The sequence below is a fragment of the Vanellus vanellus genome (genome assembly GCF_965231255.1).
Source record: "Vanellus vanellus genome assembly, chromosome: Z".
Taxonomy (NCBI): domain Eukaryota; kingdom Metazoa; phylum Chordata; class Aves; order Charadriiformes; family Charadriidae; genus Vanellus; species Vanellus vanellus.
In genome coordinates, this window is record NC_138908.1 from 66,541,762 (window position 1) to 67,695,194 (window position 1,153,433).

General features: G+C 39.3%; 8 protein-coding genes across 22 annotated transcripts; 6 read left to right on the forward strand and 2 right to left on the reverse strand.

Annotated features, from left to right (window-relative positions):
* Positions 1-483: 483 nt before the first annotated feature.
* On the forward strand, positions 484-3,260 carry SMIM15 (small integral membrane protein 15). Of its 3 annotated transcripts, XM_082497519.1 has the most exons (4): positions 522-537; positions 759-841; positions 1,307-1,356; positions 1,498-3,260. In XM_082497519.1, the coding sequence occupies exon 4, from the start codon at positions 1,525-1,527 to the stop codon at positions 1,747-1,749; it is 225 nt and encodes a 74-aa protein (XP_082353645.1). In that variant the 5' UTR covers positions 522-537; positions 759-841; positions 1,307-1,356; positions 1,498-1,524; the 3' UTR covers positions 1,750-3,260. The 3 variants fall into 3 exon arrangements, with proteins under 3 accessions (XP_082353647.1, XP_082353645.1, XP_082353646.1); XM_082497521.1 differs by lacking the exon at positions 1,307-1,356 and having other exon boundaries at positions 484-537; XM_082497520.1 differs by lacking the exons at positions 522-537; positions 759-841 and adding an exon at positions 859-889.
* A 794-nt stretch (positions 3,261-4,054) lies between these two features.
* Positions 4,055-76,744, reverse strand: NDUFAF2 (NADH:ubiquinone oxidoreductase complex assembly factor 2). Its single transcript, XM_082497899.1, has 4 exons — positions 76,537-76,744; positions 27,979-28,068; positions 17,874-17,914; positions 4,055-4,408 (listed from the first exon to the last, which is right to left on the reverse strand). Exons 1-4 carry the CDS (start codon positions 76,661-76,663, stop codon positions 4,151-4,153), a joined length of 516 nt encoding a protein of 171 aa, XP_082354025.1. The 5' UTR covers positions 76,664-76,744; the 3' UTR covers positions 4,055-4,150.
* Positions 76,745-76,850: 106 nt separating this feature from the next.
* ERCC8 (ERCC excision repair 8, CSA ubiquitin ligase complex subunit) lies at positions 76,851-107,334 on the forward strand. 5 transcript variants are annotated; one of them, XM_082497251.1, is made up of 12 exons: positions 76,851-76,950; positions 79,097-79,192; positions 79,343-79,444; positions 84,535-84,658; positions 86,185-86,266; positions 86,882-86,950; positions 89,126-89,192; positions 92,027-92,130; positions 94,896-95,020; positions 99,686-99,883; positions 103,878-103,964; positions 105,616-107,334. In XM_082497251.1, exons 1-12 carry the CDS (start codon positions 76,874-76,876, stop codon positions 105,682-105,684), a joined length of 1,200 nt encoding a protein of 399 aa, XP_082353377.1. In that variant the 5' UTR covers positions 76,851-76,873; the 3' UTR covers positions 105,685-107,334. The 5 variants fall into 5 exon arrangements, with proteins under 5 accessions (XP_082353377.1, XP_082353378.1, XP_082353379.1 ...); XM_082497252.1 differs by lacking the exon at positions 76,851-76,950 and adding an exon at positions 78,013-78,306; XM_082497253.1 differs by lacking the exon at positions 76,851-76,950 and adding an exon at positions 78,013-78,302.
* Positions 107,335-154,513: 47,179 nt separating this feature from the next.
* Positions 154,514-167,339, forward strand: ELOVL7 (ELOVL fatty acid elongase 7; the record flags this gene model as incomplete). The annotated part of the gene is made up of 7 exons (XM_082496948.1): positions 154,514-154,577; positions 156,896-157,086; positions 159,456-159,536; positions 159,963-160,019; positions 161,772-161,877; positions 164,747-164,883; positions 166,172-167,339. 7 exons carry the CDS (start codon positions 154,514-154,516, stop codon positions 166,373-166,375), a joined length of 840 nt encoding a protein of 279 aa, XP_082353074.1. The 3' UTR covers positions 166,376-167,339.
* A 3,058-nt stretch (positions 167,340-170,397) lies between these two features.
* Positions 170,398-191,895, forward strand: DEPDC1B (DEP domain containing 1B; the record flags this gene model as incomplete). Of its 2 annotated transcripts, XM_082497435.1 has the most annotated exons (11): positions 170,398-170,445; positions 171,099-171,364; positions 176,435-176,570; positions 178,833-178,960; positions 182,189-182,319; positions 183,391-183,438; positions 183,906-184,046; positions 188,772-188,938; positions 190,399-190,575; positions 191,228-191,413; positions 191,734-191,895. In XM_082497435.1, the coding sequence occupies 11 exons, from the start codon at positions 170,398-170,400 to the stop codon at positions 191,893-191,895; spliced, it is 1,590 nt and encodes a 529-aa protein (XP_082353561.1). The 2 variants fall into 2 exon arrangements, with proteins under 2 accessions (XP_082353561.1, XP_082353562.1); XM_082497436.1 differs by lacking the exon at positions 191,228-191,413.
* Positions 191,896-311,742: 119,847 nt separating this feature from the next.
* PDE4D (phosphodiesterase 4D) lies at positions 311,743-863,867 on the forward strand (the record flags this gene model as incomplete). Of its 8 annotated transcripts, XM_082497090.1 has the most annotated exons (16): positions 311,743-311,784; positions 407,695-407,930; positions 737,871-738,062; positions 753,739-753,775; positions 758,779-758,852; positions 760,087-760,136; positions 814,964-815,076; positions 850,522-850,615; positions 854,154-854,326; positions 855,317-855,415; positions 855,505-855,669; positions 857,389-857,488; positions 861,284-861,438; positions 861,953-862,075; positions 862,573-862,755; positions 863,341-863,867. In XM_082497090.1, the coding sequence occupies 16 exons, from the start codon at positions 311,743-311,745 to the stop codon at positions 863,749-863,751; spliced, it is 2,247 nt and encodes a 748-aa protein (XP_082353216.1). In that variant the 3' UTR covers positions 863,752-863,867. The 8 variants fall into 8 exon arrangements, with proteins under 8 accessions (XP_082353216.1, XP_082353214.1, XP_082353215.1 ...); XM_082497088.1 differs by lacking the exons at positions 311,743-311,784; positions 407,695-407,930 and adding an exon at positions 439,748-440,136; XM_082497089.1 differs by lacking the exons at positions 311,743-311,784; positions 407,695-407,930 and adding an exon at positions 487,256-487,524.
* A 45,968-nt stretch (positions 863,868-909,835) lies between these two features.
* RAB3C (RAB3C, member RAS oncogene family) lies at positions 909,836-1,049,872 on the reverse strand (the record flags this gene model as incomplete). Its single annotated transcript, XM_082497506.1, has 5 exons — positions 909,836-910,023; positions 922,340-922,464; positions 975,547-975,665; positions 1,039,943-1,040,170; positions 1,049,849-1,049,872. 5 exons carry the CDS (start codon positions 1,049,870-1,049,872, stop codon positions 909,836-909,838), a joined length of 684 nt encoding a protein of 227 aa, XP_082353632.1.
* Positions 1,049,873-1,101,731: 51,859 nt separating this feature from the next.
* Positions 1,101,732-1,107,855, forward strand: PLK2 (polo like kinase 2). Its single transcript, XM_082497605.1, has 14 exons — positions 1,101,732-1,102,020; positions 1,102,480-1,102,587; positions 1,102,757-1,102,873; positions 1,103,067-1,103,196; positions 1,103,476-1,103,563; positions 1,103,966-1,104,061; positions 1,104,290-1,104,488; positions 1,104,580-1,104,724; positions 1,105,146-1,105,243; positions 1,105,884-1,106,007; positions 1,106,254-1,106,494; positions 1,106,592-1,106,721; positions 1,106,810-1,106,920; positions 1,107,042-1,107,855. The coding sequence occupies exons 1-14, from the start codon at positions 1,101,784-1,101,786 to the stop codon at positions 1,107,231-1,107,233; spliced, it is 2,016 nt and encodes a 671-aa protein (XP_082353731.1). The 5' UTR covers positions 1,101,732-1,101,783; the 3' UTR covers positions 1,107,234-1,107,855.
* Positions 1,107,856-1,153,433: the final 45,578 nt, after the last annotated feature.

Genomic DNA, 1,153,433 nt, shown 5'->3' on the forward strand with positions numbered 1-1,153,433 from the left:
CCCGCCGGGAACCGCAGGGCGCGCTGCAGCTGGGCGCTGCAGGGCCAGCGGGGCGGCCAGGCCTTCCCACTACCCGCAGGAGACACACGCCGTGTCTCGCCACGCTACCGGCCAAAGTCACTCGTGGGCCACCTCCGCGCGGCACCGTACCGGGCGGGCACCCGCAGACGCCGCAGACGGCCTGCCGGGCTGCGGCCGGCTACGAGCTGCTCCCCGACGCCGACGTCACGCTCCGCGGGGTGATTCTACAACGTGGGGGATCCCCTCGGACATCCCGGGAACCCCCATTCATACCCGGAGCCCCTCCCAGCCCAGCCACACCTCCCCCCACACCGCCGTGAGCGGCGGGGCGCGGCCGCCCTGACCCCGCCCACTCCCGTGCGTGTGTGTGGCGCTGCCCCGCCCCCTCAGTGACGTCAGGAGAGGGGGCGCTCTAGCCAGCCGCGGCGGGAGGACTCTATTTCCCCGGGCGGCATGGGCGGAGCGGGCGCCTCCTTCCTGTTTCCGCTCGACAGGCCGGCGCTCTCCAGGGCAGCGGTACCGTGGGGCAGCGGCGGGGGGGAGAGCGGGGGAAGGGAGAGGAGGGGAGGCGGCACGGCACGACCACCGCCCCGCCCGGCCCCGGCGATGCCTTCCTGCCGCCGCCATCCTCCGCGCCCCCCGGGTGGCGGCTACCTGTAGCCGGGCGGAGGGGAGCGCTGCCGGGGACGGGCCGCGCCGGGCGCCTTTCCCTCACGGCCTGTGTGTTCTCTCCGCAGAGACCTCGGTGCCGCCCTTCCGTCGCTCGGCAGGCAGGCTCGGGGGGTGCCCGAGGCAGCGCTGGGCTCCCCCCCCGCCGCAGGTGAGGGCGGCGCGGCGGTCTCCACAGCGCGGCCGTTGGTGGGGCGAGGTGCGGCGCGCGGCCGGCCGTTACGGGGCGGGGGCGGGCAGCGGCGGTGTCGTGAGGGAGTCGCCGGGGAGCTGTGCCCGTGTGGCGGCTGCCGGGCTCCGGCTGCGGCAGAGGGGCTGCGGGCCGAGGGGCTCGGTCCCTCCCGCCCTGCCTGGGCACTGCCGGGCGGCCTCGGCCTGCGCGGCTGTGGGCGGTTCTCACGTTGTGTTTTGACTCGCCGGCTGCTGCTGGCTCACTGTGCCAAGCGTTGCCCCCTCGCCTCCCTGGTAAAACCCATAGAGAGGTAAGCCGGCTGGGCCCGCCCCATTCCCGTCTCTTCCAAAGCAGCACAGACCGCGCTTTATTTCCACGTGGCAATTTTTTTCTGGTCGTATCTCAAGTTCTGTTGGATTAAATGCCTAATTATTTCGTTAACAGCGTACTTTACAAGCTAAGTGTTGACCCTGCCCTATTGCCGTTACTTTCAGGTACTATGCACTACTTTTAACTTCTAGCAAAAATGAGCTTGCTCTTCAATAATGAGAGATGATGACTTACATTAAAATAGTAATTGCTGTGTATGTCTGCTTTTACTTTTTTGAATACTCAGAAATTATTTTCTTTTGTAGGGTTTTCCCAATATAAAAACTGAAAAAATGTTCGATATTAAGGCTTGGGCTGAATACATCGTGGAGTGGGCTGCAAAGGACCCATACGGCTTTCTCACAACTGTGATCCTGGCCCTTACACCATTGTTTGTAATTAGTGCAGCGCTTTCATGGAAGCTTGCAAAAATGATTGAGGCCAGGGAGCGAGAGCAAAAGAAGAAACAGAAACGCCAAGAGAATATTGCAAAAGCCAAACGATCAAAGAAGGATTAAACGGGGAAAAAAAAAAGGTCTTCCTTGTGTGGAGAATCCAGTTTTCAAATGAAATACTTGTAGGTTTTGTGTTGTAACTGTCCTTTGATACTTGATCCTGTTATTTCTTGAAGTATGAAACTTAATCCCTTCAGAGTAATTTTTCTGCTGAGATGATTTGTGTTAAAGTTTGCCCGAGTGACACTTATTACAGTCACTTAATTTACTACTAGTGTTCTAGTGCAAGTTGCTTTTCTAAATTTGCATGTTAAATTAAAAGATTAATCTGTTGGGTGGCTCTGGATGTAAATTTTTTTTTTTCCTTAGTTGAGCTATGATTTAACAAGTGTCTTAAAATTGTCAAATTATGTGAATGGTAAACTGGACTAGGGGAAGGCAAATTTTGGTGTACCTTCAGCAGAGCTGTAGAGATAAGCTAGTGTCAGAGTTAGATGGCACACCTTACTGATTTCCTCTGAGGCCCACGGTCCATTCAGCTGTGTGCCTATAGGGGCTGCTGTAGTGTCTTTGGTGGGGCTTGTCTGCAAAAAGAACCTAACAGCTTTTCCTGCTTCCTGACCTACCAGCCATCAACAGTTTTTAAATTCAGCCCAAACTTAAGGAAACTGATTGTTTGTTCTTACGACCTTTATTTGTCTTAAGCTACTCATGTTCTACAAAATATGCTACTACGTTGGTTGGCTCAATCACCTGAACACTCCACCTGTAACGAATTTGTTTCTGCCTTCAGAAACTTCTTATGCCTCAAAGAATAGCCATAAATGGGGTGAGACCGAAGGCCCAGGTGGCCTCCTGTGCTGTGTCCTGGTGACCTACAGCAGCTACAGCAGGTGGCTGTGGGAGAGTACAGAAGGATGTGCATGCTGGTGACAGTTCTTCCTACTTGATAAACTTCTGGCTACCTTTGATTTAAGACATTCTGATCTTTGTTCTGATTTTGGGGATCTTTCTTCTCATGGCCCTTGAAACTCTGCTACCTTCCAGGTTGCAAAATGCTGGCATACTGGAAAAAGTCAGGTGGGGTCTGTGTTGTAAATACGCCAAAATTATTTAACCTTAACTCCAATTCATGTTTTTCTAACAGAAGTGATTAATTTTTCAAAGCCTGATTTTTATTAATAGTCTAGTTCTGAAGAGCTAGAAGGTTTTTAGACTTAGCATATTTCTAAACAGCAGCACAGAGTTGTACTTTCTAGCAATGAGTCCTTCAATATGTTTAAAAATAAATCCTTAAAATAATAACACTGTTCAGATGAGGAGACCTGTAAGATTTGGCTGACAGAAAGGGGAATTAGAAGTGGGGAGTCTTAAGTGAAATGACTTGAAGTAAGTGTGAAGTGTTGTTGATCATCCAATTTTGTTGGTCAAAGCAAGCATTATTAGAATATGACATTTCAGCATTTTATAAATACATGGGGATTAAGTCTCTGCTGTTCTGTCTCAAAGTGTTGTCAAATGCGTGTGTGTTCCACCTTTGATACCTTCATAGCTTCAAACACATGGAGAACTGATAAAGGATACACTGCATAAATAAATTTGATACTTTTTTCAAAAAATTGTGTGGCCTTTATTTTGACTTGAAGTTCTCAAGCATCATCTCAAAGCAAGTAGTCTGCACATTTTACGTATCTAAACTGTGGCCAAATAGAGCTAATAATTTAGGGAAGTCCCCTTATACACCAAAAATAAAAGCTAATCATTTTAATATTAATGACAGTCCCTTGTCCTAAACCCTGTGTTATTTTCCAGCAGCTTTAGCTAGTGCTTCCAACCTCTATTATTGTAGTTATATGTAGTTTAACTCAGTCTGATTTTATCCTGTGCTTACTGCTGGCTGCAAATCAAACATTATTCAAATACGTTGTTTTCTTACATTACAAGAATGTCTCTAAGATTAATACAGTGTGTAGTCAGTGTAGTGTCATAGTGATTCCTGTTAATGAGATCAACTTTTCCATCCACTTGACAGAGGAAAGCTCACTGGCACGGACAAGGGACTTAACAAGCACTCTGAAGAACTATCTTAAACTGACACCTAGGTTTGGGAAAAACTCTGTACTAATTAAATTTATTACATCAAAAACAATTTTAAAAACAAATGAGTCTTCAAGGAAACAACAATTTAGAATTATTTAAGAAAATTAAGTTAGCTAGAAAACCTACCTATGATTTTGTAACTGATGAATAGCAACTGTCAAAACCAAACTTACTTAGTAACATATTCAGTTTTTCACTAAACCCAAACATTTTACAGTAGTTTGTCATGATTAAGCCTATTTGAACAGTTCTGCAAAAATAATGAAACTGCTGTAATATTACTTTATTGCACACATATATAACAGCTGTTCATGTTGTTCATTAAAATATTCATTCATTATCAGTATCTGTACATTACAAAAGTTTATTTCTTGTGACTACTGCCACTGCCTGGTGGCATCCAGGAACCTGGCTGAAAGGTACTTGCAGTGCTTGTTGGATCTTGTGAAGGCTCTTTCTTTCCATAGTAAGGGGCTGACGCGTGGCCTTTGACCTGAGTATGAACTGGTTCAGCAACAAGTCCCTCCTTGTATTCTTTGGCCTGAAGCAGTTTGTCCTTTTCGGCTACATCTTTGATTTTCTGTTTCATTTCTTCTCTGTAATTTTCATTCTTAAGAATCTCCTAAGGACACAGTAGAAAGATAATTAGATAAATCAGACATAAATCCAATACACAATGTGGAATAAAACATTTTAAGCAGTCACTATTTTTCCTAATTTTATAATACAAATTTTCAGGTATATAAGAAATAAAATGTGGCAAAATTAATTGTTTTTTCTACAACTGCAACTTCAGCCCTAGTTTAAAGCGTTCTTCATGTTTTCATAATGTTGTTGAAGAAAAACTGCATTGTGGTGTCAGTTTTCATTGGATCAAAAAGGAAAAGAAATAAGTCAACAAATGTGAAAATGCATTAAAAATAAAGCTACCTTTTACATTGTTTTCTATGTAGTCCTCGCTACTATAGCTATTTATCACTTGCATTTCTTCCTGTAACTCACTATGCCTATGACTTTAGGTACCTGTGCCCCGGGGTGCAGTTTTGGGAGAAGATGTGCAACCTCGACTCTGCTAGTACAGATACCAAAGCCATACAGGATTAACAAATAAATAAAATAATAATTAAAAAAAAAAAAAAAGACAGAACTGAAAGTACTGAGCTGGTACTAGTAACTCTGGAGAAAAAACGTGCCCCATGACTCGGATGACAGCTTGGCAAGGCCGAGGACCAGCATGGTCCCAGCAGCAAGGGAAGCCAACACATCCTCAGCTGATGACTGCCAGGCCAGCAAAGGTGAACTGGGTATTGTGATGAGGAAGCTAAGCACTACACTGCTTCAGCCAGCTGTATGTTAATTCTAGCTATCAACCAGATATGTTAGCTAAAATAAATGTATTGCATTCATAAAGGGTGTAAAATCATACCTACTGCCTCTGCACAGGTAGAAAACTCAAAAAAAAGTGATCTAGTTTTAGAGGTCTACCTCTACCCCTGCTAAACTGCAACAGCTATCTGATGCAAGATCCTACTGCAAAGCCAAAAAACCCACCCAGGATGTGTATTCAGAGAAGGTTCGCCCTGAAAAATAGTGAAGTCTGTTTTTTATCTGTTAGCTAGCATATGTTTCCTGTTACAAGGATGATTTGCAAATTCTGCTAACACGACTTCTCTGTGCTTTTGTTAGGGCAGATAGTGAGGAGTATTAGGAACAAAAGCAGAAAGGTGATTCAAATTTTTATAACACGTTGAACCCAAATACAACTTAACTATAATCAACACCGTGGAACAAGGAAGTTGCTAATATCCACATTTAGACTGGGATACAGGAGGAAACAGGCTGAAGAGCTTTCTCTGGATTACAGGTATATGGAAAGGCTGAGGAGAAACTAGACCAGTACACTTCTGAGTAGAAGACCATGACGTTATTTTACGAATGGTATTAAAATACATGTGATATTGTCAAGAGTTGACATAGCAAGTATATGACAACTTAAGAACATATAAAAAGGCAGTATTTAAAAAAACCCAAACCCTTATCTTAAGAGATATCATGAAAACTCACACCTTTTTCTGAGACTTTAATTGCCTCTATACTAACATTCACAGATGCACAGAGCAGACGCAAAACACTTCATATACCTATATAGCATGAAAATATACAAGCATCACATAAACAGCTTTGCTAACTGAAGGGGGGCAGGGAGAGGGAGAAAGTTCTCCCATGCTCAAATAAAAATATTGCCAGGCATAACAAGGTCAAATTTTCAACAGTCAGTACAGCAAAACCTCATTCTAACACCTCTCAATTCCATCCTTGTTTACCACATGCCTGTATAAATCTACCGTGACCTTAATGATTTCAAGGGGATTACTCCTATGGTGCTTGTATTACCCCACTAGGAGACAAGGTCATATACCTTTGTGATATCTGAAGACTGCATCATAGTCTCCGCTAAAACAGCATGAAATGGTCTATTAAAGGATGAATGTAATTCACTTAACTGCGAACAGCTACTTACTAACTTCAAATCTTTTCCAGTGATTACTTTAACAAAGTTATCTTAGTCAAAGTCGTCTACATCTTAGCAGCTGTAACTAAATTCCAAATGCTCCAAGTTCATTTTAAGCGTTGATGTATAACTGTCATCTGGTTTTCAGACTCAGGTAAGGCTTTTCTTTTAATCAGCTTTCACTGGCCAAAGTATAGTTGTGATCTAGTAAAATAACCGTGTTGATCTTGAAAAAAAGCATAAGGAATGACCCTCATTAGCAAACACAGGAAAAAAAAATAGTGAAGTCCCTTGTTCAGAATCTCCTATACAATCCACACCAGGAAAAATATTTTCAAGTTCAAAGTGTCTGCACGCATCCATTTTATTCATTAAATTCATGCCACTAACATGTACACGGAAATCAGGGTTCCTATGCTCAAACTAAAGAAAATGTGAATCAGGAATCTTGTGTCAATTGGCATGTTAGAAAAATTGGGTCAAACAGATGAGTTTTCTTAGCATAAACATCTTGTCCTTTGATACTGGCAAGTTTGTTCTGTGCAATTGTCTCACAGGCTCTGAGTCCTTCCTGTTTCTAATATCACCAGCAAATACTTAATTCTCAGTTCTCACTAGAATATATATGTTTTCTTTTTTAAAAAAACATTGTGATTGTATTTCTAAATACTATTGGTTCAATTACCATAGCCACTGCAGTTTGAAGCAGTTATGAGACTGAAGTTTCCCTGCCGTTACAAGCATTTAAAGATCCAAGTAGTTCCAAATTTGAATAGGATAATCAACTTGGTTCAAAACGCAAATTTTCATGAAACTATTGCATGAGTATTTGTAGAAGGAATTATTGTTAAAATACACTAGAAGTGTGCAGGATCTTCAGAACTAATCTTCCAAATTTGGCTTCAGTTTACTTGCATGGCTCTGCACTGCAATCAAACGCAGTGAGTGTTAGACAGGTTCCTCCCCAGACATCCTCCTGGTTCTACATGGCTTCCTAGCACCTGCCGAACAGCGGCAGAGAAGCCGACATCTGCTGGGCTCGTCTACCTATCACAAGTGGTCTGTAGAACTGCATGGCACCACAGGCTCTTTCAACTCACCTGCACACAGATACATTTTCATTTTGAGGCTCTGCTGCTACCCACTCCTTTACTGTTTGATATAACACAATCAGTGACTGGGAGCTAAAAGGATTTTTCTTTTTTTTTTTTTTTTTTTTTTTTTAAATTACATTGGCAGGTTCAGAAAATTTATCTTAGCTTCCCCTCCAAGATGAATTGAAATATTTTATAAAATGGCTAGCTTCACTGTCAACTGTCCCCCAACACATCCCTTTTAAGTTTTCTGCTGAAATATATGAACACACATATGTAATGTGCTCTGACCTTTAGGGGAAATACAAAATCATTCTATCCAGCACAGACAACATGGAATCTACCAGGTTAACTGCAGTTTTCAAAGGGTTAGCTTGTTCTTCCAACACTCTCTTTATAGAAATAAATGATATAAGCCATTTGAACCTTCAGTTCTCAGGAGGCACATGGCATCTAAAGAGTATCAGAAATACTGTTTATAGTTTTTATTAAAAGACAAATCTAAGGATTTGGATGATGCTGCAAAACTGAAAAATGCCTGAAGACATCCAGCCATGTTTTATACTAGTTGAAATCTCTACACGTAGATGTTCACCTTGAAATGCATCAGCTCCTAGCATTTGGAACAATGTGGCGAGAACTAGGTCCAACTACATGTTCTACAGTTTACTTTTAAGTGGAAAGTAAAAGAAGAAATTTTACTTACTGCAGGTAACTGCTTGTCCAGCTTTGCTGATTATTGTGAACTCTGTCAGGTTTTTAATCCTTCTAATGGTTTGAGCTGTATGCCTTCCCTCTTTAGAAAGGCAGGGTTTAAGAAAGCGATCTCTAAGGTTTTCTTGAAGAACCTAACATTATTATTAAGGAAATGCCAATGTGGCCCTGTGTGGAGTTTGAGGTAGCTGCTTTTCATCCAGAAACTGATGATTTCTGCATATTCTGGCACCTTAGGAGTGGTAATAGCTGCATGAACAAAGAACAAAAGGCAGCCTGCTTATGCTGCACACATACAGCCCAAGACATGTTGCTGTCTTCCAAATGCATTGCTGCAAAAGGGATCAGGCTGCATTTCATGCCACTGGCATGAAATTTTCACTTTTGTTGCAAACTATTTTCCTTTAAAGCTCTCACTTAACTCTGGCAGCTGAGATGTATCACCAAGCATCCTCTGCTGCTTGGAAACTGTATTCACCTCTACTTGACAGAAGGAGAAAAATCTAGAAGTTTGTCTCTAGTCAAAGGACTTTCAGTGCCTTCCAGGCTGTACTGCAAGACTTGCTGTGTAGGCTGAAGATTAAGAGTGAAAGAACACTCCATTCCAAAAAGGACTCATATTGTTGCTGCTTTTCTTTTGTGAATAAACTAGTAGCCTTACAGAATAAATAAAATTAGTTCCTCCCAGTAGGAAAATGTCATAAATACAAAAGAGGTTTCTCTAGACTTGCTTATTCCTTCCGCTGGGCTCTTGCTCAGCAGTGACTCGCTGAGTGTCTTTGCTGAACACTTCTTGCCAGCCTTCTCCACAGGCAGATGCCTGCACCTCTTCCTCCCCTTCCTCTTTCTTCCTTACTGTTTCCCTCTCAGCCATCGGCTGTATCACCACTTCCCTCTCATAGAGCATTTTCAACCTCCTGAAGGCAAAGGGCAACCCAAACTTGTGAACAAGTAGCTCCAGGGACGCACATGGCTAGACATACAGTACCAGTGTAACAATGTCCAAGAGGGATTGTTTAAAGGTTATTTTAACAGCGTGGTACTTGTTTTTGTTTTGTTCTTACCAGATGATTTTCTAAAGACACTATACCCAAACCTATAAATACAAGGTATTGTATTATATATATACACACATATATACAAGGTATATATAATTCTTAATTTTGAGGAAGATGTCACATTTCATTTCAGATAGGTTTGTGTTTTGGTTAAATTAAAAATAAATAGCTTCTTTATGTTGTCTTAGAAACTATTTCAGCTTCCTAAGTTGTCTTAATTACATATGTTGAAATACTGATGATTTCTCTTGATTTGAATAGGGTTAGCTAGCTACTATTTGATGCCAGAACTGAGAAACATCTGGACAGAATAATGTTGTTTTAACTGTACAGACACTATATATTAATAGAATACTTGCATTTTGATGTGTCTAGTTTGAATATTTTATGTTTAATCATGCATGAACTTGAACTTTGAACTCTGCCTGTTAAAAATTCATATATACAAGTTAGCAAAAAATAAAAAAGTGGCAAATGCAAAGCCAAAAAAAGTCTGCTTTGGAACAGTATTAAAAAGTTGACTCTTACAAGACAATTTAACACGTCAGAATTTCTAATTCACTGACAAATGAAGTCCAGTCAAGTGCTAGAAGTTAAGCCAATTCACCCGTTTTTATAATATTGCCAAACTGGTTAACTAAACTTCATTATCCAGTTTTACAAGTTAAATGGGCAAGATGAAATAATCAGATATTACATCATATTTCAAGAGTAGGAGGCACAGAGAGGATCTCATCACTGGGAAGCACTGAATGTTCCGATGCAGGGCAGGTTTTGTTAACTCAGCAACTGAGCATGAGCTCAGCACTGCTAGGTTCAGAATAATAAATAATATGGTAAATGAAGGGCTGTGTCAGTGCACAGCAAAACCAGAGGAGCATGCTGAATTAGAGAGGTGTATCTGGCTTTGCTAAAATACTTACTTAAATCAAACATCGAGTGAACTGACTGCTAATTTTGTAAAGAACATACATGCTAAACATCTCTGGTCAGTCAAAAATCAACAGTCAAATCAATGTAAGATTTGCTTTATTCACGTTTAGGTTTTGAGCAAATCTCTGATCAGTTGTAAATTTAAAATATGGACTGTGTTCTGTGCATACAATGGGATTTTTTAGAAGGATGCACCCTGCATAATTCAAAAGTAAACTCATCCGAATGATCTTTGTTGGATACATCACAATTTATGGCATCCCTCATCGTCTAGGCTTTGTAGAACAGCTTTTTTGACCTTTGAACATAAATGTGATAAATTATCCAAACAAATTACTAAACTAACATAGCTGCTGTGTTAAACAGTTACTTTTGCTTGGAACCTGCACCAACCCTTTAAACACAGGCAGATACAGAAACAGACCTCTAGCAGTCCATGGGTTTTTGAAACGGGAAGCTCCGACTCCCATTCTATCGTAAGGGGAAGGTAACTCCTTAGAATCGTCTGCTATGGTTTGTGCATTTTGGGTTCCTAATTTTGTAAATGAGAGGTGCACTAATTCTTTGGAATCAATCAGTAAGAGCAGAAAAATTGCAATTAAGGTTTAAAGTGCTCCACAATTAACGTGTGTTAAATAAATGTATTGATTACAAATAATATGTACAAACACATGCTTTGATGAGAGCCCAATATTTAGTTTTAAATGCAGTGCTAATACCACATTTACTACCAAGCTAAATCAGTTAAATACTAATCCTAACTGACAGCAATTTTTGTTTAAATCAGACCTACAGAGAAGCAATGCTATTACTAAATTTCTATATTGCCGCTTCTGAGCTACCAAACCTCTGGCATGAGCTAACATAGTCTCTAGGGCACCACAGTGTAGCACACATGTATTTGGCAAAAGCATGTAATAAGAGAAGGAAGGAAGGAAGAGAAAAGGCACAGACACAGGAATATAAAGCACGTCGGCAACACGTGGAGTCAGCAGGGCTTTGTGCCTGAATTATTTTTCTAATACTGCAATGATTTTCATACAGAACTACAAATACTTTTAAGATCACAGATGAAACTGTGTAGAAGCAGCAAAAATCACAAACTAGCCTGGCACCGCTGCACTCTGCCCTGAATAAAGGGCGATGCATAGCCTTGATGCCCAGAGAGCAAACAAGGAACTGTAAACTGTGACTCAGTCCCAGTTTGGTCTTTGCTTTCCCCTTACTCTACATATGATGTAATCTGTACCAGCCCTTTTCCTGGTACACTTTACTTCTCCCTCCACCCCCGTTCAGCTGTGCTGACAGTGAATTAGGAGACAGAGCCAATGCTCCTTGCGCTTCCTCCCACACGAGGAGTAGCAGCAGAGCGGCAGCAGCTCTCTCCCCTACAGCCTTGGGATCTGCAGCATAGGCAAACTGGAAGTCGTGGGACAAACTGGTGCCTTGATACTCAAACCTAAGGAGAAAGATAAAGTGAATAGGAAGGAAAAACTCTAAAAGACGGCAGCTTCTTCAAGCCCACCACCTTTTTTTTTTCCCCTGTCTTCTCTTATCACTTCCTCCTATTTAGACCTTTGTAGCTCAGCTCTTTATATTATCAAATTTTACTGTCCTTTCATGCTAAGTAATAACCCTCTTTGGAATCATGCACAATTTACCATGCAAAATGCTATTTAGCGCAAGCCAAGTCATTTGAGTATGTCTCAAATTTTCAATCCAGGTTGTGATCCTGGACAACAATGATGGAAAATATTTTGCTCAGAGAGCTGTTTATCCCTGCACTTTTTAAATAGTATTTCCCAGAACTGTAAATCACATCTGACAGCTTTTTGTGGCTGCAGGAGTAAAATACTCATTTGCTAAGCCCTATTCTCTATGCAAGAATGTACAATCTCCATGTCAGAGTTCTCATTTTAAAACTTCTCAACTGAAGCATCTGAAAGAAGATAGAAGCAAAATTGTAACATTCAATTCCAACAGTGTCAAACGAATGTTTCTAAACTGCATCCCAGTCTGGTTAAAGGGACATAAATTCTGTGTAAACTAATCTCCATGACTGAAGCTAGTTTTGATAATACCATCTCTCAAATAAATTATACTTATGATCAAATAAATGGGAAAAGTGGGTATGCATTGTGGCAACCAAACAGAATGTAATTTTAACGTAATTATTCAGGGGGGGTAGAGGGGGAGAAACAATCATTGAAACCTTATGCTTATTACAACTCACTGAAGTACATTTTTCCTCCCTTGACAAGGAGGTTGTCAAAACAGATAATCATGGAAATGCTAGAAATAGTTTGAAAGAAGACAGGAGCTGTCATAAAAAGTTCCTTTTTTTAACATTTCACCTTCTATCCAACTGTGCAATTCAGAAGCCACTGAGTTTTATTACTGTGTAACAAGTACATAATGCATGAGAAAAACAGTAATTTACTGTGGTTTTCTATTTCAAACCATTTTCAGGCTCTTGACACTAATTAAAGGAACATGCAATTCTACCTTACTTCCCATGAAATATTAACATACATACACATGCATGCAAAGCAACGGTGAGGTTTCAATTTAAACTGAGAATACTTGAAGCTATGCAGCCCTGTGTGCACTACAGAGGTAGCAGCATCGAGCTTGACAGTGAAGCGACTTCTAGTACAAAGATCTGTGTTCAGAGAGTAGCATTACTACAGGCACACATCTGGCAATCGCAGGGTATCACGTTGGCTGGTTCAGAGATCTCCATACCAGTTTCTCTAGGCATTGCCATGAGAACCTTCTCTGGTTTTTCCTCATGCATTTTCTGGCACTGCAAGATAGTCTGTAACTTTATTTCTATGTCCGTTCTACACACAAGGCAATAAACAATGCCAAATTACTCGGATACTCCTGAACCTCAGGACACTGTCAGAAGCAGCACATAGCTACAAGGTCTGTTATGGGAAAAAATAAGGGTTAGATTTCTAAATACATTCAGGTTCCTCGTGTTCCAGACAGTAGGATTCTTTAAAAGCCCCTACAAATCTGATACTGTCTGAAATCAGAAATACTGAAGAAATTAAATAGAAGTTAGGCACAGAAAGGCTTAAAAACTCATTATATGCCTGATATTTTTCAGTTTTGCTAAATCCTTAAAAATATGCCTCTTAGTTCCTTCCAGGTTTAGAAACTGAAGACTCAATGGTGTCTTAAGATATAAGATAGAGAAACCAATTTTGGTATGACTCCCACTACCTGGTAGGGGAAAACCCAGCTGTGTGTTACATATGCACTGATTGTGTAAAAATGAGACAGAGAGACAGATAATCTATTGAAATAGGCACCATAACCAAAGCTTACAAGACCCTCATGCATCCAGCCACTATCTCAATTAGGAGCTGCACCAACAGAAGATAACAGTTGCTTTAATTAGCATTTTTAATATATTTACATAAAGCTATCTCAAATTTAAATAAAGCATTTTTTTTTTAAGGGAACGTGACCCAGAATGAAAACAGGAGATGCAGAATGCAGCAAAGCTAGTGAATGCCATGTAAGTTGCTATGAACAAAGGGCTGAGAATTCTCTAGAAGTTCTTATCAGCAGACCTTTCCTCGAAATTCATGAAGGTGCATAAAAAGAGTGAGATATACCCACAGTGGTCCTATAGGCGTTACATTGCTTAGCATCTTTTAAATCTGGGGAATTTACATTTACCTTACAAACCAGTTGATGAGCCATACTGGAAGTGGACTACGGCTCAAAGAATGGGAGGGAATAGTCTCTTAAATAAATAATTTGCATGGATGGAACATCACTCCTATAAAACAACTGGTATATCCCAAGACAACTTTTGTTAATAAATTCCAACAACATTAATGCTTAGCAGGTAAACTAATTTGCATATAAAGTGATAAATTATTAAATCTGCTTCCACAAAATAGCATTTGATTAAAAATATTTTAATATTCGTAGCTATTAAAACATTTTCATTAATTTGAAACTATAAGCTCTCTAGACAAGAACACATTTCCTATTTGCCCAAAAACATGCTCCATACATCTAGTTTCCTATATACATAATAAAGAAATGTGATAGTCTACTTAATTATTCATCACTTGTTCAATTTGTTAAAATATAATTTACAGCTGCACAGGAATAAAGGTAACAACAAATTTTCCTCAGCCAATCATATATGACCATACCCAATATATATAAAGGGACAGATGACATAATGCCATAGTAATACAAAAATACACACACGCAAGCTCAGATTCTCACCTGTTATAAAGCAGTATGTGTGTATGTGTATGTACACATGCATGCTTACACTGGGTGCAGATGTGATCCAAAATTCTCTACCAAGATGGACTCCCCGATTACCATAGGAACAGAATATGTCTAAGTGCAAGATAAGAAGCAACTTGATCTGCATTCATTTGCAAAGTTATCACCCTCATCATAAGCGAGTTGAGAATGAGACTTGGCATATTTCAAGCTGTAATTAAATCAAAAGACAACCAACTGCTTCCAGTATCCCAGAAGCTGGCTTTGAAAACCCAAGGCTTTCAACTGCTAACATACCTTACATTACTGGTCAGATTAGAAATAACCAAGGGGATGAGCAGCATTCTTGGGTTATGACTAGTACACAGAAGTCTAAGTGACTTCCTCCAAAAATGGGGAAAAGTGGTGGGGGCACAGGGAAGAAAGAAACCGTTAAGTATGTGAAATACTTAACGCTGAACAAGTTGTCTTGTGAAGTCACTGGAGTATTCTTCCATAAAAAAAATAACAGAATGTAAAGAAAGAGAGATGTAAAGCAATTTCTTCTGTGAGTATATGAAAGCTTTACAATGGAAACAAAAAAAAAAAAGATCAGTTAGGTGTTTGTGGAAGAAAGAATGGCTTGAACCCAAAACATTATCGGGCCCTAAGAACATGGTCAACAGACTTAGCTGGTGTCATGACCCAGCTACCTTGACCAGTGTAAGGAAGGACAATTCACATTCATTCTCACTTAAGTGACTGACACCTCATGATGATTATGAATGACATTTTGTTGGCCTACAGTATTCACCAAACCATTGGTTCCCAAAATGTGGTCATCAGTGCTATCCGTAAGATCAGGAAGATCCAGCTGATTTGTGAAGCCATATCTCTGCAATATTTTCAATTAAAGTTTGATCACAGAGTTCATAATAAGACCTGACAGCCTGTGCAGTTTGGCAACCTTTGTCATCCATAGTTGAGAGCTGAATAAAAGACAAATTTGACAAATATATATAAAAAAAACCACATAAAAAACTAACAAGGGATGGTAGGCAAAAAGAGCAGAGAAAGGGAACAGAAATTTTAGTAAAGTTTAGCATATGTCATTTGATATTAGAAAGAAAAAAGACGATGGGCAAAGGACAGGAAAAAAAGGAAAACCATACAAAAAAAAGTGGTATTACAGACCACAAAGGTAGGAACATAGGCACAACAGCTCTTGAAACTTATGCTTTAGGAACTGTAGTGCTGTTTTGTGGTGTTACAATATGATGTTGACAGTACAATGTCATTAAAGCAGAAATGCAAAATTTGTGGACTTTGCATCCTTTTTCAGAAATAGTCTAATCTCATGAGAAATATGTGAAAGAACAAGGAGATTTGTTACCCAGGTTTTCAACATGAAATATGGTCACAAACATTCTCTCATTTCATTGCTGTCAAACAGCAGTTTACTGTATCAGCATTACTGTCAAAAAGGGAATATAATACAAAATAGCGGCCAGTAAAGTTTATGTAGCTAAAACGCTATAGGCAAATCAGTCCTTCAAATAGGGACCAAACAGTACTCTATATGTACTTCACTAGTATAATTATATTTATAATTATACTGTGGTATAAGAGTTTGTGCTATAACAGTTTCAAATCAGGAGAGTAGATCATACATACCACTCTATACAGAAAAAAAAATTAAGCTTTATTACCACGTATTTAAAATGTGACTGCAGCATTACTTTCAAAACACCAGCAAGAATCTTTAACATACATATATTTGAACTACCTTTTCTTATATAGGAAAAAAACAATATAGAGATTACTTGAAAGAAAAAATAGCTACTTTTCAGATTTCTGGTATATAACTACTGGTCTGACAAGGTCAACGCACAGCCCTGCAGGTAAAGTACCTAGCTGCTAAATTATTTTTCAGACCTACTACCTGGTCAAACTGAAGGTATAAGCAGTCCTGTAACTCTGAATGCACCATTACTCACAATAATATTTCATTCTCCATAAATTGCTTTTTCTGGAAGGTAAAATATTTAGAACACTATTGATTCAGAGTTCTCTCACCTGTGGAGACTCCTTGCTCCCTATTTTGAAACAGAATCAACATCTCCCATGGCAGGAGGAGCTTTACTACACCAATTCCAAACAAAGTCGCCTGTGTTCTCTGGAGAAGGTTTATCTTAGCCCAATTATCACGGCAGTCTGGCTCATGGGAACAATAGGACAAAAGTTATGCAATACTCCCCATCTTCAAGTATCACATGAGGTAGTAATTTCACCAATAAAAGTTGTAGGTATACAGTTAGAATGAGCCAGAGCTACTTAAAAGGACATCAGTCCAAGCTTAGACAGAACAACTGCTGTAGTATCGCTTATGGACTAGTAACTAGGACAAGGAGGAGGAGAAAAAAAATGAAAAAATTAAAAAAAAAAAAAAATCACACGTAATACTTCCCCAAATGTTAATGCAAAGAAAAGTGTGTTAATTTGCTTTAAGTTGTAAAAAGCTTTGAGGATAAATTTAACTTCAACTTCTTCCATTCATGGCTGTATTATAGCCCTTATGTCTACAACCTCAGTGACAAGTGTGAAACAGAGGCAGAGAGAACGAGATGAAGAGCTCTAAGTTGTGTGGGAGCTCATTTCAATGAATTATGGGTTGTAAACATCAGCTGAAAAGCTTGCCCAGGTCATCCTAACACAGAGGCAGGCAGGACAACTTTTCACAAACCAGTATATTCCAGAAGATCTCCGTGACCAAACCTTTGGCCACAGCATGCCAACATAGCTTCAATGGATTTGACAGTTACTCCTGCTACTACTCACTCATCCCTAGCTGGTGCTTCTCAACTTGTCATACAAATCCAGGGCAAGGAGCACACATGTGTGCATCTGTATATACAGATCTGTATATACAGATCAACAGTCAAACTCATTCCACTCTTTACGAACTCAACAGCATGAAAGACTGAGGGACATTTCCCTGCTTCATTTCATTAGAAATGACTTACAGAAAATGACTTACGGAAAAAGTAATGGGTGCAACTCCCCCATGTCGTTAACACTGTAAAATGTTAGTGCAATTTGTTTTCCTGTACTGATGAATCCACTGACAACTGAATTTGAAACCTGCATTTTAATGTCAACTACCATGAAAAAAAACTTGCATTAATACATAGACGACCTATTTTAAAAGTTCATAGCAGTAATTTCAGAATTCATTTCAATAAGGAAACTCATGTACGGCCATGATCATCTTAAAGAATCTACGTAGATCATCTTAAAGAATTCATATAGATAAAAGTAACAACTAAAGAACATTGGAGTTTATATTTCCATTTGTTTCCCTTTTTCCTAAGTGTTAGATACCTAGTCTGTGTACAATTTCATGAATTAGGCAAGCAACATATTAAATTTTCCCCCCAAAACTGACAAATTACTAGACAGATGAGTCCACTATAAATTAATTATTGTAGTTTAATTACAACAATTGTAAATTTAAAGACACTTCATCTCTCTCACCTCAATGGTGGGTGGATCCTTTCTTTTTTTTCTTATCCATGCTGCAAAAGAAATAAAAATCAAATGGATTATTTCAAAGATCACAGACAGTATTAAACTCAAAAATATGATTAATTTGTAACAGAACGCAAATGTTTATATAAAAAATTACAATAGAATTTGCCACAACTTGTATTATTTCGCAAAATACAAAGACTCAAGATGTTATTTCCCATGTCAACACTCTTAAGTCTTCACAGAAGGAAGGGGGAAGAGAAAAAAAAAAAATGGCACCTCTGCGAGGACAGTTTGGGAAGAGTTTGCATACCACCCTGGCTGCCAAAAAAAGGGCTTAAAAAGCAGGGCTCACAGCCCAGGCCTGCTGTTGAGCTAGCTATACAGAGCTGAGCTTCACCCTGAGCAAATGACAAGATGACTGCTGAAAAGTATGAAAAGCCATAGACCATTCTGGAGAAAAAGGATTCCTGCATACGCCTCAGGCATTGTTAAAGCCGAAAACCTATTTATGTTAGTGCCACCTTCCTTTACAGCAAGATACAGCCCAAACCTGACTGAGGGGCTGCAGAGCCCTGACTGCACTGTGACCTATGGCTGCGTGGGGCTACCCACTGCATCGAGGGGGAGGCGCAGCAACCACGGGAAGGATCCCTCCATCTCTTAGTCATTTCATGCTGCAAAAGACACCAGAGAAATGAAAGCAGTGGCGACAACAAGTGTCCTGTGGCTCAGGTTTTCCATGATGAACCAAGATCAACAGACTTATGCCCACTCCCACTGCACACCCCGATGCTTAACGTGGGACCAACTGAAGGCAGCACAAGTGCCAAAGGGACCCCACTGCAGACAGAGAAACGGCACTGCGTCGGGTATTGCTTCACAAATTCGATAAATTATAAGAGATAGCTCCAAGTATTACAGGCATTATATAGACAAACAAATTGCCTGACTGTGGACAAGGCGATAAACATCACTCTTTAATAAAAAGTATCACTACTGTAGCATTTTTTCAGGCCTGTTCAATGCACACAATTGGTAGGTACTGGGTTGTATATTTTGTAGATGCTTGTTTTTTCTGCTCATAATTTTCAAATGAATGCGTAGCAGAATGCAAGTGGCTACTAACGAACAGAAGGACAAACACAAGGAAATCAAGTTCCAAGTGCCGAGACATGGCAAAATGTTCTTTTGTATGTTTTTTTGGATAATCAAGACTCCTGCTATTGTGCTTGAAAATTAGAGTAAAAATCACATTTTCATTGTCACCCAAACTCCTGGTCTGACCTCGTCTATAAAGTTTCAGAAATGCTTTAAGAAGGAACTATTCCAAATTTTAATTTTCTAATATCATCTGTGTTGTATTTTGAGGGGAACTAGGGAATGAGTCAAACAGCAAGTCCAAAACACTAAAAGATGCAGAGTCAGACTGTCACCTCACTACTACACATGCAATTACACATAGGGTGAAACACTAACACCACTCTGCTTCAGCAATGTTATGAAACTGGTTTTAGGATGAATAGCTTCCAATTAATACAAGAATGGAATTAAGGGAGACAAAATGGCATTACATAGCTTGGAATTTAGCCATGATGGCAAGGCCAACAGCCTTGACTCAAGGTTAATGGTAAAACACCTGTAACGATACGAAGCAAGGTATTGCTTTTGGTTCTTGTTTATCGGATGACAGTTTCAAAAGATGGGACTTCTAAATACCATTCTGAAACATCCTTTCTTAAAAGCAGTCCCTGCCAGCTCTCCTCAGAGGTCTTTTGGTCCTAACAAAGGTTAGATCTAAATTTGCCATTGTGGAAAAGTGACTGAGGACTGAACAGTCAACATCACCCTTTCTGCAAGTTTCATGTTAGTGGAAAGAAAAACAGCCAATTAAGATAATCCAAAATACAACTAAATGACTTTCTACTACATCTATAGAACTAGAAAACAGTTTGCGTGTACCTGTAGCACTTTCAAACACGTAAGTTTTATGCGAATTTCCAAATGCAATATCTGGTAAGACCAGAGACAAAACTGGCACGACTGAGACTGGCACGACTGAGACTGGCAGCCTTGCAGTCACTCTTGGTAAAAGGACCAGTGATGCTATTAGAGAAAATCATAGCACATAAGCCTTTCCTCCTGACAGAAGTCATCTTTGTCGATACCTAGCAACAGTTTCAACATCATCCAGAAAAGCAAGAAAAGGGTACAGACATCAGGTATAGTGAAGTATGTATACTGGACATTAACCAATAAAAGATAAGCCTGAAGAAAAAAAGGAAAACTAGCAGTTTAAAATATTTTGGAAAAAATTAAGTTTCAAACCATCAAAATTTAAAGGGATTACTTTCAACAAAGTATCATCTTTCTGCCTTGCCAGGTCTTGCTTCTGTCACATGGAAGTATACTACCACCGGTTTCAACTCCACAGCTTTCAGCACCTAAAAATTGCTTCATGTTTTTTTGAAATTGCCAGTATTTCCTTAAAACACCAGCTGCATTTTAACTTCAACCAATTACAATTAGTGACTCTCAGAGAAAAAGTCTGAAAATTTCAAATCCTACAAAATTAAGTGCAGTTAGAAACTTCTGGCTACCATTACAATAGATTTTCTTTCAATAGCAGATGGGATTTTTAGGCAGTTATTTGATTAATGATTTTCAGATGAATGGAATACTTCTATCAAAAGATTTTATCATTTAATTATCTGCCTCAGTTTAACAAGCCACAGATAGAACAGTGAAGGGCAACACAATGACACATCTCCTGTGAACAGGAGCGGTGAAGCAAGGAGCGTTACACAACACATTTTCATTCATTAGTAGATCTCAATTAGTACCAACACTCAAAAGCAACAAAACAATCCTTAATTTGGGAAGATGTCTCATATGAAACATTCCATTATCAGACTGTATCTACTTACATACATAAATAATGCACACAGTTATAATACTGTGCTATTTTTCTTTCCAGCTATAACAAGCATTTGAATGCATGGTTTTATAGGAGCTATCAACCTTCCTTCTTTCTAATAAATGTCAGGACTACAAATCTTTTTCAGTTTAACGCTAAATAAAACTTGCTAACACAAAGATAGGATATCATTTTCCAAATTACTACAGGTAAACTCATTTTAACATCCCTAACAAGCTGCATTAGGAAATCATTATTTAATGAAAGATCACGTCACTGCTATGTAGCTGAGGGATAAACATAGTAACAAAATTTACCAAAATCTCTTTATAGCCAGAAGATGAAGTTAGTTAGCTTTAATATATAATATTACCTTTATGTAAATCCATTTCTGAAATATTCTACATAAAGTACAGCTCAAGATACATTACAAGATTAAAAGCTAATAAAAGATCATCAGACCTAAGTTTATTTCAGTATATTATACTTTAGCATCTAACAGTTTTATCAGTATTTCAAAACCAACACATTATCCTAATAACTCACCTGACCACTGCTCAGTCTTTGGGAAGAAGAATGGGAGGACTCCAATATATTTAATCCCCACCAGTTTTCAGGTGGTTCTTTTTTCAGACAGAAAATTTAAAAAGCCTTTCAAGTTTTTTTAAGCTATCAACAATATTTTGAGCATCCAACACAAGGTTCAAAAAACCAGCAACACCTCATAACTCAGGCATAAGAGAAATTCATGGTAACAATTAAAAGAAGAATGACTGCATACAAAAGTATGATTAGTGATTTACTACTGAGTTAGTACTGATTTTAAAGCAAACAATATCTTGAAATTAAGACGCTTTGCATTCTTGTTGAAAAATACATTCAGTGTATACAATTTAGTAATGGAAAAGCTCTCCCACCTTTCTTTGCGGTCTTCATTACACTTTTAATCGATGCAGGTTTAAATCACTGAACAGATTTATCCCACAGTTAAATATTTGTTGATGACAACAAGGCAGGTAGGTGCTTTATTACATGTTATTTGAACACCATATGCACACATGCACATACTTAATTAAAAAGTGTCAGTTATAGCTGGAAAAGATTTCCACGTGAACACACCCCTTTCCTTACGCCAATAAAACAAAATGCCCTCACCATTGTCAGCCGAGATATGTTAAACCTGGTGAAGTAGAGAAGGTAACATGTATGTACTGAGTGCAACCAAGACATGCTTCCCTGCCCCACAAAGCTTTGGCAAAATGAATCACTGCCTCCATTTCAAATTAATTATGCTGCTGCTTCTAATGTTATCTGGATGGCACTTCCTGCATTCTGTACTCACTGTAATGCTACTTTTGTCTAAAAGGAATTTTGCAAGACAGCTGGACATTTCTTACCTTGAGACCCTTGCATTCTTTCATCAGCGCTCATTTGCGTTCTTATTAGTATGCATGAGATTTTCATTGAACTTTAAGACTCCTACTGGCACATAACACACTGTAATGAGCGTAAAAGTGAGCGTGCAATTAAGACTCCCATTAATCACTAAATGTTACCAGGAAAAAAAAATAAAAATACTCAGCGTAGACAAGCAATAAAATGCTGCATGAAGCATGCAATCTCATCAATGTCTACAGGTATGCAAAATTACTGATGTCCTCTCAGGAGGACTATTGACATGCCCCGAGGAGGTATATTACACATTCTACAGTAGGAGAACATTCAGAACTAGCATTACAGAAAGGTTAACTGTTGTGTGCATCCCTATTGCACGGGGAAAAGAAAAGTATGCACTCCTACTTTGTAATAAAATATAAGAAGCTTCACCTAAACAAAACCAGGTGATATTTGGATTATGCGTATGGATTACATTCTAAATTCAAAACCACAGTACAAAAGGAAACACACTTTTGGATTTGTAAAATGAAAATCAGCTTAATTTTCTGTGTACAAATAGCTAACACTAAGACTGAAGATACAAATATTACGCATGTTTCAGTTTTACAAAAGCCTTAATGGACATTCAGAACTTTTCTAAAATTCACAGGCCTGAGAACTTAGGAAATTTAATCCTGTTGGAGCACTTAAAATTAACATCTTCAGGTGAAAAACTACAGGCGAACCCTTCAGGAGTAAGCCCGCAGCCCTGCATTCAGTAAACTCTCAGGACTAATACACAAACATCCTCTCCAGAGTCTGAGAAACAGCTTGCACAGACTGAGTCTGTTATCTGGATGATTAGTTTATCTACTTGCTTTATAGCTTTCTACTTGGTCTCGGTTACCTTATTACATGTTTATAACTTGATAAACACAGCATCAAAATCAGCCCCTTAGTTTACCAGCTGTCCAGGCTGAATGTCTTAGATACACAATGAGATTTAATTCAGCCCTCTTTGAATTTCACCACAGCCTGTTCCCACTCCTTAAACAACCCCTTGTCCCTGGTTTTGTGCAAGTTCTTCTCAGACAACTCATGCCCTTAAGCATTTCCAAGGACAGTACTTTTATTCATTTTGGTCATAGAATCACAGAATCATAGAATGGTTCTGGTTGGAAGGGACCTTAAAGATCACATAGTTCCTACCTGCCTGCCATGGGCAGGGACACCTCCCATTAGGCCAGGTTGCTCAAAGCCCCATCCAGTTGTGTCTTGAACACTTCCAAGGGTGGGGGGGGTCACAAGAGGTTTCTTTTCTAATCAGCACAGGGTAATGTATAGAAACAAGGGAGGGAAAGGGTGCTGTGAGGACTGCTTTTAAATCAGGTGGCCATTAAAGATAATCCACAAGCAAAGAGTTGTCCGAGTATGCAGGGATGCACTTGGAATTAAACCTGGCAAGGAATGTCAAGGACAGTATGAAGGGCTTCTTCAAGTACACTAGTTGTAAAAGGAAGACTATGGAAAATGTGGGCTCGCTGTTGGATGAGGTAGGTGCCCTGGTGACAGAGGATGCAGAGAAGGCAGAGTTACTGAATCCCAGAATCTGGAGGTAAGAGAGAAACCCTGGAGAAAGCAAGACTCTCCCTTGGTTGAGGAGGATCCGGTTAGAGATCATTTAGGCAAACTTGACACCTACAAATCCATGGGCCCTGATGGAATGCAGCCATGAGTGCTGAGGGAGTTGGCAGATGTTATTTTGAAGCCGCTCTCCATCATCTTTGAAAGGACATGGAGAACAGAAGAGGTGCCTTTGGACTGGAGGAAAACCAATGTCACACCAGTCTGAAAAAACAGCAAGAAGGAGGACCTGGGAAACTACAGGCCAGTCAGCCTGGAAAGAGTCCAGCAGAAGGCTACAAAGATGATCAAGGGAATGGAGCATTTCTCTTATGAGGAAAAGCTGAGAGACCTGGGTCTGTTTAGCCTGGAGAAGACAGAGGAGACCTTATCAATGCTTATAAATATCTAAAGGGCAGGTGCCAAGAGGATGGGGCCTGACTCTTTTCAGTCATGCCCAGTGAAAGAACAAGGGGCAACAGGCACAAACTGGAATACAGGAAATACCATCTCAACATGAGGAAAAACTTCTTTACTTTGGGGGTGACACATCACTGGAACAAGCTGCCCAGAGAGGTTGTGGAGTCTCCTTCTCTAGAGATATTCAAAACCCACCTGGATGCATTCCTGTCCAACTTGCTCTAGGTGAACCTGCTTTGTCAGGGGGGTTGGACTAGATGATCTTCAAAGGTCTCTTCGAATCCCATTCTGTAAAAAAAATTAGTCCTCGCAGAACAAAGACAGCACAGCTGAAAGCAGCTCTCTGCAGATCCCAAGAAAAAGTAGAAGAAATAAGACAACAGAAACTTTAGCACAGTCCTCAAAGTAAAAAGACCGAGAAAGCTAGGAAAGGAGACAGCTAATGCTGAACCGCCAGAACTGAAGCAGAGAGGCTGCAGATGTCAAAGTGCATTTGGAGAGAAGGCCACTGGAGATGAAAGTAGAGAGGATTTAGAATGCTAAAAATCCACACAATTGTAACGAGCCTTTCAGCAAAGTGTGCCTAAAAACCTTGTATTTAACTGTTCCCACTCTGATAACTGGCTTCTATAGTATTATTTGAACTGTACTGTTTCCATTCTTTCCCATTTCTTACTCATTAAGAATTTTTCATTTTACAGGAGGCAGAAAAGAAGTAGTGATGAACTGAACTTCAGAGCATCCCATATCCCTAATTCACACCCCAGTATATAGCAGAGGCACATTAGTTCTTTGAACAGTCTCTATACCCACAGAAGAAGTACCAGTTTTGGCTTTTTAAAGTTATACTTCCACGAAACTGTGAGTAATGCTTAAATTGGCATTGGACAAAAAAATACAGGTTAGACTTTTGTGGAATTCCCACACTTTACCTGTCAGAAGCATGCACTACACACCCATTCTGCTTAAGGAATACACAGGGGAAAAGATGCATGTATCTTTTCTTTCTGTTTCTAGAGAAATTCAGTACTTAAAAGGAAAAGACTGTTACCTATCTGCAAACTGTAAATTCTCCTTTTCTCTGTGAATTCTTTCCATTTAGTGTTGACAAAATCACAATGAAAAAAAACCACAGTTACAAAGATGAGGAAGTTAAGCATTAAAAGTGTAGATGCAGCTCATAAAATGGGACTGGACAACTGTCTTTTCTTCTTTAAAACAAACCTTAATAAGATGCTTTGACTTGCAAAAGCACTTCTCAGGTCTGCATCTTTTTAGACAGGTCCATACCACAGGGTACCTAACCCTTAACTCCAAGGTTTGCTAAAAAAGCAAAAAAGCTTGCTAAAAGCAACGTTCCAAACAGCTGTACCCTGCCATGTACTATCAAGTCACATGGATTTGCACTAAGGTTTCTGAAGCAAAATATAGTGCAGGCTTATTAGTGCTACACTAATTCCAGCAGTCCTAATAAGGAACAGGTTCATATAGCAATTTGCTTGAACCAGTCTAAGACCCTTTGTGAAAGGGTGATTAGCCCAAACTCATCCGTGACAGTCTGACTGTCCATTTTGTTTTCTGTTAATTCCAGCCAAGTGCAGGTAGAGACTATTGGACTGCAATTTTCAACACTCAAAAGGTAGCAGCAGGTCTTGGATGAGATTTCATTCACAGCAGAGCAGAGTTACATGAGGCTTCAGGTATGCTTCACAGTTTTTGTGGTGCAGAATGGTTACATGACAGTCGACTGCATGACACAGACCTAAGATGACCAGCAGTGGTTGGAGAACTTTTAGATGAGGAAGCAGACCTTCAGCAAGTTGGATTAGGTAGATGCCCTTACATCTGGTGCTTGAATGGGTAAGCCTACCAGGCTGCTGCTGTCCTTCAGAAGATGGCTATCCTGGACTGATAAAGAACCAAAAGCATCTAGATTAAGACTTGCCAGCCAACTGTGGGTACTGTGGCAGTAGAAGACAGAAGCTGTTGATACTGTGGTTTTGCCACAGTTGGTAAATGCTGCTAATAGGGCTGAAACATCTTTGAGAAGCATTTAACTGTTAATACTAGCCTTAGTTGATCACAAAAAAAAAAGTCATAGGAACCAGTGTAATGACAATGATAAAATGGAATACTGTGTCCAGTTTTGGGCTCCCCAGTTCAAGAGGGACAGGGAACTACTGGAGCGAGTCCAGCGAAGAGCAACTAAGATGATTAAGGGATTGGAGCATCTGCCTTATGAGGAAAGGCTGAGAGAGCTGGGACTCTTTAGCCTGGAGAAGAGAAGGCTGAGGGGAGACCTTATTATGGCGTACAAGTATCTAAAGGGTGGGCTGAAGGAGGATGGAGCCAGGCTCTTTTCAATGGTTCCCAGTGACAGGACGAGGGACAACGGGCACAAGTTAGAACACAGGAAGTTCCGTTCAAATACACGGAAACAGTTCTTTACGGTGAGGGTGACAGAGCACTGGCACAGGCTGCCCAGGGAGGTTGTGGAGTCCCCTTCCCTGGAGATTTTCAAGCCCCGCCTGGATGCAGTCCTGAGTAATGTGCTCTGGGCAATCCTGCTTTAGCAGGGGAGTTGGACTAGGTGATCTCTAGAGGTCCCTTCCAACTCTGAAAATTCTGTGATTCTGTGAAAATGCAAGATGAGGATATTGGATATTTCTCTACTGACTCCACAAAGGGATATAACGAGACCAGTTTTTTCTTACCTCAGTATCATCTCCCTCAGGGGCTAACAGTAAGTACAAAGGAAAGAGAGTGAGGTAAAGCAAATGTATTGTGATATTTCCTCAAAACACTCTGTGGCCTCCATTAATTTGGAGCGCACTGACAAATTATACCACAGTAATATCTGTGTATGAAAAGGACTTTTCTTCCACAAATTCTTTTAATCACTTTTTGAACTCATGCAAACTTCCAGCAAGCAGAATATTCAATGACAGGGAATTCCACAGTTTAACTACACACTGCTTAAAATTTAAGTTTGTTTGATTTAAACCCACCAACTTCTGGGAGATGCCTAGATGTTATTCTCCCCAAAAAGCATGCTAAATGACAGGTAGACTCTTATCTACTATTTCAGGGGTTCCTTGCTTATGCTAGAGTCCTGGATTTAAAGCCACACTTGGCTCGAGCTCCTACAGCCTCAAGGAGCAACATACACTCCCTCTCTGCTTTCTCTCTTTCTCCAAGGGCTGCTCAGCTAATCCCAAGAAACTTATCTAACCTTCCTGAATTTCTTTGTATGTCCCAAATTTTCAGACAAAATTTTCATCAGTAACAGTGGGAAAAAATGGTTAATTATTACCAGGTTCTCCAACTCCCTATGTGTGAGGAAGAATATAGGAAACCAAATACCACCATAAAAAAAAAAAAAGCCTCATCACTGTGCCACCAATAATTCAACTGACCTACAAATAACACTATAGTGAAGGCATAATTAGGAAGTTTAACACTTTTAGTTTTGGTTATTCTATCGGATCCCCCTCAGGTACAAAAGTTTTCACATTTAATAGGAGAAAGTCATGATCGTACAGGCTTTATTTACATTTTTATTAAGTACTAAATTCCTAAACAGAATTTATCCTATTTGTAAAGGGGTTACTTTAACAATTCATAATAACTATGCAGTTAAACAAAAGCCTGCATTACTCAAAATGAAAGATAATAGACAACCCATTCACATACTGAGGCTTTCCAATAAAAATACTGAATCTACATTCAATGTCAAAATTATCTTGAAATGAAACCAAAATATTCAGGATTTACCTTCCCATTCTGCTGGAAAGTCACCCATTTCATACTGATATGCTTGACGATTTATTGCTTCTACAAACCTTCTTTCTGGTATAATCTGCCCTATAGGAAAGAAAAAAGAAAAAAGGCAATTAAATATATTTCTATATAATACTCAAATTGCTGATTATGCTATTGTTTTGAAAGAACTGTATTTGTTCACACAAGCGCAATGATGTCCACAGGATAAAAAAGAAGGATTAAAATACACAGAAAATTATTACCGTATGGATGCCAATTTGAAATGCTATGTGTTTCAGTAACTTTAACAAAAGCTTGCATGTTCTACAGTTGAATTGGATTATTAATGACAAATATTTCAACCCAAGTTATTCGCCTTAGTGTATCCCTCCCTCCCTTTGAGAATGCTTCTCTGAAGAACTGTTGACCAGTTTTCTATCAACTGTTTTTTCCTTCACCTGGATATCTTCCACACCATTGCTGGTGAGGCATCAGAAACTTGATGCTGTTCTTGAGTCAAAACCCAGCACTGAAAGTTCACTCGTTAGCTTTGCAAAGTGGTCAGACCACATCATCTCCAATCACTGGCAACTGCTCTGTGCATGTGAGCCATTTCACATATGCTTGCAAACTAAATATTTTCTATGTTTAAAACAAAAACCAGTAGGTAGCTCTCTGACAGGGAACATTCAGTATATTGAAAGGGCAGCCAGTGTGGAGAATCTGGATCTACATCCCACCCACACGTTCTACTACTGCCAAAGAGGAAGAATTAAGATTCAAACAGTGATGTAGCACACAGCAGACTGACTGTCAGACATAATGCTACTGTTCAGAGAAACAGTATTTTAATTTGCTTTTTATATTAGCAGATACTGGAAAGATGTGCAAGTTTCCCATCTCTCACAGGGAAAAAAAATAACAACATTCCCCAGGCTTTTTCTCCTAGCTTTTTCCTTTCCTAGGAGGCCAACAGGGAAAAAATTGACATTTTGAGGAAACACAAATATCTGCATAAAATCTTTTCTTTCATAATGATGTGATTAATGCAGTTCATTCCTTCAGTATGCTTTCAACAAGTATTTCAAATTAAGTTATTTTAAAACTGATAGTAGTCAGGAGTTACAATTCACCCATCTCTGGTTAATAATAGCTAAACTGCATACTATTGTTCATTATTAAGTATTTAATGCAGTAAAATAAGAATTTGTATAGCAACTGTAATTTCTTTTCTAAGTACCTTCTCTAGCCTTATAATATTTATTTTTACTTTTAAGGCAATGCAACATTTTTACTGTTTCAGATATGCCATCTGGCAAAGATAATAGTGTAGTATACTTTCATTTCCAATATTAGATATTTTAAATCAGTGTTGAAAGATATATATCTCATACTTATTTGTTTTATAAGTACACAATTCCTATATGCTGAAAATATTATACTTCATACACTTGCTTTAAAATGATTTCCTTTGAACACCACCATGGATAATTCCATTTTACAAACTCCTTATCTACAAAGCAAAACAAAAATACAGAAATACTTTCTTCCCAAATAGAAGATTTCCAGAAAAGCTGAAGACCTCTCTAATTAGGTTTGATCCTATATAAGTCTCAGAATTAACACTATTCTCCATTGTTTGAAAGTCACTAGATTTTACTGTTAACACAACACCTTTAAAAAAAAAAGACTTTCCGTACTTTGAGTCCTACACAGGTAGAACAGTCTGAGTAAACTGGCATAAGCAAAAGTAACAAACAAGTGTATTTTTCTACCTGCTACCATGACTTGTGATTGATGTTATACCTTTATGCATTTCCAAATAAACTTTTTTAACTAGTCTACTTTTAAAAAAATACACCACTTTTTATTCTGCTGCAAGTTTTCATGGGATACATGTAAAAAATTCATTCTCCAGATCCCACAGTCAAATCACACTGTAGCCCCAAACTCAGAAAATTATTTCCCAAAGGCGTTATTTTGAAGAATCATCACACCGTAGTGCTGGTGGCTTTTAAGCCTCTATGCATTTGTGATGAACACACAGCATTAATTAACTTCAACTGGCTGATTTGCCTTGTCCTCTAGGTTTCTTTTGGCAGATCACTGCTGACAAATAATTTACATAGACTTTTCTATCGAAGATCACACTGAGGCCTCTTTAGATGTAAATAAAACCTTTTACAGTTTAGAGAAGTGTTTTTTCATACTAAAGATTGACTGTTTTGCTTTATATTGCTTAATTCATTCCTAGGTTTTCAAATAAATACTGTGATCTCTGCTACAGCAACTCAAGAAACTTCATTTGTAAGTGTATACATATGCAGCAATTACAAATAGCAATGTAAGAACCACTATTTACAGTTTTAACTTTAAAATTAACCAATTAACCTCATTATCACATGACCACTAGATCTTGGAAACACAGAAGAAACATTAATACTTCATGTTAGGATTACATAAAACACAACATATCCAAAGAATATCAGCCAATAACTCTTAAAAAAAAAAAAGCAGATTACTTCAGAAAGAATTTAACAGATGTACAGAATGCTCTCATAGATTACTTGGATATAACATCGTTTACACAAACGTCTTGATTTAACCCTCGCCAGCAACTAGGGCCACACAGCCATTCACTCACTCCATCCATGGCAGGATGGGGCAGAGAGTCAGAAGAGTAAAAGTGAGAAAACCTGTGGGTTGAGATAAAGACAGCTTAATAAGTAAAGTAAAAGCTGGGTGCACAAGCGAAGCAAAACAAGGAATTCATTCACGGCTTCCCACTGGCAGGCAGTTGTTCAGCCATCTCCAGTCAAGCAGGGTTCCATCACACATAACGGTTACTTGGGAAGACAAAACGCTCTAACTCCAAACATTCCCCCTTCCTCCTTCTTCCCCAGATTTATACGCTGAACATGATGTCACATGGTATGGAATATCCCTTTGGTCAGTTGGTGTCAGCTGTCATGGCTGTGTCTCCTCACGACTTTTTGTGCACTCCCAGCCAACTCGCTGGTGGGGTGGGGTGAGGAGCAGAAAAGGCCTTGACTGCTTTGCAACAGCCAAAAACATTAGTGCGCTATCAACAGTATTCCCATCTCAAACCCAAAACGCAGCACTACACCAGCTGCTAATAAGAAAGTCAACTCCATCCAAAGTGAAACCATGACAACAAAACACCGAAGTAGCCAAGATTTGCAACTTTGCAGGAGTTACAAGCAAGCAAAACAGACAAGAAGTCTAAGTAATGGACAGATCTTTCAGCAAGTGTTACAGTATTTACACATTGTAGATTTATATACTTTCTTACTGTACATATTTTCTCTAAGCCTTTCTGTCCTAGTCTATCTGAAAGCCCATGTGTGGTGACTGAAGTGAATTTGTATAAAAGCCTGAAAACAAAAGAGTTTAACAGAAGTTAGGCAGTCTGCCCGCATGAGAAAGGGGTAACCAAAACCAGCAAGGAAAACAGTTAAGTGAAACGTGAAGGAGTAGCAAATGACTTAATGGATTATTTTCTAAATTTATACAACCCTATCCATAGACTATGAGGCCTAGAGCTAAGTTATATTTCCATAACAAAAACATGGTTAACTGTAGACATGCACAGATGTTATGAAATTACTATTATAGTTTTCTGTTTCTTCTAAGAAAGAGTTCCTCTTCTACAGACAAAACATCCAGTTGTTTCCACTGCAGTCACTAAATCTATCGGTCACTAAATCTGATATTTGCACTAAGAAAAACCCCACTGAAGAACCTTCCAGATCAAAATAAAGTTAAATGATGAATAATCTGAAACTCATATTGTTCTGTAACCAAATTATTATTCTTCCTTTATCAATTTCTTAAAACAATGTATACGTACTATTTTAAGGATCTTCAGCAGCCTTACATGGATTTTCACTGTTTACAAAATTGTTATTTGAAACAAATTTCTCTGTTAACCACCAAACAAGTTTGTCTAATGTGTACACCTGGAACAAACTATGGCACCCATGATCAGTGAGAAGAGAAATGGCACCATCAACAGGGAACTGGATGGTTTTGGTACCTGAACTAAGCAAGAGCCCGTGCCAGCTATAAAAGATCAGTATATTTTGCAGTCAGCCGATGGAAGCAGGATGATCCCTCTCACACATGTGCATGCATGAAGCTACCATGTTAAAGCAACAATTCACAATTCCCATTCAAGCTGGGAATCTCAGATGTTCCTGAGAACTCGGGACCTGGACTCTTTTGGCTTGCTGATTTGCACTGTCTGTGTGGTAAGAGCCCATGGAAGAAAGACTTTATTAATTACTTAGAGAAAAAAATGCACAGACTGAATAGGCAGCCTTTGTTAATTTAAGACAAATGGACTAAATTTCAGTTGCACAGCACTACTGTAAACTTTATGATGAAACAAACATTTTTAAAGCATACCTATTTACTGAAGAACTACGTTGTTTGAAGAGATTATATTGTACTTAATTTACTAACAGTACCCTATTTCATCACCAGTAACACAACGTAAACTTTACCTACTGGAAACAAAGGTTTCCAAAAACTTTTTCAGCAGTATCTTACAAAGTTCACACAATGGATCCCCCATTTCTTTCCTCTTGTCTGGTGACAACTCAGCAAAATCTGTAGTTCTTGCAAAATATGAAGCAGTAATTAAGTTAGCAAAGCAACTGAACTACTAGCAGTTCTTCACACAAAGCAGACAAAAGCCTACTTCTTCCAGAGGCAACAAAAAGCAGATTATCTCTCTATAGGCTGCAGGAGTGGCCCATCACCTTCAGAGCAAGATATGAAGTTCTCATCTCTACTGGAGGAGAAGGTAAAAAAAGTCTGCTGTGAAGAAAGGAAAACACAACCCTTTTAAAGGTGAACATTAATTGGTGCAAGCCTAGATCCCTCCTTTGCATAGATTTTTTTAGCTAAGGAACCTTGTTCATTGGTGACCATTTTCATGCTACCTCATGGTCAGAATTCCAGTACTTCTGCTTCACCTTAGGAAAGACATCAGCATTTTAAGATAATACTTTTCTCCCAAAGAGTTCCAATTTTATTTTTTCAAACATAGACTTCTATGAAGTTAATTAATTTTTGCTGAGTGACAAATCAAGAACTTTTAATAGTTCGTTATATTTATTCATACAACAAATTAATATATTAATCTAAAATAAAATACAAGAAGTTTAATATTTGCACCTAACATCTATCACATATGCATGTAGTTACATTTTCTTCAATAATTCATACACCTGAAGTAATGTAAAACTCTTTATGCTTTATAAAATCATATTAGAAACTCATTTCAACTTTTAAGAGCAGCAAGTAAAGGCCACTGGCTGCTTTGTTCAATGGTTCTGATTTCCATTAACCTCCAAAGAACCAGGATCAGTGATTTCCAGTTTTACAGTGATGCAGGATCAAGCAATATTAAACTTAGTAAGTGCTGAATGAGCAAGTCCCAAAAAGCTGCAAGATCAGTTTCTTCAGATTTCTATTGCAGGTTTGAAGTCTGGTTGATTACTTCCATTTTTGGGAACACATACTGTCAAAGGAAAAGACTCACATACAATACAAGCTTCACAGTCCCTTTTCATTTCCCAAAAGAAATGCCAGCTGACAATGCCAGTGTCATAGCCATACTGTTTAAGTAATACTCATTATTTTGTATTAATTGCTGTTCCTCCTATACCACACTGTGTACCAAAATAATTGTACCGATTTTCTACAACATTTATAACTAATGTCCAATAAACTGGAAAGTTTGCCATGTTTAATTAACTTGCTTAACAGATTTTAGCAATACAATTCATTAAATATTATTTGTATCCCTCTAATAATGGATTTGACATGGTAAAAAAAAAAAATTAAGGGTAGGCTCACATTGCAACAGAGGCTGAAGATAGCCAAGACAGTTTTAAGCAAGTTTACTTATATTCCAGAAAGTCTAGTCACAGCAAATTCAGAGCCTTGATAATTTTTTTCACCTTATCTCTGAGTTTGACAGTCTTCCTGAATTCAGCCCCAAGGGGTAACACCAGCCCAAATAAAGTACATTTACTGCAGTCTCTAATCAATGTACCTTAAAAAAAAACCCTATAGTCTAAGTGGCTTGAACACCGGTAAGATCAGACTTATGGGTCTGGGTCTCTCTCAGGAGAGGAAGCTTTTTTGTTTTAATTCTCATGAAGTCACCAGAGAAAGTGTCAAATTTTCACGTGGAATTTAGATGAGGAGAGAGTTCTGTCTTTGCCAGAAACATGTCCCAGCATCTTATCTTTGGTCAGAAATGGGTATGAACTGAATAGCAGCATATCTGATGCTGTCCCAAAAGACTTTGTTTGTCTGAAATTTCCATTGACAAGGATTATTCCCATCTTGATAGGATCTACCGTCAGTTTCCCAGGGAAAGGGACATGTACATAAATCATCTTCAAAAACTTCTCTAAGATGGACTGTTGGTCCTCTGGAGAAGTTCTTGCTCTATGTCATTAACATGACCAACACATGCTTATGGTATGGTTAGATGATTTTGTCCCAAATTTTAATCCAGGATGTCACCTTAACAAATCTGACTCTTGATGCCATCTAGATTCTGCCCTTCTTACAAGCATATGCTAAACAACAAAGCTTTTGCTAACAAGACTTACTATCCAACTATTTACTAACTAGGAATTGATCTCGCACAATGTCTACCTACATGGCAACCAAACAAAACCCAAATAAACCTATGTCCAGAAGGAAGACCATACATTATTCCTTGAAACAAGAGCCACGTACTTTATTTTCTGAGTATTTCTAGTGTAGGAAAATTATTAACGTGCATACATAGAGGAAAAACTGCTCAATATCATTCTTGCTGTAGTCATGTATGACTGCGAGGAAATTAAACACCTTATCCTGATAGATGAAGAAATTTTGCCTATTTTCCATAAAGTAAATAAGAAAGACTTAGAACAGCGGCTTCCAAACAGGCAACATCTCATTCCTGCCCTATTTAACCCAATCCAACACAAGTAATATTGCAGGGTAACCAGGCCTATCTGGGTTCATTCTGATTTCATATACCAATTTGTATCTTTTGACTGCTAACCAGAATGATTTTGACACTGTTAGCTTCTTTGTTTCTTTGGACGGATATATTCCGTAATTCATTTAACGCAGAACAAGTTTATCCCTCAATCCTTTGAAAAGACAATCCATTTTATAATAGCTGTCAGACCTCTAGAGTGTACAGAACTGCAACTTGATTCTGTTTCACAGTTTGACACACTTATGCATGTTAAAATTTTCCAGTTTGACACAAATGGCATATTTTTTCCCCCTTTAAATCTAAAGGCCTATGCTTGGATGGGTCATTAGTCCACACTAATCACACTTTTGCTTAATCACTTCATTGCATGTATCCAGCCACTGATATACTGAATGTATATACATACATATATACACACATGTATTTTCTATTACCCATTGCCTAATTAAGCTTTCAGAAGAAAAAAAAAATTACAGCAACATAACGTGTAATATAGATAATAGCAATGCTCAAATGAAAGTTACTCAGTCAAAGTAGCGATAGTAAAGACACAGCATAGACCAGAGACTTTGGAAAAAAACCTACACAATCATCCAGGAAGGACCGGGGTGGGATGGGAGTGGGGGAGAAAAGAGAAGAAGAAAACTAGAACTCAGTTTAAAAATGCATTTACTAAAGTTAAAATGTGAATAACAAGTTAAAAATGAAACCACCACAGGCTTTGGGTTTTACTGTTTTTTAAATGCCCACATATCCCTCCTCTCTCCTAGTTGCATGTCTATGCTATGTTTTTGAAGACTGCTACATCCCCAGTCTAGTACTCTGCTCTGCACGTATCTGTCAAGGATGACAAACAATTAATATGAAAGTGTGTCTGGAAGCTGTCTCTTTGAACAGAAAGCAATACACATATACCTGGGTTGTAAGGCTTATTGATACACCAAGCTGAAATTTCTGAAGCTGGTAATGGAACAAATATCTTAATAAGGATGCAACCATTAACAGAAGAAAACAGCAGAAGAGATAAACCAATTATACAATGTGTAATGCTAGTAACTATTTCATTATCCATTTTCCCAAGGTGATCTACAACAGCAGACCTCACTGAAATCAGAAGGAGGTGTTTTCTCAATACACTGCTTCCACTGTTCAGTTTACTAAGACCAACCATATAGTACCATATCATTGTTAGTAATGTTACCTTTACAGAAAGAACTTAGCACATTTTAGAACCAAGTCCTTCAAGGTGATCTGCAGAATGCTTCTCAATTAGAACTTTAAGCGAAAGTTCACAGGAATACTCTCCCAGAAATAATTTTAAATTAATGATTGGAGAATCAAGAAATTCAAAAGACTAACATACGGGTGTCACACTTTCTCTTTTAAACTTGCCTCTCTAAATTACAAATTATATTTCTGCCTGATTGCTCCAACTGCCAAAGTTAAATAATTTCTATCTGGATTACGGCTGACTGTATTTAAATGTTTCTTAACTGTTTGCTTAAGTATGAACAAGTATTTTTTCTAAATTAAAACAACTTTTGCTATGGAAGGCTCAAGTTTTCAAAAAACTTTACAAAAGATGTTTTATTTAAATAATATATTCCTGTTTTACAAACATCGTCAAAAAGCCTAGAGAATATTCTAGCAAATCATTAATGGAAGACACCACTTTTTACTTTGGTCTTGGCAGAGACGAATCTGCAAAGAACAATCTGATATTTTTATGATAAATTAAGCCAACACACACACAGAGAAGTGAATAGAGTTTTCTATTGAGTTTAGTAGTATCAAGCCCCAGTCAGAAACATGAAGTATAAAATATTTGCACAAAAGAAAAAAGGGCATTGTTCAGATCACTCAGAGAAACTTTTGCAAGCTTGCAAAATGTTCAGTGCAAACCATGCACTGCATGTCCCAGCGTCACTCTACCCATCTCTGAATGGAATCACCTCAGAGATTAAAAAATATACATATATATGCACACACACACGTATATCTAGAGGTATCAGGAACATAACACAACCATTTAGAGGCTAGTAGAAAATAACTTTTTGGTATACAGTCAGATGTGAAAAAAATCTTAGTAATCTGATTAAAACATTTGCATATTGAAGGAGAAAAGTGTCGCTTACCACCAGTGTGGCAGTCCAACACCACATTAGATTTCATGCAGTAGTTCTGATACACTCTTTCCATTGTTGTTGAGTATTACTTTGAAATCCTTCTGCACGGCAACTGTGAACACAACCCAATATGACCCCGAAACACAGTCTTTGGACGAAGAGGACTCCAAGTTTTTGGTAGGCCAGAAGATGTTTTGCCAGTATAAATCTATAAAAGCCATCTTGCGGGGTCTGCGTTAACATCTACACGCCAATCCAGATATGTGGCACCAGCTCCTATTGATTCATCTAAACTAACATCTGAGGTGTTAGTTCACTGGATCTGGTGTGGCAGAAATAATTTGATTAAAATACTGCTATTACTGACATTGACTGCTGGGTTGAGTTTGTTCATTGTTTACATGGTCTATGTCTATTTGTCTAGAATTCTGACAAATGCCATTATATTAGAAATAATCTCTCCTGTTCTTGACGATGTAGATATCATAACTGTTCCTGAGGATATGGGTACCATTACAGATACCTTAGAAATCTAGGTCATGGACATGGAGAAAAACATACTGTTTGTTAGCTCTGATGGCCTGTGCTTTTGAAAGGGGAAAAAACAAGGGGAAAAAAAAAAGAAAAAAAAATCACACTATTCTCAAAGAAGGGTAGCTAGTTAGCAGAAGAAAGATACCACCTCTCGCTGATAAACAGTATTTTGTCAGAGTGTTCAGGGGTAAAGGGATTATAAAACAAATGAGGATATTTGTTTCAAGACACGACAAATTCCTTCCAAGCAGCAAGATTAAATCTAGCCTTAAGTATAACATAAGGCAAGGAAACCACCGAATTCTCTGGATCCGATTGTTCTACAGTATCTTCTCTACAGCCAAATAAGTGAACAAATAATAAACCCCCCTCACTACTCCCCATAAAAATCCCCAAACCCTTAGCTCTAGTCAAAGACAGCAAGTAAAACAAGGCCCAAGTTCACTGCATTGTAAACGTTATAATTGGGTAAGGAGACAAATGCGTACAAATATATCTACAATATGCAAACAGAACGTAACACTCCATGCCACAATACAAGTAGGAAGCCAATCCTGTGCAAAAATCTAAAATACATATTTTAGACCCATCAGGAAGAGAACAGGAAGGCAGAACCTGAAGTCTGAATAACTGTATTAAATACTTGGTACAGTTATTCCACATTCTTTCACAGTAAGAACAGCAATCGGTGTGCGTACACTGATTCACTAGAGCTCATACATATCGAGAAATATTTTACTTTCACAAAGACAAAAAAAGTGATTGTTACAACGACTCCATTTTGAGTATATCATTCTTGAAGAAATGGTGAAGAGCTACACACAGCACCATATCCATCCTAGTAAAAGTCTCTGGACAAGTACAACTTGTCCAGAAACGTCTCAAAGTTGTTTTTATTCACAACCGATTATCAAGCAGCTAATGACTAAGAGGATGCTTTCAGAGTTTCTGTACATGCAAATGCTCCCTGACAAACTGGTAGTTGTTACTGGAACTCCCGAGTCTAGTGCTGAAAAAGCTATGAACCAGTCTGAAAACACTCATACACACAACACCTGCTAATGAGGCCAAAGAGGAGAGGAGAGGAAAAAAAAGACACAACCATAAATCAGTGATAGATTAGGGTGGTGGTTTTTTTTTTTGTATTTTAAAAATTAACTAGTGTTTTATTTGATCTTTTTATAAAGTACCAAAATACTGGTATGACAGAATACATTATGCATTTCCTCAAAAACTTGAGGTATCCTGAAAACACATCTCAGTTCTCAGCAAGAAATGATCACTTCCTAACTTGCTATCTGCTGAAACAGTGTGCAGGCAGAGCAAGATAAATGGCAGAGGCTTCAACTGCAAATCCTTAGTATAGGCGACTACAGTGCAAAACTACACCTTACAAAGCTTTTAATCTGCATACTCCTTTAATTCTTAAATACACATTATCTTTTTAGCAGTATTATTTATAGTAAAAGCAATAGGAGGTAACATTGAACTTACTGAAAGTACCCTTACGAGTTGACATTCATTTCAGACCTTACCCATTATATGATAAACATGTGAAAATTGTCCTCTCCTTGAACTGCACAGATTCATGTTTTCTATATGTAAGGACAAAATGAATTTAAACATACTTATTCTCATTTCTGGGGGTCAATTTCTCACTCTCCTCTGTATGCAATTTGCCATTTTTTATTTTTATTTTTTTTTATCTTTTGTCATTGTAGGGCATTCAAGCTAGTCAGAAGGGATACTACAACTGTATTTCTTTAACATTAAATTCCTCATTCTAATAAAATTAGAATGCTGCAGGTAATTATGAGCTGCTGAGCAGTCAACGTATATTCACTTACATCTGCGTCATAAATATACGACAAAGGCATCCTGTGTTCTGTATTTTCTTTTTAGGAGTGACAAATTTAATAATCTGAAAATGCTGAACCTGTAACTTCCTGAGGTATGACAGCCCATGGCTTTGATATATGTTCACACAAACCTTATGTTTTGAAAGCCTGCTGTATCTGAGAATCCAGAAAAAATACTTTTTATTGCAGTCTGTCCGAGAAGCAAGTTCCTTCAGTGGACAGAGATTTAAAGACTCTGCTAAATGCCCATTGCAATTCTAGTCCCCAAGCTTTCTTCATCAGGCAGCAAAGGCAGGGAGCTGGCAGAAGTGCTCACCAGGCCACTTTCCATTATATCCAGCAGTCCTGGCTAACGGAGAGGTCCCAGTTGACAGGAGGTTAACAAAGGTGACACCCACCTACAAGAAGGGCCGGAAGGAGGATCTGGGGAACTACAGGCCTGTCAGTGTGACCCCGGTGCCAGGGAAGGTTATGGAGCAGCTCATCCTGAGTGTCACTGCACAGCACATGCAGGACAACCAGGTGATCAGGCCCAGCCAGCATAGGTTCACAAAAGGCAGGTCCTGTTTGACAATCCTGATCTTCTATGACAAAGTGACCTTCTTAGTGAATGAGGGGAAGGTTGTGGACATTGTTTACCTGGACTTTAGTAAAGCTTTTGACACCATTTCCCACTGCAGTTTCCTGGCGAAACTGGCTGCTCATGGCTTGGATGGGTAGAAACTGTCTGGATGGCTGGGCCCAAAGAGTTGTGGTGAAAGGAGTCAAATCAGATGGTGGTTGGTCACAAGTGGTGTTCCCCAGGACTCAGTACTGGGGCCGGTTCTGTTTAATGTCTTTATCAATGACCTGGACGAGGGGATCGAGTTCACCCCCAGGAAGTTTGCAGACAACACCAAGTTGGGTGGGACTGTCGACCTGCTTGAGGGTAGGAAGGCTCTACAGAATGGTCTGGACAGGCTGGATCGATGGGCCGAGGCCAATGGTATGAGGTTCAACAAGGCCAAGTGCCAGGTCCTGCCCTTGGGTCACAACAACCCTATGCAGCCCTACAGGCTTGGGGAAGAGTGCCTGGCAGAAAAGGACCTGGGGGTGTTGGTTGACAGCTGATTGAATATGAGCCAGCAGTGTCCCAGGTGGTCAAGAAGGCCAACAGCACCCTGGCCTGTATGAGGAAGAGTGTGACCAGCAGGGCTAGGGGAAGTGATTGTCCCACTGTACTCAGCACTGGTAAGGCCCTGCCTTGAATACTGTGTTCAGTTTTGGGCCCCTCACTACAAGACAGACATTAAGATTCTCGAGCGTGTCTAGAGAAGGGCAATGAAGCTGGTGAGGGGTCTGGAGAACTAGTCTTATGAGGAGAAGCTGAGGGATCTGGGGTTGTTTAGCCTGGAGAAAAGGCAGCTGAGGGGAGACCTTATCACTCTCTACAATTACCCGAAAGGAGGTCGTAGAGATGTTGGGAGTCAACCTCTTCTCGCTAGTAACAAGCGATAGGACAAGAGGATATGTCTTTGAGTTATGCCAGGGTAGGTTTAGCTTGGACATTAGGAAAAAGTTCTTCACTGAAAGGGTTATCAAACATTGGGACAGGCTGCCCAGCGAAGTGGCTGAGTCACCATCCCTGGAGGTATTTAAAAGATGGGTAGACGTGGTGTTCAGGGACATGGTTTAGTGGTGGTTTTGGCAGCGTTAGGTTGATGGTTGGACTTGATGATCTTAAAGGTCCCTTTACAAAGAATCACTGTTTTGTAAATGAATCTACAGTAAGCTTACTAGAAATATGCAACTTTACATCCTTTGTGCAACAAAAGTGTAAATGATACTAGTACAAATGTCACTTCCTTGGAGAGCTGATGGGATGCTTGGTGCTCTAGCATGCGGAAGCTTTCTCCCAACTGTTCTTTTGGCTTGTTTTGGTCTATCAGATTCAAGAAACAGTTTTCTACCAATTTCTGTCAAAATGTGAATAAATCCAGGAATGAAGTACTGAATATTTTCTGTAAATATATGAAAAACAGCTTAAAATGGGGATTTAGCATGTATAAAGGTAATTTAGCAAGCAGATAGAAAGTGTACAATAACTTGTATTCTATAAACAAAAACATAATGCAGGAAGATAAACAAAAAGGCAGTCATGCAGGGAAGAGAAATGAACAAATGACAGCAAGGGTATGAATTGTAAATGAAATGAGAAGAAAGTTACAGCTGGGGAGAACATCAATTAAGCAGTATGACCCACCACAGCAGTGTTACAGCCTGGTTTGGATGATTAATTATATTTCAATTATAAATCATTTGCAAATGCTCATTTACCATCTCAATTTTTTCAGTATAAATGGAATTATTACAGCTAGCTGCACACACACTCTCAAGGAGCTAATGGTATTTCTGTTTAGTACATTCTAATAAATTTTACAAAAGGGTTTGAGATTTGCAAGGAAAATTCAGTTTTATACAAGGTCTGAACACAATTACAGCTAATACTGTGCATAGCACTTTAAGGATTAAAAAATCCTGGTAGTGCTGTTTTATTGTGTTTGCTCTTCACTGCAAAGTATAGGGGAGAATGCTCAGGTATTTCAGCCCGTCAACACAAGAGTCGACACTTCTGAAGAAAAGGAAGTTCAGCTAAAGTAACTTGTCATTTTAGATATATTAACCATTATATGTATACACATATCCTACAGACATTTCTTTTAAACAGTATTAAAAATTCTTTGTCCTACAATTTATATGGTACTCATTTTATCATATAAATTACAAAATTATCCTTTGAAGCTGCACTTGCACTATTAGTATACTCCAAGACAGAGCATATTAAGAACATAAGAGAAAGTGTGTGTATATATATACATAAACACTGCCTGGTCCTTTCACTAACAGAAGTCTCACAAATACACTCAAAGTGGGATGCAGATATATCAATATGACACAACAAATAAATCCTACTGTAGTTAAGTTGCTTGTTCTTACCCATAAAACAAGTGCAGAAAAACTCTTATAAAGTTCACGCCTGTGCAAGATGTGAACAGAGGTCCTAGTGTTTCAGACACTGAAGGTGGAGCTGGTCCCCCTTTAAATGTGACAACGTGGCTCTGAAGTTGGTGGTGTGGATGGAAATCTGAGTAGAACAAGACTGAGCTCCTGACCACCTGTGCAAATGTCACAGTCAACTCGGGAGATATGCTGTATGTGTATATTCTGTTCAGAAAAGCCTCTCAGTTCATCCAGTAGGTGAAATGCTACTCTTTGTGGGTTAAAATATGGCTGTGGGAAGAAAACAAGAAATACTGTTGTGAAAGCTCAAGGAAAAAAGTGGGGTAGGTGGGGGGAGAGTATCAGAGAACAGGGTCTGAACATGATGGGCTTTGCACAGAACACCACCTGTAAGACCCTGGCAGTCCATTTGCATTTCATGGACATTTTTAGCTGGGGTAATGACGACCAAAACGCCATTTTCAAAGGAAGGCTGACAAGGGCAACAGGTTACCATTAGAGAGACAGCCCACTAGGCAAGATCTCAGGAAAGAGGAAGAAGTCTTCCTTGGGAGAAGAGGAAGCCATTTTAATAAAACAGGACAAGTGACTACAGCATGACACTGGACATGCAAATAGTTTGCAGGGATGTCCGCTATGTGTAACCTACTAGAGTCAAGAGAAACACTGTACAGCTGCAAGGAAATAAAACACCTAACAAAGACTGAAATAAATGTAGATAATGGTAGAGTCTGCTAGGGCTGCCAAAGGGGAAAACACTTTCCATTTCATCATGTAGCTGCGTTTAACAGGAAGTTTTGTACTTTTATAAATAACCTCATGGCAAAGATATGTTTTGTGAGATGAGGCAGTCCCTATCAGCACAACCAGGTAAAGCGGCAACAGGGACCCCTTTCCCTCAGCTGTCAAAAAAAAGCAACCTAAAGGGCCATGTTGGCATAGACACCAACATGACAAATTATGTTACTCCACAGCATCTGAGTGTGCACACAGGGGCACTGAGAACGCAACCACAGGCCTGGCAGATGAAGAGCGGGATCTCGCAACCATCTTCTGCATCCAGATATTTTATTCATGTTTTATATAAAACAATACTGAAGTTTCGGTTTGAAAATACAGGCCTTTCACTTGGATTGAGCTTTAACTAATTCTAAAGAATCACATTTGAGACAAACCAAAAATTGGTATGGGAACAAAACAAAGAACTCGAGCATTGCCTAAGATGGGAAAAAAGTATGGTACATTGAACTGATAGGTCAAAATGCTATCACATAAATATCCTGTGCTTCAAAATACCAGTATTACGTAGCACATCCATACTGCAGCAAGAAGTTCCAATAACAGTATGTTATAATCACTTATTTACAACTTGAAAGTTAATTTTTTTTACTCAAATAAGCTAACTAAACTTGAATACCTTACCCCGTAAGCAAGTCATTCCTTACTTTCACTGTAAGAAGGAAACGCTGTTACCAAAAAGGGCTTAAAGACAACTCCATATCTATAACACTGATAGGGTTATGCATCTTGAATTCAATACTGTCACCAGCACTCTAAAAACACAGGATATGCCCCATCCTTTGTGATTTATATTAATTATTATAATAGCATTTCACCCTCAGAATGCTTAAGAAGCAGCTGAGTAGACTGTTAATAGGCAAAAATACTTCCCATAATTTTCCTCTTCTATCCCAATTTGTTTAAAATGTATGACAGCTGAAAGGGAGATTCTTAAAATGAGATATCTAAAAAAGGGTGCATACCAGTTTAGAAACAGCTTTCTAAACATATTTCTGACTCACTAGTTTGATACTTGACATATGAGTGGCATAAGATTTTTTTGTTCATCACTGTGTTTTCCTTTACTTTCAAGTTTATATTCATAATAAATTTCTACTGTGCTTTTTCACTTATCTTTATTATTAATATATGTAACATTATTTAATAGAATGTTTAATATTTATTAAAAAGGCATTGAACTAAAAATAGGATATAAATTGCAAGCATAATTAGTAATATGCTTTTTAAAAGAATTAAAATAATGCTATAATAATGCTTACAGGAGCTTAAGTATCACTGTTCGGTTAGTATGTACTTCTATAGCTTTTCATATCTGAAGTTTGCAAAATGTCTTCTATTTCTATATGTAATCAAAGATAAAGTTTAGTTGGTTAGAGTTCTAAGAGAAACAAGTATTTCAAAGTTAACTGGTACTTTTTTTTTTTAAATGAAATTAAACAATACTTACCAGAAATTACAATTTAGTGGATTAATATTAATAATGTGGAATCATTTACTTCTGAACAGCTGAAAATTTCTGCCTAATTTAACTCTTACTTTACATTGTTAGATTATTTTTAAAGCTCTGCTTCAAAAATGTCTTTAAGCTGGCCTGGATACACACAGTAGTTAAGGTATTTTCCAGTTACGCTGATTCTGGGAAAAATGCCCCAACATTTTTTTGGTTTTGGTGAGCTCAGAGTGGTGTAGGTGGTGAAGAAGTAAAAAAAAAAAACTTCACACAGCTAAGGAACTGCAGTATATCTGATCTACTTTCAAAACTACTTTGAGCAGGAAAAGGTTTAAGTGGAACAGCAAGGACCATGAACTACCTGAAAGTCAAAGCTTTTTAGATCAGCGTCAACCCAATAACTTATTTTTCTAATCAAGTCTCAAAGTTTGAGTTCACTTTGCAAGTTAGAAAAAACAAGTGCACATGCAAAAAGCAATATACAGTGCCCACTAAGTTTTTCCTGCTCACTACTTCCACAGTTCCAGCTTAACTAAGCGAATTTTAGACTAAACAGCAAATACTGAGGTCTACGTGCTTTCACAGTATGTGAGTACCTAATCATCAAGTATTTAAGTACTGAATTGTGTGCCCATCAATTTCAGAGTATTTTGCTGTCACTAGAAGCTAAAGCAGCAAGTGCAACTATTGTAGCCAACAAGCACATAGAAAGTTTCCACGTGAAAGCATTTGTGCTGATGCCAGCGAAAGAAAAGACGACAGACTGCCCTTGGATGGCAACCTTTAGACTTGCATAGCTTGTAATAACCGTAATACAAGCGTTTGATACACAGAGTTTACAACCACTGAAAGAACAAGGTGTGATACTTAAACTTTACAATCAAATAATTTCATTTCCTTGTATGTCAAAGGCTTGTAGGTTCCTAAACTGTATTTTATTTTTTTAGAGGTAAAATTCAAGATAGTTACTTTACTACACTTTACCAATTTAATCTCTAAAATGTAAGCTCTCGGAAATGATGACATTCATAGACATTCTCATTATGGATAACTTCCTTATCAGTTTCTGCAACACTTAGGTGTCTACTAACCTCAAAATTTATTTTTCTTGACCTTCCATAGCTTGCAAGACATGATGGAACTGTAGCATAGGACAGCACAAAGACAGACTACTAACTATGAGGAAAAGACTTGTGAATACAACTCGGTGGGTACAGGTGGCTTGCTATGCATTGGGAGTTGCATAAAGAAATCTCTAACGCCAAGATGAAAGAAAACACCTAAACATCAAACCTTCACATAGTCTTAAGATGCACGGGCATTTTGAAACAAAGGTGTTAAGGGACTTCAGAATCTCTCAAGGACAATAACAACAGTACTGCTTCTACCAAAAAAAGAAGATACTTCAGAAATATTTAACCTTCCCCTCCCACCCCAGCCTCATTCCTTCCATGAAAACAGAAAGAAAGAGTAAAATACAAAACCTTCTAGAAAAAAAAGGTAAATCTGTTCAATTTTATTATAGCATTTGTCTCAATGGCATTCCTTACTAATTGTTTTGACAACATGGACTTGTTTTTGTGAACGCACGTTTGCTTTTTAAATTATCAACATAACAAGAGTTGTTACTCAGAAAAAATAAATTCAGATCTTACACATCCTCTCCTATCTGTGTGTGTGAATGAATGAGGGAGCATGCCAGAGATGAGATTTTCACCCATAATAACGACGACCTACTTTCGCACATTTTGATATCATTCATTTTCTATCCTGGGAATTTATTATAAAATCAAATTACCTGTATGATAAACCTTCTGTAATTACCAGTAAGAACCTTATTTTTCAGTTTAAGGACACTTTTGATTTGCAGTTGCATTTTACATACTGTACAGATGACTAAACATATATTTAAATACCAAATTCAGACATTTTTAGTTCAAATCAATTAAACTGAGAAATCATTCCCTTCTGGCTGCCTATATTTCTCTTTAATCCTGGTCAGTGTAGGACCTTATTACAAGTAATTTGCTACTATAAGGCTGAGGAAAAAATGCTAGCCTCACGATTTTTGTCATTTTTCCCCCACTTCCCCTGCAGGCTGCTACTGTTGATGGCCTTTATGGAAATATAAATTCAATCAGCAGCTGCAAATTTCATGAGACGTCCATCTTCATGCTGAATTTCTAACTGAGTGTCAAAACAATCTGTGGATTTCTCCCTGATGAAACACACTTTGAATTGTAAATTTCTGCAATTTTCTCATGTTAGAATTTGAGCTGCACTAAAATAGAGCTAGCCCAGATATAGTGCCTACCAGCTTGAGACAAGTAATTTTTCCCCTCATTATCTTGCTTTATCGTTGAAAGGGTTAAATAATAACCCATGAAAAATGACCTGTTTTTTTCTTTTACATAAAAAGTTAAATTAAATTTCTACTCTTTCTAACAATAGAAAAAAACAAACAAACAAACAAACACAAAACAGAAAGGCCTTCAGTATATTCCAAATGCTCTCAAATCAGTTATTTGAACCTGCTATTCATTTTACAGTATTTTGCAGTGATAAAACCCCAGAAATTAGCAGCAACATTACTTGAAGACTTTCCTGTAGTGTCAAAATGTTGCAATATTCAAGGAGAGCAAGTTCAGTTCACAGAAACAGTGTTTCTTCTAAATCTTGCCTTACATTAAAGGTTAGTGGAAAAAATAAAAATATATATTGAAAAATATATAAATGACTAAAGAAAATATATAAACATCTAAAGGTATGAATGACTAAATGACTGTAATAGAGTGTCTAAATGATATGAAAAAATATGACAAATCAAAACAGTGCAGTTTTGAACAGCTTGCTGTTCTCTGAATATAATAAAGCAAAATACAATTTCTCATTCAATTACTGTTTCTTAAAGTAGCTTAGAAAGCACACACAGCCTATCAGGTGTATTATAGCAGTTTAAGTATTTTCCTTTAGAAGAATATTTGTTTCTTTCTTCTATAGACACTAACAACATGAAATATGTAAAACAATACTACTTTTCCAATTTGCAAGCAAACTAAGTAGTCCTTTATTACATATTCTTCTCATCTCCATATATAAAAATATCATTCATAAAGAGAAATTCACTGATAAATATGATTTATCTATTCATGTAGTTAAGAACTATCTGTCTTTCTATTTATTTTCTCCTCTCCAGGGATAAATATTGTGGTGGGGTAGGTGAGGGGCTTACTGAACTGTTACTAACACTGAAAAGAATTATTCTAGTTTGGATGTTTCAGTACCACTGCCATATTCCAAAACACAAGACTCAGTTTACAGAAAATTCAATGGGGCATCTTCTTTTTGTGTACACCAAACTTTCAGTTAATTATTAGAATAAGGAAAGACACCTAGAAATGAGAGCTACAGAATAATTCCTTTGCAGAAGACTTTCAATATACTGAGGTCTTACTACTCATAATACTTCACAACACCACTTCTTTGGTCAAGCACTGCCCCCCACTCTCCCCCACCCCCCCGTGGTTACCTGCACTACATTCTGGTTTAGAATGACCTGACAGTTGACCGTATTTCCAAATCCTCAGTTCTTACTGTTCTATACAATTTCCCTGACTGGTTTCTTAGCCTTAAATACGACTTACTGAATAAAAAACAAACAAAAAAAAATGCAAGAGACATGTCTATGCAAAAAATCAGGTTTGTCTCACAAAAATGCCCAAGGAAAGAATGCTGGCATGAAGCTGGGAGGAAATTGCACTAGTTAGGTGAAACCTTATGTTTTGGCAAATAAGCAGGTCAGAGGGGCAATTCACTCAGAGAAAACTACTGGGCTCCCTTTTAAATTAAGTTTTAAACTGACCCTTATAAACTTATTATTAAAATGCAAGTTCCCTCCTCAGCATCACAAAAAAACCCACTCAGCTTTGCTTAAAACGTTACTTCAACAGATCTCTGGTTTTGCTTTACTGAGGCACAACATCCCAGATAAGATAATGTCGGGACTTTATTTCAGTTCCACATGGTCATACATTTATTATCTTTTAACAGCAAAACAAAACCACACACCGATATCTGCTCTAATGACAGTAATTTTATACAGTGAAGCAGATGTTCTGTAACACACATAGTTTCCAGTCAGAAGTTTTAGCACCAAGTATAGCTACAGATTCCGCTAGGGTAGATAGCTAGAATGGTAATTACTGAATGTATTACAATAGCTTTCACTGTAACAGCTTCTTGAATATTGCATTATTTGGTTACATTTATCTGCCAGAAAGGAATGGAAGCATACCAACAAAATCTGGTTCTGTTTCTCAAAATAGTAAGAGTACTACAGGCAGAGCTTGCTGTAATATATACAAAGAACAGGAACCAAGAATCCACCATAATCTTATTAATCCACCATTACTGGGCACTTGTTTGTGTTCAGTTTTATCATTTAGCTTTATCTCACACTATTTCAAAACCTCACCTCTACTTCTCAAAAACAATTACTTCCATTTTATCCGTAACTTCCTAGGCTATGATGCTTTAATAAAGTGCTGAGTGTCAAAGCACTTCCAAAAGGAGTTGATTAAACCTCCATCTAACACTTTTAAGTGCAGAATTTTCCAGTTTCTTTGTGGACTTCGACATGCCAACTTCCAGGCATCCTACCAAAACTGAAAACACCGAAGTACTTTAAAACTTAGGGAAGAAAATGAAAATTGAAAACACTTTTAATAAGCAACACAGAGCTGCACAAAAGAAAACTCACTGTGGTACAAATCCAACAAATGCGATCCTACAAAGTCTATGATGCGCTACATACTTCTTCAGTGCCATCTTCTGGCACCATAGTTACAGCTACCAAACAAACATGATTTCTTTTTTCCTTCCAATATAACCTTGAAAGTCATTAATATATCAATTACATATGCATGTTTAACAAGAATAGCACTTGAAAAGAGCCCTCATCTTGAGCAAAACATTTTTAGAATTTTATGCTATCTAAAAGTTTGAATTAGAAGGGGAATTCAGTCATCTGCTGATATAAAAAAAAAAAATGCATAAAGTAGTAATGTCACAATTCAGATAAACCTAGGATGACATTAAACTTCTATGTCAGCAAGGTGTCAGAAGTATTTCAAATAAACAAAAATTGTAAATTTTATGGCATTAAGGTACACCACCTGCAGATTGGTTTAGTCTCCTTCCAGATGCCCGCAAACTCATATCTTTACCTTTGAAATACTCATCTTCTGACTCAGAACTGAAGATATGTTTCTGGGCTTAAAAGTCAACCTGTTTGTTTTTTCTGAAAATATACTGGTTGTTTTAATAAAAATATTGCCTTCTCTAACAGTATTAAACAGTTTATTTAGCTTTACTTTTAATTTAATAACACACACCCCACCACCACCCCCATGCACAGAACTTCATGAAGATTTCCTTTTTCTCACCTCCTTCCTAAGGCAACTGGAAATGTTTGTAAATGGCAAGATTTTACTCAGAAAGACTAGTAGCACTACCACCTTATGAAGCTGATTATTGTTTTAAAATACAGCATAATCATTGACAATATCAGCAGCAGGCAGCAGTGAAGTGAATAACAAAAATAAAGGGGCTTGATTTTGCTCTTTGTTTTTGTAACTGTCAATTATTTTCTCATCAAAGGTATTTTGTAACATGACAATCTCTAACTAAAGATAATCATTCCACTCAAAAAACTCTAAAAATATCTTCTAGAAAATTGACATGAAGTTTAATAAAGCCTTACAATGCAAATAATAGTTTTCAAAACAAAAAATAGGTAGCGGTTAAAACTATATTATTTTCAGGACTGTCAGTTAATTTACCATATGGCATAAAAGACATGCCCTCTCTGGGAACAGTAACTTTCATACTTCCTACACTGTCTCCACAGTTTATGGCATGTTAACAAGGAAACACAGGAGTGATACCCAGAGAACAGCTTAACACTACAACACCAGCACGTTGTCCAGGGCGACACCCTTGTACTGAACGCTCTCAGGAAAAGGTTGTGGAAAAGCACTTGGACACTAGCAAGAATGGAGAAGACAAACAACATTACTGCTTGGAAACTATCCGTGATTTTGAAGACAGTTTGGTTCCTACGTGCTTGCATTTTCATCTCTCTTCTGCTTCTCTTTCTTTCAATGGCCCTTCCTTTTCTGTTGCCACCGAGGGAGGAGGAAACAGAATCAGCATGCTTCTATCCAGCTTCTGCTGGATCCATAGAGGAAAAAATGTCATATTAACCAGGTAAAGCCCTAGTGAAATTAACAAGTGATTGGAAATGCTTATTTTATCCCTCAGGCAAAAAATGAAACATCTCTAGAATTCTATAAGCATTACTTGGATAATGGTATCTATAATAACACTGCATCACCTCCAACTTACACAAGGAATTATCTTTAAAAAGAAAACATGGTCAATCTCCAGTCTCTCAAAAATAGTTCTCAGTATAATACAAATTTCTGTGCATGTTTCTGGAAAAGCGTATATTCCAGAACTGTTGTACCCTTTGCAAAACTGCAAGAATATTCATGTTGCTCAGTGATCGCCAACATCATTATTTGTGATAGACTCGAAAGCTTCACCTGGAGTGAGGCCATGCTAGTTAATGAATAATCAGGCACATATTACCATTTTTTCTGTGTTTCTTCAGATTAAGTGTAATTTTCAAATATTTTCCATCAATGAGACAATAAACAATAAGATTTACAATCATAAACACCCAAACTAGGCTGTGTGTACAACATGAGAGTTCTCCACATCTTTGATACAACAGGAAGACAAGCACTAAACTTAATTGTTAGGTATCTGGCATCAAATCCTAGCCTTCTGTGCTCATTTATATTTACAACTGCATTCCTAGTCCCTCCTAAAAGTAGCACAAGTTTCAACTTGTTTCACTTCTTCAAAGATTAGCCCAAACACCTTTATGTTAGTGTCTTAATGGGGAAAAAAAAAAACACAACACAACAACAAAACAACAAAACAAAACAAGCAACCAACCACCATCAACAAAAAACTGTTTCACAGTTGCTTCATATGACAGAGCATGTCCTCTACACAAACTTTCCTCCCTGGAGTGCATGAGTCTCAGAATTTGACAGTCATAAACACAGAGCTGTCAAAGGTTTTCTAAATTTAATTGCTCTTGTCATCTGCATCACAAACGGCAGACCCAGAGTACCGCCCTGAATGAAAACTTATGGAAAGGAGAGCACTGAACAGGAAAACAGGAGTGTGGACTTCCTTGTATGATTTCTTCCATCCAAGGCCTTCCACATGGTGGGAACAGCGAAAGAGGGAGATCCCCCTTCTTTTTGGAAGCTGGCAGAGGAAAGGGTAAGTATACTAACTTTTCACATCAGATGTCCCAAGTATGATACAGTCATAACTATGAGACTAATCCAACGTCATAACCCATACATCCATTGAACAAGGTGTCTCCTAATAATTTTTTCTCCATTCTATTTTCCTTAGCACCTATTAAACATATTTTAGGTGTACCATCTAAATGCTTATCAATATTGATCCAGAGAAAACTATCAATTACTTTCCTTTTAGTCCATTATTTTGTTGCTTGTCAGATGCAGACACAGTGTTAGCCAGGTCTTTAATGTTTCTCATACTTAAAAAGAAATAATCCCAATATTCTAACACGCAGTTGCTATTGTGTATTTTAAATATATTTTGCATTCTCTCTCCCATTTTATAACAAGTTGGAGGTTCTTTTACTCTACACAGAATTAAATACTGCTGTCCCGGTTTGATGTAAAACAGAACCCATTTTCTGTTTTACCGTTTTACTTCACAGCTAAGCCTCTTCTTAGGGTCAGAAGTGGAAAAGCATAGAGGCGTCGCACCTGCAGGGAGTAGCGGACAGGACAGGTGACCCAAAACTGACCAACGGGGTATTCCATACCATCTGCCTCATGCTCAGTATAAAAGGTGAGGGATCAAAGGGTCAGCTCTCTTTCTTCAATGGCTGATGTCCGAGGAGGACTGTCTGTTCATCTGCCTGTGATCGCGATCTGTGCATTCCTGAATCCAAATCTGGAATCTGGCTCTTGTCCATCGCTGAGTCCAGTCTGGGACTTTCCCTGTGCCTGTCAATGACACAATCATCCTGGGAGCTTGATACTGGTTTTGTATATATTTTATTATTTTCTTTTTTTTAAATTATTTTAGTAGTATTTTCATTAAAGTAGTTTAGTTTTTTCTAAATTCATAATTCTCCCTCTCTCTGTCCCTCCTCTCCTTGGAGATAGAGGTGAGGGAGAGCATGTGTCATTTGTTTTCACCGGCCTGTACAGCCCAAACCACAACAACTGTGTTTCAGTCCTTGTTAACATTCAGCAATTTATTACTCATCCAAACTTATGCAAATCTTTAGATGCACCCAACATCATCTTTTCTTTTGAGCCAGCTCCAGGTCTCTCTTTATATTTTGGCAAACTCCCTTACACTTTACAACTTTTCCTAATTAGCAATGTCATAGTTTTTTACTCAGCTCGTTCTTCATCCTAGTACCCTCTCTTCCTCCCAGTTTAGTTCATCTAGTTGGACTACAGCTACATATCTCCTCACAGGCTCAAATAGAGTCAACGCATTCTTGAACCTCATCCCACGGAATTTCAGATAAAATGGCTGAAATGGCTCAGTACATTAAAGAAACACTTCACAATCTCTGTATCCCTGCTCCCTCACTTACAAAATGCATCAGAACCACATTATGCCAGTGTTAGTCCAAGCAGTTGCCTCCTTATTCACGCAGGCTATCAACTCTTGCCTAGAAATTACCTCCTGTAACAGTTTCATTTCACCTAGCAGTTATGAGGTCTTCTATTACATAAGATTTCAAGATAACATTGTCATTTTAGAGTGCTAACACTTTAAAAATATCCAATAGTGATAATATCAAGATTTAACCTACTGTGTGAACTTGAACTACAGGAACCTAGAAGTTCCAGTCCGGCAGCAACTCTTCAGAAACGGCAAGATTCAGTACAAATATAAAATATTTAATGTTTTAATATTTATTTTTTATTATTTAATAGTAATACAAAAGCAATATCCAGTAAATTACAAACTTCAATCTCAGAATGCAAAATTCTCTAAATTCACAGAAATGTCGACTTCATCATCTGTGACCTCCTTCAGCACAAGAGAACACAAGCCACGGAACACACCTTGGGAAGACACCCTGAGAAAAAGAAGTGCATGCAGCTATTCAGCAGTATGTCAGCTACAGATGAACAGGGTGTTCATAAAGGAGTAAAACGTTATTGCTACTTGTGAATTGTTACTAAAATTAAGCACAGTTTTTGCTATACTCTTCACAGCTTGAGGGTCTGAGGGGGAAGTAAGTGGAAAATCTAGTGAATACTGCATATATATCATAACTTGCCTGGCCACTGCAGCACCACGGAAATGACAGAAAAAAAATCTCATCATCTGAGATAAGTTGGTTTTAAGTACAGAACTACTTCTTGTTAATCAAAACTGTACCAAAAGATGCCTGGGGAAGTGGGACAATACAAAAAAAAAAAAAACAAAAAAAACCCAAACCAAACAACAGATTATGCTGTCAATTTTAGATATGATAACGTGCTTCAGAGATAAACATTCTTCTACACAACAACTGAACAGATGGAATTTCTCATTTTTCATTAACTGGACCAGTACTTAAAATCTAATTCAAATTATGCTGAAAGCTACTCCCTTCTAAGAAGCAGGTGCACCATCACAAAAACAATTAATTGAGTGCTGCAGAGATTAAACTGACATTATTATATCACATTATACATTTAATGCAATACTTCAAAGTAAATGTTGAAGAAAGAATGGTCATTAATGTGCAGTGTGTTAATGAGAGAGAACACATTCACTTTCCATATTTGGTGGAGAAAAAAATTAAAAACTCTGCAGGGTAAGATTCTCCTAAACCTCAAATGCATATATGTTTCTGTTCCCCAACCCCCGAATTATTTATTGCTTCAAGCAGCAGTTATAAGTGGACTGAACCCTAAATACCAATCATCGTCCAACCTTTAAGCTCCCACTGAAAAGTGCTTGCCTTTTTTTTTTTTTTTTTTTTTTTTTAAAACTTTTCAGTCTCTTCATATCCATTTCTTTCTAACTATATTCACTATGAGGAAAATCTCTGATTTGATCCAATTCTTTGTCCCCTCTTACCTTATTTCCAAGGTATACTTGTTTGGCCTTTCAAGACACTTCCTCTATATAGACTGTCAACAATACTGCTTTCAAAAAAACTCCACTATACCCTTTCTTGCTATAGTTAACATCTTCTCTCTTACACTACTTCATTGACTTCCATTTTTTTCTGTTGTGTCAGCATTTCGAAGAGCAAGATGAGCTAGAAAGCTTCAGTGCACTAGAAGATTTGCAGCAATTGTTCTAACAGCTGCTCTCGGAAATATCTAACTAATAATTATCTTGCAATACTTACAAGGCTACTGCCTCCTGGCACTGGCTGTCCTTGATCCCCTCTTCTCTTTCTGTATTTCACCTCTGGAGACATTGCAATCTTTGCAATACAAACACCCTTCAGACAAACATTTGTAGTGCAGGATGCCATAGCATAATGCAAATCTCTTTTACTGATTGTTTCCAATACAAATTACTGCTAAGCACTCTCCATAGTTGCTTCGAGTTTACTATCAGGGTTTACCCATCTCAGACACAAAACCAAATTCTTCTAAGAATTTCAAGACTTGCCTCCTTCTGCCTTAAGATCGATCTCTCTCTCTGACACCTCTGAATAGATGCCTGATCTTTACATTGAAATCGGCATGTCTGAAACAGAACTTATTCTCCTTCCTTTCTGCACTATCATGATGAAAAATGCCATCACTCTTCTCCTTTCTTTCTGGTATTGTTTTAGAATTGGAACTCTGTTGTCTCTATACTTGGAATTTCTCTCCAATGAGAGAGAGAAGAGATTTTCAATAAAACTTTCCCCATTTTTCACACTCCTAAATCTGTCATTCAAGCTCAATTACTATGACATCATCTTCTCTTGACTCAGCATATGCATCCTACCCTACTCATGAATTTATAATACTGCTGCAAAGGCTGCTTTCCTAGTCAGAAACCATGAGCACTTCAATTCTGTCTTTAAACCCTCCACAGCACCTCTATTTGTCACTTTGGCTACAAACTACTTTTTTCAAACTCCTCTGCAAACTGTCTTTTCTCTTTCTATAGCCTGAGACAAGCGAACTCCTATCCCACACAGGTTTGTATCAATCAACCTGAATTTATTTTCTGCCTCCTTCGATAGGCAGGAAAACCCCATGAATATCCACAAACTAATTTCAGAATTTTGTTTTACCTGCTATTTTGCAGGTAAATAATTTCGGTTAGCCAGACTGTAGATGGGTTACATTTCTGCTAATAAGGATGACCATTACTATCCATATTTATCTCAAGTACCTTTTTTTTTTATGCATCAACTTTAAAGACTTTGGATAAAGACTATCCTTCTGTCTCAATGACCCAGCAGCTACTCAGAGATGCAAGGCAATGGTTTGTGGCTCATAAGTACAATATACTTACAAACAAAAAGAGTAATACCTGTAAATAAATTTAAACTACATGGATGGGAGAAATAGTTCTGCAATAGCCAGGAAGATAACATGAAACTACAGAGATGGCTCTTTCTCTTTGCCCAGTAGCACAGCGAATTTTAAAGTAGTTCTACAGCAGGGTGTTTTCCTACTATTAGGTCAATAATTTGAAAATACCGCGTATAAACAAACACATTTCACTGTGCAACAACCCTACATCATTTTCTTGTACTGTAATTTTGTATTCTTCCCGTTTCAGAAAGAGGCGCTTCTTTTTAAGATTTGTTTGGTAGAATATGGGAGAAAGAAAACAGGCCTCTACAGATAATGAAACTGCAGAAAGGAAGAAATCAAATATTTGATACTTCCTATTTTTTTTAAACACTTGAAGAGAGAAAGATACAGTACAGGGGGGCACCAGAAACAGTGACCAGGAATCATCAATCCTATTGCGTTACCCTCAGCAATGTCAGTGTAAGAGTAAAGACGCCTATAATCCACTTAGCAGCCTATGTAAATTCACCCCTGATCAATATGCAGAACATAGGACCTGGTAGCTGTAATTTTAGCCTTAAATAATTCTTAGCAATATTTTATCTTGACTTTTTAATACATCTATTCCACCTAGCCAGCCAGGAAGCCAGTCACTGAAGCCGTACCTGGTCTCAGGACATGTTTGCCAACAGAAGAAAAACAAGCAAAAACATTTTTAAAGAAAAGTAGGTAAAATTTATTTCATTCCCTCATCCATCTATAAAGCAGGCCTACATTTGCACTTTACATATCTGAAAAAAACAAAGCATCACATTGAATTTGCCTTTGGCTTCCACTATGCAACTATTACAGTTTATCAGTTTCTTCTCTTTCAGCTCACACAATTTATTTCCACTTAATTCCCCATTTACATTTAGGTAGTAGTACTCCTGTTTCACATTATATCCTGTTTCACATATATTATTATATATTCCTACTATACGAAGATGTCCTTCATGAACTCTGCACCGAAGGTAATACACCTACAGGGACAGAAGAACACTTGAGGAAGAGAACACAATCCCTTCAGCTCAAAACACGCCAGATACATTTCAATAACCAGCTCCTATGGCTTGATTACCAGACATAATGTAGCTTTACCAGCATTTCTATTACATCCCCTTTTAAAGAGCAGCAACCAAGCTGTTGTCATGGTTTGGGCTGGGCTAGCCAATAAACAAACAACAGATGCTCTCTTTTAATCTCTCTCTCCCTTCCCAGAAGGGAAGGGAGACAAAGTAAGGGAGAGACTTAGGGGTTGAAAAGAAAACTAAAACTACTCTAACGAAATATTAATTATAATAAGAAAAGATAATAACAAAAAAATATAAAACATAAAAAAGAATAATAATAAAAAATAAAAAGAGAAAACAAAAAAAAAGAAAATAATGAAACATGCACAATATTTACAAACCCAGTATCGAGCTCCAGTCCCAGTACCAACCCATGATGAACTCCACTCGTCACTGGTCTCCACTTGGACACTGAGCTGCTGACCACAACTCTTTGAACGCAGCCATCCACTCAATCCCTTATCCACCGAGTCAAATCCACATCTCTCCAATTTAGAGACAAGGATGTCATGCAGGACAGTGTCAAATGCTTTACACAAGCCCAGGAGATAGATCAGTTGTTCTTCCCTTATCCATCAATGCTGTAACCCTGCCATAGAAGGTCACAAAATTTCTCAGGCACAATTTGCCCTTGGTAAAGCCATGTCAGCTGTCACTGATCACTTCCTTATCCTCCATGTGTCTTAGCAGAGTTTCCAGGAGGATCTGCTCCAGGATATTAGAATCATAGAATTATCTAGGTTGGAAAGGACTTTTAAGATCAAGTCCAACCATCAACCTAACACTGCCAAAACCACCACTAAATCATGTCCCTAAGCACCACGTCTACCCATCTTTTAAATAACTCCAGGGATGGCAATTCCACCACTTCCCTGGGCAGCCTGTTCCATGTTTAACAACCCCTTCTGCAAAGAACTTTTTCCTAACATCCAGGCTAAACCTACCCTGGCATACCTTGAGGCCATTTCCTCTTGTCCTATTGCTTGTTACTAGCAAGAAGAGATCAACTCCCAACATCTCGACAACCTCCTTTCAGGCAGTTGTGGAGGGTAACAAGGTCTTGCCTCAGCCGCCTTTTCTCCAGGCTAAACAACACCAGATCCCTCAGCTGTGTCCCGGCCTCAAACCAGGACAAGCTGCTCCTCACAGGACTTGTTCTCCAGATCCCTCAACAGCTTTGTTGCCCTCCTCTGGACATGCTCCAGCACCTCAATGTCTTTCTTGTAGTGAGGGGCCCCAAACTGAACAGTGTTTGAGGCAGGGCCTCACCAGTGCCGAGTACAGGGGAACAATCATTTCCCTAGTCCTGTTGGCCACACTTATTCCTGACACAGGCCAGGATGCGCTGCGTGGGGTTATTGTGACCCAAGTAGAGGACCTGGCACTTGGCCTTGAACTTCATACCACTGGCCTCAGCCCATTGAACCAGCCTGTCCAGGTGCCTCTGTAGGGCCATTCTACCCTCAAGCAGGTCAACACTCCTGCCTAACTTTGTATCTTGCCAGGTACACAGGTGAGACTGACTGGCCTGTAGTTCCCCAGGTTCTTCCTATTTTCCTTTTTAAAAATGGAGGTTATGTTTCCCCTTTTCCAGCCAGTGGAAACTTCACCAGACTGCCATGGCTTCTCAAATATGATGGGTAGTGGGTGAGCAACTTCAACCACCAGTCCACTCAGGAACTGCAGATGAATCTCATCAGGTCCCACAGACTTGCCCACCTTTAGATTCCTCAGATGGTCTCCAACCTGATCTCCTCCTACAGTAGGCGGTTCCTCATTCTCACAGCCCCTGCCTTTGCATTCTGAGACCTGAAGAGTGCGACTAGATCCCCTACTGGTGAAGACCAAAGCAAAAAGATGTCGAGTACCTCAGCCTTCTCCATATCCCAGGTAATCAGGTCTCCCGTTTCCTTCCAGAGAGGGCCCACATTTTCCCCAATCTTCCTTTTATCACCAACATATGTACAGAAGCTTTTCTTGTTGTCCTTGATGTCCCTGGCCAGACTAACCCTATCGGGCTTTAGCCTTCCTAACCCGATCCCTCGCTGCTCAGACAATTTCTCTGTATTCCTCCCCTGCTACCTGTCCTTGCTTCCACCCTCTGTAGGCTTCCTTCTTCTGAGTTTCTCCCAGAAGCTCTTTGTTCATCCATGCAGGCCTCCTGGCGGTTTTGCCTGACTTCCTCTTTGTTGGGATGCATCGCTCCTGACCTTAGAGGAGGTCATCCTTGAATATTAGCCAGCTTTCTTGGGCCCCTCTTTCCTCCAGGGCTTTATCCCGTGGTACTCTGACAAGCAGATCCCCTCATGAGGCCAAACGCTGCTCTTCTGAAGTCCAGGGTAGAGAGCTTACCACGTGCCCTCCTCACTGCCCTAAGGATCTTGAACTCCACCACCTCACGGTCACTGCAGCCAAGGCTGCCCTTAGAGCTTCACATTCCACACCAGCCTGTCCTTGTTAGTGAGAATAAGGGCCAGCATGCCACATCTCCTCATTGGCTCCTCCATCACTTGGAGAAGGATGTTGTCATCAACGCATTCCAGGAACCTCCTGGATTACTTATGCCCTGCTCTGTTGTCCCTCCAACAGATATCAACATGGCTGAAATCCCCTATGAGGACGAGGGCTTGTGGATGCGAAGCTGCACCTGTCTGTCTACAGAGAGCCTCATCTGCTTGATCTTCCTGGTCAGCTGGCCTGAAGCAGACCCCCACTGTAACATCACCTGTCCCTGCCCTCCCTTTAGTCCTGACCCATAAGCTCTCAGTTGGCTACCCATCCATCTCCAGGCAGAGTTCCATGCACTCCAGCTGGTCACTGACATAGCTGATGACACCCCTTCCTTGTGTCCTCCTCCTGTCCTTCCTAAAGAGCCTGTATCCTTCCATTGCAACAATCCAGTGATACCAATGAGATCATAGCCCTGCGGGCGTGTGCACATGTCTAACTCCTCTTGTTTATTCCCCATGCTACCGGTGTTTGCATACACGCATTTAAGTTGGGTCCCTGATGAAGTTGGCTCACTGGCTGGAGTGGCTTGAATTCCTTTGTGCTGCACTCCAGGTGCTCTCCTGTTGACCTGCGACCCTTCTCCAGGCTCTGGGCATCTATTGCTGCACTGGCATCCAACTGGTAGGAGTAGGATGGATCAAGGCTCTCCTCCCCTGGCAACTTTAGTTTAAAGCCCTCTTCACAAACTTGGCAAGCCTCTGACTGAAAAAGCTCTTCCCCTTCTCTGACAAGTGGATGAATCAGCCCACAATATATCTTGTTTCTCTAAGCAAGTCCCATGGTCTAAGTAGCTAAATCCCTGGCTGTGGCACCATCCTGTAGCCATTTGTTGATTTGCCAGATCTGATTTGCCCTATCAACACTCTTCCCTTTAACCAAAAGGAATCATCTTTTAGATGTGGACACAATAGTATCTTAGACATCTCCATCTTCTTTTGGGTAGTACAACACGGGTGTTTGCCCATTCTCTGTCCTGCCCCCAGAATTACACTGGTTGTGATAACGAGACTCCCTCCCATGGCAAATGAACAATATTTATAGCTATGCAACCATGTGATAAAACTCAGTGCAGAGTCTTTTTTGGGTCATGAGACAGTAATCTATATTGAAAGCCCTGATGCCTTATGTACTTTAATAATTCAAAGATGCATTACTATAAGGTATTTTGATGACCCTTCATACAAAAAGTTACTGTACATAAGCTTACTACAAGCTTAGATACATAGAGCATCACAATTCATAAAAACCAGATAGCCAGCCTGTGCACAGCTGTCACTCAGGAGGGAGGTCAGGTGTGTTACTGCTTGAAGCTCACTTTCTTTTGTACGTATGACTGTAGCTGGCTCCAAGGTGTTTAGGTGACCCATATTTGTTCCTTACTTTAACTGTCTGCTCATCAGCTGCCTCGATGTTATTAAAGTAAACCAAATATACAACAACTAGCTTGCAACTATGGGACTAGCATGTTTCTTGCTGGTTTTCTGGTACAATGAGACTATTTTGGTAGGCTGCTGTGGTTTGGCATCCAAGGCCTCTAATTCTGATTTGGAATAGCCACCTTTCTTTTATTGAGGGGAAGACGCAAACTCGGAGGACATGAAGAGATTAGGTCAGAGTTATGGACTGTACCAAACCGCCTTGTTGCACATTGGAACAGCCAAAACCAGACAATTATTTACTCCTCTTTGAGAGTCTGTCTATATTCCTATTTCAGCGGACAGAGTCAATCACACTCAGGAATACTGTGGCTGTTGTAAAAGTCTAAAAATTAATATGACCTCCAAGGAGACAGGGCCTTTGTACCTCCTTTCCCCTCTCAGAGGAAAGTCCTGGCCTTGCACAGACAGAGCTCCTCAGAAGCATTACCTTACCATTGTACAGGATCTGCACAGACCATACAGACCTTGGTTCCAGCTGAATGTAAATCAAATATTAGTAGAGATTCCACTGACAAACTTTATAGAAAGTTTGTTAAAATCCTCAATTTGGCATTATTCTCTTCTGGTGGCAGCATTAAATGGCTTCTTCCAGGATTGGAAGACTGTTTAATATACCTCCGAAAAACCCGTGATCATAACAACAAATGAAACTAATTTTCTTATTTCAGCAAATACTACCACTGGGCTCTCTCATATATAAGAGCCATGTTTTGTTCTAACACAAAACAAAAATCCAAACCTCATAGGTAATCCTATAAAAACACTGAACGATTAAGCTACACAAGGAGGGATGTGTTACCCTGGTAAGTCTCTTCGGTTCCCCCACCCAGAGTCACCAACCTGCCACCCCACTTTTAGCTCAAAGGTTTCATTTTCCTCCTTTGTCCCAGCTCCATAGCTCATGGGACCACTTGCTCAACTTTTTCTACTGTGTTGAGTTAAACTGGCGCAGCAACAGGTCTCATGAGTGCTACCGACAGCTTGAGGGAGAGAAGGTGAAGAAGGAACAAGATCTCTCCCTTTCAGCAACAACAAAGTTAAGTGAATCAACTGAGTTAACCCCACTTCACCTTCAGGTTCACAAGGAATCCTGGGTCCAGTTTTCTGGACTTTACCCCATGCTATTACATATCTGGGTCAGACCCGGGAGCTGCCCATTTTCCAGCTCTGGCTCAGAAACTGCTCACAAGGCATGTCTTTTTGATCTGAGATGACAGACATTTCACAAAACCAGCTGATTTCGTAAGCTACCTGTCACTTTCCCACTTAATTATTTCAAGAAAAACCTAGGAAATTTTGGTGCACCACATTGAAGCAATGCCATGATTTGCTTATGTATTCTGTATTCTTGGTTCTCAAATCAGGAATGGACTAAGCTAATTTTTTTTTTTTTTTTTAAATGAGGAAATATCCATACAAAATTATCAAGTACGTTTTAATAACTTGGGTAACTCTTAGTTTCATCTGAAGAAATTCTTAAAGATACAAAAGTATTAGAGTAAAAAAAATGTCCCAGACACATAAGATAATCACAACTTATTTTTAAAGCTACTCTTTTGATTTTTTTATAATCACTATACTAGGTTTAATTCAGAATTTTGCTTTGTATGATAAGATGTGGCAAAGTTCTAAATGCTATTAAAAATATGAGCTGGGAAAAACAATACCAGTACTTTCCAAGTCTCCACTGGTTATTCACAGATAGGTAAAAATAAACAGTGCAGCCTTGATTCTTCAGAATTACACCATAGTAACCTGGATTAGCAGTTCAACTAGCATTTCAAGCTTGAAGACCCACTGAAAGTAGCAGACCTGCCTTGTTCTCATCCCTGGGTGCTTTTTGCTTTCTTACACAGCTTGTGCCATGAAGCAGACCAGGTAACTACTCTTGCTGAAAAAAGGAGGCACACTAGGTTAGGCAGATGACAGACCAAGCATCAGGCTGCACAAACACTTGTAGTGAGAAAGAGGGAGAGGTCAATGTTAGAAGGTAGCCATGAGCAGCCAAATGAAGGAAGAGGACCACTCTGCCTTTTTTTTTTTTTTTTTTTTGACAGAAATACTAGCTTCTACTAACTGTCAGATCAGAGATTTACCTTACCATGTAAATAAACCTGGATGATAACTTTACTATAGCCAAGTAGTTTCACAGAAAATGGAACTATGAACAGGGTTTTCTTGGCAATTTTAGAGTCCAGTGTTTCTAGCATATTGCTTAGATCAAGTATTCACAGTTTGTGTTTTTAAATTAGTTTAAACACCAACACAAGCCACATGCATTAAATTAAATAGACATTTACATACAGAGTGCTCTCATTAGGTATTTTGCAAGAATTGCAGAAAGAAGTAAAATTCTGGAAGACAACAGACGTTCTGTCATTGACTTCAACAGAATCAGTTTATTCTCATTTCTTAGGGAAAAACATTCAAAATCTGTTTCTTAAGACTCTGATGTAGTAAAAGAGAAAGCATAAACAGACGGGTCTGGCTATAATAAGGAATAATTTATTAACTAACATTTCTTGACTGACTAAAAATAGAAAAAGATACATTACATCCACTTATGAAAGTCATATCACCATAACTGAAACATTCATAGTTCCACAATTATAGGTTGTTGACATCAGGACAAACTTTTTTAAAGCTTTTAGAAAATCAGTTCATCTAAAGTTCAAAATAACCTTTACTTCTTTCAATACTGTAATGACTATACCAACCATCACTTAGTATTTCTAGCTAGTATACTAAAAAGTCACCACTTCTGAAGTACAAGTAGACAAGATCTCATGGCTAAACAAGCAACTCTAAATATTGAAACAGTCTTTGTAGAGTCTCCTGGTAGTAACCAGCTCTGAGGCTTCTCTCTTGTTCCACCTGAACCTTTCACAACTCTTGTACAGCATGAATCTCTTCTTCACTGGACTTACATTTTTTTTCATTTCTTTCAACACAGAATTAATGCTTGTTGATAGGGGAACAACACTGCTAGATACAAACAAATTAATCTAACTCTGAACTTGCTGTGCCCTGGACCCATGCTGGTCTGAAAATATAGCTGCAAGGACCACCTTGAGTAAGGGCACAGGACCAAGACAATATCTGAAGAAAGACAATCCAGAACCATGGCACAACACCCCCAACAAGAACTACCAAAAACGTGTCTTATCTTAAACAACTAACCTTGAAGTTCTTTTAGATAGCAAGGTCTTTTTAAATTGCCCATGTTTTTTCCACACACATTGCTACTTTAAGCTGTGCCTTCCAAATTTCTTTACATTTCTTTAAAAAAAAAAAAAAAAACAAACAAAAAACACACAAACCTAAATCTTTTGTGATCCATTTGGTCATGGGAGCAAAACAAGTGTTCCTTTAGTACCTTATTACTGGATTCATCTGCTTGAAATAACTGCCTGCAATCCTACTGGAAGAGACAGATTTTGCCACTCTGCATGACTGCAAACTTTATTTCCCCCTTGCTCGTAACCTAATCACCCAGCAGGCTACAAAAGGAAGTCTTCTCTGAATGCCAATTTATTCTACTGGTGAAGCCGAATTAAGATGGTGTTCGGTTCCTCTCTTACACTCCATACCTTCAGAGAAACAATACTAACAGTTCAGCCCACTGAAGTTTAACAGTGCAGTAGTAAATGTAATTATCAACCTACCTGATTAACCTTTATACTAATCAAACATGAACTATGCTCCTGAATGAATTCCTCCCCTGCTTCAGGCAGAACCCCACCTTGGCTGCCATCCACCGTTGGGATGGTGCATACTGATCCAGAAAGCAAAACATGATAAATAATACAACAGACCAAATGGGGGTGGGAGATGCATTTAATTTTCTACACAACAAAATATGAAGGAGCAATTGAGCTCAATTAATTTATCTTAATTTCTTCACTTCATGGTACATCTTCCCGTTACAACTGTTAAATTTGAGCATTCTTGACCATGTGAATGAGTCACTGCTATGCACTAAGCAAAAAGCAGAAAAAATATGAATACTGTTTATGGACAAGGGTGAAAAAGGAGCGGCCAGGACTGCAAAGCTGGGAAACACTGGTAAAGTTCTACTATTCTAAGCTGCCTCATTAGATCTTCTTAAATTAAGACTCCTCAGTAAAAGACAAACAATTATTCCATAGCAATGGAAGAAAAGCCTCAATTTATGTCCTGGACCTTTTTGCCACCTTCTTACTGAGAAGCAAATAAACAACTGGTGGCAATATATAGCTACTATTGAGAATATGGGAAGTCTTAGTTGCTTAAAAAACTATGGTGTTTGGAAATTCTGCACTATAGGAAGTTCTGCTGCAAGACTGAAATAAAACTCAAGCCAACATAGACAGGCTACTAGATGGCAGAAGCACCAATTTGCCAAACAGGCATTTTCTTCCAATATGCTTCCAAAGAACACCCCTGTACAAATACTGATGACACGTAAGCAATGGACACTTAAACAATTGTGCTCCCCCATTCTCTCTATTAACTAGTATAATCAATGACATTTTTGGCTGAGGTGATGTCATTCACTGAGATCCATTTTCACTTTCTCTCTGGGTATCTGCTAGATTGAAGCCTGCTGTATGCAGAATCTTCAGGGTGCTCCTCAGGCTTTGCTCTGGACATCCTGTTGCATAGCGCTATACATCTTTCCATTCTACTTTTCTGGTTGCAGATTTATGGACCAACTTTTCATCATCCCCAAGTTCAATATCCCTCTTACAGGTACAAAACATCAATCAGTCCATGTGCTTCATGAGTTCCAAAGCTTGTGACATTTTCACACTGACCACTGCCTGCAGAAATCTGCCAGAATCCATCCTTTCTTGACCTCTCCTCATCAGAAGCAAATTTCACACTGACTGCAGTTCCCATTGATTGTGCCTCCAGATCATCTAGATGGAGAATGCTAGTCAAATTAGTCCTTGCTTCAAGAACGATCAAATGATAACACAGTGCATTTCATACGCACATGGCCATAAACAAGGAACATGTAGAAATTAAGATCTTACCTCCCTATTTCATCATTTTCATTTCCTCAACCCATCACACTCATTTTTAGGTGTTCTTCCTTTCGGTGCAACTCCTATACCCAGAGGCAGAGCATGAAACAGATTCTTCCTTCTCCTCAAAGCAAAGCAGTTCTTATCTCTGCAAATCTGACCTTAAAACGATCAAGCCTCTTACAACAGAAACTTTATTTGGTATTTTAAAGATCTATACAGAACACAAAAAAACCTTATTGTACAAAGCAGAAAAACCTAATTCCTTACTACCTTCTCTATTCTTCAGGAGAAACTGAAAAGGTTACAGTGGCCCACAGGGTAGCATGCCAACCTTCCTCAGCTCCTTTTATTTAACCTCTCTTTTACTATGGTTTCTCAACTGCACTCTTTTGTTCAGCTCTTTATCCTCCTAGTCTACCTTTTTTAAAAATAATAATGTAGTCCCACCACTTTTATTTAAATGGTCTTATTTTCTTTCTAGTCATTTTACAGTAATAAACAGTTTCTAAAAAAAATATATCAAATAAGGTACCAGCAAAAGTGGACATCAAAAATTTTCATATGACAATCACAATTAACAAAGCATTTGGACAGTATTTACAATCTTGTTAACCCAAATTCATATAAATGACCTGAAATTAATTATACAGACATATTAAAAAAACGTTTCCTGTACCAGCTGTACACACTTCAAGATTCTTCTATGTTAAATCTGTTCTTTAGTTTGCCAATACAATTTCAAACCCTAAAGCTTTGTATAAAGTATGTGATTCGTTCTTCTTATACATATTAATGATTGACCGTTTTCCTCCTCTGGAACCAGAAAAATAAGTTGAATTCCCCTTGTATTTCAGGATAATAAAACTAAAAGCAATAGAATCTAGCCATAAAGTAGATATGATGATATGCCAATGTCCTGATTGATAATGATCATGTCTGCAACACACTCAGCTCTAGTGATCATGTTCCAAGGATGAAATATGACTGACAGTTTCACAGGAAAGCACCAAAACTCTGTTTTTCGGACAACTTGTCCTCCTTCTGCCACTGCGAACACACAACAGGCTCACCTGTACTAACTTACAATGGATTGATGTAGTGGTAAGTCAAAACACTTTTTGATATACAGGTAGGAAAACAAAGTGCAAGCAACTTCATGAAGACAGCACAGGTATCCTATAGTTATTTTAACTCTTAGAAAAGGTATGTCTAATGAAACGTGTTTGTAACAATGACAAAAAAGGCTGTGATTTTGAACACTGCAAGTGGCCACTGTTTAAATCAGCATAATTAATAAAGTTAGCTTTTCCCACCTATTAAAAAAACATATCTGTCCAGTACTACACTGTTTCTTTCTCTCGACACAGTAGAAGAAAGCTGTTAACACAAGAAAATGTAATTATTTTTTTTTTTACTATCTGATTTTTAGGCCAAACATACCTCAAAAAAAGCCAACCCCAAACCTAAACCATCATCTCCCCACATACCTCTACTGAAAGAATCAAAACAGGTTCTCAAACAAAACACATAATAATTAAAAGTAACAAGTGTACAGTATATGAAACTTAATACTAGCAGGCAAAATTCAACAAGATCAGCATCTCAGTTTAATATCAATATACCCACTGAAGATCAAACCTGGCCATAGCACCAGATAACATGCAAATTACTGCTTGTCCGTATGACCACTTATTGCTACTCCTGGTTTTCAAGTCAGCGAGATTAACATACCTTGCCTGTTGCCAATTCACTTCTGGCAGCTGAAGTAAAACATATCACTGCACCCAAACACTGTTTTTCAAATATTAATGCTTTTATAATCTGCAGTGAGCTCTTCACAGCGTAATTGCTTTGCTGCATGATGTATCACCCAGACTGAAAAACTATTTTGTCATTCCAGAATCACTGTCCTAGAAGCTGGCAGTCTGCAATACAAGTTTTATTTCTGTACAAACACACATACATACAGTTATTTTAGAGCTAGGTTTTTCTGTTACGTAGTCTCACCCGAAAGTAATATTCATCAAGCTGTCAGTAATGCACTGTTTCTGAGACAACGTTGCCACCATCTGGACAAACCTGTAATTGCCAACTACTACTGGGTGCGGGAGAATGTAGCTGGATAAAAACTCCCTCTGCGGAAAAAAAAAAAAAAAAACACAACACTTTCCCAATACACTTATTTTCAAATCCAAAATAATTTGGTCTTTTAACATTTGGTTTTGTATTCATTAATCAAAATTCAAATTCTGTGTTTCCTTAGTATCTTTACATTAGCCATGTAAAACTGAAATGAGTTTATCAGCTTTCCACCAATGCTTGAAAAAACTAGCTTGCAAAACTTTTTTTAATGTTCAGCAATATTCTGTACAATTATCCACAGCACTTGATAATCAGTTTACAAACGCTTCATACAATCAGAACCAGTTTCTGCCTCTTCCTCAGACTTCACTTCTGTTAGTGAGAAAGGTAAAACTTGGAGCCAAAAGAAAACCATAGCTCTAACCTCAGAAGATATGCTGTTGTTCCTTCCACTCTACCCTATTCACTATAAAGCATTACAGGAATGTTTCAGTCTAGTCTGAATTTTATTTTATTTTTTATTTTATAGCAAATTTTGAAGAAAAGTAGAAATTCTACTCTACACTTCTGATGCACACGAAGGCAACAGGCCACTCTCAAAAACAGAAAACAAGCAGCAATAAAATCACAGATGATTCCTTTAATCTCAACAGAATTGTATTTTTTTCTGACTTTCATAAAAAATTTACATATTTCTATTGAGGTCTGGATTCAATAAGATTTAGGACATCCTACATGCTTCACACAATTGATCACTTGGTGTCTTTTCCTTATACAGATTCTTATTTGCACATTTCTGGTTTGTTGAGAAAGGAGTTCACAAAATACAAGCCTTTTATGCGAACATGAGTGGTTATTTCACATGAACAAAATGTTTCCCACAGAAGTCAGTGCTTACACTCAATTATTAGCAACAAAATTTATAACTGAAACTTGGTAATGCCACTTCTGTTTCAGATGGTATTTATAAGAGTACTGAGAAACATGTTTAGCTTGCCAGTTTCCTTCTTAAAGCTCATATCATCACAGGTTCAGGCCACACATGCACCCTAATGCAGAGTTTACGCCACATATAAAACCCTGTGGAATACAGAACGCTTCAGGCTTGTTCCAGATGTTCCTGGTAAACTACAGCTCCAAATCAAGTTAAACCTGACTGCTGTTTCCCCAAAGGGAACCTTAAAACTTGAGCCATGCTTTTAGCACTGATACATAATCTTTTAAAGAAACTACCCTCTTGTTGCCAATCTACTGTTCTTATAAAAACGTGCATTTACTAGTATTTCAAAAAGCACTCATTTTAAGTCTTAGTCACTATAATAGATGAGGGTACAAATGAAGATATTGAAAAGTTTAAGTATAAGCTGCTCATTAATGAACCTTTAGAAAAGATGAAAAGCATATGCCAGATCTTAAATATTTAGTGCCTTTTATCTTCCTGCATTTTTTAATAAGTTGGCTATTAAGAATCTTTATAAATTATTTTCAATGGAAAATGGAATCAGCTATTACCTGTAAGATATATTTTGCTATAATAAATGTATAAACTGTATGAGGAATTTGTTTGTGGTTAAAAAAAAAAAATGAACATTTAAAGTATCACTCCATGTTCTGCAGCAAGAACAATTCATCACGTAGCAAAGCTATGGCAATGCCCTGACAGGGTGTTAAACAATAAGAAAAATAAATGCATTACATTGATAAATCTAGTCTGTTTAGTGAAATACTTGTCTAAGATACTGAAATGAGTCATCAATCACCACTACCCAACTGTCTATTCCCATCCTCTATCACATCCAGTTTCAGGACTGGCAACTGAAGAGTCATCTCAGAGTTAATGAATTGTGCTGGATGTTCCTCTCATGACAAGCAGGGTACAGTTGTACTATTTAATCACTGTCATCACTTTAAGGTAATCTTGTAAAAAAATACCACTTGCAGAATGTCATTAAGTACAGACTCATCTTTTCTTCCAAATGAGCCCACCTTACCGTAGTGTTGAAGATTTGACTTGATTTTGAAGATGACTGTTTCCTCCCACTGGAAAATAAAAGTCCCTGATAAACGCTAAACAATATACCTTCAGTCCCACCATGTCTGAAGCTCCATGTTTTCAGAAAATTAACTACTCCAATTTTATATTCTTTTGTATTCCTGTGGGCAGAACAGTTCCTTTTTCAGGGTCTTTCCCCTCTGTATTGACACTCAAATTTTTCTTAAATCCTTTTCTATTTCTAGCAATTACTTTCTTTACTGAATCTACTAACTTCTTATTCCTACAGTCTAGGGACTTTCAATGTTCACTTTCTCTCTTTCAAGAGTATTAACGCAACCAGACTCAAACAGTTCAGATTTACATTTTCCTTCCTTTCTTCTCCAAACTGTCAATCCTTTCTGTATTCACCCAGGAGAACTACGATACCCTCACAAGCTCTTATCTTTTTGCCATTATTCATTAGACCTTTTTAAAACAAGGCAAACCACCTGTTAAAATCGGCACCTTTGCACGTCACTGACAGCTGATGCCACTGCTTAAATCTCCACAATGATTCCCAACATCACAATGAAATACATTCAAGTTGCTAGCTCTTCTTCTAATAAATCAGTTATTCAGAGACAGTCAAAATAAGGAATGCAAGATAACTTTCCTGTGACTACAAACAGGTAAAGGTGGTCTCAAGGTAGAGTTGCTACATCTTGAGTTTGACCTGGACATCCCAGAGTTTAGGTTATTTGTGAGACTATGTCTACAGTAGCAACCTGATTCAAAGCAAGTGTGGTTTTGTAGTAAATCCTGTACTGCCTTCATTTACCACACACTGATTTGGATGTCAAAGTAGTTTGTGTGCATAACTTGCCTTTTTTTTTTTTAAGAAGAAATCCTCACTTACAAAACATTTCAAAAATTAACAGGGTATTAGATGCCAAGGCAATATGAAAGCCACATCTGCAGCATTTACCTAACACTTTTTTTCCTTTTTGAGACCTACAAACTACATGTATTGTAGACATTCAGTCCTAGGAAGTAGACCACATTTAATCTGAAGTAAACTCTCTGAATCACACACAATGGAGATGTGAGGAAACTCAACATCTGCCACTTGGATCCACCAATCTGCTCCTACTACTCCTTACTGATATAGACAAGGCCCCACAGTCAAAGAGCATCCTGGACCCTGGATTGAGTGTAAGAGAGAGCAATTTACAGCTGAAAGAAACTAAACATGAATTCTTTGCATTATAGGCTCCATGTATTTCTATTCTAAAGCACAAAAGCAGGCCAAGAGAAAATTGTCAGCCAGCTTTTACTTGAAGCACAATAAGACTACCTATGCCATCCATTCTCACCTCTAGCTGAAGGTGGGATCTCCCTGCTGGCCTGAAACAAAGCCCAGCCTGGTCCTGATAGACTTACCATGTCTAAGACATGAAAAAGAAAGCAGCACCTGTCTGTTCTGCGCTCTCTTTCTGCAAGAGCTTATTTGCTCGAGTACAGTACAAAGGGATAAGCCACATCAGGCCCGGCACTGTGCTAGAGGTACTCAGTCCTCCTCAAATCTAGAGGACAGCAAAGCATGCTGCAGACACACTGCAGTGACCTTACAGTGGAACCTGTAAACAACAGCTGAGTGTCTCTACAAGGGCTCCTCTACAACTCATTTTCCTTCCAGTGCTGTTGTCTATATGAATAGGACACAGGGTAAGATATGCTGCAGAATTCCCTAATGTACAACAAATAATGCTCTCCAACACTCAAAAAAGAGAGCATTGCTTCCTCAGCACTTTTAAATTCCTTATTTCTTTAAAAACGGAGCTTCAGAAATTTTCTGCATGTGTACATTTTAGTTTCTACATACTAAAATAAATTTCCTTCCCCGTCCTGTATCTTTAAACTTCTTCACAAGTTTTAAAAGCCCACAAGTCCTGGTGTGACCCTCTTGTATACAAGTATGACCAGCACAGGATGCTCTTCAAAAATGTTGTAAGGTGAGAGCAAGTTAGTTACCACCACTCAAGGCAGTGGGTGTAACCACCTGTGAACACTTCCCTCGCAACAGAATGAGCTGACTTCTCCTCAGCCACAAGGTAATACAAATGTGAAGGAGGACTGGCATACTTTGCTGCTCTGGAGTAGACCAAACCTAGTTATCTTTGCTCTGCTGACAACACAAGGATTGCCATTGACAAAAATAAAAGCATAAATTACAATGGAAATGAGTCACCAGCGGCTGAGGAAATTTAACGAATATAGAACCTCCTATATCCAAGTAACAAGGGACTGCCACAAGAGGCTGGCTAGGTTCAGAGAAGAGTATATCTTAAAATAATAATCGTAAACACTCATGAGGATTTCTGATTTGCAAGGAAAGTGGAAAGTGGTCTGTAAGTTGCAAATGGAGGAAGAAAATGGGTATCCAAATTAAAAGAACACAGAAATTAAATTTATAACAGTATTAATACAATAGATGCTGTTCTACAGAAAATTAGTTAGTTGTGTAGATCCATGTTCTCAGACACCTTTAACCACTAAATTATATGCTTTTTGTTTAGAAAAAAGCGTGGCTTCATCCCAGCTGATCCCCCCGTTGAATCGTATGACAGTTATCTGCCATAAGATGGTCACAGCTACTCCCAGTTTCCTCCTGCAGAGTTTGACCAGTGAATGTAATAAAAATACATGTTCTTCATCCAAATCACTAATAAAAACTTTGAGTAGCCCTGAACTTTGACAGCCAGCTGGTGGATCCCTCTGGATACTCCCCTCCAGCTGACAGGCTAACACTTCTGACTATTCCAACAACAGTTTCCAACCTGCTATGCAAATTCATAACCCAGAGTCTTAAATTTTGCACACAAAAAGGTCTAAAAAACAAAGTATTGTCCACTCAGCAAACAATTTGCATAAGAACCTATCTTGTCAAACCAACTTCACATCAGTTTTCACTCACTACTTAGACGTTATTACTTGTTCCTCTATTTTTCCAGCACCCATGCCAGTTAACCTGATTCATGGAGGGGTTTTGTCCCTTGAGGTCATGAAGAAATCATTATTTAGCCAGCTTAATTTATTGCTATGCTTCTTAGCCTTTATTCACATTAGGGTAATTTGTACTTGGGCCTTTAACAGTTGTAGACATGAATTGTCCTCCATACCTTTTCACTTATTCTTCTTAGACATTCACAGGATCTCTCCAATCTGTTTTCTGAATTTATTGAGGCCCGTTTTCCTGAAGTAAGCTGTTTTCATTCTACTTTTTTCCCTCCCTCCTTAGTGACTGTTAAATCCCGCATTCCATGGTCAAACATGTCTGACTGTAACAGTTGAGTTCCATCAATTAATATAACAGAGAACAAATCAACAGAATAAAAAGAAAAGTTTGAACACATTCATGGAAAAAGTGTCACCATCCATTTCTTCTTTGTGTGGGGAAGTCTTACTTACTCTCAGAGTTCTTTCATTCTGCTGATCCTGAAGGGTTAGGTTTTAAGCCACAGCTAGTGCACAGTGTCAAACACACATCAGTAAATTAAATAGAAAACAGGACTTTCAAAAGTAGTATTTCCACACAGAATTGCAGTGGTAGTATTTTTCATATGCACTCTCCTGTTCTCTAGTTACATAAAAAAGGACAATAAGGGAGAATGAACTGACTGTGAATTCACACATTTATCAAAGATGTGGTATTACTTCTGCGTATCTCAAATTTCACTTTGTAAAGCTAAATTACAATAACTCTCCCCTTACTTTCATTACAAAGATGGAAGAGAAGCACGGGAAGAGTGAATAAAACATTAGCCCTTTGCCAGACATTTTTTTCTTATTATTTTTTTTTAATACACGACTTTTCCCAGATAATATGCATCAGAGGAAATTAAAGGTTAATAGCAAACTAATAGAAGGCAGAGGAAAACTGAGGTGAATATGGTTAGGAAATACTAGAGAATCTGTAGAAGTTCTAGCTCTTCACTTCTTTCAAGACATCTTGTATAACCTTTTGCTATCTAACAGCTCATCCTATTCATTCCCACTTCTGTGCCAGTTCTAGCTTGCAATTTATTGTCAAGTCATTTTAATCCATTTTTCTATTAAAATTTTCCACAGAAAAGTCAAATAAAGGACAACGAAAAGATAACAGCAGTGAGAAAATAGGTGGAAGAGATGATCTCTCCCTTTTGGTGGCAGTAAAACATTGCCTAAGTGCAAGCTGGTGGTGCAGAATTTTTAACCTATCAAGACAAAGAAAGTAAGACAAATGGAAGAATGAGAAAGTCCAGTAACAGTGGAGTAGTGATAACTCAGTAGACCTGCATTGTGTCATCTGTACCCCTAAAATAGGCTTAATGTGCCTTAAGGTTTACAGAAGTGCTGTTCTCACTGACTTCAGCCAGAATTGCAACTGCAGAGCATTTAAAAGCCAGCCCTCCCTGCTCAAAGCAAATCAGTGCAACTTCACCTCTGAAGTGTTACACCCTATTCCTACAGTTCATCTAAAGAAAAAACAGGAAACATAAAGGCTACCACGATATACTCTTAGAGACAGCTATTTTGATTCATTACTAACTTTAAAAGCCTCTTCTACTGTACTCCTGCTAAGTTAAATAGCTATATCCCACCTTCCATGCCCTCTTACTGGCACTACAACTATCATATAATTAAGTTCTAAATACAGAGCTCAGCCTTAAAGTTTCAGCAGAGTGCTTTCACTGTGAAAGGCATGCCAGCATAAATTCAAATATTGAGAAAAAAAAACTGCCAGTATTTCTGATAAAACAAGTCATTTTTACTGGTAAATAAGGACTGACATGACAGCAATCACACAGAAGAAATTTGACTATAGCTTTTACTGGTTCCTGTATGCTAAAAGACTTTACTGAGGGGTGTACTTTTTGTACACCCCTCAAAGTCACCAAGAACCCCAACAGTGAGAAGATCAAAAGCTGAAAGGAAGATGCAGAAAGTCTGGAAGTGCTACACTGTCATGTTAACCCAGAGAAAAAGCACACTGCTGACAAAAGGGTGCTCACATCTTCCAAAATACTTGTTTGAGCAGACCTGATTTAAGTCACTGCCAGTTGATCATGAAGTTGCACAGCAAAACAGGTCAGGGGAATTGCTCTGAAGGCAAAATAACTGCAGAAGACATTACATGTTTCTGAAAGGAAGGTGTGTGCCCCTTCCCTCCCTTGCTAAGAGGGAGTCACTAACTTAACTGACTACAGAGCCCCAGATTTTCAGACTTTCTGTTTCTTCTGGTACTCTGAAGAATATCGAGTAGAAAGTCTCCATAGCCTGGGGGTGCTCCTAGTTGATTCGGTCATACACGTGTAGTACAGCAAGCAGGTAAACAAGCCTGTGCAGGGAGAGGAAACGGGACTGTAAAATGTTATAGCATGTGCACCTAGACACCTTCAGGGAAGCTGCCTTCAAAAAATTATACGTAGCTGTGCAGCACAGGCATAGCATCTACAGAGAATGATGTGAGGACATGCTGTAAGAGTGCCCAGGCCCCTGGAATACAGGCTGAAACCTAGAAAACTATTTTCCTCAGGAGTGCAGCGAACGTGTACGCAGGAATTCATTTAAGAACACATGCAGAAGTGCTCTGAATTATCAGGAAGAGTCAACTTGTTTATTGCTGCCTACCTACCTACCTACCAGAGGGTGACAGCTACACTCATCTAAATATTTTGATGACTGGCTTTAGAGTTTTTTTCTTGCATTACAGCATCAGCCTAACGAGAAACTGAACGCGTTTTTCGAAGGCAGCCGCGCAGAACGGGCGCACACAGCGCCGCCGACCACGCAGGACCGCGCTCCGCTGGGGCTGGGCGCTCCCCGCCGGCGGCTCAGGGCACGGAGGTTCCCCGCAGCAGCGGCCGCGCCTGCAGGGCGGCGGCAACCCGCCTGGGGGCTCGTACGCGTACGGCTCCCCGCGCCCGTTCGACTTCAGCCGCCAGGCCGGACCAGACCAGACCGCACCACCCTCCCCGCCCCCGTGCCTACCTGCGCGCGTCTCGTGCTTGGGCACCCGGTAGTACTTGTTGCCGAACTGGTCGGTGCCCACCAGCTCCTTAGCGGGTCCGAAGAGCCGCAGGCGCAGGGCGCGCAGCGCCTGCCAGGGCCAGCTCATCCCGCCGGCTCCCGCCGCCAAGGTCGCCGCCAACCGAGGGACACCGCCACGCTCACCGGCGGCCCTATGCCTGCCTGACCCCGCCCACCGGCGGCGGGCATGCCAGCAACGCCGCTCACCATTCGTGGAGACCGGGCTGACCCTCAGCCAATCCCGACCGCTCCTGGCCCAAGATGGCGGAGCGATGTCGAGTGGCTTCACGGGACCGCCATGTTGGGGTTCATTTCGGCTCGTCAGGCCGGGCTCGACGATCCAGTGCGGCTGCGCCGGGCCGAGTCCACCCGGAGGTAGCGGGGACCGGTGGGGAGCCGGGATCGGACCGGGGCGGGGCTGCGCTGCGCGGGGAGGCCCCGGAGCGGCCGCTTCAGGCCGGCGAGGTGGCGGCAGCAGCCCCTGGCTCCGTCCTGTCGAGAGCACTCGCCCGACCCGAGCGGTGCCGGCCTGAGATGAGGTCCGCGGCCGCCCTCGCTGCCGCTCCGGCCGAAAGAGCGGAGCGCTTCCCGGCCGCTGCCCCACTGCGTGACCTGGGCGCGGGGAGCCGTAGCGGAGGAGCCGGCGGGACGGGCCTGGGCGCCATGGCAGCGGCTCCCGCGTGTCTGCCGTGGTTTATCTCGGAGCTTCCCGTGTTTTGTTCGCTTTTTTTTGTCGTTGTTTACATGTATGGATTAGCAGCCCTGGGGTGGGCTGAGTGGGCCCAGCGCAATAACCTGTATCTCGGTGTCACTGCCCTCGCTATTCTAGCGGTTTCATCAGGCGTTCCAGTTTGCGTGTGGCTATGCTCTGCTTCGTGAGGAAACAAAATTTATGTGGTGCTTGCCTGCCCGCATCAGTTTGGCCTCCATCTTTCCAGACTTGGTCTCTTGTCAGGTTGCAGAAGAATCAGATGCAGGGGTTTTGTTAGGTTCCCAACAGCTGTTGTGGAAAGTGATGACTGTGTAGAGAGGCTTATTAAGATTCCTGCTAAAGCTTATAATGTGATAATATTTGTTCATTATCATATGTTCGGTTTTGCAGCTGTTTTTCTAGATAAAGCCAACCTCAGTTCAGTTGCTCATGCAGCTCCATGAGCAGGAACGATTTGCGTTGGTGATTTACAGCTTTTGGGGCTGTACCATTGTAAAAAGAATCTGTTTAAAATTGAAATTAATTTTGATGATTTGGGCAGCTCCTTTCTGTGTGCATTTTGACAACACAGTCATGTCCTTTCTGTGCCCTCAGCACTCATGCAGCATTTGGTGTTAAGAATGGAAGCACAGTGGGTAGAATTTACGTTACTTGGACAACTGTCTACCTGACATTTCCCTTCCTCGATATTTTAATTTTGACTTTAAAAAGAAATAATATGTAGTCTTCAGTAGATTGTATTTATAACTACATTTTAAAGTCATATGTTTGAAAACATTTCCTTAGGGGGATTTATTGCTTCACTAAAATTCAAGCTTGAGCTCAGAAGTTTTAAACTAGGTACCTTGTATATGTCTTATTCTCTGTGAATTCTTGCATAATTACATTTCACATCTTTTAAAAGAGCTTAAAGGACTTGCTGCTTTTGAAGCGCGTATGCCTACAGACATGCTGTTGGGGGTCTGCCTGTAACAGCCTAAGCTTCGCACACCAAGGTTTTTGCCACTGAAGCTGAGTAGGTACACTCTGCCTTACAGCTTTTCGGTTATCTACTTAGTTATGTTTTTGTTGATAGTGGCTTTTATAAAACAGTGCTACAGGAAGCTCTGATTATCTTGTAAGGCTAATTTTATATCGAGTAGTATGGTTTAAAGAAGCAGAATCTGTTTGGGTTTTTTACTGTGTAATATTAGCATATTAAAGATACAGGCTACTACTTAGTAGTACAAGATACTCATTGCAGCTCAGAAGAGTTTGCCATGGAAAGTTCATCATGTGGATAGCCGAGGTTTTGTTTAATGTTACAGAAAACATAACACATATATGTTATTTCCTTAAAGGAAATACTGTAATTTATTAAACGAAATTAATCTGTCCACTAGGTGTCCATAGTTCCAAGTAGGATGGAGCTCGGAAGGATGGTACATAATGAAGCTTCAAAGTAACTGCTCTTAATGTTTCTTTTACTCAGTGTTTTCAAATTAAATACAGGTTTTTGTTTCACATTTTGACCCCAAATGTAGTTTTGCTATTTCTTTGACTGCATTTTACATATTTATTTCTCTCTTACCTTCCAAACAACATAAAGAATAAAATATTTTTTCTGCCAATTTCACAATTTTCCAGCCCTGTATCATGTCTGCAAGTCTAGTTTTGCAAAAAACAACAGGGATAGGTTACATGCATTGAGGAAGTGCAAAACTAGGATTTGAGGTGTTCAGAACTACATAGTAATGTTCTACAATTCTGTTGTCCCCGTTCTTCATATCTCTGTTTTTCTTTTTTTGTTGTTGTTATTGTTGTTTTAAGGGTTCTAAGTTTGGAATTAAATAAAGATAGAGATGTGGAAAGAATACATGGGAGTGGTATCAACACCCTGGATATTGAGCCTGTTGAGGGAAGATAGTAAGTACATACTTTAGTTCGTAAAAACATATATGAATACTTCCCTGTGTTTTGATAGTATGGATTTATTTTCTCGCCGAACACTCCTTTATATTGAGCATATTGAGATTGTGTGTGTTGTAACTTTTGTGCTTTATTAACACTTTTCAGCATGTTATCTGGTGGATCAGATGGTGTTATTGTACTCTATGACCTCGAAAACTTGAGCAGAAAACCAAGTTACACATGTAAAGCACTATGTTCTGTGGGAAGGTAGGTACTCAAAAATGCTATTAAAAGTTCATAGTGATATATCTTGTGTGACTAGCATTAAACTCACAAATTAATGTGTATTCTTATTTCTAGGATAAAAAGACTGTAGAAAATAGTGCCAGAAATCTTTGAAGGCTAGCATGATGTTTCCTGACAGGCAAAAAAAGAGAAAAAAAAAAAAAAAAAGAAGAAACTTTGTGAGGATTTATGTGATTTACTAAGTAGCAGGAGTTAATTGTTTTTTCTTGATTTGTGTACTCTTAACAGTTACAATATATGTACAGTGACTTTCTGATATTGTTTGGGCAGGTCTTTGGCAGTTCAAAAGTTAAAATGGAGGATATTAATTGTACTGATATGGAAACTAAAGTAGATGGACTTGTGTTGCTCATTAAAAACTCAGAGTTAGTACTCCAATCTCATGTTTTAACACTAGAAAAAAGACAAAAAAAAACCCCAACCCAACCCTCTTCCAGGTCATAGTTCCTCACCTATGAGTTTTCTTATTGTTGCATGTTGAAATTTTCTGACTCTATAACTGTGATAAAGTAATTTTGGGACAGTTTTAGAAATATTACTTTTGTCCCCCAAATATTTATTCAAAGATACACATATTATATATATGTGTTTAAGCAAAAGGAAAATTATCTTTGCATAACCCTGTTCATCTGATCCAAAGAAAATCTGACACAGATTTGGAGTTGTTGGTTTTATTTCCTCTCTCTCTGCGCCCAGCTTTACTAGTAGGTATTTTAAGTTCACCAGGTGTTCAGTAGGTATAGAATTAATTAATACAGAACTTCTTAAGAACATGTTTGAATGAAGACAGATGTGTTACTGACAAAAATCGGACATATTTTTCTGAAGAACGGTGTACTACCGTTTTATGTGTAATCTATATAAAGACTCAAAGCCTTTATTGATTTGTCAGGCTTTCCCTGGAGGCAATATAAATTTGTCCATTATGGGTATTGTGTCTTCTAGTAAAAGCTGTTTTTTCCTTGTGCTTAGATAGTAAGGTTATCTGGTAGGTTAGGACTTTATCTGAGTCTCATAATAAGGTATATCCTACTGTGTTAAAGATTAGTAGCTACATTTTCCCCTTATTTTTTCCCAGTCTTCAAATTATTTGTGGTCTAAGAGCTTCATGAGTAAGACCGACAAGAACAGAACAGATTTGTAAAAATAAAACACCTAAATGGTATCTTGGACCATAAAAAAGAAAAAGGGTAATAGAACGTGCATCCAAACAAATAGGTAGGAACAGAATCTACTGCAAGTAAGCTGTGTTTGGTAAGTGCTGACAGCTGGGAATTCTTGAACCAAATTAATTAAAATTGTAATTAAGAACAACTAATGACTATACATCCCCAAATCTCAAAACCAAAATGAATACTGAAGCAGATACAGCAAACTGAAGAAATAAATGCTGAGAAGACACAGCATAAAAACTGGTGAATCTGTGCTAAAATCTGTCATTAACTGCGGTTAGGTCAGCAGGAATATTCCATACTTGAAAATTCTGTTTATAAGCATATTTTTTTGTTTAACCCCAGCTAGTAACTAAACACCATGCAGCCACTTGCTCACCCCCCCTCCCCCATCGCCCCTCCCAGTGGGACAGGGAGAAGAATCGGGGGAAAAAGAAAAGGTAAAATTTCTGGGTTGAGATAAAGACAGTTTAATAGTACAGCAAAGGAAGAGAAAATAATAGTAGTAAAAGAATATACAAAATGAGTGATGTACAGTGCAGTTGCTCACCACCCACTGATGCCCAGCCCTTCCCTGAGCAGCAATCCCTGATCCCTGTCCCCTTGCCGACCTCCTGAGCATGATGTCTATGACATGAAATATTTCTTTGAACAACTTGAGTTAGTTGTCCTGTCTATGCTCCCTCTCAGCTTCTGTGGGAAGCTGAGCAACTCCTTGACTGCTTAGCAACAACTGAAAACATTAGTGTGTTATCAACATTATTCTTATCCTAAATCCAAAGCAGAACTATACCAGCTGCTAGTAAGAAAATTAACTCTACCCAAAACCAGGACAGCATAGTAGATTGGTAGTCTGTTTCTTGAGTAGGTGTTAATTTGCATAGATGTAACTTTTATTTCTTATCAGTTGAATAAAGGCATAAATTGTATCACACAAAATCAGATTCTATAAGTACAATGTTGTAAATAATAAGCTTATTAATTATTGCTTAAAGTAACCATAGTAGGTTTTTTGGCTGTTATTTGTTCCCAGTATTCATGTAGCTTCCTAGTATGTTTTAAATACTTATTGTAGCTAATTAGCTACAGACACAACTTCAGATATTGGAATATTATTCATGCAGAGTTCCTGACATCATAAAAGAATTTATAATTACCAGTAAGAAACAGTTCCCATCTGACTATCTGGCTTCTGTCTGTGAAGCATATGATAACGATGTGTTGCAAGAAGTTTGCCTGGGTTCCAAATTTGCAGGGCACAATGCAACTCTGGTGTCAAAGTTGTTTAAAGAATAAGCTCTTGGTAGGGGCCCTTTGAAGCTGTTTCTGAATAGACTCTGAAGTGGACCTACTGAGGGTCTAGTAGTTTAGAATGTCAGAGGAGATAATTCCTGATGGTAGACTATGACTTACGCAGTGTTTTCTCTTCTAGAATGTGGGACCACTATCACAAAACCCAAGAACATTCCTTGTTGCACTGGGAGTCAGCACACAGAGCTTTACATGGTTTCATATGATCCGTGCTGTCCTGTGGCAAAAACTGGCACTTGAGAGTAACTGAACAATACCAGCTTCTAGTAACATATATCTGACGCTCATGTGTAAGGTAGCCTCCTCTACTCAAAACCTGTCTAGGAAGTGGCCCATCTGGCAGTGACCTTACTATCCATAGAATTAATTCTGTATTTTTCTTTGGTAGAAAAGGTTAGGATATTCTGACTAATGTGGGAAAATACTGCATATAAGATGAACTGAGCATAACAAAGAGCCCTGAAACATGATGGCTGGATGGCATGTGACCACTAAGCCTAGCCAAATCAAAGGTGATTTCTTCAGAGCTACTCAAGAGTTTTTTAGTTCATTCCTCAGCCCTCTGGATTATGGGAGAATTGATTGCTCTGCTGCAGTGCTGAACAGTCAAGTGTTGTGCAGTTACATTTATTGTACCAAGATAATTAGTTTCATGAGTTTAGATTTTTCTGCACAGTGCATACAAATGCCTCCACAGGAGTAAGTTCACACTGAGTCAGGGTTGATTTCCTGGCACTGCAGGTATTGAAGATTTTTAGCTTGACCCCTGCTGTAGAATAAGTACACAAAATCTGTTGATTTTTAGCACCATGGCAAAGTAACAGGCCATTCTAGGGTATGCCTCAGAGGTAAGCAATGCAGGTGTTATTAAACTAAGCTCAACAGTTGCTCGATGGCTCTTACTTACTATTGTCAGTGCTGGCTTCAGGCTAGCTCTGTTTAAAGACGTCTTCTGAGCTTTCTGTCAACCCAACCATACAGGAAGGTTGATTAGGTGTAGTGCCAGATCTATACAGAAGATCTGCATCTGTGTTTACACAATGATACCCCTGCAATAGTTCTCACTTTGGAGGCCAGGACACTTGAGAGAACAATACAAAGGTAAGAGCTGAAGTGAAGAAATCCTGTGGGCCCTTCAGTAGCTGCACATGGAGCCTGTTGGACTATGTTTACATGTGTACTGCATCTGGCTGGGATGGAGTTAATTTTCTTCATAGTAGCTTGCACGTTGCTATGTTTTGGATTTGTGACCAGTCTTGATAACACACTGAAGTTACAGCTATTGCTGAACAGTGCTTGCATAGTGTCAAGGCATTCTCCATTCCTCTCTCTGCCCCCTCAGCAAGTAGATTGGGGGTGGACAAAAGGCTGTGAGGAAGCACATCTGGGACACCAAACCCAAATTGACCAAAGGGATATTGATATTCTGTACAATACATTTATGTGCAGCAATAAAATGAGGGGGGGGAGGGAAGGAGTTTTCAAGGGGTTGCTATTGCTTGGGTTCTGGCTGGGCATCAGTCAGCCTACGATGAGGGATTGCTTTTGCATCACTTGGGTTTTGGTTGTTGGTGGTTTTTTTTGTTTGTGGTGGTTTTGTTCTGTTGCCTTTTACTTACTGAAGTGTATTTACCTCAACCCACACATTTTCTCACATTCGCCATTTGGGTTCTTTCCCTCATCCCATTGCAGAAGGGGAGTAAGCGAGTGGTGGTGCTTAGCTGCATAGGATTAACCCACAACAGCATGGTACTTCTGAGTCTGGGAGCGTGGGTTTGGGCCCTGAAGCTGGATCCATGTGGATCCAGCTCAGGTATGAGTGGCCTAGCAGGTATGTGAAACCTGTGTTGTTCAGAGCCTAGTCGGTTGAATCATATCCTCGAGCTGTCAAGATTGACTCTGGTGTCCCTTTTTCCCACCCCTGTTAATGTAATATTATATTACATTCTGTTGCTGTGCATAATTGAGTTGAAAGTTTCATATTGTTCTTCCTCTTTCATTTCTGAGTTCAAAAATAATAAATTCTCAGTAACTCAGTCCACTGCTATCTGGTGACTTCAGCAGACGTGAATTTCCATATAACCATGTAGCTGTAATTATTAGGTAATAATCATGAATTTTTTTAACTGTATATGTGATTGTATTTTTTCAGTGGGTCCATTTCTAAGACAGTGAGATTCCACAAGCTTAAATGGTTTGTAGTATTAGGCCCTCCCTTTAAACATTAGGTCTTTAAACATTAGAATTTAAAAATATCAAAAGATATGTTATGGGTCTTTTATGCCTCAGACTGACTTAACTTGAGATATGCTACAGATACCATATCTTGAAAAGTAAATGATCTGTAATTTCTTGAAATGAGGGCTCTTCAAAGGTAATTAACATTGGTTGATTGAGCACCAAAACAGCTAGTTCTTGAAAACTTCACTACAAATTTAAAAAAAAAAAAAAAAAAAAAAAAAAAAACAAAACAACCAACCTATGTTTTCAACTTGTCATCAAATATCGGGACAATTATAAGATGATTATCAAGGCTCTAACCAGTTGGAATCTTCTCCTTGATTTTAGGAGCCATCCTGATGTACATAGATTCAGTGTGGAGACAGTCCAGTGGTATCCTCACGACACCGGCATGTTTACATCCAGCTCATTTGATAAAACCTTGAAAATATGGGATACAAATACTTTACAAGTAAGAGAGAATTTCTACAGCTTGCAGACTTCTTTGTATACATGGTATTCATTCTGCTTCTGCAGTTCTCCAAAAGATCAACAGGACCAAGCATCCAGAAGGATGGAAACCAGCTGATTGTTTAGAACTGTGGGTGCAGCAGCAGGGTGGCATGGTTCTGGCATTCATGCATACCTTGGTGTGTACCTGTCTCTTTCTGAAGACCTGAATGTCTAAACTGTACAAGAGCTTGGGACAAATCCTTTCTGCTTTTGGTGTGAACAGGAAAACAGCTAGTTGAATTTATGCTGTGTAAACTTGTCCACCAAGGACTGGTCTGAAGTTCATTCTTGGGGATTGTTTAGTGGTAGTGTACAGCAGGCTAATTATTTTTAGTAACCAAGGCCTAAAAAAATGGAGGACTGTTGGCATTTGAGGTCATTAGGTCTAAAATTCTGCTGTTGTAAGCACTATAGACATCGTTTCTAAAAGTTGGTGGAGAATGAGAGAAACCATTAAGAAAATGCTAGCCAATGTAACTGGTGTTATTAAAGTAAACAGATTCTGTAGGATTTTAGTTTGCTTTGACTCACTAATCCTCGTATCTAATTGTTGAACTATGAATTCATGACTGCAGCTTATCCTGTTTCTGATATGAATGTATTAATGGATTTACACTGATGCTATTTGAATGTTGTTTCATGCATAGTGAAAGAATTTTAAAAAAATAAGAGGCATTTCATCCTAGGGACACAACAAATAATACATTTTGACCTCTTTTTGTGACACATGAAGTTGTGTTTGCAGTTACTAAATCTTCTTGTAAATCATAGAATCATAGAATGCTATGCAAAGCTCAATTCATTTTCCACGTAGTTCTCTGAGCATTACTTAAAAGATGCAGTGTGAATATGAAGGTGGCTGTTCTGTCACCAAATAGTGTATTTGAAAACACAGACAACTTAGTTTTTGTTTGGTTGGTTGTTTTTTTTTATTGTATACAATATTTTAGAGTGAGACAACAAAAGGAATTGTACCTAAAAGAAATTGTACTGATTATTAAAGCCAATATTATATTGCATTAATTTTTAACACTTACAAGGGAGCTAATAATTTTGTATGGTTTGGGTTTTTTTTGAGGAATTTAAGATAGTATGTGACATTTGTGACTGACAAGGGTCTTCTAAATCTGGTCTAAGTGCCTCTTTCCTGTTGACTTATATCTCCATAGTATAACCGTCTTATTTGCTGTTTTTTTTTTTCTTGCTAGCTTTTTAAATTTTTGGTATTTTTTTCGTAGTTTCCATTAATGCTTCTGATTAGGCAATTTTCTTGGTCTTTCTTTTGGGTCATCTCTGAGCTCTGGCATAGTTGTTCTAGTGTTGGAAACAGACTTACTTTGCGATATTTGTGTGATCTGATTTCTAACCTGGAGACTTACTGTAATAGTCTCATTTGTAGCTGTTACTTGAAAAATACTTAATGATGAGGACTTACATTCTGATAACATCCTTGCGCTGTGATTAATTTAATATTTTTATTATCAGCCTGCAGATGTATTTCACTTTGAGGGAACAGTCTATAGCCATCACATGTCTCCAGTTGCTACAAAGCACTGTTTAATTGCAGGTATGTATGTGTTTTTAAGAAATGCCCCATGTATTTTGGGCTTATAGTAACAAGCAAGTAATATTCAGTAGGGTTTTTTTCCCCTCCCCTGTCTTAGTTTTACATAATTTGAGTTTTCACAAGACATAAGGTCATGGGTAAAATAAAATATTATCAGTTAGTCGGATGATGGTGATAAGAATATCATGTTTGTTCTTCTGAAATAATGCATCAATCGATTCTCCTTCTAAATAAAATTTCCTAGCTATAATTAGATTATCTTTCATTACAAAAGTTAGCATTTGAATGTTATTAGATCCAACATAGTAAATTGTGTAACTAGGGGCGTGTGTGTATTGCATACATGTACACAATTTAACTAAGTTTAGCAAAAAAAATATTTAAAGAGGAGCTATTTTTAAGTTTCATAAGTCCTGTCCTGTTTACCCCCCAGTTCCTAAAGTTTGTTTGTTATATGATAAATTTACTTAGACTAAAAATGTAAATCTGTTAATAGAATGCATTGCTCTGACTAAATGAACTGTTTTCTTCTATTTCTTTGTCACTGCTAAGATTTTTGTTGTTCTCTCAAATGCTGGGGATTTTTTTAGCTGTCTTTTGTTTCTCTTGTTACAGTTGGTACCAAAAACCCCAAAGTACAGCTCTGTGACTTGAAGTCTGGATCCTGTTCTCACATTCTGCAGGGTACTTTATAGTCTGAAACATAAATGTTAAACAATAACTACTTTGAGTAAAACAAGTCCTGTAAAGAAACACTGTATACAATGTATTCTTTGTTAGTAACATGACTTATTTATTGCCCTTTGTGAAAGTTACACAGTGGCAAAAGGTTCTTCTGGGTATTAGTCTAGTTCTGATGAATTGCAGAATACAAATATTAATTAATGAACAGTTATTACAGATGTTTGGGCATTTTCATGAGCTAATCAATAGTGGTTACTATTTATTACATGGTTAAGTGTAGACAGTGGGTTTGTGTTCATGGAAATTCAACATGGGGTGCTGGGTATTTTTTAAAAAAAAAAACAACACAAAACAACCCAAAACCAAAAACAAGCAAAAAACCCCACCACCCAAACAACAAAAAGACCAACCAAAAAACCCCACCAAAACAATAAAGCCTTCACTGTTTTGGACAACATATCCTGTGGAGGTGCTTCCATGGATTTGTGTAGAAGTTCTGTATAACAAGGAACATACTACTTGCTATAGAAGGGTAGTATCTAATAATATGGATTTACTTAATTCAGTAGACATAGGGGCTTATTGTTCCATAATCCATTACGTTTTGCACGTAATGAGAATTTGCTCTTAATGTCTCTTTTCTAATGTTTACATTTTGGAGTATGACTATATGTACACATGCTCAAGTGAAGACAATTACAAGGTAAATCATGCTTCAGACCAGCAGGGTAAGAGCCAGATGTGATCTAGAAACTGTAGAGAAGTGTTACCTCAGACAGAAATGTGTAAATGCAGGTCTATTTCTTCACTGGCCAGCTCAAGCCTAGAAGCAGCCTAGGTGCTTTCCTCTGATGCAGAGCTTAAGACATTAAGTCCTTCTGAACTGAATCAGCCCCAGTGCGCATCTCAATGGTCTGTTTCTAGAACTGAGGGCACCAGAGAGTGCAGACACAAAAATAGATAGATAATCAGTTTAGTTTCAGCAAGGCATCTTAATTTTGACACAAGAGTTAGTGCTTTCCAGGCACAAGCTGGTTGTGTTTTTCTACGCAGCTTGGTATGGTTAGCTCAAGTGCAATATCAGAGGAACAAGTGGAAGCAATTTATGTCCTCCACTAAACATAAGCCAATAATTCTTTACAGAACTTGAAGCACTCAATAGTGTCTTGAAAATAGGTGTGAGTATTTTTCACATAGGCTAACTCTAGCATCTGAAATGGAGCTAAATGCTTGGCTGTAGTTTACTTAATGGATCCAAATAAATGTGTTTGCCCTGAGCCTTCTGTGTGTGTCCTGTAGTACCTGTATTATGGAGATTTTTTCCATTATCCTGTGCATCACAGCCCTTTGATTACCTCAGATAATGGAAAACCAACTACCACAAGACAGGCGAGAAACAAGGTGGTTCACATAGCTCTAAACTGCATTAGCAAAAATATATTTGTATAACTTAGATTATTTTTCAGCGATGTGTTTCTATTATTACGTGAAGCATGATTGCAATCTTTCCATTTAGGACACTTTATGCTTCCTATTGTCCGTATTTGTTTAACATTTTAAAAACTTTACAAGTTTTAAAGTGTGTGTGTATGTATATATTACTTGTCACTAAGCTGCACTGGGTATAACATTGCTAAGAAGACATTTATCTTAATATCTTAGTACTTCAGACCTAATTTGGGGAAAAAATATCCCACATTCAGGACAAAAGTATTCGAGTATAAGGTGAATATAGTTTTAATCTTGAGTACAGAAGGTATATATACTTTTTATTGAACGTTTTGAAAGGATTTGAAGAAAAAAAAATGGAAAGTTCCTTCTGCGTGTGAGAACACCAGTGCCAACACAAAATTTAATAACAGTATTTAAGGTAAACTCAGTAAAACTGTGACTGCTATAACGTGTTTTGCATAGGTAGAACCATCTTTGTTCTCAAAGGTTACATATATGTGATACTCCGTTTATCTCTTTCAGTTCACTGCAATCCTGCTCAAGCAAGAGGAAGGAAGAGAAATAATGTCTAGCCCAAAATAATATATTTTCACAAAAATCAAATCCGTATTACAATTTAGATTATTGTTCTAGATTGGTGGATCCTACAGAAATAAGTATTTTGTTTTACTTTTAGTTATTTACATAAAATGGGGTGTATAAGCTTTTTCATATAATTTTTAGGTCACAGGCAAGAAGTACTAGCAGTGTCTTGGTCTCCACGTCATGAATATGTTTTGGCAACAGCAAGGTAGGATGTTGCTGGACTGTTATATGCACTAAAAATGTCTGATGGTAAAATTTTAAATATTCTTTATGCATGCTTTTTACAATTAAAATTCACTTTTAAAGTTAATCTTCATGATTTACTGTAACCTATTCATAGTTTTGTAGATCTTGTCTAGAAAAACTAAGCCTGAAGAGCTCTCCAGGTGATGTTTATTTTATGGGAAGATTGTACAGAATTTTGAAATAGTAATTGTATTTAAAGGTATGGGAAAATGATAGAGCAGTACAGAGATACTTAGTTCTTACTGTTTATTAGTGTGTGCATTGCTAATCTGTTTTATAACAAAGTAAAACATGTTTAGCTCAAAGTACCATCCCACTTGGTCATTCTCCATTATGTCAAAGAGCATAAATCGGGTAGCTTAGCTGATGGGTAATTACTTTCCAAGCTGCAGTAATGCAGTGAGTATGGGTTGCATGTTGGTACTCCTGGGCCTGTTTTTTTGGGTGGTTTTATTTATTTATTTTTTTCATTCCAGCCATTTTCAGCCTAAAGGATCCTCTTGGCTTTCCTATAACTTTTACATATGTTAGCTTTTATGTTAATGTGACATTTCTCATTTCCATGGTTGGAATGCTTTTTCTTTTGAATTGCAGAGAGGAACAGCTCTTGTGTAAGCTGAGAGTGAATTTTGAATAAGTTGATATCAGAATTGCATACCCTTGGCTTCTGATGCAAGCTTCTGAGATGCTCAGCATAGTTGGGAAATTTTCTAACAGTGTGATTTGTCTGTTTGTTTTAGCAAATGAAAAATTGTTCCCTTGGTTTTCCACCACAGAAATATTAGCAAATTTTGCTTATTAAATATTGACTTACTGACATCTTCTGAAACATTTTGCTTCAAAGTCATAACTATAAACTGCATCTACCTATGTTGTCATGTTGCCGTATTATAATTGCATGTTAAACATGTTTCTTATGGTTCCATTACTTAATTCAATACTATACTTGGACTACTAGTTCCTAATAATATAACTCAGTTTTGTCATCTGCTAAGACAAATATGGGCAAGAACTGGCAACACTGAGATAACAAAGAGGTAGTGAAGAGAGACTGACTGGTACTGCTAAAAAGAGAATCTGAACTAATCTTGTGTATCAGGAGATGTGACTATTTTCCAAGAATATTGTATGGTTGCTTGTGATCACTTCAGGGGGGGGGAATATATTTTGGGGGTTTATGTAGCTTGCACGTGAAACGTTATTTTAAATTTCTCTATGTGATGCTCAGCTCTTCCATAGTTTTTGGCAGGAGATTGGAATGGTCAGAGAAGAGACATGGTTTCTGGGTCTTTTTCACACACTTCCATTTCACGTGCTAGAGAAGATTATAACCTCTTTCTTGCTCATTAGAACTGGCTAGAAAAGATTAGCCAATGGAAACTGCATCATCAAAATGGACAACTGTAGGCTTTTATAATAAGGAAACTCTTTCTATGCCTTTGTTAAGAATATATCAATGAAATACTTGCAGTTTTTTGCTCACTTACAGTCAGCTCATACCTCAGCAATATCTCTATTCATAGTCTTAGAATTTGTTTGTAGCAAAGTAGTGTGTTGTCACCGTGTTCAATTGGAATACCACTTGGAAGTTAAGAGAATCAATCTGTAGTGGAGGGGAGCACAAAAGAACAAATTAGTCATTAGCTTTGTCAGATGCAGAACAGATAAGGAATAAGAATTGGGTTTGCTCTGGTCAGTTGGTATATGTATACTATATTCCTGATATTAATGCACTGATCTAACTTCAGAATACATAGAAAAACGTACTTCAATTAGAAGACTGCTTTTCTAAGAAGCAATTTGATTTGGTATATTTTCCAGCCATAGATCAAAGAGATGCAGTTGGTTTTGTTCAGCTGGCATGAAAACTCATTTATGTTCTGAAATGCTTCTTTTCTCCAATAGAACAGTTAAGTTGCTGGTAACTGCACAAAAAGTTTCAGTAAATAAATCTACACTGGTGACAGTGCACAGGAAGTGGTCTTTTCTGTGAATTTACCTCCTATCTATGCCTGGGAATCTTGTGGTGCACACAAAAGTACACTACTGGAATGCTCACGTCGAGGTGCCTTACAAAGTGCACTGCCTGCAATATTGCTGTCTAAGCATTTACCTAGTACCGACAGTAATCGTAGCTTTTGTTGCTGGCAAAGACACAATGTGAGCGAAGCATGAGCGTGCAGCCTGGGAACGAGAATGACTCACAGCAGCCTGGTGTTTCACTCCTTGTGCCACCCTGGTCGTGTCGACAAAGCCAGTGACTTCCTACGAAGCAAGCTCTCAGTGTTTCTCTGCCATAACACTGTATGACAACAGAGCACGTAGACCTATCCAGCCTATGTGTATGTACCCAACTTTTGTGCAAGTCATACTGTAGATTTGTGATAGCAAGAGCCTGAGTTCCCAGACAACCATTACAGACAGTGCTGGAGTCTGTAGCAACAGTTTAATCAAGAGCAGAATTAGCAAGTTTATTCCTAGCCTGTTTATGTATGCAAAGGTGTTATGTTGTAGACATAGGCAAGTGTATTGTGTTGTAGACAGAGATTCACTACTAACTTAGGTGCCCATGGTGTACTAGCTGTATTTGTTTATACATGTACATCAATGTCTGAATTCTGTCTTAAAAATCTTTTCATGAAATTTTATTGGCTTGAATGTGACTCCATGATAAGTAGATCAGAATAGTTGCTGGACCAGGGTGAGTACCAGGTGGGTTGGTTAAAGACAGTCAATTGTGTGCAACCAGGGTGCACATAATTTCCCTAATATATGCAAATCTGTTTTTCTTAGTGCTGACAGTAGAGTAAAATTATGGGATGTGAGGAGAGCATCTGGATGTCTGAGTACGCTTGATCAGCACAATGGGGAAAAGTCCAAAGCGTCTTCTGAGGCAGGTAATAGAGGATCTAACTGGTGGTAATCCATGTGTAACTAGAAGCATTCTTATATTTCATATGTGTGTTGAATACTAAGACCATCAAGGAGAGTAGAGATAATCCACTTGTTATCTACTGCCTAGCATGGGCCATTGAATGTTATTCAGTTATTTCTGTTGTTACAATGTTTGTGGATGGGGATCTTGTGCAGAGAAATCTCCGTGGCAACAGTATTGTATCCATTCTAAACGTTTTTCTCCTTTAAATGGGAAATTTTGCCATCCATTTAATGGGCGGAAGAATTCACTACTGCTGTAGATTAGGTTTCAGACAAACACCAATCACTTCATACTTCATAAGCTGTTCCAGTAGTTAATTACTCTCCTTTAAAAACAGAGGCAATACAAACAAAACCCACAAAAGCACATTCCTTTTCCTCTTTAAATTAGTCTTGCTTCCAATGCAAGCCTCTAGAAATGTTTTCCCATATGTGGTGCCATAAAATCAATTATATTCCTTTTATACTGCATAAAGTATACAACAGAGTATAAATTTATGATTATAATTAATTTTACAGGAAGCTAAATTACACTCTTATTTCAGTACAGTCAAATGCATTAATAGTATCATTTATTATTAGCTACAACATTAACATTTTCATGTGTCTTCAGGTCACATTTCCATACCAAAAAAAAAAAAAAAAATAAAAGGAAGCTTTTTTGTCAATTCTGGACAAAAGATATTTAATTTTGGCAGGCCAAAAAATTGCTTGAATAGTCAAAGCTCTGAGGTAGAAATATATAGTATTTGGAATTTAATCACAAAGTAGAAACTGTGTATCATGGCTCTGAAAAAAAGGGATTTTCATAGCATAAATAATAATGATTAAAGCTACCAGTCAGTGTGACTTGTTATATGCAACTTAAATTGCATGTAGAAAAATACTTTACATTCTGTAAAGTCAGACTAATTTTCAAAAATGTACAGTTAGAGGCTATAAAGTAGCAGTAAGCATCTGTTTTAATAATGATGCTCTGTACTATGTAAATTGTAGTCTGACAATACAGGTGTTTCATTTTGGCAACTTTAAATTTCATTGAAATTCAAGAAATTACTGAGATGAAAATGCTCTGAAGAAATCTAAAACTTAAGAAAAGAGAAAAATTTGAACAAATTTTGTATTATGAAAAATTAAATACTATGCAACTCCCAAGATAATTAGTGCCATTTTACACATTCATTCAAATGACTTGTTGTCTTGTCCAAACACAACAACTTTCTTTTCAACTTTATTTCTCTGACAGGTTCAAAATGATTTTTTGATAATCTAATGGCAAGCAGGTAGACTAGGATATTAAATATATTGAAACATAGCTGAACTAAACCAAATACAGCTAACAATTTTTTTTTAATAAAATATTTGAAAAACATAACACTTTTTACCTAAGACATATGTCCAAATTATGTACTGTGTACTGCAGTATAATGCAGTTTTCAGTGAGTTAATTTATGGGCACCATAATTAGGTTTGCTGTGGTAGCACTGAATTGCATTTTAGCTAGTTTAACATACTTAAGAGTGTGCAGTATTGCAGCGTGAATTCAATGGAATTCATTTATAGTACTCTAACAATACAGAATAAAATAGAATATTCAGTTGGAAGGGACCTACAACGATCATCTAGTCCCAACTGCCTGGCCAATTCAGGGCTGACCAAAGGTTAAAGCATGTTAGTACAGGCATTGTCCAAATGCCTCTTAAACACTGACAGGCTTAGGGCTTCAACCACCTCTCTGGGAAGCTTATGCCAGGGTTTAACCACCCTCTCAGTAAAGAAATGCTTCCTAATGTCCAGTCTAAATCGCCCCTGGCGCAGCTTTGAACCATTCCCATGTGTCCTATCACTGGATAACCAGAAGAAGAGCTCAGCACCTCCTTCTCCACTTCCCCTCCTCGGGAAGCTGTAGAGAGCAAGGAGGTCTCCCCTCAGCCGCCTCCTCTCCAAACTAGACAAGCCCAAAGTCTTTGGCCACTCCTCACAGGCCATGCCTTCCAGCCCTTCCACCAGCTTTGTTGCCCTCCTCTGGACACATTCAAAGACCTTCACATCCTTCTCAAATTTTGGGGCCCAGAACTGCACCCAGTACTCCAGGTGAGGCTGCACCAACACTGAAGACAGCAGGATAATCCCCTCTTGACTGGTGGGTGATGCTGTGTTTGATGCACCCTAGGATGTGGTTTGCCCTCTTGGCTGCCAGGGCACGCTGCTGGCTCATACTGAGCCTGCTGTTCACCAGCGCCCCCAGATCCCCCTCTGCAGAGCTGCTCTCCAGCCACTCCTCTCCCAGTTTATCTTTGTGCCTGGCATTACCCCATCCCACATGCAGGATTCAGCATTTGGACTTGTTAAATTTCATCCCATTTATCACTGCCCCATGCTCCAGTCTGCCTTGGTCCCTCTGCAATGTCTCTTGTGCCACAAGAGAGCCAACAGCACCTTCCAGTATGATATTGCCATCAAACTTGCTAATGGTGCATTCAACTCCTGCGTCCAGATTGTTGATAAATGTATAGAACCACACTGGCCCTAGAATTGAACTCTGAGGAACACCACTGGTGATTGGTTGCCAGACTGATGCTTTTATAAACCAACAGTTAAATTATTAATTTACTGACACGTTACCATTTAAACAGGACTTTCAGTATTGTACATTGAAATAAAAATGTGTATACAAAATAGTAATTCATCTCTCAAAATCTGAACAAGCCCTTTTTCCTGACAGCAAATACTGCTCACAATGGGAGAGTTAATGGTTTATGCTATACAAATGATGGACTTCATCTATTGACCATTGGTACAGATGATCGGATGCGACTCTGGAACAGCTCCACTGGCGAAAACACGTTAGTAAGTTTTCAAGGATCTGCAGTTATGTTCTTACTTGCACTTAATTTTAGAAAATTTGTAATTTGTGCAATTGTCATTACAACTTTAGTTATTTATTAATTTTTATAATCTCATCATTAGAAGATGTGAGCATTTTTTTCCAGATTTCTTTTCTTATTACTACTTATAAAAAAAACAGAGTATGAAGAAGCCAGGGTCTACTTAAAAATTGAATATGGTAACTTTAAGTTCATTAATTTCTAAGCATAGCTGAAAACACTTCTAGACAGTAATGAAAATTTTAATATGCAGTGACTGTTGATAGAAATATATATTTTTTTTTTAACTATTAGTTGTCAGCATGCTATCCACAGGGCAGTGGCCGTAGCTGAGAGTTTCACTGATTGACTGCCTTGCTTTCTTACAACTTTGTGTTTTTCTGGAATCTCTCTTGTGGAGTTGTATAGCAGTGTTAAAAATATCTATCCCTCTGCATTTGCATTGCAACTGAACAGCGGTGCAGGGTCAGGGGAATTAAATCCCTGAAGGTTCCTGTCTTAATTTTCTGTTCAGAAAAAGAAAATTGTTTCCTATGTTTATTTTGAAAGAAGAACATACTAAGTAAGTCAGTAATCCCAGTTCATGGGATTTTAGCCAATTGTGATATTATGGTCTGTCATTGCTGTCAGGAAAGGAAGAAATTTTACTCTACCTTAGAAATATTTTACTTCTGCTCCTTAGTTTCAGATCACAGCAAAAAGAATTCCTTATAGACATTTAAATGAAAGGACTTTTCTATCTCCATGCTACCCATGTTTGCCAGCTTGTTCTCAGCACTTCATATACAGACATCTTTCTGTCTTCAAATCACCATCGCCAAAGTAGATAATACAGTTTGTTCATTCTCCTATCACCAGCTGGATCGTTTTTTTGTTTTTCTGTGCCTGTTAGTTCATTGACTTGTTTCATAGGCTGTTTTAAGATTTTCATATTCGGTGTGGAATAGCTTGATGCTGCCTTGCTTTTTCAAGTCCAGAATTATATTGTCCGGAGTACTGTATTTTCACACACTGCCCAGAGGTATTGCTTAAAATAATTTTAACGCACCAGCAGACAAATGCATGTACAGGCAATACAAGTTCACACCATAGTCCCTTTATTTCCCCTACTAGCCAGTCCTTTTGATCTCTAATTTTTTTTCTATACCTTTCAAAAGGTATAGAAGTTAAGCCATGCGTATGAATTTTTTTGAGCAATGGGCCAAATTTGAGGCCTACTGGATTGTTTCAGTTAGAGAAGTATATGTTGGAGCCATACACATCTTGTGTAAATCCTTTATCACAAAAAGGAATAGAAAGCCCCAATTCACTGAATATAGGAAGAATCAAACAGAAGGAAGCAGGTTTTCTGTTTGTCTGTGCGTTCAAAGGACAAAGCCAGTTTTTAAGATCTTTCTTCAGTTCTTGTTTTGGCAGCATCCTTTCCTTTCCATTGCTTCTCTATCAAGCAGGAACATTTACACTGGGTATATCCATATAATTTACTTTTCCCAGCCTCCACTCCTCCCTTTCATTGTGCATGCCTTTGTTATGAGCACTGTTGTGGCTTGGGAATTGTTGCCGTTACAGCTCACATGCTGTGTAAAAGAGTTTAATTGCTCTTTACCAGCAGAGTAATATGCCTCTTAAAACAGCTAGCATTAACAAGACTTAACACAGTCAATATTTACAAACACTGTCTTTAGAAAATGAGCACTGTTATCCACAAAGGACATGACATAAGCTCCACATCTGATGAAAATATCCTCTCAATATGAAAAAATATCAACCTGCTTGTATGCTAATCAAACTCTCTTTGTATACATTTTTATGATAATTGAGAGAGATTTTCTCAGGACTACTTTTTATTATACTTTTCTTACATAAGTGGTCTTTGCTATGAAAGAGCATATTTTAAAAACAGAGCAACAAGTAGTGTTCTTCCTTGCCTGGCTTATGCTGACTGATGCTTATATTTGCTTGAAAGTGTGGACTCAAGCAATTGATGTAGTATAGATGAAGAACCTGACAAAGCAAGAATATTGGAATATATACCTGATAAAGTTTACAATTCTGTTAGCTTCTAGTAAAAAGATTTCACACTTGGGATTTATTTTTTTTTTTAACTATAGGCCATGAGCTTTCAGTAGGGAGCATTAAAATTAACCGAGAGCTTTGCTAACATTGTATGTATAAGTGAGTCTCTGTTTTTCAGCAGAAATTAAGAGCATAGGTTGTAGGACAATACTATTTTAAAACAAAATAATTTCCATATGATGCTATGTAGTATTAATGAATTTACATTTTAAATACTGTATTTTTATTAGAAAAAAAACTTTTAAATCATAAAATAATATGTGAATTTCAGGTGTTCGTAGTAGAACTCTCCCTCTTCATGAAAAATTGTTTTATTTGTCAAAATACTAATGCTTTGTTTTAATTAAGTTTATTTAGAGGTAAGCTATAGTGTTCTCATTAATATATTTCTGCATTTTCTCATGAATACACTTTTGATGTCTGATAGGACCTAATTAGACTGATACCATCCAACTGGAATATTTCCTAGCATATTTGAAAACTTTCCACTTTCAACCTTTGGTGAGATTTTTATCTGTATAGGACTTGTCAAGAGCTTGAAACAGACACTAATGAGCTATAATTCTTATACTACTTATATTTGCAAGGCTTCGTGCACACCTCTCAAGACAGGTCTTAGAAATGTAGCATTTACTCCTGTCCCAGTTGCCCTTATAGGGGACAGTATTGAATTTCTCAGTGGTGATTTAGCTTTGGTTAGAAGGTAGACTTTTTATCACTCTTAACTAGTCCATAATAATTTAGCAAGTTATTCTTTATTTGCTTCTCCTTCACAAGTCTCTTTCTTTTAATCCTTTTACTTGGCCCTTTATTTATGCCATCCTTCTGATTGCCCTTCAGTTGTTTCCATACTGCTTATTTATCTTCAGCTGTTTCTTGGTTACTCATGAGTGAGAGATACAGAATCTTTCCCTACATTACAGATGTTTTTCCTATGCTCCTTCTTCCCCAAGCAAGGGATACTTGCTGAGAAATCCTTAGAGCTAGTTCTTGCATTGCCTAGACTGATGCTTCTGTTCTTTGCCATCCAAATGGCATACGCACTTCAGAAATGTGTTTTTTTGCAACATCAGTTAACTCTGATAAATAAAGGGCACTTACAGGGTAGAAGGTAGTGTAGATAAATTTCTATTCAGTCTATGGACTAAAGTCTTGCAGTATTGGGACCAGTACTGTTTAATATCATCAATGACATAGACAGTGGGATCGAGTGCACCCCCAACAAGTGTGCTGATGACAGCCAGCTGAGTGGTGCAGTTGACATACCTTGGGGGATGGGATGCCATCCAGGAGGACCTGGACAAACTTGAGAAGTGGGCCTGTGTGAACTTCGTGAGGTTCAACAAGACCAAGTGCAAGGTCCTGCACCTGGGTCAGGGCAATCCCAAGCACAAGTACAGGCTGGGTGGAGAATGGATTGAGAGCAGCCCTGAACAGAAGCACCTGGGGACACTGGTAGATTAAAAGCTGGACATGAGCCCACAATGTATGCTTGCAGCCCGGACGGCCGACCATATCCTGGGCTGCATCAAAAGAAGGGTGGCCAGCAGGTCAAGGGAGGTGATTCTGCCCCTCTGCTCTCATGAGACCCCCCCTGGAGTACTGCATCCAGCTCTGAAGCCCTCAGCACAGGAAAGACATGGACTTGTTGGAGCAGGTCCAGAGGAGGGCCCAAAGATGATCAGGGGTATGTAGCACCTCTCATGAGGACAGGCTGAGAGAGTTGTGGTTGTTCAGACTGAAGAAGAGAAGGCTCTGGGGAGACATGATTGCAGCCTTTCAGTACTTAAAGGGGCCTTATAAGAAAGATGGGGACAAACTTTTAAGTAGGGCCTGTTGCAATAAGAAAAGGGGTAATGATTTTAAACTAAAAGAGGGTAGATTCAGACTAGATATAAGGAAGACGTTTTTTATAATCAGGGTGGTGAAACACTGGAACAGGTTGTCCAGAGATGCCCCATCCCTGGAAACATTCAAGGTGAGGTTGGTTGGGGATCTGAGCAACCTGATGTAGTTAAAGATGTCCCTGCTCATTGCAGGGGGCTTGGACTAGATGACCTTTAAAGGTCCTTTCCAACTCATACTATTCTATGATTCTATGATTTATAATTGTATACTGTTGTGCATAAGGAGTTCTTTTAATAGTTTCAATGTCTGAGAGAAAATTATTATGTTGGATTATCTAGGAAAATGTTTAAGGCAGTAATTCCTGAACGAGTTCTAATTTCAGTGATAGTTTAGGTGCTCAGTGCAGATCTGTCACACAACAGCCTGTGCAAATTCTATTTCGAAGTTTGGAACTGCTATTTTTTAGGCATATCTTTCTTTCCCTTTCTTAAAGCTGATAGTAAGTATAAAGAACTTTAATGAAAAGAAAAATGAATCTCTTGATAGACATCTGTAATTGGAAATCTCAGGAGTTGTATTAACATTGGGAAGCTTAAAATTAATTGTATTGGGTATTGAAGAAGAAATGAAACTGATCTTTTCATGTAAAGTTATTTCCTGTAATTTTAGTTAATAACTAACTGCATAATCCTTCCATTTACAGGTGAATTATGGGAAAGTATGTAATGAAAGTAGAAAAGGACTCAAATTCACCATCTCTTGTGGCTGTAATCCAGAGTTTGCCTTTGTGCCGTATGGTAGTACCATTGCTGTTTATACAATTTTCACAGGAGAACTCATAACTATGCTTAGAGGGCATTATAGTACTGTCAACTGCTGTGTACTTCAACCTAATTTTCAGGTAAGTAAAGTACAAACAATATTCCAGGCAGCCTGGAATATTTAAGCAGATTGCCAAACCATTTGCACAAAAAGTGTTAACTTCTCAGGGATGTGCTTTAATATAAGATCTCGACATAAGATCTTGGCCTGTGTGTCAAGCAAGAAAAGTTTTGTCAAGTTCTTGGGACAACACTTTCTATATTGGGTTCCTTCTACTATTCATTTCAGCTCACATAGGTAACTTCTCAATATAACTATAGTAATTTTTTAGCTTATATTGACTTTAATAAATCATATGCATTAAGGCTTTTGCCTGTTTTCTGTAAGACTGAGGAGGAGGCATTAGTCTTTCTCTGAGATACCTGAGACTAATCACAGTAAAAAAGAACATGAAATGCATTTAGGTGAAGTGCATTGGTATTGCTAACAGCACTGAGAAACCTCTCAAGTACTTTTCTGCAGTGATCTTGCTCAAATGCCTGTAGTTATACCAATTACTGGATCTATGAACAATTTGGATCAAGTGTTGTGAACATGATGAGCTTAAATCAATCTGAGAACATTTCACCTAAGAAATACCATAGCATTACAGGGCCTCGTGGTACTGACAGCCTTTTTTTCTTTTCCTCTGCCTTTTTTTTTTCTTTTCCTCTCCCCCTATAGTATATTTTTCTCTTGTAATAAAAGAATTAAGGATAACAAAGCTTAATTTGTTATGAGGTACTTTACAACAGATTGTTCTTACAGCTTGTGGTGTGGCAAGAGCAGAGTGGAGGTTAGTATGGATTTTAACGCCATCACATAGTTGCCCTCAGGTGTTGAGGTTTTTACTTCGTGTTCCAGCTCCTCCTTTCTCATTTTTTGTTTCTGAAATATCAGGCAACAATATTTGAGGCAGAAAGGGCACATGGATATCTTTTCATGACATCTCATACGATACATCACAGAAATGAATCTGGTAGCTCTTGCTCTGAGTCCAGTAACTTTGACTGAAGCAATGTTTCCCTGTCACTGAGATGAACTTCACTGAAAGTTTTGGACACATTACAGATGGGGCAATAGAGCCCAAGCTAATAAGCCTTGCTAGACCTGGAAAGCCATTCTGGCATGAACAGGCAGTAAGGTACTAGATCAATTGAAAGGTGGTGTATTCACATTATAGCTAAGGCACATCTTTTCTGGACTGTTCTTGACTAGCTTAATAAGCTCTTTGTGTTTTTAAGAATACATGTTAAAACATAATTAACTTCAGCAAGTCAGAAGTTTTCTTAGACAACTCTTTAAATCTTTCTGAAATAAGTTATGCATCTGGTGAAATGTATAGCAGATGGCTTTCTGACTTACTAGCACATTTGAAATTAGTACACTATTTCATATGAAAAAGCTCTACATCTTTTCTGCATAGTTTCTACCATTTCCTTCTAGTAGTGAGTCTCTGTTGTTGTTAAGTTTTTTTCATATCAATAGTCTTTAAACTTTTTCTGCTGTCTTTAGCCCTGATGAGTGATTTTTGTCCTACCTACCCTCAAATTTGGTCCTTAGATTTTCATACTGTTTTTTTCTATGTCCAAAACTTCTGATTGATATTGGTTGCTGCCAGTCCATCACGTTTCCTTTCTATTCATTAACTGTGCTTTAATCACTGTCTTTGTTTCACCTCATAACTGGAGTATGCTCTAAAAGGAACTTTTGCACCAATCATGTATTTGAGGTGAGAAGTGTTTTCTGTTTGCACAGAACCATATAATCAAGTATGATCACTGATACCCAAGCAACTAACTGTATACAATCAATGATATAAGTCTTTATCTGTTCTTTTGAGGTCCAAATTAACTAGCAGGTTTGTGTGGAATATCTTTTGTGTTTGAGATATTGTGTAGAGCTGTCTCAACAGAGTGGTGTGACATTTAGTTAATATGTATATATATGCCTTTTAAGATCCTGGGAATAGAGCCATAAAAGCCACTATATTATTGTTGGCCTAAATTGTTCTTACGTAAACATCTCTGTAAAGTTAATAAGATGTTAGTCTGCTTGAGTAATAAGAACTGCAGGATTTGGCCCTTTAATAAGAGCCATTAATTTAATAGGAGGTCGGTAATTTCAAGGGTGGTGTGGAAGAGGAAGTCTTCATTGTGCAATCTCTTAGATGATGTTTACTGTTGGATCTAATAAACTAGATACCTTTGTGCCATATTAGCTGCTTAAAATAATTAAAGTAAACAAACAAGACCTACGTTTCCCTTTCAGAAAAAGAAATGGAGTAAAGCACCATGCATGAATAACATGTCATAAAATATTAGGTATGCATCAGGAAACAATTTTGCTTTAAATTATAGCTATGTCTGTTGTTCAAGAAATGCCAGTGACATCTGTAAAGGTATTTGGCAAATCCAGTGGTAGACTAATAAGTAAAGATAACTGAAAGTTAAATTAGGTTTTATTTACAATCTTTCCTCAGAGACTTAAAGTATAATATTTCCATATATTGTACCATAAACATGCATAGAGCATGTTTGTAGTACAATATATGTGTATGTCCTATACTGTACCATAAACATGCATGGAGCTCACTGGCTCTTCTTTTGACTGACTTAAGGCATGAGTCACCGTTTCAGGTTGTAATAATTAATTGTAAGTATTACTCAATGCAGTGGATATTAACTGAAGATCTTGCAATGACAGGATGAGAAAGTGAGACAAGTGGTAATAAAGATTAAATGGAAGTATGCTGATGTCCCCATGACATTGCTTACAAGGAGAGATTTTGGCATGGGAAGAGGTTTTAAAGTTCTGCTGATATTCTGTATCCTGTCAAAGACAGGTGGCCTGAGTAGAGTACTGCTGACAGGATAAAGTGGTATTTGACCTATACCTTGGTGTAACTTTGACCTGTCTTCTTTTAAGCAAGATAAGTAGGATGTGTTTTATGCATTAACAACTTCATGCATGGGACCAGTTTTACAAAAGTGAGTCATGTCAGATTACCCACGCAAATGAGTATTTATAGGAATTAGGCATTAAGTTCCTGCATCAACTGTCAGTGTAGTTCATGCAGTTCTAGAGTTAAACATACATAATATAGGAGACTTTCTGCAAAGACAGAACTTAGGTTGAATGAATGTATTAATAATGTGCACAAAGTTGCTAGTTTAAGTGTAAAAGCGAACATACTTAAAGCACGTCTTTCATGCTGTCCGCCTGAATACAGGAAAAATACTGCAAAATTTACTGCAAAGCTGATGCAGTATTTGTCATTAGCAAAATTTCCTCAGTTTAAAGTGACAGAGAAATCTGTATTTCCTTTCATAAAGAACTAAGAAAACTAAGCTATATTTGACTGTTAGCTGTTCGGTGTAGAGACTGTTTGCTTCCATGTGTTTGCAGGGTGCCTTGCACAATGGGATCTCAGTCATTAGTCATTACCATAATAAATAGTTATTTGTATTAAAAATAATGAATTGATCTTTCTGATCTCTGCCTTCCCAACAGGATACAGGCTTCAAATTGTTCTTTATTTATTCTTTTCCTTCCCTAGGCATACCAAAACTATGTTTACTTAATACTTCTTTGTTCCATATGTATGCATTCTTGTAACATGTATTACTAGATGCTTTTGAGTTGATTCATTTTTTTCAATTATAATAAAAAATATTTTCCTTTTTTTTTTTTCCTTACTGTTCCATTGAACATAAATCACCTCTTAAGCTGCCTAAGTGTTAAAATAGGTTTCTTTTCATGAGACAGGGAAGCAGAAAAGTGCATTTAAGCAATAAGGTTCATTTAAATGTGGCTAGTGCTGTTTTGGTGAGTAATCTGGGAAAAATGTAAAAACTTACTCATTTTGGTTTGGCATATTATTTAAAATACTGTTTATCAAGATTATAGTACAAATTATAAATTGTATATTTGTCTTTATTTTTAAATAAATTTTTCATACACTTTTTTTCCTAACATTGTATCTGTGTCAGTTCTCAGTAAATTTGTGGTAATTTTTGCTTGCTTTCTTAAAGGAACTTTATAGTGGTAGCAAAGATTGCAATATCCTTGCATGGGTACCAGCTCTTCGAGAGCCAGTTCCTGATGACATTTCTGAAAAGGTAATGAATTTTTGAGTTTGAACTATACTTTTTATGGGTGTTATACTTGGGGAGGTGGTGTGGAAATTAAATATGAAGTATGCATTTCACCATCAAAATTTGTAGCAATTCCTAATTAAGAGGAAAATTACCTGTTGTTTCTGTGCAATCTTTTGATTGTTGTGGTGTTTCAAGAAGACATTTTCTTTCATAGTCTAGTAAAATTTTTTGGAGACTTCTAGGTTCTCGCTTAATTAAAAGTAGTACTTTTGTAGTTTATGCTATTTTGGGATTGGAAAGGTGCCAAAGATTGTATTTTAAATGTTTAAGAATATACTGTGTATTAAACAGTAAGATTAGGGATGCCACACTTCATACCCAAATATTTTTGATGCAGAAATATAATAAAGAAGATACTAAACGAGCTTGTTTTAGTGTCTGAAGGAAGACGTTCAGGCTGTTACAGGGAAGATCGTATAGAACACTGTTTTCCAAAAGAGTACTTTCTCTCTCATGCTGGGCAATAAAAATTTTAGTGAACAGTTTGAGGAGGAAAAATCCTAGATTTTAAGGAACATAAACCATTCACAAAATCAGAGTCTGGCAAACTACTAATGTTGAAAAATCAGGATATATTAATGTTTTGCTTCACAGCATACAAAAATTCCCCTTTTTAAAATTTCTGAAATGTTCCATTTTGGATGGGGAAATGATGAGATGAATCAACTTTTTGTAACATTTACTTAGCTTTGTAAGACAACTTATTTCAAAACTATCCTGCACTTAAGCAAAGAAGAAAAAAGTAGTTTCAAAGGTTAGATACTCTAAACCTAAAATGTGTTTGGTTGACCCAAAATGAACATTTTTTCTGTAACTGGGAATTTTGATGTGTGTGAATTGTTTTTTCTTGTTCTGAAAAACAAAAACAAACCCACAGCAACAAGATTATTTACCCAGCTCTGATTGGAACTGCCTCTTTAAATTTGATGTGGTGGAGTTATGTAAAATGTGCAGTTGTTTTGAAATCTGTTAAGCTATAGCTGCAGTTTGCAAATGTTGTAGATGAGCAGTGCCTCTGAAAAAAGCAGTTCTGCTCTCCACAAGCCGCTAGCTCCTGCTCCCTCTCGTGTGCTAGAACAGCCATTTGAGTGCCTGTATGACCAGAATCTGAACCCAGGATAAAAGTAAACAAGAAAAAGATCTTACCCTGAGTCACTGTAATTCAGTGCACTGTGTAGCTGCACAAACCCTTTAACTTGACCCTAGAGGGGCTGAGGTGAGAAATAGTTGTTGGATTTGGATAGAGGCCAGGACTACTTCCTGAGACAGTAGTGCTCAGTTATGCTGGGCCAAGGAAATTATGACTTAAAACTAATCACACAGAAAACCCCACAGTAATATCTATCTGTTATATTTTATACCAGACATTTGTAAAACTTACAGTCAGTGCTCCAGATATGTTTTTGTTGAAATTGGAATTAAATAGAGTACTATTTCTTTTCATAATTTATCCTGTCTCCAATCAATCTCCAATTAAAAAAATGCAATACTCATGAAAGACACAATAGTTTGTCTACACATAATAATTTAAGAAATGCCTTTAGCATTACCCTTATATGATTTTAATGTTTTTAATTATGCAAACCACTGAGAGAATTTTTATTTTCTTTAGTCTCTGCCTCAACAGCATTTAAATCCAGCATATGAAGATGCATGGAGCAGCAGTGATGATGAAGGCTGAATTTCAATTATGTGCTGATATAAAATTGACATTCAGGCACTGAGTTCATGGACTTTATCTACAGAATTGGATATTTTGGATTTATTACAACTGGATTTTTGGTACAGTTCTGTTAGAGCAGGGTCTTTCAGAAATAATTTTCCACTGTTCTCTGTGTTCTTTCTTCACTGTTACAGTTAAATCTAAAGGATTACGTTTTCATACTTGCTGACATTTATACCTACCCTTACACACTGGTATACTTTATTCACTGTTGAACAGCTGATAAAGGAAAAATAAAAACCCTTGGGATGAGTTAATATTGCATTGTTTCTGGTGTCACTAATACATAAGGAGATAATGCCTTCATTTCCAAGAGACATGGTACAGAGAACTTTGCCTGAAGTAGGACTAGCTCTGGGATACTTCCAGCTTGTTTTTACCAATGTCTAGATGGAGCAGACTGTGTCCATTTTCAAGTGCTTATGTGCTGTGGGAGCCAACAGGATTTGTGCCTGTTCTTTTGCTTTTCAGTTTTACATAAATTTCTCCATAAATGCAGTATTCAGTTCAGAAAGAGGTATAGCTGCCATCATCCATTCAAGTATTTATATGGTGACTCCATCAACTAGTATCTGAATCTGTCCTAGAAAGTTAAGAGTAGAAACTAGTTTAATAAGAGTTTTTGTTGCTCCTTTTAGCAGGTTTTTAAGATCAGTCTTCTATGTATGAATCTCTCACACTTCCCTAGCCAGCGTGAAGAATTCCTGGAGAGAAACAGGCTTGATGTACAGTACAAGGGAGAGAATGGATCACATTTCAAGTTAGAAATATCAACTGTAGTCCTTCAGAATTGTTTTCATCTGAATCTGTGGTCCTAATGCCTGCTCTGTTTTGAAAGGGAGGAGCTTTGTGGGGTTATTTTCTCATCTCAGTCACTAGTTTGTGCTTCAGACATAGTGTAGTCACCAAGCTGAGAGCTGAGTTAGAGGTTCCCATCAGATGTAGATGCAGCGCTATAGAGGAAAAATACATTCCAAAGCAGAACAGATATTAGGACCACAAATTCAGACAAAAAGAAAAAATATTGTACAAATAAATTAAGGATAATAATTTAATCTTTTATAGTGTGTATTATTCCTATGATAAGTACACGTTTTAGAATTAATTCACTGTGTTTCTGTATTTTAATATCTATCCAAGAGATAGGCTGTCAGTTTCTATATCAGGGTCTAGCATTGTAAAATGATACAAAGTGAGGAGTGGGCATATCAAGGGAATGTTGTAATTAAACAAGTGTCATATGTAGTGCATATTTGCTGGGAGAGACCCACTATTAAGTGGATAGCTGCAGGGTGGAAGACTTACAGAAGTTTTGGCTGAAGTAAAGGACCAGCCTGATACTGTCACTTTACAGGAACAGAGAAGAGACTTTTCTATTTTTTTTTTTCAAATGATAGTTTTCATTAGCAATGGTGTCTTTTCCCACTAAAATTGGGAAAACTGGGGAACAAATTTGAAGAAAGATTACACATTTTGATTTTTGTCTTGAAGAGGATGACTTTTTTTGTGTGTGTTTTAATTGTGCATATCATTTGTATATACCAACTGCAGAACATGTATTTGGTATTTCAATTTCTAAAATTATGCCCAGTAAATCACAGAGCTAGCTATCAAAGAATAAATTCATTTTTTCAGTCAGTTTTCAGTTATCTGTAATGTGACTGTAAGTGGTGTTGATTTTAAAACAAAAACAAAAAATCTACCCAAAAAATGCCAGCTTTATGGTGAACTGGGAATGGTATATAAAATGGGAGAGGTAGAAAAATTATATTTATTAAAAACGGTGAGAAATCATAAAAACTGAACTCATAAATAATAATGTTGCATTAATTCTCATGTTTTTTGGAATGGCCTTACTCAAATGAGTTCCTTTTCCTGTCCTTTGAGTACACAATTATTGAGATTGGAAGGGAGCACTGGAGATAATCTAGTCAAACCTCCCTGCTCAAAACATAGTCACCTAAAGCAGGCTGCTCAGGCTTGTGTCCATTCAGGCTTTGGATATTTAAATGGAGTTTTCTGTATTTCAGTTTGCACCCATTGCATCTTGCCCTGTTGTTGGATACCACTGAGAAGAGTCTGACTTCCTTTTCTTTATTGTCCCTTTCTCTGTCTCCGTTGGATATTTCTGCACATTGGTGAGATCCCCCTGAGCCTTTTCTTCTCCGGACACAACAGTCCCGGCTCTTTCAGCTTCTCCTTATAGGAGGGATCACCTCCCTCAACCTGCTGACAGCAGTCTTCCTAATACAACCCAGGATGCTGTTGGTCTTTGCTACAAGGGCACATTGCTGGCTTATGGTCGCTTTAGTGTCCACCAGAAGTACTGGTTCCTTTTCCATAAAGCTACTTTCCAAGAGGTTGGTCCCTGGCCTCTTCTGGATCATGGGCTTTTTCCTCCTTGGGTGTCAGGAGGCCTCCCTGGCATTTGCCTTTATTGAATATCATGAGATCCCCGTTTGCCTATTTCTCCAGTCTGTTGAGGTCCCTCTGAATGGTGGCAGCACAACCATCTGGTGGATCAAGCACTTCTCCTAGTCTTGTATCATCTGCAAACTTGTTGAATGCACATTCTTTTCTGTCATCAAGGTCATTAATGAAGATGTTAAACAGGACTGGATCCAGTATTGATCCCTGGCGTACACCACTAGTGACTGGCCTCCAACGGGACTTTGTGCCACAGCCCTCTGGGCCTGGCACTTCAGCCATTTTTCAATCTCAGTGTCTGCTTATTGAGTCTTCACTTTATCAGCTTATCTACAAGGGTGTTTTCAGACACTGTCAGGAGCCTTGCTAAAGTAAAGGTAGACACCATCTGTGGTTCTTCATTCATCCACCAAGCTAGACACCATGTTGTCGATACCTATCAGGTTGGTCAGGCATGAACTTCCCTTCATGAATCTATGCTGACTACTACCTTCTTGTCCTTTATGTGTCTGGAAGTGGTTTCCAGGATTATTTGCTCCATCACCTTCCCAGGGATGGAAGTAAGGTTGACCTGTATTTTCTGGATCTTCCTTCTTGAAGACATGCATAACCTTGGCTTTCTTCCAATCCTAAAAAACCTCTCCTGCTCACTGTGACCTTTCCAAGATAACTAAGAGTAGTCTTGCAATGACAGCCAGTTGTGGGTGCATCCAGTCAAGCACCATGGGCTTGTGTTTATCCATTTTGTGTAAGTGTTCCCTAACAGATCCTCCTCCACCAAGGCTACGTCTTCCTTGCTCCAGGCTTTCTAGTGGTCTCAGGGACCTGGGGTTGCTGAAGTCCAGTCTTAGCACTAAAAATTGTGGTGAAGAAGCATTGACTACCTCAGCCTTTTCCAAGTCTGTTGTCTTCAGTTCCCCTGCTCCATGTAGCAGTGGGCCCGCATTTTCCCTAGTCTTCCTTTTGCTGCTAATATACCTGTAGGTTTTTGTTTTGCTTTTCATATTCCTCACCAGATTTCACTCCAAATAGGTTTTGGCTTTTCTAGCCCTATCTGTGCAAGCTGACAGTTCCTTTATATTCTTTCCTGCTTCCACCTCTTGTATGCTTCCCATCTTGAGTTTTGTCAGAAGTTCATTTTTCATGCATACAGACATCCTTCTACCTTTGCTTTATTTTCTGCATGATGGACCATCCTTGAAAGTGAGCCAGGCTTCCTGGATGCTTCTTTTCATCAGAGCTGTATCCCGTGGAATCCTTCCAGACTGAACCCTGAACAGGAATCTATCTGGAAATACGGATACTTCCCTCTGTACTCTTATGGGGCTCATTTTCATGCTGTTGCTGAACAACTTTGCATATCATGGAATCACGGAATTTTCAGAGTTGGAAGGGACCTCTAGAGATCATCTAGTCCAACTCCCCTGCTAAAGCAGGATTGCCCAGAGCACATTACTCAGGACTGCATCCAGGCGGGGCTTGAAAATCTCCAGAGAAGGGGACTCCACAACCTCCCTGGGCAGCTTGTGCCAGTGCTCTGTCACCAGAACCGTAAAGAAGTTTTTCCGTGTATTTGAACAGAACTTCCTGTGTTCTGACTTGTGCCCATTACCCCTTGTCCTGTCACTGGGAACCATTGAAAAGAGCCTGGCTCCATCCTCCTTCAACCCACCCTTTAGATACTTGTACGCCATAATAAGGTCTCCCCTCAGCCTTCTCTTCTCCAGGCTAAAGAGTCCCAGCTCTCTCAGCCTTTCCTCATAAGGCAGATGCTCCAAGCCCTTAATCATCTTAGTTGCTCTTCGCTGGACTCGCTCCAGCAGTTCCCTGTCCCTCTTGAACTGGGGAGCCCAAAACTGGACACAGTATTCCAGTTGTGGCCTCACCAGTGCAGAGTAGAGGGGAAGAATGACCTCCCTCCACCTACTGGCCACACTCTTCCCTATGCAGCCCAGGATTCCATTGGCCTTTTTGGCAACAAGGGCACATTGCTGGGCCATGGATAATTTACTGTCTACTAGGACCCCCAGATCCTTCTCCTCAGAGCTACTTCCCAGCAGATCCGCCCCTAACTTATACTGGTGCTTTGCATTCTTCTTCCCCAGGTGCAGGACCTTGCACTTGCTTTTGTTGAACCTCATTAGGTTCTTCTCTGCCCAGCTCTCCAGCCTGTCCAGGTCACACTGGATGGCAGCACGACCCTCTGGTGTGTCAGCCACCCCACCCAGTTTGGTATCATCAGCAAACTTGCTGAGGATACACTCTGTCCCCTCATCCAGGTCATTAATGAATATATTAAACAAAATTGGACTAAGTATTGACCCCCGGGGGACACCACTGGTTACAGGCCTCCAACTAGACTCTGTGCCGCTAATCACAACCCTCTGAGTTCTGTCCCACAGCCAACTCTCAATCCACTAGTTTTGCGTAAATTGCACCATGAATGCAATGGGATTCAGCTCAGGAAGAGGGCTAGGGATTATATGCCCAAGTCCGTATCCACCCAGACGTCTTTTGGGTTGGTGTCTAAAGCTGTCCCAAACAATTGAAAATAGAAATTAGTTGTCCTGGGGGCTTATTGCTCCTAATAACAGCTAGTGTCTTCTACACTGGGATCTTTCCAAATTCTCTTCGGGCATCAGTTGAAAATATCATTATTCTCCCTCTTGACTGTTTCTGGTGGGGGAAATTGAAAACATCTGTGTCTTATCTGGGCAAGAATCCAGGTACATTCTACAATCTAGCACCTGCAAACCTTCCATATAATGGCAGTAGCTGATAGGTGGTGTTTAGTTTGCAAGGTTTGAAACCTCTTGGTGCTAGCCAGCATCTCAAACACTGATTTCTGTGAAAATTCTACTTTGAATAATGGCATATATGTTACAATTTCCTTCTAGTTCTCTGTAGACCTGGTAAATTTATTATTTAAGTTTTTTCTAGGAAAAAAAATATTATTTTTATTTATTCCTGCTGCCTTCTTATGGTGACTGTAATTAATTACTAGATAAAAAGTAGATATCTTCAAAATGAAAAATTTTAAAGGATAGTGAAGATATGCTGACCCTCGAGGCAGAATGGGGCAACTTACTGGAACACTGAGGCTGCAGCTATGTCTGGGAGGTCGGCACCATCTGCCCAGTGGGGGCCAATGCCTCCACCCAGAGGGAGCTGCTGCAGAGAGAGGCTGCAATGCAGAACTCAGACTGCATAAACCAACTCGACCTTTCTCCTGGGCAGGGATAGGCAGCAGACCTGCCTGTAAAAGTGTGCCCAGGTGGAGGACCTCCTGCAGCAGGTGGCTGAGCTGCAGGAGGCAGTGAGGAGGGTGTGTAGCATCAGGGAGGCCAAGAAGGAGTTAGGTACATGGTTCCAAGTGCAGTCTGCAGTGGACCCATGGCCAAACAACTAAAAGCTGCCCCACTGGCACACACAGATGGGAGCGGGGCCAGTAATGCAGAAAAGGCAGGTTGCAACAGCAAGGACCAGCAAGAGCAAGATACTTCTCCCAAAGCCTGAGGTACCCTTGCAGAAACACTTCACCACTCTGCAGACTGAAGTGCAGCAATAGATGCCCAGAGCCTGGAGAAGGGTCGCAGGTCAACAGGAGAGCACCTGGAGTGCAGCACAAAGGAATTCAAGCCACTCCAGCCAGTGAGCCCACTTGATCAGGGACCCGACTTAAATGCGTGTATGCAAACACCGGTAGCATGGAGAATAAACAAGAGGCGTTAGACATGTGCACACGCCCGCAGGGCTATGATCTCATTGGCATCACAGAGATGTGGTGGGGTGATTCCTATGACTGGATTGTTGCAATGGAAGGATACAGGCTCTTTAGGAAGGACAGGAGGAGGACACAAGGAAGGGGTGTCATCAGCTGTGTCAAGTGACCAGCTGGAGTGCATGGAACTCTGCCTGGAGATGGATGGGTAGCCAACTGAGAGCTTATGGGTCAGGACTAAAGGGAAGGCAGGGACAGGTGATGTTACAGTGGGGGTCTGCTTCAGGCCAGCTGACCAGGAAGATCAAGCAGATGAGGCTCTCTGTAGACAGACAGCAGCAGCTTCACATCCACAAGCCCTCGTCCTCATAGGGGATTTCAGCCACGTTGATAGCTGTTGGAGGGACAACAGAGCAGGGCATAAGTAATTCAGGAGGTTCCTGGAATGCGTTGATGACAACATCCTTCTCCAAGTGATGGAGGAGCCAATGAGGAGATGTGGCATGCTGGCCCTTATTCTCACTAACAAGGACAGGCTGGTGTGGAATGTGAAGCTCTAAGGGCAGCCTTGGCTGCAGTGACCGTGAGGTGGTGGAGTTCAAGATCCTTAGGGCAGTGAGGAGGGCACATGGTAAGCTCTCTACCCTGGACTTCAGAAGAGCAGCGTTTGGCCTCATGAGGGATCTGCTTGTCAGAGTACCACGGGATAAAGCCCTGGAGGAAAGAGGGGCCCAAGAAAGCTGGCTAATATTCAAGGATCACCTCCTCCAAGGTCAGGAGCGATGCATCCCAACAAAGAGGAAGTCAGGCAAAACCGCCAGGAGGCCTGCATGGATGAACAAGGAGCTTCTGGGAGAAACTCAAACAGAAGAAGGAAGCCTACAGAGGGTGGAAGCAAGGACAGGTAGCAGGGGAGGAATACAGAGAAATTGTCTGAGCAGCGAGGGATCAGATTAGGAAAGCTAAAGCCCAGGTAGAGTTAAATCTGGCCAGCAATATCAAGGGCAAAAAGAAAAGCTTCTGTAGGCACATCAGTGATAAAAAGAACACTAAGTAAAATGTGGGCCCTCTCTGGAAGGAAACGGGAGACCTGATTACCCAGGATATGGAGAAGGCTGAGGTAGTCAATGACTTTTTGCCTTGGTCTTCACCAGCAAGGGCTCTAGCCACACTGCTCAGGCCGCAGAATGCAAAAGCAGGGGCTATGAGGATGAGGAACCACCTACTGTAGGAGATCAGGTTGGAGACCATCTGAGGAATCTAAAGGTGGGCAAGTCTGTGGGACCTGATGAGATTCATCTGCAGGTCCTGAGTGGACTGGTGGTTGAAGTTGCTCACCCACTACCCATCATATTTGAGAAGCCATGGCAGTCTGGTGAAGTTTCCACTGACTGGAAAAGGGGAAACATAACCTCTATTTTTAAAAAGGAAAATAGGAAGAACCTGGGGAACTACAGGCCAGTCAGTCTCACCTGTGTGCCCGGCAACATCATGGAGCAGATCCTCCTGGAAACCATGCTAAGGCACTTGAAAAATAAGGAGGTGATCGGTGACAGCCTACATGCAAGTCATGCCTGGCAAATGTGATGGCCTTCTACGAGGGGGTTAGAGCATTGGTGGATAAGGGGAGGGCAACTGACATCATCTACCTGGACTTGTGCATAGCATTTGATACTGTCTCACATGATATCCTTGTCTCTAAATTGGAGAGATGTGGATTTGACAGATGGACCACTCAGTGGATAAGGAATTGGTTGGATGGCCACACTCAAGAGAGTTGCGGTCAACAGCTCAATGTCCAAGTGGAGACCAGTAATGAGTGGCGTTCCTCAGGGGTCGGTATTGCAACTGGTGCAGTTTAACATCTTTGTTGGCAACATGGACAGTGGGATTGAGTGCACCCTGAGCAAGTTTGCTGATGACACCAAGCTGTGTGGAGCAGTCAACACACTGGAGGGAAGGGATGCCTTCTAGAGGAGCCTTGACAGTCTTGAGAGGTGGGTCCATGCTAACTTCATGAAGTTCAACAAGACCAAGTACAAGGTCCTGCACCTGGGTCAGGGCAATCCCAAGCACAGATACAAGCAGGGTGGAGAATGGATTGAGAGCAGCCCTGCAGAGAATAACTTGGGTGTGCTGGTTGATGACAAGCTCAACATGAGCCAGCAGTGCATGCTTGCAGCCCAGAAAACCAACTGTATCCTGGGCTGCATCAAAAGAAGCGTGGCCAGCAGGTTGAGGGAGGGGATTTTCCCCCTCCACTCTCTTGAGATCCCACCTGGAGTACTGCATCCAGCTCTGGAGCCCTCAACATAAGAAAGACATGGACCTGTTGGAGTGAGTCCAGAGGAGGGCCCCAAAGATGATCAGTGGGCTGGAGTACCACTTCTATGAAGACAAGCTAAGAGAGTTGTGGTTGTTCAGACTGGAGAAGAGAAGGCTCCAGGGACATCTTATTGCGGCCTTCCAGTACCTAAAGGGGGCCTACAAGAAAGAAGGGGAGGGACTATTTATCAGGTAGTGTAACGATAGGATGAGTGGTAATGGTTTTAACTGAAAGAGGGTAGATTTAGATTAGATATTAGGAAGAAATTCTTTACTGTGAGGGTCGTGAGACACTGGAACAGGTTGCCCAGAGAAGTTGTGGAGGCCCCATCCCTGGAAGTGTTCAAAGCCAGGCTGGATGGGGCTTTGAGTAACCTGATCTGGTGGAAGGTGTCCCTGTCCATGGCAGGGGGGTTGGAACTAGATGATCTTTAAAGTCCCTTCCAACCTAAACCATTCTATGATTCTGTGATTATTTTTCATTGGAAAGAACGAAGTACTAAAACAACAGTGTCAGTTGGAACTGTGCATCTCTTGCTTGTGTGTAAACTAAATGTGATTATTAAGTCTGAGTCTTCCCCTTCATTTATGCCTATGCTGCTTCTATGCTTATTTGCATGTATTTTTGTAGTACCAGAGCTCTTTCAGAACCAGAAATGCAGCAAGTGGGGTAGCACAGACTTAATTGCACTTCCCATCCTTATGTCAGTCAGAAAAAAAAACACATTTGAAAATCCAGTCAGGTGTCAAAAGGGATGCTGTGTTCATGTTTTTCAGGTTATTCACTTGAGAGACCAGTAGCTGATAACTGGATTCTAAGTTCCTGTTAAAAACAGTAAGAAAGTTAAGAGTTTAAAGAGAGAGCTTAAGCTGGAATTGACTGCACTCTTACCACAGTAGCAGTGCTGTGGTTTAGTAGTTGTACTCTGTATCAGAACACGTAGGGAAGTGCTTTCATCTTTTCAGGTCATTCCAGGAATTGACTATTGCTGAGAAGAATTGCTTTTCCTGCCAAGGCAGAGATTTTTATTTGAGCTTGATTCAGCAGGTACCAAAAGAGGGAAAAGGATTTATTTGTTCTTACAAGAGATCAAAGAATTTCCTTTCCCTTCTAGCCTAAGGAAACAATGGAGCGGGAGTCAGTCAGATCCAGCCCAGCTGAAGAAACCCAGAGAACCTAAGACATGCCTTTTTCAGCTTGAGTGAAATGTGAGTTCTGTAAAGACAGTAAGATAGAACTCTGATTATTTTATGTCTAGGTTATGGTGCTCAGAAAGCATCTGGTATTGAGACATCCAGGCAAAAAAATGGTTCTTTTTTTCCTCCTGTACACAGACCTGGAAGAAAGCATTAGCACATGACAATTTTAAATATGGTTAACTCCCAAGTATTGAGAAGAACAAGCTAACACCATGTGTTTACCTCCCTTTGCCCTTTTCTCTGTCACCGGTGTACTCACATGCAGGCTGACGAGACTAAAAATGTATGGATTTGCTTGCCACCTTTTTTGCGTTGTTTGGATTTGTAGTCAGGCCAGGATTCTTAGGCCAGGCACAAGACGTGGTTTTTTAATCAAGACTGAGTTCCTCATATGCTCAGTCAGCTTAGGGCCCAGAATTTAAGACCTCTGTTATTGTAAAGCTGAAAAATTCTTAGGTTTAGGAACATCAATAGAATTGACTGTTACATTTTTTTTCTCTTACGTTTACCCTTGTGTTATACTTCTTATTCTATCTTGAATGAAGATATAAAGAGATATATGTCTACACACACACGTATATATATGTGCACACAAGATATAAATGTATTTAAAATACCACTGCTTTGGCAGCGTTGGAGGATAGCTCTCAGTTTTCTTCTTACCTCATTTTTTAATCCAAGCAAAAGTTTACTGCATACAGGTGAGAACTGTAAGCTCTTCAGTGCGCATTGGACTAGGATCTGCCACAATGAACAGGTAAGCCTACTCTTAGCTTAGTACAAGTAAAGTTTGCGATACATATTCAAGTTGTGGGCATACCAGTTAAACCACGGGAACTGTCCAGATACACATATTTGGCATGTAAAACATAGGAACTAACACAGTTAAAGGAGTCCATAAAGAAAGAAAGCTTGAGTATTGGCAGCATGCTTACCCTCTAAGATGTGTGCTGAGGTTTTGACACCTGAGAGATGTTCTTAAAGGCAGTCTGTTGGTTTCAGTGGACACTGGTTAATGCTTATAACACCCAACTAAACAAAAGTATGTGAAACATATCAATAAAGTCCTTTTGTGTGGTTAAAGCTGAGTTAGGAAATGGATGTGTCTTCTCCCATCCTCCCCTTGTTTTTATTTTCTTCTAGTCTATTTTATAAAAAGAGTGGGAATGGAGGATAAAAAGGGATGACTTAGTGGCCAGGAATTCAGGCAGGTGCATAACTAAGCTTCATCCTTTCTAATCATATCTGTGTGCTGTGTAGTCAGCCTTACCTACCAGCCCACACATTCTGCCCAGATGACAGCTAACCGATGTCATCCACCACAATGGCAACCCTTAACCACCCCCAGTCCTGCCAAATTCCACCAAGCCCAAGAGACTGGAAAAAAGTATTTGGCACTATGAAGGCAGCTTTCTATTTACATATGAAAGACTTTTTAAAATACATAAGCATACAGCTTGGTTCTTAATTTTCATTTTATCACCATTTGCTTTCAAATTAAGGCAGAAAGAAACCAAAATATTTTTAGTTATGCATTTTAGCTTTGTGCTAAGGAGACTTTCAGTCAGTCACTGAGGTCTGTACGCTTGAAAGATTACAAATCCACCCTCTTCTTGCAGCTGTGGGACAGAGATGCATCTGCAATCCTAAACAGGTTTTATAGTAAATTTCCTCATGCCAAATTGGAGATTAAAATCAGCAGTTTAAATCAGTCCAACCAGTTATTTTTACAGCCATGTGTTTGTAATCTAGAGTAACAAGTTTAAGCAAGAATGGAGTCATTTATTCAGCAACAAAAATAATATGCCTTTGTTTAATACAAAATAGATTAACATGGAGGGAAGAGAAAGGGAGGCTTATTAAAACATTTTTTTTTTGTTCTTAGCAGCCACATTTGAAAGATACTGAGCATTTTCCTTTTCAGTTGACTGCAAAGCATTTATTTAACAGGGTACTTGCTTTATATTAGTTACAGGTCTTAGCCTCCAACAGAATTATTAAAACATTCTAAGAAAATTTGGAACCATATTATTAGAAAAGTTAGCACAAAAAACACATTCATAATAAATGAAGGAATATATTATGCTCTTACTGGAGATCATTGGCAAGAATAAACTTATATTTGGTAGCCAGCCAGTTCCATTTGTATTTAAAATTTAAAGTTGACTCTGAATCCTCTCTGGTAGTAGTTCAGGAAGGCCTCTGAAGGAACTGTAGTTATTGATGCCTGCTTGCAATGTTTTACTTTCATCCACACAAATATATCTTGGGCTGTATGGTGGATCTTGAATCTGTCAGTGCCATTTTAAGAAAGGAGGGTAGCCTGGGAAAAAGAAAGAAAAAAGAGAATACTTTCCTCTAACTTAGGGTACGTCTGCTCTGCAGGCAGCAGCATAATACAGAGATGTTAACTCTAGCTTACGTGAGCAACTCCACCACAGGCTCGTGTACCTTAATGCAGCTGGGATGCTGCAGCAATTCACCTATATGGAGCTTAATACTGCCACGGCGAGACTACTTTGTTACCGTGTTACTATGCTTCTTTAATATTTTCTGTAGATATGCTGTGCTGGCAGGTCACAATGAATGCAGCAGTTTGGGGACCTCGTGTTTGCTGTGATAAAAGATATACCAAACACTATATGTATGGTAAGAATATCAAGTTCTTATGTTTTGTGGCAGTCAGTAGGGAGTGTCTTGTGTTGCTCAACAGTTAATTACTGCTGCTATCACCTCCTACACAGTTCTGTAACACCTCAGGAAATCAGCTGATCATGGTTCTCATGCTAGCAAACATGAAAAAAATGTTTTGGGACTTTATAAAATAGTAGATTTGAAATAACCTCTTTTCTTTTGCCCATCACTAGGTCTTCCAGGTGGAATATATGGCCCAGAGAATATATTTTTGAACCTGAATCATGCATTATGACCTATGTGAGTTGAAGCTAAGCATCTTAAGTATCCAAATGGTCTGATGCGACAGGAGCCTTATATTGAGCCGTTCTTCTGCGCATGTCTGGGAAACCATCACATTTGGCACTTACTTGGAGTGTATTGCACATTCTTAGGGTAGTGCATAAATTGTTTCCCAAGGAAAAAAAAATGCTTCTCTAGAGCTGCATGGAACTTTGCCATCTGAATGCTATTCATCATTGTTTAGAAAGTTTCCAGAACATTTGATTGTTTTGCAGACAGCTAATATACCTGAGGGCTTAAATGAATGTTTGAAACAGCTGCTTCATCCTGTTCTGCCACTATGGATAACTTTTAAAGTTTAGGTTGACTAATGAAGTATATCAAAGTAATTTAAATAACACTTGGTGACAGGCCACTATATTAAATATAGATACCTGTGAGACATGCAGAAATCTGGGGTAGAAGTATTACGTTGCTGCTTAGCAGAATTCCTTTGTGTTGGATTATAGCTTTCAGTACTTCAGGAGGCTTGCTCTCTGTGCCCTAAACGTGTATAAGGTCTCACTGCTACATCTCGTATCGGTAGGAAGGCTTATTATATATTACTGTGGCCTTGAAAACTGTGCCAGCGAAGTTTTTTCCCCTGCCAGGGAGAGGAAAAGAGATGCAAGTCAAAGGGTGGAAAGTGGTCCAGTAGTTTGCAAGACCACTCAAGCATTAAGCTGGACAGGCACAAGAAAAATGAAGAGAGTGTCATGCCCAGCTGCTGACACAGCTGCTTGCTCGCTCCCCCTACCCCCAACCCAATAGGGTGGGAGGAAGAGAACTGGAAGGTTAAAAGTGAGAAAACTCATGGGTTGAGATAAGAGCAGTTTAATAATTGAAATAAAATTATTATTATTATTATTATTAATAATGTCATTAAAAGGAAAATAACAAAGAAAGATAAATAAAACCAAAGAAAGACAAATGATGCAAATGAAAACAGTTGCTCACCACCAACTGATCCGTGCCCAGTCAGTCCCTGAGCAGCGGCTCCCCCACCAACCCTAGTTTTATTGCTGAGTATGACATCATATGGTATGGAATATCCCTTTGGTCAGTTGGGGTCAGCTGTCCCAGCTGTGTCTCCTCACAACTTCTTGTGCCCCCCCCAGCCTACTCACTGGTTGGGTGGTGTGAGATGCAGAAAAGGCCTTGAATCTGTGTAAGCACTGCTCAGCAATAATGAAAATGTCCCTGTATTATCAACACAAATCCAAAGCATAGCCCCATACTAGATGCTATGAAGAAAATTAACTCTTCCCCAACTGCAACCAGCACACAGAGACAGGAAACAAAGGAGCAATTCTAGTTCATATAAGGAAAAGTAGAGCCCTGCTTGTTCCCCAAGATGCACAGGGTATGCCTGTTCGGCAATCCTCCATGCTGCAGTGGCACATTACCAAGGTGAGCGCTCACTTCTGTGTCACCCTGATCTCCTGAACCCTGAGGGAAAGGTCCTGCCCCATGCCAGTGTGTGGGAGCTGTGAAAGCAATGGCTCCATCTTCCCTCTATCTTCATTGCTTTGCCTAAGGTCAATTAAATACAGATCTTTCATGGTCCCCAACTCCTGCCTCCTCCCCCTCTCTCCAGCAGGCTGTTCATCATTATTGCTGTTAATTTGCATCTCATTTTTCTGCTGCACACAGCCGTGCCCACACACAGCTCCCCAAGCCAGGACTTAATCCTGGCCTGTCTGTACACTGAAGTCCTCAACCTTTTACTCATCCAGTATTATTCATCAAGCTCTTCTGCTTAAAATTGGTAGTTCTGTTTGCTTTTGAAATATCACCCAACCTCTCTGGGCAGTCCTTAGGCCTGTCCTCCCCTTTCTTCTCCGTTTCCATTTGGCTGGCATGGCTACGTGCTTAGGTGCATATAGTGGCTTGCCAGGTCAGAGAATGTTTTGAGCAGAAGAACATGAGAGCTTTGATCTGAAATCCATTTGGCTATGTTAGAGCAGAACTGTACGCACAGAATAAGGAAAAGACGAGGGAGGTTTCATTAGCTTTTTCGTAACCCTGTGTTTACATATACGTGCAGCTTCTAGAATAACATTAGCTGCTTGTTAGCTCACTTGGACCCAGTGCAGTATTTTTCTATGAAGAAGCAGTTCATTAGTTCCCACACTTGCAGCATTTGTTCATTAAAGGCAGTAGAAAGGACTTGTATTGAAAACGTGGTATTTAAATATTATTTTCATTTTATAATTGACCTACGTTCAGCATTATTTTCCCCAATCACCTGCAGCTTCTTAAAATCTTGCAGTCATTAACAAAAGTGATCATATAAACGTTCAAGTCTGGTTTGGCAAAAAAGAGACTTAGTAAAATAAAAGTATAGCTGAAGCATTGCAGAAATCCTTGAAAATCATCAGTACTACTAAATGCCATATTAAAGTATTTCTCAGTTTTATAAGTTTGTGCAGTATAAAACAGCTGCCAGCTTTGTTGTTTATCCTCATTTGTAAATGCTCCTTCTCCATGATCCTTCTTTACCCAAATTCACATTTCTGCCTTTCTTCCCATTATTTCTTAAGTGCCATTTCACTAGTCCAAACTGCATTACTTAATTTCTTTTAAAATGTTCTCACTATCTTGTCTCCTGTCTCTATATCTAAGACCAGCAGCTTCCATGATACTCAGCTGCAAGCTCTGCTCCACCCAGCATTGAGATTTTAGCACTTTTCCTGTATAGCTATTCACAAAATCTGGCCTAACCTTTTTTTTTTTTTTTTTGTGCTCAAAGTCCACTAACTTTCATTTCCTCACCTTCCATCTTAATGGCTGCCTCTTCACTTACTCTCACATTCCGAATCTGCCACCTATTTAATGAAACAAATTTTAAGATAGCTCCTGTGCTAAGATCTAGCTATTTTCTTTTTACCTTTGCTTTTTCGGTTTCTTTTTACCTTTGCTTTTATTTTCCCAACATATCACCTCCTCTTTAAATCACTTTTCTATCTCTTCAATACATTTCATCAGTCTTACCTAGCTTACCTGCACAAGCTTCGTTCATTTACTCTGCCAGCAACTATCTCCACCCTTTTTACTACCGTACTCCAACCTGGTCTACCCAGGTTGTAACTTTTCACTCTTATCAAATTTCAAGACTCACTTCTGTCACTATGTCTTTAGAAAATGAGTCAGGCATTTATTTATGGTTACCTCTTAAATATTCATGAGAAGGTTCTGCGTTGTGCTTTCAGCTGCATCCCATGCTGCCCCATTGTCATGGGTGTCCCAGGCCATCATTAACCCAGAAAATGGACAACTGACCATAGCTGACAAACATTAGACCTTGCTTCTTGTGCATGATCACATCATCCACTCTTCTTCTTTTCTACTGTCCTAAAGCTTTAACCCCTTCATTGTATCAGGACTCACACCACTTGATACTACAGCATAGGTACGTTAAACATATGAATGGTTTAATATAGGAGGTTGTCACGAATGAGTTGGTGACTGCCAACTATGCCAATTTGTTGCGAATGAGAGATTATGGTTCCTACACAACTTTGTGGTAGCAACAATTTGAGATATATTAAATTATTTTAAATTTAATTTAATTATATTTATTTATAAATGTATTTATAATTTTTTCATATTTTTTATATTTATAAATTTACTGTTGCAGTAAATCACAAGGATTAGTTTGTATGATGTTTAACAATATTTAACCATCAGCCAATTATCAGAGTAATTTAACAAAATGAAGGTAAACCTTCATCTAATATTAGCAGAAAGCCAAAAGTGTTTTATTATATCCAGGGGTGTATGCTAAATTATTACCGGCTAATTAACCAATAAATAAAGGGGATATCTAAGGCACCTCATATTAAAGTGCCTTGCCAGAGATGCTCAACTTTGTTAAAAGCTGTTGTCAAAACTGCTTTGAGGAAAATAACAGTTCTCCCAAATCTTATAAAATCTGAGCTCATGCTGCAAAAAGCAGAGAAGATTTCCTTGATGGGACTCTGCAGAAATCTGCAAGTAAGTAGATATTCTGTATTATTACAAATCCACCCAATGTTACCTAGCTCAGACCTGTTGCCTATTCAAGAAGACAAAGGCGTTACCAGAGATGACAAAGTCAGGGGCAGTGAGCAGAAAGAGCCCTCTCTGTGTCTCCACCACCTCTGCCTGCCTGGGCTGCATCACAGCAGCCACCCGTCTGCCGCGTTTGAGCCTCTTAGGGCTGTTAATTTAAAGAGAGGCCAAACAGGCACACGGATGACCTTGGCGATTGGGTGAGAGAGTTCAAAACGGTTAATATTGACTTTGCCTCACGTCTCCTCAGGTGGCAAGAAGGAAAGTTCTGGTGCAGAAGTGGGTTTCTTCTTTACTTTCCATGCATAAAAATCTCACTGTGTCTTGGCAGAGTCTTAAAAAATTATCCAGCATAATGGAAGGAGTTTGTACAGAAACTCCCCCGCTTTGTCTACTTGGGTTATTTCTCTCCTGTTTTTCTGCCTCATCTACCTCCCTATTATATTACTTAGGCCATTCTTATCCTCCCCACCTTTGTGGGGATTGTAAAAATAAGGTGCTTTCTTAGGGACTCTAATCTAAAACACAGCATTTTTCTAAGTCTCTTTTTAGTGATACTGAAATATTTGTTTCTACCTCACCATAAAATCATGGTAGAAGCAATCTCACTGTTTAGACTGAATTAGCAAAACTCTTTTTAAGGAAAGAGTATAATGCAGACTGGACTGTGACATTTCTGTGTTTTCAGGAATGTCAGTGAAATTTCAAATGACTTTTCAATTTCTGCCTTAAAAATAAAACTAATTAGTTTTATTATAAATTCACTTGTGATTTGAAAGCATCTAGATCTTCTAGCAGAATCAAAACCCAAACATCCTAGGACAAGAACTAACCCAAGTGACAACCAAAAAGAGAGTGGGAGAAAGGGAATGGTGTTGGGTTTTCTCAATTATTTATTTTTAATTGGCTTTTTTGTTGTTGTTGTTGTTACATTAACTGGTAATACGTAGGATTATTTGCTTCAGTATTTTCTGTGATTTGCAGAATCTTAGTTCGGAAGGGTTTGGGGGCATGTCCTGATAAAGAGTACTAATTCCAGTAAGGCTTCATATATGAAAATACTGCCACCAGAAGAAACAAAGATGCTTGAGGGTATCTTCTTTTTCCTTGTCTTCAGCAGCTGACAAAGATACAAACTGCCTTAAAAATCATAAGAGAGAATAGTATGCAATAGTAAGCAATTTTGTCCTTTCTTTGTGTCACAATGACATATCTGCTGAGAGAGATTGCAGCTGCATTCATATGTATGAACTTGTGTAGCCTTTGAGATTTTTTATGTATGTAGAACTCACTACAAAAAATAAAGACCAAGATGAAGCCAAGAGCAGCCTAGAAGACAAAAGCCTGAAATGTCTCTGCAAACCTTCACATAAGTTTAACATTTCCATTCTGTCCTCTTACTGCATCTCTCAGTAGAAAAGGTGAGCACAATAAATATATTAATGGTTTGCCTCAACCACGGTAAGTCTCTGGATAAAGAAATGGTTGTCAGGAAGGAAAAAAGTGAGGAGAAAGCTTCAGAGTATTCCTTAGAAATATGAGACGTCATGTTAGAATCACAGAAAAAGACCAGTAGTCTCAGTTAATAGTTTTCTACTATCCAGTGGTTAAGCTTTGAAGAGAAACTATGGACTTCTAAGAATACAGAATCCTTCCAATGTTTTGTCTGAAAATCATAATTTTATGTGTTTGTGGGTGTCACATGCACAGAGAACACAGTACCTCAGGTGCAAAACTGATTCATGAATGTAGGTCTTGAAAACTTCACTGAAGATTTAGCCCCAAAAATTTTTCCAGCTCAAGAACGTCAGACTATGTATTATTTCATAGTAACTCGCTGTTGACTAAGGCAGTAGTAACAATTCATTGAATAGTAACAACCAAGGAAGTGTAAGTTGTTTTTTAAACGCTGGCATTTTTAAATAAGATTCAACACGCTGTAAAGAGTTGCATTAATCTCAGCCAATCTCTGAGCTGGTCTTATAACTCATTACTTTGCTTGTGGCTACCCTAGAGTGAGTGTAAAGGCATGTCAAAATGTGTGGAGATATGAAAACAAGTACACTTAAAAGGACTTTTTCTCAGCTCCCACCTACACCTAAGAGTCAAATAATGCTCTGCCATCCGATACGAAGCCACGTTCCCACTTCCACCTTTTGCTCTTGACCTATTTAAATTCTCAGCCCCAACAGTAAAGAACTGGCAGGAGGAGGGAAAGAATGACAGCACCTACTATGAAGCGCACTGTAAGACAATGCTGTTTCACGCAGTTACCTAACATGTCCTCAGATGCAGATGTTGAAGGTGACAGGAGTCTGCCTGGGAGACAGTCCTCAGTGGGAATATAGGCCTGGGTTATATCCTGTAGCAACAACACACCCTGTTACATTTGAAGTCCCTCACTGAGAGGTCTAATTTCTCAGCTAGTATAGGAAGATAGTGATATTTTTTGGAGGAAACCATTTGATTCATTGAGTTCAGACTAAAAGTTTCACTAGTTTGTTTGCTGGGTTTTTTCCCACCTTTCTTCACCTTAGAATCCTTCACAGAACACTTTAGGTTTCACGGCAGATTCTCCAAAACAGAATGTGTTCTTTCAGTCACATTACTATTCATATCTTTAAGCCTTGCCTTGAGCCTCACTGTTTGATAGCTCTGCTGCCTTCCTTTAGACACATAAAGATGACATCTTTGTCTGAAAAAACTCATTGTTCTGAACTGTTGCAAGGAATTTCAAGCGCTTTGTAAAAAAATCAGACTATTTAGCCCATCTCTGTAAGCATGTCAGGTCCGTATCAGCAGCAGGCTGCTTGTTAGTGGTGTCTGCTTAAAAGACACTCTCATGGCTGCCTGGAAGATCAAGCATAGTACGGCAACAAAAACGCATCTGTGTTGGCCTGCAAAGGGGTGCACAATGTTTTTTTCCATGAGGCACTAATAAAGCCAGGCCAGTAGAATCCCTCAAAGAAGGCGATGCCCAGCCCAGTAACAGCCCAAGCAACTGTTTGATAACCTCATGGGGTTGGATCCTCTCCTCTCTCTTCCACTCCTGCAATGGTGCTAATTAAGCGCAGCTTTGACAGGCTCGGCAGTCTGAAGAGTGTTTACTCAGCCCTCACGAAAGCTTTAGCTACTTGCTCCGAGTTTGCTCTTGCTGTGGTTATGCTACTACAGACACGAGCTGGGAAGAATAAAAGGAGTCCAGGTTTGTTTATATGTGAGCTGTTGTGACAGTAAGGTAAGTCTGTGTCCTTCTTTCAAAGGAGAACTTTAATCACAATGGGAAGGCATGTGTTGTCTTGCTGGTGTGTGTCGTGGCGTCTCGGGTGCTTCCTGTGAAAATGTCAGATTTGATTGTAAAAGCTAAAGAAAAGAGGGATATAACAAGTAATGCTTTGAATAAACGTTCCTGTTTAACACTGTCTGCCTTCTTCCTTGTGGAGGAAAAGATAGCAATGTGTATGCATGTCTGTGCTAGCTGGTCAGGAGTGTGTAGAAAGGATCGGAATTTTTTGTTTGTAAAGGGCTAAGGATAGACTCATGTAACTGAATGAGAACTGTTGAGCACAGCTTAGCTATCTTTTCTGATAATTACTACAGGGTTTATAAAAGTTGTCTGAACCAATGGATTTGTTCCAAATTCTCACCCATGTAACTAAGACAGGGATCCACCATCCAGAGGATGCTGTCAATAAGCAGAAAACTAAGGCTTGTTTAGCTGCTTTACTCCCTGAGCATTCTTCCTCTTCGGGGTGCAGCACATAGCCAGCATTTAGGATCTCGATGGTTTTGGTTTTCTTTAGAAAGAAACTCTTGAAACAACTGATTATATTCTCTGGTAGAAGCCTGTTTCCTTAAAAACAAGGTTCCCCCAAAATAATAGGGGAAAAAGATCAAGCTGACAGCCTACTTCCTCAGAAATCCAAGTCTGATTTCCATGAGGATAGTGTCTCTATGACAAATTATTTCTTAGCTTAATCCAAAAGTTTTTTTTGCACAATCCAAAAGTTCTGTTTGTACACATTTCCCTTATTTTCTCTCTCTCCTGCACAGTTTCAGCTCATTATTTGTAGGGACTGGAAGATTGTAACCTGTCCTAGGAAAAAATATCTTTTAGATGCTGCAGGTTAGTCTTTGTAAAATCTTACCATGCAGCTAGTTGATTTAACTGTTTTGGTGAGCGTCTACCTCACTTCAGAGAGAAGCATAAACCGCCTTTCTCCTGAGAGTGCCAGACGGTGCTCTGTCACTCTTCAGATTAAAACAGATCTGTGAGTGTCCAGTGTTCTCTTCATGACTGCCACCGCTACTTTGCGGCACACCTGCAGGATCTGAACATGCACTGTGAGACTGTGAGTGAGATGGGCTTTTGTGACTTTAATAGTTTACGGATGTAACTGCAGACCTGCACAGAGCATCCTTTCATAAAGGACAGCCATTGGGTGTCCACATTGCTATATAGAGAAGCATGATATAACGGAAGATGTCCTTAATGACTTTTGCAAATATTTCTAGAAAAACAAATACATAAGTGAAGAATTTTGTTGTTATTTGTTTGGGTGGGGTTGTTTGGTGGTTTTTTTTTTGTTTGGTTTGGGATTTTTTTTGGGGGGGGGCAGTTGTCATTTGTTCTTTTTCCTTAATTTCAAAAGCCTAATTTAAAATACCTGATCTGTGGTAGTACTATAGGTATAAAAGGTAGGTATACTATAGGTATATACCACAGAAGTGTAATTAGCTATGAAATGTAATATAGATTTCTGCTTGGTTAATTGGTAATTAGCTTATGGGATTTCTTTTTCAGGAATTGTTACCTCACAGGTCTCATATTGCCAGTGAAGAGGCTCAGTTTCAAAACCACACTGTTCATGTGTGCAACCTATTAATGTGTGTAACCTAGCTATGACAACACAGTACAAGCTACAAAGACTCCTCTACCATGCTGCAAGATTCGAAATTTGTTGAAGTTCCCAGCCTATTCTTCTTAACATCTGTGCTGGTTTTGGCTGGGGTAGTTTCAATTTTCTTCACAGTAGCTAGTATGGGGCTATGTTTTGGATTTGTGTTGGAAAGAGTGTTGATAATACAGGGGTGTTTTCGTTATTGCTGAGCAATGCTTACGCAGAGTCAAGGCCTTTTCTGCTCCTCACCCCACCCCACCAGCGAGTAGGCTGCGGGGGCACAAGAAGTTGGGAGGAGACACAGCCGGGACAGCTGACCCCAACTGACCAAAGGGGTATTCCATACCATGTGACATCATTCTCAGCAATATAAAGCTGTGGGAAGAAGAAGGAATGGGGGGGACATTCAGCGTTATGGCATTTTTTCTTCCCAAGTAACCATTATGCGTGATGGAGCCCTGCTTGACTGGAGATGGCTGAACACCTTCCTGCCCATGGTAAGTAGTGAATGAATTCCTTGCTTTGCTTTGCTTGTGTGCACAGCTTTTGCTTTACTTATTAAACTGTCTTTACCTCAACCCATGAGCTTTCTCACTTTCACTCTTCTGATTCTCTTCCCCATCCCGGTGTGGGTGGAGTGAGTGAGTGACTGTGTGGTGCTTAGTTGCCGGCTGGGGTTAAACCACAACAGCATCTTACCTAAAAATTAACCTAAATTAGCAAGTTCTTATACTTAATCAGTTGGTTTCTTCTGAATTTGTTGGAGGCCTTATTAGGAAAGTGGCAGTACTTATTTTAACCCATTTGAAACATATCTTGCCTACAGTTCCTTTTCTGAGTGTCTCGAAAAGCATGTCTGTGGCTATTTTTGCATGGTCTGCCTTTTCTTGAGCGTGAGTGGGTATCCTCAGTTTCGAAGTAACTTATTACTCCGTGGCCTGTGTACCAAACATGGGTGGCATTACTGTCACAGGAAGAACAGGGACAAAGATAGCTTGATTTGTTTGAAATCAGATGGGAAACCCCAAAAGGGAAAGCTCTAACATAATCATAGAAATGATGTTGGATACCTCTTTCCCTTTTGCTTATCCATTTATTTCCTCTCATTCTCCTGCTCTTCTTCCCAATCCTGTCTGCAGAAAGTTTGTCATGGTTTGGGCTGAACTGGCCACTGAGGCAAATGACAAATGCTCTCGGTCATTCATGAGAAGCTTCTTTGTTGTTAGCAAGGCTCTGCAATTTAGTAGCGTTCATGGGAATTCTTGTGGACATTGGCATGAGAAATATGAGAAGAGACAGGAGAAAAAACTAAATGCTTGGTGTTTGAAGAGAGGGAGGTGGGCTTTCAATGGCTTCCTCAAAAGTTTTGTAGTTGTCCATTTTTCACTCTGATACTCATTACCTGGTAAGTTATCTCCTGAGCCATGACTGTTTGAGCATGAAACAAATGAAACAACTCGAGGGCTCTAGTTTGAAGGTCTCTGCTCACTCCTTAACCTAAGTGTACCATCTTTGTAATGCACAGCACAATGTCTGGAAACTGGCAGAATTCATGAGAAGCTGGGTACTACATGGACACTGAACATTGCAAAGAGAGCACTCTTTGACAGACATCCCTGTTCCTCCTGTTCAGGGAACATGACAGCCCACAACATCCCAGACTGAGTTTTTTTCACTAATGAGGGAATAGGAAAATGATGCAAGAGATACAGCTGTTTGCTCATCTCCGTGTCATCACATGCTGCTTGGATAAAGAAGCTGTCCATTTTGTGTTCAGACAAAATGCAAATCAGCAGCTACTTGAGCCCACACCTGAGAAAGACCTTACTGTTATCCTTGCAGATGTTGTGCAGGACATGGCATGCTGTGGTGACATGCACAGCTAAGTCTTCACTCACACCAAAGAGTTTCCCTAGGCTATACTGGTTTATCTTCAGCTTGCCTAACTCACTCACTTGCTTCTAACAACACAAAACAAACTTTAGATCAGGTGAAAATCCTGGTTGATTACTGTGATTTAGAGGTGGTGTAGTTTGTACTAACAGCGTATTGTTATTGATCTTCCTAGAGCTCTGCGCCCTTCTGGTGTATTGCACCATGACATTCCTGCACCTGTCAGTTTGGCCAGCTAAAGTCTGTCGAGCACAGCGCAGGTATTCCGCAGAGTTAGCATTCACTTCTTTGTTGACATTTTTCTTTCTTTTTTTTTTTTTTTTAATGATAAATTTTAGAATTATTTTGCAGTCACGGAGCACTGCTTTCTAAAAGGAACCTATTTTTGCAGCCAGGTTATGCACCCAGCTCATGGATAAGGCTGTGATTATGGCATAATATTGTGGCCCAGGTACAACAAATAGACCCCACAACCCTCCAGCATACTGGCAAGATTACTATTTCCTTGTAACTTCATCTATATGAACTCCTACAGAATAAAACATTTGCTGCCATCCCTGTCAATAATATGTACAGCTAAAATTTGACTTATGAAAGATTTAGCTATAAATTTTGTATAACAAAATGGTTGGTAGATAGCATCTGTATTAGAGTTCTCAGCTGTGAAAAGCTGTAAGATGCTGTGGGCTCCAGAACAGCCACTGTCTGCAGTATCATGGAACGTGCTTGGATATCCACACTGTCCAACAAGAAGTTAAATCTTCACATTTACACGTTTTTAAATTGGAGATTATATTCACAATATTAGTGAGGTTGGCTCTTTTTTCATATATCGTTTACAGAGATGGGACAGATTAAAATGAAAACTCTGTTGATGCACGTTTATGAATTTTGGGAATAGGCTGGCCAAGTGTGTCGGCTATAGTTTTCTCATTATGTTCAGTTAGGCTTCTTTGACTGACTGCAATGCACTTTCTCCAGGTGATTTCCTTCTCCTTCCTGCTATAGATTGAGTTGCAATCAGCCTGCATCTAATCAATACACTCTGAAGAGGTGTGTCACTACCAGTTTTCATTTGAGAAGCACAGTGTGTATATAATAAACTGTATTATATAATGTGTGTGTATATGCATTATATTTACATATACAGTCTGTTATATATGTGTATGTGTATATAATGTATATGTACTATATATACTATATAAACTTTAAAATAGATACATATATAATAGAATGTATATATCTCACATATGTATATCATATATATGAGACACCATGACACTACCTCTGTTAAACATCCCCTTTAAAGACATTTTTCATACACTCATGATTATTGCTTCCACTTTTGCAATAGCCTTTTTTCGCCCTACTTTTGGAGCACCTTCCATCACTCCTGCCTAGCACCAGTCTCAGCTGCCTAACAGTAAGGCAATTTTTCATGGTAAGCACCTGATGATTTTAATATGGTCACTTGAGATAGGTGGGTTTCTATGGGAAGTTCCCTGGTTGAATAGCTTTGTGGCATTTGCAAGTTTGTCAAATTCACTGTTATTCAAATGGCAAAACCGGAGCTCAACACGTAAGTAAACATAGCACTGTTGAAACAGAGATGACTTGACAATGCTGCAGTAGCTTGCAGTGGGTTCATGGTATCAAGAAACCATGCAAAACCAGCAACAGCTGCTCACTCCTGCTCAGTTACCTGCAGCCTATGCCCCAGAGAGAGCTGGGGGGAAACCCTTTCGTGCAACTCAGCTCATCCATAGACAGATGAGCAGGACTGTGTCATCTTCTCGCCTTGTGCCTCCACAAAAGTGATGATACATGTTTGAGGAGGAGTTTCTCTGCTGTTTGGAAACTGGTCCTGGAAGGCCACCACCAGCGTTACTCGAGGACCCATGCATGGCTCTCCAGAACAGACCCAGGCAGAGAAAGGTTCAGAAATGCCTGGCTACACAAAGGACACTGTTCCAGCTCAGAGGATTAGGTAGAAAAAGCAATCTTTTTCCTGCAATAAGCAGTAAGCAAAGTCTGAAAGTAACTCCAACTGGAAAATGAAAAGGGCCATGGAGGCCCCTTTTGTCTCCAGTCCAGCTGCCAAACACAGCAACACACTGTTATGTTACAGCTGTGGGACACAGGCCACTTGCAACAGAGCGTGCCTGGGACAGGTTTGGCAGTTGTGACTCAGAACACCAGTGCAGGTGCACAGGCAAACAAAACGTTCTCTAGGAAAGCAAACCTTGTGAACAGGATTTGGGTAACGTTTGCATCTCTTCAAGATTGGTATGCAGATATCTGTTGGTGTTCTTTGGATGACTACCTTGCTTGGTTACAACTGTTACTCTTTCAGCAAAAGCTCCTAACTGTTGGTACACTAGGGGCCAGTTCCTGCGATTCTCCTGCTGATCTTCAGGCTTCAGATACAGTCCTAGAGAGTACTCATCCCCAAAAGACTCTCAAAACACAATGTCACCAACAGAATGACAGTCTAAACATCCTTTAGTCAGTAGAAAAGTAGCATCTGAGCTATCTGGATTCTCGTAAGGCAACAAAACAAAGAAAAACATTGGTTAGTAGTATTCATGGCAAGCACAGTTCTTCATTTATTCGTTCATGGCAGTGTTAGGTTGATGGTTGGTCTCGGTGATCTTAAAGGTCCCTTCCAACCTAAACAATTCTATGATTCTGTGTAGACCAGGAGTTAAGTTTTCAGCATCTTGCAAAATTTGGGGAACCTGTCATTCATTTCCCTCTTGCCCTGTTCTTGGATGGTGAATGTGGGGAACTTAAACGTTTACTTGAATTTACGGTAAGTCACATGTGCAGCTTTAACCTGCTAAGCACTGAGAAAACCCAGTTGCAACTAGCTCCCTTGTTTACAATTTAAATGCCTCTGACTTCCTGTGTGTCTCTGCTTGCTTTATGTGTGCAGGGCACAGCTGTCTCCTTCATGCTGCCTTTCCCCTGCTGCATGTTAATCATTTACCTGCCATGAGCAGGTCAACCATTATTTCTGTTCTCTCCCAACCCTCACAGGCTTGCTTTGTGTTTCCAATTACCTTTGCTCCTAAAGTGCATGGAAGGCGAGGCCACTTACTCTCTTTATGGGCCTCTGAAGAGAGAAGTAGCAGCTGTTGTTGCTAACACTTTTGGCATCAAATGTGTTAGAGCTGTTAGCTAGCATCTGGTAATTGTTGTTATTTTTCCCCATTAATTACAACAGCCTTGCGTTTTGAATTCTACAGGTGACCTACTTACTTTTTGTTGTTATGCACCCCAGTGTCCCATTTTGTCTCAGCCAAGGCAGCTCTATCAGGCATGGCAAAATAGATATTACAACACATAGGGAATATTAGTTGCTTGTTGAGCCACATAGCCGCATCCCTCTAGACAAGTCAAGACTTATTAGTCTTAAGGTTCCCAAGGGCTCTGTCTGGGCAGAGATGTGCTGGTTCCTAAGGTCTGTTTGTAGATTTTCTTGGTTGGTGACTGTCTCAGAAAAAATGGGTTTGAACCAAGAAATCAAAGAAAAGGTTCCAACTTCTGAAAATTATGGAGCAGGGGAATAGGGTGTTTTAATTTTGTTTTGTGATTTTTCCCTCCTAGGTGAGAAATACAGTATTGCTCAATGGATTGTCATATTTCTACATATCTTTTTGGCCAAACCCAGTGATCTTATTAACACGCGCTTTCAAAAGCCCCAGGATTTCTTCACCTGTCATAATCCTAATAATTCCAACAGGAGCATGAAGTAAATCCGAAAGCTCAAGGTCCTCCTTATAATCTCCAGCCTAATCAATCACTCAGTTATGTGGAGTTCCTGCAGGATCTCTCTTTCAGGCTATGTTTCTCCATCCCCATCCTACCACCTCTTTTTCAGCCTCTCATAATATTTCCACACTCATAACAAGCTTTCTATGACTCTTGTGTTCTCAAACTTCTGGTCTGAGCTTCTACCTGTCCTCCAACTCAGACGCCCCTTTGGCACTTACACATCGACTGTGTATTCGTTCCACAGTATCAGCTCGCAGTCCCTTCATATTGTGCTTTTCTGCACATAATAAAAGGAGTTTGCCCCTTTTCTTCAATCTGCCTTCATACCCTCTCCCCACTCCTTGTTTTTGCCTCTTGTTTTGACTCATGCTATCACCTCCATGCTAACCATCTCAGAAAGCTGTAATTTATAGCTTTCCATGGAGTAAAGTGACAGACAAACTATAAACGGAGCACCTATTTACGCGCCAGGAATTACCCATCACCTTTCTTTACACCCCATACTTCTCTAGATGGGAATCATTGGGGAGCGTTATCCTCATCCTAAACAGCTTCTAAAAGAGGAATACTGCAGTCTTGCTGGGGGGAGAGCGTGCCCTAAAGCATCGAGCTAAACCTGACCAGTGGCGCTTTGTTTTTTAAAACAAGGTATTACCGCGCCTTCCTCGCCTTGCCGCCCGTGCCCCTTAGTTGCCGCCGACCCCCGCAGCAGCCCCAAGCAGCCGCGCTGCGGTCCGCGCTTCTCCGCGCTGGCAGAAGGCGACAGCGACACCGAGGGGCGTGCGGAGAGGCCCCTGAACGCAGCAGCAGCAGCGGACGCCGCGACAGGTACGAGACCGGTTCTCTTTCCCCTGTCCTTAGCCCCGGCACCCCGGGGGCGGGCCGCCCGTAGGGGAAGGGACGGCCTCCCGGAACTCCCCTCCGCCTCTCTCGGGGGGCAGAGGCGGCGACGGGGCCGGTGACTCGCAGGCGGTGACTCAGGGCCTCCGCCGCGGCGGCGGGTGTGAGCGCGGCGGGAGGCGGCGCCGCGGCGGCGGCGGGCGGGGCGTGGCCGGGCGGGGCGTGGCCGGGCGGGGCGTGCTGCCCCCGCCTGTGCCCCGTCCCTCCCTCCTTCCCTTCTTCCCTCCGGCCGCGCAGTTGCTGCCCAGCGGCTGTGGGGACAGGTCGGGCTGCTGACGCGTGAGTGGTCCCGGTGGGAAACTTCGGAGTGTGGGGCCAGGGAGGGTGTTGGGGGGTTTGGGGGTGGGTGACGGCGACGGGAGCCCGACGCTTCCCGGGGCTCCGCGTGGCGCGGCGCGGCGTGGCGAGGGGTCCAGTCCGATCCGGGGTGTTGTTGGGAGTGGGCGCCCTCGGCGTCTATTCGCCGGGTCCCTCCCGCACTTGTGCGCGCAGGGCTGGGCGGGACGGGCCCCCGGGGTGCTTCTTGCCGACCTCCCCCCAAAAGCTGCCTGGTTGGGGTCGCACCCCCGGTGCCCCTCCCGCGATCCCCCGGCCGTGCCCCGCTGTGCCTCTTCCCTCCCTACTGCGTCCCCTGGCTGCAGCCCGCACCCCCGGTCCCTCTCCCCACCTGCGCCCCCCCCCCCGTGCCTTTACCCCTAAATCTCCAGGCTGTACCCCACGGTACCTGTTCCCCCAAGCCCCCTGGCTGTTCCTGCACTGCCTGGTCTCTAAGCTTTCTGGCTGTGCCCCACACCCCACGGTACCTGTTCCCCCAAACCTTCTGGCAATGCCGCGCACCGCCTGTCCCTCCCAGCCTTCTGGCCGTGCCTCACTTGCACTGAGCTCGTCTTTCTGTCTCTGACACCAAGTCACGCCAAGGATGAGGCATGGGGATGGCCCCCACCTTGCACAGGAGGCTGCATCAGGGATTTTTATTCTTGAAAAATGCCTTTCCCCCCGCCCCCCCCGCAAAGAAGAGTGGTCTCAGGCGTCAAGCAATGGAGGCTTCTTTCTCTGCAGGGGCAAAGGTTGGAGGCAGCCAGGGGAGAGGTGTGGCTCTTGTGCTTAAGATGATGATATTAAAATGTAGGGCTGGAGGGATGTTGTCTAGTCAGGGGTTGTCTGGCAAGTTGAAAGGACGGCTGTCTGGCTTGCTGCCTTCCTCCTCGGAGACAGGTCTCCTCTGCTGCTGTGCACGGTGGGTCTGTCTGTAAGGTCTGGCAGCAGCAGCGAGGCCATGAGCTGAGAGAGCAGGTGAGCACCAGCTCGCGTGGCTGACGAGGTTACATTGGGCCAGTCTCTTGGACTTGGTCCTTGCAACTGCGTATGTCGTGTATGTTGTCTGAGCGCTATAAGTATGTTGATACTTAATTTGTAAATATGTTTTAAGTACGTTGATACTTTGGTTAGGTTTTTGGTCTCACTGTGACTAAGACAGAATCGTGTGATACTTGAAAAGGCGTGGAGCGGCTGCAGACCATCTCTTGCCAATTTCTTTGCTTGCTTGTGTAGAAATCAAGGTAAGTTAACTAAAGCCTTTCAGACAACCAGAGACCTTACAGCTGTGTATGGATAACCTCTTCTTTACTCCATTGTAACTCAGTGCTTTCCAGACCCATGTGTAGGTCTGTACTGAACACTGCCATGTGGAAAAAGTTTGAACAAGTTTTTCTGGTTGTTGGGAGCAGCCTGGGAATGGCATGCTGCCTCACTTACCCTGCTGCTCAACATCTGGGTTGCTTCCTGGGAAGATTTCAGGCTGCTTTAGAGCTGCCTGGGGTAGAGGTATCATAGTTGTTTATCAACACGGCATTAGGCAGTGTGGACATACCCTGAAAATGCTTCACTGAAGAATGGGTGCACTTCTACTTACACATTTGCTTGAAGAAAACGTACAAACACCTGGGATAAGAAAACCTAGCCAAAGGTAGGCTTGAAGTCTTCCTAGGCAGCACCTCTGTTGCAAGTGTGGGGAATAATGTGACTTTATGGTATTTCATTATAATGTGTTGATCAACTATTAAATAGTATTTACTTACTGGTAGAGTGAGGCAGGTGATGGTACAGGAAGCAATATTCATGGAACGTGTTGGAAAAGATGCCACGGCACTAGTCAAGTAATACATGCCAAATAGGATGATAAATCCTGTTTGGATAGTTAAGAAGCTCATTGAATACCGTGAAATACCTACCAACTAATTACATACCAGTAAAAGGTATATTTCTGTATCCTGATGTGACGTGCTGACCTTTGCTGTTCCATGCCCTTCCTGGCTTTGTTTCACTTGGCTGCAATAAACTGGTAAACTTTCCCCCCCACCCACCTTGTACTTCTGCTCTTCCTCTTGAATCTATTTCTGCCCCCTGCTTATGGTTTAATGCTTATCTTATCTCTTTCTCTGGCTTGCCCCTATAGATAGGGTTGGTTGCTCAACACAGACTTCTGGAGGTGTGGGCAGATGTGGAACAAGGCGGGGTGGGGGGGAGCAGTGCATGGGACGGGCACGGGCATGTGTGCAGCGAGTGAAGAGGAAGGACGTCACCTCTGTGACATGTTCAGGTGCAGGAGGTGGAAGGGAGCCGTGATCCCTTCCTGGATCTTTGTTAGCTGCTTGTGAAATCATGCTTTTGCATTCTGGACCTAACTTTGCAAACTTCAGGTGGCATCTCTCCCTCTCTGATGCCTCATTGCTGTCAGAGGCTGCTGCCCCACCATTCTCTTGGTGAAGGCTGGTGCGAGCCCCCTGGTCTGCCTCAGCTGAAATGAGATAGTTTAGCTCCGGGCTGTGGGTTAAGCAGCTAATTTGACTCTCTTTGTCTGCAGTGGATTAAGGACCACTTGTAAAATATGGGTGGCAGAGCTATGGCACATAGGCAGGGATGAATAAATGGGATGGTGTTATCTTCAGTGGCATAGCATGACTTTATAAAAACAATTTTATAGCCCAACACTCATTTTGACTTCAGGCTAGCAGATAAATGTCTGAAGCTTTAAGCTACTTCCCAAGTGCTGGGCAGTTGAAAGGGAAGAAATACTCCATCCCTCTCGCTGGTCCTCTGTCCCATGTTTAAAACATGTCACCCAAGCTTCGTGGTTGGTTTAGAATTAATTTTAGGAGACTTCTGCTCACTTAAAATTACTTTAAATGTTATTTAAAATTTGGGTAGTTACTCTGCATTGTTGTGCAGTGCAGGGGAGCAGGTCCCATGTGCTCGCCCAGTGGCCTCCCTCCTGTACCCAGGTTCAGTGCTGCACGTACAGAGGGCAAATGCAGCCTAAATGGTGAAAAGTAAGCCTTTTACTCCTTGAAAATATCAGATAATTAGAACAAAAACATAGCATTAACAAAAAAATCCTTTTGTAAGCCTGAGTGTACTTTTTTTGACGTAGTTCCTTTAAAAGGCAAGAAAACAAAAGCCAGAGGGTGATGCAAGTTTTATTTCCTGTAGCCTGTTGACATGTGTTCATTTTACAAGAAGTTTTGCCCAGTTGCAAGTGATGTAGCAGTTAAAATTTTTTTCTATCCTTCGGATACTTAGTTGAAATCTAAAAAGTAAAAAATTATTTCAGCTGAAATTAAATGTGTAAGTTTGTGCTGATGGGAGACACCAGAGCAACTCGGATGTCTCTTTTCTTTACCTGTCTTTGGTTTCAGTGTTTATTGCTGACAATTGAACTGACAATGTTGAATGATTTTTCTAATGTTTCATCTCTTTTTACTAAATTTATGTAGTAAAATGCTTTCCATGTGTCTGTTGACGTATGTCTTGATTTTTTTTTTTTTTTAGTTTTTTTTCTGCGTGTATTTTGCTATTTAAGTTCTGTCTGCCAGTGATGCTTGCACAAAACATTTTACCGCTGAAGATGTTGACTAGAAAAGTAGTGCATAAACTGAGTAATGTGAGAAAATACATAGTTTATAGCTGCACAGGTGTAAAAGCGTCATGGTTATTACCTTGGTTCTGGATGCGAATCTGAGGAACTCAATTTCAGTTGCATTTGTAACTTTGAAATCCTGAGCTAGCACGCAAAACTAATCCTTGAAAACTTCTTGTAAAGCCTATCCAGCCCAAAGCAAGCTCTTGGTTCCACTGTCAGAGTGGCACAGATGCCACATGGAGGACAAATATAGGTGTCAATGAACTCTATGAATCATCTTATTTGCCAGGAGCAGTGGTATTCACATTGCCCCCCTTAACAGTGTCAGGGCTGTATTACTCGTCAGGGTAAAAACGGTGAACACCGACTCTTATTCCACTGTGCTCATAATACAACTCAGGCTGACGTTGTAGTTTCACCAGCATTTCTTTTATCCTGAGTGCTTTTGCCCTTGTGTCGCCTTTCTGTTGTGCTGGTCTAACCCGTGGTGAAGGCCGGTGCTGAAGTGCACTGAGGAACTGGTCTGGGTTAAAAACACCCTTTCCTTTTCTGCTGGGCTGTCTCCCCCGCCCTGGATCTGTTTCTCAATCTGTTTAATTATGCAGCCAGAAAAACAGTTTTTCCAGCGTAAGTCAAGGGTGACGTGGGAGCAGGTATGAGTAATGGGGGGAGAGGTTGATTAAAATTACATCGGTACCCTTAAAAGCCCTCTTACAATTGTAAACTTTGCCTGTAAAGAGTCGGACTTGCTATGCTCAAGAGAAGCTGCTTGTAGCAGCTTTACGAATTCCTACGTGCTGCCTGTGTGTGTTTAATTGTATCGTGAATTCTTTGTAGTTTGGATTATCTTTTATATTGATATGGTGCCTTGCACATTGGGCCCCGTGCCTGGAGCCTCTATTCAAATTCTGTCTTTTTTTTTTTTTATAATTTAAACTAGTACCTTGCCCAATGTATGTGAATATGAGCGTAACTTTGTACAGTGCACTGCAAAAACCTGTACTAAGGAACAGCATGTACAGTGCAAAAAGCTGTTACATTTCTGCAGGCATCTTCTGGATTGGGATTCAAGAGAATGCTCCTGTCCCAGTGACGTTATTCTGGGTTTATGGGTATGTCTGAGATAAAAACATAGCTTACTAAGAATAAATCTATTCCTTTTATTCTTTGTTTTCTAACAAAAGAAGGGGACTGGAGTCTGAAACACAAAGATCAGTTTGTTGATTTGGAAATAATCTGCATTGTATCATCAGTCCTGAAATGGCTTAAAACAAAGTCACATACAGCTGCTCTCTATGCTTTCAGATTATGGGTATAGTTCACGTTGGTACCGTGCCCTTTCTTTCAGGAAAGTTATTTGAGGTGACAAGTAGATTTTCTTTTTAACTGTTTTTTGACTGTTCTGTTAAAAAGTAACATGCCTGGAAACTGTTACCAGTAGTTGAAGCTGATGTTTTTTGATGTGTACCTGAGCAGAGTGCAAGGTGACTGGGAAGGAGAAACTTCTTTGGTTTAGAACTTTTGTTGCTGTTGGTGGAGAAAAGATCTCTTTTTTTTTTTTTTTTTTTTTTTTTCCTGGGGTATGGGGGAAAGTGTTTCTCTTTAAGTTTTGAAATACAGTATTTTTCAAGTGTATCTGATTTTTTTTTTTTTTTAAATGACTTTACAGCCAATGTTTTTTCTCTTATGGTAAAATGTTGGCATTTTTGTTGTTTTTAATGAAAAGGTATTGCCCGAAGCATCAACAGTATAAGGGTTATTGGTCAGATGTGCTCATTTATTCTGTTAAGTAAATACAGTGGTATTTATCATGTGGCATTACAAATAGATGGGGATGGACAGCATGGAAATGTCTATAGTCTGTTCAGAGAAGTAGTAGCTGGTAATGTTGCCTTCTCCTGTACAGGTGAAAATTACTTAGATTCAGGTATATTGCAAGTGAATAGTTTAGTGTATTCCACAGTACTTGCATTTATAATATCTACTACAGTCCCCTTTTTGTTTGTTTAGTTGGAAATATCTGGATTAAATACATTCTTTAATCACTTTTATAGTCAGAGCTCTGTGGCTTGTCTCTTCAGTACTGAAAAGAAAGATTTGCTTTTGAGACTTTAACTCTAGCGGTTCAACAAGCTTAATGAAATTACTGCAATGCACTTTCGAAGTGCCTTCTCTGCCCTCTCTTGTGACTGAGAGGTGTAGAAGACACTGCACAAAAGCCAAGAGGCTAATGGAGGAAGCTCAGTGTTCACTGTCAACTTTGAAATTAAACCTTTCACAAAACTACTTGTGAGCTGTATTCCTCAGAAACTTCGTTACAGGTACTAATCCTTTGGTCACGTGCATTTCAGTGTTGTTTCTATAGCACCTTTTGTTCTGTACCAAGTTAGGTTGTTATAGAGGAGAGTGCTTGAGTTTGTCTTTACATGAAGAAGTGATAAAACTGTAAGGCAAGGCTGTAAATAGCTTTTATGCATAGCTTTGGTGTTCAGGAGTCTGTTCTTTTCAACTTCTATCCATGAACATTTTGGAGAAGGGAAAATGCTGGGAGGAGGGAGCATGAAGCAGAGGAGCTGTTAGAGCTCTCTCTGCCTCCCTTCAACAAGTCCTTTAATGAGTGTTTGAAATGTTATGGGGTGAAAAGTCCCCCAGCTGAATTTCAGATTATCCTGAAACTGCTTCTCAGAAACTGAAGTGGTACACTTGGTCAGTTAGGGGAGTTTATCTGAACGCTGCGGAAATAAAATTCCTGAACATGGACTGGACCGTACAGAGTTCTGGTTTGATCTGGAGTTTTTCCCAAACTGTTGAAATAAGGCCACTACTGTATTTCAAAACTGAACAGCTTAGATACTTTCAAATGTAGTTCAAATGGGGTATGGAATGGAAAAATGCCTCTGGAGTTGTGGAAATTGTGCAATTTGGAGTTCTTGCTTTTATCCTGTAGAGTCTTTACGCATATTCTTGTGAAGTGTGATTGCACAGCATCAGTTGCTTTCATCCAAAGTGACGGACGGGGCGTTGGATAAAACTTAATTGAATCTAGATAGACCTCTGTGATAAGCAAGGGAGCTGCTTTTACAGATGGTGAAATGATATGACCTTGACTCATCTGTTGAGCCAACAGCAGTGGGAAGAAGTCCACTTTGTAGGAAAGCATCGCTCTGTTGGATATAGTCAGCTGGATGAACCTGCACCTATATAATGTGTATGGAAGGCAGTGAGTGTCGGTGAAAGCAAATTCCTTGGTTTGAGCACACACAATAAAATAATCTTGAGGCGAGGTAGTAGAGAAAGTGTGAAGACAAACCACTGTGCTTAGAAACATGCGCAGGTGGTGAGGGCTGCAGCGTTGCTTTAGGTTTGGACAGTGGTGTGTGGCCCTGGAAGTTTTGCATAGTAACTGGAATACCGAACTGGCACATGATGCTTTGGTTTTGTTCACAGCTTTTCTATGCTATCTGGTGGAAAAGGTGCTCCTTTTTCACTGGCGACTGAGTGCTCTATACAAAGAGTGAACCCAACACACTGACCTGCAAACCTGAAACCCGTACGTGAAAAATGCTGAGACTTTTTTTGATAACTTAAATGCACAGTTATATAAGCCTAATCTTCCTTTGTACTGGAGGCAGTCCAGTTTTCTTCTCTTTTTACTGCTGTTGCATGCTGAGTAGACTATTAGACACTTGTCTGTTCCTTGTATACTGATGTTTTACAGGAACATTAGTATTTGGCTGAGTACTCTGCTGCTTGCCAAGCTTCTGCGCTGGAAGTATTATTGTCTCCTGTGTTATTCTGATGTGTTTCTGTGATTCCTGTACTCATCCACTGCCTAATGCACTTTGTTGATGGGATATTTTTTTTTCCTCTTTCCAATCCTGAAAGATTGCCAAATACAAATAGCTCAAAAAAAAAAAAAAGTAAGTGCAGTGCCACATGGTGTCAGACTGAGTTGATCTATTAAAGTGTACCAATGTCTTGTGGTCCTGGGTGGTCTCCGAATGCTTGGAAAGATGGTAAAAACTACATTCTACTGTAGTAGTGGAAAATACTGAGAGACAATGGAAAATTCTTACAACACACCTGTGATTAAACCTGCGCATTAACGTGGTGTTTCATTCTCTTCTGTGAAGTTATCATTCGGTGTTTTAAGCTGATTTTGAAAAGCTCTACTGTTACAAACTCTCAGACTGCATAATGCTGCTTTATACACTGTTCTTGAGCTTCCTGAAAGTGCAAAATAATGAAAACTTTAAAAAATTTCTCTTAGCAAAGGATCTAAGGTCTACCTGACTAGATTTGGAACAGAAGTAAACCTTCACTTTAAGGGTGGTGAGGCACTGGCACAGGCTGCCCAGAGAAGCTGTGGGGGCCCCATCCCTGAAAGTGTTCAAGGCCAGGTTGGATGGGGCTTTGAGCAACCTGGTCTGGTGGGAGGTGTCCCTGCCCATGGCAGGGGGGTTGGAACTTGATGATCTTTAAGGTCCCTTCTGACCTAAACCATTTTATGATTCACAGCTGTGCAATGTCATTAATATATTTTTCCCATAATATCAGCCTCTACTTTGCATTTTATGCTATGCAAACTCATGCATGTTGATTGCTTGGAAATTGAACAATGAACTGATATATTTTTACAGTTGGATTTTTATAACAAGGTCGGTTTTAAAAAAATGTTGTAAGACCCTTTTTGCTAATCAAGCCAGTTAATGTTTTTAGGTGATGGAGATTTTTGTTTTCACGTAAGCTTTTGAGGTTAGGTTGTCATCTGAATACTGTCAGATGTCAAAGCATTGCTTTGCCCTTGGAGCAACCTTTTCCTTTTGTCTCCATAGGCCTTTGACTGCTCTGAGTCACCTTGACTGGGTATTTCCTCTCTCTAAATGCTTGTGGGCAGCTATGAATGTTCCTATTCCATACTGTTTGTTGAGTCCTGACCCCCAGGGCTTTCACGTGAACCCTTTGGAAGTCCAACACTTCTATAGTCCTTAGAAGAGCACCTGCCCAGCAAGTGGAAAAGAGGGTTTCTGGAACTGCAGTCAGTACTGAGCTACTCTTATTCTTGTGGTCACACCGTGTGACCAGCCACTGTCAAACTGGACCACCCTCCTGTTCCCTGCAAAAGAGGCCTAAGTCCAGATTCTCCTGAAACACAGATACTATGTTTAGAGAGGAGACACTGCTTTATTCTGGCCAGGGTGCATGGTGGAATATTTCCAGAAACCATGTACACCCCATGCTGTCTTTCTTGTCATATTTATACATGAAAGTTACAAGGTAGCACACTCCCTGTTACAATGATTGGTTAACAATTTACATATGATTATAATATTGGTTATGTCATTCTTCTCAGTTACTGTGCCTGCACTGTGTAAGGGTCTACACACGGGCAAGGGTCGTCTTGGCCTACAGGTGTAATTTTTAGTATTATAATGAAGGTAGTTCAGTTTAGGACATCCAGAATTTTCACTTTTCTGCCAAGTTGGCTAGGCCTTTTAAAACATGGTAGATTAGTAGCATCGTCAATGTTCATATTCTCGTCTGCTTCAGGATGTTTTACTTTAAAGCAAGACAACACCACCTGCTTTCCTTGATCAGGTGTTCTTTTTCATATGATTCAAGGATAGAATCCTCATTACCCATGAGAACATCTCAGAAAGTTCCTCCATTAATTAGCCCAGACACTTCTGAAGAACCATTCCCACGGCTGACCATCTGGCCAAGTACATAACAAAATGGTCATACGCAAGACCCTGTATCAGAAGCTCAGCTAATGCCAATAGTTTACAGGCCTAACTAACTTTAATGCTAACAACCTTAAAGCTAACAACTTTAATGTTAATAAAAATGGCTAAAATTCTAACTACAAGACAACGCTCCAAGGGGCACAGTCTCCTCAAAAGAGAAAGGTGCTGTGAAAGTTATCAACCATGAAATAGTGTAAACTTCATCCAAAGTGGCCTGAGTAGTACCCAAAAGCTTACTCAAATTTCAAACTGAATCAAAAGGGCTTTTATAATATACTAATTTTAACCCGCAACGGCAGGAAGGTTGGAACTAGATGGTCTTTAATGTGCTTTCCATACCAAACCATTCTATGATTTTCCATATATTCATCCCTGGACTCAAAGTATAAGCACAATCCAACCTTGACAAGTGGCTTTTGACTACAGGATGAGTCTGCAGGGTCACTTCGTCCAGCTGTCCCTAATGTTCAGACGTCTCTTTGCTCTCTGTTCTCCATCCCACTGTGATTCCTCCCTTGAGTACAGAGTACAGCAAGCACTCATTGGGAAACATCTGGCTTTTCCACCTTACCTCTGTTTCTGAAACCGTATCTCACTTTTGCAGTGACTCTGGTCAAGTTAAAATAGTTATTTCTTTTTTTAAGTGGAGATCTTCTTTGGGATGCAGGATTAAAAACAGGAGTGTCAGGAGAAATTAGAAGTCTATTCATGTTCTTACTGCTCTGTTTAGTTGTTCTGGCTGAGAGGCCTGAGTCTCCAAACAACAGTATAATGTATCTTCATGGGTTGCCTGACACTAATATTCGTGAGTATGTTTTGTAGTGCTTAACTAGACCTTTCAACATGCTTAAGAATGTTGATTTAACCAACAGCAAAAAAAAAAACCCAAACCTAAGGCCTTTATATCTCACTGCATATCCCTCAGTGATTTGGAACCTCCAGTTGCAGCTGTACAAATTACAAGCTCCGGACTGGAAAGATTTAGGATGTGGCAGCATAGTAGCTTCCCGAAGTTCCCCAAAAAGCACATTCACAACAGCAGATGATGTGCCAAGACTGAACTTGGGAGCAGCAGCTTTTTTTACGATGCTGGCAGCACGCTTCCTCGGGTAGGGGGAGTGTTCTGAGACTTCAGTTTAAAAAAAGACACTCAGCACAGGTTTCCTTTAAAATGGCTTTTGCCACCCTAAAGCTCTGCCATGCGTTCTCGCTGTGCATCAGCTGCCCGTGTCACATTTCCCTAAGTTCACGGTTGTGCTTTGTGGGTCATTGCAGAAGAAGGTGCCGCCGCAGCTGGTTCCAGGTTTCTTTTGAAAGAGCCTCCTAGGGAGGGTGCAGTTGCTGATGTTTACAGTGCTCAACAGCATGTCCGCTATGCTGCATGGTGGCTTAAACAAAAAAAAAAAAAAAAAGAGGGGGAGGGAAGGGAGGGTGTCAGTCCTAGGTCAGCTGCCTTTAAAATTTATGCCTGCCTAATGCAACGCAAGCAAAATCGGAGCAGAAGGAAGGCATTATTTTGCTGCCTCGGCTATCAGCCGAGGACCCAGAGGGTGGGTAGGTTGAGCAAGTTCAAGGCGGTGGGAAACAATGGTAAAGGAAACCAGCCCTCGTCAGCGTGAGCGAGTGGTGTGGGAGCAGTTCGGCTTTTCTAAATTGCTGCATTAAAGAGTGAACAAAATGCTATGTTGCAATTCCACACCGGTGTTATCAGTGCCACTACTTACTAATATTCGAAACCCAGCAAGATTACAGGTGGTGCAATAAAAAGTCCTATAAAAGGACATTGACTTTGCACCATGGCAGCTACAGTGACAGTAGCTGAGTTGAGTGCATGCTATAGGCAAGATGTGACTGTAGAAAAATACATCTTCCTTCAGTAATGATGAATATTTTTCACTTTACTTGCTCACTACTTCTTTCCTAAGGTGAATATTGTGTTCTTAAGGTAATTAGATATATTTTTTTGTCTCCCTTTCCTATGAAACTTCCTGCTGTATTTTGTGTTACAAAAGACAGCACTGTCTCCCTGTCTTTGTCTGCCACAGGTAGAAATTTATGGTCTAGTTTTCCTGTATTTATTTTGCTCCAGTGCTGAATAGCTACAGGTACATTGCCATTGATTGCTTGGTTACAAGATGTCTTTGGAAATAAGAAGGCTTGTCTGCTTTTTTTTTTTTCCCCATTGGTATTAGGAAGATGTTACCTCTGTAACAAGTCTTGTTCTCATTTGTTTTAAGGAGTCTTCTGTGAAAGCTGAAGGCTAGCTCTGCATTTGTCTTTTTGTTTAGCTTCCATGGAGTGCCTCCCACTCTGACTATTTAATGACAATTTACGTCATTGTTCTATTAAATGATGGATAAAATAAAACTAAGTTCTTTACTGTCCTGGGTAGCAAATTGCTTCTATTGTAATTAATTGGATGTATGAGACTCTCTGATGCAGTTAACTCATATACATTAACTCTTACCTGTTAATGAGGATAGATGATATGGTGGAGCTAGCTCAGTGACTCAGCTTGCTGCTGAAGGAAGGGGACGGTCTCACTCATGTCTCTTTTCATATTTTCACATAAGTAGCTTAAATCAGACAGGTAGATACAAGCAATAGTGCTCATAACTGGAGTCAATTTTAAGCCACCTTACCCGGAGGTTCAGGAATGATATGGACTTTGGGTAATGGTACCACAGTGGAGAAGGAGGGAGAGCTTTAGACTGATCACAAATCTTGGCAATGTTAACTGAGTCTGTTTCACTTGTGCCCTGCCCTTTGTCAGGTATACTGGGAAGTTATTGATAACTGGTATGAGGATGCTCTTATCTTCATTCCATATGCTTCACTTTAAAAGGGGTGTCTGGTAGAAAGTTGAAGAGTCTTACAAAATCATTCAAATAACCACAGTGCGTACTCAAAACAAGCAATTTTCATCACCACACTGAGAAGAAATTAAATGTCATCAGTCCTATGTTGTGAATGCGTCCACAAAAGCCATTAATTTTTAGTCTTATAAAATGCAGACTTTTGATGTTATCAGACATCTTTGATCCCTTTCATTCAAAGTACTTAGCACTTGTACTCCCTCTACCTTTCTGGACCTTACCTATAAATTGTGTCTTAAAAATAATATACTTCCTATGCAGGTTTAAAAAAACCCAGACTGCGCTATCTTTGCAGTGCAGGTAAATACAACTCCTTACCCCTCTAGTTCAGTACATTTTATATTCTGGTTTGCTTGGTTACTAACAATGTATATGCACTTTAGAAACACCACAGCTGCAAATAATTCTTACATATATTTATCAGAACTGTCCCTACTATAGAGGGGGGGGAAAAAACCCAACAGAATGGGTAAAAGCTGAGCACGTTACAAAGAAGTTGACTTGTGGAGGAATGAGCAGGGAGCACTGGGTTTATGAGTTAGCATGACTGTAGGGCAGCTGAAAATACTAGACTGTGTTACTGTTGTCTAGCCCCTGGTTCTTGTTTTGTGAAAGCCTGTTTAAAGTGACTGAAAACTTAGTTGATCTGGTCTTGAAAGAAAAATTAAGATGCAGTAGAAAGTTTTCTAGTTACATGATAAGGAAGGAGGAAAAAGGAGAATCTGTTAAGTGCTTCGGGTAAGGAGATTAACCTGAGTCGGATATGGCCTAATTACTAAATCAATACTTTGCCAAATGTCTTTGATAAAGGTAATGATATATCATTATCTAATGGAAATGAGGGTGCATTAATAAAAATAATTGTATCATAGGGGAACCTTATTTGGACTTCTTGGTGAAAGTTGTCGAGTGATACGTGCCACAGGGCTCACCGTGTAGGCTGGGCTAGGTGCCTGTGCGAGCCGGCGTCCCTGAGCCGGAATGAAACGGAAGGGAGCCAAGTACAAGTCATGCACTGGGGACCAACGAGAAGAGCTGCTGTCCTAAGCTGAGCGCAGGAGCCCCTCACCGCAGCAGAGGAGTAGGCAGGTGAGACTAGTTGGCTGCAGGTGGGCTGACATGCAAACGCTCAAGAGTTTTTGGTAAAGTCAAGGGAGCACTAGTAACAAGTTACATTTCTAGGAGCTTTTCCCCCTGCTTACGTTTTTGCCTTTCTCTGAAACATTGGGAATACGGGGAGAGAAAACTGGGGAAGATACACTGGTGTCCATGGTGTTCAGTGACCAAGTGAAACTGTGAATCTTTTCAGAGGCCTGCCCACAGTCTTCCTCATACTTGAGTTAAACTGATAACTGGGTTCAGACTTGTAAAGAAACTTCCTTCCAGGCTATGATTGCAGGGAGTGTTCGTACTCCATCTGTCTATCTATGTGATGTGGGATATTAGTCCCTAGGATCACTTTCACGTGCGACCCCAGGTGATGCATTTAAGATATTTAAGATATTGGTGATGCCAGATCTTTTGCTGCCTTACTGTAGCACTATGTAATTTTTGTAGCTTCAGTTGTTGTGTTGTAGAGCATCCCTTGTGGCTTGTAGTGAACAGAATGATGATTTGCTGAGGTGCAGTGTGTGAACTTCTTGACTACAGATCTAGTGCATGGTTGTCTATAATTATGCAGGACTGGACAGGATGATCCTGTGTTCTCCCTACGTGATTTCAGTGTCAGCTTAGAGGGATCTGTGACAGGGCTGCTACTCCCACCTTCCTCTCTGCTTACAGCATCCCAATTCATGTGTCTCAATGTTTCCTTTGCCCGTTCAGCCTTTCAGGTCCCTCTTGATTGAAAAATAACTTTTTTTTATCAAAAGATTAAGCTTTCAATTGGGTCAGTGAGCTGCTGTGGTTTATCCTGCAGCTGCTCTGAGGACCAGACCTGTCAGCAGTGATGCTGTGGGACTGCTCACTGGGGCTGCTCTGTTCAGCAGCTGCTGGTGGCTGGGTCAGTGTACATGGACCAGGAGAATGTCCATATGATTCTGGCTGGGAGTTGGGCACAAAATGGGGCTGCACCTATGGCCCGTGAAGAACCCGAAACTTCCTATAGGAAGGGGCTTTATTGTGCCTGTTGCCAATGTTCAGCCTTGCTGTGAAGTCTGCAGTATCAGTTTTTTTAACAATTTATAGGCCTGTGTGGAAGAAAATACAAATTGGTCTTTATTTACACAGCATCAGAGTGGGAAATCCATTAGTCTGGCAGAAAACCAATCTGAAGTGTGAAAGAAAACTTGTTTTCACTAGTTCTGCTGTTCACAAACTACTTTATTCATGTAGGTGAATGACAGATTTGATGCTAGTTTAAAAAGCAAAGCATTAAATAAAGAGGTACCATGTAAATAATTCGGTAATGGTAACTACACCAGCTAAGTATTAGATCTCTTATTGAATACTACCAATGGGGAATTTTACAAGAAGAGTTTCTAATATAGTTTTTAAACCTTTCATCTGTTTTTATGATGTCCACTTTTTTGAAAAGGAATTTATTTTTGAAACTTTCTATTCTCTCCCCAATGTGTACTTTAAAATGTACACACAGAGATTGTTGATGCGCTCTAAGGAGTTAAGATTCATGTTTTGAAATGGACTGGCCTCAAAGACAAAGTCTGAAATCTAATCAAGGTAACAACTAACTAATACATCTCTCAAAACCTGGGAATTTCTCTAAGTACCTCTGTGGCGCAGAGTTGCCTTGTCTGCCTTCTGTCACTCACTTGGACAGAACTGTCACCTAACAGGAACAGTGTTTACAAGCAGTATTATAAATAAAAAAAAAAAAGGGGGGGGGGGGCACCTAATGCTAAGCAGGATGTAGCCAACTTGTCTGTGGGATGAACCTTTCAAAAAATGGGTTGGGTGGCTGAGAGAAGGCATAAAGGATGGGGAAGGTGATGGAAACTCCTCTCGGGGAAATCCGTAACAACAGGTGACACCCAGCTAAAGTTTAAAACTTTGTTGCAGAATATAGGTGAGTAATCCATCTAATGTAATAGGCAGTTTGTATTTGTTTGCCAGGTGGCATATGGGAGTAATGTAGTTAAAATAACTGCAATTATGTAAGCACACAGCCTTGGGAAATGGGAGGGGCAGAGCTGGTATTTCCCAGGTAAAGCTAAAGATACCATCTGTGAAACGTCTTGATTTAATTGCCTTCAGAACTTCAGAGCAGAATTAACAACAGTACACCAAGTGATTCTGAAACATGAAACTTTCATAATTGTCTGAATATGTAAGCCAGTATTACTGTCATTTCTTAAGATATCATTTTGAAATCAGGTCTGCGTGGGTCAATTCTTTCTGCAGGATCTCCCCATTTTCCTGCAGGCTCTGCGGGGTGGAGGGTCCACCTGTCGTTACCTGCTTGCCAGGCCAGGGGGTGATGCTCCAGAAGCTTTGCTTTTGGGGTCTGCCTTGGATGGAAATTTGTACTATATTGTCATATTCTCCAGTGTTCTGCCAAGAGGTCCCTGTAAAAGTAGCTTGTCTGTCTTTCTAATAATTACCTTTTATGTGCTTTAAGTTCCCACTGACTTTTAGAACTTGTTTTCTGGAGTGACAGAGCTTACATTAGACTGTTTCATTTTGCTTGTTTTTCTGTCAAGTTGTCTTATTTGCTTGTTTTGTTCAGTAGCCATCAACATAAAACACTTGTAAAATTACTATTTAAAAGCAAATGTTGATATTCATTTTAATATTTAAAAACTATGAGTATCAAGAATGGCAAATTTCTTTCATATGGGTCAAGCAAAGGAATGTGAGAAACTTCTTGCTCTCATTTAAAAATAAGGAATGTTTGAGGCATACCAGTAATTCCCATTACAAGAATCACTAATAGTTTCATGTGCTAACTGAACTTAAGCACTTCCCACAGCTTATTACCAACTCCTTGTCATCGTGAGGCATTCTCATCTGGTTTGCTGTGGCATTTGTGGCATTTGTGGCTGGGGAAAATGATCTTATCATCTACCGTTGCCTCTCCAGTAAAGGTAGTGTTCCAATTTGAGATGGGTTCTGCCAAGCCATATGCCTTAACTCAGCTGCAGTTAGTGGGCTCTGTCTGCTGAGCTGCAGGGCACCAGAGGACAGCAAATGACTTTGCTCTTTTTAACACAGCCCTTTCCCTCATTTGCCTCACTTACGCCCCCTATTTTTATAATAGCGCAGACACATTTGTTCAAAGGTATCTTCAGAAATTATATTAGTCTCAGGCTTGAACCTAGGCGCACAATATTACTTCCACTGACATTTTTAAATCAAAAGAAAAGAAAGGAAAAATAGCGCTTATTTCTTTCTAAGAGCTGTGTACCTCGTGTACATTTTGAGGTGATTTCAGCGCTTGTTTTCCAAATGCGTGTGTTTCAGAGGACGGCCTCTGAGTTCTTTAGAACTTTTCCAGCTGAGCAGACTGAACTTACATGACTGCATTTTTAACATTTATGTAAATTGCTTCCAATACGTCATTTAAAATAACATAGTTTTGAAAATTAGTCTGCTAACGTCACTTCCCTAATTCTGAGAGTTTATTACAGTCTAGAAACTCTATTTTAAAGAGAAAATTCCCTACTGTTAGTGTGTTTTAGTCACATTTCTTAATTTTGTTACAAGCAGAAAATGGAACATTGGATATAAAAGTGCCAATGTGCTGATTCTGTAAATACAGTAGCAGGTACGTAGACTAAATGTATATTTTCCTGTCTGAACTGTGGCTTTACAAATGCTTAATGTGCAGATGAGTTTACAGCATCAAGAACTAATGCAGTGTTATTTAACAAATGGCCTTCTCTGCCCCCAAGTCTTTGTCCCTTCAGGCCAAATATTTGCAGTCTCATATTTACAGGATAAGTTCTGTGGGCTTCAAAACTGCCAAACGTTATGGAAGATTGTATTATGGTCAAAGCATTATCAGGTTACTTCTTAACATGGTTGTACTGTAAAAAAAGCTGTCTTTAAAAAATGGTTTGTTGTTTTTTTTTTTTTTGCTGAAGCACAAGCTAGTTGTTTATCTTGTGTCTAGGTACATGGGTGGTTTTTTTTTTGCTCTTCTGTTTAAAAAAAAAAAAAAACACAAAAAAAACCAAACAAAAAAACCCCACAACAACAAAGCAAGCCTTGATCTCATTTTCCAGTATGTATGAATTTGTGTGTGAAGCAAGTGTAACAGGGTAAGTCAAAAATACCTTCCATGCTGCCATCAACACTACTTGTATGTAGTTAACAAACAAAAAATCCTGAAAAACTAACATTAATGCAAACAATGGTTTATAGAAATGGACTTCCAAAGGAAAACTAGGTAGCTAGTTAAGAAAATAACTGCTCTTAGAATATTTAGTTTTAACTTATTTTAGTTTGCTTACCTTCACATTTGGAATAATTGATCAGTCAGTGTGTCTATGTGGTGAGGCTGTGGCTGCTGTCTGGCTGCTACATCCTTCTCTCAAGGATAGTAACTAAATGGCAAAACTTTGAGTAAGTTTAGCAGCTGCTGTGGCGTTGTACCTTGCTTGCTGGGTTATGAACAGAAAAGAAACCTTGCAGGCTAAGAGCATCTGCTGTCTCAGCTCTTGTGAAATGTTCTAAAGGCAGAGGAGCTGTGAACGCTGGGGTGAGGAGAGGTGGGACAAATGCCTCTCCATCGGTATGGCAGGGGCTGGGAAGCACGAGGATTCGCTCTTTTCATCTGCCACCTTTCTACCACCAGCAGAAGCAATCTGGTTCCAGATAAAAAACTTGCTCTTGGTCCCAATGTCTACCAGGCATAAAGGTTGCTATTTAAACGCTGGCAGCACGTTTGTTGGACTCCTAATGCAAAATTAATGCAGTGTTGACTAGTAAAGTGGATGAATGTAAAGAATTCTCTATTTGTGAGGATGGAGTTGTCAGGATGAGAGCTTTGCACCATAAGAGGGAAGAAAAGCCAATCAATACCCCCAAACCTGTAATTAACAGCAGTTCATTTTGAGCCAGCATCCAGACCAGAATTTTCTGAATTTTTGAGAGCATCTTTTGAAGCAGTAGGGTACTTGTTTAACATAAGTTTTGGTTAGCATGTTGAGCTAGCCAGTCTGAGTTCCAGTAACACCTTCATCAGGATGAAAGCAGGAAGACTGACTGTCAGAGACAAGTTTGCCATGACTTGTCTCTTGATGGACAGTTCTCATGAGACTGGAACAGGCAGAATACTAGATTTTAAGGATAACTTTTTATAATCAATCTAACCATTTTAATAAAATAATTATTTATATAATACAGCTTTTTAACACTTCCTCCAGCACCAGTTATAGCTGAGTTGCCTGGCTGACACAGTCAATCTGAGGTATCTGGTGTTAAAGACAGGGTTGGGTCTAAAATGCTTGATATCATCCATAGTTTGTCTTATGGAGCAAGACGGTAGGGATATTTATAATTTGTTGCTGACCTTAAAGGCCTTTTCTCTTGTGTGATTGCTAGTGCCAAGAGGAAGAAGGCCACTCAAGTTTCCATTAGAAAAGGAAGAGGATGTCCTCTGCTTCTTCGGATTTTGCCAGAACCTTTATAAACATAGAGCTTTGCAGCAAACGTAATATGAACATGGGGCCTGTGAAAATAGTCAGCATAAAGGCAGTGACATTGCATTGGGAAATGCTGATGCTGGGGGATGGTATTTCTGGAAAATGTGAACTTTAAAGAGACTTGCAGAGGGAGTATTTTCTGAACAACACATCGATGGTGGTTTCTGATGTACAGGCACACAGGACAGAAATGTAAGCAAGAAAACAAGTGGGTAGCTGCATGAGAATTGGGAAGAGCTAGATCAAATGAACTCTGATGGAGACAGACTTGTCTGTGTTGCACTTTGTGATGAAGGGTGTGCGTAATATACTTTGAAGTGCCTAAAAACTCCAGTGAAATGGCATTGAACAGGAGGTACTTGTAGAAGTGGAGATAAGGGTGAAATCATTTTGCAGGAGTGTTATGGTGAGGGCAAATGAGAAGATGATAGTGGGGAGATCTGAGGAGAAAGATGCATTACCATCATGAGGGCAGAACCGGCTCTCCAAACCCACAGCTTGCTTAGCCTGGAGGAGATGCAGAAGGGCAGCCAGAGGAAAGGAGCTGATTATCAAGGTGTGCTGCAGCCTGGACTAACAAAGGTGAATACAGTGTGAAGATTGTACAGGGGTGTGAAGAGAGATTACACGGCAGAATGAGACAATGAGCAAGAATAGGAGAGGTACCCTTCAAATGTGTTGGGATTTCTTAAAAAGTATTTTCTAGGGGGAATGAAGCCAGCGAAAGGCTGATGAGTACTTGATTTTGAAGCAAAAATCAGTATTCATTTAAGCATACTTCTTTGAAAAGTTTTACATATGTGGGTGGTGCTGCATGCAAACTGGATGTGCTGGATAATTTTTGTGAGTTAATGGTATTACTGGTGGTACTATGACACTTCATGATTCTGGTGTGGAAACAGTTGATTCATCAGAGTGTTATTTGCATACTAATTATAACATAGCTAATTATTGTGTTTAAAGGGAGTATGCAGACATATCGGCACCTCTCCTCTTTCCCACCTACCTCAGAAATACCTCTTAGTTAGAAAATTAGAGTTTTTGGTAGTAAATGTTGCAAAGCTGAACTTCTTCACATATCAGTGACTTGGATGTTAAGTGGAGATGGCAATAAAAATGAATTTAAGCAGCTGCTCTTTATGTATATTTTCTCCTTAACTGTAACGGCTAACCACAATATGGTTTCTTGAGATAACGCTTTATGGCATAAAGCACCTTGTTTGGTATGTAGAGATTACAAAACCATATTGTTGCGCGTAACAGCTCAGCTATAAATTAGCACCAGGCATAGTGAGACGTGGTCAGCTAATGATCCCTGATCTGTATTTCACATGTGGCATACTGTTAGCCCTCTCTCTATTTTTTCATTCTGTTTCATGAAAATATTTTCTAAAACACTTTATTGACCTTTATTTTATTAATTACAAAAATCCATATTTCTGTTTTGTTTTCCTGCAGGCAGCATTATAAAATTTTAATCAAGTGAAAATGGCCCTTAGCAATCTGACATCAAAGGCCGTACTACTGTATGATGAATGGATTAAAGATGCTGGTGAGTCATTTAAATCTAAAACTTATTAGCTTTCAATAATTTTGAATAGCAATGCGTAGCTATTCTAGGTATACTGTTTATCAACTTAAAAACATTTACAGGAAGACAAAGGTACTTTAAGGCTTGCAAGGTTACATATAGACATTTTTAACTGTAAAGAACAGACTAGTTTCTACTTTTTAAAAAAGGAAAAAAAGCAAAACGGGGCTAGTTTATGGTTATAACTTCAGACTAAAGAAAGTGCAGACAGTAATTCTTCTGTAAGAGTTTCTGGTGTGTGGGAATAAATAGTTTATGTTTTTCTTATGCTACTGAATGTAAGGCTTTAATTCTTTTTCATTACTGAACAACGGTATTTTATCAGTTAATTGTGCTAGGTGCATGGTGTTGCTGTATTTTGCTTTTGCAAAGTGAAATAAAATCCTTGATAAGTTATAGTGTCTTGAAATTACTCCTTGGAGTAATTAACTCTGTCACAGTTCTGTTTTTAAAGGAATGGTAGTCTCTATTTGCAGCTGGTATGAGGATATTAAACATGTTTTGCTTTAATGTTGTTCTGTGGTTCTGCGTGCTTACCAAAAAACGTCAGAGATGTCAAGTTTAGGGTTAAAACCAATCTGTTGCGGTGGCACCCTTGTGCGTTCCTCACTATGTTAGGCACATAGTGACACGGATTAGCAGATTCCTGGGGAAAACTTGACAAGCAGTTAAAATTTGATTAATAAAATTACTAATTTATTTTTCCAGTATACCTGAGAACCATTTTTCTTGTTCTGTAGAACCACAGCATGCAAGTGAAAAGGGAGTTTTATCAGTATAATTCATGGGGTGAAGTGGATTGGGATGGAGCTGGGTGATGCAGCATTTCTGCTGCAGTGTCCATGACCTCAGAATTTGAGTTCCTTGTCTCCCTGCCTACCACTGCCTGTATTTGGCATCTTGTAGTGTACTGTCAGTGGCTGGACATGGTTTCTTCTGGGAAGACCAATGGAAAAGTTTTGGTAGTATCAGTGCACGGGGTTGGACACAGACAAAGCAGTCAGTTGTGAAGAGCTGGTGATTCTCTTGCAGTGCCACACACGCAGGTGCCTAGTGCTGTGGTTCACAATCCTTGTTGGTCTGTGGGCACCAGCACAGGGCACGCTACAGGCTGTGAGCAGCATTATATTGTGCTTTCCTCCTCAATCTGTTTTAAAACTTCCTGTGGCTATAAACGATATCAGAGGGTCTCATGGTTGATATGTAACTTGAATGCTATGGGTGGAAAAATCACTGACTTAGGACATTTGAACATGAACTAAATAGACACTCAACAAAAATTGCAGTGGTGTAACTTCACCACCCAAATACAGCAGCGAACCATGAAAGCAGCAGTTTACTGAGTTGGTAGTTAAGTTGGGGATCATTCTGAAACGAATCTTCCAAAAAAAGTCAGTTTATAAAAATTAGAAAAATATACGTTAAGAAAAAATACATAAAGTTCATGTCAATTCGCCTGCTTACGGAGGAATGTTGAAGGCTTTGGTGAGCTGGGACTCAAGTGATGAACCACAGAAGGGTGCAGTGGAGCTCCAAGGGAGCGCCTGCCAGCCTCAGCTGCGCGGAGGAGAGGGAGCGGTATGTGTGTAGGAGAATGACTTTCTGCAATACTTCTCTCTGGGATAACTGGAGGGGAAATTGCAACACTTCTGCTGTTTGGAGGCTTGCAATATGAAAGCGTGTTTTATGGTGCTGTGAAAGTGGTGACTTGCCTGGACTGAATAGGCACAAGCCTCGTGTGCTAAGCTATGAATGCCAACTGATGGGACAGAAGGTCTTCCAACGTTAAAATCCCCATATTTACCACATCTAATGCATGCTGCTTATAAAGTTCAAGGATCTTGAAAAGTGGGGCTACTCCCTATCTGTGACTTGACCTTGTGAAACAAAGTTCATGCTTCTCCAGAAGAAAGAAGTCTCAGATGTAAACACAGCCTCGGTGATCTGCTTGTGCGTTGCCAACCTGTGCTGCCCTCTGAGCCCCGTTCATGTGTGAAAATGGACTTTTCATGGAGGAGAGCTCTCGACTGAAAATCGGGTCGCTTAGGTGTCTCCTCTTCATTACGTGTGAAGAAACGATGCAAAAAGGAGTGCTGAATCCTGCAGGTGTTAAATCTTGTTATCCAGTTGGTATGGATTTGAAGTGAACGGACTCTGAAACATGATCAGTGACAGCAAAACCTAAACTGTTAAGAATTAAATACCTTTCTGTAGCTGTTTTATGATCTAGTAAGCACTGGAAAGGTCTGATATAATTTTCTTTTTTACCCTTCCTCTAGATCCAAGACTGGAGGGCTGGCCGCTCATGTCTTCACCTTTTCCAACAACCTTTATCATTGGAACCTACATTTATTTTGTCACTTCCTTGGGGCCCAAACTCATGGAAAATAAAAAACCTTTTGAACTCAGGCAGATAATGGCATTTTACAACTTTAGTGTGGTAGCCCTTTCTTTATATATGACTTATGAAGTAAGTACTACTTTTATTTGTAACACGCTTGTATATTTTCTATCTAACTATCCTCTTACTAACTTTTAATAATTTTATTAATATAATTCCCACTCTGCAATTCTCGGAAAACTATTACTGTTTTAATTATATTCTTCCAAACAGTATGCTAAACTGATTGAGCTGATACTTGAAAAAAGAGAATAATTCATACAAAGAAAGAGAGATGGTAAAATATTCTATGTGTAATTATATATAATTTACAAAATTAAAAATCCTCATAATTTACTTAATTTCCCCAGGCTGCGGCAGGTAAAGCAGACTATATCTTTTTCTTAGTCTTGCAATTGTTTCTATCTTACTACATGTTAGTCAACACTGATGTTTCACACACTGTAAAGTACGTTTACTACAGAATAATCTTCAGTCAGATCTGCCTTTTGAATGACAGAAGTTAACAATATCTAATCTGGGGATCTTCACCCTTAAAGAAAAAACAAAAATCACAAAACCCACCAACCAACAAAACAAAAAACAAACAATAAAACCTAAGATGAAAATCTTTAGCATTGATTTTTTTCTTTTTTTTTTTTTTTTTTCACTCCCAGAAATAGTAAATGTTCTTTTTCTCAATAGGAATGTTGAGATTTTGCTATATTTCATAGCCTAAGCAAATGTTAGACTTTTAAAACTGGAAAGCCTGGATGAGTTGTATAGGGTTATGGGTTGAACGACCTAAAAATCCATAATGATGAATGGGATAGAATTAGTAGAAGTTTTAATTTAGAATGAGCTTTTAAACCTTAAAATAGCTAATGTCTGTTTTTTTTTTTTTTTTAAGTGTAGCTATTTAATGATAGTATTGTGTGACTGATAGCCTTATAAATTTGCTTGGTGTAACATCACTATGCTAGTACTGACCCTTTTTGTGTTAAATCTGGCTTTGTGGCTATTTCAGGTGCGGCAAACTGTTAATGAAAAATTGTCAGATTATCATGCCAAATTGGCAGGGTACCTTTCTTTCAGCTCAATTTGCATAAATTTCATCATGAGTTACAGTGAACTGCCTGACAATTCTGTTAACAGCGCTCTACAGGTAGTGCGGCAGCAGCTGCTCTATGTCATGACTGTTGTGTGGAAAGCTGGAAGTGGTGGGCAAGGTGCATTCATTTATTATTTACTCTTTGATTTGAAAAATAACCAAACTTCCTTTTGTGATTTAGTGATAAGTTTGGTTTTGGTTATAACCCTCAGAAACAACAACAACAAAAAAACAACTAAACTTCTGTTTGTGTCTGACAGTAGCACATTATTCAATTAGTCTGCTGTCAAGAACTCCATGTTACAATTTAATGAAAGAATGCGTGGATAGAGTGTAACAGATTGAATCTCTGCTATTGTCTGGCTCCCCGGTAAAAGCTGATTCTTTCCCTCTTTGGACCCAAGCCAATGGGTGGGTGCTTAAGGATTGTGCTGTCTTGGTGGTGTTTCAAATCTTGTTTTATTGAAGCAAATAATTATTTTATGGAAGTTAAACATCTATTGCCGTCAGGGACTAAACCCCTCAGTCTGTTAAAAGAGCTTAATCTCTTACCGTGCATGAGTGGATGATGATGATGATGATGATGATCAATGGATGAGAAGCACTTTATAAACAGATATAAAATGCGGTAGTCCTAGTGGCTGGCAGGGAAATGAGCCAAGTGTAATATTAACAATGTTGTTCTTGTCCGACCTTCAATATATTCCAAGAGAAAAGATTAAATGATATTTGTTAGATACAGTCCTTTAGTCATGCATGTGCACTTGACTGTCCTTCCTATCGGTGAAAGACTAATTGAATTGTGCAGTTTAACTTAGTAAAATTTTAGTAACTATGATACTAAAAATATAGTGCATATTGATTAATTTCTTGTCTTTAATGCTATTAAGCCATATTTTTCTGTTGCGCTGGTTTCCTTTCAGTATAAAGATGCTGTGCTGGTTTCTTTTCAGTATTAAGATGTTTGACCGTGATAGCAATTTACAAAAAAAACTTAATGTTTGATTTGGTTTTGTGGTCTGATTAACACAGTAAGTTGCTTTTCTAACATTGGTTTTGAGATGCAGCTGTTTCTCTTCTTTGGTTGCTAATGCTGAGATAATAGGTGTAGGAAGAAAGCTCTTGTCCGTAGGTGTGGTCCTGGAATTAGAAATTCATTAATCTGCAACAGCAGAGGATTTTACAGTAGCTGGCCCACACAGAGGTAGATGATTGAAAAGGGTGCTGATTCAACAAGTTTTTAATATTGTTTTCCCCTCCTTCTTTTCTTGCGAAAGTAATCCGAAATTAATGAATTTTTCAAAAGACATAAAGTAAATCTTTGCCCTTTCCCTTTTCTTTGCTCCAGTTTCTTATGTCAGGTTGGGCCACGGAGTACTCATTCCGGTGCGATATCGTTGACTACTCGAGGTCACCTACAGCTCTACGTGTAAGTTGCTAAAAGTAAAGCTGAATTGTTCTGCTACAGTGACTTTATTTTTGGAAATGCTTTTTGAACAACCAAATGCACTGCTGTAGAGTGGAATGCAGTAAATGGAAATGCCCTCTTGCATAATGTAGAGCATGTGAGTAGTCTGGAGGGGTTGATTGTTTGGGGGGGGGGGGGAAAGAGGCAATGTATTTCTTGCCTTGTTCTTCTTGGTTTAAAATTCCTTCAGGATTAAATGTTTTGTGTTTTTAAAGAAAAACAAACAAACAAACAATCAAAGTGTACATTTCAATATTTGTCAACCTGGTGACATCACTTACTTGTCCCAATACTTTCTTTTTATATAGTTACTTATTTTTACCTACAGCTGCTTAGTCTTATTTATGACTATTATGATTTGACAATTCCTGTTTTTCACTCTTGCAGATGGTACGAACTTGTTGGCTTTACTACTTTTCCAAGTTCATTGAATTATTAGACACTGTAAGTATCTGTAGCCTAATAAAAGAAGTAGTGATGTTTCCTTTTCACAGCAGAAGAAATGGTGCTGTTGGGGGCTAGGTGCATACTTTACTCTCTATTTAGCCCTCCAACCTTCGATTATTGGAATACCATGAAGGTGTTTACCCTTATTATCCCTTCTCATCTTATTGTCCCTTTACACTGTCATTCCTTCATTATCAGGAAATATGTTAATGAGAGAACACACCTTTAAGAACTTAGGAAGCCCAGGCAACTTGTCTTTAACAGCTGACTACATGAAGCTGTTGTGCTACAGCTATGCTTGTGTCCACACTGCAGATAAAAAACAGTGTTGATCACGTTGAATTTTTTTCCACGTCACTTTCAGATTTTATCTTCCACACTCAGAACGTTTGCATCAGCAGCTCTGGATACAGCATAAATTGCCATACCTACCTGCTCTAAATTCATTTGCATGCCTTCGTGGTCACTATAGATGTGTTTGATACCAGGCTGGTATTTTGTTTCAAAGAACGTCTGAGCTGCAATGCATTGGAGCAGAATGCAGCCCTTGCTCACCACCAGCAGCCATCTGCCTTCCCTTCCTCCCAAGACTGACACCTAGTAGGGGTGGTTTAGCTGTTCTCCAGCTAGCTTCTGAGCGTTGGAATCGGATGTGATTTTGTTTGCTTGATTGTATGGGGCGCAATAGTGGTTATTCAGGAGCTGACTCATGAGCATTTAGGATGCTCTACACCCAGCCAGCAAAGTTAGACATCTAACTTTCATCTGCAAATGCTCGTGATTCAGCACTGGAACATCTTACTGACGGAGCCAAATGGAATGGCAATGGAAGGGCCAGGAATGCTAAAACTGGAAAAGCTTGACAAATTTAGCCCTCTATTTACCTTTACTACCCACTGATTAGACTGCTCCTTTTTAATTAGTCCTAGGCCTGAAAAATTCTTTTTGGGGAAAAAAAAAAAATTGTATTGTTTCAATCCACCCAATCAGGTTCCTGTTTCTCAGCAGCTTTTTGGTTTTATTGCAAAAGTAATTTATTAGCTGTATTTAAGTCAGTTTTCAAATGTTTTCCTTGGCACAGCAGACTTCTTTTCTTCTGTGTTCCTTTGCTTGCCATCTGATACTACCCTTCACATGACCTGACCTCTCCTCACACACTTGTCTTGCTGTGTGTTCCCTTAACACTTCCCTCAATGTCTGTCCTTTAAAGTGTGGCCCATCAATATCAACTACAAATACCTACCTATATTCTGTCCAATTTTGCCTTTCTGCACTGGTAGCTAGGTCACTATTCACTTGGTTCAGCCCAAACCATGACAAAGTGCTATTTCTCTTAATATTTTCTACTGTCTCTATCTGTTGCTAGTCCTTCAGCTACTTTTCTCAAATGGCCTTGCCTTGGTTGTTCAGGCAACTTAAAACCTGATGCTTCTAGATGCTTCTCAATCCAAGCAAGTCCATCTTACACTGTCCGTTGCGCACACAGGTGATGGCTCAACCTTGGACATTCGCTTTCAAAGCTTGCCCTGGCTTTTGAGACTCCACAGGTGGATTTTACATCCTGTTTTTTTGTTTTTTTTTTTTGAAAACTAGTCTGCATATCCAGAGCCTCAGCTTCCCTTCTCCCACGACTGCAGCTGTGAAGAATTTTTAAATCTATAGTAGTGAGCAACCAGCATACAGTTTTATGTAAGTATGTTGGGCTTGATTATCTCCTGTAACATTGTGTTCATTAAAAATCTGTTTCAGATATTTTTTGTGCTGCGTAAGAAAAACAACCAAGTTACATTCCTGCATGTCTTTCATCATTCCATCATGCCATGGACCTGGTGGTTTGGAGTCAAATTTGCTGCAGGTAGTGGAGAGAGAGTTTAAGTTGTACATGTCTTCTGGTAGTAAAAGTTAACTATGCTAGACAAAAATATTTAACTAACAGAATGAAAAATCTTGCAAACATCAATGTTTTTAAATTTAGGTGTCTGCAGTATTTCATGGAACATCTGAGATCACCATAATTATTTAAATGGGTGGGGAGTTCTGATTTTTCCTATTTAACAGCATTTTGTGCAGTGTTGGTTTCTTCGGGGGTGGGGGGGTGCAGAGGAGGGAGGTATATATAAGCAAAGAGCATTATTACATGAAAAAGAGATGCGACTGCAAAATCAGAAGTGCTAGGGAATGCATATAAAGCAGATAATTCTGTTGAAATGACTTCAAAGCCATTTGTCCCTCTGAAATGTAAGAACAGAGTTGGAAGGGAGGACTGTGCTCTCATTTTTATTGCCTGTTTAAGAAATTATTCAGGCTTTCCTGTAGTTATTTTTACTGGCTTTAGGTAGCATAATTGAGCTTTATTTACATCTAATACTTTAGCTTTCACAAAACTACAGAAATATTTTCTGGACCTTACTTATCACGAAACTTGAATTGTACTGAATTGAAAGTCTTTGTCCACTTCTAGCTTACCTTCACTTTCTCCTTTCCTGCTCTGGGTGTCTAGGCATACATCATCCTATGCTATATTATTAGTGTGCACCATTAATAAGTATAGCTTGCCATGAAAATAGCCTGATAAGCACAGAGTGGAGAAATGCACAGTCATTTAGTAGTCCATCTCTAGGAGGGTATAAGGGTTCTTTTAGGAGTTTCTACCAAGAAAAAAAGTTTGTTTTGTGCATGTTTCTTCACTCATGTTCTCTAGCATGTTTTTTTTTTTCTCCCAGAAAATTGGTAACAAATTGATGAAGACAACCATTGCTTATTAAGTCTGATCTCTTAGTGTCTGTTTTATTTTCGTATTCATGAGACCTGGATGCAGTTCAGAGACTTGTGGATGAGATCTTTTGAACATGTTCAGTGTGCAGATTTTCCTACTGTTTAAAAGGATATCCTTCTGCTGTGTTTGTTGAGTTTCTGTTATCAGGAAGCTGGTGTCTTGATCACATCTTTCTCAAATGTTGCTGAGTAACTGGTATTTTAAGCTTATGATGAAATTGTGAGTAGTTTTCTCAGCATACAGTTCAGTGTGTTTATATGTTAGCAAAAAAACCCTACAACAAACCACTAACCAAAACCAACCCAGCAACTAACAGTCCCTCCTCTTCAACCTTGAAAAGTTTCCATTTATAGTTGATTAACTTTCTGCCTTTTATCTGGACATCGGATCAGTGTACCAGCTACAGGCCTCTGATTTTGCATCGGATTCAAATTTCCCATGTGATAATTTGACAAATACTTTCAGCAAAATGCAAGAACTGTTTTGTCCTCTGCTAATAATAGTCCCTCATACTCATGCAGAGCTGTGTTTACTCCTGCAACTCTATTGCTTATCTTTATACTAATCTTTCCAAATGTTGTTCTGTTTGATAACCTAAATTTTTTTTTCCAAGAATTTCAGTCCTGCTGATGATTATCTTGTATTCAGTTTCATCACTGTTCGTCCTTCTGAATAGTGCCATTGATCAAGTTTTCGACCTGTTTGGAAAAAATCAACAGCTCTGAATGGAGATGCTGATTTTTCTGTGATCTGATATTAACATGAAATTGCAAAATGGTGCTTATGTATGGTGTTGCTTTTTGGAGCGTGTTTTTGTACTGTTGATAAGGTTTTCTATTTTTTTTCCCCTCTGTTTTAATTATTTGTTTTTTTTCTTTTGAATATTCACTGTGCAAGCCAAAAAAAGTATGTACATTTGAACTGTGAGAACACTCAAATTATTTTTAAAAACACAAATAGCTAAGTTTCAGGGAAAGTTTGCAATCACAGCTGGAGTAATTATGATCTATCAAGCTGGAACATTAGTGTGAGCCACTAAAATCATAAAGTAAGTTTTATTTTTAACTTGAATGATTCTTAATAGGAAACTGGCTTTTTTCCCCTCACTAAATGTCTGCTTTTATGTCATCTTGTTTTCTTCCTGATGCTTAGTATTTTTTATGTTCATATTTCTGTTAAAAATACTTTTCTGTCTGCCAGTTCTTGGATCACTTTTACCTATATTTTCTTCTGTTCTTTAAAATAAAATTACTTTGAGCAGGGTCAACTAACTCCATAGCTGATGCAATGGAAAAGGAAGTATTTCCTTACTTGCTTTGTGAGATGTCTGTAACTTACCAGTTTCAGTCATGAGTGTGCCCTACATGGGCCTACTTGGCCTTAAATTTCCTTTTCACTGTAAGTATGGTTTTGAGATGGACCATGGATTTGTGAGACCCTCACTTAGGTCAAAAACTTACTGTCTGAAACTGTGATTCTGTCCCTGGGAATGCAGAAATCTGTGTTGGGGAGAGAAGTATTACTTATCCTCCAGATCTTTGCAAAGTTCATCATGATATCTAGAAAAGAGGTGTAAACCAGGAGGAATATTGTTTCTACTAAATTCTCCGCATCTTCATCATGTATATGTTTTAATAAATAACAATAATAAAAAAGAACCCAAAGAACAAAAAATTCCACTAAAACCTTTTGCAGATGATTAGATCAGCTGTGTTTTATTGCTGTTTTGGAAATGCTTAGGTAAGCCTTTTCTGAGAAAGGAAACTGATGCAATCCCTCAGAACTAGTGTCAAGCCAATTTATGTTAAATACCTTGAGGGTTAATCAAAGTCTGCAGGTTTTGTGGTATGTGTTTTTTCTATCCCAACTCAAAATAAACTACTAGAACCTGAGGCGGGGGGCTAAAATACCTGATGCAATAATGCTACTATGTTTTGTTTTTCTACAGGTGGTTTAGGAACATTTCATGCTTTGCTGAACTGTATTGTCCATGTTGTCATGTATACTTATTATGGAATCTGTTCTTTGGGACCAGCCTATCATAAATATTTGTGGTGGAAAAAGTACATGACAACTATACAGCTTGTGAGTAATTTTCTGCTTGACGTAAACAGCTCTCAGAAAGCTGATTGTGGCTAAGAGGCTTGATGCAATACATTTGTACTTTTAGTTATGTTCATGTGTGTAGGCCACAGTTGGTACAAGGTTTACTCATCTTTTAATTGAGTAAAACGAAAGTTGTGAGCTCCCTTCAATTATATACTTAAATCTGCTGACTTCAGCATTCACTATAGTCCCAGATTTAGACACGTGAGCTTTTCAGTTATGCTGTACTTGGTAGATACATTTACAAAACTAATTGCCTGTGTAAAAATGATAAGAATGTATTTTACACTGATAACACCTAATTAATGTACAGAATACACATGTGCCTAGTAGTGAGGAAAGGGGAAAAGAAGTATTTTTTTTAGCATTTCATGTCTGTTCTTTCATAGAAAATGTTTGTGGTTAGAGAATTTACCTCTCTAACTCAAAGCATTAAAAAGCATTCTTGCAGTAATTACATTGTGTTTTATCAGCATTAGATTGCTATCAAAATGTTACTGCACTGGGTGCTTTTTCATGCCCAGTGTTTTTAATAGCTGGATTTTCAAAATTCAGGTTCTGGCTAAACAATTAGTTTGGCCTGAGCAAGGATGCTGATGGAGAAGGGAAATGAGCAGGGAGAAGCAGTAATGGCTGTCTGCTTGCGCAGCACAATGTTAATAGAATAGTTCATGTAGCCATGTGTAACTCTACACAATTTAGCTTGAATATTTATAACTTACTTAAAGTCTTTTTGTCTTGGCGGCACTGCCAGTGAATTATTAACTTGCAGTTCAACGTGGAAATTCATTACTTTCTTTTTTTAAATCCTCCATTACATTTTTTTGGGGGACCTGCTGACCTTTATGTCACATGCTAGTGTGTGAGGAAGGTGAGAAATTACGTTCACCAATCCTAGAATGGTTACCTTTTTGTTTTTCTGGCTAATTTTTCTAAAGGAGTCTCCTGTTTGTCATGGGTCAAACACTGTTCTCTCTTCTCTGAATTGGCCAGGGCAGACTCCCATTCTCCCAGTATGAGTTTCTCAGTGCTGCTTGTAATTCATTTTGTCCCAGGACTTCTCTTTCTTTACTCTGTGATAATGTTTTTCAGTGGGGTAACACTTTGTGGAGCAAGGGTCTAAAGGTGCACCTCTATCATTTTAAAAAGCCTCTTCCCAAACACACTTTCTGTTTTTCTGTATGCAAGTTATGCTGAAACTTTTTAAACTTCTGTAGTAAGTCTGTCATTTATTTTTAAAGTACTTTTCTTCACCTTTTTCCTCCAGGTCCAGTTTATTATGATTACATGCCATATAGGACAAATCTACATCATGGATGATTGTCCGTACCAGTATCCAATTTTCATGTTTATTATTTGGCTATATGGCTCTATGTTTTTAGTCTTGTTTCTCCACTTCTGGTACCACGCTTACACGAAGGGACAAAGACTACCAAAGATGGCAAAAAATGGGATCAGCAAAGATCAGTGAAACAAATTCTTGTCTCTAAAAACAAAGAAGTGTATATGTCAAAGTGGAAACTTGCACTACTTGACAATCAAGATATTTAGGTGCACACACTACACAGTGTATATTTTTTATGTTTTCTTCCAAAACAGAATTTGTATTTTTACTGTAAGTTATTTGGGATTCGGAATTTGGGGAGTGGGGGTAGCAGTGTGGATCTCTGATTTAAAGAAAAAAAAAAAAAAAAAAGAAAAAAAGGTGTGTTTTCAACAGCTTGTTCTTGTTTATCCTATAAGAAATGAATAGATAGATGATATCTATCTAGAAGATGCACAAAAATAAAAATATTCATTGGGAAAATTAAAATGCGTATGACAAGTACTGAGTACTTTGAATGCTGAAAGGGGATAAAATTACTCCACCTTAAATGTTGTAAGTTGTGGAGACTGTCAGCTGCATTTTAAAAGAATGAATCTTCAATAAGTACTGTTTATAGAATCTAAAGTTATTATTAATATAGTTAATACATAAACATTGTTAGATGTGTTTACAAACTATATTACTTTAATGAAAGGAATGTATGTTAATCTGTCAAGGTATGGCGTTTCATTTTAAGATCATAGATTTTTGGATATACTCTCTTTTACTAAGATAACCATTTCATGTTCTACTCACTTGAACATTATTCTAAATGTTGGAAACCTACTAGTTTGAGGATTATCTGAACTGTCTTGTAGTGTAATGATAAAAATGTCTTACTGATTTGTTCACCGAAGTAGCCTAATATACTTATTACTCATTGTTATCTATGGATATATTTTGATATTGGTAGCCTAGGCTGTTCAGGGGGGAAAAAATCTTGTAATTCAGTAGCCAAAATCTTAGTCCTCAACTAAGTTTTTAAAAAAATTATTTTGATTGAAGCCTAAATGTCACCTAGCATGACTGTACTGTGCTCTATTTTCTTACATTTCCATTATCTATTGAAATACATGCCTAGAAAGATTTTCTGTTGTTTGGGTTTTTTTTCATTGTTATTATTATTATTGTTTGGTTTTAACATCTCAAGGTTAAAGTCTCTCCATTAATACCACCAGCTACCTTGTCCAGAACTAGGGAAAAAGATGTGCCATTCTCTGAGCTGCTGAGAGTGGGTTAGGCAGTGGGTGACTGGGTGTGATTCCAGTCCGTGTAGAAGTAACCAGTATGTTGTTTTCCATGGTTAGGCAGACTGTTAGGGTCACACATGTATAGAAATCAAAGGACCTAGCTATTTGTATGCACATTGCGTTTGTACTGTATCAATTTATTAAGGATTTGGTGCATGTAACAGACCTGTAAACGAGGAGTTAAAGGTGTTTAAATTAATGTTACCTTTAAAAATACTGGGGTTTATTCTGCTCACTACTAACAGAAAAGAAGATTGCAATATTTGCTTTGTGCTTGATCTCTGTGTGGGATTTTTCAAATACCCAAAACTTTGTGGCAGGTTTTCCTTTCTTCCCTGTTGTACAATTCCAAGAAAGTAAGTTTTGTTACCTGAATAATTTTATGGGAGTTCTGGCATTTATATTGCATTGTTAATGTTAAAATAGTTTAGACTTTATCTTGGACATGATTTGCAAATGATTTCTTATGAGATTACACACAAGTCTTTTTTTTTTTTTTATAAAACAAGTTAAAAATAATTTTATATTTTCTTTCCACTATTTAATCCCTGTAGCTATCAATTGTCATGGCAGATCGAAATTAGATCTGAGAAAGGATTTGGATGGCTTGAGACGTATATTGTGATCCCTGAATTTTAGATGTCTGATCCTGGAATCCTCACTGCTGTGTTTTGGCTCCCTGGCAGTGCATGAAGAGAGGTGCTTTGGCACAGAATCCAAGACAGCCAGGGTGCCGATCAGGGGCCATACGCGTTTTCAGTGGGAAATGCGATCACCGACTCTGTCTCAAATCCTGTCGGCCTCCAGCCTGTGTGCATGCCCTTGGCTTCCAAAGTAAGGGGTCATCTCCTCAGGACAGGGACCTGTTGCTGTTTTTTCAAACAGCTGGAAAGGATTTGCCTCTTTTTTTTTTTTTTTTTCTTAAATCTTGAATGGTGCTTATTTTTATTATAATAATTTATTAACTAAGTACTGATGAAGAAAGTGGGAGGATTTGGTTCATTTAGGCCTCCTTGAGCCTGAGGGTTTAAATGTGTTTGGGAAACACAGGCCTTCAGGGAAAGGCTGTAATAGCTAGTCTGTAGCGTAAACTGGATGATGCTACCCTCTGCTTCTTCTGGAAGGAAGTAGGCATTACTCTCTAGTCTTGCAGATGACTCCTGTGCTGGTAGGGGAAGTCCTAGTTCTGGTCGGTGATTTTGCAATTATCCCCACCACCACCCCATCCTGCAGCCAGGTGTGAGGGGCCAGATAGTTGTTTGTTGGTTTGCAACCTAGATCTGCAACAGATTCTTCAAACTCACTTGGAGTTAAGTAGGCACTGAGAGTATGCACTGTGAAAATTAAGCAGTTTTGCAGATGGACAGGTGCTGAACAGAAAGGAGCCAGGAAAAACTTTCCAAGACCAGCAGTTGTACAGTAGCCAACTGCCTCCAGAGTCAGTTGTTTGAGATTAAGAATTAATAAGCAGGAGCAGAAACTGGAGATGCTAATCATTCAGTGGGCTGTCAGCAAGTGCCACTTCAGATTCCTACCGCATAATTTCCTGCATGCTGGTTTAGTTTTCTGTAAGTCATGAAGCAATTGGAGAAAAAGAATGCATTGTTTCAGCGAGTTGTATGGATGTATCCTAGGAGGCTGCATGTACTGTAACTATGCTAATGACATCAGTACGCAACGTTATTAATGCCTGTCCTGCTACACACAACGCTACAGCCTGTGAGAATCACAGTGTCTTCATCTGGAGAGTCACATGTTTTCCTGCCTAAAAATTGCACATCTTGCATGCTGAAGTGTACTATACATTTGAGTTAGCCTAGAAAGAGGAACGCAAGAGACAAAATCATTAATGTTACAGTGAATGTTTACTGATAACGAGAGGAAGTGGGTTGGAATTTTCTATTTGGTGGAGGAGAAACACTAGTATGACTCCTCTGCTAAGAAACTGAATCCTGAAAATTGGCGTGTGTGTGTTAGTAGGTTTGTGTGGGGTTTTGTTTGTTTGGTTTTTTTTGGAAATTAATGAAAAAGTTGTTTGCTTTTTATCATATTCTCTTTATCAAGGTGGCAATTTGCCAGAGGGTATTTCATTGATACGGTTTGACTGTTCTCCAAAACAAAGCCAGAGCCCCTGTGCTGAACCACTTACTGATTGAGGAAGTACAAGCAACAACAAGAAGTAGCAGCTCGTGTCCGTTTTAAAAATAGAGTAATGTTTCTTTTGGGAAGCCAAAACGTCTCACTACAGTGCACGATGAGGCGCTGCTGAGGGCCTGGATTGCCTCTGAGCTGCCCCTTCCCTCTCCCTCCAGCATTGACCACCTCAGGGGCCTACGGGCGCTGCACAAGGGCTCTTTTTAAACTGTTTTCCCTGTAGACTGCCCCAAAGCATACGTTCCCGCTCTTCCTGCCCGGGAGGAGCCCAGTTGCTCCGCCGGTACTGCCTCCTGCGCCCAGGCCCACACGGAGGCGTCGTTTTCTGCCCCATTTCCCCACCCACCCCTCCCCGGTCCTTCGTCTCGCAAGCAGCCCTCCGGCCCAGCAGAGGAAGCTTGTCAGCTGAGCTGCCCGTTGGGCAGAGGGGAATAGCCCGGGGGTCTGGCGGGGGGCAGAGGGACACCCCTTCCCCGCCGCCGCGCAGGGGCCCTACCAGCGAGCGGCGCGTGGAGGGGGGCAGAGATGCCCGGCCCTCTGCGCGAGCTGCGTTGGAGGGCGGGGCGGGCCAGCGGGTCCCTCCCGCCAATGAAGAGCGTCACGTGCCGCCGCCGCCACCCAATAGGCGAAGGCCGTACCTCTCTAGCCCGGATTCAAACGGTCGGCGGGCGCAGGGCGTGCGGCTGCCGGTTTCCGTGGAGACGGCGAGCTCCGGCCGCGTCCATGGAGCCGAGGCTCGTCGGCCCCGGGCCCTACCGCGCCACCCGGCTGGTGAGTGCCCCGTCCCCGCCTTTGTCTCTTGTGTAGCCTTACCTCGTCTGCGTGGGTCCTCCGTGCCCGACGGTGGCTCTCTATAGAGTCTCCTGGGTACCTGCTGGCTGCCTTGAGGGAGTCTGGCCGCCTGCGCCTGCCCCGCCGACCGGGCCTCTGCGGCCTGAGGGCAGAATGCCGCCAGCCCGGGCGGGCCCTGGGCCTATCCTGGGCAGCTGATGCCCGGTGGGGACACGGTGGGACGGTCCCCAACCGCCGTCCGGGTGTTGGTGCTTCTCCTCCCGAGCTGAGTCTGTGTGGGGCGGCTGGACCCATGCGCGCCGCGGGAGCGTGGCGGCGGCACAGCCCGGCAGAGCGGAGCTTTACTCCAGTCTTTTGTCAAGTTAAAAGCTAAGGGACGGTTAAAGCCGTATCTGTAGAGCCGTAGGTAGCATGGGGCTCTAGATCTTTCCTCCCCTTAATCTGCTGTTTGTTCTCAGATCTCAACTGTTTAAATCATAGTTTTAGGTTTTAGTGTGCTTGTAAACGCAAATGACCAAAAAAGGACGTATTTCTGCATTGAGATTTGGCTGCATTCTGATCTCACTTTGTACAACTAAAATGCTTCTAGGAGAAGAGCTGCCATAACGGTTTGCTTTGTTCTTCTTCCCTAGTGGAACGAGATAATAGAACTTTTTCGTGCTGGAATGCCTTTACGGAAGCATCGGTGCCGCTTCAAAAGCTATGAGCGTTGCTTCAAAGCCTCGGAGGCAGTGGACTGTTTACATGAACTGCTTGGATCTAACCAAAACTTTGGCCCAGAAGTGACTCGCACTCAAACGGTTAAGCTGCTTAAGAAATTCCTAAAAAATCATGTTATTGAAGATATTAAAGGAAGATGGGGCAAAGAGGATTTTCAAGATGATGGCCGTCTGTATAGGTAAACTTATATACGGTGGCTGAAAAATTTGGGGTTTTGGAAACAGGGTGTAATAATTCTTGTGTGTTGGTCTAGAAAGTTTTTCTAGAATGCCTCTGAAAAGGTGTCTTCCTTCCCCTTTCCTTTTGAAGACTTTATTTTCTTTAGTGATAAGCAACTGTCATGATTTAATGTTTGGCTTGGGTTTTTTTTTGTTGTTTTTTTTTTTTCCTAATATTTTTGAAGATCACTTTAACTCAATTACGTTCTATGAATATGATCGGGCTTTTGTAGCTTTTGCAAGGTAGTGAGTTCTGTTTGCTGTTGGTAGATATCAGGTTTGTCAGTGTTGGAAGAGTGCATATGAAAAAAACATTGACAGAAGTAAGGGTGCCACTGAGCATCCAACTCCAGTTATCCTCTCTCTCTCCCAGCTGACTATTTTGGATGCAGTTTCCACTGCTGAGAGAAGAGAAAGGCCTTCTGAATTTAAAAGTAATTCGTGATATATATCCCTTTTCTATATTTCTTGTCTTGTAGTTTGAAATTCTTAAAAGAGACAAAGTTTTATTTGCTCATCCTCCGGGATGCTTACTTACTTATCCCTGTTTAACCTCTGAACCAGTGGCTTGTTAACAGAAGAAAAGAATTTTCTTTGCAATGAACACTTAGCATTACTGGAGTAGGTTCTTTGACCTCTTGTGGCCTCAGTTAAGGTTTGAGTGTCCAGAAGTTGTGGGTTCTGGATTTGTTCCATCTTGCAGTGTCCTGTTCAGTGAAAAAGTAGTGTAAAAATGACCATTACCTTAAGTATGGATCTGTAACTTATATTGTGGTGAGTCTTCTTTTGAAGAAATGGGAGCTGTCTTCATGCACCTGCGTAGCAAAAATAGGTCAGCAATAATGCTATGTTTCTACTTATTATGTATATTATTACATACTTAAATAAATTCTATGTATTTTTTTGGTAATGATTTCTTAATAATGTTTTTGGAAAAATGTATGTAATACTGAATTTCAACTTGATGTGGAAGAACTAAATTTTTCATTTTCATCTATGATCTTAACTAATTTGTTTGTAGAATGTTCCTAAGATTTTTTTTGCTGTCTAGTCTGTACACCTATGCTGTAAGTGCAGTTGTCCATTACTGTCCTAATTTTATTTATTAACCTGGAATACTTTAAAATAAGAGGTGTGTATGAAGTAATTCTTTTACTTTATCATAAGCAAACTTGGGTCAAGATACTTTCTTATAAAAGAACTGTTGTTTATGTTAAACTTGTTCCAGTGAAGTTCAGTTGATTTACTGTCAGACTGAATCAGATTTGTATTTAATTCCAGTAACAAATTAGCACTGTTTCAACTTGTTCTTTATGATACTGCATGACATCTTTCACTAAAATTGGTAGCTGGTTTTTAGCCTGCCTTCTGAAGGAAGCAACACTGAATGCTATAGCTTTCCAGCCAAATAAGTTAAATATTCACATAAATTTCAATCAACTATAATGGAAGAAATTTTAAATAATTTGGGGGGAATAAAAAATTAATGTTCTGTCCAAACTTAGTTCTATAGAAGGAAATTCCATGTTACATTTACTCAAGGAAAATGCTAATTGTTAGAATTTGGGAATCAAATTTGAAGGATCCAGTGTATCAAAGGACTTGTTTCTGAAGATATTTTCAGAAGCTCACTCAAGAAAGTCTCTTGCTGAGTATATAAAAGCAATATGTGGCTCTGCAGTTTGCAAGCTGAAAATGACCGAAGGCTGGGAAAATGTGCCGATGAAGTACGGTGTATGCTTGTCCTGATTTTAAAGACTTCTCTGGACATCTGCTTATGGCTGCTGTAGAAGGGCAAGATATTGGGACAGTTTACCTAGTCATTGAGTAGTTCAGGTTGGAAAACAGGCATCGATGACCTGCAGAGAATCTTCGGTCTTGACTTCAGCCTGGAGAAAGTTGAGTGTAAAGGGGTGGTGTGTAGTGGGCTTTTTATTTGCTTAAACAGAGTTAGAAAAACAGTTATGTGCTGGTACAGCACATGGTGCTAGGTGTGTCACTGGTTCGGTATGTTCCTAGCCCAGTCCTGCTCTGTCTAATCTACTTAGCACAGCACTACCTGCACAGTTTTTTCACTGGTGTCATAGGTGTTAAGTACTTTGTCTCCTTTCTTGGCATTGACTCTTTGTCAAATGATTAAATATGGGGTTTGGTAACTGCTGGTATTATGATACATAGCTCTTCGGTTTGGGTTTGTTGTGTTTGTGTGGTTGTGGGTTTTTTGTTTGTTTGTTTGTTTTGCACTGGCATCATGACACATTCAAATTATTTTGCTCTTTTATCCTATGTATTTTCAGCCATGACTTTCTTGAACTGCAGGCTGTAAAAGTTGGTTGGGTGAAATATTTCTGTGCTTTTCATTTACTATGTGCTCTGTCTAATGATCTGCTACTGGACAAGAAAGCTCTTTTGTTATAGCTATCTTAATGATGTTCTTTCTCCACCTCCAATTCAAAAGATAACTAAGTTATTAATTGAACAGGGTTTTTTACTAAAACTGTTTGCCTTTCATGCATCTTGAATCGGACCCAGCTTTTTCTCACTAGGCTTGGTGAGAAAACTCTGTATGCTATTCATGGTTTTGGTGTTTCACTTAAAGTATTAAAACATGATCTTTTCTTATCTATGGAGCTAAACATCGGTTTTCCACCCTGCCTTTATTCGTGTGTTTAATGTCCTGGCAGCTCCCTCTGGTGGACTTTCCTAACGTTATGTTGAAAGTATGTTTCTCACCGTGTTGATACCGGTAGCAGTACAAGTCGCTTTTAATTCCACTGACAGTGCTTACTCAGGAAATCTCGATATGCTTCATACCTTCTCTGTAAATTCCTGTATTAATTTACTGTAACTGCACACTGTGGTGCACAGTTGTGTCATTCATTAACTTTGCATGTAAGTGTAGTTGTCTGTTCTTGTTCACCCTTATGTGAAGGAGATGTTGCCAAATGTTGATTTGCCTGAGAATATTGGGCAAGTACTAAATGTGAAGGTGAGAACTAGTATGGCTTCTAAAAACAGCAAAGGCTATCTGTCTTTGTGTCCTGACTTACTGGCTCAGTGGAGTCTACAATAATAAATGAGAAGTTACAGTTTTGGAAGTTGTCAGGCTTTATAAGTTTTGGAATCTAAGCAATTGTATTAAAAGCAAAAGGGTTAGTACTCTTGTATTGCTTGTAAACTTCTGGGAGTTCAGCAGTGTTACTAGTTATACCATTGATACCGATGTTAGTTGACCCTGTGCTCTATCCATTCCCCTAGGCACAAACAAGTATCTCTATTTCTTCCTTGTATAACAAACTCCTAAAAGTAGTGCTGCTGGCTATAAACCATGCTAATCTCGACATGTCCACCTCGGAATGCTCCTCAGTTGCTAGCTTTGGGTAACGTTATTCTGTTCATCATAGAATCTGAGGCTTTTCACTGTTCTTCCAAAAACTTTGGTCTATCTAGATCTTGCTGTAATGCTACCTGAAAAGGGGGAATGCACCTCCTTTTTCTGCTTGTGAGAACTCATTCATTTATTGGTTGGTTGAGAATCAGGGAAGCAAATGACATGAAGCTAGAAACTGTGAAGAACTGGAGGAGAGAACAGGGAACCGTTGAGAATACTGTGAGGCAAAGGAAAAAAGGCTGCAGAGGTTTTAACATTAAGAAATAATGAATAGCTGAAAAAACAGTTGAGACCACTCAACAGCTGAACATCTGCAGTGTAATCTGGGTTACTTTTAAAAGGCAGAGTAAGTGTTGCAGGTTTAGTGCAAGGTGCTTATCACTTGCCTCAGGGTTTGTCCGAAGGAAGTGGTATCTTCCTGTGTTGCGGATATCCTGTTGAAGAGCATTGTGGAATATGCCATACAGGCTCAGTGTGTGTGGTGAAAACGGTAATGTGTTTAACCCATTCAGTGTAGTACTACTAGACTAAAAAATCTGCAATACAGAACTAATTTAAAAACTAATCAAAACCCTGCCCTGAGAGTATGGGGTGAAGTTGTAGAGAAAACTTCAGGATTTCTTGAGCATGAGAACCTTTCTGGTAGGATAAAAATGCATGATAACCACTGGTGTACAAGCTCTTGTTGCATGATCACAGACATAACTGTCTTTTACATTCTGGTTAAAAGAGTGAGTGAGGCTGAAAGAATTTCTTGAAGCATCAGGAATCTGAGCATCTAAAACCTAGGAGTTCAAGTAAACGAGATCTGATCTGGGCCAGTCTGATGATATGTTGCTATTGAACTTATTTGCCTCTCTGATGTGCTGCCATTCATTTTTTTTGTAAATGCCCTGACGTAGGTTTGGCAGTAATTTAATTCTTGTCAAGCTGGAGATGTGACTGGGTTGAATGTATTCTGGCATAGTTTGTTTTCCTTGTTTTCTGCACAGTCTAGCTTAGGGTTTATTTCTGCTAATTTATTCAAGGAACTTCTTGAAATGCCTTAAAAAGTGAGTTTCCTGCACAATTATCTGGAAAAAAATACCAGAAAAGAACTGCAGAATATGATCTTCGCATAGAAAGCATGTAAGCACACAAGAACATGGTAATGTGGACAAAACTTTGTGTGGACACTTGCATGCACACTAATTAGATCCAAGTGTTAGTCAGGTGACTTAGTTATGGAGCTTTGCTTTAGGACATGCGTGCTAGCAGTGCACTTGACATGGGGAAAATCTACCCACAGCTTTTTGAGTAGAATCAACATCTTCTAGTGAAGACCTGAGTCAGTTGTCTATGCGTAGGCAGCTGATGCTCTTTGAGATGCACTGGGATATCAGACATTCACCTGAGGCTCAGCTATGTCAAGGGAGGTACAAAGGACCTGAACTGTTCTGGAGCAGCAGATGAAGGCCAAACGAGACTCCTCAGGATGTTTTACATGTTGCTCAATACCAGTCTTCAGGGCAACTAAGTCACATTGTGAATGTCCAAGGCATTTATTGTGTTTTCACATGTAAGGCCTACTGCAGCTTTGCATTGGTAAGTGTGGAATAGGATGGAGTTCAGAGACATTAAAAATATTCTCTAATTGTAGATTTCCTCCTTCCTCACCGCTGAAGCCATATCCAAAGAAATCCTTATGTGGAAAGGAAGTAATTAAATTTCCAGACTGGAATGAAACAAAGGCTGGCACTTCCCAAGAACATATCCCAGTGAAATCTGTCACAACGGTAAGAAACCCAACTTTCATTTCACCAGACATAACCATATTTGGAAAGCAAAACTGAACTAATGATCTCTTTGTTGTGGCACAAAATAATTGTTTATAAGATTAAATGCAAAATACTTTTATTTTAAACTTATGTGAAGTAAAGTTGTTCTTAGTGATTTGCAGGGGATGTTGGCTTTGAGTGTTCTTTCTGCTACAGATTATGATGTCCTGAGAATCATAAGTTCAGCATGGCTGTATTTGCCAGTATGGTTTGCATTCCAGTTCGATCAAATTCCATTTATTACACTACAAGACAAAATAGTTACTTATTTAATTAAAATTTAATTTATTATATAAACTCTTATTCAGACACTTCATGTAGCAGAATATATACAGTATTACTCCCTTCCTAGCTGCTATGAGGTTGTTAGTGATTCAGTTTCCTTTTCCATAAGCAATAAGTTGCGGCTAAGGAGAAGTGGTCCTGGTTTCATTGTTGCCCTTTGTGAGCTTGGAGAATCACCCTGCCTCATACTTACTTGGATTGATCCAGCCTTTATAAAGATGAAAAAAATGTTGCTTTTACTAGTAAACCAAAATTGTATCAACTCTTGCTACCTGGACACCTTAAAAGCCTGGGCTTCTGGAGTTATGTATATTCTAAACCCTTCCTCCAGTGTATCTTGTCTATAAATGCTCTCATATTTTGTGAACTCTTGGGACTCCTTCGATAATTGGCCTTTTTATTAATGCTCATCAGTGCAGGAAACTAGCCTTGGCTTTCTTGGTGATCAATAATCTGTTTGAAAAAGTAGCTCCTACCATTTTGCTGGACATCTAGCAGTGATGAATGAATGGTTATTCCAGATTTGTAATCCAATTAATTATGTGCAGATCAAGTGTACATTTCATGTATGCCAGGCTTCTGAAGAGGAAAAAACACGGTCCTTAGAATTTCAATAGTGGGTAGAAGATCAAGAGGGAAGAAAGAAAAGGTAGTGCCAAAGACAAGTAAAGATAATAGAGTATTTTAGTTACCGAGCAAGTATCTGCTGCGGTTTTAACACATTACATCCTCCAACTGTCTGGTCTAAACTTCTGTCCAAGCCTGATAAGAGTTAGCAAAAGACTGCCTATATACATCTGACTCAGATGCGACAGCGGGCAGTCTGGCATAGCTCAAAATCTTTCATTGGCAGTTTTGGTTAATACAGTGGACCATAAGTTGAACTAACTGAGGCAAAGGAATAAGCTTCTTTCTGCTGGCTCTTTTATAGAAAGCTGTAGCTTTGACTGGAATGGTGAAGTAGACCGGTAGCTGAAAGTTGTGGCACCTTAAATTGCTCCAGCATCAATCAGAGGACGTATTGGCTGCGTGTGGATTGAGGGGCATGGGTCTGTGTAGTGAAATACTGATGTGGGAGACCAGATAAGAATTTCAGAGGGTGCTGTTTGTTTCAAACCAGCTCTAGTCTAGTGTCATGGAATGACAGACAATTAGTGTTTGGAGTAATTAAGTGCATTCCTGGAGCGCATTTTGTGGTTTGGTTGTGATCACAAGGAATACTATTAATGTGCTTTAGAACTCCTCTGTGATGTAAATCAAAGAATTGGGAATACTTATGAGTTTTGCCTTGAAAAGTACGCTGCTGACACAAACAAAGTATTGTATGTTCACCCATCAGCACATTGATGATAATCTTCAAGCATCAACCTTGGATTTGAACGTTGAGTAGAGGATAGCAGTCTCTTGCATTCTCTGCTGTACTTTATTCTGTTACAATGGTGGACTAGATCTGATGGGTTTCTTCAGCAGTAGCTATTTGCTTTTACTTTCTTCCTGTATAGAACCTGCTAGGGTACTTAATGTTTAGTTATGATCAGTATATGCTGAACAAGGATGAGTATCAATCTTTGATAACTCTTCTAATAATTCCTCAATGATCTTTCCATAAGCGGATATTTAATTTTAGTGGTAGTTGAAAACAAGTGAGTTAAACTGGTTTTAATCATGGAGAGGATCTGAACACAGACCATTGACTCCTGAACTTTAATGGCTATTCTGGCACATATAATTTTTCAACTCTGGACAAATTACATAACTGAGAAAATATGTTGTACATCTGTGAAACCCTAAACAGTCACTTGCATCCTGGAGACTTCATTGGAATATTGGAATTTAGGAATGTTTAAAATACTTGTATTAGGGAGCATGCTGTACTATAAATGTATTATACTGTTCAATGTCAGCAGTCAGTGAGGAATGTTTTTCTTATTTCAGAACTCTGAGATGTGGTACAAACGACATAGTATAGCTATAGGGGAAGTACCGGCATGCAAACTTGTGTTCCGCAGAGAGCTAACACAAACAAACATAGAAGAGATATGGAAATCCATGACTCTGTCACGGTAAGTATACTTGTGAGTCATTTGCTGTTAGAGTAAAGCTGTGTAGTAGGTAATAGTCTTGTCTGTCTTCTTTGGTAGTACTTGTAAATTCACCCACTCACCTTTCATTGCTGCCATCAAAGCCATAGTGGCTAGACCAGCTGTACCACTTCGGCTAACAAATTCAGCAAATAAACTTTATTGTTCTTAATACCTTTTGACTCTTTCCTGTTGTGTTATACAAGTCCTTTTGTTGTGTGGGTTTTGTCTTGTTTAATCACTTTTTCCCTCAGTCTTTCTCTTTTTTTCTTGTTGTTATGAAATAGAAGCACTTCTGAAACCTTTCAATGACAAGTACAATACTTCATATGAGATACGAAATGGAGTAGCTAATTGAGTGCAGAAGGCTTTGAGATTCAGACGTTCTTTACTATTTCCAAAAGTAATATCCTGTGCAAAGTTACAGGCATTGTTTTAGACTATTTGTGCAGGAGTTAGCAGGGCTTATTGAAAGAGCTTTAAACTAGATTTGAAGGGGGAAAGGGATAAAATCAGGCTTGCTAGAGGTAAACACTGCATGCCAGTGTTTGAGGGATGGTGTGCTAGCGAGGTCCTTCAGTCTGTGCTACAATGTGCCAAGTACACTGGAGTGCATTTGAAATGCTTTTATACTAATGTGCACAGCATGAGGAATGAGCAAGAGGAGCTAGAAGCTTAACGTTTGCACAAGCGAAAGCTAGTGGGAGGAGTCCTGTGACTGGGGTGCAGTGGTGGACGGTTATAGGTGGGGCAGGTGAGGTGGGGAGGGTGGCACTGTATGTAAGGGAGAGGTTGGATTGTATGGCCTTACAGTTGGTGACGGCATGGTTGAGAACCTCCAGATAAGGATGAAGGGGAAAGCAAGTAAAGTAGATGATGTTGTGGGAGTCTACTATTGACCACCCAGCCAGGATTACAAAGCTGATGAATTATTCTACAAGGAATTTAGGGTTTTCTCTGGATCAACTGTCCTTGTCCTTATGGGTGATTTTAACTTCCCAGACATCAACTGGGAATATAATACAGTAAGCACAAACAGGTCCAGGAAGTTCCTGATGCATGTTGAAGATTACTTCTTGGTGCATATATTAAGGAGCCGACTAGGAAAGGTGGCCTCCTAGAATATTTGTTTGTAAACAGAGGGGGACTCGTGGGCAAAGTGTTGATTGGTGCTGTCTTGGTTACAGTGAACACGAAGTAGTTGAGTTTCAAATTGTTGGCTATAGAAGAAAAAATGCCAGCAAAATGTCAACCCTGGATATGGGGAGAGCAAACTTCAGGCTGCTGAAGGAGTTAGTTAGTAAGGTCCCTTGGGAATCTGCTTTTGAAGGTATTGGGGTCCATGGCTGCTTGTTGCTTTTTAAAAGCCGTCTCTTAAGGAGTGCAGGAGCAGGAAATTCCAAAGTATCGGAAGTCAAGCAAGTGGGGCGGAAGCCCCAGCTTGGCTGAGTAGGGATCTACATCTTAGGCAGGGATCTACATCTTAGGCAGGGATCTACATCTTAGGCAGGGATCTACATCTTAGGCAGGGATCTACATCTTAGGCAGGGATCTACATCTTAGGCAGGGATCTACATCTTAGGCAGGGATCTACATCTTAGGCAGGGATCTACATCTTAGGCAGAAAAGGAAGGCGTACAGACATTGAAAGCAAGGGCAGGTGACACGAGTGGACTACAGAGATGCTGTTCACCACTGTAGGGAGAAAATTTATGTGTCCAGAGCTCAAGGTGGCCAGCACTGTGAAGGACAACAAAAAGGGCTTTTAAAAATATGTTAATAACAAAAGGACAATCAGAGATAACATTGGTCTATTGCTTGACGAAGTCAGTCACCTCACAGAGACATAGACAAAGTGAAGGCATTTAATGCCTTCTTCGCTTCCGTCTTCAACACCAATGATGGGCTCTGGGACCCCTGGAGCCCTATGTTAGAAGACTATGACTGTGGGGATGATAAACTCCCAGCTGACCCCGAGCTTATTTGAGACTTGCTGCTCCAGCTGGATGCCCATAAATCTATGGGGCATGATGGGGTTCATCCCAGGGTACTGAAAAAGTTGGCTGTTGTCATCGTGGGACTTCTCTCCATTATTTTTCAATGGTCTTGGGAGTCTGGAGAGGTCCCAGTCGAGTGGAAGATGGCAAATGTCCCAATTTTCAAGAAGGGTAAGAAGGAAGACTGTGGTAAGTACAGGTCTGTCAGTCTTACTTCAGTGCCTGGTAAAATTATGGAAAAGGTTATTCTGGGAGTTCTTGATAAACACTTGAGAGACAACACAGTCATTGGTCATAGCCAGGAAGGGTTCATGAGGGTAAAGTCCTGCTTAACTAACTTAATTTCCTTTTATGACAAGGTGACCCATCTAGTTGACCAAGGGAAGCCAGTAGATGTGATGGCTTTGGATTTTAGCAATGCTTTTGCTACTGTCTCTCACAGTATTCTTCTAGATAAACTAACATACAGCTAGACAAGTCCATAATATGTTGGGTGAACAATTCGTTGATGAATCAGGCCCAAAGGGTTATAGTACATGGGGTTAGATCAGGCTGTTGGCCAGTCACTGGTGGGGTTCCCCAGGGCTCAATTTTAAGGGCAGTGCTCTTCAATGTTTTTATAAATGAACCAGACACCGGAATCAACTGTACATCAAGTAAGTTTGCCGATGATATTAAATTAGGAGGAGCTGTGGAATCCCTCAAGTGTAGAGAGGCCTTACAGAGAGATTTGGATAGACTAGGGATCTGGGCAATCACCAAGCTTATGAAAATTAAGAAGAACGAGTGCTGCATTCTGCACCTGGGATAGGGTAACTCTGGTTATACATACAAAGTCGGGGACGAGAGGCTGGAGAGTAGCCCCCTGGAAAGAGATCCGGGGGTTTGGGTTGATGGCAAATTGAATATGAGTCAACAGTGTGCCCGGGCAGCCAAAAGGGCCAACCATGCCCTGGGGTGCATTAAGCACAGCGTAGCCAGCTGGTCAGGGGAGGTTATTGTTCCAGTCTACACTGCACTGGTGCGGCCCGCTCCAGTACTGTGTGCAGTTTTGGGAGCCTCAATACAAGAAGGACATCAAACAATTAGAGTGTGTCCAGAGGAGGGTGACAAAGATAGCAAAAAGATCTCAAGGGCAAAATTTAGGAGGAAACTATATGTTTGCCTTTTTCAGATTAGATGATGCATGAACTATGTGTTTATGTATTTTTAGATTACAAAAGGCCTTGGGGTTGGATTCCCTGGATGAAGTGTTAGACACAAAACTTGTGAATTCAAAGCATATAGTCCAAAATGCATACAACGTCAATAAGCAAGGCATTGTCACTTTAGAAGACAAATCAAGTGAGTATTTTAGAAATTTACATTAACTTTTTTTTAATACTGTAGTTTACTAGTACAAAAAAAGTATTTGATCTAATCTATACTAAGATGTAAAAACTCTAATATAAATGTGGTCACACAGGTATAAAGATGTTACAAGGTATGCCATTATTGTCCTCTGACATCCATCAGAGGACATCATGACAGTAAGAATCGGTGTTTATTCCATATTTATGCTCTTAAACATATTCATGCTTTAGCAGTGTTGAAAGATGAAGGCAAAAGAACAGCAACTTTTTATTTATAAAGACAGGGATATTACTCACTTCAAGCTGGCTTTGTCAGCCCAGCCCTTAACTGCCTGAACTGGAGTGTTTATGTGAGGGAAATGTGTATTAAAAATTGGGAAAGAACCAAATGTACACTGAGGGATGCTTAAAATTTCCCAGTTTTGAGTTTTCAATCAATGCATTTTGAAACTAGCGCTGAGTTTAAAACTGCTTTGCAAAGCAGGGAGAAAGGAAAGGATTTTTGCTGCTGTGATATATCACAACATTATTGCCACCGTGTTTTCTTCAAGGTTTGTAGAGAACTAAAATATGAGATTGGAACCTCGTCTGGTTTGTGAATGAAACCTCCTCCAGAGCATATACATATTCATTTTAAAGACAATTGGAGCACCTGAAGATATTAACTGCCCCCTTGCAGAAATGACAGAACAGAACATATGAGTGCTTTTCAACATCTTCAGTGCAAAGTAAACACTTCAGTGTAATGCACTATTGAAGTTGTAGCTTGAACTAGTTTGGCTGATTGTTTGCAGGGCAGGTTAAGGATTTGTGATACAATCCATTTTGCTGGATTGAGTTGTAAGGGCAGTGGGCATAACTGATTGATATTGAATACTAGAGGTACTAAAGCATAGATGTAATTTAAGCTAGGTCCTACATTAAGGTATAGCCTGCCTTTACAATTAGTCAATCTATTATACAAGAGGATAATAAATAGGAGGAACTTCTTAAAGAATTCTCAGTGTTGTTTTTTCTCATGTACTTTCTCCTTTTAATTTCTGTCTGTTTCTTTCCTATGCAGAGGAACTACCTCACTGGATATTATCAGCAATGAAATGTCTAGCAAATTGTAAGTAAATTCAGGAGAGCAAAAAACCCAAACTAACCCGCCCCTGTAAAAATGAATTGAACTGACTGTGCCTTTACCGCTATATCAAATCCTGTTTATATTCACAGTCAATATTTTTTCCAATCATTGCCTTAAACAAAGCTAGAAAAGATCATCCATCATCTATTCTCCTGCCAGTGCACCTTATTTCAATGAAATATATAAAGATTTAACTATTCAATTCATATTTTTCCTCTACTATGTGTTTTCACTAGACCTGTTGGAAACAGATCGGTTCAATAGATCAATGCAGTTTCACTTATATTTTGAAGAATGAGTCTAAGTTTTGTGTGTTTTTTTTTTTTTTTTCTACTTTAATATTGCATTTTTATTGGCTGTAATAGAAAATAGTGATCTGGCTGGTGGCTGCAAAGTAATTTTCTCTTTTTTTTTTTCTCTTTGTGTTTGTTTTTTTTTCCTCTTTGTAGGGCCCAGCTGCTCAGATTTGAAGCAGCCTACATACTCAGGATTTGAAAGAGATGTCTTCAAAACTATAGTGGACTACTTTAGCCAGATGAAAGAGCCTCTTCTTACGTTTCATTTCTTTGATGTTTTTGTTAGTGTGTTAGGTAAGTAGTTTGGGATGTGATGAAAAAATTATTCTTTAGAATTTACTTCCTGTAATTAATTATTCATACCTGAATAGTATCACAGCTCATTTCTTTAGGACCCGCCCTGTCCATTCTACATGGAGAACAGTTTAATATTTAAATTTATTTCATATCACAAGGTGCTTTTGTTCTTGTGTCTTTTCGATCACGTTAGTTCAAAAGTCTTCTGTTGCTTGTCTTCATAATTTTTGAAGGCCTCTGTTTGTTGCTTAGCACTGCCACACCTAACATGTATTTTAGCAGATTTTTCTTTTTTTACAAATGCCTAAGTGTCTTAAAAACTCACATAAGATTTTTAGAAATTGCTTGACTGCAGTGTAGATTAAAAAGGGTTAGGACTGTAAGGACTGTTTTTAACCCTGACAATATTACATCTGAAGGAAATTTAAATCCTTCATTGCTTAAGCTTAGAATAGACCTTAACTAATCGAGTGGTTTAAAGTCACAATAGTTTAATTATTAACTATAACTTTTTAAGGGTTCACACTATATCAAATTCACTTATCCTGTAGCTATAAATGGCTCATTGAAAGACAGTAAATGTAATAATATTTGATTATATTTTATGGTGATGTTTCAGAATAGAACAAATGAGTTGAAAAGTAAACATGCTTTGTAACATGTCACTTTTCTGAGCTTCTTTAAGTGGGAACAAAATTGCTTTTAATAAAGTATTGAGATGGAAAAGGAATTCAGAATGACACTTTTATTTCTGGAATTTAGTGTTTTTATACTTTGTTCATTGACAATCTTGCTTCAAACCGAGTATTGTTCCCTTTCAGACTTCTTTTTCTTAGACAACAAATATTCTTGATAATATCTTTAAAAATTCTTTCTCACCTTTTATACTGTCTTCCTGCTTGCTTTTCCATTGTATTTCACATCTTTCAGGCTTCATGAGTTTTATTTCACAGTATTTCACAGATTTAAAAATGGGAAGAATTCATGCCAATGTTTATGTGGAAATGAAAGGAAATCACGCACTGTTCTAAAAAGTCATAAAATAATTCTTTGATTGCTTTCACAAAAAAAATAGGTGCTATTATGGAATCCTTGCTTACTAATGAAAATAGATTTACACAAAAAAATCTTGGGTATACAGGCTTTCAAGAACTACTTAGATTGTTTTCCACCTTCATACTTATACTGCCAGTAATTTAAAGTAAATTGTATGTGTTGAAAATGTCATGTTTCTCTAGAAGTCTTGCCTGGACAGCCTCCTCCAGACACCTAACACAGGTATTTAAATAGCTAAAAAGCTGCACTTGGCCTCAGTGGGATGATTTGGGATACCTGAGTTAGGCACTCTCAGTGATGGGGGTATGGAGTTGGGTCAGATGATCCGCAGGTGTCTTTTCCACTCTTTTTACAATTCAAGACTATGCTTCCTATCTATTCAGTGGAGGGAGTTCAAGAAGACAGTTCAGCATACCTGTGGTGAAGCCTAACTTTCCTTTTTGTACTCAAAACTATTTAGAACCACTGGTAAGAAAATGAACAAGTAAACCCGATCTGAAGTTTGGGTAGCAAGGTCTTCTCTGACCACTCAGACTCTCTTCTGAGATTCAATCTGTGATCCTTGCAAGTGAGGGGAGAGTGGGAGGAGGAAGGGGTTTTTTGGGGGTTAAGCTGAGAGATAAAGCGGAAAGTTTTGGGTTCTGCTTGATATGTTATCAAATCTTAACAATGAAGAGCACTGGAACAGGCTGCCCAGGGAGGTTGTGGAGTCTCCTTCTCTGGAGACATTCAAAACTCGCCTGGACGCCTTCCTGTGCAACCTCATCTAGGTGTTCCTGCTCCAACAGGGGGATTGGACTAGATGATCTTTTGAGGTCCCTTCCAATCCCTAGCATACTGTGATACTGTGAAGCTAAGGTACAGTCTACTATGAAGCTGTAGGTAAATGTAGAGGATAATGCACACTATAGAATATTATTTTGTAGTGTCAATGCTAGTACTGAATACTGCCTGTGAAGCAGTAATTGCTTAGCAAGTTGTGCATGTACAAAATATGAAAGCAGATCCTTGTCTTCAGTTCCATTTCTGTGATTTTTCTTTTAATGGAGTATAGCTTGCTATATTGGCAATAATTCTCAATCTTAAGACATTTATAAACCAAGATTTCAGTCCTTGAGTCTTTGACTTTTCATATGGCTACCCTCAAGGAATTACAACTTTTCCACAGTGATTACAGGACTTCTTTCTTCCTTCACTGGATAAGCTTTCTGTTTAGTGGAAATAGCAAAGAAAGTGTTATCAGATGATATTTTTAGTCATTTGAGGCAGCCATGATGTGATTTGTACATGTCTAAAAGCTCCATCTTAACACTTGAGAAATATTTGCAGAAATCACAGGTGGCTTGTGTGACCATATCAAGATGCCTCACTTGCTTCTGTTTTTGAATAAAGACTGTCTAGAGCACTTATTTTCCAAGAGGCTGGCTGAAATTAGTTTTCAGAATCGCCAAGAAAATAGGACTAAGGTGTCAGTGATCATCAGGTATTTTACTAACTTGGTAAAATTAAATTTGCCTTTTGAACAGGTTATGATTCTTTATGTACAAATCTCATTAAGGTTAATTAATATTTCTCAGGGCCTCTTCTAAACATATGCACTAGTGTACTTGCCAAATCTTCCTTTGAAATTAGAAAAGTCTTTGCTTTGAAAATAAAATTAACTACACTGCTTTACCACTCTTGGAATACTGTTTTCGCTATCCTGCTTACTATTGCACACTTCTGTTTGTTTGTTTTTGGTTTTTTAATAACAAACAGCTTCCACTTTTTACACAGTGTTGAACTGACCGGCATGGTGGATGAGAGGAGAGCAGTGGATGCTGTTTATGTCAACTGTAATAAAACTTTCAACACTGTTTCTCATCACATCTTTATAGGCAAACTGAGGAAGTACAGGCTAGATAAGTGGGTAGTGAGGTAAACTAGAAACTGGCTGAATTGCTTGGCTCAGAGTGTTGTGATGAGTGCCACAAAGTCTAGCTGGGTGACAATCAGTAGGGAGTACTCCAGGGCTGTTAATGGGACCAGTAGTGGTTAATACTTCATTAATGACCTGGATGGCGGGACACTCTGTCCTAAACAAGGGCAGAATGCCCTAAACAAGCGTGTAGATAATCCAAAACAGAGAAGAGCTGTGAATGCAGCAGAAGGTTGTACTGCCATGCAGAGGGACCTCAACATGATGGAGAAATGGGCAAACAGGAATCTCATAATGTTCAACAAAGGGAATTGCCAAGTCCTTTCCTGGGGAGGAATAACCCTATGCACCAGTGCATGCTGGGAGTAACTGACTTGAAAGCAGCTGTAAGGAGAAGGACTTGGCAGTCCTGGTGGGTACTAATGTGATGGAAAGCAAGCGGTGTGTCCTTGTGGCAAAGACATGCAGCACTCTTAACTGCATTCAGAGCATTGCCAGCAGGTTGAGGGAGATCTTTCCTCAGCACTAGTGAGTGAATCCAGTGGAGTGCCACAAAAATTAAGGGCTTGGAGCATCTGTCATACGGGGAGAAGCTGAGAGCAAGGAGAGCTCTGGAGAGTTGGAGAGGAGAGGCTCAGGAAAGATCTTATTAATGTGTACAAAAGACTGATGTGGGAGGACTAAAGAAGAGGGAGCCAGACTTCTATCAGTGATATCCAATAAAAGGACAAGAGGCAATAAGCACAAACAGAAATACAGTAAACTTCATTTATACATAGGAAAATAGCTTTTTTAATTGGAAGGTAGTCAAACACTGGAAGAGGTTGTTCAGAGAGGCTGTGAAATCTCCATCTTTGGAGATACTCAAAACCTGACTGGACATAGTCCTGGGCATCTTGCTGTAGATGACCCTGCTTTGAACAGGGCAAGAGGTCTAGGTAATCTCCAGAGATCCCTTCCAACATATATAATCCTATGAAAGAAAAAAAAAAGTGTATCTTTTTGTTGTCTTTCTTGTTCCTTTTTTAAGAGAAATTACTGACAGACTGCAGTCATGCAGATATTTTGTTCCTGACTTCTGTTTTGTTCTGTGACTAGTGCTATTTAGGCAAATAGCTTCCTTCATTGAGCCTTAGAAACCCAAAAGAGACTAACATTTTTGTAGTGAGGCCTCTTTATAGGTATCTAAACTACTATCAGATTCTACTGTGCCTATCCAGTCTTCAAATATCTCTGCCATGTTCACATTCTATGTTTTCTCATGAGTTTTTAAGCAGAATTAGTCATAGTTTTAACTTCTATAAGTGTGAGGGATGTATCACTATTGTCATAGCTGTCATTGATGGATAAGCACGTTTGTTTAGATTCTCTGATTGTTGCCCCAGACTTTTTTTTTTATGTGGTTGCTACATCTATGCATACATCTCAGTTGTGTTTATAGCTGAGGGTTATAAAAGAGCAAATAATGAACTGAAATGTAGTTTTTCATGTCTACTAATATCTAGAGGTTTTGATTATGGTTATTAATATCTATCAATGCATCTTGTAAATATTTAAATAAGGTGCCCAGTTCTAGTAGTCCAGCTCTAGGGATATCTTCCTAGAATCTTTGGGGAGTGGAGTTCCCATGCAGTCTTGAAAGAGTAGGAAAGGAATTTGGGGAGACAGATTTAGAAATGTTATGTTAAATGTTATAGAAATATATAATTGAGAAATGTTGCACAGTCTCATGCTCTTTTATAAACCAGGACTGCTGCAAAAACACAGCAAGGCCGTAGAAGCTCTTCAGATATCTTGTCTCCTGCTGCCACCAGAAAATCGGAAAAGACTACAGCTGTTGGTGAGGATGATGGCAAGAATTAGCTTTAACAAGGATTTGCCACCTCTTTCTGATTCAGTGAGGACCAGAACCTTGGTACGTATAGTGTAAAGCAAAAGTTCTAGACAAGGCTTTTGGAGTAGCACAGATAAAAGATTCTTACTGGAGAGTGTAGACAAAGTACAGTTTGCTTGTTTGAAGAACAGTTTATCTATTCTAACTATGTGGACAGCTAGTCTGAATTTGAATAAACTGGGATTTCTTCTTAGAGTTGTCAGCAAATGAAGAATTTGGATGTTTCCTTATCTTTCAAAGTTAAATCACCACTGATATCACTATTGAGTAGAAAAAAACAAAATACAGTAGATGAGGTCTCTGGTGTTCTTTATCAGTGCAGACAGCATGAGAGAAACACACTGTCTGTTTCAGTCATAGTTAGAAATATGTAGCGGAATGTTTTGATTTACCTGTTTTCAGTTATTTAAAAAAAATTCCTACCAGTTTATTTCAGTACTATTTTTTTTGTTAATCATTTAACTACAGAAATCTCTGAAAGTAATTTTAATTAGATTTTGATAAAGCCCTAGTTTTTCTAATGCTTTTTCGTTAGGGACTACTTGTAGAGTTATCACTGATGTTTGCAACAGCATGTCATTACAAAGTTATTAGGCATAACTTAGCAATTCTGACTGGCTAAGAACATATATTTCTTTTGCTTAATTTTCAAGTCTTTTTCAAGAAGTGCAACAGAAAACTTAGTTGTAGAGCCACTCCATAAAAATCCTATAGTAGCATGCATAAATCTAAATTTGTTCCATAGCAATTAAGTTTTTAATTAACTATGAATAGTATTTGATTAAAATAATTAAAATTTTGATTGCTGAGTTTATAATTTAATTAACTGTAAATGATCTTTGATTAAAATAATTATAATCTAAATGTTATTTTTAGAAGTGAATCCTTTACAGTCCAAGTATTTTGTACTAAGTTTTAATTCAGCAGTGTAATCTGTGGTACACGACAGAAAACCTTGATTGCCTTCTGTTCTTTTAATGTTATAAGTGACTGGTGCTCAGACAGAAAATTCTTCTAACAATGCTTAAGCATAAGACTACATGAAGTAAGGTGAACCAGAAATTTGGTTTGATGATTTCATAATAACGATATTAAGTACCGGAGCGAAAACGTCACTTCTATTAAAATTCCAGTGTAATTTTTAAAACCTCTGAAATATTTGTGCCCTATTTAACTGGAAAAGCCATGTGAAGTGGCTATTTGATAAAGTCTTGAGAATAAAATGGAATTCAGCTATTTTAAGTCTAAAGTCAAGGTTAGATTATGTATATGAGGCAAGAGCCATCTTCAGCCCACTCAGATAATGTCACTGTACACAATACTTTTTTTTTTAAATTATTATTGTATTGATGAGTTGGAAGTACAGTGAGTATTGTTGAAAACCTTTTCCCTAAATGATCAGTTTTTAAATACAGTCTGATTCCCCACCCCTCAGCCCCAAACAGAAAAATATACAATAATGATGTGGTTTTTTTTCTCAGATGGTTCAGGCTTTTTCCCGTTGTATTCTCTGCTCAAAGGATGAAATGGACTTGGATGAACTGCTTGCTGCTAAACTAGTATCTTTTCTTATGGACAACTATCAAGAGATCTTAAGTGTTCCTTCTGCCTTAAAATCTTCTATAGAGGAACATGTTATACATCTCCAGAGAGTCCAGGTAGGTATCTAGTGAAAATAGCCTCTAACATCTCTGTGCTAGAAGCTAGAAGGCCAAGTTTATCCTTTCTGCTCCAAAGTTTGACAGTTCTTAAAGACTCATTCTATCTCTGCTAGCTGATGAAGAACTAATTAATTTTGACTGATGATATTCAACCATAACTATGTATTTAAATGAAACTAAGCAGATCTTGATTGGTTTACAGACAAGAACTCTGAAATATGTTTTCATATTGTCAGCCCTATATTCTTTATGAAATGGGAAAATTATGTTTGTGGTAGTGAGGAAAACTGGATGGTTAAAAAGTGTTTCTATTAATGTTCTGATTTTCTTTTAGAGATATCCTTACTTGCTCTGCTTTTTTGTAACCTTTGCTGTTTCCTGATACCATATTTTATGTTGTTCAAGGATGTTTTTTAGTTCTTCGTTCTTTAATTTCTGCTGAAAAAGTAACTTTTAACTTATTCCAAGAGTTAAACAGGCTTCCTTTGTGTCTTTTTTTTTTTTACTTACTAGAACTCACTCAATTAGTGCAGGAGATAGGAGGTACAATTTAGGGTCTTTATTCCATATCTGCTCTATTTAATGACTTCAGGTGGTTTATTTGATTTAGCAAATAAAAATAGCTGCTCTTTTTTAACTCTTTTTTCAGATAAAATATGCTGGAGCTGATACTGATGCAACTTTTCCTCCTCCATCATTTTGTCACCAAATCAGTACAGATGAATTTGAAAACCAAAGGGCAACAGGCTCTCAAGAGCCACTGGCAGCTTTATTGGAAGAAATTGCAATGAATAAAGAAATATCTGTGAAAGATAAGAAGAAAAAGCTCAAGCAAGTAAATAAAAATTCCTCCACAGTCTTTAATTTTAACTTAAGAAGCTTTGAGAAGTCTTAGAGACGTAGTTCTCTAGAGAAATACTGATATTTAAAATAGTAGGTACTCTTGGGGGTTTCAAATTTTTAATCATTTAGAATAGGGGTACTGTGATGAATCAAGCCATATTAGAAAATATCACCTAATTTTCTATATAGAGGTATAGAAAGTCCATTAGAGAAATAATAGTTTTCCTGCTCCAGAGATGGAGGTTGCACTTTAACAGTTTTTATATTGCAAGTTTTAGTTAAGTCTTCATTTAAATTGTTGTGTTTTTCTAGTTTCAGAAATCTTACCCTGAAGTATATAGAGTACGATTTCCTACCCCTGAAACTGAAGCGGTGCTGTTTCCAGAAAAAACTAAACAGAAACCACCAGTACTGATGTGGGCCTTTAAAAAGCCTTTCCAACCATTTCACAGAACCAGAAGCTTTCGGATGTAAATGGTTTGATATATATCAGTGAACTGAGTCACAGCATATTATCAATGGATCTTATGCAAAAGGAGCCTGCACAGCAGGCAGTTACTCAAAAAAACTGGAGATAGTAGAAAAGGTCAAAATAAGAGTAAAGCATTAAGGTGGTAGAAATGTGAGCCATTATCAGTATTTTTTTGTAAATCATTTTTTTAATGTCTGTTATTTAAAAAACAAAAAAAAAGAAACTCAAGGGGATTAATCTACATGGGGGATAAAGTACACTTGCTGTAGTTTGATTTGACCATCATTTCAAGGTCTAAACGTATTTTTGCGTAATGTATTTTTGGTAACTAGTGAACAGCTTTTTCTTTCCTCTGAAAACGAGTGTCTTGTATAAACTAGGCTGTGTTTGTTCACATATAGCTTGAGGAATTAATTTGCTGTACATACTTGAATAAGTATGAAACACTGGATTTTGTTTTGCTGTTGTACACATTACTTTTCTTGATATGTAAGATTTATTTTGGAAAACTGTAAAAGCTCATTCTTAATTTTCTGATTCATATGATGCATTACAGCTTGAGTCAACTCCTACTGAAATTCTATTAACTTCTGTAGTGCTGACCCATTCTTTTAAGCAACTCAGTCTTTTAAGTCTTTTCCCATATGCTCTTACTAAATACTGCAGTATAAAATTGGATGCTTGACAATAGAACATATTTTATCAGAAAAATCTGAAGCCTTGCATTTCCTCTGGAAATGGAATTCAAATATTGAGGTGACACTGAAGCACACATGTCTCTAATGGTTTCATTTGTTTTGCATTATGAAATCTATTGTACCTATAACTTGACTGTGCATATAACATATTTGATTCTGACAGCACTTTTGAGCTATTAAAGCATTACCATTTTCCGATATTTACTCAGAGTGGTGATTTCACGTTATCCATTAGTGATGTAAAGAGCAGCATTTCATTCCTTATTGAATGTCAGAGTAGTCTATGCAGGAGAGAAGAGAGCTGATATCTCAATAAATTTCTATCTGACATTTTAATAAGCAACATGGTGACTATCCTGTAATGCAACATTGACAGTATTTTCACTTTGCTAACCTCCTAACCAGTCAATAAGCTTTAAGATGTACATAACAAGGTTGTTGGTTTAATAGACTGGAATATTTCTTGGGCAATGTGATTTTAAACCGTACATGTTTCCATGATCTGTTTTCACACATCAGTTATACTTGGACTTCATATCAATTGTCTTTTTCTTAAGCAAACTGATAAAAAAGAGCATACTTTTCAAATAATAATAAAAAAATATTAGAAGTAGTCTGAGGCCACTTGTTACCTTTTGTACTAGGTCTTCAAGGGTGACATGACCTTTTAGCTGTTCTGTGTATGCTTACACGCAGTTAAACTTTGACAATGACTTGACTACTCATAAATAGCAGTTTGGTTACAGTACTAATCCATGAAGTATAATAATGAGTAAGGCTAATTGGAAAGCAAATCTTGCATGAAAGTAGAAACCCACTCTAAGTGATCTCTGACATCAGTTCCTACATTGCAGAGGAGAAGTGGAAGCCAATCTATTTGCCATTGGAAATAATCTCACTCACAGTAGAAGGCCAATAAGCCTTCTACTGTCATGTTGAATTTTTTCCCCATTGTTACTTTTTAAAAATTTGTAGCCTTCCTGATCCCATTTTAAACAGTAATTACTGAGTTTACTCATTAGCTGCCATGAGGAGAATTTTAAGATTTATCATATGTTTCTATGGATCAATTGTACTTTTGTTTCAAAGAATTATTTCCTTGACTGTGGCAAAAACAAACCACGCAAGTCCATTGGCTCACAATTCCCAAGCCTGCAAAAAAATACCACCACAAAATGTCCTATAAAACCTTGAAGGGACGGTAGGGAAGGAACTTCATCTGAGATCATTATCTCACAGATGGAATTTTAACTGTTGCCCTATCTTGGAAGACACTTAAGAAAGCTTATCTTAGTAATAGAAGATAGGTGACTATGGCTGCAGCTTACAGCTCTTGCTTGTCTCATAACTGAACCAGCTGCAAATATGCAAGATGACTATGGCATGAACACAAAAGTAAGTTTGTCTGTTCATTTCAGGGTGGAGGTTAGAAAAAGAAAACTTGAAAGCTAGTTCAGAGAAGACTGGGAGCTTGGTGAAGTGTCTTAGAAAAAACACAGTTTGTGTATCCCTAAGCTATAGTCAATAGAAATTTCAGTTTTGATATTCACTTCCTCAGGAATTTAACCTTTAGTTCTGTGTTAAAGCCCTGCAGTGTCTTGATGTTGCCACGACAGAACAACATCGGCTCTACTGGGTTTATTTTCCTTGAACTGTGAGGACCATAAAGCAAACATTCTTTTGCTTAACCTAATGGCTATTTTTCTGAAGAGGCTCACAAATGGAGTACTAGCTGACATTCTTTTAAAGCGCATCAGCTGGGAAGACTCAATAATGGAGAAGGTGTTGTTTCAGCTGCTTTTTCAATTTACTTAGACCAAGGTTTGTCATCAAAGGGGAGCATCTGAAATATCCACCTGTAAGCTCATATGTAAGTAGGAGCTATTTCTTGCTAAATTTGGACAGTGCTGTTTAACTCCTTAGTAGTGAAACTTCTAGTCTAATACTATTACCTGTCATTGTACTGTTAGTTATTTTGGACAAAGTCTTGGAGTAGAAAATTCCATTATGTGGGGGGGGTTTGCTTTGTTTTGCAGGGGCTGCTTGTTTGGTTGTTTTTTTCTTGTTTTTTTGTTTGTTTTTTCTGATCGTTTGGGTTTGGGTTTTGTGTGTGTGTGTGTGTGTGTGTGTGTTTGGTTTTTTTGCTTTGCTAAGTCCTTTGCCCCCAGCAGAAGAATCTTTTCCCTCACCCCGCATCCCACTTTGAGCATAACCTGTCTCCTGACCTATCGGTTCCAAGTGACGCGTCTGTGGCAGCTTTGCTCCAGTATTTCTTGGAAGAGGGAAAACCACTATTTATCTTCCTTTCTTGGAAAGGAAGCTGGGTCTTCTCTTAACACTGCTTTTTCTTGCTGATTGTTTCATTGCTTTCTTTCCTTAACCAAACACAGTTTGCACCAGCTCCTAAATTAACAATCAGTCATCTGGAAGACCTTTTGGTTCACATGCCTGTGTTTCTGCTCTAGTCTTCTGATGATTTTGAGTAATAGCTTCCATTGTTAGTTGCTAATACGTAAAAATTATTTAGTTGCTCATAGTTTGTATGAAATCTGTTTAACTCACCTAATTTACCAGGATTGTGATATCAGCTGTTTACACTTAGGACTGCAGAGAATGATTGGTGACTGATGTTATTTTGTGAAACTGTTTTCAGATGTTACTTCACTTCATATCAGCAAAATCTGGGTGATCTCATCTTCTTGTTCTACTAAGTGGAAACAAGAACTAAAGTGAAGAAGGTAGTATGTTAACACACCACACTTTTTAAGTTACTGCTGCGGTATGCCAGAACTTTTTCCCCTCTTTTCTAAAAAGATGTTTTACTTCGTAAGAGCGTCTCTTTCTTTCACAGAGACTGTGCTAACTCAAATGTCTTGCCTTATCTCTTGATCACAATTTAAGTCTCCTACTGCCTCAGAGTTTATGATTCTAGTTATTGTAGCTCTAGGTAAGCTCATACTTCTCAGATTTTATATCCACAAACTCATAGATACCATCTGTAGGTATATAAGTGCACTTGAATTAATGTGATTAATTTGAAACAGCTGGTGTAGTTTATACCAGCTGTAATGCATTAACATTACTATTTTCATCAGTTCATGAGGCTTGAAGCAGAAGTGTGAGGTGACAAGTTTTTTAGGAAAACAATTCCTGTAAAATGGGATTAGAATTTAGACGAATTTTTACCTCTGTTTTCAAGTATCTGCTGTGTGGAATTTCTTTATCAATGTCTCTTCCTGTGTTAGATGTCAGATTTGTTGTGGTTTTGTTTGTTTGGGTTTTTTTCCCCAGAAACCCAGATTATAGAATAGTTATGCATCCAGGGCACTCTTTCTATATGAATCATGTTTCTGAAGTGAGTGTTGCATTCTACTGTCTGTAAAAGGAATTGACAAATTTGCTAATTATAAACATATAAAATTAGGTGAATTAAGTCTCTCTTCATGAGTTTCTATTTGGGTACCTAACTCCCATTTAATTTTACCAAGATAAATAACATAGAGGAGATGCTGAAATCTGTGTTTATAAAGAAAGAAGCTGATAGGTGTTTGTGAAGTCCTTTCTAAAAGTAATTGAAAGAGGCAGAGTATTTAAACAGTATTGGTTAGAGACAGTAATTTTCGATTTCATTGCTTTTTTGGAACTTTGGGTATCTAAAGCTGCCTGAAAAAATCTCTTGCTTGTGCTGGCAAAAGCAGAAAAATACCAGAACAGTGCCAAACACACTGTTATTCAAGAGGATAATTGAGAATAATCCAAATAGCCAATAGCAAATTAGTCTGATGGAAAACCTGGGCAAAACAATGGAAAAACTGATACAGAATTTTAGTGGGAAAACGTAAAGAACAGTAATAGAGCTGAAGCTTAGTCGATGCATTGTTTTAATTCTTATCAAGTATACTACCTTGCATGGCAAAATTGTTTTTCTTAGTGATGGAGATTGAGTTTATTTTATAACATGTGTCAAGTTTTGGCTGCTGAGAATTTTTCAATGAATGTGTGATATTTATATAGCAGATTTAGGTAAACTGACAATAGACTTCGCTCTTACTTGTTTTTTATGGATTCCTTGGAAGTATTTATGTAGCCATGGATATGTATGAATATTGTGGGTACAATAGGCTTTTTATGGCATTTCATTTAGTAGCACCCGATAAAATTATTCCTCGATAATATCTGTAAGTGTTTTAAGTGATTAAGAACTGCCTAAATGTACACATAAGGGAATCACAATGGAGATACTCTTTAGGAGTTTTTGTGGGAAATCGATACCAGATTTTCCTATCGGCCAGTGTTTTCCTTGAGGATATGAAAATAAATATAAAAATCACTGTGAGCATCATTAGCTAATCTCATTAGTGTTTTCAGACTGTTTGGTAATAATAGAGGCATTAATATGGAACAGTGCAGCTTGCAATTGTATGTCTGAGAACAAGATATGTAGGTCGTGTAACAAAGAAAAAAAGAAGGAAAGACTGTGTTCTGGAAAACTACAGCTCTGTAAAAGGTTTCTCCCACTGTGAACAAGGCTATCCGACATTATGCTGAGGCAAAAGGCTAATGTGGTTCTTGAAGGTCTAAATTGGAGGTTGTTACATAAAATCAGCTGACTCATCTTGTGTGACCTCTACACTCGGTGCTGACTGGCTGACTGACTGACTGACACTGAAACATTGCAGGTTTTGCAGCTTTTTTAAAACTGTAGATGATGCAAGGTGAGTATTTGGAATTATTTCCTTAAACTGCGAGTTTGCATTACTTCAGTCTTTCCCATTTGTGAGAAACAAGAACAGGAGGTCACTTGATTATCTTGTGGAGTACATTCACATAAACAAGTACTTGTATCGGTAAGCAGCAAAGACAAGTCGAGAAGGGAGTAACAGTGAGTAGAAGGTGGAGCTGGATATGTTTGGGTTTTTTATGTTGAGGGTACTGAATGATGGCAATGTGATGAATTTTGACTTTTCCTGGTGTCTTCAGAGTAAGATCACTCTGGTGGGTGTTTACTGAAACCCAAGTCGTTGAGCTCAGGGAAAGAGTGAGCAGAGGGGAAGCATGATGACTCGTGATGTGTGGGACACTGGACAAAATCTCAGGGCTCCTTGGTCCTTGTGTGCTATGCATTTTTACACGAGTCACATATCTGTTCAAATTCATTAGCTTCACTCTGCTGTCATTGGTCTCTTGATTTTTGAGGCAACTAAAGAGAACAACATTTGTTACTTTTGTTCTTCAGCCAAACCCCAGCACACATAGGCAAAGAGAGGTCAACTTTTGAGTTGCCAGGGCACAGCTGCTTCTGGGGATAATGAAAATCAGCTCTGCTCTGCCCAGCAGTCTGGTCAGAGAGAGTGAGGTATGCCTCTGGTGTGCTGCAGTTGCTTTGCCTGGGATTGAGAATAGGATACATAGAAATGTAATCTGGTGGCTGGTATGAATTATAGTAATACAGTCATTGCTGCTTTATGATCTAAGTAGGTATTTTAAAACGTATGTCTTAGTCTTTTTTTTAACCTGTGATTAATCATATTCATATCTAGGAAAGACAATTCTTGAACATCCAAAGCAGCCTAAAGTATCTCTTGTCTTAGTACTAATTTAATGCTGTTTATAGCTACTTCTTCATGTGCATTTTTTACACTTGCTCTGTAACTGGGGTTTGAAATCACTGCAAGGCTCTCTGAAACTTTAGCGGTGACTGAGGGAGAAGCTTCTGGCAATGAATCCTGAGCTTGCCTGCTGAAGAGAGGATGGACTGACCTTGGCACTTCTAGACAGACTCTAAAGGTGAATAAAAGGCACAATGTAATATATTTACATCTTTGCAAATCTTTCTTTTATTTCTTTCTTTAGCCTGAGTGCTTATTCATGTGAGGATTTGGCCTTGTGCATGACTAAGATTTACTATGTGGTTTCAAAGCTCATATGCAGTGCTAGCTTTTAAATTTAATCTCATAAAATCAGTAGTTCTGAGTGCTATAGCTATTTTTGTATTCAAATACTTGTACGAGAATGAGTAGTGGGATTGTTAGTTTCTGGTTTGCTATAATGACTTGCAGTATATTCACTTTCTTTTTGCAAGAGACTGCATGAACAATAATATGTTCTTTTGATGTTGAAATCTACGCAAAATATTTTGTGATCCTATGAAAAATTCCTGCCTTTTCTTCTTGATAATTATTTCATGTTTTGTGTAACAGTCTAGGTGCTTGTTAATTTATGACCCAGCAGAGGTCAGCCTTGTGACATTTTTCAAAACTTAGGCTCAAAGAAAAGGAGTAGAGAAAAAGTTCTTATTGTAAAAGCCTTTGGGTTTTTCTTTTATAATATGTATTCTTGCAAATTAGAGTTGGTGTGTTACTACTGTGTTGTAGCTAGATGTGTGGCTTACATATCTCAGTGTCACTGCTCTTTATGTAATAGGAATGTTTATTATTTTGTAAAATTGTTACAAATTGTCTCAAATGTTAGCTTCGTTGGTATACTCCAATACCTACTTACTGATTTGATTATTGTATTTCCAGACTTGATTGTGTAGTTCAGTAAAACAAGAGGCAACACGTGGAACTATCATTTGAATGCTACATGCTTCAGGTTCACAATGACATCTTGAAGTAGTGTCTCTATAACATTAATGACTGGGGCAGGGCAAGAGAAAGTGAGTAGGGAAGTGGAGTCTATGAGAATAAAAAGCATTCTTACCTTTCCATAAAAGAACTATTTTTTTTTCCTTTTTTAATACTTAAAAAACTGAAAGATGGGGAGTGGAGGGAAATCAATCTTCATCCCCTACACCAGTTCAGAAGCACGAGTGATTTGTTCACAATGTAAAAATATTATTCTTATTCCACAATGCTGGTATGATCAGTAGCAGTTAAGGGTAGCACTCTGATTTTATGTAAAGTTGATTCAGATTATAATCCTCATCTAGAATAGTGGCAATCCTAGTCTTAAATTGGCTGACTACCTGGTTTGTAAGTTCAGTTACAGTTGGCAAACTCAGCAGCAGCCGATGCAATTGCTCTGCTCTGCTTGAACACAATCTCTGTATAACTTGAGCTAGCTCCAAACTACTTTTATCCAGTTAAACAGTAGAACTGAATATGCAATAACAGCATTGTGAAGGCTGCAGCTGAGCCTTCTGTAATAGAACGTGCTTAAATGACTTGAGCATGACATTGGGAACTGGGAATACATGTTGCCTTTTTCATTCAGCCAGTTTCTTTTCTGAACTTTGCAAAGATGTTTTATTCCTTTATGGTTACTGCATTTGTTGTACACTCTGAAGTTGTTTTTCAGACATTAAAAACACACTGTGATGAGAACAATATTCTGAGGTTTTTGAGTAGCTAATAAAAACTTATTCTGTGTCTCGCAGCAGGCTGCAAGTCAAAATCAGCCTCAGGAATAGATACTGTGCTTTTTGATGCTTCGTTTTCTTTTAAAACCCTCTTCTCTTCTTCTCTCTCTCTTTTTTTTTTTTTTTTTTTTTTTTTTAATTTGCCTTCAAGGAGGCAAGATCAGCTTGGAGCAACAGCAGCAACTATGTTTTCCTTTATCTTTTGCAAAAGATGGTTACAAACCACCCAAAACCTTCCAGACAGAGCATCATCTTATAAGATGTTCTGCAATTAGAGAAAGAAAATAAGATCTTTGTTAAATGGAAGCCTTTCGTGAAATGGAAGCCTTTATTAGTGTGCTGTGACCAGAATGCTGTAAGATGTTCTTATTAAATGTGTTATTGAGGATGCTTAATGTTTATTATTTGTTGGAGAATAGGAAAGCCAACGTATTAAGACGAAGAACCCTATTTAATGTTAATCAGCAACAGTGTATGTTGCTCTTGTTCCTGTCCACTCATTCTATTGAAATGAAAATAGTGTTGAATGCTTTGGGCATCCTGTGGATTTAATAGTATGTGCTTATGTAATTATGCCTTAACCTAATGGATATACAAAAGAAAAGATATTGTGAATTAATGTTGCATGAGTAACTATCATTTTATGGTGCTTCCTAGCTTTTGAGTACTTGACTCTGCTGTCTTAACAGTCTCTCATTCAAAAGCATGTTTTGTCCCTAGCACAATGGCTTTTGCCCAGCACTTTAATTCTTATATAGAAACCCCAGATTTTTGAGCAACTCTTCAATTTAATAAGCCTTCCTTTAACAAAGAGAAACAAAAGTAGGTGCAGAGACAGATGCTCTGAATTGAATCAGCTTGGGTCCAGGTGTGCTGAAGCTAATAAACCCAACCAAACTCTGACTATCTAAGTGGAAAATTGCTAGCACATTTGCACTGTGCTGCCCACCACACCTCCTTTTGAGAAGAGAGCGCAGAAATGCCTGTTCTGGTTTTGACAGAGAAGCCTGGTTCTCAAGCTGTCACACCAGTATGTAAGCTTCCGCTAGTAACCTCTTCAGACATCTGCATCCATAAAGCGTTTGTAAACTTACTTCATCCATAAACTTACCTCAGACAAGTAATTCAGGTGAATGGAAATACGCAGCACTGCTTAGGTGGTTCTGGGATACTGGCTACAAAGCTTGTCCTAAATTTTCAAAAGATCAAAATGCTTTTTCCCAGTATGTATTACTCCTGCATTTCTACACATCTGGATGAAATAGAAAGAACAGCAGCCCATTCCTGTCCTTTCAAACTGAGGATGGGAGATTACAAGGCAGATAAACAACGTGGGTATTAGAAAACAATAAATTCTGGTAAAATTTACCATCTTTTTTCCCAGTCTGTGGTGAGGACAGGCTTATGTAACTTGAGAAAATGCAAGAGTTGTTGTGCAAATCTGCGCAGAAAAGTTGCACCATGTGCACCGGAGCAAGGAACACTGCATATTCAGATGATTTGTAACTGGTGCACACTTTGAATTTTATAAAGGCTTTAATTTTTTTTAACAAACTAGGAATATGGAGTGGACTATACAAATCAGATTTGATTTCCTGAAGCTACAGGCTTCCTGTGAAGTCTTTGTTTAGGCTTATCTGCGAAATACATGTCTGAGTTTCTTTAACTCAAGATAATCTCATTACAGGAGAGGCTACTGGGAGGGTTTTTTCTTGCTTAGGGTCAAATAGGCTCAAATTTTCCTTTGTTGACTTCCTCTCATAATTTTTTTTCAATAATAATGGGTGTTGTTTCTCTGTAGCCAGGTTCACCTACTACTCTCTGATGATGTGCAGATTATCTGAGTGTGGAATAGTAATGTTTGTGCTTACCATGATAGTGCTCATTTTCTTATGGTTAGGAAAGAAAAAGAAGGGAGTCTTCGTGTGTGTGTGCTGGGAATCTTGTTTTACTGCCCGATTTCCCTAACTATTCTGCATATTTGGTTGGTATTGTGTCTGAATATACTCAAACTATCTGCAAAACATTAACCAAAAATAACCTATGATTTATTCTAGACAACCTTTGGCTCATTTCACAGGTATCTAAAACCATAAATATTTTTTTTTTGGTAGCTTTTGGTTCCTATTGTGTCAGGAAATAGAATCAAAGAAAAAAGAAAGTTATATACTATTTCAATACCAAAGGTTTAAGTAAAGACAAGAATAGACCTTCTTTATAACAGCTGAAGAAATTTTCTTTACCCATCTACAAAGTTTAATTTAATCAAACTCGAATTTATTCCAATTTTGTCTGAAAAACACTGCAACACTGAAATACTATTGTTACCTGGCTTTCATTAAGAAAACAACTTTGTTTAGACACTCGAATCCTGGTTGGAATAAAATATTCTTACATGTAAGATCAGTTTTGTAATAATGGCATAAAATATACTTCCTGTCACACCCCTTTAAATTCAGTTGGAATTCAAGCTTGCACTATCAGGACAAATTCACTGCCAAATATTGCAATCTTTGTACTTTTCACCTGATTTTGTCAATCTTTCAGATTCCTGTTAATGAAGAAAACTATTGCCTGACACCATGAAAATGAAATATAAATTCAGAGGTGGAGTGATTGAGAAAGCTTTTGGCAGACCTATTATTCTTATTTAAGGTGTGAATCATATGTAACTTCACCCATGTAAAAGCTAAATCCCACCCGAATCCCTTTTTATTGCCATTTTCAGGGGACTACTAGTCTCCTGCTTTTTGAAATTGCAGTTTGAAATGAATTGTTTTCAGGAGGTGTCTGTATTGCTCTGTTGGTGTAGCAAAAGTGTAGGCAAACTTTGTCATCCAAGAAAAATCTGCGTTTTTTTTTCGCGTTTATGAAGCCAAATGTAGGTAAAACTGCAGCACTTTATGATACCCTAAATTTAATTTGATGTGGTAACATGGGTGGTAAAGGTGAAGAAACGTAGCTTTCAATGCAGCTTGCAAGCCTGCCAGGAGCCATGGAGGAGATGTACTCTGGCCTACTCAGAAGCCCTTGCTCTCATGGTCTTTGATAGGACTGTTACTTGTGCTAGTTTAACTCAAAGCTATGGCTGTCTTCTCATCGCAGGTATATGAAATACGTATTTGGGAGAAATATTTGAGAGGCTGTCTGGCCAGAAATTCTTGAAGAACACATTAATCCAAATGTAGGCTTACAAAGTATTGTCTTTATATGATCTGATGAGCTTGCTTATGTATTTAAATTGCAAAACCATTAGTAAAACTTAACTGTAAACATATACTTAAAGAAAGGAAGTGATAATCCTGCATGACTTATGAGATAAATGAAGCAATATCCATCTATCTTTTAAAGATGGCACTCTTAAAGGAGTGTTGTGATGAGTGATAGCCTTAGAAATGTACCTAGGAAAAATGAAAGGTTTGAAAAGAAATTTTGTACTCTGAAATTTTCTCTGATTCTTAGTATTTATCTATGAAAGAAGTGCTGTGACATACATGCATGAAGAGATTTTATTTAAGATAAGGGAAAAGCAACTTGACACAGGTATCACAATATGAGGGGTACCCAGCTGTGAAATCACTGAAGGGAAGTAAAAAAAAAAAAAAAGGATAAATATTTATATGAAAACTCTAACTCTTTAAATAGGAGGCATTAATCAGTCAAGGAGGCAGGAGGGACATTGGCCTTAAAAGTTTTTGAATGATAAATCTAACATGCAGGAGAAAAAGTCCTTTCCCCCCCCCCGGCTCCCCCAGCTAATTATTCCTGACAAACTGAAGGTCAAAGCAGAGACAGGGACAAATTACCCCAAGAGGACAGTGACATGGTAAGAACTTTAATTTTCTTGATCTGCATGGACAAAAAAACAGTAAGAAAATGAAAACTGTACAAATAGTGGTTCACAGCATACAGTTAAAATTTAGCCCTGAAGCTCTGTGGCTCATGGGGTGTTTTATTGACACCCAAGAGTAGCAAAGAGTAGTGTGATGCTGTTTGAGGGCACTCTACGTAGTGTTCACGTAAGAGAGACAGGTGTCTGATGTCACTGATTGCTAAACACAGAAAGCATGTGGACCTCTTTTTTTTTGCATTCTCTCTGGTGTGTTACTTGAGGAATTTCTGTCATACTTTATTTTTATTTTTATTTAGAAAGTAAAGAAGAATATTTTCTGCTGCCATCCAGCCTGGACAAAGGACTAATGCTTGTGGGGGTGAGGTATCTGGATAATGATGCTGCAGCATTTCATGAGTGTAGCAGGGAAAAGTGGCCACCAGTATCGGTACAGGTAGGTTGTCTTAATAACTGGATAAAAGTATGCTTAAGCAACGCTACTGATACCATTCTAAAGGCTTAGCACACAGTAGAAGCTGTCTTGAGACAAGCATTGAACAAACGAGGCTGAATGCTATCCACATGCTTCAGATTGAGGAGAAAGACACAAACTGTGAATCATGCCAATTTATGAAAAGTGTTTTGTTTGTTTTTTTTTTAAATGCTTATCCTCCAAGGTGTTTGTTTTTGATGGCAAAAGTTTTTCAATATATGTAACTATCTTTTCTCAGGGAAGAACAACCACTATTAATATAAACCTGCCAAAAAATGCCTACGACACTGAAAGCATTAAGTAAGATGATGTTACAGTCTTCAGCTTCCCATATCTTTAGTCCTTGCCCTAACGTGGTTATCACTTTGTTGGAAATTGCCTAAACGTAGTCTATGCGGAGATTCACCTTTCCTCACTATTTTTTCTGATGCTGATGTGTCAAACACTTATGCATTCTCTGTTACCAGAGTAAAGACCAGGTTCTGTAAATGACCTCCAAACTTGGCTGTCATGCACCCCATTCTCCAAGTATGGTTATGATTGCACTTGATTGCCTCCAAGAGTGGGAAGACCTTCTTAATGTTGTCTTGAAACACTGCACAAGACCATTATGCAAGTTTGGCAGAATAGGTTAAATTGGTGACAGTAATACAAAAAGAGGATGGTGCAAAAAACAGGTGCGTGGAGAAAGGTGAGCCATGAGATTAGATATTGTTCAGACAAAATTAATGGATTAATGTTACTGGAAGGAGGTGGAAACTTTTCTGGCTGTCAAGATTCCTGTTATAGTCATGTGAGAATTGTCTGGCACTCTTTATATGGTTTCATTCAGCTTTGTATGTGAACATATGAACAACAGAAATTAAAGTAATGCACAAGAGGGTAATCAAAAAGATTCTGTAAGGAGACTAGCTGAGTCTGATATTCTTTTTACTTAATGAAAAGTGAACTAACAGAAAAGTTGGAAAGTAGCAATGGCTACCTGTGGGTACCTAGGGGTTTACCAGGGAGGCGGAAAGCCCATCATCTTCTACTTCTTTCCATAGATCACTTTGAGGGCTTGCAGTTGGCTGAGTTGTTTGATATGTTTCTATCTTTGCTAAAATAAATTATAAAGCTGTGGGAGATAAAAGGTGTCCAACAGCTCTTGGTGAAAAAATGCTGAAAGCTAACGTGCTCAGGAGGCAGGAAAGGATCTTTTAGACAACTTTTTAAAGGATTGTTAATTTGCAGTAAACAATAATAGAACCATGTAGTGTTCTGTATTCAGAAAACCCCTTCTGAGTTTACTTGAAGAGAGAAACAAAGCCAACCCCCACTAAACAACTTCAGGAACAAAACTGAAACTGTGAAAGGTTCTGTATTACCTTTTAGGATGAGAGGCTTATCTCCACTGTTGCAACCTTGCTATGGTCTCACACATGCATTTCCCTTTCTAAACAATGCAAGGGAAATTGAAATAATAAGATGTCATCAGGAATGCTTTTAGTCTCGTTAGTATTTCCCTCTGTCTATAATGCAGACAACATTTTCTGTAAGCATGCTTGCTTCACAATACAGTGCTGTAGTTTAAATTGCGGTTAACTGCTGTGGTTTTCAAGAAAGAGACTGATGGATAAGTCTCTGCATCAGAAATGCCTCCATGAGCAGAGATACTCTTCTATTTTGGACCCCATTTTAGGACTCTTCAGAGTAGTAGGACTGATATTTCCTTAGATTGCCTTAAAAGCTTAAAAGGTGCTAATTGTAATATTGGTTTTGTGAAGTAATTTTTTCCATTATATTCTCAGGAGGTACAAACCGGTAGGTTAAATTAGGAACCTTGTCACCATTTATTTTCATAGTTGTCTATTGGTGTCTGTGGGGAGTGTGTGGGACTGTGTTGCTGTTATTCCATAGCTGCCTCAAAAAAAAAAAAAAAAAAGGAGAATAGATATAGTATCACGTAGATAATCCAAGGCATGTTCCTGGAATCTTGACCAGGGCATTATAGTCTTTGTTCAAAAAGCTCTAAAGGTTTTGAGACCTGTAATTGTAACTGGTGATTACAAATGCTTGTAAACAAACAAAAATCAATTCAGCTTCTAATTGGCATTCTTTTACAGGGAATGTGCGAGGACAATGTTTTATTACAGGTAGGAGTTCAAACTGTATCACATAACAGCATTTTTTGTTTTATTTTTTTTATGAAAAAATATGACTAGAATGATCTGTATGTGAAAAATAAACTGCACAGGATTTGTCCATATGCTTTAGTCATTCTTTGGAGTATGCTGTATTATTACTAAAGCTGGTGCGATCTCTTAGTATTGTGGATTTTTATGTTGGTTTTTTTTTTTTTACACACCCTATTGTACCTTCTATTTCCCCCTCAGACCTTGATGACGCTCCTCGCAGTGAGACTGTGCTTTGGGAAGATCCTAGAAAGCTTCTGATATTTAGTGCAGTTCTAGTCTGTTTGATGCTGCTGAAACTCCTTATGTTTGGAATTCTGTTTTGCTGTATCTTCTTCCTTTAGGTCAGCTTTGAAGATACTGTGCCCCTTCTAGAGGGCCACTGCAGCTTTGGGGCCTGGCACTTTGATATAGGGCTGGGAAAACAACGATTTTGCTGAGCTGCAGGCTGTCCTGACACTGCTGGAAGTTCTTCAGAGACATTGCCCTAGATGGTAAAGAAGCATAATGTTTTTTTTTTTTTTTTTATCTTACACACACACTGCTAGTAATGCTGGAAATGCCTCACATTAATCATCCTTTGGGTTTTCACTGAGACATTGGTTTTCCTTTACTTGGACCAGTTACCTATGAATCTCACTGAACTGGCACCATGCAGCATGCTGAAATTGCCATTGCAGGGCTGCCAACCCTCCAGTATGTGCCAAGCTTGCACCACGCCTCTCGAAAAGCACAAGACCACATTTCCAGGTTCTGTTTCTAACTGCATTTCTTTCAGTTAATACCTAAGCTTTTCCCCAGAGCCTTACACCAGTGAGATCCATATTTCTTCCAGCCTAATATCCAGGCATCAAGACTTGTATCAGCTACAGCTATTCAGCATCAACCTTAGTGCGCCACACCTCTTTCCTTGCGACAAGTCTACTGTTCCCCTGCCACCCCATGGATTCTTTGCCTCCCTCACCTTAAAAGTCAAACCTGTCTTTGTTTCTCTGACTGCAATCTCTTGAATTATTTCACCCTTCCTGTTTTCTCGTGAATGTTTTAGTCTTAGTGACTGTACTACTTTAAAACTGTTTCCTACTTGCTGCCTTGTTTAACTCCTTTCTTGGCAAGCAGACTACGGAATCCCAACAAACTGTCATAGATAAGGGCTGTCATGTTCACGCAGTTACAGGTTCTTAGACTTCAACCTGGGTAACTTGTCCAAAAGGTTTAAGTGTGTGTTCTTTGTGCTGAAGCTTCAAATAAAGCTTGTCTCCTGTCCTACATAAAAATTGAGAATTTTCATCTATTGTGCCTAAAGGTCACAGCTTCCTACAGGACATGTCCTTTTAATTTACTGCTATAGTTTGTAATGATGTCCCTAACAAAAGAGCTGCATAACTTTCAGAGTATTTTAAGATATGACTTCATCATTATGAAGAGAGAAATTTTAGTAACAGGAGGCTCATTGTCTACGAGATGAAACATAGCAGACTAAAGCAACTAGAAACTGAATTCAGGCAGATCTAGATTACAAATTAGGAGCCACTCATTTATTACACTAGTAGAAAAAGCTAACTATTAAAAATGCTTACAAAGGGGTTATAGTGGATTTTAAGTCAGAATCTTAAAATCAGTGTGGAGTAGTATTTGAAAAGTCTATAAAGTTTTAGTTTTCCTTCCTGAAACGCATCTTACTTGTTGCTGTTCAGGAGACAGTCAGCCATTCCCCTTAATTAAAACAAGAACTGTTTTATTTAGGTTAGGTATTGCCTTCTATACTGGACTAGCTAGGTTGCCTACTCTAATGAAACACAAGTCTTTCCCCTCTCCTATTGCATAGCCCATTAGTAAGATTCAATACTAACTGTCTCTCACACCGGATCTTTATAGGCTCTGCAGCAATCAATATATTGACAAATATACTCAATAGAAGCATTTAAATGTTTGTCTATAAGGCCTGTAGATAATTTTCATAGAATATTTTTTTATTTAGAAATAAAAATAAGTATAAATAAGTATCTCTTCATTTAGACCACCTACAACATTAATCACTCAGATGTTATTGATCTCCCAAACTACCTCCATGCATGCGCACACTGGCTTAGCAGGGCAAGACAAGTTTGTGCTGTTAAGTCCTTTTGAAGGAAAAGACAGTAGGTTCAATAAAGTGGTACCTTCTCCAGTTCATTGTTAGCCTGGGACAGTGAAGGACTTCTTTGTGCTGATGTTTACTGGCATTAAGGTGGGATGCAGGAAACCCGGTAACTGGAAAGCTATGGTTCAGCTATTGACAAAGGCTACTTTGTAAGTTGTTTTTTTTTTTTCTTTAATAGCTCCTGAACTCCATCGTATGTATTATGAAAACAGGAATTATGCAAGAATGTGTCTAGTGCCAAATCCATACTTACTTAAAAGTGCTTGATACTCAAACAAATACATTTTAAAGGTCAGTTGGCTAGAATACAGACTGTCTAACGTTTTTGTTGTCAAGCGACGTGAACAATATTTTCTTAAAAGAGGAAAAGAATTAGTGCTGTTCCATTGTGACACCTAAAAAGGTTACAGTATTCATCTCATGTAAATACCCAGAAGCATATTAAACACTGCTGATCTTGCATGCTTTTTTTTTTTTTTTAAGAGAGCAGGTAGAACCAGTGAAACGAACTAGTACTCTGTACCAGAAATGAATGATACTTCCAAAGGGACTTCCAATCCTATTCATTATGTTGTAAAGGCAATCTCCTCCTTCCCTGGATATAGCTTGGAAGGCCATTTTCTTGAATATGAAACAGGGGAAGTCATACAAACTTTTACTTTAGATGTATGATGACTTTATTGATATTTACACGCCTTTAAGTACTTACTTTGAATATGTGATAGCAAATCACAAAGCAACTTTTTGTCAGTTTGTTGCCTTTTAATTTTAGTACACGTCCACTACTTCTGCGTCTTTTTTGAGACAAATATATTTCCTTTTTCCAAAGAGAGTTTATGTCACAATTTCTCTTACTCAGTTTTTATATGTAGGGTTCTCAGCAGCTCTAAACACTTCGGTAGTCCTTTGCCCTTTCCCATTTATGCTGTATCCTCTTGGATACCAAGAGACCAGAATTGAAGAGATGAGAAAATAAATTGGTACTATAACATTTTCAGTTCTTACTCTGTTTTTTTCTTAAGGCAACTTAATATTCTTTCTGACACTTGGCAGCTTACCCATTTTGTGCCAATTATTTCATTAAGTTGTCACACTGTTAGGTTTTTAGGCTACACAGATGTGACCACAACCGTTTTTTGGTTCATGACTGGCTGAGCCTTAGAATGCAGTTGGCACGCTAACGTACTGCTCTCCATTGGGATGAGGCGATTTGCTTACTTTCCTTGGAGGGAGAATATGCTGGGAGGTCCTTGTGGCTGCTATGCAAGCGCTTACCCGTGGCTTGTAACATCCTGTATGGGCAACGTGGTCCCCAGTGAACCATCAACCACTTTGAACTCTAGTACGAAAGTCATTAGATGATTTGGATACTTTTCACAAACTATCACAAAACTTAATCTGGCTTGCAGAGTTTCAGCCTCATTTTTCAGAGTTCGCTCTTTAAACATAACTTTCTCAGAAAGATAGATCAGGGAATTAAATTTCTATTTTTTGAAAACTGTATTTTCAAAAATTGTCATAGTATTTGGGGTTTTTAAATATATGGCTTTGTTACTGTCGGCACAGGGGTGGACACTGGTTCTCTAAGACTACCCATTTGTCACTTCTTGACTAGTCAAACAAATCTATGTGACGTGACTGTTAAAAAATTTAGATAATAGAGTTTTTCTCTGTGGTTTCTATTGATTTCTGTTTCTAGAGACTGATTTCTTTTTCTATATTTTTTTTTTCTGTAGGTTTCTCTTTTTCTATGTGTTTTTTATAACCTGACCCTTCTTTTGTACTCTTCCACGCCATCCTTCCCCACTGCCCCCTCATCCCCAGAAACTAGGGAAACATCTAGAAACTATTTCTTAGTGATGTAACTAAAATGACTGAAAAGCTACAGACTACTACTGTATGCAACTTTATGTGTCTGGTTAACCTAAATAATTGTCTGGCTATTTACAAGTACTGTTCTCTTTCAGTACTAATGTTTGCAGCTTAATGGAAAGAAAACAGAAGAAAAAATAGCAAATGACAGAACACTAAGGCATTTCTCATGAGTGATTGGAAACAGTTTGATTCTTTTTAGAACAAAAAATACGAATGCCTGAAGACAGGAAGGATGTATTGTCTAGGTTTTTGAACTTGTGTTCCAAATTTCAGTAGCTTTCATTGTGGCAGATAATAGATGAAAAAGTATTATCAGCTCTACATTTAATTTAAATGTTCAGTTTGAATGGGTAGGTTAGTAAGGATTCTTTTTATCTAGTCCCACAGCTACTGTGGGTATTGTAGCTGAAGTGCTTGAGGCGCTGCCTAAGGGTAGTTGAGTGGCATTCTGCATACTGTATCCATTTATTTTTAAGGAGATGACAGTAATATCCTTCTGGTTTCTCTTGCTGCTATACAAAACAGGCCACTGAAAGAGGTAGAGCCTTTCACTGATTACTTAAATTGAGGTTTTGATAGTATAGGATAATTAATATTCATAGAATAGTATGAATATTTCTCCTCATATTAAGACTAGAAATTACAGTATCTTATATTATTTCTGTGTATGTAGCACAATGTTTCCTCTGTTAGGAGGAAGGATAAGGAATCAGTCTTTTGGTAACAAGAACGTATGGCTGCTGCTCAGCTTATGTGCATAATCTTCATGACATGTTACTCTGTGTTGCTGTATATAGTTCTCTAGTGTGGTGGGTTGACCTTGGCTGGATGACAGGTGCCCACCAAAGCCGCTCTATGACTCCCTGCCTCAGCTGGACGGGGAAGAGAAAATATAACTAAAGCCTTGTGGGTTGAGATAAGGACATGGACATCACTCAGTAATTACCATCATGGGCAAAACAGACTTGACTTGGAGAAATTAATTTAATTTATTGCCAATCAAATCAGAGCAGGGCAATGAGAAATAAAAGCAAACCTTAAAACACCTTCCCCGCCACCCCTCCCTTCTTCCTAGGCTCAACTTCACTTCTGAATTTCTCTACCTCCTCCCCCCACCCCCAGGTGGCACAGGGGGACAGAGAATGGGGATTGTGGTCAGACAGTACTCCATGAACTTCTCCAACATAAGTCCATCCCACGGGCTACAGTTTTTCATGAACTCCACCATAGGTCCTTCCCACCAGGTGCAGTCCTTCAGAAACAAACTGCTCCAAGCCCTGCCAGCAAACCTGCTCTGGTATGGGCTCCTCTCTCCACGGGTCCACAGGTCCTGCCAGCACTCTGCTCCAGCATGGGCTTCCCACAGCAATACAGCCTTATTTGGGCATTGACCTGCTTTGGTGTGGGGTCCTCCACAGGCTGCAGGTGGATATCTGCTCCACCATTAACCTCCACGGGCTGCAGGGGGACAGCCTGCCTCACCATGATCTTCAGCACAGGCTGCAGGGGAATCTCAGTTCCAGCACCTGGAGCACTTCCTGCCCCTCCTTCTTCACTGACCTTGGTGTCTGCAGAGTTGTTTCTCTCACAAATTCTCACTCCTCTCTCCTCCGGCTGCTCTTGCACAGCAGTTTTTCCCCCTTAAACATGCAATCACGGAGGCGCTACCACCATCGCTGATGGGCTCATCCTTGGCCAGCAGCAGGTCTTTCTTGGGGCTGGCTGGCATTGGCTCTATCGGAAGCAGGGGAAGCTTCTGGCAACTTCTCATAGAAGCCACCCCTGTAGCCTCCCCCCTCCTCCCCCTCTCCTTAAAATCTTGCCATGCACATCCATTACAGCCAGAAATTTCAGGTCACGTAAAAGACTGCTTTAAGGCTTTGGCTGGTTTGCAGTTTTACACAGGGTCTAATTTTTAGTCTATTGCTCCTCTCATTCACTGACTAAGTATTTGTATGTGAATGATAGCTGCAGGACTCTGTTGAACTGCTTTTAACTTTTGGGCCTTTGATTTGACTCTGATATTTTCAGCCTGGAGGTCAGGTCATTTTACTTTGCCAATACAAAAATTATTGGCTCCATTGTTCTCAATTCTTTAGGTATGTAGTGGGTTTAGAAGAATGCCTCAGTATGGAATCATTTAAAAAAAAAAGAAGTCCAAAGTTCTGTTGCTATTGTGATTACTTATGAAAATAAAGGTTTCTTCTTCCTCTCCAGCTGTAACAATACTGCAAAGAAACATGACATCATTAAATTAGAATGTATACTTTGTCTTCTAGAATGTTTGATCTTTGCTTCAGAAATGTGGCATAGTATAATGAGCAACAATTTCACTGGAATTTGTCTCAAGCACTTTTATCACATGAAGCTAAAAGATGCGCATAAGGAAATGGTAACAATTTCAAACATGTCATAATTTTTTAAGGAAGAAAAACTATTTACATGTATTTATCTAGAAGAGAACTTTTAACGGAGAGATGCCATCTTAAACAGGTCAGCAGGATATTTGGTCTTCAAGACCAAAAAATTAAGTGGTAGTTGATTCTTAAAAAACAGCTTAGCTTTTTTTTAATGAATGTGTGTGAATTTATGGTCTAAATTGAGTTGAATGCCTTGTGTTAATTACGTGAAATTGAAAAGCTTTTCATCATGTGTCTCAACTTGTTTACTTTTTAACTTCGAATAGCAGAGTATGAACTAGTAATTCTTTCACTCATCCCACCCTGTAAAGGTCAAACCGGTGTCTGCTTTTTTGGTGTCTGCTGCCAAATAGCTTATTATGTATTTGGATGTGAAATGGGGTTAAAGGTTTAGTACCAAACTTAGACAATGGTCTCCCTTACTACTAAAGCTTCAGATTTCATTTAGGGCCTAATTACGCAGATCCCCTGAAGAATAATTTCTCCCGCTCAACCTATGCTCAAATGCAAAGGTCAAGTTCTCATTGAATGTGACAATAAAACAACACCAGTCATTATTCTGTCTCTCAGATGGGATGAACGGGTTTCAGTTCCAACAATGATGTAAGTAAAACTCAGAGAATATAACACTTTTCCAGGACTTAAGCAAGTGCACTATCTCTAAAAGTGAACAACACTGAATCCAGGAGCTTAATAACCTTTGATAAATTCAATAAACTTAAAAAAACCCACCTGTTCACATTGATGGCTGAAAAACGATAGCACAGAGAAGACAACTGTTATGCCTGCAGCCTTGCCTCCTAAAGCAACTTACGCTAACAGGAAAATATAATAAAAGTACTGAAAATTAATGGCTCCTAAAACATCAGATTCAGCAACAATGTTAACAATAGTGATGTAGCTTTTAAATGACTTAATCTAAGCTTAAAAAGGGAAATAAATGGAAGTACTGAAAGTGACCTTCAGCTGGAAAGAAAAGTCCCTGTGTCCGTGATTCATATTTCTGGTCAAAAATTCTCAAACATACTGTGCAGGAAGAGGCTTTTCTGTTATTTTATTGCTATTTGAGAGGTGGAAGTTACCCCTCTCTGAGATAAGGGGGAAGACAATGAGAATGGACAATGCTAAGAATGTCTTTCAGCTCTGGACAGAATGAGTCCAAGTATGAGAGGTGACAGTTGTTTGACAGGTAGGACACTTGCTGTCAGTATAGGCCACATAGCAATTTACTATAAAACAGTATTATTATGCCAATGTAGAAGTTGGTGGTGTAGCGATATAGAGAATGGGGGGGGGCTTCCTCATGAGAAATGAATAAACAGACCAGCAATCTTCAGCCTGAAGAACAGGTGATGGAGGGATAACATTGCTGTCTACAATATAATGAGAGTGAGAGAAGAATAAGGAACAATTATTTGTTGCATTTTGAAATAGAAAAAACTTGGAATCATCAAATGAAGTTATGGGGAGGTATCATGATTGGTACTAAAGGATGTGGTTTTTATAGGTTGTGTAGTTAAGCCATGGACTTCTTTCTAGCAAGTTCCCATAAATGCTTATGCAGGTTCAAAATGTGGCTGGATAAATTAATGGAAGAAAAGAATTAATTGGGAGTTGTTATAAGCCATGAAGCCAACTTTGGCTCAGTGCATTGCTGATCCACAGCTTGCTGAAGTTTGCAAGTGCATTCTGGAGAGGCATTTTCTCAATGTTCACTCTCTCACTGGCATTGTCTGCTTGCCGCTGTGAGATGGGATACCAGACCCTGTGAACCTTAGGTTTGACATGTGTGGCCATTTTTGCCACATGTTCATCCACTGCTAGTGAATTGCAATGCAATTGCAAAGCCCTTACTTTCTCTAGTGTAGAATAGAATAGACCATTTCAGTTGGAAGGGACCTACAACAGTCATCTAGTCCAACTGCCTGACCAATTCAGAGCTGACCAAAAGTTAAAGCATGTTACTAAGGGCATTGTCTAAATACTTCTTAAACGCTGACAGGTTTGGGGCGTTGACTGCCTCTCTAGGAAGCCTGTTCCAGGGTTTGACCACCCTCTCCGTAAAGAAATGCTTCCTGATGTCCACCCCTGCTGCAGCTTTCAACCATTCCCATGTGTCCTGTCACTGGATAACCAGGAGAAGAGCTCAGCATCTCCTGCTTCATGTCCATTCCTCAGGAAGCTGCAGAGAGCACCAGGGTCACCCCTCAGCCTCCTTCCCTCCAAACTAGACAAACCCAAAGTCCTTAGCTGCTCCTCATAGGCCATGCCTTCCAGCCCTTCCACCAGCTTTGTTGCCCTCTTCTGGGCACATTCGAGTACCTGAACACCTTTCTTAAATTGTGGGGCCCAGAACTGTACAGAATATTCAAGCTGGTGATATTTATAAATTTATTGGAACTTATTTATGAAGAAAGGAAGATATGGCCTCTCTTTGGAATAAGGGTAAGAGGACACAGGATATTCAAGTGTCCCCTCCAAACTTTTCATACGTTGTATAGAGTGGAAAACCTGTGACCACAAAAGGCTGTGGATGATCTGTGTCTAGACAGGGGATAGACTGTGACTTTAGACAAGGATGAATTGGGCAGAAGTGTGACTTAAACCATGACTCACCTTCCAGGCTATTGCTTGCTATGAGCAGACCAACAGAGAAGAGAAGATGAAAGCGGGACCCAGCGTGCTTTTCCCTGTCACAGGCTTATACAATTTGACTGTGGTCTAGAGATTGCACTGACAGTTCTTAAAAAACTGTTTCATGTTCTTAAGACAATTTCAGTTGGCATTTTGTAACCAAAAATGTGACCTGCTCTGCTTATAACTCGATTGCTTAATATTTCCCACCAGAAAGAAAACTCTTCCTCTTAAATCTTTTCACAACAGTTTGAGAAAAAGAATACCAGGACTGAAAGAACTGTTTTGTTTAGGGATTTTTTTCCTCTACCCAGTCAAATCCTATCCAGGTCTAGCTGAGCTATCCAAAGTATTAAATTGCCAGATTTTTTTCTGAGAAGAAAGAAAAAGGCAATGTGCTAAAATAACTGCACGTATGAACTCAGCTGGGCTCACACTGCTGCTGCCAGAGTGACAGCTGCTGCTTCACTAAGAACATCTGAGACTGCCAGAGGGGGAAAGAGGGAAGATCGGGGCAAGAGTCCAGCCCTGCACACATCCATTGCTACCACTGAACTTGTGGGCCTCCTAAAACAGGTAAAGTGTAGGCTGTTGGTTTTTTTTTTTTCCTCTTGTCCTTTGACATTGTGGCTTTAATTTCTTCCTGACAGCCTTGTGCTTCTCCCTTCCCTCTCCCAGTGCTTCGGTGGGGGTCTTACAGAGTGCTTCAGTTTCCTCTGGTGTTAATATCACTCTGCATGGATCTCCTGACATGGCAGCTCTGGGAATAGCACTAGGCAGGAAACGTGCTGGTTTTATCTTCCCCACTCTATTTTGTACCTGGTTGTATTTGCAGGAGACCAGGATGCAACAAATAGTTTGAATATTTCTACTTTTCCCAGCTGGGGGCAATGAAAGAAAAGCCTGATGCTCCCAGGTTTGGGTAGGGAGAGACATAGTGAGAGGGTTCGTTCTTCAGTACTCATTCTCACTCCTTGAGAGCCAGAGCTTGGCCCCAGTGGTCCATCCACGCCAGCAGGCTACCAGGTTCCTGGGCTCATCAGTAGCATCTTTAAATGGTAACTGTATGCTCCGGTGCTTAGTCTGCTGTGTGGGCTGACAACTATCAGCTCCTCCCAAACATCACTGAAGGTTTAGAGTGGCAGACATAATGCATACTGGTTTTCCCAGTATAAACCTAGGAAGCTACATACATATCACCTTCCCCTCTTCTCCTTCCTCTCCCCAAGAAAAGCCTCCCCTGCAAACCCTGTGCAAAATACTACGCTGTTTCTGAAATCTCCTATTCAGAAGTTGGAGATGCCAGGTTTTGTAGTTTTATAGCTACTTTCTAACACAGTTGCTATCTATTCTCAAAGGACTCCAAACTTTCTTACTGCTGGGACTGAATGTATCAATTTTGCATGCAGCTGTAGAGCTATAATTTTTAAACTTTCTAGTACTTGGGTTCTCAATGCAAACAAGTTCTAATACTGTCAGACTTCTGGAAACAAGAAAGTGGAAGCTTTGTAGGGCTTCCCCAGATGGGTACGAACTAGGTTTATCAACAGGGCTGCAAACACATTGGGTCTACTGGGTGCTGAACTTCAGCTGGCTGCTTTCTTAGCTAATATCTGGCACATATCTGAAGATGAGGTTTATCATTCTTCTAAAGTCATGCTGTCCTAGGCTCTTGGAGACAGTTTCATCATTCCTGACCAGATGTTAGTAGTTACCATGGAGAAAAGGAGCCCTTTTTTTTATGAAAATTTGTTCTCTGGATCATGGAGTTTCTTTTCATCTGAATTTCTTACCTCTGTGGGAGACAGAATATATGCAAGTGAAAGCATTTTTTAAATATGTCTGTCTCCTGTGATCCTCTCCCTTGGATCAAGCTTCCTGTGTATCTGTGAGAGTCTATAAATTCGTCTGTATTTCTTTAGTTACTGAGACTCCTAATGATGTCTCCATATCTTCTGCTGTTTCTAGAATAATTCTATTGCCCTTCTCCCTTCATGGACCAGCAAGTGTGGGTGGACTGATTTCCCTTGGCTTCAGCCTCTCCGTAATCTAAATACAGCTCTGCTTTCCAGAGGACCAGTGAGATTTAACAATCTTCCATTATTGCTGGTCTGGGATATAGGTAATACAACTTTGATATCATAAAGTTGATTCTACGTATGCAGGATGCTCAGCCATACAGAAGTAGTTTATATAACCTCACTGCCTCCTAGGTAGTTTATAAGCTGTAACTTGCTGCAGTAAATAGTGATGGAGATGGGTATCTTGTGGCTTGAATCCTGGAGTAAGACTTGGAAAGACTGTAAGACTTCCACAGTCAGTGATCATGGGAAAAAGTGCTTAATATTGTGTCTCCCTTGGCATGTGTTAAACTGAGAGGAATTCTACACTACCAAATTTTTTTAATAAGTGCTGTGTAGTATGTGGGTTTTTCCTTTCTTTGTATGTGAAATGAGTTCTAGATCTCAGCTAAACCCTCCAGGCTTGATTAAAAGGCAAAAGGTACTGCTAATACAGCCTATCTTTATTGTATCTTTTGTTTTTCTTTTATTTTCCTTTTTTTTTTGTTTTGTTTTGTTTTGGTGGTGGTGGCCAAGTCTTCCACTAAGCATCCCATATAGCTCACTTTCAAATTTGGGATACTGGGCTGAATTAATTTTCAGTCTGACTTAGTGCAACCGTTCTATTAAATCAATAATAGGTTGTTATTCTAGCTACTGAAATAAGATTATTTACTAAATATCAAGTTGGTTTAGAAGTTCTTTGGGGTCTTGTAGCATCTCCATTCTGAGCACAATACAAGCACATGCTTATAATACAGCATGACTTTGTGTGTCCTTACATAGCAAGGTGTGCAAGTAATAAGCCAGACTGTACAACGCTGTTCTCCCTCCATGCAGAACTGATTAGCTATGAAAATTGCTTATGTTGCTTTTGTATTGAAGTTGTCACTTAACTGTGCGCCTAGTAGCGAGTTTAGCACTGACTGAGTTTGTTCACGTGCATCTGAATCAATAGTACAGATGAATCCTTGGGTTCCCAAATGAATATACGTATAGAGGATTTATTTTTTTTTTCCCCCCAAATCTGCTATGCATATACTCTGTTTCTTCAGCTTGGTTTTTGTAGCCACAAAATGTAACCTTAACTAGAGGTTGTTCTTGTTTACTGTAAGCAGGAGTTTCACATTCTTTTACATTATATAGTTACATGCTGGATGAAGTCCTCCTGCTTCTGACGTAGGATGTGTATTCATGGATCATATGTTCCATTCCTTGCATATTTTCCATGTTTCTTTGTGCAGTGTTCAAAAGATTTCCTTCACAAAACTATCATACAGAGTACAATTATCTTTTACGATCTGTTATTTGTTGGCATTGCTGCTGTATAAAATAAAGTCAGCATCTGGAGACATGAACAACTTGTTTATTAAACTATTGAGTGTTTATTTATACTTCAAGTCATTCAACACACAGTGCTTGTTTCCTAATACCATCAGAGAAACCTTATTCTTCATGTAAGGTTCGCTAGCGGATTATACCTGCTGATTAATCAGATGAGTAAACAGAATTTCTCTTGTAGCCTGCCTGCAGATCCATTGTTCATATCTGCTATTTTCAATGCTGTCGTAGTGCGTAGAATTTCCCTGTTGTTTTTAGAGCTGGGTGTAATAGCAATATGCCTTTCTTTCCATATATTTTTAATGTGTGCATTGCAAGCAGTGATTTTGTAGATACTGCTTGTATAGTTAGTACATACAGAGAAATTGGTAACAATCACCTCTGTATGAGCTTCATGGCTTGCTAGTAATCCTAGGAAAGCTAAGCACAAATATGTTCTGCATGATCAAGTAAATCTGCAGATGTTTCAGCTCATATATATCTGATAATCTGCAAGACACTTGGAACTGCAGGAATAGAGGAGTGTGAAACCTAAGGGATGAGCAGCGTAATTCACAACGGGGTTGAAAACATGTTGAGAAAACGGGAATGCATTGGCACGTAACTTAATCTTGCATCCTTCTTTTGGAATCCAAATAGCCACTGACAGGAGTAGCCCTTTTTTCACAGGTCCCAACTTAGCTAAGGAGAGGTGAGGCGGGAATTGCCCCCCATTAGCATTTTCCCATAGAACCAGCTGCAACTACCAAGCTGCCTCACTCATACCCAGGCTGTGCCTGCCTCTTCCAGTCAGTTAAACGTTCAGAGTCTCCTATACCCAGACACTTTCATGTATGAAAATGGGACTCCGCTTCAGTCTGACAGAAAGACTAACCCCTGGGTAGGTAAGTGTTGGAAGTTCCTGCTTGATGTGTTTTCCTTTGAAGCTGTACGCTGCAGTGTTTAAAAAGTTTACAGCTAACCAAAGTATTTCAAATATTGAGAAAGAGAAATCATTTGTGGGTGAACCATTTAAAAAAAAAATTGTAACTGGCAGATGAACGCATTACTTTTAAGGTTGCTGATTTTATTAGTAGATGTGAAGTTGATACCAGTGTGGCAGACCCAGCAACACAATAAATCAGGGAGTTCTGAAATAGAGCCTAGTACAGAAAGAATGAATTACATGCAGAAAACTCCTATTATGGAAACGAATAATTTAACAAGACATAGAAAAATGAAATGCTAAGGATATGATATCTTAAGTACTGCAGGATTAACTGTATTGCTTTACCTCAGACATTCCAGTTATTCAATGGAGGCTTCTCTTAACTGCAGATTTTGTTTCAGTAAATTATTTGGTTTTAAATTTAACTACAGTATGTGATACTGTCCAGAGCTATACAGCAAATAAGGGAATGGTACCAATTTATTACGGTACTGCAGTGGATTTTGTTTTCCAAACACTGAATGTGGGTGTCGGGCTGTGTGTATCTCCTGCACTGGTGGAAATGGTACCAGCTAATGCTCTTTGTGATCTTTAGAACAAAAAACAGAGACAGCCACTCTTTGAGGGTGCAGCTGAGAATTGTGGTAGGTTTCTTTGTTGAAAGAACTAGAGCTAACACCTTCATATTTTAATTGGGAAAGTCGCAAAAGGAAGCAAAATTGTAAGAGGGATGTTTTTTTGCAGGCAGGTAGGGGGAAGCATTCTCCCTCCTACCTGCAGAGCCTGTTGTAGTCTCAGTGGATGATGGGGTGAAGGGAGGACTATGAAGCCTATTCTGGGGGGAAAGGGAGCACCATCAGTCTGAAAAAAAACCACCTTAACATGTGTGTATATATATTCATTCAGCCCTTTCATTAGCAAATGCTCTTCTTTGGCGGATGCTATTCCTCAGTCATCGTGGAAAAAAACTAGCTGGTAATTGCTTTATTTTCCTTATGTTATGGCAGCAGGAAGCTGAAATTGAAATTTACAGGGTTTCCCTTTTCAATTTAGAGATGTGGCTTGCAAAGGTAATGCACTCAAGTTCCAAGTCTGTGAAGCCATTGTGTTTCTTTCCAGTATTTGGCAAATAGAATATGGGCTGGTGACAAGGTTGCCAATGGATATAGATAATTGAAAATTTTGTATGCATCCCATAGGTATGACAAGAATATTTTCACATTTCTAGGTTAAATTGTATAATATTATCCCTTTTAAAATACATTTTTATATTTTACTTTTATGTATCCTAGCACTTCTATTTACCCCTTTGCTTAGCAAATGCTCTTTGGAGGTGGCTGCTCTTCAGTCATTGTGGAATTGCACAATCTTTGAATAAAGTTATTCCTTTTATCTGTTGCTCAGAAATCTATGGGACATTAAGAATTTATTCTAATAAATGGAAACAAGGTAACTGAATATCACTTAGAGTATCTGTTACAAACTTGATTTTCAGCACTTTTTTTTTTTTCTTTTTGCATAGTAATTTTTCATCAAGAGCCATTTAAAAGGATGCAATGCTGAAATAGCTTGTGATTGCTACATGTAGTGATAGACTGGAGACCTGGGGAGGAGACCGCTTAGGTATGCAAAAAGACCTGATTCATGAGATTAAAGGCTTCCGTTTCTCCAACTCAAGTACTGATGCCCAGCAGGACAAGGTGGTCCAGATGGTCATCTGAAGCTACTAACTGTCTTCTGGGAAAGTATCTAAAGCTACAAAATATCTGTAGAAGCGGTTGAATATGGGTGTTGTGACACCAAATACTGGAGAGGGTTTTATAAAATACATTTTGAGAAGAAGATTTCAGAAATTATTAAGGCATGGATTACAAGAGGAAGGAGAAAAGGGAAGAAATGTGAAGAATAACCAAGTGTAAAAAGGATTTAAAGATAAAGCAACCAAACCTAAGCAATTTCCATCCTTGTAAAATTCATGCTAACTCACCTCAAAGTGTCTGTTTTCATTAAATATTACTAGGATTTCTGTATAAACAGGCTAAGAGCTCTTTTCAAAAACTGTAGCTTTTTTATGTATTAAAGTTTGTTTCTTACTTTTTTGAGTAAATAGAAATTTATCAACATGGAGAATTCAGTGGGCACATGTAGAGGAAGATAGTCCTGTAAGGTCAAAATTTCTTACTGTGACAGATTCCTATGTATTTTTAATGAGATGAAACTATACATTTTATTTAATAAATTTTTATAAAATAAATCAGGATTGAGAATAAAATGTTTTCTGTTAACGTGAAGCACTTCAGAAAAGTTATTTAGCAGGAAACATCAAAGTAGTGTTAGTTTCAGATTGATCCAACATTTTGAAACCATGGAATTTCCCAGGAAGGACGACTTTTGCTGCATATGCTCTAGTATGTAAATCCTGGTCTGTTCCAGGTTGTTTAAAGTGTTTCTTTTTTTGTTATTAATTGAAGGCACACTTTCTTGCTCCTCTTCTTATCTGTCTGTAAGTGCTTGTCTTTTAAATCTTAAACACTAGGACGGTGCAGATGGCTTTCCAGGAAGGGCTGCTCATTAATGCACTGAACAGCCACCTGTGTTCCGAAAAAAATAATCTTACACTAATCAGATTTTATGAAAGGGTGGTTCACATTAAACAGTAATGTTATATTTAAATTAAGAGCAGTACAGCAATAAAACACTTGCATAGAAAATATAAATCCAGTTTGCATAGCTCTCTGTCAATAATGTGAAAAAAATCACTGCTAAGGAGGATGGCACTCTTCTGAAATGTTTTAGCTGACGCTATGACTGTTTGACTGTAGTACTAGCCACCTGACTACAATAGAAGATTTGCCTGTTGACTAAAATTTATTCTGTTGTTTCACCAGTGAAGCTGTGATTTTTCTTTTCTTTTTTTTTTTCTCTCCTTGTTACATGCTTCCCTCTCTCTCCACAGAAAGCAATCCTAGATAAGCAGATTAATATGTAGGATAGCTCCTCTTCATTGTTCTGTGCAGCACTTCCAGCTTTTCATAGCCAGTTGGACTTGTTAGGAGGAGCTAAGCGATTGGTTGTTTCCTGGGCTCCGTTTCATAAATTATAGGACAGCATGCACGAGCATGATTCCTACAGTTGCAGTAATCCAGAGGCCTGTCAGTTCCTGACTTTATACATGTTTATTCCTACTTGTTTTATACTATTGCACTGGAATTTCCTGTCTTAGATAGTTTGCTATTGCATCTTCAGGACTCTGTGAGTAATTTTGACTTTTTCAACTCTGTTAATTACATACCGTAAGCAAGAATGCTTGTGTTTAGGAAGTAGTTCACTAGCAGCTAACATTTGGGATTCTGTGCTGTGTGAGATCAGGTACAGTTAAATTTGTAGCTCTTCTCTTGCTAGGGTTAAAATAGCTTCTTGATGCTGCGTGTGGTCAGTGCATTTGGGGTTCATTCATTTGTAAAATGGGCTGTGTTTGATCCCTGTGTTTTTTGTTCTTCTATAATAAAATGTAGTGATGCTGCATTACGCCTAATTTGTGCCTAATCAAGACAAGTGGCGTGTCTTACATTTTCATACCATTTGTATATTGTGTACTAGCAATTGTGGTGGAATTATTGAAGAAACGCACACAGTTCTTAGCTTGCAGTATCATAAAGAACCCCCACTTTTCCCTGCATCTTCTCTAAATAGGAACAGCCATACCGGTAAAAAGCAGGACAGTGTTAACATCTAGTATTTTAAACAACTACAAAGCTTAACACCCTCTCCCCCCGCCTCCTTCTATTTTATGGTGCTATGATGCTTTCCTTAATTTGTAGAGCTTGTTTTTGTAGCAAGTGAAATGCCAGCATGTTAGAGTTCACACGTTTAAAAACAAATTCTACTCACAGTGAATTAGAAACCAGTGGGAAATGCTGTTCAGGATCTGCAGTTTAATCAGATGGAGTTATCACAGTGACTCCCTTGTTGGTTTCCTGAGATTGTCGGGTGTTACCTCGGTGCAACTGAGGTTTAAAACAATAGAGCAGCAGATTGAAATCAGAAATTAGAAAGCTACAAAGCTAGCACTCTAAGCCTCTCTAGTAAATGCTACAAGGTCATATTCATTGCTATAAATGCATTAGTTCATGCAAAGAACTTTCCACATTGCTTGTTTTTCCACTGGAAACATCATTTCATTGTGTGGTGTAATAAAGCTAGCATTTGTGGGTAAATACCTTGGGTTATACCAAGAAGTACATACTTTCTGGTAGCAGGATATAAGCCTATGCTGTTTCTTATTAGTTTTACTTCTTGAATGCATAGCTTTTCAGATGGATTTGAGTGAGTGAATAATTTTAAAATAGTAAATGTTCTTCAGACAGCTGGCTTGCTCTTTCTGATGAATATTATAGTTTCTGGGGTTATAAAATGCCCTTGGGAAACTTCAGTAAAAGTCTTTTCTTTTGCTAGCAAATAAATTGTTTTTTAACCTGTAATAGAAAATAGGAACATAATTTTAACAATATGTTTATCCTTTATTGTCAAATTCTTGGTTTATACAGTGATCGGCTACATTGTCAACTTCTAAAATTAAAAAAAATAGCTATTGAATTTACGGTTGACTGCAGTAAAACACTTTCTCTTGTATTAGTGGCCTTATCCTTATTGAATGTGTTTTTGTGAGGAGTATGCAAGTCTATTGCTTCAAGTGGTGAGTTACACATACTGTGTCCTGTGGTGAAAGAAATATCCTCCTTGCACATCTTACATTGTAATGCATAGAATCATGCAAGATTAAAAAGGCCATCACAAACTGAAAGTCAATACTATGGTGACACTGCCTGAAGTATTTTTGTTAGATGTGGGTCAGAAAGTAAACCATTTAATTCCTTTAAATGGATCTCTGAAGTTAAACAAAAAAAGTGTTTTGCTCACACAGGTAATATTTGAGATAACTTTTGCCGGCTTTACCTTAGCTGTCAGGTATAGTAAACAGGTACGCTGTTATATATGTAATGTAAAACCTAAACCACAGAGAAATTAATTTGACTGAGACGGTATGCATTAAGTGAGGCAGTGAATTATAGTACAAACTATTGGTTTCTATGATATTTCTGAAATAAGAAATCCAAACCAGTTCTCTTGGATATGAAAAGCCAGTTTCAGCAGTTTCTCTGACGTATGCAACGCACAAGGAAATAACTTGGTGAGACGTTAAACTTGGAGAACGTGGTATTGTTGTCTGAACAGCCATGTGACTTGTCATGTCTTATTTGAATGAAAGTTATCTCTGCTGTGATATTTTTTTTAATCCAGCACTGAGCATTGCTACTTTATTTTTCCTGTGGGCAACAAAAAAAAGAGAAACTATGTAGAAAACTTGCACGTTTGAGTTTATTATGGCACTGTGGTTGCTGTGATCTTAAGGGGAGTAATGTAGAAAATTGGTCCTGTGCTATAGCTGTGTACATGCACTGTTTCAATACGTGCAATGTTTCAGGAACTGAAACTATATTGATACAGAATTCTATAGGTGATATTTGGAATCTAACATACCACAAGCAGTGCCTACAGGCTGGATCAAAGTCCTATTGTGCTGGATGCTGTTCAAACAAGTAGTAAAAGGCAGTCCCTGCCCTTACAAGATTATAAACTAAACAGGATGGTAGGCACAGGATGGAAACACGCATAATTTAAACATAACCTCGGGCAAGTCAGAGCAGGTCAGCAGCCAAAGAAGGAATGAAATCCTGGAATATATCTGCAATATGATATTGCATTAGAAATATATGTAGTAAAGAGCTGGGGCAGTGAAGGTCCACATTAGAACACCTGGCTGATCCCAGATGCAGTACGTGTATTGTGCCAAGGCTAATTAGGGCAGAATTATCTTGCACTGAATATTTTACAGCTTCTTGTATAGCTGCTCCCCTAATTCATAGTTCAGTGCCTCCTTGACTATACTGATGCTGCTTGAAAGAAACTGTTTGTCTCCTATTATGTTAAATAACTATTCCAATGTTTTACATCCGCTCTAGGAAGTCTAGATAGCTGTTTTTTCAGAAGTCTTTGAAAGGATTTTCCCAACTGTTTAGTAGAGAGTCTTAGATTTGCATCCGTGTTTAAAACATGCCAGAGGCTTTTCTCTATAACTGCAAGGGAGCTTAACTTTGCAGGAAAGGTAGCCCAAGTTACACCTTCTATAGAGCACCTACTTTGAGTCCTACTGGCTGAGTTGTACGTATTGGTGTTTGGTCAAAGCAGATAAAATTCGTGTGTGTTTGTCTGCTTAAATGTAAGATTGATATGAACAAATTTTTTACATAATTTGGAAAAGCTTATAAAAAGGACTAAACTTGCCTTTAAACTTGAAGGTCTGATGCCTTCCTAGCGAATTTGCAGTGTGACTTCAGGTATCCACATCAGCAACATAATGTATATGAGAACTCCCAATGCGTTTTGGGAAATACTTTTGTAAACATTTTGCTTACAAATATTGAAACTGTCTGCTCAGTACAGCCCCAGAGTACCGGCTGTAGGTGTGTCCTGCTTTGTACCCAGGTTGTAGTCTCCTGATGAGCAGTTAATTGTAAGCCATTTGCAGTCAGTAGAAGCATTTCTTCCATTTGTGCCTCTGTGTGCCAGATGTCAGTTGTATGAACAAAACCCCATCCCAAAACACAAACAAAACTAAATGGGGGGGACACCCACAAAAAAAAAAGCAGCCCACCTTAGCCACTGGACACATCTTAAGCCTGTACAATTGGTGGGTTCTTCACGCAGACAACAGACAGGAGTGGTTCTACAAAACCCCAGAAGGGCACAAGCATTGCTGAGTAGGGCAGATAGCCCCTGCCCTTGCTTCTGCCAATAATTCATGGCAGCCTTGGGAATTAAGTACAGGTCAAATTTAGTAGAGGATCTGACAGGGCCTTCTGTTGCTGTTGCTATGTAACATTATTTCAATGATAACCTAAAATGACTTTGAGTGTGGCACAGCTTATCTTGGAAATAAATATTTCTATATTCCTTGGTTTTATAGATCTAAAACACTTTGGTTTCACAGAAGAATGTATCATTGTGACTGTGTTGTTATGGTTTTCTGTTATAATCTGTCATACAAAACATATAGAACTTCTATAAACAGAAATTTAAAGTTCACAAGAAAAGGAAAAAAGAATTTCACCAAGCCTAAAGTATACTGAACTTTCTCTTCTCTCATTTAGAGTGGTCAATTTTAATTTCTGAATTAACTATGCACTATAAAAAGATGATTCCAGAGCTTGAAAAATAAATAACTGGGCCAAGATCAACAAAAGAACTTTTTTTCTTTTCTTTTCTTTTTAAAAGGGAGAAGTTTTTCTTTCTTCCTGGCTATTCATTAAGAGTTAAAACAGTCTTGGGGAAAAAGCAAAAAAAAAGCGTAATCACATCAGTACAATAATGTATTATAACCTCTTAAAACAGCATACGTGTATATCTGTGATATCTGTGCATTCTGGTAGATCACTCAGCAGATTGGAAGGTGTGGAGTGTGCAGGGCAGAGAGGAAACAAAGAAAACTAAAAAAAAAAACCAAGCGAGTTCCAATCATATCTGGAGATAGGAAGAAACCAAAGGATGTAAGTGGGAATGTTGAAGCTAAAATCAGCTACTCAGATAAATATCTTCAGAGTACTTTGAAAATTTTGGTTTACACTTTTAAACAAAGTGTGTGACACAATTTGGCCTGGAGGGGAAAAGAAAAAAACCTCTAGGTCGTATTATTAATGAAGCAGCTTTTGGCTTGCTTGTGTAATTCTGTCTTTGCAGGCACTTTCTCTAAACAGTTGTGCAGTGAATGTACTGATACTAAAACATACTTCAAAGATGCATGTGTGGACATTCACAGCAGGTGAGCATTTACATTTGTATGGCAGAGGCCATAAGAAAAATGTACTGGTTGTTTGCATGTATTTGCATTCTCAGGATCAAGGACAGGATTGCTTTGGTTTTGTTGTGTCAGGATTCGAGTTCTGTACTCTGTTCCTGTATTCCAGGTTGCTTTCCTTGAATGAAAATATCGTTAACCAAAGTAGAATACAGATGTATTTAAATTTTCAGGCAGTAACACAAATATTCTCCGCAAGTACCATAGCTCCTGGCTTGTGTACAGAGAACACGCTGTTCCTTCAGGGGCTCGCTGGAACTTGCTGTTCTCTGTATGAGAAATGATGGTGTCCTTTGCATTAAACAACTTGCCGGCAAGTTTTACCTGTCACAGTGATTTTGAGAGTTAGTACGGCTCAGCCTTGCTATAGCCTGGAACCTGAATTACAGCCCGTGGATAGTCTGCTAGCTTTCTTGATACATCATATCTTAAGTATGTTCTCATCTCTCCAGCTCCGCCAAACCAATGCAGACCAAAACTTTTTTGAATTTTCATGGTTGGAGGCTCTCAAGTAAGGACTGCCAGCATATAATTTGTAGCTTGTGAAACTGAGAAATTAAATTATTCCACTTCAGTAATGGATTTGACAAGATCATAAAGGGAGAGAAAGAGCTTTTTGTGTATTATCTGTATGGAATTAGTTGTGTATATATACATATATTTTTAAGGTGTGGATGACAAATATTTCGTGTGTGTGTGTTTGGAAGTGGTCTGAGGGCAAGTTAGGAGCTGAAGTGGAAGAAGGGGGAAGGTGGCTTTATGGCCTGTGACAGAAAAGGATTTAGATGGACTAAAGGGACTCTGTTTACTGTGTAAACAGAGCTGGCAAAGCTTGAAAGCTGTTTTATACTCAGTTTCACTGGAAAACCAGAATTTTGAGAAAGTAAGGGATGTGCATGTAATGAAATGTGATTAATTGGACCTGTGTTTGTCCATGGTTGTAGTTATCCCAGGCAGCTCTCCTATATCTTAAGCTTTCTGGTTACTGTTCAAAAAAAATTCTAGTTGACTGCAGTACACAAATGTCTGACACAACAGGGAAGAGGAATACAGCTGATCTTGTTATGCTGAATTTCAATATGTGACTCAAACAGTTTTCAGTGGTAGCTGTATTTCCCTTAGGGTCCAACCTTTTTGCAAAAGCAAATAAAAATAAAAATATTTTGCTCATTCTATCCTAGAATTTTGAAAATATGGGCCCTTACTTAACATTAAGATCCTTAATGTAGCAATTTTTACAACATTAACAAAAATGGTGTTTTGCATGTGATAACACCCCCAAAACAGAGTTAGTGTGTGGATGTACATGTATAAATATTTACATGCACAATTAAAAGTTGAATTTTGGTGATGCTAATTTTGCTTGCTCTTTTTAAATCCTAAATATAAGATTTCATTCAATCTGTATCAAAATATTTTGATTTTTTTTTTAATCAACATTTAATAGTTAAGAAGTTGAAATGTAGTCTGTCTGTTCTTTATCCTATTATCTAAGGATCTCATCCTCTCTAAGCTCTTTGAGACCTGGGCATTGATGTGAAGGGTTGTAGTTTTGTTAATTTACAGCCGAGGTGTCTGCATTGATTTCTGTCCTTCTGCTTCTTCTTTCCTGCCTCGTGAGTAAAGTGATATAGAAGAGAAGATACATTTATATGAGAATGTGTTTTCTACTTTCTTTTCTCTCAATAATACATATACCAACATAAAATTACTGTGGTGAGCAGACATTTATGTGTACAAGCCATCATTTACACAGAGAAAAGCTATAAAATGCAAATTTTACTTGGAACCACAGTTTATTAAATCAAGGACCGGATTTTTAATATTTACACTTTTCAGAATCTGAATACTGGGTGCAGCTTCTGGACTCAGCTCAGACGGAGGTTTGAACATCTGTGGCTCATCCATTTAAACAGATGGTAAGATCTGTGATGTCCCAGGCATTTGCAATGCAACGTGGTGTCTGGCACAAATGTGTTTGTACATCCACCTATCTTTCACCATTAAAAAGCCTTTTGGTAAATGAGATTTCTAGCAGTGTGCTGCCCTTGGACTTCAGGGATATAAAATCTGTTACTTGCCTCTGTTATACCCATATGGATGCTTCCTATCAAGACATTTAATTATGAAGAGAAGGAAAGCTGTTACTCACTAACCTTTTTTATGATAGATTCCCATATAGTGCATATAGCACAGCATGTGTATATACAGTAAACAAAACAATTAGCTGAGATCTGAAAAGACCAGTTATCAAAATGCTGTGCATTTAATTAAAATTAAAAGGTATAGGAACACCTACCTAATGCCTCACTAATCGACATTGTAGGTTTTTTTATTTAAACATAAATCTCTCTGTTTGAAAAACATCTGTTGCTCTGAATAATCTGTTCAAGTTTATTTTGGATGAAGCCAGCTACTCCTGATGACAAAACAAAGTTTGAGAACATAAAACCCAGTCATTACAGCCATTTCCTGAAGCCTTCTCACAGAAATAACACTAAGGCTCTTTATGCAAACATTCAGATTGAACTGCCTTGTCATGTGCCTAGCTGTGGGAATACTGATGTATAGGATAACTCATGGGAAGATGTAGTCATAATGCTGGCATTCCCCAAAAAGTGCAATATGGACTGATTGAATGGCAGTCTTCTAGTAATTTTTCCGTGCAGGAGAAATAACGAAAGATAGCATTTGAAATCCACAAAAAAAGCAGCACTAGAAAAGAGCTATGTGAGTGTAATGGGGCTACATGTCCAGGTTTGGAGTGCAATAGGAAAATACAGCGATAGTAGAAGGGGGGAGAAAGTAAGTTTTCTGTAAGGCGTTTAGCAACATTTGTTGGAGTACTTGGTGGGGTGGGAAAAGAATATGGAAAAAGGTATGAAATAGCCCTTTCAGAAGCCATTAGTTGAAAAGCCAGGAAAGGTCTATTTTTGCAATGCGTTGGACTGAGATTTGAAGGCAATGCTTTGTGGCTTGAAAACTTGATTTTTCTGCACGTCTTACACTAGCTTCTTTTCTGAAATGCTACACTTATATGCTGTTTTAATGAAAGCAGAATTGCTTACTTTTGGATATTATTTCCTCTAGCTTCAGCTACTGACTCTTAATTCTGTCTCTTAGTAAGTCTTACTGTAGCTTAAGAGCAAAATATCACCTTCAAAGTCTGTTCTTAAAGTGTCGTAAAATCATTATACATATTTTCCAGTCCTGTCTAAGATTCTGAGGTTTTAATATAATCCCTGGTTTTAGATACTCTTGATCCGTCTAAACTATATGGAGCATTACTTTAAAAATTCCTCTCTTCATTGAGGATGCTTTTCATCCTCAGAAGGTTTTCATGGCTCATTGCAGTTTCCACTTTCAGAGATATTAAGCAATTTACCATGTGTGTTGTATTAGTGTTAAGATAGCCCGTTCTGGAAAAAATACACGTATTTTCTTCTGTGCTTATTCTCCCTGGAATCTGATCTTCCCTGATCACAATTTGCTGCAACTTGACCACTAAAAGTTTTAACTGTATTTTCCTGATGGTAAGCAAAGTCTGTGGTGTTGTTGGGATTTATGTTTGGTGTTGTTTTTTTTTTTCATTTTTTTTGTTTGTTTGGTTGGTTTTGGGTTTTTTTTTGTTTTTGTTTTTTAACTGGCAGCTGTTTGCAAGACTGCGGTATTGGAATCCTTGATAAAGGAGGGAGTTAGTTCACTATGAACTTGAGGCTATGCACCCCACCATGTTATGCAGCTCTGGGTCCTATGGCCCCAAACCAGTTCAGGCTTCATTTATTTATTTATTGATTGATTGATTGATTTATCCCCCTCTCCCCCCCTCCCCTGTGGAAAGTATCTAAAATGACATTGAAACTATGCTTTCTTGCAGAAGATTTCCTGGAGGTGAACTTGTCATAGTATGAAATGTCCAGTACGCTCTGGAGTCTGGCAGAGTGGGAGTAATTAAGGGTAAAAAGCCAGCTTGGGACAGTGAAAGGTGGGGGGAAACGAGCGTAGAGAAACCTTGTCTGTTCTTCCTACTGGGGACGGGCCCCGCAACATGCTATCCTTCAAGACTGTGCTGTTCCTGCTAGCACGCATTGTCCCCCCGGGATAGCCAGCACAGCCAGTACCATGCCAAGAAACATGTTTGCAGTTCCCGTGGGGGATCAGTGGTCCAGGGTTCAAGCTTGCACCCCAGCCACGTTTTGTTTGGCTTTCCGGAGTACACATCTATCCACCGTGTTTACTCGCTCTGCTACCGCGTTGTCTTTTGTCTGGGTAACTTCTCAGCCTGCTTCCTACACCGCCTGACTGGCTTCCTGGTCGGCTCTTTGCTCGCTCGGGAAGGCAGGTCCTCCCCAGCCAACGGCCCTCTAGTTGCCTCATGAAGGGCAGCACCCTGAAGAAAACCCTACAGGTAAGAAAGATTCCTCTCCCCAGAGCAGGGACTGCATGCGCTTTACCTCCTGCAGGATGTAGGCTGCCTGGGGCACCCGAGTGTCCTCTCTACAGGGATTTGTACGCCTGGGCTGCGATGGCTTTGGGAACAGTCTGCAACAGCTTTGGGAACAGTCTGTGACTACCCTGAGTTGACCCCAGGGGTGTGGGTCTAGTCCTACTCCCTTTCCTGCTTCAGTTGCATTGCTCACAAGTGCTCTGGGAGTTTTATGCAAAAAGACTTAAGAAAACTTTGAGTTAAAAACACTGAATTGAGGCTTTGCTGTGGGAAACTGCATCTGGGCTCTCCGAGGTGTTTGCATTTACAATATATCAAGACAGCACAAAGAAACAGCACAAAACATTTTAAAGTATACAAGAAGTTAAGCTAACAGCTTTCAGTGCAATTACCTGCTTGAAATTTGGCACTAACGTAGTCCCTTGCTGTCTTTGGTTAGTAATGCATTTCAGAGACCTATAGTGAAAAGTTTGAAAAATGCAACTTTTCCCCACTTTTGTAGCTTGTGCTACTGTCATATTAAAGCCTGCAGTTTTTGCTGTTCATCATAGGGATAATCCATGGGCAGTTTAGTGTGCAGGGATTTTTTTAACCACTTTGTGTTTGTTTATTTTTTTATTGATTTGCCACACCCCCCCGCCACCCCCCCGAATATATCACCTCACACATACACCCCAATATATCACCACATACCCCCTCCAGATATATCACCCCCCCCGATATATCACCAGGTGAAATACATCAGACTCTGAAGCTACTATTGAACAATTGAAATTTAGAGGTGCCTCTGTGTCTAAAGTCTTGCTGACACACACTCTAAATATTTTACAGTGTTCTATACTCTGTCATGATCAGATATTCACTAATGACTGAATTAAAGGATAGCTGAATTGAGAGGCAAATTATGTAATTACGATAGGATTACAATATATAGTAATTTATTGGTTTTATTATTATTCCTCTTTTTTCCCTAGTTGCTACTTAAACCCATTTTCTCATCATTCAGTTTTGGAAGTGATCAGCTGTCAAACAGTAATTTTGGAATTCAATTACACTTATTAATAAAATTCAGTGAAATAGCTTATATAAGTCCATATAAATCATTACATTGCAAATAGCCTTTTTTAAAAGCAGCATAGTGCTAAAAGCATTTATAATATTAATCCATTCACAAAATTCTAAATATAATGATTCTAAAAGCCCTAGATTTAAACAAAGCCAGGTCCATGGCAAGACTTTGCATGGCACTAGATTTGAAGAAAGCAGAAATACAAACCAGAATTGAATTGTGACATGTGTTGTGCAGCTGGTCCCCATCGATTTTGGTTTGGATCTTTGAAATCAAAATGAAGGTCACAGAAAACATGTAACTGTAGCAAAATTTTAGGACTAGTGGTGCCAGTTACTCCTGTGCAGATGATTCAGTAAGAGAAAGGGAATGCATGTGAGCAGCGGTTTCAGCTGTGTTTGCTGCCTCAGGGCAGTCCCCTTTGGAGTCACTGGAATTTTGGGATCATTTTCAGGTTTTCTGGGGGATTATTTTTCAGCCCAGAGAAAAGACGGCTCTGGGTAGACCTTATTACAGCCTTTCAATATACAAAGGTGACTTAAAAGAAAGATGGAGAGAGACTTTTTACCAGGGCCTCTAGTGAGAGGACAAGGGCCAATGGTTTTAAACTGAAAGAGGGTAGATTTAGATTGGATATAAGGAAGAAATTCTTTACTGTGAGGGTGGTGAGACACTGGAACTGGTTGCCCAGAGAAGCTGTGGATGCCCCATCCCTGGAAGTGTTCAAGGTCAGCTTGGACGGGGCTTGGAGCAACTTGGTCTAGTGAAAGATGTTCCTGTCCATGGCAGGGGGGTTAGGGACTAGATGACCTTTGAAGGTCCGTTCCAGCACAAACCATACCGAGATTCTATGATTACAGTCTGGTGGTTATAGCTCTCTCTGTGTCTCCACATATCTCTTTTCTTCCTGTACACTCACCCAGTCCCCACCTTTGGCAGCCTCTCCTATATTTCTCTGTGCCATTCTCTGGTAGCTTGTTCCTACTTACTGTCCTCCGTCTTTTTCCCAACCTGTTAACCTCTCTGTCTCAGACTTTCCCTTTTGTATCCAGATACTTTCACTCCCCGATGTATTGCCATGGCTGCTTATGCCTTAGCACTAGCCTCACGTAAAATCAAAATCAGTCTTCTAATATTGAGGAGAGTCATGGCAGTTAAGGAAACCTGTACTTGCTCAGTATTTGGGATGTCAGTCCACTAGGACTCTCCAGCTGTAGACATGTCAACTGTTTATCCTTTTCTGTCTCCATGTACTCCAGCATAACATAGATGTGAAGCCTGCAAGAGTTGAGACAGGACAGAATATGATCAGTCGATCCAAGTCATCTGAAAACTCAGCTGCAGAACTTGGTCCCTGTTCTGCATGTGTCAGATGATTATTTTTTTCTTCTTCCTCTCAGATGTTTTATTATTTAGGAATATTTACAAGGAAAGCTGAAAGCACATCCTTGATATGCTTAATTTATCCACATTTTCTTTTCAATGACTTCTTCAGATTCACTGAAGTCTGTGGCTAACCTGTGTCCCAAAAATTCAGTTTGAAGTAAACATCTGTCAAGGGAGATTTCACTCCAAACAAATAAAGTTTCCAAACAAATAAAGTTTGGCAAAATTTATCAGCAACTGAAAATAGGTTCCTATGAGAAGAAGAGTAAAGGAATTTTATCTAAGAGGTGTAGCTGGAGAGTGGTTAGCAGTCCTCATCCCATGAGCCTTGTGCAGTTGTATCTGTAAGGATGACAAGAGCCAGGCTCTTTTCAGTGGTTCCCAGTGACGGGACAAGGGGTAATGGGCACAAGTTAGAACACAGGAAGTTCCGTTCAAATACACGGAAAAACTTCTTACCGTTCGGGTGCCAGAGCACTGGCACAGGCTGCCCAGGGAGGCTGTGGAGTCCCCTTCCCTGGAGATTTTCAAGACCCACCTGGATGCAGTCCTGAGTAATGTGCTCTGGGCAATCCTGCTTTAGCAGGGGAGTTGGACCAGATGATCTCTAGAGGTCCCTTCCAACTCTGAAAACTCCGTGATTCCTTGAAGACAGGTGTTGGTCTTTTCAGAGAGGATCAGGGAAGAGGAGTTCCTGGTGCTGCTCAAAGACACAATGGGGCTAGGCTAGATGGCAACCAGCTTCACAGCGATGAACCATGGCAGCCGTGGCAGTATTTGCTGCCTTGCTTCCTCCTGTAGCTGAGAGTTGGTTTCACAGTCGCCCCTAAACCAGAAGAGGCGTGTGTTTGTTGTCGTCTGACAAAGCATATCTGTATACCAGCATTAGCCCGGCTTGAGATGCAGCTGACCATCTGGACCCTGAATTTCTAAAGGATTCTTTCCAAATCGGGCTTAGCATTCCCCTCTGCTTCATATTCATCTGGTTTTAATTCCATTTCTTGGGAAATATGTTGCTAATATGTACAGGACAAATTCTGTACAGCAGGAAATTTTTCACCTTTGATAGAAAGACATTCTAGAGAGCAAATTATTTTTATGTTTAGTATAAATGTTGTTTTTAAGATTTCCCAGACAAGCTCAAATAGAAACATGGTTCTCCCAACTCTGATGTGCATTGAAAAGCATTTTTAAAAGATTTGCACAAGCTTTTCAGAGCAAATGGAAGTTTTGAATTCAGGTTTATGGCTTTAATTTCTCACAGCAAATATTTTAAGGCACTTTTGCAAATGTTATGTAAATGATTATGTTATATAAATTATGCAAATGTTATGCTAAGTACCATTAGTTTGATACTTGAATTAGTTTTGTTAAACATCCACTAAGAAAAATCTACAATAATACTTTCTATTTCCTGCTTCAATACTGAGAGGTTGGTGAAAGGAAACTGTATAGATTGGTTAAATGAAGACAGATTTACAAAGATAGTTCCCTAGATCCAGCCTCTCCTTTCCAAAGAAAAGTCAGGAATGAATCTTCCTGTTGAAATGTATGTCAAAGCTGCTGAAAGTTATATTTTCAAGTGCATAGAGTTCTTTCAGCTGCTTGAGAGAATATCTGTTTTGTTGAACAACTGACCAATGCTTATGGCACTATAAAGTTGTATGTGCAACTTAAAATCAGATCTTTTTTTCATCATATGCTGTACCTAACAATCTTCCATTGTCTTTTAATTACAATAGAGAAAATCACAGAGTAGTTGAGGCTGGATTGAATGTCTGGAGATCATTTAGCCCAAACTCTAGTTCAAAGCAGGGTCACCTAGAGCAGGTTGCCCAGGGCCATGTCCAGCTAGGTAGCTCCTGTAATGTTTCTGAATATTTTATTTATTTTCATTTGTAATTTTCTATTATTAAAAGTTTTTCCCATTAAAGTCAAGCAATATATGAAAGTGCCTATCATAGTCAGTTCCTTTGGAAAAATACTTTTCCCTCTTTCACATTAGGAACACAATAAACTCTCAGGCTATGGAAACAGGAAAGTTTGAAAATTCTTTCAAAAGTAAAATTGAAAAAACAGAGTGCCTCAGGGCTCACACAGTTATCACAAACACACTGTCCTGAGAACAGCATTATGTCTACAAAATAAACAAGGTGATTCACAAGAAATAACAGAAGGGTCTTGACTTGGGCCAGCAAAAACTGGGGCAAACAGGAAAGAAAAAGAACATGTATCCCAGTTTATCCCCAAACAGTTCGTAGATTAAAGGTTATTTTCATTAAGGCACGTACCTGTAGAAGGAGCGAACTCGCTATTTGTTGACAAAAGGATAAAAGCTCTGCAGATCCTCGTATGTATTTCTATAGTAAAAATACACATTGCCATATTGAGAAGAATGCAGTGGTAAATACTTGGATATTTACCTATGGTGGAGTTTGAGTACTGCCTACCCTAGTTTGTTCTTTACTTGCGTTCTTCGTCCTTTATTGAATGTTTGTGTATTGCACAGATGTTGGCATTTCTAACTTTCACGTTAATCTCAATACACCCTTTGTCTAGATATTTGACTATGCAAAAGAGTGGGGGTCTAAAGGTAGGAATACATGGAATAAATCTCTCATACAGTACCCGATAATGTAAATATATTAAAATATTCTTTATGTGATTACGTTAAAAGTTACTGGTATTTAGAATCTGCTGTAGAGTAATATAGAAAATCAAATGAAGGACTTTACTAAGCACTATGGTCTTTCCAGGTGTCTTTGTCATGAAAAGAATTCAATTGTCAGGAGCAAATTGATGTCCTGCAGGAATGTCTCCTATCATCAGGTAGTCTGCTCCAAAGCCTATGAGTTAATCCAGAAATACTTGGCACAGACTGTGCCCCAGCTGTGTTTTGCCAGAGCATTTTGCAAGAATTTTTCTTTTATGTGAGACCACTTCTCCCACTGCCAAAGTGTCTCAGAGGGCTTGCTGTAGTGCTGTCGTGATAATAGATAGGATTGCTTTCATGCTTAGATGGGTGATGTTCTCCTCAGTAGAAGAGCTTTCACAGCCTCTCTGGGCCATCTGTGCCTGTGTACAGCCACCCTCACAGTGACAAAGCATTTCCTGACATTCAGGAGGAATCACCTGTGTTTCAGTCTGTGCCCATTGCCTCTTGTCCTGTCACTAGAAGGAGCCTGGCTCTGTCTTCTTTGCACCCTCCATTCATGTATATGTACACCTTGACAAGATCCTCCTGAGTCTTCTCCTCTCCAGGCTAAATAGCCCAGGTCTCTCAGCATGCGCCCTTCTTATGGTGGCTGCTCCAGTCCATGAGCCCCCTTTACAGCAAGGGCATGTTGCTGGTTCATGTTCAAGTGGGTGGCTGTCCTGCAGGATCCCCAGGGCTGTTTCTGCAGATCTGAGAGGACTCAGCTGCAGAAACGCTGCGCAGTGGCCTTGCAGGCTGCAGGGGCTCACTGCCTGCAGGGCTGGGGGAGTCCTTGCAGGGTGTGGGGCAAGAGTGTTTGGGGCTGCCCCAATGTTGCGAGGGGATGCTGTTCAGGGGCTTGTGGACACGTGTGAGGCTCCTCATGGCCTGTCTCAGAGAAGGTGGGGGAATGGGATGGGTCTCACTGGATGGGGGAGGAAGCTGAGGGCTTGCTAATACCACCTCTCTACCTGCCAGCCTGTGTCAGTATGGTGCCGTCATGAGAATAAGTAGGATTGATTCTCTTCATCTTGATAAAATCACTGTAGGGATCAGTGCTCCTGTTCAGCTGAAGCCCAAGGAATACAGACATGCTAGCTTGTTTGGAAATGTATCACTTCTTGGGGACAGCTTGATCAAATGCCCCCTTTTCTTTTTTTTAAATAGTCTTTCTGACCATTGTTGACACCTGCTTTGTCAGGTTAGGAATAGTTTTATTTTGAAAGAACAATCCAAGAATGGAGTATGTTGGAAGGGTTATCTGGAGATCTTCTTGTCCCCCTCCCCTGCTCAAGCAGGGTGAGGCAGAGCAGGTTGCTCAGGAGGAGCCATCGGGGAGAGGGCTCTCATGGCACCCAGACTAGCAGGTCTCCAGGAACCACAGCCCAGCTGTTTGGGTTTGGGCAGGCCTGCGGTGGTGCTTGGAGGCATCTGGAGGTTTACTGGAGCCTACTCTTGGAGTGCTTGATGGACAGAGGCTGCAGCACCACCATGCTGATGTGGAGGATGGGTGGTGTGGCTGGGTGCTTCCTGGCAGCCTGCCAGGTGGAGGCATTGGAGGGCCGTGGAGCTGTGTCACTCTATGCCACTCGGTCCCTCCCCACAGGCCCTTTTCTCCCAGTGGTGGAGCTGGTGTTGATGGGAGCCCGGTGCTGGTAGTAACGCCGCTGCGGGGATCTGCTGGGTACTCGCTCCCTGGCCACAGTCCTCTGCCGACAGGTGGACAAGCCAACCACGCACTCTTGGTAGTCATCATCTGCCCTCACCATGTGCAGGACATGGTGGAAAGGCTGCCTGCAGAGCGGGCATGCAGCTCTTGAGGAGGTCCACTGCTGAATGCAGCTGAAGCAGAAGTGGCGGCAGGAGACGTCGACGTCAGCTGTGTTGTTCACCTCGGCCAGGCAGATGGAATACGGGATGTGTGCCGCTGCCTCCCACCATCCTGCCCACTGCCCCTGGCTGGTGCTGGCCGTGGCAGCAGAGCTGCTCTGCTCCCGTGCCTCCTCAGTGCCCAACGCCATGTCCTGCCAAGAGAGAGGTGCAAAGTGACTGAGCTTTTCTGGCGCCAGGAGCACAAAAGAAAAGAAAGCCCGAGAGGGCAGTGTGAGAGGGGAGGTAAGGGCCTCCGCAGGGGTCTCTGTGCAGGCTGGACAGTGGCCAAACAGCCCTGAGGGCTATCTCCACACCTGTCTGCCATTCTGCTGCCCCCAGAGAGCCAGCAAAACTCGAGCTAGCACAGGGTACCTTCAGGAGGCTGTCAAGGAAGGCAGAAGAACTGGCTGGGGGGTGTCAGTGGTGCCAAGGCACCAGCACGCTCCTCTTGCCTACAGCTCTGGGACAGCCACCATGTGGGACCTGCAGCACCAGCCAGCCAAGGCTGTGCCCAAATGCAGCACTCCCAGTGTACATCCACAGTCCTGCCACAGCTGGCACACAGTGTGTGTGTGACTGCTGGAACTCTGGACCAAATGCGGTTGGACAGAACCTGTGGCTGCTCAACAGCAGTGAGGTTGGTGCCATCACAGATGCTCCCCAAAGATGTCCCAAAAGTTCTCTGGGGCTGCCCACAAGCCACCATCCAAGTGAGGATGGCAGACAGCCCAAAGGGGAAAGCCCCTGCTTCCGAGGATGTTGGCCATCTTCTCATGGCTTTGTGGGGATAGTTTAACCTCAGGCCAGGTCCCGTGGTAAGAGGTTGTTGCCTGCCAGCGCAAGGGCCTGGCAACAGGGCAGTGTAGCAATTCAGATGGGGAACCCTGGTGTCCTCTTCAGTGCCAACAGAGCACCCTGACTGAGCTCCTCTGAGGCTTATTATGGAAGGAGTCCATTGGGAAAGCCCCAGAGACCATGGAATGGTTGAGGTTGGCAGGGACCTCTGGAGGTCATCTTGTGCAATCCCCCTGCTCTGGCACGGCCTCCTGGAGTAGGTTGCCCAGGACCACGTCCAGAGGTTTTCTGAGTATGTCTAAGAAACAAGACTCTACAACCTCCCTGGGAAACCTGTTCTAGCTCTCAGTCACCCATGTGTTTCCTGATGTTCAGGCGGAACCATTTGTATTTCAGTTCGTGCCCGTTGCCTCTGGTCCTGTCGCTGGGGACCACCTGGAGGAGCCTCTCCTCCAGGCTGAACAGCGCCACCTCTCAGCTTTTCCTCCTATATGGGATGCTGCAGTCTGTTCACCATCTTACTGGCCCTCTGCTGGACTCTCTCCAGTATTCCCTTACTTTTTTGTCAAGGTGTTTGACAAAGGTTTTTAAACCCTTGTTTTAAAGACAGCAGAGGGTTTTTCAAATCTCAAATAATTGGAACAATAAGGGAAATCAAAATCTGACCTCATCACCTGATAACAAGGGTTTTAATAGGAATGAAGTGGAATAATGAAGTAAATTTTCTGAATGGTGTGACTAGGATAACACTATTAAACAAGCACTGATGTTTCAGGCTGTGATTATAATTGGAACCATTCGGCCTTCCTCTTCTGTCCTCATCCCTTCCAGTCCAAACCATTAAATATTCAGGAAAGTATGTTTCTTTAGCCTGTGCCAGACGTGGACCTCAAGCTATTTTTATTTAATTCTTTAAAGGGTCACAATCCACAGGATGCAATAAAGACCTATGTAGTGTTGTGCTCCATTGCAACTCTTACTGCTTGCTGTTAGTCCTCATGAAGTGTGAAACTATCTCCACTGGTATTTATTTAGCAGCAAAAGCACCTGTAGAAATGAAACCAAGGTCTAGCAGAACTGAGAATTATAGGAGCATTTTCCTTTGGGTGGCAGATTCCATCAGGGGAGAAATTAATTTTAAGTTTATATACAGGGTGTCCTTGTGAATTTATTCTCAGTATTTTGTAAATACGTATAAACGTACCTTAAAGATTTTTGGCTACATGTAACAATGTTGATCCTGGTTGTGGTTTATTGTTTTTTTGTTTTTTTTTTTTTTTTGCCATTTTATTCTTGTCTGCTTCAATAAATAAAGGCAGAGTTTTGCACTTTTCTCCAGGGTACAGCTGAGACCCCCTCTCACTAACAGAGGTTGATGTTTTGGGTAAAGATATGCCAGAGAGAGAACAGTGTAATTGCCTTTTTCTATTAGTGATATATTTCTGAAAAATACAGAAACTGTTGTCTTGGGGGAAACTTGTTTGAGAATGATGTTCTGGTTTCTGAGGTTACTTGGTGCTAACCATTGCAACAAAAATGAGACAATTTGTAAGAAAACTTCATAGCATTTAAATGAGTTAAACTCAGGTCTCACTGGGGATCGTGGGTACCCCTCTTGAGAGTTTGTCCTCAAAATTGTCAAACGCAGGGTTTGCTGCCTGGCAAGCAGAAGGCTCAAGGCCTTGCGGGTCCTGATAAATGCATTGAATGGGGTTGAGTGAGGTCATCTGCTGAAGCAAAGGGTTTTGCCAAGAACTGTGGTATTCTGGGAATTCTACACATTTCTTCATCTATGCATGATTTCTTCACTTGGTATGAAGAAGCTTCCAAAGTCACTTGAGTGCTCTCAGGGCTAATTGTTTTTTTCCACTACCGCCTTCTACTTAAAATGCACTGAGGAAAAAAAGCACTCAAAGAATTTGCCTGATAAAATCATCCCTAATTTCTCCTTCTTTACAAGGACTGCCTAGGTATTCAGACTTATGTTTTGATGTTACTGTATACCTAACTCATTCTTTGATACAACACATCTGAAATTCATCCTTGGTGAATTTCCTAATTTCATGCTGGAACCTGGCCTTGAAGGTAGTATTCATACCACAGGCTGAAGAGTGGGGTGAAAGCTAGACAATGCATATGATGTTACCAGTGGGTGAAGAGCTAATGCTACAAGATGGAAAACGAAATAAATGTATTCTGTGATGCGGTCAGCCCCTTAAAACGAACAGCCTTTTTTGATGGCCATGTGCTAGGCAGTGTTTGGAAGTCCTGTTTTGCAGGGATAAAAACTAATTGACTGTGCATGATGGAAATGTGATTATAAAGAGGTGATTCTTCTGTCGACTGAGAACTGAATGTGGTTTTCGGGCTTCTGTAAAACACAGCTAAAATGGCAATAGGTCCGGAAATGAGAGCAATAGTGTATTTCTGAGACGAGAATGGGATTACTGTGAGTACACACAGCACCACTGTATGTTGTACATATGTTGTAAACATGTTATGGTTACGTGCATGGGGACTTCTGACACCGTCTCTAGAGATTGTGTACAAGTAATTGTGGTAAGTAGTCAAAGATGAGAACTTCAAGGTGGCGCTGCAGAGACATCTGCAAGGATGTGTCAGTCATGGCCTAAATAAATCTTGCGAGTAACAGTGTACATCTGGTAGCAGAGAATATCCAATACAATACATTCAAACTGGATGAGAGTATTTGTGAAGACTAAAGACGTAGCATAAATAAATCTAGGGAGACTTAGCCTGTAAGCAGAAGTTAGTAATACAGTAAAAACTTTGAGAAAACAGTCAGTAAGCAAGAAACTGAGTATGACTTTCCAGAATGCAGAAAGGACCCTGCAAATGCAATTCAGACTGTATGCAGCACGCCTAGAGGTATGGTATGATGAAGCTGAGAGGAAATGACTCCTTTAAATATACCTCTGATGTAAAAAAAGCTCTTATTCATTTGCTTACTTGTGGAGTTGTTTTTTTCCTTTTTTTGACCAATTCAGTGTAAGAAAATTAGAGGAAGCAGAGAGTGAAAATAAAAATAGTCTCAAACTAATTGCAAGCTAGAAATCAAAGATGACTCATAAGCTAATGGAGGCAATTCAGTTGCCAGTTTCAACACTTTTAAAGAAGGGATAACATTTGCACTAAAATATAGCTGTGGATTTTGTTGACTAAAAATGAGGATGAGGAGCTTTGAGCAGTGGGAACTTATGAGTTACTGTGTACAGTCTTTGGTCTCTGACTTTGCATTCTTAGTGTAGCTACACTTTGTCCATGAAATTTTATTATGAGTGGGGATGCCTGCCAAGGTGGTGCCATGTAGGGTTAAACAAGAGAGCCTGGTAAATAAAGCTGCCCAGGGAGAAGGGTTTGTGTTCACTGATATTTCATGTTGATTTATTTTCTCAGCTGGAGAAGTTTTCTGAAATTGTCTTTAGCTAAGTACTGAAGGATGACTTCAAGTGCCTAACCATGGACACCCACACAAGAAAATTTTAGACTATCTTTTGGACACCTTAAGGTACCTGAAGATAAAAAGTGTGTAGGGAATTTATGCTCCTGTTTCCTTTGAAAAACCTATTAGTTGCCTATTTACACAGTTAGGTGCCTAGCTAAATTTTAAATCTTTTTTTTATTACAACAGACATAAAGGCTATATATGTTAGGAAAATACATGCAAGAATCTAGATAGGAAAGGTGCACTCAAATTGAAGATATTTATCTTCCTGACAGTTCAAGGTTTATTGTTATGCATCTTTCACAGGAAAATCCCTGAAATTTATTAATAATGCATCTTCAAGTGTGTCTGGCTTAGCTGGCATTGCTCACTGTTTTTTTAGTAGAACAGGCATGAATAAGAACCATTTAAGTAAACCTGGCAATCTACAGAGAAGATTTGAAAAATATTTATTTAATTTCATCTGATATGCAGCACATTCATTAGCTATATATTAAGATGGAGTGCAAATATCAATAGCAAAATAATTTCTAATATGTGGCTGGCAAAATTATACTTACTTTTATGCCTTGGCTCACCGTGCCTTAAAATTGTTATTTTCAGGGAATATACTCAGACTGTTTATAACAAAGTATGACCAATCTCACAAATTGATAGAACGTATCTTCCAGCCAACAAAACATAATCTTATATTGTCAGTAAAGAAACCACTATTAAGAAGATAAATAACACGAAAAAAATAAATTAAAGAAAAAATACATCTTTCTGAACAGAAGAAATCTATATTTATGACATAAGCAACAAAACTGACTGTTCACTTATATGGTTTTCTTCATTTACAGTTGCCTTGTGACTTGCAAGCAACTAATCTTCTTTAAGTGTCCTGTCCGTATATGTATTTTATTAATCCTAAGTTAACAAGCCAACTTGAGATACATCACGGTTAAATTATTTGCCTGAGTTAACAAAATAACTCTAATTTATATTGTAATTTATATAATAAAGACTGATTGTAAATTTAGGCTTCTTCAGTATTGGAGCCCCTTTCTATCTTTGTATTGGTATCTGAGGCCAGTACTTGGGAAAATAAGCAAGAACACCAAATGGCATCAGAGTTCAAACTGGTTTCTCTCCCTTCCTCCATACCAAAAGTGCAGGTCTTCCCTTTGCTCCCAGGTGGAGTTGGGCATGCAACTGGTAGTGCAGCCAAAAGCTTCCCTTCTGCTCCCTTCTGCTCCAGGGGAGAGATACGGTAATATGACAACACCCGAAGGTTAAGGTGGAGTAAAGGAGATGGGTTATATTGAAACACACTGGTAGAGATAAATCAGTGATACAAACTTGATGCTCATAGGGGCACAACAGTTTTAAATGATAAAGAAATAAGAGGGAATGCAATCTTGTGTGCAACGCAGAAATGCAGAAAGGTAGAAACCTGCATTCCTAAACTTAGATAGTAGCAAGTTTTCTCTCATATCATCACTGCTTGTCTCAGTAGTGCCCTTTATTCACTGTAAAATGGGTCAGGAAAAGATTCCAGATGCTTTATCTATCTGATGTTATAAATATGTTTATCTGCTTTTACTGCCTCTCCTAAGAGTAGTTTTGATCCTTATGACTTAAAATACGTCATGGTTAAAGATTTTGTACTTTTCTGTCTGGAAAGTCCAGTGCAGGCTGTACATGGCATTTGCAGACATCTGATAAAAATCAAGGGAGATGCAGGATAGAAGACTGCTTTATTTAGAAGCTGTACATAAAAGGAAATCCCCTAAGAAAGTTGCTCAGTTGGAACAAGATTTGCAAAGGGAAACATGTTAGCTCATTTATAAAAAGCACAAACCCTGCAATATACATGTGTACACACAGACATAGAAGCATAATTTTTAATTATGATCTCTCACATTGCCCATTTAAGAACTTGTGTAAACTGATTTTTTGCTTTAAACAGCGTCTTTTCAGAAGCTAACATTTAGTAGTCACACTTACAAATATCATTGTGAACACTTTTGGCATCGATATAGCCCCATCCAATGTTGGTGGGTAAAAACAGGTTTCTGTTTGGATTTGAACTGGTGTATGTGAAGTGGCACGGCCTGTGCATATGGGTGGGAACACAATAATGAAAGTTCCTGCTTCAATGTGGTCGTGGTTTGGGGGGGTTTCTGGCTTTCAGGTCCAGTGTTCTCTCAGCCTGGAATGGCCATGGTGCAGAGTCCTGCAGTGGAAGTTGCAGGCACCAAATTTGGCTTTCCAAAGGGGCTGAAGAAATTTTTTTTTTTTTTTTGTCCTCAATGCAGAATCGCAGTTTGGTTTTGTTACAGTCAGTTTCCGAGGCTTTTGTTCCCCTGTGGTAAAACAGTTCCTGGGTAAATTTTGACTGGATCTGTATCATTTGACCCTCTGCGAGAGCTGATTAGTTCCTGCCGCATTAGGCCAAGTTCAGGCAGAACTGCAGCCGCTTTCTCAGAACACCATTATCCATCTCTCTAGAAGGTTATGAGATTCATGAAGATGGTCATGACATTCTTCCATCCACCCCCACAGCGTCTACTGGGTAGTAGGGACCTGCAAAGTTTGACAAATGATATAAATATCTATCTTAAAGCAAAACAGCTGTTCAGCTTCCTCCTTCCCCCTCACTGTGCAGCTCTGGGAGTGCAGCATTCCCATTGCTATATTCCCACACTTCATTTTTCAGTATCGTCCTGACCTGCAGTCCTCTCTTCTAAGGGTTGGTTTTTACTGTTTATTTCTTTTCTGGGGAAGAACATCAGCTGATGGCCTTCTCCAGAACAAGCAAGAAGGGCAGTTGCCTCCCTTTTCCATGATGACAGCAGGCATGTGAGGGACATGGAAAGCAAGCGGTAGTTCTCTGAAGCATAATCATGCGGTTAATGTATTCCAGGCCAGCAGGAGACAATCTGACCCTACATCGAGAGCCTCTGAGACACTGTAGCGCATTAGCATGCCCCTGTTGACAAGCGTCAGGTGGATTTTACCAGCTTGGGCATTGTCCTGTGAGCACGTGCAGCTACCTGTTGCCAAAGCTGCTGGTATAGCCCCTGCCATGGGAAGCACAGGACAAGTTAACACAGAGCGATTTGTACCTCCTCGTGGTATACAGATGCCCACTATTCCTCCAGAGTCTTACTTGGGAAAAAAAGTAATTATCTAGACGTGCTTGTTTTCAAAAGGCATTCAGAAACAAGGGCTGTGTAACCAACACAGGGATGTTTACAGGAGTCCATAAGGACTATGTAGTAGGGTACTGTGATCTACTTGGCCTTAAATACTGAACACCTCCCAGTCTGTCTAGTGATTTGAACACATATTCCTCGTTTCCCATTTCCCCTGCCCCGTGTTGCCATTCTGTCTATCCTTTCAAGGACAAATTATAGGAAGCAAGCAGCATATAGTTTATCCTCATGTGTTTATAAAGCAAGTGCTCTTTGTTTCAGTAGGTACATAGAACACATAGCAATAGGCAGTGGTCTATATAGGCATAGAAGTCCAGGATGGCTTCATTTTATGCGGCTGTAATCAGCACATACTGTTTGGGTTATTGCTTTGTAACACTGTGTGCAGAAGTTCAGTTTGACAACAGGATTTGGGCAACACAGTGAATCATTTCTTTGCCATTTCTGGTCTCAGTTTCCTGTGTACACTTGAGTGTTCCTGGGGATTTGGCTCCATGTTTTTTTGCAACTTCCCTCTACTGAGGTTTTTCCCTGCTGCTGCTTTGGCTCCTTCTTGAGTGCTAGCTTCCTTTCAGCTTTGCTGGGAGTCAATGTTCCTGCTTACTAAGAATCATGTGTCTCTATATCTTCCCGAGTTTCTTAGTATTTTAGCCCTTAAAAGCCACTTTGGCTAGCTGTATTCTTTATTTTCCCTTTGGGAATCTTCCATTCCTCTGACCCTGCCTCTTTTCTTCTTAACAACAAAATAGGGCAGAACAGGTTTCACCAAGATTAGACTTATATTTTACTTTAGGCCAAGGCTGTTTGTGTTCTAAGAGTCTTTAACAATTGCCTTAATAGGAGTAGATATGCATCCTGGTCTCCTAAATTCCAGGAATGTTTCTGGGTAAACGCAGTCCTGAAAACAACTAGGTAGAAACTACTGAGAATTGTTACATGGAGTCATCACTTTTTCATAGATTCGTTTCACATACTGCCATGCTTTTTGCATCTGTTTTCATTCAAGGAGTTAAATTCAAGTAAACCAGCATTCTCCAGAAACTTTAAATATCGCAAAAGTGAGCCACTGCAAAGAAACCTAAGAGAAAGTAAAACAATCAATCGTCTTGTATATGCGTAAGTAAACTGTGTGGCGTTTTGCTTCAGGAATTCATATGAGCCAGAGTTGTTTTAGGTGTTCTTGGTAAGGATTACGTTGCGGTCTTCAGTCTGACCTGTGGCCACGCCTAGGTGGCTTTGGGAACAAATGAGAGTGAGTAGCAGCGTTCAGGACCCTTCCTTCCAATTTCTGCCATTGCTTGCTAAAGCAGCATTAGATGTCTGTTTCTCTTCCATTCTCTAGAGAGCAAGGGGAGATCCTTAATGCTTGGTGTACTGGTATGGGCATAGTATTTGCAGCTTCCCTCAGCAGTGTATTTTGGCACAATAAGGACTTGAGCTGAGTGGTATCTTGGTTTATATCTGCAAATCCACAGTTAGAAAAAAAATCATATCTGTCCCAAAATCTAATGAAAACAATACATTTCAGTGTTCTCAGTGAAACAAACTTTGGAAACTCATTTCAGTTGGCATGAGATGTTTTGTTTCCATTTTGACGGTAATTCTGTGTTCTCTAAAGCTAAAACATGAAGAGTTCTGTTGAAATGGCAGATAGAAATGTTCCTTTTTTAAAAAGGTCAGGGCAATTCTTCAGCTAAATCAAAATGTTTTTTATCTCTGTAAGTGCCTTTGTGAAGCAAACTTTCTTTGAAACGAATAAATTTCCACATAGCCATTTTTCCACGATGAAATACCTCATTGGAAAATCTTTAACTGTCTTTAGCTAGTAACTGGAGAAATGCCCCAGTAGTAGCTCATACTTCTCGGGCCTCTGGATGAAACTTGTTTTCAGCTCTCCCTGCATTCTCCTCAGGTTTGCACTCCTGGTTCTTTCCGTGATGAGAATAAAAACATTGCATCCATTGAGAAACAAGGTTGGCAGGGGTCTTACAGCATTTTGATGAACTGCAGAGGAAAAGCCAAGAATGACTGTTAAGCCTGGTGCCAAAGCAGGAAAAAGACTTAACCCCACGCACAAGAGAAAAGCGTGGCGTTAATTTGTAAATGGGTTGCCCATAGGAAAGGTTTGTAGTGAAATTCACCACGTGAGCTGAGGATTTGAGAAGCATTCTGCAGAAGCAAGGAAACTGAGGCGTGACAGCATCCAGTTGGGAAAAGTACTGTGATTCTTGAAATTGAAGTCTCTTGGTAGAAGTACACAGCAGGAAATGTGGGGAAAAAAGAACAGTAACAATGGAACTGAGAGTAGATATATGAAGATTCTGGGAAAAATAAAAAGACCTTTAGACAGGATGTTTTCTAATAGTCATGATATTAAGAGGTCAAGACATTCTAGAGGAAACACGGTGATCTTACCATAATATTGCTAGGCTGGAATGCCAAGCCTGCAGGTCTCTCACTCCCTTATTTCCGAGTGATTGATTCTAATGCTTTTGATCAGCTGAAGTATCTCTAGTAGATGATTCAATTTGCCATAGTATAATGGTAGAAGTAATAACTGTATCTATAAATATTTCTCATATTTAATTGAATTTTGAAATTATGGACGTGGCTCTTTAGAACTTTAAATTGGTAGTTTTAAAATGTAGCTGCAGATGTAACCCTAAATGTCTGGTTTGAAATTGCTTCATTATAGAACTGAAAGGAACACAGAGAGAAATGGCAGATGAAATTAATGCATATGAACAGTCACCCCCACACATACTGATTCCCTATTTTAATTTCACTTTGCCTATGTGCTGATGAGGTAGTTACTTTGTTTTGATGATCTTTGAAAGCTCATTAAGAACACTCATTAAGCTTCACAATACGCAGTGAAGTATAGCTGCTGCTGTTACATGCGGGGTACAGTTCAATAACCTTTTCAGATGACAACAATTTGGTGGCAATCAGGAATAGTACCCTAGAGACTGAGTTACCAAAACATGATACAGATAAAAACAAACATAGGGATGTTCGGCGTCAGGCTGATGTATTGTCGAGGCTGGCAAGACTATCATATTTTAAGATGCTGAGAGTTAAACTTTGTCACAAAGGGACTGGAAACTAAATGAAAAGTACTGACACTTCAGTTGTACTTGTGCAGATTGGTTAGTTTAATATTCTTCCCCCTCCTGCTGATTCTTTCCCGTTACTTGAGTCCTTTTATACATTTATTCTTTTATCAAGGTCTAAATTTTTTTTTAACTACATTGTTTTCTGTCCCTTCCTCTTTCTCCTGGGAGGAAATCTTTCAGGCCCTTTCCTAATCTCTGCCCAAACTTCCTGAATTTCTAGTAACTTGTGTGACATCACTGCTGCCAGCCTCCTCAGGTCCTTCCTGAGAGACTTGGGGTATCTTGCATGGGGCTGAAAATGTGTGCCTTGGGATAAAATGTTGCATTTCAATGTTTGACAGCTCATAAAGCACTTTAAAAACAGTGGGAGTAGGAGTTCACAAGCCAGCTTCAGCTCTGCTGAAGGATGAAGCTTGTACAAAATTCTGTTAGAGTGAATTTCCCTGTTCCTGTGTGGAGGAAAAGCATGCTCATCCCTGCATGAGGAATGTAAACCTTTCCGTAAAATATTAGCTGAGAATTATCGTGTGTAACTTTTCTTGCTCACAGCAGACCCTTTCCTGTTTGCTTGATCTTGTCTCCCAGTCCATTGCTATCACTTGCTCATGAGACATCTGTCTCTTCTCCGGGATGCTCACTCTGCTGTGGGAAATGTCCTCCTTTTGGTAGCTTCTGTTCTTTTTCAGCTCTTTCTGCAACTAATATGGTTCCTGTCTCTGTCATCCTTTCCCCTCCTTCCCCCCCCAGGATGTGAACCACAGCTGTTTGCTTTCTCTGTTGCACATTTGACTCACTGACTCAAGTATCAATAAGAAAACCTGCCACAGATGAATGGGAGCAGAGCTGAGAAATGTCTCAAAATGACGGCTTCTTAAACACTGCTTGCTTCACCGTACCTATCTCATCTGGAGAATGTGGTGAGCCTTGGTACAGTTTTGAAGGGCCCATGGAGGTTTGGGCAGTCCAGTTACCGATGAGGAAGTCAGGAGGCAAAAGCATGGGGAAGTGGTGTCAGTGGTAGCCTGGAGGGACTCAGAGGGAGATCGCTCAGTTACTGCCCTTGGGCTGGGCAAGGAAGGAGGAAGTCCTCTCCTCCCTTTTCAACTCTGCGTCATCAGAACATTGAGTGAAACGGAGCCTTAAACAGGGACCTGGATGAGTCCTACTCAGCGTCAGCTGGGCACACGGTTTGCTGAGAGCCTTCCAGCTGAATGATGAGAAATCTCCCTTTCTGCTGGTAATGAATAGAAGCCTAAAACATCAGGTTTTATCTCTGATTTATTTAGCCTTGTATATCAGCTATTCTGTTAACTGGGGCGGGTATATCTCATGTAATTGTTGCTGGGGCTAGGTTTAGCGTTGAGCCAGCAGCACTCGGCGCCTGAGGGCGAGTGAGTCACCCAAGGAAGAGGGGAGCTGTGGCAGAGCTGGGCTTGAGCTGGGTAGGAAGAGACCATTACAGGAGATCTGCGTCTGAAGGGAGGAAATGGTTTCCTTAGCCTTAACCAGAAGACCAGCCAGGCTAGTGGCATGATGCTAGAAGCGTTATTTTGAATATTATCAGACATTATCCAAGGGTACAGTGAATAAAAGGTTCCTGTACTGTTGTGAATCAATGAATTTGAAAAAATAACTATTTGGATTTCTTTGCAAGAATAATATTGATATTTATTTGCTGCTAACTAATTCCTTTTTCAATTTTGACTAATAGGTATTTGACTTCTTAAAAATTGTAATCAGGCCCAGTTTCAGTGAAACTAACTTTTCTTCGTTGTCAAAAGAAATTTAAAATTTTGGGTAGTCTGCTTGGCTTTTGAGGAGAATGAAAGATCATTGAAGTAACTTAACTTAAATTAGAGGTGCAACTGGGAAAATGAAGGCTTTCCACCTTACAGAGTTCCAGTATTCAACATGTTTATTATTTGGGAATACTCTATTTCAGCTTCAGAACAATCCAAGTCTTTAATGTTGCATCAATTCCATATTAAAGCAGATTTTCCTGGCTGTTTGAGTTACCGTTCAGGTTTCCAGTTATTAGATTGCATCTTTGCATGACCTCTACCTTGAGATGGGCATTCCTTGATACAGCATGTCAGTGTCAGAGAGGATTACATTGCACCATGGAAGACAACATCCAGTAGAGAAGCCTGATTCATCCCAGATAAGCTAATCTAGCAAAATGAAGTATAGCTTCAGTAAGCAATGCAAATGCCTGAATCTCACTGAAATGACTGTAGTGGTAATAGTGAAAGGCCCATCTTTCCCTGTATCACATCTCAGTTTTGGTGGGAGAGTGACTGAGAAGGATGTAGAAATAGAGCAAGCATAGACAGTGCCTCCCCGTAACGTTCCCCTAACTTCCTTTGCACTCCAGGATGTCCCCATGCTGAAATCAGTGTGGGATTTTCCAAACTGGGCGTGATTTTCATATGGGTAGGAGGCAAACGTATCAATTATTTATGTGAAGAAACACTTGGAATAAGCTTTGTTTTATCCACCTCCTTCACTGCAACCACATGTTCTGCAGGCAGTGAATGAGAAATTCAGTTTAATATTGGACTGTTTTAAAGCAAAAAGTTTTGCCTCTTTCCAGTTGTTCAAAATATTCTGTCTTAATTCAAATCAACCAGAACTAAATACCCATTTTCAGCTTTTTTTTGTTTGATTGTTTTTTGTTTTTCTCTTTGTTAATTTTGTGCTGGGTGGGAACAGAAAGTCTGGTTTTGCAGAAACTGCATATTCTGAAAGTCAGTCTCCCCTAAAGAAAATCTTTAGCTATCTCCCATCCTGCTCTTGGAAACACATCCAAAAAAGAGATGGTAGTGATTTTTCAATAACCAATTCTGAGCTTCAAATAATAAATCAATAATCCTTTAGCAAGATTGAAGTCATTTTGTTCTTTGCTAGGCTGGTTTGTCACAAATTGTTAGGAGGATTTATTTCCCTTTGGGACCATGACACTGCTGCCATGACAACATTTATTCACAAAGCCAGATTCATCCCATGATATGTAAAATTGTGGAAACTGTCGAGGATATTGCTGAGTATTATATCTTTTTTTCCTTTGTTAGTAATTTAACTTGGTGGGTGAATAATAATAACAACACAGTTTGGAAGCTTTCAGATGTCTATTTTGAGACTTTCTGTCCTATATGGAGGCTTTCTTGCAGAAAGGTCCAAATGTGTTTTGCACATGATAAGCTCTTGGTAGCACACAATAGCATTAGCAGAGGTCTAGGTAATTCAACAAGATTGGTTTATGTGTGAGACCTTCATTCCTATGTTTTATCAATCAAGGTCACCTACTTTTACATTTTGGGCAGAAAGTGAATGTTAGCACAGCTCATTCACTACCATATGCTTGTTCTCAGACCATATGTCAACTAGAGTGTATTTCCTAGGCATTACAAGGGACTTTCAGTAGTAGCGAAGTTTGTTTTGAGCTGAGGAAGCATGAAAAGAGTTTCTATCCAAGTTTCATTTTTGTAGGAGAAATATTGCAGGTTCCAGTGCAAGCCTGATATCAGCTTGACAAGTAATGGTGGTTTTCTCAGCCCTTGCCATCAGATGTGTAATTTGTCAATGCAGAATTTGCATGATGCCCTTGCATTTCATCTGTTCTCATTTCCCATTTAATATTTTTTTTTCAAAAAGGACAAGTAAGAGTTGGCATTGTTGACACTTTTTCTTAAGTCATTTAAAAAGTAAAACAAAGGAAAAAAAAACCCTTCCCATTTCCAAAGTCTTTTATAAGGATTAATTGAATCTTCCAGTAACTTATGCTGGGTGGACAAGTTGCAGCGACTAGATCTTGATTTTGTACTCTCAGTACACAACAGTACTCTCAGTTCACAACTAGAGCTAGATTTTGTACTCTCAGTTTCCACATATTGTTTGCCACAGTGATATGGAGAATATCTTACTTTCTCCTTACTGTACTCTGTATCAGGCTGCTTGGGGTCTGAGCAGGTAGGTTTGGGAGCGGTTATTTAGCTGATGGTAACACCCGTTCCTGAACATCAGCTCTTCCTTACTGATGAGGGAATAGACTGAACTGAATGATATTTTTTAAGCAAGGTGGTTTGCCCGTGTGCTATCAGTTAGATCACATCCAAATCAAACTAGTGTTTGTGCTCTCCTGCTGCTCTGCTTAGAATCACTCAATGGTACTTCAAGAGTCTGCTGTTCAGACTGCATGCTGCATGCCTGGGTTTTTAAACTCCCTCTGGTTTTTGGACCAGCCCTATAGCTACTGAATCTACAGTGGCCACTGACCTCTTGTCTTATGTGAGTAGAGTCTGTCACATCCCTTCCTGAAGTGGGACCTTCTGACTCAGTGCCAGTGAGTGCTGTGCTATTCCTGAAAGATACCACTATGAGGATAGGTGGTCCCACTGCGGTTGTTCTGGCATGTAGTTTCCAAGAGCAGAAGATTGTTAAATCAAATTGAGACTTTGCACTGAAGAACATTGATTCATTTTAGGCATTTTATATTCATTTTAGACTGGGTAAAGCAGTAACATACATGTCTGCTGTTCCTCATAGCTAGTTAGTTCCTACTCCTCTGTGCCTTTGGACTTTGAATTGAGACCCTTTCAAATTTTCAGGTTTCCTTTGGTGTGCTGAGCATCTCTAAATCAAGTAATTGTTCTTTGACCTCATCAGTCTCTGAAATGTCCTCTTTTTATCCTCCATTTTTCTGGGTCGTTTCTCTATTTTCTAAACATGTAGACTTCAGCTTTTTTTAGGAAAATTTTACTCCTCTCCTCCCTCTGCCCCTTCCTGTCCTTATAGACAAGGCAGAGCAAACCTGGTTTCATAGGTTCCAAGTTTTCTGGTTTTCTGTGTGCTGGCCATCCCGGTGGTAGCCATTAGGACTGACTCTCTGTTGTTTCTGTCTTGTAGGAATGTGCAGTCTCTGGTAGTAAGTAGCAAAATTGTGTGTATCATGCTATTGGCATTCAGTATTGCAACAACTTCCTTAACCAGATTTAATAAGTTCTGAGATAAATTGCACAAACATGCATTTAACTCCATTTACTGCCACTGTTGGGGCCAGGCCATCCAGCCAGCTTTTTAACCAGCCCAGAGTAAGCCTGTCTAAGCCACATTCTCCAGGAGGGAGTGCGAAATCTTGTCAAAGGCTTTAGTAAAGTCCACATCAACAACATGCACAGCCTTTCCCTCATCCACTAAACAGGTCACCTTGTCATAAAAGGAGATTGGGTTTGTGAGGCAGGACATGCCTTTCATGAGCGCGTGCTGGATGGGCCTGATCAGGCCAACAGGTGGTTGTCCTATACACGCTGCGTGATGGCACTCAAGATGATCTGGTCTGTAACCTTCCCTGGCACTAAGGCCAGACAGACAGGCCTGTAGTTCCCCGAATCTCCTTCTGGCCCTTCTTGTGGATGGGCGTCACATTTGCCCCCAGTCAAGGGAGACCTCCTCTGTCAGGCCAGACTGCTGATAAATGGTGGAAAGAGGCTTGGTGAGCACTGCCACCAGCTCTCACAGTGGCCTGGGGAGGATCCCATTTTTTCTTAAATGCTTGCTATGTCCTAACTTCTGCTTCCATGTGTGGGGCATGATGACAGTAAATTAGTACGGCATTTTCAATAGTGCAGGGCTAGAATTGCTCTCAGTGAGAATTCCTGAAAAGAAATCTGTGGCTATGTAGTATGGATGCCATTGAAAAACAGTCTCAAATCTGAGTTGCAATTTTTTAATTTTTTATTTTTTAAACTTTTAAAAACTTGTTTGTGGCTTTTGTCCCTCACCCATTTTCTTGGATAACTGTGCTTCTTTCTGTCTGACAGATTGTCTTAAAACTGGTTTTGATCTAACCTGTCTGTACCCTGAACAGCAATCCGTCTTGCCCCTTGTTTACGAAGCTAGTACAACACTGGCAGCAGCAAAGGATAGTGTTGAGACTTGCCTGCTGAAGAGGACAAAGTTGGACTTGCTGTTGGCAGTATAATTAAGTGATATTAAATAAAATAACCCCCTCAAAAATACTGTGTGACAGTGTGCCCTTGTTCCCTTGCTGTATCTTTCTGGTAATTTTCCCCTTTTATTTTCCATGGAAGGGGAAAAAAAGGCTTATATTTCATTTTAATAAAATTATATTTTTGCATTAGAAACTTTGTGAAAGTTCCCATTTCTCAACCAGTTCTAGGTATAGCTCAATTCTTTGCTTGTTCAACTACTGTAACAACTCAGGATGGGACATTTCTTTCTCGAATCCTTTACCTCGCTTCTCGTGGTATGTTCAAGCATAAGCCTGCAATTTCCACTGTGTGTACAAGCAGTTTTCTGACATTTTTGACCAGGTCAGCGAGCTGACACTCTCAGGAACTTGAGTTTAGGAGTACGGGGGCAGTGGATATACAAAGCTGATAACCTATTGCTTCACTGTAACACATATGCTAATATAACTCAGTCTTCTCTTGTTTGCATATTTTCTAGGGAACTGTATTCAAATTCATTAATTTACATTGAGCAGTGAGTATTAAGCATTGCCACTACTTAATTCTTGAAATACTGCCTTGCATAAGCCTCATTGCTGTACTACTTAACTTTCAGCTGTTTTTTTTTTTTTTTTTGCCTGCAGTATCGCCTGTGTCTGTCATCTTCACATTAGTGTTTTTATTAAACTTTATTAAAGAAGGAACTATTGTAAGAACCATCACTGATGGAAAAGAAAGTGGATAAAACCCAGTCATTAATAAAGGAATAAATGAATTTTAAAAAAAAATCTAAGAGACAAAAGTTAAATTAAAACCTGTATCTGGCTCCTTTTTTCCTTCCTCCTCCTGGGACATAGCATTGCAATGATTTTGAGTCAGGGGGGAGAGGATATTTCTAAAAGACGGGAAAAATATGGAGTACAAAAATTTCACCCACACATAGTTGCAGATACATTTTTGCTGGATTATGCATCAGTCCTATGTGCTGCACGCAGCTGCTTAAACTGAAGATAAGATGCAACTTCTACTGAGTAAAGGTTAACATCTTTGCGCACTGAAGTACCATTTGGGGTGTATATCAAACCCCCATGCTGATTGCTTGGATATTAAATACCAACAGTTCAGTAAGACCATATAAACTTTTGCAGAAATTACTTTTCAACTCAGTGCAAATGTGGGAAGGGTAAAATTTTGTGATATTTCTTTCCAAGGTAATGTTCTCTTGTGGTACAACTCTTTGCGATGTGAGGCCAGAAGGACACTTTAGAGTGCAATCTCATTAGAGAGCTGAAACTCAAATAATTTAATTTATAAATTGAAAACTTTATTTTTCAAAGCTGTTAAGTTGGAAGGGTCAATGATCGCCATATTAATTTGGTCTAAAAGTCAAAAAGAAAGCCCAGAATAGTGAAAATAGCACAGAAGTAAAGCTGTCCTCAGTTCCACTGGTTGACATGCAATGGCTCTGATATGTGTGCTTCAGAAAATGTACAGGATCCTGTTTGCTTTTGAATGTAGCTTGATAAAGACTGTACTTGGTACTTATTCTCTGGTTTTTGTTTTTGTCCAATATACCAATATGTGTGCTCTATAGGTTAAATCATGGGAGGTGTCTGAAATACAACATGAAATATGCCAATACTTATATTAATGGATGTTTTACTGTTTCACGAACCATCTTTAGTTGCTGTCTTTCATTGAGAATTTTTATCATCTAAGAGTTGATAAAAGGATAATTCATAGGCATTCATGTGCGTGTTATCACTAATATAAAGAAGTTAGTTGCTTTGATAATGCTGTTTTGATTTCAAAATGTAAACTGTTTTTACCATGTAGAATAGCATCTTCTCCCTGTATCACAGTTTTTATAGTACATTAAGTTGTGAAACAGGTTTTTGTATTCTCTCAGTTGCTTTTTTTTTTCCTCTCATTTTTTATGATTTTTGGGAAAGCCCCAATTTACCCAGTTGTTATACTAACTTATTTCAAGGATTCATCCTTTCTTACGCTGTGTTTTTGTTTGTGATTTTTCTCCCTGAATTCAGCACATTTGTAAAAAATAGTTATTTTTTAAAATGCATGCTTTCTGTGTAGTTGTTCTGTAAGTCAGCCAGTTTGAGTGAGAATTAATGTAAATGTTGAATCAGAGCTGAGAAACTCCAATTCCAAGTACTTCTTCCCCCTGCCTATTTCTGGGATTTTTATTTTTTTTTTTTTTTATCTACACAGTAAAGGTATTCTGATACTTGTCTAAAATTGGGCACTTAAATGCAAAAACTGCTGAACACTTTAGTTGGCAAGATAGAGTTATTAATATCTAGATATTTTATTAATAATATTTGAATTGGATGGATGATTTTAAATTATACTACTTTCATTACACACTTCATAGCAATGGATTTCATTATCAGTTCACACTGAAAAGCGGGTGCACAAGGGATGTATTAACCATATCATGTGTGTAGGGAAGGCACGTGCATTTTCTTTAAGAGAAAACAAAAGTTTATAAACTGCCAGAGGAAATGAACTTATTTAATCCCCCAAAGTCTCAGCTCAGATTTCATTAAATATTTGAGTTCCTAAGATGCTGCTGTATATTGGATTTTGAATGAATAACATAGAAGATAGTCTGGGGAAAGTCCTTCTCCCAGACATGTTATTTTCAGCTCTCAACTTGACACAATCAGATACATTTTCAGAGCCATCAGACTAATGAGTTTAATGAGTAAGTAAACTTTTCTAACAGAACAGCTTTTTCCTCTTGGTGTTGGGTTCAATGCCACAACCTCTGTGTTACACCAAAGTTACTAAACAGCACCTGTCAGCACAGCACTCTGATACGTGCATTACCCTGAAATCTTTGTGAAATTACACAGAATGCTCAGGGTTGGAAGGGACCTCTGGAGATCATCTAGTCTAACCCCCAAAGGAAATTCGTATATAACAACTAATTATTACTCTCAAGATTACGAGATCAGCATGGAAGGTTTTTTTTCTGATGCTGAATTTATGCCATTTGTATAATTTCACAATTCAACAGGTGAATATAGAAACCTCAAAGACATTCTGTTTGGTGGTAACTTTTTGACTACTCTCTTTTGTCTGTACCCTGTTCTTGTTTTCATGAAACAGCTTGTTACTGCTACTTATTGCTCAGAAAGAAATACTGTTTTGCTTTGGAATATTAGAATGGTGAGATGGCAAAACAGCAGAAACAAATGAAGTCCAGGCACCTCTGTTCAAGAAGAAGAGGAAAAATTAGCTAAAAAGTTGTTAATCAACATGCAATTAGCATGTTCAGGCGGTCACAAAAACTTATGTTGAATACAAGGCATGTAAGACAAGGACTGTCTTGGCTGGGGTGGCCATATTCTTGTTTCATGACTTCAGACTTGTAAGTATGGTGCAATACCAGGTGGCTCCTGGACTACTTGCCAGGTGATTGCTTTTCTTCTACTTGTCTGCCTTGGCTCAATGCACCTGTGGTTCACATTTCTCCTGGCATAGTCCTGAGGATCAAGGGTCAGGGGAACATGAGTATCTAGGGTGTGAAAAAATTCTGTGAGATAGGTGTTTCTTCGCCACTAAAGACTACATTAAGTACTTTTGTTCTAGTGTGAATGGTTGTGAGGGATCAAGAGTTTAAATAAAAGAGCTGTGAGATATACACATATGGTACAAACACAGAGGGCATAGTACAGGTAAACCAAAACTATTCCTGGATGTATCAGTCGTGTGTATTCCTTCTGCTTGAGTATGCATTGTTTGGCCTTCTCTTTCATCGTTCTGCTGCTCAATGAAGAATTGTTACTTGTGCTATTATAGTTGATAGCTTAATTTCATGGTTTACAAAGGAGTAAGCAAAAAAGCTAACATGGTTCCATTTAAGGTACTTTGTTCATTGTTGGATTAATGTAATGAAGGGAGGGCCAATCCAATTAGGGATAGTGAAGTTATATTTTGAAACAATCCCTGTTTACCGTCTCAGTTTTTGTAGAATTGTTTCATGACAGAAGTGGAAAAACATCAGGTTTAAACTTGAAACTTTTTATGAGGTTTCACCTAGTTAATGATACCGTCAGCTTCTGAGGAAGGAAAAATCTTATATGTTCTTCAGTTTTAGTGGTGCAAGTGCATGGGTCACGGCTTCTTATACATGTTCAGTTTTGAGCTTACTGCAAAAAATTGGATTAGTCCAACTGATTCTGAACGGTGCTTTTGTGGAATGTATTAAGAACTCTGGGGACAAAAATAAACAATATTACTTTTTTCTACTGTTTCCTTTTTATATTACTTTTTACCGATTCGTGCTTTCCCTCTTCTCTCCTGTGTCAGTGCTACTACCTGCTAACCATAAAAGTCTTGGTCACCCTAAAGCTAAGCTGCGTGCTGTATTCTATATTTGACCGTGGCCTGAAGCAAATGTTTACAGAAGACTGTAAGAGGGCATGTATAGAACAATGCTTTCTCTGACGTAATCTCCCAGCTTCTGGCATGGTGATATGCATTGCAAATTAAACTAGTGGTTTGAATTCCAAATATCTGCTTTGTTTTGGGTTAATTCCAGAAATGCCCAAACAAGGAAAATAACAAATGAGTAGATTTTTCCGATTCTAAATATGAAAACAGTCTCCACTCTTGATACTTTACTCTTGATAAGTAAAGCATTGTTGCTTTGCAGGCACTATGAGTAAGTCCTATAAATGTCATGAATATCCTTTCACTCAATAGTGTGTTTCAGGAAGGTCTTGTCCTCGGGACAGCACAGGCTTTTCCAATAAAAATAAGCAACAAATATAAATCTTTTTTTTTGTAGTAAAATATGAGTTATGTTAGTGCTTCATGGGTTGCAGAATAACTTCCCAGGTGCTTCACATGATTAGAGTTTGGAATGGAATCTGCTGGATGAAAATGAAGTTATTTGTTATACCTATTAAAATATGGAATTTCTTATTTAGTATCTGAGCTCATGCTACTTTTTCAGCACTTGTATTTAGAATACTATTAAACATGTGCAGTTTTGAGCTTAATTATACCTATTTCTTCAACAAGACTTGCAAGAAAACAACTAAAATGGACTCTGGATTAATCTGTGTTCCAAACAGGTAAGATAACAGCAATTGCTGAGACACGCTGTCATAGCCAGTGGCATCTACTGGAACGCAGTTTAATCATTTTACACGTGTCCTAAACTAGTTCTTATAATGTCATCTTTGTGAGCATATTTACTTGAAAATCAGCAAAATTCCTGCTGACGGCAGGAGCCCTTGTAATGAGTACCCACAGGTTTGTTTTATTCCTTACAAATTTGTTAGTAGTTGGCTTAAAAATTGATCTTAAAATCCACGTATGTCTTATAACTGTGCATGTTCTAATTATTCACATACCTTTCAATATCTTTGTAACTGCTTGGTTTGTCTGGATAAGTAGCGTCGATCATCTAGGCTTCATGATAAGTATACCTGCTCTTTGTGTAAACCTGGTATTTGGATTGGGGATTTTGGTGATTGACTTTAGCAAAGAATTCAGGTGGATAACCTCATAAGGAAGTGATATAACTTCAGTGCATAATTTACAAGTCTGCTTTTTTTATGCTGCTTTTAAGTAAATCGGTCAGTCAGTCAGTCCATCTCTCCCCTTCCCCCCCCCCCCCCCCCTTGTCTTTGGCAAGAAACAGATTTTAAAGGGGTTTGTAATTTTGATTGGAGTTCAGTCCTTTGTCTTCACTGCTCTTGAATGAAAACCAGCTGGTCTTTGTGCCTTCTAACGAAGTTGTTTCAGCTATTACACCACAGGATGAGGAACTGGGTTAAGGTATTCTACACATTTCACAGAGGCCACCAAACAGCTTTTATTTGGTCGTGTAAAGGACGTGAAAAACTACGCAGAATTAGACCCTAAAGCCAAGTGATAACAAAAATCATTTATCTAGTTCTGTACTAAAAACAAACAACTCCCCACTCCTCTGCAAAACAGAATGACAATGTAATTGCACAAGAAAGAAAGAGGTAGGAGTGCAAACTAGTATATTTATGCATACTAACATTTAATATGGATTTGCTTTTAGCTGTCTCGTTATCACTTTATGCATCCAAGCTGGTTTAGTATATATGACATTTACATGCTTTTACTAAATTGCTATTTAAAGGAAATATTTGCTATTGTACTTTTGAGGAAGGGCTGAGCTAAATGAAAATCATGGCTTGTTTTCTAACACTCCTCGATTAATTTCTGCTGCATGTGAATATGGTAACTTTCCTCAGGCAGCTGGTAGCTAATGTCATGGTATGCATGAGGGAGTGCAGCCCTGAATTTTAATGAATGCCTCAGCTTCAGAGGTTTAAGTCTACTGATCTTCCTCTTCTTTATCCAACCTGACATTTATCGCACAAAAAAGTAAGCTGTAGGGCATAGTTTTCCTGGGGGAGAGGATGTGGAATAAGAAACTTGCATGGGGCTGTGGTTTGTGATGATGGTTTGCTGCTGCAGACACAGGCTCTGTCCCAGTTTGCTGCTGGCTGGCGTGAGGATTTCTCTGTGCCAGCAGGTGTGACTCAGTAATTGCTGAAACCAACAGGAAACCTCCCAAATGAGTGGCAAGCCTATTTGTGTGAGAACCATTCAACTAGAAGAAGATAAATTTTAAGCATCTATTTATAAGCTAAAGCAAGTCCTCCAGAAGTAATATTTCTGTACTTTAAAAGCAATACTCAGTGAGTGGCATCAAATCCCTTTTTTCCTCCACAGGAGAACTTCATTGGTGGCAATAACTGCTGTTGTTTCCCCACTCTATTTTATCATTGTATCTTTGCCTTGCTGTTGAGAGGCTGCTTAAGTGGAGCTGATTTCTTATTGCTCACAGTAAGTCCACGTTTGTGCGATTCTGTGGACGAGCCGGGCTTGGGCATGGTTTTGTGCTGTTAATACTTGCCCAAGGAAGTGCTGTCAACACCATACTTTTATTTTTCCATAGCTGTTGATAATGGAGGATTAAGAAGTCCTCCGAATGGTTTCTACTGCCTGAGGAATCATCTTTTTTTTTTTTTTTTTCCTGTAGAGAATGCAAAAGTGCTCTCAGCATTAGGGGAGAACACACGACTCTTTGGGTATCTCCTCATGTACTTTCAATGCTGAATGTACTTGAATGAGTGTTCTAACAAAATGCTGAAAAGGAAATCCTGGTAGTCTATACTTCTACTGAAGACAGTGAAGAATACTACTTGAAAAACATAATCAAAGTTCATGCAGTAGGGCCTTCAGCCTCGTGTCAGCCTGCTGCAACCTGTTGCATGCTTCTTTAAGGAGCAGCCTGAAACAGACGCAAGCAATTAGGCATTACAGAGTGTTGAAACAGCAGCTGTTTTGCTTCTACAAAATGGAGCATAAGGACCCCAAGGTAAAAACAAGTGTAGGTAAGGAAACAAAACGTTGGTAGGAGATAGCATTGCTTTTTATATTTGATGAAATGAGAACTATTTAACTGTTTGCAGTTTGCAGCCACTCTGGCAAAGTGGGAAGAAAGCGCAGGCATTTCCCATTTCATTAGGAGGTCTCTGAGGTAGCAAAGTTAGCCTTGTTAACAACATAACAGAAGCAGGTGAATGTCCCTTTTCCCTAAAAGATTTTACAGCTTATATGAAAATTTCTTCTGTATCTCTATTTTAGTGTTTACATGTGTTATCACTAAGTTAATGTAATCTGTGACTTTTCTGCTGTAATATAAAATAACTCAGTTAAACTTAGCTGATTCAGGATATCCGGGACTTGTCTGGCACAGAGCTTCAATACTTTTAATGTCATTGAGATGACTTTCAACACTTATTTAAAACCTTTACTCCTATCTCTTCCTGCATCCCTTTTTTCCTGTCTTTTCATTAATTTTTTCATGCTTCAAAAATGGGCTTGCTAGCCTGTTGATTGCTGGCCTTGTTTGCTTGCTCAGTGTTTGATGCCTGAAGCACTGTAGTGTTTCTGTATCCATTAGATCAAGAGTATTAAATATTACCTATGAATACTGATTGGAAATATGCAATGTCGAGTGCCCTCTTGACTTTTACAAAATCTGCACTACTGTTCCTGAATATTCACTGTGATAAATATACCAGTCACTTGCTGTTTTCTTCAGCTTTTTCACTTTGATTAGCATGCATGTTTTCCTGCCTTTAAGGGCGGTGTTCTGTGTTGATATCATTACCAGGGCTGTTTATTTCCAAAGTATGTGGAAAAGCATATTGGTAGGGAATTTACAAAATTAAAAAGTGAGATGAGACTTTTTGATAACTTAACTGCGGTGCACCCTCATTTTGGCTACGGTTATTTTGAAATGCTAATAAATAAAGAAATAGAACTTGCAATGGGTGTATTCCTTTTAAACAACATTACATGGCAGGTCAATAGGAAGAGTGAAATAACTTTTTGTTAACTATATTATATGTCTGAAAATGACTTGCCCCTTCAAAATGTGTTAGTATGTCATTACATTTTCTTTATTCAGTCTCTGTGGTGAACTTTCTGCATTTGTATTGGAAGATGTCTCCAAAATCTTGACACTCTTTAAAATAAGTGACTACTTTGTGAAAAAGACTGAAGGACCCCAAAGGATTTTTGGCTCATTTTTGGAACTTCCAAAAGTCATGGCTGGACATTGTTGTGCTTTCTGGAAATTGCAGTATTTACTCTCACCAGAAAAAAGGTGGTTAGTTTTAAAGGTAACGGTGTGGGGGAAGCAGGGGAACTCAGGGAGGGGAAAAATGCATGTTAGTTTCCAGACGGCCAACCTTCAAAGTGACAGTGTGCAGCAGAATAAACATTAATTTTGGGGGAGTAGAAGTGTATTCTAGCATATAGACTTTAGAAAGTTATGGGTAACATTTTAGCTTTCTTGTGCAATGGTTTCAGTAAGTCAATATGAAGTGTTCCACTTTTTGGAAAAGCCAGTGAAGAGAGTGGCACCAATTCAGACTCATTTCTCCTCAACGCGAGGAAGTTATCTTTCAGCCAATCTTTGCTGAGAAAATAGAGAAAGCACTAAGCTATCTGAAATCAGAAAAGGCTGCAACTTTGAAAAGAAATGCTATTGACCCAGAAAATGCAGCTACAGTTGTATAGCTAACTATTAAAAAGTGTTCCTTCTTGTTACCTATTGTCCTACACCATTTCCAAGTTACTTTCACGCTGACTGGCTGGTTGCAGTGTGAGCTCTTGCTGCCAGTGTCTGGCTACAGATGAAGCACCTGTGTCAGAAAACTGCTTGCAAAAGAACAATAAGTTTTGGAATTCACAGTAAAATCAGATTTGTTTGCTATGTCTACCTCCTCAACAAGATGTCAAGGACAATATTTTTATGGATTCTCCCAGTGACAGTAATTGAAACAAAATAGTATTTTGAGACAAACAGTATTAAATAATGCAAAATAAGTTGAGAATGAGAAGGAACCACACAAGTGCATTTTGCCACGGTGCTTTAATTCTGGCTTTAATTCATGTCACATATTTATGAGCAACTTGTCCTTATAATTTTAAAGCCATTCAGGCATGGAGATGAGTAAGGGATTTCTAAAAGATTGAAGATGACAAACTATCACAAAACAGCTACAAGCAACTGTTGAAAAACTGCATACTTGTAATCTTTGATCATTTTTAATAGTGACAACTTAGCATCTTATGCAGAAAATAATTAGCATGAATCTTTTGCAGTCAGGTGCTCAGCATCTGAATTTCTCCTCTTTGGTGAAACAAATGTTACCTTTTCTTAAGCGGTTCCTTCAAGGAGAGTCTTAATTAGAATATACTACATTCATGTTCCTTTACCCTACTGAACCAGACAGCGTTATTTGTAATTTCTCTTTCTTCACGATCAGGAAGAAGACATGTTTCTATCTTCTCTGGCAGGTTTGGGAGTAAATATGTCTCTGAAAGATTGCAATATTCTAAGCTTTTTATATATTGAATTGTTGTAATGGTTTAAAAAGGAGCTTTGGATGGACACCAAACCATTAAAATAAGGAGAAATGAGCTATTTCACGAGCAAGCATCTATTTTCAAACAAGAAGTGCTGGAAATTGAAGGAAAATATTTAAAAATATTTAAAAATGCCACAGATTTATTAACTATCCACCTGATAAATAGCCTTCCTGCTACTTCTGAATATTAAGAGTTGCTCAGATAAAGCTGGAAGTTTTTAACTTAAAACTTTAAAATTACTTGGTTTTTTGATGAAAGAGAGAGAAGGAGGAAGGACAGGACTAGAGAATCCCATCTCCTGGATCATTTCTGACCTTGAAAAGACCCGTAACTGGTCTAATGCAGCAACTTGGGCTGAGCAGCCGCAGAGCCCTGGTGGCGAAGAGTTGGTAGGAGCTGTGTGCTTTCTTGCTTTCGTTCCAGACTTGCTCCTTTGAGAACTCCTGGACTCTCTTTTTCTCCATTTTGTTAATAAATGCCCACTGTGGTGAAGATCTTGTGCATATGGGTATGGGAGAGCTCAACTTTTGGGGAAAAAATTCTAAGTATACCTAGTGTTGTGCACATCTAGGAAGTGTATGCAATTGAAATAGACTCACTTTCTCACTTGGTCTTTCTGATAATTAGCTCACAGTTTTGCTGAATGTCTGATTAGTTAATTGTTGCATAGGGATAATTCTCTGTTTCTGCCTGACTGGCTTGTTTAGTATTCTCTAGATAGAAAGAGACTTAGTTAAGTCAAGAATAGAAATACACCAGATCCTATATTTTCTATATAAAACACAATGTTTGACCAGTGGTTAGGATGACTCCCTTCTAATGTCATTGTTTGGGCCTGGATTTTTATTCAGTTAATAGCATTTTTATGTTGTTGTTTTTTTTTTTTTTTAAGCCTCAAATTTCTTTTTCTCTTGTTATATGCAGGTTAAGTAACATGCATTGTTCGTAGTAGTATACATCTCTGTAAGCATATTTGCTTATAGACCATACATCTCTTTATACGAGTCTACTTGAAAGCCTAATAAATACCTTTTTGCATGTGAACTGATCTGTTATTAGGGGGAAAAGAAGTGTACTACAAGGAATGGGAGTAAATAAGCAAAACAGAGGGAAGAGACTTTGTGTCTGCTTGTGATGAGGGCTGTTTTGTAGGAATTTGTTTATAAAGAGCAGTGATCCATTCCTCCTTAGTCCAAAAATAAGTATGCATTTAGGATTATTCTCTTACATGGGATTTAATACCAATTCTCAATACATTTCTTGAAGAAAAACTGTAATAATTTGCAGAAATGCTCAGCTGTCTCTTACAGCAGCTATCCCTGGCACCTAACATAAGGTGAGGAGGGGGGTATGCTCTGAGTGAAACAACATGCAGAGGCAGAACAGACCACAGCTTTGTTATTGTTGACTTTCTCTGGTGTAGTATGCTGGAAACCACTAAGTAAAGGTCCCTGTGCAACTCCATGTACTGTCAAAGCGAAGCTTCTAGTGAGCTTCCTTGTCTTTAGCTGAGAGGTCTGTAGAAGGCTACAAATGCCCTCCCTTGGATCCTGCTAAGCCAGCTGAAGACGGCTCTGCTGTGTTGTTCATCATCTTGTCTCCGGTACTGACCGAAAAGTCCACTGCCAAAAGAAGGGTTGGTAAGGCTGCTTCTTGTATTGCTTCAGGCAAAGTCAGCTGAACAAGATTAAACACCTGATGAAAGCGGTTTGACTTATCTTAATTGGCCTGGATTGTGCTAGTGCATTGTAACACACCTCTTCCAGTGGCAAAGCCATTGGGAGGTTTTGTTAGATGGATGGTAAAAAAAAACAGTTGAAGGACAAGTAACACCTTCAGTTAGCACTGATGTTTGCTAAGCCGGGTGTTGATTCACTAGGAAACACTTAATATTTCTTTAGGTTTATAACATTTTTGACCAGTGCTGTGTTCACATCTGGAGGGTTATTGTGCAATTTATGCTTACAAGTGCCATTTTTGGGGTCTGTTTCAAGGTCTCTTTTAAATTGCACAAAAATGATAAAAAAAAAACAGTTGAGACAAGGAATAATAGCAACCAGCCCTTAACTTCTACCACATTGCCTTGCACAACTTTCATTGTGTATTCTTGCTTATCAATTCTCCATCCCATTCTGTTTGTTTCTTTTTTTTTTTTTTTTTTTTCTGTGACTTTATTGGTCACGTGCTGACTCTCCAACTATGTAACTGGGACATTCATGCTTTCAAACTGTCTTTGAAATCAGCCACGTTCAGGTCTCTGAAACATAAGCATGCCAATTTCATGCAACTCTTACCGTGTTAGGTTCTTGGCACATCAGTCTCGTTTAGAAGACCAAACCACAGCTCCTGATGGCTGTTGCAGTTCAGCATAGTGTCTTTCAAACTTGGTAAAGCAGCTTGTATAGAGTTGTCCACGACTGTTTCATATTCCCCTTAGAAATGTGATGGAGACTTGGGGAATGAAGGAAGGGGCAGGGGAAGGCTGTTTAAAAAGGCTATTAGTACATAAAATGTTCTTCTCAATGTAGTGTGTTTCACTGGACTGTTTGGATTATGTAGTTTGTTTGTAAATTCTCTACCTTATTAACAAACGTTTTCTGGGACAGTCTGACAATACTAGCAACTGCAACAATTTTTATGAGGTTTTCCATATACATTTGCACGCAACAAGCACTCAACACTGCTTAAATTACCAGTTAAACCACATTTCCTGCCTTCTGAAGTGACAAGGAAAAATACTGCTTGAGGAGACCCATTTCTGACGATCACTGCCAGCAATGAGTCAGTCTCTTAACACCAGATGGAGCTGCCTTTATGCAACCCCATGTGTCCACAGGTGAATGAAGGCGTAACCAGAACTCCTGTCCCGCAGGCCTCAAGGCAGGTGCCAACTTGTCTGATGCACTTGGTAGCCCTTTGGAAATGCTCTTTTGTGTGTAGCAGCCATTCATTTGGTACAGAAGTGGTAGTATTTTAAAAAAATGTTTTTCCTCTGAAATGTTCTAAGCAGTACCATTACAACTTGGAGAAAGAAGAAAAAAAAAAAAAAAACCAAAACCAAACAAGCCAGTTCAGAGCTTATTTTATGGGGGTGAGGCAGGGGGAACCACTTTTCTCCTCCACCTTCCTCTCCTTTAAGAAAAAGGAATTTAGAAAGCTCTGGCTGTCACTCTCTGTGTTTAGTGCAGAGTGGGGGTGGAAGTAAAAACAGCTCTTCTACAGGGTAAAGAGGAGTGGCCCTGTGATCTGAAATTGGTGGCTGAAGTGACAAAGCATTATTATAATGCTGCATATATTATCTGCTGTCACTCAACAGTGTGGAGGGTTGACCCTGGCTGGCCACCAGGTGCCCACCAAAGCCACTCTGTCACTCCCCTCCTCAGTTGGACAGGGGAGAGAGAATGTAAGGAAAGGCTCATGGGTGGAGGTAAGGACAGGGAGATCACTCATCAATTACCATCATGGGCAAAACAGACTCGACTTGGGGAAATTAATTTATTACCAATCAAATCAGAGAAAGATAAAGAGAAATAAAACCAAATCATAAAACACCCCTTCCCCCCCCTTCCCCCCCCCCCCCCCCCCACTTTGGTCCCGATATTCTATACCTCTCCTCCCCCTGAGTGCCACAGGGGGATGGGCAATGGGGGTTGTGATAGGTTCACCACATGTTGTCTCTGGGGGTCCTTCCTCCTCAGAGGACTCCTTAGACCCTTCCCCTACTTCATCAGGGGGTCCCACCCACAAAAAACAGTTCTCCATGGACTTCTTCAATGTGAGTCCTTCCCATGGGCTGCAGTTTTTTATGAACTTTTCCAGTGTGAGTCCTTTCCACAGGGTGCAGTCCTTCAGGAACAGACTACTCCAGCATGAGTCCCTCTTGGGGTCACAAGCCCTGCCAGCAAACCTGCTCTGGCGTGGGCTCCTCTATCCGTGGGTCCACAGGTCCTGCCAGGAGCCTGATCCAGCGTGGGCTTCCCAAAACATTACAGCCTTATTTGGGCATTGACTGCTTTGGTGTGGGGTCCTCCATGGGCTGCAGTTGGATATCTGCTCCACCATTAACCTCCATGGGCTGCAGGGGGACAGCCTGCCTCACCATGGTCTTCAGCACTGGCTGCAGGGGAATCTCAGTTCCAGCACCTGGAGCACCTCCTCCCTCTCCTTCACTGACCTTGCTTTCTGCAGGGTTGTTTCTCTCACATATTCTCACTCCTCTCTCCAGCTGCTGTTTATCAGTAGATTTTCCCCCTTCTTAAACATGTTATCCTGGAGGCGCTACCACCATCGCTAGTGGGCTCAGCCTCGGACAGCGGTGGGTCCCTCTTGAATCTGGCTGGCATTGGGTCTGTCAGACATAGGGGAAGCTTCTGGCAACTTCTCACAGAAACCGCTCTTGCAGCCCTCCCACTACTAAAACCTTGCCATGCAAGCCCAGTACAATGAGACAAAATTCCTGTTATAAACTCGGTATTTTGTGTTCAGATACAAAAGCTAGCTTTTCTTCTGTATGTCTCCAAGAAGCTGGGAAGAAGAGATTACACTTCTAGTTAAGGTGGCAACCTTTGCTTTTCCTGGCTCAAGCCAAAATAGTCTCTCTGCAGCGTCTCATTTAGTGTTGTAACCAAGGTTGACATTACTCCGAATCTATTTTTAGGGAAACTGCTTAAATTTGAGATTGTAAATACTATTATTTTTATGAAAATTAACAGGGTAGTTGGAATTTGGCAGAAATAATAATGTAAAAAGCCGCTATCTAAAGTGATTTTAATGTCCCAGGCCAAAGTTTGGATTTACTTGTGTGCTGTCTCAGTGCATCAGATCATGATGCAGTTTAACTCTGTCAGACTGTCAGAAATCATTGAGAGTGTTCCCAGTTGAAGGTGACTGAAGAAGCAGCAGCAAGTAGGCAGTGTTTAATTCTGAGGAAACAGGCAGCTTGCAACAAGACCTGCTTCTTCCTCTATGTGGTTTCCTGGGCACAGAGCGGAGAGCTGGCTAGCACCCGGGTCCCTCTGTCTTAGCAGGTCTCTAAGCCTTCTACATCATGGAAATTTGTTACACATAATGATTCCTGTCTAGTCCCTGAAAAACTCATTAACTGAGGAACAGAAGCAATGGCAATGATTAAAATTTTTAACTTTAACAGGTGGGTGTAACCTATTTAAATGCTGTGGAAGTTTTATATATGTGGATCTTACCACTATAATCTATATTTCTGCTAGTATCAAAGCTAGTATCAAAGTATCTCCCATTTCTTTAACCTAAAACTGTTGTCTGATATGAATTCACAGATAATATTGATCCTACTGAAGGTCTTGCTGTTCATTGAAACTTGCTATTCACGGAAAGATTTCTCTTAGCCAAGGTCACCAATCTTAATGTCAGAGCCTTGTAGATTAGAAATCTGGCTATAAATGGATTTGCTATTCTTTCTAGTTCTCTTTTGGTTGGATTTGTTCTTTTTGGGTGCCACTGAGTTACTCAGATTTGAAAACATTCAAATTCGGAATGACCCTTAGGCACCAGTTGGTAGTGGTTTCTGCTTTGCACTGACGTTTCCTTTAGAGTTGAACCAATTCTTCCAAATACTCATAGATCTCTGAAAATATGGTATGGGTTTCTAATTTCCATTTATAGCTGCAAAATCATGACATGCATTGGTCTTGGGTTTTGTTATGGTGTAGGTGTCTCTTTGCTACTCCTCAACTGGTAGATTCAAGAAAAAGCTAGACTACAGACATGTTTTAAGGGCTGACTCTCATGTCCTCTGTAGTTGTCTATGTAGACTGTGTATTTATCAGTGTGTAGTAGGTAGAATTGTATTAGCTAAATGAATAGAAGGAGACATTATAATAAATGCTTTCAGGTTGTGTCTGTGTACCTTGCCTTATCAAATAACTTTTATATACTTGTTCCATACTAGAGCTATTGAACTTGGCATGCCTTTTTGGGGGGCTTTTTTTGACTTGTTGTGTATTTGATTCAAAATTGACAGAAGCTTAGCTATAAAAATATTAATGAAAAATCCATTTTCTGATTGAGTTTTAGATTTTTCACTGGAGTCTCCAATGTACAATATTATTTTTGCTCACTTATTACTGTGACTACAGGAGCAGTCAGCAGCAAAATGTTCTTACTTGAGCCTTTCAACCTTTTAACTTGGCAGAATGGGATATAAAACCTGTGCTGTGGCGGTGAGTCAGATCAATAATATGCACATTTGACAGAAAAGATGGCTCATACCATGTGAACTGCAAATAAGTTTGTAAATCTGTGGATGTTTTTCAGCATATTCACTTAAACTCCATTTAGAGTCATAGAATGGTTAGGTTGGAAAGAACCTTAAAGATCGTCTAGTTCCAAGCCCCCTGCCATGGGCAGGGACACCTTCCACTAGACCAGGTTGCTCAAAGCCCTGTCCAACCTGGCCTTGAACACTTCCAGGGATGGGGCATCCACAACTTCTCTGGGAAACCGTTCCAGTGTCACACCATCCTCACAGTCAAGAATTTCTTCCTAATGTCTAAATCTACCCTCTTTCAGTTTAAAACTGTTACGCTTTGTCCTGCCCCTACACTTCCTGATAAAGACTCCCTCTCCATCATTCCTGTAGGCTCCCTTTAGGTACCGGAAAGCTGCTATAAGGTCTCCTCAGAGCCTTCTCTTCTCCAGGCTGAACAACCCCAACTCTTTCAGCCTGTCTTCATCGGAGAGGTGCTCAGATCATCTTTGTGGCCCTCCTCTGAACGTGCTCCAACAGGTCCGTGTTCTTCTTAGGTTGGGGGCTCTGGAGCTGGATGCAGTACTCCAGGCGGGGTCTCATGAGAGTGGAGTAGAGGGGCAGAATCACCTGCCTCCACCTGCTGGCCACACTTCTTTTGATGCAGCCCAGGGTACAGTTGGTTTTCTGGGCTGCAAGCGCACATTGCCAGCTCGTATTCAGTTTTTCATCTGCAGCAGCAGCCGAAGTGTGTCATTTGTTGTCTTCTCCATCTGCACTTTTAAAATCTACTGAGTCTGTAGTGACAGAACAAAAGATTGCAGATTTCAGTGTTTACATGTACTGAGAAGCTTTAACACACTTCAGAAATGATCTCCACAGGGTGTGTGTCCCTTTACATATAACCCTTCATTTTCACTAGGTAGAAATTGGAATGTAATCTAAACTGGAACTGCTCTGTATTTCTCGCTTGTCTATTTCAAGTTATCTTTTTCTTTTGACCACCCACGAGGCCTCTCTGTGGTTTCTCTCCGGCAGCTCCCTGCTGCTCCAAGGCACTCCAGGCTGTTATGTAGCAGACAGATCCTGGCAGAGCGTGGGTGTAGAGCAGCAAGTGTGCTAATCAGCTGTGTGGCCCTCGTTATTTCAGAAGTGCCCTCTGCCCCTGAACACACACCATGAAGTGTCCTAATCCAAAAAGAATATAGAATACTTGGTGCAAGGGCAAGGAAGAAGGGAACATCTGGAAACACCATAATGAGCAATGTACTTTACTAAAATAGACTTCTACCAAAAAAACCCGTCTAAGTAGAGTCTCTTGAGATATGCAGACTCTTCTTCCAGGGCTTTCCCTCGCACCAGACAGCTAAAATGTTCAGAAAGCAAATGTGGCTTATATTAACATATTGTGTTTTTTTTAAGTGTGAAAGAAGACTTGTTACCAGATAATCAGCCAATTCTCATACCAGAGATATAATGAAGTTGGTGTGATCTGCATCATATTGAGGATGTGTGATTAAAATTCTATTCTTATAAAGGTTTGTATCAGAGAATAGAAGCATGTATGTGTGTGCTTAAAGTCCAGGACTAAGCATCAGAAATGCACTGGTTGTGTTTCATAACCCAAGTGTTTATGTTCCTTTTTACTCCCGTTCCAGAATTGTCTTTTCAATTCACCACAACTGTATACCTTATTTTCTACATATTTTTCTGTTGCATGAGAAATAAAAACAGTGATTACAGAAATTTCAGAGGAATTTCTAAGCAGGGCAGGAATGGGTCAGAAAAAGATATTGCCATATACTATTGTATAAAGACATATACATAAAAACATATCCTTTAATACAACCTGATTCAATAGCTACAGAAAATCATTGCCATCTTAAAACTACTTGCAGGCCATGTTGATATGAGTTGATAGTTTTAGATTTCTGCTTTGCAGGTCTCTGTACTTAAAGCAGCAGTCTGGCCACTGTTATCTTTGTTAACTATTTAATGAAAGATGAAGGAGTGAATATGGAAGTGTCATCTGTGGTCCCATGTGTACAAAAATATAGGTTTTCTTTTCACTGGTTTTGGATATAAGGCACAACTACAGTGAATCTGAACCTTTAATGGCATCTTTCACGTGGACTTTGAATAGGACCCTGGACAGGATGAACCAACTTAGGTATAGTTGGCATTCAGAGAACAAGCAAGCTAAACTTGTAATGGGATTCTTGGGACAAGAGCTTCTGGATGGGCCTCAAACAACCACAAAGGCAGATAAATGAACAACACCACAGGATACTCTGGTAAAGCACTGGATAGAATTTTTGCCAGAGGTCTCGTGTTCACCTGCCTGAATAAAGGAGACCTGCTTTCCTTCAGATGAAATAAATACTAATGGAGCTGCTAGCAGCTCCATCCACCCTCTGCTTGAAGATACGGAGCCATTCCCTCACCAAAAAGTCTCTTTACGCCTCTCAGGTTTATCTGCAGTCAATTTTAGAAGCACGTATCATCAGTGGGGACAGTGTGGGGAATGTTGCAGAAAACTGCTAACTGAACTGTGGCTGTTCCCCAAACATCGCACCACAGATAAATCGGAGCAGCCAAGAACATACATCACAAAAATTTTCCTCTTTTCCAAAAGATACAGCGTTAGGACTACATAATTCAGGTTGCCAGGAGCAAAGCTTCAGCGGTAGAAACTGCAACTGATTGGTGCAGCAGAGTTGCAAAGACCGCCTGGAGAATGGCAGATTGTGCTTGCCTAGGTACTTCATTGCAAATTTTTTTATCCTCGTCATGAAAGATAAAGCCATTTCACTGCATGCAGCACCCTCCAGGATAGTAATTTTTAGTTGTTAAAACCAGGAAACTCCTCCTATACTTCTTGCAAGTTTCCTTGTAATAGAGATTGAAGACGACAGCTCCTACTTAACTGTATCTCTGGCAACGCTGGAGCACCCGTGTTTGCCTGCTGTGTAAGTGGTTCTCCAGGTTTAGCCTTAAATAGATTTTCAGACTGTGAATGCAAGATGCCCGTTAGCCTATCCACGCATGATACTAAAGGCTGGGGTACTTTGTCCACTGTGACCTATATGTAATTTATCTTTTCTGTTGCTGTTTCAGTCCTAAGTGTTTCAAAGCATAAAAACATAAAGTTCCTACTGAGAAAGTAATGGTGAAATAAAAGGTCAAACCTTTTAGTACAGTGGCAGGTAAACAGCGAGTTTTGGCTGCCACCTTTAAATTTGTGGTAGATCTTATTTACTCTGTTAGGTAGTCTGTTTCATCTCCGCTTTCACTCTCTTTTCTGAGACAGTTTCTGACTAGAAGGTATTTAAGGTATTTTAGTTATAACTGCTCCCTCTTGTGCTTACACAGCTCTGCTCTCTTCCACTGCATGGTCAGACAGGTTAGTCTGGATTTTGCACTGAAATGGAAGAGAAGCGCTCACATGAAGAGAGATTGGTCTCGGTGATTAAATGTCAGATGATGTGAATCACCATCCAAAGAACAGCACATACAGGGAGTTCAGCCTCCCCAAGGACCTCTGACTCACTGCTGATGCCCTGCTTATCAGAGGGCTGGATTGAGAGCCAAGGCTGTTTGAACAGTCTGTGAGTTATGGCTAACGCTTGGCCTGTAACAAGGAGGCTCTAACTAAGCGTGCAAACCCAGCCTGTTCCTGTGCGGCTCTGCTCAGCTGGCAGCCTGCTTGGCAGGCTTTTGCTGAGTGAACTGCAGTGAGCTGTTTGAGAAATGAAGGGATGCTGCGAAGGGTTAAACGCTGACTGAGTATGAACTAGAAAGTGTCTTCAGGTGTGGGCAGCAGAGTGGGAAGTGAGTAAACAGAAGCACTGCAATATGCAACGCTCGGGAATTATGGGATGGTACCACACCATTATCTCAGCACAACTCAATTGCATCTTCACTCAGCTAACATACTTAGCTGCCTCTTCACTGAAAAGTGGATCATTTGGAGCTTGTATAAGGAAAGATGTGGACTTTAGCTTGTACCTACACTTGCAGAGGCTCAAAGAGCATATTCAATATATGCATGTTTATAATGCAAGTTTTAAGGACTGTTGCTAAAACAAGTGTAGGAGCAGAGGACCAGCCTGAAGCGCCAAAACAGCCCCTAGCAGTATCAGGAGCAAGGAAACTATTGCCACTAACTTCTGAGGACAGAGCACAGCAAGGATGTCTTAGCCATCGGTAGGGATGGAGTCACTGGAAGTGACACTGGCTGGCCCTTTTGGTTGGGGTTGTGTCCCCCCATCCCTCCATCCTTTAGAGACATGTTGAAGGACATCTCATTAGTTTGTAGGTGTTAAGAACAGTCAATTCAGCTTGCAGGTTGGGCTTTTCATAGTTATGTTGTTAAACAGGGAAAGACAGGGTAAATACCAATATACTGTCCTTGCTTCTTCAGGAAGGCTGGGAGGCAGGGCTTCACTTGCTGTAACTGTGTGTTTCCACTACTTTCTTGAGAGACTCTGCAATTGCATGTGATTGGGAGGTAAATAGAAGTAAAACCCTTTTGTGTTAAGGTTGAACATAGTTCATTTCTTTGGTGAATCTGTTGGGCAGTACTTAATGTGTAGGGAACTTCCATGTGCTGGAGGTTGAACTGAGCAATTATCTGCCCAGGATTTAACTAGCTCACAGCATTATGCTGGAGTCACTGGGATGGTATAGAATTTGTTGGCTCGTGCTCCTACGGCACAGTTAAAGTTTTCTACTCAAGAGACACGTTTTTCTAGGAGCCAAAAGAAGGAGGCCATGGTGTTTCCAGGCAGCATATTCCACTACACTGCCTTCTGTGCTGTTAAATTTGCCCTAATATCCTATCATTATCTTTCTTACTGAAATAAATTGATTCAATTCAGCGCTCCAAAACTGGTCATAGTCTTGCAAAGAAGACATTAAACTATTTAAAATCCATTTATTTAAACATTATTAGTGTTAAATATTGAGGGAAGAGTCTTAAAGTTATTTGTGAATCATTCCCTGTTGTGATTGGTGATTTTCTTTGCAAGTTTGAATTATGCAAAACTATAAAAGCCGTTTTTGCTTATGCCTATCAAATTTTGATGGATAATATTTTTATCCATAAATCAGTGCTTGGGTGTCTGGCCTTTCGTAACTGGAATTTAGGGTCCAGATAATCCAAAAGAGAATATATGGGTACAAAAGGCGCTCTTGTTATTCCTGCTGCTTAGAGGTGCTGAGTAGAGATAAGTGTCCCAGATATGGTTTTGCTATTTAGACAATCATGGTAATGTCAGTGAAAGTGGTTGTTGTGGAAAACAATTTCCTTCTTTCCATTATCTTTCTAATACCATATTTGTGAATCAATTCACTAATTCAACTGAAAATTAATTTAAATTGAAGTATTCTGAATTAATTTAGGAGCCACAGTTATGCACACAAAGCATATTTTACTTGCAGTTATCCAGTTATCTTCAAGAACTGTCAAGAACTGTGCTAAATCTCCAAATCTGATTTTTTTTTTTTTTTTTTTTTTTTTTTTTAAATTGACCTACATGGATTTGCAATTTGAGAGTGTCAGAGATTTGGGATGTGAATTACAACCAAAAACTGTTGAGAGCTTTGACATATTTAGTAATTAATTTGATAGGATTATGAACAAAAACTTTTGAGGTTTTTGATCTTCAATTTTGTAAGACAAACTTGAAAAAAGAATGTGTGGTAGCAACAGTGGAAAAATTTGTCTGTTTTTCACTGATAGGTAGGTCCCTACATAATTTTTGCATTTGATTCTTTTCTCACTTTTTTTTATTGGTTAATCGTGCATTTTCCATGAAAGTATGTTCATGTCCTTTAACATGTTATATTACAACTGTATTATAGCTCCTTCCTTCCCATTTCCATGGTATTTTAAGCATAAGTGGGTAAGTACTTTTGCCGTTGAGGCAGGTACACAGCACAAAATTTGTGTACAAATTTAATAATGAGAATAGGTTACTGGCACTTTCAGCATTGCTTGCTTGCACACATGGAAGAATTACTTTTGATGTGTGATTTTTCACTTTTGTTTCCACTCTTAATGATACCCTGTCTAAAAGGTATATATATCTACTGCTGTTCATACTAATACTTTGTAGATGAAAGCTGCAGCAGGGACATCATTGCTCTGGTAGCTTTGCATTTCATTATATTTTAGATAGCAAAGTGACTCATTAACAGCAAATGTTGCTTTTACTAGACTGTGTAAACCAGAATATTTTAAACTATCTTTCACTTTTACTCTATCGGCAGATAAAATGTCAGATCATGAAATTAGTGCTATCATGTCTGTAGCATATCATATTAACATTTAAAAGAGAATTACTTATTTAGCTTACGTAAATAAGAAAACAAAGTAAAAGTAAAATCAAAACATGTTTTCTAGGTTCCTGAACACTTCATATTACATTTATTAAATGTGTTCTCCTTCTCTGTGTTTATTGCATGCAACCAATTGGATCTTTCTTCAAGTACACCTGACGGGCAAGAGAAATAACTTCTCAAATATAACTCGTTCTATTTCCCCAAGTGTGGTCTACAAAACTGTTACACAAGCGCTACTTTGAAAACACTGATTGTTTTTTTTTTTAGCAACGTAGTTCAAGTAAACCCTCCTGTATGTTCTGATTTTCTGTATGTTCTGTTTTTTAGTAAGGTACAAATCTAGGCTTAAAAGAGAATGGTCCCCTTAGCTGTCTTCTTGGTCCATTTGTCAAATGGAGGAAGTGGTGCAGCATTTTTGAGCCCTGAAATCATTGCTAGACCTGTTCTTGCATTTGATGTATAGAAAAGTTCAAGCAATAAATAGCTCAATAAACTATTTATGGTATCCTAGGAATACTGAGTTACACTAAAAGAGTCTGAATCTCAGCTGGACATCTGGTTCAAAATTCTGAAAATATCCTATGCCCATTTTTTGGAAGTAAATGGTATCCCAGGAGACAAGGTTCTTTATCAATAGAGTCCCACAGACACCTACAGACTGAGCCAGGCAATTCCTGAAACTTCAAAAAGTGCTTATTCCTGCAAAACCTATTGAAATCAATGGAAGACAGATGCCTTGAAGTTTTCAAAGCTCTCACTAGGTAATTTTTGCAACTAGGAAGTCCTTGAATATCTTTGATGTTAAAGTTTCAGTCTTTTTACCTTGATGTGTGTGAACAAGAACCAAGGACTGATGAAGTCTTTATGTAATAATGGATGGATAAATTGGAAATTCAAGGTAACTATTTTTTTTAAAGGGGAATTTAAGAGGTAGTATTAGATAGTATTAAGAGTGTGGTATTGGTGGTCATTTAACAAAGCCATCAAAGAAATAACTGTGCCTTTGTTTTTTGCAGATGTTTATTACATAGCTGTTTAAAACCACTTTATAAAATGTCAGTGTTTTTTTAAGGTCACTGCAATCACTTACAAGTGTGGCGTCATGATTCATAGCATCTTGAGTAATGGTGTGTGAAAAAAGACTTTGTTTATATAAATGGAGGTAGGTGATAAGACATAGTTCGTATTTCTGGACCAATGAGTACCTGGAATGTGCTTGGCTTTTTAAATCGTCAGAAGAAGTAACCTCTCATCTTTTTTTTTACTAGAAAACCAACTGCGTGCTAACCAGAAGGGAGTAGTGTCTGATCCTTATTTTATGGGGTAGAGAACATGGGGGGTATTTTTGCAGAAGTTCTGTTTTAAACAGATCAAACAAATGCATATGAAAATAAAGCAAAATTTTAATATATTCTGTTTTAATGGAAACCCACCAAAAGCTCTGGCTAGCAATACTCAGTGTTGTAAGGGACTGGTGTTACTGGGGGGAGGTCAGTTGCCCTGGGTTTAAATATAATGCAAGCTTCTTGTGTGTAAGCATAACCGATTGGGTTGTCAAAACCACCAAACCTAATTTTAAATATGTCTGATGCTGAAGCCCAGGTCAGACATCCAATCTTCCTATACAGCGGGAGAAAGATGAGATGCTAACCTCACAGGTAGTTACTTGATGCTGGCAGTAGGAATAAAGCCAGTTGAGGGCTCATCTGCCCCATGCCACCTTAGCCAGCTTTTTTCCTGTGCAGAAATTTGTTGTCCTGTCAGCTGCGGCAAGAGACCAGGCTGCAAAACAAAGTACTGCAATGATAGGGAGGAAACACCTTTAATTATTTCAGTGATCTGGTTTGAAATGTTGTCATGAAGGTTCTGTTGTGTTAGTATAGCTGTGTGGAGACAAACCCCAGTGACACACAGCTGGAGAGGAAGGGATGGGAGAACTTTAATACTCCTTTGCTGTGAAAGCCGAAGTGTCCAGTACCTCCACCCTCAGACAGTCTCTGTTGCTCACTAGAAGAGCCAGGGGCTATACTGGTACCTTACATCGCTCAGTTATATCCTTCAGTTAGATACATGAAATAAAATGGTGTAAATACTTTCTGTGCTGCCATTTTTAATTAGAAGAATAAGCTATATACAATAACATAGGAAATGGGGAATTTGTGATGCAAAATTTATTGCCAATTAATTCCTAGCCTTTGTGAGAAATAGTATAGAACACCTTAAAATGGAAATAATTCATTAGATAGAAGTAATGGTGATACGTATTTTTTTTTTTTCTTAGAATCATAGAATCATTATGGTTGGAAGAGACCTTTAAGATCAAGTCCAACCGTTAACCTAGCACTGCCAAGTTACCACTAAACCATGTCCCTCAGCACCACATCTACGTGCTTTTTAAATACCTCCATGGTACTTAAACCACTTCCCTGGGCAGCCTGTTCCAATGCTTGACGACCCTGTCAGTGAAGAACTTTTTCCTAATATCCAATTTAAACCTTCCCTAGTGCTATTTCCTCTTGTCTATTACATTCTCCAGTGTATACAGTGTACAATTTTTCCTTTCATGCCTATTTTGGTATAATTGTTATTTGGTAAAATGAAAGGTTTTGAAAAAGCTTTATATTTGGAAAATCTAAAATGAAGTGTTATACATACTTCCAAAAGAATATAAGTTGGGAAAGATATTATTAATAAAAGGGAGGTATACTGTCAAGGGAAGACTTGACTTTTCATCAGCTGCCCCAATGCTTATCTCAGCCTAACTCTGCTCGTGTTTTTCAGTTCATCCAGGGAATAAGCCGTATCTTAGACATGATTATGCTAAACCTATTCTGCTCACAGATTCCTATCCTTGCAGAGAAGAATGAATAAGAATTAAATGGAAGGCTTCTGGAATCATAGCAGTGATTTTCATGAAAAACTAATATACTACCTGTCTTCATATTTAAATTAGCCCCATTTTTTCTAAGAGGTAAACAAAACAGTTATGGTATTGTTAAATAGCAGTATTCTTATAAACTGAACAAAGTATTAAATTGCTGAGATTCTGTAAAAAAGAAAGAAAACTGGAGATAAATCTTCAATAACAGAGAAGCCCTGTTCTTTTCAAGTGTCATCGCAATATATGATGATAGAAATGTATCTTCTTTTGCTAGTACAGATTTAGATTTCTGTCTTCCTCCATAATTGTTTATGAAGAGATTCCTGTTTAGTCACTTGAGGCATGTAACAGGAGATAAAAGGAATTGTAAGGATATTCCTATTTTTGTTTGATCCCACCATTTTCCACTTAAACAGTGAATTGGCTCTGATAACTTAACAGGTGCATTTGCATTTGGCTTTGTTCACTCCTGGTTTACTATGCTATTTCTTAATGCATTCCAATGAAAATAATTGCAAATTCAATTACAACTTAAATATTTTCATTTCTGGCTGAACCTGGCTTTGCCTTTTGTTCATGTGTAGCAATTGTTGCTGCATTGTCTAGACTGAATTTACATTTTAATTGAGTTTTAAACCTTCTTAACAGATGATGATGTACAAAGAAATTATGCAACCATTTCGGTAATGGAGAGAAAAACACTTTTTATAATTTGTTTTAATATGGGAGAGTCAGCCATAAGGAAAAATATGTTGCCAATAGAACAGAAGTTAAACTTTGATAGTATTTTGACATGAAACAGACTATACGAGAAGAATCATAGGAGCCAGATGGTAAATCAATTCCTGTAACTGCCAGCATTAGAAATCCAAGCACTAGTACCAGCAGTATAGCTACAGGACATACTTATTTCAAAGTCAGTTGAACTGCAAATGGAAAAATAGTCTGAATATTTAATTTTACTTTTAAAATTAAAATTTCACTTACACTGTTCTTTCTGAAATTTTAGTGTCATAGCTGCCATAGATATGAAATAGCAACCTTCAAGCTACCTAAAAGAGAATTTTTTCCTCTCTTTCCTTCATGGGACTCTGATAGGTGACTGAAAACAGAAGTTTTAATGTCCAGTTCATAGTTCTACAGAGGGTTCTTTTATGGGAAGAGTATGGGAAGAACATCAAGAGGTCTTTGATTATTTGGTTTCTGCTGATAGCCAGTTTGTATTTGTTCCCTTTTGGTAACTAATTCTTTTGTACTTAAGTAAAAAGGAATTAATACGAAGCAAGATTATTTAGAAGAGAAAATGTATTTTGTTTTCCTAGAATTCATGACTCAGAATGTGAATACTGAATGCTTTTGTAGGTGAAGAACTTCTCATTCTGACAGTGTTCTTGTTTCTATTATCTGTCACTTTATCTAGTCAAATATGAACCAGACTAATATGATCTTGCACTGTTAAAGTTAGAGAAGTGCTTGATGCACTTTAGAAAGTTTAAAAATTCCAAATGAATGAAAAGCCTGAAGGAAAAAGTAATACTTAAAATAGAACTCTCTAATATTATAGGACCTACTTTCTCTCATGCTTTAAAGCTACTAGTCCCATAATTTCACTGAATTATTTTAATGGCACCCTCTTTTAAGCATTGTGTTTGAACTTTTTAAGGTGGTGATCTAATCCTTTTGAATCATTATGCTGTGTATGATGTGTATTTGATAAATTTGAAGACCAAATTATTTCAGCATAGACAATCACGCCAGAAATAAATTAAGGACCTCTTGAAATCAGTTATAGTTTCGCCTGTCTATTTAATAAATAAAACTTAACCCATGATTTACTAGTGATATCTTATGGCTTGGAGAGAGGAGGTAGGACAGAAAAAATGTATTTAGTTAATTATTTATTTAATTCTTTGGAAGTGTAATCCCCTGCAATGTATCTCCTATACACTTAAGTATTTAATCTTGTAACTTTTGCACTGCAATTTCTGGAACTGTCTAGTTTAGTCCTTCCAAGCAAATGAGAAGCCTTAAGTCTTAATGTCATCTTGAAAAATAAGCTCACCTGATGGTAATAGTCCTATGAATGCCATTTAAGCAGAGAAATATATATAAATAATAATTGTAAAATATGCTGTATTTTTATACTTTAGTGAAGGAGCGGTAGTTCTGAAACGGAAAACTAAAACAGCTTGCATCAATACAGCTTCAGTGTTTTAATTGAGGCGGTTTACAAACTTACCAACATAGCAAATGTATTCTTGTGATACATGTTTGTAAATTGAAGTACAGAGAAAAATCAGACTTTCTGTTGCACTCCCTCTAAGATAGAGAAATGCCAGGGATGTACTTCAGTTTCCTAAAATCCAGCTTTGACTACAGCAACAAAGCAAGCTTCTTTCTAATTTTACAGTTAGAGTAGTTGCTAAGCCATCCTCAACTCATGGGCATAGTCTGATTCAGTTCTGTTGTTTTAATGAGATGCTGCTTGTAATAGAACACTTAAGAAAAACCAGCAGCAATGCGATCAGCATTTTGTAATTTCCTCACTCATTAATCTTCTAAAGCAGTTTAACTGCATTAGAAAGGTAAAATTAAGACAAATATTTCCTTTCATTGTGTTCCTTCCTAGTTCAGCTAACTCTCTTGTATGGATGTTTGCATGATTTAAATCAGATCTTGCTCAATATCTAGATAATGTGCTGAAAAAATATATATGCTTTAGTGAAGGAAGCGAAGCTGGGATCATAAGCAAAAGTGCTGATATCCTAGTGAGCTGCTTGGTTGTACAGTTCCTGACAAAGAGATGTTCTGTTTGAGGTGACTTGCTAATCTGTTCTTAAAACTGCATTTTTTCTCCCAGTTGCTGCTTTCTGTTGTCTTAAAATTTAACCTGATGCAAGCCATATCCTTCTGCCTGGGCCAAGATAAACTCCTCAGCTGTTGGGTGGTAGAGCTGGTTCCTCAAATCCTACTGTTCTGCTCATAATAACATGTGAAGTTAAGTTATTGTCATTGGCAGTATGTGTTGCTTTCCAGAGGAACATTTTAGTTTGTTCCTGTTGGTCTCCTGGTACAAACATAAGAGTTTTTAGAGATGTAAGTCTTGCTAAGAGCTCTTATAGAGTGGATCCCAGAGCAGCCATTAATAACCAACAAATCTTACTGCCTTTTTAAGCACATTTACTGGGCTAATGGGTCTGCAGAATATAAGGGTTATTGTGAAAGTTGGTCTGGAGTTGATAGCTTGTTTGCATTTATTGATTAAAAGTTGCAGCTCTCTAATGGCTAGAAGCTTGTGGCCATAACTAAATAGCACCAGTACAAAAAGCTAAAGACATGCACGTTATATATTTGCAATGTGCATTGTATATAAACCACATGAAGGCTAGAAGGGATCATTAGGGTCATAACAGAAACTCATGACACAAATTCTAGTTGTCCACAGTAAGTCTTGCACTGGACCCAGAACATACATTAAATCATCCAGCTTGGAATAAAAATGTCAACTAATGTGAAATCAAATGTGTCCCTTAATAAATATTCCAGTGGTTATTTAACCTTCTAGTAGTCATTACTTGTAGTTTGAATTTATCTAATGTCAGTTGGATTCTTCAACAGGTTAGATTCCTTAACACATCTCTAAGCATAGATTCAGTAGCAACACCCTTATGTTAAGCAATTGTGGTGAGAAGATGGCAGTGGGGTTAAAATATAAGTAAGGAACAAAGGAATCAATTGGTAGTCAGCTCAGGCATACTGCATCACAGCAGTGCTTTGTGCTTAAGTGGTCTGCTTAAATTTAAACATTTTTTCTGCCTTAAAAATGGTGCTGACTTGCTGAGTATCTATTTAGATTCAGGGAGTCACTTCTTTCCAGTTCTCCCTAATCTGAGAAGATTGCTTGGAGTACCGCTTAGGTCTCCCAACAGATATATAGCAGAGGAATGCAAATTTGGTTTGGAATATTGAGTGTACAGTTAAATTACATAGTCTGTGCATAGCTGACCTGAATGAACGTCCTTTGGATCTTTCCTGATGCTGAAGTTGAGGCTTAAGACAGTGAGTGCCTCCAGCTCTTGAAAATGAGTAGGCAGGTCTGTGCAAACTCCCATACAAGACAGAACTGAAACTCCTCTGTTACAATCTGTAGTATTCCTGCTGGTCCAGTCTGGGGCTCCCTTGAACAGAACGTACAAATTGTGCTAAACTGTGTGGTGGTTTTCTGATATGCACAAATGTTAATTAGTGATTGGGTTGAGTTAAATGATCTCATTTGCCTTTCCAAACATCTGGTGACTTTTGCATTACCTCCTCTGAAGATTCTTAACTATTAACGATTGGAATACAGTTGCTAACTTACATTTAAGCATGCATTTGCCAGCTCGTGTAGCACACCACAAATAAAGAAGGCATTTACTATTGTTCTGTGGCTCTCACCCCAAAATGCAAGGTCCAGCAATTGTACAAATGTTTTCTTTAGTCAAAAAGTAAGAAATTTTTTACAATGAGGGTGGTGAAACACTGGCACAGGTTGTCCAGAGAGGTGGTAGATACCTCGTCCCTGGGAACATTCAAGGTCAGGTGGGAGGGGGCTGTGAACAAGGTGATCTGATTGAAGATGTCCCTGATCATTGCAGGGGTGTGTGTGAGTACCAGATGACCGTTAAAGGTCCCTTCCAACCCAAACCATTCTATGATGCTATGAAAGTGGTTTCTAAATACACATTAAAAAAATGAAGGAAAGTTTTAAAAACTTCAATAAATAACACTTATACACGTTCAGAAAGTGGACACTGAGCTTTGGGAAAAAAGGCAGCAGGAAGCCTCAACTACCGTTTCCTTTCTTGTTTCACAGGTACGGTTGGTTTGCTTTGTTTTGCTTTTACCACCTTGCCTAGTTACTAGAGCTACCAGTACTTCTGTGGTAACTGTTCCAGACCTATACAAACGTACTTCAGTAGCAAAACAGGGAGGTGTTCAGATATTCCCAATTCATAAATAAAAGTGAAATAGTTCATATATAATTTTTTCTTTTGAAATTGAGCTGCCTGCAACGCATAAAAATCGTGGATGAAGACATTTCAAAGGAAAAGGCTTGTTACTTCACCTTGGGGCACAATATTTTTTGCTTTTAGAAGGCTGGCCTATAATTCCAAATGTCACCCTCTTAGTTAAATTATTAACTGGAAGATTGTCTGTCCTCCACCTTCCTCTTTTGCCTGTTGCTTTTTCAGGTATTCTTTTAAATGCTTTCAGGTACTTATTTCTGTTGGAGAAAGTTTCACTCAAATAGCAAAGGCATTAGGAGTAGAGCTATTCATTCTGAAAAAAAAAAAAAAGTGTATTTTTATATCTTTTTAGGCTATTTGACTAATCCTCCCTTTTGGGATGCCAGGCCATTTATAGCTCTTGGTTTAAAGTGAGACATTTCTGTAAATGAAGGGAAGACAGAATGGACAAATGATATAGCAGAAACCTGTCAGTTTTTCTTGGTTGTAGATGCTGTCTCATTTCCCACACTCCCCAGCTTTTCTTTATTTTCCAGTGTTTCCCTGAAAAGGCATAGGTTCACTGTGTTCATATCTGGGCCATTTGATCATTCCATGTACTTAAAATCCAACATGATACATGGATTCCTATTGTACTTTTGCATAGTCATCACTCTGAGCTGAAACTACCATTTATTTGCAAAACAAACAAGCCAGTTGGCTTTGTTATCAAGGAATTACATTGCAGATTAACCATACTATCAATGCTAATACATATATTATGATAATGGATAAAGACCTGGGAGAAGACTAGAGACTGAAAATGGATTAAATTAGGCATTAGATGGTGCAATGGATTTCCTCAAATTATATTTTTAAATACTAACAAAACCGTAGCTGTGTATGCTTCCCATCTATAGGGGTAGTGTCCAATGTAGGATGAAGGCCAGGTTATGCTAATCACATTTTGTCTGTGCTTATCCATGGGTATACTGAAGTTACTAATTGAGGCCATTAGTTTTTTTTTTTTATGCAGAATTTCTCAAATAATATTTCTTTCCCAGATTTTAATCAAAATAATACAAGTGGAGTACATCTAGTCTCAAGAATCCACAATAAAGCACAGGTGGAGTTTTATTAATAATCAGTCTGCTGATTTTACGGGAACCTCTATGATTTCAGGCAGAATTTCCAATTTATTTGGATGCTGTGAGAGTTTATTTTAGCTGTGTAGTGAATATTCTCAATTTAGTTATCTATTTAATTTATTCTAAGAAAGGAAGAATAATAGGTGCAACATTCCGTAACTATGAGGTGTAGCTTGTATAAAAGACAACTCTGCTATCTTAACTAGTTTTGTAACCTTTCTAGGTGGTATCTAAGCAATTTGGCTATGTCTGGTTGGCCGCATACAAAAGTATTTAGTGTTGTGTGGCAAATGGTAATCCTATCATTTTAGGAACAGTCTCAAATGGGAAATGTTGCAGGCCTTTATACTGTCATCCTTTCAGGAGCAAGGCTTAAATGGAAGGCAGAGAAAGAATACCTACACAGCTGCCATTACATGCTTATTTCCAAAAATACTTTTTAAAATCTGTCAATGCCTTAAGAATTCACATTCTGTTGGAGTTTAAGCTGTTCTTTACTTGACACTTTGTCAATACACTGATACTGTTTGGGAGTCATCTTATTTTTCTTAGCTGAAAACTCAATTGCCTTTTAAATGATTTTATAGTTGGCACTAAATAGTCCATGAAGCACAGGAATGAAAATGAGTGCAAACATTTCATGCTTTAATGGTTGCAACGGCAGACCGTGCAGCGAACTGGAGCTTCAAAAATAACCTGTGACTAATCACTTTGTGACCGCGTCATTGTACTCCGAGATCCCCAGTGAGACTGTTCACGAGATACCCTGATATATATCTTGCTGGTTTACAAAGCGACAATTTGTGATTTGTTTCTATATGCACAGTTGTGTGTGCTATTTTTTATTGCTGCAAGTGGCCCTGAAAAGGCTGCGGGGAGCAGTGCAGTGAAGCCTCATTGTGGGACTGCACAGACGGATGGGAACAAAGAGGGGGAAAGAAGAGTAGCTCCTGTGACCCTTCCCTTTCTCTTTATCTTCTGCCAAATATATTGCATTTTGGGGGAGGAAAGGAGGTGAACAGAAACCTGTCAGTCTTGCCATGATAGATATACTGTGCTTCATAGTTATTTTTTAAATATTCCTTTTGATTTTTAGTAAACATGTTTTAAGCTGCTCTGGGATTACACGTCAAGTCAGAGTTCTTGTTTCACACAAATAGAATTCAACCCTTTTTTCTTTAATCAATCAGCTGCTGGCTTTTTTTTCCTGTGTATTGTGACAGCATATCAAAGAAAAGTTAGAAAAATGTGATAGATTTCAGTTGATCAGGACACCTTCCAAAAATGATGTAACCCTTATACTGCCCTTTAAAAAATACAATGATTTATGCCTGATATAAAAACTTGCTGCTTAAAACCTTCTAAGAAATGACACTTATTATGCTAGTGATGAGTCAGTCAATTTGTGCTTTTTCTTGGGGGGTCATGTTGTATGGTTTGAATCCTTCAGTTTGAGCCTGTCAAAGCTAAATTTAATCACAGGGTTCCTGAAATACATTCTTTCATACAGGCCTCCTGTAGATCATTTGCAAACCTGGCTTGTGTGTGTTTTGGCTGGAATCGCTACTAATGAAAGGAGAAGAAGCAGCACTAGCAGCAAGGAGAATGACTGGTCCCATATTTGTGTCACAGACCCTAAGGGTTCATTTTGCTCTTTCTGTGCTGGTAACTCTGCTGCCTAAGGCTGCCTATTCTAGATTAAGGATGTGAGGAAGTCTTTGTTGCTTTCTCCTTTTCCTGACTTGACCCATTTCTCACAATATCTCTCCAACCTGTGCCATTTTCTTCCCCCTCTTGAGCTTCTGTATCTTTCCAGATGCATGTGCAGATAAGAGATCTCACCATCAAACACTGTCTAACTTTTTTGCTGGTAGGAGACTAAATAGAAGACTAAGGTTTTTGTGCTTAGTCCAAGGTCCATGATACCTATTTCTGAACATCATTCATTTTTAAGAAGTTACAGACTTCTGTAGGAAATCTAAGTGCCTTTCGAGTAGTGCCTTTAGTACTGTCCTAATACAAAGTTAAAGAAGAATTCAGAGCTTTTACTGCATCAATAAAAGTATAATTTTTAGATAACAGAAGTGTGAAACTGAGGTCTTGTTCACTTTTGATCATTCAAAATGCCATAGGGCTTTGAAACAAAACAAGGATATTAAAATCTGTGTTTGGACCAATATCTGACTTAAGTATTTGTAACAAATACTGCATTATTTAAAGTTGATCTTTAAATAATTTTAGTGAAATACCTGAAGGATTTTTGGCTTAAAAGGCATGAAAAATTTAATCTTTCATGGACTGGTTCTCAGAAGCAAGGAGATGTAAACACTCTGGTAGGTGTTTTGCATTTACCTCTACTCTTAGAATGAAAAATACTTGCTTTTAAGGCCTTGGCTGATGTAACTTGTGGCTGCTTTGTGTAGAAGTACTTGGGGAATTCTCTAGATACAGGACATATTACATTCATGTACTGTGAGATATCTTTTCTTTGAAAAGTCCAATATAACACAATTTTGCTTATAAAGTCATTTCTCAGCTCCGTAAGTTTTTTGTACTAAAACAACTCAAGTCTGATCCTTTATTTATTTATTTGCAGCAGTCTTGGTATAACTGACTATCTTCTACAGCTCTAAATAGCAGGGCTAATGATTTAAACTTGAAGGTGATGACCCCCTCAAAAAATGGGGAAAAAACATGACGGAATATCAACTCTGAACTTGGCCCTATGGAATAAAATTCAAATAGGTAATGAGCATTTTAGTTATCCTATTGATTGTTGGAATATAAATGTATTTTCACAATGGAGAGTGTAAATTTTTTGATGCCATTACTTAGGTGGATGCCAATGGCATAATAAAATTACTGCACTTTTAAACAATTGTGAGCTCTGATAGAATATCCGCAGCTATGTGAACTTACTTTTTCCAAAATAACCCCTAGCACTGGATTTGTAAAAAGGCCAATGCTAGAAGAACCTTCCTACTCCATTTATCTTTCAGTTTGTGAGTGGTGCAACGTGGTACTGGCGTGCTGTGTTGAGTTATGGAGACTGAAGTTCAAGAATGATGAAAAATTAGAAAATGCTCAGGCAATATGACTTGTCATGAAAGGACTCAAGGAGTTCAATCAAACTGATTAGAGAGGACTGAAAGTTGGATAGGATTAAATGGCTGAACATTGAACCAAAACAAATCTAGATGATTGAGGTACACTTTATATTTTTTGTAAATTTGAGTGTAGCTAATCACAGAACTACTTAAGATTGCCATGGAGTCTTCATTGTGGCAACATTTTTAATCAACTTTGGATGTTTCAAGAATATATCTTCTCATTCAAATGACAATTAAATCTGGGCAATCATTTAGGCTGGATTATGCAGGCAATCAAGTCTGATCACAGTGATTATTTCAAATGTTGTAATTGATGTAAGCATTTTTAATTAGAAATAGGGAAAGGGGGAAATATTGGACTGCTGTTAGAAGATTTTGTGAGTATAAAAAATTTGTATAGTCTTGGATAGACTTTCCAATTTCAGTTGTATTTGACTTTTAGAGAAGCATCTACAGAGTGTGGGGAGAAGGTTTTTTGTTTGATTTGGGGTTTTGGTTTTTGTTTCTTTTTCCCCTAAGGATTTTCAGACTTGTAAATCTGGAGTGGGTTTACTTTTACTCCCAAATCATTGTGTGTTCATGTATCTTTTTAATCTTTTCAGAGGTGCTATCATGCACCATATGTAAAGGTTAGGATAGGGACTTGCAAAAAGGAAATACATTCTTCTCTATAAAATGTCTGTCTTGGGGGGGAAGCTCATTCGAGCACATTCTGTGGGAGGGGAGAAAAAAAAGCATGAAAATAATCTTTTTTAAAGGTGCCTGAAAACACAAAGGGAATGAATGGGTCTTAGTCATCTCCAGCAGGATTTTTGTCCTCAGCAGTACCTGGTTAGTGTCCTGCATATAGCAGCTACCTTTCCACTGAGTGAGGGGAGAGAGAACTACCTCTTTGTCCTATGGGCACTTAATCAGATTCTGCCTTACAGATCTGCCTGCAGAACGGACTAAATAAAAGATGGGCTGTGGAACCAGAGAAATTACTTTGACTGCCAAAGAAGTAAAGGGGACTTTGCTTTTTAGGAAAGGCAGGGAAAAAAAGCAGCAGAGCACAGGGCTAGAAAGAGATATGGATATACCAAGGTAGCATTTGTAATGTGGTCCAAGAGTAAGCGCAGAGTGCTAAATAAGGGGTGGAAAAAGGTTTCCAGGCTCTTTTTATAGTGGGGAGCTAGACCTCTAAGGAAAGATATTCAGTTTTACTTCTTTCTGATGAGGTAAAAGAAGGGGATCTTTCACATGTTCCCCCCTCAAGAATAGTTGGGACTGCACCAAAGGAAAAAAAAAACCCAATGGTATTATAAACGTTTTCTTTTTCTTCAATGATATAATCCATGAATTTTTAGCTACCGCCTCTGTGCAAATGCAGTAATCTTAGTTTGCAAATAGAATACTGGATACTTATAAAAGGATTTACAACATTTTTGTCATTAAATGTATCATCAAAGCACCTATTAACACTCTTACCATTTCTGAGAAGTTGCATTTTAGATAAGAACTCCAGTATGTATTCAAGAAGTCCTAATAGTTTTTGTGAGAGAAAGAGGAAAGAAATTGAATTTTCCACTTTTCCCTGATGTGTTAAATCATAAGCTATTTTTCTAATTTTTCAACCACCTTGTGTTCTACCTGCAGTAGCACTTGCTGTACTTTGTATCTGATCATATTTCTAACTCCCACACTACAGAATCCCTGAAGATTTACTAAGAGAGGACATTGGCAAATAAATAAAAATGGTTTTGTCTAGTTTTCTGTGTTAATCGTGCGCTCTACGTAGTAGAGCTATGTCTGTGACTTGCTTGTATACGTTTGGCTTGTTTAATCTCAGCAGAGAATTCACATAGTTAACTGACTCCAACCTGTGGATCCAAGAGAAGGTGCAAAGATCTTTTCTCTGCTTCTAATTTCTCAAAAATCATTAATTCGTCTATACCATTCTTTATAGCACAGGTTGAACATAGATGCAAGGATAGATGTTTCTATTGTCATTCAATTGTGCAGATTGTGCAAGAACAGCCCCTTTGAAGAAACTTGATTTTGAATGACAAAATTTAGCAGCTCTAGGAGCTTATGCTGTTACACAGCTGTACACCAGATGTGGAAAAGATGCTTTGATAGGTCCCAGACAGAAGTTTACTATGAAGCAAAGAGAAACTGAAGAAGTTGGGGGATACCATTTATTTTTGTAATCTTCTTAAAAAAAATTGTTAGCTCTTAAAGGAAAATTTCTGAAATCCTTTTCACTAAGGCCATTGTCCACTTGTTATATTCCTGTCTGTCTTTGCCTATTACTTTTTTCTTTTAGTCAGCCTGGCTGTTAATACAGGAAGAATGAGAAACGAGCAAAAGGAGACAAAAGTCTTAATGCAAAATTGATGTTACAACTTAGTTGATGTAACAGAGACTTGTAGAATAACTTGTCTGACTGGAATATTACTATAAAAGGAGGGACAGAAAAAAGGGAAAATGTATGTTGCTCTATAAATCAAAGATTCGTATGCTTGGTCTAGAATTCAGAATGCAGAAGGAATGGGATCTGCTGAAAGTCTTTAGACAATATTTAAAGGAGAAAAAATTTGAGGCACTATTGGATTGATGCTGCACAGTATGCCACCAAACTTGGAAGGGCAGGTAGACAGTGCTTTCTGTGAGCAACTACAGACTAAATCAAAGCATTGTATACCGCAGTAAGAAGGATTTCCCAGAAATCTTTTGGGGAAGGAATACAACACGATATTAACTGTCTATCAGATTCCTGATGATTTTGTTACAGCTTCTTGGTACAGAAAGCTGAAATACAGCTCAGATGGATACTGTCTAAGTAGTGGGATTTCCTTGAGAACATGAAAATGGAGGACAACTTCTTGAAACTGATGAAAGGAAGATAAAGTCAGAGAACAACAAAACCAAACCAATGAAATTCAAGCAGTCAGACTCCAGACTTCAGTGCAGTGAGCAAGCTGGTAGATTAAATTTCTCAAAAGGCAAGTTTAGGAAAAATTAAGCTGTGACAGTTTAACAAAAAATGGGAACAGCAGCAAAGACACAAACTAACAGTAAGTTTAGGGAATGGCAACGTGAAAATAAATGGAGCTATGTATTTTTTCCCCAAAATGTCAAACATCACATAGGGGTGTTGCAGTGCAACCTGATGTTGCATAGGAAAGAAAGGCAGAGCATTAGGTAGGGATGGACACTTTGTGTATACATTTGGGAAAAACGATCCTCTGTGCTTTAAATGTACTTGATAACATTGAAGCCACTTTACTGTGAGCTTTTCTGTGTGATTTGGTTGTTTATGTACCAGGATATACATATTCATATACTTTAAATTTAAAGGTCAGAAATATTTAGAATGTTTTAAGGAATGATTTTCTTGGATTTAAGTATGCATGTAATTTGAAATCTGTCTGTAAATTACAGCAGTTAGAGAACAACATTTCCTTTTGATTGTAATCGCTCCTTTGTATATCTTTTGTGTTTTGTTTTTTTTTTCTTTTATTGTACAGAATAGGGTTGAATTAAAGTTTACTACTTAAGTCATTTCTTGAAATGATGAGGACTTGTGAAGGAAGTGGACAAAAAAGTCCAAAATTTCCAACTTTAAAAGTTGCCAAGACAGTATTAGATTTCTGGTTTCCAATAATATCTTCCTATAATATAACATATACCTTGTTTATAATTTCTGGTTAGAGAACAGGTATGTATGTTTTGAGGAGAAGGAGAGAAAGAAACAAAGAAAACCCTTTTCCTAGCCAGTTTGTAGGGGTTCATGTCTTATTTAACATTTCTTGTACTACAGAAGTGCCATTTTGGTGATTTTTATTCCTTTTGCTTTTAACTTATTAACACAAGGACTTTATGGCCTAGGAAGAAATAAACATATTATGAATATTTTTGTCTGGATAGATAAAGTGAATATGCCACATATACTGTGTGTTATGTGACAGAAGTAGCATACTGAAAAGATTTTAAGCTATCCTTGGTTCCCAGGCTTTTAAATCTAAATATACATAATTATCCATTCAGAAGTTCTGATCAATGCAGATTCCCTTATGTAGTTGGGAAAAGATTTTCTTCTGGATTATATGGTATCAGATGCTTTCTCACCTTCATGTATTTTGCTTGAGCTGTGAATTTAATCCCTTCTGGATATAAGTATTGCTGATTTTTATGGCCTCTTTTTAAGTGCTTCATGAAGTCATAGTCACACAAATTATCTTAGTCACATTCTAATTAAATAGCATGAGATCTGTGTTTGCATTTCAGAATTCTGTCTCCCACTCATCATAAATATAGCAAAATGTGTGTATTTTTGCACAGGCAAATGTATGTGTGTATGTCTATATATGAAAACATGTAAAAATATGACATGCCTCACACATCTGTTTCCAGACTGAGCTCTCAAAAAAGAAAGCAGTAGGATTCAAAACTAGGTTTTGGTTAAAACTGTAGATTCTAGTGGTTAACTTGGCCACCCAGTTGAAAAAAAACACCTAAACAACACACAAAAAACAACTGAAACAACTGTAGATCTTTGTTATACTGTCTGGGCTAATAATTTAATGCTAGATGGCAGAAAAAATAGGCAGGCAGAACTGGTTTTGTAAGATGATGATGTTTTATTGCCTGACATGAAGACTGTTCAGAAAAGCAGAATTTTTAGTGCACTGCTTGTGTAATCATTACTGTAACAGTGGTTTGTAACACAGTCCTTGAGACAGAGCTTTATGTTTAAGGAGAAATTAATAGAAAGAAAAATTCTTATACTTGTGAATGGTTGAAGAACGAAAAAAAAAAAGGTTATTCTTTGAATATAAAAGTGTAATCTAGAAATTAATATGAAAACATAGACTTACGGATTTAAAGTTCAGTTTTGTAATTGTACCAGGATGATTTCATCCAGTACTGAGCAACAGACATCTAATGAATAATGTTAAAGACGTGCAATTAAGCTTGTTTACTTTCTGAAGATCCACTTATTGGCACTGTATGTATCTAGGTTACTAGAACTAGAAAATAAGTGTAGGTCTGTGCCTGATGTAGATTTGCTGTTGTAATTTCCTATTATTTCATTATCCAGCCATCAAATGACATAGTTTTGGAAACTTTTACCCACAAATATGCCTGTATTTCTTATGTACAGTTCTGTGGTACTTGAGATTCATCATAATACTAACAAACCTACTAAGATAAACTTGTGCCATTGCTCTGACCTGGGAAAAACTCACACTTCTGAAATGTCAAGGACCCATTAAGTGGCAAGCTCTTTGTTTGCCAGCCACGCAGTGCAGCAGGTTTAACCAGCTGGTAAAGTCCTGGCTCAGTGGGCCAGGCCATGCTGTCTGTGTGTGATCATCCTGGTTATTGCTGTAGTCACAGCTCAGATGGGAAGATAATCAGTCCAAAAGTAGTACCTTACGGAAGTATCAGCACCATCATATATATATATGTGTATATGCGCTTCATAGTAATTGTACTAAGTTTGTAATTTGTACTAAGTTTGTGACTGCATTCTGCTATTTGCATTTATGTCATGTTCCCTCCCTGGTTTCATTTTTCCTAACAATTTTTGGAACTTTGCACAGAAACAATTTAGCACTATCTCTACTGTCAAGTCTGGGGAAAAAGTTTAAGTCCTCAATATGTAAATGTCAGGTTCATTACTCTTGAAACAGGGTCTGTATATAAATGCCTAGGCTTAAAATCCAGATCATCAAGTCTTCTGTTCCCTGCTTGTATCAATGGAGGTACCTAAATTTCACAAATGTCATTGTCTGTAAAACTGCTGCTGCTACATTGTACCATAAAAAGACACCAATGAAGAGTTTGGCGGTTACATGCCTAGATTTTCATCTGGAGCATTTCACTGGTATCTTGCCTGGGGGGATTAATCTAATAATCATTATACGATTATGGGGTGGTGAACAAGTTCTTGTCCAGCAAGCCAGTGTATGTACACATGCTGAATGTCAGTTTCTTTCTAAAAATTACAATGCATATCCTTACCTTGCAGAGTAATTAAAGGAATTTCTTTTTCTCATTGAAGGCTCAACAGGATAAGGCTATGTTACTCCAGACCCAGAATTTATCTAGAGCATATAGTATCCTGCTATTTTAAATCTTAGATTAACTAACTGCTATTCTTTGGTGTCCCCTGATAATATTGTTCCTGAATTTGTTTTAATCTTAAAACTTCAGCGGAAAGTAATAGGGGACTTTAAGGGCAGAGCACCAATTTTCTCCTCCTTTAGACACTTGATTATAGCAATCTGCACATGTCCAGAAGAGAGATCCACCCCAGAATCCATGAAATACGCATCATATGTTACACAGAACGCTCCCTTGTGAACTGGCAGTTGCATATTCGGCCCTCTTCCAAAGTGGGCAGGGGATGAAGCTCAGCCCAGAGCATCTCCCAGATTTAAATAATGAAGATAACTGGAAAAGACCATGGGCACTTCCATTTGAGAGGAAGTTTGTTAATCCGAAGTTCAGGAAAGTTCAAGAAAGGTTTTTCTGGCTGGGAGATTAATCGCCTTACAAATTAACACTAGCTTGACTTTTTTTTTTTTTTTCTTGGTTAACTTGGTTGTCTACTTTAATGGCAGACCGTACTTATAATTTTCTTAACGTGTACTCTATAGGAAATCTGGGCGTGTAACTTGTAGTTATGAAGGATTTTTCAATGCTGAAATGAAGGACCTTGAAGCACTCTTGCAAATTAATGCAGCATGCATTTTCTTGATACTCCTTCCTTTTTCAGTCACACGTAGGGAACTTGCAGGCCTCTTTTTGCTTTAATTTCTATGGTGGTTTTGATTTCTCATGGCTTCTCTGATTATTTTGGTATATATTATACACGGAATTGTTTTTACTTTCTTCTCAGAATCAAAACTCCAAAAGAAGCAGTCAGGATTTTTAACTGAGAAACAGCAAAACTGAGTCCTCTGTATGTTTCTCAGTTGCTCTCTTTCTTCTGCCAGAAAAAGAAAAGGGAGAAAAATCCAATCAAATAAAAGGTGTTTCAGCCCTCCCTGGGATTGCGGAGATAAAGCTTTAGACTTATCTTTTCTGTATCCAAAATCAAATGCTTGTCCTGGAGTTTATCTTCAGCTAAGAGAAATCTTATCTGCAGTACTGAAGATGATAAAAGTTAAGACGTCATGAAGCCAGTGCTAGCTGTATCTGTGAAAGCTGCTGTCCAGCTGAACATAAAAAGGTCAGAAAGTCCAAAATACTAGATTAAACTTTGGACATAGACACAAATTTCTTCTTGCATTTCTCTTTTGTGTTTTTGTTTTGTTTTGTTTTTTGTTACCCTTTTCTTTTGCACTTAATCTAAATACTTTTAATCCAAATACTGGTTTCGCTGTAGCAAATGGATTGCTTTTGTATTCAGAAAACAGTATTTTAGCTACACTGTGAAGATTCTTCTGTTTCTCTTTTAGATCATATTAACTCCTCTTCCATAAAGAAGTTGTCTACCATTGACAGGCTGTAAACACAATAAAAAGTAAATTAAATTTGTTATGTAATAAAAATCTAGTATTTGTACTAAAAATTATGTATATTTTGAAATATTGAACAGCAGTTTAAACAGGTTAATTTTTAGGTCCAGTCTCTTTCAATTAAATTCAGACAAAGGAAGAATGACATAAACAGTCATAGACACCTTCGCAGTCTAATATTATAGAATAATAACCTTTCAAATGCAGGTTTATGAAACCTGAGGACAGCTCATTTTCAGTCACCGCAAGTAATTTCAGAGTAACATACCTCTAATTTTTGGTATAATTTAAATAAATGATGGCAGATCATCAAAAGATACACAGGTATCTTATTTTATGAGAGCCAAGATCCTTGTCACTAATATTTTTGTGTTGAGAGTTCGCAAACTAGGGATTAGCATTTTGACCTTGACAGTCATTGGCATGAGACAGGAATATAAAGCAGGAGGTTTCCCTGGAGCAAACATGCTCAAGGGTCTGTCTAGTGTACAAGGTCTCCTAACTGTGTATTTCACTATTAGACAAAATAGTATTAAAATCACAGCCAACAAGGTTGATGTCTCAATTTACTTTTAGGTTTACCAGCTTTGATTTTACTGTATCGCTTCCATGGCAAGACTCTATTCAAATACGAAGGCGAAAATTATCATACTTAAAAGTTTTATTTCTTGCTTTTTACTAATCTTTTCATCTGTTCCCAGCTCTCACCTGTATGAAGAATTCATACTTGCAAACATCTGTCTTAAATGGCACAACTGTTAGCCTAGCATAGCTAGTTTAAAGGGTTTGTCACTTGGAGCACACAGCTCTTTCTAAACAGTCATTTCTATGCAGTGTGTTATATGTTTCGACACAGAGCCAAATTTTGAGTTTGAGTGCCTCGCTACCACTTCAGTTTGGACCTGTTCCTCTGGAAATGCCATGAAATGATAATAGCATGAATTTGAGTAGCTTGGGGTGCAGGGATTAATTTTTAATAAACTTGAACTATATAAAATACGAAATATATGCAGTAGCAAATGTGAACAGAAGGAAGGAAATTATGATGGGTTTTAGAAAAGCATAGAATGTGGAAAAAAATATAGTACCGTGAGGCACAGGTGAACATTCGTGCTGCCTGTAAAAGAAACAAAAACCAGCATACAGAAGGGGACACTGAGTTGCTCTGTGAAGTCATAATGTGAATGCATGGCATGGGCGGAAGACAGAAATTAAACAATTGCTGATGCCTTGTAGTAGTTAAAACATTTTAAAAGGGGATAACATATGCTGACTTTTCTACAGAGAATATGCTATTTTTAAATTAAGGTATAAAATAGGAATTTTGTGCTAGAACTGCATCCGTAAATTCTAACAGATGTAGTTATAATAGAAAGAAAAGGTGTCTGTGTTATTCTGAAATGGTGTTATTGCTATCCTTTATTCAAATGAGTATATGATGAGATGGGGAAAGCGTGAACACTTCCAGAAAAGGATTTCAAAAGTTGTATAAGTAATACTCCATCTTTGCTGTGGTATTCTCTAAGTGCATCCCGTATTGCATGCAGAATGGCAAGAAGCAGAGGGCCAAAGTTTCATAGAGTCATAGAATGATAGAATGATTTAGGTTAGAAGGGACCTTAAAGATCATTGAGTTCCAATCCCTCTGCCATGGGCAGGGACACTTCCCACTAGACCAGGTTGCTCAAAGCCCCATCCAACCTGACCTTAAACACCTCCAGGGATGGGGCAACCACAGCTTCTCTGGGCAACCTGTTCCAGTGCCTTACCACCCTCAAAGTGAAAAATTTCCTCCTAATATCTAATATAAATATACCCCCTTCCAGTTTGAAGCCATTCCCCCTTGTCTATCACTACATGCCCTTGTAAAAAGTCCTCCTGTAGGCCCCCTTTAGGTACTGAAAGGCCACTATAAGGTCTTGCTGGAGCCTTGTCTTCTGCAGGCTGAACAGCCTGGAGCCAACTCTCTCAGCCTGTCCTCATGTGGATGAGAAAGCAGTATAAGAATTTGAGGGATGTATTCTTCTAGAAAAGAAGAATTCTTTTTAGAGGGGCAGACTTTATTTGAACCTCAAAGGAAGCAGGTAACATATGAAGATGTTGTACTAAGGTTTTAAACCCTTTGAGGTTGAATTATATCTGAGGTTTTAAATTCAACAGTCAGGGAAGGCAAATAGTTCTGAAAGAACGCCTTTCAAAATGATGCATTCCCCTAGGTAATTTTTGTATCTGTGAAGAAAAGGAGAGTTAGAAAGCTTGAAAGAACAGAAGAAACAGTGGCATTATTATTAGACACAGTAAAGAAGAAAAAGGACATGCTTCTAGAAAAATAAATTATTTAAATTATTTTTTTCATACAACTAGTAGAAAATGAAGAAAAACAATTGGGAAAATATGAATATATAGTTTGCAGTTTTTTAGAAAGTGAAAGAAAGATGACATGGTGAATTAGTTAGATAAAGACAGTCTTTGAAAAGAAAAGACATCCTTCAAAACATTGAAGTTTTGCCCAAATGATGAAAATAGAAAACATTGTAAAATCTGACAAGGTACATACAAAAATTCAATGAGGAAGACCAAAAAAGGGCAATAGGAACAAAGGTATGAAGCTTTAAAAATCTGCTAAGAAATCTCTTCCAGATCATAAAGTCAGCTAGAGAGATCGGAGGGACATAACTAGGATTAAAGGAACATTTGGCAAAGGCTTAGTACAGGAGATCTTGCAAAGCCTTTTATGACAGGTTTTTTCTTGGTAAGAGACCTTAAATGATCTGCCACAGATTTAGGTAACTGAAGAGCTTATTCAATAAACAGGTAAAGTGGACAAGGACAATTGACAGAACAGTTCTAAAGGAGCCCTGGAATTAAATAGATTAATTACTAACTCTGAAATATGAGCATGCCAGGAAGAAGAGGTTTGTGCTGTTCTATATACTAAACATGATTTGGAAAACAAGTTTGGTGATACTAAGCTATTCATGGTGTTAAAGACAACTACGTAAAATGGCAAAATGGCAGAACATGGTAAAACAGCAGATGAAATCTAAAATGGAATGCACAGTGATGGACATGGTGGGAGGGTGGCAAGCTTAAACTTGCATGATGGACTCTGACTGAATATTGTTGTGTGGAAATGAGGTCTTTGGGCAAAAGTAAACAGTTGTATCAGTATGTTAGTTTGATGCTCAGAGGTCAAGGAGGAACCTAAAATGTTAAGAAGTGTTTTGAAAACAGCAGAAACCAAAGCAGGGACTGTAATTATGCTGGTGTGTATGTGCCAGGACCACCTGCATGTTGAGCAGTGTGGGAGGTTCTGGTCAGACATCTTGAAGTGTACCCATCTTTGTTAAATAAATGTAGTATCTATTCAGTGCTAGGAGGATATGCGCATGTTTGAGAACTTCCAGTGTATTACAGCTATTTTAAGTCAGTTCCTCCATTAAAAAGAAAGCATCCTTAGAACAGTTGTTATTCAACGGGCAGAAACCTGCAGCTGGCAGTGCCTGGCCTGGGTGCTATTCACCATGTTGTGTGCAGTGTCAGGACAGGTGCAGTATTCTCTTGCATGTGTAACATTCAAAGACTTTGCGAAAGAAGGAAGCCTGTCCAAGTACAGTGGGATGGAGCAGGTTCAGAAGAGTGACAGGGATGATTCAGGATGAGAAATCTTTAGGCTGACCAGGGCAGTTTAGGCTATGAAAGAGATGTCTTGAGGGAGAATGATGACTGTCCCTCAGGGGTGTTCCCGGTATGTTGTGGGTGCAGTCCCCACCGGGTGTTCCCTTTCCGGTGCAGGTTTCCCATGGGCCATGGTCCCCTCAGAGGGGCACCCTTTGGGGTGAATTGTCTCCTTTTTCTGGCCACATCTCCCACATCACCTCCTGCCCCCCTTGGGCCAGCTGAGGCCTGGGGCCTGCAGGGCAGCCACAGACCCAGCCAGAGCTGGCTGCCACTGCCTCAGGGCAGCACATGGCTGCCTCCCACATAAGGCACTGCTGCTGCCCCTCCAGCTCCTTAAACCCTGCTGTTCTACACTCAATAGCCTACATTAAAAAAAAGTAAAAGAGGTAGGTGAATGGTGACAGGGAGATGCAATGGCCTCTGCTGTTCTGTTCACAGAGTAGTTCCCAGCCTGGTTCGGCCCTGGCCCGCTGGTGCTCTCCCAGGCAGCGGTGGTAGTTTGGGAGCCAGGGAAGGCTGGCAGTTGTCCCCCCAGTACATGGTACATGTGCTGCCATACTGGTTTTGGGGCTGAATTTAGTGTTTTGGATGCAGGCTGACAGGCTCTGGTGACAGAAGATGTCTAATTTTTCAGGCCAGACATAGGCTGATGTAACCCAGTATCAAACATGTATTTCACTTTGGTATGAAAAAGACTTCCCTGACAATGAAAGATGATGTTCTTCTAGCTAAAACTTTATTTAAGTAGAAGTTAGCATTATATTATCAAAAGTGTTGATGTCTAATGCTACTCTTACTTCCTCTCTGCCAGAAGAGGCAGAGGACCAGAAAAAAAATAGTTTGTGATTTACTCTCTCCAATATTTTCTGTCTTCCTTTGATCTGTTTTTAGCATGAGAAAAGGATTGAATGAAAAAAAAAAAAAGGAAAAATGTTACTCAATTGTAAAATAAGATGAGATTTTTCTCAGACTGTTAAAGGGGAGCATGTACTTCTTTTCTTGTGGTCATGCTTGGTAGTTAGACTTGTACATATAATTGGGATGCACATACTTTGGAGAAGACCTATCTTGTTTAGTTCAGTCTTGATATGATCCCTAGGACTGAGTCAGCCCAGGTCTCTGGTTGTGACTTCTCAGTGCTGACACATAAAAGTGACGAATAGAATACTAGCAATTGGTCTGTAAGTTTATAAATGCAGTTATCAAATATACAGTCATAAGGTAAATATATTTGGTGGAAATATTCAAATTTGCCTCTTCATGCCCCCTCCCTGGCCTCAATGCCTAACTGAATTCCCCAGCTTTCACATCTCTGTCTTTCTGTTCTAAAGCATTTTTCTGCCATAAATGCTGGGCACTTACTTCTGGGTGGATGGAAGTTATTAAAAAAAAAAAAAAAGAAAATAAAAAGAAAAAAGGCACTAAATGGACTTTAGTGTCCCCCTAGAGGTCATGATGTATTCTGCTAAAATCACATTCCCTGTCTCCAGAAAACCAGGCTTTGTAACTTTTTCCAAAGAAAGAAACAGATAATGTAACAATAGAAATATCTTTACATTCCTCTATGTTTTATAACTTGCTACAGTAATTTTACTCCATATTTTTTTATTAAAAACCCAGCATCCTTCTGGCTAATCTTCATTGTCCAATACACAGCTGTGATTAATGACATTTCTAGTAGTGATTTCTCAGAATTGTCTGACATTAATTGCATTGTAGCAATACAGTAATATGCCTCCTCAAAGAATTTCTGAAAATAGAAGGCTACTTCTTCTTGCATAGACTGCAAAAATTTCCTGAAAAATTGTTCTCATAACCTACATTTCAATTCCTGGAGAAAGTAGATAGGAAAGTAATTCTCCAGTATTGCTTAATTTTGTTCAATAAGATCTTGTGAATTTGCATTTCAAAAAAAAAAAAAAGGGTACAGTACTTAAGAATCAAGGGCCGACAGTAAAAATATTCATGTTAGCTGATTGCTGGATTTGTGATTAATACTTGCAGAGGCATTATTGTTAAAGTGAATAATAATAAACACTCTTTCCCTTAAAAAAATTAAAGAAAAATGTCTGAAAATACAGTTTTCTGCAAGTGTGGCAAGAATTCATGTCTGTACTGAAATTAAATTTTGACATTACCGGGATCAATGTCAAAATTCCCTTTTTCTCCATTGGAGAGTTTGTTTACATATTATTAATGCTAACAAAAGAGGTTATTGTAGGAACAGGAAATTTTTTGACTGATATAACATTGAAATTTTTTTGGTACAACATTCCTGTTATTGCTTGCTCTTCATTTAGCCAAATGTGAAGAATGTGGAATGTTCACACTCATGCTAATTATACTTTTTTAAAAGCAGTGTAAAATGTATATAAACAGAAATGTTACATACATTATTTGATGTTATGACATTCCATATAATTTCCACTATTCTAAAATATAATAAAATACCTGAGATTTTGGCAGTCATTTAGTTTTCAGCGTCAGTTTCTGGATATTTGTTTTCTATAGAATGATGGAACTAATTTGCTTTAAACATTACATTGCACTTAGTATTTAAATTGCTTTCTCTCTGTTTTTAAGGAATCCATGGTTTTGAAAAATGCCTACAATATGAGGCAGGCTATATAGAAAATATGTCATATTGAATGAAAGGAGGTAAAAGCTAGTCTAGCTAGGCAAGTTTGACTGATTTCTGGGTTATGATTTACCAGATGGTTAAGGAAATAAATGGCCAGCAGTATGATAATAGGAATACCTTTGGCCTTGAATATTCAAGTATTTATTTGCACAGGTCTCTCTTGATTATAGATTTCTCATATCTCAGTAATAGCCTGTATGTACAAGCTGTTTTTTCCTACTTAATCATAATAACTAGAGAAACACAGTGTCTTGCTTAGCATAGGTGGAATGAATGAAAATTGAGCATATGTTCTGGAAGAAGATGGATCTCATTGTATTCTTATTTTGGGACCTCTTTCCTCCTCATGCTTTTGCCTTTCTTTCACATCTGTTCCAGTTGTCTAGGTCTTTCACAGCCTGTTGCTTTTGAAAATTTCATCAACATGGCTTAACAGGTTCATTGGAGTGTCTTTGCTCTTTCGTTTCAGCTTTTTTCTTTTGTATGCTCTCGTGCTGCAGAAGAACAACGTCCCTAAACAGCAACTCCAACTGAAATTAAACAAGCCAATATTAAAGTGTTCCAGAATCGGTCCTGGACACTGAATGAGTCATACACTGCAGAGGGAAGCTCAGGCCTTTTGGATTTTTATCCTAGTTGTTGTAAAGGGACTGTGCTTTGCTTGTCTCAGAGATTAAAATCTGTAAACAACATACTTTTTCAGAGCAGTGCCAGGCCTCTTACAGCAGATCAGAGAGACAGGCAGATCATTCAAGAGATCTCTAATCCTATATGATGAGGTGCTTTTTTACCTATCTTTTTATTGAAAGAATTTTGGTTACCTTATCAGCCCAGAACTGCTCAGAAATAGAGGCTAAACAATATGAGTTCTTCATCTCAATTATGCATATGGATGTTGGGTGGCAACAGGAAGTAAGCCATATCTTAAATCCTTGTTACATCTTTTATAGAAAGATTTTTGGCAGTGATTGGCAACCTAAATCACTGTTTAAAATCTTTCTGGATCATGAATGTTTCAAAATGATAAAGTGTAACATTTGTATTGTTGTCAACCAGAAAGGAGAAAAAACTTAAGCCTAGAGCTATGTTTTATTAAACACAGCTTTATTAAACACAGCATCTCTGATGCAGACACAGGTGCCTTTAGAGTCAGATTTAGTAAAACAGTAAGTAGTATCATAATCTTGCTAGCTGCTCGCAGTCTGCTCCCCAAAATCACTTCATTCTAAATACATATATTGAAATCCCTTTGCTCAGGTTTTAGATACGTACTTAATGTAAAAAAATTAAACATGTATGTGAGAGTAAGCAAGCACAATCTATAAGCATGAAGAGTGTTAACTCCTCATGGGAGACAATGTCTTCACCTTAGTTTCTGTTTGTTGAGTGCCTGGAGAGGGTGGATGGGCAGCTGTTGTGTCCAAGCATTAAACACTCCAGGTTGCTTATGGTGAAATCATAAATATTAAAGCAATTTAAGAGCTTCCTGGCTAGTTCAATGCATGCCTGTGCAAATTTTAGTGAATGTTTTTGAAAAATAAATAAAATTAAAGGAATGTAAGGCTATCTGGCAAGCAGAAAGAGTACAAGTCCATCAATTGTGCAGCAAGGATTATTTTACAGTGTTCTATAGCTCTTTTTAAAGAAAAGATATTTCTTCTGTGAAGATGCATACAAACACATAACAGTAATATCCTAGATGTTACAAGAGCTTCACTTACTTACTTTTACAGTCTTCTGATTCACCCTGGAAGCAGCCTGCCCAAATTTTTTGTTGTTTATCATTTCTCCTCTTTGACTATTTCTCTGGTATATTTTTCTAAACTTAGAATTTCCTGAATTAATGACAGTGTTTTGCTTTATGTGAATATGCTGTTTTACTCAACGGACCTCCACTCCATGCAAATATCTTGAAAGAGCAGCAAAAACATACAGCTAGAAACAGAACACAAATAGGAAGTTGTTTTTATTTATTTTGTCATCTCTTAATCTTCTCTTCAGAAAAATAAAAATGTTTTGTAATTGAGCTACCAACTCAGTAGAAGCATTTGCATTTCAACTGTCCTCTATTTTTTAAAAACTAAGCAGTATCAGTACCCTGCTTTAGCAGGGGAGTTGGACTAGATAGTCTCTAGACGTCCCTTTCAACTCTGAAAATTCCGTGATTCCGTGAAAAATCTTCAATTTGAAGTTACTAGCTTTTTTTTTCCATCTTTATTGTGTTTGACAGCTTCTATACAAATAGAAATTATTAAGGTTTAATGACTATGGTGATGCAATAAAAGTGTATATATATTGTTCTACTTGACGTCCAGTATGAACATCTTCTGTTTGCACTATTTCTTTGGCTAATATTTTGGTCATATCTGTCATGGAATAAGGAATAGGAATAAGGTTCATAGTGTTTTGAATGAAAACTTGGGAAGCTTTAAAGGTCTGAAAGTAGGGCATCTGTCTGTATGACTCATGTGCCAGTTGTAATAAACTGCACCAGTCTGGCTGCTGGAAGCACCTCTTGGCTAGTTCAGTAAGGTCTTTTCTTGTAAAGTCATGTGGTGATTCTAGGTGTTACATCCACAGAAGAATAGTGATCAGGGAATGTTCTTCAGTGTCTTTGATGAAACATACATTGGGCAAGAAGTAACCTCTTCAAACTTCACCCTACCACTTAATAGCTTTTGGTTTTCTGTTGTATTCTGTAAGAGCTCTGCTAGCCTGCTTTCTGGCTGTGGTATGGATTTGTCCATTACGAATGTTTGTGCAAACATGACCGAAAATCTTTAAGACAGAAAGTCTCTTAATATGAGAAAGAAATAATGGACCTCTGTTTAATATGCTGCTACTGTTTTCCTCAGTTAAAGCCATAAACTTGTAGCTTGGTTTCATATATAGTCCCAGATATTTTATGTCACTTCTGTGAATTTTGTCTAAATGTATTAACTACTTTCATAGAATCATAGAATAGTTTAGGTTGGAAAGGACCTTGAAGATCATCAAGTTCCAACCCCTCTGCCATAGTCAGGGACACCTCCCACTAGACCAGGTTGCTCAAGGCCATGTCCAGCCTGGCCTTGAACACCTCCAGGGATAGGGCCTCAACAACTTCTCTGGGCAACCTCTTCCAGTGCCTTACCACCCTCAAAGTGAAAAACTTCTGCCTAATGTTTAATCTGAACCTGCCCTCTTCTAGTTTAAAGCCATTCCCCCTTGTCTTATCGCTACATGCCCTAATAAAAAGTCCTTCCTCAGCTCTCCTGTAGGCTCCCTTTAGGTACTGGAAGGCCACAATAAGATCTCCCCGGAGCCTTCTCTCTCCAGGCTGAACAGCCGCAACTCTTTCAGCCTCTCCTCATAGGAGATGTGCTCCAGCCCTCGGATCATCCTCGTGGCCCTCCTCTGGACACGCTCCAGCAGGTCCATGTCCTTCTTATGTTGGGGACTCCAGAGCTGGATGCAGTACTCCAGGTGGGGTCTCACAAGAATGGAGTAGAGGGGGAGAATCACCTCCTTTGATCTGCTGGCCACACTTCTTCTGATGCAGCCTGGGATACGGTTGGCCCTCTGGGCTGCAATTGCACACTGCTGGCTCATGTTGAGCTTCTCATCAATCAGCTCACCCAGGTCCTTCTCCTCAGGGCTGTTCTCCAGCCATTCCCTGCCGAGCCTGTATTTGTGCTTGGGATTGCCCCGACCCAGATGTAGGACCTTGCACTTGGCCTTGTTGAACTGCATGAGGTGGGCCCAAGCCCACACCTCCAGCCTGTCCAGGTCCCTCTGGATGGCATCCCTCCCCTCCAGCATGTCTACCTCGCCAAAAAGCTTTGTATCATCAGCAAACTTGCTGAGGGTGCACACGACCTCACTGTCCATGTTGCTGGCAAAGATGTTGAACAGTACAGGTCCCAGTACTGACCCCTGAGGAACGCCACTCGTCCCAGCTCTCCACTTGGACATCGAGCCGTTGACCGCAACTCTTTGAGTGCGACCATCCAGCCAGTTCTTCATCCACTGAGTGGTCTGTTTGTCGAATCCATGCCTCTTCAATTTAGATACCAGGATATCGTGTGGGACAGTGTCAAACGCTTTGCACAAATCCAAGTAGATGACATCAGTTGGTCTTCCCTTGTCCACTGCCGCTGTAACCCCTTTGTAGAAGGCCTCCAGATTTGTCAGACATGACTTCCCCTTGGTGAAGCCATGCTGGCTGTCACCAATCACCTCCTTGTTTTCTATGTGACTTAGCAGAGTTTCCAGGAGGATCTGCTCCATGATCTTGCCAGGCACAGAGGTGAGACTGACTGGCCTGTAGTTCCCTGGGTCTTCGTTGTTTCCCTTTTTGAAAATAGGTGTTATGTTTCCCCTTTTCCTGTCAGCAGGAACCTTGCCAGACCGCCACTACTTCTCAAATATGATGGCTAGTGGCTTAGCAACCTCATCTGCTAGCTCCCTCAGAACCTGCGGATGTATCTCATCAAGTCCCATGGACTTGTGCACCTTCAGATTCCTCAGGTGGTCTCCTACGATATTCCCCTACAGTGGGCGGTTCTCCATTTTCCCAATCCTAGTCTTTGCATTCTGCATCATGGGCAGTGCAGCTGTGGTCCTTGCCATTGAAGACTGAGGCAAAAAAGTCATTGAGTACCTCATTACCATTAGCTAAGAATATTTTTCTCTTGTGTGTATTTTGAACATCCTGGAATGGATTAAGCAATGATTTATTTACTTTTGTGTTCATTTCATCCTGTAGCTATTCTAAATAGAAACAGTAATGTGAAGATCCTCTTCCATGGATACTGATTTCCATGTAGGGGTTACAAGTAGAAGACTTGTCACTGAAAATTCATTTTTCTTTCTACAAAACTTAGATAGATATGGCTTTTATGTATGCCTTTATATATTCATACGTTAGATATAGTATATGAATAGTATATGAATAATTTATAAGAAGATAGTTTTCTAGGAATGCAAATTCTCTTAAGGAAAGCCTATAATGATATCCCACAAATTGATTAAGATCTTGTGGTTTTTTTTCAGTGCAGTCTCCACTACTGACCTCCCATGCGCTCCCAAATCTACTGATGTGATTCTTAGGTTTCTCACATAAAGACTATCACCTATGCACAGAAAAAATACACATACTGCTTTTGCTTCTTTCAGTGGATCCCAGGGAATGCTGGAATAAAATCTTTCTCTTCCCAGGTGCTCTCTTAGATGTTGTCAGTCCCAGGTCCAGTTCCCACAGCATGGACGTGATGGATTTCTGTCCGGGACCTTCACAACTGGTGTACCCTCAGTTGGCAAACCTCCACTGGTAGCCAGGATAGGTGTTGCTGGCAATGGAGAAAATTAAGCCATGGCTCCTGGGAGCCAGGATTCCTCCCCCTCCTCACTCTCTGCCTCCATTGAGCATGGGCTGATGGTAGTGCCCCTGAGACTCAGAGAGGCAGGCACCACGTACACTTCTGGCAGCCAGGCCACACTGTCATTCCAGGTGGAAGGGTGACACCATTCCAAACCATCAGTCTCTGAGTTAATAAACTCCAGTCCACTCAAACCAATTTCCTCTTCCACCAGTCTCTTGTGGTCTCTGATGTTTCTGATGACTGCTTCATCTCGCAAGTCCAGTGGACTGGTTTGTGTGGCCCCCATTATGAATGTAATCCATAACAGCTGACCCATAATGTCAGTTACAATGTGAGGATATACATATGCCGGACAGCACTACCCTCAAGAACAGCCAGACTAGGCCCAACTATATACCTGTGGGCACAGGCTCTGGCCAGTGATACAAAATCAATGTCAGAATTTGTTTCATCTTTGTAAGTAACTATTGAGTGGTCGATGAAGCCAACTGGTAGGGAGGAAGCAACTATAACTCTGTCACACTGGAGCAGAGGTTAATGTGGTTAACCTGAAGGGCTTCCAGCAGGACCACAAGGAGGTGTAGCCTCTGCAGCTCTCACTGCAAGTTAGATCCTCTATTTCATTATTGCAAAACTACCAACAAGAATATTTGTATATATCATAATTAAATATGGAAAAAATAGTTTTTTCCTCAACAGTTGGCTTTGTTTCTCTGTTACTGGATGTTGCTTCTAAATATTTAAATACATAAATAATCAACACATTTATTATTTATCTGAAGGAAGTGGCAGAGTTTTAGAAAACAAATCAAAAGTTCAAGTAGTGTGCAGGAGACTTCCTTATGCACTGAGATGAGTAGATTTCTTAGGAAGGAAAACTAGACTTTCAGATCTGTCACAGGTCATGATGTTCCCCTGTGGGGGGAGGAAACTACACTTGTATGTATGTATATCTGTGTGAATAGTATCTAATAGGCTCTTAGTATCGTACTGACATTTCAGTGTTCATTTTCTGTTTTGGCAGAGCTGGGCTTCAGAGATTCTCAAAAACCTAGTAATTTTAAAACAGTACGTTACCCAAACACAACTATGCTAGTGTGGATGATGCCTAACCTGGGAAAATATTTCTTGTACTCATACAAGTTGTATCAGTGGTGTGCCTGACTATGAGGGAAATAAGCTATACCTGTAATTTTGCTGGTATGATTGATTCTATATTAGGAGATTTTCCTAGAACAGCTCTGTTGGTCAGAAATTGTACTGTGCCTCATCTTTGACTGACAGGGATATGGAAAAAAATGGGTGCAGAGAGGTACCTTGCCCAAATGAGAATATAAATCTTTCATCTGTCTGATCCTGGAGCGTATGAATTTCCCTTTAACTCTACTCTTCCATGATTACTGCTATGCACTTACCTAGAGGCTGATGAATGCAGCTTTTCAAAGCTGCCACGCTGTGCCATCATCAGTTGCTAGGGCTTTTGCTTAGTTATTATTATAATACGAAGACCAATTTGTCAAACTCTGACAACTATATGAAAGTACCCAACCAATGGTTTAAGCATCCTTAGGCACCTGGATTTGAAAATTACGCTAGCTGACCTTCTTCCCCTAAATTTAGCATATGTCTGCTAGTCTGAATAGTATATAAGTTAACAGATCCCCTCAGACTGAAAAACTGGCTAAAAATGCCCAATAAGGCTTATTTCATTATTACAAACAATACCGCTGATATCTAGTTAAATAGCTGTGGCAAAAAGCCGTGCCTCAGAAGTCTATAACCTCCTGTAGTTGTTTGGGTTGGCATGCATTTTTTATTGACTGGAAAACATGCACTGTTCATGGATATGCTTGTTGTATGGTTCAGGGTAACTGTATGTGTTGTATGATTTAGTGATACATGAAACATCTGCTTTACTGGATCTTAGAATGTCTGCAACTTTTATACACTGAAGCAGTGGCTTATGCCTGGATGTTGTACAACTTGCAAAGACCTTGATGCTAACAAGACAAATTAATTTCCTTTCAGTATAACAGCTGGATGGTCAAGGGATAAAACCTCTCCTTTGAAACTTGCAGAACACTTCTGATTTAATCATAGAGACACCATGAACAAGAATACCTGTACTCTACATGGGAGGAGCAAAAGTGTGAGTAGGTTTTCTTTTCCTTGCTTTGATTTCTATTATCAGTATTCTTCCATACTACTTTAGTGCTGTGTTACCTTTTCAAATACCACTTTCTGAGTAGGACAGCAACTGTGATAAAATCTTTGTTTTACCCTATTGTATCAGTAGCCTAAATATATATGTATGTGTGACTTGCACACACAGAGATAAGATTATCAAATAACAGTATGTTTTGAGAGATTTTTTTAACCGAGAAATTAATTTTTCAGAGTGTATTTTACACAGTTATTAGAAATGAGTTTTTTCCTTGAACATTCATTGAAATGTAAGCTTACATATTATCTATGATGTAGTCAGTCATAAATGCATGCCCCTGCACTGATGTTGGTATTAGGGACTGCACTCGATTCGATAATAAATTGTTGAAATGTTGACTCTGTAATGTTCCAGGAGCCCAATTAGGCAAGATGCTAATAATGTATACATAGATTTAGATGAGTCTCAATTTTGTTTGTTTTCTGGTCTTTGTGGTCTTTTTGTTTTCTATGTATACACCTCTCCCAGTATCCAAAAGTACTACTGAAATAGTAGTTTGGATGCTGCTGTAGCCTCTCCTGTCTTCCAGATGCTCATGGAATAACATTAATGTGTGGTATTATATACCAATGACTCTGCCTTACAGGCACAGGCAAGAACTGAATGTTCCTTTCTAATGTGCTACTGCTATGTTTAAGCTGTTGAATATGCCCCATCTCCAAATAGACAAGGAAACTTTATTTAAGTGCTTTGATAAGTGGTAATTGGAGAGAAAAGTTCTAGTGTGCATCTACATGAACACTGCATCTACAAGGATAGAGGATATAATTGTATTTCCTTGTTTTCTGAGGAGCTCCCAGCATTTATGTAGAGTTCACCTGAGAAATATTCCAAACAAGTCTGGATCCAGAATTTTTATTTTCTCACAAGTATCTTTCACCTTGCGCTGTAACTACATTGGGACTGCTGTCTCTGCTTTGTTGCCGCTAATGCCTTGGTGTGTCTGCTTCCTTCTCCCCTTTGCTGCCTCAGTTTACTAGTCCAGTGAGGTTGGTTGTTCGACCAAGAGGAAGAGCTCAGTTGATTTTATCTAGAATTGCTCAAGTTCCTGCCTGTTCTGCCAGGTGTGGGAAGGAAGTGCAGATATCTCAGACCAGCCCTTGTGTGAACTTCCTGAATCTGGCAGGTTGTATCTGCTTGAGCTCCTGGCTATTAGGAGCAGTTGCTTTTCTGGACTTATTCTTAAGAATTTCTTAAAAAAAAAATTTTCCCTATGTATACTTTTTTTTTTTCTTTCCTGTAAGTTTACTGTACATGCTGTCAGCATATGTATGTATAGCCACAGGGGGAAAGCGACAGAGGTATGCTAAATTCATCATGGTACCAAGGTTTGATATGTGCATCAAATAAACAGCCTGATATGTCTTAATAAACTGAAAACAGGTATCTAGAGCACTTAACAAAGCTTCTCTGTCACTGTTGTCTAACCTGCTGAGGAATTATGTGAAGTATGAGGCTGCCCATAAAATTTTTAAAATACCATAAAGCATAAGATTTTAATGTTAGCTGATCTAATAAGATTTGTTCAAATTTGGGGGAAAGACCAGTTTAAGTTAACGGAATGATTTTTATCAATTATATTAATCTTTATTAATTCAAATAATCTTCATATTTTAGTACAAATGCCCTAGTATATATTTTGTGAAATTAAGTTCTAAAAGATCAATAAACATAATGAACATTTCAGGCCCTGAAAGAGAATTTTTTAACCTACATATTCAACTTCATTATTTTTAGTATTAAATCCTAGGACAACTTGCTGTGTGAACTTAACCATAACCACCTGTGGCTATTTTCCTTTAAACTGGGTATATAAAATGTTTCCTACTGTTTGTATGTTGTTTTTAAATTGCAAAATATGTAATCCCTAAGAAATTATTTTAGGCCATGTGGTAGCATGCTGTTTAAACAATTCTTTGACTACTGCTCATAGGGGGATAGTAACACTATTTGAACAAAAGTGTCTTTGGAAAAGTGTCTCATTACAATTGTTGACTACAGCCAAAGAATTCCTATCAGATGATGGTGACATCAAATCTTGTACCTTCCTACATGTATGTCAATTTGAATTTGCATTGTCAAAGTTATCCATGGTCTGCCAGAACAGTGATTTCATCAAAAGAACACATAATGAATAAGTAAAAATGTCATCGATGAACTGAATAATCTTAAAAAGAAAAATGGAATACAGCTTTTATTTTTATTTCATGGGATGTTGTCTCATAGCTTTCAAAGACGGGTTTATGTTTCTAGGAAGCATGGTAATCAAAGTCTTGGTTCAGTAGTTTCAGATGTCACTGAACATAATTTATCTAATATGGAAGATGAACCTGCAGATTTGTGTGAACATTTTGGGTTTTTTCACCAAATGTAGAACTAACTGTGCATCATGAGCCAGCTGAAGCTTTGTTTAACACTGTAGAATAATACAAACTGCAGATAGAAAAGACGTTATTAACATTCCCATTTTTTTGTGACAATACGTCTAATACCGTTTTTAAAAAGAGCATTTGCAAGTGATCTTGTCATTAACAATATGTTGTTAATATTTATTTTTAAACATCCTCTAATATATTTTTATTCCATTGCTTGTACTTCATGTCTTCGGACAGCACAGTCTTCCACCCTCTTCCTGGCTGGTTTGTACAACATTGCTATTCATTCTTCTTTTGGTAGCCTATGGAGTTGCATTTAACTTGTTTTGTAATAAGGGTTTGTATTGTAGTCATCTCTTTCTTTCACTCTTACTCACAGCATTCAGTGAGGATGTCTGTGTTTATGTCCTTTCACTCTGTGCATACTATTTATCTAGTCCCTCTTAGTCAGTTTCCTTAGGTAGCTTTTTGTTTCTTTAAATGGTTTCCCAATAAATAAATTCCTCCTTTCCTGAAATGTCTATTTTTCTGGTGTCTTGAACTGCTTGGAATATTCTAGGTGTTTTATTGCTTTAACTTCCATGACTTACCATCTGGTACTTCTGAAAATACAGCTAAATGTTGGTCTTTCCCTCACTCCATCTGCCTAATTTGGTTCTCTCCCCCACCCCTCACAAAGTTGCTTCTAGTATAGAATAGGGGTTTTAGTTAGTACTGATCAGCTATGGGAAGAATCTTTTTGGAATACTTTTGTAATAAAACACTGAACTTCATAATTTGTGTTTTAGGAGGACTTCATATTATTTTCATAACTGGATGAACCAGCCAATGTATTTCTACAGGCAGCTTTACAAATTTCAACATAGTTTGTTCATTATCAAAATGCATGATGAAATACATTATGAATTGGTATTTTTAAAATCAAACCATCGCTTAATACACCATCAATAGTAAATAACTTTCCAGTAGAGTATTATAATAACTAGATTTCTATGGGAGTATACTGGAGGCATATTTGGTCAGCTAAAGGAAGTAAGAGTCTACTTTCAGGTGATGAGAGTGCTAGTATATGTGGAGGAAAGAATGAAGTCTGAATGTTACACTATGTGGGTGTTCATCTTGGAACATTGTGTCAGAAGTGAGTCAACTCTTGTGAAATCAGAAAGTAGCTATATTGCAAAAAAATGAACCAAGAGGATATGTTTAGCAACTGGGCCTGCTTAAACTGTGGAATTTCAACAGCTTCAACCACAACAAAAAAAAGGAGCAGGGGGCAGAAAACAAAATTAGAGCATTTATGCTGTTGTAAAGAACAAAGGCTGCTGAGTCCTTCAACAGTATTTGGTCAGCCTTTTAACTTAAAAATATCTGTAAAAGCCTAGAAGTGTGAGGCTGTTTTGAATTCATTAAGGTATTATATATAAAAGCTGTATTTTCAAGAACTGTAACTTCTGGATAAACTACAGATCACAAGCAGGAGACAAAATGGCTGCCTCATTCTATGATTAAAACTTTAAAAGTAAAGTTGTGACTACTGATGGGATCAAAAGATGCTAGACCTCAAAAGGGAATGCTTAGAGAGATTGCAGCAAAGCTTCTGAGAGCTTAGCTGCATGCAGAAGTTGCAGGGGGTGGGAGGGAGGAGGTGGGGCAGAACTCATACGAATGCGAAGCAGGCACGGAGCACCCATAGAGATGAAGCGCAAAGGAAGGCGGAGAGCTATTTGCAAACAGCTGACTCACTGAGATGTTTTCATCCAAAGTACTTAAGGCTAGATTGTCATAACCTTTGCTTATGATGTGGGGGAGTGATGAGGAAGTTAAAGACTTCCTTTATTCCTATGCTCATTTCTGCTTAGATTATGACTCACGGAGATGACAAGAGCCGGGGGCTTTTTGTCCGCAGCTCCTCCTGTAAGCAAATGGTCAGGGAGGGGGAATGCCATCCCGTCTATCCCAGCTAAATCTAGTACACTCCTCTGCTCACCAAATAGAATAGCTTTTCAGCAGTAGGGTAAGATACTCTACACCAAAGAGTAGAGTGATGTAGTTCTCCACAGAGAGTGTGAAGGAATCGAAAATGAGTTCAGTACCAGGTCCTTTTCTGTCACAGTGCAGTTCTGTCAAACAGCAATCTTTGCTTTAGGTCAATAGTTCTAAGTAACCAATTTGTCAACAGAAATGGGAGAAGCTTGCAGTGTTCAGAAGCATTTTTCACAATAAATTTGCATTACTTCCAAATAAATTGATTTTTCTCTCATTGCCAATGGTTAGGTCCATTTGTTAGCTGATAGAAGGATACTTAGAGGGACATAGCTTGGACTAACTATTCTTTATTAATGGGAAGCAATTACATTAGGTATTCTTTGCCTTCTTCCACCCCCACTATCTATAATACAGCCTTTGAAAGGAAAAAAGTGATAGAAAAGGCAAAGGTGGGACATTGCTAGAGGGCAAATTGAAGCCCATTCAGTGGTGCTGCTTTTCCCTTCATGTCAGTTATTGTGGTTGCCTGGCAGAATAGACATTTTAAGCAGCAAGTTACCTTAAGCAAAGCAGCAGCTGATGCACAAGAAATGCCTGAAGAGAAAGTAATGCTTGGAGCAACTTTAACTCTTTCTGCATGTTTTCTAATGTTTCTTCTAGAGGGGTTAGTAATTTATGTCTGTGTTGACAGTCCAGGCTGACAAAGAATGGCTGGATTTGACCCCTAATAAATTAATCCTTTTAATAGTCAATTACTAATGATTAAATTGTTTTGGATTAATTTACTGTATTCACGTATGCACATTTGACAATCCCCTTTTAATTGTGGGATTATCTTTTGGAGTGAGAGAAAAGGTTCGATAGCAGGAAGATACTAGTGTATTCCTGACAAAGCAATTGCAAATGTGTTTCTTTCCTCCCACTCATTCTGGATGTCTTCCTCTCTGTCTTCCACCCTCTCCAGTCTTTTGTAGATGTTCTGCCTAATGTTTCCAGCTGTCCTATTCTGATCAGATCTCAAAATCTGTTCTCCATGCTTTTCTTCCTTCTGCCTCTGATATTTCTGACATTAATGCATATGCTTTTGTCATCATTCTCTCTTTTTTTTGTGACTCATCTCCTGGTTCAGCTCCTGTCTACCTTCTTAGCTAAGCCTTTTTGAAGTAAGTCTTTTCTCCTTGTCTCAGACTTGGGCAGTACTTAGAAGTTTGTGACTTACAACTGCACCAGTTTGGAACATGAGAATACCCCCACCTATATGCTAACAGACGTAACAGGTCTAACCTGTAACTCAAATGTCATACACAATTATGCAGATGACAGCCCACTAGATGGACTAGCAAACACTTGAAATGTAGCTGAGTCTTTACTTTTTGGAGTTCTTGCGCATTAGTGTCACTGGCATCTTCTGTCTGAGTTCTTCCTATCTCCAAGGATAATTGTCTACGTGTGAAGCTGTATCTTCCTGGCAATACAGATTACTTTTACACTTCTGAATCTTTCCACCCAGTTGTGGAATTCAAGCCATTTTGGAAAGGCACAGTTCAGGCACTTTTTCATGGGGAGGTCTGGGAAGTCTCAGCCATTTGTATCAGAATTACACCTACTTCTGTGTTTTACTGCTTACTAATTGCCCCAAACAAGTTCTTGTTCTCTGAAACCAGCTCCAGCCTCTTGGTTTTTTGCTGGACGAGGGAAACTGCTCTCACCTTTGTAATAAGGTGAAAAACATATTAAATGAACCTATAAAGATCAGGACCTTACACACTGCACTTAACACTGAAGAAGGCTAGTGGTCAGTGTAGTAAACGGAAAGCATGAAGTTGGTGGATAATCTAATTAAAGCATATTAGTATTAGAGAATCAAACAACATGGTCTCCCCCGCTTTTCTTTCCCACCTATTTATTAATGTATATTTCTAATCCACGATGGAGGTTCTCCACACTATTCTCTGTTCTTTAAATATGAAGGTGGGCTTTCAGGCTCTTGATTTTGTGATCGCTGCATCTTTTGAGTCACTCTTTCAGACCAAATTTTGAAATGGTGCCTAGGAGAAGGCTGTCTGATGCTGATAGATTGAGGGGCACTTAAGGGGAATGAGCATGTAACTGATGCACACTATATATGGAGGGATATGCAATATTGTGTAATTACTTTCCTAAAGTACATTCCTTTCCTAGTTATCTTCCACTTATTTTAAATTGCAGGTTGGTCAATATCCCTGTGTCTGTCAGAGTACCTGCAATGGCTAGAACAACTGGTTCTCTGGCACAATGAGGTTCTTGGCCTACTTGCAATACAAATATTCAGTAGTTTTAATTGAAACATACAAATGCCAAGCATTTGGAAGTACAATAGATGTAACAGCTAAGAGTACTGAGGAGTGGTAAGAAGCAGTTACGTGGAATGTTTGTAGGGGAACAAATAGTATAGTCAGTAGCAGAAAAATTTGCTAGATATTTTTTTTGTGGAAAATGGAGGTGGTTTCATGCAAGTTGTTATGGAAAAACATAGGTAATTCCCTGGCAAGGATTACTTGACAAGAGCAGTAAATTTCAGAATTAAGACTGCCCCTGAACTCTTAGATTGCTCTCCTGTTATTCAAGTTTTACAATTTATATTGTGTTCCTTTAGCTGTGGCTTCAGGAACAGCTGTGATTGTATGTGCAATATACATATGCTACACACTTTTTTTCCTTGTGACGCATGCAATATATATCATCTTCTACCTGTGTATACATACATGTCTGCGCACATAAATAAACAGCCTAGAAATGCAGAAAGTATGTGCTACAAATGTATATCAGGAAGCCCTTAATTAAAAAACCCCCAATGATCAGCTTTCCTTAAATGAATATGTATTCAGAAAAATTTCAAATATAGGCCTTAAAGCAGCTAATAGCAAACTTGCTTTTCTACAGAATATTAGGTTTCTCTAACCTACTGCTCTGCAGAGTAACTTGAGTTTGGTTACCTTATATAGCAACTCAGATGGAACATTGCAAACTCTCCTCCTGCCAGCCTACGAACTGGGAAGCTGCATGATCTGTAGCCCCTGAGCAAATGCTTCTGGTGACTTGAGGTTGGGAAACCTAGTGATACCCATGAAAGTGCTGGTTAAATCTTTAGGTTCTTGCCCATTTTCTTCAGCACTGCAGGATCTGGGAAAGTATGGTTTGTCCATTTCTTTTCTTCCTCTTGCTCTCTCCTTTTTAACTTTGGAACAAAAATCCAGCTTCAGAAAAGGAAGAAAATGTCCAAGTTCTTGGGAAGTCCTGCTTTTCATCAAATTCCTTTAATGATTATATTAAACAAACTGGTTTCTTGAATCTTTTTATCTTATCTGTATTGAATTAATACTATTTTACTCAGTCACAATTCTGTAGACTTAAATCAATCTAGCTGTGGATTTTAAAGCACTTGACAATATTCATTCTCTTATTTTTGTTCTCAGTAAAAAAAGGTCTTCTTCAGGTTTTAAGGAATGTGTCTTTTGATAGATCTTCAATACAGCTTGAGAACACAGTTAACAGAAAGAGACAAGCACCACTATCTTTAGCCAAGCCTGTGCAGAAAAAGACCCTATAAAATGCTGGTCTCTTAGTTCAGAGCTGGGGCTGGGTTCATGTAAATGTTTTGATTTTCAAAGTGGATCTAGGAGACAAACCTGTTTCCGAGATTTTGGATGAAACCGTTGGGTTGGTTGCAGCTGGTGAGGTGGAGATAGATCTTGCATATGATTCCCAAAAGACCAAATGAGACCCTATGAAGTGTTTGTTCCATGTCCCTGTACAGAGAGAGCTCAAAGGGAACAAAATTGTACAGTTTGTCTTTTTATGCTGTATTTTTTCACATTTTATTTTCTCACATGTAAATATGTAGAATAACTAGATTTTTCCAGTTCTTCCCTTTTCTATCTTCATAGAACGAATTAAAATTGTCCCAGCCCACCACACTTTCAGTAACTTGTAACAAAAATAACTTATTATTTTGATGCCTCCAAAAGACAGTTTGTGAGTTACTAGCCTCTGCCTTGTCAGTCCTGAGGTGGAAGAATAAAGGAGGTTCAAAGGTTCAAACTTGCTCTAGGGTTAGCACTTCTATCTCAAATCCTGCATTCTAGACAACTATTGGTTTTTCAGATCTATCTGCTTTACTTATTGTTCTGTACTCTGCTTCTGTATCATTTCCGTGCCCCCCCCCCCCCCCCCCTTTTAAAAAAAAAAATAATTTCAGGATACTCTACCAACTTCACCAACAATTGACCAACAGGGTTAATTACTAATGACTTCCCCTTTTCTTTTTCAGAATAGAAAGTAATGGAAGTCTTTAAATTTGACGGAATTTCACTATGATATGTAGCCATCCTGAATACCAGGCTTTCTTTGGTATGACTTTCGAGCTTTGCAGTTGCTCCAGCTGTTGGGTTGCACCTATACTTTGCAGGCTTGCTTATTGTTATTTCATGGTCATACCTGTGAATTTGATGGTTTAGAACATTATTTGGGTCTCTCATGGGATGTTAGACCAGTCATCTTCCTTTCCTATATAAGATACAGAAAGGTAATGAAAGTGATTATGCAATGTCCAAAATAATGAATCTGTCACAATGTGTAAACTGAGCCAATTTGTGTTAGCTGTCTTACCAGATCATATAACATCATCCTAGTTGGGACATTTTGCTGAAAAATGTAATAATAGTAATTAAAAAAATTAAAAAAAAATAATGAGGGCTCACCTGAAAAAGCCCTAATATCAGCAATATCAAAGTGACACTTAGCTAATTTGCATGCTTTTAAATAAATACAAACTACAACTGATTGCAACATGATTTTAAAAAATGAACTAACACTCAATATTTTTGGCTAAGGGGTTGAGAAAACCACCAATTTTGGTATGAGATGGGAGATGTTTTTTTCAACATATATGCTGTGTTTCTTCTGATAAATTTTGAATTAACAAGTCTTGAGAAAACTGACCTCAAAACATAAGTGAACAGTTAAAAATACATAGAGGCAATACTGCCCAATTTCTTTGTTAGGTAAATAAATTATTGAGTTTGTATTTGAGGTTTCTTTTATGAAGTTTGAAACTTAGACAAAGGCTATCACAGTCTTTTCTATGTTCTTTTCACTGCATGTGCTTCATATATAATGTTACTTAATAGCCAACTTCCATCTCTTTCTGGGGCAGAACATTGCATATCATTTATTTCCCAGCAGAGATCTATATCTATATTACATGATACATGCTGAGACCTAGATATTGCTTAGTAACAATAGTCTCTGAATGGCAGCGTAAGAGCAAATGAACTAGGGTGGGAGAGGAAGGCTTTATACATGGACAGTGAGGAAAATTTTTTATCAAATTGTTGTGTATCCACAAGCACCTACTTCTGGCCTCTTGCTTGGCTGCTTTGCTTCAGGAAATAAAATGCTAGAAGTTTTCTTGGTACCTTTAAAATCTTCCTGCTAGAAACATTTTTCAGCTGTTAATCTCTTCATAAGAAACCAGCTCAACAGCACAAGCTAGACAGTAAAGGCTCAAGTTTCAAGGGTTTTGCTATGCAGTTTTCAAAATAAAGCAATCATCTCAATCCAAATACTCTGATTTAATGATCCTCTCTTGATAGTGAAATTAGGATCTCTGTGTTCATCTCTACAAATGGCAGCTCCTCTGTCCCTGGAAGGGGTTGTTTTAGGAAAGAAAGAAGAGAAACTACATTGGAAAGTGAGTTGAGATAAAGAACTGAATAATAATGTTTTGTAGAGAATGTGTGGTTTTCTAAAAAGATCTGAGTGAGGGGTTTGGAGCTGGCCATCACAAAACCAGCATGATGTTATGGCTCTACTTGGACCTTTCTCCAGGTCTCTTTTGCAGGCTGTTCTATGATCTCACTCTGCATACTATCTAGCAATTCATTCCATTTGCATACAGAATCAATTTAAAACACCAGACACCACCAACTGGAGTTTGGAGACAGCTACAGTTTTCTTCTAGCATCTATGCTGTACCACTTTTCTTCCATGCTCTGAACATTTGCCTATTTTTTTTCAAACTACATTCTCCTCAGGGCAAGACGTGATACTTTTAATACTTTAAATTCTATGCTACAAGGCTGAAAATTACTTTTATATTAAATGAGTACCCACACTTTGATGAGGGTCAGCAGGCTTTTCATGAAGGAGAGGTACTGCTCTTTGCCATAAACTATTGAGTTTTAAGCGTTGTAAAACTACTATCTGATTTAAACTTTTATTAATCCTGGGTTTTTTTCCTCTCTTACATCATCAAATGGTACTGCATCTTACCCACCTTTAACCAGAACTAAATTGGTATAAAGGAGAGACAGCAATGATACCTGTTACTTATCCATTTAATTACTCTTATAGTTCTTTTCCATCCTGTGCCTTTTGGGATCACCTGAGACTGAAAAATCTCAGGTCATAAAATTATATAAAAATAACTGTCTTGAATTTCTTTTTCATGTTTTCTCTTGATAAAATCAAAAGTTACTATGTTACTACCTAGACTGCAAGATTTTTAAAAATAACTACTATCCAGATTGCTAGGTAATAGAAACGTATAGAAAATCATTGGAACACTTTCACAACTTTTGAACATGGTTATAACAGCTGTTGTAAATACTTCTATTGAAAGTGCTTCTTCAGTTTTTCCAAACTGTCCTCTGGTGTCATTGGTTGTGCAGCACCTTGTGTAGTGATGCAATCTCAGCTGACCATTTACGATTTATATTTCCTTAATCAGGCACTGGATCAGAAGCCTGATCAGAACTGTTGCTATTTTACAAGCATATGCTATTTTCATGATTGCTTCTTACTTTTCATCTGCACTTTCGTACAAAGATTTAGGTAAAGTAGTTAAAATCACAGACAACAGATGTGATCTAGTAAACTATAAGTCAGCACTTTCAGATTCCTCTGTGGATGAACAGAAATTGAAACAACTATGTTTCTGTAATTTATTTCCATTACTTTGTGTACCAAGTTTAGTTAATCACTGTAGACTTGCACCTTTTGAATAGCTAATAACATGAGAATTCTCAACAGTTACCTTTGCAAAAGGTATTTTGGAGATGTGAAAATCCTGCCTTTTTCTATTTTCCTACTGACAATGTTCTCTAATGTTTCTTTCATTCCTGTTTTGTTACGTTAAATAATCCACAATGCTATGCTCTTGGATGAGTTGCCAGCAGCAGAAGCAGAGACTGGAACCTCTAAAGCTTATATATTATCACGGCAAGCACATCAATCTCAAGTGTGCTGTACAGTGAATGAAGTGTGACTTGCATAATTCGCTGGGAAAGCAAACTGCCATGTTTTGATTGTTCCAATTACAAGACTCAATATGCTAACTGTGGCTGAGTATGTCTTAAATCTTCACCTGTTTTCTTCAACTACAGGATTTTATATTTCTATAAAGGTATGTGCATATGGAAAAGGGAAAGAGAAACTCAGTATTTTTTTCCCCTAGGAAATCTAATAGAATTAAATATATGTTAATTACTTAGTTTGTGCTGACCATAATGCTATTTGCTGAGTTGTTGCCTAATGGACTTTATCAGTCGGTCAAGAATAAATGGGATGCAAATTAGCGAATAAATTTATTTGATATTTCTTTCCTAATCATGCCTTCCCCTCACTCCTACCCAGTGTTCAGAAGTACTATGTCTCTGTTAATTTTTCCTTTAGTTAACCATATGTTCTCATTCCGTTTCTCACTGCATAACAATTCCTTCTGCTGTTTCAGTTTCTGTTTGTGGCTCCATTTTAACTTTAACCTCTCCTCTGGTTGTATTTCTCCATGAGCAACTCCTCTAAATGGTAAATGCAAAGTAATTAAAAAAAAGAAAAGTCCACTGTTTTATTCTAAGGTTGAATTAATGAACAGAGATGTAACAGAGAAGCCACAGTAAAAGCAGTGAGTCTGGGAAAGAGAACATTATTTTGGCTACACGAGCAATGAAAACTAGCTGTGATGCATAAACTGAAAGAATAAATATGATACAATTCATCCATCACAGTATCACTAAGCAAAAACCAAAAAAATTAATAGTGCAGTAAAGTAAATATCATACGGTCAAGAATACCAAAATACGACTTTCACAGAGCTGAATGATATTCTTTCCCCTGGAACAAAACCCCTTCCTCAGGAAAAGTATCTGTTAGCTTTACAATATGGCTTGAAGGTCTGGCAAAAGAAAGCCCCCAGGCCTTGGTAGACCGCAAGTTATGATATTTTTAAAATTGCTTTATTTCTTTTGTCAAGGGTCATTTACAGAAGAGAAAGGGAGCAATTTGGGACAGAAGGTACACTTCATATGGCCTGGAAAAACCCTATGCGGCTTTGCATATGTGTCTTTGCTGGGAATAGTGAAATTTTATAAACCCAGAATCAAAATAAATAAATCAAAATAAAATCAAAATAAACCCAGGGCAAAAATATAATTTTCCTATTTGTTGCTGCCTGGTTCTGTTAAACAGAAGACGTACAATTGAATGCCCAACTGACTTTTATAGGGTAGATATAAAATTGATGCCAAAAGGATGATGTCCCTTATGTATGAGTCAATAAGAATGGGAGAATCTTGGTGCAAGTTAAATTTAAAAGCTGTTGTGTGATGTCTTTTGGGCTTTTTGAGAGTAGATACATAAGCAAAACTGTCTCTTCAGCCAGGGACTGCAGACTTGTTAATAACATGCTGTCAATATTTTGAAGACAGTTGATGGACCAAAAAAGAAAACAGTTGCATTACAAGAAGAATGAGCATCATAATATTTGAATCTTGTTCAGTCTCAAAAGCCTGAAGGAGACGTGAAAGCTACAGATGTTGCTGGGGTTGTTTCAGCATGCTCAATATCCTCTCTTTACTTCCAAGAACAGGAGTGGGGGAGGGGAAAGGAAAGAATGCTGGTGTAGCAACTCTTGAAGCATCCTAGAGTGAACAACAATTTGCTGACACACTCTTAATTCCAATACATTGGTGTGTACCCAAGGCTGTGTGTTAAGGATACTGGCAACTACTTCAATCATTAGCACTCCTTTCTGCATTTTTCTGTACACGACTCAGCACCTCCCTCCCCCCCACCCCAATCCTTCTGGGGCTTTGAAATAAACAGTCATGTTACAAAAGCGTTTCTGATCAAGGGAAGGAAGTTTGCCTTAACTGGGGTGGAGGGAGAAAGTTTGGGTGTTACAACTCAGGTGAAAATTTTGGGTGTTAAAGCTGAGAGGAATAGCTAATAAAAACTTGCTTACACAAATCTCAGAAAAACAATGTTTTTGTGTTCCGTATACAGCAGTCTGTCACAGATGTCCAGTGTTACTAAATAAAAAGTCTACTTCTGATGTAAGAATTCCTTTCTGGGTGCTATAGAAACTAAAGCACATTCATGACATCACCAAGGCAACACAGAAATAACATTGTAAGCATCCTTTCATTAGGGGTGTGAGAAACTCTGAAATTATGGACTGGACAGTAGCAGTGGCAGATGTGTTTGAAGATGTGTGCTTAGTTGCTGGTCAGAGGTTGCAAGGCTACCACACGGATGATTGTATAGGAAAGACTTTAATTTATTGGCTGGGTTAGTGAACAGGAGCATGGAAGGACAAAGACTCAAACAAAAAAACTGTGTTTCTAACCATTTCTCTCATTCATGAAGTACTAAAAAGTGCAAGTCCTAGAACAGATCTAGGAAGCCATCTTCAGCAAAGCCAGTAAAGCTAAGTTACGTGGCTTAATATTGCATTTGGTAAGTAGAAACATTGGGGAAAATGTATTTAAAGTTGGGACTTCTTATTGGAACAAAAATATAAAACAAATTACCAAAAAAAAAAAAAAAAGATTATATGAAAACAACAATCTAAACAATAAAAAGTTCCTTTATAAGCTCAGGACATCTGGAGTTGGGGCTGTTCATTGACATTCCTTTGCCGGAGTAAAAACGTGGAATCTATCCTCTTGCTGTGTAATGTTTTCAGGGAACCTTGCCTGAACGTTTTCAACTATGGATAAATGGATACATGAGATTTTCTAAGAGGTTAATTTCTGGAAGCTTGCATACTACTGCTAAAGAAGTATTAAATTTTGGGAAAGGACAAGATTTTAAGTTATGGAACTGAGTTTGTGTAGTGCCAGTTTCACAGTAAGTGGAAATTTTGTCAATATAGGGAATGCTTGTATGGACAGAGATAAGCAATTTATCTTGGGCTGTGCAATAAGGAACTACAGATTTGTGTCTAGATCTTGAACATTTTTATGTCTCAAACTTACCCAAATGGCTAACAATCCACATCCTCCCGCTCTTACCTTTACAGTATATTGTGTTGTTTTTTTAAAATGCTTTTTAAAATAACAAATCTCTATAAAAAGCAAATGTGTAATGTTATTGCATTAAATGGGTTTAATGAATGTAAAATGGATTATATTTGTAAGCACATCTATTTATTGGCTATGAGAAATGTCACGTTAGCAGTTAGTTGCCTGATTCTCAGGTGAACACAGCATGATAGATGTTCCTGCCCACGTGTTGAGTTGTAGCCAGTTGTTACATCTTTACAGCACTCTATGTAGTGCCAGAAATCTGCTCCTCTGTGCTCATTCAGTGCTCCTAGAGACTCAGAGCTCAAGCACTAAATTTGCGTTTTAAGAGCTGCAGAAAATTTTATAAGCAGGCACATGGATTGTGGATTCTATTGAAGTTCAACAGCAGGCCCCTCTGTACATATGCCTACAGTCACAGTCTTTTCTTCATTCTGTTGCAATTTCATTACATCAGCCATAGAAACTTATATTTATTAAATATAATACTTCTGTGTTCAAAGATCTGTGTATGACCAATGAGATTTGTGGTATAATGAAGTATGGAAAGCAGTGAGGTGAATGTCTAGGATTTGAAATGATCTACAATTTAGATGAAGATGCTCATCTTTTGGCATCATAAAACCATTTTTATACAGATTATTTTAAGAGACAGCGAATTAAATAAATCAATTTGATTTTTTTTGGAAAGGAAATGTATTATGGAAGTTTTGTTGAAGATGCTTAGAATAAATTATTTTGGCTGCTTTGAAACAAAGTGATACTGAATTTAAAGATGTACAAAAGAGACAGTTATTATCCCAGAATTCAGGTCTTATTTTATTTTCTTTTTCTAAACAGAAGAAGACTCTAGGATCATAGTGCAACAGTATGATGCCAATTCTGTCATCGTTGGAGGAAGGTTTCCATTTTTAAGTTTTTGAATATTTGCAGAAAGGAATCTGTTGTGGAAGTTATTTGGAAATTTGTTTTTGGAGCAGGCCCTCCTTGTGTCCTGCACATTTTCAGGTCTTAGAATAAATTGCTGATATGCCATTGCCAAATTCAGCACATGCTGTAGCTCTCCCTGCTTGACCAGCATTTATTAAAGGTGGCAGGTAATGCAGTCTGAAAATAATCAAGGCTTTATGTTGACACAGGAGAGCACTTCAACTGTCATGCAAATGAAAGCTGTTGACATTTAGCTGTGTTTTTCTTTGTTTCATTATTTAATTAATGTGAACTTTGGAAGTGGAGGAAGAAGTTCCCATTTTCACTGTGACATATGGTGAAAAACACATTTCAGCTTTCTTCCTTTTTCTCTTCATTAAGACTCAGATGTATAAAATAACTGGAAAATAATCAGGAAATGGTAAGCTACTTTTAGATAAGAAGACATTACATTGAAAAGTGCTATGTATCTGTGTTTGCAGAAGTCTTAAAATGATAGAAAGGAATATTCATCAGTTGAGTGGTACAATTACAGTTGTCTATGAGAAACTGCAACAATGGTTAGATTTTTATAAACCCTACGCGAGGCTGAATAGATGAGACTACCAGTCTCTCCCTTTCACTGATGGGATGAAAAGCATAGGATGTTCTTGCTTGTGTCAGAAATGGACAGTTTGTAACTCTTGAACCTCATGTGGTTTTCAAAAACTTACTAAAGAGACAAGTTTAATTTGTAGTTTGAGTCTGACAATTTATTCACTGATGCTAAATCACTCATCAAACGGCATGGATTTAAGCCTGCTGTGTGCACTGCATGCACCGCAGCTGATTATATACTTTTGCTTTAATACTTTCATTATACAAATACTATTACGAGACAGCTTAATTTAGTATAAATATGCTTTAGTTAACTCTTAAGTCTTACTCTTCTGCCTCATAAATATGAATCGGTATAGATCTAAAGAAGGCTTCCCTAAGAAATCTATTCTTGTGGCTCACACTTTGGATTTAAAAGTCCACTGACATACATTTCAATCAAAAGACCACTTTGTAAAAGTGGCCATACTCCAATTAAAACTGCATATTAGTCTTTAATTCAGTACAAGGCTTAGAATGGCCAGTGGTATTCATTTACAGCTGTCAGCTGAGGCCTTTTTGTCCAACTGACATGTGAAAAAGATTTGGTTTAAAACCTCACTACTTGAAATTTGTGGGGTAATATGATCTGTTCTCTTGGACTGCCTTCTCAAAAGTATTATCAAGAGGTTATAAGGAATTAGGAACACCAGAGAGTGACAAAAATGGAAAATACCTATGTGTTTTTACTATAAAAAATACTATGTATATTTACTATTCATATAGTTGTTGGTAAATATATACTGCAACTTGAAAGCAAATTATATTTCAAACACAATCTATTCATATCAGAGTAGAAATTGGCTGTTGTAGAGATGTACACTTGTCAAAATATACAGATAACGTAAAAATTCCTATGAAGCAATATCTAAATTGAGTTCATGTGGAATGCATATATTTACTAAATAGAAGTGAACTGAATTCCTAAGGAGCTGTAATCACAAATTCTTGAGTTTGAGAAAAGCCTAGGAATTTTCAAGTTAACCTTGAATTCAAACATACTGAAACAGGGAAGGAACATAGTAGTAGCATGCAAAGAGTGCTATGGTATACTGGCACCCAGATGAAAAAAACAGTGAAAAGACATACATACACATTTTTTAAGTAAGTTGAATCTAAACTTTGTGTATAGGTAATAAAATGTCTGTATCAGAGAGATGTGCTTTTATTAATGCTGTTATTGCAAGAGAAGTTTAAGGTTTTAGCTGCATGAGAAAATTTTAAATTATGAAGAAGACTGTTGAGTAGAAAAAAACCCATAAAGCTAAATTTTAAAGAGTGAATGAAGACATTCTTCTAGAACAAAATTTCTACAGAATGAATTAAGAAATGCTAAAGTGTATAAAAAGGCAAAATCATACCCCTGCTTCCATATCATATTCTGCTGCTTTATCATGTCTGCCAAATGGATGTGTCCGATATGTATTATTTGTTCTTAAAAAGTTTAAATAAATAAAAGATAGTTTTGCTTGTTTGTCCCGTATGAATTATGCTGTTTTTAAAAAGGTTATTACTGGCTTCCTGTCATTTAGGGTGGGCACAGTATTGTGTCTGACAGTTCATTAAACATGTTTTAAAGGAAAAAAAAAAGAAAATATGCAGTTAAAAAGAAAATAATATTAAAATGCATCACTGCTTTGCAATAGAGTGCTCTAAGCTGCTCTCTTTCTTCCCAAATTAATTTACTAGATAAGAAAATGCAACAGATTTAATCATTAAACATTTGATTTGACGTCCCATATGTGTTGATTAGTTAGTGTGGAGAAGGTAGTGATCATTTTAAGAACTGCAAGTTGGACAAAGAATTATCTAAAGGACAGGCAGCAGGTTCTATTGGAGTGATATCTATAGGGTTGGTGGGAGGTTACAGACAGATTTCCTTTGTGGTTTGGTTGATCTGATTTATTTTAAGTCGTGAGGCATCATCGATAAATGAAGACTATGATTAAATCCTGAGAAGATGTTAGTGGCCTAGTGGACGAGCTAAAATAGGAAGAAATTTAATAACTTGAAATAAAAAGTCACGCACATAGGGTACTTCATAGCCAATATTTCTGTTATAAACTGTAGGCTTATCAACTTCAAAGTACAGAAGACAAGACAGACCTCAGTCTTTTAGTAGGCCACTTACAGTTAACAATATGAGGTTGCTGTGAAAAAGAAAAATGGGATTCTAGAATGCGTAAGGCAAACTTTTTCCACTAGTGGAATGGATACTGTTGTCTTGTATAATGGAATACCATCCAGCTGGAATATAGTATACATTTCTCATTACTCAAGTTTGAGAAAGGTTTATCTATACTGGGAGAAGTATGATGTCGACCAGTAACATGATGTAATGCTGCTGAATCCTCTTAAAGAGGAGATAAAAAGTGATAGCAATGGAGAAATGAAGTCTGGGAGACAGGAAGGATTAAGATCTTGGTTAAACTGAAGGAATTATCAGTACAAAACCAAAAAGAATGGAGTGGCCAGGAATAAATTTAGGCTGACTATAACATGACTGTCAGGGAAGTGAGATTTCAGAGTAGACTTCCAACCAGGCGAGTTGGAACAATTGATTTTGATTACTTTGTGAGAGGAATTATATGGCTGTTGTGGTAGTAGAAGGCTCAATTTGATCATAGAGCAAGATTAACAGAATCCTTTACAGTAAGATAAAATTGAGGAGCCTTTTCTATTTTGTGGTTCTGTTACTGGATTCACAGTGAGGCCTTCCAGACATACAGGATATGTAGTTCATAGGCTTTTTCATATGGTTTCTTTTGACAACCTGACAAACTAGCTGCTATTTCTGTTGAAGTAATTTATCTAAATGATGGAATTTTTTTTATGGCTCCCATGAACAGACAAAGTAATGCAGGCTGAAATTTTAGGTATCAAAGCAGAGTTGCTTGGAATACAGTCATTTCTGGAATGTGAAGGGGTCATTGGCAGTCATAGTAGAGGTACTCTATTCAGATTCCCAGGTTAGGAGCTTGTGTTTCCTGCTGACTGAGGAATCTCCAGGGCAATTCACATTATCTAAGATGGGAGTGAGTGTATCTTTTTCTCTAATGAATAGGTAAGAAACCTAGGTTCCTGATTTAAGCCACATTCCTACATCCAGACAATGAATATCTGCAACTTGCTCCTCACTTCTGTGTTAAAAATTTCTGTTTGTCTTTCCTGTCTACTTCCTGACATAGATTCTTCCACTTTGGGCTTTATTTTCAAGTAGTTGTGAAGCTACTGGGAGGGCAAAGAGAGGAAAATAAAGGATGTTAAGGTAGTATTGTAATCTTTTTTTACTCACTTGAACACTTTCCAGCAAAGTCTGCACATTCAGATTTTAAATCATAGAATCATAGAATGGTTAGGTTGGAAGCAACCTTAAAGATCATCTAGTTCCAACCTCCCTGCCATGGGCAGGGACACCTCCCACTAGACCAGGTTGCTCAAAGCCCCATCCAACCTGGCCTTGAACACTTCCAGGGATGGGGCATCCACAGCTTCTCTGGGCAACCTGTTCCAGTGTCTTACCACCCTCAGAGTAAAGAATTTTTTCCTATTATGTATTCTAAATCTCTCCTCTTTCAGTTTGAAGACATTATCCTCATCCTATCACTACATGCCCTTGTAAAAAGTCCTTCTCCAGCCTTCTTGTAGGCTCCCTTCAGATACTGGAAAGCTGCTATAAGGTCTCCCTGGATTCTTCTCCAGTCTGAGCAATCCCAACTCTCTCAGCCTGTCTTCAGAGGAGAGCTGCTCTAGCCCTCGGATCATCCTCGTGGCCCTCCTCTGGACTTGCTCCAACAGGTCCATGTCCTTCTTATGTTGAGGACTCCAGAGCTGGATGAAATATTCCAGGTGTGGTCTCATGAGAGTGGAGTGGAGGGGCAGAATCACCTTCCTGGACCTGCTGGGCATGCTTCTTTTGATGCAGCCCAGGATACGGTTGGTTTTCTGGGCTGCAAGCACACATTGCTGGCTCATGTTGAGCTTCTCATCCACCAACAGTCCCTAGTTGTTTTCCTCAGGGCTGCTCTCAATCCATTCTCCACCCAGCCTGTGCTTGTGCTTGGGATTGCCCTGACCCACATGCAGGACCTCACACTTAGCTTTGTTGAACTTCAGGAGGTTCACATGGGTCCACCTCTCAAACCTCTCAAGGTCCCTCTGGATGGCATCCCTTCCCTCCAACGTGTTGACTGCTCCACACAGCATGGTGTTGTCAGCAAACTTGTTGAGGGTGCACTCCGTCCCAACATCCATGTTGCTAACAAAGATGTTAAATACTACCAGTCCCAGCACCAACCCCTGTGGAAACACCACTTGTCACTGCTCGCCACTTGGACATGGAGCTGTTGACCACAACTCCTTGAGTGCAACCATCCAGCCAGTTCCTTATCCACTGAGTAGTATGTCAGTCAAATCCACATCTCTCCAATTCAGAGACTAGGATGTTGTGCGGAACAGTGTCAAATGCTTTGCCCAAGTCCAGGTAGATGCTGTGGAGAAAACTTTATTGGCCAAATATGTTTGCTTTTATATCATTCCTTGCAGCTCTTTTAATATTGTCAAGCCTTTGGGCGAAGAGTACCTTGAAACTAGAAAAACAAAGTGAGTTTGTGTTTCCATTCTGAAACAAAAACCTTAATCTGATAAATTTAAACTAAGAATACATCTTATAAGGGAAGTAAACACATATGTGTGCATGCTTTGTATTTTAGAGTATTTAGTTCTGCTTGTAATGAAATTTGGTGATTCACCTTTGGAAATCTAGACTTGGCTCTGAATATATCATTTACTTAGTCTGCTGGGATTTGTGTTTTGTTTTATATAGCAACTTCTTTCAGTAGTGTTTGGCCTGAAATGGTGGAATGACTAATGCAATGGAAGATTTTGTGGAGCTCTTAGACGGCATTGTCTGTAGTATTCAAAGGTAGTTTGCACAACATCTTTGGTAAAATTAGAACATATGACTCTTCCCTATCTCAAAAGAGACATTTTTGACATACCTTTCAATCAAGTGAAAACAGGGCAATGTAATAAAATCGTTCTCTTCAGGGAAAGAGATTTATTTTCTAGGGTGGTTGTTTTTTTTTTTTTTTGCCTCTGGCAGATTTCTCATGTTTCTATCTACTCAGTTATTCAACTTTTTTCACCACTCAGGATAAAAATAAAAGCAAAAGCCCCAGCCCCTCAAAAACCCCACCCAAACAAAAAACAAAACAAAACAAAACAAACCAACAACAACCCACGTTGTAAAGATACTTTATAGCTTTTGGCTCTGGCCTGAGTCATTTTGTTCCTTTCCTCTTCATCTTTGAATCTGCCTTTTCTACACAACTTCAGTATATTCCCAACTTTGAAATAAATATGGGGTCAGCAATTTTTAGAATTGCTTTCAGTTGATAATAATAAAACATATTATGGAAAAGATAATCCCATCCTCATACGAAATTAATTCAGGTAGCTTTTTATGCTCCTAAAATTCGAAATGTCAATGGCCAGCTCAGTAAATACAACCACTGTGGGAATTACATATCATTCATTGACTCTACAAAATATAATGGTTTCTCCCCAGCTACAAATGTTCCTCCAGATTTGTCTTTCCTAGTTTCTGTACTATTCTCTTGCTTCATTTTTCACATTTTATTAGGTCTTCAGGATTTACTATCTAAAATTAAATAACAATAGAAATAACAATAATAAATGCAGATGTGTCAATTATGAAACAATTATGGTAACTGAATATATTGGCTCTTGATTTTTAATATTTAAATATTTTAACTTGCAGCTTTTAACTTCAAATTTTATTTCTTTTTAGTAAGTCATACAAGCAGCAAAGTTTCACTTGGATGGAGAATTGTGGTCTTCAATTTTGGGGGTTTGTTCTGTTTTTGTTTGTTTGGGGGATTTATCTTTGCTTCCTCCTTCTTCCCAAATGAAATGGCTTAAATTACATGACTTTAGTCTCTGGAGTTAGCTGATGCAAAGTAAGAGACAGGACATTTGGGACAATTTTTAATGATCAGCAAAATATACTCAGGAGAAGTTTAGTACCAAATGAGTGATGTGCTGCTGCAGATAGTCATGAAATGCACTGGTAGAAATGCTTGGGGGAGATTTTAGGAGCACTTTGCCTGAATGTAGTAAGTAACATTAATCCCTAGTGTTCAAGAGTACTAAATTCATCTTTCATAACAGCATGAGGGCTAGCACTCAGGAAAGAGGTTTCTTGCTCTTCAGAACCATTATTTGTAATGCTTCCTGAGCCTTGGTGGTATTTTTGACAAATCCTCACTTGCCTGCAGAGCTGATGCCTTGGGTCTCTAGCCAGCGTCAGTGTGTTTATCAGAGGCAGATTGTAGAATCATGTTTAAAACTGAAAGAACTAAAAAAGAACTTTGTTTTATTCATATTCTATAAACAAGGTCTGGGTAGAGAGATGGGCCATCATTACACAGAATTAATAAGGAGAAAAACTGATCTGAAAAATTGGAATCTATGGTTCCCATCAATGGCAGGTACGTGTTACCAGAAACTGTTAGTTAAAAGAGCATTAATGTAAGAATAGCTGTGTCAGGTGAGAACAAGGATTCATTTAGTCAAATGTCAAGTCTCCTAAGCATTCGTTAGGAAGCTTCAGTGGATTACATTTCTGTGAATTGATATGCCAAGTCTCTCCTTGAAACTACATTAATTTCATAATCTGCAAGACCCTCACCAAGAGTTCCACAATTGAGTCAGCTGTGTGGATAATCTTGTTCCTTTGTCTGTTTTGAACCTTACTCCTGCCATCTTCATTTGATGACTCCTCCCTTCAATTTTTATCTTTACTTTGGAGATTAAAGATGAGCCAGTACAGTGGGTTTCAGTGGAAAGTGTGGAGATTTTGTCTGCATATGGAGAAAACATTTTTCACTGAAGACCAACTTTGCATTGACAAGTTGCACAGAGAGACCGTTCCATCTCCATCTTTGGAGGATGACACAACAAGACCTAACTGGCCAAAGCTCTGAGCATGTTAGTCTGAATTCAGCATAGACCCCTCTTTGACAGGAGGCTGGAACAGACACAACCAGAGGTTCCTCCCAAACTCGAATGATTCTTGGATCAGTCTAATCTGTCTCTTCATGCTGCTTCTGAATATGGTTATTATTGTTATTTTATTTAGTAACTCTTTGCAAGTAAGCTTTTCCATGCATTTAATGAGCCTTGTTACAGACCTCTGAACTTCTCTGAAGTCTAGAAATTTCTTTTTGAAATGGGGATAGACCAGAACTAGATGCAGTGTTCCAAGACATGCCTGAACACTTATACAGTGGGATCATGATGTGCTCTGTTTCATTTCCTGTTCCTTTCTTAACAATGCCAAACATCTGCTTTTTTTTAACCATTACAGAATAGTGAGGTTATGTTTCCATGCGGTATTGACTCCACAGTCTCCTGACTGGTAATGATAAGTCCAGAACTCTTGATTTACATGTGAAGTTAGATTTTTTTTTTTTTTCATGTGCATTACTTTACATTTTTCTATAATAAATTTCAGCTGCTGTATTGTTGTCTGGTCACTCAGTCCTGTGCTTGTGTCCTGCTCTTCTTCACAGTTAGCTGTTACTTTTACTAGTAATGACCTAGTATTGTCATCAAACTTTGTCATCTTATTGCTCAGTCTTCTTTTTATAGGTTGTTTAGGACTTCATTGAATAGCAAGGACCTCAGTACACATTCTCATGGAACTCCGATGATGATCTTCTTCTAAGGCAGAGCCTGACAATTTACTGCTATCTTCTGTTTCTTTTAACTAATTACTTATTTGCGCAAAGATCTTTTCTTATTTCAGTATCTTCCTAGTTTTCTCAAAAGTCTTGGCAGAAAACCTTCTCCAAGTCCAAGCAGGTTATTAGCTAAATCCGAACAATTTAATTAGATTTGTGTGGCATGGTTTCCCTTTAGAAAAGCTTAAGTAGATGTTTTCAAGAATAAATTTTTCAAGATGTCAATGTTTTATTTAATTTCACTTTATATTGTATCTGTAGGGTTATTTAACATGATTTTACACTTTTGACTGATATATGTTACATTTTCCATTGATTTATATCTACTTGCATTTCTTGAAATCAGACAAACAAGCAAGGACTAGAAGGAGATTAATATTTCAAAATGAAGTCCCTAGTCTATAGAGAGTTCAACGATGCAGAAGGGCTGTTTGTGCTCAGAGCAGATAGACGTGTGAAACTCTGTGGGACTGTGCTGTAAGAAGTTAAATAAGTTTTCTCAGCATCAGTAATACATGAAGAATGGAACCTGTACACATGTTAGTACAATAATAGTGGAGGATAATAGTTGAAAGAACATCCCTTTCATTTAATTTCTGTTTATTTGTAAAATCTTGTAAATTTGTAAAACTTTAATTAATATTTAAAACTTTTTCAGACACTTTTCCATGGCAGATTCAGAAGATATCCCTGTGTATCCTGGAGAAAATATAATTCAACACATGTCTTCATGGTCCTTGTATTCATCCTCATTCTGATCTCAGCCGTAACCCATTCCTTAGTATAACTCCTGGCTGCTGATTTATAGATGTTTTATTTTTATTATTCTTATAGTTGGCCATGACTGGATTAGGAACTTTTCACCAAGAATGATTTTCTGAGGCATAGAAATTGAATTCAGTCATGGAAAAGTAGCAGTTTATGAAAGTAATAAGAACAGTATGCATTGTATTGGCAGAAGTCTATTTAACTGTCATTTAAAAATAAATTTCTGATTATTACTTTCTTATTTTAAGTGTGGCTCTAGACTTTGATTATACAGAGCTTAATGTAAAACTAGATTCCAGTCACTTGGCAGGCTCCTGCTGGTAGGAATAAACACCTTTGTTTACCATTAAGTGCTAATTCCTAAGGTAATGCTATTATACAGAATATGAGAATGGAATGCATCTGTAGACAATTGTTGTGATAAATTAAGTTTAGAATTGTTCACACAATATGCATTGTCCACAGTGTGCTGAAGACATAGAACTTTTTCTTTTGAATAAAGAACACTTCTCCAGTTTTAAGAATACTAAGCAACAAAATCAAGTTATAGAATATTTAAAAAATATGTGCTCACTGAAAATGGGTTCCTTCCTCATGAACCACAACTGCCTGTCTTGAGCATTATGAAGTAAAAAAGCAAATTAACCCCCTTGCTGAAATGTTTGCAGTAGGCTGAAACATGCGCCTGGAATCTGGCATACTGTAAATCCCCATAGCGTGGGATATTATAGTGAAAATCCCCCAATTTTTGTAATTATTTCAGTAAATCAGTGAAGCTATGAACATGCAGAATTCATTCATAAGCTGAAATCACGGCTGGGAAATCCTTTTGTCAATGTGATATGTCACATGCAGAGAAACTATGGTGCCTTCCTAATATTGGCAGGAAATCCTCGAGAGGATTCAAAATAAGTCTTATAACTATGTCATTTATACCGCAGTGCATGAGTATAAACCAAACTTTTTGTTAAAATGATTCCTGAAGTGTTCATGAACACTGACTCTGTATGCTGGCATCTCCCTCATGTAGGTAAATAACTGCAGCAAGGTTTTAAAAGGACTTGCCCATCTAATCTCTCATATATACTGTTCTTCCTGGCAAATAGACACAGAGACTGAGAAATTGCTAACTGCTAGGAATTTGTTTCTCATATCTTTGGCCTTCTGCCAAAAGGTTTCTCATATCTTTGGCCTTCTGCAGCAATGTTTTAAAATTACTTGCCAGTCTAATCTCTCATATATACTGTTCTTCCTTGCAAATCGATACAGGAACTGAGAAATTTCTAACTGCTAGGAATTTGTTTCTCATATCTTTGGCCTTCTGCCTTCAAACAATCAGGTGAGTTCAATTCATTTCTGTTTTAAGGAAACAATTAATTTAGGATTAGTACTTGGTTAAAATTCTGACTAGGTTGAAATGAGATGGAACTTTTGCCATTGGCTTCAATGGGAGGACATTAAATTATATGTATCATTCTGTACTGTTGCATAGTAAATGTTAGAGTTCTGGATCTGAGATTCATTAACCAGTGTAGAGATTTGGGAAATAATTAATTAGCTTACTGGGCTTATTCTGCAGTTATTCATCGCAAACTGGTAAAAGATTTATGAGGTCCTACAATTCAGTTTTGGAGATACAATTTACCTCTGGTGTGGTAAATATCACCAGAATTTAGCTAAAAATGTGTTAATGTCAGCATGAAGCATTTTCCTGACAAAAGGAGGAGGAATCTTCCCCATCCCTCTGAAGTGCCCCTATGTAGCATGTACCATGCCCTGGGGGTGGAGAATGAAAAGAGTGAGTACTGGACAAGACCCAGGAAAGGCCAACTGAAAATTTGGTCCAGCTATCCATGCTCATTAGAACCACTGCCACCAGAAAAGTACATAGGATGTTAGTAATTGGCAACTCCTTCCTGAGAGGCGCCGAAGTGCCCCTTTCTCAGCCAGACAATATCTCTAGAGAAGTTTGCTGCCTGCCAGAAGCTCACTTTCGTGATGTCACGGAAAGGCTGCTAAGCCTGGTAAAACCTGCAGACTATCACCTGTTCCTACTATTCCAAGTAGGAAAGAATGATGCTGCAATGAGGCGGCTCCAAAATATCAAAAGAGACTTTATGTCCATTGGAACAACATTAAAGGGATTGGGAGCACAGGTGGTGTTCTTCTCTATCCTCCCAGTTGGAGAAGAGAGTTTGAGTAAAAGGAGACAAATTGAGCAGATGAATGACTGGCTGTGTAGCTGGTGTCATGTTTAAGGACTCAGCTTTTACAATCTTGGGTATACCTTTGAGAAGCCGGGCCTGCTGACAGCTGACAAGGGTCAACTGACCAAGTGATGCAAGTTTCCTTGGAAATAAGCTGGCTGTACTTATAACAAAAGCTTTAAACTAGATTTAGTGGGGGAAGGGGATGATGTTCTAAGAACTCAAGAAGAGCCAGGGGCTGGTGAGGCATTAAAGAAGCAACGTGCAAACCCCTATGAATTGCCTCAAGGGAATTAGGGCGAGCTTCTCTAAAAAAGGGGATGTGGTTGTCCTGGTTCCAGCAGGGATGGGGTTAATTTCCCCAAGGAGCCGGCAGGGGAGGCAGGTATTCCATACCAGGTGACCCATGTCCAGGCTATAAGGGGCGCTAGCTGGGGAGAGAACAGTCACCACTCAGGGGCGGGCTGCGGCGGTCCGGGTCCAGTCTGTGGGCGGCAGTATTGTAATCGCATCTTTATATCCCTTTATCGGTGATATTGTTTTTCTCTTCCCTTTTGCTGTTCTGTTAAACTGCCCTATCTCAACCCACGAGTTTTGACTTTCTGTTCCGATTTTTCCCATGGTAGTGGGAGTTGAGCGAGCGGCCGCACAGTTCTCTGTTGCTGGCTGAGGCCAAACCATGACAGTGGTCAATAGCCCAGCTGAAGTGTCTCTATGCCAATGCATGCAGCATGGGAAAAAAGCAGGAGGAGCTGGTAGCTGCTGCCCAGATGTAGAACTACAACCTGATCGCTATTGCAGAAACTTGGGGTGAATTGCATGATTGGAGTGCTGTGACTGACGGGTATAAATTATTCAGAAGGGACAGGCAAGGAAGGAAGTAGCGGAGTTGCCTTCTGTGTCAAAAATAGGATTGATTGCACAGACCTATCTTTGAAGAACAGCAATGCATGGGTCAAGAGCTTATGGGTGAAAATTAGCGAGCAAGCCAACAAAGGAAACTTTGTAGTTAGCGTCTACTACAGGCCACCCAAACAAGAAGAGTTTGATGAAGAGTTCTTTCTTAAGCTGCAGGAAGCATCACACTCACAGGCCCTGATCCTGATAAGGGACTTCAACCAGCCAGACATCTGCTGGAAAAGCAGCACTGTAAACTGCAAGCAGTTCAGGAAACTACTGCAGTGCATTGAGGACCACTTCCTAGCACAAGTGATGGAGAGCTTGACCACAGTGTTGTCCCTCAGGGGTCCATAGTGGGACCAGGATTCTTTAACATCCTTATCGGGGACATGGACTAGTGGGATTGAGTGCACCCTCAGCAAGTTTGTGGATAACACCAAGCTGAGTGGTGCAGTTGATAATCTAGAGGGAAGGGATGCCATCCAGAGGGACCTGGACAGGCTTGAGAGGTGGGCCTCTGCAAACCTCATGAAGTTCAACAATGCCAAGTGCAAGGTGCTACACCTGAGTAAGGGGAATCCCAAGCATAGATACAAGCTGGGGAATGAGTGGATTGAGAGCAGCCCTGAGAAGGACTTGGGGGTGCTGATGGGAAAAAAACTGAATATGAACCAGCAGCGTGCACTAGCAGCCCAGAAAGCCAACCATATCCTGGGCTGTATCAGAAGTATGGCAAGCAGGTTGAGGGATTGTGTAGCCTGGGGAAGAGGAGGCTGAGGGGAGACCTTATCACTCTCTACAACTACCTGAAAGGAGGTTGTAGCAAGGTGGGGGCTGTCATCTTCTCCCTAGTCACAAGTGATAGGACAAGAGGAAATGGGTTCAAGGTATGTCAGATGAGGTTTAGACTGGATATTAGGAAAAATGTTTTCACTGAAAGGGCTATTAAACATTGGAATAGGCTGCCCAAGGAGGTGGTGGATTCACCATCCCTGGAAGTGTTTAAAAAAAGGGTATATGTGGTACTTGGGGACATTGTTTAGAAGTGGTTTTGTCAGGGTAGGTTAATGGTTGGACTTGATGATTTTAAAGGTCCCTTCCAACCTCAGCAATTCTATGATTCTATGATTCTACTCTGCTCTCGTGAGAGCCCACCTAGAATACTGTGTTCAACTCTGGGGCCCCCAGCAGACGTGGACCTGCTCGACCGGGTCCAGATGAGGGCCATGAAGATGATAAGAGGGGGCTGGAGCACCTCCCCTATGAGGATAGGCTCAGAGAAAGATGGCTGGGACTCTTTATCAGGAAATGTAGTGATGGGATGAGGAGTAATGGTTTTAAACTGAAAGAGGGGAGATTTAGATTAGATATTAGGAAGAAATTTTTTATGTTGGGTGGTGAGATGCTGGAACAGGTTGCCCCGAGAAGTTGTGGATGCCCCATCCCTGGAAGTGTTCAAGGCCAGGTTGGATGGGGCTTTGAGCAACCTGGTCTAGTGGAAGGTAGGTGTCCCTGCCCATGGCAGGGGGGTTGGAACTAGATGATCTTTAAGGTCCCTTCCAACCCAAACCATTCTATGATTCTAAAGATCTTTCTCTCTACAGAGACATAAAAATCCAAGTGTTGACACCATTCAATTTTATTTATTTTACTTCCTATTTTTAGCTTCTTTATCTCAAATGTGAGGTGCACTCTGGTTTTGTTTTATTTTGTTTTGGGTTTTGTTGTTGGTTTTTTTTTTCCCTCAAGCTGTCATTAAATAATGCTATGCCAAGATATGTTACAGCAGATTACAATGCTCTTCCTCCTCCTTTTGCTGGAAAGAACAGAAAGGGCAGTATGGCTGTTGCTGCTCTGACTGCAAGTTTCCTGCTTGTTAGAAGCATCTGATATTTATTGGGTCACTGCACCGTGTTGCATTGCAATACTATTGTTCTGACTGCAGCAGCTATTTCAGGTCTGTATTCAATTTTAGGGAAAAGGCTGAAAATAGGAAGAATGTGGGATAAATCAAAGCGTAGCAGTGTTATACATAGTTTACCATCTGATTCTTCAGGCGTGGTATTCAAACACCACAAAGTACAACTTTAAGTCCTGTTTTCCTGTTTGTTGCCCATTCTAATGTTCTCCGCAATATCAATCACTAGTTTTTGACCTTAAACATAAGAATAGAATGGCATAACATATATGCTACTGTGAGCCATTCTTGATATATAAGAACATGTTTGATAGTGAATGTTAAGTAGTTTATTCTGCTTCTTTATCAAATCCTTTTCTAATTTCAGTGAAACAGATACTGTACTCCCCAGTTTTATGCTAATGTGATTTCCTACAACTTTAGAGTTCTCCTTGTTCTGAGGTCAGAATCTGGCCCTCATCCTTCATAGCTACTAATTTCATTTGGGTCAATAATCAAGGGTTTGCATAATGACACTTATTTAGTGATATTACACACACATAGATGAAGTTGGTGAATTAGCCAGCTTGTGTAATTCCAACCACTAGTGACTTTCCTCAATGGTGTTAGTAGTACTTGATAGGACTGTTAGATGAGAGTTCTTTAAAAACAAACAAAAATACCCAGGTTCAACATGCAAAAAGGTTTATAATAAAATTCATCACTATTTACTTGTTTTCTTCTTAATCTGAAATATGTGCTGGTTATGTAGCAGAACGACTGTAAACAGACTAACACTGTCTTACAGAGTTTAGAAAGTAATATTAACATAACACAATAACTGAGAGTAAGAAATAAGAAAAGGAAAGGATGCACACATAAACACGTACAAGAACTGTAGTTTTTATGATTAGGTTCCAAAGTTTGAGGGTCCCTTTCCCACAAGTAACATTTTTACCATGGCATTGTTGGGGTGATACATCAGGAAATGTAACGCTAAACAAAAGAGCTAAGAAACCTTTACAAATAGATACCACAATGAAAGTTCTGCAGTTTATGAACTGCAGTACAAAATTCACTCTTGATGAATGTGTGACATTTTATTTCTAAAACTGTTAGTTTTAATTGGACCTGAATATAATTTTAGAAAGTGAGCTGGTATAGAGCTTTTGAGAATTTTTTTCAACCAAATATCTTTAATTGTCTATTTGCAGGCTGGCTTTTGCTTCAGACTTCTTATCTGATATCTAGCCATTAGCTAACTCTCATTTCCATATTTCTCTCACATCTATGACTATTCATCTAGATAGGGCAGTAGGACCTTGCTTCTTTAAGCAAAGAAATACATAGTGCTAAATTCATACCACCGATGTCAGTCCATTGCATTTCAAAGTTACTGCCTAATATAATATAATATAATATAATATAATATAATATAATATAATACTATAGTTAGTCTCACCTCTGTCCCTGGGAAAGTAATGGAGCGACTCATTCTGGATGTCATCTCCAAACACGTTGAGGAACAGGAAGTTATTGGAAGTGGTCAACATGGATTTACCAAGGGTAAATCATGCTTGACCAATCTGATAACTTTCTATGATGTTATAAATGGTTGGCTGGATGAGGGGAGAGTCGTGGATGCCATCTACCTTGACTTTAGCAAGGCTTTTGACACTGTCTCCCATGACATCCTCATTAGAAAGCTGAGGAAGTATGGGCTAGATGAGGTGACAGTGAGGTGGATTGAGAGTTGGCTGTGGGACAGAACTCAGAGGGTTGTGATCAGCGGCACAGAGTCTAGTTGGAGGCCTGTAACCAGTGGTGTCCCCCAGGGGTCAATACTTGGTCCAATTTTGTTTAATATATTCATTAATGACCTGGATGAGGGGACAGAGTGTATCCTCAGCAAGTTTGCTGATGATACCAAACTGGGTGGGGTGGCTGACACCCCAGAGGGCCGTGCTGCCATCCAGCATGACCTGGACAGGCTGGAGAGCTGGGCAGAGAAGAACCTAATGAGGTTCAACAAAAGCAAGTGCAAGATCCTGCACCCAGGGAGGAAGAATGCTAGGCACCAGTACAGGTTAGAGGCGGACATGCTGGGAAGTAGTCAGTGGAGAAGGATCTCGGGGTTGTGGTAGACAGTAAATTATCCATGGCCCAGCAATGTGCCCTTGTTGCCAAAAAGGCCAATGGAATCCTGGGCTGCATAGGGAAGAGTGTGGCCAGTAGGTCGAGGGAGGTCATTCTCCCCCTCTACTCTGCACTGGTGAGACCACAACTGGAATACTGTGTCCAGTTTTGGGCTCCCCAGTTCAAGAGGGACAGGGAACTGCTGGAGAGAGTCCAGCAAAGGACAACTAAGATGATTAAGGGCTTGGAGCATCTGCCTTATGAGGAAAGGCTGAGAGAGCTGGGACTCTTTAGCCTGGAGAAGAGAAGGCTGAGGGGAGACCTTATTATGGCATACAAGTATCTAAAGGGTGGGTTGAAGGAGGATGGAGCCAGGCTCTTTTCAATGGTTCCAAGTAACAGGACGAGGGGTAATGGGCACAAGTTAGAACACAGGAAGTTCTGTTCAAATACACGGAAAAACTTCTTTACGGTGAGGGTGACAGAGCACTGGCACAAGCTGCCCAGGGAGGTTGTGGAGTCCCCTTCTCTGGAGATTTTCAAGCCCCGCCTGGATGCAGTCCTGAGTAATGTGCTCTGGGCAATCCTGCTTTAGCAGGGGAGTTGGACTAGATGATCTCTAGAGGTCCCTTCCAACTCTGAAAATTCTGTGATTCTGTGATAATATAATATAAAATATAATATAATACCTTGACTTCAGGTTTAAGGCAATCTAATAGGTCAGGGTCACTAAATTTTGGGTTCCTGTATCTATTACTGAGATCAGAGCACTTCAGTGTTTGGAGCTCCTGGTACATCTTTTGCTAATCTTCTCTTACACTTAATCTAGAAAAGCTATTTTAACATTGTGGCAATGTGTCTTGTTATGATATTACAATAAATGTATAGTAAGAATACATTTTTGTTTGAATTTCTGAAATATGTTGGATCCAGCTTTAAGCCTACCCAGTTAAAGAGGGTTGAGGACAAACTGTAGAGTGCAGCAGAGGAAGGGCCAGCAGTGTGGTCAGGGGCTGGAGCAAATGACATCCAAAGGGGAAGCAGTAGCAGATGGGCTGGTTTGTCCTGGAGAAGAGATGGCTCAGGAATGGGGGAAACTAATTTCAGTCTTCTGTGATCTAGAGGGTGGTTGTAGAGAAGAGAGAGACAGATTCCTCTCAGAAGCGCACAATGAAAGGTCAAGAGGCAGCAAGGGATAGCTTGTTGGGCAAAGGGGAGAAATTCTTCCCGTGAGGGTGGTCCAGCACTGGAAAGGGCTGTGTATGGAGGCTCAGGGAACCTCCAAAACATGTGTGTGCCACAATTCCACCTGAACAACCAAACCCAACTTTGAAGCCCACCTTGCTAGGGGAAGGATGTCATAATAGAGAGCTTGCAGAGGTACCTTCCACTTTCCCAGGTATCTATGTTTTCATTTGCTCATTATTCTGTACTGGTGTGACCTGCTAAAGGATATATGGCTACAATGTAAGAGCATCACTTGAAGATGTTATTGCCAAGTGCTGAGTTCTTGACATTAGTACCAAACTGTCGTGGTTTGGCCTCAGCCAGCAACAAAGAACCATGCGGCCGCTCGCTCGACTCCCACAGCCGTGGGAAAAATCGGCAGAAAAAGGCAAAAAGTCGTGGGTTGAAATATTATAATTTAACAGAACAGACAAAGGAAAGAAGAAGGAAAAAAAACAGTAACACTGATAAAGGAATATAAGAACGCGATTACAGTACCGCCGCGCAGCGCACCAACCAGACCCACACCACCGCAGCCCGCCCCCCAGTGGCGACTGCCTTCCTCTCCCCGGCTAACTCCTCTTATAGCTGGGCATGGGTCACATGGTAAGGAATACTTGCCTCCCCTGCCAGCTCCTTGGGGAAATTAACCCCATCCTTGCCGGAACCAGGACATTATCCACCCCTTATTCCATACCATCTATGTCATGTCCAGATCTTTCAGTTCCTATAGTCTATGAGCCATCTCTCAAAAATGTCCATTAAGCTCACTTAGTCCATGACGGTAGGCTCCATTGGTGAGAACAGTCTCTCAGGGCACATAAGATGGTGTGTAGTGCTGAACTGGTGGGTGCTGTATTTGAAGCTCGTGACTGGGGAACCCAATGCAGTCCATGCCCACGGTCCACAGGTTGAAGATGTTGATCTCAAGGAGATCGCTGGGCGCCAGCTGCTGAGGCTGGTGTACCTGATGCAGTCCATGCCCACAGTCCGCAGATTGAAGATGTTGATCTCAAGGAAATTGCTGGGTGCCAGATACCGAGATCAGTTCTTATTACATCATCACGCACTTTACTCAGTCTCATCAAAGTCCATCCGTCATTGATTTGGGTGTTTCTTCTGTAGTACCATTGATAGCAATGATAATGATAACATACACCAGCAAGGTTATTTAACATTTAACATCATAAAATTATTAATTGCCTATTCTCACCCAAAATCAAATCCCCATGAGGTACACATCGGACCTCCCAATCCTCTCGCATCACCCACCAAGTGCACCCGGGTCCTTGTGCAAAAGCAATCCCACGGATGGGTTTGCCTTTGCCTGAGGCAGAGCTGACCCAGACTGTCTTCCCTAACATATTCTTCATATGCACTACAGGGACTTTATCCCCTTCTACTGTACATGGACGTTTTGATTGGGCAGGGCCAGCTCGATTGGCAGATCTCCTGGTGTTAACTAACCAGGTGGCTTTTGCTAAATGGGTATCCCAATGTTTGAAGGTCCCACCCCCCACGGCTCTCAAGGTAGTCTTTAGCAGTCCATTATATCGTTCTTACCTGAGGCTGGTGCGTGATAAGGAATGTGATATACCCACTCAATGCCATGCTCTTTGGCCCAGGTGTCTATGAGGCTGTTTCAGAAGTAAGTCCTGTTGTTCAACTCAATTCTTTCTGGGGTGCCATGTCGCCATAAGATTTGCTTTTCAAGGCCCAGGATAGTGTTACAGGCAGTGGCATGGGGCATAGGGTATGTGTCCCACCATCCAGTGGTTGCTTCCACCATTGTGAGCACATGGCACTTGCCTTGGCGAGTTTGTGGGAGTGTGATATAATCAATCTGCCAGGCCTCCCCATATTTATATTTTAGCCATCATCCTCTGTACCAAAGAGGCTTTAACCACTTGGCTTGCTTAATGGCAGCACGTTTCACATTCGTGGATAACCTGTGCAATAGTGTCCATGGTCAAGTCCACCCCTTGGTCACGAGCCCATCTATATGTCGCATCTCTTCCTTGATGGCCTGAGGCATTGTGGGCCCACCGAGCTATGAATAGTTCACCCTTACGTTGCCAGTCCAGATCCACCTCAGCCACTTCAATTTTAGCAGCCTGATCTACCTGCTGGTTGTTTTGATGTTCCTCAGTGGCCCGATTCTTGGGGACGTGGGCATCTACATGACGTACTTTCACAACCAGATTCTCTGTCCGGGGAGCAATATCTTGCCACAGTTCAGCAGCCCAGATGGGCTTACCTCTGCGCTGCCAGTTGCTTTGCTTCCACTGCTGTAACCACCCCCACAGAGCATTTGCCACCATCCATGAATCAGTATAGAGGTAAAGTACGGGCCCTTTCTCTCGCTCAGCAATGTCCAAAGCCAGCTGGATGGCTTTTACCTGTGCAAACTGACTCAACTCACCTTGTCCTTCAGTGGCTTCTGCAACTTGTCGTGTGGGACTCCACACAGCAGCCTTCCATTTTCGATGCTTTCCCACAATATGGCAGGACCCATCAGTGAACAGGGCATGTTTCTTCTCATTTTCTGGCAGTTCATTATATGGTGGGGCCTCTTCTGCACGCGTCACCTCTTCCTCTAGTGATATTCCGAAATCTTTGCCTTCTGGCAAGTCCATGATCACTTCCAGTATTCCTGGACGACTGGGGTTTCCCATTTGAGTTTGCTGTGTGATCAGTGCAATCCACTTACTCCACGTAGCATCAGTTGCATGATGTGTGGCAGGGACCCTTTCTTTGAACATCCAGCCCAGCACTGGCAGTCGAGGTGCTAAGAGGAGCTGTGCTTCAGTGCCAGCCACCTCTGAAGCAGCTCGAACCCCCTCGTATGCTGCCAATATCTCCTTTTCCGTTGCGGTATAGCGGGCTTTGGATCCTCTGTATCCCTGACTCCAGAACCCCAGGGGTTGACCTCGAGTCTCCCCTGGTGCTTTTTGTCAGAGGCTCCAGGTAGGGCCATTCTCCCCAGCTGCACTGTAGAGCACATTTTTAAAGTCTTGTCCTGCCCTGACTGGCCCCAGGGCTACTGCATGAACTATTTCCTGCTTAATTTGTTCGAAAGCTTGTCGTTGCTCAGGACCCCACTTAAAATTATTCTTTTTCCGCATCACTTGATATAGAGGGCTCACAATCAAACTGTAATTTGGAATATGCATCCTCCAAAACCCCACAACACCTAAAAAAGCTTGTGTTTCCTTTTTACTAGTTGGTGGGGACATAGCTGCTATTTTGTTGATCACATCCATTGGGATCTGACGGCATCCATCTTGCCATTTTATTCCTAAAAATTGGATCTCCTGTGCAGGTCCCTTAACCTTACTTTGTTTTATGGCAAAGCCAGCTTTCAGAAGGATTTGAACTATTTTATTCCCTTTCTCAAAAACTTCTTCTGCTGTGTTGCCCCATACAATGATGTCATCAATGTACTGCAAATGTTCTGGAGCTTCACCCTGTTCCAGTGTGGTCTGGATCAGTCCATGACAAATGGTGGGGCTGTGTTTCCACCCCTGGGGCAGTCGATTCCAGGTGTACTGGATGCCCTTCCAAGTGAAAGCAAACTGTGGCCTGCACTCTGCCGCCAAAGGGATTGAGAAGAATGCATTGGCGATATCAATCGTTGCATACCACTTGGCTGCCTTCGACTCCAGTTCGTATTGAAGCTCTAGCATGTCTGACACAGCAGCGCTCAGCAGTGGTGTGACTTCATTCAGGCCACGATAATCCACTGTTAGCCTCCACTCTCCATTAGATTTTCTCACTGGCCATATGGGACTATTAAAGGGTGAGCGAGTCTTGCTAATCACTCCTTGAGTCTCTAGTTGATGAATCAACTTATGGATGGGAATCACAGAGTCTCGGTTAGCGCGATATTGCTGTTGATGCACCGTTGTGGTAGCAATTGGCACCTGTTGTTCTTTGACCCTCAACAACCCTACCACAGAGGGGTCCTCTGAGAGGCCAGGCAAGGTAGATAACTGTTCAATTTCTTCCATCTCCAAGGCAGCTATGCCAAAAGTCCCTCTAATCCTGATCATAGTATACGTTACTCACTTGTTGCAAAAGTGACTTGGAAGTCCCTTCAAGAGGATCGGAGGTAAGATCAGGCCTTCCATTCTGTCTGGGGAACTGTCTGCTGGAAACAGGAGCTGCACTTTTCCTGGGGTATCCCCTTTTGTGATTGTTCTTCCTTGCAACTCACATACCCGTGTCTGTAGGGTTGAGGTAGGTTGTCCATCCCACCTCGTCATGTCCTCTCCGTGGTCACGCAGGTAAAACCTCAGGGTGCCTCGTGGTGTGTACCCGCTATGCTCTCCCTCTTGAGTAGGGAAACGCCTGCTCCTAATAGCTGAGATGCTGGCCTGTACAGGTGGGGAGTAGGACATACTCTATTCAAGTTGCTGCACCTTCTGGGACAGTTTCTCCACAGCTGAAACAAGGGGGGAAGACAGGCTTTCTTCATATTGACGGAGTCATCCAGCCACCTCATCCACCGTTGGTCCCTCTTCACCTCTCCATTCCATCACTGCCAAGGAGTTGGCATATGATGATGGTGCGCTCCATACAAACTTCCGCCATATGGGCCTTGTGCACTGGACTTCATCAGGACCTGTGGGTAACTGCGTGTTATCTGGGTCGAAGTAAATCATCTCTCATACAGCTAATTCCCTCAGGTACTGGATACCTTTTTCCATGGTGGTCCACTTGCTTGGATGACATACAACATCTTCACTGAAAGGATACCTTTCCCTTACACCTGCCAGGAGTCGCCTCCAGAGGCTGAGGGCTTGTGTCTTTTTCCCAATTGCCTTGTCAATGCCCGCCTCCCTAGACAAGGATCCCATCTGCTTAGCTTCCCTGCCCTCTAATTCCAAGCTACTGGCCCCATTATCCCAGCATCAGAGCAGCCAGGTGACAATGTGCTCACCAGGAAGTCGACTGAAATCATTTTGCATATCTCGCAGCTCACTCAGGGATAGGGATCGGGTGATTATCTCTGGTTCTGTCTCTTCCTCCTGTTCCTTTGATGGCCCTGGTTCATCATCATCCCTTACTATGCAAACTGATTTCTTGGTGTATTTCTTCTTCCGTATAGGAGCAACTGATACTGGCACAGGTTGGTTGTCCGGTTCAGCTGCAGTGCCTGCCACGGGGGTTGGAGTAGCCTCAGTGCCTGCTGGTCTGGTTTTCCCCTCTTTCCCCCAAGGGTCCTGCATAGTACTGAGCAGTGTTTGGTAGATACTGGCCAGGGCCCAACACAGTGCCATAAGTTGTGCCTCTCTGGAATAGCCGCAGCATTTTCCTTTCAAATATTCTATTACTTTATCAGGGTCCTGTAGTTGTTCAAGGGTGAAGCCCCAAACCATTGGAGGTGAGAAGTTCTCTAGATACCTGCCCATGTTCTCCCACATCCCATGCCACCCCTGACTATCTGGCCTTGGGACAGATCTCTGAGTGGTAGTCTTAAACAGTTGTTTTACCCTAAACAAGACTTGAAAAACATTCAGGAGACATAGCAATAGGAACATGCTGGTTTGAGCATCCCAAGGATATTCAAAATTCTCAAGAGGTGTTATACCTGGCCCAAAGGAGAAAAGGGAGGCAAGAGAGCTGGGGCAAATATCTCCCCCTGTTTCTCCCAGAGATGGGGTGTGATTATTGATAACTTCCGAGAGACAGTAACCAAGGTATGGACAGGACAGCAATACTGCATAGAGACCCCAACAAAGCCACTTGAATAGTGATGTTACCATATCATAAGCTGATATTGCACAGGACAGCAAAATTATAGTCCTGATCCCTCTCCCTGAGATAACAAACAGCATCACAGGGAATACATACAGCATATAAGAATTTACATAACACAACCATGCAAATAAATGGAGCAACATTGTAACCAGCAACTATTTAACTAATAGGAGAAATGCATATAAGAAATCCATTTTAACAAGCTCTGGTCAGATTTGTTGTTTTTGCAACCCTTCGTGCCCCACGTTGGGCTCCACAAAGGACTGTTGTGGTTTGGCCTCAGCCAGCAACAAAGAACCATGCGGCCGCTCGCTCAACTACCACAGCCGTGGGAAAAATCGGCAGAAAAGGGCAAAACTCGTGGGTTGAAATATTATAATTTAACAGAACAGACAAAGGGAAGAAAAAAGAAAAAAAAAACCAAACAGTAACACCGATAAAGGAATATAAGAACGCGATTACAGTACCACCGCGCAGCTCACCGACCACACCCACGCCACCACAGCCTGCCCCCGAGTGGCGACTGCCTTCCCCTCCCCGGCTAGCGCCTCTTATAGCTTGGGCATGGGTCACGTGGTAAGGAATACTTGCCTCCCCTGCCGGCTCCTTGGGGAAATTAACCCCATCCTTGCCGGAACCAGGACACAAACGCTATTATATTTTTACATATTTTTATTTGTTAATTATTTGCATGCATGATTGTTTATAGGACGGCAGGCACAACTTTTAAAATCTTTCACGGTGTTGATACTTCTTTGGATGTTATAACATCAGAAGTGTTAAGTTACTATTTAGTTGTTTAGTAAAATAATGCTTCCGGGACTGTGGGTGGGAGGCTAGGTGGTGTGTGTCTGTCTTACCCCTTAGTCCTCTTCAGCTCATCTGAGCTCACCATGCAGAATTTCATTTTGGAAGCTGTACTTGAGTACCTTTCTTGTTTCCTAAGGCATGTGATCATTCGTTCTCCCCATAAGCAGTAGCTAGGTATTGCTAGGTCTCACTTGGGAGAGCAATCAACAGGTGAAGTACCGTTGGACACCAAGAAGAGAGAACAAGCAGTGCAGTGTGAGTATATCACGGTATCTTCCCATGGTATCTCATTTGCTGGTTCAGATCACACTGCCTCAGCACTGAGCACGGGGACATTGCATCTAGGTCTTAGGACCTGGGATAGTACCCAGAAAAAAGGGCTGGATAGGGTTCAGATAGGAATGTTTATAATGAAAGCACGATATGGTTTTAAGAGAGTTACCACTGTGTTCTCTAAAACAACGCAAAAGAAAACCAACCCCATGTTAGAAGAGAGTGACTCTTCCAACATCTATTTCAAAAACCCTTCAATCTGTTAGCAGTATATTAGAGGGTAAGACAGAATTGGATCCATTGCCCCTGGCATGGCAGAGAGTAAGAAGGGAAAGGCAGACAACCAGTTTGCCGGCCCAGAATTATCCCAGGATGGGGTGTCCTGATGCAGTCAAATTCTACCTGGAGGTCCCACCTATGGCATAGCCCTGTTCCTTAACAGTTGCGTCACTGATATATACGGCCGGATCTACCTTGAAAAATAACAGTTGTTGTCCTAGGAGCTTTTAATAGAAATTACAGAAATGTGAAAAAAATTACAGCATATAATGGCTTGTGAGGTCTGTGGAAAGTAAGATTTGTTCTTGTCTTATTCATGTATACTGAACTCTCAAGGACAAGATGAGGAATCATTGTCAGTATATGCCATTAAAAAGAATACAATAAATTTGCAATCATAAAATTAAATTGTGGAAGAAACTTTCTTTAAATAAAGTTGCATTTCAACAGTTGTTACTTCCCACACTATTTCTAAACAGCATTTTGAAGAGATTTCAGGATTATTTTAAGTTATTCAATGGTAGCCCAAAGTGGCAAGGCTTGTGCTGGAATGCTGTTTTCATGCTCGGTGAAGCCTGAAGGACTTAAGCTTTTCTGTCTAGTGCTAGAAGGAAGTTCAATATAGCCCTTAATACCTGGAACAGATTGAGGATATGAGGGAATAAACTTTTTCTTTCTTTATTAACACCACTAAAAAGGGTAAACTCTAATATTTTCACCAATCAGTGCAGCAACTTCTTTCTTTTAGTAACACATTCTATGTGCCTGGAAATTGTTAAGATAGGTTTAATAACACCTGATATTCTTGGAGAACTATCAGATAAAGAGACTTTCAGCTCCAATTCACTAATATCCAGTAAAGGCAGAGTTGCAGTGTGAAAGTCAATGGCTTCTGACAAACGTAAACTTCTAATCTGAGCTGAACTGATTGTAGTGGATTAGTGTCCAGTGCACAATTTCTGTGTAACAGAACTTGAAATTATTCTGGAAAGACAACATTGCTTCCACTGTACAAAGAAAGAAATTGGAGGATAATCAATTGCTTGGAGATTTGGTTGCCATCTTGGAACCAGAATCCAGGTGGAATGTATTAGGCTATCTACATCAATTTGCCTTCGTTGCACATAATGACCCTGAATCTGTATAAATACTAGCAGGTTTTATACAAGAGCCTCCAGCAATGGAGATATGCTACTTCTTTCGCTAGACCACGAGTGATAACAGGAAACTTAACTTGGGTGTTTTGATTTTTGCTTTGTGTTTTCTTTATGTTTCCTTAAAAATCGAAAGTTTCTGTATTTGGGAGAAGTATAATGAAAAAAATAAAACTAGGAAGTGCAGAGTTACCAAATGCTGAATCAAATCATATTGTTCTTGAATAGCAGCACAGGCGTCCTTAAAAAGGCAAAACATAAATGAAGGACAATGTATACTCTGCAATAGTGGAATTTTGCTTCTAGTGGTGAATAGATTTTTAAAAGTAATTTTTGTGGTTATTGCATTTGTGTTTGTCATAGATGCATGTATGTACGTAGCCTATTTAATATTATTTAGATCCCCAAGGTAGAGGAATGCACACAGTATACAACCCAGTAGACATCAGAAAATCCATACTGAATATTGCAAGTAAGTCTGTCTTTCCCTGGATTAGTTATCATAGAGGTGTATAAATGAAAAATTACTGCATTTGTTATTACTGAAGGAATAGAAGTAGGATACTGCTGTTAATATTATGTAGGCAAAGATGGAATAACCCGTACACTACTTAAGAGGAATCTTGCTGCTATCCAGGGTCTGATGAGTCACTAGTGGTTGCTGTCTGCTTTTAAGAACTACTACCATATTGGAACAAAAGTATTTGTTTTCTTGGTGTGGTGCTAATAGCCATGGATGGGGGATTATGTTTCTGTACATGACTGGTAAATCTGTCTTTCTTGCATATGTACAATATCATTGAAACAGTAGATTAACATAGCTGACTTTATTGTCATAATTTCTTCTGGCTTAGCCTGAAATGAGACTGTGAGGTCTCTGTATGATCACATAGTCCCTGTATGATCACTTTTGAAGGGAGTCATTTGTGGGCAGACTTATGGTGACTGATGTCCTGCTAAGGCCTGGTGTCCTGATACAGTCCAACATGGACATTTTTGTAGAGGAGAATCAAATGAAATCAAAGTTGGCACCACAGTCTGAACACCACAGTTTACAATCAAAGTTGGCACCACAGTCTGAACACCACAGTTTACCTAAGAGAGGTCTGTTCTTAAGAGCAGGGGAAGCAAGATATGTGCATTGTGCCTGCAATGTTGACTTTGGCCTGGTTCATAAGCCATCCTGCAATGATACTATTTAGTGGGATATATAGAATGGAAGATGAGTAGATAATTTAAGAAAAACTTTTTTGAAAGACTAAGCTGAAAGAAATGGAAGATCAGAAGAAAGAAGGGATTGAGAGCTGTGGAGGACTTGGATCAGCAGGAGATATTGGTGGGAGTTGCACCTCTAAGCTTTTCAGCCAACAGAAGGAAAGCTGTGAACAGAAATGTGTAGCTGAGAAACCCAGACAATGAAGAATGGTAACTAAAAACTCAGTGGAACATTTCTAATGCAACAGAACATCATGCAAGCCAAATGGAAATTTCTCTAGTCCAGCAGATAAAAATAAACTTCCTAAAGTGTTCAGAAATTTTGCTTGTTTATGGGTCCTTTTGCCTGCCTATGCAGCATCCATAGAGACTGAATACATCACTGCTTACTTCACTGATACTGAGAATTGAATAAGTTAGCGCTTCAGTGGACTGATAATCCATGAGAATTCAAGAGGAAAAAGCACGAAAAAAAGTGTGAAAATTCCTAAGTAGTTTTGAATTATTTTCACTTTCCATTTTCCAGATTTAATTCTATTACAAACCCAGACATTTTAAAGGCATATGAAATATATGTTTTAAACCATTTGTGTTATGCATTTCAGTTAGGCAACAATCGGAGGATGAATTAATGCTTTGCAAACCTATTTTAAATATTTTGCTGGGTAATTTTTTGTTACTGGGCAGGCCCATACAAGAGTCCATTTTTATTACTGACCTTTAACAAGGTTCTTTAATTATTAATCTTTCTTACCCTCATTACTTTAAGTGCTAGAAAACTTTTCTGCAAAAGCGGACTTTGATTAGTTTGATATTCTTGCCAGTGTACACACTATGTCACTATTCTGAAAGGATGATTGGTTAACACATTTTTCTTCAGCTATCTACTTTGAGGAAATCCTACAAAATAAAAGTACTCCTGCTTATAGTACCACTAAGGGAAATACTGATTTCATACAATATATATTAATTAAACTGCATTATAAACAATTGTAAAAAGTCTTTTTTTTTTTTTTTAAAGCATTTGATGAAAGTCACAAACTGTATATGGAGTACAGCTTGAGGCAGAAAATTTGGTGATGGTAAATAAAAACTTGACATAGGAAAGAAGTCATCAAAGTATACTACAATTTTTAACAATTTTTAATTTTCTATATTAAAAAAATTTACACTTTTTATCTTAATGGTATTAAGCATTTCTATGAAAGAGTTCTGTACGCACAAATAGAAGGTGTTATAAAATATAATTGTGTTATTGTCACAGATCTGAGTTTGCAAGGTTCAGTCAATGTCTTTGATGCTGTCCCTTGGCTAGAATAATATTCTAATCATAATACCGGGTTATGTATGATCACATCACAGAAACCTAATATTTGCTGACAAAAAGAAGGAAATTTGATGTAATCTAATTGGTAGTTAGTTGCCTTATGAACACTGCCTGCAGCATTGCTAACAAATATCTGTATACAAGTTATTTTTTAAAAATCTGTTTGTGAAGAAGGACGAGATGAAATGAATTGCAAATAATTACAGTAAGAAGTGATGACAGGGCCAGTAACTGAAGCATCTATTCACAAATAAAATTAAATTGACTCTAGACATTAATATGGACAAAACTTCTATATCCTGTTGTCATGCTTGTGATTTTCCAAAAATAAGGAACCTAAGACAATATCAGAAATATAGTAAATGGGTAGAGGAAAAATGGCAATTAAGATAGTTATATGTCATGGAACAGAGACCTATTAAAGTAGTAATATTTTAATTTGAAGCACATGGACATGATCCTACCTCTTATCTGTATGCTGAAACCGTCATGGATGATTACCAAACAGATTTCAGTGCAGTCCTTCAGAATAACTGCTGGTTCAAAGAGATACAGGGATAGACACAGACCACTGCTAGCTCCTACAGTGTGCTATTGTTTTTCAACAGTATAGCCAAGAAGTGGATAGAAGTGGCTGACAACTGTGATAATGATTTCACAAGAAACCTAGCTAAAAGCTCTATTATTATTCAATTTAGTGACCCCAACTCTTCAAGTATTCAGTGAGATGAAAGAAATCATAGAATCATAGAGTCATAGAATAATTTAGGTTGGAAGGGACCTAAAATATCATCTAGTTCCAACCTCCCTGCCCTGAGCAGGGACACCTCCCACTAGACCAGGTTGCTTAAAACCCCATCCAACCTGGCCCCGAACACTTCCAGGGATGGGGCATCCACAGCTTCTCTGGGCAACCTATTCCAGTGTCTTACCACCCTCAGAGTAAAGAATTTTTTTCTATTAAGTATTCTAAATCTCTTTCAGTTTGAAGGCATTATCCTCATCCTATCACTACATGCCCTTGTAAAAAGTCCTTCTCCAGCCTTCTTGTAGGCTCCCTTCAGATACTGGAAAGCTGCTATAAGGTCTCCCTGGAGTCTTCTCTTCTCCAGTCTGGGCAATCCCAACTCTCTCAGCCTGTCTTCAGAGGAGAGCTGCTCCAGCCCTCGGATCATCCTCATGGCCCTCATCTGGACTTGTTCCAACAGGTCCATGTCCTTCTTATGTTGAGGGCTCCAGAGCTAGATGCAATATTCCAGGTGTGGTCTCATGAGAGTGGAGTGGAGGGGCAGAATCACCTTCCTGGACCTGCTGGGCATGCTTCTTTTGATGCAGTCTGGGATACGGTTGGCCTTCTGTTAAATACTAATTCATTGTTTAGTCATAAAAGTTCTTTTCTAGAATAATAACATGTAATTCTCTTCTAGTGCTAATGTCTTATTAAAAAAAAACTTCACTGAAACATTTTATTGTAAAGCAGCTCCAAAACACGAGTTCTTTAGAATAGCATTTAAATAACTATGGAGTTGATCCACATGGTTCAGATCCAGAAGCAGACATAAACTTTTCTGATAATTAAGGTAGTTGACTTCAGGTTTCTCTATCTACAGTGAGAAAAACCAAGTACAGCTTTAAAACTTGGAAATTAGATTCCTCAGGATATGGAACATTTGTAAAGTCTAAGCTTCAGACTAGGCTTATCTTCCAAAGCATAACTTGGAGGACAATCTCTTACAATGCTTTGATAAATGATAAAGAATTATTTGAAATAAAATAAGGATGACATGTAAGCTTGCGTATACCAACTGAAAATATCCTTTCATTTTACAGCTTCATCTGGGATTAGAAAATCAAATATAAACATCTATGCAAAAGCTCGTTTAAGATTTTCAGAATAAGCTGAAATCAGAAATAATATGCATTTCTGTCCTGACTGGTTTTCCCAGCAATGGAGATCCCTCAAGCCTCCACACACAGTCCTTTCCAGTGCTGGACCCTCATGGGAAGAATTTCTCCCCTTTGCCCAACAAGTTATCCCTTGGCGCAATTTATGATCGCTGCCTCTTGATCTTTCACTGTGCACATCTGAGAAGAATCTGTCTCTGTCTTCTCTAAAATCACCCTCTAGGTCATGAAAGACTGAAATTAGTTTCCCCCATGCCTGAGCCTTCTCTCCTCCAGGCCATTCCAGCCCATCTACCTCATTTTAAACGCTATGATTTATTGGCAAAACTGTAGGTAACCCCACTGTGAAAGTAAACTGGAGATACTGGGAGGCTGCAGGGGAAAAATAAAAGGTCCTAATGTAGTGTTTAATGGTACTTTTAGTTTATGTTTCTATTTTCAACAAGCAAAATATATATGCATTTTTGATTTTTCATTTTGAATGCTCCTTCTGGCATATTTTCATATTTTTCATAAGATAACGTGCATTTATAATGCTCTAAGTGGAAGAAATACGTTATCTATTTGCTCATGCTTACAAAAACATTGGCTTCGTTATATTGTGTGTTTATTTTAGGGCTGGTCAGGAATATGGAGTTCTTTGTACTATTGTAGCAAATATATAAAATAATAAACCAGGAGACAAAAAAGTCTTAAGCTTAAGTCTAAATAACCTGAGGAAAAATGAGCACTTATTGAAATGATACTGATCATTTTTGCAAGCATGACAAATATTTGTCCAATATTATGTTAATTACCATCGTAACGTGCAAAGTTTGTCAAAGAAGGTAATCCAAATAGGCAATCTAGGATATTTTTCCGATTTTCTGGGTTTCCTAGGAAAAAAAAGGGGAGTAAAGCAGAGCTAGATACGAGTTATTCAATTTCTTTCTTTCAATTAATAACCTCTGGAATGATGACTGTTATGGCCAATGTGTAAACCCATTTCTAGCTTTTGAAATACACTCCTAGTTTTGTTTGTCCTATAATAGATTTCTATTTTAACATTATAACATCATTTTTACTTCAAGATGTATCCTCTAGTTTTTCTTCAGTTTGAAAAAGAGAATAGTGAAATCACTAACTTGCTAATACAATTAAGATTCTATGTATATACTTCGTTGAGAGTGTACCAAAAAGAGAGTTATAAAATTCTTACTTACTTGTTTTATAATAGGGAACCAAAGCTTTTAATTTTTTAATGCTGAACTAGGAACGTAACTTTTTATTGACTAAATAAATGTCAAGGGTTTTTTGTGAATTTTAGGAATTTTATTGCAGAAATGGAGAAGGAAAATGTAAGATTCATAAAACCCCAGACTTTCATTTTTAGAGTCTTTAAAGTAGTTACCAGTGGTCTACAAATTTACATAAGATTATTGTTTTTTATAGTTTTACTTGTCCTGGCTAATGTGTACTGTACAATGTAATGCTGATGTTGAGATGCTTCCAGTGTGCAGCTGCTTATATGATTAGAAAAAAAACCTCAGTTGCCTAAAGTTGATTAAAAAAGAAGTTTACATCCTGACTTCCAATTAACATCATTGCCAGAAAATTAAAAGCCATCTGGTCTGCAAGGCCTGACTGGAATTCTTATATTTGAATTGCTTTATCAAGCTGCACAAATTAATTTTTCATTTCTTTCAGTCCCTTCCTGGAGAAAATTAAAGTAATAAGAAAAAGAAGTCTTGCCTCTGTTTCAGAAGCCTTGTTTCAGTAGACGTTGAAACAACTTACTCTATACTTCAAAAGTTTCCTCTGTATTCTTTAAGAACATAGTTACTTTCATGCCTATGCAAAAAAGAAAGGAGACAGACCTCCATGTCTGTTAGGAGAACTTGGAACATTTATTTAAGGTAAAATAATAGTAGCAACTTAAAAGATATTAAAGATTTAACATTTCCCATAAGGAATTGCAACATGCTTTGTCGTCACCATACCCACAGTTATGGGGGTTATGAGTACAAATGCTGACTATGAATTGCTCCTCAACTGAACACCAGTCCAATGTTTCTTCACAAAAGTGAGTCAGTATGTAGTACAGTGAGTAAGTTAAAAAATGCAACTTAGTTTAAGGTAATTTGTAAGATGCAGAAGCGTAGAATTTGATTTAACTCGTTACTGCTTTTTTCCCTTCTTTTCCCCCAAATTATTTGTGTTAGGCTAGTTGTCAACATACTCCTGACCCATTCAGCAGCAGACGCACATTTTCCCTAGTCTTCCTTTTGCTGCAGAGGAACCTGTCAAAGCTTTTCCTGTTGCCCTACACATCGCTCACCAGATTCAACTGCAGATGGGCTCTGCTTTCTTAACCCAATCCCTGCATGCTCAGACAGCATCTCTATATTTTACCCAGGTCACTTGTCCCTGCCTTCACCTCTTGTATGCTTCCTTTTAATATTTCAGCTTTATCAGGAGTTCGTTCTTCATCCATGCAGGCCTCCTGCAAAATCTACTTGATTTCCCTTTTGTTGGCACACACTGTTCTTGAGCTTGAAGAGGTGATCCTTGGAAATCCACTAGCTCTCCTGGACACCTCACCACGGCTGTATCTTGTTCCTATCCCATAACAGGCCAAAGCCTGCTCTCTGGTAGTCCAGGGCCATGATCCTGCTAGTTGTTTTTTTTCCGCCCTCTCATGACCCTGAACTCCACCCATCTCATAACCTTTGCAGCCAAAGCTGTCACCAACATTCAATTCCTCTACAGGTCTTCCTTGTTCATTAAGTATCAGGCCCAGCTGAGAGCCTCTCCTAGCCGGTGCCTTGATCACCTGTGTCAGGAAGTTGTCACCAAAGCACTGCAGAAACTTCCTAGGTTGCATGGGCCTTGCTGCAGTGTCCTTCCAGCAGAGATGAGGGTGGTTGAAGTACCCCATGAGGACTAGGACTTGTGAATGTGAGGCTTCTTCCAGTGTATCTACTTGTCTACTGCCTTTTCCTGATCGGGACGTCTGTAGCAGTCCCCTACCACAACATCACCCATGTTGGTCTGCCCACCAACTCCAACCCATAAACTCTCAGCTGGCTCATCACCTCTCTCTATGCAGAGCTCTATGTTATTATAGTTGCTTTTCAGTCACCTTTGAGAGGGAAAAGAAGTTAAAAAGAATTTCCATATCACTGTTATAAAGACCTAGTTAATGAAAGATTTTTCATTAAATTTAAATTATTAGTTCTAAGGAATATCAGTTTATAAGGAACCATGGTTGAAACCCCTAAATTTTGCATTGAAGCAACTTATGTACCAATACAAATTCCTTTCTTCCGTCATGTCAGTATTGTGAGTAGTAACCTCAGCAAACAGGATGTAATGGGAAGTAATACTTCTAAGTGCTGGCAGCTATTTCTTCTTTGGATACCTTCCCAAGTGTTTTTTAAACTTGTAAAAGATATGTAGCCAGCTCTGTCTTCCATTTGTCATCACGCTGCCTGCCTTATCCTGAGCTTCGAGATTTTTAGAGCAACTACCATAAACTCTGTTTGTTCTGCAGTTGAAGGATGGCTGAACAAATGCAAACCTTGTTTTATAGCAAGTATTTATAGCTTTACTCTAGGAAGAAGTTCATTTAAGTGCCCTTTTTTTCCCCTTTCTGCTTCACGTAGCTGTAAACTTTGCTATTTGAGAAGAGGAGTTTCTTGGGGAATCCCATTGATTCTAACCAATGACACTAAAGCTTTTGTGGTGTTAACATTTTTTGAAAGAGTGTTCATCTGGGGATAGTTTTTAATTGATAGATTTTCAGTCATTAATAGGGGAAATGACAATGTGGTTCATGAAATACACCAGTGGGATGAATCTGTGTGTTGTGCATCGTGTATGTCTTCAAAAACTATTATTAAATATTTTTTGGTTCAGGAAGTCATGTTCTTAGATAGGAAGAGACCATTTTTTTTCTCTTTTTGCCAAAACATGACAAGATCTTTCCGCAGCAATTATTTGGTAATGTATAGTAAAAATATATTGAATATCTTTAAAAACAGCACAAAACCATTGCCAAGGTATAATTTTGACATGTAGTTCATATTGCAAAAAAAGAATTTTGCTGTGGGTGATAGTTTTAGTACATCAACTATATATTAAATGCATGACATCATTTATTAAAATATTTTTATCACTTAATGATTAAAGTGGTTTTGCCTCCCTAGATTTTTTGGTTTGCATCATAGAACTTCCTTGTTTGGGGAGGTGGTTGTATCTGTTATGTTCAGATTTTTTTGTGAGATGAATGTGCAAAAAATAGGTGTTATTGCAAGTATCAATTGTATTGATAATTACCTTAGATAAATGGTTAGCAGAATGCTGACTCCTTTCTCTATCTGTAATTGTATGGTAAATACTATACTCAATACATCTGCCCCAATGATACATTATTTGGTGTGACAGAATTAGGTTTATTTGCCATAGCATTAAAAAAAGCAAGTAATGATCAAATTCACTTCATAAACATGAAATAGTCTATTTCCACCCAATTTCTTTCTAGAAAGTGGGTAATAAAATAATTCAGTGCTTAATTTTGAGAGGTAAGGTTCAAAATGTAACCTTTTTGAGAATCTCAGGGATAAATGGCCTGGGATCTTTAATGGCCTTTGTTCTATGTCTAGCTGTAGAAAGTTAGTTTATTGCTTTTGCTGGCATTTTGTACACAATGGTGCTGCTATGCTGAAATACAGATAGATGTACAGAGTAATTAATTCAAATCAATTTATACTACAATAATGTATCTCCTGTAATTCTAAATGAAATAGCCTTCAGATCTTTCATAAATTTACTAATGAATTTTTAGTCACGACTAAATACTTGACAGGACCTTGTTAATTTTGAAGCACTATTCATTTGTCTCAATCTAGTGTTCCATGAAGGCAAAAGACTTGGTTGGTTTTGAGTTTTTACTCAGTTTTGCTGCTGCTGTTGTCAGAAATTGATCCATTAGGCAAGATTCATTTCACTTTGGAGGTGTTTCTTACTGAAAATATTTTATTTTCAATATCTGAAAACATTATTTCAGTTATTATCATATATTATACGTTATATATTTACAACATAGGCAGGAAGAAGAATATGAATATTGAAATTACTCATAAATATGTGCTTCTACTCCACTAAATCTGTCTACAAATTTCAGGAGTCTGCCACAAATATGCTCTTTTAACAGTATAGTTGCAATTTTTATCCCTCTGTTCCTCATTTCTAACATGGGGATAATCAGAGATCCATACAATACAGTGGATTTTTGAACATAGTTATATTCAAATATGAAATTGTGACATAACAGTAACAGGAAATTATGTAAGTAGTTTACTTGGGTTGTACAAGTAGGAAAAGGGAAATAGAATGCAGAAATTAAAGATGACTTCAAATGGGACATACATTGGTTGGAACATGAATGAAAAGCTAATATATATTGTTACGAATCAAATTGTCTCATTTACTATAATAAGTATATGAAGCATATGAAGTGTTCACATACTGTTCATGTACATTGACCTATGATCTTTCAGGAATACAATTTTGTGAAAATGGAACATTTTATAAAATAATAAGTTTATGAATTGTCAGCTGAATAGGCTAGTTATGACTTACCACCAGAGACATGGAGTACAGCTCATCATATAAAGGAAGATTTTCTGCTAGGAATTTCCTGTGCAGAAGCTGATTCAATAACAGTAATCATTAAGACCTAAATTCTGCATTCAATTATCTCTATGCCCAGATGCTATTTCCACTAGAATTGTTGCATACCTGCATATATATGTACAAACGCAACATGAACGTGATTGCATTACTTAATTTGGATGTTGCTAAAGAAAATTTACTCGCTATGTATCCAGGAGAGTGCATTTAAAATCCTGGGGATAAAGCCAAGATAACATCTCCTATGAGGAAAGGCTGAGGGACTTGGGTCTTTTTAGTCTAGAGAAAAGAAGATTGAGGGGGAATCTTATGAATGCTTATAAATACTTAAAGGGAGGGTGCCAGGGGGATGGGAACAGTCTTTTTTCAGTGGTGCTCAGTGACAGGACAAGAGGTAACGGGCACAAACTTGAACATAGGAGTTCCATCTTAACATGAGGAGGAACGTCTTTACTTTGAGGGTGGCAGAGCACTGGAACAGGCTGCCCAGAGAGGGGATGGAGTCTCCCACTCTGGACGCCATCCTGTGCAACTTGCTGTAGGTGACCCTGCTCTGGCAGGGGGGTTGGACTAGATTATCTCCAGAGGTCCCTTCCAACCCTGACCATTCTGTGATTCTGTGATTACAGAAGACCTTCGGCAGGAAAAGTGTATGTAAAGGGAGCAGCCTGAACTGCATTTACCTCCTTTTTTCCAAGTCTGCGGACTGGTGGTCCAGTTTTCCCTCTGCATCTTTGGAAGTAGGAGTAGTAACTTACAAAACATGTTACCTTACTGTATGATGTTGCATCAGTGCATATTAATTGAGGGCCAAGTAATGCCCTCCCAGTTTTCTGTAGTAAGTAAAATTAAAGCAAAGTCATATAACCAAATGATACTAAATGGACTGGAGTCTAAATTGTATCAGTTGCTAACACTCACTCATTTGAGGAGAGTACTGGAAATTCAATTGCTCCCATAGTCATGGGAAAGTAGCCAAATATATATTGTGGACCTTCCTGCTGGAATAGTACATGTTCTCTGAAGAAGCAGATAGTATGGCTTCTTTGGAGCTGTTTTAATAAGGGAAGGGGGGAAAAAAAAAAAGGGAGCTCCCAAGTCTACAGAATCAATGAATCAATGTGAATACTGGGGAATGTGAACTCTTTCTGCTTTTCCCATCAAATAGGAATTGTGAATGGCTATTCTCTTATGTACCACTTCGGAGAGAGGTCTTCCTCCACAAATGTGCTTGGGAAAAGGGAGTATAATTTTGTTGATTTTATCAAATGGGTTGTGCAGCTTCAACTGGTACTTACACTATTTGAAATAAGAAAATAAACTAAGATTTTACCTTGCTTACTTCACTTCAGGGGAATAACTCTAGAGATTAATTTGACCCTCTGATTTCATTACTTTATCCTTCTCTGAAATTTGTGCTCCATCTGAATTAATGCTTTATTGGGCATACATAAAATTTCAGTGCTACCTTGGACGTGATTTATCCATTATAGTAATTTTGTTTCCAATATCCGCTTGGCTCTGTTCCACTGAGAGTCCAACTGCCTTGAGCTGCCCTCAGTCCTTTCAGGATTTGGTGCCACGTAGCAGAACTCCATTTTATAGCTGCTTTGGACACTTTTCTTCATACTACTGTATTTAGTATTCTGGGATACCCTTCATTATACCCACAATCGTAAAAGCTAGTCTAGAACAAAGGCTAAGATTTTGCAAATGTTGCTCTTGAAGTTTTGAGATATACAAGTATATTTTCTGCTTGTTCAACTATGCACTTTTCCTATTGTAAGGGCACTGACTTTTATTTATTTTTCTTTTATAAAGTCAATTGCTTATTCTGAAACTATTGTCTTTGTAACTTTCATAATTGAAGAGAAGGAGATTTTTATGTCCTCTCCTCTGATGCTCAGGAAGCATAGCAAGATAAGGGTTGTAAAATACACTTTCATAACACAAAGTCGTAACAGGAGGAGCAATTAAAATAAATCTTCAGAACAGTGAGCATGCAGGACCTAGGTGCATTGCTCAGATGCATTACTTTGTGGGTGGTATTATTTTGTGGGAGGGGCAGAGTACATGATTTTTGTGCATAGAGGAAAAACCATCTGTCCCCAATAGCAGAGTCTAAGGGCATCATGATAAGTATTGCATTCCCATTGTTTTCTCTCCCTCATGCTCTGGGTTGCAGGAATAAAGGACAATGGGTTTTGCTGCAAGTATTTTCCATTCTTGAAGTTGTGCAGTTGCAAAGACACGAGGGCTCAGGAAAACACATACTTAGGAAATGAACTGGCAGAAGTGCCTACTATATTGGCAGAGCAGCAAAAAAATGAAGATATTTACTGTGAAGAAACAAAACAGTTCTTTTCAGTTCATGCTGTATAGAAGCCAAGGACCTGCACCTTGCTTTGTCTTCTACTAGCATTTGGGAAAGAAAATCCGTACTAAGTGGAAATGCAAATAGGTAATCTCTCTACTTCAGTCTCTGTTCAGTGCTTTGTGGCAACTCTCTGCTCTTTCTTTTTTATGCATGACTCAGAGGATGATAGAAATTTGAGCAGCAGCTTTGTTTAAACTTGTGAACGTGGGCGGGGAAGGGTGCCCTCTGCACTGATTTGCGGGTATTCAAGCCTGACTTCCCCTGGCCTTCAGGCAGATCAATGGGCCTTCTGCTTTTGAACTGGAAGGTGAAAGTCTTGTTAGAATGAAGAAAGCAGAACAATTCTTGACCAAAGCACTGCATTCATGCCTTATAGGTAAATTGCTTTTTAATACATTACTTGACATTCTAGTTTTACAAGTTATCTTTTTCTAGGAGGAGACACTGAACGTGTACTTCACTATTCGTTACTAAAGCATTAATAAGGTCTCTATTTACCGTTTTATAAAAACAGTTTTGAGGTATTTTTTTTACTGCTGCATTTGCTAGATTATGAAATTGTTTAAATAGATATAAATCCTGCTGTGTGATATATTATTTTAATTTATGCCATTGCTTGTGTTAGAAAAATAGTCTTGGCCTTTACCGTTCTAATTCTGTATGAAGTGGATATTTGTAATGTTTTAGTCAGCAGAGTCATATTTTTAATTGAAGATCTGATCACATTTTTAATTCTTTAATGAATGAATAAATTAATTAAAAATGTAAGTGTAGTTCTTTATTTATTTGTTTAACACAGCAATTGTGTTGGACCTACTAAACAAAAATTCAATCAATCTGTCACTGCACCTGCTTGAACAGATTTTATTAAGAATCTGAAGTTCAGTACCATTTTATGAATGACCTTGAAAATATTATTTTGAAGAAACACGCATTACAAAAGTTGCACCAAAAGTTCCACACTTGAGTTCTGTTTTCAGCTTTAATGGATGCCTTGGAAGAAGGAAAATAAACATTTGGGGTAGGAAAGTATAAATAGGAGGTTTAGTTTTTCCATGTAACTTGCAAGTACATACTTGCTGCAAATGTTAAGACTTTGGGATAAAAAGCCAAAATGATAAAAGTGATAATTAGTAAAAAGTCAGGAAGCAGAAAAAGGGAGATGAAAGAGGGAAAACTTTAATAGATGCATACAAAAAGCTTTAAGGATTGGTTGACAAGAATTAATGAGTATTGGTAGTTATTCAACGTATTTTGACTTCTCCTGTCTTAAGACATGCATAGTCTTTGTGCTGGGGTATATATTGAAATATGCTGAAATCATATCCTTAGCCTATTGCATCCGTGTCTGAAATCTTGTTTTCAAGAATTCTTCACACTCTCATCTTAACAATGACCTGTAGCTGTACAAACCTAAGGCTGGCCAATAGGCATACCTATAGTGACTATGTTCTGTTATAACTTGAGTAGATGTGAAGTATAGAGGAAGAGGTTAAAAAAGCCCAACACTTAAATGCTAGATGGAAAAGAGAATGACCAGCCGCTTCTCTTGCCATGTCAGCAAAACATGACTGGGATTAGGTGTGGATTGAACTGCTCCCTCAAGGTACATAAGGCCAAGTGGAAGGCTGTATTTTTAATCAGCTACTAATGATTCATTTGTGGTTGCTAAATTAAGTAATTACCCAGTAGGATGTATCAGACGTTTAATAATCTTGTCATGAAACTCAGTAACCTTGTGGTAATACAGAGCAGAGAATTCATACAAGGTGCAGCTCCTGTAGAGAAGAGGGGCCCAAGTGACTCTCATTGATTCATGTACTATGGTGTTCCATGGGGGAGAGTTTATAGAGAAAACTTTCAACCTTGGTAACGGTGGTTAATGCTAGATAGCTCAAGCAGGTCCATATTTTGAAACTTATATCTATGTAATATTTTGTCTGATTATTGTATGCTTTCTGATGCTTCTGTCTTAGAAAGGTGTAGAAAAAATCTCTTAAAGGCAAGAAGTCAACTCAAGTCAATGATAGGGCAGACATGGGAGCTGAATAAGCAGCATTTGAAAAAAAAATTCTGAACACTAAAATGCCATTTTCATAAAGAACCAGACATAGACACCATTTATTTGTCTAAGAAGCTTATTTTTTATAGTGTGTCTCAGATTTTGAATTCTGAGCAATATTATACTGGTCAAGATCTGGTCCTGTATTGCCATTCAGAAACTCTTTCTATGGCATAACATATATGTTATCACTGACAAGAAAAGCATGGCTGTGAGGTAGGCTTTCAGGCACTTCAAAACTCACTCTTGCAGAACCTTTTCTAGATGCCTGTTATGCCAACTTGCCATAAATGATGGTATCAAATTGTGTACTGACACTATCCTAGCAGCATTTACAGTACAAGGACAATTCCAGAAAACATACTTGAATGCAGGCTTTTTGTCAGTATGTGCAAGGAAGGATGTGTGATGGTCTCATATATACCAGAAATCATTAATAAACTGGTTTGTGGTCAGTCTGATCTGCATAGACTCATGTACAGCAGATGTCAATGTTGTAGGAATTAAAAGTGGAACACCTAGTTAAATTGTATTTGGATGGGGAGGGGGCTTTTACTTGTGAGAAAAAATTAACTTGGGCTTAGAACTGGAACTAAGACAGTTGTATGTAAACTTCCTGTGAGAGAAGGCAAGCCTGGCATTGGGTAAGAGTATTTTTTGGTTTTGATGTTTTGTTTGGTTTTTTGTTTGTTTTGTTTTGTTTGGTTTGATTTAATTTGGTTTTCTTACCTGTGGCTTTCTAATGTCTGGAGTGACAGGCCATATGTTCTTCTTCTATGGAAAAAGTGGTAGCCAGGCCAAAAAACTGCTTTTGCGTCTGACTAGGCATGTGGCTGTTTTCTGTGTTCCTCAGGGAGTAACAGGGCAACACGGTCCCTCTGTTCTACCAGATGATGTCAGTCTCAAGAAATCACTTTTCATATTCATTCCAAGCAGCTGTGGCCTTCACCAAACCTGTAGAACCCCTTCCTTTTACCCTCCTTTGTGGCACTTTTTGTGATCAGTGCAATGATTGAAAAATATTGCTGGAAATAGCTACCCTAGCCTAGAAACTACTTTTAAAAATAAAAGAGAAAATAAATGAAAGAAAGCAAAAAAAGAAAAAAGAAAATACTATACTTTGATTTTGGATTAGACTCCCATGCATCTTGGGAGGATAGAAGTGCACATGTAAGGAAGACGCCAGTTATAAACTTAGAGCCCAGCTCTAAGGCAGGTGATAAAAGAAAATGGCATTATTTAAATTAAGGCTTTGCTATTTATAAAAGCATATGATGCATAGATTCTGTAGCTTTATTGGAAAACAACACAGAAAAACAGAGACAGGATGGAAAGTTTGAGTTTTATTTGGAGTACCCATTGTTATACATTGGCATATGCAGCAGTTAAAGACCAAATGACGGTTCCCTCTCCCCTGCAAGCACACACTTAAAATAAGTATTTTATTTAATGATGAAACAGTATCCTTCAAAATGATGATGTAATTTCTCATTGTGAAGTAGCAGGTAAATTATTTCTGGTTTTATATGCTATACTAAAGGAGTCGCGGCATTTAAAAATCGAGGGTCTAGTTTTGCCACGAGTACCAATAAAATAATAGTAACTAAAAATTAGTGTCATTACAGTTTTGCATTTGTACAAACAGGTTTTTGTTTTGCACAAAAGCTGAGCGTAGCTCTTTCACACGTCCATTCTAGATTCTTTGGGTTTTTTTCATCAATTTTTTCATTGTTTCTATCTCTTCTGTGAACTTGTAATAACTCCCAGAAAGTACAGATAGAGAGCACTTGAGGAGGTTGTAGAGACGGGGGGGCTGACCTCTTCTCCCTGGTGACAAATGATAGGACGAGAGGAAATGGGTTTAAGTTATGTCAGGGGAGGTTTAGATTGAATATTAGGAATATTAGGAAACACTTTTTCACTTAAAGGGTTATTAAACATTGGAATAGGCTGCCCAGGGAGGTGGTGGGTTCACCATCCCTGGAGGTGTTTAAAAAAAGGGTAGATGTGGTACTTAGGGACATTGTTTAGAAGTGGTTTTTGTCAGGGTAGGTTAATGGTTGGACTTGATGATCTTAAAGGTCCCTTCCAACCTCAACAATTCTATGATTCTATGATTCTATTCTTTCATCAGCAGTTGCTGCTTGTTTAACAAGCCTTTTTGAGGAACTAAATGTAAAGAAAAGCTATGCCAAGTAGAAATCGCTGATTTTTCCCCCTAGTTTTGTTCATCCAAATTGAAAAGAGCTTAGTGTCACATGCTGAAGGTACAGAACCCTACTCCCAGGTTTGCACTAGTGTCCTCTCAACCTTAGGCTTTTCATATCAACCTTTTTTCATTGAAGTAGGTAATCAGTTAAAAACTACATGTCTTGTTGATTAGCAAATGACTTTGCTATTCACCACTTCAGAAAAACCTCCAAAGGATTCCAAGGCAAAAATTGGAATAAACTTTCAAATTTTCCTCTGGAGACATACGACCCGTTTGGACTACATCCTTGTGGTACATGGAATGCTTTCAATAGAAAAGGAAGAATCCTGGATCTTCTCCCTGAATTAGAATATAATATAATGGAATATTTCAGTGGAAGGGGACCTACAACAATCATCTAGTCAAACTGCATGACCAATTCAGGGCTGACCAAAAGTTAAAGTATGTTATTAAGGGCATTGTCCGAATACCTCTTAAACACTGACAGGCTTGGGGCATTGACCACCTCTCTAGGAAGCCTCTTCCAGGGTTTGACCACCCTCTTGGTAAAGAAATGCTTCCTAATTATAGAATAATAGAATGATCAAATCATTTGGGTTGGAAGGGACCTTGAAGATCATCGAGTCCAACCATCAACCTAACACTGCCAAAACCACCACTAAACTATGTCCTTAAGCACCACATCTACCTGTCTTTTAAATACCTCCAGGGATGGTGACTCCACCACTTCCCTGGGCAGCCTGTTCCAATGCTTGACAACCCTTTCCGTGAAGAAATTTGTCTAATTTAAACCTCCCGTGGTGTAACTTGAGGCTATTTCCTCTTGTCCTGTTATCTCAAAAGCCAGATGCCCAGGGGACACTGTGAACTAGCTCCCTGAATAGCTCTCTTGAAATTCAGGGAAGCAACTCCACTTACCTTTTTTCATTACACCAAAAATTTTAAACTCAACTCTTTCATGATCGCTGTGACCAAGACAGCCACGTACCATCACACCTTACACGAGCCTTTCTCTGTTCACAAATAACAGGTCCAGGAGGGGATCTTTCCAAGTTTGCTTACTGAGTACTTCTGACAAGAATTTATCCTCAACAAACCTGAAGGAATTTCCCAGACTTGCTTTGCACAGCAGTATGATTTTCCTGATTGATGTCTGGGCAGTTGGAAACTCCCATAAAGACAAGGGCTCAGCTGCAGAAAAGCTGCGCAGTGGCCTTGCAGGCTGCAGGGGCTCACTGCCTGCAGGGCTGGGGGAGTCCTTGCAGGGTGTGGGGCAAGAGTGTTTGGGGCTGCCCCAATGTTGCGAGGGGATGCTGTTCAGGGGCTTGTGGACACGTTTGAGGCTCCTTGTGGGCTGTGTCAGAGAAGGCCCCATGGTGGGGGAATGGGATGGGTCTCACTGGATGGGGGAGGAAGCAGAGGGCTCGATACTACCACCTCTCTGCCTGCCAGCCTGTCTCAGAGAGCTCAGTGTGGTACCTTCATGAGAATAAGTAGGATTGATTCTCTCCATCTTAGAATCATAGAATAGTTTAGGTTGGAAGACACCTTGAAAATCATCGAATTCCTACCCCCCTGCCATAGGCAGGGGCACCTCCCACTAGGCCAGGTTGCCCAAGGCCATGTCCAGCCTGGCCTTGAACACCTCCAGGAATGAGGCCTCAACAACTTCTCTGGGCAACTTGTTTCAGTGCCTTACCACCCTCAAAGTGAAAAACTTCTGCCTAATGTTTCATCTGAACCTGCCCTCTTCCAGTTTAAAGCCATTCCCCTTCGTCCTATCTCTATATGCCCTTGTAAAAAGTCCTTCCCCTGCTCTCCTGTAGGCCCCCTTTGGGTACTGGAAAGCAACAATAAGATCTCCCTGGAGCCTTCTCTTCTGCAGACTGAGCAACACCAACTCTCTCAGCCTGTCCTCATAGGAGAGGTGCTCCAGCCCTTGGATCATCTTTGTAGCCCTCCTCTGGATCCAGTCCAACAGGTCCATGTCCTTCTTATGTTGAGGGCTCCAGAGCTGGATGCAGTACTCCAGGTGTGGTCTCACGAGAGTGGAGTAGAGGGCAAGAATCACTTCCCTGAGTTGATCTTGATAAAATCGTTGTAGGGATCAGTGCTCCAGTTCAGCTGAAGCCCAAAGAATGCAGAAGTGCTGGCTTGTTTGGAAACATATTACCTCTTGGGGACACGTTGATCAAATGCCCCCTTTTTTTTTTGAAACAATCTTTCTGAACATTGTTGACACCTGCTTTGTCAGGTTAGAAATAGTTTTATTTTGAAAGAATAATCCCAGAATGGAGTATGTTGGAAGGGTTATCTGGAGGTCTTCTTTTCCCCTTCCCCTGCTCAAGCAGGGTGAGGCAGAGCAGGTTGCTCAGGAGGAGCCATCGGGGAGAGGGCTCTCATGGCACCCAGACTAGCAGGTCTCCAGGAACCACAGCCCAGCTGTTTGGGTTTGGGCAGGCCTGCGGTGGTGCTTGGAGGCATCTGGATGTTTACTGGAGCCTCCTCTTGGAGTGCTTGATGAACAGAGGCTGCAGCACCACCATGCTGATGTGGAGGATGGGTGGTGTGGCTGGGTGCTCCCTGGCAGCCTGCCAGGTGGAGGCATTGGAGGGCCGTGGAGCTGCGTCACTCTATGCCACTTGGTCCCTCCCCACAGGCCCTTTTCTCCCAGTGGTGGGGCTGGTGTTGGTGGGAGCCCGGTGCTGGTAGTAACGCCGCTGTGAGGATCTGCTGGGTACTCGCTCCCTGGCCACAGTCCTCTGCCGACAGGTGGACAAGCCAACCGCGCACTCTTGGTAGTCATCATCTGCCCTCACCGTGTGCAGGACATGGTGGAAAGGCTGCCTGCAGAGCGGGCATGCAGCTCTTGAGGAGGTCCACTGCTGAATGCAGCTGAAGCAGAAGTGGCGGCAGGAGACGTCGACGTCAGCTGTGTTGTTCACCTCGGCCAGGCAGATGGAATATGGGATGTGTGCCGCTGCCTCCCACCATCCTGCCCACTGCCCCTGGCTGGTGCTGGCCGTGGCAGCAGAGCTGCTCTGCTCCCGTGCCTCCTCAGTGCCCAACGCCATGTCCTGCCAAGAGAGAGGTGCAAAGTGACTGAGCTTTTCTGGCGCCAGGAGCACAAAAGAAAAGAAAGCCCGAGAGGGCAGTGTGAGAGGGGAGGTAAGGGCCTCCGCAGGGGCCTCTGTGCAGGCTGGACAGTGGCCAAACAGCCCTGAGGGCTATCTCCACACCTGTCTGCCATTCTGCTGCCCCCAGAGAGCCAGCAAAACTCGAGCTAGCACAGGGTACCTTCAGGAGGCTGTCAAGGAAGGCAGAAGAACTGGCTGGGGGGTGTCAGTGGTGCCAAGGCACCAGCACGCTCCTCTTGCCTACAGCTCTGGGACAGCCACCATGTGGGACCTGCAGCACCAGCCAGCCAAGGCTGTGCCCAAATGCAGCACTCCCAGTGTAGGTCCACAGTCCTGCCACAGCTGGCACACAGTGCGTGTACGCCCGCTGGAGCTCTGTACCAAATACGGCAGGACAAAGCCCGTGGTTGCTCAAGAGTAGTGAGGCTGGCGCGATCACAGATGCTCCCCAAAGATGTCCCAAAAGTTCTCTGGCACTGCCCACCAGCCACCCAGTGAGTACTATTCTATTCCTCTTGAATCCTAGGATTCAAGAGACATATAACAGCATGGAATTTTTCAGTTGGAAGGGACCTACAATGACCATCTAGTCCAACTTCCTAACCACTTCAGGGCTGACCAAAGGTTAAAGCATGTTATTAAAGGCATTGTCCAAATGCCTCTTAAACACTGCTAGGCTGGGCACATCAGCCGTCTCTCTAGGAAGCCTGTTCCAGTGTTTGACAACCCTGTCAGTAAATAAATACTTCCTAATGTCAGGTCTAAACCTCCCCTGGCACAGGTTTGAACCATTCCCACACATCTTATCACTGGATCCCAAGGAGAAGAACTTAGCACCTCCCTTTCCATGTCCCCTTCTCAGGAAGCTGTAGAGAGCAATGTGGTCACTCCTCAGCTGCCTTTTCTCCAAACTAGACAAACCCAGAGCCCTCAGCCACTTCTAACAGGATATATCTTCCAGCCCTTTCATCAGCTTCAGTTCACTAGAATTGAAGAGATTCTTGCAACGACAATTCCTCTTTAACAGTACAAATGTTGATACATGACCTTAGTTGTTTTCTCTGGCCCTAAGAACTTTTTAATACATTTTTCCTTGGATCACAGTCACTGAATATCAGCATGTGGGTACAAGGTGTTATGATACAGGCTGGGATAACCCAATGCTGGTTTGAATGTCTTGGTGGGTGATTGGGTGACTGAGAGTATGTGAGAACCTCATTATCCCATGCATGAACAGAGGAGAAAGAGGTTGCTGTGTAAAATGTATCTCTCTATTGTGACCTACGCCTAAGCTGCAACACATAAATCCTGTACTTCTTATGATACATGGAATGCGGTATAGGCAGTATGCAGGCAAAAATTGAGGGGAATTCTGTTACCCTGTCCATGCTGTAAAGATCTTTGCACGTAGGAACTGAAAACTAAGAAGGGAAAACATGCATAGGACAGAAATGAAACTCTACAGTGTATGTATCCACATTAATTTGACCCAAACTGTCATTGTTGTCTTATGGAGCTAAAGAATATATTCTCTATGCATCATGAAGTTTTTACACCAAGCAAAGCCCTTTTATTTGCAGAGGTTGTTATCTTCTATCACTGTAATGTATCACTGTAAAGCCTGTTCTTTTTTTTCAGGCACAAATTTCATTTCAGGAAAAATTCATTTAGAAATAGTGTAGCACTGAGAATGTATTGGAACTTCATTATCCTGTGCATGAGTGGAGGAAAAAGAGGTTACACATACACTTGAGAAGCAAACGTTTTTAGTCAAATGTTGTGTACCCATCTCAAATCTTAAACTACAAGGTCTTGGGAGTGAAAGTGAAAACATAGACTCTAACTTACTTCTGGCAGTGTTAGCTTTGCTAATAATGCACTTCTCTATCAGGGGCCTTAAAACAGAGAATGATTTAACATGCCAAATAAACTCTAAAGCTCAGATACAAAGTAAATGTTCAGCCCACAGGGGCTTTTGTGTTTGAACCAGTGTTTTACTATTATTTTAGCAGGGCTATTATTTTCTGTGTGAGTTTATATAATTTCTTTGCGAGCATGGGAACTTACAAGAAACCTGTGATAAATCAGTAGGCTGACACAGTTATTCTGTAAAATGCCATTTAGTTCCAGTTCATTAATGTTGGAATACTTATTAAATTATGTTAAGGGATTTCATATGCAAAGGAGTTATAAACTCCTGTGGACCCATCTTCACAAAACTAGACTCCTTAGATAGAAGTACCTGATATTTTCCTAAGGCACTTGAATTCATCTGAAGCGATGCTTACTATTATAGCATATTTTCCTCTAGTATTTTTTTTATTTTGACTAAAGTGCTTAGAGAGCTTAGAGGGTTCTAAATAATAATACAATCATCTAAGAAAAGAGATTGGGGCATTGCTGAGAATAACTCAATTAACATCTTTCCCTCGTCTTATTCTGGCCAACACCAGGAAATGAATGCCCAGATCGGAGTGAGGTAAAAATTTTTTAGTGAAATAGACCGGCAAAGGTAGCAAGAGTGCAGTAAAATCATGCAAAGGACACCATAACTCTGTCAAAATTTCTGCTGGAAATTTGGCAGGCCAGCAGACTCTCCAGGACTGTTTCCTGCTTGTGTTCCATGGCAGTCTAATCCAGTGAGCCAGTCTACAATTTCAATACTGTTTATGATTCCGGTGAAGATAGAATACTTAAAAAATTCTGTTCTATGGAAATTCTTAGCTTTTAAAAAAACAGTCTAAATTTAAAAGTAATATAAGGCCACAGAATTTAACATGGCCTGGTAATTCTTATTACTGCACAGACCTACTTAAAAATATTGACATTAATATTATGTAAATCAGTGATTAAAAATTGAGAGATTTGCTGGGATTTTGACCATGAGCTATCATGTAAAGTACTGCTTACCTCATCTAAAAGATGCTAAAGAACTGGGGCTGCATTACAAAAGGACAATGAACACAGCCTGGGTCAGGAAAAAAAAATCAGGAGTTTGGTATTAAATACATGAACAAAATGTGTAATTAATTGTCGTGGTATACTATTGATACCAAGAACTTTATGAACTTTTATCAATGGATTACTTGTTTGTATAGATCTAGAATTATAACAGTTCGTGCTGAAAAAACAGGATGGAAGAAAAATCGAGAAGGTTATAAAACTTCATGTTTCCGGGTTTAAGACATTTTTTTATTAGAATTAGGTAAGACTTGACAGGAATCAGATCTCCTCCAATCTGATTATTGCATGGGTTTTCCCCTACCTGCTTCTGATAAATTTTTTTGCTGTCCACTGCTCAAGACCACAATAGTTAACTGTAAATCTAGTCTCGTATGGAAATTACATGAAGTCATAATGTAGTGTAGATTTTTTTAAAGAAGATTAGATATGCTTTCTTTTGATTTTTTTTTTCCATATTTCCCCTGTGTGTGTATGTAGATGTATGAATTACAGACAATTCAGGCTCACCAGTGAAGGGGAATTTATAAATACATGAGCAGCTGCAGTCAAACTCTTAAGGCTATGCAATTGGAAAATTATATGATGGTGTCCCAGTGTTTTTCAATTAATCTATAATTTAAATAATACTCTCACCTGTGAGTCTCAGATAAGCCTAGAATATATACCTTGCTATTACTTGAACACATACTTCCTCTTTGTTTAATTCTGTTCTAACTGAAATGACTGTTACTGTACTGTTGCTGCCATGAAGACCTAAGTTATGACAGAGCTACAGAATTTATGCTTCAAACTATGTTTAAAGAAAGTAGATATTCTTTCCCTAGTACACTGAAAACTTTACAGTTTTTTCTGTCAGACACAGGCATTACAAAAAAGCTAGCAACAACAGTTACAGGAATAACTCTGATCTGGTTCTAAATATTCCTATAGTAAGTTATTGCTGCTGGGGTTATAGAGTACATCATAAGTGATGAAAGTACATACAGATAGACAAATGCTAAGAAATGGCAGGGTTTGAAAGAGATTAAAGGCATGTAAAATTAAAGAATTGAGATTGTGCAGTGATGTACCAAATATATACTTTCAAGAATAAATAGAAAAAAGTTGTGCATAAAGGAAAAACGTAGATGTAGGTTCTTAGAACGGGACAATCAGCTTTTGTTTGAATCTTATATTTATAGGAAATAATTTTTAACTTAAATACCATTACTGTTTTTTCTTCTCAAGAAAATCTAAAAATGAAACGTCATCATATTTTAACCTTTTCTTCAAGAAAATGCACCCAATAAGTTGAGTGCTGATGTATTTAAAAAGGTGAATGTTTATTATAATATGAAATTATCAATACAGCATTTAGAGATGCTTTTGGGAGTTTTATATAGGTAGATTGATGGATTAGAGTTAAACTGCGGTCTAGATAAGTTTTAAAGTGAAGTGGCTGTCTAATGCATCCCAGCAAGGAGCAGAAAATATATATAAATACATAAGACCCTGAGAGTAAGAATATCTTCTAGATTTGTAGGAGATCTACAAATTTTCTAGATTTTTTTAAGGAGAGAGAAGATTTGAGACCTCAGAAGGGTTTTGCAAGGTTAACTTTTTTCTTAGTATTATAATTTATCTGTTCAAATTATAATTTATATATTTACCTACAATAAATATTTACATTCATTATGCTAGCTTTCAGATAATTCTGTAAACAGCATGTACAGCAATGCTGCCTAGTTAATAACGACAGGTCTAATTATTTTTGTGGAATTGCCTAGACTGGATAAGTCTGAGTTGAAGAAAACCCAGAGAACATTTAGTATTGAATACCAAATGAATTGAATATCAAATACTTGACTAGTATTTCAAGCTGGTTTTAAAGTTCTATTTATTAGCCAGTAATTATATAATGTAGTTTATTTTGTATCAGTTATATACCTTTTAAATACTAGGAGTCTAAACTCCTAGTTTAGACTGAACAAAGATTTAATTATGCTGTGCGCATTTCAGAGCAAGAAGGTGACTTTTCAGCAACATATGTGTGCATTTGCAGATATATGTTTGTGTATATATATGTATATAATGGTTTGTAATCACAATACAATATTTTTAAAGCTTCAGGGAAAGATTTTGTACATTATTATAAACCGATCACAAGAGCAAAAATCTTACGAGGAGCAGCTGAGGGAGTGGAGTAAAGGAGTGCGAGGGGAGACCTTATGGCTCTCTACAACTACCTGAAAGGAGGTTGTAGTGAGGGGGGAATCGGTCTCTTCTGCCAAGTAACAGGCAATAGGACAAGATGAAATGGCCTCAAGTTGTGACAGGGGAGGTTTAGATTGTATAGTAGGAAAAATTTCTTCACAGAAGGGGTTGTCAAGCACTAGAACCAGCTGCCCAGGGAAGTGGCTGAGTCACCATCCCTGGAGGATCTTAAAGATTTTTTCCATTCTAAATGATTCTATGATCAGATGTAAATTTATTCTCATAAATCCTTTGTTGACTCCCTAAATTATGAGAACATGCTTTGAAAACTCCTACTATAATTATTTTTTCCGCATAGCTTATGTTTTCCTTGAGAACAGTAACACAGTATTATGCAGTACAGTGGTCTTTAGGTGTTCAATATGTAGAGATATTTGGTAGAAACTGATTAAATAAATGCTGGTTAATGTAACATTCATCATACTACACAGTAGCTTCACCTTGAAACATATTCTAGTTTTCTACACTTTTATAACAACTGATGAATATTGATAGTCTTATTTAGTTAAGCATTTGGCATACAGTGTATTACCTTTGTATTAGCATTGTGTCTTTAAAGTACAGGGGTATCTAAGTAAAAGATGAACATCTGTTTAGTTGTTGATATAAGTTTATGGAACACTGCAAGGCATTGCTACTGCTTCGAGATGTACTAAGGCAGAGCCTTCCAAAACCATTTCAGTTTACATTCTGCTAGGCTAGGACCAGATGAATTTCTTCTATGTTACTGCAGCCAGTGTTCAAGTTAGCATGATCTTGAACATCTTGATTTAATAAGGACCCAATCAGTATCCACATCTAGAACAGACAAATCTATTTGATTGTGCATCTGTAAAAAAATTAGACTTGAAAGGGAATTTCATTCAGGAAATGACATAAAGGAGGTATATATTTTTTTTTATACAATATGTGATTTTATAATTTCCAGTTTTGCAGAATAACCTATTGGTTTCCATAATTTGGGATATTAAGCATATCTTATAGTGAGGAAAATATTAGTAGGATGGTATATTTTATCACAAATGGATTTAATGTCTTGTATTAATGATTAAATGCATCATAGACCAAAGGTAAAATTGTACTTGATTTATTCATATTAATTTGGATTTAATTCCTAGGGTTTTTTAATGACAAGAAGCACCACAACATGATAGCAGTCTTATGTACTAAGAAAGCAAGAATTTACCCTCTTTCTGGTCTCAGCTCCCTTTAGACTGATGGGTGACAGGATTTTCAACATTCATTGCTGTCCAAGGTGGGGAAAATGGGTTAAGCATTGATTTATTTCTGTTAAAGAACATCCTTCTTCCTTAGATTCTCTCATTTCTGACCTCAGAGAAACTACGTTCAAGGGGAAAAAGTCCTCATCTGCCAGATGGAAAAGATCCGTAACACCTTCAGTTGTTCTCAGAAAAGGCATCCAGACATTTTATCAGTGGTAGGTAGAGGCTTCTGACTTACAAACACAATTCTTGGACTAAAATATGTCCACATGCAGTCTTAAAATACTTATAAAGGGCTGAGGTCTGAGATACATAAGGCTTTTCTTCTCTTTATACAACGCTGTGGCTAGAGTCCTATGAAGAAGGGAAGCCTTAAGGCTTGCTGCCATGGATCCTACTGTATATACCCTTTTACTGCCATGCCAAGGAGCTTACTGCCAGTAGTTTTTCATTGTTTCTAATAGCACAAGTATTGGGAAAGGCTGGATGGAGTGCCTGTGGCCATAAGGTAACTGGGAGTTACAGAAACACTTTCAATTTCCATCTTATAATCTTGAACTCTTTTACTGATTTAAGGAACCAAGTAATAAATTTGTACCAAAATGGGGCACTACAGATAGCCCAGGAGAAAATAATGCAGCTATTGCTGTGATAGAAAGAATGTTAAAATTTCCTTGCCTGACAAGCTGAACATCAGAGCATAGCTATCAATTAAAAAGAAAATCCATAATATTGCTATAATTTAGATGAAAGCAGTATGAGAATACGAAGTTGTAGAACAAATGAAGACCTGAAAAATATACTGAATAATTGGACAAAATTAAAAAGAAGACCCCTTAAACAATTAAATTATAATTTAAAAATATTTTGCATCTGGAGAGAAGGTGAAGGAAGATTCAAACTATAATGAGGCAACAATATTGTGCAGGAAAGAAAAGAAAGATTGTGACATTTGATTCTCTTACTAGAAACACAAACAAAGAGCAAGCATGAAAAATGTGGGTAAAATCATAAATAAAGTCATAAATGGTATAATCCTGAAAAAGTGAAATGGTGAAGATAGAAACTTTTCACAAAAGATAAAAGTGAAAAGGAAATATTGTCAGGAATGTCAGAAATTTTGAACACTGTCAGTAAGCTGTAATTTTGCTAATTTTAAGGATTCACTGATATGTGACAAAATAATTTTGGGTGTATAAGACTTACTCCCACAAGAATATTTACTATGGGAACTGGGGAGAAAAATCTAGCATGTCTCTAAAACTACATAGTTGGGGAAGGAATGTCATTGATTTTTACAGGAGATCCGACCCAGGGCCCGAAAATAAAATGTGTGTATATACTACATATATATATATATATATATTATTTAAATCAGGCTCAGGAAATGCAAGTTTATGTTTGTTTGTTTTTAATATAAAGAGCAGTGTTCAACAAGTAGACAAAATGAGAGTGAAAGATGCATGCATACTGTAGCAGTTTTAGAACAGAACAGACTGTTCTCTGAGAAAGTCAAAAGATGAATGTGTATACAGAAGAAACAGCAGGATTGCCTAGTGATAAGGGTATCTTGTGAGTACTCCTGCATCCTAAATGCATTCAAAATATGAATGCAGGTGAATGATATAGCTTTTATAAATAAACAATAATAACTCTTGACATTAGGGATTTTCAGCAATAACTTGAGTGTCACAGGCTAGCTAAAAACTCTAATTGATAGCTTAATCATGAAAATGGAAAAAATCAATTAGAAATAATGTAAAATATGAATTAAAATTAAATTGGAGGACAAGTGTAAACTTCTAATAAAGAACCTCAAAATTCAAAAAGTGAATAGATGAGAAAATGACTGATAGCTGAAGGTGAGTCATCTGTTATGTTGCTTTGCAGTTCAGAATATCAGCACAGTGAATAATGTGAAGAAAGAGATTTGCAGTAGAGAGAAATTGTACAGATTTCCAGCAGGGGTAGGCTGATTCATTTCAGGTTGAGGGGACCTCAGAAGTAAAATACATATTAGAAACAACAAGAAGTGTAACATATGCATGGATGCCTATGAAGAAGGTGGGTTATTAGAATTTTTATGCAACCCCAAAGAACTGAAGGACATTATTCAGTAAATAACTATAAATGATCTTTAAAAAGCACAGTACTTTTGCCAGTGGGTGCTAAGAGATATAAAAGCCTTTTTGCAGTCTAGTGTAAAATATTAAAGTATTATAACCTAAAATGATGATAAATTTTATTACTTTGATATGTCACAGCAGCAGTATTATTTGGAGTCATATTGAGCTGAGTCACTTAGTGTAATATATAAAAGCTGAACCTGTTTTCTACTAGAGGATTCATGGGGCTATGCTCTGATTCTCTTATTTCTCAGTTACATCCTTATGTATCAGCAGCATAAGTTTCCTCACAGTGTTCCTCTCTGTTATACATGGAGAAATTCCATTTCTTCTCTTCTGTGCCATGCCTTTGCCAGGCCTGAGTAACCAGGCAAGGTTCAAAGACACTGAAGAGACACTGGAAGGGAGGGATTCGCCACCACCAGTCAGACTGCTGTGATAAAATATTGGCATGGCTGTGATGGACAAAACTAAAGCACTGATGTATCATATTTGATAATGTATTTATAGAAACAATTTTAATTGTCTTTTATTGCAGTAGCCAAATTAAGTTCTAGTTGGGCTTTGGCCCTTCTAATTTTCTCACTGCATAACCTCACGACATCCTTGTAGTCCTCCTGAGTTGTCTGTCCCTTCTTCCAAAGGTCTTTTTTTTTCGTGAGTTCCAGCCCAAAGCTCTCTGGTCAGCCAGGTCACTTTTCTTGCCCACAGGCTCATCTTCCAGCACACAGTGGTGGCCTGCTCCTGCACATTTAAGATTTCCTTCTTGAACAACATCCTGCCTTCCTGGGTTCCTTTGCCCTTCAGGACTGTGTTTAAAGGGAATCTGTCAACCAGGCCCCTAAGAAGGCCAAAGTCTGCCCTCCGGAAATCTAATGCAACAGTTCTGCTAACAACATTCCTTAATGCTCCAAGAATCAAATACTCCTATCATTTTATGATCACTCTGCCCAAGACAGCCTCAAACCACCACATCAGCCACCAGTCCTTCTGTTTTTGCAAACAACAGGTCTGGTGGGGTGCCTTCCCTAGTTGGCTCCCTCACCAACTGTGTCAGCAAGTTATCTTCCACACAACTCAGGAACCTTCTAGACTTTTTCCTCTCCATTGTATTTCCAGCAGATGTCTGGTAAGTTGAAGTGCCCCATGAGATCAAGGTTTAGTAATTGTGAGACTTCTCCCAGCTGCTTATAGAATATTTCATCTGTATTTTGATCCTGGTTGGGTGGTCTATAACAGAGTCCCACCATGATATCTCTCTTGTTGGTGTTTGCCTGATTCCTACCCATAAATTGACTCTTTCATCACTGTCATCAAGCTGTAGACCCTCCCTAACTTACACGGCTACCATAGCCTCTTCTTCATTGCCTATCCCTTCTGAAGAGTTTATAGCCATCCATTGCAGCACTGCAATTGTGCGAGTCATCCAACCATGTCTCCGTGAAGGCAACTATATCATAGTTTTCCTGCTGCACAATAGTTTAATTCTAATATGAACAAATATTTGTGTTTTTAAATGCTAAACTCAGTATGTCCAAACTACAAAGCAGTATGCTGTTTTGACCACTGTGTGACGAATTAAGAAAATGATCTAGGTTGCTTGTCTGTCTTTGAAAATTAATTCTAATGAGCAGTACAGCTCATTCTTCCTTAAGGAATTCTACTTTAAAAAATAAAAGTAATTTTTTTTTTTCCTGGTAGAAATTACTACTGCAGGGAGTAGTTGCTGAATCATTGTCTCCAGTGAGTCTTACTGTAGTTGCTGTTGCTGTATACAACATTTTGTAGACAATGAGAGACTACCCCTCCCTTCCTAGGTCGTTTGTATACAAGTTCAAAACTGGTTAGGTTACCCTGCAGCAGAGCATGTCCTGCATTATAATGCTTTGTTTTCATTATTTTAGACACTGACTGTATCAGTGTGAGTGTTCAAGGTCCTGTAACATGCATGTGGTGAGATTTTTAATTTACTTCTATCATTAGGAAAGAAAAAAAAATTGTGAACACTGAAACTTTTCATATAAATGTAGGAAAGATATGGTGAGTCATTCACTGAGGATTATCCTGGATACAGAATTGGATTTCTCATTAAAAGAATTCAATTCCTTGCTCTTCTCTCCTCTCTGCATGCATTGTGCTGTTCTGTTTTATATTTAATTTGAACAAGTACTATCCAGTAACTTGTCTGCTGAGATGAAGAGTGAGTCTCTTCCCACCCACCTTGCAAGTAATTACTTGTAGTTAATGATCTGTTTCAGGAGGAGAAATTGAGAAAGACCTACCTTAGCATAGCCGATGCTTTAGTGAAGTCCATCTGAGAGGACAGTAGGTGAGTGAAGGCCTGGTGTTTCATGACTGGACTGCTGTAATGGATGGATACTGGCTCTTTAAAAAGAGCAGGCCAGAAAGGTGAAGAGGGGAATTGCCTTTCAGGATAGCTGCTGGAGGGCAAGGAGCTCTGCATAGAGAGAGGTGATGAGCCAGCTGAGAGTTTATGGGTTGGAGTTGGTGGGCAGACCAACATGGGTGATGTTGTGGTAGGGGACTGCTACAGACGTCCCGATCAGGAAAAGGCAGTAGACAAGTAGATACACTGGAAGAAGCCTCACATTCACAAGTCCTAGTCCTCATGGGGTACTTCAACCACCCTCATCTCTGCTGGAAGGACACTGCAGCAAGGCCCATGCAACCTAGGAAGTTTCTGCAGTGCTTTGGTGACAACTTCCTGACACAGGTGATCAAGGCACCAGCTAGGAGAGGCTCTCAGCTGGGCCTGATACTTAATGAACAAGGAAGACCTGTAGAGGAATTGAATGTTGGTGACAGCTTTGGCTGCAAAGGTTATGAGATGGGTGGAGTTCAGGGTCATGAGAGGGCGGAAAAAAACAACTAGCAGGATCATGGCCCTGGACTACCAGAGAGCAGGCTTTGGCCTGTTATGGGATAGGAACAAGATACAGCCGTGGTGAGGTGTCCAGGAGAGCTAGTGGATTTCCAAGGATCACCTCTTCAAGCTCAAGAACAGTGTGTGCCAACAAAAGGGAAATCAAGTAGATTTTGCAGGAGGCCTGCATGGATGAAGAACGAACTCCTGATAAAGCTGAAATATTAAAAGGAAGCATACAAGAGGTGAAGGCAGGGACAAGTGACCTGGGTAAAATATAGAGATGCTGTCTGAGCATGCAGGGATTGGGTTAAGAAAGCAGAGCCCATCTGCAGTTGAATCTGGTGAGCGATGTGTAGGGCAACAGGAAAAGCTTTGACAGGTTCCTCTGCAGCGAAAGGAAGACTAGGGAAAATGTGCGTCTGCTGCTGAATGGGTCAGGAGACCTCATGGCAAAGGACAGGGATATCTCCAAACTACTCTGTGTTACTTTTCCTTGCTGTTTACTGGGAAGGCTGTCCTTAAGGAACCCCAGAACCCTCAGACCAGAGCATAAATCTGGAAGAAAGAGGACTTAACCTCACTGGAGGAGGATCAGGCAAAGAGCACACTGGGCAGCATTAAGTGTGGTGTCAGTGTGTCAAGGAGCGTGATCCTTTCCTTCTACTTGGCCCTACTGAAACACATCTGGTGTGCGGTGTCATGTTCTGTGCTCCCCACTACAAGAAAAACACAGCTATGCTTCAATGAGTGCAGTGAAGAATCATGAGGATGATTAAGGAAATGGAGCATGTGACATATAGGAGGAAGCTGAGACCTGGGAGTGTTTAGCCTGGAGAAGAGAAGGCTTAGGAGTGATGTTATCAAAATGTATAAATGCCTCTTGGGGGATACTTAGAAGAACAAGGTTCTTCTAAGTAGTGTCTGGTGACATGACAAGAAGCAATGGGCACATATTAAAACACATGAAATTTTGTCTGAACACAACAAACCACTTTTTCTTTTTTTTTTTACTGAGAGGGTGGTCAGACTCTGGACCAAGCTGCCCAGAGAGGCTCTGCAGTCTTTTTTGGTTGATACATCCGAAACCTGACTGCACACTCTCCTGAGCAACCTACTGTCTGAGCTTGCTTGGTGATTTTCTGATGTGACCCTAAGAGAGCTTGGTTCATTTGCTTTCCAGGAGGTTGTGCTCTGTCCTGGACTACTTGACTATCAGGAGAAAGGTGGAAGAAAATATTTATCTCAACGTCTGCTTTTTATGAAAATGTTGAAATAACTTTGTTTCCATATAACATGGAACAGGAACATTTCTGAAGTTGAACAGTTTGGCAGGGTAGAAAAATGATTTTCTACTCAACTCGGATAACATTTTTCTTGGAAGAAAGTGTACTTGTGCAATGTTATGTAAAATGTCAATATGATGTCCTTGTTATGGAACTGTTTTTTACTGAGTTTTTAGCTTGAGTTATAATTGAATTAACTCAAGCAATAATAATCATATGGTGAAGCATGAACACAGGGATGTAGCAGCCCTATCTGTCTCATCTGTAGGATTACAATCTTGAATGTTATTATCACTTGAATTTCTGTCCATACCCCAGCAGTTCAGCTGAACTGAGTTTAAATCATTATTCAGCTCAGTTTGGACATTTTTATGTGTAGATGGGAGTGCCAGAATTAAACTGTGTTTAAAGTGTACCTTGATTGCAATGAAGACAAGCATTTGTGGAGACAAGATGGTTATAGAAATAAATTATACACTTGGGGTTATGCATAGACGCATGTATTTGTGTGGATGTTTGGATTTCTACTCCACAGTGGGATTGGCTTTAGACTTTCATTCCTTCTTTCATTTTTCATTTTTCTGTCTTCTCTGTTTTGAGTATTTAGATATGACAGTACCTTTTTAGTTAGCAAATATGTCTTTAGCACAACTTTCCATATACTTCTACTGACACAGTATGTTCTGTAAACCTTTTTGATCAGCGCTTAGGATTTAGTTAATAAACCCTGGGGTTTCCTGTTTTATTATTTTTATTTTTATTAAATCATGGCTTACTAACACTTGCAGGAGGACCATCTTGAAATTCTGATTTTGCTGTGTTATGTGCACTGTTTGCTTTACTCACCTTTGTCAAGCTATGGTTTTACAATTATATGCAATAAAATGTTTTTCCTTTTTACCACTTCATAGAATATAAATATCTGGCTTGAGCTGAATGGTCCTACTAGCTAGTGTTTCAGGAAATTCCCAACCTGTTGCTCCCTGTCAGGTTGCTGTTAATCCTGTAGTAAATCAATGACAAATGATTTCCCAGTCTGTCTTTCTACAAGAGCATTACTCAGTGTTCCCCAAATACAGTCGTAGACATTCCATTTCCCTATTGACCCGAGAATAACAAATAGAAGAACTTTCTGGGTTTGCAGTTTCTTTCCTTTAAAAAATTAGTCTGCATTTGTAGATGCAAACAAATATTCCTTGTCAGGGACTGTTCTCTAATATCTTTAACTAGACACTTTATAGACACCTGTTTGCAACGTATTGTGCTAAAAATAAAAGCTACTTCTTCATTTGCTGAAAAAAAAGATTTAACCTGCTTCAAGGTAATAATTCCAATGAATTGATCTTAAGATATTTCAAAAATTTCTATGCTTTACCTAGCAGTATTGACAAGTACTGACAAATGCGCATGGGAAATACAAAATTATTATACATTCATAGTAAGGGTTTTTTAGTGATCTATTTCAGCTAAGAATAGAGATCTTGGACATAATTGTGGATGTTTCTGTCCAAAATCTACTCAATAATCAACAGTGGTCAAAAAGCCAAATAGAATATTAGGGATTATCTAGAAAGGCATAGAGAACAATGTAATTGCCAGCCATCTGTTTAAAAGCAAAAGGGAGGGTTTTTTTTGACAGAAAATATAATTAAATTGTAGAACTAAAAACTACAAAATGTAAAAGGAAATTATATACATAGGTGCATAAATTAATGGAATTAACCTTGAATTTCTACAGTCTAAATGAACCCCCTACCTAAGGAAATCTCAGAGCTGTTGATTGAAAGAAGACAGCTATCAAAGTGGGAGGTAGATTGGTTTTACTCTTGACCTTTTTCTAACACAGTTTCCCTAAACATCTTCTTCAAACCATCATCACAGCAGATACTGGTCTAGATGTAGTGAATGCATACAGCCATCTTTCCCTGGGTCAAACAAGTTAAAGAAGCTGTTGCCATACCAAATTTATTTGGGTTAGTGTAGAACTTAAAATGGATAAGTAATAGTACTTTCAAATATTAATTTATTCTGAATAGAGACTTTCAGGTGTGGATTGCTTACTATTGTTGAGTAAACAGAACACCCTAATAAAATTGAAGCCATCGCTAGTAAACAAGTAATATCTCAAAGCCTTGTTCATGCAGTAGTTCAGTATTAGTTAACTAAAAGGCTTCTGTACCTTGGGATGCAATTTCAAAGGACATTCTGAAGAATTCAGAAGCTTCTTTAATGTACTTCTTGTTAGTATGAAGTGCAGAAACATCTTTCTCTTGTAATTTTTCTTGATAAAGTGAACTGCATAATAACATATTCTTAAAGGTGTAGCCATACCTCCAAAATTGCGTTTAGTCAAGTTTAATATTGTCCTGCTCATGAAGTTGCTATGAAACAACTTGAAATGCAGGAGGTATGTCCTAGCAAGCAAGTAGAATGAAGTGTTTTTCCCTCTTTAGCCTCAAGGCAGGTCTGGTCCCTGATCATAAAGGATTATAATAAAATAATACCTTGGAAAACAGCACTTGAAAAATTCAGTTTTGATATACAGAAGCTTCTTGCCCAAGTTTCTTTGCTTATAGTTTAACATCTTGTTAAAGTACAACATGGAATAATGTCTAGTTGCATTATTATAGAAGATCCTTTTATTTTGTTTTGTGATATTTTATTTAGTTCAACTACCTCTGATAGGTTTTTCTGTAAGAAAATTCAAAATTTCAATGAAGTTAAACTTTGTTGCTTCTTGGCTTTTTTTTCAGTCTGCTAAAATTTGTAAAATTCTAAAGTTTTATAAAAGTAGATTTTAATTTGCAAGCTCCTAGAGCAAAGTAATAGCAAAAGTAGATTTAGCTGAGCTTAGATCAGAATCTAGTGTTTCTTCCTATTGGTGCAACTGGACGTCTCTATTCAAAGTGGTAATTCATTCCCTTATACAATTTTTCATTATTACTCTTTTCTATAACTTCTTCTTTTAAATGATTTGATATCTTTTTTTCATTTCACTCCTATCCCTCTAAAATTTATTTTCCCTACAAGTTAGGAGGATTATTATATTATTCAGCTCCGTTCACAGGGAGAGGTTAAAAATCAGGTTAATCCAGAAACTAGCCTATGAACAACCTGTAGTCTCACAACACTCAAAAAGAGCATTTTGGGAGTGTGATACTGCTTTCTACAGACTTTTGAGAAGCAGTGGGTTATATGTCATCTGTGTAGAAAGAGAAGTAACAGAATTATTTTCTTCAACTCAAAAAAGTTTTGCTCAGGTGAGTCACGAAACATATTCCACTAAAACTCACTTTCAGAAAAGAAAATATAGCTTTTCTATATGAAATGTTCCTTTTGTCCAGGAAGCTAAGTTTCTAAGCTTGTGTTGCATGTAATAGATAACCGTGGAACTAGCTTCATTTATCCTTTCTTGCTGGAGTGAAGTCTTTTTAATACATTTTCTCAGACTTCCACAGAACATGCTGTTTTCATGTCCTGGTGATAGAATTCTTTGCAAAGATTATTAGTTGTGGCAACAGAAAAGTTGGGTCAACAGAAAAAGGATCTTTGAGGAAATCTTGAGAAGAAATTCTTTCAGATGTGTGAAAGTTGTGAAAAACTCAGTCATGTAATTTTCACGTGGGAGCAAGGGTGAAACAAATGAACAAAGGTAGTGTCTGTAGTCAAAAAAAAGGCAAAACTTACTTCATTGACATCAACGATAACATGTTTTACTTCACATTTGTGAAAACCTAAGAGTACACAATTAATCATTTGCTCTGTTTGATGAACAGTAATTTATTGAATCATGGTAATGATGTTACAGGTGCCTACCTTCCCTTCTCTCCTAACTGCCACTTTACCTGCCTTTTTTATGTTTCTGTCTCAACAAAAAAAAACCAACTCAAAAGTAATAATCATTATAAAGTCCCTAATGGAGAGAGTGTGTTGGTAATTTTTTCCTCTGTGTCCCCTTTGTGTCAATCTTCATTATCTACATAAAGGTAAAAGTGTAGAGACTTTTCACCAGCTTAATGTAAAATACTTCTTCAGCAGAATCTGTGATGAGCTCCAGAATGCACAGATAAGGAATGAATGGGTTGAACATGCTCACTCATTTCCATTGCTAATTATGTTTCTGCAGAAAACTGTTCAGTATTCTATAAGTTTAATGCTTATTTGTCTAAAACTTCAGTATTTCTGTCTATTATGTACAGGAGCATTGGAGATAAAATATGAAGTATGTGTGACATGCATGGAGAAATTTGTAGGGTCTAGTGTTAACTTTTAGTAATGATTGTTTCAGTATTTTGTATTTAGTAGTCTTGAACTTGAAATATCCTCTTCTGTGTTTTTGTTTAGGTATTAGGTCTGTAAAACATATAGTTGGTCAAGGAATCTACCAGTTCTTCAATTTTATCAGCAATATTAATTTATTTATCTCTTTTTTGTTCAAAACCAAAGATACGTAGAGTTAAAGGAAAAGGAACCATACAAGCTATTTGAAACAAATGAACTCGGCATACTTTTTCTATATGATAGCAATATAATAGTTGGATGATTGGAAGACTATAATCCAGAAATATAGATATTAAAAATTATTTATGTGTCTAAACCTTTTTTCTAAGAGAGGTTTTGCAAAAAGGGCAAAACCCTTTATCTTCTTATTGTGGCCAGTAGGTTGAAGGAGGTCATTCTCCCCCTCTACTCTGCACTGGTGAGGCCACAACTGGAATACTGTGTCCAGTTTTGAGCTTCCCAGTTCAAGAGGGACAGGGAACTGCTGGAGAGAGTCCAGTGAAGGGCAACTAAGATGATTAAGGGATTGGAGCTTCTCTCTTATGAGGAAAGGCTGAGAGAGCTGGGACTCTTTTGCCTGGAGAAGAGAAGGCTGAGGGGAGACCTTATTATGGCGTACAAGTATCTAAATGGTGGGTTGAAGGAGGATGGAGCCAGGCTCTTTTCAATGGTTCCCAGTAACAGGACGAGGGGCAATGGGCACAAGTTAGAACACAGGAAGTTCCGTTCAAATAAACGGAAAAACTTCTTTACGGTTCAGGTGACAGAGCACTGGCACAGGCTGCCCAGGGAGGTTGTGGAGTCCCCTTCTCTGGAGATTTTCAAGCCCCGCCTGGATGCAGTCCTGAGTAGTGTGCTCTGGGCAATCCTGCTTTAGCAGGGGAGTTGGACTAGATGATCTCTAGAGGTCCCTTCCAACTCTGAAAACCCCGTGATTCTGTGATTCTTCAAGGTGGAAAGGAAGTCTCAGTCTTATAGGGTACCAGACTTGTTAAACTAACTCCTTGGAAGTGTGCTAAAGGTGTCTTTAAATGCTGGGAGAACAGTGTGCAGCATACTGTAAATACCTTTTTACAGTTACATATCTGTGAAGTTAAAGACGCTGGAGTGGAAGACTGTCTTGGGTCCTGGAGCCTGAAGTTTTCTAGGGAGTTATCAGATTTTCTCTGGTATTAATCTTGCTTCGTGACTAATATCTGATACGTGCTCAGTGTTCAACTGATATGGATTTGATTTTGCAAAGTTTGCAATATCTTAGTCTGAAAAATGTCAAAACATATACTGGAAATATAGAGAGGCTACATGTGTATTTTAGTGTGCTTGCCCAAGTGATCGTATGAGCTTCTAAATAACTATGTTTTTTGGAGGTGAAAGAATTCTGAGAAAGAGTTAAAGAATTCTGGGAAAACCTCTATACTCAGAGTTGTATCTGGACTAGCATTAAAAAAGATTAATTTCCTTTTTGGGAAACAGATGACATAGAAGTACCTCTGTCCACTACTTTGCTATGGCCATGTCATACAATCAAGCTCCACTATCAGGGTTCCACAACATTTTTTTAATGTGCTTGGAATGTCATGGCCTTATATCAGGACATTTATTGTAAAAATCTCACTAATTAATAGCCTTATTTCCATATTTATATTGGATGACTTCAGTAAAAGGACTTCATTGCAGAACTTCTGGTAGTCAAATTATTTGTTGAAATGCCCAAACGGGGACTCAGGAGCTGAAATAAAAATGTTGCCACCGATTTTTTGTCAGCTTCCTCTTCTAAGTTCCTGTCCTGTCAGAAAGGTGCATTTACAGCAGTAAGTAAAGTATCTATTTCAAAGCTTTCATTTATTCTGAAAGATTTGAAACCTGTGCTGCCACATAACTGTTTTCTGTATGAAAAGGAACAGAAGAAGTATTTGTCCATTTTAGGAACTCTACTATTTGCATGTGTCCTTCTCAGCTTCCTTTCCATGCAGAGGGTAGTCCATTTGGGTAAACTTAGCAGGAGAACTCCAGATGAACAGTAAACAAACTGATTTATTTATGTTTTTTTTATAATAACAGATACCAAACAATTAGGGCTAGTATGGGTAAGCCTTTGTTTCTTCACTTTGTAACTGCCAATAAAAGGCTAAATCTTGTACTACCATTTTTGAAACATTTGGACAAGTGTGTCAGCAGCTGCCTGACACAAGTTCTTAGTTACTGAATTCCATATGATTTGAGAACATTACTGAATGAGGTCCTCCTACGCAACTGACAATGCATCATGAAGCTGGAAGTCAGTGTAGTTCTGCCTTACTGAAGCCCACAAAGCCCAACTTTGTATGCCTATAGTTTTTCATCGTATGTGCAGCAGAGAATGCAGTACTCTTGGCATAATCTCCTAGTTGAACTGATCTGAAATGCAAAACTGCTTATAGCATCACCATGAATTTCAATAACTTGCTTTGGTTATTTTTTTTTCTTGCTTTAGGCATGATTTTTTTTTTTTTTGCATTGCTGAGCATCTGCCTAACTACAGATATCCTTTAAAAAATGTATACTGTCAGACAAATAGTCTCTAGAGATAAAAAAGAAGAACTTGTAGGAAAATTTCTGATTAAAGAAGTGCAGGACTAGGAAATCTGAATCAATGTCTGGGCTGAGAATGTTGGAAATGCACAGAGAGTCCTGAGGCTGGAGCCTTGGATTTGGATAGAATTACCCTACCTCTGGGGTAGACCTACCCTACCTTTTCCTAAGTAACAAGTCATAGGACAAGAAGAAATGGCCTCAAGTTGTGACAGAGGACGTTTAGATTGTATATTAGGAAAATTTTCTTCACCAAAAGGGTTATCAAGCACTGGAACAGGCTGCCCAGGAAAGTGGTTGCATCATCATCCCTGGAGGTATTTAAAAATGTGGCATTTAGGGACATGGTTTAGTGGTGGACTTGGCAGTATTAGTTTTACAGTTGGACTCCATTGTCTTAAAGGTCTTTTCAATTCTAAATGATTCTACGACTCTGTGATTCTAAGAATAAAACTCCAGATCAGGGAGTGCTTACTGAACTAGAGCTCAGTTCTCTGCTAAATTAAGAAACCTAAAACCTCATGGAAATGGGACTGGGAACCTGAAAGTCTTGTAGCAAGTTCTCAGGGTATCATCTGCCTCAGAGACAGTCATATTCACATAGCATTATTCTTGTCATCAGTTTCATGTGCCTTGACCAGTGCCATGTCAGTGTCATTTGCAGCCCAGAGGTTTTAGAGGTGTTTTCCCACTAAAAATATTTGTATCATAGACAAAAGAGGGAAAGAATTGCCTGACTCTATAGAAGTTCATTTTATTTAACTATGAGATTAAAAGTATGAATCATCATTGTTTTCTCTTTTTTCCATAGTGCAAATAATGAGCAGCAATGAATCTAGTCACAGTAAAACGCAGCATTGGAATGGTCTGCGAATAATATAGGCTCATTTACTTTTAAATAAAAATTAAAGAATCCAAGAGCAAGAGCATTTTACTGGCTTGATAGTTTCCTTGGGTTATATTTTCAAAGTATTAAAATGGTTATTGGTGAGGAAAAAGTGGAGAATATATAGGAATGGAAAGTAGAGAATTGCCTGAAAGCAGGATAGTGTGTTTAGTCTGGATCTAAAATGGCTATGCTAATAAACAGTGCTAGCGGATCTCAAGCACACTCATAGCTAGACAGGAATAATTATATCAGTTCTTCAGGTGCAGAAGCTAAGACATGGTGATGGTGAAAGAATTGCCAGTGTAACAATGAACATCCATAGTAAAGATGAGAAGAAACTCCAGGTATTAATACTCTGAAGCCAGCACCTATTCTTTGTGTCCTGTAAATGTATTACTGGCATTTAAAACAGTGGCTACCAGCCCACTGTCTGTTTAGATGAACTGTTTGAACACTTTAAGTTATCATAAATACTACTATGTCAGCTTCTAGTAAAGCATAAAATAATAATTACTTATTCTAAGTTAAAGTATAAAACAAATATTTGTGCAGTTTACTCAAAATATTTTGGTGCAAATGAGAGAATAATTTTGTACAGTAATAGGTAGAATTATTAGAAATCATTATTTCCTGACTCAAGCCAACCACAGACCTGAGTAAAAAAGTTGTTCTGTAGGTGGGCTAGAAACAACCTCATCATTCATTAGGAGAAATTGATTGCCTCGTGTGTCAAACCTCCAAAATGAATTTTCATTGCAGCCTCTGGTCCTTTGGCACTCAGTATTCCTCTGGGCTGCAAGTAAACAAAATGAGGTGATTATTTTTACCTATTTTTCAGCCTCCTTCTAGTTTAATTCTACTATTGTGTGGGCATGATGTATATTGTGACATGGTAATGCAAGAACACACACAGAGGTTAAGAAGCTGTACCTTTTTTCCCCGATTAATATTCTTTTAAAGTGCACTACCCTGGTATGTCAAAGTTGTTTACAGAATGACTGCAGTCTTGGTTTTTTTTAAGCACTTGGAAGTCTCCTTATTTGTTTTTGGAAGAGAATGGATAAACTTTAGGATGTCAGTAGTCATTTGATCCACGTCACAAGATTGAGTAGCAGATGGAAAGGATGGGAGGGTGTGTCAGGGTGGGTTGATTATGGATGATTCAAGAACTGGCACTACACAACTACTTTGTTAGAGTGCATACTGTGATACTTCTAAAAAATGTTTTTCAAAGAAAAGCTAAGGAAGGTGAGAAATAGATAATCTTGTTAAATCTGTCAAGAGGCCTGCAGAGAAATGGTAACAAAAAACAATCCATATTTCTGTGTCAGGACTCCCTTTGCTTTTTTATTTCTCTCAGGCTGTTTTTATTTTCTATCAAGCTTGTGATATGTGGCTGACTTTTGTTCCTTGTATTACAATAATTTACTGTTGCACAAAAATCTATGCCTACTAATGAGCAATTACTGATAAGAACTAAGAAACACACCTGCTAATTAGAAGGCTGGCAAATGATCTCATGAGCATTAAGTTAGCCAGCAAATGATTCTAAAAATTAGCAGAGAAACTTAAGGAAGGAATGACTTTAAATGACCCAGCCTGGAGTCTGCTCTATACAAAAAGTGCTGAAGTAGGTTAACTGGTATCTAAAAGGAAGTCATATTCTAGAATTTTATTAATTCATTACAGGGCAGGGATTAGCAGAAAGTCTTTCAGACCTCTAATGTAAAAAGCAAACTCTAAAATGTTCTATTTGACTGATTTCATTAACAGAAACCTTAGGAACTTCTTTCTCTTGTGTACATTCTCAGAGATCAGAACTGTCAGGAGCACATTTATTTTTTGGAGTTGCTGTGTTTTATTAGCAATTATGATATTGGATCACTTTATGTAGCAAGTCAGATACCTGCTGTTCCAAAGCTTGGTTGTCATGCTTGGTGGTTTTGTGGTAATGACAGCACTGGCTGTTGTTACGCCTCCCCAACAATTTCATAATAGAATACCGGTATCAATTGCTTATGATTGAGGAAAGCCTTAATTGCAGCCTTGGGGAACATTATCTATATTGGTTCTCTTTCTTAAGATAGTTATTGTCACAACTCTAATTCAAGGTACTTCAACTGTTAACAAGAACGAGGCTTTTTCACTGGTTAAGATATGATGGTAAACTTTCTTTCAAATAACAACACTCTCACATTTTAGACCGCAGATGCAAGTGTTGCCATCCTTGTGAAAATTTACACAGTGACAGTCAGAGTATAAACCTCTGCAAAAAAGAAAAGGTACTGCTGAATCCTGTTTTGTCCTGGAAAGCAAGGCCTCAGCATGGGTCATGGTTACTTGGAAGACACGTGCCATAACCCTAAATGCTCTCAATCTTCCTCCTCCTTTCCCTGAGTTTTTATTGCTGAGCACAACATCATATGGCAATGAATACCGCTTTTGTCAGCAGGGGTCAGCTGTTCTGGTTGTGTCCCCTTCACAACTTCTTGTGGATCCCCAGCCTACTACCTGGGAGTGCAGCATGAGAAACAGAGAAGGCTTGGACACTGTGTAAGCACTGTTCAGCAACAGTTAAAACATTGGTGTGTTATCAACACTTTTTGGTCACAAATCCAAAACATAGCACTATACGGGCTGCTATGAAGGAAATTAACTCCATCCCAGCCAGACCTAGTACAGATGCCAAAGCAAATTACAGAAATCAGTTGTGCAGTTATTTGCTTTCTTCCCCTGCCTTCCCGGGGCTCTTGGAGGCCTTCTGCTGATGTTAAGAAAGTAAAAAGAAAATAATTACCCAGTTCAAGAAATAGGAGCAAAAGACAGGGCAAAAGATGAAAAATTAATAGGGAAGAGAATTTGGATAGATTTTTAGGAAGCAGAGGAAAACCTGAGTTTAGGTTTGAAAAGTAACGTGTTTCTGTGGAAAACACATGGTACTGAAGTATCCAGGAGCATGTACCTTCTTTATTACTGCAGACTTGATCAGCAACAGTACTCTAGCAAGATACTTATGAGCCTCTTTGGCTACTTCTGTGTGGGGAGTGGGGGAAACAGGACATGACGTGTACTTTCTCACCAAGAAATAACTATGTTCTGTGTATTCCCTGCAACCTTTAGAATGGGCATTTCTGCTATGTAAACTGTGATAGTCCCTTGCAAAACACAGTATTGACCATTTATGGCAACATGTTGCAGGGTCTGGGGGAGAAGGGACAGTCTTGGAGTAAGGAAGAAAGAGTAACCTGTGTTCATAAAATATTTAGCCTGAAGCAGAATCCAGGACTCTGCCAGAAAACAAAACCAATAATTCCATGTTTTCCTACATACTGAATATATGGAGAATTCACTGGAAAAGTGCTTATTTTTCATTGACTACAGGTCTAAATAACTTAACTCACTGTTTCTATTTATATATTTGTTTGCATGTCATTGCTTTTTGTAGTCGATCTAAAGTTTCAGCTTAGTATATGAAGTATACTTTCAGCTTAGTATATATTCAGCTTAGCTTATGAAGTATATGTCAATGTCATCCCCCATGATGGAAATCTGCCATCAATTTTCTGAAAGAAAAGTAAATGCTACACGACAAATTTGACATTAAAATAACTAAGGTAGAAAGTCAAGCACTCAAAATCAGGCAGTACCAGAATTACTCTTTTTCTGTGTCTGTATGTTTATACCATGATATATATATTAGGATAAATTTTAATGGCATGATCACATATTCTCTTAGACATGACTTTGTAGGCTAAAGCGGCTTGTAGGATCAGTAAGGCCTGTATAGCAACAGCTATAGTCTTCTTCCCATTTCTTGCAGAACTTGAAAGATGTTTAGCAAATACTTTCAAAGATTTGGAGTGAAACAATGGTCTGAAAGTTAAATATAATAGACTCTTACCTTAGAGAAAACTTGCTCCTATAAAACTTGACGACAGATCATGGAACTACTATATAACACTAAATAAATTGCTTAAAGAAAACTTTTTCTTCAGTTACTGTTTTCCTTATTTTCTGAATGTCCTCTGTGAGCCAGTAGTGTTACTTGCAAACATATTGAGCTAAACTCTTGCAAATTAAAGTTGGAGGAAAATACATTTCATGGAATCATGGAATCACAGAGTTTCAGAGTTGGAAGGGACCTCTAGAGGTCATCTAGTCCAACTCCCCTGCTAAAGCAGGATTGCCCAGAGCACACTACTTAGGACTGCATCCAGGCGGGGCTTGAAAATCTCCAGAGAAGGGGACTCCACAACCTCCCTGGGCAGCCTGTGCCAGTGCTCTGTCACCTGAACCGTAAAGAAGTTTTTCCGTGTATTTGAACGGAACTTCCTATGTTCTAACTTGTGCCCATTGCCCCTCGTCCTGTTACTGGGAACCATTGAAAAGAGCCTGGCTCCATCCTCCTTCAACCCACCCTTTAGATACTTGTACACCATAATAAGGTCTCCCTTCAGCCTTCTCTTCTCCAGGCTAAAGAGTCCCAGCTCTCTCAGCCTTTCCTCATAAGAGAGAAGCTCCAATCCCTTAATCATCTTAGTTGCCCTTCGCTGGACTCGCTCCAGCAGTTCCCTGTCCCTCTTGAACTGGGGAGCCCAAAAGTGGACACAGTATTCCAGTTGTGGCCTCACCAGTGCAGAGTAGAGGGGGAGAATGACCTCCTTCGACCTACTGGCCACACTCTTCCCTATGCAGCCCAGGATTCCATTGGCCTTTTTGGCAACAAGGGCACATTTGATGATGTTAAGAGAAACTAATGTGAAGTATTCTGAAACTCCTATTTCCCAAATTGGTCAAGTGAAATTAGAGACTGTTTTTCAGTTTATCTCATTTTGTTTCTGACTCTTGACTATAAAAATGGGATAAAGGCTTCCTTGCAGCTTCAGCATATTTTGTGGAGTTAAATTAACACCTGTGAAGCTCATAGTTATTGAGATGATCAGCACCTATGCAAAACTTATGATGAATGTGGGTATCAACTAAGCACCACACAGCCACTCTTGACTCTTGCTCACTCTCCCCTCCCTCCCCCTCTACCCCACCCTTGGGATGGAGGGAAAAATCTGAAGAGTAAAGGTGAGAAAGAAACTCATGGACTGAGACAAAAACCAGTTTAATAATTAAAAAGAAATTTAAAAAAATGTAAGGAAAATAAAATAAAAAAAAAAAAAACACAACACAAAACAAAGAGAAAGGAAAATAAACCCCAAGAAAAAACATGCAATGCAAATAAAAACAATTGCTCACCACCAACTACCGATGTCCAGCCAGTCCTCGAGCAGTGGCCCCCTCACCAACCTCCCCGCCCCCATTTTATTGTTGAGTATGTCACATGGTATGAAATGCCCCTTTGTTCAGTTAGGGTCAGCTGTACCAGCTTTGTCCCTTCCCAACTTTTTGTGCACCCCCAGCCTACGTGCTGATGGGGCAGTGTGAAGAGCAGAAAAGGCCTTGATGCTGTGTAAGCACTGCTCAGCAGTAAGTAAAACATCAGTGTGTTATCAACACAAATCCAAAACATAGGCCCATACAAGCTACTATAAAGTAATTTATATCAGCCAAAACCAGTACATTCTTCACCCCTTATTCCATACTATTTATGTCATGCTTAGATCCCACGCTATTGCAACATGTCCACATTAACTACCCTTTCCCCAGAGAATGTCTGTAAAATATCTATAAATACCCATAAAATGTTCATTAAGTTCATTTGGTCTATGATTTTGGACTCCAACTGTTATGGTATTCACTCAGGACAGGAGAGGTGGTGTGCTGCATGGAGTTGCTGGGCACCAAAACCAGCTCAAGTTGGACCACTGTTGCACTTCAATTCTTCTTGTGAGGTTCATCCTTCATTGATTTGGGTGATTTCTGCTGTAGTACTTCATATAACACATAACTCAAATAACGGGTTATAACAATTTAAAAATATATCCATTACAGTCTCTGCCTCTGGCCCCTTTGGACTACGCGATAAGGTTTAACATTGCAATTAATTTCTACTCTTGCCTCTATCCTGGCTTGGCAGCAAGACATTCCTGCTATAATTTGATATATGGCAGCCACAGTAGTGGTGACATACAGACAGCATCATGTAACACTACCATCATACAACCTAAATCATGGATTATTTTCACCCAGGATTAAGTCACCTTGAAGTACAGATTGGACTTCCCTGTCCTTCCATGTTACCCACCAAGTGCATCCAGGTTGTTGAGCAAAAACAGTCACACAAATAGGTTTACCTTTTCCTGAGGGAGGAATAACTGAGACTGGTTTTCCCAACCATGTCCTTATATGTACTACAGGGACCAAATCTCCTTCCGCACTGTGAAGGAGCTTAGATCGGGCAGGACCAGGTTGATTGGCAGATCCTCTAGTGTTAACTAGCCAAGCGGCTTCTGCTAAATTTATGTCCCAAAGCTTGAATGTATCAGCACTCGTTGCTCTCAGTGTAGTTTTTAACAGTTCATTGTATTGTTCAATTTTCCAGAGGCTGGTGCACAACAGGGGATGTGATACACTCAGTCAATGCCATGCTTCTTGGCCCAGGTGTTTATGAATTTGTTTTGGAAATCATAAAATCACAGAATCATTTCAGTTGGAAAAGACCTTTAAGGTCATGGACTCCAACTGTCAACATAACACTGCCAAAACCACCACTAAACCATGTCCCTAAGCAACAGATCTACCCATCTTTTAAATACCTCCAGGGATGGCGATTCCACCATTTCCCTGGGCAGCTGGTTCTTGAGCTTGACAAGCCTTCTGGTGAAGAAATTTTTCCTAATATCCAATCTAAACCTCCCCTGGAGTAACTTGAGGCCATTTCCTCTTGTCTTATCGCTTGTTACTTGGGAGAAGAGACTGACACCCACTGCTCTACAACCTCCTTCCAGGCAGTTGTAGAGAGAGGTAAGGTCTCTCCTGAGCCTCCTTTTCTCCAGGCTAAACAACCCCAGTTCCCTCAGCCACTCCTCATAAGACCTCTCTAGACCCCTCACCAGCTTTGTTGCTCTTCTCTGGGTGCGTTCCAGCACCTCAACTTCTTTATTGTAGTGAGGGGCCCAAAACTGAACACAGTATTGAAGGTGCGATCTAATCACTGCCGAGTACAGGGAAGGACGATCACTCCCCTAGTACTGCTGACACTATTCCTGACACAGGCCAGGATGCTGTTAGCCTTCTTGGCCACCTGGGTAGACTGCCAGCTTGTAATCTGCCAGTTGTCAACCAATACTTCCAGGTCCTTTTCTGCTGGGCAGCTTTCCAGCCACTCTTCCCCAAGCTTGTAGTGTTGCATGGAATTGTTGTGACCCAAGTGCAGGACTCAGCACTTGGCCTTATTGAACCTCATACTATTGGCCTCGGCTCATCAATCCAGACTGTCCAGGTCCCTCTGTAGGGCCTTCCTGCCCTCAAACCGATCAACACTCCCACCCAATTTGGTGTCGTTGCAAAATTACTAAGGGTCCACTCGGTCCTCTCATCCAGATCATTGATAAAGATATTAAACAGAACTGGCCCCAGTACTGATTCCTGAGGAACATTACTTGTGACCGGCCACCGTCTGGATTTAACTCCGTTCACCACAACCCTTTGGGCCCAGACATGCAGCCAGTTTTTTACCCAGTAGAAAGTACACCTGTCCAACACATAAGCAGCTGGTTTCTCCAGGAGAATGCTGTGGGAAACGGTGTCAAAGGCTTTAGTAAATCCATAGCCACTAAGCGGGTCATCGTGTCATAGAAGGAGATCAGGTTAGTCAAGCAGAACCTGCCTTTCATGAACCCATGCTGGCTGGGCCTGATCACCTGGTTGTCCTGTACATGCTGCATGATGGCAGTCAAGATGATCTGCTCCATAACCTTTCCCAGTACTGAGGTCAGACTGACAGGCCTGTGGTTCCCTGGATCCTCCTTCCGGCTCTTCTTGTAGGTGGGTGTCACATTTGCTAACGCCCAGTCAAGGGAGACCTTGCTGGTTACCCAGGACTGCTGGAAATGATGGAAAGTGGCCTGGTGAGCACTTCTGCCAGCTGCCCTCACTTCTCCCAGCTGCTTATAGATTATTTTGTCTGCCTCTTGATCTTGCTTGGGTGGTCTATAACAGAGTCCCACCATGATATCTACCTTGTTGGCCTTTGCCTGATTTCCACCCATAAAACTTGACTCTTTCATCACTGTTATCAAGCTTTAGACCCTCCCTAACATGCAGGGCTACCCTATAGCTTCTTCTTCCTTGCCTATACCTGAAGAGTTTATAGCTATCCATTGCAGCACTGCAATTGTGCAAGTCAGCCAAACATGTGTCTTTGATTGCAATTACATTATAGTTTTCTCGCTGCAGAATGACTTCCAACTCCTCCTGAGTCCTGTTATCTGATTCAGTTCTTTCAGGGGTGCTGCATTGCCATAAAACTTACTTTTCAAGGCTCAAGAGAGTATTTTCCAACAGTTGTACTTTTGATCTGTTGATCAGAAAGTGCAGAGCTTACTGGATATCTTAAGAGCTATCTTTTACTCAGTGAAAGAAGCAATTAAATGTGCTTTATAGAGCATCTACCAACTAAATAACAGAAGAGACTAATTCAGGTAGTGACATTGTGGGAAAACCTATGAAAGTACTAACATGGTGAAAGTAAGAAAATTTGCTGGGGACTGATGATCTTATGGTTGGACTTGATGATCTTAAAGGTCCCTTCCAACCTCAGCAATTCTATGATTCTATGATTCTATGACTAAAATGTAGGTTGCAAAATAATAGTCAAAAAAAGAACCAGAGACAAGCAGAGGCAGCCAGGATAGCACCTTCAGTGTAAGTCTGTGAGAAAGCCAAGGAAGAGGTCTTTATTATATAGAGAAGTAGGTGAAAAGAATTTTTTTTTAAATTAAAGGGAACAAAAAAAAACTAAATTGAGAGGAAATGGATTATGTCAGTATTTGGGGTTTTTTGGGGTAAATTGCAAGGTCACATTATGCTCCTAATAACATTATAAAAAATTTGGGCTTTGGGGACACTAAGGTCGAAGGGCAATGAGGCTTTACTTGTAACTTAGTATAAAACCTATCACCTCACAGAGTAAAAAAGCAGAGTCTTTCCTGGTTAGTATGCAGAATTTGATGTAAATTATTCTCTAATTAGCACACTTCAGTTCTTGTAGGTATACATAAAGGTTGCTTTCCTGGTGTTGAAAGAGATTTCTATTCAATATACATTAAAAAGCAGTTCAATTTAAACATTTTAAAGGATATAATCCTAAACTGAGATCAACATTACAGCAGTCAGAAATACAATATGAAAAAAATAAAGTGTGCAGTGCAGGTTCATGCAAGCAAACATGAGTTATCATAGGTTGCTTCCGTGAACTGGTATGCAAACATCATCATGTATGCCATTTGAATGTACTAAGACATTTTACCTACAGTTAAGAAAAGTTGAAACGTGATGGCGAAGTAATTCCTTGGCAGCATCTCAAGTGGTGGCAGAAATTTTTTAACTAATAGATATTGCCATGTTTTATTGGAAAATTGTAGTGGTTTTGTCTACGCTTTTTCATCAATGACTTGCCAAGGTCATCAGGTAGTGATTGTGAGGTGTACGTTAGAAATTGACTTTTGAACTGGGTTCTGTGAGTGACTGGCAGTCAAGGACCATATAAAAACTTTAACTAGTTGTTTTAATTTATCTTTTACCATAAAATTTTTATTTCCTGAAGTTAATCATTGGTTAGTGTCACGTTTTGCCTTCATCTCTTTCCTTTTCAAAAGCAGGCTTCCTACGGGTTATTGACATGGAGAATCTTTAGATTTTGCTCAGTGTTAGGAGTCTGTATTTTTCTTGGTTAGTCATAAGATCACATACAGTTAAAATGGCTTTACAAGAAAATCTTAACTGGCCTGTCCAGCATCTGTACACTCACCATCGTGGTTTTATCTTTCTTTCTGACTTTAGTTCAGAAACCACAACTTTTCAGTAGATCATAAATATATAAAATATGCAAATTCTCTGATTCCTAGGAATTTTGTAATTATTGTATTATTTCCATATTGATGTTAAAGAAAGAAGAAAAACTATAAATACCAAATAAAACAAGCATCTTTGTTCCTACTTAACCATCCTTATGTTGACAGTTCAAAGTATATATTACCCTAATAATTTTATCAGACATTCCAAATTCTTTCTTTTTATCACACAGGTTGTATTATGACATATTATGATACACTACCTTAATATATATTTTACATATGTTTACAGCTGGTCGTATCTCACATTCATGTGTTACTGCTGTGAATGTTGGAGCTCGAAGGTCTTTCCTGTGCTGATGCTGTGTGGCTTGATTTCTATACTTCAGGAAATTCTTTAGAGGCAGCAGGAAGATGGCCAGTGCCAACTCTTTTGCTTTTCATATATTTCTTGCATTTCTGAAACTCATTTTGTTGTTTCATTGTTTGCTGTTTACTTTTACCCATCTGATAATTAGGAGGTCATAAAAGCATAATCTCTACCCTCATGTAACTTAATGCTGCACAATTTGTTTTCTGTTTTTGTTTCTATCAGACTGGTTAGTAGTTTTCTTGTCTTTCACATAGTGATTTTAAGTATATCTACATTCAGATACATGTCCTGTTCCATCTTCTCCACACAGCTACACAAGCTACACAGAGCTTCTTGGCCTCTATTTGACTTTCTAATAGTTCTCACTGTATGACAGAGTCTGGGTCCAAAGAAAAATGCCCTTTGTCCTCAGGATGCTGTTCCTTGTATATACTAATGTTTATGTAGTCTTTTTTGGGTCCGTCTTTGAAGCCCTTTGCATCATCAAATCTTTCTTACTTTGTGTCAATCTTTCCCCTAATATCTTTTGAAGAGCTCAGAGCTTCAAAAGTAATCTTATTTAATTACTTATATTCTGGATTTCTCAATCATTCTGTCTGAGATTGCAGTTTTTTTGATCCCTCTCCCCCTTGCCCCATTTATTGTCGCAAATCTCTTAACAGAGCACACTCTCAAAAAACACTGATTTGAATTCCAGTCAGGAAGACTGGACTGGATGAAAAGACTGCTAGGTGGAGAGAAAAATACTTCCACTGTAGTGCAGAGGATGGTGGGTCGACATCTGGCTGGCAGCTGTTAACCAGCACACCACCATGAGGGGTTGATACTAGAGCCCATGTTGAAGTGCAGAGTCCGGCACTCAGACAGGGTAACCTGAAGCACCGGCACAGGCCGGCAAGTGACTGACTGGGTCACAGCCCTGCTGGAAAGGACCTGGGGGCTTCGATGGATGGCAGGGTGGATGGCAGCCTAACAGTGCACTCTTCCACAGAGACAGAACAAACTACATGCCAAAACGACTGTAGCCAGTGGATCAAGGGGAATGGTGGGAGCCCTGGAGGGGGCTACTAGGGTGTTCGGAATGTAGAGCACAGGATCGGTGATGAGCGCTTGAGGGGGCTGAGCTTACTTAGCCTGCTGTGGAGGAGGTGAAAGGCGATCTAATGGCAGCCTGCAGCTACTCGAGGGGTAGTTGCAAAAGACAACACATTCAAGCTCTTCTCAGCGGTGGCACGCTGTTTAAGGAGGGGCAAGGGCCCCCTATGGAGAGGTTCAGATTGAATATCAGGAAAATCTTCTTCATTAGGAATGTGGTGCAGCAGCAGAGCAGGTTGTCCACGGAGGCTGGGGAATTTCTGTTGTTGAAGGTTTTTGAGATTCAGAAAACGTGGTGGTTGACGTGATCTGGTGTGGATGATAGTTCCATATTGAGCATGACATTGGACTGGACAACCTCACGAGGGTCCTTCAAAACAGCATTTCTATGATCCTGTGATAAACACAATGCTCTTTACTACTACGTTCACAAATAAGGCAAACTAGCAATGCGTTTTTTTTGCATCTGTTTTGCCAAGATGAGTAAAATCGCTATGATCAATATTTCCTGGTTTAGATGCCTGAGTATTTGTACCTGAATCAGTGGCCTGTTTTCCCCCAAATTGATTTAATTTTCCATTTTCATCAAAATATACATTAGGTGTCTATTGTTTGATTTCTCCAAAGCTTGGCTTTAATATTTGGGTTGGAATTCTTCCCTTTTGCTTATGGCTTTTGTTCAGCCACAGTCTTCTACCTCTCTAATTTTTGCATGTGAGTTGAATAAGTTGCCCAATGAGTTCACCTTCTCAGTTCACCTATCTCTGTTTGTCTGTGGCTGCAATTCAAGGATTTTCATGATTTTCAGAGCTGCCCAAAAAAATCAATTAATGAAGTGAATCAAATAACCTCATGTGATGGTTTATTTTTATCTCTGATATCAAGCATTTTTCATTTCTTGCAGAGCTATAATTAATTTCATTATTATTTTTGAATTTATTCAGCTGTCTTGAATATCCACTATGCACACGCTGAAAATAGAAGCCTGAAGTTAAACTTCTCCCTAGATGACTGTAACACATTAATTCTTATAGTATTTTCACAGTGATTGATTTTGGTGTTGATTTGCTTCAGAGTACATGCATTATTACATACCATTTTATACAATCTTTGTTTTCTTAAACTGCATTACAGCTAGATTAAGAAAAATAGCTAAATTATGAATTTAGATTTTATGATTAAAAATTTAATTAGAAATAGTTTGCTCACAGCAACTGCTCGAGCTCTGAGTTTAAATGGAGCTTATTAATATTACTCATCATGAAAGGTGTTTCATTAATGGCTATCCCTATGTGCAAAGATTAAATACATTGCCGTGCAAGTTTTTCTTGCAAGTGTGCATCAGTCCTCATGAGACAGGTCGAACTGAAGGCCGTGTCTGTGCTGTAACTGGAGGTGTGATTGTAAATTGTGGGCATAGTCTAACTTGCTTTATTTTGTATATTATGTATACCATAATATACATGTGAACTCTAGTATGGCAGAGGCGAAGACTTGGTGTACCTCTCTAAAGTGTTGTATCGGGACTATGAAGCTATTGATACCTGACCTTCATGGAATAGTTATATAGCTATATATGCTGTATTCCTAATTCTTAGTTTAGGTGTAGAAAATCTTCAGACTTGCTCAGTGCTTGAATTTCTTCACAGGAAAGTAATCAAGGCAATAGGTGCAGACAGCAGTATCTGTGCTGGGGAATTTGTCAAGTAATGGCAAAAGACTGTATAAGACATGGAGAAAAAAAGCCAATTTCTTCTCATTACAACAGGCTTCTCAGAATATCAGTGCTCTCAGAAAAGTAAATCTTTGAGAATTTTCTCTCAGATTGGTGAGATGTTTGTTAAAAGTTCTGAAAACTTTCTGAAGAAATTTTCTCCACTTTAAATCAGTATCAGTTGGAGATTTCTTTCTTGGATTGCCTGCCATTCTTCCATGACCCAAAGAATATTACCAGCAGTTTAAATGATTAAATTAAAAATAATGTTTGCTAATGCTTAGACTTAAGATTTCATTCGGGCCTGACCTTCAGATGTTCTGATTAGTCACTGTTTCTAAGCACTACAGTGGTAGTTTTAAGTACTCATCACTTACTGTTAGCATGAAATTACTGTAAGCAAGGGAGAAAGATGGGAGTTGGGACAGCTGAGAGAGTTTAAGGTGAATTTTATCCTGTTTTCGGTTGAGAGGTGCATAGTTGCAAATATGTGACTACTACTTTTATTTTATTATTGGTATTTGGACTCTCACTTCTTGCAAAAGGTAGATAACTTGTAGGTAAGCAAGCATATTGTAAGAAAGAAATTTGTCTAATGCAGAGCACTTTTGTCCCCAATACAGCAGTGTGTTAATCTCATAAAATAAATTTCTGTTTGCTTTTGAAACCCTGAATTATCTACGCCCTAGAAACTTTTTGCTGTATCTTTTCATTCTTTTTTGCTTTCTGAATAATGATAGTAAAGTATAAATATTTACAAGAAACTAGCTTATGGAAAGGAATTAAAATAGTTATCAAATTAACATTGTAGGTATTTTCTTACATGATGAGTATTTTTTTTCCTTGATCATAGGTTTCAGAAGAAACTCTACATCCCTGCACTGAGGATGAACAATCTTTCCAGGGAATGGAGCCCTACCTTGTACGGAGATTGTCGTCCCGTAACATCCAGCTTCCACCCCTGGCTTTCAGGCAGTTAGAACAGGCAGACTGGGATAAAAAGAATGATATGGAGACTATCCCAAGGCCCACGACTCTTCCACTGAGGATTCCTCCTCTGATTGCCATTACATCTGCTGAGTCCAGCAGGTAAGATCTAGCAATTTCTTCTCCATTCAACATTTTTAGCATCTGGTGCAAGACAGCAGATGCCACTGCTAGGATAGAAGTTAATTTCTTTTCTAAGTCCCCTGAATAAGTGAAAATGAAGAACAAAATATTAATAAGTAAATTTGTGTCTGACACTTGTTAATACTGCTTGTAAACCTTTTGGTCATGTCCAAATATAAACACTAAACATTTTCTCTGAACATTACTAATACTTTATATTCAGAAAGAAGACTTCTGGAGGCTTGAACAAACATTTTTTTCATATTGTAAGAAATTTTTTTACATGATACAGTTTCAAAACAAGTAATCATCAGAGGATTGTGCCTGCTCCTGTATATCTACATTATTTGTAATGTAAATAGTTGAACATACTCGGTTGTAATGATTTGTATTATAGTTTCTTTGTATTAAGTCTGTGACTTTTATATCGTGCATGTTTTCTAGATTAACCTTTCCTGTTCTTAAATGTTTCTGATACCATCCTATTTGCTGTTTTTCTTTTCCAAAATGCGAATTGTTGAGTATGAAGTTGTTGCTTACAATGGTGAAGGCAGTGCAGCCATTCGGTAACCTGAGAATATCTAATCAGCAGGAAAGATGAACACACTGAGAGCTGAAATGCAGGACTTAAGAACTTTTAGACATATCTTCAGAGAGAATACTTTATTCTGAATAATGTAGCTGTGAAAAGAATGTAGAACTTGTTGTACATAAGAAAAAGCATGAGTATTCATTAGGGTGCTATAGCAAAAAAAGTTCTAATACTAACTTTAATTTTAATATCACCTCCCAAATCTTATTTCCATGTGGATATCTTTATTTTTGGAATAGGTGAGACCAGTTCTTGAAACATACTCATAGAAACACTGACTACATCCATGAAAGCGTTTAAACATTTAGATTATTTAAAAATGTATATTATATTTGGAGAGATAAATATAATGTTGTTTAGTAAAGTTTTTAAGACAGATGGATGTCTTGATTTTTTTTTTTTTCTATCCATGGAGACCAGGGGTAAGATTGGTCTGAGATACGGAAGGAAAATAAGTATAGGTGGAATGATTACAGTTCACATTCCTGGCCTTTCTAAGTTTCAGAGTATTTGGCTTTGAAACTTCAATAGTATTTGTGATGTCCTGTGTAAACTGTATAATGCACAGGAGATACTGTGTTTCATTAGCTTTTTTCACTAACTGAAAAAAAAAGTATATCCTCCTGATGTGGTAGAAGGTCAGAAAGCTCCATGAAAAACGTTACTTCTGTCCAGTGAAAAAGTCTAAGTGATTATATATTTATGGAGACTGCATTACTTTTTAGGCTGGATTGAAATATGCAAGCGCAAGACAGTTTGAAGGGTATTCAAACAAATACCAAACCTAAACCATCCTGGTTATTATGGATAGCTATCTGCTGTACTCAGAGCATGATCGGTTCTGTGAGAGGCTTCTCTGTGACTAAGAATCTCTCATGGACTTTAAGAGATAACTTTTTATCCTGCCTATGTCATTCATTCCTGTGTTTGGTGGAATGTATTTTGAAACTGGACAAAACAAGATTTATCTACAAGTAAGTTTACTTCTGAGAGTGACAGGGAAACAACAGATCTACGTATTGTTGAATGGAGCTACTGGGCTGTTTAAACAAACAAACAAACGAAAACTGAACACAACAGGAGAAGCCGTTATAATTTTGATGTTTCTTTGTAATATAAAATCTATAGCTTTTATGATTCTTTCTTAGCTAAAGAGCAATTATGATGCTACAGGAAGAATATTGTTCAGGAAATTAAATTCTCTAGATGTTTAGTGCCATTTTTCAGTTGTTAGCTCTCTCAAGCAGCTATGCATTTCCCGTTTATGTGCTTATAATGCCAGCCAAACAGCTGGAGAAAACTGTCCTTTTATCCAGCTTCTCGTCTGTCACAAACTTAGGAGACCTATTATGTCTGTGGAAATGCAGTTTACTTCCATTGCCTTCGAATGTATGGAAATGTGCAATTGAGAAAAGGAAACCAAAGTGTGGGTGGGAGACGAGGATTCTCTGTCTTCGGTGGGTAGGTGAAGGTAGAAGAGCTTTTCAGTCATAGAAACTCATTCACCACTGAAAACATCTTAAATCACAAATGTGTGTTTCTGGAGGGGTATGATAAAAGATCCCAAAGATAGCATTATAAAGCATTTTATGCTGTGATTTAAATACTTGGAATGTGCAAAACTAGAAACAGTGGCAGTGGATGTAGTTTTTAAAATGAAGTATGCATTCTATTTCTAAACACGCACATATGCACATGCATACACATACTCCCTTTTTCACTCCCCTTTTCTCTCTTTTTTTATCATTATGAAGTTTCGGGATTGTTTCTGATTTTCTGTTAGCTTCGCAGAGGAATAAGCTACACTAATTCAAACTAAGCTTGTCTTTTTTAAAAAGCCCAGCAGAGTAGATGAAAAACTAGAAAGTAAATTTTCAGTAATGTTTTTCTAAATCTTTCACACTTTGTAAACTCTCCCTCTTCTGATTCTAAGGAGACATCACAGTGTCTTGTCATCCTTTTCACCCTTTCAGTTTCTTTCCATGCATTCAGAAAGCCTGATTCTGATTTTTTTCACCCATGTTAAACTGAAACAATAATAAAGATCATCGTTAAGATGAAGGATTTATGTCTTATATTGAAGTTTCACATGCAAAATTGCTAACATGAGCTATAAAAACAAGTGCTTGCAAATTGATAGACCAAGTCTGCAGCTGGTAGCAACAGTTACATTTATGAAATTTAATGATTGCCAGACCTTCTATAGGGAGGATTAGAAACAGGCAGGCAATTACTTTTGATATTTCAGTTCATCCTTTTTTTTTTTTTTTTAAATAAGCAATATATTTAGTCTTTATATATAGAAGATTAAATGTGATATTTTACTGTAAGCCAGGATAGCTAGGATGTTTGGAGTGTGCATGTGACTATATGCTTTAAATTTTGCCAGTTTTCCTCAAATAACTATAACTAAGTTTACCAACAGTTTTGATATAGGTAACAGCCATGATGCCATTTAAGATGGGATGCACATATAGGAAGGGATCAACAGCAGAGTATTTTTGCTTTTGCCAAAGCAGCTGATATTAAAAGGGTGGGGGATTGTTATATATGGGAACTTACCTGTTTGAGGAGCTATAAGGTATTTGATCTTACCTCTTTTATAATAACTATTTCAAAGAATGTTTACTTTCCTCTATATTTTATTTGCCCCTTACCCACATTCTCACCCTGATTCAATACTCAAACAAATATTTATATTATAAGAGTAAGTGTGGTATTGTAAATCTGATTTCTTCCTTCAAACATTTGGATGTGATTTAGGACGGTTGGTCAAATCTACATGTACTAATGGTATTGATTTGTCCAAAGCTTCATGAAATATGATCAAAGTCTCTTCAGTCATATTTGTTATGGAAACTACCACTTTGCATTGTTTAATTCAGAAGAGATAAAACAGGAGAAGATAGGATAGGATATAGCTATTCTTGAGCTGGCTGGATCAGTATTTGTTGGACACTGTGCCGTGCAATTGTACGTATACATACCCCACTCTCAGTGGTACAGATCCAAGATGTCAGAGGCTGATGTAGTCTTTTATTTTCCCTTTAAAAGGGGAACCTCAGTTGTTGCTGTGATTCTCCTGTCCTCTTAATACATGTGACTGACATAATATGATGGGAAATGTCACGTCCATTGGATGTAAATTCTAGAAATGTAAGAGTATATCATGTACGTGAAGACTTAAAAGGGTTATTTGAAAAATTATTTTGGAGTCGGGATGTGGTTAGAAAGGCTTTCAGTACAAAAATGTATAAAATAATGTTTTGTGTTTCATTTAGTTATCTGTAATTCAGTATACATAGTGTGTCTTCTTGCTATTTAGCCTATTCTTTGCTCAAACACCATTTGGGAGAGATTATTATAATTGTACAACATAAGATCTATTTTAAATTGCTTTCATATTGCTTATGCACAACCAAAAGTGTGTATATTAGTGTGTTTATGAAACTCAGGGGAGCTGCAAGAATGACTTACGTAATAGTTAATTTCAGAAGCATCTTTTTTGCAATGTTCCTTCTGTCCTAATTTATCAATTTTTCCTTAAGTTAAGTTCCATAGATTAGGTAGGCACTGTACTGCTTAAAAATTTCTGTGTTTTATTATCCACCAAAGGAGCAATCAAAACTCTCTATATTGGAGATCAGATAAAAACGATTTAAAATTGTCCTCAGTTTTTCTTTCTGCCTTTTAAAGATGCACCTGAGCTTTCTAATATCTGTTTTTGAAAGGAAATATTAGAAAATTGTTAGCATCATCAGTGTAAGTGTGATATTATAGCATTACAGATTGAGAGTCCTAATTTCAAACCAAATATATCTGTCTACCACTTGCTTTCTCATTGTGTTCCCCTTGTCAGAGCAATACCTCAAAGACTGGATCTTGTCTTAGGCAGGCAGGGCAAGAAAAGTTTTTGCAAATGTTACGACTGAAATGTGTGAATCCTGAGCCATAATTTGCAGCTATTCACTTACTGTACCCACAAAGTATTTTTAAAACAACACCTAGAATTCTCAATTTTGGTTATTGTTTTAACGAACTGAGTGTTAGAGAGAGATGATGAAAGGAAGGAGATTGGACCTTAGCAGGGTAACATGTAATAAAAATAAAAGCTGGGGAAAAGCTGCTCTTCAGGTTTATTTATTTGCGACTGAGTACAGTAGTGTATGTAGTGAAAATAAGTGAGACCTATGGTTTACATAGTGCTGAAAGAGGAAAAAAAAAGGCAATTTGCTATTTCATTTCTTTTTTAACTCAGAATTATGATCTTGGGCCTGCCAAGCTGTAATTCTTCTGAAGAAGCTTCTCATGGGTCTAGGCTGTTTTGAACACCAGCTGTGTTCCCTGACTCACCTGCCAGTTAAGAATAATGAAGAACAGCACAATAATTCTTAGCAAGTTTATTGCATATTTCTTTATTTTAAAAACATTATAAACAATAGCAAACCCTCATGTTACGTCTGGGACATCAGTTAGTGAGCAAATAGTGTTATTTTCATTTTATGCATAGGAAAACTTGCATGCAAAGGGGTAGTGCAACTGGCCAAGATTACAGAACAAACCAGTAGTAAAACTATGAAGATAATTCAAGAGGTTTTGGCTCCTGGTTTTGTGTCTAACCTACATCCCATTGGAAAGCTGAGGGTGGAGCATGGAGGAAAAAAAAAGGTGCCTCAAGTTTGTCTCAACCTTTAAAAATAAACTTAGTACATCAAGGAGAATTTTACTGACCAGATCTGAGAAGGTTTTTAATTCTTATTAGTAGGAGTTAAACGTGTAACTGTTGTTATGCATCTGGACTCACACTGGACCTATGTTTCTATCGTACTGAGTCAGTCTCATAGAACTCTATGTGACTGCAGTATCTATTACAAAGAAAAGCATATTTGATTAGTGTGGAAGCCAAAACTGAGTCAGCATTTAAGCTCAGATCTATCAAGAGGGAAAAATCAGTGGCAATTTTTAAGGTTAAGTGGATGTTAGAAGCCTTAATGTTTTGTGGCATCCAGGCCTTGACTTTTAAGAGAGTATTCTGTTCTGGTGACCAGTGTCAACAATTTCTATGTTGCTATATGTATTCTGGAATCGTTTGGATGAACAACTTAAAAATAGTGCTATTGGTCAAGACTTGCGTTGACTAGGTGCTGAAAAGAGGTCAGAAAGCTGTGAAGGTGGTAGGTCCCATACCAGAATACTTGTATAATTGTATTTCTTAATACCTGTGGAGGACTTCAAATCTCATTCTTATCTCCAGCCTCTCATCTCCCAAAGAAAAATATTATTTTAAATTATGATTAGCATTAAATGGATGATTGAGATCTGATGCACAGGTAGACTATGGAGGACAGTAGGCACTGTGTCCAGTCCAGCATTAGCCATTCTGACATCCTTTTTAAAAATCAGAATTGTGATCAAATGCTTCTGTTTTATTCAGCAGTGGTAAAATTTCTAATTTTTCAATAATAAAACCAAGCTTTTTGCCCTTTGAAATCATTATTTATATAGCATAGACTGGAAACATACATTACTGTAAACTGTGGATGAATAGTGTATGTGTGCATGTATTTTCTAGTTTAAGAAAAAAATGTACAACTACTACTTAAAATAGGCAATTTGAAGTAGTTACTCTTAATCAATAGATACATCTGAAAAAAATCTAAAACATGGTATCATAGAATACCAGGTTGGAAGGGGCCTCAAGGATCATCTGGTCCAGCCTGTCTTGGCAACAGCCCTGTCTAGACAAGATGGCCCAGCACCCTGTCCAATCTTAAAAATGTCCGATGTTGAGGAATCCACCACTTTCCTAGGGAGATTATTCCAATGGCTGATTGTTCTCATTGTGAAAAACTTTCCTCTTGTGTCCAGTCAGAATTTCCCCAGGAGTAACTTGTACCCATTATCCCTTGTCTTTTCCATGTGACTCCTTGCAAAGAGGGAGCCTCCATCTTCTTTGCAGCCACCCTTTAAATACTGGAACCTGGTGATAAGGTCTCTCCTAAGCCTTCTTTTCTCAAGGCTGAACAAAGCCAATTCTCTCAGCCTTTCCTCATATGGCAGGCTTCACAGTCCTTTGATCATCTTTGTGGCCCTTCTCTGGATCCTCTCCAACCTGTCCACAGGTTTTTTTTTATAGTGGGGACCAAAACTTAACACAGTAGTCCAAGTGTGGCCTGACAAGTGCTGAGTAGAGTGGCACAATGACTTCTTTATCTCTGCTGGTGATGCCCTTGTCTATGCAACTCAGCACCCTGTTGGCTTTCTTTGCCACAGGAGCACACTGTTCACTCATATTGAACTTGTCTACCAGGACCCTCAGGTCACTTTCCACAGAGCTGCTCCCCAGCCAGGTAGATCCCAGCCTGTGCTGCTGCACTCCTGGATTGTGTTTTACCAAGTGCAAGACTTTACACCTGTCCGTGTTGAACTTCATCAGGGTATGCTCGATGCCAACATCCAGATCACTTATGAAGATATTAAACAGCATTGGGCCCAATATCAATACCTGGGGGATCCCACTTGTGACAGGTTGACAGTTTGAAAAGGAACTATTTACCACCACCCCCTGGGTGAGGCCTGTCAGCCAGTTCCCCATCCACTGCACAGACCACTTGCCTAGACCGTGATACCATCAGTTTCTCTAGGAGGAGGCTGTGGGGAACCGTATAGAAAGTCTTGGAGAAATCCAGGTGGACAATGTCCACTGCTCACCCCACAGCAACTAAGCAAGTTACTTTACCTTAGAAAGTGATGAGATTTGTGAAGCTTGATTTGTCCTTCGTGAATCTGTGCTGGCTTTTCCCAGTCATGTGATTCACCTGACTTGTGATAGCCCCCAGGAGGATTTGTTCCATAACTTTCCGAGGGAATGAATTAAGACTGATGGGCCTGTAACTTTCTAGATCCTCTTTTAAGCGCGTTATGTAAATGGGAGTTACATTAGCCTCCTTCCAGTCTTCTGGGATATCCCTGATCTCCATGACTTCTCAAAGATTATGGAGAGTGGTGTTGCAACAACTTCAGCCAACTCTCTTAACACCCTCGGGTGGATAGTGTCAGGGGTCATTGATTTGTAGGGGTCAAGCTCCTGTAATAGTCTGCAAACCAGCTCTTCCTTCACTGATGGTGTCTGTGTTTGCATCAACCTAGATTGCTGTTCCTAAGGCCTGGGGCCCAACAGTGCTGGTAAAGACAGAGGTGAATAAAGTGTTGAGAACTTCTGTCTTTTCAGTGTTGTTGGTGACTACTTAATCTCTCCTGTTCCACAGCAAGCCAATATTTTCCTTCTGTTTCTGCTTGTTGTTTGTGTACCTGAAGAATCCTTTGTTGCAGTTTTTGACATCTCTGTCCGATTTCAATTAGAGCTGAGCTTTTGCTTTTCTAACTGCATCTCTGCATGCGGTGGCAATGCCCTTGTAGTTCTCATCAGGTATTCATCCACTTTTCCATCTCTGGTACACTTCTCTTTTGGTTTTGGCCAGACTCAGAAGCTCACAGTTAAGCCAAGGGGGTCTCTTGCTCTGCCCACTTCCCTTACCTTTAAAGGGGATAAACTAGTTTTGTGCTTCCAGGGGAGCGTTCTTGAAAAACTCACAGCACTTGCTAGCTCCTTTATCCTCCATGGAAGCTTCCCACAGAATCCCTCCCAACTGAACTCTGAGCAAGATGAAGTTTGCTCTTCTAAAATCTAAAATCTTTGTCTCAATGCTAACCTTCAGAGTGCACAACAGGATCCCAAACTCCAAAACATTGTGATCACTGCATCCAAGGCTATCACTAACTGAGATATTAGAAAGCAGGTTTTCTTGTTTTGTGAGTAGCAAGTCCAGTAGTGCCTCATTCCTGGTTGGCACATCTAACAGTTGTATGAGCAAGCCGTCCTGTACATGTTCTGGGAACTTGATGGATGACATGTGAGCTGCTGTATTGTTCTTCCAACAAACGTCTAGGTAGTTGAAGTCACCCGTAAGAACCAGGTTCTGTTGACGCGAAGCTTACTCAGGTGACCCAAATATTGCTTCGTTGGCCTTATTGTCTTGGTTTGGAGGTTTGTACTGTAAGATGCCCCTTAGAGATGACCCCTCTGACCTTGACTCAGTGGCATTCAATAGGGCTTCCACAATCACTTCTATACATTCAAGGTTCTCCTTAACTTAGAGCATGACAACTCCTCTTCTTCCCTGCCTGTCTTTGCAAAACAGCTTATAGCCATCCATCGCAATCCTCCAGCTGTGTGGGTTGTCCCACCATGTTTCACTAATTCCTATCATAACTTTCTGACTGGGTGCTGAGCTCCAGTTTGTCCTGTTTGTTCCCCAAGCTGTGTGCATTGGTATACATATACTTGAGGTGGTTGGTCTTCTGGTTCACATCTTGGGAGGCAGCTAAGGAACATTTGTCGCTGCTCTGGTTGGCCTGGCTTTTTCCCCAGCTGGCTGCAGTGGTGTGAGCAGTGCCACTTTGAACCCTGCCCCCTGAGTCCTTCAGTTTAAAGCCCACATCACCAAGTTGGCCAGCCTGCTGCCAAAGATTCCTATGCCTCTTCTAGACAGGCATATCCCATCCCTCCTTAGCAGGCACTAGTCATCAAAGAATGTTCGGTTGCCTTAAAAGCCAAAACCCTCACAACGGTAACAGCCATGAAGCCAAAAGTTGAGTTGCATTGTATATCTATTTCTGGCTGCACCTTCTCATCTAACTAGTAACATGGAAGAAAAGATAACTTGGGCACCAATACTTTTTGCTTGCAGCCCCAGGACTTTATAGACTTCCTTGACTCTGCCTGGGTTCCAGTTTGCAGTGTCATTTGTGCCCACATGAAAGAGTAACAGTGGATAGTAGTCTGTGCTCTTGACAAGTAGTGGCACCCTCTCGGCAACATCTTGGACCTTGGCTCCTGGAAGGCAGCATACCACTTGTGACTCCCTGTCAGGCCAGCAGATGGGCCCCTTAACAGAGTCACCCACTATGAGCACTCATTGTTTCTTTTTACGATATCCACTGTGTGCTGCTGGTACAGTTGCCCCTTGCAGATCTTACTCATGGTTGTCTGTAGCTGTGATAGCTTCATACCTGGTTTTGGTTGTAATGCTGGAGGGTGGAGACTGAGGCAGAGTCCTGCTTTGGTGGGTCACCGGGGTACAAGGTGTCTCAGTCTCTGTGGTGTCCACCACAGGAGCATGGTTCTGAAACCACTCACCTATCCCTGTCTTGGCCCCTCTAATACCGCATTAAGCCTTTTAACTGTTTGTTGTAACACAGCTACCTGATGCAACCGATCATCAGCCTGTGCATGTGTTTTGCAGGTACTATCCTTTTCTGCAGGAGAAAGGTCTGAGTACTTACTGCAATCTACAGTCCACACTGAAGTCTCCTTCTTTACCAATTCCACCTGGGTGGAAGTGTCAGACATCTCAGGGGCTTTCTCTATAGAAACTCTGTTTTTAACTCTGAGGCGAGTCCCCATCGTTATGGCAGAGACCTCTTGAGCTGGTAGGGTGACTACATCCTCCCTGCATGTCCTTCCATGCCAATTGCCATGTGAACTGCTGTGCCCAGCCCTGGCCGATGTGCCACACTCTGTTGGCAGTGCTCCTGGTCACTTGCGCTGCCCAGGCTGCTTTTTGTAGGTGTGGGGGTGGTCATGGTTGCTCTGGCAATGTCCAGGCCTCGTCAGCATCTCCTGCCAGACCTGCCAGCTCCTGCTGGGTCTCTCCGCTGCCCTGGCATCTCCTGCCTCAGGAACCGCCCCTGTGCACCGAGATCTCCCACTCTGCTATGTGTTGTGCCAGCTCCAGAGCAGCTCCCCTCAGCAACTGACTGGTATAGCCCTCTTTGACTGCAGCGTTATATAATTAGGAGATAAAGTTTGAGATGAACTTTTTAAAAGTCAGGTAACAGCATATAATAGTCTGAGCTGAGGTTATTTTTTGCCTTTGCTGAACCTTCTATGATTCCTGTCATGCCATTCCTCCAGCTTGCCAAGGCCGTGTGAATGGCAGCTTTCCAGCGTATCAGTTGCTCCCACCGTTTTGGTGTCATCTGCAAACTCGATGACGGTGCGTTACATCTAGCTGTCCAGATAGGTGTTGAAGGTATTAATCAGTCTTAGCTCCTGTATTAACTCTTGGGTAACTCTGTTCTTAGATTTGGAACCACCTGCGCACTACCTTTTGAGCCTGATGGTCCAACCAGTTTATTGTCTGCTTTGTAGTCCACTTATCTACTCCATATCTTTCCTGCATAGCTACAAGGTTTCAGTGAAAGTCTGTCTAAAACCTTGCTGCTGCTGCTCTTGTCTTTCACAGAGCCATGAATTTCTTCACGAAAGGGAATCAGGTTCATCACACATGATTTGCCCTTGCTAAACTTACGCTGAGTGTTCCAAATCTCTTCTTGTCCTTCATATGCATAGAAACTACTTCCAAGAGAACTTGCCCAATAACCCTCCCAGGATCTAAGATGAGGCTGGACCAGGTCCTCTTCCTCTCCCTTTTAAAGGTGTTCTTACCATCAGACCCTTTCAGGCCACTGGGGACCTCTGCAAATCACCACAATTTTTCAAACATGGTACATAGAACATAGTCTCACAATGACATTTACTAGCTTTGTCAGCACCATTGGATGCGTCTGACATGATCCCAGGAACTTGAATGTAGATTAATTTACTTAAGCAGAACCTAACTTGATCTTTCCCTTCAGTGGGTAGTACCTTCTACTCCCCCAAACTTTCCTTCTGGACAAGGCCTGAAAGCAGACCTTGCCAGTAAAATAAGGCATAGAAGGGTTTGAGTACTTCATCCTTTTCCATGTGATTCATCACCTGATTGCCTGCTCCATTCAGCAGCAGGCCCACATTTTTCTTTTTCTTCTTTTTGCCTTTGATGTACCTTTTCCTTGCCTTTCATCTCCATTTCCAGGTTCATCTCCAGCTGAACTTTGACTTTACTGATGCCATTCCTGAAAAGCCAGGTGATACTTCCGTGTTCTTCCTTGGAAATGTGCTGCTTCTCCTACCTCCTGTATTTCTGCTTTTTGCATTTCATTCCTATCAGAAGTTCCCTGTTCAGCCAATTTGGTGTCCTACTGTTCTTTCTAAGCCCTTAATCACAATTTATCCAGAGTACCACAGGAAAGTGAGTCACTGGGTGATTATGTAGGATTTTTATGATAAAATATTATTTTAATTTTCAATTATTATTACATTCCTGTATGTATTCCAAAAAAAGGAGGGATTTCTTAATGTGACTACACTCTGTTCTCTGGTTTTGTATTCACATAATTTGGTGCTGTTGTGTTAAACAGAGTAGGAGAGACTGTTTTCTTGTTTCATAGCTGATTTGATTGTATATAAAGAGACCGGTCATTTGCTAAGGGATCTCTTTAAATGATTTCTCCTGATGATTCTTCCTAGTCTGTTGCTCGTTTTTCTGCTTAGATGTTTATTGGTGCCAAGGTCTACCATTGCAATGGCTCACCTTGCAAGGGAAAGCTCAAAAAGTAAAAAATTGCTTCTAATTTTAATTGGTTAAAGTTGCAGTGAGGTAGGTGAAGGCTAGGAATTCATTAAGACCAGATTTACTTTCTATACCATAAGTTGAGGAGATATTAGGTTAACAGTTTTTAAAAGGTTTATACTTCTCAGATATTGTCTTTTTTTGAGCAGTTAAACAGTAAAATAGTTATTTTGTTAAAATATTTCTTTGGGCAATCAGCCAAACTGAAGCCCACACACTATTGAAATATGTGTGAAATTGAAAATAGTGATTCACCATTGAAAATGCAGTGTGAAAAGAAATGCATAACAAAATAATCTCTTAATATATACTTTTTCACTATGTCATATTAATGTCAATTTAGAGATGACAAAAGAAATCAGAAAGCTTATCCAATTAGAGGAATACATAGTGTCTTCCTTACGAGGATTTTTTTCATGTTGGAAACTGTCACTTTAGATTAGCTTCACTATTGAAGATGTCTTGGGCTCTTTCTGATTTGCATTTCAATCATCCCTACAGCAGCATCTTATAAATACAAACAAGAAACCTACTGGACTGTCACAGGCACATAAAGCTGAGGGAAAGATAGGGATCATTTCAAGAGGGTGATCCTGCCAGCAGCTGTGGGTGAATCCAGCCTTTAGGACAATTCCATCCAAGCTGTCTTGGCCTGGAAGGACATGGTGAATGATTGGAGAGAATATAGTAGCTCAAAGGCACCTCGTGTGGCTGTGTGCAGAATGGTGCCTGGCATCTGAGCAGTCAATGCATACCTAGGAGAGAGAATTGAAGTAGAAGCATATTAATTTTGAGCACTTACATGATCCGATCTTTCCGCAGGTCTGTCCACACAGACTGTTGTACCATCTCTATTAAGCATGATTACAGGCTATGTTTTTTTCCAATGTATTCCCTTCTCTAAATCAGCAGAAGTGAGAAGGTGGTGCACAGGTAAAGGATCTGGACTACGGAGCGAATCAAGCTGTTGCCAGCATTCCTTACCTCTCTTGCTTCAGTACAATCCCGTGTGGAGACAAGAAACTAATCACATAACCTAAGAATCAGTACACACAATTCATAATTAAATTGGATGCAACTTTGTAGCCTTATTCCATTTATAACTTAAAACATACATGGCTAAGGAAATCTGAGAAGAAAGTTGCTGGATTTTAGGAGATTAGTTCGGAAGGTCTGCTTGGTAAATTTATCAGCTATGCCTGTCCTGTCCTTTCTTTTGTCAAGTACCTGCTTAGGGCCAGTATGGGTTACAGGATGTTGGCTAGAAAGACTTGTGGTCTGGCTAAATATGGCCTTTCTCACATAAAATGTATTGTAATAGTTTCTCTTTTCTAGACCATTGTCTAGAAATAATTCATGTTCATAATATGCATTCCTTCAACTTGATCCTGCAGAATTTTCATCTGTGTCCAGATCATTAGTAACCATAACTTTACTAATAAAGTTATATTTGTACAAAAGCATGGGCATAGTAAGACCTTCATTTGTTTTATGTTTGGGCGAGTGCAGTTTAGTATTACAAATCTACTTTATGTCTTTTGAACATATTTTCTGTAAACATTTCACGTAACTAGCAAATGATGCAGTTAATACAGATTCCAAGTCTCACTTTGGAATTCGAACATTTAACACCTTTTAGGGTTGCTGTTTAAATAGTGTACAATATCACATCCATATGCATAGACTTTATCACCACTATCTAATAGCGATCTAGATAGTGGTGATAAGGCATTTCACTTGCAGGATTACACGGTGTTGGAATATAATGAACATTTTATAATGCAACACGTTTATCAAAATGCTATTTCACTAAATAACATAATTTTTTTGTTGAAACTTTATTTAGAGCAAAAAATTATTTTGTATTCTTACAGATGCAACTTATTTTTTCTCTTCACTCTGGAACAATTGTTTTGATTTGAAAAATATAGTCTCTTATTAACTAGAAAGCTTAAATGCAGAAGGTAAGATTTGAATGTTTTGAGGTGATGCTTTGATTCCATTAAAAAATTTAAGAGGAAAATTCATAGAGTGGACAGTGATTAATATTCCACATTGGAACACAGGAAAAAGGATGAAGTTGATTTCTTCACAGCTGTAATCAAAATTATACTTTGAAATGATCAATCATAGAAAACGATTTCTACATGCACATTTTACATTAGGTGTACTGTCTGAGAAGAGCCTGTTAAGTACATTCACTCATTTACTGACTTTCTTTTTCTGTTTCTAGTCTAAGCCTCCAAACTTTCTTCTGATTCTTTTAAAGATCCTAGTTACAGTTTCCCCTTTCACTTCAGATGAAGGCTCGACATCAGTTGTCTGAAAAGTAAACAGCTCAGATCCTTTTGGGACTTAAATATACCATAATTTTTTCTTTCCTTAAAATGGTCTTCTTTAAAAGAGATAATGTCAATAAAATGGAGATGGAAAGAAAGAACTTCAAAATTATCTCACTAAATATATGGGCAGATCATTTTTAGTTCTTGTTACAGCAAAGAAAATAGAAAAGCCAAGGCATGAAAGACTGTCACTCTGGTTTTCCCTCTTTTCCAGCAGTGAACCAATTTTATGAGATGTTTTTCATAGGTCTGATGCTTGAACTTCTGAGTACAGACTGAAAACGTGGGTTTTATCAGAGGATCTACTCCATGTGATAGAGTAAGATCTGGTTGACTGCTATTACTTTCAACACAATAAGTTTCTGTGCAATCTCAAGTAATGGCAATGTAATGGTCTCATTCTGTTCTCTCTTGCCACATCCCTTCTCAACTATAATTTTCTTTAATTCAAAAGTAACTGCAGTCTTTTTTGTGGTATAGGTGACAGGGTGATTAAATGCAACAGTTTGACGATGAGAAATGTGTGAACAGGTGGCTGCAGAATCTTACAGATGCTACAATAAAAGGTTTCATTATGACAGTCTGTAGCCTTATCAGGTCTAACATGTTAGACATGCCTGCATGCCCCTAAGAGAAAATGAATATATGGTGATAATTTTTGATAGGTATGTGTGATCTGAAATTCATTGAACATGGCAGAAATTGAGACTTCTCAATGGAGACAAATCAGTAATGTGGATTTTCAGCTGCTTTTTCTGTAGTCTCTTACTTGATTTTTATGACAACATTGTCTGAAGATTTGAAGGAATTCTGTCTTTCTCTGACTGTAACCTTGCTGCAGCATTTCCTTCCTTAGTTTCCTTCTGTTACTCTGTTTTGGCTCATATCTACTTTCTCCTTCAGATGTTTACATCTTTCTGATGCTTACAGGTTTTTATTATAATCTCTATCACTGTCTAAAACATCTATTAATCATACATATTCTGCCTTTCTTGGTCTGCCACAATATAAGATGGTTCTCTTTGCTGTTCTGTATCATTCCTTATCTTTGGCAGAAGACCTGAGTTCAATGTTTTTTGAAATTATCACCGTTGGACATGTGCATGATTGATGGAGAGCATTGAGTTGACCGTGTAGAGTAACCTATAGAATGCATCAAGTAACTTATACAATATCCAGCACCATGGTTTCCAAGCCATTTTATGACAATGAAATTATAGGAACTTTTATGCAATTCTGGAAAAGGAATTTTCAGCTTTTTCATGGTTGACATAAATAGAGGTGTAAATAGGACTTTTTGTTTTATATATACGGAAAGAACTACAGCACAAAATTCAATAATCAGTAGTAAAACTTGATGTCATCCTAGTAACTTTCCTCAGTCAAAGGTCAAATCTGATGTTATAATTGCAAAAGTAAAATGTATGAATGCTCCTTAGCCCTAAATGTTTCTTTTGAGATGTTTCATTTATTATGTATGAGTGAATCAGTAGCAATTGCCCCTCTTCATCAAATGTGAATATATAATTGTGCTTTTGGATTCACAGATTAATTGGTATGAATTTGGCCAATAACTATGCTTTTGTCATCTTTACGTTTGATGCTAAATTTTCTTGATATAGAATATACTTGCAAAGCCTGATTGTTCTGCACGTAGGGATGGTGGCAAAATCCTGTTTAATTAAATGGTGACAGGATGCGGCCTACACAGAGGTACTAAAAGCTGTGTGGGAGATTAATGTAAAGTCATCAGTAGTCTGGGATTTCCTCTGGAGACTGTTCTGTAAATTTAGTCTTAATTGAAAACGGAGGAAAAAAAAGGATCTTAAGATTTTCTCTGTTAAGTAAAAATGACATGCTAGCTTAAAGTAACCAATAATTATTTAAAAACTTGTAGAATTACAATATTTTTATTGTAGTAGAGGAGGAAATCACCAAAAATGAAGGAGGCATAGAAAGCCTTTACAATCCCAGCATTAAGATAACAACATAAAATAAGCAGTGTTGATTTCTCTGGTAGTTTAAAAATCTTTAAACTCTTCATTAACGTGCTTGTATTTCAGATGATTGTCATTGATTTCCTGGATAAAGCAGAGGCTAAACGTACTCTGCCAAAGTTTTTTAGAGAAGAGTGACACAAAATAAAGAAGTAGTTGCTAACCTGAAAAGCAGCTGCATCATTGCAGATGAATATAGTCAAGAGTTAGATTTCTTTCACCACTGGTTAGTACTGGATTTGTATCAGAAGCTTTTCTGTCATTCTGATGACCTCACCTCTCAGGATTTTTCTTCTTGCCAAATGTCTTACTGAGTAATGGAATCATGGCTCTTGCACATTTAGGTATCTCTGTTACAGCCATGAATAGAACCCAAGCAACCTGAATCCCAGTTCAAATGTATGTGGCATTTCAGTTACAGACTGAGTTGAAGATCCGTTATTCCTTTGATGCTCTTGGAAATACGTGCTTGCCCTTACACAATACTTGCTGACAGATGTGAAAACTGCAATTTCTGAGAAAGGTTAGGAATTGCTAGGCGTTGTTAGATGTAAGAGTTTTCCCTAGGTTTGAGGACAGTCCCTTCAATATTGGGTTATTTTGCCTATCTTTGAGACACATTGAATTTGGTAAAAACCCCAAGCAACTGTTAAAAATAGTAGTGAGAGCTGTCTACTGAAGACCAAGTAAAGGTGAGCAACAGACCTTCTTGGTCTGTGATAAAAAAATCCAGAAAAGTAAACACTAAACTTTTCAAGATATTTTAAGAGGATTGAGTGGGAGTAGCCCAAGATAACCAGGATAGTAAAGTCAGAGAACATGTATTTCAAAGATAATTGAAATACAATTGTAGATGTTCCAGTTTTCTAAAAATACTTGAGGTTTCTGCTTGTTTGCTTGAATATGTTCCACAGGCAGCTAGGTAGCTAAGAATGATTGAAGTCAGGGAGATCCAAGCCTAAAACTTCTAAATTTGAGTTTAGGCCTTTGGAAAGCTGCAGTCTAATTGACAATACAACATTTCTTTCAGTCTCAGAGTGCAGCATAGTCAGTAAAAAAAGTAATTGCAAAGCGTCTCTAGAATGCTTTCTAATGAGCCCTGATGATAGTGCAGGGTAACAGTAGTTATATTCATGGTAGTCCTGTAATATGGCAGTAGCAATTGCTACTGTCTTTTGCACCAATTCATGAGATACTATTAGCATTACAATGAGAGGAATTGTTTTCAGTGCTCTCTTTTGGCTTTGAATCCTATTTAGAAATCCAATAATAAAAATATTTTTTGCTGATCATCCGTGTGACTCCAGAACAGAGGACTGGCAGTTTTATCACAGGGAATTCAGTGTTATCTGGTCTATTTAATTATAAATTGAAATAACTTTAAAAAATACAGATAGCTTGGAAAAATCCCCTACACTCCATAAAAAATGTGGAAGATATTTGGAGAAATCTTCTCACCCTGCAAAACATAGAAAGTTACATTTGTAAGCCAAGATTAATTGTGGTAAGGGTTTTGCCAAGAAGCACAGTGAAGACAAGCAAAGAAATCTCGTGGAAAAGCTATGCTACTATTTTTCTACCTTGTGTCAAGGCTCATAAAACGTGCATGGAATATTACTTGGGTAACACAGAGTATCAAGGAACTGTGGTGAGAATAAGTAAATAACGCTGTTGAAATAATTTAAAGTGCCATCGTTCATCTCTTGTATAGTACTTTCTAAAGGAAAGATCAAGAGCAGTATGATGCTTAATAGCTGCATAGTTACTTAAACATAAACATATTATGGGATGTGCTTAACTAACAATTAAGAGGGCATGTCACAACCTATTGAAGAATGCAAAAACCTGTGGAAAAAGTAGCATGGATGAAAGAAAACAAAGGAGGGATATTGTTGCTACCAGTAGAGTGGTGTAAGAGTATTAACTAAGAATTTGAACTTCACTTAGAGGATATAGTTGCATTTTTTTCTCTCAATGATTTCAACTGAAACTGCCCAACACTTTCTATTTATAACTACATTTACTGTCAGCAATTATTTCAGTAATTAAAGCAGTAAGTGGATTACAATTTCTTACCCAGTTCTTTATCTCAGTCAGATAAATCATAATTATTGAGCTACTGGTGGTGGTTTTTCTTTCCGCATTAAAACAATATTAGCTATCCACCATGAATAGGTTCCAAACCAGATGGTCTCATTGCCTGAGTGATCAGTGGCACTCGAAGTCCCGATTCCCTGAACTATGAGCTGTTTGCTCATTTGCAGAACCTGAGAAGAGAACTTAGTGCTCCATATTTTATGATACCTAGCAGATTGTAAGAAAATAAACCTGTACTTAATTTATTCTGTAGGTAAATATTGCAATATTTGTTGCTTCCTACAAGGATGTAGATTACACAAGTTCTTGGGAAAGTATTCATGACACACTTTTACCTGTACAGAAAGCTGCTGTGTTGTTCATGAACACCCTCATGATACTAAATACATTAACATCTCTTTCTTTGTTGGGTTCACTTTTGGAAAAATGTTAAGACCCACAACCCCCAAACCACCAGTAATAAAATTGTAAAGATAAAACCTTACAAGTGTTCCTCATTAATCCTGAGGTGTTAATCACATTCTAACAATAGCAGGTAGGCACTGATAGTTTCCAGTATCTCTGACTACATGTTAATCCCTTTTCGAGTACAAATTTAATACATCCCAAACATACTGGACCATATTAGTACAAGCAGAATGTAGTCACACTGCTCCAAAAGAGTTAATAATTTCTAAGTCTACTATTCTTGCCTCTGTAATTCTCCATTGATGAATTAGAGGGGGATCAGAGCAACAGTGCTTCAGTGAACACTGACCCAAGAAAGACACAGCTGGGAATGCTTTAAGAGTTTCTCCTCTTTATGTTTATGTAATCTTTCTCTATTTCTCTCCACTTGAAAATACTGGTGAGAGGAAAGAGAGGGTTGAAGACAGCTATGTGGGTGCTAGCTGAAGTGATAATATAGGATCAAAGCATTCCACCATTTGTGTAAGATAAGTAACTTGAAAAACATGGCATTTTACTGTGCAAACAGTTATCTATGAGATCTTTCACATTTGTCTCTGGAGGGCAGTAGTCCTCTTATGCAAGTGATTCATTTGACAAATGTGAAAGAATTTTCAGCCAATGAATTTCATATTTTCAGAGCATAACTAAAACTGATATATTATGCAGGCTACAGGCAAATATTGCAATTCAAATAACGTTCACTTGTAGCTCAAATATGAGCTGAACAATCCAAGTTTTGATGAAAACAGCGGAAAAACCTCCTAGTGGTTCTAGCTGGAGGACTATCAAACCAAAATGAGCTAAGCTTACTAAATAAAGCCATTAATATCACCACAATATTTTCAGCAAGTATGAGATGCACAAGCAACAAATGACAATTTTGATAAATAACACTTTAAAACTTTTTTTATATCTCAAGTTAATATCCTTCAATAAAGGCCTTTACTTTGGAGAATTACAGATGGGAAATTAAATTGGCAATATTCACACTCACTTACCCGAATTAATGAATGCTGCTTTCCCCTCTATCCTTCATTTAAATAATCCACTGACATGCAAAATTACATTTTACTATTCAAACTGTTAATATTTTTGATTCAACAAAAGCGAGTAATTAAGAAACTTTTTATTGGAAATATCATTTGTTAAGATAATTTACATATATATATGATTTATTTGTTTAAAAATCATTTATTGAAAAAATGACTGATACTGATTCCTAACTTTCTAATTAAAAAATATGTAGTTTCTGCTATGTTAGAGATTTCAGCACTTTAATTAGTTTCAATGCATTATATTTTTAAATTTTGGTCTGTGTCTGACAAAGTTAAGATTAGGTACATGTTAATTAAAATGTCCAGTAATTGAAATATATTATAGAGGATAATTTGCTTTTGAATGCTGTTTCCAAGAAGGAAATAAAGTCTATTATTCATTCTAATGACGGTGGAAAGATCTACTGCTCTATTTAAAAAAAAAAATATATATATAAAATTCCATAGGTATTTTTAGGAGGCTTTGAGAGTAATTAACTGAAATCTATTGGCATGAGCCTTTTCATTCATTTGCCTTCTTACTACCTGAGAACAGTCAACTGAAATACCCGTATTGCTTTTCCTGCAAAGTGACTATTTTAAAGCTTGTTTTAAAAGCATTTTTACTTTTACTTTCTATCTTGCTTTATAAAGTTGGAGAAAACTGTTAAAGCTTATGTGAGGGCTTGCAGGAATTAAGGGACTCCAGAGAGAAAACTATCTACTTAAAAGTTATTTCAAGGTTAGCCTGTCAAAAATATGGGTTCAGTTGAATTAGTGGAATACCTAGTAGCCTTTTTTGTCTCTTTAAAGGAATTTAAATAGCAGAAATATTTCAGATGTGAGGGGGGTTCAGTAATACAGACCCTCATTAGAAATTATGAAACTAATTAAGACAATGACTAGCAAGCTTCAGATATGGTTTGAGTGATATGAAGGAACCAAAGGATTATACTGCCTAGTTCTGAATAAACATCTTATCCAGCTTTATCCAAAAGCACAATCTTTGCCCATTAGAATTTGAACTTGAACTTTTTAGCACCTTTATCAAGAGATTGGTTCATGCAAAACTCACCTGCCGTGGAGTTTGATTAAGCACTCCAGGTCTTTTTTTTTTCTGTTTGGGAAATTTTTCCTAGTGTTTGTTAGTCCAGTATGTTTTTACGCTTTGCCACTGAGAACTGAGTTAAAGTAGGTTTGAATGAAGTTTGCTTTTAATTTGTAGGCTTTCTTGTTTGTAAAAGTCAGAGTAAAATTAAGAGGGTTTAACGCTGTGCAATTCTTATAGGAACGAAATGCTCCTAAACCCCTGCAAACTAACGTAATTATGTTTCATACAAGTGTACCCTTAATAAAAAATTTTGGATGTAACCCATATTCCTCTGCTTGAAGTGAGCAGATCAATAATCCAACTGACAGAGTGGAAAATATACCGGAGAAGTACCTTTATCCTTCAGCCCTTGTTCAAAATGGGCTGGATTCTCAATTTGTGATTTTTCCAGATCAACAGATGATGTGTAGTTGTATTATTCGGGAACTGATTTGGAAACAAAGTTTGAATCAAGGTAGCACTGTCCCCTATTGCTACAAAAGGAAGAAACTCCGCAGAGCCTCTCTTGGGGCTTCTGCTTCATTTAATCTGCTGCTGTGGTACAGTGGAGAAGACGAGGTAGTAGGAATAGAGCTAACTGTGCTAAATCCCTCCTCTCTTGCTCCTGTGCTATCCAACTGGGAAAGTAATAGCTGTTGCTGTTGTTTCCTCCTCCAGCTGCAGATCAAGACAGTCAAGGGAATGTTTTTAAGATCTGCCCCCTTTTACGATCAGTAATTATATAGCACTAGCGAGAATCTAGCTTGTGATTTTTAGTGTGCTTCTGAAATAGACTGAGCCTTTGCTCGTTGCTCCAAGTGGGAGGTTACATGAAATTGTGATCTTAGCGGGTGCAAAATGCCTTTCATCTCAGTCAGCTCAGCTTTTCATCAGGAGAGCTCTGCATCAGCCTGGGGGTGTCAAAGCTCAGGCTTTAGCTCTCTCTGTCCATGTACCTGCAGTATCAAACACATGGTTCTTACATACTTGGCAGATTTTCAATTACCTGGGTAAGAGGAGAGGGTTGGCTTCGTGTGTCAGGATATTTCTCTTCTGTGTGGCTGGGTTGTGACGTATGTATTCCACAGGACTGGACGCGGTGCTTTCATATACAGAACAAGAATACAATCTATACAGAAAGACTATGCTCTTGTAACTGAAATGTTGATAAGTTCAAAGAAACATCCTTCTAGCATACATACTCTCTGTAAGAAACAGAAACTGCGTTCAGAAGGAACTGTTAGCTTTGGGTTTGTATTCAGATTTCGAAAGCCATGTAGTAGACTGTTTTGCAGTAAATCCTTAAATGGATATGATTTCTATTTTACTTTATACTATAAATTAATTTGGTATTTATACCACCCCTACTCTAAGAAAAATAGATCTTTGAATCAATTGTGACTGAACACAAGGAAAGTTAAAGAACAGTCAAAAATATAATCTGTAGGGTAATAAATTAAGCATTTTAATTTTGCTTGCGTATAGAAGTCACGAGTAGATAGCTAATAAGATTACAGTGTTGGGGGGGTTTCAAAACTGGAAAGTGTTATTCCTCACTAAAAAACTGTATCAAAAATAAGTCTCTGTGGAGCTACCTGCAGGAATGTCTTTCTGCAAACTAGAAAATCAACCTTTCTAATAGTCCATAAGCATCAAATCTGCATAACTATAGAGTTCTAGATTAATCTTCTTTTTATCATGTTAATAGTAATTTTAGTAGAATTAAATTATGAAGTCATTCCATAATTTAGAAAAAGCATTCAATACAAAACACTACAGATTGTTAATTTCTCTCTGCAATAGGATTTCAGAATATATATTGAAACAGATACAGTGCTTTTGCTGTAACTGTCCTGTTTGCGATGGTAAAGTTCATGATTAATGTGAATACATTCTATAAGTACATTATGTGAGACTTACGTGGGTATGTTCTTGTAATATTTTCTTTTTCTACAACTTGTAGTTCTACATCTAACAACACATTCTACATTTAATCAGGCCTTTACTTTTTAAAGCACTCAATTTTTTCCTCTTCAATAATTCATGTTTTCAATTGATTTAGAGAATGATGATCTGCTGAATTCCTTTTCCATTGCTAGCAGCAGGAATGTGTTTCTGCTTCATGAGTCAGACATGATAAAAAAATTTATATGAACTGCTAGTGGCTGTCCACCGAAATTCTACCTTACTGGACTTGAAAGAACTCAGTGAAACTCTATCGTTATATGTACAATATAGTGCAGTTTCCTAAGTGACATTGTGCTGAATTATAACAGGATTAACTGTCAGTGCTGTATTCAGTGGTAAGTATGACTGAACAAAATTTATCATCATCTAACCTGCATGATTTAGCATTGGTTCATTTCTTGTACAGACAATGCAAGTGATTTTCTCTCGCTTTACCACAGTTTACAAGGTATGTAAACCATTACAGAAGTATCTTCTCCCACATGAAGTGGGTGGACATTATTAGTTTCCTAATTAAGTTGCTGTATACTTTCTCTTCTAATCCCGTTATACTTTTTATCTCCTTTATATATTGACCCTTAATGTTATGTTGTTGTCTCAATTTTGAAGGATTTCTATTGCACTTAGACAACACACTTCCCTTATATACAGGCCAAAAAAAAAAAAAAAATACAGTGGTTTGTAAGGACTGCATATCATTATTAGTCCAGGAAATGAAGGGACAAAATAAGATGCTGCCAATTATTTTCTGTACGTCAGAATTACTTATCTTCAATGCAGTATCAACATAGGTATCTGTTAAGAACTGCAGTTCCATTCTGAAGGAGTAAGAGATAAACCATAGTTTATGTAGTACACTGTTAATGCTACCACCATTAGCTGAACAGAGCCTTGAAAATATTGTAAAAAATTTTTTAAACAAAGATACAAAAGCAAACAAAATTGGGTTTTTTGAACGCTGTTCTTCCTATTTTTCTAAGTATTTCTTGAAAGCAAGAACATGTTTTTAAAGAGATGTGAAAGGTTAATAATCCTAGCTAACCTAAAATGGCATTTTCTTATGAGGTAAAAAGTTACATTTTATTTTATGGATCTCTCTGCAATTTGGTGTGGTGTACGCAGAGAGCTCTGAGATGCTAATACAAGGCTAATAGGTGGGTACGGCTGGAGCAGTAGTTCTCATATTCAAGCCTCAGCTCACTGGGGACGTTCCAGTCTCCTGTGAGGAGGCTCAGGCAAGTTCCAGGAAAATGAAAAGAAATGTATTTTTCTAAATCATTTTCAGTTACAACTCTCAAACGTAGAATGTTCCGTTGCTATTGAGTCTTCAGCAGACTTAGTACTTTTGAGGATTCTGTGGTGAAATAAGCTAGGCAAGTAAGAAAAAAAAATTTGCCTTGACTTCATATAGGCAATATTGACAAAAAGGTATCATATACTTTGGGGCTTTGTTTGTTTGTTTGTTTGTTTGTTCGTTTCTTTTTTTTTTTTTTTAATATAAAACTGCTAGGTTCCATTTAGAGCATATATTTCAGGGAAGTGTAAATATTCTGTGCTTTAGGAAAAAAATGTTCTGGCAGTGTCTTAGCACACTGGTCATACACATGTTGTTTTTTTTAAATTTAAATATAAAGATTAGTAGGTGACTGGAATGAAACTCAGATATTTGACTGTAAGTGACCATCTGCCTTAATACTGTGCCATGTCTTGTGTCCTGTGGTTCAGTCTCCAATTGTGTAAAATAGCAACATCCTATTTGTATTTTTTCAATGAAGTGGATGAAAAACATTATGTAAATGCAAAACCCTATTATTGTTAATAACATAATACTGTTGCTAATTATAAAATAGCTATACAAATGGAATACACCAATGCTATAATTAACATATAGCTATTACAATAGACTCTTCCTTATTATAAAGAATTTTTAAAATGGCTAAGCGTGTGTATTAGGTTAGGCAAGGTTTTGGTAGGAGGGGGGCTACACGGGTGGCTCCTGTGAGAAGCTCCTAGAAGCTTCCCCTAAGTCTGATAGAGCCAATGCCAGCCGGCCTCAAGATGGACCCAACACTGGCCAAGGCTGAGCCCATCAGTGACCATGGTAGCGCCTCTGGGATAACATATTTAGGAAGGGGAAAAAATGCCGCACAAGAGAGACTGCAGCTGGGAGAGAGGAGTGAGAATATGTGAGAGCAACAACCCTGCAGAAATGAAGGAAGGGGAGGAGGTGCTCCAGGCACAGGGAAAGAGATTCCCCTGCAGTCTGTGGTGAAGACCATGGTGAGGCAGGCAGTCCTCCTGCAGCCCATGGAAGTCCAAGGTGGAACAGATATCCACCTACACCCCAGGGAGGACCTCACACCAGAGCAGTCAATGCCCAAAGGTGGCTGTAACACTGTGGAAGCCTGCGCTGTATCAGGCTCCTGGCAGGACCTGTGGCCCCATGGACAGAGAAGCCCACGCTGGAGGAGGTTTGATGGCGGGACTTGTGACACCACAGGGGACCCACGCTGGATCAGTTCCTGAAGAACTGTAGCCCATGGGAAGAACTGACTTTGGAGAAGTTCATGGAGGACTGTCTCCTGTGGGAGGGACCCCATGCTGGAACAGGGAAAAGGTATGAAGAGTCCTCCCCGTGTGGAGGAAAGAGTGGCAGAAACAACGTGTGATGAACTGACTACAACCCCCATTCCCCGTTGCCCTGCTCGGGGGGAGGAGGTAGAGAATATCAGAAGTGAAGTTGAGCCCGGGAAGAAGGGAGGGGTGAGGGGAAGGTGTTTCTTGATTTAGTTTTTATTTCTCATTACCCTACTCCGATTTGATTATTAATAAGTTAAATTAATTTTCCAGAAGTAGAGCCTGTTTTGCCCATGATGGTAATTAGTGAGTGATCTCTCCCTTTCCTTATCTCAACCCAGGAGCTTTTCATTCCAGCTGAGGAGCAGAGTGATTGAGCGGCTTTTGTGGCACCGAGCATCTAGCCAAGGTCAACCCACCTGTATTTAATAAGGGTGTGGTCACAGAAACTGATCTGGCTTTGTGAGATCCGTGTCTTACCACCTCCTTTCCACTGGAGGTTACCATCTCTATGGCCTGTTAAACTATTGGCTTGACTGGTCCCTAACTTGGTGAGATTTTTTTAGGGTATGTCATTTCACAAAACTGATTGAAAGAGTGGTCGAAAGAACTAATAAACCAGCAAAACCAAGGAAGAAATGATCTGAAGTTTGTAAATAGAGAAGGATGGTCTGTGCCAGCTAACGTGGATGTACTGCATCCAGAATAATTAATCTGATTACTCTGTAGGAACCCTGTTTTTGTAGGTGGAAGCTCAGAGAAGTTCTTGAAGCTTCCAAGTGGAGAAGCAGATACTTCTAAAGAGATAAAATCTCTTTTTTTTTTTGAGCTAAGATTAGGTAGGCACATTTTAACCAGATCTAACCTTCTTTCTCTGTACTGTGCTCCCTTCAGCCTCTGAGAGCAAATATGAATCTCCCAAATGTAGTTATGCAGAAATTGGATTCTTTAACAACTGACTAGAAAGCAAAACATGTAGTTGTAAGCATCTTTTTGGTATAGGCTTTTATTTGAGAGCTTTTGCAAAAGGTTGGTTTATTTCAGCCACTGTTCTTACACCCTTTTTCTCTGTAACTCTGAAAATGTCAATTTTATACTGATCTTCAAAAATGGAAATGTTAGTAAGAGAGGATTAACGTATTCTTTTTTTTTTTAATTTATTTGTATTAATGTTTGCTGTGTGCTAGCTTAATAAAAAAAAAAAAACACAACACAAAACAAAACACAAAAAAAAACCCCAAACGCTAAAGATTTTGCCCTAAAGAGCTTACAGTGAAGGAAAAAATCATATTCATATATTCTTAGTTTCATTCTTGCATCCTGACATTCCAGTAAAATTTTAAAAAACAATTTAGGCCCACATTCTCCAGGGAAAGCAGATGTCAAACTGTGAGCCAATTTCCAGCATAGGGCTCAAACTCCAAAACCAGACATGTGTCTGTCTGTATTTTATCTTAAATCCACTAGAAATGATTCTCCATACTCCCAAAACCACTACAGTAATCAATATGCATTGCTCAAAATATTTATTTATTTTTTTAACCTTCAAAAAAAGGACCCCCTCCCCAACCTTCTTGACTTCCGTATGGAGTCATGAGTTGTCCCACTGCAATACAAATTTAAAATAATTTCTGTTTTTATCCTAGATTTTGATAGGCTCATTAAGAGTTCATGTAAAAGACAGGGTTTGGAGCCATACGATGCATGTGCACAGTTTTATTCTTGTTTGTACAGTGTTGTACGGATTCAAAGATCTGTTATATCAGTCAATAAAAATTCCTATCCTAAAGAGGATACAAACAAAATATATCTTAAAATGTCAAGCCTTCCATCATAAGTTGTTAGCAAACTGGGAACTGTTGGCTTCTTTCTGTCTGGACAATTCTGAAAGTTACAGAATTGCTAGGTTAAACAAATTCTACAAAATTAATAAAAGTTAATAATACTGTAAAAGTTAAGATGGTCTGCTTTTACACCTCTGTTATCTGACAATGGCTATTGATAGACTAGTGCATTTATTTCACTTCCATTGACGGACTAGTGCATTTATTTCACTTCCAGAAACTTGGTGATTATTTTCTGTATTAGGAATTATAATCACTACAAAACTGAAGCTGATCACAAATGCTACATGACAATGTAAAACTAAGGCTTTAGCCTGTGACTTTTGTTTCAGTGGTGAAGCAAAATTTTCTGGGAGTTTGAACACGATCATGCAATGCTGCTCTGTAAACCAGAATATTGACTTGGGCTAAATCAGTTCACCAACATGTGAAAAAACCCCATTAGTGACCTGGCCTACAGCAAGCTTCTGCATGCTGCTGTTCTGCCACGTGTGAGTAGGTAAGGAATTGCTGCACGGTAAGAATTACACGTGTCAGAGGGAGGATCTCATGCCACTGATGCTAGGCATCTCTCTCCAACAACCTTGCCTTTCTATCTTATTTCAATTATGTGACAATTGTCATTATTTCACTCACATGCCTCTCTGTAGCATTACTACAGAAAAAAATATAAAATGTGTTTCAAAGTACACAAAAAGTTACTCATTTTTAAAACAATCCGCTATATTGGTTACTGTCATCTTAAGATTTAACAGATTAGAAATGGACTTTCTAATAGTCTGTTCATTTCAAATTGCCCATCTATTAAGCCTAGTTATAATTACAGTTTAAATTTCATTTTACAAATATTATCTGTGGTTATGGATTAAGATTACCGTTTGAAACAGTAATATAGTTATGAAATTGCAAAATTATTTTCTTTGTCATATCAAAATATCCTTTAAGATTGACAGCATACCTGTTTCATAAACTGAGTGCAGGTGAAAAGGTAGAAGAAATATGGGGTAGATTGAAATGAAAAATGTCAGGGAACTGATTATGATCTAGAAAGTGACTAGCAGAGCTATATTTAATCCATCTTTATTCATAGTGACTGAAAGTTGGCCCATGGGGCCTATGTGAAGGACTGGAAAACTCCATTAATGCTGAATTCAGAGGTACCCATTTATATTGGTTCCCTTCTTCCCAATCTCAGAAGAAAAGCCAAAAATCCAGCAGGGACGGACTCTTACCAAAAATGGTTGTCAGCCATGATGAACAGACTGTTAGGTGGCATCAAAGTGTAGAGGATGGTGGGTCGGCATCTGGCTGGCAGCTGTTAACGAGCACACCACCATGAGGGGTTGATACTAGAGCCCATGTTGAAGTGCAGAGTCCGGCACTCAGACAGGGTAACCTGAAGCACTGGCACAGGCCGGCAAGTGACTGACTGGGTCACAGCCCTGCTGGAAAGGACCTGGGGGCTTCAATGGATGGCAGGGTGGATGGCAGCCTAACAGTGCACTCTTCCACAGAGACAGAACAAACTACATGCCAAAACGACTGTAGCCAGTGGATCAAGGGGAATGGTGGGAGCCCTGGAGGGGGCTACTAGGGTGTTCGGAACGTAGAGCACAGGATCGGTGATGAGCGCTTGAGGGGGCTGAGCTTACTTAGCCTGCTGTGGAGGAGGTGAAAGGCGATCTAATGGCAGCCTGCAGCTACTCGAGGGGTAGTTGCAAAAGACAACACATTCAAGCTCTTCTCAGCGGTGGCACGCTGTTTAAGGAGGGGCAAGGGCCCCCTATGGAGAGGTTCAGATGGAATATCAGGAAAATCTTCTTCATTAGGAATGTGGTGCAGCAGCAGAGCAGGTTGTCCACGGAGGCTGGGGAATTTTTGTTGTTGAAGGTTTTTGAGATTCAGAAAACGTGGTGGTTGACGTGATCTGGTGTGGATGATAGTCCCATTTTGAGCATGACGTTGGACTGGACAACCTCACGAGGGTCCTTCCAAAAAGCATTTCTATGATCCTGTGAAATTATGGTGAGATTGTTCACAGAAGCTGTGTCTAAGAGAGCAGAGGGGACTAGCAATTGCGAAATACAGTCCCATTGCAATACGGGAATGGAGGTAAAGAGAAGGGAAAAACTTGTCTCTCTTGTCTGAGTTTTTAATGGATTTGCATCTGTTATGCCTATGTCCCACATTGCAATTATTGCCATCGTTTATTTCATTTTGGATATCATCCTTCAGTCTTTCTGCTCCCATCTTCTTCCAATTTCTGTGTCTTATACATGCTGTCAAAACTGTCACAGCCTGCTACAGCTGGGCAAGTGGTAGCGTCTAAGATGTCTGGTTTTAAAATAGTCTTGTATGTTTACATAAATAGCAGGAGAATCAGAACTTGATAACCATATGAGTTCAAGCTCAATTTTGCTTCAATGGAAGTACTACTTTGGCTCTTTCCTAGTATTTACAATATTTATCACAACTTGTCTGAAATTTGTTAGTGCACTCAAAAGTTATTAGGGCAGGAAAGAAATGAAGGCATGACAGATGATTATCAGGGCTATCTAGGAAAGTACTGTTGGCTTGGAAAAACATGGGCTGGGAGTTTTGCCCAACAGAAACTTGGATGTACATGGTTGGAGGGTAAATCTTGATTTTAGGAGTGCTGTGTGTCTGGGAAGGAAGGCTGACTTTTAAGATGGAGAGTGAAAAAAATGCATCAACACATAAAAGATTGACATAGGTGTACACTTACATTAATACAAACTTAAGAAGTTTAGAAAGAAATTTATGAGGTTTAAAGTGATTGCAGATCTGTGACGGAAAGGGAAAAAGATTGGCAAGAGCAATTTTGTGATTGAGGAAGCTGAAGTTGTGCATGAAGCTAATCAGAAAAGTCTAATGAGTAGGTGAACATTGATTGGAAGAAAATGCATGTTTTTATAAATATACTGTAGGAGAGGAGGGAGATTTTTGCAATGCATTCTTGCTTAGTACTGATATGCTGGCAAACAGAATAAGAAGGACCAGACAAATACATACTAATAGTTTTCAAATAAACACCTGCATGTGTTTTTTTCACATTTTGTCAGTTTAGTGATTATAATTTTGTCATGAATAAGAAGTGTTAAATTTTAGAATACTACCACACAGGAAAAATATGATCCTACTTTAAAAAAGAAAATGCAAGGGGGGGGGGGGGGGGGGTGTTGGGGGGGGGAACGACAGACAAAAAAAGCGCAACTTCCTTCAATTCTGGATTATTGATTGTTCATAAGTAAAAAATAATTTGAAATGTAAAACTAATTTTAAAAATGCTTTTTAGGATGAAGCTTATGTCCTGTAAATTTTAACTTCGAATCATTTTTTTTTTACTGCAGCATGGTTTATAATGTAACTAGTGGTAAAAGCTTCTCTGTAGCAGTAGGCTCAGCATCGCTATAATTACACCTTCCTCTCACTGATTTACAGCCAGTCTCACTCGCAGGGGGGAGAGGGCTTACTCATCGGTGAAGATGGCAGACCAGGGGGAAGTTTCAAGTTGGGGAACAGACAATTTCTGAACCTGATGTGGCAACGATTGAACGTATGACACAGGGAATAAGGCGTGGCGGGAGGATGAGTTTAGGGAGTTAGAACCCATTTTTAACCCACTATTCTCACAGTTCTCGGTGAACTAGAGCGTGAGCAACTTTGCCACCTGCCGTCGCTTTGCCAGTGCGAGTCCCTCGGGAAGGGAGGGAGTCGTGCCGGGCCATCACCGTGCCGCCGGTCCCTGGGCGTCGGGAAGGGAGAGGCGCGCCGGGGGAACCCGGGGAGGAGTCGGGCTGGAGCGGCGGCAGGGAGACCCCCTCCGCGCTCGCTCCTGGTCCCGGTGCTCCCCCCGGGCCGGGCTCCCCGTCGTGCCCTCCCCCTGCCTCCCGCACACCCCGGCGCACGCTCCGCGCTGATCTCAGCCCGCTGCCGGCTCCGCTCTCCCCCGCGCTGGCTCCAGCCCGGGTTTAAATATTTCCGAGCGGGAAGCCAGCCCCTCTCCTCTTCCTCCTCCTTCGCCTCCTCCTCCCGCTCTCCCCGCCTCCCCTCCCGAGTGGCCAGGAGGACTCGGCGGCGCGGCGGCCCCAGCCGCTCCCTCAGCCGGGCGAGGGGCGGTGCGGCAGGAGCTGTCCAACTTTTCAGCACAGTTTCCCCGCCGCTGCCCGGAGGAAGGCGGCCGCCGCCGCCGCCGCCGCCGCCGCCGCCACCACCCCGGTCCGCTGCGGTCCGCTCCGGTCCCGCTCGCCCGCCCGCCCGCCGGCAGCATGGAAGCAGAGCGCGGCGGCGGCAGCGGCTTGTCCGCCCTGCCCGGCAGCAGCGACGGCGCCGGCGGCAACGACGGCGGCGGCGCCGGCGGCAGCGGGAGTCTCAAAGCCCCCAAGCATCTGTGGCGGCACGAGCAGCACTACCCGCCGCAGCTGCGGCAGCACCAGTTCCTCCAGCACCAGCAGCCCCCCGGACCGCCGCCGCCGCCCGCATCGCGGGGCCGCTGCCTGGCCGGGGCTCGCGTCAGGCACCGCGGCTACTCCGACACGGAGCGATACCTCTACTGCCGAGCCATGGACCGCGCCTCCTACGCCGTGGAGACCGGCCACCGGCCCGGCTTGAAGAAATCGCGGATGTCCTGGCCCTCCTCTTTCCAGGGACTCAGACGGTAGGAGAGGGCTTGGCCCACCGCTCCGGCCGTGTGTGTGTTGGAGGTGTGTGTGTGAGGGGGAGAACGCGGCGGCGGGGTGCCGCTCTCCTGCCCGCCATGGTCGCTGCCAGCAGCGGGGAGGGGAGCCGGCGGGGTCGGCGGAGCTGTGGGTACAGCGGGACCCTCCGTCCGACCGACCGACCCCCTCTCCCCGCGGCGGGAAGGAGAAGAAAGGCACACGCCGTGCGGCTACGGAGGCTCCGAAAGGGAGGTGGGGCCGTGCTGGGCTGCCGTGCTGAGGGGCTGCGGGGAGCGGGGCAGCTCGCTGCTCCGGAGCCCCCGGGCAGGGCTCGCCTGGAGCGAGCGTGACCGGGGCACGGGCGGCGGCACGTCGTGTCCCCCCCCTCCCCCCCCTCCCCGCCTGTCTGTGGGTGGAAGAGCAACCGCGAAACACGTGGGTGGGAGCGGGACGGCGTCTGTGCCAGCACGGAGACGTGAGCGGGGCGGCCAGTGCGGGGCGGCCGGCAGCACAGGGCCCTGCGCTCCGCCCGGGCCCCGCATCCCGCCGCTGCCCGGCCCCGCCGCCGCCGGACCGCCTCCCGCTTCCCTCTTCCCGCCGCCGCCCCGCTCCGCTCCGCTCCGGTGCATCCCGGGGCTGCCCCTCCTCGCCGGAGCCGCTGCCCGCCCTCCCCGGGAACCCGCAGCGCCGGTGCCGAGCGGGAAGGGCGCAGTTCGTGCGCTGCTGGCACGAAGTTAAAATAATGAGCGCTGTGGGAGGTGGGGGACTGCCTGGCAAACCCGGGGTTAGGGTCCTGCTGGTTTGAATGGGCTTGGATGGGAAAATAGGCTAATGGTTTCTTAGCCAGAGGGAGGAGTCCGTCATCTACTAGTCTATTGTTCCCTGTTAAATGAGCTGTAGGTTTATTTTGCAGTGTGTAGCTCACCAGTGCCTATTTTGCCCTTGATGGCTATCACAGGCATCCGTCTTAAAATCAAATTCCCTGTCAAAATCGGTAGGATATTGTATTTGATCGATCAATTTATTATTCAGTCTTCATTTTTGGTAGCTGGAACCACTTCCTTTTAGTGGAAAGCCACACGCTTGCATTTGAATATTAAGCGGACATTGTGAATAAAGGATTTTATGGAGAGAATGGTGGGCAGAGGGACAATACTTAATACTCAGTTACTCTGTAGATTTTTGATTTCCTGAATAATCAGATTTTTATAGCATGATATGCTCGATGAATAAATAGTAGAATCCTTTCTGAACGAAGATTGCTTTGTGTGTTTCTGTGGTACACACTGTATTCTTTATTATAGAGCCTTGGCCATAAATCTGAGCAAGACATACTTCAATATTCTCTGGCAGTGATTGGTGTTATTTCCATTTCGTGTATAATTGAGAAATAAAAAGAGGTTCAGCAGTTCTAAATTAGAACTACACTTTAACGTCAATAATCTTTAAAATTTGTCTTTTAATATCTTTGCTTTTCACACAGCCATTCTGTTGCTACACCTTTGTATCACTTGTGTGAACTCATGCTTGTCCAAAGTTAATGATGTTAAATTTTTCACTATATAAGACTTGAAAGAACATAACATATGCTTCAAAAATGAACAAATGTTCAATCTAATGCTCTTTTCAATACATTCATGTTTCTTTCATAGAAAAAACACTAGGTGTTTAGGGTTTTCAATCTTAAAGACTGCATTTCTGTTTTCTGAATGCAAAGAAGTTTAATCTTTGTAAATTGTAATGGTTGGTTTGAGTATATTCAGCACTATTCTGTAAGTGATTGGTTATTGAGGGGATGACAAGTCAAACTGGGAAGGGAAAATACATTTATTATTTTTTGTTAGCGTTTTGAGGCCATTTAAAAATTTTAAATTATAATTCTTATGATGCCTATTCAAATAGGAATTTAAAATACTCTATGAACAGTATTTTTGGTTTTTTAAACTTCCACTCTTTTTATAAGTGCAATAATGTTGTTTTGACAAGACACGCTGCTTTAAAATTAAGGGGGCGGTCAGTGGATTTTATTTCCATTTTATGGGATTGGTAAAAATGCTTCAGATGTGTCTCCTTTTTAGAAGTACTAAAGCAAAGTGGGCTAAATAATCTCGATAAAATTGACCATTCCATGACTTTTTTTAGCAAAAATAAATTCTCACAGTTAAATATTTTTAATGAAACAAACGGCTATAATATGGAAACACAAAGTGAACTGTAACAAATTGCTTTACAAATATGTTCAAGAAATATCAGAAAAGGCTGGTCTTTCCAGGACTTCCGTTTCAAGCTCTGGGTTAACTGCTCTTTTTCATGGAAAGAAAAGCAAAATATCTTCTTAGTATTCTTATAAAAGCAGTAACTTGCAATAAACCCCAATACTTTTGAAAAATACACCAGTCCTCAGTCCTTTTTGAAGTATTTCAGTTCCCTTTTCATATTAAGACTTTTTAATAGTTCTCCCTTATTTAACCTTTTTTTTTTTTTTTGGAGGAACATAAGTTGATGGATTCCCATGGATTTGTTATGGTCTAGGGTGATAACCCCAAATTATTCTGAATATGAGAGTGTGGGGAAAATTGTGTATTGAACTGTACAGAAAACACATCATATATTAGGGATAGTATTAAACATTAGTGGCTCAAATGTGCACAAATTATATCTACAGAATTGTTTTTCCAGAATTTGTTTTGTTTTGCTCTGAAGATATCTTAGTTCTTAAAACCTCAATGAAAACCTTAAAAGGAACAGTTAAGAAGCAAATATACAACTTTGAAGCTTCTTCTATTTTAAGTTTTGTAGAAAACTTTAAAATATGTAACAGTTATATTTTTTCAAAAGAAATGAGGAGGAATTACATATGTTAAAATTAGAGTTAGAACAGACCAGTATATCTTTATTATCCAGACTGAAGAGAGTTAACATGTAAAAGGTGAAAACAACCAGCAAAAATTCTAAGCTGCATTAGTTGAAAAATGCAATGTGCTTGTAGTTTGCAAAATGAAGTACTGTTTATAACCGTTTTAATGCTTACTCTGACTCTGTATGATCATCAGTAGCTTTGTACACAACTTATTAAGTTTCCTTCAAGGAATACAGTAGCATTCCATTACACAGAACAATGTATCGGGATCATTGACTGATGTTTTCTTCTTAAAAGTCAAGATTATTCCTATATTTTCATATGAGAAGGTAAGTGCTTTGAATTCATATACACAAGAGCTATACAAAAGCCAGAGCAGTCAAGAAGATAGCTGGGACTATCTGTGATCTTTTTTTTTGGCCATTTGTTTACTGTGTGGTCTTGAGCAAGTCAATTAATCTCTCTCTGGCACTGTTTTCTCATGTGTAAAATAAAAACAGGAATAGAGTCATTACACATTTATGTTAAAGTGATTTTTAGATCATAGAATAAAAGGTACCATGTAATAATAAATTCTACTAGCAGAATTGGGAAATAAATACTTCAACTCAAATAATTTTCCAGTCAATAATGCAAAAACATTCAGTGTAATAAATGGAGCTGATGTTCTGGTTATCTTCAAAAATTTCAGGTACGTCTATTTGCTTCTCACATAACTGTCATTATTGCATGGTCTATTTTCAGAGTTTAGTTATTTTAAAAAAAACTTAGCATTTTTGAAGGCCATTAGTCATATGTCAATTAAATCATCTTGGCAAATCATCTTTCTATGTTCTATTTTTCACCACTGAAATTTCAGACTGGAAAAAATAGAGAAGAAATACCAGCGGTCCTAATTCCACTAGTCATGGACTTTCCCAAGATGTTGTATCCTTAAGATACATCCTAATCGCTTAGACCTTGCACTTCTTTTTATCAGGTTTCCCAGGCCATCATTGTTTTTACAATAGATGTCATGTAAATTTTATCTCAAGTGATTTACAGGTCTAGGCTTCTTCATGAATTCAAGTTTTCATCTGTATTTATACACAAGCAACTGCACAAAGGTGAGGAAACATTAGCCTTTTGCAATCCAGTAACCCTGGTGCTTGTTCCCTAATGCTGTCTATTTGAAAACTGTACTTTGATAAGTGGCCATTAAAATTCGTTGCAGTCAAAAAAATGCGCTTCCTCTTCATTTCCATTCCTTGTACAGGACTAGGTCTAACCAGGTAGCATCCACCACTGCATTGCTTACATGTGGAGATTGCTCTAAAGTATCATTGTTTTCTTGAAGGGTCGATTTTACCCTTGCACCACTCAATGAAGGGTTAAGAGACCAAAATAACATCCAAGGTGGAACGCAGTGTGGTATTTCAGTGGCTCAGAGACTTTATTCTCTATTAGGATAAGAAAGGAGTTTTATGTGTTAGTTTCTCGACTTTGTGAAGTCTAGGATACTGTATAACACTGTAATCATTTAGCTAGATAATCCCTTGGTTTCTGTCGCTACAAGTAGAGCACATGGAAAAACAATGGTGCCTTTGCAAATCTTGGCAAAAATCTGTTGTGTACTCCAATCAAAGGCACCCTTCTTTCTGTCCTAAAACCTTTTCTGTTCTCCTCCTTGGTTTGAAAATCTGCTCTTGATCTATTATGTCCTAACTACTTCCACACAACCTAAGGAAAAGGAAGATGAGTGTTTTCCAACTTACACACCATTAGAAAATGCTCTCAGAATTTAGTAGCAGTCTCTAATTAAGAATTTTGTTGTTTACTTGTCTGGCAGTGTTTTATTGCTTTGTTTACTACTAAGTGGTACTGGCACGCAAGATGTTACAATAATTGGCATATGCTAGCCCTCCCTCAAAGATACAAATAATTTCTACAACTTAGTAAACATTGTCAGAGTAATGCTCTGTATGAATTCTACATAAAGATGAATTAGATAAGAAACTCATATTGTCAAATATTTTAAATAAGTGACTATAAGGGCCTTATTTTAATGTTTGTTTCAAAAGGCTTACTTTTTTTTTTGATGATTAGAGTTGTATCATCTGAACAATACAAATAGCATTAATTTGGATGCCGTTGGAATTTGTAAAAATACTAGCTTTTAAAATTCACATATTCGAATATGTTTATTTTAAAATAAATGGTGCCAGTTTCCTAATTTAGTAAGTATAGAACCCTGGAAATTTAGCAGGACAGGCCCATCATAATCAAGTTGAGATTAATCAGAACTTAAACTCTTTTCATTAAAGATATAGCCATGTAAAGTTCTACCTTATAATTATTAACATAACTGTTCAATATATTTCTCAATGGGAACTATGTAATATAGTTTTAATATAGGAATATTATTTAAGTATTAGTAGAGACGTCTGTGAAAGAAGTGGTTATGTAAAGGAACCCGCAGGCTCGTCGTGTCAGCTCTGTGGCACTCAGCTGATGCTCTAAACATCTCTCCTTGGGACACCAGGTGCACTGCTGAGGGGTAATTTAGATGGGAATTTTGCATAAAGCACTAAAAGAAGTTAGTGAATTTCTAATAAAACTTATCTTAAATAGAGTTACATCATTTTATCTACATGGCGCTCCTCTGGTAGAGAAGACTTTGGAGCTAGCAGATGATTGGAAAACCTGTGAGATTATGTTGATGTGTTAAAACTGTAAATGTGAGAGGAAGCTGGGAATGGATAGGTCCAAAAGCACGGCAGAATCATTTGACTGCTAAATAGATTGCCTTGGTGGAAAAATTCCAAGAGTGATTTTTTTTGCTAGTGGAAGGCAAGAGTTTCATGAAGAAAGGGTGTTAGACAAACTCCACTCCATGTCACTTGACAGAATGATTTGAAAGAAGGTTGGTATGTGCTGACATGAGGAATGTCAACTTTCCTTTGCCAGTTTAACCAGTATGAGGTATATTGCAGCTCTAGAGAAGAAGAGCATTGCTAGAAGAGTTTATTCTTGTGCACAAGAATGCGGCTTATTTCTGAGAACAAGGGTTCTTTTTTGGTAATAGAGTGGATCACTACCATGTCTGGATCAAATCCAAAGCTCTTCTGGTAATCTACAGAAACTACATTTAGTGATGCTTGTTCAGGTTGCATATTTAAAGGTGATAATAACATTTGCTAATAAGAATGAAAATGCATAGGTGAGGTATTAAATTCTGTTGACGTTTATTTTGAATGCAATAATCCAGTAATTTACATCTCTTCCTGATGTATTAAGGCCTTAAGTTAGATATAGCAAAGGTTACAGGAGGGGAGCAGTATCTGTCAGCTATTGATAGCTAGGAGGTGCCCCACTATTGTTCATTCCCCAAATTCTTTTCAGTTGTACCTGTCCCCTCTTCTGTGTCTTCCCAACGACTTAGTGTGTCCTTCTGTGAATATTTTGAACTAACCATTTAGCTTAATAATGTAGCTGCTATTACACATAAGTGCCTGCCTAGTTCCAGTTGTTTTAAACAGGTCTATATTACAGTATAACATTATAGTATTTGCACCGTAGCTTCTAAGTATCTTCTAGTACATTAAAGAAAAATAACTGCAGACCGATGATAAATAAGACAAGTTCACATGCTCAGTTAACTTAATATATGCACATAAATGTAAAAGGGACAAAGAGAAAATAAAGACATATAGCATTACAGAATCGTGGAATCATAGAATGATTTAGGTTGGAAGCGGCCCCTGGAGGTCTCCTGGTCCAACCACTGCTCAAAACAGGTCTATTCAGAACAAGTTGCTCAGGGCTGTGTCCAGTTCAGTCTTGAACGCACCCAAGGATGGATATTCCACAGCCTGTCTGGACAAACTATTCCAGTATTCATGACCACCTCATGGTAAAACATTTTTCCAATATCTAATCAGGATTTCCTGTGTTCTGACTTGGGTCCTTTGTTTCGCATCATATCACTGTGCACCTCCAAGCGTCTGACTCCATCTCCTTTGTATCCTCTCTCGGATCAGGGAGGTAGCATACTTCTCTGGGTGCAGTCTCACAAGTGCTGAATAGCAATTCCACAGGTCTAGTGGAAAGTCTAGTGCTGGAAGTGTTGCTTTCCACTGCTATTTATCAGATACATGCTTCTAGGAATGACTAGATGCTTAGGTAGATTAGTTTGCATAGATAATCCGTTCACTCTGTTTCTCCTTGTGAAGGAACTGTAGCTTCTTTTCTCTCAGATTTCAGGGAGAGAGTTCAGCTGCAAGAATAGTCGGGGAAAAAAGAGGGGGAAAACGAAGAACTGTGCTTTTGTATCAAATAGTTTGTTGGGAAATTTAGTATCTCTCAGAGGTGCTGTGAACATTCCCATTTATGCCCCACCTACCTTGGCCCAAGCTGATCTAAGGCCATCCAGCTCCTGTCCGGAAAAATAAGCATGATGGGACTGGTTGGCTCCAGGGGCAGCCAGCCCTCCCTCCAATTCCAGGAACTGAAACAATTCAGAACAAAGCTCATACATAAGTCCAATACTTGAACCTATGCCTCTGACTGTTGAGCTAAATTTTCTGTTACTTCTACTATTCTAAAGTTTTGGATAGAGAGCATTACACGATGCAACGCCATGAAGATTGGAGATTGCAAAATGGGCCTTGAAACCCAATTCTTTTCTTTCCTTTTGCCTCTGTCATTATAACCTCTTCCAAAAGATGTTCCCAAATTTGGCCTCCCTGGAAAATAGGTCCATTTCTTCTGGACCGTACAGTGTAGAAAAACTGCTGGGAAGCTCATCTCAAACAGCAGCAGAAGGTTACAGAAGAAAGAAAAGCAAAAATCTACCATCTTTGAGGTCTTAAAAATCACTAGAAACATCAATATATGCGGAATAATGTTTTGTTATTCCTGCTGAACTGAAGTCTTAGAGCTTCATTCCTACGGGGAAGTAAACGTTTAAAATTAGCATTTGGTCATACGTGAGGGGGGCTAATCAAAATCACCACATTAAAACCACCACATTAAAAATCTATGTGTAAACAGCTATTTGCATGTGTATTTAAACACACAAATGCAAAGACAAGCAAAACACATTCAGTTGTAGAGAAGTAAGTCCCACTGTTGAATTTAGAGTTTGGGGGGGTCAATTAATATTATAGGTTTATATTAAATATAAAGAGCAGAGTTTCAGGAGAATATAAAGTGCTGCAATGCTGTGCTTAAGGCATCTGCACGTTCATGAGGCAAAATGCATTTGCCACCCCCTAGGATATGTTATAAGAGAGGGACGAAAATTCCCTGTCAGATTTTGAAACTGAGAAATCACTGGATGGACATCACTCAATAATGACCATAGGTTATCACACCTATGTTTTGGGATGTGGTCATGTTTACAGCAGCTGACCATAAAAAGTGATGATGGTGAGAGCAGCTGCTACTAAAATCACCTTTCAAGTTTTGGACACACTCATCATTGTTTTAAATTACTAGATCTAAAATCATAATTTTAGGTTAAACACATCAACTTCTTCTATTTATGTACTTATTTTTCTCTCCATTTAGAAGAAAATGAAATAGCAGCATATATTTCAAGGTAACAGTTGCATTCTCAAGACAGAGTGAACGGACTTTTTATACAAATGAATAGAGGTGCTACTAGTAGGAAAGTCTGGTAGTAAGTGGAAGGAATTTAAATATTCTGTTGAACGGTTCTACCCATTTTTATAATATCAAATAAAAAATATCACACATTTAAGACCAAGATGCTTTTCTTGTAGATGCACTTATATGTGCTTTCCCTCTGTCTCTCAGACACTTGAGATATTAAATGAAAAAGTAGTAATGACCCAACTAATGACAGGATAATGATATAAAGAACTGGTATATGTATACACGTGTGTCCAGAACTGATGTTCATTTCATTTCCAGCTGTCCACTTATAAACCTTAGATTATCAGCAACTCACATTTCTCTATGGACCCATGTTCTAGTAATTTTTAGGCACAATCTGTGCTTTTCTGTGAGAATAAAAACAGTTTACACAGATAGGTGTTTTGATATATCTACACTGTTCATAAGCTTCCACATATGTGAGAAGAATGCCTCTGTGATATTTAACATTACAGAAACTTCATGAAAGATCCATCTTATTTTCATCAGTTAACAAGAAGTAAATACTGAATACTATAAAAAAAATTACTGAGCTGGTCACCTGAATTTCTATTTTCCATTAGTGTGGCTTACAAAAATACAAAAGAAACTGATACTTTTAACAGATAATAACACTCTGAGGACACTTAGAAACCAAGATATTGGATGAGAGAGAGAGAAATTGATTTGAGCAAAAAAAACCCACCACTAAATCTTCACTGGAATTGTCTGGCAAGTCTCACCATCTTTTGACCACTTTTCTGACTAGCTTCCATCAATCTGTCTCTACAGTGATTTGTTGACTTTCCATAGGATCTAAACAAATTTACACTCATGCTTACTGACTATAAATCAGTAACAGGAAAGGTGGTCACCAGGAAAGTGTAGATTTTAATAGGGTGGCCAACAGAGTAGTTTAAGTGTATGGCAGGAGATTGTTCTGAGCAAAGTAGTTTTTCTCCCACCTCATACTGCCAGAAACTCTATGTGTCGTTGTGAAAACACAAATAAGCTAGTTTCCCATATTGACCTTTCGAAGACTAGCAGAGTTCCTTGGATTAAGCAGGATTTACTATTTACAGTGTATTTTTCTTCTGGAAAGGTTCTGCGATATTTCAAAAACTACAAGCTACTTTCTGTGGAAAAGCATAGCAGACCTTTTACACATAAATTTTAAAACTGCATGGCAAAAGTATCTTGTTTGTTATTTATTGTCTTAAAATCATAAAGCTGGAAGAGATCTCACAGCAGAATCAGCTACACCTGTGTCAGATCTTTTCTTCTTTTCTTTCATTTTATTTCTTTTCATTCTATATATTTAGAATTCGAATCTAGTTGCTCCTTTCTTCTACACTTTCCAGGTTTGATCCATACATTTCGTCCAAAACAGATCAAAGCCTTCAGCTAAGGAAACACTGAGTGGATAGTGCAGAAGCATAGCTTAAGTGTTCTGCAAGTTATGCTGCTGTTTATTTATCCTAGCTGGATGACTGATGACTTTTCCAACAGCATGGCAATGTTATATCATAACAAGCTTCTAATGCACAGTAACCCCAAACGCTTTTCAACAGAACTGCTATCTAATTGTTGTCATGCAGTTGTCCAATTTCCCCCAGTTGCATGTTCCTGCAAATCCTATAATAATAGAGATTAAGGACTTCCTTGAGCCCATGAAACACGAAAAATTACTATAATCAAAACATCTTTATTTTCATAATGTAACTTGTAGTATAGGGTCAGTAGGAAGCCCTATTCCATTGCTAAAACTTTTGATGCAACATTTAGTGTTCTATGAACACCTTAAAGAAAAGCTTGTGACTTGGTAGTCCCATTGAAATAACAAGGAAACATTGACTGTGTAGTAATAGGAGTGATTGTGTAGTAATAGAAGTGTTAGTGTAATATGAACTGTAGTGTAGTATAAAAATAAAATATAGGGTGGGTTTTTTTTAGCGACAGATGCATACTCAAAGAAAACGAGGTAAGGAAGTAACTTAAAGTGCCTCTTTTCTAGGGGTGAAGTATGCAGCAAATAATTAAATTATTCATTGTGAAATTCTTGTGTCTGTTAAATAATGCAGCAGTATAGCATAATCTACATGAATGGAAACAACTGACTAATCCTTACCTGGATCACATTCAGAAGCAAAACTGTATCAGCAAAGTTTCTATTGTAAACTTTTTCTATATGCTTGTCCAGAATGTACGTTAAACCTTTTCTGACCTATTTAACTTTTAATGACTATAAATGTGGTTGAAAAATTAATGACTGGATCCAGGAAGCGTAGAAGAAGAAAATGATCAGATCCCGCAAATATTTTTTATACTGTTTTAGATAACCTTGATGCCCAAAATGTGAATTCTAATATTTGATTCTATCTCTGTTTAAAGAACCCCTCTTTTGTCAAAGCATATCTATACTTAGTAAGGGAAAGGAATCTTAAAGTGTAATTTGAAACACAGGTCAGAGAACACGGAGTTAGCAGTAATAAAACTGAAAGAACAAAGAAATTAAACTGGGACAGAAACCTAGAGAAATGAGCAGACTGAAACCCACATGTGCATTTTCTGCCCCTCCAACCATATAATATTTTTAACTGGTGCATAAGTAGGAAATTAGCTGAGAAATTACACATAAGTCGTTGTCAATTAATTTCAATTCACATAATTTAATCACTTTCATTCTTGCTTTAGCTACATCACCTTTACTTTAAGATTACGCACTATTACCATGCACCAAATAGTGAAAGAAGGATGCTTCTGCCTCTGCCTCCCCTTCCAGGAGCTATGTGCCTAATTGAAGTCTGAATTTCATTGCACTTTGCCTTCCTAGACTTTGCAAAAGGAAGGTGATAAGGCCAAAAGGTCCAAGCGCATTGCTGTCTTTACAAGCTTATTTATTAGGAGAAAAACTCTTCTGCTAGTGCTAAAAAGATCTTTAGCTTAATACGAGCCTTAACATTGCTCAAACTCAACTCTATGACTTGTTTGCCCTTCTTACCAAAAGAAGGAGAAACAAAAGAGAGGTATGCATTATACAGTTCAAACGGTCCTGACGTTTTTCAGCTGTATAGTTTTATTCAGATAAGAAGCTGAACGCTTTTTCAAGATGCTGCTTTGTGACAGCAGTGGTTACAGTCATTAGCAATGTGATATAATGGACTGAACACGTTTGATACGTAGGATATCAAATTCTAATACCAATTTAGCCCCATTCTTGCTGTATCTCAAATGTACTGAAGTCTGATTTTTTATTTGTCTTCCATATTTTTGAAGCGCCAATCTTACTGTAACGTGCAACTTAAAAAAAAATAGATATTATTATTATTTTAGATGGAAAAAACATCCAAAATTTTAAATTAAAATCATTAGTGAAAATCAAAACTTCCTTGTGTTCCCAAGAGTTGGAAGTATTCCAAACTTTGCAAGTGCTTATTTTAAAAACCTTGGATCAAATTCTCATTTGCCGAAATAAGCTTAAAGCGCACAGCGTCTTCAAGAGTAGACCACCCTTCTGCATTTGCTTTTTCAGCAGAAAAAAAAACCAAAGATGCCAAGGCATCCTTTGCCTTATGTTGATATCCTAAGTGCAAAGGGTTCAGTAGGATGGAGCCAAGTTCCTCAGTGTCTGATCCCTACTTTTTACAGTCTCTTCACCATAAAGGAGGACATGTCCAGCTGTATCAACTCTTACCCCATATGTGAAAACCCCATAAGAATATCAAATACGTATGTGAATCTGTATTCCTCAGCATGGAAAAAGACATTTAAAGACAGAATAAGGTAGTGTTACTGCTCTGTTGTCGAAGTTCTTACCACAATATGCATGCAAAATTACACATTGGAGCAGACTGTAAAACAAACAAAACACAGCTGATGGATCTTGAGTAGTTCAGAAGTGTTCAATTCTGCTTTCCTATTTGTTATTCTAGGTAATAATGATGATTAACCTATTGTGTGTTAGATGTATGCCAGTTTTCTTGCTTCTAAGGAATGACTTTGTTCTGGGACCTACATAGCTATTTTAGTTTATGATATGGATCATATTAACATTAAGGATGTTAGCGAAGAGAAAATAATATGTTACTTTCACAATACTTAGTTTCCCAGCTGGATTTTTGAGCTTTAATTTCACTTGTGATTATATCATCCTTAACATACTTTATGTCTCTTTTTGTAGTTTATATACTATTAAATTTGATTCTTCAACATAAAGCTTCCTAAATTTTAGTTTCTTATTTATCTTAAAGAAGTTAATTGCATATTTATAATGCTGTTCTAAACTTAAAAAGATAATCTGAAAACTGTAGGTAAAATAACTGCTTTCTGCTTAGTTGCCGAATCCACGTTAATAAAATCCAATACAGTGATAAAGTTATTTTGATGGATTTGGAAGGAACTGGATCAAATCCAGAGAATTTATAGTGTTGTATTTTTATCCTACATAAATCAAGAGTTAATTATATTTATGTATTCTAATTATATAACTTATTTACTATATAGAACAACTAGTATAATAAATACATGGCTGATGAGAACCACTTAATGTTCGTTTTGATTAATGAAAGTGCTACATAGAAGGAAATTAAAAATATGTAACAACATTATGTGTATCTTTTACGTTATTAGATGTTAAGTTTTGAAACAAGCACAAAATTTTATCCTTTTTCCTGGGGAAAATTACTGATTTCTTATATGCTTGGCACCTTGTGGATGTTAAATAAATTTAATTTTACACAAATAGGACATAGCTGGTTGTTCAAAGTCGTATAAAGCACTCTTTTATTGAGGCACAATGTTAAGTCATAAAAGCCAGAGAATGTGTATTACTTTCTAACTGACTCAGACAGAAAGTGGTTATTTATATCCATTCTGTATATCTGTTATTGTTATCATGTTATCACTACCTTGATTTTGGTAGTGTTGAAGCCTCAAACAGAGCGATGACTCATTCCAAAGATCAAACCATCCAGTAATAATTCAAAAGTTCCTAAAATGTAGGTGAATGATAGGAGATTGCAGATGCAGAAATGCAAAGGAAAGAGACAGTAGTTGTGGGCACCTTAACCTAGATCAGCATTCCAAAGTGTCGTAAAAAGATTTCCTTCCATATTTGAAGCTTCTTCTTCACTTACAACTGTGGAGAGAAGCACCTCAGCTGGAGTACCTTGGAATATTGGATGAGCACAAGAAACCAGTGTTTTAGCATTTACATAGGGCAGTATAGTTGTAAAATACCCACAAGTGTTGATACTGAAAAAGCAGCACCTTCTGATTATCTTCATTCTCAGAAGGGAAGCATATTTCCCAGTCATTCCATAAGCACTGTACCTGCACTGTGCAGCTTTTAAATTATATGAACTTCCATTTCTGCTTCCACAGATTTTGTAAATGCTTCTGAGTTTTATTTATTTCTGTATGATCTGTCAGCACTTCTCTCTCTTGGGACAAGCAGAAGGGCATCTAAGTGGGAGGAAGGTGGTGGAGTCAGATAAAATTGCTTTTTTTCCCATTACTTAGAAGGAACTTAATGGACCTTTGGGAAAATATTAAAATTTAACACCAGTGAAATTTGTGTGTGCTACAAGTGGTGCAGATGCTAATTTTAAGTGATTTTTGTTTTAAAAGACTTTAATGTTTTTTTCTGTTTCTGTTTTTTTTTTTTTTTTTCATCAGGAGATGTCAGCCCTTACTTTTGATATTGAAAGATTTTTTTTTGTGAGATGCTAACACTGGATATTACCTGTCATCTGAATAGGCTTAACGTATGGCAGGATGTATAGTTTGCAATTAAATCTACAGTACTTGATCCCATGCTGAACTCTTTAACTGGTCAGGCTTAATACCTTTAAGTCATGTTCATGTAGAATATTATCAATATTCTTGCAAATATCATGGGAAAGCAGCCACTCCAATGGAATTTAAAAGAGAGTAATGGGTTAGTCTTGCAAATTACTTTCTGGTGAATTTATCCCTAGCAATAAGAAAAGAACATTTTCAGCTTGTTTGAAAATTTTACAAGTGTTAATTGAGGGTTGGCATTGTGAGCTGATTTGGAAGTGGGAGTTGTCATACAGGAAATCAGATATAAATATGGTGGGGATAACTAATGAACAACCTTGAAGGTGAAGGGAACAGCTTGTATTTGATGCTATAGAAAGGGGAAAAAGACAGCAGGGGAATGCACCAAGGGAGACAGAGATGTTGAAGAAATTGATTAGGTAATTTTCTTTGCAGCAGCATTCTAGATGAATAAAGGAGATATGAAATAGTAAGACTGTGGATGATAGTGCTATCTTTGCAGATGGATAGGAAAAGTTGCATCTAAAATCTGGAAAATGGTTTTTGCTTTTCATTGTGCACTTACTACCTTGCATAGAACATCCCTGAACAAGTATCAGTTATAAAATGTACTCATACTCTTAGGCAGCTACATTCACTGTTGTTTCATTCCTCAACATGTATAGAGGAGTTGTGCATCATCTGATTTTATTTTGGGAATTCTATAACTCTAGTACTTGATGTCTTTAATTTCCTATATATTTTTCTAAATATTTGTAATTTCTAAGGTAACATTCAGTAGGAATATTATAAAATGATTTTAGATAAATATGAAATTGCACTTAGCCTGTTATCCATTTGTAAGTGAAATATGAAAAAAAGCCCTGAGGGATGTCTCCCAGCATGTCTGGATTGTGCCTGTTAGTAACAGAAAAAGGTAGCTCCAGACTTTTTCATAGCATATGCGGTATTCCAGTGAAACTCTATGTTCATTTTGCCAGGAAGGTCTGTTCTTTCAGAAACGTGTGGGTGATTGTGCTCAACTATCTCACTCAACTGTTTGAGACTCCCACATTAATACATTTTAATACATTATGGCAAATCCTCTTAGTATGTCATCAAAACAATCACTTCTAGGCCATGGCTTCTTCTTTGCTAACATTAATGTCCTGATAATCACGGGAAGTTAATGAACTCAATTTATCCAAGGGAGACCTTGAGAGGTATTTGTGGAACTGCAATAAAAGATTTTGTTTCTGTGCTTCCTTTTAATTTTTTTGCTTTTCACTACTGCTTGCTCTCGGTGATATTTTCCCATTCTTTCTTAACATAGTTATAAAAATGACTGAAAACCATGGATCAAAGTACTCAAAATAAGATAATTAGGTAACAGTTCATATGGATGTAACTTGAATGAAAATTGCAACACACCTGGTTTCAAATATTTTCTGACCACTTTCCACTGATGAGTTTAGTGCTCTACACATATTTTTTGATCAATTTTATGTTTTACAAAAAAAGGTATTTTTGCATGCTTTTTTCAAAGTTACTCAATCCCACTAATTTTCTAGGCTAATTTCTGCTATAATTTTTTAATAAGATATTAAGAAATATGATATATATGTTAAGAGGGACTAGATTCTGCCTGAAACTGTAGGTACCTATAGTTCGAAATCCACTTCAGGCAGTCAGAGGCTAATATATATATATTTAAAGCAAAGGAGGAGAAGCATAACTGACAAGTACCTGTACTTTACATGTAGGCTAATAAAGTTCCATACCACTTGCTAGAAGTATGTTGTAACAAGAATATGGCAATATGATAAAATTATACGGTAGTAAGTTGATTATAGAGATCTCAGCTAGTCATGGGTGTGTAAACAGAAGTGTCTTATTTGTGTGTCTGTGCATGTGTGTTTACTTACTATGAGGGCTCTGATTTTCCAGGAAGCCTATGGAACCTAAGCATCAGCCAGCTTTAGAAACCACTGGCCAAACAGTTCACATGGAAATTTATATTATTGTAGCACAGAGAGTTTAGTTAAAGAAGAACAAAAATCAAGATAAATGGTTAAGAATGAAACTCTCAGTTTCTCCTGAGGGTTGTGCCCTACCAAAGTATATGTTGCTTGCAAAATTTCTGTTGCCATGTAAATATAGGACTATATAGTATTTTCAGAGGTACCGACTCCATCTGCTACTGAATTCATAGCCGCTGCAGTTGCTTGCTCTATTTAGTGAAGAATATAAACCCTAAAGCAGGTTATGTGGAAGTAATGGCTATAACCAGGCTGAATTTCAGCTATTTTGTGATAATTGCATCCTTGTACTCTGTGCCATAACACAAAATTTTATTGAGGATGAATCATAGAATCATATCACAGCTCGGTTTGGGTTGAAAGGGACCTGAAAGATCATCTAGTTCCAACCCCCCCTGCCATGGGCAGGGACACCTCCCCCCAGACCAGGTTGCTCAGCTGCTTCATGTTTCGCTCAGTACACTTGGATAGCCGAGCAGAACAGAGGACATGCTGTAAGCACTCTAGCTCACATCCCACAGCTTTTTTATGTGCCTGCGTACCCATATGCCACTCTCCTATAGAGGCCAGCATTAAGGAGGCATTCATAAAAGAGCTTACAGTGAACAACAGCCATTTCTGTCCGCGCAGGTGTCAGTCAAAAAAAAAAAAAAAAACAACAGTAAACTCCCTATCCTAATTGACAAACGTTGTCCCAAAGCCGAATTTATAGGTCTTACCTATAGATGTTGTCATGTAATTGCATGACTTCTTGGTGTTTCGGTATAAATGAAGAAATGAATTGCAGAACTGGGAGTTTTTTCTTTAGGAAACCTTCGTACCCGTGTTCTATAAATGTAGGAATGTTTGTTAGTGCCAGCTAGGAGTTGAGTATAGCCCTGTGAGTTCAAGGGGATATCCGACTGCATCCTTTCTGTCAAAGCAGGGCATTTACATCATTACTCAAACAAACATTGTGGCTAGACAGAAACTGCACTAATCTAACAGCAGAATTAAAATAAGCTTTACATGTCAACTGGCTGAAGCAGTGTATTTTTTTTAATCCCATATATGTGGTTAATGAAGGTTTTTAAGCTACCCTCTGTGCAGAAGGCCATCCGCGCCTGATGGCTCCAGGCTTAGACCTACAGGTTTCAGTTTAGAGTTTTGGCGTCGTTGTTGACGTTGTGGCATTGGTAACATGTTTCATATATTACGCTGAGAAGAAAAGTCATCCCTGCATTCAATATTTTGAAGTATTTCTAGGTATAAGCAGTGGGGGTTTTGATCCAGTCTAATGTTGTCACCCTTTCTCTTTTAATTTCGCAAAATAGATCAGCATAAAATGAATAATATTTATGCATAGAGGAAAAAGAGGTGAAAACTTGAACTTAATTCTGAATTATTTGCCAGCTCTGGATTTCAGGGAGGTACTTAAATCAAGCTGAACATAATATACATATTAGGTCTCATTAGTTATTTAACTGATTTTGATAGAAATATATGAAAACTCAGATTTTAGAAAGACATTAAACCATATTTCAACTATTTGCTATAGAGCCAGGACAGTGAGGAAATAGGATGGATTTACACAGAGGGATGCGCTCCAAAAAGTCTGCACGTGTATGTTAAGTTGTAATGTGAAGTAAAAGGTTGGAGTGTCTTCTAGCGCATAATAGACCCTTTCAGCTTTCTAAAAAATGGCAATAGATCAATCTTTTATAAGGATCATGACTGAAAATAAGAAAACTTCCATGAGGAAATGCAAAAGCATTAGGGAAATGAAAGTGAATTTTCACAATATTGATATAGTAAAAAATTTACTTCCTCAGATTTGGCTGGGGAAAGAACTGCGAATAACTCATTTACAGTGTTGTAGCCTGAAGTGGGATTACAAACCCAGACTTTTCTAGCACACGGTGTAGAGGGTATAGCATGCAAAGTACTTCAATTATTCATAAAGGCATCACAAAACTCCCATATTGAACGTATAAAAATTTACTTGCACAAGGATGGCCAGCTAAAATGGAAGATCACACAAAATAAAATTTTAGTCTTGTGTAGAAATCTAAAGTTTCTTGTAGAACTAAGACAGAATAATTTCTCACTGAGGAGATTATAATTTTTAACTGTAATTGAGGAATAATTGCAACTGAGGAATAAGATACTCCACATTTTCGATGAGGTTAGGGTTGAAAACAAGGAGCTACTTTGGGGTAGTTAATGCAATATAAACCCTATATTTTAGTTTAATTCCCAGCAATTAGTTAATACAGTTGTATGCAATGGCTAAATAACAGATATTTAGACTTTGGATACCTAGTGGTAATTCTGTATGGCACTATGCATACAGACTTTGTTCAGCACATAAATAGTACTTCACTTTCAGAAGCACTGCATTCATTGAAATGAAAGAAAAATTAAGTCAGAAATTTGGGCTGTTTGGCAGTTATATATCTTTTGAGATAATTTTCAGTATAGCGAATCATGAAATATATAATATTTGGGAAGATAGACTTGGCAGGAAATTTTTTAATGTATCTTATCCATCTGTTATTATTATTTGATGTTTCTGTGAATATATAATTTTGATATATGTATACATATTATCTGAACATTCATGTGCATGTGTGATTCTAGTGATTTACTGAAAACAGATAAAAAGACCAGCAACAGAGAGGCTGTAAAAATAAGTTAAATGTATGTAAAAAGAGTTATTTTGTGTTAATACTAAGTCTTATTGCAGAGCTTTCAGTGTCTGCATCTGTATGAAGCAGGGACATTCTACTGTCTTTACGTATAGAAATTAATGAAAAGTGTAGACACAGTAATACTTAACGGATTTAATATTAAATATTTTGAAAATAAGCAATGTACATTAATTATGACTGTGACACCTTGATTAAAATGGAGATCAAGTCCGCACATGAGAAAAACAGTGGTAAGATAACTGAAATAAAGTAAATCAGTAGACACGATATAGAGCACTAGGTTTAACAGACATAGAACTTCTACACTTCACTAGGTGGGAAGTCCAGTGATAACAAGTTTTTCCTGTAGAGCTCAATTTTAAAACCATATATATAATTTATTCTTGCAGTTACCTTATAAATAACCAGTTTGATAAATATAGTTGTATAATGAATTTCTTGTAAATTGGGGAAATACTGGCATTTTCTCTATTCCTTGCTTTGATCATTTGGCAAAGTGATGAGCAAGAAAGAGGGAAGCCTACAGTGTGATTTCCTGCAAGCAATGAGAAAACTGGAACATACATCAGTTTTGTGTTTTCAGTTTTGCCTTAGAGACTACAAAAGAGATCTACTCAGAGAATGGTTATCAAATACAGGCCCTGTTAAGGTACCTATTATTCAATTTATATATGGCTCTATGCATATATGAAATGTAACTTTAAGTCCCTGTCCTATTTGAATATGGTGTTGATAATTTATTTTTCACTGTTTTTCCAACAGTGTCACTAGAAGCACAAAACTCCTTTAAAAATGAAAGTGAATGGCCAGTTTTGTGATCTATGACAGTGTTTTGTTTTCTGAGTTGTACCTTGTTTTTTGATAGTAAGCTCTGAACTTGATCAGTCTTCACTTCCTTGCTGCTTAATGTGGAATTGACCAAAGATTTGACTGTAACTGGGTAATCTGAAGTCCCCTCAATTACAGTATAAAGTTTCTGAGATGATGAACAATTTTAAGAGAGAGTGATGTTGCCCCTTTCCAAAATCTGAAACATATTATGATATCCAAATGTGTATTCCATTTGGTGTTTTTTATCAAGGGACACTTTTTCTATAAAATTATGCAGAACTAGTTATGTGTTTGGACTGAAATCCACTACTTACCCTGTTCTAGTGGTATTTTTGCCAAATGGTACAGTAATGCATACTGTCAGGTATTCTAAATAGTACGGGGAGAGGGTACGCCATCTGAAGACTAGACAAGAAACACCTTACTTAGAACACCTTTCATTGCCTTGCTTTTTGTAAAATCAAATTACCTACCACATTATTCAAATGAAACAAATTCTGCAAATCTCCTGTGAAAAGCTTTCTAAGTTTCCAACTGCAGAGGCAGACAGCTATGGCAGAGGTTACTTTTGTAACTAGGTGGTTAGCTTAAGTACTGCTCTACCACCTCAGGTAATTTGAAAAGCTAATGAAAGCTCTGTATCTTACATCTTGACCTAGACATCCCATAGCAGGGTATAAAATAAAACTGTGAAATACTAAACTGTGAAATGAGATACAGCTTTTTTTTGCCCGGGCCTTTTTACAGTTTTCATCAAAGTCTGGAACATCACGCAGTAAGATATCTGTAAAATTTAATATTAAGTGTCTATGGAAGAGTGATGGTACAATATATTTGTAACTACAGAAGTCTACAGACTACTGGATTCTAATATTTTTTACTATAAAGTTATATGTGCGGCTCTGTAGAGGGCAACCTATTGTATGACTTATATTTCCTTACATAATCAAGACCATATGTTTCCCTAGAGACTGGAGGGGTATTCTAAATGCAGAATTCTATCTGGTGGGAATCAGAACACAGAATTTTAATTGGTACTTCAGGTTAATTTAGAATAATGCTTTTATTGTAGTACAATTTAGAAATCTTAGTACTTAGAGGTTGAGATACTTTAGAATTGATAGCTAAGGTGATGTTACACTGTATAAATGAAATATAATTTCAGTTGCAGGTACTTATTTGTCTGCATTTGAAGATTGCTATCTTACAGACTTTTGTCTGATTTAATCCCTTTGAGAAAATTCTCATGTGTGAGTTATTGCTTTATTAACTCTTTTCTGTGGGAAATTCAGCGTATCTTGACTGGGACTTGAATTATTCACTAGTTTTTACCTTTCTTTATGTATATATTGAATATTATTTTCAAATAAGGTTATAAATGTGGCTACCAAAGTGAGTCATTTTATTCTTCAAATTCCTTGTGCTGTTTGACTTAGAACTGTATGATACTCTGATTTAGTAAATTTAGACTATGCAAAAATCAGTATAGCACTGAGTAAGGCATAACTGGTAATGTAAAAAAGTAATTTTGTTAAGAGCATCCTCAATGCATGTGTTTCTAGAAGGACATCGTATCACTTGATTATTGACTTGCTGTACACAGGTTTTGGAGATAATTAAAATAAAGCTTGGGCAGATAGTTTGTAAATGAGATTAAGAAAACAGTGAAGTCATAAATAAAGACGAAATACCAGCAGGGTCCTACAGACTCATGTAAACCACAGTAAAATTAAAACCAGGTTTTAAAATGGTAAAATCCAAGGTCACACATCTAGAAACTGAGACTATAGGTAACATAGAGGGGCATGAAAATCTTTGAGCAAGATAAAAAGACAGAATTGTAGTGAATAATGTTTGTTGCGAGTCTACAGATTGTTCTACACTGGATATAGAACATTTTAATGTTTTCTTCACTTACAGCTGTAGTATTTTAACACTGTAATAATGGTAATCCAGTTAACCCTATGCTGTAATTGCTCATCATTGCAGAAACATTATCAAGAGACATTACCAAGGAGAAACTTTCATGAAAATGTATGCTTGGATTCTTTTTGGTGGAATTGAGTTAAAGATATTGAACTGGATAAACCAGTGCAATCTGATAATTTTTGCTCCATTTATGCTGAAACTTTTGTGGTTTTGGGACAATACAGTTGTCCATAAAAAAGCTGGGGGTCATTATTATTTTTCTGTGTAGGATCAATTTTATTAAAGTTTTGTATTCCTGGTGTTCAACCTGCCATTTGTTTGGCAGGAACCTGACAGAACAAGTTGAAATGATAATTTATCATTGCTATACGTAAGTAGAACTTTCTCAGAAGTATTGTAACAAAAAGACCATCACATTCCCTCAGTCTGTGTTTATTGCCATTTAAAATACTTTTATCTTATGTGATCATGTTGAGCATTACAACATTTCATTTTCAATTAACAGCAATTATTCTTCCTGCTTACTTAAAAATGAGTTTGGAATGCTTTACATGGAAACGATTTCTTGCAAATACTGCCAAATTTTAAATACCTTTTTTCTTATTAAAAAGTATTGAGCTTCAGCTGCCAAGTTAAGTCATGGGAAGGGGGACAGAAGAATATTCTATTATTTTAGTTTCGTTTATTCCACTTTCTGTTGTTTATTGACTTTATGAGATTTTAGTGATCGTTTTGCCACAGCAGCGGTTTACAACCTGTGAACCCAGTTATATATGGGCAATAGGAATGCCTCCTCTCAGTATTAACATGTTAGTAGTTTCAAGATTGCCAATGCATCTTTATATGAGCAAAGAATCTCATCCTTGAAGTAAAGCTCACTTTATAACAGAAATTATTTTTTTTTTTTGGTAGTTCTGTATGTCTGTATATGAAGAAAATATGGACATAATATGCTGATGTACAAACTTTTCTTGCCAGTCATTAATTTAGAAAATCATGGTATTTGGATTAGTGCCTCCACATGATCAGAATAAGACAGTCTTCTTGCCTATGTTTTCTTTGGGTGACAAAAAGCATGTAGTTCAGAAACAGAATCTGAATGTAAGTGTATGTAGTACAGAAAATTTGTGATTGACTCAGTTACTGGAGCTATTTTATGTCATCGCTCTCTCTGCTCCAGGGGAGTCAGTGTGTCTACTTTAAGCATTTTATATTGGGTGAGGGCTGTACTTTTAAAAAACTTTTGATATAACCCTTATCTTATTTTGGTTTACACTGAGTTAGTGTCTTGGAGCACATTAGGTTAAATCCTCTCGTATGCTAAACCTAAACCAGAAGATGTTACAGCACACTCTCTGGCACTCCAACCACAAATGAGTGTTTTGTCTATGGGACCAGAACAGAGGTGGACTGAACTAAAGCTCCCGAAACAAATAGCGTAAATGTTGGTTCTCCGGAACCTGCTAATTCACTGTTCAGGTGTGCTCCTGTTGGGCCTCACTACTTGCTAACGTAGGCACAGCCTGAGGTAACATCCTCCATTTTTCTCTTTCTCTTTAAATGTATGCATAAAGACTGTTTATGATAATTATGGTTTTGGCTTGGGCTTTTTAAACAGATATGAATTTGATTATTTACTCTAAGGCACTTCTTTGAAGAGATCACTTTTTCAAAAGTTTTCAGTGTTTAGAGATTCTCTGAAATGTCTAAATATTCTCTAAAATATCCTAAACTCTAAAATACGATTTTTGCATTCATATATACTCTTATTTTAAAGTTGCCAGAAGGCAGCTGGTGAAGATTATGGCCACAGTAGTGAGAGGCAGATGGCAGATTTTTCAAGAGAAATCTTATCTGCTTTATGCACCCAACTGAATTATCTGTTTTCACATCTATTCAGTGTTGAAGGACTCCCTTGAGAGCAACAGGAACACTGGGCATAGAATTATTTTGAGTATGCGGGCTGAATACCAGTTATGCTGAATACCTGTTATCCTGAATACTGTGAAAATATTTCTTATAGTTATTATTTGAAATAAAAAGCTATACTTGTGTAACCATATGTGTAAACACCAGTTTTGTCTAGGAAACTTACTTAATGTCATGTACAAAGTATAGAAAACGAATGAAAGAATAGCGGGAATTTTTAAAACTCCAGAGTTAAAAAAAATAAAAAGACAGGTGTTTCATCATGAAAAAAAAAGTGAAATATCCCTATTCCCTATCTAAAATGGGTCAAATACTGTTTAATGACACAAACATATTTTGCAGTCAAATAAACAGAAGCAGGTCCAAGCTCAGTATCAAACTGTAGCAAACTGCAACAAGACAGGACCTGTATCTTCTCCTTGGAATAAACTGTTTTTACTATATTATGCCTTTAGTTTCTGTGTTTAAAGATATTTTAAGTTACAAGGTACATGCAGTAGTTTTCTCATTCGTACAGGCCATTCAAAGAAGAAACATCAGCCTATGAAGTGCTTTGTGTGATTCCCTCTGAGGCCAGCAAAGTGTTAGGTTTAGCAATTTTCCTGAAAAAGCAATAGTAGAGAACTGAGAACATACATTTAAATTGGATCAGGAAGTATAACAGCAACGACAGCAGAATACTATTACTTTAGAAAGTTGATAATTGGCCCACAATGTAACTCTTTAGAAGGAATATTTAACCCATAAACCATTGCATTTATTATAACTTCTGATCCATCCCTGAATTTATAACTAGAGAAAGCAACCAGCAAAGCCAAAAGAGGATGTAGTCCATTGCTCTTCTAGAATATTGGCAGCATAAGTAATTTTATGTTCCTCTATGCAGCAATCTGCTAAGATTTAAGTATTTCTTCAAGAAGCACCTGAGATTTCAAGATTTAGATTCTTAGTCAACATTTTGCAGTACAACTGCCTATACTATACATTCTTTATGCTGTGGGAATATTTCTGTTAGGGTAAGTATCTCAGTTCAAACTAATCTTTCAAACCAATTTAAACCTGACTTCAAAAATCAGATTTGTGATTTCACAGCTGAACTGTCTGCAGCATCTAGTACAGATATTCATGTTGGTTTAGAGTATATGCAAATTTAGGTAGTAGTGTGTTGTTATTAAAACTTTTTTCCTAAGGAATAAATACTAATGTAATTTTAACGTGGACCAACAGCACAAGTACAATATTCATAGTCATGACTGCATACTTTATTATCACAACGGACTACCCTTTTCTAGCCTTGAAAAATAAGTTTATTGAACAGTAGAACTAAGAGAGTCTGCTTAGCTACCGATTGGTGCCTTGTGGTTGATTGACTTTGGTGTCTGAAGCAGTATGGTCTCAAAACAAATATTTTAAATGAAGTTGGAACATTTATAAATATTCTATTCTATGTGTATTCTTTGGATGTAAAGCTGCTTAGTGGAGCTGCAAACATCATTGTTTCCCTTTCACAGGTGTCTTGCAGAATTTATAATCAATAAATAGTGTTGCTTTGACTTTCTTTTTCTTTACAGTTTCTTCCTTTTAGTTGGTCAATTTCTTCCAAAATAATTATGAAAATAACACAGGGTTATAAAACTTTACTTCCTTAGGAAATTAACATAATCAGACTCAACATAATCAGGAATTTTTGGTAGAGTAATATTTAATCTTTTAACCTAAGACCCTTTTTTTCTAGCCAAAGGTCTATTTCTGATAACTTTGATTGGAAATTCTTTAAAGGATTTATTTAAACTTATATTACTGAAACCATTCTTCATCTAAAAATGCAAAGTTTAGCTTATAAAAAATATTTCAAGAATGAAATCTAAAAATACAAGTTTTCATAATCGTCAAAAGAAGGTGTAGGGCTATTTAAAAATACCTAGTTGTAGAATTTTAAGACTATATTCGTATTAGGAACCTTTTTTTCTTTTAAACTATTTAGCTACAGCCATAGACCCTCTTGAACTTTTCTTATTGTTTCAGAGCAGCTTTAATAAATCTACCTTCCAGGTGCCTCCTTTACTCCAGATGCTATAGAATAAACTAATTTATGTAATGCGCCTGTAAACTAATTGGGATTCCGTGGAGGTTTTGGTGAAAATAATTTCAGCTGACTCAGCTTTCTCACCTGATTTACCATACAAGTGATAGGGCTGATTCAAAGGAAAAGGTGAAAATGCACAGTTTGAAGAGCAAGAAGACCCAATTTCAGAGTATGATCAGCTTAATTTGTGGTGGAGTAGAATTCTGAGCATCTGAGTTTTGTGTAGTTTATTCTGGTTTTCCGGTACTTGGTTGTAGGGAAGAATTTTGTCTGGAGCTAATTATGGTGCAGAAGAATTCAGGTTCCCGCAGTATGTAGACTTTGAACTGCTCTGTTCTGAGTATTTATAACAGATAATATTCTGCTTAATGGTTGACATCTATAGCTTATAAAAAAGTTCGTTTCTCTGACTGTTTTTTTTTTTATTATTATTTTTATTTTTTAGTGGTAATAATTTGCAGGCACCTGTAGGCTTATTTTCTTTTATTTATTTGTATAGATCTAGCCTAAATACATGGTGAATGAAACAGGTCAGCTAACAAAAAGTTACAAACTGCTTATTATGGCAGAGAAACAAGAAGACTGTTACCTCAGTATGTGTAACTAAAGAGAGGGGGGACGGGGGAAGAAAAATGAGAAATTAAAATGTTTTGTTTGTGGAATGGTGATTACATATTCAGTGGGAAAAACTGGAAAGAAAGATTTCTATGAATCCTTGGTGAGATCAGATGGTCAGCTGATTTGATCATTACAATGCCACTGAGCTCATTTAAAGAATATGTGGTTGTGGTTTTATTTACTTTTAATGTTCATGAACCGACTCATTAAGACCATGACCCAAAGCTGAATGAATCAATTAAAAGACTTCCTATGATTTTGCTAAGGTTGTGGTCTGTAATAAAATCATCATAACTTCAAGGCAGTATTTCCTATTTTTTAAATTGCATTTGATTACTAAAGAAACAAATAAATATTGTAATTCCTTGTTCTCTTCAGAAAAAATAGTTGTGAGAAGGAATTTGAGTCTGTTGCAAAATACATTCCAAAATATATCCCAAAGCTGCAGTTGAGTCCTTTTGTTGTTGTTTTAAAGTTAGCTTTAGGAAGTAGAAATACAAATCATCCATCAAAACAACTTTTTAAAAATATTTCCCTCCATGTTAGCATATTCCGTTGTGTTCTGAATTGTGCATTGCTCTTTTTAGTATCATCCGACATAAATATCTGCCCTGATGAAGCTCCTGTCACTTCAGAGCACAGGTTCCCACACGAAGCTTTCTCAGGCCGCACTGATAACCTGCACACAATTTCTATTTCTATGCTCTTCACTGGATGGGAGACTCACGCTTATCTCTTATGCTGGGTGGACCATGGTAGCTGCGTGCTGTAGCAGCCTTTCCTCCTTTTTATTGTTCTGACTGTCTTTATGCACCTGTTTTTATACAACGTAAACAATTTAAGTAAAATTAGGATCGATTTCCAGGCTAAATCAGAACTCTATTTTTTCAAGTAAGGAATTAAAATAACTCTGTTTATTTTCAATGCACAGAAACTTCCTTCCATACTGCACCTGCAATTGTTTGTTTTTTTTTTCTTTTTCTATTTTACTAGTATAAGGAGAGACACTATATTCTATATTCACCTTCGTCAATGCATAAAATGGATCTTTCTTAAGGACGTGGGCCCCCTCTACTGTTAAACAGGAGTAAATGCTGTTGCATGTTATTTTTCTTAAACTGAAGCAAATACGGAGACGATGACATAGGAGGGTTGAGGAAAATGCAGTATCAAGATCTCTGATTTTTTTTTCTTTCTTCATTAATACAGAATGGGATTATATGTGAAGATAAAGAATTCTGTTTTAATTTTATATATGTGTTCACAATCTGTAGAGTTTAAGGAAAAATAAAAGACAGATTACAGGACTCTGATTTAACTAAAGAAAATTTGTTGTCATGTTCAGCTCTGCTTGTCCGCTCTTTAGGTTACATGTTTTGGCTGCAGAACTTTAGACCACTCTTGTTTTTCATCTGTACTTCCATCTGTGGGACATCACTCAGGCTTCAGGATTTTATTTATTGGTGTGGGAATATGTATTTGAATAATAGACTCTCTTTATAATAAAAATGAAACACTTAAAAAGAAATTTTGTTGTAGCACCGAGAGCCATGTTTTTACATTGATGTTTGAAAAAAAAAGTATAATTTTATTTCCTGGTGCTGGTAAAGAAAAGAGATGTATCAGGTATGGGTTACTTACCTAATGACCGATGAAGAATCTACAGAAATTACACTGATGAAGGCAGAGGGGGGAGTTCTCTGGATTAGTGTCATAGATGTTTTAATTATAACAGTTTGATATTTTTTTTTAAATTAGTGAGAACTTTAAAGGTTCTTTCATTGGTGCTAATAAAAGGATTTCTTGAGACATATTCTAACACTATCTGCACAAATTTTCAGATCCAGTAAAGAGAGCCTTACCAGAGGTATTTAGAAGTCCTTTGAATGATCCAGATTTTATTCTTAAAAATAAAAAGGTATTTGTGAAAGGCAGTCTTTGTGGTACGCAAAGAGAAGGATTTCTCTTACTGTTCTGTTGTTTCTTTTAAGTATGAAAACCTGGGAACTTTTTGATAAAGGCTAGGAAAGAATTTTTACTGTATTGTGTTCCACATTAATAGAAGCAGGAAATGGGATTTTCTTAATTTTAGCCTGAGCCAAAACTAGCTGAATATCCTGTCCTTTTACCACAGGATAATGGGATTTGAGTTACCATACACTTACTACATTTGAAGATAGGAAGTACACAGGAATCTGAGGCAATGTAGGAAGTGCATTCAAAAGACTTTTAAATTATATTTCTGTATTTTTAATGCAGTCCTTTATAAATGTTTTCAAAGGTCAGACTTCTCTCCTGCTGTGCAGTGCTCTCTAGGATGGCAATTATGGGAGGGGAAAACGGATTTTTAAAAAGCTTTAGCTTCAAGTGGTGTTTTGAAAACAATATGGCATCGTCATTAGAAGCCTCTAAAAGCTTCTGTGTTTCCTCAAGAATGATTGCATTATTGTTATTTTTTATCCCAACAAGCATGTTTTATGCAAGCAGAGAGTAGTGCTTTCTCCCTTGAAGTAACATTATTTCATATATATTCAGGTCCAGATTCACTTCTAAGTCTATTCTTAGTCCATTCAGAATTAAAGATTACTAAAACCCAGCACCTTTGTAAGAAATTGGATTTGCAATAACTGGGGCCATCACTATAAATTTTCATCAATTCATTATTGTGGTTTTCCAAAAATCTGTATATACTTCATTTTACTTTCCGTTTCTTCCCTGGTAATTCAGTGTATCTAGTCTTTCAGGCTTGCAAAATTATGGTCAAATTTTTTGTCAAAACTGCACTATCAAAATTTCCTACTTTCTCTAAAGTATGTTTCTAAATTCCTTGCTGTCACTTTCTGATCCCACAAGCAAAATTTATGCTTATTCTGATGTCTTCAGTTATCTATTGTAATCTGTTTTCTTTTGGTCTGCTCATTTTTCCCTCTGCTGTAATATGCAGAACACTGTTGTTAAACAAGTCCATTCCTATTGTTCAACCAAGGTTTTTCCTTTTGTTCCTAAACACACTGTTGTATGTAATTGCTTGCTCTCGTTTTCCACATTACATGAAGTTAAAACTTAAATTGCTCATCTTCAAATCTATGCACAGTTTCCATTTCAGAAATTCTTTTCTGCTAGCTTCCCCATCTTGCTTGTTATCAGTTTTTTAACTGTTAATTGGTTGAGCACTGTTTTCTCTCCCTGACTGCACCTCCCCAACAGTTCATTGGGAAGGGGCCAACAGTTCATCAAGCACAGTATTTTGTTTCTCACTGTGTTTTTCTCCATATAGAAGTCTTTAAGAAAAAGCAAAGAACAGCGTAGGCATATATGGTAAGCCTACTGAAGACTTTTTCATCTCCCAGCCATCTTCAGCTGTGGGCCTTTCCAAGCAGGATGTGTGTCCTATGGAGTTAATAACATGAAATGGATTTTTCTTCCATGAACTTGCCTAGTGCGCCCTTCAGCTCTTAAAACTTTTATCTATAGTAGTTCTTCACAAGGAGTTCCATGGTTCAGCTATTTATTACATGAAAAACTACGTTGTTCATCTGTGAACTTCATCTCCAGTAGCTCCATCTTATGACCAGTTCTCAAATCAGAAAATGGAACAAAGTAATTAATCTATCTCCTTTCCCCATACATAATCTTGTAGATGGGTTTGCCTCCCTCTCCTGCATTTGTTTGCTTATATTTTGGTTTTCTTATCAATTTGCAGTGTAGTATCATAGGCTTAACCTAATTATGAAAACCTGAATTAATTTTAAAAAGCATTCCCTATTCCATGATAGTGAGTGATAGGACAGCACACGGACTCAGAGTTGCATAGGTTGGAAGGGACTGTCTGAGATCCCTTGTTCAGGTTCCTGCTAGAGCAGGTTGCTCAGGGGATGTCCAATTGGGTTTCAAACGTCTCCAAGGATGGCATTTCTACAGCCTCTCTGGGCAACCTGTTCCAATGTTTGACCACTCTCATGGGAATTTATTTTTTTTTTTGTACATCCAGTCAGAATTTAACATGTTCCAATTTGTATCTGCTGCCACTTGTCCTATATGCATGCAACTCTGCTAAGAGTCTTACTCCATCTTCTCTACACCTTCCTATTAGGTGTTTGCAGACAGCAGTAAGATTTCTGCTTAGCATTCTCTTACTAAGGATGAACAAATACACTTTACTTAGCCTTATCTTTGTGGCCCTTCTCTGGACTCACTTCAGTATGTCAGTGTCTTTCTTGCACCAAGAAGCCCCAAACTGAACATGGTATTCTCCATGTGGTCTTAAAACAGGGAAGAGCACTTCCCTCCATCTGCTAAGAACGTTTTTGTTAATGCAGCCCAGTATGTCACTGGCCTTCATTGCTGCAGGAGCACACTGCAGAAACGCATTAGCTTGCTGTCCATGAGGAACCCCTGATCTTTTTCTGGGAAGCTGTTTTCTGGCTAGACAGAAAAATGCCTGTACCATTGCATGGGGTTATTCCATCCCAGCTACACTTGTGCATTTATCTTTGTTGAAGTCCCTGACATTCTTGTACACCCATTTTTCCAGGCAGTTTATGTCCTGAATTAGTAGGCTCGCCTTCCAGTGCATCAACCACCCCCCGTCTGGTGTTGTCACAACTGTGCTTCTCTATTGCAGATGTGGAAAACTCAGATTTAGTAGCAGCCTGGAGGTCCAAGGGAAAAATAGAAAGTCAGATTTGCGAGTGCTCAAGACTGAGCGTGTCTGAACAAAGAAAGGAACTATTTATTATTGGGGAAAAAAACTGCTACTGATGTTACTAATAAAAAATGATCAAACTATTTGAATGGTGACGAAGTACAAGAGAGTACCTGCTTGCTAAGGTCAGTGCAAAGCAAGGTGAGAACAAGGCAAAAATGAAGTTGCTAAGGAGAGTTTGGGAGCTTTCAGGTACCATAGTTTTTCTCTGACTCTGGGATCCTATACACCATACACACCTGATTCGGTGGCCTCTGCAGCTACCGTGTTTGCCGTATAGTGTTTACAGTGCACTCAGAGGAGCTCAGCTAGAAGCACATTTCTCAGTTTCAGCCTAGTGCCTGCCACTTTGCCTCTCCCGGAGCTGATATGTCATTCCTCCCATCCTCCAGTCACTTTGTCACCTTGTGTACAAGAATTCATAGCCTTGGTGCTTTCAGTTTCATCAGTTGGAAAAAATGAAGTTCTATGAACTGATTAGCCTCCTGTGAGGAAAAGAACTGACCACATTCCATGCTCCCCCATACAGCCAGTGTTACAGGGCACAACTTGTTTAACTCCGTTTGAAATGTACAAATTTTTCCCTTTCATATGGAAAGTTACTGACCAAACATTTTTTTACTGGCCAGTGATTACAAGCAGATATGGTTCAACTGGGATGAAGCATCACTGGTCGCGTTAGGGGTGTACTTAAATTAACTACATTAAGGCCCTGCACAATTTGGGACTACCTTGCAACTCTGTGTGTAATTTCTATGATTTAATTTTATTCAGTAAACAAAGGGTATTCTTGCCTGCCACTCTTCTTTAAGATATATCAAGCTAAACCTGCCACTTATAATTTCTGCTTTGCTTCCTCCACTCCAAACCTTGGATCACATTTCTAATCAAGCCCAGCCTCTCTCTTGTTCCAGGCTGTAGGACTTGCAGCTGTGCCTCCCTTCATCTGGACTGCAGGTTATAATTTCTAGCTATGCTCAGAAGGCAGAAATTAACAGGGGAAATGGCAGCTGCAGCGTGGAAAATTGGAGTAGGGAAGGGGCTGAAATTAACCCAAAAATTATGAACAGAAGGTTGAAGAGAAGGGGAATGGGCTTTGTAATCATGTGTGTGAGTTGATGAGGGATGAAAGAGGCTGGGACTGACCAGGAAGAACAACCATCTGGAGGCCTCAGTAACCAACATCCAAACACTACTTTAACTGTTCACTTCCCAGATAATTAAATGTGAAACTCTTCAAGCTGAACAAAACCTCAAAGCTATAAGTTTTTCTTTAACTGTGGTGAAATTTTAAACTAAACCTTATCATGCTGTGTTAGCCTTTGTCGTTCTGGATTTGGAAACTGCAAAATCATTTTGTTTACATCTTCAGGCAAAGCATGAAAAAAATAGTGCAGTTTCCTTTATGTCCTCTTGTTTTTTGCACCAGTCCTTTAACTCTCACTTCTCTGTTACATCAAAAAACAGCTGCTTGTTTTCCCCTCCAAAATCCATCATTACTTCTGTCCACCTCACCCATGAATTTCACCAAGAAATTGGCACCAGGCTTTCATCACTACAGAGATGAGCTTATAATGCCTTCCTCTTAGATTTCTAACAAGTATTTATATTTTCTTCTGTCTCTACCCCTCACATTTGGCAGAAGCTATCTTTAGAACATCTATAGATAAATTTAATTGTTCTTGGAATCCTCCTTAAAACTTTGAACTTATGTTCAAAATCTTGAGAAGTTGCTACTGCATACAAATCAATACCTCATGTGAAAAAATCTGTTTCCTTGTACTCTTCCTTTCCCTTTGTTTTACTCCTCTTTTCACTATGATTTCTGTTAAATTTTAAGCTGTTTATTGAAGCTTTTTATTCTGTAATTGTACAGAATCTACCCCAGTGGGACTGTAGTTCTTGGCTGTGGCTCAGAGCTACTGCAATAGGGTAGATGTTAAATAATAAAAAAAATAAAAAAAATCATTCATTGGTAACGAATTGTAAAAAAAGAGCTTTTTTTTTACTCGTATGTGCTTGGGTCTACTGTAACTCTGTACTTCTCCTTCGAGTCCACTAGAGGGAGAATTACTACTTGTATTTCGCCAAATGTTTACAGGCATCCCATTTGGTAAATTTTAAGCATTTTATTACTGCAAGCTTTGTAGTTAGCATTGGCTTGACTTACAGCAGTTGGTAATTGATATTCATATATCTCTTTAGCATTTATAGATCATTGTCTGTTGCTGGATATTAAGAGAACCATAGACTTGGATTTTCAAGCGCTCCTTGTTACTGTCATTTTTTGTTTATTTTTTATGTTGTCCCAAGTTCTAAGCAATGCATCATTAAAAAGCCACCAGAATGTCCCAAAACCAAAATTCCTTGCCAAAGAGATCTTGCAGTTTAAAGCAACATATAGCAGCAGATCAAGATAGAGATTTAAAAGTGATTAAGTGGCTACAGTAAGTATTGTTTTCAGTAGTCTAGTTTGTCAGTTTTCTAAAGTCGCTGCAGCAAAGAATTTCAAGGTAGATAATGAGATAAAGTGTGCAGATGTTTATAGATGGCTTTTCCTCAGTGAAAGACTATCCTGAAGACAGCTTGAAGGCATTCAGTAATGACAGCGGACTGAGGGAAATGGGTATCTTAAGTGGAGGCTGGCATTTCAGCAAGGTGAAAGAAAAGAGGGAGGGCGGAATAGTCAGAGAAGACTTCTAGAAGTAGAAGTCTGTGTCAGCAAAAAAGGCAGAGAGTCATATAAAATTTAGTAAAGTGTCATATCAGAATGATTGGCTGGGGAAATTATTCTTGTCAGCAGTGTTCTAAATTACTGACAAGACTGTATTTGTCAAGGCCAGGAGAAAGGATGGAAGATAATGATTTTCTGGGTGAGAGTTCTGGCTGTGTGGATGGATAGGATCGCTACATCATCATATGACTCTGAAAACTGGATGCTAGGCACAAACTCACACTGTTTTCCATCCTGGACGTATGGTTCCCCAGGGTTCTCAATTTACAGTGTTGAAGTTGTAAAGCTCTCCATCAGCATAACGACACTTGCAATCTATAGACAATAACACAAACATCCCACCAGAGCTTTGGTTTCTTCTGAGATAAAAAGTTTCCGGAGAACTGGCTGTTCATTTAGCAAAACTGGCAGAACTAACTTAGCAGTATTGTTCTTTGTCTTGCACCATCACTGCTATTTCTTAGACCTCCAGATTTTCCTTCTAGTTCCTCTGTGTACCATTCTTCATGTTCCCTTTGCTATGTACTCTTTTATACTTTTTTTTTTTTCCCTTTGAGTGTTTATCTGAAAGCCCATTTACACTATGGACCATTTTTGTTGCACTGTTATATATTTTTTCATCATAGCATCTTTTTCTTAGGTGTTAATCTTCCTGTAAGAGCAGTTTATGTGATAGTGGAAGGATCTCAGACACATTTGCAGGACACAGAGGCTGTTTTCCTGTTTCTGCTCTTTCCATGTAGGCTTCAAGGCTGACCTTTAAGTTGTCAGGAGAGCTTGTTTTAAATATGAGATATGCATTCTTGCAGCTGAGCAGAGGTAAAAGAAAACCAAACATTTTAAGCATTACATTACAATGTACAATGTGTACATTAAGAATGTACACATACAGTGTACTTTCAGGTTCATTCCTTGAATTGCTTCATCTTCCTGTGGTGTCATGCAGCTTCTCAGAGCACCACACAACACCTCCACGTCCTTTTCTAGAGATGGAAGATTTAGAGGTGTTTCTGGACCATTGTTTTATGAGTCTGTCATAGTTTCTGTAAAATGGGGTTAATGACGAACATTGACAATTGAGTCAGTTTAAGAGTTGCAATATTCACTTGTGCAGAGCTTCTTAGGGACTGGAAAGGGACAACACTCCAGCCCCTTCCTTTTCTTAACCTATATCTTCTCTATAATCCCTTCTGATCCCTCCCTGATCCCTCTGTAGCCATCAAGATGTGATCAAAAGGGAGCTTCCAAGAGAAAACTCCTCAGGGAACTGGAAACATTTATTTGCAATATCTTACCCACCATGGTACATATCCAAAGCTCTCTAGTAGGCCACTTTTGGGACCACTCAGTTAGATACTATTTTGCAAAAGAATGCTGCCATTTTGGTATAACCAACATCCCAGCACTGAACCATACCACCACTCTCCAGCTCTGGGGATGGGGCAGAGAAAATATTTCACTTTATCTTTCCTTCCTTCAAGCAATTTAGAACTACCCTTCTAAAAAAGCCTTCCACTGTGGCTGGCAGATCTCACAGGCTTGAATCCAATATGATTATGCATTCCTTGTCTCATCAGTATCTCCCAGGTTCAAAATGAACCGAAATGCATTGCTTTCTACAAAAATTTTAATCAAGTTGTGGAAGTCCTTGTATCAGGAATTACGTATGCTAAAAGTTTAAAGGGTTCAAGAAATGACTGGGCAAACACATGGAAGAAAAAAACATTGTTTTTTTTTCTTTTAAGTAAAAAGACAACATGTGGCTTGAGATATCCCAAACACCAAATATTATTGGAAACTGGCTAGTATGGGAAGTGTCATTGCATGCTTCTTGTCTCTTCTACTCGGCAATTATTATTTACTCTTAGCAGCTGTCAGAGAAAGTATACTCAGGTAGACAGACCTTTAGTCTGACCCAGTGTGGTTCTTATTTTCTTGGCACTTAGCACTCTCCTTAGGTTCATCACACTCATTTTGGGACATCTTCTGTCACTGGTTAAGGTGACACTATTTATCAGGTCTACCCTCTTGGGTCCTGCCAATCTCATTTGGCAAAAAAACGACTTCTTGTATGACCATATTAAAAAAAAATTAAATTAAAAGATATGCGTAGGAGGTGCGAGTTTCTTCTTCACTAATCCAAACTGCTGTCACTAAAGTAACAGACAGGTCAGAGCCTCAGTGTTCACAAAGGAATTTAAGAGCCTTGATGCTTTTGCTGAACAGTTATGTTATTTCTGTTACTCTTCATTTCTATGTCAGTATTTTTAATCAGGTATAACAAAAATCTGCTAACTCCATTAATCCTCTTTTGATTCCACCAAACATCTACAGGAGTCTTGATTGCCAGAGAGGCAGCTAATTTCTATGACAATAATTCATTACGTGACCAATATCCTAAATGCAGCTCTGTGGTTATGCACTTGTTTCGAGAGGCAGTCTTGATCTTTTACTTCCCTAAAGAGGTACCCAGTCCCAATCGCCTTTGATACCAAAAGACTTTTAATCTTATATGTGGACAAGATTATGCATTCTACAAATGATTCTAGAGGCACATTAAAATCTTTAAAGGTAGTCCAACCTTCCTAAAAAGAAAGCAGGCTGTCCTCAGGCACCTACTTCCAGAGTGTAGTATTCCACTGCTTTGATTCTGTACTGGGGCAGGCAGCAAGAATCCCCAAATGCCACTACTACAGTGCCTGTAGGCACCCTTCTAATCTGAATATGTCAAACTTGGTGCCCTCAATATCAAGAAAGAGGTTTTGGAAAGAGTTTTTGGCTAATAGAAATTTTCTTTTGGCAGTCCTACAGCAATGCTCGATTATTCCTGGAATAATTTTTATAGTGGAAAGATTCACTGCATAACTATGTTAAGATAAATTAAGCATGGGTGGGGTTTTTTTTTTCTTTACTCTTCTGCATCTCTGCATTCTGTGAACAGCACAATTTCAATTTTGTGCCCTCGAAAGTCACAGAAGTCATGAACTCATAGTATTTTCATGTGTTGCTTTTCACCTGTTCTGTTAAGAGAGACCACTTGAATATTCCCTTTTGACTGCACATATAATAATACATTTCATAGAATCATAGAATCATCAAATGGTTTGGGTTGGAAGGTACCTTAAAGATCATCTAGTTCCAACCCCCCTGCCATGGGCAGGGACACCTCCCACCAGTTGGACACAGCTAGTGGTATACTGAGTTAGACACAGTCAGGGGTATGACTGCGTCAGGGGGCAGCGAGAGTGGGGCTGCTCACATGTGCTGGGAGCACAGGATTCCCCCAGCACAGACAGGGCACAGTCCTGCAGCATCCGAGCTGGGCTGGTGACGGGGACAGGAGCCAGCAGCGCCAGACGAAGCCAGGAACAGGTCCAGGGAGTCCAGACAGGAGGATCAGGAGACGGGGCTGGAGACAAAGTGGCCTACAATAAGTGGAGCCAACTGGGACAGCAGAAAGCAGGGTTGGCCATGGCCACAACACATCTCTGCGCACTTGTGTGGAGCTCCGGCACAAAGTGGGCCCGGGGTCCATTAGTGGGCTTGGGGGTCTGCGATCTGTAACTTGCCACTTCTGAGATGTTTTCTTTCCAAGCAACAGAGATAAAACTTGGAAAGGTAAATCTTCCTGCTACAGAAAATTAAATTATCTCTCATTATGCTGCGCTACCTTAGTCAATGAAAATAATATAACCTCAGAAAGAATTTCTGTCTTTTTTAGATTGGGGTTTGTTTTTTTTTTGCCTTTGGCTTTAGAGTCAAAGTAGAAATTGACTCAATATTTATTCTTAATGTTAATCTTAGGACATTATCTAATTATCTCAAATCTAATAATGAAAACAAACATTGTGAAAACGAGCAACAAACAGGAGAATTATAAAACTAAAAAAATACTAATCTGGTTCATGATCTGGCCTTTGGTTTATCTCTTTCAGTTAATGGATTTCATGTTTTACGATCAAATGCATAAAAATCCCTCTGAGTCCTTAGTTCCTTTTCCACTTGCTGGTAAATGTTATTTTAGATGAGCTCTTATATGTGTTCTTTGTTAACATTAAAACCAGAATATCCTATCTAAGCACGGAAAGGATAGTTTAAAATTCAGCTTAGAATTTCAGATTCTGCAACTGCAACTCAAATGTTTCACATAATTCTTTGTCGGGTTAATTTGGTTTGGCTTCAGTCAGTAATCCAGCGGTGTTAATGTAATACAAATGCTTAACATATTCTATAAAGATCTGATGATTTTTCTTGCCCTCAGCAAGGGCAAGAAATGGAGAATAGGGACATGTTCATTATAGTTATATCCAGCAAGAATGTTTGAAACATTAACTTCTCTGAAAATAAAAGTGTCCCTTAAACGAGTGATGAAGTGGTGGCACAGATATGTATAATTCTGTATTAAGTAAGAAGAGCTTCTGGTTTAGGATTTTTCCTGTAGAGGGTGACAGAGGACTGATGATTTGTTCTTTCATTGTCCTACTCCTAGCGATTGTTCCTGTCCCCATTTGAAGTCAGTGGACATAGGCTCAGACAAAAAACCTCTCGGTAGTATTGGTTTTGGGCAGTCTAAGAGGTGATCTTAAAGGTGTGCTAATGATGTTTGCTTTATATCATAAATGTATCATTTTCTTTACCTGATAGACTATATAAGACCCTTTTATTTACATGCTGTTGCAGTACTTTGGAATATCTGAGAGCAGCCATGCTTCACTTTCATAATTAATCATATTTTTATTCCTCTGTAATTATATATAGCATATGATTTACTCCGATTTACTTTTTCTACTGTACACTGCACTCTAGTTTCTGATTCCTAGTTTCTTCCTTGCAAATGTTAAAGGAAAACCTCTCCAAAGCTTTGGGCAAATATTAGAATGAATAAAATTCCTTGTACAAAATCAGATCTCTTATTATACAAAATGTTTAGAAGCCGTATGCAACCAAAAGGAATTTTGAAGGATTTTTTTCTGTACATTCAGAAGAGGATAACTGTATTTAAGACAGCAGGGTAGAATTCTGTAGGTTAGAATTAAATTTCCATTTATATCCATGAAAGGTTGCCTGAAACTATTTAAGTTCTTCTCCTTAAGATGGAGAGAGACACACTATAGAATTGGCAAATACACAAATACCTACTGCTGATTCCAGAAAGATTTGTGAAAATGAACTTGAAAAAGGTGTGATACGTTCATAGTATGGCAATCCCAAGCTTTTTATGCAGGGAAGGAACGTTTTTCCCCCAAACTTGTTTAGAGAGCTCTGCCTCTGAACTCTCTGAGTGGGAATACACTCTGTCAATTCTTAAAAACATCGTAGAAGCAAATTCTTTTTGTTTTTTAAATTCCAGTTCTTACAAATATGTGAAGTGACCACTTTAACACCTATTGAAAAGATAAGGAAATGTCTGTAAGTGAATTGTATGAATGGGTATGTATAAAAGGGTAATGAATGGGTAATGTATAAAAGGTATATTTTCATTATATCTTATACTCAAAATTTTAGTAACTCGAAAGTCCTAAAATAAAATTTACAATAACAAGCTTGAATTGAGCCATCCCTAAGTTCAACAGCTTAAGCAGAAATCTCCAAACTCTGAAGAATCCTGTGGTATTAAAGCTCTGTCAGTAGCTATGATTTCTTTTGTAATGCACTTTTTTTTTTTCCATTGAGTAGTAACTCATCTCCAGACAATGAGTGGGTTATGTAACCTTACTGTAGACTTTTAGACTCATTTTTTTTTAATTTTCTGACCTCTCTCGGTTTTATAAATATTTCTTTGAATTCCTCCCAGCTCTTAATGCATGGTCAAAATAACAGATTACTTGAATTATAACAGATGGTCTAGATTCCTTGTTAAGTAAACTTTCTGTGCATGTGTCTGACCTCTCAGAAATGTACTTGTTTAATTGTACATTATACTCTGGCTTAACCACCATGCTTGGAGGGCCTGGGTTAAGTCTAGTTTGCTAAAAGCTGTTGCTTCTGCTAGCTTCAGAAATAAACTCTGAAGTTTGGGAATCCAGAATGTCGACATACATTTTGCCAAGTACTTGTGATACTTTATAATCCTTAGAGGTTTACAAAGCCATCATGCATTCACTGACATCAGCAGGCAAAATTATGCTCTTCCAAAAACAGTATCTGTCACAGGTTTAGCTCTAAAAAATCTAAGATTGTAACCACAACTTGCCTAGCTGTGATACTTTTTAATCAAGCCTATATCTATATTAAATACAGGCCAGGGAGGTAGGGCTGGGCTTGTTTCCTTCTGTGCCCTGCCCTCTCCACTGCCCTCTTCTTTCCCCTCTCCTCAGGACCCCTCTCAAAGCAATTTATGCTCATAATTGTTTTCTGCTCCTGTGGGCCATGTCCTTCACTTGCCGTTAACTAATAGTTCCCAGACATCTTTATGTGTTGCAGTGGTAGGGATGCTGGCTGTTCTTTGATGTAATTGTGTAGAAGTACATTCATTTCCCTTAATCTTACCCCAGGAAATGTTTTCTTACACAATTGTTTAGAAATTACAGTTATTGCTACTCTGTTTATTCTTATTTGTCATATGAGGTTGTTCACTTCTATGTTAACGCATATGTGTGGGGAATGATACATCTGCCTATCTCTTCCTGGCAAGCCACACCGCATATAATCCTTTTAAAAAAATGCTGCTTTTATTTTTATGAAGTATCTGTTAGATATTCTAACATGTGTCATACTGGCTGAGGCCTTTTTTCCAAGGGTTGGTATAGTAAAAGCATTGTATTTTCAAATGTTGACAGCTTTCCTTGTGTAGTCAAACAAGATTGTGTTGGCAGTCCTTTCTAATGGAAGCTCTTGATTACAGAAGCAGTTTTTCTTAATCCTTTTCTTTAAGTTAAGGAACATCTAATCTTGTTAGAAGGAAATCTCCGGGCTATCCTATGCAGTGTTGACATAATGATTTCATTTATAACCAAATGCTAAGTTGACTGTTCTTGAGATGACCGCTTCCCCCACTTCATTTGTTTTGTTTTCCTGTGTGCATGTATGGCAATGTGTGGTTTTAAGCTGGAGGTCTTTGCCAGACCATCTACTGGGCTCTTTACAGGACAGCAGTGGATGGCCCCCAACAGCACTCAGTTTATAGCTTTTATTCCACAAACAAACTGTATTCTGAAAATATCCTTAATTCATTTTCTGTAGCAGCACAAATTGTAGAAGGAACTGTACAACCTTGCAAAGATTTCAGACAATCTCTATTTTCAACTCATTCTTCAGAAACACGTTGTACTGTTCTAAGTTTGGAGCTCTTTTAGAAGTTCTGTCATGGGTCTGTATTCCATTTAGCAAATTATTTTGAAAGTATAAGACTGAGTGTTCACTGGCATTTGCATAAAATGCTGCTGAAGTCCTTGTGCAAGGATTGCAAAATATTTTTCTTAGAATGGACCCTGGCCCCGCTGTTAGAAGTAGCTCTTGTATCTGCTTGTTTTCTTTCGTTAATATATATGCAGTGTTCTCTTATCTCTGCTGTTTCTGCCATGCACAAACATCCAGCAGCTCATTCGGGGGAATCAGCAACTAAACACTGCTTTATTTTCATAGAATCATGACAATACTTCCAGACACTCCAAAAATATAATAAAAGAAATGACTGACTAAATGCAACACATTTTATTGAATTGCAAGGTGAATCTGAGCTGACATTATGAAAAGTTTTTATTAGGAACTTCTCTTGAATAAAAGTGCTCTAAAATTTTAAGTGACAGCAAGGGTTTTGTTGATAGTGGCAAACATACCATGCCCAACTTCGAGCGTACCAGAAGCTGTTCTTACTTTGTTTTGTTCTCCTTCTGAAAGTATACTTCTCAATATATGTCTATCTGACTATTATTTGGAAAGTTGACCTGATTCAGTCATTCAATGCCGTTTTAGGTCCCATTGTTCCATGAGGATATTATTGAAAATTTACTTCTATCAAATACACAGAGTAAACCCAGCAGCCTGCAATTTCCTTGGAATATTGAGAATGGTGTGTGTTTTCCATACCTTTCACTGTTACAGAGTTTCATCTGTCAGAGGATGCCTGCCATCGCTATGCTAAGTGCAACCAATCCTCTTTTCAGCCACCCATCGCAGCTCCGTGCTACCTGCGGTCTCCCCGGCAGGCCGTGCATGTAACTGCTAGGAAAACGGTCAGATATGCACTATCCTGCACTTGGCAAATCCATAACTATCGTATCAGCTCTTTGAGAATGTGGCAATTGGCAGGTATTAAAATGACCCCGTGACCTTTACCGGTACTTAACATTTTATTAAGACTTCCTATCACCTATTAATTTCTTCTTTTATCCTTATTCTCTTCCTTGACTGCTATGCTCCTCAATTTATGCATTAACCTCTCTTTCCAAATAAGAATCATAGTAACATCCAGGATTCTTATTTTCTACCTTATCTAGAATTAGAATTCTCCTCAGTCACACCAAACCCTCAGTATTCTGTTATTTGCTTCAGGAAGTTAAGCCACGGTATAGCCCCCATTCTTCACAACCATCTGACTTTATCTTCTTTTCTCTCCACTTCTTCTGCACCATTCTCAGGTGCTGTAGTACCTCAGCATGCTCTGACCTTACAGCTGGTCCTGCTTTGAGGTCATTTCCAACCTGAATTCTTCTATGATCCTGTGATACTGATCTGCTTGCTTTCAAAGAAGCAACACGTCGGAGGGTTGTTCTTTCGCTTGTATTCCTATGTGTCTGGAATTCTCTACTTGCTCACAAGTAAGATACTCCAATAACTTTTCCTCTTCACATTTTATCTGAAAGAGTTCTTTTGCTCCTTGTGAGTGACTTCATTCATGCTCTAAGAAGAAAAAATCTGTTAAAGGTAATTTAAAATAGCCACAATCGCGTAATATATTTTATATGTTGATTAGTAGTTATAATATTAAAGTAACTTTATCATACTGTGTGTTCAAAGTAGTTGTAATACAGAAATTACTTATTAATCCTTGTTTAGTCTCTTTTATGTGAGATCAAATACATGCTTAATCTTGCACAGTATTACCTGCAGAACCTATTAACTTACTCTCTTCCATATGCTGTAGCTCTTTCTAGTCTTCATGATTAACAGAAATGTGAGCACTTTAAGCCTGTAATATTTAATTAAATTTATCATAAGGAACATATCTCATAAGAAAGTTTATGAAAAGTACAAGAATTGAATGCTTCATTTTCATTTTTTAGTATCTTAAAGTGGTCACTGGAAGAGAATAGAAGCTACGGCCACTTCTAGATTTTTTTAATGCTCAATTTCTGTTATAAGGAGATTCTATTTCTCTGCTTTTGTCCTGAGCCTTATGATGATTTATTTAAATGTACAGCAGGCAGAATTAAATCTGATCTTGATATAAATTTTACCTATGCAGCCGTGACTAAGCAAAACCTGCAAAATTAGATTTCACTGTGAGTGCCTTAAATTAGAACATTAAATCAGATGGTGAGTCAAATGCCCTTAGGACGTAAAACATGAACATGCTTAAAGCACTATCAGTATTACCTTTTGCAAATGTGACATGTGTCAGGTCTCAAATATTCTCATTTTTAAAGAAGCAATAAGTATATTCTTTTGGTGGAATTTCACAGGCCACTTTCAATGATCTTATTTCAGCAGCATGACTGGGGAAGAGCCCAGAAAATTAACTCATTGGGAAAAACATTTAAAAATCCTTTTTTTTGTAATCTTGATTAAAAACCCTACAGCAATTTTTGGAATTGTACCCTATGCTTTCTTAATATGTGTGAAAAACACATGCTGCAGTTTTTACCTGAAGGAGTTTTTCAAAGTAGTAGCTGACAATTTTTTCCAGTTTTAATAACTGTGGTGATCTTTGTAGGAAAACTAGATATGTCTTTATTAAAACACAGTCAAGTAGGATTGTTCCTTAATTAATCAGAATTTTTATAGAAAAAAGAGATAATTCTACTTTGCTGTCTTTTTAAAATGTGTAGTTAGAAACATTAAACTGGAAATGATAGTTTTTCCTTATGGCATAGTTTTGTTTTAAGGCTAGTCTACCTCATGGTACTGCCCTTTTTCTGCCTTGTCTTCTCCCTAGTCCTGACTGCAAGACAAGCATTTTGTCTAACTCACATAGTGGTTATTCAATAATGCTGGAAGTTAGACCTCTGCTTTTTATTACAGTGAAGGCTGTTTGTGTTTCTAGTCTATAATAAAATCAGTCCAAAGGCTTTCATTTAACTTCATGAGCATGCTTGAGAGTTTTCATAGTACATATACATGCTAGATGTAAACATAGATTAGCTCAAATGATTCTTAAATCATTTATATTTTGAGACTGTTTATAGTAATTAAAATTACTGTTCTGAGCATGTGAAGATCTCATTTAGTACTCCTAGACATCTTTTTTTTCTTTCTTTTTTTTTTTTTTTTTTTTTTGAGGAGGAGGAGGAGGAAGCGGCAGGCATATGTCAAAATAAGGTATTTAGAGGAATGGAGCATCTACATTCACAAATCTAAGCCATTAACCAAGTAAGGAAAAGCATTTTAGTTAGCTATTCATGCAAACAGTGCTACTTTATAATGACTGAGCTCGCTTTTCCTGTTAAAAAGCATTATCCTGCTGTTCTATACACATTACATATTACCTCTTTGAATACGTGGCAAACCCACTTGATACCTGTAACGCAGGATGTCAAGGTAATGGTCCTTGTTGACTTAGTCCTGATATTTTTAAGAACAAGGGTAATAAAACTGCTCATCTGTGCACCAATACTTTCCTCTTCTATAATTATCTTTGTAACATAGTGCAACTTAAAGCAAGATCCTGGGCCGCCTGTAATAAATCTTAACGGTCTTATTGACGTCATTGATTCATTGATCTCCAACGGATCAGTCTAGTTTCATAAAGCCACTGCAGCTATCTGAAGACCATGCTTTGGAATAGACTTCAGGTGGCAGTATTTCATAGCATAAAAGAACATAGCTCTCATTACACAGACTATTGTTTGGAAAAAAAATATTGGACTTGTATGGAATTGCTAGTGTTTTTTAGCAAATAAGAAAGAATAATAGGCTAATAGAGAAATTATATGCTTGTTCTTCATAGATATAAAATAAACGTTTTCCTATATGATGGTGTTTTTTTTTTGGTCTGCTTGTTGAGGACCAGTGCTGTGTATACTACTCTTCCAATCGAAAAGGAGTGGAAGCAGTTACTGTGTTAGTTATGATTGAATCCAATTCTTTTTCTGTCTGTGGATTAACACTTCATTTCCAGTTTAAATTTTGTTCTCAATGAAACATAGTTTAAAATTTTGGTTTTGTAGTTACAATAATATTGGGGCTTTGTTCTGTATTTGGTGAGCGTTAGTTTTTACATAGTGATTAAATCTATAAAGTTCTAGAAAAATACACAAAAATGTCATGCACAGTGATTTCAGCATTCTGTGGTACGTGCTGTTCAATATTGAGTTAAATTTCTAAATACCTTGTTATCAAATTTCACATATGACGCAGTACAGTTAAACTTGTCTACATAATGGGGCTGACACCTGATAGCAATGTCATTCTTAATGTAAGTTGACCTTTCAGTTGCTGTTCTGCTGTACTTCTGTCAGCATCATGATGTTCTCTCTATAATCCTCATCAGGAATTGTGGCTTCGGTGCTAAGTACAGAGGTGATTCCTCTCCATTGTGACAGAAGGCTGCTTTTGCAGGATTTCTGTTTTTTCCGTAAGACAGAGAACAGTATTTGCCTTTCACCCCTGGTCATGTAATTGTGGTCAAACACCCTTCACCCCATTGAAAGCCTCGGCACTGTGTGTGCTTCAAAAGGAAATTCTTATTCACAAAGGAAAGCTGGACTGTAAGACAAAGTAAAAGAGAGAGAATCTATTGCACCAATGAAGATTATATGTAACCAATGTTCTGACGTTAAAACGAAATCTCTCACAAAATGGTGGTGTTTTGTTCCTGTAGGATGAACAGGAAGTATGGTTATAACTGAAAAGGTGGTTGTTGTTGCTGTAAAAATAACTGTATCAATCTTAAGCAAATATTAACCTACCACCAGTTATTACAGGTCTTTGTCTGCTATCAGTGAGTTATGAACAAAACTGAAGATGTTTATAAAAATTTTGTCTTTCACAATAGAGGAAGCAAGTTATTTTAATTAAAAATGAAAAAAAAGAAATCTCAGGATGGATTGAAAAAGGCTTTGTTAGATCATAAAACTGCACCAATATCTTGTTTGCATAATGCCATGAAAAAAAGATATTCTAAAAATGGAATTTAATAGCAGTATGTATTGACCAAATAAATGCAAGTACTTTTGCCTTTTCGTATTTTGGAAGTTTTCTTTTAGTATCTTTCGATAGTTTATTTCCCCACTAGCTGCAAATAGAAAGAAGGCACTTCCTTAGTTCAAGTAGTGGTCATGATGATATACTGAATTAAGACCATCTCATTAAACACATACTGGTAGCTTTTGTAGTCTGATTTCAGTTTGTGTGCAGATCTTAAATGTTTGTTTTGTTTCACTGGAAAACATAAGGTAGCAAGTATTAGTATTGCCCAATTGCGCTTGAAAACTTGTGGTGATAAACTTGAGTTGGAGGGGGCAGAGGGGGAGAAGGCAGAACCTAAAGCCTTTTACATTATCTAATTGCAGCAGTTACTAGTTTGCTTAAGAGGTAAAAGTTTGTAATCCTGCTTTGTACATGAGGACTACAAAGATAAATACTGTAGATCCTGGAAAAAACAGAAGAGGTTATTCAGCGGACCCCTTCCTTTCAGCCTTCTTGAAGGCTCAGGAATAAGCAAACGGAAAGAATAACCAAACAAAATGAGCATGCATCTGATATTTAAGCCCTCCTCCAGCACTTTTTATGTACATAACCAGAAGTCACTCAAGCAGCTGCAGCACATTAGTTCCAATAGTTTAACCGGCAGCTTTGCAGCTCCGACAAAGGCTGTGCTAAAGCAGTTTCTTCCTCCCGTGCTACGATAGCTAATAAGTGATCTTTGGCAGCAGGGCTGCGAGGGGAGTGGTAATGTTTAATAGGTTTCTGTGGAGGAGTTAGCTTGCTTTTTTCTTTGTAGATCATTATCTATAGAGAGAAGCTGAGGGCAGGCGACACCATGTTGAAAACAGAATAAGCTGAACTGGAGTTGGAGCTCTGCACAGTTCTTGGGAACTGATTTAGAAAGGAAATATTTCAAGCAGTTAAACCAGTATTCGATTGTATTAGACCTTAATAACAAACTTACTTGGGAAACATGGCTCAGCAGGCAAGTCCGGACACTCTGGCTGTTCCTGAAGTGGATAATGCACATTGTCAAAATCCATGGTTAAATGAAGATCTTGTGAAGACCCTGAGGGAAAACCTGTTGCAACAGGAAAAATCCAGGACATCTAGGAAATCTTCATCTGCTTCTCCTCGGCTGTCTCCAGTTATTTCTCCTCGAAACTCTCCCAGGCTTTTGCGCAGGATGCTGTTAAATAGCAACATACCAAAACAGCGGCGTTTCACTGTGGCACATACCTGGTAAGAGCGGGTTGTCATGAAATGTCAGGTTGGTTTGGTTTTGTAGAGATTTATCCCCTCAGTGTCAGTGCTTATATTTGTTGGTTTGATCTCTGCGTGAATCCCTCTGGTTGAAAAAGACAGTTCTAACTTATGACTCAAGTTAATTTCGGACCTGAAGCTGAAAATAGTAATTTATATACGGTAAGAAAACACATATTTGCTTGCACAAACCCTACTTTATTTCCTCTGATTTCTCAGGTAATTGTTCCTTTCTTCCCCTCCCCCAGAAATAAAAACTGGACTCTTAAGAAGGGAGAGTACTTATCTCATTCTGTGCTGTTCAGGCCAGAGTGAGTAGGCATTTTTTTTCTTTAATGTGTCTTTTAAATATATTTTGTTTTATTTTTTTATTGGCAATTTATGGCCCCTCCTCCCCTAAGCAGAACAGCATAAGTTTGTTTATATTTTAACAGCGCTCAAATTAAAAAAGACATGACAGAGAAGAATGATGGGAATAGATATTGTATATGAAACAGTGATTTTTATTAAAGCAGTTGCTAGAATAAACAGAGGAGGGATGGAAAGGGAATCCCTTGTTAAATGATTCACGAGTACTACTATTTTTGTAACTCCATCATTACTTAGATGTGTTTGTGATCAAATCTATAAAAGACATTACATTTTTTTGCATCCATCTTCTGTAAAACAGCAGCGTAACTTCATTACTTAATTTTTTCTTTTTTAAAATGCTACATATGAGATTGTTGTAACTCAGTAATACATTCCTGCTTGCTTTGATGGTCCTGAGATCTCGATGTGTTCTGTTTTTTCTTGTGAGATTTTTTGCCCCCTTTATATTACAAGTAAAAATGTAATATAAAGAAAGGAGGCCAATGAAATATGTGCAAAGAAACTAAGTCATGTATTCTAAGCAGCAAATGGATATGCTGCTCAAGTTTATCTTAATTTGCGTGAAATTACATTTACATCATAGCTATGAGACTGGTATGTGCATTGCACATTGTATACATGTGTGCCTAAATCTTTACTATGCATTTGTATAGTTAAAATACTCCTTTGATAAGATAATATTTTTACCCTTGTAAAGGATGAGGAAAACCAAGTGTGCCTTCATACTTAAAGAACATTTAAGTGTACCAGTGTACCTGGTCAGAAATTGCACGTGTAACAGAGAAAACTGAATGAAATTAGGATATTTCATGTTCCTTTAACAGTTATGCATAAATCCCAACAACATTAAGGATTTCTAACTGCTGGTCTGCATTAAATAATTTATAAAACTGTCAATACGTAAGAACATGCAGGATAAAAAAGAAATAATACAGGAAGAACTGTTTTACTTTGTAAAATGAAAATAAATAAGAATTTGTGAAAGTTTACAGAGGGAACTTATCATGTGTTATGACAGTTATTGTAGACAGTTTAAGATGACAGAGAAAGGAAGGTATTAAAAGGGACGGATATGAAGTGAACAAACAGGTTTGGGCAACATGGAAAGGCAAAGGCTGGCACAGTATTAAAAAGTGGAATTTTGTTTAAAAGCACTTCCCCTAGTGAACTTCAGAAAGTTTTGAGTATGGGTAGAGTGCCTTTTTCAGCATGACATGGAGTGTACAAAATGCTTGGGTTTTTCCCAAATATGTGAAACACTAGACCTGCAAAATACTGTCGTTGAACAATTCATAGTTATTTCTAAATGATTTGTAGGACTGACTCATTTTAGCAGCACTTTTTTTTTTTTTTCAGCAAGCAGAGAAGTAGAGAGTCAATCAGAGCGTTATCATAAATTACCTGAGAACCTGCAAAGAAAAATAGTATCCCAGAAGTGAAGATGGAGGAGAAAAACACACTAATCTTAAGTAATAGTATATGTGATCAGACTCACAGGTGTATGAAGGGAAGCAGAAGCACTACTATGTGTTTAGAAAATTTATTTTGTTGCCAAATCCCATCAATTCTGTAGTTACTGATACATCTTCACTTTGTTATGTTTAGACAACTGAGGTGCTGTGTGATAGACATGTGGTTTCTAGATGCTTTGGCTACACAGACAGTACATGGGTTTTAATTCCATATCCATATAATCCATTTTAGGCAGCTCATAGAAAAAATGCTTTTGAAAATGGAGTAGCTGTATGTTTACTCCAAAGTGTAGTACTAGGGAGGATCCATTCTGGTTTTAGTGCATATCATTTGTTCCACCGTAGTTATGACCTTCTCTGTAAGCACTCTAATTTTCTTCTACCTTAAGAATAGTCGTTGAATTTGTGTATACATCTTTCTTATTTAGTCCATCAACACAGGCATTAAAAATTTTAATAACATGATCTTATTCAAGCCACCAGTAAGTTGGAAAGTCATTCTGACTTTGCAAAATACCACTAATTTTATAACTTTAGTATTTCCTTATGTTTTTCTTATGATTAGAAGTTTATGTATATAGGTAGCGTAAGAACGAAATGTTAACACTAAAGATATTGTTGTGTGTTGCAGTGATGCCCAATACAGCCACTATAGATCCAGTGCACCAGAACAACTCATTCAGGTGGTACCTCACTCCCTGATTTCCAAGCTCCAAAACGGCATTCACATACAGTCAAGAAGTGGGTGGCAGATGGCTGAATTGTTCTGGCAACTCGATTCTTCCCCCTTTCTTTCATAAGGCCCATATTTCCCCCGCTGTAATAGCCTCGGATGTACAAATGTTGACGCTAAAATGCATTTTCTTTATCACGTGACTATTATCCTTTCACATGAATAATCGAGTTATCATTTTTAGTCATATGGCAGGAATATTCAGTCTTATGAAGACTGCATAAATGGCCTGGTTACGAACTGTCAAAATGCCTTCATTTTTTGTTACATGATGAGGTATACAATCATAGGATGCAACGCACACGTCCATCTACACAGTGGGGGGCGACAGTATGTTATGTAAAAGGCATGTAACTACTTGTGATAAAAAAAGGTGATGTACGATGTAAGCCTTTAAGACCTCTTTAAGAAGCTCTATGGTGGTTCTTTCCAGAAAAGTTGGGCCATTGTGTCTTCAGAAAACCATGTCTTATATAAAAATTGCCCTGAAAATTGTACACAAACTGGTCCATATACTAGGGAGTACTTAAGAAACTGGTGGAACCATTCATTTAAATTTGTTCTCTCTCTATCAGTTGTTCTCAGGAAGGCATGACTTAATAGTCTATTTTTTTAATTTGTTTTTAGTAGGAAGTTTCCATCCACTATGTTCAAAAATGCATTATAGAATTTGATTTTGCTCACAAGAATGTAATGGAAAATTTGCCAATATTTCTTTCAACTCAGAGTTCATCTCTAGCCATTAACCTCAGACATTTTATGAGTCCTTTCCTTTCTTTTCATCTTTATCCTTCCCCAGCTGTAACTCTGAATTCATTCTAACACTTGAAAGATAAACTGATTTTAGTATTTTAGAGAGGAAAAAATGCAGCACTGAATGAGTTGAAATAGAAGGTTTTAAGTGGTAGAGACGCGTGGGGTCTTCATTTTTGTTGGAGAAATTTCTGAATAACATAGCTTCAGAGAGTGTTACAGCTAGTCTTGCCTGTAACTGTGAAATTTTAAAACTGAAATCAAAACTGTGAAATTAAATAAGTTATCTTGAACTTTTAGCCTGGATCCCTCTCAGTCTATAGACAGTATCAGTCCGCAGTCAATAGGAAACATCTGTAGCGACTGAAAAGAATGGCCAGAAATTCAAATATACTTTAACCACAACCAATTCAAGTTCCTCAGAAATCTGCATTATATTGTATTACCGTAAAAGTAATCATAATGCTTTAAGATCAATATAGTGATGCGGCAGCACGTATCACAGCTGCACACAGACAAGATAAGTCCTCTGGTTCTGTTCAGTTTCTGAATTGTCCCGGTTGGCTCTGTGTATGCCTTTTCTGAGCTGCCTATTCCCCGGTGCAGTTTGTCAGGAGGGGTCAGGAAAGTGGGATCACACGTGCTGGGGTTGGTGAGAAGAGAGCGCCTTCGGTGAGGGGGAAGGGGGCTGTTGGTTGCCCAGCTGTGTGAACAGCCAGCGCCTGTGAGACTCGTCCAGAGGTCTGTGGAAGGATGTTTAGATACTTCAAATCATACAGCTTTAGTTAACTCATGCGGGAAGTCAGCTTTCCTTTATTTTCCATGAAAAATTCCTTTCTGTAGGAAAGGGAGAGGAAGCAAGAAGCATAAATATTTGGAGCAGGATAGCAAGGTCAGTGCAACATAGCAACTAAATTGTATCTACTTAATTGCAAGTATGAAGTCATGGCATGAATGTGCTTGATGTTTTGGCCTTTATTATTTGCTGCCTTAGTACTTCTCAGTGAACACAAAAAGCTTAGTTGTTTTTTCTCTGTTATATATAATTTTGGACAGAATATTTGCTGCCTTTGTGATTTATTTGTGTGTGTTCAGATACAACATGTAGTGATATATGACATATTAAAAATGACATAAAGTGGGTTTGTTTTTCATGGGTCCATTGTCAGTCTTCCCCTTTGATATCTGTTCCCTCTCCAGTTCTTCTGGGGCTCATTCAGTACTTTCCAATGTTCAGGAGTTTTATGTTTTTGCTCTTTAGACTTGTTTTTTTGGTTTTTTTTTATAAACATGCACCCGCAAACCTAACCATTGATTACTGATGGTAAGAATGCAAGCATGTGCTTAGTTATATAGAGTACTTTCTTCTGAATTCAGCCAGTGTTTGTCCCCACCCATAGTAAATAGTTTTACATTGACTTTGGCATTCAGATATGAAAACGATAGATGCCTTAGAAATAGTTTAGGTAGATACGGGTAAGGTGTGCCATTTTAAGTTTCAGGAATGTAACTGACATAAGGGTACTGATAAACTCAGGTCTTTGTTTATTTTTATTGCACAATATCTTTTCATGCACTTTCAGCGCTAATTGCAAAAAACAACAAAAACCTCAAGTGTTAGTTATAGGTTGACTGCAGAAGAGCAATATATTTAACTTGATGTGGTTCCACACTGCCTGATTCAGTGTGTATATCTGAAACTACTAAACTATACTGAAGCTATACCAAACTGAAACTATAGACTTTTTCTCACTGCAATTTTCTTCCAATTTTCAAGATATGTTGTCTTCAAAGATTTTTAATGCCTGACTATGTTTTCCTGTCCCTCACCACCCAGTGCTTTTTAGGGAACTAAAGTAATGACAATTTGGTGTATGAAAAGCATCTCAAAAGGAAGTTCCATCAAAGCAGAGTAGGGTGATAACTATGCGAAGAACACTAGAGAAGGATAGGATTCGTACTCTCTATACTGTATGTGCGTATATTCTGTACTAACAGCTGAAATGTTCAAGAGAATTGCGCAGAGTAGTTCAAACTTCTGTGGAAAAAAATTTGAGTGTTATGGAAGAATATTTCAAAAGGAAGCCAGATTGCAGTATATTTTCCCAATTTAATTAGTTGCATATACTCATGAGATTAAAGGCAGTGTTTAATCAGGTTACAGATGCAATAAAATTTAATTAACAATAACATCCTTTTGGAACTATTAAAGTCAAATGTAAAGTTTTATCTTGAGTAAGATGAAGATAAGATACACATTTGCATATGTGACCTTATTTGTTTCCGTTCAATTAAGAAAACATCTGAGTTTTTTCCTTGCTTTTTCTCACCTAAGTTTTATTCACACTTTGTAAACCAGCTGACCAATTATTATATAGGGTTTTAGTCAAGGTAATAAGTGGCATATTACAGTGGCATATTGCAGAGGACTCTCTTCCACTTCCAGACTTTTTAGAATGGGTTACCTTGTTCCTTTTCTGGAATAGTATGCGATCCTCTCTACATATAATGTAAAGATATTTATAATGGATGCATAAATCCTTCCCAGGAAAGAATTTCATTTACAATATTGTCATGGTGAGATACTACAAATATGTAAGATAACCCAATCCACATACACACACTTTTCTTGAAATTCTATTACGTAAAGAAGGGCATGCTTATGTGGATGCCTGTATATAAATAGGCAACAGACTTGCAAAGACAGCATGGGTATTTGGTGGGATCTGTGCACACCTATGCATGGGTTAGTGGAGCAGAGGCAAGGAATGAGCTAGGGGAACGTGATGCTGGCGAGTATCTACAGAGTGGCTTGCAATAAGCTGAGGATGTTGCACAAAGCTCAAACCTGTGGAGAGTCAGATGAGGACAAAATTCACCTCCCTGTAAAAAAAAAAAAAAAAGGAAGAGGCAAAGATGCATTTTCCTAAAGTCCTGTTAGAGCAGAGCTCCTGGTATCAGAAAGGAAACCCCAGATCACTTCAGAAAATGAATAATCAAAGACTAAATTCTAAGTCTTTATTGTATAGTGACAAATAACTGAGAGAACAATGTGAAGGAGAAAACCCAATAAATTTAGCTGGCTAGATTTGCTAGTACAAGAGTTTGTCTTTTATAGCAGTACCTGTTGCATCTCTCCTTTTCTTCCAAACTAAAATGTATCTCAACTATTTTCATTGATTCTTTCTGTCTTGTAGATGACCTCCTTGCCTTGTAGATCTGATATTTCTTCATAAGTTTTAATAGCTGAAGTGCTCTGCCTCAGCCATGCTATTGTCTGATCTTTTGTCTTTAATGGCGTGTTCTGTGCTGGGCAGAATTTAGGAGAATGTCTAAGTAATTTAGCAGAAGTGAAACTGAGTTCCTATAGTTCTGCTCTCATTTAGTAGTTACCTCAAAAGCAAAGAACTGATTTACAAGAGTGCTCTTGTATCCACAATTTTTCATTTTATCTTATTATAATTGTATTGCAGGTAGTTATTTGTCACTGCAAAGGTTTTAATTATTTTACCCTTCTAGCATGATAAAGTCTCTGATTTTTCTTAAGATTTTTTAAAAGAAATTGAAAAATGTTCCAGAAATTTTTGTAGAATGTTTTTATTAGCTTAATGTGTAAGATCTTGGGAAGCCTGTTAGGCTGTCTTCCATGTTGCTTCTGGTTGGATCACTCTGATTGCATTTTGCAAACTTGCTATCTTCATTTTCATTTTGCATGTATATATATTACTATTTTATTTGTGGTTTGCCAAAACAGGTTATTTGTTCTAGCCCCAGTCTGTACTATCCTGTTTGTTTCTTCTACAGTTTGACACCGTTTTAATTTTTTATGCAAGCTGAAATTAGTATTCCGTGGTAACCTTTTCCTCCATTTTGAATCTAAAGACTCCACTGTACATTGGCCTTAAATTAAAGATTTATTGTTTTATAAAGAAACACTTGTGGTCATGTCATAATGCTTTAATTGTAGCCTGTTTTCCTCTTAGATTGTACTTTTCTTAGTGATCAGATCTCTTCTGTGTTCTTCAGTGTACCAAATCTGTCAGTAGTCATTAAATATTCTTATTATAACAGATAGAACGAATGAGTTAGAATCACATTGTGGCAAGTGCTCCACAGGTATGCTCCTGACAGTGAGGTTCATTATTGTAAACTAGTAGTCACAGACTTTTAAGGGTGATAGATTGTTCAAGTAAGCTTGGAATACTTTAAGGTGTAATAATGTCTGACAACGAGTCATGTACAATTAAATGCATTAGCTTTATGGGCCAGACTAACTTTAGCTTGGAATATACAGGAACTTTCATGGATTTTCTTTAATGCATGAATTTGTCTTTGGGACTATCTCTTGACAATGTCACCTTGATAATTTAAAAAAATAATTGTGGATTAATTAATAGAACATGTAAACAGTGGGTTTTGTGTATATGTGTGTGGTTTTGTGGTGTATGTTTTATTAGGCTTCTGTGATAAAACTGGATCCACTGAGCCTGGCAAATAATCTCCAGAACAAGTAGTAGTAGTGCCATGAGAATGAATCTCCACAAGGTGTTTTAAGAATATCTGTCTGTATGTTTATTCCCCCCTAACAATAGAATAAGACAGCAAATAAATCTTATCCAGAGTAGGTTTTATAAGTTGTGTGATTTTTCCAGCTTTATCTGAACAATATATATTTCCATATTGAGTAACTGAAGGAAAAATTAAGCATTTCTGATGTGCACTTTATTATTCTAACAATTTTCCAGTTATATTCAAATAAATGATTTATTTGACCATTACCATAAATATAGTTTTGTGTTATAGAAGACATGCAATTTTCTTTTGGGGATGGGAAGGTTCACTGAATGATGAATCAGAAAAGCTAGCTATTGTATTTCCAGTCTTGCTGTGCAGCTGTAAGAACCTTTAAAATCTGTACTTTCATAAACACAGTCATAAGCAATAAAACCTAAGTTATTTTAATATATCACCTACATCTTTGGCCTATGCATTAGTATGCACATTCACATGGCAGAGATTGAATTCTCCAAAGGTGTTAATTACAATTGTAGCACATTACGTAATAAAAAAGAAAAATAATGACTTGTGTAAATGCATGCTCTTATGGGAAATAGATTAGACCACAAAATTAAATATGGAAATCCAGCAAGATCACAAAAAATATTCATTAAAATGCCTAAGAACTGACTGCAAAATGAGCTTCATTCCCCACATAAAAAATAATTTACTGCAGAAGAAATATCTGAAACTTACAAATGACATTGTTTCTCCAAGCATGTACTGCTTATTTCCAAGGAACGCAATGTATGTGAGAGCCATTAGATACTCCAGCTACAAAATGATTACAGAACAATTGCATACTTAAGTATTTCTTACTTATTGTGATGGTCGCAGTCTGGAGACTTCCGTGTGGTTCTCTTCTGGGTGGACTATATTTGTCTGCGGTGACTGTGTGAGGTATATGTGTCAGAGAAGGAGTTGTTGCTCCTGTAGTCACACAACAGTTTGTGATATCTGGTGGCACTGGTATAGAAGCAGCTGTGACAATACCAAGCTTTTGGCCTTTCATCAACAATAGCTTGCCAAGAGAAACAATATTAAAACACATGATGATTGGGGGGAATGGGCTATGAGACGAATTAAATCCCACCATGTGATTGTTGTTAGCAATTTAAAAAGTAGCACTAAGGCTGAAGCATTCTGACTTCAAGACTGGACTGCATCTTTCAGTGTGTTTAAAACAAAACAAAACAAAACAAAAAACAACAACAACAACAAAAAAACACCAAAACCCAAACACCCCAAAAAAACCTGTCTCAACAGAATAAAAAATTTTTTTAGCCTGAACTTCAGGATTGAGGTTTTGAGGATTTTTCAAATAAAATATTGAAAAATACTGCCTTATTGTGCCTGAAATATTTAATTTGAAATACTTCAGAATTTCCAATCCCCCTTCCCCCAAGTAATTACCAAGACCAAGGAATGCCTTGTTTCGTGTGGAGCCTGCGCGGGAGGGAGTTCTGCTGAGCTATGAGATTCAAATCACAGCATCATGTACTCTGTTTAGGTAGGTGGTAATGAGTGGTATATTATATTCTGCATGTATCATAATTATATTATCATGTATTATATATGATATATATATATCATCACCCAACAGCAGGTCTGCCATTACTGCTGTTCTAAATATATATTTATCTTCCTTTAGGCCACCTGTCTTCTTTTAGCAAATTCACAATATACTCAGTGGACATATCTGCAAGTTATTTTCTATTTTCTCCTTTTACTTTATCAAAATTTCTTTCTGATTTTCTTTCTGGGTTTTTGCTCCAATCTGGAAGCCTTCTCTTTTTAAAGATCTCAGTGTGATCTTGATAGATGTTAATGAAATGCTTCTTGAAACACTGTGGTACACACTGCTGTCTCCTCATAATGGTGGTCTGATACCCATTATGCCACTGTGGCTTATCAACCATTCTTCTAGAACCTCCATATCTTATATTGCATTACACAGATATTCTTCTGTGAGAAAAAAAACGTAAAAATTTTGCTGGTAATAATCTTTTATGTTCCCCAGATTTTGTTGGGTCAATGGTCTAACCTTTTCTATGACCTAGAATCTCTTAATCTGGCTTGTAAACTGACAGCCACTAAAAGAATAGGCTTCCCAAGAACAGAATCATAGAAGGGTTTGGGTTGGAAGGGACCTCAAAGATCACCTAGTTCCAACCCCCCTGCCATGGGCAGGGGCACATTCCACTAGACCAGGTTGCTCAGAGCCCCATCCAACCTGTGCTTGAACACGTCCAGGGATGGGGCATCCACAGCTTCTCTGGGCAATTTGTTCCAGTGCCTCACCACCCTCAGTGAAAAATTTCTTCCTAATATCTGTTCTAAGTTTACCCTCTTCCAGTTTGAAGCCACTGCCACTTGTGTAATCACTGCACACCCTTGTAAATAAATCCCTCTCCAGCTTTCTTGTAGGTCCTCTTAAGATACTGGAAAGCTGCTATAAGGTCTCCCCAGAGCCTTCTCTTCTCCAGGCTGAACAACCCCAACTCTTTCAGCCTGTCCTCATAGGAGAGGTGCTCCAGTCCCCTGATCATCTTTGTGGCCCTCCTCTGGACCCACTCCAACAGGTCCACATCCTTCTTATGTTGAGGGCTCCAGAGCTGGATGCAGTACTCCAGGTGGGGTCTCAGTAGAGTGGAGTAGAGGGGCAAAATCATCTCCCTACAATACAATTTGTCAGTGTTCCCATCAAGCATATATATACCACAAAAAATTGAAAACCTGCCTTTAAAGTTATAAATCTTTTCTTCAGAATCTTTGTGAAGATTGGTTGTGGATGAGTTGTTTCTACTCCTTTTTTCTCCTTAGTACAAATGATCTGCCACCTCATTGTCCTGCTCTTCATGTAACCATTGTGGTTTATTTTTCTTTTTAATTTTAAGGCTTCTGGATGGAAGATTTAATCTCAGCTTCCTTCAGAGAGTATATTACAAAGTAGAACTTGATCTCAGTGCTGTTGAATTTAAAGGACACATGTTATGAACCTTTGGGAATGTATCACTAGAAGTAATTTTTTTTTATCAGTTCTTCTTCAAATTCTCACACAAAAATAGTTTAATCTTCATGTCCAATGAAGTTTTTAGAAATGGGATTCATTACTAAGCATTTTTAATTTGTAAATTTAACTAGACTCCATATAAACAACATTGAAAAGCATTTTAACAACCCCTTCAGTCCCTGGAGCATCTACTGCAAATGCCATTGGTATGCTGATCTGGATTATCTCCTTTTCTGATGTGAAGATCATTTCACATGTGGCGGAGAATAAAAATAAAATCTCAGCTGAGTCCAAGGAGGAAAGCCTCTATCTTTCATTCTCCATATATCCTCAAAGCTATCTAGTTTTCCAGACTACACGCTGCGTTTAATTACAAAGTCGCTCTAGACATATTTTACACAATAAAAGATGTTTTGTGTGCTGAGGCTTTGCTACAAGCTGCTACTTGCATGTCCAAAGTGTAAATATAATCACCAATCAAAAATAAATAAAAGAAATTTATTCATGTTTAAAGGCCTTATAAAAATGTCATCAATTATTTGAATGCACACAGTGAAAGAAACATCATTGTTAAAATACATAGAGAAAGTAAGGGCAGGTAAAAACATGACATGACCTTGGTCTGTAAAAGCTGTTAGGTAATATTTTTTGCATATAAGTTTGTTCTATGAGCTGGAACTGTTCAATACCATCCACACCCTTTTGGTAATAGAAGGTTATGCTTTAGTTGTCATAGAGGGAGTTATACAGAAGACAAAAAAAGAATGACTTTGAAATGGAAATCCCCTGATATTATAACAGCAATCCTCTACCAACAAATAGGCTGGCATATGGTAGCTTGTGTAAAAACTTATGCTTAGAAAACTTGAAAGTTCATGAAGCCTGTATCAGAAAAGCCTAGGGCTCTTCCAGACTTTAGTGTATATTAAGTGAACGAAATAAAATACTTCAATAAAGGGATGACGTGGTCACCATTGGATAATTTACTTTTTCTTTGATACAGTATTTATTTGTAAAACAAAGTAGTTATATATAATATAATTTAATTTATTTTAAGGATGCTTAGGCCTTGGACTAGACTTAGCTCGTTATATAGATTCGGCAAAGTTAACTAATATTGAATAAATTTTGCATACTTAATTCTGTCCTTTTAATAATTTTATAGTGGAAGCACCCAATTTTACTATGAAGGTTAGAGTACTTTTGCAAAGAAGTAGTCTGCTTAAATATATTACATTTTGCAGACAGCAAGGTCTTCATGACCTTACTTATAAAGGCTTCATGAACAACAGTAGTCTTAGATAAGTAATTTGAGATGAACGGCTGGAAGTAGCAGGCTAGCTGGTTTTGGAGCATTTGAATGCAGATGAAGTTACATGGGTGAGAGTAAGTGGCAAAACTCGACCAGCTGGTAGTAATGCCTTTTCAGCCACTTAAAGATGTGAGGCTTAGAGGGGCTGGAGAAAAGCAGATATTTTAATGCTGGGGCTAATACAAAAGTCAACTGATTGAAAGCCATTAAAACTGTCTGATTCACTTTTTGTCGTCTTGAAGACTGATGATGCCTCAGTACATTGACCAATGGGTTATAATGAAGGCCACGTACAGTATTACAAATGACAGTCTAATTTCAGACTACTTTAACAGGAACATCGTTCTCATTTGCCTGTTATCACCCAGTCCAAAGTGTGAGAAATAATGACTGTTTCTCTATCAAGGCCCTCTTCTGTGTGCTATTTGCCAACAGTGGCAAATTAATTTCTCGGTAGTTTTCTAGCCAACTTTTTAATTGCTTTCATACTCATCCTGACATAGTTACATGGTTAGATAGTTACATGAGGGATTTTGGTACTAATTTGAAGTTATTTTACCTTTTCAGGTAAGCTTTGTTGCCCCTAAAATAATGGTACTTGAATGTTATTACACTTTCATGCAATGAATAATAAAAAAAGACAGTATTATGTTTAGAATAAAATGTTACATGGTTCAAAAATACTTTTAATAGTGTGAATAATAAAATTACTGCCACAAATATAATTTTTTATGGATAATTAATTTCCTTATTTCTAACTGCTAAAAGAAAAATCCAGCATTTCTGTAAAAAGACTAATACAACATTGCTTAAGCTGGTAGTTTGTGACACACTCCTCTGAGTAAAAAACTTTGGGTGAGGATCGGGAAGCATTTCTATAAAACCTGTTTCTTCTTTCATTTATTTGAATAAGGTATTAAATTGTGACATCTAATAATTAACTATCAACTGCTGAAATGGTTTTGAGAAGGAAACAAATTCAAGTAACTTGAGAAACGTAGTAGTAGATGAACTTTGGGTATGTCTAAATTTTTCAAGGTGAATTGTAAAGTGCAGTTTTAACATTTGAGAAAGATTTTCTTGATTAAATCCCTCTGTTGAGAAGCACTTAAATTAGAAAAAATGATGGTGTCCCTTTTAAATAAGTCTATGATATCACATTGATGTCACTGAAGTCACAATGGAAAACAAAAACATAAACTGCAGTTGTGCATCTATTTTGCTCTGTTAAAAAAAAAAAAAAAAAACAACCAACATAATTGCTGTGTGATTGTTGGGTGCAAAAATCATGTAGCTCTAGAGAATGAGATTCTTCAGCTCAAACAAGCTATAGGATGAGAGGAAACACTCTCAAGTTGTGCCAGGGGAGTTTTAGATTGGATATTAGGAAAAATTTCTTCACCAAAAGGGTTGTCAAGCACTGGAACAGGCTGCCCAGGGGAGTGGTTGAGTCGCCATCCCTGGAGATATTTAGAAGATGCGTAGATGTGGTGCTTAGGGACGTGGTTTAGTGGTGGACTTGGCAGTGTTAGGTTAATGGCTAGACTCAATGATCTTAAAGGTCTTTTCCAAACTAAATGATTCCATGACTCAAAGAGAAGGTATGTGCATTAACAAAATATAAAAATCCAACTACCACTTAAAACAATAGCAGGCAAATAAGTGTTATGTTTACTGAGTCTTGTAAGCAAATTCAAGCAGAGGGACACACGGTCCTGTGGATATAGTGTGACACTGGGTCGAAATATCCTTGGATTTTAAACCTAGCTCTGCCATCAGTTCGCATTCTTTGGATTCAGGAAACTTGTTTGTACTCTACTGTCCTAATTTCTAAATATTTGAAATAAAACATTATAATATTTCTCAGGAATCTTTTATTCATGTTTTCCCAATGCTTTCCAAGTATGAAGTGCTATCATTGCTTACAGATCAAGAGAATGTTCACTTTTCATATTCTAAATATTAAATACCCATTTATAGTTTCTTGTGGTGTCAGCATCCCAGGTATTGTAGGAATCTAAGAAAACATAGTCCTTGTTTTGAACTTTTTAACTGTAGCAGAAACCAAAGCAATACAACCTTTAGGAGCCTTTTCCCTGTAATTGTAGGACTACCTGCTGATCTGCAGCAGAAATCTGGAACGTTAATGTAGTTGAGTATGATAAGTGCATCTGAACTCATTTAACTCGCTTGCCATCAGACTTGCCAGTTCCAGGGTATGCCAGACTAACGTTGACTGCGCTGTTCAAAGCTCGGCTGTTTCTGATTCGCAGAAAGAGCAGGCAATGCAATAGCGTGCCTGGTTTCAGACAGGTTCAGACGTCCTCTGGAGTGCAGAAAAGGCCAAAACACAGTGTTACAGAGTAGTGTTTCTTTCTTAAATACAAAGCATATGTTCCCTGCTTTGCTCATTACAGTTTCCAGTGTCTGCAAAAACTGAGGGGCAACAGATCGTTGCCTGTCTTTCTATCTGGAAAATTTTCTGTTCTATTCAACCAAAGAAGTACAGGTCTTATGGAAGAGATGGTTGGGGTCACTGTTATTATCACGATACCCTCTATCGATCATAACGTGTGCTATACACAGAGGGCAAATTATCGCTGCCATTTCTTAACATTTGAGAAACTGTCTTACAATCTTAATATCCTTTTCAGTAAGCAATTTCTGAGTGTAGGTTGGGGGGTGTTGGGTGTTTTTGTTGTTCTTGTTTTAATAAAAAAAAATAATCTTATGTCATTTTATGATGTCTCCTTCATTACTCTTCTGCAGGCTTAGCTGTACTGTATTGACCTTCCATACCTGTATTAAGAGGGATTGACAGGAAGATGAAAAAACTTTCTAATGTTGGGATGCTGGAGCGGCGTAATGCCTGACTAAGTACATTAACCCATCTAGAAAATATTGGTAGCTGTCTAATAGGCAACATTGCAGAAATTACACATTTGTTTGCATTTGTAGGATTGTGTTTTCCAGGTGTTTATCTTGTTATTTTACATATTCCATTTTAAATATAACTTCTCTTACTTAAAAGTAATCTAAGCACTCTGGGATCAAAAAAAGGTGGATATTTTCCACTAAAGAAATCTTGTGTGATCTTGGCATATTTCTATATTGATTACCTATCAGTGACTCAGCTGAAAGGGCTACAGTGATTAGCTGGAGTCTAAAACCAGTTTTGGGAAGTTTTGCACTTGTAAGGGACAGTATTCTATTTTCTTTGCTAAACTGAATATCTGAACACAAAAATCATCTTCAGAAAACAGACATACAAATTACATATCAAATAATTTTAAATTTGGAAATTTAAAGTCTAAATATAGATAATCAAATAAATATAAATATAAATATATTTTTTAATAAAATAATATAATAAATATACATATAAATAAAAATATATAAACACATATATTGGGAGGTGTCCCTGCCCATGGCAGGGGGGGTGGAACTAGATGATGGTTTTGGTGTCTTTCAACCTAAACCATTCTATGATTCTATGATTCTCTTGAGTTTTTAATTAATTTGAATTTTACAGTCTGCTTCTTGTTTATATATTTTGCCATACTCACAACTGTGGCAATTAGTCCATGCTTGTCATTGATGGCATTGCTTTCAATGAAATGTCTGTCATACGCAGGGTGAGTCATTCTGTAGATAAGGGGTTAAGACAAATGTGGCAAAGTAAACAATTTCTTTGCAGTCTGATACCTCTTGGTAAGGAAAGGTAACATAAGGTATTTTGTAAGGGTTATAACTTTCCTGAGACCTCCATGTGTGCTACTTCTGCACCTATAGATCTGTAAGACCTCTGAATTTTGTGCAGAGTACCCACTGACATTGTACAAAGAAATGATTCTGTTTCTACAGCTCGGAAAACAACAGCAAGTGGGGAAGAAAGTAAAAGAAAAGGTTATTATTCTAATTGTTTTTATACTGACATTAGAAGCACAAAATATTTTTCTTCCAGTGCAAAGTAGCATCTTTATGGTGGCAAAGAAATATTTCTTAGTGAAAAAATCAAGCTGGGGCAATGCAAACATTACAGTGTTATGAAATGCAGAGATACTTCAGAAGGTGAAATGTTTTAAAATTGCTTCGCTGTAAGGAAAAAGAAAAAAAGTAAAAATCTATTTTAAAAGCAAAATAATTTAAGCATAACAAACTCAAATTAGCTATTCGAACTTGAATGTGGTTCAGATTCTCTTTCTCTTGCATTCTGGGGAAAAAAAATAAATACAAAATTAAGGTGGTGCTGGCTATATCCTTAATGTCAAAAATATGAAGGGAGATGTGGCTAAAATGTTATGAAAACTTTGCTAAAAGAAATGATAATGGACTAAATTTACAAGAGCATTGTTTTGAAAATAAGCTTTTTCCATATCCTAAGTCCACAGACATGTAAATATTGTTTTCTTAAATGTAGATTACATTTCTTTACATCTGTAAGACAAAATGCCAAAGGCATGAAAAATTATTGCTGCCAGTGCAGGAGTGCATGCCTGCAACGGTGAAATGAACCCATGTTGGTTAAAACAATAAAAAAGTCAAATCAGGAATGAAAGACAAGGGCAAAACTTAATGAATAAATAAATAAATAAATAAAAGGAGAGAGAGAGACAGCACAAGTAAACCGTTCACATCCTGAAGTGCAATTAAAGGAAATTGGCTTGTTGCTGTTGTTGAAGTGAATCTTAACCTGAGACTATTTTTGTGTATATTAAAATTACATAAGTATATTGCTGTACAACTTTGAATTTATTTTTTCCTTATCATAATTTTCCATCCATTTAGAAACTCAACAAGCAGTTATAAAAATAACTTCGCTCAGAAACAAAATCTATGTATGTTTGTTTCTGACCAACTTATATGACCAATGTAAAAGTCTTATTTTATTTTGGGGGGAGAACAAATGTATAGAATTAACAGCAACATGGCAAAATAAACTATTTCCTTGGAAACTGATTCTTCTGAGCCATTGAACAGAGCATAAATACTGGAGCAGTGAGACTTTATTGTTCTTTGAACTGCACTGCTTTTAGTAGTTGGAGACCAAGGATGCCAGAGAAAGACCAGGTCTGAACACGTAGGATAAGGGTGTGGGTGGTATTTTGTCAGAAATCTGTTGGCTGTTGAGTTTGCTCAAGTTAGAGATCACTTTACGGCAAAGAGTTGCTGCCCGGAGGGTGTGATACCACATCCATGGCTCTGAACAGGCCTCCTCCCACAGGCTGAGCCCAGAATTACATGTGCTTGGGGAATAAATTGTTTTGATGCAATCACTGTTATCTAACTGTATATTTAATTAGGGAGAGGAAATAGGAGCTTTGCCTGTTCTCTTTTAACAGCATTTTATACATAGAGTCATAGAATAGTTTGAGTTGGAAGGCGCCCTCAAAGATCATCTAGTCCAACCCCTCTGCAATAAGCAGGGACATCTTCAACTAGATCACATCACTCAGAGTCCCATCCAGCCTGACCTTGAATGGTTCCAGGGGTGGGGCATCTACCACCTCTCTGGGCAACCTGTGACAGTGTTTCATCACCCTCAGCATAAAAAATTTCTTCCTTATATCTAGCCTGAATCTAACCTCCTTCCGTTTAAAGCCATTACCCATTGTCCTATTGCAACAGGCCCCGCTAAAAAGTCTGTCACAATCTTTCCTATAGGGCCCCTTTAAGTACTGAAAGGCCTCCCCAAGCTCTCCCCAGGGCTTTCTCTTCTCCAGGCTGAACAACCCCAACTGTCTCAGCCTATCCTCATAGGAGAGGTGCTCCAGCCCTCTGATCATCTTCGTGGCCCTCCTCTGGACCCACTCCAACAGGTCCATGTCCTTCTTATGTTGGGGGCTCCAGAGCTGGATGCAGTACTCCAGGTGGGGTCTCAGTAGAGTGGAGTAGAGGGGCAGAATCACCTCCCTCGACCTGCTGGCCACAATTGGCTTTCTGGGCTGCGAGCAAACATTGATACGTTCATGTATTTATGTAGTACTGTGCAAAAGTGACATAAATATATGTCACTAAATAAATACGTTTCACGTACGTAGTGTCTGCAAACTGGTTACAGTTGGGTAGAAGTAAATATTCTACTATTTTTAATAGCCACTGAGTTAAATTTGCAGGAGATCTAGAACAATAAAGATTTGTTAAGGATTTTTATAATTCAGGTTGCCAGTGATGGAGATTGTATGATGCCTACAAAAGTGAACAGGAACACTCCAGAAAGTAAATAAAAATTAATAGGATTAATTTTAACAGATCACTAATAAAATATTTGATTTTGTTTAAATTCCAATTTTAGAATGTAAATGGTTTTAACGATTCTTTTAATTATTTATTTATTTTGGAGGTAAGTTTCACCAATTAAAGTAAGACTACTTTAATTCAGGATGAGTATCGCTATCACTGTTCAATATAAGACTCTTTAAATTAAATCTTCTGTGAAGAAGTCAGTGCTTGAGCTACTAGACACTGTCTGTCAGAATCCTAACTCCTCTCCATTCTCCAATCTGTCCAGATCAAATGAGGAGCAAGTTCCAGAGCTGGCAACATTACGTGGTTATAATTTGACTTTTATATCAGTTTAGTAATAGACATTTACGAAGGGGCTTTCTCCCAGGAGTGGCTGCGCTGATTATACAGCCAGACAATATTTTAGAATGAAGATGTCTTCCACACATGATGACTAGAAAGGAAGGAGAAAAAGAGAAAAAAAAAACAAAAAAACACAAAAACACCAAACCCCAAAAAAGAAGAAAAAGAAAAAATGAGGTGGATTGGAATACATGAAATGGAAGAAACAAAAATGCTTAAAACTGAAACCCATGATAATTATGAGTTGTAACACCTTTTGGAACAATGACCAGCACGCTGTGCAGTCATTGCACTTTTCTGTGTTGCCTGGAAACTGGAGCGAAATGGCCTCATTCATTTGCAGCTTGCCCCAGCTCTCCCCTCCTGTAGTGTTTGGTACGTCAGAACAGAATATGCACTAAGCAGAGCACAACTCTAGGAGGCAAACATTGGTAAACTCATTAACTTTGTATTTATTTTTAAAGTGTGATTAGTGCTACTGCATTTCAGTACAACATAATACTGCAGCAAAAATAAGAGAGGAATTTAGGAATTTTCAGTAATAGAGGGCTGTTTCAGTTCTATTAATCAGCATCACGTTTTCAATGAAAAATAGAGCTAACTAACATTCAAAATGGCAATTTTTAATATCCTATATGAATAATTGGCAAACTTCATGCCTGACAAACTTTGATGTATTATGCTGTTTGCTAAAGCAGGAAGTATTGTGTGTCTTGGACTGTTAAATATTTGCAATATTTATAGATTAAAATATTTATTAAAAAATAATGGACTTAATTGTCTTAATGAAAGACAAGTGAATTCTGTACAGTTTAATGGAAAGTAGCTATTTTTCATGTCAGGTATCCTAAGAAAAAATTAAAAAATTAATACATTGGTAATACAAAGGATAAAACCTAAGTCTGTGTTATTGATCAGGTTATTTGTCAAAGACTAGCTCTTTCTGTTTAAACAGCTGTAGAATAGAGGCTAATGTTGTTTGATAATGCATGGTTTCTAAGTAAAGTTTTATTTTTTTTAACTAAAGCTTCCTTGGAATATTTTCATGTCTGGACAAAAAGAATATTTTTCCACAAGTGTTATTCTTCAGTCCAGCAAAGTCCATGGAAAAGAATACACTGATCGTGGAAGGCATTCTAGACCCCTGCATGCCTCTCTAAATAGCCAAAATTTAACTGTGTCATGCTTTGTACTTGATTGAGATCAATTCCCAGTGTTAAGGCCAGTATTAACATTTCTGTAGTGCTGTAAATTCTATCATACGTTACTTCTTGGAATAAAGTGTATTGCCTAACACTTAAAAGTGGGTAACATACCAGTTTCGTCAGAGCATGTTTCAGGTTTTGCAGTTTCACAGAGGTAGATAATGGGCTTTTTCTAGCCCACTTTATAATCTATTTTGGAAAGAACTCCTTGTTTGTATGTGTAATGTCCGGTACATAAGCTGATAAATGATTGAGAGATAAGAGGAGTACTCGAAGTCAAAGCAATGGCAGAAAAACAAACCAATATTTTTTCTATCACAGTTCACTAAAAAATAACTTAGGCTATGTCTTGCACTAGAGCTTTTGTTTATTAGTGTTGAGTTCAAGGCTTGCTTCAAGCAGATCCTAGTGTCTACTCTAAATAAATTTTAAAAATGAAAAACTACGATAAAAGTAGTTCGTTTCCAGGTCCAGATGTTATTCACTCAAGATTTCTAAAATAACTCAAATACAAAATTGTAAAACTATTACTTACATCTGTCGGTGAGATCAGGTTTATTACCAAAAAATCATAAGGTGGCAAACATGGTGCCAGTTTTAAAAAAAAACTGTTTGTGCAGAGAGGAGAAGGAGGAGAACTCCAGGAACTTTTAGAATGAAAGTAAATGTTTTAGTGCATATAATAAAATAGAAAAGCGTGAAGTGGACTTTTATAAAAGAAAAGCGTGATTCAGAACTGATTAGAGGTTGGGGGATGGGGTTAGTTGTGTTTTTGGGGGTTTGTGGTTTTGTTTCTTTGGGTGTTTTTTTGTTTGGTTGGTTTTGTGTGTGTCCTTCCTCAGCTCTCCTGTAGGCCCCCTTTAGGCACTGGAAGGCCGCAATAAGAGCTCCCTGGAGCCTTCTCTTCTTCAGGCTGAACAGCCCCAACTCCCTCAGCCTCTCCTCATAGGAGAGGTGCTCCAGCCCTTGGATGATCCTCGTGGCCCTCCTCTGGACACACTCCAGCAGGTCCATGTCCTTTTTATGTTGGGGACTCCAGAGCTGGATGCAGTACTCCAGGTGGGGTCTCAGTAGAGTGGAGTAGAGGGGCAGAATCACCTCCTTTGACCTGCTTGCCACACTTTTTTGATGCAGCCCAGGATACGGTTGGCCTTCTGGGCTGCAATCGTACACTGCTGGCTCATGTTGAGCTTCTCGTCAATCACCACACCCAGGTCCTCAGGGCTGTTCTCCAGCCATTCCCCACCGAGCCTGTATTTGTGCTTGGGGTTGCCATGACCCAGATGTAGGACCTTACACTTGACCTTGTTGAACTGCATGAGGTTGGCTTGGGCCCACCTCTCCAGCCTGTCCAGGTCCCTCTGGATGGCATCCCTCCCCTCCAGTGTGTCTACCTCGCCAAACAGCTTGGTATCATTGGCAAACTTGCTGAGGGTGCACTTGACCCCACTGTCCATGTCGCCAACAAAGATGTTGAACAGTACAGGTCCCAGTACTGACCCCTGAGGAATGCCACTCGTCACTGCTTTCCACTTGGACATGGAGCCGTTGACCACAACTCTTTGAGTGCGACTGTCCAGCCAGTTCTTTATCCACTGAGTTGTCCATTTTTCAGATCCATGTCTCTTCAATTTAGAGACCAGGATATCGTATGGGACAGTGTCGAATACTTTGCACAAGTCCAGGTAGATAACATTGGTTGCTCTTCCCTTGTCCACTGCCACTGTAACCCCTTCATAGAAGGCCACCAAATTTATCAGGCATGATTTGCCCTTGGTGAATCCGTGCTGGCTGTCACCACTCACCTCCTTGTTTTCTGTGTCCCTTAGCAGAGTTTCCAGGAGGAAACTTTAAGAGCTCCTAAAGAGACAAAGCTGTCATGCAATACTAAATTGATGGGAAGGAACATGTTGAAGAAAGTTGATTGTCAATAAAAAAAAATGAATACATGAGGGAAAAAATAACTTTAGCTATGCATAGCTATCAGTGAATCTTAAATTAAATAATACCCCTGAGGACAGGGTTCTAGCAATCATTGTGAGTAGTCTTGGTGCTAAGGAGGAGTCAAAAAGATACTCAGATTGTTAAGGACTATTAGAAAAGAAATAGTGAGAACAGCAAGGAGTGATTGGATAGACTAGGATGCTTCAATTTGGAAAAGAGCTTGGGTTTATGAGAATATATATGAAATTGTGAACAACAGGAAATATGAATAAGGAAAAGTCACTTGCTATTTCTCATGTAAGAACAAGGTCCCTCAGTGAAATGATCAGGCAGCAGGTTTCAAAGTATTTTTTCATATAGTGCACAGTAAAGTTGTTTATGTGGGTGCCAAAGTATACATGAGTTCAAAATATGATTAGGCAAAATCCAAGGATAAAAGTCTACTGAGAGCTATTCAGCACAATGATGAAGTGAATTCAACCACAAATTCAGCTTGCCATATTTTGACAGGAAATATTGAGAGAAATACCATTCTATTCTTGAAGTACTGTTTTCATTTTTTTCTATGAGCATCTGTTAGTGGCCTCTGTCAGAGAGTGAAAAATCCAGCTAGGTGAACTTATAGTTCAACCCAGAGAGGTTGTATCCATATGTGTGTGTGATGGGGCAGTTGTTCTATACCTGTATCCAACCAGTGCAACCTGGAGCATCCCCAACCAGAAAATAAATATTTTGAGAGCTGTTAATATGAACTCAGGGTTGTCATCTTTGGCTGAAATTATTCACCAATGCTGCAATGTGGAAATTGACTGTATCAAAGGCAAGAAATCCTTCCCTTTTAATGTTTTTCAATAAATAGTATCAGTCCCTGTGAAGACTTCACTTGCTCACCTGAATTGGCTAAGGCATTTGCATATATTCTGAATATTATCTGCTTGCTAGATGGTATTGCATAGCCTCAAATTCTGTTGAATTAGCATCATTGCCTGTCCCAAGAGAACACTGGCTAATTCTTCTTCTTTTGAAGAATTTTGCACTTGCTTTCAATGGGAACGATGTCATGTCTCATGATCTTTCTTACTTATAACAACATTGACTAAACTGACGTGAGGAAAAGGAAAAGAAGGGGTGCACATCGGAACTTAGATGAAATCTAACAAACCTTAGCCAAGAAAATCAAACAGCTTGGTAAGGTTTGGTTTAAATGTATTGTTCTTTGGTAACTTGATTGATTTTATTTGATTTACCACTTTTACTTGGATTGACTTATGTTTTGAATGTGCTTCTGTAAGTTTCTTTGTGTTTAAGACCAAGAACTTAATAGAAGTTTGTGGGGGTGGGGAGTGGGAGAGAACTATACAACACTGCTAAGGAAACTTGTAGAGGCTTGGGAATACCTTATTCTTGTTTTATTGCTAACACTAGCCTTTTTTTGATATTGCAGAAAATAAATGGAAATACAATGCTGTCCCTCTTGCCTAGGCTGATGTTTTTAGTCACTAAATAATTACAGAGCAGAATTTTTTCAAGAATATTTGTAATTCCATCACTTCAGTTTTTAGGATATGGGAGTATTATATTGCCTTTGTTCAATGTCTGTTATTTGTTAGTAAATAGGGTCAGATTAAGAATGTTCAAGAAAGAATTACATAGGGTGTGGACCACTGCTATTTTTTTTTCTTCTTAAAAATGGTTTTCTTGTAGAATAATGTAAAATCTGCTGTTGTTTTCCATGGTGCTTTAGCTCAGCATGTGTGGCAAAGAAGAGTGTTTTGGTTTTTTTTCTAAAGACCAGCAAGCAGGGAGGCTGTAGCATGCTGTCAGGTAAAAATACCATTCCCAGGAATTTCAGAGAGAGTTTAAGCTGACTGGAGACCAGTGAAGATTTGCTTTGATCACTGTTTATTTATTTTTAATATTTCTTTTATTGAAAAGGTATTTGTCATGTTTTCTCTCTTTAAAGGACATTTTAGGATAGTGTTATGACACAAGGTTCAGTCTACTGCAGTAGGCATAAAAATGAAATTAAATTATTAGTTTACAACTCTAATATTCTGCATAGTTTTTTGAGGATGGAAAATGAAAATTAATGCACTGACTTTCTATCTGCTTTCATGTGGAAAGATTTCAGGTGGTTTTGTGTGTACCTATATATATATATACTCTTTATTAATTGATGTAATTTTTTATCAATTATGTTGCACCTTGTCTGTTAAGATTTTATGCATATTTAGCATTTTATCTAGCAAATTAAGACTCTTCACTTGACTGTCTATAGCTGGATTAGCGTATAGGCTATATATGTAAAGTAGAAGGAATTAAACCAGAGGCTGAAATTTATACAGCTGAGTTACGGATTTATAGAACTGTAGCTCTGTACATATATAAAAAGCATATGTTTGTTCACTGCAAGTCAGTTTTAATGAATGGCAAGATAAAATGGCCGTAGCTGCTGCATACCCTCTTTAATCCATATTGATTGTGTCAAATAAAATAATCTGGATTGAGAGATCCTGAAAAAAAGGCTACACATGAAAAATTTATTAGCAGACCAGGGTGTCTGAATTAACGATTGATTAAATATTAACAACTGATGAGCTGTTATGACTTCAGCTCATATTATAGTGAAGTAAATTACTGTATGAATTTACAGCACGCCCCCTGCTTTCTGTGTGTTTGTCACTGATGCCCTGTGTTCCAGTATTGTAATGTCCCTTTTAAGCATATTTGCACAATATAAAGCTATTCAGCAGTATTTAGCCACAAAACCGGCATCTGTGATACCAGTGTGTTGTGCTGTGCTTTGTGCAGCTCTTTGGAAGCTGGTCTGTGTTCAGTGTCACTTGGTCCTACTCTGACACTGCTTCCCTGGACCCTCTAAGAAAAGCTGCTTGCACGGACACTCTACTCCAGTTATAGGCAGAAGAAGGTGACAGGTCTTAGCCTCACTCTCTCCTTCTTACTCTGCTGAGAAATGCATTTGAAAAGAGCAGATTTGCAGCCTTTTTTTTTTTTTTTTTGTAAATTTGTTGAGTTCTAAGTAAGAAAGAAGTAAGAATGGGAAATTCTAGTGAGGGCTAAAGGAAGACAAGAGGGTTGCAATCATTCTTGTTGCACTTTGCATAGCTGGCCTGAAGCCTTCCTGAGTAATGTTACATCTCTCTTTGAGAGTGTGTTGGCAGAGGAGCGGGTCAGTAAAGCAGAAGGAAAGAAAGAGCTGCCTGTGGAAAAAGAAAAAGAGTGTTTTGGGGGGGGTTGGTTTTGTTGTTTTTTGTTTGTTTGTTTGTTTTTTTCTTTTTGTAAATCAAAAGTATCATAGAAGTATGATCCTTGGTAAAAGTGTGATTTTGTTGGACAAGCCCAGCTATTGTGCTGTATTTAAAAAATCATCACCCACTCTGAGTGCAGTGCTTTGGTCGATGTGAGAACTTAACTCTCAGAAAAAAAGCTATATTGCATTGTTTCACACCTATTGCATAGTAAAAATGAGCATGTGAGCAAAAAACACAGAGCAATAAACTTGCAAAAAATCCAGTTACCCCAGGGAGACTTGTCTGCATTTCGGGAGGTTTTTAGTAACCACACCGCCTCTGCTTTGCTGGCCTGAGTCCCAGCAAAACTAGAACTTTAATTATACATCCTGGCATGCCAGATACTTTGAGTTATAGCATCCTAGAACTTAGCCTAGGGTTCCATGATTGTGGATGGAAGCTTAGAGCAAAGCTCAATTTGTCATTTGGGCTGCCAGTGCAATGAAAATGAGACCACAGCGTGAAGGTTCATCAACTTATCTTGAAAGGAGTTGCAACTGTCTGTAGCACCAGAAACGGGCATTTCAAGAGGATCAGACACTGTTACGCATATAAATACATTCTCTGAAAATGGCTTTGGGGATCTAAAAGACAAGATTAGTGGCTTTAGAGATGTTTTAAAAGAGTTAATCATAAAGGATGTCATGTTGTGGAATATTTGTCTTTTGGTGGTGGTAGTAGTACAATGCATTAGGAATAGTAAAGGAGTGTATTGTTACAAACAGCATAAGACAATGACTCAGTAAAATTGATAAAAGAAAGAAAAAGTCATCAGTTGCTTTTTCCCAATTACCTGAAAGAAGTAGGTAGGTAAGCATGAGAAGCTCCCCAGCTTTTGGGTTGAGCCCAGTTAGATGAGCTTGCGTGTGAGGTCCTACCTCCCCAAAGCTGATCTACCTTTGAAGCAGTCTCATGTGCCTTTCTATCACCACTGGTGCAAAAAGGAAAGAAAGTACTATATAGAGGTAATTTGCGTTTTGCTAAGCAACAGTATTCCAGCACTGTGTTATAAAAAGCGAGTCATGAAACACGGTAGATTATAATTACAATGTTTAAAGGAAGGTTAACTGCACTTGGATTTCCTTGCATAGGGTAATTAGTGCCTATTATTAGCAGAACAAAGACTTGAAACAAATCCATTATTGGATATATATTTTAGTTCATTATTGTGATTAAACTAATCATTCTACTATAATATTGGATGAAAGAGAATATGCCTTGCTAATTTATGATATTCATTTAAGCCCATACTGTCTTGAGTGCACTTAAAAGTAGTCTCATACAGAAATGCTAAAACTGAAATAAGTCGACTTCCTGTTGGTCTAGAAGATAATTTAGGCCAGAATCTGAGGTAGAACATCTATATGTAGCAAACATATCATAAGGTGTGGAACCATACTGTGGGCTTTCATCTTCCTACTATCCCTTCTTCTTCTGATGTTATAGGAGGCACATTTTGAGAAACATCTTATATATGTAAGTGTATATATAAGGTGTGTACATAAAGTGCTTTTAAAAAAACTTTCAAAGCTGTAAGTGTGGATTCCTTTGGATTCCTTTGGATTCCTTTTGATGAAAATCCCCTTGGTGGGTTTGTAATTCATAGTTGAAAAAGAAAGAGAGTGAGAAAATAACACTTTCTGTATGTAACTGACAGATTGTATTTGCTTGCTCCTGAGGATGGAAATAACAATATCATTACAAAGAAATAAAAGACTTGTGAAACTGGTGGATCATGTTATTTACCCTTGTCAAATTTGAGACTGTTTTTCATCTGTTATACAAATGCCAGAAGGGTCACAGTACTATTCTAGAAATACCAAAAGGGCCACAGAGCAATTATGTTCCAGAAAAAAATGAATTTGTTTAAGAAGGAGATGTGTAAAATAAACAGTTAATGTGTACAGTAGACTGCAGAACTTAAATGGGGGGAGGGGGGGAACAACAGTGTTTTTTAAAAAACCCCAATCATTTAAGGAACAAATATATGGTTTTCAATCTTTTCATGTGCTTCCTTTTAAAATAAGCAAAATACATGCCAAAAATGAGAACCTCTTTGATGAGCATAAGAAGTCTTATGCAAAAGGCATTTAAAAGGATGTAATAATTTATCTACTCTATTCCCACAAGGAAGATGAATTATTCCCTATTAAATGTAAATTAGACTTATTTGTTCAGTCTGTTTTTATACAGAATCACAGAATCGGGGAGGCTGGAAGAGACCTCTGGAGGTCATTTGGTCCAATCCCCGTGCTCAAGCAGGGATACCTAGAGCAGGTTGCGCAGAACCATGTCCAGAGGGCTTCTGAGTGTGTCCAAGCATGGAGACTCCACAACATTTCTGGGCAACCTGTGCCTGTGCATGGTCATCCTCACAGTAAAAAAAAGTGTTTCCTGATGTTCAGAGGGAACCTCTTGTGTTTCAGTTTGTGTCTGTTGCCTCTGGTCCTGTTACTGGTCACCTCTGGGAGGAACCTGGCTACATCCTCTTTATAACCTCCCACCAGATATTTATACAAATTGATAAGATACCCCAGAGCCTTCTCTTGTCTTCTCTAGGCTAAGCAGTCCCAGCTCTACCAGCCTTTTCTCATAAGAGATGCTCCAGATTCTTGATCATGTCAGTGGTATTTTGATGGACTCTCTCCAGTAGCTCAATATTCCTCTTGTTCTGGACAAGGTGTGGCCAGGTGTGGCCTCATCAGTGCTAAGCAGAGCTCCACCTCTCTTTCCTGTTGGCAACTCTCCTAATGCAGCCCAGAGACTACGAACCTTCTTTGTTACAAGGGCACAGTGCTGGCTCACATTCAACTTTGTGTCCAACAGGACCCTCGGGGCCTTGTGGAAAGCTGCTTTCCAGCTGGGTAACACCCAGCATGTGATGGTGCTTGGGGTTGCTCCTCCTCAGGTGCAGGACTTTGCTCTTCTCCTTGTTGAATTCCATGAGGTTTCTGTTGGTCCATTTCTCCAGCCTGTTGAGATTCCTTTGGATGGCAGCATGATCCTCTGGGCATATTAGCCACTCCTCCCAGTTTTGTGCCATCAGCAAACTTGTTGAGGGCACACTCTGTCCCATGATGCAGATCATTTATGAGGATGTTGAACAGGATTGCATCCCGTGTTGATCCCTTGGGTGCACTGCTAGTTACTGTTCTCCAACTAGATTTGACACCACTAATCACCACCCTCTGGACCCAGCTGCCCAGCCATCTTTCAGTCGACCTCACTGTCTATTCATGCCTCCTCTCTGTGAGGATCTTACCGGAGACAGTGTCAAAAGCCTTCCTGAAGTGGAGGCAGACAATATCCACTGCTCTCCACTCATCTGCCAAGACAGTCATTTCATTGGTAGAAAGTTACAAGATTGGTTTATGTGTTTTGAAAAGTTGAGTTTCTGTGGCTGCTTCTGAGAAACTGTTTTTGACCATCTGATAGATAACAGATATAATGAATATATTTGTAGTTGTGGAATAGCACTGAGATTAAGGAAATCTATATTCTGTATTGTGTTATCATTAGATTTCTTGGAAAAAAATCCTCTCCTGCTCAGGTGACTTTGCGAAGTGCAAAGTAATTGTTGGGGGGATGATAATTATTTTTCATTTCATGGTGAATGTCATACACAGACAACAAGTAAAACGTTTTAGTTCAGTTCGTTTTAGTTCAGTTCAGTTGTCGTCGTTGTTGCCCCCTCCACCCCCCGCCTTCTAAGACACAACATTTGGTTTGGTCATGAAAAGATCACCACCACCAGCGGCAGAGGACGTCCTGTGGACTTACAGAAATACCTGTCTGTTCTCCCTTCCAATTAATGTATCTTCTGGGATAGTATAAGTCATAGTTAATTTCTGTTGCTTTTAAGAATACAAAATGATAGATACGGTTGCCTGTAGTTCCAGTAGATGAAAGACATAGCAACAGAAAGGTTTGTGTTAGAATGCTAACAACTTGGAATGCATGTAATTGGACTGAACATACAAGTTTTATGCTTACACAGAAAAAAGACCCCCATGTTTTTTTTTTATCAACTATATTCAGCAACTATTCCTTCCCAATTTGCTTCAGGGAGTTGCGTATGCCAAGAACTAATGGGACAGTGAGAGACAACAGCCTGCACATGAGATGTTAACGCTTAAAAGAGGATACGTAATAGATGTGACAGCAGGTTCACGTCTGTGCACTGGTAATAGTTTCTCAGCTCCTATTTATTTTACTGCAAATTCAGTAAGTAGGCAGTCAGCCTCAGGCTAATTGGAAGTTCTTATTTTAGAAATAAGGAGGAAAATAAATAAAGAATATCTATAAAGCCCTTGATAAAGTAATCTGAGAGGAAATAACTCCTTGAATGTATAATTTTCCAGCTGAGTATTTGCATTATTTTTATAGCATATTTTCCAGTTTTAATAATTCATAAGAAAGCAAACAGTTTAATGAAGTAGAATTAGTCCTTTATATAGACTAAAATCATAATTCTTTTTTTGCTGCATAATATCTGATATATTGCACAGTTAGGTTGTCATTTTGTTGGCATACTTTCACATTCATGTCTCCTGATCTTGTAAGCGACAGTATGCTTTGTAAAGATCTGTTTTTCTTATGTTTAAACACTAATTATAATGTTTCCAAAGCTAAAATGAAACAAAAACAAAACAACAACAAAACCCAGACTTGCACAAGTCGATACAGAAAATGTGTGCTTGTGCTTTCTGGTTAATTTCTTTATGATTTCTGTCATCTTAATACAAATAAACTAATCAGAAACTGCAGTTTGCAAAGGATTTTGAAGTCCTTTTAATGCCATGAAATGAACATGAATCATTTGGCTAAACTAGTTTTATTTCTGGCAATCCTTGTAGAGTTCTAATGTTCCAGATTCCTTTTTGGATTATTGTTAATGTTGCTTCCTAACAGGAAAAATGCAAATGTCCTTGAGTTTTTGAGAAATTAGAAAAGCTAAGATCCATCTTTAAGGGAAAAAAAATAGAGCCGCCAAAAAGAAAACCACGCTCGGTTGGGTAACAACCAAGAACACAACACTTGGGCTGATACGAAAGGAGGATAATATTCTGATGTTTCCCACCCTATCAGCCACAGGGAAAGTTTATTTGCAGATTTAAATTATTAACCATTTTAAATGCTTAATTAACTCAATACTATAGAACATACAGTGGAAAAAGTACTCTTTGCCTCAAAAAAATTGTATTTAAAAATCTTTGAAAACATTAATACTGTCTTATAAACAGACAGCACACTTATGTGTGCTTGCTGCTCTCTTCTCCAGAGTGATGCAAAAGTGGAACGACAGGAGACCTGGAACTTGGAAGTAAATTTCCTTGGCACAGTTGCATAGGTAGAATGGCCATTCCTTATTGAGACACACTTTTAAGCCATTTCCCTTGCAATAAATTAAACTCACAAGTCGTGGAACTACATAGTATTAAAAATTGCTCTTGTTTTATACTTAATTTAGCAATCATAAGGTTTCAGTCCTACTAAGCATATGAGTACTCTTAGGTAGATATGTGATACCATATTCATGTAGACTTTTGTGCAGGGTCGACTGGATTAGGATATTTCAGGACCAACAAGCACCTGATTGGCGTTTCCAATTTCAGGTTTTGAGAACTGGGATGGAGAAGGAAGTATTTTCTTTGGTTTTTTTTCTTTTCTTTTCTTTTTCTTTTTTTCTTTTTTTCTCTTCTTTTTTATCTTTTCTTTTTTTCTCTTTTCTCTTTTCTCTTTTTTCTCTTTTCTCTTTTTTCTCTTTACTTTTTTCCTTTTTCTTTTTTTTCTTTTTTCCTTTTTCTTTTTTCTTTTTTCTTTTTTTCCTTTTTCCTTTTTTATTTTTTCTTTTTCTTTTTCTTTTTTCTTTTTTCTTTTTTCTTTTTTCTTTTTTCTTTTTTCTTTTTTCTTTTTTCTTTTTTCTTTTTTCTTTTTTCTTTTTTCTTTTCTTTTTTCTTTATTTTTCTTTCCTTTGGTATTAAAAAAAATCATAAAATTACTTTTGTTATCTTTGGATATACTCAGTAATCAGTACTGAACACTTCATGCAACTTGACTGTGAGCTAGGTTTTAGACTTCAGGCAGGACAGTAAAAAGTATGGAGGTAATATGATTGATCTTCATGAGCACATAGATTGTCTCCAGGTCTCTGCAGATGAACTTTCCGTGATATAGGTGGAAGTTTCCACAGCTGTACGCAGCAGGCACAACTATCAGTATACTAAGACTTACATATGGGGCAGATATGTTGGAAAATGTTGAAATTGATAAGATCAATCCTTCCAGGAAGCCTTGAATGCTATGGGACTTTTTCTATTACGGCATTATTACATTACAGTCATGTTCTATATAACCTCCATTTCATTATTCTTTAACTTCATGTAAATAATTTTCAAAAAATAATTCCAGATCAAAAATTCACATAAATGGAATAGACATATAGTAGGAATTTCAATTTGATATCTCTTTCATAAGGAATGACATAAATTGTGCATGTATTTAGAAAAATAAAGGCATTTGTGACAATTTATAGTATGATTTTTTTATTATTATTCTTTTCGAATGTTTGATATCTGGACTAAGGACATTTTGAAGGCAACTGCAACTCTTGCAGCTTACATTTGTTGTCTTTAAAGTGTTTTTCAATGGCTAAGAGTTTCTCAATGGCTGAAATGGAAAATTCTGTATTACAAGACATATTCCAAACCTTCCTAAACTCAAATGTCTGTCAGTCTTGAGGAAATATCTCCAATACCTTTCCAATTCAAGTGTATGCTATCACAATGATTACAATAATAAGAAACTGTATGGACCAGGAATGCCTATCTTTTTGGATGGTCTATAATTATACATACAATTGTATATAATTATACATACAATTGGTCTATAATTTACATACAAATGGTCTATAATTATACATACAAATGTATGTATTCATACAATTGATGGTCACACATATATGTCGCTGTTCTGAGTTTGTGATAACACTTTGCTTTACCAAAAGTCACCTTCGTCTGATGGTTTTCTGGCTGTTTTTTTTCTGGCTGTATGTCACGACTGTGATGAGGAGAGTCAGTAAGGCAAAGAGGTTTTTCTAAAAATATACACATGTCTTTCCAGCTTTGTCATGCACATCATGCACAGACGGGGATGTTTGCTCGAACCACAAAATTCCTAGGTTGGCAAAAGTGGATCATTTGTGTTACAGAGCCTAGATAAGGAAAAGGAAAAAGCAAAGTCAATTACTATTGTAACCAGGTTACTGGGCACAGCAATACAACATCCCGTGCAGCAGCTTCACTGCTAATTCATAAAAATTAATATAGCCAGTTTGTTGTAGGTCCTGACACTGCACTGTTTTTCTGTGCAAAAGTAGCTCACAACCAATAAAACGTGATGTGAAACAAATTACATTCGCCAGTGTCACAGCAGACCTTTTTTATCAAATCTTATTCTTATCTCTAGTTTGAACAGAAACTGAAACCGTTCCGTAGCTAACAAATGCTCAGGCGACTTTATTGCTCTGGAGTACTGGAAATAACTGATTTTATTATAGCCTGCAGACACATAGGTATGGAAACATTTGCATGCAGCAACACAAAATAATTTAGAACAGCTGTACCAGAATATGGACCAACCCTATGCAGTAATGCCAGTACTTGGGCATAAAGATTGATTTTGGGTTTTGGTTGGGCTTTGTTTTTTATTGTATGCACGGCCATACAGTTTTTTAGAGCCTATTTTACACAACTGTAGAATACAGTCACATTCTGGTGACCTTTGTCTAAGCACAGGCAAGAAATTCACAGCTTAGAAGTTCCTACCAGTTAAGACATTTTGCCCGTTTTTTTCCCTCCCCTCTGAAAGAACTGAAAACAAGAGAATGCCTCGTAATTGAATGGTATGAAATGACTGTAAAAGGCAAGATTAATCATGTTTATCCACTCTCCATTATATGTCACATGACTGGGTATTTGAGGCTAAAGTGTTACGAAGTTGGCCAAGTCAGTTATGTGCCGTGTTGTTTTTTTTACACGATCAATGGTAGGCAACAAACATGATTGAAGAGTCAGACCTATGAATAAACAATGCTATTTACTGCTAAGTATTTATAATATTGGGGCAGGTTTTGGAGCTGTGATAATAGAAATAGTTGGGATTGCAGAGTAGCATTATCTGAAACTAAAACATAAAGCCACATAAAATAGATAAACTTTTAATATTTTTAATAACCTCCTTAGGAATATGCTAATTTTGTTTCTTCTTACAGCTGTTGTTATTGTATTATTTAATTTTGTAGCTAAAACCTTGTAGTTTTTTAACATATTTTGGCATTGTGACTGGTTCTTAAAATTTGAATGTAGGGTAGATACCAAAAATTTACAAGTCTTTTTAGACCTTAAAACTGGAGATTTTCTGAAATTAAGAAGGAAAAATGCAAAATAAACCTGATATGATAATCCTTTTAAAGTATCTGTGATTATACATGGCCAGTGGTGTGTAAGTTCTAAATCTAGGGATATGTTTTGACTGGAACCTTTTGTAGAAGTGAGTAGAATCTTTTCGGATGCTAAAATGTACATGTATGTCTGTATAGATATTTAAGTTTTTCTTCTGTTTGTTTGCTTTGTAGGTAAGTACCATTTATGAAGAAGTACATAGTTTGGTGAGTGTTTGCATTGTGCCCTTCTGTGAATTCGTATGTCCAGTGAGTACACACAAAATCTTTTAATGTCTTGACATTTTTAACTCATCAGGAATTGCTGTTATGTGTAATGAAATCTTTCTGCTGTTCTCTTGATTTTGGATGAGATCTGTAGAAATACACTGAAAAGTATATTCTCTTGTCCTCTTCTCTGACATGTGCTGCTTTAGATCAGTGCAAACCTAGGCAATATTCATGGCACTTCTGTGGAACATTTAGGTGTTTAGAACTTGAGTAAGAAAATGTGTAGGTCGTTTACTTGCAGTGTTTTCAACTAGTGATGCTATTGGCACATTCCTTTCACCTTACTGCAAATCTAAAGTCAGATGAATTATCTTGGATGCTGCCATATTAAAAAATAAATTGCAGACCTGCATCAAGATTTATAGCAACAAATCAATAAATACACAATGATGTTCTGTGGTCTTTCCTCCAAAGATCTTGAAGCTTGTATTGCAAAGAAGATTTTTAAGTAACATACCCATGACAGAATGTGAGCTATTTACCCAGTGGTCATATGGTGTTCAGTGGAAAAATACGGCATTCAGGATTAGTTGGAATTTGCGGAAATCAATATTCTGACCTCTAGGGGTGTGTTCTAGCAAACTGTGTCAAGGGATTTTTAAAAAGAAAATAGAGCATCTCCATGTAACATTCAAGGCTACCAATATCTAATTTACAAGGTTAAATTATACATTTGAATTAACAGGTACTATAAAGCACTTCAATATTCTTGAATGGTTGGGAATTGTCACATATATTTAATTTTATCATTTATATGAGTATTTGTGATGTAAAGCATAGATCCAATTATATCTTTAAATATGTTGTGACTTAAATTGTATCATTTAGATACACAGAAATCTTGTATAACAATTACATTTCTGTGGTCTTTACTAACTGCAATAGCTGCAGACCTGAGTGAAAGCTGAAATGCTAGGCATATGACAAAGCAGGAGCCTTTATGTTTCAGTAATTCTAATGAAACATTCTCTGGACTATAGGTACATGAGCTGTTTAAACATTCATACAGAACAATAGTGTATTGTCCAATGTTACATTTCCATTTTATAATAGGAAATAGAGAGAAAATTAAGAAAATTTTTCTAGTTGAAATACTGAAAATAACAATTTTCATCTCTATTTACAAATGATAGATATCTGACTATGCACATCCTGCCTTACGAAGCAGCAACATATTCAGAGACACACAGGCGTGCATTAGCCATACAGATATGTTTGCAGATTTAAATCACTGAGGTAGGCACTATTACTCTTCTGTGGGACACTTTTTTGAGTGTGCGTATGTGTGTTTTGTTACCCTCACCACATTCACTCTGGGAGAGATTCATGGACTTTTACTGCAGAGCAGGTTCCGTGTTAGAAATTCCATCACAGACATCCCTCAGGAACTTGTTTCTGTGCCTGTGTCTTCAAAGCATGACTTGCTCTCCCTGGAAAGTGGGAGGAGGAGACTGATGATATCAAGATACCTTTGGGTGTTCCAGGCTCAGTGTAGAGGAAGATTGGAAAATTCACTTCATCCAGCATAGGTACTAGGGACTTTTCTACTAAGAAGTTGTCAGTCATAGAATGATACTATATGACAAAACAGACATTAACCAGTGATTTCTACAGTGCAACCGTGGACATCCTCAGTGTTTGTCAGGACTTTGCTCAGAGAGACCATTATCTTTAAAGACCTCTTGGGCTGTATCTTAACTGGCAAATAAGGTATCATAATGGGGGGAGGGGGTTACTGCAGCGTGAAGCAGTCTGTACTGAGAAACCAGTGTCTACATTGCCTGTGTTCAGGGGTTGTACTTCACATAAGCTCTAGTTAGGTCCTAATGACCACACTGCACTGTGTACATATTCCTGGTACATACCTTCTGGTTTTACTTCATTTGCATTTTGTTTGTGTGCCAGGACTTCTCTGCTATGCAAACCGAACTGGTAAAGGTGGACTAGCTTCAAAATGCACTCCCGAGACAAACTAAAACACAAATATAGGTGCATCCTTGAACTTTGGACATATAACCAGCTTTTGTGGTTGCTGATTTTGCTACCCTGTTTTGCAGAAAAAGAATATGTCTATATTCTTTATAGACCAGTATCATAACACAGGTCTTATCTTGAATAACTCTGAAATGCATGAAAAATTGTGATTATTTCAGATGTGTAAAATTTGGTCAGCTATTTATAAAAATGGGTTGTGTTTCTTTTTAAGATAGCTGCTGTCACCCTGAACAACCATATGGAACAGTTAATTAAATAAGCCATTTCATCTTTTGCAGTTCCAATCACAAATTTCCTCATAACTTTAATTTTGTTTCTTATGTGGAAAACCAGATGGGTGTTGTAGTATAATTGCTTGTAAATCCTCCTACTTTAATTTTTTTATTTTTCCTATTGGGCAACCTGGAGTTGTTTTTACTACTATATTATTTTATCATCATAATAAACTTCAACTAAGTTGGCGGTTCCAATTTTCCATTATCAGTAGAAACAATACATTTTGTATCTAAATTATCCAATCTATTTTACTAATAATTTTATTAATAATTAAATGTTGGTTGTTTAGGCAGGGAAAAGCAGAACAGCTGGAGAAGTCTTTAAATTACAAGCTTTATTTTGACAAGCACCATCTATAATAAGAATTTACTAATGTAGTTGTTTTGGTTGCTTTTTCTGAAGTTCTCTGGTGCAGCTCTTGGGAGTCAGCATGGGATTAAAATGAAAGGCAATGTGTTTACCAATTTATTCAGTCCCTGCAGAGTTGCTCAGTTTAAAACTTGATGCAAACTTGAAAGGCAAAATATCTTTGCCCGCTTCTATTAATGGAATAAATACACTTATAAATAAGTTTCTTATTTCAAAATGCCTGTTTTTAGGGATTTTCAACATTGTTTGCATATGTAACAGGACAGTGGTGACCTAAGGTCAGCACAAAATTTGAGTATATTTTTATTTGTGTTACTATTCAGAACAGCACTTGCAAATATGTCTAAATTTCATAATTATCCAATGGAATTCATATATATAGTTGAGCCATTGGGATAAAAGGCTATGTTGGAGGAATATGTTCCAGCATTTTTGTGAAATAAAATGGGCCAGTATATCACGTGCAATCTTTCTTTAACATGGAAATAGAGGATTAAATTACTGTATCATTACTGAAAGTCTTCTAGATGAATTTTAAATTTTATCAGGAAGAAATGAAAGAACCATGAGATGCTATACAGGACATGTTAGATAATGTAGCTACTGTGAAAATAAGAATTGTGGTTTTCTATAACAAGTTTCCAATCAAGGACAGCTGGAAATGAGTCCAGAATGCTACAATAGAGCCAATTAAATTACAGTAATCTGATGTGGTTCAGTGCTTTGTTTTGTATCACATAATTAATAGAACATAAAATGAACTGCTAAATAGTACAAATGTTGCTTTACACAATGTTATGTTGGCAAGTTGGTAAAGTAAAAGCTGGAAAAGATACATAATTTAGAAAGACATTTTTAGACCGAGATCAGTATTAAGAAGAACTGTCATGCAGAAACATGAGTACAGATTTTATATCCCAGAAATTCATTCACTGTCTGGAACACTAGGAGGGAAATAATGCCCTCTGGGTAGAAAAATCCCAAGGGTTTGGGAAAGATTACAGAGATTAGTATTGCCTGAACTCACATATTTTAATCTATAACTACAGTGTTACCACCAAGCTTTTAACTTATTCTTTGTGTTGTGAGCAGAATAATAGAAAACTCTGCACTTTCTTGATGTAGCATTGGGGGGGGCGGGGGGGGACGGGACACGACAGTATGTAAATAGTACACTAATTTTTGCTAGTTTTTACCAAAAAAGTCTGTCAAGTGTATATTATAATTTACTGCCTTCTGAACGTGTCAGTGTATAAGATCTTAAGGTAAAGAGGGACATCTAATTTATGACATTAAAATGCTGTGCATTTTGTATGCAGCTGGGTACATATCCAAGCAAGCCAGACGATTTAATTATTGTTTGGTTTATCATTTCTGCAGATTTTTAACACAAGAAGCAGTTAATCTTGAAGCTGCAGTGAGTTTATGGCTGCCACAAGTGTAGAGGTGGATGTGTGTTCAGTCCTGCACAGGGAAAACATGAGCTGTGATTTTCTGTCTTGTCACTAGATGTCATTATTCTTCTCAAGAATATAGCTGGTAGACATTTGAGAAGCTGTCTAATATTGCAGTGAGTATTTGAAATTTAACCAGGTAACATTAGCTGCAAAGAACAGAGAGGTCTCCTCTATACTTTAAAGAAAATGAGATGTCTTGGATGATTTGTTTTATCGGTTGTGATTTACCACCTATTTGTGTTAAGTCCTGCACGGGAATGAAGGCTGCCCATTCACCTTGCTCTAGGCACTTCACACTGAATAATGGAAGCTCTCTGGAGAAAGTGGAGTTTCTACCGTCACATAAAGCAGCCAAGGATGAGTGGAGCAGGGCTGGGAGACAAAATGCCAGGGACCCCAAGACATCAGGAGAGTGAGACACAAATTCTGAGTAAAGCAAGAAGTGGGACGTGTGGCCAGACAAGAGCAATGGGGGAAAGAAAGGCTTTCCTAGGGGCATATCTGGGGATGTATCATTGACAGAAGCTCAGGAAATTTGTGTTGGGCTGAGTATGAACTCTAAGGGAAGAACCCACCCCCACCCCATTGGGTGGGTCAGCAATATTGATGAAAAGTCATCTTTATTGATTAAAAGTCATTCTAGAGTATCTGATGTGCCTATCTCAAAGAAAAACTGTGGGCAGACCACTCCCAAAATCATGCTTGAGTTGGTCTCATACCAGGCTACGCTATCGGACTCTATCCTCTTAAGGATGTGCAAAGGCCACCTACTTCAAATATTCCCAAGGCACTCGTTGCTAGAGCTAAGCTTTCTGTTTTCTAATTTACTATCTTAGGTTTTTTGTCTTAGAGAGTGTAGATTAAAGTTCTAAATAGTTTGCAGGTTAATGCTGCGTGTTGTCTTCTTGCTTGCTGTATGGTAAATTCATTAGGAAAGAAGTTGTTTTTGAAGGACAGATATTGTTTGCCCAACATTACTATAAGAAAGGGACTAGTTCTGTTTTCAAAGCCATAGCTCATGTAATCAATTTAGTAGATATTTATATTCTGTTGTTTCCTGAACAAGGACAATTCATTCATACAATAGAAAAGTAAATTCTTAGAATGTTTAAAACTCTATTTTCCCCTTTCTTATGTGAGATCCAGTATATTCATTCCTATTCCTTCACTAGTTAAACCTCATGAAGCTTTTCTGAAAATCAGACAGGTAATGCATATGTTCATAAGTTAAATGCACATTGACATCTTGATATTAATTGGGCTAGTTGATACCTTAAGTTCTCATACTTAAAATAACTAACACAGAGATTTTACATGCTATAACGTTAGTTTTATCTTCTCAACTCTATGGGAAAAAGCTGGGCATTTCAAAATTATTTTATTGCAGGCAGATGCAAATGGGATCTCAGAAAGCTATTTGATTATGATCATTAAATAATAATGTCATAAGTGGTTCCAGTGCAAAATTTGTTACTCTCAAGTTTCTATCAGGCATCCTTTCTGAATGGACATCAGGAAAAAATGTGTGCAGCAGTTTGTTGCCCTGATTACACTAAATTAGTTGTATAGCAGCATTTCTGACATTTTGCCGCTGTGTTTTCAAATTTTTTGGAGCAATCCATCTGTGCAGAATGTACTGCATGTTTAAAAATATTTTAATATTTTCTGTGCATTATTGTGTTTCATATATCTGGAATGTAAAAGTAACCTTGCACTTCTAAAATATTTCTTGAATGTACATATTCTGTCTCTAAATGTGTGCACAGTTATGTTATATAATATAGAAATACATACTTATTTTAGAAGTTTCTGTACGTGTTATTGGTTGCAATGTAGGCTATGAACTTTAAGGTTTTTATAACTTGAAGATAAAAGGAATATCAAAAACACTGAAAGTTTTCAGTGTGAAACTGAAGTGAATTTTTGTAGTGAAACTGATTCATATTGTTGCACGTTAAAGATTCAGATTCATAACTTATCCTCAAGCTCTGGCTAAATTGACTAGTGTGATTCTTTTAGATAACAGGTTGAACAGAAAAAAGGGGCGGGTGGGGAACGTGAGTTCTCACTGCTGGACTACATGGCTCAGATCACAGCTTTGACCTCACCAACAGCCTCCAGTTAATTCTGGTCTGGGGGTTTCTCAGTAGTGCCCAAGAGAACTGTTTCCATCTCTATAATCAATTATTCAGTGGACCAGAGAGACTGATAAGAGACTCACAGTTTCTTACGTCTGTTATTTGCCCTTTTTACTGAGCCCAAGAGTGCTTGAAACACTCCTTGGAATTAGTGCAGCTTTTTATAGTTGTGGGATACAGGCCACCATCACTATTAGGCTCCGGTGGTTGCTATCAGCATCTTTCAAACCTATCAGTAATAACAAAGTAGGTTTGGAATATAGCCATGGCTTTTATTTTCTTTTCTTAAATTGCTGCTTTGGTTTTTAAGACTGTTTGGTTGGGTTTTTTTTTTTTTATTGTCCTTGATGAAATCTTCACTTATTGATGTCTTGAACTGAATTTCATTCCAGCATGCATCATACCTCCTCACAGTGCTTGCTATAAATAGGAAATCTGGAGCTCTGCGGACTGACAAATGAAGTCGAAACTACCACTTTGTTGTCATATTAATGAGGAACATATCAGCATAGTTCTTATTGTGTTCAGACTGGCCTTGGAGGTTTGTCATGTATCTGACACAGCTTAGCTAATTATAAGCTATACTGCATTAAGCCGTGAAAGCCTGTGGCACTGAAAGAACAAAAAGGGATTTAGATTCTTGGGGATTACAAACATGAAAATGCATTATCGGTAGGGACCTTTTTAACTCAGCGTTGTTCTTTCTTGTTAGAATTAGCAGTTAGAAACAATGTTTCTTTCAAAACAATTGGATTTGAATAGTTGCAGTTGAAACAGCCATGTTTTTTCTTAATAACCATATTTATGAAACTTAAAATTAGGCGGTGTGTCTATATTTTTGCAAGACAGGCATTTGTAAGACAGCTACCTTTCACAGAAGAAAAATACGAACACAGCTAGCACTGGTCTCTTCCCAAGCTTGCCTGTACCTTAAAAGACAATTCCAAAACCTCATATATTTCTGTTAGCAAATCCTTCCCACACAAGTGCTATGACCCTGAGTGCCCAGTTTGCATAATAACAAACGTGCCAGTGTTTGGAGAAAATGAAAGGAAAGTTCTGTGTTTTGGAAATGGATGGGGTGCAGAGAGATGATCTTGACTTTTGCACTTCTCTATGTATATCATTGTCAGTAATCCAATCCTGGATTCAATCAGTCAGCTCACTCAAGCAAGTTACCAAGCAGTGATGTACTCTTCACTGGTGAGATGTGCTTATATCAAAGATCTCTTAGATTTATTAGTTTGGGGACCATGCTGAAGCAGGTGACACTGCGAGCTAGCCCTACAGAAATAAGGTAGAAGTTCAACAGCGTTGCAATGGTAATGGTGGTTCAGGTGTTGGGTGGATGTCTTCAGATAAATGTGATGGTACCAAGGGACGGTGGGGAGGGGAAGAGGATAGATGCTAGTTGCCTTTTAATCTTCAGGTGTTGGGAAGTAAGGAACAGAAGGAGGTTAGAGAGGCAACTTGAAATAATGTGAAAAAGCAAGAAAACAATTTACATTATTATTACATTATTTATGTTGCTTCCAGGTGCTACCAACAGATGGTGTGCATCTATTGCTACTCAAACAAAATAAGAATCAAATTCTCATATCAGATGGGGACCATGGAGTGAGACATCAAAGAAAGATCTAAAGTTTCCTAACTTCTGAAACAGCTCAAGCAGATGTTTGCATTTTGATCTTGGACAGAAACGAAATAATAGCAGGAAACAGTGAGTTTAAGATGTTAATAGAGTAGCAATTCACTGAAGTAGGACTGAGATGGGAATTATGTCAATCCTATGCTTTCAAAGCACCTTATTATTTTCTTCTGAATGCCTTCTTGTCCTAGTGATGCTGAACATTGAATAACTTGTCATACTGCCTCTTTGAGAGACCCAGCACTCAGATGATGTTGGTATGTGACTATGGAAATATGCCATCACATTTACCAGTAGATTTTGTGGCAAATTAACCTGCTTTTATGATTCCATTTTAGTGTTATGTGATATAAAACATTTTGGAAACAAAGCCTGAAGCTAAGCTGAAGGCTTTTCCTGAAGGACAAAGTAAATCAGTCATTCTCTCAGGATACCTCCTTTTTATTATTTAACATCTTAGGAGCTTACTTGAAAGGCTAAGAATGAGGGAAGTTTAATCAAAACAAAATGAGACAAGAAAGTGTATGGCCATTCAGTAAATTGTAACCTGTATTGTAGATTCCTACACTGGGGGGCTACATACTCACTTATTTTAGAAATGAGTGTTTAAAAGAGTGTTGCTATTGGAGCTTGCTACTCTAGGTTATGATTATCAGGAAGCGACCACAATTTTATCAGGGAACAAATAATGATAGTGCATTCATGCATAGTATACAACAGAAAAGGTCATGTAGAAGTCTTACGGACTAGTCTTTTTGCAGTAAAATATTAGTTTCTTTGTTTCTCTAGATGGAACTTCACAAATGTAAACCCTTCTTCTATGAAAGTGCTACAGTAATAGCCTCATTATTTCATAAGCACTGCTGTTATTTTCTTTCTGTATAACACTGTATATATGATGTCAAAGTAATGTGCATGACTAGTGATGATGTCCAATATCCTCAGCAATGAGGAGAGAATAAGAAGCCTGTCTGGAAAAGGGGATAAAGGAAATGAGAAACACATGCACCTCTGTAGGAATCTAAATAGAGGCAAAAGAAAATCATTTCTGCTTTCACTGGGCTAAAGCAGCGTCCTGGATATCCAGATCTGGCTGGAAAATGAGAATTGTCTTTTGGAGGAAGAACATATTTTAATGTTTCCTTTGTATTTTGGAACAAACACAAACCCCGTAAATTTATTAACATAAAGTAATGTGACATTGAACAGCTAGTCCTCCTGCCTTCCTATATGCAAGTGGTTAAAAGGGTATTTAATTGTGCTCTAGGAAGTTCAGGTACAAGTTCTCGCTCTGCATGTGCCAGCATTGAGGCTTTAATATGAGTTTCTCAAAACATAGCTGACTCCTCTAACAGTGGACAACTAAGCATTGGGTTCCCTGGAATGGCCACCTAAGTCTGCAGACTTACTTAGCACTTCCTTAGTCTGTCTAGCTCTTCACCATCTGCAGGGCAGCAGGTCCAATTCTTATCTTATAGAGGATGAGGACAAAACAAAATGAATTTTTTTTTTAATCCTCTTTAATGCTTGACATGCTTTTTCCTTGTCCCTTCCCTCTGCTGTCACCACCCTAGGCTGGATTAAGATTTCAAGGATATAGAATTTACAAAATCAGAACACCTTAGCCATTCAAGGTCCTTTCCAACCTAAACCATTCTACGATTCTATAATTAAAATGAGGAAAAATCTGCAATTGGTGTCCTGCTGTTTCTTCTCACTCCCCAGCTGAAAGTGATGTAAATGTTCTAATTAAAAGCAGAATGTATATAAAACCTATTGTACAATAGGTTTCTTTTTTTCGTCATTTCTATTTGTTTTGCTTCTGAATTAACCATAGTGTTATACAAAGAGTTACAACCAAAATATATGTTTAGAAATTTCTAATACCTCTAACATTTGCAGCAAAACCCTGAGATTTCTTAAAATTCAGCAGGATAAAGAAATTCCTTTCTGATAAACTCTGCTCAATTTTAGCTTAATAAATTAATTAATACTGCTTAAAATACCATTTTCATTCTGCTGATTGTATTTCTCAGAAAGGTTTGGCAACCTACCAAAACAACTAAACACACAAACTTTCTAAAATACAGGGTTTGCCCTATCAACAAGGGAACAGCAGCAGACCTTAGTGGGTACACGTAGATGGAAGGTGATGGAGCAGTTGTCACAACAGGTACAGCCCTGTCAACCCACAACCTGAACAAGTTTTAGCAGGCAGTTTTCACTAGAAGTATTATGATTCAATGCTTCCTGAGCAGTGCTCACACCTAGCCCCCAGCTCCAGACCATGGTCACAGTAGAGATTACAGCCGTTTTTAGCAGAAAGGCTTCACCTCCGTGAAGGATCCAGGATCCACATACATCATATGGGCATGCTCCCACTGGCACCTCACATGTCTGGTGTGAGATGTGAGCAAGGAGCCACTGGAGGCAGCTGCCCTCCCTTGTCAGCTTCCCCCGGGGCCCAGACGCAAGGGCGCCACAGTGCTCCTACTTAAAGCTAAAGAAATTGCTTATCAGTTTCACACGCTCTGTAAAAGCTAGGATAACCCAGCTCCTGTTGAGTTGCTACCCTGCTTATCTTGGGAAAGAGAAGTGCAGTCTGCCACACCGCTCTGTAAGGTTTGTGGACTGTTAATTATCTGTTTTCAACTTATGTTGCAAGTGGTTTACCTCCAGTGACGGAAATTTGTACAGTACAGCGTCTCCCTCTGTTCTGGGTGGGGGTGGGGATGCGGAGAAGGAGAGAAAGTGCAGGGCTCTTTCTGAATCTCAGTAAGAAAAGGCCTGACAACAAAAGGCTTAATATGATAACTGTTTTAATAAAACAGAAAAAGAAGAGGAATATAGATAGCAAGTAAATTTTGCACCCCTTCAGATGCTGGGCACCCTCTGCTCATGTGGCATCTGATGGAGCTCGACTGGATTTTCCCACAGCACATCGCGTAGAGCAGAACAGATCCTGCCCATGGAGAAAACCTTTTGGTCCTCTGAGCTATTATATAATTTTCTTACAAGAAAACAACTCTATTCCCAAAGGATGTTCTCATGAGACCTTCTTGCTGTGCTGTTAGATAAAGGCAACACTATGCAGGCGGTGTAATCATGGTGCCCAGTGGGAGCTGCCCACAGGCTCCCCTGTTGCCATCGAGCTGGCTGAAGTTATTCTGCAGCCACAGGATTTATGCAGCACGGCACCAGCCGGTGCCTGCTCCGGTCAACTCTGCTGCAGGATCACTGCCTACTACACGTGCAGCAGTCTCTCAGTCAGCATCAATACATTCCACCCCTTGATCCACATACAGTCTGCATTTACCAAAGGTACAAAGTTACAGGTGATATGAATGACATGGGTTTCTCGAGCCCTAAGTATGAGGCCCAATAGCGCAGGCATGGCCTGTGAACAACCCCTGACTCCTTGAATACAGTGTCTTCTGCAAGGATCCCAATACACCATCCTGATGAAAGTGCCCTGTAATTACATCTGGGTGTATCGCATAAATTTAAAAACATTTCTACCATTTCACTTTTCCATGAAAGACTGTGACACTAGACATAACATAAAAGTATTAATTAGCAAAGTGGGAACACTGGGAAGTTAAAAATGTCAGCTTTATGCCTGGGCAGGTGGCTTTCATTCTTGCTCCCTGTATACATGCCTTGTGATGAAGTATTCAGTTATTTCATCTTACTTAGTTTTTCTTTGGAACCTGTTTTGCTGGCATGCAGGATAGCAGAGTTAAGGTTCATTGAAGAATGGCACGAACTGTAAAAAATTCATAGCCAAAAGCAGCAGAAGGATAAAGACAGAAAAACATTAGAGATACTAATGGGACAGGGACCATTTAATCTACAGACAGTGAACCGATATTAAATTTATACAATGTACTCAGGGCAAGTTTCTCTTGAGTTTATTTTCACAAGTTATCATTGTAAGCTAATACTTTAAAAGACTATGTTCAAAATCCTTTTGGTTTATATTCCTTTTTCTTAATATTTTAATTTTTTCTCCATTTTGAATATCCTCCCTATTATTGTCTTAACAATACAATTTTAGCTCCCACTTATTCTCTTTAATTTTAGTCTATTTCACTCTCTAATTACCAAAAATGTTTAAGAATGTGTGGATGCTCATGGCTTGGATGGGCATACACTTCTCTGGGTGAAAAACTGGCTGGATGGCCGGACCCTAAGAGTGGCAGTGAGTGCAGCTGGCAGCTGGTCAAAAGTGGTGTTCCCCAGGGCTCAGTATTGGGGCCGGTTCTCTTAATATCTTTATCAATGATCTGGGCAAGGGGATTGAGTGCACTCTCAGGAATTTTGCAGATGACACCAAGTTGGGCAGGAGTGTTGATCTACTTGAGGGTAGGAAGGCTCTACAGAGGGATCTGGACAGGCTGGACCGATGGGCCGAGGCCAATGGTATGAGGTTCAACAAGGCCAAGTGCTGGGTCCTGCACTTCGGTCACAAAAACCCCATGTAGGGCTACGGGTTTGGGGAAGAGTGGCTGGAAAGCTGCCTGGTGGAAAAGGACGTGGGGGTGTTGGTCAATAGCCAGCTCAATATGAGCCAGCAGTGGGCCCAGGTGGCCAAGAAGGCCAGTAGCAGCCTGCCTTGTATCAGAAATAGTGTGGCCAGCAGGACTAGGGAGGTGATTGTCCCACTGCACTGGTGAGGCCACACATCCAATACTATGTTCAGTTTTGGGCCCCTCACTACAAGAAAGATATCAAGGTGCTAAGTGTGTCCAGAGAAGGGCAATGAAGCTGGTGAAGGGCCTAGAGCACGAGTCTTATAAGGAGTGGCTGAGGGAACTGGGGTTGTTTAACCTGGAGAAAAGAAGGCTGAGGGGCAGACCTTATTGCTCTCTATAACTACCTGAAAGGAGGCTGTACAGAGGTGGGGGTCAGTCTCTTCTCCCAAGTAGAAAGCGACAGGACAAGAGGAAATGGCCTCAGGTTACGCCAGGGGAGATTTAGATTGGATAGTAGGAAAAATATCTTCACCAAAAGGGTTGTCAAGCATTGGAGCAGGCCGCTCAAGGAAGTAGTTGAGTTGCCATCTCTGGAGATATTTAAAAGATGTGTAGATGTGGAGCTGAGGGATTTGGTTTAGTGGTAACTTGGCAGTGCTAGGTTGACAGTTGGACTTGAAGATCTTAAAGGTCTCTTCCAACTAAACTAATTCTATTTCTTTATGTTGAAGAACAGCAAGAAATGTACTCAGTTCTTTGCAAACAGGAAAGAAAACGTACCTGTTTCTTTGTAAATCAAATACTAAATTTATTTATTGATGGTATCAATGATGTCGTTACAGAAATTAAAGTATTTTGGGACTGTTACTTCTATTATGATAGCAAATAAAAGATGAACAATTGCCCAGAGATTTAAGAAACGTAGAATCCCTGAACCAAAGGGATTAAAGTGCAATATTTTAAATCATATCATTAAATATTAGTATTTCCTCTGTTCATCAAAAAATTACTTTGCAAATATGAAATTTTAAGTCTGGTGTATCAGCTGATGGATAATATGAAGCAGTGTCATCAAAATGAATAAAACACAGTGAAATCTGGAACTGTAACTGGAAATACATTTTCAGCCCCCAGCAACTGAAACATCTTTTAAATATATTTAGCACTACATGGCCTTCTAAATCTAAGTTAGTACTGTTGGAAGCTGCATACCTTAAGTAATAAAATGGGACTTTCTAAAATAGTCCAAGAAATCAACTATTTCATGCAATGAAATATTAGCTCATGAAACAAATCCCTGTTTCCCCTGCCTTTGTTAGATTGTAAAAGATGTCAGAGAGACAGAGTTATTCTCAGAATTTTTACAGCAAATTTCCTATTTGTAGTGTCAGATTAAATAATGGTGTCATGGGGCCATTTGCTTCAGAAAACAGTATCAGTAATGTAGCCAGATATTTCAAGTACATTTGTCTCATCCCCAAGTTTAGGTCCAACCCGGGCTTATTTAGGAAACAATGTACAAAGAAATAATTTTTTAAAGTGTTTCGCTTTATAATTCTGATGAAACACTAATAGTCTTGTTTAGGCTTTAGCAATGTGATATTGACATCCTGGTAGACTGACATAATGCCAAAAAAAACCCCTGAAGCTGCAAGATGCACTTTATTGCAGATTATAATATTCTTTCCATGTCACAGGGAATAAATATAATAAAAATTCCTACATCCTTTACAACGGGTAGATTCATTACTGTTCCATCCCCTGCTGAACTGGAAAAAGTTGAAGAAACAACTTTATTAAAAACATTCTCTTTCCACTTTTGTTCTTATTTGCCTCCTCAGTTTATTTTTCCTTTTGAAGCTGTGGCAATTCCAGCTAAGCAATAACAAAAGATGAAAAGCTTAGAGGCCAAAACATAAATATTTAAAACAATTACATTTATTCAGGAAGATTCTGGTCACAGTTTCTTGGAATCAGGTCTGAAGTTATATATCCATTTCTAAATTATATCATTGATATTTGATTTTTTTTTTTTTAAGTTAACAGAATGCATAGCCTGACATGCTAAATCTGAGGAACAAATAAGCAGTTTAGCTCATCAGTACATGTATCGTATGTATGATTGTTGTCGGTATGTTTAAGGATGCATTTAAAGACTTCTTGTAAATTGTTGTGTAACATCTTAACTAAGCATGATTGCTTGGCAGATTTTTAATGATATAGGACTTTTCTGAATCTCTACTTGAAAAGCTTGAGCCAACGCTGCTGAAAATTATAATGTAATGACCGTGCAGTAAGCTTCAATTCAGTGAGAACTGGTCACTTTAACTTTGGTAGAAGTGTAAAATTGATAATTACAAAAGGGCCAATACTTAAAATTTGTACCTTGAATATGAAGAGGAAAGTTTTCCTGAAAGAAGAACTGGGTAAAATGTTTATCCAGAGAATATGAATTTGTAAAGTACGTTATTGAGTCTTGCCATGAGCATTACATTTTTTCCAACAGGAGTTTTTTATGTCATTCCTAAAAATGTTGGTAAATTGAAAATAAAATCTCTTGAACTATTATTTTGAAAAATTACTGTTAAAATCAGTTGTATCATAACTGCTTAAAGGAAAAATTCCCACACACATTCAACTGAGAAAGACGTTGTTGTCCATAAACTATCATGTAATATGTGTTATCTTATTGAATTAATCCCATTTGGTAAAGAAATTTTTTATCAAAGTAGTAAAAGTTACCGGTGCTGATAAGCATTTATTACTACCACGGAAATGTATTATGGTAAGGAAGAAGTTAATAAATGACCAGAAATTATATTGTACCTAAGAACGTAAACGTAGTCATCACAGTTCCGGAGTAGAGAGACATGCAGTATACATAATTGCACATAATATATAATTATAAATGATTATATAATTATAAATTTTTATATGAGAGATATATTATTGAGATGGCAACTCATTGTTTAGCTTCTTTGAACCTCCTAGTCTATATAAGTAGTATACTTAACTAAATAAATACTTACAGTTTTAGTTTATTTGAGCAGAATATGCTGGTATTCTGCTTTTTAGATCCACTGTGAAATCACTGCTAAATATTGGGAATTATGCTTGTTAGTTTCTTCCCAGAACAATAATATGGCCAGTTGTGGCTGAACACTGAGAACATTCCTTAAGTTACATATATAATGCTTATATAATTATGCTGCAGTTTATAACTTCAGGAATAAAACATCATCTCGATTCTGGATAAGCATAAAGAGAGTTCATGTTAAAAGTAAGTCACATCCCTCCAAATTATAAATTTATAAAAAGGAAACCCTTTCAGACAACTTAAATTGAATGGTTTACAGTTTAACACGTAGTGTTCTATCCATTTCTAGTGGAAGATAACACCAGGTTTTTTTTACTTTGCTTCTAGGATCTGACGTGATGTGATCTAATCTCATGTAGTCTAATCTAGACTGCTAGATTAGATTTCAAACAGTTTTTAGCTTATTTTATACCTTTTGTATTTGTGTATATTAGTTATTTCTGTGAATTGGACTTCTGTTTGTGAAGAGTGCAATAGATGAATGGGTTTCTCCCATTGTATTTCATGAGTATAATTTCACTAGTAGAGAATGAGTAATTACTAAAATAATGCAAGATGTTTTGTTTTTTGTTGGTTTGGGTTTTTTTTCCCCCAAATACACCCTTGTGTATATTTACTGTTAAAGCTTTTCAGACAGTTCAATTGTTACCCTAATTCCAGACTAAGCACTTAAAACCAGTATGCTGTAAAGTTAAACTGGCTGTAAGAAACAGTAGCTTATTCTTCACAGCCCAAGGCAAAAAAAAAAGAAAAAAGAAAATTGTTTTTTATTCAGATTGCTTTGGTCAATAGTGACATAGAAAAGCTTATTAGTTTTCCTGCTTCCTGCTACTACTTTTCTTCTCCTAATCATTTTAAGAAAAGTTAAAAAAACTCCAAACAATAAAATCCCTCAACCCCCGCAACGCTGAATCTCAGTTCTGAAGTCTGGAAGGATACAGAGAAGTCTCTTGCTGTAGTTTCAATTATTTGCATGCCCAGTGAAATCCATGTGACCATTATTTCTCTTTAAATATCTATGGCATAGTAATTCTTTTCTGTAAACAAGAACTCTAATAGCAACAAACACTCTAAAGTGCCAATTTCTGCATTGCAATTGAATTTTAGTTTCCAGTGAAATGCTGCTTTCCAGAACCCTTGAATGAAAGATGTCATAATCAAATTTAAAGAAGGTGAAGTGTAAAATTTTTTTACTTAATGAAACAGTATAAAAAGCTAAGAAAGTTTACTGAACTATGCAATTACTTAAAATATACATAGGTATAGTATAACTTCATTAGCAAAAATAAGCGTGAACTTTAAAGCAGATGAACATTTCTTTAGTTAAGAACCTGAAAAATGCAAACGCAAACCAAGATGTAAATCAATTATTTAAATTACTATTTCCACTTGTTAATTTAAATCATAATTAATGTTGGCGATTTAAATAATTCATTTAAATCTGTTCATCAAAATTAGAGGAGCTAGTCTTCTGTGTCTGTGTTTGAAGAACCTTTACGCTAAGTTATCAAGACCTGCTGCCTAAATTTCTGAGTGTGTTTTGGATCCAGACCTTAGTCCATTTCAGAGTTTTCTGCTCAGACTGTCCTCACGGCATGAATTTTATGAAGACTGACAAAGTCACCCATCTGTCCTGCAAAATGCATCAGTTCCGGGGTGTGATGCTTAACCCATAAATTAAATGGTGCAGAGTGGCCCAAGTTGCTCAGGACTCTAGACCAGATGGCATGTCTTGTCTTTGCACAGCACTTGGCTCTGAATTCCCTCTGGGCCCGATATCATGCTGCTGTGACAAAAAGGTAATTATTTATTTTTATGTTTGTTCAGTTGAAAGTGAAATAATAAATAATAACGTAAGCTGTAATGCAGCCCACAGCACTGTTGTTTTTACACTGCATGTCTTGAGATGTCACATGAGGGCATTTAGTGATGTTTGGGCATCAAAATCTAAGGGGTAGCGCTGGAGGATTGTGTAGGTCAAAGGAAACTAAACTTGATGGCTCTGCAGAGACCTTATAGTGGCCTTCGAGTACTTAAAGGAGGCCTACAGGAAAGATGGGGAGGGACTTTTTATCAGAGACTGTTGTGATAGGACAAGGGGTAATGGTTTTAAACTCAAAGAAGGTAGATTTAGATTAGATATTAGGAAGACATTATTTACTCTGAGGGTGGCGAGACACTGGAACAAGCTGCCCAGAGAAGCTGTGGATGCCCCGTCCCTGGAAGTGTTCAAGGCCAGGCTGGCTGGGGCTTTGAGCAACCTGGTCTGGTGGAAGGTGACCCTGCCCATGGCAGGGGGGTTGGAGCTAGATGGGGTCCTTTCCAACTCTAACCATTTTGTAATGCAGTCTGGTCTGTATCAACTGCTGGGAGTCATCTCTAGGGTAAACTACTTCAGGACCCTATCCTGGTTTTATCCTGGAGAGAGCTAGTTGGAGTGGTCTGAAGAGCCAAGGAAAGATCATGGCTCCAGAGCCTGGCAGCTTCTGGGCTGCCTTTTGTTTTGCAGTGTAGACGCAGCCCGTACTGAGGCTGGCAGTGTCGCAGTAGTAATGCTGTCAGTAGTCAAGGAAGTTCAGTCTTCCTTCCAAATGTGTTTTGATCAAAAGGGACTCTGAGTGTGGGGGCTGCACAGCCTGCGGAGCTAGATGACCACATGTTTTGAATCTTTTAATCCGAAGTTATTTGGTTCTTTCTTGGAATTTTGAGGCATTTTCAGAAACTGATTCAGAACCTGTTACAGTTGCTAAAAAGGAACACGGCTCTTTACATAACCTAGGACAACTGAAAACCTTTCAGCCTCTTCCCGATATATAATAGTTAAATGTTCCATATTAAAAATACTTGCATGTATACTTTGGTCATCCCAATTTAAAAAACACATTTAAAGATTGTTTTAATCAATATTTCTCTAGTGTTTCAGTCTGGACTATGCTGGAATAAGCAGACTTTGCACTTCAAATATATGTTTAATTTATCTTGTTCTTATTTGATAGCATAGTCAATGTTGGAAAAAAATACTTCATCAGATATGATGAGTTGTTAGTTTCAGTACATTGTGCTCAACCTGATGTGCTCATTTTTAGAGTCTATTTTAAGCTTAAGGCAGCTATTATTTAATTTTCTTAAAGCATTTAATTATTTTTTAATAAAAAAGGTATAGTTCTGTAATTTACTTTAATAATTTTCAGATACACTCACTTCTTGAAAGCAAGAAACAAGTAACCATTTGTGTTCCCAAACTATTCTTTTTTGGTTTTTAATTTGCAATATATTGTTATAATAGTTATAAATGCCACATAACTGGCATTCTTTTTTTTCTGAAATAAAATTGAAGAAATACTTTCAAAAATATTGGATGCTTGGTCTCAGTGGAGTCATGAATGCTTTGACATATGTCTGATGACAAATGAAAACTTAAATTAAATTTAGATTTCATCCATGACTAAGTATGGAAAGGTATATAATAAAAGCAATCTGCTTTGTCTTATCAGACTAAAAAATCCTGTATGCATGTTGGTGTTGATAGGTGCTTAAAACAGAATTGCTGCAACTGATTAAGCCCTACCTCAGACTTAACATTTTTTTGTAGCAAAATTCCACTTAGTTAAGTATGGAAAAGTATTGCAAATACTTTGATGTTATCTCCTTATTTAGGGCTAAATGTCAATTATTTGGACAATAATTACTGCAAATAGTTAATTATATGATGACTCTCTCACATACGTGTCTTTTATACTTGCTTTTCCCACCTTTGTTAACTGACGATGTAACAAGCTTTCTTGGCAGTGGCTTCAGTTAGATGATCTTTATAAACATGCTATGTGTTATTTCCACTTTGGTTTAAAACAATACTCAATTTTTATTCACATACGTAGCAGGTTGGACTCATCTATCTTAGTGGGCTAACACAATGTCAGATTGCTTTTCAACTTGATGGAAGGAAAAGTAGGAATTTGTTTGAAGGATAAAGCCTGTAATAATTGATAAAGGGAATGTATTTAGTTACCTCAGATAGTACTACTAATAAAAATTATTACATTCAATAGCAAATTGAAAAAATATTCTAAATTGACATGAGAAACATTAAGTTGGCAACCTCATGTTCCAGTCTTAAAGTTTTCTGAAGCTTGAAAAAAGTGAATTCTAATGTAACATTTTATTGTATGTCTTCAGGTGAGAACTACCCTGAATTAGAAAGATTATTTCATTGCTAAATTGTAATTAGTGTTACTTTATATATACATACACTTCTTGCTATATTTTTTTTAAATCTACTTTTTTAATTACTTGAATATCCGTATGCATGAATGCACAGTTAGTACATCATAAAAAGCAGAATATGCTAAAAGTAATTATGAGTGAAGATGGATTATGAAAAACTGTGTAACTGGAAATTCTTTCTGAATACTGTAAGACAGAAAATGAGTGATGAAGAAACAGTATCAAAAATGAGTCCCTGCAACTGGTCTTGTTTGCTTGAAATGTGAGAACTAAATCAGTATTTAGTACAGCCAAATCATAGAATGGTTTAGGTTGGAAGGGACCTTGAAGATCATCAAGTTCCAACCCCCCTGCCGTAGTCAGGGACATCTTCCACTAGACCAGGTTGCCCAAGGCCACATCCAGCCTGGCCTTGAACACCTCCAGGGATGGGGCCTCAACAACCTCTCTGGGCAACCTGTTCCAGTGCCTTACCACCCTCAAAGTGAAAAACTTCTTCCACGTGTTTAACCTAAACCTGCCATCTTCCAGTTTAAATCCATTCCCCCTCGTCCTATTGCTACATGGCCTAGTAAAAAGTCCTTCCCCAGCTCTCCTGTAGGCCCCCTTTAGGTACTGGAAGGCCGCAATAAGATCTCCCCGGAGCCTTCTCTTCTCCAGGCTGAACAGCCCCAACTCTCTCAGCCTCTCCTCACAGGAGAGGTGCTCCAGCCCTTCAGATCATCCTCGTGGCTCTCCTCTGCACATGCTCCAGCAGGTCCATGTCCTTTTTATGTTGGGGACTCCAGAGCTGGATGCAGTACTCCAGGTGAGGTCTCGCGAGAGTGGAGTAGAGGGGCAGAATCACCTCCTTTGAACTACTGGCCACACGCTTTTGATGCAGCCCAGGATACAGTTGGCCTTCTGGGCTGCGATCGCACACTTCTGGCTTATGTTGAGCTTCTTGTCAATCAGCACCCCCAAGTCCTTCTCCTCAGGGCTGCTCTCCAGCCATTCCCCACTGAGCCTGTATTTGTGCTTGGGATTGCCACGACCCAGGTGCAGGACCTTGCACTCGGCCTTGTTGAACTGCATGAGGTTGGCTTGGGCCCACCTCTTCAGCCTGTCCAGGTCCCTCTGGATGGCATCCCTCCTCTCCAGCGTGTCTACCTCTCCACACAGCTTGGTATCATTGGTAAACTTGCTGAGGGTGCACTTGACCCCACTGTCCATTTCACTGACAAAGATGTTGAACAGTACAGGTCCCAGTACTGATCCCTGAGGAACACCACTCATCACTGCTCTCCCCTTGGACATCGAGCTGTTGACCGCAACTCTTTGAGTGCGACCATTCAGCCAGTTCTTTATCCACCGAGTGGTCCGTTTGTCGAATCCATGTCTCTTCAATTTAGAGACTGGGATATAGTGTGGGACAGTGTCAAACGCTTTGCACAAGTCCAAGTAGATGACAACAGTTGGTCTTCCCTTGTCCACTGCCGCTGATGTAAATGTAAGACCAAAACCGGCATGTGTGTCATCTGACGTGAGAATCCATTCTGGAAAGTAGAATGGAAGGAATTGGTGGATCAGAGCAGAAAGACAAACATATCTTTTCCAGAGCACTGATGCAATGAGGAGAGCTAGTGTTAGTTATTAGCAACACAAAAAGAGAATAATAAGTGGGGATGTATTTTTCTTCAAGACGCTGGTGTGACCACAACCAAAAATTGTCTAGTTCTTGGTACCATTACTTGAAAAAAGTGCAATACCACAGATGTTTCAAAGAATGACTTGGAAGTCTGGAGAATATTGTCATGGCATCTGTAGGACTACTATAGGCCTGTCCGGCCACTGGCTTAACAAATGAATAAATAGGAACAAATTTATATTTGAAACTAGTAAGGTATTTCTACTTGAATGTTTTCATTGGTAAACCTTTGTAACAGAGATGGATCTTGTTCTTCAGAAGTTGGGGGGGGGGGGTTGTTGCTGGGGCTTGAATTTATTACCCAAACAGATCAGCATATACTACAAATGGCCTGCACCAAAGCTTTGAGCAGACAGTATTGGGCAAACTCATACCCTTCTCCATGAAAGGTGTGATTGGATAATTATTAAAATAATTATTGGATATTACCTGACTACAAGAGACTAGACGGTGCTAAAATACTTAATCTGTATATGCTTTCTAACCTGACAGGGAAAACTGTGACAATATTCCATCACTGTTTAAAGTTAGCAAGATATATAAAGCTGGTATTTTAAAACAAATCACTTAAATGTGATGTGTGTCCACCATCTGAAGTCTTTAGACTAGGTCTCTTAAAAAAACAAACAAAACCAACCCCCTGAAAGCAAACCAAAAAAACCAAACAACCCAAATGTTTAAGCCACATTTTATTGGGTTAGGGGAAGGAATTTCTGAGCTGGACTTGTTGACATTTGCTTTTTTTAAAAATGACTGCCTATAGTGCTTTCTCCAAGTTTTAAACTCTATGAACTGTACTATTTTACAGAAAATTCTGGGGACAATATGGGGAAAAACTGAGAAGAATAGCAATAATAAAAAATTGCTTTGCTTTTCCAACCCCTCCATTATTTTTTTTAAGAATTCTTTTTTTTTTTTTTTTTTTTCCAAATCTAGGGTCCCTTTCCCATGAAAAGTTGAACCAGATGATCTTTCGAGGTCCCTTTCAACCTCAGCTGTTCTATGTTTCTATGATTCTAAAAGGCATTGCAATGGTTTTGTAGTTCACCAGTACCTGAGAGGCAATTATTAATTCAGATGTATGGGCTTGCAGAAATGCCGGCAGTCTGACCTTCAGCTCAGTACAAATGTTGATCAGTGAAGCATTGCTTGTCTCTGTGCATTAAAAAACAAACAAACCAACCACACACACACACACACACAAAACTACCCCAAAAATACCCCAAACAAAAAAACCCAAAAAACAGAACAATAAACAAGAAGTGGCTTATCTTCCCAAGAATTTATTTATTTTTCTTTCCAAAGAAAGACAGCCAATTTATATTTTACAGTTTTCCAAATACGTCACAAGCTGCAGCATACACTTACAGTGAATCCTTGCATGCTTTTTCAATTGTCCCAGAACCTTTTCCATATCATGGATAAGGAGTTCTACTATTGGTAGTCCAGGTGTTTATAATTTCTTATAAACATTGGCTGTTTCAGATCATTGCTTTTCTGGAATAATGCTGTCATTATTTAACAGCTTTCTTTTCAATGTTTGTGGGCAGAGTATCAGACACTCCAGGCACAGTATTGAACATGATTGTGCTGTAGTATCTTCAGCTATTTCTGCATATGTGTGTGCATATAAATTGCCTAGAGACCCTGATAGTTACACAACTTTTAACAAATGTGTACGCTTTGGATATATATTTTGAAATAAGTAGAAAATGCATGATATGTGTCCTCCAGGTTTTGCCTTGAGATTTCTATAGGATTGTTATTCATTTGTAAAATAGTTATCATATGAACACACCTAAAACTCAAAAAAAAAAAAAGAGTCAGTTTTCTGGAATGGCGCTGCTTGAGAGTTTATCAGTAAAAATATAGAGATTTAGTGCTGGGGGAGGGGGTATTTTTCTTATATGAGAAGCACATATTTTTGTCCCCAAAAATTATATTTTTTTGCATTCATACCTCAATTAAATTGAATGTTACGAAAAAATACCTTTTAATGAACAATGAAAAAATTACAGAATCCTATGGAAAAAGTATCTTTCCTAGTAAAATGAATGTAAATCTAGAGTCTTCATCACCTGACTGAACTGTATGTTCACCTAAACTGCACATGAACAAGTAAGCCTTGCATTAATAACGTCTCAAATTTTATGAGTTTTTTTACCTTTTAGACTTTTTATAAATCTTATCTCTTCATATATTTTATAATGAATATTTTCATGATGATGATTGTTTTCTAGATGCGCTTGGATACCATCTGGTTTCAATACTGCCACTAGTTTCATAACAAAAACATCAATGCTTAATGCACACTGTACCCTTTGGCAGCTTGAAAATTTTAGGTTACTGTGCCCAAATGCAGTGTTTGACTAAGCACTATTTGTGATAACAGTAATTTTCTTTGCCTTTGGGTCACATAAAATGTCAGTATTAGAATGAACCTCAGGCCTCACACTCTGATCTGAAGGCATGAGACCCTTGTCATATTATGCCTGTATTTTGATGAGACTGTTAATGGGAATTATGATTAACTCCACCGGTCATGTGACTCTGTGATTATTGTCTACATCCAGACATTTTAGGGGTGTTGTTCTTTATCACTTGTCAAAGTTTTCCACTGTTGTACTCTTCAGTTACAACCTTGGCAACCTTTAAAACTTGACATCTTAACAATTAAATTGATCCAATACAAGAAGGTGCCTAGAAACACCTTGTTTAAGAAATGTGTATATTTTAGTGCTTAAAAACCAAATCCTGAATGTAGTTGCAGAAAAAGGTTTGAAACTAAATGTATGGGTTTGCAGTGCAACCTCCATTATCCCTTATACAGTAAAGACAGCTGCTTTTTCATTGTTATAAAAAGGAGGGCCTGTTTAAGTACTTCATCTGGGCCAGTGTAATAGTAAATAACATTTAAAACATCACACTAAATTTAGAGCGGATGAAGAAGTTTTTTTCCATAAAACTATCCTCTCCAAACTTATTTAAAGAAATTTTATCAAATGAGTCTTCAACCTGAAACTGATTTGAGGTGTGTAGTATCAACTGCATGAGTAATAGAAACCCCTACCTGTCATAGGAACTCCCTTGTGTATTCACGTGAGACCCCAGTTCCATGACTACTTTTTGAAAATACAGACTTGCCATTCTGTTCAGTCTTCAGCTCTGTTAAGAAATACTTAAGTAATTTTAAAATTTTTTCTATAAATATTTCCATGTATGTTTATGTGAAAATCTTGATGATTTCGTATTAAGGCTTTAGTTATTTGTGAGACCCTCTTTAAGCATTTGTTCAGTTTTTCATATTACATATATCCTCATTAGAAAATTCATGAAGGGTCATGAAATGATCTTCCAGGGAGATATGTCATCGTTTTAAAATAGTACATTCTAATGGTTAATTGCAATTGGCCCTCAAACTCATATCTAAGTGTCACAAAGGTATTTATTATTGAACAGTACTACATACACCATTGCTTTAATGCTTAAACTATGTTAACTATATTGGGCATTCATGGTGAGCTTTACGTCTTTACAGCACTTCTTAAAGAATAATTATCTTTGCAAAATCTTGTAAGGTAGATCTAACTAAGGTTGAAAATATTTTCTCCAGGAGTGATTTCTTTGTGCCGCACAAAGAAATTGAAAACCTTCTGGTCATCCTTTTGATAGAGTTTAAGCATAATTTTTTGTAAAAGCCTTTATTAATGGTTCATTATGGAGTATAATATTTCTTTATGTGTAGAAGACATCTGTGTACTGTTGAAACATTAACATAGAGAAATAGATAAAGACTGAATGAAAAACAGTGTAACTAAGAGATTCAGAAGATATTCATAAGCCTATGAAACATTTCAGAATAGAATGCATAAGAATAGTTCAACCAGTGAAAGCATTATGACACAATGCTTCAATGCACTTCAATTTCTGCCTGTTAACTTTTAATAAATTTATGTAAAATTTTCTGAAACATGCTTTGAAGATGAGCTGCAGTAGTGGCTGCAAGTTAAAATTTTAAACATCCTGAATTAATTATAGAATACCTACATGCCAAGATTTTGTGTTACTTGTTTTAACATCAAAAATTCCATTTGGGTCTACTGATGTTGAAGTAAAAATACTTTTGCATGTAATAACTTTATTTATGTCGATTACAGTACACCTCCTCTCAGTTTAGAACTTTTCTTCTTCAGCTAATGAAAGTAAATTTACTTCTTGCCAGCTGTGAAAAACTGTGAATTTTATGCTATACGTTTATGCTATAAATTGATTAAGTTATTGTAAACAGTTACTGCTACAATAGTTATTGCAAAATATGTTTGAAAATTTCCTGTGAACTTTATTGCTTCTATATCTACAGACGTTTTCAGCATTTTTCAAATTTTGTTCTGTGTGAGAAATAAAATAAAACTAGGTTTGGTTTTCAGTTCTCTAAAGGATGAGCAAAAAGAGGTACTTACTGCTCAAATAATAGAACTGGGAGTTTCATATCCGTTTCTGCATACTATTTCTAAGCACTAGACAGAGACAAGGAGCAGGTGATCTTGGCTTTAGACAGCATTCCCTTCCATATAGATGTCATGGTTTCTGCCCAAATGGGCCATTACCCATACTTGTAATGTACAACAGCCACCTCCTTCTTTAAGTAGCAGCTAAAATTTTATGTTGGGTATTGTCAGGGTTTAGGCTGGACTGGCCACCGAATGAACAACATTGGTTCTGTTTTATCTCAAACCAGGACGGGTATGACTTCTGCACTAATTTAATCTAGCATTGTCCCAGTTGAAAAAAAAAAAAATAATCTGGGTTTCAGTGTTAAAAGCATAGCGTGTATTAGTCAAAACTATGAGTAGATATACAGAATACAGAAAACAACAGTGTTGGTTTTGTTCATACTATGGTTGAGTTTTCCTTCTTTAACCTGTTAATGATCTCTCATGAGCTAAAGGAAATGGCAATGTTAGAGCTAGCTGTGATGGAAAATGCAAAGTACAGAAAAAAACCTGTATGTGATATGAAAGAAAACGTCAGAAACTGCCTGATTTTTCAAGTGTTCAGCTTTCCAAATTCCTATTCATTCAGTGGAGCTGCTGTATCCCCAGCCCTGTAGAGGACAAATTCAGATGTTCAAATCTTAATTTAGACAATTCTGTTATTCTCCTACTTTTGAAAAACATTGTTTTGCCCTTGAATTTTTCCCTTGGAAAATCAGAGCTTGTATTATTTTTCTAAAAATCTGATTAGTTTTTTTAAAAGATCATACAATTTATAATCATACAGTTTTTTTAAAAAGATCAAACAATAACAAAAAATCTACAAGTGTCTACTAGTTAAAGTTTTACCTTTTAGAGTTTAAACATTGATTTAAATGAGTCTTTAGAACTGTTTTTCCCTATCTTTCTGCAACCCAACATCACTTGAGAAAACTCAAAATTTTCTGAGCCTTCTTGTAAGTTGTAAACTTCTGTTCCTCCTAACAAAGATCAGTAAAATAATACAGAAGGGTTTTGGTTGACCTGCGTAAAATGAAAGATGAATCATTTCATTAGCAAGAAATTCATGCATCTTTTCCTCAACAGAATATTTTCTAGAGAGTGGGAGTCTTCTGGATGAAGTGGCAGTAAAGTATAACAATAAATAGTAGAAAATGGTCCGACAACAGTTTTCTTTTTAGTCCAGTATTGGAACAAGTTTAAAGTTAATACCCACAAAAAAATACCCTAATATGAGTCATTGTCAGAAGATACAAGGTAGTCAGATGCTGGCACCAGGCTCTATTTGTAATGATATACAGCCTTTTGATATCAGGTTTATTTAGTTGGCAAACTAAAACAGTATTTTGTGAAGAAGTCATCCAGTAGCTTTTCAATTTTAGCATAGTATTGTAATAGGAAGCTATAAGTCATATTTATTATACTTCTGCCTTATATTTAAGGTGCTAAAGATCATTTCCACAATGCGTTATCCACCTAATCCACACAAGAAATACTTTGGACACAGAGCACTGTTTCATTATTTTAAAATGCAAATCATGAGGGCAGTAAGAAATTATGTATCTAGCTGTACAATCATTCTGTAGGGAGCAGTGAGATGGTTCTCTCCCCAGTTATCTACATTAACTGAAGGAGAATATTTGAGAATGTAAACGTATCCAGGCTGCTGTCCTCCTTTAAGGACAATGTCATTTAATCAAAAAATCAGTGTGTGGCCTATGATTACTAATAAACATCTGTTATGTTTCTTCAAACACAAAAACTTTCAAGCCATAGAATGAAAAAAACAGAATCTTCTCAGAAGACTCCAGGAAATACACGTTTTTCTAAGGAAAAAATATTTGGGATTTATAAGACAAATATTTTCCTTTCATTTAATTACCAAAAATTACCTGCACAATTTTGAAAATAGGGAACGTCAGCAAAACAGACTTTGGAAGCATACTCTCTCCTTCGTTTTAGCTAATTTATCCCATATGCAACTCTGTTGGAGAATTTCATATGAAGGCAGACACAAGAAAGAGCTTTTAAAACTAGAGGAACTAAGGCTACTTATCAGACTATCAGGAATTAACAGTATTCTAGTAACTTTATTTAAAAGAAGAAATCTGTAAAATGAACATTTAGGGGGAAAATAACTTCCAAATTTATCCCTTTTCTTGAACAATCTTAATAAGCTCTCTTAGATTTTGTCTACGTTGCACTTCATAGTTATTGCTGAGGCATTGCAAATAGTCTATTTTAATATATGTAGTTCTGGTTAAATAGCAAGAGCAGCGCAGTCACTGTGGCCCAGGGACAGCATGCCAAGTAAGTGTCTTCTGCTTCAAATGGTGCTGCCTTCGTTTTCAGTAGCGATAAAAAGGTTTTGTGTTTCTCATGGGTTATGCTGGCAAAACAAAGTAAGACCAAATTACGTCATGACATCTTCCCAGATTTCCTAAGTGTTAGTAGTTAGTGATCAGGGTTTGACTCTGGAGGCCTTATCTTCTAAGTGGACCTGTAGTTGCCTGCCTTTGTACCAGTTACATGGTCCTGTTGTCAATAATCAAGTAACAGGAAAAGATCTAATTTGTTTGGTTTTAATGTCACAGGTTGACTTAGGTTTGCAGGAATATTTTAATAAAGCTGTAAAGTAAATAAGTTCTCACTTTCCCTGACTAGATATTTAGCATGTAAGTATACATTAAAGTGCAACACCTTGCTATCAGTCTCCAGGAATAATGGGGAACTAGGAATAGATTCAACTGATCCTGCAAAGACATCAAATGTATGTCTAACTTAAAGTGTATGAGTCCCGTTCTGTTTCACCGTCTCACCTTGTTTAACTAATTTGCCAAATGGAGGGAATCATCTGAAGAATATTTCAGTAGCCTGACAGGAGACCAGTCTGTAGTAGAGCTGTCTAAAGCAGCTAAATTGTTGCCTGTCTCAGAGATAACCAATGTAGGAGTGTTTTCTTCAAAAATATTGGGTGCATATAAGAAAAAAGGCATAATTTTATGTTTTGTGTGCTTCATAAAAGTTGATTCTTCAGTTTCTAAGCGTTATACTTTTCACAGTCTGAGATAAGTTGTGGGAGAAGACTTCAATTTCTTGCATTATATATATTTGAGGAAATAATCAGTGAGGCTTCCCCGGACTTCTCAGTTTGTTCACAATCACATTGGTAGTGGTTAACATCACGGACGGCATTGAGTTACTCAGCATTTTCAGTGACGTGAATGCAGTAGGATTTGAACTCCAGTATTTAGAAAAAGCTGCTATAAACTCATGAGAATTTGTACTTCAGTGTGCAAACCAGAGAGGTTTGCTACATAGATTGTCACATATTTGCTCTTTGTTGTACTCCTCTAAGTAATAAATTAAAAGGAAACCAAGAACGGCTTTGTATACAGGGAATATTGGCCCATATTCCTTTAACAAATCTCATTAAGTACTTTGTAATCAGCTTATTATTCTCTGCTGCTGTTAAGAACATTTTAGTCCATTTCTCTATGTAATGAATAATAATTTCTCACTGTTTTCTACGTGCTTTAGTACTCTAAACTATTTGAGATAAAGATCTTGTCTCTTTTATGTTTCGTAGTTACCCCAAGCGTCTGTGGTTCTATGTTGCTATAAAATACTACGTACTTATCACTGAATACTTGTTTATACACATTCCAGCTACGTCTGCACAAACAACAAAATTTTCATCCAACATTATATATTAGAGCAACATCTGTATACTATTCATGGGACCGTAGGAGTCTCTTAATGCTATAAAAGGTCTGTGTTTTTTCCTACCGGCTGCAGCTTTGGGAGACAGAACAGGAACCTGAATTAGCTTTCAGTTGGGCACTGTGCAATTTAAATTATGTGGTTTCCTTAAATTCTGAGAAAAAGAGAAGTTCAGGGGTTAATTCTTAGCTACTTTTTACTTAAGAAGCAGGCACTGGCTGCAGTGTCTTTTTAATGACTGGGTTTAGTTCCTGTACTCTAATCCAAGTTACAAATACATGTATTGTTGTTAGAATACAATGTGTTGCTTACTTAATGCTAGAAATTGCCAGACAGGGATATACAATTACACATTCACATTTTGTGCATATCTGAAAAAAAAATAAGAAAAAAAAGTATTTGTGTACAAAAGGTGATTGCCATGGTAATTCCTATTCTACCAAATAATAAAATATTATTCATAAGAACATAGGATCATAGACTCATAGAATGGTTTAGGTCAGAAGGGACCTTAAAGATCATCCAGTTCCACCCCCCCTCCCATGGGCAGGGACACCTCCCACTAGACCAGGTCACTCAAAGCCCCATCCAGCCTGGCCTTGAACACTTCCAGGGATGGGGCATCGTATGTAAAGGTAGGAGGACAGCATTGTGCAGTTTATGCATGTGCATCATAGTGCTCTGCAGACTCCTGGGGCTTGATGGACTGGTCCTAAAGGCATCTGTGAAAGGTAATTAGAAAATAACTTCAGTGTCAGTTTGCAGAAATTAGCTCTATAGGATCTACAGATCCTCTGGTAGAAGGAGGGGAATTACAGTTCTATGAATTGAAAAAAATAGTTCTGGAAATGAAAAGAAATGTGTTGCATAGATGCAAAAGAATTCCTTTGGGTGAATGCTACATGGTAGAAGGGACTTTTCTGCAAGAGTGCTTGGATTTGGTTAGAAACATCCCAACTTTATTAAAAAAAATACTACCATGAATTATGGTATTATGAGAAACTTAAACTTCCAATTTTTGCATTGCAAAAAAAAATCTATTAACTATGGTAAGGATTGGATAGTCTGACAAGATAAATCTGGTTGGTTTCTTTATCAAATACTCAATGAACCAACAGAAAACAAAAGGTGCATAAATTGTAAAAGCAATGAAAAGAAAGAGAAGAAGCAGGACAGACTTGTGCTGTAGGGTTGGTTTTGAAATTACAGAAAATGGAGGAGTACCTTCCTTTGTTTTAGTGTTAACTAGGAAAGTGATTTTAAGCATCAGGACAGGCATGATAGATAATAGGAACAAAGGCATGTAAATCTAAATTGTTGCAATTGATATGGAAGCAAACCTCAGGCATTAATGCTCTTAGGCTGTGGGGACTGGGTGATCTTTGTTCAAGATCTTTGAAAGAACTGGTACAGGAAATCTCAGTCTTGTAGAAGGGATTGCTAATGAGATTATAAAATCAGGAATAATATAATAGTAAATGTGTTACTTGTATTTAAAGAGACTGGAAGTGATCTAGACAAGTACTACTGCTTTTTTCTTTAAATAAAAAATAATAAAAAAATGTTTTGAAGACCAGAATTACTAGACATCAAGACAAATAGAAAATGAGATAAAATCATATGTGATTACTAAATTAAGTTTCTTTCGCCAATCTAAATATTATTTTCCAGACAAAGTAGTAGGTGGACTCATGTAGATGACCTTTGTTATAATGTCACTTGCGAAATGACTATTTAACATGGAAAACAAGGTTATCAGTAAAAGAATCCTAAGTTGGGTAAGCAGCTAGTAAGAGAAAAGAACAAAGGACTGTCAGAAGGTAGGTATTATTTCCCAAGTAAAATGCTACTAGAGTTCTAGATTTTCACTTGTTATTTTTATTCATGGTTTTCTTAAGAACAGTACGCTGTAGGAGTGCACTAGGAACACTTTCCTATGCCTCAGTGCTAGGAAACTATCATTGCAGAGAACATTCAGATAACAGGATCTTGGAGTAGTTCATTAGGAGGGAATGCAATGCTTAGAAGTTTTAAGTCCTGAAACTTTGAAACTATGAAAGAAAACAGAAAGTCTGTTGATGCCAATGAGGATAGGCTGACCACAAGGGAAAGACAGGTTCAGTGACTCAACACTACTTATATTACTTTCGTAATTGCTAACCCTTTTTATGACATAATCTCAATATTGAAATGATTTGATTTTGCAGGCCCTGAAGGTTTTGACATAATACATTTATTGATGACTAAGTTACAAACAGACGGATTTTTTTTACTCATAAATAAAATTAAAACCAACAAAATCAAGGCAAACCAGTGCAAATAAAAAAGGTTTTCATTCTTTAGTGTACATTACCTCTCAAATACCTAACTTAATATCCTGATTTCAGAAAGAAATTATATTAATGTGGTTCAGGTTTTTTTCTCAGAAAAGCTGTATCAAAGGTTCAAATTTGACAGAAAGCTGGAGGATCTAGATTGTTTAATATGAAAATATGGTATTGCAAAATTCTTTAAGGAGAATCTTTAAGCGTCTGGAGAAGTTTCAAGAATCCTCACACAGAAAATAGTCTAAATTTCCTCTTATTCTATTTTCTTAAAGCAAAAAAAATTGCAGTATGTCTATTCCCATCTCAAAAGTAACAAGAAATATTTTCCATGAGAAAACAATTCCAGACAAAACAGAAATCTGGTTATTAATGATTCTGATAGGGTGATCTACAACTCAAAGCTTTATGAAGGTTTTAGGAGATGCTTAAGCAGATAATTTAAATGTTCTAAACCATATTATAAATCATAGACTGAAATTTAGTTGACTGAAGTGTGTATTTGAGGACACCAGAAAAGTGTACTTGAAAGGAAAAAAAGATAGGTTAGGAGAAATGACATTTCAGGAAAAAATGTCTCAGAGCATCGTCCCTCATGTGTCCCATTCTGCCCCTTTCCCATCCAATAAAGGTATGTCTAAGATTCCATAAGAATTGTCAATGAAGAGTCCTTTTGCTCCATTTCCTTTTGTAAATAATTTCTGCATTGTTCAATTCAGGTAGTTTTCATTCATTAGAAAATATAGTTGTGTTCAGAATACATATGTTTGGCAATACAGAAAGAAGCCATCTTCACTAGGCTAATATGCAAATTAGTAGCAAGTGAAATGCAAACATTATCAGATGTAGGTGGGGAAAAAGGTGGGGACTTTTTGATGCATGGTAAAACCCCACACATGTGGCTGGGGAGATGGTAAAGCTGATGTGAACAGAGTATAGCTGAGTTTCCAGTGTGCATAGTAAAGGCATACTTTGTGATTAAAAAAAAAAAAAGTTTTTCTTAGTGAATCCTTATGCCCTTTCATGTTGATATTCTTCAGTTTCTGAAAGGTCTATGCTTTCTCATGTAAGATTCTCAGCTACTTTTGAATATTGATGTGTCAACATCATCTTGTAAAGGAAAGAGAAGTCTTTCCAAAAGTCAATACTTTTTCCCAATTAACCTAAGTATGAGCTGCTAGCAAGCACTGTTCTGTTAACTCCAACTTGCAGGCTCACATGCTATCTTCACAACATTCTTAGTCTACCCAGGTTTGGGAAAAAAGAACTGAAAATAGGAACCATTTTTATCAGATAAGTTTGTCCGCGAAATAAATAATCCCTGGTTTAGCCTCACTTATTAAATTGAAGACAAACTACTTACATAAATAGAATTATTTTAAATCATATGCTTTGTTTCACTTTAAGCTTCTTCTTCCAGAATGAATATACAGTTATAAAGTATAACTACAGTTACTAATATTTACTGGACTAAATTGAATTTCTGTTTTTTTTTTTTCCAAGTATGAAAGAGTAAAATTTCATTCTACCTAGAATCAATAAGAATCAATACTCTGAACTCTATTCTATTTGAAATAGAGTATGACTAAAAATAATACACAATGTTCTCCATATTATAGAATAGGTCATGACTATTCACTGGAAGTGTATTTGATCTGTCTTCAGTTTGTTAGCACTGTATAAATAAAAAACTGTCATCGTTTTCTCCATGTCTCAGTTTTACAGTTGTGAAAACAGACCATTGGTTTTCTTATACAACTTCTGCCAAACTGTTTCTGGGAATTTGAGTTGCACCTAATATTTCACAGATGTAAAATTTTAGAATTTGTGGTTACCAGAAATCACTTCCTGTTTTACAGCAGGTATACATCCAAACTGCTAATGCAGTGTCAGTCACATATTCTGTAGCAATGACTTGAATAACATGACTCCTTACAGAATGCTCAAGCTCTGCCTCTGACCATAAATAAGGTAGCTAGGACATAGGAGGCAAAATGACATGATAAATATGAGCTTAAACTAATCTCCATTTTAGTATCTTAAATCTCTATTCTGTCAGCAAACCAGACTGGTTGCTTTTCTCCTTCCTCTTTTTCTTAAGAAAAAGGAGATTTGTGGGTCTGTAGGTGGGCAGGGAAAGGGGTCAAATGGGAAAAGAGAAAACAATGATCTCCAGTTTCTATTTACTTTTCTTTTGCATACATGTAAAATTTCTGTTTATGCATACATTTCTTACGGTATGCAATAGGGAAGAGATGAGTCTGTGCGCATAACCAGTGCTGCCTAATCTAGGGAGATATGTTGCTATGCAGGAAAGATATTTTTCTTCAGGCACCACCAATCAGTAGTATCAAGGAGAGCAGGTCTCTTCAAATGAGACAAACAGGTAGTCTAATCTCCCTAAGATTTTCCACACCACTCCACCCACTCCAGTTTAAATCTCTGACTTTAAGGATCTTTTTATGTCAATTGTAAGAAATAAATGGCCCGGTAGAAGTACAGCAAGAACTGACGTTTACCAAGTGAGATGAGGAACAATAATTATTTTTTGATACAGCTGAGCAGATCTTACATTTTAGAATGAGATTACCTGAAACCATCTCTGGCTCTAATTGAAAGGGGAAAAGAAAGAGACAGGACAAGCTAAGAAGTTAATAGAAGACACATAAAATATTAATTTTTCAAAGTTCTTGACCTGAGGATTCTTTGGACTTCAAAAATGAGTGGGGCGTGGACAGAGAATGTTTGGAGTTGAGCACATCATATTCTGAACAAAAATACACTTGATAAATAAGGTCTTTTTCTTCTTAAGGGATAGCCACAAGCTCTTAGCAATATTATCTAATTCATGATTGTCATTCAGAAGTGACCTATATGTTTTTTGAAGTTTTCTCTTTTAGTATTCATTTCAATAATCACGGCTGTAAGCTCTGAAACCCTGAGGGCAAGTTATGTGGAGGGGGTTATATCCACACTGCATAGCACTCATTTAGACCTTCTCTGGGTACAGAGAAGCAATTTTCCCTGCCATTTTTTCAGTTCAAAGTGTCTGAAATCATGTGAAGCTCTGTTGGAGCCCACTGGAATGGTGTTTCTATAGCATGACACCAAAATGCATCTTGCTTGCCTTATGATTTGTCATGAAGATGTCTGAGGGTGGAAGGCCTGTAGGGATGCAACGAGACTGTATAGGGAGAATAGAGACAAATAAACCTACTGTTATCTGGACTGCTTGTAGCAAAGTGCTTCTAAAGCCTTCTCTGAAGGAATAGTTTACTTACCCCAGAATGGGGTCCGATAGTGAGCAAATTTCCATGCAGGGTGACGGTAGAGGAAGCAGACAGGACAAAAAGCTAAGTTATTTGGCTTGACATACACTCATATAACACCTGTCTGTGAGTAAAGCAGTCTAAAATGTGGTAAGGAGCTTATCGGGCTTATCTGCTCACTCTGTTGAGGATTCTGATGGGACTAATTCATGTCTTTACTTTCTATGCTATTATTATTGAAGATAACTTCTGTGAACCTAAACAGTTGTATGACTAAAGACCTACCACTTGGATGATTTTCTTTAGCTGTATGCAGTAGGATGCATTTCTTACTGCTTCATTAATCAAGTTGATTTTTTTTAAATTTATGTGGTTTTATAGAGAATTTATAAACAATAAAGGGATTCTAACACTCAAAATACAGAAATGAACCCCGAGTATGGGGAATTGTCACATCCATACATTGTATTTTCATAATATTGTAGATGAATCAATATTAACATTTAAATGACTATTAATTTTTATTCAGTTCTTTCCATTTTGTGTAATTTCTTTACTAGTTTTAAAAAAATGCATGCAAAAATGCCATATTTTGCATTGGTTATTTCATTTAAAAGAGTTTTAACTTCAACCTTCTTCCTGCAGGCCGAAATTACTTGCCTGCACAATATTTATGTTAGCAACGTGTTTCTTGCATTAGCCTGTATCACATACCTCAGGCTTGATCTCAATGAACCCTCCCTGTCACTGGTAGCATATTTCAGGCTCCACAACCATTCATTGCTTGGAGGGCATTTTGAGACTTTTTATAGAATTACCAAGTTTGATAAAGTTTTTTGTGTTGATACTTGCCCAGAATCTACTGGTTGAAGTCACTAGCTCACCTTGCATATTGTCTTGAAAAAGCTACTATTGGTCATTATTACTGTTTAGCAGTAACACTAATGAAATTCTATGTACTGTTATTAAGAGCTGGCTTTTCAGCATTTCTTTAAGCATTAGCTTTACCTTCCTAGATACTTGTTTTGCCCTGTACATTATTGTGTTGTCACCAAAATACTTGATTCAATGATGGTTTTCCCACCTTTTTGTAAAAATCAAAAGATTTAGGAAGTTAAACAGATCCCTTCAGAAAATTTGTACTCATCTTTAGCATACAAATGGTAGTTCTGTATGCCCCTGGTGCAGTTTGTTTCTCATGACCTGTATGGTTTCTATGTTCTGATTTGGTGACATACACACCCCAACCATGACATTGTATTATATATTTTAATTGGTTTTGTTATATTAAAAATCTGGCACTGGTAGAACAGTAGTCCTTACTTCTCTTAGTACTATCACCATTTAGCAAGGCCTATTGTGACAGAATGAGGGATAATGGCTTCCAACTAAAAGAGGATAGATTCAGACTAGGTATAAGGAAGAAATTCTTTACGCTGAGGGTGGTGAAACACTGGCATAGGTTTCCCAGAGAGCTGGTAGATGCCCCATCCCTGGAAACATTCAAGGTTGGGTTGGACAGGGCTCTGAGCAATGTGATCTAGTTGAATACTCATTGCAAAGAGAATACTCTGTAGGACTTCAGTTTGACAGACACAGACCTTAGTCAATTCTTAAGTGAATATTCTGATATCGCTTGTAATTGAAAAGCTGAGTGCTGTGGGAGAAAGACTATTTGGAAATTAAGAAATGGAGAGGCAAATCATCCTCTCTTTGGTTCTCCTACCTCCAAAGAACAGAATGGAAAGGTGTTCGCAATTTTGCACTGATAATAGGATGAATAAAACCAAAGTTTATAAGACATACTTTTCACTCCTCCCTGTTTAGTTGTTTCATTGGGCAGTAAGAAATGCAAGATTCCCAAGACCAATAAAAGAGAGAAAGAGGATAGATACTCACTCTATAGTCCAATGTGACTATTTATGTGGAAGTGAGAAGTGCTTCCAATGATCTGGTTCCTGCTACAAACATACTTCATCCATTACCTGATTAATTTTAGCGGAAAATTCTCAAGGAGACCTTGTAGAAAGGACTGGAATGTGGGACTCCTCCATCTCAGGGAAGAACCATTATCACTTGCAGACTCTTGTTTGTGTCTCCGTCCTTCTCCCTCCTTCTTTACATCTAGCCTAGATTCTGCACGAACTGGGAAGATGCACTAGACCTTCCCATAGCCTAAATTCTAATGGTCAGAGCACTGTCCTGGTAGCAGAACTAAGGAATCAAAAAAAAAAAAAAAATCTGCATTGAATTGCCTTTTTTTTTTTTTTCTTGAACTGAAATTGTGCTTAAATTCCTTTTTCAAAGAACTTGGTTGAACCTGAGCTGGAACTGACTTACCAAAATGCTTATCCGGTCAAAAAAAATGATGCCACTAAAGTTAGTATCACTAAATTTTTTTAGCTGTTGCATGTTTGTTGTTTTTTCAAGGTGAACTGATTAGCAAACTATTATGGGCTTGAAGTGGAAGAATTTCAGAAGTTGGCCTATACTGGAAATTTAACAAAAATTCTTTACTGGTTAAAGTCTCTGGCTTTAATTTATCCCTGCTCTGGAAAGCCCATATATTGTGTATTCCGCTTTGTTGGCGAGTTCTTTAACTGGTTTGTAATGCTATATAGTAACTTTACATACGCCCACTCTCCTTCTGCAACTCTGCTTCTGAATGAAATTAGTTGAGTCAATGGGTGCTATGCTTTGTGCTGAACTTAACGCTACAGAAAACCAGATAGAATTGGTATATAGATACAGAATAGGCTCATTCGCGGATTTCAGATGTGTTAGGTGCAAGATCAATGTTGAGAGGCTCTTTCTTAAGACAGTACAAGACATTAAGTAAACCTATTGTTGAAAATGTCAGTACCCATGGATGATCGGGCAAGTATGCAGTTAGGTAAGTGCAATATGAAATAATAATGATGGTGCAGATTTGCGTAGCATTTGGTGTTGTTAATATTTCATAATAAGTGGATCCAGCCTAGAGAAAGCAATAGACAACTGGGTTAGTTAGATGTAATGTTTTTTTCATATTCAGATTAATCACAAAACCTTGCAGTTTTCACAGTTTTGTTTTTATTCTTTTCAAATGTCTCTGGTATAAATTCCCAAAATAATTGGCAAGGGGTGGGAGGGGGGAAGCAGTGCTGTTTACATAAAGCATGAACATATCATAACAGTTATAATAGCTTACCTGGTCTTTTTAAAAGTTATACTGAATATTTATCTTTATTGAACATGATTATATACTTTGGCTTGTAACTTCTTAGGGATAAAAGGTTAATTTTCACTCCCACTATTTGTAACTCAGTGTCTGCTTTCTGTCATGGTTGTATTTAAATGAAAAAAGAAAAGTCAACCTTCTGCATAGAGTAGTAGGACACAAATGATGCCAGAGCCCCTTTAAATTTTGGAATCTGTTGTATTTTGGTGCTCCAAGTGTTCAAGTACAGCAATATACAAATATGTGCAGCAGTATAGGTTCCCTTTTTATTAGTGAATTAAAATAAATGCTATTTCACTGTCAACACATTGTGACATTCACGTAGTTCAATATTTTATTCTTCCTCCAGAATGACATCAACTGTAGTAGGGCTAATTAGGGGTATTGTAGAATAAAGCTGTGACAGCAACAGAACTGAGCTTAAGGAAATAGGATATATAAAAATGTGCAGTGCGGTATCTTATCATGTTACTCCCAACTCCACACACACCCTAATCAAATACACAGCCTTATCACATGTTTTAATGCCATCAAAGTTGCAGCTGGCCTCCATAGTGCAGGATTTCCTGTCCAAAAGGGCAAGGGGTCATTGGAAGTTTAAAAAGTCTTAGTGCAGTGTAAACCATTGTAAAAGAATGGCAAGTAAACTGTACGTGGCCTGGGCACTCTGAAGTATAAAAGCTTGTCTAGAAATTTTTAAATCTCTGTAGAGATCAACACAGCGAACTCTTGTTTCCTACCTGTATCTTTTCCTACAGATTTTGCACTGGTGTGCAAAATTTCCTTTGCTTTCAGCCACCCGGGAGCAGTGATAGGTTGCCGTAAGGAAGGCAGCCCGGCTGCGTTCTTCCCCCATATGGCCCGTCCTTCCCCTCCACCGGCCGGTGGGAGAGGGCGGGCAGGATGTGCTGTGTCAGGAGAACCCACCTAGAGGGCCCCCTTGACGGCAGCGCAGCCTCCGCCGGGCTGAGCCCTCACCGCAGCCGAGCCCAGCCTGCTGCTGCTGCTGCTGCTGCTGCTGCTGCTCCTCCTGCGCCTCCTGCTCCTGCTCCTCCTGCTCCTCCTGCTCCTCCTGCTCCTGCTGCTGCTGCTGCTGCAGACTAAGTGCCACCGAGTCCGCAAGTGTCCGGAGCTGCTGCCGGGCCGGGATACGAGCGACCTCGAGGGGTAGGTTGGAAATTCTTGGCAGGGGGAAAAAAAAAAAAAAGGAAGCAAGAGCCTGTTGCCGGCGTTGCTGGAAAATATACGCCGTCTCTTTAGCTGGGGCTGAAGAATCTTCCCGAGGATATTTACCAGAGCGCCAGGAGTGATAACTACTGTCTGGGAGCTCAACTGGGGGAAAAGGACAGCAGAGAAAGAATGCTTAGGTAACACCGGACTTAAAGCTTGGCTTTCATTTTGCAACCTACAAATTGATGCACGTGGTTTTATATACGGTATAACATCAAAATAGAACTAGGTTGTGCAGTGTCGATAGCTTAGTCATTTTACTTAAAGGGAGCAGGCAGCCTTATTATGGGGATAGACAGCAAAAATGAATTTGGTCATGATATGATCGTATCTCATGATGGTATCTAACTGCAGTCCTGTCCTATGGAGCAGAAAAAGCGTATTTCCTTCTTTCATAGTTGAAGAAATAAACCCACAGCATCAAATTCAGAAAGAAGTTTGGGTTTGTTGTACATGGCTGTTAAACATCATCCTGTTCCCTGGGCTTGTAAGAAAGGAAAGCTGCATTAAAGTGATCACTGATGAATATGTGTCTAAGAAAGAAGAAAAAGCAATATTCATTTCTGAACATGGCAAAGCAATCTGAAGTTGCCCATCTCCCCCTAACCACTGATTTCGCACGGATGACAAGAAACTATGTTTTGACTAACCTTTTCCAACTGTCCGAAATGCTGCATATGAAGATGCTTTAATTCACAGTCAAAGCACTTGGATTTTTATCAAGGCAAACTGTTGGCATTGTCATAACAGTTTCTGTACACTGATTAGTGTAATGTTTTTTAAGTAGCAAGTGATGCATAAATGGATGGACGTGTACCTAGAAAACCTTGTGAGAAGTCTTTCTTCAGATCATGGGAATTTTTATTTTTGTGGATTACAGTAATTCTTGCAATAATCCCTGCTGTTAACTGCTCATGCAGTTGTTCTGGAATTCATCTATGAATACCATAACAGATAAATCTGTTTGACAAGGAAAACACTAATGCTGGAAGATCTGTGAACATGATGCATGTGAATAATTTCCCCTTTAGGAGGCATTCATGGATATGGTGAGTAATCAATACACATTACAGATTGTTAAACTCAAAATGCTTGTTTGCAAAATACTGTGGCAACTAGCAGATGCTATGTTTTCCCCTACATTAATGCCAAATGACGACTAACTGGGCTATGAGAAAAATCAAAATCTTACAAAGATAGTAGTGATGAAGTCATATGAGTCTGGCCTTCACCTTTATAAAAAAGGCAGGTCATAAAAATTGTATTGTTATGGTCGTGTTTTCTTACATGCTAAAAGCCTTTGAGCAGGGAGACGTATTTTCTTCCTGTATCAAAGGAACACTTCTTCCCATTTCTTAGCCTGACTTGAAGGAAATGATGAAGATGTGTTTTCCCCCTATGATATTGTGTTGTTTGCCCTGGAACTTATTTATTTATATACATTCAAGTGACCTGAAAACAGGAAAAAAAAATACTCATTCATATGATAATTCCCTAATCTTTAATAAATGCATTTGTATGGTAGGTTCTCAAGTGTCGCTGTTTGGAAAACAATCCTACAGTATTAAAATCCCTTTATCATCATTAAAACATCTGTTTCCTCTTTGAACCACAGGCATCTGTAGTTCTTGCTCACTGAAAAATCTTTCTCCGCAACTTTCTTTGCAATGTAGTGCAGTTAACGTGCTTAAAATGCTGCCAGTGGTTGTTGCGTCATGTCTTGCTACTGGTGCTGGAATTAATGTCTTGATTAGTGCCTAGTGAATGTTATTAGCTAAGGCAAAAATACTTCCCCAGAAAACTTTTGCTCTTTGGGTAAATATTGAGTCTCTCAAAATATGAGAAGCAAACGTATTATGGAAGCTCATTTTAAAAATAAATAAATAAAATTGCATTCAAGTGGAGGGATTGGCATCAGGGTGTGTGTGTGTTTGATGGATTTGCCCGTCACGTTCGTTAGCCCCTGCGCGTAACTGATGTGCCGGGACCACTAGGAAAGGCTTTTCCCGGGGAGGTGTGTTAGCAAAGTTCCTAAAGCCACGGGGGGTTTGGGGGGTCTTTTGTTTGTTGGTTGTTTTTTTTTTTATTATTATTTTTATTTTTTTAATTTATTATTTTTAGGGCATTCCGAAGTTGCCCGTGGGAAGGCCGGTGCGCAGCGCAGCCCACCCCCCCGCCGCCTGGCAGCACCCGCGCTGGCGTCAGCCGGCTGTCAGCTGTCGGGGGCGCCGCCTGCTCCGCGCGGAGCCAATGGCGGCAGCCGACGGCACTACGTCACTGCGGGGCGGGGCCGGAGGGGGTGGGGGTTGCCGAGGCGCTGCCAGCCCCGGTGCGGCCAGCGCCTGAATTATAATAAACGATTAGTAGGGCAGGGTCTCGTTTGAACGCATCTTTTGGGGTATTTTAATTAGGTTTTATTGCACCTTTCCTTAAGACCATTTTAGCCTGCGGAAAATCCTTTCGGAGCCAACTTCGGATCACCGAAAACGTGAATACTGTGATCTGGAATGGATTTCATCTTTCTGTTTTGGCAGTTTAGCAAAGTCTGCTGGAGAGGGTACTGCAGTCCACACCTAACGGGGAGACCGTTTCCATTGTCTCCTAAGAATTTGGCCTACTTCTGTTTTTAATAACTTGGAGAAATTATCTGAAGCACGTTTTTCATAGAATCATAGAATTCTGTGATTCTGTGCTTTTACCCGCAGGGCTCATCTTTCTGACTAAGTGGCTTTCAAACATGAACCCTGACGTCTGCTGAAAGGGGTTTGGAACAAACCAACTGCTTTTTATGTGCCTTCTCTGCAAGGCAGTTACCCGGTTTCCCTGTGTACTCCTTGCCAGCCCCTTGCTGCGGCCACAGAACGCGAACCCGCTGGCCAGGAGAGACTGGCACAAGTGTTTGCTGGGAAGATACAGGAGCATAATGATACGCTCGTCGTTTACTATTTTAACTGAACGCAAACTATACCATGCCTGCATTTGTGCTTACGGAATCATAGCCCTTAATTTAGAATGGAAATGTTATTTAGCGCACTGTTGATCGCCTCAACTCTCAGAGAATTGGCAAATTTGCTTATTCATGCTACAGTAGGTCTGTAAGGAGCATTTATGGGTGCCAGGGTTTTAAGTTGCCAGTCAGACCTTCTCTTTTAGGTCTGAAACTTCACAAATCCATGCATTGCCTATAAGGTATGCCAACCATTTCTATTGTGAATAGGAATTGGCATAAAGAAAAGTCTTCTTATATGTATATAAGCTCCCCTTGTGCTACTTTCAGGTGTCCATTAAAGGATGATAATGAAGATAAAGGAAAGGACATCTTTCATAGGACCCAATGAGTTTTGTGTTTGTTTAACACAAATATTAGTTGACGATCTTTAGTAATGTTTCCCCAATGCTGATGCAACACCTTCAAGGTGTTTTGTGGCCAGCATCATATACATGGTAATATTTGTGACCTTTATATGTATACAGAACCAAGTATTTCAGAAGTAGGACTAATAATTTTCTGTGACTTAGAGTTGTTGCTTTTTTAAGGTATTTTCTGTACCTTAGAGACATACACTATGCCTTCATGTGCTAGTTCCTGCTTGTCTCACATGGAATATGGTGAGGAGGAGTTGGGGGGAGAGGGAGGAGGGGAAAATGAAGCCGCCTGAAATATAATATATTATTTCAAATGTCCAGGATTTTGATGGTGTGTAACCAGTTAAGGTGGTGGATGTGTTTTTCGTGTTTTGTCCTCTACGTGGGTTTAGGGAAAGAATAGCCAAAAAGGGATGGCCCTGAGAACTGACTGCTGGCAAAAAGCAGCTATAAAATATGTATATTCCCAGGCAGTATGGATGGGAACACAATTATATCAGACAGATAAGGGTAGCTATAATCTGAATGGACTCTAAAGGGCATATAAAACTGAGATTGTAGTAGACATAAAAGAGGTATTTTGTCTGAGGCTGTGTCAAACGGTTTGGATTGTAGAGAAGCAAATACATGTGATTAAAGAGGTGCAGTGGTTGGAGCAAGTGACGTCCCAGGTGAGGATAAAGTCAGTGCTAGCAATAGCGAGAAACATTGATGATGACAGTAGAAGGAAGAGTAGGATTTTATAACTACTTATCACATTGCACACTATACAACATAAATTATGTATTAACAATATGCAGCTTACTGCCATTCACACTGAAAACAATTTTGGAAACATTTACTGCTGAATTATATAACCTAGATTTCCTTTCCATTACATTTTATCTGCCTTTTTGATGCCAAACCAAATAAAGATAAACATGGTATTCAATTTTGGCTTGCCTAATTGAGTAAACAAATATTGCACATGGCTTTTAGCTTTACCATAGGAATAACAGAAGTGAAAAACCTGTGTTCAAGAATATATGTCTTTGAATTGGTGAAGATCTGAAATTAATCTACAGGTGAATACCCTAACTTTTCAGAATCAAAAACGTAACCTATGACTGTCCATCTTTTTCTGCCAACGTTTTTTGCCTATTAAGATTGAATGAAATTTAATTTGGTTACCAAGGCAGTGAGTAAAGAAAAACAATGCTTCCTTCATTCCTTTTTAACCTCACTTTATTTACTTGATTTGACCAGTAGTGTTTTATATGCTTCATCTAACACAAAATGATGTGGATGCATAGTTATATGTGCCAACCTTGGCTTCAGATTAATTTGATTACTAACTAGGTTTTTGAAAAGCACCTTAGTATATCCCTGAATGAATGCAATTGTTAATAAGCTTCTGTCTTCTGTTTTTGCCAATATTCTAAAATAATGATCCTAAATTGTTTATTTGTAGAACCCCACATGGTTTTCAGCCAGCCAAAGATGGTTTGGCTTTCTATTGTTATGCAGGTTCTTCCATTTTGTGAGAGTAGAACAATATGTAACTGTGAAGAAACCTGATGGAAAATGAAGATCTCGGTGCTAATGCACTTAAACTTTTTGTTATCGTCTTAGGAGATGATGAGTCACCTCAGCTCACTAAGGTATCACGGGGAACTGAGTCTGACCAGTGCTACGCTATTCTCATGGCATAACTCTTCTCTCCTAACCCAAACCAGGATGAAATGTTTCATGCTGATATGTACTTATCTGCTCGTTCTAGAAAATTTTGTGTATTTTATAGTGCTGGAAGAAAAAAAGCTTCTTTCTGAACTGCTTTTCAGCACAGTATTTAACTAGTTTTTAGATATTTCATACTTAAGTCATTGACATAAAAACTGTAGAGGAATATTCAGTTCTGCCTTTGGAAGTCTGGATTTGAACCTGAATTTGGTAAAAAAAAAAGATTTCTTAAACTAAGAAGAAATCTTTTTAAGACCAAAGAATTTTGTTCTGTCCTCTGGGTGCAGTAGATTTTCACAGTACTGCTAAGTATGAAAGGTCACCTCAGTTCCTGTTTTCTTATGCTCAGTGACAGGTGTTACTTTCCTTCAGGTATTGTTGAATTTTATTGCTTAAGTTAGGATGAGTGTAGTAAGATGTAGTAAGATCCTGGTGATACAATTTTAAGGTATCTATTGCCTTTTCCTATGTATTTCTAACATCTGCCCGATGCCACCTAACCAGCATTCAGCATGCTGAATATCAGGGAAGAGATGAAAATATTTCTACTATATATTTCTGTATATGTAAATTACCACTGAAGTGCTCTCTAGTCTTCCACACGATAGTTATGGCACTTTTGCATGCAAAATTTCTGTGCAGGCAAGATACTTTGACCATGTGAGCTAATGTAAACTGTAGTTACTTGCTTTGGGTGTCCGAGACAGATGGGTATCCTGTTGGGACTTTAATCTATTGATCCAGAATAATGAGATCATTTAACCTGCATTTTCACATCACTAATACACTAATCTTTATATTACTGCGACTGATTCAAACTAAACTTCTGTATCTTTGAAATGTGGACTCTTGCCAAGGCCTGCCTTTTGCTCTTCTGTCCTCAGCGTATGATTTGTAAATGAAGATATTGATTCATACCTCTGTCCTTTGGATGGACTACCTGTTTTGTTAATCTGGACTGAAAACACTTTGAAATACTTTGTCTCATTGGAACTACAGTACATCTTTTAACCTGTCATTTTCGGGCTAAGTTAGAGTCAAGTTATTTCTCACAAACTTGCAGAAAGACTTGCTGTCTCTGGATATAAACCCAATTTATATCTTCCTGGAAATTTAAGTCACAATAGTAGAAATTAAGTTGAAGCTTGTTTTGCTCGTAAAACACCCGTTGAGTGTTCATGCAATTCCTCTACAGTCTCTTCACTCTTAGCTGCTTACAGAGAGCCGCCTTCTTTCTGGGAAGAGTTAATCCATACCTGCACTTTGACTCAGCAAAAATTACCCTACACTTCCACCTCTTAAACAATAGTTTAATAATGAAGAAAAAATAAATTATTATTACATTAAACATATTCATAAATTATTACTTATTAGTTATGCTGTTTAATTTATGAAGTATTTTGGAAGTAGATTTGTGGATACTTACATTGTTTCTAAACCTTCAGGCCTGAGTTAAGTGGGTAAGGTCCTTCGTTCACAGCCGGCTTCACTTCAGGATGGGAATTTGGCTCCTACTGGGAAAAGAAATGATAGTGTTAAATATCCTAGTAAATTAGTAGGTTTACTTGAAATCCAGATATTTGGCATTTAGAGACAACCAAAGAATTTTCCAGGTCTGCACATGAAGATTTACTATTTTGTTTGATATTTTCAACATAATATTTGTGGGCAGGGAAAGAGTAGAGGGAAGGGAGAGAGGAACCACTAAAAATGTTGAAAGCTGACAGTTAAAAAAATTAAGAAGGTTTGTAAACAAATACAATTTACACTTATTATAGTTTCATCTCATTAAAGTAGAAATAGTTAGGTTTCACTTGTATATTATACTAAATAATAATTTTTATGCTAATATTAATTCTGTATTGTCTGCTGAAAAATTAACTGACTATATGGTGCTTGATATTTTTTTATGACTGGATTAACTCTTTGATAATAGCAGAATGATTTAAGATAATTTTTATTTAACCATTAAAAAATACAAGACTATTTCCAGTACAAGCTACTGGTTAGTAGCTGTTAATAAACAGAATAATTTTCCTTGTGTGACTCACTCAAATTAGCAAAATGAAGCGCACAAAATGAAAAGTTTCAAAGGAGTGCACAGAACCAAGCACAACATCTGTAAAAGGAATGAACAGTTTTGCTTCGGAAACTCGTAACTATTTTTACGTGTCTGAACCATTTATATTATAAGCATATAAAAATATTAACAGAAGGAAGAGGTGTTTATTTCTCTACTTTTAAAACTGGCTAAGTTGATATTCCTAGATTACCATGAGAATTTATTACTAATTTTAAAGATCAGTATGGAAAAACTGTATGAAAATGAGTATTTTGCCTTATTTCTGCAGTAACCTTCTTTCTGTTGAGAACTGATTAAAACAATTGCCTGAATATTAAAGATATTCCACCACTGGAAAGCTACAGTGAAACTATGTATATTGAGTCTCAAATTCAGTTATCTGAAGGGAACTGTTTCTTTTTGTTTTAGTTAGGTTAGTTAATCTCTTAAAAGGAGGATCTCTAGTCTTCTTATATCACAACCTTTAATTTCTCAGAATGACTTTATTCAGTAATTTTACAAAAAAAATGCGGAAGGTTTAAATTTATTTTCTAAAGTAGCATGGCTTCATATTTTCAATTGTCATAAGCAATTGCTTTAGATTTTATTATTTCATATTGTCTTATTTTAATTGGGTTACTTTGATATGACAGATGACAGCTTGTCCCCTTCAGGAGAATAGATAATTCTTACTGAGATGAGAATAGATGCCTTTAACTCTTTACAGCTGCACTGAAATGCAGCTCCTGATTTCAGGATTTTTGTATAGCGCTTATCAAATTCGTCATTTCAGCCACTAACAAATGGTCTTTGATATTTGATCTGAAATAAAGACATTTTTAACACTGTCAGTAGCTAAGTATTAAATCAGTTACCCGTGTTTATTATATGGATGTAACTCTAACAGAAAGTTTGTGTGTCCTTCACAAGTTATTCGGCTTGATTTAACAGTTATTTGGTGAAATTCTAACATCAGTTCTATGCCTAGTTGACTAATCGTAGATCTTTAGAACATTTTAAGAAAAAAGAGACTCCATTTTGTGTCATAACATTTTATATTGCATTTTTTTAATGAGTCTTATTCCATGTTATGGTTGGATTTATTTTTCTTTACAAATTTATTGGAACAAATTTGAAAGAACGAGTTCTCAACCCATCAGTTTTTTAAGAGTGATTTGTTTTCTGGTGATGTCGATATGTCCTTTGTTATTCACAAGCAATTTAAAGTTTTCAGAGTTTAACGTTTTTTGAAATGGAAAAAAATACAGCTCATTTGTAATGTACCTTGCAGATTCGGAACTGGACAAGACCTTCAAGGTGAAATTGCCTTTGTGGTCACAGTAAAAGCAGCAAGCACAGAGGCTCATATACCCCAGTAATTGTGTGTGGATACTAGGGAAGAAATGTTTCAAAAGTTGGTTTCGTTTGAATTTGTATCCAACTCTGTTCTTGGTAGGCCTTGGAATGTCTTCACTGAAGTGAATAGATTTTAGTTATCAAACAATTAATTACAGTGTTATTTTCATTTAGTTTACAACTAAATATTCGAGACATATTAAAAATAGCAGGTTAACTGTGTTTTTGACTGCTATTTTAAGGGAGAAGTTTGGTTCAATGAATCTGAATTTTAGTTGTTAATTATATCGACCAAATATTGACCAATTAAAAATCATCTAAATGCATACAAGTCTAAGATTTTTATGCATCTTAGACCATTTGTGAAATTTTGTTTTTGTGGTCTGTGGATTTAAGAACGTCATCTTCCAGTATTGCTTTTTTGGATAATTCATCTTTAATGAGTAGGTGTAATAATTGAAAAAGGAGTGAGGCTTGTCATCCATACCTACTCTCAGAACTTCAGACAGAGGAACAAGTATCCTGTCACATTTAGTATCTAGATACATTCAGAAACCTATGGAAATCAATGCTGAACTAAACTAAAATGTACACATTAAGGACAGAAAAAAAAAAGAAATTTTAATAGGCTGGATTTATTATCTTGTGAAATAACAATGTACATCACATGCTATCTTCTGACAGCAGCATTAGTTACTAAAAAGATGCCGGTGTGAGAACCTATTATATAGTAATATATAATATATTTAGCTTTGCATTTGATTCCTTCCATTCTTCAGGTCTTTTTTATATTTAGGCATCTAAATAATAATTTAGACTTCCAACTTCAGATACTTTATTTAATTCTTAAACTCAGATTGAGGTATTTTATCCAATGTTTTTCAACTCATGGAAGATCCAGAAGTTCCCAACCACCTTCCTGAAAAATCACTCCAACCTTTCCTGCCCTTTATAAAGTATCATTTCATGCAACAGTTCTCATGTCATAACTGCTTGACAAACATGGCCTATAACCACTATTAAGCTCTCATGTTTTGCCTTTCCTCAATATTTTAATTTCTAAATAGTGGGTCTGAATCTTTACAGACATTGCAGATTAGGCAAACTATTTAATTTTCTTGCATTATATTTGGCTCCTGTATATGTCCTACTATATGACACTTTTTTTCATCCTGGCATCCCATCGTGTCGTCTTTGTAGTGTCTTACCTTCTACCATTCTCCAAATAAAACAAAGCAGCTGTCATAATAGGCAACAAAAATGATGCTAGTTTCCAAACAGGTCATAAACCAAATAGGCATGGTGAAATAAAAATAATTCTTTTCCCCACTTGTACTTAGAGTATTGAAGTATGGAGAAATTTATACCTAGGAGAAAAGTGGGAGATAAATTCCTTGAATTCTTGGTTAGTGTTATACAGAAATGCATATTTTCATGTACAGGCCAAGATGTACTCAGGTCTACATCCATATATTTTTTTATGTACTTTCAGCCCTTCCACATTTCTTGCTGGTTGTCTCTAATGTTGTGAGACAGAAGTTTTCCTGACTGTACTTTAACACAGAGAACTTGAAATGAGGATTTCATGAAGGTTACCAATCAACAAATACCTTTTATTTTCCTGTTACTGTTTGGGATTTTGATTTTAAGTGTCCTTGGAATGCTTTTCAGGGTAAAAGTAAGCAATAACTGTGCAGTTCCCCCTGAGAATTTCCAAGCCCTTTGAATACTTGCCATAGAAAGTGGTGTCTGCATCCTAGAGTATGACCAGACTGACCTGACCCATGAAAGTATAATAATGCTAGGAACTGCCCAGAGAAGGAGAGTTGTTAAAGACTGCTGGGGTTTTTCCCCTTTCTAATCCAACAGTATTTGTAATGAACAACCCATAAATACTGAAATTATGCTTTCTAAAATTATGCAGATTTTAATGATGGGATTAGTTTGGGCTACTAGAACATCTTTATTTGTTAGGAAGTTATAGCTGGATAAAAATACAGTTAAGGTGCTGTGTTGGTCATCTATATCATAAACATTTCAAGTTTTAAATGCTTTAATGCTTAAATTATTGCAGCATATGTTGGTAAGCTATAACTTTACAGTATCTTTCACAGGAGTGGAATCTCTATGTGCTGTATAATCCTCACAGCCTAATCATATTTCTTTCTGTAGGATTGCATTTTGCAAGTAGATGTGGCTTGTGGTGAAGTAACTGCCACTGGGAATACCACAGTCACAAAAAGCTATGCATGCTGAGCTGCAGCTGAGCTAATATATGGCTATTTATGGCAACCAAAGAGGAATCAGAGATTAAGTCATAATAAGGTAGGGATTGTACCAGCTAGAGGCTCACTTGCTTGTTCCATGAAGTAGAAGAAGGATTTTAGAAATGATGATTTAGAGCATTGCTTATCCCCTGCAAAGTGAATATGAAGAAAAGTTTTAAGACCTTTTTGCATAATGTACAGTTTTGAATCATCAGTTCACGCAGTCCTCCAATAAAATTGGATACTCAGGCCATTGTTTCAGTATTATACAATATTAAAAAAAAATGAGATGCACAATGAATCTACTTCCTGAAACAGAATACATGCAATGGGTCCGGATTTATGTTTAGAACCTATATTTAGAAAAGATCTGATCAGATAGGTAGTGACATTTGTACTAAAAAAAAATCATTAAGGAAAACAAACATATGGGGTAATAATGGCAAGATTTTCAGTTTTTCTCTTTGTATCCTTTGCTGAAATGTTTCATTTCTGCCATCCACTCCCCCCCCAAACAAAAAAAAAAGGAAAAAAAAAGGACTACTCATCTCCTTTAGTTACTTGGGAAATATAAAATAAGTAATCATACTTGTAACTGTGAGTTTAAGTTCATTGCTTTCCTGAAATGCCAGTTGCTTTCCATATATTCACAAGTATTTTACTGGGTATTAATCAAAGGAACAGATGCAGAATGCTGGGCAGGAGGAAGTGCTTTGGGACTGTCATTGGAATATGTGACTATATATGAGATTTCTTTTTCCCCCTTCTTTCTTGACGAAATGAGGCCTACATGATCATACTTATCTGTTCCCCTTTTATAGCTTTGGAACCTGTTGTCTGGTTTCAACCAAATTTTACAGGATAGACTTTTAAAAACTGAAGTTCCTTTAAAAAAACAAAGGCAGTTAGAAAGTGCCTTCAGTTTGTGCTCTCGCTGAGAGGGAAGGACTCTGTGTCCTGGCAATGCAGCAGCTGGTCATGGCTGCCCAGGCAAGGCCCTTGCAGAGCTTGCCATCAGCCCAACGCTTCTTGCTTCTGGTACCCTCAAACTGAGTGTGTGCTGGTGGGTCCCTGGCGAGGGAGGTGGCTATGAATTGTGTTCTTCATGCAACAACTTACTGTTGCCATTCAGGTGTACTGCAAAAATGAAGCCAGTGAAGTCTGTTACGTACATGTGGCTGTAGAAACTGTAGAGTCAAAGTGTCATCCATGCAGACATGTTCAGGACAGAAATGGAGACAGAATGAAGTTTGCAGTAATGATGAACCATATCTCTGTTAGCCAGAGATTTTCATCTGTTAACATCACATTCTGGATATTTTCAAAAGCCCCTCATTTAGATCTTAAGTGCTTAAGCTGCCTCTGAAATCTTGAAGAAGAATTTGTTTACAAAGTGATAGGTTAGACCAGTTGTGTTATTCTTTCCCATTATCAATAGCGTAGGTGACAGCAAGGATTTGGAAAGCACCAGAAAACCTTTAAAACCTCATCAGAACAATAATGATATCAAGATCTTGAAAATGTACTCAGTATTTTGACTGTCAGTTGCAGACAACACAGAATGAGATAATGAGAAGTGTATCTAAATTTCCGAGAAACCTACTTTTCTTTCCTAGCTGTTCACCAATGCTTGAAGTGCCCTAAAAGAGCTGAGTATTCAAGATGCATCAGTTTTAGCTTTTAGGACCATAAGTTGAGGATATCAGTGCAGTTGGAATGAGATTTGTCATAGTAACAGTGACCAGTACAGGCTTTAAGAGTAACCATATTTCTGATATCAAAAGAGACTTCGGTGTCCTATGCTCTTATCCATGTAAGTTTTTCAGTACCGTTATTTGTTAGGGGACACCATAAAGAAAGAGAAATGTACTTACATGTCTAGAAAAATAAGGAACATATTTCATTTAGCATTCTGAGTCTCTTGTGGGATCCTACATGAAAAGCACATAGAATTATAGAACAGTAGAATGGTTTGGAATAGAAGGGACCCTCAAAGGTTGTCTAGTTCAACTGCCCTGCAATAAGCAGGGACATCTTCAACAAGATCACGTTGGCCAAAGCCCCCTCCAACCTGACTTTGAGTGCTTCCAGGGATGGGGCATCTACCACCTCTCTGGGCAACCTGGTCCAGTGTTTCACCACCCTCAGCATAAAAAATTTCTTCGTTATATGTAGTCTAAATCTACCGTCTTTTAGTTTAAAACCATTGCCCCTTGGCCTGTCAGTACAGGCCTTTCTAAAAAAGTCTGTTCCCATCTTTCCTAAAGCCCCCTTTAAGTACTGAAAGGCCACAATAAGGTCTCCACAGAACCTTTTCTTCACTAGGCTGAACAACCCCAACTCTCTCAGCCTCTCCTCATAGGAGAGGTATTACATCCCGCAGATTGTTTTCGTATCCCTCCTCTGGACCTGCTCCAACAGATCTGTGTCCTTGTGTTGGGGGCTCCAGAGCTGGATGCAGTATTCCAGGTGGGGACTCAGTGCCATAGAGGGGCAGAATCACCTCCCTTGACCTGCTGGCCATGCTTCTTTTGATGCTGCCCAGGATGTGGTTGGCTTTCTGGGTGCACATTGCCTGCTCCTGTTGAGCTTCTCCTCATCAAAAAACCCCAAGCCCTTCTCCTCAGAGCTGCTCTCAATCCATTCTCTGCCCAGCCTGTATTGATCCTGGGAGGTTGCTCTGACACGGGTGCAGGACCTTGCACCTGGCCTTGTTGATCCTCATGAGGTTCACACAGGCCCACTTCTTGAGCTTCTCCAGCTCCCTCTGAATGGCATCCCATCCCTCAGGCGTATCAACCCCACCACTCAGCTTGGTGTCATCAGCAAACCCGCTGACGATGCACTCAATCCCGCTGTCTATGTCTGATGAAAATATTAAACAGTGCTGCTCCCAGTACAGACCCGTGAGGGACACCAGTTGTCACTGATCTTCATCTGGACATTGAGCCATTGATCGCTACTCTCTGGATGAGATCATCCAGCCAATTCCTTATCCATCAAAGAGCCCACCCATCAAACCTTATCTCTCCAATTTAGAGAGAAGGGTGTTGTGGGGGACCCTGTCAAAAGTCTTACAGAAGTCCAGATAGATGACATCTGTAGCTCTTCCCTTGTCCACTGATGTAGTCACTCCACCATAGAAGGCCAGTAGGTTGGTCAGGCAGGTCTTGCCCTTGGTGAAGCCATGGTGGCTGCCTCGAATCACCTCCCTGTCCTCCATGTGCATTAGCATAGCTTCTAGGAGGATCTGTTCCATGATATTCCCAGGCACAGAGGTGAGGCTGACAGGTCGGTAATTCCCAGGATCCCCCTTTCTACCCTTCTTAAAAATGGGTGCAAGGTTTCCCATTTTCCAGTCACCAGGGAATTTACCTGACTGCCTTGACTTTTAGGAAGCTAGAATCAAGGATTTTTGTGTAAGACTTTTATAAATCGATGCAGTTTCATTTGCAGGAGAAAACTATGATTTCGTTGAATTTTTACATTAGAAGTCAGGACATGGAAATAGCTGAAACAAATAGTGTAGGGAATACAATGTGTTTGGCAATATGTTTTTTTATTGCTCAGAGGTTTTCAACTACCGAACATCAGAATTCCTTATGTGCTGTGAAATTAAATGGCAAATGTCAGAGAAATTTTATATTCTAGGTATGTACCTGCATTGATGGGAGGTGGTTGGCTGCAGAGTCTAAGAGGATTCTTAAAACACCTGAATTTTAGAAAAGTTACTTTTGATAAAGTTGTGCTTCAGATGGTAAGAGTAACATCATGCTTGTGGATCCTTTATCGTTGCAGAGTTTTAAGGGCAAGTTAAACCGACATCTGCTAGGCAGATTTATCTACAGTTCTATTGGATTTTCTAATACTTCTATTTTAGAGCTGTGTTGACAAAATAGAACAAATCAATGGGGTTTAATTTGCCACTTGGACCGCCAGGCTGGAAATTAAAGTACTCCTAAACTCTATCAGACAAGGGAGGCTCTGGAACAGCCTTCCAATAGCATATTGGAGAAAAGCATGAAATTGACTGTTGCATGTTAAAAATATCTTTGAAAACGTTGTATGATGTGGAGCCTGTGACAGCAGGGCAACTAGACTGTTTCACCCAGAATATCCCATCTACTTTTAAGTTTCTTTCTGAATATATTTCTGAAAGATAACTCCAAATAATATTCTGTGGGTTCTGCAATATTTGCCTGTAATGACTAAGAGGCACTTCCTCTCATTTCTGAGGACTAAACTTTGGCAGTAACAGGGATCTGGTAGAACTGCTTTAGCGTTGCAACTGGTGTATTTCAAATAGTTCCTGTATTGTATCTGTAATATAAATAATACCTAAAATGTGTAAATGTAATGTTTAAGTATATTTTAAATTCACTTTGATACCCGTTTGTGTTCACTTTCTATTTTCACTATTAAGGTTATGCTTTTAGAATAATGTATTTATTATTTACCTATCTGAAAATAAATTGCTAGTGATCAGCTACTTTTCTTAAAGTTACTAAAACAAGGAGAGAGAGATTGATGCAACCATCAACAAAATAGATCATTCATCTAGTCGTAGATTCAGGAAGATGGTTGAAAAGTCATTTAAAGCTTTGAAAATGGGATTGATACCAGTGGAAAACTTCTACCAAGTTCTTTGAAAACGTGGTTTCAGTCAGTTCAGTAGCAACTGAACTTCTGGAGCAGTCTGCCAAGCTCAAAGGAGAGTTTATGGTTTTTGAGGGCACCCTTGTCTACCAAAAATATCTCCGAGGATGCAGACTTATATTTGTCTCCCATTCTGTAGTCCTGTAGAATGCCCTAAATGATAGGCCACGTAGTAATCTTATGTGTCTTTATTTCTGTCCTTTTCTCTGAGCTGTTATATTTTATAGAGAATGTTCCCATAGTAGTTGTTCTATATCAAGGTGAATAGGGCAATCTGCGAACAGCAGAAGCAATTAAATATAGATCCTATTGTCTCATGGCTGAGCTGTTTAATAAATTATGATGCCCCTAGCAGCAGCAGCTTCTTATCTCAATAGGTTTTTCAACTCAGTGAGAAAAACAGATTAAAAATAATTTATGAATAATCCAAATTGATTTTTATTTTTTTAATTAGCTGTATCAAAAATCTAGTTATTTCAGTAGCATTATTTGCAAAATTCTTTTTTCCCTTTTACTTGTTATAGCATAATCTTTTAATACACAGGATATCTCTCTTTTGGATCAAAAAATTAGTGCACAATCAAGCACAATTGTTTTCTGTAATTGAATATAACTTTGGTGATAGCTTTCAATTTCACCATGCTATTTAATTCAAGTATTTTCAACCTGATGTGTTGTGAAATACCCCTATAAAATAGTCTCAATAATAAATATATTAAATATATATAAAATGTATAAAATATAAAGTATACAATATGCTTAATATCTATGCGTCACGTCTAATAGTTCTTTCTGCTGGAGATACTGTGTCTTGTACTGTATGTCCAGGCAAAATTAATCTTTTTCTGAAATTTCTGATTTCTCATGTTTCCTAATAAACTAAGTAACAGAAAGAAATATAGTAGTCTTTTTTGCTAACATGCTGAGCAGATGCTACGAACTTGGATATCTTTCACTGACAGCCTAATTTTCTCTTACATTATTCACAGCTTATTTGGGTGAAATTTTATATCACTTTAGTTCCTTTGTGCATATTCTGTCAGGAGCAGTAGTATAACATCTGAAATACCATGACAGGCATACTAGTTTTTTTTCTATCTTCTCATTCAATTATATAAATAGTTTCTATTTTGATTTAGCTTGTGTATTTGGCAATACCTTACAATGTTTATGCTTTTTCTCACTACAGACAAAAGATAGATTGATGTTGTAAAAGATGTTTGTTCGACAGCTTCCAGATAACTCTCCAAGCACGTAATTTGTGTCATATCTATGAATGCTTTCATCGTTTTTATTTCTTCAGTAATGTTTGGTACATTTGTTGATCATTTGCATTTTATTTCACTTTTCACAGTTATTTTCAATACTTGTATGGTAATACTGTAATTTATTTATATTTCCTATTAAATTCTTATATCTTTTCTTCATAAGACAAAATTGGTACCCCTGCTACATTTTTTCTACATCATTCTTGCTGCATATCTTGCTGTGAGCATTATAGAACACCGATACTAATAGATACAAGATTGAAAACATGATGACTGTTGCTGGAACCTAATAAAGAGATAAAAAAATCTTTAATTTTTTAAGGGTAGTGGATTTTTGAGAAAATGTTTTCCAGAAATGATATGCTAACAAAACTATTACATTTTTTTCTTTTTTCTTTTTATTTTTTTTTCTTTCCCCCTACCTCAATTGAGATGTAATTTCTTTAGCAGAAGTTTTGGAATACTTATTTCATGATTTTTCTCTCACATACCCTACTTCTATGTTAGACTGTGACTATAAATATCAGAAAGTTACTATTGAATTACATCCTCACTGGGGAGAAGAAGGCGGCTTTTAGTACCCAGTAGGGCTTTTTAGCTCTGTTTGTGATTTATAGGTCAGTTCTGAGTTCTCTTAGTACTATTTCAGTGCCTCATAATCCAGCTCTGCTGTAGCTAATTTCATTGAGACGTCAGTAGCTATTATTGTCACTAACGTTACTGGTATCACTCTTAAGGGCCCATGTGACTGCTCTTCTCCTCTTTCTCTGGTCTTAATGATACCTTTAACTTTGCAACACATCAGACACCTGTTTCGATGTTATTAGACTTCATTTCTACTGTCTTAATTTAGCCCCTTGACCTTGACATTCACATCTTATTAAAAAGAGAATCGTGCAGATTTTCTGAACTAACTTTTTGATAAACAAGGGCCTGTGCTCTCATCACAGCCAGACAGAAACAAACAAAAAAAATCCAACCAAAGTAAGTTAACATCACTGATCACATTGACTACAGAATAATTTTATGGATCTGCAAAAAAGATAAAAGGGTACATTGCTACAAGAAATATAAGGTTAATTAGGATCTTCCATTGCAAATGGTCTTTTGCTGTCTAGTATACATGAATCTGTTTTGGCTGAATCTTAAATAGAATTCTAATTTGAAGGGGTTGAAAGATGGTGGATACAGTGGAAACCCAAAAACTCGGGGGAGTTTTAGGGGAAAGCTTGATTAGGTTATGAAAGGAATTAGATGGAATAATGATGCTCCAGAAGTTCTCTGAAGTCCTGTTAGGTTCTAACAACAAGTAGCAAATTGGAAAATTGGTAAAATTGGTAATTGGAAAATTGTTCCACTGTTAAAAAATCACTTTTTAGAAGCACCACAAAAGTTGCTGTCTCTGGTAGACTTCTGTTGGGAGAAATTATGTCAAAAGGTATATGAAAAATTACTATAATTGTAGGAACAAAACACTGCATACTTGATTTTTTTCTTCTATCAAAAGTATTGTTTGACAATTTAAATAGCTCTTTCATTTGTAATAGCAACAATTAAAACCTATGTTAGAGTTCTCACATGGCCTACTTAAGTGTCTTTGAAAATTGTACAGTAATTAGTTCAGCGATTTTTTAAAGTCATGATTCTGCAGAATCAAGACTTCACACTGATGTTTTTTGAATGAGTTTTGTTTTGTAATTATAAAATGTTTAAACATTATCTAGTGTTAGCGTTTCACTTTGTATTCCCCTTTCTTTTTCTCTAACAATTGCTTGCAGGGTTCAGGTCTTTGACATTTAATTCTTTCCCTTTAAGGTGATATAAATATGTGTTGCCACTGAAAGGGCCAGTCATTCCTTATCCTCAGCCTTGATACACATGGTGATGCCTTTCCAAACACTGGCACTGCTGAAGACAGAGCGACATACTGAGACAGACTGTGGAACATTAGGAAGAATGGCTTTGTTTTTCCTGTGTTTGCCTATAGTCTTTATTTTACAGTCATTAATATCCATTGCAGAAAACTTGTTTTGTAATTATTAGCCTCTTCTTCCCCAGATGTGTGGGGTGGGGTTCTCTCACTTTTTTCTTTTACTGCATTTTCTTTCTTATCTGAAACCTGATCTAATGAAATCAACATGTTGGAATGAAAAATCTTGGTTAAAAAGTGGGAATTTAAAATAATTCAGATCCCTCACCTTCCCCTACCCCTCAGAATGTTACCCTACCCTTGCTTAATCAAAAATTCAGGTTTGTTGGTTTTTTTTTTAAATAAACTACAATAAGTCATCACTTGCTGGCACAAGAAATTGATTTTTGGAACTAGTAAAATAATCAATTTCTAATTTTAGAAAATATGGACAGAAGCCAAAGACAGCTGAGCTTGCTAAGTATCTGTCAAAATCAAGCCATTTATTAATATGTATGTACCCCACTCCAGGTTGCAAATTTGAAAATTGTGTCCGGATAGCTTTTTTAATTTAATATTCCAGGATTATTATATTTTAGCTATCCCCCCAAACTAGTCAGCTGATTATTTGCAGGCTTTTCAATGTCAAAACAAGTTCCTGAGGATAAACATTGCCTTTTAGGAATAAGAAACAAAAGATACTGTGTTAAACAGCTTATTTTGCTGTGTTAAACAGTACACTGAGTACCATTAGCATTTCTGCCTGGAAGCGACCACCCTCTTATATAGGAGGAATAGCATATTGACACTGAGCTGCTGTGTTCTTTGGGATTCTCTGAAGTCTTTAGCTGCTATGCTGTGGCAAGGAAAAACCCGAAAACACCCCATGGCCCAGCATTCAACTCGGTCAGCTGTGTGTGGTGGAAGACCTGAGGGTCACGCTCATCACAGCCACGATGTGCTTATTACTGGTAATAATGTCCTCTGTAAAAGGATGGCTATTGTTGTAGATCAAACCCTTGTCTGTTTAATAACATTCTGAATAATTTTGAAAGTATTTTTTACAAGATATTAAATATGCTAAAATGACATATTGTTAATAATACCCATTAAAATCGTAGGGCTGATCTCAGTAATAAAGTCTTTGATACCATTCTGAAACTACTGCATTAATTTTCCCCCTGTGAATCAGCATTTCAGCAGGGTTCTTAAGGTACATTGTTTTCTTGTATTCTTTTCAGACCCAGTTATTAATCTTATAGATTAAATCTTAATAATTCTATTATAAGAGGTGATTTTTGTTGAGCCTGCCCTGTGCATGAGTCATGAAAATTAATTATTTTTTAAAAAATACATGTTAGACACTGGCCTCTGGTTTCATACACTAATTATTCTTGACAAAGCTATATATCCAGTGTCACTCAGTGGCTTAAATGCTTTGAGAAGATCTATTTTACGAATTTGGGAGTTATGCCAATCTAAATATTTGAATTTTCACTAAGTCACATCTAAGAAGATTACTTAAAAAGTTGTCATTTTGCATTTGATCCAGACTTCTTTTTAAATGCAGATTTTTTAAGATAGGAGACAGTAGAAAAGAGACCTCAGAATCCTCCAGGGTTATCTTTCCATTTAGGACACAGTTCAGGTAATAAAAAAAGTTACTTATGGATCCGAATATGTTTGGGGGAGTAATCAAATGTAAGTCTATAAGTTATCAAGCTTGATACCAATAAGTATAATTGGTTAACTGTGCATATAGCTAGTATTTTTTTGACAGATCAAAACCTTTTGCTTGATTTTGATACAGCATGTATTGCTCTATTAGAAATAAGAAACAATTAAAAGAAAAATTGCATGCAGATAGACCTGGATTGGAATACCTCACTCTTCTACATAACTCATAGGAAGCTGGAATTGTTCTGGGAGCATTGGTAGGAAGATCTGGACGGTTTTGTTTTGTTGTGGTGTTTTTTATTTTTTTCCTGAGAAAATGGTATAGATCCATTTCTCAAGAAATAGATATCAGGAAGGGTCCTGCATCCAGCTCAACCAGAAAAGGTAATGTATGGTATTGCTAAAACTGTGAAAGAAGGAATAATGTAATTTCTGTTTTTATTGTGATGTGCTGTGTATTTATTATTCTTGCATACCATTCGTTAACAAAATAATTCTTTATAAAATTTTTCATAAATTGTATTTCTCAGCTTTGGAAGGATATGGGTTTCTTGCAATTTTTAGAAAAGAAGAAAAACTTATTGAGAAAAAAAGTGCTGTGCCTTGTCTGTCATTGTAAGGGCTTCATATCTATCACTTTGTATAGGTGTGTAATTGGAACAGAGTCTTTCTCAACCAAATTTTGATAACTACCATTAAGAGATAAGACTCATATTTCTTCAAGCTCATTCTTTGCACTGTGAAGTACCTTCTGCATTGGGAAGCTGGAACACCTCTCCTGTGAGGAGAGGCTGAGAGAGTTGGGGTTGTTCAGCCTGGAGAAGAGAAGGCTCCGGGGAGACCTTATTGTGGCCTTTCAGTACTTAAAGGGAGCTTAGAAAAACGATGGGGACAGACTTTTTATAAAGGCCTGTTGTCATAGAACAAGGGGTACTGGTCTTAAACTAAAAGAGGGTAGATTTAGACTTGATGTAAGGAAGAAATTTTTTATGCTGAGGGTGGTGAAACACTGGACCAGGTTGCCCAGAGAGGTGCCCCATCCCTGGAAACTTTCAAGGTCAGGTTGGACGGGGCTCTGAGCAATGTGATCTAGTTGAAGATGCCTCTGCTTATTGCAGGGGGGTTGGACTAGATGACCTTTAAAGGTCCCTTCCAACCCAAACTATTCTGTGATTATATGAGCATGGTTTTCTTCAACAGATACAAGCTAAGGTTATTAACAATAAATATACATAAATGTAAAATTTAAGGGGTAATGAGATGGGCTATAAGTCTCAAAGGCAGTAATATATATCACAGTGTGCTAAAGGGCACAGTTCTATCTACCATAGTTTTCTATCACTGCATGTTTATTGTACCACTAATTTGGAACATAAGATCTGCACAAAGTGTGATTGTTGGAAAGATTAAAAAAATAAGGTGACACAATACCTGAAAAAGAACTTTTCACTTTTCCATGCTCCTGTTTGCTTGTCAGTCATCAGAACACTATAGCTGGGTCTGGTTTTAAATTTATTTTACATTTAGCTGAATCTTTATTTCATTAGTGGAAAAAAATACTAAAAAAGAGATCTACCAACATTTTCAAACAATGTAGCATTAAAATAGAAACAACATCTTTACAATTGTATTTTTTAAAAAAACAACCCTTTTGTTGTTGTAACAGGTAAAACTATAACAGAATCACAGAATCACACAATGGTCAGGGTTGGAAAGGACCTCTGAAGATCATCTAGTCCAACCCCCCTGCCTGAGCAGGGTCATCTACAGCAGGTTGCACAGGATGACATCCAGGCAGGTTTTGAATGTCTTCAGAGTCAGAGACCACACCACCTCTCTGGGCGGCCTGTTCCAGTGCTCTGCCACCCTCAAAGGAAAGAAGTTCCTCCTCACGTTAAGATGGAACTTCCGATATTCAAGTTTGTGCCTGTTAGTGCTAGTCCTGTCACTGGGCACCACTGAAACAAGACTGTTCCCATCCCCCTGGCACCCTCCCTTTAAGTATCTGTAAGTATTTATAAGATTCCCCCCTCAGTGTTCTTTTCTCTAGACTAAAAAGACCCAAATCCCTCAGCCTTTCCTCATAAGAGAGATGTTCTAATCCCCTAATCATCTTTGTAGCCCTTTGCTGTACCATCTCCAGCAGTTCCCTGTCCTTCTCGAAGAGGGGATCCCAGAACTGGACCCAATACTCCAGATGTGGCCTCATCAGTGCAGAGTAGAGGGGAAGGATGACGTCCCTCGACCTGCTGGCCACGCTCTTCTTGATGCACCCCAGGATGCTATTCGCCTTCTTGGCCACCAGGGCACATTGCCACCAGGGCACGCCATGAGCCAGGTCATCCTGTTGTCCACCAGAACTCCCAGGTCCCTTTCCACAGAGCTGCTCTCCAGGAGGTCAGCCCCCAACCTGTACTGATGCGTGGCGTTATTCCTCCCCAGATGCAGTACCCTACACTTGCCCTTGCTGAATTTCATAAGGTTTCTCTCTGCCCAACTCTCCAGCCTGTCCAGGTCATGCTGTATGGCGGCACAGCCTTCTGGTGTGTCAGCCACTCCTCCCTCCCAGTTTTGTGTCATCAGCAAACTTGCTGATGGTACACTCTATCCCTTCATCCAGGTCATTGGTGAATATATTGAACAGGAATGGACCCAGTACTGACCCCTGAGGGACACCACTCGTTACTGACCTCCAACTAGACTCTGCACCACTAACCACAACCCTCTGAGCCACTGCTGAATCCACCGCACTGTCCATTCTTCTAACCCACACTTCCTAAGCTTGCCTGTGAGGATGATGTGGGAGATGGTGTTGAAAGCCTTGCTGAAGTCAAGGTAGACAACATCCACTGCCCTCCCCTCATCCACCCATCCAGTCATTCCATCATAGAAGGCTATCAGATTAGTCAGACACGACTTCCCCTTGGTGAATCCATGTTGACTACTTCTGGTAACCTTTTCCTCCAGATGCTTTGAGATGATGCCCAGAACAAGCTGTTCCATCATCTTTCCAGGGATGGAGGTGAGGCCTACTGGCCTGTAGTTTCCTGGGTCTTCCTTCTTGCCCTTTTTGAAGACTGGAGTGACCTTGGCTTTCCTTCAATCCTCAGGCAGCTCGCCTGTTCTCCAGGATCTTTCAAAGATGATGGAGAGTGGCTCAGCAATGACTTCCCCCAGCTTCCTCAGCACTTGCAGGTGCATCCCATCAGACCCCATGGACTTGTGGATATCCAGTTTACCTAATTGATCTCTAACTTGCTGCTCATCAACCAAGGGGAAGTCTTGCTTCCTCCAGACTTTCTCTGTTACCTGCAAAGTCTGGGACTCCTGAGGACTGGCCCAAGCAGTGAAGACAGAAGCAAAGAAGGCATTCAGTAACTCCTCCTTCTCTGCGTCATCTGTCACCACAGCACCTGTCTTGTTCAACAGTGGGCCCACATTTTCTCTATTTTTCCTTTTGTCTCCTATATACTTAAATAAACCCTTCCTATTGGCCTTGACATCCCTTGCCAGGTTCAATTCCAAGGCTGCCTTGGCTTTTTTGTTTCCTCCCTGCATACCCTGACAGCATTCTTGTACTCCTCCCAAGCAGTCAGCCCCTTCTTCCACCTATTGTAAACTCCCTTCTTCCACCTGAGCTTGTTCAGAAGGTCCCTGCTCAGCCATGCAGGTCTCCTTCTTCCCGTGCCTGATTTCTTGCTCTTCGGGATGCACTGATCCTGAGCTTGGAGGAAGTGATGCTTAAATAGTAGCCAGTTGTCTTGAGCCCCCTTACCCTCTAACAAAGCTTCTTCTCTAATGTAGGAGGAAATAGTGAAATATCTGTTAAGTCAACCTAGTAATTTAATTTTGCTGCTTTTTTATAGCAGAGAATACTACCACCTATATGCTATACGACATTAGCAGATGTGAAGCACTGAACCTTATAGGATGGCTTGCAGGAAAGAGTATGTGTCAGAGATTAATGAATAAATAGAGAAATTTCAAATACTAGAAGACACAGTGTTGTTCAGTTCTGCCTCCTTCTTGGCATCTTGCTTGATATGTTTGACACCTGTTTTTCTTGGTTGTGATTCTGTTGCACAAGTCACATTAGATCTAGATTTAGGAAGGACCACAAAAGATTGTAGGCCACCAAAGTGTCTTCTGTGACAGTTCATGTGGGAAGATGAGAGATAAATCTGAGGTTTGAATATTCCCCAGATCTCCCCTGAGGACACAGTGATTTTTTGTTACTGTCTGTCAGCGGTGGAGCTAGGAAGATGCCAGACAGCTTCTAACCTAAATGCAAAAAAGTATATTTCAGTTCTTATTTAAACTACAGGAATTTCACTCTTTTTTTTTTTTTCTGTCAGTCTTGAAAATAGCAGAATGCATACCTTCCTCTATTTATAGGAATTAGAAGTTGCTTTCCAGAGGAAAACCAAAATAATTGTGTAACATGCAACATCCATTTCCCAGAAGCTGGGAAATTCTTTTCTCTTGTCTTAAGAAATCTGAAATTTGGATCTACAGTTCTAAGGTTCTTACTGTCATTTTGTTTAATAATGACCTAGTTGTATCATGGACACTATTCTAGAGAGAAATTGGGAACTTTTCTATTTCAAATACATTTTTATATTTACATGAACGGCTTATTATTCAAAATACTTCTTCCATTTAAAAACTGAAGTTTTATTTCTTTTTATTTCCTTATTTATTCCTTTTTTCCTTATTTATTCCTTTTATTTCTGTATTTTCTGGGATATTTGATTTTAATAGTAAACGAATCATTTAATATTGCGTTTCCTGTGAGAATATCAAAGTGCATTTTGGTAAGGTAATTAGTAACAGTCATTTCTGTTTACCAAATTTACAGAGAGATAAATGGAAGCACTAAAAGCACTTTCTCCTGTAATGTTTGTTTTTAAGAAACATCTTACCTGTTCTTTACTATTACAGTTGAGCATAAAGATTATAACCAAGATTAAGATTTTTATTTTCATGGTAGGCATTGTTAAAATTTATAGTAAGAATGCCCACCTCAAAGAGTTTAATCTAAATGCAGGAGCAGGGGTGGGGTGGAAATTCAGAGACAGAGAAGTGCACACTGAAGGCAAAATGTTGGTGGGGCCTTAACTTCTTTCTAATTCTTTCTCAGTTGCCATCTTTTCCAGATAAAACTGTTTTAGTCCAAACATACTGTATATGCTCAAGCTATATTGTGTAAGCGTAAGAGTACTGTAGGAGTGGAGGTAATGGTTGAAACCAAGGGTATCTCTAGACTGCTGTTCCAGGTGTCCACAGGAGAAAGCATGATATGATAGTTCCCACAAGTACTCTCCCAGCCTCCAATTATTTTCAGCTCCGATATTTCCTAAGTTTTTGTCCAATCTCCTTGGAAAGCTATGTAAACTTTAATCTACAGCATCACTTGGCAGGGGATCCCCCAAGTGAAAACAGCCTGTTGTATGGACAACAGTCTCCCTTTTCTCTTGGAATGCAGATCTTATGGGGTTACATTATGTTAAATCATATTTTTGTCTCAACTGGTTACTCACTGAAATTTAGATTTGTGGAACTTAGTGAGTGAGTACTGTTGTTTGTTATTATCAGTTTCTCACTGAAGAAGAGCTTGCTTGTGATCTTGGTTTTTAACAAAGTGATTATGTCATATGTAAAACAAAGTAATCTTTGAGGCTGATAGTGGTTGTCTGTCAGCCTGTAACCTTGATTTACCCTCTTTGGGACAAGATCATTGAGAAAGTCTAAAAAAAACAACTTCTAGCAATTTCTGCATGTCATACAATTCTTTGTCTTTTATTTATCTGTGTTCAGATGTGGTAGATGATATTACCTGATAACAAAGACAAATATAAGTGGGGTTTGTGTTTTTTTTTTTTCTATTACCATGTTAAATATTTTTGCATTAGAAATTTATTTTCCCAGTTAATTTTTTTCTGTCTTGTCATTTATATTATAAGGAGAACATTTATAGTTGGGCTTATTTCCCTTCAGACCCAGGTATGGGAGTGAATAGAGATATGAAGACAAAAGCCCTTGTGCACCTACTTGTAAAGGCAATTCCAGGACAAGCAATTGTCCATCCTTACTTTGTGTACCTCCATATAGTGAGATGTAACATTATTAATCTGATTCAGTGTTAAAATATTTACATCTCTCTTCAGAAGTGTTTAAATACTTCCCTGGCTGTACCAGACCAACTTCTTGCCTTTTAAATCTCAGGTGTTCGAAAAGTATAACGATGGGGTATGTGGAAATAACCAGTTACATTCTTATGAAGTTGTTATGCACATGCAAATTGAGTAGTTGAAAAGAGGCTTTCTAATAGAATCCCCGTTTCCTCCCATTAAAGATTACAGAATGTCCTAAGGCATAATTTTGCATGCAGCTGTTTGAATAAATTTAGCACCATATAGAATTCACTTTAGTAGCAAAAAGGAAAACTGCTGTTTATTAGCTTATGTGAAAACAAATGTAATCGTGTTAAAAACAAGAAGGTTCGAAGGATCCAAAAGTTAGGAAATGTTACAATTCTGGTGACTTGCACTGTATGGTGACTTTAAAGTTGGTGTTCCTATGTGTGCAAGTTACTTGTTCCAAATGCATGAAGGCATACTACAGTTTCCACAGAACACCTTATTCCTTCAGTGCCTCGGCAGTTGCACAGTATTTCTTGTTCAGTAGACAGCCCTGCAATTCTGTCTCAAAATAAATAATTTAAACTGCACCAGATTCAAAATGGCCTACTTCTTCATGAGATTTCCCTAGCTCTTCCCATTGTAGAATATGTGTGCTTTACAAAGACCAAAGGATGTGCTGTTGCAGCACTGCCAAAATATTGTCAGATCCATTCTACAGATGGGGATTTAAGGTATGAAGTGTCCTCTAATGTGAAGTAAGTAATTTGAAATGTCCAGAGACTAATTATCTAGCATTTCTAGTACTTTAATAGTATAAAACGTAATCCAAATACTGTTCAGATCAGATTCTTTTGCAGTTGGGAATACTCTGCATTCCTACTAATCTATCTTCAAAATTCAGAGCTAGGTACCCCCAAAACTGAGGGAGGTACCTATGGAGATCATCTGTGAAGGATGTGAATGAGTTTAGGTACCCCATTATCACATGGGAGCTGAGAATCTCAATCTATGAAACCACTATGTTAACAATGAACTACCTTAGGATATGTACACGGCAGAAGAAATTTCTGACTAAACGGATAATTTTTGGCAAAGATATAAATAGCTGAAAAATAACATCTTAAAAGAAATATCAAGGAGTTTTAACTATCAACAGTGCTGATAGTTTTGTCAAAAACTAACCTTTGAAACATAAATGTTTGTCCTTTGAAACATAAATATAGATTAGTAATAGGTTCTGTCCCTCCCATATGACTAATTTGCACAAGAAAGTACCGTTTTATGGACTTATTTTTTTTTAAATGGAAATAAATAATCACCATCAAGTTACTCCGTAAAAACACCTTTGTCTCTTAAGAAAACTGTTTTGCTTTTCCAAGGATTTATTTTCCTGGACAATTACCTGATAAATAGTAACTTGTTTCAGTAATGCTTAATGACGCAGAACCCATCTGGCATTATATCAGGATGTGCAGCTGGCTATTAATTACTGAAAACTCCTCTACAGCTCAGATGAAAGCATCCGCCAAAGATCTGATTCAGCAGATTCTTTTTTCTTCTTTCTTCTATAGTACCAACCAAAAAAAAAGAGTAAATAATTCACACTTAGTAAGTTAGTCATGGATACTAAAATTGCCAACAACATGAATGCTGATTGCACTAATGGTTGCTATTCTTCTCCTGTATTGATTTTTGGTCTTGAAACCATATAGTAGTTTCTCTTTTGAGTTTCCCTTCAAACTTTATGGGAGGAAGTAGCTTTTTTTTTTTCCCCTTAAGAATTTATGTATGGTGTAACAACGCATGCAGTTTTGCACATAATCTTGGATTTTGTGTTTTCATACATGCCCAATAGAGGTGAGGCTGCTGCAGCTCCGTGTTGTCACATCCACTCTGCGTGCAGCATGAAGCTGCCTTCCCTGTAGGCACACACACACGTACGGTACTGACGAACACACGGGCATGGTCACGGCCACACAGATCAGCACAGACAGAAACACTCAGCATTCAGGCAAACACAAACAGCACCGCTGTCCACATCCTCTTCCCCCCTCTGGCTGATCAGGATGTAGCTCTGTTAGTGGTACATATATAGGTTGTCAGTCCCTCCAGGAGCCGGACTCAGACACCCCAGTAGCTACATATCCAGTAGCTGGTTCCTGGTTTCCTCATTTGTGTGAGTGTGCGCATGCACACATACACTTTGGAGCCCTTCATGGCCAGGCTTAGAGACCTAACCCACCCCATAGCTGGCCCTGTTGCCTCCCACTGAGACACATGCAAATGGGACTCTTGGTCAACCTCCAGCCCCCATAGCCTGCACCCCTGATCCCTCTGGTAGCTGCGTCCTCCAGATGCCTCACTCCCAGCAGATGGCTGCCAGGCCACTCAGCCTACTCACTGGCTAGGCCAGCTTGACGCTCACTGGTGACCATACATGGGCTTGCTCCAGTTGCTGACACCACGGATGCAGTAACAAGCGATCTGACCCCAGTTGCTGGCACACATGCACACAGAACAGAATGCCCCTCGCCCAGGAAGAGAGTTAGAAGTGCAGTTTAGTAAGAGGACAGGACAGACAGTGGGGACCTTGTGCAGACAAGGCAACCGACCAGCTTCTTTTAACCCCTTATCCCTCTATTTTCTCTTGCTTATTCCTCTCCAAACCACCTTGATTTGTCCCTTTCCCCACTTTTGCTTCCTCCTGTGGATATCCCCTGGTAAGTCACATGCAGACCCAAAGTGCTCTTCCCCAGCATCCCATAATGTGTCCCATGCCCCCTGGCAGTACCCCCTCAGTCTGTGAGGTCCTGTGGGTAGCGTCTCCCATTGACTCACCATAGCAGAGGGTCTCCAGGGAGGGCTCCCCAGTCTAGGACTCCCTTGCTCTGGCTGGACTATTGGGGTCCCCCTTCTGCCATCGTGCCTCCATGCTCCTCTGCGTGTGTGTGTGTGTGTGTGTGTGTGTGTGTGTGTGTGTGTGAGTCTGTGTGACTAGAAGAGCTTTTTAATTACATTACATGCGTAGTTTTGCTGTTACTCTGAAAATGTTGGCACTTTAAGCAGTGCTGTTGGGGGATTTCTTAGCTGTTTTATATACACTACATCAGGAGTATGTAACCTCACTGTGATAAATCTACTTTAAAAGCATATATTGAGAAAAAAAAAACATGAAAGGGTGACATTATTAAAAAAAAAAAAAAAAAGAAAAGAAAAGCATATTCAGCAAAAATAAAAATCTTTCTGGAAAAACCCAGCAACGGGCACCCGAAGAAAAGCCTTATAACTGTAATAGGAGATTATGAGTAAGGAAATGACACTACAAGCTATGAAATGGGAAAAGAACTGGAAAATAATTCTTTGGATTGACATTTCACTGAATGGTCTTAGTAAGGGTTTTATTGAAATGTTTTAGTTGTTTTACTAGCTGTTGTTGCTGTCTTATTGTTCACCTCATAAAAAAGGGGTAAATGTCTTTCCAGCTTTGACAGGACCCCTGAACTGGCATTGACAGCGAGCTTGTCAGAGCAGATAGGCTCTGCAGTCCCACTTTGGACTTATACATTTGTAATATATTTTTGCACACTTCTACAGGTCAGACATCCAAGGAATGCTAGCGGCTAAATGTAGTCTGACTTTACCAGTCATGTAGTTGTTGAAATGAGTTGTCCTGAATAAATAACTGAGCCTGGGAATTTGAAAAATGAGGGCACTGTGGCTGGAATTGAAGGCTTGGCAGAAGTATTTGTGAAGGGGGTTAGCATCACAGGCGAGTAATTGGTTCACATAGCAGTATTTTTTTCTGACCTCGAAAAGGGAGGAAGTCTCAGTCTGTAAGTTCTCCTTCAGGAGACTTTGCAATTCAACATGCCCTGATATTCTCATTTTTAGAGAAAAATGTACACTGTGAAAAGTCTCTTGCTGATTCTAACTAAATACTTGTTTTAATTATTTTATTTAAGCACAGTAAAATTTTTATCAATCTGTTTATCAGAGCAATATTTTTTTTTTTTTTTTCAAAAATTACACGAGCTTAGGTGTCCTATTTCCTAGAGAAAGCTGGGGAAGCTGTGTTAAGCCATTGATGGGTCTTTCTAGTCTGAAATACACTGAGAGGGCAAAATGGCTGTATGCTTAGTTTTTATGGACTCTGTAGCTACTTTGTTTTCTGCGTTCCCTTTTCAGCTTTTTTTTTTTTTCCTTTTTGCAAGTGGTGAAAACTTGAACTGTAGAGGAGGTGAGGAGAGAGGGACTTCTCTAATTACTTCTGTAGTTTATAGCAATGCCGCCATTTTGTGTAAAAAGACTACAAGCACAGGGATAACCTCACACATTTTAATCAACACTCTTTCAAACTTGAGGGATCAAAAATTAAAAAAAAAAATTTCCAAAGTTTGTCTGTAAAACTGTTAAATAATAAAAAAAAAATCTTTGTATTTGCTGTTTGTTTGATGCTTGAGGCTTCTTAGCAATTCAGATGAGATTTGTCATTCCCAGACAAAGACTGAAATATGTTCCAGCTGGTGAGTTGAGCTCAGTACCCTAGAAAAAAATGAACTTGCTTTCCTGGCTGCTGCCACAAAGGACTTGGGAGTAGCAAAGTTGCTGTTTAAAAGGGTCACCCTCCACAGCAGTAGTCATTGCTCAGCCTACGCAGAGCCATCCTCCAACATACCGCTGTCATATGAGTGGATGCAGCCTCACTAGCTCTGTGTGTGGCTGTGTGAGAAAGGAGAGTTGCTGTTCCAGCAGCCTCTGCCTCCTGGGCAGCTAGTCCTCTTCCTTCCCAGCCTTGGGGACTCCCTCCCCACCCTGGATCCCCACTGTTACCTGTGGTGGCCTGCTACAACAGGCAACTGCAGACACGAAACTGACTTGGCATTGCATTGCCTTTTCAAGTTTTGCCTCGAAAAGCTGCAAACAGGCCGTAAAAATAAAAGTTGAGATACTTGCACGATTATTTTCTTAGCTGAAGTTTTACAAAGAAATTCGAGGTCTCATCAGACTGTGTAGGGATATAACGAACAATGAAATTCCTACAGAACTTCGCAGAAGTACTGCAGCCCTGTAGAAAAAGAAAAAAACTGGAAAAGGGGAAACATAATGCCTATTTTCAAAAAAAACAAATAAGGAAGACGCAGGGAACTACAGGCCAGTCAGTCTCATCTCTGTGCCTGGCAAGATCATGGAGCAGATCCTCCTGGAAACTCTGCTGAGGCACATAGAAAACAAGGAGGTGATTGGTGACAGCCAGCATGGCTTCACCAAGGGCAAGTCATGCCTGATAAATTTGGTGGCCTTCTACAAAGGGGTTACAGTGGCAGTGGACAAGGAAAGAGCAACCAATGTCTTCTACCTAGGCTTGTGCAAACCATTTGACACTGTCCCACACGATATCCTGGTCTCTAAATTAGAGAGACATGGATTCGACAAATGGACGACTCAGTGGGTAAAGAACTGGCTGGACAGTCGCACTCAAAGAGTTGTGGTCAATGGCTCGATGTCCAAGTGGAGAGCCGTGACGAGTGGGGAGTCAGTACTGGGGTCAGTACTGGGACCTGCACTGTTCAACATCTTTGTCGGTGGCATGGACAGTGGGGTCAAGTGCACCCTCAGCAAGTTTGCCAATGATACCAAGCTGTTTGGAGATGTAGACATGCTGGAGGGGAGGGATGCCATCGAGAGGGACCTGGACAGGCTGGAGAGGTGGGCCCAAGCCAACCTCATGCAGTTCAACAAGGCCAAGTGTAAGGTCCTGCACCTGGGTCGTGGCAATCCCAAGCACAAATACAGGCTCGGCAGGGAATGGCTGGAGAGCAGCCCTGAGGAGAAGGACTTGGGGGTGCTGATTGATGAGAAGTTCAACATGAGCCAGCAGTGTGCGATCGCAGCCCAGAAGGCCAACCGTATCCTGGGCTGCATCAAAAAAGTGTGGCCAGTAGTTCAAAGGAGGTGATTCTGCCCCTCTACTCCACTCTCATGAGATGCCACCTGGACTATTGCATCCAGCTCTGGAGTCCCCAACATAAGAAGGACATGGACCTGCTGGAGCGTGTCCAGAGGAGGGCCACGAGGATGATCCGAGGGCTGGAGCACGTCTCCTATGAGGAGAGGCTGAGAGAGTTGGGACTGTTCAGCCAGAGAAGAGAAGGCTGCAGGGAGCTCTTATTGCAGCCTTCCAGTGCCTAAAGGGGGCCTACAGGAGAGCTGGGGAAGGACTTTTTACTAGGGCATGTAGCGATAGGACGACGGGGAATGGCTTTAAACTGGAAGAGGACAGGTTCAGATTGAACATTAGGCAGAAGTTTTTCACTCTGAGGGTGGTAAGGCACTGGAACAGGTTGCCCAGAGAGGTTGTTGAGGCCCCATCCCTGGAGGTGTTCAAGGCCAGGCTGGATGTGGCCTTGGGCAACCTGGTCTAGTGAGAGGTGTCCCTGCGTATGGCAGGGGGTTTGGAACTGGATGATCTTCAAGGTCCCTTCCAACCTAAACCATTCTATGATTCTAAAACTGTGCTGATTAATGTTGCACTTCATGTGGTGTGAAGCTTCAAGACAACAATAAATACACACATTTGCACATCTTTATCTGTTCATTAGAAAACTGGAACTATAGTTGACAAGATAGGTTCTGTTGAAATCTTTGTAATTGTCTATCCACCATTCTTAAATGAAGATTATTTTTAAAAATGGAAGGGTGAATTTTAAAAGTAAATTACATACCGAAACTCAGCACAAGGAAAGGGTTAGGTATCCAACAGTTAAATCAAACAGCTGCAGAGTATCTTCAGGTGGGAGATAATAGCTTGGTGAATAGAAATAAAAAGACTTAATGGGAACACACAAATCTCTATTAAGGTAATTACCTTATCTGTACCTGCAGAACTTCAATATATCCATATAAATTTTCTGGAGAAAATGGTATTTTTTTGCATAAAATATTCAGAAACAGCATTAAAGGTCATAAATCTTGTAAATTATATGGAGTGCATTATATTAATTTTGAAAGGCTGTCTCTAAGACAAGGAAGAGATGGAAATAAAAATGCCCACTTTGTGAAGTAACTTTGGCAACAGGAAAATTATGGTCATGAAATAAATCCTAAACCTCAGGTATCTGAAGAATAACAAGAAGTCACTTGAGATTATAACAGCAATTTATGATAAAGTTGACCTTAGAAAAAGGTGTTTAAAACAAGTCAAGTAAGAGCCTGTTTTCATTTATTAAATAAGAAAATCCCTGAAAGCAATCACGTCTGTTTTTAAAATAATCTAAGTAGATGACTTGTTTTGCATGGAAGTCACCTTTACACTGGAACGGGGAATAATTGACATGGAGGTAGTTACCTAATCACCCAAGAATGTGAAGTTTTGAAATGACAGCTGCAACCTGCTATGTAGGAAAAAGCATCTATAGTGCTGTGTTGCCTGAAAAGGCCCCGTTTAGTTTCTCATAGAGCTTGTGTAGAAAAGTTGTTCCTTACTTGGGAACAGCTGACATTTCAAGGAAGCCCCGGAAAAAAGATTAAGTGACATTAATCAAAGAGAGGTTTCTTTACAAAGTTCATGAATTGTAAACCTCTGAAGTTCAGTTCTGCTGTTGTCTGCCTTCTGCTTTGACTCAGATGCTTGAAGATCCCTATGCTTTCAACTATAAATATGGTGGAATAGTACAAGATTAGTGAAATTTTACAGCAAAATACCTTAGCGATTTCAAATAATGACTTTTATAATAATAAATAATATCTTAAATTGTCCTTCAAAGATCTAAGGTAAAACCTGATCCTGCTGAGGCCAAATGCAGCTTTCTTATTGACATGCTAACAGTGAGGATTTTAAGAAGGGTTTGAGAGAAAATCTTTAGGGATATGAAGATTTCTTAAAAATATTCTGTACTTTTAACCGCTTAGTAACATGCTGAAATTGGTTGGACCTGTGATTTTCTACACAACCCAAGTATGCATAATGTGGACATCACAATGGTTCCAGAGAGAAGGTGCTGTATTTTGTGATAGTATGTTTAGCAGGACTAGATATTCCTGCTCTTTTATCTGGCTGCAGAGCAAACATCCCTTTCTTGTGCCTTTTCTGCCTTTTATAATTGCAAGAATTCCATCATAATCCTGCATCCTAAGTACCAACGGGAGTGACTGTGAGGCTTAGTGCTCTGCACAAAAACTGGCCGAGCTTTACATAGCAGGCAGGAACACTCCCTGCAGTAAATAATGCCAAGGAAAACCACATGCAGGATGTATGCTTGGTTTATCTAGATCTTTTGGAGTCCTAGAATGAGTAAGTTGGTGCCAGGGAGGTTTCCTCATATTGTTCTATTATGTCTCACAGCCTTCTCTATTTTTAAATGAATTTGAATTTCTTCTTAAACTAGCTGGAAAAGCGTTTGGAATGGAACTATTCTCTTTCTGTGTTTTTCATTTTACTAGTATAATTATGAGTTTAAAACACCTTGTTATTGTTTTCTTCATCTGCCATCATTTGAAAAATAAAGAATTTTATATAAATATAGTATATTCGCCTAATTTATCCGTATGTAGTCCAGGAGTCTACAGCAATCATAAGGAATTTTATGTCATTTAATATAGGTTTGAAAAAAAATGAAAAAATATTTACTTCTAACGTAGGGATTTAGGAAGTCATATAAGCATGTTCCAAATTAAACACAGTGATTCACCTCTTTCTTGTGATACTTTCTAGCCCTAATACTTTTTAGACTATGCCATTGTCTTATAGCTTCACCAGAATGTGTTTAATCTCTTCTTGAACCTGAGTTGCAAAGGTCAGATGAATCTTTTAAATCATTCTTCAGTTCTCTATTTTTACACAAAAAGAGGAAATGAAAATATGTTTTTCTTATATGTTTGCTTTCTGTGTATGATTGAATCTGCCACATTTTTATTTTCCTTCTCACTCTGTACTACTTTTTATTTTCCAGCTTTAATATATAGTCAGTCATGAATTTTGAAGTGGTATGCACGTAACATCAATAATATTGAGAGAATTGACAGACTATCATCTTTGGTAAATTTAGACCAAATCTAAAAATATTGCCTGATCGGTTGTTAACCAGTGCCAAAACACAAGAGACAATTTGTGTATCACAAAAATATGCGATAAAGGAGAAAATGAGAGTGGTAAAAGGACAAGTCTTTTCATAAACAGACTGTTAATACATCTAAAACTGTTTTGAGCTTAAGATCTGTGACCTTTTTCTCGGCAGAATTTATTCTGGCCAGAGTGCTGTTCAGAGCTGTTTAAGTGCCTAATGCCTATCGATTTTGATATAGGAAGTTATGTACCTAAACTGGAGGGGAGAATCAAAATCTTCAGTGCCTTGCTTGGCAGTCAGTATTTTAATTTTCCATGAGAACAGTCTGAAGAGAGTCCAAAAAAAGGTATTAGTTTGCAGAAGCAGTCAAATGGAAATGAAAAATTAATTTACCTATCTGCTTCTCTTTTTTTTTTCCTCTATCTTATGACTGCTGAATGTGAACCAAGCCTATTTATGCTCAATAAGTTAGCTGATCTGCTCTATTGATAACTGTTGCACAGGTTATTAGATAAATCTGTATGCCACTCTCTGTGCCACAATATACAGAAAATCTAAACTATTACTGACTTCTGATATGCTATGCCTACTCCCTACTGTGCTGACCAATACTATGTCATTATCTTAATGTGTTTTCCTGGGTGTATTAATTCATCAGGGTCTGCCTATGTCTGTCTCTTTTCTTTGATGTCTAAAGTCCTTGAGACGGGGATTGAGTTTTTTGTTTCTGTTCTGTTCAGCAGCTAGCAGAGTAGACTTACGGTCCCTAATGTGTACAGCAGTACAGGAAAACAATGGTGCTGATAACAGTGGGAGGCCTCTGGGGATGGTGTTTTAAGTGTTGACAGTTGTCATTCTTAAATCTGAAAAAAGCATGTATTTCCCCTTCCATAACTGCTGATTATCTACATAATTTGCTCCATTTATCCAATTTACAGATGTTCCTTTAAGATTTTAATATATCCATGTATTAGTCATAAATTAACTTTTATATTCCTTGCCTGCAAAATAATTTTGAAAGTTGAATGGAATGGGTGTTATTATTTCTACCAGAATGATAGGGATGGAGGTATCTGAAGAGGTCATTTTATAGTGGTTTGATGCAGGATCACATATACCCAGACAACTTTATGAAGATTTTTATGTAACCTAACTGACCTGTCATGTGTAATATCCAGTGAACAGGATAATCTATTCCAATTTTTGGCCATTGTTATCTTTCAATGGTATCTAGGCCAAATTCCCCTGGCTGCAAATTAAGCAAGCTTCTTGTCTAAGCTCAGAGGGCACGGAGGAGAATCAATCAGTGTATTTTTTACAGTATTGGAGGAGCCACCAAAAGCCATTGTCATTTTTTCCCACTCTTCCCTTGTTGAGATTAAACATGACCTTTCTTTATGGATGTTGGTAATGTCTTTGCTTATTGGGACACTTTGCGTTAATGCCCAAACAAGGTTATGGTAGGTGGACCCCCACAGAACACAGGTTTTGTATAGATTTTCCTGTGTAAAGTGTGGTGACAGAAGTACATTGCAGTACACAGAGGTTTTGAGTGTCGGTGATGATCCGTTGGCTCAAGGTGTTTGGGCGTTCTGCACCTTTCTTACAATATTATGCCCCAAATTGGTATGTTGTTTAATCTGGAGGCCTTCCCAGTTCATATTAAAGAAAAAAATTGCTGCCCATTTCTTGCAGATAATAATTTCTGCTAATATCTTGAAAAGTGAAATATTCCTATTCTGCAACAGCATTGAGACTGCTGTTGGGTGAAACTGAGGTGTGATCCAATGTATCATTACATTAATTTCTTCTTTGCATTAGTAATTGTGATTATTTTCCAACAGTATTTTACTCGGTGCTTGTTTCTTAAATGCTGTTGTTCTCAGTGTCCAGATTATCAAGATCACTTGCACGCTAATCCATCTGTCTTAAACATTTTCATCCCTTTTCTGCGTATAAAATCAACTTTTTACCACTTCATGCTTTACTTAAAGTCAGTAATAGAAACACCTGGAATGAGACAGTCTGAAGGGCTTAATGAAATACGTGCTTTTACAACTTGATTGAAGTTGTTCACTGTTTTTGCTTTTGTCCACAATATCTGCTTCTGCCAAATACTAATTGAATCTTGCCCGGGTATGCCTATGTCATTTCTGTGTATGTCCCATAAAGCAGTATCTAAAGTTTTGCTAAACTCAAGATAGATGAAACCTATAGCTTCCAGCTTCAACCTACATCTGACCAGTTACTTTGTCAAAGCAAGTTATAGCGGTCTGGCAAGATTTTAAGCTATTGTGGCTGGTTATTACCAGCTTATCCCTAGATTCTTACGAACTGAGTAGAGATTTGCTTGTAGTATCAAAGTTAAGCTGTCTCCTTCTCCTTTTTCTGTTGGCATTGTGGGCCCTCTCCAGTGACCTGTGCTCTTACCATTATTCTGCATTTCATGAAAAAAATCACTTATGATTTAAATATTATTTCAGCTTGTTTCACAAACACGCTGGGATAAACTTCATTTGGTCCTGCTGATTCTTTACCAAATATTTCCGCTATCATTATTTGGCCACTATTTTTTTAATGGCTTGATACCTAGTAGTATGACAATGTTCCTATTATATTTATATTAAAGGGGAAAATAGAATATCCTATCATTATTTTGATTAATCTCAAATGGGGCTTTAAAGTTTTTAAACAGGCTTTGAAGTAGTTATTACAACTGGAAAAGTTATTAACAAACTTTTACAATAACTCTGAATTATATTTTTTTCATGTGGACTAAACAAAATTTTTTTGTCTGCTTGTCTTTTGGATAATAATACCTTAAAAACATTCAGTAATTTCCAGCTGTAAAACTTTCAGTGCCAGTAATGGAGAGATTTCATCAGATATTTTATATGCATACCTGGGGTGTGCAAGTGTTATGAGCAAATTGTAGCCTGCATAACATAACTGATAGAATTTTCCCCAAACTAGGCTATTCTATTCTTGAAACTGTTCCCTAGGGAAATGAGGAGGTAGGTTCGCTAAATGCTAGTTTTATATGCTTGTGTGAATATGCTCTTTGGCTTGGAGATAACCATGTGAGCAGTGCATTGTGTATTTTCCTCAGTGTTAACTTGGTAAACTCCTTTTGTGTGAAAAAGCAGCCAGAAAAGCATCACTTAATTTGGCTAGAAAATGTGTTTGGAGTTTTAAAACTATTAATACTTTTTAATTATTCAGATAGGAATTCATACTTTTCACTGTTACTGAAGCAGAATTTTAAAATATTGCTAATAATCACTTAAACTTCTTGTGATACTAATACCTGTAAGTCAGATCTATTTATGAGTGATTCAGTGATTCAGATCTTCAACATAGACACTAAATACTCTCCAAGTATAGAGAAAAAATAACAAAATTCTGTTTATGCTTTGCGATCTAGATTTACTCTGAACTGTGATCAACCTAATCCATTTCTCAACACTAGTTTGTAAAGATTCAGCTACCAGGTTGAATAGATTTTATGTTTTACTCTGAACAGTTCTTCTCTGATGTAGCATCAGGTCTGCATCAAAGATAAATAACCTGGTATATTTAAAATAACAGAGGTAAATAATAAAACAATGTGGACCAGGTTTCGCCGTAATCTCAAAGTCATGCTGCTCTGAAAGAAGATAGCAGTGGCGTATCTCAGGCATTTTTTGATTATGCCGTGTAGTGCCAGTTTCCCACTGGAAACCTGTCACCCCTGCAGCATCCTGCAGCATGTGGGCCCTTACCCTCCCCAGCCATCCTCTCTGCCTGGGGTAGCAGGCTCAAGCATACGGTAGCATCTGGCAGTCTCAAGTCTGCAGTAGTGGTGATCTGGAAAGGGCAACTAGCTTCAGAATATGTGCAGTTACCTGTCTACCACATTTAGTCACTTTTATTGGAAGTCCTCCCTTTGATTCTGAGGTAAGTAGATGAAAATGTATCTCAGATTTCCTCACTGGAACTGGAAAAGGCTTCTTCAAACAGATAAATATATGCATGGGCAGACAACAAAAAAATTACTGTCACTCTTGAACACAGCAGATCATAGAAGATTGAGACAAACTGTCAAAAGAAAATCTAGGGAAATCTGAAGCCGGCTCATATTGATAAGGTCCATAGCATCATATTCTAAAGTGATGTTTAAACTTATCTTAGATCACAAAGTAAACCATGTGCCTAAGCATGTTCTTACTGCTCCATGTGGCACCATTTGCCAAAGCGTAAGATATATGTTGAAGCCACTGTATTCATTAGATGTTTAGAGCAAAGGTAAGCCAAGGACTCAGGGTGTGACAAAATGAAACAATAGGTTTGTGTCAGCCTAATTATAGTCACTCTGCAATATCTGTTATGACAGAACTGAAAGAACCCAAAGATAATACACTTATTTAATTTCCCATCCTCAACTTAGACTTCTAGCAATTTACTAGTTCAATTATTTCCTTTTGATGGATTACCTCATGAATTAAAATGTTTTTCATCTTAGTTCCCGCTCACTTCTATTTACGATCCCAAAGACACTGGTACAATTCAACTAAATGGCCCACAGCTGAGGAAAAATGGCCCACAACTTGAAAGCAAAGATAATTAGGTCAAGAAGTTATCTCAGATGCACTCTTAAGCCTATTTAGTGGACATAACTTTCTTGAGCAACTGAGGATGTACGTTGCGTTACTTGATTATTTTCCTTTTTACCTTTGCCTTTGATGTTCTGAAAGGATGTAAATGCGATTTTTAAACTGATAGTTTCTCTCCCTTGCATGTGCATACACTCCCACACACATATGTGTCATAGGCTTTTTTTTATGTTGTTTTTTTATCCTGCTTTTCCAGATTTTTTTCACCTGTATATAAGGGAGGAAATAAAATTCACTGAGTCATCTAATATCTTTAACTCCATGGCTCTGCAAGCACTAACACCTTTCTTTACCAGCTTTTAATATGGAATATCCTCATCTTCAATACAGAAATAAAGCATTTGAGTTTTAATGATTCTTTGGGATTGTTCATTCCTGTTTGCATTCTAATGGGAAACACTTGAAATAAGAAATTATTTTAGTAGCTTGAATTATATTTTATTTTTCAAATAGCTGAAAAAAAGAACCCCTTAAAATAATTGAGCTAATCACATTTCCATTCCCTTGTCCACTGGACAGTTACTGTCTGCATTTTCCTCCTTTAAATTGTAGAGTGTTTAATACAGCAGCTGTCTCCTGTATTTGTACACAGTATTAAGTACAGTAACTCACTGGAGCCTGTAGGAGTTACTGGAATACAAATCTTAATTTAGAAAATTAGTTCTGTTGATTCATCATGTTGGCCTTTTCAGTCTTTTTACTATATGTGATAGATCCATTAGTGGTTTGGTTTTGGTTTGGTTTTTTTTTTTTTTACTATTCAAAGCCAAATTTCCTAATAATTAATCTATTCTCTTGATGGGGGGATAGGGTGATGGGAAGGAAGATACGAGGATACTAAGGAAATCCAATCTCTAATCACACTTCTGTGCCAGAGTTAAGCAGGGAACTGTGTCCTTTACTCCCACTCACGAAGTGTTCTGCAGGTCAGCTAAAGCACACGCAGTATCTACTTTTTGTTCATTTTATTAACAGCTTTTTAATATGCTTTCTCCAGGAGGAAATGCATGTGCTTTGCAAATTAGGCCCATAGTTCATGTCACGTCTCTTTTTGGCTCCGTAGACTCTATTTTAAAAGTGGTAGTTTATCTCTCAGTGGCAGAACTGCTCTCTGCAGTTCAATACAGCTATAATTTCCTGAAGTGTATAAAGTGTGTATATGTATGACCTAGTGTGATACCTGCCATCCTGTCTGAGTCACTGGAGGTTTAGGGAGGAGAAACCTCCAGCAATGAAAATAAAGCTTTACAGCCTCAACTGCAAAGTCATAATTTTATAGCTGGGAATTGTGCAGAAATCCTGTGCAATCTCTGAAGTTGGAAAACCCATCATCATTAGTGTTATGGGGTCCACTCACTGCCTCTAGTTACTAGTTAAATGCAATTTTCTGAGTTATTAAAGAACTACAGAGGATACAATCTGCCTTTTAATTACCTTGTCCCAGAGAAACAACAAAAAGGGACACTGCATACATTCAAATGCAAGAAAATTACAAAAGAAATTCAGGAAAGAGTGTTGCGTAGTTTTAATTAGTCTCTGTGATTCACTACTGCGGGAGATTATTACAGAGTCAAATGTAGTGGTGGATTTCAAATGATGCCAGGTATTTTTAGAAACCAGCGATAATATTTTACTGCTGAGCATACCAGGAGAGGCATAGCCAGATAAGCTTCCAAATGCCAGCTGATTTGCTGCAGAGTCCGTGCAAGGGCTTCCCTCACCCACATACACAAAGCAGTTCACAGAGTGGTCTTTTCAGAAATATCAAGCACTTTCCAGCCTGTACTGAAGGCAAACGATTAGTGGCCATGCCCCTGTTTTAACAGCTATTGCGGCTAGGAAATGCCACTTTCAGGATGAGAAAGATCAGTAAATAGATTCTGCGTGTCATTGCCCTCTTACACACATGTTCACAATGTTTCCTATTCATAATTGTTGTTGCTGTTCATAGAATTATCTTAACATGTTCATGAATTTTGTACATTTTACTTATTTCCTTGAAACGTGTAAATGATTTTTCCCCTAGTTAAAGTAGGAAACAACTGTTAATTGAATTTCGTGGTGTCAGACTTTATTTTGCTTTGGCTCATGAATCAAAAAGTCCTCAAGCATTTTGTTTCTGTTCTTTTTAGAATTTCTTTGTCTTCGTGTCCCTGTTTTGGATATTCTTCTCTCTGTAGTAGAATCATGTGCAATATGCATTATGTTTTAAAAAAAGAAACGAATACTGATGCAGATGAATGGTGACCAGTGAGTAGTTGCTAATTTCAAAAGGTGCATTGATAACATTCTGGGCATATTACCTTTTTGTATTCAGTTATCTTGGCTTTGTGTATTTATGGCTACACAGAATTTAATAGTTCAAGTTTTTCTTAGGACACCATGATACATACAGTTTCTTAACAGCCCTATATTGCTTTTAGCTCTGCAAGCAGGGATGATGGTATAGCAGTGAGCTAGAGCTGTGACCATCTGCTTCTGAAGACAAACTTTCCCCCATCACTTATGATTTGCATAAAATACTTGCTTTCACCAGACAGATTCTAAGAACTTGATCACATTTCACATTTATCTACTTAATTGTTCAAACGACGAGACATTCAGATTGCCTTTTTTTTTTCTTTTACTGTCCGACCCCAAAGCTAAGGCTAATGAGTAAGACAGTAATCATGACGAAAAACAGTTTAAAAAAAAAGCTACCAGAGTCCTGAAAGAAATGTTCAAATTGTGAATTAAAAAGTGCAAAACCAATGTGAAGGCATCTACAAAATCTAGTGTGGCTTACTGCGAGATAAATCACTTGTTAAGCATATCGAGAAGGTGAAGATACTTGTTCTTCAAATACTTTTTTTTTGTTACAAGAAAGGAGAATTTGCTGGTACATTCAGAGCTTGTTTATCTGAAACGCTTCTTTTAGAAGGTCTGTCAAACTGCTTTTCATGTTTGTCATTGACTTTCCTTTCACCTCCTCCCCACCTCAGGCCATAGTTGTAAGTAGGAACTCTCTGACAGTTTTTATGCCATGCTCTAGTTAAGGTTCTAATCCATAAAATAATGTTCTGTATTTAGCTTCATTTTTTGAGAAATCAGTGATTTCTTCTCTGTCTGGCTCTCAAATACATTTAGAAAAAGTTTTCTGACTGTTGTTTCATGTTGTTTCTCATGAAATCCGGTTCCTCCCTGCATTCCTTTCTCCTAGTACACGTTATAATTTATTTCTGACTTTGGTACTATGTCAGATCATACAGCTTGTCTTAGAGCTCCCCCTGCTGTAGGATGCCCCTATGATTTGTTCTGCTTGGATATAATTTACAACAAATAATACAGCCTTGTCATAAAGCTTTTTATTTGAAATTTTACACCTATTATGCAGATGTGCAAGCTGAGTCAAATCAAGGAATGCGGTCCAAGCCACGTAGCAAATAACTGGTAGGAATAATTGTCTAAAGTATGTAAGTGGAACTCATAGTCACTTATAGTCAATTTAAAGTGAAAATGAAAATTGAAAGAAGTTTTACTAGGTTGAATTCATTCAGATTTCAGTTTCTTTATTTTTTTAAATTCTTGATGTTATGTGCTTATAATTTAACACAAAATGTGGTTAAAAGTTAAGATACCAACACAGTTTCTCCTTGGCTGACTGCAGGCTTGAGTCATTTCATAATAACATAGATCCCTATTTAGCCTTGTCATGATACCTAGCCTGGTCTGTACTTTAAACCAGTGGAAGGAAAGCTTTTCTTTGAGAAATAATTTTTGAGTCATCCAACTACCCTTTATACCTAACCTAATGATCTGGTAACAGACATGATCTGTGAGAAGGAAAAGCTATTTTAGTTCTGAAAATTTGTGTATAAGACAATTTAAATTATTTTCTGCTTCAAAATCATGCTGATTTATATACTAAATATTTGCCTTCTCTTTTTATGATAATATTTTTTCTGTAAATATTGGTATTTGAGTTGATGCTATGCACACCTACATAATGCATTTGTAACAGGCAATCAAGAAGTAAAGAAATGTAATTTCCTGCTCCCCTTTCAGCGGTCTTGTGCTAATAACGTTGCTTGAACGTATTCCAGAAAGAATGTTGATGGCAAAATCAATTCTTTGTTAGTTTGGTGGATATTTTGTAGTAGTGTTATAATAATAGGTATTGCTAAATGCCCTGATGATTTCCCTTCAGGGTTTGCCAGAATTGCTAGGCTGGCTGTTTTGTAACAACATCGTTACCATCTTTTCAACCCACCAGACCGAGAAATCTGAAACTGTAACAATGAAATAAGCTAAGCTGAAAAGTTTTATCTCTTGGGCCTTGAGGGTGTTGGTTTGTGATAAGCTCAACATGAACCTGCAAAGCGGTCACAGCCCAGAAAGCCAACCACATCCTGGGCTGCACCAAAAGAAGTGTGGCCAGCAAGTCAAGGCAGGGGTTTTTCCCTCCCTGCTCTACTCCTGTGAGACTCCACCTGGAGTACTGTGTCCACCTTTGGGGTCCCCAACATAGGAAGAACATGGACCTGTTGGAGTGAGCGCAAAGGAGGGCCATGAAGATGATCAGAGGGCTGGAGCACCTCTCCTATGAAGACAGGCTGAGAGAGTTGGCCTTGTTCAGCCTGGAGAAGAGAGGGCTTCAGGGATACTTTGTAGAAGCTTTCCAGTATCTGAAGGGCGCCTACAGGAAAGATGACTCTTTGTCAGGGAGTGTAGTGATAGGACAAGGGGTAACAGTTTTAAACTGAAAGAGGGTAGATTTAGATTAGATATTAGGAAGAAATTCTTTACTGTGAGGGTGGTGTGACTCTGGAACAGGTAGCCGAGGGAAGCTGTGGAGGCCCCATCCCTGAAAGTGTTCAAGGCCAGGCTGGATGGGGCTTTGAGCAACCTGGTCTGGTGGGAGGTGTCCCTGCCCATGGAATTGGGGTTGGATCTAGATGATCTTTAAGGTCCCTTCCCACCCAAACCCTTCTATGATTCTATGGTTGTATGATGTCTGCACATGGGAAAAAAAAAAAAAAAAAAAACAAACAACTGTTTGATTTGTTTAGTTTATAACTTTGGTAATGCACAGAGAGTTCAAAGGCTGAGACTGTGATCTTGACTGTGTTTCAGAAAGATGTTTTGCTGCCCTAAGTCCTGCAGAGTTTATTAAGTTTAACTGATGTAGCAGAGCAAAGGCTTTTCACAGAATCACAAAATGATTGGGGTTGGAAGGGACCTCTGGAGATCATCTAGTCCAACCCCTCTGCCTGAGCAGGGTCATCTACAGCAGGTTGCACAGTATGGCTTCCAGGCAGGTTCTGAATGTCTCCAGAGTCAGAGACCACACCACCTCTCTGGGCGGCCTGTTCCAGTGCTCTGCCACCCTCAAAGGAAAGAAGTTCCTCCTCATGTTAAGATGGAACTTCCTATATTCAAGTTTGTGCCTGTTAGTGCTAGTCCTGTCACTGGGCACCACTGAAACAAGACTGTTCCCATCTCCCTGGCACCCTCCCTTTAAGTATCTGTAAGTATTTATAAGATTCCCCCCTCAGTGTTCTTTTCTCTAGACTAAAAAGACCCAAATCCCTCAGCCTTTCCTCATAAGAGAGATGTTCTAATCCCCTAATCATCTTTGTAGCCCTTTGCTGTACCATCTCCAGCAGTTCCCTGTCCATCTTGAAGAGGGGTGCCCAGAACTGGACACAGTACTCCAGATGCAGCCTCACCAGATTATGCATGGATCTGCGCTGACAAAAGAGGAAAGAGGATTAAACTTTGAAATAAAACATGCTCAACATTAATTTGTCAAATAATAGTTTGTCCTTTATCAAGTTTTGTCTGAGAATTCACTATTTTCCTATATTTTTAGGGCTATGTAACAGCAGGAACAGGGAAACAGCAGTGCTTTGAAATGAAGGAATGTCTTGAGAGAAGGGGAAGGTGCAGGCTACCTTTGATCCTGAAGCATATTAACACGGGGGCAGCCTATGCAAAAATATTTTACCTTTCAGATGCCCTGAGAACCCGGATCAATACTTACTACAGAACTTATGTTCAGAGCTTTCTGGTGCATCATCAATTTTGAGTATGGGCAACTCTTTGCAACATTTTTTTTTTACTTTCAGTACATTAGGAACAGAAAACTCAGTCAAGGGAAACAAAAATATCTTGATCAAACATGATAAATATTATTTGAAACAACTGTACGTGAATTGTGACAAAAACAGAAGATGTGAGTAGCAAACTGTATAAATTAGAAACTAATCAGTCTAGAAAACTGATAAAGTGAAAGGATACAATGAAGAGTCTAAAACCAAGAGAATTAAGAGTGTTTTTCAAGATTGTTAGACAAATCATCTTAGTAACCCACTTTATACAGTATGACATGAAAGCTGTCAGCCTACTAATCTTAAGAAAGGAAAAGGATTTAATTAGTATTTTTGTTCTTTAGTTGGAGAAGCACACAGAACTGAAATCCGTTTGTGAAAAAGTAGGAAGTTAAAAATTTGCAAAAGGTACTCATAAAATGAGGGAGTTTGAAATATTTTACTTCTCCAACAAAGAATTGGAAGGTCATCCAATGACAGTAGAGACATACTGACAAACAACAGTTTAATAAGGGAAGATGACTTTACCTAGGAGATAAATATTTTAAAAAAATTCAGTGACTGGAAACTGAAGTTAGGATATTAACAGTTGAAACAATATTTACATTTTAAATAGAATAGGTAATTACTAAGTGACTTTACCAAGGTTTGCTGTGGATTTTTCAACTGTATATTTTAGAGATATGCTCTGTTTCAAACAGCAATTAATTTAGGGCAGTTTAACGATCTGCATTATATAAGAAGTTGGTCTAGGTGATCACAGTATTCCCTTCCACCTTCACTATTTCTAATGCAATTTCTGTTACTTAAAGTACACATAGTATGTCTTGCCATATGGCGTGATACATATGGCTGCTGCTAAGGCGACTGTGAGATCTCATGTAATAGTTGTCTAAAATTTAAAAAGCTTTTATTCAGGCGGTACTCTGATTGTGCCTTCATTATGAGGAATTAAAACTATTGTCAAGGCAATAGACTGTGTAGGAAAGCACAACTCAGCATATCATACATTAAACATATATTAAATCATTTAAATGTTTTTTTTGTGTGTTGATAGTCCTCAATGCATGAATAAACTTCAAAGATCCTACTTTTGAAAACAACAACAAAGCTGTACTAGTAGTACACTTCTGTTGATATATCTAAGAAAAAAAGTCTTGAAAGATTTGGTGACCTGAACCCGTTCATAAAGTTGCTACTACCCCAGTAAGATATACGTGCTCCAGTAACTACATGTTCTCAGTTTTTGTGCTAAGGAAATGGCTACTTTGTGCACCACTTCCCAAAACCCAAAAAGGAATAAAACGTTAGAATCCCTCTGAATCATCCCAGGGGCCCTTTGAGTCATACTAAGTGTTAGGACCCTATCTGCAGATGCCTCCGTGCTGAAGCAATCCGTCAGCTGAAGTGTTGTAAAATATGTTTTAAAATGTCTCAGTGTTAATGGACACCAATGATATGAATGTAGACTACAGAAGAACACCAGGGCTTCCTTAATGCAGCAAAAGTTAGAGCAATGAAAATTTTTGAGGTACTGCATAAGAAATGAAGAATTGCTTTAAATTATAAGAACAAATTCCATAAAAGACTGAATCATCTATTGAGGTGTTTACAGTGGGAGTTTTGTTCACCTAGAAGCAGATAATTTGGCTCAGTATCACAGTCTGCATTATACTACTACTACTACTACATTTAGTCGTATTCTTCTCAGCTTCTCAGCAACACCTCCTGTTAAGACTAGAATATGTGAAAAAAAAAAAAAAAAAAGTATCTTGGTTACTTGGATATGATTGTATTATTTCCTGCTGTGACATTTTATGGCTTACGGTGAAAGGCTGCTAACATCATTAAGTTTAATGAGAAAAGATATATCTTCCTTTAATTAGAGGGAAAAAGTAGCAAGCAAATAAAATTACTGCTTGGGCATTGAGCATTTGTTCATGAGCAGGTTATTGGCATCATCTGTGACTATGAAAAATATTGCCAGAAAAGAGCAAAATGCCTTTTACAAAAGATAAGTTAATTATTTTGGAGCTTTATGAAAATACTACTTCTAGTAATAACTGTTAAAACTTTATAGGAAGGTAGAAATATTTATTAGGAATACTCTGGTATTGTACTTACTCTCTTGTAATTCAGCTGACTTAATTTTACTCACATATATTGATCTCCCATATTATTTTAAAGAAGCTAAAATATGAGCACAATAATGATTCATTGATGTAGTGTTCTTTAAAACATTAATATATGCTTATTTTTTATATGGAAATATTGTTTAATGAAATATTTTCTTTGGCCTTTTGTTAAGTATTTTAAGAATTAATTTAAGCTGGATAATGGCTTGCTAATTTCTGGCTAAAACTTGATTTTGTTCCAAAGTAAGAGAGATCAAAATGCCTTTTTAATTGTATAAATAGAGAGAGCTTTAAATGGTGGAAGGACATACAAAACTTTAGATAAGTGTATTTAAGTTACCTAGGGTATTTTAAAATAAAATACGATAAACCCAATATATAATCAGCATACAGAATATTCAGCTTATATAGTCAAATTTCAAAACATATGCAGGAAGTGTCCAAAGTGATTCATTGTCAGGTTTATTAGCCTGCCAAAATAAATACCCACACTAACGTGAAAAGGGACTCATTTTGTAAAGTACTGAATGGAGTTACTACCACTTTCATTGGAGAAGATCACTGAGTATGCCAGGAGATCCAGGAGAGAAAATGGTGTGCTGTTTGGTTTTGGTTTTAAAAAAAAACCTAAAAGCCTTTGCATTGCAGCAGAGTGTTGGGAAAGCTTCACCTTTCCTCAGAGTAAAAGACTGTTCTCTTCTGTCTCTTCCTTCTCTCTGACCAGTGGTGGGGAGCAGCAGACTGCTGTCAGGGGCTGCATGTTCAGCCATTAAGGCAAACTGCTCGTGAGGTTTCACGTGTAGGGAGCGCCGGGGGACACAGCGGGGACTGAGCAGGGATCAAGGCTGAGGGTGCCTGGGCAGAGCAGGCATGGCCGCTTGGTGCACCCCGGTGCCCTGGCAGCACCTCTGTCTCCTGTTTCTTAATGGCATTGAAAAGTTTGAGAACAGAACATTTACTGCATGGCTGTAATTCCTGCTCAGTCTGCTGAAGCCAGAAATGGATGCAGTTGTTGTTGCAATTCGCGATAGTTAAGCCGTGATTTCTCTAGGGGCTGAGTAATGCTGTCCATTTATGAGTCTGTTTCTGTGTTTGGTTTTTATTCGGTGGCTGTGTGTAAATGACTAAATGGAACCTGGGCTCCTCTTTTCTTCTGTTTTGTTTTTTTTTTAATGATATTTGGGAACTGGTTTTGTTTTCCAAGAAAAGGCTGTGAAATAGTGGTATGCGGGTGTTCTGCTCTGGCTCTGGGAAATGGGGCATCATCTCCAGATCAGGGTGCTTCACCTCTCGTTTAGGTGCTCAGACAGCTAAGTGGCCTGTTGGGAAACAAGGGCCTTAGAGGAAACCCGGCATGATAAGAATGCAGTTTTCTGTGATACATCTTTACTTTTTACATTGGATTTATTTTTTGTTGCAAGTAATTGGCTACTAAACCTTGGCTGTATTGTTAAGGGAAGTCTTTGTACCTGTGGTTACATCTAATGAGTTGTTCCACCGGGCTGCAGGCAATTATGTTAAAGACCTTTTTTCTTCAGAGCAAACAAGATGACTGTGCATATAGCTGAGCAGGATCAACTGTCTGAGTAGAATAGCTCTTAGTATAAGTGTAAAGCTTATAAATACCATGTTATTTATTATTATTATTTTGATTTGCCATATTCATGGCAAAATAAAGTTCTAATGAAAAGTCACAATTTACGATTTGCAGTCTTGGTAATAAGTCTTCCAAATTTGCGATATTACTGGAACATTATGCTACTTTATGCAAGTATTTGAAGGCATTATTTTTTCATATATGTCAGCAATCATGGAAACCTTTTCCTATTTGCCCTCGATGCAAAGGATGCCGAGACACTGGAATAAGGAGAGAGGGAGAGGAGAGGATGCAAGAGAAGAATGTTGTTTCCTCGGCAACAGGCACTGTGCTGCTCAGGGCACAGGTGGCGTCCGTCTTAAAGACTGTTAAACAAAAAGTATGCAGGAAAATACGAAACAAAGCTGAACATTTATGTGGCAAGAGAAGACTTCCCTCAACCAGCCCCTAATAACTCCAAACACTTCCAAAAAAATCTCAACCTTTTTCGTTGGGAATTTGAATAAAAATGGATAGAAAATAAGCATTTATGTTTATTACTTCAAAAAAAAAAGGTCAGAGAAAAGATATTAGAAATAAGTGGATTCTAATAATCACTGGTGTCGATATAGCAAAGTAATGGTGGTCAGCTTTAAGTTGGGAATAATTTTGGAGAGAGGGAACTCTCACAGAGGTCAGGAGCTGCCTCTGCAGGTTACAGCTTTTGATGAAACCTGGCATCACTGGCACTGGGAATGCTTAAAGCAATTTGGACGTTGGCTTCTGTGGGCATTCTTCCGGCAAGGATGGTGTCTACGCTTTTAATTTTCTGCAATGTAAAGGCAACCTGAGATTCAGTATAAATTGAAGAATGTGTAGTATACTCATGTGATTTTGAGTCTATAGTCTGTTCTGAATTTTCTCAGTTATTAATTCACAAAGCTCTGTTAAGACTCTGTCCTGGCTTTGCTATTCCTCCATTAAATCTATATTCACGAGAATTAAATTTGTGCTCAACTTGGTGTAAATTAAGATGAACAATATCCTTTTCTCTGAGACAAGACTTTTAGACAAAATCTTCTTCAGTTAGTTTTCATGATACGATACTTTTCCAATGAAACTTGAATTGTGCACGTGTGTTCTCACTTATGTCTGGAATAGTGCAGTTATGTCAGAAAAATACCTGGCAAAGGTGGTAGATGTAGGTAGTGTGTGTGCACTGCAAAAATAGCCAACGAAAAGAAAATAAACAATGCTCTTGTAGACTTTATATCTACATAAGTGTACCATACTGTTTGTAGCAAGTCTGTCTCACTTCTATGCAAATTCTTGTATTTTTTGGTTGCGTCTTTCTGGTGTTTCATTTGCATACTCCTTAGATCTGGATTATCCCCCTTTTAGAGAAGCACAAACATGCTAGGTGTTACTGGAATTATGTGCATGAATTAAGTGAAGTAAACTTATAATGTTATTTATTTCAAAGTAGAAAAACAATACATTAAGAATTTCACTTATCTGTTAAAAATCTAGTGATAAGTCCATTTCCCATTTCTGCTGTTTAACACTTTATCAGGCAAAGTAAGTATAAACCAGCAACAAACCAGAACTATAGCAATTTACACTTGGCTGACATTTATTTGAAGGATGTGTTAATGTCTACACAAAGTTAGTGGCAGTGGAAAAAGAGAACCTAGGAATCCCCCCCATTCTTCTGGAATCATGCTGGCCTTTTATGTTTAAAATTTACTGAAGCGAGAAATAACTTACAGTTACTCCCAATGGCATCATTTTTTTTTTCCACTCACAGAAATTATTGCCAGCATTTAGGTGAGATTGATGCAAACCATTAACAGCATTTAATGGCAGCTTTCACAGAAAAAAGTGGTATCTCTCCAAGGGTAGAAAGGAATGAGTGAGATTAGTTTAATATTTCTTAAAGGTTGGGAAATTGTTTCATAAAAATAATATTATATGCGATAATACTAGAAATAAGGTCACATTGGCTACACATTCTTTTATTTTGCATACTAATCTATCTAAGAGGGGATCAGGAAGTAATTCTTCCCTCCATTTAAATGAAAAACATACTGCCTAACTCAGTGCTCGAAGGAAATACTTTTTTACCTTTCTTTGAAGTATTGTGTCACTAGTGCTCTTTCTTACATCATCATAAAGCAATTTGGAAATGCAGTTTGGAAATCCATATAGCTTTATACGAGTGAATTGTAAATATGCCTCAAATGCTGTGTTCTAAAACAAAATGAAGCTTTTGTTTATGTAAATCATCATTTATATATGTAAACTTAGAATCATAGAATCATAGAATGGTTTGGGTTGGAAGGGACCTTAAAGATCATCTAGTTCCAAGCCCCCTGCCATGGGCAGGGACACCTCCCACTAGACCAGGTTGCCCAAGGCCACGGCCAGCCTGGCCTTGAACACCTCCAGGCATGGGGCATCCACAGCTTCTCGAGGCATCCACAGCTTCTCAAGGCAACCTCTTCCAGTGCCTCACCACCCTCAGAGTGAAAATTTTCTTCCTGATACCTAATCTAAATCTACCTTCTTCCAGTATGAAGCCATTACCCCTCGTTCTGTCACTACATGCCCTTGCAAAAAGTCCCTCTCCAGATTTCGTGTAAGCGCCCTTCAGATACTGGAAAGTATCAGAAACTTATATATTTATAAAATTTTCTCCATATACTTATATCTTAAGTTATGTTTTTAGATATCTACTTATTACTTCAAACTTACATTATTGTATATTTAGATGTTCTATTTTTAGATATATACTTTAAACTTGTATAACTTTATACTTATAAGTATAAACTTACATAATTTGTAATGTAAAGAGTAGAAATTACTTAATAAATAAAAATTGGGGTTTTTGGTTTTCATAAAACTGTTTTATGCTGGGACTTTTCAGCAGAGTCTACATCCCTTATGCTTCGCAAAGAAAATCAACTTTGACTGTCCCCTTAAGCTTTGACAGTTTGCATTATATCTATTCTGTTAAGATTACAGAGCCGAGTCCTCTAGGTTGTTAAACACACGAAACTCTACTGGTGTATTTTAGTCTCTTGTTTGCTTATAATGATAAAATAAATACTGTGTTTGTCACACTGAAAAAACAGCTACCAAAATTAGGAGACTTCTTCTTTGATTTCGACTACCTCAGGCAAATAGAAAAAAGGGTGGTTAGAAAAAAAGGGGTCCAGTCTGTAAGTGTTTCAAGGGTCTAGGTTTGTTGTTCATTTGTTTGTAAAAGCTTCACCTTTTGCAATTTTTAACAAAAATATATGTTAGGCCTTTTCAAGGACAGCCATTTAAAGCAATGAGAGACAGTGCTTTCAAACAGTTATTCGGAGCGGCAAGGTTTCCTAACCACTGGGGTGCTGGGAGATGACACTGCCCTGGGGAGATCTTGACTCCTTTTCTGTGTGAAGTTTGACTGGAAATTTAGTTATGGACCTCTGGAATCTTTCCTGATAAAACTTTCAATATTCAGAATGAATACATTTCTATGAAAAAGCATTTCTGTTGTTTTTTGTCCTTTTTCAGTAATGCAGAAAATTTTCCAAACATTTCTGACCCTTTATATTTGTAAATCTGAGGTGCAAATAAGGATTTTTCCAGAAAAAGAAATTACAGCAGCAGGGTTGGTGACAGCAGAGAAATCATGTCATAGGACCCTTTTTTTCCACCACAGACTCACTGTTGCCTTCACTGCTAGCCTGAGCTTTCAGTCTATGTAACTCCTCTTGGCATGGGGAAGATTGCTAAATGAGGCAGTCACACAGAAACTGTGGGAGAGAAACATGAAATATCATTAAATAAATGTTCATTTTGTAGAAAACTCTATTATCTTACTGAGTATTTTCAAACACAGCCTGTTTGATTTTGCTGTTTGGAAGTCCTTTTTTTGTTAATGCATCCACTCAGCATGTAGAAAGTGTTTCAAAAAACAGAGGAATAGAGAAAATCACTTTCGGTTCAGTGGAGGGAACTTGGAAAGAAAAGACGGTACTCTGCTCTGTTGCAGTTGGGGGCAGTCAGAAACACTGATCACGGAAACACTAGTAAATATAGTCAGTAAATGACATAGAGAAAGATGTAGTGATATATTGATATAAGTGTATGCAATGTATATAAATGTATATGAATGATACAGTAATATACGACTACTGGACAGTATATATATCAGTGGACTACATCAGTGGACAAGGGAAGAGGTACAGATGTCATCTAGGCTTTTGACACCATCCCCCACAATGTCCTTCTCTCTAAATTGGAGATATATGGTTTTGATGGGTGGGTGTTTAGTGGATAAGGAATTCATTGGATGGTTGCATCCAGAGAGTAGTGGTAAACAGTTCAAAGTCCAGATGGAGATCAGCGATGAGTGGTGTTCCTCAGGGGTCCATACTGTGACCAGTACTGTTCAATATCTTCATCAGACATAGACAGTGGGATCAAGTGCACCCTCAGGAAGTTTATGGATGACACCAGGCAGAGTGGTGGGGTTGACACGCCTGAGGGATGGGATGCCATTCAGAGGGAGCTGGAGAAGCTCAAGAAGTGGGCCTGTGTGAACCTCATGAGGTTCAACAAAGCCAAGTGCAAGGTCCTGTACCTGGGTCAGGGTAACCTCCCAGGATCAATGCAGGCTGGGCAGAGAATGGATTGAGAGCAGCCCTGAGGAGAAGGGCTTGGGGTTTTTTGATGAGGAGAAGCTCAACCGGAGCAGGCAATGTGCACTTGCAGACTGGGATGTGCAACCGCATCCTGGGCAGCATCAAAAGAAGCATGGCCAGCAGGTCGAGGGAGGTGATTCTGCCCCTCTACTCAGCTCTGGTGAGACCCCACCTGGAGTACTGCATCCAGCTCTGGAGCCCTCAGTACAGGAAAGACATGGACCTATTAGAGCGGGTCCAGAGGAGAGCCACAAAAATAATCAGTGGGATGGAACACCTCTGCTGTGAGGAGAAGCTCAGGTTGTTCAGCCTGGCAAAGAGAAGGCTCTGTGAAGACCTTATTGTGGCCTTTCAGTATTTAAAGGGAGCTTATAAGAAAGATGGGGACAGAGTTTTTAGCAGAGCCTGTACTGACAGGACAAGGGGTAATGGTTTTAAACTGAAGGAGAATAGATTCAGATGAGGTATAAAGAAGACCTTTTTTAGGCTGAGGGTGGTGAAACACTGGACCAGGTTGTCCAGAGAGGTGGTAGATGCCCCATCCCTGGAAACTTTCAAGGTCAGGTTGGACAGGGCTTTGAGCAACGTGATCTAGTTGAAGATGTCCCTGCTCACTGCAGGGGCGATTGGACTAGATGACCTTTTAAGGTCCCTTCCAATCCAAACTATTCTACAATTCTATAATTCTGATATAGGCATGTATCCAGATATATGTGTTCCAGTCTAAACATGTAGGTCCAGTTCCAGGAGCATGGCTTTTCCAAGCACATGTTAACATTTTCAAGGTAAAACTTCATAGGGTTTTGGTTCTTTCCACTTGCTCGGGTGGAGGCAGGCAAAAGCTAATGGAACCTGTTAGGTGTACAAAAGATGAAGGCAGCAGCAGCACTGTGTTTCATGGGGTTTTCAAGGTTTTAAGCATTTATGGAGAAATACATTCATTTGCTATTTGTGATAAGCAATCCATAGAAATTTAATGTGAACTCCAAAAAAGTGAAAAGATACTGCAAATCTGACTGCCTTTTTCCTCCAAGAAGTTGCCATATTTCTTTCTTAAAAGCATCACAATATTTGCCTTGCTTTGAACAAGGAGGTTGGACTAGGTGATCTTCAGAGCTCCCTTGCAACCCAACTACTCTGAGTTCTGTGTACAGGTACTAAAAGAAGCAGCACAGTACCTAAAGTATTAAATAAAACTGCTGTCAAAGACAGATGATTCCTACTTCCAGAGTTTATTCTTGAGAAAATAGGAACAGAGAAAATGGGTCATGATCTGTTACATTTTTTATACACATTATAGATTGTAATTCATATATATTTTCTTTGAGAATGAATTTGCAGAAGGGTTAAACCATTTATAAAAATGTAGTGAAGAATGTTTCAGATTGTAAATGCAATTGTCTTCTGGATTCTTTAATATGAAGAGACATGAGAAATTGCAGATGGATTCATTTTGGTAACCTAGTTATTGACACTTGATTGACAAAATCTCAATGTGCTTTCAGTACTGCATTTTATTTTGATGGGCAGTATTTCCATTTTGTATAATGAAGTGTCAGCTATTAGGAATATACTTTCCCAGGCTCCTATGGACAAATTAAAGGACAAGGAAGTGAAGTGATTTGCCCCAGGTTATGCATTCTTACTTAATTCAAGAACTGAACCCAGATTTCCTGCCTTGGAGTCATAGACTTTCATAGGAAAGTCACACTTTAAAGGAAAAAATAGGTATCTAATTACTTTCAAAACAAAGTTTCAAGTGAAGTATTGAGGAATCAGAAAATCATAGAATCACTTAGGTTGGAAAAGACCTTTGAAATCCAGCCATTAACCTAACACTGACAAGTCCACCACTAAACCATGGCCCTAAGCACTACATCTACACATCTTTATGATACCTCCAGGGATGGTGACTCAGCCACTTCCCTGGGCAGCCTGTTCCAATGCTTTACAACCCTTTCAGTGAAGACGTTTTTCCTAATATCCAATCTAAATCTATCCTGGTGTAACTTGAGGCTGTTTCCTCTTGTCCTATCATTTGTTACGTGGGAGATCTACCCCCACCTCACTACAACCTCCTTTCAGGTAGTTGTAGAGAGCAATAAGGTCTCCCCTCAGCCTCCTTTTCTTCAGGCTAAACAACCCCCGTTCCCTCAGCAGCTCTTCCTAAGACTTGTCCTCCAGACCCCTCACCAGCTTTGTTGCCCTTCTTTGGACACACTCCAGCACCTCAGTGTCTTTCTTGTAGTGAGGGGCCCAAAACTGACCACAATATTTGAGGTGGGGCCTCAGCAGTGCCAAGTACAGGGCAACATAGCATTTTCATTGTCATAGCAACTTTTGAAATCCTTAAAATATAACATACCACATGTTGTTTTGCTTTGAAGTGCAGTCCTATTCAACTGCAAAGTGTATCAGAAGTGTCATATTGGTCACAACTTGTTGCTAGAATAGTAAGATAGTTGTGCACAAAGTATTACATAATCTTAAAAGAAGAGCTATCAGATCAGGCTATCAGCTACTTGTATTCGTATTCCAGAGCTATGTTTTTCATTGAAATGTTTAAAGACTATTGGAATTACAACTCCCAAACTCTCTGTTTAAACGTTAGGGAGATTGTGAGGAGAGGAATTGCAGTGGTGAAGAGGACAGTGCAGCAGTAGGTAGAAGGCAATCCAATACTACAGCTTCTCTGAGATCCTTTAAGTATCTTTAAAACATATTTTCTACTCTAGCCATCTTGATTCTAGATTATGGATTCAGAAGCCTTCATAAATTTCAAGTGGGAGCACATTAGGTATGCTCATAATGAAGGCTCAGAGACATAGTTACAGACGTGCTCTGTTCAGGAGTTGAAAACTCATCGCTGCTTTATCTTAACCGGTAGACTTGGGAAGCAGGCTTTCTTGAGAGGGCTTGATTTCCCTGCCATCAGAGTTGCTGCAGCAGGCAGGATAAGCAGATGCAGCCAGGGCTGAAACTTTGAGTCACTCCACACGGTAACGCAAGGTCCCCGCAGGACCTGCTATAGATGCGGTACTGACAAAGCAACCTGCTGCTGCACGGGAGGACAGAAGCCTTCTGCTCTCCAGGATGTTGTTACCAAGGGTGCTGTTCTGACAAGAGGGCTAGCGACTGCCCTCCTGCTCTTGCTTCCATTGATGGGAAATCTCTTCTGAGCCTTCACCCTTCTTGGAGATGCAGCTGCAGGATTTGCATGGGTTTCTTTTTCAGGATGGGGTGGAGATCATTTTGCAAATAGCTATAGGCATCTCTCTCTCCCCGTGCCTTTATTACCATCCCCTCACAGTGTTTGCATTCCCTGGATCTTGGCCAGAAGAGGAAGCCTGAGAGCACTCCTTGACCACTTCAGTCCAAAAGCTGGTAACTTAGTGCCACTCACTTCCAACAGCTGTTGAAGGGAGCCTTTGTGCTGAAGCAGCTCGACAGCACTCGCATATTCCATTTCACCAGCTTTTCCCTGGAAACAGCAACCCCTCCGGGGAGGACAGAGATACCCTGCAGGGTGAGCTGGGAGGGTAGAGGAAATGGGCTGCTGAACAAAAGCAGAAGTCACAGCCATTTGCTAAGCATGTGCAAGAAGAAGCACGTTTAAGTAGAATTCCCAAACGGACAAGTGCAAAGGCAGTAAATTTATGCAAAAGTAAAGAAAGAAAAGTATATGGAAGAGAGAATTTGAGGGGGAAGAGGAAAGGGGGAAGAAACCAGTTTTGGGTGGTAGAAATACTGTGGTAGACAACAGTTAATATTTTTTTTTTTTTATCATGAAAACACAGAAGACATTAGACCATAAATGTCTGTCATGCTGTCAGTTCCTCTAGCTGACAGTGCTACACTGTCTCAAACTGGGTGCAGAAGCATGCAGAGATGACTTTCTCTGCCTGATGTGTACCATCAGAATTTGAGGGTCATTATTTTCAGAGTGGGCATCTTTGATATCTTTCCCTAAGAATAACGAACAAAAGCAAGTGTAGAAGGAGAGCTAATGTTCTGTATGTGGTGGCAGCGCAATATAGCAATCAGTTTTCAAATATTCATTATGCAAGTATTTTTATTCTGCAGTCTAGTGAGAAGCAAATTATGCTTCTTCATCTGGTATTGAGCATTGCTACAAAAAGGCTGAGAATATTTGAGTGTGTTTCAGGGAGCGGAAACTAAAATTGCTCCCAATTTCTTCTTGTCCTTGTAATTCTTCCCCCAGCTGTGGCTTTAATTAGTTCTGCAACAGCACCACTGAGAGTCTATCCGTCGATGGCAAGATTTGAACATTGTATATGTACACTGCTCTTGCATGTAAAGAAAGTAGGTTTATAAAGATAGAACTTGTTTTTAAAGTTGTGTATAATTTTGGACTTCATGAAGATGTCCACTGTATATCTAAACTATCAGAGACACTAATTTAAACTATGAGAGAAGCTTATCCTTTCCATTCTCCTCTGTGGGCTAGAAAGCATCCCGATGCAGCCCTCCCTAATGCTTCCAGGGTATCTGTCCCTTTCATATGGCATTAGGAAGCACAAGTGGATGACAAAATAGATAATGGTAGACAGACATTACCAAATAACATATTTAATATCTTATAATACTAATTCAATATAGCAAGAAATGTTATTGTTGTTAATATACTTAATATTATACCTTGGTTTTGTTCCTATGTGCCATTTCCACCACATTTCTTTCACCAGACACTCTTAGGAAAGAACATAGTCTACCCCAGAATCCACAATAGAAGAAGGTTTACAGACATTTCAAAAATGTCATAGGAATTAGAAAAGTAAATATGGATTAGATTAGGAAAGATCAAGAGCAAGTATCAATTACTGTCTGCTCCTTAGGAAGTGTTTATTCCCTTCCCTTTCCTGAGTTGCAAAACTGTTTTGTAACCTGGTACATAATGAAACAGGAAATGTTAACAATACTTACGTGTTTTGAGCATCCATTTGTAGATTGAATTCTTAGTTTGGAGACAGTTGTTCACAAAGCATCTGGGCTGCACAAAAAATGATGGCAATAAGGAAGCTGTTAGTTTAAAGCAAAAACAAAACTCAGTCCTGTTGTGGGGAGGGAACAGACTGATGCCTACAACTGATGAATGCATAGTGGCACATCAGGGAAAGGGAAATGTATAAAGAATGCTCTAGTCTTCTCACTTCTTTTCTCTCTCTATACAACTATATTATTATTAATTGTAACTACAGAGTTAGAATCACTGACTCATAAAATCCTTTACCTTGGAAGGGTTCTCTGGAAGCTATCTCATCCAATCCTCTGCTGAAAGCAGGGCTAACATCAAAGGTTAATCAAGTTTCCCAGAGCCTTCACCAGTGAAGCTTTGAGCATCTCCAAGAGGGGAGATTCCACAAAGGTTTTGGTCAGCTGGTTTGTGTTATTAACCGTCATCATTGTGAAGGTTATTTTCTTCTTTTGTCCATTCGAAATATTACTTTGTGCAAACTGCAACTGTTGTTTCTTGTCCTTTGTCCATGAATCACTGCGAACAGTCTGGCTCGACCTCCCTATACGTAGTTGAATACAATAATTATCTCTCTCTCTCCTTGTCCATGCTACCCAGACCCAGTTCCCTCAACATTCCTCACCATATGTCTCAGTGAGACAGTCCTCCATTTGACTCTCACCAGTTTCCTAGTGTCAGTTAAAAAGTCCCATGCCCACTCTATTAATGCTCTGAAGTGCCTGAGATATAAGCCAGTCTGGCAGATGAGCTAATAAGCCCCACCAAAAAAGATAATACATTAGCCCAGGCTCAGTACTATCCAAAGAATTCCTCTGCACAGCTTTCCAGGTTCTTCCTGGTCCTAGGGCTGCGAGCAGAAGCTGTGACACTGCACGGCACCCAGGAGTGTATGAATTTTTGCTGCTGCGGTGGGAGAAGTGGAGGTCTATGAGCTGTAGTTCAATAAGGAAACCTACAGTTCTTTGTCAGAAGGTGGTATCCTTTGAAGGTCTGGCTATTTGAAAATCACAAATGTTCTAGCTTTATACATAATAGCTATAGCCTCTTTAGCTAAAGAGGGAAGTAGGACATAATTAAAGCTGAACCAATTACCCTAAACCCCTTTCTTGTTGTATGCCATATGGAATCGTCTTCCTTTTCTAAAAACTGTTTTGCAGCTCTTTTATCACTGAAGCAAGTGTGAGGGGAGAAGGAGATAGATGATGCTATTTTGGGATAGCGTACAGGGATGTGTGTCTTGTTTTGATCCTCTGGGTCTGAAGAAGCATCTAAAGCTATTTACGCTGCTTGGCAGAGTTAGCTATACACCAGTAAAACATGCATTTCTATGCTGTCTTAATGTGTTAAAACAGAAAAAACTTTAAAATGAAGATTTTTTGCTAACTGCTGAATTTTCTTAATATAAAACATTCCTCATGGCATTTGTCACAGGTGTTTTCTGATAATCTTATTTCTGCTGTCCCCTAAGGGCCACAGAATAGCTATCATGAAAGCAAAAGAGGTGTCTTAGAAACCTGTTTTGAAAAAGATTGAAAATGTAACTCAGCCTACAGATGTAAAATATGAAAGTGTCAGTCGTCAGCTTCTCCTGATTGTAAATATTATTAGCCTTCATGTACTGAGGTCTTTAATTAATAATATTCATTTCTTCAGCCAGTTCAGACAATTAAGATCTTCTTCAGCCTCTTTCTGAATGCTGTACTTAACTCCAGAAAATATTTCCACTCTTTTTTCCCCTGAGTTATGTTCAATATAGAAGTCAGTTTTGTAACAGCTCTAAATTAAGTCTAAGAAAAGACACTTCATCATGCTTTTCTGCTAAAGCTGTATTATTAATTTCCATTTCTAAATCATTAGGCGAAACTATTAAGAATAGAAATAAACATGGCATTTTTAATACAAGATAGTTATGTCATTTGCTGGAATGTGTCATATGCACTCAGTTGCTATCATGCAGATTTATAGAACCTCTAACAAACAAATATGGTGATTTAACAGTAATAATTAATCTATAGTGAGGCTATGATTAAAAAAAACACAGCTGCCCATCATGTATGGGGCTTGTTTCCCTCAGGAGCAGGAGGGGGATTTGCTAAGGGGGTCTTTGGAGGATGACTCATGGCAGGGGTCTTGCAGAAGAGCAGGTTATTTTCAGGAAAATGGAGAGCAGCGCCAAGGCGAAGGCTAAGGACAAAAGGAGACAGCCTCAAGTTATGCCAGGGGAGGTTTAGGATGGATATAAGGAAAAATCCCTTCATGGAAAGCGTTGTCAAGCATTGGAACAGGCTACCCAGGGAAGTGGTGGAGTCACCATCCCTGGAGGTATTTAAAAAACAGGCAGACGTGGTGCTGAGGAATGTGGTTTAGTGGTAGTTTGATGGTTGGACTCAATGATCTTCAAGGTTTCTTCCAACCAAAACGATTCTATGCTTCTATAACGAATTGTTTTCTTGTCCTCTCACCTTTTAATAGATCTCATGTTTGGGGGTTTTATTTATTTATTTAGAGTAGTAAGTGCCACAGTTTGTGACAGTCACCTGATGGCCAGGATTCTAAAAAGTTTGTTACCTGTTTAGAATAATTTTTCCCTTGCGTAGAACTTGATTTAGGAAGCAAAGTTCAGATCCTATTCAGGGTAGTCCGATCAGTTCAAAGGCAGGCGAGTAACTTCTCCACTCTGGTGTGACAGTTTTGCACCTGTCATTGATTAACATCTGGATTGGTGTGTGCTTGGAGTCTCATTAATTGTGAGTAGTTGAGAATACCAAGAGGAAGCAGATACTGAAGCCTGAAAATTCCAGATGTTAGACTAGTCAGCAACACCAGGGGTTGATTTTGGTTTTTGCTGAGGAAGAGGTCATCAAAAGCAGGGCAGAAAAATGATGACTAGAAGAGCATGTGTTTTACAGGAGCAGTGACTTCTAACGTCTGTCAGGGCCGTTTGCAGAGCCGTGTATTCCTCATGAGGCTCTTCGCTGTCGCTTCTGGACTGAGCATTCAGCCATTCATTAATCATATTTTCGTGGTATTTCTGCTGAAAGTAAAATAGATTGGAAATTCAGTAGCGCTGAAAAATAGGGATTTATTCTTTGGGTTTATGTTTTTAGTGTTTTTAGGCTGTGGAGGTTTTTTTTTTTTTTTTTTGGCCAGGAACCTCCCTATGTATGTAACAAATGTGATAGAATATATGTTTTTAGACTACTGAAGATTATATTTTTTAAAACACTAATTCTTTACTGTTTATTGTTAGCATGATTTGGATAAATTGCTAGAGAGAAACACTGTCCTGAGCACTGGTAAAATTCCTGGTGATCTAGCCACATTTTAAATGCAGGGCATTCTTTTTTCCTTTCATATAGTTCTTCCTATAATTCAAGTGATTTTTATACTCTTTTTCTGTTGTCCCAATTTATGTCATAGAATTTTCTAGTGGAACTAAATAGCAAAACAACTTCAGAGATCATAAAATGCTGGCAGTAATTCATTTTTACTGTATCAAAGATTTGATCTATTTATATGTATAATGGCTGCAAAACTTCATTTTCTATGAAGATCTGAGAGTTCACGTTTTACTTACATGTTTTGGTATTAGTAAATATAGTGGGAAAAGCTAATTTTAAACACAACTACGCCAAAAAAAATATCAGCAGCTCATTTTGTAGTTGATAATTGAAATAAAAATTTATATGAGATTGTCTATGGAAAAGAGAAGTATGTTGTACAGAAGCTGTCAAATATAAGTGCTGTATCAAATATTAAGTATTCTAAGAGATGTGTTCATGAACAATGCCTATAAGAAAGGAGATTCATAACAAAATTTGGAAATAATTTTGTATATCAAAGAAATAAAGTGTCCTTACATATATATATATATATATGTGCTTTCACATTCATGGTGCAGTGACTTAAAAAAAATTAGCATTGGTACCTACAAACAATCATCATTGGTACCTAGAAACAATCAAATTTCCTAGTGCTTCTGTAAATATTTGTATGTGCTAATGATGTAAGTAAAAAATGTAAGCTTCCATGTTCTAATAATTCCTTTCTTAATGTTCTGTTTTCTAGGTAAGTACTCTTTGTATTCTTCTTCACTAAACTGACAGAAAACCTAACGTTCCTCTCTGCCTTCTTGAAGCGCGACAAAAAAGGTAAAGAGCAAGGCAACAAAAATGAAGGGCCATTTGGTAAGAATTCATTTTGGTTTATGTGCTCATCTCCTTTATTTTTGGAGGAATGTAACTGTTACAGAGGATTAGTTTGTGTAGAATTAGTGAGAGGGGAGAAGTTGAATACAGCAACTGTTCATGAAACGCTCGTTGCACTTGCAGGCTGCCCAGGTGAACAGCAGGCAGCGCTCTCTCCTCTCCCTGGTCCAGGATCGTGTTATTAACGTAAAGGCTTTTTATTTGCTAAAAGGTTGAAATAGAGCATAGCCAGAGAGTTTTGATGGCAGAAATCTCCATATTTGACAGTTATTTGGATCATATTAAAGATGGAAGAAATTTCCCTTTTGGGAAATGGGTTACATAAAGTATCTGAAGTGGTGGTGATGCTCTCACTATTAACTACAATTTGGTCTTGCTTCCTTGAAGGGGAGCAAGGCAAGAACAAACAAAAGTGAAAAGTGAAAAAGATGGAAAAGTGCAGCAAACTGTGGTTCTCTGGGGTTTGTTTCACAACCATTTGGTGAAGCAATCTCAGATAAAACAGATGGCCTTCTGAGCTTCTAAAAAATCTGGCTGTCCTATGCTGAACTGAAGCCCTTTGCAACATTACTGATAGCTTCCATTGTAGTTACAGTCACAGAAATGCAGGATACACCCTGAGCCAGCTAGGACTGGTTGTTTTTAGTAAGAAGGCCAAGGAGAAGAAAAAGAGGAAGAGAGGAGGAAACTGACAAAAAAAAAAGATAATTACAGGGAAAATGAGACAAGTGAAGTTTTTTGCTGCAGAAACATGAATCTCACACTCCGGTGCTTTCCAGGACCTAACTTGGTCTTCACCTACAGTGAGCAGTTCCCTTAAATAGTTACAGGTTTCTGCTAATAGGAGATCGCCATATCTTTTTGTCTATAATAGATAGTAAAATTATTCAATCCATCTATTAAAATAATTCTTCTAATTAAAATAAATAAGTTGAAGGAACAACAATAACGACAAATCAAAAACCACACGTGCTGTTTCTTTTCATATTTGATGCGTTCTTTTTGTGGCATTTGATGTAGTGTTCTTTGTTGATGAATCTATGTAGCTACTTTACGTTGAGATCCTTAAAACTTCTGTGTTTGTTCTGCAAATATTAGGGAGACTAATACTGTCTAACATTATAATAAAGAAATAATTTTAAGGATTTTCATAATAGATATTGTAGTTCAGGTGTATAGGAGGTAACATGCTTCACGCAAACAGAATGAGCGGTTTGATATGAAGTATGCTACTAAAATAATCTGTAGAGGGCAATACGGTGGTTTTGGCATAGCAAAATTTGTCTGGCTGTAATAGGGAAGTAAGAAACCTCATTAACATCTCATTATAACTAGTTTAAAAATTCATACAAAATACCTACTGTTGCTATATTTTGCTGCTCATAATACTAAAATAATGTATCTTGTTCTGAGTTGTCATGGATGAAAACTGTCTTTCTCAGTGATTTTAAAAAAAGAGATCTTTTTGCACTGTAATTCTAGAAAGAAAAAATAATTTCATAACGAATACAGTCTTGTAAAGCTTTTGGTAAATGAAGAAATATATTGTTCCACAATATTTTCCTTCAAAATAATGCATTTCATATAAGGGGAGGGGATTAATGGGTGTTAATATATACATATATATATATAAAACCCGGTGACTATGTGTTCATTACCTAAAACTTTAAACCTCTTTCTTCTCATTTATAACACCCTTTGGGGGAGAGAAGCGAGTCCCACGATGTGGTGAAAATCGACTGTGAGATGTGATTCTGGCAAACTTTGCGCTTTTTGTACAAGTACACTTCGTAGAGCTGAATGCTTTCTGACAGAAAATAATGTTGAATCTGACTTTTGCGAGTCCTTTGACAAGGACCCTGTTGAGAACTGGCTACTGTGATCCCTGTGTTACCATCCTCAGAGCACAAATAGAACCATTCAGAAAGGGGTCCCTAAAAGGAAAGGAATTGGGGCTTGGAAGGTAGAATGTGTTTCTTTTGTACCATGCAAAATAAAGAAAAAAGGCACATTTCAAGTAAGGTCCTCTATTTATTTGTGCAGGGACCGTTCAACTGTGCAAACTGTATTATTTAGGTAATATCTTGTGTTTGCGCACATTATCTTATAGTATCTCATGCGTGTACATGAGAAATTGCACAAACATAATTGCACGCTCCTAAACACAGATGAAGCTGAACTAAAATGCAGCCTTGTTTTGGAGTGGGGTTTTTTTTAACCTAATCTTTTTTGGTTTTAAATATTGACATTTTACCTGGAATAGTTTTAGACACTTCTACTAATGTTTATCTAACATGTTTTGTCAAACCAATTTAATATGCAGCTGTTCTTGATGTTAGAGGAAGACTGGATGCAAAACATGTATTTAGTAGCAGAGTCTTACTGACTTAAAAGCCTGAGTATTTGAATTCTTTTTTTATGAAAGTTTTGTTCTTTAGCATACACTGGGCTTTTTTTCCATGTCATTTCCATACTTGCTGCATTATGGTGCGGGCACAGAATTAAGCACTGAAAATGTGTTCTTCGAAAGAGCACATAACATATCTCCTAACAGGCTGCTACGAGAATTAAAGCTGTGTACTCACAGAGACAGGAGTGTAGTAGATCGTAGTATGGGAACAAATGTGCTAATAAAAGAGAGGCAGTCATTAGTAGTGTGTGCTACAGCTGATGACAGCAGAAATGGAAATGTACCTGTTTTGTCTTGTTGCAGCTGAGATAAGCTCAAAATCTTTGTTCATATCTCAGTTTGTGGCAAACACTGTCACATGCTTAAGATAACATCGGATGATTATAAGGTAAACATGCTGCATACTTTCCATATTTGGGATGCATGTACAATGCTACTGCCACGTAGTTTGTTCAGAGAGACTGATGAAAAACTCCAATACAAATAAGCCTGGACTACAGGGCTAGCTGACTTTGGTACAGTGACTCTCTTGCAGACAGAAAATGCAGGGGATCTAGAGGGAAATTATGAGAGCTGGGGTTTTCTACTCAATTTTTAGTTTGTGACTGATCTGAAGGTAGTAATCCTTTCACAGATTTTTCTAACTCACTCCACTGAGCAAGTAGTAAGAAGACAGGGTTTTCTTTCCCTGCAACACAAATGAGATTGTGGCAGTTCCTATCTTCTTCACTTCCTGTGACAAATGTGCGTGGTTGTTGGATGCCATTTACAAAAGTGTATCTAATATCGCCCTGTTGAGTGCAGAAGAGTGGTCTGTTTCCTGCCTCTTCCCCAAGTTGGATGGCTTTGCCCTCTTCCAGTTTGGAACTGGAACTAACATGCGCAATCCAGCATGCCAGTCTGCACCCTGTCACCAAAGGTCGACAGGAAACTTTCAGTATTGTTGGATAACCATGGACTTCCTTGCTTTTGCTCTCTGTCCTGTCTCCGACCTGCCTCTCACCCCTTCCTGCGCTGTTCTCTCAGCTTGACTCTATTCCCCATCTTCTCCCCTGTATCCTTTTGGCATATATTCTGTCTGTCCTCCCCAACCTTATGAACTACAAGACTAGCAAAGGGTAGGAATACAATTCTTACTACAGCTTTATTTAAAAAAAAAAAAAAAAATGGAAGGAAATACAAAGCTAGTTTGCAAAATCTGTTTATTACTGTTGAGTAGCTGGACACTGTATTGGATTTAGCGTTCAATATGTTTGGATGGATTTTTGTTTTTGTTATTAGGCCACAAAGTGTTAAGAGTGACAACAGTGATATCTATTGGATCTTTTTTTCATTCTTGCCATAGAGATTTATTCTAGAATAGTTCATATGTTTTCAAGTTTAAATACAATGTTCAAGACAGTACTTTCTTTTTCAGTGAGGCTTCCAGAAAACAAAAAGCTGTCCTGTGTCTCCAAATATGTTAGTTTTTTAAAAAGTGAAATATCATCTTTTGAGATCTTGCTTATGTAGTTGTACACTACTATACCATATCATGATGGAGGGCTGGAGCACCTCCCCGATAAGGACAAGCTGAGAGAGTTGGGGTTGTTCAGCCTGGAGAAGAGAAGGCTCCTCAGAGTCTTATTGCAGCCTTTCAGTATTTAAAGGGAGCCTACAGGAGAGCTAGGGAAGAACTTTTTTGCAAGGGCATGTAGTGATAGGGCGAGCACTAATAATGGCTTTAAACTGGAAGAGGGTAGATTTAGATTAGATATTAGGAAGAAATTTTTCTCTACGTGGGTGGTGAGACACTGACATAGGTTGCCCAGAGACGCGGAAGCTCCATCCCTGGAAGTCTTCAAGGCCAGGTTGGATGGGGCTTTGAGCAACCTGGTCCAGTGGGTGGTGTCCCTGCCTATGGCAGGGAGGTTGGAACTAGATGATCTTCAAGGTCCTTTCCAACCTACACCATTCTATGATTCTAGGATACTGTCCTGCAAAATTTAACTCTTGCTACTTCTCCACCTTAGCCTTTTGCTTCAAGAGTTTGGCACTGAAATGGAACTGACTTGCCAGACGTAAGCCATGGTGGCTCTGATGCTTTTTAGTTGCTAGGTTCTCAACAAACAGATGGCCCATATTCTGAAACTGTATTTGGATGAGGCCACATCTTCTGTGCTGTTTTTGTAGGTAAATCTACATACTTGGTCTGGAAAGGAACTATGATGTACGGTGAATTCATCCAGGATAGAAATTAAATCTGTGCCTGTCTGGCTCCAAGGTCTGATTTCATGTTATTATGGTTGGGACTTATTGTTATTATGGGAAGGACTTTTTACTCGGGCATGTAGTGATAGGACGAGGGGGAATGGCTTTAAACTAGAAGACGGCAGGTTCAGATTGAACATTAGGCAGAAGTTTTTCACTCTGAGGGTGGTGAGGCACTGGAACAGTTTGCCCAGAGAGATTGTGAGGCCCCATCCCTGGAGGTGTTCAAGGCCAGGCTGGACGTGGCCTTGGGCAACCTGGTCTAGTGGGAGGTGTCCCTGCCTATGGCAGGGGGCTTGGAACTCGAAGATCTTCAAGGTCCTTTCCAACCTAAACCATTCTATGATTCTATGATTCTATGGTTGGATACTTCATCCAAATGCAAAGTCATTGAATCTATTACTCCCTTCCCTGGAGATCACTGGAGATTTTCAAGCCCCGCCTGGATGCAGTCCTGAGTAATGTGCTGTAGGCAATCCTGCTTTAGCAGGGGAGTTGGACTAGATGATCTCTAGAGGTCCCTTCCAACTCTGAAAATTCCGTGATTCTGTGATTACGTACTTGTACCAAAGAATGTTTCTCTTTGTACCAAAGGATGTGTTCCTGCCTCAGACTTGCAATCACCTCCCTATGATTCATGAACAGTCTCATTTTGGCCTTTTTCAAACTGTTCTCTTACATTACTCCTTTCTGCAGATTTTTTTTTTTTTTCTAATGTCTACTTCCTCAACTGGAAACAGTTGAGCTCAACAAAGGCTTTGAGCACAATAACGGCCAAATCTCCCTAAAGGACTCTTCACAGCAACATCCTCTTAAATCAGTTACTAAAGTGGTTTCAAGATTCCACTGAAATGAAGGTATTCATTCACTGGTAACATCTTTAAAATTTTACTTTGAGCCTTGCTTTATTATATCAAAAGAACTATGGAGAGTCTTCTCTGTGGTTTCTGAAAAAGGGACGAATTTTTCAAAGGTGACAAAGTCTGTCTGAATAGATAAAAAGACTGTAAGTTCCACACAATCTTTTTGAGTTCTGTCCTGCTGTGATAAAAGAGTATATCTTTGAGTATCTGTCCTGTCAAACACGAAGGTTTGCTGCATCCACATTCAAGCAAGACTCTGCCAACTTGGAGATAGAGGAGTTCTCGAAATCTTCAAACAAGAAACATGTTCAGCTGTGTCGAGCACATAAAGTTAACAGGATCATGTGACAAGCCTAAGAGTGTCATTACAGTCTTTTCTGATTGATTATGCTGGAACTTCTCATTGCCACCATCCCGAGGGGATAAAATCTATCAGTTGTCCGCACTGGGATCTACACTGACACTTACAAAAAACAAAAGGGGTGGTGACCTTTATAATTCACCTAAATTCAGCTCTGGAAATAACTTGCCTACCTCTGTCTCAGGACTTGCAGTGCAATTTTCCTGAAATTTCCCTCTGGCTTTTTAGCTGCTTCAGTTATACCTAAGATGGTTTTAACCTCAAGCCATAGAAAACGTTCAAATGTTGGCAAGGGTCACTTCTTGCATTTTTAATTTTAATATCCTGATTAGTGTCAACACTTCAGAGCAGAATTCATTTTCTTCACTAGTTTAGGGCTCTGATAACACAGGAGTAGGTAACCTTTGTTGGTAGTCTTTAACAAAGCCATATGTTTAACAAGTTTGAATGGACTTCAAATTGAAGGTGATGAAAACCAGCCTTTGCTACAAAGCTTCAAAAGCTTTGTGATGATGTTTACTTACACATTACTGTAAATGATCATGTGTGAATGATTGCTTACAATACAAAAGTGAGATAATGGCTTGATTTTTATTTTTCTCCTCACTTTTATACTTATCTTCAACACATGCTCATCAAATATGAGAGGGGTGTTAAGTAATTTTTGCAAATACTTAGTGAGAGTATTGTTTTCCCTAAATCTTGCTTTGCAGCTTAGCCTGGGAAGTAGTGACTCATTTCTTACAATGAAGCCATTTTGTAGAGAATGATTTCCTGTGAGATGGTGGCGTGTTGCGTTTTATCTTGATAGAAATCAAAACTTATCCATAATAGACATAGAACAGAAACAGGTATATCCATTACATAGGAAGAGAGGACGACTAACTGCTAATTATTTCCAACAGTTTGAAACAGGAAAGGAAACCCTACCCAACACTTCCTGCAAGAGAAATAAACCCATTCTTTTCTTTCAAAAGAAAATCATAATAGCCTACCTGTCACAATGCCACATGCAGTAATGCAGAAGCTGTGCCCCTCTGTGTGAAAGCAGATTCTCTACTGGTTTCAGTTGCAATTCAGCACACAATTTTCTCTGCAATGACTGAAGTTCATTTCCAGCAGAGATCAGGAATTGGGATGATGATAGCAAGGAAAAGAATCCAATACTCTGTTTTACTTCGATGCAATATGGCTGGTGCAGCACAAAGAAAAGTGTTACAGCTGTCACAGTGGAAAGTGAAGTACTTGTAAGATCTCCGTGGAAAGAAGGGATTCTGTTTCTATAATTTCTATATTCTAGATTCTGTTTCTATAATTTCAGACTATAATTTCTGCACTATTTTCCTAACTGTGAATTTTTTCAATTTGCTTTATCTGCTGCAACATACTTAAAACTCCATACCAAAAAAAAAAATTATAGAATCATAGAACCATCTTGGTTGGAAGGGGCCTTTAAGGTCATCAAGTCCAACCATCAACCTAACACTGCCAAAACCACCACTAAACTGTGTCCCTAAGCACCACGTCTACATGTCTTTTAAATATATGCAGGGACGGTGATCCCACTGCTTCCCTGAGCAGCCTGTTCCAATGCTTAACAACCATTTCAGTGAAGAAAATTTTCCTACTCTCCAATCTAAACCTACCCTGGAGTAACTTGAGGCCATTTCCTCTTGTCCTATCGCTTGTTACTTGGGAGAAGAGACCGACCCCCACGTCTCTACAACCTCCTTTCAGGTAGTTGCAGAGAGTGATAAGGTCTCCCCTCAGCCTCCTTTTCTCCAGGCTAAACAACCCCAGTTCCCTCAGCTGCTCCTCATAAAACTTGTGCACCAGACCCTTCACCAGTTTTGTTGCCATTCTTTGGATATGCTCCAGCACTGCAATGTCTTTCTTGTACTGAGGGGCCCAAAACCGAGCACACTATTTGAGGTGCGGCCGCACCAGTGCTGAGTACAGGGGGACAATCACTTCCCTAGTCCTTCTGGCCACACTATTCCTGATACAGGCCAGGATACTATTGGCCTTCTTGGCCACCTGGGCACATTTCTGGCTCATGTTCAGTCAGCTGTCAACCAACACCCCCAGGTCCTTTTCTTCTGGGCAGCTTTCCAGCCACCAAGCCTGTAGGGCTGCATGGGGTTGTTGTGACCCAAGTGCAGGACCCGGCACTTGGCCTTGTTGAACCTCATACCATTGGCCTTGGCCCATCGATCCAGCCTGTCCAGACCCCTCTGTAGAGCCTTCCTACCCTCAAGCAGATCCATGCCCCCGCCCAGTTTGGTGTCATCTGCAAACTTACTGGCGGTGCACTCGATCCCCTCGTCCAGGTCGTTGATGAACACATTAAAGAGAACCAGCCCCAGTACTGAGCCCTGTGGAACACCACTTGTGACCGACCACCAGCTGGATTTAGCTCCATTTACCACAACTCCTTGGGCCCAGCCATCCAGCCAGTTTTTTACCCAGGGAGGAGTACACCCATCCAAGCCATGAGCAGCCACCTTCACCAGGAGAACGCTGTGAGAAACTCTGTCAAAGGCTTTACTAAAGTCCAGGTAAACAACATCCACAAATGCATTAAGAAAAATCTGTGTTGCAAACTTTGACATTCCAACTTTGGAAAGAATTAAATTATCCTTACTTTATAAATTTAATTTTGACCCTGCACACACAGACTGATAGTCTTCAGTTGTATAATTGTCAGATTTTACAAAGGACCTTAGCTGCATGTATGCAATGAGACAGACAGGACTGACTGTTTTTTATTCTATCTTTACTATTCTTTGTGGAGAGTCCCTATCTTTAAAAAAAAAAAAAACACCTTATTTCCAAAGTCTGTATAGCATTGTGAGTCCTAACCAGGAAAACAAATTGTTACTTCCTTTGTTCACTTTTCTGAAATGTTCAGCAGTGTAATATCTGAGCTCTTGACAAAGGTTCTGTGTCTTTATCTCTACAGTAACCTGAACAGATAAAATGGTAGCAGTGCTTCTGTTGTCAGACATTGAAAGGTTAACTACAGAAATATACACTAATTAATCTGGCGCTAAATTTAAATACTGAAGTCCTGACTTTTCAATTATTTTTTTTTTATAGCACCTTTTTGCTCAAATATCTCATCATCAACACTTGCAAATGAAAATGTTCAACATTTCTATAAATGGGGCAATAAGAATGGGACAGACCTGGCTAAAGGCAGACACCTGTGTTGCGTTTGGGGATGTCGTACTAGGCAATCTTAATGGAAAGACATAGGTATCCTTAGGGAATAACTCGTCTCATTCCGTAAGTTCAAATGCTTAGCCTAGCAGAACACTGCTTGAATTTTGTTCTTGCTCTTCCAGTTAACAAGTTGAATCCGTTCACCAAGGGCTCAGATGAGCACCCTAGCCAACACAACAACAGCAGTGTATCACCAAGAGCAAGAGGGAGGCCGGCATGCAGCTCAGCTGTATGTCCGCGTACCCACACCTTCATCCACATTCAGCTCTGGGGGGTTGCTGTAACTTCGAGACTACTGGAAGACACTCAGGAGCTTAAGAGTGATTCTAATTGAAAGATAAGGAAAAGATATTCAAGGTTTGATTCCTAAAGAAACCCTTAAGTATTTAGGGTGGTGGATAGTATTAAACAGCATTGTAAACAGGACTGTGAAAATTCCTAAGAGCAGGAAGAACTCAGCTTGGCAGGAGCAGCATCAAGCTATATACCATGACTATGCTACGTCCGCCTTTTTTAGAGCAAAAGTTCCTCCTTTTTCCTAGCCATTGTAGAACTTAAGACTCCTTTGCCTTCAGGAAAGGGTATCACTACTTTTTTTTTTTTTTTCCTCAATTGGACTAAGCTGAAGATGTCCTTCTCTTTCTTTCATGGGTGATTTGTGTGGCACATGAGAGCCACGTGGACAATATTTTGGGGTTTTTTTTGCTTTGTTTTGTTTTTAACGGAAGTTTTCAAGACAGCCTGGTCATATCACGTTGGGAAGAGATAATGAATACTACTAGACCAATACTGTACTTTTTCAAATGGCATAGAGTATGGAGATCGACTTATACAGAGGAGAGATGTCTACTCTTTGCAGTGTTTCTAAGTGAGTCAGAAAATCTTGATAACAGCAGTGTTAAAGAGGACAGCATAGTCCTTTTACTTTGATTTATTAATGGAGTTATTAATTAAACAACCAATAAAAGTTGAAAATTAACCAGAAATTATAACCTTCGTAAACTGACAATTTCTAATGGAAAATGTCTTTCTTGAAAATTAGATGTCAGTGGAAACCTGTAATGGGATACATAGTCTTTCACCTGTACATTGTAAATTTTAATTTAGCCCTGATGAATACTGTGCAAATACATGATACATGTTTGGTTTTGGCAAAATAAGAAATAAATCCATGGAAGGTGATATCACATTAAAAGAACACAGGTATATACCTAAGAAATGGATTCAGAAATTAGTTGATTATTAACCTGTACAGAATATACAGATTGAATCCTAAACGGCCAAATTGGTAGTCAGTATGCTACAGAAGTAATGCATATTAACAGCACCTAACATTTCTAAAATGTCTTTATTTTGCCTATTCAATAAACAACGTTGGCATTGCTACCTTGCTATTCTAAATATAGTAGTAGCAGCTGATGTTCAAGGAAGATGTTCATTTGGAGAGATGAATAAACAGAATTGTTCTGCTGTGTAACTACAGCAGTATGTCATTAATGTTTTTTAATGAGTAACATTATATACAGTGACACTGACTGTCTATGGTTGGAGACAGGATTTAATAAGAACTCTTGATTTTTTAATTGCTTCCTTTTATCAGCTACTTTATGCCCTTAAATAATTTTTCTGTCAGAACAACATTATTATTTTTTTTCAAGGTGATTATTGAAATAATCTTTCTGGCTTTATCATTAGTATATATGCCAAATAAATTGTAGGCTGCTTAGCGAGTGTTGCAAATGGGGTGCTGCGCTGAATGAACCCAGTGTGGCTATTCTAATGGCTTTATGATAAGTAAGGGAGAGAACAGAAGGTCTTCATGAAAAGTTCTCTGGGGTATTTAATGAAATAAAGGGAAGAAAAATTTGTAGGAATCAAAAAAAGAGTCTTCAAGGGCAGCACTATGAAGCCCCATGTTTCAAAAGCAAAAGTGTGTATTGGCAGAGTTAAAAGAGTGTATGTTAAAAACAGATTAATCTTTGTAAGGCAAATTTAAGGCTAGAGTATGGCAAAACATTACAAAGTTAAGCCAAGCATACGCCATTAGTGAATATTTGTCTCACACCTTTGAACCTGGGGTCATTTCCAGCATGTGTGCTTGATACGTATTATAGAAAACCATTTTTGTAACATATGTAACAGATGGACTCATAATATAGATTGTGAAATATATAGAAATTGTGCAGTGGTATAAGTAAGAGCTTGTTCTTGTTCACAACTTTTTTATATGACCTTATGTTAGGGATTTTTGTTTGGGCATTTGTTTTGGCTGACACTTCTTGAGACACATGGCATACTTTCTCAGACCATTGTCTGTCAGAGTACATTCAGCACTTAATAAAAATATATGAGCAAATTTTTAGACAATCCCTGCAGAAATCTTCTCTAGAAGTGAATCAGCAGTACATTTTTTAAGAATGTAACCCTCTAAAAGATAGTAAGGACAATCAAATATTCATCACCCAAGAGAGAAGAATTGAAATAATACATGTTCTCTGATTTTTTTTTTGCTCACCTGCTGAGAGGCAAATAGTTGCCAGTATTCAGCAGTCAGGGAATGTTCAACAGCAAGATTTAGAAGAGTGAGTTAAACAAATAAATAAATATAAAGGGGAAATCCTAAAAACAATTAAAAGGGGGGGAAGCTTTGTGCAATCTATGAATATAAAAAAAAAGAAGGTTCTTAACTATTTCCGTATTCTGGACTGACCATATCTTCATCAGAAAAAATTGTCACAGGTTGCCAAACAATTTTCATGTCATCTGTCAATTTTCTGTCATTCAGAATATTTCTGGGAAGAAATTCCTGTCATGAGAAAAAGGTCTATTTAGTAGATGAACTGCCAGAATATAGACCAAGAAAAATCTTTTCATATGCTTGGGCTGTGAATGTGAGGAACAACTGATATTTTCTTAAAATGTTCTGTAGTCAAGGGAAGCCCATGACATTGTCTGAGGCCATCTAGTATAAATAGCAGTGCAATCTACTAGTAGTAATAAGAGTTAAAACCTGACATAAAATGTCTCAAAACACCAAGAGAATATTTTCACAATTATTCTTTGATATCTGGTTATTTCCTGGTGACAAACACAAATCAAACTAACTTTTCAAAGTTTTGCAGACATTGTCAAAATTTGATACAGACAATATTCATACATATATTCCATGTCCCGCAATGAATGGAGTTCCTTAAAATACACAATGGTGGTCTTCTCTTTTTCACTGGGATTTGAGTATATGAATAAAGGATAATAAAGATGTAGCTGACTGTAAAGTTCAACATTTAAAAAAAAGAAACATGTTGAAAAACTATTTATAAAACCAGCAGTTGGGAAGTAACATTCTAATCTTAAATTATGTTATAGACATAAACTACAATTAAAGTTTCATTTTTGCCAAGTGTTTTGAAATACCTTTAATTAAGCTGTGTGGCAACTCAAAATTTCAAAATCCCCCCCCCCCCCCAAAGGGAAATCTCAGATGGATTAATTTTACACTGACTTAAATATTTCATTTTGAGAAATGTAAGATACGTATTTCACTTAAATTTTGACTTTTGAGTGCTTTTTATATTGTAAATACTTTAAAGTGAAAAATTTTGATTGCTCTTAAAATATCAAAATTAAGCATTTTTAATTTTTCTGCTAAAATTCCATAAAATTCAATCCAGTATCTAAATACTTTTGGTATATCCTGGTGCTATACTGTTCTATTGAAGTTTTTCTGGTTGATAATAATTTGGATACGGTCTAATTACCTGCACACATATAATTTCTGAAACATTATGTCAAAGTAAGTTCACATTTTCTGGCTGCATACTTAAAAAAGGTATTAAAGCTGAACACGTTTAGTGTATAGTTTTCAAAGATTCATACTTCCCTGAGGAAAAAAGAGCTCTCCGTTAACAGCCAAGTTCCACTGGACATAATTGATGTCAGCGAGACTTCAAAATTAGAATAGCTCCATACTTAAAATATGCCAAAAAAAGGTAAAAATAGTCGTGCCCAGTGGGCGTTCCAGACGTGTTGGAAATGCTTTGCAGTTGGCACAAAAACCCAGCTGACGTGTGACCACGATGGAAAGACACCATTTGCCATAAATTTCCCGGTATATCAGCATCGCCTCTGAAGAGGGGAACGTTGCTGCGAGGGAGACGGGAGCCTCCCAGCTCCTCCAGCCGATGGCTGCTGGGGGCTGCCCAGTGGATGCACTGGTTGGGGCACAGGCAGCAGCAGTGCAGCAGAGAACTTACCAAGACAGCATGGCGGCTGAAGTGCTGCCCTGCACGCTTTAACTCCTTCCCTGGAGAAGAATCTTCAGTGCATTGATTAAGTAAATTTTTGTATCTAGAACAAATATTTCCAGTTGTGTGTTGTATGTACCCATTATGAAATGGAAAGAAGCTATTCCACCGCATTAACGAGGAAGAAGCTGTTCTATATACAGAAATACTGCTTTACAGCTGTCTTTAGTTGCACTTTAAAAAACCAGAGCAAAACAAAACCAAACCACAAACAATAAAAAATCCTCTTTGTTTGAATTTAATCTGATTATTGTTAAATGATTGTTAAATTTCCCTGCCTTTCTTACCTTTTTTTTCTTTCTTAACTAAAGTAAAAAATCTAAAAGGTTGTGGGTTGTTTGCTTTTTAGGTTTTTCTTTTCATAATGGCTGTGTTTACAAGTTAGAGAATTGCTACTTGCGGCTTAGATTAGACTAATTTATTCATTTTAGCTTTCTGTGGTACAAAGCTGAACTAATTTCTAAAGGATTTTTAACTGCTGATATCTTATTCCTTAAATAGAACCAGATGTGGCCTTATACTATTATTGTCACATTAAAAAGACTAATTCAGATTTTCAGATGTCCTCACTTCAGTCATTTTCACCTTTCGAGAGCATGCACCCGTCTTTCCTTAGGGTGGCTCTTAATGCAGTATAAATTTTAGCTAACTTGAACTCAATCTTACAAGAGCTGTGCATGCAAAATTATACTTCAGTTATACAGACACAAACATTTCAGGACACAAATAGAATTTAGAACCTAGGAAAGGCTTATCTGTTACACTGATTAGATGCAAGGAACGGGTAAAGCACAGATGACTGTCCACCTTTTGCCTGGCTTTTTTGTCACTTAACAAAGTCCTACAAGGACTTTGACCCCTCTAAAGGTACAGGACAAATTGCTTCTGTTTCCAGCAAGGCACTGGGGGTGGCAGCGCACCGAGTGGCCGTATTGCAGCTGCAGCCCTGGAGCACCAGTCCAGTGCAACTCAGTCACTGGTTACTTCTGACCTGAGGATTAGTTACGTTTATTCCAAGATCAGACTTTTCAAAGGCAGAACCACGGTGGGTTTTTTTCTGTCTCTTCAAATGTATAAAGCACATCGAGCAAAAGGTGAACAAACATCTGTGCCCAGAGCTGAGCATCTGAACTTTTTGTGGCACATCGTGCAGGAACCTCTCCTTCCAGTTCATTTTAGCAGTGCCCAGGGGAGGCAGCCCGATTCCCGTTCTGTTGGGTGTCCCTGCTACTTGTGGGCTTTTGCTGAGGCATCGCGGGCAAGTTCTTGCCACTCGCTTCTTTTTCCTTCTCCAGTGCTCAGTGGCTTGGGAAAGGTAAATGTCGCCACCCTGGATGGAGCCAGGCAGAGGGTATTCCCCTTTCGGGAACACTCCCCCGTCCATTGTTTTTGCAAGGAGCCTTATCTTTCTTTTTGTCCTGTTTCCTGTTGGGGTTCCACCTTTGCAGCCTCCTTTGATTTAATTCCAACAATTCAAGAGGATTAATATTAGCCAGATAGATTTAGGTGCATATAATATTTATATATTATATACACAAAATCCCCGCAGTTGACCAGTTTTCTGCGATAGAGCTTTTTCTGTCCTGAGTGTAAATCTCCTTTGTATCCCTCAAATTCTCATGCTACAGCGTAAAATCCACTTCATGATTGGATTGTCTGTGAAAGCAGCACTGAAGTACTACTTTTGTGCTTTTTTGTAGTTGGGACCTCTAGGAGTATTGCACAGAGGCTGAGATGGTGGAGGTCAAGTGGAGGCACTTTCATAAATAAAGGCAATCCCATGGATAATTAGTTGAATGTATAAAAAACCCACAGTGTCTTTTCTAATACGGGAAAACAACGTAATATGTTGCTGTTGACCGAAGGCAGGATAAGTTCTTATATGAGGTTATGCACGCGTTTTGTTACGTTGTGTTAGAGGAGAATGTGCTGCTCTGCAATAAGAAACATAACACAGATCATAAAACTTCATAAAATATATCATAAAATATATGATCATCTTTTTGTGTTTACAGAGATTAAATCCTGAAACCACTTGTATAACAAATCTAATAATTCTCAGTTCATACCATGAATCTGAGAAGTTATTCAACCTTTTCAAATCTACCGGAGGGTAGATCCTCCTCCTCCCACAGCGATCTTTAGATACACGCCAAAGTACCTCTCCTGGCCCATTCAGTCTGTGGCTTTTTCAGACATTGGTCTTAGCTGATTAAGCTGTGCTTACAGCCTGTCTCCACCAAAAAAAAACGATTAAAGATTAGTGCCCAGGGGTGGGGGAAACTGTTCCTGAGAGGCTTTCCGCTTTATCTGCTTAATCAGTAATTGGTTGGAGTATGACTGGGTGGAAATAAGCAGCCAGCTTCCTGCATCCACCAGGGTGGCAGCCGCGGCTGAGACGAGCAGCGTTTGCTTTCCAGGCACCGGAGCTGCTTTGGAGCAGCGTACTTCAATGAAGTTGACTATGTAGCCTTTTGTTCCCAGTTCTCCCAGGAATGCATCTTTTTGGCTGTTAGTCTTATGCCGCTTCTGTTGGGATAAAATGAGCTTACCGTCTAGCTGTGAGCACCTGACTCTGGAGAAGGTGGCCAGATTCCGGAGTGCTTACATTCACGGATCGCCTTATGCTATTAACAAGCCAATTGATATTAAACAGCAAAGGAGACGGTATGAGACTTTATTATTCTTCAGCAAAGCGTTTGCCTTGGTCTGCAGCTTGCTGCCTGTAACCCTTCTGTGCTTGTGTGGAGAGAAAGGGGGAGAAGGGGCGTGCTAGAAAAAAACATCTCGCTGTGTTTGTATTCAGTATTGAATTGTGGAAGAGAAGAGTAGTGAAAAAAGGAAAAAATACGATACCGGGTAACAGCAATAAATATAGCAGCACAACGTTATATTTGTTTTACACAAAGATATGAACGATATATTCCGCGTATTTACCATTTGGACAAGACAGGGCTGTGTATATGTGCAGTTACAAACAAACACTTTTTCAGGGGAGAAATTTTACTTAGTTTTTAAATACAAGTAAACTAAGGCTATTGTCTCTAAATTTCAAGCAAGAATATACTAGGAGTTAGATTAGTCACAAATTACTTCTTAATCCTTTTTGTCATATTATGCATTATATGGAATATTTTCTGTCTTTTTAACTGAAATATATTTGTTTCATAGTTTAGCAAACTAGTTGAAAACGCCTTTTCCGTATTGTTCAGTGTGGCAGAATTTCTTTCTCTTCAGGTTTATCACACTGTGCCATGAAAGGAAACTTCCTTTATGAATGGAATTGAAAGAATTAATGAAACTCCTTGCACAAAAAAACCCAACCTCCCTTGATTTCGTCCTAGTGGAAAAAACAGATGTGAAGTTCCCTGTGGGATCAGAGAACTGCTGGTATCTGGTTAGTGTTTTAGCAGAGGCTCTTTTGAGTAAAATGTAAACTAGTGGATTCTAAAAAAAGTTACCTTAGGAAAAACAATCTTTTATTCCAGTTGCCTTCCCAAAAGTAGTTTCAGGTTAAATCAACATTTATAACCTGAAGTCCTTCATGTGCCTATATGATACAGAATATTTTGTACTGAAATGACAAAGTTATATGTAGATTTTAAATACAAAAATCCAAACTTTAACATGGACAATGAAAAATCTTATCTGAAAACTTAAATGAAAACCTTTCTCCAGTTTCCAAAAAAATCATGTCTTTTCACAATATTTTTGATAATGTAATTTAAAAATAATACTCTGTAAAAAAAGCTAATCAGACTAATAAGAAAATTTTTAGTACTATTTCAAGAAAACTTCCTATTTTAACATGTTAGGGAATTGCTTTATTGATTTAATGCAAGATGCTTAGAGACCTCCATGATTTCTCTGTAAAATCTGCTTTCCTCTTGAATATACTGTTCATTGTTCATAGTTTGAAAAATCAGTGTAATACTTAAATTTCTCAAGATGATATTTCCCTGTCCTAAGATAATATCAGGCTATATTAAATCCAGAATTTTCGGGTTTTGGTGTTAGAAGGGCATATTTCTCTGTTCTGTAAATGATTTGCCACCATGTAGACTGCAGTCTTTGGTGAGTACACGTCAATATAACTTCATCAGAACTGGTGGGGGGCATATTGGGGAGGAAAAAAAAAAAAAGTGAAATTCAAATGCTGTTGTACAAATTCATAACTTGATTTTACCACCAGTGATTCATTTGTGTGTGTGAGCCAGAGAAATTTCCTTCTTTATACTGTCTTAACAATGGGGAGTGTATTCCCATCTCTGCTACCTTTGAAGAATAGTGGGGCTGATGCTGGCATCTGCTGAATATGATGTGAGACCTCTGTCCATCTTCATCTCCAAGGCCTTTCTAAGGCATCACATTAATCTGAGGCCACTGTACTAGCTGTTTTTCAGAAAGAAGACTCTCTCTTGTTTGATAAGTATTCTACTTAAGATTTTAAACTCTTTTATGGTTGGTGTAACACTTAAATCTCAGGGTTTTCATAAAAGGGGTTGATGCATTGTGTGGCTGTGCATTCTTCCCCTTTTTTTTTTATGCAAGCTCAAACCCAAATCAGTTGAAAAACAATAATTAAAAGTATTATTAGGAACTGAAGCTCTTCCACATGCCAAGCAGTTTCATTGCTCTTTACCGTTCGTTTCACTTTAGAAAATTCAGGAAGGCAACGGTGCAAGATTGTACACCATGCAGCTGGAACTCCTTGCTGTCTTTTTCAGGGAGAAGAAGAGATGCTACACACAAGTTAATTTCAAATATACAGAAAATGTTCATGTGTCATATTTTTAAGTGCACTAGTCTAGGGCACAACTTGCAAAAAATAGTAGGTAAAGAATTTCTAAGCAGAATATAATTATTATTTTTGTGGTACCAAATATTATTTAGGAGCTCTTGAGCAAGTAGAACTCATAATTGAAATATTTTGAAGGACTAAGGTTAATGGGAGTATCCATATATCGGAAATGAAAGAAATTATTGGAACTTGAGTCAGAACCTGAATTAGACTATGCAATATTTAAGATGGCTGGGTCATTAAGAAGAATCCTACCTCCTAATACACCAGTTCAGTCTCCCTGAATGTAGATTTGCAACTGGACATTTTGTGGCTAATAGAAGAAAACACAGATTTTGCTGTCTTTGAGGAGTGTGGATGGAAGGAATTTTAAGGGAATTATTTGCCATTGGGCAGCATTCATTTATTTTTGCTGTTGGAAGGTATGTGAGATACTAGAGTTTCTCTCAAAGATCTCACTGTTTGTGTTACTTAATGTGCAAGAAGTTTCTCAGCTGGCTTTGTTTTTGTCATCAATGCAGAAAGGTATCAAGGCTTGGGGAAGTAATTGCATCTTTCATAACCAAATAATCACAGCAGGTGCCAGGTTGCAGAGTCAGGACTAGGAATCGTTTTGGTAACTGTAGGTCTCTTTTTAGAAGAAAAAAAAAACACAACCAAAAAATCATATTTGCACATGTAAACAGTCTACATACACACACACGCACACACACACACATTTTGAAATATTGTCATGGCTGTTACCAAAACTGAGACAAGCATTTTTATATTTTTATAGTGCTAGTTGGATATTTCCCAGTGTTTTTTGAAAGTGGAAACTTTTTACAGAACTACATGACGCTAAATTGTTTGGAGATTTTCGAACTGATAATTCTGGTTTGTCTTTAGGAAGAAATGAGTCAAATTTCTGTTTCAAAGGAGATTTTTGGGTTTAGATTTTTATGTCATGAGGCTCCCAAAGGCTAATGAAAAACACTAAAAAAAAAGGAACATTTCAGCTTTTTAATACCAAATGCATTTCAATCAACCTGAAACGCCTTTTTAAATTTTGGATCACTTGAAATTTCCCTTCTGCATTAGGATTCTGTTCTGCAATAAGGTGACATTTCGGAATTGCAATACTACCGGTCAAAGCAAGACGAGTGTTTCTCACGTAGGCCTGCATTTGAGTACAAGTGAGGTTTTTTGTCAAATTGCCAAGGTAGTCATCATTTTTTAATGGTATCCATGGAAATGTTTCAATTGCAATGACACAGTGGTGGGAGGTAGGACTTGGACAAATGTTCATGTGTTAGTTGTATCTTCATGTCCATAAAACCAGAACGTAACAGTCTGATCCCCAATATACGGTGAACCATGCTGCAAAGCACATAGTGTTCCAAGAGGGAATTGATTTGATTGGAAACTAATTGGTGGGGGGAAAAGTCATTTGTTTTAATTGAGATATGAAGGATGCCTTGCTTTTTCTTCTATTGAAAAAAGGATACAGAGGAAAATTATATCCTATATGCAGGGGGAAACTTTTTTTTAAAAAAATATAGTATGTTATATATCACTGCTCGCGAAGTGCTTAGTTGAACTGGCAGAGCTGGAAGTGACAACATGACGAGCGCTTGGTTAGCCTGATATTGATATAAAACTTGCTTATTAAAACCCATGTTTTAATGGTTTTTCAGCTGTGGCATAAGATGACCCGTAACAGGGAGCTGCCTAACTATTGAGTGTGTTTCTGTTCCGTTCTCTGGGTGATGTGAGCAACTTCATTTCACAAGCAGGTCCTGCATTGTAACATCTTAGCACTCATCCTCTGTTCCGTCTGAAATGCTCTCTAAAACCGGCTTTTTGTTTCATTTCAGTGTCATTTCAAAGTATGTTGTTTCATCATATGAAAACTGTATCATATACCTTCAGTTTGCCTTGTTCTAAATCTCCATTGGGCAGATTATTTTGGAAATGATAACTTTCTAGACTTGTAGGGTGCTTGGAATAAATGCTGCTTTAGTAAGTGATGGTGTTTTCAAATCGGCTTGTATCACGCTATAGTGGCATACTGAGAAAGACGCTCAGCTGACTTGCGAAACTGTTGCTTATGGCAAAATTCCCGTTCGTTTTCCTACCTCATCCTCCATCGTCATGGATGGTGTTTAGCTGGTTTCAGAGCTTGCTTCTTATCTCCTGACCTTTCAGTATACTACCTTGCAATTTCTGTCCCTTTTGTCCTCTCCCTAATATGTGATCTTTCTGTGGGCGAAGTGCCTGAAATAATTTGCTTATTGCCCATGCTCTTCTTCACAGTTTCTATGAAACACATTCTTTCCCACTGTGAATGTCAGGTGATCTTAAGTGTCCTGACCTGCTCCCCCCCTCTCCCCTTACATCCCTGCAATATAAACTACTGTGTGGAGGCTATTAAAGTCCTTTCTGTTTATGTGGTTTATTTGCCTTTTGTTTGTGACCAGTATGGCATAGACTTTGAATAATAATTTATTAAGGACATGTATTTTATAACCAATTTCCAATAGTAGAATATTTTTTTTTCTTAACATTAAGCCATCCATTTGATTCCTTCTGGCTTTTCTTCTCAGATGCATGAATAAAATGTTATTACCTATCTGCTATTTAACGTGTATCATTAAAAATGTTCTTACATTAATTTCTTTGCAAATAGAAAACCATGGATGATTGACTGCTGCTGCATAGAGCTCACTGAGACTCTAATTACTGATTTTTGTTTGTTTCTTCTTTTTTAAAAACATTGGTGCAGCTGAATTGAGGCTTAAGGTAACTGTGACTAAAAGAACATGTGCAGCAGAGTCTGTTTTACTAGCTGGCATGCTTTTTAGTGCATGACTTTCAACTCTAATTCCCTGAGACAAATTGTAAAGTGAGAACCTTAGGGTTTATTTAAAGTTTTTAAACCTGTTGGCCTGGAAAAAAAATATGAAAATATTGCTTAAGTATATTTTTTTTTTTCACTTAGACTGTAGGAATTTCAGTTCAGTTTTAATTATTGTATGTAATTTTTTGTTTCTCTCTTTCACTGGATTCACGTTGTAATTGGGAGAAGTTCTTCCAAAGAAGGCTTAGCTGGAGGACACTGGCAAAGTATTTATATCTTTCACGACCTAGAAAAATGTAATAGATCTCTTTCTTAGTGTTCATGTGTCTCTATATACTTCTAATAAACATATTTTAATATTATATGCAACGTTAGAGAAATGTATTTTTGCATGGATTTTTTTATTTTTTTTAAGATTAAAAGGAACTGCAGTAAATATTTGCGTACAATAGAGTAAAGGTGATTTTCTTAAGAAATTCAAAGTTACTTCAGTTTTGTTTTGGAGAGAAGCTTCAGTAAGATTCTGAAACATAACGTAGAGATGAGGATTTCAAAGCAGAACAATAAAAGGAGTTGTCACAGGTGTCAAGAATGCTAGGCAAGTATAGACACTAAAATGTTGAGTAAAATGATGAAAATACCATCAGAGTTTTTCTTAGTGTCTTTTCATTTAGTTTGTTGTTAAACAAGAGTAATTTTTTTTGGCTGTTTGGTTACTTCAGTTTTGATGATTTTCCCCACAAGTCAGGGTTACTGGAGAAATAGTATTCTTAAAAATCTGTATTATGTCATATTATTCTATGTGTTGATTGATTTTGTTGAAAAAGAAAAAAAGCAGATGTTTCTGAAAAAAAAAAAAATTAAAAAGCAGTCTGAGCAGCATAAGCAGAATTAGCCGAACAAAGAAATGATGGTGCTGTATGTTTTCAGAAATTACAATGACTTGCACAGTAACAAAGGAGTTTAGAAATAAAAAGTTTGTTGTATGTTTTAACAAAAACTATGGGCTAGTTACTATTGAAGCGTACATGGCTTGTTGCAGTTAGAATGTAGTTCACTAATCAGTTATTAAATATTGACTATATATAGTCAATAGCAATGGTCGAGAAAAAAAAAGTAAAAACAACTAAATAATTTTTATTTTTATTATTTTAGCATGCAAGTAGAGACTGATTTCAAACTTTCTCTCCACTGAGACCAATGTGCTGAAACAGAGTACTGATACCATCTTAATGACCTGGCTTAGGCAACACTAAATTTCAGGGAGACACAGCAATGAACGATGGTAGATTTATGCACTCGGGGATGCGCCAGCAAAAGTAGTGAAACTCAGAGTCTGTCATTTCTACCAGTGAGGATCTAAAATGTTGTTTCTCCTGAGGCAATTCTGTCATAAATGAAAGGCAGCTCCTATCACTAATGTACAGTTTTATACTGTTGAGAGCCATACTTCTTAATGTCTTTAAATGACAATATCTAAGAAATTATCTAAATAATTAATACGCATGTTCTATCTTTTCATGCAGTGAGATAGATCAAGAGAAATAGCGAGGGCAAACAAGGCTTCATCCTTAAAAAGCCGTGGAAAAGCTGGCTGAAGAAATTACACAGCAGTCGTCCTGATGTCTGAGGCACAGGGCTGAGTGACCACAATTCAGCTGATCTTTGGTAGCAACCCGCTAGCCTTTTGCAGTGTGAAGAAAAAAATACCTTAGCTTCAGTCTCTACTAGTGAGATTTAAGAGTCTGGACAGATGTGCAGTCAGAAAATAAAACCAGGTAACTCAAGCTCTCAGTGCTCTCAGCCAGCTCCTCTGTTCCTAATATTGAAATAGAGATTTGATCTATTTGAGATTCAATTCCTGAACCAACCGTGGCTGGGTTTGGCCCTGCGTATTAATTTACTTTCCAGTTTACTGGGGCAGAAATACCTTCTGCTGTTTCTAACATTTAGCTGATTTAATATATTATTATTTTATTATTTATGTCAGAAATCAAAGCTGAAATATTTTGCCTAGGGCTGGTGGTAGCCTAAAAGCATGCACAACAACGGTCCTTGTGGCTTTGCAGAAGAATGGAAACTCTTTAAGCTTAGACGCATATTTGAGCCTAAGTTTTCATGCCTGGAAGGATAACTGATGATTTATCACGCAATCAATTTATATGCAACTAGCAGACAATTAAGTCAAAAAGAACCCTAACAGCCAGTGTGGCTTAAGACAAATTATGTCCAGCTAACGCGATACTTCTCTTTAGCAGGATAACTAGACTAGTATTAGGAGAGGATTTTGTGTAACTGTAGTTTATGGCACTGTCCCATGAGAGTCTTGCAAGCAAACTAGTTAAATGTGGTTTAGATTAAATTAGTACAAACTAAGAAAGCAGCTGGTTTAAATGTATTATCAGAAAATAGCAAATATTTAGTGTCAAGTAGGGTGAATTAAGTGAGCTTGTGTGAAACAGCCATTTTTACAAGGGTAGAAAGGAGGACCCTGGGAACTACCGACCTGTCAGCCTGGGAAGGTTGTGGAACAGAGCCTCCTAGAAGCTATGCTAAGGCACATAGAACAAAGGGAGGTGATTGGAGACAGCCAGCACGGCTTCACCAAGGGCAAGTCCTGCGTGGCCAACCTACTGGCCTTCTATGGTGGAGTGACTACATCAGTGGACAAGGGAAGAGCTACAGATGTCATCTATCTGGACTTCTGTAAGACCTTTGACAGGGTCCCCCACAACTTCCTTCTCTCTGAAGTGAGGAGGTATAGTTTTCATGAGTCAGCTGTTCAGTGGATGAGGAATTGCCTAGATGGTAGCATCCAGAGGGCAAGTGGTCAATGGCTCAGTGTCTACATGGAGATCGGCAGCAAGTGGTGTCTCTCAGGGGTCCATACTGGGACCAGTACTGTTTAATATCTTCATCAGTGTTGTAGACAGTGGGATCGAGTGCACCCTCAGCAAGTTGCGAAAGACACCAAGCTGAGTGGTGGTGTTGACACGCCTGAGGGATGGGATGCCATTCAGAGGGAACTGGAGAAGCTCAAGAGGTGGGCCTGTGTGAACCTCATGAAGTTCAACAAGGTGAAGTGCAAGGTCCCACACATGGGTCAGGGCACCCTCAGTATCAATACAGGCTGGGGGATGAAGGGACTGAGAACAGCCCTGTCGAGAAGGTCTTGGGGGCACTGGTGGATGAAAAGCTGGGCATGAGCCAACATGCGCTTGCAGCCCAGAAAGACAGCTATATCCTGGGCTGCATCAAAAGAAGGGTGGCCAGCAGGTCAAGGAAGGTGATTCTGCCCCTCTACTCTGATCTCGTCAGAACCCACCTGGAGTACTGCATCCAGCTCTGCGGCCCTCAGCACAGGAAAGACATGGACCCATTGGAGTGAGTCCAGAGGAGGGCCACAAACATGATCAGAGGGCTGGAGCACCTCTCCTATGAGGAGAGGCTGAGAGAGTTGTGGTTGTTCAGCCTAGCGAAGAGAAGGCTCTGTGGAGACCTTATTGTGGCCTTTCAGTACTTAAAGGGGGCGTATAAGAAAGTTGGGGCAAACTTTTCAGCAGGGCTTGTACTGATAGGACAAGAGGTGATGGCTTTAAAGTAAAAGAGGGAAGATTTAGACTGGATATAAGGAAGAAATTTTTTACGCTGGGTGTGGTGACACACTTGGAACAGGTTGCGCGGAGAGGTGGTAGATGCCCCATCCCTGGAAACATTCAAGGTCAGCTTGCACCAGGCTCTGAGCAACATGATCTAGTTGAAGATGTCTCTGCTCATTGCAGGGGGGTTGGACTAGGTGACCTTTAAAGGTCTCTTCCAACCCAAACTATTCTATGATTCAATGATTTAAACGATGAAATAGGAAGTGCTTGCAAAATGCATGGATGACAATCTGAGGAGGGCTCCAAAGGCATAGCGGGATAACTGAGATCAAATGTAGATGAAATTCAGTGCAGACAAGCACAAAATGTTTAGAAAGGAGGAACAGACTGTGTAAATATGAAGAAGTCAGCAGCTGTGCAGGCTGCTATTAGGCGAGAACTTGTAGGTTGTGGTGAATGACAAACACTGTGGTGGTGATGTTCCTTCTCAAGCGTACCAGCAGAAACAGGGCGTGGAAGGATCTCAGTGTGCTGAATGTCTAATAAAACAGCAGATTTAAATAAACAGATAAATATGAAGTAAGGCATATGGGAAAAGCAATTTGAACTTTAGGGCTCTGAACTACCAAGTTCCATTCAGGCACAAAATCTTGGTATCTAGTTCTCCGAAAAAATTGTCTCAGCACTCTGTAGCAGCCAAAGAAGTAAACTGTGTTAGGAATTATGAGGAAAGGAATAAGGAATAGAAAGAGAAACTTTATGTTATTATCTATAGCCATGTTATGGCTATGTTTTGGATGTTATCTGCTCTGATTTCCCTTGATTTCAAAAGCAGAGTAGCTGAAAATGCTACAGAAAAAGATAGCAAAGATGATCAGAAGTATGAAATTCTGAGGAACGGAACAAAGATTGAGACATTTCAGCCTAGAAAAAAGGACAACTGGAAAGTATAAGAAATATTGTGAAGAATATGGCTGAGTAATGACTGCTCAGCATCTCCTTCAGAGCAATGACAAAGCACTGGTCAGAAGGAGTGGGGAGCAGTTCTTTAACAGACCAAGGGAGGCACCTCTTCATGAAACGTGTAATTAAGCTATGGAAATCCTCATCAAAGGATATTGTGAACATTCACAGTTTGATGGGTCAAAAAAGCAATTGGACATATTAATGGAATAAATCCCCAAACTTTAACTCAGGAAGTCTTCAGTCATTGAAAGATTTATTCAAACTATATGGAGAATATATATATTTATTTGCAATAAAGGGTTATTAGTACAAATGATTTGCAAACCACAATGGTTAGAATTCATTTAATACTCTGACAAATTCTGTTCAGTCAGTTCTATTTCTTTGGTACGAAAAAGTATTTTAGAATATTAAAATTTGGTTAATAAAGTATAACACAGTAGAAGTTTAACCTTTTTCTTTATAATCTACAAAAAAATGGCAAAACAATAATGCAGGAGGCAGCAATGGATGCATACCTATTTGCTAATATACTTGTAGCTCGGTCTCTTAGCAGCAGTGTGGTAAATAGCCAGCTTGCACTCAGAGGATGCCATCAACAGCCCACACCCCCTCGCCACTCTTTTTTTTTTCCAAATGTCTGAGGCAGACCATGTCTGGTAATGACCTCCCTACCCCTTGGTCTATATCTGATGTGTTCGAGGGAGAAAGGATGAACAACATATCACAGCGATCACCGGACTGAGCTGCTGACTGAGCTCTGCTTATTGTGATAATCCGAACGGGCTATAGGAATGCACAAAGGGAAGTCAAAATATGGGATCAATGGGCGACAACTTGGCATATTGGGTGACAGCAATTATCACTCAATGTGAAGCTGCGTGTTGTGTTTACTATCTGATGGGATAGCTGTTGTGCCAACCGTGTGGATTATTTTTAAACAGAAAGCAAAATACGAAGAAAAAAAATGCATTCTGTTGTTTTCTGCACTTGGGAAAGCTACTGACTATATTTTTCTACAGTTGGCACTTGTTTTTCTACTTTTGTTGGTGTTACAAATCTGCCCACTTCATCCACGTGACTGGGCATTATCGTTTAGTAGAAAATTCCTGATGCTTTCATTAACATATGGCTCTTCTCAGTACATAAGTAAAACATTTTTTAAATGAATTAATGTTAACATACAGTTCAAGTAGATGGGTTAATGTGATAAAAAATTTCCAGAGCTTCCTGGACTTAAGGACATTTTAGACAATTAGAATGAAGTAATCTGAATCTCCTTTCTGACATACATCACTGAATTTCACTTCAGTCTTTTCTAAAAGATAAGTAATTTTTTTTTTTTTCAGCTACTAACTTTCCTGTTGGCCTTTAAGAGACTAGTGCAGTGGGATTAAGGTACAAAATTTTCAAAGTAATTCCAAAGGAAGTTCATTTATACATCTTTCTACAAATTAAATGAGATTGCACTGATTCAGAAGTTTGCTCAGCATATAATACATGTAAATTTTCAGACTAGAGATTTGGCCAAAACTGATGCAAGCTTTCAAAAACTGGTTAAAAGCTGAGTAGTAGGTTTGATTTTGTCCCTTTATCTACCCTTATATTATACAAAAACCCAACTAAGATTTTCTACATGGTACAATACTCAGTTGTATAACTGCAGCTTCCTTCACATGGAAAAGGTCTTGGTATGAGATGTTCCTACTTTTTCTTCTTTCTGCTTTTAGTAATTCTAGTCTGTTTTGTAACTCGTCTGGCAAATACCCATCATAACATTGTTCTCAAATCATGCATTTAGAATTTTAATGAAATCACTGGTAATAAGTAAAAATGTTAGGAAGCTCTCCACTGAGATCTTTAATTTACGAGAGTCCTGATAAATTATAAGGTGTATGGATTGTGTAAACATGTAGCGCAATTGTATATTTTCCTTAATCTCTCATTACTTTTCAATAAAAGCAAAATCAAATAACTATTAGAAAACCTGATTGGATGTCAACTAACAAATGTCTTCCAAAAAGTAAATAACAAGAACCAGCCACAAAGCAACAGATGTTGGCGAACAGATAAGCACAGCAACTGCATCATTATTACTTTTTTTATTTAGTAATGGAAATGTACATTTAAATAGCTTTATGACTGAGACAAATCAACAAAAGCCAGGAAATTTGAAGCAGATGCTCACGTTTTGGGGCATGTTCATGACTTGATAAGGGTGAATATCGCCCATTAACATTGCAGGAGTTGCATGCGTGCAAAACGGAAGATTGGATGATCTATCCAGTCGTTTTTCACATATCCTCCTCTGAGTTTGCAAGTGCCTGATTCCAGAGCCATATATGCTTGTTTTTTTAAGTAGAAATATTAAGACAATGTGAATACTCCTTCAATTATTTACTTGCACTTCTATTCTTTAGGAAAACGATTAGTTTTTCTGAGATGCCTATGTGTGACGGTTTCATGTTGCAAACTAATGGCTACTAAGGACTAGCAGTACTGGGCCACAAATCTAACTTCATTAGTTCCTATTTTACTTCTATATTTTCAGGGAACGGTATTGATATGCCTCTCATACCATACTGCTACTTTCAGTCGTACTTGCTCATGCTGTCATGGCTTACTCTGTTCATAGAGAACTACATAAGGCTACTTTCTCCAATCTGTTTTTTTTTTAGATTGTTTTTCATTCTTCTGAACTTTGTGTCTCTGTTTCTTGCTTGCATTCTTCTTTGCACTCTGCCTTAGATTGCTTTGACCATCTAAAGTAGCCCTAAAATGGAAATGAATTTTCTTTGAAGCTTCTTACAGCCAAGATTTTGCTAAGTTGCCTTTCAAAGAAAGACAACAGTATTGTGGTGTTGTTTTTTTTTTTTTTGAAGCAAGTTGTGATTTTCAAGTGGATTGTCAGTACTATCCTTTTCAGTTTCTAAGTCATATGATTACTTGTAATTACAGTCCCTTCTAATCAGGGTGTTCCCTTTTACTGGTATATTTTTTCTCTCTCTTTTGTGGGTGAACTACTGCTCTTGGATTTTTGGTGGTAAAATAATTTGAAGAAAAAGTGTTCTGTGTATTTGCTGGTTCACTAAACAACTCAAATTTTGTGCAGGACTTAGAACTCACATAATAAATATTGTCCTCTGTATTATAGCAACTGCTCAGATGCATCTTTTCATTTGCATCTGTTCAAGTGCATAGTGAATAAGCCCTATAACGATCTCTAAATGGAATACAGGATGATGATTTAATCTTCTCTTCGAACTTTGTTTTTTAATGAAAAACTTAACTTTTCCTTGTCACTTAAACATCACTCAGATATATTGTTCTGATACTTGTTGTTAACAGGGGTTCTTAAAATGTTGCTGATATTAGAATGGATCATTAAGATATCTTCATGGGCTGGTAAAGCAATTTTATCAGTGTATTTTATGCCTATGTAACATTGAAGAAATACACAATTCTGCACTATGTTCAGGTAAATAAAGAAAGTTTAGAAACCCAAAGATTTCCTGCTGAATTTCAAGGTGTACAAAAAGGTACTTCATAAAAGGCTGTATTTTCCTGCAAAAAGGAAGAGTGAAGATGTAAATTTCAACCTTAATAAATTTAGATAACTTTTTGCTATTGGTATTGATTGATTTGCCCACTGGAATTATTTGGATTAATATAAAAGCCTGTCCGTGATTTGAATATGCTTGTTTCACAGCTAACAACCTGGAGCCCTGGTTCACTTTGAAGGCTCCTAGGTACTATGGTGACTCAGATAATAAGCAATGATAACAACAAATACGGTTGTTGAACTTTGAGATATGTTATTGTCTTACTGATGAGAAAGTAAATGTGTAGGGGTAGACGTGCCTATTACTGATGACTGCTGAAACGTGCAGTATGACAGCTCCGAAATAAAACGTGTTGAAGAAACGTTACTTATGAAGGGGAAGCTAGATGCGAATTGCTGTAAAGTGCATTTTGAAGGTTTTATGGCAATAGTACTCACCTTCACAAAATAAAATTATCAGAATTGTGGATTCTATATCACAAAATAGCATCTCCCAGAGGAAATGTTATCAAACACAAGGAAATACTGGGACTGTCATTAAACATGCCATCCTCAAGCTGACAGCTGTCATGGGACCTATTCTGATGATTTATCACAGCAACCAGAATATGCTGCCTCAGTGAGAAAGAGCAAACTTTATGATAATTAGTCTGGGATAGGTCCATCGTAAGTCTCTTGTGCCATATTAGTTTCTCTCATCATGCTGTGGCATTTTGGAGCTAGAACAGCCAGAGGGTTGCTAGGCCCATTCCCCTCTCCTCCCCCCTGCAAAAAAAACCCCAAACAAACAAAAAAAACCAACTCCCCATCCCCGGTCCCTCATTTGCAAGGCATAACTGAGAGCCAGATGTACTGAGAATTTGAAAATGGGTGGTAAACCGGCCAACAAGATTTTAATTGTAAAATGGGAAATGTAATCCTCCAACCATTGCATAACAAGTTGCGTAAAAGAAAGGTGCTTATAGGAGAAGAAGTAACAGTATGTGCTGGGTTTTATAGCTACATACTATTAATTGAGCAGCTGGGTTGAGTTTCAACTCCATAGTCATTTAAAAACCAAGCATCTTTGTTAATAGTCATCAAAATTTCTTTTGTGAGTATTGAAAAGCGAAAGGCATCTCCAGAGTTTTGTCCAAAATTGACCTTTAAGGCAGGTAGAAATAATCACATTTTCAAGGTGCCTGTCTTTGTCCGTTATTATACGTTGACTTGTAAAAATGTATTGAACGAAACCCCTAACTTTTAAATGACTGAAAGTAAATGAAGTAAATTCTGTTCCTAATGAAACAATAGAGTTCTTTCATCCTCCATCCTTTGCAATAGGAACAAGTAAAACTACCTAGAACAGTTGCTCGAGTTACCAGAAACAATGTAGACCATTGGAAGAGAAGTCAAAATTATTTTTCATATTATGTTAAAAAACATCCCAAATTATTAAGTGAAGAAAAAATGACATAAAAGCAGTTATAGCAGATTAGGCCAGGAGTCCATCAAAAATGGTATCTTGTCTCAAGTGGTGGCTAGTAGGGGATGTCTATGTCCAAGTATAGAACAGGGAATGTGCAGTATTTTTTGGAATACCAGGCTCTTGATTATGTTGCCAGTAGCAACGCCAGAGAGTGTATTGAAAAAGCCTATATGTTTTTTTATGAAATGGAGGTTTGCTGCCTTTCCTCTGTGTGTGTGTGGGGCGCCTGGTGCAAAGGGTCTATTTTGAGATTGAAACTGTGCTGTGAGGGTCTTCCAGTCTCTGAGATCCTCTTTACTAAAAGGGGAAAGATTGAAGTTTCCAGAATTACCTTTGAAGATACAAGATTAATTTCTAAGAATGAAGAAACTTTAATTATTACTGGCACAAAATGGCACATCCACAGTAAAAGTTGCTGCTTTAAATGCACATGTGATGTATGGGTCTATGCCAATGCATGTGTCAGTTTTTTAAGAATGAAACAGCTTTTCATTTGAGTTTAACATCGCAGGAAAATTGATTCACTAGTTGGTTATTAGCGTGAAGTTCACTTGACCTTTTTCATTCAGTCTTTTAAATTCAAAATAATCTAAAAATAACATAAAATACAGTACTTTTAAAATTAATTAACTGATTCATAACTTTTGAATATTCAACATTTTGATTTGATAAATACCCTTTGGGAATTAAAAACTGAGGTAAGATTGAGACTATATGCATTCCAGAAGAAGAAAAGCACATCCAGGATGTTTTTTTCTTTGGGGAGGGAAAGGGAAGTGACTAACATGACAAGTGTCAGAACTTCAGACCAGAGGGATGTGTGGATTGGGCTAATCTTGTGAAGTTCAGTAAGGAGAAATGCAGAGCGCTGGGTCAGAATAAACCAGGCAGGGAATGAGTGGCTGAGTAGCAATTCTACTGAAAAACACCTGGAGATTTTGATGAACGCCTGGTTGAATATGACCTAATAGTTCACTGTCATCATGAACAAAGCGACCTGCATACTGAGCTACATTAGGAGGACTGTGGCCAGTAGATCAATGGAAGTAGTTATTTTTCTCAGAGTTTGTGAGTTCCTGAAATATTTCCTGTACTTTTGGTGTACCACTTAAAGAGGGATTTGGAGAAGCCATCAGATATCCAGTGGAGTGCTATGAGGGTGGACTGAGGAGGGGTTGAAGGAGTTGGGTTTTTATACTCAAGTAAACAGAAGCTAAGGAGACATCTAATAGTCTGCGGCTAGTAACAGTATAATAACAGCTACGGAAGGATAGTTGCAAACAGTGACATAGCAAACTCATCTTCATAGTGGACAATGATCTAAAAATGGCAGTGGTCACAAATTGTGGCTTTGAGGCAGGTAGGTGTCTCTTTTTGACGTAATTTTTCTACTGGGAAGGTAGTGCAGTGTTTTAATATGTTGCCTGCAGACACTGTCAGATCTTCAGCCTTGGAGGTCTATCAGACTCAACTAGACAAAGCCATGGCTGAACTGTTCTGTGTTGGTGAAAGCCCATTTTCCAGCAGGAGGCTGGGTGAGGTGACTTCCAGAGACCCTTTCCAGCCAATCTGTGATTCTGTGGTTTGTTGCTGCAATGCACTAGTACTTTACAGCAGAAGTTATTTTTCGTCACAGTGAGAATCAATTGATGATGGACTAATATTGGGTTTTTTTGTAAATGGGTACTGAATATAGCAAAACTAAGGTCAAAGTTTCACACTTAATTTTACATAGTTGGTTGGATGCCTCAAGGACCTGTGATAAAATTCTTCACATGTTCAGAAAAACTTCGCTTTAACTTCATCTGTGCGTATAAACTCAGCACTTTAGCAAAGCAAGTTTAGATAGCCTGAATATGAGGAAAATATAATTGCTGTCTATGACTTTCTTTAGTATTGCATTCAATTTCCTAAATAAAAAGATCATCCGTTCTTTTTCTGTGATTTCCCATGTCATTTACTACATACCTTCTGATTAGGGCCAAAAGGATAGCTACGAGACATACCTCTCTTCTTGTCTCGTCTGTCCATACCTGCTCTCTCCTCGGCAGCTCCATCTTAGTGGATGAGGAAGACTCCAGTGGATAATGAGTGTGTGTGGTCCTTTCATTAAAGACTGTAGCACAATGCACATGTGCAAGGAGGACAAAGGTAATTTGCGTAGTCAACTTGTAGCCTGCTGTTTCCTGAACCATATCTACTTAAAATATTGGTAATTGTATACCGATTGTACGTATCCATTCCAATGCTTTGTGTGTTCATTTTACACAAGAAGGGATACAGTCCTCTTTGGATCTTAGCTGCTTGAAGTAAAGCCAGGTGAATATTTTTTTAAGAATTGTAAGCTCGCTAAAAATATTTAGTAAATGTTAACTGGCATGCTAATTAGAGAAATAATCAGGACTGGATTCGTCAAATGGCTAATGGAAAGCCAGAGGTATTGATATTTCCCCCAGTAATTGATAAGAGGCTTTCAAAGATAAGGAAGAATTTGTCTAATCCCATTCTCTTTCAGATTTTTGAACCCAGGCTTGTTGTGATCTGTGAGGTATTGTAGACATGGAATAAAGGATTCTCAATCTCACCCAATAAAGCTGTTCTGCTCTGGAAATTATTTCCCTTCCTGATTTTTAAACTGAAAAGCTGTAATATTAGTGACTTGCACATTCCTCACCTGAAATCCCAGTCTTATTCTAGATTTTATTTGCCTGCATAGAAGCCGGAAGGAGAGTATTAGTTACCTTTCATAGTGAAATGAGACAACTGGGCCTCTTCAGGACCCACAGAAGTTGCTTTTAGAAGAATTGTAATTTGCTGAGACATTTACGTTCAGAAGAGAAAAGGAAAAGGTACAGCAGGATCTGGCAATGTAGTTCCTTGAGAAAATTGCAAATAATTTTTTTCATGTTCAGAGTTCTTTTCACTAGGAAGAGAAATGTGTTAGTCAGTGGCAACTCCTACTGAACTGATTCACTTTTGTTTTTTCCCTCTGAATTTGTTTCATGTGTTTTCTTTGTAAGTGGTGGTACAAGGCCAGACTTCATGTGTCCTATGAGTTTTTTGATGTTCTTCTGCACAGACACCTTCTGTACAGTTTCATTGTGAGTCAGAGGGACTCTATAGCTGTCCTTTTGTGAGTCTCTGGGGAAGGCTGGAACATAAGGATGACATCTCTGCAAATTTGGATAATGACTTTCCAACACAGTCACCAGAGCAGTACAGACTTCCTATTTTGTTCAGTGTCTTGTGCTAGGCGGTTTTGTGAAGAATGTACTAACTAAATAAAACTAAGTGGTCGATACAATTATTTGGTCTGCCTGAATGCTTTATGTGAGTATTATATAGTTGTTCTTATTAAGAGAAAAGTGGTCTTTTACAAAGCAAACTACATAGTGCCAAGGCTCTAAAATGAAGGCATGCAAAACACGGTGAATTAAAAGGGCAGAAGTAAGACTTCAAACATCAAGTGCTTGTAATGTGCTGTTCCCCCCACAGAAGCCAATTGCCTGATATTGCTAACACTTCTGAGATGCTGTATTAATCTTGGCTCTTAAGTATTTGTCTAAGTATAATCTTGGAAAACAAAGTCATTCTTTTTTCTTATCCTGGTTTGATGATTTTCAATTAAATGTTTTGCATTGTGGGTCTTCATGAACATTTAATTAAATTGTTCAATGTAAACTATTCATCAGTGGAGGCAATTACATTAAAAAATAATGGTATTTTTGGTTCTAAATAAGAAGCTTTTGCAGAACACAGACTGCAATATCATTGTTGAAATACAAGGCTTAATATTAGTCATAGCTAGCAGACTATAGCAGGTGAAGCACATAAAAAATAGTGCAGGTGTGCTTTGAATTGGAAATGCCAGGGCACTGTTACTACTCTTCTAATGGCTGCTCTTGAAAACACTTTCAGTAAATTACAAATAACTTTTATATAAGATGATCTATTTCTGCATACAATAGTAGAAGCATTATCTACTTCAAAACTCGTTGTAGCCCTCAAATCAAGAGGAACATCCCTGTACAGAAGATGTTGCTTTTTGCAGGATGCTGTAAGAGAAACTAGTAAGATGTTGCAGCATTACTACTCAATTGGCAGTGTTTAGTTTCCTCTTTCGCTTTGAGGATAGTTGAAAAGTGTTATTCTTCTTAAGCAATGGCTATACTGATATTGCTGTGCAATGAGTTTCAGACCAGACTTGAAGTGAGATTTTTTGGGGTTTCAGATATTTATCTGCATACATTCCTGTTTGGTTGTTTTGTTGTTTGGTTTGTGTTTTTTTTTTAAATCCGGAGGAAGTTCAGCTCTTACGGCTAGGGAGGAAAACTCAGCAGAGCTTGTGGAATTAACTTCACTCAACAGTGTCTTTAGTTGCTAAGTGAGTGGGCCATGATAAACTGCAGTGAGCTGGGCAGCCTTCACTTATTCTTCCAGGGACATTATCTATCTGATGTCAGATGGTCAGTGTAATCCGTAACACCTCCAAATTACTAATAGTAGTGAAACTTTATTAGATTTGAGATTTGTCCCAGAATAAGGTAGTGAATGCACAGTGTAGACAGACATGGCAAATCTATCTAAATTTCGAAAAGGCAGCTCTACAGACAGGTATTGTATGAAAATGACACTACACTTATGCCTATTGCAGCAGATGCATTTCAACTGATTCTTAAAGCAAATCCATCAGAAAAGTTTATGGTTGAAAATATCTAGGCTTCTAATGAGGAGAAAAGTTAATAAAAGACAAGTCCAGCTATATGAACTCTGCAAAGCCTTTTATTATAAAGTAGATGAAGTTATTAAATGATACAAGATGGTCTATACTGAGTCAAAATCTGATCAGAAAGGGTGAAATGTCTTGAAACTTTCTTAACAGCATAATAGACATGAAATCAATGCATTCTACAGCTGCACTTCCTGATTTCAGCCATGATTGACTGATGACTCAGCTTCATCTGTTACAATCAACTGTCAATTTACAGAAATATCATTGGAGTAATTTCCAAAATATCTTTATTCATTCAACTAAATATTGTCTGTTCTCCAGAACTGTGAAGCTGATAAAAATGATTTAGTGTACTGGCAACTAATGTTGCAAATCAGCATAGTACTCAACATTTTATTCAAATGTAACCTTGCAAGGCAATACATAATCACAGCTTAACTGGTACGTAATTTAAGATTATCAAGGAACAAAAGTGCTGACTTACACCTTGCAGATAGGGCAAAAAGAAATCCTGTTATGAAACCAAGTTCAAGACCACTGCTGGGAACTTTTGGATCTCTATTTTCCTCTTACTTGTGTTTTTAAAAGTACTAATAGTTTTGTCCCAAAATTATATTTTTAGTGCAAGTAAAGTTTCTGTAGGAAGCTCAGGATTTCGTTTACTAGTTAATGCAGCTGTAAAAGCCTAGCACAATTTCCCAAGGCAATACAGCCAAAGTAACATAAAATATTCCAGGTAAATCTGGGAGAAGAGCTCAGATTTTTGTATGGGTTTTCAAGACTGTGTTTCTTATGAGGGAAAAGTAATTTTTGGCTGAAAATGTTGGAAATACAGTACACATCGTCTCTCTCTAACCAAAATACATACATGGTAATGAAGCAGTTTGTACCATGAATTGGCAAGAAAAAAAGGAGAGAAAAAAAAATTAGATTAGAAATCATCCCTCTCCCTTCCCCAGAAATTTTTTCCTGGATTGAAACTGGGGCTTTCTTCAGTCATATTTCCTATGTCTCTGTGCTTCTTATAACGTCTCTTACTTCTTCCTTGTTCCCTAACTCCTACCTGTTTTTACAGTTCTTCTGATAGATTTCTTCCTTTCCTTATTTTCTGAAATTTCTAGGATATTCTGTGTGAAACTGTTTTCTTATCCTTTCCCATGGCTTTAATTAAAACTTCTGTGCTCTTAAAAGTTCGCCTAGATGCACCAGGCTCTGGGGCTGGTATGCTGCTTTTCTCTAAGGCCTTCATTTCTCATGAAAGAGTATTTCTGTATCACTTCTGAACTAAGGGGCTTATTTATCTGCTTCAACAAATATGCTATATTAAATATAATTTCACCTGTGAAACTAAGGAACAAATATGTTTACTATAAAGTTACATTTTGCTGTGCCAGTAAGCAAAAGATAGCATAATGCAAGACAATATGATCTGTTTTTTAATCTGAAATATAATGCAATAATAATGGGCTTGTCACTCCAAGAAAGTGGCAGGACAATTAGCCCAGCTGAAGTGCATCTATACTAATGCACGCAGCATGGGGAATAAACAGGAGGAGCTGGAGGCCATTGTACAGCAAGGAAACTATGATATAGTCGCCATCACAGAAACGTGGTGGGAAGACACACACAAGTGGAGTGCTGTAATTGATGGCTACCAACTCTTCAAAAAGGATAGGCAAGGAAGGAGAGGTGGTGGGGTGGCCCTCTCTGTTAGGGGCAGTTTTGAATGTCTGGAACTTAACAGTGTGGATGACAGTGTTGAGTGTGTATGGATAAGAATTAAGGGGAAGGCCAATAAGGCAGACATCGTGATGGGAGTTTGTTATAGACCTCCCAATCAGGATGTAGAAGACGATGAAGTATTCTATAAGCAGCTGGCAGAGGTCTCACGATCATCTGCCCTTGTTTTTGTGGGAGACTTCAACTTCCCAGATGTCTGCTGGAAATACTACGCAGCAGAGAGGGAACAGTCATGGAGGTTCCTGGAGTGTGTGGAAGACAACTTCCTAACACAGCTGGTGAAGGAACCAACTAGGGGAAGTGCCCTACTGGACCTACTGTTTGTTAACAGAGAAGGTCTTGTGGGGGATGTAAAGGTTGGTGGTCGCCTTGGGCAGAGTGATCATGATATGATAGAATTTTCAATTCTTGATCAAGTAAGGCGGGGAGCCAGCAAAACTGCCACCTTGGACTTCTGAAGGGCAGACTTTGGCCTGTTTAGGAGCATGGTTGAGAGTGTCCCTTGGGAGGCAGTTTTGAAGAGCAGAGGTGCCCAGGAAGGCTGGGCATACTTCAAGCAGGTGCTCTTAAAAGCGCAGGAGAAGGCCATCCCCATGCCTCGAAAAACGAGCAGATGGGGAAGATGACCAGCCTGGCTAAATAGAGAACTTTGGCTGGACCTCAGGAAAAAAAGGAAAGTTTACATTCTCTGGAAAAGGGGGTTGGCAACTTACAAGGACTATCAAGATATAACAAAGCTATGTAGGGGGAAAATGAGAAGGGCCAAAGCTCAATCAGAACTCAGCTTGGCCACTGCAGTTAAAGAAAATAAGAGATTCTTTCAGTATATCAATAGAAAAAGGAAGACTAGGGAAAATGTAGGCCCACTGGTGAATGAGACAGGTGCCCTAGTGGTGGAAGACACAGAGAAGGCAGAGTTACTGAATGCCTACTTTTCTTCGGTCTTCACTCCTAAAGCTGTCCCTCATGAATCCCATACTCTGAAGGCAAAGGGGAAGGTCTGGAGAGAGGAAGATTTTCCCTCAGTTGAGGAGGACCGTGTCAGAGACCACTTGGCCAAGCTGGACATTCACAAGTCCATGGGCCCTGATGGCATGCACCCACGAGTGCTGAGAGAGTTGGCGGATGTTATTGCTAGACCACTCTCCATCGTCTTTGAAAGGTCATGGAGAACAGGAGAGGTGCCTGAGGACTGGAGGAAGTCTGACATCACTCCGATCTTCAAAAAAGGCAAGAAGAAGGACCCAGGGAACTACAGACCAGTTAGACTCACCTCTCTCCCTGGGAAGGTAATGGAGCGACTCATTCTGGATGTCCTCTCCAAACACGTTGAGGAACAGGAAGTTATTGGAAGTGGTCAACATGGATTTACCAAGGGTAAATCATGCTTGACCAATCTGATAGCTTTCTATGATGTTATAACTGGTTGGCTGGATGAGGGGAGAGTCGTAGATGTCATCTACCTTGACTTTAGCAAGGCTTTTGACACTGTCTCCCATGACATCCTCATTAGGAAGCTGAGGAAGTATAGGCTAGATGAGGTGACAGCGAGGTGGATTGAGAGTTGGCTGCGGGACAGAACTCAGAGGGTTGTGATCAGCGGCACAGAGTCTAGTTGGAGGCCTTTAACCAGTGGTGTCCCCCAGGGGTCAATACTCGGTCCAATCTTGTTTAATATATTCATTAATGACCTGGATGCGGGACAGAGTGTATCCTCAGCAAGTTTGCTGAGGATACCAAACTGGGTGGGGTGGCTGACACCCCAGAGGACCGTGCTGCCATCCAGCGTGACCTGGACAGGCTGGAGAGCTGGGCAGAGAAGAACCTAATGAGGTTCAACAAAAGCAAGTGCAAGGTCCTGCACCTGGGGAGGAAGAATGCAAAGCACCAGTACAGGTTAGGGGCGGACCTGCTGGGAAGTAGCTCTGAGGAGAAGGCTCTGGGGGTTGTGGTAGACAGTAAATTATCCATGGCCCAGCAATGTGCCCTTGTTGCCAAAAAGGCCGATGGAATCCTGGGCTGCATAGGGAAGAGTGTGGCCAGTAGGTCAAGGGAGGTCATTCTCCCCCTCTGCTCTGCACTGGTGAGGCCACAACTGGAATACTGTGTCCAGTTTTGGGCTCCCCAGTTCAAGAGGGACAGGGAACTGCTGGAGCGAGTCCAGTGAAGGGCAACTAAGATGACTGTGGGATTGGAGCATCTCCCTTATGAGGAAAGGTTGAGAGAGCTGGGACTCTTTAGCCTGGAGAAGAGAAGGCTGAGGGGAGACCTCATTATGGCGTACAAGTATCTAAAGGGTGGCTTGAAGGAGGATGGAGCCAGGCTCTTTTCAGTGGTTCCCAGTGACAGGACGAGGGGTAATGGGCACAAGTTAGAACACAGGAAGTTCCGTTCAAATACACGGAAAAACTTCTTTACGGTTCAGGTGCCAGAGCACTGGCACAGGTTGCCCAGGGAGGCTGTGGAGTCCCCTTCTCTGGAGATTTTCAAGCCCCACCTGGATGCAGTGCTGAGTAATGTGCTCTAGGCAATCCTGCTTTAGCAGGGGAGTTGGACTAGATGATCTCTAGAGGTCCCTTCCAACTCTGAAAATTCCGTGATTCCGTGCAAGTCCTTAGGGTAATAGCTTATTTACAAAGGTTACCCAGTCCATTAACTATATTCGTCTGCTCAGGGAACGTGTGCTACTCATCTGTTTCCCCATGTGTTCTCATTCATGTTTTCTCGCATTTTCTTTCTGAAAAGAAGAAAAAAATTCTGGTCAGATACTTCTACTCCGACTTTTTGGGGTAGAAATGTTGTTCATACGAATCTGTTTTTCACATGTTCACATGAAAGCAAATCTCCATCATGAATGCACAGTTGTATCTGACCTCTACAGGCAGTCTCTGCCTTGCAACCTCATGACATGGCGAATGCCGGTAGTTCTTGTTCCTATTTTCATTATTAAAAGAACAATGCTGAAAATGTATTGGATGTACAAAAAGGATCATGATGGAGCATGATGGCATTTTCCTTCATTTTTGTGAGGGCATGAGAGGAAGAGAAGTTTTCACTGACTTGATTTCAGGACCTCTTTCTAAAACTGATTTTTTGTTTAGAAGTAGTCTTCAATTTCCACTCATTTTTTAATAACAGACTGGGTGAAAGGGTATTGCTTTCCACAAATTGCTAATGCTACGCTCTATTTTTTTTTTTTTTTTAAAGAATTTAGTGGTAAGCAGGTTTGGGTTTTTTTTTATTTTTCTGTTTTTCATGACAAGTGAAATTCTCAGTCATTTATTTGAAGTACATATAAAGACTCAGTCCTAGGTGGTGGAAAAGTGGGCCACCTCAGTGGGGCTGGGAGGTGGCAGTGTGCTCCTTGCCACTGAGACGGGAGTGCTGTATGCGGGGGACACAGAGCAACCAGCGACAAAGCGCTGCCCTTGTGCAAGACACCGCCAAACTGTGTGCTGTGAGTTAATTTGGAAAGGTGTGTTTTTGCTTTTAATGCACCCAGGATTTGATTTTTTCTTAATGGGCACAAGCCGCTGCTGATGGACTGATTCCCAAGCTGCTGAATTAATTTCTAAATTATGACTCATGCTGAGGACGTATGTCAGCAGTTGGTATGGGAATTGTGTATTGAAGATGCTCCAAATATCCTTATTCATGATTTGGAGTATTGAAGAGGTGCATTCAGATGGTCGCTGTTTAAATAAAAAAAAAAAAAGTTTTATTTCAACCCCAGCTACTAAGTTTGTTCATTTGGGAAGACAGGCTCAAGTCGTCTTTGCTGCTGGAATTGCCTCTACTTTGAATTGGTATAGTTGTTACTGCTCTTACCTTACAATCACATATTTTTGAGATTGAATGGTATTATGTTAAGCACTTTGAGTTGTATACAGGTCACGTTTTTAAAGCTATCTAGGCATTTTGCTCCCTTAAAAAACATTGTCTAAGCTCTGTTTTCTGAGGGATTTAAGCCCTTAAGAATCCAGGGATGGGATTTGCTCCAGGCTAGGACAACTGTCTATATAAAGAGGTGATCTTTGGATGTATGAGAGGTGTCAACAGGCAGCTGGCCAATACCGCCAGAGTAGCTTAAAGACCAACTGAACTTGCTATACAGACTCCTGGTGACAGCTAGCGGAACAAACCATTTCAAAGGAAGAAAAATGGAATGTATTATTGTCATCTAATCTGCATTGTTGGTCTGGGTGCTTTTATCACACAATAAATGTAGTTTCAGTTAGTTTAACCTTTTAGCCTCCTGTCGTGCCTGCCTGCAGAATTAAAGGAAGGTCAAGCATACCATAGTGTTCAATCACTACATATTTCTAAGGCATTTTGGGTATGAAAAGGGTTGTAAATGTTCTTGTTCTGAAAGATGAGAACTTAATTCCTTCAAAATCCCGGTACTTCTGTGGTCTTTTTACACAGATGCATAGTTCTTTTAAAAGTTTTTGTATCTTGAAAATTATAGAATTAGCTCTTAATAGTCAAAATGTTTCTAGTGAAAGTGGGGGCTTGGACACATTTAGATGCTTTTCTCGAGTATATTATGGTTCAGGTCAGATTTTTTAAAGCATGACTGATTTGCTGTGAAAGGAACAAAAAAGCAAGTTTAAAATATGAAAATTTGTATTCAATATTCCATAAAAACAGAGAAAATCAATCAGATCTGTCTGTTAGATTACATTCTAAGCCTTTCTGTGTAGCACTATCATTGCAAAATTTCCACAGACAGAAACCAAAACTCTACAAAATATATTCAACATGTACTTAAATAAGTAAATTGAGGTAAACAAGACTCCCTCAAAGTCATCCATGAATTTAAGGTGGTTTAGATACTTTGGTGGAATGTCCACTTCTACACTTCCATCTGTACAACCTTCTAATTACATATACATGCACTCAGATGTTAGTCCAGTTTCATACAGTTTGCATGTCAATGCAGGTAGTATTGCAATGAAAGTACTTTATTATGTTTTTTTATAAGTCTAGCAAACTTATTTGTATTACACCATTCTAACCATATTGCTGTATAACTACAGTTTGTAAATATTTTGAAACAAACACTAATTTAAATGAGAAAAAAATCCAACAACAAAGAAAAAAATCCCAAAGCAAAGCCCAGTTATCTTTAGCCCTGAAGCCCCTGAGTCACAATTTGTTGATGTTTAGGAGTATATTAGGGGAAAGAATTTTCACATACTAGGTCTACTCTTAAAGTCTTTTTGAAGTCGTCTGCTTTCTGACATTGATGAAGATGAGACACTGCATTGAATGAAGTTTTTTTCTGGTCTAGCACAGATGATCTTATATGTACATTTTGTTTGAAATTTTGTCTATATTTGATAATATTTCAAAGCTAGTGTTTTTTTTAGAACTGCTTACATGATTCCCTAGCAATCAGATAACGTGGGTGTCCCATCTCCATGCCAAACGAATCGAACCCCTGTGTTTTGATTTCTTAGACACTAATAAATCTCATGGCTTTATATTTTCTGATTAGGGTTGTCTTCTGTCTAATTTGGTCTAATCTGGTTAAGATATTAAACTATTAATTGAGTAAGTGAGTCAGTGGAAGAGTAACTCTTCAGACTGGCAGTTAGTGCAAGTACTAGATTAAGAGCCTATGGTTCATTGTGCCTGCTTCAGCGATTATTTAATTCCAAGAGGAGTAAAAAGGAGGAATATGGATAAAATCAGCTAAAGAACCCTGGATCAGAATGCCAGAATCCTTCTGTGGCAGTAAAGATATTCTCGTAATCTGGTTTTTGTAAATCACCTGAATGATAGGCAATTTACTGTATATTTCATGTGCTTTTTCTTTTACAACACACAGAGAAGTTGCTCCATTTAGAATGGAGCAGCTCTGCAGCTCTGCATTTTGCTCACTGTCATTACGCTATGATCATTGAACCGCTATATCTTTGCACTTACTACATTATTTTGTCTTACTGAAAGATCAACTAACTTAAACGGTTCCCTTTGTGCCTCTTTTGCTCACAGTCTGAACTATTTGTCTTGATCAGAGGAATGACCTAGTTAAGGATGGATGTATTATTCTAGATGAAATTGATCAGCGAGAGAAACAGTTTTTATTATTTTGAACACTAGAGGGCATGAAAGTGTGTTTCCAGAAGGAGAGAAATGCTTTGCAAGTAAGTTAAAGCACTTCTGAAATCCCGTGGCTTTCGTGATCTCAAAACCTAGGGGAAGCTGGACGGGTTTACAGCATCACAGAATCACTGAGGCTGGGAGGCACCTCTGGAAATCCTCCGGTTCTACCCCCCTGCTCAAGCAGGGTCACCTGGAGCAGGTGGTTCAAGACCACGTCGCTTGATAACTTTACGGCTTCATTTTTGGTTTTGATGCACTCTAAACATGAAGTGGCCGAAAGTATTACGCTATAGTATTGTGTCATTTTTTATTTCAGTCAAGAAATCTTCAGTAAATTCATTATAGTGAATTCTCTTCAGTCATCTGCAACAACGAAGGGTCTAATACTACTTTTGGATCTGTTCAGCTTTTAGGGTAACTTGCAATGCCAAGCATTGCCTTTTTATTTCATCCTCTTCCATAAGTGAATTCTCATTATTCATGTTAAGAACTTTATGATAGTACTTTCTGTATAAAATCTAAATAAAATTGCTCTCATCATATTATATTGCAATTCTTGTGTTAGTATTGTGCAATTGAAATAAGTCACTAAAGCTAAAGGAATTAATTATAAATACAATTATTTTACTTTTCAAAGATTTGAGGAGAGAATTATTGTGTATAAATGTACTAAAAAATTAATAAAAACTTAATATAACACTTTTTCCTTCCTGCAGTATAATCCCTTGTTTAAAGATGCAGTTTATATTATTACAGATTTTGATTACATTAGAGTCAATGTGTTAAGCAAGATTCCAGTCCGAGTTCAGGTACTGATTTCTTTTTTGGTTTAGGTTAAATCAGCTAAGTTCTTCTACTTCAGCTTCCATTTTTTGTTAAATGAGGAAATGCTTTTTACATTCAGACGGATAATTTGCTTTTTAATATGCTGGTGAAAAAAAACCCACTAAACAAAATAGATATATAAAGTGATATTTAATCAGTAGTTCCACAAATTAGTTTCTCTTTGAATATAAAATGAGTAGTATGTCGTTTGAGCCAACGTATTCAGGAAAACCTTACTGCTTCCTGGGAAGCTTGCATTTTAAATCAATGTTTACGTATTTCAGACAAGAGAGTTGATCTCCAATTTCTTCTTCCAGGCAACTCTTCTGGGTTATTCCAGTGTTTTTGTCTGCCATGTTGACTACCATTCCACTCTACTCATTTTCCCAGGGTACATGCTTTTTAACTGTCACACGGACAAGCAAGGCTAAGTTGCAGAGACATTAAGACTCAGATTTCCCAGGTCTTGCTGGCAATGTTAATTTTATCTTCTTGTGCTCAGGCACTAAAGTAGGATCTTTATTTCCACCTTTACAAAAGATCACTTAATACTGTACATGCTGCAAATGGGATTTCTTACGTGTGTTAACAGTAAATTCTGTAAATCAAAATGTAGACTGTAAACTTAGCTTGTTTCTTTTACATTTCAGTACTGCCCGAAGCTGTCCCATCTTTGCCCTTGTCCTAAGGCAGGACTTCTCAAATTAGCTCTGATCTAAGTGGCTCTGGTGCCACTTCTGTTGCAGTCACCTAGAAGTAGAATGCGTTCCTGCCAAATAGTTCTTGAAATCCTGCTAAAAACATAGGATTGGAAGTGTTCAGGCCAAGGAATGACTGTAATTCATGACTCTGTGACAGGTCTTTGAGGAATCGGGGGATTGTTTAATATCCCTAGGAACAACTGAAAGCTTTCCTAGGCAATTTGCTGAATATACATTTTGCTTATTTGTGAAATCCCTTTCAATGAGCCAGCTCCAAACATGAATCAAAGGTGCCTGGTAATCGTTTACACAAGCTCTTCAATTTCATTTGTTCTAAAATTAGGTTCCTCGGTGATTCTTGAGACGCCATTTGTCCTTCAAGTATATCAGCATCCTTTGAAAGAACAGATAAATAGAAAAGCTTTGATTTAAGCAATGATTTAAAGAATAATTACCACAGCATATATTGGGATAGTATCTCCTGGTTTTGTAATTTTTTGTTTTGTTTTGTTTTGTTGGGGGGAGGGGGGTGTGTGTAAATACAGATCATACAATTTATTGAAAATTGATCGGGAATAAGAGCATTTCTGTACCACGTGTTATGTCATCTGGCTATCTTTTTAAAAACAATACTTTCAGTTGTGGCTTTTACAGAATTTTTTACTTTATAACTCTTTAAGCTGCAGATCAGTGTGCAGTGCTTGTGCTTGTGTAGTGGCCATAGACGAACATATAATTCTGTACCAAGGATAACATCTGCCCTGCACAGGCTGCAGGATTTGCCAATGAACTCAGAAAAAGAGCTTAGTCAGATAAAGCTCTTCATGCAAACTCCACAGAAAACTTGACTAGACACATTTCAATAGCTTTAACATTCCTGCCTGGTCTAGTACCTTCATGATTAAACTGACTGACTTCTGAGCTCAGGTCTCCCCTGGCTCTAACTCTGATATTCCCTTCTTGATGCTATCTGTCACTTATAGTAGGTAGTGTCTGTATGCGTGTTTAATGAAAGAGCTATCTGTTTTGGCTGCTACATTTTTGGCATCTCTCTTCTTGGTCTCCCATATTAGTACTTTAATCTCTAGGAAAGAATGTCACACTTTTTTTATCTTACTTACATTTAGCTCTCCATGTGATTTGCTTCCAGCACAAACACGTTTGTTTTACTTTCTGGGCGAGAGCTTGCTGCTTTATTGCACGGCTTTCACAGCATTGATCAGAACACCAAACTTTCTCTCACTTTACATTAGTCACCACTATTTAACAATGATTTCCACACAACAGATGTATGAGAGGCCACAAATGGTTCGTGACTGGTGAGACAACACCCTTCATACGTGCATCTCAAATCAGGTTATATCATAATCTGTAAAACTAGCACTAGCAAAAAATTACTATAAGGTTACTGAAAAAGCAAAACTGATATTTTGTGGTGTTTTCAGAATTTCTTTTTACATTTCCTATTTACAGAACAAATATGTGAGTGAGTGCATGCTTGTGCATGCACGCTAATATGTCTTCCTTCTAGATAATTTTTAACCTTGTGTGATTTCCACAAATTTAATGGATTTATAAGAATCTGGGAGATAATTAAGCTATTGGAAGTTCACAACTATAGTAGAATAGATATGTGAAACGCCCTAGGGCTGCCCTTTTGACAGAAGGGCTGCAGGCTATGCGGACTCTTTATTAATCACCAAAAAATTCTTACAGGAAAGCATTCTTGTGAACGCTCCAACCTCAGGAATACTATAAGTACTACAAACCACTTCAGAAACTGTTGTTCAAGGGAAAAGTTCTTACAGAAATATTCTCATTTAGCCGCCTATAAAGCAGCCAGATTTTTTTGCAGAAACAACAGCTGCAGAATTAAGCATTGAAGCCAACAAGGGATGATAAGTAATAACAATCAGAAAGAATTTGCAGAGGAAAGAGATAATAGTCCTGGGTAGAATCTTATTTAATCTTAACAAAATATAGTCAGAACATGCTTTTCTCTTGATGCTTAGTCCCAGTGAAATAATTTGTGATTTTTTTTTTCATTGAACACATTAATAGGGCCAAGATGCTATCATAAATAATATATTCAGACTTTCTGACCTGTTAAAAGAGATCAGAGTGGTGGAAAACATGAAAGACTGAAGAAAATGTACTTGCCTTTTTGACGGGTTGAAAGTTCAGACTTTCAGTTTATTACTCAAAGTCAGAATTAAGTGGGGTGCTTTCTGCTGGGGTGATTCTTTTTTCAGGTGGAAAAGGAATACTTCAAAGTCAGGGCACTACTTTCAGGAGAAAATACCTGTGTCATAGAAGTATAACATTCTGAACAGGAATGATATAAAAAAATGAAAGTTAGAAGAGATTTTACAAAAATAAAGTTGAAATTATCTAACATGATAGCATAACTCAATGAAGTGTGGGAAATAATTTTATTTAATTCTAGGTCTTATGTATTCCTGGCCTTCCAGCATAAACTTTTATTGAGGTAGCTTTATATGAGACTCTAGACACTATCATTCTACTGGGGAAAACTAAAATGCAAGTTTATCCTATATTCAAATGATTTACTCCTAATTCTTGTTTTGTCAGTTGTCTTTCATTCCTGTCTTCATAAAGGCAAGACAGGCGGCAAAATAGCTGTGAAAGTATCTTGTCTGTATTAAAACATTATTAAATATTATTAAACTGTTTAGAATTCAGATTGTGCAAGCCATTTTTTTGAGATAATGAGTAAGTATTTGATTTTAGCTACATAATATTCAGTGGCATTTTGTTTGGAGTTGTCCGACTAAATCATCAGGCAGTGTTTGAAAACAGAGGGGATAACTCTGGGAGAAGCATCTGTAAAATACTGTATACTAATATAAACCATTCTGTCCGCTGTCGTGACCCCAGTTTGAACTCTTTCAGAGCTTCCAATTGTTGATAAATAAGCATTTTTTAAACAAGTGAGTTTATATATTGCTATTGTCGCAATAGTAACTGTAACATCCTTTTTCGCGAAGTCCAACACTGCATACAATGGACCAGCAGGCAGGGCAGAGGCTTTGGGAAGGCTGCCCAGGGACGGAGCACGACTGCGCTATGCAGGAGCCATGAAGGGACCATGCAGGAAAGCTCTGCTGCTTTCCACAACTTACAGAGTAATAACCTCAATTGTTTTTTTCTGTTTCCCACATCTACCAGTACTTCACCTATCAAAATGGGAAGGGGTGGTCCTGTCCATTTCCCTGTGTTGCTCAAGAGGCAGTTGGCTGAGTTGCAGCCCCTGTGTGCCCTGGGCGCGAAGCGCTGCTGGTATAAGGTCCCTCACGCCGCCCGCGCAGGGCGGCGCATCTCAAATGCGGCTGATGAAGCTGATCTAGGAGTTTGTCACAGGTTGCACCTGACCGACAAGATCAAGGCATGAGGCAGAGGCTGCTATGTGAGTCCTAGTGTCTGGGTCCAGGCCGTACTTCTGCCACGTGCTCTGTTGAACAGCACTGATGCTGTAGTGGGTTCCCATCATATGACCCCGAAGCGTGGAGCTGGGTTAGAGTAAAGTGGAGATCTCTGCAAAACACCATTGCCACCGCTGGTGAGCTTCCTGGCCGCTGTCCCCTTAAAGCTGTAATTGTTTGAGCTTTGGATACATTGAGAGGAATTTAGGGATAAAACTTGGCCCGTTGTGTTCTAAAATGCGTCCGGGACACAGCTGGGAGAGTGAACCGAATCTGTAAAGATACTTATGCTTATCACCAGACTTGCTTACTGCCAAGAACTTTTACACTTACATGACTTCAACTGACCAAAAAAAGTCTAACTTCACATGGGTTTGTGTTTTCATCATCAATTTAAGTTTCACATTTTTAATTGTGAAAAATATTGTTTTGCTATTAATATATATGAACCTTTTCTAAAACAAAATAGCAGTAATTTATGTATCTGGGAGAACAGTAAAAAAAATGTTTCTTCAGTAATTCACTCTTTGTAAAACCTGTAAACCTGAAGCCATCAATAATGACATACTCCAGTGGTGCCACTGACCAGCTAGGGGTGCGAAGCTGATACTGCAATATCTGTCAAAAATGTACAGCGAAAGATGCAATCACAAAACTGCACAGAAAGTCAAAGATATTGCACCATAAATATTTATTACGGTATGTATTTCTATAAGAGGTCTGGATTATCACCGAGTGCAATGATTGATTTTACTTCTTTTATATAAAATTAGATACTTGTTTACTCACGCTATTGAGCTATTTTTTTTCTACAAAACACTGCCTAGAAATAACAACTTAATGTCAAATCATTTTGTGTTCTTTGCTTCTAGAAATGTTGTTTTCTTTTTGTCTGTAAGAAAAGAAAAAAGGCAAGAAGAGCTGAGTGACTTCTCTGTAAAAGTCAAGGTGTATTACAGAGTTACTTGTTCTTTCATTTCCTTGAATTTCCATAAACACTGTGAGTTGTTTTGGTACAGTGATCTACTGCATGCCACTATATAGTGACAATAAGTGTTTTTGATATTAAGGTATAAATTTAGTCTTTAGTAATCTTGTAAGAAGCTTATTTCTATGACCTTATTGTAGTTGGCTGCCTTAGCAGGTTTAGTGCAATAGTGAAAGAAGGGCACTAAGGAGGAAGAAAGCTTATAATAAGCATGTTTGATTCAGTTTTCTTTATTAAAAAAAAAAAAGAAAAAACCAAATGTTGCTGCTGTGTTAATGTATTGTACAAAATCCTTTTTAGAAACAGAATGTGAAAACAAAACATACCTGGCAATATTAAGTTATTTAGGATGTAATTATAAAAATGCAGCCTACCCTGGTTTTATTTGCCAGAAGAGAAATACTGATTTTGGCAACACTCACATACAGTATTGTCATTCAGGTATGTTTAAAGTGATCTATTAATCACTCAAATTTTAGTGAGATCATGATTGTGAAAGAGACTATAGCTTATGATACCCAGAAAGCACCTTACTAACCATTGTTGGAACGATCACAATTCTGTTCCTGTGGAAATTAGACACTTTATTATTATAATTCAATAACATTCTTTAAACTGCTGAAAAGTAATGTGACCTTTGACCTGGGAACAGTGATTTCACCTATGAATCCCATCCATTCAAAACTTATTTCATGGTGTGAAGAGATTTATTGTCAGTTTGCCCTGTAATGCAATTGTCAGTGTAACACAAGAAAAATGGTTCCTCCAAAGAGCAACATATACCCAGTTATAGTACATGTATAATTTTTCTGAAGAGTGTAGTTTCTCATGTTACCCTTTACCATGAAAATAGTATATTTCATCAGATAATTGATTGCTAGACATAATTTATCCCCGGGAACTTATTTTTCTAACTCTCTGACCTTTTCCCGTAGAGCCCTGGGTAATCCTGAACTTTCAATTTTAACCTTGCTCTGGGTGAATACTCAATTTCTGATCCATCGCCTTTCTCATGAATAAAAATACCTGGGTTATATTTCTTTCAAAGATCACCCAAATTAGAGAATCCTCTGCTTACCAATGCTGGGAGATCATAGCCACATTCAGAGTGGGTGGAGGAAGTACTGGTGGCCCGGCTGGCATGACCTGAGTTCGTGTCAGAATTGAAATGTAGGTTGTTGTTTGCCTTCAATGCTGCCAGTGCTAGGCTGAAACAATTGCATTAAAGAGTTGGGGCTTGAATTAAAAATAAAATAAAATTAAAACAAAAACAAACAAACACACACACACACCCCCCAAAAAAAAAACCAACAAAAAAAAAAAACAAACCAGAAAAACAAGCAACAAAAAGACACCGAACCGGTATGACCCCCGCTAGCAGGGAACTGAGTTCACTTCTCAAAGTCACCGGTGGTAATTCAGTACAGGGACTGATGTCTTTGAGAAAAGCTGCCAAGAGGCCTGAAAATTATCTACCAGTCTGAGACGTACTTTCTTAGAGTGGCTGATCTCTCGTAGATGATTAAGCCCTTTCAGAAAAGCTACTTAATGTTATAAATTGATTCTCTTTAGACACTGTGAGGAAGGAAGACACACTTGAAGAGAGTTAAGAATTAAACAAAGAGGCAATTTAGGGGTTTGTGGGCATGTTTTGAGTGGCATTATTACTCCCTGGTTACTAGCTTCTTACTGTGCCATGGGGGGACTCACTGGGGGGACATAGCGGATTTTGGGTTGGGGCTCTTTTTGGGCATTTGGTTTTTTTTTTTTGGCATACTGCTTAGCTCTCTGATGCCAGCCAAAACAGATTGTTAATATAGATATAATCTATATTAAATATACTTTCAACAGCCTGTTAAGGGTTTGAAGACCTCTGTCCGGGCAGCAGTGAATAATCAGAGTATTGGCTATTTCTGGTCTGCCTCAGTTCTACAGTTCTGTGCTCTTTAGTGGTTGCTATAACTATCCAAGGGTTTACCATAAGAGTGCTCACTTGAGTAATGCGATAAGAGCCCTGAATATAGGAAACGTTCATGCAAAGGGCAAGTCCCATGCAGCAGGAAATCCCAGTTATCCCTTCTAGCCTGTGCTCTGAACCAGCCACGTCTCTGCCAAAGCATACCGTAGGAAAAGGACGTTCCCTTACACAGTTACAAGTGCTTCATAATTAGTGAGGGGCACCTCCAGCACAACTGCCCTGCTTACCCTCAGGGATATATTTTTTAGAAGATTTTAGAATTAACTTTGCCAATGGCCTTTCTGTGGGATCCTTTTGGAACCTATATCCCTCGTCCATCTCCAAGAAATAAGATGAGATTTCGCTTTTTGAAGTCCTACAGGTATATCTTCTAATGGCTTACGGTGTAATTGACAGTGATAATAGCTGCAACTGTGACTCTTTTTTATACTTGTATAGGATTATAGATTATAAAAATTTGGAAATGTCTTATATTAATTGTGACTCGAGCTCGTAAAGGCTTTGCTGGACATGTACATCAAGAAAATAGTTAGTGTTTCTATGTGATTGGAAAATATAATGGATAAGTGACCATGGAGGTTTATGACACTGTACTTTTCAAGCAAATAATAATTTTGAATCTTTTTTGTACTCCCAAGTCAGGGAAAAAGCAGATTAACATACATGTCAGTGTTCTTATAAAAATATTAGTTCTAAATGTCACCAGTACTTATTATAAGTAAACATGTTTAGTTATAAATATGACACACTGATACAGCATACCAAATCTTAATTAATATTTACAGTCAAGGGGCTTTTGCATAACCAGAAAGCCATATTTTTTAAATATCTTTGTGTTCAACATCTTAAAAGTAAGTATAACCAATGAGGAAAACACACAGATTTTTTTTTCCTTAGCTGTTATTTAAAACTAACAATAGCAAAGTATGCTTTCCGTTGTTTATCATACTGCTTTTTGCAATTGAACCAATACTTGTTTCCTTTTATCTATAATAGAGGCAATAAAAATTTTCAAGTATAAAATTCTTAAGAAAGGATTCTCCTGGTTGTACATAATGCATTGAAGAACTTACTTCATATCATGTTAATGATAACTTTTTAGTACTCATTGATGCAACAGTCACATTTATTTGCGTGTGTGTACAATATCAAATGCCCAAGAAGCTAAATGCTTCATGCAGGATTATTGATAGCAAACATTTTCTCTGTGACTACTGTAAAAAAAAAATGGCTAGGTTAAATCGAGAATAAAAAGATGGTATCTATAATAGTTTCTAAAAGTTCAAAACTAGATCATCTAATTCAATTGATATTCTCTTAAGGCAATCTTCTTATGGATTTTTTTGCTTAAAGCTACTTATGTTTCTTTTACAAACATATCAATGTTTCAGAAGCAAAAATAAAAATATATTCATGTTAATATAGGATATGATTATTTTGATGATTAACTTATATAAATATAGCACATTGTTTAATTCTTCAGTCTAACAAAGTGAAAATAGTCTTAAAAGTTGTTAATAAAAATAAAAAGCAGGGAACTCTTATCTAAAGTCCAGAGATGTGAATGAATTTTGTCTCACCATAGAGAAAGTGTTATAGGTTTGTTTTGCAGGAGCTTTAAAGAATTAGCATGAGGTTGAAGATAATGTAATTAAAACTGAGCCGTAGTTGTATTATTGCATGTGAGCCATTTTTGTTGTTACTATTTAATTTAACTATAAGTTTTGATTGAGAAGAGGATTAAAAATCCTGAATATACATATTGCCATGTCACTGCCATGGCTCCATTCACACTGTAGGTTATATTTAGAAATCTACTACAAAATTTTACAGTACCCAGGCCCTATGTAATTTAATAACCTTGTTTTTGTCAACTGACAGTTCTGCTCACGTCACTCAACTATCTGATATCAAGGGGCTTTGGTTTCTAAAACTGAATACCTGATAGTACCGTCCAGGCTTTCCATGGTGAACATATTGTTTAGCAAACCATGATGTTCTACTTCATAATCTTTATTTAAATCATGAAGTTGGCCATGATTTTAAAATTTCTTTTGCTATATTTTGAGAAAAAAAAAAAAAAAAAAGTAGTGTTTCTTCTGTGGGATACTCAGAATCTATTGATTAAATGAAACGTTATATTTTAATTTACATATTTCATTTTTGGGAGATTCTGTCATACATTGATGGTCCCTCGTAGCCAATTAGCGATTTGAGTTTCTTTGCTGATCAACAAGTGCTGGGGTTTGCATCATTCAGAAGGTGGTGGAAGAGCTAGGCTAATGCAAGTTTTCCCAGAGCAAGAAAAAAAATATGCCTTGAGCCAATGCAGTTCTTTTAGGAAGAGCTGGAATGCAACGCAGTCGCTTAGAGCTCCCCCTCCTTTGCCCTTACCATCAAATTAACCGTAGCTTAAAGCCTCAGCAAGTTGTACTGACCCAAAACAGGAAAGCAGACCAAAAAAAAAGGTAGAGATTCACTTATGATTCACTGTACACCACAAGGGCACGTATTCACAGCATTAGATGTAGAGCCAAGGCCAGGAGTGGGTCCTTCATCGATAAGGAAGCTCAGGAGACCACCAAACCGTTTCACAATTTCAGTATATTTTTGCAGGCTGGAGGAGGGTTGTTTTGTTTTGTAGGGGGGTGCCCATCCTGCTCTCTCGCAGATGAACATTCTTCTAGTCCAATGCAAACAAAATATTTGTAAATCTTTATTATGTTTCCAGAACTCACAGAAAAGCTCACCTCTTTTCTTTTTTTCTTTCTTTCTTTTTTTTTTTCTCTTTCTTTTTAAAGCCTTGAGTCTCTCTAAACTGAAGCACACCTCATTTCCTGAAATGCAGACAGGAATCATGTTTCCTGCTGCATTTAGCTTTGCTCAGGAAAATACCACTAGTTGTGACTGTAAAAACTGAGTCCTAATAGTATCACAGTTATGCTTTAGAGCCTCTCAAGACCTCTGAAGAACAGACGGAGACAGAAGCCTTCTTCATGACCTCTAAATCCTATCATGCATGGATGAAGAAGAACTAAAGCACCTATCAAAATTTCCTGCGCATAACTGAGATGTATGAATAAGAACATGTTATATGACACTCAATCCTGCTAGATGGTGAACACTTACATCTCCCACTGACTTAATGACAGGTCTTAAGGACCAATTAGAAGATCCTCCAGACGCAGCAGTATCTGCCCTGATGGTCTGGCTGGTCTTTAAGTCATTTTTCACAATGAAGGATTTGTGAATAACTCAGAGTGAAAATCTGCTGAGTAAAACCTGTTTGTGGAGACAGTTTTGTAGAGATTGTAAGCTCCAAGGTAAAATGGGTGTTATGGAGAAATGATCCTGGCAATAGGATGCATTAAATTGAATAATCAAAGAATTAATAAGTTTGTTAAATGATTGCAGTGTCAGAACTACATCTTCATTTGGTTAGCTATGAAGAGACACTTCCTGAGACAGTAATCATGAAACTTACCTCTTCGTATGGAAAAGAAAGAAAGGTTCTTTGTTGTTTTATGTGAGCTTCTTTTGTTCCTTCCTCTGCTTTCTTTCTGTTTTTCTTCTTTGGCTGCCATCTGGCATATTTCCCTGGACTAGAGGAATGGTCATGTGGCTGAAGCTACTGCCAACACCACTTCTGCAGCCAGCGGCTCGTGGCATTCATACGTAAGGAGGCAGATTCCCTCCTGCCAGATAATCATACTCCAAGCCACTAAACTCTCGGGAGCTGGGCTGGAATGTAGATTCTCTCTCTCAAACTGCAATTTTCAGGAATCCGTTCTCTAAGGGGATTTCTTAATGATGTCAAAGCTTTCTTAGTGAGCAGAGTGTAATATTCTTACCTTTTTGTTATTATAAGCCTTATAATGAAATGGGAACAGAAACCGGATTAAAGCGTATTATTTTATTTATTAGGGATTAGAGTCCCACCACACTGGAATTACTTTGGTTCTTTTTGACTAGTCATTCCACATTGTCTAGGAAATAAAACATATGAATTCATAAGTGTGGACTTTTCTAGTGAACACGATGAGTCACACAGCTGATTTCATATTCAGCTCAGAAGTTCTGTAATTCAGACTATGCCATGTCACTGTTAAAATTATGTTTTGAGTCTCATTCAGACTTATGTTAGACAAATCTGCATGCTGAAATATCATCATTCCCAATTCACACATTTGGTTATGTTAATTTGAAATCTTTGGAAAAGTGGCAAAATAGCAAGGCATATTGCTAGTCAGGTATTGCTAGCAGTAGGAAAGCAGGTGCAAGTGAATCATGCTTGTCTCTTGGTGTTACTGCAGACTTACATCCTTGACAAAACTGTCCAGAGAGTCCCTGATCATGACTAAATATAAAGAGTCTCTACACCATTTCTTAAAACCTCAGAAACTCCACTCCCAGTCCATAGGTCCCCAACAGCAGGAAACGAACAAAAACAAACCCAAAAACTAGAAGACAAATAGCACATTCAAAAGTTCCAGCCTTTGCTTAAATTTCTCAGGCATAGTTGATCCTCGCACAGATAGGTTGAGTGAGCCTGTCACAGTGGGAGAGGTTGAGTCTGTCAGTGTTTCTTCTTGCTGCTTTGGACGAGCGTTACCTGAGTGCTTTCTCTGTGAGGTTCTTGCTACTGCCTTGGAAGTGATTTAGGTAGTGTAAAATAAACAGAAAATTGAAGTACTTCTTTAGGTATTTTATCAACAACTTTCAACTTTTTTCCAATTTATGCCGAAGTAAGTTCTAACAGCCTAAGCCAGAAGCTGTACAAATAACCATCAGGAAATGTTCTTTTATACACAGTATAAAGTAAATTATAATGACTAGTGTTGCTACAGTTTACAATAAATAAATGTCTGGGCTTTGCTGTTTGTGGCTGAAACAATCCCCACACAAAGCTGGCCTTCCAGATTAGGCTGGGAGCAGACATTAGCATCCCTTGGGATGCAGAAAAAGATTACACTAACTATAAACACCAGGAAATACTCAGTTTGATTTACAAATTTTAGTTGTCCATGGATATTATGTTAATGTCAGGACTATCTGACTTGCAATTCCCTGATGTATAACAAATTCTAGGAGCACTATAAATAGACCTATCATTCAATCTGATACTGAATACATCAGGAACAAGCTGACGCTAGTTCAGCATGTACCATGTCAAAATGTTGTAATTAATTTCTAGATACTGCATTAAACAAGAAGAAGAGCGGTACAGGGGTAACCTACCAATGTTTTTTTATACCACTGTAGAATATGCTTTGTGTCCATTGTGGATCTGAATAGATTTTTATTTTTTTTTTATTGCAAAGAAAAATGAAAAACTGGAATTTCTTATTGGAACTAGTAAATACAATTTATTTCTGAGCCCCAGAAACCACTAATATCTACAAGTCATTTCATGTTTCAGTCGTCTATGAAAGCCATATGTGAGGGTTAATTGAAAACTTCTGCTGTATACTAAAATGTAATTTATAGCCCTAATGCGCCTTTCTTCGTGAGGCAAGAAAGAAAAGAGGAAATGAAGAGGATAAAAAAAAAAAAAAAGGAGAGAGACTCCTGCCCACCTAAGAGGGTCTGACACGTACACGATTCTGGTGTCTTTAGCTATAGGGGCATTGTTATATTTCATCACAGGCGTGGTTCATGCCAGCTAATCCAGCTCCTGGTCTGTGGCAACAGCCAGCAGCAAACATTTGAGAGAGAGAACAGGAAGAAACTTGGTGGTTACAGTATAATCTTCCTTGAGGGAGAATCTCCTCAACATTTTCAGTAGTTTCTATGCATGAGTACTCCAGAACTCTCCTTGGTGTGTGTATTGCTTACTCTAACAAGTCTGGGTATTTTATTTATTTACATCAAATGTTGATAATTTTTTAGTTAAAAAGTCGCTGAATCTTTGGTTTCAGCAGTATCTTTTGACAGTCACTTCCATAGATGAACTCTGCAATGTGCAGGAGTTTCTTCGTTGTCTTTTGCCTTGGAATGTTCTAAGTAGGATTGTTACTTCATGTTGCTAAAGGGTTATTTTTTGTTTTATATATTTGTATACCACTCTTGCTCATCAGCTTTCTAACTGATCTATATTTTCAGTGACTCTTTTCACATGAAAAAATTTTGTATCCATATCATTCATGTTGCAGGTCTCTTAACCCCTCCTCTTATTGCAATGCTCCTTCTAATGCAGAGTGACTAGAAGTAAACCCAGAGCTTCTGATGAGGATACACGGTCTGGATGAATTATAATATTCCTATTGTCATAGAAATAAAATTTTTATAACATTTCCATTATAACATTTCCATTATTACCCTCTATCTCATTTCTGATGTAGTTGAACATATTTGCTGGTTAACTAATTTTGAATCATGAGCAATAAACTCCCATTCTGTTAAATATCTGGTAATGTCTGTACTGGCCAGACTAAATATTCCGAGTTTTTAACCCTGTTGGAATAGTCTCTCTTCCACTACTATGTACTTTTTTCTCTTGTTCCATGTCAGCCCGTTCCCCTTCCTCTGAGAGAAGTTTACAAGGACACAGTATTGAGTGAAGGCAACAGGGATCATTGCAGGAGGTAGAATTTCAGTCTCAATGGAAATTTTGCAGTTCTAGAAGAAAAAAAAAATCCCTCATGATGAATAGCCAGCGTTACACAATTTTCCATGGGAAGAACATTTCTTTTTTTTAAGGTAATTAAACATAAAATGCGATTTAGATCTATTCTTCAGGATTTTTGGCTTGTTAGGAGGCTTGAAAGTCCTTCAGGCAAGCTTCCAGAATCCGGGCAACCTCAGAAATCAGGTGTCTCGGCAGTAGGAGGAGACAGATGCTTCCCATCAACATACTCATACAGCTGGTCGTTATATACATGTATATTATATATATGGTATGAGCACACACAAGTATGCGTGTGTGTGTATATATCCTACATTAAAGTGAGCAAACGAGCAGAAGTTTGCCAGGAAGAAGCTGAATACACAGTACTTACTTTACTGTTTGTCCACATGGACTCGGCTTTCCTTTATTTATTTTACCCTTGCAACATTTCCAGTGAATACTCAGCTCTTCAGTGGCTTAGCTTTCGCAGGCTTTGGTACAAATTTCTGTTGAAGTTGTAAAAGCAAAATGACACAGCAGAACAAACAACAGCAAAGCCTAAGAATATCTATTGTCTTTCCCAAGCAGGATCAGATAAACTCCTGTTAACACTAACTGAAGTATTTAGCTAGCGAAGAAGACTAAAATGGACGAAAGTAAAACTACTTAAATGGGATGTAATTGCCTCCAGGTGGGGAATGGGGGGCCTCATATTTTCTTGGTTATAACAGATGTAGGTGAAGCAAAAAGTCAGACATGAAAAAAAAAGAAAAAGACAAAATAACTCCAGCTCAGGCTACATCTGTATTACTCTGATATGCTCTATGAGTTACCCTGTGAATCCAACTTCATCTGCAGTTGGGGAAGCGAGCCGTGTTGGGTATTTCAGTGTCCTCATGAGGCACTGCGTCTGGAGGCACCTTTTCCTGCCCCAAGCTCTTTCCAGACGTGACAGTGCACCTGCAGCCCTTGTTACGAGCTGCTACACAAGTACAAGCACCAAACAAAAGCACTTGGGCAGGATGACGCTCTTCGGTGACTTTCTTTCCACTTGCTTTGTCAGGAATTATATTTGGCCCACGCCACATGTGCTGTGAGAAACCTCCCACCCGCAGAGAAAACACAGGCAGTTCATGCTCCAAGGGAAAGTTTGCCAGTTTCTTAAAACGTGAATTCTCTGCTTCTGTATATGACCATTTTGGGTGCGCAGAGCACAAGGAGGATGGCTGGATGGCTGAAGCTTTCATCCCTTCCAAAGGGGAACGTGTGCCTAGGAAACAGTACATCAGGGTTCGTTGGTTGTTTTGTTTTGTGGGTTTGGGTTTTTTTCAGATGAGAAACACTCTAGTCTCATCTGTTCAATTTAAAGTTCTCTCTTCTGCCTGATAAAGTGAAAAGAGGCAATACATGGAATTCATGATTCCCAATTAAAATATTGCAGATGGAGCAGGATCTGCTGCTCCGACAGCTCTCGTGTACGGCAGAAGCGTCATGTAGCAATATGCAAATGAAGCAGTTTTTTACCTTAATTCATATGACACTAATAGGTGCGGCTATTTTCTTATGTTTGCTTGGTTTTCCTAAGTGTGTGAAACATGTTTCAGCTTCTAGGTTACCATCCAATTACATAATTTTTCCTTGCTTTTTGCTCCTCTTACTTGTAAAATAAAAAGAAAATGGAAAAGAATACAGTCATGCAAACTTTAAATGGGGAAAGCAGAGAAGTCAGCTGTTTTGAGCAACAGAGTTCATCTGTTTTATATCATGCTTTGGAAGCCAAGCCAAATGTTTCAACATCGGTTGTGTTCTGCTGAACCAGGGACTGAACAGTCAGAAAATTGATAATTTGAAGACCGGGGTACATCTGTAAGAGAGTAGAGGTAAATCCACCGAGTTAGGCTTTTGCTGGTGTTGGAGGAGAAAATTAAGTAAGTTTCTTCTAAACATTGTCTGAGGAAAACACTCCCGTGAATTTGCTGTGAGATATCTTGAAGGAATGGGCTCCTGAATAGAGGAGTCATTGGCACCTGAGTATCAGGAAGAAGTTTACATTATACTAGCATGTGTGTTTAATCTTGTCAGCCTTCTGAAACAAAGTACCAATTTTTGCAGGTATTTTTCATGTAGTTTCTTAACATTAATCCCAGCATCCAGATGGTTCCCTTAGTAAGGGAATTATGCAGTCTTAATGAGTATATAAGTTGCAAACTGTGTTTGTTCCATGTTTCTTCTTGGCCACAGTCTCTGTTTAAGCTCTCTCCCACATGACACGGCACAGTGTATCTTGGAACGTGGCATATTTTGAAGCTTATCCGCATTTGGCATAAAAATACATGTAGTTCTGTTTTCTGATAAACTCTGCTCGGGATCATAGAAAACATAAAGAATTCTAGCCAGAGTGGTTTTACAGTGCAAATACAAGCACATTTTAATGCCAAAATAATACTTATTGTTTATAGATAAGAATATTAATGATATATCACAGATGGTATACTAATTTATACTTGGGGCCAATAGCAAAATACAGTGTGATCTCATTAAAAATCTGTTTCAAGATACAGACACTATTTCATCCTCACATGCAGAGAACAGACACCTCTGTGATCCACCAAGGGCTTAAGTTTTGCGGTCACAGTTCTTCCTGCTTGGCTCTCCCTGCTAGGACATCATAAAAAGCTATAAAATTTTAATTACGCTGTGCATACGTTTCAGTCTGGACTCCTAAATAGACCAAATATTAGCCTGCAAATCCATATAAAATTTAAATAGAAATATGTAGTAATCCAGATAGTGTCTGTTAAAACACATAATCATACCATGAGATGATTGTCTTATCCACGCTGAATGTCAAAAACTCTATGTTTCTGTTAAATTTTTATGTGAAAGATCTTTTTGAGGTAGCTTGGTGCTATCAGAAAGTGCTAGCTGGGCTGGTTTTAGTGAGCGCCCCAATCTCTCCTTGTTTGTGTCTACACAGTGAATAAAAGAGCCCGGGAATTCTTCCAGCTGGTTAGCTGGGACTAGCTGGACACGGCCGGCGTCCATAACACCAACCTCTCCTGCTCCCCAGAGCAGAACGTGAGGGGAGAAAATACTCATCCGGAGAGGTCCTTGGTCCAGGGCTTGGGTCATCCATGGTAGCCTCCGAACCACGAAGGGTTTTGCTCCCTTTCTGCTCCATTAAAATAAGCTGATCACAGTTTTCCACTGGACTATATTATATTCTGCTTGATTGTATTACACTATGGTCAACTCCAACTGTTTTTAATTATGCCTTGGAGGATCACAAGACTTTGCTTAAAGAGTTGTTTGGGTTGTTTTGTCCTCAAGTGGCTAAATCTAAAAAAGTTTCCCAAAACCAGAAAAGCCAGGAGCTTTCTTAAGGTGCAGCTTGATTTTCATCTAATAGCCGGATTCTAGGAGCTTTAAGGAAAATAGCTTCGTCAGTGAGACTGGAAACAACATTTCAGAGATTGGCGGGCAGGGTAATGGGATTTTGACGGTCACACCCTGGAAACTCTATTTATCTGAAATTCTACTTTTCACAGCACAGAGGGTGGAAGTGTGACCCAGACTGCCCGGGCTGCTATTAACGTGCAAAGCTCACCAGCCTTTTCTTCCCTGATATTCTTTCAAGATGGAGATTTCCCAGCTGTATAACGGGACTGTTTTAAGATGTAAAGAAAGCAGCAGACAATCCTGGAAAAGCTGTGCTCTCTCCACTGAGAGAGAGATTTGCTAAATTTGCACTCTCTTCACCCTTTCAAAGGAACAGTTGATCTTTGACCAAGAAGATATTTCATAATTTGGACCATTCATTTTGAATTAATTTGTCATTTTGATTATATTTTATAACAGCTAATGTAAGTTTAAATGAAGGAGGATAAAAAGCAGTCAGAGAACGTCAGTGAAAATTATTTATTACAGTGCAGAACTGTCTGATGGAGCTGCAGTTTGCCAGCTTCTTAACTTTGATAAAGAGAAATAAATGGATGTTATTAGCAATTTGTTGTAAATGCTATTTCATATGACACTTCTAAATGGTTTAGATTACATTTCTTTTTTGGTACAATATATTTTTTTGATCCTGGAACATTTAATTCACCGTTAAATGTCATACAGTCTGTTACTATAAAAGGATAAAACTGCTTCCAAGTACACAGTGCCTCAGTAAGACATGAGCTTGTTCATGCCAGCTCCTCGGGTTTGCAGACAAAGTCACTTCCCTCAAAATAGCTGCTTTAGGAGTTATGGTAATAATGTAAAGCAATGTAAAGCAGTTTTGTGGTACCAATGTAAAGCATTCTTAGGCATCCGCATTTGAAGTCCTACAGCTCTTCTTCTAACTTCGGTGCAGCATCATCATTTTTGCATTTGTACTGGATGGGTTAGGAAAGTGAAGTATGAGTATACTGTTAGAAAGACATTTTGGCTCTACATACTTAAGGAAAAGGTTTTTTTTTTCTGCAATATATTTTACATCTGTAGCTTAGAAACATTTTTATATTCAATATTTTTATGTATAACCTAAATAATTGATTTTTCATTGTAGTTGTTATCTATTCCTATTCCTTAATTGAAGTCATTGCAGAATTTCTGCCATGTTTTTGGAATTTATTTCTAGCTAACAAATTGCCTGCTTTGGTTACCTTCTTTCTGTTTGTTGTGTCACTAAGTATACGTAATAGCACTACGATTTGGTTTATTGTTAGTAGAGTAACAGTTTGTTCATAAAACGTTTATGGAAAAATCTTGTCTTTTCATACTCAACAGGAAGAGAAATAAAGTGTTGTCTTTATTTTGTGCATTTCTAATAATCTAGTAATTTGCTTAGACTTTGTCAACATCTCTTTAAGTTAAAATTCAAAACAGTATGATACTATTTTTCATCTACAAATGTTGGGGGTTGCACAGTAGCATCTTAATACCTGTGGACTTGAGAGCTGCAAATGAAGATACGTGTAACCACAGCCAATTCAGAGCAGTCACAGAATTAACTTTTACAGCTTTAATACCAGCTTTGATTTAGCTACATGACAGAAAAACATGGGGTAAAGAGTGGAAAGGAAAAGAAAGAACAGTTAGAGGGAGAAAAGCATGCAGATGAAAGAGGTGGCGTATTAACAGTGACGTATGACCACTGTCTGAGCAATCATTAGCAAAAAGCTGTGTCATGCTGCTGCAGCTCAGTTCTTTTATTTCTATCTTTTGCAGGGCTGAAATTGTTTCCCAGCTTCCTAGAGCCTTTTGATCTGTAATATCTGTCTTTAGCAAAACAGGATTTGCAGGTCCTTAGGAACAGCAGTTCCTGGAGGAGGCAGTCTGCCCCACTGAGTTACCTTCATGGATATACCTTACTGAGTTCAAGAAATCAAGATATACACTCTCCGTCTCTGAATATAAATTAAGCTGTTAGAATTACTTATGTAATAAATAACCAATAATTTGTGTAAGACCAGGAATAGGTAAGGGCCATCCCAAGTTGCCAGTAACAAGCAGCATCTTGATTAGAGTCATTTAACAGCTTCATTACAGTTTCCAAGGCAAAATTTTATGGAAAATCCCTAGCTGTTTTGTAGACAAATATGGCAGGTCACTGGTGTTGCCATGCAGAAAGTTCCTCTTCTGGGCTTCAGACCGTATTCTTAAAATTTTTACATTGTTGTTTATCAGCTCTGTATCTCTCACAGCCACTGGAAATGCAGAAGCATTTATTTCATTTATTTTTTCAAAGCAACACTACCACAGTGAATTTAGTATCAAGACAAAAGATTTTGTTTGCAGTTCTTGTTGGCAGATTTTCAGAATGTATGATCCATGTTAATGTGGTCATCAATTAATTTTAATCAAAAATATAGCAAAAACTTAAAGGCTTCTTAAGGAAGACCTTTTTAATGAAAGAAATAGCATATAAGAAATGCTATTGGAAACTTAATTTATAAACTTAGCTGCCTTACTCTCCAGGTCACCAAAGTGGCCTGCAAATGCTGACATTTCCTAGAATATCAATTTATAGGACCAAAACAGCATTCCTGCTCGATGTGTGCCCTTAGGTCTGTACACTTTAAAGCAGCAGCCACTTTAAACCAGTGCTACTTGAGCTCCTCCCCCTTTGAACCACTGCAAAGTGATCTGGTCAACACTGTAAAATTTAGGTTCTGTACAATATGACCTTGAAATCATAGAATCATAGAATCATAGAATCAGTGAGGTTGGAAGGGACCTTTAAGATCATCAAGTCCAACCATTAACCTACCCTGATAAAAACACCACCACTCCTAAACCATGTCCCTAAGCACCTCATCTACCCTTTTCTTAAACACCTCCAGGGATGGTGAATCCACCACCTCTCTGGGCAGCTTATTCCAATGTTTAATAACCCTTTCAGTGAAAAAATGCTTCCTAACATCTAATCTAAACCTGCCCTGACATAACTTGAACCCATTTCCTCTTGTCCTATCGCTTGTCGCCAGGGAGAAGAGGTCAGCTCCCATCTCTCTAAAACCTCCTTTCAGGTAGTTGTAGAGGGTGATAAGGTCTCCCCTCAGCCTCCTCTTCTCCAGGCTAAACAACCCCAGATCCCTCAGTCGTTCCTCATAAGGTTTGTCCTCCAGACCCTTCACCAGCTTTGTAGCCCTTCTCTGGACACGCTCCAACACCTCAATGTCCTTCTTGTAGTGAGGGGCCCAAAACTGAACACAGTACTCGAGGTGAGGCCTCACCAGTGCCGAGTACAGGGGGATGATTACTTCCCTAGTCCGGCTCACCACACTATTCCTGATGCAGGCCAGGATGGTGTTGGCCTTCTTGGCTGCCTGGGCACACTGCTGGCTCATGCTCAGCCGGCTGTCCACCAACACCCCCAGGTCCTTTTCTGCCAGGCAGCTTTCGAGCCACTCCGCCCCCAGTCTGTAGCGCTGCATGGGGTTGTTGTGACCCAAGTGCAGGACCCGACACTTGGCCTTGTTGAACCTCAAATGTTCCTGAAAATGAAAAAAAAAAAAAAAAACCTGAAATGTTGCATTTAATCTTCAATCCTTCTGAGATGGCAGGCAAAGGTAGTTTTTGCTGGTGAGGAAGTAAAGAGTTTTTGTTGTTACTGCTTTCCATTTTTAGTTCAAATACAAAACTTGTAATTAATTTTTCCTCTCAAAAAAAAGAAAATTCTGGTGGCCTAGTTAAGCTAGACAGTGCAGTGCAACTGTAGGACACTGTTCTATGTTGAATATTCCTGATCCTACTGTACAGAAGCCAAATATACTGTAAAAACAACAATACATTTTACTTGTAATTTGGTATGCACTGAAGTTCATGAGCAGTCTTCTGCAGCACACTGCTGTTACTGTCCAGTGTGTTAGACAGACCAAAGTACAGGGAACAAATTTCAGGAATTGCCTCTTTGATATCTATTTGACTTGATTTAACCTTGAGACTTGCATGTTTTGTGAGAAAGTAGTAAAAGAATATGAAATAGTGCTCAGAAAAAAAACGTTGCTGAGGTAGTTCGGCTTCTTGCTAATTACAAGGAAAAATGCTTTCCCAGATACATGTGTTAACTGAACTGAACTGAACCTATCTTGCTGAAATAACTGTCAGGGAAGTGACATACCATAATAAATAATTCAGATTGATTGAAACCAAGGAAAGTACCTGGTCTGCTAGACGTTCTGAAAGTCTCATTTAGCGTGAAATTCAATTGGATAACATGGGAGTATGGATATCTTCATATTTCTAACTTTTATATGTTGGGAGAGAAAAGTGACAGCGGAGCAAAGATATGCCCCTGAGATGTGAAATGGGTAGTTGTTCATCCAAATACAAACCTGGTTAATTAAGCTGCAAATGCTTGGGCTCATTCTTCATTATTTATTTTATTTTTCATTGGTAATAGTTATCATATTTTTAAATAAAAACATAGGGCAATATTTCTTAGGTAACGTTTCTATCTCACTGTTCCTGAAAACTGACTCTTTTCAAAGTATCATAATATATTATTGTTGGTGCTTTTTTCTCTACCTGTGTAAATAACGACTCAGTTTACTGTTTTTTTTTCTGTGCTTTATTTTTTTGTATAACATAGAGATGGTGTTTGCTGAAGTTATTATGTAAAATGAGGCAGGAAAGTGCTATTAGCGATCATCAACTTCAATTTATAAATCAATTGCAACAGAGTAAAAATCAGTGTGTCTATCTAAAATCTGTCATTTAAACTAAATTTATTGAGCAGTTAAATATCACTTTGTGTACTTAATAGGCATGTCTGCTGTAGCAGATCTTAGTTCTTCAGGAATAATGGCCCATCAGCTGAGCCTGAAAGAGATCCCAGGCTGGTTTCAGATGTGGATAAGAAAATAAACAATAGAGACAGAAGGGAGATCTGAAGTCTAAAATGAAGAAAAGCAGGTAAAGAACTATTGGAGCATGTTCTGTAAGGTCTTATTTTAAACACACACACACCCACCCACCTTTTTTTTGGTAGTAGTAGTATTTGTTTATAATTGTTATATTTTCTACTTTAGGGAAAACAGGTTTTGAGCATTATACCTACCAAGGGAAGAGCAACATATTTTGTTGCTCTAGTGTAGCTGGTCCATCTTATCAAAAGGGCTTCTGTTAAAAAAGCTGAAGTGGGATAACTTTGAATGTGGTGTTCTCATGCATATTCAGATTTAAACCACGGATTCATGTCTACACCACAGATTAGGATTACTGAAGTTTTATCAGTGCCATACATCTGTGGATAAATCCCTGCAGGAGAGAAAGACTTACATTATTAATTTTGTTTTAAATACTACGTATTACAAGAGATAAGAGATCAAATAAGTTTCATATTCAAACTAAAACCAGACAAAACTCAGGATATGTAAAGGATGAAAGGATGACTGTATTGTAGGAGAGGCTTTAAGGTTGTTTAGAGAAGTGATTTAGCTACTCTGATGTTCAATGGCTTTTTTTCATTAAGATTTTGGTTCCTGATAAGAGTTGAAGAGAACTTTGTGTCAGGGAAATAACATGTTTTTCTAAAGCTCCCATGCATTTTTTCTTATTCATTTCTCTAATGCTCTGTTAACCCCTTCTCCATCTTCATATACTGAGCTATATGAACTATACTCCTCCTATAGGAGGCCTATTTTAAATGGCATTCTCAGAAAACAAAACAAAACAAAAAAAAAACAGAAGGATTTGACCAAGCTATACAGGCAAAATTCTTAGGCCCACAAGCTGAGTTTTAATGTTTTCTTATATTAAGAAGGCCAATGCATCTCCAAAGCCACCACAATCAATATCTTTCACAACAGAAATACCATCTACATCTGCTCCTCATCAGTGTAATATACTTTATCCCATGTGCTATATGTTGCCATAGAAACCGTGTGAGTGAAAACACACAAGTTCTGCAATCTGGAATCATATTTCTGAAGCAATGGAGGAAGGTCAGAAACAACAGCAGCCATATCGTATCCCGTCCCTCAGTGTGACACATAAAGGACACCTAGCAGTATCTTCAAAAGGCAAGCCTAGAAATTAAAAGCTGTCATTTTACTGCACACGAAATTTAATAGAATCCACAAGAGACATTGGTTTTTCCCCATACTCCCGCTAGCCACCTTCTTTTATATAGACACTGTTTCTCTCTTTTTGCTCTCTATGGATATGCTATTTGTTTCCTTTCCAGCATCACTTTCCTCTTCACGGATACTGTTGTTCGGTTTTGTTGTTGGTTTAATTAATGGTCTAATTAATGAACAGAATTATATTAAACTAAGAAGACATTTGATTCTAATTCATATTAGTCTTTTGTTTACTGCTTTGTAGATCTAGATGAAAGGATTGTTTATGCAAATTTTGTTCCCTTTTTCTAGTACTGTCAACTCACTCAAAATTAACACATTTAAACTCGGCGGGATTTGGTACTACAGATTTCATTTTCACTATCTAAATTTTTGAAAACTTGCGTTCAGATCCTAGGAGAATAGTCTCTTTCCCTGTTTTATTTCAGAAAACAAAACAATCCCTCTGACATATTTGTTCTTTTAGAATTTAAGAGCAGACATTTTTTCGGTACAAACAGCTGCCGGCCCACATTTTGGAAATACATCGGTCATCCCTAACAAGGTTGTGAATGAGTAGACCTGAAGGTACTCTGCGCATTCCTGAGAGCTCGGCTTCCTCCCTGAGACCTCTGAGCCTCCAGTGGTGCGCAGCCGGGCACACGTCTGGGTCAGGCGAGGCAGCCACTGACGTTACTGCTTCGTTCACTGGGACTGTGCGAGCAGGGGGTCATGTATTAAAAGAAATATGCATATCCTCAGACAAGAGGACATGAGTCCTATATGAACTGCAAAGCTGAGGACTGCAATCGTAATTTTAGTAGCTGTGGCTTTTAAATGCATTTCTAATTTGCTTGAGTTCAATAAAGTTTTTCTGTTTTTAGGTTGTTCTCTTTCTCTAGATAGTTGAAAGTTTATTAAAGATTAGAAATATTCTTGAGTCTTTATTTTCCTTCGGTGCCTTTCTGAGAAAGAATATTGGCAGAATTAGTGATTGTTATTATCTCCTCCTGTGTAAGCCTTTTCAGAAGAGATATTTCTGCCCAGAGCTTTCTCTAAAATTTTTTGAACCATCAGGCCACAGGTCATAAAGCAAGTAATCAGTAGTGGGCTTGAGTGGGGAAACTGTTATGCTAGAAGGAAAAACCGTGCAGATGCAAACCATGTGTTATGGGAACATCCGATACACTGTTTAGAGGACTTTCTTTGAACAAGAAAGATTGGGGTATCTATTCAATGGGATAAACATTGAAGAAGTCACCGTTTTTCAACTGCAGTCAGCACAATATGAGAGAACTCTTTAGGCAAAATGTCCTGGTAGTTCATCCTTATCTTTGCAAGAATGGCATCCTAACTGAGAAATGCTTTATATGTCAAGACCATATTTTCAGTTGTAAAAGGCAAAAGTGAATCACTTATTTGTGTTCTTGTCCAAAATAACAGAACACGGTGGAGAGAAACAAAAAAGAAAAAAAAAAATCTCAGCCAGTTTTTCTCTTCTTAAATGTCACCTTATCTGTGTGTTGATCAGCTGGACAAGACTTTGCAGGACTGAGTTTATTTACATATATAGAAGTTGCTTAAACAGCAAAAAAAAATTTCAGCATTCTATAACTTCATATTCCAGAGACAGAAATGTGCCTCTTGCTGTGTTTTGTAAAACTGCCAGTGTATTTTGAATGCTAGCTCAAGTTAGATAGTAGTTATGAAATATGTGCCTGTGAGCATGGAACATTTTAAGAGATATTATTACGGTCAACTTTTAATGTCAGTACTAGTCTTTAAAAATGTTTGCAATATCAAATATAACAGTTTTCTGAATTGTTAAAATTGTGCATAAATAGAAAATAAAAAAATTACTATTGAAATATTTCTAGATCTAAATGTTTCTGAAATTTTCTGTAAATTAATCAATTAGTTTCATGTAAACTTCCACATATTCTTAGAGAAGTTGGTTTTTTTTGTAGTAGTAGTACTACTTTTATAAGTAATTTAACATGGGAACTAAAAGAAAGTAAGAATTCAGAATGGTCTTTGCAACCCACTATGTTTTATTTTTTAACCTTCCCTTGGATGTGTAACAGAAACCAAACAAACCGCCTTTCAAAGTTACATGTAAAATGCTGACAGTAGAATTAAAATGCTGACTTTAGTTTTTCTAGGTTTCATGCAAACACATTGAAATACAGCCCAGATGGTCTCTAAAGCAACCAATAGTGAGCACATTCTGTTATACATGCTGCTTAAATTAAGTAGTTTCAAATAATAACTGCTGCAGTTTACATTTCTTTTTACTGTAAGTGTCTACAAAATCATAAAATATTCTTTTCCAGTACAGCATACCATAAATCTATATTGGCAAAAGGACATCCTTTATACAAAGCAACTGCCAAACACTATTTGATACATGTACTCTAATTTTACACTGTATCTGTGACCAGCTTCAACACAGACTTAAAATAATCTAAAATTAATTTAGTCCTTGCATAACTGTTTCTTAATTTCTTGAATATTCTCAAGTTTCAGGCATGTGTGAAACACATTCAAGGTGTGGCATAGACATACTCTTCCGAGGAGCTCATGATATCTGTGACAAATATGACACAACAGTAAAAAGGCAGCTTGAACTTGCATTTGGAGAAAAGGTAGTCACCATAAAACGTAGACACTGTGAGTCTGGATCTACTGAAGTAGCAATATTTCCATGACCACAGCAAGCCCAGGATTTCACTCGAGCTTATGCAAAATAGAAGTCCAAGTTGTTGTTCTCTAGCCATTGTGAGACATGGCCATTCTCTGGCCATTCTAAGAGCATGATTTGAGGAGCAGTTTAAACAAAAAGATTGAGGAGATATGAAATTTGATGAGGTCTTTTTCTCTGCACACAGAGTCTGCATGAAAAGCACAAAATGCTTGAGAAAGAAACAAAAAATTGGTAACTGAAGCAGTCTTTATTAGCAGACTAAAGTCAACTGACAAACTCATAGATACAGTGGAGATGAAAATGTCTGAGAGGAAGCAGAATGGAGTTTACGTAGAAAATATAAATTTCATACAAGAAGGGGCCATACACAGGGACATACAAATGGAATTATACTGTTGAAGTAGCGAGCCAGAAATACGTGGCAGACTTTTTGCCTAGGAAGTGGTGATACCAGCCAACTCCAGTGGGGAGTAAAGGTCTGATCATGTTTTGGGACTCTGGACAGAATAATTCTTAGAAATCCTATCAAAGTAGAAGCAATGATACTCAGCTATAGCAAGACTGGTTTGGACAAAATGAAGGATCAAGGCTGAAAACATTTTAGGATAGCATGAATAATTGAGAGTGCTATCCATGTGACAGAAAAACCTATGAGATCATGCTCATTTAAAGCTCAGTTTTAACATTTTGCTTGTAGGGCAATATCAGAAAATAGTATGAGAACCATGGCTGGGTAAAATGAGGTAAGAATGCTACATAATGTCCCCTCAACACAAACCTGGTGTTTAAAACTATTTAAGAATAGATTTAAGATAGTGGATAACAAAGAAGATGTCAAAAAAAGAGGGATACAGAATTATCTGTGGAGAAGTTGCAGGGTAAAACTGAGAGAAGAAAACAAGATTTCAGTTGGGCAGCAGAGTTGAAATTTGAGAGGAGAGGTTGCTGAGTGTGAAAGAATTTTTAGAGTCAGGGAATAGTTTCTAGCTTCAAAACCTGTCAGAGCTCAAGGAGAATGAAAACAAGATTTGGCTAGGAGGAGGTCATTTGAAGCATTTGTTGATGTAAGAGCAAATTAAATAATGAAAATCCGTGAGGTTTAGACCAACCCAATTATAGATATTTAGAAGACAAAACTCATAATTAACATAACCTCTTTTAACTTTCTTACTTTACAACTGAGACATAATTTATTTTATAGTGGGTAGCAATCATGACAATGTAGCTCTTCTTATGAAGAATGTGTAAATATAATCTTTCTAAAAAGCTACATTGACAAAGGTTATGTTACTTGAAAAGGCATATTCCTCTATAGGAAATTTTATTTAGAGGACAAGTTACTTTCAATTAGTTGTTTGATTTATAAAAGAGTGGAGAGAAAAGTTTCATATTTCCTCAAAGAAGTGACAATTTAATATTTAGGTTTTATTGTGTTTGAGAAAGTAAAACTTTAAAAAGTTATCAAGTTGAGAGGTACCTGGTCATCTGTATTCTTTTAGAAGTACTCTTTTATCAGATAAGCAATGAGTTAAGTCCAGGCCCCTTAATTGATTTGAACTGCTCTTCATCATCATTGAAAATTATCTGTAGTAGTACATCAGTAATGGACTTGCAGATGTGTCAGTCACAGAAGGGGAATGAATAGGTAGAACTTCCCATTGTAATTGTACATTGATGATTTATGGGGGTTTTTTTAGGAAATGTGTTGTTGTAAGGTTGACAAACACCCTTTATTTAAAAAAAACCCTACGTCAAGAAAGAGAAGGACTCGGTGCCTTTCCTCTTTTTTAATTAAAGATTCTTTCTTCTGCATTTAACACAGTGGCAAACATCTAGAAGGAAGCTAGCTGGATTGGATTCAGTAGTTAAAAATAGAGATAGCTTTGCTTATCAACTACTGAAGGAGAGCATCAAGAAAAGAGAAAAGATTGATTTGCTATACTAGAAGGCTGTCATTAGAGTATGTGAAAGGAAAATACTAGCTAAGTTCAAGTAAAACTTTGCTAGTTTCGGAATTGCTGTCCTACATATAAATATGCCTTCATGGAAACCTATATAATATGCTGAGCTACGACATATTTTCAGGAATTTGATGACACTCAAAGTATCTCTTTTACTTATAGGAGGGCAAAGAGGAAAGATGCACATTGTCCATGTCCAGTGTGGCAGGGAAATGCTTGCATCCAATTTGTGCAATTTGTACATTCACAACAACATGAAGTTTCTGGCTATGATCACCTCTGGTGGTATTTAGCTGTCAGTGTAGCTGTCAGTTTCTTTGAGATTTATTCTGCAATATGCTTTTCTTATGCCTGGCGTGTTGTTTAATATGGGAAAATTCAAATAGATAAAATTGCAATAGAGAGTTCACATAGAACTAATAAATTAGCCCTAAATTGGGGAGAAATTTAGAACCAGTGAACATGAGACCACACTGTATCTCCCCTTCCAGATGTCTGGGTATTCAAGAGAAGTCAGTCTTATGTAAGTTTTAAGTGGTAGGCATAGGTGGTCTACTATATATATTCCTTTTGATTGCTTTAGTTTTCCCCCCCTCTGGGGAGGAAGGGGTGAGAGGTCAGAGGCGTAGTTTTCTTGAACCATGATAGTTATGGACTACAGAGGTGGTGTCTTGACATTGTTCATCTCTCACACTATCCAAATATGCTGTGAGGCCAAATATGAAAAAAATTTGAAATTTGCATTTCTATAAAAGCAAAAATTTTAATCCTATCTACATTCAGTTCAACTGCTACAAGTAAGAGACTGAAGAGGAAAAATAAATCGTATTATAGAAGCTTATAGTTTTTAGGCTGGTACTGTAGGATTTATCAACTACATCTTGAATCGCCCAAAATCTAGGTTTCTAATGTAAAATAGGTAGGCAGCCATAGTCCACAGAAAGATAGACAGACAGCTGTGAGGAGCAGTTCTCTCTATCTTAAAATAGATGTCTGAATCATGGAAATAGACTACCCCAGTGACTACCTATCAGAGTTGTCCATATCAGGAGCCTAGCTGACTAGTTTAAATCAGCAACCAAAACTTCCGACAGCTCAAGGCTAGTGACAAAACTCATTTCTCGTTGTGCCTTGTTTAGCTCTCAATGAATAATTCATGGAAAGTAATGTACTCTCAATTTAACCTTCATTTGTGCCCATAGAATGCTTTCCAGTAAGCTGCCACATTTTTAAACACATAGCTTTTTTCTTTTAATTACAGCTTTGAGTTTTGACAATTTTATGTTAAAAATCAAGCAAATTTTGTACTTCTGAGTGTTCATATAAAATGCTTTCTCTTTTCTTTCTTCTTCCTGTACCAACTAGATTAAGTCTTTGGAGTTTTTCGTACCTCGAAAACAAATAGGAGATAAACAAGATTAGAGAATTTTATACAAATTCCAGTGGAGTTTTTTGAAACACAAATGACCTAGAGGTGTAGATCCTCTTCAAGAAAGGTTTGGTAGCATAGTGAATAATTTAGACATAATTTTACTTCCTCACATTTTTCTGAAGGACTTAGAAGTATGGATGATGTCATTCTACCAAACAAGAATCTTATCAGTGTCTGACATTAAGATCATGGTCCAATACCCATGGATGCCAAGTTTCCAGTGAAGAACATGGGGAAATCCACTCTCCTGTTTTGTCGAGAACTGTGCTGTTTCACTGATGTAAATACTCCACCTCGGATTTGTTTTCAGGAAGACTTCCTGATAGTAAAAGTTGATTGTTTCGCTGCTTCTAAAAAGACAAAAGCATTACTGAAACATACTAATTTTAGAATATGTGTGGTTGGAGCTTTGCTGTTAATGGTAGATTTTTGTTCTACACAAGATAAAGTTGAAAAAAAAGTGCTTTACTATGTAAGATTAGATAACATAGGTAAAATTTAAGTGAGTGTGTAAATTTTCAGGTTGTATGTATAAGTTTTTGTCTTCTTGAAATAGTGGTATATTTTATATTCTTGAAATATATACATAGTCTTCTTGAAATAGTGGTATTCCTAACTGTCTTCCAGATGTCCCTCCTTAATCTGCTTTTGCGTGAGTGATATTCAGCAGAACTGTCCCATTCTTCTCAACAGGATGATGATGAAAGAGGATATATCCTACAAAATATCACTGTTCCGAAAGTAGTAAGCCTGAAACTTAAGAGTAACTACACCCAGGACAATCCCTAATTATGAAATCTTTGTAAAAGGAATACAGTTCTCTCTTGCTTTTCCTAGCAGCCTCTGCTTCATTAAGAAAAGAGAAAAAGATATTAGTCTTTACCTTTCTTTTAGCCAAAAAGACTGACGTATTGCACTTGGAAGACATAGCTACTGCGTAACTCTTTACTGACTTAAGTATGAGCCATCAATGTTTACTTTTTAAGCAACTATTTAGCTAAGAAATTGCAGTCCAAGTTTGTATGGAGCAAATAGCTGAAAAACAGAAGACCTGATGGAAACATCAGTAGAATTTCCCTTTAACAGTGTAATTAGTGCTGTAATTATTGCAGTATGTCCATTTAGAGCTGACAAAAAGACTTTGTTTTTATAAAACAAACCATAATTTTATAGTTTTATATATATACACACACAGATGGTTGAATATCTGGGAGGACTTTTTATGTCTTATTTAAAAAAAAGAACAAAACAGCCTGACACACTACACAGCCTTAGCTCAGCTCAAGTCCAAAGTCTTCCAGTGGGCTAGTATTTAATTTTAGGCGGTTCGCTATTATACAGTATTAGTCCAACATTAGCAGGTACCTTTTATTCCGACCTTAATTCTAGACATAACCACAGGCCACAGCCATGGCTCATAACATGAGCTCACGCAGTTTTCCTAGACTGTAAAGTTTGTCAGAAAAAAAATATTCTCCTACTCCTTATATTATCTCTTTTATTTTTTATTTTTGAATCTCTAGCACTGAAGCTCTACATGGGTGCTAGATCTATTCTGATAAATCTGCTATGTGAGGGAGTGAGGCACTGTAAGGCTTCTTTCCAAGACATGCCTCATTTGCTGCTCACAGTGCAGCTGCGGCAGCAGCACCTGGCAGGTTCAGAGGGTACCAAGGCTGAATATCCTCATACACGTCATCACGGCAGAATAGGGAATCCTCACATAAGGTCCTCTTTGCTGTGCTACCTATGAGGACTTTTGCATGCTTGAGTCTGACTAATGCCTTTGTAGAGCACGTAGTAACTTTATTTACACTGTAAATCACTGAGCAAATATACTGTATTTATTCATGAGTCAGGTAACTTGATCCAGGCAGCTAAAAGTAAATGAATCATAGAATCATAGAATGGTTTAGGTTGGAAAGGACCTTGAAGATCATCGAGTTCCAAGCCCCCTGCCCTGCCACTAGACCAGGTTGCCCACGTCCAGCCTGGCCTTGGACACCTCCAGGGATGGGGCCTCAACAGCCTCTCTGGGCAACCTGTTCCAGTGCCTTACCACCCTCAAAGTGAAAAACTTCTGCCTAATGTTCAATCTGAACCTGCCCTCTTCCAGTTTAAAGCCATTCCCCCTCATCCTATCGCTACATGCCCTAGTAAAAAGTCCTTCCCCAGCTCTCCTGTAGGCCCCCTTTAGGTACTGGAAGGCCACAAGAAGATCTCCCCGGAGCCTTCTCTTCTCCGGCTGAAAAGCCCCAACTCTCTCAGCCTCTCCTCATAGGAGAGCTGCTCCAGCCCTCGGATCATCCACATGGCTGTCCTCTGGACACGCTCCAGCAGGTCCATGTCCTTCTTATGTTGGGGACTCCAGAGCTGGATGCAGTACTCCACGTGGTGTCTCACGAGAGTGGAGTAGAGGGGCAGAATCACCTCCTTTGACCTGCTATAGAATATAGAAAGGAAACACTAATGACATATTGTATTTCTTCTGTGCCCTTTGGTTTGCCTTTTTTTCATTCTTTCATTCTATTATTTTACTTGTGCAGTTATGTATACCTATTTCCTCTTTGATAAAGTCACTGCTGTCAAAAGGGTTATATGCTGTTACCTAGAAATGAACAGCAGAGTTTAGTTCCCTGGTATTCTGTCAACAACCTATGAAAGAATATTTTGTAAATCATTTGGTAAGCAGTGGCAAAATCTTCTGGTGGGTCAAAAATGTCTTTCTCTAATTCTCTGGCTTAATGCTTGTTATTGAAATACGTCTCTTCTGAACCTACTAGTTCTCAAACCCACCCATGTGGGTAACATAAGAACATCTTGTTAATCTTTTCTGTCCTTCAGTCTTGTTCTGCAGTACAGGCCATAAGAGGATAAACTAGTACTGTGGAATGAACTAGGGTGAACTGTGCAACTTACAGTTTAGCAAAACTAACTGGTATGGGGCTTCGCTTGTGAGAAAATGTTTCCTATTGCAGACTATGAGCTCCTAGAGATTAGAAGGGTTGGGTTCAAATCTCAGTGCATGTTCTTTGTATACTGAAAACTATATTTCATATAAACATGTAAACTGACAAGCATATATGAAGGAAAGGAAGGAAAGACACAAAGTGCGCGCAAGACCAGATGCAATAGTAGCTAAGCAGTGCTGGGGGTAGTGAGTGAATGAGCCCAGCTCCAGGTTTTTAGAGACATTTTAATAATCCTGTCTGAAATAAATTTATGACAAAACTCAGATTGCACATCAAGAAGCAGCTTTTGTATACCTTTCCTTTGCTAGTGTGCATTCCTAACAACATACTTAGGAGGCCAGTCATTCTTCACGTGTTAAGGCTTGATGTTATGCTTCCAGGATTCTGTTTCTCTTGATACATTGCCAATGTCCCTATGTGTCCTAAAGCAATGCATATTTGCTAGAAATTCCTGACTTTTTCACCCCAGTAAACAAGAAAAGTGGTATCAGCTGTTGCAGGTTTAACTTACTACAGTGTTAAACTTGAGTCTTACCAGACTACAGCAGCTTTTCACTTTGTCTTAAAAATGAAGTTTGTGAATCTATTTCTTCAGCTTTTATGCAGCAACAGCAATAATCACCTGGCACCTATTCCATGTTTTCAGCCCTTTGATGTCCAAGTGCTTTTCAAGGAGCATGAGCAGCATGTCCTGTTTTACAATCAAGGAAACCGAAACTCAGAATGTTTTAAGAAATTTTTTTTTTACTCTCAAGACAAAGATGTTCCCAAGCATGGAACAGAACAGTCAGTCCTGTGCCTCATTCCTTGAGCCATGCTTTTCCCAGTTCATTTTAATTTTCAATTTTGTGCAATGTAACTCTGGTTTAATTCAATTAGTTACTAATTTGAAGATGAGTAACTAAGATGCAAGCATCCTCAAAGTGGGTTGAATCCTGTGCACATTTTATTATTGGTGTTTTAATTGCTTCTCTGTCTTTTCTTCCTTACACAGACAAAACCCCAGTCAACAGATACACGCAGATAAAAAAATATTGTTGGTTTTCTTGCTGCTTTTGTTACTAGTGTATTTAGCAGTGCTGAATGGCTCCATTTGTAGTATTTTAATTAATTTAAAATATTTTATTCCTTATTTTCATTATGCAATCAACACTTGCCTAAACTGTGGTGGCATACCAACAAGACCTGAGTTCGGAAGCCTGTATTCCTGCCATGCTAAAAAAGGATTCCAAAAGGAAATGAAATACGATATTTTTTAAATTACAAAATTCACATGCAAATCAGATGCTATAGATGGACATATACTATACATAGTATATAAATACAAGCCTGTTGCATTTCTCTCAAAAAATGCTTGTATTTATGTAGTATGTATATTATATGTCCATCTATAAAGCCATGCACATCTTTTATATAAACATGCAATGTACAATAATGAACATGCTTATATTTATATTCTTTATAGTACTTTAAATATATATCTGTACATAATTTTCTTCTTGGCTTGTGGGATTTAATAAAATAAAATGCAGTAGTTATTATAAATTATTGTTCTGGGAAAAAAAATGCTTCCAATTAGCATAGATACATTTCCATCTTCTGATGCATCAGTCAGTAACATTTACTCACTGTAAATCTTACTGTGATTTCTTACGTCTTTGAGAAATTTCATTTACTTCTTTTACTGATGGTTTCTTACTGGTTATTTTAGCAATGAATTAATTGATATCACAATTTTCCATTGCTGTCAGAGTGCAATGGACATTTCTCTCTTTATTCTCTTAATTTCTCCTAGTTTCTCTCTCTCGTAATTCCTCAAATTATGCAAAATTGAGTGTTTATATTATTTCACCCCGTACCAAGACCTGGGACTTAAAATAAATTTTGTATCATCTTCTATAAGCACAAGGGACTGGTATGCTATTATCTTTATTTAAATGTTATATAAAACCACCATTGATATTAGTGGTAGCACAACAGGTTTTATGTGTGAATTAGAAGCACTTACTGCCAAAGTTGGTCTAATAGTTTCCCTAGAAACTTCCCAAGCACAAGTACAGGCTGGGCAGAGAATGGATTGAGAGCGGCCCTGAGGAGAAGGGCTTGGGGATGTTAGTTGAGGAGAAGCTCAACTGGAGCTGGCAATATGCGCTTGCAGCCCAGAAAGCCAACCACATCCTGGGCTTCATCAAAAGAAGCGTGGCCAGCAGGCCAAGGGATGTGATTCTGCCCCTCTATTCTGCTCTGGTGAGACTCCACCTGGAGTACTGCATCCAGCTCTGGGGCCCTCAACAAAAGGACATGGACCTGCTCTAGCGAGTCCAGAGGAGGGCCACAAAGATGATCGGAGGGCTACAAAGATGCTCAGAGGGCTGGAGCACCTCCCCTATGAAGACAGGCTGACAGAGCTGGAGTTGTTCAGCCTGGAGAAGGCTCTGGGGATACCTGATAGGAGCCTTCCAGTACCTAAAGGGGGCCTACAGGAGAACTGGGCAGTGTAGTGATAGGATGAGGAGTAATGGGTTCAAACTGAAAGAGGGTAGATTTAGATTAGATATTAGGAAGAAATTCTTTACTGTGAGGGTGGTGAGGCACCGGCACAGGTTGCCCAGGGAAGTTGTGGAGGCCCCATCCCTGAAGTGTTCAAGTCCAGGCTGGATGGGGCTTTGAGCAACCTGGTCTAGCGGAAGGTGTCCCTGCCCATGGCAGGGGGATGGAACTAGATGATCTTTAAGGTACCTTCCAACCCAACCTTTCTATGATTTTATGATTCTCTAGAAAAGGTTTGTCTTTCTCATACTGTCTTTCAAATTCCTGGATTCCATGCAAAAATCTTTTATCACTAATGAATCTGAGAAATCACAGGCAATTTGGTTTCGCTTTGCATGCAGCTTGTAAGATACTGTTCCAGATGCAAAGTTAAGGTTTCTTTTGATTGATTGTTGTTGTTCTTTTTTTTGGTCTCATTTTCTCAAACCCTCCTTTTTTAGCTTCACCAAAGTCAATTTTTGAATTTCACATGAAACTAATGTTCCCTAGAGGCCTGTGAGCTCTCCCTCCTACTGACACATTCCTTTTTGCAGGAAGCCTATGCTTCTTTGGTTGATACCTGGGGACAGGCTCTGATTTGACTGCTTAGAATATGGTTGCAATACAGTAGTCTTCTTGTTGCTAATTAATTTTTATTTCATTATAGTGCCTGGTCTGAAGTTGGCAGGCTCTTGGAGAGCAGGTGTTTATTTCTAAGGAGCTGATAGAGACCAAAAAAAGAAAGCAAGTTAAGCAATATGTGTTGGTATTTACCTTCATTGGTGATCTGCATTTCCATCAGATTTTTTTTCTGAAACTGCACTGACAAACACTACCTTAATTATATAAATACTGTGACTACAGTCTATTTATATTGTATAGTAATATGAGTATATAAATATCTACAGTATATTTCTAGTTATAGTTCTTTTAACTACAAGTAAGAGGCAGCATCTTGACTGATACGGTTTTGAGAACAAACCATCCTGAGATACCTATGGTGTGGCACGGCAAAAGTGGTTCTTAAATATTCCATTTCCATATGGTGTTGTGAATCTACTTAGTCAGAAGCTTTATTTTCTTTCATTTTGTGTACCTTCATTGATATGTGAATAGCGTTGATATTTATCAATAACAAATAATCAGGCAAACTTAAAAAAAAAGCTTTAAAATGGCCAGCTATTCTGTAATAGCCCAGCACCTCTATTTAATATGATTTTCAGTTTTCTTCATGACCTATTCCATCTGTTTAAGGGATGAAAAAGTTTCACAACATGGTGCTTGATTTATGTCCACTTCTATAGACATGTGACCTGCACATTGACAGACCCAACTGTTACTAAAGGTCCCATGACTGTATGACCCTTTGAGCTAAATTTACAACAGATGCTTTTTCCACTCTTTGAGGTTAACTTTTATGATTCCACAGGACTCTTACAAAAGGTCCCACATTAACGACTAGGTGATATCTGAAAGATAGGTGCCAGAAAACGTGAATAATAGAATGCTTGGCAAGAAACATTATTAACATTCCTTTTGCTGTTTTGGAGCACGTTCTATGCAGATGACTGGCATAAGGCTCCAGGGCGGTTAGGCTCTTTCCTGTAGATACACAAAGTAGTCGGTAATGCATTTTATTGTACTGTTATAAAATAAAGTGCAAAGGTTCTAGAGAGGTTTGCACACTTCACACACATTCCTATTTGATGACTTTTTTGATATTTTAACGCATAGCCTGTTTATCATGTTTTCCTTCTACTTGCCAAGTCTATATAATTTTGATAAATATAATTTGTAGTGCTTGCTTTCATGATTAACCTAACTGCACTACCATCAGAAGTAATATACTGAAACACTTGTAAAGACTGTACAAAGGAATGGCTATTGAGCATGTAACCGCTTGTTGAGCAATAACTTTCCTCTTTCAGTTTAAAAGCAATTCTAACACAGTTCAGAGCAAATTCAAAATGTACAAGTGGTATATCCACTATCCAGTTATCTGCATTTTTTGCCTCTTCTAATGCTGAAATTGCCAAATATGCTTACACTTATATTTCCTATAAAGAATTAACTCTCAAAGCTTTTATGATAAGTTTTTGGCTAGAAAATATAAATACAAGTTTGTTTGTAGTGCATAAGCTATCAGAGTACTTATTGTAATGGGAAAAGATCTCCTTCTGCAGAATAGTAAAGAGGACATCATGTTAGAGTTCTTTAGCTGAGATATTTTGTCCTTCAGTGATTTATAACAATAGGTCTCTGTATGTGTGTTTGACTTTAACAGTCAACAAGGAATTTTATTTTTACTTAACTTCCCTACAGTGTTTTGAATGTTTCAGAAAGGGAATACTTTCCGTTTTGTGAAGTTAGACAATAGTACTTATTCACAGTATCTAGGCAAGGGTTAGGGGAAAAAAAAAGGGAGGAATTACATTTCTAGGTAAGGCTTTTAGTTAACTTGGAACGAAAAATCTTTGTTCCTTTTTTACTCCACTGAGACTAATTTATCTAGCACGTCTCTTAAGTGGAAATTCCCTGCAAACTCACTAATGATACCGTAACTTACATTCATCTTTTCCTTTCATTTATTATCCATCAGTATTGTTCCTTTTTTTTTTTTTTTTTTTTTTAAAAAAAGTGATTGACCTTTAAACCTGTTGTTATCAAACTGCAAGAAAGAGATAGAGACTCTTTTCAGCTGCCTTCGTTCCCATGTGACCTGCAGGGAGAATAGATTCAAAATAGACTAGTTCCTCCCAGGGCAATACAAGACAGAAGAGAAAAGCACTGTCATTTCCGAACAGCACAGTGCTAGAGTAAATTCAGCGTGAAAAAGGAAGGAGTTGCAGCGTGTTAGAATTCTTCCTCCACAGCCTGGATTATTACAGGAGACGGATTTCAAGGGTTTTAAAAATCAGAGGATTTTAAAAAAATCTTTGAAATGGAGTGCTTTGAGAATGAGCTTTGTAAGGACAACTGATATTTGACTGCTAGAAACACTGAAGGAATTTTTCAAAATGAGCATTGTTATGAAGCCAAGATCCCGATCTACCAGCTCCTTAAGGACTGCCGACGCAATGTGGTAATGTGTTTGGTTTGTTTCTTTCAAGCTCCCCTTCCTATTATGACACACAGACGTGTCCCAGGAAAGTCACAGGGTTTAATTTTGACTTGATAGATTTTTGCATGCTTATTGAAGATGTTCAGCTGCTGAGTTTCACAATTAATAGTAAGAAACAAAATAATATAGCTTTTTGTTGTACCATACTGTGTGTAGGATTTTTTTTAATGAGAACCAATTACATACATTGTTTTAACCAATTACATACCCTTACCCCGTTCAGTAGTCAGGTTCGGTCCTTACACTTAGAGTTACCTTCTAAAAATCTTCAGTAGGTTTATTTCAGGAACAAAGTTATAATATAAAGCTTGCAGTTCTGGAGGCTGGAGGGTAAAATGAAGCTATAGTTTGCTTGAGCTATTTTGGGACACTTACATATAGTTTTGCTGCATAAATAGTCTGACTGGTAGAGATAAGTGTCCTGGGAGGAGACAGACTTTATAGTGGCATGTGTGAGACTGCTGTGTTTGCTGTATGTGTTTCCCCTCCTCTCGGAGGCTCAGAGAAGTAGAAGCAGACTGTAATAGTGATCTGTGTGTATGATTTTCTTGCAGATTTTTTCTGTTAGCAGTCAGCAAAATTCTGTCTTTTGATTAATTATTTGTTCTTGAGAGAACTTCATGCTTTATATAGCTTAATAGACACCGACAGGACAGGTTTCTATTAGGTGTGTGAGATAAATTCCCCCTTCTCTTTTAATGGCTCCCACATTTTTTTCTTCTCTCTGTGTTTTCAATAAAACCACCATTTTAATAAATACTTTATAGACTAATTGTTCAAAACTACCAGTTAAATAACTGGTATAAAATGATGTATTTTAAAGTATAGCCTTTGTTTAGAAATAAATGGCTAATGTGTTGCTGTGGGATAGACAAGTAACTAAATACATTTCTTTGTGAGTAAATAGATCAAGTTAATTGACCATTAGCCTATTAAAAACTTTTTGTTTCAAATAGTCTTAGTTCTGAGTTAAAGCCATGTCGGTACTACCGTTAAAACAGTTAGTAATTTTTTTCCAGTTATCCTTTACTGAAACCATTTCATATTGAAAGAAAATGAAATACTACACTACTCAAGCTGAAAAGTAGTCCAGTTGTTCTCCAAAACTGCTAAGAGTTTTGCTGAAATAACTGCAGTTAGTTGTGGCTCTATATGTTTATTAAAATGTAATAAAGTAATACAATATTGCTAAAGTGTTACACTGTGCAGGGTGTATGCACAGTAGTGAGCTAAAACATACATACCTTAAATATTACGTACAACTGTGCAAATAAATCAGTATCTTTCTGACTAATTCTTCTGCCTTTCAATTATTTGTTTTTTGACTGCTTCCACTGGTTCTTGCAGGAAAGAGAGAAATTGTTCCAAGGAAAAAAAATCCTTGTAGCTGAGACATGCAGGCTGATTTGACCACCCAGTATTCCGTCTAAAATACCTGCTTGCCTCCTTTTGTTGCCAGTGCCTTTAGTTATAACCTTGGTCTGTTAGTGAGAATACCTGTTCTGCTAATTGGGAATTAGAGCCCCCTGCTACCCTGCCGTTTGGAAACGTGGCCTGAGCTCAGAGGTGGCTCTGGGGGAGATCCTTGGAGGCAGGCTAGACAAGTTGCATGCTGTTCTCTGGCAGCGTGGAGCAAAGCCAGGCAAGCCCTGCCCCAGCCAGAGACCAGAGGGAAACTGGAGTGCTGAGGGAGGAGAGAAGGGGAGGGAGCTGCCGGCCGCCCTGCTCTGCACCGAGCTCAGCTCCCGGCCACCTCCAGGGAGGTGGCAGCTCAGGCCAGCTCCCCCTACCCACTCCGCCCAACCAAGCCAACTTCGTGGTGGGCTGGAGCAGGGCTGGTGTCCAAATCACCTGCATGACCTCAGTTGGTGTTCTTAATCACCAAACTCGGGAGCCCGTGGGTTTGTCAGGGCTGCTCCCTGCACTTCTGTGGGGCAGAGTAGCAACACTCCAGTCTGGCCACAGTGTTCAACAGCACCAAAACGCTTAGGGACAAGTAACGTGATGAAGTCAGGAGCACTGATGGATGTTCAGGCAGGGAGGCAGGAAGAGCTACAGCATGTAATTCTCCTTTATCTGATAGCATCCCAATCCTGCTGTGTGTTGGAGGAGCAAGGGTGACTGTGGGGAAGGAGAAGGTGGGAGAACATGACAAGAAAAGCCACAGGGGGGTTTTGGGGGTCCCGGGAGCACAGGGACTGAGTGACAGGGTTGAACTGAAGTATGGATATCCCTCTTGCAAGGGTTTCAGAGAAATGGTCCCAGTATGTCCTTGCATTGCAGTTTCCCATGGGGACCAAGTTCCCATGAAGAACAGAAACCAGGTTCCCAACATGCGGACACCAGTGAGAGGGTGGTACAGACTTAGAGACAAGGCAGACAAACCTCTGCTCCTGCTTCCCTGAAATCACACTCACCCGCTGTCCAAAAGTTGCAATAACTCCAGGGTATGTGCTAAAAGCGTGATACTCTTTCCAGCACAAATGTGACGAAGCACCCACTGGTAGTGTGCAGAGGTGTACCAGCTGGCTTTGAGGAGGTGCAGGTGAGCCCAGGCTGCGCTGATGCTTCGCCTTGCAAAGTCTGCACTGTCAGGGCTGGCTGCTGCTTGGCACGGCAGTAGGGTCTTTAGGCAAACCTCTTTCTGATGCACCTTGGAAAATTGCTCGTGACGTTATAGTGACTGAAGTAAAAGCAGATGGTTGGTATTTAAGCAAAATAAGAAGGTGACTTATTTAAGGATTATTACCTGTGAAGTTAATGCTGCTCAATTCTGTCACTCGTTCCTACTCATTCCTAACTTCAGGATGTGATTGTGAAGTGGTTGTGAATCAGAACATTTCTGAGAAATAGCCTAGAAGGGATAAATGATGGTGCAGACTTCTCAGTGAAGATGATTGACTTGTCTTGTTATTCCTAAGAAGAAATAACAAGGTAGTAAGGAAACTCACTGTAAGGTAAAACCTTGGCTGGGGCAGGAAGTACATGCATTTAAATGAGAATGTGACTCCACTGTCTTGACTGTTTGCCACTGAAAAGTAGAGCAGCAGTGTTCACAAAAACTGTCATGTTTCAGGTGGGTTTTTTTTCTTCTGTAATAATGGGAAGGTTTGAACTTGTAAAAAAATACTATTTCATAGGAACTGAATTAAAATTTTGGAAGTCGAAGAGAGGAAATGATGGCAAGTCAAGCAAGCAGCCAGGGTTGTTGGACAAGAGCTTACTGTCTGAAAAGGTGCAGCTGATCAGATTTTAGAACTTCTTTATCTTTCCATGATACGGATAATTAGCCCAAAGAGCTAATACGCCTCAGGAGTATTGTCAGCTTTTTGCCACAATCCTATCTGCGTGGTGTGTCTAGAGTTGGTAGTTATCTGTTTATTTTGTGGGTTGGCCTTCCTCTGTCTTCATTTATTTTTTTTGTAACGTATGCCAATTTGTGCTTTCCTGTTTTTTGGAACTTAGAGTTGGCTGAGCTGCAAAGGGCACATCCCAGCCTCCCTGATGCCCCCAAAAGCAGAGACCTTTGATGATTCAGTCTCTCGTCTTCTGTAGAACAATTCATCTGTTCTTATTTAACTCCAGAAGTGGGTGATATTGCTTGTCTACAATATCGTGAAGTTCAGTAGATTGGAAATTGCTGAAGGATGTTGTCAAGTATGACTTTCTCAGTCTGTAACATATTTATAGATAAGCGGAACAGATCTATTGGATGAGTTTTTCATGACTGTACCCTTAATATGTAGAACACAATAGGGATGCTAAGTAAAAGTTTTATTGAACAGACAGAACAAGAGGGAATGGCTTCAAGCTCCAACAGGGTAGATTTAGACTGAAAGAATTTTTCACGGAAAGAGTGGTCGGGCATTGGAAAAGACTGCCCAGGGAGGTGGTTGAGTCACCATCCCTGTATGTGTTTAAGAAATGTGGTGTTGGGAGATATGGTGTAGGGGAGAACTTTGTAGAGTAGGGTAGATGGTTGGACTCGATGATCCCAAGGGTCTCTTCCAACCTAGACAATTCTATGATTCTATGATTCTATGAACGGAGAAAGAAAATTCTTGTGGCCTGACATCAGTGAGTAGTGTTGTTTCTGGGGCAGAAGAGCTAGGACAGAAGAATGGGATGAGATCCAGCTATGCTGACCTGAGGTAGCTGCACAGGCTTCCTGCTTAAGGTGCCACAAAGGAGAACTGCTGTGAGCATGACCAGTTTTTTTTGGTACCCACGTCTGGTGGGAGGAAGCTGTGGCTACATCACATTGCCTAGAGACTTGCCACCACAAAACAGTTCAATTGCTTGGTTGATCACTTGGTGCTAGCCTATTTCCAGTATAAACATGATGAATATATATAATAAATGCTATTGAATGAGTCGTATACCTCTAGGTTATTGGCATCAGACCTATTTTTGAAGTAACTGCTGACTTTCAGACTGGGAATCCCAGTGCTGGGGAGATCGAGAGCAAAGGGTATTCCTTGAAGGAGTCTGCCTGTCTCTGCCTGTCTACAGGGCAGAGAACAGTATGTAAATATAACGGTGAATAATATTAACAGCATGCATACCACTTGGCTGTTGAATAGTTAAGGGGTTTTGCTCTTGTACTGGATGAATTTTTTTTCCTCTCCAGTATTATGATTATTTGTGGGAGGCAAGTGCCTGTTGTCATTGTTGGCGATATTACCTGTCCCCTGTTGCTACAGCTTATGAAACTACTCTTGAAAAGAGGTTTGGGGCCTCACATAATTTTTAGTAGTTGAAGATGTTGAATACAGTCCTTTGGGAAAGTTCAATGCAAGCTGCACAGTGTCCAAACTCATGGGAATGCTGAAGTACTGAATATCGTGCACAGAATTAGGGGATTTCTGAATGCTGAACAAAGCCTGCCAGCTAGAGATAACCTTTCCTGCATGAAGTCTGTCTTTGATGGAATTCATAGGTGACTTCATTAGCAAAATAGGCTTTCATAAGCAGTATGGGCCTCAAATCATGACAACCATAGAAATTTGAGGTGGCATATATGCTTTTATTTATTCTGCCAGTGTCAGTGCTAATGAGGAAGCCTGCGTAGTCAGCATTGCAGTATTTTCCAGAGTCTGATATGTTAAACAGTGTTATTTTTACAAAATGAAACAGCAACAAATGCTATTTTCTATAGTGAGTTAAGGGTGGAGTTTGAGGTGATCAAATATTCTGTTTTCTAGCAATATAGTACAGGTCCTACTGGGCCTGACCAATGGTCTAGCTAATGTAGTATTCTGTCTTCACCTGCAGCAACAGGAGAACATGAAAGCCTGTCCAATTTCTGCAGACTGTTCCCATCATATTGCCCAGCATATACTAGTGCTGTATTAGGGATGCTATAGGGTTCATCCTTGCCTGTTCCCTTTATAATCCTTCTAAGGACCTGCTGCCCATGGATTTGTCTAATCTCTTTTTTGAATATGCTGATGCTGTCTTCCTCCACAGCCTTCTGGCAACCTTTCTGACTACGTAGGAAAACACTTTCTTTACTGTGCTTTAAAGTGGTGTCCTACTGGTTCAACGAGTGTCCTTTAGTTCTGTCACTGTGGCATTTGGTGAATGATTCTACATTCACTTTATCCACCAACTTCATGAGTTTGTTATGCTCAGTCATAACTTCCTCAGCCTTTTCCTGTAGAAACTAAGAAGTTGTAGCCTTCTTAGATTTTCCTAAAAAGACTGCTGTGTCATCCTTTGATCATTTTAGCTGCCGTTCTTTGTATTTCCTCAAATACCACCGTGTCCTTGAAATACAGAGACCAGCCTGCACACATTACTCAAGACATGAACACACTAAGGTTTTTATACAGTGGTAAAATTATGCCTGCTTTTTTTCTCATTACCTTTGTTGTCCAGTATGCTGTTAGCTTTTTTGACTGCCATTTTAAGTTAAGTCAGTGATTTTAGAAAATTTTCACTGTTTTTTCTTGCCAATATAATCTTTTAGCATGGTCTCATCTCTGCGTTTTTTATAGCAGAAGTATTAGACTTGCCAATGTAAAATCCAATACTTTAACATGAATGTGATAAGAACTTCTGTCTTGAAATAATAAATGTTTTTTAAACAAACAAAAATATTGCACACCATGCCAGACAGAACCAATGGCAAAGTTTGACTCCAGCAAAGAAAGGGCACTTCCCCAGACACATTCTCTTTCAAGCTATATCCAGAAGAACACACATAATATTCTTTCCTGCATGCAAGCACACGATGTAGTTCTCTGCCACTCACTTTAGTGTACAAACAGTCTGCTCTCGATCTTCATGAAGATATAATCTTGTCTTTACAGCAGAGTTTGTTCTCACACCTTCTTTCTGTGCACATCTGTAGATTATCAGGTCATGGACAAAGCTCTGTCCGGTAACTGGGCCGTGAGGGCAGTGGAGACAAGGCACTTCAGTGTCTATCCCTAGCATAACGTAAGGGAGAGGTCAGCAAGCTTCATGGGGAGCTCACTTTACAGCTCAGACTGAATGACCAAAAGCCCATTTACAGCTGGTTCAGCTGAGGATAGGAGGTAGCCCAAGCCTGGATCAATGTTGAGATGCCTTGGTAGAAGTCCTTTCCCTTTTATTCCCTTCCTTTACACCATGGCTGAACTAGTTGGTTGCAATTTTTTCCAAGGTAAGGGACACTTTTCTTCCGACACAATTTCCTGAGAAGCACAAGTACAGTGTAAGGCAGAGCAGACGGGATTCAGCTCACCTAAAGACAGATGTCTGCCATACCTGAACTAGTAATCAAGAAATACTTGTTTTCAAGGTATGAATTACATCACGCATTTTAGACATCTGCCTTAGGAGGAGATGTGCTCTTGATTTTATCAACAAAAGTTCCACTGAATATAAGTAATACATATAAATGGAATCTAACTTGTATATGGGTACCTGCAACACACACATTTAACATGATTAATTCTTTCTAAGGCATCTAACAGCTTATGCTGAATGCATTCTTTAATATTTAGTAGTTGTAGCATTGTTTTATAATATAAGGGAAGTATTCACGTAAAACAAGGGAAGTCCAGAACAGAATATAATGTTTTGGGACACAGCAGCAAGAATAAACCACTGACTTAGGCTGAATGTAATGTTGAAAAAACCTTGTGCTCAAAGCGTGGTCAGTTCACATACATGAAGTCACTAAGCAGTGACGTCATCATTCTAATGGCAGCACAAATGACTCAACCTCATTCTTGTGATTCCCATCAGATTTCATCTGTGGTGGGTTTTAATTAAGACTAATATGCACATTTTTTAAGTCATATTATAAAACACATAAGTGAGTTTCTGCACTCCTTTATTTGTTGACCTTGGTGTTACTGTGAACGTGTGTGTATGAAGGACTTAAATAGGTGCATGACATGGCTATAGTATATGATCTTCTAAATATTTTTTCTTTCATCAAAAATTATGAAACTTTTTCAAACCTGTTATGTATAAAAAGACAGTGCACAGCTTTATGAGCTAAATGGTAGAAGGTGATTTTGCTCATCTGACCTGTGTTTTCAGCACTCAAGAAGCACAGAGGGGAACTTAATGATTTAAATTTGTTTCTTCTCCATTTCATTTGCTAGTTTTATATCAGCACCTGATGGTGATATTTAACACTAATACGCTCAAAACCTCAAGCACTAAGTCAAAAATACTTTTCTCTATAGATATTTAAGAGAGACTTTTCCCCTTCTGTGAAAGCGTTAAGCATTAGAAAAAGGAAGATGGCTGCAGAAGTATAAATAACTGTCTTTGTCAGAGATCTAAACATAGATTCAGCACAGATCAGTTGAAAAATTTCATTTCAGTAGTTTCATGATGCTTTGCTTCAATTTAATAACTTAAAATTATTATTCAAATCAAATATTTGAATAAAAACTTATGTCAGACTAGAAGGGGTTTATTTTGATGAAAAAAAGTTTTGATAATTCTGAAGTTCATCCTTAAATTTCTTTTAATAATAATAATAGGTTTTGTGTGTGTGAAAAGTTTTAGTTTTAGTGAAATTATATTGTTTAGTTATCAGCATTTTGAAGAAATTCCCATGTGTAATTATGTAAGACCCTACAAACAAATAGCTCTATAACATGTACCCATAAATGTTTCAAAGAAAGAAGGACATTGGTGCTACATACGAGGAGCGCAAGACAACACGTGGCAAAGACTTCCACATTGGGGCCCGCTGTGCAGCCTTGGTAGCTGGTGGGATGCTGCTGCACCAAGGCCAGTTAGACCTCCACCACGGTGACATGGCTACGCTGCTTTCTGAACCCCAGTGACTAACTACACATGGTGTCGCACTACATCTCATAGCTGCTTACCGCATCCACCCACACAAACATCAGGGCAGATTCCAGCAAGCTCTTCTAGGAAATTCGTTCCAAGAGGTGTATATATAGAGGAAAAACAGCCAGTCGCTACAGAAGCTTCTTGGTTGGTGCTGCCCTGAGGCGTCCCCTACACAGGATCAGTTGCATAAGATCATCTTCCTTCTTAGAGCTTTATATTCATCTTTATTGTCTCCGAAATTTCCATATTTAGTGATTTGAAGCTTGTGAGCAGTGCTGTCATTTGACATGTGATGTTTCCTTGACTTAGCCAACATCTGTTTTCCTCTTGTTATACCCCTATACATTTCCCTTATTATCTGGGATCCAACTCTGCAGCTACTTTACTTTTATTTCCCCCCTTTTTTCTTTTGTGCCTTTTTTGTTTTCCTTATTTGCATTTAAATCTTCCTTTCCAACTGACTTTGAAATAGCTTTCCTCATTTGAATGTCATGAAAATTTGCCTTTTCGTGACTGCAACAAAACAGATATTTTCATTACGTTAAGTTCATTTCGTGAAAAAAAAAAAAAACAAAACCACAACACTTGGTTTCAGTTTTTGCCTTCAAAACTTCCAGATATAAAATAGGAATTTCTACACCTAAAACTGAGAAGTTGCATAATTGTGTTATTGAAGCTTTCATCCTTCCTTGTTCAACATCTCCTACACTGTTTACACAGTTATTGCCATATCACATATCCAGTTATTTTGTAAACAGCTTAATCCCTTTAGGTTATTTGCACTTTAGACTTGCGATGCCTGTAAACAGCCAAATGTGCTTTTGTGGATGTGTATATATCTACATACAACATATCGTATGTATTCTGTACTATAACCTGCACTTTCCTCTTTTGTATCTCTGTATTTTCCAAGTGTGTCCAGGGTGCCAAAAATTTGATTTAGCGCTCAAAAGTTATGTTTCTTCATATTTAATGTGAGAAGCCACAGTGTGATAAAGCCTGTACTCCTTATGGTGTGTATGACCAAATGAGGGTGCATCATACTTCCATAAGTGACCACCTTTGTCTTAACAGTTTGTAGTCTTACTGCTACTATCATCTCATGCCATCCTAAGGTGTGTCTGAATTAAATTGTATGTGTAAATAATATTTTCTTTTTCCCATGCTAACTTCTGTGCCAGTCAAGTTTTTTTCATTCATAAAATTGTATCTGTTTCTATTATTTTCCACTTGGCATAGTTCCAGCAATATTTATATATACCCAAGTCTTATAGTCATGTGAAATTCTCAGCTCTCACATGTAAAAATAAAAGATTTAATGATGACAGAAAAGGCTGTAAATTTGAATTAGAAGTTTCAAAAATTAAAAGGTGAGAAAAAGCTCTGTAGTTTCATTTTAAAATCTCACCATTTTAAAGTCAACTCTATCAATCACCCATGCTTGTATAGTCGACAGAGGAAACGGCGTGGGTCTGGCAGGCCATTCAGAAAATCAGGAGTGACATCCTAACGCAGGCAGGTGCTCCCAGCTTTCCTCTGAGCTCTCTCTCCAGGGACTGCCAGGGGGCCTGGCCTCCACATTCAGACATCTGTGCAAATCTGTGCTGTAAATCTTCCCTGCGTGATCTATAAACAAACGTTTTTTCAAGTTTTGCCAAGCGATGTTGGCAACTTTTTAGAAAACAAGAACCATCTTTCTGGTTTGTGTATTTATTTTTTATTCTTGATTCATGTGTATATTTACTTTTCATGCTTTGCATGAAGATGGTGCGATAACGCCTTTATCTGCTGGGGTTGCAACGTACATAGGAAAAAGGAAATACAGAGGAAGGATGTCTGATAGACTGAAATACCATTTCACAAATGCTAGACGGATCTCGTCCAATTCCTGTATACAGTTTGTCATCATTTTTAGTCTGTTAAGTCTGAAACGGCATAAAAAAAATGCTGGCAGGTATTTTGGCATTTTGTTGGCATATTTGCTGGAATTTTATGGACAGAAATATGGTGAAGAAAAGGTGAACATGTAAAAGTTAGCGGGCCTGCGCTTGCAGAAAGAGTGTAAGACCGCTATTTAAGCTAGCTCTGACAAACTCAATAATGGTAAAATGGAACATGTTCGCTTATGACAAATGAAAATTTACAACAAACAAAAGCGTCAAGTCACAAAAGAACAACAGTAACGTCAGGACATCTGCTGGTAGATGTTCTGGTTATACTCATCGGCAGACGTTTTTCACTAGTGGAGGCCATATTAGTCCCTTGTTGCTGTCCTTGCATACTTTTTTGGCTACCAAAAAGAAACACACACAGAGTTAGCCTAAGAAGGTCAGTAACAGAAAAGGTAAAGAAACCCAACCATACGTTCTTTCGGACTGGAAATGGAACTAAGGCCCTGAAGGGATCCCTTGCTGATGCTGGAGAACCAAGTCCCCTTTTCCACCCGCTTCCATTGTAACACAAGTTTTCTTCTAAACATATTCACTGATGTGAAAGCAGTTAAAAATGTACAAAGGACTGCTCCATTTGAGCATGCTTCTGTAAAGTACAGCTTGAAAGCAGTTTGTAGCTAGGCAGCTAGGCTGAAAGGGACATTTACGGAGATGTTGCTAATGCTTCCAGATGAGTTTCAGGTTTTCTTCATGTCTCCTTCAATTTCACATTACTTTAGTCTTAAAACAGTACTGAATTATGAAGTTGAAATATCCTATAATTCTATAATAATTTGATTTCCTACTGTTCTTATTATCTCTGGCAATCATTCAGCCACCTGGATGTCAAACAATACGTGCAATACAGGCTGCTGTTTCAAATAGACGCTGCTCAGTCCATTCCTGGCATCTTGTTTATTTGCGAATAAATCTTCTGTTCATTTAAATGGAAGAAAGTCTATAGCATAAATTAACCAAATGCTTATTTACAGCTGCAGACAATTGGGTTTGGATAGCTTTTCCTGCCTGGCTCATATTCTGGCTCTTGTTCCTTTCTTCTCTAAATTTCTTTGGATTTATTTACCCTTTAATACCCACTGTTTCACAATTTATTTTTTTCAGAGATTCTGAAAAAGTCAAACCAGACCTGACTGTGTTCTTTCTACAAAATAGTGCTGAAAAGAGGAATTGGGTGTGTGTCAGGAACTATGGTGATTTGCTTCTCTTCGGAATGGAAAACAATGATGTTTCCCTGACTTCGTTTCTGTCTTTATTCTACAGTGTAAACCTCTGTATGAATCAGATAATGAGATAGTGGACGTGTGCCTTTTCTGCAACAATGAAAAAAACATTCTGCTTAAGTCACTCTGGCTGCTCCTTGGTTTACATCTTGCATAGTGAACATTTTGGCTGTTTTGTCCACGAAGTACTGAGTACTGTAGATCCACTTTTAGATCACCTTTCATAATTTTCAGTTCTTTTCTTGTGCTTTAGCAAACAGACTTTTAAAAGTTGAAATTTAATATTTCCCTCCTCGGCAGCTCATGATACACCAAAACTTGCGCTGTAAGTATCCCAAAAAACAAAGTTTCAGTATTACTGCTCATTGTTCACTGCCCATTTTGATAGCTGCTCTACTAGCTCCAGATGACAGTCAGTGTCCAAAGAGCTGACCAGATTGCTACCTTCTTCCCCTCTTTATTATGATTTGATACTTTTGTCTGCCTTAAGTTGCTATCAGTTCAAAATGTACCGATAAGCTTCACAAGAGAAAGAAATGGGTGATTTAGAACCGGAGGACCGTAGAGCTGTATACCCGGTTATAACTGCTGTTACCTGTTATCAGAGGAAATCACTGTGATACTAATCTTTCATTTGTACCCGCATATAGAGGAAATCTGCCAAGAATCAAGGAGTAACAGACACAGAGGGAAAAAATTTACAACATTCAAATGGAAATACACACAGCATAAGGGATCTCTTAAAAGCTAGAATATTTTTGGAAGGCATAGTAAGAGAACACATGGATCAAAGCCAATGGGACCCCTGGTTCAAAGCTTGCTGGTGATTAGTGGTAGGCACCACAATTGCGTAATTAGATACTTTTAAAAATGTCAACCTATTCTCTGTCGGTTCTCAAGCAAACTGTTCAGATGCCCTTTTTTAATGAGCCTGAAAATTATTCTGGCTGGCTCAGTGATATTGAAGCTGTGCCGTTTCCAGCCTAGTCTGCAGAAGTTTATTTTTTGATTTATCCTCTTGGAAACACTGGCCAAGCCAATGTCTGGTTTGATCTTTGTTTTAGTGTCCCTCTTGTCCTGTGATAGTGACCTCAGTGCCGTCTGCTCTGAATGTCATACTATTAAGGAAAGACCCATGCTTGCCTAGGTTTCGGTATGAGTGAAATGACCATTAAGGTTCAGTGCCACGTAGGGTCCAGGACGTCTGAGAAAACATACGAAGTGACTCAGTCGATACAGGCACAGACACTGTTTCTATGCTTGGTAGCACTATGATTAGCGACTTAACTCCTGACATATGCTTTCCATTTTTCAAGGCCGAGAGATTTGAGCTGGAAAAATGTTAGGAAGCATTCTTTGAACCCCTCGTGGTGGCGGCAGCCTTCATATGGTCTTAGCACTGGTGGCAACTCAAATGCCACAATCGCCTATTAAAAGGATTTTGTCTCATGACTACATTTCTCATGGTACCAGCCAGTTTATAACTGATGTTCTTGCTGTTGTGCATATGCACAGATAGGCCTTCCAAATGAATCTGACTTTCAGCTCTAGAGGTCTACGTTTCCATGAAGTCCTTACTTATTTATCAGCAAAGCCATCATTTGTCTTTGTTTCACAGACAGTGATTACATTTGCATTTTTGGCAAGCAGGGTGTTCACAGCTGTGAAGCAATGTATTTTTCTTCTTGGAATTTCCATTCTTGGAAAAGGCTGGAAATGAATAACTAGGAAATGACATTTTGTAAAGCCATCACAGCTTTTAATCTTGTCCAAACAGCTTTTCCACCTCAGAAATGCATTCCCCCCTGTATCAGTAAGATGACCCTGTGACTTTCTTACTGCTATTGTGCATTTACAACTTTCTTACAATTATTTATTGTAAAATAATAGTAAAACATTAAAATATAACTTTGTATTTATGCTATCAGTATCATTACATGGTTTTAGATGGGTGGGAAGCATGCATTTTTCAGTTTCTAGCAGCTCTTCAGAACATTTTGCTTAATCACCTAAAATCAATTGATTTCCTAACCAGTAGTTATTTTCTTAGTGGTTGCTGGTACTAGAAATAGAAGTCCAGTTTAATTCCTTGTAATTGAAAGCAAAACACTGTAACTCTTTTGTCATTAAGGCAGACCAGCTGCTCTCTCCAATTTTTCTGTTTCAGATACTAATCATGGTAATATTTGGGCTTTTGCCTCATAATAAGATTTTATTTTAATTTAAATATTCATTGGCTATTAGAAATCCAGAATGAAGAAATGAAGAAAAAGTTACTTTCCAGTAACTTTCCAGTTACTTTCAAAACTCCTTGAAGAGACTATTGAAATATAATAGTAATAAAATGATAATATTAATTAAAAATCCACTGCTGCTTTTTAACTGGAGAAGAAAATCTAAGGGCTAGCAGCTCTTGGAATGTACTTTTGCTCATGAGCACATCCCTTTTCATCAGTCTTTCATGAAAAGTATTGGTAAATAGAATTTTGTTTGCTAGAGATAGTTATGTGCTAAAAACAATGAGTTTGCAGGATAAGGATCCTTTGTTGTATTGCTTCCCCCTTCTCCATACACATGTCGAGTCCATTCCACCTTTGCCTGCTGCTCTTCCTCTCTAAGTGTGTGAATATTCTCTAACAAGTTATGGATTTTATCATAATAATCCTGGTGAACAAATGATTTTGAGAGCCGCCTTCTGAACCTCTTTGACATCGCTGTACTAGCTCTGTGCGGCCCAGGACCAGCATCTGGTTTCAGAGTTACCTCTTAGTTCTTTTAATGTTAAGTGAGCCTCAGCCGTTGTATTCATTGAAGCAAAAGAAAAGGCCCCATTTCCCAATACTTAGTTTTGCACAGTCAGCTCTTGTGCAATATTCTTTATTGCAGCAGTTTGGAAAAGAAATTAAATCCAGCTTTCCGTAAAGGATGAACATAGAGAAAATCACAAACATTTCTGTGTAACACAATAGTTCACGAAGATTAAAAATATACAGATATTCCCGTTATTGGTTATTTTGGTTTCTCGGGTCTCAGGGAATTGGATGAAGTTTAATATTTGAAGTACAAGCAGAGATTTCCCCTCCTTTCTTCTCTACTTTAAATACTCCTTGAGGATTTTGTTTTATTTTAATGGAATGCTTCAAGTCTCAAGCATCCTTGTAGAAATCTCTGAAATTGTACAAACCCGTGAATATTGTGTAAATGTATGCTTACTGTTTCTAAGTTGAACTGGTATGTTGACACTTAAGTTTATTAGCGAAAACTGTATTGGTATTTCACTCACGCTATCGTTTTTAATAGCATGTCTTTCTCATGGATGGGCAGGTTCTCATCTGCTTGCAAAGAGTCATGGCTGGAGGGGGTGAAAAACCAATAGTACAGGAAAATATGTACTGTCAAGGCTCCCTTAAGACACAACTACCAGATTCCCAAGAGGAGATGTTCGCCCACATGCCGTCCTGGCAGGGCTGTATAGTAGGGTATGCCAAGCACGTATTTGGCCACTGTCAAGTTTTTTTTTTTCATTTAGACCTCAGTAGTGTTTCGTCTGCTGCAATAATTACTCTCATTTAACTTTTTTTTTTTTAATTCTATAGTCCTTTTTCTTGTTCTAAAAAAAAAAAAGATAATCTCATTCTTCCTGAAAGGAGAGTTCATAATGATTGTCTGTGTATTACAGAAGTACAGTATAGAGTGGACAGAAAATAAAAGCCACATTTTAAAAAAAAAAAATCTAACTAACTTCTCACCTGAAGTGAAAAATATTTTATTTTTTCTTTTCTAAACTTTTTTCATAAAATTTCTTCCAATAACTTTTTGGTGATTTTTTTTTCTCTTTTTGTTTTTTTTTTTTTTTTTTCCTTGGGGTTTTGTTTGCCATTATTCCCTCAATTTCTTTCCAAATGTTACAGAAATACCAGTTCTAATGTATTCTTCCACTCCATTTTTAATGATGAAAAGGTCTTGAAAAGTAAATATAACAAAACAAGTAAATAAGCAAGTATTTCTTTGCTTCTATTCTTCCTATCCCTTCACAGATTTCCTATGAGGAAAACCAGTAAAATTTCTAAATTTCTCTTTTTCCCACCCAAATTCACTTTTGATAGGTTCTCAAAAAGCAATGTTTCCGATATTTCTACCAGTCTTACTATTACTCCCAGTAATACTAATTTTAGCACATACAAAATAGTTTGTTGTTTTTTTTTTTTTCATGACCAGAGCTCTTAGCACTTTACACAGTGCCCATTTTGCAGGTAGGGAAGTGGAAGCACAGAAGGGGATAAAATGATTCACTGAGGATGACTCATCCAGTGAAAGAAAACGGTTTGTGTCCTCTTATCCTACTTCATTCCTGCAAAAGAAGAGAATGAAACAAAAGATTTCCTGATAGCTTATAGAGTAAACCAGTAGTGTCCCTCCCTTGGCTGCCTGAGGGGCCCCACGTCTTCTTAGCGTTTCTCCTTGAGAGCCAAAGACTTTGACCATGAGTTCTGCTCCAGAATCATAGGCTAAACATGGCGATGGATGGTGCAGCTACAATGGTGCCAGGTGGGGAGGGCACAGAACCACCCGGCCACGTGTGTGTTCAGCTTAGCAGAGCTTCGCTTGAGTTTTGCTGAAAAGAACTCCTTGAAAAGTACTTTTTGTTTGGCAAAATTGTTGGTTCTCCTGGGAACACTTCACAGGATGAAATAACCAGATGTCAGGGGAAAATAGATGGAGACAAATCTTGTTCCAAAAGCAGCAATGTTACAGTGACATTTTTTCAGCTGTAGGGACTGGTGCTAGATGCTGGCATTTCTCCTTCTTGGTCTCTTGGATTGCACGTTTTGCAATGTTTCCAGAGTGATATAATCACCTCCTCAGCGCCAGCAATTGTGGCGTGTCCTGGCCTAATTTTAGTAATGACATCGGTATCAAGAAAATAGACTTTTGGAAACAAGTTGCAAAACAGCTTTTCTTTTTTTTTTTTTTTTTTTTCCACAAAGTAAAATAAATCATACACAAATTTTCCTGAAACTGGGAAATTACTTAATTGGAAAGATGCCCTTATGCGCTTGATTTTGTTCTTTTCTATTTGTAAAAAGATGGCATTTTAATAGTTTCATCCAAATAAACTCCGTAGTTCAATTGCTGTGACTTGGCCAAAATTTGCAATGCTTTTGGTGGTTTACACATGCAGTCCTTTGGTGTTAGAGGGAGGGCTTGCAGAAAGCATGCGGAAAGGCAGCACGTTTTGCCTGATGGAGAAAGGCAGCAGAGGAGCAGTTCCAGCAGGGAGGATGGTTGATGGACGAGCACAGCAGTAAGCAATCAGTCTGCTCCTCTCCCAAATTCTTAATGCAAACTGGAGCACAAAGTTCATTCTCTGGAATTGGCTTGTGCTTACAGATAACTTTGTAATTGATGAGAGAAGCTTGAGCTGTCCTTGAATGTACTGATAGTTCTATAGATGCATATTTCTGTATGGGGCAGGCCGAGTTGTACATTTTAGTAGAACACTTTGGTATTGCTTTGTGAGGAGAATGCTTGATTTTTGTTTTGCAATACACAGTGATTTTTAACAGCTTTGGCTTGTCAGATCACTCACATTTATAAAAAAGTGTATATTTTTTCAGTTCTTGTTTCAACCCACAACATCAAAGCTGCTTCCAAGTTTGTTTAATACTGGAAAAAATGCCTTGTTACAAGTAAAGACTGTAAACTGATATTTCTGTTACCACGTTTCTCCACAGAGAAAGACTTATTTTGGTGAGGCACGCTTAGCTTAGCTGTGTGTGCAGCATTTGAAGACTGCAGCAGCTAGTGTTTGTGTTTTTTCTTATTTCTAGTTAATTTGTGAATAGTTCTTGAGAACTCATAGACTTCTGGTCATTTACATATTTCACCAAATGGGAGTTGCATAATATGTGTAGTAATTTTACACCTCATAATATATTCTTTATTTTGTTAATAGCTAAAGCACTGTATTTATAACTATAGCTTTTGCTTTTTAGCTTTTGCTTTCAGAGTCCAACAGTCATGTGTGCAGTCGGGATCTTAAGGTTTCTTATAGAAACTTTGTAGACAATACAGGAGCACTAGAGTTTTTCTGAGAACGTGCTTAGGATAGTAGTTAATCATAACGAGACTATGAACGAGATGTTACATTGATCTTGAAGTCTGCAGAAGATGAGGTTAATCAAATGTGCATTATAACCAAAATGGAGTGTGCACTTGTTCATCTGTATACATTGGAAAGCAAATCGAAGTCTGAAATTTCTGGTGGCCTACCAGTAATGGCTGTTGATAGTGCTACAGTAGGCTGAAAAAGAAAATTGGAGAAAAACAACAGCAGATGCAACGGTGTAGAGAGATTGGGCCATGTCTCTGACGTGCACAAACGTATACCCAATAACCTCATATCCACGTTATGGTGATTGAAAAGTCAAGCACAAAAGAAGGAAATGCCAACATTACAATTGACTTAGCAACCTTGTTTTAGTCCTGTGTGTAAATAATTTGATAAAGGCTTTACCTATAAGATTCCATGGTGCTTTTACTTCACTTGTGCACGGAATGAATGCAACTCAATTAATGAGATATTCAGTATGCTATTATTTTATTGCTGCTCACTATACGGCCATGTGCTTTATTGACAACCTGCTGTTCAGACCTATTGGAAAAGTAGTTATAGTGCTTTCATTGGCTTTTCTGTGGTATTCATCACTATGATACCGTACTGCTTCTCAGAGATGATTAAATTAATTTTCATATCACCCATGTGATATGAGGAAGTACTATCATCCTTACTTATCATAAGGAGAATTAAAACACAGACATTAAAGTGAAAGTATTCCCTAAATTGAGTATCCACAATGAGACGTCTAAGACTTCCTTTTTTTGATCTGCTTGTCATAGATTGACTCATATATTCAGAGCACAGTTTTCATGAAAGGGTGAGAGAACGCTGACGGGCTGGGCACTGAGATGGTATCAGTTCTGCTTGCTTGCTCTTACCCTCTTCCATCGACGTTTGCTTTTGGCCACAACTAGAGGCAGAATAATGGATCTGATGGACCTTTGATCCATCCAGTAGCTGCCCAGATGTTCTGAATTAATCTGTATTTGTAAGTGCTGATGCCCACATGGCTCAAGCAACAGCTGTTCAGGGTGGATACCTCAAGAATGAGAAACGCGTAATTAGTGACATATGATAAAGTTGGTGTAAGCGTCTAGTTCAATATCAGGTGCTCTGCAGCTTGGGCAAATATTATTCCAGTTCCTGATGACAGAAGCACTTTTACATTTACGTAGTTCTTTGCCTGATTCAGTACCCACCTTCTGCAGTGAATGAGACAAATATCCCCCTGACAGGGGCTTGTTCCTCAGAGACCTCTGAGACCCTGAGCAAGGATGCAGCTTTTTAAAACATAACATAGTATCACTTAATATTTTTTTCAGTAATGCAGATACATGAGGTGACTGACTTGAGGTTGCCCTAAGCTTATAACTTTTTGAAATATATGAAGATGTTCACAGAATCAGCAAAAAAAAAAAAAGGCATTTTGCAGGCACTTGGCTAAATTCCACTTTTCTACTGCAAAATATGAGTCCCTAGAGTATCCAAAAAACAGCTTCCAGATTTTCTTTAAATGTGGAAAAATATACATTTGTCTGCCACTTTCTCATCAACACTTGACCAATTTCCCCTCAAAAAAAAAAATTGGAAGGAAAATTTCAGCACCACTGGGTGGAATTTAGTAATGGTAAAAAGGAAACACAGTCTTACAAAGCAGAGCGTCAGGCAGCCCTCTTAGGTAATGTTATTAGGCATTATAATAATATAATATAGCATTAAAATAATGTACTAAAAATCAAGGAAAATAAGCCCCAAACGATCCATTATTGTAGATTATAATTTGTTTTGGACTAGTGATGAGAATTATCTTTCTTGACATACCAGGTACTCAGTGAATGTGCTCAGGATCTACAATCAGTATAAAGTAAAATACAGTATGAGCGCATATACTTAAGATATTCCAGTCTCGGCGCCCTTCCAAGGCAAGCTCCTGACCTTCTTCTTTCCCTTTAAAGGTTGTTGGTTGTATGTGGCAAAGCTGTAGCAAGGATTTCCAGAACCCAGGTCATGAGTTAGACCTTGATACATCAGGCAGAAGTCTACGGAAGTGGAAGCATCAGAAAATTTAGCAAATTTGGGAAACTAAATACAATACAAAATAACACAACACAAAAAATGCAAATACAAAAGAAAAAATCCAAACACCCAGAATGTGAAGAACTGAAATAGAAAGAGCTGAAGTGGAAAGGATTACAATGAAACAATTAAAAAAAAAAAAAAAAAACAAAACAGTAGAAAAATTTTAGAGCTCTGAAGCTCCTACTACCTTCAGCTTTTAAGCTTTAAACAATACACGCCATAATTTAAGTGATAATTGCTGCTAACACACCCCAACACAAATTGGAAGTATAATTCATGTGATTTATTGCCAGCAATTTTTTATTACAATTAGAGGAATTTTACAACAGTGTGAGAAAAAAATGTTGCTTGTCAAATATGATTATGTCTTTTTTCATGGAGCTTTCATTGGCATAGGGAATCTAGAGCAACACTGGAAGACACTTTGCTTGCCTAAAGAGACAACTGCAGTTTCTTGTCCAGCTGCCTCCTGTCCACTCTCTTCTGAAGCTGGCCTTGATTTCTTGTAGATATCTATGTGTGCACTTCGTACTGGTGAAACAAACCATCTGAACTTCTGTGTGCAGGGTTTTTATAGTTTGGGCTATACACCTTCTTCTCTTTGGACTTTTCTGTCCACAGCCCTTATCCATTTTCTGGAAGACACGCTGTTTGAAGACAAGTCGTCTTAAGCCGTGTTATGCAAAAGACTTAATGAGTTGGGTGATGCTGGGGTGATGCTGAGGGATATGACCTCCTCCTGTCATGATGATCACCTCCTGGCTCTTTGGGCCACCTTCTGTGCCACTTTCTCTAGGACAGGAGGGTAGCCAGATGTAACCACAACTGCTTTTTCCTGTCAGCTTCTGGCTGGGGCACTCTTTGCCAAAGATCTCTGCCACTAAGCACACGGTACGTGTAACCATACCTTCTGTGACCGTGCCAAGTGTTTATCATCATTGTGGCTACATGGTGATTCTTCAGAAGGCTGCGTTTGCCAGGAAGCTTCCCAATGCATACTACTGTTAGCCCTGGGGAACACATACCTATTTTCTGGATTCTCTGTGCTTTCATCAGTACTGTAGGTTATTGATTTGAATATTACAGGCTTGAGGAATTACCTCTTTTTCTACGTACTTGCTTTATCACAGCACTAGTTCAGAAAGAATATGTAAGCAATTTGACCACTTCTGATAACGGCATCGAACTGAATTTGGATGTGGCTGAGCTCTTTCCGTGTACTGGATTTTCCTTCTCTGGAAGCAGTCTGCTTCTCAACCATGATCTTACATTCATTTTTATATTTTAGTTTTTCCTGAAAGAAAGGTGTTCCACTAATATCTCGGACCTGCATTTTAATTAGGATTAGTCAGTATGCCTGGTGGAGGGTTTGCATATTTTATAAATTGCTAGATAAACATTTTAAAATTCTTTAAGATTTTATTTCAGGACATTTAAAATCAGAGGGCTGGAACACCTCTGCTATGAAGACATCCTGACAGAGTTGAGGTTGTCCAGCCTGGAGAAGAAAAGGCTCCAGGGAGACCTTATAGCAGCTTTCCAGTACCTAAAGGGGGCCTACAGGAAAGGTGGAGAGAGACTTTTTACCAGGGAGCGTAGCGATAATATTAGGGGTAATGGTTTTAAACTGAAAGAAGGCAGATTTAGATTAGGTATTAGGAAGAAATTCTTTACTGTGAGGGTGGTGAGGCACTAGAACAGGTTTCCCAGGGAAGCTGCGGATGCCCCATCCCTGGAAGTGTTCAAGGCCGGGTTGGATGAGGCTTTGAGCAATCTGGTCTAGTGGGAGGTGTCCCTGTCCATGGCAGGGGGGTTGATGATCTAGATGATCTTTAAGGTCCCTTCCAACCTAACCCATTCTATGATTCTATGATATTATTCTATGAAAATAAGACAAAATGAATAGCAATGTGAATTGCAGCAGATACAGGCTCTATAGTCACACTCAGTGCAAGCTGGTTTTATATCCCAGTGTCCAAATACTGCTCAGAAAGTAGAGCTGCAGAAAAAGAAGTGTGAATAGATGGATCAAAACTCACCCTGGAAAGAAAAACAGTGTTGTTCTAGAATTTCTTGAAGAAATTAGGTAAAGTGATTTTTTTAAAAAGAGTTTGAAGGTACTTTAGTATTTAGAGCTCAGAGAAAAGGTACCTTGTGGAAAATAAGTGCAGACAACACTACGGAATGATTTAAGTGAATGGTGACAGATAGACTGTAATTAAATAATGACAGTAATAAAGCGGAGTCCTGCTGAGACTGGGCTCCCAGTAGTGCGGTGGCGCTGACAGACGCCTGCAGCGGTGGGAGCTGGTGGGAGGCTGGTGCCGGCTGGCTGTCCGGCTGCTCGGGAGCGCCCCTGGATTTGCTGCCTCCTCTTTCTCCGCTTTGGATTAAGCGGTTCTATTTTTCAGCCGTCCTTACCGCAGGTTACCCCAAATAGTCCAGTTCTGCAATATTTTCTGCAGATTTCCTCATTCAGACCTCGACCTGCCACAGATTTTAGCAGAAACCTTGGGGAAAAAAGTTAATGCCTCGGTACTATCTAAAAATGGGAACACTAATCGCGGTAGGGCTATTAGATCAGAAGACCCATACAAAGTGACTTAAACCTAGTAGAAATTTGAACAGATTACCACATTTCTTGGAAATTATTTTGCATTTTGTTCCTATTGTGTTTTTTGTTTGCATTTTTGTTATACTGCAATAAGACAGCTTTGAAGAACCATCAAAACATCAAATCCATGTAACAGGATCTGGAATCTGGCATTCTTAACTGAACATCGCATTAGTAGGAAGATGTTCACTTGCAAGAGCCAAGTACAGAGAATAAAAATTGCCGGGTGAGGGACGATCCTCTCTCCAAGGCAAGAATAAAAGGAATCACGAAAATAATCTCAGTATGGCTGAGCGCAACAAGAGAGTTGTTTTAATAGGGGCAACAAAGTATTGCGTGCCAAATGCATAGACCGCTGAGGTATAATTAAGAATCATGAGGTGACACTATGAAAAGTACACCTTGAATTGAGTCTAAGGAGACTGTTCAAATCAGAATGCCCAAAGACAAGGAATAGTCGTCACAGGAAACTCCTTGCTTGGAAACTTCATACCAAAACACAAAATGGTTTGTTTAAAGAGATAAGCAACATTTCCTAAGGCTCTTGCTGGAAAATCATGAGACGGAAACTCAAACAGATAGTTGGAGTTCCTTTGCTAACATGTTTGAGTAGACTAATTATTACAAACCTTTTTGCTCAATGTATTTTTTGTCCTGCATATGTGCTATTTGCCTGTTACCTGGGCTTTTAACATTAGTATTAAGCCTTATTACACTTTAAATGTTTCCAAAAACAGTTATGCCAAGAGAAAAAGCCAAGTTCTGCTGCTAAAAGCAAATTTCATTAAATGTCACATTTTCTTCTTTTGCTTGCAGTTTTGACACTGGAAAATCTATCCACACCACTTCTAAAAATGGAGTTAATCATAGGGCTTGCTTGCTGAATCGCTTAACTGGAAACCCAAAGCCACAAGCAGATAGTTGGCTGGAATTCTCCAGTGGTACAAGAAAATTCAGATTTAGATCATATGTTCCTTTTAATATCATTTGCTTACAATTTGCTGAACGTATTTTTAAGCAATGGAAGGCAAAAGTTCTTGTTAACTTCACTACAGAGAAAAAAATATCGGGTCACATATAAATGGCTTTTATTTCTCCAGATGTAGAGAGTTGGTATGATATTCCTTCTAAAATGTCAGTATAGATATTTCTCTTTTTTTTCTGCTCATTTTCCTGAGGTTTAGTCTTTACTAGGCATGGGGGAAGAGAAAGAAAGGGAAGTAGAAGGTGAAAAACAGATGGGGTCTCTCCTGCATCACTGGGTTAACACGGTCAGAAAGGAAGCATTTTTAAAGGTCCCAAGCAGAGAATAATATAAGAAATAAATTTTAGGCCTGTTATTCAGCTACATAAATCCACTGATTTGTATTTACAGGTCTTTTTCTGACGTTGCAGGTTACCCTATTTAACATCTAAAGTTCAATGGAAGCCTATGGCAGGGGCTGATTACTGAAAACTTGTTTCTTTCTGATAAAGAAAATTCTAAAGTTTCATCTTTATTAAAGTCTGGAGATAACTATGTCTGGCAAAAAAATGGACACCCAAGTCAGCTGTTGGCTCAATGTAATGCTTCATTTATTAATAAGCATTAAAAAGGCCCAAGAAAAGCCATAAAGACACAATCAATGCGTTTGTCCAGTCTAGCTAATGAATGTAAAGTGTGTCTAAAATCAGTATTTCACAAAGAAATTATGATAATTATTTGGTGTATTAGCAAATCTTTGGTGATTCAGTGAATTCAGTCAATTCAGTGAATATATTTGGTCTATAAAGTAAAACGGCAATTAGCTACCCTAAAAAGCATCCATGAAAATTCAGTTCTTACTCACAAATAATGTCGGAGATGTTGAGATGCATATGTAGGTAATAGCACGGGCAGATGGCTGGAGAGGTTGCTTGACACTGGGACAATGGAATCCTTTGATGGGGGACAAAATTTGCTCCTCAAGAACTTGCTTGTAGTTCTGTAATGTTTAAAGATGTCCTTAAAATGTAAGTTGTCCCCAGAGGATCAATTAATTTGGATCCTACCTGTCTCCTTCCCCATAGTTTCCAAGATAGGATTTGCTAATGTGGAGAGAGACTTAAGGGAATATCAGGAGTGCAATTTTTATTTTTAAAATGTCTAGTAAATTCTTCATTTGGGGATGGAATTTATTCCCTTCCTTCTTCTACTATTGCTGAATTCTCAAAAAAAAAAAAAAAAAGCCAAAATAAAACAAAAATAACCAACACAAAGCTGCAGGATTAAATTGCTAAATTCTCAGTAGTAAGGAAGACCAACATTAAGATTTTCTATGCAGCCTTAATTACAAGCTCTTCTGCATATTCATTATGATGCCATTACTCCTTATGTAACTAAAAGCTATATTTTGTACACAGATCTTTCCCTTTTTTCTTTTAGCAACCTTGCAGAGAGTAGGAAAGTGTTATTTAGGGACTGAAAAGGAAGTCCACAGAGGGTTTCTTTCACTGCGTGAAGAAGCCGTACAGTCATTAACAATGAAGCAGTGCTGCTGAGACCCAGGATCCAGAACTTCTCCTGTCCTTGCCACAGGTTGCTGCTGTTGCCTGAAGCAAATCATTTAATAATCTTCCTAAAGGTTGCCTGTGATGTTATGACTTCTTGTCCTATTAGGAGCACAGGGAAGATCAGCCATGAATGTTTACAAGTTGCTCAAGAGAGTTCACCACTTTTATCCCCATCTTGGTACAGAGCCTGGATGATACGTGGTGGGCAAGACATGCAAACATGACGAATAGCCAAAAAAGGAAAAAAGGCTGAACTTTTGTCTCATGTCATGTTTGTCATCACTGAACACTGAATAAGGCAGGCTCTAAGCATAAACAGTATCCACTAATGTCATAAAATATTTTGTCAAAATGCAGACACAAAAGTTGCTGAATTAGCACTGGCTTTTCATAGCTTTGGCGTCTCTGGAGTTGCAGCAAAGCTCTTTGAACATAGAAAATTCTGTGATGTGTGCTGTGCCAAATGCTCCTGTCACTAAAAGCAGCTTCAGTTGGCAGGCGTTGTGCAAAGTGCCCGAAGCTGGCCGCAGAACAATGGTGGAAAATTCTGTCTTTAAATGGCCATTTTCTGCCTGTGAAACGATAGCAAAACAGTTCCTATGCCTTCAGTAACAACTTCCATGCTCCTTCTTCCTCTCCAAAGACCACCCTCCACCAAAAGTGCAAGGAGGCTGACAAACACCCTTGGGAGAGGGAAACTTCTGGTGCGTCACTGAAGGTGCACTTTTTAATTCACAGCATATTCTTGCTGTGGCTTAAAACTTAACAGGGTTGGAAAGACAAATATGAAGCAACCACAGCTGACTTTCTGAAATTTCTCCCCAGGAAAATTAGAGAGCGTATCCTATTTTGTATCTTAAACTTTTAATTTTTTTCAGTGTATGCAGCAAGAAAGAACAAACTACTTGTGTGAAAGTCTTCAATTCCCCATTCTGATTCTCTGTTCACCCGATGCAGTGTGATCAGCAATGCCATTTCTTGCAAATAAGAGTTGTGGTTCAGCCAAAGAAACAATTTATTTCATTTTCAGTGTAATAACACATTTTTTCATTTAGATTTCTACGGGCTTTTGTATCTGAAAGTGTTAGCAAATGTCTCAGTAAGAGCAAAACAAGGCACTTAGCTGCTGCAGCATTTTAAAAACTTCTTAATGTAAACATATGTTCCTGGCAAACCAGTGCTGTATTCACATTCCCCTTTGACTGTAGAACTGAACTTTTTTTTTTTCTTGATGCATATTTACATAAAAGACATTTTCGTTGAGCAGCATGAGCCAAATCCTAGCTGTGATATTTTGATCCCGTTTATAACTGTTGACACCCATCTAGTGGACGCGACACAGTATGACAGGATAAAATTCCTTTCGCAACAGCCGTGTGGAAGTCTTGCACATACTTAAATTATCTGGTGGTGCAAACCACAGGGCCTCTCCCAGCTGACGAAACTGCAATCTTATCTAATAGACTGTTAAATTTTAAGTGTCTTTTATTTTTTTTCTTAATCTGACAGTGAAATCATCCATAGAAACCTGCCTAAATTTCTGACTGGGAGGAATCAAACTGGTAATAAAATATTTATATCATGTCCACAAAAGGTGGGTGAAGAAAATAAAACAAATCTGCAAACAAAACCATATGTTCCTTTAATCCAATAACATACTTTCTAATCAATTGAATAATTAAGTCCACGGTTAAAGAAATCAATGTAATAGTCACCCCTTATTCAAAATTTTACTGCTGTGAGAAGACTTACATTTACCTTCCTTTATTTCTATCCCGCTTTTAACTTATGTTGTAGAGCTTTCAGACAAATTTTTATATATTTGAAATTATATTGCCATTGCAGAATTTAGTCTTATTGAGCACAGGAGTAAACAATCCTCTTCTCTTTTACCTAAAACTGCAGGAAAGATCTGCCCTCCTGCCCTCAACAGAAAAACAAAACATACATACTGTGTATTCTTTAGGAATCTGTGTGTTCTTGAAGTAGTTTAAAGACAAAAAAAAATATTTTATTTAGGTAATGAGATAAAAGTGTTAGGAAATTTGGATACGATGAGCTCACCTTTAATTAGCATTGTGAGTATTTTGTGCTCCTGGAATACTCAGTGTTATGGTTTGAGAGACCCATAACAATTTGTTGTCATTTAGACAATCATTCTATCACCCGATGACCCCTCCCTACCTGGGAAAGGGAAATTGGGAAAAACAAGGAAACCCAGGAGCTGAAGTATAAACAGATTTAATAGAATAAGATTAGATAATTAACATTAACAGCACTAAAGAACTGATATTGATCCTGACACCAATACAGAATATGCAAAGATTATACTCAGCCAATTATATCAGTAGGAAGCTGCGCACTCCCAGCAGTGGGCAGCAAATGTCGGACACTGTGAGCGCTACGGCTTCAGGAGGAAGGAAAGGCCTCAGGGCTCTGGCACTGGGACACAAAGTTCTCAGGATGGCAGCCATCAAGGGAGAGAGAGAACTTTGCAGCAAACTTTCTAATCTATAATGAGTGTGATGTTGACGGTATGAAATAGTCCTGTTGGCCAGCTTGGGTCAAGTGCCCGGGTCTCGCTCCTCCTCACCCCTGCACCTGGCTAGATCGAAAACACTGAGACCTTGAGACCCACACACCATAGCGGGCTGTAAAGTAAATACTTTCACAAATTCAGACACTGGAGTCTTCTAAAAGTGCAGTTTTCCCAAGTATTAGAAGAGAAATTAGTCCTGTGTCTCTCAAACCAGGACACTCAGGAATTCAAACTCAAAAGATATTAATTCCTAGTGAATAATAGTAGTCATGCTAGTCATAGAATGGTTTGTGTTGAAAGGGACTTTAAAGATCATCAAGTTCGATCCCCCCTGCCATGGACAGGGACACCTCCCACTAGACCAGGTTGCTCAAAGCCCCATCCAGCCTGGCCTTGAACACTTCCAGGGATGGGGCATCCACAACTGCTCTGGGCAACCTGTGCCAGTGCCTCACCACCCTCAGAGTGAAAAATTTCTTCCTAATACCTATTCTAAATCTACCCTCTTCCAGTTTGAAACCATTATCCCTTGTCCTATCACTAGATGCCCTTGTAAAAAGTCCTTCTTCAGATTTCTTGTAGGTCCCCTGCAGATACTGGAAAGCTGCTATGACGCCTCCCCGAAGTCTTCTCTTCTCCAGGCTGAACGACCCCAACTCTCTCAGCCTGTCTTCATAGCAGAGGTGTTTCAGCCCTCTGATCATCTTTGTGGTCCTCCTGTGGACTTGCTCCAGCAGGTCCATGTCCTTCTATGTTGAGGGCTCCAGAGCTGGATGCAGTCCTGCAGGTGGGGTCTCAGTAGAGTGGAGTAGAGGGGCAGAATCACCTCCCTTGACCTGCTGGCCACGCTTCTTTTGATGCAGCCCAGAATACAGTTGTCTTTCTGGGCTGCAAGCATTTATTGCTGGCTCCTGTTGAGCTTCTCATCAACCAACACCCCCAATATCTTCTCCTCAGGGCTGCTCTCAATCCATTCTCCACCCAGCTTGTATTTGTGCTTGGGATTGCCCTGGTCCACATGCAGGACCTTTTATTTGGCCTTGTTGAACTTCATGAGGTTCACAGGTTCACACAGGCCCACCTCCCAAGCCTGTCAGGGTCCCTCTGGATGGCATCCCTTCCCTCCAGCATGTCGACCACTCCACACAGCTTGGTGTTGTTGGCAAACTTGCTGAAGGTGCACTCAATCCATGTCATCCATGTCATCATGGCATGGCTATATGATTATTGACTTGTGGCACTCTAAGCTGCAAAGGATCTTTGACTGTAGTATTCATGCTTTCCTGCCCTTGCCAATATGTTTTTCAATATTTTTTTTGTGAACAGATCTCACAATGATCACAAAGGTGCAATAAATAGGGAAAATGAAATGCAAAGTGGAGCTTTGCATTGTCCAAGATCACCCAGCAGGCTGGTGGCAGAACTCTCACTTGATGTCTCCTGGATTAAGCTTTGTTAGCTTGAGATTGATAATGTCATGTAGTAGTAGCATATTGGAGGACACAGAAAAAGTACTCAGGCATAATCAAAAGAAATAAAATTTGGGAAGTGTATACGTTAGGATTTAATAACAGTGAATTGTTTTGAAAACTACAGTGAAAGGAGGATTAAATTGCTAAGCTTTCTTGAAGTTCATTTAATAGCATTTTTGGAATAGTTTTTGTTTCAAAAAAACCCTCATTTTGTTTTTCTACATCAAACTGTAAAAGGTGAATACAAAATAAATAATATATTATCAGGGCGACAGAAAACTTGCAGTTCCATGGATATGTGCAAAGTAAGAATGAAATAAAACATGAAACCAAGGTCCATTCTGTGCTGGGCAATGTGCATCTCTGTCAAAATAGGAAATATATGTGTCTTTGATTAGTTCATTTAACAAAGAACCGAAGGCCATGGGAATGCTGTCATTTCAGTAAAACATTAAAGTGGCAGCCTCACTGCAACCTCAGGTCAATGGTGGATAACAGCAAGAAACAAGCTAGTGCAGAGACTAGCATATACCTGCTGTGTCATCTGCGTCAGGCTGAAGTCTAATCAACAGCTGACAGGTACTGAATGTTTTCTCTTCTGCCATCATTAGATGTAATTGAAAACCGGTGGGTGTCCCTCACATAAAAGCTTTTTTTTCAAAATGAGTACTTTAAATTCATTACAAATACATAATATGATGCTAACGCTTATCCATGTTTAAAAAGTCATGTGAAAGATTCTCTGATCATCCCTCATTCCTAAATGCTTTAGCAGTATTATTTAAGTTCCTGTTAGTATGGCAAATGAGCCCAAGTAGTTACAAGCCAAGGTACCTTTCCTACTATGCTGTAAAACTAAAACTGGTTGTTGGTTTTATAGAGACAAATCCAACTGGGGAAACAAAAGTCATCTTCCACTTCTAGCTGGATAAAATGTGCTCCATCCCATCAGACGGAGACGTACTCTTGCTAATCCACACATTTGTAACCTCTGAGATTGCACACTACAACGCGTTAAGTCTAAAAATGGAGCCACATGCTCCAAAAAGACTCCATAAGGTACCAAACACAGATGTCGGGCTGCTAAGCAACACGGGTTGCCATGAGCACGTCCTCCCAGTACTGCCCACCCTGTCCTAGTTTCTAATTGATTGCAGAGTCCCATTCAAGGTCTTTGCACTGATTTTCAAAGCCCTTTGTGGAAACATCACAGACTACGTGAAAGAGCATCTTCTCTCTCCTTCTCTTTCTTTCTTGCCACTCACCCTTCAGCCTCTCATGACAGTAGTGTTCCCTAGGAATGATAAGCCTGTTCACCACTCTTAATACCAAATGCAATAACTAGCAGTGCTGGATCTAAACTGTGGAGTCCAACGGCACAGATCGCCACAGAAGTCGTGCTGCTTGGCAGTAAGCAAAGAGCTCAGTCTGTTTCTTCGGTCTGTTGTAAAATAGCGACTCTAATGCAAGCACACACATATGCCGTAATGCTTACCCAGCACTTCCATTACTGGGGTAAGACAAAATATGTTCTTGAAATTTTTTGGGTAGTAATAAAATACTAAGGTTGGGTATGTGTTAACAAAAGAGCTCTCAACTGCCTCGACAGTGGGAGACAGAATAATGAGGGTCCAGCTCAGGAGAGATGGCACCTAAGGAAGAAAACAATGAAACGTCATTTTTCCGCAGGGATAGAGCTCATGGATACCCTACATGCAGAGAAGCGTAAGGCTTCCTGTATTCCTAATAGTGGGGTCTTTTCTTTACCAAATTTATTTTCCTTCAGAGTTGTTATTTTTGGTCATCAGCAATTTTAAACTGTATTTTTTGTGTGCCTTGTTTTTTTGGTTTAGTGGTGGACTCAACCTGCTCTTTATTTCCCCATTATTATCAAGAAGCAATTACCTAGTGATAAATTTGTCAGAAGAGTGTTTATTACTTTCAAAATTCTTATGTCAATGGCATAAATCTTTTTCTCCTTTCTTTTTGCAGTTTCGATGTAGACAATGGTACCTCATCGGGACGAAGTCCCTTGGATCCCATGACGAGCCCTGGATCAGGGCTGATTCTTCAGGCAAATTTTGTCCACAGTCAACGTAGGGAGTCTTTCCTTTACCGGTCAGACAGTGACTATGACCTTTCTCCAAAGTCTATGTCCAGGAACTCCTCCATTGCCAGTGATATGTAAGTACATTATAAAATAGTTTTAGCCTATGTTTTGTCCTCTGTCTCAAGATTTTTCCAGCCACAGGAAATTTGTTTTAAAAATCAAAGACGGTAATCACTTATGCTACTGAAGTCATTGATAATTGTTTGTTTATTTTTTTAAAAGAACCTTGTACTTGTTTCTGCAGTTTTCTGAAAGAAAGAATATCATGAGGGTGTACTTGATGTGTTTATGCACTTTACTAGCTTTGACAGAATAATGGAGACAGTCAATACTGGTGTATCACAACACTAAGGAGAACTCTGATTTCCTGGCTATTAAGTTATTTTCCAGAGAAGTAATACAAACTCAATTTCTGCTTCTTAATATTCTTAAGAAAAAGATTACGTTTGTTTGCACCAGGTATTTTTAGGTTTTTAGAGAAAAGATTTATTAGCTGGCAGAAATTAATAAAATCAAGAGGGGCAAAAATTATTTCAAATACCGTTTTAACTAAATGGCAAAATTTTAACAAAGGGCTTTTGGGAAGTTATTCTGTCCTCTCACTGTTTTTCTGTGATGTGTATATTTTCTGCTAGTGGACCATACTTTTCAAGTATGTGTAGACCCCAAGTTTCATGGGTAGTGGAAGTCAGGTGCAAATCTCTGTTTATTTGTAAAACACTAAAATCATGTTAAATGTCTCAGCTTCTATTCACTTGTAAAAATTAAGAATAACTAATGTTTTTTGTTTGTTTGCCTTATCTGCTCCAAATTTCACTGCCAGACAGGTGTTTATGGATCAATTATAAATCGCTAAAATAAAGGACCAGGCTTATAAGAGCCCCCTAGTGAATGAGGAAGTCTAAAGCATTAAAAATCCAGCATTAATATAAACACTGTTTTTTAATGAGGCAAAACCCAATCGAGGTTCTCTTTAAAAAATAACAGAGTCAGTACACACAACAAAGGAAAAAGGTTTTCATAATAACGAGTGAAATGTCACCTGATATTGAACTTGCAGTCATTATAATTGAACACTCCTATTTTCAGCTTACTTATCATTTTAGAAATGTCAATTAGTCCATCTAATTATAGCTCTCTTCATGTGTAAGTGTCAAGATGAGAAAAATTCATGCCTTGACAGAGGTTTTTTGTAAGGTCCATACCTCAGTTAAGCCCTGTAGATTGAAGTACTTAGCAAGCTTTGTGCCCAGTGTGACCAATTTTGGTTGAGACAAAATGGGTGAGAAAAAGACCAATCCATCTTGCCTTGTCGTAAGGAAAAACACATTTCACTTGCAAATAGTGACCCCCTTCCAGCAAATCTTCCTCTGACAGATAACCTTTCTTTTAGATGGACAAGAGTCAAGCTTTTAGTGTGACACCTGTGCCAGGATACCGTTTGGAAAGACTTTTACATTCAGGGGGGCAACCCAGGTCACTGTGTTGCTTGGATGAGTCATTTCAATTAAGAATTCAATTAGTGCTCCATCCTTGAACTCATAATCCACTTCTGCATTTCCTAGAATTCTGGGTAATATTTCAGCACATGGCAGTAAATTGGATAAATTACTTAATTACTGAAACACTGAACACATTTTTTTCCTTTGGACATTTGTATCTATTCTTCCTTTCAAAATTTTCTTAAAACACATCTGTGTATAAAATTTATTGGACCTCACATCTGGACAGATTTTCACAGTCTCCTGTCACAGAGGAGCTGTTTTACTAAGGTAAATATTCCTACCACTATTTAGGATGGAAGATCATCAAGAAATATAAAAGGGAACTTGTTCTAACTGTGGACTATTAATCATATATCAGTAAGCCTAATGATAACAATCTTGATTGTATCACAGAAATGAAGGAAAATAAAACTAAGGAGTTAAAGAGGGGAAAGTTTAAAAAGATAAAATAGCAAGGAAAAAAAGCAAAGAAAAAATATCACAAAGCTCTTTATACATGGGTTCAAGGGGAAACTAGATGTGCTCATGGAAAAGTGGTGCTAAACAAGGTGGAGGCAGGAAGACTTGTTAGGGGAAGTATAACACAAATTTTAGATGACTCCCAAATTATCCTGTTTCCCTTCTGCATCTATCTACATGCTTAACTTTAAGTATTGCATGTTTCTTAAGCATCAACAAAATATATTACAAAACATACACATCATTCAGGTACTGCAGATGAATTGATTTTACATAACAATGTAACCTAGAATCCCCTGATTCTTCAATACTTGAGTTACCAACTTCAGTATTTCACCTGGAAAAAAAGCAAAATAGAAAGCAAACGGCATGCACCTTTTATTCGGAAGGAGTATAACAAAGATTTTTGGCACTTCCATTACTCTCAAATACTGTGCTTATGGTAATACATTCCACTTCAGTAGCAGCTGATGAAACAAAAGCAAAACTTCAAGATTTTGTTAAATATGGAGTGTTGTGATCAAAGACAGCCAGTGGATGGCAGTGCTAAAGTACCGAATGCATCATTTTCTCATCATTTATTATTTGCGCTGCGGCAGCAGCTCTGAGCTCCAGCCAAGGAAGGGAACACCGTCATGCTCAGTTCTTTGCAAACCCAAGATGAAAAGATGGGCTCTGCCACAGGCAACTTAAAGTCGAAGCAGAAGACAATAACCCAGAGACTAGTACAGTCAGATATTATCCCCAGGAGAAGGCACAACACAAGTCTCTATGCCCAAAGTAGTAAAACTCACAGAGCAACCAAAGTGAGTTTCAGTCAGTGAGTTCAATTGGAAAGTGACAGAAACAAGGGCAGAGAAGGGGGAGGTGGAAAGTTTTTTAAAATCAGAGAGGCTAAAGTATATTTTAAAGCAAGGAGCCAGGTTAGCTAAGGAAAAGAATAAAAGATAGGATGAGTGCAAGGCTGCTTAGATGAGAGAAGGTTAGTGGGACAAATGTGGGTGCGGTTAAGGCACTGAAAGAGGCAGAAAAAGCAGCTATATGGTAAGAAAGAAAAAAACAAATAAAAAGGAGTGGGAGTCAGTAACATATCTTCTCAATTATCTCTTGGAAGAAAAAGCATGGTCTTAGAGAGGAAAAGAGCCGAACATAGAGATGATATGAGGAGATGAGAAAAAGCCATTCAAGGCTGTCAACTGGAGAGGCAGGTGGTTTGGAGAGGAAGATGCAAGGTCCAAGGCAGCAGAGCACAGATGCGTTGTGAAGCCTGGCTAAGGGATTTCCAGCAGAGAGATGAGGATGTGCAAGAGAAGGAGAAATGAATGAGCAAGCCAGTGAGGATCAGTGACCCAGTGTGAGGAATTACAGGGCAGGATCTGTGATGACAGAGAGGAAAACAATTTTCAATAGAAGTAGAATGGAAAATTGAAAATAAATAAAATAAAATAAAAAAAGTCCCCAACAGCGCAGTTGCAACACTGGGAAAAAAGGAAACAGAAGCCAGCCAAAAGATGAGAGTGTCATCAATGTTGTACTGGAATAATTTTCAGGTTTGCATTTGAAGGCATCAGTGAATTAGGGAGCTTTGAACGTGGGTGGCTTGCAGAGGTGGCCTGATTACTTAATACGTGTTTGAACTGCTGCTGCTGCTCTGAGCTAGCAAATGCAGACAGAGGTGGCAGTGGTAACACTTCTTATGTCTTTCTTGCTAAGGGATTACTGCTCTGATTAATGAAGCATGAGGTAGAATTTGTGGACAATCTCCATTTTAGCAAAAAATAGGTCTCTAGCTAGGTTAAAAAATGGGTTCTGCAGTGAAATCGTTAGCACTTTCACGAACACTAGAAAGAAGCCAATAAGCAGTCCACTGTCTGGGGCAGAGCCCATGTTTTACCTGCCACTCTATGGGGAGAAAAGCATGTGTAGTCCCGTGTGATCCTGAAGAACCAGACCAGTATAGCAGGCCAGACCAGAGGACCAAGACACTCTTGGTGCAGAAGTCTGTCTGAGCTCCACCACGTCTTCTGAATATATCTAGTGGAAAAGGTACGTGACAATAAGCATTCCTTAAGCCTACCCGCTTAGGCAACATCCTGATGTTTCCAGGACTTGGCCAGCTGAACCTCATTCAGTAAAAAAGTAGCTGGTGTGGGGAGCTTTATGGGCTTCTTTAAAGAGACTCAGCACTGTTTCCTTGATCAGGTGAAATATCAATATAAGCTCTAATTAGTATAATTACACAAAATTTGCCAATTTCTAGTAAACCTTGCTTCCATCTTTTAAGCACTAGAACGCAGGCAGGGAACACTGACCATAGGGAGCTAACTGCAGGGTCATTGGCCTGGTGATCTGCTGAATGGCCACAAGGCCACCAGTACGCTTGTTCCTCAGACTGGCCAGCCGATTGCTATTCTGCCAACGCCTTCTGTAGAAAGTAGCATCCCTCTGCTGCTGCCCCTGGCAAAACAAATGCCAAGAGGATGCAATTTACTCCAGGATTTTTTCCCTATAGCTACAGTATTATCCTGTCTCCTCCTAGACGACATGCTGCTTTGTAGACTGTATTTGAATGTATCTGTAAAACTTGGCTCCACGTTTACAAAAAAAATAAAATCCTCTATTTTATTACTGAAAGCCAAATGTGGTCTACTTTGGAACAAAAAGAGCCTCTGTAGTCTGATAAGCATGGGTACTGGCATAAAGAGATTTGGGTTGTTTTGTCAGGATAAATTATCCCATTCTTCAATAGCTGGAGAAATAGTTGTGGGATTTTTAATTTCTAAGCGTATTCTTTTCCCAAATAAAGCCAAAATAATCTGTAATTTTGCAAAGAATAGTGTAACAGAATTATTCTGGCCGCAAAAATTACCTTAAATAAAGGGAAATTCCAAGGTAGGGAATTCCCTTATTTGTCAGTGACTGGCAGGTCTGGTCCTGACCTGAAGCTGCAAACGGGCTGAAATATCCCTTTAACTGGCGGTGAAACAACTGCCAGAGAAGAGAATGTCTGAGTTAAACTCGCACGTGTTTCCCAGTTCTCAACAGTCTGTTCAGCTTTCAAAAAAATTGCATTCTATTCAATCTGCATCAGATACATAAAGGGAATGTACTTTAAAATAATGGCAGCTAAAGGTGGCACACCTGGACAGTTAATAATGTTCACCTGAGCCTTTAATATGCCAATAATATAATGAAATGGGTATATGTTTTCGCATCCAGAACAGGAAGCCAAATTTCTAGTGATACAGATTATTCTTCTGTTTCTGAGCCATTAATGCCTGGATTTGTTAATAAAATGCTATGTGTATGCATCTGAAGTTACCTTTCCCCTGAAAGGGGGGACTCCAGGACTCCAGGAGAGCAGAAAAGACATGCAGTTACTGACCAGAGTAATTGCACCTCAGTTTAACAAGTCAGCAATAATTGCCTTTCTTTCCAGATAAACTGCTGTTGAAATTCCTTATGATTTATCAGGTTCTTTTCTCAGAATCTGTGATATTACTGTCTCACAGATATTACTGGCTGAAAAGAGCCAGTTAAACTTCAAAGTCCAGCCTGCTTTAAAAAAAAAAAAAAAATTAAGGTGCATTTTCTATGTGTGTTTCAGCTTAGAAACAATTATAAATGAAAAAATGTATTAAATTGCAGGAGACATTTATTTGTCCATGGAAAGAAATATATTTACATGGCTTTAGAAAAAATGGGCCAATATTTTGCTTCATTGGGTTTTGCTTTTTTGTTCTCAAGATCTTTTAAATTGAATAAATCTTCGGGTTGCAGCTTAAAGTAAACTAAATAATTAGTCACTTACAATCTTCTTTTGAGTTATAAAGAAAAACCACATTTGAGTTATAAAGAAAGGACCACTGTGTCCTTTCCAGTTGCTAGGGACATTTTACAAATAGAATCCAAATCAAGGAACTCAGTAATACCCAGTTTGCTTAAATTTAAATAATAAGTTTACACTAACTTCATTTGTTGATCAGGAAACAGTTACGTGATAAAAAGAGAATATTTTCACATTGAGAAGGCTTCTTTTGATCTGCTTTTTAATTCAGAAGATTCTAAGGTTTTCTAATATGCCTTTATAGGGTTGCTGAATCAGGATATTTTTGGCAAAATGCAAATTTATTTTATCTTACGTTCAGGCAATACAGCATCATTACTGGGTTTGTGTCCGAATGCTAAAACCTAATCATTTTCCAAGTATAACTCAGTTATTAAACACATCACTTCCCCTTCAAACACTTTTAACGTCAGGCGTTTTTTTTCCCCTCTTCTGGAAGTAATAGGTGTTTGAAACAAAATGGTAAGTTACTGCTCCTGTGTTAAACAAAGCAGACTGAAATCCTAGAAGTCTTCAGTCAGAGGTGGTATGCTGTTAAAACAATGGTTCCAAACCCAATTCTTAGCTGGGATTTCATCCACATCACAACACTACTCATCCCTGGGCTTGCTACGCAGATCTGCGGTGGAGGGGAGGGAGGAGGGATGTGTTTCGTGTGTGCACAAGCGTGCACGCAGTACTGAAGGATGGGAGCAGCGTGAAGAAAGGGAACTTTGTAAAGAAGGATTCGAATGTTTTGGGGCATGCCTCTTAGAATGGTTTTCCAGCTCAGTGATCACCTGCACACACAGGTTGAATGTGTTTCACAAGGCAGAAGAACATTAGTTCTCGTTTCACCCCTCAGGGCACAAACAACGCTCGGTGTGCTTGCAGTGGCGCTAATGCTGTGTTAGCAGCAGAGTTCGTTCCCTGAAAACGGACAAACTGAAATTCTGATGGTTCTGCCTTGTTTTTCTTGACATCTTCTTTTTTCTTCTTGTATACATACATTTAGGGCCCTTTGAATTCGGTTAGGGGACCCTTTTTTCTAAACCTTGAAGTTGAGACAGTCATCCACCCTGTGGCTGGCTGAGAGCAAGCTCGCTCGGGCTGTTAATTTACCTTGAGTAGGTGCTGTTCTCAGCGGCTCTGCTCTCATTTCTTTTAGAGAGGAAATCTTTCAGACTACATCATTAGGAGATCCACATGGAAAGTCACGTATTCTTATTCTTCATAAGTAACACAATCATATCAGTTCTCAACATTTTAGCATATGCAGCAGGGACAAGTGAGCAACCAAATGTCTGCTGCTTAAAAGCAATTCAAGGTAATACATTTTGTTTTCATTTGCAACAAGCTAAGAGTTTATGTGTGTCAGCTAATGCAATTAAAACTGATTAATAGTAACTCATTAAGCTGCACTAACGTGATTGCTTCCAGTCATGTGTGCACACCCACTCATTAATTTTCTCTAACCTGAGCAGAAAACAAACCTATCCTTTAGTAATTGGTGCTTGTTTCTTTTACAGCCTTGCTCAGAGCTAAATGTTGAATGTTTCTGTTGTATGAGCAGTCCAACAAAAGCACTGCTGAATTGGCCTGGACTTTGAACCAGAAAAGAGCTAAGCTCAGTAAGAAAAGTCCTACATCCTCTGGCTTAATCCAGCCCTTCCCTCAACACACAAACCAAACCCCCACACTGCAGTAGCTTCCTTTCCATTTGCCATCGCCTCAGTGACTCCCAGGAGGACCACTTTCTGATTCTAGGAGGAAAAAACACTTATGCCAGTGAAACACTGTGGTAATACTCTTTCTTTTAGGACTGAATCATAGAATGGCTTAGGTTGGAAGCGGCCTTAAAGATCATCCAGTTCCAACCCCCCTGCCATGGGCAGGGACACCTCCCACTAGACCAGGTTGCTCAAAGCCCCATCCAACCCGGCCTTGAACACTTTCAGGGATGGGGCATCCGCAGCTTCCCTGGGCAACTTGTGCCAGTGCCTCACCACCCTCAGAGTGAAAAAATTCCTCCTAATAGGTATTCTAAATCTCCCCTCTTCCAGTTTGAAGCCATTACCCCTCATCCTATCACTATATGCCCTTGTAAAAAGTCCCTCTCCAGATTTCTTGTAGGTCCCCTGCAGATACTGGAAGGCTGCTATAATGTCTCCCCAGAGCCTTCTCTTCTCCAGGCTGAACAACCACAACTCAGCCTGTCTTCATAGCAGAGGTGCTCAGGTGCTCCAGCCCTCCGATCATCTTTGTGGTCCTCCTGTGGACTTGCTTCAACAGGTCCATGTCCTTCTTATGCTGGGGGCTCCTGAACTGGGCACAGTACTCCAGGTGGGGCCTCATGAGAGTGGAGTAGAGGGGCAGAATCCCTTCCCTCAGCCTGCTGGCCACACTTCTTTTGATGCAGCGCAGGATACGGTTGGCTTTCTGGGTTGCAAGCGCACATTGTCAGCTCATGTTGAAATTACTGCAGGCCAGTTGCTCAGAGCTGTCTTCTAAACGGTCTGCTACATTACGTTAGGATTAAAGCGCTGAAGCTTGGTGGCTGGCTGGAGCAATATGATACAGGTGATTTCTTGAGTTGTCCTGTGTTTTTGTATCTTGCACATCATGCTGACATCCTTCTGTGATGGCCATCATCAGTACCTTCATGATTTCCTCAGGCAGATTACCCAAGTCAGATGCACGAGTGCAGTCTCTGGAAAATGTGTAAGTTTCCTGAGCAAGGAAGTCTGACACAAGAGGCTTTGATCTTCCTTGAACTCTTCCAAAGGTGCTATGATACTCTCGTGGGAGACAGAAGAAGGCTGATAGTGTTCCTATAGCATATTAAATGGAATGCAGAAAAACAGTAGTACTTCCCATTCTTTGAGTTAGTCAGCTGATTCTGATTCCAGCCCATCCAGCAATCCTGAATGTAGCTTCTGGGTTCAGCGGGTCTTGGTTGAGGTCACCATCACTGAGACATAGTTAGCTGCCCTTGCCACCCAAGAAAGTCCCTTGTTTCTAGTCTGCTCAAAAGTGCAGACACTGTGACATGGTGCTGGTAATGCAGATGGGTACACAGGTAACCAGATAATACTTCCTGATACTGGCTGGATTAAATCTCAGAATTCTGATTTAAAAACACCTTAGTATTCACTATTCCTTTCGAGTCCGTTAGTCTTTAATGGATATGATCATTCTGTCTTTCCAAGTCCTGAGAGAGCTCCTCACCTTGGGTGCTAATGCAATTCAAATGAAAGTGAGATTGTAGTGGGTGACCTCACACTGATGACTTCTACAGAGCAGACTCCAAGTATTCAAAGGGTTCTTTCAAACCTAATAGAGTATATCTTCAGGATGTGAGATGCTAAAAAGGTGGCATGAAATAATAAAGTACTTTCTTGTACAAAATATCCATTATACCTGGAAAGCTCCAGGTTAAGTTAGTACGTGGTATATCTTGGTGTGTATTAGCCATGTGTAATAATCCACATTTGTTTTGAGCTTTCTTTTGGATCTCTGATCATAAGACAGCCAAGTAGTGTTTTCTTCAACATGTCATAGTAGAGTAACTTGATTTGTGTTCCATATGAAGTTAATCAGGGTGTTTGGAAACACTTGTATCTGCAGTATTTGCTGGTGATATTTATGCTGGAGAAATGGTTTTTCCCCTTGGTATGTCTTCCTAAGTCTAACTTGGTGAGTTAGATAGTCCAAGGAGAACTACTTTGACCAACGCTTCTTTTGGCTGGGATAATGCACTTCTCAGGAACTGTGGCTTTTCTGAGCCAGTCCTCTTCCATCTGGTTAAGCTCAATTGAAATTAAGTAGATTGAACTCTCCAGAAGTCCCAATATTACAGCAGTACTTTTGACTAATTAGGGCAAGCTCTGTTGCTGTATTAGAAAGAAGTATCATGAGGACAGAACTGCACGGTGTTATAGAAAAATGTGGTGTTCAGAAACACTCAAACAATAGCTGACAAGAGCCTGCTTCATTCGGGGTCTAATTTCTGACTACTGTGTGATAGAACAAGTGGTTTCAAGTACCTCTTCATAAAAATCCTTTAAGGTACATGTTCCCAGAAATAAAGGAAAGCTCTGGGAAAAACAACCCCCTCCTCCGTAGCTCATGACTCCATCAACAATTTCAATTGCTTGCTCTCTCAAACCTAAATTGCAACCTGCTCACAGTGTCACAGTCTTTAGCCCCTGACTTAGATGCCTGTTCATTTCCCAAATGGTGCTCAGCCTTTCAGTGAGATGCAAATCACTGACAGCCCACTGACTGTCTGGGAAAACTGTTTCTGTCCCACTCCATAATGTAGGCATAACATTGAGAGGTGCCTCTTGTCCCCAGTCAGCCTTAGCTTTTGGAACCAGGCCCGGGTTATCTCATATTAGGACGAGAAAATTGTTTTCAAAGTTTTTAGAAATTGAGATGACGTGACTTAAGCACTATTCCTGCAGAGTAAACTAACTTGGAGCACTGCAATTTCTGACTCCGCAAAATCAGTATTACAAAACAACCCATTTGGATTCTCCAAACGCAGATGATGATAAAGTGCAAGGTGTTGCACTGGAGCAGGCAGCCACCCATTCTGCTCACTGCCCTTAGAGCACAGTTTCTGCCAGCGAGTATCATTACATGATGTTCCCATTACTGTGTCAGAGTGCAATCTAGAGTCAGATTTCATCCCAGCTAAACTCTGAATCTGAGCAACGCGGATATTTTCAGCATACCTAATTCATATGTTTCTTGTGTGTTTATTTGGCTTCACCCATAAAATGTTATTGGGGCAGAAAAAAAAAAGTAATCCTAGGAATTAGGATAAACAATCACCTTACTCTCTGTTCTCCACTTGTGGTTTTGCACATGGTTTATTTGTGTTCCAGCATATGTGCAAGGAAAACAAGAATGTCTCATCTAAGCTGTATTTATAGCATGTTATTGAACAGTAAGTCTGAATCAGCCTTGTATACAAAAATGAGTGGATGTCATGTTTAATCCAAATTTAGATGTTTACACCGAAAAAGGAGGCTGCAATAGATTTTCTGGTTCAAATAGAAGACTACTTTCATGTTGATCTTCTTTCCGATCTTGTACATTGTGTGTAGACAGTATGGATTTTCCCTTGCTTTTATGTTTGCTATGTTTCTATAAAAAAATGCTCCAAAACAACTGTGTAAAAATTAAGTCCATTCTTGTGACAATGTGACAAAAGCCTTAGTTATAGCTGTGGAGCACAGTGCAGGAATTCCAGACAGCCACTGTCCTCTAGGGCTTTTCCAAAGTCTGTTGGCAGCCTTATTCTTTTAAATAGGCTATGTCCCAAGTTTGCAGCCAGAGAATCCAACACAGACTATGCCAGTTGGATTTAAAGCCTGACTGGCATCCTCAACCGGTACTTATCCTGGGGAGATAAGTGAGTTTTTCATTCAAATGTGGCAAACCGGTATGATCGTGCTTTAAATTGAAACAAAGCATCGACATTCTTTCCACCAGTCATAATTTATGCTATAAGAATTGTATCAAGATTAACCAAGAATTTTATTTTGACCACATCTTGTCTATGAAAAGGTATGTGTCAATTTGGTGTAAATGTGTTTCGTACATTTTCCCCCCTCTATTTAAACAGAGCTCTTATTTATCCTCTTTATGTCTCCCATCGGCAACACATCAGTCCTCAAGATCATTCACTTGGTAGTCTTCACGCGTGTCTAGAAAGTCTTAATATGAGTTCACTATGGCCTTTACACAGATAAACCTTATTCAGGAGCTTCTCTGTGAAGTTCCACACTGGCAAATGCAGACTCACATTTCTGGTGGTCTTTAAGGTTGGGACTCACTTTTCCTTAATGGATATCTTGACTTTTTTCTGTCCACATTAAAAAAAAACACCCTCTCTTTTTTAACTGTATCCTAGCAGGTCTGCAGAATGTCTCTCTAGCTACTCCTCTTATTAGATGATTATATTAAATTATCCCAACTTAATTAAGAAATAAAGGTTATGCAGTCCCTCTTGTCTATTCTTGTGTTAATCTTCCTGCCTGCTTCTCTGTCTGTCCATGCATGCATCTCTAAGTTCCTTTTTAGTGCGGACAAAGTTAATTACTGTCCTGTAATTGGGATAGAAGAGACAAATTAATGCCAATCTTGAGGAAAGGAAGCAAAATTTTTATACTTTTTATTTGGCAACAGTCAGCTGAACATGTTCATCTAACTTCTGATTTAACATAGCACTTTTATCTCTTCTCCAGGGTGGGGACCGTCACAGGTTATATGGGGTGAGTTCAAGTATGTCCCGTAGGAAAGGTTAGGAAGGAAAACCCAGAAAATTTGCAGAAGGCCAGGCTTCATTGCTTTAACATGGTAAATAACTTGCAATGTGTTACATAATCTGTGATCTGCTAATGGAAATCTGGCCTGTGTTTTATGTAGTAGCAATTCATCTGATGTGGACTGTTGTGTGCTTTAGTAGTCTTTTTTGGTGGTGGTGGACTTGGTAATTTTAAATTTGGGGGCTCTGTGAAAATTATTCTGCTTTGAAATCTGTCTTTCCTTTGAAAAATGAACGTGTGAATAAGTATGCCGGGCGTTCTAGTTAACGGAGTCCAACACTGATGTGCACAATTTCTTCTAACCTTAAAGGTTAACAGCTCTGTCTATATTTAGAAGCTTGTGATATATTACACAGGGTTTACACAACAGCTCTGTCTATATTTAGAAGCTTGTGATATATTACACAGGGTTTACACGCCCTGTTGCTGCTTCTGTATATAGATGTGTGGTACTATCCTGTCCAGAATCCAGACAGAATCATCTCTCAACTTCCGTATCATCTGAAAACAGCAGGACACTCATACATTGTAGTGTTTACTACACCGCAGTACACTGTGGATCAATAGCACTTGGACTGAATCATACCTTCTTGCTCTTCTGTACAAAAAACCCCACAGCTGCTTTAGATATGTCTGCTCCCTTTTTGAGCACTCTCACTTTTTCCAAATTTCCTGACCCAGCGTGGATTAAAGATTACTCACCACACTATGCAATTGCTTTTTTGTCCAAGTGGGTCAGGTGCATGCTGAACTGCTTTGCGAAAGCTGTGGATATCTGTACTTTCAGTGTCGTGCTTTCACCAAAATAATGATAATTTCTGTAATTGTTGCTCTTGGCACAAGGGGCATTTGAAAAGTGAAAATTAAATCCCAGGTTGATTTCAATGCATTAAATTAATATTTAATAATGCCTCCTCTGAAAAATAAGCTACAGTATTTTATCAGTGTTTTCCAATGAAATGCAGTCCAGCAAGAGCTCAAGTAGAATGAAGCTTGAAAATTAGAGCAGCAGGGTCATGCTATTTTAGAGAAAAGAAAACACACCTCTAGGGCAGAAAGCCCAGAAACATGTATTTGTTGCCTTTTAGAAGTGCCTCAGCATTCAAGGAGTGGCAAACAGGGGCACTGAATGGAAAGAGCAAGAAAGTACCACCTCCAGTAAGGAAGCCCACAAGAGATGGTGAAAAGAAGGACCAGCCTATTTTCAGAGTTTTCCCACTATGTACTGACAGTTCATAACTATGTCGTAGCAGTTGCCTGGGAATTTGAAGCACTCCTAAACATTTTGTGCATTTGTATCATAAGCTGAGCATTCACAGTGTTTGCCACTGACAGATGCTTGTGATGCTAGAAAGAACTAGCTCTGCTCTACCTGGCTTATTTACAGGTAGGAACAATTTAATGTTTTTGTTCTTTGTCCAGTCCTGCTGCTACTTGTAAAACTTTTCATCCCCAGGATTCCATGCCTTTATCATTTCCAAATGTGGGAATTAGACTAGATCAGTAAAAAATGGGTTTACGTGTTTATTTTAGGTACAGTTTCTGTGCAGAATTTGATCGCTTAAAAGAATCCCACACTCATTTCTAAGAATTTGCTCAACCCTTTGTTTGCTTTTGCCTAAACAACCTCAGTAACAGATAAAGTGGGCAGGTGTGAGGAAGACTGGCAAATAATTTACTTGAGGCTTCAGGCTCTTCCATCTTTGCAGAAGTCATTCAGATGACTAACACAGGATTCCTTGCTCTACACAGCTGTGCCTCTTTAAAGTGTCAAAACAGAAAAGAAAATGGGTAGCTATACGCAAATAGTAAAAATGTTCTTTATAAAAGGGAAGAAATGAACAGATTGTAGAGGAACAGGTAAGCCAGCTGTCACACAGCAGATAATACAATTTCACAGAATTTGAAGACAAAGAGCATATTTTTTCTGGAAGTGAGGTACCGTACATATTCACACTATGGCTGTTTAAGTGGAGAACAGGAGAGAAAAGAAAAAGATGTATTTGGCTTGTCTTCTGTTGAAGCTTTTGTTTAGTTGTGTAACTCAGTAAGCAATCCTGATCAGAAATTATAATCTAGGGCATTTCCTGAAGTTTTCATGACCCAATGAAAACATGAAGAAGCATGAAACTCAGCTGGTCATTAACTCCCCTGTTAATTCCCTGGACTCGTTCATGATGCCTATAATAACTCTTTGGATTTGGCTTTATTGGGTGATTAAAGCTTCTGAGTTACTCCCATGGTACCATGTTTCTTCTGATTTGGTTTGAGGATCAGGCTCCCATGCTTTCCAGTCAGGCTGGGGCTCTGGTTTCACCTGAAGCAACCATTCCTGCAAAGACGTTGTTAAAAGTGCAGGCTTCTTGCACAGGGTCTGTAAAAATCCATTTCTCTATTTCAACTAACAGAAATAAAAGAGGTGGTAATAAAAACAGCTACATAGATATTAAGCGTTATGATAATTTTTAATATTGGGGAGTTTAGTTTTGTTCTTATAGGCTCTCTGGTTGTGCTTACTGCTTTTTTATTAGGTTCTTGTAATACCTGCAAAAACATTACTGTCTTGAGGACAGTGTATGAGAATGATGTTGTAGCAACTCAAACACAAATCAAATTTCTCCATTTATAAGAAAGCCTTTTTCTGATTAGGTTTTGATGGACTTGAAATCTGTTATATACTCGGTTTTTATGCTTAAACTCAAATAACATTAAAATAGCACCAAAGCAGTGGTAATTTCTGCTGAAATCTGCAACTTGTAATTCATCACGATGAATTCACTGCAGGGAAATACAGGAGAATTAAAAATGGAGTCCTATTGTATTTTTGTCTTTGGAAAATTTCTTTTCATCTTGATTGCTTCCATATACTGGATACGATCACTGAAAACTCCAAGTTTTCCCTGTCTCCGTGGTCCCCTGGAGAGGTCTGACTCCATATCGTCAGTGCTACTGATGCTACTCTTAAGCTCAACAGCCCTTCATCCTACTTGCATTTACAAGACTATGTGTTTTGGAAACCGTTTCAAGTGGCAGCTTTCGATGCTGAAGCGAAGGAACCCCTCTTTCCATTCCTCCCTTCTCCCCTACAGTGCGTCATCCCGGCACCTTGCCCATACGTCACCCCGTGGCGTGGGTGAGGTTGCCACAGCAACAGCACACACATGGTCACACCCCCTATAGCTACAGAGGTGTGAGTCAGTTTGAAAGTTTTACCAGGTTTTTATTCGTCTGCGATGCACTGCCCAGCCATCTGCAATTACTCGCCCGTCCAGCGCTCACAAGCCTGCTGGTAACCCTTAATGGGGTCGCTTTCGGTATTTTCACTTTCTTCCTTTGGGGTGAAATCTCTGCAGATCAGTCCTGGGCAGTCGGTTACCCGCCCAACCTGCAGCACAGAAACGGGACGGTTCATCAGCCATCCCATAGACATGCCAGGCAGTTGGGCAATAACTAAGTTGATATTTACTTTTCAAAGGATGTGTAAAGCAGCAGTAGTGAGTAACTGCTGAAGAATAAAACTGGAGTGACCTACAGTGCATTGTAAAACCTGATTTTCTTTCTGTTAAAGCAGCGAGATAAGTTTTCAGTAATACCTAACTTACAACTCTGCTCATTTTTTCAGACATGGAGATGACTTGATTGTGACACCATTTGCTCAGGTAGGCACAATTTTGCCATATTTCTCACATGATCTTGCAATTTAAACGCCAAATGGCCAAACCAATTGTTTTCTGTTGTTTATATTATGTAAGGTATATTGCTTGAAACTGGAAAAAACTGTCTAAACGTACAGTCATAAACCACCCACTCTGTTATCTGTCTCTCTCTTTTTTAATGCTTTTTGATTATCTGAAAAGTTGGAGTGCAACAACACAATAAACACCTTTGACTGATCTCTTCAAATACTGTAGCAGACGGTCATGATGAAGACAAACCTGTGCTCTCTGTTATTCTCCTGCTTTTTATAATTACAATTTCTCCTTTTGAACATCCTTTATACATTCAATACAAGGTAACTTCTAGATGCAAGATAAGTTTTACCCAGAATACTTACATTCCTTTACAAAAACATCTCTATTTGTTTGATTTTTCATTTCAGATTCCGTTTTATAAAGTATCAGCTCAAAAATCTGTATAATTTAGATTGAAACTCCACATTTTTTAGCAATAGAGCTGTCCTGTCATGTATGAAAAGTTAACATTGATATTCCCTGAACTCATGATGATAGGTTTTACCCTGTAATAGATAGGAACGAAAGTTAATTCAGCATAACTACAGAGGGGGAAAATATATCTGGAACTCATATGTGATTGAAGGGGAATGGAGAAAGTAAGGTTGAGTCACACAGCAGTCTCAAATAAGAAGAAACTGTCCAGCTTCAGTCTGAACATGCAGGTTGCTTTGGTCTAACAATCAGCTGTTGAAACAATTAATATTAATTTAATAGGTTATTATGTATTTAATTATAATGTAAACAGATACAGTGTTTATAAGACACCGGCTGATCAAATCCTTAATATGAAGAATAGCTTCATCTTTTATTAGTAGAGAAAAGATTAAGCCAGAGCCTTTTCTGAGAATTCTTTAAGATCTCCTAAATGGTAAATATACTTCAACAATAATGGAAGAGAAGAAATTACAGGAAAAATGAGAGAAAAAAAAAAGTAAAACCACTTATGGTTTTAGTTCCTCAAGAAACCCTTAACTCTTGAGCACAGAAAAATAACAAATTGTATGGTGGTCAAGCAATCCAATAATATTTACTATAGATGAGTCCATGTTCATTGTCATCTGAATTTTTATTATAAATTATGCCACATAGATAAGACAGGCTATAATATGCCTAGAAAAACAGCAAATATTACACCCTATTTGTGCATATTTTCTTCCCTGGGACAAAACGCCTTACTTGTTTTAAGGGCAGTTTCGTATTCTTGTTGGCATTGATGAACATGCTTCAGCAATTAGAGCAGGAGCAGCTGAATGTTATTGCTACTTGCACCAAGGTGCCATAATTGATTATTTGAGAGCTTTTAGTATTTCAGTGCAAAATCCTGTTAGCAGTGGTTTAAATCAACCTGTTTTCCTTTGCATTGAACAGGAGAAAGAGCACTCACAGAGTTACCACCTATCGCATTCCCTGACACAGGGGAAATTGAGATGCAGTTGAGAGACCATGTCTAATAGAGGGGAAGTGGCATCTGATTAGACCCTTAGGAAAAACATAGCCCTTATCTGAAAGTGATTTGAATATGCAAATCTTACGCTTATAGACTGCATTGGCAGCGAAGCACGGAGCCTGCCCCTCTGAGTTGTGTTAGCAGTATTAGGACCTCACTCAGGACTTCAGAAATTGGATCCCAGGTGCCAGTACAATGTCTACACATTGTACAAACCACCCGTTTAATACCTTCCTAGAGCAGTATTTCATCATGTACATGCTTTTTTTGTGTGTGTTGCAAACAACCAAAGCACCGTATAAATCCATTTGGGGCTTCCTAGTGGTGGTAGATCATGGCATGTGGAACACGTGTTCCAGTTATTTCAAACCATCCGTATTTTCTTCACTTGATCAGAAGGCTTCTTTCATCTGATCATGAGCCACCTGGTGGTAATAGTTCCAATTTTAGCATTTCAGTTTCTACTCAGCTCATCACCATGGTAGTGCAGCTGCATTTGTTAACTGGAGGCAGAGTGACATGCTGTGTCCCCCACGTAGAATCTGGCCCTAGGACAAGATAATTTACTATTTTTACCAGAATGGAATTTTTAAAGCTAAAATTACAAAATCTATCACAAGGATATTATTAGTTGCACTTCCCTTTATTGTAATATACAGCAACTGCTGTAATTTAATTATTGGTAGAGTTTTGCTTTTCAAAATAAAATCATTAGCGTGATCTGAAATTTGAGGACCAACTCTGTAGTTTTTTTATCATCAAAAAAAAGTTTGATTTTTTTAATTCACTTGCAACTGTTTATATATAACTTGATATTGAAAATAATATTATTTACTTAAGGATTAAATGTAAAGAGGTTTGCAGGTGACTGGCTGCTTTTTGCTCACAAATCTAACACTAGAAACGTTAAGCACAAGTGGAACCTCTGTGGACAGAGAAACTGTCACTTAAAGCCGATTATAATAAAAAATTGAAACATTATTTTATGTACTTGTAATAGACTTATAAATATTAATGCCTTTATACAATAAATTGAGTTGTTTAGCTCCACTGTAACCGATGGCCAAAGTTTTTGTTGTCACTTTTATATTCATTGCTATGTATGTGGGGACACCTTGCATTTGCAGAAACTGTCAAAATATGTGCATGTATGCTAAAGCAGCTGGGATGCTGGGCAGGTGCTGGACGTTTCATTCCTGGAGCTACGAAACAGTTATCCTACCTGCCAGAAGACTAAACAGAAGGACTTACAAACCAAACGGTCAAGTCTCTGTTTTCTGAAAAAGGAGAGATTCATAATATCTGAGACGGTGGAAAAATTTCGTCAATGTGCATGGTGGTGGGCACAGTAGAAAGACTCCCTCACAGCTCTTGAGAGACCTGAGCATGGGTCCAGCAAAGCTCATTAGCCTCCACTTGTAACTGGCCCTGAGCAACCGTGCAGCACTACGCACTTCTTTCCCCAGCACCCCAGGTGCTAAATGTCCTGTTATTTCAGATCCATGTTTTCATGATGTATTTTCAGATCCGTATAAGTTCATGTTTTCATGTGGCATCATGCCCAGCCTACTAACCTTTCTGAAACTCAGCCCCGTGCAGCAGGTACAGAGTCATTCATTGCAGTCCAGCAGAGACAGAGCTAATAAGCATGGCTGTACCTGTGATCACCCAGTAAGGAGTCACTTAGCTACCCTTGTACATGCTCCCAAATCTCAGTGCACCTGAATATGCAGCCAATTTGCGTCCAACAGGGCTTATTGAGTAGGAACTTGCAGACAGGAAAACCAACTACATTTTTTCATGGCTTCAGACAGCTCTGGGAGCCACATAGATACGTTTCTCTGATAATATAAGACATACAAGCTGTCTCAGCATCCTGGCACACATAAACTGAACCCAGGCAGATTGACAAAGAGGACTGAAAATGGACCGCAGTCACTAGAATGTGTGTCTTACCTTAATAGGCCCATTTTTTTCCATTTATGTTTTCCTTCTCCTTCCACCTTCAATTTGTCCTTTCCTTTTACAATGGTTTCATACTTCAGCAGTTTTTATTTGCATTTTGTGTATTCATTTTTGTATTTGTGGACTCCAAGATCTTCTTTCCCCTTCTGCTTAGTTCATGGCTGACTTCCATCTGTGTATATCCAACATCTATACACAACATTTGTTAGTGTTACTGCACCCCGATCGTGCAAATTTTATGGCATATATAATTATTTTTATTCGGTGCTGAATATAAAATATGTAAGTTTGCCTCCTGGTCTTTGGAAAGGAAAACATAATGAAATAATACTGTCTAATTAGGCAACAAATGCATTTTTATTTTTATTATCTTAACTCATTTGGGAATTACCTACAATAGCTTGAACACTGCCAGTCATTATTCTCTCCTGCATATTTTCTGTCTGTTACAAGCTTTCACTAAATCCTTCTTTTATCTTCAGCCTCCTACCCCCTTCCTACCTCATGTATAAACTTAAGGGGCCATGAGAAGAGGGTTGTATCCCCCTCAACTCAGACCTCTGGAACCCAAATTCCCATTCCCGCCTTTGTTATTCCTAGAACGGGTTCACCAGGGAACCAGCCCAGTCTGGGCTGAGAAACAACAACGGGCAACTCTGGCAAAGACACACCAGTGATTAGTGTTGCTGCCTCCTCCCATTCCCAGTCTGGTTCCAAACAACTCATGGTGCCTCTCTGACATCAGCTGAACTGCCTCTCCCTAGTCAAGAGAGGTGCATCTTACTATCCCTACATGGTGCAAAATTTGTTGCATTTACCCAACTGCCTTCAGAAAAGAGTGCCCACGTCACTTACAACGAGGAGACACTCCTGTACTGCCTCCGCTAGCTGCTGTCTTGCATGAAATTCAGTTCCGAAAGGAAGTACTTCATTTCTGTCGTCTTTCACCGCGTGCAAAGCTCGTAAGAGCCTGCAGACATTTCCCACCTGCTCAGGTTATGCCTTGCTCTTACTCTAGCCTTCCGCACTGTCCCCAAACCTACTGCACCCCTTAAAGGAGCCACTTTTATTTTTCCTGGCAGTCTAGACAATCTCATTCCCTTTGTCCTTTGAGGTTTGTGGGGGCTGAACTGAAAATGGAAAATTCTGTAATCATTTCTTATGCATGAAGTATTAGGCTTGAATGGGCTATTATCTTTCAAACACGAATGCTTTTATGGTCATTTTAGAGAACTAAGTAGTATTCTGTGAAAAACTTTCCTCCTTTTCAAGTAAGTCTGTCTTTAAACAAATAATGAGTTGTTTATGAGGAAAAAAAAAAAAAGAAATAAACTATTGCCCTTGTATTACAGACATGTTGTTAAGTAATGGTCAAAGACTTCAGACAAACTAACCCAGGAAACCTTTCACAGTTGATTCGCAATGTCCATTCCTTTTTGTTTCAGCATAGTGGAGTGGAGATAAATCAGTCTCACCTGTGCAGAAATTTAGACTGAAACCATTTTGTCTGTTCCAGGTGCTGGCCAGCCTGCGTACTGTACGGAATAACTTTGCTGCATTAACCAATTTACAAGACCGGGCACCCAGCAAGTGAGTGTAAATTTTTGGCCACTGAACTTTTTTCAGTGATACTTTTAAAATGTAAACTAAGAATAACAATCAGATGTTACCAATTTCAGTCTGTGTCACCAAACCTGCGTGAAGCGTGGTGAGTAATGAGTTTATTAATCCCTTGAAGTCGCTATATTTAATAGCTGAGACAACAAACCCCTTGCCTATTAATTGCTCTTGCATTGCTGTCCTTGCATAAACTTGGAGTGTTTTTGTGCAATTTATATGATTTTCAATAAATTAGTCATATGTCAAAGATCATTCAAAGATGATCATTCAGGCAGAGCCTGAGTCTTGCAAATGAACCAAAGTGAGCAGACAGCTACACTCATTGTGAGCTACTTGCATGATCTGAACCTAGAACTCTGCCTAACTCATCCAAGATAACGATATCCCACTTATCCACATGAGTTCATGGTTATAAAAGGGACATTATAAATACGATCTTTCTCCAGTCGTGTTACAGCGTCACAGTTAACATTAACGTTAGCTACACTGGCCAATTTTGTAGTGGAGTCATTTCCCTCACCCAACGTATGCGTCTCTAGAACTTAGAAGTAGCGTTCCAAAGGCAGCTGCCTACCATTGCTTATGCAGTGCCACAAAAAGATGTTTCCAGCCCCCTTGGTTGGAATATGTGGACCCTATGTGACCCCTGCTTGCCAACATTCACACATCCATATGCTGCTGTGTCAGACCAGCAACTTCTAGTTTTCTTCAAAAGGAAAAGCAGTCCACTGAGCTGTTTGCTCTAAAGATTATTGTGAAAGGTATAGAGAATGTAATGTGTGAAATGTATATGCAACATAATAGACTGAAAAATCATTAAAAAGAAAAAAAAAGTATTTCAGGTCAGAGAACGTGGCCAGCGCAAGCCATGTTAGAATAATAATAACTATGTATACAAACCAAACTTCAAGCTAGGTGTAACCTCTAGGTATGATTAGGCAGGTTTTTAATGAACTTGTAAATTCCTAAAATATTCCTCTCTTGGAGTTCCCAGTCTGTAGAGAGGTTTCAGGGTCAGTTGTGAATTCCCCTCTACAATAGAAAGAAATATCTGTTCTAAATGAACTTTTTCTTCGGCAATGCCAGAGTGTTCCAGCCCCAGATAACTTCCCAGGGAAATGTATTTTCTATTATATTGTTCAAGGATTCAAGTCATCTGTGAGTTTATCAGGCTCATACCTTTTTTTCCTTTTCTTTTAAACAGACGATCACCAATGTGTAACCAACCATCTATTAACAAAGCAACTATAACAGGTAAGAGTAATTAATATGACTAAAAATTATCTGTGAAAACATCATGGGTTTCTAAATTTACTATTTATTTATAAAAAGTCTCACTGAAAACTGCATTTTATAATAACCTTATATTGTTTCATATCCTTAAATCTGTTTCATTAAGGAGGATTTGAGTCACGTGATGACTCAAATTGATGACTTTAAGTGTTGTATCATGTTAGCTTTCTTATTTTAATTTAAGTTCTTTCCCAAATTGTGGCTTTTTCTTATATACCCGTGTGTGCCCATGTCATGATTATCCTCATTAGTAACTTCTTGCAATAAAGTGCTTTAGAAAGAACAGGTATGAGGAATGCATCTATCTTTTTGGGACATGGAGTTCTGTAGTTGTACTGAGACAAAGCCAACTCATTACAAGCCCTTAGGCAGTAAGGAGAAATTTTCAAAACTGACTTTTCTGATTTACAATGGTAAATTCTATTTCTATAACATTTGAAGGTATGTAAGAGAAAAATAATTCCTTTGTAAACGACACTATTATTTCTAAAGAAACATTAACTTGAAAAAAGGACTGGCGTTGTAAATGACTTTTGAACACTTTTGAAAATTTTATGCTGTGACACTTTTGGGTATTATTATTATGGCAACTTGGTCTTGGACATCTTTATGGGAACACACCTTATTTGACCTCATGTTGTTTACATCATGTTAATCCATGTGTTCTTACATTGTGTAATTTTCCAGGTAGTTACATTCTCTATAGCGTGTTGGCAGAATGAAAGAGTATTTGCTTTGCCTCTTGATCAAAGTATACAGACATTTACTAAACAGACAATTTAGCATTTAAACTGAAAACTTAACATTTCCAGGATTTTCAGAATAGCTCTTGTCTTTTTAAGTGTATAATAGGCTTGTAACTCAAGAAAGAAACAGTACTTCAGCTATTTTGAGGAGAAGTGCGGCTTTGTCGTGTTCAATAGTTTCTGGAATGTATTAACATTGTTGTTTTTTTTCATTTAGCCTCACACAATATCTATATTTACCTCCAAAAGACCCAGTCTTGTCAGTTCTGTATAATTTTATTGTTCTAGGAACTCATCAAGTATTCTGAGCATTTGTGTCTAGGGCTCTTGAGGGAACAAAGGGTTAAATCTTTAAATCTATTCTATAAACAGAAAAGCACCCTTAGTTAAGAACGTTCTGCAATCTTACTTAAATCCGTGGTAATTAAATAAATAGGGAGAGGAGACAGATAAATGCTTACTGATGATATAATGCAATTATAATCATAACTCTTTGTTAATGTATTCCTTTAAGAGGTAATTTTGAGGGTCGGTTTTAAATTACACTCCATGAGACATTCCAGTTATTCATAGATGTTACACTTATTTTTATTGTGGGATTTGTCTCATACAATGCAGTCATCCAGAAGTCTGTTATCTTAACTGGAGATAGAGATACTGGAAAATAGGGCTTTTTCTTTGATTCCAGGGGACTAACTTTAGAAAGCCGTTAACAAGTAAAATCCTTGACAGTAAAACAAAATGTGATATCCAGAAGAGAAGATATCCATACATGCGAACACCCAGCGAGCCTACCTTATGTGCTCTCCCACAGTTTTTTGCCTGAGGTCAGCTTCTTCTCTCCCGCAGGAGAAGATGCTCGGACAGCAGGACCTAAGACATACTTTGCCAGAAGTTACTGCTGTTCTTTTTAAATTCCCCCTGACCTGAAGGTTTCCATTCAGTTAATCCCCAGAGTGTACTCCGCATGTCAGAGGCAATAAATCATCCGAAGTTTTAATGATTAGAAGGAAGGTGGCGTAGTCAGTGCTGCAGCTAATCTAGAAAATGCTTCTGTGCCAAGAAATTTAAGGGAAGCAAAAGAAGGCAAAGAATAGTAAGGATAATTTAATCTAATTTGGTTTAATCTGATTTGTCAGAGATGCTGCTGGAATTGCTGTGCCCAAATTATGCATTGAACTGGGGCCTGTCTGCAGTGGATATAAGTGGCTAAAAGACTTTAATGAGACGGGAAAAATATTAAGCCACTATAAAGCATGAAAATGGCTACAATTCATTTGGACTGTTGAATGGGATTGAGGATGGATACTATTTTGCCTGAATGGGTTTGCTCGTTCTTAGTCATACACTGTTTTTTATATTGCCATAGCAACAAATGTCATGGCATAAGCACAGAAGTATGCATAGGTGCTTTCTTGCAACATATAAAATCCTAGTAAAACATGCTGCACTACAGCACTATGCCAAGGAGGAATATATATTACAAACACTTTTCCTGCTCTTCACAGAATAATTGAAAACCCTTTCAGATGCTATTTAACTTTTTAATTCTTCTGGGGAATGTTTGGAATGTAGCTTGTGTATATCCTTCCTGCTGAGAAATCCTCCTGGTCCTACTGTTCTCAGAGTTCATGTCATAGAGTATCCAGAGCAATGCACCAGGCAGGTAGAACCGCATCACATCATACACATGGCTCAGCTCGCAATCTCAGCAAGGACTGATCACCAGTGTAACAAACTAGGTGCCTGGAGAAGGCAGTGTCACTGAACTATGTCAATGCTAAACCAGAAACAGACACTTAAGATGGACAGTTTATGCTGCTAAGCTTCCTGGAGGAGAGTCGTTGACAAGACTCTAACTGAGGGGAGGGAAGAAAGCAAAAGTGTAGTGAAAGGAGACCACTGCAGAAGATACAGGGAAAATGATAAGAGAAAGATGAAAAGGGATTTGGTAGAGCAAAGTGACTAAAATAGCAAGAGCAATATTCTCCCATTTACTATTTTAAGAATTCACCCTGAGGCATAAATGTGGGGAAAAAAATGCATTAGCAAAAAGTAAGAAACTGGAATTGAAAAGTGAAGCAGCACAGGAATCCAATGTTCAAATTTTTAGAAGCAATATCAACCATGGTGACCTTAAAATTTGTAGTGATTTTTCAGTGTAAATATGTAGAAGTTGATGATAAAAATATGGTCTCTTCTATTCAATATATCCACATCAATCCCTTTTGGAAACTGTGTCAAAAGAAACTAATAATCACGAGTGGCATACCTGATCTTCAATATCAGCCAAGAATGCTATACCATGCTGAGTGTTCTTTTTGCAGACAAATTAGGGGGTAGGAGGTGGGAGCTTTTCATGTCACAACAGACTTCTGAGATGGCCCTTTTCTTACCTGCTTTAGACGCGTAGGATGTAGATATCTATTTTGTCGATGCTCTTTAGAGTCCCTTTACAGTCAGTGTGACTAGAGCAGGCACGCAAACTGACTTAGGTTAGGGGTCTTCTTTAAAGGGAGACTAATTGCTCCCTAAAAGTGTCATCTCTCTCCAGCAACGGAGACCAGCCTGGGATAACTCCCTATTTGCTGTAGCATTTCCATGTGCGGTGTTCCCTGCTTCAACCAGAAGAGGGGTTCCTCTCACTGTGAGTCACATTTTACAGGCAGTGATATGAATGGTGTTTCATTTCAAGTTGATATTAATTCTCCTAACACAACCAGTGAATTATAAATAACATTTCATTTAAAAAAAAAAATGAAACTAGCTGTTACTCAAGGATTGAGTTTGCATGTTCTAATTTTTAACTGATGAAAAAGTGAGCAGGCATTAGATAGCTTTTGTTTAATACAGTTCTAAAATTTGCATTTCTAAATCAAATAATTTGAATTAGGAAGGAACCATCTAAGGTCTGTCTTGATGTGTGTCAAATTTAAAATAGATAGGAGATCCCACAATTTCTCTGTCCACTAATGACAATTGGCAAACTCAGTCTGCCAGCTCCTTTTACGTGCAAAGATTCTGCATGCAGAAGGAGGTAAGTCTGCCCAAAACAATGAGTTTCTGAGGCCTAGAAATATTATCACAACTACTGATTAACTGGTAAGTCTTAGTTAACCTGAAATCACAGACACAGGTTCTGATTCATATATACACATACATTAGATAGACATAATACCTAATTTATAGTAATAGCTTTGAAGTGGACTTAACTGTAGGTTACATAACTTGGCCCTTTATATTATAAATGCAGTGCTAAAGGACCTTTAAGTGAAGACTTGTATATGTGACAAAAAAGTGAGTTAAATCATAATTGCAAAATTGCACTTTTTAGAAGTTATTCACACTTTATAATTTTACATCAAAAACTAACCCAAACCTGTTTCATCAGATAGAGGAAATATATCGAATTATTCAATAACAAGCTATCAAATACCTCTATATTTCACTTACTAAAACATAGGAAGCATGTGTCTTAGTGTCAGGAAGACCCCTTCAGATTTTGTCATGTATACAAAAAAGATTATGAGGTTACACATTATTTTGTACTTTAATTTGCTACTCCATGATTTCATTGCTTCTTATTGGACTTGAGTTACACCCTTTACATATATAGATTTGCATCTTAAATCCAGCAGAAATCAATATCCTGACAATTAAATGGAATTTCTTGCACGATTTTCATGGGCTTTGTCCAACACATTTCATGATTTGTATTGATTAGCTTCAGGCTTCCCAATTTAGTTTATGATTGTGAAATGGGATCTACCAATCTTTTGCTAGAGATTTCATTTTATTACATTGACAGTGTAATCAATCATTATTTAATAAATAAATAAATAAATAAATAAATAAATATTATGCTCCTGTCTTTTTAGTGTGATACACTTAAACAAATATCACTATGGTAAGCTAAACATCTGTATTCATACAGACTAAACTTCTAAATACAAGCAGCTGGACAAAACAAGAAAAAACAAAGGTTACGGATGAAAATCAGTAGGTCACATCTTATGGCATTGGGAACAATAGATTATTTTGAGTGTGTATACCTATATATAAATGTGTCTCACTCATACCAGTTCTGTAATGAAAAGATTTTATTGAATAACAGGATAGAATTAAAATAGAATAAATCCTTGTTCAATAAGAAGTAACATTCTTGATATGCTTTAAACTGTTCAAAAGTCCAGAAGGCAAAGTGTTACATACCCTGCTGACTCTTCCAGGGCCTGACTGGACTGTACAGTGTAGCACTGCATGGAGATGCCCTCAATAATCCAAATGGTGTTTATTCTTTCCTGTGTCTGGGATTCTGCCAGAGCACAGCAGGGAATAAAGTGGACAAAAAAAAAGCAAAAACGCATACCTCACAGAGGTTAATTCATGCAATACTGGGGTAATTGCCACTGGCTTGGGAGTGGCATTGAGGGGATCCTAATGCCTATGAAAACAGAGGCTTTAAAATACAGAATATTTCAGATTTTTAACAAAATAAACCTCATAATACAGTATCAGTGTCACATTTTAAAATGCTAAAGACCTTAGATTTTGTACCCAGATTTAGGCAGATATACAAAATACGCCCTATTCGAGACATAATTACTCCTCTAGATTTAGTCAGCAGGATTACGTTTATAATGAGAACTTCCTATTCTTACTTAATTTGCCCACTGAATATATTTTAATCTTATTACAGAGAAGTTTTCCTATGGTAAACTGCACTGCCAGACTTTTGGCAGAGGTGAGGTAAAATGTTCTGAAATCCTCACTCAAGTATATTGAGTAAAGGGTGCTTTCCTGAAGCACTGGTGAAACCTGAGACCCTGGTTTTAAAGGGGATGTTTTTGATAAAATAGCCTTTGTTCTTTGTACAGTATGCTGAAGATATGTAAATGTTCTGTTCTTTGTACTTTTTCTTAGACCTATACACCTATGGATATTTTGAACGAATTTAATTCATCTCAGACAGTTATTTTAATTTCAGGGTAAATACTGCAGATACTTATATTTTCAAGTGTGAATGTGATTTGCAGCATTTTCATATCTTTCAGTCTATGGTAAATGCCGTCTATTATTTCAGAAATTAGCAGATGTGTATCTGTAGACTCACGGCAGGTTATCAGTGTACATCACCAGTGGTGGAATTCAATCATTACAAGCGCTCTATAAGCACAAAAGTCACTGGCACACACATGCCAGTGCTCCTCAGTTTACTTCCTAGGGGAATATGATGCATTTCGGACCAGAATTCTTATCAAGAGTCAGTTAAATGTGTCCTTTTAGCTTCTGCAAATGCTTTTGAAATTCCCCCTTTATTTGAACTATGTGAAGACAGCCATATTCATTACAACTGTTTTCTGGTAGACCAAAAAAATAGCACATTATGGGTTTTGGTGTGGATTTTATGCTATGTGACGAGCAGTAGAAGAAGAGAGAGGAACTGACAAACTGAAAGAAAACTATGTGGAAGGTTATATATCTATATTAAGCTGTTCATATTAATGGAGTCCTGAAAATACCCATAGTATCCACAGTACATACATGTAAGTGCTACTTGTCACTGTCAATCAGATAGATAAATATTTATCATTTTGTTATTTCTATCCACCTCAACTCCTGCCTTTATAAACAAAAAGCCTTTTACCAACTCACATCCCATGCCTAATATTCTCTTTTATATTAAATCGAAGTACTTGACACAAAAAACATTGTAGAATTCAGAGCTGGCTTATTTATCCTGGTTTCTTGCATGGCTATTCATTTAATTATCTATGCAATCCTATTGCCCTTTCATGTATTCAACATCCTTTCAGAACTTAGCCATCCTCTATGAAGAAGTAATGCCTTTTCTAAATAAAATAAAATAAAATAAAATAAAATAAAATAAAATAAAATAAAATAAAATAAAATATTGTTGGTGTTACCTAGAACTCTGTATGGTATAGATCAATATGTAAGGACAATTCTTCTCTTCAGTTGTTGCTTTCTTTTGCTGCTGGTACTTCTGACAGCCTTTAAGCATCCGCAGTGGCATCAAGTTTTGAAACTCAGGCAATTTGAAACTATGGACAAAAATCCTAAGGAGAAGGAAACACATATTTGTTGTCAGAAAAAAATATATTTTATCATAACTTAAAACAATTAACACTGGTCTGATTAATCCACTATTTGGATTAATCAATCTAGATTTAGTATTAATGCATAAAATAAGAATGCAATCAGAAGATCAGTAGTCCTTTATATGGAATGGAGTTTCAAAAGGCTTTGTGAATTTTTCATGAAGTTGTTGTTATATAATACTGAATTTTATTTGTGGTCTGCATCCCTGTTCGGTTTTAGAGTTATGTAAGGTACTGATCTCAGGGCTTTACATCCTGAAAGGACAGCAGAAACAGATGGTTGAGATGGAAGGAGGATTAAAAACTAAATGACTGGTCTACATGGTGTACAGTGCCTTCGTGAATACGTTTATTCTGATGGGTGGCGATACTGCAATTGCTGGTAAAATCTAAGATACATCTGAACCTAGAAAGTATTCCATTCTATTGTCTTTTTAGATCAGAAACCAATTCACATTTATGTGATAAGCTCTACTATGAATGTATGTGTCAAGCTGCAGTTTGAGAAAATAAATTATACTGTTGGATATTTGGGATGATGCATTATGGACTGGCATTTTTTCCTTGTGCACTTCAGATAGCAGATAAAAAGAAAGAGATTTATATTGTGCAATCCAGACCGAATATAGATTTAGCTTCCAGTGAAATCCCTCTAGCTGGTTCATGTAGAATCATAGAATCATAGAATCAGTGAGGTTGGAAGGGACCTTTAAGATCATCAAGTCCAACCATTAACCTACCCTGATAAAAACACCACCACTCCTAAACCATGTCCCTAAGCACCTCATCTACCCTTTTCTTAAACACCTCCAGGGATGGCGAATCCACCACCTCTCTGGGCAGCTTATTCCAATGTTTAATAACCCTTTCAGTGAAAAAATGCTTCCTAATATCCAATCTAAACCTGCCCTGGCATAACTTGAACCCATTTCCTCTTGTCCTATCACTTGTCACCAGGGAGAAGAGGTCAGCTCCCATCTCTCTAAAACCTCCTTTCAGGTAGTTGTAGAGGGTGATAAGGTCTCCCCTCAGCCTCCTCTTCTCCAGGCTAAACAACCCCAGATCCCTCAGTCGTTCCTCATAAGGTTTGTCCTCCAGACCCTTCACCAGCTTTGTAGCCCTTCTCTGGACACGCTCCAACACCTCAATGTCCTTCTTGTAGTGAGGGGCCCAAAACTGAACACAGTACTCGAGGTGAGGCCTCACCAGTGCCGAGTACAGGGGGATGATTACTTCCCTAGTCCGGCTCACCACACTATTCCTGATGCAGGCCAGGATGGTGTTGGCCTTCTTGGCTGCCTGGGCACACTGCTGGCTCATGCTCAGCCGGCTGTCCACCAACACCCCCAGGTCCTTTTCTGCCAGGCAGCTTTCGAGCCACTCCGCCCCCAGCCTGTAGCGCTGCATGGGGTTGTTGTGACCCAAGTGCAGGACCCGACACTTGGCCTTGTTGAACCTCATACCATTGGCCTCAGCCCATCTGTCCAGCCTGTCCAGATCCCTCTGCAGAGCCAATCTACCCTCAAGCAGATCAACACGCCCCCCTAGTTTAGTGTCGTCTGCGAACTTACTGAGGGTGCATTCGATCCCCTCATCCAGATCATTGATAAAGATATTAAAGAGAACGGGCCCCAGCACCGATCCCTGTAGTTCAGTAACAATTAGCAATGAAGATCTCCTAGATGCTTTCAGCTATTCTATTTGCAAAATGAGCTCACAATTTTCTAACAAAAAATTTGAGTAAAGGATTGACAATCATCAGCTTCAGTGGAGTTGAACCAAACCCCCATCACTACTGTACAAAGTACTTTAAAGAGGCCTGTATATTGTTTTTTTACACTATCAATAATATTTTGCATAAATAAAACAGATTTGGAAAACAGCAGTATTTACATGAGCTGCTCATTTCAGTTAATCATTAAAGGCCTTATCTAGGTCATGATAGCTAAAAGGAGAGTTATCACATTTACAGCCTTATAATCCACAATAAAAACAAAATCATATTGCTTTGTGAGATACAGGGCACAAGTTACATTCAGACTGCAATTCATTCATACGTCTCCTGCCCATAGTAAATACCATATGCAGTGAACAGGCAGGAATCAGAGAGGCAGGAATCAGAGAGGCAGGAGTCTGCTCCCCACCCAAGCTTGCACAGTCACTTTGTCACCTGTGGGGGTGAACTAGCAGCTTCTTTCCTTTTACATACAGAGTTTGTGGGCATTTGGTATTCTTTTCTAACTGAATGAGAGATGCCAAATGAAAACTTTATGTAGTGCTCCTTTAAGTTCAGTGGGTTTGTTAAGCAGTGATTAATTTTCTTGAGGCAGAACAGCAGGAAGAGGTCTGATGTGGTTTTAGGCAACATAAGCTGTTTATGTATCATCTCACATTCAAGGAAGTGAATAAAACCTGGGTATAAAATAGAATAATCTCACATTTGATTACTGCACAGTACCGTAGAAAAATCTGAAAAAATGCAGGCTTTCTATACAGTGAAAGTATGAGAAATCTATCAGTTTTCAGTATCACCTAAGATGTTTTAACAATGACTTGCCCTGACTACACTAATTGCAAAATGGTGGTTTACATTATGTTACTTACAAATGCTAATTAACATGTGTTATGAAAAGATGCATTTTCTCCAATATTATACACAGCTTTTGTTTTGCACTTCAACACTGATACCTGATAGTGAAATGTGTAAGCTTTCATAAAACAGTAAGTTACTTAAGCAGAGAAGTACAATCTTATTTTAAAATATTCCTGGCAAGAATGTCCATGTAATCCATGTAATCAACAATTAGAAAATAACTGTAGTTGTTTTGCAGTATGTAGACACTTGGCCCTTGGCCCTTATGTATGATTTTTAATTTTTTAAAAGTGTGTTTCAGTGGAAACGTGTGGTTAGGTTATCAAGGTGCATAAAGACGAGAAGGCAGCATAGGTCTGACCTCTGCTTTTCAGCTTCATCCAGCACTTCAAGTTAATTTTCCTTAGGACTGCAGTGATTTCAAAATAGACTCACACATTTTGGAATTAGAATAGTGATCAATTTAAAAAGAAAACATGAAGCATTACCAATCTCCACATGGATAATTTGATATGCAACCCAATATAGATCTTCGCTTCTTACGTTGTAAATCATCTCATGTTTTGCTGCATCAGTATAAGTCCCTTAATCGCTATTTTACCCAAACTATCCATTTTACTGGAAAGACAGTCAGAATGACAAGCTTTGTGTGCTTCTTCTTCTCCTTGCAGCCTGGCTGTGTCACTTACGGTCACTGGTAGTTGAGAACTGTACGTGACCCCAGGCTGCGTTTACCGTATTAATAACAACAGCAGAACAACTGAAGAGAGTGAAAGGTGGTTTGGTTTGTGGGACTGAGATGAGAAGAATCAGAAAGAGACGTAGGACTCTTGTCTATGTCATTTTTCTCATTCCTGTTACAAATGCAGCTCGTTGGGTGATGAATATAGAAAATAAAACTGTGCAGATGTGGCTTCTGGTATGACAGTTGGATGCAGTCTGAGTGCACCTTCGTTTCACACTTCATCCAGCTTCTGACATATCTGATCAGTGATACATTATCTTCTGTCCAATTAAAAAGATAGATTCTTTTCCATTAACAGGTTACCAAGAAACTGGTCCACTAAAGCCTATTCACTTTACCAAGTATCCATTTAAAAATTAAGGGGTACATTGAGATCACCCATTAAAGTTCTGCTTTTATTATAAGCAGGCTCTTAAGTATGGAGCCTGAACAAAGCAGTGCATCAGAGCAGCCAGCAGCAAGGGTCAGGTGGAGACAAGCAAGAATAATAGCTCTTCTCATATGGACTTGGAAGTTCTACAGATCTCTCCACATAGTCTTTTGTCCATGCTCGGATAAAATGAACAAATTACCCTAGGACTCGTGCTCACTTTTTAGGACCTGCCCCTGGCACAACATCTTCTCCAGGAGTGACCTCATCACCAGACAACACGGACAGCCTCCCTTTTGCTCATTCTCTCTCTGACCTCATGCATTTTGCATTGCATTCTGCAGAGTGACTCATCTTCAGCTGGAAGGAGTAATTCCAGGTCCGGCACAGTTGGAAAATCAACTTGTGCCTACTGTACTTTCTCAGGAACTGGCATCAAAAAATTCAAGACTCAGAAATGCCTAAAACTCAGGCTTCTACTCTTAGGCCAGGAGTTCTAACACCTTTATGCAAAAAGACCTTTTTTTCCTATGTTAGGTGACACCTCAGAAGACCTTTGGTGCTGGCAATCAGGAAGTATGGAAATAACTGGTCAGCACGGAAGGTGGTGGGCACACCTTAGTCATGTCTTCAGACATGCCCCTGTGCTTCCTGCTTCCAGTTAGCTGGCTCAGTATGCCAAATGCCTCTGAACCACAGGCTTTCTGCACAGTCGGGGGGGCAGGCAGACAGGCAGGCATCTCAGGCAATCCAAGTGCTCTGTGGAAGCCCTAACCCCCAAAGTGCCTAGGCAAGACCTTGAGAGTCATCCAACAGACATTATTTTGGTGTCAGTAACCATAATAGAGGCACTAGAAGTGGGCTGCCTAACACAGTCCCAAATTTTGCAAGGTATTTCCTAGCTGAAACCTGCCCGGGAAGAGTTGCAACAAGGAATTTATCGGACTTGCTTCTGGGACTTTGGAGAAAATGATAGGAAGCACTGAAAGAGTCAGCAGTTCTTACTGGAGAGCTTTCACTTGAAATATTAAAAGCACCAGGGTATGACTTCTTTAAAATTTCCTAATCAAATCGAAGCCATAGAGCTCAGGCAGGTTTGCACAGCCCTAGGACTCTTGTTTTCTGTTAACAGAACTGAAAAAATTGGGGGTTTTTATCGTAGCCCTTAATCAGCTCACAGTTAAGAAGATTCAGCTCCATCTTGTGCAGGAGCAGACTTCTTTGTACCAGGAATGCCTTGATTTTATCCCCATTATGATGATATTCTGAATTAATGAAGCAGCTGTGGCAACATGCATAAAGTTTTAGTTGATACTAAATATTAAAAATTATTCCCAAATATTTACATTAAAATACTAGGAACAAAATGCCCATCTAATTCATTATTCTTTCCCGATGCAGTATTTTAAATTAATATCTGCAACTGATATTTACCTTTGAAAGTATAAATTATATATGGAATGGAACTAATTCTAAGCCAGATAAAAAATGAAGATGACAGACAATAAATTAAGGTAGTCTCTCTTAAATCCTAGGATAATATGATAAAAATAAAAGGTTTCTTTCCTTAATAATAATGAACAAGGTCGCATTGCATCTGAGTGAGTGAATTTTGCCACTGGATAACTTGTTACTATGCTAAAGAAACAGGAAATAACTGATGAATGTATTACAGAAGTGACTACTGGATTAGCAAGCATTTAAGAATTCCCCTTGTATTAAGTAAGCCATATGCTAGCCGTTTCCTTAGTGGGCATACTGTAGGAACCATTGACTAATTGGTCTTTAATTGAAAGAGTGCAAAGATAACTAGAAGAAAAAGCCCAGGAAGAAGTCAGTGAGAAAGAAATGAAGGAGAAAGTCAGAAAACAGTTGACATGGTCTGGCTGCCTGAGCTAACTAAATGTTATCAAGGGGATGGAGAAAGGTCTGACAGGCAATGGGACGCAGCTAGGGAGAAAGAAACCGACATTTGTTTGGGGAAGAGTCTTTAACACTATTATTATTATTATTATTATTATTATTATTATTATTATTATTATTATTATTATTATTATTATTATTATTATTATTATTATTATTATTGTGTCTTCTTGTTATCAATATTATTGGTTTTGAATCCCACTTCTTAAAGGGAAAAAGCAAAATCAGAATTTTGGGAAGGTTTGTTTCTTTTTAATTGGAGTTTGGCAAATGGAGGTAGCAGCAATGGCAAATAAACATACTCCCCCCCCAACTGCTTTTTGTATTCTGTCCTTTCTGTTTCATAAACAAAAGGGAATCTGTATGATCTATTTCAGTGTTTCAGCTGCAGAAATACTTTACTTCTCCAATGTGTTTTTTGGGGAATCTCAAAACTTTTTTGGCATATCAGATTAAAAGGGTGTTTGAACCTTGTCATTCCCCATTCAGTCTTCAACTCTGAAAATCTATCAAAGGAGGCAGGTAAAGAAGGATTAGTCCTAAAGCAATCTATCTCTTTGCAGTTCAAGACACTGTTTTCAGAGAAAGAGCACGCATCTGACACATACACTACGCATATGCCTTTTACACAGGAAAGCAATAGTCAGGTGGTGAAACTACTTAGTTCTCACATGCTTCTGCTACTTCTAAATGTGTGTAAGCATGTTACTTATCAGCCATAGATTTTCAGTAGGTGATACTGTGAAACCAAAATGTGATTTCTTTGCTCCTGCTGATTCTCACGATGAAGTCTGCAAGCCTTTGTTTTGCTGAGTAAAACCTGAAGCAGCAGCACCAATGAGTCTATTATAATATTCTTCTCTGTTCTGGTGCAGTTCTACCCTCCTTGCAAAGGAGAGAAATAAAGGAGAAACACTCCCTTCGGTTCCATGTCTTACCATCTTCCCTGTTTGGCTTATTTGTTCTTTAGGAGGTACAGGTGGCAGTATGGTATGGCACGGTGATAAGCCATAGGGGGAGAAGACACTAGGAAGACAAAGAATCTGTGTAGCCTCAGTACACATTCCAAAGAAGAAAGGCACAATTCTGTTCCATAGATGCTATTGTCTAAACATACCCATTGGAACACAGAGTTGGTGCTCAAAGGAGCAAATGTTGCTTCAACAAATAATGTGTGTTTGTGGTAAGACCTGGTGTGTTGAAATACTTGCCAGTTCTACCTAGAAATCTCTCTTCTCCAAAGATGGCGTTAGTCTTGTCTATAAAATACAGGCTATAAAAATAGCACAGATTTTCCAAGAATCTCTTTGAAGATTGGTTGTTAAAATAAATAGGTATTTCTACTTCATAGTATACAGAGATTTACTGATAAACATTGATTTTTGAAAACTGTAGGTTTTGGTGGTTCTGTGAGATGCCAGTGCAATAGGTGTTGCTTCCAAGTGCAGTTCAGACCTGCAGAGCTGGATTATAAAACATCTACTAGACCCACATTTCCTTTTGCAAAATAATAAAGGTTGACACCAGTATTCTAAACAATAAATTTTCATAGAATAAAATAAAAATATAATAAAAGTTTTCACATTAGCTATAGTTCTTTGACAAAAAGTAACAACTCCAACCGGCCAAAAAATTAAAATACACCATAAAATAACCATCTTTCTCCCAAGAAGATGTTAGATGCTGCCTTACAGAGGCAATATTTCAAGATATTGACTGCTACTGCAATGTTCTGGAATAAATTTCTCAAGTTTAAAAAGAGGGATGAAAAGCGATCATGCAAAGGGAGATGAATCCCATTTTAAAGCAAACTTTTGTGATTATTTCTGAAAATGTGTTCCTAAACCTAGATTGATATAATTTCCTTTGGAGTCATTAATGGTATGAAACAACTATGAGTTAAATCCTTATTTAAAAGTAGTCATGCCTACCATCTAAACTCTGTAATGCATACTAAATACTGTAATCAACTGAAAGAAGCATATGCAATATCTCTAATTAAGCTTTATACGACTCAGGAGCCTTTTTTTTTTCCTGAAAATCTATAGGCTTTCTGTCTACACTTCCTGTAGAATCGTTAGCAACAAGCGGGAACATTTTTCTTTCATAGTTGGGACCCCAATCAAAGAAGGCCACTTGACTTTCTCAGGTTCTGCACGGTTTCTCCAGGTCTGCTTCACACACTGGTACACAGACTCACTCTGCTTCATTTTAAAACGCTCAGTTGAAAGATACCCCCAAATTTCAACTCAATTGGTTTAAAAAAGAACCATTCTTCTGTTTAATTGCCTGTGATTTTACTACTTCAAGCCTTGTTTCAGAAAACTTGAGGCATGCATTTAGTTCCCATAGATTTAAATGGGACATAGGCTGTGGTTCAACATGTATTTTAGAGCAAAAGGATTGGTTTATGTAATTCCTGAACCCCATCACTCATTTCTTTCCTCTCACTACTCCCTGCAATATGCTATCAAGTTATTTGTGCAGACACAGGATGAAATAAACAAGGAGCTCAACAGACTAAAAAGTAACCTGTATTATTTTTCTTTTTTTTTTTTTTCAGTCCGTAAGTTTTCCAGTTGATTCAGTACACAGCCATTCAAATACTTGTCTGAAAACAAATGAATGGGCTGTTGCAAGGATGGATTTAAGCAGCAAATGGTGGGATGGCCTGGGAACTTGAAATTAGCTTAAGCAGTACTACCACAAAAGAGTAGTGCTGGGTTTATATAGGTTTCTGAAGATATGGATGTGTTAAGTGTTGCCTTTGATCATTAGCTGCCATTGAAACGCTTAGCAGGCATAAAGCACTTTGCATTCTGGAGCCGGAAAGTTTCCACAAAAATAAACCTGTTATTTGACTGGCAGAAAAACGGCCCAGATCACAGACAAACATTTCCATATGATGCTGAAGTAATTTAATCCCATTAAAAAAATTACACAGATTAAGAGATTTGACAATAGCCACATTTGTAAAATAAACTAAGGAACTGTGTAGAAGTATATACACCCATGAGCTTGCCTTTCATCATGCTGTCATCATTCAATCCCCACAAAGTGGCAATCTGAATTGCTGAAAATTAAACTATAAATTGATATATGACAGCATGGTTCATGCAGCAAAACTAGGTTTACTGGAATCTCAGTTAAACAGATAAATTGAGCTTGCATTTTAGAGTCCTTCAAAAATATATAGAAAGAAATCAAAATTACACAAAGATGTGCTTTTACCTCATCTACCTAATTAACGTGTAAAATGCAAAAGCACGCATTCAGCTTTCATGCCTCCAAAATGTTTTCTTTCTTTCTTTTAACCTCTTTGTCCCAAGTGGATTTCTTTCTGAAACAGGACTGATTGATTTTAAAGATTTAGCTGCCCTTTTCTCATATATGTGAAAAAGTCTTGCACATCAAAGTGCAGGAGATCACTATCCAGATGTGACATTCAGACATGAAACTCAGATGCACAGCACAGCAAGTTCATGTCTCTGAGAAAAGAAGAAAACAGAACAACTGCGCATCAATTCTAACGCAGATTGTAGCTGAGATCTGTAATTCTTAGACAGAAAAGGTCCAAAGCAAGATTTAACTGTACAGACTCCACTGTACAGTGAGTATAAGCAAAGTGTGTTAAAAACTGAAATGCACAATTGTCACCCAAAATGCTTAACTTGGAGAGCAGTTTGCTGAGGTAAATAGTTTCATCTTCCCTTTCTTGAGAAAATGGCTGTATGTCGTATCTATGGCTTGTTAAAAATGAACCTACTGAAGATTAACAGTACTTATTAGCTGGATTTCAAAATTTGGTAAATACAATCAGTTGTTAATATATTCAAAACCAGTAACTAGACGTTATCTTGCAGTTTATTTTTCACTTTAGACATAGTGTTTTAAAACTGTTTTGGAAAGTTTTCAGTCTCCTCATTGGGAAAAAGGTGCAAGATGCAGAGTGATGTTTGCGACAAGACAAAACAGAGTCAAGGGACTTGAAAGACTTTTTCATGCTTTGCAGCTTTTAGGCTAAGTTGTTTGGGTCCACGTGCATAAGTCTGACCACAGAGGAAAGCTTTGACAATTTAGTCAAAACAGCAGCAAGCTGAGCGTGGAGCTGAGTTTGCAGCTGAGAGTTCTGCAGCCTGAGCAGGACTCCATGGTCCTGAAACAGTGCTGCCACAGTTTTTGATTGCACGACAGAGATTGTTTACGCCCAGCAGCCCTAAAGCCTTTGGCTGCAACATAGGCTGCCTTCAGAAGCTGGCTGTAGGGACACAGCATTGCTCAGAAACTCACACCTGGAATTGGTTCTAAGCTTTCTTGTATGATCACACCCGAGCTTGTGGCTTCCTCTCTCACGCTGCCTACCTCACTGCGAGGACAAATCCATTAACGTCTGCGAGATGTTCTGACAATCTGGTGATCACCCATTTAAAAATCCAATTGCAGAGAAAGACAGAGGCAGTAACTCTATAATGTGTGATCACACTACTCTGGAACAGCATGAGGTAGGCAAGAAGTCAGAAAATGTCTTGAAACAGTCCACTGGGTATATTACAAGATTTAACATCATTTTTTACAGTTGTTCAGCAAATTGCAGAGGGTGGAAAAGACTTCTGTTAAAGCAGAGAATCTTACTAAAAATTGAATGTTTGCTGTTCCTTAACTTCAGATTATTTTTTCGTTAAATTTATTCCCTTAAAACAAAGAAAATCCCTATTTTACTCTCTTCTCCTTATGCCTATTTGTCTTTTATTCAATTTTTTTATTCTACTCCTCTTATGACTTGACATAATCTATGGTGTTTTCCTTATTTGTCTTCATGTTTCTCTTTAAATGCAATCCTGCAATGTGTGATCATATCTTTACAATCTATTATCTTTAGTATCTTTATTTTCCTTCACTTCCTTTTTACAAAACAACAGCAGCAGTTGCAGAAAAAAAAAATATAAAAATCTCCAATGCAAAAGGTCATTAATGACCTGGATGAGGGGACAGAGTGTATCCTCAGCAAGTTTGCTGATGATACCAAACTGGGTGGGGTGGCTGACACCCCAGAGGACCGTGCTGCCATCCAGCGTGACCTGGACAGACTGGAGAGCTGGGCAGAGAAGAACCTAATGAGGTTCAACAAAACCAAGTGCAAGGTCCTGCACCTGGGCAGGAAAAATGCTAGGCACCAGTACAGGTTAGGGGAGGACCTGCTGGGAAGTAGCTCAGAGGAGAAGGATCTGGGGGTCCTAGTAGACAGTAAATTATCCATGGCCCAGCAATGTGCCCTTGTTGCCAAAAAGGCCAATGGAATCCTGGGCTGCATAGGGAAGAGTGTGGCCAGTAGGTCGAGGGAGGTCATTCTCCCCCTCTACTCTGCACTGGTGAGGCCACAACTGGAATACTGTGTCCACTTTTGGGCTCCCCAGTTCAAGAGGGACAGGGAACTGCTGGAGCGAGTCCAGCGAAGGGCAACTAAGATGATTAAGGGCTTGGAGCATCTCCCTTATGAGGAAAGGCTGAGAGAGATGGGACTCTTTAGCCTGGAGAAGAGAAGGCTGAGGGGAGATCTTATTATGGCATACAAGTATCTAAAGGGTGGGTTGAAGGAGGATGGAGCCAGGCTCTTTTCAATGGTTCCCAGTGACAGGACGAGGGGTAATGGGCACAAGTTAGAACATAGGAAGTTCCGTTCAAATACATGGAAAAACTTCTTTACGGTTCAGGTGCCAGAGCACTGGCACAGGCTGCCCAGGGAGGCTGTGGAGTCCCCTTCCCTGGAGATTTTCAAGACCCGCCTGGATGCAGTCCTGAGTAATGTGCTCTGGGCAATCCTGCTTTAGCAGGGGAGTTGGACCAGATGATCTCTAGAGGTCCCTTCCAACTCTGAAAATTCCGTGATTCCGTGAAAGGCTTAAAGAGATTAGAAAAAGTCTAGACCTACCTGGAAAAACTTGACATAATAGATTGCGTATAGAGCATTTATAAAAGCAGGGCTGGACCCAGGCATCTTTACACCTTTACTTGTAATACTGGATTCAGTTATTTTTCAATGTTTTTTTATCTATTAAATAACAATACTCAGATCAACATTTATCACTCCAGGCTGCTGTTTACCAAGGAAAATTTCTATCTGCCAGGTAATAAATTCACTTAGAATATTCTCTTTTTTTTTTGCCTTGTGTGCAGTTTATGCCAATACTAGAGTTTCACCATTCTCAAATACAAAAATATTAATATTAAATGCTTATAAGATTTATTCTAGGAAAAATAATGAATTTGTTAACACTAGCTCAGATATCCCCTGTGACAAAGCCTAGTATTACAGTATTTCAGCAGATTACCATTTTATTATCTGAGTTAGTGATTATCTCATCATCTGGCAGTGTTTAGACAAGGTTATTTGGAAGCTAGCGTTAATATTTCAGTACAGGGAGAAAGCTTCGCCAGTATGTTCTAAGGCAGCCTTGCAAGTGAGGAGGACTGGAAGACATATAGATATGCCTGAGCTCACTATATTTAATTAGTGGGTACCAACAGGAATGAAGGAGGAAAGTATGCCTTTCATCCACCTGAGTAAGAGCCCAAATTAGTAACGTCCCAGGCTAAAGTCCACAGTCTCACAGGTTCATGGCTATCAGATTAAAGCTGGTTTAGCTGTAGCTGCTCGTGCTATGATCACAACCCTAGCTGCAGTGGCAACATAGCTTTCAACAAAACATACTGCATGTGTAAAGTCCAAACTACCCACTTCCCTGTTACACAAGATTGCCTCTAGCAGGTCTCCAACTTGGCTATGTATTGTGTTGCTAAAGGGTGGACTGTTACCACATGGCAGTCAGATTCGTTAAAAAAGGCTTTAATCTATGTAATAGGCATAGAAAACTAGAGCATGAACTGTTTCGTAGCAAAAATAGCTCCCCACGTCTAATCATCAGTCGTTTAAAATGAAGTTGTTTAGTAGAGGAAAAGGATTCAGGAGATAGTGTTCTTAATTCCTTCTGTCCATACAGTGTGTTCTGTAAGCTGAGGCTGGAAACAGGAATTGTTCTTTAAATTGTTCTGTATTTTCTGTAAAGGCTTTCCCCATGAAAAGAATGTTATTCATGATACTTACATTGCCACTATGTATATCTGGCCGTATTTTAGGACTGCAATTTCCACTTCTTGCAATTAGATGAGCTTCTGTAATGCAAAAAGATGACTTCAGTGTTACTAATACTTTGCAAATACGTAGCTGAGAATAAATGTCAGGCTCTCCTGTGAAGTGGAAATGTTAGCACAACAGAATGTGGTCCATCACTGCTGTAAATGGGAATGGAATTTCTAGGCTACTCCTCAGGCAAAAAGCATGGATCAGCAGTTGTAATTGTGCATGTGTCTGCTAGCTGGATGTATCAAAAGTACCTAGCTAAAAAATTACACTTCAGGAAATACTTCAGCTACTAGTCCGGGAAAAAAAAATACTCAGGATTCTAACTTCAAAATTCCTTCACTTTTAGTTTTTAATATATTGATACTCCATCCTGGTACAATATACCTAGTAACTTTCTATATGTAGGTAACAGCCAGGTCAAGAATGTTCTAATATCTTCATATTAGACTCACAAAAGCATTAGAAATCTATTTTTTTTAAATACCTTAACAAGAAGGGTCGATTTAATAATCTTTTCAGATGGCCTCAGAATACACTTATAAATGTCATGATCATTGGGATTTTATTTACTCTTGCAAGTGCAGAGACAAAACACTTTGTATGGTGTAGAAATTCCTTTCCAGCAGGCTTTGCTGTTATGTTGATAATCTTAACTGGAATCTACATCCTAGACAAACAGAATCTTTCTTCTATTTATAAGAGTAACACAATCAAAATTGGTTTTTATAAGCTTAAATTCAGAGATCTCACAATAACTTTTAAATTTCATAGAATCATAGAGTCATAGAAAGGTTAGAGTTGGAAGGGACCTTAAAGATCATCCAGTTCCAACACCCCTGCCATTATGGTTGCTCAAAGGTTGCTCAAAGCCCCATCCAACCTGGATGCACACCTCCAGGGATGGGGCATCCACAGCTTCCCTGGGCAACTTGTGCCAGTGCCTCACCACCCTCAGAGTGAAAAATTTCTTCCTAATACCTATTCTAAATCTACCCTCTTCCAGTTTGAAGCCATTACCCCTCATCCTATCACTACACTCCCTGGTAAAGAGTCTCCCCCCATCTTTCTTATAAGCTCCCTTTAGGTACTGAAAGGCCACAATAAGGTCTCCCTGGAGCCTTCTCTTCTCCAGGTTGAACAACCCCAACTCCTTTAGCCTGTCTTCATAGGAGAGGTGCTCCAGCCCTCTGATCATCTTTGTGGCCCTCCTCTGGACTTGCTCCAGCAGGTCCATGTCCTTCTTATGCTGGGGACTCCAGAGCTGGATGCAGTACTCCAGGTGAGGTCTTAACAAGAGTGGAGTAGAGGGGCAGAATCACCTCCCTCAACCTGCTGGCCACACTTCTTTTGATGCAGCCCAGAATACAGTTGTCTTTCTGGGCTGCAAGTGCATTGACAGCTCATGTTGAGCTTCTCATCAACCAACACCCCCAAGTCCTTCCCTGCAGGGGTGCTCTCAATCCATTCTCTGCCCAACCTGTATTTGTGCTTCGGATTGCCCTGACCCCGTTGCACCACCTTGCACTTTGCCTTGTTGAACTTCCTGAGGTTCGCACGGGTCCACCTCTTAAACCTCTCAAGGTCCCTCTGGATGGCATCCCTTCCCTCCAGTGTGTTGATGGCTCCACACAGCTTGGTGTTGTTTGCAAATTTGCTGAGGGTGCACTCAATCCCACTGTCCATATTGCAAACAAAGATATTAAACAGCACCAGTCCCAGTACCACCCCCTGGTACTCATCACTGGTCGCCACTTGGACATGGAGACAGTGACCACAACTCTTTGAGTGCAGCCATCCAGCCAGTTCCTTATCCACAAGGTGGTCCATCTGTCAAATCCATGTATCTCCAATTTAGAGACAAGGATGTCATGTGGAACAGTGTCAAATGCTTTGCACAAGTCTAAGTAATGATGTCAGTTGTTCTCCCCTTACCCACCAATGCTGTAACCCCATCATAGAAGGCCACCAAATATGTCATGCATGAATTGCCCTTGGTGAAGCAATGCTGGCTGTCACCAATCTCCTCCTTATTCTCCACATGCTTTAGCGGTTTCCAGGAGGATCTGCTCCATGATCTTGCCAGCACAGAGGTGAGACTGACCGGCCTGTAGTTCCCCACATCTTCCTTTTTTTCCTTTTTAAAAATAGGAGTTATGTTTCCCTTTTCCAGTCAATGGGAACTTCACCAGACTGCCACAACCTCTCAAATACTATGGCTAGTGGCTTAGCAACTTTATCTGCCAGTTCCCTCAGGACCCGCAGATTAATCTCCTCAGGTCCCCATCCTTCAGGTTCCTCAGATGGTCTTGAACCTGATCTTCTCCTACAGTGTGCGGTTCCTCATTCTCCCAGTCCCTGCCTTTGCCTTCTGTGACTTTGGCAGTGTGGCTAGAGCACTTCCCCTTGAAGACCGAGGCAAAAAAAGTCATTGAGTACCTCAGCCTTCTCCATATTGCGGGTTACCAGGTCTCCTGTTTCCTTCTGGAGAGGGCCCACATTTTCCTTAGTCTGCCTTTTATCACCAACAAGGTCCCTTCCAACCTAAACCATTCTATGATTCTAAAGATGGCTTTCAGTTCTTAATGACTGCTGAGATTCCAAATAAAGGCATAGAGAGAAGGGCTTGGATGCGTGGATTTGTTTGCTTTTTTCCCCACTTTATGCCACATTTCTAATATTCCTGTGCTTCACCTGTTTCTTGGGAGACTCAATATTTTATTTCAGACAATAATTGTAATAGTTAGAAGCTTTCCATATAGAGATAAACTGACATAAAAGATACCATTGTTTTGTTTAGTATTTTTCAGTTGCTGACCTAACAGAGTTTAATCGCTGTTTGCTTCCATCAGGGTAATTTCAAAATTCTTGTGGGGGAGCTAAGATGGCTTCTTTTGGAGTAGACTCATGTCAGCCATGTAAATAACTAAAAAGTGCTTTTCAATATGAGATCCTTTCTTTTGAATAGACATGGCACTTAGGGACACAGTTTAGTGGTGGACTTGGTAGTGGTAGGTCAACGGCTGGACTTGATGACCTTAAGGGTCTCTTCCAACCTACATGATTCTGTGATTCTGTGACATACCTATACACATTTTTCTTGCTGCCCTTGACACCCCGGCCAGATTTAACTCTATCTGGGCTTTAGCTTTCCTAACCTGATCCCTGGCTGCTCAGACAATTTCTCTGTATTCCTCCCAGGTTACCTGTCCTTGCTTCCAGCCTCTATAGGCTTTCTTTTTGAGTTTGAGTTTCTCCAGGAGCTCCCTGTTCATCCATGGCATGCAACATCGATTTGATTTCATTCAAAATCTATACACAAAGAGCAAAATATTATTTTCCTGGTGCCAGAGACTTTGAGTTCATCATAGGGTGTAGTGGTGGACTTTTGGCAAAAAACTCCTTATTCAAAGCTGTCATTTCTACTGGATCCTAAAACTATTGCATTCAATATAAACAGAATTCAGGCAAAATTGTTTTCTAAGATTCTGTCACTGGCCAGTATGCATGAAGCCTAACAATTTTTTTAAAGTGTATTTTAATGAGGAGAAAGCAGGGCTCCATATCACTCACATCTCACTTGCTGTTCTTGGTTTGGTGGCCCAGTCTGGGATTGAAACAACCTCACCGAGCAGGATTTAAGTGTTTTCCGGTCAGACCTAGATTTGACTTAATTTCTCAGCTTTGCGTTCATTGGATTTTCACCTCACTACATACGTTGCATGAATGATAGGAGTCCTGTCACAACATGGCATTTGGTGGTGTAGCAGTTGTTTTCACTGACAAATCTTGATAGCTGGTATGTATTTGCACCTTTCTTGTTGCATCTGGAAGAGTGACAACAACAATAGGCCAATTTTAAAAAATAAGGAATTCAGTCCTTGCTTTAGGGAACTCTCTGTGAATGGATTAGCTGGGCTGCAGCAAACCATTCTTGACATAGTTTTTTCTGTCATTTTTCAGCAAAGGCCAACTGTGGCTTAAGCCTGTTGATGTGGCAGGACATGTTTGTAACACATCTGACCTTCTGAAGAAGAATCTCCTAATTTGAGTAGATAGATATTGGACAGACTCTGTTTTTCTATTTTCTCCCTTATATTTTCTTCCAGTCTTACAAAAGACAGCTGCCACCATGACCAGGGATAGCAGATTGTTATCAGATTAAGAAAATGCTGCTAGATTTCCACTTATTTCTCTTATAGATCAACCTGTTTGAGTCCTATTGGCTTCCATGGAAATTACTCCTTCCTGTAATAGAAAAAAAGGACATCTGAAACGAGTGATGTGTTTCCTGAGCAGGAAAGGAATAAATATCGTCTCCATATCATTTTTCAATGCTGTGCATAGACATTCATTTGAAGAAAAGCTTTTCAAAACAAAAGTAACAATATTTGTGAAGTATAGATATTACATTAAAACAGTGCACAACCCTCATGAGCAGCAGCTGCATAAACTTCAATTTTTTGAATTCAATTTTTTTTGAATTCAATTTTTTTTATTTTGTACGTATGGTATGTGTATCTATAGCATATGTTCAGTGTGTGTATATACATATAACACATAATGGCATGGACATATACAGTAGGGGTGGAGACAGGGGAGGAAGGCTTGTGAGAACATTTTGGCCAAGTTGCAGTAACAGCTGATGAGAATAACGAGCAATCGGCTGGGTCAGTTGTGAGGAGCAAATGAGAATGACGTGCTACACCTTGTGAGCTTTCAAATACACAGATGCCACGTGTAAATCCAGTTAGACTTGGCACCACCAAACCAGCCTGACAAAACTAATTGCTGTCCCCCTCTGCCACAGTTTTCCCACCAGCTGGGGCTCAGAAGGGATTTAATCGCATAAGATCTCAGAAGGTCTTTGCCCTTTTTGCCTTCCACAACCTAGCATCTTGCAGTTTGATGCCGTACCCTGTCAGTGGCCTCGACCTCCCCGCTGCCACACTCGCTTCAAAGGCCTCTTCTTTCCACGAGGTTTCTGCAGCGTCGCGCTGAGCCAATGTCAGGCCCATGCGGCTCCAACGCTCCGGAGGGAATGCTGGTTCTGAAACCCCACCGCCGGCGGTGGGAAATGAAACCGTGCGGTGCCGGGTCTGCGCGTCCCGTGCCCTGCTGCCAGGCGGTGTGATGCCCGAGAAAACGAGGGCCTGACACAGGACAGGCAAGAAGAAGACCCGAGCCCTCGAGGTTAATGTTTTAAATTAGGTCCTTCAGCAGAAAGCTGCATTAAAAAAAAAAAAAACAAACAAAACCAAAACTTGCGTGTCTTTAGGAAAGACATTTTGACCCGGCTGCCGGCGGAGCTTCCCGTGGCGGCGGGGGCGGCCACGACCTTCCAGAAGGTTCCCTGCCCCTCCGCCGCCTCACCCCCTCGCTCCACCGGCACAGGCTCCGCCGTGAGGCGGGTACGAGAGCCACCGGCGCAGGGGCCCTTCCGCGGGGCCAGGGTCACCTCAGCTCGCCTCGGCCCGGCCTGCCAGCGCCGGGGGAGGGGAGGGAAGGCTGCCTGTCAGGGAAACGCGGCTTCACCTGCGGGACTACCACCGCTGCTCCCCGGCCTGGCGCTGGGGAGGGGGGGGGGGGGGGGGAATGAAGCCGAATGGGGCGAAGCGGGGACGTGGCGCCCGCCGCTGCCGGCAGGAGCGTCACGACAAACCCCCTCCGAGCGCCGGCGAGCCGGGCGGCCGCCCCGTGGTGCTGCCGGCTCCACTCCGCAGCTTGGCGGCGGCCGGCGGGGCGCCCGCGGCCTCCCGAGGGCCGCCGCTGCTTTCGTAGGCGGCGCGATAAGAATGCCATTGACGTCAGCGAGGCGGCAGCGGGGGGGGGGGAGACGAGGGAGGGGGGAAGCGGGAGCCACCGCGCCGGGCCCGCAGCGCTCCCGCCCGCCGGGGGGGGCGGGCGCGGTGCCCCCAGCTCCTCCCTCCCGAAAGGGCAGAGGTGTGGGGGGGAGGGGAACGCGGCGGGTAACGCCGTTTGAGGTCATTTCCCCCTCCCCCTCCCCGTTTAGCGGGGGGAAGCCGAGTGCTGCATAGGCGCGCGGCGGGCAAAAAATAAGTCTTTTTATTCGTGGGGCTGAATCAAAGGCGCTTGAAGTAGTTAAACGCGCGTAGTTAAACCAGGCTGGAGAGAATAAAAAAGGGTGCGATGAGGCGATCCGCAGAACAAACGGCTAAAATCGCCGCCATATCCCCCCCACACCCCCCCCCCGGCGCCCGCCCCAGAGGGGTGACAACAGGGTCGGGCCGGGCCCCGCCAGCCCCGGGGGCAGCGGGGCCGGGCCGGTGCTGGGCTGCCGAGCCAACGCCGCCGCTGGCCAGAGCCCGCCCGGGCTGTGGAGGGGGTGCTGCCGCCAGCCCGTCCCGCCGCCGCCGGTTCTCCGGCCCCGAGAGACGGGGAGCGGGTCGCCCGAGCGGTACGAAGGAAACAAAGCCCGTTAACTGACGCCGCCCTAAAAATGATGCCCGCTGATCGCCAAGCGAGGGATCGGCGGGCTTCCGCACGCAGTAGGAATGACTTTGCGCTTACTGGATCTGAATCCGCCCTGAGTCACCAATATCCCCCAAAAGTCGTCAAAGTCATTAATTATTTCTGTGTAAAGTAAGTGTCAAAAATTGGGTGTAATTTTTCGGTTATCTGAGTTTACTTCATCAAATTTACATCTTATTTATGACTTCATCCCTTTTTCCATGTGGGATAACGGTAATGCCTGTCTGCCTCAATATATGCTTAACAATAGTCTTCACGTGAGATAGCATCAGTAGGATGACAAATTTCTCTGTTCTAGGCTGGGGTTGTGTTACAGCACTGCACATAAAGGCATATAGGGCATTCTACATTTCTAAAGATTTTGCGAGCTGGTGTAGTGAGTGACCATTCTGTCGTTCAGGTCCACCTGAGAGTCATTAGTCAGGGTGTTATGCAGCATTAGTATCAGGAAAGACGTAAATTTCTCATATCTAGAACACTAGCATATGTGATAAAACTCCTTTCCTCCTAAGCCTCAAGGTCTGCAATCTGCTTAGAGGATCCTTTACCTCCACGTGCCTTTCCCTCTGTTGACTTTGGATGTGTCACTGTAACCTCTGAAAATCCTCGTGTTAGCAATGTGAAACAGCTCCCGGTTTCAGAATGAGAAGTGGGCGCGTTCTGAGATAGTCTAGAAAACCTAGGCAAAAGAAACAACCTGTGCCTATTTAACTGTGGCAATTTGTAACTGGATTATTACTGAATGTTCCCTGAGATGACTTAAGTTTCTGTAGCCTCATGGATGTGGAAATGAATTCACTTATATGAAACACTTTAAAACTGATTTCTCAGAGAGAAGTGGTTGCTCTCAGATCAGAATTCCCCTGCTTGCTAAGGACGCATGACCCATTGTAAAACCCTCTGAGCTTGTTTAACTCCTGTTTCATTTTCCTATTTACCTGTATAGCTTTCTTCAGCTTAACTCTATACATCATATATCTGATACTGTGTGCATATCATACCTATTTGCTCAGCAATACATAAAATCTCTTGGAAACAAGACAGATATGTATAAAAAGAAGAGGCAATGTACAGTGATATTTTCTGTATTTCTCCAAAGGGATTTGCCTAAAAGGCTTTCAAGACAAATTTCCAGCACATAGGTACTCTGCTCCATGAAAGAATTCAGCTAAGGACATGACAAGCAGTACTACTAGTATTCCCTTATTTGGTTCGCGACCTGATTTAGTTTACCATCTCAAGTTCTTAGACTGTATCAGAACTATTGCAACGTACATTATTTGTTACAATACCTTTATTGTAATTGAGTTCTCCTTGAAGTTAAGTCTAGAGTGACTCTGCCTTGGTCTGTAATATTTACCATGGGTTGTTTGTGCATTATTGAATTAGATGGCTTTAATTGATTATTGGCTTTTATCTTTAATAGTTGTGATATATTTGCTCAAAACATCACAATGCAGACATCTATTTTTATGAATATCATAAAGGTATAAGAGCTACCAGGAATGGGAGTGGTTGTGTTTGCATCACTCCATGTAGTAAAGTGTACCCTCATGATAAAGTTGCAGATTAACTATACATTATTAATACACAAGGCAGTATGTATGGTGCAGCCTAATCAATTTAACCAGGAAATATATACTGTAATAAAGGTGTGAGTCACAGAAGTAGAGGCCTGACTCTGTTTTCCAGGACTAGTCAGCCGACATCAATCAGAGGTTACAGAAGATTGAAAGTCCTTTCACACGGTCTTTGGCGTTCTGCTGGCTCCAGCCTGAGCTGCTGCATGGAGCGGTTGCTGTTCTGTGAAGCACATGCAGCAGAGTTACCTTTCGGGAAGTTGGCAGAGCAGCTTTCTTGCAACTAGAGTCTCTTGCCAAGTGTCCTGGATTTTTTGTTCATGATGCAACATCTCTAGGATCAATGCTGTTTTCTAAAACAACAGCTTGATGCTGTTTTGTAGCATTTCAGAATCAGACTATTAGAAAAACAAACTTAGTCCTTCTTAAAGTGTTAACATTTCTAGTGAAATATCTGTGTATTGTTTAAAAAATATGGTGAAGATTGTTGATATAGTCAACTTTGGCAAACAATGACCATGTATATAATTTCTGTACATTGTTTCCTCCACCAATTCCATCCAGTGAAGAATCTAGAATACGGTTAACATTTAATGAAGTGTCCTAGAAGATTTATTTTTAAATCTGGTTGTTGAATATTTATCCTTTGTTACCCAGTTAGAAGTACGAAGGCAGTAACAGAGGCAGTGAGGTCAGGTGGACCTTGTGTGTGAACATGGCAAAATACTCAAGATGCTAGGCTGTCATTTTTTTGTCATCTGATTAAAGTTTGCAGGCGAAGGATTCACTGATATTGCCTGAAGTCAGAAGCATGGTAAATATTTCAGTGTCGGAAGAATTAAGATGTTGCAGTTTATTACACCCTTTTAAAAATGGGATTTTTCAGTATTTCTGAAGATGATTGAGTCTACACTCTGATTTTCTTGAGCATTGCCAACACTGATTTAACACCAAGAAACACAAGCCTCGTTTACTGGGTTAGAGATGATCCATATATCCAAACATTCCCAAACTTAAGGAAAATGTCAACATTCCATTGTCATTTCATTGTCAGTACTACTGTAGCACCAAGGATCCTCAGGCCGAGGCTAGGGCTTGTACTGGTAACCTGTGAGAGGTGGTCTGTATCTCAAAGAGGTTTTTATTCATAATGTAGAGGCAGAAGTCTAGAGATGGGTAGATTCAGAAGAAAGGAATGAGGTGATGGATTATGAGGGGAAAAAAAATATTGACAGTATTATTTGACATGAGAAAAAACGGACCCAAGAGAGCAGCAGTCTCATTCTTAGCAAGGTTTTGGATGCATCACAGCAACAGAGAATGTGGGGGAGAATTTAAATGAAAACAATGAGGCAGCTTTGCTAACATTTAGATGAGATCCTGCATGTATGAAAGCAGGATAGGATAAATGCAAATGTATCAGTTTAAAAGTATAGTGACCTGATCAGAGAGGGAAGATAATGTCTCGGGGCTGAATGAGGAATGAGATCGGGAGGAGACAGCTTGTAAACTACTTAAGCAACCAATGATAGGACAAGGAGTAATGGATTCAAGCTGGAACACAAGAGGTTCCACTTAAATTTGAGAAGAAACTTCTTCTCAGTGAGGGTGACAGAGCACTGGAACAGGCTGCCCAGGGAGGTTGTGGAGTCTCCTTCTCTGGAGACATTCAAAACTCGCCTGGACGCCTTCCTGTGCAACCTCATCTAGGTGTTCCTGCTCCGACAGGGGGATTGGACTAGATGATCTTTTGAGGTCCCTTCCAATCCCTAGCATACTGTGACACTGTGTAAACCCTAATGTAAATAGCTTATGTTTGGCACAGTAGAAAAGAAGCAGCCAGAAGAGGGGTGTTGTGAATAATGTGAACATACAGAGATTGAATGAATTGCACAGTTCATATGTATACCCATATTGTCCTTCAGGTTTACATCTATTGTGTTATCCGGACACATATCGTAAAGATAGAAGAAACCTCCCTGGTGCACTTCCAGTTACAGCTTTTCTGCCTTTCCACTCTGTTTTTCTTGTCTTTGGAGAGTTTAGCCAGCTTTCCAGTCATCTGCCCCTTTTTTTCCCTGTCTTGATGGAAGTCATCATTGAGGTCATGTCAGCTGGTACCTCCGTTTGCCAGCTTCTGCTGCCCTGCAGCACCTGCTGGGTGTCTTCTTTCTCAAGCTCCGACATTGTGTCTAAACAGTGTCTAGTAAGCATGTTTCTTTGTACCTTACTGATGCTCTTGTTACTGTTACTGCAATGGCATTGATTTTTACAGCTCTCCTACTGGTAGAAAGAAGGCAAAGTAGGCAAGTTATATGCTTGTAGATGTTCTCTGAATAGGTTAACACGTTTGTTACAGGAGCTATTTATTTTCCAGATTTGTCTGTGCAAGCCTGAACCATTAGGTTCTGCAAATCAGTGCTGATAACAGTAAAAGCAAAAGCAATAGTTTTTAAAGCCTGAAGCAAGTTACACTTAATCAATATAAACAGTAATATCTAGGATCTTTTCAGCAGTATCTTGAGGAAAATTAGAAAGCCCTTGCCCAATGGTTAGCCAGTTGTACAATTTAAGGTTCTCTGATGACTTCATTTGAAGATTAATAAGAAATAGGACTTTGCTTTCATTCAATATTGCACACCTTGAATTCAAGAAAATTGAAAGAATAAAAATTGCATGTTTAATTTTTACTTGCGATTTCTGATAGTAGTATAATACTAAAGTATCTAGTACATTGTTCAGTTTTTTTTTTCATAATTTCCAATAAAAGAAATAATAGCAAAACAGGGTATGAAATAAAAGCATGGTATACAGATTTTGTAAGTATTTTCAGTAAGACAGTTGAATAGCTCAGAAAATGTTCAACAATGAAAGTATTAGGCATCCACTAAGGTTGTTACAGAGAGTTTTTTAAAGGTCACCTTTCTGTTAAACTTGGTAATAGAATAATAAAACCCTTTTTTTCTAGATTCTTTGTCTGCACATTAAAAATGCAACTAGGACAAAACTTAAAACCAATAGTATCTCTTTGTTCCATTAAAGTTATATGCATGGGACTACGTTAACTGTAACAAAAATGTCCCTTTCTGTCAGCAAGTTCCAATAGAGAAAGCAGGAAGAAAAAAAAAAAGAAAGGTTTTAAAAATTTAATAAGCATCCTGCCCTGGGTACTGCTTTTATTTGTTTGCGGTTTTTTTATTTAATTGTAAGGGGAAAACACAGTCCTTTGTGGTGAACTTTGGACAAATGTGCTTCACTCCACTGCCTGTATCTTGTTTTCATTAGGCCTGACATCAGACTGCTCGATGACATCACTGCAAACCACTAATTTAAATTTTATTGCTAGTGCTTTACATTTGTTTACGTTTGAACATGGCATTCTCTTTGAACTCTATTTACATTATATATATATCCTCTCCCATACTCTTTCAGCTTTCTTACCAGAGGATGTTGGCTGACATTATTCTTTACCTCATTAGTGTCATAATAGTTGTTGTGGGATTTTTAATTTTAATTGTATTGCAGCATGCACCAGTTTGTTAGGAATCTTTTGCAGACCGAAGGAGGCACCATGTGGAATCACAAAAGTATATTTGTGCTATAGTTTCTCTCTAATTCTAGTCTGCTTAACAAAGAAAAAAGCTGATATAGCCTCCTTGAAAGCCTTAATTTGCACATGGTGTGGTTAGAGAGCAGGAACTTGAAGCATAGTTTGTAGTTCTTCGGTGAGAATTTGTATTTCAGCCTTTCATAAAAAGAAAGGTTAAATAACAGAGGTTAAAATCCTTTTAAAAGGAAATTTCTAATCGAGGCAAAGGAGAAAAAATAATGTTAAACTCAGATGTACACTACTGTGATGTCTCATGGATGTTCATGGAGATTTTTAATTAGGTGTTTGTGTAAAGCTTATATACTGAGTAAGACATGACAGGGCAGACTCGGAATTTATGTTTGCAGGTGCACAGTGATAAACCACTTTCTCATATCAGATCTTTAAATGGCAGTGTGGGGCAAGGGCTTGATTCTTTGCCAGTGTCTCACCGCTGGCTGGCTTGGCACACTTTGTTGCTGTGAATGGTGTGGATTTGGGTGAGTAGTTCTGAATGTTTATGCGTGTTAGAGAGCTTTTTGCGTCATTATACTGCTGTATTTATAGTGATGAAAATACTAATCTGGGCAGATTGTACAGTGCTTCTCAATGGGGATTTGTAAAGTAGAGTAGTGCAGTGAAATCTTTTGTAGTTTATGTATATAGAATATAAGCCAATGGTCTGTGTAAAAAGCAGTGAAAAAATATAGTAAGAGAATCCTAAACTTGCTGTTGAATTTTGGGGACAATTAGAGCTGTGATTTCAGTTTAATGTTAAAAAGAAACTACTGTTAAAGATACTAGCTGAATTATTTGATTGTCTAAAATAGTAAATAGAAGTAAACTGACTTATTTCAAATCAGGAATAAACTAAAAATGCTCTTGTTTGCATTAAAGTAGGAGAGAAACTGTGAGTGAATTCAAGCATCTGGGAAGATTAACCTTAGTCTTGTTTCTGGGCATTACCAAGTGTGAGGATCAAAGGACATAGCCCATTTCCGCAGTTGTCTGTAGGAGTTATGATGTCAAATACAGTGGTTCTGTGCTGCCCCATGACAGCCTTTTTCTTTTGGGTATCAGTGGTCCGTAAATTTCCAAAAACATTTAAAATACAGATTAGCAATCCCATGGAATATGCTTTAGCTATGCCCTAATGTATGTTAGGACTGAATCATTTGGGAGTTTCTAACAGGATAATAAAACTTTTAATCTCCAATTATTTGATTCAGGACCAGTTTCAGTTGGTAGGAGCTGCACTGGTGGTGGATTGGCTGAATACAGTCCCCGGTTCCAAGAAACACCTTGGTTTTACACTCGTGCTTTGCTGTTGAGTTCAATCATGCTCTTATCCCATCAAACAGCCAATGCCTGCTTAAGTGATATATTACAAAAAGTATAGCTTTGTATTTAAACATAAAAACAGATGTTAGGAAACATTAGGAATTTTTCTGAAATGAGTTTAATCTGTTTCTCATTAAATGATAATTAGAACTTTAAAAAAGTGTTACAAAACTAAGAAAACCGACTGTTTCTTGCACTTTGAATTTCTCCATGGAACAACAGAGAACAAGCTTCCTTCAAGAACGCTTTTCTTTCAGCATCCACCTTCTGTGCCACTTTTGGCTGCATAGCCCAAGCATCTGAGGGCTTACATTCTGTTGGTTATATTGATTAAAAGCTTATAATCTTGATGTCCTTGCTTTTCTAGTAATAAGTTTTATTTTCTGGCACAGTCCCCTTTAAAATTATCTATGTGACAGCAACATCTTTCTTTTCTTTGCCCAAACTTTGCTTTTTTTCAGGCCTGACGCAGGACTGCTGGCTGATGACTCTATTGTAAGCCACTAATTGTATTTATATCACCAAGTTGTGGCCTTTGTTAGCACACAGGCAACCCAACAAGTATATCATATTCTTCTGAATGCTATAGAGATTGCATTTCTGCTCACGTTCTCTTCCTTCAGGCATTCTTTCTTCCACTTAACTGTTTTGCTGAAAGTAAAGTTTTTCTTATGATAAGCAAGCAGATCTTAATTCTTTGATTTGGTGCCCTAGCTGCCTCAACTGGAAAGCTCCTATATTCTTATTTATTGCAGCAGATATAATTGGAACACTTGCTCCCTTCCCAAGCATAACATTTTGGTCTTTTGGGTACATTGAAGACTGTCATTCAAGTATCACAGCCCTTGGTGGTGCAGTGTTATGGAACACTTGAATTAGATATGTCTTTTATTTTCTCTGAGAGCTTGTCGTCACTATCACATTAACTTGAGCTGCAAGTCAAATCGTGCACCCAAATTATTTTCATGTAACTAGAGCTGCAAGTTGAAATGTGCCCCCAAATGATTCTTGTTTTATGAAGGCAAAGAGAAGATTTTGAAAATAACAGTGTACCTGTGGACCATTTTTGATCAGTTCTGGGGCAGTGTGATTCATAGGTGGAATCCCGGACTGCGTTTCAGGGACTTGTCTTCTGGTCACAGTCGTGGGACAAACGAGGTATGCAGTATAGACTCAGGCAACTCATTTTGCCTCTCTGTGCTTCTCTGTCTGTTGGAATATGGATATTTTAGGTATTAATGCAATGTTCTGCAGTCAGTAGCAGTAGGGACTTCAAGTTCAGTTGGAGTCTTCTGAATTTTTGTAGTATGTGTAATTAATCCAGCTGACACCAACTAGTGACCAAGCTTCTATAGAAATGTACAAGAAAAGTCCATTAAAAGTTAGATATTTGATTTTTTTCATTTATAGTCATTCGTATTTCCCATCTCCTCACTTTCTTGCTCTATAGTATAACAAAAAGTCATTATTAGACTGATAAACATCGTAAGTTTATCTAAAGTGAATTTTTAGCTGTTGCTCTTTCTTGCAAAGAGCTGTACTGGTTAACACCTCTGAGCAGATGAATGCTACTCAATTCAAAATTTTACTTGCTCCAGAAGGTTGAGTATTTTTTCCACTTGATCTTCATCTGTAACGATTTATAGAATTTATGACTGGGTTCTTTTGATGTGGCACTACTCCACATGTGAACGATGGGGAGCTGGAAGGCGTAATGAGGATGCTTGCCAAGAATAGTTGGCTTCTGCCTTGTGGAGCAGCTGAAATATTGTATCGCAGTATGTAATTTGGGTGTGCATATTGCCTGTAGTTCAAAGCATTTTATTAGTCCTCAGTGGCAAGCTGAGCTTCCTGTTGGATGGCTCCTTATATGTTTATTAAACAAGCTACATACAGCACTCAAGAAAGAGATCATAATTTCCAGCTATAGTCTTGGGTTTCTTTGGAATAGATGGAAGTTAATCTGAGTAATTTTTCTTTCTATTTGCTTTTCTAATGATTGTCATATTCTGCCAATCATCCTTGTGACTTTCTGTTAAATCTAAAAGCCTTTTTGCTGGCACACAGAGGTTGATGGCAAGAGTAGCTGTGGTGCACTGTGTGGATTGCTAAAAGCGTTGTTAGATCCTGGTATACATGCTATTTATTAAGCTTTAGCAATGTTCTCAAAAGCAGCCTTGTGCCAGTTCAGGTTTGTGATCTGTTACGTGTAGAGACATTAGAGTTCTTTGGTCACTTGAATCTGTCTTGTCTTCAAACCTTTTTTATGTTCTTCTCCCACTCTTGTTCCATACGTATTCTTTTAGACTGTGCTGTGATACTTTTCTCCTTCAACGTGGGGGGATAAGAGAGAGTTTATTTCTCCTACAGCTCAAGGAAGAGCTCAAAGACTTTTTAAACTGCTTAGTTTTTTACCTATCCACAGTCAAAGCTGCCAATTGTCCAAGCTATATCCACTTTAAGGTGACAATATCAAGCTTTATGGTCATCTACCTTAAAGAATTAACATTAAAAGAATCAGTTTGAGTATGGCTAATTTTGTGACACAAGGATTGAACAGTTTCCATTTATTAGAAAACTATTCCTAGAGCAATCAAGAGCCTGGTATCTAACTAATGTTCCCCCAATGTTATACTTTCCATTGAAAGTGCAGAGTTATACTTTGATATGAAACTTTTTTTTTTTTTTTGCAAGCTTGCAAACAAAGTGATTGTCACTAGTATGTTATTGGTCAAAATATGTATTCTTAAATTCTAATGACATTGTGTTTTGCTAGTGAATGGTTGTTCTACTGAGACTGCACCTAGAACCGTAGAATCATAAAACAGTTTGGGTTGGAAGGGACCTTTGAAGGACTCCCTGATGCTCCTTAACCTTTCTACTTCCCCTCCTAGCTCTGCTGCCAGCCTGAGCAGATTTCCACATACCTTGGCCACAGTGTCAGCATTGAGAGATCTATACTTTGTCCCAAACCCTTCTTTCCTACCCTGGGGCCATCTTCTCACCTGTGCCAGTGCTATTGTTTATAAAGGCACAGAATAAACTGGTGATAACTCAGCCAGGCTAAAAATAACTGGGTTTTGCAGAGTTATTTTTAACAAGTCTGGTCTTCTGGTCTGTATCATCATGTGTCCCCAAAGGAAGGGTAGTATGCAGATGGCTAATAACAACTGCAGTCATTAGAACAAAGACAGAAAAACCTAAGACAGCATCATCACCAGAAACCAGTAGTGTGGAATTATCCCTTGAATCCTGCACTTTTCATTTCCCTGATGTTCACGTATTATTTTGTTTATTGGTGATGATATACTAACTAAGTTGATCCAGCATAACGTAGCTAATGTTTTGCTTTCCCACTCAAAACAAAACTTCAGTCAACAACGATTGATTTTTAAAACTCATTCTGCCACGTTGTGAATTAGACCAAGCTCTGAACAAGGCAAATGATTGTGGTTTCACTGCATTCTTCACACTTCAGTTTTATTTTGTCATGAAATACCTGGACCTCAAAAGAAGTTAAGGGTTGTGCCCAGAGTTTTACAGGACAGAAATTCTGTAGGCCAAATACCCCTGGCAGGAGGGAAAAAAATGCACGACTCTGGTGACTGAAAGATGCACGTGGTCTTGCTTCACTGAACCTGACCAGAGGAGGAAATCAGATTAGTCTGATTTCATACATGGGACGTATCTCCCTACCATGAGCTCCCCAGCACACAGCACACCACCAGTCTCTCCCATGCTGTGACTCCACGTGCCAGATGTCCTGAGGCAGCCTGACCTGCAGTTCACTGCCCACCTGCACCTGGCGAGCAGGGCCACCAGCCCTGAACCAAGGAGAGGGATTCTGCCAAGCTGGTAGCAGAAATACGATCTATCCTTCCCAATTGCACATCCCGACATGCCAAAAACAAGATGCAAGGATGTGGGTTGTGTGTGCCCCAGCATGCTGGGTGTACTCTTCTCACAGAGAGGGGAAATCACTGCATGATCCAGTGCATAGCTTTTCACAAGGCAGGGAGGTCAAATCTTTACAATACCTAATGTCTTAGGGCACAAGTTCTAACTTTTTTTTTAATTCGAAATTGCATCCCCATTTAAGCTGGGACAAGCTGGTGCAGCCAGCACTCATCCATGGAGTGATCTGCTTTGGGTAACTGATTCCTTTGTTCTGATTTGTTTGCTTGGTTTTATTTTTTAAAAAATAATTATAATAAAGGTTTTTTTTAGTAAATTATTTCCTAAGGAAATACTCATACAATTTTAAAATGATACTCTGATTTCTCTTAAAAAACAGCAACATTCTATTCTCTTTGTGAAACCTGCTCTGTGTTGACAATGAACCACTTCAAGGTTTGTGTTATTATGACATAACTTTGCAGGTTATGTGAAACACTCATTTTTGCCTTGCGCGTTTCATTACCTTTACCTAATCTCACAGGAACACGTGGCTTATCATGTTTGCTTGACTAATTTTACATATTTGTTTAACTTCTTACTTGTGAGTTTGAATTCAGTTCTCTTTGTATGTTTAACTACACTTGTGTAAACAAATGCAAGCTATGGGTCACATCCTCAACTGCAGTAAATCAGTGTGCCACTATTAAAATCACTGATACCTACCTATTAGCCAAGATGTAGCCCTTTATTTTTCTATACTTTTCTTTGCAGAGACTTACTGTGATTTAGAGGAAAAGGTGTAAAACTATACCCATGATTATAAAGCACTCTTCTTGCCATAAAAAAACAATATGTTCTTCTTTACACTAGACCAAATGGAATTTAAAGCAGAACACTGTTCTGTGTTTAAGGTTAAAACAGGTTATGAAATCTATTAAGATAAAGATGTGATTTAGAGTGCTACATTAGCTATGTCACAGAGGTTAGGAGAGTTTACCTAATAATCAAAGCCTGATTTAGTATTTCTTATGGCAGAAGGTTCAGCTACTTTACTTGTACTAGCTTGCTACGAGTTTGTTTCTACTAAGTAAACATTCCTTTTGAAGTAATGAATTTTGAATGTCAGAAGTCTGAAACTCCCCACAAATGTATGATGTGCAATTTTCCAGATGGTACAAGAAGCAGCTCTGCACACTAATGTGCACTGTACACTATATTTCTCAGGGGAAATTTCCAAATGTAGCCTTTAAAATAGCAATTTTTCAATATCTTTTAGGAAAAAAAGAGTTATATCAAACTAGAGCTAACATTAGCTGCATTTTAGATGGCAATTGTTGAAAACCCTTAGTAAAAAAAAGGTCATTTGAGGTGTAAACAAATTGTCATATAGAGCAGCTTATTTTTCAAATCCTAAAAAAAGAAAACACAACTGGCACTGTCATTCTGCCACCTACATCACCCCTGCTATCACTCCCATCAACTCCATGAAGTGGCTTTTCAGTGAAATTCTGGTCTATTGCAGTCAGTGGGACTTTTTTGCAAGAATTCTCTGGAGCAGGGGCTTTAACTGCTGTTCTTATCCTGTTGAAAAGTTTTATGATCTAATGACTATTTTTCAGCTTGTAACTTTTTTCCATTTTTCTTCTTATTCCCTTTTGGAAAATTAATTGTCTCGTTCTGGAGTCTGGCCAAGTTGCGCATCTCATCTTGTTTTATAGCTAACCTTATTCTTTTTCAATTGGCTGATGTACACTTCATTGAATTTCATTATACACAACAATTACATTGAAAACAATCAAACAAAATATTAATCATAAACTATATTTGGTATTTTTTAACCCCTCCCCTAGGAGGCTTGCCTCTTGTACGTATGGGAAGCTTGGTGTGTATGCTGCCATCAAAACCAACAGATACTTCTTTTAAGGAGCTTTAGTATGAATTCTTTATTGCACAGGTACCCAATAGAGTCTAAGCAGGTGGAAATGAAGGGATCCACGTGTTTTCCTTGGAGCTTCCATTTCCTCTTACTTTTGGAGATATACTGACTGATGGTCTGTCTTTCCTTCATGTATTGCATGAGCTTCCTTAGCTCAGGATACCATGAGTTTGGGTTGCCTTCACTGGAAGTTATTTGCATTTGCCTCTTGCTAGAAGAATGTTGGTCACACATCCTTCTTCTTAATCCATTTGTTCATTGTCTTTCAGTCTCCTATTAAAACGTTTCTGTTAGTTCACAAAATAGCTGATTTTAAACTATTGCTTTCCTCTTCCACATTATTGTCTCTCTCCCCTCAAAAAACAATTGGCAGTAGTGCATTTTTTTTCAAGTTTAAAGGTGAACTGAAGCCCCTAAAATATAAAAGACACATAATACAGATTAAAAAATGGTACTGATCTTAATTTCCTATACCTTCATTTTAACTGAAAATATTCTAAAATGTCTGTTCTTCCCTGACAAAATTTGAAAGACTTGTGTTGCCTTTGCATGGACCGATTTCATCAGTAGCGAGTGGAGGAGCTCTGCTCTGTTGAATTGCGGATGCTCTAATTGTTGCAGGAGAAATACAGTGTTGGCTGCCAGAACTCAAGACGTTTCATTTTGATTTTAAAATGCAATCACTGGAAATGTTGAAGTCCACATGTGAATTTTTTTACTGGGACTATAATTGTTGCTCATTTTTTTCCTTCTTTAAAAAAAAAAAGGTTTTTGATTACTTGTAGGGTTCAATTTTGTGCTTTATTTTTTACATCACATTGTGGGTTTTTTTCCATCTCTGCTTTGATTTTTACATATTTGACGTTCTTTGTCCTTTATATTATCTTCAGCAAAGTATTTCTGATCCATTCTCAGAAACATGATATATACAAACTTTGCGTTATTTTCTTTTATGCTTTTGAGACTGAAGCAAGGGCTGCCAAGGATGAGAGTGACAACCCACCAACAGCCTCTCAGTAACCGCTGGGACAGGCACAGAGGGGACAGCAATTCCTCTCTGCCTTTTACAACTCTTTTAAAAATTAAAAGTACTTTTTTTCAATTTATTCCACTTTTTTGTCAGATGTGAAGATTCTTTAGAAGCTGCATTCACTAATACCTTAAATTAGGTTTTGAGTTAGGTATTTGGGTTTGTTTTTAAAAATAAAGGCTATATTTCATACAATGGCTATACCATCTGTTCTTTACTAATGGTTCTTGGCTTCTCAGCACCAGCACCACAAAAATGGCTTAGGCAATCAGTTTTATACAGAAAGTACAGCCAGCTCCTACATTTTTTTTATATCAGTTACTTGAAAGAACTGATTTGTATCATAACTGCACATCTCCAACACTAAATGCGTTAGTACGTGGAGAAAATACCTTATCTGCTTAGGAATTTCTTTCCTCATCAAAATAAAAAAGCTGTTGCTGTGTCCCATATTTTCTCATGTTTGCCTTTACTATATTTTATCAACTTGTAAATAAAAAGATCAGTTTCCATCCTAACTACCCTCCTTCTCTTGTGAGGGAAGTCTCTGTGAGAGCTCAGAGTAAAGCTGGGCATCTTCTGTGTGTGTATCACCACCATGGTTAATATTACGGCAAGAGCAGGCACATCCATGTACTGAAACTGGATTTTACAAGGGGAAGAAAGAAAAAGAAAGGTTATTCAGGACTCTCATTGATTTCATTTGGCAAAAATGAAAAAAAAAAATCCATAATTCTTATGATGACATTAAAAAAACCACCAATGACTGCATAAAACGATTAGATAAAAACCTTTTAATCAGATAATTTTTTTTTAGAAAACATACTTCTGCGAGCAGCAGGCTTAGCAAAGCTTGATTTCCTATGGATTTATTTCTGACTGTTAGATTCCTTTGTTTCAAACAGATACAACTTCCAGTGGAAGTTTTCCCTGCCAATGCATAGCCCTCTCTGCTTTGCAGCTTCTGTGTGCTCTACAGGTACAGTGAGCACACTCTACATCTCCACTCAGTAGACATTAATGAAGATTTTCCCTTTAGCTGGTGACTTATTTTCAAGAAACTTGCCGTAATCTAGTACGTTTGAAATCTCTGCACCTCTGCTAGGTTTGGTTGAGGTTGACCACAAGAGTTAAATGTAGGCAGACATCCAAAACCAAAATTATTTTGTGAATTGCTTCCACTCATTTGTATTAACACAGTATGTGTCTTTGTGTGTAGCCAAAGGTCTGGTGTATAGATGAGTACTCAGTTTATATTCCCGATTCCTGATTTTTATACCTTTTTTCTGGATTATAGAGATGTTTTGTGAAACAAAAAAATATTTTTAATTTTAAAGGCAATTCTGGTGAAAAGATAAAAGGTGTTCACTCTTTTCATGTAGTCTTAGATATAACCAAGAATTGTTCTATCAATATAGATAAATTATGCAAAAGAGAAAATGTTTTTAGTAGTTCCTGAAAAAGCAGCTGTACAATGAAGTATATATCTCAGAGATTTTACGGGGCTGCAGGAACAACTTTGCAGTAAAGCTACCAAACATTCATTGTGTCAGCTTGTGAGAAGTTACTACTTTTCTGTTCAACAGTTGAACAAATAGAGTACCAAGTGTAGTTGTTCTCAAGCTGAAGTCCAGACACTTGAAAACTTGAGGACTGAGGAGCCCACAGGTCTTACTTTGTCTTCTTTTTGAGCTTCTAGGGAAATATCGCTATTTAAAGTGGTAGGCAGATGTCCTCTTTCAGGTTCTCGTCACAGAGGTTACTACAGGCAGCTAAAAGTTACTGTCCAAGTTTGTTTTGAAGTGAAGTAATTTCTGTGTGTGCTTCCTAATGTGCTCCAGACAAAATCAGCTAATTTAGCTCAGATCAGCTATTTAAACAGCCTGAGCTGTTTTAGTTCTTCTTATTTCAAACATATTAGCTCTCTTAAACATTTTCTACCAGCAATGTGGAGACAATAGTAATTTATAGCAAGGAGCTATTACCGAGCAGATTTGGGCTGAAGCAGAAAAGGACATTTCTCCGTGGTCCATGTTTGAGCACCAGGTCATTGGATACAGGTTTTGGAAGAACAAATGTGCTCAGACGCATAAAAATGTTTATCACACGTGACAAAGTTCTATGAAAGTATGACTAGCATGGAAAAAACTAATTTTATATATACATATATATTTTATATATATATAAAAAATACAAAAATGCTAGCGAATTAAAACTAATGAACAAATATTGCAAACTACAAGAATACCAATGAAGGTGTAATAAATGTAGGTTGGTGAAAACCTGTTTAGCAGTGACTGACATTGCTTACTCGTGACAGCTGTGTGCTATGCTGCCTCTTTTTGGAGGCTTTTTCCTATTGTTGTATAAACGTCTCTTGTTCCTAAGCAAGAACTAAAGAAACTGAGCTGTTGTAAAACTTCCTGTGACCCGAGCACCATAGCATAATGAACTTTCCCTAATATTGAAAGTTGCTAAATGGATTCTGGGGAAGAAAAAAAAAAAAACCACACAACAAAAATGTCAGTGCTGATTTGCCCGAGCACAGCGTCACTTGCTTTATCAAACTGCACACGTAAATCTAGTTAATTTAAAATTAGCTAAAATGCTATGAAGAAACAACCAGTGCTTTGGAAACTGGTTCTAACTGATGACTGAGCAAGTGTTGCCAAGCAGAATAAAAACATTTTACCAGAAGTTTTTAACTTGACATGTCTCAAAGGAAACATAGAGTCATGCTGGGTCACACAAACACAGGGTATTCAGGAACATACAGCGGGAGAAGGTACTCCTAAGTCGGGAATTGGTGTCCTTTCCTCTAAATCAACACTAAGCTACAGTAGTTAGTAGGCAGTCACATGGCTGGCAGTTTAAAATGTTATGATATACTTGTCAAGATATGAAGTTGGTGTTTGTACAACATGTTGACATCGCTGGCTTGCCTGGAAAAATGTTAATAGCTAAACTGCTCTTATAGTTTCAGGTAGGTCCTGTAATCTATACAGCTTTTTGTTATCAGTTGTACAGTGCACTGTACCAATCCGTAACTGCCATGCCACTACCCTTGTGTGTCAGCGTTGAACAACATGAGTGCAATGTGAATCGATGTAATTTAAACATGGTTTGTTAATCCACTCTTACACCATGAAAGGAAGGTGCTGCATTAAAGTTCTTATTAGGTTCAACACTGTTACTATTTATTTTAAGAGAAATGCAATTTGCCCCTCTTTCAAAATGTAATAATGACCCCTTTCAAGTTGATTTAAAAGTTGAGAGAGCTGCACAGCACTGCTGTCAAGGACCCTCTGGGCACTGCAACAGTCCAGACTGTCGTGGCCTGGGCAATGAGCAGCTGTCCTGAATGATTCTTTTTTGACTTTCGACAAGAAATAGTCTTTATTAAGGTCAAGCTTGCTGTAGTAAATGTTGATAAAAGTTGTTATGTAAATGTACAGAATTTGAAAATGTCCTGTAAATTGCTAATGGGAAAATTATTTGTGATTATTGGCAAAATGCTTATCTGTTTAGAGAGGTGGTTAGTAGAAGGTGGAACAGAATTAAAAAACGTAGACTGCATCTGAATTAGGAAAAAGCTGTTTTTTTCCTGACAATGCTTAACAGAGGAAATTTCCTTTGATTAAACGCTCCCTGCTGGCAGAAAGTCCACAGATTACTTTTACCAGGTCTCCCAGGGTTGGACAACTTATTACTCTCTTACTGCAATGTCAGTATATTCCTGCTGCCTTCCTAGTCATACCTTGAGTAGCAGAACTTCAACGGTTTTGCTCTTAGCTCTGAGGATTTTTGTTTGGTTTTGAATCCTAGAAGAGACAGTGCAGTTCTTGTGTAGGATATTGGGACAGAGCTACAGGGTCGAGGTACAAGTTTGTGCACAAAGAGGAAAGAAGTTGTCCATAAATACAGTTATTTGTGTTTCTTTTGGTATGTTCCAAGATTTTCTTTGACACCCATGTAGATGAGAAAGTCTTATAGAAATGATGTTTTGAAATTGGGACTGCTCTAGCTCACCTAGTAAAGATAACCTTAAAAGATGACTAACAAACCTCATCTTTAAAAAAAAAGATAGGGAGGAGAGCCTGTTGACATGTTGAAATCAGCTCTTTGCATTGATGAGTGTCCTAAGATTAAGGACAACATGCTTTTAATGATGAACTGTGTTACAAAGTACAGATCTTTATTCCATGGTGCTCTTTGTTGCTGTTAGGAAATCAGACATTTTGAGAAACAGGTTTTTGATTCTTTACTGTGCCAAGTTTCCTTTTGCAGCGCTGATGAGGAATCATTAGTGAGCTGGTTAAGGCTTCTTTGTTCTCAGGGCAAATTTGCACAAGGCCCAGGTAGCACTATGAAACCTATAGCAATTGACTCTGCTCAGATCCCAGACTGACTGCCAAATGTAGGTCATGATTTTCAGAGGTTCAGAAATCTTAGTTTTATTTTTCACTAGGAAATAATCATTTATGAAACACAAAGACTTTTGTGGAAGTGTACCAGTATCACTGGAGTGTACTCTGGGAAAGATTTCTGACCTCTCTTAGAGACTCTTATGAGAATAGCAATACAGGGGCATCCCCAGGGTGGAGTATCTCCCCATCCTCATGATAATGAGCGAGGGGAAAGATCTCAAACAGTGCAGTTGTGGTGTGCATCTCAGCATCTTCTCTTGGAGCTGATCCACTTTGTATAAATTAGTGAAGAGTTGAACCGCAGAAATACTGATCATTTGCAGGGCTAGGAGGGGAGAAGCTTCATTTTTATTATTTATCCATACAAAAGAACTTGAGCAGAAAAAAACCAACAGATTCACCTCAAAAATAGTTAACAACCCTGCATTCAGGACACTCACACAGGATGTGGGAAACTAGTACAAAATTTTGTACCCTCTTTGTTCAAGGACAGCTGCATAATAATCAGACTATTTTAGGGTAATATTTTCTTTTATTTCATTTCAGGAAAAAAAATAATAGAACTTCTAACCAGTTTGGTGTTACCCTTCTGTAGAGTAGGATACGTATCTGTTGTTTTTTTTTTTTTTAATCTCAAAAATTTTCTGGGAATTGAAAAAAGTTTCCCATCAGTTATAATTTGGACCTACATCCATGGGAGGAGACAGGAATGTGTTGGGCAATATTTCTTCAAAAAAAAAGCTCCAGATTGAGGTGGATTAATCATTGCTGTATTGTACCTCACCTATATCTTTTTATTCTTACCCTACTTTCAATTTCTTTTATTTCATCTACCTAAAAATTAGGGGCAGGTCATCAGTTAATATGAAAGAGGGTGACACCACATAAATCAATGCCAAACGTTTGGTGGAGGGTTTCTAAAAGAAAATATCAGGGAAAAAGATCCTGCTGTGGGTTTCAGGGAAATGAACTGTTAATGAATATTGTGCAAGAGCTGAAATTTGCTGTAAGGGAAAGACTGACACAGTGTTTGTCGAGTTTTCAACTTGACGCATGGAGGAGCAGGTTGAGCTGTCTTGTGGTTTTGCTGGATGACGTTTGTCCGTTGCCTACCTGTCATCCAAAACAAACCCTCTCCCAGCCTGGCCTTTTCACAGCCGCAGAAACAGTGACTGATACTTACAATGTCAGCTCGAGAGTAGCCTCCAGGATAGTCTCCTGAGGCAATACAACACAGAAGTGTAGCAGAAATAGTGATTGACTCATTGTCCAGTGTAAAGATATTGAGTGACTAACACAGTTCATTCAGTTTAAACTGTAGTTTTCTTATCTATGACATAAATCTAATAATGGAGAGGCATATCTGACTTCCAAAGGAGTGTTTGTGTTCCTCCGCAAAAGCTAAAAATCATACCAGTGGCAACAGTATTCTCTTTAAAAGCAGTGTAAGCAGGAAGTGAGATTGTGCTTAAAAAACTAAGGGAGGAAACCTACGATTTTGATGTATTTGCACCATCTATTATATAACGAGATCTAATCCTGAATGAAGCTTTTGAGCACCACGATAATAATATTTTGAATGTATTAATAAGCAATGACACTAAACCAAAAGAGATTATAAAAATATTTATAACAGTAATGGTTCTGTTAGAATTATCTTATTAAAATCAAACCAAGTTTATCCACCTTCTTAGTCTTATAATTTGTAGGCAAAAAGATAATTCACTTCTTCATCAATGTCAGAGATAAGTGTGGAATTTACAGGAGGTGCAGTAGATGTTCTGCAGATTTTATAGAGTGAGGGTCTGATTCAGCACGTACTCACTGGGAATAACCCATCAAGAGCATCCATTCAGACAGGAACTTCACATTTTTCCGTTATCTTTAGTAGGGCGCAAGATATGATAGGGCCCAAGATATAGTAGGGCCCAGTGATATGGAGTGTGCTGCTAGCCAAAAAGCTGATTCAGACATCACTTGACCTGAGAGGGAAGCATTAAAAACTAAATAAATATTGAAGCTAAAAGCAATGCTTATTGGTTGCTGTGTTCTTGGTTTATGGAGGAGTGCAAAAGTGTAGCCCATTTGTGCCATGTAAATACACCCCAGCTAACTGTGAAGGGAAGAACAGTTTCATAAAAGGGAAGGAAGAAAATTCATTCCTGCTACTGCCCTTTCTGCTGCTTGCAGGAATGAAGATGAGTGAAGTTGCGTGTTCTTGTATTTCTCCTTTTGCGTTGTTGGAAAGACAGCAGGCTTTCTGCGACCAAACTGGGCAAGGCTGAGAGGTTTCCTCTCTCCTGCAATCTCCAGGGCCCCACATAATGCCCTGGTAAAGCCTGTCTCCAGCTGCTTTCTCTTGCCATCGGCTCATTTAGTTTATCTTATCAATATCATGCAAATCTGGTTCAAATTAGAATTACCACCATAAACATTCAGGACATTTTTAGAGTCCTTTCCTTAGGAAATAAGTACGTATTACTAACAGCCACCTAGTAACTTTTGAAATTATTGACCACTGTTAGCTAAATCTGATAGTTGAGATAGTGATTTATGAAATTTATTAAATATAAGCTGTGTAAAATTAGGCAACTTTATAGAGGAGCCTATTAATGCTGTCTTTTAAGAAAAAAAATCCCTGCAGTTTGAGCACATTTATTGTTAGACACCAGAGGATCTAGATGGAGAAGAGCCAATGTGAATGCCTCAACTCTTGGAAAGCTTTCATTCAGCTTTCCCATTTTATCAGACACCAGGAATTCTATTGAGGTTTCTTTGGCAAAGACCAACTGAAGCTTCTTCCAAACTTTGGCATTTACAGTTTTTTTAATATAGTGTGAGCTCAGGCTGCACCACTGAGTGTCGTGAAGTTCAGAAGTCAAATCAACCAGGAGACAGAAATGCTTAGGGAAACAGACTTTGTTAGTTCTGGCACTTAGAGATATCTTTTATTTTATTCTGCAGTGATTTCTGAGTATGCATTGGTAAAGTTTTTGAGGAACTCAAAACCAAACAGGGATCCTGAAATTCTTTCCTATATGGGACTCCCAATTTTCTCATTTCAGCTTGATCTAAACAAGTTCCAGTTCGTAATAACAATTTTCTGACAGAACAGAGTTTCTGGGTCTTGGAGCTATTGACATCTCAGGTGAAAGCAGCAATAAACTGCTTTAACGTGAAGTTGGTGATTTTTAATGGTCTTGTATTGTTTGTTGATGAAAACTGGAGGTATTCTTTTGTGTTCTGATCATATGTTCTAAAAAAGTTGGAAAACAAAATTGTTAGTAGGTCTTTTTAACATTAAAGTTTTACTCATATAAATTTACTGATTTGTATTTCTTGTTTTCATTGTAATGCCCAGGATAATATATATGAGTTGGGCTCTTCAGCAAAATCCTGATGAGGACAATGCAATATCATTTGGTCCCTTCTACTAGGGTCAGAGACTACTACAGAACAGCAAACATGACAGGGTGGCTATTTGAACCACATACTTTTTGCCAAAATGGCTTTTATTTTTTCAACTGCTAATTTCATCACAGAATTGCGGAATGGTTGAGGTTGGAAGGGGCTTCTGGAGGTCATTTGGTCTAATTCACCTGCTCAAGCAGAGCCACCTAGCACCAGTTGCCCAGGACCGTGTCCAGACGGCTTTTGGAGCTCTCCAATGATGGAGACTCCATAACCTCTCAGGAGAACCTTTGCCTCTGCTCAGTCACCCTCACAGTAAAAAAAAAACGTTTCCTTATGTTTGGAGGGAACCTTCTGTGTTTCCCTTTGTGCCAGTTGCTTCTAATTTTGTTCTACTTTGAAAATCTCTCACTTCTCTCATTACATTGAATGAAGAGCAGTATCCTCCGCAGAAACAAACTTTTTTACAGCTACAGGAAGACCTGATCTTGAGGATACATCCTCGCACCTAGAAAAAATATTTTCTGTATGATACAAGATATAGGATAAGAAAGCAGCTTGAGCAATGAATCAACTATTGAACTCCTTGCCCACAAGCCTCAGAGTACAGAATCTACACAATTACAACTGTTGGGAAAAAAAGAGATTTAAAAAAGAAACTGAGCTTTTCTCAAAATGCAGTTTGTTCAGGAAAAGAAAGCAATAAACATGCGTGCAAAGGATATTTTGCTACTTGAAAATCAAGAGCTTTCCTCTTTTTCTTTATTTTGAGAAAGGCAAGAGAGTGACAGTAGTCCTTTTGGCAGATTCTTACATGCAGTGGAGTAAGGAATGTACTAGTCCTTTGCCAAAGTGGTCAGAGGGGAAGGGATCACTGGGTTAGGGAAGTGTGGTAACAAGAGAACGTTCATTTGGCCTTGTTGGATATTTGATAAGAGCAAAGAGTGGATTTAAACATTCACACTGCAAACATTTTTATGTGCTCTGTCATTCAAGCAGTAAATTATTTAAATATGCTGTATCTGCTGAATGGGTGTTTTCCTGCTTGGCTTCAATGAAAGATACTTTTCTGACAGTCTGCTCTACTACTTCGGCATTGCAAGAGACAGTTTCTTAGGATGAATTTGCAAATATTTAACACAGAAATACTTCTAGACTTCAGAACAAATTATATCAGTACAAGAAACTTTGTTCCAAAGTTTTTTCCAAGAAGTAGACCAAACGTTTAACAGAAAAAAAACAGCAAGTGAGCACAAGTAGCAGCCCCACATAGTGAAACTGAACTACATAGCGAGAGCCTAATGATACAGTTCTTCTATAATAGTCAAAAGTGCCTTATTTATCTGAACTAACTATAATAGGCCTGTTCCAAGAGCCCAGTAACTTCTTCATAGATAACTGCAGCCTTCCTCTTAACTGGTTTTCTAAGAATATGAACACATATTGTTCTTACCTTTGCTTGTGAAATAGTCTTAGGGTATAGAGAGATTGTTTTATGGCATATGTGGATTTCTCATGAAAGAAATACAAAATGTTGGGGGGGAAAGAATGCCTTTTTCCCTAGATCCTCATATAATGTGTGTTTTGTCCATGTATTTCTTTATACGGTCCTCTTTTATAATATAAGTGTAGTCAAGTATTTTGGCAAGTTGTACATAACAGGACTTTATCATTTTGCTCCTGTTATTTCCTGGTGGTTACTATATTCTCTGTTCAAGGAGATAAGGCAGTTTCGGTAGCCTAAGGCTAGTGTTACTGGCATTGTATAAAGAAGTATGCTGGGAGAGTCCTGGTCACTGGAACACAGTCTGTCTATGTACAAGGCTACTAACCCGTAAAAAGGATTTTTCTTCACTAGAGTGGAAACCTGGAGAGATTCCTGGCATGAAGGAGAGTCAGCGTTCAGAGTGGGAGCATCAAAGCAGTTTCTGAGAAATCTGCTGCAGCTGCATTGGCTTCCTAGATGCTCGTTCCAAAATCTGATCAGGAGTATTTTGTTTTACTAGTGATTGTGGAGGAATGTCCACAAATTTCTAGATATTAAACAAAAATATCTTTCATAATCATATTTTAACAACAGTAAGACATATGAACACTCCACAAAGATATCCTTTTAAGTCACAATATTTACGTTTTTCTCAGTGAAACCTAAAAACCAATTTTTTTTTTTCAGTTGTAAAATGGGTGACTAAGAAAACAGTTGCTATTACTATGCAGTGTTATGTTTAATAGAAGGTGCCAACATCGGCTAAAATGTCAGTCACTTCAATATATAGGCCATCAGTTAAGGCTGTAAGTACAAACATCCTCATTTACAGAAAAAATTCTTAGTTTGAACCACAGAGGATTTTTTTGAAATGCTGTAGTAGTAAGAGAAACTGAAACTCTTGGCCCAGCAATTCTGTTGCTCCAAACTTCAATCTTACAGTAGGTAGACGAGCAAAAAGACAGTCAGAAAATTCAGGGAAGATGTCCAGGGTCTGAGTCTCACAGTAGATCTTCAGCTTGTCTTCATTTAGAGTAGCCTGGAAGTTTCCAGAGCTGCTTCCAGCTGCCTGCACCCCCAAAAGACAATACACATGCCGAGCCTATCTGGGTCATGCCACCACTCAGCAGTGACCTTGTCTTGCCTCCAAGACACTCCCATTTTAAGGCAACACAGTGGTCAAAGCCCTTGGCTCTGTGCTTGCTGAGGTGATTCTTTTGCGGCCTCTTTGCATCACTCAATCTCAACCAATCAGAAAACAACGGAGAATCCGTACTTAACTTTTTCCTTCTGCTGTGCTGAAACTTCTTAAAGTAATGAAAAGGTTAGTACAAACAAATTGAGTGCTAGTAGAAAAGCATAGTATTGCTTTTTGTTCTCTGGGAATAATAGGACACTTTAAATGAAAATCATGGTGAATCATTAAGTAAAGCGGACGCTACTCCTAATGATTGCCATATAGTAATTTCCCCTTTGAAAATTTTGAACAGAAGTTGAGGCTTCTCAACTGTGGCTGTGAATGCAAGTCTCTGGTGTTGTGTTAGGACCTGTCCTAAGAATCAAGTCTTTTATAAACACAGACAGTAGAACACCCTTTTAAAAAAAATAGATGTGCCCTGCCAAATGATTAGGGCTGAGCTTTTTCTTTCTGCTAGCCTTTCATGTTTTGTTTTTTTTTTTTTTTTTCCTATGTATCGTACTGAAAGCTACATACGGTGGAATTGTTTGTAGTAGTCTGTGAACTGTAAAGAGAACATTTGCTATCACTTCCTTTTTTTAAAAGCATATATGAAATCACATGCAAATTGTTAAAGCAACTGGTGTTAAGCTGTATTTCTTTCCCTCTTATCAAGGCCTAAAGAGATATAAAAAGAACCTCTGAAATTTCAAAAACCCTCTCATTTACAGAAGTTAATCTGTTTTAGGACTTCATCATTGGGGGCGGGGGGGAATTTATCATATGCCTATACCAAGAAAACCTGATTAGTAGATCAGTCCTGGCCGGGAATAATTACAGGGTGCTACCTTAGATGTAACACAGAGGTCAGAAACAGTGTTTTGAGGCTGTCAAAGATGTGTGGCTGATAATTATTTTTTTATTCTTAGCTTAGGGATGACAGGGTGTTATACTTGAAAAGCTGTTAATCTTGACAACATTTTCCACCACATTGTGTAACAACAAAAGTGTGGGCCAAATTTAGAGCTTCAGTACTGTTAAGAAAAAAGCTTTCCTAGGGCTGTTCTTCCCTTCAGGACTGCAGGAACAAAGCCACCATGCTTGTTTGATGGATACTTTGTCACTAGTTAGAAACCCTTTTGTTTCCACTTAAGCTATCAGGGCTGGCCTTGAAGGCTCCTCGGCCTGAGAACTGGCAGGAGGTGCTGAGTCCAGCAAGTCTTTAGCCTGGCATTGGCCATCACAAGTTTGCTTAGTCTGAGGGTTCAGTCAGGTCCCCACGGCAGCCACAGACTCTTGCAGTATGGGAGTCAGGCACAGCTGATCGTGAGCAACACCCTAAGGGTGGCGGGATTTCCTCGTGAGGAAGTGATGGATTCTGGTGCCTAATGTGCTTAGAGATACTGGGAAGGTGGATAGTAGAAAAAGATTCCTGAATGTAAGGTGCTGTTGGTAATACATAGTATGGCTACATGGATAACAAGAAACTTAAGTTTTAAAATAAATAACAAACTGAGTGGTTTACTACTTTTACCTAAATATAGTATCCCTCAAGTTTATTTTTTTGCTTTCACACTTCTCGGGAAAACCTTACCCTCTAACTCTCTTAAGTGTTACAACAGATGATATTTACTTGTGAAGAAAAACCCACGTTTCCCGATACCTGATTTTCAAGAACTGTTGAAGGGCAGGCTGCAGGCTAGCAACAAAATAACATCATACAGATTCGTTTTACCTCATTTCATTATGCTTTTTATCCTCAATGAAAGCATTGTATAAGGTCATCAGATAACTATGCATACATTAACTGCAACTCCACTTCATCAAAAGGATGTAATGCAATACACTTATAAACTTATAAAGTTATTTCTATTTCCAGTACCGATCTTGATGAAATCTACACTGTGAGATCAGTAAACCAGTCGTGTTCAAGAACTAGTGAGCTGTGATGTCTGCTGTGTTGCAGAACGTCACAGATTCTCTTTTGATAAATAGGCTGGAAAATCCTGACTTTATTTGCCAGTGGAATTCTTTTGGATCAGATAGCATTTATAATAAGTATGACACGTCTGGAAGACTATTTACAATTCAGTGGGGATTTTTGCTGTTAAGTACCTGTTAGTGTTGTTTGCTGAAGTGGTAGGTTAATCATGACACAGGCAGGCACTGCAAATTTTGCTTTAAATCGTTCTGCCAATTAAGCTCAATCCAAACAACATCTTGCATTGCCTTTTTCCAGAGGTGAATGGACATTATTCAGAATTGTGGAGTGTTTTTGCAATAGCCACAAGTATGCAAAGTTTAACGGCTGTGAAGGAAGCAGAAGTTTTTGGGCATGTGCTCTGAAATGTAAAAAGATATGAAGCTAGTATCCTCGATGTTGAACAGTAATGCACTGAGCTATTTGGCAGTAGTCCATGCTGGACTGTTTTATTTAAAAAAGAGTTTTAGTTAATTTGTTTGCCTGATTTTTTTTCTCATCTGACATTTTGAAAATAAGATTAATTTGATGTGAAACAAGTTAAGGGAGGTGTTTTAAATGGGAATAGCAAGCTGTCACGTCACAGTCAGGAGAGATGGGGGGGAAGTGATTCAGATTTGCAAATCCCCAGCAGTGTGGACTAAGGTGAGACAACTCTCAAAGTCCATACTAAAACAATTATTAGATTCCCACAGTGATTAATATATGCCTTAACTAGGTCCGTGATAATTGGTTAGGTATATAACAAATTATGGCAAATGGTAAAACAAATTATGGGAAGTGGTAAAGTACACCTTGTGTTACTTAGCAACAGATATACAACAAATTACGGCAAGGGGTATTTAACAACATATATACAATGAATTATGGCGAGTGGTAAGGTATGCCTTGTGTTACTTACTTAAAAACTTTAAAAGAAAAGGGAAAAGAAAGAGAAACAGAGGGATAGAGAAGTAGAAACAGAGTGAGAGAGAGAGAAAGAGATCACTGGTCCTGGTTCCAATGTTGGTACAGCCAACAGAGGCCTCTGGTTGGTAGAAGCACTCCTCTGCGCAAAGTCTCCCCCGGGAAAAGAATCTCCCTTAAGGGCACTTATTTTCCCCTTTTGTGTTCACAGTATCAGTATGGCCTGACCCACTGTGTACCACCTGCCCCACTGTTATGGTGCTCAGGTTTCTCACCCACCCCACCCCCCTCCCCTGCAGGTGACGTGTAGCATGATTTGGGTGGAGAGACGAGTCCTATAGTCATATATGTACAGCATGATCTCGATAATCGTCATTAGCATATGCAGGAGTGTCAACTTTAGTATGTATTTCATCAATAATGAGGCAAAGGTCATCATTGGGCATGGCAGCCTTCCAAGGAAACAAAGGACTACACAGACTCTTGTTATCTTATCCTTGCCGACAAGAGGCAGCGCTGTCCTGATTCCCTCCTCCAGATGCCAGCAAGTTTCTTTCCCACCCGTGTAAGCAGGTGTCAGCCTTACCAGTCCTTTGAGCATAAGGGCTGCATTATCCACCCCGTGGCTACAGCTACATTTCAAGGTACCTGCAACTCTGAGACGTTCCTCAATGAGGCTGGGAGGGCCTTCTCCTCCCTTCCATCTCTCACCATTTGTTTCAGGGAATTTACAAGTCGTCGCTTACACAGGCCCACCGAGCAGAGATTTCTCTGCCTTGCGGTTATGTTTGCGTGTAGCTGATCCAGAAGCGTGCCAGGAGTTTCAAAACTTCGTGTTTCAGATACACGGCTTGCAAGACAGCGTGCCTGGGCTGAAACTCCCTCAGCTCCGGGTTCAGTCTGGGGAAGGATTCTGCCCTTCCGATCTACATCACCAAAAAAGTAGCCAGGCTTTGTAGGTGATTATTTTCCTGAAAGTATTGGCATACCAACAGATCTCCTGCTGTTACAGAGTCATTGAAAAGGGGAATGTCTTCCCCTTTTCTAACCGAAAGTTCTGCACCTTCTGAGACGGTTAGCGCCAACAAGACATACAAAAATTTTGGCTAAACCGTGACTTGCCATACTGTTACCGGGCCCGTTGCCCATACTGTGTGGCTGGGTCCAACACTCACTCGCACGCACTCACCGGTTCATTCTCATGCTACCCCCGTGGGTAGGTAAGAAAACAGGGGGACGACGGCTCAGCGCGGGCTGCCCGCAGCGGGGTGGGCTCCCCGCCCCGCGGCGGCTCCCGGCGGAGGACGGGGGGGAGGGGAGTTGTGTGTGTGTAGATGTGTGTGGATGTGGGGGGGGGGTGTGAAACCGCCGGGGGGGGGGGGCGGCGGGTCCCGCCAGCAGCGCTGCCGCCGGCCGAGTTGCCAAAACAGGAAGCGCGGTGGCCGCAGCCGGCGGCCGCGCTGATTCACCCCCCGCCCGCGCCGCGCCGCGCCGCCGGCGGCAGGCCCGGCCTCCCCCCCTCCCCTCCCCTCCCCTCCCCTCCGCCGCCGCTGCCGGGCCGCTACGCGCCCGCCGAGCTCGGCGCTGCCCGCTGAGGGGCGGTGCCGCGGCCCCGGGGCGGGGCGGGCCGGGCCGGGCCGGGCCAGGCGAGGCAGGCGGTGAGCCCGGCCGGCGGAAAGTTTATTGCCGGCGCCGCCGCTCGCCCAGCTGGTGCCTCCGAAGAGCCGCGCCGCTCCCCCCTTCCCCCCCCCCCCCCCCCCCGTTAGCCCGGGCTGGCAATATGAGGGAGCAGCACTCATGTGTGAGCACCGGGCAGCGGAGGATGGAGCCGCTGGAGCTCGCCGCTAGCCCTGTGAAACGCTTGCGAACTGAGTACGCCTTTCCCTGTCTCTTCGCAGAGGAGGCCTACCAAAAACTGGCCAGCGAGACCCTGGAGGAGCTGGACTGGTGCCTGGACCAGCTGGAGACCCTGCAGACCAGGCACTCCGTCAGCGAAATGGCCTCGAACAAGGTAGGAGCCCGCCGCGTCCTCCCCCCCACCCTCCCGGCCTGGTCCCGCCGCGGCGGGGCCGCCTCCCCCCCGCGGGGCTCTCCGGAGGCTTCCCCGGGGCACCTAGCCCCGTCTCGCCCGGGAGAAGCGGTCCCGGGCTGGGAAGCGGCTCTCCTTGGGTGCGGGAGGGCCGTCTGTTGTGGTTTGCGCGCAGTTTTCTTGGCTCGCAGGAGAAGGTGTGCGAGGGGTGCGGGTCTGGGAGCGCTCCGCCGCTGCCCTGCGCGCCTCGGTTCGGGAGCAGAAAGGAGCGGTGTGGGCTGCTGGCCACGATCCCGTCGGTTGCTCTTTATTTTCACAGCACCCCGTTCTGAGCGAGGGAGCTTTCTCAGAAAACGGTGTAGAAAGTAGCGTGAAAAGGTGATAGAGGTAGTTCTTGGTCCCCGGGGAGCTGCAGAGTGAATCTTGTGTGTGAGTAGTGATGCCGACGGCTCTCCTAACACGGTTGGTTGTGGAGGAACACGCTCGGAACCGAGGTCACAATGGTCACGATAGGTCCAGGGCTGCGTTTCGGAGGCAGAGTGTGTCCTTCCTTCCCTCCCCCGAAGGTGAGGATGCCTGTCCGCCGGGGACTGCCTGCGGGTGTCTCGGCTCTCTGTGTGTCGTCTCTGCAGCTTGAACCAGAGTTTCCACATGCTCCATTCATAAGTACGCGTTCTGCCGTGATTTGGGTTTGCAAACAGTATGTAGCTACGTTTCTGGAGTTAATTTTTAAAGCCGACTTAATAAGCCTGCTGTCTTGCTTCAGAATTTGTTCTCATATTTGTCATCAACAGGTACTGTGAGTATTTGGGGAGCTACACGTACAGTGAAAGAGAAGAAGAAAAGTTTTAACTAAATAGGCTGGTTTGTCTCTCATGTCTGCAAAAGCAGCTGATGATCTGTATTTTAGCACCTTTTAACCATTTTAGTTGCAATTAGTTTTTTTTTTTTTTAAGTCAGAAAATAAGTTTCTGACTCAGCTTATGCTTTTTTAAAATTCTGTTGTCTTGCTTTGACTCCCTTACCAACTATCTGCTGTTTGTTATTAACTGTTTTTAAGTCCACGTTCAACTCAGCCTGCGTGTAAGGTGTGGGATATTTGCACTCTTGTATGGTTTAGTCCCATAATATAATATCCCTTGTGCTTTTCTTGTTTTCAGAGACTCTTAGCAGCAATTAAATCTCTGTTTTAAGAGTTATCTGCCTGGCATTGCCCTGTTCTCAGAACTGTGTTTTCAGTGTGTATTGCCAGTAGAAAGACCCCATTAATCAGGGCATATTGCGTACATATGGGCAAGTTACAAAGTCAAGAGTTTCAGAGTCTGTTTTAGTACTATTTAAATCTAGTGACATTGTTTTCAAAGGGAGTAAGATCAGACCAATGCATAGGGCCTGATTGTTTCTTGCAAACAAGTTTGAACACCTGTCAGTTCTCTGACTTGTGATATAGCTGCTCTTTCACGAGATCCTGGACTTTCTTCAAGTATTTATTCATTATATCCCTAAAACAGGTAGGACATGCAGTATAGTTTATGAACAATGAAGACAAGCAGTTCTTAGAATAAGATAAAAAATTATGAATCAGTGCATCCGAAGTTTTGCCAAGTATATTCAGAGTTTTACATAAAGCAGATCTGTTTTTAAAATAAAATGTGGCAACTGCTTCGCATCTTTAAGTAAACATAAAGGTGCTACATCTGATACTATGTTTTGGGTTTATTTGTTTGAACTAGTTAAAGAAATGTTTGCCATTGGTTCCAGGATAAACATTCTTCACAGGTGGTTATTCAAATGAAAAGGAAAATGTGATTTAGAAGTTTTTAATCTTGCTGTTTCCAATGTATGATCATGCAGACAAGGGATTGATGTGAGATACACAGTAAGGCTAGTTGTCATCGTTAATCTGAAGGTCAGTAGGAATGATGCCAAGCTGTACATCAAAACTGTAATTTTTATATTGCAGTAATGTGTTGCCTCAGTCTGCTTGATCTATCCAATATGGATATACATGTCTAAAGCACTTTATTGCTACTTCTTACTGTTTCATGTTGCAGTATTTAGAAAGAGCCTGGTATTACTGTATTGGGAAAGAATAGCTGCTGTTTGGCTTTGCAGGTCATACCGGATTCTTAAGATAAACTTTTCACCCCTTTTTGGGGGGTATTTGCCCCCCTTCTATAGAAATCTGTGAATCTGTGACATGTTTCAGTGTTGGTGGTGTTTTGTTGTTTGGTTTTTTTTTTAAAGAAATAAAAGTTAAAAAGAAAAGTAAATCAGTACCATTAACCATAATGTGAACAATCTTGAATATAAACCAGCAAGCCCATATAATATGAGAAAATTTTCTGCAGGAGGATTTTAATTTTAGGTGTGTTACAGGTTGTTTTAAAGAATAATTTTATACCTGATTATTCAAACATATCCGTCACTTATACAACACCTTCTATTATAAAATAACTACAACATCTCTGTAGGACAGATAGGAAAATTGTACTATCTTAGTTTATAGATAAACTGAAGTAGAGAAAATTTGCTCAAGGCTGAGAACATAGACTTCAGTACAGCAATGAATATTCAAGAGTACCTAGTTCTCTATGCCAAGAGTGAGTCCTGTAAAATTAGAGGAGAAAATCAGAAAAAGTAGTATTGTTGGTACAGAACATAGTTTCTCGCCATGTTTCCCTCTTTCCCTTTCTCTGGTTTTCTGTAAGAACTAGCCTGCAAGACTGACTGGTGTTTTTTCCCATACTCTCAGTTACTTCCCGTGTTTAATTTTTTTTTTTTTTTTTGTATAAACAGCACTTTTGTCAGTGTTAGTTTTCCTTATTTATGTGAACGTGTGCGAGGCATAAGAATTGAGCTCTGCACTGGGTAAAATCTGTCCATCAGGCAAAGGCTGCCATAGTAGAGGAAAAAAATCCAGGGAGGAAAGAATGTTATGTGTCCTGAACGCCTCAAGTAGGCCAGGGAGAGTCTTATCTCCAATCCCTCTCTGTGCAGTGACTTGGCAGCCTGAACTGTCGATTGCGTCTGTGTGGAATCCCCTTACCATCAGTAATGCCTGCGTAGGACTCGCGTTAGCATATCCCAATCCAAGGGTATTTATTTTGTTTAGATGACCCCAGTGCTCAGTTAGCAGTAGCCTATGACGTGCCAGCTCACACCTTTGGATGACTGAGAGTGGGATGACGAAGATACACGAAAATATCCGTCTTTTCCCTGCTTAAAATTGCTTGACGCAGTAGGCACGGGGTGCTCTCCACAATCTCCAAATGAGCCCTGGAATGCTATGGCAGTAAGTGTAACCTCAAAAACTGTGAAAATGTGGGCTCTGTAGGAAGCCAGCCATGATGTGTGGCTGCCAAAGTTACACCAGGATGACTATAATATCCAGATAATGTCCCATTTCCCAGCCATCCCTGTGATAAGCAGATTTCCAAGTGCCTGGAGGCATTGCGCATGAAGTAACTGATAGATCTGTGATGCACCCATAGGCGTAGTTCATAAATAAATCTGATTTTGAAAGGACTTAGTATTTAAAAGTATTGTCAGTTGTCATTATGTTGTTACAAAACTTACAGTACTTGGTGTTTTCTTAAATTACCAGCTTCTGGAATTAGGTACTAACAAGAGAATACCAGCTTCTTTTTAAAAGCACAGGAAGTTCCTTGTCGTCACACTCCCGTAGAAACCCTGTAAGGTCATGAAAGGCTCTGAAACTAGAAAACAAATAAGAAGCACCTTCAATTTGGAACATCGACTAAAATGTCTTTCATTTTTGGAGACCTATTTCTGATTTTCTGTACCATGTACTGTTAATATTAACTATCGTCAGCGGACTGTGGGTCTATTGTGTTTTTCTGCGTGATACTTACTTGAACAGAAATAAATTCATTTTAGGAAACAGTTTACCAATTTGAGTCACTAAAGATAGGATCCCAAGGCATAATTAGATGCCTCTATTTAACTGTTCTGGTTTCCAGAGATGCTAAGGCATATCAGCTTCTATTAAACTGAATTGGGAGTAATATCTGTGTTGAAAAACAGTTTTTAGGTGGGTACTAGCTCGCTGATTGTGACGTCTAACTTTAGACACTGGTACATTTTAATGTAACGGTACAAGCAAATGATATTTTTAAAATTTCCAGGTTGCAGAGTGATTTTTTTTCTATTATTTTAATAACTTGATCTTTTAAAATTAATAAACCCTCTCTTATTTGTCTGCCAAACAAGATTAAAGCAAAAATTAATAGATTTTATGTTCTCTGGGAGAAGAATTGTCTTCTTCAGGTATGCAGTTTGGCAGTACCTAGCTTAAGTTCCCGATTCTGGATCTGAGAGTTATTCTGTGACAGACAATAAATACATGAAGAATGCCAATAATAAAGATGTAGCAAGCACTTTCTGATAGGTAGCATTAATTGTAGATTAATCAAACTTGGAGGAATACTTATAATGAAACTGAAATGCAGAAGTGTATTTTCATTTCAGTAATGATGATTTTGCAAACATCTCTAGTCTGTTGCTGTTGTGTGTCTGTCTGAATTTAGACATGGAAGACATTTCAATTCGTGTTGCTTCTCTTCCAGTTTAAAGTTTACTGCAGATGACAGTGCTTTTGCAGGAATTGCTGATAACTGGTAATGAACAAGAGTTTGGAAAAGGTCATTCTCTGGGTATTTCTTTCCCACTATAAACTTATGCGAATGCCTTTTCTCCAGGAAGCTTTTTTAGGTATCAAGGCTAAGAAGATTTAGATTTCACTTAGTTTGACCGTGTTAACTATGAAACTACTCTAAGTTTAAAGTATCTTACCATTGTCCAGCTTATATACCTGTATGTGCAAATGCTCACAGATTGAAACAGAAGTCTATTTACAGACAGTTGCTAGTGCTAGTTACTATTAAATAAACATTTCTGAGATTTTTGATTGCTTTGAAGATGCCCAAAGCATCAATATTATCAAGCAACTAACTTCCAAAGACTACGCTAATGTCGCACTCGGTGCAAACGTTAATGGGATTTTGGTTTATGTTTATGATTCTGTACTTGTCACCCATTACATACACTCAAATAATAATCTTAATGATACTTTATTTTAAAAAATTACCGATCTGTAAACTTTTAATGTAAACTAAAATCACACTTGAAGGAAACAAAGACAACTTGAAATCTGTGCAGTTACTGTTTTTTTTTTTAAGCATACACTCCTGAAGTCCCCTGCCAGTTTGAGCTGTTTTATAATCACATTTTCCTGCTGTTAAAAAGTATTTTTCCTTTCCTCCTTTACAGCACTAAAAGGCTCACACAGGCAACGGGGAGCTGACTAACATAATATCTGGGGAAAGAGTGAGGCTGAACAAATTACTTAGTTCAAGTAACAGACCATGTGCAAATGCCCTAACATGCTTCCAAGAGAAGTGCTGTTCCACCTCTGCTGGGTTTTCCCAGGGGCAGGGGAGAGCCCCACTGCCCTCATGCCTGCATGACCCTTGCTGGGGCGAGGGGAGCCAAGCCTGAAATCGCCCCCTGTCTCTTGGCAGCTCTTCACAGGCCACTGGATGGAGAAACAGCATCGTGTTCCCGCAGGCTGTGACAGCAGCTCTCGGGGTTTCCCCATGCCCAGAATTTATGGAGCTCTGACTCCTGATTTTGTCCATTAATCTCTTTTATCTTGGTCTTTTTCTGTGGAAAAGCTTAAGTGCTCGGGTGGTCAGTAATTTTGTAGGAACCTAGATGTGCCAAGTCGAGAACTAGTAAGCATGGCTCATGCCACTGGCTCAGTATTTTATTAACAGACTAGTCTTCAGTGTTGTCTTTTTTTGAATTCTTGCGGATAACTTTGGGGGCACGTTTTTTGCATGCTTAGGAGATTGTCTTCAGAAATCATGTTTCATGTGTAGGAGCATAATTTTTTTTTTTTTTCAATGCTTTTTCCGAATGTGGAAGCTCAGCCAGAGTAAAATTGTATCCTCTCCTGTCATAGCCACCGATTAGAGTGACCTGTTTCCAATTAAGGGAAAGGATAATGTTGTCATATCCATTTAAGAGGATTTAAACATCAGTCATTCTCTTGAGTTTCAGCTATTGCACATGAGAAACAATGTGCTGGAACAATAACAATAGAAAAGAAATTTGTTGTTGTCATGACTAAATTGTTGCAAAGCCGGCAGCATCTCTGTTTTCCTTCTGAGATTTAAAGAGCTTGGGTATCTAGATGGAAAAACTTGATGGGGTTTGTTGTGTGACTGTCCTCTTATATAATGTCTGGCAATGCCATTGCACTTGGCTGGCTGACATGACAATTTAATTGGTTCTTACGTTCCCAGATCTTTCTAGGAAAATCTGAGGATTTGGTTAGCTCTTTAGAGTGCTGCTTCTGATGAAGATTACAATTAAGGGGCAGCTGTTAGCAAGAAAAAGCTTGTTGAGGGCAGCATCGGGGAATTTTTTATTCATTAGGGATTTCAGTTTGTACAGTGGCAGAGTAAAGGGATGCTGATAAAGTGGTGAGCCTGAATTTGAATTAATGCACATTTGTGCAGGTTTCCCCATTTTCTTGTGCTTCATAACAAGAGAAAAGGAAGAGAGTACTGTGGAGGTAAGGAAGGACAACCTTTCATTGCACTGACGCCAGCCCAAAAGGATTTTAAGACCTGTGGGCTGGCATGCAGTCCCCTATGCACAACCTCACTTGCTCCTGTGTGCTGCAGTGAGGTGGTGGGTGAAACTTGCTCTCAGGCAGATGGCTTGCACCAACCTCTCCTTGTCATTTCTGAACACTTACGTCTTCTCAGAAACAAGTGGATGGAGCAGTGGTACCAGTTTGGCAGTGGCTGAATCTCTTCTGGGCATTTGTTGAGCTGGTGTCAAATGAGAAAAATGATGAAACGCCCTGTTCTTCTGTGAGGGTAGTAAGTGGGGGCTTCGGTGTTGTCATAGAGCTGTAGGTCTCTTGCTGAGAAAGATGCAAACGTGGTAGGTGAGGCTCAAGGTGTCTGAGTTGTGGGCAGCCCCTTCTCCTTGTATGGGTACACAATGGCAAATGTTCACCTCCCTGGGCCATGACAAGCAGGCCTTTGCGATTTGGAAACATCTTAATTGGGTGGTGGGCTGAGCCCCTTCTGCTGTTTTTGGGGGCTCTTCTCAAACAGAAGTATACCACAGAAGGCTATCCTGTTCTGTGCCAGCGGAAAGGAGCCTAGATTTGACTCATAACGGTCAATACAAAAAAAATTGGCATTTCAAGGCTCTGAAACAAGTTAGGAACCCTTAATCTCACAGATTCAGTCTGTACTTGAAATTTTAGAAAGAACTAATCGATTTCTGCGTCTGTCATTCACGGCTTCTTAAAAAGTCCTGGATGTGCGAGCTACGCAAGAGGAATGATGCCTCTCTGAGCGTGGCAATGATTTAACACTTTTCAGCTTTTTAGCTACTTCTAGGATTGCATGGCTTTCCAGTCACTAATAACTAGATAATTTTTTCCATAAATATAAGCAAATGGTCCATACCAGCACACAAACAGCCCTTTTTGTAGCATCTTTAATTATAGGAAATGCCACAGTATGAAAGATTCTTTCCTCTTGGTGTAATGGCACAGAGTAATATAGACAAAATTTTATTGAGTAAATAACTAGGACTTTATTTGGGAAAATACTTTCAACCACCATAACAGAGAATTTAAAAAATATGATGTTTTCCCAGCAACTTATTTAAAGTTAAAATGCAAACATCAATATGCCTTTTTGTGGCATTAAAAAAAAATTTTACTTGGAAAAAAATCAGAGTTTTTACTTGGAAAAGGCTTCATGGACATGAGTACTTTGTGACTTCTTGCTTAATAATAAAAGTGGAATTCATGGCTACTGAAAGGCATGATAAGTATCTAAACACTTGTGGCTTGTGACAGTATTTAGAACCAAGAACTCCTGCATTGTATTCATGGTAGAGTGTTGCTGTAATCAAGGTTAGACTGTATGATATGAAGTGTTTTGGAAAGCAGTGGCCATTTTTTTTTTCTTTTTAATAATTTTTTTTTGCTTTCAATAAGAGGCAGCTTCTCCTATTATATAAAGTTTTGGTACAGTGAACGCGGTGTTTGCTGAAATGTCAATTCAGCCTCTGCCTCATAACGAAAGTACACGAAGAAACGCTTCTGTTTCAGTTACGTTAGTAGAGGTTTTGGTATCATCTGCCAAAACCTTCTGTGTTTAGGAGAGTTAGCATTGAATTAAGTGTATTATGGATGGATATGTCCTGTTCTGATTTATTGATTTTTAAATACAGCCTGTCTCAATAGAAATTGATCCCAGCTGTAGTTGACTTGCAGCCAGTCCCCTGTGTAGGTGCAAAACTGAGTGTAGGCAAGCTAAGGCATGATGGAAAGTGATGTGACTCGTCCTGCCTTGCGGCCGCCTGAGCAAGAAGGGTGGTGGCCGACACCTGCCTGCTGAGGTGGGGTTCACCTCTGAGCGGTTCACCTGCAGCTTCCCTGCGGCTGCCCTGCTGGGTGCCTGGTGAAGGAGCCGTGCTGCGACAGGGACGGCTGCTTCATGTGAATCCACAGCCCGGGGAGACACGGCTGTGCGCGGGCAAGTTCTGCCTGTCCTTGGTTCTGCTTTGGAAATGGAGCTGCACAGCCAGTAGTACAATCTGCCGTAAATCACAGGCAGTGGAGCAACACTGAATCAAGCTGATGTGCAGGGGCTGTTTAAGAGATTATCTACAAATAAAATTTAAACAGCTTGCTACCTCTATTAATTAACTCGTAACCAACTAATGTATGATCAGCTAATGAAATTGAGCTGACTCAATAGTTCTATAAGATCTCCCAGCAAGATGATGTTTAACTACATCCTCTGCTCGTAATTGCTCAGGGAAAGGCTGCTGGTTTATGCGTTTGTGCTATTGGTTATATTTGGGAAGGGAAAGCAAGAGGACAAAGGAACATGAAACTGAGAGCAGAGCTTCCCGTTAAAGTTGATTGATTTTGATCTTCTGTTACATATAAGAGGTACCAGAGTTGCAATTAATACACATATCTAGTTTTGCATAGTAGTAGTTCATCTTTCCTGGTCAAGGATAGTTTCTAATTTGTACAAAAAGTATGGAAGTAGTTATGGATCTATTAAAACCACCCCAGAATATAAACCACGTAACAATATCTGAGTTAGCTTTATACCTGTGAAACAACACAGATCTTTAAGGTCCTTTTTTCATCTACTTGTACTGAAAGTTATGTTTAAAAAAAAAAAATTGCCTGTGCTGTGCTGCAGTGATACACCATGAAATTACAGATCAGAAGTATTTCTATTTCGCAGGTTGGGGGACTGAGGTAGAGCAGTTAAGATGCACCTGTGGCAGTGCAAGTCTGGGAAGATACTTCAGAGCATCTTCCTGCTGCTTTCATATGTTGAACCGTGCTGTCCAGTTAGCATCTGTGTGGCACAGCTTGGTGGCAGGACTCCCTGTGCTCCCCATGGCATACATTCACGTGTAAGTTAGGCTTTCAGCTAGGAAGGTCACTCATTAGAAGGTTTCATGAACGTCAGAGTGCAATCCACTCTCACCAAAATACATGTTGGCAAAATGTTAATGAGGCAGCAATTACTTTAATGTGAATAGTCCAGGCTGGTTTTCAAGCTCCTCCTTCATTCTCCATCACTAGTTTAGGTGTGTTAATGGTAGTTTTTTGCTTGCCTGTACTCATAAGCACCGTATACTAACCAGCGGCATTTTCTTTTTGCCTGGAGTCTGTCCTTTTGAAGAAATTTACAAGCAGGTTTTTGGAAGTCACATGAAGCAATCAAAACAAAGAGTTCATTTTATTCTGGAATAAACAGCTGGACCTTACAGGAAGTGTATATGGTTAACTGCAATCTTGTAATCATTCTGCTACATCAGTCATACTCCCCACATAAATAAGGCCAGGAGTATTGTTTGATGGGTATAATGACATGTGGTTTCTAATTGAATTAGTTTACATGATTGAAAGGACCTGTTCAAGCAGGTGTTAGCGTGTTTAAAGCACGCTATCTGTTCTTCTTGTGGCCAAGGTTGACTGTATAGCCTTAATGCAATAATTTTACCTAGAATTACAGACAACCTCACACTGCCAGCTGAGATACTAACGTTTTCATAAATTTGATTGTTGCCATTCAGAATAAACAGTTGTAACAGAGATGTCTTTTCTAATGGCCAAGAGCAGCATGACTAACAATACTGATATAAATCAAATTTTAAGAGGAGGGATCACCAAGTGGATAGGTAGAATTTTGTCATGAAATATCCTTCTCTTGTGGTATAGTGATACCGGTGAATAGATTCAGGAAGGCAGCACTGCAGCAGTCGGTACTGCGAAAGTTATTTCAGCTGCAGGGACTAGAAGTGAAGGTGCCAAATATTTTTTTCTTACTCTTTCTCAAGGTATTGGTGTATATTACATTCTGTAAAATGTAAACTGAAAAGTACCTCGCCCTGAAGGTTTCTTATGTGTAGAAACAATGATTTTCATAATGTATCAGCCACCCATTGGAGCTTGAAAGGGTGGTCTGAATGAAGAGTAATTTTGCAAGGTGAGGATATGATTCATGTGTTCATGTGTACTTGCTGACAGAAGGAAGCAGTTGTTAGTTTTCAGAGCTGATCTGAAGAAAGAAAGGATAAATACCCAAGGTGACATTTTGGCCGTGCTCTTTAGCAGTGTTTCTACAAACTTCATCCTTGGGACACTGGAAAAGTAGTGCAACTCCATCAGGAAAGAATGGTAAGCAGAAGGCACAACAGGGGTTAGTGTAAGAACAAATGAAATAGCAAGATAGTGCTGTTTCATTGCTAGAACAAGAAAGAGTTTTAAGAGCAGAAACAACTGAAAAGTAGGCTGCCAAGTAGTTGTTGTGGACTGGAACATCTTTGAACATGTTTTAATGAAAAACGGGCAAGAAGGACTAGAAAGCAGACTTTTTAGGCATGCAATCTTTCGGCCAGTTAACGTATTTTCTGTGCTTGAAATTTGCCAGACTTTATGGGCGCTGTGATAAGTAATGACAAATACAAGGAACATTCGAATTTTTATTTTTTTAAAGATTTGATAACCCTTTTTTTGATAAAAAACTTTTGCTTTGCTGTGTGCTTCTGCAAATGATTTTGAAGGGTAATGACTGGGGTCTAAGCTTTGCTGCTGCTGGGTTTGCAGGTGGTTGGCGTTCTTGAGTACGTCAGCAGTATCTTGAATCTTTGGCTATTGTTGGTGAGCTTTATTGCCACAAATGTGGCATTGGTGTCTTTGTTTCCCGCTGTATGATGGATAAGCCCTGTTACATTAGAAGTGATGCGTGGGTAGTGTGAGAGTTAACATACCTTTGGTTTTGGCCATGTTTTCCCTGTGCACAAAGGGAACTCCCCTACAAGTACACATGAAACAAAAAAAAATGTTTTCAGTTTAGTTGCTGAAATGAGTGAAACAAGCTATGAAATACTAGAAGTACATTTGGAGGTTAATGATGAGTGGGTTTGTAAAGATGTTTTTTACTGTCCTTTTGTTATGTGAATTAAAATGCTCGCCTCTGATGCTCAATAGCAGCATCGCAGAACCGGGGGGACAGACAGGTACTCGAGACCTTGCAAAATGCAGCATTTATTTTGCGTTCTAAGCGTGTGGTTCCCTGGATTTCTCCCTTCTTAGCCTTAGCTCACCCACGTTCAGCTTTTGCTGCTGCAGAAAACCAAAGTGACAAGGACTTCTTCAGCCAGACCTGGGTGCGTTATTTTGCGCCCCGTGTAACGCGTCTCAGAGCAGCCCTTGTGTGCGGTGTTGCGGGGAGCATGCTCGGATTCCTCGGCACCTCCGTCCTCTGCTGCATGCTGATCGCCTCGGCGGCGGCTGCCGTCTCCCGCCGCCGCTGCTGCGAATGCACGCTGTGCTGATGCAGGCACCATAATAGGAAGCACCTAGGCCTGTCATAAACAAACAGGTCTGGCGGGGGGGGGTGGGGGGGGGAGTGCAAGCCTGACGTATGGTGTGGCCATAGCAACAAGCAGAGATGAGGGTGCCATTTTGGAGTAAACGCAGGCTGGTGTGGCTCAACAAGAAGCCAGAAAGTATCTTTGCTGGATTTACAAAGCTGTTCTGTATGTGCACGTCAGAGGTTTTCTGAAACACACTCCTTGCGAGAAGACAGCTTACAAAAACCAAAACCTGACATTAAGTATGTGAGGGTGTCTTTAAATGAAATTATTTTTCACTTGCAGTGGAGACTTTAGCTGGAAAATTTATAAGCACGTTGACTCCTGAGAAATACTAATGTGATGAATTATTTGGCAAACCATAAAATATCTCTTTGGATGCATAGACCTTAAAGCCCAAAGCTCAGATTTCTCAGTAAAATGACTGTGTTCTTCTTGTACTATGAAGCATGGCCAAAGTTTTGTATGTCTGAATACTGGACCCAGGTAAGATTTCATTTCATAATTTGGTAATTAGTTGTTTTTTTCCTCTTTTCTTAGCATCAGTAAAAACAACTCTAGCTGGGAAGGAATTTTCTGCAGCTCTTCTTGGTTGTTGCTGAAAAGGTTTCACAGGCTTTATTATAGGAGAGCTCTTAAAGCTCATCACTGTAAAGATGATGCAGCTTGTTGATGCATAGACAGAGCTTGGCATTTCTAGCGCAGCTTTCACTACGTCCCTGCTTACAGAACTTGATTTTTAAAATGAATTGACTAAATTTTAAATACAAGAAGATAAAGTGCTCTTGAAAACTTCTGCAGCAACAAATCTTGGCGTTTGGGGGCTAAACTTTAAGTAATGATTTTTCTTTGGTGGTCAGGAATATACATCTGTAATCTGATCTTTGTTTCACAGAGCTGTGAAAGATTGGTTATAGACATAACAATACAAAAGAAAACTGCTGTTGGGATAAAGTAGAACTGCAGGAAGAAAAAGAATGTGGTAACTATGTTGTGGTGAATTTTTTGTCTTTCCAGGTAGATAGTATTCCTGTGCTTGTGTGTCTTTTAGGTTTTGTAGATGTGGTAGAAATGAAAGCATGCTGATGTACATAGGGGTTTTAGGTTTGTTCTTGCGATTATTATCAGAGCTTGAAAAATGTCCTGGTTGTAGAAAACTAAAGCTGCCTGCCTGACCTAAGTGGAGGATGAGAGGACAGGTGTTGGTCTTACATGTTGTTACACCCCATCCTTTGAATAGTGTGCTTTAGTATGAAACTGTGCCTTAATTGCTCATGAGGGAGGAGTCATGTGGGGTTTGGTTTTGGGGTTGGTTTTTGTTTGGTGGTTTTTTTTTCAGTTGCTTATACGGTTTCTTGGCTGCTGTGAAACAGCATGCTCTACAGAAGTCTTATCTATTCCCCAATCTCTCTTTTCACCCCACGTCCTGCCTGGCAGTGGTCTCTTGCCTTTGCTGATGCACGTAGCTCTGTTGAGCGGTGGGAGTCGTGCCCACCCGCGCTGCGTCTTGCCGGGCGGCTTGCTCACCAGCACGAAGGTGGCAGCGCTGGAAGCAATAGGATCCATTCTGACTTGTACTTTCTGACTACCAGGGGACTTCAAGGAGTCTGTTTGCAGAGTCAGACGAGTAGCTCAGCTTTTCTTCGTAGTCCTTTTGCTCTTGAAAAAATTTCTAATCGTGACCTGGGACGTTATGTATTTATACCGTTATTTAATAGGAGTTGATTGATACAGCAGGACACTGAACAACAGGAAAGGCAAATGTTTGTTCTAGTCACAAAAAGTATGTGTTGTGATTATGGTGGACTGGGCCATACTGGGAATTCGCGTCACCTAATGCGTGCTGAGAAAACAATCTAAAAAACAGCAGCATGTTTGGTTTTTAAAAGCTAGGAATATGCTTTTTACACATGTAACAGTAGATTAAGCATTAATTAATAGAATGGGCATATTAATCTCATGAAGTGAGTAAGAAAATAAATAAGTAAATTCAGTATTCACTGAAGTTACCAAATGTTACATCCTGTCTCATTTTTAATGGAATTTGCCTTAGACCAGACATAAACTCCCTAGTTAACTCTACAGTCCTATACAGATGAACTACACTAGTTACACCCTTGCAGTTTTGTTCTCTGGTTTGGAGATTTAGCAGAAGTATGGCATTGCAGGGGCTGGAAGGTGGTACTAGAGCGTGGCTCCCATTCCCTGGGGCATTTGAACAGGTTGTTCAGATTCAACTAGGACTTGATCTAGTACCTGCTGGAGCTACAGAGAGTGTTGACATTTACTTCATCAGGCTATGGATGAAACCCACAGCCCGTTTTATTTAGCATCATTATCTCATTGATGAAAGAGTTGGTAGAATCAGCTGTTAAGCAGGAGCTTTGGAAGACTGGAAGAAGTTTAATTTGTTGCAGACTGTAAGCCTTTTTAATGTTTCTGTCCTTCTCATGGCAAAAATGGGCTTTTGCGTGTGGGTGAGGTCCCACGTAAGTGGATAGACTGATGTCTTTCTGCATCTGCTAAGGTTTCTCCAGTGTTTCATGTGCTGCTCAGAGCTTTTCCAGCTGCTCTAGACTTTGCATGTAAATGGACAAAAAGCAGGCAAATTTTCCCTATTTTTTTTTTAAAAACAAATAAAAATGCAAGCCGAAGCTGAAGATGATGTCATATCTATTTAGAGCTTATTGGTTTTGTTTGATTTTAAGATGTTTTTCAAACTAGGGATGATTTTTATACAGACTTAAAAGTATCTATTTAAGATGATTGAAATATGAAAAATGCCTTGTTTCTTGACAAAATACCTGGTAATAATGAAAGGTTAATAGATGATCTTTTACTTGAATAATGTCTATGTATTGTATCCATATTGCAAGTTCATCAGAGAATATACCCCAATCTAATGATGTACTTTTCTTCTGTTAATGGAACCTAATCAATTTCCAGTCTGTGATGTTATTTTCATGATCTTTACCTTTGGGTTAAAATTTTGCATGAATGACAGGATTTGTTGCAGTTTAGCGTTTAGAAAAGAAAAGAAGTGATGGTAGGTTATTGATTAAATAGAGGTCTTATATTTGAAATTAAATAATCTTTAATGCTTTGCTGTGCTATATAAATTCATAAGTGACTGAAATTATAAAAGCAAAAGCATATTAATTAATTAATGTACATTTAACCATTGTTAAATACAAAATATTCACTGGTTATAAACCATGAATAAAACCAGTGTTTACAAAAGGTAATTACTGTATGGTGCTACATTACGTACTGGAAATGGCTAAATACAAGCCCCATTTGAGCATTTTCAAAGGAAATACTGATTTCCTTGTAAATATCAATTTGTTGCTGCTTTGTCAAACTGAGATTTCTCAGGAGCAACCCACAGTAACATTACTGAGAAGTCAGTGTGGCAAGTAAACCTTGATACCTATTTGTATATTCCATACTATTTGTTCTTCTAGAAAAGTTAGCATAAAAATGTTTTCTATGTTTGAACAATGCAAAAATGTAAAAAAAGGTGGAGGATTACTGAAAGGTTGCCTCTCACCTGAATTCCAGTTCTAACAAGTTAATGAGAAATGTGTACATTTATACTCCTATGTATTGTATGACTTCAGATAGTCTTGGTGTTTGGTGCTAGTTTCATTTTGTAACAAGAAGCGAAATTCACCCAGGTGAGAGGGCTCCTACAAAATCCTTTCATCAGTTGTGATGAGACGGTATCGGAGACTAACAGGTGTAGGAGTTGTGCTTCAGCAGCTCCCTGTAGTTACCTTAAATAAAACTTAGTGCAAAACCAGCTATATTTGGGAGGGCTCATGGGCTCTGAGCTGGCGAGGAGAACCAGCTCCAGCCCTGGAGGCTATGTGAGCCATGTAGCATGAGAGTGGATCTGGGTTCATGCCCCCATCTTGCCACAGTCCATGGTGTGGGGTGGGAAGGAACAAAAGGCTCAAAGGATAGAGTGACGCTGCAGGTCTACACTCACGGTAGAACCAGGCATCCAGTTGCATCTCCTGACCCTCAGTCCTTGTTCCTCATGCTTTCAGCTTCCAAGAGTGTGCTCCCCCGAGCAAGTCCAATGTATGTTCCTTCCTGTCTATATTACACCCGATGAGTTACACGGGAACTCCAGTAGCCAGAGGTGAAGGATGATAAGAGCCCATTTCTTCAACTGCCTCTCAGCTGATGGTTGCTGCCCAGCTGAGACAGTCTGAGCACTCGCCCGCTCTGTGCGAGCGCAAGGTGAAACAGGGTTGCCAAACCCGAAGGAACCCATCCAGGTTGGCAGGGGACAGCGAGGAGTCTTCTCCATCAGGCATGAGTGCGTCACTCGTCCTTACTAGCACTTGACCAACGCCTCCCCAGCCTGCCCTGGTCTGAACCTGCCAAACCCCGGCCAGGAATGCAGACATCCCCGGCTGGCGAGCCCAGCGCCAGGCAACAGAGCGCAGTGACAGCTCTGCGTGATCGAAACGCCGCAGCCCCCCACGGCGCAGTGCCACCACGGTGGGAGAAGTCAGCACCCAGAAAGAGAGTCGGATCTCGTGTGTAGGATAAGAGGCAAATTACCTGTATCAGTAGGCATGGAGTTAGGAAACATGAATATACCATGAGCTTCCTCATGCAAATACTGAGACTTCTTGTAAGAGGGGTTAAATCACACAGGTAATAAGTATGCAACTCAGGAAACTGCAGAGCTGCCTCTGGCCTGGTTTTGTTATCTTGTCTCCATCTCTCATGTGTACCGGTAAACCCAACCTCACAGCACACCTGACTGTGGGACTGGAAACCACTTGGGTTTCATGCCTGTTTGCTTAATTTGACCTAGAGGCATTTGGGTGAAGTGCTGACTTGGACAAAAAAAAGGCAGCATTATACTTTTGTGTGTTTCCCTGGAAGCATTAGACAAGGGTGTAATGAGTGAGACTGGTTGTTTCTCCTGTTCTGGATGGATGGATCTTCAATTTTTTGTGGAATCTATATAGATTTGGTGCACGTTTAAAACATCTAAATATGTAATTAAATGTAAATAAAGGATGCGTTGGGATGAATATTAGCTAGTGAATACCCTTTGCTGAGTTTTTTTACTTGAAAGAGCAATGACACTACCACATGCAGTTTAGTTAAAAGTACAACAGCCATGGTTTAATAAGAACCAGAGACTGAACCAACAAAATTGCACGACACAATCTGGAGTCTGCTTTCAAAATATTGGTATCTACTCTGGATGATTTACAGACACTTGCTAAGTCGTGTTTATATCAGAGCCGTACTGACCTCATTGCAGTGTCAGTAGTTACTTCGCAGTCCACAATTCTCTCTGCTTTTTTTTGGTCTGTGGTAGCATTGCTTTATTATTTAGGATAGTTTTTACCTTAATTTTTCTTTTTTTTTTTTTTTTTTGGTGAACTGAGCAATAGTATCTAGAAGGATAGGAAATAGTTTGGTTCATATTTGGTTTTCATATATATTAGAATTAGAGAAAAATTAATATTTAATTTTTGCTTTTTCACAAGAACGGTATGTATGTTAAGCATGACTGTAGCTTTAAAAAAGATGGTTAAAAGACTCATTTCTTTTAGTATGAAATGGCAACCATTCAACAAGATTTCTGATGAACTGTTAAAGCATGTGCTTGGCCAGGTCTACAGTAGAAACACCTCATTAAAATAAGAATGTCACGTTACAGGAGGAGTAAGATTAATCCAGCAATACCAGTGAAGCTGTGTTTTGTCCTTACATAGCAAGCCAGTTTTCTGCGTGAAGTAGGCAATACCTGTAAAGCTCAGTTTTTGCTGGTGTAGGTTTATCAGTCTTAGAGTGAGTGTGCCATCACAGGTCTGTGAGTGAAGTATTGCTCCTCTTTACACACTTGTTAGACATAGCTGTCTACAAAAACGCATCATATGGGTACAAACCTCTTTTGTGGTTATGCTACGGTAGATATTTATGGGGTAGGTATTTACTTACAGGGTGCATACACTTATGTATATATAAATAAGTTATTCCAATAGTTCTGCATTTTATATTCCTTTTATTACAGACCTATTTCTTAGTCCAAATTGGCATTCATGTTGAGGAAAAAGCCCTCATAAAGGACAAAAGGAGGGGAAAACTGCAAATTTTTTTCTTTCTAGATATCTTTAAATGAGGTCTGAGTAACATCCTAGAGTTGCATGAGATCTGGGAGGTGATCAGAGAGTAAGTGCAGTATTCCTCCTTGTAACTGGTGGCAAACTGGAATTTTTTACTGTTATTTTTTACCTACTGTGTCTGTCAGACACAGCTGCCGGTGTTAACTAGGCAAATGTTAACTAGATAAGAGCTAGGAAAAGGAGAAAAAAATTGTCAGATATATTTAAAGCCAAATCTTTTCCATTCAGTTAGAAAGGAAGTGTTAGAATTTCCTACAAATACTTTTTTGAGAAAAAAATCCTCTTTCTCTTTTCATGGTACTTATATGACAAAGTAGTTGTTTGCAGAGAAGCATCTTGATATTAGAAGAAATCACCTATATTGTTTCTCCAGTGTGAATATCTTTACGGATTTAGCACAAGTTGTCTTGGAAAAGGCTTAAACTTCACCGTGTTCTTATCCCATAATACCACTATCCTTATGAGGTATTAACGCTGATGTAGCTTACAAATCTTACTTATGCAAATAAGCTGCAGAAAGGGCATCTGCAGTTGCTGTAGCTGGGATAACACGTACAAGTTGTCGGAATTCCTGTGCCGCAGGGCATGGGTGGTTAGCTGGAGCTAAGAGCCCGTACATCTCCATGGCACAATATTTTATGTTATTAACAGCAGCATTCCTTCAGCATTTGTATTGCATAATTTTAGGTGCATTGTTGAAGTGTTATGTCTTTGCAGTACCTCTGACATGTTTACTCTTCTTTTCTTAAATGCCTTTGGACTGAAAGTCTCCACACAGCTGCGCTGAAGCAGGCATAGCCGTGTGAAGGAGATACATATACTAAATCACATTGGTCTTTCGAGATTATTTTTTCTTTTTTGCTTTTTGTAAAGCATGTTAAAGTGTCCATAAAGCATAGGAGCTTGCTGCTGAGGAGCAGAGGAGCAGCCCTGAGACTCCACTTACAACAAAACTTGCCAGTTTTATTTATTAGTTGCCCTGACGAAGCATCCTTGGCTGGGACTGTGCTTTGGGTATCGGGGAGTGGGTATCAATATGTTGTTTGGAAAATGTGCAGATTCAAAGCATGAAAAAAAAGTGGCAGCTCAATGAAACGCAAAATACGGTATAAGCTAAATTGTGTGGCTGTATCTGAGGCTGAGATTTCCACCTAGCTTTCTCATTGCTCTTTGCCTGGAGAAGTCGGAGAGGCAGGATGCGTTTTTGTTTGCAGGTCAGGGGGAGGAGTGAAGGTGATTGTAGTGCTCTGGCTGTTTGGTCATTGTTGCTTCCAAGACAGGAGTCGATATGTAGAATGGAAAGAATTGAGGAGAAAGACCAAAAGAAACAGTAGCAGATCCCCCCCCAACAGCAGTCTTTTAAGAAAAGAATGGACCAAAAAGATGAGACTGAGTTGCTATGCCATCTGAGGAGGCAGTTTTAAGGAGGAAGTCTTATCTTTTTCTTTTGTCCCACATCTAATTAATTTTTCATTTGGGTTTTTTCTTATTTTATTTTGGAAATTGTTATGGCTATCTCACTGTCCAGTACAAGTCACCATCATATATATACAGTTTACATAATACAAGCATTAAGGGAAGGGGAATAAATGTTTTTTTCCCCTTCCATATGTGACAGGTCTCGGTTCTGCTATTCCAAGAGAGGACTCTTCCTAAAAGATGGTTGGAAGGCCAGAGAGTGGGTCTTCTGATGGAGTATAGAACTATTTGGTTCTGTGATTTGGTGACAATAAAGCCTGAGCAGCTCATGTAAGAGGTGTGTTGGGGCGAGTCCTGGAAGTGAAGTGATAAATAAATAATTTCTATTTTATTTTCCACTTCTCCATCCAAATTATAGTTTCTAAAAATATGAGAATTATTGTCAAGCAAGCAAATTGCGCCAGGGTATTGTAAGGGAACGAGCCATTGTAAGAGTCCAGGTTAGGGCCCTCTTGTGGTGGTGTTTTGTAGCTTTTTCCAGAGCTGTTTTGAAACATTCATTTTAGATTGTTCCCTGCAAAGTTGGTTGGAGGAGTGAAAGAAGTGTGCCATTAAAATACCTTTTATAAACATGATGGATTTTTACATATCGAGTAGATACGAAAAATACAAAATATGAAATCTCACAGTTTGCTCCAGCTTCCCTGGGCTCATGTCCAGTGCAAGCTACACGCACGTTTGATCTGTGTGCCAGCATCTTTACAGAGAGAAACTTTGAGCAAAACAGTTTAGTGTCTGTTGAGAAATATGCTGAAATGATGAATTAACTGAGCAGAGTAGGTATTTCCACTAACATTGCAATAATTTAAGCATGATTTTAAAAAACAGTGCCTTAACCCAGGGTATTTGTTTGAAGCATTTCCAGGCCAGAGGTGTAAATAACTCTGGTCTGTTTCACAACTTCTCCCATTGTGATGCAGATATATTGTATGTTTTTATCAATATGCTGTGGATACATATTGACACATGATGGAAACATATGTATTGTGTTTTAATGATGTGATATATGTATCTATACATGTCTAAGTAAAGGTAAAGTATTTTTTTTAATGTTGTGTTCAGGGCAAAACTTGGAAAGCCCTCTGTTCACAACAGGTTCACAATTGTAATTTTATGGAATAAACCACGGGATTGTGGTTACGCATTTGATTCTATCAGTTGCCAAGAGGGATAGAGATAACCAGCTGAGCTATTCATCACTGCTTTCTGCTAGGGGGACTGCCTCCTCAAATCTGCTGTCATAACTTCAGCCGTCGCCACACCCGGATCCACTTTCCTCTGATCTAAATTAGCTTTTAACAGTAGCTTTTTTTATCATTTCCATCATTTTGACAGCATTGAATTAAGGGGAAAATAAATATATAGCAGAATATTGTAAACAGCAAAATACTTGTTGAGGTTAAACTCTATATACTGCAGGGATTTTTTTATTTTTTTTTTTAGAAACCATTATATGCATACTGTACTCTTATTATGTGGAAGAGTTCCTGCAAGAAAATGGTAGGTGAATGTTGCATCTTAAAGATTGCCAGTGGCCCCCAAAACACGGGTTGAAATATGGGTATAATTTTTGTTGCTTTGCAATTGCTCGGGAGTGTCTATCGAAAATACTGCAGCTGTAGAGAATACCTGTAAAGACCCTACTGTGGTATGGTTGAAAATTAGTGGACCACATTGTGAGATTTCTGGTCTGAAAAAAGTTTAATGTGTTCCTGTATATTCATAGCTAATGCTTATATTATCGCTAGAGGGCAGTAAATACAAACACTGAATTACGTATTTTACCAGAAAGTCCTTTTTAAAAAAGAAAAAAATGCATAAAAATTATAAAGGAGCCTAACTCTTTATTAAACAGCTCAGCTCCTGACTTTTAACTACGTATTTCCCCTAAAATAGTTCAGAAGAACATTGTCATCTCAGTCTGTTCCGCAACATAAAATTCTCATATTTGAAGCATGAGACTTATATATTCCCAAATAAAAAAATCTGTAAAATGATATAGCTCAGGCTATTTCATCATGTTTAATGAATGTAATTCTGACAACCAGGAGGCTGCCAAGAAAGCCTTTTTAAAGCAGCGTAGTTATGCTACACTTAGGATCCTTAAAGCTGAGGCTCCTTCAGAAGAGTTAGGGATTTGTTCCAATTACAGCCATCGGTTCTCAGCTACCAATGGAGTTCATCTCTTCTTGATACCAGCGTTAAGACCCAACTTTGTCTCCACCCCTGCTGCTCGCTTGGTGGGTGGCAGTTGATAGCTGCAGCTGGAACGACTCCTTGTGTTTGTAAAATTCCTATTTTTTTTTTTTTTTTTAATTCTACATTTTCTCTCCTTCCAGTTAGGGAGTCTTAGGGGGAACCCAGAGAAGTTTGGCAAGCCTCATTGATTCAGTAGTTTCCTTGTGCTTAGCTGTCCTGCTTCTTCCTCCAGACCAGTTATGGTTTTTGGCTTGGTTGAGGTCATCCACAGGCCCTTGCTTGCTGGATGAAACGACCATTCTTTTCTGCTGTGGTCTTCCAGCACTGAGCAGACTTCCATTCTTGTGGGGAGGCCTTCTGCTGGGCTACACACCAGCATAAATGTCAGATGGAGTTGGCTAATGCTGTGAAAACAGCCTTGTGTTTGTCACCAGTAGGAGTTGGATTTGACATGGGTGATTATTGCAGTCCTCTGGTGTGTGGAGGTCAGCCTGAAAATGTTTTTTGATATTTTCAGACAGGCTTCTCATTTGGATTGTGAGGGTATCTTCAGGCTATCTGTTGCTGTTTGTAATGCATATGACCTTGAAAACTAAAATCAGTGATGCATTTAGCTGTTTTCCTCTTTGTTTTACTTTTTGCTGCTACTAGACAATATGTGCTACATCCAGCACACTTGTATTCAGGATTGATGATCAGACATCTCCCTGAAGGTTCTTAGTGCCACTTCATAGTCAATCCAGGGGTTACAGTTGAGAGTTAAAAAGCACTGTTCTGCCCTCAAAGCTAAGCATGTTTCTGCTGAAGCTCCTGAATTACCCCTCACGGACCTGTGGAAGGAAAGACCAAGATTATAAGTCTCCTGTGGGACAGTTCAAAAGCACTGCAACTGAATCGACAAAGTGGCCCTTCAGTCTTTTTCCTGTCCTTTTCCACAAGCCTGAAACATTGCCATCTTTCTTTCCTGTTGACCGAACATCCAGAAGTCTTTGCTTACTAACAAGAGCCAGAAGGAAACATAGATACTTTATTTCAGAGGATCAAGGTTTCTCCCAGACTGCTGAGGATGCAGTCCTCTTCCTTGTCAGTATGTGTTTCTGTATTAGGAGCCCTATTCTGGATCTCGGGGAAAAATGAGCTTTCCTTGAGGGTCTTCTATTCCGTAGGTCCAGTGTGTATGCTCTGCGGTGGTGTATAGGGAATAGTGTCCTTCTGGCAAGTTGTCATCAATATGTCAGATAAATAAAAGGATGAAAACCTCACTAGTATTGGTGAAATGTGTGCCTTTGCACACACTTGAAATGACTTAAAATAAAAAAAAAAAGATCAACCTAATAAAGAAATTCTTCACATTCTTGTTGAAGGACAGTAAAATTTAGGTTAACGTGATTTTTTTTTTTTTTTTTCCTGGCTATGGCAATAGTAGAGCTTTGTAGAGAATGAAGAAAGTTTAAGAAGTATGAGTGCTGACAGCTCCAGAAGTTTGCACAGAGGTAGAGATTACTGCTTCAGTTATAAGAAGAACATATGAGGTAACTCACTGCAATCTTGACTTCATCAAAATGCACAGCTTTTAAATTCTTACAAGCAGAGCATGTTCGTAGAATGTGTATAAACAGCCTTTGTGATACGACTTATTTAGAAGGCAGAATTTCTAGAATGAGCATCTGCAATAGATAGGTTGACTTGTAAACTCATGGGGCCAAATGGATTACTGGATCTCCTGTGTCTCTCAGATGCTTAATTTGCACATAACTTGGAATTATTGAGCTCACAGACTTGTGACTTGCATTTGGCTAAAACATACCTTCCAAAAAGGCTGATTTTCTTGAAGATAGCAAGCAGCAGAGAATCTACCACTTCACTGCTGGTGTAAGCTAATTTAAAAATTCTTTTTGTTAATCCACAAGTCTTGTTTGCAGTTTGAGTTGGTTTCAGCTTAGTTGGTTTGAGTCAGTTTCGGCTGCCTTCCATTGCTGCTCACCGCTTCCTTGGTGCTAGCGAATCAGGTCTGGTACGCTGTATTTCCTCTTTGTCAGGGTTCTTCGCAGTAGCCATATGCTTTTTAAGTTAAACAGCCTGATTTTTTTCTTTTACTATAGAACACTTTCTCTATCCTCTGAATAACATTTGTAATTTTTTTCCTACGCGCTGTACGTGACACTGTTCAGGAAAATGGAGACACTAAAGCTGCATGTACTATTCCATCACTGGAGCTGCCAGTATGGTGTGTTTAGAGTCTCTCTTTTTATTTAGTGTCACAGAAGGTGCAGATTTTTAGGGGTTACAGTGTTACTACAAGATGTCCTGTTGTGACTCTGTAAACTCTTCAGGGTTTCTGCTTTCTTCAGCGTAGTCCACCATTTGTATTCATGGACTGCGTTCCTTGTTGCTGGCAATCTTTGCAGTTACATTCCTTGAACTGTAGTTGACATGAATGGTGTCAACACACTAAAAAGTGAGGCTGCTGTTGGTGACTTCCACATCCTCATAGTTTATACCCCGCCTGCGGTTTTTCCGTTCTCTGGAAGTTTTCATACTGTGGAAATTTTCATAGTAGTGACTTAATTCCAGATCACCGATGAGGAAACTGAATACCATAAAATAGTCTCAGGTCTTGCGGCGCCTGGCTTAAAACTGTCCCATTAGATGAAGACAGACTGTTGCTGGTTGGTAGAGGTGGGTCAATAATCAGGTTCTTAACCCATTTAATGTGTCCTCTCTCAACATTGGGAGTGCCGTTGCAGAATACTATACAGTACTAAATCAAATATGCTACAACAGTCCAAGAATATTACGTGTTCAAAGACATAAATTGATATTGACTGGCATTAATTACATTCCTATGTCTTAGTTCTTTGTCAAGCAAATGCCTAAAATATGTGTATTTCCGTTTTTCCGTTATTTTACCCAGGAATGATGTTTTGTGAAGTGGCCTGAAGTTACTCAGCCACGCTGCTTTCAAATTTAAATTGGCACAAAATTAACATTTTTGCAGTATTTCAAAATTTACTAAAGCTGAACATCACAGCTCCTGGGATCTGTGCCACCTCTTTTTACGACTCCTGTGGAGAAACTTGTGCAGGCTTGTTGATTAAATAATGGCTAACATTTCCTGTAGGTATTAAGGGACTCCTTCATCTTTCTGCCTTTCAAGGTCATTGTCATGATTCCTTCAAAATAGACAATGGTGCTTATTAAAAAAATTCATTTTTTTTCTGAAGTATTTTATTACTCATTTACTGCCATTGCAAATTATACCTTTCTCATTACCATATTCTTTGCTTGATTGGAACCGCTGTAGAAAATGTCATTATTCACTTCTTCCCCCATGTTTTATCTTCATGGATGGATGGATGGATGTGTGTAAGAAAACAAGAATATCCCTTTCACATTGATGGATTTCCACTTATCTCTAACTTCTGTTTTTCTTATCTTGAATTACTCTAGATATTTAGTTGTGTGTAGCAGCTATTTGCTGTGCACTTGTCTGTCCACAGTAACCTCCTCCAAAGCTAATTATTCGCTCATTCCAACCTGGGAATTGAGGATGAAAATCAGCCAAAAGGATTACTGTAAATCAGTAATTCAGTGATGTGAATTTCCCGGCTATAAATTTTGAAGATCATATGTTTACATGTAGCCAAAACCAGAGGGCATGCTTTCTGAGTCAGTGAAGTCATACCAGTAAATTATATCACAGCAATTGGTAGTTTTATGAGGCTGAAGCTATGGCTCCCGGAAGAATCATGCAGATTAGTAATAATCTGTCAATATCTGGTGTAATTTCCTAATATCAATATAGCTAAAATTCAGCTAAAATAAATTATTGTAACATCTATGCTTATTGGAGAAAAATTTTTTTTTTTCCATGATTTTACATAAAAATTACCTAGCTAATAGCTATATAAATACCATCTTTTGAGAAATTAATTAAACTGTAAATCATTAATTCTTATGGATGTGTCTTTGTCTCATATGTTGATGGAGAATAAAAAAATTCAAGGAAGATATCATTTTTTTTTTTTTTTTGTACATGCTAAACAACTAGTGTAATTTACTTAGCGGCCATTTTAAATATTCCGTACCTGAAACAAATTCTTTGCTTTGGGAGTCAGTTGTTAATATGATTTAAGGAGGAACCAGCCTTTAAAGTAACGAAATAAGAGAAGTGATTTAAAAACGTGGCTTTCCAGTATCTGCTTGTACTACCTATTGCAAGCGAACTTTCATACCCACATGCTTCTCTTCTTAAGTAGCCATAATGTAGTATAATGGCTGTTATTTTAGCTTTTTTTAAGTCATAATTGAAACTGCCTTCTGTAGGGAGGCAGTATATTTTCAGTTCTCATTGTTGATGCTGGGTAGGTGGCAGCAGTGCTCTCTTGCGGGTGATCAGAAAACAACGCAACACAGATGTAGACGAGCTTTATGTTCAGTGTTACAAAGCCGAGCTGGAAGAATCAGGAGAAGTATCTTCCAGAAATACTTTTTAGGCTAGTTTAATGACTTGCTGAGTGTATAATAACCCAGGTCTGTTTTGAAAACTTAGTTGTTTTACGTTCATCTAACTGTATAGATCCGGGATGGGCATAACTGTGCGTATTAACAGAAGATGCATCAGTAGTGTGTTCATTCACGTGTTTTTTTTTTTTTTTTTTTATACTACCTATTTTAAGGAAAGCAGTATGCTTTCCGTAGAAATACGTAAGTGCTGGATGATCTGTTGACTGTATCCGGTTGTCATATGGCTATGCGTTTCTCTCCTGTAAGGAAGAAATTTGTTAATATCATATTTTGCCCTATTGATTTTTGCAGGTTCGATTCTTTCTCAAGCACTTAGTGTTGCTGATACTGCTGTGTAGCATCACCCAGAGAGGTAGAAACTGCTTCAGCCAAAAACTCTTAGGACTGTTGTCGGTCAGCATCTTCCAGTGAATCAGCAGTGTGGGCTTAAGCTGAATGCTGCACCTCATTCAGCTTATTCTTAGACATTTGCCTGCTGTCATATTGGGAAGCTCTCCTTTCTTTTGATACAACAAAGACTCAGGAATTGCCGCAGTAGTGCATATGCCTTGCACAGACTGGTGCAAGATAATGCATTCTGCTTTTAAGTTTTGGTCTCTGAATGGCAGATGGTGGGATACTTTATTTAATGCTCTGAGTCAGCTCACTGACACACTCCACTTTCAATTAATCCTTTTTTTTTCTATGATGTATAGCTGTAATTGATTATATTAATCTGCCAAGGCAGAAAGAGCGAAAGTTGAATAAATACAGGGAGAATTTGAGGGCTCATTATCTCACTTCTGACTTCTCCATGGAAACTTAACATTTACTGGGAATTGTAAGACATATGACTTGCTTTATCTTAATAACTGCTTTTGTCTCTTAAAATGAAAAAAGCAGTAGAATCTGGCAGACTGGTCCAATGGTAAAAGTAGACTATTAATCTAGATGGCATAAAAGCCAAAAACATTTTCATTGTTAGAGAACATCACAGGCTGCTCAAGAAACCCAGTAGATCTATTTCTGTTGGTTTTCCTTCACATAAACCTCAAAATATATTTCCCTTCCATATGAAAAATTAAAACCGCCAGGCTATCCAAATGAATATACACAATACTAATTTTAACTGCTTGGATGGTGTGTCCATTGAAAAGAGCTGCTGAATGCAGCTGAAATGAGGAGACCTAAACCCAATTATTTTTGAATGGCATGTGAGTGCTGCAGGCAGGGATGCCATTATTAAATGGTATTTGCCGTTTAAAAAAAAAAAAAAAACTAACAAAAAAAAAAAAACGTGCCCAGGAGAGTCCCCGGCGCTGGCCAATGGGAAATTACTGTACATCATGTCACCAGCCCCTCGGATTTATATCTTTTAGGATGACATACTATTGGCTGCTAGTTAGGCTCTATGGGAGGGATCACTGGCACTGTTTGCGGCTTCCCCTTCAGGTCCTTATTTGGTAGCTGTTGATAGAGCAAGTCTTTCCAGCAGCTGAGCATCTTGACATACATTATTCATTAAGTCCTGGTGTTCAGGAAATATGCATATCCCTAGCTCTTCAGATATTTCTTCAGCTCGTACAATATGTCTCTTCAGCGTTGTCTCTGAATGCTTGGAGTTTTACAAATGGCATTTATACAATCGGAAGACCACGCGGTTGGATTCCATTTCAGTATGCCTCCTGTGCACACAGTTGCTGAGAACCTGAAGATCAGCAAAAAGAATTAGGAGAGAAGAGAAGGAATCTTTCTTCTTGGAAGTCTTTTGCAGTATCAGATAGTAAAGAACTGATTAGCTTAGATTGGTAGTATAGAAAAAAAAAATCAAAAATGCCTGAGGCAAACTACTTACTCTCAGTTTCTTGGGGCTACATAAAGGTAGGATTTTGGTTAACCTTTTAAGAACCTTGATTTGTGCTGCATGATTGTATGATCACTGGATAGCATGAGTATTTTGGGGTGATATGAGTATGAGTAATATGAATATAAAGTAAAAAAAATCAGAAAAGCAAGCCCTTGTTTAGCAATGAGAACGAACTGCACAGCATACAGTCTGTCTTAGAAACTGTGCTGGGACTTTTAAAATAATATTGCTTCAGTGGATAATCAGACCAAGTCTAAAGCCAAAGAAATTCAGAAGACTTTTGTGTCCTTTTAGAAAAAGATTGCTACAAAACTGTATTTCTACACATTGAAAGATACCAGAAAAAAAAAAAAAATCAAACCTGAAAACTGAGATTACAATAGGAGAGAACATGAGTAAAGAGGCTGAGGATAATGCATGACTTGTACTGGTTTTATTAGCTGAAGCAATGTGAAATTATCAACAGTATGTTCCAGCAGCATTTTTGGTAGCCTCTGTGTGTGTGTGTGCGTGTGTGTGAGAGAAAGAGACAGTTTATTGATTAAAACATTGGAAATTGTCATCTTCTAATACTGATCTACATTATTATGTAGAGCAGCTTTGAACTAGCTTGAAACTGCAATACTCCTAGAAAATTTAATTAAATAAGCTTTTATCTCTTTTATGGAAAAGTTTTGCACTACAGAATTAAATCAATATAAACCTTGTTTGTGCTTTGCTGTAGCCTTTCTTATGTGTTTGGGCTTAAAAAAATGATATTGCCATAAAAAAAAAAAAGGAAAAAGAAACATCATCCTATGCTTGACATACAATAACTGTTCCAAATGATCCTGGTTTAAAGAAAATTCTTATTTATGCTGAACTAAATAATGCAAGTGTTGAATTAAATGACTAAAAATAATATAAGCATTATATTCTTACCTGACTGAAGGTCTTATGCTTACTTGTATTAATACCCACGTTTATCATAGGGTTTTTTCTAAATAGAAATACAAACCCCTCATTAGGTCATTGTGTCCGATTAGGTCATTGTGACCATTCTCTGCTAATGCAGAATTGTTACAGTACATTCTCAAGGATTTTGATAAGTCATCTGTGAAAAAATTGGATCCCGTTATGGTGGATTCCTTTCTTCTTTACCAAAATATAAGATGAAATTACTTTCCATTCAGCTAGAAGTGAGGTATTTATTGTAATTCACTTGGAAGTATTTCCTGCATTTCCAGGCAGCTGCTGTCATGTTCCTACTTGCTAAATTAGAAAAATGCCATCACCAATCTTCAAAAAATGTTCACTCATACTGTTTAGCCTTTAAAATGGATAGATTTTTTGCTAATTGAAGTTCAGGAGAGTGCATAGTAGCTGTAATTGATTACACGTGGAAGAAAATGTCCTCTGTATATATGATGTCCTATGCTGTCTATAGACAATGATTTTTGCTTAAGAAGCTGAACAATACTTGAACATAATTTTAGTAGAGTGCTTTTGAGTTCACAGTATACATGTTACATCAAAAGTGTGAAGGGAGCAAAGAAGATCGCCTTTTTATGACATTCAAAATAATGATTTAGAATATTTATGAAATTCTAAGGAAGAATGAAACATGTTAGTCTCGGATCATTTTATATGTTTACACCCCTTACTATACATGTATTTCTATAATTTCTGCATGGTTCAGCCAGTACTGTATTGTCTTTTGTTAATTATATTTTGGAGAATGGTTGTCCTGTGGAGTATGTACCCCTGACTTTCATTGAGTATCTTTCCTTGAAACAATGAGCACCACTGTCACAATACCAGGCTAAGAGATGTGTACCTCACTATAGCTTATGTATAAAACCCAGTGTGTGACCTCAATACTAATTAAATGCATCCCAAATCTTTAGTTGTTAAGAATGCTGTTTATGTATTAAGAATGCTGCTAAAATCAAAGATAGTATTGCATTGATAAGCAATATAAACAGAAGCTTTACATTAATTTGTAAGGTTGGCCTATTTTAAAGTTCCTTGTCTTGCTTTTGTAGAACACAAGACTTTTCAAGTCCTGTAAAGTAATATAGTTTATTCTGTTTTGAGTATGTCTTTTTAAAATAACCTTGATGGATATTTCAGAAACAAAATATAGTCATGTAAGTTTAATATTAAAGTATTGAGTGAATGTTCCATGGATGTATTCTATTCATGTAAGCTTTTAGAAATGTTACCTAGAAAAGAGGCAGCCAGAAAGGTTGAAACTGGGATCTGTTGGCATGTGGGTTTGGGGGCCAGTGCAATGAAAGGCTCCAGGTGCTCTTGAGCTTTTTGGTTCCAGCCTCCACTGGGCTTGGAGCTTGATTAACACTCAAACTGAAGGATAGGCAGGATGGGGCCTCTTGGTCCATGGACTACTTTTTAGCCCTAGCTTCAGCTTCTACGCTGGTGCCAAAGGTTGTAGTGGAGGCAGCCTCTTTACAGTCCTTGGGGTGCAGCAGATCACTTGTTCAGGAACAGAAAGACTGGATGGAAGAGGTCCCACCAGGACAAGGCATCTACACCAAGAGTGGTTCTGCGTGCTTCCTCTCCCAACACAACCAACAGCCGGCTGCATATTTACTTAGGTTTTGTTATTGAGTCAGGAACTTCACACAAAAAATGTAAAATCTTCTAAATAAATCCCATATATAGTAAACATGCAGCCCAAACTTTTTCATGGCCATGAATTGGCTCTAGTTGGATGTTCACTATGTCTTTGAATTTCTTTGTAGTATAGATGCGGAGTCTTTACAAAATTGTATCAGTGCTCTGGTTGCCATCTGGAAACACGGTTACTGCAGAAGTTTGCCTAAATTTTTCTCTGTATCTTTGCTGATATCAGAAAAGTATCCTATTTTTCCCCCAAACCCCCATGTATATTTATCCTAGGTTGACAGCAGTAGTATATATGCAGAGATATGCACACGTTAGCCTTCAGTCCAGAGTGACCTAAACTACCAAGATCAATCCCTCATTCATAACCTGTGCTTTGGAGGTGACCACTATTTAGAAAACTGTCCTTGTCTCATCAACATATGCACTTATATTTTAATGTATTACAGTTTTCCCTCTATAAGACTACCTAGGTTTTTAAAGGGGGGGTAAATGTGCTTATGTACTTTTGTCCCTCTGGGAGATTTATAATGTTGTTTGAATATTGTGCCTGTGTTTGTGTTGTGGGTTGTGTCCCCTCTCTCCCCCCATGCTGAGAGTAAAATCATTAAAATCAATGGAAACAAATGAAATGAAAAAATTCTGTGTAAGGAAATATGTTTAGAATTTTTTTCAGACAATACTGCTCTGTTGCTGTGACAGCAGTATTCAGCAGTGAAGAACTGTAAATTAGCTTAACATTTTATAGCCTGCCCATTTCCAGGGGGAATTTCCTAGACTATAGTCAAGGGCTGTGGTATTCCAAAGGGATATATATGTGTCATTTTTCTACTCCACCAATGCCGAGTCTTAACATGGGAAAATCTTTCTTTCTGAGGAAGAATACAATATATACATAGATCAGCCAAAAACCTCTGTTTCCTCCCCATGCTGAGCTGACAAAATAATAATAAAAGTGTATGGTCTAAATGTTTATTAGTAACGAGAGTTTTGATGCATTATGCTTGATTTCCTTCAACTGGGAAAGTATTTGGCATTCAGATTTTTAAAATTGTTATTTAAAATATTATCTTTAACATTTACTATTAGTGACAAGCTGGTTTCATGTCTTGTTTGATGTGTTTCAATCATCAAATGAAGTGCTAAATGTTATTTATTAGACGACAATGTGGACAGTCTAGCCAAGTTGCAAGCACTTATGAGTTGTCTGCTGGATGGCTGAAACAGTGTTGACTCACGAATGTAACAGAAACATCTCTGATTTGCAGTAAGATCTTGTGGGAGCCGTGTGAGAGTTAGGCAGAGTTTCATTATACAGTAATTGTACAGAGATGTATAAATATGTGGGAAGTTGACACTCTTTGAGGCACCAACTACATATGGGGACACATGGGCCCAAATGAAATCTTTGAGAAATAGGTAAAATAAGGAGAAGGCAGGGTGTTTGGGTTTGGTTTTTTGGTTTGGTTTGTTGTTTTTTTCCTTATAAAAAAGATTTTTTTCCCCAAAGGAAAAGTTACTAATCATCAGGGGTGTAAGTAACATACAGATATACTGAACCAGGGTATAATAAAAAAAAGTCCAAACATCTTGATTGCTGTTCATCTCTCTTGTGTGTTTTTTTTTTTTTTATGTTCTCAAAGAGTACTATTGTTCTGCATCAGAAACTGCTGTCTGCATATGGTTTTCAACTTAATCTGTTTCAATGCAGATGGTGGTTGTAAGGCTTTGTCTATAATTAGAAAATTAAAACAGTTCTCTAAACTCCTCAGTTTAGACATCTTTGTCCAGATGTTTTCAAAATAAATGCCAATTAAAGTCTTGTTGCTGTGGCGTCAGCAACATGTGAGAGAGTATGAGGAAATTGCACTAAAAGCGTCTCCCATTGAATTCTCTGTTAGCCGGAGAGCCTTGCAGAAGCTGGGGGACACGTTTTACTGTACACCCATGTTCAGCAGCAACACAGACTGTTCTGCAGGTTTCACGCTGATCTTTGAGCTTTTATGTTCTGGTGATTTTGGGGGCAGTGGGAGGTAGGAAGACAAGGCCTTTGCATCAGACTAGTGGGGAGATAGCATTAGAAAAGACTGCTGTGCACCTTCCTTTTGTTGATGTGGACATCCATACAATAAATATTTAGTTGGAAATTCTGAAAGAACATGCAATCCGTAAGTTCCACAAAATTATTCCCAGTATGCAATAACAAACTTTCTCCCTACTTACTCCCCACAATTAAATTTATGATTTGGAGGTGAAAAAAAAAAAAAAAAGTCCTTCCTATTTGTTGTGTCAGCTAGCTGCAGAAAAAGCATAGTGCAAACAAACAGCAATTTGTTCTCCTTTCAAAGCTGGGAAACTTTTAAGGAAAGTTCCTGAAGAGTATGTACTAGAGGTAGCTAGATGGTCTTTTTCCAAAGCGTGGAACGTGACCTGGTAGTCACCAGGCTCTGCAACAAAACCAGCATCCCAAAGTTGTGTATGATCTAAAAGGGTTTACTAGGAAACAGACAGACAGACAGACAAGGACCTATTAAGTTGGGATCCGGTGAACGAGCTGGATTAAATTAAGGGAGAATATTGGAGTGGTAATGGATACACTGATGACATGTGTGGAAGTTAATGTGATTTTGTCAACTTCCGACATTTTAATAAGATTCCTATACACGATATTTAATTTAAAGCTTCAGTTTCTGGATGCCATCTGGAGACAAGCCGTTCCATGAGATCTTTAGTTTTTGCCTTAAGTAATTCTGTTTCTCACTTTCATGTGCCTACAGAAGAAAAAGCATGCAAGTGTGACTTAAGCACGTGTTAAAAGTTTAAAGATAGTCTTTTAAAAATACTTCTAGGATTTTTGGACTGGTCACTTACTGCTTGGCAAGCTTGACTTGTTTTTTTAACATTTGACATTGGCGACAAACATCAGACCTCATTATAGAGGTTGATACTGGTTTTGTGCAGAATGCATAGCCCTGTAGTTCACAGTATGTGTAGCTGTATTAGCAGTATGGTTCTAATTTTCAGAAATGAGTTGAGCACTTGGTGGCACACGGCCGTATCTGAGATCAAAGCTGAGCCTTTGGCTTGTGACTAAAGTAGGATTCAGTCTTTGTAGCTCAGGAACTTCCTGAGTGATGGCATGTCAAAATGGCAGGAAAATGCAGTGGCTAATGCTTAGAGTCTTATGTTAAAGGTAATTTTTATTTGGCACACTGTGAGCAATATGGTAATTGGTGACTTACAAAGACATTGTGAAGAAGATAACACCTTTCACTATGCAAGGCCTTTTTTGAAGAAAGGGTGGGGTGATGATTCCAGTGGGGTGGAAAGGAGGTGGTTAATGTTTAGTCTAGTGCTTTACCTCATATAGAAAAATAAACTACCAGTTTTCAACATAGAGGAACATTTACAGGGTATATACTAAGGATAGCTATTGCTTGATGTAATAAATAGTCATAACTGGGTGGACAAGGTGAAACATGATTCTGAAAATGGCACAAATCATTTGGCTTTGTTAAGAGAAAAGGTGACTGAGAAATCTAACAACAAAATAAGAGGATGGCACAATGGGAGGCAAAATTCAGTAGTGACAGATGGATGCTAATTTACATTGGCAAGAGTTGTTTAAATTGCCAATAAATATTGCTGAGGTCTATTTGTTGATAAAATCAAGGCAGAGCTATAGTCAGTGAAAACGTATGTAAGATGCTAGAGCTGTGTTATGCAATGAACCTGTCGAACACAATGCCACAAGATATCATTTAACCCTGGAGTCTAGAAGGAATCAAGAAAGGCTCAACAATGAGTACCTAATCAATTACACATTTTGTGGAATGTTAATATTCACTTCTATCCTATAGAGTGCCTAGAGTGAATCACTAACTTAGAGGGAAAAGGAAGGTCTTTCCACAGATGGGTATCTTCTACTCCAACATTTCATACAGATACTGACAATCTTCTGAGACTGTGGAATGGTCAAGTCATTGGGCTGATGCAATATAATAATTTTAAGTCAGAGACAACAAAACCTACCTCTATTCATATTGGTGTATAGGAAATCAGTAAGGCTTTTTGATTGTTTTGAGCAGTGTTGTGAAATGGATGAGTAGATTAATGATAAGAGGGAAGATAAACTTGAAACATTACAAAACTAATTGCAAAAAATGCACACGTTATATTAATGCACAAATACGTTATATTAATAATATATAGTAATTTACAAATATGATAAGAAAACCCTAGGAGAGAAGGGGTCCTATGTAAATACAGTTGTATTTTCTCTCCAAATTAGAATTGAAAAATTGAAAAGACAGTATTAAGTATTTGTGTGTATACAGATGTCTTCAGTTACAGATGTTTTCATTTACTGTAGTAGGACCCTGTGCCTAATTGAATCACTGTGGAGTATTTTAGGAGGCAAAGAATTACATTGTCCAACCCAGAAATAAGTTAGTAGAGCAGAGCAATGTTATGTGTGATTTTTGCTTTCATAGTTGTCTTACTTTAGTATGTATTCTTAATGTCATGTCCTGTCTCCAATTATAAATTGACCGCATTTTGTCATCCTAACTTAAATACAACTTCAGCTAACTTCATACCTTTTTATTTTGTTTTGTTTTCCAGTTTAAAAGAATGCTCAACCGGGAGCTAACCCACCTATCTGAAATGAGCAGGTCAGGCAATCAGGTCTCAGAATATATATCGAACACATTCTTAGGTAAGACTGTGACGGGAGTTACCTTTTTTGCCTTTTTATTTAATCTCTCTCTGGGCTGTGATAGATCTTAAAAGCAAGTAGCTTTCCATATTAATTTCTGTTTTCAGAAACTCTGTGTTTAGTATTTCATTGTTCAGTGTTTGAGCAGAGAGATCATGTTAGATCCATTTCCCCACAGCTCAGTTAGTTTGTGTATGTGGTTTCCCTGTGTGTGCAATTTCAGATAAATATTCATGTATGTATTTTCATGTAACATTACAACTACTATATTGCTACCGGATTAAAAAATGAATATATAATGAATTAATTATTTCTTAAAAATAATGCTTCCACTCTGTTTCCCTTATGAAAGTTACTGTGAAGAGTAACTCCAGTGCTTGTGTGGAGGCACACAAGCACAAGTAACCTCATAAAATCTCGTAGCCCATAGTCCTGATGCTTTGGTATTCCCTGCCTGCATTTGAGCAGGTGGATGAATATCACTAAGTCAAAATCTGAGCAGACTGCTGCCAGGAGAATTTGTGTGGCTCAAGAGCTTGGCATGGTGGGATGTGAGCATTAAAAAAAGCCCAACACAGTATTACAAAGAGTATGGTTCCTGCTCTATGGTTTTTCAGAAGGAAGTACATGTGTTTTTTGCTAAAACTGGTGAGAATGAATAAAACTTGGTTTCATACTGTTGATTTTTAAACATGAAGATAAGATAATATACAAATCTCAAACATGTCTTGAGCAAAACACCATTGATTCATAAAGACAGGATGTATCAGGTGAGGCACAGTGGAATACATCTACATTAGGTAACAAGTACTTTAAAAAGTGCCAGTCATACATGTTAAGATGTATCTTCTTTTATTTATGTGAGATACCATAGCTGGTGCATTTTGTGGTTTTTTTTGAAAGAAGTTAGGTTTGCTTGTCTCCATATCCTGAATGGATCGCTTAATGTGTCTGTTCAGTTTACCCACGATTGCAGGAGTGTGCCTGAGCGCTGCGGCACAGTGGGGTTTCAGACAATAAGAAAGGGGTGAGCCTGTGTCATGGAGAAGCAATATCGCACAGCTTCAGGAGCCCTGAAAGTCATCGTGTACAGTTTCCCGATAAGATGACCCAGTTAGGCTGAAAAGACTGAGATACCAGTTTCTGCTTACTTTTACTTGGAAACTTAAGGCTTATTTTGACAGGCTAAGGAAATGCATCCTCAGCCTTTCACATGAGACCTCACTGTTGGGCAGAAAGAGGGCTGGAAAGGTAATTGCTTCTAAGTTACTGAGTAATGGGTACTGTTTTCTGACTGCATAAAAACCTAGGATGCTTCAAATTGTAGGAACGCAACAGGGAAAACACCTTATCTACAGAACTATTGTTTTGAGTATTTTCAAAATATACAGCTTAAGTATATAGGTTCTGAGCAACAATGTGAAGAGGGAAAACATTCTCTCCATAGAAAATTTTAAAGAGTTAATTTTTTAAATACAGAATCTGTCTCCTGAAGGTCTACAGACTTTCTCACATATGAAAGTTAGGAACATCTCATGAGAAAACAGATTTTTCTGTTCTTTGTATTCTTAAAACAAAACAAAAAAGCCCTGTTTTCCCAAGTAGGGCTATATGACATGTATGAAGTTAGTTGTAGTGACAACAAATATATTCCTTGAGTAAGAATTAAGGCTCCTACATTGAGTATAATAATATGCAAGGTTTTTATTTTTCCGTGTCATTAACCTGTTTGCCTATGAACGGAAAATGTAAGAGACCCTCGCAATGAGCATAGCACAACCAGGGTCAAAATGGCAAGCTGTCTTTTCTGTATGTTCAGATGGACGCAGGATCCTTTGCCCTCTGTGCTCATAGTTACAAAAGCAGAGGCAGTCCCATGGAATTCCTCTGGAGATCTAAAGTTGTTCAGACAGACACTTCCTTTCACTTGAGTTGGTCTGACAGCTCAGCTTACGAACCTCGCTTTGATGGGTCTAAACTTTGTGCATATGACTGAAATCATAAACATCAAAGCATGAACACGAGTCACTGCTCCTCATCTGTTGTCGGTTTGCACCAGTCAATAGCTGCAGCGCTCTGCCCTCCCCCTTTTCTTGATTGTCCATCCTTGGTGAAGGATGGCAGGGGCAGTTGGGGAACTTGGTGCCACAGGCTAAAGCTTGGTGACATTTACACAGTCTCTTCCTCACTGTGATTTCTTTGGAATTTGAGGTGTCCAGTAAATGCGGCTGCTAAAGGGTAATTAAAAAAGAAAGAGATGGAAAAAAGAAAGTGAAGAAGCAAACACAATAACAATCTGATCATTAGAAATTGACTTGCTAACCTCTTCTGGTTTCAATGCCTTAATTGAAAATGACTATTGCAGGAAGGAACAAATAGACCTATGTTTTAAAGAGCCCAAATGTTCGTTGGTTTTTTGTTTGTTTTTTTTTTTTTTTTAATGTCTTTTGCTCCAAGGTGCTTTTTAAATTGTAGTTTTTGCTAGGCTCCTATGTTAGAAACATCTGTTCTGGATTTTCCTGGTTTTGCTGGAATATTCTTTGAGGACTAGAAAAGGTGCAGGTACATTTCAGTAAAGAAGAGGTAATTTGGAGGGAGTCATTAAAACTCTATATTGAAATATGGTATGAACAAAAAGAACAAAAATTAATGCAAATTCCAAGCAGTTTTGGCAGGAGAGTCCTTTGTTGCACTAACTTGGGTTTCTTTGGGGACTACAGATATCTGCAGTGCTTCACACCCCCATACTGTTTCTGCAGTAGTCAGCTGGCAATTGCCTAAATATACTTCACTCTCAAAGTTTTACTGGCACATATGTTGATGTATATGAAGTGATGCCACTGATACTGCTATAGAAGCAAAAGCCCACAGCAAAATGTTGGGTTGTAGCATCAGTGACTTTGTTGGTATTACTTACTCTGGTTGGGAGGTGCAGAAATGCACTGCATTGCTGGCATGAACTGCCTCTACATCCAAAGCATTTGTAGATGTGCCTGGCAGAAGGCTTTCTGAGTTGTACAGTCTACACAAACAGGACCAGTCCCCAAGAATTAGGTCCTTCGAGTCCTGAAAATGTTTTTAAAGGTTTACATGAGATACTGTTTTGATTGTCTTTGAAATACAATTCCAGAAAGCGTGTTTCCTGAAAAAGAAGAAGTTTTCCGTTTTCTTGCAAAAAGGAAATTTAATTTTTTGTTCGGTTGTAACAACATTTTTATAATGAAAGGATTGACCCTCTCTACAGTGCTAGAGCTGCAGTAGAAGTGGAAATCAGGCAGTCACAAGTTAGATTTAAAGCCAGTTCAGAAATAATGAAGCAATTTGTGAAATAGGGATCTGCTTATACTAGGGTATAGGTCTATGTTTATCTTTTCATGGTTTTACTTCATATCAAAAGCAGTATCTGTTGCAAAATCTCCAAGCATTAAAAAAAGTTTTGCTAAGAATTACAGTATCCATAAGATGCCACTCAACATTGAATTTTGTAATATTTGTAATTCCTTTAAAAATTGCTCTCTTTTTCTTCATTCCTTTGAAGACAAACAACATGAAGTTGAAATCCCCTCTCCAACGCAGAAAGAGAAAGAGAAAAAGAAGAGGCCAATGTCCCAGATCAGTGGAGTCAAAAAACTGATGCACAGCTCCAGCCTAACAAATTCCAGCATTCCCAGATTTGGAGTTAAAACAGACCAAGAAGATGTTCTTGCCAAGGTAGAGGATTTGTAAATCCTTGAATTTAAACTATTGAATTAAAATAGAGGGTGGAGCAGAGAGTATTATTCCATTCTCTGCTTATAACCATTAATTTCAAGCTGTAGCTCCAAAAGGTGGTCTCACTTAAAATAATATAAATTTGGTGAAATGGAAGAATAACAAGTAAAATCAGAATCGGGCCATAAGGGTTAATTTCTGCATGACCAGGATTTCATCTGGAGGTGGAATGTAAATTATCATTTGTGTATGCATTAAAATAGCTGCTTACTCATAAATAATATCTGAAGAATGAAGAATAAACATATAACATACTGTCACAGAAATGAAAATGTATAGCAGCCCTATGTTTTTTGAAAATGCTATATACCAAATGTGCATTAAAGCTATCCTTCCAGGTCCTGTCTTTAGCTGTATCATTTTACGTACGTTCATTTCTGGTTTTGGTTTTAATGACACATTCCTATGATTTTTGTACCAGCAGCTAACTACTTGGCAATAATCTAAAACTGGTGTAAAGTGATTACTCATTTAACTTTAGCGGTTTACATTTTGAAATATGCCTATCCGTATGTTTTCAGGACTCTCCCTCTTTATTTGAAGAGTGTTTCTGAGAACCAGGGAGACAGCAGCAGAACCACAGCATCTCTGGAGGTTTCCTCCTCGCTGAACTCTGCTGTCACTGGGCAGTGAGATAGCAAAGTGTGTCAGTTCAGCTCATTCAAGATACTGTAGCATTTTTCCCTCTGGAGCAATTCACTTAAGAGGCACTCTTTCCTCTGTAGTGAATTAAAATCCCAGAAGTTGGTAGCTGCAAATTCAAATATTGCAAGATTAATAGCGGCAGCTTTTTCCCTTCCAGAGTTTAGTATATAACTTTCACAGCAGCAAGGTTTGGACCTTCCTGAGTCTGTTGTAGCTCTTTCAGTCAAAAATCACTGGAATCTGTGTGTTGGGTTTCAACGTGTCCATTGCTTGATTCTGCTCTAGGAACTAGAAGATGTGAACAAATGGGGCCTTCAGGTTTTCAGAGTAGCAGAGTTATCTGGAAACAGACCTTTGACAGTCATTATGCACACCATTTTTCAGGCAAGTAGCAGCAGCCGTGCTGTTTTTTTATTATCTTGGGGATTATTCTGTGCTTTGCAATATTAATTTTTTCTTTTGTCCCTTTCTAGGAACGGGACTTGTTGAAAACATTTAAGATTCCAGTAGATACTTTAATAACTTACTTGATGACCCTAGAAGACCATTACCATGCAGATGTGGCATATCACAATAACATACATGCTGCAGATGTTGTTCAGTCAACCCATGTCCTGCTGTCAACCCCGGCATTAGAGGTAAAGCATGCTGAGGTGGGAAAGAGGCAGGCATGAGAGAAAGGGACATACTAAGGTTCTTCTAAATTAAATATTAAAGATCTTAGTTTCCGCAATAATTTTAAAAGAAATCTTAACATTTCTTTCATGAGTTCTGCTCTTTTAAAGATATTTTGTGAGGATCAAAGCTTGTTTACATGTAAATATTGTGGAGAAAATGTCTCATTTTCTTTTAAAGCATGCAGATTTGTGCTGTCGTTACCTTTTTCAGTGTAACAAAACACATAACTAGTTTCCACTGTCTCATTATTAATACGACATTCTGTTCTGTCATTATTTAATATGTGGGAGTCTCACTAACCACAACTAGTGGAATTGTTTAGGAAAGATAGTGATAAAATGGGATTCCCTCAATAGGACCTCTTGGGGTTTTGTTGTTTTGTTTTGTTTTTTTTTCCTTCTGCATATTTATTCTGGTCCTGAAAGCCTACTTTTGTGTTTGTTTCTGAGGCAGAGTGGAACATGTACTAAATTTTCACTGGACTATCTTTTTTTTTTTCATAAATATTTCAAAATTGTTTTGAAAAAAACATTTCATAGGTGCTTTTCTGAGGAATTCTTTTGTTGAAAGTGCTTAAATCTCTGAAGTTAAAGGAAATAGAAGAAAGATGGAGATTACTTTCCCTTTTCTAAGCATGATTTAGGTCTTAGTAAATTGTTGGAGAAAGGCAGATAAAGCAAGCAGTTGAAATGTTAGTAGTTCAAAAGGATTTGCCCTCATTTTCAAGGAGGGCTGCATTTTGACTCTTTTTCATAATGACCATTCTTCCATGTTATTGAATGCTTCTACTTTACCCTCTTCCTAAAAAGAGGGCTATAGTGGACCTTAAGACTGTTGGCTGGTCTTGATCCTCAAAGACTGGGGAATTCTCTTGGGAAAGATTTTCTGTATCTCAATAAGAAAGATCAGATTATATTGCTAAATCACCACTGGCTTCACCAAATGGCTGAACTGGTTGTCAGTAGGATTTTCATGTTTTTTTTCCAGATCAGCTGTTTTTCTTAGCAAAGCTTTAACCAGTGAAATAGCAGTGTCTGCCCACTGCCACTGCAGACCTACATACTTCTGAGATGTTCTTGATCAGTTATGGAAGCAATTATATAATGTGGGTGCTTGTGACAACAGGGGACTGGGCTCAGTGACATGCCAGGTCCATTGCAGTGCTATCTTCCTAATAATATCCTACAGAAGAAAAATCAGGAAATGTTAAGTAAGATGCTTTGTAGTCTATTACCATTTCCTGTAGCATCATTTAGGAGATGTGCGTCTTTCAAGTAGAAGACAATACGTAGGACTCAGGCTGAAACTTTTAAGTTCAATATGTGCTATAAGTTAGAAACCTGTATTTAATGATCTAATCTGTGCTTAATGATTTAATAAAGGTGGATTTATTTACAGACCGAAGCTGAAAAAACTTAAGTTGTTATAGAATTTAGTGATGCTGTCAGTGTGAAGTAAGGATTGTTTTACTTTGGCCAAACTTGAAATATTTATGAAATTCTACATAACTGATGATTTTACAAAAGGTTATGATAGCCTATGTGTGAAATCTCTTGAGATCCCTGATTCATTTCAAACGTGTTTTGCTTGTTCAAATCTAGATTCAAAATAGAATCCTTTTTGTTAAAACTGCCCTTTCATTGGTTACTGATTGTCATTTCTGTTTCATGATTTTCTAGGCAGTGTTCACTGATTTGGAGATTCTTGCAGCAATTTTTGCCAGTGCAATACATGATGTAGATCACCCTGGGGTTTCAAACCAGTTTCTTATCAACACAAGTAAGTTCGATGTTCAGTGGTTTTCTCAAAAATTTGCTGCAAGATCTGCACATAGCACCTGAAAAATAGATAGTTCATTCCTTGTTTGCTTCTATCTGTAACTTTTCTCAGTAAATAGATAGGTGTTTGTATTTTAAACTGGGTATTATTTTGCATTTCTTGTAAATTTAGAAATAATTTACATAGTAATTCTTTCTAGAAGATACTAAGATATGAGCTATAAACCTGGCACTGCTTCAGTGTATTGGATGTGATTTCTCCTGGAAATTAGTTGGTTTACATTAGATACATAAAGTTGTAGGAGAGAAATGAAGGAAGATTAAATAAATATCAAAAGAAGGAAGACAACAGTTTATGTGTTTATATTGGAAGCATATGATATCACCAAGGATAGCCATACATTTTTAAGAAATTTGGTAAACAAATTTCTTTTCCGCAAACAGACTGGCAGGCCCATCTCTGTCTCTCCCAGGCTGCCGTGCTTGGTTTCTGATCTTTGTATACTCATGCCTTGTGGACTGTCTGTCCCTGCAGGCTATGGCAAACCTCTCTTTTTTTTTTTTTTTTTTTTTTTTTTTTTTCCCTTTGTGTGTGTGTGAGAGAGTGTCACTCACTGGCATTCCATGAGTGGAGGAAAAAAGGCCTAATGAAATGAGGCCTTAATGTTGTCTCCAAATTTGAAACCCAGTGTACTTGTTCTGCATTCCTCAAGGCGGTTCTCTGCAGCATTGCATGAATCTCTCCCCCCTCTCTATTATTCTGCTAGGAGAAAAACACTATTAGCTTTGTGGAATCCGATGATGACACATTTACTGAATGGCTTGTTGCCCCAGTGTAACCTGCTTTGATTTCAGAGGTGTATGTTACTGTTATAAGTGGGTAGCAGCACATTGTAGGTCAGTGCAAGTTCCGTCATACAATGTTACTTCTTTTGCTGTCTGACAGCTTCTCCTTTTATGATAACTGACCCAGAAGTACAAAAATGGAAATAATAGTAATAATCCATGCACATGTGAAGAAAAAGCTACGGAAATGGAAATAGACCTAGGGTTGTGTATTTGTCCTGTCTGGTTGCACATTTGTAGATACTGTCGTTCCTGCACTTGGGTGAACCTATTGCAGTGGTGCTAAAACAGCATGACCCCAAATCAGCGGTATAGTTCGAAGAAGGGAACTCCTCTTCTGACTCATTGCTTCTGTACATTCAAAGAAGACCTCCACTCCAGTTTAGTCTGCATCTAATTTTATTTGCCTTAATGGCCTGAGCGCCACCCTATAATCAAATTTGATGACTCATCTGCATGGAGGAGGATTGACTCTAGATTTCTGGTCAATTATTGGTAGCCAGTACAGTTCAGCAGTGTGGTATAGGAAGAGAGTGAATCAAGCTCTGTGCACAAAACTGTAATACCTAAATTCTTAAGAGTGGGCATGTGTAATTAAAGTTTTTATTTGTTTGTTTAATCAGAAATGAGTGTCAGGATATATTGGTGGCTCTGAGGTGATATGGGGAAACCACCAAGTTGTTCAGGTTTAAGCAGGATGGCTGGATAGTTGAAGGTCCAATAGTGATACATAAAGCTTTCACTTTTAGGCAGGCAGTTGAAATTCAGCTGAGTTAGGAATGATTCTGATGCTGCTTATTTAGTGGCTTAGAAGAAATATCTTGTTTTTGTCAATTCAGCTTTTGATAGCGAAGACTGCCATGTCAGTCAAGAACATCACTAACTGGAACTGCTGTTGCCAAGATGAAAGACAAAAGGATTTTATCCCCTTTGAGTTCTTTTCTATACAAGAAAGAAACTGTAGGGACAGAGACAAAGACCATCTAATTTAGGTCTCTTGAATCCTAAATTTTCCTAACCTCTAGAAGATCATTTGCTTTCATCTAGTTTTGTTTTCCAGTGAACCTTAAAATGTATTAACTTTTCACTAAGAAGTGTAAAAATACATTTTAACAAGCATAATAGACTTACAGTTACTTAAAGTATGTACATATTTGCCATATTTCAGCTTATTCTTTATAATTACGCACACATTATATTTCTGAATATTATTTCCCTATTTAAGGGTTTAAAGTGCATTACACAGATGTCTAAAAATCTGATCCCTCTTGAATGCTGTTAAAGAGCAAACAAATATGAATTGCATAAGCATCAGAGGAGATGATTATTTGATCACTGTAACTGTCCTTCCAGACAAATAGTTATGAAGCTTATAATGTGTTACAGAGATTACCAAGGGGGAAGTTTTTTTCCATTTCCACCTCCATTACGAAGTTGAGCACATTTTAGCTCTGTCTGTAGCTCCAGCTCTTCCAAAGTATTTTGGCAATGTTGAGTGTTTCGCAGTTGAGGCTCATCAGAAGGCTGTTTGAAAGGAAAATAAACTGGTGCCCGCCTTCTTTGTAAGAAAAATAACAAGTAGGCAAGCTCTGTAAACGTTCTATGAAAGATGAAAGAGAGATCATTTGACAAACACTCTCTTTTTCCTTTTCCTGTTATGGTTTTGCTGCCATTGGGTTAAGGAAAGGTAGAGGAAGGGTTTCCTGATTCAAAAGATTGATGTACTCACAACAGGAGAGGAAGACAGCAGGAGAATGGATAATGAAACTAATGAAATCTGAAGAGCAGAGCTTTTATAGGCACCCCATTGAGCCAGAGGGATTTTAAAACAAAGATGCTGTAAAAGAAGATAAAGAGGACAAAGAGTAGAATAGACTGACATACGGTTAGATTTAGGATAAAACAGCTGTAATAAATAGAAGTTAATATCATACATGACAAGTGTGATTGCCTAAAATGTATTCATTTTTATGGCAGATTCATTTGCAGCCTGTGTCTTAAAACATACACAAGCTGACTGTGCGGTATCCCCAGGTAGAAGCTAAAGCTGTGCAGAAGTAACTGCTTTTATTTGTCTGAGCTGGCTGTTCAGCAGGTGTGAGCAGACAAATGCAGACCTTGCACATGTGCTTTAGCACAGGCATTGCTAGGATGGTGTGTGTGTTCTTCTCACAGCTGTATGGAGTGACCGAGTTAAGGATAATTGTGTCGGAGAAGGCAGCATTATGGCATCAGGCATTGACCAAGCTTGTAATGTGTTACAGGCGAGGCCACTGCTTGCATTTTCAAACAACACGACCTTCCAAGAAAAAGACCAGAAACGTAACTGTTACTATCCTACCAGCCTCCTCTCAAAATATCCAATTGTTATTGACTAATGACCTGTAGACCTAATTGGCTAGGCATCTGAATGCCTTAGCTAAGTGCAGAAGGACATGGTTTGAAAATCGAGGTGTGTGCTCCCTACCTGACCTGCAGCAAAGCCTCAGCTGGGTATTACCAGGTCTACATGCTGGGTAGCTGCAACTCGACTTAATAAATGGAATTTTAGTAGTTGTGATGGAAGGAGGCATGAAAAGAGAAAACATCAGAGTGTGTTTTAGTTTAGGTGTGTTTATGTATGTAATATTTTCCATGTGACCTCACGCAGGTATGAAAATGCATTCTGAAAAATTCTTTCCTTGCATTTTTTCTAACTTGCCACTTCAGGCACGTGTACATGCTTCACTGCAAAGCATTTTCTTTATTTTCCTCAACATACTTTGCCTTGATTTGTTAAGATGTTCAGTAATTAATTCTGTAACTTTTGATACTGTGTGAACTACAGGAACTCTGTTTCTCAAAGTTCATCTGTAGATCTTATTATGAATGTAATGAATTTGAAAAAGCTTAAGGGATTTGGTAAAAGCACAGGCTTTAGTAACATTCTGTCCTGCGATTGTTTTTGCAGATTCTGAACTTGCCTTGATGTACAATGACTCATCAGTACTGGAGAATCATCACTTAGCTGTGGGCTTTAAGCTGCTGCAGGAAGAAAATTGTGACATTTTCCAGAATTTGACCAAAAAACAGAGGCAGTCATTGAGGAAAATGGTCATTGACATTGTGAGTTCTACTTGAGAGTCCCTCTTTCGTAGTGCTAGCAAATTGAATAATAAAGCACAGAAGCATTTTCTGATAAATTACATGTCATTTAACACATAACCAATGAAGTAAAAGTGGGAAGTTCTATTATGTCTTACCCAAACATGAATAGTGGGTTCTTTTCAGTTTCAATAACCATCTATACCTATTAGAAGGTATACAACCTTCTAATAGCTGGTTTTGTGCTGACATATATGCCATTTCACCATCACAGTTAGAAATTTGCTACTGAATTGTTGATCAATTTAGGGTGATCAGATCGTTCTTAACAATCATTTTGTCATATTCTCAAAATAACCAAAATGAAAACTTACTACTTGGGACACTAATGACTTACAGGACTCAGACTTTTGTAGTATATTCAGACACAGGACTTACGGGTTCTCCTCAGAACTGTTTGTGTGTTCAAAGAATTATTTTTTTTTTAAATCTGTAGAATAATTTACATAATATTCATGTATTTGTTTCCTTCAAGGTACTTGCAACAGACATGTCTAAGCATATGAATCTATTGGCTGATTTAAAAACTATGGTTGAAACCAAAAAAGTGACCAGTTCTGGTGTCCTACTTCTTGATAACTATTCAGACAGGATTCAGGTAAGAAAAATCATCTGAAAATGGTCACTGGTAATACTTACATCCTTAATAACATTGACCTGTCCATTCTCCAGCATGGGTTAGATCAGCTGTCCATTCTCACACCATGACTACTACCTTCCCTCTACTCCCTCTTGTGATTCCTACCTGTGACATACTCTGTTAGGTACTGAGTGACTCTCTGAGAGAGTAATGAGGTGCTAGAGTACTTCTGCACTAAGTGAGGCTTTGGCCTTCCCTTCAAATTATCAGCACCTGATTGGTCTTCCTCAAAGGTTCTTCTCTCCCCTATATAGGCAGAAGCAGCAGAAGCAAGGTAATTCATGGCTGTTCTGCAAGTGTGAAAAACACCCAATCACATACGTTTTTGCTGTTTAGAATACATCTCACACTACATGTATTTTCAAGATTCTGTTTCACAGCCACCAAAAGCGTAAATGGAAAAGAAGCTGGTTTTCTCCAGTGTAATAACACCGCAGGTGTTCAATCTATTTTAGGTTCTTCAGAATATGGTGCACTGTGCAGATCTAAGCAATCCAACCAAGCCACTCCATCTCTACCGCCAATGGACAGACAGAATAATGGAGGAATTTTTCCGTCAGGGAGATCGGGAGAGAGAGAGAGGAATGGAGATAAGTCCCATGTGTGATAAGCACAATGCGTCTGTAGAAAAATCACAGGTAATTGATTTGAGTAGGCAGTTAAATAACATAGTACGACATTTTAACAGAAAAGGATGGTCTGTAGCTGTGTTTTGAATGCACTATTTTCTTTTTTTTCCTCCTAGTTAATTAATTCAGCTCCTGAGTAGTAAGTGAGGGGAGCTGAGATTTTTACTGTGAAAACATAGTGCATGGCCGTGTGTTTGCTGAAGGGATTCCATTGCTGTTGTGACGTGCAATGTGGCATGCACGTCAAAAGAGAGTATTGTGCAGCTGCTCATGAGGGTTTCCTTCAAAAGCAGAACTAAATACAAAGCATCTCTTTGGCTGACTAGATGCAGTGGAGTTTTTTGGAATGAACAGTTCATTTGAAAACAGATTCTTTCCAAGTCCTTATCTGATATCCTGAATCAGATTTTTGAAATGTACAAGGCCCTGTTTACTACATAAAACAGCGTGGTTTCCTTTCAGCCACCTTTAAGGGTAGTGCATCTATAGTGTCTCTTACTAGCATTATATTTCTCATACTTTGTGACTTACGGGCATAGTTGCTTATTTCTTTGTGAGTAAGAGCTCATCCTAATTTTGTATTTTTTGAAACAGGTGGGCTTTATAGACTACATTGTTCACCCTCTGTGGGAGACGTGGGCAGATCTTGTTCACCCAGATGCCCAGGATATCTTAGATACACTGGAGGACAATCGAGAATGGTACCAGAGCACAATCCCTCAAAGTCCCTCTCCTGCACCTGATGACCAGGAAGAGGGTAGGCAGGGCCAAACTGAAAAATTCCAGTTTGAACTAACACTGGAAGAAGACGGTGAGTCAGACACCGAAAAGGACAGTGGAAGTCAAGTAGAAGAAGACACCAGCTGCAGTGACTCCAAGACTCTTTGCACCCAGGATTCAGAATCCACTGAAATTCCTCTTGATGAGCAAGTAGGGGAAGAAGTAGAAGAGGAGGAGAACCAGACAGAACCTTGTGTGGTAGAAGACCATTCTCCTGACACATAACAATGAGGATGCAGTCTCTTTCTCTCTTGCCCTCTCTCTTCTCCTCTTTCTCTCTGTGTTTTTGGGGATTTTTTTGTTTTGCTTTTTTTTTGTTTTTCATATTAGATAGTGGTTTCCAACGTGTATGTCATATGCTACCACCATGGTCACAACTCGCTGTCATCTGCCAGGACGTTTGTTGATCAAAACTGACTTTGGTGACTCAGTTTGGCACTCAGGAATATTGTAACCAGAATTTTCACCTCCATGGCACCAGAAAGCAGGGGCAAGAACATCCATAAACTACGTTTTAATAAGCTGTCTATTTGGCAGATGTGATTAAATAAAGCAAAGGGTTTTCAGAGGAGTACCACCTGCCAACCGAATGCTGGTTTGCTTTGACAGTTTTTGAATTCATTGTATTTCATAAGCAAAGCATTGGATAATGTTCATCATGAGAGGAAACAGACAGAAAATAAACTGAGGTTCCTACTGGAAAACAAATGCACATAAATGATGGGACACAACATGATTCTGTTACCAATAGGAAGATGAGCTGTGGAAATTGCATAATTTTCTAATTTCAAGTCTTCCTGAAACGTGACTGAAAAAAGTGTGACCCAGTGGGTTGCACTAGCCTCTGCATTTTGTATAATACGTAAATGAGAGATCTTTTGTAGAGCTTACTTTTATTATTAAATGTACCAAGGTATTATATTTAAAGAAAAACACTTTCAGACTTCATCTGCCACTGGTTATTTTTTTCCAAAGAGTAACTTGCAAGTTTTCAGTACAAATCTGTGCTACACTGGATAATATTTCTAGATTTTTTTTCCTTTCTTTTTTTTTTTTTTTTTGCACCTTAGAATCTCATGGTAATATTGAGCTGTAAAAGTCTATTATTTTATATATTAGTGAGTTTCATGAATATCTTTGTTACATAAACTCTTTCAGTATGATGGTTTTTTTGTTTGTTTGTTTTTCATCACAATTTTCCCAAACATATTAGAGGAACTTATGCTGTGCTTTTGCCCTCATAGTGGCCTAATTCTGCCAATTCTGTCTTAGTACAAGAAGTGGTCCCAGTGAAACCAACAGGGACCAACAAGATTTGCAGGAGTAGAGCCTGTTAGAAAGGTAATGAATTGTCATCTTAATACAAAAGCAGCTCTTCTGCTATATTAATGAAACTCATCCATCTGAAACATGGTTTCCAGACCATTTTTGGCTGGGAGCTATTAGATGACTGCTAATAGAACAGGCTAGTAGAATCAGAACAGGCTAATACACTGTATGGAATATTTGTTCTGGCAAAAAAAGCATTAGTGTAATACTTCCAGTTTTGAATCTTAAACTTTTTATCCATGTCAGTTATCTAGTTAAACCATTTGCTCATCTGAGATGTGTGCAACACAAAAATAATGATTAGCATTATTTTTTCATGTCTTTGTTGCAAGAGCCAGGTCAGTCTTGTCTTTTTTGTGTTTTTAAGTAAACGAGCAATGCATCATGAGAGTTGTAGTTTACTCCACATTATTTCAATCTCAGATCTTTTCATCCTTTATCCAGCTTGTGCTGAGGGAATCCTGTTTTTCAGTTTGATTGGTACTGAAAGCTTCTGCAACTTGGAAAATTAAAGAGTGGTAGGAGTTCGTATTTGTCATTTAGCAGCCCTGGTGTTTGGTCACATGAAAGAAGAAGGAATTCTACTTCATCCACTTTACTCTTTGTTAAAATTGTGGTTTTGAGCATAGAAGATGGGAAATAGCTGCCTAGGGAAACTGGCAGACTCCCACTCTGTAAAATTCTGGTAAAATGACAATATCAAAAGGATTTCTTAACAAAGGAAGATAGCAACAGCCATTATTTCCCCTTTGGATTCATTTTGTAGTAAATTTGCAAATATGAATACAGGGGGGTTAAGTGTCTGAGATCTAGAATAAAAACCTGTTTAAGAATGATTGGCTAATAATTCAGTTTTTAATCTTATTTTGCATTCTTCTAGATCTAGGTCATAGGTTTTTTTCACCTTTAGCCTTCACAGGGCCTCAGCACAGAAGATGCTGAAGGGAGGAAAGAGAATGAAAAGAACTCATGTTTTTTTTTCAGTTTTTGACCGTGGTTTTTTTGTTGTTGTTGTTGTTCTTCATCATTTCTTCCTGAACCTGATCCATCTAAAACTCCTTTCGTTCCCCAAGAGTGCCTGGAACTTTAATAATGGAAAAGCAATATAAATTCCAAAATAACCAGTAGGGACCTGAAAAGATTTTGTATCTGCACTAACTGAAAGTAAGTGGCAAGAGTAACACCATCTTGTGAGATATACACACATACATGTGGACAATCACATAATAGAAAAACTATATCATTTCTTAATGATGGGGATATAATGCACTGTACAATCTTTTTTTTTTTCCTCTTTTGCCAAAGTGTGTTTTAGCATTGTACATTGCTTTAAAACAATACAATTTACAAGTGGCTTTATGTGTTCTGAATATTTTTGCCATAAGAAAATGCAGTGAGTGGGTATTGAGTGGGGGGAATAAAGAAAACTCACCTTGCTTGTAACAGTACACTTTAGCTTGCAAGTTACTGTACTCAATAATGCTGTATTTGAATTCTTAAATTGTTTTGTGTCATTATAAAATGATAATGAAAGAATATAGATAGAACAAATAGCATTCAGAAGTTTAAAAAACTTGAATGAAATGGATTTTACAGAAAGCTTTGACAGTTCTTTTCAAATGCATTATTTATTTTATTTGTGCCATGCATTTTTCTCACCAAATGACCTTACCTGTAATACAGTCTTGTTTGTCTCTGTTTACAACCATGTATTTATTGTAATGTACATACTGTAATGTTAATTGTAAATTATCAGTTCTTATTATAACATCATCCTTGTCAGGGTGGTGTTGCTATATTTGGAAACTCTTGGTGAGAGAATGATTATTGTGTATACATATTCCTTGTACATTTTTTTTCTCCTGTAATGTATTTAATGTCACCTTAGAGCTTGTTTATGGAAGATTGAAGAAAAGTATAAAATACATAAAGATATATCAATAAAAAAACCTGCAGGTCTTTGGTCCCAGGGCTGTGCCTTAACTTTAAACAATATTTTCTTCTGTTTTGCTGCATTTGAAAGTAAGGTAGCTGTGGGGCTAGGGCTGGGCATTCCCACCATATTTTTAGTTGCTAACTGATGGCGTTACTCGTACAAGCTAATATGCATGATACTACAATGAGCTTTTATTCATGATCCTACTGGAAGTTCAAGTTTTTCCAGACTTCTGGCAATATAGTTGTATTGTCTCTCTTATATCTTTTTACAGGATATCATCAGGGATTATTACAGCCATTTTTTTGCCCCCTCTCCCACCCCCCAAAAAAATAAAATAAAAAAAAAAATTGATGCTGTATTTCATTACTGAATTGCAACGGAACAGCTTTGGAAAGCATTTCTAATAAGCATCTGATTTTAATGTATGTTGGGAAATGGAATAACCAGAATTAGAACAGCATAACTCATACACTTTTACAATCTCCTGTAATACCCCTTTTTTATTTAGCAGCACAAATTATTACTGTATAAGCAGAATCCATAGGGTACAACAAAAGAACGTTTTAATCTTGGAAATGCTTTCCAACACCAATATTAGTGTTAGCAGCAGCCAAAGTCTTATTTCATATAGGTGTATCTAAGGCTTTGTACAGGTGTGTATAGCATAAGGCACTAGCTCTACAGGAGAGTGGTAAGCCTTTAGATCTTTTAATAACACTAGGATTAGGTTTGCAGGTTGGACTGAGCATCTCTTGCTGTTTGACTTGCGACATTGCTCCAGACTACTTAGAGCTGATATCAATGAATTTGCCAGAGTGAGGTAAATACCTCTCCTCCATTCCAGCGATGCCCAGCCCTTGTAGCATGCAACTTCTTTGTGAAAGGAGAGATTCTTTTTCAAGGAAAAACAGAGCCTCCTTTTTGACACAAACTGTAGATTTTAGCAGCCCTGGCCCAAAGGAAAGCGACTGCTTTTGTTTTAAATGATATAAAGGGGACACTATAACAACAGAAATCCTGAACAATTCTTTTGTTATTGTTTTAATTTGATTTTTCTTTTGGGTATGTCTTGAGAGTGGCAATTTGTGTGAACATTGCACATGACTATTCTTTCACTGGTTTCTTAGCCTCTCTTACAGCCTATGGGATAGTACTGTACATCAATACCTTCATATGAAATTTTTATATGCAATGGAAATAAAAGCATGGGTTGATTCTGCCTAGTTATTGTATCTGATTTTCTTTTGCAAGTTAAAATTTTTTTACATACATCCCATAGTTGTGATGTCTTAAGGGAAAGCGTATTTCCAGAATAATTTGATTACCCTATTTTTGTCATCATATTGTTTTGCATAGATAATACAAAATAAATATCAGCACAAATCAGAAAAGTCAATCAAATGTGGTATTTCATAAAGAAGTCTAATCCACAAAGGTGCTATACAGTTATACAGAAATGCACTCAATCTCTGTTTTCAGGAAATACTACCATTGGCTTGGTTCTCTTATCTTGAGAATGGTTCTCTTATCTTGCTTATCTTGGTTCTCTTATCTTGCTGATGACACTAAGCTAGGAGGAGTGGCTGACACGCCAGAGGGCTGTGCTGCCATCCAGAGAGACTTGGACAGGGTGGAGATTTGGGCAGGGAATAACTCAATGAAATACAACAAGGGAAAGTGTAGGGTCCTACATCTGGGCAGAAACAACCCCAGGTTCCAGTATAGGATGGGGAGCTACCTGTTAGAGAGCAGTGTAGAGGAAAGGGACCTGGGGGTCCTGGTGGACAGCAGGATGACCATGAGCCAGCACTGTGCCCTTGTGGCCAAGAAGGCCAATGGCATCCTGGGCTGTATTAGAAGGGGGGTGGTTAGTAGATCGAGAGAGGTCCTCCTTCCCCTCTACTCTGCCCTGGTGAGACCGCATCTGGAATATTGTGTCCAGTTCTGGGCCCCTCAGTTCAAGAAGGACAGAGAGCTGCTGGAGAGAGTCCAGCGTAGGGCAACTAAGATGATTAAGGGAGTGGAGCATCTCCCTTATGAGGAAAGACTGAGGGAGCTGGGTCTCTTTAGTTTGGAAAAGAGGAGACTGAGGGGTGATCTTATTAGCGTTTATAAATATATAAAGGGGGAATGTCATGAGGATGGAGCCAGGCTCTTCTCAGTAGCAACCAATGATAGGACAAGGGGTAATGGATTCAAGCTGGAACACAAGAGGTTCCACTTAAATTTGAGAAGAAACTTCTTCTCAGTGAGGGTGACAGAGCACTGGAACAGGCTGCCCAGGGAGGTTGTGGAGTCTCCTTCTCTGGAGACATTCAAAACTCGCCTGGACGCCTTCCTGTGCAACCTCATCTAGGTGTTCCTGCTCCGACAGGGGGATTGGACTAGATGATCTTTTGAGGTCCCTTCCAATCCCTAGCATACTGTGATACTGTGAGAAAGGACAAAGAAACTAGGCGGCCATGGATTGCTTAGAGGAGCAATACACTGGGATACCAAAAAGAAAGAGACTACTGTGGTTAAAGATTGACCAGACAATTTCAGCTCGAAACGGGTGATAAAAAAAAAAAAATTATTTTTCAAAATAAAATTCATAAATGACAGCTGTTGTCTTGAAGAAAAAATGTGGTCTTAATGCAGGTCCAGCTCTTGAAGTGGCTTTCATGCACCTCTCTTCGATCAGAGCGAGGGTTTTGTTGTTTGAGGGGTGGGTGACTTGCTTAACTGAAAACACTTCCTGATTGACTACAAAAAAATTCTATGTCCATTTTTTCCTTAAGTCTCATATCCTTCTTTGGATTTGGGGTTAGTTTGCAAGCAGTACCAATCCTTAGGGCTCCTTTTTAATCACACCTGGGTGGCAGAAGGGGCTGGTGGGTGCTGTGCCGGGAGGATGAAGGATGCTGCACTGAGCACGGTGGGGTGGGTAAACCAGGTGATGCCTGTTGCTGCTGGCAGGCTGGTCCTCGCACGTTCCCAGTGGCCCTAATGGGAAAATGGTTTGCATACATTGTGGCTATTACGAAGGGAAGAAGGAATCCCAAATTCTTGTTGACACTACTCAAACCTTTTCAGGAAAGAGCGCAGGTACCGTGGCTGCGCACGTGGTGAGTGTGCAGCTGTCAGGATTACGCCACTGCTTCCTACATCCTCTGGCAGCACTTCGTCAGTCTCTGTGCATGGTTATAATGCCTCAGAACAGGCAAGTGTCAGAGCAAAACCAAAATGCACCCTCTGTTTCACTGCAGCCAGCTGCTGCTATAGGAGTTTGAATGTATTTTTGAGTGACTTGACTGCTTTATTTCATAATGAGACATAGTCTGAATGGCTGCAACTTCGTTTGCTTGATCCCTGCTGCATTGAAAACAAAAGTCACAGCTGCTAGCACACATTGTGTTTACTGGAATGACCAGCCCAATTTCTCTACCAGCTGTGAATAATTTGAACAACAACAACAAAAAAAGCAAAAGTTCAAAGATGTGAAAAAAGCCTTTAGTTAGTACAATTTAGTTTGGCCTGCAGGATAAAGAAAATCTCCAGCTTCCTCCTGTCAAACTGGTTGAGAAAGCTGCAAAATTAATAAAGGGGGATAGGAAATCCAAACAGAAATCAAAGTGACAAATTGGGAGCAAAACCTGGGCAGGGAAAATACCCTCCAACTGAAATAATCTCATTTTGTCAAAGGCAATCCCGTGGCTTGGATACGGATACTGAAAGAACTGTGTTTGAGTTTGAGTCTGTCTCAGTTCCCTGGGTACAAAGCTGTATTTTTTTTTTCCTTCTCACAAAGCAAATATGTTGAGGTCCTTGGAGTTATTGTGGGAGTGAGAACTACATATGTATTTAAGGTGGACATTTAGAAAGTCAAAAGTGGTTTGATACAATGCAGAGTTTAGCATAGATTTAAAGACTAAAAATGTGGGATGAGTACCTCTGTTAAACAAGCCCCTAGCATGGGAGGAGGAAGAGGGTGATGATATCATACCTGGGTAAACAGCTGTTAGTGAGAGCAAAATGGAGAAAATACAGGACATGTTGCCCCAGATAGCATTAACTGTCTAGTGCTGATGAGCTGTGCAGACAGCAAATGCGGATCCGAAACTCGGCAGTCACGTTGCACCGTTGCCTCCAAGCGTCGAACTTCTCACTCCTACCAGCCCTTACCCTGGCCTCCTCCAGCATCCACGTAGCTCAGATGTCTACAATATCAGCATCTCTAACATGCAGCAGAGACTGTTGTTTATCTGAAGAAGGCTGGAAAAGAAAATACAGGTTATGCAGCATGTAGTAATCAAAGTACGGTTGGCATGTGTGTTGTACATGTGTAGGACGCAGCTCATGGAAAATGCCTGTGAGCCACCATTACATGAGGCTAGACAGAGGCAGTTAAAGATGGTTTAAAAACTTCAGTACCTTCTGATAGTTGAAACTCTCCAGAAAACTAATACTCCAAATCTCTTACGAACTTCAGTTTTCAAAACCTTGACTGATGGCAGTGTTGACCAAACCAAGAGCTGTGCGTAGCCTGTTGCATTCTCAGACCGTGGTCAGCAGCTTACATTGGCTGTCCTGACTGTGGCCAGGGGTAGACCTCCTAAACTGTGGTGTTGGTTGAAGTCTGATACAAAGCCTACTTGATACAAGGGATCGTATGCGTACAGAGACACTGAGCAGTGCCCCTCTTCTGACGAAAAGATCAGGATCAGCGGACGCAGAGCTGCCTTTATAACCCAGCTGGCTGTAGACCGCCCCCGGCACCTGGGTTTTTTACAGGGTGCCACGTAAAGCAATTCTTGGTTTTAGGATCTTTGCCATGGCATGGAAAGAGAACAGAATCATCCTGTGGAGTTTTAAGATTGTCTGTGTTTATTTATTACATGTACCACAAAGACAAAGCTTGCAGCAAACAGAGAAGCAGCTGTAGCCCTGCTTCGAAGCAATCTTGCTTGCTCTCTTGCTTTCTCTCTCTCTCATTCCCTCCCAAAAGCTGGGGTGGACAGTGTCTAATAACCACATGCATCTGGGGATAAAGACTGTGAGAGACTACCGAGGAAGCAGTGATACAGCATATGTGAGATGATGCCGTGCTGATGGCAGCTGCAGAGAAATGTCCTTTACAAAGTTGTGCCTGCAAAAGCACTAAAAAAATTGCTTGAGAAGCCATAAATGGGAGACTCACTAAACATCCTTTAGTATTGCTAAGGATGTGATTGGAATCACTGTGTTCAGGTCTGGTAGTGATAACTGGAGATGCAGTTTGAGGGGAAAAAAATGCGACTGAAAAATAAGTTAGCAACACAGAATCTTTCTCTCTAGCGGGATTCCAGGAATATGACGTATTTATCTTACCCAATAGAAAGCTAAGATATGGCTTGATCATGTGGAGACAGAAATGTGATGTTCCCTCAGTCCATCTTTTTGTCCAGCAGGCAAAGCCAGCTGCTGGCAAGGGAGCCAAATCACAAATTCAGGCTGCAGGTGGGTCAGCTGGTTTCATTCACTCTTTGTGCTGGCAGGTACCTCACTGGGGACCAGGACCTGGGGAAATGTCACTGTTACAAGTGAGGGATGAGCTGTGTGCCACACGCACTGCTTAGTGCCACAGGTCCTACCCGTCAGGGTATTTAATGATCTGTGCAGTTCACTTTGCTTTAGCTTTGCCTGAGAATGGGCTGGTCCTTTGTGCAAAGGATGGAGTGGGGGTGTGGGGTGAAGGAGAGGGAAGAGCTCATTTGAAGGGCCTTTCAATTACAGTGATTTTCAAACCGTAAAGCAGTAGGGTTATTTATTGCAAAATAGCAAAGTATGCTCTTTGCAGGCAAAAATCTTTCTGTCTCTTCTAACAACGGCCTCCAATCTAAGCTGATATTCTCATTTAAACTTCTTCATTGTTTGGCTCTTTCCCCACATGCTTGTAGGAGGGAAAGGACACTGCTGGATTTGGGGGTGCTGGCAGTCATGTCCCTCCTCATGCCAGTGTGGGGTGCTGGGCTTGCAAGCCCTGCGGGGAGGGGAGATGGGGCTGTGGCACTGCAACCATTGCACTGTGCTGCTCCCGGCAGCGGCTGTGTCTCACCCTGCATTAGCCGCACAGCGTTGGCCCTGTTTTCCTCAGCTGAACTGAGACAGCAGGGTGTAATTGCATGTGTGTCTCCCCCCATTTTTTTAATAAGCCCAGCCCTCATCAGCCAGGCTGCCAGTGGGGTGAGGGCATCCAAAAGGACCGGGCTGGTCCACTTCTTTCTCTTACCCCAAAATATGTTTGGGTTTGGGTTTCCTTCTCCTCCCATCGTCGGGTAGCTGAGTTTGATGGGGTTGGTTCACTGTATTGGTCAACGTGGTGGTGTCCAGCCAGGGGAGATGACAGCCCTGTCACAGGAAGGGATGGGAGGTTCATGGAGTGAGGTTCATGGAGGGAGGTTCATGGAGACAGGCTCCTGCTTTCTGCTCTTGCACCCTGACCAAGCTGTGTGTGCACACACGTGTGCGTGCGCATTTTCAAACATGTGTCTTTCACTTTCATGTACATCAAACCAATTTGCACTTGGATGGCCTCCCCAACCTCCTGGAACTTGTGTTTCCCATACCGCTCTTCCCCCATCCCTAAGGAAGACAGTTACATCTCTGATTCCGGCACTGCGAAGCCTCCCTCCTACACTTAGTGCTTAAACACTCCCCACAACCAACGACTGGAGGACGGCCTGGCCCCTTCCCCCAGTTTTCTCGCTGTCCAGGTGACACCATGCCGAAAACCCTGCAAGAGGGACCACTGCGCCGCCAGCGCTGGAAGAAACTCACCCTGGCCGTCAGGAGAGGAGATTTTTGCAGTCGGTCAGGAGACATGCCTGAGCACTGTGCTGGGCTGTATGACCGTGTGTGCCATGACAGCATCCCACCTCACACACCCCCAGGGACTCCTCTTCAGTGGGAGATGAACACTCACCATAAGACGACCACGCATTTCTGCAAGTTGCAGAGTTTATGAGGCCGGTTCTCTTCTGCTATGGTGTTTTTTCTGAAGTTGTAAGCTCGTGGCTGAGCCTACCCCTGCACGGGTAGATACATGTGTGGGGGTTTTCTCCTCCAGCTGGCTGTTTATTACCATGAAACTATTAGAAATTTAAGCCCTTAAATGTGGTAAAATTTGGCTCATGCGATCAAAAGTTAGAGGACAGCCGTGTAGGCAGCTGATGATGGTGTGTGGGCTGTGTTTCCTGGCAGCAGGGGGGACAGGGACTCCACTGCTTACAAGTAGCATCTGTCTCCGGGACCCCAGAGGAAAAAGCTGCCGTGCCGGGGGCATCGTTTCGCTGGCAAGCGCTGTCGGTCAAAGAAGTGTGACGGTTCCCGGTGCATGCCAAATATGAAACGAGTGGCAGATGCCCTCCTGGGGGGTTCTCTGCTTCCCACCCCCCAGCACCAGGCGGCTGCAGGAAGGGGAAAAGTGCCATGTGCCACGGGGAGAGGCACAGGACAGCGAGTGCCACCCTCTGGCATTTGATTAAACAAGGTAGTGTCTGCATGTAGAAGCGTGCTTAGGATACTGTAGGTGTCAGCTGGGTTTTACCTTTTTTTTTCACTAGCATGTTTTTTTCAGAGGAGTGTTTCTCTTAACACCTCCAGTTTTGCTGAATTTACTCATATAGGCCACCTTCAGGTGCAATTGGCTAATGAGATCCCATTGAAATCTATCAAAAATGGTCTGTCTGGGACTCCATTAAAGTCAAGTATGAAACCCTCAGGGAAACACACAAGTGAGGAAAGAAGGGAAAGGGGGAAATGTTTCAAGGAAACAGAGAAAAACAGGGAAAAAAGTTTGAAAAGGAGATGATTACAATCTGGCCAAGGCTTTTGACACTTCTTAACAGAGATACAACCTCCTGCTGTGTCTTCTGATCTCCCAGCCCCCCGGTGCTGTAAGCACCCGGGCCTTCGTTCTGAAAAGCTGTGGAGGGGCTCTGGGGACTGACAGAGAGGGAGAAACGAGAGGAGACCGAGGAACAAAGCCTCACCCAAGGAATGTCTCAACAACGGACACTCTGCTGCTCTGGAAAGGATAAAAGGGCTACAAATGTCAACCAAAAAAAAACCCCACTGTGATCTGAGGCTGTTACCTACCGGTGGCATGGGCTGAGCAGTTGCTCTCTTGCTCGAGCAGTGCTGCAGCAGACGTGCCCAGGCGCAGCCAGGGCAGCCGCTCATTGCTGAAGGTAGTGCTCAGGTTGAGGTGCCGGTTGCTCTGAAGTCATGGAAGGGATGGGTACTCCGGAAAACCATCAGTGCCCTGAGGCTGAAATGCACCCCCAAAAGTGTCCCAGGCGGTGCCGGCAGCAGCCATGGCGGGAGGGAAACCTGCGGTGCTGCTGCAGGTTGCCCAGGAGCATCGCTGTCCCCACTGCCCCACCGCTTGCAGCCAACCAGCAGCGGATGGAGCGGTTTGTAAATTTAAAGGGCCTTTAAATCCTGGTTCCCAAAGCAGGAGTGCGGTGCTATGCTGTTCGCAGCGAGCCGCAGCCTCTACCTTGCACCGCTCCGCAGCACAGCGAGGGCAGGGCAGAGGTGATGCCCGGGCAGCGTTCCCAGTAGGGAGATGTCCTCTGGGACCCGCAGGACCTCCTAGCACCCTCCTCCACAGTCAGTAATTAGTATTGATGAACACCATTAGTATTCAAACAATTTATCCATTAGACTGTCCAAGCTGAAAAAGCCTTCAGCAGCATGACTTGTAACAGAACTAGTTATGGTGATTTGGGTTTATTTTTTTCCCCTGCAGGTAGGCAAAGTAACTCTCAAACTCACACTCTATTAGAAGTATTTGATGGCATTATCCCTTTTTTCCCCACCAAAATTCCCTGTGCAAACTCCAGCTTCGTAAATATTAATACCTGCTGGTGCTGCTCCCTGGCCCACAGCTGTCCAGAGAGACTGGTAGGGATGCCCTTTTTAAAATATGTCGTTGAAGATCCCATTCAGCCCTCATGTCTGACTCAGGTGGCTTCAAGCCTCGGGCTTTTTGCTCTGCTGGGTTTGCTGGTCCCAGTGCTCCGCCAGCTGGGGATGGTGGGAGGCCCTGGTGCCATTTCCCCGTGGGATGGCTGCGGTGGGAGTGCTGGAGCTCGTCTGCTCCAGATGGGCGGTTTGCACAAGCTGTCAGGCAGGAGGAAGCGTGGGTGGCGATGCAGGATGTTTCTCTGGCAGGTTGATGTGCTGGCAAAATCCTCAGGCCTTTGTGCTTGGTGAGCAGCAGAAATCACAACTGCGTACAACAGCGATGTCGTGGGGATGAGTCCAGGGTGACGTGACTAGGAGGGTGAGGTTTTGGGCTACCTGTGCTCTCGCTTACCCCCAGCCAGCCTTAAAAGCCTGGAGGTTTATTTTCAGAGACATTTGGGCAATTTTCTGCTGCCTCTCTGCAGAGTTCCTGCAGCTCTCCTTGTTGTCACGGCTCTTCCTGGTCACTTTAGCGGTGGCTTTTAATCCTGTGGAACAGATGTTAGGGTTTGACTCCTGGTAGCAAAAGGTGGCTTCATGGTGGTACCCAAGCTTTCCTCTGCTGTACTGGATTCAGGGAGAACAGAGATGAAATCCCAGTGCCTCGCCTTCCCCTGGCAGTAGCTACCCAGCAGCAGGCAGTGGGTTCCCACGGCTTTCTGGGGACAGGCCATGCGCCCACGGGGACCCTCGCTGCAGGGATGCTGCCAGCCACACCATCACCCCAGGCTGCACAGCCTGCTGCTGTGCGGAGGACCAGCTGGGCTGGTCTCCGGCTGCTGTGGTGGTATTTGTGTGCCCACGGTGGATGGGAAATGCTGCTTTGGACACATGCTAATCTCTACACATTCATTTCAGTATAGAGCAGCATACTATTGTAAAAAATAGATCAATAGCTGGAAAAAGCCCTTTGAAACAGGCTTCATATCCAGTACTCCATATTACATTTCAGGTATGGTTTGTACGTGGCCTGATGGAATAATATACGGACTACTCTGCCTCTGATAAATTAAAATTTTCTCTAACAGGGTAGTGTTTCGTGCCTGACTTAAAAAAATGGGGAGGGAAGGGGAATTTAATTGTGGGTCACTGGAAATGCAGTGAATTACTCTGAAAGCATTAGCGAGAATGGGTATGAATCACTCCTTTCTCCTTCGTGCTGCTTCAGCTGAACTGCTTCAGTGTTCAGCTTCATTAATAATTAATACAGTCAGGAAAGTGGAGCTCGGCTGCATTGTCTTCTGTCACAACCAAAGGGGAGAGCACGTCTGCAGATCTGCACAGCCATTCTTACGCCAAAGCTCTGTAAAGAACAGCTGGTTGTGTGAGAGAAGTAAAATAAATCTGTGCCTCGGTGTAGCTAGCAGTGGTAGGCGAGACAAGGCGACTGCACCGTCCAAGGTGAAGTGAATGTTCCCCAGGAGGAGGAAACAAGCGCACAACAGAAAACACAGCCTTGACATTTGCAGCAAGGCTCACACATAGCCGTGCTTGTTAGAGCAGCGGGAAGCACAGGGCCTCTGAGGATTCCTTAATTAACAGCTAAAAACACCTGAGTTTGTTCATGAGGCAGGTTACAGCAAGACAAAGGGCTGCCCAGCCCCTGGCACCCTTGTGGCCTCCTGGACTTGTTCTGCAAAGATGCCTGGCTCCGCTGCTTGCCTGGCCCCCACCTCCCACCTGGGCATCTCTGGGGAGGGCTGATGGACGGGGCAGGGCAGATCAGGGGGCATAATCCCGGCTGAGGAACTGTTTCCCAGTGAGCTTCTGAGCACAGAGGGTGATGGTGGATAGAGTGATGCTGGGAGTACTGTTAGGATAGGGGTAAATCTCTGTGTCCAACAAGTATTGAAAGAGAGGGGCCATAGCTGGCTTGCAAGGCAAGGGAGGGACCTCCTGCTGTCACAGTCTGGGGATGTGGTGGGAAAAAGTCCTTGGAGGAATGTCTACAGGACATCTTGTGTAGAGTAAGTCAAGCCCTGATGAACAGTAGTGGTGAACAGCTTAACAGAGGGCATGGCAGACTGGGATCCCATTTTAGTCCACCTGCAACTTGTTTTATCATCTCTTCTCACCAAGAATAAAATAGCAATTTCCTCCAGTACAGAGGGAAGTTAATGTCTGCTTGCTTTGAGCAACTGTCCATGTCAAGGTTGTGGGTTGGTGTTTGACAGCAGTTAATGTGCTTTAGTTCAGTGTGGAGTTCATGGTACATGTCTGTGAGTCCAGGCTTTCCAAAAAGCTTTTATAGTACAGAAATCACTATTGCTTAATGAGCTTTTGAAACTAGTACCTTAGGAAAGCTTATTATGTTTCTATAAGTGAACGACATATGAAATAATCTATGCTTGGTGTGAAAAAGCATATATATATATATATACACATACACATTTGTGTATGTACACATCCCCTTTTTTACTTGTTGAGAAGAAGCAGCAATGTGTGGGTGTGTGGGTGAACATGTTTCTCTCGTGGAGGAGTTGCCCTAAGCAGAAAACTGCTGCCCCACACAGCTCATTAGTACCCAGGCTAGCGAAGTCCACCCGCAGCTATCAGGAGTGAATGTTTGATCAGCCTTTCCATAAGAAAGGACATTCCTTGCAAAAGCGTCAACAAGAAGGAACGTATTAATGTTTGTTGACAGCTTCAATGCGAAGCCTGCAGGCTTCGACTAAACTCACCTCTGCCAGCCACCCAAGCGGCAGTGGGAGACCATACGCTGCTGTGGATGGTCTCACTGCTCCAGCTCTGCTGCGAAGGGGCGGAGGGCTGTGGGATGAGCGCAGTCCTGAGCCACCATCCCCCTTGCTCTGGACACAGGCAGCAAAATGCACACACCTTAGAAGCAAGATTTAGGACAATTATGTAGCTAAAAACACAGGTAATTATAAACACACACACACACGCACCTACAAGCTAAGATGTTCCTGTGTTATACACAAGGACCACAGTTCAGACGCTCCTTAAAATGGCTCACAATAATGGAGCCATGGGGAAACCATGCAACAGAACTAACTCTGCCTGGACTTTAAAAGTATTTCATACACTCCGTATCAGGGTGGTCAGGAAAGACTCAAGGATCAAACAGGTGATGACATTTTAATGATTTAAAAAGACTTTGAATTTAACACTCAGTTGAGATGAACGGAGCAAGCTCACAGCACTGCTGCTTGTTGTGTTCACCCTTGGAGCGAGCTGGCCAGGGAGCCACAGGGGCTGGCTGTGCAGGCTAGAGTGGTAAAATACTGCCTCATATTTTTCTTTCTTTTCTTTTCTTTTTTTTTTTTTGTTTCAATTTAAATGAAGAGAGAGCAGAGCAGTCTCTCTGATAAAAACAGAACAAAATTGCAAAACTCTGTTTATGTCTGGTTTTTGTTCATGACAAAGCCATTGGCAGTAAATTTTGACAGGGCTATCTTAGAAACTACCAAACAAGTAAAAAGATGAATGGTTGTTAATCCTATGTTCCTCTGCAGTGGTCAATAAGCTTCTTGAATGTCAAGGCTGACTTGCTGCAGCAGCTGTGCTAAAGGGACGGACACCCCTCTACCAGCCCTCTCCTGGGACTCACTGCCAGCACTGCTGCCCAAAGCCTGTTTACTCCAACCCACTTTGGCTCAAACACTGCATGTTAACTGGAGCACTTTTAATTACAAAGTGGGGTTTTTTTTGTACCGCTAAGCCTATCCTACGTGCAGAGCACACAGTGCTGTCACTGTGGCTGTGTTAGCAGCACATTCATTTTCCTGGCTTCTGCACCCTCACCCCCGAACACGTTACCTCCAATCTTCACTCCTTTTCCTGTCAGGCACTGAGAAAAGGATTAAATATCGCCTCCCTTTCTGGTAGCTAGACTGCAGCAAAATCCCTTCCCTGAAGCAGCAGTTGGCCTCTGTGGGGAGGGAAGGGGCTGGAAGAGGTTACAGAGCCAGAGAGGCTGCAGCCTCAGTCTGCGTCCCCTCCAAACCCACTTCACAGAAGGAATCACAGAATGGTGGGGGTTGGAAGGGGCCTTTGGAGATCGTCCAGTCCAACCCCCTGCCAAAGCAGGGTCACCTACAGCAAGTTGGACAGGAATGCATCCAGGTGGGTTTTGAATATCTCTGGAGAAGGAGACTCCACAGCCTCTCTGGGCAGCCTGTGCCAGTCCTCTGCCACCCTCAAAGTAAAGAAGCTTTTCCTCATGTTGAGATGGAATTTTCTGTGTTCCAGCTTGTGCCTGTTGCCCCTTTTCCTGTCACTGGGAACCAGTGAAAAAAGTCTGGCCCCATCCTCTTGACACCCACCGTTTAGATATTGATAAGCATTGATGAAATCCCCTCAGTCTTCTCTTCTCCAGGCTGAACAGACCCAGGTCTCTCAGCCTTTCCTCATATAAGAAGTGCTCCAGTGCCTTGATCATCCTAATAGCCCTCTGCTGCACTCTCTCCAGTAGTTCCTTGTATTTCTTGAACTTTGACTTCTCTTATGGCTTTGCAGAACTAATCCACTTGTCAACTGTATTTTAACTGCAGTTCATACGCATCATATTTCGATATAATTTCTCACACCTTTCTTCTGAATAACTCTCTGCACTCTCATATTTTTGCTGCACGCATGGGTCCTTTCCTTTTAGGCCTGGGCATTCAATCGCTGTCCTTTTCCTTGATCCCATAAAGTTTCTGTCTTCATACTTCATACATCATCACCTTGATACTCTCACACCTTCCACTTCTTTGGTTAAGCACTGCAAAGCATGTCATTCTGCTCTTTTTGCTGTTGCTAGGATGGAGCAACTCACCTCTACCATATTATGTTGTTTGGAATGGATAGCCATAGTGAGTGATGTAGGTAAATAGATACATAACAGAAAAACTTATTCTCCTTCTTGTGCTGAATGTCCCAGAAACATCCTCCTCAGATGTTCCTTCCTGGTAAACACCATTGAACAGCAAGTATTTTCAACCATAAAGAGTATCTTTGATGCTGCATTAGAAATAAACCCTTGCAGCACTTATGCAAAAGGATTTTGGCCCCATTCTCCTGTCAGAGCATAATCTGGCTCACTCCAGATACCAGGAGGTGCAAGGTTCTCTCTGGTGACTCTGGGTGAAGTAGATATTGAGCATGTGGGATCCCTGACCTGCCTGCTGTACCCCGGGGAGGTAACTCTCCCACAGCACAGTCACCCACAGGGAACATTGCCCATGACTCAACCATTGCAACGCAAAGCCCAGCATCACCGATGACACTGGCACCGAAGATGGATTTGTGCAAAGACGTGGAAATGTGCACTGAAACGACTAATGTTTGGGTGCCTGTTCCCTTCCCCTGTCTCTGCAGGGGAAAGGGGCAGGAAACTTCTCAAACAGCGGAGATGATGCTTGTCAGAGAATACAGAAGCCAGCCCAGCGTAAATGGTGTGCTGTCATCTCCTACTCCTACCCACCCAGATGGATGTAGCTGAGTTCACATTGACGCTATCCACATCTCTGTACAGGATGGAGTGGGACGCTCACCGTGCATGCACATGGGCTCTCTGCTGTTCACTGACCGTGGGCCTGGGGTCCTTTGGTACAAGGACAACACCTTGCATCGAAGCAGCCTTCTCTGTTGCCTGGAGAACTGCAACCAGAACAAAAAAATATGGAAGTAAAAAGCTGAGCTGGTCTTGGCAGATGTCAGCATAGGAGAAAGGTAAAAGCAAAACAAAACAGAAAAGAAACATACCGGTCAAATGTCGAGGTACAACTGTGGGATGGCTCAATGAAGCCTTGCTCAAGGAGCAGTGTCAAAACTTGTCAAGGCTGGTTCTTGGTGCAGGAAAAGATCATGATCCACTTGGAAAGGGACCTAGGCTCATGACCGTACTCTACTCTGAGCTGCATCTGTTCGGTGGGGGCAAGAGTATCTTCCACCTGCATTAGAGCTATTTGGATGTGCCGGTAAGGGGGAGAGGGCAGAGCAGTTCTTGCACCAGGCAGAGGTTTACCATGAACTGGAAAGATACCTGTTAAATCTAAGTTTATAAGACTTGGACCATGCTTCCAAGCCCTGCTTGATCTTATGTGTCCTCACACTGTATTTGGAGAGACAGCTACAACCAGAAGGTGTTTGAGGGGCATATGTTGGGAAAAGAAGAGGTGTTTATGACAACACCATGCTTTACTGCGAGCTGTCTGGGTGGGAGCGCTGTGCCTTCCCCCGCAGGCAGCAGATATGTTGTCACTAAGGCAGGTCAGTTGGTCTCCCTTGAAGTGCTGTGGGTGGTGTGTCGTCTACAGGCAGTCAGATCCAAGTGGCCAAATGGTCCATGAACTGGGTCTGAGCAAGTAATTTCATGTGGGCACCAAGATATAAAATGTAGATGGGGCCAACTGAATAACTGCAGACATCACCTCACAGGAGGGTTTCGAGCAGCAATGGGAGGCCCAGCACATTGGCTGGCCTGGAAGCAGGGCAGTAGGCTCTGACAGGAGTGTCTGTCTGTGTTGCAAGGTGAGAGGCTCTATGAGGCACTGGAGACATGAAAGAGAGAGATGGGTGCTTCTCTGCACACTGGCTTCCTCCAGCTCCCGCAGGCAGCCCAGGGCTTTGCCCTGTCTCATGGAGGGATCTCCCAACCAAAGGAATTTCCTCTGCAGCCTGGGTTCCCCCTGGAGCATGGGAAAACATGTGCTAGTAGCCAAATTATGGCTGGGTGCCTTAGTGCTAGTCCTGGATATCCTCCCAGTATTTAATTAGAGACAGTAATGAAAATAGCATGCTGTTCCCCGCTGCTGAAATGAGCAGGGAGCTGCTGAGCCGGCAGAGATCTTACCGCCAGATCTCCAGGACACTCATGACTCACTCTGCAGCAAAACACCTGAGACAGAGCAAGACACTCCTTGGGAAATCCCATCTGTGTCTGACAGGATTCCTTCTCCTGCACTGGAGAAAAAAAGCTAAAGCCGGGGGAGGGGGAAGAAAAGACAGTCATAAGACCTATTTTCCTTTAGGGATGTAGAAAAGCAATGACTGCGAGGCAGCTCTCCGCACAGCCTGTGCCAGCTACCATCCTAATAAGCCTGTTTGCTGACCTAAATCCGAGCCCATGCATTAGGATGTGAATTGTGCACGCACGGACCATTGAACAAGCTCTTTGAGGGCATGTGTGTGCAACGAGCCACGGCTGTGCCAGCGCAGGTGCTCCTCCTGGGGCGATGCACGCTGTGACATCTGCCCTTCTGTGTCATGGGTGCAGCTGTACAGACCTGCAAGTAGGACACGTGTCTTAGGGCCCCACCATTTCAGGGAACTGCCCCCTGCAGAGCCTCTCTGCTCGGTACCCAGCCCTGGCAGCAGGCACACCTCTGTAGGCGCTGAGTGCCTGGTGGAAAACTCATCTCAACAAGTGAGGTAAGCAGACTGTGAACGAAGCAGTGGGGATCCCACGCTGACAGCCACCCCAGGTGGATTCAGCCTTGACAAATTCCCCATCTCACTTGTGTGACATGCAAGATCTGATGAGCGAATATGCTACCTGAACCAGGGATGTACAAAAGCACAGACACACTGCCAGTGAGTCATCTGCTATTCCTGCCTCCAATGAGTCCCCTGATACGCTGGTGACACGCTAATGCCAAACCATGTGAAGCAATGGCTGATACCTCCCACCCTCTTTTCTCACCTATATCTTCTGGGCAGGTATATGCAGCTTGGCAAGAAAGGGGGGGGGCTGAAGGGAGGCTTATGGATTGATGGGGGTTTTGTAAGGAGGAAAAATAAGGTAATGCTTGGTTTTCTGCTTTCTCACTGTGACATCTGCCAATACAAAAACCTGCAAATAGAAGCAGCAGTGGCAAGGCAAGGCAAGCATGGATAGCTATGTTAGCCTGCACTGGGTCACGCTGGGCTCTCAGGTGAGTGTGTGCAGTGCCCATTAAAGCATCAGGAGCTCTGCCGGACTGTCCAAGGCAGAATTACAGCACCCCCTTGCCCCATTTTTCTGCAGCATAGGGTCATCAGTCTGACCATGGTGGAGCTTAACCCTGGGTTCCTCACGTCCAGGCCACTTGGTGCTGGCCAGACCCAGCTCCCTCGTGCCGTGGGGAAAAGCTTACTCCCAAGGTGTTAGTCTTATGGACTAATGCCTGTTTCCCAACTTTGCAAACCTTTTTCCACAACAGCCTCAGACTTCACTTCCCATAGCAGTGTTGCATCTTGACGCAGGCTTTTCATTCAGGCACACAGAGGACATCCTGGCATGAAAGCAAAAATTGTGCCAGGGGCTGTTTTGTTTGCAACTTACTCTTACAGCAGTTGACAGTTTTGGGGGGAGGAGGAAGAGGCAAAGGGACGAGGATAACGCATAGCTGTAAATCCCTGTTCCCTGCATGGCTCGAAGCTGTGAACAAGCATAAGCAAGCAGATGTTTTGGCTTGGCGTCTTTATTTTCTTCAATACCCTGCAAGAACTTGAGCTCTCTGGCTTGGCCCACACCCTGTCCCCCACCCAGCACATTTAGGATGTTGGGAGCAGAATGGGGAGCTGAAGCTGATGTCTTTACCACGTTCCTGAGGAGGCCTGAACCCGTGCTCTGACCTGGCAGGACCTCTGTAAATCACCCTGTGCGCAGTGGCTTCACTTCTGATTGATACCAAAGATGGATGTGATTCTTCCCCCAGATCAATACACACTACTAAGCTGTTCAAAACACTGCTTAAAAGTGGGATGTAAGTGCAGCACTGGTCTTCCTAGATAACCCATGCAGGTGCAAATTTCATCTAGCTTTTTTTGTAACTAGAATTAGAAATGTGCCTTGGAAATTTGGGCTACTAATGAAAACAGGAACTAGAGAGTGAGTATTATAATGTTAGCTCATTGCTTCTATTGAATCCCCTCCAACACAACCAGCATCACGTTGTGTTATGGCATGGCAGTGCCACCTGATCCTAACCTAATTTGATCAATTTAACGTGAAAAAATCTTGCCATGCAGACCTCGGGGGCGTGTGTAGAACCAGTTATATAGCTAAAGAATGTTTTTTCTTCCATCTGAAGCTATGCAGGCCTCATTAGAAACATGGAGAGTTTTAAATGCCTGCCAAGGAAAATTGATTAAGGCTTGCTTTCGGGAAGCTGATGGCAGAAAACTCATTCATGAAAATTTTTTCTCTAAGTACTGAAAACGTGTGCTCTAACATGTCTCCATGTGAAAACAAGCTGAAAGCCAAAAGTATTTAATGGAACAGTGGAAGAAAATTGCACATTTGCAGGCATGCGAGGGTTTTTCCTTCTCCCCCTGCCTCCCCGATATCTCCAGCTTTTAGCAGCTCCTGCAGTAGGAAAACGTATGAGGCTTTCCAGCCCGGCAGGCAGCAATGGGAAGCTGGGCACGTTGCCCTGAGATCTGACTTGTGCTTCCAGAGGTACTGGTCAAAGTTGTCAGCCTGAGGAAAATAAAATAGCCCTGAGCCATTGTCAGGTGTGCTCGCTGTGTTTAAACCAGGCTGCACGGCTCCAGGAACGTGCAGCGTTTTCAGGCTGCTTGAGAATGATAGCGTCAGGGGAAATGATTCAGGGGTTTTAAGAGCGTTTCTTCGTGCTCTTGTCTTATGTCTTCAAAGTGTGGTTTTTGGAGAGCATGGCTGAATGGCAGGTGACTCATAAATGCCTATTTTAAAGATGGGCTGTAGTTAGCGTGTCACATACGAACCAGACACTGTGAATCTACTGTTGAAAGCCGGTGACATGATCTGGTGGGGACAAAACTGTCAGACCTGCTGACGGAAATGCTATAGATACTGAAAGTGGAGGCAGGAATTCTTTGCGGTTTCGACTTTGGAGTCATTCAGCTGAGAAGAGCCAAAATCCCCAGCTCCCTCCTCATTTACTTATCCACATGCAGACTTTGAGGATTGCAGAGTCATTAGATCATGTAACCTGACCTTTTCAGCTCTTGGAATCACACGTAGTTACTCAAATCGGTGTTTGACTGAAAAAAAAAGAAAATCTTCCAGTATGATATTCAAGTATCTGGACGACTTATCTTTTACCCTCTTATGCTAAAGTGCTTTATCTTTCTTTGGGACAAAATGCCTCTTCTGAAGACACTTCTTTCTCTAGAGGCTAATTTTTTGTCAGAACAGGACTGACAGGCTTCCCAGCTGCGTTATGATTCATTCTCTTCCTAATCACCGTCTTCAAAAGTGAAATTCGCTTATAGGCACAAGTCCTGTCTGAGCTGGCAAGACAGGAAAGTCCCTGGGAGTCTGAGCAAGGGCACAAGGATGCTGCTGAGGGCTAGGAAATCCCACCTGAAGTCTCTGCATTACACAAAGGTCCAGGTTTCCATGATGAGTGGTGAATCGGTCAGTAGAGCTGTCATGGTGCTGCTTAGCTGATTAGAACAGGGTCTATTTGTAGAAAGAATATATGAGAGTGGTCAACCCCCTCCCTACATCTGACAGAGCATTTCTGTGGGGAAAAGAGAGGGATCTTGGAGGGTCCTAAAGTAAGTAACAGCACAGTGACAACGTGGGTTCCTAGAAAGCCTCATTGGAGCTCAGGGAGGACACAGCAAAGCATATACAGGTAATGCTTTGGTGCAGGTGGTCTTGGGGAAGGAAGTGGATGGTGCAGGTACCTGATCCTATGCTATACAACAGAGGAGAGCTGATACGCCAAGCTTACCTGTGGAAAGTAATACCAATGTGGTTGCTTCTGGTCGACCAGAGAGACGATATCAGACCACCAATAGCTTCAGCCTTTTATGAAATTAGGGTGCATGAACACCTGTCTGGACAGCTGATACCAATGCCTTTTGCAAGGCAGGAGCAGCTGAAGGCTCTGAATAGGTACAGGAGTGAGAAGTACATGGATTACTTCTTGCAGTGATTCCTGACTATTGCTCGTGTCCTCCTTCCCCCCCAGACCAAGCAAAACTCAATCTGATTACATCAGACCCACCTGCTTTGGTGTCTCTCTCTCCGTCTCTTTTGATTTTGCACAAGCTTTGGCAGTGCTTTTTCCTCAGCGCTCAGCTTTTTGTCCTCTTTCCTCTCTCCTGTGCACACCTGGCTTCCTAAATCTTAAATGAAGATACACCTGAAGCACACTCACAGATCTCAATGCATACAGAGAGGTGAGAGTTATCTTCAGCTTTTAAATTAATAAGGATTTTGTGGTTGACCATTGTAACACTACTGTATCCTAAAGCAAGTAACACACCTACTGGTCAGTACACTCCAGCCTTCATTCCACATGCAGCAGCACTAAAATGCCCTTTTTGGAAATAAAACACCATGAACTGTTAACCTTGCAGTAAGTAATTTTGGAGGTTTATTGAGAAATTCTTGTTTAATGTGAGCATGAAAGGTGAATCAGACTTCACACATTTAATACGGACTCATCGGTCTACTATGCTGTGTTAGATAATTACCGTTGTCTTGTGTTGAACACCTCTATTTATACACGCTGCTGCTTTTCGCTTCTTTTCGTGTAGATTCTGCCCTTTTTGCAGGAGCAAGGCAACCTTTGTTAGCAAAGGTTGCTCTGCTGACTCAAAACTATTTTTAAAAACAACCAGCTGATCTAAGAAGTCATGAAGCAATGTAAAAAATTTGGGAAGCGCTTGGCATTTAACAAATGTTTCATTGGATTATGTTAAAAATTGCTTTTTCTGGAGACTTCTCTTTCCACCGTGACCATATGAAAAGTGTTTGATGAGCCAGAGCAGCATGGCAGAGAGGAGGCTGACTCTCTTGGGAGGCTCTTTTGCTTTGATGAAAGGTGAAAATGCTACACACTGTGAACTTTCTCCAGAGACAGTCATCATGATAACAGATAGCAAAAAAAACAGCTATTTTCACTGAAGAGTTCCTCCCAATTTAAACCTGAAAATGGTGGCATTTATTGGTGAGCACTAAGTGGCTATAATAGAGGTAAAACTTTAATCTCCAAAAGCCTAAAATATAAAATAAAAAAGAGGCTTCAGCCTAGATACTGGAGAATTAAAGACACTATAGAATATTTATAAGATTGCAAGCAAATATTTGAAGTTATTTTTATTTGGAGAGTTATAGTTCAGTTGTCATGAGACAATGTTCCCTTGAAACTCTGTGAGAAGCCACTATCTGCTGGAAGTGGTGTGTTGTGGGGGAATCTGTTTGTGCATCAAGAACTGGAAGACTCCAGCACAGCAATCAGCACTATCTCATGCAAAGCTCAAGACATTTCTTTTTTCCTCTGTATGTCATTGTGTGATCTAGCTTTAAAGGAATCTGGGAGAGATAACAGTAAGAACCCATGAGTCCAAGGAAAGAATTTTCCACTAAAATGACAGGAAATGTCTCTCTTATACTGCAAGGCTCTTCTCCACTCAGGGTTTCCCGGGGAGGGACCGCTGCCTGAAGACTTTACATGACTTTATCTGTGCCCTCTGGCCATCAGCAGAGGCATTCTGGCAGAAGCAGGTTATGCTCCCGTTGCAGAAGTGGTTACCATCTCCAGCAGTTTTTCGTGGTTCTCTAACTCCTTGGCATTTCTGGATCCTGCAGCAGGGTTTTGTGCAAAGTCACTCCTGGGCTTCCACAATTCCTTGACCCAGATTAAGGTAGCCTTCACCCAGCGTTAGGGCAGGCAGCAGGGGCGTAACTGACCTCATGAAGGCTGTTATGTTGTAGGGACTATCAAATCAGCCACAAACCAGCAGGTTTCCGAGGTCCCTTGTCGAATGCAGGTGGAGGACATATCACAGAGTCATAGAAGGATTTGGGCTGGAAGGGACTTTAAAGATCATCTAGTTCCAACCCCCCCGCCATGGGCAGGGGCACCTTCCACTAGACCAGGTTGCTAAAAGCCCCATCCAGCCTGTCCTTGAACGCTTCCAGGGATGGGGCATCCACAACTTTTCTGGACAAATTGTTCCAGTGCCTCACGATCCTCACAGTAAAGAATTTCTTCCTAATATCTAACCTAAATCTACCCTCTTTCAGTTGAAAACTGTTACCCCTCATCCTATCACTACACTCCTTGATAAAGAATCCTGCCCATCTTTCCTGTAGGCCCCCTTTAGGTACTGGAAGGCTGCTATAAGGTGTCCCTGGAGTCTTCTCTTCTCCAGGCTGAGCAACCCCAACTGTCTCAGCCTGTCTTCACAGGAGAGGTGCTCCAGCCCTCTGATCATCTTCATGGCCCTTGCCTGTGTTGTGGTTTGGGCTGGACTGGCCACTGGAACAAATGACAGATGCTCTCCCCAGCCTCTCCCTTCAGGGAGAGAAGGATGAGATAGAAAGATACTTATGAGTTTAAAAGAAACTAAACTACTTTAATGAAATATTAATAATAAAATAATAGAAAGAAAAGATAATAATATCAAAAAAGAAAATAATTATATATATACAACCTGTATTGAGCTCCCAGGATGACAATCACAACACTGGCTGGCACTGGGGAACTCCCAGACTGGACTCGGTGATGGATGGGAACTGGATTCCGGATCTGGATTCAGGATCGGGATCACAGGCAGATGAACAGAGTCCTGCTTGGACGCCGGCCATTGGAGAAAGAAACCCTTTGATGCCTCATCTTTTATACTGAGCATGAGGCAGATGGGATGGAATACCCTGTGGGTCAGTTTTGGGTCACCTGTCCTGTCCGCTCCTCCCTGCAGGTGGGACCTCTCTGTGCTTTTCTACTTCTAACCCTACAAATAACAAAGTCAGCTGGCCTTGGGTATTATAGCAGTAAGGCAAAAGCCTCTCCACGTACCATGCCTGGGCATCAACTATAAACATCAGTCTTATCACTCTGGAAATGGACACTGTCTGAAAAGTACACTGCTAATTTCAGAGTGTACAGTCAGTTAGATGAAGCTTAACTGAAAAATAAAATTAGTTAACAGAAAGTTGGTTCTGTTTTACTGCAAACTGGCACTCTGGACGCACTCCAACAGGTCCACGTCCTTCTTATGCTGGCGGCCCCAGAGCTGGTCGCAGTACTCCAGGTGTAGTCTCATGAGAGCAGAGTAGAGGAGCAGAATCACCTCCCTCGACATGCTGGCCATGCTTCTTTTGATGCAGCCCAGGACGTGATTGGATTTATGGGCTGTGAGCTCATTGCCAGCTCATGCTGACCTTCTCATCAACCAACACCCCCAAGTCCTTCTCCTCAGGGCTGCTCTTAATCCATTCTCTGCCCAGCCAAGTGACTGTGGATGACCACAGGTCATGCAATGTGCAAACCCTGTCTCCCTGCCTTCCCTGTGCTGGAAAAGCTCTGCTTCCCTTTGCAGAAGGGCAGCAAGGTAGCATCTTCTCTCGCTCAAAAAGGAGCAACTACAGAGGTGCCTGGTACAAAAAATAAGATGCTTTCATGGTCTGAAGCAGCTCCCATGTTCTCTGTTTCAGCTTTTCTTATTGTTTGCACTTTTCACTCAACTTGCGCTGTACCTGATACTTCCTAATTCTCACATGCCATTTCCTTCAGCTAGACCCTTCATAAACAGCTCTGTTCACTGCCACATCTCTCAGTAAGGCCTAAGTTAGCAACCTCTGCCATGCTGCTGCTTATGCTTGCAAGTGTCTCTCCCCGTCTGACACCCAGGACCTCCTCTGCTCTGCTCTGTGGTGAGACCCCGCTCTGCTTCCTTGGACCTCGCCAGTCAGTCTTAGTTCAAACTGAGAAACTGAGAGTGGGTGGAAACTGCAAGGTGGGCAGAACCCGGATGGTGCTGAGACCAGGGATGAGCTCTCCCAGGCCTCTCTTGGCTTACCAGGGAAGCAAGGTTTTTACAACACAGCTTTCTCTCCCAAAGACACCATTCAGAGAGAAAGCCTTGACTGGTACTACAACCAACTGGTGGCCGAGATAAAGCAGGGGCATACGAGGGTGAAAGTGGACACGGCAAGTCCCTTGGCTGGTCACAGCAGCCCTCCCCACGAAAAGCCACTGCAGAGCAGACTCATGCCTCAAGTGAGTTGCTCTGTCTTGGCACCATTGCTGGGTTTTGCTTTTCCTGTTTTTAATGCTTCATGCTTATGTGGACAATGATCGCTGCCATTGCTATATAAACTAGAGCTGGACTGTTTCTCTTAATTGCTTTCTGCAGGCATATTAAGGCAGGATGCTGCGATGTGGGAGCACAGCCCCGGCAGAGCCAGATATTGGCAGAGCTGTCTGTGGCTGTGGGCTGGGCCAGGCTGTCCGCCTTGGGGGTAAAACAGAGTACAAAAGGAGTCACATCTTTAAATGAGAAGTGACGGGGAAGACTGGGAGGGAGAAACCAATAGCTTTAGTCGATTTTACATGGAACATAAATCCTCGCCTCCCTTCTCCCTCTGTAAGCACATTTTTGGGCAGCAGCATTGGCAGTGCCCTTTCCCTCAGCTGTCCCTCCTGGCTGCTTTGGCACGCAAAGGGCAAGACCACATGTTCCTCCCCCAAAAGCCTTCAGAAATTAGGTCGGCATCCTTTCTGGAGTCATAGGAAGCACTGGGATTCACACCCAGTGTGTGTCCCTGCTGAGAAATATTTCTGTGTTGTCTGCAACAGAGGTTAAGAGGGGATAACACTAGGCGCCGCATGAAGGGAGCCTTTGTGCTCCCAGCTGCCCACCCCAACAACGCTGAGACCAGGGCTGGGGAACCCATGCAGCTCCCGAGTGAGGGCAGGAGCATCAAGCATCATCTGTCTGGACCGAGCATCTTCTCACCCTGCCTTCTGGCTGGATGGGGGCAGATTCCTCTCTCAAAGCTTTAAACCTCCCATTAATGTAAATGCCAGCCCAAAACCTCCAACCTGGTGGTCCCCATTTTTGGGGCAGATGGAAGGATGGGGAGTACTGAGATATCCACAGCCTCTGCTCTGTGCAGAGTGGGGCCTGTGTATCCCTGACCACTCCACATGCCCCTGCACTGTATGGCCCATGTGGAAGACCACAGGTCAGGAGTGGGCCCATTTCTGCTGGCTGATAAGTTGATAAGAAATATATTTAGTGTTCCTGCTATTTCATTAGTGGGTCTGGTAGCCTTTAAAATTCAGGTTTGCAAGCTTGCCTCTATAATGAATGTTTTGGAAAATGTAAACATGTTTTGATCATTCTGATGAGTTAGTCTTAGGACTAGAGTTTTAAGAGAAACCCTAGAAGGTGTGTGAACTGCATGCAAATTAGCAGTGGGATACCCCGGTTTTGCAAACTGCAGCCTCATGCACCACATGCCTGCCTTGTGGCAAAGCAAAGGTAGCAAGGGATCATTCATGGTGTGCTAAAGGGTATTTCCTATACACTGTGTAAAGTTTCCTTGCTTTACTATGTTGGCAAAACCCCTTTCCATGGCATGTCAGCATACTTTCTCTACTGGAGAATGGGATGCATTAGGCTGCAAGGAAGGGGGGAAAGGTGTTTCCCTTCTCTGCCCTGGAACCAGCTCTACCCCACTCCTACCCCTGGGGTCAGAGAGGGGACAAGAAACAGTGGGGACAGACATGAGACCTCTGCTCACACAAACAGCACACTCCGCATCATGTGCCCACGTTAAAGCTGTGCTCTCTGCAGCTGCTGTGGGTGGGAAGCTCTCTCTGCCCGCTAGCCCTGGCCCGGGCCACCGCAGGCTGTGGGTCCTGTGCAGCAGCACATCCTGCTTCTGGTAGTGTTGCAGGACTGGAACAGGAAAGGCTGTGTGGGTGGCCCTGTCAGCCCACCTGGAAGCGTTGGCAAATGCACAACTAACCTTGCTGTCTGAAAAAAATGCAGAAATTTGGGTAAGCCTCCAAGCTTGTCAATGCTGAGGTGTTTCTGGCTATGGAACCATAATGTCTTGTCCTAAAGCTGGTAGGAAATCATTGAAGTGTCTCTCAGCACTAGTTCTCCAGGGGTTTTCTAGCCCTTCATGCTCAGAGCAAGGCTGACAACATGGGAAATGTCAGGAGCAGATGGAGCACTGTGGTGCTGAGCTCAAATGGGGCAGCAGAGACAGGGGTGCCCACAAGGGCTGGTGGGAGAGCATCTTTGATCACTTTTCTTAGTATATATGGGAGAGCTGACAGTGTGATGTATTTCTCCTTCTTGCTTTTCCTTCTCTTCACCTAAGTAGCAACTCTTACCACACTAAACACACATCTCAGACGCACTTGGAGTACAGACAAAAAACCCTACGCACCAGACAATAGAAGGGATGAAGCCAATATATTATATAGCTTTTAGGCGCCTATCTCACAGCTTTCCTGGAGTCAGACTCATGGTTTGGGAAATTAGAAGAATGACAATATTGAACTCTATAATTAAAGACAGAGTAGAAAAGCGTCAGCAGCTGCCGTCAAAATGTGTGCTGCGGGCGAAGCAGGATGGGGTCTGCGTGGGAAAAGAGGAAAGGGCTGGAGAGGAGCAGAAATCTTTCCCACGCCTGGATCCGGACAGGTAAAAGGCAGCAGACACGGGTATCTGCAAGGGATTCAGCAGACTGCGCCGAGCTAAAAAAAAAGCCTTGTCGCCACATTGTGGCCAAGAGAGGCCACTCATTTCTGGCATGGAGAAAACGGCGCTTCTCCCTCTCCTTCTGAAAATAATAATTAAAAAAAAAAAAAAAGAAAGAAAGAAAGAAAGAAAGAAAGAACTGTGCGCACACGTAAAGACAAGCTGCAGGGAATTATACACGAAAATGTTAGCAAAGTGTAAAAGGGGCACAGCAACCCCGGCACCATCCCGAGGGGAGCGACGGGGGGAGGCTGAGCCCCCGCGATGGGCTGCGCGGCTCCGGCGCTCCCTCTGCCGCCCGCCGCCGCTCCCGGCGCAGCCCCGAACCGGCGGGCAGCGGGGGTTAGACCCGTCCCGCTGCACCCCAAACGGGAACACTGGCGAAGGGTTAGGTCAAAATGCGCCTTCCGTAGGTGTAACCCCTTCTGGACCTAGAGCGGGGCTGTTCTTGCGGTGTCGTAGCGCCCGTCTGTACAGCCTGTTCTCCAGCAGTCCCTCCTTTGGCACACAGCTGCGGGGTAAGGCAGAGGAAGGTGGTCAAGGCGACTGTACAAGGTTACTGGGTGTGCAGCAGTGTGCCTTGCAAGCTCACTGAGCCCACATTTCAGCCCTTGCCCTGATCAGGAGAGCAGTTCTTAGGCGTCACTCCCGCCTGTACCGATGGACTGCGCCTCACGCCTGCTTGGCTTGTGGCTCGTGGTGAATGACGGAGCAATGCCGCAGCCTGGCTTGGTGCTCAGGCCTGACACTCAACTACAGAGATCAAAGTGATGGGAAAAGTGAATTCCACGTGATGGGGCAGCAGCCTTGTGTTGAGTGAGCGCGTTAAAAATGGAAACTTCTTCCTATGAAAGCTGAAATGACAAAACTGCTCCCAAGGCAAAATGCTTTGAAATAAAATAATTGTTTCTTTTGTAGAAAAGGATTTCTTCACTGAACAAAAGAAGTTCAGGTTGTTTATTCCTCAGAGCTGGCCTTTGTAAAAGATTATAGTGTTTTGACTTGTTTTGTCCTCATTTTAAAGTAAAAAAAAAATGGTCACGTCTTAATCAAAGTATTTTACACGCATTTGCTGAATCAAATCAGGCAGCCCTTCCAGCCTCTGTGAACATCCCAATGTGACATTCTGCTTCAGAGCCACTCGCAGCTGCACATGTGTCCTCAGCAGCTCTGTGGTGAGACCCCACTCTTGCTACCCATCAGCAGGGTGCTCTGCCAGCTCCTCCATTTCTTTCCTCCTCTTCATATTCCCCAGATTGCTTAATTTACCCCCTTTATCAGGTGTTCACTGGAATATTCTCCTGTCATGGTGTTTACCAGCTGTTCCCAAAGCTCTACATGCCTGTGCTGCCTTCACTGACACCTCTCCTGACACCTCCCCTGCTGCTGCCCAGCTCCAGCTGCATACACCAAAGGTGGCCCTTTTCATCCTGCCTCTTGGCTGTGCCCAGGGTCAGCGCTGGTGCCCACCTTGCCCCGTGCATAGATCAGCCTCTGCCCTCTTCCCCAGTTTCTCCCAGTACGGATCCCTGTGGTGCTCCTAATAACCCCAGCTTTGATGGTGTAAATCACTGCTGGACCAGATCAGTCTCTAAGCCATCGCCTTTCTTAATGGCTTCCAGCAAGGCAGGCGAGAGTGATCTGTGTAGGTGGGTGGATGCTCTGGTGATCACAGTAATACCCATAACAAATACAAAAGTGATAAATATCAACCACCCTTTTGACAAGCAGATCTCCCCAGCGTGCAGGAAAAGGCCAGCAGCGACCCCTCAGCCTGCAGGCACAATCAGGGGAAGGCACTCCTGACCCAGATTCCTCTCAACTGCTTGCTTTTAGGCAATTCACAGATTCCTCTCAACTGCTTGCTTTTAGGCAATTTAATACAAAAGGGTTCATTTTCCCCTCTCGTGTGCCCGTGTCTCCCCTTGCTGCCTGGCAAGTGACAGGGACAAGGCCAGGACCCTGCCAGGCAGCTCAGAGCGGCTGCAATGCGCAGCAAGGTGCGTTTGCGGCACACACACATTAGAGGGCTATCTAATGCAATTATAAACTGCACAGCAGAAGGCACCTGCCGCTCCTTCCTGAGGGGCCTGGGGAAAAAAGGGACTGGGAGGGAGCTGGGAGAGATGTGAGCCCATCGCACCTGTATGGGGTGTTGGGCAACACAAGGGCTGGTTCTTGCTGTGAGACCAGAGGTGATGGTCAATTAAAAGCCATTTCTGTCATCTGATCGTCATTTCAGTGCAGAGGCAGAAGGGAGAAAGCAGAATTTTTAGAGAAGCCTGTCAGCATCAGGCAGTTCAATGTTATGCTGAAATAACCTAGATAATTTGAGGACTGGCCATGCTGACCACAGCCATGTGGGGCTGCAGCAGCAAGTCCTAGTGACCACCCTGTGTGGTCTCTGTATCCAGGCATGCGTAGCCCAGGGTGTAAGACCCATGGCAAACTTTACCAACTGCACACATCACTTGCCAGAAGCCCTGGGACCTCTAAAATGGACGAAGGGACTACGTCACTCCTGGTTTACTAACTTTACTCCTATTTCTGAAGAGTATTATTTTTACACCAAGATACTGTGCAGCTCTCATGGACCCACCTGCCTCTTTGACTTTCCCCATATCTTCTTTCAGCACTGTGAGATGAAACCGTTAGCTGAGCTGTGTGACTCCCCACTCGTTGGGCTGGGCCAGCACCTTCTGAGCAAATGCAGCACTCAGAAACCTTATGGCTGGATGGTGAAGGGTGGCTGAGGGCGAACAGATGACCAGGAAAGAGGCTGCCCACAAGATCATAGTTTCCGTTGCTCATACTTGGAAGTGGTGTTGCACGGTATCTGTGGTCGTCAAAACCATCCAGGCCCAGCTGCCTTTTCCTGCTGTGGCTTGTCTCTCATCATCATCATGCGCGTATGGCTTATTATTTGAGTGCAGTATTTATCTGCACCTTTCCTGGTACAGTGAATGGTGTTTCTGGTTATGTGACCTCATTTTCAAAAAATAAAGACTCACTTCCCAGAATCCCAGCACTAAAAGGTCACAGTTTCTCTTTGGAGTATAAGTGGTGAATAAGGGAGAAAGCATATGTTTGCCGAGCACTGAGGCACTAAGGGCACTGACCCAAGCCCATGAGGTTAGCCCACCACTGAGGTCAATGAAGGGGGAGAATTTGCTGCCCGCCCATCTCCAAAATGCAGTTCTGTGATTTCTCCATTTTGCTTTGGAAGCTGTTGCCAGGCACCTGCCACTCTGAGTTAGTGATTTCTACATTGTGGGATTGTGCAGGCGTGGATTACTTTAGCCAAGATTGGTAGGGCAAGAGAGAAGGCTTACCGGGTTAATAAGCTGTTTTTCTGGCTCCCTCTGAAATGTAATAGTGAAGACATTATGTGCTAATGTAATAGGAAAAATCCCTGCTCTTATATTTCAGGAAAGTAATTAGTGGGAGAAAACTGGGACTCACATGTAGAAGGGGAATTAGGCAACTTCCAGATTGAAATTCTCATTCCTGGGCCAGGTGCTGATGTTCTCTGACACCATGGTATGGAAAGCAACCATATAATAAATGTGGAGAGCAGCCAGCCTATTGACCAAAAGTGTAGGAATCGTGAAATGAACGGCTGTGTCCGAAATCCTGTGTGTGTTCTGGGTTAAGTGACCTCCTGTAGCCTTGAAATGGCCACCAATTACCCCTGTCCTGGTAGATGGTCCCCATTCCCTGCAAGATGAAAGGAGGCTGCTTAACGAGCTTGTCAGTAGTGCTGTTGCAGATGTTTTTATCCTGCATAGATGCAAAGTAACATTTGTTGCACATTGACTTTAGTTATACAGTAAAACATTAGTGTTTTTCTGCTTTGCCAAGTGACCTGTGGACAGTTACATGCCCTCATGCAGGGAAGACATCAGAAAACTTGTCTTCCTATTGTTGATTACTGAAGAGAGAAAGTGCAAGTTGAAATGGGCTTTATTTATTTTTTTTTTTTACACAATTTCTGATGTTGTTCCCTGATGGAAAGAAAAGAGGTGGCCCAAAGGTAAGTTCCACCTGAGTCATCCACCAGATGTTGCAGGGCAAGGCTGGCTGGGCACTGTGTGGAGCAGCACTAGCTGCATGCGTTGCATGGCCGACCTGCAAAGGATCTGGTGGTATCGGGGTCAGGGACCTGGCTTTTTTCTGCCTTGCTGGTCATTAAAGATAACAGTAAAAATGAAGACATGCTGTGGCCAGGTTTGCTCTTAGGGTACACCTTCTTGAAAGAAAAGCAGGACAGGCAGGGTTTTAAAAAATGGCTGCCTGGTGTTATATTCCTAAAACCTTATTTAAGTTTTAAAACTTTAAGAGGCTGGTGAGAGGCAGACATCCTGTGTGGCATTGCCAGATGTTCCACAGCTATTCATAGACTTATTTTCTAACCACAGGCATTGGTTTGAAACAAGTGTGTACGCACTTCCTGCAGCCTCAGAAAACCCAGTACGGGCCACAGAGCGAGGTTACTCTGCAATAGAATCATAGAATGGTTTAGGTTGGAAAGGACATTGAAGATCATTGAGTTCCAACCCCCCTGCCATAGGCAGGGACGCCTCCCACTAGACCAAGTTGCCCAAGGCCATGTCCAGCCTGGCCTTGAGCACCTCCAGGGATGGGGCCTCAACAACCTCTCTGGACAACCTGTGCCAGTGCCTTACCACCCTCAAAGTGAAAAACTTCTGCCTAATGTTCAATCTGAACCTGCCCTCTTCTAGTTTAAAGCCATTCCCCCTCATCCTATCACTACATGCCCGAGTAAAAAGTCCTTCCCCAGCTCTCCTGTAGGCCCTCTTTAGGTACTGGAAGGTCGCAATAAGATCTCCCTGCAGCCTCCTCTTCTCCGGCTGAAGAGCCCCAACTCTTTCAGCCTCTCCTCATAGGAGAGGTGCTCCAGCCCTCAGATCATCCTCATGGCCCTCCTCTGGACACCCTCCAGCAGGTCCATGTCCTTCTTATGTTGGGGACTCCAGAGCTGGATGCAGTAGTCCAGGTGGGGTCTCGCGAGAGTGGAGTAGAAGGGCAGAATCACCTCCTTTGACCTGCTGGCCACACTTCTTTTGATGCAGCCCAGGATACGGTTGGCCCTCTGGGCTGCGCTTCTCGTCAATCAGCCCTTCTCCTCCTTCTCCTTCTCCTTCTCCTTCTCCTTCTCCTTCTCCTTCTCCTTCTCCTTCTCCTTCTCCTTCTCCTTCTCCTTCTCCTTCTCCTTCTCCTTCTCCTTCTCCTTCTCCTTCTCCTTCTCCTTCTCCTTCTCCTTCTCCTTCTCCTTCTCCTTCTCCTTCTCCTTCTCCTTCTCCTTCTCCTTCTCCTTCTCCTTCTCCTTCTCCTCCTCCTCCTCCTCAGGGCTGCTCTCCAGCCATTCCCTGCCAAGCCTGTATTTGTGCTTGGGGTTGCCATGACCCAGGTGCCGGACCTTGCACTTGGCCTTGTTGAACTGCATGAGGTTGGCTTGGGCCCACCTCTCCAGCCTGTCCAGGTCCCTCTGGATGGCATCCCTCCCCTCCAGCGTGTCTACCTCGCCAAACAGATTGGTATCATCAGCAAACTTGCTGAGGGTGCACTCGACCCCACTGTCCATGTCTCCTACAAAGATGTTTAAGACTACAGGGGCCAGTACCGACCCCTGAGGAACGCCAGTCGTCACTGCTCTCCACTTGGACATCGAGCCGTTGACCACAATTCTTGCAGTGCAACCATCCAGCCAGTTCTTTATCCACCAAGTGGTCCATTGGCTGTGGTCCTTGCCAGTGAAGACTGAGGCAAAAAAGTCATTAGTACCTCAGCTCTGTCTCTGTCCCGGGTAACCAGTTCTTGCATTTCCTTCCAGAGAGGGCCCACCTCTTCCCTAGTCTTTCTTTTCTCGCTGACACTTAAAGAAGGACTTTTTGTTTGTCTTAATGTCCCTGGCCAGATTTAGTTCTATCTGGGCTTTAGCTTGTCTAACCCGATCCGTGGCTGCTCAAACGATTCCTCTGTATTCCTCCCAGGCTACTCTCCCCTGTTTCCACTCCCTATAGGCCTCCTTTTTCCTTTTGGTCATGTCCAGGAGCTCCTTGTTCATCCATGTAGGCCGCCTGGCTTTTCTGCCTGCCTTCCTCTTTGTAGAGATGCATTGTTCCTGAGCTTGGAGGAGGTTGCCCTTGAATATTAAGGCGGTCCTTGAATATTATGAGCATGCTCATGTCTGCTCCTGGACAAGTTGTATTGGGCTAGCTGCACTGCATCATTAGGGGTGATAATTTGGCTGCCCAGGGTCACTCTTTGCATGAAAAAATGCAGTACCTCCTCAGGAGAGCGTGTTCCTGCTTAGGGGAGGGCCCAGATACACCTCCCTCACCCCAGGTGGCTGTTAGGAAGTGAAGAGCGCAATGGTAGAGTTTCTAACTCTCCAAGAAGATGGTTTTTATCTTCTTAACAACAGGGGTTTGGGCAGGTTTTGGCCCTTCCACACCTTTTTTCTACAGCTGGAGTGGTTTCTGATCTCATTTTCCATCCCCATTGCAGAGCTCACTCTTGGGCTTGGTCCCTCATTGTGCTGGGGTTTCTCCTCATCCTGCTGCTCCTCCAGCACCTCCCGCTTCTCGAGCCCTGGTGGAGCATTGGGACCAGGCCCTAGGCAGACCCTCTGGCTAGGACATCACAGAGGACAGGACCTCACACCAGCTTCCCATGGCCTGTGCCTGCCACTGATGGCCTCAGTTCACCATGGCTTAAAGCACATCTTTTCCTGATGTCAACCAGTTAAGCTGTAAATCTTCTGGCTTACAGTTTAATTCTTCAGGACCTTGCATGACTGCAAATAGATGCAGACATAGCATGGCACTTCATAAGATTTTTGAAGATACCTTTGTTTTTCACTTTACAGCTCAAGAGTTGCACAGATCTGCACAAAACCCAACTGACCCTCCTTGCACTTAACTGCCTCAGTTTTCTCGTCAACTTGCAGAATCTCTTCAGTCAGGTGTAAGCTCATAGGTTGTCCGTCTTGGTTTTGATGGATCGCATTGCTAAGTCATCCACACTCACTTCACTGGGACATTCTGCATGTTTGCCCTTTCTTACTCGAAGTTGTGAATCTTTTCTGTGCCACTTTATATCCCCCCTTTCCAGCACCTTTTCTGACGTCTTTTTCTTTGGCGGTTAGGAACTCTCTGTCTCTGTCTTCAGCTTTCTGACTGCACATAAGATAAAAATGGGTTCTCTTGAGCAAGAAACACCTGTTGTTGAGACAGAGTTTATCCTAGTAGATCACTGTTCTCATCTACCCATCTGGGATTTCCTCTAGTCTAATTCTATATGTTAAAAGTCCCAACATATTCAGAATAACAGCAATTCAAAAATTCTCTTGTTCCAAAGTATCCATCAAAAAGTCATTTGTTCTTTCCCTGCTGTCTTCTCCCTCTTGCCCCTCATTCTCTTGCTTTCTGCTCACCCTAGTAGGCAGAGCAAGTACATTAGGGCCAATCTCACAGAGCAATGGCACGAGGAAGGTGGATGGAGGAGACACTAAGTTTGCTGGTAGCTGGGAGGAATGAGGGACTTTCATTCTCAGAGGTGATTTGATGACAAGAGTTTGTGCCAGAAAGAGAAGCTCTATGAGTGAGGGCAGAGAGCTGCATGGATAAACCCCTCAGCAGAAACCTGCCTAGCGGTACAGGATCCCAAGCAATAAGCTAGGAAGCACTTGGTTTTGTGTGAGAACTAGACTTTAATTAGGCAATGTTTACTCCACAGATGAGACATAAATATACTAGAAAAAATGGGGGACTTGATTGAAACACAGTGGAACAATGAGAGGGAACATGTGCTAAAGGAGTTTGTAGGTGGACTCCTGCAAGCAGGAGCTGGGGGCATGGGGGACAGTGCAACTAGTTCAATAGATCAGTTGAAGATTAGGACTTCTGTGGAGGGAAGATAAATTCAGGAGTCACAGTGGGGTTCAAACTATCACAAAGATGTGTGTGTGTCTAGAAAAAAGCAATACCTGGACAGTGATATATCATAATTTGTGTGAAATATCACCCATCACAAGTGAGATAGATAGATCGTTTGGGCTAAGATTACGGGACCAAATAATAACAGCACCCAAAATGCACAGATACTGTTTAACAGTTTATACAGTGAAATGTCAAAAGAAAAAACTTTGCCCCGTTTTGAAGGGTCAGCATATAGGCTGAGACAACAGTGTGCTTTGGATAGGCAAACCTCTAATCATTCTCCTACAGACTACTAGGGCAAAGCCTCCAGTGAATTCTGCGGGACTCAGGCAAAACTACAACTCACCAGTGCTACTGAGAGGATATGAATGAAATTAATTATTGCAGATGTGGTATAATTGTCCATTATTTTGTCACAACTGAAGCCATTCTCTCCCCGTTTTAGTAAGTGAAAGGAAATAAATAGAGGGAGGAGGGGGTAAAACCATGTCACCAGAACTGAGATATTCATGAATATAGTCTCTTGAATATTTATTGTAATCGCAAAAGGAAAAAAAAAAAACTTCCAACAAAAAATTAAACAAACAAAATCCACTTGGTATACAGAAGTCACATACAAACAGAATATCCAGTGGAATACACATGGTCTCTATGTCCACATAGAATTAAAACTCTGCACATGGATAAAACTTGTACTTCATGTTCAGACAAGAGCTCCCGTGGATGTATGCAGAAGATTCACAAAATTTGCCACCCACAAGCATTTTAAACTAACGTATTTTTTAGAACCACAGTAACTATATTGCAGTAAGAGTTGGGGGAGGAGGGACAGATTGAGTCTCACCCCCTCACAAATGTATCCTAAGCAAGTATTTCAACTTTTCTTCAAGAACAATTCAGCAAGCAAGTTAGCTTCAGGGAACCCAAACAGCTACGTATTTTCAAGGTAAGTATTTATCTTTGAGTATGTAATCACATGTCCGTGAGAAATAACAAAAATGCTAGGTTAAAATTGTCTGTCAGCCCTTGAACAGTCAGGTCACTTAGCAATAAAAAGTTTAGGTAAAGCATCCTCAGACCTGTAGCAGTCTGTATATCTTTATTTAAGTGGTACCTCATGTTATGACTGTTAATTCGTCTGCTGTTCAGCTACAAAGATATCCAGAATTTGCCTTTTTTATTAAGCAGCCCTAAATTTGTCTCCACAGACACTTTCATTTCACTCTAGTCTGTATAATTTTGCAGAAGTTTTCATGGTGAAAGGTATAACAACAAGGAGAATTTTAAGGGCTGCTCAGGTCATTGCAAGCACTTAATGCAATCTGGCTACTTTGCTTTCTCAGAGAAACTATTTGACAACATAGGAAAGGAAACCCATGATACTGGTTTCCAGTAGGCATTAGCATTTCGTTCTTTTCTTGATCAAACTAATTAAAAAAAAACCCCAAACCTAAATCAATATTGTACATTGTCACAAAAATGCATCAGATGATAAACTAAAAATTTACTTATGTACCTTTTAATGTGGTACTAATGAAAATAATTTTTTATGAAAATTGTTCAGCAAAACCAGCTACTCCTCTTGGCCCAGACACAGTGGCCCATCTCTATTTAGGAAATTCCCAAGGTGGATGACATGTTCCTTTGAAACCACAGATGTAGCAAGAATTAACAGAACGAGCTTCTCCTCAGCAGAGTCTGTGTGCACAGCTGGGAACCCATGACAGATCAGTGATTCAGGGTTTAAGGTCCAAAATGTACCTGAGGGTTTTGCTGAATAGTGAAGGCCTTGCTCGTGTGCTTAGAGAACTATTAGAAACATAACAGGATAACAGGAAAGGAAAAAGAATTGATTGGATGTCTCCTCTTAATTTCATGTTTAGATTCTGGGCTGCATTCCATTTACACCTCAGCTTTACTGCTAACAGTGGAGTGGTTCAACATTGAGGGCTTTGTAACGGTTGAGTGAAAAGCCAGGGTCAATATACATAATGTTATATCTTCCATCTTTAGGATCTAGAAAAGTTAAGAAACTTAATTGGCAGAAGTGGCTGATTAAGGTCACCATCCACCGTGCTGGACCATTTTGATTGTGACCTTCAAACTGTTCCCAAAAATGTTATCTCAGGGCAACAGCTGAAGTTTGCCGAGTCATCTGCAAGGATATTGGGTACTCCTATTTAATATTTCAGGTAAGTATTATGAGTTAACTGTACCACACTAAAGAAAACATGCCCACGTGATATTATGCAGTACAGGCAGACAGAGCATGTAACTGATTCTTTAAGAATAAATAACTCACCATAACTGCTGAGCTCTAGGAGTTTTTTTTAATGCTTCTAGAGAACATGCTTTAAAAATATAGGCAGATAGTTTATAAATGGTTACAAGCATCTTCTAACTGAAAGCACTGTCCCACTAGGTTGGCGTAACATGATAATTTTCAAAAAGGACACTCACAACTCTAAAAGTAAAATTGACATGCACTTGCAGCAAACATACAAATACCTTTTACCATTGTCTTATATACGAAAAATAGATTAAATGACTTAAGAGTATTCTTACACTACACTGGTAAAGTGTTTACTATATAAATTTTACTACAGGACACATACATCTACTGGAAATCTTAAGCCACACAGGCATCATCAACGGCTTATCACACATACATGACACTTCTCCCTTTCACACAAGTTTATATACACTGAGTAAATAATTAAATATTGCACTTATTGGCCCATGATTCCTCAATTTTGAGGTATTCAAAAATAGAAAACATATCTATTTTTATAACATATTTTCATGCAACATTTAAGACATTTGAATTCCACAAAACACTAGTATATAGGTTACACATTCTGACAGTCCAACTGAGCCACGACACATCTGACATTACTGACAAAATATTAAACAGGAGTTACAGCACAAACATATCATTTAACAGTAGTTGCAGGTACATGTCAGAATTACTCGAAGAAATTTATCACCAGAAGTGGTAAGCAATCTCTGGCTTTCATTTCTGCATGTTATGCATGATCCTGAAGTTATTGGAAGATTAGGACTTTTGCTTCTCCTCCACATCAAATACCAGGTATCTTATTCTACAAATGAGAAGCTGTCTACATCTGCTGGAACCACGGGTAATAAACCTATGGTCTGCAAATGTAACCCAGCTGATTTCTGGTGATAATGAGAATTTATGGATAAATTCCACTGTGGCATTTAGGGAAGGCTGCACTGAACATGAACAAGTAACTGTGGGAACTGAATGAGTGTAAAAGATGTACTGCTGTGTATATGTATATACTATATGTATGTAGCTACAATTTCTGCTTCAATGAACATCCATGGATAAACAAAGTAAAAAGAAAAAAAGATGACCCAAAAAAAGAAAATAAAAGCTTAAATTGCAAAAGTTGCAACTTAATAAAGAGAATTGGTAGAAATAATTCAAATCATTGAAATGAGTTGCATCTTTAAATGACACTTGACAAATGATGAACCTTGGAGAATCTGGAGTCAGAGTGTATGGATTAAGGGACTATGTGTACGGATTAAATGGTGTAAATCAACACAACTCACTCCCCTGTTGGCATAAGTGAAGACATGTTGCTTTACACCCCCTGAGGGTTTATCTCCGAGAATTTACATGGTCATGGTCTCACATTGCTAAATCTGTCATCCTAAAGAAGAACTAGGCTCATATATTTTGTGTCTGTCTATATGAAACAGGCCAAGGAGGAATCTGTCAGCAGAACAGTAATATAATTTATCCCCTTAAAAATGCAAGTAATAAACCTTGCATCTCACAAACAAATATAGAAAAGGGTAGTTGGGGGTGGAGAATTTGGGAGGGGGGGGGGGCTTCTTTTGGAATGCAAATACAGCATCATTCATCTGCTAATGAAAAAAACAAAGGCATCATCATCAGATGTAGAGTTTGTGCCACTATTTTTTTTTCCTAAAAATGACAAACTCAAAGCATTCTCAAAGTCAGGATCAAACTCCAGCAGATTTTGTGCACCCTGAAATAGCACTTCATTCCTAAAATAAAGAAGGTGCAGGTGGTACAACTGAATATACAGAGCTGAGCAGACTGGGAAGAAAACTTAATCTTTCAGACTGGTGCTCTGGGAAGGCCACATAGATGTAGTTGCTTAGGTAGTTTCTCTAGGCATTACATTAAGTATAAGCACAAAGGAACAAACAGTTCCAGGTAACAGTCACATACAGAGCTGTTCAGAGAGAAAGAGTATTTTTTGACAGAAAATCAGGCTAGCTCATATGTATTTCAAACACCAAACAAACAGGTCTAAATAAACAAACCAACAGCAACAACAAAAATATACAGTATTAAGTTAGTTGCGCCGTAAGGACCAGAACGCTTGTGAACGTGAACTCTTACGAGAATCGAAAACGTGCATCTGAAGGTTCAACCCAGCAGGGCTTGCTGGCTGTTCGGCAGGTCGGTGCCAGGAGGCACCGCAGGAACTAGTCACATCCTGTGCTCTTGTGTGCTCCCAAGGCATTTTCTGAGCACTAGTTCGAACACGTAGCAAGCGAGACACTGCCAGAGCACAATAAGGCTGGTGCATTACCCACGCACAGGATTAGCCTGCTGGTAAAACTTTAGTCTAGATCATAACTTGGAAAATGGATCGCGTAGTATTAGTTCAGCTGGCACTATGAAGCTCAGGACCCTCTGCCCACAGGCATCTAATCTTTCAGAAATTTAATGTGCTCTGTGTGTCACCTGCTGTATCCCACCAAGTGACCTAAATCTCAGCTGAAGGGTTTATCTGTGGCTGGACCAATAAGGCTCCATGACTTTCAGTCCTATTTCTGTACTGAGAGTGACAACAAATTAGCGCAAAGTGTGCAAGTACTTTTTCACCAAGAATCATGATGAGGCTGGAAATAGTTTTGGATCTCTTATCCTAGGTTTCAGTTTAATGATCCAGCCCCCTTCCATCACTAATATATAACCCTTTTCAGCCTTCTTTTGATGGAACTCTGCTACACCAGTGGATATATCAGGGATCTGAGCAAATCCTGCTTGTCTCCTCCAACAATTCATAATCAGTGACTCTTGGATGTGTGTGAGGAATGAGCCATTGATTATTTAAATTTTGGCCCTTGTTCAGGTTGGTATGGGATTTCCAAGAGTGTTCAGCCTAACTCTACTTGCATTTAAGAAAACTGGACCTCTATTTCATAGTCAATAGGAGCTGAACAAGATTGAAGGAGCCAAACTAGATTGACAAAGGCTGCTTTTGGATATCCTACCCTGTGAACAGCCCAAGGCATAATTTTAAATAGAACAAAAATCCCATTCCTGCTAGTTCCCTCAGAATTCAAAATAAATTTTTACCATATTTGGGGAAGTGTTAGTAAGTTACTTCTCAAAAGCCTTTGTGTCTTTGTGTTTCTCTACAATAGCCAGGTTCCAGCTGAGAGAGGTACCGAGATTATGATGCTCCTGATCTAAATGTAAGCAAACCTTAGAGCAGAAAACTAAATATTGCTGTGAAACATGTGGCTGCAAAAGCCAACCTGTGATGGAAAATCAAAGCCTGCTTTTCCAACAGTAGGTAAGTCTGATTCTTAAGAAAATGCCTACTTGAATTTCTACACATTTTCAATTTCAGAGGAAAGTATGTTAGGAAAAATTGGGTTTAATGGGACATCAGCAGGTCATCCTTCCCAACCTCCTGCTTGAAACAGTGTCAACTAAGAGGTCTGAGTAGTCTGTCCAGGGCTTTAGCCAGTCTGGTCTTGAAAAACTCCAAGAATTTGATGTGAGCACTTTAAAAATTAATCTAATTCTGAACTCCATGACAATGTCTGAATATCAATACAAAGATCCTCGGAGTTTTTAAATACTGACTGGCTCTGCTGCAATCTAATGAACAGTGTTGCTCTAGCAGCTGCCATCCCCATCCTCCCCATCCCATGCAGAAGGTCAGATGCATTGGAGGCCTGGGAGGTTAGTTGTCTCAAAAATGTGAAGGAGAGATTATCCCTCTTTGATTTTGTGGTTCTTCTGCCCAGACTCTTGATGCAAAATGAAAAGCAATTAATTCATCCTATTTAAGTAAAGAACTCTTTATCTATCACTCTATTTGTTTAAAAAGATAGATGCTAATAATATATTGCCACCATTGATTAGAGTCTACGTAGTCATAAAGAGGCAGGTAGGGTCTGGAATTCATTGCAATGGAGTACAAGCTAGGTGTGGCTGTAGTGAGGGGCATCTTGGAGTCTTTTCTCCTTGTTAAAATGCGCACAGGAGATGACTGTTTTGCAGCAAGCATCCCAAAGCAAAGTTGGAATACTTGGACTTGTAGCCATGCTGCATGATCCAGGATATGCCCACGCTCACGTAAGATGTGACTATGTCCTCCTCTCTCCTAGCCTTGCCTGAGATGGCTCAGACTAATAATACAGCCTAAGCCTTTTCTAAAGGACTTGAGGCCTGAAGCTGAGTGCTATCTCAAGGCTTCCCTGCTCCTTTTTCTCCTGCAGGAATAATGGCATATAACAAGAAAAGGATAGAAAACTGCCCACCACCTCACGCAAAGCTTCCTCAGCTTCTTATCACTTTTTCCAAGGCAGCTGGTACCTAGTGGGTGAAGAGATATTAATGAAAGTCTCTCAGCACAGTTATCAACATGCTGCCTCAGATGGGGGAGAGAAAAGCAGCATCCCTGGAGAGAAGCAGGGTTATGGTTGGGATAGCACATGCCTCTTCCATCTGGCTGCTCATCAGTCCTAAAGAGGACAGCACTTCCTCTTCATGGAAGTAAACAAATGAAGTCCAGTCTCCACATCTACTAGGAAAACAAGTGCTTAAGTAAACTAGCTAACAGGACAGACATGTTTTAAAGCCCCAGACTGAAGAAAGAACATTTATTCATTTAAGTTAGGCAGCCAATGTAGCTCCCTGATGGCATATCCATTTCACATGTGTCTATATGCCTTATTTGGAAGTCATTTTTACTCCGTCAAAGTGTATGTAGGTTCTTTAATCAGTAAAAAAAAAAGTGACCATTTTCTCTTAGTGTGTTTTGGGTGTTACATAAATTACCTTCAAAAAAAGTAAAGTGTGTATTGGGACTTGTTTGCAGTTGTGAGCAGTTTGCAGTACCTTGTGTTACTTCCTTTTTTAATTTGTCTTCTGATTTTTCCCATTGCAGACAGTTTAAAAAATGTCAGCCTTGTCCTAAATTCTGTCTAATTGGAACAATAAAACAGTTAATGCTTCTTCAATTATGCTGTTTAGTTAAAAAATGTCACTGTGACGCAAGTAAAGCAGCTGTATAAAGTACTCCAGGGCACAGATGTAAGAAACTGCCACCAATTACTAGAAGAGTACCTTTAAAAACTGTGAAATATGATTATTTTTAACACTTTATTAAAAAAGAATTTGTGTACTTTAGACTGCTATCTTCACAGCCTTTTGCTGATCTTAGGAATGAATGTATTCAGCGTAAGACTAGAAATGTTGACAATTTTTTATTACTCCTAAAGTTTTAAAAAATCTTGAGAAATTCTGATTGCCTTGTCAAAGTAGATATCAAAGTAAAAAGGAGGTCAAACTGCAGTTCACTGACACCAGCAGCACTTCTGCAATAAATCGGAGTAAAATATGAGTGTTTGTAGCCAGTGTGGTGATGGTTGTCTCAGTGACTGAATGGGAGACGGAATTCTTGAAAACTTAAGTACGCAGGTTCGACAGCAACATGACAAGACAGTTTTTGGCTATGAACAACCGAGTGTAATGGATTTTTCTCTGTCAGGGGTAATATAGAACTGTCTGTTCAATACCTCACGCAGGTAGAAATGGAAAGAGCTAGTCAGACCTCCACTACTGGGGTAGGTACTACCTGGATCTCTGTAATGATGGAAGGAGAAATTAAATCCAGTTCCAGATAGACATGCAGCTCCCATGGAAATGTAAACATACTAGCTATCCAAACAGGCTGAAGTACCTAATGTCTCTGAGAGTCTGCACTGAATACCCACACCCAGTTGGAAACAGGGAATTTTGGTGGCTTTGGGTCCAGGAACTAACTTCTTTCTAACTTCTGCAATTTCCATGATGTGTAACATAATGAGTATAGATTTGCCAAGGCAATATACTCCAGGAAGCATTCCTTATACAAATGATCTGGACAGAATGAGGGATTGGTTCACTAAAGGAATATTTCTAAATTGCTAAAGGAATATTTCTAAATTGATTTTCCTTCAGGAGAAAATATAAGTGGCATGAGGAAGCTTATTCTAAAATGCCTTGGCCACTACCCTAAGGATTCAGCTATATAATTTGAAACTGATGAAGCGAGAGTCAATTCTAGGCAAATGTGGTCCGAAGACATGGCACCAGCTGAAGTAAGTGTAATGTAAAACAGTAAAAAGAAAAGAGAAACTAATAGTCATCCTGCATGCAAAAGCCAGATGCTAAAAATGGATCGTCCTTTCAAACTAATAACCTCTCCATCTCCATATGCATCCTCAACCAGCTGCTGATTTAAAATAAAAGACTTTTCTCCCAAATAAATTAATAGGACAGTATAAATAAAGGCATATAGACCATTCATAAATACTCTGTTGGCAACAGAACACACTGGAGCTGACTTTGCTGACGGCTGCATTAACAGCCACAGTTGGGCTGCTGTGGAGGAGGGGTGTCCTTTAGCTGTGTGTTCTGCTTGCTGGCAGCAATGGTGGGATCCGTCTCCAGGCTTTCCGACATTTTGTCACAGATGATATCCACCAGTCGCTCAAATGTCTGCTTGACGTTAATGTTGTCCTTGGCACTTGTTTCAAAAAATTCAAATCCTAAGAAAATAAACAACACGTTTATGCTTGATGCATATTCCAGTATCTCCAATAAATATACAAACTTCTCTTGGCCAAGGAAGAGGGGAGAGACACTCAGAAAGCAAACATGTGACAGCACACATGTAAAAGGGTGATATTGTAAAAGCAGTTAAAATTGTAACACAATCAGAGTAAAGTACACTAACGCTATTTGCTTTATACCAAGCCAGATAAAACCAGGACTGGCCCAAATGCATTCCCTTAGAAAAATTCTACTTTAAAACAGTTTAATCTAAAAATTTACACCAGTTTGAGAGTATTATTATTTCAAATATGGTCTACATCCCCAGCCATTGGGAAGGAATTATCTAATGCTCCATCTCTAACTATTATGTTCCTCTGAGCATTATTCGGCTGGAAAAAGCCACTTCCATAGTGTCATTAACTTGGTGCCAAAATAGAAATAACCAGGTAAAAAAAACAAGCAAGACAAGGAAAGATTTCTGCAATTTGATATCTACTTAAGTTAGAGGTGAATCCATGGGACCAAAGGGACTCCCAACCCCACAAACCAAACTAGTAAACAAATACACAAATGCATGTAAGGAAGAATCTTCCTTAATTAATTCATATAGAAGAACTTTTTATCTATCCATTCCCTGCCCCAAAGGCAAATATCAGAGCTATCCTTAACCCAGAAGTGAGACTGGAAGCAGAACCATCTTTCCTAAGCTCCCTTCTCTGCCCCCATTTGTCCCGTGCCTCACCTCCCAATTCTGCCTCCTTCATCTAGGCCAGGTTTGCAAATTGCTGGTCAGCCTGCAATCCAGCAGGCTTCTGCCAGCGCAGGGTCTTCCCATGTTCTTGCTTCCTTTGCAAAACATTTGTCTTTTTTCATTTATTTTTTTTTTCTAAGCCCTTTCCCCTATATTGTACCTTTTCCCACAGTTACCACATTGCTCACCTGAGTATTCCCTGGTAACTTAAAGCTTTCTCCTGCTTCTGTCTTTTCACTACCTAGGGGTTCAATATTAAAACAGTTTACAAAACAGCTAATCCACTGGTAATTTTAAAGAAGTGGCTTAGCCTTTGCACAACTATTTTGATTCTTTCTGATTAAATTTGAAAAACAATATGCAACTACCACAGTGTTTAATTATGAGAAAACTCCCAGTAAGAAAATGTCAATCACTTGAAGCTCTTTGGCAGAAGGGTAGAAAACAGCTTTTTGTTGTTGTTTTGTTTTGTTTTTTTTCTAAATGTTGTGTGTGTTTTCTAGTGAATGGGTTAATATATTTTGAAGTGCCACTTGAAATTTAAATGCAACTACTTTGATCACATTAGTACTATGTATTCAATACACCATCTGAACAGGATGCATTGTGCACATTCAGTCTTATAACTGCTTACCATGTAGCTTTTGCATGTTTGAGTACTAGCCTAGAATTACAGCAGATAATTATATTTAGCTTGGCATAATATCCTAACATGCGCTAATAACCAATGCAAAAATATAACTCTATGTTCTGAATTTTCTTCATATTTTTAATTTACGTAAGGTGCCTTGTGCTGAAATGTCATGAAGTGCTAAATTATTTAAATGCATAGGAGCTAGACACAGGCCAAAGTTAGTGTTCACAGGTAGTTTAGATAATAAGAGGTATAAATAATGTAGAGGGACTTAGTCATACAACTTCTATTAATATCAGCAAGAACTGTAAGGATAACCTCACAGGTATGAATATACATTGCCATGAAAAATTTTCCTTTTGACATTTCTCTCAAAAGCAGGAAAACTGTGCATAATAAAAGACCATATACAGAAATCATATACTGGGAGGAGGTTTGAATCTATATGTCACTGTTCTAATTTAGCTTGGTTTACACATCTCCTTTGTTATAAACTAGAAGGAAAATGGGAAAAGCCAGTGTAGCCTCACTTGCTGGTGGCTTCAGCCCTCCTGCAGACCTCCATGCAGGAGAAGACTGTTCAAATCGCTTGGGGACTGCTTGGGGTAGGAAGATTCTCCACATTTTCAGTGCTCTGTGTTGAAACATGTCTGCAACTCTAGCACAGCAACACAGTCAGATCCTTCCACAGGTGTTAGTGTCTGCTTCAGAGGAAGCAGGAGGAAAGCAGATGTTCCAAAGAGGAACAAGCAGGACCAGAGGGCAGAAGGGTTGAGGGACATTGAGGAATGGCACACCTAAGCCTTGAAGAACACAACAGAAAGAAGAAAGAGTCTTAAGGACATTTCTGAGGGGAGCAGTTTTTACAGATAAGAGGACAGAATAACAGGCACACATTGTGAAATGGCAGATAAGACAGGTAGGTCTGGACAGAGAAAAGCAGAAAGTGAAAGGAAAAGAGTCACAAAGAAGAGAGGAGATCAATGTCAGGAAACACTGTAACATAGACAGGATCAAGAAAACCGGCCCACTACCATGGTAAGGATGTTCTGCATAAGAACACCATGAAAAACTTAAGAGGCACCCATTCTTCAAGCAAGACAGAGGCTTACAGAGTGTTGAAGCACAAACATATTTATTCAAATAAAATAAAAATAGACACTACACTTGTGGTGAAATCTATGGAATTTCAGTTACAATTTTGATATAAGAAGGCAATTGTAGTCACAGTAGTAGTATAGCTGCGTTTCAGGCTATGCCTGTATACACATCCCATCAACTTAGTCATTAATTGCCTGGGTGATTCAAGACCTTCCCAGCTAGACCCTGCATAGATGAGACAATGCACTGACCTGTGAGCAAGTGACTGAACCCCCATCTGCCTCCACAACAAAGTATTTGTTTTATTCTTCACAGAAGCTGTACAGAAGGGAATTTTGGACAATCCCAGAGATTCCCCCAAACAGCCCCTCCTGTCTATAGGCCAGCTGATAGGAACTACTTATATGCTTAAGTGTGCTGATAAACATCCTAAGTAGAGAACGGGGCCAGCCCACCCCTGGCAGCAGTTCCTGCTGTAGAACAGATTCAGCTGCACATAGGTAAGACTTGCAGGTGGTCTTTGGAACCTGTTCTTGCAGGTGCAGAAGACGTCACTCAGAACAGTCTTTTGAAGACAGTTAAGACAATTAAGAGATGCTTTGTGCACAGTTTTAAGTAATCAGTGCCAACAGATCATGGCATGTAGTGGGCAGGTAGGACCAGCTGGACTACAAGAATTCACCAGAACAAGAGTTCAGAAAGTCTCATCTGATGCAGCTGAAGACAACATTGTAAAGACCATTGCAACAGAGGCCCCTGTTGCCATTCAGATAGCAACTGACTGTCTGTGCAGGGGATTCAACCCCGCACATGAGTGTTACCATATGCAAAATATCCCAATAATTTTTTTTTTGTTTGTTTAACAGAAACTATGTCTGTGGAACAGTTTCAAAAAGATAGGCAGCATTTTTCCTAGCAGGGTGTGACTGGAATATATATCCCAATCCTGGTTGTTTTCCATTTTGTTATGGAATATTTTGCAGTTGTTTTTTTGCCCGTGGCCTCTCCTACTGACTCAACTTGCAATTATTTTACTAATAGTGCTCAGAGACCCTAAGCTTCTAAAATGCCTGTGTATGGGGCCTCACATCTATGCCTTTTAATACTTTCTTCAGTTTTTTTCCACTGCTCGTTATTAATGGAGAGAAAAGATTTTCCATGTAAGTATAAGCCTGAAGTGAGGCAACTCTCTGGTGATGCTCAGGGCAGCTGAGCTCAGAGAACACCATGTTCCCACCACCTGTGATGCTCTGTACTGCCAATGTGGATGAGACAGGGCAGAGCAGATTACTGCAAAGATATGAAAAAGCCCAAGAGGCAAGTGGGTAGGTAAGGCAGAACAGAGCCGAAACTGAGAAAATCGAAAATATCAAAGTTCTGCCTGAATATGAACAATGTGTGTGGAACATGCATCAGAATGTTCTAATTTAAAAGCGCCTTCTGTGTTTAATTCTGTCCTTACACTATGTCTCTTTCCCTTATCTACCTTTTTCCCAATAGTATTGACTTAAGGAAAGATGGCAACCTACAGAGCACTACAGCAGCAGGGGCCAGCCAGGACACCTGCATGCTGATGTTGTTCACCTGGTGATCTATAACGCACAGAGAGCAGTTTAGGTAGCTGCCCTGAAACACATGAAGAGCCTGAATTACTTTGTTCCCTCTCTGCCTCACACTTGTTCTGGCTCTGCAGAGGCTCCTTCATCAATGCTCATTAACACTTGTTTATGCCTGCTTTCGAAAAGTAAGGAAGAAATAAAAAGAGAGAAAGGAAGGCCATATGCAAAGGGAAGAACACTCTGCACCCTGTCATCCTCCTGAGAAAATGTGACATCAAGAGGACATGCTAGCTAGAAAATTTTAAACACAGTTCCACAGATAATACAGAAAAGAGCTATGTTAATATTTTACCAGCTGATCAGGAAGACTTTCTGATTTCAGAGTGTTTGTCCACAACCAAGACAATTTTATTTAAAACCTCTGATGTTATGTTATGTTTATCAGATGTCCTCAAGGTTGTGTTCCTGCAATAACTATCCTTCCTTGAAGACAAGCTTGAACTGTGATCCTTAGTGCTGCTCTTGCCAGTGCCCTGTTCAATCCAGTATTTTGAAGAGAGGAAGTAGACTGCAACATCAGAGCAAGAAGTGGCTGAACGAAGCTGTTCCTTTTGTAACATAGCGGTATACAAAAGGCAAAATCTAGCAAGCCATGTGTATGAATAATTTAATAATGTCATAGTATATAAAGGAGAGGAGCTAATCAAAGAATCATAGAATGGTTTAGGTTGGAAGGGACCTCGAAGATCATCGAGTTCCAACCCCTCTGCCATAGTCAGGGACACCTCCCACTGGACCAGGCCACGTCCAGCCTGGCCTTGAACACCTCCAGGGATGGGGCCTCAACAGCCTCTCTGGGCAACCTGTTCCAGTGCCTTACCACCCTCAAAGTGAAAACTTTCTTCCTAATATCTAATCTACATCTGCCCTCTTCCAGTTTAAAGCCATTCCCCCTCGTTCTATCGCTACATGCCCTAGTAAAAAGTCCTTCCCCAGCTCTCCTGTAGGCCCCCTTTAGGTACTGGAAGACCACAAGGAGATCTCCCCGGACCCTTCTCTTCTCCAGGCTGAAGAGCCCCAACTCTTTCAGCCTCTCCTCATAGGAGAGGTGCTCCAGCCCTTCAGATCATCCTCTGGACACGCTCCAACAGGCGCATGTCCTTCTTATGTTGGGGGCTCCAGAGCTCCCTTGTTTGATGCCTTGTTTTCTTGGATTTGCATCCTGTGGGCAGTTCTGAGGGGGGACTGGCAGGCACTTACCTTCTTGCCTACTGTGAATAGTATCTAATGAGGTTTGCATTCACATTGCAGGCTGTCAGTCAAGGCAATTGCAAGACCTTTCTCTTCTGCTCAGCTGCCCTCTTCTTCAGAACTTTTAATATCTTTGAGATCTCCATCCCTCTCTCAAAGACAGACAGACAGACACTGGGCTGAAAGTAGCTGGTGACCATTGCTGTTCTTCAAAGTATCTCCTACATCTGCACCTATGGTAGCAGATCTAGTTACACTGTGCTCTGCTTTGTAGACCTCTGCTGTCCAAACAAGCCCAAGGGGGGGGACTATGTTAAGAAAAGTGTTAAAACAACATTAATCCCACAAATAGGACTTTGCCAATATTAGCCTAGCAAAGAGCAGTGCTTTAGCACAATTCTGGATATAGCTAGTGCAAAGATTGCTAACAGAAATGCTAAGATATTTATCCAACCTTTAGGGTGGCCAAACTTATTTAAAAAAAAAAAAGCTGAAGGGGTACTCTCAGCTGTGATAGAAGAGACAGACTTGAGGGGCAGTTACTGGTAAGGCTCTAGCAAACACCTTCTTTTCCAGTCTTTCAGAACAGAAGGTTTCCATATAAGTACCAGTTGTACCGATTTTGATTGTGGCTTTCATATACGTTTTAAAAGAGTGCATTTGGGCAATAAATTAGACTCCTGGCAAATAATTTCTTTTTTCTTTGTTTACATGAGACATTTGTTGAGCAAACACAATCCCTTGCTTCTCACTGTCATTAAGTAACTTTCGCATAATGCAGCTCCAAGTGTGTGAAAGCAATGGCAGGTTGGCATTTCTCCCCTGCAAAAAATCATCCTGGGGACAGGAGCCTTTACTTGCTCTGGCAATACCCTGTGTGTGTTGTAACTAAACAGAAGACTCTGGTGTTTGTCATTGCTGTCAGCCTGTCTCTTTCCTCTGGCACTAATGTTTGCCCTTTAAAAAGAGTTAAAAAGTGGTGAAGGGGGGAACTATGAACAGGCATGTTCTTGGACAACCTAATTATTTTCATTTTTAATGCAAAGTTAGACGCAGCCATATGTCCATGCTCTCAGAGCTGCTGGCGACCCTGCCTTCTGCACCACGGCCTCCAGCCAGCCACGGAGGCAAAACAGAACAGCAAGTTCTAGCAAGCCATGTACTGAGGTGCCAAGTCCCACTTGATTCCCAATTTAGATGCCAAAATTAGAGCCCTAAAAATGCCTCTTCAACTACTTCCTAAACTCAATGCCCAATACCCACAGTGTACCCACGGAATCCTAATGTACACATTACAGCCCAGGGCTCATACCCCAAGGCAAGTGAAGGTTCGCTCCAGTCCTGACGCTGGGGAGCTGCTGTCTTGTGCCACAGACCTGGCAGGGGTCAGAAACCAGTTGTGTTCCTGCCCCATCTCGGCAGCAGACCTGGTCTTGCAGGCTTGGTCAGATCACACAGAAGTGCTGGACATTGAATTGCACCCTGTATAAGCACAAGACACTGACAAACGCTCTGCTTTCAGGCTTGCTGGGGTGCTAAATGGGATTAATTTGAAGAAATCTAATCACCCCTGCATTGTGTCTCTGGCATCTCCCCAGCATAACCATCATGCACATCATGAGCCAAGAACAAAATGAAAACAGAATAGGCAAGGCAGGCTTATTTTGGTTTGAAGTGAAAAATTTTCTTCTTGTTTTTGGTGGAATTTATTTTCAAAGTGCTCAGAATCAAGAGAAGGAAAGAAAGAAAAAGGTGGAAATAAAGACTTTAAGGAAGAAATGGCCCAAAAGGGATGAGAAGAGAAAGGACGGAGCGGGGAAAACCACCCTAAAATATGCAAAATAAGGTATGTGTTACAATCTGAGTCACAAAATGACTACCTCTCAGAGTGACAAGCTGTGGATGTGTACTGAAGCCCCGGGCACTGGTGATGCTGGGGCACGTAGCATTAAGATCCCTTTGCAGGTGCCCTGAATGCAGCATTGAGGGCTGGTTTCTGTCGGGCCTGGCAGAAGGGACTGTGAGAGCTCACCCAGAAAGGGCCTGTTTCATTTTGTTTTCTGACGTTGGTTGGTGGTCTCTGGGAGAGACAGTGTGCCAGGATATGTTTAGAAAGCAGGTGAGTGCACCCTAAGGCACGCTCAGATGTGCTGGATGCCCCCAGCCACGCATGACCCTGGGTGGCAGAGTGTAAGAAATGTGGAGGCAGCGAAAATTTGATGGGAAGGGCACTACCCTGAAAACTGCTGGACAGAACATAGAGCCAAAGGTAGATTTTAGCGGGACATCAGACTAGAAGATTACCAGAGGTCCCTTCCAGCCAACATTTCTAGGATACAACAGCTCTGTTTCCCAGAGCCTTAACCAACCTGAGCCAAGAAGGTGGGACAGAACAAACAGGACCTTACAGAAAAGGTGGCCAGATGTTTGCAGCAGAACTTGCAGTACCTGGTGCAGCATGAGAACAACAGGCATGATTTGGACCTATGGCAGGATTATGCTTTTGCAACAACCTTGATGGGGGGGAGACCTGGTCTTGAAGATATAAAATACTCTGTAACGGTAGTACTAGCAATTAAAAACTAACGAGTGTTGAAACAAGTTGTAGCACACACATAGCAAATAGGAGTTGTACAGAAGCACATGAGCAACTGAAGAACATATAAAATTATGTACCTGATTTGCATGCACAGCAAAATGTCATAAATGAATGGAGAAACTGCATGTCAAACTATATACGCAACTGTCCATTTGCATGTGCAGTTACTCAGAGTCTATGCAAAGCTCTGTGCACACCTCGGCCTGCTAATCCTTTGTCAGAATGTAGATCACAATACATCATACAGACCACAAATAAAAGGAATCAAGAAATTCATGCCATCTGTGAGTCATTCTTTTTATTTCTGTTCTAACAAGTGACACCAAACTTTTAGGAACATACGAAGCTTTGAACTCAGAAGAGATGCATGAGATGAATATGTCAGAACAGCTGTATGAGTAATGCAGCTGGTGAGTCTGCATGCATTTTGCTTGCAAGAAGTTTCAAGCCTTTTTTACTAAAATGCTTTAAAGCGTGTAAGTGCTGACTATATTGGGGTTTCACTCAACAGCCAATGCATGTAATGCTCAGAGCAAACATTCATGAAGAGACAAAATAGCGTAAGAATTATGTTGCACACCTTTTTTTTTGTAGTGATTAGTGACTAAACTTTAAATGTGTTTGCTGTGACTCCTGTGTCAATATTAACATTACATTAATCGGTCCTTTCTACTGGCCAGTTTGTCACATTTCTATATTTTCTCAGTATGATATCTCTGTGAGGTAAAGTTACATGACTCAGCTGAATTTATTTGATCCTGTCTGTTTTTACCTCGTTCTGACATTACTCTTTTAATGATGCTAATGTTAAACAACCATGAGCTAATTTCTGGACAACGGATATATCACTTACAAAAAGTACTGAATAGGGTGACAAGGAATGTCACAATGACATGGAATGTCATGAAATGCCCATGACAAGGACATTCATCCTGGAGAATAAGGAGGGGTATGACAGACATATCTGAAACCAATGGTGTTGCAGAGCAGGTAACAGCAAACAATTGTTCACTGCTTCTCAGAACATAACAGTGAAGAAACATCAGATAAAACTAGCAAGTGGCTGATTCAAAGCAGAAGCAGATAACTCAGATAAACTGCATATTTAAAGGATGTTGTAGATGGTAAGATTTTATATTATTTCAAAGACATCATTGGACAAGTCTATGCAAAAAAATCATGAAAGGACTATTGAATATAAAAATACTGCCTTGGTTCATGAGACCCCTGAACATAGTTTGCTACAGTCTGGGAAAGTATCACTGTTTTTATGGCCTTTTATATCTTTCACAAGGCACCTACTTCTGGCCATTACTGTAGGTAAGGTAGCACGCTGCTTGCAGCTATGATCTGTGATGGTATCACCAGTGTCATGCCCTATGTCATTAACAAAAAACTTTAAAAACATCAAAAATGGAAATGAGGCAAATCCTGTCTTCATAAACGTTCTGTTAGTTTCCCTTCAAGGTCAGATCTGGTTTTCTTAACCATTCCATCTCCCTTTTGTGAACTTCCATCGGTTTTATGAGAGGGGTACTCGGAACCACCACAGGATACGTGAATAGTTTAGCCAGACCTTCACAGGTAAAGAGGCCTATTGCTGGTTGATCTAAACCACTTTTTTGGGTTACACTCCAGAAATAAGCCAGAACTGAGATTTAAAGAAATGATTTTTTACACTTTGTTAATAAAATTTAAGGTCACACTTTGCAAAGAGGTTAGCAGCCACAAAAGAGGCACAATTTTCCGATAACACTGTTCTCAACAGGACACCGTGTTTCCTGGGGGGTTAAATGCCCAGTGCTCTTTTTGACCTTTGGAAAACCCGGCCCAAAATTTACATGTATTCATTTTCTCAGTGACTTCAAATAAACCAGGGCTGAGAATAAAACCACACTTGAGAACAGAGTGTTTCACAATGCGTTCTTTGTACAGCACTTGTGTTGTGCTTGCTTGTAATTGTGGCTGTAATCAATGTTGCAGACCATGGCATCCAAAGGGCCCACAGTCTTAAAATGTCTTGGTGGACACAAAAATCTATATTGTTATTTTTAAAACTTGCCCACAAGAGATGTTATCAACTCATTGGCACAGACAGAAAAGAGAGTCCCAAATGTTTGACACAACTTGTGCCCTTCAAACTGGCCAACATGGCCAGAGTGCTTACTAAAATTCAGGGAAACTCCTTTGGCTTTTCCTGACACCACCTCCCACAACCTCTGAGCAGATTTAAGAAAAGATTGCAGCTGTACAGAAAACATATAAACATTTGCACATGCAGCCTGAGCACAGTAAATGACATACTGGATCAGAGCCACAATTTATCCAATACAATAATCTGCCCTTGAGATAGCCACAGGACTTATATCTGAGAAAGGAAAACCCCAGAGCAGATAAAGATGGGAATAGAGGATAATCCGCTTCCATAAAGATTGAATTCTAAATCCCAGGAGTTAGAGTTTGCTTTAAAGCCTGAAACATGAGTTTTGATATCTATCTCATTACTTTTTTTTTTTTTTTTTTTTTCAGGCATTGGTTATTACAGCTGAATATTCCTGACTTTACAACATGCAAAGTTCCTTCTTGTCTTGCTAAACTCATGACTTTGGGGATTCCTTGTCAACTTATTGCATTAACCTTTCTACAGGAAAATAGCCGAGGAATAGAAATTCAGGTTAATAAGGTGACTTTAAAAAAAAATCTTCAAACTTTACATTGCAAATTTATGTTTATTGCCAGACATTTAAGTGCCTGGTCTAAAATTGGGGTATAAGTATAGTTACATATTTTTGATGTTTTTCTCTGTTGAATACACTTTCCTAGCTTCTATTAAAATGAATAAATATTAGAAATGCTTACAGAGGGAAGAATATTTATAGAAATATATATAATGTCACAGGTATTTCTGCAAAGAAAAATACCCTCTGTTAAAGCAGGTGCAATGGTAACCATTTTGGTGGTGTTGTAAACAGTTTTAGAGACTCAGTTCTTCACAAATGTTAGCATTTTTTCTGGACCTAACCTCCTGTTAAATCTTTTCTGTCACCTTTCAAGGACTAATTTATAGCCATTTTTATGTATACTTTTGAAGTGTGCTTTTACACATATGCAATGCTTATTTAGACAAATGTGATAGGAAGATACATTATTCTGATGAAAATAATTACCAGGACAAGCAATTTTGTACAACTAGTAAAATTGTTTAAAAAAACATAACGCCAGCGAGCTGTGAATATACGTAAATTAAGAACCACCAGCATGGGATTAGATCCAGCACAGGTGGTATACTGTGAAATGCCACCATCTCCCTCTGTTTCCCATGCAGTTATGCCTGTAACACCCTTTGCACTAAACACCTACATAGCAATAGTAATGAGATCTTAGTTACACACATGTTCACTAGACTGAGCCTGTACCTTCTAAAAATAATAGCAAACCCATGCATGGTGCAGCACAGAAATTGACCTCCAGTGATATCAGGATTTGATTTGCACACCTGCTGAGCATGCTCTCCAGAGATCAGCAAATTTGAAGGAAATAAAAGGCTGGGTAGTAGTATTATGATGATGCTCTGGAGGTTTTCCATTACAGTTTGGCCAGTGTGACCTCAAAAACATTTCATGGTATGAAAGCATATCACTGTTTGGCAGAAACAGAAAGAACAGAGGTGTTCACAGGTCTGTAATTTTCTGCATGCGAAACATTTGCCTCCCAGAGGGAGACTTTATGAAACAGAGGTTCATGTTATTTACACCTGTTTAAATGTGCAGTAGGTGAACTGTTAGCAGTGGGAGCTGGATATTGGCATCTTTCTGTTTTGAATTATTGGTATTGGAAATCATAACCCAAATGTTCTAAACTTGCAAAAAGGACTAGTTCACATTTTGAGTAAGCTATTTTTTCAATCTCTCCTCTCCTTGGTTTTTTTTTTGTTTGGTTGTTTGCGTGTTTTTTCATTTTTTCCTGACTAGGATGTATCTGCCCATAGCTATAACTATCTAAACATATTGTATATATACAGACACATGCCTAATCTTGCTTCTTATCACAAAGGCCATAGCGTACTTCCTATCTAAGAAGCAGCATAAGGGATGTTTTATCAGATATGTCTTTAGTCTAGGCTAGCCTCTGAGCCAGCACTGGTCTCGTGGACACTTTTAGATGACAGACATGTCACAGCTCTGCATAAGGTCATCCCTGGACACCTGTCCATTCTAATGATGTTACACTGTTAGTGATATCAACAAGGACAGTTCAGACCTCATCCTGCAGAAACAAAAGGGAGGCAGTGTATGACTATTCCTTTACAGTGAATGTATCACAAACGTTTCATTACCAGTACTGTAGCAATTAATGACATTACTTTGTGCATTCTCACAGGCAATCATAATGCTTTTGTCATTTCTTTTCTTACCAAGTTGCTCTGCTAAATGTTTGCCTCTCTCAGTGAAGATTACCCGTTCATCCTCCATGTCACATTTGTTACCGACCAAAATAACCTGGGCATTATCCCAAGAGTATGTTTTGATTTGAGTTGACCTTAAAAGAGAGACACAGAGAGAGAGAGAGAGACAAGTCAAAGCAAAGCAAATTCCCCTTAAATCAATTTCAAACAGAATTTTAACAAGACAAAAAAGACAATACTGATTTTGCCATCTAGAGTAACATGATTTGTTTAATTCTGGATTTAAAATAAACTAAGTATTATCTGTCAGGAATTATTATCACTGGAATAATATCAACACAGGTCTTACTTTTGCTTGTTAAAACAAGACAGTCTTTCAATATTTTCTCCTGCCTTTGACATTCTTCCTATATTTTTAGAAAGAAGTGGTGACACTTTCTCCCACACAATTAAAAAAAGTATTTTCACATTTTAATGCAAACCTTACCATCTAAAACCAGATCTTTGAAACAAAATCAACAGTTTATTAACTTCTTATCTTTCACCTTTTAAAATCAGTATCTAAATTTATCAGCAAAACTTCAAAGCCTTTGAAGGTAATGCAGGGTGCAGCAAGCTTACTCTAAGCACTTAGCCTTTGCCTTGGACTTGTGATGATGTCTGGCGTTAGGCTCCAAGTCAAGTGTTTGTTAGGATATAAATATTTCTTCTGTTCCCGTATGATCCATGGAGAGAAAAAAAGATGTAGAGCATCTCTCTCTTCGTCTCCCCCCTGTTCTCTCCCTTGGACAATACAGGCTGCTTAGGAAAACTGCACTGGAATAGAAAATAACCTGTTTAACTAAACATTTACTAGAGGGTGCCCTGTTGTGTATCAGGGCCATAGGTCTCGGTGAGAGAAGATGAAATAGCTTCAAAAATCTGCCACCTAAGTGTTTTGGAAACTGGTCTGTGTGGGTCCTAAGTTCGCTAGTGTCACCTTCTCATAGCACAGCCGTTACCTCTACATATTCAGATCCTTCTCTGCAAAATGTTTCATGCACAAAAAAAGATCATGATGTAGTCTGACAGCCATTTCTAGTGAAAGACAGAAAAATGATCAAACCTCCCCAGCTGGCTTTGCTTATGGCAAGACCAGAGGGATGGACATGGGCAAAAACTGCTACAGCTATCTTTGTAACCCTGGGTCCAATGCCAATGCCCACAGGCCCAGACTCTCCTGCATGAGTCAAAGCACAGTTGAGCCATGTGCGGTGGGTTGGCAGTGCGAGGCAGAGGAATTTAAGGGGAATGATCACACTGCCCTTAGGGTTGTTTTACTTGATCAGAATGACCAAAAGGAAGCTGAAGCAAGCCCCAGGCATTTTGTGCTACAGATTGTTCCCTTGGGCCTGTCCAGATCTTTCCTTCAAGAAATGGACACTGTGCTATTTTAAATCTCTTTTATAGTAATTTGAGTAGGCAATCATAAGGTACTGTGACCAAAGCAGAGGTCAGACTCCCCTGTACACTTGCATTTTACTAAAGACACAATTGCTCAGAAAAAAAGGGCACCGTGCATTCATTTTGGCAGAAATATTCTTTTGGAACCATGCTGAGTTCTTCTGGAATTTGTGGTTAAGCAAAATAGAATTTTTTTATTTTTTTTTTTTAACCAGAAATACATTTGTCACCATAGCAACTTTGCAAATGCTAGTAGCTCAAACGTCAGAGGATGTTAGTCCATTAAGGACTGTAAAAGAGCTTAGCTTTGAGCAGTTATGAGTTGGGGGTCAATTTGTTCCCCTTATATCATCAGGAAATTGAATACATTTCAAAAGCAAAATATATTAAAAATATTAAGCTTTACAGACGGAATTACTTGCATATTCTGCAAAGGTGAAATATAAGAAATCAATGAATGAAAAAATACAACCTTGAGAAATATCACCACACCAGTGTAAAGAAAATTCATTCAGCCTTGTTTTGCAGACTTTCACATCAGAGCCTTACATGAGTTTCTTTGCTTAAGAATTTAATACCCTTCATTTTACTGCAGGCAGATGTGATTTTTCATTCTATCAACTAAGAATCTGTGTATTCAAATGCTTCTCATTACCAAAGCAACTTATTTTATTCTTAGACTTTTTTATCTGGTTTGCTTATGTATATTTTTTAAGCAACAAGAAAAAGATCATGTCCTTGATAACAATTCCAAAGGCTTATGTTTTGCCAAAGACTCTGTAGTGCAAAAATACAACTGACTGACTGTGAAAATCAGTCAAATGTATCCCCACCCAACCCCACATCAGTAGGAGCTTGGATTCAAAGAATATAATAGGCTTATCACTGTTATGTTCTTTTAGATGTACATTTCCACTAATGGTTTCTATAGATTTCGCTTCCCACAATTCACCACAAAAGCCGACACACAGGTCATTAAAAAAGAGATTTTGCTGTTCCTTGCATATATGACCTTTCAAATGACCGAGGCTTCTGATTAATCCAAAACACAAACCATTGTCTGTGTAAAGAACTTTAGCTTCAGGAAGAATGAAGACATGAAAAGGCAAAGCTGATGTTTGCAGTAAGCTGAATACAGCAATTCTTGTTCAGTCTCAGTGACGGGTATGTCAACAGTAATTTACCCTGTAAATCTTTCACATTCTAGTTGTATGGTAGGCAGTCAATCCGCAACATGCCTGAATTTTTATAATATATAGACACCAGAGGGGCAGATTAATGCAGTAGTTCAATGATCCGTTACTTTCAGTGATCAACACAAGAGTTGTTCTCCCTGTACTGCAATTCTGCCATATTCCTTATCAGAAAACAGCACTTGCTGAATGCTAACTAAAGCAATACTATTTGCCCATCTTGAAACAGTGCTGTAATTTCCACTGCTGGTTCAAAGTACTGTAAAGTTACATCAATAAATCTCCAATAGAGTTTTGGACTACCATGACAGAAGACTGTCAAAGATAAAATGGAGGCTTTTTTCCTTTGTTTGATGGAATAAAATACTAGGTGAAAAAAACATTCAAAACACAGATTTTTGTCTTGAACACAAAAATCCTACTTTGTTTGAAATGAGCCCTAAAGAAAAAGCAAAGTTAAAACAGTTCACACTGGCATATGTCCACATGCACACTGCTTCAGTATTAGCGTGCTACCTAGTTCTGCTCCTAGGAAATGCCTTGTAATACCTGTTCACAAAATATTCTTCTGAAAATATTGCTTTTTAGTTCAATAGAGGATAATGAGATTTTGTATTGCTGCCATTTCTAACGCTGTCATTTACTGAAGGAGAGAATAAAACTGGTGTTGCCTAGGCAAAGCTATCCACGGTTACCTCATCTTTCACAAGCACACAGATTTCAAAGTGAATATTACAATGCTTGAAATGGTGAACACATCATTATAAAGACCAAAGACACTATTATCATGCAATACCACCCTCCAAGTCTGCCAAAAAAATTAAATGTTACTCCTGGTTAAAACCAAGCATAGTGAAACGCACCTTCATGTCAGAGAGGAAGCAGTAGGTAAAAGGTGTATGTTGCAGCACATTATCTTTTGGGAAAAGATCAGGTTCAAGCTTAAAGGCCTACATCTATTCTCAGGTGAGACTCTGCTTGAGGTGTATAAAAGAATCAGTTTAATAAAGAACTTGGTTCCAGCAGGAAGACTGAAACCAACCATCAAAGAACAAAACTTTCAAAGAAGCAGGAGACTAACCTTCGTGCAGCAGTGTGACCCTGCACCTCTGAACACGCAAGAGCTTCAACTAATTGTCCAGGGAACAATGGTGGGGTGTCTGTGTATGCTCATGTGGGCAGTTTACAAGGAGTATTGCACAGCATGATGGAGTGGGGTTCATAAATACTCAGCCCCAGCTGACTGAGGCAGCTGAGATGCTGGAAGCCAAGGTAGCTAGCACAGAACAATATCAGAGCACTGCTGTGATGTTACTGTTGTGCAAACTAGCTTGTTCACACTAAATCATGTGATAAAAGCTCATCTGAACATCCACAAAGGAGTGCAGAGAGACAATGGCAGGTGGGAGAGCCCAAATAACATCCTGGTCCTGGCTGCTTCCAGGTCTATGACAAGAGCCATCAGCCTATCAAAAGCCCACATCCACAAACCCAGAGGAGCACAGGGGCATAAAGGCAGGTGAGAACCCAAACTAAGGACTCAGTGGAAGGGACACCACATCCAGGTACCTCCTAGGGCTGTCCCAGGAGAGCCTCAGGCCCACTGTCTATGTGTGAAACCTGTCACCACGGGTCAACACAGGAGACTTGTATGTCCAGGTACCAGCAAGTGGGGCGACCGGGATCCAGGAGCCACTACTGGGCAGACTTAGTGTACAAGCCAAGCTGATGGAGGGACCCACACTGTATATATGTCTACACGTATATATATATTCTCACTAGTGGACCTTCATGCTGCTCTGCCAGTGATGAGAGCAGGATGAGGCTGTTGGTGCTGTTTGTTTTTATGGTAGTGCTGTGTGTGTCTGTCAGATCTGTGTGGCTGGCCATGTATGTATACATATATGTGCACATGTACATGTGTGTGTTGTGTGCACATGCCTGCTGGGGATACATCTTCAGCCTCACTACTGGTTGGACCTGGGGCACAGAGATGCCACAGCCTCACCTCTCGCCAGCTGTCAGATCCAGTGTTTTATATTTTCCCCCGAGACTCCAGACTTAACTCGACTATGCCTGCGTAACACTGCATTGTCCTGTGGTGAAACTGCTAAAGAAGCCATACCTGCCACTTGTTGTACTCAATACATTCCAGGTTGTACCCGCTGATTACCATACCTTTGGGTTCCCTCCGAATGTATCTCCAGAGGATCACCTTTTACTGACTCATATATGTCCAGAACAAACATTAATCTAACCTGGAATAGTTTCTAGTATATTCTCACCCACAGACAGCAAGGATAGCAAACAAATATATACAATAAAGATTTGCCCATATAGTAAATATATCAGGAATATGAACTTCTAGACACAGCTGCAATCTACGCACTACTGTTTGGATCTAGAGTTCTCCAAGGATTCCTGCCATCCCTAGAGGGGCTAGCTTCTATGAGCTTTTTAGATGAATTATGTAGTAAGTCACATGCGCTAACAGAAGAGAACCATCCTAATGAAAATGCTCCAGAGGGGGCCATGTCTAATGTTTATTCCAGCAAGTACAGGGAACATGTTGTACTTCTGATGTTCTGGTTTCAGAAAAGAGTATGCAATTAAGTGGAGTGCAACATCTTGCCAAGAAAACAACAACCCCAAACCAAATTAATAAAACCTCTACCAAAACCTTTATATTTTTTGAAGTTATGCTGAGTTCACTTAATGATCCTTAAAATTCTCCGATCTCTGACTCCAGCATGGTGCCTTCAAAGCTCATTAGCTGAACTATCAGGGGTCACAGTGCACTGACGGGATTTGGGGTGGAGTCCAGGTTATCTATTCTTGAACTTTCTCAGTTTATTTAAGTATTTGGTGAGAGGGAGTGTCAGAGAAACAGCTATGAGTTTGGGTGTGTGTCCAAAAGCATTCAGTGCCCCCAGTTGAACTTCCTCGTATTTGCAAGTGAGCATGCCAAATGCCTGGTTACCTCCAAGCAGGAAGGCTTGCTTTCCAGCATTTTCAGGAGACATAATTTTCCTTCTGTAATTAAGGCAATGGAGGGTATCTTTCTGCCCTTCTCCTAGTCCTCATCCTATGATGCAGGAAGGTATGGCACAGCTCTCTCCAACCCGTGACACAGTCTGTTTTGCCATTCCCATTTTTCAGGGGATGGGATTTTGTCAGGAGCCCTTTCCCACCTTCCTTGACTGTAAGGAGCTCTGACACTCTCCCCATTCAAGCCATCTTTTCCACAGGGTGAGTCTGAGGTCTCCTTCATACTACCAAGTGTATTCTATACTTCAGTGTGTACCATGTGCTCCATTCCTTTCCCCATGCCCACCTTGATGTCTCCTAACAACTTGTTATACCCAGCAATCCTGATAGATTTTATGCCTTAGGAATGCCCCCGTATCTCGGAGTTTCCCCATTTCCTCTCTCGATCCCACTCATCTTGGAGATATGATGGGGGTAAGGCCTATACAGGATTATTCTATACAGCATGTTAAATCATTGCCATGCTCAACCTTGATGGCCATTTGGAAGCTGTCTCTGTACCAGCTGCTCTGCCCTTGGCTCTCAGGCCCTGCCACAGGGAGGGCTGGGGGAGAGGTGGCCTCAGGCCTTCCATCAGTTCTCCAATAAATCATCCATTGTTAGAGGGAGACAACTAGAGGGAGGGCAACTAAGATGATTAAGGGCTTGGAGCATCTCCCTTATGAGGAAAGGCTGAGAGAGCTGGGACTCTTTAGCCTGGAGAAGAGAAGGCTGAGGGGAGACCTTATTATGGCATACAAGTATCTCAAGGGTGGGTTGAAGGAGGATGGAGCCAGGCTCTTTTCATTGGTTCCAAGTGACAGGACGAGGGGTAACGGGCACAAGTTAGAACACAGGAAGTTCCGTTCAAATACACGGAAACAGTTCTTTACGGTGAGGGTGCCAGAGCACTGGAACAGGCTGCCCAGGGAGGTTGTGGAGTCCCCTTCCCTGGAGATTTTCAAGCCCCGCCTGGATGCAGTCCTGAGTAATGTGCTCTGGGCAATCCTGCTTTAGCAGGAGAGTTGGACTAGATGATCTCTAGAGGCCCCTTCCAACTCTGATAATTCTGTGATTCTGTGATTCTGTGAGACGAGCCGTCCAAAATGTATAAACCTACCAATCAAGAACCCCAACTCAACTTTCTGATTGGGATTCTGAAGACAGTGCCAAGGTGAAAAATTTGAAACATTCTGAGCAAAAACAAGATAGAAGAGTCCTGGAGTACTTGAATACTAGAGGTTTTGTAGCCATGGTTACTGGCATAGTAGGAATATACTAGAAATAATTAGTAATAACATCAGTAATAATAAAATCAAGATTCTAATATTTGACAGACTTTAGTTGAACTGATGAGCAGCTGGGAGCATACACAGCCCCAAGAAATAGAAGCAGCTTTGAGAAACAGCTCAGGATCTTTCCTCCCTTACTGATGGGAAAGATCTGGATATTTGCAACTTTTAAACTCAAAATATTGCTACTCATTTCATCATTTTGGCATGCTCCAGCTGAGGGCCATAAAAGCTCAATGATTATGGCTAATACAAATTCTTTTACCTCTTGCACTTATGAACACCTTTATAATTATTGAAGCAATTACTGAAAACCAAGAAAAGCAATCAATAAAGGAAATAATAGCAAAATATAAAGCTGAAGTAGATGAACCTTTGACAGGAATGGGAAAATTGCACCTTGATCCTTCTAATTGAGGATTTAAATCTAGTGGATGTCCTAGCATCTCCACTTCTACTTAGAATAGATGACATATACTGAACTTGGGATGCTTATTTTCAGTGATGGTACCAGCACCTGCTGACTGCAAGTGCTTATTAACACATGATAGAGAATAGACTAAGATGTCCCAGCAACACTGGAGTATTGAACATGGATGGAGGGGGGACAAAGAAGGGGAAAAAATGAACAAAATAAATTTCTTCCATCCTCAGTATCACAAAGGAGTAAGGGAAAAGGATCTGGGGAGAAGCAGATGTAATAGCAAAAATGGGGTATACCAACCCCCTTACTCTTACAACAGGCTGGGATGTATGAATATGAATACTGACTGTATGTGATGTGTCAGCTTTTGTTTATACAATATTATGTTTTCTGTCTATATTGAAGGGCACATGAATTGAAAAAGGCCTTATGATTGTGAAATAAGATGATATTGAAGAAACCAGAAGAATATCAGTGACTCATTGCTTCCTTCTGAGAGACTTTATCTTCCTTGTGCAGAGCCAAAGACTGCACACCATGCAATGAACGGCTACACGTTTAACTTTCCCTTAGAGGAAGACAAATTGATGATGAAGAAGCTGCATGATAGGTGTGACACTAACAAATTTCTGGTTCATTTTCAGCCAGAAGGTTAGTCAAAATGAACACTACCGGGGCATCACAGATTTTCAGTGATCTGGCAGGTATTGCATTTACTTTAAGTAAAATAAATTTGGATTTGCCAGTAAACAAAACAGAAAAGTTACCTTAACAGAAGATTCTACTACAAGTTTCTGAGGCCATAACTCCATTTTAGAAAACCACGTTTTCCAATTTTTGCCACATTTCAGTTTTGACAGGTTTTAAAGATATCCAAAATTAATCCAGTTCTTTTGGAAGTTAAAACTGAGCTAATCTTTAATAGATACATTTTCATAACATTATGCAAATAAATATGACATATCATTTTGCAAGAAGCTTAGTTACTCAAAAAAAAAAGAAAAAAAAGGAGAGAACAGCTAAAGATGTAAGAGCTGATATTCTCTGTGTGTTTATGACATTTATTCTTATGTAAGTATCTTAGTGATAATCCATTACAATAATTGTAATGAGGAAGTGTATACTCGCTCGATAAAGGACCCTCTTGGGAGTGCCCTGGGTCTGCATTTAACACAATGCAGTAAGAACTGACATGGCATTGATAACTATATAATTCTGTATAGTACCTAAGATGGGAGGTAGGCATCACAGAGATTCATCAATCAGAATTTTCTTTCTTTCTAATCAACCATTTCTTTCTGTTCTTACCTTGCACACAGAAGTGCCTTCCTATCCAGAACCCTCTGCTGAGTACTTTATTGAATTACATTTCATTTTTAATGTAATATAATTTTCTTAATAGTCCATGAATGAGTGTTGGTGCCTTTTCGGTATAGTGCTGTTTCAAATAAGAGTACTAAGTGTCTGTTGTCACATTATTTTCTGACCCTAAAATGCAAATCTGCTGGATAATGGTATATAGTATCAAATGAATATATTGTGGGCAATAGACAATCATGTTCAAACTGTAATTCTTACATATGTCCCTTTAGCTGGAGTTACAATGAAGGACTAGAAGTCTGCAAGGCATACTTAATTTGTATTAATCAGATTGCAGATGTCCTTAATTTTTTCATCTTTGGCACAATCTCTGCATCCTGCTTTCTTCCCAGCTGTCAAATACACCTTGAAACTACTTTCCAATACCACTCTAGTAGGAGTTCAATTATGCACTTACTATCTTTCAAATATAAAAAAAAAAGAAAACAAAAGGAAAAAAAGGCTGTGGTCTAAGTTAGTACTGTACTTTCTATCCCTCCTCCCCAGCACCTCCTGTGCCTGAGCTCTGATGGCCATCTCTTCAGAAGAAAAGCCCACTAGGTGAAATGTTTTCCTTTACCTGCACAGCCGGCATGCTGCAGCTGGCACTTAAACAGCTGGCAGTAAGTCTAAGAACAGCCTTAGGCAGAGTAAAGTCCCGACACACAGTATGTCACCCTGACACTGCACACCCTGGAGGCTTTTTTGATATGGAGGAAGATGACGGAATAGTCATATTGAAGCTCTTGACCTACTCCTGGGCAAGGTGGACTTTGGCTGAAGGGGTGCAGAATTAACGAAAGACAGAATTAACGAAGATCCCTGTCGAAATCAACTCTTTTTCTTTCCTTTTCTGACATGTAGTGTATACTTTTCCAGGGTTTTTGTTTAGAAAAGTTGAATAGATGTTTACACAGACAGTGGAGAAGAGACATCAAATACTGTATTAGCCATAATGGGCAGAGAGAACTTCCAATGTACTTCCTTGTATTTTGTGTCATGATAAAACAATATAAAATACATTTCAATATTTAATTCTTATTCACAGTAGTATAAAATCCTCTCCTACAACAAGGTTTACTTATGAGCAGGCCAACTAATATAACACATTTTTCACAGTGGGACACAGTAACGACACATGTTAATGAAGAGTTTTTATGTCATGTATAATGCCGCAAGCTGTGTCATACTGTGGGAAGTGATTTAGCGTCTCACCACACAGACAAAAGGCTGTACATTTTAATTTTCTCCCCACTGAGAAACCTGCCATTAAATTATCATCCTTCAAAGCTACTACTACACATGCACAGTACACACAATCATCAAAAATTAGGGTTTGAAAGGAGATGGAAAAAGGTATTTACAGGAAAGTAATATTCATAGAAACAATAAAAGGCAAAATACAGTCTGCACTTACACATCTCTGTCTATACCTATCGTTTCATGTTCCAGATGTTTCCAAATAAACGATCCTGTTAATCACCAATTTCTGTTGATTGCACAGACTGTCGCTGGAACTCTGACTAATGACCCTAATCAATACAGCTGATCCTAACTCTGGTGTTTGAAAAACATAGCTGTGAAATAAGAGAGCATTGAAGCCATCTACTAAAGCAACTACAGCATCTGTTTGAGTGTATTACACTTTTAAGTAAATGAGCAATTTGCTGTCAATTAAAAATATATTTTTTGCTTGCCATTTTGTATACACATATATATATGAGGAAACAGATACAGACACATATGCATGTGTCCTCACATTTGCTGTTTTTCTTTCTTACAGTGATGTGCTTTTGATAACTAAGAGAAAAAAAAAGATAATTAAGCAAACAATACTGATGCTGGGCAAGCCTTTTGGTCCTACATGCTTATATCTAATACTTCAATCTTCACTGCACCAGCAATGGTTCCTTAACACTGGAAGGGAAGAGTGTGGCCAGTAGGTTGAGGGAGGTCATTCTCCCCCTCTATTCTGCACTGGTGAGGCCACAACTGGAATACTGTGTCCAGTTCTGGGCTCCCCAGTTCAAGAGGGACAGGGAACTGCTGGAACGAGTCCAGCGAAGAGCAACTAAGATGATTAAGGGATTGGAGCATCTGCCTTATGAGGAAAGGCTGAGAGAGCTGGGACTCTTTAGCCTGGAGAAGAGAAGGCTGAGGGGAGACTTTATTATGGCATACAAGTATCTAAAGGGTGGGTTGAAGGAAGATGGAGCCAAGCTCTTTTCAATGGTTCCCAGTGACAGGACGAGGGGCAACGGGCACAGGTTGGAACATAGGAAGTTCCGTTCAAATACACAGAAAAACTTCTTTACAGTTCGGTTGACAGAGCACTGGGACAGGCTGCCCAGGGAGGTTGTGGAGTCCCCTTCCCTGGAGATTTTCCAGACCCGCCTGGATGCAGTCCTGAGTAATGTGCTCTGGGCAATCCTGCTTTAGCAGGGGAGTTGGACCAGATGATCTCTAGAGGTCCCTTCCAACTCTGAAAACTCCGTGATTCCGTGACTATACACTCTGCTGAAGAGCCTCTCTTGCATTTCTGGGGTTCTCTGTTAGCCTCTCGCCTTCAGCCCCACAGAGCACAGCAATAGCATTTTGGAAGTAGCAAAGTTTCTACAGGCATAGTCAAGTTCTTTTTGGTTATTATAATATTGATAGTTCTGTAGCTATAACATTGTTTTCCCCTTTTTCTCTCTTAAATAGCATTCCAGATTCATATTTGCAATATGTACGGCAAGTATCTGGCAACAAGATTTAGTTTAGGGAACTTCTATTTAAAAAATTCTCCTGATTGACCCTGACTTTTTACTGTCATATCTCATTATGAAATTCATTATATATCTGTGGTTATTACTCCCTTTCTGCCTGTTTTGCCAGGAATGCCTTCCAAGTTTTGCTCACTTCTCAAATTCACTGGTTTGGATTTTATTTCCTCTGTTGTTTTAGCTTTCATTTTTCAAGTTTAAATGAATTCTGCTATTCCTTGTCTTATATATGTTCTTGTTAGATTGTTTTGAGTTATTTTTTTCATTTGGTATTTTGCATTAACTCTCATAAACAAATCAGTCTCATAGGCACATAAATTGTGTTCTGAAATGCCTGTGTTCATGTTTTAACAAATGGGTTAAAACAATCAGACCTAATTTTAATCACTGAAAAAGCTTACTAGGTCATTGAAGCCACCTGTGATAAATTATCATGGATTATCCTTGTTAAGGATTCATCCAGCGTGCAAGCTGTGTGTCAGGGCTATCATGTGAGTCATTTTACTTCTTGTTGATAAGATAGACAGCATTGCTTTATTAAAACATCAAGGATATGTTACTTTTGTAATAGTACATTTTATACCAGAATTGGTACAAATTCTATCAGTATTTTGTCTTTAAAGTACTTATCTTGTTATCTTCTAGAAGCAGAGCAAAGGAAACGTTCAGAGCTATACTTGAACCCTAGGCATAAAAATGGGATTCCACCATTGTGTCCTTGCACCGATACCTCTTTGGAAGTAATTTCCCTATGTGGCTGTACACTTGCAAGCAGAAGAGATTTGAGGTCTGAAATTTTGAGTCAGAGTACGTGTGGCCTAGTTTTCATCTGGGTGCTTGAGCTTCTGCCTTTTTTCACAGGTATCTGAAACTGGACAGGCAAAATGGCAACTGCCTTAATCCCACCATTAACTGACACTGGTTAATCAGACAAGTATGAGTTGTATATGTATGTGCCTTTTTTTTATTTTCTTTGAGGCCTGAAGGTAAATTTTGAATTAGTCTGGTCATGCTTTCCTTGTGGGGCACTGCTGATCAAAATTCATTTTGTGAGGGCTGTCAGGAGCCAAAGACAACAGTAAAAACTGTTTTGTCTACATCCTGCCTGGCACAGGGTGGCAGGATTGTCTTGCTGACTCACCCTGCAAGCAAGTAAACTGCAGGTTTATTTCTGCTGACTCACAGAGGATGATGGGAGGCATTAGACTTTAGATTTTATGAAGCGAGAAAAAAAGTTGTAAAAATATTGAAGAGTTGTGTATTCATTCAGAATGTCAGTAGTGCTGCTACTTGATTCACAAATCAAACCTGTGTTTATATATAAGTATGCACATAAAAATATATATATTTGCATTTCAAGCCCTAGATATTATATATTTGAATTTTGTTCTCCATCATAATTCTGAAAACAAAAGTATAGTGCTTGTCCCTGATCCCAGAAGCCAGAGCTAAAAGGAAATCCTGCATATGGCTGAAGCTGTCAGCAATATATGCAGGCATGACAACTTTTTAGTAAAAAAAATGGAGATTAGATTTAAAACTTTCTAACACTTTTGAAAACAGAACACAGTGTCATTTCAATATGATACAGCCTGACCTCTCCTAGGGCTTATGTTGAACTTTCATAAATTAAATTTTATCTCACTCTGTTGGTGAGCACTTTAAAGCATATGGTTAGCTACCATATGTTTAAGGTTACAGCTTCTCTCTGGTAATAAAAAAGAAGTATTTAATATTGTCTTATTGACATTTCATCACTGATTTCAGCATGTAGACACCCCTCTTGGAGCACCTAAATGTATGCATTAAGCAGGTGCTTGGGTAGACAGTAATCTTTGGATGGAAAACTTATAAGAGCAAGCGTCACAAAATCAAAAGTTCATCAGTGAAATTGTTGTGTATCCCCAGAGAGGTAGAGTGAAGTAATGTAAGGGAAAATCAAGAGAATAAAAGATTTCCTAAGCAGGCTTTCATTTCTGGAACAGTGCAATTGCAAACAAGTAAGTGTGATGACTTACCTCATACCAGAGAAAGATTTCTGCAGAGCTATAACAATCAGGAGATAGTTTAGCTAATGAACTTATATAAGCTTTGTTGTTATGAAACATTCCTAGCCAAGGCTGATCCCCTAAGGCATGTTCACTACTCGTAACTCAAGAAGGAAAAACACGGGACCTAGCTTGTGCCAGACTGTGAGGACAGATGAGTACACCTGTGTGTGTACTGCAGAACTGCAGAAGGGTTACAGTCTGGGGCAAGACAGCACCATCTCTTGCCATCTAGCTTCCTTTTCCCCTTTCCTTTACAGTCTCTACCATCTGATCTCATTCTCTGAAGGAGCAGAGGGCCCTCTCCTCTTTCGCGTCTGCTGCAGACAGGGTATTATTCTCCTCATAGTCCTTCATACAGTTTCAGTCTAAACCAAGCATCCCCAGGGCAGGTGGATAAAAACCCAATGGGTGGACATGAAGAATTCTGAGGACGTCTAGGCACATTTCCTATGCTGAGCAGACGAGAAATGCCAATGGGACGCTACTCTGTCATGTCAAATCCTATAGATATCATCCTGATCCTGGACCAAGTTGCAGGTCCAGTTTTGCCTTTTCCTCATCATTAGAGATGTGTAGAAACCCCAGCCTGGAGATAGAAGGACAGTGGGTGCAGCAACCTGTATTTTCCATGGACCAGGTGCTCGTAGGGACTCTGACTTAATTAGGAAAAATGGGATTCTGTGGACCCCTTACAATCAGTAAGAATTCCTTGTGAGAATCCTAAATGCTGAAGAAATTAGCTCTGCATGAGCCATTTAACTACTTATGTCCACACTCTAATGTAATCTCATGTATTCAAAGTGAAGGCACGCTCTCTGTCTTTTTTTTTGCAAACCCAAGAACTAACTCAACTGCCACAAATCAGATCTGGGGAGAAATAAAAAAGAAACAGAACATACTGAGATTAACAAACCTCATTTCTTGCCTTGTGTTTAGTTCAGCTATACCAAGGAGGTTGTAAAGAGGTGGGCTTTGGTCTCTTCTCACAAGTTACAACCAACAGGACAAGAGGAAATGGTATCAAGTTGAGCCAGGGGAGGTTTAGGTTAGACATCAGGAAAAACTTCTACGCTGAAAGGGTTATCAAAGACTAGAACAGGCTGCCCAGGGAAGTGGTTGAATCACCATCCTTGGATGGATTTAAAAGCCATCTAGATATGGTGCTCATGGACATGGTTTAGAAGTGGGCCTGACAGAGTTAGATAACGGTTGGACTTGATGATCTTAAAGATCTTTTCCAGCCATAACAATTCTATGATTCTATGATTCTAAGTCTGTGACCACTACTCAAGATGCAATGACTGTACTTGTTTTTCAAGCTTCAATTTGCTATGCAGAATCTCAGCATTCATTATTTTCTCAAAAAGGTAAAATTCAATTCATTTTGGTTGTTAAAACTTCTGACAACAGAAGGCAAAAGCAATGCTACAGCTTGCATACACAGGGAACAAGAAGCCCAAGTGTTAATAACAGCCTCACTCAACAATGTAGCTCAGAAAGGTCTATTAGAAAGTCCAGAGGAAGGAGAATTCCTGGTCTGATCATTTGTCTGTGAATGGCGGCACATTGGACTGTGAGTGTATTTGGGGCATAACCATGTGTTTTTCTATGCTGACCAGCAGAGCAACTCAGCTCTAAAGACTGAAAGGGAGGAGTGGTGTATCTGAAAAGCCTGATGCTATTAACCACCAGGTTAATAAAGAGAGGCCATGGCTGCCTTCATCTAGGAAAATTCCTGGATTTCACTGAAGCTAAATTCTGTATAGCAACATTTGAAAGTGAGGTCTCTGTTGTTTACAACTGAATGAGAGGTTACAGCAAACCTGGCTTCATTTATACCTGCCTGTGTCACCATCTGATGGGACTAGAGCAAGAAATTGCTGGTTATAAAACCTTTACACCTCAGAAACTTCAGCTCACTCTCATTGTCTTCTTAGCAATCTGAGCTCGTTTAACCCCACTGGCATGGGAGCTGCAGGTCAGAGTCACAAAAGGAATTTAAGTGGTTAGTTCCTAGCTCTGACAAACTTTACTGTGATCTGAGTGTTGATCCTTCTTTTCAAGATTTGCCCAGGACAGCTAAAAGGTTATCTCCAGATTGGTATCTAACACCAGGACTTTCTTGATAGCCCTGCTCACAGAAGAGACGTGTCCTCTGTAGTTGGCTTTCATAATATGGATTGTGGACTTACAGATTGGGGAACTGCCAGTGAGACCCATCAAGTGGTAAAGAGAAGGTCAATGGCACTACTAACAACAAAAAAGAAGACATTTCAAGCAGGTGGTTCAGTCTCATGAGGGCTTGTGTTCAAAGACACATATGATGACTACCTCTTACACAGTCCATAATAAGGAATGTATGCAATCCAAGGCCAGCTTGAAGCACAGATGTGGGAGGTCTGGGAGGGGAAGCAGAATGAACTGCAGTGCAACTGAACTGCTCCCTTTTCTTGAGGGCCACAGAGCCCCTAGGGAACACACAAAGACCTTCCAGAGAAATAGGGCTTGTCCCATGGAGCTAGTGCTTCCCATGGTAATCCCATGACCTCCAGATGAGCATCAATAGCTTCAGTCTTCCTCACAGAAGCAAAGAAGAGAATGTGGACAACAAGGTTTAAATCTATATTCCCATTTGTCACAGCAGTGCTGAATAGGTCAATCACTTCATAAACAAATTTTAACTTCTACCCTCTGGACATCTGGTAGGGGAAGGACTCAGAACAGAAGAGAGGATGCGACTGAGAAAGAAATTATGAGTTATCTGAAACCAGTCCAGTTAAGTAAAGCCGGGTATGCATGAACAGATGCTAAGGGATAATCAAGTACCTTTCTAATATTTGTGGCAGATAATCTCTGAAGGCTGAAGTGCCATACTGTCCTTAAACAATTTAGAATAAGAAGGTAAATCAGATAAAAAAAGAGACCACCAAGAGTCACACAAAAGGTCCTATTAATTTCTTGTAAATTGCATGTTACATATTTATCTATCATGCGTGAGTGAGCGAATCTGAGAGAAAAAACAAATAGCCGTAATCTTACCAAAGCCCAGAACAAATATGCAATATTTTTGTTAATATAATATGATTGCTAAACTAGAAAATGTTTCCTCCCTCTCCTCAATTTTGCCTTGACGTTTTTTCTAAAATTTTTGCATAGCATTAGAGAACCCTCATCGGATTCTAAACAATGGCTGCTTAAAGAGAAATCTGATGAATAACCAGTATTAAACAAAAATAAATGTCTAAAGGCAGAAGGCACCTATAAATGATATAAATCCTTAATATAACCAAAACTCAGTTTGCTGATTCACTTCCCACTTAGTCATGCAGAGCAAAAATAAATATTTCAAAGCAAGATAAATTAAGAACATGCTCTCAGTCAGTGTGAAAAAAACCTTGAATATAAACAACTCACCTGAAGAGAAGAGATGTATGAGAAGGAGGCAGCTGCTACACTGCACCCTGAAAAGGAGTTGGGCCTATAGCATATATAAGCAATATGCACAAAGCCATCTTTGGCTGCTTTCAGAAGAGAAGCAGGGGTGCTGCAGGAAGATACCACAGAATCCTTATATGGAAAGAAGACAGTGTGGCGCAGCATGCAAAGCAGGATGAATTAAATGTGCTGATTAAACGAACAGCTTGCTTTTTGTACTTCAGTGAAGTTCAAAGCTTTCTGGCCAACCACTTTAAGCATACCTAGCAATCAAATAAATGAGTTCTGTTACAAAACCCTCATGCAGAGAAACGGTAGGTAATGCACAATTGATCTCTTTATATGCCTCTGTCCCTCACCTTTGTTCAGGGCTTTAAAAAGAATACGTAATACTTTTTAATGTAGGTATAAATGCTGAAGGCCGGGGGAAGGGAGAGACCCTCCACTATACTGCTGCAGAAGGAGGCTGAGGACAATGCCCTCTATCCTGACCCCTGAAAGACAGTTGCAAAAGGTTTCCCCAAAATTATACCTCAGGCATGCTGCATAATCATTCCTTGTGTGGAGATCTTTAGCTAAGGAATTTGTGGTAAAACAGTGAGTGTTGCCTGCCCTGTTAAGCATAGCTCTCTAAGCAGCACGACACCTGGGCTCTAATCCTGACTGTAACAGCATCTTACTGCTGACTGTAAATCCACGGCAGGGAGTAAGGTGGCACAGGCGGTCCTGAGGACTCACCGTGAAGAGCAGGAGACCTAATACCTTTGATTAGAGAGGACAAAGGAAAAACAAACACACTGCAACTTTTAATTCTCAGACTGAGGACAAGGGGAAGAGAAGTATTTTTACCTGTAATCTGAAGTATCATTACGTAAATCACTGACAGATTCTAACTGTACCATCCTAGCAGGTTTTGGCTTGGTTTGGCTTTTTAGTAACTTATTTTGTGTTGTAACACTTCAAAGTTGATGACAACGACTTTCAGAGAAAGGACATCTAAAATTTGGAGTAACACTGTCCAGAGCTTTGAATTTGGGTGTTGAGTTCTACTAAACTAGGTTGGTTGTTGCCTCCATATGGATTTACAAGTCTCTTTCTGGACTGTGAATTAGAATAGTCACAGAATGGTCAGAGCTGTGCTCTGCTTGACCTCTCACAGATACACTAAATGGATGCAAACACTAAACCGTCCTTCTTTCTGAGCCTGCCCACAAGCCATGAGAACAGAAATGCAAGCCTCTCGTTTTCAGTGCTTCCTAAGGGTATCCAGCACAGTGTGTGATATTTGGATGTCAGACATCCACATGTTTCAGCTTGAGGTGATCTTGACATGATCTGGCTCGTTCTTTTAGTACCAAAGAAAACAAATGGAATAAAGCCGCTGTTCTTTTAGTACCAAAGAAAACAAATGGAATAAAGCCGCTGTTCTTTCTCTGAAATCCCTGATTACTGCTTCTGGTTGGAATACTTCTGTACAAACCCATCACGTTTCCCGTATTTCATAATGCCACCAAACCTCACCTCTGCCTTACTGATAACTCCAACCTGGATGCCCAACATGTTTCATTATTCTAGTAGCAACTGTCACACATTCTCCTAAGATGCCCTTTGTAGAAAGCAGCATGATGTTATCTCCCTTTAAATCTCTGCTCAAAAACAACCTGTGTAGTGATGTCTCTGTTTAATGAGTAGCTAGGTGGGATGTTGTGAATGAAGTTATTACACTAATTCTCACTGTTTCAGTGGTATCCTGTGTTTTTTTTTTTGTGTTGCCTTATATCTTTATTCCTTATGCTTCTGCTCATGCTTTACTCATACTTTTTTGTCAGGGATTTTTTTTTTTTTTATGTTCCTGTACAGTGATTAACACAAAGGTATGCCACGTACTCCCTCAGACTTGTCAATAACTAAGAGAGCTGCAAACACTGAAGGAAAAGCCCAAGGACTAAGCAAAACAACAGATTAGAGCAAATCACATGGGATTACAATATAGTATTGGCTTGTAACTGTCTCACTCTTGGGGCCAAAATAGAGCCAAGTGAGGAAATCAAAACCAGACCTAGATGAAGGAGGAAGACATGAGAATTTTATGACTGATACACATGAAAACCTCTGGCTCCTGTTTGCTTCTACTGTCTTCAGGGAACCAAGACACTTCATGTGTGTTTGTAAATTAAAAAGATATTATATCTGAATAATATAACAAATTTCTCCATCACAGAGAAACATGTGCCAAAGGCTGAGTATCAGCTAACTGTGTGCACTAAGGAAAAAGCAAGAACGATATTAAAAGAGCAATGCATCTATACTTAAGGTTATTTCTAGTTATTGCTTTAATGACAGAATGCTGTAGGATGCTTTACAGGCATCATGAAATATCCCACCCGCATCCACCTCCCCAGTCCATAGCATTCTGAGGCTCTGGTAACAAAATATAAACAGAATATAAACTTTTGATGTTTATTGTTCTTTCAAGGATTTTATGTGTAATTCTACAAGGTCAAAGAGAATAACACTTCTTTTGCACAAAAGCTGTGAAGGAAAAATTGTACGCAGCTCAAGTACTCTGAAGAAATCTTTTCTGTAAAGCTCAATAGTTGTTTTCCTCTTAGCTGTGAACCAGTCAGTTGACATAGTTTATCTAGACTGTTAAAAAGTTTGAAACTTTTTTAAGAAGCTCGAGGATTTGGACACATGAAATCCCAGTCACCTCTCCGCTAGTCGTACTGGTGTTTCAGTTTAACAGGCTCAACGTGATGTCTCTCAGATATTTACATCAACAGCAACATATAAGCTTATCTGATGATGAACTATGGCTCTGGGTTGAGAGCTGGTTGAGGTGCAGGTACATGTTTTGTTCTGCTGAGTTGTGTATAGTAGCAATAACATGGAGGAAGAGCAGTTAAAGATGGGTGAGGAAGGGAAGTAACATCTCAGGCTATTGCAGCTGTTTTTGTAGTAAACACAAGTAGATCAGTATAGTCCAGGCACTAAAATATCATCATAGAACAGGAGCTGGCTAATAGACACAAGACAAGATAGGACAAGGGGTAATGGATTCAAGCTGGAACACAAGAGGTTCCACTTAAATTTGAGAAGAAACTTCTTCTCAGTGAGGGTACAGAGCACTGGAACAGGCTGCCCAGGGAGGTTGTGGAATCTCCTTCTCTGGAGACATTCAAAACTCGCCTGGACGCCTTCCTGTGCAACCTCATCTAGGTGTTCCTGCTCCGACAGGGGGATTGGACTAGATGATCTTTTGAGGTCCCTTCCAATCCCTAGCATACTGTGATACTGTGATACTGTGAAGAGGGAAAAAAACCCCAACATTTAATTTGGTGAAAAAAGAGCAGCAATGCCTCCAGTTTTTGTGAAGCAGTAGAAATAACATTCTGAAAAACAAAGGAAAATGAGAAAACATGGACAAATCTATGTTAGACAGTCAGGGTGCAAAATGAAAAATTTCTGCAGGAGTAAAGGAATCTAAATGAATGGACTGTCATGGCTACTAAAATTTAGTGTTGATAAATTTAAAACATGCACATTAGAAGAAATAATCTGTACTACTCATCTTCTCTAATGAAATCTAAATTAACTACAACCACTTAGGAAAAACCTCAAGTGTCATTGCAAGCTGCTTAATGAAAACTGGTGCTCAATATGCTGCAACAGTTAAATAAGCAAGCAAAATGTTGGCTGCATGCATAACACGATTGAGAAGAATATTAAAAAACTCCTTCTTGCCCAAGGTCATTAGCCAAATTTAGGGATTTGTAGGCAGGTTTCTCTTGGGGGATTTTGTTTGTTTATTTATTTTTTATTTTTTGTAGGATAGTATTACACTTATCTTTGATGCAGTTTTCTTATATACAAAAAATGTGGTCAAAGCTGAGGTGACAGTATAAATTAAATAGGAGACAGTAATTTTTGTCACAGTTCCCACATCTCATAAAACCAGTCTATTCCCCAAAGACATCCCTGCAGAAAGAACTCCTTGCATCTTCTCAGAGGAGCGCATTCCATGTTTTTTTCTTTTTGTTTTTTGGCTGTTTCTCTGCCTTCTGCCTTTAAACACATAAAATAGGCTCCACCTTACCTAATCTAAGACATTTACAGTGTCAGTGTTTATGACTGCGGGTTGGTAACTGCTGACTCCCTCACTGGAGAGAGAAAGGCACTTTTAAAGCACAAATCACACAACCCATTTTAGATGTCTGTCTTAGAATGAGACGAATTATGAGACAAAAGTGCTCAATTCTCCGCACTGACTGTAAAGTGAGCCTAAAGTAACTAGCACAGGGCAGATGCTGACATCCTGTGAGGTGAATGCCAGACTTACAGATCATCAACATCTCATGATCCCAGCTCAACTTCTTTTTTTTTTTTTTTCCAAAATATTATATGTAATATACATAGAGAGTATAAAAATTCAATTTTTTAACTAGCTTTTTCAAAAAAAGGAATATTTACTTGTTCTTCCATTTGTTCTTAATGACATATAGTCATCGTATCAGTAGCGTAGTTTCACCTGACCTTCATCATAAAACCCCAATAACTCCAATACTTAAATTGTTTGCAGAAGCTTGGTTGGAACAAGATGCTCAGTTCTAGTCACTCTGTCACAAAAATGTATAAATAAAACCAGTCTTGAGATATAAACAGACTTAAGAAAAAGCTCACTGTATGATATGGAAATTAGAATTTTCATGTCCTGTGAACTATCAGTGTCCTATGTACCTAAACCAAATGATGGCTTCATTTACATTTACTTTTGTTTCAGACAAGTGGATTCATTAGTTTCAGTGACAGAAGCACATCATATTTATTCTGCAAAACTGTTCAGAAATTTCTGAAATTTTCCAAAAAGTACTAAAAATTTTTCTGTTGCCTTATAGTGGACTGAATAACTGAGTAGACTACAGCTGCATGACACTTGGATGAAAGTCTGTCCTGGGGTTTCAGGTGCCCTAGCTGCAAGCCAGAGTTATGACAAGTTTAGAGCACATGAACACAAGAAGCTTAAAGTCTTCATCCAGTTTGTTGTAACTGACGGATGGAAATAACAAAAAAAGAATCTTTATTTAATACATAGCAGATGCAAGCCAAGCAAGAATAATTTTATCTGAAAAAGCACATATGATTTACAAAAATGTAGGCCTCAAAAAAGAGTATTTAAAAATACTTTTTCCAGACCTCAGCCTTTTACATTAAGTTAATTCTATTCCTCACGCTCAACATCTAATTTTTCGCATTAAGTCCAATAATGATTGCCATACAGAAAGTGGAGATGTCTGCTTGCGTACAGCACTAAGTAAATCAAGGCTTTCTGATACGTATAAGTAACAGGAACGCTTTTAACCCACCCATAGCCAAGTAGTTCTTACAAAAAACCCCCAAAGCACTCAAGGGACAAGTTTGCAAATAATCGTAGATTAGTAGAACTGGCTGTTTAAAAATCTTTGAATCCATACACAGCAGAAACCTGATGTTCTCTGAAGAAGTTAGGAAGGAGAGCTTGAACAACTTGCCATGACGAAAGAGCTAGAAGGCATGAAGTTAGTCACTGCCTTCTTCAGCTGTCTCAGACAGATAGCTATGGGAGTCAGAGAACCACAACAAAATCCATCCTGCAGGGACATGTTCAGCACCAGAATTTAGGGTAGTTTACAGCAAATAAATTACACAGTGGGAGAAGGTCCTTCTGATCTAATATTTGTGTAAGTAGACAAAGTATGCTTTTTTTTTTCAGCTTGCCAACCTTTCCCGTTATAAATATTTGTAACAATGTTGTGCATTTTAAACATGTCTATTTGTATCCAGCCTTACTGTGGCTTGAATTTAGAGTGATTCGAGGCAATCCAAAGACTTCTCTGCAATTTTCAAATACAATGAGTGGCTTAATAAAATTAATCTTGAATATCGATGACTCTCTACTCATGTCTTTAGACCACCACAGTTACAACAACACTTGTAGCATTCCTTGTGAATGCTGGAAATTTTGGGGTTTGATTTGTGTATAAAAATGAAGGATTTGTTCAGACTTCCCTGTTTTTCAGTTTTGACACTACAAGTGATTCTAGTAATTATGCAAAGGATTAGGGAACAGACAAATGCATAAATAAAACAGATCTTCTGTAGGAGGACTAAGATTATTTTGAAATTAGTATTTTGATGTAACATACATGCTCTTTTTCCGAATTTTTTTTTTTTTTTTTTTAGGTTATGGCATTCCTACACATAGAAACTGGGGGAGGTAGAACTGTTAAGTAGGATGAAGAAAGATACAGCACCAACTTCAAGTCTGTCATAATGGGTGTGCAAAAGTCTTTCAGCATTTGGCTGAATTATCTTTGTTAAATCAGAAATGGATGGAAAGTTATGCATACCTACAGAGGACTGCTCACTGTGAGCAACACACACTAGTCAAAGGCATCTTTGTCCTCCCCACAGCCATCATGGGTCAGTATTTTATTATATCCATTGGCAAGAGGCTTTGAGGTCAGTCGTCTCAAAGGTTTACCATTGCACCAAGAATTTGTGTACAAAGTAGTCTCAGTCAAAATTCAGTTTTACTACATGCATTTAGCCCATTCGTGTTTTTCTGTGAAGAATATCTGCTAACATAAAACATAAGATTCAGTGGATAGGGTCATTTTACAGTAAAAAATGCATATTGATTCACAAAATAGCAGAGGAGGTGACTCTCAGTCTTAATTGGCATTTGTGTCTCTGAAGACACAAGTTTGTCCTTAATTTAGGTAGTGCATTAAGGCCATTCTTTGAATAAGTTAGCAGTAAATATGTTTTGGAAGGAAAGATTAAATCTGTTTGAACCTCCTGAAGAAGGTTCCTGAAGAACCTCCTGAACCTCTAAGAAGCTTGGTTATAAAAGCTAGCATTTTCCATCAGAAAACTATTTTGTTTGTAAGACAAAGAATACTCCGGGTGAAAAAAATCCTAACCGGCTGTATTAGGAAAGCATCTCCAGAATGTCAGCTGCATACAGGGAGACTGCAACAAGGAGGTAATACCTTTTATTAGGCCAAGTGACAGAGCTGGGAAAAGAGAAAAGCTTCCAGCCACATATATCCTATTTTAAGTCTTGAGGAAAACATAAAATCTTGTCTCTTTATACCAGCTGTATTTCTTGGACCAATAAAAGCAGATTTTATTTGCATTCAATTGTAACCTGACTTGACTAAGGAGTGATTTTGAAAGTTTCCTCATCTAAGGTGGGGAGGAATCTAAAAATGGGGATTCTGGTTCAGCTTAATGAAAGCCCTTAGCTTCCCAACATGTTTTCCAGAGTACCCAAAAAGTAGAAGAATATATCTGCACAGAAACTGCATTTGCAGAAAAGCCTTCGAGCAATTGGTGATAAGCAGAAAGGTGTTTTCCACGGAACATAGCTATGAGCACCTACCTGAATCCTTCTGGTTCAGTGGGAATATGATTCTTATAAGGAGCAAGAGTTAAGTCTCACACAGTTTTGGGGTGATATAAAAATAACAACATTCAAATAAAAACTCCTATATATGCATTAGAAACTAGCTGGAAATAAAGGGAAATGTAGACCTGCTGAAGGAATGGGGAAGAGTTATGATGGCTTTATGAAGTTCATGTTCAATAGCCTGTACTTGATACCTGATTCACTCTTTAAAATAAAGATTGTTTTTCATGCATAATGCAAGTTTAATAACAGGAGAGAAATGCATGCCAGAAAAGCAAAGATGTTAATGAATGTTCAGGAAATTTAGATGTATTTAAGTCAGTAGAGCCTGATGCTTCCTAAGGCATTAAGGAAACTGTTGACATGGTCTCTAAACTATTAGCGATTATCTCTGAGTACTTGTGGTGTAGGCACCAAGAAATTAAATACAAGAAAGCTTAGAATACATAAAAGAAAAAAAAGTTAAAAGCAGAAGCTGAGGAATTATAGACCAATAAGCCCACTTAATGCCTGGAAATTTTTAACACCAGAACAATTTCCTGGCTCTTTAGGTATAATAAGATCACAAGACAGAGCCACCACAGATGTGTTACTGACAATGCTATGTCAATAATAAAGAATGTCAGACCAATTAGGTTGCCTTCATTAACAGGCTAACTAACCAGCCAGGTACAGGTGAGAAAATGAATGAGATTCCTCTTGATTTTAGTAAGGTTAACAGGTAACAGGAATTTTCTATACAGACCAAAGGAAATACGTGGAAGAGAAAATGAACAAAATTAAAATCTGCCCTCAGATTACTTATGTATGATTCACTGTCAAGCTAGAAAGGCACTCTGAACATGGTCTGTCTATTTGCTGCTGTATTAATGACTTGGATGACAGAATAAGGAAGACACTGATCAAATCTGAAGACACCAAGCTGGAGGGAAGTATTTGCAAGTGCTTCAGAGAATGGGATGAGAATTCTAAACGGTCTCAATAGACTGATGGAGCAATCTGGAATCAATGAGATGAAATTTAATACAGACAAGTGCAAAGTGCTACCTTCTGGGAGAACAGAGCAAATGCATAAATATGACCTTTGGAATAACTGACTAGACGGTGTTTCTAAGGAAAAGGAGTCTGGGGCTTCGGCAACCAAAACCAGAGTACAGGTAACACAGTGACAAGACAAATCCGACTCTTGGCAGAGTTAAGAGGTGTTATAAAGAACGAGAATTATTCATGCTACTCAGCATTTGCATATTTTTACACAGATCTGAAAGGTCAAAGACAAATGAACAATGATTAATATGCAACACATATAAAGCAAACAGCCTTTTAGGAGGTTGAAGATGAACAGATAGAGAAAAGATATAAGAAGAGATAGGGAAAACTTTGGACTAGAAATATAAAGAGACATCAAAGGAAAAAAAATCCAGCAGTGATCTGAGTGATTATCAAGATAAACATTTACTGAGAAGCTCCAAAACTCACCCAAAGTAGGAATCTACTGAACATGAAGTACATGTTCTGCAACTTCTGTATGATCAAGATAATAAGCGGTATTTAAAATAACACAATTAATAGGTCTTCTCTTGTGACCAAAATGTTAAAGGCTATTAAAGAAGACTTAAACAGGGTACTGCTATATCAACATCTTGAATTAAGGGATATTGTAAAATAAATATTTTAAAAATAAATATGCCCATGCACAGAGGATGCATTTTGCTTTCCTGATGACATAGGCATAAATGACCTATGATATGTTTTATGCTGATTGTTACAAGACATTTTCCAGGGCAGGCAGTTGGAGAAACACTCACAACTCTCATAAAATAAAGGTGAATCCATTGCTCTGCTTCTCCTTGAACTGTGCACCCTGCAACGAGACTGTGCAGAACCTCCATTACAGATATAAATGCTTCTGAAAGATACCTTCACTAGAGTTACCCAAAGGAAATACAAGCCTTGAAGCTGACTCACGACAGTGGCTTTCTTCTAATTCTGTCAATAGAAGACTAATTACAACACCCTCTCAAACTGAAGTTTAAGATGACCCTTGGTGTTACAAACTAAATGTAAGGCATGGATATCTGAACAACACTCTGTTCACTCATATATAGTTGAAGACGGGGGCCTTGGCAGAATTCTATTTGGTGAACCTTGGGCAACCCAGTCTAGTTGGGATGTGTCCCTGCCCATGGCAGGGGGGTTGGAACTCGATGATCTTCAAGGTCCCTTCCAATCTAAACCATTCTATGATTCTATGAATCACCTGTTTCTTTTATTTGAGGCACTGCCTGTCACAGGTAGTAGCTTTTATTAAGCTGATTTATCTAAGTGATACAGCTGGTCACTTTTCAGATAACAAGTTAAATTTTCAAAAGTGAAACAGAAAGTGTGTTTTGGACTGCAGGGAAGTATATTATGAATGACTTTAAGGCAGTTAGACGTTCTTTGATTAATACTTGTGCATTATATGATTAATAGATTAGTAGATCTGGAACATTACTATTGGATTATTATACTGAAGACCATGGCTTCAAACTGGAAAAATTCTTTACTCTAAGGGTGGTAAGACACTGGAACAGGTTGTCCAGAGAAGCTGTGGGGTGCCCCATACCTGGAAGTGTTCACAGTTAGGTCGGACCGGGCTTTGAGCAACCTGGTCTAGTGGAAGGTGTCCCCGTCCATGGCAGGGAGGTTGGAACTAGATAATCTTCAAGGTCCCTTCCAACCTAAACCATGCTATGATTCTATGGTTTATATCATTATTAAGTCCTCCATTAAAAGTAGGTTATAGATTTGATACATCTCCTACTGCATCAGAGCAGGAGCAGTTTCCAACTTGCTGCAATTGCTTTATTTTATCTTACTCTGAGACCCATTTAGGAAATTCTACATTGCCTGTATGGTCAATATTTAAATAAACCAAAACCAAAATTAACTATAATTGGATATGTTTTCCATAAAATACTGGCAACATTCAGAATGTCCTTAATCAGGTATCATGTCCATGCTTTTATACAGATAAAAGATATTTTTGCAAGACTTCTTTTCATTGCCTCCCTCCACTCTGTACTATTCTGTGCTCTCCTGCCATACATTTTGTGTTCCAACCCTCCCCAAGGCTTATTGTCTCAATAAAAAAAATAATTTCAAGAAAAAAAAAAAATCTTTCAGATCCTTCTTTTACAGAAAACATTTTACTGTGTGTAGAAGTGTGTGGAATGTGCAAAGAGAATGCTCTAAAGTAAGTGGTCTACCTTTACATGCTATTATCAGATATGCGGAGCAACTACCTAATGCAATAGCGAAGATGGCAATCTACGCATTAAATGGTATTATTGAATATCATTTGCCTCTATTGACACATCCTCATTACTCTCTATAAAATACACATAATTCCTAGCCTGTGTAGAGAGCAGAGAACAAAGGAGACTACAGTGACCTGACGTCCAGGTACCTAGGAATTCATCCAAAATTAATCTGCCTTTCCTGTGAGAGCTATTTGTTCAAGTGCTGCTTGGCACCAGTTACAATACCTCTAAAAATGTGCTGCTGAGACACCTGCATGAACAGTTTAAATATTAACCACCTCCTATTTACTTTTGTTGTCTCCTTTGTCACAGTGGAAAGAAAGCAGCATGTGGTGTGTGTGTACACGTGTGTGTTAAAGTTCAAACTATATCTCAGGAAATGAAAAAAGCATTCAGCTTCACAAAACAGGTGGAAGCACAGCAGAGATTTATAAAGGATGGGATTGGTTACCTTGGAAACAGGTTTGAATTCTTTCATCAAACAACAAGATGCTCAGCGTTGACCTATTTCCAACTGCTGTGTATGGATTTAAGGTGGAATTTTTTGCAAAGTTCATACAAAATGGTGTTTCTATCAACACTGAGTATTTGTGTACTGCTTATATGAATTACTTTGTTTCCCCTAGACTTTTAAAGTGAGAAAGATAGCTGAGAACAGAAAAGCTGAAGTGTAGAAGGAAGTGATAATCTCCTTGACAAGAATTTGTTTCCAATGTGAAGTACTTGTGAACACTTTAAAATGTTTTGGCCAACATATTATCTTCTTTACAATAACTGCTTCATGAATACAGGTAACCAATTGTTTATGGAAACAAGCCACTCTACATCCTATTACAGGACTTGCAAACCTGAGATAAAGTTCCACCAGATATTTAGCATTATTCTGCCTTGCACAACTTCAGCTCCAAAGGTTTGTTGTATTTTTGTAAGAACTGACATTTTACATGGCATTTTTGCACGCAGTCTATTACAACTGGCACTCGGTTCTGATAAGACCTTCAATGCAGTGCAATACAATAGAAGGGTAACTGTGACTAAATCAATCTACCTTTCTCATCATATCCTGTTAAACTTCAGGGTACAGAAAAGTGAAACCAGAAAGGATCATTAATGTAGGGATGATATACACACACAAATACAGATGGAGAGCATGTGTTCAGCACCATGTGTTACTAATTTAGGGATCCTCCTGCGTAGTCTGGATGTCTAAGTGATACAATGCAACACAGCATCACATAGACATGTGAGATGAAATCCCAGAAGCAGACAGTGTTGTCTGGTGCATATACCAATTATCATCTCATCTGAACTATTTTGGGTGAATTGACTCTCTGTTCCTTGGCATCATGGAAAGCCCAAGCTGGGGAATGAGCAGAAAGCAACCCAAAAACTCACCAATTGAAATTCAACTAAATCTGATGAAGGAGAAAATAATTAGAAAATAATTAAAGCATTACTGTGAAAATAGGATTGGGTTGCATTCCTAATGTACAGTTAGCTCACATCATTATATCCAAGTGATAATGTGACTTTTAGAGCTATTCTTATGGTCACTGTATACATCATATTTTCTGAAGCCATCCATTTTTTAGTAATTTCCAGGGAGAACAGATGGATTTGTTTGTGGTAGGGTATGTTTGTTGCAAGGAAATGTATTAAAGGTTATATGTTTGCAGCATTCCAAGTGCCAAGATTTTATTTCTCTTAAAATTTCTCATAAAGATCAGCATTTTCTAAGGGATGGTATTGGACCTCATGGTCATTGGTAAACATCTGAAAACATTTAAAACACCAAAAAAGGTGTAAAGGTACTTCAGAACCTCAAACTGTAGAAAAAAAACCAAAATGGAGTCCTTTACAAGCCACCCAGTCCCTTTCACCACAAAGTTTTACCCGTTTTAAGAGATAACAAAATATTTTCTTCACTCTGTATTTTTGCCCCTGTTCTTACTCTGGTAATAATATTCTTTTGAAGATAAGAGAATATTCTTGAACTGACTGAAATATTGTGTATTAGTTTGGCCACAGAAACAGGGCTTGCGCAGCCCAATGATGTAGGCAGCTGCAGGTCAGATAGGATATGCTCCCTACCTGTATACAGGGACCTACTTCTCTTTAAAATGCTGGGCACATATCTGGCAGAGCACAAAATTATTATCAGAGCATTTATTTCTAGGTCCTTCTTCAGTGTATACTGTGTTCCGATCAGATAATTATTGACACTCTTACAATACAGTTTAAAAATCCATCATAAAAATCATTCATATGGACAAAGTGTAAACAATTAGGCTATAATTTCTTTGCAGTTTGTAATGCCCCCAAAGTCCAGTTGTCTGCTTTTCCTGTTATGTATTGACATTCAAGTGTAAGTAATATATCTTACAGACCTCATCTCATATCCTTCCATTATTCTAATTAACCCTGTCTAGTTAATGGTTAACACCTTCCTCCCTAGGACATCTGTCAATGGTGTAACATCACAGATCACATTTTATCTAAAGCGTAAATATTTTGTAAATTGATAGTTTCACGTTTGTGACTCCACTGTGCTCTACACTTTTCTTTCTTCTTCTTTTTTGGTCATAGGTCAGTACAGGTCAGCAACACCAAAAATCAGGTTGAAATGTATGTGGGAATACTGATATTGAACAGGCTGCGCATCAACAGCACAGTTACTCAAGCTGAAGAGCTGAAACCCAACTATTTCTTCAATTTTGAATATTGAAAACTGACATTCTACTGGTAGATCTTCCAAGTACTCCTTTAACAGTCATACACATTTGAAAATCACAATAAAGCACTCTGGATGTATAATTTTTATGAGGTATAGCCAAAATAATTACACAATATTAATACTGATTTATAAACAACCTACTTTAAGTCTTAATTTGCTCAAGGAACACAGTGGCAATGTCCTTTTAATCACCATGAAAAGCAACACGCTGGATGAAGTATTTTTAGATACTTTAAAACCCAGTGCTTCTGTCTTCTCCAGTGTGTGTAAGACACCAAACATCGCATGTGCTTTGCTCAACAGACACTCTTGTGTTTGTTATGTTTATAGTTTATACCATATTTGCCACCTGCTTAGAAAGTTACAGATACACGATTACATGGTATTGTGTTTAAATAAATGGATAGTATGAATTAGATGCTGCAATGAATTAATACACCAAGCAAAGCAATAAATGTCTGGAGGAAGAAACAAGCTCAGATCCAGTGTATTTTATTTCCATTTTTCATCTCCACAGATTTGTATATGTCAGGAGGCATGTATTTTGACATATTTTTGCTGCGAACATGACATTTTGTCTTAGAATTTGTCTGGAATTTGTTTAAAACTTGGCAGGCTTATATTCTTGAACACCATCCCATGGAGGTCTAAAGCTCTACTGACGACATCAAGGACGCCTGTGTTGCAGGAAGCTTGGCCAGCCCTGGCATGTGCCCCGGCTGAACAGACAGATTCTTGCGGCTTCTAAATAACAACAACTTGCTCTGGCTTTAAATTGCCCCTGGCCTGGAGGCTGACCAACACTGCTCGTTTGCATCACGTTGAGCTAGCACAAAACGTGCACCACTCATCAGTCGTCAGTGAAGACCTGGGGAGTTTCCCAAAATGGAAAATGGCTGGAATAAGTACAGCCAATGCTGCTGACCCCATGAAAGCCCATCAGAACCCTTTACTTCTCAATTCGCTTTCTTAAAAAAAGTGAAATGATTCTTACCGTTTTATCCTATCCTTCTTAAGCACGGTTCTGACTATTCACACTCCCCCTTTCTTACAGCCATTTAATTTGGGCCTTTTATTTTGCACTCATGCTTTTTTCTTCTTTATTGTATAGTCATCTCCCCAAAAGCCAAAGCCCAAAGAAATAATCTACACCGCACAAATATCCTAGTTTGCACCTTTATGTGTGCATAGAACAAGCAGAAAAACACAACAAAATAATTAGTCACCTGATTTAACAGAAAAGATTCCATCTCATTTTCTTCATGCCTTTTGCTTCTTTCCTCCCTGTCTAAATCCTAAGCAAAACTGAAAGACATTCCCAGCAGAATTCATTGCTAAGGCTTAGAAGGGAACCATGGTAAGGTATGTATAGTATTTTTACAGAAATTCTCTCTTTCCACTGCCTTAGTTTCATTGGGTTTTTTTATGAATGCAAAATTCAATTTAAAGAAAAAAATCATGAGGAAATGGTAATCAAAAGAAATGCTAAAAACACTAATTAAATGCTGAATATTAAATAAGGAATACTCCAAGCATTCATATTTCTCAGGCACTTAATTATGAAGGATTTGCTGATTTCATCCTTGATGACCTTAGCTATAGATGAAAATGAGAAAGCAGAAGACATTTAAAACATTATTTTTAATAATGTGCAGGACTTCAGCTCTCTCTGCAGCAGGTTCTTATGTGTATGAAATTGGCCAAGGCTGTAAAAAACGAAAAAATCAAAAAGGAGAGCAACCAATGTAACGAATCAATAGTTTCCAATTAAGTATACCTAGGAAAGTACAACAGTGCCTTCAGGATAAACAAAATCTCCAAAAAGCAATACAGTAAAAATGAAGGTAATGAAATCTGTATTGACATATTGACTTAGTAATGCTTAAAAGTGAATCCAAACACTTCTGTTTATGGGCATGTCCCTCCTTAGGATTCTCATGCAGAGAGTTTGGGGTTTTTTTGTTCAAATCTTACCACTTGAGAAAGGAGTGCTGTGTTTCCTGGAGCTTTTAATTAATAGTCATATCAGTGATCCATAATAAAAGCAACTTAAATATATTCAAATATCAAAATAGTTACTTAACGATGCCATTCACCTCCTTGTGAATTTTACTACTAGGACAAGACCCTTTTTTTTTCAAACTCGAAATCAGGATTTTTAGTTCAAGTCAGTCCAAGTCTAGGAGAGATTGGTGTTGATCCCACTACAAGAAAGCACTATTAACAGGGTGAATAACCATAGGAAATATAGAAACAAATTGGATGTGTACATACATCATGGAATAGGACAGCTAGTGATTCAAGTATTCTATTAAGTAAGAATGAACCTACATTATAATTTGCCTTGACAGTTTTTGCAGCCTGTAAAGATTAATTTTCATTCATTTCCTCCGACGTCTCTATTAAAGAAAATGAAATCTAGAAACTGGTTTCAATATACTGTATTTTGGTGAGACTGCTGAGCATCAGAAGACCTTTGCCATTACAAAGGCAAAACCGACCTGCATGTAATAAAGCCATGACAAGGACCCACGCAATCTCTGGCATACTACAACAACATTTTAATCCAACATGCACATACAGTTCAACTTTACACTTCAAAATGCTCCCCCAGTTCTGTCTGACTGGCTAGGCACAGACGGAGGCTAGCAAGGTTTGTCCATGGCTGGGGGATAAGCTGGATGCATATGAGGCAGCTTTAGTCTGGAAGCCACAAAAGCAAACTTCCTCTGTATATGATAAAAGGACAGAGGAGCATGGGAGACAGTGTCCAGCTGTCCTCACTTTGCACACCTCGAGGAAATATGAACCTCCTTAACCTACCCAGTTAGCCTTTATTTTCATCACCTTTCTGTAACTCACGGGATGAACTCTAGTCCTTGAAATCGTTCCTTCAGAAAGCAGTGTGGGTTACCAGCCACGCTCAGGGAGATGACCTGACTGGGCTTCTACAGCAGGATGCTGCCCATACAAGTGCGGATAACTGCTTTTCCAAGCCATCCCAGCACCACTTCTTTGATAGCACAGTTCTCTGCTGTTTTAAGCTGAGTGTGCTTTGAAAGCACATTCTAATCCTTTAGTGCTCAGGAAATGATTTCGTGGAGAAAGGATTGTCATTATCAGTTTCAGCTTTGTGCTATGTTTATTCTAGATCAATACTGAAAGATCCTTGTTTGGTCTTTTGTTGCACTGTTTTCAAGATAATCTTTGCTGTCAGGAAAGTCAACTTCGGCAGTTTGTTACATAAAATCAGACTGAAACTCAAGAAAGCTGCTTCAGAGACTTTCCAGCAATATGTATGTGTCCACACGTGGGCTCTGGCAGACCCTAAGTGAAAACAGAAGCATTCCAAGACTTGTTTAAATATATTTTACAAACCTCCTTCTACTTTATGAAGTGCTCTCAGTCTGCAGCATTCTCCTTCTTCCTAGCAAAAGCCTTTTCCCTTCCCCCTTTATCCCTTCTCATGAAGCCTTTTGCCAGTTAAGTGAAGAAGGGATAAACCCTGTTTTTGGAAGAGGAGTCTCAAGAAGACACTGGTGTTCTGGACTCAGGAGAAAAACTAAGAACATCAACGAAAATGAAGATGTCAATAGGCTAGAGGGTATGGAAGTATCACAGAGCAGTGATAAATTATTTTTAAAGAGCTGCAGTGAAGACTAGGGAAAGAAATCAGCGTGAGGGGATGTATGAATTAAATAAAGATCAGTAACAGAAATACCAAATAAAGACACGGTTTCAGCAGCAGTTCCCCAGTGATTTTGGGCTGTGAGCCCTCCTGCTCCATCCCAGTCACTCTGAAGACAGATGCTCAGGCTGTGAGGGATGATCCATGCTGCCTCATTCCCCAGCCCTCACTCAGCTTCCGCTTATTAGTGGCATTTTCTGGTTCACACGGGTCCCTGTGACACCTCCTGCCACCCTGTGACCCCTACTCCTGCTGCGAGGACTGCGCCCCTCAGCAAGAGCTGCTGCCCTTCACCTACTGCAGAAGCTGACTTGAGGAAAGCTCTGAAGGATGTTTGATCACCCTCCAGTCCTTTTCTACTAGAAATATATCTACTTTCCAACATAACTACCACTCTTGACAAAGACCTTTGCTTCTCCTTGGCTGACCTGGTGGACCTATTTCTTTTTTCAGATTTCAGCCTTCTTTAAAAATCTCCTGTCCATCCATTTGGCATTTTGCCATCCTCTCTAAAAAGGAGACACGGCCTCAGATCATTCGCGCTCTCTGTCTGCACTCCCTCCCTGTTTGCTGTGTAGGACAGCACTTTTGGTCTCTTTAAGAGAGCCGTGGTTTTGTTACCCCCTTGTACAGCTCCCTTCTGCCTCCTGGGACATTTCACATTAAGCTGGCAGGACAGCTCTTGTAAGCTCTGATCGGATTTTCCTTGCATGACTTTATTGGGAAAGAGAGAAATATTTAAGCATAGAACTGGAATTAAAACAAATTAAGCTTTAGCTCAAGGCTTGCAGTTTAGATAGTCTTATAAAAGAGCTTGTAACACATCCCAAATTTCTTGAAACTATGAGCCCTGAAAGTTCTCTCTTTTGGGAGGGCAAAAAGGAAGACACCTAAATAACTATTTACATTTTAAACCCTGAACTCAAATGTGAGGAAAGGACTGGGTTTTGTTTTCTTAGTAACATGCTGGATCCTGAAGACTGTTTTACTGTGGTAGACAGTATGAAAAGCCCTTTAACAACCTCAGAAAAACCCAGATTTCCCCTCTAGCAATCATACTCATGCTTTTGTTTATATATCTAAGCTTTGACTGCAGTAACTAACCCTGTGAAGAGTATCCATGGAGACCGGAAAGTCATTTTATACACCCATAACTTTCAGAATATAAATCTCTCTTAACAGATATTGCATGAATTTTCAGCTAGAGGCAACATTTCCTGATCATTCTTGGTTACTTTTGTATTTTCTGTAATCTACTCACGTAAATACACACACAGACAACAAAACTCTCTGAAGATTATAAAAAATGAATAAGTGTTTGTATTTAAGATGAACTACCAATATTGATTTTCCTTAACCTATGAAGGAAATGTCTTTAAATCTGCTTAGAAATATGATTTTAACTGCTATGTAAAGTGTTGAGCATTTGTGGTTTAAAAGCTCAGAAAAAACATAGGTTATAAAGGCAGTACTAAATAAGAGGAAAGGCAAAAAATGGCTAATCTCAATTTGTGCATCTGAAAATATAATACAAAAGTGATATTTATTATTTCTCTCAACTTTTCCACAGCTTACAGATATGCAATTTTAATCTATTTGTCTCTCTCTTTTTTTTTTTAATTGCAGATGCAGGTTTCTTGTGGGTGACTTGTCACTGGCTCTTAATGATATGTTTGCTGATTCTCCCTCAGCAACCAAAACTGAAAGGACTGATATTAAATATTACATCAAAGGAAGGTTTGCATCCCCATCCTTTCTGGCTAGTTCATATTTTGTTCTCTCCTTTTCTCCCAGAGGCTGTAACATTCAGTTCTGTTATCTCCTTGTTTCTAGCAAGGGGGCTGTAATATGCAGGCTCCTCTCACTGACTAACAGCAGAAACTGCTAGAGTCCTGTTCTTTGTCCATAATTGTTTTGAAACAGAATTTATTTCAGTATTCTTCTTTATATTTGCTTCCTTTAGTACACTTTGCATCTGTTAATGCATACATATAGCTAAGGCTGAATTTCATGTGTTTAATTAACTTGGATTTCCTACAGAGTTTTGCCTTCAAGGAACAAAAGGAAAAACAACCACCTCATGACAGATGCAACTTTTGTTTAGTGTATGTCTGAAAGGCACAGTTTAAAATGTAGATATGGAAAAACTGGGACATCATGCAGATTTGTCTATGTCAAACTGAGCCTGAAGTCAGTTTTGTCAGTATTACAGTTTTCCAAGGGGAGCCATCCCCTATCAATTGTTTTTTAATTGATATAACACTTTCTTTTCACTTGCTGTAAACAAAGCACTGTAAATTGAGATTTATAGTGCAAATGACAGGAGATAATTCAAGATAAGATATGTTGATATATTATTCCCCTTAGAGTATGTTCCTCTTATGATATGAACTCATGGCAGAGCATGTTTGCTACAAGTAGAGGGGAGCGGAGAGCTTATGAAAGCTTTCTCTGCTGTGAACACTGGACAGCTACAACTCTGCTCATGACTTCATGTGTGAATGAAACTTTAGCTGCCTTTTTAAAAATCCCAGTGGTACCAAGAAAGAGAAAAGGATGGAGTGAGGTGCCTATTGTCCCTGGTAGAATTAGAGCTGACCTGATACTTAACAGCATCTGCTTCTCCACACTTTGCTTAAGTGTTTCCAGGAGCTATGCACAAACCCAGTGCCTTTTAATTCCCTCTCCCCAGCTCCACTGAAACCATAGTTCACAATCTTCTGCTGAAGCACTAATGTATAGATTAAATACTTGTCACGTAATCACCGAGCTGTCACTGCCTGAGCCCTTACAATGAACATTCCTAAATTGCTGACTACCTATGCCAGGTGTAGTCACAGGGAGAACTGCAGTGACTTTGCAGGAATAATTTATATTTAAAGTCTATACTGCATGAACTAAGCACCGCACAGTGATATCCAAGTTTGGGTGAAGCAAACAGTCTTCAGTATTGGAAACACTGTTATCCCAGAATCTCGCTGGGGCATCTCAGGTAGCTTGCATCTTTCAAAGCAGCATTGCGTTGTACAGCAAAGGCAACAGCAACATATTCAGATGCTGAAATGGTCCTCAGTTGTTTGGTAGCCAGCACAGAGGAAGATTAAAGCAGAAAGACAGTCCCTCCTCTGGTCCCTCTGTGGAGTTTTATAAGCCACTTGTGACGTCCAAGGCTCACTGTTTTCACTGCCAGTTCTGCAAGGGTATCACAAAATGTCTGGAGAAATTAGGCGCTGTTTAAGTAAGTTTTCCACTAAAGACTATTTAATAAACACATAAAAACTTTGCCCAAACAGAAGACAGGCTTTTCCATCCTACTTACTCTCCAGAAAGAGAAGGGTCTTAATGCCTCTTGTATTGTGGGAAACATGAGAGACCACTGCATAGAAGTAGAACCTGTAATTTGGATTAACAATATATTTTCATAGAATCATAGAATAGTTTGGATTGGAAAGGACCCTTAAAGGTCATCTAGTCCAACACCCCTGCAATGAGCAGGGACATCTTCAACTAGATCAGGTTGGTCAGAGCCCCATCCAACCTGACCTTGAGTGTTTCCAGGGATGGGGCACCTACCACCTCTCTGGGCAACCTGCGCCAGCCTTTCCTCATACAAGCGGTGCTCCAGCCCTCTGATCATTTTTGTGGCCTTCTTCTGGGCCTGCTCCAACATGTCCATGTCCTTCTTATGTTGAGGGCTCCAGTGCTGGACACAGTACTGGTGCGGTCTCACAAGAGCAGAGTAGAGGGGAAGAATCATCCTCCCTTTTTGAGGCCATAGCTTCAGATTTTTTGTAACAATCAGACAGGGCTAGTTTGTAGCTTGTCCCGGGGAAGGTAAAGGAGGACTCATTCTGGATGTCATCTCCAAACACTTTAAGGAACAGGAAGCTGAGGAAGTGTGGGCTAGATGAGGTGACAGCGAGGTGGATTCAGACCTGGCTGTGTGACAGGACTCAGAGGGTTGTGATCAGCGGCACAGAGTCTAGTTGGAGGCCTGTAACCAGTGGTGTCCCCCAGGGGTCAATACTTGGTCCAATCTTTTTCAATATATTCATCAATGACCTGGATGAGGTGATAGAGTGAATCCTCAGCAAGTTCGCTGATGATACCAAACTGGGTGGGGTGGCTGACACTCGAGAGGGCCGTGCTGCCATCCAGCGTGACCTGGACAGGCTGGACAGCTGGGCAGAGAAGAACCTAATGAGGTTCAACAAGAGCAAGTGCACCTGGGGAGGAAGAATGCCAGGCACCAGTATAGGTTAGGAGTGGAACTGCTGGGAAGTAGTTTTGAGGAGAAGGATCTGGGGGTTGTGGTAGACAGTAAATTATCCATGACCCAGCAATGTGCTCTTGTCGCCAAAAAGGCCAGTGGAATCCTGGGCTGCATAGGGAAGAGTGTGGCCAGTAGGTCGAGGGAGGTCATTCTCCCCCTCTACTCGGCACTGGTGAGGCCACAACTGGAATACTGTGTCCAGTTTTGGGCTCCCCAGTTCAAGAGGGACAGGGAACTGCTGGAACGAGTCCAGCGAAGAGCAACTAAGATGATTAAGGGATTGGAGCATCTCCCTTATGAGGAAAGGCTGAGAGAGCTGGGACTCTTTAGCCTGGAGAAGAGAAGGCTGAGGGGAGACCTTATTATGGCGTACAAGTATCTAAAGGGTGGGTTGAAGGAGGATGGAGCCAGGCTCTTTTCAATGGTTCCCAGTGACAGGACAAGGGGCAATGGGCACAGGTTGGAACATAGGAAGTTCCATTCAAATACACAGAAACACTTCTTTACGGTTCAGGTGCCAGAGCACTGGCACAGGCTGCCCAGGGAGGCTGTGGAGTCCCCTTCTCTGGAGATTTTCAAGCCCCGCCTGGATGCAGTCCTGAGTAATGTGCTCTGGGCAATCCTGCTTTAGCAGGGGAGTTGGACTAGATGATCTCTAGAGGTCCCTTCCAACTCTGAAAATTCCATGATTCCATGATTCTGTAATGATTTCTGAACATAGTCTGTTCAGAAAATATGTGTCCTGAGCTTCCTAAGAAGCTGAAATACACAGTTCTTCAAGTACCATGCAATCTGCCCTGGTGGCCAGCTGGAATCTGCCATCATAATAGTTTTAAGATCTGTTTTAAGTCACTGTTCATGACTTCTTCGAAATGAAATTTCAAAAAGTTACATTATTCATTCCCTGATGTTCTTTGTGTGGATTTAGCAGTGGCTCAAACAACAAATGGGACTGACAAAACTAGACTTTTTTTTTTTTTAAGATTGAAAACTTTCGTTATTAAGCATTCACTACAAATGTCTTAGTTTAATGGTCAAAGCCTTGCAATATTCTGATGAAAGACACTAAAGGTTGCCTCATTTGCAGGCCAGACCTAAGTAGCATGCTTTGAAAATAACCACTATTACTGGGTCACGTTGCCATGTCACTTTGCAGTTTGGGTTTCAATATAAGAACACTTATGGCACTTTTCCTGCTTGATCAGAGGGCTGAATCCCAGTAAAACTTCTTGTATTCACCCACATACAGCCTGTATCTCACATAGCTATCATGCTTTTAAAACTGTCAATGCCTGATACTCTAAACAAGCTGTGCTGAAATCAGATGCAAAGGAAAAGAGCAGAGGAGATAGCATGAGAAAGAAAACAGCCCAAGGGGAGCAGAGGTGAGAAAGCTAATGAGGGAGAGCTAACTCGGTTAAACTTCTTCAGACTGCCCACAAGGCTGTAGACTGCTTTGCTGCTGACTTGAGTGGTCTTGGTTTTGTTGGCTTTTTGAAAGAATAACCTCCAGGCTGCATGAACGAAACTGCAGCCGTTAGTGCTCCTGACGTATATCCCAATCCACAGAAGTTAACTGCAAATCCAAACCCCCCAAAAGGAAGAGCTCCTTCAGTGAATCTCAAGGTTTCAGTTTGGTGCAGGGGTCATGATATTCCTCTGAAGTTAAGAAGAACAGATTTAGAGCATTAGAGTAGGGAGAAAAGTACATCTTCTGCAACTTGAGCTGAGGGTGGGAACTGTTTAGGGACATTACTGAGTCACTGATAAGACTCGCATGTTGTTGGCTGGCAGCAGAGCTTTCATTTGGGAATGCTAGGTGATGGTGTAACTTTGTCAATATGCAGAGTTACAGGGAGATAAAGAGTATATTAGTTACTGTTCAGCTAATAAAAACTATCATTGCCACAATATTTTATGACATTTATTACTAACAAAAACAAATATTGTGAGTTGATGATAACATGCCAGGTTTTGTTTGTTTTGCTACTGGCTATGTCTCTATAAAATAAAGAGACAGACTAGACAAAATATTGGAATCAGTCTTTCATATACCTCCTTTACACAGGGTTATATTACCATGCTTAAGTTTGTTTATCTTCCTAATAAACTCCAGCAGCTCACCACTGGCCTCTCAGAGGCATTTTCTGCTTTAACCTTTTGAAAAATAAAAGTGTTATCATATAGTCCAGGAAAAAGCAGACAAAACTGAAAATCTCATTAAAAGTATCTTAGCATAGTCTAAATAATGCAAAACAGTTCAGCACAGCAGCATTTAGATGTCAATCTGATCATCTGGTTTGCTTTCACCTACCTCAGTGTAACTCTCAGTGACCATATCTGAAGAGCAGGATCTGGTACAGAACAGAAGACACCGCCTTTATTTAACAACAGTTCTCTGAATGTCTGAGTAGTTATATTGTCTCATCACCCATGCCATGAACTCCACTGTGAAATTTCCAGTCCAACAAAGTTAGTTTATGTTCACACTGTCACATCTGCACTCTCACTATTAATTATTGATGTTCACTTCAGTTACCAGCTGAGAGACAGCAGGCTACAAAATAGGTAGGTACATTCTCTTTCTTGCTGCGTGATCATAAAGAGCAATGGGCAGAAACTCACGAACTAGAGGATAATTCTGCCACCTACACTCCTGGGAATTAGAACTGAAGTATGGGGAGAGTTAAGCCATACTTCTCTCCTTGCTGCATGCAGATAGTACCCAGGCATGATTTGCTAGTTAGTCATGTTTTCCCAAATAAAAGACTTTGGTGGTTTTATATAAGACTGGACTGACACATTTTTATAAGTGAGGAAAATGGGCCTAGAAAAGGAGTGATGCAGCCTTCCTTGATACTTCCCAGCTGTAACAAGAAAAGAAGAAATAAATCCCCAGATTAATTATCTGCAGTGTTTATCTGTAGGGGTGGGGTCTGTAGAGGAGGTGCAGTCATGCTCATGATGTAGTTACCAGTCTGCAACTGGTGTTAACAGAGGCTGCAATCTATGATGCTGCAATAAGTCATGTCTCATTATGGCCAACAGCAATCTTAATCAACTACCATGTGAGCTGAGAGGGAAAAAAATAGGTAGTTATTTAAGCCACTCACTAGGACAGTTAGGTCCAGTGGAAGTCAAGGGTGACAATCTTGCTGGTAAATTCCTGTAGCATATTACTGAGATTAGATCCACTGGCGAGCTCCACTCAGCCACCAGTGACTGAGCAAGATTTGGGTGAGTGATTGCTATCAACGACTGCATGACTGTGCTGCCTGATCTCAGATTTGAGGGAAAAGACAGACATGGAGCAGCCTGAGATAATTCTGTCCAGGCAGTATTTATACCCTTTTCTTATCAGACTCCCCACTGGCAGCAATACTATGGTTTGATACAGATGAGTTGAATGAACACCCTGATACAAGGTGGCTGCCTAGAATCTAAGCAGATGGCATATCTATAGGCAAGGAGGTTCAAGGGGGGTGAAGGACCTCCTGCAGAAATGTTTAGTCCCACAGCAAAATGAATGAAAGGAACGAGTGTGAGTAAGGGCCAATAGGACCAAGAACCACATATGGATAGGTTCTACCACAGCCAGGTATAGGCAATCCATGAGGTTCTTGGATTGCATTGACGACAATGACAACTTCCTTCTCCAAGTGGTTGAGGAGCCAATGAGGAGAGGAGCTATGCTGCACCTTGTTCTTACCAACAAGGAGGGGTTGGTAGACACTGTCAAACTCAAGGGTAGCCTGGACTCTAGTGACCATGAAATGGTTGAGTTGGAGATCCTCAAGGCAGTGAGGAACTGTCCCTGGACTTTGGGACAGCTGACTTGGGCCTCTTGAAGAATCTGCTTGGTATGGTGCCATGGGATGAAGCGCTGGAGGGAAGAGGGGTCCAAGAAAGTTGGTTAATATTCAAGGACCACCTCCTCCAAGCTCAGGAGCAATGCATCCCTACAAAGAAGAAGGCAGGCAGAAAAGCCAGGTGGCCTGCATGGATGAACAAGGAGCTCCTGGACATGACCAAAAGGAAAAAGCAGCTTGTGTTAGACAAGCTAAATCCCAGATAGAACTAAATCTGGCCAAGGACATTAAGAGAAACAAAAAATCCTATTTTAAGTATGTCGGCGAGAAAAGAAAGGCTAGGGAAAATGTGGGCCCTCTCTGGAAGGAAACGCAAGAACTGATTACCCGGGACAGAGACAGAGCTGAGGTACTCAACGACTTTTTTGCCTCAGTCTTCACTGGCAAGGACCACAGCCGCACTGCCCATGATGCAGAATCCAAAGGTGAGGATTGGGAAAATGGGGAACCACCCACTGTAGGTGAAGATCAAGTGCGAGACCACCTGAGGAATCTGAAGGTGCACAAGTCCATGGGACCTGATGAGATACATCCATGGGTCCTGAGGGAACTGGCAGATCAAGTCACTAAGCCACTAGCCATCATATTTGAGAAGTTGTGGCGATCTGGCGAGGTTCCTGTCAACTGGAAAAGGGGAAACATAACCCCTATTTTCAAAAAGGGAAACAAGGAAGACCCAGGGAACTACAGACCACTCATTCTCACCTCTGTGCCTGGCAAGATCATGGAGCAGATCCTCCTGGAAACTCTGCTAAGGCACATAGAAAACAAGGAGATGATTGGTGACAGCCAGCATGGCTTCACCAAGGGGAAGTCATGCCTGACAAGTCTGGTGGCCTTCTACAAAGGGGTTACAGAGGCAGTGGACAAGGAAAGACCAACTGATGTCATCTACTTGGACTTGTGCAAAGCGTTTGACACTGTCCCACACAATATCCTGGTCTCTAAATTGAAGAGACATGGATTTGACAAATGGACCACTCGGTGGATAAAGAATTGGCTGGACGGTTGCACTCAAAGAGTTGTGGTCAATGGCTTGATGTCCAAGTGGAGAGCAGTGATGAGTGGCGTACCTCAGGGGTCAGTATTGGGGCCTGTACTGTTCAACATCTTTGTCGGACACATGAAGAGTGGGGTTGAGTGCACCCTCAGCAAGTTTGCCCATGATACCAAGCTGTTTGGTGAGGCAGACATGCTGGAGGGGAGGGATGCCATCCAGAGGGACCTGGACAGGCTGGAGAGGTGGGCCCAAGCCAACCTCATGCAGTTCAACAAGGCCAAGTGCAAGGTCCTACATCTGGGTCGGGGCAATCCCAAGCACAAATACAGGCTCAGTGGGGAATGGCTGGAGAGCAGCCCTGAGGAGAAGGACCTGGGGGTGCTCATTGACGAGAAGCTCAACGTGAGCCAGCAGTGTGCGATCACAGCCCAGAAGGCCAACCGCATCCTGGGCTGCATCAGAAGTGTGGCAAGTAGGTCAAAGGAGGTGATTCTGCCCCTCTACTCCACTCTTGTGAGACGCCACCTGGAGTACTGCATCCAGCTCTGGAGTCCCCAATATAAGAAGGACATGGACCTGCTGGAGCGTGTCCAGAGGAGGGCCACGAGGATGATCCAAGGGCTGGATCACCTCTCCTATGAGGAGAGGCTGAAAGAGTTGGGGCTGTTCAGCCGGAGAAGAGAAGGCTCTGGGGACATCTTCTTGTGGCCTTCCAGTACCTAAAGGGGACCTACAGGAGAGCTGGGGAAGGACTTTTTACTAGGCCATGTAGTGATAGGACGAGGGGAAATGGCTTTAAACTGGAAGAGGGCAGGTTCAGATTAAACATTAGGCAGAAGTTTTTCACTTTGAGGGTGGTAAGGCACTGGCACAGGTTGCCCAGAGAGGTTGTTGAGGCCCCATCCCTGGGGGTGTTCAAGGCCAGGCTGGACGTGGCCTTGGGCAACCTGGTCTAGTGGGAGGTGTCCCTGCCTATGGCAGGGAGGTTGGAACTCGATGATCTTCAAGGTCCTTTCCAATCCAAACCATTCTATGATAATTTCAGTTCTGAAAGTGTGGTTATTTTCCTATGGTTTAAGAGCATAAAAATAGGAAAGAATGAAAAATGTCATGAAAACTTAACAGCTGTCTTTCCTGATTAACTGCTACAATGCATGAATCATTTTTTTGACAGTAAACCTACTGAAAACATTTCATGATGAGGTTTGAACTTTTAAATCAAAGGTTTACTATTTTTAAGACAAAAAACACTCAGATAAGGATTTGCATAAATTTCCACATGTAATATGCATATCAGGGTTTAGTAGAAATAAGTTAAGAAAATATCTCCATCAAAGCAATGTTGTCTACTGTACTGTGGTGTTTAAGCCTAACATCAGATGTTACCAGGAAGAGCTTTTTAAAAAAAACCCCAGGCATATGTTCTTTTTTGCCACTGTGAGTTTTCCAGGCAAACCTAAAGCCATGCATTTGGCAATATCGGTGATAAGAGAGGCTAATACATTACTTTCTGGCATATCCTGAACTTCAAGCAACAAATAAATAGGTTGGACAACACTGAATATTTTTTCTTGATCTGTCATGAGTGTTAAAAACGATCTGCTGAAAATTACAGAAACATGTAACTAAAAACATAAACCAATATTTCATATTTTTTTTTAGGAAGACACAGTTGCAGTATATGCTGCTCCTCAAATCTCTAGGGATATGCCCCACCCTTGAGTTTGAAATGCAAGCATACTCTTATGCTGGGACAAACATTGTGGAAGACTTTGGAGTGGGTCTGTGAAACTGGAAAGCACGGAGGTGGTTTGAGCTTGCACCAGTTTAGCATTTGTGAGCCAAAGTTTGATGACAGACTTTTGAGGGGAAAGATGTCATCTCAGAGAACTCAATTTTCCATATGCAATTTACCACATTAGGAATTCCGTACAAAACAATGGGTGAAAAATGGCTAACTAAACTGACCTGGAATACAGAGTTTTGTTTAAATATTGTAAAATACATTTATTCCACCAGGAATAACTTTTTGAAGAATTTATTGATACTGTTTTGAGTCAGAAAAAAATATATTTTTTTTAGAAAAAATATCTAATTTGCCACTGGCCTTAGTTCTTACAGCAATAAAAAGGGAAAAGAAAAACTGAAAATAATTTTAGTGTCATTTTGTGCTAAACAGAAATCTATTTCCAATAGTGAGTAGTAAAAGGGGAAACTGTAAATTTAATGTCATTGCAACCACTACCAATATTTCAAATTGTAAAATGTGTTATTTCCTATATTTAAATCTGTAAAGAAAATCATTCCCCTTTCCCCTTATGTTCATCCATTGTGCAGAATAAAGACTTAGACACAAATGAAAAAGTATACAAAACTGTGATTCCTTTGAAATATTCACCCTCAAATTTCAACCTTGTCTTTTTATGGAATAAAATTTGTTCAATATTAGCATTTCATTCTTTTTTTTTAAATAGGAGAAGGACATGAACTATCCACCAATGTGCAACTTCTTGCACCTGCTTGGCTGAAAACTGTAACTATGTCAAAAAAACAGGAATCTGCTTAATCTCTGTCCATATAAAGCCCAAGTTAACACATTTAATATTCACATGCGCCATCACAATATTTTCCTAGTTGGCTCTAAGCTGCATTGCTGGAGGTTGCTCAGCTGCACGGCAGATTGAGTTGGTGTGTGGATCACCAGTGGACACGATGCAGCTCGTGTCCAGACAGAGCCCCACAGGACTTTGCTCCTGGACTGGCATGCACAGATTGCATCTGCACTCTGCAGCAGAACCACACAAATTGTGCTGCATGTCAGGTCATATGTTTTGGCAAAGTGGGATGGAGGCTAAATTTCCCTGGAAGCACTTTCCAGATTTGTTCCCTGATACACAGCAAATAATGGATTTTTCTTAAATAATAGAACTAAGTTCAATATTGAGAGGTAAAAGAAAAATAGCCTGTCTGTAAATCAAGCATGTGCTGAGCATGAATATTAGACTGAAATTTTAGAGCTGGAAGCAAAAAGAAGGTATCCTTTAGAACATGTGCCCTTTAGTAGTGCATGAGGCAGAGCTGACATTAACTTAATGGGCTTAATTTGCTTTGAGGACTTCTTACATTTGCCCATTAACATACTAATGCATTTTGCAATTTCATTTTTTCTCTTAATGACAATTCAAAAAATGCCATCATGTCTCATTACAAGAGAGACACAACAGAACACAGAAAAAATGATTTCTGGTGCACTGTAGCCATAGCTGCTAACTTACGGTTCACTTGGGGTGCTAAAAGGAAAGAAAAACCTAAATGTTTGAAGAAATGGAATAATTTTTTCCCCAATGTTGTCCAGAACGACAACTAGTACTGGCATATTCAGTGAATCCACTGCCAAATGCCATATTGTACTGAATGCTTATATTTTTAAAGCCTTAATTCTGAGTGTTACCTTGAATTGATAGTAGCATAGTCACTCTTTAAGCTTTAGCTTTAAAACAATCTCAAATGATATCTCGAAGAATTTAATTTGAGCCACATATATTATAGGAAAAAACTCCCACATTTCTCGTAGTTGCTGAACTCATGTTGCACAGGTCAGGATCTACTCTGGTCTTACCTGATGGCTACTGTTTCATTTCTATTGTCTTTGCCCGAACCCAATTTCAATAACCATATCCCATGTGTTATGGGCACGGATGAAGGACACACAATCAGTATTTCATTCTGTTGGCTTTAATTGAAATTCATTTTCACGCTCTTCCAACCATATTGGTTAGCACTAAATTCTGCAAATAGTTCCTATAGAAATCCAGAAGTAAACACGGCACAAAGAGTTCTTAAAATCACAAATTGTCTACTGTGTCCTAAGCCTCTGTCTCCTTCATAAAATAGCCAGTTTATGTACCTTCTGCCAGCTCATTCTTTCTCAAAGGTTATAAGCTTGAGCAGACTGATGAGGGGGAGCTGTTTAAATGACACCAGAGAAAAAGGCAAGAGAAAAAGAGGAAAGAGAATGTCTTTCATTGAAGACTATCTGAATTTCTTAAGAAGATGTGTAACCATAATCCTTTACAATGGGGACATTAAAAAACACACATCTTATCATTCTTGAGAATGACTTTATTTTTTAAAGAGTGAGGGCAATCCAAGTTTTTCTTAGGATGCTGTCCTCCTTGCTCCCACAGGCCTCAGCCAAAAATGCCAGAAGAATGCATTCTGTAGACCCTGACAGGCTTACAAAACACGGATCGTCTGAAAACTTAAATAATTCAAAGACTTTTAGGCTCCTTCAGCCTTCTGTGTCTCCCACTGAAGCATCCCTGAATCTGAGACTTGAATTCCTGCACAAGGAAGCTTTCCACAGCAGTGCCTTCAGCAGTCACCAGACAATGGTAGAGACATTGCCAGAAAAACATTTGAAGTTGGGACAATGTTTTTGGGTGCAGAGAGGCAACTTAAAGTGAATGTAAAAAACTACACACAATGTGTGCTCTGTCGCTGTCTAGCCTTTAGGCTTAGCAAAATTTCAAGTCTAGGGTTTTAACCTGGAACATGAAACTTCAGGCTTTTAGATCATGGTTTACGTTCCTCTGCTTCTGACCTAGTCGGAGACACTGCATTAGAAATATCCTGAGTATAAATAACTCTTTGACTCCAATCCAGTTATTGTAAGTCTAGAAAAGTTGTAGTTATAAAAACGGGTTTAACTTCAACTCAGAGGCATTTATTTTCCTGTCGCCTCTATAGAACTCAACATACTGCGTTGATGGCATTTGCAAAAATATTATAAAGCCTTTTCCCTCTCCTTTCTAGCTAAGGTACCACTGCCGTAAAGCTAACACCTTATGTGGACTAAACCACTAGGAGGAAAGGGGGCATAACAGCTCTCAGTGAAAGGTAATGATGGAAAAGGCTAACAAACTTAAATGCTACAGGTGGTAGCATAAAAGAGGGATAATGCAACCACTGTGACATTATAACTGAACTAAATCAAAAGTGCATTGAAGAGGCACAGAGCCACTCTCAACATTCACTTATTTCCCCTACAGATTTAATACGAAGGAATTTTTAAAGAAAATCAGATTCCACTAGACTAATTACTTGAAAGGTGCAGATGCTGTCTAAAGAACTCAGCTAAATGGGATGTTTTGGTTATTCCCTGTTTCTAATTTAGACCTCAGCCAGGTAGAAAACAATGCCTTGCAAGTGGTTTCTATATATAGGAAATAAATTTGTTGGAAAAATCTACATCTTTTTAGAGTGGCATGACCAACATGCACCAAACTACTGCAAGGTACACCCCTTACACTTGCAGCGTTGGCTGCACTTCTGAAGGAAAAAGCCTCCTGGAAAAAGCAGCTTCAAAATCTGGGCAGAGCTCCATAGGAGATCTGCTGAGTCAAAGCATGTTTGATCTGCTGTTTCTGCTAGCAGCCAGATTTTCAGCACACATCCACTCTCTCTGAATAAAACCAGAAACTGTTGGTCCTTGTGAACTTCTGAAAATCTGTATCTATAAAGGAGAACACTGTTCAGTGCTGTGACTGCTGCCACTTCAGAGGAAACACATTCAGAGACTGACCTGAAATTGAAGAGAAATACTCTTCAATTATTTTATCAAAGTTTTTAAACATTTCGACTAACTGCTGATAAAGTCTATAGATGATACAAAAAAATGTCCAAATGGTAAAAAATTATTAAGGACCTGTCAATCCTGTTGGTCGGTGTGAACTGTCTGCCAAGCTAGTCTCATTTAAGCAGCATCTGTTGTTGTATGTGTGAAACCATACAGGGAACATAGCTATTCAGAGAGCAAAAGTTAATTGAACATACCCTAAAAGGCAGCAATTCTGAAGTGACCAAACAGTTATAGGACATGAGCACTGGCAGTGTATTCTTAGCATTGTTCTCTGGATGAGATTGAAAATAAATAAATCACTGGGTGCATGTACAGCAGAACTATCAGAAGCCCCAGTTCAAGACTTAGCATGCCAAACGTTTTTCAACCACCTATTTAGGTTACATCTTTTGTTGTTATTGACATTTGCAACGTTTAAGGTTTTTTATTTTAATTAGGGAAGGTAAGACAAGAATGTTTCCTGCGGTGTCTGCAGCATGGTTGAAATTTATTGGATCTTCAAGTGATTTAGCTAAGCTTTTAGAAATCCCTTCTCAGTCTCACAGAATGGCGCAGAAATGCTTGGCTACTATACTGTTACATATATTGGTGCTAATAGCTTTATATAAAATTACGGATACTGATTTTTTTTAATGTAAAATGTTAATAGTCAAATTATATATAGAATTTCTCACAGCTGAATAGATTCATGCTGACCTAGGTATGGCATTTAGAAATACAACTATCCACTTGTTGTTTTAAAGAAGAAATGTCAGCCAAACTTCAGACTGAAAAAAATGCCTTTCAATATGAGTACAATTAGTTTGAACTAACTGTTTTTAAAGAATCATCCCAACACAGATTTTAAACCTAACTCTTTTATCCAAATCTAAAAGGCACCTGTAGATTCATCGTCCTGACTGCACTGCAATTTCTAGATCAAGCCTTGAAGCTGATGTGATTTGAGCCTGGATTTTGCTTATTGTGCATGTATACAAAACAACACCACTGCCTTCAGAGACACATTTATCACACAGAAAAGCATTTTAAGCCCCAGAGAGGGTTCAAAGCTCCCGCTCCCTCCCCCCATATCTTTCACAAATGCACAGACACATGCACATAGCAATGCTTGCTTTTTGGCAGCATTGGTAATTGCGAGTTCTCTTTAACTCTTCTCATGTTCAGAAGCAAGCTGTAGTTTTGTAACTACTATAAAAACTGGAGCATGGGCTAATCAAAATCAATTATCAGCTGTGAGATGGGAGGAACAAAACAGAGGAAGAACAGCAGGGCAGCAACTGGGCTTATGAAATTAAAAATAAAAATAACAAGTAAATCTATGTCTGATCCTGATAAGTGAGGCACTCTGCCTCTCTGTTGTCCCTTTCATCATGCAGATGACTGCTCAGTAGCTCTTGGCATATAATAATGCAATCCCTCCTGTCCACCAAATTTCTGTAGTAGCTGCCAACTGTTTGTACAGCTTCTAGATAAAAATGATGGAAAAATCATATTTCAAAAACCTATTTAAGAACTCAACAGCTTTTAAAGATTTTCTTGTTCCACTTTACAGGGACTTTTTTTTTTTTTTTTAAATTAGTATGAAGGCAAGTTACTTTTCACCCAGAGACAAAGAGTGCCAACTGTACCAGATCTAGGAGGCTGGAAAACAAACAGGTGGGAAAATCAATAATAAGTACTCATATTTACAGTTGCTATAAAGAAACCTTTGTGTTGGAGGAAGCTAGATAATACACAGCATGCCATCTGGTTTGCCCTGAGATGGGGCAATGAGATTTGCAGATTACAGCTGGTCCTAGACAGCCATTATCACCCAGTTAATCCAGCGCTTGAACAGAATCAGCCCATGGACAAAGAACAGCAGAGGCAAAGCAAGAAAGCTGGCAGGCCCAGGAAGCAGTAGCGCTGGCAACCACAACTGCAGGTTCAGCTGATAGGTTGGCTGTACCCCTCGATTCCCTATTTTTGCTAAACTTTCACAGCAGCATCTCTGAGTAACACTTTCAGCTACCTCTTGTTAGGTACGAGATTCTGTCTCATGCTGTTGAACAGAGCAGTACTCACAAATGTGTAAGAGCAAGCACTCTGCGTGATGCCTCCAGCTTGTATAAATGGGCAGAACATCCCTTTGGCATAACAAGTCGCAAACGTGTCTTGCTCTTTGAGTATCAAGCAGAGACTCCCCTCAGATGCATTCAACTGTCCAAAAGCTAGTTGTCTGGTCTATACTAGCCATGTAAGCTTATCGATTCTCTAGTAAATGGAAAGTGATGCTCATGAGAGCAATTTGGTGTAGATTCATACAGATAACTGATGGAGAGGAGAAGGTGGGACCCATTCTGGAGTTGTCCCTCTCCCCTGGAGGAGTGTGAATGACTACATCCCTAGTGCTTACACAGGAAATGTTAGGCAACCCAAGATCCCATTTCTTGTAGAGCAGAATCAAGCTGAGGTTCTCAGTTTGTATTTTCAGAGCTGTGAATGACCAGGCTCAGCATATATAGACCAAGAAAAACTCCAGGTGTAGGGAGGGAAGGTGCTCCATAGGTTCAGTGACACTTTCTACCGCAATAATAAGTAGAAGAGTGTGAAAGAGAAAGTTTCTTTCTTGGAGATTCTGAGGCTGGAAAACAATTTCCATTAGAAACAGGCATGACAGCATCACTGCCATTTACTTTAAGTGTGAAACATGTTTCTGACCTTGCCTGTCCTGAAAGAAGTACACAGTAGTGCATAACTTAAATATAAAAAAAAAAAAAGCACCAAAGAAACATACTGTACAAATCACACAAACTCTGAACAAAATCCTCTCTCAAACACAGTTCTCCTGTGGGAACAGCATGGAAGAGAACACCTGGAACACAGAAGACAAATGCTATTCATATCACTCAAAGCACTGCTAGGAGGCTCTCAGATATTAAAATAACTTGTAAAGGAAGAGATCACTGAGATTAACTCTAGCTTTCCTTTTGGGTTAGCTTTACTTAAAAAAGCATTAGATTGTTTGTATCCTGACTGACTCATATCTGATTAAAATGACACACTTTTATGGAGACATCTTGACACTCATATAATGCAAGGTAATATAAGTACAAGCCAGTTTAGGTTCCGCTATTCTGATGAAGTTTGCTCATAATTTTTACACTCGAGGGACAAGACTGACAGTATAACCAACTATAGTTAAAAACAACATGACAAACAATTAAAAGACAGCCCCCGTGCATGGTATCTCATTTGTTTCCATGAAATATAGAAACACTTTCTGGTACCTTAACAGTTACCCTCCACACTAGCATGTCACTGGATTTAGTAGTACGAAAAACGCTGTCGTGGTTGAGGCCAAATCAGCTACCGACAGATGCTCCCCTCTACCCCTCTTCAAAGAGAGAGGCAGAGGAGGGAAAGAGACATATGAGTTTAGAAGGAACTAAACTACTTTAATGAAATATTAATAATAAAATAAAAAGAAATAATGAAATATATACAAAACCATATCAAGCTCCTGAGATGACAATCACGACACTGGCTGGCACTGGGGCAGTCCCAGGCTGGACTCAGTGATGGACAGGAACTGGATTCCGGATCCGGATTCAGGATTGGGATCACAGGCAGACAAACAGAGTCCTCCTCAGATGTCGGCCATTGAAGGAAGAGCCTCTGACCCTTTGATCCCTCAGCTTTTATACTGAGCATGAGGCAGATGGGATGGAATACCCCGTTGGTCAATTTTGGGTCACCTGTCCTGTCCACTCCTCCCTGGAGGTGGGACCCCACTATGCTTTTCCGCTTCCGACCCTCCAATGGGGCTAATAACAAAGTTGGTTGGCCTTGGCTGTTATGGCAATAAGTATAAGCAGGAGCCTCTCTGCACACCATGCCTGGGCATCAGCTATAAACAATTGGTCTTATCACTCTGAGAGAGTGAACACTGTCTGCACAATATGCAGTTAATTTCAGTAGTTAGAAGAGGCCCAGCTAAGAAGCAAAGTTACTGAACAAAATTGGTCCTGCTTTACCTCAAACCAGGACAAATGCACATTAATCAAAATCACAGAAAACACAATGGTTACAGTGAATTATATGTAACACATTTTAAAGTATTAACTGTCTTTCCAAAAAAACCCCACCCCACTGTATATTTTGGCACATGAATGCTCAGGCACTGTATTCAGAAATAAGTTTTCCAAAATAATTTACGCTGTCACAGCAGGTGAATGATATCAAATGTTCTCTGTGCTATTTAATATGAATTTCAAGTTTTACTTACCAGTCCTGTACAGCATTGAAAGATTCTTCATTCGTGATGTCATACATTAAAATGAAGCCCATTGCACCCCGGTAGTAAGCCGTGGTAATTGTTCTGTATCTCTCCTGACCTGCTGTGTCCTGAAACAATAACAAAAATTTTATAGGTTGCAAATAAATTGACAAATGATTATTTTTTTTTTAATAGGAAGACAACTCTGACCACAGTTATTGTACAACTCTTCAATCATACTCACAAAACTAATCAAGGGCGAGAGGACAGAGAATAACAGAAAAAAGGAGAAATCTGCACTGGATTATAACAGGAGAGACTCGTCCATCCTGTCATGAGGTGAGAATGGAGAGAAGCAGGCCCTGTGTCAGGTCATACATCCCAAGTCATTCACTGATTCATGTCATTCAATCTGAGAGTCGGGTAAGAACTTGTATCCTGTTCCTTCCTGGTTTGACAGAGGGATGTCCAGCATAAAATGCTGGGACAAAATAGCATCCTGAGAATCTTCATTATAAGATCAGGATAGTTTCTGAAGTCCAGAAACATCCTGACCAAAAAGGCAATGTCTAATTGTTCTGTTCTTGCACTTTTAAGCTATTGGTGCTCATGTCAACTTTACCACGAATACAGATCTCTGCTGACAGAAGCTGGCGGGCAGTGCTTTTAAAAGAAGTATTATATCTGACAACAAAAAAAAAGGTTGCTATCAGTCCCTCACCTCAAACCAGTTTTCTCCCTCATTCTGTATATCTCATTCAATTGCCTTTAAAGTAAGAAATGTAAGTCTTCCTTTCTCCTACTGCTTGCTTTACTTATATCCATTAAAAAAATTTCAGGGCAGGGACTATCTGTTACTACATTTATATGCAACGTCTAGCATAACCACCCTTGTCTGTATTAAGATTGTAAGACAACATCAATAACTCAAATACAGCAAATACATAACTATTTTCCATTCCAGAATACCTATTTAATATCTCTCAGCCATAAACGTTAAAAGATTTAGATGAGACAAACATAACATTTCAGTGCAACCCTGTAACTGTCTAACAGATCAGCCATGTGTATTCAATTTTAACAAACTTTGAAACTTAATTTCATTATTGCAGATTGTTTGAGTGGATAAGAGGTAGTTTACTTTACAATACAGACAAACCTATTTAATTTGCCTTAATACAGAGACAGAAGAATAACCAGTGATAAACAATGTTGTATTTGGTATATTTTCTGAAATGGTTCCTGGGCTAGTAGTACTGCTTTGGAAACAACAGAAAGATAGATTAAGTGGGCCTCCTTCTTTACACATATATCATTCATCTTGTAAACTAATAAAGTAAAAACCCGACATTCTACATACATCAGAAACCACTTCTAGAATAAGAAAGATAACAAAGACGGTGGAACCAAACGAGGTCTTAGGTAAAACCTATGGATTCTGTTAATTCTGCATTACAGCTGCCACTGCTTTGATGTAGTTTCAGTGATCCAAGATGGAAAGCTAATGTAGAAGCTAGACTCCAGCAGGTGTCACAGGAGGTTAGGTTACATCTTTGAGGGAAAGCCCGGACTCACCTCAACTTTTTCTGCTTATACTCCGAGCTGGCTAAGCCTATACCAACTGTGGTCTGGAGGTTGGATAACTGCATCAACAGAACTGCTCCCAAATTTTCTGGTGGTATTACTGAATATTAAGGTATTAAGACCCCCGTGCTAATCCTGTGCATATTCTGATACTCAGAGGTCAGTTCTTCCTCAGTAGGTTATAGTCCATCAATAAGACAAAAGTATCATTGAAATGTTCAGTAAAATCATTCATTAAGAGAAGAAATATCATCTGTCATTATTTAAAACCATTTCTTTCTGTTTCTTTAATGGAATAAGGTTTACTCTCACATCTTTTGCCCGCTTCAGTTATTTGATTTGATATTAGAGAAAAGAGCTGAGAGGGACAGAAGGAAAATATGGCCTATAGCAAACACGCAGCCTTTCTGTACAGAAGAGAAATGATTTTTCAAACAAGTTTTGTCAGTGTCTATCTGCTTGTTTATCAGACAGAGACATGTATGGTTGGAAATATGATGGTATGACAAGCAGGAGCCCACTGCTACTGAAGCAAATCTTATTTTGCTGCAGGTGATTTCCACTGAAGCCTGTCTGCAGATAAGAGTGAACAGCCCTAGCAAAAAAGCTGTAAGTCAGTGAGGCTTCCTATCCAAGACAGCAACTATTTTCTGTGCAGTGTTACAGGTAGCTAGTGTGGGCTTAGGCACTCTTGATTACAGAGAATATAAAGTGAGTGTAAAAGAAGACAAATCAAGATAAAAGTTCTTAAATAGTTTTACACAAAGGGAAATGAAGCTGCAAATGAAGATTCAAACACTGATTAACTTTGGGATGCTCTTCTGGACCTAGGCATTTAGTTTGGGTCAGTTTGGGAAGAAACCAGGTATTTATGGTTGTTCTCATGCAAGCACCTAATATATACTTGTAGCTAATGCTATGTTAATATGATGATAAAAAAGATTTTCTAAAGTGATATTTCAGCATATGGCATACACGGATGAACATGAATAAAGTGGAATTTATTAGTTTCAAACATCAATAATCATATTCCTATTGTTATTATTTTCTATTCACTTACTATAAGGAAGCAACTGATATTCTAATTGGCCTAATGTCCAAATTATGCAGTAGAGTGTTCATGATCATGTAAGAAATGAACCCAAATATCAGTAAGCAACATTGTCAAAACTTTTGTCTTCCACACATTCATAAGCATCTCCTTTGCTTTCTGACTAGAATATATTCATAAATGTCCTAAAGACAGCTGCATTTGTACGACTGTTAAGGAACTCAAATACCATTTATCAGGAGAAATCACACATCAGAAACATCAAATACTTTAATATTAAATATTATATTTTGTTACAATGATTCAGTTTGTTAGAAACAGATAACATAAGAAGGTAAGTGGCCTTTCTGTTTATTAGCTTTTATTCGTATGGAAGAACAGACCAGAAAAGAACTAATTTCCATATTTCATCATATTTCTATCTGTAAATCACTATGATTTTACCCTTACGTACTGGTTTGTACTTGTACTTGAAGAAAACCTTTTCCATTTCAGCTATGGTTACTGGCTGCTACTAGGTTATCTTAGTCTTTTTTGTGAGACCATGGGATTAATCTCATGATCACCTTTTTAGGTATAAATTCTGGAATATAACATCTGTATTTTGCACTGACTGATGTTTATTTCTAAGCAAACTAATAATGTAAGCCTAAGGAATAATAAAATTTGACCTGTTACTGACTGGCATTTTAACCAAAGCAGTTCATTTCCATCTTTGATGGGCAGAAAACAAGACATACAGATAGTCTTGGGGGCGTTTTCATTCATGTAAGTAATGTCTGGTAAGGACAACTGACTGTTCATTAAAGAAGTAGAATGGAAAAGCAGAAGGGAATAAATGACAGTGAGGGAATGTACTCTGAAAAGTTCCATGCACAGAAGACAAAAAGAGGTATTTCATGAATCTTAGTCAAAACAAAACAAAAAGGATCTCAGCAACTGCAAGAAATATTTTAAAATATTGTGTTAACTTTAATAAATTCTGGTTTTAATAAAGTTCCCACAAATCCATTAACTTCTGGTTAGGTGGTCCTACATTAGTGGATCTTTTTTAATAGACATCAGATTTTAGATATTAAATCACAGAATTATAAGGTTTAGTAGACATAATCTTTAGAAATTATCCAGTTTCTGAGCATTGCATACAGCACACTGGCTAATAGTCCATAATTCTGAGTATTTTTTCTTAATTTTTTTTTTCACCTATAATTGAAGTTAGATATTTGCAAACATTTTTTATGCTCCAGATCCTGATATGTGTAATTTCATATTACAAAACCTCATTGTTTTTGCCAGAAATTCAACAGCTAAAAGGACCAGTAAAGCTTTTCCATCAGTAAAGACCTTGAATAAGGCATGTATATCTATAAGTAGTGAAAGAGGAATGGTAGAAGTATAGACTGAGTGTAAAATATCTGTTTCTGGCTCAGGGTGAAGGTCGCAATCTGGTATGTATTTGCCTAACTCTCCTTTATCATATCTCTATCAAATGGCATGAAGACAGATAATTCTAGGTTACCTTGGCTGTTCGTTTGAGTTAAACTTAAAGCTGTGAATTTGACAGTACAATAAAGCTTAAAGAGGAGATATGCTATTTTTACAGTAACCACATGAATCAGGTTTTGTCCTGTGCTTCTCCCTTGAAACCACCCTTTAATAACGTTATGTGAAATTTCCTACAGAATCTCATTATTACTGTGTAACTGCCACGCCATTGAAGGCCTTAACGTATGGGAACGCACCAGCTGCTGACAACAATGCCCCCAGAGGAATGGAAAGATATAACGTAATAGCCATCTGTGCAAGTAGAAACACTTAGGAATAGCGAGATAGCTGACTCTAGAAGAACCTGTATTCCATGTGAAGTTAAGAGTTTATGGGACTGGAAAGTCTCAAAACACAAAATAGAGCAACTACTGTTCTGATAGTAATCTTGAAAATAGTAACTATTTAGGCTTGCAAAGTACAGTTAGCTGAGTTAACTTAGCAGAAGTAAATCCCACTTACTGTGAAGTCCTGCTAAACTAGACGTCACCCAGAATGTGTCATACCAGCTTAGACTATGCCTATGTTTTTGAGTAATACATTAAATCAGGTCCCTGAATTCGTTTGCTGAGTGTGGGCTCTCCCTCCCACCCTTGCATAACATTGCACCACTGACAGGAACAAGACTTTATGTAAATAACTTCCAAGTGGAGTTGCTCATTATTAATGCAGACAGTTTTGAAGGTGAAAGCAAACACCATTTGGCAGCAAGAACTTTTAATGAGCCCGTCAAGAAGGATTCAGTCTGCAAAACACAAACTAATTTTGTAGCACACTTGAGTGACTCTGTGCCTCTGCATTTCTGTCCTGTATGCTAAACATACAAACATCTTTTTAGATCCACTTCCCCACATTATGAGTTTTACTCATATCACAATACAGCTTGTGTTATGTGCCAAAAAACTGGCAGCAGCAGAGGAGGATTTCTTGGATGACACCTGTATCTATGCTACGCATCACAACATTTGAAGACAAGGCAAGCAGAAAGATAAAATTAGAAATGTGAATTGGGTGAATTCTCACCTTGCAGATCAAAATTTTATGTTAAGGTAAACAGAATTGGCACAGCAATCAAGAACTGCTGCTCCTTTATGAGTTTCATGTTTCTTTCCTGCTGTTGCTTCCCAAAGGTTATTTATACACACCATCAAAGCGACTCTCTATGTCTCTAATTTCTCCTATTGATACACAAAAGTACTAGAGGCAGTAAATGAATGAAAATATAAACTGGCTCAGAGCAACACAAAAGATGCCTCTGATCTTTCCTCAGGGATCTCTGGGGTCTCAGGGAAGAAAGGATAATTAAAAAAGTATGAGAAAAAAACAACCCTAAATAACCCTAAACCCACAGTAAGAGAGCTAGCTGTTCAGGGAGGGGCAAGGGACAACCTCTGCAAGAATCCTCTTGAGATGGGGGGAGAAAAGGCATAACCCCACCACTTGAAGCCTGCCGCTAACCACCCAGGAGGAGCAGCCGTGGGTCTGAAGCAGAAGCAACTGGGCAGGGCACAAAGAAAGAGGACAGGGAGAAAAGCTGCTGGAGCAGGAGGAGCTGACTATCCTGGGAGCACCATTTCTCAACAAACAGCACTTCAACAGAAAGTGTTAGGCACACAGAAATACAGACATATGAATGTTTACAACTAGGAATGGAAAACACTTTTCAAAACAGTCTCTTTAGCTAATGTATGCACAAAAGATGTAAGACTGTATATTGCCAACTCAGTCTTTGCTTATGTACCTATCTCCTGTCAGCAGCTCTCTCCAGTCTTTTCATGGCTTTGGCTTCCCTGGAATTCTGTTCTTGTACATACATACGTGTGTGTATATATGTGTGCGTGTGTGCATGTGTTTGTAGAAATATATATATATGTATACCAAAAAAACATCTGGAGCTTGAGAAGCCAGATACTCAGCTTGCCAGTACAAATCTGCTAGGCCTATATGCTACTCCTTAGAATACACCCCAAAGTCACAGCTGACAGTTCATTCATCGTATGGGAGGAATGTGGGAGCACAGCAGGGCCAGGTGGAAATAGTTGGGGCCATAGCGGTGAGGAGAGACATTATTCCAAGTGTGGTAAGCAAAAAGGGGCCTGGGAGGGCTGTCCTGGCAGGCAGAAGGTGGGGCAGAGTTTGCATTAGAAAGATAGTTTGGCTCCTAGGAAGTCCAAGTTGGGATTGTAAAGTACTTTAGTGCGAGATTTGCCTTCTCTCACTCCATCCATGCAGCTGGTGACTGTGCCTGAAGTTCATTTCCTTTTAAATTTTCTGGTTTTCTCCTTTCCTGTTCTTTCTTCTCTCTCCTTCTTTATTTTTAAGAATCATATAAAATGTTCATTCTCTGCAGTTCAGCTACCATGCCTTCCTAAAGCACAAACTTTAGGAAAGCCATCGTTTCACTGCCTGCTTTCTAGCCCAGCCTAGCTTGACCTCAGCTGCCGTAGGTTCTGGATGCAAGTTTTGAGCCCTACTGCCATTTCAGTGCATGCCTCCCTCTTTCCCTGCCATGAGCTGCAGCTTCTTCTCCTGTCTTCACTTTGCTTGTGGCCTGTCCTGCTCTGTTGGAGGTGGGAATCAATTCCTCTTGTCCTTCTTCCCCATGTTTAGACGTACTTTATAAAGCATCTGTCAGATCAGTAGGACCTGGTATTCTCTTCAAAAGTAAAACAGATTAATTAAAGTACCACTTTATCTTTACCAACCTTCATCTTAGGTCTTAAGAAGAGTTCCTCTTTATGGAAAGGCTCAGATTTTGCTTTAAAGATCTGTTTTTTTCTCTTATTTTATGAAAAGTGTTGCAGAATCAAATGTTAAGTACAGCTGCCAAAAAGGTATAGTGGAAATCACCAATTTACAAAATCTAATTTGCACTTCACGTAGTAATGAAACTATTATTTTATGAGTAAAATTAAAAGGCAAATGAAGATTGCAGTCCAGCTGGTAACTACAGCTAGGGAAAAATCAGTTGAATAACTTTGTATTTGTATTATTTTTAAATACTTGTAAACCAGACTGAAAAAATTGCCTCATGTTTTTCAGAAAAAGAATGAAGCAACAGAGAGCCATTCTGAAAAAATAGTTATATACAATCAAAAGGATCTTTGTTCTACAGGCCGCTATTATCATACAGGAAGCAGCAGTTATTTTGTTTTTAAAGCTCCTGCTCCCAGAGTCCTGTGATTGTACAAGAACAGAAACTTTTTTCTTTTTTTTTAAATCTTTTCCTGATCTACCACTTTTAAAAGCAATTGCCTTTCATTTAGCAGAGACAGGAAAAAATGCTGAGCTATTATATAGGTTTAGAGACTTAGAGTCAAGCTGACTATTATCACATAAACAGAGAACAACATCAAGCTATATTGGAATGTCAGAGTACCTTCTCCCTCTTCCCATTTCTGTACTTTGATTATATACTTATAAATCTTTTGGATTAACTACTTCTCTCTAGAACTTGTTGTTCATAAAATATGAATAATAAGCTTTCACCTTTCTCTCTCCCTTGTCATTTTGTCCTATTCTGCATCCTGAAGACAGCTTTGCCTATTAACATTCATTACTCATTTCATTAACTTGCTTTTATTACTTAAGATGAGGTGGGATCCACAGATAGAGAAAAGTTTGACCAGCCATTTTGATAATACTGCTATGTTAGTGGCTCATTGCACTGAACAAATTTGCATAATACTATCATCATGTTACAATATGATGCAAATCCTAGTCCACTCATTAGCTAACAGTACCGCTTAGCTGTTGAGAGCTACAAACATAATTCTTTCCTCATGACAACATTGAGCTTAGCACATTTTTGTTCTGGGCCTTTTGTAGAAGCACAGTTTTGTAACTCTCCAACTCTAAGAGAAAATTAATTAGTGGTACAAAGGATCTTTTAAACTCATACACCAAACACTCTTGCCAGAAACTCTCTACCTCTGCTTTTCCTTGTGTTAAACCCCTGTGTTTAAATCTGCAGTGAAGTTTCTCATTTGGAACAAATTACAGGAATGTTCCTATTAAATATTAATAACATTCCAAACCTTCCCACCAGTAAAAGAATTCATTTCTGTGCAGAATATTAAGTTTACAAAAGATGTTTAAATGCTTGTTAGAATTACCATCAACTTATGCTTTTACATAAAAATGTTTTAAATCTCAATTACCTATAAAAAGGAAAAGTGACAATATCTGCAACACAAAACAGGCCACATTTTACCTATTTTAAGCAAGAAACTATAAATGCAGTATTTCTGGAAGAGTTCAGCCATGGCTGAAGTTCAATCCGATCCAGAATGTCCATGAGGGCCTGTAATAGGCACATCTTAGTGCTTTAGAAAACCTGCAGAGTAATAGTTATGGACTACAGTGTGGTCTGTGCTAAAACAGTTTCCTTCTGCTTTGGCAACATCATGCTGCTTTAGAGCTGTCTGGAAGGTTCCTTGTGCAGTGATTTGTAGGTAACTTCTGTATCCTCTTTCTATGTCTGTGGCAGACCCTGTCTTCTAGGGCAGACATCAGACACCTGAAGGAATTCTGGTAGCTCGTTGTATATCATACCTTAAGCAGGTATTTTAAGAATGTATTGCTTAGCTGAAAAAGCACCTGGTGTTTTCTGGAGAACTTCACCAGTGATGTACCAAAGGCACAGAATGATAGCATTGTCTCTCCACTAGCAATGCAGCCCCTTCATGCCTTTGAGGGAGCTGTTCCCTTCCCTGACGCAGAACTGGAGAGCTGTGTTTGCAGGACAGTCTCCATCAAACTCTCCTTCCTTCCACTTCTAACTTCTTTGCCCTCCAACAGTCTGTCATCACCAGACACTCCCCTAATATGTGACTGTAGGTGAAATCTTTGAATTCCCTATCATCTTAGCTTTTTCTTTTTCTTGGGTCTCACCATAGTGATTAATAATTAAAGTTTGCAATGATGGGTATTAAACAGTGTGGTCAGCTGGCCGGAATCATTAAAGAACATCATGTTCCAGGTCAGTTCTTCTGTTGTCTTCGACACATTCAGATGAACCTGTCCAAAATGCTTCTCTGTTAAACAGAAAGACAGAAAAAGGACAGGTGGCACAGGACAGATTATGTCAGCCATCAGGTCCAAGGTTTTTTTATGGCATGAGAGTCCACCGCTGCATCCAGACAGCTTGTGACACAAAGGTGATTCATGAAAGACCAAGAATCTGTCTGTAAGATTTTTAGACTTTGAATGACTTTTCTAGTTCTTTCAAAGCTGATCTTTATATAACAACCTTTACAAGACCCTGGAAAATCTATTTTTCTGGCTTTTAATAATTTTAGTTTCCTTTTGGAAAAATGAAGAGGACACATCCTGTATATTAAAAAGATATCTTTGTCATCAATATGCTCTAGAATTATCTACACCTAGATAAGATTTGTCTATGAATTTGGGAAATCTTTAAACAGTATTGAAGACACGAAGAAAAAAAGCCTCAACAAACCAAAATGTAATTCTTAAATAACAACAGAGCTAGAATTTCTTCACAAAAGAAAGAAAGGTTAAAAATGCCAAATAGAAAAAAAAGAATATAATCTACTACATGATTTGGGGTGGTTTTCTGTCTGGAAAATACATTAATTAAATTAAAGGTGTTATCTTCCTTGTCAGAAAACAGCTCTGCACATATCAAAAGAATATACCTAGAACACTTCTCTAAGGTCCTGGTGGTTGATGAAAGAAATGTAATTTAAGAGAGCACAGGATACTCTGACAAGGAAATATTTATTTATCAACAGCAGCTGACATAATTTAATGCACATCGACGAATCATGACTCTTACGTTGTTTCAGTTCAAGACTGTAAATTATTAAAGACAGATTTGTAAAAAAAAGTTAAATATGTCAGGTGTGACTAATCTATGAACCTTACATTATTTCAAGTGCAGTACCCTTATCCTTGCATTCCCTTCTTGCAGAGTTCTGGCATAAAATGGCATAATTAAATTAGATTTCAGATAAATTGCTGTTTAATTCGGCCCCTGGTCTCTTCTTTTTTAGCTCAGACTGGTTGAAAGCTATGTGTTTAGCATAGGTATAAACATATTTAGCAATTCTAATGACTTCTTTGTAATTTTAAACACAAACTTTTGAGAAAAACACAGTCACACCAAAAAGCATAATTGCCAGACCGAATCGAACCTAACCGAACCAAACCAAACCGAACTGAATAGAATAGAATAGAATAGAATAGAATAGAATAGAATAGAATAGAATAGAATAGAATAGAATAGAATAGTTCAGTTGGAAGAGACCTACAATGATCATCTAGTCCAACTGCCTGACCACTTCAGGGCTGACCAAAAATTAAAGCATGTTATTAAGGGTATTGCCCAAATGCCTTGGAAACACTGACAGGTTTGGAGCATCAAACACCTCTCTGGGAAGCATGTTCCAGGGTTTGACTACCCTCTCAGTAAAGAAATGCTTCCTGATGTGCAGTCTAAACCGCCCCTGGCACATCTTTAAACCATTCCCATGTGTCCTGTCACTGGATAACTGGGAAAGAGCTCAGCGCCTCCGTCTCCACTCCCCCTCCTCAGGAAGCTGCAGAGAGCAAGGAGGTCACCCCTCAGCCTCCTCTCCAAACTAGACAAACCCAAAGTCCTTAGCTGCCTCTCAGAGGCCATGCCTTCCAGCCCTTCCACCAGCTTCGCCCTCCTCTGGATGCATTCGAGTACCTGAACATCCCATAAAATTAATGTATTTATTCATAAATAATATATAACAATAAATAAAAATATAAATAAAGTATAAATATAATATTTATCATTTTATTTTTGTAATGAGAAATTAAATCTCTTTACATATGGCAGCTATTTTGGAGTCCTGGCCACTGTGCAATAGACTGTGGTACAGTAGCCGGCATCAGTATCACCATTACAGGTATATATGTTCATATATGAAGCAGAATAAAACCCACATTATCTTATTCTATTACTCTTTCAGAAATGGTCACATTTTTTTCCGTTAGGTTTTTGTCCAAAGAAATCCTGAAATAATTAGCAAGTTTTATTTAACAGATATGTTTCCAGTATCATTGTAAACAGAACACTGACCACCCCCACTGACAACCCGTAAGCAAGACAGTCTGTGAGCCAGCACTAGAGGAAATGCAGTGATATTACTTCCTTGATCACTGCAGAGCTATTTTATGAGTTTGGATATTTATTTTTCTTGGGTTTTTTTTTTTTTTTTAAAGTATTATAACTTCACACTGGTATAAAAATGCTAAGCAAGTTCTTGTTACATCAGGATTTTGCCCTAAGTCTAAATACCTCTGACAAAAGTCTTCAAAAAATTATCATTAAGTTTGATCCTGATTTTATCAAAGTACAAGCATATAAAGCTACTAAATCTATTTTGGGGGATTTACTGGATGTGCTGTGTTTTTAAATGCCTAAACAATTTCCATACTTAGGCTTTAAATATTTGGGCATTTACTTTCCAGTGTCTTGAAGACAGTACAAATTCAGTACACTTGTCACCTGCCAACTAGGCTGCAGCAGACTTTTCTGTGCAAACTATAACATTTGTGAGAAAAACAAAGGCATGTAGGTAGTTGTGAGTATGCAAATTCATGTGCCTGGACAAACTAGAAGACATTTTAAGCCTGTTTATGTAGAAATACACTTACCTGTTCTTCAGCCACTTTTCTTAAGCATCCATTACTGGCAACCATCATATACAGAAAGTACTGGACTAACTGGACCTTTGGTCTGAAGCAATATAGTTACTCTCATGATCTTACAAAACATTCAAGAAGGCTCAAAACTAGTATTTAGTGTCAGATATTATCAAAATCTTGCTAGATCTATTGCGTTTTTTTTCTACAAAGAGGGATGAGCAACAGTGGTTGCAACAACAGGTCAAAGAAAATTATACTTATTCAAAAGTTGCTTCAATAAACGGAGCAGTAAGTGAAGCAAAGAACAGGTATCAAAAGAAGAAAGATATTAGCTAGGGAATTTTCCTCCTATATTTAAATTTCAAAAAGCATCAGGCAAATAAAACAGCAGCAAGATTTCTACAATTGAAGGAACAGTCTTTGAAGTATTACAAGTGTCTATGGAACTTGGCAAGAGAACCTAGAACTAGTTCTTAACAAAAAGTATGTGACAAACTTTATAAATGCATAGGTAGGCAGATGCAGTTTGAGAAAAGAAATGGCCAGAAGTCCCCATGCAGAGAAGTAACTTCCAAAAGGAATTCAAGCTTTCAGGTGCTTTGCAGGATAAGGTCTAGAACAGTAATCACATTCTGGGATCAAATCTTAGATGAACAAAGTTTACTTCTTGGACTTTTAAGGAAATCTATTTTTTTTAAACTCAGGTAAAGAAAGAGAGGTGAGCGTTAACATAATTTGTAAAACTAATACTTTGTGTTTAGAAATATATAAAAAGAATGTGAAACTGGTGATGTTTTATCATTTAAAAGCAATGACTAATTTTACCTGTAACATACGAATAACAGTTTGCTGACTACTCACAGACAGTAAATAATAAGACCCTATGGAAAAAAAAAATCAAATAAAATCTTTATTCACTAAAGAGACTCATGGTTTTAGTGCTAAATTGACCGAAGAAATAATACTGCCATTTTAGATTTTTGATGCAATGTTATTTCATTGTAAATTGCCAAATTATCCAAATGAATATTTTGCTGAAGTTTATGTTTGTGTGGACAAATTTAATTACAGCACGTAATTGGATCAAACCCCGTCCACCAAGGAATTACTGGCCAAAAGTATAAAATAACTCCCACCAGAAATAGGTACTCAGTCATAGGCTGTAGCAACCCATGGAGTACCAAAATCACGAAAATGTTGTCTGAAATAGACTGTTGGATATGGTAGGGCTGACTACCACAGGCTGTCTTCTAGTTCACGTTTACAGGCTTATAGAGCACAACACACACGAAGGCGTAAGGGATGCGATATCACTTTATACCTGAGAATTTATGTAATTATTTTGAAGATTTGCTTGTATTATGTCATTTAAACAGAACAGATCCTTTTAGAATCCAAGCAGACAGATTTCTCAGTTTTCTGAGGAACTCACAGAGTTTCTAATTTTACACTGCTGGTTTTATTTTCCTTTCACTTACTTTTTAGGCAAGTGAAAGAATGGATTATGGGGTCCAGTAACATGACATTTTCAAGCAGAATACACTTAGAGGAAAAAATCGTCTTGGTTCTGTAATAGTTACATTATATCCAGGCTTGTTTTTCTTCTGAGTAACAAAATATATGTTTAAAGACAGAAAACCTAGATCATATAATAAGTAAATTAATTAACTTTTTAGGAAGATCCAAAACCATTTATGCTGATCAAGTACCAGACCTGAAACTGCATTGTCATCACAAGAGGTCAAATCAAGTACCAAATTAAAATAGAATTAAAAGATTTTGACCTGTTAAGGTAGAAGGCCTGATTGAAATGCACCTTTCTTTCTAAAAAACATTTTGTAATTCTTATATGAATTGCCAGGCAGAATGACTGTCATAGATTATTTGAAAAGTTTTGAATGCAAATATTTCCATAAAATAAAACACGCCGTCATAAATAATTCTAAAGGTAGGATTTAGATCACATACGATGTACTATAATTAGTGTTATTCTTCAGCTGTTATTTTCAAACTACAGGTATTTTTTCAGTAATCAGAGTTATTCTGTCTTAATGCATTATAAAGGAATAGGAAATTACAGTCTAATGGAAGCAGAAAAATGACCAGCTGTGAAATCTGCAGCAAGTGTAATTATAATCAAAGCTACATTAGGCACTAGCAACTACCAAACCAGACATTGGTCTTATACACAGTCAAAGAACAGTCTACATACAAATTGAGTGTAAATTACTTTCAAAGGGTTCCACTGCCTACAGTGCAGCACTGACTACACTGAAGCAGTGGATGTTTGATGACAACAGTTCTGCTTTAATTTATACACTGTGCTATTTCTGCTCTAATTTAAAAATTCAGTGAAACTAATATGTAGCTTCCTTGAAGCCTCCATATTCTACTGCAGCTCTGCCCCAGTCTTCTAACATTCACACAACAGCAGTTTTATAGCAGTAGTAGGGTTCATTAATTTGTAAACAATGTAGTCACATAGGTGCATGTTTCAGTGTTTATACACAAATTTATACATATAAGTATGTATATAATATGACCACATGTATAAAACATAAATAAAACATATATATTCTACTATTCCTATTGTGATATAAAGTTTTTTTTAAAAACTTGCCCAAAGCCTTATGTCTTTATGTCAGGGATGAAGAAAACAAACTTTCACATTGCAAAATTGTCCCAGAATTCTGACAGACCTCATCAAAGCATGAGAAGAAGAAAATATACCTATTCATAATTTTTCCCATATACATTGACTTTTCATTAATTATAAACAGTTACCTTACAGAAGAGTTAAACTCAGTAGTATGAATCAGAAATGAAAGCATACAAAGATATTGTTATTTCAGATTCATATATTATTTACAAAAGAAAATCAAACATAAAGTTAAATGTAAATGACAGCCAATCAAATGGATCTTTTTCAATTACAGATTAGACTAAATTATTTTCAAAAGCCAAGTTAACAAATCCCTTGACAGAGTAGCTGTTAAGTATACAGCAGTTAATTCAAGTTCCTTAATCGTGCTTCTCCAGTCCTCTTTCACTGCAAAAGACATCTTTTTGGGCAGATGTGTATTTTTCCTGCCTGCAATCTCTGCCTGTGGCTGCTGCAACATGAACAGAAACCCCAGCGATATTTTCACTGAATATAACACTGACCAGCATATTAACTGGAAATCACATTATTTAGACACTCAACCATGTGTTCTTTGATCCAAGATAAAAATTGAAGATTATTTCTACCCTGATTTGATTAAGTTGTGGGACATATTCTCTGATTGTGCCAACATAACTGAATTATCATCCATCAGCTGACAAAATGCTCTATGACTGACAAGACAGACAGCCAAAGAGGAGACTTGAATAAAGAAAGATCAAAGTGAGAATTGACCCCAGAAAGGAGTTTCTTTCTGATACACTTTCTAATATGCTAGGGGAGGGGGAACTGAATTCTGGTCATTTCACATATAAGCGTGCTCAAAGACTGCTGCTTAAAGGAAGTAAGAAAGAGAAGGATAATTTTCCAGAGCTGTTTATTGTCTTCTGGGAGCTTCACGTAGGCTCCCAGGGGGTTGTGTTTCAGCCCACAGCACATAGCTCAAACAGGAAATCGTTGGTTTTGCCAAATCTAACTGATTTGGGGCAGGGAGGGAGGGTAAACAGCCCTTTCCAAACATCTGCCATCACAAACAGCATTTTAGAAGATTAAAGAACTCACTACTTAAACCTGGAAATTATACTCAGTTCCAGAAGCATTGAAACATGCTTTGGGCTTCAAAGTCACCTTTACTGATGAGCACAGACAACAAATCAATGTGGGGGACATATGATTTTCTCTCATTTTTTTCCCTTTTAATCTTCAGTATGATGACAATGTGATCTGTATGACACACAATTTTGGCTAAGATGGATGTACTACAGTCCTTTGTTTTGTTCTGCATTTTCTTTGATGCCAAGTACCATCAAAGTTACTGGACACTGCAGGAAGTTACATGTTCTCAAAATCAAATTTCTCTTCTGTGCCTATACAGGAGTTTCTGAGTACTTCAGGTACCCAGTCTTCAAAACTGTGAAGGTTCACAGGACAGCATTAAGTGTTCAAGAAGGCTGAGGATATAATTGACACTAAAGAAATAGCAATGATTGATAGGTTTTGAAATCTAAAAGGAAGGAGGCCCAGTTCTGTCCCTAGTTACACAAAATAATTAAATAGGCACATATAGCTCAAAGAAATCCAGACTGATGCAAACCAAAGTGAAGATCTAACTTCCCAGATGAAAGAATTAAAATTTTGAGTAATTTATTCCTACGGACATTGGTTTCACCATTGCATTTATTTTTTATATAATGCAGCACTGTATTTAGGTGTTTCTATGTTTTATTTATATTAACTTCCAAGTACTTCCTGAGGAAAAATTATGTGGATTTTGGTTGTTTTTTTTGACATGTCTATTTCAGTATTAGACCTTTCCCAAAGCAGATATACCAGCAGCAAAAACAACTCAAGTATTTACAGAAAAATTACACAAACTGTTGACCCATCACCAGATACTATATAGTAAAAGTTCAAGTGGTTCCAGTGTGGATGTTTCATAATAAAGTATGACATATACTTGACAATGTAATATAGGGAAATAGTAGAGTCAATCAACAACTAGTCACTACTTTAAAATCACAAATTTAAGCAAAATACACTCAATTTAGTCACTTCATATAAACAAGCATGATCTTAGTCTCACAGCACAATTACTAGCAAAATTACTAACCACAAAAATGATTCTCTGCTGCCAAATCTTTTATTACACTTACCACATACTTATCTAAAGCAGAAAAACTGAAATGTCAGAGTCACCCTGTATTTTTTCAGAACATGCTGTGAATTAACAAGTCTTTGGAAAGACTGCTGAAAATAACCTGTTATTCATTCCAATAATGTGTAGCAGAAAAATGTATAGGAACAAATCTATTTTTTAGACTGTAGTATTTTCATTTTTTTCAGAATTATCAAAATAAGTCCATCCTTTAAAAAAAACCCCAAGCATACAGGTTCAAACACAAAATTATAACTCCATTTTTATATAGGATAATTTAGGCTAAATCCTACCAAAAAGGGGATAGGGGAGGAATATAGAGTCTAAGGCAGGTGACATACTTTCAACCTGTGAGATCCAAACAAATATCTATCTTCTCCTCTGACCACCACCCAGGATCCATGTAGTATGATTACGGGCAGTGAAGTTTGAACTGACTAAAGCGTGGCACATGATATGGGCAAGGATATGGTTCATGAGGCACCACTGACAATAAATGAAAAACGAGTCCTGACTGATGACCTAAGATCTTTCATATTCCATGATGGTGGCTCAATAAATTCTTACTTAACTTAGGAAGTTCAGAATTGTTTGGGGGGTTGTTTGTTTGTTTATATTTTAATTCAGTAAATAGTATAACAGAATGCTGAAAACTAAAGCAAGAAAAATCTCTGCAGGGGGCTCTTTCTTTCCTTCTTAGTGCTCAATACAACAGCTATACTTTGCAGCTTAAGCATGAGGCATTGACCCCTCTGTCTTCTCTATGTCTTTTAAAGTTCCTTATTGCATGAATAACCTATTTATCACTATAGTACAATGAAACTTGTAAGCTGAATACCTCCCAGGTGTAGTGTCTGAGACACAGAACAGCTTGAGTGAATTGTCCATGTATAGCAGCACAGAATACTAAATCCAAAACTTTTTTTAACCATGCCAGATTTCCTTTTCCCTTCCAACTCTCTCTCTTGCTGAGAAGAGTGACTGAATCCTTAGTACAGAGTTCATTTGCTCCAAAACAAAGATGCCTCCCCCTATTATATTACTTACATTTACTTTTCAGAGATGTGTAATGGGTATTTAATGCGATTATATGATTATATAGCATTAACACAAATTAATTGACATAAGGCTAAGGCCTGAATTTTAAGAAAGATACAGCTAAAAATACTTACTTCTGTAAATATAGATAACTTCTTCTGGTAAGTATCTTGTATTCCTCTGCATTTTGTATGTTACTAACCATACAGAATAAACTTATTAATTAGATCTATGTCATTAGGAAACACCAGCACAGATAATATCCTCTGTTATTTAGTATATAAAAATACATGCTGTATTAATCCAACTCATAACCTAACCCAAAACTTAGAACAGATAAGACAACTCTTACTTTTCAAAGAATTTTTAAGAATTAGTCATGATGTCATTTTTAATGAAAAACCTATCACATCAATTTGCATTTTTCTTAAGCAGGGACAGGGATCATAACTGCTGCATATTTTTAGGGGGGTGCACTACCACGCATTTAAATGAAAATCCAAAGGATCATTTACCTAAGTCGCTGAAAAGTCAAAAAATCAACATGAAAATCTTTCTATTCAGAAGATAATTGGCAACCACTGTAATGAGGATGTGTTGCAGTGTGAATTCTAGTGCCATCAACAGAAGAGGAATTGGTTACACACCTTGCTGCTGAGGTTTCCAGTGCAGCATCTTAGGCTTCCAGCTTGGGAGGAAGTTCCCCTGTTCAATCTCAGTATCTGTTGTCCAAGCTGGCAGCCACCACTCACATATGGCAGCCCAGCATTTGTCAGGTTGGGTACCATCAGTTGGATACTGCAGCTCTGACTGTACACTATATGCCACTGCCCTAAGGGAGAGAAGCTGTAGACTGCACAACACCAGAGCTTGACCAGCTTCGGCTTACCAGGTATGGCAGTTCATCCATTCATTCATCCACACAACTATGTTTCCATTTGATTCTCTCCTGTGTCTGCTTCCGCTGTGCATGGGGCAGGTCCCTTAGCTCAGCCCCAAGACCTTTAGCCCTTTTCCACTTAAGTCCTCTGTTCTATTCTTCTGCTATACTGCTTACAGTGAGCCATTGACCTCTTGTAATCAACTATTGCAAATTGCTCCCTGTTACACCTCTGGTCAGTACTACACCGAGCTACTCAGAGCAAGAGCTGGGCAAGCCTCTGGAAAACAGGAAGCACACTGCGGGCAGTGCTGCAAATAAAGAGCAATAATAAAACTGTGATTCAGATGTTTTCTGTGCAAAGGTGCGTATCATGGGCAATATGAAGTCGTGCTCTGAAACTAATGTAATTGTGAATGGTATACTGTTCCCAACCCCTGTCGAATGCTTTCAGAAGGCAATCTATAAATTACATTAACCTAAGTAAGGTCATAGGGACTACGCAGTCAATGTGTATTTGAACAAAGAAGAGATGGCCTTATTTGAAGAATATAATTAAGTTTAGGGCAAATTTTCCATTCCTCACATCCAATATGAGCTGTGGGTATAGCTAATACCTATTTGGATATTCAAACATATTTTCCTGTGATTTGTGGTAATTTACTTGTTAATACTTATGGTATTTGCTGTTATCCAGTTTCTGTAGAAGTTGTTCCAGTCCTGTGTGGTGTGGAACCGTTGATCCAGAAAAAACACTTACACACAATCTTAAACACAGTTTTTAGAGAGTCCTCTGTTAGTAGAACTAGTCAGATGCTTAAAGGTAAAATAAGCCCTAACTTCATTACTATCGTCTAAAATGAATTATGATGGTTGGGTTGGAGTCATCTTTTATATATGGCATTTTGGCCCCTAGAATCATTTGGCAATTGAAAAAATGGCAGAAAAGACTGGGATGAAGTACTTTACTTTTCTCAAAACAGCATTAATAATTCTTATCCTGAATAGCAGGACTGGTTCAGAAGACCTGTGAAGATCAAGAACAACCCTTCATCAAATATAAACCATAGATACCAGAAAAAAGTTAGAGTGGGGAAATTTTTGATTGAATGAGATTATAGTCCCTCAGACCTCGAAATTAATCCCATTTTAAGAAATTTGACCAAGGAGACAAACTTTGATCTCAGAATTAAGTCCTTAAAGCAGAAAGACTGACTACAGTCTTTCCGTGCTGGGAAGCTACACTCCCAATGCTTAGTGAAATATTCGTGTCTGATGGAGAATTCAGGCACCAAGAATACAATCCACAGCTTTCCTGCCTGTCTTAGGCTGTATGTGCTCACTTTATAATTTGTAATAGTCCTGTTAATGATGTCATTGTACATGTGTAAAACTTACCCCTCCTGTCTAAGTTAAGGGTCCGTCTTGTTATATACAAATATATTTGGAAACCACAAACTAGGAACCCATGTACCTAAAACCCTAAGGAGCTTCCCTTAAAAGTAGTTTAGGACACATGCTAACAGTATCGAGTTCAGCACAAAACGCTGCAGCTACTGCCACTTCTCTCTTCTACCGAAAACTGCAGTGGCTATGGTGTCAGTGACCATTTTCATCTTATCCCGGAAGGGCATAAAACGGCTCGCTGCCTTGCTTAGTCCAAAGGCTGAAGACTGTATCCCACTTCTCAGGAAAGCGTTCGTATCTATTGACTCCTTTAACCTATTGAATGCCCTCTCTTGTCTCCAGTCTTAGGAATTAACATTGCTCCTTCGGTGGGGTAGACAGACATAGAAGGAGAAGACTTCTGTCTTCTACAGACAGACGTCAAAAGAGAAGACTTCTCTCCAGAACCTGCAGGTAGAATTTCTCCATGAGGATAAGAACAGTGGCTCTGACTCCTGGCAGCAGTGAGTACTGAATTCTCCTATCCTGACTAAATCCTTTAACCTCGACCATCACCTCCAACAGATTAGGAATAAACTGGTTACTCAACATACAAAGAGAGAACATAGAAGCCACTTAAATTCAGCATATGGTTTCATACTGTGAATTCTGATATCATGAATGTAACTAATTCAGGATTACAAAATTTCAGAACCATCATTTCCCATGCTTCCTACAAATACTATCCCTTCATATCAGGCACCATCTGGCTGTTTTAAGTTCTGGTCCGATGTTTTTAGCTACCTGTATGCACTAGGAAATGCAGTTGTCTAATCTAGGTATGTGAGTTCTACTCTGGGAACCAAGCCTCTAGAAAAGGCTTGGCACACCTAAATCACTTTATGGGTCTGTGTCTTAATGACTAGGAAAATGGCAGAATAAACCCCCCAGACTGCATAGGCTGCTAATCTGTGTTATGAAGAAACATTAAAAAAAAAAAAAAAAAAAAAGAGTGTGTAATAAATTCATATGAACACAAACATTAAACAAAGTAATGATAAACTTCTCTGCCGTAAAAACCCAATAGCATGTGCCATCATCTATATGCTGGAGGATAGCCACTGAGCTGTGGACAGCCTTCTATCATCACTATACAAAATTGGCAAAATTTTCCCCACATCTGACATGTGCTACTCTACCACAGTTATTTAAACTTTTATTAAAAACAGATGAACCTATCCCTAATTTAATCAGGAAGAAAGCAGACTATAGGTTGAATTTTTGACAGTGATACTGACTTAGTACAAAAAAATGATTTAAAAGGAGACCAAGATTTTAACTATTTACTAAGGCATAAATAACCAGGCCTGGAACTTCTGTTTTTTAACTGAACATTTGAGCAGCCAATTCTGGGCAAGCATTGAAAGTCAGAGTTTACTCTTTAAATAGACTGACTTCAGCATTGAACCTCACTGCAAATTAGAGAAATATGAATAGCTCATAAAATACTTCTTTGATTTGTATCAATAGTGACCGAAGTGAGCAATAATCCAAGCATTCCTGCTTCTAAATCTTTGCCAAAAATTATGCTCTCACTTAAAGAAATAAAAAGAAAAAGAATGCTATTCAGAACATATTTTTAGAGCACTTTAAATATCAAGAAACAAAGAAGAAAATGAAAGAGAGATTTAGTGACAATACAAACATGCACATACACATTATTTCCACATGAAAAACAGCCACAGTTACAGGAAATGCAGCTCCTCTTACTAGGACAGGCTTTGCACAGAACTCTGATACCCATCATAATCCCCAATTCATTTTCATAGACCTTTGGCAGGTCTGCAACTTACACTGGGAGGTCAGGAAATACTGGCTCTCAGGGCCATTAGTTGCTAAATCATCCATTCCAGCCTCATTCAAGTATTAGCTTTCTATTACTGTGTGCAAACAAATTAAATACCATGTTGGAGAAACAGCATTTTTCAGACTGAGAGACAGACACAGAGCATGCCTCTCTTGTTACTGGAAACAGCTTTCTGCACAGTACTTGCAGCTTCCTCTTAAGTGCATTTCACTTTCTTAACAAGACAGTTATTTAACAAATGGGAACAAGAGAATTAAGCTGACCAGGAGCTTGAACACGTAGTTATTATGTAAAACCCACACCAGTCTCCATGAGTAATTTGGATTTCTAATTTTGCTATAGTATTGGACCAAAGAGATGGACTCTGAACTTTAAAGACAGGACTAAGTGTTCTTTTTTAATACTGTTCACAGGTGTACCAGACTGTCTTTCTAAATTAGTACAAATAGGTACTTTTCGACTTTGTGTATTTAGGAAGAGAACTGTATGAAAAGCAAACATAGTAGCCTATTTCTTTTTTTTTTTTTTTTTTTTTTTTTTTGCTTCCGAACTTTTTATAGGAAATAATGGCACTTGAAACCCACGGAATGAGTAACTGTTTCTGAACTGAACTAAGCACTTAACATTATTTTGTTTCTCGGGTTTGTTCACAACCCTCCAGCATGACTTTCTGTATTCTTAGTGTGAATATTTTCACCACTCACATTAAATGAGTATTTTATTTGTGGTCTGTGTAGTTCTCCTAACATTCCCTCAAGAGATTTATTTCCGGCTTAGTCAAAAAGTGAAAAAGTTGGGATTTAAACCACACAACCAACATTTGCCTAAGAAGGACTGACAAAGTCTGCTACAATTGGCAGTATTAGAAAAGAACACTTACCTCTGTCTTTTGAGAGTCCAATTTTTTCCCTTTGTGGAGGCCCTAACCATGCTGAGGGAGTTTTTTTAATTTTTTTATGTTTGTAAACATAGCAGAGCTACGCTGATCTACGTTATTTAAAGTTTTTCCCTCAACGTCTTTTATTTGCTTCTTCTCAGAAGATATGGCAAGGTTTTATATTCCTGTGAATTTCTAGCAAGACTCCCCTCAAGCCTGCTGAAATAGATGGGTCAGTTTGTAAGGGCTGTAGAATTAGGCTTACAGCACCTTTAGAATAATTTTAATCATGCCAAATTGAAGCAACACCAACTCCTTTGTATGTTTTTCTCTTCTTTTAGGAGTTTGTCTTTTTAGGTCCTCAAAGAACAGATCAAATGAATATGAATTCTACTCTAATGGTACAATATTATTTTAACAGGTTTACTTTTCTAATGACATTTTTTAAAGGGGTAGCTCCATAACAGCATTTGTATTACTAAGGCTCAACTACCGATTCTAATTTGACAAGAGTATCCTTCATTTAACGTGTGTTGTGTAAATCACTATAAAAATCATCTTGACACCAGACATTTAAAGAAACAGCTTTTCACATCCTTTAGACTAGTTATGGTAGGCCAGTTGTCAGAGAAATTAAAAACATTTGTACCAACATCCACACGTTATAGATATTGATAAATGCATCTGACAAGAAAAAAAGAATGCACCTTTGCAGGAAGAGATTAATTTCTCTGCATTCTGAACTCACCCAGAAATGGTACAATTTGTGTTACAGAGTTTTCTTAACATGAGGCAGTTTAGGTTAAAACAATAATTTTTTAGGCAGAGGTATTCCTGGATTTGTACCAATAATTTTTCAGGGTGAACAGGGTAAAGGATTGATTTCTTCATGCCGCAATGTATCTACCCATACCTTCCTACTAAGCAAGAGGAAATGTTTTAGACAGTCTCCATTAAGTGTGAGTGATTTATCTCAATTCACTTCCACAAAAGCTCTTATGTAAAAATCTAAAAGCTGTTTCAATTTCCTAAAAAATGCATCAACATAATTCTCTGCTTAAATATTAAGGCTACTTCACTGAAGTTCCATATTTCCATGCATGAGTGAAATGTATATCTAAGGAATATTAAGACAATAACATAATAACATGCACTTGCAACCTTTCTTCTTTTCTTTTTTTTTTTTTTATTAGACAAAACCCCTAAAGGTGATAAGCAATTTGCAATTGCACTTCAATATGGAAAATATCCATCTTCTCTGCATCTGGCCATGTCAGATAGTAACAAATGAATGCATGTCCATTGCTTTCCTCAGTGATCTTAAGACTACAAAGGTAGTGTTCTGGTCTATTATAGCTTGATGTTTATATAAAGCCTGTATTATCAAGACTTATGGAATATACATGCAGCTATCACAGCAACGGGATTCTGCCAGAAATTTTGTCTTTTTCAGCTATATTTTATGAACTTCTGAGTTATTTGCTAGTGACATTTATGCTTCCACAAGTATATGGGGACACAAATTTGATCCAGATCCAGAACTGGCAGCTTGGCACATTTTTACTGAATCACCAAGAATGCACCCTTATAGAACTCAATTTGACACCATGATTGTATATAATTTGCACAATGACAGACTATTGATTTAAAGTAAGGTAAGAGTGACTTAGGTAAATATGATATAAAGCTGTCTTATGCAAAGGGATTGCAAACATTTATAAAAAACAAACAAACAAACAAACATCCAGCAAAACAGTTTATACAAGATCAGTGTTTTCTATATGCAACACTGTGGTGGCAATGGTGATTCGGTACTCAGTGTTCTATAACCAGCATTGTTTTGTCAGAAAACCATGGTTTAGCCTGGAAGAAGAGTGGAATTTTGTAATTATATTATCTCTTAGCCTGAAGCATTTCCCCACTTCAGCAGAATTGGATTTTGTACTTAATGTTGGTCTAAAATAAGCTCTGAATTGGACAGAAAATGCCTGAGAGCTCATCCACATTAAAAGGCTCTCTCGTACAGGTCCTGCTGGGCCTGAAAAATAAAGTTGTAGAAGAAATATTGAAAACACTTACAGGCTTGCTGCTATGAAAATAGAAAAGGCCTGAGGAAGATCTGGAGAATATCTAGTCAATTCATAGACATATGCATATAAACAGTCCTACTCCACACAAATTTACTCAATTTCCTTCTTGTTTTATCTTTTAAACACTGACATCCTCTGAGTTTCATCCTCAGTTACTGTTGGAATTGTGACTTGAAGCCTAACTGACAACACAAATTAAGCTAGCACTTGGGGAAGCGAAACTTCCAAGTATCAGCGTGCTCCAACTTGAATACAGAACCTAGAGAAGAAGCAGAAGTAAAAGTGCAGCCAAATCAGAAAGAAAAGCTAAAGGGTCAAGCAAAAGTGCTATGAGGGGTCTTGTGCACCTTAGCATAAGCAGAGGTGTACACATGCTGCAAGGCCAGATACAGTTTGAAGGCAGGTAAAAGGTGAGGAACCCCAACCAAAGAGAAATGCAGGGTGTGCAGCTAGAAGCAGGCATGAAAAAAGAAAGGCTAAGAATGTCAGTCAGAAAGAGGTATCAGGATCGGTGTAAAAGAAAACAAGATCAGGAACAGGGATGAAGGGAAGAAGTAAGTCGGTTGGGAGAATACGATGCAGATTCTGATACACAGATCAGGACAGAGACAGAGGCAATAAAATAAAAGTCGAAGATAATATAATCCAGAAACTGGCTGAACAGCAATGGGAACAACTGAGATTCCCTAATACATTAGCAGGGAGACAAAGTCAGCTGTATAAGCCAGTCCTCACCTGGTAGGGATCTGCTAGGCTACCAGCTGCTAAGGATGCTAACGAAGCTAGCTGAAAGGCTGATAGCTGAGTTAGGGCCTGATGGAGACACTCCTTAAATGGCACATAGCTTTCATGTTCCACAAAGTATTGTAGAATTATTCTTCTAAGAGCATCTTTTTAGTACTGTAATAAAACAAAGATGCTTTACGAACAGAACATCCGATCCCATTTTTAAATTCCCTTTAAAGAATGATGCTGTTTCATCTTAAGTCCCATACATAGGCTTCCTTATGGGAAATGAATGCCTGACATTAACTGCTCATTCAAAAGGAGTTTTGGACTGTAATATGCAAAAGGTTAAGGGAAAGGAAGCTCCTGCTTCTTTGGGACAGCTGGCAGCAGAAACTCTGCAGAGAAATTCTGGCTCCAAAGAAATAAGGGCAAAGTTTTCACTGACTGTAAAGTGTAAGCATATTCCTTGGTGATAAACTCAACTATGTGGCAAGAGTTGCACATGCTATGATGTTGCTGCAAAATGGGCAGACAGAAAATGTTCAGATAATATTGGCTTCTAGTGCTGGATTGAAAAACAACTATGTGCATCTCTCCTGCTAGCGCTACATATATAAGATGGATCAGGCCCTAAAACATTCCAAGAGTATGATTTATTTTTCTGTATATATTTAATTAGATATAAATATTTAACATGAATAACTTTGCTCCAGAGAGCCATACTAGACCTTGCTGAAATTCAAGCAGTAGCACAGATGGATGTACATGACGGATGCACAGTAGATTAAAAGCCATGACAATCAGGGAGTAGCATACAATAACAGAATCATAAAATGGTTTAGGTTGGAAGGGACCTTAAAGCTCATCTAGTTCCAACACCCCTGCCATGGGCAGGGACACCTTCCACTAGACCCGGTTGCTCAAACCCCCACCCAACCCAGCCTTGAACACTTCCAGGGACGGGGCAGCCACAGCTTCTCTGGGCAATCTGTCCCAGTGCCTCACCACCTTAAAAGTGAAAAATTTCTTTCTAATATCCATTCTAAATCTACCCTCTTCCAGTTTGAAACCGGTACGCCTTGTCCTGTCACTACATGCCCTTGTAAAATGTCCCTCTCCAGCTTTCTTGTAGGCCCCCTTCAGATACTGGAAAGCTGCTATAAGGTCTCCCTGGAGTCTTCTCTTCTCCAGCATGAACAACCGCAACTCTCACAGCCTGTCTTCATAGGAGACACGCTCCAGCCCTTTGATCATCTTTGTGGGCCTCCTCTGGACCAACTCCAACAGGTCCATGTCCTTCTTATGTTGAGGGCTCCAGAGCTGGATGCAATATTCCACATGGGGTCTCACCAGAACAGAGTAGAGAGGCAGAATCACCTCCCTTGACCTGCTGGCCACACTTCTTTTGATGCAGCCCAGGATGCGGTTGGCCTTCTGGGCTGCGAGCGCACATTTCCGGCTCCTGTTGAGCTTCTCATCAATCAACACCCCCAACTCCTTCTCCTCAGGGCTGCTCTCAATCCATTCTCTGCCCAACCTCTATTTGTGCTTGGGGTTGCCCCAGCGCACGTGCAGGACCTTGCACTTCGCCTTGTTGAACTTCATGAGGTTTGCACAGGCCCACCTCTCAAGCCTGTCCAGGATCCTCTGGATGGCATCCCTCCCCTCCAGCGTGTCAACTGCTCCTCACAGCTTGGTGTCGTCAGAAAACCTGCTGAGGGTGTACTCCACCCCAACATCCATATCACCAACAAACACATTAAACAGCACCGGTCCCGGTACTGACCCCTGAGGAACACCACTTGCTACTGCTTGACACTTGGACATGGAGCCATTTACCACAATTTGAATGCAACTGTGCAGCCATTTCTTTATCCACTGAGCAGAGAAGCTCTGTGGAAAGGGACCTGGGAGTCCTGGTGGAAAACAGCAATGTGCCCTGGTAGCCAAGAAAGCAAATGGCATCCTGCGGTGCATCAAGAAGACCGTGGCCAGCAGGTCGAGGGAGGTCATCCTCCCCCTCTACTCTGCCCTGGTGAGGCCTCATCCGGAGTATTGTGCCAGTTCTGGGCTCCCCAGTTCAAGAAAGACAGGGATCTCCTGGAGAGGGTCCAGCAAAGGGCTACAAAGATGATTAGGGGATTAGAACATCTCTCTTATGAGGAAAGACTGAGAGATGGTTCTGTAGAGAAAAAAAGATTGAGGGGGGATCTTATTAATGCTTACAAATACTTAAAGGGAGGGTGCCAGGGGGATGGGTGCCAGTGATAGGACAAGAGGTAACGGGCACAAACTTGAACATAGGAAGTTCCATCTTCACATGAGGAGGAACTTCTTTACTTTGAGGGTGGCAGAGCACTGGAACAGGCTGCCCAGAGAGGTTGTGGAGTCTCCCACTCTGGAGACATTCAAAACCCACCTGGATGCTGTCCTGTGCAACTTGCTGTAGGTGACCCTGCTCTGGCAGGAGGGCTGGACTAGGTGATCTCAAGACGTCCCTTCGAACCCTGACCATTCTGTGATTCTGTGATTCTGTGAGGGGTCCATCTGTCAAATCCACGTCTCTCCAATTTAGAAACAAGGATGTCATGTGTAACGGTGTCAAAAGCTTTGCACAATTACAGGTAGATGGGCTGGACTAGGTGATCTCAAGACGTCCCTTCGAACCCTGACCATTCTGTGATTCTGTGAGGGGTCCATCTGTCAAATCCATGTCTCTCCAATTTAGAAACAAGGATGTCATGTGGAACGGTGTCAAAAGCTTTGCACAATTACAGGTAGATGACATCTGTTGCTTTCCCCTTATCCACCATCGCTGTAATGCCGTCATAGAAGGCCACCAAATATGTCAGGCACAATTTGCCCTTAGGGAAGCGATGTTGGCTGTCAACAGTCACCTCCTTATTTTCCATGTGCCTTAGCAGAGTTTCCAGGAGGATCTGCTCCATGATCTTGCTGGGCACAGAGGTGAGACTGACTGGCCTGTAGTTTCCCAAGTCTTCCTTTTTTTAGACTTTTAAAAATGGGGGTTACGTTTCCCCTTTTCCAGTCAGTGGGAACTTCATCAGACTGCCATGACATCAAATATGATGGATAGTGGCTTGGCAACTTCATCCACCAGTTCCCTCAGGACTCGCGGCTGAATCTTGTCAGGACTTGTGCATCTTCAGGTTCCTCAGATGCTCTCAAACCTCATCTTCTCCTACAGTAGGCAGTACTTTCTTCCAGTCCCTGACTTTGCCTTTTGTGACTTGGGCAGTGTGGTTAGAGCCTTTCCCAGTGAAGACTGAGGCAAAGCAATACTTTAGTCCATGATATGGGGAATGGCCAAGTTAATATAGAGTTCATTAGGGAAAGCAAGGAAAAACTGCCATAACTCTCATGTGATTCCTTACAGCTAGAAAAGTCTGTTGCTTGCACTCAAGCATCAGCTATTAATTACAGTTAATTGTGTGAATTATGCACTTGTATTTCTGATGCTGTTGTTTCCTGTACCACTTAAGAGCTGCAACATTACAATTCTGAGAAGTATAGAGATGAAAAGAGTTTCATAACACTTTCCATAACACTTGATTCTCATTGTTCCTGTCCTGTAGGGCTGTAAGAAACCAAACATTGTGATGTGGAATACAACCACTAGTTAGGTGTTGAAGCCATGTCATTACTATAATCTACAGTCACTTTGATCAATTAACTAGGTTCCAGAAGACCTGCAGATAATCTTCTTGTACGCAATGTAAAAATAATTCTTTAGAAAAATATCTGCTCACTTCTCATGGTGCAGAAAAAAATCAGTCACACAAAGATGAATGGTGGACCCCAAATATTTTCTTCTAATTACTATGGCATTGCTAAACTGTAGGTTTTTCACCTGGTCTAAGTCATACCTTTATATGCTCTATAGAAATGAAACCTAAAGTTAACAGAGACGCAGGACAAAAGAATTTACTGAAGGGTTCTTTAGTAAGGCAAAGTATACACCTCATAGGTCTCACAGGAACACAGGAAAGCCAAAACAGAATATGGAAATTTTGACAGGAATATGTTGATAGGAATATATGATTTATTAAATCTAGTAGTTCCTCTGTGGTTTCAACAAGATTTGCTATCTCAGAAGAAGAGTGATGTTATTTTCTCCAAAATATTTTCCTCCTTAATCTCCTAGCTATAATCCAGCCTATTTGTGATTCTTCTCTTACTGCATCCTTACTACTTTTCTTACTGCATCCTTACTTCTTTTCTTACTGCATCCTGCAGGAATCCATTACTGTGAGAGAAAACTTTTCCTTCCTTCTGCTGCCCAGGAAGATCTTGGCACTGACGGCAACAGAGCCAAACCCATTACTCATTTCAGTGGAAGTAAGATTTCCAGCTCTTTCCCTTCGACAATTCTTTCCTCCACACCCCTCACAGAGCACAGCTTTCCTGTCATGTAGCAAGGCAGAGCGGTAAGTAGAAAGTCCTCATAAAGAAAAGTTAAGAGGATGAGAAACATTGGGGGTCTACACCTTGCCAGTGTTAGGAAATCCAAACCTCAGTTCTTGTCAGTTTTGTGGGTTTGCAAACTAAGGCTGGCAAAAACATCAATTGATCTCTCAGACCTTCATTCTCAGGTATCAGAAGAAGTTTCAGGACCTACTGCTTCACATTCATCTCAGCCACTCACAGGACATGAATAATTAGTTTTACCTTCCTTTCTGCCAGAAGAGGCAACTATTGCCTGTAAGCTCATTGTCCACAGAGACGTTTATATTCCAGTAGAGTTATTCCATGTTTTTCCATTGAAACTGAAGCATAACAGTTCATAGTGGAGACGACCATCTGCACACGCAGAACTACTAGTCAACTCCATAATATATCCACATATTAATTAAAAGATTAGAGCTTTCCTCAGTTGTTAATTACCGAGAAGCACATCTGGTACAACAGGGAAAATAGTTATTCACAAACAAGTTAAATTGAATCTGATTGGAATGCAAGTAACAAGCGATAGGACAAGAGGAAATGGCCTCAAGTTGCACCAGGGTAGGTTTAGATTGGATATTAGGAAAAATTTCTTCACAGAAAGGGTTATCAAACATTGGAACAGGCTGCCCAGGGAAGAGGCTGACTCACCATCCCTGGAGGTATTGAAGAGACATGTAGATGTGGCACTTAGGGACACGGTTTAGTGGTGGTTTTGGCAGTGTCAGGTTTGCAGTTGGACTTGATGACCTTAAGAGTCTTTTCCAACCTAAACGATTCCATGATTCTACAATTCTATGATGATGTGAGCAGAGGCCAGAACCACATGGACAGTTATATAAGAATTCAAATCTGTTTTGCAGTTGACTTCTCAGCCATGATGCCTCGTGGGATGATGTTTACCAAACAAAGTGGAGGTCACTGAGAGTAAACCTAAGCTGTTTGAAAAGCAGACAGCATCAGTCAAGCAACGAGATTTAATGGAGCCTAAAGGATGTTTCCGTTTATAGTGAATTAAGAACATGAATTTCACTAAGTATCCAGAATGCTTTCCACTTATTTATGAATGGGGCTTGTGCAGAATATATTTCTGGGTCAGAAAACCAGATAGAAAGTGTACCTTTTGAAAGATATCACTGGTCTGCATTAGTTTTCTGGTGAACGTTCAGTATGTGAAGCAATGGAATAATACTTGTTATTCATCTTCTGTTCCCAAATAACCTCTTTTTGCAGAGTCATCAGCAAGAAATGCTTCTGAATCGACATTGACTAGCATAGATGAACCAGGATGAACAATGTTGCCTTGATTAAAAGAACTTTTTGCATTTACTAGCAAAGGGGAAATATTTTAAAAGTTTCATAAAAGGGAAAAATACCAAATCTCCACTGAAACAATGACAATACAAAAAAAAAAAAGAAATGTAGATTAAAAAAATGAGGTGAGGAAGCTGAATATTTTTAATTCAAAGATTCCTTTATACAGTGGAAAAAAAGAGAAGAGAAAATCCATTGTTCATTGCTTTCAAATCAAATGAAAATCATCCAGGTAGCACCAACAAAAAACAGGCCCTTTAATTTTAATGATTATTTTTTCAAGAATTAAAATGCTTTTCACTTCTGAGACATTGATGTGATCAGAGATTTAGAATATAATTTTGACTGATTGCACTGATTGCTGCTTGCTCTGTACATACTGCCTCAGAATAGTTTCCTGACACATTGGGATTGGCTTGGAAAATATTTTATATGCAAGAATATTTTCAGTTGTAAAGCGTAAATAATGGTATTTTCATCTACACAAGCCAGCACAGCAGACAACATGAATGCCTTTAAAAGTAACAAAACCTGAAAAAAGTTTCCAGAGAACCCATCCAAAATAAGGAGGAAAAAATTAAATGGAGACTTAGCAGAGAAGCAGGGCTTCATCAATGAAGGACATTGGGCAGGTGGCTTAATCTTTCCCTGTTACTGACTGCACACTTATAAAACTTGCACTGCTGCTGAATGCTAGACTTTTGGAGTGTTTGGTTGTTCTTTTGTTCGTTTCACCACCCTCCCCTTTTTTTTTTTTTTTTTTAAGCACATACCCAATGGATATATTGTAAACAGGGATAAGATTTTAAAATAAAACTCATGATTGTTCTTGCTGCATAAGTACCTTCCCCAAAATGTTTCTGATATGTGTGAAATACATATAACTTCTCGATTTAAATGAAGAAGATGAGAAAAGTAAAATTATTCCAATTCCCATGCTTGTATTAGGTGATGGAAGAAGCAACAATTGTTGGAGGGGATGCAGGGGGGAGATTGTGCCCATAGATTCTGTGAAACTGCCATTGCCTGCACTATGTGCAATATAAATGCTATACATAGTACATAATTAAATATGCAGGTATATGCCAAACATGTTAGAAAGCTGTTTTGTCTTTCACATTGAGGAAACGTTCAATTTGGAAAAGAACCTGCAAACACAGACCAGGTGAAACCAAAAAAACTTCTACTTCAAATTTTGATGAAACGGACCAAAAGTGTCCTCAGATGAATTTTTTCTTTATTCTTTATCTCCTGGACAGAAGAGCATCAAGAGAATTACAAAATATCAACCATATTTCACTTTGACTAGACAATGAACTGTTGCTCTCCTCCTCTCCTTATATTTTCCCAAGAAATATTAAATACCAAATCCAAATATGATTCGTTAAAATAAACAACAAAAAATGTCCTTCTGGAAAGAAGTATTATCTACTCTGTAAGGAGAAGTCAACTCAAAAAAGTTGGTTAAAAGACCTACCCACTGTATCAAGCAGAGAGCTGGAAGATCCTTCCAAAAGAAAGTGTCCTTATACGCAGGGCAAATGAGCAGAAGGACAGCTGCTTCTCAACAGGGAGTGACAAAGCTGGACACAGAACCAGGCTTTCTGACTGGTAAGCTATCAAGCCTTATCTCACAGCTTTTTTGTGTCTCAGCCAAGTCTCTTCTATCACTGTATTCTGATATTGCTTACCTTAGGTAGATTTTACTAATATAATAAAATCCAAGTGGCTCAGCACAAATAAGATGGTAGTCTAAGAAGAGACTTACATAAATCTTTAATTACATAAGACATTAAATAGAGTTGGTTGCTAAAAGGAGTTGAGTGCCTCTGTGTGACATACAACATACAAGAACATACCTATGAACCTTACTAATTTAGGCAATAAATTTTGGCTCCCTCAACTCTTTCCACTCTTCTCCTTATCTGTTTTCCTATCACATGCCACTTTCCCTTCCTTCTATCTGCTGGCAGCCTGTGACACGCTTCCCTGTTCAGAGGCTGTACTTCAGCTCCCTTAAAACACTGCAGGTTCCCCTGGGTCTTGATTTCTTCTTGTAGGGAAAAGGAGAGGACTCAGACAAGAACTGTTAGTGTAGTCCAGCTCTTCTGTACTGCAGCACATAGCAGAGGCTTTCTCAGGACAACCTGTAGCTGAGTAGGCTGAATCCCTGGATGCTGTATGTCCCTGCACAGGGGATGTATGCATTGAGGTTCAGTGAGCAGCTTGGCCACAAAACCGTAAATCTACTAATTAGGAACTTCAGATATTGCCAGGTATAGAATTGTCCAGGTTGGAAGGGACCTTTAAGATCATCAAGTCCAGATATCAACCTAACACTGACAAACCCACCACTAAACCATGTCACTAAGCACCATGTCTACCCATCTTTTAAATACCTCCACGGATGGTGATTCCACCACTTTCCTGGGCAGCCTGTTCCAATGTTTAACCCTTTCCATGAAGAAATTTTTCCTAATATCCATCCTAAACCTCTGTAGAGCCTTCCTACTGTCAAGCAGATCCACGCTCCTGCACAACTTGGTGTCATTTGCAAACTTACTGAGGCTGCACTTGATCCCCTCATCCAAGTCACTGATAAAGATATTCCAGAGAACTGGCCCCAGTACTGAGCCTCGGGGAATACCACTTGTGAACTGACCCCGACCACTAGATGGATTTAACTGCGGGAAACAGTGTCGAAGGCTTTACTAATGTCCAGGCAAACAATATCCACAGCCTTTTCCTCATCCACTAAGCGAGTCACCTTGTCACAGAAGGAGATCAGTTTAGTCAAGCAGGACCTGCCTTTCATGAACCCATGCTGGCTGGGCCTGGTCACCTGGTTGTCCTGCAATGTATGTAGAAAGATTCCTGCAATACTATTAAGTCACTGCTCTGTACTGTTACAGCCAAATTTGAGTTCTTAATCTGCTGAATTTGCTATGTTCAGAGCACATTCCCCTCCCACACTTTTCTGAACACTTTTGGTTTTAATATGAAGATGCATACAATTGTTCTTACTGATCCTTGCCCAAATAACCACAAGAGCTGCAAATAATAGAGATGTTTCTTCCTTTGTAATACACACTTAAGTAATCCAGGCAGGAAATGGAAATCTGACTAGTGTTTTACTATGTTGTAAATCAACTGATGGAGTTTACATTGATAATATTGATTTTACTTTATAGATTTTATTTTATTAAATTTATTTTCTTGATTTTTTTTATCTATTGGAAAACCAGTGTTTTACTGCAGTGTAAATCAACTGATAAAGCTTATGTTGATAATACTGATTTTATTTTACTGTAACAGTTGGCTGAGCTGTAGTACTTCTCACTTACACATCCCAAAAGGATTCATAAGGATCATTTCCAGCATCCCCATTCCACAGATGTCGGGATTATATGCTGTATAGTCCCAGAGAGCAAAATTTCATCTTTTTTGTGTGCCATGTCAGTGCAAACTTAATTAGACCCATCAGGCAGTAAAAGAAATAGGGCTCACCCCTCTTCACAAACCAATTTCAGTCTGATTTGCAGAGCGCATCTACGGAAATGGACACAGAATTGAGATAGTTCTACCGTGCTATATCTGAGCAAATACATCCTGTCTCTTAACCTGACTCTATAGGCATATCATTAGTCACTTTTCCCAACTACACCATAGGAATATTAGTACCCTACAGTAGGAAAATACCATAGCAGAGCTCCTTTACATGTATGCTGCATGTAAAAAACCAAGGGGCTTATCTGCTGGCATACCTATACCTTATCCAAAGGAATACACTCCATATAGCAGAGCTATACCCGAGACAAGGGTACTGCTGGGACATTGATGTTAGCTGAGAGCATGATAATAAATAATTACTTCCATCCTCAGCCAACAGAACTACAGCAGAAAAAAAGTATAATTTATAGTTAAATGAAAAGAAGATACCAGAGCATAATTGCACTTCCAGTTTTACACAAATTTATTACAAAATTCTAAGCACCATAAGAATTTAAATCCCACTGCAGCAACCATTGCAGTAAATCATGACTACGGACCAAACAATTATGCAGTTCTCTTCTGTGGTTAATTGTAGGGTCATAAAATATTTCAGATTGGAAGGGTCCTTGGGAGGTCATCTAACGCAGACTGCAGATCCATGCAGGTGTTGCTATAAGATCAGACCAGGTTGCTTAGAGCTGTATCCAGCTGGATATTGAAAACCCAAAAATAAGATTGCACAAGCTCTCAGGGCAACATGTTTCACTGCTTTACTATTGTAATGTAAAAGAACTTTTCCTCATATTGAGCTTGACACATCCATATAGGTATGGCAAGGATGCTCTGAGGTCCCTCTGAAACCTTTCCTCCTCCAGGCTGAGCAAACCCAGGTGCCTCAGTCTCTCCTCACAAGGCAAGATCTCCAGCTCCCTGGCATCTTGGTGAACCTCTGCTGAACCTGCTCCAGTACATTGTTATCATTCTTGTATGTGGGGGGAGGTGGGGAGGGCAGGGGGAACAACACAGTATCATGGATGCAGTTTAATGAGGAGGGTTTTGCTCCTGTTAATAGAATCCCAAATGTTACAGAATTCTTTTATAAATTTGCTAGCAGCACCAAGGGTGAATTTCTATGTAGTATGTTAAAGACCACACAACATGTATGTGTATACATGTGCATTGGATACAGTAATTTGAGTTAACCAACAGGTAAAAATATTTTTAGCTGTATAAAGACAGTAACTTGAAGATAGCTAAGGAATCCAGTTCCACTTGAACCCCCAAGGACTTTTCTGGCCACTAAAAGGCAACTTACACTGAATGAGTTTCATCCAGCAGCATACTCAGCAATACCGTCCCTTGATTTTCCTCTCTTCACTCTGTGCTCCATATGAGACTGACACAAATAACCCCAGCTATCTTCTTCTCTAGATGGTAGATCAGTTTGACTTTTATTCTCACCTCCACATTCATTTTTCTTGGACTAACTCCAGCTTGACTGTACTTGCCAGGCTGCCTTCTAATTAGAAATTCAAGCTGTCTAAATTCATGACATTTATCTTCCCTCATCCTTTTTAGATAGGAAGACTAACACTTGACCATTTCTTTGAAGGAAGGATGTTCTCTGAAGAATTTAATAGAATCATAGAATAGTTTAGGTTGGAAGGGACCTTAAAGCTCATCTAGTTCCAACACCCCTGCCATGGGCAGGGACACCTTCCACTAGACCCGGTTGCTCAAACCCCCACCCAACCCAGCCTTGAACACTTCCAGGGACGGGGCAGCCACAGCTTCTCTGGGCAATCTGTCCCAGTGCCTCACCACCTTAAAAGTGAAAAATTTCTTTCTAATATCCATTCTAAATCTACCCTCTTCCAGTTTGAAACCGGTACGCCTTGTCCTGTCACTACATGCCCTTGTAAAATGTCCCTCTCCAGCTTTCTTGTAGGCCCCCTTCAGATACTGGAAAGCTGCTATAAGGTCTCCCTGGAGTCTTCTCTTCTCCAGCATGAACAACCGCAACTCTCACAGCCTGTCTTCATAGGAGACACGCTCCAGCCCTTTGATCATCTTTGTGGGCCTCCTCTGGACCAACTCCAACAGGTCCATGTCCTTCTTATGTTGAGGGCTCCAGAGCTGGATGCAATATTCCACATGGGGTCTCACCAGAACAGAGTAGAGAGGCAGAATCACCTCCCTTGACCTGCTGGCCACACTTCTTTTGATGCAGCCCAGGATGCGGTTGGCCTTCTGGGCTGCGAGCGCACATTTCCGGCTCCTGTTGAGCTTCTCATCAATCAACACCCCCAACTCCTTCTCCTCAGGGCTGCTCTCAATCCATTCTCTGCCCAACCTCTATTTGTGCTTGGGGTTGCCCCAGCGCACGTGCAGGACCTTGCACTTCGCCTTGTTGAACTTCATGAGGTTTGCACAGGCCCACCTCTCAAGCCTGTCCAGGATCCTCTGGATGGCATCCCTCCCCTCCAGCGTGTCAACTGCTCCTCACAGCTTGGTGTCGTCAGAAAACCTGCTGAGGGTGTACTCCATTCCAACACCAACAAAGACGTTAAACAGCACTGGTCCCAGTTTGCAGGCTCATAATTTCTTTTCCCAAGATAGACTGAAAATTTTGGGCCTTAAGAGATATCAGAGGTGTTTAGCAATTTAGGAATTCTAATGATGCTTAATTGCCATATATGCTTATATTGCTTATATTATATGATGCTTATATTGCTTTAACTGTAAAGAATGTATTTCAGATTTGAAATTCAACTAGAATCACATAAACAAGAGACCAGAAAAAAACCCTCAACATTTCGAGATTTTAAACATGTAGATTTTAAACATATTTTAATATATATTGAGGCTTATTTCAGTTGACAGCACTGTAACATTGCTATTTTTTTTAATGCATGTACTTCTTTTCCAAGTTTGCAAATTAATTCAGATACCATTTCAAGTTCTGAAAGGTCTGAAATAAAAGCACCTGGAAAATGATACTACTGGTAGATTGGGGTTACTTTCCCATGCTGCTGCTACTGACTGATTTAAATCTTTTCTTTTCAGGTATAAACACAGGAGAAGTCACATGACGTGTTAGTTTGATAACTGGTGCTTACAAAATAGTGGTTAGTTTGTCCGTTGTGCAGAATTGTGTCAGAAGAGGCAGGCTTACTATTATTAAGATGTGGCAAATCATAATTTTGTGGCAAATAATTCTTTATTAATCTCCTAGTACATTCACATAATACAAAAGAATCTAGAAAAAGAAAGTAACTTCTAGCCACTAATTGCTCTTAAGAAATCTCCAAACCATACCAGTAATTCATGTTGCTAATGTAACCTCTAATTTCACATTGCAAGACATGAAAATGTGTGCAAATAATATACATTCTTTAAATGTCTTGCTGACCAGACAAGCTCAACCAGACCCAGTCAAGTTAGCTAACACAAGCACAAGCCAACACAATTAGATTAGCCCAGTTTGCAAAGAGAGCTGAATCTGCAATTTGACTTACATTTTATTCCTTGCATGTATCAGCAAGAGTTTTTCAGGAAATTAGCAAATTTAAAAGGGAAACCATAAAAAAAAAATAATCAAACCCCAAACAAAACAGATTTTCTCCTCTATTCCTGTAATCTGCTCACTTGTATAGCCTGAATACTGGAATTGGAAATATTTTTTTCTACTTCATCAGAGGGATTTCTTAAAATGCTCCCTGGTCATATCCAGGTAAAACCAAAAACGCTTAAAAGTTTTTCATGAAAAAAAACCAAACAAAACAGTAAACAAAAACAAAAACCAAACCCACAAAAGAAGAAATAAACAGACTCACTCCAGAACAGTCATTATGTCAACAGCAGTGAGAACTCATTTGGAATGTGACAGACCCAGCTACCAACCGCCTGCTTTGGACTCTACCTCTTCTTGATTACTGACATAAATTCTATGCAGGACCTCAGAAACCTTCCTGAACAAAAAATTGATGGGAAAATGTTCTTTTCAACAAAACAACACAGAATTACCAGCAAGTGTGTTTCAATAGCTACTTTTTGTCCTGAATCCCTGTCCACTCAGGTTTTGATGCAAAAAGCCACGGTTTTGCAGGATTTCAGAAATTAAGAATACTTCTAAGAACAAGAGAAAAAGAACAGGGAAAGACATCATGATTCTCAAAGCTTAAATGATGTTCTTTTGAGACTAGCTGTAGTTCAAAAAGAAATTGCAGAAGCACATTATTCTCCTGAGTCAAAAACTCAGTAACATAATGTTTTGTTATATTAAAATTTATGTGGTTTTATGAGACAATGAGACCTTGGAGAAACAAGCCAAGACAGAAACTAAGAAAAAAAATAATCAACATTAATCCTTATTGATTTGCTACTATTAGGAGTGGTTGCCCTTCATTACTACATGGGTACACCTCTCATTGATCAAAAGATCTCCATCCCCGTGGCAATGGGCAAAACTGAAGTCCAAATGTTTCACGACGCATTTAACATGGAAACAAAATAGACAGCTTTGAATAAGTGACTCAGGTTCTAGAAAATTATGAGTAAAGTATCTCAGGTTTTCCTACAACAGCCTAACAGGAGCAAGCTTCAACTTATCAGGCTCCATGAGCAGTGTCAGGACATGGACAAGTCACTCTTTGCTTTCCATATTAGGCTACTCTTGAGGCAGCACCTGTGTTACTGTGCAAAACAACTTGTTGTCCATGGTAACATATACCTGATCTCCATAATAATTGCATCAGTAATCCTGTTTACGACTGTCATCTTTGTGGTTTCAAGGTTGCCAGCACACAGAATCTGAAACTGCAAGGTTGTCAGTCACACTTAGCCTCACTAATGAAGGCAGAAACAAGTGCCTAGCTGCCCCACAAAATACAGTGATTTAAATGTATGCAAGAAGTGACGTCTTTCAGTAGCTGATTAATATGACAAATTTACCTTGTCCTTTTTTTTCTTAATATAATTTGAACTGGTGAGCAATTCATTCTTTTCATGACAATTGTATGGCTTTTTCTCAAGTCTAATAATCACATCTAAAATAAATCAGCCCTTCAGAAAGTCTGTCTGAATCTGAAGCTACTACCTGTGTAAATAATACACGTTGCTCTATTAGAGATAAGTATCGACTTTAATGTTCACAATTTTTGAAATTACTCAGAGGCAATAAGGAATAAGGAAGACCATTTTCAAGCATATGCGCTGATGTTAATTGGTACTGGACTAGATCCTATGCTCATGTAGGTCAGGGTAGCTCCACAAAAACCAAAGTAATAACAGAGACTTATCTCAGCTGGTTATCTAGCATACTACTGTGAAACTGTGTTGCATAAAGTAAAAAAAGTCATAATCTGCCTCACACTTGGACAACTGAAAAAAGAATCTGGAAACACCACAAAAAATTTCTACAATGAACCTGTAACTAAACCACCTTGAAAAAGTCTAGACAAGGCTGGACAGATTTTATAATAACTGAATAGTAACCCCAAACCATTTACAGCTCTGTGTGGATAATGAATGGATGATGAATCTGCTTGTCCAGATTGATTTGGTTTTTGGCAGCAATGTCACCAATTCCATTGTTTGGGGTTTGTTTGGTTGGTTTTTTGCAAGGAACATGTAATATTCCTTTAACAGAATAAGCTTAAATTCCTTTGACGTAATAAGAAGTGATGCTCATGCCACACTGACTATCCTGAAAGTTTGTAAGGGATCTGTGATGTCATAGGGACTTCAGTATGTGTCTCTTATGTACCGCATACAGAAGGGATATTTGTTTATATCAGGTGATAAAAATAACTTTCCCAGCTGTCAACAGCTTTGCATTAATCTCTGCATATTGCTGTTCCAAGATCAAGAGCACCATAATGATGACCCAATGCACCAGTTCCACTGAAGCATCTGCACACTAGGCTTGTTCCAGTTGCTGCCTCCTTGAAGACAATGCACACAAAAACGTACCTGTGTCATTCACAGTTCACACAAACCATCACTCCATATCCCAATAACAGAGAGGCTCTACAGTAAAACCAAAGAATGCTGTGCTTAAAAATTGAGATAATTTTAAAATGAACAGTTGTGAACTTTTATCTGTGATAGGTTCTCTATTTAAAATCAAATCACTGCAATCACAACAATGATAGGAGGAGGAACGTTATGAGCCATTACTGAAAATGAAGCAGAATAAATCATCTAGTCCCAGAATCCATCCAAGGGCAGTGATTAGTGCTGTTCATTCTACTTAATTCTTACCATCGTAGAGTTCAAACTTTAAGAAGAAAAAACATGAAGAACAAGCATCATGTTTAGCTTACAATGAACATGCCAAACTAAACCGAAACACTCACTATGAAGTCTGGAAAAGCAGCAGGGAAAGAAACACATGAAAACAAAGCAAAACACATGAATGCAGAATGATTGTTTTCTGAAGTAAGAACAATATTTTTCAGTTTCTTAGTTGCCCTTTTTCTCAAGTACTTTCTCAGGCAGACTTGAAAAATTGGGGTTTTATTTTAGCATGAAAATAGTTCAGTGACTTTTCCTATTCTATGGGAAATCTTTGGGGATTCATCTAGAAATTCTTCACTCTTTAAATAGTCCCATATTCTTCTGATTTTTAGGATTAAGACTGGTATTTATCCCTATATAAAGAGCTAGCACAAGATCTACACACTGTTTAGGTACACCTAACGTCTACAGAATCCATTGTTTTATTGTTAGGTTTGTCATCTAGCATGTTCTCTATAGCAAAGGCCTGGGAAGAAATGTTGCTTTAAGTACAAGTTATCAAACTTCTCTGCCAAGCTCAGTACTCCCTGCCCACTGAATTCCCTCTTTTCAAATAACATTAGAAATATCACTGCAAAGTTATTAAGTTACAGTATTTCATAAAGTGCTTGCAGGTAATTAAAAGCCCAGTGTAAAGTAAGGCAAAATTACATGCAACTTTTATTTTGTGCTGTAGCTTTTAATAAGCTCATTAGCAATCACATAGGAAGGCCATATGCTGATCACTTCACAGATGTTCTGAGAAATTAATGGCAATGGGTGGAAGCAACGTCAAAGGGCAAGAGGAAAGCTGAGGAATGACAGCTTTGCTCTGTAATCCTGGGTGAATTGTGAGAGTCTTCTGTGCCTTTGTTGCTTTGTCAATGTTGTGGGGAAGATACCACCATTTACCTTTACTGCCAAAAGCCCGTTCCCCACAACTACAAGGATATTCCAAGGGGTTCAGTGACATTTGTCATGAGTAGAAAAGCCATGCTGATTGCACATTTCATATCCACTAAGTACTGAAAAAATCCTGTCCTTATCCAGTGTAACATAAGGCACTCATAGAAACAAATACTAAGAAAAGAGGAGACACTTTAATATTTGAGAATATTTTAAGAGGGGAAAAAATGCCATAGCATACTTCTGCTCCTAAATACAGTTCTCTCTTATTTCACCCTAACTAGCTGCTATTCTGACTTTCTCTACCTCTTTTTGCGCAAAAAGAAGGTCCCACCCTACACGAACAGGTCATGTGTGTACAAACAGGAAGACAACATGTCCTGAAAATGTGAGTCTGCTGTGAAAAGCAGTAGCTTTCTTGAGTCTGTAAGTGCACTCATCGTCATTCCTCTCAAAAACTCTGTAGGGAACCCAAAGAGCATTAACAATCCCCACAAAACATAGTAATATTTTATGAAAAATAACAAGAAGAAAGGAATATACACATTCATCTAACATCAATATTTCAGATATTCCATCACAAATTAGACACGCTCCAGAAATATAAGATATCAACATGAATTTTCCTCCTCTTTCTGAAGATCCTTAGGCATTCTTTTCCTTCACAGAATAGAAAGTAGATGTTGTCTTTCTCCATGTTAATTCTTACGATGTTTCTCTATGCAGACTCAGTACTGCACAGATCATACTAAGTGGACAATGAAACAGATCACAGGTAGCCCTGTATGTAATTAATGAGGGTCTCTAAGTGGTTAGACTCTAATAACATTTCCAGGTCTTCTGCCACAATTAACTACATGTGTTGCAGGCACATGGGTGCAAAATGTGATTTGAGAACAGGCAGCTGCTACCAGGAATTAATTGTTACTAGGTAGAAATATATTTAGCCATGACTCAAATGAAATAAGTTGATTGTAAAATTTGAAGCTGAACGACCGCAGATGCAGACCTCTAAGGGGTAGTTAATATGGACCCGGTCTTTCAGTTATTTGCTTGAGTAACCTCTTTATTTGCAATAGTCTAATTCATGTGACCAGCACTCACTCGCACAGAGGCTGCAGAGCTGAGATCTAACACTGACAATTAGGATTTCCACTTGCAAGTGATTTCAATTCTGGAAGACCCTGACAGTAGGAGGGAGTACAAAGACAAAGAACGTTATTTCTCTTTAACACGTACTCATGGATGGTAGAGTCAAGCATGTTATTTTAAGGCAAGTGAACAGCTTACTGGCATGGAGACCAAATCGCAAAAATGAGTTATAACTCTCCCCTTTGAAGAGCCCCAGAAATAATTTTGAAAAGACACAGGAAAGTACAGATTTGTGCCAAAGCCTATTACAGACTGAAAAAGAGAAACCCAAAATGATTAGTATCACATGCAGCTCATTTACTTAAGACATATGCTGCAAAATGTTGGCTTGCGTTCAAAGGAAATGCCTGGCTTTTAGGAAAAAATACTGTTTAAGATTTCTGATGCACAACAGTATAAGGGACAATTAAATTACAGTCCAGATGATTAACAGTAAGAAAAATGGCAGCAGGCATAACACAGTGTTCTCTGACATATATAAACAAATCAGAAAATGGATTGGTGAGCAGAACTCACCACTGAGAGAATTAATTACATATCTTTTTCCTAAGCTAAGGTTATGAAGCACAGATTCCTGCTCATTCCCACAGATAACAGGAGAAAACAGGGAAATTCATGCCAGGTAGTTTTAAAGTTCTTTCTTGATCTCAGCTATTGCTCCAGGAGTCCTTTGGCTGCTTGGCCTATGTCCCATTGGAAAAATCTATGTGATCCTTTTCTAAACATGAAAAGATACCCATTTGTAGAATATTTGGTGGAAAGAAGACAACTCTTAGAAGCAGTTTTAAAAATGACCATATGCAAATTTTAAAAGTCTTAAGAAATAATACAACCTCCTTAGCAAGTTCTTTATGAGGCACTATGCTACTAATCGTAACAAAAGTAGGTTCTCCTTGTGAAAAATCATAGAATCATAGAATAATTTGCATTGTAAAAGACCTTTAAGATCATTGAGTCCAACTATTAACCTAGCATTACCAAGTCCACCATTAAACCATGTCCCTAAGCACCACATCTACATGTCCATGCCAAAAATGCTTCACAAAATAGCAAATTTAAGAAAATGCAGCCTCTTTCCCGTGGCAAGCATCTACCACAAACAACATCTCTGGAAATTATTAGCAGTGTACAGAGGGTCTTAAATCTATCAGCTTGCGACAGGTGTTATGACCTATCTTTGAAGGTCTGGGAAATATACCTTCAATACAAAACAAATTCTATGAGCTCTATTCTCAGTTCTCTATCTTCTTGTAAAAATAAATCATCAGCAACTTTTTCTGGATCAAAAAGTACAGAGACTTTCTAGAATATTCTGGATCCTGCTGCAGAGGTTTATCAATATAGACTGATGATTACAATAAAACATAGACAATCATTTGGTCTCCATAGAGACATCAGACCAAATCATTAAGTTAACCTTTTTTTTTTCATAAAATGGATGCAAGCATCTATCCATATACAGTGGGATTAGAAAGCTTTATTATTTTGCTTAAAAATTCTGCTTTGATGGCCACTATCTTTCCCACCCCCTTTCTCAAAAATTCAACAAAGCTAGCATATTCATGTCTTCGACCTCTAAACTTTCCTGAGTATTAATTATTAGTACCTATCTTAATTTTCCTTCTGCAAAATCCTTTTCTTCACCAGACAGTGAAATTCAGAATGCGAACATAGGGACCTGGTTCTAATAAACAAAAAATGCCATAATATTATTAACCACTAGCGTCATCTCAGCAATACCATCCAGCTAAAGGAGGCTTCTGCATGCGTAACACTGGTTCATTGGTTAGTATCTGTCTCCTTAATATCATTTGTGGTACTCATAACTTGCCCAAAGTGCTCTGGTGGTCATTAATTTACAGCATACAGAATTTTGCAAAAATTATGAAAAGCCATGACTAGACCAAGTTTAATCTCTCAGCTGTTCTTGTTGTCAAAGGCATCCCTTTGTTTTCCAGCTGCTAAGGGTGGGACTCAGCCATCTAAAATATAAACATCTATTTTACTATATATTAGGTCTACTTCTTTCTCAGTTTAATAGAACATACATTTCCACAAAGGAAAATTTTATGGGGATTTTTTCTTTTAAAGACATATTTTAGCACATGATAAATCACCTTCTGAAGACAGGTATTTCTGACCACCAGTTATACAGCCATGGTAGACTACTAGCTTAGAGCAGATACATAAATCTTAGCTGACTAAGACCTTAAGTTGCTGATTGCACTTGTATGTTACCCCTCCCTCCCCCCTTTTCCAATATAAAACCTGGATCTTCACCTTACCCAGCTTGTTAACTTGGCTCTTTTCACTTTGGTGGAACAACACTGATGTGTATCAACCGACAATCTGTCCCTAAGTGTTGCAGTTACTTAAAATTCCACGACAGATAAAAGAAGTTGCTATTGTATACTTTTCTGAAGGCTTTCTTGTTTGAACTACTCGGAAGCAAACATCACCAGTTTTGGAAGTTCCGCCCACAAGCTTATCAGATTTAGAAATCTGAGTGGAAATCTTGTCAAGATACATACAGAAAACATCACTCAATTTAGTTCTGTAAGAGAAAATCTTCTGATTTAATAGTCAGAGGTTCACTCTCCTATAATGTAGCTGTTAACTCAGTCACAACAGTCACAGCGCTTGATAAAACTTTTAGATCTTGAACTTAATATAATGTTGTCAAATTCACCTGTTTCCTTCCTGTAATGAAGTTAAAATCTTTCCTAAATCCTTACTTCATTTAAAGGAGTTTGGCTAGATTTGTGTACAAAAGATGCAAATTATAGGGTAATTGCTAAGTTAGATTTGCAGGTGATTCAGTTCTGGATGAAAGACTGCCAATCAGTTAAATGAGGACCTTCTCGACACTAAAAGTTGTTAAACTTATTTCTTTCCTCCCTAGCTTATTGAAAGCCAGACTACAAAATCCCTTCCAGAAACTGAAAATAGAGCCGATTAATCTCAAAAATGCTAGAAGTCTGGCAGCCCTGGAGATACAATTTGGGTTACCAAGAGGATGAATCACAGTAATTCAACATTGGTCCTTTCAGACTTGGAAGTGATTTGCCACAGAGGAGGATTTGTTCTATTATTAAAAGTTATATGTGATAAAAAACTATGAAACTATGAAACAGTCAACAACATTTAAAGCCTTTGTTCATACACCATTGACAAAATCCACAAGGCAGTCAGAAAAAAAATCCCGTATAACTTAGGTTTGGAATTATATTTAATGAGACAAATCAATGGAAGAGATACTAATGGACATTTTATGTGGGTGACCCTACCCATCTTTTAAATTGCTAAAAGAAAAGAAACTTCCAGCATTTAAAATTAATTATACATAGTCACTAAACAAGATATCCCTGTGTCACTGGACTGTACCTGTGGATTTAACTGTATCCTTCCAAAAGAAACAGCCATAGTAAAAGATGAGTGCCACTCTTGAAAACTCAAGTTCTCACAAAAGACATACCCTCATTTTGGTCTGTTGAACGTTGTATTTGGGCAAATCATTAACACAGGCTCCCTTCTGCAAAATCAGAAAGAAACAGCTGTAGGAAGTGAATTGTACTGGCCTGCAGAATGATTCTATCTCCTAAGAACTTCTGTACATAAGGAAAAAAAAACAGATTTACCTTCGCACTCAGCAGAGTTCATCTGGACTTGGACTGTAAATTAGGCAAACCCACTGGATACGCTTTATGTTCTTATTTTACTACACGGAAGTAAATCAGGAAAAAAAAAGCAAAAGGGAAAAGAAAAAGGCCTCCAAACTTAGAAAGGTTTAGAAAAACATTGCCTGTTTCTACTATGTGAGGTCTGCCATGCTGTGCTCCTGTGTCATTGCTTTGTGTTTGAGACTCTGTGTGTGCTGGAAACTTTGCTTTGCACAGTGATTGCACTGAGACAAAAGATGTATTAGATGAACATGACATTGTCAACAGAGACAGCCCCTAGCATCTTTCCAGAACATGTTCAAAATACAACAATCTCCTTATGCAGACCTAAGCCAGTCTTCCATGAAAACATCTCCCACTCTTATAAAAAAGCTGTACATATTTACTTATTTTATTTGAAAAGAGAAAGAAAGTTATACAGTTCTATTTCACTTCCTAGCTGGCAACACAAAATGGAAAATATCAAAGAATTAAGTCCCAAAGGCTATGCTGTGCTCATAGCGAACTCCATAGTTTACACAAAGAAAGAAAGAAAAAGAAACTAAGAGCTCAAGAGAGAATGGTTATCACAAGTCAGCTAGGAGACAGCAGCATTTCTATGTTTGCAAAATAAAAATAGGGCTTTGTAAGTCAAGGTTACTCAACTTATTTTGCAGAGATGCCTCACAAGGGTCTAGCCAAATCCAGGTTGGGCTAGTAATGTAAACTAATAATTTTCCCTCCTTTTTTTACCTTGCTTACATATGTGAGAATGTATTTTATTTTTTAATCTACAATCATTTCACACACCGTGTCTGGCTGTCCTACAGGACACCATGGGCCCAAATATGAGTGGCTAAGAACCACTACATTGGGGCCTAGGGTTTCTAAAGGAATTCAAAAGGAAATAGACTGTGATATCTGAGGCTTACAAAGAAGTAAAGAAATTTCATAATTTAGCAAAAGAAAGCTAGTATGTAATCTACCACGAATTACAATTACACCAACTTCAGCATCTTAGCAATCCTTTAAAAATGGAAATCAAAGCACGAGTATTATCATAAGATTTCCTAGAATCTACCCAGGTCCTGCATCCTTCACCATGATGAAACAAGGAGACTGCAGTCCTGCCATGCCTCACCTCCAATCTCTTCTGTGATTACTTGTGTACTGCTACACGGCAACTCTCAGAAACCCTCGTAAGGGACAGGCAGGTAAAATTCCTATTTCCCTGGATCCTGTTACTTTCAAAGTATTAAGGGTCATTTGTACATGACAGAGGCCTGAGTATTAAAATGCCTGCAATGGAATTTTCTTGCACTTTTCTGGTTAGCAAATATAGTTTCATAAAAAGCTGGGAGGCTTTTCCTGGAAGAAGGCAAAGAACTGATCTGTTTTACAAGTAAATAAATATTTATGTACAACCAGTCTTGCTGTGTCAGATCAAAAGTATCACAGAATCACGGAATGGTCAGGGTTGGAAGGGACCTCTGGAGATCATCTAGTCCAACCCTCCCGCCAGAGCAGGGTCACCTACAGCAAGTTGCACAGGACGGCATCCAGGTGGGTTTTGAATGTCTCCAGAGTGGGAGACTCCACAACCTCTCTGGGCGGCCTGTTCCAGTGCTCTGCCACGCTCAAAGTAAAGAAGTTCCTCCTCATGTTAAGATGGAACTTCCTATGTTCGAGTTTGTGCCCGTTACCCCTTGTCCTATCACTGGGCATCCTCTGTAACAGTGTTGATGATTAAATCTTTTGGGAAAATTGTAACAGCAAGGTGGACATACACAATAGTTCTTTTTAACATCCCCTTAACCTTCAACCACATGCAGCTCTGTGATTTCCTGAGCTGGAATTAGTTTCTGTGTCTATAAATACTCTCAGTGAGTATTTCTTCCATGAATTTGCCCAGTCTTCTCTTAACTCGTGTAAACTTTTAGCATGTGCAGTGTCCTTTAGCAAGGACTTCCATTGCTTATCTACAAGTATGGGACTGACAGAATGTATGAAGAGATTCCAGGTTTTCATCTTTCTATCCCTTTAAAATCACAGGTTCATTCCTCTCATATAGACCAGCCCTTATAATGGCTGGTTTACAGCAGGACATTTCTGTAGGCAGTCTTAGCTTTTCAAAAAAAAAGCAAGAAGTGGTCGTGATTTTAGCTCTAAATATATGAGTTAAATCCCCAGAGCTGATGTCCAATTAAAGGTGTCAGATACAAATGTCATCTTTTATCATTGTTTCTTCCATTTAGCTTTTAAGACTCCCGTTCCCATACAATCATAATGGCATTCATTATCTTCAGTGTAGAGGCATTTCTCCTGGACTATCTGACTTTTCTGTAAGGTCTTTTTATCTTTCAGGTGTTAATTACTGTATTGCTTCAGGTGTGGCATTCATTTTTACAGGACTCCTCATATATGCTTCAATCACATCATTTTTTTACCTCTTCCCCTTTAATTAGCACAATACTGCTTTTCTAAGCCTTTCCATTTCCCAGCCAAAGCAACTATAACTCCCTTTGCCATTATATGATCTTGTAAATGCCTTTTTGTCTTGATAGATTCTATGCTTTCTGCAAACAGACATGCTCACTCTCAGCTGCCATCTAGTGAGTTTCTTTGTCTACCAGACTCATCATATCCAATGACCAAATTGATTTCCCGCTGATTGCCCCTAAGTCACACTTCTGTTATTACCCTTCCTACCTGCTATCAGCTCTATCTTATGGGATGCAGGCAGCTAATGACATTATTCTGACGCCCTCGTTTCTTTAAACTGCCTGAAGTAGTTCTCTGAAAAAAGCATTCTTAGCACCTGCATGGACAGACTTTCCAAAAGGAATTTAGCCTAAGTAAGAACAGGAAGCAGGATGGTGGCTCATGGACATGAAGTAAGTAAGACCATTGCCATATTCAAAATATCATACAAGCATTCATTTCTCCACTGTATGTTTGGGGAGGGAGCAATTGGGAGCATTCAGAACAGTGCATGTGCCATTTGTCAGCCCAACTCCACACATGTTTTCTAAGGCAATTCATGAATACATCTGTCTGTTACCCAGACTATCAGTGCATATCCTGTTCATTTGTTACAGGCTTCCTCTAATAGCACATTGATCCCATGTATATAGCAGGCCTGCCTACACATTTTTCCCATCCAAACTCTTTCTCAGCAGACAATTGTGTGTTTTGGACAAAATCAAGTATATTTATTAAAAAGAAATACTTCTTCAAAAAACAAAGCACTAGTCTTGCCTTTGTTTTCTAGACTAAAGAAGCCACACATTTTGTTTCCTTCTATTTCCTTTAGTTCTTCTACTCATTACAACAAGGTTTTTCTGCACCTGTCTTCAATTTGAGTTCCTTTCTACATATGAAGTATCTCCAGTGCAGAAGACAATGGAATAGTCCCATTTCCTCTGGAAATACTTCACCAGGGACATGCAAAAGCCATATTAACTCTTTTTCATTGGATGATTAGTAGGAATCCTTTCTGTCTTGTATACCCAGATTGTGCCTTTCTTCAGTGGTTGCTAACTGAATATTATTGTTGTTCCCAAAGTGCCCAATTTGGTACTGACACTTGAAAGACACAATTTTTTTTCTGTATGATATACTGATCCTCTTCTATACTGGTAACACTCCCCAACTTCCCATTATTAACAAGTTTTATTAGCATATACCTACCATGTATTAAGTTTACTAACTATTTGAATCCTAAAACCTTTCCGCAATGCATTCTAAGTCTGATGTCCTGTCCTTTCAAGACATCTTGTCATTAGTTCCTTACCCACCCTTCTTTTCATTACTAAACTCCATTTTCTCCCTGGAATTTCCTTGATTCCTTTTGTTTGTACAGTTAAAGAATCTTACATTTATATTTACATCCAGCCAACTGGGATGCTTCTGTACTTCACTCTCACATTTCCAGTTCACAGCATAGGTCAAGCCATCTCATGTGTGGTCATATCCACTAAAATCTAGGAACCCTAATCACAAACAGATATCTCCAAATAAATTACAGTTGAAGTAAATTGCACTTATTGCTGTTAAGAAGTCTCATACGATGACTAGAATTTAAATATCTTTTGAAGAAGAGGTCAGAAACAAGCAGTCCCAGAAGTTTCAGGACACTGTAGAAAATGCCAGTCCTAATTACAGGTGGATATAGAATTATAAAATATCACACTTCCAGGGTTTTTTTTAGCTCAGCTCATCCTAGAATGATTCATTAAGCTGAACAAATGTAGGCCTTGCTAGCCAGCGTGACACACCAAACCATCTAGAAAGGAAAACCAGAATCCCCTATGAGAGGTTATTTCTTATTCCTTTCTGCAGGGTTGGCTATATTTCCAAATAAAATAAACTAAATTCAATAGTAACCAATCTATATGGGGCAAAAATGTTCATCAAGTATCATTCTCACTGACCTAAGTTTGGAATAAATGAGTTGGTTAAATTACTCTATCGACAACTTTCATCTGAGCTGTTGACTGAATTAATTGAGGCAGAATTCTCTGTATTTCTCAAACTGCAATTAATGAATAAATAAAGTCATAACAGGTAAAAACTGTGGAAAGAATTTGTTTCTGAGCAGTTAGTAATAAACCATTCTGGGTTAAACTAGAAAATACCTAGATGATTACACAGGAACAATGTATTTATTCAGAAAGGATTGAAGGAGATTAGCCTTCAACTACATTGAAAAGAAAGAAAAGTGTAAAAAGCAGCTTCTCCACTAGAAAAAAAAATGTAACTATTATCCTAACTGATTTTTCTTAGTTGATAAAGAAATAACAATGTAAATACAGAGCTAAATCCTCCAGGGATGCTGTTTTGCTTGATGTCAGCTTTTCACATGTAAAAGCTGAGTGCATTGTCCATAATGTGTTAGCTACTACAAACATTATCCTGATGTGACACAGAGCCCTTTATGGCTCCATCTTCTTACAAAACGCACTTAAGCATACTTCCAGAACATAAGGCAAATTTGGTAGTGTTAAATAAAAATTAGTTGCTTTTGTGTGACCCCTATCCTCCCTCCGTCACTTGTGTCCCTCTCAACCCAGCATTATTTCAGAATGACTTCAAGCTGTTCTAGGACAGCACAGGGAAACAGCTTGCACTGAGCAGCAGGAGAAGGCAAAAGTGAGCTTTAAATACTGTTTCTACACACCCCTTTTCATGGTATTTACATTATGGCTTCTAGCCAAGGCTCTGGTGCTCCGATTTCAAAGCAACAACCGCACAGCAAGAGTGCAACATTTTGCTCTAATCTACAACACAGATCTTATTAAAATGCAGTGAAGCCCTGTATGGGCTTTTTTTGTCTTCTTTGTAGACTCACTGCAGCTGTATAGATGTCTTAAATGTGCCACTAAAAGGGTTCACAGGACCTGGCAGCACAGTTGATTTCACTTTAAGGAATGCTGTCAACATCAATTTCATTTTGGAAATAGACTTATTCTTGCTTCTTAAAATGATAGCTTAGTAAGTATAAGTTGCACCTCAGAGTTTAAAATATACTGTCAGATTTCTTTGGATTTTATTGAGCCTGAACAATTAAAATAGCTTATTTGTTTTTCAGTGTTAGCCCAAGGTTCCTGCTTCAGACCCTATCACAGCTAAATCATTCCAGTCCTTTTTTCCTTTTCCCTTCCCATCCTGACTCCTCACTTCGAGTAAAAACAAAGATCTTGTTATTCAGGTACACATATATGAAAACTTTTCTATCTTCCCTTTTCCTTTCTTATCACCAGTTTTTATGGAGCCTACGTAGAATCTACATGATGCTTGCACACATGTAAGTGCTGGTCCATGACAGTTCCTCCACTGGTATATGCTTCCCTGCATGGGAAAAGCTGGTGACCTGCAGATCATGACGTGGAAGGCAAAGGCAGCTGAAAAAAATGTTATACCAGACTGTCTGGTCACAGATCAGGGGGAGCTGCAACTATTTTACATCTGGCAGGATGCTGATTTCTTGGCCTAAGGGATGGAAGGATGCATTTCCCAGGAGTCCGACAAAGAAAATTCCCTAAGAAAACTCCCTATAGAAAAGTGTTTTAGAAAGTGTCTTAAACTAGCTCAGTTTCTCTTAAAGAATCCCCACGGAAATTTCCACTTAAACAGTGAGATAAGCCTTATTTTAATTATGCTAAATGCCACCTTCTCTTTCCAATTAATCTTTGCCTTTGAATACAGACATATCATTTTATGGAAACAGGAGTCTTTGTCAGAGAATATTTAAAGTCCAGTGGTAATATATATAGTCCTAAGCTGGTCACAGGGACATTTCTATGCTGCAAGCAAAGCTATACAGCAAAATTGTTGAAGTAGGCAACGGAGGGTTTTGTAAAGCACAGAACTTTGTAAAAGAGTGAAATCTTTGACCTAATATTACAGAAGGCTTTAACAAAACCATTGAAATATTGGGAAAAACAGAAGAATTTAATCCTAATTGCAGTTGCAGGACTGACATTTACCTCAGGTTTCCTCTCCAAACTGAGGCCAGGAGTTTGCAACCACTTCGGTGTTGGTGAGTGTAAGAGGAAGCATATGGGATCAGGCCACAGGGCTCTCTAGCCCAGTATCCTGACAGTGGCCAAAAGCAGTTTCCTAGGAAGGAGTACGGAGCACGTAGCACGTACACATGATACTTCTCCAAATATTCTCCTAACACTTGTGGCTTAGGAATTTTGACATAGATAACATCAAGCAAATGGCTAAAAAACAATTTTAGATCTAAAAGGATTGGTGGGATAAGGCATGTTACAAATGTGCAGAAGTGTTTGCAACATCAGAATTTCAGACAGTTTTAGGAGAAACAAAGTAGACACACGTTAATTAGAAACCAGTCTATGACTGTTGAACTCATTTCCCATAGATCAACGAAATATCCATCAGACAGGAACAACTATTGATCAATTCTGACCTGGATTTAAATCACAGGCCTGAGGCTGAGAGACTCTGTACGTGGTTACCATTCCCAGAACCATATAATTCCTTAGCAGCACAACTTTACTAGGAAAACTGAAAAACAGATGGTCCAACTGAAAGACAATCAGAAGTCCCAGTATTCACTTCCCTAAGTAGACAGATTCTCAGACTAGAAGTAGAAGCAGCAGGAGGAGAAGGAACTGAAAAGAAACATGAAAATAACCACATTGTTTATAGCTAAGCAGTAATACTAACATCTTCTTGAAGCATTTAAGCAACCAAGGGGCTTTATATGCCTTGATGCTTTACACATCCTATCAGCTTTCTTAGATGTAAAGATAAGAATGCACCTTTCAATCCATCAGTGCTGTTGTGATAACAAAACATTAAGCAAACTTTAAAATCACAGTAAAGTAGCAGTTTCAGCAGCGAAAGCCAGGGTGATGGAGTGATAGGCACCATCCTTTTTTTGAGTTGGATTTAGAGACAGTGTTTGAAACCCTTAAGACATGTGCTTTTAATAGCAATAAAATTGTAATGGCACATCAATATCTGAATAGTCAGTGGTACTTTTTAAATAAAAGCATGTCAATTTTAAAAGTGACATCACAGGCCAAAGCAGCCAGTCTCACAAAGCGTAGAGCATGTGCTTTTTGTACTGAAGTCCGTCTGAACTGAGTATGTCTTTTACACTGCCAAGATTTTCTTTGGCACTGAAGAATGGGTCCTGGTTCTATACAAGAAATAAATCAAGCAGTTTTACAAGTTGTGTATTGGGTATAATAAATGCATCTATATTTTACACCCAGAATAGGTCCCAAGGTAGCATTTCTTGAAAAAGGTTTTACAGAGTTTTCCAGTAAAGGACTGCAGTACCACTTTTTCAGTGTGATTTGCAAGGAAATAATACAAGCCATCACATGTAGTATTCGTAGCTGTTTCTGAGTTTTTACACCATTTATGGTGCCCTGTCTCATAAGCTCTTGGTCCCATTCTCACGCAGACTCTTTGGTGCTTTCTCTCACATCATGCTCACTGCATGAGCAATTGAAGTCAAACTTCAAGTAGCAGCTCACGTATTACCTTCTCAGTCTCTGCTTATATTTCCTTCTGCTCTGATGCCTTTAAAATTTAAGCTATATAAACTCTTTACATTATGTATACATGATATTGATTATATAAACTACTAGCATCTACTAAAGTTTAGAGAAAAGGCAAGCTGCCTTGTCTGCTTTTTAGGTAAGCAACTTTCTTTTCCCTGACATATACCTACATTAGCCATCTCCCCTTCCCACCTGCTCATTTCTGCTTGGCTGGCTAAAAGTTAACTATTTCACCATTTTTTTTTTCTTGGCTACTTACCTAAAACAATGGGAACCTGAGCTGAATTGGATCCATGGATGCAACTTTAATTTAGACAGAAGAACAGGTACAAGAAACAGGATACAGAATACACAGGATAAGGTAAAGAGAGCACTAAGAAACCCTGAATTAAGGAAAATATACAACTTCTGGAAATAACTAAGATCCCCAATCTATACAAAGATTAAAAACTCCTGGCAGTCCTTGGACCGAGATCTGAACACAATATCTGTACCATGACTGTACTATAATGGGCTTTCTCTTGGCTGTGCAAATCTTTAATATTTATTGTGGAAAACTCCAGGTGCTACAAAAAATAGGGAAAAAATCCCCACACAATTATGGAAAAATAATGATCAATGAATGCCAATATTTCTGAGAAACAAAGTATACCAAATATGACTTGCACATAAGTGGAGGAGCTCACAGTGAAGATATAGGAAGCACTGCATGAAATAATACAGTAGTAGGAAAATAGGATCCTACCCCAAAACTTTCAGGTAAATATTCTTTATGGCTCTTCAAAGATATGTATTGTATAAAAATAAGCAAAGGAGAAGAAAGGGAATATTTTAGGCTAACAATATCCCATCACAAATGGGATAACATTCAACTGTTGAAGGGCAGCTTAAACCAAAACAAACACCGTCCAGAATTTCACCTTGTTTCAGCTAACAGAAAAATCCAGAAGGAGTTTGTGTTCTGGCCGTCACAACTACCTACCTCATAAACCATCTTTTCCCAGTAATGGTTCCTTTAGAGCCTTCTGACAGAACAACATTTGTGAACACATTGCATTGCTTATCAACACAATCAGGTCATCCTAACCCCAAGGCTGGCTGGAGCTGCTCCCCTTTCAGGCCATGTCTAGAACAGCAAATTAAGTTCTGCCAGGGAGCATTTTTGGCTATGGAATTTGTCCATACTGTGAACCCGCCAGCATGTTTTCTCACACAGTTTTTGACCCAGGTTTGCTAGCACTCTGCGAAACAGTTCCTGGGCAAGGTTCATGGCTTAGCACAGGACAGAGACCTTTCCCAATACAAAATGGGAATGTGTCCATCCTCTTTCACAGACTAAAAGAGTTTATGTATGGACAAAAGCTATTGCATGCCAGCTGGCTTCAGTGCCACAGGGCAGTCTTGGTATGTTTAATTTACTAGTACAGATGGATCCAGAGAAATCCCAAATCCCTGCAGTTTTCAGCCTTCTATGTCACTGTCTTGAAATCACATGTTGCCTTATTTATGACTGGATACACATTTGATTTTCATGCTGAGATGAAGAAATTTCATTTTTAATATTAGATTTACTATCCTCATCTAAAAAGGCTGTGTATTCAAAGCAGCAGCTACACATTGTCACCAGCACCTGAGAAAGGAATTATGAAATAAACTTTGATGTGGCTATCATACCAACTGAAATACTCAGATGAGTCAGATGTGACAAAATCAGGCCCTGAAACTCCTGTCATGAAACATTTGCTACATTTGCTAGCCCCTATCTCCACATGCTACTCTTAACTCCCCTTTTATTACTTCAGCTTTCACCACCTTTCTTCTGAACCAGTGTATTTATGATTCTTGCACTGATGCTATAGCCTTAGTCACTGTTACAGGATATTTCTGCAATATTGCACTGCCTCCACACTTGCAAGTTACTGTAGGATACTCCTTAAAGACTCCAATACCAAGACAATTTTCATTCATACTGGTACTCCCACAGACACCTTTAACACAAAAACACACACAAAAAATTACTCTCATTTTAACTGAACCCTTTTTTAATGCTAAAGCAATGTTAGGAAGCTTGTAGAGCAAAAAATCAGGTTCCTAACATTTATCGATTTTTTAACAGCTACTATAGTTTTAATTATTGAATGATGACATTGGATTTCCTCATTCAGCTTATAAAACCCAGTCCTCGCTTAGTCCCTAAGCTCTATGACAATTTACAGAAAACAGTTGATGTGAAGAGAGCAACATTTTGGGTATCAAATGAATCTGTCACAATCAGTTCTAGGAAGGATATGCTCATATAAGCAGCTCTTACATTGCTCTAGGAGGATATCTTATTTGTGTATGATCATTGTACCTAGTCCATGATGCCTCTGGCTAGTCCCAGGGAAAAGCACTCTAAGCAGCAAAAGGCCATGCAGTGTTATTTTGGTAATTGCACCAACATGCTGCAATCAGATAGAAACTATGCAAATGTTGCTATATGAACACAGTTAGAACATTTTTGTGTAACAAACAGATCAGAGAAGGAAAACTCAATGACATATTCCTCAAACAAAATTTGCACTGACATCAGTTAGAAATCACTAAGAGTTCTGATCAACTAAGTTTTAAACATAAGCTAAAGATGTGGTATGGATACATTCTCAGTTAAACAAATATGTTCGTCTGTCTTTGTAAATCTTACTCTGTTTTCGAGGAATCAATATCTGCACTTTATTTTTCCTTTTTTCCCCTATTTATTTTGAAAAATCCAACAGGACTGCAGTAGGTAAGCCTGGGCATGGCATTGCCTGAGGGTGGCAACCCTACTGGGATCATTTACACTGTTCCTGGGAGCACGGAGGGCTCAGGAGCGTATCTGAAATGCTTGCACACTGACAAATGTAGTATGAGAAACAAACAGGATGAACTGGAAGTCTTGGTCAGCTCGCAGAGCCATGACATCATTGGTATTAGTGAGGCTTGGGGGAAAGAGTCCCACAATTGGAGTGCTGGGATGGAGGGCTACAGGCTGTTGAAGAGGGACAGCCAGGGCAGGTGAGGTGGAGGTGTCACACTATATGTAAGGGAGAGATTTGACTGTACAGTCCTTACAGTTAGTGATGATGTGGTTGAAAGCCTCTGGGTAAGGTTTAGAGGGATGGAAAACAAAGTAGATGTTGTAGTGTGTGTCTGCTACCAATCACCCAGCCAGCGTGCAACCACCAATGAGTTATTCTATAGGCAATTAGGAGAAATTTCTGCATTGGTACCCCTTGTCCTTTTGGGAGATTCCAAATTCCCAGACATCAACAGAGAATATCATACTGCTGTGACAAGCTGGAAATTCTTGGAATTTTGTATGAGACAACTTCTTGTCACAGGTACTCAGTGAGCCAACCAGGGAAGATGCCCTCCTGGACTTGCTATTTGTGAATAGAGAAGGACTCATGGGGGATGTGATGGCAGGTGGCTGTCTTGGCCACAGTGATCATGAAATAGTTGAGTTTAAAATTTTCAGTGTAATGAGAAAAAAGAACAGCAGAGTTGCTACCCTGGAGTTCAGGAGGGAAAACTTTAAGCTATTCAGGGAGCTGTTTAGCAGAGTACCCTGGGAATCTGGGAGTCCATGAGTGCTGGTCAGTCTTTAAGACCCACCTTTTAGAAACACAGGAGTAGGCAATTCCACCGTGTCATAAGTCAAGCAAAAGGGTCAGAAGACCAGCATGGCTGAACAGGGAACTGCTCATGGAGCTCATGACAAAAAAGAAACTGTATGATCTCTGGAAGCCAGGTCAGGCTTTCACAGAAAGATTACAGAGCTGTGGTTTGTTTATGCAGGGTGAAGACACAAAATGCCAAAGCTCAGTTAGAGTTGAAACTGGCCAATATTGTTTCAGATATCAAGAAGGGGTTTTTTTGAAGTATGTTAATAGCAAAAGGAGGTCTAAAAAAAACATTGAACAGGTACTTTTTGAAGATGGTCATCTAGCCAAAAGGGATGAAGAAAAAGCAATGTGTTTTTTGCCTCGGTCTTTAATAATCTGATAGACTTTGGGCTGCCCAGTCCCCTGAGTCAGAGGACCACGAGTGTGGGAACAGTGACTTCCCATTTGTGGACACTGAAATTGTAATGGACCAGCTGTATCAGCTGAATGTTCACAAGTCCAGGGGACCTGATGGGATTCATTACAGAGTTCTGAAGGAGCTAGCAGATACTATGGCAGGACACCTCTCTATCATCTACCTAAGGTCTTGGGAGTCTGGGGAGGTCCCCACTGACTGGAAGTTAGCCAGTGTTGTTCCCATCTACAGGAAGGGCATGAGGGAAGTAAACTACAGAACTGTTAGTCTAACTTCAGTTCCTGGAAAAAATATGGAGAAGATGACAGTGGATACTATTGAAAGACATTTAAAGAGCAACGCATTCATCAAACATACTCAACATGGGTTCAAAAAGGCAAAGTCCCGTTTAACTAATTTGATATCCTTCTATGATAAGGTCACCTGTCTAGTGGATGAAGGGAAGGCAGTGGATGTAGTTTTTCTGGATTTTAGTAAGGCTTTTGATATTGTCCCTTGCAGCATCCTTCTGGACAAGTTGTCCAACTGTGGGTTGGGTTCATGGTGCACGGGGTGAAGATCAGGCTGAAGGGCAGAGCTCAAAGGGTTGTAGTGAATGGGGCTACATCTGGCTGGTGACCGGTCACCAGCAGTGTTCCTTGGGGCTCAATTCTAGAGCCAGTTCTGTTCAATATATTTATCAGCAATCTGGACGCAAGACTGGAATTCACCATTAGCAAGTTTGCTGATGATACCAAACTGGGAGGTGCTGTTGACTCTCTTGAGAGACTGAAGGCCTTGAAGAAAGATCTAGACAGATTGCAGCACTGGACAATGATTAATGGGACAAAATTTAACAAGTCGAAATGCCACCTAGGATGCAGTAACACCAGCCACAAGTATAAATCAGGAGAGGAGTGGCTGGAGAGCAGCCCTGCAGAAAGGTATCTGGGTATGAGTCAGCAGTGTGCCCTGGCAGCCAAGAGGGCAAACTGCATCCTGGGGTGCATCAAATACAGCATCACTCACCAGTCAAAAGAGGTGATTATCCCTCTGTATTCACCATCGGTGCAGCCTCACTTTAAGTACTGTGTGCAGTTCTTAGCTCCACAATTTAAGAACTATATTCAGGTACTCAAACGCATACAGAGGAGGGCAACAAAGCTGGTGGAAGGGCTGGAAGGCATGGCCTGTGAGGAGCAGCTAAGGACTTTGGGTTTGTCTAGTTTAGAGAGAAGGAGGCTGAGGGGTGACCTCCTTGCTCTCTGCAGCTTCCTGAGGAGAAGTGGAGAGGGAGGCGCTGAGCTCTTCTCCTAGGTATCCAGTGACAGGACACATGGGAATGGGTCAAAGCTGCACAAGGGGAGGTTTAGACTGCACATCAGGAAGCATTTCTTTACTGAGAGGGTAGTCAAACCCTGAACCAGGGTTCCTAGACAGGTGTTTGATGCCCCAGTGTTTCCAAGGCATTTGGGCAATACCCTTAATAACATGCTTTAATTTTTGGTCAGCCCTGAAGTGATCAGGTAGTTGGACTAGATAATCACTGTAGGTCCCTTCCAACTGAAACAGTCTATTGTAAATGTTAAGTAACAAGTTCTACTGTCCAAATAAGCATATATTTTCTTTATAAGCTCTTGCATTCTGTTCCTTCTATTAAACCACTGACCAAGTTTACAAAAGTAATGCCAACCTTTATGGCATTGCAGCTACAGGGTATACCGAATGTAGTGATTTATACAGTGAATACAGTGATAGATTTATAAGGTTAAACTTAATTTTATTTTCTGATTTGCACCTCTGAGCTTTTAATCATTTTCTTTAGTGTATATTTTTGTCAGAATTAGTATTAACAAGCCTTTTTTTAATTCAACATAATTTAAAATCTACCAGTTTGAAACCAGAAGACTCTTAAAGCCTTCCAGTCTCATCCCTATAATATTACTAGCTCAAACCACATGGAGGAAAAATGTATTGCGGTTTATTATTTGACACTGTAAAACATCCTAAAGCCCTCTGATGGACTTCATCCTATGCACCTATGTGCTGCATACAGACACAATTCCTTTCCAAAATTTCTTACAGTTTCTGCTGAGAAATCAATACCTTTTTAGGTAAAACAAATTTTTATGTATTTTTCTCCTTTAAATGGTAAAAAAACTATGAATATGCTGTTTTCATAAGGTCCATATCAGGGTTGTCACATTTATAACTTGCTGTGAAGCAAAATTTCAGGGCCAGCTGGTGGTCCTATGACAAGGTAATGCCTTATCACTAATGAACATTGAACTTGAACTCTGAACCTCTCTCAATTCCAGCAAGAAATACTGTGGAAATAAGGTGTTTGACTCGAAAGAAAAAAGGCAAACGTTACAGTGCACCCAGCAGGCTCTTTCTGACCATATGAAAAAGTAATAAAGGTAAGTACTAGAGAGACTTCCATCCTCCCTGACTTGAACAATGAAAGAAGACAAATAAATTCAGGTCCTTTGAATCCAAGAATAATGTATCATTGCCTCAAAGCAAGAAAAAACTTCAAACACACAAAAGACCTGCTGGGCAACCCAGTATGTAAGACAGCACCTACTTCAACATGGTAACCCTTGCTAGTTCATCTGTGACAATCACCCAGTGAATTTTATTAAGAAATAATTACTCTGCTTCCTTGAGTGCCCATGCTGACTTTCAAACAAATTTGCATCCTTCACTGGTAAGCATATGAGAATCTTATTCTGAGGAAATCAGTCTTTGAAGCTCCAACGTACTTCAAGTTGAGCACAAGGTATCATGCTGCAAGGTCTATTAAACATGAAGTTTAAATGTCTACTCAAGAAGAAGATGTAGAAAATTGTGACAGGATATATGTTGGATTAACTGTGCCTCTAGCTAGTGACTTAACAGCATTACTTGCAACACATTTCTGCATCTTACTGCCTGGCGAGGACAGTAGAAAAGTGGCATTCCATGTATTTCTTCAATGCACTACATGGCAAAGTAATGCAGTTCCAATCTTGTCATTCAGAACATATTTTAAAGTTGCATTTCCAGTTTCTTCTGACTATTCAAACCTGTGAAATTTTGCAGAATGTTTTATTCCGTATATGCTGAATATCATTTATCAGATGATTTCACCAAATACTTTGCCAATGATTTTAAAGGAAGTGCTATAACCTTATGCATGTTTCTACTCAGAATTAACATCAAATCACAGTCATTATGATTCATTCAATTTTATATTTTATCTAATATAAATGGTCTTCCAAAATGCAGTTTGAAATGGAAATGGATAGTGCAGAAGTACTATTCATTTTAGAACGATATTTGCATAATCAAGGAAAAGTAATAAAGCATGATATTATATAGGCAGATGTTACATATACAGATACTGCATATTAAGAACAATACAGGTGTTGATATAGCTTACGAGATGGGTTAACAGTGCTCTATTTCAGATTTTGTGCACTACAATAGCTTTCTGAGATACTTAACTGATTTTATTTAAGGTTCTAGAGGTGAAACAGTCAACCAATTTACTAGCAAGTATGCCTACAACACAATGCTCCAATGCAGAATACTCCATCTAAAAAGTGCAAACAGCAATAGTGAGCTGTTGCAATTTGGGTTAATTTGGCAATGATAAGGCTTTTTAAGAACTAGCATCAAAATTTTAATGGGAAAAAACTCCAAACCAAGAAGCAGTACTGGCTGGGGTAAAAAGCTTCAGCATGAAAACAAGATCTAGCACTATGTCCTGGTAGATGAATTTAAGAAGGCCTTTTTCATGCCTTAAGCCTCTGTTCCTTCTTCCCTAAAGGACATGGAGGCCTTATTTTTCATATGTTTCAATTGCAAGTTTTTTTTAGGCAAGGCTTGTCAGAGTCTGTATGGACTCTGCATGTTGATGCTTTACAAAGAACAACAAAATGTCCATTTTGCTAGAAATGGCAGTTTATTCCAGCTGGCAAGAATACAGCTGCTACATCCTTTCTATGCCGTGGATAGCCCTGAATGCATTTAGGTTAATGGACTGCTTTGAGCCAAGCACGTATTTGCTTGGACAGGCATTATGAGAAATATACTAGTGTCAAACTAATCACATTAATATAACATCTTAAACTAATGTTGCCAGGAGACACATGAACAATAAAATCTATCGTTGAGGAAACTTCGTAGTTAAAAGAAGAACTGTGTAAAGACTATAATATGAACACAATTTTATTGGTCCATTATCAAAAACTAATAAGATAATGTCAATATGTGAATTACCATGTGATCTTCAACATTAAAGTACTACAATGAAACTAGCAAGTTACAGCAGCAAAAACATGCACTTGACATACAGTTACCTAGTATGTAGCACTGTTATGATAATTAGCAAGAATCTAAGCTTAAAAGGTAGAGAAGGTGAAAGGCAGAGTCTGTGTTCCTCTTCCTAGAGGGCAGGGAACAACAAATGATTTGATATATCAAGGGCTGAAGCCTACTTAAAAAGACATGAATGAGATATAGCCTAGGAAACTCTGGGAAATTCACCTTTGTGCCATATTAAAGATACTCAATTTATCTGCTGTTCAAAACATGTTAGATGAACTGTTTGTATTTGATCCAAGGTTTCCCAAGGTTCAATGGCTGCCCATCATTAACTAAATTTTTAAATTACTTGTATCCATGCACAAAACCCACAAAATTTTGTTTAATAAGGCTGTTACAAATACCTCACAAAGGAAATGCTCAAAATCTTCAAGCGCCCAATCAGAGACCTGAAGCTCTAACTCCAGATCCCACATTATTAAATGTTCTGCCATCCCCCCTCTCTTTTAAGTGAATATCACCTAAGAATTAGGAGATGTGAGCTTCAGTCGCTGAAATAAGTTTTGACTATTCTTTCTTTCTGAGGGAAGTTTGCAGAAAAGAACATCTATCCCCTGGCATCACACTTTCCTACATTTGGCACCTTTCTACCATCTCTAATGTGTAGGCAAGAGATGAGGGGGTTTGTACACCTGAGCAGCATAGTTCTTATACTCTCTCTTTCCACGTTTGCTTCCTCAGCAGAAGAAAAAAGATGCTTCAGGTGATCAGGATGACAGAAATAATTAATAGAGAGAAAAAATTATGCCTTCTGTTATGCATCCACTATCATAGCTCCTACATGAATTTATAATTTGTGTGGGAAGAAACCAGATTCTAACTGGTATTTCAAGGTACTTTTAATACTGCATATCACTTTCAATAGTCTATATATTGCACCATTGTTTACACCTCACTGCACAGATACCAGTATGTGTCAACCTGTGTTATTTCTTAATGGAATTTAATTCAGTATATATACTCTGCTGTTCTGCAATACCTTCAAAATACTGTCTACACTCTATTATTCAAGACAGAAAAATGATGCAGGAAATAATTAACTGCTTTTTCATTACTATGCCATATATATACATATAAAGGTAATGACATTCAATGCAAATCTACAGTAGCTTAAATGCTATGTATCAAACTGCTACAGCTTGCTTAGTTCATAAAATTATTATTTTTGGCTTACCCAAATCTGTAGCTTAATTCTTTTTTCATTTTTGAAAACCGTTTTTACTTTGAAATCGATCCCAACTGTGCTTACAAATGCAGATGTAAAGGAATCATCAGCATATCGGAACAAAAAGGAGGTTTTCCCAACACTGCTGTTGCCGATAATGAGCAGTTTGAACATGTAATCAAAGTTCTGGTCAGATGTATCTTTCTGGCCATATCTGGAATCTTGAGCAGATGCCATCTGTAATTCAAAACAAAAAGACATATTTTGTTGTCTTTTGTATCACATAAAACTTGAAACAGTTTGATTTTATTGTAGTTTTTGATAACCTACAAATCAACCCAAGAAGTTCACAGAGGTTTAATTCTATTTTATGATTCTTGTTTCAATGTTTATAGTTACAGTTGCAAAAGAGAATGTAAACATCACTGGTGACTGGTATAAAAAAAAATTTCTAAAAATCCAGGACAGTTCTTGAGTATATCATTAAAAAGCTCTACTTTCAGAAAATGTGATGAATGAAATAGATGGTGAAAATGTAGACAAAGATACTTCACATGTACAAGAAGGAAATAAGAGCTCAATGCTGCGTTATGACATATGAGGCATATTTCCAAGCAAAAACTTAATACATATGATAGAATTCTTTTTACTGTAAATACCTTGCAGTCTTTTGTAATGCCTATAACCTTATTCAAAGCATTTTGCCATTACCAGCTTTCAGTTATCACACCATTAAGTAGTGAGTTGGGTATATATCTCTGAAATAAGGTCTTGATATTTTTCTAGTTCTAGTGTCTTCTATAATTTTGGAATTTGCAATGTTAACGCAACATCATCACAAGCGGCAGGTGTCAATGTTTACAAATTTCAGTCCTCAAAATACAGTTTTTAATCCATATAAAATACCTGAATAAGCACAGATTACTGAATACTGCTACCTATCAAGCTTATTTTGCTCTAGGGACTTCAAATATAATGGGTTTCCTTTCTAAAAAGAATGCTTTTGGCTTTCAGGAGAGTTGCAGAGATTAGCTTGAAAACCTGACCAAAATTCTACCTAGGATACTCAGAAAACAGATGGCAAAAATAAAGAATTCAGAACTAGGTAGTGTTTCACCTCACATGCTTTTAAAGAAAAAAGTCTGAAGCATCTTGAAAGCATGGTAGGATTTTAAATTCTTCGAGTTTGGCAATACTAAGGGCAATACATGTGCACACTGATTCAGACAATAAAACAGACACCATATCCTAAGATAAAGGTTTATGGAAAAACAGCTCACATCAAAGCTTTCTAAGTTAGACATCTCAGAGTGCATTTGGGCAGTCAGAGAGGACAACTGGAACCTGGACCCTGCAAAAGGGTGAGGGCTGTACACTAACCCACTTTCTCAGCAGAATTTCAATTACTGCATACATTTTCTGAACTAATTCTGCTGTCTCATAGTACAAATAACAGTATGCCAGACTCTTTGAGCTACTGAAGAGACATATAGAAGAGGGGACAAAAAGTCCTGAAGGAGACAATGGAAGTAGCAAGTCTTTGAGGGAAAATTCAGTGTGAGATTTATATTTCATAAATAAAGCAGTAGGGAGTGTTTGATTTCAGAATTCCTCTTTTATGTGGTAGTGACTAAGGTTCTTGGTTAAATGTAGTCTTGGGTACCTACGTGCTTGCATCCTGAGTGTTTGCATTGGCCTTAGTATTTATTCACTTGTTTCACAGGTGTGCAACAAAGGAGTTTGAGAACAAAACCCTAAATATTACCAAGTATACACATGAGTAATCTTTCATCTTTCTAATTTCTATCGCAAAAGACAGGAAAAAATCCTGTCCACCTTCACTACTCTCCATTATTGTAATAGCATTTGCGGATGTTTTGCTTAGAACATGAGAAAAAGAAAATCAAGTGCTGTCTATACCAGTCTAATCACAACTGCTACAAAATAGTAAAGAGTACGCTGATGTTGCGCAACAACAACAATTTGCATGCAATTTGCAACAAGTCAATGACGTGCAGCAGACAAAAGACCGTGCAGTGGCTGGGGATGCCGGTGTGTGACCTGGGTACTTTCCCCAGCAGCCTGTTCCACTGCGGTTCTGGCTCCTCTCTGAAATGCAGCAGCTGAAACCAGTAGTTACCACTTATTGCAAGAAGAATAATAATTTTCTTTCTTGATTTTATCTCCTAGAAAGCCTTCCATGCAGTTTCTTCAACTCACTTAAGGTTTACAAAAAGGGGTTTTAGCTTTAATTTGTTGGACTCGGTCCCCTGTGCCTTAAAATTCATCCCTACGCATTTTAATGCCTAACACTTCAGAAACAGTATGATTCAGTGAGCAGAGGAATCAGGAGATCTGGATTCTAATAATAGTCTTGCTAAATCTTGTACATTATGTAGCCTTCCTGAGCAAGAACCAGTGTTTCCTATGCATGATTTTAAAACACAGACTTTCCCCACAATGAAATTTCAGTGCTCTTCTAAATTAATGTATTTATGTGGACTACCCATGTGGATAACCCAATAGTTTCCTTAGAAGTTCTTAAAGGATAATAAAATAAAACCAAACACCTTCACTGTGCCTTGTACTTATGGATCCATTACTTGCAGTACCACAGGCAGAATTATCGGCAAGTCAAACACGGAATTGCGGACAGCTTTTATTTCAGGGGTAGGAATGTCTGCCTATTACAGGATGCAGAAGGCATACAAAAGGCATGGGAAAAGACTAACTTATCCACCTCCAACCTGGGGAATCATGAGATAATTAGTGAGGAATTGATAATAATTCAAACTGTTTGGAGAGACTAACTTTAAGCTAGACTGCCGGTTTCCCTAGACTATTGACCGTGATCCTTTCTCACATCCAAAACCGAAATGAGTTTTAGAAAAGTACTAGTGCTTGCACCAGTCTGAAGAAACATCAGACTCAGTACTGGTGCTAAGACTTTGCCATTACTTCCCAAACTCACTCATTTTGTAGTAAGCAACGAGACAGATAATTCAGAGTACAATTCCTATCACCTACATCAGGCTCCCACTCTAAATGATACTCCAGAGGAGTCTCTTTTTTCTGCTGACTGTAAGGGAAACCTAGATGCTTGGTCCTCTTGAGCTTTGTGAATATGCCTGCAGTGCTTCTCTTTCTTATGTGTAAGTTGCTGACTTCAATGCACTGTAGCCCACTTCTCAGTGTATTAATATGTCAGTTCACTCCTAACAGGACTTCTCTTTACTATGGAGGCATTTGGCAAAGAAATCTAAAGAAGCTAGTGCTGATGTTATGTTCCTCCTTTGGAAATTATGCTGGAAATAATCAGGAATGCCATGTTCAGGCCTGTTAATTAAATAGTACATACATTGAGGGAATCCAAATAAACATGCCAACAGACCTTGATGATGTTATGATGTTCTGTTTCCAAGACAGCAAAAATTTTACCTTTATTTTGACAAAGTTCTCATCTTAAATGATTAAATGGATATATTAAACAAGTATCACTTTCAGCAAAACACACTGAGTTTTCTCTCAATAAAAATTTGTCCTTATTTAGTAAAATCAAAGAGAGAATGCACAAGGCTATTTTCATTAGCATATCGCATACTTGCTTTTTTGTAGAATGAGCCCCTTTTCAGATTCCTACACTCATCAGGATGTTCACGCCAAAGGCAGTCTCAGGCCACCTCCTAGAGGACTCAGGACAGACTTGAAAGCCCAGTGGGAAATCTAAGCTCAAGACAACGATCAGACCTATAGTCAGGTGGTCTCACACATCTGCTCCTTACCAAAAGTTGGGAGAAGATATGTCCCCAGCTTGAATATAGTCCAAGGACAAAAAAGGATGGCTTTGTATGCTTCCCTGCTTACAGCACATCTTTAAAGTCTTTAAATTAAGATTATTTATGTGCACAGGCAAGTTTAATCATTAAGCAGAGTTTTCTACACCAGACCCAGGTACTTTTAAAGTGTCATGTTCAGCTGTTTCCTTGATCCAAAAGGAGCTAGTTAAAACAAGGCAGGGTTGAGAATAAATGTCTGAAAAACTATGTGTTTAATAACAAAACACTTAGCTATGTTACTCTTTATGGCCTTAGAGGACCTCATTCTTTGACAGAATTAATTTGAACAGCTTTCTCACTTAAGCAGAGCAGTATGCCATGACCTCTGCACATCACTTCAGTTTGCACTTACATATGCACCTTCCTCTGGATGCCTTATGCAGGATGAATTGCCCTTGGAAAATACAATGCAAAAGGCAAGAAAAGATGGGGCTGAAAATACTGAGGTTCACTCCACTTTGCCTTTCATAAATACAACGTTTTCTTTCAAAAATTACAGTAACAGGCATGTCTTAAAGGAAAAGAGAGACAGTAAGCCCAGGGAAAATGTCTTGTTTCTATCTACAGTAAGCATAAATAGACACTGATTAGCTAATTTACAGTTGTTTCAAGAGCAACGCTCCTTTTCTATATACAGTGCAGAAATACATACATTTCCATTGCTTTCTAAAAAGAATCTGACTTTAGTCATTTTTTTAGTAAAAAGAGAGTTCCCTGAATATGCCGCTTTTTGTGAGGTGATCTTTTTGGGTTTTGTCAAATATAATCAATGGATATTGAAACAATGGAATACAAGGGGAAAATTCAATGTTTATAACTCACCAGACTCTATGTAGGATGCACCAGAAGTGAGTATATCTAATATGCAGATCAAATGTCATCATCAGTCAAATGTTACCAAGATCCTTATATAGAAGAACACTATGAGAACATAAGCCAGTCATGAGGAAACCAGTGGTTTTCTAGGTAAAATATCAGATCAATAATCTAGAGATTGGATTTTATTTCTAACTCTTTCAGAGGTATCCTATGATTTTTTCCCCTTTTTTCTATATCTTGGGCAAACTGCTTAACTTCTCTTACTTTTGGTGTGCTCTGAATGAATACATCAGTATCCACATATGCAGGCCACAGCTAATTCTCACAAGTCCTTATCATCTAATTTTTAACTGACCAATTAATAAGACTTAACAGAGTTCAGTGGACAATGCACCAGCCACTTATTTGGAATTTACGGATTGCCAGCCATCTGCAGAGCACAGCTTGTGAATCAATGTACTTGGCAGCATCAAGAGAAGCTTAACTGCTCCAAGGTATTATGAGGTTAGAGTCATAAATATGTGTAAGCATATCATAACCCAGTCTGAAAGGTGTCATTAGAAATGCAAAGTTTTGTTGTAAGTGGCATACTGAAGTGAGAGTCTAAACCATTTTGAGGAAGATCTACTTGCTTCATATCAGAAGTAGCATGAACGTGATCACAGTGCCGGCAGCTCCCCAGGACAGCAGAATGCAAGGTGTAGTAAAGAACAGTTCTGGCAAGGCTCTAGCACATGAATTCTGGTGAATCTACCTGTGGTGAGATAAGGCATTATCCCTCGTTTGCCTTTCTTTAACCTAAGTCTACCTTCTCCATGAAAAGGGTAGCTTAAGAAACATATTTCCAATTCCCACTCTGGGTAGTAAGGCAAAATCCCCTTCTCCAAATAGTGGCAAAACCAGAGATTAAGTCCTAAGTGGGTTAGTCTAACACAGGATGTCAAGAGACCACCAAAATAGAGCAGCTCTGAAAAGAAAAAATACAAGCTGTGTCAGGCAATGTACTTCAGCAGAAATAAATTTGGATTTACCTAGAGGGCAGGAAAGAGAATGAAGACAGGAGATGGCTACCATCATCCACCATTTGCCCCATGCAATGCAGCAACCAGGGTCATGAGACTAATGAAGATTTCACAGCTTCTCAATTGCCAGAGCAGCTGCATCAGGCCAAGAGACAAAGTGAAATACTAATGCTACTGTCTAAGGCACTGGTGAGATGCCATTTTAACAATTCTGGTCAAGTGTGTTTATGAAAGCAGAGTTTGAATGGGAAAGTACACGAAAAGGTTATTAGGAAGACCAGAAGAATGAAGAGCTTATCTAATGAGAGAAATCTGAATAAAAAAGAGGAGTTAAAACATGAGCTTGTTTCTCCAGATAATAATCTGGATTGAACATCAGGGAATGAGAACTACTTAGACTTACATATACTGGAGCAGACACTGGACATTAAGAAGAAGTGAATATAAACTAGTCCTGAGTACCTCTGAGCTGGAGATTAGAAAGTACCTAACCAGCCAAGGAAAGAGCTTTCACAGTGCACTTCCAAAAAGGGAAGACAGGAAGAGGACTACTGACTCCAAATGCAGCTTGACCAGTTAACAAAAAGGTGCATATAACTTGCTCTGGGGACTCAGTGGCTTGGCAGGCTCTTCTACTCCAGTGCTTCTAATTTGAACCAAGACTGACATATCTAATAATTATGCTGAGTGTAAGAGATGAATTGCCATGCTAACTTCTGTGACTAATAGCTTTGATTTGGCTTTTTTCATCATAATTTTATAATAACCTCTTAAATATCTGGAAGCACACTTCTTGCTTGCTACTGTGTAGTGTTTGGATGTGTCTGCTATAAACCTATTTTGTCTGGGCACATCACTGTCATTGCCAGTGACAACAGAATATGAAAAGCTAAGAAGAAAATGTTCTCATTTATTTCCTTGACAAAACAGATCATTTACAGATTATTTACAACTTCTTAGTTTTACCTCACCTCTATGGCCCTAGTCACCTTTGAAATGATCTGATGCCCTGGCAATTGAAAGAGAGGGTCTCTAGAGATCTAGCATTTTCTACAAACTGCCACCATTAATGCCCATATGCTTTGATAAACACTAAGAACAGGTTATCCAAACTATGTTCCCACTTTTTTATTTTGGCAAAGTGCTGGTATGTGGAAAATTTGCATGCTACAATCAGATAAGGAATTAAACTTGAAGGAGTGAATCAGTGTATGAATCACTGAGAGTTTCCTATTGAATCTTCACTTTGGAAAGTACCACCAAAGCCTCAGGGGAAACTACTGAGAGACACACAGACATTTCAACTAATTCAGACCAATTCTTAGGATGCAGAAACTATACAGACTTCCACCTTTCACAGCGAAGAGAGTTTGTTGCTTTTGACTTCTAAATCAGAGCCCTTTCCATGGCCATAAGCACTACTAAGACTAATATCTATGCCTTGAAAACATGGCTAGAAAAATGACAAGTAGCCACAAACTCTTACCCAGATCCAATTATATCCAGCAGATGACAATAGCAAACTTTTACACTGTTTGGGGTGCCTTTCTGCTAAATTGTTGGTGCCTCTTGTCTACAGAGAAATGGTATGAGCTGGAGATTGAAACAAAGAATTCATAAATATGGAAAGACAGTGCCCCTGCACAGGCCCTTTTCCTCATCCTGTTAAAATATTTTAACTTTTTAGTTTTCTTTTTAACTATTGCTTGATAGAAATGGAAAAAAAAATGCTTACACTCTCCTCTGAGTTGTTTTTGTCATGATCAAAAGACATACACTTGATCACTCTTTCTGTTGTTCTACATCTACCAGAGATGGTAGCTCTGTAACAGACTTTCCCACAAATTTGTTGTGTGCAAAGGAGCAACTACATTTGTTTCATGTAATAGGAAATCAGATAGCTAAAAGATATAAATCAAGCAATTAGTTCAGCCTGTCTAAACCACATTTGAACAAGGACCAACCATACTAGCCTAATGTTGGAAAACAAAAGGACTCGAGAAGAATGATCCACAATAGAATATTGTTTTACTGGAATCTTAATAAGAATAATATTTGAGTATGCTGGGAATAGTGTAACGAGAAGAAATTAAAAAAAAAACAACATGCAGAAACTACAAGTGAAAATGAAACCTTATCTGCCAGACTGCATTTTCACATCTTGGAAAAATCCAGATGCTTGTGATTATAATTTTGGATGAGATATGCTTAAAAATAGACACTGTTTGACCATCTCACCCGCGTTGAAAAAGTGGAATTTGTAAGGGTTTTTACAGCTCTCTGCTGTCTCTTTTCATACTAAGGCTGTGATTTCTGCTGACTTTTATTGAATTATGTTTAATACTAATTCCATTTGTACTGCCATATATAAAACCAACAAGCTGTTCTCTGATACATGTCAAGTACATAGTTTTTTTTAATATCTGGACTTCCCTTTCTTTAGATTGTATTTTAATGTTGTACCACCATTTTGTTTCTACAACTCTTTAACAATGTCAGTGAATTTAACACCTGTCAAAAATATCAAATGGAATAGTGACCAATCTGTAGCTGTCTTTTTTTACTAGTGAAATTCGCTTTTCATTAAACGCTCTCCAAAGCCAATACATACTAAACATGACTTCAGTATCTCAATAAGCATGTGTAAATAAATGGCAAATACCACATAAACATTTCCAACACATGCATGTAGCATATAAAACTAGGCATTTTAAACAGCATCCTAATTATTGGTGTTCTCCAATCAGAAAACTGAAAGACATTCTCACTGAAAAACGGCTTATTTCTAGTGCACCTCTCTGGTTCAAAGGTTTCAGCATGTGACACCTGAGCAATTTCTCTGCAAAAGATTTATGAGATTATCAATGTCTGTCCAAAGTCAAGCAAACGCAACTCCATATCGATGTAACTTAGGATTTCAGACTTCTTTTTAAGCATGCATATTGAAGAGGATGCAGATCTTCCCTTCAGGCTGAAAATCTATTACTGCCAAAGTAGATATCCAACATGAAAAATATTAACTAACAGAGCTGCACTTCATAACTTAAATTACAGCAGAATGCAAAAGTGCTCTTTGCATTGTATAAAATCAGTGGAATTCATTGTTACCAATCTACTCATAACATGACCAATCTTCTACTAAAACCCAGTCGTGTTCGAATGTATAGTCTGTGGTCTCCAGAGCTCATGCATGAGATTATAAAACAGGTCCTAATTAATAACAGAAGTACAACTCACCAGTGTAAACTGTTTTGAACCAACAACCTAGAAACTGCTAAAAACTCTGCATGTTACTTGTATCTGTATAGCACCTGTTTCTCCAGTGCTAAGGGGCATTATACTTTTCCACATATAAAAACTGCTGAAAAGGAGCCACCTCTTTGCTGCCCCCGGTTCTAGCCACAAGCCATCTCTCCCTGGTGCAAGGCGGATAACTGATCCTTGAATAAACAGGCGGAGATATTATGGCAACTTCCTGCGCATCCAGGTAGGGCCTCGTTACATCTCATCACCTAACAACTTATATCCATTCACTCCCATGGAAGCTGCAACCAACACTCATAGGGCAGTATCTGCAAAAAGACTGTTTGGTTTGTGCAAATGAGACCCGAAACCCACCTGTGGCCATGGTGGTGGGCTGCTGGCCACCACAGGGCTGTACCATCCAGCCTCCCGCCCTGGCTGCCCCCCCAGCCCGGGGAGCTGTGCTGCATAGGGGACAGGGGAGGGCCACCATACCCCTGCCCTGCAACGGGCTGCGGTCACCCCCAGCCCGCTGGAATAGCCCACTCGGGACCCCTCTCACAGGGACACCATACGCTCCGGGCCCTCTCCCACACACCCCAGGCCCCTCACATACAGCGGGTCCCCACACACACCCCAGGCCCCCTCACACACAACCCCGGTACCCTCACACACACACACCGAGTCCTCTCACACACACCCCGGGCCCTCCTCACACACAACCCCGGTCCCCTCACACACACACACCCCGAGTCCTCTCACACACACCCCGGGCCCCCTCACACACACGGCCTATGCCCTCTTACAGAAGGGACGTTGTCACCCCTTTCCTCCTCACACCCCCGGCCACCAGCGGGAGAGCCCGGCCCGGCGGCCCCGCCATGCCGCTGCAAAGCAGAGGGGCTCCTTGCTCCGTCCCGCGGGCGCCCGCCTCTCGGCCGCGCTGCGCCCGCCGGCCCCCTCTCCGCTCGCTCGGCTCCCGCCCGGGGACCGACCTGCATGGGCGCTTCGTGCCTCATGGCCGGGCGCGGCCCGCCGCTCGCTCCGCTGCCGCTCGCTCGCGCACGCCAACAGCCGCCGCCGCCGCCGCCCGCCCGGGCTCTGCCGACAAACCCGCGTCGCGGTCAGCACCGGAGCTGTCCGCGCTCCTCCCCCGGCACCGCCCCTCCCTCCCGCGCGCCGCCGGGAGCTGTAGTCCGCCTTGCCCCGCTTGCCCGCGCCCGCCGCCGCCAGGGCGGGGAGGAAGGACTACAGCTCCCGTCATGCTCCGCGCCAGGCGGCCCGCCGCGGGAGGAGGCGGTGCAGCCGGCGGAGCGGCGGGGCGAGCGCGGCGCTTTGCGAACTCCGCTCAGGGTTTCGGGGAGGGCGGTGGGGCTGGGGAGAGGCGAGGCAGCGCGGCGCGCCTCGGCCGGGGGGTGCGCGGCGTGGTCTGCCCGCCCCGAGGCGGAAAGCGGGGAGGGAAGCTGGCGGGGGCCCACCGGCCCCTCCTTCCCCGTGGGGCTGAGCGAGGCCGAGCGCCCCGCGGCAGGGCGGCTGCTGTTTAATGTCCTTCTCGTTGGGTAGTGGCGGTCCCTACAGGCGCCATGACTTCTCCCCCTCTTCACCGTGTCCCATTGTCCGCGCTGTCTGGTTCCTCACTGGGATGTTCTCCGGCCTGTGGCGAGCGGCAGCAGGCGGGCGCCGGGCCGTGGTGCTGCGGGACGGTGACCGCCCCGCGTGGACACGGCATCGTCACTTCTGGGTGGCAGCACTCGTTTTTGGCGGCGGTGTCGAGGTCGCCATGAGGGCATGACAAATAAAACACCAAAAACGCACCACGCCTTCCGCATGTGTTCCCCACGCTGGTGTTTACTGGCCAAGAAGATGTTTTAAACATCTTCTTTAATAAGGACATTAAAGAAGATGTTTTAAGAAGAAGAAGATAATAGAAGACAATGATAAGGACATTAAACAAGATGCTTTAAACATCTTCTTCGGCACTTTTTCCCGAACCGCATCCTCTAATGCGAAGTCCATACTTACCTTGGGCCCAAATATACAGGTCCGTAAAGGGCAGGGAAATGTGTAAACAGTGGTGTATTCAGATTTAAGATTTAGATTTTAGATTTTAAGATTTAGATTTAGATTTTAGATTTTAAGATTTTAGATTTTAAGATTTAAGATTTAGATTTTAGATTTTAAGATTCAGATTTTAGATTTACTGAAAGGGTGACAGTGAACCATGGGTGTGAGCTGCAGAGGGGACATCCCCTCCAGGGGTGGCTGCCCGAGGCTGGAGAGCTGGACCGGGTCCGGGCAGAGAGGTGAGAGCAGGAGAAGGCGGCTGCGATGGCTGAGGCATCATGAAGACGGCAGGCTGCCCTCGGGACTACCCGCTTCTACGTATGTGGTATGCGCTGCGCAAAGTAAGTCACCTATAGGAGCTATGAAATAGGCAAATTGTACAATCGAGACATAAATATGGATTAAAGTGCGTGTCAGAAGTAGCTTCATTCTAGCTCTGTGGGTTTTTAATTTCACTTACAGCTATTTAAACCTACCTTGCTATCACGTGAAAATAAGAATTAAGTGGACTTTTTTCAAAGACATGATGTATGCCATCATGCTTTTTTGTAGGTGATTCTTCTTTCCTGCATGAAACACTGAGACACTGAGTGTTACTCTTTCTGCCAACATGGGCATATAGACATCATGAATTTGCTCAACATTTTAGACCATCTATATGTGTGCAGGCATGCATGAGCATGCTAAGAGTTGAGTTATTTTTTTTTTTTACATGTGATTTTTTCCTGCTATTGATTTTAGGTGAATACATACCAAAAAATCACGAGTAAGAACCCATTTCCCTCTGAAAAAGGGGCATATCATATTTGTTACCAATTGCAATGGAAAAACAGAGAGATTCTTCCTCCTATTAAAGCATTGTTTTATGGAGTTCTGTTTTGAAGATAGTATTATAAATATATTATACAATCATGAATGTAAAATCTATAGCTTTACATAGAACAGTTCTCATTTTGAAATGTCATTTTAAATCTTATCTGAATAAAAACTTGAAACAGTAGATTAAAATATTTAGAGAAACTTTTGATTATAGAATTTAGAAAATGGATAAACTGCATTTATTAAACTTTTAAAGTAGATTTACTACAGATACCGTATTAGAAGTTGCAAGACATAAATGATTCTGGGTTCCCAAATTTATCCCAAGACAAAGATCCTCCACATCTTTTTATTATATTGGCATTTATCCTAGCATTGAACTCTCTAAGCAATCCCTCACCTAACACCTCCATTTAGGGAACTATTCAATAGAACATAAAGAAGGATGACTTTTAGTTTGTCATAAAAATGTTAAAGTAAACAGCATATTTGCATAAACAATAGTTTTCTGTTTCTTTGATTTTTTAAAGGCATAAAAATGCAAGAAATAACACTGAGATTTTGCCTTGTGTGTTGGTTGAAGAGACAATACTGGTCGGGTTTTTTTAATTCCTCAGGTTTTGTTTAGTATTTGTCTTCTGGCAGTAACTTTGTCCTTTTCTTTCTGTCTTCTTCAGAGGCTCTTGAAGATGGTATACAAAAGAAATGGACCAGAATTAAATAGTATAATGCTAGACACAAATAAGGTTTTGCACCTGAAGCATCCTAGTCCAGTAGCATGCCGTGACAATACTCCTGAATACTCTTGTCCGAAGAGCACTGTTTTTGTGGGGCAGGAATTTCTGTTGATTACTAATCACTGAGCTACAATCTGTTAACATTTTTTGGGAACATGGTGTGCTTGAAGCTCTTTTTTTGTACATAATTACTATGAACTAGCTATTTTCACCAGGTGCTAACATACAAGGGACCCAGTTTAGTAAAATATCTAATTCTTTTAACCAGAAATAGAGGAAACACTGCAGAAGTAGTCATCAACATCAGTTCAGGTTTTCTGTGATTGCTTTGATTCTACTACCTCCTTTTCATTTGCTAACACTCACAAGAGTGAATTTTTTTTTTTAATACCAAAAGCTGGATCATGGAATGCCTACAACAAGCTAGTAATTATTTGCTAATTTGGACTAAAGAAAAAAGGAGACATTTTCTTTTTCCTTAGGTGATGACAAAAAGTCATTCAAATAACGTATGTCATCACAAAATGTAACCTAGAATGAGCATGCTGCCCATGAGATAGCTAGTAAAGTCAACCTGGCTTATCTAGATGTAGAACAGTGTGATTTTAGGACATTTTTCAATTTTTGTAACATAGTTTGGTTTTATCCAAAACACTTATTTTACAGTACATAGAAGATAAAGATAAACAATAACTTTCACGGCTGCATACTAAATATAAAGATCTTGTATTAACAAAGGCACCAGGGGACAGCTGGTTTGTATGCAGCTGAGTTGTTTTGGATGAGTGAATTCTGGAATGATGGACACGTTAACAAAGCTGTTTCTCAGTTCTGCATTAGAGATCTACATAAGTAAAAATAATGTAAATGCAATGTAACTTTTATTTCACAAGTTCAATGCATCTATTGGAAGCAAATATTTTCTGTGCTTTCAAAACTTTCAAAGTGTAGGGTGTGCTATAAAATTAACAAGTAAGTTTCAGAAGTAAAAGCCTAAGTTAAGAGGGAGAATAATAAGGCAGAGAGTTAACTAATGATCATTGTTCTTCTCTTGTAATTCTTAGATCAAAATACAAATCCTTTCAGTTTTTGATTTAAGAAAATAAAGGTTCTTGCTAGATACTAAGTGCCAGCCATTTTGAAATATCTATACGTCTTGACAATGTTTTCTCTCATGTTGTCTTCCTTAATGTCAAATAGCTTTCTTTTTCCCCCTGACCTTTTAGAATGCAGTATTTCTTTTGCTCCTGCATGCCATTTGACTTATCCTGGGATTGGACTTTGGATGCAGAGAAAAGAAAAAAAAAAGAGAGAGTCACGGGTCTTTCACTAAGCAATAAGGGTAACTCACCCTGACTCAGTCTGTCATGTTTCCAAGTCTGGCTTACGCTTGCAAAGTGTAAATGTTGAGGTATGCCTTCTTTAGACTTTTCTTGGGATATGGGATCTTTATAGTTGACTAAGTAAAGAGGAAATGTAAAGAGCAAGAAAATGGTGATTAAAGATCTCAGGAATTTTTCTTTCCAACGACAGTTTTAAACATTACTTCATCAAGAAGGCAAGCATAAATTAACAAAATACCGTTCTGAAGTGAAACTAGAAATTTTGTTGAGGAGAGATGTGTCATTGAAACAAGACGAGATCCATCTCAAGCACAGATCTCAGATACACACCCATTGAAAACAATCTGTGGGGACTTCTCATCAGCCTAGAAGACAGGTAAACTACACAGAATCTTGTCATGGGGTAAACGATGGAAGTTGTTATATTTGCAACAGATGAAGATGCTTCACTGCTGTATAGATGCTTGGTTTTGTGACCTTGCCAGATTCTGCAAGTCCTTAAAATCCCAACAGACAAGACTTACATGTCAGGCCACATGACAGCACACTGCTGATGCATGAACTGGAGATGCCACAGTGGGGAATGAGAAAGCAGTGGCTAAAAGAGCAAGTCTGATGCTCATCACATGAGACTTGACAGGTCTGCATTGCAACGAAAGAAAAGTAAATGGATCCTGTCAGTGATTTTTTTTTTCTTCTTCTGATTCTCATTATAGAAGATACTGTGGATCTCTTCTCTGTTAAACTTTGCAACCACTAAAACTGCATCACAGACCTGAAATGCATCTTTTCATTTTGCCGATAAGGGACCAGCGTAAATCACTACAGTTCTGCCGTTGATGGAAATGAGCACTGGGGTAATCTGTCTTTGCACTGTTGTTACCATGGCTACTGGGTCACAGCACCAGATACGCCATCACGTTTCCTGCATCCTCATATTCTGCATGCAGTCGTTTCATTGGCATATAGAAAAGGGAAAACTGGCATTGTGTTTTACATTTTCCATTGCATTGCTTCTATTGCTCACCCAGGTCTGTGGAGATCAAACAGGCATTTCATATATCTCCCTTTGAAGGCATCTCCCTTTGCTACCTCTCCTGGGGCTGAAGAAAACAACCTCTTACTCTTGACTCCAGTTACCACCTAATGTGAGCACACACACCTTTATGCATCTGCATGTGCAGTGACCTCTGCAGGCAAGGGAGAAAGTGCCACCCGGAGCTGAAGGTGGCAGTATTTTAAATTTGCCGGCACAGTTTTTGGAACAAAAATACTTTAAAAATCTTAAAAATGTCTGCTCAGCTGTTTCCTGAACAAGGGCTTTACACTCAAGAGTCTGCATACCAAAGAAGACCAAAGCCGTGTATATTCATCCTGATGGGCAGGTTATAAAGGTTATAGAAGTTATGGAACTAAAACCCATGCTTGGAATTGTGCATATATCTGTAGAGATATTTAGTAGCAGTGCATGCACCATCAAATTAAAAAATGCACTTAAATTACAGATTAAATGTATTGCTTATGTAATGCTTTTGCAACAAGCTTTCTATTCATGGTGAAATGTCATCCTCCTAAGCTTTCTGTATATCAAATGAATGGTTCTTTTGCTGTCCGTGCATGTCTATACCATTAATCACAAGATCCGTCCTAGAAGAAGCTCTGATGGGAGAAAAGAGCATGCATTAGTTTTTTTAAAGCATGGAAATCCTTAAATGTGGCAAACAAAACAGAGTTTTGTCAGATCCGTGAGATACCACGTCACAATTCTGGATGGTCATTGGATGACATTGATGGCTCAGTGCTGAAAACAGCTCAGATCAATCGGATGACCTAGAGAGAGGGCTCTGGAGCTACTGCTCTGGCAGGAATTTTCACACAGTTCCCCCTGTCAAATCATTTGTACACCGCCAAAATAGTTGTTAAAACAGCATAGCAGCAAATGCTGTGTAATGAATTCAGCTATATTAAGTTCTGCAGAACAGCCGAAGGAAGCAGCAGCCATGAACAATGGGGTTTAGGTTCTCAGACCAAGCAGGCTGAGGTGGTTTTTGGGTTTGGTTTTTTTTTTTTTTTTGCCTCTTGGTAAGAGGCTGGTTGGTTAAAGAAATAATCTTACCGATTTTATCAGATATACAGTCAATGAGACTTCTAGGGATGTTATGTTCATTCCTTTTGCATCTGACTTTTCTGTCTTCCCTCAGTATGATGTTAGCATAAAGCTTCCAATAATTAATGGAAACGGCAGTGACAGATATTCTACAGCTCACTAGATTTTCTTTTGAAAGTTTCTGCTACAGTGACTATAGACTGAAGCAAAGAAGAAGTGAAAAGAAGAAACATTTAGTTGAAAGAACTGCATGTAGTCAGATTGCATATTTTTCAGCTAAAAATGAATACGGAAACAAGTGTATTCACATCTAGCTCTAATATAATTTAATTTTGCTTGCTTTTTCTCACCTAATAAGAATTTCAAGATAGAAACACAGTTGCTGCTAATGATATCATGGTGATTTTATCAAGTACTTCCCATGAATGCTCTGCAGCTGTGTTAGAAGAGGCTGTTGTGGCAGGAAGCAACCTAATAGCTATTTTTGCATCCCTTAGCTATGCATGACTCAGGAAGAATAAGAATCATTACTTGATTTTCTATTCTGCCTAGGTACTTAAAACACCAATCACCTGGCCTACTCAGACACCAGTCCTTTTTCATCGGGGAGATGAAGAATAAGCCTCTGGAGCTCAAATGTGACGACGTAATTCTGTGAGATGCTGATCCCCTGTAGATCTCATTAGCTTTCAGTTAGGGGCATCCACCTTCTCTCAGGTCTGAGATCTTAGGCTGAAATTCAAAACCAAGAAAGCAGACCCAGTTTGGCCTTAAATGTCACATCAACTTCATAAGCATAATTTGGAGTCTCAAAAAGAGCCAGTAATTTTTTCACCAGAGTAGAGATGTTGAGTGGTCGGCGGATTCCATACATGATTAATGACATATTGTCTGCATCCATTTTACCCCTTATTTCCAAGTTAAATGCTTCCACACTTCACCGTCTTCCTTGTTATACACGCAATACATTACCATGCTAGGGAGCTGGCAGTAGCCTCTAGCATTAGGTCACCATTATTTTCCATTAAAGGAGAGCTTCCTAACCATTTCAGAGAAATCATCCCATCCTACCTCTATTAACTCCAACTATCTCTTAATCTATTTGGAAAAAGCATTGGGAGAGGATGTCCGTATTTTGAATGTCTGTTTCCTTCTCTTGCTTATTGCAAAATTGTACATCTTGCCAAAATAATAACTGAACGTAAACATTTGAACCTAAGGGTAGGTTCAGCCATAGTAATATAGCAATGTGTTTTAGCTCATTTTGCCTGGCAATCCAAGGAGTATGCTCATTTGGCATGCAGGACTGAGGGTGCAGAGGAACGAATCAGGAAGGGCATCAGGCTGTTTGCATAGTCTGTCCCAAGTGCTTTGGAACCTGCAAAATGTGTGGAAAGCGAGACCATAAAGGCAGGTAGATAAAGATGGGATATGGTGTATTAATGTTTTGCAAAAGAACCCAGTTCTACCATCATGACTTCCGCATAAGGTACTGAGCAAAATATGGGCAGTGGGCCGGAGAGTTCACAGTTAGATATTCGCTTCAGAAACCGTTGTGTGATTTTTAGACATTGCATGCAGCTGAACCGATTTCCGCTCAGTGGGTGACGGGCACTCACACAAGTCATGCCATCAGCTCTTCGGGCCGTCCTCAGGGAGGGATCCCTTACACTGCCATGCTGCTGTGAAACTCTCAGCATGGTCAGCTTCCGCGTTCCTCATTTTCAGGGTGCCTAAGTGCAGTCTAATCTGCATACACGCTCGGTTCTCACATACACGCTTGGTTCTCACAGGTGCAACCAAAATGCCAAGCTGTGGGTTCTGGAAAAATGAATGTGGTGAGAAATGTGTTTGAAAGTAGGTTTGGGTTCTGCCTTTCCCCCTGATTCGCTGGGTGGCTTTAAGGAAGTCTCTTTGTCTCCATTTCCTTTTCTGTAAAATTAGATAATACTGTTGTCTCATCTTCATTGGTGCTGGGTTTGGGGGTGTTAGGGAGGGAAAAACCAGAGTTGGGAGGAAGAAAAAGGCCAACAGAAAAGATCTTGAGGAAACAATTAAGATTATGTTCTTTGAAAATGCTGCTTAATATGATCCAGTAAAACAGAGATACTTACAAATAAGGATAAAAATAATAAGCAGACAATTATTCCTGAAGCAGCATCTATCTATACACTTTCTGAAGAAGAGAAATTTATTCTCCAGTTGGAACTCTATGTTATGAGAAGCTTGTTCCTATATTTCTGGTAAATGTATTGAAACGCTGAGAAATGAGAATTAATGTTGTGCTGGCAGCAAATTTTAATCTTCCTTTGGATTTCCTAACATTCTCTGGGATAGTTTTTCAGACAACATTTTGCCAGTTCAAATAACTTCAAGTAAAAATATTCCTTCAAGAAAGAGTCTAGAAAATGTTGGTCTTTTTTTTTTTTAATATTTCTCAGTCTCGCTACTAGCTTTGCATAGCAGAAGAAAAACAAAAGTCTCCATGGCATACACAGTTCCAAAATTATCCACCAAGATATTCTGGTTAGTTTTCAGCAGGGCCTGATGGTTTGTGTTTAAAATTTCTTCTGTTTTATGAATCATTCTTTATGTTCTTGGAATATGCACATTCATAAGGAAGGATTTACTTTAAGCTGTATCTGCTTCATCAGATTTTAGTGCATTATTATTCTCATCTGGTTAGAAACACAAAGCAAGGTCATATGGCTCCAGTTTCAAGAATATGAAATGTAGATTGTGGTTGTTAATCTCATTTGTCACTAGGATTGCCTTCGTAATTACTCACCCGTCAGCCTTGTAAAGTAAAAACATATGTACTGTGGTAATGTCAACCTCTTTGTATTCATCCAGTGTCCCAGATCATTCCAGCCCTATGACAGCTACTGAAATATATGGCAAGTTCAGTCAACCAACAATGGCAATGAACACTCTGGTGGAGGGCACGGAGGCAAAGCATTACATCAAGAGCTCTACTGTTCAAATATACATTTTTAGGATGGCCAGAGCTGCAATGTCAGACATCAGTAAAGAGAGAGAAAAAAATGCATTCAATGGAGAAACACATACTGTATCTTTCATGCATGGATCTTTTGGCATCACACCTCTGAGCTCTAATAGCTTGCAAGAAGCCAGCACAAAGACCTTCTTTGAATTGAGCTGAAGAAAGAAGTCATCTGTTAGGCCTTTTTTTTAGCCTAAGGAACATGATGACGAAGCCATATATTTTCTGTTTTATTTGAAAGGTCTAGTATGAAAAAAGCTTGGAGTGTAACTAAGCGGTTTTCTGTGTATTTTTAAAGCTCTCAATTTCATTTCTTCTGAGAAGGCTGAACCTACTTTTCTGCCTGAGACCTGCATCCACGTGTATTCTATTGTGCGTGCTTACTGAGTTTTGCAGCACGTCCCTCTCAAATGGGAATAGTTTCACTGCATGAACAATTGATTTTACACAGGTAACAAGCATAATGTTGCTTTCTAAAAGCAATGCATCAGGAAGTGAAGACAAAAGCCAGCGGGAGCTTCAATTATACAGAGGAAAAGCAGATGTATCGATCGATACGCTGTGTGTACGCAGCAGCTCTTGAGTCAGCCATGCCAAATGGCATTCAAGAGGCAGGCTCCCCTGGCTTCAGAGTCACGGTTTATCACAGAGATGGTACCTGCTCCTATTCTTCAGTAGAAAATTGCTGCATATTCTGTTTGATTTGCAGCAATAGTATTTACCAAAAGAAAGGGGGTTGTCATAGGGAAGAATTTAAGAAGCCTACCTGAGCTGCCCCCACAACTCAGGAAAGCATGCTGGTGCAGTGCCCAGGCTCTGTGTGGAAAGGAGAATGAGAAACACACACATTTCAACAACCTGAGCAATTAAGGCACTGGAAATTCATATAATTGTGGACACTCAGGGGAAAATTACTTTCTGCAATGACTTTATGCAGAAGTGGATTGTGTTTGCCTTTGTGTATGGGGGTGGGAGGCACAGCGATAATACAAGAAAGGAAATAAATGTTACTGCCCAGAGGCTGGTGAGCACTTTGCCTGTATGTCCAGAAGAGGGAAGAGATCTTGCAAACTTTTCATGACTCCAGGATTCTTCTGTGAAAGAAAAAAAAAAAAAAAAAAAAAAACCCACCCAAAAAACAAACCCATCAGCTGGTGCTGAGAATAAACATAGTTTGTCAGTTCCATACATCATAAGTAAAACCATCCCAGATTCAAACCCAAATACTTACACTAGTGCCCTCTACTTCACAACAGTTTTCCATAAGAAAACAAATCTGGTTACCCACTATGCACTTTTTTTTGCTCCTGCAGGACTTAGCTATCTGAAGTAGTCTGCTTTTGCCAAGTCCCTAGCTCTGCACTGAATATGTAATCTATAGCAATATTTCAGGCTCTGGGCAGTGTAGATAATCTTGTAGAGTGTATCTAGTAATAGAGGACATTTACTAGTGCAGCATAATTGTCAAAGGAAGAATGACTGACTACTGTAGCTCTGCAGCTTTGACCTATATGGTGTTAGACTCCAGCCACCGTCTCTAGGCTTTCCTTGTGTTTTCCTCTAGGATGTCTCTCCCTAGTAACCACCTTCAGTTGTTTCTTGGTAAAAGCGCCAGGAACAGACAGAACTAAGCTCTGACGACATCTTCAATGCGGGAGATTTTTCCTCTGTGTTAAGAAAAATTGCATATAGAACACACACACATTATTTTGAACAGACACAGTGGACGTTTTCATTCACATTCATATTGCGCACCTGTGTATTTCAGACATCAGTTTAAGTAACAGAGGTCAATGTTGGCAGCTCTCTATTACACAATACTAGTAGCTGTGTTTATTCTGTAGTAGATTGTAGCGTCCATTCTAAAACCAGAAGTAAAAAAGTATTCGTACCATTTAACTGTTCATAGCTAATGTTCCTATACAGTAATAATATAGGTAACTTGTGTATCTTTTACAATATCAACTGCTTGAAGACAAGAAGATAAATCTATTAAAAGCATCAAAAATCTTCTCTTGCACACACAGGAAGCAAGCATAAAAAAAAGTCTGTGTTTCAAGTTAATAAATTCATGCTTATACTAATTTAATAAAATGTTGATTACTATTAGCATCAAGTCAGCGATATCTTTCAAAATAAATACGTAGGTATCACAAGATATTTCCTATTTTTTGGCTGGCATTTTTGATAAATTGAACAAAGACAATATAATCAACTAAATATAATTTACATTGACTTCAGTTTAACGCAGGCCAATGTTTAATTACTGGGTACGCAAATAAAGTGCACATTCCCTTTTTTTTAGAATTATTCTGGCTAAGATTATAATTATAGGTGATTAAGGAAAGGAGTGTTTATTTTGGGTCAGAGTCAAGTCACTACACTGTGATAAACACGCAAGCGCTGTCAGTACATCGCCAACATAATTGGTTTGAAAAAGGGAGATTGAAGATTATTTAAGCCTCATGGAGGGATCACAGGAAGATTGAGTTTCTATAGGATACCTTAAAACATAGTCTTTATCCCCCACTTTCCCTTCCTGCCAGGTCTTTCCCAGAACCCTGGTCAAGGCTGATGTCACATCTGGGCTGGTTAATGTCATGATACAGCTCTTTCAGGCTGCTCTCAGACTCTTATTACTCCATTTCCTCTACCATCGCTCTCTGCATTTGCTAACAGAAAACATTTGTGTTTACTTTCAAATGGATGCTGGAAAAGCTGGCAAGTCCCTCCTCGAAGACTTACTCTGGAGAAACAGCGTCAACGGCACAGAGCTCCACGAGTACAAAAAGAGTCGGAAGTGGGCAGTGCTGGATCATGTCTGCTGCCTCTCTTTAAATTCTCTCACCCAGCATGAAATGAGAAAGTGGCTTAATATTACCATTCTTGAACACTATGAGATATTTTTCCGAATCTGGTAACGGACAGCGGGAAATTGGTTGGAGCAGTGAACAAGAAAATAAGAAGCAGCTAAACTAAGCTCTGGGCTTGTGTTAACAGGTATAATTTATGCCATTACAAAATATTCCCTGCTGAAAATTTCTCCTCCAGAAAAGGGAGAGAGAAATCATGAGTATTTTAATCTTACTATCCTTCAGTGATGACCCCCTTCTATTTCTTCTTCCTGAGATCCTGAACTTGATGGTCAGGTGCTGTGTAACACTTTTTTTCAGACCCGACTTTGACAATTTTTGCTTTGTTTGCACCTTTCTACCCAAAGAATACTGCCTGTATAAGCTGAGGGAATGCTTGGTTTATATAGACTAAGCTATGTAGGCTTGGCTTATATAGGCTTGTGTAAGCTAAGCCTTCCCTCAGCTTCAGACTGTGCAGCTAAACATAATATCCAGAGGTTTGCAATTTGCAAGCTGACTGTACCATTGTGAGGGTTAGTCTCCCGTATTTAAATGGAGCAATGACTTTCCCCTTTTTAGACTAAGCTAACTAGGACTTTAAAAATAATTTGCACTGTTTCTTCACTGTATTTGTTTGCTCTTTGGTCAGCAGAGGCTCTACCAGGTAGGCAGGCTGGACACACTTTTTGGACAAGATTTTTCAGCGTCTTAATCCTCAGTCTCAGTGGCTGTGAAGATGCCTTTGGTGCAGTTTGTCCCTTGACTTTTCATATGCCTCAGTTCCCTCGGTATGCTTTTTGTGTTGTAGAGATCATTCCCTTAACAAGGTGCACTAAAAATCATATGGGATTCTGCTTTTGAACTAGTGCAAGAATTACTTCAAGCGGGCAGCTGAAGTGCTGGAAACCTTCAATGATTTTCAGGTCCATAAAAGTCAGTATTTTATCCACTAATTTCTGTGAGGTCAGCACATCTTTGCTACTGAATGGCATCTTTAGAAATGGGCTTGGGGCTTGTTTTCTTTTACTTCTGATCAGCACTGCAGAATAATTTTACAGAATTAACCGATCTTTGCTCATGTTGTTTGCCCTTTGAAGCCACAGGGATCTGCTTCACAAGGGATTCACTCTTCACATCTAAGTCCTTCTGCGGTTTCACAGGAGTTAACTACTGCATACAAATCCCTGAATGCACAGAAAGGAAAATAAATACTCCCCATAGCCTCCGATTATATATAACTCAATCTCATTATCCAACTTGTTTACATTTTTTCCAATTAAACACTTACTAAACCAAAGCCTAATGTCTCCAAAACAATTTTAATGTATTTGCTACTGTTCACAGCATTTTAGCTACTCAACAAATGTTCTTCTCTTGAAAATAAACCCTCAAAGTACTCAGGCCTGATGATAATTAAATAAGATCATCAACAGCTTTGTACCATTTGCATCCTCCTCTTGTCATATATTACTTTCAAGTACTCCTGTTTCTTCCTTCTTCAGAATATTACCCAATATTTACTTCAGAATATTTCCTAATTTTGTTATTCAAATTTCTTCATTATGAGGTAATGAAAAGATTAATATTAGTAGTGTGGCAACACATCACATTTTGAATATATAATCAGGCAGCTTTTTAACCTTCCTTCTTTCAACAGTTGTTCCCTACCTTGGTGGTGGAAAGCACTAAGCAGATCTCCCTGCTCCATCCCACGCTATACAGCCGGGTGGAAATCAGAGGGGTGGACGTTTGTGCCCCTTGCATCCTCTGATCCCTTTGGCACATTAACATTTCACCTGAAGTTCTTATTCATAGATGTTTAACATCATCGTAATTTTTTATCAGATCATTAAGTTCGGCCTTCAGATCCTATGCAATTTTAAGAGTTAAGAGTTCTCAGCTTTGTGTGCATTTCCATGTCCTGTGACCAAATCAGCACTGCTCTTCAGCCGTCCTTTCTAATAGCTATGTTGCTACAGCTGAAAGGGACCAAGAAAGGAATCTCAATGCAGAAATTTCATGTGTGCAGAAAAACAGCTGCATTAAGCCCCAAATTGGGGAAGTCCTTTAACATATTAGCCAAGGCCACACTGGCAGGGATTTTTCCTTTCTTAATTTGTTTTTAACTGTCTGGTTTTGCAGCAACCTAAGTAGCTTTCTGCTATCTCTCCTCTTGCAGGCGGTCTGGTGTCTCATTTCTCCTCTGTGAGTAATTACTGTTCTATTGAATCCTTAGTTAGGAGATTGATTTTTCACAAATCTATTAGCAAATGTTTTCTGGATTTATTCTTTTTTTACTGGAAGTTAAATGTGCACAGGGAGCATTGCCAATACAGTACTTGCTAAAAATTTACTCCATCTTCTGGATCAGTCACTAATAAAGAACTGAAATTCAGCTTGGCATAACAGGTTCTTGGAGAATAGTGCTTTTCACACACTTACGTATGCATATACAGCCTCATCCAGGCAGTCCTCCCTCCCATCACCATCATGTGTTTACAGACATGCAGCCAGTTTCTTTTCATTTACCGCTGCGCTGTTCTGAGGTGTTTCTAATTAAGTTTTCTGTTAAGTTTTTTGTAAGGCACTGAATCAAATAGTTATTAAAGTTCAGATTGCACTGACTGCAATCACTCCTTCCATTTCTCAGGATTCACCATATTCATCCAGTATCTCTTCTTCATATGCTGATACCATTTATTATTTTTAGTTCTGTTAACTTTGACAGGTCTAATCTTCCTACTGTCATGTGTGCCTGACCTTCAGGGGAGGTAATGGATATTTTCTGAATTTGGAATAACTTTAGAATGAAACTTAAATTCAGCTTTTATTAAACTTTTTTTTTAATCTTACTTTGTCCCTTACAATTAAATCAACAGCTTTAAAAATGCTAATCCTGCCTAGTCCATACTATCATTATTCTTTTACAGTTCTTGATTTTCTCTTACTTTCTTAATTAAAAAGCTGATTCTTGCCCTTGCAGCTTGACCTCACACACACCCCCACCCCCCACCCCCCACCCCACCCCCACACCCCTCTCTGCTCTACTTTCCTCTGACCACAGACCCTGGCACAATTTCTCTTCCCTCCTGGCTGAGCTTCAGATCTGAGAGTCTTTGATTCTGACCCCCCCGCCCCACCTTGTGCCCTTCGTAACCCTCCCAGGCTTCCAGGCCTGTGGCTGAATTAGCCACAGTACCCAAAGGTGTGAAATGCAGGAAAAATCCTGAATCATTTCTAACAACACGCAAATTCAACAAATCTGTGACAGAAGGACAGGCAAAATGAATAGACTCATTTGTGAAAATTATGCAATATCAGATCAAATAGTACCATACACACACGAATGTTTTAGGTAGCCAGCCTGTCCCACAGAACCATTAGATCTTGCATCTTCTGAAGAACGGTTTTCATTCAGGACACTATACTACTTGGAAAGGTTGTTCCTTCCTTTTTCATGTTCCAGTTACTTACCTGATAACATTTGCAATTAACATTTTCTAAAGTGGATTTTCCCCTTAGACAATTCATTGAAGGGCTGCACTTGAGTTTCGAATCTGTGCTTACAATACCTGGCAATAGTGGCAGTCTAGAAGTACCTGCCTGTCTTAAAAGTCCTGTTACTTTCCTTGGTCTCCCAGCCCTCTAATTTAGATAAGCAAGAAGTCCAAATCAGGGCACAAAATGAACTAGAAAACTGCTCTTGCTCTCTACCATGGACATCCAATTTTGCAGTATTCAGGTTTTGAAAAGTATGTCTTACCCGCCAAAATTCCTAAAAGTCCATCTGGAAAGCGGCCAAGAACCTGTGTCTGATGTGATCCCATTCAGCAGTAAAGGCTGACGTAGCTTCGCACAGTATGTACTCATTTACACCAGTACTTGCAGTTGTAACCCACTCCTGGTGGTTTGCCCAAGTGCAGCCAGACATACAGGCCTTGAAGGAACAGAGAATCAGATTCGGCCGTTCTTGATGCTACCCCAAATGCCTCTCTTAATTTCTCTAGCTGATCTTCATTAGAGCAAGTTTATGCTGTAAATTAATTGTATGTATACCATTTACTCAGAAATACTCAGCAAAAATAGTTCAATACAACCATCATCTGACAAGCCGTAAATCACATTCTGGCTCAAAATTTACTTAGCAGGAAAACACTTAATCCATGATTTTCAACCTGGGGGGTGTCTCCACCAGTTCATTTGGAAAAGAGTGTCTTTAAAAAAGCCAAATTAAAAAACTCCCTATACAGCAATCTGTCCCTCCACTAAGCAATGGTAAGGTGGCCTGCAAACATAAAAAATTTGAAAGGTAAAGATGATCAGCTCTCTTCCATATGTGGAACCCCATTTTTTCCTTACACTGATCAAGAATTTTTCATTTAAGGCAAGGAATTTGCTCAAAAACAAAACCACAAAAACTCCAGAATCTATAATTTTAGCAAGCCAAAAGACTTAGACAGTTAAAAATATAGGCTAAACAGATTCTTATATTCATTTGAGCTAAAAGAATTTAAAACCAACTCCTTTTGTCCAATCTTTCAAAGCACTGGCTGGGTTTTTTTCCAGCTCGCATCCTGGCAACAGTAAACACATCTTCATTTACTTAACAGGTATTGGTGATCATCAGGGACTTTGCCCTAATTTTTTTTACTGTTCATTAAATATGTTTCTTAAAATAATGTTCAATTAAAATGATAGTTTTATCAACAAAGATTAAGCCTAATGTTATTGTTACTGAACAAGGGAACACAGTTGTGTATCAAACCATTCTCAGTAGTTGTCAACTTGTATACATTTGAGCACTGGGGAAAGCATATTAAAGTAATTAAAATTGCTTTTAAAAGAAATGCCTTAGAGATCAGACATCAACATAAGTTGAAGAGCTTGACATGAGCTACCAAAGTTCAATTCTAGCAGCTGTAGCCATTTCAGGAGATAAAGACTGGGAGCTCCTAAGTGAAAGCCTTTCCCTTCCTTCCTTCCAAACACCCATGGGTTTCACAGAAGGCATCAAGTCTAAAGCATGAGTTACCCAGAAAGGGTCTGGCAAAATTATGATAAAAGAGTAATCAATTTGTTATGATCAGACTCTTGAAATGTCTTTTTTTTTTTTCCTTTGGTTTTCTTTTTCTTTTCCAATTGCAAAAAAAAAAAAAAAAGATGGAAGACGGAAGTGAAGAAGATGCCTCTGCTTCACAGTGAGTCCTGCACTTGTAGTAAATGGGACTGACAGCTTACCCCAGCACTGCCAGACACTCACCATTGTAAGGCAGTTGTCAGTAGCTTCTATTTTTTTTGAAATTGTGCTAAAATTTTCCATTTCACTGAGTCTAGAGGAAGCTGTCTAGATCTCAAAAGCAGGACTCTGAGCACACTGAATAGAGCTACTTTTCTTTAAGTTACATCTAAAAGATCTGGTATTGGGCACATACACACACACACACACACAAAAGAGTTCAGTGTTCTTGTACCTAAATCTTTTTGTTACCAACTATAAGATGGGAATGACTAAACTCTACCATCAGTTTTCTTTTTTCTTTTTTTTTTTTTTTAAAATAAAGGTTTCTCAGGTACAGATAGTATCTTGACAAGAACTATTGAAAATCAAGGAGAAAATTAATAATACTGTCCTCAGAGCAGACTTTGACTTGTGGGCAATAAATATTAAATGGAAGATCTTTAACTTAGGGCTGCCTACGCCTATTGTATGCAAAGAGAGTGGAAAAAACACATGCAATCTGAAATTGAGAAGATTATCATAATGCCGCCACACAACGACATTGCACAGACAGCCTTAATTTTGTCATTTTGGGGTGCTTGACACATATTAATAATGTTTTCTGGTGCTCATTCCATGCAGTTTGATATTGCAAAGATTTCTTTATATATTTGTACAAACTGATCTGGAAGAATTAAAGTCCATGAACACATTGGATCTCCATAAAAATTTGTCTTTCCAGAGGATGAATCTTGGCCCTCTCCTCTTGTCCATGATGATGGCCATCTAGCAACTATTTTGTGGTCAAGTGTTACATGACATACTGGTTCTAGGATGTCTTGTCAGGGAAAGACCTGTAGTTTTCCCAGTTCTTCTGCCCAACACTGCCGTGCCTCTTTGGTGTTGTCTGCAAAAGACCAGGTGCTGTTTCTGAGTTGGTCTACCTGAATTATTTCTCGCCACACCTCTACTTGTGTTGAAAAAGCAGAGTCCAAAGGAAAAAGGAGGTTCACCCAAGACCTTTAACACCCTTAAGCTGTGCTCATTCTTCCCTAGGCTGGACTTACACATACGCACTCAGGGCAGGGCCATAAGGACTTAGATGGAAAGGGCTGAAGAAAATTATCTCAGGCTTCCTTTCACAGCACAGTGTTTGCCTGCAGTGGAAAATCCCAGCAGAGACAAGGTACAGATGGGTTTTATCATGACACAGGAAGAATGAAATAGTCCACTCCATCGCCTTGGGGTCTGAATTTTCATCAGGCCACATTGACTTGATTTTCCAGGAAAATGTCCCTCCAAACACCACAGCTAGATAAAGTGAAGAATAAAGGCCAGATCTGCCCCTGCCTTCGTTGCAGTACAAACCCCAGGATCTCCCTGGGCATCCACTGGTTCCCGTCCAGGCACCAACATTTCTCAGCTCGTGATGTGTTTCACACACAAGTCACGCCGTGTCTGATCGTTAAAGCTGATGTGCCACAGCACCAGCCCTGAGCACCCAGGGGCGTTGTGCCGTCTGGCAAGGCTGAGGCAGACGTGCTGGTAGTCCTTCGAGTCTTTCATACCCTCCCTCCAGCTATGCCCTGCCATCCTTACCTGGGAGAAAAATTGGAGAGCAGCTCAAATATTTTACAAATGTTTTCTCTTCCCCTTCACAACTTCATATGTGTAAAAAAGGGAAAAGAAAGACTAAGGAAGATCTGCACTGCATAAATGTATATTGCAGTGAAATCAAAATGCTCATAGATATCCTCTGCCATGCATTTTTGCCACTTCTTATACCTTTAGTAAGTTTAAAATAGCACAAGCCTCTTCTCAGCTCCCCCACCCCCACCCCTCCAGTTATGCCTCATCACTTTCACTCTGCTTTCTTTTCAGCTGGTATTTTGGACAAGTCATAGTCCATTCTGCTGCTTTTAATTTCTTCCTACCGCTCTGTCCTGCAAAAGTAAGATTTATTTTACCTTCCTTGATAATCAGCCAGTACCTGGTGTCACATGAATAGCCAAGTACAAGAAAAGGCTCTTATTAAAATATACTCTTTTGAAAAGAGTAAAGAAGGAATATAGACTAAAAAAAAATACAAAGCTGGGCACATCTCCACCATAGAACAGTTTGTTTGTTATAAAGCTCTAAAGTTGGTAATCTCTAACAGGCTTTCCATATTAATCATGCTGTTTATAGCTTACGATCTGTCCACCACAAACAGGATTGTTGACTTGGTACAACTTTTTAGTTTTCGGTTAAGTAATATGTTGGTTGCCCTGCTGAAGCTTAGCATCCTTCTTTCACACAGATCTGTTTACTTTTGTGGTGGTCTTAGCACAGTGAGAAATGACTTCATCCTTCATACAACATTCCTAATAACACACAGCTCTTCTGCTTCTTATTGTTGGTCTGAGTAGCTCAAGGAGTCTTCTGATCTTACAGCCTTTCAAAGTTTTGCTGGGCCATTTCAAAGGGCTATTTTGATCCCGAGCAAGGCGTGAGTCATTTGAAAGGGCTCCTCTCTCACTTAACTACAATCTTGAAAAGTCATTTGGTCTTCAACTGGGGTCCTATTTTAATTTCTGTATGAATATTAAAACAACGCTAAAGACCACAATAGTGATAAATAATTGGCATAGAGATAATAAACAGTAAAAAAACCCAACAGGTGATACCTGAGAAACCCACAGTTTTCCCCATTGTCGCTTGGGTATATTGTGAAAGGAGCAGTGGGCCATGATGGCACAGGAGACCAGGTGTCACTCCCGACATTCTAGAAGTAGATTTGCAGAATATACTATTTACAAGGCAAAGGATCATTTTTCTTCTGGCAGCCACTTTTCTCAGCGTATTAGTACATCCCAAGCCCTGCCCTCTAGAGGTGAGAGCTGGACCAGCATCACATGCTGACAAAGCATGTTACTATTTGAAAAGCATCCAGCACACCATAATTTAGATAGAAACTCTAGAATAGTAGTAACACAAATAATTTTAACTCAGTGTGAATCCCCTTTCTCAAGAGTATATTGGGAAGGATCATCAAATGACTTTTATTCTTCCATCTAAGCACTCACAATAAATATTTACAGGTCTGAGTCCCCATTTTGTGGCAAATCCAACCTGAATTGTCTGTTTGAACTGGGGAAGGACATACAGCAGTGCCCTACATGCCCTGCTGCTTCTCCCACCTGGGTCCCAGGGTCCCCTTCTGCTTTCCAGATGAGGTGTCTTGAGCAATAACACCAGAAACACTATAAAAGACCGGCGTCATTTTAAGTAACTGGGGAGACAAGATGAAGAGGAGGGAATGAAAAGATGTGCCTGAGCGCAGACACTTTAATATCAAGGTTGTTTTTTGAATAACACAGCAGCTGAGAAGAGATCAAATCCTGTCAGAGGTGCCTAACACAGACATTCTGAATGTTGCTTCTCAGTTAGGTGGTTTATCATTTTAATATTTCCCCTCTGGATGCATTAAATCAAACCAGAAGGATATTCTACGGCACCTGGACTCAGCCAGTCTCCTAGACGTGAAGGGCCTCTAGTGGCTGATGGTCTCATTATATTAAAAATAACTCCTAGCTCAGGCTTTCAAAGTATTAACATCAGGCATTTTAAGGTGACACTTTCTCTCTGCCTATCGTCTTTTATATAGTCTTAATGAACAAAGAAGCTTTTGGCAGAAGAATACTAGCAAGTAGGATGCTGATGCTATTCCACATGTGATAGAGTGATATGAAAGGTCAGAGACTGAGCCATACCATTTCAGGCCACCAAAGTATTTTATATGCATAGGTTTCCCTTAGATAATATTCCTGTATCCATAACATCCCTCACCTGCCCTGGAGTTAGAAGACCTTACTTTTCAGAAATGTCAAAAAAAATGTATTTTTTTTTAACAGTTGTCAGATGCCTAATTGATTTAGCTTGTGTGAGAGAGGGTAAGAGATTATTTAATTGCACTCTGCAGACGTGGCTAACAGAGAGCTGATGGTAGCACATTATTCCAGTATAGCAGAGAAAGGGAAGAGGTAAGAAGTTTGAAGCTGAAGTCAACAAAGCTCAAACTGGAAATAATGCAGGATTAACAGAAAGAACAATTAAGCATTTAAAAAGATAACAAGATACAAAAAATTCCAAGTGGTGGAAAACAAGCATCAACACTGGTTGGCTTTCTAAAATAACCTAAACGCATCCGGTCAAGAAGAAGCTAGTTAGAGCTGAATGAAACATCACTAGGCAAAATTCTCTGATCTATATTTTTAGGAGAGGAGAGACTAAACGACCTTTTCTGGGCTAAAAAAAAAAAAAAAAAAAAAAAGATTAAAATGTTTACTGTTATCTGAGATATGAGTGGTAAGAAGGGAGGAAGAAAATAGGAAAAAATGAAAACACAGGGGACACAAAGCATTAGGGAACTAGCAAAATACAAGAAGATAAACCATAGGGTTTTTTAATCCGAGAAACGATTCAGTAGGTGAACCATCACTACTGGAGGGTAGACAGTGTTACATGAAGAGACAACGAAATTCACTTCACTTCGACAGCCCATAGGATTCATCATCCCAAGATACAAAAGTCAACAAGTCTGGTGTAAATGCCTTGTAGGTTAAAGTGTAGAAGCAGAGTTCACCTCTAGCCATTATTATGGACATTATGGGAAATAAATGCAGACTCTCACACATCTTACTTGGCAATTGCTATGGGGCAGCAGTTGGACGAGGCACCCAAAAAGTGTGCAAAGAAATCATAACCAACAAGAAAACAGTAACCAACTCTGAGCCACCAGGCTTTTGCAAGCTAACCTTATTTTAAAAGTTCCCCCAGTTGCAAAAGGTTTTTTAGTTAAAAGGTCAAGCTAATTTTAACCATTGTTTCCTGCTTCTGATGAGATGTTTTGGTCAGGCTGGTTCAGGCCTGCTCTTTTCTTTTTAAAAAGAGAAAGAATTCTGCTGAATGCAGTAATTGTTAATAAAAAACAGCATATAATAAGGTATTGTGGTAGTCAAGATGTGAAATCCTGAAGATTCTGGTACAATTATCTTATTCACAAATACAATTACTTTCCAAAAACCACAAGCAAAATATTTCAAAATGTGTTTAATAAGACTAAATCCATGAGCGCAGATGTTTAGGACTCACCTTGCTGTCTGTGTTCGGAGTTCAGAGCACAAACATGAAGCTTATGTAAGTATATACATATTTTAATGAATTCTGGTTTTCCACTCTGGAATCCCTGTTTCTCCTGAGACTTTTGTCATTCCAGCTTAGATTTTTTGTACTTTTCTCTTCACATCTGCTGAATTAACAGTGTCCTTTATGGAAATTAAATTACTATCATGGATCTTAGTAGGGGTGACAGTTATTGGCAGAGGATGGGTGATATAATAACCCCCTACCTATTTCTGGGATTTTAAATGGCTGATGGCTGCTAAGTGCACTGTTACAGCAAGTCACTCTGGGCTATTTTAATCACCTGCAAATGCAAGGAAAAGCATGTCCTGTAATAGTCCACTTTCAGGGGAATTGACATTGAACCTTTAAACTGACTTACGAACAAAGCAGAGAGCTATCTGGTGCCGTCACGTTGTAGGTCGTTGACAGTCCTGGAGAGCACAGGGTAGCAAGCTGACTTAATAAGACAGCATAAACCACATATTTACCTACAAGCGGTTGTTCTGTGGATGAATATTATCTTTCCAAAATCAGGATTCAGGTTACAGCTGTTCAGCAATTTAGTCATGATTATCAGGGAGGTTGAATGGTAAGTCAGTAGTGCAGCAGCAAGTGAGCTAGCAAACGCCAAAGGGTTCTGCAGCCACATCTTTGCAAGAGACCTAACTAGGCTAGGGCATGAGCTTGAGCACGAGAAGGGGTCTGGCCACCCCAAGTGTGTAAGTATTAATGTGCTCCCCAGTACGGCCAGCCTATGGGCACCCTAAGGCAGTGCCCAGGCACAGTCCTGGGGAAGGCGTAGGACGGGGACCCTTCACGAAAGACCATATACAGAAGACCATGCGGTCTTGTTGGTTGGATGGGATTTTTTTTGCAGCATAAAGATCCCGTCTAAACCGCATATTTGACCTCCATGGTTGTCTGTGGAACGTCACCACAGACACAACCAACCACGTGTGTGTCTCTTACTTGTCCTTGATAACACCCAGGATTACCCTGGGTGGTGAATTCTTTAGCATTTGCCACTTATTGCCCTAATGTGAGAAGACAAATTATGAGAGAGTATTTTTTTCCAATTAAACTATTGAAAATACCAGCTGTAAAAATTGTGCAAGGTGTTTTCCTCCCTCCGCCCTATGTCCCATACAAAAAAAAACAATCCCAAATTGGACTGAAACAACTGAAAAAATAGGGTGGACTGAGTGAAGGGAACGCAGTAATTTCCACGCGTGGAAATAGGAGCAATCAAAAGCAAAGACTTATGAAATGGAACAACTGACTGTGCTGCACTTCTATAATAGAGTATCCAGAGCATAAAGACATCAAATGATTAACACCACCATACAAAAAAGAGCAATACGTTGAAAAACAGGATCTGCTAAAACACGAAATCTAGAGCACAGCTGGGGAGGCATACCATACAGTCCTCCCGTTGCATGACACACTTGCAAATCTTTGCTTGGCGTCCTGTTGCGATGATCCTTCTTCTGGAAATGTATGGACAAATTGAAAAGAATCCAAAGGAGTCCTGAGAGCAAATACAGGCAGAGGTCTAAAAATTGTGTGAGGAAAGACCAAAAAAATTGGGTTCATTTAACCAAGAAGAGACTGGGAGGCAACAGAACATACCTGAAAGGGAGGAAAGTAAGAAATTCTCTGTATTCACCAGAAATGGGTTTGGCAATGATGGTTTATACTACAGCAAAGTTTCAACCTCAAAGAAAACTAACAGAAAGGCTAGTTGAGCATTAGAAATATCTGTTTGTGAACAGGTTGGACAGTAACCTGCAAGGAATAGTCTTGGTGTTGTTGATTCACTTCCTAATTGGAACAGGTTCCAGTTCAATGTTCACAACTACAGCTCTGCCATAAAGCACAAGTTTGAAATTGGCCCTACAGATGGCACCACGAATGCCTATGCACTAAGTATGGCACTATTTGCCTCCTTCAAACTTAGTTTCACCCTTAGGAGCTACTTACAGCTTTCCATACCCTAGACCAGGGAAAAAGATGTCTCTGTTTCTCAGGAGGGTGGCTCACCAGCTGAGGCTGGAAGGGAAGAGTTGCTATGGCACAGCGTTCAACCAGGATTGCTCTTGTCACGGAGTGGAGGGTGCTGAGAAAGATAAGAAGTAATTGGCCATCCTTTCAGTCCCTGGTCTTCAGGCTAAAATGCCCATTTCAGTGATTTTCATGGAACATATACGTTTGCTGGAACCAGAAAATGAAGCTATGGGAGTTTATTTGATTGGTCTTGTATTAAGATAGGAGGAGGAAAGAATGTAATTTTGTACTTGCTTTCAGTAGTCATTGACTCTTTTTTTTTTTTTATTGTTTCCCCTCGCCCCCTTATTTTCCTTTTTTGCTTTATTCTTTAGCATTATAATCTCTTGCTGAAATGTGGTTTTGCTCAGTGCTGTTTGCCTAAGATCTTAAAGCTTAGAAAACTCTGCTTATTAAAGTGAGTTTTTATCACTGTTGAGGTTTTTGAAGCTTGAAGAAACTCCTTTTTTCCTTTACCCTGAAGGAAGGCACACACAAATGAAACAATTGGGGCCACTCAGCTAATGTGCATCCTCCAAGATGAAGGGAGGTCAAATTATATCACAATTTGATATAGAATATGAGCAGATCTGTCCTTGCCATCATTTTAATTCAGAGCCACTTTGTCACCTTATTAAAAACTGAGAAAAACAAAACACAGTCGGGGCCGTTGAAATCTCTGTCTGGCAAAAGCAAGTAACGCCCTTTTGTCCAATATTTCTTTGTAAATTTCCATAAGATGAAGAGATAAAAATCTTACTCATGTCTTTCAGCAGCACAACAAACATGTACCATCTGTAGATGTAAACGTAGGGAAGCCTGGGGAATATGCAAACTTCAGTTCAGGATGAATTAATAGCGGTTCATTTTAATATCACTGGCTCGTCTCTATACACTGAGCAAAACTAAAGAACGTAACTGGCATACTTACCCTGCCCACTATTAAAGTGCTCCTGCAAGGTGTCAGAATGTATCTAGATGTCTGGGATCAGGGCAAAGGGCTCATGATCTGCACCAGACAGATGCAATTGTTATTCCAGATCCCAGGCAACAGAAGCAAACCTCAATCTGATGAGGAATCTGGGTCACTGCTGGGTTTAGTAAAAAAAAAAAAAAAAATCCTGAAGGAAATAAAAAACTTGAATATTTCATATTCTCTAATTGTGTTTCATCATAGTTGCCAATGACTTCAAAGTAATAGGAGACTTGGAAGCTGCTTCTAAATAAACAGCTGAGCCATTGGAAGCTACAGAGCTCTGCATAAGGAGCCCATCTTGTATCAGCAAAGCCACCAATTCCTCTGGGCTCAGAATTTCCCCCGCAGGGAGCTTGTCCTTGCAAATAAAGCTCAGGCAAAGATATTTACAATAATTATCAAAATTCTTTAATGAGAAAAAAAAGAAACTTTCATCATGAGAGCTGCAGATCATCCTGCTAAGTGTATAGCCCGAGGGTATAATGTCAGAAAGGAGGTCTGGGGTTTGCGCCCTGGGTGTTTTAGCAGGAAAGCCAGGGACCGGTAAAACAGCCAATTACCACCATTAGAAAAGGGACTAACAGTAGAAACAGCACTGATGATAGCACCTGGATGATTTGGGGATATAACTGAATCCTCACACACGGCAAAAGATTTAGCTTTCCTTTATAAGCTGACTGGCTGTGTGAAAATGCCTGTGAAAGGATGGTATTCGGCAAGACCAGGGTGCTCAGGAATGTTAGAAACAGGACTTGGGAGGGAGTCGAGGCACAGAAAAGGTTATGGTGCTCTTGAGAGTCCCGTTGCCATTGAAGGGCCTCAGGAGAAGCATCAAGTGCCGCATGTCCAAAAGAAGGGGGATTGGGCAGAATTGCAGTGTTTGAAAGGTTTACAGCAGTACATGTATTATACCTTTTAATTGTTCAGTTAGCCCCCTTTAATAACCAGCCTATATTTTGAAATAGATCAGGCTCAGAACCTTCTACTGAATCTGATGCTTTGTCTATTTTTTTCAATTACTTAATTGAAAGTTTTAATTAATTACTTAATTGAAAGATTTAAGAAAGGAGCTTACTAATTCTGCTAAATGAAACATAATGCATGACTGAAGTACACTGCATCTTGTGTTTTGAGCCTTCATTACCTAACCAATTAAGACTACTCAGGTAGACTGGCTTTTCCCAACCAAAGGCTTTTGTTTTGGAAGACCTTCTATTCCATATAGGGAGGGCATTATGGACACTACCCTTTGACATCTCTTGATCTAGGACCTAAATCATTATGCACAGTAGGAGTCTGGCATAATACTGAACTAACTTCAACAATAACACAATCATAGTGAAAAATAAGTTTCCAGTCTCACTTCTTGGTTCCTCCTTCTCTCCCCTGATTTGTTGATTGTATGTGGACAGCATGCTTTGCTATGTACAAATGTAGGGGAGAAAGCCCATCTTTCTTCCCTTCAGACTTAGTCTGCCCTGTCTTGAAGTAAATATTGGTCTGCCTGATCCAATTTAACCCCAAAAACCCTGAAGTAGGGTTCAAGTAAAGTTTAAAGTTTGTCCGTGAACGAATTTCACGTACACAGAAAGGGCCAAAACACCAAATCCTGATGTAGGCATGGATTTGGTCTGAAGCTGGGGAATATTTGTACGTGTTTTTTTATGAGGTGAACTGGAAGGAAGATATCAGAGAAATGCTGCCAGGCATGCAAGCTGTTACTCAAACCACTGCTATCCTGAAGATAAAGTTACTTCCTGAAATAGCACCAAGATCTTCATTACGACTTTTTCCTGCAGGAGAACCATAAAATGCAGATGTAAGAGAGCTGGCCAGGTGGTGGCACAGGGCCTGGCACGGCTGAGTGCAAGGGGGCCCAGAGGATCAGTGCAAAAAGGGTTGGTGCTTTCACTGCATAAAGGGTTGATGCTTTCACCACCTGCTGTCACTGGGTCCTTAGATGGCCTCTGCACATGTCCCATCTCTCCTCTTGGTGAAATATCCATTAGAAACTCACAAACTTCAGTTTCACCCTTGGGCCTGTCAAAGTGGTCTTCAGTGATGGAATTGTCATTTTTGTGAGGAGGTGCTGAGAACAGCAAAAATCAATGCCAAGCACCGCCCTGTAACACTGGGGAAGTGTAAACTCCCATCCACAGGACTTTGAGTGCTCACAGGTTGTAAAATCTTATTTGGAGCATGCATTGTATCTGGCAACAAAAAAAAACATGTAACTGCTTTAAAGTAACTCTTTTGTTAGACACTGGCCTTCTTTGGTTGCATATCTTCTGATCTGCATGCAGCTTCAAAATCTGTCTTCTCCTTGTGCTCTCCTGCTAACTGCTGCCTCAGATGTCTGCCATTTTCAACTCGTGACCTGAAAGGTAAGTGCTCCTCTCTAATCTCTGCCTCTTTCATGTGGCAGCCTCTATACGAAAACCAGCATTCACGTGCAATGCTCCAAAACATTTACCGCTGCATCACTCTGGACCATGTGGAATACAAACCTGGCACTATACCCTACCTGAATGGCACATTTAGTTGCCCACCCCACGGCTGCTTAGGTCTGCAAAAGAGAAAGTCTGGAGCAGTTCTGCACAAGATTTCCAGCTAATGAGGACACTTGAAGGCTGCATGCGATGGGTCCTCTTCCAGCTTCTGATCAAAGTGCTTAAATGATTTTAGGCTTGCTGAAAAAAAAATCAGCTGTGAGTTACCTGCTGCTTTCTTAACTTGTGAAGACAACACAGGCATTATGATGTAAGATTACAATGATAACAACGAAGCTTGACATTCTAGTTATGCCTAAACTATTGCATGGTGTATGACATATATTGGTAGGAGAAATAGCTTGATTTGGAGGCTGGTTTTAGTAAGCCTACTTACCATAAGAGACAATTCCTGAAAGAGTCTTTGTATCAGAAAGGTCAGAGATAGATTTTGAATGTATCCATGTCTCTTTCTTCTCTAGCTTCAACTACATTATAAATTAATAGAATATTTTTTTTCTATTAAACTAGTGATTCAAAATGTAAGTTGTCTAACGCACAGAAAGATCAAAATAAAAACAAAGTACTAGTGTGGCACTTGGGAGATAAAGATTCATGCTCTTGGTTTGCTACACTCTTCCTTTCTACAGTTAGGTAAGTCACATTCAGTGTTGCCTTCGCATACAAAAAGAGAAAAGAATGAATGAAACATCACTATCTTTGGTGTTGGTTGGGTTTTTTTTTAAATGTTAAAATACACTGAAAGGCATGAATTGCTCAGGACATAGCAGCATATGCAGTTCAAAGCATGAGTTTAGTGTTTGCAGCCTAGAAGTATCAGTATTCATGCTTTAATTGATTGTCCACGTGAGAGAAGTATGAGCTCCCTCTCAGTTACCACGTGATGAAAGTACTGCAAATTCACACCATAGCTAACATCTTTAAAATGGTTTTGTAGCAAAATCCTCATTTGTTGTTGCAATGGGGATAGAAAAATGTGTCTCCTTAAGCAGTTTCTCTTGCAATACCAGGAAACGCTGCCAGCTTTCTATACTTGTATTCTGCTGTCTGCCTTGAACAAAAAAAAAAAAAAAATAGGAGAAATCTGGACATTGAAGTAGAGAGGAAGCAGATTCCCAATGAAGAGGAAAACTGCTCTTGTTTGGTCAGCTTTTTGCATTGCAGGCTAAACAAAATGTGTTGTATTAGCACTCTTCCTCTGGGAAGTCCAAACTGTGGGTTAGGATTTGAGTCTTGCCTCTCCTAGCCACATTCTTCTTCTCACCAGTACCTTTCACTTTCTGTCTGTGTAACGACATTGAGTGGCTCCAAACAGCTGGTCACCAGCAAAGAGATACAGAATCGAGTAGTCTATGTATTTGTCTTACAGGAGGTCTAAAACCAAAACCTTTCAGTTAAATGTCCTCAGTTGACTGTCAAATAAAACCTAAACCTCTCACCTCAAATCTTAATTCTATAGTTATTCTAGGAAGCCTGGTTTCATATAAGGATTGCTTAGTCTAAGTCACCTGTACCTGGATGAAGTATGAGGTATACTTCAGTATACTTTGGGCAATTCATGGGGAGAGAAGTAATTTTTGAGGAGATAATTTTCTACCTGATATCTCTCTTGTATTCAGCTCTGATTTTCAGGTAAAGGGCAATATGGACTGTGTCAGATGCTTTTAATCCTGTCTAATCAGAGAGAAGGGAGCTCGTTTTGATGATGCCTGCTGGTGAGCAGGAAAAAGAACTGTTGAAGCCTAGAAGTCCAGACAAATGGACACAGATCTCAGACTGGGAGACAATCTTCTCTTGGTAGCTTCTAGCAAGCAGAATACAAATGAGGTTTGGTCCTAAAGTCAGTTACCTTAATCCTATTCAGGACTGTAACATACCTTTGTTTTCTTTTCTTCTTTAAATTTTGAACACATGATATCGCCAAAGGATTAAGAAACAAACGAGGACATTGGAATAATACCATCATTTGACAAAATGTCCACAATTACCAAACTTCAAATACAAGAAATAATAATAAAAAAAAAATCCCTACTTTATATTAGTTAGCAAGAAAGTTGTGTTAACCACATATGGGGGCTTTCAGCGCAGCCTAGAGCAACAGTGTGAAGGAGCCCTGAACAAGGCAATAGGCAGGAAGGGAAGCACTCCAGTTAAGACAGAAAACTCGATGTACTGTGGTTTCCTCCCTGAAAAGATGAGCTGGTGCAAAGGCCAAGTTCTGTAACATGGAGATGTCTTCTGAAGCAATGAGCAAACAAAGACTCCTCAGCTGAATGAAAGCTAAACAAAGTCACAGCGGTTCCTGCCATCCAGAGGGACCTGGACAAGCTCAAGAGGTGGGCCCATATGAAGTTCATGAGGTTCAACAAGGCCTCAGAGTCCTGCACCTGGGTTGGGTCAACCCCTGGTATCAATACATGCTGGGGGATGAAGGGATTGAGAGCAGCCCTGAGGAGAAAGACTTGGGGGTACTGGTGGATGAAAAGCTGGACATGAGCTGGCAATATGAGCTCTCTGCAGAAAGCCAACTGTATCCTGGGCTGCATCAAAAACAGTGTGGCCAGCAGGTTGAGGGAATTCTATTCAGCCCCTCTACTCTGATCTGGTGAGACCTCTCCTGGAGTACTGCATCCAGCTCTGGAGCCCTCAGCACAGGAAAGACATGGACATGTTGGAGCAAGTCCAGAGGAGGGCCATGAAGATGATCAGAGGGCTGGAGCGCTTCTCCTATGAGGACAGGCTGAGAGAGTTCAGTGTGGAGAAGAGCAGGCTCCTGGGAGACCTTATTGTGGCCTGTAGGCTCATCCTTGAGATTAGAAAGTGCTGCTTGTTACAAATACTGTCTTGCTGCCCAGACTCCTGCTAGGTGCTGCTGGTAGTTAAAAAGTCTGCTTCCTTCTCTCCACCATCTTGTTTAGATGCTGGGAAGTCTTATACCTAGTCCCTGTGAAATGTGTTAATTACAATCTCATCATATCTTTGATTTTTCCTATCATCAAAACAGTCAACCCATATTTTACTATGTTATTATACTTAGACTGTGACAGTCAAAACAATCAAGCTATTCTGGAACAGTGACTAATACAGCATGTATCTTTCTGTGCTTTCCTTATGACACCTAGTCTATTCAGAAGAAGAATAAAAGGCTTATTTTACCTTGTTTATTCTCATGCAGGGTACACACAAACATTCTGAACGCAAGCATCTTCTCTTCTAGAGGTTATAACTCACTCCTGCTTCAAAAAAGAAAAAATCCTCAGGTGTTAGTAGCCACGCACATTGGGAGAAACTACATACTTCAGAAATTGTTAGACTAGGATTTCTATAACTACATCTTATCTCCCCAGAAGTCTTTTTTTTTTTTTTCTGCAGCCTTCACTCGCCTGAGGAAAATAGTACAATCCTTCTTTCCTTCTTCAAAGTTTTCATCTTAGATGTAACTCCATCTACCTGAGACTCTGCACACCAGTACGATGCTGGAGAAGTCACCAAAAAATAGTTCTTTCTACAGTTGACCCTACCCTATGGCTTTTATCGCTTCCAATTGTAATTAATAAGAGATAAGAGTGGGAAGGAAAGAGCTGAGTAAACAAGCTGGAAAACGTTTTTTGTTTGGGTTTTTTTTTTGAAATGCAGATATTAAACAATGTGAAGCCTGATAAGGAACAAACTGTACTATGCATATTCCTGCATATCTGGCAATAACAGGTTCTCATGCCAGTGTCCAAATGATTGCCTGCTAAAAATAGCTTCTGTTCTGCTTTAGCTTTCTCTTAACACAAAGGATGTTTTCTCTACTTTTCCTTTTCCTCTTCTGCCAGTGACGCAGCAGAAAGTTTCCTTCGCAGGTGTGCCATCTGGAGTGCCTCTGTGCTGGCTGCATCTGGTGCATAGGGATGGAAAGAAGGGGGTGGCAGTTCCCAGAAGGTCCTGGCAAGCGGGGACTGCTCTGCTCAGCCTCCCAGAGAAGACGGGCTTCCCAATGGGTCTGTCATGCTGGGATCAGCAGAGGTCTTTTAAAATGGCATCACTTTTGCTGCTACGTTTTTGATCAAAACACAAAAAAGTCAGGGTACTGGAGCTTTGATTAATGTTTGTATAAGGCAAAACGTAGGGTTCAACAGCTCACCAAATATGGGCACCAAAAAGCAAATGTTTATGCTCCAGACCTCATTCTCATTTCTAATTCACCGCAATAAACAGGATTGCACAACTGTGATTGTCTTCTCAGATAGCACCTATTTAATAATGTGTATTAAAGTTGTTCTGTGTTTCGATAAACAAGGGATATTGTATGAATGTTGCTAGTGTATGTTAATCAATGTTTTCCAAAGTGCTGGGGGACACAGATGAAAAAAGCGGGTAAAGTGATTAAGCGTAGGGCTAGTTGTTGTGACTGCTGTGATCGTATTGGGCCCACACCGAAAAGGAACCCCTTAGCAATGCCATGTATTCCAGTTGCACTTGGAGAGTCAGGATGTGGCATCTCTAAATCCACTATCCACCTCCAAAGGAGATGTCCAGAGAACTACATCTGCTGCCTTCTCCAGCTCATCCTTGTCCAGACTCTGGGGAGCCCCAGCCAGCAGGCTGCAGCCACGTACAGAGCAGGGGCACTGTAGCAACGGCTGGATGCTGGTTTTCCCTCTTGCCTAAAGCCAACTATTTTTTTCCACAGTAATATCCTACTGTAAGTTTGGTTGAGTAGTGTTGAATATTTCCAAAATGTCTTAATGCTTCTGTCATGGTAGTCCAGCAGACTTCAGGGATGTTTGAAAACAGTGAACTCAGCACTGACAGTCTTTAATATTTTGCTTCAGATTGCGGGCAGCGTAAGGGAGGGGGTGCCTGATGCTAGCAGGTAGGCTGCCTTTCTCTGCCAGTGAAGGAGAGAAATATCTCTTCCTGCTTTTACTGAGAATTTGCATTTTATCAAAAAAGGCACACCTTAAAGGGACTTGAACAGTATCATTGTGACTTGGGAATATTGAAAAAGGAAAAGAGGAAAGTAAATGCTTTTACACATAAAGAAAGTGTATAGTTACATACTGCAGGACAAAACCACCTCTGTCTCTTGAATGACTGATTAAGCTGAAATCAGAAACTGATGTAATGCATACAACTTGGAACTCATGGTTAATAAATGCATGCAGTACCTTTATATTTTTAAAGCCAATACATCCATTTAAAACTATACAGCCAGCTGCCTCTTAATAGAGCTATTATCTTTTCCACCTCACTTGTGGGATCTAAGTGTAGGATTTGAGTGTAAGTATTTGGTTTTCACAAAATTTCTCTTTCAAATGTATGAAAGAATCAAATGCTTAGATTATTACCCATAAACAATGATGCGACAAGTCAGATGCAAAAGGAGTTTAATAGAGCTGCTACTAAGAAAAACAACCTCTCACAGACACACAGATATACACATAACGATTTACTGTTTTTTTATCTGAATGGAAAAGAATAATCAATTAGCTGCCAGATAAATACCTGCTCTGTTTTCTTCCCCTTTGGTTTTAGAAGATACTAGGAGAATGTGATAAGAACCTTTTAACTGAAAATTAACATTCATCTGTGGTAATGTTTTAATATTTAACTTCTTAAAACTTATGAAGGGATGCTATTACCTATTGCAAATATAGTTTACCTTTATAAAAATACTTGTCTGAGTGATGAGCATGAAGGTGTGGAAGCCACTGCTCTAAGAAGTTGAGGAGACTGAAAAATTAAACTTTTACAGTAATTCTTATAGTAACTGCTTTTCTGTATATTTTCTTCCAAATGTGAGAAAAGCTTAGAGCACAGGGGTGGGAGGGGGCAGAGGGAACTAACCCTTCAGGGGAGAGGAGAATCTCTCTTCTACCTGTGGGAGGCTGTGTCTCCAAAAAACGTACTCAGTTGTGGAAATGATCTCTGTTAAGGAGATAATTACTTTGGAAGCTAAGAAATGCTTGGGAACTGCTCCATTTTCAAAGGCTTTCTCACTTGAAGATTCTCTGTAATAGAACATTTTCAAATTAAAGCTGATTACCCTTAAAAGCTCATGTTTCTCCAAAATAATATCTATTTATAAGAGTTGGAAATTCCCCTTGTAACAGCAGCACATAGACTGTAGCAGTAGCCACATTCCTCAGTAAGGCAGCCTCTAAATAAATGAACACCAAACCAGGGCCACAGATTCTGACACAAAATCATTATCCTTAATGTGGCATTAGTGCTGAGACATCTCCCAGCAAATATGGGCTTACCTTGGATTTTGAGTGTTATTTGCAGAGAAAACCCAAGCGATTCTTGCAGTGGGTGAATCCTTTGCCTGGGGCTGTTGTTGCTAAACGCTGCTCTGAGTATGTCTTAGAATTAATGAGTTTTTCCACAAGCAGGTGGAAGTGATAGCCTGCAGATATATGCTTTAAAATTGAACTGCAAGTTGCTTTGCTTGTTGTAAAGTATGAGCGCTTCTTGCTAGTCAGACTTATGAGCACATTTCTTTGTTACTTTTTTCTAAGCACTATCTCATGAACTAAACCCTTTAGGAAAAGTATTTTATCTCTCAAAAAAGGTATTCTGTAACAACAGTGAAAGGTGGGATCTGGAAATATTTAACAGGTGCCACTGCTTTGTGTTTAATCTCTTATTGTGTCTTCTCTTCCCCTTTTTGAGTTCCATGAGCTCATGTACCTCCATCTGTGCAGTGCCTTCTTGATGCCAATATTCTTCATGAAAATATTGTGTCAGGTCCTCTAAATCTTGCGTGTTTGTTTCTCCTGGTATAGCTTAAGCCATTTGAGGTCTATTTGAGCACTAAATATGTTCAGACAGACAGATACTCAAAACAGAACTAAGTCTTAGCCCTGCTAGTAAGTTTTGTGTACTGGAAAGAAAAGTAAGTGCAGTCAATTACGAGCTAAAATTGCACCTGTAACACCAAGCTACAGTTCTTAACACTGCTGATTATAAAAACTTCCTTTAAACTTCCCTTAGGGTCCACATAAACATTACTGGCTAAGAAAGGACAGTAACTCATTATATTGCTTTGACTTCCATCAGTCAGTTCACATAATTCATGTAAGGAGATGGATAACATCAGCTGAGCTGTTTGGAGGCATTAAAATTAAAGAAATAACTGACCTGTGAGCACTGGGACTATTAATTACATGAGCATGAGCCACTTGTTGGGGATAGAAGTATCCCTAGACCTGCTGGTCAAGTGGCTGGAAGGAAGCAATGTGTGTGTTAGAGGAACATGCTATGTTCTGCCTCTCAGTGCAATGTTCCCCTCAAATATAGAGAGGCATAGCTGAGAAAAAGCTGGACCCAAGGCATTTATTCAGGCCTTGAAATGGATTTGAATTCAGGATGTTGAAGATGGATGATAGCACGGAGGTGATGTGGGGGTCGGAGCTGTGGACCTGGAAGCAGCAATGCCTTGAAGAAAGGACCAGAAGTTCAGCAGGTCTGGAGCTCAAGACAGTTATGGAAAGAGCATGTATCACTAGTTATTCCCTTGTCATAGTGTTTGAAACAGAGTCTTGTTTAATGGAAAAAAAAGTATTTTACACCCAGCAAGAAGATCTCTCCTATCCCTCCGCTGCCCAAGAAATGAACTCAACCTGTGTTAACTCCAAATAGCCAGATAAGTTGCATGATTAATTGTTTTCCGCCTTCCACGTCTGGGGAACTGTTCCCCAGTTGCATGTGCACACAGTCTCTCCAGCCCCGGCACAGCTTAACTCAGATATCCTGAGCAGATCAGTCAGCAGATCTCTGCAGGTGCAAAGCTTTCTCGCCAGTTTAGGAAGAAAATACTGGTTTTAGCCGCAAGGCGTGTATACAACACAATGTAACTACAGATAAACAGCTCACAGCTTTTATTCCTGAACCAATCTGTCTTTTGCAGTCTGTGAGAAAGGAGTTGCTCATAATTTCTTGTAAGTTTACAAAGCAGGTGATAGATTTTATTATCCCTTCTCCCTTGCAACTAATTTGAACATTAATGAATCAAATCTGTTGAGAGAATATGCGGCAGATGAGTTACCTGGACTGTTATTCGGAGAGTATCTCAACTCCCTGACAGGCACTGCTTTGTTCCCTTGATGAACTAGCTGTTTCGTGAGGCACAGGGTGATGCCCACAGAACAAGCAGCTGTATAATTAATGCTCATGGAACAAGTTTTTTGCCAGTTCCTGAGGCGCTTGCTGTTTACTGAGATGTGTGGGCTTTCTCTCCCCATAATATTCTTCTCTTTCTAAACCTCTTGTAATTCAGTAAATGCTGCTTGATGCAGTATCTCAGGAGTACTGTTGAACACGTTGTTCCTTCTCAGACAGCAGTGAGGGAGAAAGCACCTAGGATTTAGTTCAGGCAAGAGAACGTGCATCCATTTGATCCCGAACTTGTTAACCTTAAAATCCACCTAGCTTAGTGTTTGGCATGAGCTTCTTGCAAAGCAACAATTTCTAATAGAGTCTCTTCTCTGGATTTATTGCATTTTTTTGTTCTTTCCACTGTCTATACTATTTGGTTAATCTCCCTTCCTCTTACCATAAGCTCAATTTTCTGTATGCTTCCACACATCCTGTTTCCTGCTGTTTCCGAAGTTGGTTTTGAGCTTTTTCCCAGGACTGCTGCTGAGTGTAACTTTCTCTCCACTTGAAGATGCTTCTTTCAAACTTTGCCCCAGAGTAAAGTGAACAGGTTGAATTAATGCAAGTGGGAGAGACACCCTGGCAGCTGCTGGAAAGGTTTTAGGCTGCAGAGAAGGGACTGAGAGCTGCCTGAGAGACTGACTCGTGGAGGCCAGTTTAGCTTAAGATGCTGTCACCCAACTAAAAATCATAAGAGGGACACAGTGACTAAGAGAAGAAAAAACAGATTAAAAGCAGAAAAAAATCCCCAAAACAACAAAACAACAACAACAACAACAACAACAAAAAAAACCAAACCACAAAACAACAGTTCACAGATGGGGGAAGCACAAAAAAAGTACGGGACAGAATCATTATGCCCTCAGTTCTAGCAAAGAAGTCCTAACAGAAAGTCTCTTTCTCAACCAGGAATGAACATGTGTCAGTCCAATGCAAATTCCAGGTGTTCTTTCCCTTGTTTCTTCAGCACAGAATACAATCCTTTGTTTTATCCAATGTTTTATTTTTCCCTTTGGTCACATCATGGCTTAACCCCAGGTGGCAACTAGGACCACACAGCCATCCACTCACTCCCTCCGCCTCAGTGGGATAGGGAGAAGAGAGAGGGAAAAAACCCCAACTCCTGCGTTGAGATAAAGACAGTTTAATAGAACAGTAACAGAAGATAAAATAGTAGTACTAATAGTAATAATAACAATAATAATGATAAAAGAATATACAAAATGCAATGCAATTGCTCACCACCTGTTGATCGATTGCCCAGCTTGTCCTGAGCAGTGATCACAGATCTCCGCCCATCCTGGCCAACCCCCATTTATATCCTGAGCATGACGTCTAGGGTATGGAATATTCCTTTGGCCATCTTGGGTGAATTGTCCTGTCTAAGTTCCCTCTTAGTTTCTATGGGAAGCTGAAAAAGGCCTTGACTGCTTAGCAACGACTAAAAACATTAGTGTGTTATCAACATTATTCTCATCCTAAATCCAAAACACAGCACTATACCAGCTGCTAGTAAGAAAATTAACACTGTCCCAGCTGAAACCAGGACAGTATCCACTCTTTACCGTATACCATCTACATCATGCTCAGGTCCTGCACTTTCCAATACGTTCCAATTAATCACCACCACTTCTTTTGTATATATATACACACAGATATCGTTCCCTTAGTCAATGGGCTGTCTCTCTAAAAATGTCTGTTGTGTTAATTTCATCTATGACTTTGGGCTCCATTTGTCATAGAAGTCTTTCAGGGCAGGAGAGATGCTATGACGTCCTCTTGGTTGGCAGTGCAGGACTGGGCTTTGGTGAGGTGCAGCAGACAGGCAACGCTGGGTGCAGTGTGTAGTGTTGGATTGTTGCATGCTGAAGTCGGTTCTGGTTCCATCATCGCTGCGCTTCACTTGGTTTCATAGGAATTCATTCTTCGTTAATCTGTGTGATTCTTACTGTAATACTATAGCTATAGCATAAAACAACTGTAATAGTGATGACAAACAGTGGCAGGGTTATATAGCAATTGACATGATACAACTTATTTAATTGCCTATTCTCACCCCAAATCAAATCCCCTTGAGGTACTCATTGCACTTCTCCGTCCTTCCGCACCACTCACCAAATGCACCCAGATCCTTGAGCAAAAGCAATCCTGTGGATGGGTTTGCCATTGCCTGAGGCAGGAATAACCCAGACTGTCCTCCCTAACATATTCTTTATGTGCACTATGGGGACTTTATCCCTGTCTACAGTACGTGAAAGATTTGATTGGGCAGGTCCAGCTGAATTGACAGATCTCCTAGTATAACTAACCAGGTGGCTTTTGTTAAATGTGTATCCCAAATTTTTAAAGGCCCCAGCACCCATTGCTCTCAGTGTAGTCTGTAACAATCCATTGTGTTGTTCGATCTTCCCAGAGGCTGGTGCATGACAGGGGATGTGATCTACCCACTCAATGCCATGCTCTTTGGCCCAGGTGTTTATGAGGCTGTTTCAGAAATGATTCCCATTTTCTGACTCAGTTCCCTCTGGGGCATTATGTCACCATAAGACTTACTTTTCAAGGCCCTGGATAGTATTCCAGGCAGTGGCATGTGGCACGTGGCGCTTGCCTTGGCGGGTTTGTGGGAGTGTGATATAATCAATCTGCCAGGCCTCCTCACCGTTATATTTCAGCCATCATCCTCTGTACCAAAGAGCCTTTAACCGCTTGGCTTGATTGACTGCAGTGCATGTTTCACATTCATGGATAACCTGTGCAGTAGTGTACATGGTCAAGTTCACCTTTCAGTCACAAGCCCGTCTTTATGTTGCATCCTTCATGGCCTGAGGTGTCATGGGCCCACTGAACTACAGATAGTTCACACCTCTCCAGATCCACCTGAGATACTTCAATCTTAGCTACCTGATCCACCTGCTAGTTGTTTTGATGTCCTTCAGTGGCCCAGCTCTTGGATACATAGGCATCTACATGATGTACTTCTCCAATTGGATTCTCTAGCCAGGCACCAATATCTTGCCACAATGGGGTGGCCCAGATGGGTTTGCCTCCACACTGCCAGTTGCTCTGCTTCTGCTGCTGTAACCACCCCTACAGGGCATTTGCCACCATCCATGAATCAGTACAGAGGTAGAGCACTGGCCACTTTCATCAACAAGCAATGTCTAAAGCCAGCTGGATGGCTTTCATTTCCGCAAACTGGCTGGATTCATCTTCTCCTTCAGCAGTTTCTGTCACTTGTCATATGGGACTCCACACAGCAGCCTTCCACCTCTGATGCTTTCCCACAATGTGACAGGACCCATCAGAGAGGCATAATATTTTTCATTTTCTGGCAATTTATTATACAATGGGGCCTCTTCAGCATGGGTCACCTTCTCCTCTGGCAATATTCCAAAATCTTTGCCTTCTGGCTAGTCCATGATTACTTCCAGATTTCCTGGGTGACTGGGGTTTCCCATCCAAGCCTGTTGTGTGCTCAGTGCGACTCATTTACTCCATGTAGCATCCATTGTGTGATGCGACCCTCCCTTTGAACATCCAGCCCAGCACCAGCAGTCAGGGTGCCAAGAGAAGCTGTGCTTCTGTACCAACCTCTGCCGAAGCAGCTTGAACCCCGTCATATGCTGCCAATATCTCTTTTTCAGTTGGAGTATAGTGGGCTTCGGATCCTCTGTATCCCTGACTCCAAAGCCCCAGGGGCTGACCTCGAGTGTCCCCTGATGCTTTCTGCCAGAAGTGCCAGGTAGGGCCATTCTCCCCAGCTGCAGTGTAGAGCACATTTTTAACATCTTGTCCCGCCCGGACTGGCCCCAGGGCTACTGCATGAATGATTTCCTGTTTAATTTGTTCAAAGGCTTGCCGTTACTCAGGGCCCAATTTAAAATAATTCTTCTCCCAGGTCACTTGATAGAGAGGGCTCACAATCAGCCTGTAATCTGGGATATGCATCCTCCAAAGACCCACAATGCCTAATAAAGCTTCTGTTTCCTTTTTGCTAGTTGGTGGAGACATAGCTGCTATTTTATTGACACTGACAGTGTCCACCTTGCCATTTTATTCCTAAAAACTGTATCTCCTGTGCAGGTCCCTTGACCTTACTTTGTTTCATGGCAAAACCAGCTTTCTGAAAGATTTAGATTATTCTCTTCCCTTTCTCAGAAACTTCTTCTGCTGTGTTGTCCCATGCGATGATGTCATCAATGTACTGCAGATGTTCTGGAGCATCACCATTTTCCACTGCAGTCTGGATCAATCCATGGCAAATGGTGGGTCTGTGTTTCCACCTCCTAGTCCACGCAGGTGAGGAATTGGACATACCCATTTTTTTTAACAGTTTTTTGAATAGGTTTTTGGATATTTTTGAACAGTCTTTCCACAGCTGAGATGCAGGTCTGTAGGGAAGTAGAAAGATTTTCTTCATATGGCAGAGTTGGCCAGCAACTACATCCACTGTTGGTGCGTCTTCTTCTTTCCAGCCCAGTGTTGCCAATGAGCTGGCATATGACAAACGTGTGTGGTGTACAAACTTCCACCACATGGGTCTGATACATTGAACTTCACCTGGATGTCTGGGTGACTGTGGATTGTCCAGGTCATAATAAATCAGCCTCTGCATGGTTAATTCCCTCAAGTACTGGATACCTCTCTCCATGATGGTCCACTTGCCTGGGTGACATACAATATCTTCCTTGAAGTGATACCTTTCCTTTGTGGTTAACAGAAGTGGCCTCCAGAGGCTCCGGGCTTGTGTCTTTTCCCCAATCACCTTGTCAATGCCCCCTTCCCTAGACAAGGGTCCCAGCTGCTTGGCTTCCCTACTCTCTAATTCCAAGATACTGGCCCCATTATCCCAGCATCGGAGCAGCCAGCTGACAATGTGCCTTCTTGGACGACGGCTGAAACCTTTCACATATCTCACAGCTCACTCAGGGATAGAGATCGGGTGATTATCTCTGGTTCTGTCTCTTCCTCCTGTTCTTGTGATGGCCCTGGTTCATCGTCATCTCTTACTAAGCAAACTGCTTTCTTTGTCTATTGTTTCTTCTGTACAGGGGCAACTGATACCGGCAAAGGTTGGCTCTCTGGTTCATCTGCAGTGCCTGCTACCGTGGTTTGAGTAGCTGCAGTGCCTGTTGGTTTCTTTTCCCTCTCTTCTTCCTGAAGGTGCTGCATAATACCAAGCAGTGTTTGGTAGATACTGGCCAGTGCCCAGCACAGTGTGATAAATTGTGTCTGGAATAACCACAGCACTTTTCTTTCAAACTTTCTATTATTTTATCAGGGTCCTGCAGTCGTTTGCGAGTGAAGATCCAGACCACTGGAGGTGAGTAGTTCTCTAGATACCTGCCCATATTGTCCCACATGCTATGCCACCTATGACCATACTCTCACAGAGCGTGGGTCATATTCCTAGATTGCTTGTTAACTTTAAACAATTTCAAGACCAGAAACAAATTCAGGAGACATGAAAATAGGAATGTGTTGGTTTGAACATCCCAAGGATATTAAAAATTCTCAAGAACTATTGTAATTAGCCTTGAGGAGAAGGAGGAGGTAGAGGAAGGTGTCTCCCGCACAGATTGGTTCTTCTAGGAGAAAAGGTAGAAAGTGTAATTATTAATAGTTTCCACTAGATGGCTCCTGAAGTACGAAGGTGACCTAAATGCTGACTACAGATACAATATCGGTCTTTATTACACATTATTTTATCATACCATAAGACAGGGTTATACCGTAGAGCGAGGTGGCAACCTTAATCCTACTCCCACAGGTGATAAACAGCACATAAATACTGGTAAACAGTGTATACAGCAAGGAAGGTCTTACATAACACAACTCGGAGAAGAAACAAAGCAACACTGTGACCAGCAACTACAAAATTAATGTAATGAATGATTAGAACAAATATAACAAATTTGTTTTAACACATTCTGGTCAGTTCTGCCATTATCTCAACCCTTCCAGCCCCACGTTGGGTGCCAAAAATGACTTGTGGTTTAACCCCAGATGGCAACTAGGACCACATACCTGCCTACTCACTCTCTCCTGCCTCAGCAGGATAGGGAGAAGAAGGAGGAAAATAAAAGCAAGTGCAGGGGTGAGATAAAGACAGTTTAATAGAACAGTAATGGAAGAGAAAATTATAATAGTAACAGTAATAATAGTAATAGTAGTAGTAGTAGTAGTAATAATAATAATATTAATAATAATAATAATAATAGTAGTAGTAAAAGAATAACAAAATCGTCCCTCTCAGCTTCTATGGAAAGCTGAAAAAGTCCTTGACTGCTTAGCAACAACTAAAAACATTAGTGTGTTATCAACCTTATTCTCATCCTAAATCCAAAACACTGCTGTATACCAGCTGCTAGTAAGAAAATTATCCGAGCAGAATCGCAGACAGGTCAGTTCTTTGTTCTCACCAGTGATGAGACTGTGCATTGAGTTCATCACTATGAAAAGTCTCAGTTACCTGAGATCTATGGGGAACAGTAATCTATGGGGAACAGTGACATAAGGGAAATAGAGTTTCTCTGAGTCTGAATTAGACCTGTGCTTCTAAAGCTGGAGCAAGTCCTCCAGTACCTAGTAAATTTTGTCAGGCGTGGTAAGGTCCATGCAGGAGAAGGAATTCTGCTGGCAGACTTATGTGACAAATATTTCCATGCATTGAGCTGACAGGGGAGAATAACCTAGTAACTCTGGGTCTAACAAAGTCCAAAAAAAATCTGTAGCCATAATGCGTATAGACTTGGGCATCTGCACTTCTTGGTCAGAGACCTTGTGCAGCAGTTTATCTGCTCTGTTTCTTTCTGTACAAAGACTTGCCTGGGGACCAGTCTCACTGAACTCAGGATAACTCTAAAGTGGCTTTTTGATGCAGTGCTGTGGGAGGGACTGAATTATGTTTGAAAACATTTGTTCCAACCACAAATGACCATGTATATTTAATGTCTTTGTATGTCTTTTTAAAGCACTCTAAGGTAGCTGCAAAATAACACTCACCACATTGTTTTCCACCTAGGTGACCTTTTCCTGTTTTTTGCAAAACACATACAAGTGTTAACAGCCCATCTGACTGTTGAAAGGGCAGGAAACCAGAGTTTCTCATCACTGGACTTCTTAAAGCTGCTCACTCTTTCTGCCCCTCTCAATCAGTATTGCTTTTCTAGGAGCAGCCGTGTTTCCTTAAGCGCCCTACATCTACCCAGAAACACCATCACCAATGAGCCAAAGGGCAGGAAAACAAAGTTCTAATTTTTAAAAATAAGTATGTTTTGCACAAGTGAATATTGGAGGATTTCCTTCATACCTTTCACTTATCAATTGGGTACTACTTGGAACCCTAACCATCGGTCCCTGTCACCTTTTGACAGATTAATGAAAGCTGTCCATGTTTGTTAGAGTCAGAAATTTGTTGATTCCACGATTCTCAATGAACTCTGTCATTTAAGGCTAACAGTGATGAGCTCCTTCACTAAGAAAAAATCAACAAGCTTGTGGTGGCAGCAGTGTCTCTGCCATGAGAACCTGAAGATATAAATCAGACAAGGGGGAGGTAATATTTTTTATTTACTTAGATTGATGTGTCTAAAAAAAGAGATGGGTCTTTCAGCACACCAACCCTCCTGGAAGTCTAAAATAGAAGCAGGAACTTTTAAAGCTAAATGCAGACTTTGATAGCAGAAACTTCACAGTTCGCTGTGAAGGTCACTGCTACTCCTTCGCTGGAGAAGTGCCCTGCTCTACTTGAAATGAGTGCTAAAATTAGCTCAGCCCCATCTCAAAAGTCCAATAATCCATGTTGTGGGCTGAGCTATCACATCCTGTTGCTAAACTTGTATTTGCAATATTTTACTTCCTTTCTGAAGGCTCACTGTTTGCCAGGTACCACAGCTCCTCTTGGCATCACAGAGCCACAACAACTACTTGTGTTCTTGTTCTTACCTTGCTGTAGGTCCAGTTGAGCGTTATCTTGCTGCATTATTTTGTATTTGCTGTGGGCTACCGCTATGCACTTTAGATGAGAAAGTGTGATGTATTTTTTACACATTAAATTGACTGCGGTTGATCTGAGCCAATAGCAACTGCTCTCAAAACTTAAAAACAACTGCCTCTCATCAAGTTATACAGAACGTTAAAAGCCAACTGAGAACCCACAACCCAAACCTGCTTAAAATGTCAATTTGAAATAGATTAGATAGAACTAAAGTTTCCCCAGACATCCCCTGTGCTGGACAAAATGCCTGGGTCAGTTTGTAGGTGTGGAACTGAGTTCTCATTTTGCTTTGGTACTTCTGACTTTCTCTTCTTAACGTGGGTGTGCAGAAAAGTATCTGCTGTGGTGCTGGGAGGCAAACGTGTTTCTTACTCCCCAGTGTGTGTCCAGCGTGTGGGGTCTCTGACTGCACCCAGACAGATTCTCAGCGTTCAGAGTGCGATATTTACCCTTCTGGCTAGTGGATTTAGTCATTTTGCCAGCAGGTTTTCAGTCATAGTTCTGGCTTTGTTTGCACTTGTCAAATAACTTCCCCTGCATTTTTTCTTTGTCCTGAGGAGGAGCTTTATTCAAGATGCTGGTTTCCCTAGCTAAGAAAGAAGATGTCTAATAACTGCCTGAGGTCTTTGGCTGCTGGTGGAGCACACAGCTAAGCTCAGGAAGAGGAAAGTACCAAGTAACGCACTGGCCTACCAAGCTTCCCTGGGTGGCTGGTGCTAATAATAGCTTCAATCAGAAAACGATGCTAGAACGAAAAGATCAAAGTGAGTTGCTGGAAAAAATCTAGTGGGGATTTTCACTTTCACACCTAGCTATTTAGGGCATGCTTTTTGTTCATCTTTTCTTTTATCCATTCTGTTTTAAACACCACCTGTTCTCATTTCTATTCTTAAAGAGCCCAGCAGACCGGATTTTCTATGTCTCTCTTTCCTAGATACTTTGACTTTCACTAGAGGCCATATTGTGTGTGTGATTTTTTTTATTTTTATTTTTTTTTTACATTAACTTTACTAATGACATGCTTCAACTCTTCAGATCAGCAGTCAGAACAAGCGCAGCTCAAATAAATTAAATGTATCACCAGTCACTTTTAAATATTTACATAAATATAGAAAGCACTCTTGCCTGGAAAAGCTGTAGTGATCTATGTATAAAACAAAATGGAGGTAAGAAACTTCTAATGTATGCAAGACAGAAACCAGCTTATTTAAAAGCATGGTTCTCAGAAGTTTTGCCCAGAATCTCTGAACATGCCTCTGTCATGTTGTGCCTGATGAACAATGGCTTTGATGGTAACATATGCTGCTAACTCTCCTTTCTACATGCTTTTTGTTTAAGCCTGTTGCAAGAATATTAGAGTGGTGGATAGAAGAAATCTATGAAATGCAATAAATGTTAACTAGGGTTAACTTAATTCCAATGGGCAAAAGAGCACAGGACACCCTTCCTTTGCAGATGATGTGGTTGCTTCACTTGGCTTCGCTTTTCCTTCCTGAGCAGACTCTCTCTTCTGTCCTGTTCAGGATTGCTTCTGGCATGTCTTGATTTGGTAGCAAAGAGCCTCTGTAGCATCTGCTGCATTGAAACGAAGAGCTGGCTTGTATCTAATTACCCAGCAACTCAGTTTCCTGTAGACCATCAACTCTTCTACCTTCAACTCTAACTTGCCAGAGTTCCTCTATATCTAGGCACGCATAAGACATGCGTCGCTGTCTTGCTGAGTTTGAACATTATATACAGCTGTTGAGGATTAGGAATAATGACTTGTACTCCTGTTTGCCAGAACATTTAGTTCCTTGTAGCTGTTTTGTTCTACAAGCACAGTTAATTGCAGAAAAATAAGGCAACAAATGCTTTCAATCTCCTAAATACTTGTTCTCTTCTTTTGTGCTTTTTGTTTATAATATATAGTCAGAAGTGGCCTGTACATGTCTAGTTACTGGCAACATGTGCATGAAAAACAGATATGGTTGTTCTCAACAGAAGAGAGTGTCATGGAGACGGATAACCTGTGAAATGGGCTCTTACCCCATATATCTCATAACTGTGTTCCTGCATTATCGGTGTTATCTGAGCACCAGTAACACTGGTTTCTGCTCTGTGGATTCAGGAAACTGCTTTCCTACCCATAAAAAGAAAATAAATGCTTTGCCTAATCAGTAGGAAACTGTCTCCTGTCCTGTGTCCTGCAGTAGCTGAAGACTGAAGTTGGAAAGGAGAAGAGGGAGCAGGAAGGGAAAAAAACTGACTGAAGTAGTGAACTCTTTGTTCTGTTTAGAGGATTTTGACTACCCTTTGGCATTATTTCCTTTAACAAGGAGGTTTATGTTTAAGATATTTGGGCATTGAGAAGGGTACAAAAAAAGCACTAAAGGATCTAGACAGTTCTTCTAGGGCACAAAACACTACTCCAATTGTTCCTCAGGTTTGAAGCCAAGTGTCTCTAATACTGGGCCTGATGCTTTACCATCACACAGATCTTTGTTCCTTCTGCATGATTGATGCAGTTGCATAATGGGCCTAGTGGTCTTTTATATGGGAAGCAGGCTAATTCTGGGCATAACCGTTATGTCACTGGCATGTGGTATCTTAAATCCTAGTCTCAAGAAGTTCCAAGCACCTTCAACAGCGTACTGAAAATCACCAGTGCTTCAGCAGCTGCGGTAGCAGCATCTGGAAAAAGCTGCTGCTGGCAGAAGGGGTGGCTGTGGTGTCTCACTAAGTATCGTGTGGACAGTTACTCTTCGGCTAAGTGAGCACTTAGGAGTGTTCACCGTGCAGGCAGAGGCAGAGAGGGTGTGATTCCTACAGGACATTGCACAAAGTATTTGCATTTTTTTTGCAGTCATTAGGTTAAACTGTTTCTTATGGATGGGTAATACAGTAGGCACCCTTGGTTCTCCCCAGTGCATTGCAAGGGGGGCAAATAGAGGCCGTTGAGAATTTCATTGAAGGAAACTATGTATCTGACATCATTGTCTGTACAAACACATCTTCAACTATTAACCCTGCAAAATTTAAAATAACAATATTGATCAACCTTCAGAGGCAAAGGCAAAGGCTTTAGAGTCTTTACATCTGCGGTACTTAAAACTTTGAGGTTAGTATAGTCTTTGTTTTTGTCTGGGATGTGCAAGAAAAACAAGTCAAGCTGCGAAAAAACAAAATGAGAAAAATACCGCAATGTGCAAACGTGTGGTCTGATTGCACTCTCAGAAGTAGGCGCTGTGTGAAGGTGTTACTGTGCTGCCTGGGTGCAGGGGCTAGTGCCTGAAATCAAGCTGTGAGACATTACTTAAGCTGCTGCACAGGGAAGGAGTGTGAGAGCAGCGAGGGATACGAGAAAGCTGAGTCTCTTTGACAATGACACTTGATTGGAGCCGTGTAATTTCCCATACTCTATCTTTGCACTGGGGGAACACCCTTCAAAGCCATCCATCCACCCAGACTGTGTAGGTACTCATTAAACTCAGGAAATAGAAAGAGTTTTGTCTTTGGGGACCTAATAGAGCAACCTATAAACACCATAGCTGCAGCCCTGACTTCCTGCTGGCCCCAGGGAACCCACACCCAACCGGCAAAGTAGGAATGACCTTGGCAGCACCCCAGAAGGAACCAAAAACTATGTGACCACTGGGCTAAGCACCCTGTTTTCTGGAGATTTTTATGGGAAAACATATGATTGCCTTAAGCTCTTGGTAGTCTGCCTGCTTTTTAATTAGTAGATCACTTCAAATGAAACTATGAAAGAATTTAGGTCTTTGGAAACTTTGCCAAACTTCAAACAAAGGAAATGAAGATACATGAATTATAGCAGAAACAAGTGCTTTGCACTAGGTCTGCAGTGAGTTGGGGAGGACAAATGGTATCACACCTATGTGTGAGGATGATCTGTGACAATAAAATCCTGCAAGGGAAGTGACACACTGAAACTGCATGGCAGCATCAGAGCAAATGTTTAGTTCCATAATAAGTTCAGCTTTTATGGATTTTATACTTTATTTGGTGAGGCTGCTTATGCTAGATACCCTACAGGGTATGAAATCAGTGCTTTACTGGAAGCACAACAGCAAGAGTGCCAGAGAGCAGGGAAAGCGTGGAACACAAAAGCACAGCACGTACAGACCCATATGGGGTGGTGGGAAAAAGCTGCTGTGGAGCTGGTGGGGTAAAAAAGGTTAAACTAGAAGAATGAAATAAGGGGGATGAGCTAGGGAAGAAATCAAGAGGAGAAATGAGACTTAGTCAATCACTAAAATACGGTAAGATTACCAGACTAACTACTCTCTCCTCTGACAAGTCACAAAGGATTGTGAAGCATTTTGTGTTAAAGGCATATTTTTAATAACAAAGTTAGTATAAGGTGATGTTCTAGAAATAAGCTGCATATTTCTTATCACCCGTTTGTGCTGCTACGTATCCCCGTGACGATGCTACTCGTGGGGCTCGTTAGTTCGTCCCATCTTTAAGCGGAATACGCTGCTTTTCGGACAAAGTGTCATAACTTTATTTCAGCAGCTGAGGGCACTCCATGACCGGCTAAGTGGAAAAACACGGTCCTGCCGACCGCTACCTGAGGCAGGAGGGCAGGCGTTCCCGTAGCAGAAAGCAAGCAATGAGGCCAGCTGGGTAAAAAGCCAGCTCTACCTGCCAAACCGGCGAGCGGGGGCTGCCACTGAGCCCAGTATGGACTGCAGGGCTGTCGGGGTTTGTGGCTATGGGAGCAGAGGGAATTGGCTCAGGTTGGCATACCAGTGATGGAAAAGTATGTTAGCAGCACCGTAGGATAGGAGTTAAGTCGTGAGACAGTCTGGAGGCCAGGTAGATGGTGTTGGTGCTGATTTCACATAAGGACTTGGTTGCCGTGGCAAATTCACGGCCATGAACAGTGCCAAGTCTCTGTAATATGCAAGGAGTTGGACATCCAGGATTTAATGCACTTGTTTCTGGAAATTTAAGTCTTCAAACACCTCTTTTTCCAAAGCTAGGGTAAGAACGAGTGGTTCCTGCCAAGACCTTCTTCCCACAAGCTTGCAATTACGCCACTTATGACTCTGTCAAATTCCCATTCCTCATCTGACCCAGGGATTTATGCACACCCAGGCTTCTCAGACCCTTGATAATTGGGCTTTTATGAAAAAGCTGTACACTTGTGTCAAAATGAAGCTGTAGGGATAAGGGATTACTTTTTTTCTGGAGCCAGAGACAGAAGGCATATCTGAAGTCTGAGTCTGGGCTACATTTGCCCTGTTTCTTGGCAGGGTAAATGCAGTGCTGCACACTGATCTGGCTACAAAGCTGCTGCTATCTTAGTTAGCTTGCAAATGAGCTTCTCATGCAGCCTGCAGGTACACTTGAGCACTCTGCTGACGTAACTTGGAAGAAAAAGTGGGATATTACAGAGCACTGGCTAGGATGGCTTTCCTCTTGCAAGATTCGAAAGGGTTAGTTTCAAACCTTTACAATAATGTTATTTTATCCAGGAGAACAGCTTTAGAAGGAAAAAGTTAAATATATTAATGGCAAGATATCCAGTAGCTCTCCACAGAAGCTAAGAAATGTAAGTAATGTAAGTGTAAGAAATATAAGTGCCAGCGCATAAGCTTTTAGATGCCTGTGTAACACTTAAGTATCGAGTTTAGTACCTACAGCTGAAGTTACCTGATGAGCTGTACATCTTTGGACTTAGAAGGCAGGGCAGAACTTGCAAGACAGTGGAAAAACTGAAGAAGAGGAAAGATAAAGTGGCAAATTCAGAGGCAGAAAGGGCAGAAACGCAATTCATCCACAGGGTTAAGAATGGTGTCAAAAATTCTTATTCCTGCAACAGCTTTTCCTGTGCAAAACCTTGCAATGAACAGTATGGTGAAGTTGGCACCTTGAGACAAGTGTTAGGTAAATGCTGCCTGTGCCAAAGTGGGAGAAGCAATCTCAGAGTAACTGAACAGGCTGCACAGGGCAGCCCGGCAGCCTCACGGCCTTTTGTAACACAGAGGGAACACAGTTTAAAGATTTTCCTTCAGCAAAGTATGTGAGAAGAAATAGTCCTAGTCTTGCTTTGCAGAACACTTTGTCTATTCAGCTTTAACCATATGCTTGCGTACGATTAAAGTCAAGTTTAACAATCTCCCCTAAACCTTTACCAAGCAAAGCCCGTTTTTCTTAAATTTGCACTTTGCCATGTGTAGTACCACTTCTTTCCAGTGGGGGGAAAACGTGTACGTCTATCCGGCCCGCGTTCCCCTTTCCCCGTACCCCTTCAGCAACGGCAGACCGAAGCAACTTGCTGACAGAAAACAAAGCATCAAGAAATCACGTTTATGTTAACTAAGTTATTTTGCAATAACGGATCCTAATTTGGAGAATGTTGTGGGGTGCGTGAGGGTAACACTATTTTCCCGGGAAGCCAATGTTTGTAAGGCTACCGGCGGTGAGAGGGCACAAATCTGAGTACAGTCTGTGTATCCTAATTTTTCCTGCTCCTTGTTTTTACCTCTATCCCTATGGTTAATCGCTAGTAATACTAACATGGCTTGAATAGACTTTGCAGAGTGAGGTAGGAAGTAAGACACCCGCATGCAGCAGCGTGTGTCCAGTAAAAAACATGTGCACATGTGTAGAAGTTGAGCTCACACGATCCGATATATTTGACACTTGAGCACTGTTACCTTCATAGCGCAATACCTATGTAGGGAAACTTAAATACTGTTGTTCTGCACTTTTGCTGTTTGGGAGAAGGTTCTGATGGAGCATGCATGCTGATGTTGACACTGTAAAATAAGTATATTTTGCTGTTATTTTAAGATCTGAAATGAGTGATGTTCAGAGACTGACACTGAAATAATTAATACAGTTACATGCTCTGAGACTCATTTGTATTAAATCAACTAGACAGCGGGGCAGAAGTCTTCTTAGTGTGTGCCAGCAAGCAAATAATCCTTCAGAAATGTGTAAGAAACTAAGGAAGTAATGAACTTCAGCATTTTTTTTTTTGCATCTTCAGAATGGGAAAAACGCAAACCTATTTCACATTTCAAAACGTTTCTCCCATATATGCACTTCACTCTCCAACAGTCATCTGTACTCAAACGTCTAGATCAGAGGTCCTGTGCCACAGTTGTCTTCAGCGGTCTTCAAAATTAATTTACGTGCATTTGGGACGTTTAAGGAAGTGTTTCAGCTCGTGAAAAGAGGATTTCAGCGCTGACTGCCATCAGGCAGCCCTGGGGGGTGTCACTAGGCACGAGTTCTCCGTGCAGAAGCAGGGACCGGGTAGCTCCTTGGCACTGGGGCACGCACCCCAACGTCTTGCACATGTCTGAGCGACTCCACGGGCCTCAGCTCCGCGCCGGGATAAAAAACAGGCGCTGCCTCTCTGCTGTGGTGGGGTTGCTCGGGCACAGGTGGGAAAAACTCCCGCCCTTCCTCATGTGCGGCAGCAGAGACGCGTGAGGGGGCTGCTCCAACAGGCCACAGCACCCACCGCCTCTCACGGGCTCCTGCTGCCCCGCAGGCAGCAGCGGCCGAGCCAGCGGGGCCCGCCTTGTGCCGAGGCTGCTCGGGCCCCGCGCCCAGCCGGCGGGTGGCGGTGGGCAGAGCGGCCGCCGCAGCCGCAGCGCGTTGCCGGGCGAACCCGAAGGGACTCGAACAGGCTTTACCCCCTCTCCCGCCACGCTCCTCCGGCCCCCGCGGCCGCCGCACTGCCCGGCCGCGCTGTGGAGGCCGCCCCGGCTCCCCTCGGGCCGCCCCGGGGCCGGGCCAAGGCGGGCGGGCGGGCGGAGCGGGGCGGTGGCGGGGGCCGTCCCTCAGCGCCGGGGCGGAGCCGCCGCCCGCAATATAAGGCAGGAACCGGCGCGCTGCCGGCTGTCTGGAGAGCGGCGGGAGCGGGGAGGGAAGGCGAGGTGAAACGAGCGGGCAGGACGGAGCCGGCGAGACGCGGTGATGGAGCTGCTGCGGACCATCGCCTACCCGCCGGGGGGCGGTGGCAGCGGCGGCGGCGCCAAGGGCTGCGAGGCGGCGCTGGGTAGAGCGGCCGGCGGCGAGTCCCGCAGGAAGAAGGCGGAGGAGCAGCAGCAGCCGCACCTGCACCAGCACGCCCACCCCGCCGCCGAGGTCTCCCGGATTATAACCGACCCCACGACGGGGAAGCGATACTGCCGCGGAAAGGTGCTCGGAAAGGTAAGGGCCGCGGCGGGCCCTCCCGGGGCGGCGGCCGGCGTGGCCCGTCCCGTCCGCCTCGGCGGAGCGGCGGGGGCTGCTGGGGTGCGCCGCGCTGTCGGTCCGCCGGTGGGATTTGCCCCGAATTTCTCTCCTCCCCGTCCAGCCGCGGGGGGTCCGAGCAGCCGTCCCGCCCCTGGTTGGTCTCCGCCGCTTCAATGCAAGCGGAACCGCGCCGTTCGTCTCGGGCAAGGCGACAAAAATGACTTCGATGTCGCATGTGGGGCGGCGGAGGGGGGAGGGGGGGAGCCGCCGCGCCAGGCTGCGGATAGGCGATGGACCGAAGAGCTGTCTTTGGCGAAATTATCCCGTGCGAAGGAAGTTGTGCGCCTTGACTAATACATGAGCTGGTGAATGACTAAGTGTGGGTCTTCTTTCATACCTGCTATAATTGCCTTTTTTTGTCGTGTGTCTTTCTAGGGTGGATTCGCCAAGTGTTATGAGATGACAGATTTGTCAACAAATAAAGTTTATGCTGCAAAAATCATTCCTCACAGCAGAGTAGCAAAACCTCATCAAAGGGAAAAGGTGTGTGTGCATGAATGATTTTTTTTTTTTTTTTTTTCCTGCTTCTCAAACTGTCTTTGTGTGCTGAATTTCCCGGCCCTTTTCCTGGAATGGTTCTGATAGAACTGTCTGCTCAACCTTGCGGATGAAAGGCTAACAATGCTTTCCCCCTCCCCCCTTGTCTCTTCAGATTGATAAAGAGATTGAGCTGCACAGAATGCTTAATCATAGACACGTTGTGCAGTTTTACCACTACTTTGAAGACAGAGAGAATATTTACATTCTTCTGGAGTACTGCAGTAGAAGGGTGAGCATCAACTTGGGGAAATCCAGTATTTACTTGCCTGGAATCTGCAACTAGTTTAAATGTGTGATGTTAAAAAGGTATCTTTCATGGCTGCTTTAGTTGTCATTTCTTGATACATTGATTTACTTTTGCTTGAGGTTAATCTTGTGCATGAATGTTCCATGACATTTCTGCATTTGTTTTCCCTCTGCAGTCAATGGCTCACATCTTAAAAGCGAGGAAGGTATTGACAGAACCAGAAGTACGATACTACCTCAGGCAAATTGTGTCAGGGCTAAAGTATCTTCATGAACAGGAAATCTTGCACAGGGATCTTAAACTAGGTAAGTTCTGCTCCTCACCAATGTCAAAACACACTCCTCCCACCCTGTCAGCATTGTACCACTTTACACTTGTATGGTGATAGCTAAATTAATAGAATCAGTTCAGTCTGTCTCTACAGTGGAAACTTGAAGTGCTTAAGAGAGGACATTAAGCATTCCTACTTTAAAAAAAAAAAGTCTTGGCTAGCCTCTGGCTTTGAACAAAGTATGACTCAGCACCTGTGGCAAATGCATTCCTACCTTGCAAGAAAAGGGCTAACTGGAATTTCTTTCTGCTAGGTAACTTCTTCATTAATGAGAACATGGAACTAAAACTGGGTGACTTTGGCTTGGCAGCTAGACTGGAACCGCTGGAGCACAGGAGGAGGTAGGAGCCTCAAAAAACGTAAAGTCTAGTAGTAAATGAAACCAAATTCATTTAGAAATGAAAAATCCTGTTCCAAAAGCTAATTGCTTCTGGGATCAAGACTTCCCTGTCTAGAAAACAGGCTGCTGTGCTTTGACTTCTGATTTCCTCCAAGCATTTGAATAATAGCAAATGCTGGAGGCAGGGTACCTGACTGACGAATAGTGCAGATATGATAAAAGAACAGCAGACTCATGAAGACACCATGAAACGCATCTACAATATTAACATGCGTACAGCTCCTCTTTAGCAGTCCCTTAGTTCCTGTCCAAACTTGAGAAGAAAACCTGCCCTATGAAAAAAAGCTTCTCTCCTCTTTCTATCTGAAATGCTAACAGGCTCTGTGGCCTCTTTGATTTGCAGAACAATATGTGGCACACCAAATTACCTCTCTCCAGAAGTCCTCAACAAACAAGGTCATGGCTGTGAATCTGACATCTGGGCCTTAGGCTGTGTAATGTAAGTACTTCACTGCCTTTGAAATGAAATATTTCTATCACTGGCTAAGGCTTCTAAGAGTTCGAAGGGGATGCAGTACCGCATCAGTTTGCGGCCCTTTATGCATGTCTAGCCCAAGTGCAGAAATTCTCCTTCATGTTAGGAGACAGACAAAGCCTTTTCAGTAATTGTAAAGTACTGGGGGGTGTGTAAAAATAAATAAAATTGGTTTCCTTTGCTTTTAAACAGGTATACAATGCTGTTGGGAAGACCCCCGTTTGAGACCACAAATCTTAAAGAAACATACAGATGTATAAGGGAAGCAAGATACAGCCTGCCTTCATCTCTCTTGGCACCTGCAAAACACTTAATAGCTAGCATGTTATCAAAAAATCCTGAAGATCGGCCCAGTTTAGATGAAATAATTAGACATGAATTTTTCTTGCAGGTTTGTACTGTTTAGTGTTCTGGCTGAAAAAATATACACCCTAAAAATGCGCTCTAGTCTAAAAATTATTTTTTGAATCTTATTTCCACAGGGCTTTACACCCGATAGACTTTCTGCTAGCTGTTGTCACACTGTTCCTGATTTCCATTTGTCAAGTCCTGCTAAAAATTTCTTCAAAAAAGCAGCTGCTGCTCTCTTTGGTAAAAAGGATAAAGCCAGATACTTTGACACACACAGTAAGTGAATTGTACCTATGTTTGAAACTTATCTCTTAAGCTATCTGTGTCATGCTAGTAAAGTACAGCTATGAGGTAGTAATGGGGCACTTGTACTTATGTCTCAGAGCTTTGCTGGGTTAGTTTTGACCTCTTTATCAATAAGTATAGATGGTAGCCTGCAACTTATGCCAACTTACATAAGTAAATGCTTCATATGGCATACTGAAAATCTATACTGGGCATCTCTTAGTCTGTAATGTCTATTAAAGTTTAGTCTCTGTGATCTGCGTATAATGGTACTGCAGATATAGGAAACTGGCAGGTTTAGAAGAAGCTACTGAAGGGAGGCAATGTGCTTTCTTGCAGCTAACTTGTTAGGTTTTCTGTAGTTGAACAGCACTTCCAGATGCAGTGTTAAGTATTTTTTCCTGTATTACAGACCGACTAGCTAAAGAAGACGAAGAAATCTACAAGCTCAGGCATGATTTGAAGAAGACCTCGATAACTCAGCAGCCCCACAAACACAGAACAGATGAGGTAAATGCGAGTTCAGTTAAATTCAAATCCAATAGCAGTTGGGTGGAGTAGCTATAATTAAATTATATTTGACTTGGCTATCAGAGCTGGGGCTGTGCACAGCATAATCAAGCTTAAATGATTAGCAGGAGTTGCTTTAAGAGGGCTTAGCCAAGCTTCACCGAAGTATTTCAGCCTTTGTAGGGAGACTATCAATTTTGGCTTTTGAGTAATTATAATATCTGCCTAGAGTCCATTGTTGTTTGTGTGGTGACTTGTCTGTCAGGTGCTCTTTCCCAATATTCCAAATACAGGGCTTCAGTTCATGATTAACTAGGACTTTTCAAAGAATAAATTGCTGAGATCTAATTCTTACTATTTTGTGTTCAGACCTGTATGCAGCTGTTCCCTTGCTAGGGCAGGAAAGCAGAGTACTAATTAATAGTGTGCAAGATGCAAATTGAAGATCTAAAGAATGGAAAGACCTGGTGTGCTGCTTTAAGCTCTATCTAACAGCAGCTCTTTGTACTTGTTGGAAACATTAATACTAGTTTCCCTAGAACTTATCTTATGTTGAGAGACAGGGAGAGCCATGCAAAACTTGTGTATAAGCCTTGACTTGTGTTATGTTTGATGTTTACATGTCTGACATCTCTTCTAGGAAATCCAGCCTCTTATCACAACAGTAGCGAAGCCAGGAGCGTTACCAGAAACTAAGCAGATCAGAGACTCTATTCGTATGATAGTCAGGGGAACTTTGGGAAGCTGCAGCAGTAGCAGTGAATGTAAGTGCAGTGAAATGTAATCTCTAATTCTAAATCTTCATGTCTCAGAAGCCTGAAACAAATAGCTACTTCCCTTCCCACCCCTATTTTTGATTCTCTAAATATTACAGTTAATATTTTGGAAGAATTAAAACTGGAAAGCCATAAAGGCTAAACTTCTTAAAATTACAGTCTAGATAACTGAAAGATTTAGAGTTAAAGCCTTATCTCTCTTCTCTTGTCAGTCTAACAATCCTTCTCTTTCAGGCCTTGAAGACAGTACTATGGGAAGTGTTGCCGATACGGTTGCAAGGGTATTGCGAGGATGTCTGGAGAACATGCCAGAAGCAGACAGCATTCCCAAAGAACAGCTGACCACATCCTTCCAGTGGGTTACAAAATGGGTGGACTACTCTAACAAGTACGGCTTTGGGTACCAGCTGTCAGATCACACTGTTGGTGTCCTTTTCAACAATGGGGCACATATGAGCCTTCTGCCAGACAAAAAGTAAGAATGATTACAAACCCAAGAACTCGCTAAGGTGGTTTAAACATGAAATGCTTTTATCTCATCTCTAACCTCCTTACTTTTTCTTCTCTTACAGGACAGTCCACTACTATGCTGAGCTAGGCCAGTGCTCTGTCTTCTCAGCCACAGAGGCTCCTGAACAGTTCATTAGCCAAGTAACTGTATTGAAGTACTTTTCTCACTACATGGAAGAGAACCTCATGGATGTAAGTTCAGCACCTTCTGGATCTTGAGTTGTAAAAATACATTAAATGTGAACTGAGTGTTTAATGTACTGTCTGTTCCCTTTCCTAGGGAGGAGATTTGCCCAGCCTGACAGATGTACGCAGGCCCAGGCTTTACCTCTTACAGTGGCTTAAATCTGATAAAGCGTTAATGATGCTTTTCAATGATGGCACGTTTCAAGTAAGTTTGGTAACATCACTGGAGAAAATGCTTCTAAAATACTTTATTGCAGTAAAACTAGATAGGTGCCAGAAACCAAGAGGAGAAAGTATAAAAACAAGAACTTGTTTCTCTTTTACAGGTGAACTTCTATCACGATCATACGAAAATCATCATTTGCAATCAGAGTGAGGAGTATCTCCTTACCTACATCAATGAAGAGAGGATATCCACAACGTTTCGTCTGACAACTCTTCTGGTTTCTGGATGCTCGTTGGAACTAAAACACAGAATGGAATATGCTCTGAACATGCTGCAGCAGCGATGTAACTGAAGGAACTGACTCTTAAACCAAATGGAACCTCTTGTTCACTGTGAAATCTACAGTGGAGATGGTGGAGCAACTAGTATGTTGAGGATGGATGTGTGGTGGTACGAAAACTTGACTGTTCTAGTGTGCTGGGCACACATCTATTAGACAGAATTTTAAACCTACTGTTGGACTAAAATGGTGTGACAAGGAGTTCTTTGGACTGTAGTTTTCCTTGCTTCGTGTGTGTTAAAGATATTTTTCACTTGAACTCAGAGCAGAGTGCAGCTGCTTGCTCTGTAAGACAGCATATCTGATGGAGTTAAACTGTGAATACACATCTGGAAGGGGAGGGAAGGGAGAGCTCCATTCTTAGGGGATAACTAATAAGCAGCTTTTGGCTGCTTAACTGTGAACTATGGCCATACTCTTTTTTTTTTTTTTTTCTTTATTTTTCAAAAATACCCACACTTGTGGCTGGCAAAGTGCATTCCTTGTTAATATTTTTTTTTTTTATTTATTACAGCCTAAAGTGAAGTATTTATTACACAACTTTTTTTTTTTTGGACCTTGGCATTTTAAATATAAATCTGTTGGCAATAAAGAGAACAGAAATCTGAAGCATCATTCTCCACTCTTTGTACAGTACAACTTTAACATGCTTTGCTTTGCATTGCCAAAAATCTTGCAGGTCTGCTTTCCTTATGCCATTTGGAAAAAAAAAAAAAGAATGTCAGGCTCTAACACTGAGCAGTTCATCTGTGTCTATGCACACTTGTAGTCATGAACACCAATATGCAGCTCATTATGGAGCTTGCAGAGTAACAATGTAGGACTTGACACTTTCTTATTGTCCAAGGAGCTAAAAACAAATTATGGGTTTTTTCAAGATACTACATCCCAGAACTGATATTGATGTTTCACACTTACTGAAAAGAACTCTTTACTTTTGGGTGATACTTGGTGGACAGTAACTATGATAATGAGCTGTATAAGCTTCCTTCTCTTACTTGCTGTGGAAGCATTGCTCTTCTGCACTAGGGGACTGAAGTAGCCCGACACCTTAATGGTAGACTGAATTGTCCCTACTTATCAATGCCTCTCTATTGTGCTTTGTTGTGTGTGTCTTTCTGCCCTTGGTTAAATGGTAACCCCAGTAAAGTAAAATCAAAACAGTGAGAAGATTAAAGGCTGACTTAGTATCAACTTGGGCTTACTCTACTGAGTTGGTAACATTAAACAACCACAAGTGTTACTAAGATCAAATACCATTTATGGTATGCCATAAGTTCTCTGTAAAGTAGCTCAAAACAGTTAAGGACAGCATAGGCATGGTCTGCTGGTTAGTGCAATTGTACTGCTCATAAGTATAGACTTACTAGAGCAATTGCTTTCCTAACTGACAAATGGCTTTGCCTTCAGTTTAAACTATGCAAATAAATGGGATTATTGAGGACTCATGACTTGGTGCAGGGGGAAGGAATATCTACTTGTGGGCTGGGCTTATTTCTCTCTAGATATTACATAGCACCTGGACCTATATATACATATAGCAGTCTTCAAGCAACTGTTCTGATGCAGCAGCAAGCAGTAGTTCAATTGCTTATTTGGATTAATCTTTGTATAACTGAAGGAGGTCTGTTCTGAGAGACAGACCTCGATTGCCATCAGTGTTTCAATCAAAGCAGCTGAATGCAAGGAGGAGGCAGTTGATATAATAAAGTGCGTACTAAATAAAGTACAGATGTCAAGCCAAAATAGCGAGCAGAGGAGGTATCACTGGCTTGCTTCATCTTGCAGCAAGTGTGTATAAATGTGATTGTTTTCCTTGTATTGAATACCATGCATTAGGTAATATTTATTTACTTCTCAAGTCTAGACAGGAAGACCTAATTGAGTTCTTCAGATGGATTCATTAATGTAACTCTAGGCAGTTCAGTGAAGTTAAATATATAATTGCTACAGTGAGCAGAATTCAGCTTCCCAGCTGTCTCCTTTCTTCAAGGGATAATGATTGATTTTATTCTTGGGAGGCCATGGCTTACCTAATTCTGCTGCGCACATACAGCCACTGTTGAGCCCTTTTTTCCTTACAAAGTAAGATTTGTTTGTTTATGACACCAGTAAGCATACAGTTTGTGTGCATTTGAAAAACAAAAATTACATAAGCAATAGTACTTCTTCAAATGGAGAAACAGTTCTTTGTTTGACTGTCTGTGTGCTTGGGAAAGTAGGAAACTTTAATTCAGCTGCTATAATTTCTTCAAGAATCAAAATCATCTTGCTATGGCTGAAACTCAGCCTGGTGTAAGCAATTAAACTGACTTCAAGTGTCAGATGTTTAAAAGTGGATGTAAAGGCCCCAAATCCCATAGTAGGATGCTAGTTTGTTGTGGACAGCTGTAGTACACTTGACTCAAATAGAGTTAAGCGAATCAGTTACTTATATGCAACACGTATACGTGGTACCAGGATGCTTGGTGCTTTCTAAATCCTTCTGCATCTCTCTGGTTAGTGGTCTGTATCTTTACCTCACTTTTTACTTTCATATTGCAAAATAACAGAGGTACTCAGATCAGATTAAGGAGAAACGCCTGTTTAAAAGTACACTACCTTTGCCCTAGTCCCTCAGCCCAAGGAGGGAAAGCTGCTTTAAAATTCGTAATATAAGAACTTGCATCAGGAACAAAGGTTCTGAAATTCTTTCCTAGGGTGGATACTGTCTTAAATAAGACACTGTAGTGCACTAATTGACCTTCTTTACCCGATCATGTAACATCCCTGTTGTAATTCTGCATATAGGAAGATTAACATTAGAAAAGTACTTGTCCACTTCTCTATATAACAAATGTCTTACCTTCTGTTGAAAGAAAGTTATATGGTCTGGGTTTTATGCTTGGCAGGCAGTGATCCTAATCTCTTTTACTGAAAACAAGAGCAAACACAGCATAAGAGTTTAGCTTGGGAGCATATATACTAGAATGAAAATGTGGGGATTAAAGGATTAAGTGAAAGTTGGCACATAGGTTTCATGGGTGGACACAAGAAATAATATTGCCTAGAAAAGAAATCTCTTGTACTCTTATCAAAATGTCTTTATCAAATCTTAAAATATATTTTTGCAAATATACATATGTATTTGTACAGCCCAGTGCACTAACCTGCCAGTAGCAGACAAGTCAAGGAAACAATTCAAATAGGTCATGCTTCAGTGTTAACATAATATATTACCCAGTGATGCCACTCATCACTCAAGTGTTCTAGGTCATTCTGTAATCCATTTAAGGTGTTCTGAAATTATTCCATTTCATTAAATCACTTCATATTCTGTATGTGACAAAAAAATTGAAAATCTGGGTTATATGCTGCTCTGCAATATTGAAAAAACTTTCTGACATTGCCCAGGAAACTAGAAAAAGATTCAGTCATTTTAAAGCTATTTCATTATTTCTGAAGATAGATTGGAGAATGATCATTCAGCTGCCCATCAATAACTGCAAATTTCCTGTCTGATTAGATGGATTCTGAATGTTAATGTGAATTTTCAAAAAAAACTTTATAGGTTTTTATAGGTAGTTATGAACCCCAACTAGATGCATACCCAAGGAATCAATCAGAATTATGCATGGCATAGACCACAGCTTTTTTCTTTTGGTCTGTTTCTAAACTCTTTATGCCTTACTAACTTCAATAGGGGCAGAAATGTCTTTGATTGAATTGCCACAATGTTAAACCAATACATACAAATTAAGAGGTTAAACTACATTTAAATATACAGTATTGGAATCAGTAACCATGGTTCATCAGTGTTTGGAAATTAGTGTAATAAAATATAATGTGTAAATTAGCTTCAGTATGGAAACGAAATTGATTTGAAAGATTCTGTGATATTGACATAGAATTAGGCTAAGTTTGAAACTGTTGCTGTTGTTTTTTTTCTCTGACATGAAATCATGGGAAAAAGAAACATTTTACATGGTCTGTATCATTTAGATGTGATCTGAACTGGAGTAAGGTATTATCTTGATTGACCATTTACTGCACTTTCCTACTTGGTATTTGAAGAAACACCTTAAACTGTCATGATGGGAACATAAAAGGGTTAATGAAATCAACCATACCTTGTACAGAGGCATTATTGGTACTAAACTGGCCTAGGTAAGGAGTTACTAAACACCTTTTCATCAGAGGTTAAAAAGCAATAAGGTACTTTACAGTTGCCTCCACGAAGGATTCTGAGTGGAAGAACTGAAGTAACTCCCCAGCACTTTACCAGAATGTAGTGATGCCTTTTTTTGTGACAGGCCAAAAATGAAGATCACTCCATGCTCCGCTTCCCTTACTTGTCTTGAATGATCATGAAAATGACTGCTTATTTTCCATTGATAATGTCAAAAGTCAGATAAAGGAGAAGGTGGAACAAATGTGCTTCGTGAGTGAGTGGGTGGGTGTCTCTCCATGTACTAAGAATCTTAGGCAGAGGTGGACAAAAGAAAGTGGAGGGAAAGGTCAGCCCTGAGCCCCAACCATGCTTGATGCTCTGTTTCTCCTCACCAACCCTTCCCAATGACTTCAGCACAACCTCTGTAGTCTTTCCATCAGAAAACAATCCCGATCTCTCCTGACCTCTTAGACTTAGTCCAGAGAAATACTCTGACTGTGGATGTCCCCCAGGGATCGGTGCTGGGGCCCGTTCTCTTTAATATCTTTATCAATGATCTGGATGAGGGGATCGAATGCACCCTCAGTAAGTTCGCAGACGACACTAAACTAGGGGGGCGTGTTGATCTGCTTGAGGGTAGATTGGCTCTGCAGAGGGATCTGGACAGGCTGGACAGATGGGCTGAGGCCAATGGTATGAGGTTCAACAAGGCCAAGTGTCGGGTCCTGCACTTGGGTCACAACAACCCCATGCAGCGCTACAGACTGGGGGCGGAGTGGCTCGAAAGCTGCCTGGCAGAAAAGGACCTGGGGGTGTTGGTGGACAGCCGGCTGAGCATGAGCCAGCAGTGTGCCCAGGCAGCCAAGAAGGCCAACACCATCCTGGCCTGCATCAGGAATAGTGTGGTGAGCCGGACTAGGGAAGTAATCATCCCCCTGTACTCGGCGCTGGTGAGGCCTCACCTCGAGTACTGTGTTCAGTTTTGGGCCCCTCACTACAAGAAGGACATTGAGGTGTTGGAGCGTGTCCAGAGAAGGGCTACAAAGCTGGTGAAGGGTCTGGAGGACAAACCTTATGAGGAATGACTGAGGGATCTGGGGTTGTTTAGCCTGGAGAAGAGGAGGCTGAGGGGAGACCTTATCAGCCTCTACAACTACCTGAAAGGAAGTTTTAGAGAGATGGGAGCTGACCTCTTCTCCCTGGCGACAAGTGATAGGACAAGAGGAAACGGGTTCAAGTTATGTCAGGGCAGGTTTAGACTGGATATTAGGAAGCATTTTTTCACTGAAAGGGTTATTAAACATTGGAATAAGCTGCCCAGAGAGGTGGTGGATTCACCATCCCTGGAGGTGTTTAAGAAAAGGGTAGATGAGGTGCTTAGGGACATGGTTTAGAAGTGGTGGTGTTTTTATCAGGGTAGGTTAATGGTTGGACTTGATGATCTTAAAGGTCCCTTCCACCCTCACTGATTCTATGATTCTATGATTCTATGATTCTATGGATATTGAATGGATAAACATTCAAATTAAAATTCTATATAATTCAATATTTTTCTTAAAAAAAAAAAATAGATACTTGCTCCCCAGCATATTTAGTGCTTTACTACTATTATTACTAGAAGTCTCAGCTAATCCTTGTTCCCTTCCTGGAGATCTCATTTCTACCCTCCCTCTGACTTTCTGTTCTTTTTTCTCAAGATCCCACCCTGGGAAATAAACACCAGCTCATTTCAATTATTTACCTGGATTTAAGATTGTTGAGGCTGATAACCTGCCACACAGCTAGGTCTTCCTGGACAAAGATGACTCCAAAGTGCTATAATAATTCAAATAACCCATTTAGAACCTGGTCACCTTGGGCATCATTCCTATGGACTATTCTTCCGAAGGACTCTATTCACAGTATTTCTCATCAAATGACCACCACTTCAACACTATTAACAAGATGAATAAAAGAAGCTTTAAGGTCACCTTTTCAATCTTACTGCAGACTCAGGAAGACCTCACCTGCTCCCACTCATGTTTCAAACACTGATTTTACAGACACAAGCATTAGAATCAAATTAGTAGGTGAAGTCTGACAACTCATGAAAATTCTACGCATACGAAATTTTCTGCTCTTAAAAGTAGCCTCTGTAATTTATAACATCGTGATAAGGCTTTTTTCCTTATTTATTATAGATAAAGATGTTGAAAAGTGCAAAGGAAGTTTATGGGTTCACTGGAGACAGGACTTGTAGTGGGATTCTGGCTCCAGTGGATGAGGACTACTGGTTCTGGTGGGAGGAGAAGGGGGAAGCATAGAGTGTTCTAAAGTAGGCTGTGGCAGAGGAGGATAGTCAATGAGAGAGGAAGAAAGGGAGCAAGGTTACGCCATCAAAGCAAGTTTAATCCTCTAAGGCAAAAAAAAAAAACAATTTGCTTATCATTCTCAAGGCCAGCTTCTCATGCTTGTCATCTCATTAAGTCATGGATAGCTGCAGTAAAAAATGCATGAGAAGTACAATAAGTGGATAGAACAGGAAAGGCTGGACTTTTTAGTACAGGGAATCCAAGGCAGCTGGGACAAGCTCATGCTAATTTAAATGTCTTTTATTACATATTAGCACAGGCTGCAACAGTTGTATATGATATTTTACTTAGAAAATGAAAAAAGCTGGCCTGATTTTTAGTTACTGTGACCTCTGCTGAGCACCTATGGAAATGAAAGGGGATGGTCTCTGCTTACAATCGAGGTTAGATACCTCGTAACAGGACACAGGGCGTGATAGTGTCAGGCAGGGGTTATGGAAAGGAAAATGTACACAGAGTGATTATAGGATTATTCAGTAGTATACGATGCTGTTTCTGTCTCTCTAAGCATTTACACTGAGCTTCTCATCCTCACATCTGATCATCTCCACATCATGTCAGTTCCTTCTTGTTATTGTTAATTATAAATAATTAGAAGGTTAGCTGGGGAGGGTGAGTCATGGCACAAGAGGGTACGTGGGAACATGTGGGTTTACCGAGGGGTTCTGGAAAAAGTGAGGGAGCTCATAACACCAGGAGGAAGGGAAGGTGCTGGAGAGCCACGACTCGGGGGAGGGAGCCCTGGCAAGGAAACATGGAGGAGCGCTGGCTGGAGCAGCTGGTGGAGAGGAGGTTCTCAGAGGCAGAGGCTCCCCGTTTGGATCCTCCCCCAGAGCAAACCTGTTGTGAAAAAAGTGGAGGCAGGGAGGAAGGAGGCAGCCAGATGAGGTGCTTGGTGGGGCAGGCAGGCCTGGGGCAGGCCTCACAGCAGGCCTGGAGGGGGAAGGCCTGAGGGAGACCTCGCAGCAGGCCCAGGGTGAGGGAGGCCCAATTTCATTCTGCTTTGCCACACAGAGGAGGGTCATTGAGGGGGTGGGGAGGGGCAGAAGAGGAGACGGGAATGGAGTGGGACAAGTGAAAGCAGGAGGCACACAGGGAGAGTGAATTCCCCACCACATAATGGAGAAGGTGCCATGTTAGGAGGCGGCACACTTGTTAAACACAATATGCATCTCTGAGGAAATTAAATGTGAAGTAAGCCTTTAGAAAATTTTCACATTCTCAGTAAAACAAAGGATTAACAATGATCCAGTTAGATTAGAGGTGCTAGCACTGGGGACCAGTATGGCAAGACAATGCATTACTCCTCTGAGTCACTGGTTTCGTTCTCACATGGGCCTTTATTAACTGCAAATCTTTACCTCCTGATGGTTGCCTATGGACTATGTGAAATGAGTTGGTGGCTCATTCCTGTTCATACTGAGAAGGTATCCACATTACAAAAATCATCACTGCTAATTACACCATTTGCACTAATTGGTATCCTTGCTGGAAGGCTTCAGAGGGAAGAAGGCTAATGACTAAACAACAGGCATGGCAACAAAAACACCCTGTTTCCATGAAGCTGGGCTCCTGACTGGTCAGGGACTATATGGGGTGGGTGACCAGGGATATTTTTCTTGCCTGAGGTGTGTAAGATATGGGTGGCATTTTTAGAACCAACCACTGATTTTCTGAGGCTAAGCTTTCAGCAGTGATGGGTATTTGTAACTTTTATATGCTGTACCTGTTCTGTACAGAGCTTCCCATCTTCAAGTATTTTACTATAGTTTATTTTCTGACTTTTTGGTTGTTGCTGCTTTCATTTGATTGCCCATAATCAGCATAAATGACAAAGTAAATAATTTCTGTTCTCTAATTTATCCATAATAAGTGAAATTAGTGTCTTCATAACAGATTGTTTCTTTTGCCTCAGGCTTCCCTTTTCAGATAGTTTCAGATGTAGAAGCACGTGTACAGATGTGTAGAAGCCTCCTGTCTCCTGGATTTACTAGTTACTGGCTAACTTTGCATCCTGCAGCATCTGTGTAACTGGAGAAGCTGGGGAAACCCCCACATATTAGCTAATCTATGTAATAGCAACAGCAAATATACCACCCAGCAGGAGCCTTAATGTTTCCTGTGTATCCAGGTATCACAAATTTGTCATACAGAGCTCAGACAGTCTGAAACATTTGGAACAGACAAACAGAAGGATAGTTTATGGGACAAACAGTTTTCAGGGAGACGTGTGGAAACTGGAAATACAGTTATCTGAAAACGGTGACCACTCACCAACATGAAACAGGGGCCTCGCCCAAAATGAGACTGTAGCATCATTGTCTCTGTAGCTGACGGTCTGGTTCCCCTTCTTGAATGTTATATCCACCCAACTCATACCTGGAGTGCTGAAGGTTCCCTTGGGAATATGTTTAGTACGTAGGGTCTCTTCTGCAGGGCTTCACAAATTCTTCCTGGATACTAACACACTTCTGTGGGGAACAAGCCTGTCAGATGAGGAGTGCTAGTACATCCATTTTGCAAAAATAATACAGAGCTTAGAGGGAATGTATTTATCAGTTTAAGATCTCTTTCTCCAGTGTTTCTCAAATGTTCAGAGCTCTTATTGGTATCAATTACAATTCCTCTTGCTCAGTGTTTCTCCTAATCAGGTTCTGGGGTCTCAAAGTAGGAACTTGGAGGATGAGTGACTTGCAACTAGTGATGACCTTGCTTTTGGGGGAGGGAAAAAGGAACCAAACCCATGCAAGGATCCTATAGACAGACATGGCATTTTCTGGTTAACCCCGATTCTTTCCACAAACTGTGGATTTATGCTGTGGACTTATTGAAACCAGGGTGGAGAAACAAAGGGTGATCCTTTAATTATGTTACCAGTTTATGTTGTACAAATAACCTTTGTTCTACCATTTCCTAAGGTTGAGTATTGGACATTGCAATTGTAATTCTGCTCAATAGCAGAGGTTTATAAATGCTGTTTTTTAATCAATGTGGACTCTGCTAAACTAGAAAATGGAGGAAAATTTAATCAGTGTATTGTCTGCCATTTCAAAGACTTCTAGAAATTTCATTAAATTCTCTCTTTGATAGCCTGAAGAAAGAGCATTTTCATGTTTGTAATTTCAGTAGTGCTTATAAAAGGCTTTCTGAGTTGGCTAGAGAGAAGGGATCAGTTATCCAATGTTTTTACTACTGAACAGATGTGAAACAACCATAGAACTCTAAGTCCTTTAAATCTTATGCTTTCAAGAATGCTTGCAAAGTAAGATTATAGCAGGCACGGAGAACAAGTAGAATGACTTTACCTAGTATTACCTAGGGGTGAGTAAATCCGTAACACAGTTTTAAGTTAAATTTAGAAGAAACATTGCAATATTTCAGGTACTGTGCAGCAAATTGCAGCACAGATTTGACTTCTTTTCTGAATAGAGTGATAAAGAAATGTTAAGAAGTTTTATAATTTTGGCTGAATTTGACTTAATTGTGTCATTTTAAGAAGGAATCTCTTTCTTTGTCTATGATGAACACTTCCCAAAAATGAAGGAATGTGAAATCATTATCTAATTTAAATGGAATAGACACTCCTTGTTGCCTTAGGTGCTTATTATGGGTAAATCATGCTCACCTGCATCACACTAGAAGTTCCACTCATATCAGGAGAACTGCGCTGAAAAAGGGAAGCTGTATTTGTTGCTAGTGTTCTCATTAGGTAAGGGCCTGAGAGCAGATTTTGGAATGTGACGAGTACTGATGATTTCTAGGGGTCGTTAAGTGTCTTTCTGAAGAGAAAGGACAGTCCCTTTTCCTGAGGGACTTGCAATTGCCACCAGTCATTGCTGTCCTCTGCAATACCCTTCTGATTTCAGGAAATGTTGAGACAGGCCCAAGGAGCTGAGTTAGTATCTCCTGTTGCAGCAGTGTGAACTAATTATAGACACAGAATATTTGTTGAGTAATAAGGTGGTGAGGAATGACAGAAGGAAAAACAATAAGATTATGTGGTCACTTGGCAAGGGACGGTACTTGGTATAATGCAGTTAAGGGGGTTTGTTTGTTTGTTGTTTTATTCTAATTAAGGTGTGTGTCCTATTTGGCTAGTGTTATTAAGGTATTGTGAAAGGAGTGTGTCTGGGGGACGGACTTAGAATTCAGGACAGTGAACTTGCAGAACAACTCAGGACAGGCACTCTGTGCAGAGGACATGATATGGAGAAAACAGAGGTAGCTGTTGGATTAAGGTGAAGATACAGAGACTGATGGCATTGGTAAAGTAGGGGATGTAGGCTGTTGGGTAACACACCTGGGTAACAGGACACAGTAAGGGGGTAATGTGGCCTGATCTGACACCACTACCTAAGATCAGTGAACCATTAACCCAAATAAAAAGCATGATCAAGTCCAGAGACATGACTTTTGAGAGAATGTCTCCACAGGCAGAAGCAGATGAACCTGAGCTCATGCTCCTTTTGCTCCAAGCTGGTCAGAAGCAAATATCTCTGGTCCTCATAGCTGTCATCCCACATACACCCCAAAAAAGGATGGTGTAGCTATGTGGGTTGTGGATGGAGCTGGCTTACTCTCAGCCTGTTTGGAATGGGCAGTGGTGATCTCACCTACTGTTCCCATCTGTGTAAACATACTGACTCTGCTACTAACTCTGAAATCTTCAGTTTCTGATCTAGAGTGTTTTCACACAGTGTTTAAATTTGCAACAAATGGGTAATTCTAAACATGCCCTCTGAAGTGCGAATTTCCATTCATGCATACCACCTGGGAGCACACTTCAAAGAATGTCCTCCTCCCACTCCCCTGCTGGTATCGTGGCTTGAATATGCAGTGGATGAGCTCTGGAGCAAAGATGCAAAGGCTGGCTTGTGAAAAGTTGGGTTTTGAGCAAGATGCTTGTGGTTGGAACTGAGTCCCCCAGAGGAACTACTGCAAAACTTGGCATCTCCTGTGAGGCATGACACTTGCCTTTTTTGAGGAGCTGTGGAAAGTGATGGTAGCTGCTTGTACTTGATCTGTTTAGTGAATGCTGCTACCTTTTACTAGTCATCCTAATTTTGGACTCTTTCTCTTTCTTTTTGTTTTTTTTTTTTTTTTTTCTTTTTTTTTTTTTTTTTCTCTCTCTCCCCACAGCATGAAAAGCTGATGTGGAGACCTTCCAAACTCACACAGACAATAGCTGTCCAGAATTCCTGGTAAGAAATTTTGACTGGTAATACAAGTTCATACTCAGGTGCAAATTCCAGATAAATCTTGTTTTCTTTCTGTGCTGGTTCCTTTGCTAGGTCTTCTGACTCTCTCTTCAGAGCTTCCTGGGATATGTTGCTCTTTTGAATGCCTAAACACAAGTTAATGGAAGTTAGTCAGTCTGGAGATGGTTTAATTTCCTTTTTCTGCTGACAAAATGTTCTCTTATTAGGACAATTAAAGAAAGCTGGTTCAAAGATAGACATTGTCTTTTTATATCAGAGCTGCTAAGCATTTACAAGTGTTCAAGCATGAGCAAACATACGCTACTGTACACACACAGCAATTCTGACTCTTTGGATTTATTGTATGGGACATATAGTTAACTCTGGATCAGTCTGCTCTGCATCAGTTAGAGAAACAGAGAAACGTGGGATACTAAACACTGGGAAGAGTAGACAGTTATTGCAAAATATGAAAAAAGCCCTCTCATGTTTTTGTGTTCTGGGTTTTTTTGGGGTTGTTTGGTTGGTGGTTTGGTGTTTTTTTTTGTGGTTGTTTTGTTTTGTTTTTTAATATACTAAGACCCACTCATTTAATACAGGACATCCTGTTGCTGTCTAAGATGACCTGAGACCTGAGAAGCATGGTTGGCATCTCACATTTTCTGTGTTTTTTTATCAGCTGCTTTCCCTGCCATCTTAACTGATTCTTACATTGGTGTTTTATTCTTTAGTCTTTGTAGTTTGCCCACAAAGATATCACACGCCTCTGCTGTGAATGCTCATGCCTTTGGATTCCCCTTCATCTGACCTTGCTGGAGTTGCTCAGAAAACACTGTTTGTTTGCCTACCACACAATCTTATTCTGTGCTCTGGTTTGCAAGTAGGGCTGGGTCGGTGCTGATGCAGATCAAAAATTAAACAATCTTTCCCTGCTAAGCGTGGCTTATAAATACTATGTGCAGCAAAATATAGAATTATAGTAAGGTGACTAAAATCTTGTTAATTACAGAAAAAAAGGTGCCAGAGCTGAATTTTAGAACTCTTGACTATAAGCAGTTCATCTTTATCCAGGTTAAAAGGAAGATATGTTTTTCAGGGAGTGGGTGAACATTTCTTGTTCCTGTAAGAAACCTCATTAAAGAAACAAAACTGAGACACTCGGATTTGTTATTTTGTTTTGAAAATCTAAGAATGTTGTCATTGCTCTACCAGATAATTTAATGTTATGTCTAACACATTGTTAGGTTTATCTGCAGCTATTCAGCTAGAAGACTCATTAGCTTTTACATGTTAAATATTTCCCATTTTATTTTTGTGGTTAACACTTCCACTCTATTTTCCAAATTAATTTTGTATTGAAATGGATGACTCTAAAATCCTCTTAGCCACTTTCTCTATTTCAGTTTTTATTCTCTCTCACAAAGTATAGTATAATTTATTTTTTGTTTACTCCATGAAAGAGCAAGACTTAATGCTACTCTCAAAAATAAAATGTCCTATCCATCTTCTGTTTTTGTGAAGTTACAAAACTAGATTATGTCTGGAAAGGGGGGAAAAATATTCCTTGATACTCTACTCTATGGTCAAGTAAAACAGAAGAGTTCAATTCTGACAGCTTTTTGTCCTTGAGGTTTGTCAATTTTGATTGGGATTGCATGGCCATTGCCTGCATAATGGAGATTGTGATGAATTCTGTGACCTTTTTGTACTCTTTGGAGGTAATTTAGGGAAGTTCATCTAGAGGAATAGTGAAGAACTCTTGCAGAATAAATGAGCTGCCTTGAATAGAAGGCTGTCTACTGTGGGAGCACAATGCCCCCTCACTTTTCCGTCAAACTATTAGGTTTGTTTGATGTTTGTTTGGTTGGTTTTTTGTTTAATTTATTTTATTTTATCTAGTATCATCCAAATAAAACCTGTGTAAGTACTTTGAAGGCCAGTGCAAGCTTTCTATGTATGGATAGTCAGATGGTTAATTCACAGATTAAATTGAAGTGTGCTCTTCAGCAATAGAGCCGATTTGCATGAGGAACCAAGCTGTGATCGTATAATAGTGAAAAAGGAAGTTGAGGCATTTTAAAACTAGTTAGTAAGATTGTGGTGTACATTGAGCAGATTTCAGGAATAGGCTGAAAAGGAGCACAGAGCTTACTGATTCCCCATGAGGCTAGGGAGGCATGCCATGTGTGCTATGCCCTACAGCCTCGCCTCCCAGCCCCCTTGTGGCAATCCTTTGAGATATTTGCCTTGCTCTGCAGGTACTCAGGACAGGGGAAGAATTTCTTGCTGAACATTTGTACATACATCCTATTAACCTACAGATGGCTAACCGGAGAGGATTTCTCCAACTGGGAATAGGTCCTTAAACATTCTTTCTGGGTCTCATAGGGCACAAAGGCAACCCCAGAGTAATTTTTTCTTTCTTTTCCAGATAGGAAAGTAATCATAGGAGTACTCCAAATTCTTTCCCAGCATAGGTATACGCATGATGTTACTAGTGTAAAGTTAAGGGTTTTTAGACTTGAGGTCTGATAAAGCCTGTTTATCTGGAAAAAGAAGTTGTAAGATTAATTCTCATACAGGTTTGAAAGTACCAAGGTGATTTCAGTAGAAATTCAGCAAATGTCACTGGCTAACATCTCAACAGTTTTATAGGACTTTTCCTTTAGATCACTCATAAGCTGTTCTTTATTTTATATTTTCTTACATTCATGGTCTTCAAAAAATGCCTTTAAGTTCACACTTAAATGCATTGGCTGCATCAGACCTGTTAAAATTACTAACTGGTCTGCCAAGTCCTTCTAGGACACTGGCCTAGTATAAGAAGTATAAGTCATGGGCACTATCAAGTAACCTTTCTTTAAGTGATACTGGTAAGCAAGTTTCTTAACATGAGCTTTTGCAGGGCTTGAAGTACTTTCAAAGTAATACTAGACAGTAATCTTACCTGTTTGGGATTTAAATGGAAATCTCTCTTAGATTTGTGGGTGGGAAAGTAAAACTTCTCTGCACTCTGCCAGGTTCGTTTAACAAAACAACGTCATGAACGATCAGGTGCTTTTCTGGTCTGTATACTTTGGTGAAGTCTAAGGTGTCAGAACAATGTAATAGTTTTCAGTTATTTATTTTTATACAACAGATTCATAGGGCAAGGCTCAAGGAATATTTCTGCAGTTGTCCACCCAGAAATGAATGTATTTCCACATATAAGTGGACTCCCTTTCTGTGACAGAATGATCTTTGTTATTGTAGAGGGTTCTAAGATTCTTTGAAGGCTATCTGCACTTTTCAAAGCCCAAATTCCTTTTTCTTCCTTTTTTTTTTTTTTTAAAAATGCAAACTGGTAAAATCAAACTTTATTCTAGGAAATATCCTGCTTCAGGAAAAAGATTCAGCTGTACCTGCCCATAAGCCTCTGTCACACATGCAGATCTGAAGAATGTATGAACAGAGTCTTAGAAAAATTTAGGATGTAAGAGACTTCTGTAGACCATCTAGTCCAAGCTCCTGCTCCAAGCAAGACAAACTTAACAGGTGGACTGGTTTGCTTAGGACCTTGTCCACTCCAAGTTTGAAACTCTCCAAGGATAGAGATCCCACAGCATCACTGGGCAACCTGTTGCAACGCTTAACCACCCTCATTGTGAAGATTTTTTTCCCTTACATACAACTGCACTTTCACTTGTAGCTCTTGTCATTTTGTTGTTCATATCCAAAAGGGTCTGGCTCTGCCTTCACTGTAATGGTCCTTCAGATAGTGGAAGACTGCAGCTAAGTTCCCCCTTAGCCACTTCCCTTTGACTATTGAGTACTTCCCCAGTTTAATGTTGTCCATGAACTTGCTGAGGGTACAGTTCATCCCATGGCCCCTGTCCTTGATGATGATATAAAACAACATTGGCCTCACATCAGCCTGTGAGGAATGCTGCTTCTAACTATTGGTTATACTTTCAATGGTAAACCACTGCAATGGTAAAACCCTGCTTACTAGCCAGTTCTTCAGCTACCTTGCAGCACACTTATCCAAAACTCATCCTCAACTTTGCTATAAATGTGCTGTGGAAGGCCACACCAAAGCCTTGCGCAAATCAAGGTAAACAGCATCCACTGCTCTCCCTTCATCCACAGAGCCAGTCATTTCTACAGAGATGACAATCAGGTTGGTCAGGTTGGCTTTGGCAAATCCATGCTGGCCACTCCCAGTATATTGAACCAGGACATTATCCCATGCTGAATTGTTAAAGTGCCTACAAGAGACCTGTATAAGTTCCTGGATTCTGGCCATCGTGATTTCTTCCCCTTCCTGCCAGTCAGATAATGTAACATATATGTTATCAATCTAATGGACAGGAATTAGTCTTCTCTGTTCTCTGGCATGCCTCCTCAGCCTTCTCTAGTTATAGACTGCTCAAGGATTCTTGGGTGTGGAGGATTATACACAGGCCACGTTGGTGGACCACACTCCACTATGCTACAGTATTATTATGAAGACGTTTGCTAGTTTATGGAAGTAACAGGTTATCCAATCTGTATTATTACCTGACAGTCCTTTCTGCTAGTGAAGGATAAAACAGTTCCTAGAAGGAGAAGGAAAGTCCTCCCTCAGTGGGTACAAAGTTGGTAGATGGACTCAGAAGAGAAACTTGTGATAAATGTAACTTTGGTGCATGTCTGGTGTCGGACTGATGCCCAACAGTCTGGTCTTTCTTGGCTCATTGAGTTACTGGCACAGGGAGGGAAGCTGCTGGCAGGGTTTGGGGAGAAAGGCTGCTGTAGGCAACTACCTTGAAGTGAGGTTTCAGACCTCTTAACCTTTAAAAAAACAACCACTTCTTTACAGATTGCAGAAAGCTGTCCAAGGCCTTCAGAGGTACAAAGTTTAAGGCTTGTCCATCTCAATATTTCTTTTTGGTGAATTTGGCAAGCTTCTATACCTGATTTGGCAGAGCTTTTTGAAGGTGCCTTGTCCTCATGTTTATTCTGGCACTGTGGATCCCACTTGTGGTAAGCAGCTAACCATTAAACACTTCAGTGCTCAGTATTTTAACACTTTAATATGTTTCAGAGTCGTGACCTTCAGACTTCTTCGGACCTTTTTGCTGATTGGACTTTTTGAAGCAATTAAAACAATTGTGTCTCATTTTTGCATTTTAGTGGTTCAAGCTTGAAATAAACATTCATTGTATGATCAGAATGTTAATTTCATGTCTTTGCTTGCTACTGACTTTTAAGCCTTTTTGCTATAGAGCAAGGCTTGGTTTTTATTTTACTTGGTACTTAGGAATAATAGAATCAGGAATTTCAAAGCCTTTTAATAAGCATTGCTGTGAATTTTATAAAAGACATTGTACTCTTAAACCAAGGATGTTAAGTGCTGTATTTCCAAGGTCAAATATACTGTAACACTATGTTGTCTGTGAAGATACAGATGGTTTTGATGTTCTGTCCAGTATATGCATGTGTTATTTAATAGCTTGGATCTTTTGGAATTACCCTGCTGTATATATTAACGTTCTCCAACAGTAATGCTGCAAATATATTGATTGTTTTCTTCCTAAAAAACTTGAGTTTTTTTTAAATTTTCTACTGAAGAACAGTTATTCATTAGATAAACATAAGCCACCTCATGTTTTACCTCAGCTTTTTAGAGCAGATTTACGCATTTGACAATTCCTCTGTGCCAAACCGACATCTGCATGAATAATGAAGAATGTCACAGTAAGGTAATTCTTTACAGCAGCAACACCAATACAGTACTTTTATACCTTTCCTGACCCATTTACAACTGTCTTCTCCTGCACCGTTCTGTAGCCATAGTTGCAACCTAAATTAATTTTTAATTTAAATTAATATTAATCTAATTTAAATTATCAAGTGGGAGGCCATTTGTAATGTCTTACTTTATAGAAGATAAACCAACCTCTCTTCTGCCTAAGTGCTGCAAATTGAGTGAAAGGAACATCATTTTCTGTCTGTCATATTTGATACTGTGATTATTTCTGTGCTCAGGCCAAGAAATAGGGAAAAATTTTAAACAGGGCTAAGATTACTCCTTCAATATTCTTTACTGACATTAGTCCAAATTGTGAAATATTTCTCAAATTTTAGTTAGTTTTTCTCCAGCCAATCTCCTAGTGAGGAACACAGCAGATATAAAGAGCATGCTAATAGGTATAAACTGTAGAGTTTCAATGTGGGGTAAGGGAGACATAGTAAGAAAGGTTCCTGATTTTGGGAAAGCTGGGGGTTGAACCGGTGCCTGGTGCACTTGTTATACAAGACTCTAAGACTGCTGTGCTGGCTCAAATAAGAAGAAAACTGAACTCATCTGTATTTGTTTTAAAAGCATCCTGTCTATCAATGAAGCTTTATACATAATAAATAATAAGGTAGACTTGACAATTAAACAAAGAGCCTGTTTTATTTTGTTGATACATGGTGTTAGTCTCAGGACAGATTTTGCTTCTAAAACCAATAATTTTAAATACCACAATGAATTTGTTCCCCTTAAAACGGGCATTCATAGATGAGCATGCAGAAAGTAACATGATTCTTTAAGTTAAGCCATGCTATTCTGAATAGACTATAAATCACAAAGTGGAAAAAATACTGATTTTATTAAAAACCTAATGCTTTCAGGAATTGGTACAGGAAGGAAGCTGTTAGCAAAAGCCGCAGATAGTTTGACTAGACAAAGAATGTAGCCTACTTACTTATATTACCTGATTTGAAGGGATGAAAAGGTGGTAGCAGGGGCAAAAGGAGAAGTAAATACTAACTACTGTGAAAATGTAATTGCTTTTTTTGCAGAGGCAGTGGGGAAAACACCAATTTACATGTACATTTAATCTCAATAGAGCACCAGGGCTAAAGGTTTTGGTTGAAGTGGCGAAGTCCTGTGTTTGAAAATTGTCCGTGAGGATTTCATTTCATTTACATTCTTTTATGCATGTTTAATGAGTATTCAATCTTATTTTAAAGTATAATGATAAATATGCTAATACACTTTTTGTTCTCCCCCAAAGTAATTGAACATCTCATCGCTGTGCTCTTGGCTAACACAATGTGAATATCTAATGCAGGAGTTCATGCACTCTTTTATTTAAAGAACACAGTCTGGACACTGCTTATTTGGAATGAAACCAGGCCTGGCACCCATCAGGTCCTTGATCTTCCTAGTGCTGCACTGGGCACAGTTCCTGGCTGGCTGGAGTGGGAAGTCAGTCCCTTTAAAACATAAAGCAGTAGGTGAAGCTTCAGTGGAAAAAAAACAATAAGGTTACTGAATAGAAGCTGTAGAACAGCTGGGGCAAGTCTAAGCCAACTCATCTACCATCTGCTAGCAAAGGAAGCATCTTGCAGGTAGCCATAAAATGCTGTAGTCTAGGCTGGGGGCTGTTATGCTCCAATTCTGCGCTGCCACTTCCAGTCTGTTGGATGCTCTGGGAAGAGACCACAATAAGCAACCTGGGAGCTGCTTTGCTTGACACTGCTGGTTGAGCTGACTTCGGATCACTTCCCAGAATGCAGGAAGCACCAAAAAAATGGGTCAATTTCTATTTTTAAATTCGGGAATAGCATAGCCCTCTAGTTTCAGATAATTTCCTAATGGTACTAAAAGAAGAGTAAAAAATAAGGAAAAACCTTGTCTGTGACCAAGACTGGCAGGTTGTTTCACCTTACTGCTTTACCCTTTCCTCAGGATTAGCAGTCCTTAGTTTATTCTTCAGATTTCTTCTTTCTGTTGTTAAAGCAATAAAACAAATCTGAGGTAATAATTTTCTTTGTCTCATGCTGAAGTATAAATAAACTTCTCTAGATTAAAAGCTGGGCAATTAAATTGTTTATTTAATGTTGTGTATTGTATTTTTAAATTGACATTTGACAATTGGCTTTGAAAAATTCCTTTTGAAAGAAACACTTAAATCCATATGTGATTTACTCATAATACACATATGGTGTCTCTGTTATATATTTCAAGTACCCTATGGGAACGGACACATTTTCTTTAACTTATGTTTGACAGTAGGCTGTGAGTTTTTTTCTCATTGTATTGAACTGTCTAAAAATATCTTTCACTACTTTTTCCCCTGATTGCATTATTCTCTTATACCCTTAGCACTGCATTTCTCAGCTGACTGATTTGACAGTTTGTGAAAAGGGTAGAAATTATCAACTGAAACTAACAAGCTCGTGTTATTTCACCAGATTTTACTCTCTGCAGAACAATGTGAAAAGGATGACCCATATCTTCCTCTTCCCAGGATTAAAGGCCAATACATGAAGAATCCTGAAACTATCACTAATTTGCAGTGATTTCTGTAGGCCAGAGATGCTTCTATTTATATATTCCACCCTTTACAGTTTGCTACCTCTTTGATAAAGACTACCTTGCTTTGCTATAAAATGAATTATTGATAAAGACAGGGAAGCATGATTGAAAGCAAACACAAATATAGTCATTTGTATAGAAATCCTAGAAATTACTAACATGGTTAATTTGATTTCAGTGATCCAGATGCAGACACACACTTTGGCTGACAAGGTCAAAGCTCCTTCAGTAGTACTTGGTGCAGCATGCCATCTTCCACATCTGTGCAGTTCCTCATGCCCCCCCATTCACCCATAACATCAATAAAGTCAAAGACTGCAGTGGTCTGTAGCACTGCACTTGTTTTCTATGTGAATTTTGCTGATAATGATACCTAGTAGCCTACAGAAAATGTTGATGGTTGATAGTATTAACAATTTGGGAATTAGTCTGGAAAGCTGATACTGTTGTTGTGGCCCCTCTTGTAGATGTACTCAATGTAGTGTAAACTGTGTGATGTGGGTATCATCAGTAGCATAGAGCCCCATATAGTCTTCAAGACTCAGTTGAGTACTGGGTAAATTCCAGTGACTAGTCTGAGCTCCGTGCTGCTGGCACCTAGTAGCAGCAGCACTGCTGCTACCTTTTCAGGAGGAAAGAGTGTGTGTGAAGTCTGTAAGGAAAATGACACTGGCTTCATGCTTTTCCTAATCTAATGATCTAATGCATAACAAAGAGGAGGACAGAAGGTCTTGTGACTTTTGTATTACTATGAAGTCCAGAGAACTTTTATGAAATTTGTAATAATCTGGAATGAAAGCACACTGATCCCTATGCATATGTAGTATGTTGATTCTATTTGGCCTCAGAACCGTGCATATTCTGCATGCCAAAACATTGCACAGTGAAATAGGTGAAACAGTGGAAAATCTGTAGCCATCAATCTAGCTACGTAAATATCTATTTTAAAACAACCATGCTGGTGTGATGAATCATGTAATCTCCAAACAATCTGTATCTCTGTATCATTAAACCTCCCACTACTTTAGATTTCAAATCAACACCTCATCTCTGCTTAAACAATAAAAACCACCCAAACCCTTTTAAATATAGAAAATTACACTTTTCTTCTGTGAAATCATCTTGTCTCTTCCCTGTTGATGTACTTGTCACCATTAAATTTTCACTGGTGGTTTGGAGTTTCTTGTAGTTTCTGCCCACAAAAACATAAACAAAACATGACAGAAAGTTTTTTTTTTTATCTGTGGAAAGTTTTAAATCTGTAAATATATGTCTCAAAAAAAAAAAAAAAAAGCTAGAGAGACTCCTGGTAAGGAGAGCTCTAGGTGTTTTAAATGTGGATTTATTCCTGAGGGTAGAATATGAAATATTATATATATAAAATCTTTGAGTTCTCTATATGGCTGTCTTCACTTTATGCAGATATGAACTTTTGCACAAGTCTCTTTTTGTCAGAATTAAGAGGAATGTTTGTTCCTCCTCAGCAGCAGCATTACGGCACTGTATTTATCTTTGCCATGTTACCCTCTCTCCTGGTTTGTTCAGAATACATAGGATTCTTTGCCTAGAAGGTATCATTCTTCATTGTTTGAGGCATAATGTTTTCCGTATGAGATCTGCCTCTTCAGACAGTTATAGTGAAATAGATTAATACCTATAGGCATAGGACCTAAATAGAACTGTCACTACAAGATGTTCTTGAGAGGCTGTGTCTGCCAGAGGCCTCCTCTCCTTTGATATTGTTTCCTTCCCAGGAGCCATGTACATTTTCCCAGCTCTTTATAAACATTGTTCACTGAAGACCAAATTCTGATCCTCTTATTCATCATCATAAACGCCTTATTTTAAAAACTGGTCTGTTGATGTTTCTTTATAGACAAAGGAGCTATGCTATGCAATGCTATGAAAGGGATCTAAAACTAACTCCTCAGGGACTGGGTATTAGATCCATGAGATATAAAATCTTAGCATATCATGCTAAATTCCCTGGTAATATACTCCCTGGACAGCAGATATTTGTGATTGCATTTCATGGATTCTTGTGCTGTTATACTCTTAAGGTTGATAGATGAAAGGAAATAAAGTGGCATTTAGAAGCTTCTCTACCTGGACAAACAGTCCAAAATAGCTATTCCAAGGTGCATTAGTAAGAACAGAACAGTGCAAAATACCTCTTGTGGAGGAGTTGTTTGAGGTTATTTCTCTGTGTCAGCAAATCCTTCAAGGTTTATACCCAAGCAGGACTTGCAGCCCTCAATCTCAGTGCCACCAAGCCTGAAGAAAAGAAAAGGAAAAGAGCAGGGCTAGCACCCTGGTTTCTTCTTGTTCTCAGGTAGAGTATATAATTGTAATTTGTTTGAAAAAGATTCTGTTTCCTTTCTACTTCAGATTGACATTCAGAGCACAAAGACAGACATTGCACGAAGTATGCATGTGGACAGAGGTATCACATCCTGTTGTCTCATGACTGGTCTTTGCTAATTTCTCTTTTGATTATTGTTGACTGTTAGCTATTGTTATTTCTTCCAATTACTGTTGGGCAGACAACATAAATAAGATTCCTCCCAACAAGAGATCTCCTTTAACTCCCCTGCAAGATTTCTCACTATACATAAAAAAGAAAACCCCCAAACCCTGGTTCAAAAACCCAGTTCAAAACCCCAAGCACTTTCTAAATTATTACAAATCTAAAGACATCAACACAGATGGTGATTATTTTCAAATATTCTTTATGAAGAGCTGCAGGGAGTGTGTGACATATCCTATCAAGTATGTATTATTGAAGTAGTTTCCTTCTAGAGTCTGGAAAATGTCAGCAACGCTTAGGCAAGAAAACAACAAGAGGGAGATGGTAGAGATAAGAACAGTTGAGTGAAAGTAAACTGTGTGGTCCTATTTCCTAATCAAAGAACATGCCATGAGGAGGGAATCCAATGCTACTGGAATTGCAGTGTACATTTAAAAGGGAAGAGATATTCAGCCAGGGAAACTATTTGCCAAAAGATGCAGTAAGGCCAAGACTTGTAAAATAGTCAAAAGCCACTTGGCACTTGGACAAACATAATCACCCCCAATAACATAAAACATGGTAAGTTTTTCGTGGGAGATATAAAGATTGTTGCTTTAGAATGTGAATCAATCTATAATTGCCTGAGAACAGAATGAAACGTCCTATTGGAGAAGTTATTCCTCCACTGTCTGTAATGGGGTTTCTCAAATTTCTTTCTTGCAGTGTCTAGTGCTGGCCACTGTCAGTGATGGGCACAGACTGCATAACTTAAGGATTCATCTTTGTTACAAACATATAGGCCAAAAATATCTCTGGGATGATCATTGAAGTATTTATACAAATATGCTTGGATGGCACTTTTGCAAAAAAACAACTTAAATAGTTCAGCTAGATGCCCATGCTGTTAACTGTGTACTGCTGTGTAATAAAGTACAGCTATGTGAAGTGTTTAACATTCTCCACAGGACTGCTCTGTCACTGTGTCACTCCTGTATGACCACAGAATACATAAATGGCTAAGCCTCTGCAGAGAGCCTGATCTGTTCTGGAATCAAGGACACTTAATGTAATCTAGTACAGAAGGACTTTTAATGTCTTTCCTGTCAGGTAAAACAGGGCATAGCAGTTGGTGCTATACATTTAGAGAAGGCTGTGGGTAGAGATTGCAGGATGTCATGGGGCCACCCATGCCACAGTGTCTTTGCAGTTCCTATGTGAATAGTGTACAGTGCTTGGAACAAGATAGGGCATATCTCACCTACACAACAGAAGCTTAGAGCACTTTTAAAGAGCAATTTGATTAGCAGTTCTGTGGCTACACCACAGAGCTCAGTTCAGACTGCTCAGCTGTGCTAGACAGTCAGGGTAAATACACCTGTCAAGAAGTCTGTATTCTCACTGGTAGATTGTTGGACTCCTTTATACAGTTAAATTTAAAAGTGCTAGACAGCATTCCTGGGCACTGAAACTCAATTGTTTATACTGTTAGATCATTAGACTTGGGCACACCTTTAACCTGAGCCAGCTAACTCTGGGCCAGACAATTCCTGAACATGGTAAGGGAATTAGCATGGTTTGAGGAGCATTCCCAAAAGGCAGCTGGAATGTGATCTTAGTGTTCAGGGCAGTGAGGAAGTTTAAATTCTAGAAATGGGCTAATTTCAGCCAGCTAATTTCAAGTCTCAGTGCTGAGAATGACTCAAGGTGTACAGAATTTAACAGTGTAGAGTCAGCCTTATTTGCTTTTGAGTTAGCATGTTTAATGCTGGCTTGAGTATACATACCTGTGCAGGGGAGACATACCTAGCATCTTAGTAAAAATCTAATTAAAATTCCTATGTTCAGAAAGACCAGGAGGGAAGAAAATAATTGCCTTGGATGTCATGACTATGGAGACATATTCCACAGGGGAGCAGTTAACTTCAGATTCTGACCATCTTTAAGAGAAAGTCTTTCACTTGCAACACTCAGGATGCAAACTTCCACGTTTCGCAAAACCCACCTAGAAGACTTAACCCAAAAGACTTCTAATGCAAACCATAAGTCTGCTAGAGATTTTGGTGCTGCTATTGGAGTTATGTTGTTTTTTTTCAGTTGTTTGTTTGTTTGTTTGTTTTGGTGGTTTGGGGTTTGTTTTGTTTTTTTTTTTTTTGATTGGTGCCAGTTATGCTGCCTGGAATTGAAGGATTGATTAGAAGTGGTGTAAACATTCAATGGGTTTCCTTTTGGAAGGACAACATGTAAAAATACCAAAAGGGATAACCTATAAACTTCAAGAAGGGGTGAAACAGCATCTTTTTCCATCTTTTTTTACCTTTGTTATTAGAAAAGTATTGCTGGCTATTCAACCCATTTGTGCTAGCAGCATGTAGGAGGGTGTGAATCTGGTTTGTAGTAGTGTGTTTCATCTCCCTTTGTCTTTTCCATATCTCTATATCTGAGGGGTAAAAAAGGGTCTGATAGAGGGGAAAAAAAGATCATCTTATATCAGAATTTAAGAATATGCTAAGAGCTTTGACAAATTAAAACTTGAACATAGGATAGTGCAGAACACTATCACATTCTGTAGAAATTATTTTACAGGGTGTGCACTGTACAACTCAGTGACAGGCAGAGGTATCTGAGCTAACTCTGGAACTGGATGCAGAATTGCTATGTCAGCACAGTGGTACACCGTAATTAGTTGGCACAGAGGAGTTAGGTAAATTAGCTCAAGTAGCACCATACTAATGCAGCTCTGTGTTTTCTCAGCCACATCATGTCGAGCTGTGTTGGATCAGGTAAATGTTCCAGCTTGTTCAGAACCTGTAACTTGGTCCTAGACTGCATCGTGTACCATGTCTCTTGGGTGCCTGACTTGGAATCTCCCTGTGTTTGGACATCTAGCCTGATTTTGCAATCAAACTTTAAAAATTAAAATTAAAAAAAAAAAAACAACAACCAAGTAAAAGACTTCGGAAGCAGAAATCTTTTAGAACTGAAATAGAAAATATTTTGATTTTCCAAAATCAAATTCAGAAAGTGTGTTTGCATCACAGACTCTGCATTTATGTGTGAATGTGCTAAAGTTTTCCAATACAAACATTGCGCCATTCTATTCACTCAAAATCTGCAACAGAACAACAGCTCTTATTCTGGCTAAACTGCACTGAATGTGATGAGAAGAAAGCTTCTTTTGTCTATTGTGAATAAATAGACCCTGCTGTCGTAGGCCAAATAAGAGATTTAGGAGAACCCCAACCTGGCTGGATGATAGCAGCTTCTAAATGTCTAGTGGGGAAAAAACACTTTGAAAAGACCATGGGTATTTTAAAAAAATTTCAATTTTGTAAGACATAAAAACTACCAGATAGATAGAGGTTCAAATTTTCCATTCTTCACTATAAGATATGCTGACACACGCTCTAGGCCAAACTGTATCCTTGATTTTTGATCAAATTATGCACTGGAACACTTGGGAGTCCCATATGTATACGTACTGTATATTAGTTTAGATAACAGGGGGCTGTGAGGTCATGCCTTGAATTATTTTGAGTCTCTTAAGCTGCAACTTAAATATTTCTTGGAAGATTTTTGTCCTTCGTTGTGTTCTGTTTCTTGTCTGGATGTAGGTTCAAAATTTTTGCCCATATGGAAAAATTACAAAGCTTTTAATGTCTAATTTTCTAGCCTGAATTCCTGTCATGGTTTAACCCCAGCCGGCAACTAAGCACCACATAGCTGCTCGCTCACTCCCCCCCACCCTGGGATGGGGGAGAGAAACAGAAGACTAAAAGTGAGAAAACTCGAGGGTTGAGATAAAGATAGTTTAATTAGTAAAGAAAAGCCACACAAGCAAAGCAAACCAAGGAATTAATTCACTACTTCCCCTTGGTAGGCAGGTGTTCAGCCATCTCCAGCAAAGCAGGGCTTCATCACACATAATGGTTACTTGGGAACACCAAGTGATGCTGTAACTCCAAACGTCTCCCCCTTTCTTCTTCTTCCCTCAGCTTTATATTCTGAGTATGACATCATATGGTATGGAATATCCCTTTGGTCGATTGGGGTCAGCTGTCCTGGCTGTGTCTCCTCACAGCTTCTTGTGCACTTTCAGCCTACTCGCTGGTGGGGCAGTATGAGGAACAGAAAAGGTCTAGATTCTGCAAAAAACACTCAGCAATAAATAAAAAATCCCTGTATTATCAACATCGCCCCATACTAGCTACTATGAAGAAAATGAATTCTACCCCAGCCAACACCAGTACAATTCCAAAAGAAGCAGAGCTTATGGAGTCAGAGCCTGTATGCTTCTACCAACAATTTTGAATATTTTGGCCAGTATCTTCTGTGTTTAATACTGATGTAGAGCACTTAGAGAGATTAAAGTCTCCCTTCTCTTGTGAAGTAGTGGCTCAAGGATATGGTGAGAGATGCTCCTGTTCTCCCATTGGTAGAAGTGCTGCAGTGTTACCATTTCCCATTTTTGATTTCTGAGATTCTACGTGAGAGACAGACATTTTGAAAGGAAGAAAAGCATTAGTCAGAGCTTGCTCTTTCCAGGGAAGAATCTAATCACATCACAGGAAGCCATGGGCAACCACTTTTTATCCATTCCATTTCTTATAGAACTCCTTTTATAAAACCCTCTGTCTTTGTTACAGAATTATGACCACAATAATGTTATCACTTGGTTCTCAATGGTCTACAGTTTGACATCTGTCAGTCCCTTATGGCTTAACCTGTATGTGTGTGATGGACACCTCTGGAGTGAATAAGTCATTTCATAAGAAGTTTTGATTTCTAGCTGTTGATAAATTTTTCATAGAACTGAAAACTGGAGGTAAGGCACTTGATAATATGTTACGATGACAGAATCTCCTCAGGCACTCACAGGCTAGTGAAGCAGGGAGTTATGTAAGAGGCTCAGCCACTTGCTAAAATTATAAGCATTTGCATTATGTTGTCCAGTTTCTATTAGAAAAATTAGTTTTACTCATATTTCTCAAAGTTGTATTCTTTGCTTTTATTAAATTACTCTGATTAAATTACAAGAGCACGCTGATCTTTACAGAGTTAGTGCATGCTGGGAAGAAATGCTTGTGGCCCGCCCTCTCTCCATTTCCTAGTGACATTTCAATATTTTCTTACAGGTTCTGCTTATCATTTTGTCTGCATAAGTTTACTACATTGTGTTTAAAATGAAAAGTTACTCTGTCCTGCAATGTTTGAGTTGATAAGCGCAATACTGAACTTTTATTTGAGACAAAAGGGGTAGATGTCACTGTGGCATATCGAGTAAGCACAACCTATGTCAAACAGTAATAACATCATTTCATAGGGACAAAAGCATGTAGAACTTCAGGAAAAGCATTATTTTGTGAACTGGTATGACTGAAACTGAATCAGGTAGCGAAGTAGCAGGTCTTGTCTTTTCTAGCACATGAGACAGCATGGTCATCTTTCCCTGTCTGGGATATGTGTATGCTCACTCCATTTTGCATGTGATACCTTTTGTCTTCATATCGTAGGGGCTAGTCCTGTGGCAAGTTACATGTTGTTTTGTCACTAAACTGCAACTAGAGAAAAGCAGAGCTTCTATGAGTACTGGACACAACTCAGCACTGTGACTTTTCTCCTGCTTTCTGTCCTAGACACAAGCAATTAGGGAATCACCCTAATCTGTGGACAAGCTGCATCTGGCACAGGGGTCATGGACAAAGAAAAAGGCCAGAGCACTGTGCTGTATAAATGCAGCAGGTACACTCTTCAATAAGTGCATGTCAGTTCTCAGGAATGCCAAACACTTGATGTGTCTCTTTCTTCCCATCCTGGACAGGTGGGCAAAGCCATGACATTCCCAAGCGTAAACACCAAGTCAACTGGTAATAGAAAGGCATTGGGAAAAAAGTTCTTAAAAGCAAAAATTTGCACAATGATGAGCTTCCTTGTGTTTTCCTTTGAGCTTCTTGATAGTGATTCTGGCATCTCCAGAAACAAAACACAGTATAACATGAAGTACTGGTCTGGGGAGATGCAGCAGTCATTAGCGAAGTCTCTCCCAGTACAGGGTTAACATGGCCTGATCTTGATGGCCTCAGTTACACAGCTCTCCTCACATATTGCCACTTAGCTCCCTTCCCCATGACATTGTCACAACAAATTAAAGCTCCCATCCTGCAAGCACTTCATGCATGTGGGTAGTCAGAGTCAATCACATGCATGAGTGTTTGCAGGATTGCAGCCTGAAAGATTAAAGTCTAGAAAAGCAACCACATAAAATGACCTATTTTGAGCAGGAGGAGAAAGGCCCTCAACAGAAGTTCCCTACAGTTTGCTTGGATATAGCATTGACAAATACGTTACCTCTTACTGTTTTTCTAAAACATTGTTCTCTGCTATACCACCCATATCTACAGACATAACAGCAAAGGCTGAAACGTGAAACTGGCACTGTGCCAGCACTTTAAATCTGTTGATGTGGCCATGACACTAAAACCCAGACACAGGAACAGCTGCCTGGCACGGGAGTGTCCCAGACTTGTTTATTGATTACATTCTCAAGGAACCTTTGTCAGTTATGAAGATTAGGGGTTGTGATTATGGAATAGTAACATAATGAAAAATAAAACAAAGGTAGAAAAACAAAGGGAGATGCTGTTACTCGCTGATTGTCGTGCACTCAGCAGCTTCAACAGCCTAGTAAGCACCTGTCTCTTTAATAGGTTTTAGCAAGAAGGCTGGGACCAGACCCTTCTTTGTTGCAGCAGTTACTTTGCAAATCAGCTCTACTGGATTAAAAAAATGTGTTGTTTATCCTGCTTTCTTTGAAGGGGAAATGCTAAACAAATGTCTCTTTTAAAATATTTCTTTTTCTTTATATGTATATGTGTATGTATATTTAAGTTAATATGCAAAACTGAAAGAATAGCATGGTACTTTGTGGCCTGCCATTGCATTGCCTACGTGTTGCTAAATACGTTACATTATGTTGCCAGACAGAACATAATGTGGCAGGAAAGAAATCTGGATTTTTTTTGAAGCAATTGCCAAAGTACTTTTCATTTTATCCCTCTATATCATGCCTTTTGGAATAAAGCTTCATTTTCAGTATCACTTCTAGACAAATTTGATCTGACATCTTTAAATCCCATCACTTGACACTGATGCAGAGATGGAAATGTAACACTTATTATGAACAGTTAATTATGATGGCTGATATAAATTCTCCTTCCCCCTCTCTCTCTGTCCTCTTTTCATAACAAAACCACAAAACCGAGTAATTCTCTGATGAGGGACTGTGGGGAGACAGAATTCATATCATTGTCTAAATTTATGTGCATTAAAACCAACCAAAAAATGCTTTGTTCAGGCTGTGCAAGTGATTGGAGTTTGTAGATTCGTAAGAGTACTACCAGTTGTGTTTTGCTGTGTTCAGAGGCAAAGATAAACCTCTTTGGATAACACCATTTTCAGTTCCACTGTGGCATATAAGTGAGCTTTGCATAAGATTACCTCTACTTGCCTGACTTGCACCCTAAGGGGCTTCAGATAATGACTAAGCTTCCGCAAATATTCAGGTTTCTGGAAGCTTCCTTAAAGCACTGAAACTTGTAACTGGATTTAGTTCTTTGGAACAGAATCTGAAGATCTTTTTGTATGACTTAAATCTGAATGAGACCTACAGCAAAAGCAATGTTTTTGCATCCGTCTGGCATTTCATCTTCTAGTTGCAGATGTGGAAAAGAGAAGAATAAAAATATAAAATATGCTTAGCAAACAAGGATAACCAACAGTCTAAAGCTTCAGCAAATTTTTTTACAGTATCAATTTCACATCTTGGTTAAATGCTATGAATGCAGTTTCCACTGCAGGAATTCCACTGTGGTTAGCTTGCATGGGAGTCAGTGCTTGTAATTTGCATGTAGGACCTGGGATATCTGTTGTAACTTGCCTTTAGAAGAAAAAGGTTTTGAGAAAAATTCCTTTTCCATCCACCATGGTGCTCAATGCCTCTATGATGGCATGCAAAGACTCTGTAATGAAACTTCAGGCATTTCTCATTGTGTAAATTGCAGTTTGGACTTCACATAATCATTTTATGTTGTCCCTCCTCATAACACCCACAATTACAGGGATGTGGCTGAAACATTGTAGACTGGGGTCATTTTTGTTTGAGAAACAGCCTATAATGTCTCTAGGGAGTCACCAGCGAGATGCAGTGGGGCATTATCTTGCCTTAATGGTAAGCAGACGGGTACAGTTGTTTAACAGTAGATCTTTTTCTCAAGCCCTCTTCAGCTAAGCTTTCTGTCCTGTGTCTCCTAAGTCATGCTGTAAAAAGTATGCATTCAGCCATAGAGACATACTGATAGAAGTACATGAATGTAGCAGAAGTTGTTCTACAAGCAGAAAATTAGACATAAGCAGACAGATGTATTTTCTGTGTTAATGAGGTCTGAAAAAAGAGAAACAATTCTTGAAAATTGTAGAAATAAACCAAATCCAATGGTTTCATTGTAGCAACAGTTTCCTCTAAAATGTTATGATTATTTTATTTATTATTACACAATCATATAGCGAGATAGTTTCCTAGACAAGTTTTTTTTCATACTACAAGAATAATTCTAATTAATGCAAATTTTAGTTGCATTTACACATCAAAAGGAAAGCCTGCTCTTAAATCGTCATTGAGATTTATTTTTTCCAGGTATCTCTTCCGCATCACTAAGCAGTGCTACAGTCTCTGGAAGCATCTATCATTTCCTCACTTGAATGACCTAATAATAATTGCAGTCATTGAAAATACAGTTATGCTTTCATTCTTTAGAATATGCTTATGATTCCTTTTGTTATGTGTCGTGGACTGATACTGAACATAACCACACTAACAAAAAAATTCTAGTAAGGGCCACTGCTGTCATCCCTGACACTGGTCTTGTCACATATGTACTACCTAAAGTTTTGTGACATAATTTTTTTTGTATTTGCAGCAAAAGTAGCTGCTCCTCCAAGAAATTCTTATGTCAGTGGCATCTCATTTTACTGGAGGTAAAGGTACAAATCTTTAGTTGTCATGTGAAAGATTACTTGGATAACTCTAGGGACATCTTTAAAATCTTGCTGCACTACACACATTTTAATTACAATTAATGAGATCTATGTGAAAGACAGTTTATTTAAAAACCTAGTATGTAAACCATCATGTAAATTAAGTAATAAATCCTCCAAACATTGATTCAAGTACCAAGTGGAGTCAATCTCTGTGGGCTCAGTTCCACTCTGCATGTCACGCTCCACAAGTATAAAGGCCTTATGTGAAAAGCCATGGATGTGATGGAGTGAAACATATTGCAAACATCCTGCAGGAAAACTGAAATGCAAAGCTTGAAGTGTTGCAGCTTAAGAGGGGTTATACCTTAAGAAATTTTGCTCAGTCTATGTCCAGTAAACCACTGATCCCTGAAGACTCTCCTCTCAGCCCTTCATTTTTCTTTACAATGACGGTATGACCAGCCTGGTTGTTATGTTGTCATTTGTTCATGGGTTTTGGCCACGATATCTCTGTTTAATTAGTGATGTGTCATTAGGAAGTGCCTAAGGATACTGAGGTGGATTATTTTAGATATGAAAGGAAACCAAAGGGTGCTCTTCCCATCTGTATTGTATTTTGTGCAGGAGTCTTGGAGTTCATGTGTTTGCAGTAGAAGTTAGAATAAATAAGAAGATGAAGGAAGTCTGTCCTTTTCCATCACCTTGTACCAGCCAGGCACTGCAAAAGAAATAGACTGTACACAGCTGGGAAAGCTTGTGTGGTGGGGTCCTCGGGGAATATGGTGCTGGCATAAACACCACCTCTTCCATTCCCTGCAGGTTCCAGCACAGGCATGGACAAGAGAAGCACTCAGAAATGGTACTTTCATGGCATGTTATTCTGGAGAATATCATTGGTCAATACAAGATATAGCCGTTTCTCTGCTACACTTTCCCAAGCTTGTGAAAAACTTTAACATACCAGTGAACTTGATAGTAGATCTGTCTATTAATCAGATGTGGTAAGAGATCTACTTTTCTATTAGGTCTGGTAAAATGAGGGATCCAGCATCTACCTGCATTTAGCAAGCAATGAGGAGACTGAGCTGCAAAGATCAGCCAGATTCTTACAGGTGCAGATGGAGAAGCAGAGCCCAATCCTGTGCCTGTTTCAGCCTTAGTGCATATGTACATAATGAGACAGTGTTTGCACAGGAAGATGGTCCGCCGTAGGAAATTATTTAAATACCTGAGTGCTGGATGTAGCATTCAACATCTAACTTAGCCTTCTGTGTGAATCCTGCATTTCCTTTCTGAATTCAGTGCATCGCTCTAATATATTTGTGGCTTTTCTTTTATTTCTTTCTTTTTTTTTAAGGTGAATTTTTGGTTTAAAAGTAAAGGTGAGACTTGTACTGAGGCTGATACTTTTTGCGAAATGTTACACTGCAGTGAATTTTCATGGCTGAGCTATAAGGCATGAAAATAGAGATTTATAGGAGAAGCCTGACAGACTGTTAATGAAAACAGAGCTGGAGAGTAGTTACAGATTAGAAATACATACCTATTGATATGTATTTCTGTAAAGTGGCAGAACAGCTTTGCACTGCATGTTCTCTCCCGCCTCCAGGAAAAGCCAAGGCTCTGCAATGTGAAAAAGGAATTCTCACTATTTTAAAAAGTGTTCAGACATGTCCTGCACCTTCTGTTAGGAAATCATACAGTCAAGTGCTTAGTAATACAGAGTGACTAACCTTCCATTGAGCTAACAGTGACACAAGCTTTGTGTCAAGGCTTTCACTGTGCAAGCATGACCTATAGTTGTCATGAATCCCTGCTGAACCTTTCCATATCACTGACTTTATTTAATTATTTCCGACCACGTTTAAATAAGGCAGTTTCCCTTTCTGATATGAATGTTCCTTTTCAGAGTGTAATTATTCCATGCACAGACTGACCTATATAGAACTGAGTGTCTACCAAATGGATAATGCTTAAATAAAGAACTAAGAGTTACAGAAGAGGTCCTGTTGCCGTGAGACCATCCTTCTCTCTTAGCAAATGCACTCATATTCCAAAACGTTCCCTGGGTTAGAAAGCTGTAGTGGCTATACAGTGTCAGATGTTCATTGAAGCATTGCAGCTTCAAAGTTTTGCTGTCTCATTTCTTGGTAGTTGCAGCTTTGGATTTGTCCTGGTTTTAACTGAAATCATTATATTCTACAGGCCTGCAGGCATGTTGTTTTGAGAAAAACTCAGTCTTTCGCAAATTCAGATACCAAAATTCAAATCTTCACAAACTTTCTATTGCTCACAGAAGTGAAGATATGCACAATTACGGAGATATTTATACCACAAGGTCCTTTTTCTATCCAGGCATCATCTCTATATGAACTTATTGCTTTGTGGTGATAAAGGCATTCATTAAAAATGAGACTGAGGCTGCCACACTTTTCAGCATTGCAATGTTTATCTTTTCATGCCTGATGCCATGGGGGAACCAAAGGCTTACCTGTAGTATTGATACAGTGTACGTGTAGGGCTAAACTCTTTGGGATGAGATTCTGCTCAGGGTAGAGCTGTAAAAGATCCCTGGAGTACTCCCATGTGAACCATGACCAAAAAAATGTGTCTTAAATCCCATGCATCACCAAGGCTTTTTCACCTTCGTCAGTGATCTCTGGCATCCCTCCACCCATGAAGGATTCAGAACCTGGTAACCTGGAGCAAGGTACTGAGCCTGCTCCTCCAAGCCTATTGCCTCAGGAATGCAGCGTCTTGTTCCAGGGTCTACATAGGGCAGGGAGGAAAAGTCATGGGTCCCAGGCCTGTTCTAGGGACAGTCTTTATTTCATGTTGAACAGTTGCTGGGCAAAATGCAGAAATGCTTTTTGGCACACAAGGAAGGCAGAGTTCACATCTGCCAAGGGACAGCGACAGTCTCTTCCTGCACAAGAGTGGTCTCACTTTCTTGTCCGATGAATCTTTAATCTCTGTCTAGCAGCAGAGCTTCAGCTAGAGTGGGGAATACCCTTTTCTACCAGAATAGCTTGCAGTTTGTGGTAATCAGACATTTATTTTTGAAATGAATTGCATATACTTCTAAGCAGTGGACAGCTTACCTGCTTATTCTGTTAATACTTCAGCAATGGGTTTGTCCCCATCTAAAACTTCTGTCCTCCTTAATGTTGATAGCACAGTGTAAACTCAGTATGGGCTCAAACACCAGAACTCTTGGTTTCTTGTGACAATTCTGTACTTATACATATGTTTTCAGTATCATTTTATTAAAATGTGAGTTGCATGACAGTACCTCTGGGGCTATCCCATGTCAGATGGCATGCTATTAAAAAATCTGGAATCAATAAAAAGAAAAGAATTAAAAAGAAGCCACTGGTCTGATTTTGTAATTCATTTCCACATTTACCTCAATAAAATCTTAACATTTTATAGCTCTTCTAGATCTGTGATGTGATTGGCAGTCTGCAAAAGAAGAGTGTGAAGGAAATAAATACCTTACTGTAGAACATACAGCAAGATTTCTGAGGGAATTGAGGGACACTGAACACAGGAGGGGGGACATCATATTTTAGGCTTTCTGAAAAAATATAAACTGACACTTTTAAAACATGTTTGTATGAAGAAGCCACATTACTAGATCATTGCAGTTGTTTCCTCTTTTCATTTTAATTACTTTCTTGAGGGACTAAACAATTGATTGTCATGAATGTTGGAAGCTCCAGTTCTCCCACTGTTTTACAGTTTGGCTTTGCTGGCACATCTTTAGGTGTCCTTTGCTGACAAATAATTAGGTTAGTTAACAATCTCACTCTGTACAGTAGTATTCTAACCAGTTGTAAAACATCAAACAACCATATAAAAATCACATCACTAGATCAAAGAGATTACTGTAATAAATATTTTCATTATGCACCTCAAACTTTGTTTTCCACCAAAGTAAAATTTGAGATTTTTTTCTGAGGAAAAGGGCAGATTTTGTGAGTATCAGCTAGGCATTCAGATTTTTAAGATACTTCTGAGTATTATGAATAGGAGTCTATGTATGCTTGTGGTTAAAATGAGTAATTACTTAGGAATAAACTGTTGCTGAAGAGCTGTTGGAAGAGTGCTGACATGCCCTGAACTTGGACAGACTCTTCAGTTCCAAGGGCCCTTGAAACTGCAGGGTGTCTGGGAGGTCTGCAAGATCAAGTGATCAGTGAGCTGTAATGGCACCTTGAGCTACTGTGACTGTGTCACAAACCCATGGAAATTATTAGGCCCTTAACTTCACCCCTAATGGTGAATTTTACAAGAACAGATTATTGCTATCTGGATATGACTACATTTCTCTTCTGTATTTCTCCCCCTTTTCCTTTAAAGTGAATCTCTGGGTCCATCAGCATATGTACTGTTTTGCAAAGTCTTTCTTCAACCTACTCTTGTACAATTGTTGGCCTTTTTTTTTTGTTTGTGGGTTTCTCATGCTGGGCACGCTACTAATACTGATATGGGAGTTTTATTGGAAGAGTTTCAAACCAGATTGAGTTAATTCTGTTGAGGAAAGAAAACAAAGACCCCAAATCCTCCATGACAAAAATTCAACCTGCCAGAGATGCCAAAACTGGCAGTTTCACTGTCTTGCTTCTATGTCTGAAATGGTAATGTATCTTCTGAAAAGTTTTTCTTTCATAAACTTGTAAATATGAGAGTCTAAACTTACAGTGCTCAAAGTACTTTTCAGGAAGCAGAAATTAAACTCTGGGTGCACAAATGTATCACTGCGTTGTGCTCTGACACAGGTATATCTCACAGGTCCTGTTCCATCCCAGCACGCTGCCTTGACAGAAAAAACTGGAAGCCCTGCTGTTGGTAGCACGCAATTTCTCAGATATCATGGAGGTAAAAAATGTGGTGAAAGTGGCTTGTCTCCAATTACTGACAGACCCTGCAATACAACTGTCTTTGTCAATGATGCTGACAAAGGAGGAGGGAGGAAAGAGCAGAAGGAACAAACATGAGTATCCATAGCTGTTCAGAGGGCCGCTTGCAGCTGTGCGCTGCGTGAAGCACCAAACTGGCTATGAGGCGCCCTGTTAAATTCACGTCTGCCAAGGGTGGCTCACTGCTAATGAAGTAACAAGCAGAGTGCAGGCTTTAGGCACTGTTTGGGATTGTTTGATGGTCCATGTGAAAGGTAAGCAGTCTTGGTCCATTTTCCCAGTGAACTTGGTCAGAGGTGTGAGGGACGCTTCTCCTTTGGTGGAGATTTCTCTCCCTGTTGGCTTTGTCAGCTTGCTGTCTGTCCCAGCAGTGCTGTGGGAGAGCATATCTTCAAACTATTAGCCAGTTGCTTTTCTGTCTGTCCATTCATTCCTGAAGTCCATCTTCAGGAATGGATGTGGGAGACAGGAAGCACAGCCAGGACTGTTTTGCTGGCTGGTGTTCAGCTCCCCACTGTGTTTCATCAATGAATGAAGCACAATGATGGATTACTGGTGTGTTGCACCGACACCTTGCCAGCAGATCAATTGCTGTCACACCATGTTGCCATTTGGTAGAGATTTAATTGCAAACTTTGACAAAGAGTGGGCTGGGGAGTACAGCATCTAAAGTTACACAACAAGTGTAACACACAACAAGTGGAACACAAGAGGTTCCACTTAAATTTGAGAAGAAACTTCTTCTCAGTGAGGGTGACAGAGCACTGGAACAGGCTGCCCAGGGAGGTTGTGGAGTCTCCTTCTCTGGAGACATTCAAAACTCGCCTGGACGCCTTCCTGTGCAACCTCATCTAGGTGTTCCTGCTCCGACAGGGGGATTGGACTAGATGATCTTTTGAGGTCCCTTCCAATCCCTAGCATACTGTGATACTGTGAAGTGAGGACAGGTTCTGATTTAGCAAAATTATTAGCACTGAAAAGATGCAGGTCTCCATTTAACAATTTGAGACCCAAGCCTTCACCCCAGACCTGATTCTTACATTCATATTTGAATGCCTTAAATGTTGGGAAACTTTGGTTTTCAAATCCACATTACTGGAACTGTTTCTCTCTCTTGTTTTCAGTCAGCTACAATTCAGAAAATTCATGCAGGTTAGCCTGAAAGCAATCACACTCATGATTTTCTGCTCATATTGGGATGGATTGGTCAGTCACCAAGGTGACCTGCTCCAGAGTCAGTCTGACCCAAGCGGAGTGGCAGGTCTTGGCACAGTGGTGGTTTTCCTGAGGTAGGAAAATACCAAGGCAGTGGAGAGACCCGCCAGGAGCCAGCAGCTCTGGCGGGACATGCTGACGAGGCCTGGGCATTGCCAGAGCAACTACAAGCATCCCCACACCTACAAAAAGCAGCCTGGGGAGCAGGAGTGACCAGGACTGCTGCCAACAGAGCATGGTGCGTCAGCCAGGGCTGGGCACAGCACTTTGCATGGAAGGGAGAGTGAGGAGGGCGCCTCCTCAAAGGAGGGGCATTTCACCGGCCAAATGGGAGACTTGAAGGACACATAACCCAGCAGCTGGGCACGATTCTGTGACCATTTGCACAGGTCAAGGGTACTCATTCTACCTGACCCTCAGGGCAGAATGGGGACAGTCATCAGAGAGCAAAGGCTGCAGCTCCGACTGGGAGGTCTGCACCATCTGCCCAGTGGTGGCCAATGCCTGCACCCAGAGGGAGCTGCTGAAGGGAGAGGCTGCAGTGCAGAACTCAGACTGCAGAAAGTGCCTTGACCTTTCTCCTGGGCAGTGATAGGCAGCAGACCTACCTGTAAAGGTGTGCCCAGGTGGAGGGCCTCCTGCAGCAGGCGGCTGAGCTGCAGGAGGTGGTGAGGAGGCTGTGTAGCATCAGGAAGACCAAGAAGGAGTTAGATATCTGGTTCCGAGTGCAGTCTGCAGTGGATCCACAGCCCACAGCCAAACAAACAAAAACTGCCCTCCTGGCACACACAGAAGGGGGGAGGGGAGCAGTAATGCAGAAGAATGGAAGCTTGCAACAGCAAGGACCAGCAGGAGGAAGAGACTTCCCCCAAAGCCTGAGGTGCCCTCACAGAACCACTTCACTGCTCTGCAGACTGAAGTGTATAAAGACCAATCACACCAAGAGAGATCCTGGAGCTCAGTAAGACAGCTCGATCTGTTCCCCGTGTAACAACCAGTCCAACTAAGAAAAAGTGATGGGTGATAGTAATAGGTGACTCTCTTCTGAGAGGTATGGAGGCAGCCACTTGTCAACCTGATGCACTCTCTAGAGAGGTGTGCTGCTTACTGGGGGATCATATCAGGGATGTCACTGAGAGACTACCAAGCCTCCTACAGTCCATTGACTATTATCCGCTGCTGTTGTTTCACATGGGCGCCAGTGATACTGCCAGGAGCAGCCTGAGGAGAATCAAGAAGGATTACAGAGCCCTGGGAGTGGCAGTAGCAGACTCTGGAGTGCAGGTAGTTTTTTCATCAATCCTCCTGGTCAAAGAGAAAGGGATTGAAAGGGACAGTCGAATCTGTTGAGTCAACAAATGACTACAGGACTGGTGCCACAGGCAGAGGTTCGGCTACCTAGACCATGGGACTTGCTTTAAGAAACAAAGTCTATTGCAGGTTGATGGGGTCCACCTGTCAGAGAAGATGGTCAGAGGCTTGCCAAGCTTGTAAAGAGGGCTTTAAACTAAAGTTGCCGGGAGAGGGGAATGTCAATCCATTACATTCCCACCAGTTTGATGCCAGTGCCAGCAATAGATGCCTAGAACCTGGAGAATGATCACAGGTCAGCAGGAGAGCACTTGGAATACAGCACAAAGAAATTCCAACCAGTAAGTCAGCTTAATTGGGGGCCCAACTTAAATGCCTCTATGCAAACACAGGTAGTACAGGAAATAAACACAAGGAGTTAGAGACGTGCACATGGCTACAGGTCTATGATCTTATTGGCATCACAAAGATGTGGTGGGATGGCTCCTATGACTGGAGTGTTGGAATGGAAGGATACAGGGTCTTTAGGAAGGACAGGCAGGGGTGATGAGGAGGGTGTGTTGCCCTCTGTGTCAATGATCAGCTGGAATGCATGGAGCTCCTCCTGGGAATGAATGAGGAGCTGACTGAGAGCTTATGGGTCACAATTAAATGGAGGGCAGGGACAAGTGACATTATAGTGGGCATCTGCTACAGGCCATCTGACCAGGAGGACTGAGTGGATGGGACCCTTTATAGACAGATAGGAGTAGCCTCACGTTCACAATCCCTGATCCTCATAGGGTACTTCAACCACCCCGATATCTGTTGAAAGGACAACACAGCAGGACATAAGCAGTCTAGGAGGTTTCTGGAATGCATTGATGGTAACTTCCTTCTCCAAGAGATAGAGGAGGCAATGAGGAGAGGTGCTATGCTTGACCTTGTTCTCACCAACAAGGAGGGGCTGGTAGGGAATGTGAAGGGGCTGGTAGAGAAGTCTAAGGGAAGCCCTGGCTACAGTGATCATGAAATGGTGGATTTCAACATTCTTAGGGCAGCAAGGAGGGCGTACAGTAGGCTCACTACCCTGGACTTCAGGAGAGCAGACTTTATCCTCTTCATGGTTCTGCTTGGCAGACTACCATGGGATAAATCTCTGTAGGGAAGAGGGACCGAAGAAAGCTGGTTAATATTCAAGGATCACCTTCTTCAACCTCAGGAGCGATGCATCCCAACAAAGAGGAAGTCAGGCAAAAATGCCAGGAGGCCTGTGTGGATGAACAAGGAGCTCTGGGACAATCTCAAACAGAGAAAGGAAGCCTACAGAGGGTAGAAGCAAGGACAGGTAGCCTGGGAGGAATACAGAGGGACTGTTCGAGCAGCCAGGAATAAGGTTAGGAAAGCTAAAGCCCAGATAGAGTTAAATCTGGCTGGGGACATCGAGGGCAGCAAGAAAGGCTTCTACAGGCACATCAGTGATAAAAGGAAGACTAGGGAAAACGTAGGCCCTTTCCAGAAGAAAACAGGAGACCTGGTTACATGGGATATGGAGAAGGCTGAGGTATTCAATGACATTTTTACCTCGGTCTTCATCGTCAAGTGCTCTAGCCACACTGCCCAAGTCACAGAAGGCAAAGGCAGGGACTGGGAGAATGCCCAATATACTGCCCACTATAGGAGAAGATCAGGTTGGAGACCATCTGAGGAACCTGAGGTGCACAAGTCCACGGGACATGATGAGATACATCCACAGGTCCTGAGGGAACTGGCAGATGAAGTTGTTAAACCACTATCCATCATATTTGAGAAGCTGTGGCAGTGCAGTGAAGTTTCCACTGACCGGAAAAGGGGAAACATAACCCCCATTTTTAAAAAGGGAACAAAGGAAGACTCGGGGAACTACAGGACAGTTCCCTGTGCCTGGCAAGATCATGGAGCAGATCCTCCTGGAAACTCTGCTAAGATACATGGAAAATAAAGAGATGATTGGTGACAGCCAACATGGCTTCACTAAGGGAAAATCATGACTGGCAAATTTAATGGCCTTTTACGACAGGGTTACAGCATTGGTGGCTAAGGGGAGAGCAGCAGATGCCATCCACCTGGACTTGTGCAAAGCATTTGACACTGTCCTGGATTGCATCCTTGTCTCTAAATTGGAGAGACATGGATTTGACAGCTGGACCACTCAGTGGATAAGGAATTGGCTGGATGGCCTCTCTCAAAGAGTTGCAGTTAAGGGCTTGATGTCCAAGTGGAGACCAACGATGAGTGGAGTTCCTCAGGGGTTAGTATTGGGACCAGTGCTGTTTAATATCTTTGTCAGTGACCTGGACAGTGGAATGGAGTGCAGCCTCAGCAAGTTTGCCAATGACACCAAGCTGTGTGGAGCAGACAACATGCTGGAGGGAAGGGATGCTATCCAGAGGGACCTTGAGAGGCTTGAGAGGTAGGCCTGTGCGAACCTCATGAAGTTCAACAAGGCCAAGTGCAAGGTCCTGCACATGGGCCGGGGCAATCTCGAGCACAAATACAGGCTGGACAGAGAATGAATTGAAAACAGCCCTGAGGAGAAAGACTTGGGGGTGTTTTGATTGATGAGAAGCTCCTATGACCTGGCAATGTGCGCTCGCAGCCCAGAAAGCCAACTGTATCCTGGGTTGCATCAAAAGAAGTGTGGCCAGCAGGTTAAGAAAGGTGATTTTGCTCCTCTACTCCGTTCTGGTGAGACCCCACCTGGAGTACTGCATCCAGCTTTGGGGCCTCCACATAAGAAGGACATGGACCTGTTGGAAGGAGTCCAGAGGAGGGCCACAAAGATGATAAGAGGGCTGGAGCATGTCTCCTATGAAGACAGGCTGAGAGAGTTGGGGCTTTTCAGCCTGGAGAAGAGAAGGCTCCAGGGAGACCTTATTGTGGCCTTCCAGTAGCTAAAGGGGTCCTACAGGAAAGGTGGAGAGGGATTCTTTTTCAGGGAGTGTTGTGATAGGATGACAGGTAATGGTTTCAAACTGGAAGAGGGTGGATTCAGATTAGATATTAGGAAGAAATTTTTCACTCTGAGGGCAGTAAGGCACTGGAACAGGTTGCCCAGAGAAGCTGTGGATGCCCCATCCCTGGAGGTGTTTAAGGCCAGGCTGGATAGGGGTTTGAGCAACCTGGTCTAATGGGAGGTGTCACTGCCCATGGTAGGGGGGTTGGAACTAGATGATCTTTAAGGTCTCTTCCAACCCAAACCATTCTATGATACTGTGAAATGTAGATCACAATTATTTATGAAGTTTATAGTTCCACATTTTGCTGTAAATGCATGGGCAAAAGCTTGAACATAGGAAGTTCCATCTTAACATGAGAAGGAACTTCTTCACTTTGAGGGTAGTGGAGCACTGGAACAGGCTGCCCAGAGAGGTTGTGGAGTCTCCCACTCTGGAGACATTCAAAACCCGCCTGGATGCTGTCCTGTGCAACCTGTTGTAGGTGACACTGCTCTGGCAGGGGGGTTGGACTAGATGATCTCCAGAGGTCCCTCCCAACCCTGACTATTCTGTGATTCTGTGAAATTTTGAAGTTAGTAATTTGTTGTATAAGACCTCATGTGCAAGCAAAAATAACTTTTTCTGGCAAGAGTTACAACCTAAACATGCTTTATCATTGGGTCTTCTTCCACTGTAAGTGCTGAATGAGCTTTCTTTTCTTATTCTGCAAAGAGTGTTTTGTGTAGCTGTACAATCAAACCTGAAAAGTAACAGTTATTTAATTGTTTTTTGTTGCATTGGTCTTTCTGAGAAAAAAAATGTTTTCAGTCACATAATTCAAACAATCACATTAAGTATTTGGCACAACAGATGCGGGATGGTAGATCTGTTACCTTCAATGGCAGCCGGGCCTCCTCAAGATTACATCCTCAAAGATGACCCAGAAAAGGGCTTAAATTTTTAATGATTGTTTCTTTCTGTTGTTGTTTCAATCAGTCACTCAGTCACTGAGACACATCTAACATTCAATAGTACATGGAAGACAAATGATCTGAAAAGAAATGCATCTCTACCAAAGAAAAAGATACAATCTCACAGGTATCAGGTTGTCAGCAGCAATTCAGGGTCATTTTTGTGCTTACCCACACTGACAGCTGAGTTATTTATTTATTTATTTATTTCACAGAATCACAGAATTTTCAGAGTTGGAAGGGACCTCTAGAGATCATCTAGACCAACTCCCTCTTTATTTAGAGATTTGCAGAATTTCTGACATCCATATTGTTTCCCCCTTTTTTGAGGCTGTGGGCCTAGGAATTTGGGGGAAGAAACAATATAATTTTCAAACATGATGAAGAAACTGTAAGCTTATAAGTCCCCTATGAAAAAATTGTCCCTTACAGGCAGAAATTTGTGAAGGGAGAGATTAGTAGCTTTTAAGGTTTGGCAAGACATATATACCAAAAAGGCTTTCTTTGTTCAGAAGACATGAAACAGTAGTGAATACCTAGCTCCCCTTGGACCTTATTCAATAACTAATTGCTTTCTTCCTGAGGAGACGGTGTCTTTTCTAGTCTTCAAATGATTTTTCTGACTCTCTTCTGTACTTTTTTGGATATGTGAAAGTCTTATAAAATACAACCAACAGCACTGACATGCTCTAGTAATGTTTTACCTATGGTCTACATAAGGTAAAATTGTGTAAGTCCTATTTTCAATTTAGCTCCTACTTAGGAGCTCTTGATTTCTCTCTTAGCTCCTACTTTCTTACTTTTTTTTTTCAATGAGTAGTAGCAGATAATTTGACAATGTCTTTGGCCTTCAAGAGGAGGCTTTATTGCTTTCCTACCACTTACATCCTTTTCATGAGTAACTTTCCGAGATGCAGTCACTCTGCATCTCTGTATGTGGTCTGCAACCATTGTTCTTAAGAACTGTAGGGGATTTTACTTTCAGCTACTTGTAATATTTTAGTGAATCAGCTTAATTAATTAGCAATTGAGATTACACCAAGGGACTGTTTCAAATAAAGGGATCGTTGAAGAGGTTCTGAAATAAATCAATATAATGAACACTAATTGCTTAAGGCAGATGGTATTCTCTCTAGAGTTCTAAAAGAACTCACATATAAAATTGCTGATCTGCTAACTGTGATATTTAAGTAAGCCTTGCACTGAATAGTGTGGTACCAGAAGGTTGGAAGCTGGTTAACACATCATCAATTTTAAAATCATTTCAGGGGTGATCCAAGGAACTACAGACTGTATTGATAAAACTGTCAAAAATCACACTAAAGAATGAAATTAATTAACACATTTATAACTCTGATATGATGGCAAATAATCAACACTTGGTTTGTACAGAAAATCATATGTCATAATTGTGTCAGAATTCTTTGAAGAAATAATTAATGGTATGGATTGGTTGGTTGGCAAAAATGATACGATTTATTTGGTTTTTCAAAACACTTTAGGTATAATCCTTTGCAAAATCTTTAAAAGAAACCATAGTGTTATGGAATGACCTTGCTGAGTGCACCCTCAGCAAGTTTGCCGATGATATCAAGCTGTTTGGTGAGATAGGCATGCTGGAGGGGAGAGATGCTATCCAGAGGCACCTGGACAGGCTGGAGAGGTGGGCCCAAGCCAACCTCACGCAGTTCAACAAGGCCAAGTGCAAGGTCCTGCACCTGGGTCGGGGCAATCCCAAGCACAAATACAGGCCTGGCAGGGAATGGCTGGAAAGCAGCCCTGAGGAGAAGGACCTGGGGGTGCTGATTCATGAGGGGCTCAACATGAGCCAGCAATGAGTGATCGCAGCCCAAAAGGCCAACCGTATCCTGGGCTACATCAAAAGAAGTGTGGCCAGCAGGTCAAAGGAGGTGATTCTGCCCCTCTACTCCACTCTTGTGAGACCCCACCTGGAGTACTGCATCCAGCTCTGGAGTCCCCAACATAAGAAGGACATGGACCTGTTGGAGCATGTCCAGAGGAGGGCCACGAGGATGATCTGAGGGCTGGAGCACCTCTCCTATGAGAAGAGGCTGAGAGAGTTGGGGCTGTTCAGCCAGAAAAGAGAAGGCTCCGGGGAGATCTTCTTGTGGCCTTCCAGTACCTAAAGGGGGCCTACAGGAGAGCTGGGGAAGGACTTTTTACTAGGCCATGTAGTGATAGGATGAGGGGGAATGGCTTTAAACTGGAAGAGGGCAGGTTCAGATTGAACATTAGGAAGAAGTTTTTCACTTTGAGGGTGGTAAGGCACTGGAACAGGTTGCCCAGAGAGGTTGTTGAGGCCTCATCCCTGGAGGTGTTCAAGGCCAGGCTGGACGTGGCCTTGGGCAACCTGGTCTAGTGGGAGGTGTCCCTGCCTATGGCAGGGGGGTTGGAACTCGATGATCTTCAAGGTCCTTTCCAATCTAAACCATTCTATGATTCTATGATTCTATGACATCTTCTTGTGGCCCTATGATATATTCAAGTCAGGAACTAAAAGATAGATATAAACTGAGTATTCAGAGTGGAAGGATCTTCTCAGTATAGTCCATAAAAACCTATGATGGAACCTGTGCTGTTAAATATAGTGGAGAATAATTTGGGAATAGGGTGAACACGATGATGTGTGGTGATCCAAAGAGTTGCAGCAAAGTTCCATAATCAGTGACTGCACTGTAAAATGGCTAATGAAACTAAATGCTGATAAATGGAATGTAATGTGTAGAGGGAAACTGTCTTGAGAAGCTATATATATCAAAAATTGGCGTTTATGTCATGGTTTAACCCCAGCCAGCAGCTAGGACTATGCAGCCACTTGCGCAGTTCTCCCTCTTCACCCCCAGAAGGGTAGGGAGAAGAGGGAGAAAAGGAGGGGAAAGGGAAGGGAAAAAAACAAAACTCACGGGCTGAGATAAAGTCAGTTTAATAGAACAATAACAAAAAAATGAAAATAACAATACCAACAATGACAACAACAACAACAACAATAATAATAATGTGAAAAGAATATGCAAGAAAAAGTAATACAACACAAGTCACTCGCACCACCTGGTGAATTGGTTGCCTAGCTCATTGTGAGCAGTGATCACAGATTACTGCCCCTTGGCCAAGCCCCATTTATATACAGAGCATGATGTCTATGGAACAGAATATTCCATTGTTCTGTCTATGCTCCTTCTCAGCTTCTATAGGAAGCTGAAAAAAGTCTTTGAATAGTATAAACATCAACTAGCAACAACTAA

What these genes read in the sequence shown, in the direction of transcription:
- SMIM15 (XM_082497521.1), top strand. Translation starts at nt 1,525, where the DNA reads ATGTTCGATATTAAGGCTTGGGCTGAATACATCGTGGAGTGGGCTGCA.
- NDUFAF2 (XM_082497899.1), bottom strand. Translation starts at nt 76,663, where the DNA reads ATGAGCTGGCCCTGGCAGGCGCTGCGCGCCCTGCGCCTGCGGCTCTTC. An exon ending in CAAGCACGAGACGCGCGCAG is followed by an intron (nt 28,069 to 76,536) that starts GTAGGCACGGGG and finishes TCTTTCCTATAG; the next exon opens with GGCAGATTATACCAGAAAGA. An exon ending in CTTTCCAGCAGAATGGGAAG is followed by an intron (nt 17,915 to 27,978) that starts GTAAATCCTGAA and finishes TTTCTTTTGCAG; the next exon opens with CATGGATAAGAAAAAAAAGA.
- ERCC8 (XM_082497251.1), top strand. Translation starts at nt 76,874, where the DNA reads ATGTTGGGGTTCATTTCGGCTCGTCAGGCCGGGCTCGACGATCCAGTG. An exon ending in GCACTATGTTCTGTGGGAAG is followed by an intron (nt 79,445 to 84,534) that starts GTAGGTACTCAA and finishes CCTTGATTTTAG; the next exon opens with GAGCCATCCTGATGTACATA. An exon ending in CTGTTCTCACATTCTGCAGG is followed by an intron (nt 86,951 to 89,125) that starts GTACTTTATAGT and finishes TATAATTTTTAG; the next exon opens with GTCACAGGCAAGAAGTACTA.
- PLK2 (XM_082497605.1), top strand. Translation starts at nt 1,101,784, where the DNA reads ATGGAGCTGCTGCGGACCATCGCCTACCCGCCGGGGGGCGGTGGCAGC. An exon ending in CAGATACTTTGACACACACA is followed by an intron (nt 1,104,725 to 1,105,145) that starts GTAAGTGAATTG and finishes CCTGTATTACAG; the next exon opens with ACCGACTAGCTAAAGAAGAC. An exon ending in AGCCTTCTGCCAGACAAAAA is followed by an intron (nt 1,106,495 to 1,106,591) that starts GTAAGAATGATT and finishes CTTCTCTTACAG; the next exon opens with GACAGTCCACTACTATGCTG.